This window comes from Cydia strobilella, chromosome 17 (assembly GCF_947568885.1).
Source record: "Cydia strobilella chromosome 17, ilCydStro3.1, whole genome shotgun sequence".
Taxonomy (NCBI): Eukaryota; Metazoa; Arthropoda; class Insecta; order Lepidoptera; family Tortricidae; genus Cydia; species Cydia strobilella.
In genome coordinates this window covers 5,723,724-6,876,323 of record NC_086057.1, presented here as the reverse complement: position 1 = coordinate 6,876,323, position 1,152,600 = coordinate 5,723,724, and the positions used below count along the sequence as shown (strand labels likewise).

At 36.8% G+C, this 1,152,600-nt stretch overlaps 17 protein-coding genes across 20 annotated transcripts; 11 read left to right on the top strand and 6 right to left on the bottom strand.

Annotated features, from left to right (window-relative positions):
* Positions 1-163,230: 163,230 nt before the first annotated feature.
* Positions 163,231-201,054, bottom strand: LOC134749005 (furin-like protease 2). Its single transcript, XM_063683893.1, has 12 exons — positions 200,554-201,054; positions 183,783-183,887; positions 180,372-180,494; positions 172,009-172,143; positions 171,520-171,827; positions 169,681-171,444; positions 169,463-169,578; positions 169,268-169,385; positions 168,641-169,195; positions 168,335-168,435; positions 167,829-168,016; positions 163,231-167,358 (listed from the first exon to the last, which is right to left on the bottom strand). The coding sequence occupies exons 1-12, from the start codon at positions 200,698-200,700 to the stop codon at positions 167,206-167,208; spliced, it is 3,813 nt and encodes a 1,270-aa protein (XP_063539963.1). The 5' UTR covers positions 200,701-201,054; the 3' UTR covers positions 163,231-167,205.
* Positions 201,055-365,046: 163,992 nt separating this feature from the next.
* On the top strand, positions 365,047-367,728 carry LOC134748890 (uncharacterized). Its single transcript, XM_063683721.1, has 2 exons — positions 365,047-365,612; positions 367,233-367,728. Exons 1-2 carry the CDS (start codon positions 365,052-365,054, stop codon positions 367,647-367,649), a joined length of 978 nt encoding a protein of 325 aa, XP_063539791.1. The 5' UTR covers positions 365,047-365,051; the 3' UTR covers positions 367,650-367,728.
* A 2,946-nt stretch (positions 367,729-370,674) lies between these two features.
* Positions 370,675-373,052, top strand: LOC134748705 (uncharacterized). The gene is made up of 2 exons (XM_063683474.1): positions 370,675-371,171; positions 371,807-373,052. The coding sequence occupies exons 1-2, from the start codon at positions 370,743-370,745 to the stop codon at positions 372,389-372,391; spliced, it is 1,014 nt and encodes a 337-aa protein (XP_063539544.1). The 5' UTR covers positions 370,675-370,742; the 3' UTR covers positions 372,392-373,052.
* Positions 373,053-392,981: 19,929 nt separating this feature from the next.
* LOC134749080 (holotricin-3-like) lies at positions 392,982-404,702 on the top strand. Its single transcript, XM_063683986.1, has 5 exons — positions 392,982-393,076; positions 398,628-398,776; positions 399,844-400,022; positions 402,267-402,383; positions 404,542-404,702. The coding sequence occupies exons 1-5, from the start codon at positions 393,065-393,067 to the stop codon at positions 404,664-404,666; spliced, it is 582 nt and encodes a 193-aa protein (XP_063540056.1). The 5' UTR covers positions 392,982-393,064; the 3' UTR covers positions 404,667-404,702.
* A 4,872-nt stretch (positions 404,703-409,574) lies between these two features.
* Positions 409,575-424,542, bottom strand: LOC134749006 (conserved oligomeric Golgi complex subunit 1). 2 transcript variants are annotated; one of them, XM_063683895.1, is made up of 14 exons: positions 424,264-424,541; positions 421,110-421,277; positions 420,494-420,639; positions 419,463-419,617; positions 418,949-419,177; positions 417,786-417,918; positions 417,484-417,656; positions 416,762-417,052; positions 416,010-416,250; positions 415,435-415,768; positions 414,623-415,063; positions 412,695-412,874; positions 411,380-411,417; positions 410,801-410,819 (listed from the first exon to the last, which is right to left on the bottom strand). In XM_063683895.1, exons 1-14 carry the CDS (start codon positions 424,398-424,400, stop codon positions 410,816-410,818), a joined length of 2,670 nt encoding a protein of 889 aa, XP_063539965.1. In that variant the 5' UTR covers positions 424,401-424,541; the 3' UTR covers positions 410,801-410,815. The 2 variants fall into 2 exon arrangements, with proteins under 2 accessions (XP_063539964.1, XP_063539965.1); XM_063683894.1 differs by lacking the exon at positions 411,380-411,417 and having other exon boundaries at positions 409,575-410,819; positions 424,264-424,542.
* An 867-nt stretch (positions 424,543-425,409) lies between these two features.
* On the top strand, positions 425,410-426,990 carry LOC134748779 (2-oxoglutarate and iron-dependent oxygenase domain-containing protein 3-like). Of its 2 annotated transcripts, none has more exons than XM_063683559.1 (4): positions 425,410-425,668; positions 425,741-426,170; positions 426,254-426,406; positions 426,690-426,990. In XM_063683559.1, exons 1-4 carry the CDS (start codon positions 425,571-425,573, stop codon positions 426,972-426,974), a joined length of 966 nt encoding a protein of 321 aa, XP_063539629.1. In that variant the 5' UTR covers positions 425,410-425,570; the 3' UTR covers positions 426,975-426,990. The 2 variants fall into 2 exon arrangements, with proteins under 2 accessions (XP_063539629.1, XP_063539628.1); XM_063683558.1 differs by having other exon boundaries at positions 425,741-426,174; positions 426,258-426,406.
* Positions 426,991-428,958: 1,968 nt separating this feature from the next.
* On the top strand, positions 428,959-438,403 carry LOC134748777 (uncharacterized). The gene is made up of 3 exons (XM_063683556.1): positions 428,959-429,182; positions 429,282-429,412; positions 435,824-438,403. Exons 2-3 carry the CDS (start codon positions 429,291-429,293, stop codon positions 437,400-437,402), a joined length of 1,701 nt encoding a protein of 566 aa, XP_063539626.1. The 5' UTR covers positions 428,959-429,182; positions 429,282-429,290; the 3' UTR covers positions 437,403-438,403.
* Positions 438,280-444,312, bottom strand: LOC134748778 (ubiquitin-like protein 7). Its single transcript, XM_063683557.1, has 8 exons — positions 443,982-444,312; positions 443,294-443,508; positions 442,725-442,956; positions 441,816-441,940; positions 441,263-441,440; positions 440,248-440,364; positions 439,768-439,881; positions 438,280-439,029 (listed from the first exon to the last, which is right to left on the bottom strand). Exons 1-8 carry the CDS (start codon positions 444,130-444,132, stop codon positions 438,974-438,976), a joined length of 1,188 nt encoding a protein of 395 aa, XP_063539627.1. The 5' UTR covers positions 444,133-444,312; the 3' UTR covers positions 438,280-438,973.
* Positions 444,313-446,889: 2,577 nt separating this feature from the next.
* On the top strand, positions 446,890-463,650 carry LOC134749013 (poly(U)-binding-splicing factor half pint). The gene is made up of 11 exons (XM_063683902.1): positions 446,890-447,145; positions 448,475-448,531; positions 449,372-449,591; positions 451,316-451,436; positions 453,004-453,153; positions 453,537-453,680; positions 454,237-454,437; positions 455,357-455,623; positions 456,140-456,394; positions 460,229-460,349; positions 461,139-463,650. Exons 1-11 carry the CDS (start codon positions 446,914-446,916, stop codon positions 461,246-461,248), a joined length of 1,878 nt encoding a protein of 625 aa, XP_063539972.1. The 5' UTR covers positions 446,890-446,913; the 3' UTR covers positions 461,249-463,650.
* A 273-nt stretch (positions 463,651-463,923) lies between these two features.
* On the bottom strand, positions 463,924-469,593 carry LOC134748934 (nonsense-mediated mRNA decay factor SMG5). Of its 2 annotated transcripts, none has more exons than XM_063683802.1 (6): positions 469,319-469,593; positions 466,893-469,140; positions 466,459-466,645; positions 466,022-466,176; positions 464,672-464,885; positions 463,924-464,373 (listed from the first exon to the last, which is right to left on the bottom strand). In XM_063683802.1, the coding sequence occupies exons 1-6, from the start codon at positions 469,390-469,392 to the stop codon at positions 464,318-464,320; spliced, it is 2,934 nt and encodes a 977-aa protein (XP_063539872.1). In that variant the 5' UTR covers positions 469,393-469,593; the 3' UTR covers positions 463,924-464,317. The 2 variants fall into 2 exon arrangements, with proteins under 2 accessions (XP_063539872.1, XP_063539873.1); XM_063683803.1 differs by having other exon boundaries at positions 466,459-466,642.
* Positions 469,594-470,385: 792 nt separating this feature from the next.
* LOC134749010 (mitochondrial outer membrane protein SLC25A46-like) lies at positions 470,386-476,889 on the top strand. The gene is made up of 7 exons (XM_063683898.1): positions 470,386-470,664; positions 471,158-471,255; positions 471,676-471,854; positions 472,258-472,314; positions 473,764-473,979; positions 474,557-474,764; positions 475,114-476,889. The coding sequence occupies exons 1-7, from the start codon at positions 470,496-470,498 to the stop codon at positions 475,396-475,398; spliced, it is 1,212 nt and encodes a 403-aa protein (XP_063539968.1). The 5' UTR covers positions 470,386-470,495; the 3' UTR covers positions 475,399-476,889.
* Positions 476,816-1,036,651, bottom strand: LOC134749012 (large ribosomal subunit protein bL34m). The gene is made up of 3 exons (XM_063683901.1): positions 1,036,638-1,036,651; positions 477,262-477,332; positions 476,816-477,187 (listed from the first exon to the last, which is right to left on the bottom strand). Exons 2-3 carry the CDS (start codon positions 477,297-477,299, stop codon positions 476,953-476,955), a joined length of 273 nt encoding a protein of 90 aa, XP_063539971.1. The 5' UTR covers positions 477,300-477,332; positions 1,036,638-1,036,651; the 3' UTR covers positions 476,816-476,952.
* Positions 477,969-481,917, top strand: LOC134749008 (protein AF-9-like). The gene is made up of 3 exons (XM_063683896.1): positions 477,969-478,139; positions 478,267-478,457; positions 479,130-481,917. Exons 2-3 carry the CDS (start codon positions 478,274-478,276, stop codon positions 481,190-481,192), a joined length of 2,247 nt encoding a protein of 748 aa, XP_063539966.1. The 5' UTR covers positions 477,969-478,139; positions 478,267-478,273; the 3' UTR covers positions 481,193-481,917.
* LOC134749079 (uncharacterized) lies at positions 662,180-662,950 on the top strand. The gene has a single exon (XM_063683985.1). The coding sequence runs from the start codon at positions 662,180-662,182 to the stop codon at positions 662,948-662,950; it is 771 nt and encodes a 256-aa protein (XP_063540055.1).
* LOC134749011 (protein sidekick-1-like) lies at positions 882,160-1,042,923 on the top strand. The gene is made up of 6 exons (XM_063683900.1): positions 882,160-882,332; positions 1,022,192-1,022,334; positions 1,029,739-1,029,949; positions 1,040,883-1,041,000; positions 1,042,019-1,042,206; positions 1,042,765-1,042,923. Exons 1-6 carry the CDS (start codon positions 882,236-882,238, stop codon positions 1,042,872-1,042,874), a joined length of 867 nt encoding a protein of 288 aa, XP_063539970.1. The 5' UTR covers positions 882,160-882,235; the 3' UTR covers positions 1,042,875-1,042,923.
* A 48,352-nt stretch (positions 1,042,924-1,091,275) lies between these two features.
* On the bottom strand, positions 1,091,276-1,093,081 carry LOC134749014 (cytochrome P450 6B6-like). The gene is made up of 2 exons (XM_063683903.1): positions 1,091,670-1,093,081; positions 1,091,276-1,091,447 (listed from the first exon to the last, which is right to left on the bottom strand). The coding sequence occupies exons 1-2, from the start codon at positions 1,093,030-1,093,032 to the stop codon at positions 1,091,278-1,091,280; spliced, it is 1,533 nt and encodes a 510-aa protein (XP_063539973.1). The 5' UTR covers positions 1,093,033-1,093,081; the 3' UTR covers positions 1,091,276-1,091,277.
* A 44,218-nt stretch (positions 1,093,082-1,137,299) lies between these two features.
* Positions 1,137,300-1,141,047, top strand: LOC134748961 (cytochrome P450 6B2-like). Its single transcript, XM_063683827.1, has 2 exons — positions 1,137,300-1,138,729; positions 1,138,925-1,141,047. The coding sequence occupies exons 1-2, from the start codon at positions 1,137,367-1,137,369 to the stop codon at positions 1,139,098-1,139,100; spliced, it is 1,539 nt and encodes a 512-aa protein (XP_063539897.1). The 5' UTR covers positions 1,137,300-1,137,366; the 3' UTR covers positions 1,139,101-1,141,047.
* Positions 1,141,048-1,152,600: the final 11,553 nt, after the last annotated feature.

Below are 1,152,600 nucleotides of genomic sequence, written 5' to 3'. Positions count from 1 at the left end.
GACACCTTGTGATAACGGTGCCGCTAATGTATGATTTTTTTTACTATATTATCAATGTTCTAATGTTACTCTATATTTTTTTCAAAAAATTTTGGAAAACTATGTTTAACACTGTTTTCAAACCAAGCCATGAGATGCCATTGCATTCTCAGTAGCATTAACACAGTAGAGTGAGGCAAGCTACACTCCTGTGAAATGCTCCATATACACTTCGTAAAAGCTCGACTATAATACGCCTGCCGTAGTAAACTCGTGCTTATATTTAATATTAAAACCGTATCCTTTACGCACACAACAGACACACAACACACACTACACTACTACTACACAAGATACAATTTGATCTAGAATTGCTTCGGTTAATAAAACATCACCTGCGATTTTGGGGAGGAGCGCTGTTTACCCTAAAGCACAGGTTATACTCGTACCTATTTAGGAAGTAGTTTCTATTTTTAAGGCAATCTTTTGAATCTTTGTAAATTAATGCTTATGAAATAAATTATTACCTTATCTGATTTACTTGCGCAACTACATATTTATTGTGAAGTTATTTTTTTAAAGGGAGGATTTAAAATTCGTCTGTTTCTTTAAATTTTCGATAGTTCACCTAATGTGTAAGCTCTATTACCGCATCACCGATTGTGATCCAATAATGGCGACCGATAATAAGTACTAGCTGTCGCCTCGTTCTAAGTTCGCATTATTTATCTCTTGACCAGTAGCCCGTTTTATGAAGCTACAAGTAAAATGTTACGCCAACCGCCATACATTTGTTAAAACAAATATTCCATGGTCCTCGGGTAAGAACATTTTGGAAAATTCTGAATATATATGATGTAAATTGTAAGTACTTACCTTCACATTTGATGTTAATTAGGAAGTGATCCATTTTCAGTGCCTTTTGAGTGACTTATGTACACAAAATTATGGGGATTTTTTTTTGCGGATTTAACTAACTAGAAACACAATAACAAAGGAACGAAATAAAGAAACTATGATTTTTAATGTTCTGTAAAACAGTGTTTATACTTTAGTGCATTTAACGTCCACCGCACTGCTGTGCCGCTCTAGCTCTACTCAGGGCCAGAGTATGTTAACAAAAATCCGATCCGTTCTCGTTGTAAAATTAATTATTTTAGACTTAACTCCATACATCTTACAACACCTGCTAAGAGTTCTGTTTGTGACAATGTTCATAGTTTATAAGTGTTTCTAAGATAATATCGCGAGGACGGTCCTTGCAGTCGGCAGAGTGCGCTAATAAAAGTTTGAGTAACGCTACACTGTAGGTACCTAGCACGGAACTAACACACCATAGTACACATTATAGGTGCAGAGGTATTATAAGTTAAAATAATAACTTGTGCGAAGAAAAAAAACAAATACCTACTGTTTTGTTTTTATAATATTGTTTTACCCAAAACTTACAGAAAATCTTATGATTAAAAATTATATCAGTTACAATAATGTAAACACACACGATTTTGACCACATGAGGAACATCCCATAGTACGGAAATTGTATTTACCGACGGCATGTCTGTACATGTATCAATGTATATACAGGTACCTTACCATACGGGACTACCCGGGTATTCAAATAAATATATTATATCCTTTTTAGCGGTAAGATTCAGACCGTCTGTTGTTTGCCTCTACGAGAGTTTCTGTAGGTATTCTTTCTTGTATTGAGGCATGCAATAGTATTTGTATTGTATCGTGTTGTATCCACTGTGTATCATGCAAGTTTCATCACTAACAATACTTCACCGTCCGCACTTTCTGAAGTTAATCCTTCCCGTGAAGTTACCTGCAACTTCGCCCGCTAGTTAACTTGATACATGCTAAGGCTTTTATGCTGTCTGCGCCACTGTAGGCTCGGGCTAAATACGTTCGCTCGACAACCGGTCGAGGAAACTTCTAAACATTGCACGAAAAAGTACTTCAAAATGGAATGACTTCCTACTATATTATAAATGAAAACTCTTCTTACGGAACAACTAAATAAATAAAATGAAAAACTAATAAACCGTGAAAATATGTGCATTAAAACAATGGTAATTTATTATCAAGGACAGTTTGAACATTGTTGCTACTAAGTAGGTAGGTAAATTAGGGGGAAAATTTCAAGATAAGAAATAATAATCACAGAATGTCGCTGTTTTCATAGCACCTATATACTATTTCGAACATTATTTTTTCATAAGTACGACAATTACAATTATATAGCGCCTACAAGAAAAGTTACAACGACGAATAATTTATATGGCAATGAAAATGAAATAGCTAACGGTTAATATTTAACGCAACTCATATAACTTCAGAATTCAGATCCCGCACGTCTTTATTAAATCGGTAAAAGTACTGTTATTACATTTTTTTAACAGCTTCTAACATCGACAAAACATTCTGCCTCTCCGTGTATAAATAGCAGATGTTAAACAAAAACTGAATTTGGAATTTTAATTGTATATTGTTAACGCCTCGTCTTTGTTTGGGCATCTTCGGGAGCCGTCGCCGACGCAATGCATGCGGGGCCGCCACGGCCATTCTCTCAGCAATCTTGCGACGGACGGTCGAGCCCGTCCGCTTACCGTGATATTATACCACCTCTGTATCACCAAGTTATTATGCGTGCATGTATTGGGCTATGAGTGTTTTTTAACTCACCTCATCCACGACCCCAAGATCTTCTCGTCCACCCCTATATGCGTGGACATATATGTATTACGGCTGTTATGCGTGGCGTGTTCTTACATATAAATATATAGTAGATAAACCCGAAACGTTACTTTGAATACGTAACCTTAAATAACTCTTTTAAAATTATCCAATATCCAACGTAACAGGCTTGCCTCGTGAAAATCTAAATTATATCTCTGTATAATAGATTGCATTGCGTGAACAAGAAGGTTACGTTTTTATGTTAACCCATGTTGTATCAATAAAACAATACCAGGTTCCCATTCGGCTTTGGTTCAAGAATATTCAATAAATCAATCAAACGAAAATCATGAGATTGATAATGCTATATACTATGCAAATTTAGTTGGAAACAACAGCAATTTGGACTATCCGGTAGTAGAGTAGGTACCTATCTTAACGCGGTTCAGCTGAACTTTTGTGGAGTTTGCCGAAACTTTCCGATGGAGTTCGGCAAAAATTGAAGGCGAACTGTACTAAGATTAAGCTGAGTTTAAAAGCGTTTATTGTGTAATGGGAATCTTATTTAGGTAAATCTGAATTTTGATAAACCGCTTATAAGGGACGTTTAGTTATTCGTAAAAAAAATATTGAATGAAAGTTTTACAAGTCTCTACGAGATGACAGCTGCTGCTACCATATCTGGGAGACCGAGCTTTGCTCGGAAAACGTATAAAAACTCAAAAATGCACGTTTTCTCAGAGATAAGACCTGGCTAGATCGATTTGTTTGCCCCCGAAAACACCCATATAGCAAATTTCATCGAAATCGTTAGAGCCGTTTCCGAGATCCCCGTGATATATAAATATAAATATACAAGAATTGCTCGTTTAAAAGTATAAGATTTACGTTGGGTACGTTGACAGGCCTTTTAAAAAAATCTCAAATATGTTCGACCGTTTTTGCGTAAATAAATATAAACATACCTACATGACAACATAATTAATCTAAATAAGAGAAATGCATTGTTCTATTTATAATATAGTTTGAATCTTCTCAAATGATTTTTACGGCAAAGACCCTAATCGGTTAAACAAAAGCCATTGTTTTTTTTGTGAGAGCGCGTGGCCATTGTGTGACAGCCTGTGGCACGCGCTCAGGCACAATGGCCGGGTTACTACCCGGGCTTAAATAATAATAATAAATAAATAAAATATATTTATTTTCACCTCACAAAGGATACATTTAACATATTTATAATATCCTTTGTGAGAGACTGGAGTCTGAACTAGGCGTAAATCTGTAATACAGATCTCCAGGCCCTCACCCCGGAAAACGAGGAGTAAGATTTACTCTTAAAAGTAAGTTACAATGTAGTGAAATTACATTAATAAGCTATTAAAATAACAAAACATCAAATATAGGGATGTGCAAGAAAAATTAAACTTAGATAAAGGAGTTGGAAATTGCATGCTAATGTGTATGTGTGTATGTGTGTGCGTGTGTGCGTGTGTGTGTGTGTGTGTGTGTGTGTGTGTGTGTGTGTGTGTGTGTGTGTGTGTGTGTGTGTGTGTGTGTGTGTGTGTGTGTGAAAAGGCGGAGATTGAAAAAGTATTTGTGTGTCACAAGATGGTAAATATGCAATTTAATGTTATTTTACAATATATTTAAGGAAACAGATAAATTAACAATTAAAAGTAGCAGAACAATAAAACGAGCAGATAGGAGTCCCGTGGACACTTAGCGCGCTCCGTGGCGTTAAGAAAGCTAATAAAGCCATTATGGCCATCTTTATTGGGCAGACGTGCCTTGGCCGTGATACATGGCCACAGAGGAAACTACTGGTTAAGTTACGGTTCTATTTAGAAAATTCAAATTGTTATAATTGCGGAAGAAGAAAGAGGTTGCTATTATTTGTCACCACAATTAACAGTAATGTCATAAGATTTAAGGTGTCGTAGGTTCAGAGAGTAGTTTTTGAAAAATCGTAGCGCTTATTTAGATCACAATACAATTGCCAAAAAATTAATTAGCAATCTTCAGAATTTTCTCTTGTGACTTCATCGTTTCGAATCCAGATTTTTTAAATTATTTTTTTGTTAAAACTTACAACAAAATAAAATTCTAAAACATGATATTTGCGGTTCCGAGTACGCACATCCATCTCGCTCACGCTTACGCTCAGTGAGAGTGAGAGAAGAATACGAACCTAGGGCGCCTTAAACATAGAACGCTCGTTATAATATGTATGTTGCATGTTTCGTAAATATACATAATATAATAATAAAACTTTAATTGACAATTATAATAACAAAGATCTAATTCACTTCACGTATCAAGTTTAGTGCAAAAGGCAAAACTAATGAACTTACTTAGTCCGACATCGTGATTTGCTGGGCAAGGATTAAAGCACTGGTGCTCGTAGTCCTCAATCAGTTATTATTTGCAGGTCGGTTCTAGGCAACTAAGGTTAATCCCATACATATTTCCTTTCATTAAATTACCCTTAAACCATTCTGATTCGATCAAATTGTGTTTTTTGAAAAACAAATCATAGCCAGCTTGAAATGAATCTAGTATTCATTTCATGCTGGCTATAATTTGTTTGTCTTCCCCATAAATTATCTTAGAACATAGGTAACTTGACGATTATTCAGCGCTAATCACGACACGCTGTCGTTTTGCCTCTATGAAGCATTTCTGCTACATACCGGGAAACCCTTGTTATCGGCTCCGACGTAGCGCTACTACTGTAGGTCAGTATGTATAAAAATCATTCTAAGCGCCGACTTTTTTTTATCAAAATTGAACCTTGCCTATTTTATTATTTACAGATCCATAGAAACAAAATTAACTGCAACTACTCGTATTATTCAAACCTTAACAAAGACCACCTTTTGAGGAGATAATCGAGTTCAAAGCCAATTTAATTTGAATTTCAATTAAGTTGAACAAAACCTATGGAAAGCGGTACTTTCAACTCGATTGATTGATGAGTAGGATATTCTTTGCAAAGTCCTTTCAGACGGCTCCTTTCAGACAACTGAGCAATATTTATAATTTATGGTCTTGTTTGTTAAAACGATTGGAGTATACCAAAATAAAATCTGAGATTGTAAATACATTCCGAAATTATAAAGATTAGTAGGTGAAGCGGCAGGCAAGCATATCCCACGCGAGACAGGGATTTTTTCAATATTTTTTTTATTATGAAACCTACCTACCCATCAGCCACGGACGTAGACCTGGACTGGACATAGACCGCCATAGGGTCTCGACGATCTTCTAGCACTGCAGTCACCGACTCCCAGTAACCCGTACGGAATCATCCGTCTATCTAGTTTGAGGTCGTCTGGGCTGCGCTTTCCTATCCGTGGCCGCCACTCTAGATCTTTTCTGCCCCAGCGGCCATCGATTCTTCGGGCTATGTGGCCTGCCCATTGCAACTGTGCAATCTTGCAGGCTATGTTGGTTACCTTGGTTCTTCTACGGATAGCCTCATTTCTGTTTCTGTCCGTGAAAACCGAGCATAGCTCTTTCCATTTCACGTTGAGTGACTATGACCCGCCTGATAAATCCTATTGTGTATCATTAAAGAAAGGACCGCTTAAGACGAAAGTGGAGGACCCGCGCGAAATCGCCTTTTCATACAAACGTAGTCCTCTTTTTCCTCTCTGGATAATAACATTATTGAAAATATTTTGACACAATTTATTGTATATCATCCACAGCTTGACTGGACGTACGTAACGTAGGAGACTTTTATTTTTATTTTTTATTATTATAAGACTAAGGAGCATTTACAAATTTGTATGAAAACAGTTTTTCGCTCCTAATTTTTACAATAATAAAAAAAACTAAAAAAGTCAAACATAGCATGGTTAATATACATCAAATGATGTAAAAATATTTTTCATAATGTCAATATCCAGAGAGGAAAATGGGGACCACGTTCGTATGGAGAAGCGGCCGTCCCCTTTCAGAATAAAAAATCAAACAGTTGCATAATATTGTATGAATATCCCTAAGAACACTGCTGTCAGGATCCTTATAACACTGCGCCGAGGCCCCGCGCGCCGCGCTTCTTATGAAGTTGTTTTCGATCTCACTGGCACATGGCAGTCATTTAATCTGAAAATAAGAGTGCTGGAGTAGAGAAAACCGGCCAAGTGGACTCGTGCACGAAGGGTGCCGTGCCAACGCAAAAAACAGCAAAAAATCACTTTTGTTGTACATATACCCACCTAAATATTTATTTTATTCTGTTTTTAGTATTTGTTGTTGTAGCGGCAACAGAAATACATCATCTGTGAAAATTTCAACTGACTAGCTATCATGATTCATGAGATACAGCCTGGTGACAGACGGAAAGACAGACAGACAAACGGACAGCGGAGTCTTTCCACTTTAACTTAGCATATAATATGGACGTAACATAATAGTACCAACAAATTGCCAGAACAAGTAGTTGCGGCATTAGGCAATTACACAAATAACAAAGCTGACATTGTTACGGTTTACCCGGTACTGAAGCGGAATTCCAAAATTAAATATCTCATCTAGATAATAAGATCAGTGCATCTCTCTTGCACTTACGCGGTTATCACAATGATGGGTTATAGATGTGCATCCTGCACCGGTGTGTGAGCGAAAGAGCCGGATCCAACATCCGTGAACATCACCTTATTATTGGTGCGAAAGCAAACGAGTTCATTTGGAATGCCAAATCAGCTCTCGAATAATAATGCGTAATATATATCATTGTTAGTAATAAGAGTACCAAATCAACAACAAATCGAAATGAGGTTTCTAAATTTCATATTCCTCTCCAGGAGAGCATTTAGTATAAGTAACCTTTAGTGCTTTAATTTAGTGCCGTTTCGAGACTAGCGTTTGGTAATAAGGGGAGCATTTGGTTTAAAACCAGTGCAGTAGGGAAAAGTGTCATGAAAGAGCCAGGTTTTAAAAGAGCCATTTGCGTAACTTCAGTAGATTAAGAGGAAATTTTGAATATCTGTCCAATGTCTGTAGTTGTCGGAAAATCAGTGGCAGTGTTGTCTTGAATTTCAAAAAATAAAAGCTCGTACAAAACTCGTTCTGAAACTAAATCAATCAATCAATCTGAAATAATGCAAGAGCCACTGAGCAAAGCAAGATACAAGTTGCTTTACTCAGTGGCTCTTTCAAAACCCGGCTTCTTCTTGTCACTTTTCCTCTGTACGGGGAGAAACTGTGCCGTAGCCAATAATTTTTTCAGTCGTGTTGTTATTTATTCCGTTATGACCCAAATTTCGTTAAATATGTATTGGACGGTTTTCAATAAATAAATTACTCGTACGAGAAATAACAAGACACAATCAATAATAACATATCATCAAAGCTTGTAACTTCGGTATTGGTTCGTAATTACATGTCAAATTATATATACAAATATTAAATGAACAGGAAAATAGAAGCTTGAATTAAATCTTGTAGAGATATACACAGAAAAAAAATAGTTCTCCAGCCAAGTAAATCCTCTTGTGTCAAGATATTTTGTGTTTCCTATATAAGGAAACAATAAAATTCTTGCGTCAAGATATAAAAGGTTTCAAATTTTATTATTTAAGGTAAAAAAATCAATACTTTATCCGAGCTATAAAAAGTTTTTTTTTTAAAAAGCTCAATATTCCCACCAAGAGCGTTTGCGTTTTGTTTTATGTATTGTATTTTTTGAAATTGAACCTAAGTGTCTTAGTGCAATACTTAAAGAACTTGTGTCAAGAAACTTTGTTTCTTGGGGTATAGACTCATAATTTCAATCGAGAATTGCATTTCTCCACGAAAACAAGAAAACGCATTGGCTTAAGAGTATGTTACTCAATGTAATTTTTTTATTTTTTCACACGAAGAGCCGAAATTTCTTAGCGTATGAAACCGGTAACTTAAGTCAAATCATAGTATTTTCTGAATTGAATCTTAAGTGTCTCAGGGCAATACTTAAAGAACTTGTGCCAAGAAACTTTGTTTCTTGGGGTTAGATACTCATAATTGAATTGAGAATTATATTTCTCCATGAAAACAAGAAAAAGCATTGGTTCAAGAGTACGTTACTCAATGTAAAATATGATATTATTTATATCTAGAGTAGAAATTTCTTAGCGCAAAGTTTAGTATGTTTTGAATAAAGAATTAATTTTCTTAAACCAAGATGATTTTCGTGATTCGTTGAAGATGTAATGTTTGTAGTTCTAAACTTTTCCATATTTTGAAGCGAGATACTACTGTTGCTTATGACAATTCAAAAGTTACTTGAGGTTAATAATTAGAATGTTTTAAATCAAAAGTTGTCCTCTTCATCAAAGATATTAATATTATTTCATGTAAAAGCTTGAATATTTTAATTAAGATATGTTTAACTGATAAACAAAACAGCTTTGTTCGAAATAGGCCATTGTTTATGATTAGTTTTAATAAATACATCATAAGTACGCTTGTTTGTTATTTAGGCATATAATGTCGGTTTTCCTTCAAGTACGTAATCATATGGCGTATTTCGATACAATACTGTTTTGTTTATCAGTAAAACATCTTGATAAAAAAATTCAAGCTTTTACATAAAATAATTATCCTTGATTAAGACAATATGTGATTTAATTAATTATAAACATTTATTTCAAGTAACTTCTGAATTGACGTAAGCAATATTAGTATCTCGCTCTAAAACATAGAAACAGTAGACTACAAAGAGATGTATCCACTTTTGGACCTTATTACAACGCAAAAAGTGGTTACATCTCTTTGTATTCAAATAAACAACAAACATTACATCTTCAACGAATTACAATAGTCATGTTGGTTTATAAAAAATAATCCTTTACATCAAAAATCTTGTCTACGTTAACATGACTCAAGGGCACACAAGGACAAACAAAAAACCCAGATTATAATGTTAACGTACACAACCTCTACCTACTTTTTTATTATTTTATGTAGGAAAAGTGGGTAACCCTAATAAATAATATCCAAAATAATTAACATGTATTTATTTATTAAAAGTCATAATATTATTTTGCCTCTATCAAGGTTGTACCTATTGCAATTTAAAAATTCACAACATAAAATTAAACTTCTAAAGTAACCCCCTCATTCATAAGTCTCTCAGGTCTCAATTACTTAATTTATGCTTTGTGTCGTTTTAATAAAGACAACTGTCGAAGTGAGAGATAAGGACAAAACATAAATTAACTAATTGAGGCAGGAAAGAAGTTTATAAGGGGGTAAGTATATTCAAGTAGGTACCTATTTAAGGTGAACCGGAATAATTGCGCCAGTTGAGGTAAATGCGTCTTTTTACAATTACAAGAAAATGTTATTTAAGTGTAAAGGAAATTAATTATACTAAAAGCGGTCTTTCATCGATGCCTGAAATGGCCTAATTGTCGCCTTGGTAAAATTTCGTCGAAACCTATCCATCTTCTTGTAATTCTAAAAAGACTCACTTACCTCAACTGACGCATTTGTCCCAGTCGACCTTAACCATAAACAGCTGACAGAGTGACGCCATTTTAGCGAGCAAACTGCCGCGCGAGGATGGGTCGTTTGCTTCGCGCGGCAATTTCCTCGCGAGGTTGCTCCCTCTGTGCAGAAACCCCTAATTTTATAACTACAAAGTGTCATATTTAATTTAAAGTAATTTACTGTACGTATACTTAAATATGTATAGGGTGTTAGGCACCTGCCATATTAGGTCATATACTTAATCATCTAATACAACTATGTATTTATACAATGAAATGTACAATTTATTTATTTATTAAAAGTCTCATGAATATACATTTATTTTGCCTCATTAAGTTTGTACTTATTACAATTTAAAAATTCACAACATAAAATTAAACTTACAAAGTAACCATAAACGTCTCTCAGGCCTCAAATACTTAATTTAAATACTTAATCAGTAATCACCTAAAGGTTCGACCACACCGCTGCTTAAAAAACGGTGAGGGTACGGAATCGCAGTGACGCGTCGTAAGCGTAACGATTTTATCGCATGCCCTTGCCCTCTCTAAAGTAAACCAAGAGTTTTGACTAATTGGCCATTAATAATATACAAAGCACTACATACCTAATTAAAATTTGTATTTATATACGTGTATATGTGTTTGATGATAATGTCCACCAGTATATTGCGCTTCTTTGCATTGAGTATCTTAAATGACTTATAATAATTAAGCACACTATTGCCATGGGCCGATGTTTGCAACAATGTGTGCATATCAAACTCAGGCAGCGGGGGTAGACATTTATATCTTCGAAAATATTAGTGATGTCATTGAGTAATGAAAGACTTAAATTTGAGTCGTCTAATCCTAAGTTACTCTTGGGAGAATTGGCATCCTTATTCATGTCCATAGTAGTGTCTGTTGTTTCTGTTTCAGCAAAAGAATTCAGCAACTCGTGGTTGTGGGTTTACTCAGTTTACAGCTCAATTTACGGTGCATCTGCGTCACTTAAGAAGCGGCATGGTCGAACCTTGATACAACTATTTATACAATGAAATGTACAATCTTTCGCCAACTGAGCGGAGTGTCATAGGCAATTGGCTATGACAATCGGTCAGGGACACTAACTTACAGTTATAATGATCATAGTCTCGTTCGACCTGATAAGCTTTAAAATGGTTGCTATAACCATAAACTTGTATTTTTTTTGCAAGAAAATAATACCGAGTTCAAATCATTGTTTTTCACAAAAATGTTATTAACCATTAAAAAATCCGGGTTATCGTCTACGCAGTCAAAGAGCAATACACTATTTGTGTTGTAAATAATGCCGTTGATTTCATAAGTTGGAACTGAAAGATAATCATCCTCTAATGCTTTTGGAATGTTAAGACGGCTCGTTTTACCAACATTGATAGCGTCGTTAAAGCCAATTTTCGTTATATATCTTGAGCTGGTTTTCAATTCACACCGCAACGCGATTGAATAACACAAATTTTTGCGACATGTTATAGACTGGGCCACTCGTTTCAAATCTTTATGTTTAGCTTCGAATTTGAATGCAGAGTAAAAAATAGGTGGACCGCATTTTTTGATTACTGAAGGATAATGTAACAAGAAGTGATATTTCGGCTTCAAGTGAGTCTGGAATAATTGACAATACATTTCGTGATGTTCTTTGATAACTTCTTTTAAATTTTGTAAATGTTCTAAGGAAATTACTTGACTTGTTAACACATCAGTTATTTCTAAGCAACATCAAATAGTATTTCCATATCTCATCGTTATCAGCGATCAGGTCACCAATTATATACCGAAAATTTCTTACTAAACATAGCATTTCGGAAGCTGACATAATGATTGATCCATTAGTTAAATGTTTGTTATTAATTGGCGGTGGATGATTATCTTCCGAACTGCTGTAATTAAAATACTTAATTCTCGAATTTAGTTGTTCTAGTGAAAAACTTTATGAAATTTTTTCTGGAGAAAAACGAAGGAGTTCTGCTACTAAAATTGACACATTAACTGCGAGTGGAGAAGAATTAATTGAAACTGAATGTTTAGGTTTGTGATAAATTCTTATTCAATATATTCTACTTAGGTATCTCTCGGGAGACTCCAATTTATTATTTTATTACTTACATTAGTTAAGAAAAAAAAAATGCAATGACTACAATATTTTGTATTATTTGTATTGTAAGTATGACAGGTTGATTTATAAAATGTGGTGTTTGTTTTCAGATGACGATGACGTTTTATGGTTGAATAATAATAACGAGCCTTGGGAAGATGTCATTAGCAAATGGAAGAAAACATTCAGACTGAGAAGGAGGCACACCAATTCATCTACAGTCCATGATTTTCTTGAAAATTGGAGCATTTTAAAAAGTGATAGAGGACATGTCCTGGTAAGTCCTTTATGCATTTTGAACTCAAACAAAACTGTTATCAACTGACTTCAAAATTTCAAAAGGAGGAGGAAATGTTTTTTATGTTTGTTACCGATTAAAAAAAAATGGTTCCAGATTAGGCCCATTTTATTGTTGAGCGTACCTTACCTACTGTCATTGACACGCTGGGCTGGGCTGACATGTTGAAGTCGGTTTTTTTTTTCATAAAATTATTTTCTCTTCTTCCTCGGTCCCTCACTGCTGAGGATTGCGACCATGTATGCTCCATCTCCATAGTGTGTGAATTGGTTCTGAAGTTACTTAATAGTTAATAATTTTTTTTTTTAGATTAATTCCGATTTTGAAGAACTGTTCAAAGAAAAGTCGTTGAATTTCCATAAGAATTGGCATGACTTTTTTCAGAAGCTTCTTATAGCAAAGAAGGGCCAAAAAAATAATAAAAATGCACTCTCTCTAATCGAAACATTGAGTGCCATAACAGATGAAGGTATGCGGTTCCCTTTACCTTTTCGTGTAATATTATTAGGTACATTATTAATATAACATCAGGTATTATAATTCTGAAAGAGTTTAAAGTTTGTATTGTAAGATGTATGATGTAAAGCTGTATGATGTACGAATGTATTGCCACATATCAGCTCCTTTAATATTAATAGTTTTCTCCAAATTCTAATTCTATATTTTGTTAATAGATAAAAGGATTCCGGTACAAATAAGCTTATTGGCGTACTTAATCCCTCCAAAAGGCAGACTTTCCAGAACTGTCAAATACTCATCGACGGAAGCAACTGAAGGCAGTTACCTATGTGTATTATCAAAGATAGATATAACTCCGTAATAGATAGATACAGTCTAAGGAAAAAACGTGCCTCGAAAATCAAGAAAATTTGATTCTCGTCCAGAGGGCGCTACTAGTTTTGGCCTACAGTCGTATAGATGGCGTTGACGGTTTCGTTTGTTATTTAACAATTTGAATTTCTAGTAATTTATCGTCTGCATTGCTACTGACATTGTAAGTTGACTGTGTTTCTTTTATGTCAGAATTATCTTTGTCGTGTTGAGTCGACGAAGACGCGGCATCTGATTGGCTCTGCGTGCCTTGTGATCTTAAGGTCACTACTTCATTCGTTTCATTACTGTCGAGCTTACGCTCTTTAAATAATTTGTGAAAACCAAACAAATGATCTTTCAGATTATATTTTGTATCATAAGTCCGGTTACAATTTTCTATAGGACAAACAAAATAATTCGTGATGCTATGAATTAATTCCAAGTGTAAAATATACCTTTTGAAGTTTTGGATGTCTAGCTTACATTTAGGACACAACATAATGACAGGTTTGCACGATTCTCAGCAATACAATGTGCTTGCTTATATAATATATCAATTTTAAAGAAGAAATATTTTAAAGCAGACCTGCTATTTCATGTTTAAAATTTCTACAACATGTGGAGGAACCCTATCATACTTGGTTACTATTCCGTAAACTTTCCTTTGTATTGTTAAATATAAATATTCAGAAGCATTTGGGTATCGCACATGAAATACATGATACATTTTAAATAGTAGGTCAAATGCTTTGCTTGCGCAATCGAATACATACTTTATGTCATCAATGACCATGTACAAACAGGTGAAATTATGTAAGCTGCCCTGTAGTAAGACGTACGGCTGCACTGACAGTTTCCGCGCCAAGTTCTTAGATTTCTGTTCTTGTATCTTCTTGTCGATATCTCCGGCGGTCTGAAATCAAATACATTATAAGTGATATGCTAAGCAGACGACGTACAGTAGCGGCGATAGTAAGAATTATTAGTTAAACAATTCGTTTGAATAACAAGTTTGCTATAAAGTTCAAATTACCAGTAATACAACTCCCATGATATGATATAGAAGTAATTTTTTTAACTGATATTTCTATTATTGAGAGGTCTTTCTATAACATACCACATAAAAAAGTACTCAAATTAATACGCATAAATAGAAACAAACGCATTATGAGTGCCACTTGCACCATCCCACTAACCCGGGCTAACCGGTTAAACCGTTAACCCAGTGTCAAATTATACTAGAAACCATGGTAACTCCAGCCACTTCAGGTTTAACCGGCTAATCCCAAGTAAGTTGGCTTAAGAGTCTCCGGCAAGCTCGGCCGAATTTCACCTTCCCATACAAACGAAGTTCCGTTCTCATTTTAAAAATACAATACAATACTACAAATACTCTTTATTGTACACTTCATTACAGGAAACAATACAAAGAATACAGTAGAGAAGAGGTTACGTGTTGGATTGTAATGAAACTTTGCACATACAATGACATGAGGTCTGAAATTAGTTTTTCACCTCAGCAGCTCGAACAAGCCTACTTTCGTCACTCCCTGGAGTGAGGAAAGTGCGACTTTCCTCACTCCAGGGAGTGAAACAATGTAGCTTTTTAATTTAGTGAAGGCCATGAACTTCATACTACGGTACGGTACGGTACGGTTAAAAATTGTTAAATAACAAAACGAAACCGTCAACGCCATCTATACGACTGTAGGCCAAAACTAGTAGCGCCCTCTGAACGAGAATCAAATTTTCTTGATTTTCGAGGCACGTTTTTTCCTTAGACTGTATCTATCTATTACGGAGTTATATCTATCTTTGATAATACACATAGGTAACTTACGTCTGTTTGTACGATGATGCCTTCAGTTGCTTCCGTCGATGAGTATTTGACAGTTCTTGAAAGTCTGCCTTTTGGAGGGATTAAGTACGCCAATAAGCTTATTTGTACCGGAATCCTTTTATCTATTAACAAAATATAGAATTAGAATTTGGAGAAAACTATTAATATTAAAGGAGCTGATATGTGGCAATACATTCGTACATCATACAGCTTTACATCATACATCTTACAATACAAACTTTAAACTCTTTCAGAATTATAATACCTGATGTTATATTAATAATGTACCTAATAATATTACACGAAAAGGTAAAGGGAACCGCTTACCTTCATCTGTTATGGCACTCAATGTTTCGATTAGAGAGAGTGCATTTTTATTATTTATTTGGCCCTTCTTTGCTATAAGAAGCTTCTGAAAAAAGTCATGCCAATTCTTATGGAAATTCAACGACTTTTCTTTGAACAGTTCTTCAAAATCGGAATTAATCTAAAAAAAAATTTATTAACTATTAAGTAACTTCAGAACCAATTCACACACTATGGAGATGGAGCATACATGGTCGCAATCCTCAGCAGTGAGGGACCGAGGAAGAAGAGAAAATAATTTTATGAAAAAAAAAAAAACCGACTTCAACATGTCAGCCCAGCCCAGCGTGTCAATGACAGTAGGTAAGGTACGCTCAACAATAAAATGGGCCTAATCTGGAACCATTTTTTTTTAATCGGTAACAAACATAAAAAACATTTCCTCCTCCTCTTGAAATTTTGAAGTCAGTTGAAAACAGTTTTGTTTGAGTTCAAAATGCATAAAGGACTTACCAGGACATGTCCTCTATCACTTTTTAAAATGCTCCAATTTTCAAGAAAATCATGGACTGTAGATGAATTGGTGTGCCTCCTTCTCAGTCTGAATGTTTTCTTCCATTTGCTAATGACATCTTCCCAAGGCTCGTTATTATTATTCAACCATAAAACGTCATCGTCATCTGAAAACAAACACCACATTTTATAAATCAACCTGTCATACTTACAATACAAATAATACAAAATATTGTAGTCATTGCATTTTTTTTTTTCTTAACTAATGTAAGTAATAAAATAATAAATTGGAGTCTCCCGAGAGATACCTAAGTAGAATATATTGAATAAGAATTTATCACAAACCTAAACATTCAGTTTCAATTAATTCTTCTCCACTCGCAGTTAATGTGTCAATTTTAGTAGCAGAACTCCTTCGTTTTTCTCCAGAAATGAACAAAAGGTTTCGTACTTTATCAACTAGCTTTCCTTTTGCAGGAACGTATTTTCCTGTAAGCGACTTACAAGTGGGGATGGCTTTCACGTAGTAAGTTTCTAGAGTCTCACATGGAAAAAGTGATATTATTTTGGCACCGAGTATATTGTAGTCCTCGGGTTTCAATTTGCTGAAAGCAACATTTTTATATGTTTAAGTAAAACACAGTTAATAATGGCAAAACAAACAAAGGTAACATAATAATATTATTATTAAATAAATATGTATTTTGTACTGATTTAACATGCACAAAGGGGAACTTATCTCTTATACTATTTTAGACTAAGAGCTGGCTACGTCAGAAATGACATAACAATGAGAGCAACCAAACCCGTATAGTTAGATTACTATACTGTCCTTAATACTAGATTCGGAAACCTGGAAGCTTTTAATGGGTGGAGGTCAGAATAACAGACAAAAAAAAATAAGTTTGGAAAAAGTCTTATTTATATAGGACGGCCTATATTTTCCCATTGTAACAAAAAACATTGCATATTATTTCAGAATCCAATACAGGAGGTGAGCCATTTGGCACTACTTCCTCCCAACAGAAACTTCTGGAAATATATTAAAATGCACTGCCTTTTGCCCTTTGTCTCGTCTTGGCATTTTTACTTTTTATAAAATAAAATAAAAAGTAAAAATGACCCGCCCTAGTAGCCAGCTCTCCGGCTATATGCCATCCAGTTAAAGTAAAATGTGTTTTTTTTACAAAGATGGGCCAAAAATCGTAATATGCCAAATAACCCAGGAAAGATTGTTAGAAAGAGGCATCGGTTTGGGCATCAGAGGTTTAAATATTAAAAAGAATTGTTTGCTCTAAACTAAGACTTGACTACTAACTAAGCCTTTAATAATCTACAAAGCACTACATACATTCTAATTAAAATTTATATTTTTACTTGTTGTCAATTTATGTATATAATATACTAGGCATTCTCAAAATGTGCTCCGCGGAGCCCTAGCTTCTGTAGGGGCTCTGTGAGAAATTTACTTTTACTAAACCATTTTAATATACTATAGGTTTAATATACTAAACTATCTCTATAATAAATTTCACTATGATAAAAGATAGACAGACAGACACACTTTCGCATTTATAATATTATAATGAATGAATGAATGTTTATTTATTCTGGCAATAGACCCATTACATAATTTTACAATACAAATACAATAAATTTAAAAGACAAGAAGAAATACAGTAAAAATAAAATAAATAACCACTTAAAACTACTAAAATAATGATGTGTTTGATGATAATATTCACCAGTTTAGGTTGAAATATAAAAATCTTTTGTTTGCTCTAAAGTAAACCAAAAGTTTTGACTACTTGGCGATTAATGATCTACAAAGCACTACATACAAACTAATTAAAATTTGTATTTACTTGTTGACAATATATGTATATATGTGTTTGATGATAATGTCCACCAGTATATTGCGCTTCTTTGCATTGAGTATCTTGAATGACTTATAATAATTAAGCACGCTATTGCCATGGGCCGATGTTTGCAACAATGTGTGCATATCAAACTCAGGCAGCGGGGGTCTATTTGTATCTTCAAAAATATTAGTGATGTCATTGAGTAATGAAAGACTTAAATTTGAGTCGTCTAATCCTAAGTTACTCTTGGGAGAATTAGCATCCTTATTCATGTCCATAGTAGTATCTGTTGTTTCTGTTTCAGCAAAAGAATCCAGCAACTCGTGGATGTGGGTCTTTAATGTTATTCTTTGTCCAATATGAGGACACAGTTCTTTGAGATATGCATCAGTCAAGTCTTTAAATTTTTCGATTGAAAGATCATTATCTAAAATACAAAATAACATTAAGTAACGGCACCAGTGGTAGCACACGGCACACAAAGGGTTCCGTACCATTATCTATGAAAACGGTCACCCATCCAAGTAGTGACCTCGCCCGACGTTGCTAACTTCGGTGATTGGACGAGAACCTCGAGATTGGGAAATATGGGTCAGACTATACCAAAGGGGGGCCGGCTTGTCCAATATTTACAAAATAGGACAACAAGACACACAAGATTAAAGAAAAATATAGGTAATCTATCTTTGCTTAGGCTTTACCACGGAAATATCCACGCCGCCCACGCCATTGATAGTTGATAGGCACAACCTAAAACTTTCGTCCAAACAGATCGGGTGACATTTAGATATAATTATTTATAATAATACTTACTTACTACTACTCGTAAATGAATTTATAATTACTTGAATAACTGACTAGGTACTTACCAAGAAAACTTTTCACCACTTCGGGTGGCATGCCCCACGAATGAAGTAACACGCTCGTTTCTTCCATTATCTCTTGTAATGCACTCGAGTCCCCTGTGGCCACGTACAGCAGCAGATCACACACAAATAATAATAAACTACTATCGTGATAATCGTGATATCCATAAACAGATAAACGGTAAGCGGCGCAAGCGTTGAATATGTTCCGGAAGAGATTGGAGAGAAAAAAATAACGATAGGAAAGGATACTATCAGTTGAGTGTTGCCAATTTACAAATTTTATTTCCCGGTTCCCGGGAAGTCTTTTTATTAAGGGGCCTATTTTTTTGTCAAAATAAGAACTTTAAAGGCTCCTCTACACAATGGTCCAGCGTAGGCCAGTCTAAGTGACGCAGCTATGCGGTGGATTGAGATAGCAATATCACTTGCTCCCTCTAACGCATAAATGCGTCCCTTAGACTGGCCGACGCTGGGCCATTGTGTACTGGGGCCTTAAGGCCAAAGACATTCTATATTAAATAACAAGACAGTGTACTGAAGATTTTTGACTAACCATATTTCAATATAAGGCCTCATTAGCACGATCGCTTTTAAAAAAAAAAGCGTTTAAATGACACAAATGGATACATGTGAAAATGTGTGTGTGTGTGTGTGTGTGTGTGTGTGTGTGTGTAATGTGTGTGTAATGTGTGTGGAATGTGTATTTATTCACACCACAGATTATTAACTAGTATTCACACGATGGCGGTGGCGCTTTTTATTAAGCGTTGTTGGATTTTCGACTTTAAGCGCTGGTCGTTAAATCGAATTTAACGTGCGGACGGATTAAAGCGCTTTTTAACGCGCGTTGTCAAACGCAACTTGTCACTGTCAGTATGTAAGAACAATGAAAACTATACTGATCCCCTTCTTTAGGGTGCTAGTACTAGCGTAAGACAAAGACAGTATGATTCTCTCTGTCTATATGCTTGAAATGAGACAGCCTGGCTTGACCAAACTATATATATTATAGTCTGGCAAACACAAATTAGTTGGTCAAACCAAATTGTCAGTAAATAAAAACAAAAAAATCGGCCAAATGCGAGTCGGACTCGCACACGAAGGGTTCCGTACCATTATCTATAAAAACGGTCCAAATACTGACCCCGCTCGACGTTGCTTAACTTCGGTGATTGAACGTGAACCTCGAGATTTTAGTATTTGTAGTTATAGCCGAGCAGCAACAGAAATACATCATCTGTGAAAATTTCAACTGTCTAGCTATCACGGGTCATAAGATACAGCCTGATGACAGACGGACGGACAGACGGGCAGCGAAGTCTTAGTAATAGGTCCCTTTGGGTACGGACCCCTAAAAAGCCGGCCAGTGCGAGTCGGACTCGCACACGAAGGGTTCCGTATCATTATCTATGAAAACGGTCACCCATCTAAGTACAGACCTCGCCCGACGTTGCTTAACTTCGGTGATTGGACGAGAACCTCGAGATTGGAAAGAAATATTTATTTTATTTTGTTTTTAGTATTTGTTGTTATAGCGGCAACAGAAATAGGTACATCATCTGTGAAAATTTCAGCTGTCTAGCTATCACAGATCACGAGATACAGCCTGGTGACAGACGGACGGACGGACGGACAGACGGACGGACAGCGAAGTCTTAGTAATAGGGTCCCGTTTTTACCCTTTCGGTACGGAACCCTAAAATCTATACTCATCCTTTTCTTTTCGGTGCTTGTACTGGTGTAAGACTAAGATAGTATGATTCTCTCTGTCTATGTTTGAAATGAGACAGTCCTTTAACAAACTATACAAACTAAACGGATAATCACAATTACCAATTTAAAGACATTTTTTGTGCAGTGGCAACACCACGAAAAGTGTAAGAAACTCTAATGTTTTTAATATTCCGTTTAAGATATGACTTTTTTATATGGCGTATTATTCTTTTATTTAAATATCTTGAATCTTCAATGTAGTTTCAAGAATATCAAACCAAGAATTAGTAAAATCAAGCCAAGAACGTATTAACTCTTGACGCAAAACTTTGTTATTATTCGATTTTAACTTGTTGATTCTCGAGTGGAGATTGTAGACATTAAATCAAGAATATGGGATATGAAGCCAAGAATGTAATAAATCTTGACGTAAATCCGTGTTAATTTTTGATTTAAGAGCTCTTTGAATTTTAAAAGGAGTTTATAAGCATCAAACCAAAAGTTGTTAAAATCAAGCCAAGAATGTATTAGCTCTGGACGCAAAACTTTGTTATTATTCGATTTAAACGTGTTGATTTTCGAATGGATCTTGTAGACATTAAATCAAGAATTTGGGATATGAAGCCAAGAATCTAATAAATCTTGACGTAAACCTGTGTTAAGTTTTGATTTAAGAGCTACTTGAATTTTGAATAGAGTTTTTAAGCATCAAACCAAGAATTATTAAAATCAAGCCAAGAATTAACTAAATCTTGGCGTAAAACCGTGTATTTTTTTATTTGAACTTCTTATATCTCGACTGTAGAATGTATATGTCAAACCAAGAGTTAATCGCTCTTGCCTAAAAACTTAAAAGTCTCAAAGCAAAACTTTGGTGCTTCTTCTTTGAAATAGCTTTGGCTCTTGACTATAGGTTGAAAACATCAAATCAAGAATTAATCGCTCTTGCCTAAAAACTTAAAAGTCTCAAAGGAAAATTTTGGTGCTTCTTCTTTGGAATTGGGTAATATTTTTGGTTTGATGAAGAGTTACTCAAGCTAAAACCGTTTTTTAAGAGCGTGCAATATCTCTTGCTAAGACGTTTTTTTATTGCGGCGAATAATTAATATCTTAACTCAAATCACTACCTTTAGCTTCAAAAATGTGTAAAGATAAAACTAAATAATTTTTATTCTGCTTTAAAAAATCATGATGTTTTTAACTCGAGACATATTTATTGGACCAAGCAATTTATTATTTTCTTTAAGCAACCGTGCGCAAGAGAGTTTTGCGTTTTGAGTTAAGATATCTTTTTTATCTGTGTAGTCTGGCAAACCAATTCTGTCAGTAGCAGTAAGCTAAGCTACTGTAATAATAATCTCAGGGATTATTTCTTTAACAACGAGCGTGGGATACATCTTGATGTGGTGGCAGTAAACAGGAACCTTACGCCGCTCTCCTTGGCAAACGAGAATTGGCACAAACCTCCCTAAGTACTGCGGATCGCAAGGCGGCATGGGAGAATAAGGTGCTACACGGGCGGTTCTACAAGGCCCTCATGGGACCCGACGTGGACCTGCTTGCGTCGGTGAACTGGTTACGATTCGGGGACCTCTTTGGAGATACCGAGGGTTTTGCCTGTTTAATTGCGGACGAATTTATGATGACGAACAACTATCGGAAATATATCCCGAAGGACGGTATGGTCGACATTGTATTTTACTTTATATTCATGTTATAAAATCCGAACCTAAGCAAAATGATGCATAAAATATAATAATAATAATATGGCAAATCTGCTAGTGACATAGGCTATATAAATTTTGAAAATGGCGCCCGCTAATGAAAAAAGGGTGGGGGGATTGTTTTTTTTCTTACTGTAGCAATATGGGTACCAAATGAAAGCTACCAATGAAAGGTACCAAAAAGGCCATTTCAAAAATATGTAGACAGTCTGGTTTTTTGTTTGTTTTAATAATAGTTGCAGTTTAATGTAAAAGAAAATTATACTTTTTTTCAACTTGATGTACTTTTCTTATTTTTGGTTATATCTGGTTAATTATTTTTAACATTATATAGAGGATATTCACTGTCACTTTGTATGTATTTTGGAATGATCCATTCAGTCATTTTGAATTTAGAGCAGTTCAAATTCAAGTGTGGATTGTAAAATTTTTGAACGTTTTCTAATAATTTGTTAGACGAAGTAGTGAAAATGTTACAGTATGTTATATATTTGTGATCTACTCACAACGCCCTTTCATTTGATACCCCACATGAATTAAAAAAAAGTAAAAAACTTTGTACTGCCGAATTTTTGACGTCACAGCAACTAACTACCCCCACCATTTTCGCGCTTGTCATCTCATATATTTGTGTTCAGGACATCACACTGAATGCACTGATACCAAATATGTCCATGTCTGCGACGACATGAGCATAAATCGATTTCCAGAAGACTTCTAGACCAAAAACCGCCGCACTATTTTTTTTTGTTTAAAAATTTCAAGCTTTGGTGACACAAGGCAAGAAAATATTGCGATTTTGTTATTTTACTCTTCCTTCGTCATCTACCTGTTTAGGTACTAAATAACATTATTTAATTTCCCAGTATCCAATACGTACCAAACATTTAAAGATAATTGCTTCATTGTTAAATATATTGAAAACATTGTGATTTTTCATTAGATTATCAGTTACAGAAGATTGTTATTTTTAAGACACCGATTTCACCTCGTTAAGGTAAACTTACAAATGAGAAGTAGATAAACCATGATACGACCTATATATTTAAATGTAATACCTACCGATGTATGAGTTCATACCGGTGGCGGTGGAGACTGCAGGATCTTGGGGTGCGGAGGCTAAGGAGTTTGTGTGGCAATTGGGTCGGAGACTAAGAGAAAGGGGTGGCGATCCTCGCTCCGGATCGTATCTGGTCCAACAGATCTCCTTGGCAATTCAACGGGGCAACGCTGCCAGTGTCATGGGGACTTTTGGACCGGCTACGGTCCGAAGTGGGGACTTGGCCTAGTTTAATTTAGTGTTTAAGATTGACAAAGCCTGTTGCGGATTATATCATTTGTTAGTAGGTGACGAAGCCTGTAGCTGATTTATTGTTGTAAGCACTTGACGAAGCCTGCGTTGCTGATCATGAACTATGTGTTGTATATAATAAATTATTTATACCTACTTTATTTACAACCTTAACGGATAGCATGTTTGTTCTCTAGTTTATAATAAAGCGAGCTAGTAGGATTCTCTTATCTAACTTACTTAAGGAGCACAAAAATTTAATCAGTCAAACATTTTAATAAAATCAAATGAAAAGTCCGGGATCAAGGAAAATGCTTCTGTGATTTTTCACTGACTAGACCCAGCGTAACGATCACAAACATTCGTTGTCCAATTATACAAATGAAGGCAATTTGATTACGTAACTCTCTCAATTAGGGTTACCATGACTTCCGGGGAAATTAGAATATATACCTATGATTAATGCTTTGAAGTATGCTCGTACATTAATTAGATCCAAGTGCTGTTCATTTAACACATTCACTGCCAGCGACCCGCTAGGCGGGTTTTATATTATGAAGCACTTGTCACAAAAACGTGCCATCGGCTATAACCGAAGCGCATAGTTCGCGCTGGCAATGATGCGATGATTCGAGTACAAGTAAAGTTGTTCATATTTCCTTATCATAGATCATGAGCATGTTTTTTACTATTTTCTTCTATAACGCGTCCAATAATAAATTATTCTAAATCAAGTCCGCCATTTGTACCTTTTTTGATGTGCAATAAAGTTTTAATAAATAAATAAATATCGAGACGGTTTCATTTTAGTATGTTATAAATAAATAAAAAATTAAATAATAACTTATAATAGTTATAATACATGACTAATCAACGAAAATAGCACAGCAGAGCTGGCTTAAGCAATGGGTTAATGCATAACTTTTACTACTATTAAGTACTAAACTTTTTTTGCCTTAGTCACAGGGCCGACACGCTATAGGTACATCAAAAATCACTTGCGTTATTATGTGTGAACGGCACGTCTGTACACGCGGCATGCGTCATTGTGTGAGAAAGTTGCTTAAAAACAGTACTGAGCGGTCGGCAAAAGGTCGTCAATCTGCTGTCGCGGGGCGAGGTAATTCGAATCGGGGCGGCGCGGTGCGTGGTCGTTCTGTATGATAATACTATTACCATTACTTATTTTGCGCCTTAGTCTTGTATGGTACTATTTCATCTTAATTTCATTTTTATTTCAAACTATTGGAGCCGCAATATACTCGTAATTAAATATATTTTACACGAGTAGTTTCATCAATATGTCACATACCAGAAATATAAATTTTGAGACAAGCTTGTGTATCTTAAAAAAATACTTATGTCTTTACATTGAAAGTATAAAATAAGATTTATTTGCCTTACAAAATCAACAACGCGTGCATCTCTATTACGAATTCCGAACTCTCACGTGTACAGTTATTACAATTTGGAGCAAAGCCAAATCGACTCTACTTCTTTAAAGCTGGTTTTGTACCTGAAAATATGGATATTAAGTTTACTTAGACTTTCTGTGTTCGGTTTACCAAGTAATTATAAGATAAATATTTGATTCAATAAGTAATAACCATTCCGCGATAGAATGTTTTAGTTTTGGCACGGTTTATATCTTTGAACAACCATTTAAGATAATGTTTTTAGGTAAGTACATAATTTTCATCATTATTCAATTTAAGAGCTGTGGGCTCTTGTCGGTGCAGCGTGATGAAGTTGTCTCCACCTTGGTCGATCCGAAGCCAGCCCTTTAGTATCCTGGTATGACACACAATTACATAATTTTAAGAACATGAAAACATTTGGCGCTGAAATTTACCTAGGTACCTACCAGTTTCTGGTTTGGACGAAATAAAAAATAAATAAATAAAATAAAAATCGTTTATTTCAGATCTGCATTGATCCATAACGGTGTTAGTATAAAAAAAAACCTAAAAACTATGAAATAAATATGTTGAGAACTGTTGTAAACAACCGATATGTACAACCAGGAAAGACAAATTATTATTTTACGTATCTGTATGACCCAAATAGATCATATTATATTTATACAAATCATTAGGGAAGACAAACTAAAACAATATTATAGTTCTTTATTTCTTAGACAACACAAGATACAAAGCTGACTCAATAATTATTATTTATTATTAAAAACGGTAGCACCTTTTCTTACACGACTGCCCAAAAAAGGAGTGTAGGTATTGTTAAAACAATAATTAAAATTATTTCTTGTGATTCTTAGTCAAAATAACCCAAAAGTTGTTAATTTAACAAAAAAACAGTAACTTACTTTCTTCTGGAAATCCCTAATTAAAATAAAAATGGCAATTAGAGGTTATGTAGAGTTCACTTTACTTGACCTACTTCAAACTATCGGTTACTTGATAAAAATCATCTTACTTAAAATGCGCCAGCCAGTAAGAAATTCTGCATTCAACCGCAGTTTCAATAAATTTAACATATTTTCGTAATAACACTTCCCAGTATGCTGCGTAGCTCTACAATGTATAATTTTACAGCCACGACATACTCCGACATAACAAATTAAATGTAAGCCATTGGGGTAACTTTGACATTGGGATAATTTAGAAAATGGTTTATACTCGTATCTGAGTACTAAACTAGAAGCACTTTATACTTTGGCAATATTTACGCTACTAATCCGCTTACCAAGGCATCTTGCTTACTGCTACAGTAGAAAGTGCTTCTATTATCCCGCTTTCAAAGTGATCTCATAGCACCTTACTGACTAAATATGGATATTTTAGCGAGGTGGAGTGTGTCAGCAAAAAACTTGGTATTTTGACCATCAGCAAAACCAAACATGAATATTTATAGCTTACCAAATCTGTGTTTTAACCTAATCGTAGTTGGGTTCACCTGTAGGGATGCAACTGGTAGGATTCTTGGTCTTGGTCTTTTTATATCCTGGATCCTTCGTAATGTGGAGTGGTTTTGGCGGAATATTCTTCGCTATATCTGGTCAGCGTCACCAAAAGGCTTCATACGAGTAAGTTAGACACCATCAAAATTATATTCGATACATAATAACACACTTATTGGATTAAACCAGAATTTGATCCTATGAAGAATATTTAAATATGTTATATTGTTTACTAGCGATCCGCCCCTGCTTCGCACGGGTGCAATGCTGATGAATTATACATAGAAACCTTCCTCTTGAATCACTATCTATTATAAAAAAACCGCATCAAAATCCGTTCCGTAGTTTTAAAGATCTAAGCATACATAGGGACAGCAGGAAGCGACTTTGTTTTATGCTATGTAAGAAAAAAAGTATGTTTTTATCCCGTAGACTAAAATGACGTTTCAAGTGTAAGACATGACATTTCTTAGTACCACATGAACATTACCACATTTTAGTCTACGGAATAAAAAACAGAATAGTGATTCGTAATTTGTTGAACGCAGAAATATTTTCGAGGCACATTGCAGTAATATTGAGAGGTATGTCAGAAAATAAAAGTTTGCGTAAGGGTCGTGTTAGGAAAATCAGTACATTCCTATTCAAACGATTGTTGGGAGCCCCGATTACATTTATTTCGGGCTATTCTTGAGTATCGTCTGTTGGGTATTCGGTCGAGTTTTGGTGCTCGACTTTGCATAATATTGCGATGTTGCTATAAACGAGTGTTGTCGTGGTTTTGGATGTATGGGGTTTTTTCTACAGTCATGCTTGTTGCTGTGCGTTTCATTTTTTTATCTTCTTGTAGTTACTGTTTTTCGGGTCTGTATTCTTGAGTCCCCGGCAAGCTTGGTTCTCCATACAAACATAGTTACGCTCTCATTTTAAAACGACTAGCTATTGCTCTGAAACTCAGTACTTACAATAGGATAAGGACGATAATGTATATCTAGGTCTGAAATTAGTCTTGTAGCTTCAGATACCAAAGTAAAAAAAATACAGCGAACTGAAGTTTTTCATATAAAATTTTATTTTTGCTGTATTTCTGTAAAGCTATATAAACTAATTTCAGACCTAGATATACCTCACATCATTGTATGTGCATGTTTATTACCATCCAACACGTAGTTTTAAAATGAGAACGGAACTCCGTTTGTATGAGAAGGTGAAATTCGGCCGAGGTGGAAAAGTTAAGGCACTTTGAAGACCGCGCTTAGCACACCTCTAGTAAAAGCTCATCGTAGTTCGCAAAGGTCCTATGAGTAGAGAGTTTTAACTTTGAATTTGTGATAGTATAAAACGTCATGCATACGCAACCGTCATCACTACAAGCTAGCAAATGTCAACTTTATTTGAATTCATGGAGGTTATACTTTGCACATATAACCTTTAAATATTACGGTCTGTACACGTCAACTCATGGCGCCTTAAGGGTTCTTGGCTTTCAAAGAGTTAAGAGCCTATTCATGATTTTTGCAGAGAAAACCGCATTTTGACGTACGATGAAACTAAAACAATATTTACTGCTTCACACAGGTCATCTCAATTTTTATGTAGTTAGTGACTTTAAATTCTATAGTTGTACTACAAATAATTAGCATTTCCAGATTATCGACGGTCATTAATGTCATTTTGGTTTGATTCAATGATAGGTAGATAGATTAATTTATTTTTGTAAATTATAATGATCTTATTCTATAGATAGTGTCAGTATATTCTATAAACAGGAAGAACAAACATTATTAGCTTTATCACATTAATCCATCAATATTAACAGCCGTAAGGAAAACTATTAAGTTAACTGTCCTGTCAGTGTTTAAAGATAAAGATAGTTTATTATTCAAGTAGGCATATTACAATGCGCTTATAAACGTCAAATAAAGTTACGCCGGCTCCAACCCTACACCTCTGCCTCGAGAAGATTTAATTCCTCCCTCAATTGGAGGAGGGTATCGCAATATGGGACCGGGAACAAACTCGGCGGGACACATCTTTTCAAAACATTACGTATTATAATTAACATGCATTACGAGTAAGTAATAAAAAAAATACAATTTAAATTACTATAGAATTCATACAGTAGGTACATTTCTTTATAGAAATTTGATTTAAAAATATATATGTACATCAAATCATACAAATACGTAGCTCTTTTAGAAAACATATCAAATTATTACAGAAAACACGACGGTCAGCTTAATTTGCAAATACAAATTTACCGTGTCCTACTGTAACATGATCTTTACGTTAGTAAGAAATACATGAAATCACGGGCAAGATTGACATGGGCAACTGAGCTCGAGTAATTAGTATAGTTAGTAATACCCGAATTTGACCAAGGGACCCCTTGTTTGTCAGGGGCACACAACACCTGTGTGTTAGAGTTAGTTATTTTAACCATACATGTTTTTTCAACACTTGGCTATACGTGAGGTTAATATGTACGTCATGTGACTATTAATATGCATGTGGAACTAATAAGATTTCAGTGGGTACTAACACAGAAATTACCTACGTAAATAAGTTTTTGGTGGGTTGTATTTTAGTTTTCTACGACCGTGAATTTGTTTCATGATGCCTTTAGAGTAGTGATGTGATCCCATCGTAAATGTGTCGTAGCGTATGACATTCGCGAATTAATATTGTAAATGCCGTTTTTACTTTACGAATACAGACCCTATGTGCTGTACTGGAATTGTGACAATAATCGGAAAACATAATATGTTTATTCGCCTATTTTTTACCAAACCTTAGTTGACTAGCTGCTCGGCAATTCTTAGGGTTCCGTACCCGAAGGGTAAAAACGGAACCCTATTAGACTCCACATGCCTGTCCGTCTGTCTGCCTATCCGTCTGTCCGTCACCAGGCTGTATCTTATGATTCGTGATAGCTAGACAGTTGAAATTTTCACAGATGATGTATTTCTGTTGCCGCTATAACAACCAATACTAAAAAGTACGAAACCCTCGGTGGGCGAGTCCGACTCGCACTTGTCCGGTTTTTTTTATCATGTACTTACGTATTTCGCCTTGTTATGAAGGTGAAAGGTGCAAAAGTTTAACCATGTTTTTGACATTGACTAATACTTACCTACCTATTTACATAGCTACAACCGAGAAAAATAATCTTACCATTTTTAGGGTTCCGTACCCAAAGGGTAAAAACGGGACCCTATAACTAAGACTTCACTGTCCGTCTGTCCGTCTGTTTATCACCAGGCTGTATCTCATGAATCGTGATAGCTAGACAGTTGAAAATTTCACAGATGATGTATTTCTGTTGCCGCTATAACAACAAATACTAAAAAGTACGGAACCCTCGGTGGGCGAGTTCGACTCGCACTTGTCCGGTTTTTTTAAGTCAAATAAAAGCATCCTTCCCAGTACGACTTCAGGTAAATGGATAACAAATATACAAATTGGCTCAACGGAGAGACAGTCCACGGCGTATTTTAATAGTTGCACGACCAGCACGACTATAAAAACGCATACTTAACATCTTTTATCTGTCACAAAGATTAGATTCATTAAAGAAAGTCGGTTATGAAATGTTAAGGACTTTTTTGTTTTGTTGGTTGTATTTTAATTATGACTAGAGTCATAATCAAAAGTATTAATGAAAAAACCGCAAAAATATCACGTTTGTTGTATGGGAGCCTCACTTAAATATTTATTTTATTTATTTATTTATTATTTATTTTAAACTTTATTGCACAAGAACAAGTACAAAAGGCGGACTTAATGCCTTGAGGCATTCTCTACCAGTCAACCACCGGGCCAAACAGAAATTGTTAAGGTGGGTGCAGTGTGATGCGAAAAAAAATTATAAATTCTAATACTAACGCCAATATGCAAACTCGTAATATTTATATACTATAATACCTTTATAAACTACATAAATAAACAATACAAATTTATCATATAATATACATTTATTCTGTTTTTTTAGTATTTGTTGTTATAGCGGCAACAGAAATACATCATCTGTGATTTCAACTGTCTAGCTATCACGGTTCGTGAGATACAGTCTGGTGACAGACGGACAGACAGACAGACCTTGAACTTGTATGTTATGACTGGTGACTACGCTTTCTTCACAAACGCCTCATAACTAATGAGGTATCTGTGTAGTCAGTTGCCGAACACCAGTCCCTCTGCTTTGTGACGATGTGGCTAAGCACAAAGCCCGCGGCTTGCGACTGTCATCTGACAACTCCTATTAAGTATATTTTTCATAATTTTCTTTCCTTTTTATATCCCGCCTCTTAAATATTATATCTTATCTATCTTCAAGAATTAAAAGCAGACTTCAAATTTGCTTGACAGTATTTTAATTGAGTGTTACAGTATTTCAGTTTAGAGTTTAATAAAGGAATTTTATATACCTATGCGAGTACGAGCGAGATGCATAGAAAGTAAATTACGTTCTCGATGGCGTTTATGTCAGTACCAAACTGATGGTAGCCGTACTGAGGCTACGTGGCTAACATATCGCCATTTTTTGTGATTGTTAAATTCCGGAAGTTGACAGACCACAAAGGCGATTACTCAAAATGTAACAGTCGACAGTTTGGCTGAGACATCGGCATTAATCATAAGAGTAGCTAGCTGAATGGCGTCATATACCGACTTTGTAACCTTCTGGTAGTTAAGTAAGCTTAATAAAATTGGTATTCCACTGTGATTTTTAAATAACGATCATTATTCTGGCTACAACCATCCAACATAATTATAAGTCTCTACTCAGCGTACTTTTATGTTTAGACTTCCCACAAGTCAAGAAAAAAATTATGTAAAACTAGTAAACATAAATTCTCTGTTTATTTTACGTTAATAGAAAGAAACACAGACCAGCTCAACTCTGCTATTTAAACATTTCTTTTTAACTTAGAAACAGTTTTTTGGCCAAGCAAGAAATCATGCTTCTTGGAACTCAAATAATGTGCTCAAAGAGTAAAACTCTGCTTCGCCGTAAATTCAGAAAAGTTTAAACATTCTTATTTAATGCTCCATAGTGGAGTTACGGGACTTAATAAGCGATTAACCCTTTTGGGGATCATTTGTAAGGGTTTAACTAAGCGATTTCACATGAATGCTAAAGGGACGGAAAGTCTATTGGCTTTAATCTAAGGGCTATTGGGTTCTAACTCAATTAGAGAGATCGATGACGTAGCTTCTAATACGCTTATTGAAATTAAATACTTAACTTTACAGTAAAGTTGACTGTAGAGAAATGATTCCAAGGAAATTTTTCAACCAAAAGTTCGCTAAGCAGAGTATTGTATTGTATTCACTAAAGTTCATAGGAATGAAATGAACTACACGAATGACACATTTGTGTGAGTAACGCCTTAAGACGAAAGTGAACTACCGCACGAGACTGCTTCTCCATAAAATCATAGTCCTTAAACCAATGGGCACGTATACATTTGTATACATTCCGTAAAAAAATTCTCATATTTAATGTCAATATTCAGAGAGGATTCAAATGTAATCCAAGGGGCATCCCTTGGATTACATTTGTATGGAAAAGCGGTTGTCCACTATCGCCTTAACACCCTTTTAATAACTTTCTAAATTAAACAATATCGTGAAAAATAAAATGATTCCTATTACTTAATTGAAAAACACTTGTTCACTATTAAGCACATCAAAATAAAAATTATTCTAACTAGTAAGAAATAGGTTAGGTACCTTAGGTTCAACTAATCACACCAGAAACAATGATGCATCCCACCCATGCACAAGTTTACATGTTTGCTTACTCGACGTAGTGTACGCTTAAATTCACTAACTTCACGATTACCAAATACAAAAACACTTGAACATAATAAGCACAAAGTACAAAGTTACTCACTAGAGTAATTTTACGGAGAGCATGCTGATTGCACAATTTTCTCAACTGCCACTAGTTTGCTGTTCTTGGCTAACCAATTTTCACTCCCAGGCAGCTAGAAAATAGACGAAATTACCCGATTCCATTTAGAACTAGTGTTTTGCTGCGATGAAAAAAACTTCATCAGAAAGTTACGCTATACTGGAATTTGTGTTTGTGAGCTTATTTCGCGCTTTTTCTGAATTGGTTTGCCCTTAATTGCAATTTAAAGTTTTGTCCTGTAGCAAAATAGGTATGTGTGAAAATAACAATTTTAACAAGGTTTTTCTTTAAATTTTGCAGCTTTAGAATAAAACTGTGTATGAGGTGTCCATAACACCCTATTGTAATAAGATTGTAATAATTTCAGATTTATTATTTCTGTTTTCCAATTCTTATATTAGGGTTCCGTACCTCAAAAGGAAAAAAAACGGAACCCTTATAGGATCACTCGTGCGTTTGTCTGTACGTCTGTCACAGCCTATTTTCTCCGAAACAACTGGACCAATTAAGTTGAAATTTGGTATTCATTTCATTTGGTAAGTTTGTTACCCAATGACGGACATGTAACGTAAACAAATGAATTATAAACATGGGGGCCACTTTCGGGGAGTAAATGAGAAAATTAAAATAATAAAGTTTTTCAAACTATATCGTGTTACATATCAAATGAAAGAGCTCATTGTGAGAATCTCAAATATATATTTTTTATAATTTAAGGGAAAAACAGTTTAGAAGTTATTTAAGAAAATAGGCAAAAAATGACCATTCCCCCCTTTAAATCTCCGAAACTACTGGGTTTAAAATTTTGAAAAAAATACACAAAATAGATCTTTACCTATAGATTACAGAAAAACCTATTAGAAATTGCAGTCAAGCGTGAGTCGGACTTAATTACTTAGTTTTTGATCCGACCCCTACGGGTTTTTTAAAGACATTTCTCATAAAAAATACGTTGTTTAAATTGTGTAATGTACGGAACCCTTGGAACGCGAGTTCGACTCGCACTTGGCCGGTTTTTATCTTTGTCATCGTTCGTTATGAGTAAAAGTCGTTATGAGTATAATAGAATTTAAAGATAAATATAATGGATGGATTACTCCATTAGTTAGGTTCAGTAATTTGTTGCATTTTTTATGTATAGATGCTTATTGCGCGATATTTTATCATACTATACTTTTCGAAATTTATTACAAAATCAGCTATATTTCATCATCACAAGTTACGCGTCACGGTTAAGTTAAATTTAAGTTTCAAAATTTAAAGCATACGTAGTATTTGTACTAAAGTTATCAGCATAATATTAGAAACAAAGCATGTCTACCAAGTCAATGAGTCTATCAATTAGCAGATGCTAATTGGTAGACTCATTCAACAAAGTTTAGTTCGTTTGTTTAGGACTTAGTCTAGTTGTTTCTTGCTAATATAATAAAGAGGCTTACTAGTTAAATGACAAAACCAGTAATGTTGCGTAAGGGTATATTTTGATGATATAATAACTACTGAACTATAACTACTGAAGTAGTAAACTTATTGGTACTTTAACGCATTAATTCAAATACAAAGGTGAACAGTCTGTCGTCGCCGTCTACCTTGTTTGGTTGTCTGTCGTGAATTGGTCTTGTGATTGTCATGTCATGTCTAATTTTTAATTTAAGTGGTCGTTCCAAATATGTATGTCCGTCAGCCAGTCAGTCAGGTCTATGTCAGCCAAATATTTGAGCCAAAACGAATGTTAACACGACAAATTTGAGTAGGAATATTCCGTGAAATATTGCCTAAAATAAGGATGTTGATATTGTTGACATATATTTCACTTAATATTACTTTTGTTAAATATCTATAGAAAATGGTTATTACAGGCAGGTTATCATAATTAACTAACCAAAAATAAAATAAAAACCGGACAAGTGCGAGTCGGACCCGCCCACCGAGGGTTCCGTACTTTTTAGTATTTGTTGTTATAGCGGCAACAGAAATACATCATCAGTGAAAATTTCAACTGTCTAGCTATCACGGTTCATGCGATACAGCCTGGTGACAGACAGATAGACAGACAGACAGATGGACAGATGGACAGAGGAGTCTTAGTAATAGGGTCCCGTTTAAGTAGGTAGTAAAAACATGTCAGTCTTCGAGATGTTACAGATAGTTCGTATCTAAACATCTATCAAACAAATTTGAGCTCCGTCAAAAACTGTCCCCACATTCCGTTAACATGACATCAGGGACGAGCGCAAAAAACAAAAATGGCAACCTTTTTAAGTCACACAAAAAGCGTTCCATCATACGAATAGTTTCGAATATCGCTCGGGAACTGCGGAATTTTATTTGATAGGCTCAGAATAGACAAGATAGTTCACTTTAAAATATAAAATGTCATGAAAATTCAGTCATTAATTTTAGTTTTGATTGTTTTAAGTTCTATTATTTAAAGTCTTCGTTTATGTCGTGTATTTGGTTTTTATGCTAAATAGTATCAGTTTTTAGTAAAGTTGGCACTTAGCTTTGGTTGGGTAGTACAGTCAGATTAAATAATTATATTTTCCACACTAAACTATCGAGATTTCATGATGTTACATGAAAGAACGTCCTATATTAAATACGCTATAGCACAGTTGTTAATACGTACATTATTATTTAGTACCTATTCACTTATTCAGTAAAGGAGCATGCAGGGGCCGTGTCGTACCAGGACACTAAAGGGCTGGCTTCGGATCGACCAAGGTGGAGACAACTTCATCACGCTGCACCGACAAGAGCCCATAGCTCTTAAATGGAATGATGATGATTGATGAACTTTTCACTTGCCTGGTAAAAGTTCCTTTGAGGCCTAATTACTCAATACTTGTTTGAGTTAGAGTACACTAGCTGCTACGTGCTGCGCCCAACTAAGTACTTATTCTATATTTTAATCTGCGCTGCAACTGAAAGTCGCAATGGTCGCATTTTATGTAAGCTCCTATATACATAATAAAGCATTCTCTGTCCCCTTATTCTCTGTTGGCGGGTCACCTTTATACAATTCGCCAGCGTCTCCGTCCGAATTCGATAAAGACGGTACACCTGTACCTACCCCCGTAACCGATACCAGACCTAGTCAACTTCCTCAAAAACTCGTTTGAAGCAAAAATGACTTTATTTTTATCGGAACACCTATACTTGTAGGTCTTTTTTCGCTTGGTAATACCTACCACAACGGTTATTTATATCATGAGCTAACGTTCACCGTACAGCACAGTCGGATTAGGTCTAACTTCGAAATCTCTTCCGAAGTTATGAAATTTGGTATGTATGTTAATTAAAGGTCTCTTTTTCATGTCCACACTATTTGACATTTGGGGACCTCGAAGAATCGCAGCAATCTTGGAAAATGTGTACCGTCCTGGAGAAATTTGCGTTTTACTCTAAATCTACGTTCTCTGTGAAAATATGGTGTAAGGCAACATTAAAGTTTATTAAATTCTACACAAAAAAGTCATTGATATCGTTGCGGAAAAAATACATCTTGTTATAGAAAATAACTGCTGAATCCAGATTTAGTAGTTTATGTATATTTATATTTACTTTATGTATACACTTTCAGGGGATATTCTCTTAATAGGAAACTTGTAGAAATAATAAACTAAATTATGTTTTTTTTACGTTATGACTAAGCAAATGTTGGTTTGTTTTAAAAAGACCCTGATATCTTTGCACGTGTATCTGGCGTGATACATAACAGTACACATGTAAAGGCTTCCAAAAGAGCGATCTTGGTTGCCATTTACAAAATCCACGGTTCCAGTGTATATCTGAACTTGAATTAAGTACTCATATTTATAAAGGATCTAGAGGCCAAGTTTATACAAGTGGCAGTTTATGAATAATGAATATAGGTTGAACGACGGCTTAAGTAAGGTGAGCATTCCGTCATAGAGATACCACACTGACTCCCAAGATGCGCCTTCAGTACATTAAGTAAATGTGTTGTGCAAATTATAAGAATATAGCTGTTTGTACTTTTTTTTCCAAACAATAAAGTGATTTACTACTACTACTAAATATATGTACCTCTAAGTACAAGCAAAGAGAATTGAGTGTAAAGAGGCTTATTATCATTGTAAATTTTGTAGTCACAGTAAATTTACTGCCATCTTTCGACACCGGATTAAAACTAAAAATAAAAATAAATAAAAATATCTATATATATATATATGTATATGGATAAGTTTTTTTTTTTTTTAGATTTGGACCCATGTTGTTACTGATACTGATACGATTGTGTTAAAATTGTTAAATATCAAACGGGGTCGCCATCTACACGAGTATAGGCCAAAGGTATGGCACCATCTTTTCGAGCATAAATATTTCTGGATTTTCCGAGGCACGTTTTGTCTTCGACTTTATTTATCTTAAACACTTCATAGATCTTTGGTACAAGCCTTCTTGAGCTTATTGTGGGACTTAGTAAATCTGTGTAAGAATGTCCTATAATATTTATTTATTTAGAAAAAAAAGAGTAAATGTTAAACGTACAATGTATGGCATGACACAAAATTTTGGATATGTCACAATTTTTGTGATAAATAATTTTCTGTTAACAGTAATTACACTGTCCAGTAAAAGGCGGATATGGCACATTTACGAAAAAAATATTTTTTTAAACCGATTAGTGTCAATTATAGCGAGTCGGACTCGCGCACGAAAGGTTCCGTACTATTATATCCTATTATATGTAGTATCCGCAAAAAGCGCCGAAAAAATCACGTTTGTTGTATGGGAGCCCCACTTAAATATTTATTTTATTCTGTTTTTAGTTATTAGTATTTGTTGTTATAGCGGCAACAGAAATACATCATCTTTGAAAATTTCAACTGTCTAGCTATCACGGTTCATGAGATACAGCCTGGTGACAGACGGACGGACAGACAGACAGGCAGTGGAGTCTTAGTAATAGGGTCCCGTTTTTACCCTTTGGGTACGGACCCTTCATTCATTACTGTACCTACATACCATTTAAATATTTTTTTAATATTTAGGTAAGGTTGTCAATTATTAGCCTACTATATTACAGATACAGTCGGAGTCGCCATCAGATATTTCGGAGCTGCCGAGGTGCTCAAAAATATCTGAACACGCACTCTAGCGCGTTGACAATAGAGGCGTGTTCAGATATTTGTGTGCACCTTGGCCGCTCAAATACAAGGTGTAACAAAATAGTGAGAAAAATAGTATAAATATTTTTGACCTTTGTATGTAGAGTTGGCCGATTTGGACCTGCAACATAGAAAAAAAAATTAGGCGTCAATAATTTTTTCTTTCTACTTTTTCCGATGGCGACTGCGCTGGCGGCTGCCCGCGACTTTGTCTGGGTAGAATTAGTACCACATACCACTTCCAATAAATTCCACCCTCCTTTTCACCCCCCCCCCCCTCGCGGGTTTCCGAAATGAAAACTATTCACTCAAAATATCTCCATACGAAATCTCATCTAACTCGGTTCAGTGATCCAAGCGTGAAGAGGTAACAGACAGACATAGTCACTTTCCCATTTATAATTAGTATGGATGGGCTGTCATTGTTTTCGCACCAGTCTTCATATTTCACCCCCTAATAATAGTTCAGAGGTTATATTCGCGCAAACGTCCATATCTTACGCCAGCCGATCGTAAACCGTCGGAGAACAGCGCCTCGGACGTGACATGTCACTTTCATGATACGTGATGGATTTATAACCCACAGTGCTTTTATATGTTTTCATACTTTTCTTAGATATTCACGGTCATGTAGAACTTGGAAGCATTTCTTACTTGGTGTACAGTCCTATTAGAGTAGAAATTAATTTAAGGTTTGCCGCCTTGGATTGGACGTAGCGCAATTTATTTTCGTTTATCTGGTATGCTATTTAACGAAATATTTACCCAAGTTTGTGTTTATTCTGTGAAATTTGTACATATATCAAAAGAGCTGCGGTAAATAACACATTTTACCAGTTTCATAAGGTAAATGTCCTTGTGCTCGATAAGTTAATGCCCAATTATTGACACAGCTGTCATCTTTGCTCCTTGCTAATGACGTCAGTTAAGATAACATGTTAATACATGGACAGTGACAAGCACTCGTTGGTTGGTAGGTACGGCCGAGCTCACAAACATCTTTACAAGCCAACATTCCAAAGATATATTCATGACACTTGCTCGTAAAAGGGATTATCACACGTAGGTGATGCGGTCCGTAAATCCAAAATTTCAACCTAGGGCTGTAATGTACGTTTTTTCCCCATTTTTATCCCACATATGTGATAAAAAACATTGTGTGTGCCACGGGCGGTAAGTACAGGAATTACGAGCTCGTGTTAATAAGGCCTACGGCTTCGGGCTTTCAATTCACACTCGTTCGTAAATTCTTGTTTACCACCCTTAATACACAATGTACTATTACACCATTTACACGATCTTATTGTCAGTGTCTTAGAGGCGTGTAAATATTTTTTTTGAACGTTAGCTTGCAGGAAAGATATTTGTAAACTCGACCGTACATACATAGTTAGCTGGCGTTCAAACTATACCTATGACTACGATTTTTATGTAGTATGACTTTTTTGTGGATAATTTTATACACGAAATAACAAAAAGTTATTTGGTTTGGAATGTAAACACGATAAATAGCTATGACGTTACCCGTTTCAATATGCAAGTAAACAAGTTGTTCGAAAGCAAAACATTTTTTGCAAGCCTACAAGTCTCGTTTACCTGAAAATATAATGGAAATGAACTTTATTTAGAGCATGCGAAGTACCTAACCACTTTAAATGCACTAAATTTACCTAAATAAATATTGAGCGCAGTATTGTTGAATTTGCACAAAAGCTGTGCTATGGAATATTCAATAAAAAGTCAGTTTTAGGGTATTTTTTTTTCATATCTATCAACAATTTATTTTAAAGGTTTAAAGAGTGAATTTCATCCAAATTTTATAGTGTTACATACGTAGGTATTTGATTTGAAAAAATCCTGCTGTGAAAAGAAGTATTATAAATTGTAACTTTTAAGTTATCTGAGGATTTATATTTAAATTATTTTTATTTAACACATAAGTACATAATATAATTATGATATTTCGTATTGAAAACCTCGATAAGCAAACGTTTACCTACAAATCAGCCAAAACGGACGAACAGGTTTTTAAAAAGGTACAATAACAAGGCTAGCGTATATATAATCTATTTACATGTATGATTAAAGGACTCATACCTAGTTCTGAGTGTTCTGCCTAGTTTGTGGGAAAAGATAAAACCAAAAAACCTTCTTGCCACTTCCTTTGGCTTTAACTTTCAAACTAAGTAACTTCTCTCAGCTGTCAAATATTTCATTTCATTTTTCATTTATTTATTTATATGATTGTGTTAGAAAAATCTTACAAACTATGTATTAGCACATAAATAATAGCGGGACATGTCAAGAAATAAAATTCCAAAAATACAATTCAAACAAAAAACAAAAAAAAGTACTGTGTGTCAAATAAGTAATACTAGGCGGAAACAGTCACTAAACAGTCAATAAAGCCAACTCCAGTTTTTTTGACTGACATTCGTTTATTGTAGGTAGTAAAGAGTGGACTATTCAAATTGCAAGTGGGAAGGGCGACGCGAGCTTCGCTGATTGGCATTGCGACGGACTTCGCGCTCCGTTTAACGCGGAAATCTGATCAATCCCCTATTAATTTGGTAGGAAATGTTTGCACAGGCCCCTCTGTAACGTTGTTACCGTTTCGTTTTATTGGCTTTTGCTGCATTTCTATAATCGTATATATATTTTTAGGTCCGCGGTGTTATTGGACTGGAATAAAACTAAAAAGTTCGATTATTTTATTCGTGTAATGGTCTTCCGCTCGCTTTTTGAATGGAGTTTTGGTTGTTTGTATTTTATTTTATTTTTATGGTACAGCAAAACAAAAAATAGTAATAACGATTAGAGTCGTATAACGACATGGCTAATATATACGAGTATCTTATGTACCTAGTCATTATTATAAGCTTAAGGGAGCTAAGAAACTATAATTTATTAAAATTTTAACATGCTACAGTCTTTAAGCGGATTTTTGTAACTTTAAGATAGGTATAAATATCTACTCTAACGTCAAAAATAGTTTAGCTTGTTTTTGCGTTTCTGTTTACGAAATATATCGAAAAAAAATTCTGTAACATACTTAGGGTCATTTGCGGGTTCCAGGGTTAACCAAATAACTTGGTGTTAGGTAACTATTTATACAGGGTTAAACTGATGTAATGTCAACTACGAGTTTAAACGGTTAACTCCGAGTTAGTTGGCTAACCCTGGAACGCGCTAGTGGCCCTAAGTAAAATCTCATAGGTCCTACATGCCAGCCATACATAACACTCTCGAAAAAGAAAATGGAATTCTGGCCTTGATTAATGTTTGTCATGTCACGTATTTATTACTCCGTAACTTCAAAAAAACCAGAAAATCCAAAACCAATAGTTGTTTATTCTTCCTTATAACATAAAAAGTCTTCACAGCCTTGATGTCATTGGCGCTTATGACTTTGTAAAATCGTATAGCGTGAAGGTAAATACAAAGTTAACAAGGTTTCATTTGTTCCATATTCGACATAACTCCCAATTACCCATCCATGTCTCTAAGGGCAGAAACACACGCGTTTACGGTGCCTCAGCGTCGGGGCGACATCAAAAACCGCTTAGCGACTCGCAGAATACCACCTCTGGGGGGCTCCACACTTTATGCCCGTAGTTGTAAAGCGGGCAGGACTAACGTAGTGCCCTTGTGCTTGGAAAATATTGTCTCTTATGTTCTTGATAGTGACAAGCTTTATTATAAGGCGGTTAAACCCCAGTTTCGACGTATTTTAAATTATTTGTCTACATACTATATCAAAAACCCTCTGTAATGCGTTCAAAATCCGTAAGTTAGGGACAGCACAAAGATAATTAAATTGAAAGTCATGCTGCAGTGCCGGCCGTAACATGTTGTACTGGAACACATCGTAGATAAAACAGTATTGTCAACTGTATATAATAAGACATGAAAACACTAGTCTGTGGTCTTATTATGAAACACGATTCGCTCGTTTCATAAACCTGCTCTCGTATTTTAACGCATTTAATTATGTAGCAGTCGCAACTTTTAATTTTATAGGGTAAGACCTCCAGTGAATCAACTGAAACTTAAGCAATTTTCCAATTTTGAGAAATCATTTCTCACCATTCATTAATAATTATAATAATTAATTGCAGTTTTAACAATCCTCAGTTAATAAACAAAAATGTAATTTCTGCGATTTTTTATTACTTTCATGGTTTTTGTACCCAACAACCTAGTAAATGAGCATAAAAGATAGTGAATGAACACCGCAAAACCTAGTGAATGAACATTATTTAGATCTTTTTAATCAGCCATAAAAAAAACATTTTTAACAAAAAAAGCATTCCCAGCTCTATTTTAATAGATATAACGAAAGCGTTTATATCTTTTTTCCCGTCCGTATTTCAAATAGATTAGAACATAATAAAATACAGAAACATGTTACATGTTAATAAGAACATGAAACACAGAACCATGTTCCATATTAATAAAAACAAGAAAATCAATCTTTAAAAGAAGAAACAACGTACAAATTTTGATGAAAAAGGGTCAGGCTCAGCAAATAATTCTTAAAATAATAAACTTGTCATTGCATTGTTCATCGTTACATTGTTCATACATAGAATTAGTAGAAATTTAATAAATGAACAAGCCAAAATTATATAGTCTACTGTATTGTTCATACATAGGCATGAAAAATCTAGTAAATGGACTATAGAAATTTGGTTTGTCCCAATACTGGCAAAATAGTTTTCTATGTAGAATCACAAAAAAACGAGCTTAATACCATTACGTTTACATTTAAACAAATTGAGAAAAAAAATTAATCTAGATGACATTGACACCAGTATATGAACACACCGTTCATTTACTGGTTTGAGAACTGGAGGGTTTACCCTAGGCCAAGAACAATGTAAGTAAGTGTTATATTATCTTAGACGGTTTATCATGTTTCAGGTTCAATAAGGTTTCATTTTAACTATGTTTTATTTATGTAGATAAAGTGACACATTATTCTATTAATAACTGATTATTTAGAAAAATCCTTACATTTGTACGAGAATAATAAAATTATACTTAGCATTTATTCATAAATAAAGCTACAAGAACCTTATTTTTCAATTCAATTCAATTTATTTAAAACAAAATGCAACTTTTGTAAGGATGAAGACAAATGAATACATTATTCCCCATAGATATTATCAGGGAATGTTTGATAAATAACATCACACAATCTATTTAATGCTCAGCAAATAATATTAGCGTAATGAATAGCGCTTCATTAGAGTAAGTTTCGTGCTATCCAGAGCGTGGCTTAAACTTGCCCCAGGTTCTTCGCAATTCGACCTACATTCGAGATCCATGAAAACAGGTTACTTTGTGTAGAAATCTACAATAAATGTGTAACGTTTTCATTGCTCTTGAGTGTTTCATTTTTCATCTCACCCGTATGACCAGCTTAAAAAGGTTTCGCTATAAGTTGAAAGGGAAAGCCTAACTTTAAAAACCTACATACATACTTACACCGTGTATGAAGGCGCCCAGCACGTAAGGCCGCTTCCTGACTTGGCGGTACGGTATCGGTGCAGTACGCAGTATTTCTGTGTAAAATGTGTTTTAATTTTCGATTTAGGCCACAAAATGACAGACCTTACAACGCGTACGAAAGAACGCGTGAACTAGCGCCTGCTTATTGGAGTAAAGTGTCAATGTCAAGTTAAAGTTTTGCGATTTAGGTAAGTAGCAGACCCTCCAACGTGCACAATTTATATATAACTTCTACCTCGAGTAAAATATAATGTCAAAACTTTCCTTTAAGTAAATTGAGATTTTACTCCATTTTATAACAACAATTTAATTTCAGATACAAGGAACCACACTCAGACACTTTGTCAGTGTCTCGTCATGTAAAATGAAATTTTCAGTATAAAAATACCAATAAATAACGTTATTACTCAGTGGTTAATGTTTCAATAATTAAACCAACCGTCATTCTATTGCCTGGGGCTCTACATTGTGGTTATTATTTAGATTGCTGTATCAATTAAATTAATAATACTTAATTAATGTAACCAAAGGACTATACAATTTCATTTTCTGTTGTTCTAATTGATGAAATATGAAGCTTTTATTTAGCTCCACGTACCTACGTCTCGGTGATATATTTAGCTTTTTTTTTAATTTACAACGGAAGACCGTTCGTTCTAAACTGGAAATGTATGAAAAATAACTGCGGTGGTTTTTATATTTTATTTAATACATTAGACTGCGCTGATTTAATTTACTATATCGGTGGTTTTTAAACAGTTTTTTTACTATTGAAATATTTATGTAACTATTTTATATATTTCGTAATGTACTCTAGCGTACTTTACAATTACCCACATTATAATTTTTGTCAGTTATAAGATTGTCAAATAACACTTATTCGTCATTTACTAATCCTATTTTTCTGTGCCGCTCACGAGCTGGAGTCCGGTCGGAGTGGCGGGCCTTGGGGGAGGCATATGTCCAGCAGTGGACGTCTATGGGCTGACATGATGATGATGATAAATCCCATTTTACAGTTAACCGATCGTACGTACGTGGTACGTGATCTCGATGATAAACTAACTATATCAAAGTAAATAAAAATATAATAAAATAAAACGATGAAAACGGATTATATCGCGTATATTGAATTTATAATACATACCGACGTTTCGAACCCTTAACAGCGTTCGTGGTCAACGGGTGACACACGGGTGAATATATGCGATATAATCCGTTTTCATAGTTTTGTTTCATGGGTAACTATCGCGGTAAAGACAATATTAAAAATATAATATATTTTTTAATCCGGTCGAGATGGAAGCACCCCGATGCCGCTACGTCATTAATTGTGCATGACTATATGAGATAGCATTTATAAATGGACTCTCATATGTTACTGCTGTAAAGGTACTAATGGAAAACAGGCTCTCTACACAACAATAACCTTTTGTTTTAATTTCCTGATTAATGTGTGGATCGGAATTTCATCATTATTTCACAACGCTATTATTTAAGTAGCAATTTGACTTTGATTTTATTATTTGAGTTGAGTATAATATTGCATCTAACCCATAAAGTATAAGTGTGTTGTAAGTATTAGGATTTAAACCCACGACCAAACGAACGATTGAAGTCGCACGCTCAAAACCATTTGGCTACCACCGCTTTAGTATATTACACAAATAAAAACGCGGTTTTATTCTATCCCGCTTGATTCAAACTAGTTTTTCCCCGGCTTTCCCGTGAAACGGAAATTGGGCTTTAAAAGCAAAATGGCTAAAAAGAAATCATCCCAACCCTTTGCATTATGGTCCCGAGCGTCATAAAGCTGTTTTATTTATTCTGGCGCGTTCCGTTTCACATTAGAGACATATTTTATGCCTATCGGTGTACAGAATGGAACGTGAATGGGAATGTCGATTAAAAAGTTACGAATTCATAATGTTGCTGGTTTTGCAATGAAGGTTTTAACTAAATTGTCAGTAAATAAGAACAAAAAAAACTATACTCATCCTTTTTTCTTGGGTGCTAATACTAGTGTAAGACAAAGATGGTATGATTCTCTCTGTCTATGTTTGAAATAAGACAATTCTTTGACAAACTATAGATATTAAGTGAAAGCGTTTAACTTTGCTCTTGTCCATGCGTCTTTCTTTTGTGTTATTTCTTTGAAAGTAACTGTTTACGCTAACCCTTTTCTTAACTTATTTCAAAGCACCCTGTAGTAAGACATAGAGTACCTAGTACTAGATTTTGTCCGCGACTTCGTTTGCGTGGGATGATGATGATGATGATTGATAGAAACTAACTTTTCTTGGGCTACAAACCTCTATACCAAATTTCATCTAAATCGGTCCAGCGGTTTAAACGTGAAGAGGTAACAGAGCTAGGAGGATATAACCAAACGGAGTAGCCATTAACAGGCGTTCCTCTCTGTCGAAAATAGTCGGCCAATGGTCATACTCAAGATATGGACTGACGTTTTATCTGACATGGCTATTTTTACGTTACGTATACATTTGACGTTCCCCTCCCCCGCAAAAATCGGCAGATTTTTTTGTACAGAAAATTACAGACGTGGCGTCTCCATTTGATTATATCCTCCTAGTAACAGAAAGAAAGACAGGCAGAGTTACTCTCAAATTTATAATAAGTACTTAAGTAGAGAATTAGGGATATTGTAATAATCTTTTCCCCAGTTTCTAATTCTACACACAATCTCCAGGTTGTCTATAAGTGTCTTGGATAAGAGCGTTGTTTCACACATTTATCTTTAAAGTACGTACAGTTACAGATGGTTGAAACATAACAGGCAGAATACAGAACGCAGTTTAGTATTCCTGCTGTATCGTGCCAATTTAATTTCGGGCATCTAATGTTCGAGGGTCGATTGCATAGATCGCAGTATAGATGGAGCATTAAGACGAATCGCTAACCACGCATAGACTAGATCGAACTGTTATGTAAGAGCACGAGCTACATGAGCTCATAAATAAGGTGAACAGAAGCTCTCTGCGAAAAACGAAATTCAAAATTTCTTATCTGGCTCTTTTCGTTTTTCGATTTTTCAATGTTGGCAGTAGACCCTCTGGACCATCTCCGCGCTTCAAATTCAGTTCAAGTTTAGTCATTTAATTGACAAATTGAAGTGCTGGAGTAAAAAAAATTGAAGCACTTTTTTAGGGTTCCGTAGTCAATTAGGAACCCTTATAGTTTCGCCATGTCCGCCTGTCCGTCTATAAATCATGCATTGCGAGAGATCGGTAAAAAAAAAGTACAAAAAAAATATTTTTAGGGTACTTCCCATAATAAATGGATTTCTTGTTTTTTTTTTCGCTTTAACCCAATTGTGTGGGGCATCGTTGGATAGGTTAACTAACAATAATAAACTTTTTTAATAAATTGAATGTTTTCGGAAATAATCGCTCCGAAAGAAAAAAAATGAACCATGGGTCCAAAAAATATGAAAAAAATTGTTAAATAAAAACTCATTAATACTTTAAATTATAACTATAGCTAACATAATCGGTCCGATCGTTTTCGAGTTATTACAAAGTCTTCTTTTCTCAGTAAAAATACGATTTTACGTACAAAGCGCTGCGAAAGTACTCCCTTTAGTGTATAATGTTTAGCCTATTCTGACAGAATGGTAACTACGGAACCCTACACTGAGCATGGCCCGACATGCTCTTGGCCAATTTCTTATCACTAAAACAGGTCCCGTGGTTGATAAATACCTAAATATAAACGAATGAGGTTTTATAGTTTAGAATAAATAGTTGTTATAGAGTGCAATGTTGTAACGTCTATATTATGTGGTGGCCGGGCGGGGGTCGTATTAAGGATGACTCACGTTAGACCGGGCCGTGTCTTACTTTTCTATGACATGACAGGTGATCACGTGATGCTTTCCATAAAAAACGAAGCGCCGGAAGCTCCGGCCCGGACACGGCCCGGTCTAACGTGAGTCATCCTTTATTCTTACTTATGTTTTAAAATACATGTGAATTCTGAAAGTTCCCCTACCTGTGTAGTTGTACCTTCTTCATCGATTAACTAGTCAGAGCGCCTACAACACTGTGTGTTTAGGCATCAAATGCAGAGTCTATAGAAAGAATCGATGGTCAATTGAAGCGCCTCCGTAACTTACGTTTTACTTTTTATGAAATTTATCGTTTCCTTTTAACCATCGGGTTCTCAGAAAACGACGCCTCGGGTTTCGTAAAACGTATTACTTATTTATGTGGCGTATTTTACAGGGATCGCTACAGCTAATAAATCTCGGCTAACTTGTTGCGGTAAAGAATTAGTCCGGTTTTTTGTTGTTCCTATCGATTCGGTGTATCAGCGAAAGTCTTAAGCCTTGTTTATTTCCTATTTATTTAAGTCGGATTGATATATTTTATAGTCTTACTGGATAAATGTAACCGAAGGATATAAAATAGACCAGTGCGACTTGGACCCACGATCTGAAGTGTTCCGTACGTTCTTCCGCACAATCTTTTAAATTTTTTTTTATTTATAAACCGACACTTGACCGGGTTTCATTATTTGTTAGTATCGTGTACTCGTAATTAATTAAAAACCTGTAATACTTCATACTGTACGAGTTTATTTAAAGTTAATTTCCATTTTCACTGTAAACTAATAAACGAACGTACAACACTCGATGTTTCAATGTTTCACGAGAAAAGTTATTTAATTTTAGTATTTTGTTCTAAAAACCGAAACTAGGTCGTATCATTAAATTGAAAATAATAAAGTATTGTTGTAATCTAAGTAGTCGGTACATAGTTAATAATCATAATTCATAAGTACACAAGATATTTTTATAAACATTTATTTACATACAAGATATATACAGTGGTACTACGTAAACGAAATTAATAACTAGCTTAAATCTCAAATAGGCCCTTGAGGCATTGTACCAAGGAATTGTACATTGTACCATTTTAGGTATACCTAATATATCTTCTTTCCATACCGTTGGGATTGGCGACCAAAATAAGGGGACTGGAAACCTCATAGTTATTCATTATCAATCTGCTGTGATTCTGTGTGACACGTTTCTATTTCCGATAAATTATACATATAATATTGACGAAGACGCTAGACGCTACCCACTGTCTGCTTGACTACACAACGTCCATGGCAGATAACGTACCATATATACAAGACACCTTTTCTTTGGTAATCAGCTTTAATATTTATTACAATAGATGCCACGGCGTTTGACATTAAGAAAAGCATTCGATGGCACTCGTCCGCCGCGGACGGCGTCTAGTTAAGCAGAACACAGCTTTGCAGACTTATATTCACATTAAACGAATGGCACCGTGAATTTTGAATGGCTTAATATAAGTATGTTGACAGAGGTCGACTTTTACAATTAATTTCAGTAAACGAACATAAAATATAAATTACTGTAAATATATATTTATTTTGACGACCGGTCTGGCCTAGTAGGTAGTGACCCCTGCCTGTGAAGCCGATGGCCCTGGGTTCGAATTCCGGTAAGGGTATTTATTTGTGTGATGAACACAAATATTTGTTCCTGAGCCATGGGTGTTTCCTGTATAGGTATATAAGTATGTATTTATATATATAAGTAAGTATATTGTGGCCTAGCACCCACCTAGCAGCAGCAGCTTTGTTTAGTTTGGGGCTAGGTTGATCTGTGTAAGATGTCCCCTAATATTTATTTATTTATTTATATTTGTATTTAGGAGGCATTTTCAGATTGTAGGTAATTTCTTGTTATCAAACTGCTATGGATATGATCTGTCAGCTGTTAACAGTAAAATTTCAGCTTGAAAAACTCCTGTTATGTTACCAAGCGAGAGTCGCATGTCGGTCATTGTAAAGGATGACTCACGTTAGACCGGGCCGTGACCGGGCCGGAGCTTACGGCGCTTACTTTTCTATGACATGACAGGTGATCACGTGATGCTTTCCATAGATCACGGCCCGGTCTAACGTGAGTCATCCTTAACTCTCAAAACATGTAGAGAGAAACTAGATTGAAAATATGTGTGACGTTTTTATTGATTTGATACAGTTGGTCCCGTAGAGATATTCCATCCTGTGATAGATTAACAAACAAAAAATCCAGTCAACATGGGAATTTACCCAGTTTTACACCCACTACCTTTTTCTTATTTTCAACAGTTTCGTAATCATTTGACACGCGACCTTTAGCCGCTTGCAAACTAAAACGCTACAAAGGCAGGCAATTTCGCTAGGATATAGATCGTAGATGGATCGCGGTAAACGATTTTCGATTATATCATGCGGGTGGTATCTCACATACGTCTGCAGGAGGAAGATAGATGGCGTAGTCAGCGCTTATCTGACGGTTCTGAAGGGGTTATTCGGTAAACTGAGCGGGCGAGGTCGGATTACATCGGCGGGATTATGTGAGTTTTGACGGTTAAAAGTAGTGTGGATCGGATTTCAGTTAATGACTTGATCGTGAAACCATTCCCGTTTTTAGCTGATAATAAATCGTTGGAGAAGGACTCTGTTTTCGCAAAGTAAGTTTTGAATTATTTTAATTGCAATCTGTTTTTTTTTTTTGGAAAATGGAGATGAAATGAAATGAAAAATGCTTTATTGCCACAAAAAAAAAGTAGGTACAGAATATAAACTAACCTAATTTAAATAAACTATTCTAATAATATTAAATATACCTTATAAATTTTTAATATATATATTTTTCTAAATAATGTGGCAAACGGTTTTGGCGTCAGCATGATGCTGAAAATGCCCGACCATATGGGTGTTCAGCCAGAACCAGATTCCCCACGCACCTCTACAATTAATTAAATATGTACACCGCGTTTCACCATTAACTTATAATAAATTAAATTAAATTAACCAAAAAGAGGATAATAAATGGATCATAATATATTATATATATATAGATAATTTCATTAGTTTCTGTATGTAATGCAAAATGACATCCTGAACGTAGTAATTAGAAGCAAAATCTTACTCAGAAATATTTCTAAGCCCAGCCAAATGATGTTTTTTTGCACTGATTTGTAGACTAACAACTTTGCTCAGTGTTTATTTTCCTTATTGACAACCAATTCAAACGGAGGTATTTTTATGTTCAAATATATTATACAAATTGAAAGCCATTGTTTGGCGTTTTTCATCTGTTAAAATTAAAAGCTTCAAAAACATGCTTTAAGTACGTATAAATAGTACAAGTAAATACTTACATTATTACGTGTTGCGCAATTCCCCATCTTAAAGCAAATAATTTTGTTATGTTACTTATTCATTTTATTTTCTATGGATACAAATACAAACCATTTATTTTTAGAAAGTTAGTAATAGAAATGATGTGTATGTTACATAAAGTGCGTCACAATCGGCCAGTATTTGGCGTACAAATATTTTGTTTCTAATGCATGTCATTGAATATAATGATTATGTCAAAAATAAAATTATTAATAATAATATAGGCTGATATCAGGACTTTGTTCACGATTGTAAGTACATTGCCCACGATTTAGGTAGGTATCTTTTTTTACACCAACAACACGGGTTAATTAGATCTAAAAGGTATGTACAGGATCGATTGCACTCTGCTCTGATGATCTTAGCGAGGTATTCATTTAATTTATAAAGTAAAAGGTAAGTTTAAGATATTTATTTTCACTATCTAACATCATTTTTAATTACCTATTCAAAACAAAATTCCCTTAACACGATTAATGGATTAGGTAATTAATTATGCAAAATATTCCACTTTAGCCTCCGGCCAGGCAAAACAAAACAAGCAAATTGTAATCGTTAATCAAACAAAATTATTAGTAACTTCGATAGCTTGAATTTCAAATTTCCAAAATTGCGTGAGTTACAATTAAGTTTTCCAACTTAAATGAAAACAAAAATAAACGGCCGATCCAGCGTCAATCTTTATTGGTTAATTAATTCTATTGGATGAATATTTGAATTTTTATGAACCCTCGTCCATCTAAGTTAATTTTAGCAATTAATTCATCCATAACCAAAAGAAGGGAGTTATTTAATTAATTAAATGGGCTTTTTGGGTCAACGTTAAACGTATCATTTATTCATTTTGGCATTCATAACGTTAAAACTTGCAATACAATACAATAATATTTTTGCAGTACATATGGTGCTACTTTCTCGCACTAGTGCGTAAAAGAGCACTTTTCGTGCATATGTCGAAAGTTTAAACGGTATATGTACTGTAAAACGTTGTACGATACACGTGCGAATAGGTAATTCGCAACTCGTGTCGATTTAAAACACTCCCTGCGGTCGTGTTTTAATTTATCGCCACTCGTTTCGAGTTTCCTCTTTTCCGCACTTGTATCGTAAATAACTATTAGGATACTATTGGGCTACCCACGGTTCTGTAGCGCGTCCTAAATGTTTGCGGGGGAAAGTACAGATGATTTTTACGGATAAGTAGCAGTGGAAATGGTATCCTAAAGATATTTGCTGTAAAGTTGGACACTCCGTTAGCAAGACATTGGAACAGTCTACATTGTACTGGATCCGTGGAAGACTGACGGGGTGTCTAACTTTACTTTATATACAATTTTTATTTATTTATACTATGTTACTAACCATAGATTGATAAGTCTTGTAAAGGTGTAATTACTAATAATCTTATAGATATTTATGTCTGAATTAAAATAAATTGAATTTAATAATTACGGTAAGTTTCATTTCCCGGTTTCAAAGTTCAGTGAAAGGTATTCAGTATTCACCCGTAAGAGTATGGTCATACATAACAAAGTCACTCTGTAATGTGTGTGGGCAAAAGCAATAATAATGTTGCACAAACTAAGCGTTTTTTAAATAAATGCTAGTGTTAAATTGTGTAAATTTCTGTATATTTAATTTTATTTATTTTGATCCTAAAACAAAATTATCCCTAAGCTTTTTCCCTCTCGTGTTATTATAACTTAATAAATATAAATCTTGTATGGCGATAACACAAAAAAAGTTTTAAAATGTATGGACCATTTTGAGTCACTTTGTTTTTCTCTTGGGATGGAAAGACTTCGTTATTATGAGTAGAAATAATATAAAAGCACACAGAAAATAAAAAAAAGAATATATCGCTATTGTTTTGTGTAATACATTTCAACGGAAAGACATGAATGCAATGCCGTTTCCACATTATTTCCGAGAAAAAGTGGTTGAAAAATATTTCCCAATATTTAGGTATCCTTGCCTCCCGCTTGAACCACATATGAGATAACACCCTTGTAACTCAGCCCTAATTAAGGGAATTTATCAACTTGCAGCGCCATCTATCGCGCTACTCAAGTACTAATGTCGCCCGGTTGCTAGCGCTCGGCTGCTTTCTCGTCAGTATCAGTACGCTTTTGTAACTCAGCCGAGCAACACGTTTACAAAGCAAGTTTAAAGAAGATCGAGAAATTGCAAATCGTGAAAATGTTTTGAATACCTTCGACTTCGTGACATTCCGCTCGGTGCCCATGGCCCAGCGACAAGACGCAGTGACCTTACTACAGGCACCGTCACATAAAGTACACGGGTACTTATGCCTCATGGTTTCGTCCTCTGGGACGACAAGCGTCGTCCCGTGAGACGACATGGCGTCGTCCCGTGAGACGACATGGCGTCGACCCGTGAGACGACATGGTGTCGTCCCGTGAGACGACATGGCATCCCTGACATTCATCATTCCGATGACATTCCGCTCGGTGCCCGTGGCCCAGCGACGAGACGCAGTGACCTTACTACAGGCACCGTCATAAAAAGTACACTGGTACTTATGCCTCAGGGACGACAAGCGTCGTCCCGTGAGACGACATGGAGTCGTCCCGTGAGACGACATGGCGTCGTCCCGTGAGACGACACGGCGTCGTCCCGTGAGACGACACGGCGTCGTCCCGTGAGACGACTTGGCGTCGTCCCGTGAGACGACAAAGCGTCGTCCCGTGAGACGACATAGCGTCGTCCCGTGAGACGACATAGCGTCGTCCCGTGAGACGACTTGACATCCCTGTGGAACGCCAAGCGTCGTCCGGTAAAACGACAAGGCGTCGTCCTGATGAGTTACGTCATCCTGTGGAAAGATATCGCGTCATCCCGTGGTATCGTCCCGTGAGAAGATATTGCGTCGCCCCGTAGAACTACATTCCGTTGTTCGATAAGACGACATTTTGTCGTATCGTGAGACCCTAATGTGTCGTCCTATGAGAGGCCATCGTATCGTCCTCTGAAATGACAATGAAATGACGTTGTATTGTTAGACAAACAACCGTTGTCTCATGGTCTACCATTAATACGGTGGCGGACGTCTTATTGGTCGCATTATTGTTCGATGTCTGCTTGGTCGGACTCACATTTTTTTTTTTTTTTTAAGATCTGCATGGTCCTGATATTACCCATGTGCGACCCGGTTAGTCTACGTCATCGATCGAATTGTGTGTCACCTTTTAGGACGATGAGCAGCTGAATTTCTATTGGCGGGTTTGGCGCGAAATTGATAAAGAAACGCAGTTACAGTAAATCTTGGTTGTGTACAAATGTTGGTCTTGGTCGATAAAAAACAAGGAATTGTTTGCCGTGAACGAACCTAAAAAACTAACCTACCTATATACATTCTGAGGATCGTAACTGTATAACCAACTGCAAAATGGCAGTTAAGAAACTGTGCAGAGGGAAAAGCACAGAGTGAAAAACCTTGTGTTATACTTTGCCCAACTAGATCCTTTACCAAAACGAGAGAGGGGGAGGCAAGGAAAATCGACATCAGTTTTAAAGAAGAAAATAAGATTAAAACTCTCTCCTCTGAATAGGAATATCAATACACGTAAAATACAAATTCGTTTACGACTGTCATATTATGATATATATGAATGAAAAAATCATCGCACTTAATCCCTCTTTTGAATGACTAGTCAGGTTTTGATAGTCTTTTTGGGGATACTAAAACATCTCCTGTATCCTCTTCTAATGTTGACTATAGTCTATAGCTACAAAATAGCGGCCTGTCACAAAGAGAAACCTTTGCGCTAGTCTAGAAATTATCTATATTTCAAAACGTCTACTAAGTAGCTGTCACACAGAGACCACAGAACTAAGAGTAACACGTAGAAAACATACCTTCTATCACATTCCGTTCAAAATGCCGAACTAACAAAAGCATTTATAATGCTCTATTCACATCAATCAGGTAGAAACTTGTAAACTCAGCTTCAAATGCTGTAAGTAACGAGCTCCACTTTGGAAGATTATCTTAGAAGCGGGTTTTAAATCATAATACATTGACCGCAAACGTTCCAGTTCCATTTCAAAGAGTTCCATTACTATTATTATAACTATCGGAAACGGAATGGTATTTGTAGGAGGTGCTTTCACAGAATGACTAAAAGGACTACAATACTAATTTAATATGGTCTTCCGCATTGTCACCCATGATTGATCAATAGGAGCGGAAACATCGGTTTCGTTAGTGGTAGATGTTATATGTCTGACGAAGCTTCCCTTTGTGTAAATAAAGAAAGAATTTATGAAAAGATTTTTCGGTAGTTCAGTTAGAGTGGAGTTACTGATCCTGTGTACCGAAAAATCGCGAATTAAATTAGTGAAGCCGACTAAGGGAACTAAACAGTCGAACCAACAGCCATGGTCCACGGCTTTGTATCTAAATGAACTTGGAAGTCATTAACTCAAACGACCACACATGATAAAACAATAAAACTCGTTAATTGCTCCGAGGGGTTGTTTGATTTTCCAATAAGACAAATAAATGAAATCACTTCAAAATCTTTGAAACCACTGCGGGGAACTGCACTGCTGGACTGCGGGGAAAGCCATTATATGTACATACAAAGGTACAACGTACGCAAACGTACATACAAGAGTAATATTTAGAAAATATTTGCAGGCAGTCACCGATAGCAGATACCTGATTCGAAAAGAGCACGGATCGAAAATACAAACCCTTCTTTCGATTTCTAGTTGAGATGTTTCCCTTCCTACGAAGTAGTCACATGCTTTTACAAAAGAACTATAACATACGGAGTTTTAGGCCAAAGGCACCCAAGTTCAAGATAATATGTAATATTCTTAGAGGAATACCAGAAAGAAAACATCCTTAAAAAGACGAGTCAACTAGGTCAAATCCCAAATAAATACCAGTGCACGGAATCAGAGGCTTGATTATAACGTTGGAACGCTCATCAAAGGATCGCGTAAGGTCTAAGCCGAATATGATTCTAGTAGTGTCTCATGACTACAATATGCTCGCCAGTTAAATAGAGTGCAATGTACTCTAAAAATCAACACTAGTTCTGTTGTCATTGCCAGATCTAAGTACTACAAGCTTAACTGAAAGGTAGAAGTCCAGGGCTTTCAGCATACTGTTGTAACAGGTCTCGTATGGCATGTACTCGCAATTGTAAACATCATCGTCAATGCAATCAAGTAGTGTTGTAGGTTTGTAGTACCCCACAAAATCATCGTGTCTTGGATATAGGGCAGACGCGCTGCTAATCCAATTACAGCATTACTTGTGAAGATAACTACAATTCATATATTTATATATTCATGATACATTCATTAAATATAGTAAATATGAGATTTCTAGATATATATCAGCTTTACGTCAACGAAGTGACAAATAATATGTCGCAGAAAGGCCTAGATCATCAAATAATTGTCTATTTGGGGGCATCATGATGACAGATTAGTACTAGGGTTCATTCAAGATAATAAAAACAGTCTAAATTCAACTGGTATACAAAGTTCAAAGTATTTTTATTTGTGAGTATATGTCAAACTGATTACAGTAGCGGTAAATAAATATTTGTAGCATTATACCCTGCCTGATGGCACAATTGCATGAAAGTCAATAAACAACATACAACGTCCTTGCATTGCTAAATCTCTTATCAAAATTAATATTTGGTAATGAATGCATCTACACGTGTCAAGGGTCAATAGGAACTGTGCCACGGCACCACACGCGCGACGGCGCTAGCGCAGCACTTGAGATTAGATTACGTTATGAAGCTCGACCCGTGGACATAAACAAATAATACTGTAATGTAATGTAATTTGTCTTAGTCTCACGAAAGTTTCGCAATTGGTTTTAATAGGTTGCACTACAATTTAAAGTGGATATTTTCACTTCGTCTATTCTTATTCAAAGAGTCTTCCGTGGTCAGCCAAGAGGTGTTTACGCTCTTATTAGAAGATCGTATGTATAGGTACTAAAGCAATAAAAAAAACAATAAACTATTGTACAATCTACTACCAGCGCGCGAACCATAAAATCTTCATTTTGGGAATCAATTCACCACCAGAAAGAGTGAACGTTAAACAACCTAAAATGCCAAACCTAAAGGTTATAGGTGAACTCATTTGAATGATTCAATGATTAAAATATCTTCTAAAATATTCTACTTGGTATACGTATCTTCAGTAAACGCACAGTATCATGGAGAGATGCCATCCACAACAACTGGAGTTGTCAGCATCACTTTAAATTTATAATCATCAACACCATAGGATTGTCACCTGCGTGATTGTTACTCAGTAATTCTGTTCATTCGCCATTCGTTACATTCGCTTGCATGACTGACAAGTATATAATATAAGCTCAGTTGAAGCGGTACCAGCCTAATGGCATGTTTTTTAGTTATCTGTGGATAGTAAATTTAGCAGCATAATTGACACTTAAAATAAATAGGAGCCTACCATTTCATATAAGAATTATTAACTATTCATAGCTTAACATTAATGTGGTTGTTTTAAAGCAACCCTCACATAAAACCAATCAATAAGGATGTATTATCGGCTCAGTTGAAACTACTACTAGCTGAAAGTTGTTACTAGATATTAAAGTGCTAAATCGTGAAATGATGTATTTTCTTCTTCATTTTCTGACGCTACTTTCAGGCAGAGCAGTACTCGATTCGAAATACAATTCAATTATTTCCGCAAATAAACACATTATGTAGGTATACATATAATTTTCAACACATTTACGGAATTTGTTGTCATTATGTAGTGGGCTATGTACAAATGAAGCCGGTATAGTAAATAACTATTAATGTCTAAAAATACAAACATTTGGTTATTCGTGTATATTAAAATACATATTACATTACATCTGACCTATACTTACCAATTTACATTTAATTGATAGAAAATACTTTAAATCAGAGAGGACCCAGGGTTTTTCCAATTAGTTACGAATTGAAACAGATTTTTGGATGGATCGGCAGTTCTATATTTCATTGTGTTAAGCAGTAGACAAGTAGTATTCTTGTTTTTGTAAAATAATAATTATCATTACATTATACAACATAACCTATTTATCATTTTCACCTAGTGGGGTGTTGTAAGGAAAGCATCAGAGGTAGTGTGGACGATATAAAACTCACTTGATGGGGTTCACTTTGCAAGTATCACAGCTCGCGTAGCTTCAGATGTGATTCAGCATACTTACATAGTCGCAATGAATAACTTTAGTTATGTTGCCAGTCAGTGCTAACGATTGTCGTATCTATCGATAATTACAAATGAGGAAATTCTAGTCATTAAGGTTTGACGCAAACAATCTTTTGGTTGATATACCAAAAGATATACGGAATATATTTCAAGCCCATATTCTTATTATGTGATTTTTGCATAAATATTATAACTATTAGTCACAGGTCACAGTACGCCCGGGCCAGCGCCGGCAGAGGTTTAAACACGTCTCATATGTGGTTCAAGCGGGAGGCAAGGATACCTTAATAGAACCGTTTTTCCCCCGAAGGGTAAAAAACGGATATTTAGGTTCCTGCCGAAGCTTGAACCACGCCTAAGGGCCTTGCCGGCTTATACATATGGTACTGACGAGAAAGCAGCCGAGCGCTAGCAACCGGACGACATTAGTACTTGAGTAGCGCGATAGATGGCGCTGCAAGTTGATAAATTCCCTTAATTAGGGCTGAGTTACAAGGGTGAGATATGTGGTTCAAGCTTCGGCAGGAACCTAAATATCCGTTTTTTACCCTTCGGGGGAAAAACGGTTCTATTTTGTAAAGAGCAATTGAGAATTTCTGTGATTAAAAAACCTCGTTGAAAGGACATAACTTTTCAAGTAAAATTAATTAAAATTGAATCAGAACGTCGCCATGACACATAAAGATTTAAAATAAAGGCGAAGAAAATACGTTCAAAATAGTCACAAACAGGAAAATGACGCTTAGGAATTTCAACTTTTCTAACGAAAATATTCCATCCCGATACCAAAAATGTTCAGGTAACTTTTGTATTTATTCCACGGCGAACGTTATAATCGATTTGAATATTACATATCGTTTTTCCTTATTTATAGAGGGTTCTTACAAATGCTATGCTGTTCTCCGGCAAATTGCGTTCCCTAACTAAGACTTCCTACTCTTCCTAGTTCCATTATAACATAAACTTAACTAAACTGTACATATATTTGTCTCCTTCCAAATTAAAGTAATAATCTACCGGCAACCTTTAGATTGGACTTGACCAGTAAATCGCGACAGCTTCCCAAAAATTCCAATTTAGCCAATTCGGGAGTCACCTGACAGTGCCTTGGAAATATAGAAGCGTTAAATATTAGTGGACGAAGGCACCGTAAATTGAATTCCCCGAAAAAGCTTGGTCGGTCGCCATCACGGACTTTGATATACGACCATTGGCCTTCACTGTCTAGATTTTATTCGGAACGAAATATTGGATCACCTAGCGCCATCCTTTGCCAACCTGTATGAGACACAAAGGACAGAGTTATTTTATTCGATGAGTTTTTAAATGAAAGGTATCAAGTTAGAACGGCGACGGGCGTTCAATACGAACTAATTGGATTTTTCATTGCAAAACTACGAGTATAGGTGCCGGGCCACTAATTTACGATTTGACAATTTGCCAAGAACGCAACGTTGTATCGCGATTACGTTGTTTATGTTAAGGTTTTTGTTTTGTACCGATTCCTAATGGGTTCTTGTAGTTTATGGCAGTGTTCGAGCCTGAAACAGTTAAAAAGTTAACTTCGAGAGCGGGTTTAGGGTAAAATCGCACTGTTAATACAAACTTGAACATGCGCGAAAATGTTAAGTTTTGCTCCTTTTTAGGGATCCGTACCCAAAGGGTAAAAACGGGACCCTATTACTAAGACTCCGCTGTCCGTCTGTCCGTCTGTCTGTCTGTCACCAGGCTGTATCTCATGAACCGTGATAGTGACAGTTGAAATTTTCACAGATGATGTATTATTTCTGTTGCCGCTATAACAACAAATACTAAAAAGTACGGAACCCTCGGTAGGTGAGTCCGACTCGCACTTGGCCAGTTTTTTTTCTCCTATTACGCAGCGTACTACGTAGGCGAACAACACGCGAACGCGAAGCGAAACAATGCTACGCGGGATGAATCAATCCTTTGATACCTATAGAAGTGTCCTACGTGGGCGATCTCGTTGCGAACGCGAACGCCGAAATATGCTGAGTTGAGTTCATTTCGTGATGCACACTTAATGTTCTGTTTCTCTGCTTTCGTTGTCTGTACATGTTTATCTTTATCTTTTTATCTGTGTTTTTTTAAGAAGTTATTTATTAGAGTATGTCATACATTACGTAGGTATGTCATAAAATTATTCACTTGAACAAAAGCCCGTTTTCCCCTAAGGTAGTATGAATAGTCCAATCAAAAAGATTTATTATTGCAAGCGCAAGCACAGCGCAGACAGTTGAAATTTTCACAGATGATGTATTTCTGTTGCCGCTATAAAAACAAATATTAAAAAGTATGGAACCCTCGGTGCGCGAGTCCAACTCGCCGTGGCGCCGTATGAAGTAAAGCCAGCAAGATTTGAACTGGTTTTCGAGGCCTCGATGACAATGCAATGTTTTGACAACGTGTTGACAGCGCACCGTTAACCCAGTGTCAAATTGTACTGGTAACCATGGTAACTCAAGGTTTAACCGGTTAACTCCGGGTTAGTGAATGGTGCAAGTGGCCCTAAGCATATTAGATTATGAAAACCAAAGGTGACCATAGGAACTTTTTGATAAATTATTCAAACTCGTAGTTTAAATCATGCCTGATAACTAAAGACTGTGAAGGACAAAATCCGGGCATGCATGATCTGGTATATTTTTTACCAGATGCACTTATTTACGCGGTTCTTTTGTTTTAATAATTTGTAATTATAGTGCTATCTACTGAAAATACAACCATATTAAAAATGCATCCATTCTGTAAGTTTTCGCTAAAGATATTCCATCATACCATTATTTTTTTGTACAGCGTTTTTTTTGATAATCTTTAATAGCTTCCTGCTACAATGCCACAATTGTATTATGCTGTTTTATGCTCATTAGAATGTCATCGTACTAAAAACATGCTTTTTGAAACTATTATCTACTTGAGGTAGTCAGGAAGACTTTCGATTCCAAGCACTGAAAGTCATTTTTATATTTTATATGGGAGGGAGGAGTCAAATTCACTAAAGTTAAAACACCTCAAAACTATCTCAATCTGAATACAATTAGAAAAGTTTTAACCATTATTAAAAGGTAATGTAATGAGGTATAATTGGGCTTGTTATAATTAAAAATAATAAAATGTTTTTAATAGGATAATTTGGTAAAGACTGTTAGAAGACCGTGTATACAAAACGATATAATAATGTAGGTAGGTACTGTGGAATATATGGTCTAAGTCACAAGACAACCTAATGTTAAATTATGTTTGTAATTTTATTATGTAGTTTAATAACCACAAATTATTAGAAAAAAAAGTGCTGCTTGATAATGCACACTCATTTAAAAGATTTACCATATCATGCATGCCCGGATTTTGTCGTGTATTGTCTTTATTTTACTTGTATTTTAAGAAAAGTACAGTCAGTGATAAAAGCTTGTAACATAAAAAAATATATCTATATGTTTCACGCACTCGCGCACTTCTTTGTTAATGGCCTCCTTAACCTTAGTGACCCTGCCTAAGAAGCAGGAAGTCTCGGGTTCGAATCCTGGTAAGGAAATTTATATGCGTTTTTTATCACAGAACTTTGTATTCAAATAGTTAGATAGATTGTTGTGTACGATTGTCCCATCAGTATTTATTTTATTCGTTTTGCAGATTTTTTCCTCCAAAACTGAAAGAGCATTTTCGCGATCTCTATAGCTAATATTTAAAGCCAAAGCGATATTTTCCATATAAACGACAATTCCACTTAAAAAGTACTTAAATTTTAAAACCGCTGTTCGTGTCTAGCGGCCATTAATACGATGCTGGACACAATTAGATATATTCAGTCGAACGAGCTTTTAAAACACGCTTGTTGTGAGAATTAGATTTGATTTAGTTAGAACAGATTAATAATGGGAGATTTAGCTTTATTCGAAGATAAATTCAATCACAAATAGTGCGTTGACAACTTTTTTATTTAGATAAATTATCTAGATGAAAATAACTGGCCTCGTTTGTTATTGAAGTAAGCTTATAATAATAAATTTATAGAATGTCACGTCGGGTCAAACCGTCACACTGACACTGTACTACTGACATTAATGTTTTATTTAAAATCCCAACTAATTTATCTAGATAAAAATGAAACTGATCTAGATAATTTCAAAATAACAAATGACGGATTATTTAGTTATTTCAAATAAAAGATGATTTAGTTATCTTCCCGGTTATTCGTAAATAGATAATTTTTGCCCAACTCTGGTTGTCGTAAACAAAATTAAAATTGCCTTGAGCACTACTAAAATTTTAATTGGGAGGCTAATTTCCCTATTTGAATCATTGCATGCTCCATTTTTATTCGGTTACACTTTAAAATTAATAGAGGAAAAAAGCTTATATCTGTCTGTGTGTGTCTTTTGTCTGAGAGTAAATAACAGTTGCTAAGTTAGACTTTTGCCATTCACAGTACAATAGAATCTAAGTAGCGAATGTTCTTTCACATGTAGAATATCGAATATTTTACATAAACAAAGAATAATGACAAAAGACTATGAACTCTAACTACTATAATTAAAGTAGAATTTTACTAACGTACATACCCATTATTCTTTATGTATTTTGACTGATTCAATTTGAATTTGACGAAACCCACCGTATTTAGGGGTAATAAGGTCTATAGTACTTAAAATGTTGTATATAATTACAAGCACATATCAAAGTGATGTTCAAAAAAGTCGTATGCTTATTTTAAAGACTATGAACTGTAAGTACTAGAAATAAAGTAGAATTTCACTAATGCTGTAATTCATCTCGCTACATGCTAACGACAGCCCAGAGCCTCGAAAAATGATAGGTCCCTCACAAAAGGCCTTTACACGAACCGCCGTACATATATTGTAAACAATTAATGTAGGTAATTGAGGCACCAAATGGGTTACTTGAGCAGAATTAATTACATTTGGAGTCAAAGGTAGCTTTTTAATTAATAAATGTAGGCACTGAAATATTAATAAATACTTCATGAAGAGATGTGACCGAAGGCAAACAATTCAACCGCTTTGACATGTCCCGAAATTAAAACACAAAGTTGAGTTGAGTGAAACGTTTTTTGTGAATTTCATCAGAGACAGACATGACATGACAGATTGTGTGACGTATGTTACGAGTATTAAACTGTAGCGGTATTGGAAATAATAAAATATCTGATGTTGATTTGAAATTACGCGTAGTTGTGTCATTACATTTTTAGTGTAAACGAGATGCATTTACAATCAAAATCAGAATTTCAAAATTTATCAATTTAAATATTTATGTAAAATATTTACCTACAATATAACCTCCCTAGAAGATGCTAGTCGGGATAAGATGAGTATTATTGGTTGACTGGAAGAGGTTATAGGGATAACTTCGCCTTTGTACATTGTAATATTTTGTTTTTGTTGTGTTTGTATATATTGAGTAAGGAGTTGTTCATTGATAAACTATCTGTGCGCCTTTCATTTAAATAGTTAAGTAGTGTCTGATAGCATCTACTTATTATATATATAAACTAACATCTACTTATATATGTATCTAAATTCTCATTTATACATATGGGCTATGATGTTTGTTCCACGTGTACGTGTTTCTGGTCTGACTGACTCCAGCAGAAGTAATCAAGCGGGGAATGCGTTAAGAATGATTTAAACTTTATTGATAAGAGAATACGAGCATATGCAGCTGATTTCGACATTTCTGCTACTGACTACAAATTCTCAACATAGTACTGAGAGTAGGTAATGACATTGTGCATACTCGTATGTCATCGAAGGCTCACTGAAGTGAGCAAAGTAACAGTTCAATAGATAAAGAGGCACAGCACAGTGGATCAAGAGGAAACGATGGAGCAGATGAACTGGCCAGGAAAAGTTTAAAAACACCGACATATGGACCCGAGTCCATCATACCCCTAGCACTAGCAATATCTTACATACACAACCAGCTAAACCTATATCACAGACAACTGCACAATAAGTACTGGAATGAAATGAACACATGCAGGCAGACCAAGAATATTTTACCGGAACTGAACTACGTAAAATAGTAGGATTAATAACAGGACATAACATACTAAACAAACATACAATATGGGTAAAACAGACAGCCGGCTGGGGTGGTTAGAGTAGCGCTACCTCGTTTCACGCAAAATAGGCATGATGGTTGTCGATTTGCGGAAAATGCCCAGAAGCACTAATAAGCACTAATATATACATGCTGTTCCTGGAATATTGTACTCAAAAGATGTTAATCCAGAATTATTTTTTCTGCGTATATGTAAAAAAGGTGAGGATAAATATAAATTAAATCAAAGTAAAATAAGTACAAGGTTTGAGCACTATCAAATGTGAATGTAATATTACCTGGTCAGGCAAGAGTGAAGCGAAGCGCGCTTTGCACCAAATCGTATTTACCTCGGATCACTGAATTTTCCTTTTTATTTATAAATGAAATAGCCATTTACGGGCTTATATCATGCAAAAAATAATACGCCTTCTGGTTATATGAAATAATTATATGTATCTTATTTGACTAGGTCTGTACATTATTTTTAAACATTAAACCTTTTTTTTCACTGCGTGATCTCTAAATAAGTGGCTCACTATATCACACTATGCCCTTCCCTTACATACAGATTACAGCAGAGTAAAGGATGACTCACGTTAGACCGGGCCGTGACCGGGCCGGAGCTTCCGGTGCTTACTTTTCTATGACATGACAGGTGATCACGTGATGCTTTCCATAGAAAACGAAGCGCCGGAAGCTCCGGCCCGGTCACGGCCCGGTCTAACGTGAGTCATACTTAAGTATGGGCTATGGATTGAGAAAAGGCCTTCTTAATATAGAATATATCTATTTTATCGTTATGTTTAAAATTCCAATACAGTGGAATCTCGATAACTCGAATGACGTTTGAAATGCGAAAAAATCGAGGTAACGAGTTTTCGATCTAACGACCTAATTTCTAAGTATATTGTTCGACTTATATAATATAGTCAGTTTAATAAAAGGCGTAATTTCTAAGTAGGTATATTTTTCGACTTATAGTCGAAATTTAGTTAAGTAAGCAGTACAACAGTACAATTTGAAGATTTATATATCAATGATTTTTTCAAGTTCAAACAAAGAACCGATCGACCGACCAAAACATGATCTTCGACATCATATCACCTTTCAACATAAGTTTGTAGTGTTTATTGTTGCTCTTGCGTCTTTATTTGAAATCAATGGTTCAAAACATGCGAATAAGTTTGATCAACGTAATAACTTCAAATTGTACTTCTATGTTCTGAAGTTTATTCCAGTGAGTTTCGTACACAACTGTGTTACTTAGAAAGTTTAATAAATGTATTCATTCATTGCACGTTTATAACTTGTACAAGGCACAAACAATAGATAAAAGACCCGAACATTTCTGTTGGATTTTATTGGTATGAGTTCCGGGAATTACGAGTAAGACCTCATTATAAATTTAGCTAACTAATTACTTACAGAGTCTGTTTTTTGATATTTCAACAACAATCATTTTCAGAAGAACAGAAAGGCAACCATCTGAATAGAAATAACAATAACAGGAGCAACTTGCACAGCCATTAAACGAACATCTGAGGTTTGAAAGTTCATTTTTAATTTAAAAGTATAAGCCTGGGTAGTCAAATAACCGCCTCGGCCACATGTTAAAAGTTTACCGGACATTAATAAGTACCGATTTCACGGTTCAGCGCAAATGGAAACTAAGTTTTTTGAGATTTTAAGGAAACTAGACTCTTATATACTTAGTACAGATCCCTTGATAGCATATAATCACACAAATAAACCTTGTAAGTAAGTAAATTACTGCAAAATAATGCGCCACGCATTTTTATTGCTGCCTGTACTGTTTAGGGTTCCGTACCCAAAGGGTAAAAACGGGACCCTATTACTTGTACTCTTCTGTCTGTCACCAGGCTGTATCAGATGAACCGTGTTAGCTAGACAGTTGAAATTTTTACAGATGATATTTCTGCTGCCGCTATAACAACAAATACTAAAAAGCACGGAACTCTCGGTGGGCGACTACGACTCGCACTTGTCCGGTTCTCATTTGCATGTCGATCAAGACTTTTTGAGACCTTTATAATGAGCCTAAACTCGATGTGTTTGTGTTTAACCATCGAGGAGTCCCGTGCTATACCTACTGACTACATCATCAGCTCCATCAGTTCCACCAGCTCCATGTTAGCGCATTATTATATTGCCATCAGAATTAACGAAGTATTAACTGAATCGGATACCAGGAAGTGGTTCAAATTTAAGAATTGAAACAATAAAAGAAAATATATACGGTGAAGCTAAATAAATGTGTGTAAAGAAAAGAGTCACATCTCTTGAAAAGTACGCCTTTCAATCAACATTGAGATCTATTGGAATAACCAATAACTAACTTTGAATATTCCAGGCACTATACAGATTTTATTCACTTAGGAACCGAAATTGCTTAATACTTTGAACCGTTATTCCACATTACTTAGCTTACTGTGTGTGTGTGTGTGTGTGTGTGTGTGTGTGTGTGTGTGTGCGCGCGCGCGCGCGCGCGTGTGTGTGTGTGTGTGTATGTGTGTGTGTGTGTATGTGTGTGTGTGTGTGTGTGTGTGTGTGTGTGTGTGTGTGTGTGTGTGTGTGTGTGTGTGTGTGTGTGTGTGTGTGTGTGTGTGTGTCCAGTAACAATTGGTAATGTTAACGACATTTTCAAAAAGCACAATATTAAAAATAAAATTTTACAAAGTTTAAATATAGATAAAATATTATGCTTGCCAACAGGTACAGCATTGTAAATTTGGTTGACTATTAAGGTCGGGTTCCTATTTAATATTTAATAGCGCCTTGTTGAATACTTTAAAAATGGCATAAATAATTAAAGTTTTATATGCCAGTGTAAGGAAATCGTTGTCACAACTCACCAAAAGCAATATGAAATTGCGTCTCATTTTCTATTCCATTTATTTAATGCACCCACCCACGATCCGCGTAGGTAAGTAGTTAAATGTAACTTACACTCGAGCGCTAAGCGTAGCATTTTGGTATATTTGCAGACAGAAGAATATACAATATACATTTTCAGACATTAATTTCGAATAACTTTTACTGGACATAGTAATATTGTTAAGTGACAGTACATACCGCGCGAGCCAAATAACATTGAAATTGAATTTGTTGACAATTGGTGGTGCAATTTTTACAAGCTTTTATTTAACTTGCCCTGTTTGGTTGTATGTTAGTGTGGGTCAAATCTTGGAAGCTAAATTTGACCCACTTCCCGATTTATGATTGAGCTGAAATTTTGCATACATATGTAAATCGTATGACAATGCAATACCTATTATGATGACATGGAGCTGATCTTATGATGGAGACGGAGTTGGAGATGTGTTTGGTGTTGTTAGAATACTTAGAATTGTCTCCATGAGTATGTTGCCTGTGGAAAGAAAAGTACAGTCAGCGATAAAAGCTTGTACCAAAAATGTAATTTTTGCCATAAACTTATATACATACTATTTTATTACAAATTTCAAGATAACAACTTTCAATGTTTAAATTAGCCTCTTGTTTCATATTATTATTGTGTAAAAGATACATTTATAGGCAAATAATAGTTATTTACGATACAAGTGCGGAAAAGAGGAAATTCGAAACGAGTGGCGATAAATTAAAACACGACCGCAGGGAGTGTTTCAAATCGAAACGAGTTGCGAATTACCTATTCGCACGTGTATCGTACAACGTTTTACAGTACATATGGCCCTTTAAACTTTCGACATATGCACGAAAAGTGCTATTTGACGCACTAGTGCGAGAAAGTAGCACTATATGTACTGCAAAATATATTCTACGCTCTAGTCATATTGTTAATTCAATTGATGTTATTATTTATTATGAATTTTATTATTTGAATTTTTATTTTATTTTAATTTATCATAATAATTCGTAGATATTTATTGTAAAATTCGAGCGACTGAATACTGTACACATCTAAAAAAACAACACCTACGTATTTTATAATTAAGTATCAAATAAAAAAATATTTATCAGTACGGTTTTTCTCACTATTATTTTTAGTCGCTTTTGGCGACTGATTTCGGATTCTTTGGGAATCCATCCTCAGGCACGAGTGTCCGCGGCGGTTGTATATTTTGAAATATGTCTCACGATAGTTTAAGAGCAAATAAAAAAATCTTTATCTTTAAGCGACAGTAGCTACGCTACGCCAAACAACAATACACATGAGACAGTGTTCTCTGTGCTTAACGATGTGCACTGAGGAAGATCTCCTAAGGGCCACACCCCGAGGACAAGTGGCAAAGCATTGGCAGACAAAAATTTAGTTTTAAGAAGTTTGATACCTTTACACGAACAAGAAGAGAAGAGTAGCTACGCTAACCCATCGTCATAATAATATGAAAACAAGTAGTTGTATGCTGAATAAGTGCCCTTCGCGCGAGGTGAAACGTGAGCTCGAATACCAATATTCTAAAAGCATGCTCACACATTCAGCGTGCGCTGTAGACTAACATACATTATTCAATGTGAGATATTTATTTAATATATCCACGCGCCTCGAAATTTGCAAAGCTATACCTGAGGCACTTTTGCCGGAACACAATCTTCTAGGCACTAGTGGATGGGAGATGTTTGTTTCTGAATAGGTATATTTTGTATTCCGGTATCTCAATTCAAATTTAAGGCAATGGAATGACAAAACACAAACTGTGGGCTGATAAGAACATGGAGAAAATAATTGTTAATTCAAAATCGTTCAAACATTACGTCAAAAAGATACCACGCAACTTTAGTCCAGTACTACAACCACGAATGTAGTAAGCACTGGACTATGTTTGGTACGGTGTGGTTGTACAGTTTTTCAATGCGTCATTAAGTATAATTACCGTACCAATATTCTGTTAGCTTTTTTCTCAGTTATTTCTCCCATTTATACAAAGATTTTGCCACAAAACTAACATTTTCAAATAATAGTCACACCTGAACGGAGATATTTGAGATTATTTTAAACCGTAGTTGGGAGCTTTTGGACTATGGTCGGGTGGTTTTACGGTTAGGTACTCCTTTTTATTTTACAGTGAGGCATATCTAATGGGGTAAACATTTTTTTACTGTTCGATTAAAAATATCACACCGCTGGGGTGTGGTATGCCGCTTTACTTATCTTTTAATTACATCTGGTTCCTTTCCTTAAGCATGTAAAACAACGAGTTTCGTTTATTGTACGCATTGTACATAATCTAAATCCAGACAACATTCATTTTTGAAAATCGAAGAATGTTTTTCATACCTCTAAAATAACACGAACAAATTTATACTTTAGTTGTTTTTTCAATTGTCCCAATTTTATATGTATTTGAACAGTACATAGACAAGAGACATTTCTTTAGTTTACCTATAAAAGGAACATTGAAAATTTCTTTACTTTACCTATATATTTTTTTATCAGGGAGACAAGACAATAAAGAAACCTACCGATATCGTCACAAGACTAAAAGCAATTGTGCTCACAACGGAAGCGACTATTAGGGCCCATATCAGATGTTCCTATCCATTTCGCGCTTTATCATATAATTTTGTGGATAACAGCGTTGTATCTCCAGGGAGGCCCGATGTCAAAACTCATGATGTTTTCCATTAGGGTACTGACGTGTCTCTTGCCTCTAGTACGTCTCCGGCGGTTGACGGCTTGGTACAAGGGATACGAGATTTGCGTGGATTGTATTTTACAATGCAATGTACCTTTTAACATTAGTGTGACAAGAGTGTTGAATTGTAAGCAAAGGGAAACGTTTTAACGTAAACCAGGTTTGTACAAAATGCAAAATATATTTAATGTCTGGGACATAATAAAAAAAATGTGGTACATTACATAGACCTATTATTGAAACATTTTACTTTTACTAGATTTACACAGGAATTTACTAACCAATCCAATACAAATTTAATAACTTAATCACATTACTGCTAAGTGTTTTTTTTTAGTAGGTATACTAGGTAAATTAATAAGATGACAAGCATCCCGGGAATAAAACTCAAGGAGACAGGGAGCAAGATTCGATTTCTGCCAGTGCTGCAGTGGAGTGCAGATGAACTTCAAGTTACTTATGTTTGTATCGTTGGAAGAGCTGGACAGTTTTATAACTATTAATCGGATACTAGATTGTAAAAAGAAATGTTTAGTCACTCGTAAATATGTCTACGTTCTTGGTTTATCCATTGATTATATACATATGTCAAAAAGCGCGGCTCAAACCCTATTCGTTTATGTTTTACACCGCACTACATTATGTAAGAAACCCTCCTAGTGAGAAATTGTATTAATTTTCCTTTTTTAATGGATATCTCGGATAAATACAGTTTAGGTTATTTTGACATAGGTGGCTTTTATCAATTAATGTACTACGTTTTGGGAGGCCGTGTATATGTTACCGTGAAAAACCCGTGGGGGGGGGGGGGATATTTGTAGTGTGTGGTAGTTTATACGAAATAAGACGTAGGAGTTTTTACCCGAAATGTAATATGGGGGTTGAAAGTCAGTAAGACATAGTAGACATAGTAGAAGTAGTCCCGTTTCCAATCCATATTTCATTCAAAAAATGATATAAAATTACTTTATTGACTCCTAAAGCATAGTTTACAGTGTCAAAGGCGTGAAATCTCATTTTCCATTAGCATAAGCAATTCCTTTGGAATCAAACATTCATATATACCAAAATCTGTAATTCTTTACATTATTCAAAATTAATTTTAATTTTGATTTAAATTGAAATCGTCAAAAAAATGTATGTCATTTCACGTGAAAAGAATTACAATTCGTTTTGTTTATCGGTACTTATCAATAACCAAATCAACTATTTTAAAGTACAAAGTAAGTATTTTGGCCATTAGCATTCTAAGGTATCTATTGACTTATCTTAATTTATCTTAATCATATATCTTTATCTTAATTTAATTTAATCATACACACATAATTTATTATTTAATTCGTTTTAAATCGTTTTAAATGTTTTAACCTTATATGGAAATATTTTTTGGATTAAATAATTTCATTCATTCATTCATTCATTATCTTCACGCTTCTAAAGGTCAGAGATGAGAAATTCGTAATAGTAAAATGCCATCTCGTCATATGGCTAATTTTAAGACATTTCGATGCAGAATGATATTTATTGTGTTTATATAGTATCCTCTGTTTGAACAACGAGCAGTCAAAGATAACAAATACTTAGGTAACTTGATTAAGCATGGCAGAATGTCATTGAAAAATTCAGGTAACGTAGCAAAAAAGTGTGGCGTCGCCAAAATGATTTTTATTTTTTAAGGTTATAATAACTGTATGTATGTCTATCTATGGGTATTTATTGCCCGACAATAAATGTTTTTTTTTTCTTTCAGTTTATTTATTATAGAATCACGTGACAAAATTAAATCGATTAATGTTTGTCGAACTGTCAATCGGCTGAAATAAAAAGCCGGTAAGTCGTCATCTCGTCTTATTATAGGAATCTTGACGTTAAAGGATTTTTCATCGAGTCGAATGTAAATATGTACCTATTATCTTTCACACACTATGAAATATTAAGAATTACTCATACTGGAACGGTTCGAGTCCGGGCCGAGGCATCTGACACTTCTGTTTTATAGAAAGCATCACGTGAGCATGGATCACCCATAATAGAAAACAAACGTCCCTGTCTGGCCTAGTGGGTAGTGATACTGCCTGCGAAGCCGATGGTCCCGGGTTCGAATTCCGGTAAGGGCATTTATTTGTGTGAAGTATAATAAGTATGTATTTATCTATTTAAGTATGTATATCGTCGCCTAGTACCCATAGTTAGTACAAGCTTTGTAAGATTGTCCCCAAATATTTATTTATTTAGTTAATATAAGTATCGGAAGCTTCGGCCCGGATCCGGACCGTTCTAGCGTGCATCATCCTGCGGCCGCAGCATGGTTCTATTTTTATCGCCTGTCACTATGCCCGTCACTTTCGCACTTACATACTTGTTAGAACGTGACATGCATGGTGACAAGCGATAAAAATGCGACCGTGCTGCGCCCGCTGCAGACAATGTAAACGGGTCAGATTTTTTATATGCAAGACTACCTATTTTAAGTTAAAGATTTCAGCGGATCTGCTAGATAGATCCTTGAATCTAGAGACTACATTTTTCAATATAAGAAAGTTAGTCCAATTTTTTGATAAGCTATTTATAAAATTTCAACTTCGAAATAGAGTTGTAGTTGATTTGTGATTTACTTCATCTTTCTCTTCACATTTTTGGTCAGTGGACTTGGAAAACTACTTTAAAGTTAGATTGAGTTCGCCAAACTGGCTCTCAAGTGTTTTGTATAGTTTCATGAGGTGAAATTTTTCCAAGGCGCTACAACTGGTGTCCCAGTGGTGCAGGCTACAAATGTGCTATTCACCTCTTAAGTGAATATCACATTTTCCAAGCATGATATTATATTTTTAATAATTTTCTTTTATATAAATAGTTATCTATACTTACACAGTTAAACTAATTTCTATTTCACTAATACACATGTACAGTTATACTTTTTTAAACAAAAACAACCATTAGATACGCGCTGAAATATATACATACACATTGGTTCTGCAAAGTCAACTTTTCTCTCCGACGCTTCGTTACCAAACTCTATACGAACTTATTTATTTTAAGATTTGAATCAATCATATAATATAACAAACAGGAGGCCGATTTTTGAATTTCGACCGCTCGATTTCGTGTATTTCATTCAATAATATCTCCACTACTAGGCAATTAAATTCTACTAACATAATTGAAAACGAGTGGTTAATACCACTAGATTCCCAATTTATATCGCTCGTATTTCAAAAATTAGCATTTCGCCGTTTTCCACTGATATTCGAGTGACTAAAACAAGTGATCGAAATTTTCAAAAATCGCCGCCCTGGTCCCTTTGATATAGATTATTTTTCTTGTACAACAGGCATTATGCGGAGCAAACCGCAAGTTTTTAGAATCGAGAAAACCACGGGAGAAAACTGTACTTAACTATTAGTTAGGCCGTTACTCATGCGTCCTTTGTGATCACGCGTACAAAGGCTGTAGCAGGATAGCCTTGGAAAAATTGCCCCCAATGTTTTTAGTTTGAAACTACCTATTAAGCTTCCTACCGTTATTTGAAGCCTATTTTATTATAGGCTTCAAATAAGGTATTTCGCTTAATTAGCGTTTTATTGTAAGCAAAGAGGATATAATAAGATAGAGCGGTACTGTCATAGTAAATTTTGTAACCACTGTAAATTCACTGCCATCTATCGACATACTTTAAAACTAAAAATGAAGATTTATAAAAATACGTTAAAATGTATTTAAATATAGATAAATGATTTTTTTATTTGCATTAATTATTTTTATATGATTTTTACCCAATGTTGTTTCACTGATATGCGTTAAAATTATAAATAACAAACGAAACCGTCAAAGCCCTCTATACGAGAGTAGGCCAAAACTAGTGGCGCCATCTGATCGAGAATCAAATTTTCGTGATTTTCGAGGCACGTTTTTTTCTTAGACTGTATCCATCTATTACGGAGTTATATCTATCTTTGATTGTAAGGTAAAACGCTGATATTAAATTAAATTCAGAATATCTGCCAAGTTAAACCAGTTTGACAGCACTGGCTTCCCTCGAATGCGGCTGACCCAATTACCTACCTATACCATATCATAACACCTACCATATCATATCATATCATATCATCGTTTATTCAGTAATAGTCATACATTGTCATTTATATATACAATTCACTTAATGAGCTATAGACCTGTACCGCTGGCTATATTTTGACCCCTAGGTTATAAAAATATTAAAGTCAATTCTGTTTTCGCTTATGAATACTTTGTCAAGATGTAAATCTTACATTTTGTTTTGTGTCATATATATAATTTGCTTTTCTAGTAATTTGTTATTTTGTGGTAATTATTTTTTATTTTGAATTATCTTGGAGAAAAAAATATTCGAGAGAAAACATGTAACTGTGTTGCATTTAGGATAGTGTTTTTAGTGTGAAAACATAGTTTGTGTCAATTACGTCCACTGCAATCTGATACTATGTCATAATATTCTAAATGACACAAAAAAAAATTAGAGTTAAAAAAAATTACTTAGGTCGAATTTAATCGTTTAAATAGGTCCATTAAATGATTTTGTGTCTTATTAAGGCATAGCTTCATAAGATATTTGATGATTTTGTTGTAACAGGCTGTCACCGTTACAAAAGAATATTAAAGATATTAGAGTTTACATCTTATTAATTTGAAATGCGGGATAAATAAGATGTATGAATTTGTGTCACTTGCATCCACTGCATAAACAAATATTACAAAAATATTATTTGCGTTCAAACGAAGCTAGCGGGCGGTCTGAATGGGCAACGGAGGCCGTGCAGGGTGGGGCCGCGGCGTGACCTTGCCGTACACAACGCATGTTTACTTCGCCTGTGCGCCAAATTAACGCAACTTATTCAAAGAAGTTACGCAAACAACACAACAACAAGCAACAAGCAAGCAAAGAATGCGTCGAATTATCTTTTACCTATTTAAATCTCATAGATATTTTACAATGTCACCATTATGCAAAAGAACTGTAAGTACATGTTTGATTTGCGAGCGAGCTGGCAACATTGCGCAGGGAAATCTTAAAAATATCGCGTTTACGTGAACGCCACATACATTTGTGACAGTGATAGGGAAAAGGTACCACTAAAGTAAAATTTGGTTATAAATACCGTGACTTTCTTTCATTCTTTGATAAAAAAAATTGCTATTTATGCAACAAGTGCGGAAATCATCTTTACGCACGTGTATCATACAATGTTTTACTATGCATTGTGCGAGTAAATAAAAAAACATGTCATGGCAAATAAGTTTAATTATTAAAAGGAGTGTTTTAAATCGACACGAGTTGCGAATTACCTATTCGCACGTGTATCGTACGTTTTACAGTACATATGGCCCTTTAAACTTTCGACATATGCACGGTAAGTGCTCTTTTCCGCACTAGTGCGAGAAAGTAGCACCATATGTACTGTAAAAAAAATTGAAAACAAAAAGCACTAGTGCGGAAAAGCAGTACTTTCCGCACGACATGGCTCCGTAGGAAACGCACTTTTCGAGCACATGCATTGTAAAAAAATATATAGGACTGTATCTCCTAAACCATGCGTCGTAGCGCAAAAATAATAAAATTTTCGTTCCCCTTTATGTAACCCAAAAGTAATACATGAAAAATACAATGAAAAAAAAAAGAAACAAAATCTTTATAGGGCTGTATTAGCTGTATCTCCTATATCGTGCATCGTAGCGCAAAAATAATCAAATTTTCGCTTCCCTTTAAGAAGCCCCTAATTAAGATTTAAAAACGCAAAAAAGAAAAAAAAAGAGGAAAAAATCTTTATAGGGCTGCATCTCCTAAACCGTGCATCGTAGCACAAAAATAATCAAATTTTCGTTCCCCTTAAGAAATCCTTAATTAAAACTTTAAAAAAAACCAGGAAAAAAACTTTATAGAGCTATTATTGCTATATATATATAGATATAATATCTCCTAAACCGTGCTTGGTGGCGCAAAAATAATAAAAATTTCGTTCCCCTTTATGAAGCCCCAAAGTAATATACTAAAAACACAATGAAAAAAAAAGAAAAAAAATAACAAAAAAACTTTATAGGGCTGTATCTCCTACACCGTGCATCGTAGCGCAAAAATAATTAAAAAAAATCCCTTTAAGAAGCCCCTAATGAAAAACGCAAAACAGAAAGTGGAAAAAAATCATTTTAGGGCTGTATCTCCTAAACCGTGCGTCGTAGCGCAAAAATAATAAAATTTTCGTTCCCCTTTACGGAACCCCAAAGTAATATACAAAAAAACACAATGAAAAAAAAAACAAAAAAAAAATCTTTATAGGGCTGCATATCCTAAATCGTGCATCGTAGCGCAAAAATAATCAATTTTTCGTTCCCCTTTAAGGATCCCTTAATTAATACTTAAAAAAAAAACAAAAAAAACAGGAAAAAATCTCTATAGAGCTATATCTCCTAAACCGTGCGTGGTAGCGCAAAAAGAACAAAATTTTCGTTCCCCTTTACGGAACCCCAAAATAATATACAAAAAACACAATGAAAAAAAAAACAACAAAAAAAATCTTTATAGGGCTGCATCTCCTAAACCGTGCATCGTAGCACAAAAATAATCAAATTTTCGTTCCCCTTTAAGAAACCCTTAATTAAAACTTTAAAAAAAACCAGGAAAAAAACTTTATAGAGCTATTATAGCTATTTATAGTATATATATAGATATAATATCTCCTAAACCGTGCGTGGTGGCGCAAAAATAATAAAATTTTCGTTCCCCTTTATGCAACCCATAATTTATATTTAAAAAAAAAAACGCAAAATTTAAAAAAAAAACTTTATAGGGCTGTATCTCTTAAACCATGCGTCGTAGCGCAAAAATAATTTAAAAAAACCCCTTTAAGAAACCCGTAATTAATACTTAAAAAAAAAACAAAAAAAACCAGGAAAAAAAACTTTATAGAGCTGTATCTCCTAAACCGTGCGTGGTACCGCAAAAACAATAAAATTTTCGTTCCCCTTTATGCAACCCATAATTTATATTTTAAAAAAAACGCAAAATTTAAAAAAAAAATCTTTATAGGGCTGTATCTCCTAAACCATGCGTCGTAGCGCAAAAATAATAAAATTTTCTTTCCCCTTTATGCAACCCATAATTTATATTTAAAAAAAAAACGCAGCCCCTAAATAATATACAAAAACACAAGAAAAAGAAAGAAAAAAATAATAACAAAAAAACTTTATAGGGCTGTATCTCCTAAACCGTGCATCGTAGCGCAAAAATAATCAATATCCGTTCCCCTTTAAGAAGCCCTTAATTAAGATTTAGAAACGTAAAAAAGAAAAAGAAAAAAATCTATATAGGGCTGTATCTCCTAAACCGTGCGTCGTAGCGCAAAAATAATCAACTTTTCGGTCCCCTTTATGTAACCATTAATTTATACAAAAAAAAACGCAAAAAAAAAAAGAGTTTTTTTATAGGGCTTGATCTCCTAAACCATGCGTCGTAGCGCAAAAATAATTAAATTTTCGTTCCCCTTTATGAAACCCCAAAGTAATATACAAAAAACACAATGTAAAAAAGAAAAAAACAATAAAAAAAACTTTATAGGGCTGTATCTCCTAAACCGTGCGTCGTAGCGCAAAAATAATCAAATTTTCTTTCCTCTTTATTTAACCCTTAATTTATATTTAAAAAAAAAACGCTTTCACTAAACTGCTGTAACTCGGAAACTTAGAATCCACAAAGGGGACTTTACTAAATTATGACACATATTAAATCCTGACCAGTAATATATGATCATTGTCAAGAGGGCGCTGTTCATTCTCATGTATAGGGTGACAGTTCAGTATAGTATGAAAAAATATTGTATTTAATGAACATCATCATCAATGTAATTAATGTTGCTTGCCACGCTTAAACATAACAAAAATCACAATAAATTGCGTCTTAAAATAAACTTAAAAAGTCTACTAAAAATCGAAACAAAAGTAATTTTTAAGTCGCTGTTGTGACATTCTCAATCAAAAGGTAGGTACCACTTTGTCGTTTACCATAAAGACGAAATTTGATTATATCTTTATACAAATAACCTGTCAGAGAAAGTGGTACCTTTTCATTAGGAACGTCACAAATGTTGGTCAGTATGAGGAGTGCAGCCTACAGTTTATTTTTAATTATATTTATATACCTACTACGGTAAGATTGATAAGACAATGTAATTATGCCTCCGAATGAAATAAATACACTGTATCGCAAAACTAAGTGGCGAGACAGCTCATAATGCCATCTCTTGGTTGGTCTTAACAAGGGTAAAGGAGATAGTATTAAGATCTCAGTCGCCAGCTGATATTGCGGCAAGTATAATAAGCACCCCACCCGCGTAGGTACCCTTCCCCGCGCACGCCCTTCTTGTTCAATTGAGTTTTATTTTGCCAGATAGTAAAAAAACCGTGGATCAAAATGACCCAAATTATGAATGATGTCTCAATGTGGTATTATAATATTGTAGACGTAAACTTAATAACATGAATTTTTTTTTGTGGCAGATACAGGGTGTTAATTAGAAAAACTTTTTTTTTAAATAAAAGCGGTGGATGAATTTGACACAGATTTGTTTGAATAACATATAACAATGTTCTGTAAAGTACAACACTTCACTTACCGACTCTAATATTTTTTTAGGCGTTTTAGGATCAATATTAGGTATTTATTAAATGCCATTATACCCGTGGATGAAAATGACACAAAATGCGTGTGTACGTCGGAAGCCACTTTGCCTTTACAGGGAAACAAAAAATTTCGTCTCGAATATTTTTTTTACAGAATGCTGATTGAAAAAAGAAATACCTAAATTTCTACCTAAGCAAATACCTAGGATGACACAAAATATTATTTTTAGGTTTAGTATATGGTCTGGAAACTATATATAAAAAATAAGCAACATTAATATTCTTATAACCTCAGAAGTTATTGGTACAGGTCTACTAACCAAACGAAATAATGCTAGCTTAATGGCTTAATAGCCAAATGATGCCTTATAACAAGATGCACAACTTTTTGACCTGATATACAAGGTGATTTTGTTATGTCCTGTTGTGTAACTTTTTCAGTATGACCTACATATCCACCCCTCAGGGCATACCCTTAGCATACATAGTCAGACATTACAAATCATCCTGTATATGTATGTAATTATTACCGACGTTATCTGTCTATATCCTGTATATCAAACACGCTTCTATATTACAAGTTGGTTTAAATATAATAACATATTAGGGTAGTTTTATAACAAAGCAAATACAAATGTGGACGTGCTACCTAATCCTGTAATTTGCTTCAGTGATTAGGCAACTGTAATTGAATAATTACAGGCTTCGTCCTATTGCAGCGGAGCACCTTCGCCCTACCCGCACCCCGTGCGAGCTAAGCTCACTACAGGGTCGCATCCCACTGCTATAGTGTGACGACACCTTAACAAAACTAAATAGGCATCACTAACATAAGATTGTTGTAACGTATCAAAAACTTACCTTTTCTGGTTGAAGAATTTCTGGTACTAATGACTTTGAAGTAAAAATGGTTTTCTTTAGGTCATAAAAGTATTACCTATTTAAGAGAACAGAAAAGTGTAGAACTATAATGAAACTAGCCTCAAATAGACATTTCAACTAACGTCTATAAGTGTTGTCTTGTTTACTTCTCGCCGGTTTAGCGAAGATGAAAGTTGTAACGCTTTTTACGGGCACAAATATTTATCCAAGTCCCCTTTGAGCACGAGGCGATTCATGCATTATTCAGAGTTTCAATTGTCTACTGCATTTCAGTGGTGGTTGCGTTTAAAATTCATTCAGCAGCGCACGTTGTTCTGACTTAAGGGGCAGCCTTTGTTATTAGTTCTCATAGTTTTAACAATAGTTTCTATAACGTTCTTGTTTTTGTTCTTGCGACAAAAGAAATTGAGACGAGCTGGTAAATTGTAGTTTTCGTTGTAAATACACCTTTGCAATTTGTTTGTTGTTTTAGATTTCGTGTTAAATATTTTGGTGATTGCTACACTACGTATAAACAGACGAAAGCATGGTAAAAGAAAATAAAATTTAATATTTTTTTAACTTTAATTTCTGAAATAAAGTGAGCCCTCGATTTCCTTAAAAGAAAAATTGAAATCCAATGCTACCCCAAAAGATTCACAGCCAAAAACGCGCAACAATGGTTCAATAAACCATTAATTTTTGCCAAGGTTTTAGTTCAACAGCGCGAAGCATTTCTGAAATCGCCTTATATGTAAATAATTCCCCCTATTAGCTATAAGCACAGTCTTGGCGGCCTCCCAGCTCCACCGCACTAAATACAAAGGGTGTAACGTCGCAGAAATACCCATGATACATAGCTCTTTTTGCGTGCCAAGATGGAGCTCGAATAGCGTTACAAAACTCGCTATTATTAAATTGGCCTAGGCTGTAAAATTGCAATTTTTACGAGCAATCCCCTCAATATTCCTTGACAAAGTATGAGTAAGTACAATCCTAAAACAATATTGCATCAGGCTTATGGTTTTATCAATTTTACAGTTGGTCTTAACTGTTGTCGGGTAATGGTTACAATAAAACGTGTTTATGAAGGAGATATACGCTTTACTGCACATTGTTTCAGTGCTTTCTGGGTGAGTTTTTGTATTATTATTCAAATTGATTGTTGAAAATCTACATTCAACTCGAATCATTAAAACAAGAACTAGCTATTACAAACTTGCTTTGGGTCCATAAGATATAATTATAATCAAAGAAAACCGTCGATTTTGTTACGCACTTGGGTCTAAAGACAAAAATTAATGTGACTGTCCTTCACATTGGGGCCTGTTTACTACTTAACTTGCACTTGCGGTCAGTGGCAAATATATAAACTTGCAGTAAACACTAATCTATGTGTAAACAGGCCTTAACGTGTAGGCCAGACACACTTATCCGCATGCCACACGACCATATTGACCTTATATGAATGAAACGGACCCTATTTATATTTTAAATAGTAGGTGCACAGTGGTAGTGGAAAGTCCGGCAAGCATAAATACCTAATTATTATCTCGTCTGTTGTGAGCCTCATTACTAAAGTTGGTCCTTTTGTAAATATTCTATTCAGAATGTTATATTCACTTTGATATAAAACAAAGTAATAAAATATATAATGCTTTTTTTTGACCATGACAGCCGTGACGTGGCATACCACAATCGAATTACCGTTGCCTGCTGCCTGAATTGGACCTCTCACCCCAGTTACAGTTAAAAGCACATAAGTAACATTTGTATCCCTTAAAAGATATAACTAATTTGTATAAGCTGGCTTAGCTTTATCAGTAGAAAAAAGGTGGCATAATTTATCTACCAACAGAGATGGCTTGCCAGGGTATAAATATTACCTACATTGCAAACTGAAGTTATTAATTATTTAATGGTAATCACAATTTTTATTGTGCCGTAGTTGCCAGATTTCATTTAGAGAGACAATGCAATTGTTTGTTTCTACCATTAATAACTAATAAGCCACGCAACAGCAGCCTTTCGGGGAGGTTTTAAATATGCCGCGTCCAAAGTTTGGAATAATATACCTCCCCCCATGAGAAACCTGCAAAGTATTCATAGCTTTAAGTCAAACCTTAAACAGTATTTACTTGATCACCAACTTAACCAGGAACCCTACAGACTTGATACGAGCTGTCTGTAGTTTGCACTTTTACATATGCATACCACAAGTGTTTTGTTCCTTTGGCCTTGCTAGGGTTTATCATTCCTGACACGCCATACTTATTACAGTATTATTGACCGAAGCGTAGCGAAGGTCTACGGTTTGACTCGGGCATTTTGCTTTTGTATGTCCGGATGTTCTCCTCTACAGGTCGCAATTCTCAACCGATTCTCGTGAAATTTTGTGACCAAATTCTATGATTAAATAGAATTTTTTTATCGATCCGGTTTTTGGAAATTTTCCAAAATGGCGGAGTAGTAATAGCTCGCGCCTAAACAAATAGTCGTATCGATATCATTACAGTATTTTCTTTTTGAGATATGTTTACAGATTTAATGTAGAAGAATGCAGAAACTTTGTATTGCTGGTTTTGGCGGTATTTAGATATTTAGTTTTTACTCGAGAATGAGTAGCTGAATTTCGTCAGCTTAGGTAAGCACTATCATGGCGTGTTTTGCAATCATTCGCTTTTTTCGATTGCACCGGGTGGTCCCTGGTTCGATCCCCAGTAAATTTTGCTACTACACAACTTTTTGTATTTTTTTTACACTTTTTCGTATTGCTTTTTTTTCTATTTTGAAATTGATCAAGCGCGGGCTAAGCGTATTCGTTTCATTTTTACAAGCTTTTATTTTACTTGCCCTAAAAAATATGTTTTTTTTTTTTCATTATATTAATTTTCTAGTGTTCTGAACGGCGGAGCCATACGTTTAGTTAGCTTTAAGTGGTTCTCCTTATTCCGAATTTCATACAATTTTATTTACAGTTTTTCTTTTAAAATACGTAGATTTCTTGCACCATAAACTTTGAGGTTTAAGTAGTATACCTACATTCGTTTGTCTGAGCGGGTTTATGGAGCCAATTATTCAATAATATTATTGAAGAATTCAATAAAAGATTGAGAAAATTTTACTCAACGCCTGTTTGTGTGAGTGACCTTTACACTGTCCATGTCAAACAAGATGGTGAAGTTGTTTAATAATAACTAACAAAGATGTCACTTTAACACAGGTGACCTAACTAAGTAGTGCCTAATTTGCTCGAAAGATCCCGTGCTGCTACGCGAAAATGGTCTTAGAAAACCTTCCCTGAAGAAAAAGTTCGAGTTTTGGAAACGATGGTGATGATTCGCAAATTGTGCACAATTACACATCCATCTTAAGCTATGCTCGCGAGGTCTACAGCTCACAGAGCCACTAGTTATGTTAGTATTTATCTTCCTCTGATGCTGTCTTGTTAATAAATAAATAATATAATATTGATTCGATAAACGCTCGATGCCCGATATTGGTTTGGTTTGACACTTGACAGACGTCATTGTCTTTTTTTAACCGACTTCAAGATTTCAAAGGAGGAGGTTCTCAATTCGGTTGTTTTTTTTTTTTTTTTTAATGTTTGTTACTCCATAACTCCGTCATTTCTGGACCGATTTTGAAAATTCTTTTTGTGATTGTAGGTATATACATACAGATTGGTCCCGTTTTTGTCAAAAAGCAGTTCTGGTGATGGGATCCATGAGGAATCGAGGGAACTCCTCAAATGTTAAAGGCATACATATAGTGATTTTAGTATTTTCATCAACAAATCAAGCACTTACATTTAAAAAAGTGACATTTGATGAAGTGGAACTGCTGATGATGATCAGAACGGAACTCTTCAATGACGCATAGTTCACGTTTGGCGATTTGTCCTCTTCGTTATGTTTGTTAAGCAAGTTAGGTTTTCAAGAAACATTTTTGTCAAGCTCGAGTTCTGATGATGGGATCCATGAGGAATCGAGGGAACTCCTCAAATGTGAAAGGCATACATATAGTGATTTTTGTATTTTTATAAACAAATCCAGCACTTCCATTTAAAAAAGTGACATTTGATGAAGTGGAACTGCTGATGATGATCAGAACGGAACTCTTTCAATGACGCATAGTTCACGTTTGGCGATTTGTCCTCTTCGTTATGTTTGTTAAGCAAGTTAGGTTTTCAAGAAACATTTTTGTCAAGCTCGAGTTCTGATGATGGGATCCATGAGGAATCGAGGGAACTCCTCAAACGTGAAAGGCATACATATAGTGATTTTTGTATTTTTATAAACAAATCCAGCACTTCCATTTTAAAAAGTGACATTTGATGAAGTGGAACTGCTGAAGATGATCAGAACGGAACTCTTCAATGACGCATAGTTCACGTTTGGCGATTTGTCCTCTTCGTTATGTTTGTTAAGCAAGTTAGGTTTTCAAGAAACATTTTTGTCAAGCTCGAGTTCTGATGATGGGATCCATGAGGAATCGAGGGAACTCCTCAAATGTGAAAGGCATACATATAGTGATTTTTGTATTTTTATAAACAAATCCAGCACTTCCATTTTAAAAAGTGACATTTGATGAAGTGGAAACTGCTGATGATGATCAGAATGGAACTCTTCAATGACACATAGTTCACGTTTGGCGATTTGTTCTCTTCCTTATGGACTCAGACCTAAACTTAACTTGGACCCGGACTCGGACCCGGACTCGGACCTGGACCCGGGTCTGAACATGGACCCCAACTCGGAGCCGGACCCGGACCGAACTCTGACCCAAACTTGAACCCGGACAGCCCGACACGGACCCGGACTCTGATCCGGACCAAGACCCGGACCCGGAAATGCTACTAGAAAAGTGGGTTAGGTGGGTGGTTGGGTTTTGAACTGCGATTCTCACAGAACAGAACTGCTATCAGAAAAGTAGGTTAGGTTAGAGCTGTGACCCTTACAGAAACGAAATGATATCAGAAAAGTAGGTTAGGTTAGGTTAGAACTGCGATCCTTACAAAAACGAAATGCTACTAGAAAAGTGGGTAGTTTTACCTCCTTTTCTACATAATTAGGCAAAAGATGCTGTCTTTTTCATTTCATTGTCTGGAATCTAAGAGTGCACCATCAACAATAAGTGAACTTTCAGCGGCCCCCATTGAAGTCGGTTTTTTTTCTTAAACATTATTTATAGTTCGTGTAGTTGGCGCTAGTTGCATATGTAGCTGTAATGTTCAGCCAAGGTATGGTTGGACCGGACCGATACAGGGACTGACTGTTATGTTATAAGTACGATGCTTGCTTTATATCAACTTTATATAAATAATTTTTAATTTAAGCGTTATGTTGTATCTTCTTGCTGTGTACCTTTTTCTTATTTAACTATTTGTTAATTGTATGTTATTTTATGTATCTTTTTTTCTTGTCTGTTACCTTCCGTGATTCTTCTCACCTGATGATCTCATCGGAAGATCAGCGCTGGAAGTCACCAGCAACATGCTGAGATGAGGCCATTTCGTGGCACTTTAATCTTATTTTATTTTTTCTTTATATTATGTAATGTCTTGTTTGTTTGTGCTTACGAATAAAATCTCATTCTGTTCTATTCTATTCTCTTCTATAAGTATGTAGATTTTTTTTTGCATAAACTTATTTTTATTTCTTAGTTTAGCATTAAATACGTAAATCCTAAAATATCTTTAGCATATCCACATCCATTTTTTTCCTAACTAGGTACAATCGAACAAGTTGTTAATTTAAATACACAAAACAAATTCCGAATTTCATGGTCGTCGAGTTGTAAAACGGGTAAAAAGATGTGATGGGCAGCAGGAAAGATTTTAGGCCATCATTTTATGGCCTCTTTTTCTGGAAAGTGCTCTTAACACGCAATACTTAGGCATGTTATTATGTACTTAGAGATCGACAGAGACGTGTATAGTCGTGTATTCTCTGGGTAGGTACTGGGAACAGTAGGCAGTTTTGAGCTTTCGTCAATTAAAAAATATTCGAGTTCATTTTGGACCATATATCTAGTTGGGAGCTTTTAGGAAGTTAGGTGATTTTACGATAAATTATTTGGTCGGTTATCCATTTTTTTACCTTCAATTAACAGTAACAAATACTCAAACAGTAAAATTCTCAACGTAGGTATATATATATACTTGTATAATTTAAATAGACTTAAACCTATATTTTCATGAAATATCCATATAGAAAACCATTCAATTATAGGTCGTCCCTAGCTACTCGCTTCATATTTCCCATTTCTTAGAATATTTTTTCGGCTGAGTAGCGAAGGTCTTACTCATATCCGAATACATAACAAAGTATTTACTTACCTACCTATATTCTAGCAATCTCACCTTACACAACCTAAGTGTTCAAAAATATTCTTTTGCTCATGTAAAAGAACATGGGTAACATAGATAGAAAATAAGCAATTTATAACAGTAAATTGGAAACTTAAAAATATATAGGAATAATAAATAAATACCTGTATCAAAAAAAAAGTTACTTCCAAAAAGGAAAAAAATATGGTGTCATTCGATTCCTTACATTTTACTGAAAAATATTGAGTAGCAACAATATACATAAACGCGATATTTAAAATCGCAATTTCCTTGTTTTCCATACATCGAAACGGCTTCTAAACAATAGCGACGTTACATGGTGACGTCATGATGTAGTTAAGATAAAGATAAAGAAAGTTTATTATTCAAGTAGGCATATTACAATGCGCTTATGAATAAATGTGAAATATATAGGTATTGTCAATTTTGTTAAAAGCGTTTGAATAAAAAAATCTTTTTTTTTTACAAAAAATACTTTAGTATAAACAATCTTGTGAAATGTAAATGTCAAAGCAGACATTAGAATCACCAAAAGGTTTTATCACCAAGAAAAACCGGTATTGTAATCATCACCGGTATTTAAACTTAATCCGTTCAGCGGTTTAAGCGTGAAGAGGTAACAGACAGAAAGACAGACACACTTTCGCATTTATAATATTAGTATGGATTATCAGACGGTGTAACACGCAGGTAATAACTACTAAAAGTTTGGCGCAAAACTACTCACACATGCACACACAATTGATGTACAAATTATACCTGCATAATGTCCATTATAATTAACTATGAGACTGCAAGAAGTTTCGTACACCTGTCTTTTCACAAATACTTTAACAAAAATTTACAAAACTCTACAGGCGATTTAACCGTTATTTTCATTTAGTTTTACAATTTCACTGACTCCTTGGAAGCTTCATCGCGCTGAAGCTTCCAAGGAGAAACTAAATGAAAATAACAGTTAAATCGCCTGTAGTTTTGTAAATAGTCTCAGTCTCATAGTTATTTATAATACATTAGGCAGGTAGGTATAATTTGTAAAGATACGTGAAAAAAAAACTTGAGAAACAATCTACATAATTTATAATTCTGTCCGAGAACTGTCTTGTAGTCTTCTGAAGCTTTACTTAAATGGTTTTGTTCAAATTTGAAGTATTTCACCGCTAGCCCTCCATTATTTCCTAATGTACCTAATACCTAGGTTTCATAACAAATGACATTTAGAATTTTTTTAACTGAGTAGCATTTTCGTTTCATGGCCAGGTTCAGTGACGCTTAATATTGTTTTTAGTTGACTAAAATATAACGATACTTAATGTTTTTCAATTACTTATTGTGTTGCATATGTGTTTTCGCACGCGCTTCTGGCGCTTCTGGCGCTTCATCTAAAAAAAATTGACATGTGAAGATTTGTAATATCTTCCAATTTGAGCTTCCAAGTATTATATTGCCTATTTTATTAATAAGACAGTATGTTTATTAAACGTAAACTAGTATAAAATCTCACCCTCTGTTCACCCTTATTTTTGAGTCACCTCAAACCGCTTTCGTAATTATGTCAAAATGGGCCGTCAATAAAATTGAGATTTAAAGTAGGACTACATAATTAAGTAATCATTCGATAAGACGTACATAAAAACTCGAATGCGGGGGAAAGAGCTATTTATCCGCGAAATTGAATGAGGAAGGCATTGCCTACAAAATAATTTATCAACGGGATACGTTACATTACATGCGAGAAAAATGTATCGTTTGGCGGGTGGCGTTTACATCAGTTTTGTTCCCGCTGCTTTTGAACGGTGTGTCACAGATTCAGATTTTGTAGACGCTACACTTTGCGTAGACACCCAATTCCTTAATGGAGCATTGTGTTTGTGTTGTGATGTACGTACGCAATTTATATACCTATTGCATAATATTAGTAAAATATATCAAAAACGTTTGGGAAAATATACACTCGCACCAATTTTATGATACACCTTGCTCGCACTAATATGTCAGTACGAGCGAGATGAGATAGAAAGTTAGTTACGTAGATGTTAGGGTATATGTCAGTGCTGACACTGTCAGTAACTCGTGGTTCGGGTACTGATCTAACAAATGCGACCACCAGTATACACGCTTATTAGTTTAAAATTGTGCGCCTAATTAACGCAACACAATCAAGACTCTCACGACCTCCTAGCTCAGTATGGCTACCATCAGTTCGGCACAGACATAAACGCTAGCTTGAACGTAACTTACTTTCTATGCATCTCGCTCGTACTGATATATTAGTGCGAGTGAGATGTAAGAAAGTAAATTACTTTTTTTTATATTCGTCCTTCTGGACAGGCTAAGACCATAGGCCATACTGCCTCTTCTTCAGTAAGATTAAATTTCATGAGTCAGTTTCAGATATAAAGTCTTCCTTTTTTTAAATCTATAAGTCAAATCCAATAAAAATGTCTTCAAAAAAAAGGAAATTACGTAGACGTTAGAGTATATGTCAGTTTTGACACTGTGAGTGAGTCATGGTACGGGTACAGGGTAGCAGAAAGTTCCGGGTTCAAATACTGATAAGGGCATTTATTTGTGTTCATCACAGATATTTGTTTCAGAGTTATGGATGTTTTCTATGTATTTGTATTTATCTAGATCTATCTGTTATAAATAACGTCGCAGTACCCACAACACAAGTCTTATTGAGCTTATTGTGAGGGTTAGGTCAATTTGTGTAAGATTTATTATATTTTTATATATATATTTATTTATTTAATGTCGTACCTAATCTGGACGCACCTCTACGTAAATTACATACACCCAACCTAAAGTTATCTCTAAAGTGCATAAAGTATGAAATCTTCTTTTATTTTATGATTTCATTAGGTACTAATGATGGCGCTTAAAATGTTAAAAACAAAAAAAATCTTCAAAATAATGAAAGATATTTTTAGACTTTTAGTTTTCTTATATGTTCTCGACGCAAACTTAAATTGAAAATATTTGTAAAACTACAAATAAAACTAGCTCTGTCTATTTTCTCTTATCTATGCATTGAGTTTGAAAGCAACTATTGGAAGTCCCGACTGTTTTTGACGTGGGATATTTAATATACCAATATAACTTTTTGTAGTCAGAATTGTTTTAGCTTATTATTAAAAAAAGCGTGGGCTTTTACGGTTCATTTCTTTCGACAGTTGAAAAATTGTTTTGCAATTTGAAATAAGAAAAAGTTTGGGAATGCTAATTTCGACAGAAACTCACAAGATAAGATTTAAGTTGGTTAACTGGTAAAATGGTAATGATTATGAGTATAAATAAATGGGAAACTGACAGTGATTCTATGCCACAACAGTAAGGCAGAAGATAAAGATAAAGATAAAGAAAGTTTATTATTCAAGTAGGCATATTACTATGCGCTTATGAACGTCAAATAAAGCTACGCCGGGTCTAACCCTACACCTCTGCCCCGAGAAGATTTAAATCACCCCTCAATTGGAGGAGGGTATCCTAATATGGGACCGGCAACAAACTCGGTCAAACAAATCTTTTCAAAACAATACATCTTATAATTAACATGCATTACGAGTAAATAAGAAAAAATACAATTATACAAGCTACAACTATAAGTGAGTAGAAGTGTAAGTACAAGTATAGTTGCCATCCGAATGTTATCTTTAGATTAATGACCGATTTTACTGTACAAGTAAAATTTTTGCTGTACATTGCTTATTATTACATCATTTTTGTATACGACTGTTTGTTGCCTAAATAAAATAAAAAAAGTTGTGTGGTCATTGCGACTCGATTGTTTACCTAATCGTGTAACGTACAAACAGTACATTTCAATTACATTGAAGTACATTTTATTAAGTTTCTGTACGGGTCTCCCTGGTTTTTCACTTTTTTATCTACTTATTATCTACAGTTACTTTTTTATCTACAGTTTTATCTACTATACCACACTAAGACACTACAGACGAACTGCCGGTAGGCCTCTAACGAGATGGAGCGACGACCTGGTGAAGGTCGAGGGAATTCGGTGGATGCGAGCGGCACAGGATCGGTCGGAGTGGCGAGCCTTGGGGGAGGCCTATGTGGACGTCTATCGGCTGACATGATGATGATGATGATGATACCTGATGATACTAAGAAGATTTGATGGCCAATCACTGAGATCTTCAACACATAAATAATTGGGATAATATTCTTCTGTGTATTTCTATCAAAGGTGTTACGTTTCCTTTAATAAAATATAGAAAGGTCTTTAAGGTTTAATTTCGAGCTTTTTTGTCGGTGAATATAAAAAAAAACGGCCAAGTGCGAGTTCGTTTAACTCGCGCATCGAAGGTTCCGTACAAACTTTCAATTATATCATGTAACTATAATCATGAAAGACTTTTAACCGGAAGTATACTAAGCGTAATTGTGTACAGCGCCATCTATCGACAAATCGGCTAACTAATTTGCGCGACCTGTATGACTGTATAAAATAATAATTATAAATAAATAAATATTATAGGACATTCTTACACAGATTGACTAAGACCCACGGTAAGCCCAAGGAGGCTTGTATTATGGGTACTCAGACAACGATACCTATATATAATATACAAATACTTAAATACATAGAAAACACCCATGACTCAGGAACAAATATCTGTGCTCATCACACAAATAAATGCCCTTACCGGGATTCGAACCCGGGACCATCGGCTTCACAGGCAGGATCACTACCCACTAGGCCAGACCGGTCGACATGGTCAAGGTCGGTCGGTCATTTATGTATTACGGTGTTTTATTTGAAACAAGGTGGTTTTAAGTCTCATATAAATTTCAAGTATAATAAACACCCGCTAAGGGGCCTAAATTGCAAATGAAATAAGATTTTTTTTGATAATAAAAAAAATTGTGTTCTAGATAGAGGTGTGATATTTTTTCTGTAATAGGTATTTAGGGTAATGTTATTATTATCTATTATTTTTCATAATTTTTCGTTGGTAAGTTTCGGAGATAAGGGGGGGGGGGGTATTTTTTCACATTTCCTTCCTTCCTTAAGAATAAGAATAAGAATGATTTATTGCAGTACTGTGTACATTTGTAGATGGTAATCATGATACAATTTCAATTCCTTCCAAAACTAGTGCCTACGTCAATTCTTAGGATTAGTTGTCAAGCGGACCCCAGGCTCCCATAAGGCGTGGCAAAATGCCGCGCTACCGCGAGAAAGATGATAACTAAATAAAAAATGAAAAAGTTACACTTCCAATCAAATGTGTTGGGTTGTTCATAAGTAAATCGATAGCGTTAGTTGTAGCGATAGTAGTTAGCGGGATATTTAGCAATGTGACACAGACGGACGGAGGGGACGGACAGAGTCGCGTCATAAGGGTTCCTTTTGTACCTTTTTGGTACGGAACCCTAAAAAGTTCCACCCGTGAGGAAAAATCGCCTCAATTAAAATTCTGAACGCGCGCGTCATCTCTGTAGAATCTTAGTGTTTATTATCGTTTGTTGTGCTAATAAAATAAGGGAAAACGCCACATTCCATGAATAACTGACGTCACGAGCGTTTTGAAAAATATTCCTTATTCTATTTAGGTATAATAATAAAGGTGAAGGCAAAATGGGAAATGGCTTCCTTAATAAAATGAGTGACGTTCGTAGCAACATTACTTTTGCGATTAGGACGTTTAATCTGTTACTCATTTTATTAAAGACATTGACAGATACAGCGGTGACATCAACGGCGCCGCGCTAATGTGGCAAAAGTAATGCAGCTTCTGTTGACATACGAATGTCACTTTTAGATTAATGGCCGATTTTACAGTAATGCTGTGTGGTCATTTCGACTAGAACCTGAACTGTGCACAGTGTGTGGTTCTATAATTTATTTATTTAAACTTTTGCACATGATAGAGTCAGAAATGATGATATCCGCAGTAGAACTAGGGTCACCGACATATCTCGCAGAATTGCAAACCTTAAGTGGCAGTGGGCGGGGCACATTGCTCGCAGAACTGATGGCCGTTGGGGCCGGAAGGTTCTGGAGTGGCGTCCGCGTACCGGAAGACGAACTGCCGGTAGGCCTCCAACGAGATGGAGCGACGACCTGGTGAAGGTCGCGGGAATTCGGTGGATGCGAGCGGCTCAGGATCGGTCGGAGTGGCGAGCCTTGGGGGAGGCCTATGTCTAGCAGTGGACGTCTATCGGCTGACATGATGATGATGATGATGATGATGATGAAACTTTTGCACAAAATAAAAATTACAAATGGCGGACTTAATGCCTAAAGGCATTATCTACCAGTCAACCATAGGCACAGATTATATAATAGTTCTTCCATAGGGCTAAACAGCGATGTAATAAAAATGATGCAAGAAGAAAAGTAAAATAATTTAATTTGGAAGAATTGCAAACAACTGAAAAACATAATATATACAATTCACAAATAAAAGTATTAAAATATATACAATTAACATACTACATACTTCACACATACATATTAATAAATTACGATGGATACTACTCATACTCTTCAGCCGATTATGCAGCAACCTCTTGAAAGCAAATTTGCTCGGGGCTTGTCTTATGTTGAGGGAGCGAATTCTAGAGACGACTCGCCTGGACCGAATGCTAGTAGTTTTAGGTATATTGCGGTGGTTTATGAGTCGGTTAAATTGGTAGTAGGTACCTCAGTCGGCAATGTAATTATAGTTTGTCAAAGGACTGTCTCATTTCAAACATAGACAGAGATAATCATATTATCTTTGTCTTACACTAGTACTAGCACCCAAAAGAAAAGGATGAGTATAGTTTTTTTTGTTCTTATATACTGACAATTTGGTTTGACCAACTATAAACTCGCATTCGAGTTCTCAGTTCTCACAGCAGCTGCGCCTTTAGCGTACATAGCTATGAGCTAACAGTAGGTGGCGCTGTTCCATGTAGGTACCTGTACCAAAATTCTGACCTGCAATTTGAAGTTTTTGTTTAAATAAGTATGTTTATTGTTGATTTTGTTACTCTACTCGTCCCTGTGATGTTTAGCAGTATATTTAATATCAATAATTGAACCTTAACCTTTATTGCTATGAATTAAAATTCGATCGAAGGTGCCTACTGCCGAGTCGGTAAGAGAGCAATGTTTTAAATAATTTAGTACCTATATTAAATATTTGTGTCACATTTCTCTCACATAATTCATTTTGTATTTGCTAAGCAGAACAATGTAGCAAACAATTCAATTTTATCTCCATCCCAGCATATCTGCTAAAAGGATAGAAAATCAAACTTTTTGTCTCATTTTATTTCATAGACGACGAAACATGAAACGTGAAAATGCAACCACAGCTTTGTTCAAAAGAATTGAATTAAAAATGGCGGCGCAAGTTCCTCTGTTTTCGCGGTGCACGCGCGACTGCCCGCAAATGGACAATTAGCCGTTTGCAGGCGAGAAATAAAAGCCTTACTTTACTTTACAGTAAAAACATAGTAATTTCTGGTCTACGCCACCGTAAGCCATTGCTCCGTAAGCACATTAACGCGATTTCTAGAAGGTCGTAACGTGGAAGTAGTTTTGAAGTTACAGTGCGTTTTAGAGGAACTCGAAAATGCTGGACGCAAATGTACGATCACTTTTTCCATTGCGTCAGAAGTCAGAAAAAATATTTGACCATAAAAAGAGTAAGAGCCGATAATCTCTCCACGGCTGGTCAGATAAATGTCAGGTAAGCTGGTCTAATAAATAATCAAAACCAAAATGAGTTGTTTTGTTAGGGAAGTACGGTCAGCTGCAGAGATAACTGCGCCCCTCCCACCTGCATAAAAAAATATTTGTAGGGGGTCAACTATCTCTGCAGCTGTACATTAGGGTGAAACTTATAACTTACACAGTTTAAAGTAATTGCAATGAAAAGTTAGCTAAACTGTTGAAACAAATCAGTTTGAAAAGCGATTATAAACGATGATTGAAATTTTCATCAGTAACTTAGTTTCTAACAAGTAGTTAGTAACTAAGTATTGCTTTTAATCAAGAACAATGAAAGTTAGTCACTTTCAAATATTTTACGACTGAAAGACCGAATTGAAGTTTCATTTCATTAATAGTAGCAAAGATTTATATAACTCCGTATAAGATGGATACAGTCTAAGGAAAAAACGTGCCTCGGAAATCAAGAAAATTTGATTTTCGAACAGATGGCGCCACCACGTTTTACCACCTTTGGCCTATTCTCGACTAGATGGCGGTTGTGGCGGCGTTGACGGTTTTGTTTGTTTTATCCATATCCATTTATCCATATTTAAATACATTTTATGGTATTTTTAAGCATCTTCATTTTTAGTTTTAATCGTATGTCGATAGATGGCAGTGAATTTACTGTGGCTACAAAATTTACTATGAAAGTACTCCTCTATCCTATATATTCTCTTTGATAGTAATTTATGTGACTGCTAACTATTTAATGAAAGGCATTAAAATACTCGTCTAATCCTATTATTATGAAACTCCTTTTAATAAACCCACGCTCGTATTGAAATGCCTAAGTAATTACGCGTGTACAAGTTATATAGATCTACACACATATATTATTAATCTCTCTGTTATGTAAGTGACGTTTAAGAATTGCGTTACGATCTGCATTTCGGCATCGTTGCTTTGTCGCGGATATTAGAAGTCGTGTCCTAAATATCTTATGGCCACTTGCACCATCCCGTTAACCCAGTGTCAAATTGTACTGGTAACCATGGTAACTCCAGGTTTAACCGGTTAACCCCGTGCAAGTGGCACTTAATCGCTCATTTTACGCGAAAGTGATTAGTTAGTTTTTAAACGACAAAAACTGAACGTCAAAATGGCAATAATTAAATAGTATTTTATGCAACCGTTGTTTAAGAGAGGTCAAAAAAGGCGAGTGGCGTAAGTAACAAGTCGAGGTGAATCCGAAATTTGTTAGCAAAGACGGCACAAGTATTTTTTGACTCAGTTAAACAACGTTGCATACAATACTTTTTCTACGACCAAGCACTTTGAAATAAAATTGTAAACAAAAATATTTTTCATGTCATCTAGTGGACTTTTACCGACGGTAACCTACCTTTTTTATTAAATAGTATAATCTGAGACACTTCTGCTGGAGGATGAAAAATTAAATAAAAAACATGTCTATGGTTCACTTATTTGTCAGAGATGACATTTGAAATAAGGTTGGCAACAATGTATTTCATACAATATTTTTAAGTGGTCATTACACGAAGTATCGAAAAGTGCCAAAAAGATACTGCGATGCACAAATTAAATGCGCTGTTGGGGAATAGACTAGACTATGGATGGTATAGAAAGGATCGCAATCTCTTATGGCAGAATTGTTGTAAAAGTGACCGCGTTAAGCTTTAAATAATAGTTCCTAATCTCTCCGGTGGCGCTAGTTAGGCTCTGGGACATGAGTATAACATGAACCATATAAGGCAACAAATAACCCGACCAAATTACGTAGGTTGTTTTTGGTAGTATTTCGGTGTATGGTGGCGCCGCCTAATTACTGTTTTTTGATGGACACTTTTCATACATAGAGATTTGGCTCCTTTATACAGTCTCCATGGACTAGACTTGTCTTGACAACTATAAGGTAGGATTTTAAAGATGTGTGCACGACCCTTTTATATGACAAACATGAAAATAGAAGGACGGGAGTAGAAAAACTTTTTTACGCATGTCACGCAACCGTAGTTTTTTTTTCTTCTTCTCGTGTCGATGGTTTCGTTCGTATACATTTCATATTAAACCACGGATTTAGATTTTAATAAACCGGATGGAGTACACGGGCCAAAAAGTGTGTCCACATGAGAAGTCAAAGTGGGCGGTTGCATCTCTTTCTAATTAGGGTGACCATAAGTCATATGTATGAGGGATATTAGGACAAGTTGGAATGTATAGTTTGGCCAAGATCTTTTTTCATTATAGTTATAGTTTTTTTCTCCTCTGTAAAACGCTTCACAAAACCTTATTTAATTTAGTCGTTATAAAAGCTGTTACTGATGACAGACAGAATGACAGACGGACAGCGGAGTCTTAGTGATAGGGTCCCGTTTTTACCCTTTGGCGTCCGTACCCTAAAAATGGTCACTTTTTTTCATTTGTAGTCTGCCTCTTTCTCACTCATGGTATGTTCATATACGTAATGGCTTCTCTTTTGCACACTTCAGCTATTCTTTAAGCGTCATCGTAGTTAATTGCACCATTTTTTTTAATTTGCCGCCTTCGTGTACTGACGGAAATGTGTGTTCAACTTATATATAATATTATGTATAAATGTGTCTGTAATATTTAAGGATTTTAGATTTAAATTTTGGCAATTATATAGCTCTCATTACGTGCACAAATAAATCATTTATCTATCTATCTATCTATCAACCAAATAATTAAACATGCCAAAATAAAGATATACTTATTTAGGTAAACTTATTTTTACATTAAGTAAGTACGTAGGTAATAAGAACTCTGTAAGGCCGATTCACATCGTGCCGACATCATAGTCACTCTAATAAGTTTGACAATGTTTTCTTGTATTTTTATCGTAAACTTTAATAGTTGAGGCTTACCTGTGAAAAGATATACCACAATCAACAAAACTTTCACTTCTGCAACCTTTCACACAACATCTTTTACCCATTTTATACTTTATTTCGCAAATAAATCTTGAGCGCCGCCATTCATGTATTTTGAAAATTTCTTTATCAAGTTGGGGATACCAATTAATATTCAAAGTTACTACAATGTCTACCATATTAAAATTAATGTATTTTTTGTTGTGCACATGCTTGGTTAAATCAGTTAATAATATTGACATTATAACTATTTACAAATTACGTAAAAGATATCAGAACCGCACTCTGAATATAGCACTTAAATAATATAAGAAGGTATTTAATTTTAGTAGTTATTGATATAAATACTACCAAAATGGTATTTTTTTAACATTGGCAACATGTGCGAGTGGGACACCGCGACCCACTTTTGCTATCTCATGTGGACCGTTTTCTCTAGTCTGGTACGAACACCTTTCTGGCTCGGTGATAAGGTTCAATTTAGTATAGCAAAAAAGTGACAGCTCGCTCCTGTTTAGGGTATAACTTCATGTATTAAACGGGACCAGAAGGGTTTTTTTATCCCAGAGACAAAATAGAGTCGGCTCCAACTGCCAAATCTTACGATATCGAGGTTGGATATACTATGTCTATGATATCGAGCAAAGATAGATACAGGGTGGGCACAGGGATTCCGACAGACTTTAACCGTGGATTCCTGGCAGTGTTACGAAAGAAAAATGTTATATCAACATGGGTCCAAAATTGCCTAATTAATTTACTTAATTTCTGGAAGAAAATAAATCAATTAACGATAGTACTAACTTGTGAACGTATCTTTAGTTTGAAAGAGTGAAAAAGACAACATGCGACACCAATATGACACTTTATAGTCTAGTTTATAGCAGGTGACAGGTAAGTTTACTATTTTTAACACTTCTGCTTTGCATGTGTGATTGTTTGTGTCTTGGTATGTATGATTACGTCACATAAGGGCGTGTTAGCCTTGAGTTTTTTTAACTTCGAAATTACTTAAATAATTGAATATCTCGTAAATTAGGCTTTCTATGGCATTGTTATATTACTTTTTTTTTATCCAAATAGGCACTAGAATTCATGGTTAAAGTGTGTCGGAATCCCTGTGCCCACCCTGTATAACTCCGTAATAGATGGATACAGTCTAAGGGAAAAACGTGCCTCGAAAATCACGAAAATTTGATTCTCGATCAGATGGCGCCACTAGTTTTGGCCTACTCTCGTATAGAGGGCGTTGACGCTTTCGTTTGTTATTTATAAGGTAATTTTAACGCCTACCAGTGAAAGAACATGGGTCAAGATCATATAAAAATAATTAATCCAAATAAAAAAAATCATTTATCCATATTTCAAAACATTTTAACGTATTTTTATAAATCTTCATTTTTAGTTTTAAAGTATGTCGATAGATGGCAGTGAATTTACAGTGGTTACAAAATTTACTATGACAGTACCGCTCTATCTTATTATATCCTCATTGTATCGAGTAACATGCAAGATGTGTCAAAATCGTTTGCAATTGACATAATATGTTATTCAGAATATAATTTAGAATAAAACGATCACGTTATCTCGACTGATGTTAGAAGAGGTCAAATCAAATTGCTATATTTTTGACCGAGCGTTAGCGAAGACCTCCGTTTCAGCTTGGGCAATAATGCTTGCATGTGGTATGTCCGGATGTTCTCCTCTACAAGTAGCAAATTCTTAACCGATTCTCGTGAAATTTTGTGAGCAGGTTCGATAATAAAAAATTTTTTTTTTCGTTTGTTTTTTTTAGGGTTCCGTACCTCAAAAGGAAAAAACGGAACCCTTATAGGATCACTCGTGCGTCTGTCTGTCCGTCTATCACAGCCTATTTTCTCCGAAACTACTGGACCAATTGAGTTGAAATTTATATATATGTAAGTTTGTAACCCAAAGACGGACATGTAATGTAAACAAATGAATTTTTACATGGGGGCCACTTTTGGGGGGTAAATGAGAAAATTAAAAAATAAAGTTTGTCAAACTATATCGTGTTATATATCAAATAAAAGAGCTGATTGTCAGAATCTCAAATATATTGTTTTATAATTTTAGGATAAACAATTTAGAAATTATTTAAGAAAATAGGCAAAAAATGACCACTCCCCCCTTTATCTCCGAAACTACTGGGTCTAAAATTTGGAAAAAAATACACAAAATAGATCTTTACATATGGATTACAGGAAAATCTATTAGAAATTGCAGTCAAGCGTGAGTCGGACTTAATTACTTAGTTTTTGATTCGACCCCTACGGGTTTTTAAAGATATTTCACTCACGTTTCACTTAAAAAATAAATTGTTTAAATTGTGTAATGTACGGAACCCTTGGAACGCGAGTCCGACTCGCACTTGGCCGGTTTTTTCTAAATGGCGGTGCAATAGGGGGTTTGCGAGGTCTACATCTCACAGAGCCACCAGTTCAAAGATGTACGATATATAAATGTAATTATAAAATCGAATTTGATGTTAAAGTTATACAATTAACATTCTCACAGATAAGAAATATGTTCTAACTAAATCGGTCGGAATTTGCGGTTTGAGCGTCTTATGATATTCAAATTCAACTAATTTACACAAAACTCTTACAAATTATACATATAAACCTTCCTCTTGAATCACTATCTATTAAAAAAAATCGCATCAAAATCCGTTGTGTAGTTTTAAAGATCTAAGCATACATAGGGACAGACGGACGGACAGACAGCGGAAAGCGACTGTTTTATACTAAGTATTTGTAGTGATGTGTGAAGAGAAAATACTTGCAATAAGGTGCAGGTTTAATAGAATAATACGGTGTAATATTCCGTGCCTAATTGTATGCACACATGTCGTGACTCGTGATGTCACCCGCAGAAAGCCAGCGTCGACGATCTTTCCGCATCTCTTGGCTCCACGCTTGTCGCACACATGCCCGCCGATGTGACGTGTGACCTTTAATTGATGTAAATAAGGTTCTTTGTAAGTAGTTCTGGAGCCATAATTAAATTTTTCGTGTTTAACGTCGGTACACGTTAAAAAACTAACCAAGTGCTAGTCGAACTGGCCTCCGTACGAGTACATCACACCATTTGATGTACTATCAGCAAAACTATTAACTTAGCACCCCTGCATACATTTGTATATTCAGGGGTGCTCAGCTTAGTTTTGCTGACTTTACATTGACAGATGATGCACAAACAGATAGACAGATACACGAGTGGTAAGGGTTTCTTTTGAGGTACCGAATCCTAAATAACGAAAATAACACAGCATCAGGTAAAGCGTAGATGCCATTTACAACATGTTCTACTTTTTATATTTGTGTAACTTTGCTTTTTCTTATAGTACCTACACAAATTTTTATTTATTAATAAAGTACATGACAGCAAATAAATAAACTATGTAAGTATATACACCTGATTTCCCGCTCTTCGGGAACTCATGGACTCCTTTAATTAGCAATGCGAACACACAGGCTGGTCACTTGCAGTCGCTTAGAATTCCGCAAACGCGTCGCTGTTCCGATATTAATTAAAGATGGGGCAAAGTTCCCAGATTCCTCACACAATTTGGCGCTTCAGGTTTGTGCTCGCGAGAAATGTAATTGGAATTGTTCCGGGGTTCTGGATGTGGCCAATTTAAGATAAAGGGCGCATTTCTTGGAACCGGCGTGTTGAAAATGACAGGTAAGAATTCAATTTATAGAAACGGATAGCTAAGTTTTTTGAAGTATCAAAAGTTAGTCAACTTTTCTATAATTTATTTTCAAGAGCTGGAGGTTCTTATTAATAATCTTTAACTGATCTTAGTGTGAGGTAGGTATATTTTATTAGAAAAGTCCCCAACTATGCTATAGGTAATTTGCCACTGGTATGCCACTTGAAACATTGTGATTACGACATTTCGAGTCGAAGTGGCAGATTGGAAGTGGATACCACATCCACTTATTATATCAATATACAGGTTGTAAATTTACACTAAAGTTTATATAGTTATTATACTCGCACCTTTAGTAAGCCAGATCACACAGATGTGAGTTTGTACAAAAATCATCATCATCATCATCATAATTGAAGAGCATGGCTTTTGTCGGTGGAGTATGCGACAGTTTTCGCGGTCCTCGGCCAGATTCTTTAGGTCCCAGTAAGACACGACATTTGCTTTTGCTTTTAGTTGTTGTGTATGTTGCTTGCTCGTGGTTTTCCTCTTCCTCTTCTAGCTTCGATCTTGCCTTCTAATATAGTTTTAAAGAAAATGTCGTATCTTATCAAGTGACCTATCATTTTGCCTCGTCTATTATCTATGGTTCTCAGTAGGTTTATCTTCCCTCCAACCATTCGCAGCACTTCCTCCTTCGTGTTTTTCTCCATCCAACTTATTCTCTCCATTCTTCCCCACAACCACATTTCAAAAGCCTCTAATCGTTTCCTACCTTTCTGCCTCATTGTCCACGTCTCACACCCATACAAAGGGATGCTCCAGATGTATATCTTAATTAGGCGTTTTTTGTACTCTTAGAGATCCTAGCCTTAAGCAAATGTTTATGGTGTTGAAAGCTGTTTTCGCTATTGCTATCCTTGATACTATTTCATTTGTACATCTGGAGTCTTGTGTAATTAAGCTGCCTAAATATCTAAATTTGTTTACTTGTTCTATACTTGTCCCTCTGATGTCAATTTGTTCCTTAACCGGGCGAAATTTTGAAGCAATAAGTATTTTAGTTTTATTAGTGTTAATTCTGAGTCCAAATTGTGCAAAAATTAGATCCATCTGTTCCATTACTCTTTCTAATTCAGCTGAAGTGTTCAGGGTTAGTGTTGCTATGTCGTCCGCAAATCTAATAAATACTATTCCTTGTCCATTAAATTTGACTTTTCCTTCAGTTTTTTCTAATGGCACACTCTATTAGTATATTAAAGAGAGAGAGGGTGAAAATGGACAACCCTGCAGCACTCCTTGTTTTATCCTTGATCTGCAACTTTCCTCTCCCACACTGAGAATTATCTCCTGTTCCTTATATAAATTTATAATGATTCTTCGGTCTCTGAAGTCTAAGCCTGCCTCCCTTAAAATTATCATCATGGTCTTCCAATTGGCTATATTAAAGGCCTTTTCCAAGTCAATAAAGGCTAAGTATATGTGTGCTTTGGCCCAAGTCTACTCCTTGTCAACAATCATTCTCAGCGCCAGTATGGCCTCTCTCTCTCGTAACTTTTTTCTGTCGGAATCCATATTGATTCGGTCCAAGGTATTCTCCCATAACTGTTCTAATTCTATTTTAAATAACTTAAATACAAATTGTAAATTTAATTGAATTATAAATACAAATTTATATTTTAATTCGATAGTTTACGTAAACAGCTGGCATTTTTGTACAAATTATATCGTCTAAAGAATTTGAAGATAAAAAAATATGTGTAAATTTTGTAAGTAAATCAATAACTTAACGTCTTAGATTACCTCCCCCACCTCGACGCCGATTTTTATTCAATTATGAATTAATCTGCAAAATACACTTCAATTTGCATCCATCTACTGGACCTAATTCCAGGCAATATTCTTATTGCATGCGCGAGTGATGGCTATTTGAGTTCTCTAGAGAACCAGTGAAACAAGACCTCGTAAACCGTAACAACTACGCAATCAAAGATACCTCTTATAACTAGTTAGGCCAAAAGGTAAGACCGATTGCCTCACATTTGGCAAATAATTTGGAATCACCCCGCTTCTATAATTGATTCAAATTCAATAACTCCTTTAAAAAACCTTCGCTAACCGACGCATTAATTCTGATTTACATCGAGATTTTTGCAAATAAAATGTTGATTTGAGATCTATTTTCATTCGGCGCTTTTGAAGAGTGGTGAAGCGTGTATTGATTGCGGATGGAAGGGTTCTTTTTGTTTATATTTTACGGAAAACATAATTATTACTTTAATTAAAACTGACATACGGATTACAGCTATATAGGTACCGGAAGTCAATTTTATTTGACAGCACTCGCCCGGAAAGTTCGAATCCAATTTTATCTATGTACAGTCAGCAATACTATTAGCTTAGCACCTTTGCATACAAATTTCTATGCAGGGGGGGGGGGGTACTTTTTCTCTACAGCTGACTGTACCTATGTATGTCACTTTATTGCACATAAACAAATTTACCTACACAAAACAGACATACCAGAGTAAAAGATGTAAGTATATGTACAAAGGCGAACTTATCCCTAATAAATAGAGATTGTGGCACTGTTACTGAATTCATTGTAAGTAAAACCGACAAATGCCTGAAACATGAGCAAATAGTTAAAACATAGATTATACTCCTCAAACGGTGACACTTGTTAAATACTCGTAAATATTATCTTCAATGTACGCCATTATCATTGTGATTGACGTTTCTTGTCACGCCTTAAACAACAAAATTCGCAAAAGACTTTAACGTTAATTCTAAGACACAATGGTCTTAGAATTAACTTTAAAGTCTATTAATCTTTCATCTGTGGCTTGTCAAATATGTGCTATTTAAATATTGACCTTGAAGTTCAAATTGTGAATTTAAAATTGCCGCAAAAACTGATGCCCGATTCGGGTCTCCCACAGATGAAAGGATATGAATCAAAACACAAGTTATTTTTAAACCTCGCTGAACAAATGTTGGTCAGGATGAGGACTACAGCCTACAGTTAAATTTTCTGCTCGTATTACAAGCCACACCCGGTTTCTGTTAAAAATAGCAATAGAAAAACATTCATAATTTGGCCTTCGGTTTATTTCTTTTATATCACTAAAAGTAGAATAGAATAGAAATACCTAATATTATTTTTTAAAGACTGTTTAAAAATAGAAAAAAGAGCCATCTGTTTCAGATAACCTTTGGATAAGTAACATTTCGTATATTCTAAGAATAAATTAAATTATTTTCTATGAAAATATTTTAATTTGTGGTTTTTTCAAGTAGACACACTACTATTTAAACTATAAACTGAAATAAATATCATATACGAAGGAAAAAATGACCAAAGCCTCCAGTGTCCAGAGCTGGAATCGAACCAGCGTACCCCGTTTTTATTTCATTTCGTATATTACTTAATAATAATAAAGTTGGCACAATGAACTAACTACTATAAGCGATATAAATAATATAAATTAGTGTCCATATTCGATCAACTCTCTACTATATTTCATACAAACTTTTTATTGTGCGCCTTGTGTCAATGTGATAAATATTGTACAAAAAGGAACATTTTCAGATCTCCAACAATCGGGGTGCTTAAGCAAAGAGTACAGTTTATTTGAGAAGCCCTCAAAACTTTCGACCGCGCTCAATCGTTTTATGCTCTACTTTTGCTTGTGTTCCGAGTATTTTATGATCTCTTTTAAAAATAAAAACTCAATGTAAAAAGAGTTCAGATATATTTTGTACATTTTTCGTGTGTGTCTTCAAAGCATTTTTTATATACTTTTATTTAATTACGCTGGCCGTGCGTTATCAAAAAACTCACAGATTAATTATAATATGTATAAGTACTAATAAATCCGAGTAGCTTTTTTTTAACCATTTTAGTTGCTTAACTTGTTAGGTTATGATGGGATGACGGGTGACAGAGATGTATGGAAGAAAAAGACATGCTGCGCCGACCCCAAGTGAATGGGACAAGGGCAAGCGAATGATGATGAACTTGTTAGGTTCTACTACCATCCATGCAATTACTCCCAACCAATTAAGTTAACAAACTTCAGGTGACATTCGAACAGCAACTGCAGCTGTTTCTCTGTAGCGAATTTACTGCGGCGGCATTGATGCGGCCCCTGTCACTGTCAATTTGCCTAATAAATTAAGAGACATACATCGCCGCATTACTGCTGCGAAAAAACGTTCAGTCTGTCACGCTGCGTCTTACGTAACGCAACGTACTACGTAGGCGAACAACACGCGAACGTGAAGCGAAGCGATGCGGCGCGGGGTGAATCAATCATTTGATACCTATAGCCTTGATGGGCGCTCTCGTTGCGAACGCGAACGCCATGGGCCCGCCGCGCCGCGCCGCTTCGTTTCGCGTTCGCGAGTTATTCGCTTACGCAGCGTCTTACGTAAGCGAACAACTCGCGAAGGCGAACCGAAGCGGCGCGGCGCGGCGCGGCGGACCCATGGCGATGGGCATGGCGTTCGCGTTCGCGTGTTGTTCGCCTACGTCGTACGCTGCGTCACTCATTTTGTCAAGAAAATTGACAGTGACAGCGCCTACTTCAGCAGCAGTAATGCCGAAACAGTAATGCAGCTGCAGTTTCCATCTGAATGTCAACTTTCTGCCGCACCACGAATAACAACCGTAACAAGAATTTGACATCTCACGCGATTGTTTATCGTATTCTAGTACTACCTACAATAGTTATTTGTGCAACAAGAGAGGAAAGCTGGTTTTTCTTGCGAGTGTTTATTTATTCAAAACACGAGATGTAAAATAACTTTGCTCTCGTGTTGCACACATAATTGTTCACTTCACCTCAGTAGTGAGAACATATTAAAGGTTAAAATGTAATTCGAATTACACAGAATAATACCTAAAAAATAAAAATATAAATTGTAATAAAAATATTGTGGCAGTTCATGGCCTTCACTAAATTAAAAAGCTACTTTGTTTCACTCCCTGGAGTGAGGAAAGTCGCACTTTCCTCACTCCAGGGAGTGACGAAAGTAGGCTTGTTCGAGCTGCTGAGGTGAAAATTATTAATTCAGACAGGTTTTCCAATAGCTGTTATAATATTATATATACGTGGTGTGACCTTATTCCACAGCAGAATCAAATCCTAATACCTACCTACAAACGCGAGCCAACATTCATTACAAATTATAATTGCATAGAGATTTGATAGGTCTTATAGACCCGCCGGTCTCCCGAGCTGGTTGGGTCCAATAAGTAATTAAATTTAGGACGTCCCCTGAGTTTCGAGTTTAATTATGTACCTTTCCAGTCGAACCTAGTCGTGGCTAGGTACATTGGTAACGGTAACGGTTAAGGTGGGCGCAGCCACACACACACATAAACATGCATACATAACAATAATCAAGAACTACATATATTTTTTCCACGTCTACGAATATCAACCTCTCTTAGAAAAATATGATCATTTAAGATTTCTCGCCTTCTGGCTCAGGGAACGGAAAGTTGAAAAAAATTTTTTTTTGGAATCCAATAATATTATTAATTTATTTGCCACAAGGTCCATTGTTGAACACTTTTCGATTAATTAGGGCTTAATTATCGAAAAATTAAAAACTAAATAATTAAACGCAATTTACAAAACTCGAGTGCCCGCTTTATCTTTTCGTTTCGACAGAGCGTATAATGGCGTGCTCGCAGGTGAGCCGGACGAATGACGCGAGGTGCGCGGGCGGCGGGGAGTACTGTCGCGTGTATAGTATGCGGTCTATCTACTGAGCTCGTTCACTTACCTGTACCTACTGACAATCGCATTCTGTTAAACAAAAGCCATTATTTCTTTTGTGCCTGAGCGCGTGGCCTTTGTGCCTGATCGCGTGGCTATTGTGTGTGAGCCTCAGGCACAAAGGCCACGCGCTCAGGCACAAAAGAAATAATGGTTTTTGTTTAACAGAATGCCATTGTTAGTACGTAAGTGAACGAGCTCAGTAGAGATAGAGTTAACTATAACGACCGCGCTCTTTTTTCCCGCTTTGGGCATGGTGCCCGATTTAGGCCACCTTCCCCTAAGTATTGGAAGATTTTATTATAGATTAGATTCTATGATTTTATTATACTGATATACCTATTGGAATATATTATTATGTCCTATATGTTACTTACCTATATAGATAGGTATATGTAAATTCCAACTCAGAATATAAAGGTAAGTACTGGACTTAATTATATGTGTCGAAGCCTAGTCGCACTGCCCTACTCGCGCCAAAAACCCGACAAAATAGGGTGCGGTGTGGGCATGACAAGCAGCATGCTGAGCGACGAGCGGTATGACGAGTAGCGCGGCCACACACCACGTCTGTGCCTACTTCCCTGGCTACTTCCCATGACACTTGTTGAGTATGTGGCCGGGTTTAAGGACGAGATTTGCATGTATGTTATCCTTATGGCAAGCGTCAAAGTGGGACTTTTTGCTCGAAAACGACACATACAAGGATTTGTCCGGTTTCTTCGCAATGCTTTATGTGCGGGTTGCGGGTTGGCGGTGATGTTACGTCCGGAGAGTAATGTTTTTTGTATGTTACAATGGTAAATGTTAGAGTTTAAAGTATTATAATGTTAAAAAAGTTGTCTAATATGTTAAAATGTTAGTTAAAATGGTGAAATTGCACCCGGTCGCGATGGTCCCGAAAAGTACACTAAAAGTAAGTTTACTGTAAATGATTGAGGTACCTAATGCGTCTATTGCTGACTAGACGCACGCGCTATAGGTAGTAATTTACCGAAGAGCTGCAGTTAATAATTTCGTTCGTATATGTATAATTTCAAATAAGTCACTTTATTGTTTTAATATGAAATAAATAAAATTTACAAAAAAGTTAATTTTCTAACTTGAACTCATGACCTGCCTAACTAGCTTTAAGATAACAATTAGCTTATAGTATTAAGACGTCATATTATTGTTCTTTACTTTGAAAATATTATTATTTCTTAAATCCAATTAGCATTTCTGTTTTAATAAATTTAATTAAAACTTGACAGAAGACACCGAATTTATTCCAATATTTTTTTCAATTAACTTTCATTCTACATCCAGATCCCAGAGCATTGTCAACGTAAAGTAAAATTGCGAGCATTACGTTACACTAGGGACGGTGATATAAAACGTAAACCTAACTAGAAAGAGTAACACAAAAATTTGTCGTCACTACTAATTGTTCTGAGACCAAGGGACCAGCACCAGTGGAGCGAGAAATTGTATTAGGCCCGAGACAGCGCGGGATAACCTTTGAAATGACGTACGTTGTTTATATTATTGTGCCGCTCTTGGAGAATAACCAGTAATAACCAGTATGGGTACATACAGGGTACATATTCTATTTAGTAAATTGCATCCTGTATAATATGTCCGATATCTATACCTATACTTACAGTTCGCTTACAAATAACTAGGTACCTACCTAATTAATATGGCACTGTTATGTTATACTTACCTACCCAAGGTGGGTAAGTTTTTTCTTTTGAATCGCCTCATTTGTGCAGTGCATCTAAAATTCGGTAATTGACAACAAAGTTTGAGGACTTGAATCTTATTTATTTAGCTAGTGTAAATCAATATCATACGTACAATATCAACAAGTACTTTTTTCTATTTGACGTTTCTTTTCTATATACTGGGTAAAACCCTTTAACTTTCAAATTAGAAGATTTCTATAAATAAAACGCGTTCATTATTTCAAAAATACTTTTGTTTTTGTTGGACGGAAGCCAAATGGCTTAAGCATTTTCGCTGAAGATTGATGTCTTAAGTCCAAGTAAAAAGAGTGAAAGATGTTAATGCTTATGTAATTGGACAAAGAAAACCTCAACAGAATTGAAAGTTTTGTGTTTTTTTCTGTATAATATAGATGAAAGCTGCTCAATTTTTAATTTCTTCGTCCTACAAAATTATTTTATAAATTCATGTTTATCATTTGACGGACACAGAGCATTACCATAACATAGTAAATGATTTTACCTATATACTTTCTGTTGAATTCGCAGCAAAATGCAATTTTTTATAACTTACTCGTGTAAAAGTAAATAACAAGAGATGCTACATACTACTAATAGAATACTTACACCTACGTCCAGAAAGTAATTTATTCAGCAATAACGTTTAAGAACTAACATGTATCAAAACAGGGCTCCAGTCTTAAAATTTCGGATTTTCCAGCATGTGCATGTGCGCATGTGCGCGTGTAATATCTCCGGTGTTGCAGGCGTTCATAGGCTACGGTAACTGCTTACCATCAGGCGGGCCGTATGCTTGATTGCCACCGACGTGGTATAAAAAAAAAAATGTTATACTTAAAATCCCTTTCTTAGGAAAAAATATATCCTAGCTATATATCACGTGACAGGCTAAAAAAAAAAAAACATTTTATGATGAATAAAATCTACGTTGAGCCATCGTTGAGCAAGTAAATAATGCATGCAGTAGCATGTCTGCATGTAGCATAATAGGACTGATTTAATAACCTGTATCTCCTCTGACATGACGCAATGAACTTTCATGACAGCCCATGCAAATTTCTCACCTACCCTATTTATTTTCAAATAACACCGTTTGGATCGCTCTTCGGTTGACGAGGGTCGAATACATCTTTCGTTATTCCAAACTTTGACACATTTTTCTGTGGAGTCGACAGTTTGAGCGTGGTGACCTCCATATATTACGTTCCTGGGATCGTATAATGAAGGCAAATAATAAAATTGGAACAGAAATCAACGTGTGGACTTAGGATTTTGCTACTGCCGTTATCTATTGCCATGAAACAAAAAAAGGTACCTTTTGAACACTTACTTCTTTAGTGTCACAGTGCCAAGTGCCGATATATTATTTCTCATCTCATCTGGCTTTAAATCTCTTTTCATTACTCGATGCATAGAGTATCTTATATTCTTTCATTTGTAACGTTTTTATGATACGTAGGTATTAAGTTGATTTGTTTATAGTTTAAACAGACAAAATATTATAAACGTTATATATAACTGTGTCACCCATGTGCATAAAATTAAGGCATTTACCTAAAAGAACTGAAAGACTAACACTACTGCACAGCTCGCGCTCTTAATCGCTATTTTATATATTTTGTTTCTCGCGCCTACCACTAAAATACTGTAGGTATTAGCAAGATTAACTTTTAAAAACAACAAAGTCTCACACAAGCTTTGTAATAAATCGGTATTACTCTAAAAACCCTAATTTGTGGCGTGCCTTAACACAATCAGCAGGGGCAGGGCTCGTAAACATTCGGCACGGCCGCAATAAAGATATTAGTGGAAAGCTGAAAAAATATTCCTTCATACCTAATATTAGTAGGAATTAAGTAAGTAAGCGTTGCAGAAAGTTTTTTATTAGAATTTTGTATTGCATAATGTTACTTGGTAGAAATATCGTTTGGCATACTGCTTTTCGTATAATATTACTTTGCAGAATTTCTTTTCGCATAATGTTAGGTATTTATTTGGCAGAACAATAGAAATTTGGCATTAACAATATTTGGCAGAAAACCCTAACATAAATATTATGCGAAATGACTATTATGGCAAGTATATAGGTATTTATGCGAAAGTATCATTCGACTAAGTTTTTCTGCGACACGTGTTATGCGAAGTGTACTTCTGACAAATAAATTTCTGCCAGATGAGGTTAACCCACATCCATAATTATGTATTCATATTTTAATGGAGAATATTTTATTGATTCAAATTTATGGGTATATACAATATAAAAAATGAAACGTAAGTATATTCACATTAATTAGTAACTACTAATGTTAACAATTTTTGTTTTGTACAATAAAGTGATTTACTACTACTACTATTTACAGAACGTAAATACCGGGGGAAATGCCCAACTAACATTAGGCGCTAAATATAAGGGGTAAAAGAGATCTATACACGGTGTTACTTGAGCCACTGAAAACCTGAGATACCCCAACAGATTTTTTTTTATTTTGAACTCATTTTGAGTATTTATTATTTAATCCGATAAATATAAAAAAAAAATCGTTTAGTTTTCTTAACAATTCTATTCGACTGGTAATTCTACACAGGATACTTCGTCGTTTTAGTGACGTCAAACTATTGCTAGTTACCATCGTAAACAGTGTTAACTGACCATATTTTGCATACCTTACTGCAACGATATAAGGTTTACCAATGGCCAGTTAAGGGTGTTGCTCATTGACAAATAACGTGTCAAATGCTAGTTACTGATATTGTTGCATTACAAACTTGTAGACTGAGCATGTAAAAATTATATAACAAAATTAAAAAAATACCCCCATTAAAATATAGCGCAATTGATTCTCCAATCGATTCTGAATAAACTGTTTTTAGGTTATCAGTGGGTCATGAAACACCGTGTATATAAGCATTTGATTACTCCTCAGGTTCTATTGACGTTCTAAAATAGGAGTTTACAAAAGCGACAAAATCGTATTAAAATCTGATAGTGCAACGTCAAACTTATATATTCATTGCATTAATGTAGCAAAAATGTTGCCATGCGTGCATGAGAGAGTAACGTTATTCATGGCGCCTCTAGTCTGTCTGAACACGCATCCGGTTAACCAGTTAAAGTATGGCCTTAGATCCATACCAATATATGTAGTCAGGAAACACATTTATACTAGATCACCAGAGACGCTTGGTAAGCTACAGGAACAAGCCAGGGGTCGTAAACTGCCTGTGAAGGAGCTATAAAGACATTTGCGCCGAGCCCGTGGTAACATTGTCTCTTGCTACGGAATACCGAACGCATCACGTACCAAATGTTACCAACCACTGTTCAGTTCCGTAATGGCTTTTTTGTGTGCTGCCTAACTGGATGCTAAGCATGTTGTTTTATGTCCCTCTCTACGTTTTGTGGACATGTTAAAAATTCAGACTCACAGCTTACATTTAGAACGCGAACGAGGAAAGCACGGGCGTAGCAAATATTCATACAAAGGAATTACCAATTTGAAAGACAAATACATGCATGCTGTGTTACAATGCTCATTCTAATTTGTTGCTGCTCTTACTAAAGTTTATTGTCGTTAACGTTAATACAATGTGGTCCCTTCCGAGCCTGACATTACGTTACGCATGGAAACAAACTTTCGACACTGAAAAAAAGCCCGTTGCCACGACCACAATCCAACTACTGACACAGAATAAATAATAGTACTATTCCTACAAAACCGAAGTTTGACAGCGGTTCAAGGACGAATAATGCTGTTCCTTTCTAATATATGGCACTATCCCTTTCGGCTATTTAGGGTTGTCAAAATTCAAGTCATTATCTTATCCGTGATCGTGCATGCAAAGGGACGTCAAGTACACAGTTATACAATACATACAGAGAAAGAAAGGAAAAAAAAAGACATAACTAACTTGTACACTAGCTGTATATAATTATACTGAAAAAGGTGAACACTCAGGTCCTACAGAAGTAGCACGCTGACGCTGGTCTTCCGTGGACACCTGTAGGGAGCTGCTGCTGCTGTGTTCTGTGTGAAAGTATCAATCATTCTGTTTTGAGACATTAAGACTATTTAATGGGTTCGTTTTTCGTTAAAATAGAAAACGTTCCCGAAGATTAAGGTAGTACCTATACGTACTTAGGGCTAAAAAAAATGTCGAATGTCGTCCTCATTTTATGCCGTAAATGCAATAAAATTAGACATTGATAGTCTTTTAATATAATTACAAAATGTATTAAAAGAAGTTGCCAAAATACGCCCCTGAAGTGATGATGAAGCTATGCTAAGAATAACTTATAACATGGGTATTTTAGGGTTCTGTACCCAAAGGGTAAAAACGGGACCCTATTACTAAGACTCCACTGTCCATCTGTCTGTCTGTCCCTCTGTCCATATGTCCATCTGTCTGTCTGTCACTGGTGACCATGACTCATGAACCGTGATAGCTAGACAGTTGAAATTTGTACAGGTGATGTATTTCTGTTGCCGCTATGACAAAAAATACAAAAAAAAAAAAACAAAAAAAAAAAAATATTTAAGTGGGGTACCCATACAACAAACGTATTTCTTTTTGCCGTTTTTTGCGTAATGGTAAGGAACCCTTCGTGCTCGCAATTAGCCGGTTTTTTTTTATCACTTACCTATATAGCCAAATTTATCATTGAATAGGCGTCTACCCGAACGGACAAAATACGCGCATAAACTCAATTATTTTTATATTTTCCGTTCAAAAAATGTAAAAATCGCTAATTAATACATTTTCATTAGTGTAGCCATAACAGCAACATTCTTCACTGTCCATCGGTCGACCTTAAGCCTTTTGTAATAAGGTTTACGAACTGTCAGTTAACAGTGTGGTACCTGAAAGCCACGCTTCAATTAAAACTAGCCGGATCGAACAAAGCTTCCGTCGAATTAATTTAATAGAATTTCCGCATCAACGCGCAAAGATTATTCAAAGTCATCCCTAAGAGCCAGTAATTCCACATCAAATGTTAGATAAATTGTGTCACAATCCATCGGAAGGGACAAGATGGGACTATTTCGTTTAAAACCATCGTTATTCTTGATGAAGTCTATTGTGTCACGATGGAAAGGATTATTCATTTCTCGCCGGCATCAAAAGGCCGCATTTAAAGTTCCAAAAGTTCCCATCTGATGACTGTTAATAAATTCGCGTTTGAAGGGCCTAAGAGATTAATGTCAGAGCTTTCAGTTCACATCAAGATCGATCATTGTCAGAATAATAATTGCCAGCCTTTTGGAGGCTAGATTTCTCGAAAAGTTTCTTGTGATATTAAAATCACGGACTTTCAATTGAATGTAGTCAAATTAATTGTAGATCCAATTGTGCGGGCTCTCTTATTGAAATCTTCGTATATAATTGGTGTTAGCTTGTTTGCTTGTATTTGAACCCATGAGTTACCGCTTGGCTTTATTGAATCGTGAAACGTGGCCGCACGTCACTCAGTCGTGAGTCAGAGACTTCGCAAGACAAATGTCAGGCGGTAAAATAGCCGACTGCAAAATTTTGTATCGACTTGATACCGCAATGAAATGCACAATGGTTTCCCATAAAAGTGTTTCTAAGTCCGAATCTGATAGTCTGCCACGGTGGAACTCGCCGAAAGTACAAAAAAGAAGGCCACTTCCGGTGCGAAAAAGGGGGCTGATTTTACCCATCTGATACCAAAATAATAATTATGGCAGCAGTTAGAACTTTGCACAGAAAAGCGAATTCTGTGTAGTATTTTTTGCCGGAAGTGCTTGGCAGACGCTCTTAAAGGTAACTATCGGGACCCCTAAATATATCCATCTGATACCAGCATGAAACACGCATGAAACCAATTCCAGTCGGTAGGTAATATGAACCCTTATTTCAGGAATATATAAGTCCACCAAGGCAAGGCTTAAAATGATGATTAAAATTTAGTGTTTGTATGAATTTGGCTATTTTTAAAGTAGTTTGAGCAAGCTAAAAGTATATAAAATCGCTACTTTTGTAAACATATTTCGGTATTTTAGACCTAAACCTAACTTCTAGTAACTATTAAAAGTTAAAAAAAAAATTTCTTCATACAAAAATTATACACCCTAATGTAAGAAACCGGGCAAGTGAGAGTCGGTCGCGCACGAAGGGTTCCGTTTATTTACGCAAAAAATACAAAAAATCACGTTTGTTGCATGGGAGCCATACTTAAATATTTATTTTATTCTGTTTTTAGTACTTGTTGTTATAGCGGCAACAGAAAATACAACATCTGTGAAAATTTCAACAGTCTAGCTATCTCGGTTCATGAGATACAGCCTGATGGCAGACACACAGACAAACAGACAGAAGGACACACAGATGGACAGAGGAGTCTTAGTAATAGGGTCACGTTTTTACCCTTTGGGTACGGAACTCTAAAAAGTGACTGAAATGTTGCATAACATTTACAATTTCACTTCTGTGACTGTCTAGTAAAAAAAAAAACAACAAATGAAAAACTCGCGTAAAAAATACGTCAAAAAGCATACGCAAACAGTTTGAAACAATAACTTGCTCCAACATGCTGCCGCTCAACCGAAAATAAAAAGGTTAAAATTAAAATTCCAATGATAAAAAGTTGTTTCATTTAGAATATCTGTACAAATACCGTCAGTCACTAGCCCACTAGTGATGTGCCGTCACCCGGGACATTCCTCAATAGGGAATATTCTCGAAAACGTTTCAAAAATATTTTTTAACTCCAAAAATATTCGATTTTCCGCGCGTTAATAAAGCTCATTTTAAAAGTTTTGCGAATATAAATAAAATATTAAATAAATAATTCTCATTTTACACTAACTTTCATGATTATTACACGTGCAATTACGTTAAGTCCCGTTTTTGTAAATATTAATTCTCATTTTGACAGACATTTACAATTATTCTCAATCATTAATACTACTGCACGTAATTTTGTTATACCCACCATAATTATAAAATGCTTTAAAATGTGCTTCTTTTAAGTAGTAAGTAATCTATGTGATAATCGCCATTTAATAAAATATGTGTACCAAAGAAAATGAATAATTTTATAGAAATAGGTTATTCGTGGCAAAAATATACAGATAAAAAAGAGGAACAAGAGGATTTTATAAGTTCAATGCACAGCGGTATAAGTATAATGTTTACCGCATCAATTTATTTTAATGACTTCCCGATATTTAAAGTAACAATTCCCGGGAATAAAATATTTCCCTGGAACAACACTACTGCGTGACATGTCCACATTCGCCGGAAGATCGAACAATGCCATGGGTGGGATGTTGGATTTTTGAGGGCAACTCCATAGCTTCGGACGTTGATTAATGGAAGGGGCATGGTATGCTTCTGGGAATTCGATGGGTAATGCAGCCAATGTAAGGTGTATTAGCTGGGGGTTGCGCTAGTGCAGAAAATAACAAAGACGGTTGGTCAAAATCTTATTTAGTATGAGTAAGCGTTATGTTCCTGTGGACATCTTAATACAAATGGACCTTAAACACAGATTATATAATAGTTCTTACGAACAGATACTTATGTCACAAAGAAAACGCAAATACCTACCGTTTTGATACCTACACAAAAATACAATGGAGTGACCTTCAAGGCGCCGCTCCCCGCACCGCGCGCGCCGGCACAACGCTAGGGGTGCCGACGCTTCTTTCAAATACTTAGGTGTCTTAGGTAGATATCTAGCTATAAATGTGTCGTAAAAAACATTACCTACATCTTTAAAATAATTTAATAGTACCTACGTAGCTTGTAACTATTGTAAAAATAATAACAGTAGGTGTAAGTACTATATTGAGAATGTCTTCTTTTCCTCATCCGTCGAAAGAGGAAAAAACTATATTTTTAGGGTTCCGTACCCAAAGGGTAAAAACGGGACCCTATTACTAAGACTCCGCTGTCCGTCTGTCCGTCTGTTTGTCACCAGGCTGTATCTCATGAACCGTAATAACTAGACAGTTGAAGTTTTCACAGATGATGTATTTCTGTTGCCGCTATAACAACAAATACTAAAAACAGAATAATGTAAATATTTAAATGGTGCTCCCATACAACAAACGTGATTTTTTTGCTGTTTTTTTTCCGTAATGGCACGGAACCCTTCGTGCGCGAGTCCGACTCGCACTTGGCCGGTTTTTTTATTTGTTTTGTTGTTTCTGCATCCATCAACATTACAAACTGTGTTATTTGTTCGTGACGAAGACATTTCTTTGGCATAGCGCGCGGTGACGTGCATGCGTGAGCGCGTGTGGCAACCAACTGGCTAGCTTGAGTCCCGCCGGCGAGAAGCGAGTCGTAGGTATAATCCGAGCTCGCGCGGAGAGTTCCATAGGCCTGCGTTAAAGCCTAATTTTCTTGCTAGATCTTTTTAGGCACGTTCAATCCTACTTCTTAAAGAACTTTCAATTCAGATACTTGTCAGGAATCAACTCCGATTCAGTTTTAATAATTATAAGTGAAAATCGTGTTAGTTTAAATCAACATATTAATGACTTTAATGACTTACAATAATTACAATGCAGGATATATTGGCGAGCCGTTCGGAAATAACGACCCACGGACCCGAGAGCTCAAGAGAGACGGCCAGTGTGTATCTTCGTTGGTCGGAGTGGAAATACGAAGGATTCCTATCTCGGACTGCCCATTTACTATGCTTTATGTGATCATGACCGCGACTAATAGACAATCATGAAGAAAGTGCAGCATCAAAAAACGTATAGCCTCAGGAATTCTTACATAGATATACACGGTGTTTCCTGTAACAGGAGCAATAAATTAAACTGAAGGCTGTATGCCTCAAACTGACCAACATTTGTTCAGCAACTTTTTAAAATTATGAAATTTTTCAATTTTATCTTTGTCATACTAATTAAATATTATTTTCAATGTACGCTGCCATCTGTGTGTTTGACGTTGCTTGTCACGCTTTAAACACAACAAATTTTGCAATACATTGCGTCTTAGAATAAACTTTAAAGTGTAATGAAAATCAAAACACAATTTACTTATAAAAGTTGCTGAACAAATGTTGGTCAGTTTGAGGAGTACAGCCTACAGCTTATTTATTGCTCCTGTTACAGGAAACATCCGGTATAAAGAAATAAAAATAATCATTGACTAAAAGCGTCTAAAATATTTCCCTGCTTAATCGTGACATTCGTGACAAAGCCGCATATTTACCATAAAATTAAAAAAATGAGCCATTAAACCGCGAAAAAACATTGGCCGTCTTCCCTTTCATTTCAGTTGCAGTCCAATAAGCAAATTTATCAGAAGTGGGCGGCTTAGCTTGACACGGGCTTGGAAAGAGCAAGCTTTTCTGGAAGATAAAAACAGAGAGAGCATTGATGAAAAAAACCGTTCACTCGGAGGCGCAGATAACATCATATGAAGGGTACACGGTAAGAACATGATTGTCTAGTCACTTTTTTCGGAAAATGATATTTTCATCTCAAAATGTACAGATCCTAATGAACTATTAGTTATACATCGTTCCAAATTTAAAAACCGCGATTACTCAAAATGTTACTAAAGTGACGAGACATGTTATTTCCGTGTACCCTTCATATTTTGTAAGGCATTTCGGATATATTTGCATAGGTAGTGTGTCCTTTAAAATCAAACCCCGTCATTAGGTATATACATGATTGAAAAAAATTATGGGCCCTGGAGGGAAAGTGCCTTAAAACCTTTACATAATAGCTCATTTTACTTAAAGGAAACATTCTTTTATTTTTAAAAAGAAACAAAACTGCATTCATAGTTTTTTTTTTCTATTTTGATTGTCTAAAAATATTCTTGAGTAGTAAATATTCGATTTTATGGATATTTTGTACGACAGACGAGTGTAAGTCCTAATGTTTCTTGGAGAAATGTTATCATTAACATTAACTGTATAGACTAGTAGAATACGTTAATACGTTGTACGATACACGGCGAATTCCGCACTTGTGTCGTAAATAACTATTACTTTATTTTAACGGAACCGGCTCTAATTAACTCTAATTAATAAGGAAAACGGCTAAAATTGTATTGAATACGGAAAATGTAAGAACTAAATTTGGGCAATCTTAATTGACTTACTTTGTGATCTGTCTTCTTATAGAGAACAATAGCTCAACCAACAATAGCCACAACAGCCTCTTCATTGTCCTGGACATCGCCTCGGAAGTACAACTAAAACAGCCGTTTAAATTAACTGCCAGTTGATGAACTTTTAACAGCAGAAATGTGCTAGGTTATGAAAGATGAGTAATCCTGAGGTCGTTGGGGCGAAAACAGAAAATGCAGAATGATTCCTACTTACCTACCTACTCGTAGATATAGTAGGTAGGTGGATATGTTAGATCATAAACTAGTTAATTATTTACTTATATCACTGTTGTTTACAAATAAAACTATGAAAACGGATTATATCGCATATATTGAATTTGAAATTGAATACATCCCGACGTTTCGAACCCTTTACAGCGTTCGTGGTCAACGGGTGACTGAGGAAAAGCTACAAAGTGCAAAATACCCACATACAAAAATAATGAACCATCATAAACTATAAACTTTAAGGCTGGTTGTAAATGCAAAATCGGTTCATAAGGCTAGTTATACAATACAACTATTTCCAAGTACATATATACGCGATATAATCAGTTTTCATACCTTTATTTCATGAGTAACTATCGCGGTATTAACTGAAGGCTGTTGTTTAGGTTTAGTACATAATATGAAGGGTACACGGAAAGAACATGTCTAGTCACTTTTTTCGGAAAATGAGATTTTCATCTCAAAATGTAGAGCTCTTAATGAACTATTAATTATATCTTTTGCTACCACTGTATAATATATGTAACAAAACTTTTTTTTAGCTAAAAAAGACCTGGTCATGGAATTACCATATATTTTGACATGGTTCCAAAGTTTAAAACTGCGATTACTCAAAAAAAGTGACTAGACATGTTCTTTCCGTGTACCCTTCATATATTATTTCAAAATGCGTGTGTATGCCAGTAAACGTGAGTTAATTAAGTTTCGTTTATTATTGATGTAATTACTTACGAGTATCTTTCAATCTATCAAATGACATCACTTTTTTCCAAATACGTCCATGGTCTGATGAGATCAATAAGTAAATAGCTCGCATAAGGGTTTAGCTTCGAATGCGTTGTTTCTAGCGCGAATGAGCGCCATCTCTGTCAGCGGTACATTCAGTTCCAAGTTATGGCTTCTTTACTAAACATCGATATTAAAACTGTGCACAAAGCTATAATAGAGATATAAGCCACCGCGCCATAATACTTTCCGTTACATCTGGTTGTTGATCCCACCCATTCAGGGTTTTCAAGAAGTTTCACTCACGTTTTACGTACAAAAATAAAACATTGCTAAAACTTGTGTGATGTACGGAACCCTTGAAATGGGAGTCCGACTCACACTTGACCGGCTTTTTATACCTTTATCGACTATTGAAATGCACTCTGTTTCATTGTATTTATGTAGGTACTGGAACTGTTATATTATTAAACATTATTTGAAAATTATACATATAAATATATTTTAAGCTTATTTTGGGCTAAATGTAATAGAGGCCAAATTTAAATACAAAAGCTTAGTATTACACATACAAAAGCTATAATTGTGAATTTAACACCAAGCCCTAATTAGGCTGATTAATGATTAGTACAGCTTTTACTCTAAAATACTCATTTACAAATCCCAGCTTATTTAAAATACAAAACGCGCCGTGAAATAATATCGCAATTATACTAATACTTTCACCAAATCCAGTTCCGAAAACGGCTAAACTCCGTTTTATTTGCTTTGGACCGCGTAAAAGCCGCTATTGCATATCGTTACGAGTTTTATTCGAAGAGAATAAGTTTCGATTGTAGGTACACCGCAATGCGCCCGCCTTAAAAGTATTACGAGCAATCACAATAAAGAACCACGCTTAACTTCGGCTTTGCTCAAAGTTTTGTGGAACCAAACCTTTGAGGGAAGTATAATTTCGTTTCCCATGTTTTGTTTGCATCCGACTTATTAGATGTGAGTGGGGCTAATGCCTATATTGTAATAAATAATAATACGCCGAAGGGAAATAAGGTTTTGTTCTACGCCTCACCAATAAAAAGGGCGTTTGTTTACTAACTCGATTGTCCCGTTTCTGGCATATGAAACAGTTTGTTTTTAGAGAGCTTTTTTATTATTTTTATATTGTAATACAAATTCGAATGTCAACAGAAGCTGCATCACTGTTGGGACATTACTGCGGCGGCGTTGATGCCGCTGCTCTATCTGTCAATTTCCTTGATAATTGAGTGACGACGGCATTTAAGATGGGAGTACGCTCTTGTCTTGAAGGTTTGAAAGTAGTTATCGGTCCGGAAATACCGCAGGTGAAAGTTCATTCCCCAGTTTAGCTGCGAGGCAGGAAGTTTCTGGAGAAACGCACAGTTGAGGACTGCCAACCATCTGGTGAGGATTGTAATGTTGTCGCGTAGGGCGATGGCGAAAAGAAGCGGCAGGAATTAATCCGAACAATTCCTCGAAGCACTCCCGGTTATACATGCTATAGAAAATGCAGAGCGAGGCCACATCTCTACGCAGCGCCAAGGAGTCAAGCCAATCCGAAATACGGTGGCAGTCGAGTCGAGTCGCTTCGAAGGAAATTGACAGATACAGCGGCGGAAACAACGACGCCGCAACAATAATGAAGCTGCAAATGACATCCGAACGTCAAAATACCTAATTTAAAAAAATATAACCCAAACTGCCCGCCGACCCGACCCACAGTTTGTGAAAATATATTATTTCGTGTAACTTGACGCATTTGATAATAACTGTACTCGTCAGCAGTGGAACACTAGGCTCGTAAATGTAAATAAATAATTATATGTTTTTATTTAAAAGTATATCCCAAAATATTATGTTGCAATAGTATTGTGTTGCATTCATTAACACAAAGTTTTTTATTTTCCACATGGAAGACAATTAACGTTTCCATTATCAGAGTGTAAAAACAAAAACAAACGAAAGCGCCGTGACAGGGAATTTAACGCAACTTTACCCCGAGCAATCCTAATACCCGATAACATACATTAAAAAAGGTCTTAGGCGGCCTTATAAAACAAACACCCTTAATACCCTTTTCACTGCGTACTCGTATTACTCGCAACGTTGCTAGGTTTCTCGTTACAAAGACAGGAATAGCAAAAATGCGAAAAATGTCACAAGTTAGATTAAACAAGTTTCCACAGCCACGAAAACTGTTAGTGGTTTTATTTGGTTTTCCAACTGTACCTATTCTCGTTTTGGTCATATTTTGCAAATAAAAGGGTACTGAGATGACAGGTTACCAGGCACTAAGTTACGATTTAAGCATTATAAAATATTGTAATGGTCTGAATCACAGATTTAATATACGCTAGATGACGCAAATACCACGATTTGTATTGAAACCAAGTGTGCCGACTTTTTCATACAAAATTTGCGCATAATATAATTTTAAGATTACTTATCTCTGATAGGAAATATGTTCTTGCCTTTGGGTGCTCGCAATTTTTGGGCGGTTGCAGTTAATTGTCCGGCCGCAACACGAAGTGGGCTGCAACAACTGACGCGCGTGGACTGTAAAGAGCGACGGTCAACCTCGACGCTTGGTCGGGGTTCGGACACGCGAAGTAGATGCATTTGCGTCTTCTATGGTATATTTATTTCTGTGGTCTAAATAATTAGTGTGTTGAATTAAGTTTAGATGCAGCATTTTGAATTTGACCTTAAACTATAAATCTCTCTGTTCCCCTTTAATCCTCTTGATAAAACCCTTTCGAAAGTTTTGGAAGGTCGCACTAAATTAACAACATATCTGTGAAAGTCCTTTAGTATGTATTCCAATTCAATTGGGTTGAAGTACTTTGAAAATTGAGAGATGATCATACCCTTTGTCCACGATGTACAGCATTTAGTTATATAAATAATTTATCAGAACTATGCTGATCTTAAAATCTCACATCTTAAGTGGATTTATAGGTAACTCTGTCTGTGTATCTGTCACTTCTTCACGCTTTAAACGGTGGACCGATTTAGATGAAATTTGTTATGGAGATAATCGAATACCCATAGAAGGACATCGAATAGTTTAAGTAAAAAGGAGGGGGGTAAAAAGGAAGGTAGAATTTACTATGTCAGTGGTATATGGAAGTATACTAATTCTACGCAGTCGAAGTCGCGGACAAAAGCTAATAATATGTAAGAATGTAGGTAAATATATTTTTTATGAATTAAATATTGACTACATTTCTGCTTTTTTTAAATATAAATTGTACTGCAATGACATCAATGTATGAGAAGGATTCTGTGTTCGATTAACAGTATTTTTTTAGCATTGTATTTTTTAAAGCAATTACCGCAATCTATATACAAAATCCATACAAAAATCCTTTTAGCCAACAGCGTAGTTTCTCACAAATTGATATATTTAACAATTCACAACATTCTCTTTTCCTGTGGACCACTAATGTCAAAAAGAAACCTACTTAGGGCGGCACGTACTGCAACCCTATGAGGTACAGGGTACAGAACATTCCGGCCCAAAGAATCTGGAATTTTCTGGACTCAACGGGCATTAGAAGTTTAAAGGGCCGTCTCAATAGATCACTGCTTGGTCGACGCGACACTCAAATCAAAGGCCTACAACACCCAATAATAATAATAATAATTCACAACATTGATCGAGTCCAAACAAAAAATAAATTGATTAAAAAAATTATTATCGCGGTTGCAGACGCGCGGAACCGCGTTTTTCCGCGGTGGCGGTCAGTCGTTGCACTCGAGGGAAATCTATTGTTGCTGCTGATTCAATAAACAGCCAATACACCAGTCGAATAGGTTACTTTTACGCCTCGATAACGAAACGCACGCTCCGATCGTGTACGCTCTGTGCTAACGCTGACCGCCAGACATTGATTAAAACACGCTTATGACAATTCATTTATTTATTTAAACCATTGGGAAACGAACAGACAAAAACAACACACATAGTAAATCAGATATAACACATTCACAAGCCACACAGTTTCCACTAATGAATGATAACAGTTATGTTGCTCAGAAACTAACATAAATGCAATTTAGACTTAATTTAACATTAATAGAATTTACAACATGCAAAACTCAAATACCTAACTCGAATTGTTCATGATTTTGAACTTATATTCGCAAACAAGACCAAGTGCAGGTAGATCGCAAAACTCGCGCGCCTAGAAGATGTTGATGTCAACTTTAGCCAGTCTTCTCCGAGACCACGGGGACAACGCCGTCCTCGAAACGTCGGAGGTAAATTTAAAACTAATTTTACGTGATTAAGTCCCGTCGTTGTGAATAATAATGAGTAAAAATCGTGAAAGTTTAAATCAGTGTTTTATATTTACAATACCAGTTCCAAGAGATTCATCAGCACGACGAAGAATTTATTATTACGGTCAGAAGCCATGTTGACTAGATTACTTTCAGTAGGTTTGCTACAAAAAACCGGCCAAGTGCGAGTAGGACTCGCGTTCCAAGGTTTCCGTGCATTACACAATTTAAACAAATTGTTTTTTATGTGAAACGTGAGTAAAATGTCATTAAAGAACCCGTAGGGGTCGGAACAAAAACTAAGTAATTAAGTCCGACTCACGCTTGACTGCAATTTCTAATAGGGTTTCCTGTAATCTATAGGTAAAGATCTATTTTGTGTATTTTTTTCAAAATTTTAGACCCAGTAGTTTCGGAGATAAAGAGGGGAATGGTCATTTATTGTCTATTTTCTTGAATAACTTATAAAGTGTTTATCCTAAAATTATAAAAAAAATATATATTTGAGATCCTCACAAAGAGCTCTTTCATTTGATATATAACACGATATAGTTTGAAAAACTTTATTTTTTATTTTTCTCATTTACCCTCCAAAAGTGGCCCCCATATTTAAAATTCATTTGTTTACGTTACATGTCCGCCTTTGGGTCACAAACTTACATATGTATACCAAATTTCAACTTAATTGGTCAAGTAGTTTCGGAGAAAATAGGCTGTGACATACGGACAGACAGACAGACAGACAGACGCCCGAGTGATCCTATAAGGGTTCCGATTTTCCTTTTGAGGTACGGAACCCTAAAAACACCATGTGTAATATTAATGCACCAGGGAACCGTTTGCTTACTTCCGTTTGATTAAAAGTAGGAATTTCACTGCGTTAGCAAATATTTTTACAGGTTTACGCTCCATTGTTTCCAATTTGCACTGGGCCAGAGCGTGGGGACTGTAGCCCTAACAGGAGGCAAGTACCCAACATTGGGACGTATACCTAGACACTGATGACACTGAAGTAGTTTTTGTACTCTCGCAATATAACAACTTTTTGACTATAATCGTGGAGTTCAACTTTTTGATTAAGTAAAGAAGAGACAAATAATTTAAACAAATATGACAGATTTTTCTTTCTTATTTGCATTTTGTCTGTTATAAATTGTTCATATCATAAATTTAGAGTAGAAACTACATTTTCATCACCATTATTTTCTTTGGAAGCAATCAAGTTCTAATTATCAAAATTAGAATAGGTCGTTCGCCGCAGTAGAGTTCGCGAACACATCAAGGCGAACTTTGCCTTAGGGCTCTTGATTTATGGTGTAAATCCGTGTGTTATCCCTCGAGGCGTCTCAACAAACTCTGTTTACGGCGGACTTGACTTAGTATTCTGTTTCTGATACACAACCCTATTGCTGAAAGAACAAACGAGAAAGGGAAAAAAAGTGTTATATAATGGTAACCCAGGACCTATCTAGACAGGGTTGAGTAGGAATGCACCATCATACTGTCCTGTCTTGGCCGGTTTCGATCACGGCGACTCTGTTGTACTGATTAATGAGAGCGACGTTCGTGAGCTCTCAGGTGGCTGACATATTATAACCGATTATAGCAGCAAATGTACGGCCATGTTCACTGCAAGCACCTCCAACAAAATTGTATTTAATGACCGCAGGTGATCGGGCCTTTAACTCGTTATGCTTCGCGTCGAGTCGAAGGATGCACACCGCACTTCTTTACTCCCAATTTGTATTTTTCTAATTAATAACTTTTAATAAACAAAAAAAAACATTTATAGAATACTCTTTATTGGCACACCTCAGTAAAAGATACAGCTTAAAGAAAAACAAGTGATTTAAGATAGAGGCAGACAACAGGCTGTCTTATCGCTAAAGAGCGACCTCTTCCAGACAACCATGGGATAGCATGCAAACAAAGCATTTAATCAAAAAAGAGAAGGTGTTGCAAAAACGTTATGAGCCAACTTTCACACACACAATTAAAGTAAATAAACATATAAGAACCATAATATAGCTAAATATATTATAAGAGACATATATGTAGTTATCAGCCACATATTTACAAATACTAACGGAGAGATAGATATTCTTTAAGTAGTTTTGAATACAGCAAGAGATTGAGCCCGTCTAATATCCGAAAGTAAAGAGTTCCAGTCGACAACTTGAAAGGTAAAAGAAGTGTTGTAAAATTTTGAAGAAGAGGATGGGACGGAAAGAAGCAAACTGCATGCGTGACAACCTCACAGAATTATGATGTTGCACTTGAAACACTCCTTGAGATCGCGGGGTTGCGGGAAGGAATAGAATACAATAGAAGAGGGACAAAATATAAAAGTTGGGTACGACTAATAGGGCGCCATTTGAGTTGTGAGCGAAAAAGAGAAACATGGTTACACTTGCGTAACCCAAACATGAATCAAATACAAATATTTTGGATAAGCTCAAGTTTATTAAGTTGCTTCTCCGTTAGGTTGAGATATGAAACATCTGCATAGTCTAGAATTGGGAGAAAGAGAGTTTGAGCAAGTGCAATTTTGGTCGGAAAAGGCAGAAAATTTCGCAGCCTTCTAATACAATACTACCTATAATGTTAACTGAAATTGCTTGTAATTTCACACCCTGCGTAAAATGTACAGGAAAAGTAACTAAATAAATTACCTCGATGAATCAGAATATAAATGTCATTTATATTCAGTTTCACCGGGTTGTCACGGGTCTAACGCGATTAAATTTCATTATTTTACCTTTTTTCCGACGTTTCAGCTAGGTTGCACTAGCTGTGGTCACGGAACATTAATTCATCTGAATATAGCTTATGTAGCATATGTTGTGCTACATATATAGCCAAATTAAAATGATATACCTAATTATTTATATATTTTATAATTATTTATATATTTATAGCAATGTTTTATTACGTTCCTGATTTCACAAGCCACGGTCAGCATCAAAAGTAGCAGATGAAAAAATTCACCATAAAATCTGCCACCCTGGAATACTTCTCCATATAGGTACAGATATATATTCAATGTAGAGATGTGATATATTCAATGCGCGAGTGCGCGTTCAAAAATATCTGTGATAATCTAGTTGATTTACTTATAAAGACATATGTATTTTTGTTAAGCTATTTAGAGAATGGTAAACATTTTTCACCTCAGCAGCTCGAACAAGCCTACTTTCGTCACTCCATGGAGTGACACAAAGTAGCTTTTTAATTGAGTGAAGGCCATGAACTGCCACTTCATACTTTTTTTTTCTTTGTATTATTCTGTGTTATTCGAAATACATTTTAACCTTTAATTATGTTCTCACTACTGCGGTGAAAAATTATGTGTGCAACACGAGAGCAAAGTTATTTTACATCTCGTGCTATATAAACACTCGCAAGAAAAACCAACTTTCCTCTCTTGTTGCACAAATAACTATTAGACTCCTAGTCTCATCTGCTACCTTTGATGCTGCTTGTACCTACAAACATTAGGTATAAAATATTGCTCGTTTGAATAGATATTAGTGTCAGTCAGTAAGCTCGTCGGTGGTGCGCTACGTGTGTCCCTGGTCTTGGTTTTCGTATTTAATTCGCGTTAGGCATAATGAGAAGCGAGCCAGAAAATTAACAACATAACTTACTAATGTTGAATGTTTTATTGTCCCTATCTTTTTGGCACATGTTTTAAATTTTAAATATTTGCTAAATAAATTGTTCACAAAGTACAATTTCATAATCCTCTTTTATATATCCATTTTAACCAGAATGATAGATGAAGAGGTAGCTTGTGAAACTTGCATCACATTTGCATGTAATAACCTTGACTTTTATCGCACCGGATCCGAGATCCGCACGGCTTATGCAACCATACACACACACTATTCTACCCAAATAAGATATTTACCCTCTTTATTTGAAATGTATACCTACAGTATGTAAGCTTATGTAAAAAAGATATATTTCACTTACACCGATAGGAAAAATAAAAAATACTTCCATTAGAACTCTCACTACTTTTAATGTTTAGTTTTAGTTTTAATATTGTCAAACCTATTTTTCATTTTATCACCTTTGTACGAAAGAGCGGAATACCTCCTAACACAAGTATCAAACTTAAAAGGAGGATTCGACACTGGAATAGTTATTTTCCCCTCACTAGCTCGGAAAGCCGTCTATTATCCTTTAAAACAAGCGGGGAAAAACGCATTTTATCCACTAGTGGGGAAAGTAATTTGACCTTGGATAAAGCGTGTTTAAGTAGCTTGACAGATAACAAAACGTAAAACGCTCATAATAATGGTTCGTTCGATATTAATTATCATTAAATAAATGGTTTGAGAATCTAATAAAAAATACCAAATTTAGCTTTATTTAATAATTTTAAGTCATAAACCTTAAAATTCCATAAGAAACGTTAGATTTTTTATAATGATGTTAAATATAATTCTGAACGCACAAGTTGAGTCGATGCAATTTCAAAACGCATCGTTGACATTTTATACGTCAGAACAGAAATGTCAACATTGTCAACAAAATTTTTACTGTTCTTCTCACCGACTCACGTAAAAATCAGAATTTCTAGTGTTTTCTGTTATAATATCGTGAAAAAAATAAGTGATTCCAGTGATGAAGATGATCTAATGCCTGTGGATGTTGCACTTTCCTCGCTATAGTGAGGGGAAAAGTTTTGTGTTACACACGGGTGCAAATGTATTTTACTTCTCGTGTGTTGAATGCGCTACGCTCATGTTTCAATTCCACACTCGCGGGTAAAATACAACTTTGCACCCTTGTAAAACAAATAACTATTTCGATACAAGTGCGGAAAAGAGGAAATTCGAAACGAGTGGCGATAAATTAAAACACGACCGCAGGGTGTTTTAAATCGACACGAGTTGCGAACTACCTATTCGCACGTGTATCGAACAACGTTTTACAGTACATATGGCCCTTTAAACTTTCGACATATGCACGAAAAGTGCTCTTTTTCGCACTAGTGCGAGAAAGTAGCACCATATGTACTGTAAAAACCTTGTTACAATTTTTTTTAAACAAACTATGAAAACGGATTATATCGCGTATATCGAATTTATAATACATCCCGACGTTTCGTTTAGTTTTTTTTTTTAAATAATAACAATGCTCTTTCAATAATATATAATATTTGCAAGTTATCAATCCACTCTTCTCAGATAGGTAGGACGGGTAGGCTATTTAAGTATTTTGTTTGTTAATAAATATGTAACTTACCTTTAATTATCAAATTAAAATTTAACATAATAAATCGGTAAATTTAATTAACAACAGGTAGGGCAACATAATCGCGTAGTTAAGTACTTTAAATACAAGCTTTGCTTTGGAACTTCGATCTGCATGGTATTGCCATGCAATTGAAAATTTTATACAAATTAGCCGCGAGCTACGGTTTTTTTAGCAGAAAATCCACCGGATAAACGACAATAAAAAGTTTGTGACAGTAAGTTCAATAACCTCGGATAGGGCCTACTTATTCCTATATCGGAGCTTACCGCAAAATGCGCCCGGAGGTTTAATAGCTCGGGTTTTAATTTCAGACTCACCTCTCTACGGGCTTATGTGAATAACTTCGCTTTCGTGCAGATCGTCTACTAGCTTTAGTAGGTACTTACAGTAATAACATATACTAATCTATAGTAGGTACCTACTTGTTATTAACCGACTTCAAAAAAACAACGTAAGGAGGTTACCAATTCGATTGTATGTATTTGAATGTTTGTTAAGCGATTCCTCCACCAATCTCGATTTGAGCTGCTTCTGAGCAAAAACCTGACCCTTATTTCTTCTTAATTTAAGTCACGATGTTTTAATTTTGTATTAGTAAACAGATAAACTGGATAGTAAAGATAGTGCATAATGTATAACCCCCTAATAAGTTTAAAATACGAGAACATTTGATTGTTTAATAGTAGATTGTGTCACAAGGGAGCATAATTAAATATTTACGACGTGGGCGTACATTGAATACTGAACGAAGCGAAGGATTATATAACTGAATCCCAAGCGCGGCAAGTGATTCTAAATTAGAATCCTGAGCGCAGTGAGGGGTTCAAGTATTAACGTCCAAGATACTGCTTTTCACCTATGAGGAAATTATTATGTTTCAAAATATTATTTAAGCTTTAAAAAAATGTATGCAAAAAAGAAAAAAATTGTGTCCTAGAACAGAAAGATGCCACTTTGATCCCTCCCAGCAGGGAAGAAAAGTGCCACTTTGATCCCTCCTAGCAGTGAAGAAAAAGCTCTTATCTGTATAGGTGATGTGAAAACGGCTTTCTTTTCGGCAATCTGCAAAATACAAGACATTTATTGACATAAGAATGTATTACAGGTCAGTAAATAGGTAGGTACATATTCAACTAATACTAGTAGGTACAACATTTCTGGAGTAATATTTATGTCACTTAACTTAATCTTATTAAATAATACATATTTTAAGCAAAACTAATTCATAAACAGTAGTCAATAGGGTCGCATATTGCTTAACAAGTCACCATTTTAATTTATAAGGTATGAATTTGCTTATACATATAAGTAGATAAATGACTATGGGTTAATGCACGTTTCAACAAATTCGTCGACGTTGTAGCATGCTAAGTTGACTTTGTTTTAAGATTTCGATCAAACTTTTTATCAGTTTTTGCTAATTTTATTTCCTCAGGTAGCAAGTTATACAATTTTAGGTTTAAAATCCCAAGTGACTTCTTCTGATGAGCGTTGATGAATGAATTGCTATGACTCAAACAGTCGTTAAAAGCTAGTACCTACCTAATTGAGAATCCGCTAAACGAGTATCATGAAGAATATTGCGCTGCGCATGAATTTTATGGACAATACACGGTTTACGTGCCAAAATTCATAATCTCATGGGCCCGTTTCTGAATTAATCTTCTGAATTACTCTGCGCTGAGGCAAAAAGAGCCATTCCATGCTTCCATTCGCCAATTATATTTGCCAAATAGCGGCAAATTGGCAATTTGCGGGAAGCAATTCCTTCCGTTTGCATAGTTTAATGCCTAAATAAAAAAACACTTTTTAACGGTACTCGAGTTAAAAACGTGGATACTTAATCTTTTTATGCGGAAAACTGGTTGAATAAAATAAGCTTAACTGCTTTTTCAGTAATACTAAGCAAAGTTAAAAATCCCGATGTCACCATGTTTCAGGACAAGTTTGAATAATGAGTTAAAGTATTTTTGAATAGTCCCAATTTCAAACCAAAGTATATCATAAGGGTTATCGTTATACATACAGACGAAACACTATCAAAGACAATATATCACTGACATTTGTTATGCATTGTCATAAATGTATCGCTCAGAGTTATTAAACGTAATTCCTCCACCAATCCAATTTGATCTTCGACCTGCCCACAGTGGCACAAGAAACCGTTACGTACATTAAATTTGATGAATTTTCGTTATGCCGAATATCCAGTCACGCTGCATGAATACCTACTGTTCACTATTTGCCTTAATGCAAGTTTAATAGACGAATATCTCGGGAATAATAATGTAGGTACTGAAGCAAAAATTCTATAGTGTTTTATATTTCCACGATCAAACAAAACATTATGTAAGTAATTGTTCACCTCCCTAATGAGAATGCAAGCTTTAACTACAGGGAATTAGGTATTTAAGTACATAATTAATGCGCTCTGAGCTTTAAATTGCGGTGTTGATCCCTCTTCGTCGGTAATCCTGTAGCACAGTACAGAGTCAAGTAACAGCTCAATATTTACTACTAATCTGTCTGACTAGATCTTTAGTTCACTCATTCTAGGATATAGTATTGTAAGGACTACAACTTCGTATGAGAAGTTAGTAAAAAGTAATTAATAAAAAGTTTAGCATCATACCGCTATAATCTCATGAAATAATCGCTCTTAATCGTTATGCCTTCTCTACATTATCGGCGATGATTGTTCATAGTATCATCATCTATCATCGGCAAGATCATCGTGCAAGCATCCACAGTACCGCCTGTAGTAGTTTTTCAACGCAACCACCCGGCGATTCTCTTTGATGCGTGCCCAAAACACCGACAACTCACGGGTCGAGGCGATGATAGACGATGACTGGCGCGGACTGCCGAGTATGCCCTCTACACTATCGTGCCCGGCAGTCATTGTCTATCATCGCCGATAGTGTGGAGGAGCCATTAAAGTCAGATAGTACTCGTAGAGGCACCATGTATTGTGTTTCAACCTGGAGGTCGATTCTAATTTAACAATTTGTTATGGTTTTGAAAGTTTTGATGTAACCTTGAGCATCGTCTTGGTGATTGGCGTACATCTCACGCACGACATTCACTTCATTTTGCATACCCCAATCAGCGTTAGCGATCTTCAAGGTATATCAAAATAAGCTCAACATCCTAACAAGTTGATAAATCTGAAAGCAGAAGGTTCGTGTATCGTGTCTTACTGCGTTTGACTGTGTACTGCGCTACAACAGAGCCGCATACTGCCGATTAGGGCCGATGAATAATACCGAGTACTTAACAGCTGCGAACTATTGACACTAGATACGAACTTCAGCCATTAAATCATCCCGAGGTAAGATTAAGACAGCATTAAACACTTTAATCCTGAAATCGATGTCATTTTGTATCGGTTTCGTGTAAAAGGTTTTATGCAGGGTACGCTAGCAACTTAGTAAACCTATTACCACACATATTATGTGACACCTATTTAAATTTGTATAGCAACGGTTCGTTTATATTTTGGTACAGCTTCTAATCTGTTCTGTTGTCACGTGCGACATTATGATTCACCTCGTAAACTAGTGTTTAACTATCAGACTCCAGTAAGGGTCGGTTGCACCAAACCGTCTGTTACCGTAAAAGAGTTCGCTAAATTTTATTGTATGAGAATTTTCAGGTGCAACTGGGCCTAACTCTGCTAAATACGGTATTTAGCAGAGTTACTGAATAAAATAAGTTCTTGTCAAAAAAACTATATCAGTATATAATCGCTTCTCTTTACAGTCAATAACTAGTTATCGCGACAACTTCAAAGGACTGCGTTAATTGTATTAAATGTGATTATGTACGTACTAATTGCATATCCATCGCCATACACATTTATTGATAGATAAGTACCTACAAAAACCAACATATCCTAGTTAATATTGTACTGCACTGTCATGTTTTTGAACAATTGAGAACCGCGAACTGGTTAAACACTTGCTTTAAATATGTATTTTACCTAATCAAATCAACTGCCAGTGCCAACACATTTAATTGATCCCCTTTTTCACATTAAAAGAGTTTGTCGGTGGAAAAAAAATAGAAAACATTGAAGACTTACTATAAAATCGTTCGAAAATCGGTATCATACAAAATACATGTATGTCCTCCACGTTCCGCCATCCGCCTTCACGAGCATCTGAGAAATGACCCACTACGCTTCAGTGACACTCAAGCGGCCATTTTGAAATTTCCCAGCTTATTTTTTAAATGAAATGAACACTTTGTTTTCTTACTAAGTTGGCAAACTGGCTTTTATTAACTCAAATTGGCGATGAAAAGCTGCGGGCGTTATCCACTGGATATTTCAAAGCGTATTTATGTGCATAACGATGGATAGACGCGAGAATAAATTAATTTGCACTCATCTGTGGTTTTCTTTTGGTTTTCGTAAAAGTTTGTGGATTTAAGAAGTTAAACTCTTGATAAGGAATGACGGCTTATTTTCATTGCAGATTATCGTTTGTTTTTGTTTAGTGTTTACAACTTCGGTGAAGTTGAGTGTTATTCTGTTTTATATTTATATTATTATTGCACGTCGCTCTGCAGATTCAGATACAGATACAGATAGTTTATTTATAAGTGCTGCTGTGCTAATGTAATATATTTAGAGCCTAAAAATGTTCAAATAAGACAAATCTGTGTTCTTACTAAACTGCATGCATTATCTAAGAATAATTGCATGTTTATTGCTACAAAGAAAAGCAAGACACTTAAATGAATTTATTTATTTTCTCTTTATTGGAGAAAATAATAGCACAGCGACATCATTAACAGAAAAAAATCTATAAACTGATTTATTTCTTAACACGCTTTCTTTACTTTTTAAAGTGCTATTATTTTCTTGTTGCTCTCGGTGAAAAGCAACTATATACTTCATTAAATTGCCGTTTACTTTAACAATTATTATGTTCTGCCGTGATAATAATGCCTGATGTATAAAATGGTCAAATAAGACAAATCTATTTTTACTTCTAACTAAACTTTATACATTCTTAAAGCATAAGTGTGTGTTTATTGTTACAAAAAAAACCGTCTACATTAATTTACTTATTTATTTAATCTTTATTGAACAAAAGCATAGTCAAGTTCATTTATTTCGTGATATTCTTTCTTAATTCTTAAAATTATTTTTGCTCTCAATAAAATGCAACGTATTTCATTTAATGTTCCGTTTACTTGAACAATTATGTACAGTCAAACTACGGGATGTTTGAACGCTCTTAGTGCCAGTTGCACCATCCGCACTTGACAGACTGATCAACGTAACCCGGCGCGCCGCGGCGGTTTACTATGAAACTTTCCATACAATACAATTTAGCGAACTCTTTAACGATGACAAACAGTTGGTACAACCGACCCTTAATCTCCTAGCAATAAAGTTATATTTAGATTATTTTGTACGCCTTGCCCGCTAAACTATTTCTGCTGATTATACCCTTCACTCACAAAAGTTTTTGTTACTACATTACTTATTAATTTTTCAAGTTATGAAATAAACTTTTGCAGCTACCTAATATCCAAAACAAAATCTATCACTTACCAATACCTTTTATGCGTATTATTTTTTGCGTAACCCATAATCAAAAAACTTTACAAGCCTTTAGTTAATTTGTGTTTTATCCCTTTCTTACAAATACATAAGTCAATTAAGACAAGCGATTAATAGCTAATTGAGCTGTGTAGCGCGTTTATGAAACGCCATTAGTGAGTATCTTTATATGTCAAACGCTAACAACGCCATCTGTCGGACAATTTCTCAATCTTTTATTACCTCTTAAATAAGATAAGTATGCCGAAGGTGGCTTATCTTCCAATAACCTTATCTTTGGAGCCGAACTATGTCCAGTACTCGTAAATAGATTGTTCTACGGAAACATCGAATTTCCTTTAGCATTTTATTGGACTCCTTATAACAACTTCGTAAAGAATTTCCCGTTTAGGGTAGCGCGGTTAAGGGACAAAAACGGATCGTGGAACTAACTTAAACTTCTCGATTCTACTTGCGACAAGTTTCTTGTTTCGATGAGATTACTTTTTTGGGTTTTGTCTATTGCTGAGTGGGTGGACTACTATTTATCAGTATCTTCGCATATCAGTATCTATTGGACTTAACTATAAATGATGATATAATTGTGATACATGATATAATGGTTATTAACTGACTGTTCAGGTTCAGAATACTAAAATAGTTATACATATAGGTATTGCTAGTAAGAGCGCAGGAGAATATCATCTCGGCCGAACCTGGAGACCGACAGAATAGAAGACTGCAGCCACAAATATATTAGCTACCTACTAGCTACTTCTGTAAATTTGCCACAATATGATAATGTCCCTATTGTACCCAGCTTTGGAGCTACAAGCATCCAATACCACTAGAAAGCGCTACTCATACTGTTGCTTCTTAATAATACTAATAGGAAAGCCGTTGGCTTTGCCCTCGTCGGGAAGATAATAATAAAAAACCCTCTTATTTGATTTTTTGAGCGTTGCCAGTGATTCAATTTTGGTGATTCTATAAGTTATTTTAGATTGAACTCGTTGGCTATCAGAATACAACAATTGGGTACTTTTCAGGTGTCTAGAATACACTCAGAATAAAAAGTGTGCACAGCGCTTGAAACTATCGAATGCAGTCCCTACTCGAGGTCTAAACACGCCATAAGCTGACAGTCTGTTAGTAAACAGGTCTGCGGTGAACTAAAGCTTCGAAATAATAATTAGACTAAGCATATTAAGTAATATAGAGTCGGAATTTCTGACGGAACCACAGTTCAGTTGGCATTTCACCCACTGTCGACGACGCCGCAGAATCTGGAAATTCCAACAAGATTGGGAATAATAAGAATGGTCTCTAATTTAGCGGCAAACGAGATTAAACCCTTTGTGTATATATAAAAGGCTTTTAGCTCAGTTAGGATTTTGTTTAATGCTGATCTGACCCAATGAACTTGATTAACGTCAACGTGTTTGATTTCAAAGTTCGCTGTTCCTCCAACGGTTCTTATTGGTCCTTCAATAGCTTTGCCTTATGACTGACTTATTTGAAACTACCATCTTTGTTTATAAATATAACTGACCGGCTAGCATGAGTTGCGTTCTCGCGCGCGAGTCCAAACTTGAAGTCGTGCTAGATGTTTGGAGTCACGCGCGAGAACGCAACTCATGCACAGTGGATCCGTTCCAGGCAATAAGTCTAGGAAGTCGACGGTGACTTGGCTATGGTTTATCTATGCCAAATCATGAACTAATAGGCATACCTTCCGAAACTATATATAATTTGGAAATGAAATAAACAAATCAATATTTTTCGGACCTTCAAAGTGACCACGAGTAATTAGCGTTATCAATAGCACATTTAAAGTGAAAGTTTGTTTATGATTTATTTTTCAGTTGTTTATTCGTTACCTGTTACATCATTAACTATGAAAATTGTAGAAAAAGGTGTGTTATATAATAAAGGTATATTATCTAGTAATATTTTAGGGCATTTCGTTGATGATATGTGATGGTTAGGGGTCTACGTGGACAGTTATTTTTAACAAGTATTAATTTACTATAAATATTCGTGTTAACGTTTAACAATGGAACTAACATTCACCAAACTTGATTTTATATTAGCTGTAACGGTCATGATGCAGTTATAGTGTCATGTATATAAATAGCCGGTCGCTGCCGGGCCTTAAGTTAAGAACCCTCTACCAGTTTCGTAGCACCTGCTACGAGATTGAGACGCCTATTTATCAACTTTGAACTATCTTTCCTAATATATTTCGTTTCTTTCCCAGGTACTTTTATTGCACGTTTCGAAAATGTTTATATTTGAATTATGGTACAATGTAACTGGTTTTTGTTCTAAAAAGAAACGCCAAATTCTCGAATCACTTCTACAACTGTTGCCAGACAACGCCGCTTAAAACATCAATGTTGGATATCTACAAAAATGCATAGATAATTAACGCAAACAACTATCAAGATATTGGAAAAAGAGATCAGATCTCGCAAATATGTCATTGTTAACATAGTAAACAAGCAACGTAGCAAAGGGAGTGGCAGATAAATGTAACGCCAACGTTAAATGTATTTTTTTTATGAGAATCTACCTCCATATCGAAAGTGGTAGGCCATTAATAGAAAAATGTGCCTTATCTTTAGTCTAATAAAAGCTAATACAAATATATATATTTAACTTTATATATATATATAGAAAGTTAAATATAAATTTAACTATTTAATTTACTTGAATAAGTCATAGTTTGTTCTAATTTTTAATACTATGTTTATCATGTAGGTTGCATCCTCCAGCTGATATATGCTTTAAACATTAAAGCAATACTACCCATGACCCTTTACTCTGAACTGTGATAATTTAGTAAAAAAACATTCACAATAACGCAATTTAACCTCACGAAATCTAATGAACTAAGCAACAGTTTACCGCTATCTTCCCACGCGTATCCGAATAAACAAACTCATCGCTGATTTATTTAGTGAGTCTTTGATCTGTCGAATCGACTCACTGGGTATTGCGCTGAATCTGTGCTGTTATTTTCTCGCTTTACCAAGCTAAGGTGACTAAACCAGTCTATCTTTGAGCTAGATCTCCCTGATAACTAGGAGCAAATAGAGATCAACACCTTTGGTAGTGATGTCGGGGATATTGTAGTATGATGTGAATTCAGTGTGATATCGGTGTTCGTATGTTAATTTTCTTTTTGAACGCCACCCAGTTAGTTACGGTGTATTGGAAATTTGGATTTTGTTTAACATTTTTGGGGTTTCATGGGAAAAGGAAGGCTATTGCATGGATTGCTACTACTGACTATTATAATATGTATGAATATAACGGTACGCGTTTAATTTTTCCGTTTAGGATAATACATATTTAAAGTAATACTTCATCTATGTAAAATGTAACATTATGGTTGTGCTCATTATCGCGATACTTACCTATTTATGTAAAAATTGTTAAGCCTTTGAGATTATGTTTACATGTTTACTCCCACAAGGGCAAACTTTTGGGAGTAAACATAATCTTAAACGGCTTAGTACCTACTTATCTAAATACTCTAAATACGGCGCACAGACCTCTTCTTCATAATAAACTGTCGCTGAAACAATCATCTGTCAAGATGCTGTGGCCAATGATGAAATACTCTCACATATACCGCGATCAAAAATAACACAAAATTTATATTAATGTTTGTCTTCCCCGAAAAGCAACTGGTAAATAAATATCAAATGATATATCGTAATTTAGTTCTGAAAAACTCATTGTTACGAGCTATCAGGGTTTGAACCCTCTCCTGATTGAAAATCGCACGGCCTCTCCACTAGACTATCAACGCTTTTATTAAAACCAAGTTGATATCTATAAGTATACATAAGGTAACGTTAAACAATTTGCCAACATCCTCAAGCTCGTCTTGTACCCGGGCCGTGCGGCGAGCCGCAACTGCCAGCATCAGCAATGCAGTACGGCTTGGAAACTCTAGCCAGAAACGTAGGAAATGATAGAGATTAAATTGGATCAGTTGGAAGAATTGACGGGGAAATGGGAGACTAAAGGGCATACCTTGTTTACGTACGTATTTCAAGTCGTGGGATAGGAAACTGTCTGAGAAATATATGTGATCTAGAATACCGTGTCTATTAGTCATTTAATATGCGTTACCATAAAAACCACAACTATATAATAGTGAAAAAGTTCCCACGTATGGTCCAAAACTCACTAGAATATCTTCTATGGTTGTACCCACCTGACGAAGCCTACGTTGCGGATTTGAATTTGTCAACCTTGTATTACTTAATTTTATTGTTGTAAATTTTCTTACAAAATAACTCTTATTTCTTTAGAGTGTAGATATTCTTGTTTCTTTCGTTATGAACGAATCCTAACAAAATGAAGAGGCGAAATTGTAATGAATCGGAAAACTTGTTCTGCTCGCAGACATTTTGTGCAATCTCACGCTACATGTTCACCAGCTAGTCTGGGCGATTGGTTATTACTAACTAAACTTTGTACTGAAGTCTAAATATAAAGGTAAACAGAGGCTGCCGTTACGTATAATGAGTTTCAGATAGAAAAGATTTAAGAAATGGAAACAAGAACACAGAAAAGTTTTCTTCTGATGGACGGTTAAACTGCTAAATAAGTTTTTATCCAATCCGTTATAATCACTGTAACCTGTAACTATTTAGGTACTTTCATTAGAGGTTTTATACTCATACTCATACTCATAATCTTTATTGCATATCACATTGTATCTTAACCTATACTTAACATAGAATTGTGTACAACATGCCACCCTGTAGGGCACAGCAAACAGTTTATTCATTGGAGAATGAGTTTTTTGTACAAGATTATATAATATATAAGTATTATTTTGTATGGGTACTTTATTAATTATAATTATTGATCGTGAAAAAAATCATTTAATGTATTTTAATCGTAGCTTTTTTAATCAGGTGATCTTTTATTTTTTTAAAGAATTCATTGTCGGACTTGGTGTTATTTATTTCGTTACAAATTTTATTGAATATTTTTATTGCCATCGAGTTAGGACTTTTTAAATGTAGTTTTAGTTTCGAGGGGATAACCTGCACCAACTTATTTTGAAACCTGCTGGCGTAACGTCGGGGTATGTCTGAATGTTTGGTATAAAATTGAGTGTATTTTTTACAAACTTACATGTTTCCAAAATGTATATTGATGTTAAGGTAAGTATTTTTAGATCGATAAAGTGGGGCTTACTACTTTCCGGTATATGTATGTTAGCCAAGATTCGAACACATTAGGCTTTCTACATCTGTGCTATTCCCCCATAAAATGACACCATAGGTAAGCCAAGCATGGGCGTAAGAATAGTAAGCAGTTAAGGCGGTGTTGAGGTCGCATGCTTTTTTTAATTCGCGTAAGGCGAACTGGGACAATTTCGTTTTTATTTTTGCTACATGCGCTTTCCAATTAACATTGCAGTCAACTTCGAACCCTAGAAGAAGAGCGGTATCAACACATTCTAATTTTATATTATTGAAGGTGAAATCAATGTTAAGGGGGGTTTTTTGATAAGGTCTAAACTGTAAGATTTTTATTTTTGAAAAGTTTACTTTCAAATTGTGATCCGATAACCAGTCAACTACGTTTGTTAATAATAAAGTGCTTAAGTGTTGTGTTATATTATAGTCATCTGTACACGAGGTGAGGATGGAGATATCGTCGGCAAATAAAGTACACGTCTGCTGTATAGTGTTAGTTTCGCGATAACGTGTTAGTTTTTAGATAATTTAGCCAAAATAGTGCAAATGTTTCAACGCTGCCGCTTGTCGCTTTTCAATGCCTTGAAGAACTCTCAGCGACGACGGTTGGAGCCAACAGTAATTCAGTAATTCCTCGTGAAAGCGAGTGTAGAGTAACACAGTACTCAGTAAATCGTCATCCTGACCTCAAACCGTCAGAGGCTGCATTCTGTAAGGAACTTTTAAAAGTATTTTTTAATTTCTATGGACAAACAGGAGCCGAGCTGCATTCTGACTATTTAAAAATCTCCTCAAAAGTACTCGTATCGTATCTTGTTTGCACCAATATTACACGCAGAAACGTAATACATGGGCAAGTCATGTCAAAATAAATTAATTTGTAAGTTCGCATCGCCTTCCAAGTTTATTCGTATTTAACTTTCACTACTAGGCAAAGGCTCTCCGCTACCCATATTTTCCGCATCACTCTTTCTGAAGTAATGTGGTCTTCTAGGTACCCGTTGCGTTGCTACAAATGCGCACAGGTTTTTCCGTCGCGTAATGATTGTTTAGACAATAATTTATTTACCAAATGCCATTTTGTAGTTTCCTTTATTTCCAAGTATTCAACATTCGTAATTAATCCAATCCGGGTCGGATAGTAAAGTATACTAGATAAATAAATAATAATGTATAGTTTAAACTGAATAAAGACATTTTAAAAACATACATTTCACATATAAAAGCTAAACATGATGTGACGTTTGCTTCAAAACATGTAAATTGAATCCTGGGATGGGGAAATATCCGCGAAACCTAGCAAAACAGTTGATAAATGATAATGATACGGTAATATTTATTTGAACACCTGTACTGAAAAAGTTATTCACTGCAATCTTAGTTTTTCCCGGTACTTTTTTACGACAACAGGCTTTTCCACATAGGAAATTTATTTAAATATTTTTATATTCTTAACTATTTATACACAAAAAAAACGTACAAGGCAATTGTAGAAACAGTCGGCTTTAACGCTGAGTAATCTGCGCATTAAAGAAATAATAAATAAAGAAACAACACAAGAAAACAAAGAATCTTACCAAACGGTAAGAATCCTCAGGCTGACATCATTTAATTTCCATAAACGAAGGTGTTCCAAAAGTAGTCAAAGAAACCCGCATGCAGACAGCGCGAGCTGTCGCCAGCAATTAGTGTTAACACAGAGCCGCGCCGAGGCCTCTTCACTAACAGGGGCACAATCGACCAGCGGGAGCGGGGATCAAACGGCGCATTATACAGGGTGGCTAAAAAAAGGGTGCATTCCCGTTGCCAGGGATGTTTTGGAATTATACTAAGTAACGTTTACTATGGAACCAACCACAAAATCGCGAAAAAAAATTTACCCTGCCATAGAAAATGGACCAGTCAAAATGTATGAAACAGCCAAAATTTTTACATACCTGTGGTAAAAAAATTAAGTCTCACAACGCAGTCCTTATAGTGGTTTTTTAGATTAAACGTAGTCAGTTATTTTATTCAGTACTATCAGAAGAAACGAGTATCCATCCTAAGTTAACTAACAACGTGTTACTTACAGTAACCCTTATATCACATTTATGACTTGGCCATTGCACGGCAATATATATTATTCAACATAATCACATACCTCAGAATAATCCACTATTTCAAATAATAGGCCAAATTTATGCATACTTTACTCAAGCAAATAAATCCATCCAAGTGCAGCTGGTAGGTACCTATTACGTAGATTTTGTTTGTATTCCGAATTTATTGTCATGACATGTGTGTTGTCTGTTTTTGCTCAATTTGATGTTATAAAAATATGTATAACCTACACGATATTAGTGTTAATAGGAACCTGCATCTTAGGCTCTTGACTAATATAGTTCACAGGTGCCAAGCAGAAGCGAAAGCGATTTAAGAATGTAAAATTGTCTTTAATTATATATTTTCCTGACTGATGAGAATTTCCGTAAAAACCTTTTTGACTTTTTACAAAGGCATGTAAAATAATTAAATACACTAATAAGTACTTTGGTCAAAGAAATCGATAGCATATTCCTATTACCAAAGGCTTCCTTCGATAACGTGGATAAATAATTGGATATTTATACCGACGAAACCTAAGGTGGATGAGCTTTCTATAATATGACGAAACCTGCGCTGTGGATCTGATGGTATGCAATTTTTTTAATACCACATCGGTGGCAAACAAGCATCGGCCCGCCTGATGGTAAGCAGTCACCGTAGCCTATGGACGCCTGCAACTCCAGAGGTGTTACATGCGAGTTGCCGACCTTTTAAAAACCAGTACACTCCTTTTTCGAAGAACTCCATACTGTATACCCTCGGGAAAACCTCGGAAGGGAGCTCATTCCACAGCCGGAGCGTCCGCGGGAGGAAATATCTCTTAAACCGCACAGTACGCGACCATTTAGGTTCTGGGGTGTGAGGATGAACACCCTGCCGACGGCCGATGTCACAATTTTTCTTTAATAAAGTTTTTAAAGTATCCAATTTATAAATTAAATGTTAATTGTTAAGTAGGCTTTACTCCTCAAACTGACCAACATTTGTTCAGCGACTTATATTAAGAATAAATTGTGGCTTGATTTTAATTATACTTTAAAGTTTATTCTAAGATGCAATGTATTGCGAATTTTGTTATGTTTAAGGCGTGACAAGCAACGTCAATTACAATGATAATGGCGTACATTAAAGATAATATTTATTTTGTATGAAAAAAAGGAATCCTGAAACTTTGTAATTTTTAAAAGTTATTGAACAATAAGAATTTTGTATCCGTTTGAGGAGTACAATTATTTGCTCGTATTACAGGCCACACCCGGTATGTGTGATTGTCATATTTTTTTGTATCAGGTATTAACTATATCTAACTACGAAAGTACTGAAGGTGGTAGTTTTGGCACAGAATAAGTAATAGTATACAGAACGGCCACGCACCGCCCCGCCCCGACTCGAATTACCTCGCCCCGCGACACCAGATTGACGGCCGTTTGCCGGCCGCTCATTACTATTTTTAAGCAACTTACTCACACTATGACGCATGTGATTTTTGATATATAGCGCGTCCGCCCTGTGGTTTCGGTGTCATTTTTGTAATTATATCTCTGCTCATGATTCGGTCGAATTGTGTTTCTTGAAAAACAAATTATACGTTTGGGTATGGTTTATTACGCACACTAGCTTCTCATCCTCACCCTCTGACGCAACCCCCCCCCCCCCCCCCCTTGGCATGAAATATGTCTCGGTTGACAATTTATTTTTTATTTTTTGAGGAAAAATGTTTTGTAGTTCAATAAATAAAATGACAAATAAAATATACCAACAGTTACATTTTAGGTACCTAATTACCAAATTTATAAAATTCCAATACTGTAGAAAGTGTGCTCGATAGAACTGGTCAGGGTAAGCGCATTTGTGCAGCCCGCCGGGGCTCCAAAAATAAAGTCCAAAAATAAACGTAAGGTAGAACATGTCTTCAGCAAAATGCTTCGGCTTGGAGCCTTATTTTTCACCATAACCATACGTTGTCTTGCGTTTACTTTTTTTATATTTTTGGCTTCAAAGTCATGCAAATGGGGGAGAAGCAAAAGGCAGTCCTTGCCAAATGGCATGAGTTAATGTGAGGGTGCAGGGTGTCTGCAGAACTGTGATAAATGAAGCTTTCTCGCGAATTTGGAATTTAAAATGTTCGAGTCTATTTAAATAAATAAACCTATCCGTAAAACTGTAAAAAATAAAACAAAGTAAAGTTAACCATCCATTGGAAATAATTGAACACTCCTCTATTTTAATAACACCAACTATGTAATAGTTAACCTTGTTAAAACATGATGCCTTGTGAAAAAACATGGAAAGATAATAATTAAAGACTTTACTGAACCGTAGTGTTTTTAATTAATGGCGCCGAGCGCGGTGCTTAATGAGAGCTCCTCGATCGTTGCGTCCAAACTTGTGTAATGCCCGTGTTGTTTTAAAAGTTAAATCTCTTGCAGGTAATTAATAAAATAATAATTGTCTAGACAACCTTGAAAACTAAAAAAAATAACTAAATATTTCGCAAAGAGTTCCCTCAACCCATTCAGCGAGGATTCGTAAGGATTTTCGTTTTGTTATGATATAACCTTGACAATCGTGCACACTTTATGGTGCATACAAAATTCAATAAGAGTGGTAGCATTAGGCATCTCTCTTGCACTTATAGATCGTACCACTTATCGCGTGTCGACTCGTGTCAAGGTCATATCATATTAAAATTTTGACAAATTTTTAAATTGGAATTGGTCTCATTTTCTTTACGCTTTTACGAAGCATTTTTGCTACCTACCAGAAAGATCATGGCTACAGCGCAGCGTAACACAATAAATCTAGATTATCTTAACAGTGATATAAATGGAAAACTTCCTCATACACGAAATATTTCCATCAACACAAAATCAAAGTCTCCTGAGATCATTTTCGGTCAGGAAAAGTTATAAAAATTACCCTTACTAACATATTTAAAATTCGCACCCTTTATAGCAATATGGCAACGCTTTTTAACTGAATATATAGGTAATTGGTGTTGCATTTTTTTGATATCAAAGTTTGTTTTAACTTGAATAAAAATAAAGCTAATAAAGTGTGTATATAATTTATCAAACTAGTCTGGTTTTATCTTACCCACCAGTACTTACGTATAATTATAGTCTGGCAATCATTACTCTCACGTTGTTTGTGTTGCAAACTCATATGGAAAGTGAAACGATTCAATTATGTCACAGAATAAATAATAGTACTACCGTACAGAAAGGAAACTTCCTACAAAACCGAAGTTTGACAGCAGTTCAGGGTTGAATCATGCTATCCCTTTCTAATATAAGGCACTATCCCTTTCGGTTATTTAGGGTTATCAAAATTCAAGTCATTATCTTATTTGTGGTCGTGCACGCAAAGAGACGTAAAGTTGTGCCAACCTTAATAATTGCTCGGAGCAAAGCTGAGCCGAACGGAGCCGAGTTTGCCCGAAGTGAGGAGTTTCGCACCCCTGATTATGTTTCCAGTTTTTTCTCTATAATTCTTATTTCTTACGTATTATATTTTTTTGTAAAAACATAAATGGCGCGTAGATTTTTCCTATGTATATCTAGTTTGGGATTTGGCTAAAGGCCAGTAAATTAAATAAACGTAGGATTGACAGGTAAAACCTATGCTAGCGCTACTTATTTGTAAAATACTTCGACCGGCCAACCCCTTTACCTAGTTCTGGTACTATAATATGTTATAAACCTTTTAACGGCATCTATTATTTCAAAGTTCACTTAAAGTTTCAAGGCATCGTGCTTGTTTAGAATGAAAAGGGATAATTATGTAATATCTACGCGGAAAACTATTATGCCTTATTAAATCACATTTACAATCGGGTCTAACGCGAATTTATTTTGTTACCTTTACTTACCGACGTTTCGACACAGATTTCACTGGTCGCGGTCGCGGCTAACTGACGTCCCAGCAAAATGTCAAAACAGAGATTTGTGTGACTACCCGACGAAAAGTGCATGAAAAAGTTTGGGGTAGACATCACATTTTTAAACCCCCACTACATAGTTATAAATGTTAATAAAATTGTTGTCGATTGTAAATGTGATTTAATATGTGTTTTAAATATTATGCCTTATATTCCAAAATGGACAATTGTTGATATAGTTTTTACTTTATCATCATTCGCTTGCCCTTGTCCCATTCACTTGGGGTCGGCGCAGCATGTCTTTTTCTTCCATACATCTCTGTCACCCGTCATCTCATCATTCACTTGCGTTAGTTTCATATCATCTTTCACACAGTCCATCCACCTTTTCCTCGGTTTTCCTCTCCTCGTACTTCCCTCCACATTCATTCTTAATACCTTTCTCGTCACATGACTTTCATCCCTCCGCATCACATGCCCGTACCATGCTAGGCGATTCGCCCTTACTTTTTCTGTTATGGGTGCAACTTTCAGGCTTCCTCTTATATACTCATTCCTTATCCTATCCATTCTCGTCACGCCACACATCCACCTTAACATTCTCATCTCCGCTACATGCAATCTCTTTTCATCCGTCATCTTTAGGGCCCAACACTCTGATCCATACATGACGACAGGTCTTATGATCGTTTTATAAATTTTACCCTTCAACCGAAGGGGCATACGGGCGTCACAAATGCTTCCCGTAACCTGTCGCCATTTCATCCATCCTGTGCTAATCCGGTTTTTCACGTCACTTACATAGTTTTTACTTTATACCGACAGGAAATAGATGGTTTACATAAGAGTTTTTCGGACACGCATGGCATTTTGTTTTAATAATAATATATGTCTTAGGCAATTATAATTAAAGGGCTCCTATTCTAGAAAAATAGCTTAAAATTTTGAAAATATACCTATTGGATCATATTTTCCCTTCATATCGAAGTAATTGTTAATGTTCTTTGAAGCGTTATAATCCGGTCACAGACGTATTACTTAGGGTTCACCCTAATGAACCTTGCTTTTAACAACTCCTATTTCAGTATATCGTCGATATAAACTTCAATTTTATTCCTTCAGTATAAAGTTGCTATTTCAAATACACGATTTGGTGAAATACGAGTTTGTATTATTAAATGATCGCTATTGAAACTCGCGACAATATGGTATTGTCGTCGAATAATGCCGACTCCGCCGTACCATAGCGGGCTTTTCACGAACCTACACTTTGTAAAGATGCACTAATATGAAACGGGGGCTTTTGTAAAAAATCATATCGTGTAATTTATACCTTATTATTAGTTCAGATTAATTAATTAGCAGTCCAAGTGCCTTCTAATTCGATAATTATACATTATTTATATACCTACCTGCGTTATCGTGTAGAAATTTCTAACTTGTTACGTGTACATCGAATTAACGGTTCGTAAACCCACCCATGTCAATAACCTTCCACATGATTATTCAATAATTAATCTGCCTACACGAGTACCAAAATATCACTTTGATGCTCGCTTTGATCAGTATGACTGTATTTTAAATATTGGTTTTTGAAATAAGAACCTAAGTAAACCTTGGAAAAAATAGGTAAAAGCGACCTATTGGCGATGTGATAAGGTCAGCTATTGCTCTTTTTGCAAGGGCTTTAGTCTCTTTTCCCAAAAAATGTCACATTGTGTGAAATTTATGTAAATTTCAAACTCGGAAATTGATCTTACGCTCACATGCCTTTCTACACACCAAACGGATCAGATAGACAGTTTGGGGTTTTTTAGTCAACTCCCTCGCACAGCTGACTCAAAAAATGATATTTAAAATATTAAATCAGTCAACGTGTTTAAATAAAAGATAAATGAGAACAGCCCGTTACCGTTAAAAAGACTTACAACAAACATTACCCTACCCTTTTTCGTTAGTCGGATAAAATTTTCAATTTTGTATCACGTCTTATGTGTCAACCGTTTGTTTGTCCCCACGCGAAGCAAAGCCGAAATAATAAAATTTAAAAGGGCGAACTTGGAGCGGGTAGAATGAAAAGTGATTTGCCTAATCCACCTCTCAATTTTCCGAGCCACTGACCTTTTGGATTACAACTCACTATCGACTTTCACTCCTTGCCGAGCGTTGTTTGATTTTTTTATAAACAAATTGGACCCGCACAAGAGAAAGGCTTAAGCTGCTTGATGTAGGGATAGCGGTCAGTAGTTGGTTTACCTGTTTCGTAGGTATTTGAACTGCTATTTGGTAAATAATGAAATCAAAACATTATTTAAGGTCAAAAGCTTTTCAATTTCTTACACAATATAGCTTCCAATATGCAATTTCGTGAAAATTCACGAAAAAAAATAATTTTGGTTGAAATTGATAAAGCACCAGAAGGAACGGGCAAAAACACTTATTTATACCTAAAGAAAACGCGGGAGAAATTCACGTCAGCCCCAAAACTTTATTTATTAAAAGACAGCTCGTACGTATAAAGTATTATTGTACCTACAGACTAACAACATATTTTACACAAAACATGGACATAACAAGCCTCTTAAAAATAATAGCGTCATTGATAGTAAGTAGTCACCAACGTGTCACCAACGGTGGGAAGAACTACGTTCAATTTTACGTAAAGAATATTGATGGCACATCGAGCGGTCAACCATTTCGCCAGTCTTAATATTGTTTCCGTTCCGAATCATAATAACCCCACTCAACAACGTCGTTACAATCTTTATATTAATTACGGACATAAAAATGATTAACGATACGAATCTGGAAACAATGGCGAGGATTCCGTATTTATTGGACGCCCCCCTATTTGTCATCTAGACAAATGGTACGGTGTCTGTTTTCATGATTTTTATTGTTGCCTTTTGTTTGGGAGCATTTCTTGGCTTATTTACGTTTGACAATATTTTACTTTCGAAAGCGCGTACGTTTCATTTTTTATCTGTTAAATTTCGCTTTTCATTTGTTCTTTTAATCCAACATTGTTCAGTGTTTGTTGAAGTGGTCTGGTGGAGATTTAAAGTGTAGAATTTATATTATCAGCGTTTCCCATAATATCAATAAACTGATATTGAAATTACCCGTTATTTTCAAACTTAAGTATTAATTAACTTCAAACTTATGTGGCTACTGTAGGAATAGCTGTTTGTTATAAGTGGATAATTTGAAATCAACAAATATCTAATGGTAAAAAAATACAATTAGTGAGGAAACCTGCATACATCCGCGAAGAAATTCAAAGGTGTATGTGAAGTCCCCAACCCGCATTGGGCTAGCGCGCAATATCTAATCCCTCTCGCGCATGAGATGAGGCCTGTGTCCAGCAGTGGGACGTATATAGGATGAAATATTATTATATGTAATAATATTATTATTTGTGTGTCTTTTCCATATCTACCGGAACTGTATTAAACTGGAACTGTATTAAATAGTTTTAAGAACTGTATACTAATATGAGTGCAATAAACAATTCTAATTCTAATTCTATCTCGCACAGAGGCGAGGGCCAGATGAAAGGGCCCTCTGGAATAGGGGTCCGCGGTGTCGCCACTCACCGTCAGCTCGCCACAAGCTTCCCCCGCGGGGATATTATTATTATAAAAAAAATATTTTACAACTAGTGTACGATTTAGGAAAAAGAAAAATTTAGATAAATCTTCGTTACCTACGTTTTATTATAATAATGCTCTCTTCCAGTTCTCCCGGACAACACTTTTACCAGGGTTGTAAATTAAGGAATTCCAGATCTCCATTTATATTTATACCGGAAATTACTAACACATACTAAAACTTGCATTAATAACCTACCCATGAAGCTTATCCAGGTTAACAAATTGCACTCGTACTAAGTATATTCGGTAATAATAAATGTTTTTAAAATGAAAAACTTGGCAGAAAAGTGTAGTTCTTTATAATATGTTTGGTTGTACTGCAAATCTGAATTGTACCAGTATTGTCCCCGCTAAGTTTTTTTTTCTAACTGTGACCTTAGCATTACATTTCAGCTTAAATAATATTTCTCGTTTGATCCTCGGTCACGATAAAAACCTCCATCGGCTGTTGCTAAGAAACGTCAACCGCACCAACCACTCTAACTAAACCCTCGAGCCGTTTAATATCAAAGAGGATAATCCATCAGTCTGACAGGCCATCATATTTTGGATCTGAAAGCTTTTAAGACAAAACAAATCAATAATTCAACACCAGGCTTAAGTGTAACATTCCCAATCTTTATGAAAAGAAACATTACCACGCCTTTGATTTTTATCTGTTGGCATTTAATTTCAGACATAAGTTTGAAAGTCGTTTACTGTACACATAACTTCAATTTAATTTAATTTAGGTAGGTATTTAATAGGTATGAACAGATACAATACTGGCCATCTCAGTGTGGTAATGACAATTTCATGAGTGCATTTTACGCCACGATAAGGTAGATATGCAAATATATTAATCTTACACTTATTATATAACATTTATACTTATTACAATTCACACATTAATATATTAAATTAATAAGTAGCATATTATTATAAAACGTATATAAATAATAAAACTTTTGTCAAAATTACAATTAAAATTAACGAATGAAACAACCATTCTGTATAATAATAATAGTTTAAAATTAGTCAATATAATTAAAATAATAGAATAAAAATGCTACTGATAAAAAAACTATTTTGAATAAGGTTGTTAAGAAAGTATGTACCTTCTTTCTGATGTACTTTTAATTGAATGGGGTTAGCCGGTCGAAGTATTTAGCAGATGGCGCCAGCATAGCTTGCCCTGTCAATCTGAATTTTGTGCCTGGATTTAAGCCAAATCTCATAGAAAAAGGGGCAAGCTATGACGGCGCCATCTATGCAAACCTTTGACAGTTGCCAACCCCATTGCAGAAGAAAAATCAAATCAATGTACATGAAGGTAAACTTATTTCTTTTGACATACTATTTAAGGATCATTTGAAAAATTTTAGTAAAACGTAGTTAAGGACCTGTACTTAGTTTTAAGTTAATTAATTTAATTGTATTACGAAAATTAAGCATGTAAGTTGTATTGTTTTGTCCCTACTTAAATCGTATTCATGTTTATAGCATACTCCAATACACTTTCATGTATGTAAATAGAAACTGCTTAATTTTCGTAACAATTTTGAGCAAAATAAGCTTGCAAATATTAAAACATTGCATTAGACTTCGCACTATGAAATTTTAAAATGTGTAAGATTGAGTTACTCTTCCTGTATATATGCTTGTTCTAGCTACTAATGTAATATGAAATCAAGATATTGATTTATGTTAAGTAGAGTAATTCTCCACTTAAATCATCTTGAAGTGATCATTTTATTCATATATTTGCAGTAAGTAAGTTTTAATACTTTTACCTACAAATTGCCTTTTAGAAACACACAAACTGCAGGAAAAACTTCGTTTTACGTCTGACCCGGCGATTATCATTAGACGTGACTACCGATTCATTTCTTTTTCAGAAACTCTTCCTTTGAGATTTATAACAAAGAACTGAGCAAGACCCACTAAGTTATCACTGTTTAAGGAAAAGAATCCGCAAAAACATAAATTACCGTTATCGCGACAGTTACAGGGTTGGGCAAAGTTATGAGTTTACGAGGTTATATCAAAATTTTAATTGTCCAAAAATAATACGAAGTGTAACGAGGAAGAAGTAATTATAGTCGGCTATAAAAACGTTCATAAAACTTCTGAGATAACGGTTGCGTTTTGAAATAAGGCAAATTATATTCACATCTTTTTAATTAGATTTCATTAATATTTTTATTAAATACGTATCTTCTGGAACTCTTTCCTTAATTGTTATATAAACATTAAATAAAAAAACAATTTACTCTTTTGTATCAAAAATGTGCTTAAATTATGATATATTTTCACAGACTTACTTTGCTAATTTTAATTGTTATTTTTATGTCTGCATCATTAAATGTTTTATTATACTGTTTTATTTAAACAGCTACATTACTTTTTAATTGTGTAAGATACTAGCAAATGATATTTTAAATACAGTACATGTGACCATTTAGTTTACGTTAGGCGAATAGTTTTATATTATGTACCTGTATTATTCTCTAAAATTATAATTACCTCGTTCACGTTTCTTTTAATACACGTGAAATGTGACAATGACATCACGAATAGTTGCGGTCACTGCCGAAGCAGCTTTCGGCTCGGACCGCGACACAGGTTTTCCTAATCCGTCGCCCGACGAATGTTCTCTCAAGCCCCGAACATGCACTTTCTGAACTTTCTTCTAAGCTCTGATCATTAGTTCGAATAGGTGGTTATATTGTGGGATTGCTAGTAGCTGGGTATTATATCGGGCACTTTTTAGAAATAGTGGGTAATAATTATTAATCTCTTCTATATTACATATAATTTATCCCAAAACATCATCAGTTTAGTAAATAATTATTTTTTCATTTATGTATATAAATGGTAGTAAATGGAACAAAATGAATTAATATATAATTCAGAATTTACTCGGTGAGTATTATATTTCACAGCTCTTTTTGTTCCCTTCTGAATCTTCTGATTCGTTCCTGGCATAGAATCGGCTCCTGTTTAATTTAAAATAGCTTTGCTTTTGTTTTATCTGAAAATTTTCTGTACGAGGTGAGGTCACAAATTTTATTCTCACTTAAGCCCAAGCTTTGTGCGTGAAAAACAAGGTTCGCGTGTAAAATAATAAAAAGGGAGCGAATAACATCTCTGGAGTTAATTTAGCGGACGGTTAGAATAAATCTTTTGGGTTCTCATTTGTTCCTTTTTGTTTTCAGATTACCTACGATAAATTGTTTGTTCTCTTAGCTCGGTGAGATATTAGGGCAATTTTTTTAAAGTCTGTGCGCCCGCTCAATATTATGTGTGTGGCTTTATTTACTAACTTAGTGCTTCATTCAACATGTGAAAACCTTTTTTCATCATGACGGAATAAAGTTATTTTGCAGGTTGTCGTTTTATATTACTTGCGATGTTTACGCACGACTTGCTCATAGATTTTTTTCTACTATTATATTTATAAAGGTCAACCGATAAGTATTCCCGACTACTCTCCCAGCTTCGAGTAGTTCTGTAAATATATATATTTTTTCACCAACTATTAAACCTGCTGCACACCTAAAGCGGATAGGCTAAATATAGTACCTACTTAATTTAAAACAGTCATGTTTTAATTATTTTCTTGCCACTTCGACTTTTATTTTTTCCTTATATGTCAGATTGAGTAAAATACATTAATTGCCAGCAAAATACTACTTCGACACCAATGTGGGTTTCTGTGGGGGTTTAATTTAAAATACTATTATTAATTTATTACCTACCTATATTCAAATTTAAGATAAAAACTCTTCGAGATAAACCAACCAACCATTTTTAAAGGAAACTTAACTTAAAAATTGAATCTCCAATAGGGAATCATACATTTTGAGATGTGGCCGTATTGCAGGCAGGCGGCGTCTTGTCGGTGCAGTCCTTTTCAGACTTTTCTTCGGTATATTTTAAATATATACTAGTATAATTATACAAATGAATTAGTAAAGTGAGGTTTATAAAATATGTGCACTGAGAATAGGGATGTTGACAATTTTTACAACAATAAAAAAAATCAATTCGTTTCAATGCAAAAAAAAAATTTTTTCATTAATTTTTAATAAAAAATCGACTTTAATTAGTTTATTGTTTAAATTTCGCGCAAAAACGCTCCAAGCTGTGTTTATCTGTGTTTATCTGGACGACGTAACGATGTGATGAACAAACTGCTGTCAGTGCCAGAGGACCACCAGGTTTGACAACTTGTCTGTGCGTGTTTCTCACACCGTGACGTCACGCGCTCCGATTTGCGTTTGCAGTCACGTGATGCTGGGCATTATTTTAAATACTTCTAATTGTTTTTAATTAATTTATTGCGCACATTTACACTTACAAAATATGAATTTCAGCATTCTAATATTCCCTGATATGGTAAAAACATAACATTTTATATATTCGCGATGCATGTCAACATACCTATTAAAAAGTTGACAAAGAGTAAAAACCAAATTGCAAGCCCAAGGAAACTCGTATTTTAAAAATAATAAAATTAGCTAATTTACTAGTGGCGACTCGATGCAAAGAAAAGAAAAAACAAAAGCTTTCATCGAGTTATTTTTGCGCATCTAATTATGGAAAATCTTCCACGGGGGTGGGAAACCTAGGTGACGTAGGTAGCTTTATTTATTCTTAGTAGGTATTAGATCTACATTTTTTTAAAGATAGAGTTAAGATTACGATTTGACTTTTCATTTCAAATTTACTGAATAAAAATAAATAATACACTGAAGTATGATATTTACATGAACCATGACTTTTAAATTCTTATCTACTTAAATAACATGAATACTGTTGCGGAAACTGCATGCTCTTCATGATTTGAATGCGCTATAATATATTTACGCTATAATTTAAATCTTCTTATATGATTAAAGAGTCTTACGTTATACTTTAGACAGATATATGGTATAACTCGACATGAAATGACGCCATTAGTGACGGTAGAATAAAAAAGATTAGCGCTCTCGCGACAATACCGTACTTTGGATCGCAGCGGCACAGGGTGCGTCAAATATGTAATTAGCAGTTCTGTAGCCATCGCATAATCTACATTATATACTTTAAAAAGGGCCAAAATCAAATTAAATAATAGGTAGTTGTGTCGCCGCCACTAATGTCAAATCGATGTTGCTGCCCGGAATTTAGACATGTTGCGCATGTTGTAATGTTGCGCAATAATACTGCAGCAGCAATGCTGGTGCAGTCTGAATTTGAACGCCACCTTTACTGTATCAACATTACTGCTGCAGTGTTGACGCCGGAGATGTCACTGTTAATTTTCTTAATACATTGCGTTAGTGTCGTTGCCGCATTGCTGTTGCCATTAGTACGTTCAATCCGCCATTCTTTTATCAAGGAGATCGGTAGTGACATTGCCTGCCCCAACTGCTGCTGCAGCAGTTGAGTAATGTTGATACAGTAAATCGGCCCTGCTGATCAGCAATAGTAATGCTGTTGCAGTTGCCATCCGAACGGAACCTTTAAAATATTCGCTTGTTTTACGCTCTGTATGTCGCCTGTTCCCCAAATAAACAGTCTCGAGTCCGGAATACATCATGTGGACAGGAACAAATGCCACGGCGAGATAAGCACGTATGACGGTAGAGAGCAGTGTTCTGGCTGTTCAATGGATTAATTCGACAAGTATAGGTATTATGACATGATGACAATAATGTTCTATTTCAGCGATACTTCCGACTAATCCGACGTGATCAAACGCCGCGGTGGGATAACACGTGCCTTCGAAGCAGAGTGTAGTAATTTTACCGGCCGATGTATATGGGACTGCAGTAATATATGGTGGGCTGATCGTTGGCTTAGGCAGACAAGGTATTATGAAACGATGATAATGATGTCCTATTCTCGTTTGGAGGGAATCGAACTTGACGTAGGCTAAAGAAAGCAAATTGCAGCGTTGTATGTATGACGGGCGAATGGTTAAGTTACATTCATTACACGACTCAAATGGCAGGGTGGAGAGACACATACCCTAATTGTTTGCCTATACCAGCGTTGTGTGATGTACCGGTGAATTACTCGTATACATGATGACCACATAAAGCGAGTTCTTATTTGTATCAACTATGCTTTTAAAACTGAAAAAGTTATTTTAGGAATCTAGGTACAGTTTTCGCACTACAAAAAGATCCCACGCACACACTACCACGTCATCTACCTATATACATGAATCAGTGGACTGAGCGATAAGTACTTTTCAATGACTTTGTTTTCGTAGCCTGTCATTTGCCGGAGTTGGCAAAGCGGAGTGATTTTATGGTTATTTTTTATACAATACCATCACTGCTAACATAACTTTAATCACTATTTAATGTGTTGAAAATGACGGGAAACTGGGCTGCCTTTTATAAGACGTTCTTGATTTATCTTATTGTGTAGGTAACATTTGGATACTATGCTTTGAAATATGAATTGATTTGATGAGTTTAAATGGCAATATCATTATAAATATTTCTTGCAGCAACATATACACATATACAATATATACACCAACATCCTGGATCGTAGAACTAAAACATCTTAAATAATATACAAATAGCTGTTTTATTGTTTATTTTTTTAAACTTACCAAACGGTGGGCTAAATGTTACGGAAATAAGATTATACATACTCTCAATTCATATAAAATTATCGATTATAGAACTTCTACCTTAAAAATTACTTCTATATCAAAAAAAAATTACTTCTATATCAAAAAAAATACTTCCGTGGATCAAATTAAAAAGAGTACAAGTCTCGCGCAGCTCAACTGAAAGAGGTTATAAGGTCCACAATAACACTTGTACCCTTTTTCACCTGAGTTGCGCGAGACTAGCCCTACCCCTATCCCTATCGTGTGGCCCTATTAACTTGCACTTATTCGAATTTATATGGATGAATTCACGACATCGACAGATACTGTCCCGTATGTTTCCATCCAAATTTTATGATACAGTAAACCTTGTCACACAATGACATATAGTAGATACAATGTATTCAACTCGTATGTACTCGTATACTGAAATATAAATGAACTATTTACCTAGCGTCTTCCTCGAACTCCAAAACAGTGCCATTCCAGAATGATTTATATGCAAGTAACGAACTCTAGCGCTATGATAAACGACGTCAGGTGTCAGTCCGTCCGTAACCGCACGCATTTAGTGCGAACGACTTAATTTATGATCGCCCAGGAAATTCGCAAAGTTATAAAATAAAAGTTTCCGAGTACGGCCTTAAAAATATCAATTTTCTACGGCTCTTCCCCGTAGGAGCACTCAAGTTTTAAAAATACGCTGTCGTTTCGATAATAATCTCATTAGATCTCGCTTGCACTTAAGTACTTAATTAAAAAAAAAAAAAACAACTAAAAAACCGGCCAAGTGCGAGTCGGACTCGCGCACTAGGGGTTCCGTATCATTACGCAAAAAATAGTTTTAGTAATAGGGTCCCGTTTTTACCCTTTGGTTACGGAACCCTAAAAACTTCCATAAATGTATCGTTTATTTAAGTATTTCCAATTAATCAATCAATTGCTTTTTCACGTTTTTAATAAGTCAGTACTCATTCTTGAATTAAAATCTATTCATATTCAATCTTTGCCACCATACCTTAGAGAGATGTAGATACTTACTGAGGATAATATAAAATCAGTGTCAAAACGATCTTATGCCATAAAAACTTGAATATGCCTATCGGCCAAAGTCACGGCTTTGGCATATTTAAAAAGTTGTACTTAGAAAGTTTTATGCCTGTCATCGATAGGGTGATTGTTAAATTAGGATTGATTGGCCTGAGGATTGATTCCTGTCAGGAAATAGCTGCAATATAGGTGTAACTTGAATTGCATATGATAAAAAGAGACTATAGTTTTATAAAACCTTCAAGAAAAACTCCAAAGCACAGAAAGAAAATATGTTTTTTATTTGAATTTAAACTGTCCCCACGTTAGCCCAATGCGGATTGGGGACTTCACTACACCTTTGAATTTCTTCGCAGATATATGCAGGTTTCCTCACAATGTTTTCCTTCACCGAAAAACTAGTGGTAAATATCAAATGATATTTCGTACAGTTCTGAAAAACTCCTTGTACGAGCCAGGAATTGAACCTGTGACCTCCGGAGCCCAAGCTCTCTCATGCATGAGAGGAGCACTATACCCAGCAGCACTGGTATAGGCTGAATTGCCTGAATTATTATTATTTATTTTAAACTGTCGTGAATGATACTACAATGATACATTAAGCTAATATTAAGTATTTTTAGTCACTAAAAATACATGAATTAAACCGTAAGTTTAGCTTTTTTATCATTATATAACTTTGATTTTACAAATATTAGTGTTCCAAAACAAGGCTTTTAAGCCGTAGCTATATTAGAGTTTAAACCGTGGCTTGGCAAATGTCAACCCTTAGTAACTAGTTTTTGAAATCTGATGACAGTGTAGGTATGTAGAGACTGAGGAAAATGCTGAAAACTGCTCATGATATAGAAGTGTATCTGCGAAGACATTAAACATTGAGAATTATCTCGATTATAAACTTATCAACAGAACTCACTCACCGAAATTCAAAGGCTTGTTCCAAAATTCCCAACTTTACAGACACACAAAGCATACTTAAATATAATCCAAATTCAATTCTCAAAGCTCTCGATATGCCGATTACCGTTAAAGCTAAGCCTCAAGTATTAGAACAAATGAGTCTTGACGAATGATAAATGGGACCAAACTCGACTTCGCCCCCAGTGAGAACAGAGTAAAATTGGATAGAGTAGTCCATCTTTAAGCAAAGGTACTTAGGTAGCGGGAGCTTCATACAAAAAACAAATGACGAGACAGGTTACAAAAGCACTGCTAGCCTGGATAAATGGGGGTAATCTAACAATAATCGCTCGTTTCTTCCCAGAACGTGCAGAATGTGGAATGAGTTGCTCCTGAGGTATTTCCTTTGTGCTACGACATGGGATTCTTCAAGAAGCGGGTATTTAGGGTTCTCAAGGGTCGGCAATGCTTAAGTGGCTCCTGTGATGTTGCTTACGTCCATAGGCGATGATGACTGCATCCCATCAGGCGGCTCGTCTGCTCGTTTGCTGTCACAAAAAAAAAACAAACATGGCCTATTTTTATTACTTAGACATATATATATATATATATATATATCTAAGTAATATATATATATATATATATATATATATATATATAATTCTCACAATTCTCAATCCTAACAAAACCGATGTTTAACAGCGAAACTCACGAATCATTTTTTTTCTTACTTGCGGTCCTTGGGGTCCAGGGGACCTAGCCACGATGACAATCGTACATCAACAAACGCCCAACGAAAAGAGAAAATGTATCGGGATGACAGATGCTAGGCAAAGTCACGTAACTATTTTCATACATTGTTTAAGAGTCCCCGGCAAGCTCGGTTCTCCATACAAACGTAGTTATGCTCTCATTTTAAAACGACTAGTTAGATAGCTCTGTATATCTATTTCTGCAATTAGATTATGTAGCTTCAGATACTTAAAAAAATACAGCCAATTTTTTTTATACAAAACTTATTTTTAATCTATTTCGTTTGTTTTATAAACTGGAGCTATATAAACTAATTACAGACCTTGATATACTTACCTCATCTAATGCCATTGTATGTGCAAAGTTTCATTACAATCTAACACGTAGTTCTAAAATGAGTACGAAACTCCGTTTTTATGGGAAGGTGAAATTCGGCCGAGCTTGCCGGGGACTCTTAAATATCGATTGGCGTTTTATATCAATACTAGCTTTTGCCCGCGACTTCGTCTGCGTGGAATTAGTGTTTTGGGGTTCTTAAACAAATCTGCTTTTTAATCCACCCTTTTTCACCCCCAAATTGGTCCACACTATACATTTCCACCCCATTTTTTACAGCCTTAAGGGATGATTTCGGGGATAAAAGTTATTCTATATCCTTTCTCACAGCTGAAACTATCCCCATACCAAGTTTCATCCAAATCGGTTCAGCGGTTATTGATTCCCCATACAAATTTCCACCCCCCTTTTCACCCCCTTGAGGGGTGAGTTCTGGGATAAAAAGTATCCTATGTCCTTCCCCGGGACTCAAACTATCTGTATACCAAATTTCAACTAAATCGGTTCATCGGTTTAAGCGTGAAGAGGTAACACACAGACAGACAGACAGACAGACAGACTTTCGCATTTATAATATTAGTATGGATTTATTTTTCACGTTCGCTAGACCGAGACATGAGCCGGCTATTGAAACGATATCCCATTGCCAGTATAAAGATTTTATTTACTATTTCCATCAATCAAACTTATTATTACGAGTAGAACTCAGGGACCGGCCCGCTATCCCTTATCTGGGTTTTATAAGGGTATTGCATAAGGCTTAACTCACCATACCCTTTGCCCGACGAAACCCTTTGTTTTGCTTTTAAAAACCCTTATATAAAGCTACCACATTTGAGTAATCGGTAGCCCAAATACCCTTACAAAACCCTTATCATCCGCTCACCAACACCTTGCATATTGCTTATAAGGGTTAGCCTTATAAAGGGCTTCCCTTTTAGCATATCAGCGTGCTAATTTAAGTCATCTACCTTGTTCATAAAGCACACATTACTTCGAATCCGAGCGATCGTCGGCGGCGACGGCAGCGTTCTTTGACTAGGCACGTATTTTCTTTCCTTTTCATACACTACCTTAGATATAGACTAATCCTGTCTCTTTCACGCAAAGGGAAACCTTTATAAAAAGCGCTTAAAGATAAGGGTAACCCTTATTAAGAGCTAGCCTTATTTTTGGTTAGCTTTTCGGTAAGGGTTAGTCAAAGGTAAGGGTATGAATGGGCTTGCAGTTCAAAAGGGAGTCTTTCAATGTGTTAGCCGTGTTTAAGTGTCGCCCATTGAAAGGGTTTTATCGCGGAAAGGGTTGTCCGGTCCCTGGTAGAACTTGTAGTGAGACGTTTCGTTCCAAGTTATAGTAAATAATTAATATCCAGTCGTAGTAATATTGTATTTACACTCTGTTAGAACGATTCGTATAATGTTGACAGATGACCGTTGGAGCGGTGAGCGCCGCAGAGAATTGACCGGTCTCGGTCACTCCTGTCTCCAAAACATTTATGCGTCTTATCAGTTTGATTAGTTTAGTACACGGTAACTAGTTTATTGTTTACTGCGCCGGTATTTAGAACGAGGCTTCGTTCATGTCGTTTTGGGTACCTACTACCTACAAAAATTTTCAAGGGATGAGAAACAAAATTTTAATTTTGTTTGCAGTTAGTATTGATGTACAGGGCCATAAGTCTAGTTGGTAGTGTTCTAGTCTACTTAGCCTAGTGGAGCTCGATTCGAATCCATGTATGTTCATTTAGTTTTAATGACCACGGTATTAAATAATAGTTCCTGTATTGCATTCATTATCTAAATTATTACTATACATAACGCTATTGTCGTACCTATTCATAATAGTTGATGGTTGAGTTCTGTGAGATTGTCCCATTTTTTTTAAATAATATTTTTTGAATGCAAAAAGTTACTATTCGAATTCAAAAAATATATTAATCATATACATTTTAAATGCTTGGTAAAACATTTTCCCTTCCTAGACATTAAAAGCATTAATCTGAAGAAATTGTAATGAAAATCGTTTTAAAACTGTTGAATAGGTACACGTTTTATTCAGATGACTAAATTATAGCTCATAACGGCGTAAACATTCGGTCTAACTTGAGGAAAGTTTTCAACCCGCACTTGCCCAGTGTGGATACTGTGGGTACCGTAAAACGGGGTGACTTTAAAATTGAGGGTTTACTTTGGAATTTCACTTTTTAAGTCATAATATTTAAACTCAGGATTTTTGGTTTTAGGAGAATAAGAATTCAAAGTATTTAATCTAACTAGGTACACGAACTGTTCGACTATAATAAAGCATATTTTTAAAACTATCAAAGTAACCCCATTATTTTCTTAAGCCACTACATTTTACAGTTACTTGCTGTTCATCTGAGGGAATGATTGTGGGCTTAATTAAATAATTATTACATCGTAAATTTAATTCTTGATTGTAATAGATTACAGCACTGGTGTTGTTTGTTATTAAAGTTTGAAACTCTAAACTTGATAAGACATACATTAAAATTCCAGTTTGTAAATTTAATGGCCAAAGTTATTTTTACTATAATTTGTTAAAAGATCTTAATATTTCAATGACGCTAAGAAAAATTGTCAATTGTGTAGGTATTAACAATTTAAATTGGTACTTTTAAAATAGGTAAAATTTATATCTTTTCTCGATGTCTGTATCTTTTTTCATGTAGTGTGCACAATAAAGCATTTTATTATTATTATTATTCTCTTTATTTATCTTTCATCTTAGGCTAGGTTTTTATAATATTATTATTATTATTATTATAGGTGCGTATTTTATCGAGAAGTACCTAAGGTGATGTTCGGATTCAGACTGCACCAGCAGTATTGCAGATCGTCATTACCGCCGACTGCATTACTGCTGCAAATGTCAAAATCCGGGCCAAGACATCCACTTTAATAATGCAACCGGCAAACATGTCGCGCTGCAATACTGCTGCAGTAATGCTGGTGTAATTTGAATCCGAACGGAACGTTAATTTTTAGGGTTCCGTACGCAAATACTAAAAACAGAATAAAATTTATATTTAAGTGGGGCTCCCATACAACTAATGTGATTTTTTTGCCGTTTTTTGCGTAATGGTCCGACTCGCACTTGACCAGTTTTTTTATTTTGATGCACGTTTGTTGTATTTTGTTATTGTTGTATTGTTTTTGTTGCGTGTTGCTTTATCCGTCATTAGATATATTTTATTTAAAACACATTAATATAACAACGTGACTATTACATAAGTAGCATGTGCTTTTGAAGATGTTTTTTTTTGTCATTTTATCAAAACAAACATCTAAAATCAAATTAGCCTGTCACTTTTATTTACCATTCTTTATTTGTTTAATAGGCACTTATAAGAAAAACATTGTTCAACACAAAATATTTACTTAAAGGCGATTGATAGAAATTCATTACCTTTGTACATAATTTATTTAGGGGGTGGTTCATGGCGTGCTAATGGTCTTTCCGCAGGGTCTTTCCAATCGATACCAGAAGCTCACGTTTAACTCATCTATACTTTATTTAAATATTGACTTACGTACTGTTGTTTTACATACATAAAACAACAATAAATTAAAAATGTACGGTAATGGATTTTCATGAGATCATTAGGGTGACAAGTGTATAGATATATAAAATATTTATAAATCGTTCAAGTACTCGTTGTAATGATATGACATGTGTAAAAAACTATCAACTAAATAAATTCTGAATTTTATGGAAGTAGGTAAGTTGAAAAGAAATAAATTACTTTAAGTACCTACTTTTATAAACTCTAATCAAGTCAAGAAATGATATAGTCGTCGATGATACTTTAGCTTACAATTTATACCCGGGACCCTGAAAAAGACCGTACGTCCTAAATACGGCCACACGGGTGCCATCGATGCTTGCAACTATTTAGGATATTTTAAATTAAATGTTAAATTTATCAGGTAACTTGAAATACCTAGCAATAAATAAATAATTAATATTTTAATGTAGACAAATTTAATGAAATAAATTCTATCATTCCATTACTTAAAGTACCTACAAATAATGAGCTTCCGCTTAATATAAAAACCGGCCGTGCGAGTCGGACTCGCCCACTGAGGTTTCCGTACTTTTTAGTATTTGTTGTTATAGCCTCGTTATAGCGGCAACAGAAATACATCATCTGTGAAAATTTCAACTGTATAATACTTTGTTTTATTTGTATTTACGGTTGAACGCAAAATGATCACTCGGCTGTCAAGTGGTTAAGCAGAATGAGCTCACCAATTTGTTTCCCAAAATCACATCTGTTAAAAAAATCGCTTTGCTCCATTTTCATTTGTGGAAGATTTTGTTTCGTTAACAAATAGCTGCCATCAGCGAGACGTGAGCACTATATCACGGAGACACAATTAGGAAATACGGCGTAGGCGTCGAAATAGGTTAAGCCATGTTTTGGTGAAAACGCCCTCTCAGTTGTGTACCGATTTTATTGATCACGTTTACATCAAAAGCTGTACGATCATTAGTTCTTTAAATACCACATACGTGCATCTGAATAGTCCAAAAAAGATATACAAATCATATACGAGTTTATTATTTGTTATTGTTTTTGTTAAATCTTTAGTTTTTTTGCGTACACCAGAAAAAGGTGTCTTTACGGAGATCCTTAATCAGTGATTAACGTTTTTCCGCTAATAGAATAACATTTAATGTTGCTGAATATGTTTGTGGAATACAAAGTTTAGTTTTATTCCTTTAAAGCTTCGAGTGGCATTCATTTGACATCGATATTCGATATGATATTACATTATAATCGCACTTATTCAAACTAATAAAAACCATTCCGTTTTCTTTCTAAATACATGTTATTTCCGCTATATTTTTTCATGGTGACGTCACATACCCTATGACAATCGAAATGACGTGAAATATTCTAATGATACATATGTACATATAATACATAGGCTACAGTAGCGGAAAATAATCTAACATGTTTTTTTTTTCAGATATATTTGTATGTTTCTTTTAGTAATTTCTAGCGATTTCGATGAAATTTATAATATCTTAGGGGCGTATGAAAAGGACAATAAAATTGTATTAAATTAGGGTACGTTTTTAAAATAATTAGTTTGCCCGAGTTTTCTCGGTAGCCCGGTGGGTATTAAATTGTAAAGTAATGATACGATTTAATTTTTAAACCAGAGGCTAACGAGGGTGTACAATCGACCCATCTAGGTTTTATTGTTGGTAAGATTCGCTTTTGAATGTTTTCAAATAAGAAATTCAATATTTATAACATACATTAATTGGTGTGTGTGAAGTCCCCAAGTGGCTGCCTATGTTGCCACGTGCAGTGGGACGTAAGTATATATATATGAATAAGTGCGATATATATATGATCGTGATAATGAAACAATTATTGTTTTCATGGTATAAAGTGTAATTTCACGAATTTTCGAATGAATGCCAGCAAGAAAATAGGTATATAATCGATTTTTTTGCCGCTACTGTACATCTACCTAAATTGGTTAAGGCGTTCAAAAATTATGGAATAATGGAAAATCGGGCAGTCGTGTAAACAGAAAGTAATTTTTGTAATTTAATATACTTTTTGTGATTATCAAAACTATCTCGTTTCCTGGGTCTACGATTACGTAGTAACTATTTATTAATCTGTGCTACGATGCAATCAAAATCTCGTTTGCATCGCATCGTGGCATTTCGGCGTGGAGGGTATTGGTGTTCATTTTTAAATATTTAAAATAAAACAAATTGTGCCATCATAAAAACCATCGATGTATTTACATTTTATACATATTTACATGAAATCATTCGACTTTGCAGTTTAAATGTATATACAACCGCTCGTTATATCCACGAACTAACAATTTCAACGAACCAAATTATTTTAAGATATGTTAACATTAGACTAGAATGAAACATGACTAACACAATAATAATATACAGGACAACATTAATAGACATAAAACTTTGGTTAAGTACATTTACTTTTAAAGTACCTTGCTCGCGATTAAAGAATTATTTTAGGAAAACAGGCCATGCACGCAAAATAAGACAAAACGTGTTATTAAATAGTCTGAAAAAATAAGACATATTTAATTGGAGTATAAAAATTTATTAAACGAAATGGATTTAAACATATCTCGTTTCATACAAACTCAGTCAAAATAGCAACGAGCGAAGGATAATTAGGTCCCTAAGAAAACACAATAAATCAGTGGTCCGATTTGTAAGTAAGTACACCTACATAGATTATGATAAATAATTTTAATATTACATAAGTCAACAATAATTGATAAGGTGTTTTAGTACTAGTAGTAAGTAGTAGTAGTAAGTTGAAATTTAATTTCAGTTCATATACTGCTACTGAGTAATGTCATGTATCGTGAAATATGTATACAGTGTGGAAAATGGAGGGAAAGTGGCTTAAAACCTTAAGGTAGCTCATTTTACTTAAAGGAAACATTCTTTTATTTTTTTTAATTCGCTTGTATCGACTGGGAGTCGAACCGACTTAAAATAAAAATAGAAACTTTTGTTATTTTATTCCACATTTGAAACAGTTCATATTGTTAATGTTAAAATTTCTCCAAGAAACACGAGGTCTTAAACTCGTCTGTCGTACAAAATATCCATAAAATTGCATATTAAATTTTTATTTTTAGTCGGTTCGATTCCCGGACGAGGGAAGCGAATTAACAAAAACCTTTGAATGCAATTCTGTCTCTCTATAAAAATTAAAGAATGTAGCCTTTAAGTAAACTGAGTTAACTTAAGGTTTTGAGGCACTTTCCCTTTAGGGCCCTTTAATTTTTTCCACCCTGTTTAAAGACTTTAAAGCGATGAAAGTGAAAGGTTAACAAACCGCAATAATTAAAAAATATTCTCATTCAACAAAATAGAGACAAAGTGTGTCGATGGTTATTTTTTATGTACTTAAAAACAATGAAAACGGGTAACTTTCAATGTAAATTCCTTACAAACTCGTTTTCGTTGCTCTCAAGTGTAGATTACATCGTTTCAATTAAGCGGGTGTGGTTTTACCTATTTGAATGTTATTTGAATCTTCTTTCAAAAATATATGAAACACTTTTTTTTAAGCATTTTCGTGTGTCGATAAATACAGATTCATATTTTTCAGTAACTAAGTGCGCCTTTTACTATTCTCAACGTAATCGGCGTATATATAATTTACTTAGTCGGCATGAAATAAACTGGTCCATCAAAAGGCTTAAAATAATCTAGCACAGTTTAATAAAACGTAGAGTAGCTGAGATAAACAAATGCACTCATTTACATACAAATGTCTACAGCAATTAACTCTGAATATTAAACGACGTAATTGAATACTCGAAGCGTGTAAATAATTCATATAATATATCTGCATACTAGCTCTCTCATATAATGAAAATCTACACACCAATACATAGATTAGATAAATAATAATTTTGCGATGTGTGTTAGTAAAAAGTGGTAGGCATCATTGTTTGGTTTATTTTATCGGAAACTTCTGGAACTATATACCCATTATGAATTATGAATATAATAAGATGATTCTTTTTTACCATTTATAGCCGTACAAAACGGCTGTGGTTTAATCTTTTAAACCGATTGCTTTATATATCGCCACGGTATAAAATACACAAATTCAAATTTACAAATAGCCCCAGTATTTTCAACAAACACTATGCAATGATACCTAAAGGATTATATAAGTTGAAACTGTGTAAATTCTAATAGACAATATCAGTATGCTCTTTTATATAATACTTTTTATACTCTTTGAAACAAAGATAAAAAAATGTCAGCAGACGTTTGGAACATCAACCAAAAGTGGATTTACAATGATGATACTAATAGATAGTCGTAGATAATTGCCCTCAAAATTTAGAGTTGTACAACCAGATTTGACATGGCCTAAATGTTATAACAGTAAACATAACTCTGAACTGTCAGGGATTAGGTACCGTTGAGTGAATCTGACAATTTTAAATTTAAAAAATATAACTTAAAAGGATGGTTTTACCGCAATTTTAGAAACAGGTAACTATTTGAATATACGATACTACTAGCGACCCGCCCCGGCTTCGCACGGGTTACACAAAACCTTAACAAATTATACACCTAAACCTTCCTCTATCAATTGGTGAAAACTGCATGAAAATCCGTTCAGTAGTTTTTGAGTTTATCGCGAACATACATACACACAGTCAGACGCGGCGGGGGATTGTTTTATAAGATATAGAGATTTCTTTATACATGTTTCTAAAGGCACTGACGAGAGAATATCCATTTGCACCGATTTTAGAGCCATAAAGCAAGCCAGAATAGTCTATGCTGGCGCCTACCTTACCAACTTGACAAATTGTCACCTGACTATATATGACTATTTGTTAGCGTGCAATAATGGACTGTTGTTGCCCACAATTACATTACAGTACATTATATTTTAAAAACATCTCTTTCTGACTAAAATTGTATTGACAAGTGTCACAATTGGAAAAGTGACAAAATTTCCAATTGCTTCCTACTAATTACTTCAGCAAAACAATATTTAAAAAAATAAATTAGGTAGTCTATGTATTTCAGTACTCCATTATCCTACCAAACAGCTACGGAAATTCAAAATTGACTTTCGCATCGTTAACAATAATAAAACTTTTATTTTAATAAAATATCAATACATTTATAAACTCCTTGAACTTGACTAACACTATAAATTGACTACAACTCTTTGGCCATGTCAAAGTGGTCTGTATATTTTTTTATATAATTCCTAAGCTATGTACACTGTAATCACGTATTCAAACCTTTACACATCAGTCTGTAGTTTAATCTCTGTTACAAACATGCCGGATGATCCTCTGCAAGATGCACATAATAATTATAAAACTGTGGATTAAAAAAGATGTTGCAATAATTTTAATGACGAATTTGCCTAATATAGAAGCCAAAATAAAGCGGAAAAGGGTAACGGGCGTGTAAAATTGAATTGGAATTGGCAGGAAAAAATCCTGTCGGACCTCAAGATTGCCAGCCTTCAATTTCTACCCTTGAACCAACGTAACACTTATTGACACTAAGAACAAATTAAATTATTTTCTATGAAAATATTTTAATTTGTATTTTTTCAAGTAGACACACTACTATTTAAACTATAAACTGAAATAAATGTCATATACTTGGAAATTTCCACCCATGCCACCGTTACCGGATAGCCGAGCGGTTCTGGCACCTGTCGGGTAAACGGGGGACGCTGGTTCGATTCCAGCTCTGGACACTGGAGGCTTTGGTCATTTTTTCCTTCGTATATGACATTTATTTCAGTTTATACTTATTTACACATTTGAATTTATCCCTGTGATTAATGCGCTTTAATCGTTTATATAAAAGTTTAAAGACAATGTTATGTAACTTTAATAAGTGCAACCTTCAAAAACTGTAGTAGCTCTTAAAAAACAAACAACTTTTTATAGACAGATGTTTTCCTTAAAACAACATAAAATTTACATCTTTCTTTTATACTTTGTTCTGTCTGTAGCTTGAATGTCGAACAACTCTTTCGAATTGGTTTATACAGCTGACTTCAAAGATATGTTTACCGACTCTTGTGCGCCGTGTCACTGTTACAAGGGAAAACACGTATAAGTACCCTTGAGATAAGCTAAGGCCTCATCCGGCAAGTAGGTACACAACAGGGCTTATCCTATTTATATTGACTATTCACTATGTTGGTTCCTCCAGTAGGCCCACTTGTTTATCCGGCGCAACGGTGAGGACTGTCGCCTTCAGAGGGACCATGTCCTCGTCGAGGGTTGTCAGCTGGGAGTATTCTGCTTGCGGGAATACTGTGCGCCGCTTACGTTTCTTTATGTTAAACTGTCGAAAATAAAAACATAATAAATTTTTTCAACAGATTAAACGATTAAAATTTATAAATCACCCACTTTCTTGTAAAACCTTACTTAAAATAAAGGTAGCTGCTTTTGTAGAGTAATTTTACAAATTTTCATCTGCGATATGTCTATTATGTAAGATACATAAGAAAATAAGTACAATAATTTGCACTATTATAATAAGTAGGTACGTATAAATATTGCCGATTTATCAAACGTTAATACTTAACGTTAATTTGGTTTTAGTTATTATTCACAAATACTTAAGATTTAGGGAGCATCACTCGACTTAGACTAACAATGTGCGCCGTGATGTACAAAATAGTGGCTTGAAACTGCAAATTATTTGACTAATGTCTCGTAAAGTATCTCAGATTTAGAGTATTGTTGACAGTTATGTGTTGGTCATAATATTAATCTAACATGCACTAATGAAGAAAAATAACAAATTACCCTTATAACTATAAATACTATGACGACTACAAGAAGCGCCGCGCCGACACTCCCCACTGCCAATAAATTATGGTCCCAGATATTCGAGCGGTCCTTCGAATCGTCAACAAAAAACGAGGCTGTTATATGAGTGCGAATGTTCTCCGCAATGCGCCGTTTACCCGCCGATGAGCCGTTTAAACAGCCTCCTAGAAAAGAATTCTGGTTTACCTTTTGTATTCAAAACGCTTGGAAAACCTCTATAGGGAATAGAAATCGGTATAAGAGGAAATGTTGCGAAGCCATAGGCTAGACAACACCCGGGCACCAACTTCGTTATAAACTTGATACCTTTGTTCTTCCGCCACCGTAATCTTCAATCATCCTTTTCAATGAGTTCAATGGCGTCTTTGAAACATAATTAAATACTCAAAATCATTGTTGGATAAAGATTGAGTAGAAATCTCAAGGACTGTACATTGTTTTGTAATTTATTACCAAGAGTATTGATTGGATGGATATCTCACCTATATCTTTGTCGCAATGGCAACAATCAGTAGACACGTTGGTGCTCAAAAAAATTGAAACCATGCTTTCTGTACAACATGGCAGACATTTGTGATTTACCCTAAAACAAACAAAAACATCATTCTAAAATTTCTTTTTAAGGTTTAAAAATCTGTAACTACGGTTTGTTACGGTTTCAAAGGTCTTTTTCGAAGGTCGAAACAAAATGTAGCTTTGCCGTCTGGTAAATAATATATAAGTACATAGACTACTAACATATATTATACGTGTTAAAAAAGGAATTCATTGATAAATATAATATTTACCTATCCAAACGCAATGGGTGAGCACAGGTGACACAACTTGTAGGCCCAGGTCCGGAACAAGACCTGCAGGAGTCATGACAAGGACGGCATGTCCGCGTCCTGGGTTCGTAGTATTGGGAACTAAGGCACTCCACACATAGGCCGTTCTCCAAGGAGAAGTGTGTTGGGCAAGATGTGCAACGCTGCGGCCCCGCGCCGTGGCAATCTTGACAGTAATGGTGACATCGCCGGCAACTGTCTTGCCATGGAAAGAAGTTTTGAGGACATTCTGGCCTGCACTCGCCGGCGGCTAACCTCCATTCTGGAGGGCAAGATGCACACTGGTCTCTCCGAGGGCCTGTACATGTCTCACACGACAGGTAGCATTTTGAACAGGTTCCTTCGTCAGGGTAGTATCCAGGAGCACAGGTAGCTCTACACGTGCCGGACTGTAAACGCAAAGCACCCGCACAAGACGTACAGTTCAATCGCGACACGCAGGCAGTGCACGTGTGCGGACACCTTGAACACCGTCCGGCCGTCTGAAAATATCCCTGCCCGCATTCAGCCACGCACCTAAAACAAACAAACCCTTAGTGGCTCCTTTCTTCACAAAGAGAAAAGCCAGACTTAATAAAGTGCCCTTACCTTGATCCCTGTAATAACAGCGGGCTCGAGCAAAACAAACAGTCCCACTCATTCGAACCGCTACATTTCTCACAAGTAGAATGGCAATTTTTACATCGACCCTCCTCGTAGTACTCATCTGTAAATAAGCTTTAGTTGTAATCTGCATGTAAGACATGAAATGAAATTCCGTATTTATTTGTGATAGTAACATACTTGTATCACATTTCTCGTTGCCACCTGGAAGACATTTTCCTCCTTTAGTAAAAATCCATTTTTCTTTGCATGCCGTACATATTATGTTTGAGCACATTGAACACCCAATGGGACATCTGGAATAATATGTAAAATAAAATTAATGTCATGTTAAGGGGTGTTATGATAAAGAATCTTTATCAACATCTGATGTTGTTTTATATTAATATGCTACTTACGCTATACATTCTCTTCTCTGAACGTCTGCGTAATGTTCGGTAGGGCATTTTTCAACGCAACGGCCTTTGAATATGTAATTGCCGATCCTACATGAGACACACGCCGTCTCGCTCGGGCCGTTGCATGACTCACAAGTCCCGTGGCAAGGCAAGCAACCAAAGTCATCCTTTTGATATGTGCCTGGCGGACACGACGCCAAACAAGAACCGTTATAAAGTACATAATTATGAGCGCAAGAGGCACACATGTCTGCTTTCTCGGAGCATGTGTCACAGTGCTCCGCGCACGGGAAACAGGCGTAGGCATCAGGGTCCTCATAGTAGCCATCCGGACATTGTTGTAAGCAGACGGCTAGATCGATGACCAAAAGATGAGCTGGAGCGCAAGTCAGGCAGGAATCTTGTCCGGCACCGGCGCAAGTCTCGCACGACTCGTGGCAAGGCCAGCACACACCGCCTTGATTCACAAAACTCCGCGGCGGACAACGCGACACACATGAGTTGTCCAGCCTGTAATGTTTACACGCCACACATTGCGTGGGACCCTTGCCATAACAGCCCTGTGAATCACATTCCGGATCGCATAGCCTTTGCACTTGTTTATCATTGGCATCCGCTAAAACATTTTTTCTTTGCGCGGAAGGAATATTTTTGAGATTGGCATGTCTGTCCGAAATTCCGAGCTCGATTTCGTTGAGGAATTGCGAATATTCGGAGGCATCGTAAACGTCGTTTACGTGGTAAGCTTTCTCGTCCTGGTATGCGTTATTATTTGATGTAAAGTAGCTTTTATTTCGTAGTCTAATGGGGTTAGTGGCGGTGCCGTAAAAAATCAGCTGCCATCTTTTTAATAGCCCCGCTTGGGTCACGTGATTATTTCCAGCGTTTATTATCTGAAGGGTCCATCGTCCTTCGGCGCTCTCGCCCCAGAAATGGACACTTAAAAACGGCCAATCGTCAAAATTAGAGCTTGTGGCGTCATGCGTCCTTTCGAATAAAAGGGTCGAAGTCGTTCCCATTGGTGATGTAAGCAGTATGCGCAAATTACCTCTGGGGAAAAAGCTGAGTGAAATTTTACATTGAACGTGTTCCAAAAACCTGACCTCATTTACGGTACCGCTGCACCCATTGACATCCATATGCATTGATATCGTGTAGCCGGAAGAAGTTTCGATCGACTTGTCCTCGTTTATTTCCTGCGACTTGCAAATATGTTGAGGTGGCACGCCGGTCCATTGTTCGGCTAATGTGACCATTTGGGCGGCGTCCATTAAACCGTAGCCAAACTTGTGGCTTACTTTTCGCTTCACTCCATTTACAATCCACCCTTCTTCTTTTTCTAATGGCTGTGACCTTGAAGTTAAAACTGCTAGATGTTGGATATCTCGCCACGACAGCAAAGGATTTGCTTCTAGTGCTAATGCACATATCCCCGCAGCTAAAGGGGCAGAGGCAGACGTGCCCGTATGATCTACCGTACATAAGTGATCCGGCCTTAATTGAACATCCATATCAACAGTGGCAACACTTTTATCCCTCCCCGGAGTGCCGGAGCTGTAAGTCGAAGCCAAAGTAGAAGAGCATTCCTCTAAATACCACGGTTTATAACCGCCTTGGGTTGCGCTAGATACTGATATCGTGAAAATACTATTTGCGTATCCGTCGCAGTTACAAGAGTCGGTATGCCTTCCTCCGTTGCCTGACGCCCATATAAAGATCGACCCCTTTCCTCCCCTGCCGTTTGTCACTCCATTTATAAAGGCCCTGAAACAAAACATTTTAATGAGCTCGCCGCTAGCTATTATTTTTTATCTCACGCAATTAGTAGTCTAACCTTACCTTCTAGCTAAAGGACCAGGTCCGTCGACAGTTTTGCCGTCGTCCTCGGGCCCCCAGGATGCGCTGTATATGTCTATATGATGGGGGTTGAAGCCTAGCGCTTGGGCCTCGACTGCGTCATTAACAAGGCCGTCTAACATCCTGACGCCTCCAATGCTCGCGTTGTACGCAATACCGACGCCGCAGTACCTATTGTACGCGACCGCAGCCACCTCTCCCGCGCACCGGGTGCCATGTTTATTGTCGCCATTGTCCTGCGGCGTGGGGTCCGTGTCGTTCCCGTTTATATCGGTCGATGCGGTCCCGTCCTAAAACATCACAATAATAACAAAATATGCCTCCGTATAGTGTTAAACGTAGAATGTTACCGCGTAAAGGATAATATAGGAATATATATAGAATCGCAACTATGATTGCACGTGCGGCAGTTACACAAGAGCTTTAAATTTCGCAAAATAAGAATTTATCGTACAATAAAAGTACACTTACGTAGTTTTGCGACAAGTCTGGATGGTTGGGCTGAATGCCATCATCTAAAATGGTTATGACTACCCCTTTTCCCGTGTATCCCTTCCTCCACGCGTAGCCGACGTTCATGTCCAGACCGTCGGCCGCCCCGCCATTCTGAAATAAAACTGGATATTGGCCTAAAATCGTTGGAAGCATTCTTAGCAATTTGGAACGTTTTAACGAATAGTTTGTGCTATTTAAACTGAACGCCAAAAAAGATTAAAACAAAAGCCTCTACACAAATGGTGATAGTAATAGCGCCATTACATTAGGCCGTTACCCGGAATTGGGGCTAACAATGAACTACGTCATATGCACTCGGGTTCGAAAACTACCTATTTGGGAATAATCAAACTTAATTATTTTAGAAGTTCGGCTCTCACGTGTGTGGCTAATCAATAATTAATTTGTGGCAACAAATCAATATATTGAGTAAATATTTAATATCTATATGGACGTTATTTAGGGAAAAGGGTCCAATGCACAAAAATATGTCAATAGAATTTGAGTATAGTCAAATAAGAAAACCATTCATTTACTTATATGCCAAATTTTACAGGTACATCCTTTTCGCTAAACTACGTCCTTAAATATTATGTCAAAATTTGTTGAGGTTTAGATATTGGTATATTATAAAATAAAATAAAAAAGCCCCAACTGAATACAGAACCTCCTCCTTCTGGGTGTTTTCTGTGTTCTGAGTAAAGAAGTCGGTTAAAAATTGGAGCTTATGCAGATCGTTTAAATTTGCAAAGCTACTTCGGGAGCGGAATGCAATAAAACTAGTAAGTAAAATTGGTTTATTTACATTAATACTAACTTTTATTACTATTATTAGCCATTGGATCTCCTATTTAAATCATGTATAAAGCTCTCCTAGGCTTCATATAAATTTCCCCGTGAACGTAATTACTGGCATTTACTATTTGTTTTGTGTGATGTGTAGGTAGTACATAAATAAATATACCTAGTTTTATTACCTCGCTAACCAGAAACGCTAATGCCTCTCGGAAGTAATAGAGCAAAATGTATTTAAAACAATGCTTCATCCACAACAATAGCCTTTAAAAGAAGAGAGTCCTTAAGTATTTTTCGTTTTAAAATGTATTAATACAAAGACGAGACGCTTTCCTGGGTATTACTTATTTGAAACTACCTTACTAAAGAGTTAGTCGAGAAGGAAAATAGACATTTTCGTAGCATTTGTTCAGCCTATAAAGTTTTTGTTTTGGGATAATGTTTACCTTAAAATAGTAATTAGAGTCTCTGTTACTCATTACAGTTTTCTAAAAATGTATAAATGTTAAATGTTAAATATACGCTTCATTCTTTTAATTTAAAATGTAAAGTTCAAATAATAAAGTTACTTATATAAGTTAATATATCTACGTTTATGAAAAATAGCTCGCGTCAGCAGCTCGAACAGGCGTAGATAATTTATTAGGTATTAGAATTACGTATATAAATAGTAATAAATACTCTAGACTTCGCCCTGCTTGGACCACGTACTTACAAATTTATAATAACTCGAAGTTAATTTGGGTTGAGCCAGTAATACGAATCGATGTGAAGTTTTATCAAATGTTACTATTGAAATGTTTTTTTTTTATTGGGAACACAATGGTAGACAATAAAATTCAACAGAGAATGCAACTGTAAAATAATCAGAAAGATAGTCCATAAAACAAGCTAAAACTGTATGGTGCAGTGCTTAACCTATAGTATAGAACATCTATCTTGTCGCTTATCGTATAGAATCTAGACAATAAGCCAATTAGCTTTCACCGACCTTCCGTTTGATATTGCATTAAAATCTCCATTTATGTAAATAAACAGATATAGTTCATTAACTTAACCCCCAACACGTTTGGGATTAAGTATCGAATACTTCCAAATTGTAATGAATCATCTGAAGGGCAATTTATCTTCGGAACAAGTCACGAATATAAATCATGTAGATTTATCCGCCAGCGTTACAGGGGTGTGGGAAAGTGGTGGCGTCTTCCTTGGGGTGTACTAATAGCAAATAAAACAACTTAATAGTTGTCTTATTAACTTTTGGTGCCTAGTAAAGGACGAATTAAAGAAATCATCTGTTTGATATAAACAAGAATTCCAGGAGGCGTATTGTGATTGTATATGTAATAGTTACAATTGTGGCTTTTAAATAAACTGAGCTAACAAAGTTTTGCTTGAAGTTTCAATCTTTTAGGAAAGTTTATAAAGGCATTTCCTGATAACTGGAAGAGATCCCTAAAAGGGCTAGGTTCGCCTTTGTATTGCCTATTCTGTGCCATATTTGTGTCTTTGTGTGTTCTGTGCAACGTTTTTGTATCTATTAAACCTTGTATTTTTTTTAAAGTTCGTTGCATAAGAATATTTTCGAATATTTATTTATTGGATCGCATAGATATGAAAAGCTCTTTATTTGTTTCTGTATCTGTGTCTGAATCTATACTATAAAGGAGCCCATTGACTATCAGTCCGCCGGAAGATATCGGCCTGTCAGTTGTTCGGAACTGTCAAATGTTTGCTCTAACTGACAGGCCGATATCGTCCGGCGGACTGATAAGTCCGCCGGACGATTTTAGTGGGCCCCTTAATGTTTTTCAAACTGGAAGGGTACGATGATAGATGTCAATTCAATACAATTTTGGGACATTTGGCATTTTAGGTTATAAATTGTATGGAGATGACATCCTATTATCGTATTCTTCCAGTTTGAAAAACAACATAGGGTGCCTCAACGATCCAATTTAGTACGTCTAAGCTGTCATGCCCTGACAGTTATGTGGAGACGGTCCCAACTCAGTTCAGAACAAAAATTCAATTTAGTTATGATCGTCGTTTGACCTCTGATCTCAGAACGCGTATTAAAATAAGTACCTATATAAAAAATAATTAGGCCCTTGCCGTAAATTACCGTAGCAAAATTGATACGCAAACGCATACCAATTTATAAAAGCGACATTGGTAATTTTTTACCGACTTCAAAATCTCGAATATAGAGATGCTAATTTTGTTGGCGTCTTTGTTTTTTTTTATGTTAGTTTCCCCATTTCTTTTGGTTTCGAAGAATTTATACTTCATAGTAGATCCCTAGGATGGGATCCTGGAGGAATCCAGCCGGGCTATGATGCTTTGTCACCATTTCATTTATCATTGTATAAGTGAAAAGACGGCATATCTGATAAGTGATTTAATTCGGTATAAAGTCGCGAGGATAACGTATAAGTGACAAATGATAGCGATGAGGTTTTGAAAAATGAATTTTAAGCTCGATGACTTAAGGTGTATTTTAAAGAATAGATTGTTAAATCACATTCTACCACTTATCCATGTACAAATGACATAGACAGTTATAAATTATCCATGGTTTGAGCTTTTGAAAAATCAATTCTAAACAAGTTTACTTAAAGTGTATTTTAATGAATATTTGGCTAAATGACATCCTATCACTTATCTATGTACATGTGATATTGATAGTTAAAAATTATCCATGGTGTAAGCTTTTGAAAAATAAACTCTAATTGAGTTTATTTAAGGCGTTTATTAAAGTAAAACTTTTATACCGTCGCCTCAAATTTAACCGTCTTTAGCATGTCGCATTACAGCAGTAGTAAAATTCTACTTTAATCATATAATATATATGTAAAAATGTTCTTTTAAAATGGAAATATGCAATGTAAGAATTTTGTGCTACGGTTTGAAATTGTGTTACGATTACGACTCTATCGAATTCATTGTTTACCGATGTCCCCGAAGGCGCCTGTAAAAAACTAGGCCTACCCATTGGAGTGCCGGCTTTCGCCTGCCGTAAGGCCCCTTTCGTTTCGACGCCCTGTCTGAGGCCTAGCGCTCCGGCTCCGACCAAGTCCCCGCTGCCGCCGCTAGTCGCGACGGTGCACCGTGCACCACACATCGAGAGAGTATCGACTGCAGTATCGTGCCAGACGTTAATTGTGAATTGTTTAGTTATACGTAATTATATACTGTGGTTTGTGTTTGTTATTTGATATAAGTTTCTCATTTACTATGTTACTATTTTATGGTGTTAGATGCAATGAGTTCTCTGTCTGAGTCGTCGTGCCCCTTACTGTCTTGACTCGTCGCGAGTGTTCACATCCCGAGGTCTTAAGTCGCATATTACTCGTAAACACAAAGATGTTCCCCACCTTATGCCTCCGCAACCCGCCGGCGAGGCCTCTGTTCGCTTTAATATCACACCACCAGCTCCAGCTTCACAAACACATAGCTGTAGCCTGGACCAACTTGTTTCATTAAGGGTCAGTGCGAGTTTTTCCCCACATTCCAAATGGGGCGAGGAGTATCGCCGCTAGTAACTGATGTAGTATCATTGATAATTGCATTACAATTAATGGATTGAACGAATGGTTCGCCCTCCTATCTTTTTCCTACAGAGCCCTACGAACGCCTGTATCAGAAGAAGCAGGATTTCTTACCGCCATGCCATTTTAAATGCGTCTATCTTTCTCAAACATGCATGAATTAGGTATTTTATTTAGTAACTAGCTTTTCCATGTGACTCTGATCCTATTAGCAGATGCTTTTAGGGGTAAAAGCTATCCTATATGTTCATCTTATGAATGATACTTTTTGTTCCGCCATGTAAACAGTAATCTTCATTTAAGAGTCCCGGGCAAGCTCGGCCGAATTTCACCTTCCCATACAAGCGGAGTTTCGTTCTCATTTTAAAACTACGTGTTGGATTTTAATGAAACCTTGCATATACGATAACATGAGGTATATCTAGGTCTGTAATTAGTTTATATAGCTCTCGTAAACGTAAACGAAATAGAGCAAAAACAAGTTTTCTATAAAAAAACTTATATTCGATGTATTTTTTTTACTATGGTATCTGAAGCTACATAAACTAATTACAGCCGGGCTAGCACATGTTTGGCGCGAGAGTATCTCTTCACGACATAAAATACCCATCATATACTTAAGAGTAAGTCTCTTGTCGGTGGAGCAATTTCCATGTTTCGCGGTCCTCTGCCTTCTCTTTGACAGCCTGATACGACACGACGTTGAGTTTTTCCTTTATTTGATGCATGTACGCTCTCCTTGGTCTTCCCTCCTTCCTCTTTGCTTCAACTTTCCCTTCTATGATGTTTTTGATAAATTCGTCGTGTCGTATCAGGTGCCCAAGCATCTTTCCTCTTCTATTATCTATAGTTCTTAACAAAGTCCTCTTTTCTCCTACTATACGTAAAACCTCTTCGTTGGTTTTTTTTTCAGTCCAACTGATCTTAGCCATTCGACGCCAGCACCACATCTTAAAAGCCTCCAGCCTCTTCCTATCACGTTGCCTCATTGTCCACGTTTCGCTTCCGTACAGTGCAATGCTCCAGATGTACACTTTTATGAGCCTTTTGCGTATATTGTCTGATATCCGGGCTTTAAATAGGCACTTCTTTGCGTTAAAAGCTTTTTTAGCCATCGCTATTCTAGTAGTATATCTTGTGTACATCTGGAATCACTAGTAATTATGCTGCCTAAATATTTAAACGATTTTACCTGTTCTATTGGACTATTATTTAAGTTGATTGGTTTTTGTCTTTGCAGGTTATTGGAGGTATGTTTTGAAGCTACAAGTATTTTAGTTTTCTTAATGTTGATTTTCAGTCCGAACTCGTCAAAAACTGTATTCATTTCAGATAGTAATTCTTCTAGCTGCCCAGGCGTATGTGCCAGTGCAGCGATGTCGTCAGCAAATCGGATAAACTGTATGTTCTTTCCATTAAATGTAACTCCTCCTTTTCCAGACTCTACAAGTTTCCTGATGGCACACTCTATAAAAATGTTGAATAAAATACCCGACCCCCTTTAATTCATACAGAAAGACGGGTAGTCTATCTCGCGGCGAGATACTGTCGCGTCAATCATTAGGTAAGGGAAATTAGCTAAAATTACGGCATAATTAATGGAAGACTTTTTTAAATTGGGATATGTACGTTATGGACCGAAGTAATTTTTCATCAACCCTCCCCATCCCTCCCCCCTCTGCGTCACCCCCCCACCGGGCCCGGGCCCGTAACCCGGTTTTTCTCAATTTTTAAGGAAACCGTTCAAGATACAGAAAAAGTGTGTAGGAACGAAGTGATCCTTAATAAATTTGCTATTAAACTCTTATACACACCACAGTGCTATCACTTATAGTTTTTGTGCAATCTGTCACCAAAGATGCAAATTTTTTAGCATTTAACGTTTTTTTCTTTTTTAAGATAACTTTTCTCAAAAAATACTCACGATATCGCCCAATTTTGTTTTATTTAAGTAAATAGTTAATATGTTATTTAAAACGAAGTATTATTTATTATTAAACTCCTTCATTTGACGATTTTATGCCATTTTGAAAATACATCCTCGTCAAACATATTCAAAGTCAGCGAATATCCTTATTAACCACTTGTCTGTATGAAACGGACCCTAACCGAAATTCATACCTAAAGCACAACCCGAGGGTGAACCCACGATTTTCGACCACCACATACATATGAAAAGTAATGAGCGAAAGAGATATAGATAGTTGGATTTTGCTGTTAGAACACTTTACGAATGGGAAACGTAAACATTTCAAAAGTTCCCTACGTGTGTTCCGTGGTTACTTTTTAGGTTTCCGTACCCAAAGTGTAAAAACGGGACTATTACTAAGAATCTACTGTCCGTCTGTCTGTCACCAGGCTGTATCTCATAAACCATGATGACAACACGTGCGCTTGTTTTTTAAGAAATTCAGCACCTGAATAGATATTCAGGTCAATTTGGTATAAATTCAGATATTCTTTGTCAAATAAACTGGTCGGAATGTCTATCCTACCTATTCATAAACTTTGTCTTAAACTGAAACTGAAAAGTTCAGACTCAAGGTTTGTCAGAGAGCAATGGAACGCAGCATGCTGGATGTTCGTAGAACCGACCAACCGAGCATATTACATATAAACACCGCACTGCGATCCAAAACCGGTATTGTGGATGTGGGCATGAAGGTCGCAAAGCTATAAGTGGGCTAAATGGGGCTGGGCAGGGCACGTTGGCCGAATTAACGAACTAGCCACATACTGGATCCCACAGGATGGACCTCGGAGCAGAGGAAGACCAAAATAGAGATGGCAGGACACTTATTTAGAAAAGAAGTGGGAGTGTGCATTGGACAATTTGGATAGGACTAAATAGCGGTGAGAGGGAAGGCCTTTGCCGAGCAGTGGAACACTCTTATATATGTATAGGCTAGTAAAAAAACACACAAAATAGGTGACATAGACAATAAAACAATTCCGATTGGTCTAAATTAATTCCGTGACCATAAGTGCTGAATATCTGAAAAAAAGGCATAGAGCATGTCGGGCCATGCTCATTGTAGGGCTCCGTAGTTACCCGTCCGTCACAATAGGCTGCCTTGAATGGAGCCTATTAGTAAGTAACAACATAACATAACAGGCAAAAGGGAGTAGGTGCATACCTTCGCAACGCTTTGTACATAGGTACGTCTTTTTACTAAGAAGGGAAGTTTTAGCGATAAGTCAAAAACGACTTTTCATTGAATGTCTTTCTACAGCTCTACATTCACGATATTTTTTTTTGTTTTGAACCCATGGTTCAAATGATACATAAGATATTTAACTCCAAAAACTGGTATATTTCACAATTTATATTCCACAAGTCTTTTTCGCTGATCTTAGCAGAACAAACGAAGATGTACTATCCTCACAAAAAGACCTTAAACCAAACTTCACGGTAGAATATGATGGAACTTGCATTAATTCTAACTTAAGATCACATCAATGTACCATATTCTGACAAATAAATACTTTTCATTTCATTTCATTTCAAATCCCCTTCTAGTATTCAAGTCCATGTGTTTCCACTTATCGTGCCCAGTGAGCACTACGATAAATTAATCAAAGGCTAGCCGTCAAAAATCGACTATATGTCTAATTATCCAACAATCGTAGCCATTTACCGGCTATTGCTGTCAAAGTGGACAAAAGTGTATAAAAATGTATAAATCTGGACAAGTGTCATATATATCATTTAACTTATCCACTTATCATCAAATTTTAAGGTGGAAATTTAGACAAATGACATATTATCCAACGACCATGTTATGCAGTATATCATTTACCGGCTATCGTTGTCAAAAGTGGATAAGACGTCAAAACTGGATAAAATGTCAGTTTTATCATCATTTATACAGCTATATCATTTATACAGTCGAGCATCATAGCCCGGCAGGGGACTCTTAACAATAGGTAAATTAAACACACATGTAATCCCTCCCAGGACCCATTGTGTATAAAAGTCCATAAAATACGTACCAAATACCACTGCTCCTTGAACAGCGGATCTGGAAAGGACGGAGTGGACTGCCGCATGACGTGTCGCGGTTGGAGGTCCCTCTTTGATCGGCTCAACTCCCGTTGCTGCATCACCCATCTCACCTGAGGACAACACCGTAGTTAGAGCAAACGGATGAAAAACGTTCGGGAAAACAGCTAGGCGTCTTTCCGGTGGACATTTAAAGGGTTTTAGTAAGGCTTTCATCATGTGTAGATATGAAGAAGTAGAATGTTTTAAACAGATCTATTAGATGTCTATAAGGGTCTAGCAAGATATTTAGGCTTTAAAGTCCATTTATTTTATGCTGTCCACAGAAAAGATGCATAACCTAAACTCATACTAAAAAAGTTTTTTACCCCCTTGATTTAGAATGACAAAGCCAAGTAACTATACGATAATTTATTTCATAAAACATGTGATGACGAGTGAAACGATTGATATTACGAGTATAAATATGTCAAAAATGTTTCGCTTGTGGTGTATGGTTACATAACCATTAAATTTTTCATTAGAATAATAAATTAAGAATAAATATAATAAACTGGATAATTTACAATACAATGTCAAAATATTAATAGTTTGATTTCACAATAACACTTAAAAATTAAAAACTTATACTTAAATAAAAAAATTGGCCTAAATCGTAGTCGCTCGGTAGGGTGCCCAGAAGGCTGGCTGCATTGCCCCGCTGGATGGCAATGCTGATCCGTTAGGCAAAATATAACACCCTTCCGACGTAATGATTACACAAACACAGTAGGTAGGTACGTAGGTTGGAGCGTATAAAACCTTCCTTTTATGAATTTAAGTATGAATTCAATATATTTCCCTTGAGACTGTCACCTACGTATGTAGTATACAATAATACATCTACATACGTATCGTTACATCTTAATTTCATTTAGAATAAATTCATTGCGGATTCCAAGACATAGATTTCCTTGGGGAGCGCCTAGGGAATTTCTGAAACTTTTATAAAAAAGACTTATTCGTGTTACAGACGTGTCGTAGTTATTAGATTAGCGGTGGTAAAATGTTATTTATTCCATAAATAATAGACTGTACGCTCAATACGAGTATAAGTATATACTTAGGAAATTGTGACAAAGGTAGTTAGGCATATGAAATAATAAAATACCGAATATATCAAGTTAAGATAAACATAGGATAGAATTAATAACTTTTAGTCTTCCCTTAAATTAGAAGACATTTAGAACACATCAACAGTATTTAAGCAGGGTTTTATCTTATCTGCAACGTTCATAACATAACACCTAACGGATTTCGCATCTTTACAGTCCTAACTGACGTGACAATTATGACAACGCGGCTTCGCACAAGTAGGTAAACACTCTACAGATTGAGAGTCACTGCTATCTTTTTGTAATAATAATAGTTGCTTTCAGTGGCTGCTAACAGCCACTGGGTAGAAAGCGGCGCACACCTCTCGACACCCCTGAGCCGCTCACACCGGTGTTGCTCCTGGTCGTCTTCACGACGGCAGTTTCAGGGGCCCATCTAGTCAGCGGCAAGTCACCACCTGCCTCGATAACGTGTTTTAACATTGTTATGGCAGGTGTCCGGAGTTCTTTACAATAGCCCAGTCTCATTGTCCACACAAACTTCAATCCATAGACCGGTATACTGTTCACTTTTTCTGCAATAGTCCCAATGCCTGCTGCGACCGGTTCATGGGTGTCTATTGTTGCGCCTGTGAACGGGTTCCAGCAGGCGTTCTACATGACATTAAAGCTCTCCAAGGGGCCTCTACGTGTTGGATCTATATCCCCACGCAAGCCTATCAAAAGACCGGGATTTATAGGCCCGTGATATCGAAGGAGATACAAATAATAATAGTTGCTTTCACTAATGCAGTTATAAACTCGTAAAAAAAAACACAAAAGTCCAGAATAAGGTCCGCTTACGCTTGCTTTCTCGCACACTGTTTTGGAGCGTCCTTAAAATTTTATTTCAATAAAATTAAAATGTTGAACCCTTGGGTCAAAAAAGTCAAAATCAAGATTGCTTATTGAATACCTAATTCACTAGACTTATACCTAATTCAATTTAGAAGACCCATTTTTTCTAGACAACTTTTTGCTAACAAATTACCTACTACAAGTTCAACTATGTAAATGAAGGCGTAATGGATTTTTATAACTAACTCTGTCTGCGACAGCATTATTTATATGGCTCGAATAACTCATACTAACGATATTATTATTATTTAAGACTTATTGAATGTTGATGAGTTGCGTCAAGTGAGTTTTAGTAACCCTTCAAATGTAAGTATAGTAAATGTATTCTACCTACTCATATTGTATATGCTTTTTATTTTTCTATATTTTAATGGTTTTTGTATGTATCTTTGAGGTTTTTAAATATCGTTTGAAACTGATTTTATAATTTGAATAATGGGCCTCTATAACTATATATCTATAACCCGTAACTTCTGTTGACAGTTTTCGCAAATAATAAAATGGATATATCATGTCATTCATCCTAGAGAGATTATTTTTAAATATACACTGTATGCCTAAACCTATCAAATAATACGCTGACAAATTTGAATGGCGTATTCCTGAATACTTTTAGAGACGGCAATTTTAAAATATGGTAGGTTCAGCTTTTAAAAATAAGTAACGGATGTGTGTCAACTTGTGAAGTGAATATTTTTGCAGTTGCGTTCCTCAGTGAATAATATAGATATGTACTACCGGAATAGAAATTTACCTATTTTAACTCGTTAAGATTCTGTTGTTTTGGACAGAAAGAGATTTCTGAATGAGAACTAAACCGAATAAAGGCTGAATTAGGGTCCCAACTCCAAGTGTACACGTCGTTTGTAATGTATAGAGTTATATGTCAGCTGTCACATAACTACCGTAGCATACCTTTAACGTACGGCACTTGTGAGGGACCGAAACGCCACAAGCGATGTGGCAGATATCAAGATATTCGTATGAACTATTTCATATATTGAAAGCAACATTGTGCACAAAAATATCCTTGTAACCGTCAAAAGGGTGATTGTTAACTGCGTGTTTTTTTTATCATTACGTTGTCAAAAGCAAAAAGTCAGCCTTCATTGTTCATAAATAGTACCCAGAGTACCACATGACGTTATGAGTAAAACACATAAACGCAAAATTATTCTTGCATTTATAAAATCGTCATCAATTAATGTCCTTAAGGTCAAAACGTAATCAAGAAAATACAAACTGAAATATGAAATGTTAATCTGAACACATCACTGCTACATACAGCATAGGTCTTTCATGCAAGCAAGATTTCAAATTCAAAAGCAAAACAATTGCTCCTGTAACTTATATCCGCCATACACGTACGGATATAACTTATAAAATGTGAGAATATAGTAGTAGACGCACCTGCGGATCATTTTTCAGTCTATTCTCGTAGTCTACACTGGCGTTGGGCGAGCGTTTGCTCAAGTGTGGGTGTGACAGCAGGAAGAAATGCTTCAGGCTGCCGATCTGAAAGAGAAAAATCGTATCAATATTGGAATGATCTTCGCTGTGTTTATTTTAGGTGCACGGGGTAAAACCTATGAACTTATGAACTAATGTTCTAGTGTGTTTCTTTTTTGTTGAGGAAGTACTTTAATAACAATTGATTGTTTTTTATGTTTTCGATGTTTATATGATTGAAACAAACAATAAACTGATGAATACATAATATATGTAGACTTTAAAAACAAACAGTTCATTTAAATAGTTGAAATCAAGATACAGTTCTTTTCAGTAGTGTATTTTAATACTATTAATGTGAATTATAAAATGTATAAATGAACTTTAAACAAAAGCAATATATCCATGTGTTGTTCACTTTAATATATAATGAAATTGAAATTGAAAAAAATAATTAAAAATCGCACGAATAACAAAAATAAATTAGCTTCAAACCACTTCGTTGAATGAGATTGAGTTACTAAAGTCATTCAATATTTTTAAACGAGGGTGTTAAAAACAGAAAATTCTGTAAAGGAAACTCATTACAAATGATAAATAAGACGAAAAAACCTTTTGTTGAATTATCTCAACTTTTATCTGAAGTCTTAGTAAGAGTACGCAACGAAAGGAAATTAATTTATCCAACAGAACGCGTTTATTTCCAATGCAAATCTCAAGGAATATTTTATGTTCAGAATTCATTCATCCCGAATTGAAACAACTTTTTTTTCTAAAAAATGCCGGTCTACATACTTTTATAATAAGCATTTTATTTATTTATCGCTTCAAGTGCGACCTTAGAGCCGTAATATCGACAAACGCCAATTTAATTGAAAAGTAAACATGTAGGTATTGGGAGTGGAGCGAGATATTACTGGGGCGCGTTCCCTGCTCGTATGGCCATTCTAAACATATTAATATGTTCTGTGATAATTTACCCAAGAGACATGCGCTGCAAGTAAATAACATATCAATAACAAATATTTAAACTTCAAATGCCGTTCCTGAGAACTAAAGCATTCCAAGTGTAACAACAAAATCAGCGGAGCATAACATGCTAGTTTAACCAAATATCACCATTAGTACTCGTCTCCAATAGACCCAAAGCCAGTAGGAAGGAACATACACGGTGTAACATGAGGAAACCGAATAATTTTAACAGCAGCATATTCCTGATCATATTTAAACACTAAAATGTCCTATAAACATTTCTGTAATTCTCCTAGTTTCAGTTAATACCAATTTAAAAAAAAAAGTTTTTATTGTTACATAGTGCAAAACGCATTTTTGATGGAGATGTTGCCACTATGGGACGTAGTCTAAGTATCCTTATTGATAGATGTCAAAAAGTGACAAGTCGTAACACTGTAAAAACTAGGTTTTACGAAAAAAAAGTAGAAGTCCATTTTAAGTGACTAATTTACCGATAACATTTACTTTTTATGTACAAATACATTAAAAAAATAAAAAAAAATAAAACATTTTTTTTTTTTTCCTTCTTTTGGCCTCAGAAAGGCGTGGTTAAAAAATTTCGGTTTCCTCGTGAACACCTGGTATAATCGTATTTTCTCAAGCTGTATTATTCCCATGAAAGCAAGGAATAGAGAAGTTGGTCCAGCGTGGTTTGGTGCAAATATAAAGCTGCCGCGGAAAGGAAAAACTTTCATAAGTTTAGTTGTGAACCGATATTTGCGGGCTGGGTGCGGAAACTAGATCCCACGCCCACTGTACACTAGAGCAATCAATCATGGTTACTTTCATAGTAAATTTTGTAGTCACAGTAAATTTACTGCCATCTATAGAGACACGATTAAAACTAAAAATGAAAATGTATAAAAATAGCAAAAAAATATATATATATTATGGTTAAATGATTTTTTTATTTGTATTTTGTTATTTTTATATGATTTTGACCCATGCTCTTTCACTGATATGTGTTAAAAATGTTAAATATCAAATATGGTTGTCAACGCCATCGAGCCGAGAATAGGCTAAAGGTGTAGCGCCATCTATCCGAGAATATTTTTTTCTTGATTTCCGAGGCACGTTTATTCCTTAGACTGTATTCATCTTATACGGAAAATTCAACTGAATGAGACAAAACATTTACGAGTGCAATGTGTAAATGAATACCAATTTAAGAAATGAAATGTTAATCGACTCATTTTTATTATAGCAAAAAACATTTATTAAGCAAGAAAAATAATCGATAGACGACTTTATAGTTTATTTTGTGTTTTTCTTGTTACGTTTGTTAGCAAATTAAATGTCATTCATCCATTCGCTTGTCACTTGCACCGCCCTAACACGGGCTTACCGAAAACTTTATCAAACTTAGTAAAATCAATTTGCGGGGCCAAGTGAACGACTTTGAGCAACTTGACGGTGATGTATTTCATAACATGTTGCCGATAAATCGAATCTTGTAGTCAAGTTATAATTAATAAAAGTCTTGCAGTTGCCAACAGTGATTTATTGAAAGTCTTGTTTATTGGATTTATTTATGTATTCATAATGTATTCATTGCACAAAATAATAACTTAGTGTACAAAAGGCGAACTTAATGCCATGAGGCATTCTCTACCAGTCAACATTGAATTTATATTACCTAGTAAATAATGAAAAAAATGTTGTATTTAAGGATGCCTTACGCTAGAACGGTTCAGGTCCTGGCCGAGGAATCCGGCACTTCGTTTGATCGGTGATAACGAGATGGTTTCTATACAAAACGAAGTGTCGGTCACCTTAGTCCCAGCTCGGGCCCGGACCGTTCTAGTGTGCGTCATACTTTATTCGTATCAAAGATAAATATAACTCCGTAATAAATGGATACAGTCTAAGGAAAAAACGTGCCTCGAAAACAAGAAAATTCGATTCTCGATCAGATGGCGCCACTACCTTTGGCCTACTCTCTAATAAATAGCGATTGGCGTTTCGTTTGTTATTTAACAATTTTAACGCATATCAGTGAAAGAACATGGGTCATAATAATATAAAACTATTAATGCAAATTAAAAAAATCATTTATCCATATATTAATACATTTTTTGATATTTTTATTTTTTACTTTTAATCGTGTGTAATGTAATGTATATTTATTATATTTCATCCTTTTAATCGATAGATGGCAGTGAATTTACTGTGGCTACAAAATTTACTATGACAGTACCGGTCTATCCTATTATATCCTCTTTGCTCGTATATAAAAAACCGGCCAAGTGCGAGTCGGACTCGCGTTCGAAGGGTTCCGTACATTACACAATTTAAACAATGTATTTTTTATGTGAAATGTCTTTAAAAAACCCGTAGGGGTCGGATCAAAAACTAAGTAATTAAGGCCAACTCACGCTTGACTGCACATTTCTAACAGGTTTTCCAGTGATCTATAGATAAAGATCTATTTTGTGTATTTTTTCAAAATTTTTGACCCAGTAGTTTCGGAGATAACGGGGGAATGGTAATTTTTTGCCTATTTTCTTGAATAACTTCTAAACTGTTTATCTTAAAATTATGAAAGATATATATTTCAGATTCTCACAATGAGCTCTTTCATTTGATATGTAACACGATATAGTTTGACAAACTTTATTTTTTAATTTTCTCATTTACCCCCACACAAAAGTGGCCCCCGTGTTTAAAATTAATTTGTTTACGTTACATGTCCATCTTTGGGTCACATACTTACATATGTGTACCAAATTTTAACTTAAATGGTCCAGTAGTTTCGGAGAAAATAGGCTGTGACAGACGGACAGACAGACAGACAGACGCACGAGTGATCCTATAAGGGTTCCGTTTTTTCCTTTTGAGGTACGGAACCTTAAAAATACGAAAATGTTTATACTCTAAATAGTCTAAATAACCAGTATAACTGTTTGAAATTAAGATTTTTTTTCCATTTTCCACTGATAATCTATGAGTCAGTTTGGTTACGATTCATTCAATTCATGCAGTTCTAGCCACAATGTGATACTAAGACCTTCAAAACGTACTAGCATCCCAAACGCTAAGTAATATAACAGACATGCCTAGAAATGTCTTCTCGAGGCTTCCGCAACATTAACTCTAACCAACGCTGCGAACTTCAGCCAAAACTGAGCTAATTAAATGCAAAAAATAATTTTACACTGTTCGGAATAACGTTGAAAGTTGCATAATACGCTAGGAAGACTTACGAGGTCGGCATAGGTCCCACGGTCGTATTAATTAGCGCGCTCATCTCGTCCTGCACCCAAACGCAATTTGAAAAGAAGGGTGTATGTTAGTATGACATTTACAGTCACTTACGCCCTTTTGTCCTGAGAATGGAGTAATTACGAGTCGTCAGTGCGCGCTCAAGCAGCATTTCAATTTCAATTACACCTAGCTTTTGTTTCCCCTCTAGTCGCCATTGTCATCATACTCGTCTCCAAATATTCGTTCGCGCGTGATAAATTAATTTCCGGAGAATTTTGGCTGTTTTTGTATAAGGTAGATTAATTACGTTAGATATGAAATATAATTTTATTTTAATGGACAATATAATGACAGGAATCGCTTACTCGAGATTAGCCCTCATTATGCTCTTGTGATTCTTAAATTCTGTCTTTTGGCCCTAAATTTACATAAATATGTGCTCCGCTGCTGTCGTTTTTGGAAACATCAAAATTTATTGTCGCCTATAGATGATTTGATCAAAATTAGTTTAGAGACGATTCTAAACAAGTGAGCCTTCCTGGTCCACTCAGGCCTTACACTTACACTTACTGCTGCAGCATTGGGAAGGTAAAGGTACCGTTTGGACTCAAGACTACACCAGCATTATTGCTGCATTATTGCAGCGCAACATTACTGCCGACTGCATTCCTGCAGTAAATATCAAAAATAAATTGCAATCTGAATGTCATCTAGACTACATAGGCAGTTCAATTTTGAGAATATCGCGAATCGGTTAATAGTTGCCAACGTCATGGAGTAGATGGCGCTCGTAGTCACGTTTAAGTTAAATAACCGCTTCTAGGTGGTTGTAATTTTTTGGGTGAAGACAAGAGGGTAGACACCCGAACGACAGTATGAAAAGTAGGTTGTGTGCGAACAAATCTACGGGAAGAGTGATATTTGCTTTTGGATCTATTCAAGAACTTTCTTATGGTGTTATTAGAATAATGAGGTGTCTCTTGTAGATTGTGACTAACGTATATCAGTATTCAGAGTGTGAACAGTGATCCGAGGGAATTGTTGATGGCTAATGTAAGTGAAGTTCAATCATAATTTTACTAAGGGTTTCGTCTGAAGATATTAGCAATTTAGAATTATAGAACACATTGTAGTTACGCGAAAGTGTAACCACTCATCATATGAACTTATGGTAAACTTAGTGTGCGGAATGGGGTCGCTATAAGGGGAGGTTGGAGGCGACTATTAGCTCAAGAAACCAGATGGATAATCATGTGAAACTCATGTTATATGTAGGTAATAAAGTAGGACACCAGCAATGAGTTATCGTCATCTCACTAAAGTCCAGGCCTCGTATAGGTATGTAATATGTTTACATATCGCTTTCCAGTATCAGTAAAGGCATCAGCTCATTCAATAGGTTCATAAGTATGGTGAGCTTGACGACAGGTATAGTATGACGCACCCCAACTCCAGCCGTTTGATGTATATCACATATAAGATGTTATACTGAAGCGGATGCACCTGCACATTGCACTTCAAGGATCGGTGCACTAAGTGGCGGCCAATGAGGACAACGGGGCGTTACTCGTGCGTGAGATCTTGAACGCCAGGGAATAGGCTGGTTACCAACAGGAGTTAGTTAATAACAATATACCGTAAAATGGGGTGAGTAAGAGCAAAACTGTCATTCAAGCCTCGATAACATTTTATTTTTACATATGCAAACTAAATCGCGTATAACCCTAACCCTAACCCTAGATTTAAGTATTAGTATGTATGTTACTAACACATTATGGACTTATTTGTTAGAAATAAATTATTATTGATTGATTAATTGTATATACCTATAATAAGTGTTCCGGACGTTTGTATTTTAGTTTTTATTTTATTTTGGGTAGTTCCATATCATAACTTTGACGATAAACAGGAAAAACCACCTCACCCCGTAGTCCCTCGTAATTGGGGTGAGATGGGATTTCATACAAAAGTTATTTTGGAAGATTGTTGGATCGTTTTTTTATTTTATTATTTGAGTATTACTATAGCTCCATTTTAAATTGAAATACATTATTTTTGTAGCAGTAGCCCTAAAAACCCATTTCACCCCCCTTTCAAACTTTCTCTCCCCGCGATCCCTACTCACCCCATTTTACGGTACCAATTTTCGATATTGTTATGATCTATTGATCACACGACTTACTGCCGTATTCGAACAATGCTTATAATTCAGTTCAGTTCTGTTTTTAATTCTCATGGCACCTGTCAATTGGGACAATTTTGCCAGCGACAATGTTAACTTATAGTTATTGTTATCTGATTGTCTTTTGATATTACTTTATTGAACATTTTACGAGTAGGTTCTTTACAACATTTTCAAAACTTTGGCGCTACAATTTTAGCAGGTTATAATTAGTGAGCGACGGCATATTTACATTGCACTCAAGTCGGGGATCGATGCATTAATTGGCGACTAATGGAGATATAGCGGCGTGTTATTCGTGTGTAAGATCCTTATTTAAATTGGGATTGCATTAGCGCATGTGAGATTAGGGATGTTGAATTATATAACAAAATCTAGTTAAATAGAAAATAAGCTATTTTAACTTCCAAAATGAAAAAAAAAAGATGGTATCATTCGATTCCTTGACATATTATTAAAAAAACCGGCCAAGTGCGTGTCGGCTATTCGGTTATTTAACAATTTTAACGCATATCAGTGAAAGAACATGGGTCATAATAATATAAAACTATTAATGCAAATTAAAAAAATCATTTATCCATATATTAATACATTTTTTGATATTTTTATTTTTACTTTTAATCGTATGTCGATAGATGTATGTGTGAATTTACTGTGGCTACAAAATTTACTATGACAGTACCGGTCTATCCTATTATATCCTCTTTGCTCGTATATAAAAAACCGGCCAAGTGCGAGTCGGACTCGCGTTCCAAGGGTTCCGTACATTACACAATTTAAACAAAGTATTTTTTATGTGAAACGTGAGTGAAATGTCTTTAAAAAACCCGTAGGGGTCGGATCAAAAACTAAGTAATTAAGCCCGACTCACGCTTGACTGCAATTTCAAATAGGGTTTCCTATAATCTATAGGTAAAGATCTATTTTGTGTATTTTTTTCAAAGTTTTAAACCCAGTAGTTTCGGAGATAAAGGGGGAATGGTCATTTTTTGCCTATTTTCTTGAATAACTTCTAAATTGTTCATCCTAAAATTATAAAAAATATATATTTCAGATTCTCACAATGAGCTCTTTCATTTGATATGTACCACGATATAGTTTGAAAAACTTTATTTTTTAATTTTCACATTTACCCCACAAAAGTGGCCGCCATGTTTAAAATTTATTTGTTTACGTTACATGTTCATCTTTGGGTCATAAACATACATATGTATACCAAATTTAAACTTAATTGGTCCAGTAGTTACGGAGAAAATTGGCTGTGACAGACGGACAGACAGATAGACAGATAGACAGACAGACAGACGCACGAGTGATCCTATAAGAGTTCCGTTTTTTTCCTTTTGAGGTACGGAACCCTAAAAATTGGTTTTATAGCAACTTTATAGTGTAAATCGTCTATTAGGCGAAGAACCCACGTAGCGGCGTGGCACCCCTGCGCCGAGTGGCACGGGCGCGGCGGTGGCACGGCATCGTGTGCGCAGTCTAGGCGGATTGCCTACACGATACACGGTTTCGCGCCGCGCCTCCGCAGTGACACGCGGTGCAGGCGTGCTACGCCTCTACGTGGGTTCTATTAGTAAAAACATTAACTTTAATATTCACACAATTCAAGTAAATTTTCAGAACTATTTAATATGTGAATATTTATTGTGTGAATAAATAAATAGAATTCTTACTTTAACCATTTTAGTATATATAAGGTGTCCAGTTTTTGGAAGGTGGCCAGACAGTTTGGTGGTGACAGAAATCGTCTGCCCAATATAAATGCAATATTTCACCATAAAATTTTTTTTTTTGTTTTCCATACTTCAACGGATTCACCTTAGTCGTGACGTCACGATCAAGTACCATTTAGTAATTTTGTTTCGTCAAACTTTTACTGTAATTTTGGATTTTTTGCTAAAATGGGTCCTATTAATAAAAACATTTTATCTTCTAAACAAACCTGACACAAAAATATATTTGAAGAACATTTTGCAAAAACCGCGATATGGATATGCTTAGTGTAATTTGAATCCGAACGGTACCTGTTATATACTGTTAACGAGAGTCAGGTAAAACATGAACCCTAAAGTGGGGGGTTTTTCCCGTCACGGTTGCGAGAAAATAATTAATTTTGATTGCCCAAATAAATGTTTGCTCTCTTTGCATGTTCTACCGTCTGTACAATGGGGAATGTTCCGAAGAACTTTTTGATCTGGTGCCATCGTCTCGTTTCTATCGCCGCACCTCCCGCCAAAGGAGCAAAGCTCATCCTCACTTCTTAGACATATGGCACACCATGAATAAGCGGGCATCCCGCTCGTTTCTTCCCAGAACGTGCAGAATGTGGAATGAGTTGCCTCCTGAGGTATTTCCTTTGTGCTACGACATGGGATTCTTCAAGAAGCGGGTATTTAGGGTTCTCAAGGGTCGGCAATGCTTAAGTGGCTCCTGTGATGTTGCTTACGTCCATGGGCGACGATGACTGCTTCCCATCAGGCGGCTCGTCTGCTCGTTTGCTGAATATCACATTAAAAAAAAAAAAAAAAATTGCTAAATATTAGTCCGCTATTTTGAAAATTTTCATGTGAAGCATTAAGGATGACTCACGTTAGACCGGGCCGTGTCCGGACCGGATCTTCCGGCGCTTACTTTTCTATGACATGACAGGTGATCACGTGATGCCTTCCATAGAAAACGAAGCGCCGGAAGCTCCGGCCCGGACACGGCCCGATCTAACGTGAGTCATCCTTTAAGGCCCATTCAGCATACAACAATTATTAAAAATAGTGTAATGGATATTAAATTCTTAATTACGTTTAAAAACCAAAAAAATTATTTCAGAAGCCACTAATGACATTTTTCGATTTTGTTTAACGTTCTTATGCTGCTTATTTTAAAATAACTTACAAAGTTTACGAGTAAGTATCTATTAGGCGCCAATCTTAAACGAATTAACTGACTTTTGAAATAAGCTCGGTAAGGATATGTTTTTGGCTATTAAATGAACATAAATGGTACGAGTATATAACAATTTTTTTAGGTACCTACCATACGAATATAATCAAAAGCATTTTTTTAAACTCTTTTTAACATTACAAACTGTGATTGTTTAGTGACAACTGATTCTTAAATACTTAACCGCTCAGTTGATGTGAACATAGAGGCTCTCTAAACTCTAAAGCCATGCGCACTAAAACCAAATAAAAGCAATCTTAACCAAATATTTCATCGGTCTTTCCATTTATTTATTTTTTATACTACGTCGGTGGCAAACAAGCATACGGCCCGCCTGATGTTAAGCAGTCTCCATAGCCTATATACGCCTGCAATTTCAGAGGAGTTACATGCGCATGAGGAGTTGCATTTTTCTTCCAACTCGTAATATATAACACAAAAGTAAATACAGACTTATAAAAATGTAAAAAATTACGTATTCCGTTGTAGCTACAAAGTGTATTGTTAATCGGAATAAAACCCGAGCTCGACTAAGTATGATGGATGTAGACGTGGCTTTCAGGAGCGAAATCACGTGTTCGCATACAGGCTTTAATTTAACAGTGAGGACAAAAATTGTCCTTCAAATGTTTATGAGAAAATATTTAATGATAATACCGTATGTCAGTAAAACTGAATAAAGTGAACTAAATACCTGTAGCTATTACGCGGTTTATACAAGCTGTCACCTTCTGTATGGATCAAACAAAGGCCAGTGATAGTAGATCTTAAAAGTTACCAATTTGATCCCCTGTGTCATTATCTTCCTCGCGTTGTCCCGGCTTTTTAACACGGCTCATTGGAGCCTGGGGTCCTCTTGGCAACCAATTCGGTAGATACTATTTTTTACGAAAGTGACTGCCGTCGGACCTTTCAACCCAGAGGGGAACATAGGCCTTAAAGGGATTAGTCCGGTTTCCTTGCGATGTTTTCTTTACCGAAAAGCGACTGCTAAAAATCAAATGATAATTATATTGCGGAACTTACGTTTCCGAGTCCCACACACCGTGCGAAAAAAAAAAAACTAACTCGTAAGGCATTAAGGTCCTCTCTCAAAAGCCTTCGTTTGATCCATACTGAAAGCGATACCATGTAGCGACACTACTTCTATACTTTTTCCGTCTTGATAAATGTACCTTTAGTTTTTGCTCTCAACCTCATTAGTTACACGGCAAAGATAAAGTCGTGGCAATAACTTTCTTCATCGCACATTATTCTACTTTGCGCTTGTAAAGATATTTTATTACCTCGTTTCTGGTATTGTATGTAAATAGTACATTACAATACAAGTGCAAAAAATAGTTGTCTTGGCCTCAAGATCAAATTAAACCTGTTTCTACCTCAAAACAATTAGACTGCGCATAATAATAAGTAGATGAAATTTGTAAATACTACATAAATGTAGGTAAAGTAGTACAAATTTGCTTACAATAGTTACAATAAAAGCCCAAAAAATAAGAGTTAATCCATCTATGTCTCTCTATTTAAATTATTAATAAAATATTAACAAATTGATTGCTATAAATGATGGGTCGAAAATCGAGGAACATGTCAAAATAATTAAGCAGCTGAAACCCTTTCGAATGCAGTTCTATTTGGCGTTTCGCGAAATGGATTTTTTTATACGCAAAGTACCAAATTCTTGGAATACCAAACAAACACCCTTTCGACGTATAGTACCAAATTCGCACTATGCCAACGCACGCTTGCGGTAAAGGATGTAGTATAGGGTACAGGTACCAATGACTCCCTCTGTCCACTTTCGAAACTAGTTTAAATAAAAGAAAAACAAATTGTGTTCTTGACAGACTTGTTATTTCTTGGTTATATCCATGCGCATATTTCATGCGCGGAGCCGAAGCCAACACAAAGATGGCCTTTTGACACTGTAATATACCAGCGAATGCTGCCTTTGCTCGTGCCATGCATGGAACGTAGAGACAGTTGCAACCTCTAGGGTGCAAGGACTATTGAGAGTTGAGGGTAACTCAATAGTAGGTAAAATTTTTATATTGAGACGTGGGATTTAAAGTTAATAATATTTTAGTTAATTATCTCTCTATCAATTATTTTTATTCAACTATGCTGTACCGAAATAGCTACAAAATGTAAGATGTTTGATCAAAACATGTACCTGATTTAGTTTTTGAAATTTTAGCAGGGATTTTAGCATCGGCGTCAGACAGTAAGGTGCCAAGGAAGCCTGCGGCAATCTGGTCACTTTATTTACCGACGATCAGACTTATTTATTTATTATGGCGCATAATTTAAAGTATATAGTACATTACGATACAAGTGCGAAAAATAGAAAATACGCAACGAGTGGTGATAAATTAAATCAATACAAGTTGCAAATTACCTTATTCGCTCATGTATCGTACAACGTTTTAGAGTAATTTTCCTTCAAATTTTCGACAAAGTCACGTACCTAATGTGCTAATTATCGCACTAGTGCGGTAAAATATGCACCATATGTACTGTAATAGTTATTTACGATACAAGTGCGGAAAAGAGGAAATTCGAAACGAGTGGTGATATATTAAAACACGACCGCAGGGAGTGTTTTAAATCGACACGAGTTGCGAATTACCTATTCGCACGTGTATCGTACAACGTTTTACAGTACATATGGCCCTTTTAACTTTCGACATATGCACGAAAAGTGCTATTTGACGCACTAGTGCGAGAAAGTAACACCATATGTACTGTAAACAATATTTATTAAACTGAGAAATTTTGAAACAATAAAAATCTCGGAACAAATAATACACTTTTTTATTTGTACAACTTTGTGAAATTTTCGTGGTTTAACTAAAAAATACCTAGGGGAAGTTCGAGAGACTAGCCCACGTGGGAGATATGAACCATTTTATAAAAGAGGCGAATTAGGTAGTTGTAAGTCAAATTCATTTTTTTTATTTTTAGCCTGCATAGGTGTAGGTATATATTTTACAGTACATATGGTGCTACTTTCTCGCACTAGTGCATAAAAGAGCACTTTTTGTGCAATATGTCGAAAGTTTAAAGGGCCATATGTACTGTAAAACTTGTACGATACTCGTGCGAATATGTAATTCGTAACTCGTGTCGATTTAAAACACTTCCTACGGTTGAATAAAAAATCACAACGGTATATGAAATAAAAAACAATCTGACATATTGAAATATATGACAAATAATATAAATGATGAGGAAATCCTGAAGTCATCAAAGGAGCACGCCAGGGTTATATTTGCGTTTAGTCGTTGTAATATAATATTGGAGTATTTTGTAACATGTTTATTTACCTTTGCGTATTTGAAGGAAGACATTATTATCAAACACAGGCCTTTTAATATTTTTCACCACTCCAGCTGGTAAAGGCTCTCTTGATTGTTCAAAAACGGATGAGAAAGTTGCATTTTATCCACATGTGTGGCAAAGTAATCAAATGCAAATTTTGAGTTGTTTCCTTTTGTTGGCTGGTAGAATTGACTTTTAAATTCTGATTTTGAATGATAAATATTTAAAAACATTAGTTTTGAATTGATCTGCTTTGACTTTGTTTAATATTTTTTTAATACAGTTGCTCAAAAAGTGCTACTTTACGTAGCTGTTTAGCGTGCGGAAAGTTGGTTTTCGGGAACTAGTGCTTTTCACTTTTTCAATTTTTTTAAATTCATACTTGATTACTTATTGATGAGTGTTAATATTTGTTTCCTTTAAACGTCGTAATCAACATAAAAACCTACTGTTAATATATTATAAGAATACGAAAAATATACATATTTCATATTTTATTACTTACCTCTTCATCATTATTAAACGATTATTTTTACCCGACTGCCAAAGGAGGAGGGTAATGTTTTTCGAGTGTATGTATGTATGTATGTATGTATGTCTGTTTCTTTGTGGCCTCCTGTAGCCTAAACGGCTTGATGGATTTTGATGTATATATAGGATACATTTTATCCCGAAAGTCCTACGGGATACAGAGATAATATTTTCTTTACTTTCACTTTCAACATTGATAAATTATATTTAGTTAGTATTTAGAATAAGTTTTTATTTATTTAACTATCGATTACATTCCATAGCTTGGTTTTAGCATTTGATTAAACAATATTTCTTGTGGAGCTTGTTTTGCCTCTTTTTAGTGGGCAGTCGGGTTTTTTGTTTTTTTATAAAAAAAAAAAAATTTCAAAATTTTAGGCTCAGTAGTTTCGGGGATATAGTGGGGGAATGGTAATTTTTTGGCTATTTTCTTAAATAACTTCTAAACTATTTATTTTTAAATTACAAAAAAAAATTGAGATTCTTACGATAATTCTTTCATTTGATATGTAACACGATATCGTTTGAAAAACTTTATTTTTTAATTTTCTCATTTACCCCCCAAAAGTGGCCCCCATGTTTAAAATTAATTTGTTTACGTTACATGTCCGTCTTTGGGTCACAAACTTACATATATGTACCAAATTTCAACTTAATTGGTCCAGTAGTTTCGGAGAAAATAGGCTGTGACAGACGCACTATAGGGTTCTGTTTTATGCTTTTGAGGTACGGAACCCTAAAAACCTGTATTTTGCAAAATAGGTTAAAAATGTTTTTATTCATCATTCAAAATATTATTTTGTGCAGCGTGTTCTAACATACAATTACAATATTACCTTAGTCCTATTTTATATTTCCATAGGCTACGGTAACTGCTTACCATCAGGCGGGCCGTATGCTTGATTGCCACCGACGTGGCAGAAAAAACAACAAAGATTAGGTACCCAGAAAGTCGAACTCTTCTGGTGTCGCTCTAAATCAATTTCCGGAGAGCATAAAACCTTCCCATGGCAATTTCCTTCAAGGAAAACAAGTTGGGAGTGAAATCTTAAATTAGTTAAAGCAAGATGAGAATTTAAAGGGCTTGAGTTTTGGAAAACTTCGGGATTTATTATCATTAACCTTAAGTAAAGGTCGAACCTTAATAACGCAAATTGTTTCTTCAAAAAAAAGCGTCACTTTTGACACTGACGCATCTGATCCATATCGTATTGAGATCTAATTTTTGACGTTTACTAAAATTAGAATCGGGCCGTATGTGATTGTTTATATAAGTAATTGTAAATTACTATTGTCGGCGCGTGTTATTTTAATATATTGGTCAATTGAAATTGTATCATGTCGCCCGGGACCTAAAAATAAATTGATTGACATCCCATTAAAATCAGCTTAGTACTCGTAGTTTCGACGGCACGGTGAAAGCCGTTTATTACCTAAATAAACGAACTCCCACTCATATATTACAGTACCTCTTGCTTGCTACTTTTAAAATTATAGCCTTTCCTTTTGGTTTTTCTTTAGTAAAATGCCGACTAAATAACATACAGACCAATTCGAACGTGTACCTGACTTCCAACCGATATTAGGATGATATTGAAATCATATCATATCAGTTAGTTGTCATTCACGTGAGTGTCTAGCACGGACAAGTCTGAGCGAAATGAACGCGCGAATGACAGTTAGCTGATATGATTTCAATATCATTGTAATATCGGTTTGATGTCAAATACGCGTGCGAATTGGAATGATAGTCAACACCTTCTAGCCCATTTCACCCCTACCTATTGAAGAGGATTCTAAAGATATCTCACTGACTAAAATCCATCAAACCGTTTGAGTTTTAAGGGGCCCACTGATTATCAATCCGCCGGACGATATCAGCCTGTCAGATACAACAAAAATTTGACAGTTACGAACAACTGACAGGCCTATATCGTCCGGCGGACTGGTAATCAGTGGGCCCCTTTAGAGTAGGTGAGGATCGGATGGCAACCGCAGTGGCATTATTGCGACAGTGTTGATGTCGCCGCTGTATCTGTCAATTACCTAAATAAAAGTAGTGACTTTCGTTGCCGCATTACTGCCGCGAACAGGTGTCAATCATTTTTTCAAGGATATTCACAATATTTATTTAATATTGTCTTCGGTTACCGCGATAGTTACTCATGAAATAAGATAAAATATCACATGACTTGTAGACTCGATCTCAACTTATTTGAGTCATAATATGGTAAAAGTCCCCAAACAATTTCAGCGATCGAAAATTTTGCCACATGGCAAGTAAAAAACATGTAAACAAAAAAATCAACATAGGATTCTCATCGTCGACTGGATTGTCGAAAACAAATAAATTACGGCGGGTGTATTTCACCATTAATCATTGTTCTATTTTCCCTTAATTTAATTTAATTACATTTCTAAGAAAATCATCCTTTTTTATTTTTTTTACTCCACGTTACTGGAAACGGTAACTAAGTATTTTTACTTATATAGCTGAAATTAAATACCTCCCATACCTATTTTGATGCAAAGCGGGCACTAAATTAAGTTAATAGTAAATTTAACCTAAACGTTCATGTTGAAAGCGGATTTTATGCCTGAAGTTTTGAGCAACCGACCGTGTTTGGTAACAAAATACTGGACAAGTTTAGTGTAATGTGAATTATTCTCAATTCTTTAAGAAAGAAGAGTCGAGGTGAAGAGAAAAAGATTGCGATAAGAGATATCTTCTGGTTACCGACATGGTTGCTTAATTTTTAGTAAAGATTCATGTACAACAATTATTATTATTTTTAGACAAATCTTGTAAAAATTAGTTCTGATAATCTAAAATTCAGCTACTCGTACCTAGGTGGATCTTTTGCGTTAGTAGGTACCTACATAGTTTTGAATAGAGGCGTTTCTTATAATTTTTATTAGTTATAAAATTGTTTATATGAATAATAAGGAAACGTAAATACAGTAAGGGAAATCCTTTTAATATATATTATAATATGATTGTATCGAATTGAAACGGGATACAGGATACTTTTTATTCGAAAAAAAAAGGGAGTGAAAAGGAGCATGGGAGTTAATATTGGGTATGGCAGAAACAAACGACCTATCAATGTTTACGAACTATCGAAATTTATTTCTAAGCATTATGTTTCTTGTGATTCTTTTATTTTATATTGGTATTTAGTATTATGCTAGGAAGACAACGATATTTTACTTAACCTGCCGTTAAAGTACATTAAATATTTAGTATGATTTGGTATTAAACAAGTTACTGCATATTAGATTCTAGTAGATAAATGCTTATAAATAGTAATTAGTGTGGTGGTCGAAGTTTAACGTATTCAATTTAGCTTTATGTTACGTCAACCTGGAAATTCTTTTTCAGTTTGCTTTACATTGTGTTGCGTATTAACAATGAATTCTATTTACGCATTAAATTAGTTACGTAAACAATTAAGAAGGTATATTCTTCCTTTTCCTACTTAGTAGGTACGCACCGTAAATGATTTATGATTTGGGTACTCAAAAAGTGACGTTTACCTGTCCGTGATTGACGAAACCGTGACGGTGTGCTAACTCGTGCGCTGCTGGCGCTCCTTCTGGCACATGCACAGCGAACTGGTGGTGGTAGAGTGGTGCACAGGACTCCACCAGCGCGAGCGCCACTATCACGCCTAGCGCGCCCATTACGCGCTAAGCGCATCGCACGAACTATGCCCTCACGTCCATTCCACCACGAAAACCCCTTGTACTAATACGGCTCCAATCTTACGTGCACTCGCGTCAACGGTAAGCACGAAAGGTTTTTTAGACCCGTGCGTTCGGATTGCGTTCTCCGCGGATACTGAGCAACGTGAGTGGAACTGTTTGCCGTTTGAGTTTGCGCATGCGTTAAAGTTGGCGCCCTTTCTTTAGCCTACTTGGTATCCTGACGTATTGTGTGCATGGCATCAATTGACTCGCATACTTAATTGGATCGAGGCGCTGTTACGTACACGAGTTTAAAGTTAATCTGTTTTTCTTTTTTGGTTCGTTGTATGTCTCATTTTATATGCACGTTTGTAGCCGATTGGCTTAGACAAAAGCTGTTTTACAATGTCGCTTTGTTATTTTATTATTAGATTTAGTTTCGTTTATGCTCGCAAAAAAGAGATACCTACGTATGCAGTAAACTTAGATCTGTCCTAGGAAGGCTAACAATTTTAAGGCATAAGATACCATACAACACCTTATGAATGTTATACCTCGCTCTGGCTGAATCGGTAATACGATATGGGCTAAACAACTACGGAAGATCATATAACACCAATCTTGCTAAAATAAGAGTGACCTACCTACAACCTACAGAAAACACTGTTGAAAACCATTGTGCCCAACAATATAAAAAAAAAATATAGTGATGGCTATTCCCAACTTTCCAATTTTGTAATGTGCTTCCGGTACAAAACTTAGTCAAGTTAGCAATGCTTAAAGAAGATTGCACGGATATATCTACCTAACTCACATCGATTTATATTACCACCAACAAAAATGTCTACGGTATGAGAACCAACTTTTACTTGCTTCCAAAAATATTAAACAGCCTTCCGAAACATTTACAAGATTTATACCTAACCAATCCAGAAACAGATACAGAACTAAAGATTTTATTAAAAAAATACCTGTTATCATCTAGTAATTATGAATGACATGTGTGCAATATTATAACATACCTAAATATTTATGTAGTGCATTTAGTCCGAGCTCTGGCTGTAAACAAGCCATTTTTGGCTTAGCAGTTAAGAAACTGCGATTTATTTACTTTTTAGAACTTTAATAATAATAATAAAAACAAGAAATATTTTTTCAAGTACAGCAAAGCTAGTTAGCGCCCTATTGAGTGGGAGTTCTCTTCTCCCTTCTCGCATTCTATTGGCTTCCTAGCATTCCGTATTCCGTAGCATGCTACGCCAAGCTACGAGACAAGCACGTTGTAACTCGTAGCGCTGCACGCTGGCACATTGGAAAATCATGCTAGATGACTTTGGCTTTGTAGCGTAGTAGTAAATACACGAAGCCACTCGATTTTTTTTAGTCTGTGTATGTTTTGTGTTACCTGCTTAACATGGTGCAGTAATTTAAGCATTTGTGTGTGTTTTTTTCCGTGACAATGCTATTGCGATTTCGCGATTGAGATGGCAAAATACATGGCTCCAGAGCAATGAAATTTTGTAACTGATGAGAAATTTCCATATAAAATAAAACGGTTATAGATATGATATGATCTGCCATAACAATAAATTAAAATCTGAATCGTGATCTGTTTTTGTTGCTCCGTTGAGATGAGTGGAAACCAATATTTTTGTACAATAATGGAAAACCTCTATAGAATTCCTTTGCTTAAAACATGAATCGGACTCGGATAGTTTGTTTAAAGGTTTATTCAGTAACAGTTAATACTATATTCGAATTAAAAAATTAATAAAAATAATTTTTCTGTTAAAAATCAGACAAAATTAAATAAAGCCTTATTTCATTCGAGTAGTAGCAATTCAATTGGCTTTCTGTATGTGGTAAAACACATGAGCACAATGTTAACAAGTGCTAATACTACACTACATATTAAGGCAATGAAAATGGGTACCTTTATTTATATAGCGGATTGAAAGTGACACTTCGATTACAAAATTTTGTGCAACACACTTTCGCACAAATATAAAGGTACCGTTCGGATTCAGACTACAGCAGCATGACTGCTGAAGCAATGCAACGCAGCATTGCTGCTGCCTGCACTGCAGAAATCAAATTTATTGACCGTACGCCGCTCTCGGACTTAAGATACCCTTCGGATTCAGACTAAATACACCAGTAAATATTACCTACTGCTGCATTAATGTGCTGCGAAATTGCTGGCGACAGTATTGCTGCTGTCGCAAATGTCAAAAAGCCGGGCAGCTAAATTTATTTTAACATTTGCGGCAGCAGCAACTGTGAATAAATTTGAATTCTGTGCCGCTTCGAATATGAAAGGCGCTAGAGATCTCACTTTATTGTCACTGTAACACAAACAAACAATATGAAGTGGCCCATAAATCAAATACCTTGACCGTATTATTTTTATTCTACTAGGTAAATGTATAATTTTGGTGCAATAAAGAATATTTACTTACTTACTTACTTACTTACTTAAATTACACGTGACCTCTTTCCACGTGGCTGTAGGACACATTATAAAAGGCAAAACTTTTAAAATCCCGCAAGTCGGGAACTAGCGCCGGGTATTCAATTCGGAGTGGGCTGGGAAATTCAAATACCTTATTTGTTCTAGGGGAAAGTTCTCAACTTCGTGGCTTGGTGTAAGGCATGAGAGGAAGCGGAAGCAAAACACTGAAAATCTAATTGATAGTTAAGAAACAGCTTTTATTTGCACCCAAGCCCTGGAATGCCGAAACGCGGATCCGCGTACGAGCAAACTAAAAAAATTCGAGAGAGGTTAAGTGACTCAAATTCAACATCCTAAAAACAGCCCTTCTGCCTTACCATGGTTACGTAGTGTTAAATCTTAGATATGGCCTAATATTATGGGGTAACAGTACACAAGTTCCTAAAATATTTCGACTTATGCTTGCATGCACTCTATGGCGCCAAAGCAAACAAACTGACTCCATAGAATAGTTTAGTTTAGTTTATTTATTAACCATAACGTAATCCATTACATGGTAAGTCAACATTTCATACAATATTATACTTATACGCTTAATAATAATTGAAATCTATGATTTACAGTTTGCGTCAATTAAAATATGTTTTAATGATAAATATTCAGTAATTGAATAGAAGGCATGGTTTTGAAAAAGTCTTGACTGTGTTTTTAAATAAATTAAAAGGTAAATCCGTGACATCTGTGGGCAGTTTATTAAAAAACTTTATTTTTAAAAACAATCCCTGTTTTTGACACTTTTTTTATCTTAGTGATGGAAGTATTAGTTTGCTATTGTTCCTTGTATTATAATTGTGGCAATCCGAACGCTTAAGTAGAGTGCTTGCTTTCTTGTGAATTTCTAACACAGAGTTGTATATAAACAATAATATGACCGTCATCAGTTCAAGCTTAACAAAGTAGGACCTCGCAGATGTGCGCCAATTTACCCCGCATATTATTCTAATCGAGCGTTTTTGTAGAATCAATACACGGTTTACATCTACTGCATTTCCCCAGATGGTAATCGCATAAGTTAGTACACGTTGAACATAGGCATAGTATACAGTTTTTAAAGTTTTTAGGCTAACTAGAGGCTTTAGTTTCAACAATACGTAATTGGCCGATGCTATTATATTACAAACTTTATCAATATGCGTGCTACGTTTAATGTCAATTTCATAGCCCAAGAAACATGTATTTTGAGTGTACTCAAAAGTGGTTGTTACATTGGTTTTTCTTAAAAGTGTTTTGTAGTTTACAAATGTGCTTTTATTTTTATTTAAAACAATGCCGTTACACTCAAACCATTTGTGTAATATGTCTGTGATGCATCTTAGATGTCTTTCCATCGATGTTTGATCTTTGTGTCTAACTCCAATATGTGTGTCATCTGCAAAAAGGCTGATTTGCGCCCATTCTGGTATAACTGACATTCTGGTACATTGACATAAATCAAGAATAATACTGGGCCCAGAATTGATCCCTGAGGTACGCCTATTTTACACATTTCAGGGGATGAGACATTTTATCTAACTTCAACCACTTGCATTCGATTCTGCATGTAACTGACCATCATTTTTAAAGCTGTGCCGTCAAAACCATAGTGGTGTAGTTTGTGAATGAGAATATCATGCCGTATACAGTCGAAAGCTTTAGATAGGTCGCAAAACATACTTACGCATTTCTGCGACCCATCCATAGACTCTAATGCAAAATCGACGACTCTTCTAATAACCATGGCTGTGGATTTCCCTTTTCTGAAGCCGTCTGAAGAATAAGATCTTTTATATACCTACACCCATTTTTACAGAGAAATATTTTATTACATTTCATAACGGTGTGGTTAGTTTGAACTAGGTAGTTTTTTTTGTTCTTATCGTAAACGTAATAGCCGCCTGGCGGTTAGTGGATACCTTTTACTGAATGTGGTTTGCCACTTTAGAGATGTAAAAAATGTAATGGGGACTTTTTTAAATCCTAATCACCAGATGGTATAGATATACAACCAATGATACAGTACAATACATTGACATGCTTGCAACTCTTATAAAAATAAATACCTACTGACTGATAGTCAAGAAAGGATAAACTGCATTAAGCATGACTCACGTTAGAACGGCCCGGGTCCGGGCCGAGCCAACCGACACTTCATTTTCTGTGACCGGTGATCACGTGATGCTTTCTATAAAAAACGAAGTGTCGGATGCCTCGGTCCGGAACCGGGCCGTTCTAACGTGAATCATCATTTTTACTACCTCTACTTCATTCATTCAAAGCCATTTGAAGGGTACACGGAAAGAACATGTCGTCACTTTTTTCGGAAAATGAGATTTTTCATCTCAAAATGTAGAGCTCTTAATGAACTATTAGTTATATATTTTGCTACCACTGTATAATATATGTAACACAACTTTTTTTTAGTTAAAAAAGACCTGGTCACGGAATTACCATACATTTTGACATCGTTCCAAATTTTAAAACCGCGATTACTCAAAATGTTACTTAAGTAACTAGACATGTTCTTTTCGTGTACCCTTCATTTTATTAGATTTACGTTTTAGAATAGCCGTTCGGCAGTACCAGATTTTCGGGGTAGGTTTATGAGGGTTAGTTAAGAATTCATATATATACATAGGTATTTTATAGAATCTCCAACAGTTCATATTTCGCAAAGGCATTAAATTCAAGTAGAAAAATTTTCATCAATCATTTAAATCATCTTCATTAAACTAAGCTAATTGTGATAGATTATATTTAATTAAATATACTTGTATCTATCCGCCTCTGCTTTATGCTCTTTCTCGCAGAGCAAGGGACGAAGCAAAGTTTCATAGATGAACTGCCATGTTTGGTAAGGATAAGTAAACAAACTTACTTTATCTGACTTTCGAAAAATGAACGCGCTAATTTGACTGTTACATAACGTACTTCATGCTCGTCTTCAATTTGCTTGAGAACATTATACTGCGAGAGAAGTAACTTAAGAAATAAATAGACACATCAATGGAAATTCGAATTGAATTATACGAACATCATATTAATAATTAATTAAATGTCTTAGAACCTTTATACAATTTGATGTCTTTCAGGGAGGTTGACAGCCTGTGATCGTATCATAATACCAGCAGGATTTAAATTACCTACTGTATCGCCACTACATTGAGACTGATCCGCGACTACATGACTGCAAACAGTCACAGTGTAAAACGGCCTTAGTAACATAATTATATAATAACTTACTTAAGTACTACATACCTCCTAAGTCGTTATTACATACCTCCAAAATTAAAGAAACAATAAGTTACAGTTGAGTTGAATATCGTATTTGGGTTAAATTCAAAACCATATTCAGGTCTTTCCTGTGGACATACCCAAAAGTTTAAGGCTATAAATGTTAATTTTACAGTTCGGATGGACACACAAGTTTTCTCTCCTATGTCCAAAAGTTAACAGCTTGTGGGCATGTAGGTAATGATTTTATAATACTAAGGTATCCAAATAAAAGGAGTAGGTACCCTTTCATGTGGATAAGGGTTAAATAAGAAAATTAACCTTTATAGCCCTTAACTTTTGGGTATGTCCACAGGAAACATCTGAACATGGTTTTGAGTTTGACCCATTTCATTGAAAGCCCTCGTCAACCACGATTGAAGGATCTAATTGCTTACGTTAGTATGATGCGCCCACGATACCCGAGTCAAAAGTCGCACGCCTCCCAAATGTCTGGAACACCATTGTTCCGTGATAGAAAAGATATAAGTAAAATAAAATAATAAATATTATAACACAATTTTACATACATCGACCTAGTCCCACAGTAGGCTTAATAAGGCTTGTGTTGTGGTCACTAGACGATGATATATTATTTTTTATTTCTTATGCTCTGAAAGTGGGTCATTCTTGTCCTAAAAGGTGTGCAGATATGATACGTTTCTGCACTAGACCATTTACGTTCCAAGCACGATTTTATTAATTTTTTTACGATAAGAAATTGAAATATGGGTTTAAATGGATTTGTTTGGAACGATACTTTTGCCTAAATTCTTAATTAAAAGTACCCTCAAGAAATAGTATAAAAAAATATTATGAAAAGTGAAATGCATGTGTTTGTTTTTTAAACATGACTAAGTAGTTTTTTTTTAAAACATGCATTTCACTTTCCTTGTATTCGAAATGAAAAGTAGTGTTTAACTCCGGTGAAAGGCATAATTTCAGCCCCGGCTATTGGCACTCTCACTGCGTTCGAGCGCCAAACTATCTCTGCAGGAGTGAGTGCCTTTCATCCCTTGGATAACAATCTACTATGTTTTTATTATCAATACACAGTACAGAGCTTATAACTAAACAGGTCGCTGAAAAACTGTATATACAGTTTGCCTGCATGTAAGAGTCTCTACATACACATTTATTTTTAGTAAGAATTTTAAATTACCTATTATTAAATCTATCTAAACACTTGAGTGGCACTTGCACATGTGTTTGCAGTAGCTACAGTTTTAAGGTGCTTTTGAATTTTTCCTTATTTTGGCTCATGCCGAATGTTCTCGGGTAGACTATTCAGGAAATACGAAAGTCTTTTCCTTAGAGTTCTGTCGCCAAAGTAGTTACTACGGGGAACTTTATATTTTCGCGAGGTCACTGTTCGTAAGCATAACCATAATAGCATAAGTAGTGTTCGTTTGTCTATCTTGATCTGTTTATTGTTTCATTCTCAATTGCTCAAAGGTTGACTGGAAGAGATCCCTTATAGGGATAAGTCCGCCTTTGTACATTGTATATATTTATGTTCTTTTATTGTGTTTGTAATCTGTCTTATGTACAATAAAGTGTTTACATACATACATACATAACCAGGATTCGAACCCGGGACCTCCTGCTTCGTAGACCAGCCGACCCGACTACCGACCCCAACTACCCCCGCGACTAGGCTAGGAGGTCGTTAAATTTAAGTGTAGGTCCTGGTACTGGACACATAAATACATATATAGCTGGCGCAACCTAAGAACACATATTTGACAGTTATGAATTGACCCTTTTATACCTGACGTTAAGGCTATCAGTGAAAAGATGGGTCTTAGCTTCATATAATCTTAGAAAATTTCCACAATTAAGAGAATTATGCATGCATGTACCTAGGCGACCAACACAGGCCCCAGTTTCCAAGGTAAGACAAGTTCAAACAGCCAATAATATCTTCAAATTTTGTGGAAGAGAGGCTTGCATTAGGAACTCATATTCCAGATTACCTCCTACCTACCTACCTATAACGAAAATTAATACTTCTTGTAAAATTCAATGAAACTCTACGCTTAAGCAGATTTACATGACAACACTACTTGCTATGCAATGTGTACTAGACGTACTAGTAAACATTCGGCTTGATTGAGTTGCTAGAATTATAACTATGTTAATTATGCACACATAATTCACTCATTTATACCGGCGTTATTCTCGAATGCGTGAACACGCCGCGCGTTGCGAATTCATGGAGTAGCCACAATATTCATGAGAATCAGGGTGGTCCTTATTTCGTCAGTCATTTTTTTCCTACGTGACAACCGCTTAATGTAGTCTCTGCCACAAAAAAAAACATGTAGGTTTATTTCAAAATGTTTAAAAACGTACTAGAAATTTTAACTTCCCGTAGACATTTTTAACTTCGACGAAATAAGGACCAGTAGGACCACCATAATGAGAATATTATAAAACGAGTACACTAAGTTAAAGTATCACGCATGCGTTAGAATGTACGATATGTGCGAGCACAGCGGACTGAGATTAATTTGAAATTGATATTGTATTTTCGTTTTTAATACACCCCTTGTTAAATTAATAACAATTTGACAGTTGGTAATTCAACGGGGCAACGCTGCCAGTGTCATGGGGACGTATTGGCATAGCCTAGTTTAATTTAGTGGTTAAGATTGACAAAGCCTATTGCGGATTACATCATTTGTAAATAGAAGCCTGTTGCCAATTTGCTTTTGTGTCCACTTGACGAAGCCTGCGTTGTCGATCACGATCTATGCATGGATTTTTTATTTACTGTTTTTTTATTGTGACGTTATAATGTAAGTTTCATAAAATAAATAAATAAATTACTTTTAATTAATAAATAACATTAATATGATTTTGTGTTTTAACGACTTTTGGGTCACTAATAAGTAATATTTATTAGGGTTCCGTACCCAAAGGGTCAAAACAGGACCCTATTACTAAGACTCCACTGTCCGTCTGTCTGTCTGTCTCTCCGTCTATGTCACCCAGCTGTATCTCATGAACCGTGATAGCTAGACAGTTGAAATTTTCACAGATGATGTATTTCTGTTGCCGCTATAACAACAAATACTAATGATAATACTACTTTTTTGCGTAATTTCACGGAGCCTTTCGTGCGCGAGTCCGACTCGCACCTGGCCGGTTTTTTATACTACACTACACTGTAACCCGAAGCGTAGCCGCATCTTCGCTACCTTTATAGTTACCCACTCACGGTACCTATAAAAATTAAACTTGCTAAAATTGTCGCTAAAATGCCGTGCCGTGCCATGCCACGACAATTGATAACTTAATATGATAACTTTACTCATCATTGTGACTTATTTGAATTAAAAAAATAGATTGTCTATACAATTGCCTATAACGATTTTTGTGCAATTTTAGCAATTTGACACCTTTGAAACGAATCTTTGACTGAAATATCCGACCTCGTCGCGTAGCTCGTTGTACACGAAACGAAATGTCGTGGCAAATTGTCGTTAATAATACCGCACGTGACGTACTGAACTAATAAATTTGATAATCCTGGCGCTCCCCGTTCTTTGCCAAAACTACCGGGACAGTTTCGCTATTATAATGATTATGCGTGCGCAAATAATTCTGGTAGTTTCTCTCTAATTTCAAGCTCGTAGATGTAACAATCGCGATTGATCGTTTACTGCCTAGCTTGAAGCAATTTTCAAACGTTGTAATCGAAGGTGATTGGCAAACCCCGTTATCAATATTGCAATTCATTGAAAATCAGGGTTGACAAAAGCATCTATCGTAGTAAGAGAACCCTAACTTCACCGTTGGTGCCCGATTTCACCCAAGTAAATTATTAAAATAAATAATGCCAAGAAATAGATATCCATTGATCTCACAATAAAAAAGGTGCGTACAAATAGAATTAAAAAAAAAAACTAAAATAACCGATCTTCCGCTCCCCTTAACCAGTATCGCCTAATCATTTTTATTATCATAAAAAATGTACTAAAACCTATTAACCGTTGCTTTACTAAACGCCCATGATAATATTTATAGTAGAATTCTGATTTCATGCTAATTAAAGCGAAATTATGTACCTACTAATGGTGAATTTAGGGTATGTATTATTTCAACTCTTATTTTCAATGATATAAACATTGATGGGGTTTAGTGATTGACAACGCTTTTTTTGGCTTCGTAATTCAATAGCTTATTAATCACGTAGGTAGGTACGTACGTCTTCTGCGGCGTCAGGTACATGTGCTTGCCAGAGTATGCTTGAACATCTAGGGCCACTTACTTTAAAAAATACTGAGCATAATACAATACGACTGTCCTAAGTTATTCACATTTTACAGTGATTTTAGTAAGAAAATATCCATATCATCAACCCTAAAATTCCAATAAAATACAAATGTAGCGGGATAATTATTTAATATAGGTAGCTGTATCGCAAAACAGGACATCCTGTAGACTGCGAGCTCTAGCCGTTATATACCTACTCCCATCGCTTAACACATACGGGTGACTTGAAAGCCCGATCCTATGTTAGGTCAAGATATAAGAAATTAACTCAGTCTATGTACCTTACTCCTATTAATAATTGCATCGTTATTACGTTGTCACATTTATGCATTAGGCTCTAAAGTCTAAGAGTTAAGATGGGCATCATCAAGTGCAAAAAATGTATCAAAAAAAAAACAAAAATAATTTCTTTAAAAAAAAAGTCTTATTGTCGCAGTAAGTATACAAAAAAAAACAGTAAAAAACAGTAGTAGGTACAAGCTTAAATTACAGCAGTATTATTATACAAGTAGGAACTAACTATATATATATGACATTTAGAATTATAATTAACAATATTATAAATGCTGGAATGGAATATTGTTAACAGTCTCATCATATTAAAGTTATTGGTTGGAACCTCCTTTTAAGCTTTAAAAGGTACCAGGAGGTACCGCCCTTCCTTATCTAGAGAATAGAATGCGTGCTACATGTATGAGCGTCTCTTTTGAGTTGCTTGAGAGTGGACTGGGATAGGCGAGATTGTAGCCGTAGTACCTAAAATGTCCTTGATTTTAGGGTTACAAATACACGTCTTACAATATTCCGGCTCCCAATATCATTCTCATTAGTCATTATTATTTATACCGCATGAATGTAAGTAATTTTATATTCATCAAATTATGTACTTCACTACATAGTATAAAACAAAGTCGGTTTCCGCTGTCTGTCCGTCCGTCTGTCCCTATGTATGCTTAGATCTTTAAAACTACGCAGCGGTTTTTTTTTAATAGATAAGAGTGATTCAAGAAAAAGGTTTATATGTATAATTTGTAAAGGTTTTGTGTAAATTAGTTAAACTACCCGGGCGAAGCCGGGGCGGGTCACTAGTTCGATATATAATTATGTTTTTATGTAAAAGTAGAAGTATGTTGATTTTTTTCTTTAGAGCGAATCTTTTTTTCTGTAATAAGTACATAGATAAAGGTCTCAAATATAGGCAACACATATAATTACTTTTTATATGGAGTAGGTAAGTATCTTAAAATAAACCATTTACAAAACCACACTTTCTCATGAGCCTTCGCATTAACGCAAGTTTGTCATGTATTTTATTAAGGAGTAGACACTAAATTCCTCAATAAAATACCATTTTACAATGGTTCGTCAAAAACTCGCCCTGCTGTCGCAACTAATCGGAACACACGGCCCAACAATTACTCAAGAATATATATATGCTAATCGCTGTTTAATATGTCGCAGCAGATTTCAATGATAAGCCGAGCCTATTCAATGTTAGAGAAGTTAATTGATTTGGGGGATAACGGGAGTTTATCGAGATAGAACCTATCAGAGGACTAATTAATGTTGGATCGAAATAGAACTTTGACGAATTTCAATACAAAATAACAGGGGTTGTTTGCTTTACTGATGTTGGTGATTTGATTAGTTAGATTGACTTGGACTAAAAGGATCTATTTGATTATAAAAACGAATTACTTACCTCGAAATTTGAGTATTCTAGTTCGTTCAAAAGGTACTCGAATCTATGGCGTTTACTAGTGTTATGCTGAAGCTTTTTTTTGTACATATCACGTCAACAAGCGTACGTGTCGCCTAATAGTAAGCTTGCGCTAAGGTTTATATAGTAAAAAGAGTACAATGATTTCAATGAACTTTGCGTGAAATTCATTTGACTATCTCATTTCAGAAATAACGCCAAATGACGTGCATTACCGTGGGACTTAGTCAATCTGTGTAAGAATGTTGCTATAATATTTATTTATTTATTATTTATTTATTATTTATTTATTATTTATTTATTATTTATTAGCCATATATTAATCAAATTTTTAACACATAGGTACATTAAACCACGAAAGTAAAAACACGAGGGCGACAAACAAAGAATCTAGATTTTACGACCCCAGCAACCATTAACAATTTGCATCTATCCGATAGCATAATAACAGAAAGTGCACAAAAACAACGCACCGAAGCCACGCAAAAACGTGAAAACTGGCTATTTTGCTTTCGCCAGATCCCGCGCGTATTATATATCGTGCTTTAAGCAAAACAACTGCGTCCCGCTGCGGACAGTGTATGTGATATCGCGAGAAATATTCCACCCCTGGGCTATATTCAATTAGGGTGTGATATTTTGCAATCTGAGCACTAAATAAAATGTTTTTTTCGTTTATTTCACGAGTAGGTACGTAAATAGGATAGTACTCGTAATAGTAGTTTATGTGACTGCTACATAGTTAATGAAAGGCATTCAAATACAAGTGTGGGTTTATAAAACGAATAAAATGAGTTTTATAAAAGGATCACACGAGTATTTCAATTCCTAATTATGTACAGTTACATACACTGCTTTATCTACAATTCTACATCAATATTTAAACTTGAACAAAACAAAGTAATTTTAATACTTACAAACTAACTAAACGTCAAAATGGCGGTAATGAAAACTTTTTCGAGCATGTAACGCATCCGTTGTGTTTTTTTATACAGAGACAAACTAGAGTCGGGGTCGACTGCCATCATCGTTCGATATCAAGCAACATGCGTAGTCTGTCAAAATTGTTAGTGTTAATAGTTCATTTCGAATAAAATTTCGACTGGTATTAAATATAATAGAGGCCAAATAAAATTTCTTTGTTTCTGTGAGATGTTCTAAATTTCAATGTAATTAAGGTATCGGATATCGATAACGTAAAGTTAAAATTACGATGCACCTACAGACTGATACAAGTTTATTAAATTATTAATATAGGCGGTTAGCTTATCGTTTCTGAATATATTATAAATAGGTAAGTTATGATATAGATAAAATACTGTAGATAAAGTACTGAGTTGTAGACTCGGTAGACGAGAAGTAGGTATTGGATAGTGGTTTAGGTTTAGGTTTAGTTTAGTTTAACCGTAGCATTCGGTGTTTCGGTGTTCGGTATGTTAACGGAATGGTAGCCGCTTTCGAATGAAAGAAGCCCCTGGCGTCCGTTGGCTTGTTCGGTGGACGACATCCGGAAGATTGCGGGTCACTTCTGGATGAGATTAGAGTACTGGTAGAGAGGCCTATGCTCAGCAGTGGGCGATAAATGGCTGATATGATGATGATGATTCGGTGTTTTAAAAATTGATCTGTCTCATCAGTTTTAAAGTTTTTCTGCTTTGTATAATTTTCTCTTCGGCGTTTGTGCTTAGTAATAAATTATATATATTTCTATGTTTCTATTTACACTGCTCAATGAAAGCAAATAGCATCGGTATTGCAAAACACAGTTTTTGTGACCAATTAATGAATGAATTAATTAATCGTATATTTGCTTAAAAAGTTCTTAATTTTATATTACAGATCAATTCTTGTATTTCCATGACTGGCGTACAAATAGGTATTGTTTCTATATTGACTAACTAATTAACTATAATACACACACACACACACACATATAAACATAAAGAAACATAGTTTTAAGAATAGTATAATACTAAATAATTGTAATTAGATATGGAAGAGCGGTGCCTCCTAGCACAGGTTATTTTGTAAATAACTTAAAAGGAGATACCAGCCACTGTAATATTTGTAAAGTTTTTGAATGCAATAAACCATTTTGATTTTTTTGATTTTTTTTTTGATAATTTTGTATATATACTACTAGAAAAAAGTATCAAACCATTTAATGTTGTCTTTGCCCCTGTCCCCTCTCTCTTCTCCTGTTATATTTTCATTTATTTTGATAGCAGTTATTCTGATATTGGACATTGCCACACTTTGTCATTGTAAATCGCAGGCAAAGCTAGCTTGGTCCGGCTTACTATTACTAGTAACTTTACCCTATAATGGAGACAGAAATGACAAATTAGAACCTAAATTTGTAAATTCATCAGTTCCATGACATCGTTTATTTTATCTGAAGCGTTTTTTCTTACGAAGCCCTCTTAGAATCGTGCCATATAAATGTGCCTTCGTGACCTCTTTTAACACGATTCGTTTATTTTTAACCTAAATTATTGTGCCTGCTATTATTGTTGGCATCAATTTGTGCCATAATTATTACTAATATTCAGGCTTTTAAATCTGTCTGGGTGCCAAGGTTGCGCCACTCCGCGGCGTCTCTGATATTGCCAATTATTAACGACAAATATAAGGAGGCCAATTCTAACATACACTTTCAGGTCAAAATGAAGTCATTTTATTATCTTTGGCCCATGTGTCGTGTTGGCAAGTTCAACAGAACTTATCTGTTAATATTATATACTAATTCCTTTCTACAGTCAGTGCTATGTTCTTTTACTTTTAAATTTCGGTTACCATGTAAACGCTATAACAAATCCTTCACAATTTACCTTAGGTGCTTTAAATATTTTGCTTGTTAAAATATATAATTATTGTGACCACAACTGAAACTGAACCAGCTAGTCCACCTCTACCGCTGAACACACATGAATAAGTAAGTAGCGAAATGCAAGCGGGATTGATAATGAAATGGCATCATGATGAAGGTTTATATCAAAATGTAAGTTCGAATTGCCGTTAGGGATTTATCACAATATTTCTATTACAAGTGATAATATACTTTTTGTTTTTATTTCTGCGCTCTAGTTAATAATTATTGAATAAAATTAAACAGTTTTTGTATGAGTTACAAGACCAATCGTTCAACCGCTGGTGCAGCACAAATCCTTGACAGTTTCAACTAAATCGGTCTACCCGTCCTAGAGATAAATCAGAACATTCATCGTGTCCATAGACTAACACACAAATCTTCTCACCCTAAATGGATATACCGGCTCCATTCCGTCGGGTTAAAAAGAGCTTATTACCAGCAAGGGAAAAAACTAAAACCAACTAAAACTGAAGTAATATCTAATAGATAAATAGGTACCTATTTGAAATATTCACTTACCTCAAATTAATATTACTTTATCGTGTAAAAAAAACGTTACAAGACACCAGAAATTCCAACATGTTACTTGTTTCTCCTACGCCGCAGAACCATCTTATTCATTAAACATTTCGTATTCACTGTCAGCCATAGTATTATTATTTCACTTACAGTTACATACGAGTAATTACTTCGTCTAGTATAAAATAACAGTTATAACTTAGGACAAAAGTAAGAATTCAGCTTTTTATTATACAAAAACTGCAACTAAATATAATCTCTTTACAGTTAGGTACTTGAAACTTTTTCAAGTAAAACGTGTCAGGGACGTTAGCGAAACAAAAAGATTTACAAGTAACTATCCGTCTCTGCTTAAATGCGTATTTTTAATGTCTTCAGTTTTATAGGTATTGTTACCTACTATTGTTAGCGGCTAGACTTAAGACGAAAGGGGACGACCGCCCCGAAACCGCCTCTATACAAACGTAGTCCCCAATGGGGACTCCCCATGTTCCTCCCTGGATATTAACATTATTGAAAATATTTATACACAGTTTCATGTAGGTATATTAATCATAGCTATTATATATATGAAAGTTTTTTTTTTTGGATATTTTATTATTATAAGAGTTAGGAGCAATTAAAAATTTGTATGAAACCTGTTTCTCGCTCCTAACTTTTATTATACTTAATTAAAAAACCGAAAAATATATATTCTGTAAATATATTTTCCATAATGTCAATAACCAGGGAGGAAAATGAGGACTAAGTTTGTATGGAAAATACATTGCCCCTTTCCTCTTAAGCCGCCCAGAAGCCTATAAATTTTCAATGAATTTATTTAGAACTTTTATTTTCACAAATCAAATTTACATCTGTCTTGACCATACATCGTTATCGCGGGAGCAAAAACAAGCCTGTCAAAGAACACTTGTAACAGAACATCTGTTTTGTAAAAGTGGAATAATCTGCCTACACATTTTAAACCTCTAAGATGTTCTTCATTATCTAGCATGAAGTTTTCGCTGGAAAAGGTCAATTAACCTCGTATTTCACTCTGTAAACGCCTACCTAAAAGTCAACGTATCAATGAAAGGAGTTCGTAGGGATATTGACCAAGGCTGTGTAGGTACGAGTAATACGAGTATACTGGGCGTCTGAGCCAGCGCCCTATTTGAACTATAGTAACCTAAATATAGTTGTGCCCCTCATCACAAGGACGTGTCCACGCGCAGTGAACTTGGAATGGTAACATAAATCAGCGGCTGACGAATCGCCCTCGCTTTATTGCTACCATTATATGATGAAGAGAATTCGGCATTACGAGTGAGGATTCTTCGCCTTTATGGGAATTCTTGTGTAGTACTAAAGCTCCCGTTCGGACCACAATTTTCGTAAATAATGTAGTTACAGCAAGAACTGACATAATGGGGATTATGTATGAATTGTGAACCTTTTTATTTTAGTTATTGACGCCTAGTTTAATCATTCATTATTTTGAAAATAGCAGTATTTGTAACAAATTCTGTATAAAAGAAAATCAAAACTTACGGTAGGTATCGACTTCCTTTCAATTTCAAACTCAACATAAGTGGGTATTTACCTCCTAGTTGCTATTTATTGTTTTTTTAACTAACAATCCGAACTACTCACCTATGCATCAGTATTACTGTTGTTGCCCATTCCTACCCATATTAGTACATTACGATACATGTGCGAAAAATACTCCCTTCGGTCGTGTTTTAATTTATCGCCACTGGTTGCGAATTTCCTATTAGTAGTTACGTAGCGTGCTAATTACCGCACTAGTGCCGTAAAGTACCACCATATGTACTGTGAAATTATATTACAATACATAAACACAAATCCTTTGTACAGTACAAATTTAATTTTCTTTACATATTCAATACGAGTTACGCGTGTGGGTCGCTTCTTTGTAGATACTTATAACGGTGAATATAGGTAGCAATTATAAAATTCGCTAAAAATAATAATATAATGAGAGTCAACTAAATTATTCATCAAAGAACAATTAGGCCAGCAAATCACCGTCATTAGCACCCACGTCGTTATAATCTTAATTAAGTATCCCTAACCAAACAATGATCGGTCTGAATGCGAGCGTTCGAATATAACTTCGCAGCCAGTAATGACTGCTATTCAACTTAAGAATACAATCTCTCCGGATCTGTAAAGTCTCTCTATTCAAGATCGTAGGTGCCTCCTTCAGTAGGATTTTCTCAGAGTGAAATGGGCACGGCTCTATCACAATTCATTAAAATGCCATTCAGATGGCTCCATTGTATGAGGGCCATTATATGTCTCTCATTTGCCTTAGATAGAGACTATGTGGATTACAATGCTGCTTTGTTGTTCTGATTTGATTTTAAATGGTTCATATCTCCTTTGCGAATTCGTACAGGTGAGGCAATCCATACAAGTTAATTAGATATGATCCGTTAGTCGACGTTTTATCGACTGCTTAAATGGCACAGTTCAATTATCCGCTGATCAGCGTGCAGCGGCAGTAGCACGGTCGCATTTTTATCGCTTGTCACCATGCCTGTCACGTTCTAATAAGTATTGTAAGTGCGAAAGTGACGGGCATAGTGAGAGGCGATAAAAATGGAACCATGCTGCGTCCGCTGGTCAAGCTGACAGGCGGATATATTATGTTGTTTGAAAATAATAATTCGATATGGAGTTCTTCACAAAAACAAGTGTTCGAGTTTTAAATGGGTCGGAACTGTTCAACTGCTTTTCACTTAGGTATATAAAAATCTTAAGCAAAACCAGGCTATTATCAAAATGTTGCATTTATAATATTAAGTTAGAGATGATGACGTTTCTTTTCGATGCATCTGTCATCCCCATACATGTTTAATTTATCGATAAACGAAGCTATAGCTTAGACAGGGCAATCGTGCGGGGTGCGAGAGGCGAGGGGTGGGTCGCGCACCCGAGCTGCATACATGCCATAGCTCGGTACTACTTACAGAGCTTGCATGTCTAATAGTAAGTCAAGTGTAAGTCTTGGGCAATTATGTAAAAGTCTGTGACAACCCTACTGTGTCCTTGTGCGGTGTCGGCATTTACGCAAACATCAAAGGTGTCGGTATACTGTTACTTTTTAGACTGTGCTTCTAACGTTCTTATACTCGTATTTCTGTACTTATAAAATAAAACTATGGTTTTATCTATCTCGGTAACCGAAGACAATATTCCTTAGTTATATTTACTACCTACTCTTCTTTAACATCCGCGTAAATTAACTAACAAAATACAGTCTTGTAACTTGGATCTGTAACGCTCACGTCGGTTTTACGTCCGTCCAAACTTCCCTGTTTGTGTGAACTCACATTATTGAAGTCTTTTTCATTTTATTAGTTCTAGATTAACGACCTGGCCGCGTTCTAAAGCAACTTTATTGGCACATAAAACGTCTATATAAATCCGACTATTAAGCGGGTTCACTTTAAATTAACCAGAAAAGAAACGTTTCTTGTAAATTTCTTATAAACTAACAATGTAACTTAACTGTAAATCTTTATAAATTTTATAATAATCTTTTATGTTAAGTATAAAGTACCCTACAGGAGCCCCTTCTGGGGGTAGGTACATACCTACAGATAAGCCCCATAAGGTACATACCCATTTGGCAGGTAGAGTTTGACATGTAAACAAGATTCTTTTAAGGAAAATAAAGTTAATCGGTGAGACTTTCATGGCGATATAGATGAGTTAAAGGAATCGATAGGATATTTCAGTAAAAAATAATAATAAGCTTTAATAATGTTCACAGGAGCCTTAAAATATGTCACTTTTTGTTCTGGTTATGTTCTCTTAATTCAACTACATATGCGCCTTGAAAGTTTAACAAGTTTGCTAATAGAATTTTTTTGCAAAAATATTTGTATGCACGGATTGCATTTCAAATTTAACATTTCCGTGATTTCGAATGTCCTCTTGAACGATCTCTTTAAGATTTGCTTAAGATATTACTTAGACATCCAATGGATATCTAATGGATATCCCAAAACGTCACAATAATTGTAGCGTGAAATAACAATTGGTTTCTCGAATCGAACTGCAAAAGATAACTAGTTGAGAACTAAATTATAACGTATCTATTAGATCTCGTATGGTTCTCATATCTAATAATTATCACGTTGTTCGAATTGACCGGTATTTTAAGGAACATAATATTAATATTTCATTGCATGTTTGAGAAAAATATTTTATCGAGGCTGCATTATGTTCTTATCACACTAACATCCGATACAGTCACGTGTATTTAATTAAAAATAAACAACTTATCCTAACTTAATTTTGCAGGTACTACCATTTCCAAATGCATCAGATGGATTGCACACATGCATAAGGGTTTTTGTACACGAGATCAATAACCATGTCAATCCACTGAGCCAAGGCATTGAACTTGAAAGATATTATTTCTATAGACTGTCTTATTAATAGGATTGCCTTCAGACGATGTCAATGTATGATTGGATTTAGTCAATAACCTCAATAAATATAATATTATAGGGATGAGGACTGTTACAGTTGGTAAATTTAAAATAAATCACTAGAAACTTATGAGGCCGGTGTCGATTTTAGTCGCAAAAATGTAAAATTGATAGATTTAGTCGGTGAAATTGTACACCTTTTGTTACCTAATTGAAATAACAAGTACTGGTTTCTATTAGCGCATCTTCTTATCTTACCTTTTATCAGATCAATTTGTTGAAAACAGACTCACTAAATTAGTAACGTTTGCTTTTCTAATGGACGTTTAGGTAAACGCGCGTAAAGCACTGATTTTGTCGCTCTTATTTGTAAATTTCGTAAAGTTTGGACGGCTAAACATGGTAATTTTGTATTACACATATCCTGTACTTGACGTTTATCAGACTACATTTTTATTATTATGACTTTGAAGTAGTGTAAATGAAAGTTAGACGAAATCAATTTTCTCCAGAAATTACTTCAAAACAAGTGACAATATCTCTGAAAATCGACTTAATTTCAACGTAATTTTGATACTTAAACAATCTACAACATTTGTTGAAACTATTCTTATACATCAATTTGTATAATATACCACCATACATTTTTGATGAATTTTTAAAAACTGTCCCTTCTTTTCATATATTACCGGTGACGCACGCTTGCGACCTCATTATTAAAAGGCAAGATGAGAAGACGTGCTAATAGAAACCAATACTTGTTATTTAGATATTACGTAACAAAACGTGTATAATTTCAACGACTAAATCTATCAATTTAAAATTTTTGCTCCAAAATCGACTACGGCCTCTTATGAGAAAAAAAAACGCAAACCGCAGTGTTTTTAACACAATATTTTATAAATTGGAAAGAGCCATTAGGTAGGTAAGATGTTTTCTTTTACGGCGACGGCATAATATGTTAATGTTTCATATAAAGTCCAAAGTGGCTAATCGTTTAGTTCGAAAAAAGAAGCTGATTTGAATGATCAGTAAATCACCGGTTCAGTCTAGTGTGACTCCACTCTCATTAAAAAAATCCCCTGCTCCCTGGATGTCGGTTACGCATGTTTCCTGTGACCTCTGCTTTCACTAAATCATAAAACTTTAATTGATATATAACGAACAAAACACTACCCAACTAAACCCAAAACCCAATGGGTCATAAATAGCTCAATGGGTTGATTTTAATATTTTACTCTGCGCGGTTTGGTCGAGATTTCAGGCAAGTGTATACAAAATCTTCAGGTCCGTAACAAGTATGCGTAATCGGAGAGCGTATTATATTGGTTCGCTTGAACCGTGTATGTCCTCATATGGACTCCGTAGTATGAAACATATTGAGAAGAATCGCGGTCACGACATATACTTCAGGTAGCATTCGGATCGGAGCGTTGCTGCAGCCGTAAACGGGTGAAGTGACTGTCAACCTCCACAAGGAGATTGTTTTTACAAAAAAACAAGTGACAGATTGAGCATCCTAATCGCGACAGCGATACAGTAACGACGGTAACGCAGTTGATCTAATGAAAGTGACTGCACCAGCAAAGCTGCAGCAGCGTTTGCGTTGCAGGGTTACTACTTAACTGCAGCGTTGATTCGGGTGATATCACTGTCTAATGCAGCATCCAGTACGTGATCTGGTTCCTTGCCTTAACCTACGACTCTCCCATGGTCGGCAAGCGATCAGAACAACAACCCTGAACACAAGTTGTGTTTACTTAGACAATGTTTGATAAAGAATGAATAGATTCCGCACTCCGCACATTCCTCTTAAGTTTTACAAGCTTAACAAGAGAGATGATAATCCCTTGCTCGAAAACAGGAAGTTAGAACGTTATAATGGCAAACTGTATCGTATATAGACCCAAACCCTTGAGCGGGTCAACAGTTTCTGTTTACATGAAATTTAAGCCTTTATTGCTTTTTATGAGTAATTTCGATTTCAACAGTACAAAAGTTTAATAATGATATAAACTCGTTTTAAGTACGATTCCCACCGAACGGGCGGAGTCGGCGCGCACTTCGTACGCGCGTACGTTACGGCCGCAAGCCGGTCGGCTTCTCGCGGATGCGGACGGCTCCAGTCGGACTCCATCGCTTCTGCCATACATAATGTATAGGCGGGTCTCTATTGTTTGACATAATTATTGAAAGTCATAATGTAATGATTGTCATATTATCATTAGTCATAATTGGGTTTTTCTCAGAAACGCGTAACTTTTCAGGATTGCCATAAAACAAACCTAACCTAACCTAACCTATTTATAGGAAACCCGAGGAAACTCCTGAAAATTTAACGGTTTCAGAATTATGACTAATGATAATATGACAATCATTACATTATGACTTTCAATAATCATGTCAAACAAAGGGACCCCTGTATGGGCACATTGAAAATGCGCTCCGACGCGGCCTAACTCCAGCCGGTCGGTGGGAAGCGTAACATTAATCATGTTTTAGTCACCAAATGCCTTTCCAAATATTCGTTTAGGTAAACATTCTTTAAATTATTAAAAATTACCATATGAATAACGTGTCTTTTTAATTGTAATATTAGAATGGTAAAATGTATAAATTTGTGAAAACGCAAATCATTTCTTTAAAGTATAAATTGTGATTTTGTTAGAACACAGAAGACGAAACACTTACATTTTATAGAAATTAGCTGTTTTCGAGGAAAACAGCTCGGTAACTGAGTGAATTGCAAAGGTGTCCATTTTGGCTTTCTTTGTGTGAATTTGTGAGACGTAACACATACAAAAATATGCAAAAATGTGACACAAAAATGAAGAAAATTTCTTAATTTTTGTGTCACATTTTTGCATATTTTTGTGAGTATTCCAATAAGTTACGTATAGGGTACTTTTGTGCAATTCACTTAACTCGCGACTAGCCAATTTATTATGATACAAATACAGTATGAATATATCGCAGTCAGTATTTAATATTAACTGCATTACCGCACTGTATTACTTCCGATAGCTTGGAGGTGATAAACTGGTGATAAAATGTAAAGCCTGCCCAGGAATATAATAATATGATCACGCGCCATGTTGCGGAATTTCACTGTAACTAATTTTTTCATACTATACTGAACTGTCACCCTATACATGAGAATGAACAGCGCCCTCTTGACAATGATCATATATTCCTGGTCAGGCTTTAATTGTGACCAGCACCCGTACCATGAGTCACTGACAGTGTCAAAACTGACATATACTCTAACATCTACATAATTTACTTTCTATACATCTCACTCGCACTAATAAGTGAGTACGAGGGAGATGCATAGAAAGTAAGTTACGTTTACGCTAGCGTTTATGTCAGTGCCGAACTGATGGTAGCCGTACAGCCGGCCTAGCCAAGGTGACAATCGCTATCGCTTCGCCATCGAATCGCTTTGTGTCTCTCTATCACTCTTCAATATTAGTGTGACAGTGACAGTTGCGTTTCGTTCGCTACGTAGCTAACGTAGCGTTAGCGATTGGCATGTTGTCTACGGGGCCTGTTCTCAATGTGGAAAGAATTTAATTGAAAATACTTATTGTACATCATTAAGATAATTATTAGCTGGCGCACATTCGTACTTCTCTTGCATATTTGATAAATCTCAAATCTCAAGTGTAAGCAGGACGTGAAATTTGAAAAATAAAGGTAACCGATATGTATAGCGATAAAGTCGCAGTATGTAAATCATAATAAATCTGATTCCATGCATGCGCCCACTAATTTTATTTCAGGGGCCAAAAATCAATTCCCCCTATTTCTCGGCACATTACCTCCCTCTAGCCTAAGGGCAACGCAAAAATATTAGCCGCACCGTGAAACGACATCATGCAGCCGCCATATTTCGTTAGTTGGTAATTTGAATATCGGCCAATCAACGCGCGCCGTGCGCGGCGGGACGACCCCATACAAATTCAATTATGTTTTTTTCCTATTCCGTACTGGCGTGAGGTAAACATGTTGTTAACATGCGAATATTTCCGAGGGCTTATTTTGGCATCAAAGGATGATTGAGCGTAAAAATAAACTGATAAGTATGCATCGACCACCACAATTGTATGCAATTTGCATTTTTTTATTAAATGGGAGATATTATGCGGGCTTCAGTCATTACTGCCACCATTGTGTATCTTTCATTGTATTTAGAAATACTTCTATTGAATGTGTATTATGCCTACAAACCACGTGAATAAAAAAATTTTCAGGTCGTAGGTAATCCAATTTTGTTTATATACTTAGAAAACTATATTACAAGGATAATTGCGTGCGGTAAGTAATTTAATTGGATACGAATATTTTGAATAGAACACCCTTGATGTTATCATTCTAGTTAAAAAACGAAAATATAGTTCAACATGCGTTTCTCTGGGTACAATAATGGGTATGTATGTTGTTATAACGTTGCATATTTTAATGATTAAAATAATATAATAATATTCAATAGAGCGAATCATAACATAACTTTAAAACTATACGCTGGAATTATAATGTTTATTCTTTCTCAGTTCTTTTTAGATTTTTCATGGTTGTGTGACCTTTCCAATTAATGTGGCATAAAGGTGACATTCGGATGGCGACTTGTTAAATTGCATATTGCATTTTTTTTATACTACGTCGGTGGCAAACAAGCATACGGCCCGCCTGATGTTAAGCAGTCTCCGTAGCCTATGTACGCCTGCAACTCCAGAGGAGTTACATGCGCGTTGCCGACCCTAACACTCCTCTCCCTCGTTGAGCTCTGGCAACCTTACTCACCGGCAGGAACACAACACTATGAGTAGGGTCTAGTGTTATTTGGCTGCGGTTTTCTGTAAGGTGAAGGTACCTCCCCAGTTACTTTCATAAGCAGCATTTCTTTGATAAGCAGTTATGACGCAACAGTAATGAAGCTGCTGTTGCCATCCGAATGTCACCTTAAGGTGGTCCGAATACATCCGTCTCATTCTGCCACAAGTGCGCCTTGCCAATTTGATGTCTCCGCTATACAACAAAGACAACAACATTATTGACAACAACAATAACAACAACAATATTGACAAGTATTGTCGCAGTGCAACAATAAGCGCAAGTGATCGAATCAAAACCATAACAAATTTTTAAATACAAGCAACCAGGCAAGCGCCGCATTTCAGTATAATTTTAGACCTAAAGCGGCTTTATCCATTGATCTCATTTTGATAGCTACCTGTAGTTCGAATGCTGCTCCTGTCCGTTGGTATAATCAACCTTTCACATAGGCTTCACTAACTTTCATTTACGACAGTCCTAAAAACTCGCAGCTCCATCAATCGGCATCATGGCGGACGTACTCGTTATTTTCCAATTCTTGTAAAAGCCAATCATACGAAACGAGGCCCATGAGCGAATGTCAATATAGCTTATAACGCGAATACAGATCGCTGGGGAGACGCGGGATGTGTTTTTTTTATTTACAAAGCCTTCCAATACGAGATACTATTTTGTTACATACGCGATAAATGTACCTATACCCGACAGTGAAAAATTCTCGATTTATTGCTTTCTTTGAAGTTAAAATTATATTAAAAAATGTATATCATCCCATTTTGAGCGTAGCGCTTTGTTTGAGGCAAAGGGAATATAATTGCCACCGTGATTTGAACGTTTTTAACAAAGTGACAGGATTCAATTTTGAATAATTTCTGAGACCTGACCTATACCCGTCAAAGGGGGTTGAAAAATGCCTTAACGATTAACCCGACGGACTAGTTAATTAGCTCGCTATTCTTGATATTATTTTTAGACAGCCAACGAAATTACTATGAAAATTACATCACAAATCAGTGATATTACGAAACTTAGATTACTTATGATTCATTCATTAAATTTGAACATTTTTTATTGTTATCTTGTCGTAAAATATTTTGTTTATCTGTTAATATTTTTATGCTGCTAAAAAAGCTTTTGTTTGTGTAATAAATAGTTTTACTTACTCGTATATATAAGTAAAGCGGAATATTTGCTCCGTTTTTGACGCAACAACAGTTTTCCTTAAACGAAAACAAGCCATACTTTAAAGTATACACTGTTCTTAAAATAACGCTTCCCGTGATAGAATCTGTTGTTTTAGGATTGCGCTGTAAAACGTTGCAGCTAACTCGTCTAAACCAAGTTTAAGCTAACCCCCGAGTTAGACGCATTACGCTATTAAAAAGAATAATAGCTGTCGGGGAGGATAGGGGTTGTGGCTCTGTTTACATTATAGTTTGCGCTGGTTAAGGATACGAATATACTCGAAATTTTATGGAGAAGATACCTCCTGATTAGATGTATATAACGGGTAATTTTACAAACAAAAAATATTAAGATGTTCTTCTTACAATTTTTTTTCATACGATGGATATTGAACTTTGTGGAAGTAATTTTTTTTTTAAATCTTTTAATTAGTGTTGTTTCAAGTCGATTCCGGTTTGTATAAGTACCTACCATTCTTTTGACTATGAATAATAAACATAGAAATAAGAAAATACTTTTCGGGTTCCGTACCCAAAGGGAAAAAACGCGACCATAGGGTCGGAGTCGGGGCTCTTAGTAATAGTACTAAGACTCCTCTGTCCGTCTGTCCCTCTGTCCATCTATCTGTCACCAGACTGTATCTCATGAACCGTGATAGCTAGACAGTTGAAATTTTCACAGATTATGTATTTCTGTTGCCGCTATAATAACAAATACTAAAAAAGTACGGAACCCTCGGTGGGCGAGTCCGACTCGCACTTGTCCGGTTTTTCTAATAGGTAGGCACATAACACTATGGTAATTTTATAAAATGTCTCAAGTATAAATTATATTCTAAATTAAGTTATTTTCTAATGATCTTATAGTTATTCTACATTCGAATGTAGACTAGTAAGAAGTTAGGTATATACCTACTTTGAAATAAGTGTTTATAGAAATTCAACCAATTTTACAATTTTAAAATAAAATAAAATATCTTTATATAACAATAAACGCAATTTCACAGAGGCACATTGCAGTGAACCCCGCACTAGGCATGGCCTGTATCGCGGAGATCAAGGTCATCACGGGTTACCAATATTATATTTATTTTAAGCATAAGGATAGAAAAGAAAGAGGAGTGTGAACTTGTACGTGTGTACGGAGGGAGTGAAATGTGTGTGCGTGAAATCTAAAAGTGTAATGTAGGTAATTGTGTTCGAGCGATATGAAAAAGTGAATAGAAGAAGTAATCCTATGAGTACGTTGTGTTAGGAATCTCTTGGGAAGGTTTCAGAATTTCTTCTGATTCCTCGTAGTTCCAGGACTTCAGCACTTTACATTAAATACCTATATTCAATCTTTCTTTTGAATACAAGAAAGTGTATATTCAAATTGTTTTACGTTTTAAAAATAAAATGTATACTAACCAAAGAATATGATATACACGTTATATGGAATAAATAAACACATACAACAACAACAACACCAACAGTCAACAGTTTTATCCAGAATATACAAAGCAAAGTCGCGTTTTCGGCGTGTACCTATTCAATGAGGATACGACGTTATGGTATAAATCCTATTTACATTCAGCTGCAGTGATAACAGACCCCCCTGGATAGAAATTTATAAATATAAAAATCGAATTTAAGTTAATTTTCTGTCTAATTCTGAATAACACTGTAGAAATATTTGGTTTTTTTTCATGAAATAGGAGGCAAACGAGCAGACGGATCACCTGATGGTAAGCGATTACCGCCGCCCATGGACACCCGCAACACCAGAGGGGTTGTAAGTGCGTTGCCGGCCTTTAAGATGGGATGGGATGGAATGGGATGGGATAAAATCTTATTAATATCATAAAAACAAAACCACTAGACTGTGAAAACTCCTATCTTGTCTGCCACTCGACTTTCACTTAAGGAAATTACTCAGTGAAATTATGAGAAAAACATGAAAATCAGCGAGAAAGCAAGGACTCGAGAAGACAAGTGCTCAAACTTTTCTCATACCGAGGACGCTGAGTGATGGACAAATACATCTCAAATTTATGACAGACGCGCTTAGCATGATTGGATATTAAAATAGAGAAAAAAATTATGCTTCGCCAGCTGGGGACTAGTAGGAAAAAATTACAAAGAGTAATTGTACCAGTAAATGACATATTACAAAGAGAAACTTCAAGTATTTACCCAGAAAACGTCTCAACTATTAAACGTACTGACTACATACATACACCTATCTAAATAAATTATGTTCAGTGTCCTGATTAGGAAAAGGTAGAAGAAACCTTTTTCGTTCTACTTTTTGTGTACATATGTATACTTATATACCTAGGGAATCTAGTTTCCTAGCGCCTTCGACACATGGGCCAAAAACTATAGCGTTTGCTTATATTGAAAGTTATTCCTCTTTTAAATATTATGCAAAAGTTTGATTGGATAAACTATGCACGAACCTTTTTTGCCAAATGGAATTCGTAAAACGTATACGCAGTCCTCTGCTCGATCGCTTAAAATCAAGTAAATTTTTAAATAATAACTTGTTTCCAAAATACAAATGGATTTTTGGATCTGAAACATACAGCGCATGGCATTATATATATAAGCACGTATATATAACGTACGTTTATAATAAAAGCACGTAGTATTTCTTATATATTTTAACTAAGTCCCAATTTCTGCCTACAATTAATTTTAACAGATTTTTAAATTTTTTCTGCAGTTATTTAGACACATATCACATACATATTTTTCGTAACAAAAACATTTAATATATAATTATAATGAGTAACCATAAATAGTTACAGCTTTTTTTTTGCCAAAACCACATAGATTTTGTTAAGCAGCAAAAAAAGTTTTAAACAAGGAATTTTATAAACATAACCTACTCATACTATGCGAGTCTTAGGCCAGGATTACACTTGTAAGTTTTACTTACGTAAGTAGGGACACAGCTATACTACAGAATGAGATATGAATATCGTTATCTCATTCTAGCAAATAGCTTTGTCCCTACTTACGTAAGTAAAACTTACAAGTGTAATCCTGGCCTTACGGAATAGAAGTAATTTTTTACGTATTAACTGTAAAAAAAATCAACCTTCATCTGAAAGAAAAAACTTTCAACGATCATAAACAGTAGTAAAATAAACAACTCTAAGAAGTTATAAGAACCTTTCTCGAAACCGAATTTGAGTTTAAACAAATATTTCATTCAGTCCGTTTAGGTACCTATATAAAAATGTGTAGAAGATAGTAGGTAATTAAACGAGTCCACCGGTTAACAACTCCCGCAAAACCTACAGGTACTACATCGATGTTGAAACGAGATTCAAATTTAAATTGTGAACGAACGTGTTTTACAATTCAAATCGTCTGAACTGCGAAACTTGGACACAGCGAAAAGGTGAAAACTGTAATAAAATATACCAAAGTTGATCTCGTTCAAGTGGACTTTTAATACCTCTTGTGCAAACCTACTTTACGATTCAGTTGACCTTCTTTCTCCCAGTGTTTCTTAAGTATTAACACCCGAATTCATATTAATCGTTTGTTGATGGAGTTTTACATGGATATTGCGAATTTTTTTAGATTCCCCTTAATGAGATGGGACCAAACTAAGAGGGAATGCATAAACTTAGAATGCAAGAACTGTGTTTGTGGAAATATAACCTACCCTGCCGTGCTGATTCGTGCCCGTGCCGAAACATTGAATTCAGCCATTTGCAATTGGAGGCAACACGTTATCGCCACGCCAGCGCCACGCTGGCATCGTTTGCTACGTACTTGAACCAGTAGTGTGTGTGAGATTTGTTTATGATTCGTAAACTTTAAAAATAAGTTCCTATAGGTATTTGACGCTATAGTTTTTAAACATTTTTTTAGCTGACAATGCGAGGTAAAATTACAATACAATACAAACAATACAAATACTCTTTATTGCACACCTCAATAAAGAGAAAACAGAAACACAAGCAGAGGTAAATAACAGGCGGTCTTATCGCTAAAAAGCGATCTCTTCCAGACAACCTTTGGTTAGCGTAAATAAATAAATTTACATGTGTCAGTAGGTGTTGCAAATGCAATGAAAGAAACCTATTACTAAATACACAGAAAACAGACGAATTACCATGCAAATTAAAATAAACAAAATTAAAATACATATACATACATACACATACATAAACATAAGTACATACTAAATACATACACATATAACACTGCCAGTCATAGAGAAAGAGTAACCAGATAAAAGTATTAAGGAAGAGATAATAAATGAAGTTTAAGTAGTCTCTTGAAAGAGTTAGGAGACTGAGCGCACCTTAAGAGGCAGATAATTCCGAAGTCGAACAGCTTGAAAAGTATAGGAATTATTATAGAATTTTGAGGCGGAAGAGAGGACAGAAAGAATTAGCTTCTGGGTGGACGTAGCGAAACAGAGATAACTGAAGCGGTTTTTGAGATAGCGGGGAGATGCAGGGTTGAAAAGAATATTAGAATATAAAAGGAATATCGAAGGAAGGAAATTACCTGCTTAAGTAGTATCTAAACTTAACTATAATCGACCGTATTTAATTAAGGACATTTTCATTTTAACTTGTACTTTAAAGCGCGACTTAAGTCGTGTTTCAGTTACGTCTAACCGTTACATTCCTGACAAAATGTATGGGATTTGACATTGACCGTCAATTTTGTGACGATTGCTAACCGGCCGTTAATGGTACACAGTTAAGTGAAAATGCCCATAAACAAATTGCTACTTCATTGCTCTACATATTTATGTATATAATTTTTCTTCCCGGTTCGCGTTGCTACGCGCAGCATCCTGCACAAAACATAGGTATACTTACTATTTAATAGCTGATTAGCTGTTAATGTCATCTTCAACGTAACGCAATATATAAGACGCTGTTGGTAGCTATGCGACGTACAGAGCTGTGCAAACATCACTGAAAACTAGAAATAATTAAAAACCAGCCAAGTGCGAGTCGGACTCGCGCACTAAGGTTTCCGTACCATTACGCAAAAAACGCCTAAAACATCACGTTTATTGTATGGGCGCCACTTAAATATTTATTTAATTCTGTTTTTAGTATTTGTTGCTATAGCGGCAACAGAAATACATCATCTATGAAAATTTCAACTGTCTAGCTATCACGATTCATGAGATACAGCCTGGCATACAGACAGACGGACATACAGACAGCGGAGTCTTAGTAATAGGGTCCCGGGTTTTACCCTTTGGGTACGGAACCCTAAAAATAGCTACATCCTACATAGAAACGTACTCACTCCGTCCGATATGCCGGCCGATTGGCAAGCTCTCTTGTTTATGTCAATATTGCCGTTTGTTGAAATGTAAAAACTCCTATGTAAACCCCGGCGGCTACTACTAGGCCAAGCAATAAGAAGGTATAGAAGGAAATGCTAGGAACACAATTTTTAACTTTGTAGCTTTGTTTGGACTACTTAGGAGATGAACATATCAAAAGTCCCCGGCGGTAACCCTGGGGGGAGAGGGGGTTTGAAGGTTCCATTTTGCGGTTTTTCGATTTTATCTCGGAAACTATGCATCTGAGGGACTTGACCAAAATGAAAAGAGATTTAATTTGTTACAAGTTTTATTCAGTCAAGTTTTTCGATATCTTGTATAGTTCTTGAGATATCCGCTCTTGAAGGTTTATTTAGGGTTCTCATTTTTATCTTGATTATCTACATCAGTAATGCTGCTAGGCCGGGTTTGGTAACGTTTTCATATAAATCGGGGGTGCTGAATTCATTTATGGTATCAACATTGACACCTTCACATTGCCCTAAATAAACCTTCAAGAGCGGATATCTCAAAAACTATACAAGATATCGAAAAACTTGACTGAATAAAACTTGTAACAAATTAAATCTCTTTTCATTTTGTATAAGTGGCCAAGTCGCTCAGACGCATAGTTTCCAAAATATAATCGAAAAACCGAAAAATGGAACCTTCAAACCCCCCTCTCCCCCCCCACCACCAGGGTTATGGCCGGGGACTTTTGATATGTTCACCTAACTAGTCCAAACAAAGCTACGAAGTAAAAAATTGTGTTCCAAGCATTTCCCTCTATACATTTTTTTGGCCATTTATTTCCTGGCCTATACATATTTATTTATACAAGTATACACGCATTCTTCTATCTTTCTTTATCATTGACGTTGTTGACTTTTACCTTTTTATTTGAAAATGGTTTGTTGCCATCCTTAAAGTTGCATTTTGATGATATAGTTATTATGTACATAAAGCAGTGACACTACCTATATACTTTCTCTCAGTGATTCGTTCAGTTACTCATAATTATTATAAGGCTTTTACCAAAAAAATATCAGATTCCGGAAATGAAATGCTTTTTTGTTGTTGATCTGTTCAGATATTTCTGTTCTTCTGAACTGGTCTGCAAATGTGTCCGTAATGGACTATTAGCACACCTTAATCTCATGCAATAAGCTTGACCACAAAATATGACCAGTTTACTGTGTTTTAGATTTAGGTATGTGGTGTGGTATTAAATATGAGTGAAATTGGGATTATAAGCATATATGTAGGTAACTAGCTTTTGTCTGCAGGGATATAAAACGGCCTATAACATTCCTGAAAATTATCTACTATGGTATTGTAATATCACAAAAAAAATATATGTCTAGAACAATTATTATACTCTGATTGAGTTTTCATCGTGAACCGTAGAAAAAGTATGAGATGTGTCACCCATATCAGAACATACAGTAAAACAACTGCTAGACACCAAAAAGTAAAATCTGCCATTCCTTCCGTCATTCAAATTACCTCGCAACTGAATTTAAAGTTACAAATTCCGAATTCAAAACTCCATACTTGTTACGAGGCGAATTAATTCCATTACCTACACGAGTATGGGGGACTTGCAATGTATCGGATAGACTAATGTAATACGAATCCTACATTAATGATAACTGTGCAAGATCAGAGAGCGTTCTTCCATATCCACAGGTTTTCTCAACCCTAGACTCGCGTTTGCTTCGTAAGGGATTGGAATAGTACCTACCCTAGGAGTCAAAACGTATAGCAGCCATCCATTTCGTGAGTTAAAAATGGCGCTAGCGGGGCGCCGCAAACTTGTCTCACCTTGTAACAAAGTTAGCGCAAAGTAGCTGGATTTATCGACGGGGTTTGCCGACGCGGCTTGTAGCGGTAACGCACACTGCGCGTATAGCGGCATAGATGAGGTATAAGTTACTTCCAGAACTGACTGAGGTAAGACGAGGCAGAGTCATATTTACTGTCTCACTTATGCATTTTTCTTATTTTGTGTCAAGGTTCCTTTAACAATAGGTAGGTACTAAGAAAGCATCAAGTATAAACAGTTAAAACAGCGAGAAGTCCAGACATTGGTGTATACAACACCGTCAGAATGAGTATAATTATGATTTAGTATCATCAATGTCTTCATTTGATTGCTTATTTTTAGGGTTCCGTACCTCAAAAGGAAAAAAACAGAACCCTTATAGGATCACTCGTGCGTCTGTCTGTCTGTCCGTCTGTCACAGCCTATTTTCTCCGAAACTACTGGACCAATTAAGTTGAAATTTGGTATACATACGTAAATTTGTGACCCAAAGACGGACATGTAACGTAAACAAATTAATTTTAAACATAGGGGCGACTTTTGGGGGGTAAATGAGAAAATTAAAAAATAAAGTTTTTCAAACTATATCGTGTTACATATCAAATGAAAGAGCTCATTGTACGAAACTCAAATATTTTTATAACTTTAGGATAAACAGTTTAGAAGTTATTCAAGAAAAAAGACAAAAAATGACCTTCCCCCCCTTTATCTCCAAAACTACTGGGTCTAAAATTTTGAAAACAAATACACAAAATAGGTCTTCACCTATAGATCACAGGAAAACCTATTAGAAAGTCAAGCGTGAGTCTGACTTAATTACTTAGTTTTTGATTAGACACCTACGGGTTTTTTAAAGACATTTCACTCACATTTCACATAAAAAATACATTGTTTAAATTGTGTAATGTACGGAACCCTTGGAACGCGAGTCCGACTCGCACTTGGCCGGTTTTTTATTTATTTAAAAGGCCTGCCAACAGCGGTTACCTACAATGATAAATTGTTAGGTATAGGTACATTCGATAGGCACCTATCTTAACCTTATTGCACAGACAGCTGATTATAGCCAAACACCACTTGTGTAAACTTACAGTTAAATTAACATTAAGAAATTAAATAGGGACCGTGCGCGTTGGAGGGTCTGCCATCTTGTGGCCTGAATCGGAACCATAAACATGTACATCACATGTACATTGACACTTCGCGCCAAAGCAAGTGCTGCCATCTTGTGGGCTACTTTGGAAGCATAAACTACACATTTACGCCTCGCGCCAAAAATCTGACGTCTCCTGTGCTGCCCCCTACAGTTTATGCACGCTCCCTATAGGAAACGGAACTACGTTGTACTTCTACGGTTTTACCGAGGTGAATGGTGAGAAGTTGCTGTGGTTGGCCACAAAGCGGCTGAATGCTTGGCTGGGTAGAGCTAATTTGTTATATTATATGTCAAGTGAGTAAAGATTATTGTTTGTAAATTAGGTTTTCATCATCATCATCATCATCATCATGTCAGCCGATAGACGTCCACTCCGACCGATCCTGTGCCGCTCGCAACCACCGAATTCCCGCGACCTTCACCAGGTCGTCGCTCCATCTCGTTGGAGGCCTACCGGCAGTTCGTCTTCCGGTACGCGGACGCCACTCCAGAACCTTCCGGCCCCACCGGCCATCAGTTCTGCGAGCAATGTGCCCCGCCCACTGCCACTTAAGGTTTGCAATTCTGCGAGCTATATCGGTGACCCTAGTTCTACTGCGGATATCATCATTTCTGACTCTATCACGCAGAGAAACCCCGAGCATAGCTCTCTCCATTGCCCTTTGCGTGACCTTGAGCCTTCTTATGAGGCCCACTGTTATCGCCCACGTCTCAGATCCGTATGTCATCACTGGCAACACACACTGGTCAAAGACTTTTGACTTAAGACACTGCGGCAATTTGGACGAAAAAATACTGTGAAGCTTTCCGAACGCTGCCCAACCGAGTCGGATTCGACGAGTGACCTCTTTCTCGAAGTTGGACCTACCTAACTGGACTGTTTGTCCTAGGTATACATAATCGTCAACAACTTCGAGCGCAGAGCCTCCGATTAATACGGGAGTTGGCACAACATGGACGTTAGACATGATCTTCGTCTTGTCCATGTTCATTTTCAGACCAACTCGTTCAGATACTCTGCTGAGATCAGCGAGCATCGCACTGAGGTCCTCCATGGTCTCAGCCGTGACTACGATATCATCGGCAAACCGAAGGTGAGTGATGTACTCGCCATTTACATTGATGCCTCGTCCTTTCCAGTCCAGAACCTTGAAGGTATCCTCCAATGCAGCGGTGAACAGCTTTGGGGAGATTACATCTCCTTGTCTGACTACCCGCTGCAATGGAATTGGCTTCGAGCTCAGGCCCTGTAGTCGGACGGACATGGTGGCGTTTTCGTACAAACAATTCAGCACCTCGATATACCGGTAGTCAATTTGGCACCTTTGGAGAGACTGCAGCACAGCCCAAGTCTCGATCGAATCGAAGGCTTTCTCGTAGTCCACAAATGCAAGGCAAAGGGGGAGGTTATACTCCTCAGTCTTCTGTATAACCTGCCGCAACGCATGTATGTGGTCTACGGTACTATAGCCTTTACGGAAACGTGCTTGTTCGGGAGGCTGGAAGTCGTCAAACCTGCGTGCGAGACGGTTCGTGATGACTCTCAGCTTGTAAACATGGCTCAGAAGTGAGATGGGTCTATAATTCTTCAGCAAGGTGTTATCACCTTTTTTGAAGAAGAGCACCACCACACTTCTGTTCCACGCTTGCGGCGTTTTTCCTTCGCGCATGACGGAACTAAACAGCGTCTGAAGGGCCTTAAGGACTGGTTTACCACCCGCCTTCAGGAGTTCGGCCGTAATTCCGTCATCACCTGGGGCTTTGCCATTCTTAAGCTGTTTGTGAGCCATACTAATCTCGTACAGGCTGACGTCCGGGATATCTTCGGTATAGTGTCGAGTTAGTCTAGCTCTAGGGTCTCTAGCTAGATCCATGACGGGTGCTCGGGTTGTTGTGTATAACTGTCCATAGAACTTCTCGACTTCTCCCAAGAGCTCAGGTTTGGATGAGATGATCCTGCCGTCGTCGGTCTTCAGTTTTGTCAGTTGGCTTTGGCCAATAGACAGATCTCTGGCAAACACCTTCGAGCCTCTGTTGCGCTTGATAGCCTCTTTAATACTGTTAGTATTGAATCGGCGTATATCTCGCTTCAGAGACTTCGAGATCTGTCTGTTGAGCTGCCTATAACGACAAACGTCACCTGACGACTGCAGAATCATCTCACGCCTCACCTCCATGAGCTTGAGAGTGGAGTCCGAGAGTTTCTTGGTTCTTGTACGACGAGTCTTGAAGAACTTGGACCCGACCGTATGAACAGCTTCCACAAATCCGTCGTTGTAATCGTCCAGGTCGCTAGCTAGGCATTCGAACCGGTTTTGAAGTTCGAGCTGAAAGCTCTCGGGGTTTTGGAGCTGGGCCGGTGCCGGGCGGAGCGTAGACTTTATCAGTCGAGATCTCTCAAGCCTAAATTGGATATTCAGTGTGCCTCTTACCATACGGTGATCGCTCCCGGTTTTGACCGAATTGATCACTGAGAAACATCACTGAATATTTGCTTCTTCATCGACATGATAAAGTCGATCTCATTCCTTGTTGCACCGTCAGGGCTCACCCAGGTCCACTTCCCGTGCTCACGTTTCCTGAAGAAGGAGTTCATCATATAGAGTCCTTCCTTCTCCATGAAATCAGCCAGTAGGTGGCCCCGGTGATTCCTACGCCCCACTCCAAATTGCCCCACTCTCAGCTCTTCACCGTCTCGTTTGCCCAGCTTAGTCCCCCATAACAACTTTGAAGTGAATTTTGGAGCTATGCATGGCTCTGGAGATATCCTCATACATAGCCTCCACCTCATCGTCGGAGTTATTAAATTAGGTTTTAGTCCAAGAATTCAGCTACCCTCTACCAGAAAATCACCACGCAAGTTCCTTGCCAACCTAATGTAATGAGTGGTACTTATATGATCTTACACGTAATTTGAAAAAATAAGTTGTATATCTAGAAGTTGTATATGTACAGGAGCATAGAGTAACTTATACTAGAGCGGTACTGTCATAGTAAATTTTGTAACCCCAGTAAATTCACTGCCATCTGTCGACACACTTTAAAACTAAAAATGAAGATTTGTAAAAATACGATAGAATGTATTTAAATATAGATAAATGATTTTTTTTATTTGCATTAATTATTTTTATGATTTTGACCCATGTTCTTTCACTGATATGCGTTAAAATTGTTAAATAACAAACGAAACCGTCAACGCCATCTATACGACTGTAGGCCAAAACTAGTAGCGCCCTCTGAACGAGAATCAAATTTTCTTGATTTTCGAGGCAGTATTTTTCCTTAGACTGTATCTATCTATTACGGAGTTATATCAATCTTTGACAGGAGTGAAGAAGAAGAATGCAGAAAAAAAATGAAAATGTATTTAATTGCGTCCATCAAAATGATGATGTCAACCAAAGCGATCTCGTCGTCTAAGATTATACTTATACAATAAACGATTGCCTTATTTACCTTAAAATTGTGCACTTTGGTAACCTATCTATATGCATCCCACATTTTCATAGTGACTTATTTTTTTCACCTCAGCAGCTCGAACAAGCCTACTTTCGTCACTCCAGGGAGTGAAGAAAAAGCGACTTTCCTGACTCCAGGGAGTGAAACAAAGTAGCTTTTTAATTTAGTGAAGGCGATGAACTGCCCCTTCATACTTTGTTTTTTTATTATTATTATTCTGTGTAATTCGAAATACATTTTAACTTTTAATATGTTCTCACTACTGAGGTGAAAAATTATGTGTGCAACACGAGAGCAAAGTTATTTTACATCTCGTGTTTTTGAGTCCCTCGCTACGCTCAAGATTCTAACTTAGAATCTTTCGCTTTCTCGGGACTCAAATTAAACACTCGCAAGAAAAACCAACTTTCCTCTCTTGTTGCACAAATAACTATTTTGCTCCAAAGTTAGTTTCCTAGTAAACGGGATGCCTTACAAAACACCATCAACAAGGCGGCGAATCTTCGAACTGTCTGATTGGCTATTATGCAAATAGGTACAGCGATCAGCCGTGGATCAGCCCTTCGCATACTGCGGACCGCCATCGCCACCGCCAGAGAGTGGATGGAGCGTATGAATATAGCTCAGAGCGTTTTGCAACCCTTCTAGCTTATGATATGAGCTAAATTAACCCTGGGATGCATTTATGCATAATGTAGCAATTATTAGGCTAAATTCCGAAACGCGCTTGTAACAGAATTTGAATGCGTATAGCATGGAATAGGGATGAGAGGAAATATCAAATATTTATGACAATCACCCGAAAATATTTTCTTAGATTTCTACACAGTTTAGCACCTAAATAATTCGATTACTGATGCATCCAATAAATAAGCTGCAGGCTAATTGCACACGTCTTCTGTACTAAATGAAGAAAAATCGGCCCAAGGGCATGTCGAACCATGCTCAGTAAAGGGTTCTGTAGTTACCATTCTGCCAGAATAGGGGCTATTAGTAAGTATTATGTAAGTACATTACAAGCATAAGGGAGCACCTCCGCAGCAGCAGCAGCACTTTGTACGTCTTTAATAATAAGAAGGCGTTTTGCAATAATTTAAAAAACGGCTGCACCGATTATATTCGCTATAGTTTTCATTAAAAGTATTTATTCAACTTTTGTTTTACGATTTTTTTCATATTTTTTGGACACAATACATGGTTCGAAAGTTAGTGGCCATAGATTTATTCTTTCTTAGCGATTATTTCCGAAAATATTTACTTTATCAAAAAATGTTTGTTGAAGACCCTTATTCGTTTTGAAAGACCTATCCGACGAAAAAATAAAAAATAAATATTGTGTATGGGAGGTACCCTAAAAAAAATTTCAAACTCTTTCGACTTTGTTAGTTACGCGGTATTTGCACTATCCCCGACGATAATAATTTCAATAAGTTGGGTTTTCCATTCTTCTAAATTTACTTTCCTATTATTCGATTACATATAAATAAAATAGGGGTAAAACTCTTTATAAAACGACTACCTTAAAATGGGGTGAGTAGGAACAAAACTGACATTCAAACCTCGATAACATTTTATTTTTACATATGCAAACTGAATGGTGTATATTATAAGTGCCCCGGCCGTTTGTATTTTAGTTTTTATTTAATTTTGGGTAGTTCCATTTCATCATAACTTTGACGAAAAACAGGAAATCCCACCTCACCCCGTAGTCCCTCGTAATTGGGGTGACATGGGTTTTCATACAAAGGTGATTTTGGACGATTGTTGGATCGATTTTTTTTATTTTGAGTATTACTATAGCTCCATTTTAAATTGGAATACATTATTTTTGTAGCAGTAGCCTTAAAATCCCATCTCACCCCCTTTCATTATTTATTGTAATATGTATTTTTAACTTATCTCTGTCTCTGTCTTTTGTATGTTATATTATATATTAATTTTGTTGTTTTTCTTGTTACCTGTCGTGATTGTTTCACCGGATGGTCTCACCGGAAGATCAGCGCTGGAAGTCGCCAGCAACATGCTGAGGTGAGACCATTTCGTGGCACTTTTTCTTTTTATTTATGTTTCTCTGTTTTGTATAATTTTCTATTTGTGTGTGCTAACGAATAAATTATTTCTATTTCTATTTCTATTTCTATTTCATACCTTCTCTCCCCATTCGTATCCCAACTCTCCCCGCGAACCCTACTCACCCCATTTTACGGTACTACAATATGACTCCATATTCTCGAGTAAACACGTCATCTCGCGATGTACAATACCTACTTACACCGCGTCCGTGCCGCACTTTATTCAAATTTTTCGTACAGGCTTATTCTCAGTTTCCCATCACTTATAAACCAGTGTACAAGTGTGCTAAGTGATAACGCATAGTTGTAGGATCACGAGTTAATTTTTTCCTGGTTCGCCTAAGATCTTGCCTCGCCCGTGTTTGCACGCGATGGGTAATGACAGATGGGAATGTACAAGTTGTACATACATCTTACCACATACAAAAATGTAAGCCGTCTGTTTGTTTGCCGCGACATTCTTAGGAAACTATTGCTGGTAATGAATCATACAAGTCAGGATATATACATTCAGTAAATTTCTAATAATTAATATTTCCGATTTGTACTAATATAGTTATTAAGACGACTTACACGATAATCATAACATAAAGTAGCACACAAGAGCAGCTTATTTACCAATTTTATATCGAAAACGTGTACGAGCAGGTATGTGGTAATATTATTTACTTAAAATAGAAAATAGAAAACACGTTACCTTTTTTTACTTCTCACGCAGCACTCGTCTGATCGTTGTAACGCATCAACTAAATAAAAAAAAGTAAAAATGTTATAGACACAAAATCAATTGCCAATTTTCCTCTAAAGTAAATCTAAATGATATGAATGAATCTTTAACAAACACCAACCCCTCCTTCCGGATCAATGGCTGCGAAAATCGGTTCTATATCTGAGATTACAAACAACTTGATTTATTTCGACCCCAACGTGGGACAATTTACAACCTACGTACAGGATTACTGCAACTTCTTCTTTATCTTTTTTTCCTTAAACTCCATCCAATTTATCTATTTTTTTTCTATACCATGCAGAAAATACCGCGAGGAAACTAATCCCAGTAATCTCTGGGTCGGTTGGGTGTTCAGATGACAGTAGGAATTAAAAACCTATACTTACTAATTGCTATGATTAGAATACCAAGCGGACACTGGGTTTCGTTAGACCGATTAGGGCAGCAAAAAGATGATAATATGTTAGTTACCAAATCAACTCAAAGTAATATTAATAACTACATACAGGGTGGCAAAATATAAGTGCGTTGCCAGGGAGGTTTTGGGATCATACTGAGCAACTTTTACTATGGAACCAACCACGAAATCACGAAAAAAAAAATTACCCCCCATAGAAAATGGAACAGTCAAAATGTATGAAACAGCCAAATTTTTTTTCCCAAAAACCTCACTGGCGACGGGATTGCACTTATTTTTAGCCACCGTGTATATGAAATCTTGACCTGATCAACGACCGGTCCAATCTATATTTTTAAGAGAGGGCGTAAAGCCAGGAAATGCGAAAGGAAGTGCGCCGGAAGATTTAGCGATTATGTGGCTTTTAACGTTTTACCTCAATAACTGAAAGTATATTTATGATAAAAAAAATCTGTCAAATCCCTCGGCTATATCACAACCTATTTTATACTAAAATTATACTGCTAGGTAACGATATACAATTAAAAATAAATGAAAACTAGACATGATTTCTTGACTTTTTTTCTATCGATTTTATCGATTGTCAACTTTAAATTTTTACGGTTTTTAATAAGTCTGGCCTTGTAAATGTCGTCTAATTTTTGGCATGGCATTGTCCCTTGCTTAAAACGTGTAAAATTTTAATATAAAAACTGCAATTTTGTATTAGCCCCCTCTTAAAGAGCGAGTGAATGGAAGAAGCTATTTTGTTTTTATTTTATTTATTTAAAAGTACGTCCACGATATTAATATTACATCTGTTACATTGTAAATCTGTTACAATCTGTTTATAAATTAACTAACATTGGCCCGATGGGATGTCCTTGGTTCCTTGGAGCTTGGGACGGATGTCGGTGTGGGATGCTACCTGCGTAGACACACTGGCACCCACCTCCAACGGACTAATGTAAAAGCGGGCGGAGCGGCGGAAAGCGCCGAGATTTTAAAACGTAACAAATATAAGAGCCTCGGTAGAGAGTACCATTTCGTTCAATTTGGAGTTGAAAGTCTGGGTCCATGGGGTCCCAGCGCGCACAAGTTGTTTGCAGAAATTGCGAAGCGTCTGATTGACGTAACTGGTGACCGAAGAGCTGGCGGCTTCCTCGCACAACGTATCAGCATTGCGATACAGCGAGGAAATGCCGCCAGCATCCTTGGTACAATGCTTCAAGGGCCTATTTTAGATTTAAGCTAGTTATTAATTTCGTTTACGTAGTACCACTGTATATATCTTGTATGTAAATAAAGCGTATTTCACTAACATTCTAGGTCTGTAAACATTTATTCACGTTACTCCATGTCAATATGTTATACAAAACCTCAGTTACCGCCCGAATTAACAGTGTATCGAAACAAATGTAGTTCAATCAGTTTAAGAGTTTCCGTCACGACAATTCGTTCATGCGTGTAATAATGATTAGGTAAATAGACGATACTATTTGTGTCGCTTTTTAACATCAAAGTCGGGTAAATCCATTCGACCCTCTTAGGAAATATCTACCCTACCTTTTCTTAATACCAAAATCCCAAATCTTACAGTTGGATTTACCCGAGTTTGAAGTTAAGGGACTCAATTGTAACAATATGCCCATATGCTTAATTTTGTGTTCAAATGCTTAATTAAAACGTAAGAACGGCTATGAAATTAAAATAAAATAGTCGGCTAATGACTGCACTTTAAAGCTTAGAAGATATAACTAAACGGAGTAGCCTTTAACAGGCATTCCCCTCCGTCGAAAATAGTCGGCCAATGGTCATAGACAATGTATAGACTGACATTTATCTGACATGGCTATTTTTATTTTTACGCGTATACATTTGACGTTCCCCTCCCCCGCAAAAATCGGCAAACTTTTTTGTACAGAAAATTACAGACAAGGCGTCTCCGTTTGGTTATCTATATATATAAACGTAAAGGTCCTGACTAACTGACTGACTGACCCACTTAAATCAACGCCTAGCCCAAACCGTTGGACCTAGAGAGCTGAATTTTTCACAATAGATAGCATTTATGACGTTAGTATCCACTAAGAAGGGGTTTTTCAAAATTCATCCCCTAAGGTGGTGAAAAAGTGGTTGAAAGTTTGTATGGAGATCATAAATTTTTTTGAGTGCGGGACTTAAAACTTTGTATAAAGGCATATTATTAAAATACTAGAAAAGTAATTTCAGCGTTTTTGAAAATTCATCCCTTAAGGTGGTGAAAAAGGGGTAGAAAGTTTGTATGGGGGTCAAAAAATTTTTTAAGTACGCGACTTGAATCTTTGCATAAAGGCATGTTATTAGAATGCAAGAGAAGTGATATCAGCGTGTTTAAAAATTCATCCCCTAAAGTGGTTAAAAAGGGGTTGAAAGTTTGTCGAAGTCCTAATTTTATTTTAAGTTAGGTACTTGAAACTTAATTGAAAGATATATAATTAAAAGAGAAAAAACTTATTTCAGCATTATTGAAAATTCATCCCCCAAGGTGGTAAAAATGGGGTTGAAAGTTTGTATGGAGATCAAATATTTTTTGAGTGCGGGAATTGAATCTTTGTATAAAGGCATATTATTAAAATACTAGAAAAGTAATTTCAGCGTTTTTGAAAATTCATCTCTTAAGGTGGTAAAAAAGGGGTAGAAAGTTTGTATGGGGGTCAAACATTTTTTTAAGTACGCGACTTGAATCTTTGCATAAAGGCATGTTATTAGAATGCAAGAGAAGTGATATCAGCGTGTTTAAAAATTCATCCCCTAAAGTGGTTAAAAAGGGGTTGAAAGTTTGTCGAAGTCCTAATTTTATTTTAAGTTAGGTACTTGAAACTTAATTGAAAGATATATAATTAAAAGAGAAAAAACTTATTTCAGCATTATTGAAAATTCATCCCCCAAGGTGGTAAAAATGGGGTTGAAAGTTTGTATGGAGATCAAATATTTTTTGAGTGCGGGAATTGAATCTTTGTATAAAGGCATATATTATTAGAATACAAGAAAAGTAATTTAAGCGTTTTTAAATATTCATCCCCTAAAAGGGTTATAAAGGGGTTCAAAGTGAATCTATTACAAATGCTTTGAAACTTCTTAGAAAGGCATTGTATAAGATTCCAAAAAAGTTATTACAACGTTCTTAAAAATTCAACCCCTAAAGGGGTTAAAAAGGGGATGTAAGTTTTTAAGGGGGTACAAATTTTCTTTTAAGCTAGGAACTTGAAACTTGGTAAAAAGGGCATTATATTAGAATAGACGAAAATTGATTACTTACACCGTTTTTGAAAAGTTTGTATTAATAGTTTCGGGAGCGAATTTTTTTTTTAATATTGGACTTGTAAATCTTCTAACAGGGTCGAGAGGGATTATATCGGGAACAATTTTTTTCAGTTAGGGTCTTGAAACTTCGTAGTTTGTGAAAGACAAATTTCATGCGTTGTATAATTAACAAATGATTAACCGTCCCTACTGATATCTTTTGCTGCATAATGTTCTATATTATGCTCATGTAGAATATATAACCACCAACATACAAATCCACGCGTACGAAGTCGCGGGCAACAGCTAGTATCCTCTAAGCTTGAAAGAGTCAATCATGGTTTACTCTAGCAGAGCCACATATTAATAGTAATACAAACGATCATACATAATAGTACGTAGCAATCCTAGGCGAGGGAAGTAAATAATATTTTTAAAAATTCAAAACAATAGATATCAACGTACATCAATAGATATCAAAATATAATTATTACATAAATTATTATAACATCACAAAGTTTATTAAGGATTTCTTTCAACATTACTTACCTAGTACTTACTTTCGAATCAAGGCACCTGGTTTACAGTCCACCAATATTTACATACTATCATCAGTCCATACGTCGCACTACAGCGGGCATTTTGCGGGCAAATCAATTTTCGAGTTGTCACAATAAAGTATTTCGTACCTAGTATTTGTAATGTGCAAATCCAAATACCTAAGGCGTAAGGCTGTACGTTAGTTAGGTATCTATTAGTTTATATCCCTTCAATTTTAAATAAAAATAAGACTGAATAATATGTAGTATATTTGATTTAACAACATACTTATTATGCGAATTATATTATTAATTTTTTTTTCCAATACATATGACCTTTCCGTGACTTAAGTTCGGACTGCTGTCGTAGTATCCTATCCATTTCAATACGTATTTAGGTGTGCAAATTAGCAAATAAAGCAAATCTTTCTATTAAATAGACGCCACTGCACCAACAAATACAAGTATGAACATCAGTCATAATGACTCATGTCAGCTATATATTTGTTTTTTAGATGGCCATTTAAATGAGCTTATCAATTGTCACTTCAAAGAGTATTACACATTAAAGATTAATACATGATAACAGGTAACTATGTTACAAATACTAAGTACATGTATTCGTAAGTTAAGATGATTTTTTGTAAACCTTACCAAATGACTTGGCCGCAAAATGCCCGCTGTAGTGCGACGTTATCACAAGTTAACCAAACAAAACGCCCTCTCAATTTAGTATACGTACACGTGTCCTGTCGTTAGTTAAAATGTACGTTAAACTTACTACCGAAGTATGGTAATAAAACAGTCTTGTCTCGAATATTGCCCCATTACGTTCGCCTGCTTAATTTATGCCGCTGCTAAGTCATAAGGTAGGACAAGGCAGGGTAAGAGAGATAAATGCTCTGGAAATGGTCAGGCCGTGTATAAATATTTATAGCTTTAGAGGACCCAAATAGTCGAGAAGCGAGCAAACCAGTGTATTATGACCTTGAAATAGGTAGTTGCGATACATGAGAACAGTTGTCCTGTATGTATTATACAGGTTGGAAAAAAATAATGGGCCCTGGAGGGAAAGTGCCTTAAAACCATTAGTTAGCTCATTTTACTTGAAGGAAACATTCTATTATTTTTAAATAGAAACAAAAATGCATTCAGATTTTTTTTTTTTGCTTGTCTAAAAATATTCTTGAGTAGGTACTAAATATTCGATTTTATGGATATTTTGTACGACAGACGAGTGTAAGACCTAATGTTTCTTGGAGAAATGTTATCATTAATGATGATGATGATGTCCTCCCAGACGTATCCGTCGGCAGCGACATCCCGAAAAGCGTTTTATTTGTATATTATTATTTCTAAAGGGGTTTTTATTAACTTTTTTCATTAATATTAACTGTATCGACTAGTATAATAAAATAGATGGTGTTTATTTTTTCCCGGTTCGATTCCCGGGCGAGATAGGCGAATTTAAAAAATCTTTGAATGCAGTTTTTTTTTCTTATTAAAAGAATGTTTCCTTTAAGTAAGCTGAGCTAACTTAAGGTTTTGAGGTACTTTCCCTCCAGGGCCCCTAATTTTTTTCCACACTGTATAGCCATTACTATAAATAAACCAGCTATAACAAATGCAAACTTGATTAATTGATACTCATTACGAGCTTTAAGCCTTCAGAAATGCATTCACGGCTGCGTACCGACAGTACCGTTAATAGTTAACTACCTACCTAAAGGCTAAAGAGGTCAGTTTTCTATTGTTTGTGTTTATAAATTCTATCCCAGTTTCTCACGGGTGAGAAATAAGTAGTTGTCGCTTTCTAAAGAGCTAAGCTGCGAAACAATTTCAAATTTCTCTCTCTCTCTCTCTCTCCGGTGGAAAAGCTGCCTTAGGGCCATCACAAACACAACTGAACTCAGAGCCTAGTGGATTTGCTCTGATAAATTCAGATATGATGTCAGATATAATTTATTTAGAGCCTATAGACAAACTCCAAATCTTTGTGTGATGCCCCTCGTACTGACTAGTTCGATAGACCCACCGACTAACCCGCCCAGTGTGAACAACGACACGGGTTACGAGAAACGAATTTGCAGGGATTGGGGTAATGTTAGTTAGAAATGGACATTTAAATCTCGCGAACTGTTCACGGTTTAGAGTGTTTGTGAAGCGGTGTAGCTGGATGCTGCGGATTAATTAGTAGTCTCGTAATTCGTACTGTTTTTCAACCCACTCTCGAATTGTCAAATCAACAATTTTACCGGTGCACGGTGTATTTTTTGAAGTAAAACTTCTTTAGGCGCGACTAGAGGGTAACTCAGTTTTTTTTTTCTGACTGAAGTAACGCTCAGTAGTGACACACGCACAATAGGACACACGTCAAAGTGCCAACATAGCGATAAACGTCAAAGAAGTTTTACTTCAATCGCGCGTAAAGATTAGGTACACGCGCACACTTTTTTTTTAGCTTAAATGTAATGTTTTTTAAAGAGGTATACTCGTATTGGGACAAGATCGGATAGCTTAAAAGATGTGACAAAATCTAGTGTGTCTTTATGTATGTGTGTGTGGGTCATATAAAGTAACTACAATACGATTTTCATATTAAAAATGTCAACAAATACCTATGCTTTAAAACTTAATTGAACAGGGAATGCAACAAAATCACGTACATAATAATGTTGCTAATAAAAATGAAGAATTAAGTCTAGCTGTTTACCAGTAATTTTAATGCTTTTCCTTACAATAAAATAAATTGATACTCATTTATTTTAAAAACAACAAAAACTAATTAAAAGAAAATTGATTTATTCTCGTCACCGTCTTCATTTTCTTTACTACTTTCATAAAAACAAATCGTTTAGATGCAATTAGTTTGACTAGTAATTATACCATGCTATTATGCTGGTTTGCAAAATTTATAAATGACAAATCAATTTTAATCACTTATTGGTACCGCTTATATACTTATGTATTGAGCTGAAATGTATGCTGAGCTGAACTAGACATTCTTATTGAAAGGTAACTTATAAGCACGACTCTGTACTTAGTGACTCACGGCCGGGTTCGAACAATGCTTATAAGAAGTCAACCAAAAAACGTCACTTTTGACACTGACAGATCGGTATCGTACCGCTATGATTTCTTATAAGTATTGTTTGAATCGGGCTTTTAATCAGTGATTAATTTAGCAGTGCCAAAGCAACAGTGCAATAATCAATAAAAGCTGCATCGAAAATGTAGGTGCGAGCCTATTCATAGAAAGTTACTTGTGTATATTGCGTGCTATCTCGATCTTGAATTCTTGAATGAAACAATTTCATTTTTTTTTTAGTAAAGTTTAGGTAGGCACTTGGGAGTAAAAAAATATATTGAATATTTTTTTCTGTTACCGGTAAATATTTAATAATGAATAGAACAAATTATAGCCAGCTTGAAATGAATGATACCTTTGGGGTATGGTTTTTTACGCACACTAGCGTCCCATCCCCTCCCCGACGCACCCCCCCCCCCCTTCCCCACCCATTTGGCATGAAATATGTCCCGCTTGACAGTTTTTTATTTTTTGGGGAAAGTATACATCATAGGAAAACATTTCTAGCGAATATTTTTTTTTTTATATTTCTAATGTTAAGTATTTAACTGTTTTCAAGAGAAAAGAAAGGATATTCCACAAAAGAAGTTAACAGGTTTTTAAAGGAAAGGCAACACGCATGCTCTTGGATTCATAAGCTATGGGTAAACGCTTACTATAAACGCAGGTCTTAGGCCTAACATACACTTGTAAGTTTACGTTTCACTTACGTAGGTGACACAGCTATATTACAGAATGAGAGATGAATATCATTATCTCATTCTAACAAATAGCTTTGTCCCTTTCCCTACTTACGTAAGTAAAACTTACAAGTGTGTCTTAGGCCTTACGCTAGTTTGCCACATAAAAATAATTAGTTTTCATATTGCGTGTTATTTATTTCTGTCATATCCAGGCTACATAACCCGCTGTGAAAAGACTCGCCAACTAGGAAGAGAAACTTGACGATTTATTATCATACTGCTTTCTTAGAGTTTTATCTTAAACTAGGTGGTGCTGGTGTTAGCTTATGCTTAAGTACGGGTTTATTCTATGATACCTAACACTTTTACACATTATTTGATGAGCGGAAGGTTAAGTTTACCTTAAGTTAAGGTTCACCTTATACTGTAATGCGTCTCTTGTGGTAAATGCATCTTTTGAAGGTATCTTCGAAACGCAACATATTATAACTATTATAGCCGTTGCACATAAAAGTTGCAAATGTCCCGTTTAGAAAAAATATCTTAAAGACGCATTTATCCTGGTTGACCTTACAGCATTTATTGATATAGGGTAGACTGGGGACGATTGAAACACGTTAATCTTGTAATGTGGCAAATGTCCACTTTCCGTATTTATCAGTAACGATTTGGTTTACTGCGACATAAACGCATATTGCTTGTGTCAGCGCAACCTTACATGTATATATAGGCAGGCATTTAGAGAATACACGTTCTTATACTATCACGCTTAAGGTGCTTAAGGTGCTATCACCTGCTCGAAACAACATAACAAAACCCAATCTTGTTATTTGAATCTTTCGTTTGCGCATGTCAAAAAATTGCCATATAAATAGCAATCGTGAGAACTTCATGTTTAAGTTGAATATATATGGAGTAGATCTGCTCCTAAGCATACGAAAGGTTAAGGGGCCCACTTGTTCTGAACTGTCAAATGTTTGTTCTGACAGGCCGATATCGTCAGACAGATAGTCAGTAGGCCCCTTTATGATTGAAACAAGTCAAATTTCTCGAAACCCAACAACTACGAATATGACGTAATACTCAGGCCACGCGGTCAGCCAATTTTGAATCCTGGGCCAATAATGCTAAAGCGCGCAAGCGACGGCGCAGTGTTGAGAAGCCGTTCAAAATTTTTGCAGTGTTTCTAAATAATATTTGACCTTGAAGTTACAATTGCAGTGTGGGGACCTGGGGACGGTAGAAACAAAGTACTTGGGGACGATTTCGGACAAATACTACAAGAAAATTTACGGTGTGCGAACAAAACGATATTACACAAAAAAATCGTACTAACTATGCGAACCGCAATAACACTCTAATCATTTCTTTTAGTAATAAAAAAGTTTGAATCTGTACATGGTGACCTTTTAGAGAATATGGTGTGTTACTAACGACAACTCCGACTGACATCCAATATTAACTATCATGGAGCGTTTCCACCGACCCGCTCTAGCGATGGTTCAACGCCATTAATGTCCCGTTAGGCTTTGGTTTTTAGCTGATTCTTTTAGCTGTCTCCCTCATTTCGCTTGAATCAGAAATTGAAGGAAATCTAAAACGTGGGGTGAAAAATCGTTTTTTAGTTAAAATAAAAATTCACCACGTTTATTTCGCAGCTGCTCGATTAAAAAGAACACTTAGATAACATGTTTTGGCAGCATATTAACCTTTTATTTCTTTAAATCGTACCAGTCAGTGAAATAGTCTCAAATTAATATCCTTAGATCAAACATCAAACACTCAAACAACACACATAACACACACATACCATGACAATACACAACACAGATAACATGTTTTGGCAGCATATTAACCATTTATTTTTTTAAATCGTACCAGTCAGTGAAATAGTCTCAAATTAATATCCTTAGATCAAACATCAAACATTAGTTAATACAAAATAATACACGTGTCAACAGTTAGACCAGGTTTTATCTGATGTATTTATAATAAACGATATTTACAATATATACACACACAACAATACAATTTATAACACACACATACAATTTATAAGTACGTCTACGCATTTAAAATCGTCTGAAATGAAATCTAATCGACGTGAGACACAAAATAATGCCCTTATAAAGTTCTCAATTACGTGGAAATCTCCAGATTTTGCGGCTAATGGTGAAAATGCCTTGAGCAATATACGACAAAACTTTTATAATAACATTATCGTCAATGTAAAGACAAAGGAACCCTCGTTATAGGCGTAAGAAATTTCCAACTACGCACGCGATCTCATTCCCGAAATTAAGGTGCATTGGGATAAATTCGAAAATAGCATATTTTTAATAAGCAAAAAACACATCATGAGTACTTTTGGAACTTACCGCATACTTACTTAACTTACCGTTGTAACATGTTATTCTAACTTACGTTCGCATTGCTTAATGGTCGCTAGTTGTTAGATTAGGTTACATAAATTTATTTACGAGCCAAATGTCTTTTGGTGCCTTTGTTACTCTATTATACCGTTTCGAAAATACTTGCCGTAACTGTTAATTTACTTTACCTCTTATTCTATATTATTCCACGGGCTTAAAAAATCCCCCGCCCTTAATAAAAACACGACTGTGCTTTTATTAAGGGACCTTTATAAATTATGTTTATTCTCTCAAGCCAGTAGGTATCATTTTAATCCTGCTAGCTATTTTATAAAATGTTAATCAATACATCCTATAAAAATGTTACTTTTGTACTTTCAATCAGTCCTACATATCCTAAACTCATCCAAAACCTGTAAAATTACCCCAACGTACCTCACGCATGAACTCTTGCCCGAATTTGCTTGCAATTGTTTGAAGCGAATTTATGTCAGGCTTGTCACGTAGTACTTAATCAGAGATGACTTCAGAGCTGGCTTGTCAAAGTTCACATTTCCCTCAGGGTTCGAGCATGTATATGAGAGTTTCTAATGTCTATATGACAAGTTGTGAGCGGTATGTGGCACGCATAAGGGGTGCTCGTCAAGGATTATGTGCCCCCAACGATTGTTTCGTTAACGAATATACAGGTTGAAAAAAATTTACGGGCCCTGGAGGGAAAGTGCCTTAAAACCTTAAGTTACCTCATTTTACTTAAAGGAAACATTCTTTTAATTTAAAAAGAAACTAAACTGCATTTAAAGATTTTTCATTTTTTTTTTCAATTTTGCTGGTCTAAAAATATTCTTAAGTACTAAATATTATATTTTATGGATAATTTGTACGACAAACGAGTGTACGACCTGATGTTTCTTAGAGAAATGTTATCATTATCATTAACTGTATCGACTAATTAAAACTAATAATCTTCAAAATTATTTATAAAGAAAAACTTATTTAAGCCTTAGAGTTTATTCCCATCTTAAAATTTGCAATTTTATGTTATATTTTAACTATAAGACTTATTTAATAATAAAAGAGAAACTTTCTCGTTAATAAATTTAGAATAAAATAGTGTTTATTTTTTGGAATTTTTAGTCGGTTTGATTCCCAGGCGAGACAAGAGAATTAAAAATGAATGCAGTTTCGTTTCTTTTAAGAAATAAAAGAAGGTTTCCTTTAAGTAAAATGAGCTGACTTAAGGTTTTAAGGCACTTTCCCTCCAGGGCCCATTTTTTTTTCACACTGTAGACTACACCACAGTACCGGCTGATTGTATGAGCATGTTTTATTTCAACAGTTAGCTTTATTTAATTGCCATTGAAAATTAAACTTTCATTATGTTTTTTAAAACTGGTAGACAGTTTTATTCGTTCTATATGTAGAATATTTAATTATTTTTAGATAGAATTATAATTTATTTATTTTGTTCGGTAAATAAAAACAAAAAAATACTTTTATTAATAAAAAAATATTACGATCTTATAAACATAAACCATAAACCCGATTTGGTCGATACTACATCTGTAGCCTATAACTATGGGTAACTCGTACTGTACTGTTATAATTTCTGTCTAGCAAACGTTGGTCATCAACTAATCATGTAACAAACTAGTCAAGTTACTAGTAGATGTTACATACCTAAATAATTAAGCTAAAATTAACAACAGAAATTCAAATTAAAAATGCCACAAATCGGCCCAGGCTCACCTCATCATTATATCAGCTCATCCGCTCTTTACATTAACGTTAAATGAACCTTCAAATTTTTAACCAGCCGGTAACCTAATGCCGATAACCGTACATAATTACACATCCGCGCGCCGCTGATTGACGTGTCCCAGGCCGAGGTGTCAACAAATTGTATTTAATTAAATTTATGTCAACGTTTTGAGATTGGGGATTTGCTTGTCGGGCTCCTAAATGCCATTTAGGTTGAAATCATTTTATAATTCAATCAGATCCAACGGGAATCCGATAGACTGGAGGAAATCGGCCTGTTATCAGAAAAGTCGTCGGCATCTCTTCTAAATACCTAAAACTTATGTTTTTGGAAAGCTAATGAAATGTCCCATATGTTTTGAAATAACATTAATTGCGGTAAAGTTATAATTTATTGAGTTAGAAGCATGTTTTGTCAGTACTTATACCATCCGGATGTTCTCATCTACAGGTCGCATTTTCCAACCGATTTTTGAGATATTTGGTGAGCGGATTCGATAATTATTTAGATTTTTTGTTCAAATGTTCGCGAGATCTATCTATACTAAACTGAGCTGTAAAAGCTCACGGAGCTACTAGTTTACCTCTTATCAATCAAGAGAAAGACAGTACTTACATGAAAATGATTACGCTCTCGTCCTCGCCCATCGGGTAGAAACCTCTCATATATCTTACGTTTTTTTTTACATTTCGTTAGTGAAATCAAAACCGAGTCTAAGATGGCCATAATAGCAACACAGATCGTCGCATAAAGTTACCAGTGACTGGTTATAAAAGAACTGAAAGATAACGACGTCTCGTACTTTTATCTAACGCTTTGATGTTCGCTTGTTACAACTTTCTTACTTGTTAGCTTTGAGTCAGAGGGTTGATAGTGTCATAGGAGACGAAGCCGATGGTATTGTTTGTAAAAAGGGGCTGAATACTTTACGAGGCTCTTATAATGAGGCGGTTTACTCGTAAGCGCGACGCAAAGATGCCGATACTTTAACTAGTAAAGGATATCAAATATCGTCTTGAAGCTAAAGACATTGAAACGGGAATATATTTCCCATCATGCTTGCTCGTTAAGGGAGAGATGGATGGACTGTATTAGAATAATGAAAAGGAAGAAAGTGAATGAGTAACAATAAGTGAATGGTAAACAGAAAGGTAAAGAAACAAAGGCATGCTTAAGCCGACCACTAACTGAAATAAGGGTAAGAGAATGAAGGCACTTATTTATAACGAGAGTTTTCTTTGCGGATTTAAGTAGGTAAGGGAGTTGCTTTTTTAATCGTGTCACTACAGTAAGTTAAAAGTTATGACAAGTTACACTAGGTAAAAATACTGAGTATATCTACATCCTATTTAGCTCTTCTATTTGCGTAGTCTCTTTAAAATATTTTACATTGTTCATTATGGTGGTCCTGTAGGTATTCGTATTTTTCCTCTCATTTTCGCTGCACATCAAAAATTAACAGAATTGACCTAATTTCTTTTTGTAGGTAATTAAAATTAATTTTGGCCTAAAAAGATATTGATTCCCATATAATTGAAACGGCTATAGCTTGAGTAATTGATTGATAAGAGGGAAACGTGTTACTGGCACTGTCATTGATACCAGATTGATATTAACGAAAATCATTCGACTATAAATATACCAAGACAATCATGAAAATCAAAGGTCACGCACTATCAAATATTCGTATCGCGTGACGTGGCAGCTATATGCATAGTAAAAACAATAACTGAATCTTTTAACTTAATAGGCGCTGGAGGACACGGAAACCGGTAGTTTCAAATCACTTTTATAGCACTTTTATTACCACCATGAAAACACAACAGTACATATTAATAGCAGAGGAAACAAATTAACTTACTATAGCGCCATTAAAACGTGCCTACTAAGAATTTAATTAAAAACAATGTTTAGAGTTCCCGCAGTAAACACCTGACGTGTTGCCTCCCTGTCACACTTACGTACGAATTTACAAGTGCGACAGAGAGGCAACATGTCGAACGTGGTTCGCGGTAGGCCCTATGATACCTGGAATAAATTTGCACAACTACCTACAATTCTTCTTTAATGGGCTGCCTACGACCGGGATCGTTATCGCGGAAATTTAATAACAGTCAAACAAGTAAGGATCTAAGGATGTGGACTTACAGGCATACCGTTCGCACAACCAAACGAGCATATTAGTCCAGGCCATAATTTAAAAAAAAATTAAAACAAAAACAACCGAGCATAGCAGCCAAAGGCAACCAAAACTCGCGTAAGGAATTTTGATACATATCTATCGAATATTTAAACACAATTTATTTATCTGCTAACAAAGTCACATTTATAAATTAAAAGTAAAATATTAAAAGTCAACGCCTCGAACTAGATCCGAATTTGTAACCTTTGGGAACACTGAACGAGTCACTATAAAAATCTTTCCTACATCACCATAGTTTATGTCAGAAGCCGTCACAGAAAAGTGCGTAGAAACAATCACAACATTACACAAGGCATCAATCGTGAACACAAAAATATAGGCATCGCACGATGAAACCGATCGTACGAGCACGATCAAACGTGCTCGTACGATCGTTAGCCATTTAGGGAAGGACCGGCGGTTACCATACCTCTATATCTACAACAAAACCGCACATATATACCTATATTTTTATCAACTATCCATAAATAATAATAAACAACACAGTATTTTTTAAACAATTAAGAAAGAACTTAGTAGGCAAATGTTACTACCAATAGAAGAGTTTTTCAACGACAAAGATGTTTAGTGTGCATAAGTTTTGTATATATTGTTTCTGTTGTTATTTGTTATTTACTGTAATTAGGACAATTTAGTATTTAAGTTCTAGATAATAAGTTCTCTGCTATGCCCCATCCCGGGTCTCATAATATGACTTGTATATTTTGTATACCTATGTTACTTAGCATGAATAAATGAAATATGAAATAAGACATACGTTTGCCATCCTAGGCATCTGTATGTGTAAGTGAGGCTTATGCTTATATCTCGTCGCGTACTTATTCGGGGATACTAAACGGGCGCCACAACAATGAGGCTTAAGGGCCGCGGATTGTTTAATTAAGCCAAGTTAACTACTCGCTGTGCTGACAGCACATTAATAACGCTTGTTATAATTTAAACTGTTATCTTCTTTAGGAACATGTTTTAGAGCGCCGAATTACTTCGTTTTTATTACTAAAGTTCTTTGTTGTTCGAACTGACCGGACTATGCGACTAGACTCATTAAGCAACAATTTTAACAGACCTGGATTTAATGCAACTTCAAAATAAGCAGAACGTGACTCATATTGGTTCTAAAGTTAATTGGTCAAGCGAAAGCGAAGGTCTGGAGTTATCCAGTACAGGTAGCGTTTCTCAACCGATTCTCATGACATTTGGTAAGTAAGTTCAATAAATATACAGATTTATTTAAGATTCGGTTTTTGAAAATTATTCAAAATTATGGTGGAGCCATGGGATTTTACGAGGTCTACAGCCCATAAAATCATTTACGGCGGTCATAAGACGATAATGGTATATTTGTGTTATATTTCTCACTCTATCAATATAATGAGGGGTTAATCGATTCATTTTCTTGGCCCGGGTGTCATAAGCTGGTTAACTTCTAAAAGATTCTGTATTAACTTTTTTTTTATTATACTTAATCGGTCAAGAATTTCAATTACATTATTGTCATTTGATCGAAGCATCATTACAAAATTATTTTCGTAACAATACTTACTAAACATGTTAATAGAAAGCCAACTATAAAACAAAAGGGATAAGTTCGCCTTTGTACTGCCTATTTCTGTGCCATATTTCTGTTCTATGTCTTTGTACAATAAAGAGTTTATACATACATACATACAAAAGAGAAATAAAATTCGCTCCAGTCGGGATTCTTGTATTTAAGAGTAAAACAAATGAAACTAACTTTTATGCGAGTAATGGTTGTAAAGTGAACACGCAACTGGTACACTGATGCTTATCGGAATCTCATGAAATTAAAAAAGAAATGTAGCGAATAAATTTTAGTGATAAGAAAATAATTTCTACAAGTTTTCTACAACCTCTCTACAGAGTAAAATACATTAACATAATAATTTTTCTTGCTTAGCTTTTTGCAGATACAATTAATGGCTAGGTACCTACTTTATTAAACAGGTGACCAACCCACTTTCTTAAAACCCCAAGATCATATCCCATTCAAATAGCGTAGCGTAGCTACATACGCAAAATAATTCTGTCAACCTAATATTATCTGAATTTTCACCAATTATTATATCATTGCGTAAAATCATAACTAAACTTTTCCTTTTTCATTATTCCTTCATACGCATAATTAATATATCATTAAACCCACCTTTTAACCAACGCGGAAAAACCAAAATTTTGATTTGTTATTTGAAAATAGAATCACCAATACCTTCATCATAAGAAAATCAACAATAAGTACTCGAAATCGGCAATTGACAAAAAACATCATGATGAAAAAGTAGCCAAATAAATATTAATTAAAATATAAATTTTAAGTATAATTTAGTTTTAGACTTAGGTAGTTTACTTACTAGTGCACGGAACTCTGTAAAAATGCTAAATCTTGTTACTGTTTATTTTACTTTTCTGTCCATAATCTAGCGTAGAAATTACACTTCACCTCCCTATTGATAAATTGTAATTAAATGTTCTTATCCTTCTGTGCACACATGTTTAGAGTTAGTCTAGATCTGAACTGTATGCTAAGACTGTAATTTCTGCATTTGTCTGTACCTTGTTTTATGAGCCACATAAATAAAATAAAATATCGGAACACATCCTTATTGAAGTAAAACTTCTTTAGGCGCGACTAGAGGATAACTCAGTTTTTTTTTCTGACGGAAGTTACGCTCAGTAGTGACACACGCACAGTAGGACACACGTCAAAGTGCCAAAGATTACATTTGGCTACTTCGGCCGTCACTATCTATTGCCATATGCTATATTCTGACGCTGTCCTCCAACGATATCTGCATTTTCACTACCCATATTGCTCTTAAATCAATGTGACCGCATCATGCGTATAATCTTGTATTACCGGCCCGACTAATGTATTGTCCAGGGCACAGGTGCACTGAACCGAAATCAATTAATGTAATTGCCTCAGCACTTTGCGTCCGTATTTGCTGGCTTATTAGCCTCACCTGGATTAAGTACTCATGTAAAATGTATAGTAGATTTGCTGCCACTACTTAATACGATTAATTTACGAGTAGTCTACTTATAATCGGCTTATAAAATTACTTTTTATTTAGCAATATAGTTATATTTATCTCTTAAGGTTTTGGAAATAAAATCGTAGTGATTCGTGGCATAGGCTAGATGACAAATTTTCATTAATGGTATCAATCGATCAGGTTTATTTTTAGGATCAAATGATAACGAAATACAAAAGTCAGAAATGATAGTCAAAGCCTGACAGTCGTATTTCACTCGCGAAACGCTTTTAACAAAACGATAAGTGAACGTGACATCAAGTTCACTGAGAGCCCATTTTGAATATATGGACAAAATAAGAAAATTCCGTTTTAGTCGGTAAAATATTGCGTTTATGTATATAGTTGCAATACAATATTTTTTGAAAGTTCAAAAATTACTTAAATTTTGAAACTTTCAAGTCTTGTATTTTTATATTATTTCCATATATTATTTTAATATCTACGTTATTGTGAAAAATTGCTCATTTGCTATCTATGTTACTAGATTTTGTTATAAAATTCAACATGTGTCATCATCACTATTATAGGTTTTTATTAATATGAAATCGTCGGTGAACGAACGTTACAATATTTATTCGTTCGCCAACACTGGTAGTCATTTATAGCAGCGGCTGGAACAACGTTCCAAAAGTATCTGCCAAATTCTAATACCTGTACATAGAACTATATTTCTTTTTGTGAAGCTATAAAGAAATGGTAGTAGCAAGCGTGGCTCACTCCGCGATTTCGTCGCGTCGCTACAAGTACCAATTTTGGTGTAGAGTAGTTGCCGCGCACCGCCACGGAACGGACGCCTGCTCGCGCTTGCGCCACCTAGCGGTCATATCTATCGTAATAGACGCGTTTTGTTAGAAAGTGAACCTTCTGTACCTAGTACTATTATTTATTCTGTGGTAGTAGTAACATTTAACAGTCACACGAACCTAGTCGCAGTAGCCGCCGCCATTAAATCAAAGTTACACTCTCACTTTAAAACAACATTCTGATATAACATGAAAATTGATATGAACATTTAAGTAACATATATTATGTATATGACTGGTAGGTGCTATTGCTAGAAATTGTATTACAGAAAAATTAGAGCAAGTAGAAGTTTTGACAGTAACTCTTATAGTTTTGACATTTATACTATACATACTATACATTTATGTTTCAATAATTATATGTGACGGAACGGAACCCATTATTCGTAGTCCGACACGCACTTGGCCGCTTTTTACACTTCAGCGTAAGGCTTAAAGCTGTCATTCCATTATTTACAACTGTGTTGTTTTGACCACGAAGGCTTTATTTGAATTTTGTTTGCTCTAGCATGAAGATTTATGAAGCTATATATTTATTATTTAGGTACGTGAAATTTCGATTGACGCGTGACTAGAAAAATCGCCTTTATATTCGTAGCATTAAGGTGGTAATGTAGCGTTTCGCCCTCGATTTACAGTTGAAGCGTGAATTAATTTACATAAGAGCTCGGAAACAAAAGCATTGATTTACACGCAATATGCATCGCAAGCGGAACGGCGCTGAATTTCAAAGCTGTCAACTTTCACAAACAGCTTTCCTACTAGATAGCACATAAAAATACTTGCGAGCAACACATATTGATTTAATAACCGATGGAATTAACGCGAACGGTCTAACGGCGACATCGACAGTAATAAGGCTGTGACACCATCGCTGCTGCACTTGCCATCGAAATGTAACATTTATAATGAAATGTACATTTACAAGTAATAATATAGACATAGACAGTGCAGGTTTCGGTGTAGTATATAGGGCACATCATCACATCATTAGCGACAAGAGTTCTGTCGCTGCACACTCGTGCTAAGTCTACCGTAGGTACAAGTAAATAATTCACCGCCGACCGCGAGTCAAATGAGTAGAAAATTAGTAACATATAGTTCTTACCTATTTATTCGATTACAGTCTACATTTGGTGGTCTGTGCCTGTGTCAGCTTTGATCGTACATGTTTTCGTCCGATTTGTGATCGCTGACGTTCTGCAAACGCTTTGAGTTCGTTAATTGCGTGTTCACGACAGATTACGCAGGTAAATTGCAGATTTCCGCCAAAAATAATACTTTTCGAATTATACGTTAAGTAAAGTACTTCATGGGTCAATTTTCAAATGAGCATTTTTTACTGTCCCAAGGCTATAATTCCAAATACTTTGAACGAACATTATCGTTATGGATATATTTTCATTATATATGTAATATATGTTATAGACTGTAACATGTTATATATACATGTATTGTTTGTTATAAAATTGAATTTTAAACCCTAAAAACTGCGAAATCTACCGCTATTTCGCGTGTTCCACGTGCGGTTTCGCTCGGCAAAAAAGCATAAATTTGGATGTAGGCAACGTATTATCAAATACTTGATATTTTTATATATAGAATTATTTAGGGAATCGATTTACTTATTTATATAAAATAATGCGTTTATTTATTAAAACCAGCAAGCCTTTATGTGGTTGTCCCGCGCGGTACTGTTTATGTATGACTCAAGGATACCTCCCTAAATCTGGTTTGTCTATTGATCTACCATTACATTTTAATTAACGATACAATAGTACATTACTTGGGCTTCTGTCTTCAACGGCAGTGGACACAGAAACTATTTTTGACCGAAGAACAGTTAATCTTTTCGAACGACGTTCTTTGGTACGGCCTCTACGACATTTCTATGGGTCCTTATTTATTGATACTTATACAATAGAAATAAAAATGTGTTTCATTATAATACAAGTAAGCAATAATTGTGTTTAATAAATATGTAAATCGGGTACATAATGTACGAAAAATTATCAAAAAACATTATTGTCGACATTTGTATGTACGGCTACTTTGACATGCCTATTTATATAGTCCAATAGAAACAGAAATAGGTACTGTCGTTGAAGGGGGCAGGATAACTTAATATTAAGTGGTCATACTCGTAATTATACTAAAAGTACACAATCTGTAAAAAAGTTAACATCCCGCAACAGAGGGACAGGACAGGGTTCAGTCGGGTGTTCACCGAGCACGGAACTCTAAAATACGGTTCAAAAGCCCGATAACTCCGATAAGCTAGCAATTGCCACTAACTCGGACTTAATATGGCAAAGTCTCACTCAGAATATAGCTGAGGCGAAATCTTATAAAACTCAATTTATTTAAAATCGGATCCTGCCCCTGCCTCCCATTGGATCGGGAGGATCTTGAGGCCCCGGCGCAGCGAATGATTTCAATTCTAGATAAGTAGATTTGTCGTTCATATATTTTTATTATTAACTGGTTTTTGCTCGCGGGTGCACCTGTGGAAATAAATGATAAAATGGGAACTTTGACTTTAGGGGTATTTGAAGACTGACAATCATTTAGACAAATATGTTTACAAAGACAGCTTATTACAATTATAAATTGTAAAAGTGATTTTTTTAAGATAATAATGTTTCTAGATATAACTGTGTAAAGCAAATTACAACTCTACAACTGGGAATTATTATGTTTTAAAAAGCATTATCGGTTTTTATCCCCAATTCATTTAAAATGCCGTTTGAATGCGTGATCACGCCGCCAGCGGGACTTATTTCCAGAGGCTTAAACTTTCTGTAATCTCCAATAAGAGTATTGTTAGTTTATTTATTAAAGAAAAAAGAATTTCCGTATAAAAAGCAATATTATTTTTAATGAGCTACTATTTAAGATCGATAGGCCTGAAACTCTCTTCTCTTCAACAATGTAGGTATTTGTTTGTGGGAGAAAAATTGGCTTACCTGCATGATAATACATACACGTATAATACCTTTGTGATTGTACAGTATTTATTTATACTTATTTAAACTATTGCACAAAATACATCAATGTACAATGGCTGAATTAATACCAAATCGCCGCTATATTTACTTACTCAACCTCGTATCTGCAACACTCATTTGATGACAAAAACACCCGTATTCCGAATGAAAGAAAAGCGACATTTCCATCAAATGATTGTTGTAGATATGAGGTTGAGTAAGTATAACGACGAAATGGCATTCTCTACCAGTCAACCATAGGGCCAAATAGAGATACGTAGAATTTATTTTAATTTAATTTATGGCAAGCTAACAATTCTGCGAAACCGAGTATTTAACAGCAAATAGAAAATTTGCTTCGATTTTGAATTTGTTACACGAGCACACGAGTATACGGGCGCGCTTTAACCCTTCTTACAAATACATTTGTCAAAATGACAGATAAAGACAAACGTTTGTGAACAACGCCAATAAAGTCTATATTTTAAGAATAATCTAATAATTATATATATTTTTCCGCGTATATTTGTATTTCGATTTTTAGGGCTCCGTACCCAAAAAAAAAAAAACATTTATTTCGAGTAACAGGGACTCATAATTACAATAATATTATATTACAATTTAAAAATTAGATTAAACAGAATAAATAATATTTACACACTATTCTAAAATTCACAACACAACACAACACAACAAAAAAAGGGTAAAAACGGGACCCTATTACTAAGACTTCGATGTCTGTCTGTCCGTCTGTCACCAGGCTGTATCTCAAGAACCGTGATAGCTAGCGAATTGAAATTTTCACAGATGATGTATTTCTGTTGCCGCTATAACAACAAATACTAAAAACAGAATAAAATAAATATTTAAGTGGGGCTCCCATACAACAAACGTGATTTTTTGCCGTTTTTTTGCGTAATGGTACGGAACCCTTCTTGCGAGAGCCCGACTCGCACTTGGCCGGTTTTTAATACATGTATATTGTATACAGTGTGTAAATCTAATACGGGCGATAAATTAAACCAGATATAGAATTTATTTGTCTAATCATTCATTAAGAAGTTTTTTTTTAATTTGCACTTAATTATGACCCCGTAATTATTATTATTTTTTAATTTACCGAGCAGCAATGTACTGCAAACATTAAGAAACAAGATGGCATGACATTACGAGATACGAGCTTTTTAATAGTAACTGCCAACAAGCGTTGACAGTTACTTTGAAACTTGTGTGGTACATTGCGGGTTGAATTATTTTGTATGGATAAAATTTTAATTGCAATTCTAAGTAAAAGTTATCTAATTACATTTCTTATGTCCTATACTAACCACCGTTAAGAGATTCGCCCGTATTAGATTTACACACTGTATAAATTACGACACCAAAGTTAAAACGTAATTAATTATTTCATTTCAACTTTGCCACATAGGTAGTAACACTTAGCATGTACAATTTTACCCACATCTCCAGCTGCGCTTCCGAATTAATTTGAATACGAATGGACCGTGATGAACAGTCTGATATTAAATTTGTGTAAGCCGTTAGACGTCTTGAAGGTTGCTTGAACTCTGACTTTGCCGTATCCGACTGAAAATTATAATAAATGCGAAGGTATTTATGCATAAATGTGTCGATGTTTGATATTTAAAGCAAAAATTGTTATACAGATTTGAGTTCTTCGAATACAAGTGTAGTGGTAGGTACAGTCGCCATCAGATATATCGGAACGGTCAAGGTGCTCACAAATATCTGAACACGTCTCTATTGTCAAGGCGTTAGAGTGCGTGTTCAGATATTGTGAACACCTCGGCCGCTCCGATATATCTGATGGCGACTGTACATAGGCCGAGCCTTAACAAAATCTATTCTAGTCGAATAAAAGCTAAAAAACACCTCTTCATAATATCAATGATGTTATAGAATTAATAATATATACATAAAACCAAGATTATCATCATCTTCCATACGTTATCCCGGCTTTTTGCCACGGCTCATGGGAGCCTGGGATCCGCTTGGCAACTTCATTGGTACGAGCCGGGATTTGAATTTGAACGCGACCTCCGGATATAAAGTCGCACGCTCTTACCGCTAGGCCACCAGCGCTCCAAATTTTTAATTTAAGAAAATTTAAAACGAAAGGAAAATTCCAAAAGTTTTAGTGTTCAAAGTTACCAAATTCGAATCTTGCACGAAGAAGAGATGCATGTTACTTAACTACATTTTAATTTTGTTACTATATTAGTAGACAGCTCTGTCCAATGCAACATTGAACTAAATTCGCATTTTAAACTTCAAACGTCACTTTTGTTTTGTACTACACGTGTATACTCAGCATGTACCTAAAAGCTAGCCATACACGCACGGATTTGCCCGTCGGATCTGCCTGAAAGATGTGTCTGGCGGACACATCCGTCAATGTGTGGCGAGAAATAGACACAGATGGGCAGCGGACGGGCATCCGGCGGACAAATTTGTGTCTATTTAGACCGTTCATTAATGAATCACTGCGTGTTAGGTTAGTAGAGTCACTTGTATTGTCAAAGTTAAATTATGTGGATGCGGTGCTTGGGCCGAGACTTCTTTGTAAAACGAAGAGACTTATACAGCGTGTCCAGGACGCCTGTGCTCGCTTTTGTTTTTGCATTCCTTTGCGGGGCCACGTGTCACCATTCCTTAATCAGCACAATATTCTGAAAATGCATCACGTTTTTTTCCTATATACATAAAATGTAACTGTCATCTGTTATTTATTTCTTTCTAATTTGTTTGTTTTACTGCCATTGTTTATTATTCATTTATTCTTTTTTTATGTTGTGTACTTTCCGTGCTTCACTCGTGGCCCCGACGGAAGACCAGCGTTGGCCTATCCAGGCTCACCATGCTGAGTCGGGACCATTTCGTGGCTAATATCGGTCGTGTCATGTAATGTAATGTTAAATATGCATTGTAATGTTATGTGTAAGTTTGCTTTTGGTTCTTCTTGTGTTATAATGTGCCACGAATAAACTATTTCTATTTCTTGCCACACATTGACGGATGTGTCCGCCAGACACATCTTTCAGGCAGATCCGACGGGCAAATCCGTGCGTGTATGGCTAGCTAAATACGAGTTCAGATCTCAGTCTTAATTTTATGAAGACTCCCTCAGTGGTTGTGGAATAAGCAATTAATCTTACAAGCAAGAACGAATTACATAGGTTTTAGTTAATAGGATTGGGTTGTTGAGTATACCCTTTAGGACTAGACTCGCATACCCACACGTTGCACTAAGCGTTAAATACACCTATTTCATTGTTTCAAACAAGAGCGGGTTTCAAACTAAGTATCTATAGCTATAGTATCCACGCTTGAATAGGGACTATAACAGACCTTTGAAATTTTTCGCTGACTTAAGCAGTTTTGCTCACATAAAAGTAGGCGTCCAAAAGAGAGGTATGGGCACTGTGAATGTCATCTTGCTTTGTGTGGTAGGGCACAGCACAGCGGATGTCATTCCAGATCCGACAGAAAACCGCAGCCAAATAACACTAGACCCTACTCATAGTGTTGTGTTCCTGCCGGTGAGTAAGGTTGCCAGAGCTCAATGAGGGTGCAGAGTGTTAGGGTCGGCAACGCGCATGTAGCTCCTCTGGAGTTGCAGCCGTACATAGGCTACGGAGACTGCTTAACATCAGGCGGGCCGTATGCTTGTTTGCCACCGACGTAGTATAAAAAAAAAGGAATCATCTAAATATTTTACTAAAATACTTTGTTTTGGGTTATTTTAAAACGACCTTGTTCACTTTGTCTTCGTTGATATAGGTATATGATAATTATCTATTTCAGTTTATAGCTTTTCTCATTAACTATTAAACAACTGAAAAATACAGATATATAGATTTGATCAAAATAAAATCAGGATGAGATTATTAAAGTTGGAATTCTGCTAGGGAGATCAAAAAAGGAATATATTACAATTTTTTAAAGGGTACTCCACTCGAGGACCAACGCAGGACCGGCTACCGCTACTTCACTTTAGGGTCACAATCAAGATCACTTACCCTGTAAACTCTGTCTGAAAAAATTTCTATCAGGCCAATTCAAACGTACACCGACATCAGAAATACATCTAACTGATGTCATTCAGTTATCATGCATTTCATACGTACTTATCCGTACAGTGTATTGGCGCGAGCGAGACGCACGATAACTAAATGACATATCTTTCTGGTATCAGTGTACGTTCGAATTGACCGGTTTGTTTGAAAGATATGTACGCTAGTGTAATATAAACATGTATACCACCTACACATCACACACAACACACAAACAGTACACATGCATGTTGCACATGTAAGTACTAGAACACTGAATTCCGAACGATGCACCTATGCGAACCGCTCAAATCTGTCAACCTTGTGATATGTACCTAGGTATTTTGGAGGAATTTAATTAAAACATGAATGTGGAAAAGATCGTTGGTCCAATCAACTCGGACAGAGAGGAACAGCACGCAACGGAACGACTCTAAACGGAGTATAGGTACTAGTAGGTATGACAAACTAACTAGTAGGACAAATCTTATATTGACCGGGATATAGACCGTGATTACCTTTTGTATTATTTGTGAGCTCCCGATATTTCGACGCAGTTACATGCATCATGTTCACGGGTGACTGAAGATAGCGGGTGGGTGTCAAAGTCAGCAGAAACTAACCGTGAATCATTAAAAACTCTAATAGTAGGACAAATGTCCACTTATCTTAGAGTACTAAAACTTAGACGTGTACAGTGATTACAGTCAGGTCATTAGCTAGGCTTATGAGGTCTATCAATTATATAAGTGAAAATATAAACTCCTTTCCGGCTATTCGTTTCGACAATGCTCCGAGTCCGATCAAGTTACGAGAAACAAAAGATGCCTTTTGCCCTTTGTCTCGTCTTGGCGGGGGCACGGCCGTGCCCCCAGATACGACGGGAGACAGACCGACCCACCTATCGGTGATCAAGTGTTGTACTGCTAGTGCCATTATAGTTGACGCGACTAATAGCGTTACAATACGGAAACCTATGTGTACGCCGCCGTATTTTACTCAATCCTGCTAAACCGTTTTTGTAAGATTGAATAAAATAATATATTTACATACTAATGTTTGCATAATCAAACCTCAAATCTGCAGAAAGGACGTTCTTTGCCTTTTCATTTCACTTATCACGAAGGGCATTTTTCATGTCACTGCATTTTTTTGTATTTCTGTCCCTCAAGAGGGCCATGACGGGTTGTCCTTTGTGTCTAGTAATAAAACCTGGTGCGACGTCCCTCGGCCCCTTTAGGGGCCGTTACTTTTTCTTTCTTGTCACCAATATTTTATTCGTCTATAATTTACCGGAGGGTAGGACAGGCTTTGTTTCATTAAATTTTGGACGTAGGGTCCGCTGTCCGGTTTATGTTCTTGGGCGAGGATACTTTATATCGTCTAGACTGTACATTAGAAAATGTTGCTTTCGCGAAAATAACTAGTTTTATAACTTGGAGATACTATTGGATACAGTAAATTCATTTTAGACAAGTTTTCTCAACTGTTCACGTATTTAGTCTCCAAGCTTTTATAGCCGACTGTCTTTTTTAGGGTTCCGTACCTCAAAAGGAAAAAACGGAACCTTCTAGGATCACTCGTGCGTCTGTCTGTCTGTCTGTCTATCTGTCTGTCCGTCTGTCACAGCCTATTTTCTCCGAAACTACTGGACCAATCAAGTTGAAATTTGGTATACATATGTAAGCTTGTAAGTATGAAAGACGGACATGTAACGTAAACAAATGAATTTTAAACATGGGGGCCATTTTTGGGGGGTAAATGAGCAAATTAAAAAATAAAGTTTTTAAACTATATCGTGTTATATATCAAATGAAGAGCTCATTGTAAGAATCTCAAATATATATTTTTTTATAATTTTAGGATAAATGATTTAGAAGTTATTCAAGAAAATAAGCAAAAAATGACCTTTATCTCCGAAACTACTGGGTCTAAAATTTAAAAAAAATACACAAAATAGATTACACCTATAGATTACACCTATAGATTACAGGGTTTTCTGTAATCTATTACCTATAGATTACAGAAAACCCTGTTAGAAATTGCAGTCAAGCGTGAGTCGGACTTAATTACTTAGTTTTTGATCCGACTCCTAAGGGGTTTTTAAAGACATTTCACTCACGTTTCACATAAAAAATACATTGTTTAAATTGTGTAATGTACGTAACCCTTGGAACGCGAGTCCGACTCGCACTTGGTCTTGGTTTTTCTTTTAACATTAATCTTTAACCATCGAGATGATTCCAACAAACCCAAAAACTCAATGAGGTTGCATTGTTTCATCACAGAGTTCCTATAGTCTCCATCGCCACCTGTTTTTCATAAGTAAGCAACCCACAGCTCATAATGAATATCAACAAGTGGTCGAAAAATGGTTTGCAAATTTTAAGTACAACTCTTAATACACATAAAAAAAAATGCTAGTTAAATAAAAGCTTGTCTCGCGGTTATCTAACCGTATTAACCGTAATATTGTTTCAAATAGTTAAGTAGATTACAAGTAGGTCATTATTTTGTTTAGCTAAATATTTATTGCACTGACAAGTGACTTATATGAGTTATAATAGCATTCAAACATCGTTTAAGTTGTAAAGGACCTTACAACAACTGTTATGTGGTTTCACGTTGCACATCGGGGACTAATTTAAGTCGGGAACGTGACAGAAGGTGACATCACTGCCATAAAAAAGCATATGAACATAAACTGTCTTCTTTCAAAGTTTGACAGTTAGTGATGCTGATGACATCGCTAACTATCAACACAGTTGCAATATCATGGTTACTTACCAAGTTACATTCTGCCTCTTTCTGGCGTCAAATTGGGCTCTAGATGCTAGATTTTAAATTAAAATCGTAAAGTTTGATAATTCAAGTCCAACATCTCATAAAAACTTATATTAAATATACAATATTGTATACGACTGCCATAACACGGGATTTAAGGACACTCGTAAACCCCAACAAAGTTAAAATTCCGTCTAATCTAGAACAGGCCTTAAGGAAATTTAATTAACTTCAGCTACGAGTTCAATTTATTATCGTACATAAAATCTAAAGTGTGTGGGCTTTCCCATAGACTAACTCCCTCTAGATAGAGGAAAAAACGACTCGAGCTTGAGTTCATAAAATGCTATAGCTGCACCATATAACGGCATTCACAACAGCCAGAATGACATAAGGTATTTGTGGACATGGCAGTGCATCCGCCAAGACCAGTGATAGTAATTCAAAGTTAGTTATTAAAGATCTGTCTCAAGGTCCAATCAGCATTGGACTAAGGCGAATCTAGTCCAAACCATATGTAAATAGGATGACTGCTGTAGTTATTGGCCACTACATAGTAATTGGCCACTCCTAACAAATCAGAAAGAAACAAGCCAATAGAAGTCATATTGTTAAGAGTGGCCAATTACTATGTAGTGGCCAATAACTATAGCAGTCACCCTACACAACACCGTGTAACCAATACATAATTAATATGATTTTAGCGTTTATGTCACTTTTTACCGTCGATAAAAAAATTATCAATTTCTAACTACCCCATTTCACAGATTAGTGAAATTTTGGCGATTAGTGGTAGAAACATGTTAAACTCCAAGAAAGCTTTCTTATGTGCCTTTTATAAGAATTCTGCATTTTGTTCCTGTTAATATAGTATATCTACTTATACAAAAGGCACGCAAATCGCTTGAGTTGAGACACCTCTAGTGTGCATAGGTTACTTACGGTGACTATTAAACGATTCGTACGCTTGTTCGTCACTGTATAAAAGCAATGCGGTATCTAGTGAGAGGAAACCTATGATGTAAACGTAGCCAACATCGACATCGCGGTCGGAGGGAACGAGTGCCGGCAACACAGGAACTTTATGATAAATCTTATATAGTTAACGTCATTTTACAATCTGATTTAAAACTTTAAAAGCTATTAGAATTAATTTTAGCTGTGACTTCTGATGAGCTTATTCAGACTTGATATAGCGACACCTCAAAAACTTAAATATTTATTTATTTATTGTGTTTGGGTTTGTTAGAATTGTCTAGACGAATATTAGTTGCCTGTTGAATTAAAGGACAGCGTAAAAGCTTGTATCAAAAATGTAATTTTTGACAAAAGACTTAATTGAACTCTTGTCAGACTTCTTTTATTCTTGATAGAAAAGAAGTTCTTGATAGTAGGTAACTTTTAGGTCAAATTACTAGTAGAAAGCTGAACACGTCTCGATTTACTTCAGCGTGACTAAGTGTATAGTTTAACTTGTCGTATGAACTCGTACATGCCAGAGCGATACACTTTACTTGTTCAACCGAATCAAATGCGAGCAACTTGGAATTTGAAATGAGTTTATCCTTGCAAGTGCACACATGTAAATTTAAGGGTAAAAAATTTAATTTACGAGTAGATATAATATAATAACGGAACAAAACAAATGATTTGTATTAAATTTTTTTTTTGTTATTTGAAGTAGACACACTGCTATACAAATTATAAACTGAAATAGAGGTCTCCAATGTCCTGGGTTGAAATAAAAAAAGCATCTTCAGCGTTAAGATGACTTTCGGATCTCAACTGCAGCTGTTATAATTTCCTTGATAAAATGAGTGACGTTTGCCGCCGTGTTACGCAGCGTACTACGTAGGCGAACAACACGCGAACGCGAAGCGAAGCGCTGCGGCGCGGGGTGAATCAATCCTTTGATACCTATAAAAGTGTCCTACGCGGGCGATCTCGTTGCGAACGCGTACGCCGGCCTTGGTCAGGGCAGTACCTATACAAATTTCTCAAATACTCGTGTAATTGAAACCCTACATTTTAAACTAAATGAAACCAGTATAAATTGGTTAACATGTTTAGCCCCATGACGTGACAAGGTTTCGCTGCTAAAGCAGAAGTTTTGGGCACAAGCTCGTCTCAGTAATAGAGGCACTACTATACAGTTAAGATATAATAAAGTTTACCAAGTACATACAACCCGGTCTGCGATTTGAGTTAATTAGGAAATAAAGTTAATAGGCACGTTAGGTAGCATGTTTCGATTGCATTTATGTTTCACGCTGATACCTGTACCATTTTACGAGTAGGAGTAACTGAGTCCTGGACTATGTAGTAAGTTTTCCAAAGTTGATTTTAGAAATAATTATTTATGTGATGTAGTGTTATTTGCAGACAAATGTTGTAAGCTGTGTTGTTCTTACTCTCCTCTCCTGCCGTCGAGCCGAGCTAGTTTCTCCGTAATTGAGAGCCAAGACTACATTAGGTCGTTGTTTTCTGCTTTAACCCGATTACCACAACATTCTGATTCCCGAATAGACCGGCCTAAACCGGCATTTTTACTAAATAGTTTCCACGTTCGTTATTGTTTTCAACGTGGCCGACCACCATCAAAATTTACTTGCCACATAATGACAACAACACGCAACGTCAGTTTCAGCCTAGGCTGATTTTCTGTCAGCAAGGAGTCCGTAGATTCAGGGAGTATACTACTGTTGGGTGTCTGTCCCGGTACGTGGGGGTCTATTTTGCTTCCTCGAACATAACTTTCGAACTATAAATGATATACTGTCCTCTACACGTATTTAGCAGTTGAGGTTCTTCAAATCTTGTACCCCATACTGCACTAACCGGGGCTCACCGACTCCGTGTCGCAGCACGCTGCAACTTCGTGACTTCGCGACGTCAACTCATAAGCTTGGACAACGACCAACTAAGTTTAAAACTGTGTCTCACCGGCGACAGGGAGGTGCGAAATTGATTACAGTTTGCAGAGATTACAGCGAGTTGACGTTAAAGTTGGAGGGGATAAGAAAAACTTGTGCTGTGAAAAGTATCAAGTATCTGAACGTTGTAGAAAATTTTGAGAGAAAATTTAATAAATATTTGGAGGATATGGATTTGCGAATATACCTATGCTATCGACCGCTAGTCTATCGGTGTCGGTAGTCATTAGCCCTACGAAAATTACGATTTTAGATTGAAATACCAGTAGAGTCGTTTCGTGTGAAGGGTACAAATTGTAACGTATTGAAACCAGGTGGATGTTTTTTTAAAGCATTCATTCATTTTTCTACATACATAAGTAGGAATATATTCCTAGCCTAGTATTATCCTAACCTATAGGCAGTACTCAATATAAGAAATACCTAATGTTTTATAGTATCGTGAGAGTGGTTTATATTTTTTATAACAGAAATAATATTTAAAAATTAGTAGGTATATGATAATTCTTAATGCTTGACTCATATTATCATTATTTAATCAATGCTACTCCACCGTAATAGTGAATATTTTGTTAATTTTATAGTAACTGTAGCTTTATCGAGTTTTTTTTTTGTTGATAGCTACAATTGGGTAATTTGAAAATGGACAATAAATGAACTGCGCGACATACAAGTTAGCTACGATGCTTAAACCGAATAGGATATACACTGCAGCCACTAACCTGAGAGCTGATGGTGGAAGCTGGAGTCTTGGAGTCCACGTGACCAAGGTGGACTGCAGCGTCTTCTGAAGCGTCACACGGTTTTTCTGAAGTGTTTTGTATGCCGGCCGGCGAGAATGACACTATATGTAGCACTTTTTAGTTAAATTTTGGACATTCCATTCGAATTCGATGCGAACACGTTGAGATTTCAAAATGGAGTCAGCCAGAAGGTAAAACTTCGGCGTGAGTTGTCTCGCTCGCGCACAGGTTGCGCGTCGATCTTGCATCTCTTTCTAAGCGACCACAGACGTAGACCAACGATCTACGCTATCCATTCGGAAAGCATCGTGAATATATTGATGGCGCGAAAGTTTAAAATACTTATTTTCAAAACGTGAACATTCCGCCCACCAAAATACAATGTTTTGTATTTTAATAAACTTTAACTTTAAGCGAGACAATGTGTATGAACAATCTTAAACCTAAATTTTAAGAACTATTTTTTTTTTTTTTCTTTATAACTACAGTTAATCTATCTTAATAATAATTAAGTTACTGATTAGTCAACTTGGTTAGGAAGTGGACATAATTTAGCTAATGGTCGCTTAAGAAGATTTCCATTAGCAGTTCGGAGTGTTGCTAAGCGTACAATTCCGTCCGGCCCAGGATGCAGTTCTACTACGCGGGCTAGAGGCCAGTGTAACGGCATTGTATTCTCAGTTTTGATAATAACAACCGAGTTAACGTCTAAAGGTTGGCACTGAGAAGTCCATTTTGCACGTTTTGTCAGCGACTGTAAATATTCCGATTTCCAACGCTTCCAAAAGTCTTGTTGAAATCTTTGAATTAATTGCCATCGACCTAGACGGTTCAGTTTCATCGAAGTGTGGTCTTCGTCGGGTACTGCAGTAAGCGGCTCAAGCGTTAGAAAATGACCTGGGGTCAGTGCGCTTGGGTCGTTCGGATCAGAGCTCACGGGGCATAACGGCCGAGAATTAAGCGAAGACTCAATCTGAACGAATAATGTGGTTAATTCTTCGAAAGTAAGAGTTTGATCTCCGACAATACGATACAAGAGAGATTTCGCCGCTTTGATTTGGATTTCCCACACTCCTCCGAAGTGAGGACTCGACGGTGGGTTGAATCGAAACTCTATGTGTTCTGTGCTGGCAGCTGATCTCATATAACTATTGAGCACGTTATTTGCGCCTATGAAATTAGTTCCACAATCTGAATGAATAACACTTACTCGACCTCTGCGGCTCACGAATCTTCGAAGCGCGGCAATGAAAGCTTCAGAGGATAAGTCTGATACTGCTTCGAGATGTACAGCCTTTGTTGTGAAGCACACAAACAGACACAAATATGCCTTCCCTATTTTAGCACCTCTATATGAACCTAAACGAATGCGGAATGGCCCCGCAAAGTCGACGCCAACTATTGAAAAAGGCTTAGCTTGATTTACGCGAGTTGCCGGTAGATCACTCATGAACGGTTCAAGGGGAACCGGATTTAATCGATAACATCTGATACATTTAGATAGACAGTGCCTAATCGCGCGTATGGGAGACAAGATCCAAAACTGCTGTGTTAAGAGATAATGCAGCGTGTTCGTGCCTGGATGACAGTTTTCGCGGTGGAAAGCCTCAATAATGCGGTAAGTTAACGTAGCGTTACGCGGAAGTAGAGCAGGGTGTTTATGATCGAACTCGAGTCCAGATCTTGATAAACGTCCGCCCACCCTGAGAATACCATATTTATCTATGAACGGATTTAATTTGCGCATAGATTTAGAAAGAGGCTTCTTGGTTTGTAAACGATTAATTTCATTATGAAAGTGTTGCGATTGTACATGTTTAACGATAGGCCCGAGAGCGTTGTGAAGTTCATTGAGGTTAAGGTAAGTAGTCTGACAACGCGTTTGCTTGTTACGTAGGTTTCTTATAAACCGCTGACAATAAGCTATAATCCTCTGGACCTTTCTTATCGAAGAGAATTTCTCTAGTAAACCATCGAGGAAGTGCGTGTCGTCTTGGACGACTTGGACGACGAACGCGTGTGTGCGTTCTTCAACTATAATGTCGGAATTGCCGCGATCAGAAATATCACTCGTGGACGCATCGAGTGAAGGCCATGCTGCAGATGGCTGCCTAAGCCACTCCGGTCCCGCCCACCATAGGGAACTGTGCAACAGATCTACTGGAAACAATCCGCGAGACGCTATATCAGCGGGATTATCTGCCGATGGTACGTGGTTCCAACTGGCGTCGGGAACGGACTCCTGAATATGACTAACTCTATTGGCGACAAACGTCTTCCAACGGTGTGATGGCGCCTTTATCCATGAAAGTGCAACGGTGGAATCCGACCAAGCAAAAATTTTGAAGTTCGGTAGTACTGACGAGTAAATTTCTTTTACGTATTTAAGGAGATCTGCGAGTAATACCGCTGCGCACAGCTCCAGGCGTGGGAGAGAAACGCGTTTGATGGGACAAACTCGACTTTTGGCTAAAAGTAAGTAGGTATGTACCTTATTATGGACATCAGTGGCGCTCAGATAGACCACAGCTCCGTATCCAGCCTCCGAGCTATCTGAAAAGCCGTGTATCTGACAATTCGTCATGTTCACGACGGATAAACAACGAGGTATCTCTACGAGTTGCAGGGATGACAATTGATCAGAAAACCGTTCCCACTGTTCAACAATGTCATCAGGAGGGGTTTGGTCCCAGCCTACACATGCAATCCACAATCGTTGAATAAAGCACTTGGCGAGGAAAGTTAAAGGACATAAAAACCCCATAGGGTCGAATATACGAGCTAATTCACTAAGAATAGTGCGTTTAGTACAAATACGGTTTAACGGTTTCACTTCGAAAGTGAATGCGTCTTTGATAGGATTCCATTTTAAACCTAGTACCTTAAAACTATAACTTTGATCATAGTCCATACAGACAAAATCTGTCAAACAATGTTCAGTTGGTAACTCGGCTAATAATTCCGGATGATTGCTAGCCCATTTTCGAAGTTCAAATTGGCCTCTCTTCAATAGGGCTATAACTTGACTTATAGTTTGGCTTGCTTCCTCGAAAGATGGAGAACCGCTGACAATGTCGTCGACGTATACATTATGTTGTAAGACTGACTTAGCTAACGGAAACTCATCTCCTTCGTCTTGGGCCAACTGTTTTATTGTACGACATGCAAGGAAGGGCGCTGAGCTTACACCGTATGTGACAGTATTCAAACGGTATTCCCGTATGGGTTCGGACTGGTGAAAGCGCCAAAATATTCGTTGGTAATCACGATTGTGTTCAGCTATTAGCAGCTGCCGATACATTTGCCGCATATCAGCGGTGAAGACAATTGCATTGATACGAAACCGGCATAATATGTCAAGAATGTTCGTTTGCAGTTTCGGACCTATCAGTAAACTTTCGTTCAGAGAAATACCGCGCGCGTCCTTTGCCGACGCGTCGAAGACGACCCGCAGCTTTGTTGTGGCGCTTTCAGGGCGTAAAACACAATGATGTGGTACGTAATACCTACCTTGGGACAATTCGCTAATAGGAACTAGACTCATGTGCCCGCTTTTTAAATAGTCCGCCATGAAATCGGAATATTGAGCATGAAGTTCAAGGTTATTTAAGAGTTTTCGCTCTAGCGAGTGGAATCGTCTAAGGGCCGATTCCCTCGAGCCGGGAAAGCAGAGATCCTTGACATTTTCTTTAAAAGGCAAGGTGACGATATACCTCCCGGTGGGATCACGAGATAACGTTTCAGTGTAATGTTGCTCACATTGGATTTCTTCGTTGGTAAGCTTTGGAATAGCTTGAGGAACGGAGTCAAGCTCCCAAAACCGTTCTACCTGTGAACGGAGCTGCTCTCCTTCTGTGACAAAGAATGAATTCATTTCAGCTGCTCCGGCAATCTTAGTACGACCCATCAAAATCCATCCAAATATTGTATTAAGAGCAGGTGTCTGAAATTCTCCTCCATCAATACTTCCTGGGGTTAGAAGTAAGGGGAAGACCTCCGCGCCTAACAGAACATCGACGTCTCCCGGCAGGTGACATTTAGGGTCGGCTAGTTTCAAGTTTTGCACATGAGTCAATTGAGTCTTGGTAAGTTTGGCGTTAGGCATCGGACCGCATATCGTAGCCAAAGTGAGAGCTTCAATACTGAATACCGTTTCGTTATTCACGCCTATTTCCAGCTGAATTGCACCCGATACGGGAGCCCGCAACAGACCTAAACCGTTAATAGTACGTGGTGTTGATGATCGATTGAAGCCCAAACGAGTAGCCGCACGCTCAGTGATAAAATTGGGTTGACTACCCGGGTCGATTAGGGCACGACATGGTTGAAATCTTCCAGCAGAATCGCGAACGTTAATCTGGGCAGTAGCTAGCAATACAAACGAATTTATGCATGAATTTGTAACCAGGCTCGCTTGTGTACACGTATTTGAAGATTCGACTACGTTGCAAACGTTTTCCGCTTCGCTAGCTTCCGAAGTTTCAAGATGAAGTAACGTATGATGACGTTTATAACACTTCTGACATTTGAAAATGGATTTACAATCTTTAATGCCATGGGAAGGTTTCAAACAATTAAAACACCAACGGTGTTGTTTAGCGTGATCGAATCGTTCTTGTGGTGGTTTAGAGGAAAACGTCTTACAATGGAGTATTGAGTGGTCCTCTCCACAAAACGAGCATTTGGTAGTAGGGATAGGTGTCACCGTTTGCTGTACCGATGACGTGGAATGAAGCGTTGTTTCACCCTCGTTTTGATCATCTGCCGATAACAAAGTCGTCGTCACTTGTTTTTTCACATAGTTGAGTTTGTCGGAGCGTTTATCAAAAGGTTTACCAGAATAACTGAAAGAACGAGACTTGTCGGCTATCCGAGCCTTTTCAACATCACGAGTTTTATCATTTGACGAAAAGTGCGTATCACGAACAAGCGCTTCGCATTGTGAATATAGAAAAGTCTTAAGCGACTCATACGTGGGCAACTCAGCAGTTGTTGGCTGTTTCTCAAACAAACATCTAGTTTTCGAATCCAATTTAGAAAGAAGAAGGTACGTTAGAACAAAGTCCCATTTGTCAGTAGGTAAGTCGAGGCGCGTTAGCATTGTTAAGTTTTCTTGAAACGTATCAAGGGTTCTACGAAACTCATGAGGTGAATTTGATTTGAAAGTAACATCTAACATTTCTTTCCAACAAGTAAACGCTAAATCACGCTTACCGCGATAACGCCCGATTAAAGTTTCGTAAGCAGCGCGGTAATACTCGGCCGCCACGGGGAAGGTGCGGATGAGTGCCAATGCGTCGCCCGACAGGCAAGATACTAAGTAATGCATTCGTTCCGTGTCCGATAACGCTTTGTTTTCGTGAATAAGTGAATTAAACATATCGTAGAATTCGGACCACAGTTTAACATTTCCGCTAAAGTTCGGAAGATTGATTTTCGGGAGCCGGGCTTGTGTGACGTTACCCGTTGGAGGATACGACGGTGGACTCGGTTCATCGGAGGGTCCCAGGAGTTGCCGATGCAACGAGAGTATTTCAAAATAACATTCGTCAAATTGACTTCTAATTTCATCCTCCCTAACCTCCAAGTCGTTATCGATAACGCTCAAAATGTCGGCATGAGCCTCTTCAAATTTGTTTGCATGCCTTTTAACTTCTGAGTAATGTACAAGAAACGAGTCCATGTAAGTTACGTCATTTTTCGCCTGACGCGCAATCTCTAATGCTTTCTTTACGCGGTTAAACGCAAGTGTACGAATACGACGTAACGCCGGCAGATCGTTAACTGTTAAACCTTCCATTTCTATCGACTTCGATTTAGTTCCTTTAATTGATTTCCTTTTATACAATGGCATAGTTCTGACTGTACCTATTAGTACCTATAGGTACGTTATAAGTATTTGTAGTTTAGTATTGTATCGTAAAGTTATACGTGAATCGCTAGTGATACGTCTTAGAGTACACAATACCTAAAGTAAACAAATATATACGCAATAATAGAATATATTTTATAAGTATGCACGAATGTGGTTTTAATTTACACGTAAATAAACGACCATCTGTTACTAGGTACCTATACGTATAGACCTACACAGTTATACTTAGATAGTTTCACTTGCAGCGAAATATGTAAGCACAAAGTACCTAGTAAAAGTAAAATGTTTATGAATTCTCTTGAGTATACTAGACTGTACTACGTACGGGAATTATACGAATAACCCAAACGATAGAATACCTAAGTGAATATAGGGTTAGACGTATTGAGATGCACAAATAACTCAAAGAAATCAAACAAGTAGGTACTTATTATATTCTTAACGCAGAAAATTAATATTACGATTTACGATTGTATGCAACGCGACTAAATACGGAAGGCGATAATGCAATATGAACTTCTCGGAAATGTAGTTTAAGTACACGGACTTTTCAAATTGGTCGGTTTATACCAGAATGATTTGCAGTAATTATTGCAATATTTCGCTAACAATAGCACCTATTGTTAATATAATCTTATAAGTAATAGGTTGCTCATACACATATACGCCTGTTTTAACACCTGATTTATAGAATTTTAACATAAACTCAATAATTGCGCTGCTAGTAATAAGAACGGCGGGTAGGTATTTTACGCCTTTGGAATGTTGCAATTTAACTCAAAATATCGTAAATAGGTGGGAAATAGTATTAAATTGCTTGAATTTGTTAAATTTACTTTACCAATGATGGAATCTAAAGGTTCCCGGGTTTCGGCACCAAAAAATTATGTAGCTTTATCGAGTTTTTTTTTTGTTGATAGCTACAATTGGGTAATTTGAAAATGGACAATAAATGAACTGCGCGACATACAAGTTAGCTACGATGCTTAAACCGAATAGGATATACACTGCAGCCACTAACCTGAGAGCTGATGGTGGAAGCTGGAGTCTTGGAGTCCACGTGACCAAGGTGGACTGCAGCGTCTTCTGAAGCGTCACACGGTTTTTCTGAAGTGTTTTGTATGCCGGCCGGCGAGAATGACACTATATGTAGCACTTTTTAGTTAAATTTTGGACATTCCATTCGAATTCGATGCGAACACGTTGAGATTTCAAAATGGAGTCAGCCAGAAGGTAAAACTTCGGCGTGAGTTGTCTCGCTCGCGCACAGGTTGCGCGTCGATCTTGCATCTCTTTCTAAGCGACCACAGACGTAGACCAACGATCTACGCTATCCATTCGGAAAGCATCGTGAATATATTGATGGCGCGAAAGTTTAAAATACTTATTTTCAAAACGTGAACAGTAACTTTACTTAGGTACACAGACTAATAAGTTGTACTTCACACAAGGTTAGCCTTGTTGATTTGGTTTGGGCGGTTCGGGAACTAAAGTATTCAGCTATGATGCTTGCGCTTGTAACGACTATCGTGTCACACGTGATGACCAGGATGACAGAAGATACAAGCGTGACAGTCATTGGCCCGGCACTTTACGCAACTGTACTTAAACAGATAGTTTTTCCTCTGAACCATTTAAGCGGTTGTATTTTTGTTAGAATTCAATTTATAACCGATTGTTTCCAGATACAGGAAGTGCCTTGACTTTAAGAAATGGCTACAAAGTATCAAACAAAGTTTCCCTTTCAACTGGAACAAGCGGAGCCCGGTGGCGTTGCTCTGCTATTGGCTTTGCGAGTTCAAAGCCTTTGTCAGTTTCGACGCTGTCCCTTATTATGCTCTAAGTTTAACTTTCATCTACATAAGTGGAATACATCCCATAGATCCCGCATAATTAACTGTTTACTGAATCTACAATGACTCATCAAGCATCATAGGTCCTCTTATAATTATAAAGTACCTAAGTAATAGTCAGTAATTCGCAATCTACATACCATGTAATGGAATGTAGATTGCGAATCGCGTATGAATTAAATAGGTGCCTCTGGAATTCCATAATTATGGTTCCAAAACCAAAATGGAACATGTTTAGTTTTATCATGCTCTTCTACGAGTGCAATCTTAGTCATGTCACAGTCGTGTTACCTACTTGAATGATATTATAGGTAAGGCGCAAGTATATTATTTAATGAAGTATGGTATATATATATATTCGTAAAAAATATGTGTCGCATATTATTTTAATGTATTAATAAGGTAGGATAAAATATATAGGTACAGTAAAACACTATTGTATATACACGAGTAGATAATTATAGAGTCGATTTTTTACTTAATTTTGTTTCACTTTGTAATTGAGGGGGACTTAACTGAAGAGAGCGGTCGCGCTTTCACACATTCCAGAGTATTTAACGCTGCGTCTTACGTAAGCGAACAACTCGCGTAAGCGAAGCGAAACGGCGCGGTGCGGGGCGACGGGCCCACGGCGTTCGCGTTCGCAACGAGATCGCCCACGTAGGACACTTTCTATAGGTATCAAAGGATTGATTCACCCCGCGCCGCAACGCTTAGCTTCGCATTCGCGTGTTGTTCGCCTACGTAGTACGCCGCGTACAGGTGTCGTTTGAAATGAACTGCAACTGTATTACTGTTGCACCATTATTACAGCATTTACAGCTGATGCCGCCGCTGTATCTGTTAATTTCCTTCATTAAATAAGTGACGAATTGAACGTCTTCGTCATAATCATAATCACGGCAGTAATCAGTAATGTAGCAGCACCTGCCAGATGCCAGATGAACGTCACCTTTACGCACAAGTTGTCTTACCTCATCTAGCTTAAATTATCTGTAACAGGCTACTTTTCATAACTGAAAATCATAGGATTGCCTTAGGGGAGTGTTGATCCACTTACCACGGTATTTAAGGGAAATCTATCAACAAAAACATACATATGTTTGCCCGTCAGTCAAGCTTGTCAAGCAAGGATTTTGCATGTTCAAAAGGCAAGTGTAGCTGACATTTGCATGGTTTTACTACTTACGTGTTACGTTAGGGGAAATGCGAATGCGATTTCAGAAGCTATTTAACATTTTTTTTTACTCGACTGATGATGTTGACCAAGGATAGCTAGTTAACGTTTACATGCAGGTTTTAATATGTCAACTATTTTTAGGGTTCCGTACCCAAAGGGTAAAAACGGGACCCTATTACTAAGACTCCGCTGTCCGTCTGTCCGTCTGTCCATCTGTCCGTCTGTCTGTCTGTCACCAGGCTGTATCTCATGAACCGTGATAGCTAGACACTTGAAATTTTCACAGATGATGTATTTCTGTTGCCGCTATAAAAACAAATGCTAAAAAGTACGGAACCCTCGGTGCGCGAGTCCGACTCGCATTTGGCAGGTTTGTTATTAGACCTACACCGAGTGGACGAATGTATTGGGCCCTGGAGGTCGCTGGGCTCTATAGTCCGACAAGAAATTGTAGAAAATTATTGAGGGTGCCACGTAACTGCCACATTTATGAGGTAAAATGATTAAACATGGCAACAATTTAGAATGTAAATTTTTAGGGTTCCGTACCCAAAGGGTAAAAACGGGACCCTATTACTAAGACTCCGCTGTCTGTCTGTCTATCTGTCCGTCGGTCACCAGGCTGTATCTCACGAACCGTGATAGCTAGACAGCTGAAATTTGCACACATAATGTATTTCTGTTGCCGCGATAACAACAAATACTAAAAACAGAATAAAATAAATATTTTAGTGGGGCTCCCATACAACAAACGTGATTTTTTTGCGTAATGGTACGGAACCCTTCGTGCGCGAGCCCGACTCGCACTTGGCCGGTTTTTTAGTTCCATTTTATTTAATTTCTACTATTTTATATCACACTATAGGCTACGTTCTTAATCAGTTGAGGTAGTGCATTTTTTAAAAGGAAATTTTGTTTTATTTTTCATGGCAGAGTAATTGCATTCTTACACCCTGTATGCCTATTGCCTCTCTTTCTTTATATATGTGTAAATATTTAAACATTCGTATTTTAAAAGTAGTAATTATAAAATACAATGACTAGGGCCCAGATTTTGCCACTACTGACATATTTAAGAGGAAAGGGGACGGCCGCTTCTCCATACAAACGTAGTCCCCATTTTCCTCTCTGGATATTGACATAATGCAAAATATTTTTGCATAACTTGATGTATATTCACGATAGCTATGCCCCTACGTTTGACTTTAGTTTAAAAAACCGCACCCAAAATTCCGGGCCCTAACAATGACATAATATATTATTCACCGTTTTTCCAGGCCAAATGAATTAACTCATGCATTTCAGGTGTATTTTCTAACAACAAACTGCGTGACAAAAAACAGACCCATCAAACATGAGTGTTGACATTAGGAAATTGTGTTTTTCCTGCAGTATTGTAAAACGTGCCTACCCAAAAAACGGGAATGCAGTCGGAACTAAATAATGCCTCAATGGAAACTGTCAGTGCAACTGGGAACATAATTGAATTTTAAATGGAGTGGCGTACTCTAGTGGGCCAGCGTAAAATGTTAGGGTAGGTCAATGTAATCAAAAATGTATGCGATTTAATCCCGGTATTGTGTAAGGTTTTTAAATAACTTGTGAACAATATATTATTTATGTTATGTGAATCAATCGCCGAGTAAAAAATTAAAATAAATTGGTATTTATTTAAATTTAACAATTACCCAGTCCAGTCCTAGCATGGAGATAACAGAAAAATAGTAGTAGTTAACTGCAAATGCCAACAGTCATACAAAACTATTTGTGTATTGTGTATTTGTGTATATTTATAAATCTTAAAGTCGATTTATGTTACCGGCCCGGTATTTTGCAATAAGTTACCAAATTTTATAAATAATACTAATCTACCAAAAAACACTAAACAAAGAATTTTTGGGAGCCCTGTCCCTATTCACCCTTTAGCGTCCTTATTCCCACTTATCGCGTCCCAATAAACTCATACCAGAGGCGTCCCGCGCCACCCCTCAGTCATCCCTATTCACCCCTGTTGCGTTCCTATAAACCTCAAATTTTTTCGAAATTTTCATGGATCTCTATTTTTACACTTTTTGGTAAAAAAAATAAGATTACTTATAATTACCGTGTAATTAATAGGTTCTCAATTAAATGTTAAACCAATCAAGTAAAACCTTTACTTTTAAAGGAAGTTTTAGAGCTCATATCAACCATTCGATGACAGACTCAATTTTAAACTGTTTGACAATATATCACGACTTTAATGCTTTTTCAGTCTTTCTATTACCAAAAAAATTTTGAGTTGTGAATTTTGCAAGCCACAATTTGTCATACATATTTTCTTTTAAATTATCAGGTCAATGTCGTTCCCGATTCTTGTCCCTATTCGCTACTTGGAGCACTCGACTCGTATCTAAATTACTGCAGTGCGAAGCAGCGTAACAAACATTGTTAATTTGTAATGTTATCTCGTTTAGCGTATTTAATGAGACTTCTTAAGGCGGTACATGACACCTCTCCTCCATTAGCGAGTGTTGATCTGGAAAAGGGCGTATAAACGATCGCAGCTAAATTTGGCAACGTCTTTTGAAAAGCCAATGCGTTTGGAAAATGTCGTGTGCAAGTCACTTATCAAGCGACTAGAAAACTCGTTGGCTCGGGATTTCCGTAGATTGCAAATAAGTTACACAGAAACACAGAGCTTAAGAGCCCATCAATGTGCTCACTAGCGCCACTGCTAAATAATTGTGATTATTTAAATTTAACAATAGATATTTTTAATTACCGCTACGTACTGTATTTTGTATTTAAGTACCTTTTGAATACATTATAATAAAATAAAACTATGAAAACGGATTATATCGCGTATATTGAATTTATAATACATCCCGACGTTTCGAACTCTTTACAGCGTTCGTGGTCAACGGGTGACTGAGGAAAAATTACAAAATGCAAAAATACCCACATACTAAAATAATGAACAATCATAGACTACAAACTTTAAGGCTGGTTGTACATGCAAAATCGGTTCATAAGGCTAGTTATACACTATAATTATTTTTCAAGTAAAGATATATATATATACGCGATAAAAACTATGCCGGCTCCAACCCTACACCACGGACCCGAGAAGATTTAATTCCCTCCTAAATTGTAGGAGGGTATCCCAATATGGGACCGGCAACAAACTCGGCGGGACACATCTTTTCAAAACATCAGAATGTCCAGCATCATCCAACACTACGGTCTCACAGTCTATGTCTCGCTTGCTCCTACCTCTACCACCAGCTTGGGATCCTGTAGTCCACCTGATAAAGGAGCAAGCGAGACATAGACTGTGAGACCGTAGTGTTGGATGATGCTGGACATTCTGATGTTTTGAAAAGATGTGTCCCGCCGAGTTTGTTGCCGGTCCCATATTGGGATACCCTCCTACAATTTAGGAGGGAATTAAATCTTCTCGGGTCCGTGGTGTAGGGTTGGAGCCGGCATAGTTTTTTTTTTTTTTTTTTTTTTTTATCGCGTATATATATATATATCTTTACTTGAAAAATAATTATAGTGTATAACTAGCCTTATGAACCGATTTTGCATGTACAACCAGCCTTAAAGTTTGTAGTCTATGATTGTTCATTATTTTAGTATGTGGGTATTTTTGCATTTTGTAATTTTTCCTCAGTCACCCGTTGACCACGAACGCTGTAAAGAGTTCGAAACGTCGGGATGTATTATAAATTCAATATACGCGATATAATCCGTTTTCATAGTTTTATTTCATGAGTAACTATCGCGGTAACCGAAGACAATATTATACATTATAATAGTTTTTACGTTGCTGGATTCGTCGTTGGAAACGGCCGTTTTTGAGTTCATAGATCGACGAATCCAGCAACATAAAAACTAGTTTGATGTATTCAAAAGGTACTTAAATACAAAATACAGTACGTAGCCGCCCCCTCTTTTAAATATCTATAGTTAAATTTAAATAATCACAATTATACCTGAAACCTGTTAACATTTCACAATGCCTGAAAACTCGCCTCTTCAACCAATGTGTCCTGCGCACCATGACATACGGTGCCGAGACATGGACGCTCACTAAGGAGGCTGTGCATAAAATCCGCGTAGCACAGAGAGCCATGGAGCGCGCCATGCTCGGTATCAAGCTTCAAGATCGAGTAAAAAATGTCGAGATCCGTCGACGCACCAAGGTGCAAGACGTTGGTTTCGCCATTACCAAACTAAAATGGAGTTGGGCGGGACATATTGCTAGGCAGAGTGATGGCAGGTGGACTAAAATGTTAACGGAATGGTGGCCGCTTTCGAATGAAAGAAGCCCCTGGCGTCCATCGGCTCGTTGGGTGGTCGACATCCGGAAGATTGCGGGTCACTTCTGGATGAGATTAGCTCAGGACCGGGACAAGTGGCGTACTGGAAGAGAGGCCTATGCTCAGCAGTGGGCGATAAAGGGCTGATATGATGATGATGATGATGAATCACAATTATTAAGCAGTGGCGCTAGTGAGCACGTTGATGGGCTCATAACTGTTTTGAAAGTTCAAATTGTTTTACAGCCTAAGGTGGCCCACAGATTTTGTATATTAGTCTTTCTAGATTAGGTATATTAGTCTAATTCTGCTCTAAACATGATGAGCAGGTATGTCTTTATCAATGTGAATTGAGAATATTGTTTTACTTAACAACGAATCTCAGACCAAAGTAACGAAATTTTTATTTGGCGTAAAACATTCGTTCATATTTGTGACGATATATGTTTAAGAATCTGCCTTTTCTTTTCGAAATGGTGCGGTTTCGAAAAGAAAAGTCAGTTTCAAAAACAGATATCGTAGACGTGTCAACTAATTGGCATTGGATGTGCTCTCAGGCTCTCACCTATAAAGCCGAGCTATTGCGAAAGCAAATGAGACCGCACTGTCAATCCGTCTACCCTGAAATGACGATAGTAGATAGTAATGGGATTACTGCCATGAACTCAAACGGACAGACGTTCGATCTATCACAACACTTGGAGCGAAATTTAAACTTTAAAAATCATATCTCGATTTGAACTAGACCTGATATTAGCCTCAATATATCACGACCGCTCTTTTATATTTATGCGAGCAAAAATCAATATTAACACAAGATATATATTATATATGTATATAAAACAAATACCTCTTTTGACGTAGATTGGTACATAACATTGGTATACCAATTTCCTTTCTATGCCATTGCAGTCAATTCTGCTCTGGATTTGTAATCTCTTTTTTTTTTTCAACATTTTAAGAAGTGTTTTATATTAAGTAGAAGAAGATTAGTAGGTGTTTTATTGCGCACGATTAAATTATTTCAATCCTATGCACACTTTTATCACGACTACAAATTATGCACTAAAATGATGGAAACATAAACTTGTAGAATATGCGGCTGCTAACAGCAGGCTACGAGGCAATAACGATCATATGATTGTTATTGTTTTCGAATAATCAATTGACCGTAGCCAATAAAAGATTCACAATTATGATACCAATTTAATTTCAATATCAATTTAGTCGAATTAATAATACAGACTGAGGGCACATTTTTCTATTTGTAAATTCGTTTTCTTACCTAAAGTTATTTTAATAAATTAAAATAGTAGGAATAAATGCAGCTGAAAACGAAGATGATGAAAACCTTAATTATACTAATCGTTTTGAAAAGAGCTGCATTCGAAATTTTAACATTTAATTAACTTTAATCGCTGCGCAGTGTTTATCGCACACACAGTACATGTAAATAAGTAGGTACCATCAAGATGCACTTCGAGTAATATCAAATCAAAAACTGAATTGTAAAATTCGAATGCCACTTCAGGAAAACAAATTTTAAAATTGTGCAATGTCCGACCGGCCGAAACCATGGAGCTACGTAAGTACGAGGCGATAACCAATGAGGCCACACCGTCCATCCATCTTCCTTCAAATGACTGTGGCCAATAGTAATGGGATTACTGTCAGGAATGCAGGCCCCGTTGGACGGTATTTCAGTGTCATTTTGGCGATATTTGGCTCATCTGTTCTTGTGGCGGATATAGTGAGGTTGACATTAAGAGGACTGTGGTGGTGCCGATCGTGAAAAACAAAATTGGTGACGTAAGTGACTTGAAGAACTACAGGCCCATCTCATTAGCCACAGTAATAGCCAAGGTGCTTGACAATTTGCTTAGTGCCCGAATGGAGCGATATCTGAAACTGCATGATAGTTCAGTTTCAGGGCTGGTTTATCGACGGAAAGTGCCATACTGGCTTTAAAGCAGACTGTCAAGTACAACACAGACAGAAACACTCCTGTGTATGCTTGTTACTTAGATTTAAGAAAGGCTTTGGATTTGGTTAGATACGACATCTTGTGGCAGAAATTAAAAGATATGCCAGCTGACTTGCATTGAGGCCATGCAAGAAAATAGAGTGAGATAGGCTGGAGTACTATCGGATCCGTACAGGTTGGAATATGGAGTGAGGCAGGGTGGTTTGACCTCGCCGGAGCTTTACAACCTGTACACCAACGCATTTGTCGAGGAGCTCAGCAGCGTCCGTGTCGGATGCTATATTGACGGAATATGTGTCAACAACATTAGCTATGCACACGACATGGTCTTGCTGAGCGCCTCTGCTTGTGGTCTAAAGAGACTACTAGGAAGTTGGGAAAGATATGCTGCCAGTCACGGCCTTGTGTGTTATGTGAATAAAAGTCAGTGTATGGTTTTTAGGGTGAGAAACAAGTGCCTGCCTGATGTCCCACCGATCAAACTAAATGGCACACCGCTTAAAAATAGTTTGCCAGTTTAAATATCTCAGACAATAAGTAACTTCTGAGTTCTGACCTTAAAGACGATGCAGACATCGAGCGGGAACGCAGAGCATTGTATGTACGGACTAATATGATCGCCCGCAGGTTTAAACATTGTTCCGCTGAGATCAAGGTCACCCTGTTTAGGGCATATTGTACAGCCTTCTATCCCAGCATCCTGTGGTGTGATTATACCCAGAAACAGTACAATGCTCTGCGAATCCAATATAATGATGCGTTCAGAGTTCTGATTCATTCTGCAGCGTGTCAGAGATGTTCGCGACAGCCCAGGTAGACTGCTTCTACGCCACCATGCGCAAGCGCTGCGCGTCCCTGGTGCACCGGATTAGGGGCAGCTCCAACAGCTTCCTGAAAATGACTGCGCATATGTAAACCATTGTTGCATGGCCCAGCATAATGAAAAGGCTATATATTAATTATTAATTAATGTATTTGTACAAATTGAGTGTAAATAATAGCTAGTAATAATTTGTAATTTATTTGTAATTGAATTTTTCTTTTACTTTATTTGTAATTTTAATGAGTGTATGGACTTTGTCTGAAATAAAAGCGTTTTATTTTATTTCCTTTATTTATAGTTCACCACAATTTTGAAGTTATTGCTACGCTAAAGCGAATTTGAGCATTTAAAAACATATTAACTTGAATATGGGGAGAGATCGGATGGGCAGAGTAATTGAGATAAAAGGTAAAAAACCCGCGAAATTGCCATTTCTCCGCCATACCTCTTGTCCTCTTCTAATTTCCTGGCTTTACGCTCCTCTTAATACATAAATAATAATATGAATCTAACCATGAATCTGCAAAAGTGCATCCCGCTTAGGGTTGTCTGATCAATAATTTAATTTGTAAAAAAAAAATTTTTTATTACCGTGTATGATTTAATTAAAATCTTATAGAATCTTAAAGATCATCTCGTGCCTCTAAAACTTCAAATGTGCTGCAGTCAAACACATTCCTGATCTGAGTATAAATATATTACTTATTTCGAATTCTTGCAATAATCCTGAAATATCTATCTGTAATTCTTTCTGCATTCCCGACATATCAGAATAATCATGAAAATTAATTCATTAATTTTAATTTCGAATTTCAACTTCATGAGAACAGATCCCCTGCTACAGATGAGTTGATATATACGATAAAGATCGTGGGGTTGCTATTACGTAACTTTGTTCGTAATAATTGCTATAAATGTTTATTGAAAATTTGTCACGTTACTCCCTCCTCCACGTATATTGGAGGAGTGAGTAACGGAGCTGGGAGTGAGGAGGTAGAAAGGAAAGGATAGATATAACAGGGGTAGGTTCTTTATTTATCGGCTATAGTCTAAATATGACACGCTAACAGATGGTTTAAATTACAAAAAGAATAAAAATACGTTTATAGTTGCGCTAGTAGCACGCGCAAGGCAGGAGCACGCACACGGATAGGCGCGCTGATAGCACGCGCAAGGTGAGGCGCGCTGGTAGCACGCGCACAGTAAGGCGCGCAGATAGCACGCGCAAAGGTAAGGCGCGCAGATAGCACGCGCAAAGGTAAGGCGCGCAGATAGCACGCGCAAGGTGAGGCGCGCTGGTAGCACGCACACAGTAAGGCGCGCAGATAGCACGCGCAAGGGTAAGGCACGCAGATAGCACGCGCAAAGGTAAGGCGCGCAGATAGCACGCGCAAAGGTAAGGCGCGCAGATAGCACGCGCAAAGGTGAGGCGTGCTGGCAGCACGCGCACAGTAAGGCGCGCTGGTAGCACGCGCACGGTAAGGCTCGCTGGGTAAGGCGCGCTGATAGCGCGCGCACGGTAAGGCGCGCTGGGTAAGGCTCGCTGATAAGCACGCTCTTCGAAGAGGCGAGGCGCGGTGACAACACGCGCCTGTTGAGGCGAGTCGCGCCGATAGCGGGCGAGGCGCGGTGACAGCACGCGCCTGTTGAGGCGAGGCGCGCCGATAGCGCGCGCCTAGGAGACGAGGCGCTCCGCTAGAGCAACCGCAAAACACCACCGGACTTGGGCGCGTGCAGAGAGCGCCAGACTTCGCCAGGAACACAGGTAACTTTTTAAGGAGCGCGAGCGAGGGTTTCTTGATGGTGCGGGGCCTGGCTTGGCCCCGCACGGACCCACACAACTGACGTTCCTTTATTGGGAACTAGAAGCAAACTGAATTCAGATGTCCGCTGGGCCGCTTATATAGCTAGCGATAACATTTTCTAGAATTATTCTTTACTTTGTTATTATTTTTGAAAATATTTGAAAATATTTGTTCACCAGTAACAATTTTTAGATAAAATTTAGAACAAACTACTTGAAAACTATACGACCTAAACTTCATGCTAAAGAATTTTGAGTAAATTATTAGTTTGACGGATAATGTCAAAACAAAGAAACAAATATGTCAATGGAAAATTTATAGTGAATTTTAGGTCGATTAGCTTCGAAATTATAATAAAAACATGAAGTGATTAGAAAAACAGCAAGGTAAGTAACCGGACGGGTCAGGGCCGTAATAGGGTAGAAGGAGTTTAGGGAGAATTTAGAAATGGTAGCCAGAAAGTAAACATTTTAAATCAAAAGTTTCAGGGAGTAATTTGGAAGACGAGAATCAGACAGGAAGAGAAGGCAAAAGCGTTAAGGAATTATAGCCGATTGGAGAATCCAGAGCATCAGCCCGTGGGAGTAAAGACTGGGAGTAAGGACCCAGGTATGAGATGCTACATTACCCCAAAAACCACGGAAAAAAAAACTTTGTCGTAATCTTAAACGGAAAAGTTTTTTTTTTTTGTGAAGAGTTGTTTAGGGGAAAGTAAAGTAAGTAAGTAGGTAGGTAAGTAAGTAAGTAGGTAGGTAAGTCAGTCAGTCAGAAGAAAGAAAGAGCAAGCTCGTTAATGGGGATGAATAAATGGAATGAGAGGATGAGTGATATAATGGAGAAGAAGATGAATAGATCGAGGAACTTCCCTGCACTCATACATCGCCTGTCATAATCACGCATTCATAAGTCTCTGGCAAAGGAAGGGGATGTGGTTCACGCTTTATGACGCACACTCCTAGGAAGTCCTTGCTATGACCTGAGGCTTCTTTATAGAAGGGAGTAGTCAGCCGCTCCACTGGAAAAGATAATAAGATAATAATGAACGACCTAAGGCTTATTTTAAGGGAGTAGTCAGCCGCTCCGCGAAGATAAGTTTATGTACAAGTTCTAGTCGGTTTAGAGCCGACGAGAATAGAGAGTAGGGGTAGAACCTACTTCTAGGTTGTGGTAGGGGTAGACCTACCACAGTAGAGTAAAAAAGAAGAGTGTTTGACCATAAGGCTTATTTTTTTCTTCAGAGTTGGACTACCGCTCTGCAGGGTGAAGAAAAAAAAAAGAAGGGCACCTGGCTTATTAAGCCACCCGAGAATATGAAGAAATATTTACAGATGACACACTCACTCAAAATGAAAGAAATGGAAAATGGCAGTTAATGAAGAATGAAAACGAGCTTGAAGAAGAAAAAAGGGGAGAAGGAGGACGGGCTGAGCTGCAGAGTAAAAGAAGTACAATTATTATAAAGTTAAAGACCTATAAAAAGTACATCATTAGAAATAAAAGTGATAAAAAAAGTAGCTATCTAGTCTGATTGCTATAATAAGATAATCTAAAAAAACGTGCCATATTGACTAAGGAAATAGAAAATTAAACAGAAAAAGGCCAAAAAGTTATTTAAGATTTAAAGACAAGGATGCTGTCTATAATTTAGAATTTAGTGGATTAAGAAAGCCGGTAAATTTAAAAGTTGGGCGCCAAAACTGTCACGTTACTCCCTCCTCCACGTATATTGGAGGAGTGAGTAACGGAGCTGGGAGTGAGGAGGTAGAAAGGAAAGGATAGATATAACAGGGGTAGGTTCTTTATTTATCGGCTATAGTCTAAATATGACACGCTAACAGATGGTTTAAATTACAAAAAGAATAAAAATACGTTTATAGTTGCGCTAGTAGCACGCGCAAGGCAGGAGCACGCACACGGATAGGCGCGCTGATAGCACGCGCAAGGTGAGGCGCGCTGGTAGCACGCGCACAGTAAGGCGCGCAGATAGCACGCGCAAAGGTAAGGCGCGCAGATAGCACGCGCAAAGGTAAGGCGCGCAGATAGCACGCGCAAGGTGAGGCGCGCTGGTAGCACGCACACAGTAAGGCGCGCAGATAGCACGCGCAAGGGTAAGGCACGCAGATAGCACGCGCAAAGGTAAGGCGCGCAGATAGCACGCGCAAAGGTAAGGCGCGCAGATAGCACGCGCAAAGGTGAGGCGTGCTGGCAGCACGCGCACAGTAAGGCGCGCTGGTAGCACGCGCACGGTAAGGCTCGCTGGGTAAGGCGCGCTGATAGCGCGCGCACGGTAAGGCGCGCTGGGTAAGGCTCGCTGATAAGCACGCTCTTCGAAGAGGCGAGGCGCGGTGACAACACGCGCCTGTTGAGGCGAGTCGCGCCGATAGCGGGCGAGGCGCGGTGACAGCACGCGCCTGTTGAGGCGAGGCGCGCCGATAGCGCGCGCCTAGGAGACGAGGCGCTCCGCTAGAGCAACCGCAAAACACCACCGGACTTGGGCGCGTGCAGAGAGCGCCAGACTTCGCCAGGAACACAGGTAACTTTTTAAGGAGCGCGAGCGAGGGTTTCTTGATGGTGCGGGGCCTGGCTTGGCCCCGCACGGACCCACACAACTGACGTTCCTTTATTGGGAACTAGAAGCAAACTGAATTCAGATGTCCGCTGGGCCGCTTATATAGCTAGCGATAACATTTTCTAGAATTATTCTTTACTTTGTTATTATTTTTGAAAATATTTGAAAATATTTGTTCACCAGTAACAATTTTTAGATAAAATTTAGAACAAACTACTTGAAAACTATACGACCTAAACTTCATGCTAAAGAATTTTGAGTAAATTATTAGTTTGACGGATAATGTCAAAACAAAGAAACAAATATGTCAATGGAAAATTTATAGTGAATTTTAGGTCGATTAGCTTCGAAATTATAATAAAAACATGAAGTGATTAGAAAAACAGCAAGGTAAGTAACCGGACGGGTCAGGGCCGTAATAGGGTAGAAGGAGTTTAGGGAGAATTTAGAAATGGTAGCCAGAAAGTAAACATTTTAAATCAAAAGTTTCAGGGAGTAATTTGGAAGACGAGAATCAGACAGGAAGAGAAGGCAAAAGCGTTAAGGAATTATAGCCGATTGGAGAATCCAGAGCATCAGCCCGTGGGAGTAAAGACTGGGAGTAAGGACCCAGGTATGAGATGCTACAAATTAAAGTGTAAGTTGTTAAAAGATAGTGACCAACAATGTCCATCGACTAGCTGACGTTTATTCGCCAAAACGATTAAGTTCCTAATTCATAATACGGACTGCAATGAAATTAAATTCGCCCCTTTCGTCTAAATTCTTAAACATAGTTTTTTTACAATTTCAATATTTATTATTTTACATCAACATAAATGAATTTAAACTCCATCAAATTTGTGGTTTTTGAGAGGAAATTCTTAAGTTGCTAAAGAAAAGAACCAAATCACCATAAGTGTGGCTTTAAGAATTGAGAAGTTCCTCAATTACTCTTGGATCATCAGATTAAAACCAAATTAATATGGGATACCACTTTGGATATCTTTTCAAACAAAAAAATAATTACCCAAATCGTACCACGGGGCACGGAATAATCGGTGAACATAGGTAGGTTAGGTACATAAAAAATAGCCAAGACCGAATACAGAACTTTCTCCTTCTTGGAATTAAAGTCTGTTAAAAATGTGACTTGAAATGTTTAATCGTTTACTGGGGAAACGGATTATTTCCATTTTTATTATTCTACACACAAAAATATGGGAACGTTTGTAAATAAATAAATACATTTGATTTTTTACATTATTTCCACGAAAAAAGTGGAACACAAACCTAATTCAAAACTCATTCAAAGTGTATCAAGACGTCAGTGCCAGCAAAATGATAGCGATCGTGACACGAGTTAGACAATAAGGCCTCTTTCGTTTCCGACATAAACGCTCCGCCTCTCCACCACAACTTATCTCCTTAATAATTTATTGCAATGCCCCAGACTTGGCCTTTTTACCGACTTCTAATTGGTACACGGAACGGACTGACTTTTATATTTTCATTTATTGCTCTGCGGTTTTATTTTCTCCTAATTTGAAAATATTAGAAAAACTTTATAAATCATATTTAGGAGGCACGACAACGAGGTAGGTACTTAATTGAGAAAAATACTAAGAAATGTTTTTTTATACTACGTCGGTGGCAAACAAGCATACGGCCCGCCTGATGTTAAGCAGTCTCCGTAGCCTATGTACGCCTGCAACTCCAGGGGAGTTACATGCGCGTTGCCGACCCTAACACTCGTCTCCCTCGTTGAGCTCTGGCAACCTTACTCACCGGCAGGAACACAACACTATGAGTAGGGTCTAGTGTTATTTGGCTGCGGTTTTCTGTAAGGTGGAGGTACTTCCCCAGTTGGGCTCTGCTCTAGATCTGGAATGACATCCGCTGTGCTGTGCCCTACCACACAAAGCAAGATGTCATTCACAGTGCCCATACCTCTCTTTTGGACTTATTTTAAGGACATACCCGGGTCCGAACGTAGTTTAAGGACATAATTTAAACCAGTCCAGGATTTAAACATTTCGTCGCGTTTTTTATGATTTGACCTCACTTGTGATCTCACATGTGTCTCATAAATTAAGTTAGGTAAATTAGGCATCGGTAGCGCGTACCTATTTTTTTCAGATAACTATAATATAAGTAGAAGAGGGGCCATCATTTATGCTAAGACGCCGTTTGATACAGTTTCTTTTACTTTGATAATATTAAACAACCATTCATAACTGAGAGAAAAGGATATAACGGCAACATAACTTATATTTGTAATTCATACTTTACAATGCATATACACATTATTTCGGCCATTTTTCACAACACTGAAACGGAGCCCTTATTTCTTACGCCCAAGTAATTTTGCTTAACCGACATCGTTCGAATAATTTACGGCGTTCGTACGAAAATTTTGCAACATTACACTGCAATTTCGCGGAGTAATGTCTCGCGTAATTACCCCACGAATGCCGTGCCGCGTACGGGCATCCGTCACGACAATGCTATCATTTTCACTGCTTTCATAGCAAAATGCCTCAGCCCAACCTGGTCTGGACATTCAAATAAATAAATACAAATCAAAAATATATATTTCAATGTTTATTGAGTTAGCACAAATAAACGTAATTATAACTGACCGGCAGGTGCCTCTTTTTAAGCGTACATGAACACTTGTGTCAAGGAGACACCGCTCGCTCCCTCGTAGGTGGTAACAGAAAGATTATGATACAATAATAATATGAGACAACCTTACACTAACCTACATACCGTGTTTCGTTTCGACTAAGCACGTCAATTGTTCATACATATATTATGTGAAAATTACCCTGTGAAAATTACCTTGTAGAAAAACACTACTTGTTGATGTACGCTCACATTATTTTAGTATTTACATACCTGTGTAACCTTAACTGATATCAGGTAGTAAAAAAGGAAACATTCCACAGGTATTTTCAAGTTCTCAATCTATAGTCTGTATCTTTAGGTAGTTAAATAAATGTAAGCAATTTGCAATGTCGCTGGTCAACTGGGGTGCAGGGGACGTCACCTCATAGCTCAACACATCTGTTTACGGGTCTGATGGGTTTATAATAGAAATAACTCCAAGTGTAAAAATATGTGTTTTATCTTTCTTATTGAAAATTGAAGTGACATAGCAATAAAAACTAAAAGAGATACATCAACTTCTTTATGTATATATGAGCTGCCAGCATCCGCGGAGGTGTAGTTCAGCTTTCTTGCAAACATGCCCCCGGGCGTTGGAAGCTAGCCTTTCAACCAGACTTGCTTGTTGTCACCGGGAGTGGACAAATTTTACTGAAGGACCTGCGAACTAGTCCTCCCGCAGTCCTTATATCTGCCACTCTGGTAATTCTGTCGCTTCCAGGATGAACAGCGACGACGCGACCCAATTTCCACTTCAAGGGTGGTAAATTGTCCTCCTTGATGAGTACCAAGGTGTCCAACCGTAGCACCTCACTGTTCGTGCGCCATTTTGTCCTGACTTGGAGCTCCGAGACGTATTCTTTGCTCCATCTGCTCCAGAAATGCTGGCGCAACTGCTCAATGCGTTGGTAACGGCTAAGGTGATTGAATTCACGCTCTCTGATGTCCTTGACCGGCAATGAGGTTAGAGGACGCCCAATAAGGAAATGCCCCGGAGTGAGCGGTAGCAGGTCTTGCGGGTCCGACGACATGGGAGTAATCGGCCGAGAGTTCAAAATCCCTTCAATCTGGACCAGCACAGTGTTAAGTAACTCATACGTTAAATTACATTCTCCCAGCACTCTTTTTAAATGAAATTTGGTCGACTTTACTCCAGCTTCCCAAAGCCCTCCTGAATGTGGAGAATATGCCGGAATGAAATGAAAGTTGATTTTTTCGTTAGCTGCGGCCTCAGCCAGTGAATTGCAATTGCTTTTTAAGAATTTTGATAGCTCATTGTATGCACCTACAAATGATGTGCCGTTATCAGAATAAATGTCGGTTGGCAAACCCCTACGTGACACAAAACGACGCAATGCTGACAAGTAACTGTTACTCGTTAAGTCACCAACTAACTCTAGATGAATTGCTTTGGTGGTGAAACATACGAAAATGGCTATGTACACCTTTACAAGTCTACACCCACGACCCTGACGACTGGCAGAAGTCAGAGGGCCCGCATAATCGACACCAACACTCTTAAAAGGCATATCTGGGACAAGACGTGACGCTGGTAAGTTTCCCATCAATGGCGCTACAATCTGGCCTTTCATACGAACACATTTAAGGCATTTTTGGAAACATGCTTTAGCTAAGTTAGTCCCACCGATGGGCCAGTATTCATCTTTAACAGAGGATAATAATAATTGCGGACCGGCGTGCATTAACCGCTTGTGCTCAGATTCAAACAATAATTTCGTGAATGGGTGTTTAGCATGAATCACAATCGGATGCTTTTTCTCAAATGGAAAATTAGAGTTATCAATTCGACCTCCTACGCGCATCATTTTATTCTCATCCAAGAATACGTTAAGTTTAAGCAAAGGGCTTTTTTTTGGAATGCAGTGACTGCTCAACAACAAATTATATTCTGAGAATGATTCCGCTTGAGAGACCCTAATGACTATATTTAATGCGGTTCTCAGCTCGTTATCAGTTAGATAAATTGTTGAAACAATTTGCTTTCTACACAGACTCGCAAAGCGCACAATATAAGAGACTGTTCGAATAAGCCGTGATAGATTAGAGAACCGGGAAAAATCAATGAAAGCGTCACCGTTTTCTTCTCCACGATTGTTCGTAACATTCGCGTGAAGTACAACTTCAGACCGAGTTTCAGGTAATACTTCCACTACTACTGGACTTACCGGCCATTGCGCCTTGTCCTGTTTCAAAAAGGTAGGACCAGACCACCACATATCTAGAGACCTAAGAAGACTGGCAGGAACCCCACGAGAAATGTGGTCAGCAGGGTTTTCATGTGTCGGCACATGTCGCCATGTACAGTTCCCCGTCTTTTCTAATATCTCCGCTACACGGTTGCGGACAAAAGGTTGTAACTTACTAGGTAACATCCGCAACCATCCTAGCACAATTGTGGAATCTGTCCAAAACGTAATACTCTTGAAACTAATTCTTAGCGAGTCTACTACCTTTTCATATAATCTAACTCCAGCTAGCGCACCGGAAAGTTCAAGCCTCGGGATTGTCGTGGGTTTAATGGGAGCCACGCGGCTCTTGGCTAATAATAGCCTAACCAATACGTCCCCTTTCTCATTGATGCTCCGCAAATATAAGCAAGCGCCATACGCCCGCTCGGATGCATCTGTGAAAATATGACATTCGACTTCCTCGTATGACTCACATAACACTAACCGTGGAATGCGAATATCATTGAGACAAGGTAAGTCGTGGGCAATATCCTCCCAAAGCTTGCTGATCTCAGGAGTTAACTTTTGATCCCATGAAAGTTTCTGTAGCCATAAATTTTGCAACAACATCTTCATGAGAATGACACAAGGAGCCAGCATACCAGTGGGGTCGAATATTTGCGCCACTGCTGATAGCAAATCCCGTTTAGTGTCGCCGACAAGCGAGCATTTACCAACTGGGAAGCACAATTCATCAGACCCTGGCTGCCAGCTGAGTCCCAAGGTTTTACTGGGTTCAGTGCCAATATTTAAATTTAATTGAGACGAATCGGAGTCAACTATAAGTTGGGGTTCATTTGATTTCCACTTTCTCAAATTCATACCCGCTGATGCTAGAGTAGAAGTAACCTTAGTTTTAATGGAAAGCACTTGTTGCAAATCATCCCCGCCAGTGAGCAGATCATCGACGTAAAAGTCGTGAATGATGATCTCGCGAACGACCTCATCCTCACACTCAAGACCTAGCTGTTTCAAACACCGTGTTGCCAAAAAGGGTGCACTGGCAGTCCCGTATGTAACCGTGTTCAACTCAAAGATCTTCAAAGGTCTAGATGGATCATCCCGCCACAGAATCCGCTGCAAATACCTGTCATCAGGATGAACTACTATTTGCCTATACATTTTCTCTACATCCCCTGAAATAATGTACTTGTGTTGCCTGAATCGAAGCAGTATAGACAAAAGGTCGTCCTGTACAGTAGGCCCTACCATCTGAATATTATTCAGGGATACCCCAGAGCTAGTGGGAGCGCTAGCATTGAAAACTACTCTCAATCGTGTAGTCGTACTCTCCCTTAAAATTCCATGATGAGGTATGTAGTATGCCTTCTGCTCTAATTTAGACTCTTTGCACTCAGTCATGTGATTCAGTGACTCGTATTCTGCCATAAATTCCTTATACATGTCTCTGAAATTTGGACGTAAATCGATTCTACGGTCTAGTGATAAAAAACACTGCTTAGCTCGATTAAACGAATTCCCTAGAACACTAGGATCCTCCTTCAACGGCAACCTTACGCAGAGTTGCCCATTTCCGAGCCTAGTGACAGTTTCAGTGAAGTGTTTTTCACACGACTTCTCCTCAGGAGAATAATGAGAATTTTTAGGACAGACCTCTTCAAGCTGCCAAAATCGTGTAAGTTGAGCTTGGACCTCATCATTAATCAAGTCGGCACTCGAGTTAGAAATGACATTCGCAAAATTACATTGAATGGCGTGCGACGAAGTCAATGCGTGACCGCTGATTAACGGCCCTGCAACTATGTACCCCAATTTAGTCTCGCATAGCACCGTTCGCCTATCTCCTAACTCAATTTTGTGTGACCCCAACAACTCCCAAAATAGATCACCTCCAATCAAACCGTGCGTTACCGTGCTCATGCTAGCTGATAGCGTAGGAACGGTTGCGCTCCCCGCCACCGGCGGCGCCACTTGTGCCGGTGTAGTACTTGCCTGCGCTCTGGGCCGCTGGCACGAACTTGATCCTGTTTTTAGGTTATGCTCTGCGGCATGAACAAGCGAGTTATGTTTGCGCTTACATAACTTACACCCTGCCTTCTTGCACTGGTTTGCATAGTGACCGCCCCGGAAACAGTTGTAACATATTTTATAAGTCGGCAATAAGTTGAGCCGCTCGGCATTACTTAAGGCAAGAAACTGAGCGCAGTTATTTAAATTGTGTTCACCATTACACTTCGGACAAGGTTTAGAAGACGACGAGGTGACACAGTGTTCAGTGGGTTGTGTAGAAAGCAAAGTCCTATGTTTCGACGCGATTTTAGCCGGCTGACTCGATTGACCGGCGCCTGAGGCGCTCGATAACTCCAAAGTTTCAATTAAGTCTGCACGATTACGCATGAAGGTGATAAAATTATCAAAAGAAATAGGTACACTTTTATCTAAGCTTCCTTTGTGTTCCTCCCACTCACGAAATGTCGTAGCGTCTAATTTTTTGCTAATGATGTGAATAAGGAGCGTGTCCCACTGCTTGACAGGCTCGCCTAGGGATTCTAGGCATCTAAGATTTTTGTTTACTTGATCCATAAGCCGTTTTAAATGAACGGACGACTCCTTCGTGATCGGCTCAACGTTAAACAGCGCTGATACATGATTTTGCAGTAGTAACCTTTTGTTATCATACCGCTCACACAGGAGTGTCCATGCTACCTCGTAATTGCTGTCAGAAAACTCAATAGAATTAATAACTAAGGCCGCAGATCCTTCCAACGATGCTCTTAAATAATGAAATTTATTTATGTTATCGATGTCATCATTAGAATGAATAAGACTTGTGAAAGTGTCTCGGAAACCTAGCCAATTTTCGTATGAGCCTTGAAATTTCGGTAGCTGAATAGTTGGCAGCTTAACTAGCTTACGATGGTTTGCACCACTTCGCGACCCACGATTACTGCATGACTCAAATTCGTCACGTTTTTTATTAAAATTGTTGAGTATATCCTGTGCCCGCGAGAGTACAGAGAAGTAGTTATTCTGAAACTCATCTCGGTCCGTAATGTGTGCATCTAAATTATCACTGCTGCACTCCAACTGTGTCTGTACATCGTCATAAAGTGCATACAATGCTTCAATCTTACCTGTACGCAACTGCAATTGACTGGCTTCCGCTTGAGTTAGTGACGTTTCATTAACTTTGCCTAGGTATGTGGTAAATAAGGTGAGTTGACCTTTGTAACTGCCTCTCTTGCGAACTAAATCCTTTTCCTCAACCATTTTTGGGAAGCTGGTGTACGTAAACCTTGAATGTAAACAATTTATAATCCAATTATTATTTTAAAATCCCTAGAAATATAAATCCTGTTTAAAATGAATACAGATATAATTAATCCACAATACACAAAATTATCGCAAATTATGGGTCAGAGGTTGCGTTGACAAAATAAAATTCTAAATAATTTCAACGAACTAAATTACAAATGAATCTGACCCCATGTAACTACCAAATAGGTACACTTTACAATAAAATGTTCACCAACCTGGAGTTCACTATAAACCCTACCTATTTACTACCTTACGAGTGCTGGTCCTAATTATAAATCCTAACACACTCAACACTGGCGGATTCCGATGTCCTGGTGAATTTCTTCATCACAGCCTCGGCAGTCGTAATATCCTCGCAGTGTTCAACTGGTATTTTATAGGTATTTCCCTTCTGGTTCTTCAATAAATATACTGGTTCCTTTATTTACACCCGGTTCGTGTGGATCATGTTTACGGGTCTGATGGGTTTATAATAGAAATAACTCCAAGTGTAAAAATATGTGTTTTATCTTTCTTATTGAAAATTGAAGTGACATAGCAATAAAAACTAAAAGAGATACATCATCTTCTTTATGTATATATGAGCTGCCAGCATCCGCGGAGGTGTAGTTCAGCTTTCTTGCAAACACATCTGTACAGTAGAGTGATAAGCTGGCCTAGCGTTCGATGGATAGACAGACATTTTAGGGTTCCGTATTCAACTAGGAGCCCTTGTAGTTTCGTCATGTCCGTATGTCTGTCCTTCTGTCCGTACTCGGCTAAGCTCAGTGACCGTTAAGACTAGAAAGCTGTAATTCAGCATGTGAGCACTAAATCAATCACGCCGATAAAGTGGTAGGTATAATAAAACCTCCAAAAACTTTTTAGGGTACCTACCTTCCTTACTCGTAATGTCAGGGTGAAATTTCAACTGGATACCATAATAAATTAATTCAAAACGCTTAAACGTCGCCAGGAAAATCGTCAAACGATGAGGTTTGAACGAAGCCTTTGGAACGGGTGGCTCTCGCCAAATCATGAAATGGCGGCGTTTCATGATATATTTCTAGGAATTTAAAAACAACAACAATGACGTAGTCCGTGCAAAGTTACAGGTGGTTACAGGACGATGTTCACAGATTAACCGAGTGGTGCAAGAGTAATAAAATGACACCAAACTACGGAAAATGCTATACCACATCACGTTCACGCGATAATAACTACCTGATTCCATAATATTAACAAAGATATAAGATACGAACCAACAGAGTTCAATAAAAATAATCTTAAAAGAGAGAGAGAAATTTAAGCTAATAGCTATTAATTTAATTAGTACCACTGTATATATCTTTCATTATTAGTGATTTTGATTAGAGATTTGGCAATACAAGGACGTTGTAGGTATTGGTAGAAGAGCCGGCAGTAAAGTTTCGAACCAACGTGATACCGCGATGAGATGCACAATGGTTTCCCATAAAACTGATGCTAAGTCCGAATTTGATAGTCTGCCACGGCGGAACTAGCCGAAAGTACAAAAAAAATAGCCACTTCCGGTGCGAAAAAGGGGGGGTCATTTAACCCATCTGATACTGCAATAAAAGCTATGGCATCAGTTAGAAATTTACTGGTAGATACAGAAAAGCGAAATCTGCCAGTATGATTCCTGCCGGAAGTGCTTGGCATACGCTCTCAAAGGTGACCACGGGACCCCTAAATTAACCCATCTGATACCAGCATGAAACCAATTCCAGTCGGTAGATATGAACCTTCTCTTCAGGAATATATAAGTCTGCCAGGGCGCTTTCAGCCGAAACACCTTGACATACGAGATTATGTGAGCAACATCCGTGGAACCCGTATTTTGGAATTGTACAGATTACAGACATTTTAATTATTGCAGGCTTATGATTTATTACCTAATGCTTATACTTGTATATTTTTATGCCATTAATAACATATATTTCAAATTTATTAATATACACAATATAATTTGGGCATTAATTTAATACCTGCTTACGGCTTTGTACTTCTTTGTTTGCCTTATAAAGGTGCTAACAAATTAGCTACCGATATCTTTACAGTTGATAGTACTCGGCTCCTGAAGTATATGTAAGTATGAAACATTATAGGTTTTATGATATTATTTTGAGAAAATAGGAAAACAAATTTGCTTTGTAAAAAAACTCTGTTAATGAGATAATTAAATGAGACCTCATTGAACAGATTCTAAAACCTCTTTTAAATATAAAACTTAACTGGCCACTTCACGCTGATAAATCAAATGACACGTTGACAATGACATTTAAGACAAACAAGCAGTTAAATACATGATGATTATTTTTTAGATAGAATTATAGTTTATTTATTTTGTTCGGTAAATAAAATAAAAATTATGAGAAACTTTCTTAATTTCTATTAAAAGTTAATTGTTCTAGTGTAAAGTACCAACCATCTCGTAAAATTTCTGTAGCTAATTTGTTAGCACCTTATATATAAATAATACAATAATTTCAAATTACAATATCCTTTATTTACCAAAATGAACAAAATTATTATTATTACATACTTATTGTAAACGGGTGTAAAAAGACAGGATTTACAACGTCAAGGACGATTTTTACCAATAATCCAAATATGAACATTTTAAATCATTTTTAGGGTTCCGTACCCAAAGGGTAAAAACGGGACCCTATTACTAAGACTCCAATAGATTATATTCTGTTTTTTATTCCGTAATCCGTAGACTAAAATGACATTTCATGTGGTACTAAGAAATGTCATGTCTTACATATGAAACGTCATTTTAGTCTACGGAATAAAAAAACAGACCTTAGTTATCTCAATTTGTAGTGTTATAAAACAACACCCTGAATGTTAAACTAAGTCAGTTTTGCGTCAACGTCAAGAAATGTAGGGGAGAGGTGGGCATGACGGGATACTTAATGTTTCAAGTCCAATAAAACTGAAAATGCTATTTTTTTTAAGTTTTTGTTATTTTTATTTTTATCTTTGGTAATCAGTCTTTCATAATCAACACTTACTAGGAACTCTCTAGTTAGATAATAAAATTAAAAATAAATTAAAATGGCCAAAAGTGCCTTCTCTCCATCTTGCCCCCCAAGTATGGTAAGATGGGGAACCCCTACGGGACAAGATAAGAATGATTCATATAAATATTATATTTAGGGCCTAAACAAAACTTAAATTTTTGGCTTTTGGGTCCATCGTCTGATAACTTCTCACGAACTGTTTTACTTTTATTTCTTAAGTCGTCTGAGAGACAGAAAATGTGTTTACAGCTAACATGTACCCCATCTTCCCTTGTTAATTTTATTGTTTGTTGGGTTAATTTTATTGTTTGTAAAAATTGACATGTAAAAGTGCCCCTGTGGCCTATTTGCTGAATAAATGTTTGATGTTGATGTTGATGTTGAAGAATAAATAAATTCAAATCCGCAATTCTTCATCAGTTTATCACTTTAAAACTACGGCCGTCAAGATGTACCCCATCTTGCCCCATGTGCCTAATGAAATTCGAAAGTTTTTTGTAAAATAAACCGTACTTGAAACCAAACAAGTCCTTAGCTGTTGGCGTGATTGCTGGGCCATAGGAATAAATTAACAGTATATATGTGCTGGTGATAATAAGGAAACAAACGCAAACCAAATAAAACACAAAAACCGGCCAAGTGCGAGTCGGACTCGCGCACGTAAGGTTCCGTACCATAATACCATTACGCAAAAAATGGCAAAAAAGTCACGTTTGTTGTATGGGAACCCCACTTAAATATTTATTTTATTATGTTTTTAGAATCATTTATTCATCAATTGTGCATTACAGGTAATGAATACAGGTGTTATAAACAATTAGTTATAGTTTGTTATAACGGCAACAGAAATACATCATCTGTGAAAATTTCATCTGTCTAGCTATCACGGTTGATGAGATACAGCCTGGTGACAGACGGACAGACAGACAGACAGACAGACAGAAAGCGGAGTCTTAGTTATAGGGTCCCGTTTTTACCCTTTGGGTACGGAACCCTAAAAATAACAAGGAATATGACAAAAACAGTTTTTTTGCAAATAAATAATTAACGACACCATTTGTCTAGCCGGTCACTGTGCGAACTGATTGCTATGATGGCGACGCATCGTCATGCGTTAACGGGATTCTGATGGTTGGTCAGTCGTTTCGCCATATAAAGCCGCTACCCCGTCTTACTCGTCTTGCCCCTCTCTCCCCTACATAAGATAGTGATTAGATACACCAAATAGGTGAAAAAACGCCTCAAGCGTAAAAGAAACCACCAAAAATCATTTTATGTCGCATTACAAGCCTGATTTAGCTATGAATACTAATACCCCCTTATTCGTTAAACTTTACGAGCCTGAATTAGTTAAATTATGTTTTATCCTTTTCTTACAAATACATAAGTCAAAATGACAGACAAAGACAAACGATTCATATAGACTGATTCAATGACTATTAATCATATTAATCACATTATTTAATTTATTTTAACTTAATTTATTATAAATATGTGATATTAATAACGTAATAATATACAAATATAAGCATAGAGTAATAAATTAATAAGCCTGCAGTATTTGAAATGTCCGTAATATGTACAATTCCAAAATACGGGTTATACGGGTACCACGGATGTTGCGCCACATAATCTCGTATGTCAAGGTGTTTCGGCTGAAAGCGCCCTGGCAGACTTATATATTCCTGAAGAGAAGGTTCATATCTACCGACTGGAATTGGTTTCATGCTGGTATCAGATGGGTTAATTTAGGGGTCCTGATGGTCACCTTTGAGAGCGTATGCCAAGCACTTCCGGCAGGAATCATACTGGCAGATTTCGCTTTTCTGTATCTACCAGTAAATTTCTAACTGATGCCATAGCTTTTATTGTAGTATCAGATGGGTTAAATGACCCCCCCTTTTTCGCACCGGAAGTGGCTTTTTTTTTTGTACTTTCGGCTAGTTCCGCCGTGGCAGACTATCAAATTCGGACTTAGCATCAGTTTTATGGGAAACCATTGTGCATCTCATCGCGGTATCACGTTGGTTCGAAACTTTACTGCCGGCTCTCCAACCATATGTTGTTTATAGACTTTCGTGCAATTATATTGTGTCTCATCTTAAAAAAAAGTCACAGTTGTGCGTGACTTAGGCATAATGATAGATGATCAGCTAAATATCAATGCTCATTTTCACTACATCACTAAATAAAAAATCTGCAATGGTGGGCTTTGTGACAAGGAACACCAAGCACTATAAACAAGCCCGTACAAAGCTTCTATTATTTAGGTCTCTCGTCAGAAGGAACCTGGAATAACTGTCCTCAGGTTTGGTTACCTTGTTACGAAGTCCACAAGAACCGGATCGAGAGAGTGCAAAGGCGCTACTTGGCTATTGTATTGAGCTGTACATCCGTAAAAACACGGTGTTTACTCGTAAGATCCTATCAAAACCATTTAAAAAATTTCATACTCTCATCTCTCAGTAACAGAAATGTTCCTTCATAAGCTGGTTAACCGCAGATGTTGTCCTGAGTTGCTAAAAACTGTAAACTTTAAATACCTAATAGATTACCTAGAAAAGGAACCTACAAATTGTTTAAAGAGCGCTTTAGGAGGACAAGGCTAGGCACCAACTCACCAATCTCTAGAATGGTACGGCTATACAACTCCATCACTGACTCAGCAATATACATATTACATAGCATATTTAATGATTCAGAGATAAAATTCAGAAACTCAATTGTCTCGCATCTAGTCACAATAGAAGAATTGCTAAAGACAAGTCAAATTATGTGGCTTGGCCGTTTTATTACTACAAGAACTATTGTAAAATAAAAAATAATGAATTGTGAATTGTGAATACATTTTTTCTTACGCCAAGCCACATATTTTGACTAAGCTGTAGAGTTTGTGAAGTTAGGGCTTGTAGAGTTATAAGTTTGGCTCTACAAGAGATCTAATAACTTTTAGACAGTGCGAGCCTTATGGTTTCATCTTGGCAACATTTTACATAAAAATGTTTTTGGTGGGATTAACTTACGTATTTAAAATGAAGATGTAATGTCTTCGTATAGTTCAACCCTTGTTCAGTTTGTCACACCAGTCTGTCAGTCGTGCATGATTGTGCCCAATTTTTAACCGACTTCAATTTCATAGAAGGAGGAGGTTCTGTATTCGGTTGTGGCTTTTTTTATGTATGTTCACCGATTACTCCGAGACCCGTGGTCCGATTTGAGTAATTATTTTTTTGTTCGAAAGGAGCTACTTCCAAGTTGGTCCCATATTAATCTGGTTCTGATCTGATGATGGGATCCCTGAGGAATTAAGGGAACTCCTCAATTTTTAAAGGCACATGTATGGTGATTTGGGTGTTTTCATAAGCAACTTGAGCATTTTCTCTCGAAAACGACCAATTTGATGAAGTGGACCTGATGATGATGATTGTTTTGATGATAGTGATGATGATTTTTTTAATGTAGGATGTTCAGCGATTACTCCGAGACCCGTGGTCCGACTTGAACAATTCTTGTTTTGTTTGAAAGGAACTACCTCCAAGGTGGTCCCACATTAATCTAGTGCTGTTCTGATGATGGGATCCATAAGGAATTGAGGGAACTCCTCAATTTTTGAAGGCACATGTATGGTGATTTGGGTGTTTTCTTAAGCAACTCGAGCATTTTCTCTCGAAAACCACCAATTTGATGAAGTGCAACTGTAGCCTAACCAAGAGTTTGACACTAAATATTCGCTAGCGTCTTCGTAACTTTGTACACTAATATGCCAGTACGAGCGAGATGCATAAACAGTAAGTTACGCACACGATAGCGAATATATCAATGTCAATCTCGTGGTAAGGCTACTGATGATGAAGACTACGGACGAAATGTGGAACTTCCCTCGTATGTGTATTATGATTTTTGATGTAGGTAGTGTTGGAAACAACCAAAGAGACTGAGAAGTGAGGGGTAGGTGTGAGAGGTGAAGGTAGCGGGTATTAGTATTTGGCGGGTTTGGGGGTTGAAAGGAGGTGAGTTGATGGGTCGGGGACTGAGGAGTTGGGAGTTAAGGGATTGTGGGTTAGGGTTAGGAGTTAAGGGATCTGGGGTTAGGGGTTGGTGGTTTAGGGTCGAGGGGTTCAGTGATCAGGGGTTGATGTGCTGTGAGGTTGAGTGATCAGGGGGTTTGAGGGATTGGGACAGTAGCGGGGCGGAGAATGGATTTAGTGATAGGAATGATTTCCCAGACGGAGTCGAGGAAAATTCTGATTATTTAATAAAGTTTACGAATTTAGAGTTAAACATGATTATGTTTTTCATTCATGCGTCACGCTCTTAACAATGTCAAAACTAAAAATGGAAAAATAAAAACTTTTATAAAAAAAAAGATAAACCGACTTCAAAAAGATGAAGTAAAATATGATCCTTTTTAGGGTTCCGTGTTTAAGTATATGCGTTACCAACTGATATTTTTGAAGTCGGTGCCAAGCCAAGTAGTAACAATACCAGTCAAAAATAATGAGCTTTATGTATATAAATCCCATTACAACTGTACAGATATTATAAAAGTGAAAGTAATTCTTTCTGCCTCTTTGTTACCTTTTCATGGCTAAATAACTGAACCGCTTTAGCTGAAATTTGGCATGAAGGTTCCTTGAATTGTTTTATATTTTGAAATGTAGTCCTCTGGATAAGCGACAGAAAATAACTCAGTCCCAATCACACACTTGCGTGCTATGGACTGTTCAAGAATTAGTAAGAAATGCTCTTTAAAAAATACGACGACAAATAAACGCATTAGATTTACACTAATGTGCCGACAAGCATGGTACCGTTAAGTACCAAACAAGGTTCAACCGTGTGTTCTGTTCTGAGGTGCGTTCTTAAATACCTACAGGAAGTTCGTTTATTGTCGTCGTGTAACGCTGCGTCTTACATAGGCGAACAGTCGCGAAAACGAAGCGAAGCGACACGGCGCGGCACGGCCGGCCCAAGGCGTTCACGTTCGCAAAGAGATCGTCCACGTAGGACACTTCTATAGGTATCAAAGGATTAATTAAGGCGCCGTGCCGCGCCGCTTAGCGTTCGCGTGTTGTTCGCCTACGTAGTACGCTGCGTTAGGCAATCCAACGTACATACTTATATAGCCGCAGCCTTTATCGAATTGCACCAAAATCACTATGAATATATGGTTCAAAATTTGGCTTGACACCGACTTCAAACATATCAGTTTGTAACGCATATGCTTAAACACGGAACCCTAAAAAGGATCATATTTTATTTCATCCTTTTTGAAGTCGGTTTATCTTTTTTTTTATAAGTTTTTTTATTATTATTTGTATGCGAATTAACTTATCGAAATCCCAAGATGTTACGCTTACGACTATATTATCTTGGTCTTTTCTAGCCCGAGTAGCCCGACCCAATATAACGTTCCACAGGGCAAACATGCCCGGCGTGTTATCTTTGCGCCAACGAATTTGCGGTGTTAATGCGTTTGCTGTGTAAACCGCGGCGGGGTGCTTTAGTACGGCCGGGGAAATAACACCCCAAAGATTTTCAGATGGTGTTAGATCAAAATCGCTGCCAACTTAGCTTGGTCTTACTATATATGTAGCGCCAACAATGGTATACCTATCGATGCGAATTTCTGGCACTGTACAAAATAAAATTAAAAAATACCCCTATTGCACTAAATGGTGAACTTTGTACCCATCTTTGAGGATGAATTTCGGAATAAACTACTATATATTATACCTATATATGTATACTAACTTATTTACGTAATTAAATACAGGATAGCATCAGACACTACGAGTGGATAGGCTCGAATATAAACATATATTCTTTGGAGCATGTTGCCAAACGAAGTACGTGCATTTGAGTGATCTGCTCAAATATAGGTCGGTGGTAGGAAATATCCGTGGGATTAAGTAAAAAGAATATTGGGTTTTATAATTGTGCGAAACTATTGTTATAAGTGATGATTCGTTTAGACTGTCTAGAGAACGTCTGCCATGACCGGTCACGATGGAGGTGGCATTCGGATGGACGGATTGGACGTTCTAATCGCGGCAGTAATCCAGCAACAGTAAAAAAGCTGATGCAGTTTACAACCGAATGTCACCTTAACTTAGATTTTCAAGACTATTTGACACATTGAAAAATTCGGAAATGTGAATACGGACAAATAATAATTTTGTGTTTAATAATAATATAACATTTGATGATAGAGAAAGATAACTGGTTTTGTTTTTTTTTATATCTTTAAATATTTAGTTCATTAATATGAAAGATGAATTCCGATATTTAGATTTTTTAAGTTTTACTTGTGTTTCGACTTCGATTTAACGACAACCGAGTTGAGAACTTATCACGAGGCCTCTAAAGTTTCAAGTCTTTATCAAAATTAGTTTTGAGCCTACCCGGTTGACAAGTTAAATATTAAGTACCAAAATCACAGCGATATTATAATATGAAAAAACGCTTCAATTTCAATCGCTTTGCTTTTTTAAATTTCAATTAATTTATTTACAATTTAATTACAGTTTAATTTATTACATTTATAACATAGAATAACATTGTATAGTGCATAGATTATAATACTAACCATATTTTATAAGTCATATTTGTACTAACAAATAATGATTTCAGTTGGTCCTTAAATAAATGAAATTGAATTGAATTGCTTCAACATTTTTCACCCTTACTTTGAAACGTCCTTCAGCTTTGGCAGCCGTTGCTTGTTAATTTGAGAAAAACACGTAATTAAACAATATCTAATCAGTCCGGAGTCGAGACAAGGAGTCCTCCCGAGAATTTTAACGAGATCAATTAAAAATGCTTAATTTAGAAAATTATCTGAAAGAAACGCTGAAGTGAGGTGTCGATATCAAAGTACAGTAAAATTCAATATTATTTACGTTAAATTAAAATTATTTCATCAGGTTAAATGTTTTTAATTTCAACCCTTTATAACTGTGACTGTGAAAAAATCGTGCTTCTATTTTTTTTTCTGGTAAAGGATCTTTGAGTTTTCTTTGTTCGTAAAGTTTTCCATCTCGCTACGTCGATGCACACCAAGAGTTCTATAATATATCTTTGTTAATATTATGGAACGCGGCTAGCGTGATGGGCACCTTTTCGCCGGGAGCGATGCGGGGTGGGTTATTCGATTAGTTTTTAAAGATTAATTTAGTTTTAGTTTTATTAGTAGTAGTAGTACTTTTTAGTGATTGTTTTTTTTATGTCTGTGTGGGATTACTTCCTACTACAATATTTTTAATTTTAATAAGAATAAAATAAATTTATATTGCTAAACTAATAAATATTATGGAATCAGGTAGTATATATAATACATTACTCCTAAGATTCTGCCCGCATCTTCGTCCGCGTAGAATCAACCGCAGTCTCCTATAAGCTTCCACTACCACTTTAACTGTTTAGTATTACCTATATACCTGGATTATATAAGATACCTTCTATCCCGAAGATCGTCCCCAAAGGATATGAAACAATAGCAAAAATTTGTATTGAGAGTGCCATTAGCAACTGACAAGCGAAGAAAATTACGGGCACTTGCTTTTTTCTATGATATAGGAGTCAAATAAAGAGAATAAATCTCCTGATTACCATCGCCCATGGACACCTGGAACACCAGAGGGGTTGTATGTGCGTTGTCAGCCTTTAAGATGGGAGTACGTTCTTTTCTTGAATGAAAAAACAACCCTGTACTTTAGTCTCATATTTCCATAATTTCCTCATGCCACTTAGTCGAGTAAATCCCTCGCTCCAAGGTTCAACGGCCTTGACACGTACAATCCATCGCTTCAGCCATTCTTATGTTTACGTTTATTTTGTATCATACTTTATTATTCTCGTAAAACGCAGAGTACCTGAACGTGAGGCGGCGGGTACGTACCTTTTGCACACACTACTTACTAAACCTCGTATTTATTCCAATTGTTAAATTATAAAAATAACCTTAATATGTGTGTGAAACACAGTTCACTTTCAGAAACATACTTTGAGAAAAATGCAAGGTTAGGAAATGGAGGAATGAATTTTGGAGTCCGTACTATATTTTGTGACCCAGTTTAGATTAGATCGGATTTTGAGTGTTTGGACAATTTATACACAACATGAGAGGGATGTGCGGAAACTTGTGGGGGTCGCTTTGATTTATTCAACGAGGTAAGTTTAGGTACTCATTAATAAGTCAAATATTATTATGGTGGAATTAATATTGGATTAATATGTCGTAGTAAAAAACATTGTCAACGTAATTTTAGACCAAACTTGCTTGTAATGTGTGTGTGTAATGTGTGTGCTTGTAATGTGTTCTATGTGTTTAATTAATAACAAACCAACTAAAGGTGACTGTCCATTTCTGACTGCCGCTGCACTGCAGTTGCGACGTTACGCGGTCCAGCACTACTGTAGCAGCACGACTGCTGCTGTTGCGGCGTGCAGTCGCGACAGCGTTTGTTGATGGCTTGTCAATGTCAAGTCATATAATGTCAGACGTACAAATAAAATTCTAATTTACTTTTTTATTTTTACGAGAAGAAGCGAGTGACGATAATGCTACATGTTACATGAAAAAGAAGACCAGTTTGCCTTTCTACAATAGTACAATAGTCAGAGTCCGACGAAGGCAACTACGCAATATTAATATAAAATCTGATATTTAATGGTGATCGTTTATTCAGGGAATATTGCCGATTAAATTAAAAGCAATTCAACATTGAATGAGACTTAATAATTGACGAAATACAACCAAATTCCTCAAATGAAATTAATGCAAAGGAAAAATATTATTCTTAACATTAAGGTAAGATCACATTGTGAAATTTTCTTCCCCATCCTCTTGCCTGGATGCGTGACCACCGCACACAGCAAGCCGACGCAAACGGGACTCATGTAGCTTGTGATATATACTACTTAATCCACCTGCATCACGTATAGGTACCTACTCGGCCATCAGAAACGTGCGGCTGGATTTAGAAGTCTGTGATAAACGTCCCCTCAAAACCATGCCAGGTAGGCTCTTTATCAGGTCTTTCATTGATTTCTGCAGTGATTAGTGGGTTCCGGAGATGGCGATGCGACACGTAACAATAAATTATCCAATGGTGGGCAGACAGTCGTTCCGTATTAGCAAAATATTACAGATTTATCTTTCTAAGTATCCATATTAAGCTAATTTTACTTTCTTTAGGTACCTAACAGTGAAGTTTGATGAATAAAATAATTTGTAAGAGCTATAAGTAATTGCGCAATTTACACTTCATATTGTCCAGTTTCGTATTTCAAACTGAAACACTAAATTTAAATCTTATAATTCCTCTCGTGTTGCAGGTGTCCCACTCTTCATGATATGACCGCACCATCCATATAAAACTTGACGGGCGAGACAAGAAATCCTTAAGCTATTTCCCTCACCTTGGCCGATAGAAAGAACTTTTAATAAATTAATTTGAATAATAAATGGTTTTCTCGTGTTGGTGTGATGAAAAATTACGTGTTGCACTGTAACAAAGTTTGTTTAACCCCCATGCCTTGAGATCCCCGCAGCTGTCAATATTCTAAATTTTAAACCATTCGCTTCTCTCGTAGTTCAATTTTGTATCCTTTCGTACGTTTGGGTATCAATACCATGAGGTATTAAACAACATCTTTGCCCCTTGTAATAAAAATTAATGATTGCTTCTTTTATTTAGCTCAGGAATGGCTTTGCAATGACAAAATGAGAAAGTGTCACCATAAACGACATTATATAATTATAGTTTGTCAAAGGACTGTCTCATTTCAAACATTAAATGACCAACTATACTATGATATTACGACTAGAGTTGCCAGGAATATTCGCAACTATTCGGTATTCGGCCTATTCGGCCACTTTGCCGAATATTCGGTATTCTATTTGCCTCTCTATCGCTCGTGCCCTGTCGAGCTTATAGGCCTTATGGCTATCCTCGCAAAACTACGAAAAAATATAAGAACAGTTTATATAATGAATTTATCATGAAATGTTAAAATAATCACATAGGAAAATATAGGGACTGTCTCAATTGAAACAGACAAAGAGAATCATATATGTACTATCTTTGTCTTGGGCTAGTATACTATAGCACCCAAAGGAAATGGATGAGTAGATTTTTGGTTATTCTTATTTACTGACAAATTGGGTTTGCCCTTCGAGCAACACGGAAGGGAGTCGGCATTCGCACTATTTTCCCTCTGTCGAGGTACAAGATCAATTGTGCATGCATACAACTAGCGCGGTACATACAACACACACATCGTGTTGCACACAATAATTGTGTAATGCGCTCTTTATTATAAAGAGATCGAGGTGTGCAAGACTTGTCTTTGACGTGTGTCATTTTCTATGTATTTGTGTCATCATTAGAGATTGGATTTTTTAAGTAGTGAGTGAGAAGTGCGACTGTGTGCACGTTTTCCTCCGTAAAAAATGGCAGAACGATTTGTATGGTAAGATATCGCTTGGGCTCCTCCCTTCCGACGTGTTGGAAGCCGGTGTTGCTCGGAGTGTTTGCCAGACTATAGTTAACTTCCGAATTTGACGCTCTCTTTTCGGACCTATCATTCTAGTTTCCTGACTGGCTCTGTGATATGGCTCAATCTAGGAGGATATTACCAAACGGAGCCGCTACGTCTGTAATTTGCTGTACAAAAACGTCTGCCAATTTTTGCGGGGGAGGGGAACGTCAAATGTATACGTAACGTCAAAATAGCCATGTCAGATAAACGTCAGTCCATACATTGTGTATGACCATTGGCCGACTATTTTCGACAGAGGGGAATGCCAATGGCTACTCTGTTTTGTTATATCCTCCTAGGGCTCAATATAGATAAGCAAAAAAGTTTACAGTACGTACAGTCGCCATCGGATATATCGGAGCGACCGAGGTGCTAAAAATATCTGAACATGCACTCTAGCGCCTTGACAATAAAGGCGTGTTCAGATATTTGTGAGCTCCTTGGCCGCCCCGATATATCTGCGATATATGGCGACTGTACCATCGGGATTCTTTATCCGTGGGTGTAATAAGCTCCTTAGAACGTAGTGGTTATATCCTCTTTGCTTAGAACTACTAATATCTGTGACCAAAGACATTTCAGTGCAGGTGACAGATTTGACGTGCGGTCTGCAGCCGCAGTTGCGATAATACACTATATACGCAAAAATGGCCATGCTACGTGCGGTCGGTCTTGTCATTCATTTTACTATGGAAATTGACAATAACACCGACGTGTCGGAGCAGTAGTGCAGCTGCGGTCGGGAAAACGTTAAAATCACCATATTACGTGCAGTCGATATCGTCATTCATTTTACTATGAAAATTGACAATAACACCGACGCGTTCAGGCCGCTGCAGTCGCGCAGCTGCGGTCAGAAATGGACTGTCACCTTAAATCGCACATGAGCTTTAGGGTGAGAGCAACGTATGACCAGTTGTTGTAGAGATCCTTGGAGGTGTATTAAGTGTTTCTAATAAGCGTTTTTTTTTGTTGCATGATGATTAGCTATATAAATACATTCCATGGAAGCCGTGCGTCCGTTCGCTCGAAAAGGTCTGAAAGGTAATCCTTGGCATGGTGGCCGCGTCGCCGGCCGGACGTAGGTGGCGCGTGACGGGGGCTGCAGGTTCCGCCGCGAGACGTGGCGAGCACTTGTTTTGTTCTCCGGTGCGGTTACCACAGATTGCGTAGCAGTCATGCCATTTTCAAGTTTCCTTTATTTTTATTATTATTCTACCATCTTCACACTAACACAGTCTACACATTAACCGAAAAGTTTTTTACGACGAGCAGACGATATGCCTGATGGTAAGCAATTACCGTGGCTCATGGATACCCGCAACACTAGAGGGGCTGAATGTGCCACTTTTCTTGAAGGCAGGAAGTTCAAGTGGTGAAAATGGAAATCGCCTAGAGCGATGGTGGAAAAACCTGTCCGTCCGTCTGTCCGTCTGTCTGTCTGTCACCAGGCTGTATCTCATGAACCGTGATAGCTAGACAATTGAAATTTTCACAGATGATGTATTTCTGTTGCCGCTATAACAACAAATACTAAAAACAGAATAATATAAATATTTAATTGGGGCTCCCATACAACAAACGTGATTTTTTTGCTGTTTTTTTCGTGCGCGAGTCCGACTCGCACTTGGCCGGTTTTTTAAAACTGTCAAAACGATTTGCTATAGTGACGTCACGGTCAACTCACCTACTTTTTATATTTCAATCCGATTTATTAAATAGAAATTGTGTTTAAAAATAACTGCTATCTATGTTTTTTTTTATATATATCGTGCACGATATGAAATATTTTATTTTAGGTAGAGGAAACATCCCTATTCCTCGTAGTACTTCCCGTTACGAGTATACATGCGATCATAGACATAGTATAGTAGTTATAGACATGAAACCGAGCGACAGGTTAATGTATGGCAGCATAATCCTTTTTCTCTTTCACTCTTATAAATTTCGGTATTTCGCCATCGCCTCCTACCTATGCTGCCATAACCCGACCATGAAAAAAAAACCAGATCGGTGATAAGGACAAAGCATGGCACTATTTTCTCTTTCCTCTTATAGGATTCACAATAAGACTATCTTTCTCTATCAAAGAGTGTCAGGCCCTTGCATGCAATAGAAAATGCAGAGCGAAGCTACATCTCTACGCAGTGCCAAGGAGTCAAGCCGATCTGAAGTTCATATCGCCGACGACATCTTCGTTTTCATCGCCAAATAAGTGGGTAAGTTAAACCTTGACCCCATATGGAGATACTTGGGAGTTGCGTATCTACAATAGCATTATTTAATCAGTGATCACATGATTAGTAAAAATGTAATGTACTCCGTTCTCATTCTGAGCAGTGTTTGTTAGTATACTATTTTAGAGTCAGAATATAAAATATACGGCAAATACATTACCGATGCATAAAAATAACTTCGGAAGCAAAGAACTGTAAGCCATAAGTGTGATAAGTCGAAACATAAGGAGCACCCTTCCAAAGAGTCGCTTGCCTAACGCTATTAGAAAGTAGATTTCGATACTGACATTATTTAATGAGTAAATGTAGCCAACCCATGAAAATATCACGATATCTATACATATAGGTACTTACTATTTGTTTAGATATAAATATTCTAATTGTAACATGTAAATGATATCCTAAAATATAACAATTTTCTTTTATAGGAGTGAAATTCGCCTTCTCATATGAAGCTGTACAAAAACCAAATGTATTTATTTTAACACTAATCCTCACTACTTTAGTAAATGGATCTGATAAATTATCTTGTTTAATTTTATACATTTTTACAAAAACTTGCGATCATTGATCGTTAAAAGCCAATAGCCCACCTCTACCGCTGAACAATAGGCTTTTTCTAAACTTTAAGCGAGCTACCCATATCAATCCATATTATCTTATCTTATCTTATCTTATGGTCGGGGGCCCTTGCGGATACACTTCGACCCATAGGGATCTTTTGTGCAGTTATCCCCTAGGAAAGATCCGTCAACTACTCAAGAGCTTTTTCCACCATCTCCAATCCATATTAGTAGAGTAGAGATAGAGTATATATTAGTAGTGTTTATTGTCGCCAGTTTATCTAAGTTTTATACCGCAAATAAGCAGTCAAGTGCAAAAATCCCGGCCTCTGAAGCCAAGGTAAGTAAGCAATACAAATAAATAGCTTCATGAATAATTCTATCTTATTTACTGTGTAGGTGTTTTGCGTTTGCTGACGACGCTCATTCCAGTACATTCGGCGCAGACTTAAACTCTCATTCGTATAATAGCAGATAGTTTATTTACTAAGGTAGTGCGGACACCCTAATGGCCTATAATATTTCTCACAGATGGGGCCTTTGCGTTTGTTTTTGCCTAATTCTGTGGGCAGTAGGTAGTCAGGTATGATTACGGTGGTATTTATAATCATGGAGTTTAACAGCTGCACGTTTTCACACACGTCTGTATATATTTTATTCGACCGATAAATCTAAAAATAAAACTAAACGAAAACTAAGTACCTACGTAAACAAAGAAGTAAAAAATAAAAGAATATAAAACTAATCTAACAATTATGTAAGTTATATATAATTTCCTTTGCCTTAAAGCCAGTATTATACATTATCATTCCCTGTAAATTACCAAACTAATTATAATTAGTTGTTTTTGAGCCCTCTTATTTATTACAATTAACTTTTGACACACTTTTTTTGGGTTCTTTAGTCAACTAGACGTCTGTCTGTTCCTCTGTCCGTCTGTTTGTCCACGACTTAGCTCACTGACCATTACCATTAGTGCTATGAAGCTTCAATTTGGCTTGGGCATATAAATCAATCACGCCGACAAAATATGTAGTAAAATAAAAAGTAGAAATACTACATTACGATACAAGTGCGAAAAGTTGAGTTGTACTTCTTTTGCTTTTTTAGATTTGGTTTAAGTAAACAGTTTTTCGGTATCACTGGTCACTGGTCATCAACAACACACCCAAAGTTCAAAATCTTTTCTCTCATATCTATGAGTAAATATTACATTAGATAAAATCGGCCAAGAGCATGTCGGGCCATGCTCAGTGTAGGGTTTCGTAGTTACCAATCTGTCAGAACAGGTCAAACGGTGGCTATTAGTAAGTATCATGTACATTACAAGCATAAGGGAGTCTTTGTACCTCTTTTTACTAAGATTTTTGCAATAACTCAAAAACGGCTGGACCAATCATGTTCGCTATAGTTTTCATTGAAAGTATGTACTAAGTTTTTCACGTTTTTTTTCATATTTTTTGGACCCATTGTTAAAAGGTTAGAGGCGAAAGAAAGAAAAAATTTAGACCCCTCACACTATTGGGTCCAAGCAAAAAATATAATTTTCAAAATTCAAAAAATATAATTTTGTAATGGGAGATTACCCAAAAAGATTTTTTTTGTAGTTATTATTTTACCGTTCTGTCGCCATGTATGATTTACGTATCCATGCCAAATTGCAGCTTTCTAGCATTAACGATCACGGATCAAAACCGGGGATGGACAGACGGACATGGCGAAACTATAAAGGTTTCTAGGTGACTACGAAACCGTAAAAAAATACAAAATGTTCCGTGTTTTATTCTCTGATCTGATTACACTGTCTATCAACTTGACCTTTTGCTGGTCTTTTAATAGTGAGCCTCTTCAATTTAGACTTCCAATATTAAATTTATTTTGTTCGAGTAAAAGGAAACACAGTACGATTATTTCCATTTTCTTTAAAAAGCATCTACGCTCAATCGCATTAGGAGCTCAAACAAAATCGATCAGCTAATTTCATCACCATAAAGATGGGAGAAGGAGTCGTGGAGGAGTTTACGATCAAATGAACGGCTAATATTATTCATTATTATTCACAACGACGGGACGTAACACATTGACGGGCCAATTCGAACAATGATCTAGATATCAACTAGATATCCACTAAATATAAAACAGAAACGATAACGAGATATTTAAGAAAGTCATGTCAAATTTGACATTTCCGCAATTCCGAATGTCCTCTTAAACGATCTCATTAAGATTTGCTTAAGATATTACTTAGACATCCAATGAATATCTAATGGATATCCCAAAACGTCACAATAATTGTAGCGTTAAATGACAATTGGTTTCTCGAATCGAACTGCAAAAGATAACTAGTTGAGAACCTAAACTATAACGCATCTATTAAATCTCGTATTGTTCTCGTATCTAGTAGTTATCATGTTGTTCGAATTGACCGGTGAGTGCCGTGAACCCACTCGGCGGATTCTCTGTTCTTAGTCGCTTTCCTCTACAAAACGGGAAACGCTGGGATCGGCTACGAGCGTAGCGCTACGAAAACGTTGGCAGTGAATGCGTTAATCGCGTAAAATCAGTTTTACCGACAACGTTTCGAGGATAGCGTTGTCCCCGTGGTCTCGGAGAAGACCAGAGAGAGGAGGAGCGGAGGTCTCGGAGATCGGTGTCTTCTCCGAGACCACGGGGACAACGCCGTCATCGAAACGTCGGAGGTAAATTTAAAACTTATTTTACGCGATTAAGTCCCGTTGTTGTGAATAATAATGTTATTCAGTCAATACCATAAATTTGATTATACGACAGGTGAGTCCCTCTCCATATTAAAATGTTAATCACACGGCCGATTTAATTTCAGGCTTCGAGAAACTTAATGCGCGGGTCGCCGGGGCCGAGCTATTAGCTACTATTCTGTACCACTGACCTACGGAACAGTTTCAGTCACTCTAACAAGATTTGGATTTTAATTAAAATCTTGCTCGTCGAAGCGGGGCGCTTGAAAAATGTTTACCAAGTTGTATGTGGTGTACACTTGTTTAAAAGCTCTCAGGGAACCATGTAGTTTGTAAAATGTTTATTTTTAATTAATTTTACATTACATTTAAAACATTAAGGAAGAAGACATGTTTGAAGCGTAAAGTAACTTAATATAATTCTGTTTTACAAGCGTTTTATCAAATTTACTTTCCTGTGTAATCAAATCTTTTGTGTCGATTTTAATTCACTTCAAGTGATCGAATTGAATTTGGAGCAAAAAATACGGGCACAATGGCAAAGTTAAAATGAATTACAGTATGTAAGAATGGTTAATGTTTCAATGGTTGTTTATTTAGTTGTACGATATCTCTTTCTTTGCAAATATAGTTGAGCTATTTTCTAAATCCGTTTAAAAATAACGTAGTAGTAAAGTTAATAGCTAACTTTTGAACTTAAGGGGCTGGCTATCAGTCCGCCGGACGATATCGGCCTGTCAGTTAGAACAAAAATTTGACAGCTCCGAACAACTGACAGGCCGATATCGTCCGGCGGACTGATAGTCTGTGGGCCCCTTTATAAACCAAATCCTGAGATATCATTCAATTTTCTAGGTTATACGTTTTTAAAAGAATATCGTAAGGTAAGAGACACGTGGGGAGACATCTGTATATCTTGTAGGTATTCCTGCCTACAAGATATGCAGATGAAAAATAAGGTACCTGCACCAAGGTACAAGCTTGCCTAATTTTAAAAGTTAATACTTTATTTAGAGGAACGTGGCTGGGTGAGTAAAAGGTACCGTTGACGGGTAGAATTAGACTCATTTATTCCATCATATTATAACTAAAAGTTGTTATATACTATATACATCATGCTATCTTAACTACTGAAGAACAAAGGTCTATATTGTTCTCGCGGGAGTTATGGATTGTGAAAAAAAGCTATCTCACTAGGGAGTTAAGGCTTTTTTTATTATGTTACTAATTTATACGAATTAACTAGGTATATGAGAAATAAAACTATGAAAACGGATTATATTGCGTATATTGAACCGATTTGGCATGTAAATACAACCAGCCTTAAAGTTTATAGTTTATTATAGTTCATTATTTTTGTATATGGGTATTCTTGCACATTGTAGCTTTTCCTCAGCCGTTGACCACGAACGCTGTAAAGGGTTCGAAACGTCGGGATGTATTATAAATTCAATATACGCGACAAAATCCGTTTTCATAGTTTTATTTCATGAGCATACCTGGGATAACTCGGAGCACTTATACTAAAGTGACGTAGCAAAATATTTTATCGACAATTAAATATATCGATGTTACTGTCAACATCTAGATGTTATTCAACATAAATAGATATTATTATTTTATCTGGATTTTAAAATAAATACACTTAACAAACTAAAACGATAATTATTTATTTTTAAATTGATTTTGTGGGAGTGCGGTGAGATGTGGGTGAGATGATGGCAGGAACATTAAGGAACGACCGTGTTGTGTAGAATACAGGGTTTATTAACTGTTACGTACATAATCTTGATTGTTTACAATATTAGTTTTATTTATAACCTAAAGATACACGTGTATAATTTTTCTCTCTGTCTACATGACAGCTTAGTGTTGCCGTGGTTATTCTGTGGCTTCACACGAATGTACGGGGTCGCCACAATTTCATAGTGTGATTATTTTGATGGAAATTACATCGGTATACTTTTATTATCTTAAGAGGCTCTATATCGGACATGATATCGAACCTCTTTTTAGTAATCGAGGATTTTTCAGTGAGCACATATGTATAAACATATATCGACAATTCGACATCTTATTTATCGACATCAAATCCCTAGAACGTGCCCCGAGGTTTGTTCATGGGTAACTATCGCGGTAACCGAAGACAATAATATTAGGTATATGAGTTTTACTTTTATAATTTAAATAGTGTTATTGTTTGTTTATAAAAAAAAAATCACAATTTCAATTGCAGCTGAATGCCGGATAGGTCTGTGCTTTCGATGCCAAACCTGTCAAAACGTGACAATATGGCGGACGAATGTTTGAATTGTTTGAAATGTGTGTGTGTGTGTGTTAAGAATTATTTTGCTAAGTGTGATAAAACATTGTGTGTAACTGCGGGGGAAGAATATTGCAAACTCGGGTCTTTAATTTCCTTGTCCCCAAAGTTTCCCTTACCATAAACTAAAATTATATAATATATATCAAACCACTTTATGTAAATTGCGATTATTAACCATGTTTCATGAATATTAAAAACTTCTAAATTGGAGTACCTATCTCTATTCAACGGCTTCTATAATAAACTTTTTCTCATTTTGAACTAAAACAATTTATTACTTTATTATCTTCATTAAGGCAATATGATAAATAAAGCTTTTTCGCTGTAAAATATTCAATTTTTTCACGCAAAGTTTATTGAAACAAAGTTTTTTATCATAAACTTGTGTATTAGACTGAATTTTAATAAATACGAGAACAATAAAGAACACAACTGCCATAGATACATACTTGCCAAATAATGATCATATTATTTGTGATAATTTTGCAACTCTACTAGCAGGGTATCTAAAGCAAGCCATTATAATAATGCAGGTGGTATCGAACCGACTGAAACTAGAAACATTTGTATTCAAACGCTAGTTCAGCGTGCAAAATGTTGCCAATAATTCCAAACGTGGAACCACGAGTTCCTTTCTTACTTCACCTAACAAACAAAGGTAAGCTTTAACTCTTTGTGAAAAGAGCTCAAATCCCTTTTGAATTAAATATTGGAAGAGTCATATTGCAAAATCATGGGGAGTCCTTCTTATTGAATGGCGCTCATGAACCGTAAAAAGATAAAGGATGCTTCCTGGGGTTAGCCTTTAGGGTTTTATTTCCTCATTCGATAAAGTACCTGTAATATTATCCTTATAGATTTGCTCCGTAAGGATATTATGTGGCAGCAAGGCGCGTCGGGTGAGATAAAGCTGTAATATGGATAGTGCAGCCGTTTACTGAGATCATGCTGGATTACGTAAAGCTGCAGAGAGACTTGTTCTGGCATGAAAACTTGCAGTGCCAGAGTGCTACTATATACATTACGTGTGTATATTTAGAGATTTATCTGTAATTATACAAATTAGTAATCTAACTAGGGGGCCAGGAGATAATTTACAAGTTTTATTAAAAATAATATAGAAAAACGGCTCGAAAGGGGTCGGTCTATCCCTACGATGACGGGGAAATTACGGAAAAGGATCTCTCTATAGAGAGATGTGAAGTCTCTCACTCACAGAGACACTTGGTTTTTTTAAACTTGATTGGACTGGATTATATGCTATATGTCTATGACCTTACTCCAAAACTTCTTGAAGACTTCTCATTGAGTCCGTTCTTATTCTTATTTCACTTAAGAGATCTAAAATTAAAACTTTATCACGATTTTCTGTAAAAAAATATACATAAGAAATATTTAAATTCGTAACACATTTGATACCTACTTGATGTATATCGTTTAGAAAGAAATATATCAATGTTTTTATATGAATTCTCTCGCTAATAGGAAACCAATGCCGCCCAAATACGTTTTTATACACCGTGAGGTAACTCAGCAAACAAAAGTTCGTCGGATCCGGCAATTCGCGCCATTCTCATTCAAATACGGCAACGAACTTTGGCGGCAGGTGTTCTGTTCTGTTGTGCTACCGTCTCAATTTGCCCGGAGTATCCAAATCTGTACAGGATACCCAATCGAGGAAGTAAATAAAAAATGGGGAAATTTTTTAAATTGAAATTTTTTCCCCTTAACAACACATACCAAGACGTCTTGTAGTTGATATTGCTTTTAGGTAAATGTAACCGAAATATAAAGTCAAGTCGGGATCATAAATAGGTACCTATCTATATATTTTTTGAGACCCAATGGAACTGAATCACACAAATATCGTTTCGCCCGTGTGTGGACAAAGTTGTGGGAACAAAACGTAGAAAGTAATGTTTTTACATATTGCTCTTCTATTAAAGGCAATTACATTTGTAAATAATGGCATGATATAAAAACCTAGTTCTAAATAAAATATCGAAGAAGAAAATATTTCCACCCAATTTATCCACTAATTATTTTGCGACTTTCACGTTACACGTGTTACATTTGCGTTATCAAAATCGAAGTTGTTTGCTTACAACTTCATAAAAAAGGTTAAAGTATCTCTTATTCTTGTAGAGTCTAATGTTATTAGGAATGAAGTATAATCATTGAAACATACAACTACAGAAGACTAGTACTATACTAGTTACAATACACCTTCGGCGTAATAGTATTACTTCCGTACTTAATTAGTTGGGCCACTCACTCGCTCCGTGATTGATATTCCTTTGTATCCAAGAAAATAGATGGATTTGGTTAACACCCACGCGATGTACCCAATCATTAGCTTAAAACGTATGTCTTCTAGCCGTAAATAAACATCATTAGAATTTTAAAAAAAACATTCGATAATCATAGTAAGCGGCCATGTCACGAATACTCATTAAAACAAGTGGAATATGGCACAAGGATAGTTACCCCTGTGAAAAAAAAAATCTATCCACAGCTCCGCATACATAATTTCAGCATAAAATTAGTTACGTATTCAAAAAAACTCTTTCAAAGGGAAATTTTTAATCGAGTCCCTCCCTTCAATGAAAACATAATAATCATTGGAATTTCTACGACCTTTGATTGGTTTAAAGGTGATTTTCTGCGTATAGACTTCCAGGGACCACCGTACCGTACCTACAGTACTTATACGTTTAAATTAAATAAGTATACAAAGTTAACAATCAGAAAGCGCTGGTGACATGTAAGAGCGTGCGACTTTCAATTTGGAGGTCGCGGGTTCAAACCCCGGCTCGTACAAATAAGTTTTTTGGAATTTATGTACGAAATATCATTATGATATTTACCAGTCGCTTTTCGATGAAAGAAAACATCGTGAGGAAACCGGACTAATACTAACAAGGCCTAGTTCCCCCTCTGGGTTGGAAGGTCACATGGCAGTCGCTTTCGTAAAAACTAGTGCCTACGTCAATTCCTAGGATTAGTTGTCACGATACGCATGATCATGCGATGATTCGCATGATCGACAGTGACATTCTGGCACCTAGACCTGTCTGTCGAGCCTTACATACCTAACAATGCAGCTTGACTCAAAACTGGAATGGTGTCTAGTTCGGTTATTCGAAAATAGATACCTTTGATCACGCTCAGCAGGATTGCGGCAAAACCCTAGGATTATCATATGTGAAAATCCGTACTACTATTCCTTTGATTAATTTCGTGATCAAACCATCAAGCCACTTCTGCGGTTGAACGTAGGGTAAGTTGTGGAACATTGAAACACCAAAAGTTCAAACCTTCCTATCTCTGGTGTTTTTAAAGTTATGAGTGTGATATTTCGTATGAAGATAAACAATTTAGTTGGCTATCGTATGGCATTCTTGGTTTCTACCTATCATGAACAGTTTTTGTATTATAATACTTTTTGTAAAAAATGAGTTTTGTTTCATTGTGTATCTATGCTTGTTTTGTGAAACACTCCAATTTTTACAGTGAAACAAATGTAATAATTATAGGCTACCATGAAACATGGTCAATAAACATTGTAATGGTGTAAAAATAAGTGACATTAATACATATATGCTTTCAATCAATTAATGAGAAAGGAACTGAGAAAATAGTGGTAGGCTGAAATTGGTTATTTAAAAGGTTTCCGACTTATGAAATGATTATAATATTGCTGAAATATATAAAAGCGAAAGAGTTGTTTCATTGTACACACACCAGTTTCATTGTGAATCGAAAATTCGGTCGGCACATACGGCATGCTGCGAGAAAGGTACGCCTTTTATGTCCACGGAGCATGATTACCAACTAGGTGGACGCGAAAGGGTTTTAAGCATCTCCATACTTAATATCATACACTTTCTAGCAACATAGTGTTTTATAAATATCGTGATGTTTCATTGTGTACGACTGTTTCAATGTTAGACATGTGACCTTGCCATCAATGAAACATTCAATATATAAACCATCATATCTCAGCCGTTTCTAAAGTTAAGTATCTTATGTTTTGCCATATGATTGATGCCATTTGACTTTAACAAATTTCTCACATATTTTTTTACTTATTTCAAAAAATTATGAGTTTGTTTCATTGTGTACTGGTAAATGGTGGTGAACATCATGCTTCATTAAACATGGGACCATACAAATGTTTCATTGTGAGACTAGGTGGTATTTTTTTAAACAATTTAAAAAAACTACACCAAAGAGTGAACGGAATTTAAAAATCTTTAGCTCCAAATAAACTTTACAACAATAACAATACACATAGAACACAAAAAAATAAACGCCAAACTCGATTCCATATCTTCATTAAAAGTTGCGAAACATACATGAAAAAAATTACTTTTGCGGCAAGAATTCACAATATTGCTCGTAGCAACGTGCTCCATCTCCGAGGCGCGCTCGCGTAATGGGGAGCTCCCTCCTCCCTCCCTGAGCCTGCCCTTGCTTGACAGACGGCACTAGCTAGCAACAGCTAGTTTCCGAGAAATTGCAAAGTTTCATTGTGTACGATTGTTTCAACGTTGGACAACTAACCCTACACAATTTTAATGAAATCTCACTCAAACGTTCATGATTAAGTTTAATTTATAAAATTCTGCACGGCAAAAGTTTCGTGGAAAAACTCAACATTCTCCCGTTTTTCGTATAGCCCAATGAAATGCTAATCGTCTATAAAATAAGTTCGCTTTGGTATCTACAACCCGCTGAAAAGCTTTACGTTTAAAATAACGTTACTGGTTTTTTACAAGCTTTTATTTCACTTGCCCTATTGTATGTATGTTAGTTTGTTACTGTGTGTGGGTCAAATCAAACAGTTGTGACGCCGCGTTAGTGAGTGAAGTGGCAGTGGGCGGGGCACATTGCTCGCAGAACTGATGGCCGGTGGGGCCGGAAGGTTCTGGAGTGGCGTCCGCGTACCGGAAGACGAACTGCCGGTAGGCCTCCAACGAGGTGGAGCGACGACCTGGTGAAGGTCGCGGGAATTCGGTGGATGCGAGCGGCACAGGATCGGTCGGAGTGGCGAGCCTTGGGGGAGGCCTATGTCCAGCAGTGGACGTCTATCGGCTGACATGATGATGATGATGATGATGATGATGTTAGTGAGTGCGACGTTTTGAATATAAACGAAGTAAGTAATTAATGAATTGCGTGCTGAATTGGTGGTTGGTTGGTTGCTATTAAACCGTTGTTATTGTAATGTCTGTACAATCAACCGTCAGTCATCTGGTTCATCACTGCGACTTATGAGAGTCAATTCATTTGGACCTTTACTAACTAAGTACTCTTAGAATAAGTGGTTGTATCAAAAATACACGCTGTAGAGTATACAAAACTCGGCTATTGACAGAATTTTAGTAATGACATAGAGATGCATAAAACTAACAAATGGCGTTGGCTACAGTGTTTGGCACCCGTTACGACATGCGGTAATATTTTTAGATTTATTCGTTCGAATATTTTTAGTGTAAATGGCATTGCGTTGAAAAATGCCCCTTTATATCCTTGGTGGACAGGGCTGCCTTCGATAGTTTTCATTCGAGAGATAATCTGCAATCATATGAAACCACAATGCATAGAACGTCAAAAAATTGCGAATTTGAATAAAAAAAATTAGTACCTAAACTACACATTTCGGTGGACACTTGGTTTGCTAGACACTAAATATAAGTACCTACATACAAATAAGTAAGTCAAACAAGGTGTTCACGTTTCGCAGATCCTTCTATAACTCCTAATCATACAAACTAACGGTTGTTTAATATTAAATCCATATTTTAATATATTAGTTTTAGTAATATCTTAAATTATACAAGTTTGTATTTTAATTTTATTTTTCTGTTTCACAGCTTTTAGAAGAGCCATGTTGCTTAATAAATAAATATATAATAAAAATAATTACCTAGACTTTTACAATTGACCATAGACACTTCTAAACTAACAAGCTGAAACCTTTTGCTTTCAGTGACAGCCCTAACTTAGCGCTTTGATTTCTAGTTTTAACAAAAACCTGGGGGCAATGTTGAAACAAAAGACCGTACCTACAGGGGGGTGTTTTTATTGGACCAACGCTCGTCCGATTGCTATAAATATTAGGAGAACACATAGCGCTTTTCCATTGATTAATTGTATTGTCGACGTGTTTTTGTTTCTCGGAAGCCAGTTCGAGAGAAGCGGAGCTGTTTGCGTTTAGCGTGTATTTGTGTTGTATTGTTTATTTTACTTTCTTTGTTACTTTAGTTTGAAGCATTACAAATTATGTACTTACCTACTTGCAAATCTGCAAGCATTTAGTATTAGGATGATGTTTTACTAGTACTTCAGTATGGGAAGTAATTAAATGATCAGCCATTTTTAAAACTAATCTGCAAAAAAATTAGCTATTTAATCATTTGGGCAGCATACAAATATGTTGCCGGCAATAAATAAAAATCGAGCTTCAATTCTTGTTCAGCAAATAATTCACAAACGGTCAACATTATAACCAATATCCATTTGCTTAATAAATAGTTGAGCTGCAAAATTATTATTTGGCCAGCAAGAATTAAAAATTGGTTGGCAGTTTAATTGAGACGTATGCATATTAAACAAATGGTAATCTGATATAATAAGATGGGTTGCGTTTGATTTGAAAAATCGGCAGGGTTGCAGGCGGAGCGAAATCGTGTGCCTGCATTTCATTCAATGATTATTAGCAGTCATATTGCGGTGTTCTAACGTATTTGTTGGTGATATTTATCCGTTTTGGTACTTTGAGAGTATTATAGGTGTAAAATGGAAGATATTAGCTACTAGAAAAGTGGGTTAGGTTAGGTTAGAACTGCGACCTTCATAGAAAACAACTGCTACTAGAAAAGTGGGTTAGGTTAGGTTAGAACTGCGACCTTTACAGAAACCAACTGCTACTAGAAAATTAGGTTAGGTTAGAACAAATTTTTGCGGATCAGTTAAATTGTAATCCAAAACGAAATAATCCGCTACCCACTGACTGCTTAACAAAATTTGATTAATGGTGGATCGCTTACTGCCAATCAAATAATTAATTTGTCAACCAAATCAATTAAGAGCAGCTCATTATGACATTAATTGGGAACTGATTTTGAAATACTTGCTAACCTTAAGTTGCTGATCAAATACACATTTTGGCTGACCAAATATATATTTTTGTTTATCAAAATAGGAATATTTTGCAGATCGATTAAATAACACCCCTTCAGTATTATCACTTCTTATCGCGCCCACTATTGGGTATTGGGCATACGCCTCTCCAAGCTTTTTCTACTTCAGTATGTTAACGACATTAAACTACTTCGGAATACTGTAATTTGGAAAAGCGATGATAATGTTTAGAAACCTACGTTTACCTACGCCAATCTAACCTACAAACCTGGGTTTTATTTTCTGCTGAGCTTTCCATCTGATAAAATATTATGGTAGAAGAGCCGGCAGTAAAGTTTCGAACCAACGTGATACCGCGATGAGATGCACAATGGTTTCCCATAAAACTGATGCTAAGTCCGAATTTGATAGTCTGCCACGGCGGAACTAGCCGAAAGTACAAAAAAAATAGCCACTTCCGGTGCGAAAAAGGGGGGGTCATTTAACCCATCTGATACTGCAATAAAAGCTATGGCATCAGTTAGAAATTTACTGGTAGATACAGAAAAGCGAAATCTGCCAGTATGATTCCTGCCGGAAGTGCTTGGCATACGCTCTCAAAGGTGACCATCGGGACCCCTAAATTAACCCATCTGATACCAGCATGAAACCAATTCCAGTCGGTAGATATGAACCTTCTCTTCAGGAATATATAAGTCTGCCAGGGCGCTTTCAGCCGAAACACCTTGACATACGAGATTATGTGAGCAACATCCGTGGAACCCGTATTTTGGAATTGTACAGATTACAGACATTTTAATTATTGCAGGCTTATGATTTATTACCTAATGCTTATATTTGTATATTTTTATGCCACTAATAACATATATTTCAAATTTATTAATATACACAATATAATTTGGGCATTAATTTAATACCTGCTTACGGCTTTGTACTTCTTTGTTTGCCTTATTTTTATTTTATTTTCTTTATTTAGGATTACCAACAGATAATACATCTTACATGCTCTTAAATCTATATAACAATCATGACTGATGCTTATCTAATTATAGGTAACCACAACTTATATAAGTGTCTTGTACCTGTGAACAATAGTGAACATGCAGTAAACTTATGGCTATATGAAATTAGTACATTACATTAACTAAAATATTTACTATAAAAATATTTTATTAATATTTTATTAAGTAGTACTTTAGAATTTTTAAGAAACTATGACTAACTAACTACTTTGGGACATCCAGTGAGCCAACATATTTCGTCACCTTTCTTTTAAACTGTTCAAGTTTGTCGTTGAATATGTCAACTCCCGCAGAGCCTGGGATGAGATTGTATGATTTTGCCATTCTTAAAAGGGCAGAATTACGACCTAAATTTGTTTTTCCAAATGGAATGCTAAACAGTTTATACAAACCAGGACGAGGTAGCCTAGCAGGAATAGTTATTTTAATCTTACTTAACAATTCTGGGCAATCCAGCCCCTTACTATTAACTAATTTGTAGAGGAACATTAAATCTAGCACTTTTCTCCTGTTACTTAGTGAAATAAATCTAAAGAATTTCATTCGTTTACTATATGATGTGAGTTGGTATAAAGGTGCTAACAAATTAGCTACCGATATCTTTACAGTTGATAGTACTCGGCTCCTGAAGTATATGTAAGTATGAAACATTATAGGTTTTATGATATTATTTTGAGAAAATAGGAAAACAAATTTGCTTTGTAAAAAAACTCTGTTAATGAGATAATTAAATGAGACCTCATTGAACAGATTCTAAAACCTCTTTTAAATATAAAACTTAACTGGCCACTTCACGCTGATAAATCAAATGACACGTTGACAATGACATTTAAGACAAACAAGCAGGTAAATACATGATGATTATTTTTTAGATAGAATTATAGTTTATTTATTTTGTTCGGTAAATAAAATAAAAATTATGAGAAACTTTCTTAATTTCTATTAAAAGTTAATTGTTCTAGTGTAAAGTACCAACCATCTCGTAAAATTTCTGTAGCTAATTTGTTAGCACCTTATATATAAATAATACAATAATTTCAAATTACAATATCCTTTATTTACCAAAATGAACAAAATTATTATTATTACATACTTATTGTAAACGGGTGTAAAAAGACAGGATTTTCAACGTCAAGGACGATTTTTACCAATAATCCAAATATGAACATTTTAAATCATTTTTAGGGTTCCGTACCCAAAGGGTAAAAACGGGACCCTATTACTAAGACTCCAATAGATTATATTCTGTTTTTTATTCCGTAATCCGTAGACTAAAATGACATTTCATGTGGTACTAAGAAATGTCATGTCTTACATATGAAACGTCATTTTAGTCTACGGAATAAAAAAACAGACCTTAGTTATCTCAATTTGTAGTGTTATAAAACAACACCCTGAATGTTAAACTAAGTCAGTTTTGCGTCAACGTCAAGAAATGTAGGGGAGAGGTGGGCATGACGGGATACTTAATGTTTCAAGTCCAATAAAACTGAAAATGCTATTTTTTTAAGTTTTTGTTATTTTTATTTTTATCTTTGGTAATCAGTCTTTCATAATCAACACTTACTAGGAACTCTCTAGTTAGATAATAAAATTAAAAATAAATTAAAATGGTCAAAAGTGCCTTCTCTCCATCTTGCCCCCCAAGTATGGTAAGATGGGGAACCCCTACAGGACAAGATAAGAATGATTCATATAAATATTATATTTAGGGCCTAAACAAAACTTAAATTTTTGGCTTTTGGGTCCATCGTCTGATAACTTCTCACGAACTGTTTTACTTTTATTTCTTAAGTCGTCTGAGAGACAGAAAATGTGTTTACAGCTAACATGTACCCCATCTTCCCTTGTTAATTTTATTGTTTGTTGGGTTAATTTTATTGTTTGTAAAAATTGACATGTAAAAGTGCCCCTGTGGCCTATTTGCTGAATAAATGTTTGATGTTGATGTTGATGTTGAAGAATAAATAAATTCAAATCCGCAATTCTTCATCAGTTTATCACTTTAAAACTACGGCCGTCAAGATGTACCCCATCTTGCCCCATGTGCCTAATGAAATTCGAAAGTTTTTTGTAAAATAAACCGTACTTGAAACCAAACAAGTCCTTAGCTGTTGGCGTGATTGCTGGGCCATAGGAATAAATTAACAGTATATATGTGCTGGTGATAATAAGGAAACAAACGCAAACCAAATAAAACACAAAAACCGGCCAAGTGCGAGTCGGACTCGCGCACGTAAGGTTCCGTACCATAATACCATTACGCAAAAAATGGCAAAAAAGTCACGTTTGTTGTATGGGAACCCCACTTCAATATTTATTTTATTATGTTTTTAGAATCATTTATTCATCAATTGTGCATTACAGGTAATGAATACAGGTGTTATAAACAATTAGTTATAGTTTGTTATAACGGCAACAGAAATACATCATCTGTGAAAATTTCATCTGTCTAGCTATCACGGTTGATGAGATACAGCCTGGTGACAGACGGACAGACAGACAGACAGACAGAAAGCGGAGTCTTAGTTATAGGGTCCCGTTTTTACCCTTTGGGTACGGAACCCTAAAAATAACAAGGAATATGACAAAAACAGTTTTTTTGCAAATAAATAATTAACGACACCATTTGTCTAGCCGGTCACTGTGCGAACTGATTGCTATGATGGCGACGCATCGTCATGCGTTAACGGGATTCTGATGGTTGGTCAGTCGTTTCGCCATATAAAGCCGCTACCCCGTCTTACTCGTCTTGCCCCTCTCTCCCCTACATAAGATAGTGATTAGATACACCAAATAGGTGAAAAAACGCCTCAAGCGTAAAAGAAACCACCAAAAATCATTTTATGTCGCATTACAAGCCTGATTTAGCTATGAATACTAATACCCCCTTATTCGTTAAACTTTACGAGCCTGAATTAGTTAAATTATGTTTTATCCTTTTCTTACAAATACATAAGTCAAAATGACATCAGACAAAGACAAACGATTCATATAGACTGATTCAATGACTATTAATCATATTAATCACATTATTTAATTTATTTTAACTTAATTTATTATAAATATGTGTTATTAATAACGTAATAATATACAAATATAAGCATAGAGTAATAAATTAATAAGCCTGCAGTATTTGAAATGTCCGTAATATGTACAATTCCAAAATACGGGTTATACGGGTACCACGGATGTTGCGCCACATAATCTCGTATGTCAAGGTGTTTCGGCTGAAAGCGCCCTGGCAGACTTATATATTCCTGAAGAGAAGGTTCATATCTACCGACTGGAATTGGTTTCATGCTGGTATCAGATGGGTTAATTTAGGGGTCCTGATGGTCACCTTTGAGAGCGTATGCCAAGCACTTCCGGCAGGAATCATACTGGCAGATTTCGCTTTTCTGTATCTACCAGTAAATTTCTAACTGATGCCATAGCTTTTATTGTAGTATCAGATGGGTTAAATGACCCCCCCTTTTTCGCACCGGAAGTGGCTATTTTTTTTGTACTTTCGGCTAGTTCCGCCGTGGCAGACTATCAAATTCGGACTTAGCATCAGTTTTATGGGAAACCATTGTGCATCTCATCGCGGTATCACGTTGGTTCGAAACTTTACTGCCGGCTCTCCAACCATTACGTAAAATGGCGTAGAAGATGTCTTAATTTATATCTAAATAATAAGAGGAGCTACAATATTGTTATATCGGCAAATCATAACTCCACCAATGCCACCATTGCGCACACTACTGCTATTTATTATTTCAGAATAATAAAAAGATAATATAGACACAGGCATTTACAAATGGTTTTAATAATAATAATAAAACGTTTATTTATTTAGATAACAAGATCCATTTTATTCCCTCCGATCCGTAAGATCCGTTTTATTTTTATTCTAAATAATTTGCATAATGATCGTGCACCTGCATACCACGTAATCGTGCATCCATAGGTCCATTTAAAACATTTTTATGCCATATTTAGGGTCCCTTACCAGAAAAAATACAAACACATACCTCCTTACTCCTCCGCCTCCACACTGAAACTTGTCTGTCTGTGTCCGTCTTTAGAAACAGACTTTGCAAATTTCGGCTTTGTAGAGCGTTGTCACAATTGTCATACCCTACTTTGTCATAAATGTTATATTTAAAGTTGTCATGTTATCGATTTGACGTACTAATAAAGTCCATAAAGTAAGTGCAGTAAGTATTTATTGATATGAAATGACACTTAATAAATACGACGATGGATAGATGGTTGCCAGTGCCAATTATCCCTTTCCAAAGATCGCGATATTTATCGCCGCCGCATACTGTAAATTATTGGTATTAAGAAAAAAATGTGTTGGTACGCAAGCTTCGGCGCACAAAGCGGACTAGCATTTGACCAATTATTTGGTTGAGGATGATGTATGCAAATACATATTTTATGTGCAATAAACTTATTTTTATCTTTTTTAACTTTTTTTAATTTTCTTTCCTAATCAGTTATGGGTTATAAAATTACTAATATTTCTTTTGACAAAAATATTTATAATACTTAAATCGATTTGCCGATTTCGTTGGGTTTTCCAAATATGCCAAGTGTGAGAAGGAGGGAGGAGGGGGTAAAAAACCCTAGAAATTCGTGTGACGTAATTACCTAATGGATAAGCCCATTGTTGACGAAGGTTCGTAAATGACGCAGACGACACCAATTACAGTGAACAATGAATATATTGATCTGAGCGATTAAATTACAAAAATTTTGGTATGTATATCGCGAGTACTGTTAAGCGGTGTGTGATACTGATGTGTGACAGCCGGCATTGTAATAATGATGTAGGTATGTGTTTATGTGATTTATTTTCGTATTTCTCAAACACTTCCGGAAAACAATAGGCTGAGTACCAATCATACATCGGGGTTTTCGGTGCGGGAATGATTGAGTAAGAGTAGAGATAAACAGATAGGTAGGTTAGTCTGAGAAAACATCATATTATGCCCAATGAATAACGAACTCTGTGAATTTTATACACACTATGATACAATTTTTATTTCACCACACAAGCCCGTAAAGGCCATCTTTATCTTCCAAAAACGGATGAGAAAGTTGCATTTCATCTATAAGAGTGGCGAAGTAATTTGATACAAATTTTAAGTAATAATAATAAATAACAATAATTAAAACTAATAATAAACTAAATGTCTAATATGCGCCTCCACCCTGCATCGTACCTCAATTTTAAGTTGATTTCTGATTTTGGCGAGTAGAATTGACTTTTAAATAATGATTTTTAATGATAGGTATTCGTATTCGTTTATATTTTGATTTGTAATATTTTATAGTTAGCATTTTCCTAGCGTTGGTGTGGTGAAAACAAACTGTCTCACTTGTAGTGAAGTTTGATTAAATATAAAAAAAAAATATTATTTATTAATTTAATCTTTTGATGAATTAATTAATCATAGAGATCAATGCTTAAAGCATACCATAGTTTTTGAATTAATTTAATAATGTATAACTACAATATTTATTTAAAAATCAAAATAATAATATTTAAAACTACAAATAAACTTAAAAGTAAGGCTTTATAAATAAAAAACGTCCCCCAAGTCACTGCCAATGGGCAGTGTGCCCAGAAGACTGGCCGCATTGCCACGTTGAATGGCAATGCTTATCCTTTGGGCAAAATACTGGCCATCCCTCTGGTCACCTGTGGCGTCTATAAGGCGCGACGCTAGGTCCTTGTAGAGCCGACGCGCGCTTGGTCCCCACGGCCCCAGCGTTTCGACCCCAAACGCCTCAAAAATGTAACTACTGCCTAGGGTGGCGTATTTGCGGCGTTTGAAGTCTTCTGCCGTGGACGCGGCACGACCAGCATCACTGCTGGTGCCCGGAAGGTGGGACGGCGCGAGGGTGTCAACGCACGTGGCATCCCAAACTAGAGGCCGTCCCAACCTCCAAGGCACCAGAGTCATACCGTCGGGCCTCTTGCCATCGTCCCTTGCCAAACCAACGGGCTCGAGAATGGCTGGAACTTTGACACTGACAAAGGCCCTTCGGATGACATCGTTGATGCTGGCGTGTCGGGGTATGCGGCCGGCGCTTCTGCCACAAGAAAGTCCATGATGCCCATGGCTGTCCACCATGGCACCACAGCGGCAGCGATGGGGGACGTTAGTTATAGTCCCTAAACGCAAACAGGTCGCCAGTCGAAATGTGGAATTGTCTATTAGGGTGCCTATGGATGGTGAGGGTAGAGCTTGCAACCACAGACCCGACTCCCACTCTGCAGTGGCAAGAAGACGAGCTCGATCTGACGTACCAGTTGACGTATCAACAAGATTATTCCGTACTAGACGGCAGATCGGCTCGTCCCATTGCCTCTGCGAGCAGGGATTGACAGGTGGGTCTGTGTTGCCACAGGTTAGTGACCAAACATTCTTGGCCTCGGTGCAATGTGCTGCCTCTATGGCCCCGAGAGAAGGGGTTAAAATGCTCGAAATTAAATTTTGAGAACTATGCACCGAGGACAAGAAGGCTGGCAGCGAAACACTAGAAATTTTGCGGATGCCCAGGCCACCGTGCCGAACCGGTAGAGTAGCCTGGGTCCAGGACCTTTCTTCGAAACGTATGTTGAGGACTGATGCCAAAGTGTCCTCAATTAGCGAATCTAGTTTTAGGAGTAGACTGGGATGCTTCCAGAGGTGGCTGCAGCGGAGAACGTAGGTGAATTTGGGTACAAAAAGGCAGTGTCGAATGATGGAATAGGCGGTATGCATATTGATTTCTAAAAGACGTTCCGAAACAGATCTGAAATTTAGAATTTTGTCATTGACATATTGGTCGAAAGATTGATCTAAAATCGGGCAGCCGAGGAGGTGAAGCTCAGTTTCGCTAGTAACTTTGATTCCGGGGGCTATCAGAGCAAAGTCATCCGCTATACTTTGGCAGTCAGGAGATGAGTTTGAGATAAAGAGTTCGCATTTAGAAAAGTTTAAAGTTAAGCCAATAGTTTTTAGGTCAGATGTTAGTTTCTGTAAATCGGCTAAAACGGTCTTAGCGTCACCTCCAAGGGTTCCGTCGTCAAGGTACCAGATATTTAATTTAGAATTTAGATTTTTGATGATAGGTTGAATGGCAAGGCTGAAAATGGCTGGGCCTAGGGGGTCGCCCTGCTGACAACCAACGGAGGAGGCCAAAAGATTGAATTTATACAGAAGTTTGGTAGGTAAACTGTAGCATTGCCAAAGAAAATTGAATGTTTCTGGAATTTTTTCCTTGATTTGGGTCAGCAGGGCGCCTCGGTCTACGGAATTGAAGGCATTTGTTACATCCACCTTCAGCAGCACCTCGCCCGCCTGACGCTCCACGTAAGTACGCACGGCGTGAACGGCGGCTTCGCACCCGCTTTTGGACCCAAAACCCAGTTGAAGAGGACTAAAATATTTACCTAGTTTTTCAAGAATGGCACGGCAGGCTATTTTCGCAGTCAGACGGCGAAAAGTGGATCCAACAGCGATTGGACGTATGCCGCCGTCTTTTTTTTGTAGGGCGCATAGGTTGGCACCATAGAGGATGTCGATTACGTCCGCAGGTACTTCTCCTCGCAACATAAGGTTAACGAGTGACGTAAGCTGTATAAGGAGCTCGTCACGCGTTCCGTTACAGGCACTACTTAACATGTCCTTTAGATGCTGCGGCGTGAGGCCGTCTAGACCGCCAGCTGAGCCATTCGGGAACGACATGACGGCTCCTAGGACGTCTTCTGCTGTAGCCTTAAGCGGTAAGTCACTGGGTTGGGGAGGGTCGGGCAGGATGGAGCTGGCTGCTGGAGGTGGGTGTTTATTAGCTAGGCCTAAAAGTGTATCTGTGCTATTAGGTGCTAATACGTCGTTAGAAAATATAATGCGAGCGGCTCCCCTGATGTCACCATCGGCTACCTTGCTCTCTACTATTTTACATATATTTCGATTGATTGTGTATTCACGAGTAGTGTGATGAATGTGAGAATCATGGGAGCAGTTTTCCTTAATTTTAGCGGTAAGTGATTTATGAGAGTTATCGTCGACATTAACGTGAAGAACTTTGAATGAAAATGTTGAAAGTTCTTCCCAGGCATGTTTTGAATTTTCACTGACTGTGTTTTTTATAGTTTCAGCGAGGCGTTTGGAAACTGCGACGCGAGCGCCTCTGGGTATACGTTTAACAATAGGGAGGGTACTTTTGAGGTTGCTAAGAGTTTGCCAAAAAGGTGTGTCGGAGGGTGGGGATTGTGGTTGTGAGTTAGGTGCCGATGGAGGAACGGATATAACAGGGGCCGAACATGAGACCTGAGGTTTGTGTTTTTTACCGATGTGGATGTTTAAGCCTTTTGAACCTTTGAAATAACCGAGATGGGGACATTGAGGGCAGCGTACATTTATATCCAACGACGTAGTAGGGGCAACAGCATTGGTTGCGGATAGGGACATGAAATATGTACCTACTCTAAAACTACTTAATTAATACAATTAAAATAAAAAGGATATAAAAGAAATGTAGGATCACAGGCGAGCACAACGATTTGACTTCAAGTAAGTACGCTTGGAACTTAGGAAGAACAACTGCACTCCACTTATAAAGCACATATTGACATCCGGCTCTGGTTACAACAAACCGGTCTGGTTATCCGTTGATTGCTCCATCGGATATCGGATACGAAAAAATCGTCTTGTGTACAACATTTTAAAAATATTACTTGAATTTCACATATAAACATAGGTATTTGTTGATATTTTGATTTGACAATCTGTCATGTCATGTCAGCCTGCCGGTCGTGGAACGGCGCTCCTTCTTGGCGCAGCCCGTGGCCCGCGGTCTCCACAGAGAAATATTAACGGCTAAACGATATCTATGAATCAATGGGTACTTTCTTGGTACTTTCACAGAATCAAAACATTAAAAGATAGAAATATTCTATTTTAAATTTATTTATTTATTTATTATTAATCATTAGGTAGAAACCTGCTAGAGTACATTCTGTTTTTTTATGTCGAATTTGGCTAAAGCCAAACATTCCCGCACCGAAGTCCCAGATGTATGGTACCAATTCGCATTATTTAATTTTTAGCCTTTTGTGCTGTTGTTTCCGGTTTCGTTATTGACTAAACACATACAAAACGCTTCATGTCAAATGCCATAATATGACATTTATAAGGTACCTAATTTGCTCAGTATCTGATGTCCTTGATAGCCTTAAATTATTTCTGACAACGATCACTTAGGAAATAATTGATTGTTAGTTGACTATAAAACTAACAATCAATTATTTCCAATCAATTAGTTAATATCTGTGAGTTCCTGTTATTGCCTTTGTATTGTGACCCAAGTGTGTATAATAATTGTTTGTACTTATAGCTGTTAATTAATACTACTTAAACTAAATAAGGTAAGGTGGGATAAGACTAACATAGTTTATTTTGCTCGGGGCAAGACTAGCAGTATGAGGATTCCATACAAATGATAGTTTTACAGTTTTGAATAGGGATGTTGACAATTTTTTAGAACTGTTTTCATTTTATAGACACGTAAAAATTGCAAATTTTTTTTTTTAGTTTTATTCATATATTTTTTTAAAACGACTAATTAGTTTAGTGTTTAAATTTCGCACAAAACGCTTCAAGTTGTCACGAGATCTGGATGACGTAACCATGTGATAAACAAACTGCTGTCAGTGCCAGAGGACCACCAGGTTTGTCAACTTGTCTGTGCGTGTTTCTCACACCGTGACGTCACGCGCTCCGGTTTGCGTTTCTGTTTGAAAACATTCCACAAACAGAGAATCAGATGTAATCTTATAACTGGCAGATTGATTCCGGTCGGGTACGGAACCCTACTTGCGTGTCAGCCAAATGATGTAATTCAAAACGGGCGAGTAAAATTACTGCTGTTCCATTATAGACTTCCACCCCTAGACACCGTCTTACATGTTCACAAAGACCGGCCCGTTCGGAACTTTAAGATACGTCTAGAAACGATATAGATTAGATATGTCAGTGTCAAAAGTGACGTTTTTTCAAACAAAAACGTCACTTTTGACACTGACATATCTAATCCATATCGTTTCAAGACGTAATATTTGACGTATCTTAAAGGTGGACTCGGGCAGTTAAGTTAAGGTCACCAAAGAGACAACCGTTTATTCGAAAAAACTATATCCCAAATTATCTATCAATCGTATGCTACACTATTTTATACCCCATCGCTCTTTATTGAGAGAAAATTTACAAGATGTTTTGAAAATACCCAAATCACTATAGATGTTCCTGTAAAATTTAAAGAGTTCTCTAGCTTTCTCATGGAAGCCGTGGTCATACCTTTACATGATGGCCATGACCATGAAACTGTGAAGTATAAAAAAACCGGCCAAGTGCGTGTCGGACTCGCGTTCCAAGGGTTCCGTACATTACTCAATTTAAACAATGTATTTTTTATGTGAAATGTCTTTAAAAAACCCGAAGGGGTCGGATCAAAAACTAAGTAATTAAGTCCGACTCACGCTTGACTGCACATTTCTAATAGGTTTTCCGGTGATCTATAGGTAAAGATCTATTTTGTGTTTTTTTTTTTTCAAAATGTTTGACCCAGTAGTTTCGGAGATAAAGGGCGGGGAAAGGTCATTTTTTGCCTATTTTCTTGAATAACTTCTAAACTATTTATCTTAAAATGATAAAAAATATATATATTTGAGATTGTCACAATGAGCTCTTTCATTTGATATTGTGGTGGTACAATGCGGATCGTCTAGCTTAATTGATTTGTGATCGAGTGCCTTAGAGAAAATTACCTTCCTTTCTTGTCTTAATAGGAAACAAAACCAACACTGCAGTTAGGGGACATTTCGGTCTCCGGGTCAGTCGTTACTAAGGTCAATATATTAACTGGAGTGAGTACTTTGTTCGGCGGACAATGCAGACTCATCACTCACTCTACCTGATTTCTCCGAGATTTTGACGTAACGAATTTAGTTCAATGCGATATAGTTCTAAATAGTTAACTATCCTGGTATAAATAAGGACCGATTTATTTTCTAGCGCGACCGATCAGGTTAGAATATGTGATTGAGTTGATACATGTATGAGGCTCTTAGCCCATCGTGTACGACCGATATCGTTCTGGTACAGGGACGCCCTACGCCGATCCACGGCCCTTAAACATTGTTATTGGGGGCAATTGACCTCCTTATCGCTGCGAAGCGTTACGTATTCCCATTGTCCAAAGGACCGGTACTTAATAAATTGGGTTCTAGACCCTCCCCCAGTAACCATGGTTCTATATTTATATATATATATGTATTCAGATAAAGAGTTTTGGTTTGGCCAAACCAAGGTCGGAGGTCAATTGTAAGACATGACGTGTTTTGGGTACCAAGTTATCGCCGCCGCCACGCCGCTCGGACTAAGTACTTCAGTTTCGCCTTTTAGCGGTCAAATTTAATTCAAATTTAAATAATTGCCTCAATATCCCGTACTCTGCGTCATCACCCAAGTTTCTCTTAAGTACTTAGTATCTGTTACCTATCTGCCCAGTGAATACCTACTCAAGCTCCCGGCTGCTCAACTCCCACTCTGGATCTCGCCTCTGCACTCGTTGATTTAATCAGCATGACGAATAGTACTGCTGTAGCCTAGTGCCAGTACTCATATGGCTTGAAACTTAATAGAGTATCTTGGGCCTAACTCAATTGTTATGTAGCATTAAGTAGGTCAACTACCATTGGCTGTGTCGCCTCTGGCTCACTGCATCCTCAGACCTAAGTCGGAGAGGGCTCTAATTCCCTTCCATGACAATTCAGTTGTTTGGCTTTAGTTTAGTCCCCTTTACTCATCTAAATTTAGGTAGTAAGGAGTAGTGTATCTAGTAGTGACCAAGTGAAGTAAGTATCGTGACAGAGTTGTATGAGAGCGGGATTTTTAGTACTGGAGATTCGATCAGGCTCATCTCATGAGTTCAGGATAGTATCCGTGGACTGGCTATAATTATACTTAAACGAAGTCTGAGTCTAGCGAATCTCCATTATTAAATACCCGGGGACGGGTCTTAATCTTAGTAATAAAAGAAGGTAGTATCAGTTTAATTATTTTATTTCCAAATTTTTTTTAAACTTTTACCTACCCAGACACTTGGGTAATCTAGACTAACACAAACGAAACTGGTTGATTATTTAGACCGTGAATGAATGCAGTGGCATTCATCCGTAGGCCGGACATTCCATTCCTAGCGCCATTCTAATCAAGGGGAAAACGAAATGTCCAAATGAAAAACCCCTTCGGCATCAATCAATATAATATATGTATATACGTGTATATATGTACATCATCGTTATACTAGTGCATGCTTGCAATTTTCTACTCAAAAGAATATTTATTTAATCATTGGTATCACCGAGGTTGAGACACACTGACTTATCATACATTATTCTAGAAAAGCATCTTATCTACAGCGCGTCTAGGTAGTTTCACAGTCAGACCTCAAAGTGGTCCCATTACATTTAAATCTCGCCCATCTCAATATCTACCCGCGAAGAATCCCCCCCGGCCCTGGGACCTCTAACGACTCCCCCGCGACGACAGCAGACTCCCTTATTCCAGATCTCCCGACATAATGCCGCTAGTAAAATGGTAAGTATGATCACCCCCACGACAGCGACTCCAATTTCTATTTGGTTCCACTGCCGGATCCCTTGTTTCTGCCCCGTGGGATAAATGTTGTAAGCTATCAGATAGGTATCCATTTTACCCAATCCGCAGCAAATTGTGAAGCTTTAGCTCTCGATTCTATTACCAAAGCTGTGAAACAACCTGTGACTTACTATGCATAAAGTTAGAAATACTTTACCCGGACTCCCGTAGCCCCACTTATTCTCTTAGAATTAGCTCCTCGAAGCCTCTCGAGTCGCATAAACTCCCACCTCAGTGGATCACAAACACTTCTATTTATTTACACTAGTAATGGCACTCCACTCTCCCGCGATGTAAACTTAGCCCACCAATCACTCAGGCTCTCTCTCTGAACGTGACTCGAACCTTTCGCCGGACTTGCTCGACTCGCGCCCAAATTCAGACTGACTTCCAAATCCCGTTCCCTGCTTTGCCTCCCGTTTCAAGAGACTCCTCCCCCTGGAAAGAGAGATGGTAACCCCAAATAAATCTGTCCGGGCTTCATTTTTTCGGCCCATGCGTTTACATGCTCGTGATTGGAGAATGACCATTCGACCATCCTAGATCCCGCCCTCCCCAATTCTCAGTAAATGTACCTTTTTTTTCCGCCACAGTTTTTTTTCACAATTTCGCTTCCGTCAACATCTGTTATCAATTCGCATTGACTGGCTATTCCAAAGAATCAATTGTACAACTAAATTTATGTCTTCCCGTCTTTGCCTAATTGCCTTAGCGTCGTGTTGCATCCATTGTTTATTTCCTCTTAATTCTTTGGGCGTAGTTATTTTAGTGTCAATAAATCGTGAATTGTTTTTGTTTAACTTAATGGCTATAGATTGGGTTTTTGTCTAATTTTTCGAACAATTCTGACTAAAATTTACCAACACCCTAACCCTTGTCACGCTTTCTAAAATTTATGACAATACGTTATTGGAAACCATTTCGAGTATAATAAATGGACAGATAAATCCATGTCAACCATCTCACACTCCCCCAAATATATTTTTAAACACCTACCAAGTCGTTTAAGGATATATTTCTCCTTCTACTGTTTCTGTTGACATCGAACCCTTATTCCATTCAAATTCCCACACTAATCCAAATTTTCACACGTCTATCTCAAGTTTCCCACGCCTATCCATTATGTCTCAAGGACGGCAATAAAACCTATCCAACTCAGGTCTCCTTTTTGTTCATACACTCTCAACTCCCCGTGTTTATGACGGTGGTCAACATTCTTTACTTCCCTTTGTTCGCCCTAACCCCTAATAAACCCTATTCTGTTAAGCGTTCCCATAATAGCGGAACAGGTGGATTGCATTGAAATTGCCCTTGACACTGTCAGTATGGGGGTCAATCAGGGTGTATACGTTATTGTACGGAACTGCCCCTATTACGTAAGGTCCCTCATACAGACGCATGAATTTCTTCGTTATTTTTTTGTCGGCGTCGGACTTTGCAAAAGTCTTAAGTTTCACCCGGTCTCCGATTTCGAATTGTACTAGCTTATGGTTCATGTTATAATGAAGTTCTCTACTCTGCGCCGCCTTAACTATGTTCTGTCGCGCCTGTATCCGAATCTGCTCTAACACGTCTCCCTGTAGATTTACCCCCTTCGCTATGGTTTTATCAAAATCGGTCGATAGTAGGGTCCTTGTCCCCCATACTATCTCATTTGGCGAGTACCCTGTCGTAGTATGTGTTACCTGATTGTAGCAATCTTCTATCTCCGGTAATATATCTACCCAAGAACGGTGCGATTTATTGCAATATGTTCTAAATAACCTCCCTAATTCCTTATTAACTCTCTCTGTTGAATTCGGTCGCGGATTTCTAACAGATGTGTGTGTTAATTCGATACCTAATTGGCGAACGCCGTATTCAAAGATTTTTGATGTAAAGTTAGCGCCTCTATCCGAGCATAGTGTCCTAACCTTGACCTGGTTGCAGAATTTTTTTACGCATGTTAGTGTAGACTTCCCGCTCGCCTGTCGTAGTGGATATAGCCTGATCAGTTTACTATAAGCGTCCTGTATTACAAATATGTATTTGAACCCGAAACGACCTGCCGGCAAGGGCCCATAGATGTCACAAAAGACCCGTTCTCCTATCTCGGTAGCTATTACAGTTTTGATCGGTCCCGTGTGTGCCTCTAACGCGTGCTTAGACTCCTGGCAAGCTTCGCAAGCTCTCACAACCCGTCCTATTATGCGCGTCATATTTGAGAAATAGTAACGACGCTTCATTAACGCATTGACCTTGTAACGTCCAAAATGACCTATTTCTTCATGTATGCTAACAATCAAATCCCTCTGCAAGACCTCAGGAACATATAACCTTAATGTGTCCTTGTGTAAGTCTTTCCTATAGAGGACCCCTTCTTTTAACACATAGTATTTTGATTCAGGTGTGCCCGCTGTTTCCATACGCCTGGTTATTTCACTAGCTACCCTGTCACGGCCTTGAAGGCTGCCTATTTCCTTCCATCTGTCTTGTACTACCCGCCCTAATAGCACCTTGAATAAATTCATTTCGGGCCCTGTAGCCTTGCTAGTCAGTACATCGGTTGTCCCCTTTATGTGTCGAGATAACACATCGGCTACTGTGTTGGATTGCCCCTTTACGTGCTCAACCGTGTAGTCGAATCGCCCTATGTAGTGTACCCAACGTATCATCCGCGCGCTCAGTAATTTACATGTCTGTAGAAATATCAAACTCTTATGATCTGTTCTAATTACTAATCGTGCCCCCCTCAGGTATGTCTCGAACTTCGATAAGCAAAAAATGATAGCCCACAATTCCTGTTCCGTAACCGTCCATTTTTGTTCCGTTTCCGATAAAGCCTTACTACAGAAGCCTATTATCCTTTCCTCTCCCACATCGTCCAGTTGGTAAACATAACCAGAGACCCCTAAGTTACTGCTATCAGTCTGTAAGTAGTAAGTCTCCTTCGGGTTCGGATGTGCCAGGAGTATTGTGTCTACGAATAATTTCTTGACCCTCTCAAAGCAATCGTTTTTCTCTTGTGTCCATACCCATTTTGTATTTTGTTTTAATAAGTCGCAAAGTGGCCTAACCTCTTCGCTGTACCTCGAGATAAACTTCCTGAAATAGTTCACTAGCCCCAAGAACCCTCGTAATTGTTTGGTTGTTCGAGGTATGGGGAAGTCCAGTATGGATTCCACTCGTTCAGGATCCATACGCACCCCATTAGTATTCACTATGTGCCCCAATAGTTTTACTTCTACACATAAGAATCGACACTTTTCGAGTCTGCCAGTTAACCCCGCGCCTTCCAATCTACCTAGTACTTGGTCTAGATGTTCTAAATGTAGCCTTATGTCCCCTGTGGTGAATATGACGATATCGTCCAAATAGTTCACGCAGTACTCGCGTACCCCCTCTAATATAGAATCCATTGCCCTGGAGAATCCCGCCACAGATGTCTTTAATCCTTGCGGTAAAACGCGGTAAGTGTAAGTCCTCCCCATAAAAGAGAATCCCGTATATTTTCTCGAATCCTGATGTAAGGGTATTTGAAAATAAGCGTTATTTAAGTCAATCAAACTGATATAATTTACTCCATGAAAGGATTGCAAAATCTCTGAAGTGAGTGGCGGTGACCCCGCGTCACCTATCATTTTCTTGTTGAGTTCGCGCGCGTCTAACAAAAGTCTTATTGACCCATCTCGTTTCTTAGTGAACGTGAGTGGGCTACAATACGGGGTTGCCTCCTGCCTGATTACACCTAGCCTTTCTAATTCGTCTAACTCCTCTTTTACCTGTTCCCTATACGCCAATGGTACCGGGTAACTATATTTCACAAAAGGGGTGTCGTCCACCAACTCAATGACGTGTTCGTATTTGTTAGTCAGCCCTAAATTGTCCGTAAATACTTTACAATGCTTGTCTAGTACCGGCATTAAAAGTTCCCTTTGTTCATTACTTAAGGCTGAATCGCCCAGGTAGTACCCTTTATTTTTTTCACTGTCAGAATCATTATCCAATCCACTACGCCCTATCGGCCTAATATCTCGGCTGAGTACCGAATTAATAGTAGCCGCGTTCGCCTCTCCCCCTAACCTTTCAACCTTGCAATCTGTATTCAATCTGACACAAGACTTGACTCCCAAATGCTCGATAGTCAATGTCCGCTCGCTACCGCAGTTCACTACCCCCTTTACTCTTTGTAACCAATCGTACCCCAGGATCAATGATCTAGGTAACCGTCGCATAATTAGTACGGGTGCTTCTACTAAAGTACTTCCCAACTGAAACTCTATTAGTACTAGACGGTTCGTGCTCTCGCTTCGCGATCCAAATGCCCCGTGCACTTGTATTGCTGGAATAGCGATCGCAGGTAAATTCCCATTCTCCCTTTGAATAGAATCGTGCAACTCTCTAGTCATTCCGCTAACCTGACTCCCCGAATCAATAAGCGCATTTATATCCCTCCCGTACAAACACACACATATTTCCGGTAACCTAGGTAAAGAATAGTCAAACCCTAAGTTGTCCAATTCATCGGTTTCATGGAGCATCGTGTACATTCTCACTCCTCCCTTTGTGCAAAACCCACAAGCAAAGTCCATTTCATTACATTCTGCCACGTTGCTAAACTGGTCCTCCAATAAGACGCCTATGGCCCTAATTACTGACTGACTACTATAATTGTCAACGCTTGCACCGCCTTTCAACAATCGTTTTAGACCCCCTTCGCCTACTCCCAGACTCTGTCCTGGCTTCCATCCATTGTTAGTTAAAATTTTATAAGCCACATCTGTCTTTACTCGCTCCGAAGTCCCTCTATCCCCCGTACTACACAACATTAAACTATCGGACCTCGATTGTGTGGGGAAGTCTAGTTTTTTGACTGTCCCTCCCCCACATGTTTCATTTGAGTAGAGCTTTCTCCCTCTTTCACAAAGGCAATAGCCGGTCTAGTGCTGACCCCTTCTCGCTCAACCCCAGATAATGCAGGTCTGTTAAAGTTTGTCCTGTACCCAAATCGACCCTGGTGATAACCCCGTCCTCTCATCGAGCTTCCCCTGCTCCTCCACCTATTAGCTGAAATTGTCGCCACGGTAGGACGTGCAAGTGGAGACATGTTGTACCGTCCTCCTCTAGAGCTACTACCGACTACCCCTCTCGCGACCCCCCTTGACTTCTCAACTATATTTTGCTCCAAGCTTCTCAGAAAGTTCGCCCCGCTCATGATGTTAACTTCCTCAGTCCTAGTAAACCACAACCTCTGTATATCTATCGCGTAGTGTCGCATAATGGAATTTACTAAGTCTCGCTCGCTAAATGCAATAGTCAGCGACTGCATTGATTCGGCATGCTCGGCAAAATGCTCAGACATCGTCATTCCTGAATCGCTCGTATATACTGCATTAATCAGCCTATACCTCACGGACTCCTGAATCTGTTCAGTCCAATAGTTTCGTCTAAAATCAGCCTCGAAGTCGGCGAATGTAACCCACCCCTTCGAATATAAATCCATAACCTTACGGGCGTGCCCAGTAATGCAACCTAGCGCTATATCAATCTCGCGATCTGATCCATTTACTGCCCTTATATACTTCTTTAACCGCTTTAAAAATGCAATAGGATTAGTGAATGGTTTACCGTCGAAACTCGGCTTGCTAACAGAGGGTTGTACCACATATAAATTCCGAGTCTCTGAAGCTGTTGTTACGGTACTCGCGGATGCAATACTAACCGGCCCCTGCTTGTCGATTCCATCACTTCCTTCACTAGCTACCCCTGTCACCTCACTTATAGAACCACTTGCACTTTCCCTTCGTACCCCGCCCGCATTCGAACTCAGCTGTCTTAGTTTCTCTTCGAATTCGTTAATTTTATTCAAAATCAACTCTAACGTCGTATTTCCCCCGGCTTCTGTTCTCTCGTTCACCTCTACCTCGCTAGTATTGGCCCGGCCCAGTCCTACCTGTCTCGCATTGCGTCTCCCTCTACGCGACGACATCTCTTACAAATCTGTATTAACGCAATCTGTACTAAATCTGTACAATTGTAATCCGTAAATCGGTACTATTGACCGTTCGAACCCACCAAGGTTAAGTTAGTTTATATCTTGTACAACCTTTGTCATATAATAGATAAAATTTAGACAGTAGCGAAATGTTTATAACGGATGTTAACGAAGCTCAAAATGTGCTACAAGCATATGAAATCTCAAGGCCCAAGGAACTTAGTCTAAGATATAAGCAAGAAGTAATGTCTCAAACGCCGCAATCTCCTCCGTGGAACCCTGTAAATGTTACATATTTGAGACATACAGTTTATTTTTGCATCCTTATACATAAGGTAAATGTAAATGCACAATATATATACATGATAACAAGCACAGTGTGTCTCTTATCCCACCTCGTATTAAACTCAAAATCTCTCTCTCATAGACCCGGTCACGATTCCTACGTTGTGTTCTATTTTTATGCTATTAAAATAGATCTAGTCGTATCGTTATTTCGAATACGTACTTAGATCCTTGGTCACACGCACCATTTTTCTGTGGTGGTACAATGCGGATCGTCTAGCTTAATTGATTTGTGATCGAGTGCCTTAGAGAAAATTACCTTCCTTTCTTGTCTTAATAGGAAACAAAACCAACACTGCAGTTAGGGGACATTTCGGTCTCCGGGTCAGTCGTTACTAAGGTCAATATATTAACTGGAGTGAGTACTTTGTTCGGCGGACAATGCAGACTCATCACTCACTCTACCTGATTTCTCCGAGATTTTGACGTAACGAATTTAGTTCAATGCGATATAGTTCTAAATAGTTAACTATCCTGGTATAAATAAGGACCGATTTATTTTCTAGCGCGACCGATCAGGTTAGAATATGTGATTGAGTTGATACATGTATGAGGCTCTTAGCCCATCGTGTACGACCGATATCGTTCTGGTACAGGGACGCCCTACGCCGATCCACGGCCCTTAAACATTGTTATTGGGGGCAATTGACCTCCTTATCGCTGCGAAGCGTTACGTATTCCCATTGTCCAAAGGACCGGTACTTAATAAATTGGGTTCTAGACCCTCCCCCAGTAACCATGGTTCTATATTTATATATATATATGTATTCAGATAAAGAGTTTTGGTTTGGCCAAACCAAGGTCGGAGGTCAATTGTAAGACATGACGTGTTTTGGGTACCAAGTTATCGCCGCCGCCACGCCGCTCGGACTAAGTACTTCAGTTTCGCCTTTTAGCGGTCAAATTTAATTCAAATTTAAATAATTGCCTCAATATCCCGTACTCTGCGTCATCACCCAAGTTTCTCTTAAGTACTTAGTATCTGTTACCTATCTGCCCAGTGAATACCTACTCAAGCTCCCGGCTGCTCAACTCCCACTCTGGATCTCGCCTCTGCACTCGTTGATTTAATCAGCATGACGAATAGTACTGCTGTAGCCTAGTGCCAGTACTCATATGGCTTGAAACTTAATAGAGTATCTTGGGCCTAACTCAATTGTTATGTAGCATTAAGTAGGTCAACTACCATTGGCTGTGTCGCCTCTGGCTCACTGCATCCTCAGACCTAAGTCGGAGAGGGCTCTAATTCCCTTCCATGACAATTCAGTTGTTTGGCTTTAGTTTAGTCCCCTTTACTCATCTAAATTTAGGTAGTAAGGAGTAGTGTATCTAGTAGTGACCAAGTGAAGTAAGTATCGTGACAGAGTTGTATGAGAGCGGGATTTTTAGTACTGGAGATTCGATCAGGCTCATCTCATGAGTTCAGGATAGTATCCGTGGACTGGCTATAATTATACTTAAACGAAGTCTGAGTCTAGCGAATCTCCATTATTAAATACCCGGGGACGGGTCTTAATCTTAGTAATAAAAGAAGGTAGTATCAGTTTAATTATTTTATTTCCAAATTTTTTTTAAACTTTTACCTACCCAGACACTTGGGTAATCTAGACTAACACAAACGAAACTGGTTGATTATTTAGACCGTGAATGAATGCAGTGGCATTCATCCGTAGGCCGGACATTCCATTCCTAGCGCCATTCTAATCAAGGGGAAAACGAAATGTCCAAATGAAAAACCCCTTCGGCATCAATCAATATAATATATGTATATACGTGTATATATGTACATCATCGTTATACTAGTGCATGCTTGCAATTTTCTACTCAAAAGAATATTTATTTAATCATTGGTATCACCGAGGTTGAGACACACTGACTTATCATACATTATTCTAGAAAAGCATCTTATCTACAGCGCGTCTAGGTAGTTTCACAGTCAGACCTCAAAGTGGTCCCATTACATTTAAATCTCGCCCATCTCAATATCTACCCGCGAAGAATCCCCCCCGGCCCTGGGACCTCTAACGACTCCCCCGCGACGACAGCAGACTCCCTTATTCCAGATCTCCCGACATAATGCCGCTAGTAAAATGGTAAGTATGATCACCCCCACGACAGCGACTCCAATTTCTATTTGGTTCCACTGCCGGATCCCTTGTTTCTGCCCCGTGGGATAAATGTTGTAAGCTATCAGATAGGTATCCATTTTACCCAATCCGCAGCAAATTGTGAAGCTTTAGCTCTCGATTCTATTACCAAAGCTGTGAAACAACCTGTGACTTACTATGCATAAAGTTAGAAATACTTTACCCGGACTCCCGTAGCCCCACTTATTCTCTTAGAATTAGCTCCTCGAAGCCTCTCGAGTCGCATAAACTCCCACCTCAGTGGATCACAAACACTTCTATTTATTTACACTAGTAATGGCACTCCACTCTCCCGCGATGTAAACTTAGCCCACCAATCACTCAGGCTCTCTCTCTGAACGTGACTCGAACCTTTCGCCGGACTTGCTCGACTCGCGCCCAAATTCAGACTGACTTCCAAATCCCGTTCCCTGCTTTGCCTCCCGTTTCAAGAGACTCCTCCCCCTGGAAAGAGAGATGGTAACCCCAAATAAATCTGTCCGGGCTTCATTTTTTCGGCCCATGCGTTTACATGCTCGTGATTGGAGAATGACCATTCGACCATCCTAGATCCCGCCCTCCCCAATTCTCAGTAAATGTACCTTTTTTTTCCGCCACAGTTTTTTTTCACAATTTCGCTTCCGTCAACATCTGTTATCAATTCGCATTGACTGGCTATTCCAAAGAATCAATTGTACAACTAAATTTATGTCTTCCCGTCTTTGCCTAATTGCCTTAGCGTCGTGTTGCATCCATTGTTTATTTCCTCTTAATTCTTTGGGCGTAGTTATTTTAGTGTCAATAAATCGTGAATTGTTTTTGTTTAACTTAATGGCTATAGATTGGGTTTTTGTCTAATTTTTCGAACAATTCTGACTAAAATTTACCAACACCCTAACCCTTGTCACGCTTTCTAAAATTTATGACAATACGTTATTGGAAACCATTTCGAGTATAATAAATGGACAGATAAATCCATGTCAACCATCTCAATATGTAACACGATATTGTTTGACAAACTTTATTTTTTAATTTTCTCATTTACCCCCCAAAAGTGGCCCCCGTGTTTAAAATTATTATGTTTACGTTACATGTCCATCTTTGGGTCACAAACTTATATATGTGTACCAAATTTCAACTTAATTGGTCCAGTAGTTTCGGATCGAGATAACAAAGAAAATAAAAACAAAGATCCTGTTGAGAACGTTCTCCTGTTCGAAGAGGTTAATTATTATGGGAGCGAGCCGTTTTACATGCTTCATCTATTGGTAAAGTGATCTGCGTGTTGCATGTAGCGACACGCCTGATACCCTTATGAATTTATGGCTCAATTCAGACGGAACTTTACCCGGGTTCAGTATGAGAACCTAGTGTATTTACAAGCATTACAGTAACGTGTTCTTCTTGTTAAGCATTACTACAAAAAGTTGGAGAAATTTTTAAATAAAATGGAATTAAAAGCGAATCTTAGTGGCAACATTAGTTCTGTTGTCTTGTCATAACAAACAAAATTATGTGACTTTTGGTAAACATGGTTTTAACTTTAAAACACTTCTGTATTCAGTGAGTTTTCTTTTGAAAAAAATAAATAGCATAAGCATTAAAATTGGTAAAGGAAAACATAATGTAGCTCAAACAGTCTAGCATGACTAGCATGAGTTACGTTCTCCCGCGCGAGTCCAAGATGTATGGAGTGGCGCGCGAGACCGCAACTCATGTTAGTAGGTCAAAAGATAGCAAAAAACGTGTTTTAAAGGCAGTGGGCCAAACCATCAAACTTTCAAGTTGACGGGTAGTGATTTGTTTTAAATTAAATTATTATTTATTTCAGAAATTCGATTTCCATAATATATTATTAGTAACTTATTTAAATATGTTTATGAGTAATCTGATTAAATGCCGCGTAAGTATTACATAAAACATAACTTTATATTTATAAATTAACGCATCGATGTACAAATATTGACTAAATACGAGTAGGTACTTATTATTTTCGTCTACTCTCCGCGCGCGAATTCCGTGCACGGCTGAGGAATGTTAGGAATGTTGGGCGCCATGAAGGAGGCGATGGTGACTGGTGTCATTTTGTACCTACGGGCGCGGCGCACCCCCCACTTCCTCGACCTCCGAATGCACGGAATTAACGCGCGGACAGCAGTTTATGTATTTTGAAGCATGAGGTTACTTAAAAATGTCCGGTACCTATATGTCCACGGCAAACGAACAGGACGCACTTATGCGAGAGAATAAAGATGGATATATGGATGATTAGTGATTACCTGATTACCTACCACTATGCCTAACGTTACTTTTTAAAAACTTGCCTTTAAAAATCGAAAATCAGTTCCTTCGGAGCTGAAGCTGAGTATGCATGTCGTATGTGTTGTGAGCCGCCCACTACAACAATCTAAAAAGCCATAAAATCCCCGCAACGCGCCATCCTGACACCTCACCGACAAACGAATGTACACCATCTCCCGGAACAAATGTTATCTATTCCAGTTAACGACGTGTAGTCGGAAAGAATCGGTATCGGCCTGCGTAAATCGTCCGGAACCGACAGAATAGACTGTTTGTAACATTGACTAGTTCATACGCGCATGGACGTTATTCTTTTTGCATTGCGTTTTATTGCTGGTAGTAACTTAACTTAGTTGTCTAGAGAAACAATTTTCTCTTGAATCTGTTGAAGAACAAGCATTCGAGGCAAAGAATTTTAGTGAACTATAGCGACATAGCTAGTCAAGAAATTACCAAGAGACGGTTTGCTCCGTTATAAGTATCCAAAACCGTCCTTGTAAAAGATTTACCTACCAGTCTTTAAAGTTTAAAATTTTCTTTACCTAAATATGTTACTTTCTTACCTTTTATATGATTTTAACATTTTTAACGGATTTGAACTAGTTTTAAAGGTCCTACCTTTAAAACTAGGGGCTCTAGAATTTGGTCGTTTATTAAGGTTAGACAATAATATTAATTTTACACATTTAAACAGCCAACGGTACCTTACTTATAATGTTCTGCATCGATTACGGCAGGCACACAACCAGAAGTGCAAGTAATGACATCCAGCGTCACTCGATTTATAAACTGCATGTATAGTAATGTCGTGTCATTCGATAAAGATAGTTTTTATAATTGCAGGGCAGCTTGTGGCGAGCTGTTCGGGAGAAGCGACCTCACGTACCCGAGTGCCGGGGAGTTTTGTCACCCGAATGGTGGTGGATAGGAAAGCATTGTCCAGAGTGGAGTCGCGAAAGCTGCGTTCTCAAGGGTAGAAGTGGCAAGTTGGCGTAGTGGTTGGTTGGTAGGTTAGTTGGTTGGTTGGGGTTGGCTTGGGTTGGTTGGTTTAAAGTCCAGTGACACCTCTCTACCCTTAGCCCTCACACCGGTGTTGTGTTTGAGCCATCTTAAATGACACTTTTTATGGGGGCCTATTTTATTAGGCGGCGTCTGGTTTTATATCCTATAGCCTAGTATTTAGTCCTTCTCTTTCACCCAATAGCCTAGTTTATTTTAGATTCTATCAACTCTCAATAGTCCTTACACCCTGGCGGGTGCTGCCACTGCGTGCATCCCATGATAGACATGCACGAGCAAAGGCAGCATTCGCTCGGTGTTGGCTTCGGCTCCGCGCACGCGTCCCAAATGTCCGGAATACCATTGTGAAAGACACTGAAATACAATGTACGAAGCCACGATTGGGTTCATTACCCAAAAAGCCCTCGACCGCAAACGGCAGCACCACAGAACAAGTTCGATCGATCAATCAAAACTTGCGTTCGTCGGATTTCAATTCGGTAACGATGTTAAAGAGCTTTATTTTTCATAGCTGACTTGTATGGAAATGATAAGAATTTGTAATATAATACGCTGTATTACAAAGATTTTAATTAGTACCTATATAAAATATGTAGTAGCACCAAGGCTTAAAAATCGCTTGCTTGGTCCTGGAGCCCGACCGATTCTGATTCTAACTTCTTGTTCTCAAATAGTTTCATAAAAACGATAACACTTTAAAAATAAGGTAATTATACACTACTTATACTTTATTATAATAATATTACACAGTCCAATTATTTATTTTAATTGCTTTTTTTGTGAGAAAGAAAGGACTACCTACTAGAATTTTTAATAAATACTGCAAATCCTTGCAAAATTCTCATTCTAAGTCGCATAGGTACTTGCAATTTAAATACGTCGTTACATTATTTTGTATAGCCGATTACAGCACAAATGATAAGTATTTTTCTTCTTCATGTTTATAAAATTATTAGGGTTCCGTGCCCAAAGGGTAAAAACGGGACCCTATTACTAAGACTCTACTGTCAGCCTTTCTGTCTGCCTGTCTGTCTGTCTGTCACCAGGCTGTATATCATGAAATGTGATAGCTAGACAGTTGATATTTTATAACAATAAATATTAAAAAGTATGGTGTATCGTAAGTATCGGTGGGCGAGTCCGACTCGTTGTCCGGTTTTTTATTGCAGATATCAATATACAAGCATCGCTTTCGTCCATTATTAAAACATTTTTAATTATTAATGAATATCCTTAGTAGGTTCCAATTCCCCCACGCTCCCCTACATATACCTATCTGCGCTGTTATGGAAAACCAGCGTATCTTATTACATATTTCCTACTACATGTAGTACATGTTTATTGTTACATATTACATATAGGTAAGTACATACGTGTCCGTACAACAACATTAAATGATAATACATTAATTCGCTTGGGGATGTTACTAAACCCATTACATTATGTGCATTACTATCTAACCTGAATTAATGCCCGAAATGCATTTCATTATTACATACGAGTTCTATTTAGTCAGTAAATCTTGACAGTGGGATATTAACATAATCCTGATATAGACTCTGGCAAATAAATCAATTTCACTAATTGCCAGCTAGATATAAACGAGAACCATTATCCACATATATTGCAGTAAATGTTAGAAAAACGCTACTGCTGATATGGAGCCTGATTCTGATTTAACAATTTGTTATGGTTTTGATACGACCTTGAAGTCTGTTAATCTACGAAATAAAGTGAAAGTCATGCGTGAGATGTGCACCAATCACCAAGATGATCGATAAGTTCGTATCAAAATCAGTTCATAACTATAATACATATATTGTTTTCTTATTTTATCTCTGTGCGGCTTCCTTCACCTACGCTCTACATGTGCGCCTTCACCAAGTGCACTACCTGTGCGCCCTACAGTTGCGCGCTTTCTATATGCACCTCTCCAGTGCGCCTTTTCAAGCGCGTTTAAAATAAATCAAATCAAACCAGGAACTATTTTTATTTCCTTGCTTCATAGAACTGAACTGAACTGTACATATAGAACTGAATCGCACTTACCATAAACAATCAGACAATGATCAGATCAGACACCTTCACGATTTACCGAATGCTTTGTAAATCTATCAATTAGACTCCTCCTTTACCCACTGTGCATTATTTTAGTATAAGCGGAATGTTGAACACTAGTTGAAAGTATAATATGTAGGTAGGTACCTATTACTAGTACAACTTATGATACCTGGCTATAAGGAACATACTAGGTTTAGGTTAGTATCATATTTGTTAAATCTGAATGTATTTATTTCACATAATAGGGTACTTATTTGTCTATTAGTCAAATTAGTTTCTTTTTAGAACTGTCAAAACGATTTTGCTACTATGGAATTTATATGAAATACTGGCATGTGACGTCAAAATCAAATTACCTACTCTTTATAGTTTTATGCGGGTTTTAAAATAGAAATTGTGTCCAAAAATAACTGCTGTCTATGTTCTCTATTAATCTTCTGGTGCTTTATTTCATGCATGGTGTAAAATAATTTATTTTAAATACAGTCAAATACCCTATATAACATGAATAATGTGTTATCAAGCATTATATTAATTTACTACACCTAAGTATATCTTATTAGATATTATTTTCACAACTTAGCATTCAATGTTTTTAACACAGTTAAGGGAATATGATAATCCCGACGTTATTTTCTAACTAAAAGCATTAAATCTCGACACAAAACCAATTAAGTTTCAGGCCACGTTTTAAGTAGGTATAAAACCTCAACTATGCATAATCTAAAATCCTTTTATCAACGAGAGATTATTCCAGCAAGCTGCCGAGACGCTCAACTCAAAAACCATCTCGAATAGCTACTTTTAAAAACGCATTAAAAGTAGAGCTCAAACGCCGGCGGGCCAACGGCTTACAGTGCAGTTTTTGCACTTTTAACACAAGCGAAGGAATGTTAAAATAAGAAATAGAGTAAAAGTCTCAGGAGAAAATGCGAGTTGAATAATGGATAATTTTCTATTGAAAACCATCTGCGAACTGAAATAGGACGATGGCAGTTTGTCATGCAGGCGCACCTCAATGTCGCGCTTTGGTTAAGATGCTGACAATAGCCAATGATGCCGAGTGAAAGAGAAATTATAGGTAGCAGAAATTATACGATCGTTCCGTATTCAGAATACTATTAATTTACCTAATTTAAAAAATCTTATACATGCTCGATAATAAATAATGACAATACTGTTATAAGTATTAGAACAAATTAAATTATTTACAAAAAATACATTAATTTGTTTTTATTTTAATTTCAGTTTGTAATAAATAATGACGTTAAGTATTTTCGGACGGGAGTTGGAAGGGGCAGACCTCGGCGGACTTTCTCTGATCAGATCGGGGAAATCCTGAAGAAAGGCCAGGTCAAGAGCACCCTAAACCGGCGAGCGTGTATGAGGAATGTTATGAAAGTGAAGGAAGCGAAAGAGGTATGTCAGGATCGCAGCAAGTGGAAATCCGTGGTCTCTGCCTACCCCTCCGGGAAATAGGCGTGATTATATGTATATGTATGTTAAGTATTTTAATATTGCAGTATAATTACATCAATTGAATTGAACTTAGGTTGTGATTTCTGCGCATTTGTTGAGAAAAGTATCTAGAACGTGACCACATAATATTTTATTTTATTTTATTTTGGTACATGGAAAACCAACAGCGCTATACATATCTAAAAACTATAATAGAATTAGAAAGCCAATTATAGGTTTTGCAATATGCTATAATAATAGTATAGCTTTTTAGCTTAGCCGGCTAATTGCTAATCAGGCCGCGTAGCCAACATGCCAATCGTTTACGCTCCGTGGCGATCGAAACGCAACTGTTACTGTCGCGCTAATATAGAAGAGTGATAGAGACACAAAGCGTGTCGTTGTCGTAGCGATAGCGGTTGTCACCTTGGCTAGGCTGGCAGGGCGCGTAGCCAACGTGAAATCGTTTAACGCTCCGTATCGAACGAAACGCAACAGTCACTGTCGCACTAGTATAGAAGAGTGATAGAGAAAGCAGGCTGTTACGATACGCTACGGAGCGTTAACGATTGGCACGTTGGCTACGTGGCCTGCTAGGATGGCCTTCTACTGATACCTGCAGTAATATTGATTAAAAATATGCGTGTGTAGGTAACATAACAATGTTTAGTATAATACCTTAAAATGGCATTGCTTATTATAAAAACCAAAATAAATAAAAGTAAAGGTAAACTGACTGATGGTCCTTAGTTGTCATTTACAAATTAATTATTTGTACTAATAATAGGAGATTCCTAAAACGGAAAATAGGTACCCTGTTTTCGAGTTTAAGAAGTACAACAATTCTAATCCTCTCTGTGTTATGTACTTGTTTTCTGCAATAAAGTGTTTACTACTACTACTACTACTAATGAATATCAACATAATAGGGTATTTGACTGTATTTAAAATAAATTATTTTACACCATGCATGAAATAAAGCACCAGAAGATTAATAGAGAACATAGACAGCAGTTATTTTTGGACACTATTTCTATTTTAAAACCCGCATAAAACTATAAAGAGTAGGTAATTTGATTGTGACGTCACATGCCAGTGTTTCATATAAATTCCATAGTAGCAAAATCGTTTCGACAGTTCGAAAAAGAAACTAATTTGACTAGTAGTCAAATACCCTATTCTATGGCTCTAAGTTTGAAAAAAATAGTACATTATTGTCGAGGCTCGGAAGTAGCTACTTGCTGGCTGAGGATTCGTTTTAAACGGACGACCTTGGGAGTCCGTTTAATTGAATCCGAAGCCAGCAAGTAGCCTTCCAGCCGAGTCATATATAGTGCTTTTCTCAAAAATGGCGCAATAAATGCAAATATAATAGAAATATTTTACAGAAGCAACGTTCTTATGTATATATTTTCACAGAAAAAAACTAAAAAGATTTGCTTTGCCGCCGTTTTATTTTTTAAATTAAAAATGGAAGTGTATTTTTCTGCTGAAAATACGCCAACCTATTTGAGACACCTAAATAGTCGCGGTACCAACATTACAATAATAAGTACTGATCATCTATTTGGCTGTTTAATGGACCTATGCCTTCATTTGATATGGCCACTTCAACTTTTAAAAAGTTTGGAACTCGACAAATAATGGAATTTGTATGCAACATTGCAGTCCCGAAATCGAGACTGCAATGTTTTTAACTTTTTAATTTTTTGACTGACCATAAACTACGCACTTCGCGACCTACTTTTTAACCGGCAACGTCGACTGCAGTCCATTTTTGAGAAAAAATATTTAACACTGTTAAGGTGCATTAGGTTCAGCCAGCAGGTTTTGAAAAGTCGTAGCGCTTTTTTAGATCACAATACGGTTCGCAAAAATTTAATTTAATCTTGATGCCTTTCTCTAGTAACTTCATCTATTCGAAACCTGATTTCTTGACTTTTTTTTTCTATGGAAAAAATCACGAACATAGGTTAACATACTTAACATAGGTTAGAGAATTTGTATAAATTTTTACACTTTAGCGAAAAATATTAAAAATGTTCCTAAAAATACGCAATTTTATTTTTGATGGTAGTTATCGATTACTTTTTTTGTTAAAACTGACTAAAAATTATAAATCATGATATCCGCGATTCCGGGCACGCACATTACAGCCATCTCGCTCACGCTTACGTCCATTGAGAGTGAGAGAAAAACCTGAACCCACGGGGCCTTAAAACATGTTACTAAACCATTGGCTAACTTAGCCTCTCAGTTTACAACTTCACTATCGGCGACAAGTAAATTTTCTTATCAAGTTTCACGTTCATAAAACAATGTCGTCTTACAAAGGGACCCTCATTTTGCGTTACGTCAAAGTCGTTGCGCTCAATTTTCTATAACGTCAAAACGAAACTTTTCAATACCTGAGGTATCGAATTCTTTTCAGGTAAGAAAGTAGCCAATTTCTTTCTGCATTGAACAGTACAATGGCGGTGAAGTTAACTTGACAGGCTTTGTTGTGGCTCTCGCTGCCTGCCTCCTAAGTATTGCGCTTAGATTAACGTTACAGAAAGAAGATGCGATGGACATAATAACAGTAAATACCAGCTTTAGAAGTCTGATCTTGATTTAATATTACCTTACTTGCAGTGCATTTCGCTGATACTTATAATTATTGGTAAAATTAATAACAATTTTAATTTCGACTGCCGCTCCTTGGATAGCGTGGCTAGCTAATTGGCTGTGAACTCATTATAAAGTAGGAGCATTTGCTAGATTCGGAATCAAAGATTACTTCATTACTAGTACACTTCTACAGGACCCAAAACATGTCTCAAAATCTAAAACAATAATTTTTATCATCCGAGCCACGCGTATGTATGGGGTGGGATACGACATAGATTCAGATCGACAATAGTTATTTGTGCAACAAGAGAGGAAAGTTGGTTTTTCTTGCGAGTGTTTATTTTGAGTCCCGAGAAAGCGAAAGATTCTAAGGTAGAATCTTGAGCGTAGCGAGGGACTCAAAAACACGAGATGTAAAATAACTTTGCTCTCGTGTTGCACACATAATTTTTCACCTCAGTAGTGAGAACATATTAAAGGTTAAAATGTATTTCGAATTACACAGAATAAACAGAAAAAAAAGTATTATAATATGTACGATACGATACGATACGGGACGGGACCGGACCGGACCGGACCGGACCGTACCGTACCGTACCATAAAAAAATGTAATAAAAGTATGAAGTTCATGGCCTTCACTAAATTAAAAAGCTACATTGTTTCACTCCCTGGAGTGAGTAAAGTCGCACTTTCCTCACTCCAGGGAGTGACGAAAGTAGGCTTGTTCGAGCTGCTGATGTGAAAAATATTTCCTTGGCTTTAACAATGGGTCAGGTCTATCTACCTACTACACGTTAGCTTCAAGTTGGCAGTTACCTACCCGCATCACCCCCTCTGACGCGTTATCCACTCAGCTACCACAGATTTAAAACTATTTTTATTACTTAAATTTAAAACAATTACAAAAATTATTAAATAAAGTGAGCATTAAAAAATAAAGAACGAAATTATTTTTGTCGACAGTACCTACTAGTAATTGTACCTGTGACGTTATCATGTAACAATCACCAACAGCCAACTTGAAGCGAATGGGTAGCAACATAGAACCCCATCCAATGTAAACCAGGTAAACCCACTTATCTGTCTTGCGTACTGTTTCTTTTTATGTTCAACTTGTTTTTTGAATAATACTTAAATATTTTGTTCCCGTAATAGACGAGGTGACATGACTTTATATTGACTACCATATCGCTACATTTGTGATAAAGGACTTAGGAGTTCAGGAGTTGAAAAGCCTCATTCGCAATTTTTTCATGATTGAAGTAAAGATGATATTATAGGTATATTATTAGATTTCTGTTGTTAATGTGTATGTAATGGATAGTTAAATAAATAAAAACTTATTCTAAATACTAACTAAATAATTATAATTTATTTGTTGTTAATAGAGTAGGTACGATAATAAAATAAAAAGAGACACCAGAAATTTGCGCCACATCTATGTGTTTCGATCATCTAAGTAAGATACATCCTCGGTAGCGACGGCGTTAAGAGCTCACCAGGGATTTTAAATTCGGATTCAGTGAGAAGCTACTTCGTAAACCATCCGAAGAAAAAGGAAAAAACCTCAACAAATTGCTTAAACTTATTTAGTATCTCAAATAGTTTTTTTGATAGCCTTTTTTCCTAGGAAGTTTTTTTTTTAATTCGTGGTCTCTTAGATTCACATTAAAGGCAGGGTATAAACAACATAGGTCTTCAAGAAACGCCTAGAATTTTGAAATCTGTTATAAAGTTGCAAAATGAGAATAAACTATAATAAATAAATACTTATATCTAATTTTATATAGGAACAGCCAAGCAAGCATGCCAAGTACTCTGCCCTGGAACCAAAGTACGACTTTGTGCCAGTTGCAGTCGAGACTGCGGGACCTTGGGCAGCTTGGGCTGTGGAGGCCAGGGACTTTGTGAGGGATTTGGGTCGGCGGCTGAGGGACAGGGGGTGCGACCCTAGGTCCGGATCGTACCTGGTCCAACAGATCCCGTTGGCCAATAAGCGCGGTAACGCTTCCAGCGTACTGGGGACATTTGAGCCAGGTACGATTCTTGACGGTAATTTTATTTAACTTTGATTATTATTATTTTTTAAATAAGAATCCTGTTGCGGATATTATGATTGGTATGTTTGGGACGAAGCATGTGGCTGATTTGCATTTGTAGCCACCGGACGAAGCCTGCGTTGCGGATTTCTTACATATATAACTAGATTATTTTTTAGATTTTGTTTTTGTCGGTTATTGTAAAATGAAATGTACATATTTTAATAAAATATAAGAACATAATTTTCATATCGTCACGGTTCCTATAAAAATATTTTTTTTAACGGAATAATAGATATTGCCCTTCATCAACGTTAATTACGAGACATCGAATTCTATCGGGCAGAATTTACAGACAGAGTTCCTATATCGATAAATTAAATTATCGATACTTTTCTCTAAAGTGATCGCCCCCGGTTTCTTTTGTAACTTATTATTTGTAAGTATTATTTCGAGGTTGATGATAAAGTTTACACAAAGCCTATTCTATATGATCGCTAGGTTACAAAAATGACGATGAGTGAAGTTTCAAAAATCCCTTTAAAATAAAGAGGAAGGGAATTTATTTATTATTTTGTTTCATGTTAATACTTTGAATAACATTTTATATTTACAAACAAACGTTGAAGCGATCACAGTACATGAGAGAAGCATCGATATAGGAACTCCCTACTTGTCAATAAATTCTGCCCCATAAAATCCGATGTCTGTTAATTACAAATTTTGGCATTAAACATTTTTTCTATTTTCATTTATTTATGTGCATTACATGGTACATACCATGTACATTACTTGTCCCGTGTCCTACATTCGCCTACGGCTCATAAAAGACATCTCGGAGCTCGTAATTAATAACACACTTTCCACACTTGCATTGGCACATGTACTCGTACTATTGACATATTGTGTTTACTCAACTCTGCAAACGTCTTAATAAATTATTCAAGATACCGCAATTAGAATATTTCCTAACATCTAAAATGACCCGTCGCCTTTGTCACAGTTTATCCCTCCCGACCCGAAGCCTCCGGAAACTCAAAAGTAGGTAATATTGGGATCGGTTCCCTGCGGCCCTTCCTCCACTAATATTATTTATATGTCCATATTTATTTAGAAGTTGTAGCGTCCTCGGGGTCCCATACTTACCGTTTTGCTATAAAAGGACCTGACAATATCGGAATATTTACCACAAAGTTCACACGTTTCTGTTGGAATAATATATGTTTTTTTCTAATAAATTAGTGCGGATAAACGCAAGTAAGAAGGGTTCCTCCTTGACAAGATTATATTTATGTACATAATATAAAACTTTTAACGCCTTAGTGATGGTAAGATAGCTGTAATTTATCGTATACCTATGTTGCGTCCGTATTTTATTAGGCGCTGGCCACACATAGTTACACAAATACAAACGTTTTATCACTTTTGTCAGAATAACGGCAAAGTCTAAAAAAGACTACTTACTGTAAATAATATTACAGCAATATATGTTTAAACGGCGCTAGTAAATGTCAGTTTTTATTAGTATAGGTTGGCATTTAATTTAATTTAATTAATGTTCCACGAATTCTGACGTCGGCAGACACGTACCTAAAACGATCCCTAAATAATATCAAATATCAATAAACTAACGAAAGCATATACCTACTTAGGGTATAACAGAAATTTCTGCGTCGCCTATGAAATGTATCTAATCGATATTCCATTAATGGAGCCACAACTCAATCTTATCAGCGATAATACTTATGTGACATACCAAATTAACCTAGAAAATGAACAAATGAAGTTGCCGTTATCGTGTTCTAAAATTTTCACAATGGAATATGCTAAGTGTTTGTCAGTTTTGTTTATGCTTGGTGTAGTGAGTTGTGATCTATGTGAAAAGAATATAGAAAATTTGTTTACAAGTGATAATAGGAGGTGCCAAGCACAATTCAACGGTACATTCAGTGTGACCACTGTAAGCGTAGATAATGAGAGTGATGTTTTAAATGTATTAACTCCCAATGCAAATCCGAGCTGTATAGCCTCAGACACACTATCATTAGCTAGTGGTGGAATTTTGAAAGTCAAGGTTTACTCGAAATCAATTGCTGTAGAAGACTACTTGACAGTATTAGTGTATGAGACAGAAGAAAACAATGTTGTTGGCCAAACAACCCTCCTCGAACCCGACAACAGAGTCGGGTATGGATGGACCGTTTTAGAAGTAATATTAGAGGGGAAACCACATTACGATGGTTATGTAAGTAATAGACTGATTTAAAAAGTTTTAGAAAAGAATTATTTCCATTGTAGTCATAAAAAGCGCCACTTGCACCATCCCACTGACTCGGGATTAACCGGTTAAACCGTGAACCAAGTGTCAAATTGTACTGGTAACCATGGTAACTCCAGGTTTAACCGCTTAACGCCGGGTTAGCAGGATGGTGTAAGTGGGGCTAAGGGTGTGTCGGCTAACTGGCGCGGGTGTCATTGTAGGTATTTAAAATCCATCGCACGCATCCGTGAGCCGCGCAAGTTAGCGTTGCTCGTGCTCACCCACTCAGTGCAACCGCGTCAGCTAGCGAACGCCCTAAAAGAATGACTTACTTATACCTATAAATAACAACAGTCATCAAGTTCACTTGCGGCGCCCTTATTATAAATTGATTTGTGTAATGTTGATTTAGGTTTTAAGTGCGATATTAATTTAGTACAGTCAGCTGCAGAGAAAAGGTACCCCACGTCCATACTAATTTACAGAACTTTGTATGCAGGGGGGTGCCTTTTCTCTGCAGCTGACTGCACATAACTGTACAAATATATAATAGGCTAGATGACATATTTTCATTAATGGTATCAATCGATCAGGTTTGTTTTAGGATCAAATGTCTATATGAGACCCATTGCATTAAAGCAATACAACATTCAGAAATGATAGTCAAAATTCGACAGTCGTACTTCACTCGCGAAACGCTCCTAACAAAACGATAAGTGAACGTGACGTCAAGGTCACTGAGAGCCCATCTTGAAATATGGACAAAACAAGAAAATTGCGTTCTTGTCGGTAAAATATTGCGTTTATATATATAGGTATAGTTGCAGTACAATCTTTTTTTGGATAAAATGTATTATTATTTTTATTTTTCCTTTTTGGAAGTTAAAAAAAACTTAAATTTTGAAACTTTCGGGTCCTGTATTTTTGTATTATTTCCATATATTATTTTAATATTTATCCACATTATTGTGATAAATTGCCCATTTGCTATCTATTTATTTTACTAGATTTTGTTATAGAATTCAACATGTGTCATCATCCCTATTAGTCATTACATAGGTAGGTGATATTTATCTGCGACGGCAATGGCTATAACACACCTATTTATTAATGAATCATCTTTGGTGATGTGAACATTTGTATAAACTAGTCGCTTATCGGTGCAGGATAACATCGAAAAGAAACTTAGTGCCTTTGCCAATTATTATGATTAGTTTGCCCGAGCAGATGCAGACCCCGGACTTGGATGCAAGTGGTGCAACCGGGAAAGCGCTAAGATGTGCTTTCTATGGGATATCGTTTAAATTGACGATTATTTTTAATGTGATGCAGATTTAATTTCTATTGAATTGTTAAAAAAAGTCAAAAAATTAAAACGCTTTAGTTTTGAGTAAAATAATAAGTTTATAAAATGCCTTAAAATAAAAATTACAAACTAAATTAAAAACTAAAATTAAAAACTAAACTTAAAAATAAACTATAAATAGAAAATTTGCCCCAAATCACCGTGATGCAAATTATATTTTGCACAAACCTTTTGAATATGTTTATTCACATGTTAATTACGAATAAAAAAATATATCTCTTAATCTATTTGTTTTACAGTTCATGGTCGTTGGGAAAGCTTCTTCAAACTCGGAAATCCTGGTCGAATCAATCTGCTACTACTCTCCTGCAGAACAACAGAAACTACTTCGCGAACTTGCACCTGAAGCTATACAGGCCGATTCAATTTTAAGTCATCAAGTTCACACTGAGCGATCATTTCAATTTTCTAACACTGAAGATTTCTGGACACCCCTTACTATTTCTCTAGCAGTAATAATCCCAGTAATATTATTAGCTTTACTAGGATGGGGTTGCTTCGCTTTAGGGAAAAGGCAGGGGGCTAAAGAGCCTCAAGTATATGAAGATATTGATAATCTTCCAAAGCCGTATCTTGTTCCAAGAGTCAAAAGTATGTATGCAGAATCCGTCGAAAGCTCTTACGTTGCTAAAAATAATAACGTAAACTCTGTTTGATTCTGACTTGCACTCAGAAAAGATCAAATAATTAATTGTATGTAGTTTTTCTTATTGTAGGAAATGCCGCAATGTAAGTAAATAAATATCTGGGTATGTACAGTCGAAGGCAAAAATATCGATCCAGACGATAGTGATCGCTCAAAAATATGTGAACACGACTTTATTGTCTCAGGTGTAAGAGCGTACACATATTTTTGAAAGTTTGGGAATGTATATATATTTATGCCCTTGACTGTACAAGTACGAGTATATAGTATATACGTTATTGTTTAAGCTTTTGTTAAATATTTACTGAATTTTAAGTAAATTGAATTATGTATCATATTATGTACCTAATGTAATACATATTTATATACTCTACTTTATAAAAAGAGCCACTTTCTTTTAGTTTCATAATTAACTAGGAACACCTTATAGATTAAGTATTCATGTCGGTATCCGTCTGTCTGTCCGTTGCGGCTTTGCTCATTGACTGTTAGCATATACTAGAATAATGCAATTTAGCACAGATAAACCTACCTTAAAAACTAAAATTATCACTTCTAAGCTCTGGTTTTAATTTAATAAATCATAATTTGACGACCGGTCTGGCCTAGTGGGTAGTAACCCTGCCTGTGAAGCCGATGGTCCTGGGTTCGAATCCCGGTAAGGGCATTTATTTGTGTGATGAGCACAGATATTTGTTCTTGAGTCATGGGTATTTTCTATGTATTTAAGTATTTATATATTATATATATCGTTGTCTGAGTACCCATAACACAAGCCTCCTTGGGCTTACCGTGGGACTTAGTCAATCTGTGTAAGAATATGTCCTATAATATTTATTTATTATTTATTTATAATAATACTATGTTCGTGAAAACAAAGATACGAGACATATTTCATGATAAAAGGGGGGGTTGCGTCAGGGGGAGGGGGTGGGACACTAGTGTGCGTAAAGCACCATATCTAAAGGTATCACACTACATTCATTTACAGCTGGCTATAATTTGTTTTTCAAAAAACACAATTTGACCGAATCAATAGGAACTCTGTGATAAAAGAGCGCAACCTAATTTAATTAATTGTGTTTAATTGTGTGTGTTTGGGTTTGTTACAATTGTCGCGATGAGTACCTTTTAGTTTCCTGTTAAAAGAAAAGTACAGTCTGCGATAAAAGCTTATATCAAAAATTAGATTTATGACAAAAAACGTATTTTCTTTAGTCCTGTGGTATCCGAAAAGCGTTAGTCTTGAAAAGCCGTGCGTAAAAGTATTCCTTAACCAAAGGGTAAAAACGGGACCCTATATTACTAAGACTTCTCTGTCCGTCTGTCAGTCACCAGGCTGTATCAGTATTCTCATGAACCGTGATAGCTAGTTGAAATTTTCACAGATGATGTATTTCTGTTGCCGTTATAACAACAAATACTAAAAACAGAATAAAATAAATATTTAAGTGGGGCTCCCATACAACAAACGTTTGCTTCATCACGTGATTTTTTTGCCTTTTTTTGCGTAATGGTACAGAACCCTTTGTACCATTACTCGCACTTGGCCGGTTTTTAGGGTTCCGTACCCAAAGGGTAAAAACGGGACCCTATTACTAAGGCTCCGCTGTCCGTCTGTTCGTCTATCCGTCTGTCCGTCTGTCACCAGGCTGTATCTCATGAACCGTGATAGCTAGACAGTTGAAATTTTCACAGATGGTGTATTTCTGTTGCCGTTATAACAACAAATGCTAAAAACAGAATAAAATGAATATTTAAGGGGGGCCATACAACAAACGTGATTTTTTTGCCTTTTTTTGCGTAATGGTACGGAACACTTCGTGCGCGAGTCCGACTCGTACTTGGCCGGTTTTTTATTAAGTTTTGGTTGCATGCACTACATTTTTCGGGACGTGGGGTAATGGCACCACTCTACAGCCAGACAAACAGCTGATGGGTCCACCACTATACATACGTATCAGAAGTCATCGTAATAATCTTATACCTTTAAACGAACAAATCTTGTATATGAAGGGTACACGGAAAGAACATGTCTAGTCACTGATTTAAACTTTCACGATTTTTACTCATTATTATTTACAACGACGGGACTTAATCGCGTAAAATAAGTATTAAACCCACCTCCGACGTTTCGAGGACGGCGTTGTCCCCGTGGTCTCGGAGAAGACTGGCTAAAGTTGACATCAACATCTTCTAGGCGCGCGAGTTTTTCGAACTACCCGCACTTGGTCTTGTTTATTAACTTGGTCTTGTTTATTAACTTGGGTTTAATACTTATTTTACGCGATTAAGTCCCGTCGTTGTAAATAATAATGTCTAGTCACATTGACAACATTTTGAGTTATCGCGGTTTGAAAGGAACGATGTGGATAATTAACCATATTATTGTCGTGTATAGGTGTTTTTAAAGTGAGACAAAAACGAGTTATATTTATAATTGCAGCGGTAACAGAAGTTGTAACTAATAGTTCATTAAGGGCTCTACATTTTAAGATTAAAATCAAATTTTCCAAAAAAAGTGACTAGACATGTTCTTTCCGTGTACCCTTCATATATCTATCTATCTATCTGTATATATTAATATATTTCGGGGATCTCGGAAACGGCTCTAACGATTTCGATGAAATTTGCTATATGGGGATTTTCGGGGGCGAAAAATCGATCTAGCCAGGTCTTATCTCTGAGAAAACGCGCATTTTTGAGTTATTATATGTTTTCCGAGCAAAGCTCGGTCGCCCAGATATTTATGCATATACGACTAGCCTGCGATAGTATTAATAAAAAAAAATCTCAATCATAATCTATGTGAATTAGCGTTTTTAAGTTTAGGTATTTTTTTGAAAGTCAGAAACTAACCCAATAAATAAAAAAGATTAACTATCTAGGAATCATAATTTTGTTTTGATCATCAATATTAATTTCATTACTTGCATTATGCTTTTGATTAAAATGTACACTCATACACTTGACGACTTATCTAGCAATTTAATCTAAAAATACATTTAATACCTGCACTTCAGATAATACTTACAGCACTTTTAAAATGCCAGTGTTTCATCTACTTCCCTATTGACACAAAGGCTGCAAAAGACATCATGAAATGTTATTCTTAGTATTTTTTATTACTGCTTTTGTGGCAGTAATAAGTGACGACTTGGTCGGAGTGTCTTATTATTTCGACGAACATTATTCAGATGTTTATAGTGACAGACAATGTGTGAATACGACTCGATGGAGTTTAGTGAGTTATGAATATTTAAAGCTGGTGCCGCCATACGAAGGAAGATCGAAAGCAATTCGTGCTCTAAGAAATAGTTGCACTGCAACATTCCCTATCTCATTCCTGGAAGGAACCTTAGAAGTTACAGTATACCTTCGAACGATATCGCAATACAGTGGGATAACTGTTTCTGTGTTTGATGATCGAGATGAAGTTATTACGTCGGTCAGGTATCAGCGGTTGAACATGAATTTTGTGCAAGGCTGGGTCGACGTTACGGTGCCTATCAAAGAGCATATAATAGGCTATGTAAGTACCTAAATATGCTGAATCCTTAGTTACATTACGTGAATTCTTAGCATAATTAAAAAACAAACATTTAAACAATCTTAAACGCCTAAAATACAATCAACTAAAATAACTGACTCTTTCACTATTTTTTTATCAAGCAGGAACGTCTGCGACCGATACTAAAAAAAATTATATTAAAGGAAAAATTGAAAAATTTACACCTCCGCCAAGACCCCAATGGCCGCAAGTTCGAGTCTTGCCGGAGGTGTATTTTTTTCATGTTTCCTTTAATATAAAAACCCGACCATTTCGCCTAAGAAAGTATTTTTCTAACATGATTTTATAGTATGTGAGCTGATTGAGATGTGAGGTAAACATCTCTTGTGAAATCTGATAATTGCTTGACCTTTTGGACGCCAATGACGGATATATCGGCACCGCAGGTCCGACGCCAAAGACGGATTAATCCGTCACAGACCACAGAGTAACATAGACCTACGTGCATGTGCATAAAGTTAAATTTCAGTTTTGACACTTCGGTGACGTGGCATCCGAGTGACAGCTTTTGTATTTGACACGGCGTCGAAAAGGTTAAAGGATAGTGCAACATCTATTTCATCACAATCGAATTGTTTTTATTTTGTTTACCGCAGGTGCAAATATCTGGAAGAAGCCTTCCCAGTGAATTAGTAATCGTCGACTCCCTGCGATACATGCCTGGTAACTTAACATATTCTCAAAGCGACATAAAGGATCAAAGAGTCACAAGACTCACAAGTGACGTAATAAGAAATACACCATATACAAATATGCAAGATTTAAGTAGTCCTGATGAATTCATTTTCGCTTTTAATGAAATAGATACAGATGGTGATACAGATAAAATAGATGGGTCAGGAGACCCGCCTGGTCCTGGAGATAATACTGAAGGTCCAGACGTAGGCACCGAAGATCCAGGTATAGATAGCGGCACTGAAGAACCAGAGGAGGACCGTGAAAATTCGGAGGATAGTAGTTTCTGGAATGCCTTTACTATTACAATTGTGTCAGTAGGTGCATTTACGGTAGTAGGGGTGGTAGGAGTAGGCGCGTATTACATAGGGAAGAGCAAGAGTGTAAGCCCCAACCTTCTACTAGATTTAGAAACCCAGGAAACTCCCAGTATCATTCCTCGAGCGAGAAGCGTTTTCTCGGATGTGCCGTACGATAGATATAATAGTTTTAGAAGGTATAGCTAGTAACATATAACAATCCTAGTATCAAGTCAAGCGTAAAAATATATTGAAACCTACCGATATCGGTGTCGCCAAGAGATTTCTGGGTCGCACATTTAAAACTGTTAAAAGTCCCCGGCAAGCTCGGCCGAATTTCACCTTCCCATACAAACGGAGTTTCGTTCTCATTTTAAAACTAGGTACGTGTTGGATTGTCACGAAACTTTGCATATACAATGACATGAGGTTTAAGTAGGTCTGTAATTAGTTTACATATAACTCCAGTTTATTAAACAAACGAAATAGAGCAAAAACAAGTTTTGTAAATAAATCTTGACCTGTAATTTATATTACCAATAAAGTATGAGTATGAGTATATATTTTTTTTATATGGTATCTGAAGCTACATAAACTAATTACAGTTCTAGATATAGGTACCTTATCTTATTGTAAGTACAAAGTTTCAGAGAAATTTAGCTAGTTGTTTTAAAATGAGAGCGTAACTACGTTTGTATTATGAAGAACCGAGCTTGCCGGGCACTCTTAAGTATAAATACGAGTACAATACTTTTACGAACTGACACTGACATAAGTAATTGTGATATTTTTAATAAAGATTTAGTACTTAACAATCAATTTAACATAATAAGAACAATACTGTAATGCGATTCCTTAATTCCATAAGCCTCTGCATAGCATAGGCCCGTAATAAATTAATTAATCTAATGAGTATCTAGTTTAAGAATCCAGTCTATTGCGTGTCTAGACATTAAATACAATCATACTCATTAACCGCCATGTGAGTTTTTTTATTCCCGACAAAACTAGCTAGCTGTGAAGCGTAATCAGGTAATCGTCGCGTCTGACAGTATTATGTCAAGGTTTTTATTGCCTGACGAGCATTTCCGACATTTTTATTCCAGTTGACGTATTGCAGAATCCTCTCACGTCACACATGACGTAAATAGTCAGGTCGACGTTCTTCATTACACACCTTAGTTATCTCTACCTATTAGTTCATGATTGACAGTTTTAATTTAAATTAATGTTGTAGAGTCCATGTAAGCTAACTGTGCACCGTCTTCACCAAATTCAACGGACGGATTGAAGACCTCGCGAACCTCAGTGAAAGGGCCATCAAGTACCTAGGTATCTAAGAAGTGCAAACATAAGATTCTAGAATAATAATAATATATACTTATTAAATTTAAATCCAATAACTGTAATGTCATACGATAAATAAATAAATAACAAAACAAAGTGAGACAGTGACATTACAAACGTCACATTTTCATAGAAATTGGACATTTATGATGATATTACTACACTTTGTTGTTGCAGATGCCATGCAGAGTTAGCTGGGTTCGACTCTACTACTTGCCTGGTAGTCAATAAAATAAACTTTTGAAAACCAAATAAAATATATCAGAGCTTTTGGAAAATATACAAAACCAATAGCTTTAGACTTTGAAATTTAAAAACATGGTAAACAAACGATTGACTTTTCCAAGGGATATTACAGTTGTAAAGATGGATGGATTCGGATGGCAACTCTGCAGCTGCATTACTGTTGCAACATTAAGGCGTTGACGCGGGCCGTATTGTTGCGTTATCAATTTTCTTGATAAAAATATTGATGGATGGAACGTTCATATCGCTCTAAAGTAATGCAGATACGAACGTCACTCACTTTATCAAGGAAATTGACAGCGACAGCGCCCGCGTCAAGGCCGCAGCAGTAATGCCACAACAGTAATGCCGCTGCAGTTGCCAACTTGCAATTCGAACTTCGAACGTCACCTTTATGCTCTATGCGTGGTGTGGCAGAGAGTTCAAGGGTTATCCATGTTGGCGGTGAGGATCCTGCCCGTTGGCGGCCCTTTATTTTACATAATATATTATTAAAAAGTTGAAGTGTTACGACTTGTCCAAAAACCCAAATAAATTAACGATAGCCGACAAAATATTCATGGAGCATTGAAAATGTCCTTGAACCTAAATCAATTTGGATTAAGAATATTAATTTAGACCGGATTAACACGTCTACCTTGTTTACATTTTTTACAATGGCTCATGACGATAAGTTACGTATTACTATGACGGAGTAGGTAATAAAAACGTTATTTAGTAGGTGACTAAACTTGACCGATTTGGTCAAAACGTTAACCTTTGCTTTTGGCCTGGCAAGGCTAGGCGTGGGTGTTTGAGGTCAGGCGAGTAGATTTGCACTCTACCCTTATTTAGAATTTTGGCATAAATAGAATCATAGCAAAGGTAGTCAGCTGAAATATATTTAATTAGATTTATTGCAATAAAACCGTTAGACAAAAAAAATCCAGTAAGGCTCTTTAGCGATTATACCGCATAATTATGTAACAAAACCCTTAAACGCAATTTGGCGTTGTAAGTTATCGTACCAGTAGCGCCACGAACGCTTATAAAATGGTATGGCGTGTGTAATGTTGTAACAAACCTTCATGTCTTCAAACAAGGTTATATTTGCTAGCCTTTAAATATTCAAATTTAAAAAATGGAGGTCTATTTAAAGGCTATACTCGTAGCATAATACCTTGCAGACCTTGATACTGCGTGTCAAAGAAACGCACACACTAAAAAAACTTCCACGGAATAAGCAGGAATATTAGAAATGTAAGCCTGCTAGAATAATTTGTTATGTTTATTACGAAATACACTTGCATTAATTTGTGTGAAGAATCAGTGCAGCGAACGAGGGCAAGGTATACAAGGTATGTCATCTTTTGTTGTTGCAGTCAAGATATGGGATTCCCTGCACATTAAATTATAAAAGGACGTTAAGGTACAAACGGCAATAAAAATAAACAAGCCTCCGCCTGCGACTTAGTCCGCGTAGTACTTAGTTTGCTAAGTACACATCCCTATAATGAACGTGGCATCAAAAACCACAATTATTCTAAAATAAGTATTTAACTAGTACAAAAATTGAAATATGTTTTTAATCATTACACATATGCCAAGGCATGAATAGGTTATATAGGATATAGGAAATATTTTGATTTTGGCACTCTTGACACTATTTCACTTAATACCTTAGACGAAAATTTACATATTTTTTAAGGGCGAGTCTTATCAGCATATTGAATATCTTACCTACAGATTGTCAAATAATCAGCCATTATGCTACCGAAATTGCTAATTACGTATGCAATCAGTACCAGATACACGGATATTGCAATATTATCTTGATTGTTATCTAAATTTGATACCTAAACTGCAATTGATAAAGTAAGGTATAAAACTTAAAGCGTATCTTGTCGATGTACCTAATTTTGAATAATACCTAAATAATATCTGAAACATAAATATTAGAAAACATCAATGCAATAATTAGTTATGTATTTTATTGTACCTATTGTAACTCTTAATTGATTAAAGTTACTCTATAAATTAATTAATGCGCCTTAGCGAACGAAACTGTAATCTCTCTCTCTCTATCAGCCTCTTGAATACAAAGTTTGCAAATTGAATACAAAGTCATGGATAAAACAGCTAGTATGTCTATAAAATAGACAACAAAGTTTAGTTTAAAAGCTTTAATACCAAGGAAAAATAAATTGTAAAGTCAGGAAACTTCCCAATAAAGTTAAAACCTTTCAAGATAGTTTTCTTAAGGAAAACTTGACTTAGTTCTCGCAAAAGTTTACAAAAATTTCCGAAACCGTATCTAATAACTTCTTGTCCGACTAACGAAAATGGGCTTCATCAATCGTCTGAATCAAAATTTGAATTTATAATCTGAATTCCGAACGCACGGAAATGTATAGATACAATTTAACTCTAGTTCACACACATCCGGATTAAGTATTTCAGATTAAAAGTAATAATATATATTGATTACACAAAAATTAAAACTAAATCTAAATACCTACTAAATATAAAATACCTGTCCCAAACTACCCGTCTCTGGAATGGAACCTAGAATGCTGGCGGCATTGCCCCTTTGCACCGCCAGACTTAATCTCTGTGCAAAGAAGGAGCCCGCCCTGTGGTTGCCCGAGACACCTATTAGTCTGACCGACACTTTCTTTATAAATTGTTTTGTGTCGGTCGACCATGGGCCCAGTGTTTCTATGGCAAGCGCCGCAAAATCGTAATGGTCCGTTAGAAACGCATATTTGCGGCGCTTTAGTGTCTGGGCCTGGTCCGCGGCAGTCCCGGGGTTCCGGGCCGATCCTTTAACGTGGGACGGTGCTAGCGTATCAACGCAAGTAGCGTCCCACGCCAAAGGGCGGCCAAGGGCCCAGGGCACAGAGTGCAGCCATCAGGTCTCTTGCCGTCGGTGGCAGAGAGGCCTGACGGCTCCAAAGTTGCTGGTAGGGAGGCGGTGCAAAGGGCGCGGCGGAAGTCGTTTAAAGTGACGTGTCTATATAGTCGGCCTGTGTTAGGCCCAGGCGGAGGCAGACAGCGATGCGCAGGGCTGATGGATCTAGAATGGAACCAAGGTTTCGCGATGGAAGCGAGTGCAGCCAATGCCCTGATTCCTTTTCGGAAACGGCTAATAGCCTCGCCCGTTCGTGGTCGTTATGGCAGTTTTGTAGTAGGAGTTCGTGTTGCGCTTTTATATTTATGACGTCCCATATCGCTTGGCTAGATTTCTCCTCTGGTACCTGTTCGACAGGATGGTCTGCTCTCCAAGCTGACTCAGCGTCTGCCAGGCACGACACCGACACATTAGCGGTTGAAGGGATACGTAATATACCGCCAATGAGGGTGAACGTGCTATAGGCAGACGACAAAAAAGCTGGGAGAGCTAAACCACCCGTCAAACGGATACCAAGATCGCCGAATTTGATGGGGAGGGTAGCTTGGATCCAGTTTGGCGATGGGAAAGTTACGTTCAAAATTTTACCAACGGTGTCTCTTAAAATTTGGTCAATGTTTGCAGTAACTGTGGGGAATTTTCAAAGTGGGGCGCAACGGAGGATGTACAAAAATTTGCGCGAGAAAAGGCATAATCGTAAGATGTAGAGGGCCATGTGTGGGCTTATTTCATAAAAAAGGTTGGAACACTTGTAAAAATTTTCTATTTTTGAATTTATGGATAACGGGATGGATTCGTCTAAAATTGGGGCTCCTAAAAGTGTGAGAGTTTCACGGGATAAAATTGAAATATTTGGTGTAAGTTGGTTGATATCGTTGATAATAGAGGAACGGGTATTGGGTGGAATGGCTTCTGAAATGAATATTTCACACTTGCTAAAGTTAATTGAAAGACCAATTTCTGCGAAGCGATCGATTAAAGTTTTTATGTCGGCCAGCACAGATGACTTACTTCCGCCGATGGTGCCGTCGTCTAAATACCAGAAATTTAGGTCCGAAGTGAGCTGAGTGATAACGGGGTGTATGGCTAGGCTGAAGATTGCGGGCCCTAGTGGGTCTCCTTGTTGGCAACCTACACAAGAAAGTATTTCATTATTTTTATACATGAGCTTTGAAGTGGTCCCGTAACAGAAATTTATAACTACATGTGGCAAACATGTAGTTATAAATTTCTGGTAAATCATTTGCGATTTGGGTCAATAAGGTGCCTCGGTCTATGGAATTAAAAGCGTTTTTACCGTCAACTTTCACAAGAATTTCAAAATTTTGGCTTTCTAAAAAAGAGCGGGTCGCATGTACTGCCGCTTCACATCCTGCTTTAAGCCCAAATCCCAGCTGGGTAGGTTTAAATTTGCTTGTTAGACGGGTATGAAATTCGCGGCAACAGATTGTTGATGTGAGGCGCCGAAATGTGTTTCCGACTGCAATTGGTCGTATTCCTCCATCTTTTTTATGAGCGCAACAAGATTATGAATTTCTCAGATCTGACAATCCTTTTGTCAAGCGTTATGAATTCAGACTATGAAAATTAAGATGCAGATTTTACCTTTTAAATAAAATCTGATCTATAAATTTAGATAGCAATCATGATAGTATGCCTATCTGACGCTGCAATCCTTGCAATCAAAATGTTTTGCGTTGTGGCAAAATAAAGACAATGAGTTGTAGCAACGTAAACAATTAGCGAATGCCCACGGAGAAAAGGCCAAAAAATCACGTTTTCTGATGAGCGGTCGGTGGGCTAAAACAACCTCCTAGGCGATAGAAATAAGTACCTACATTCTTACCTAACTAATAAGCTTCAACTGTGTACCTATTCCTATTTATACTTGTATTAGTTAAAAATCCTTCTATGCTTGTGTACAGGGGGGCGATTTTTGAATTTCGATAGCTCGATTTTGTCACTCGAAAATCGGTGGAAAACGGCGAAATGGTAATTTTTGAAATACTAGCAATAGAAATTGGGAATCTAGTGGTATTGACCACTCGTTTTCCATTCTATTAGTAGAATCTAAAAGCCTAGTAGTGGAGATATTATTGAACGAAAGACACGAAATCAAGCGGTCGAAATTCAAAAATTGAATCACATTTAAATGACGCATCCTAATTAGTAATTACATTTCCTCACACATTAATAATAGGAATTACGAACAATTATTTCTACAATACGAAAAAGATAATAGGTTTAGTAATGCTCAAGGGCTTGCCATGAAATATATACAATAGAGATGACGTAACATGGCGAAGGCTGGCGGTGACACATGCACAAAAGAATTGTCCCCGTCCTCCCGTCTTGGCCCGTGCAGGCCGTGAATTTCCATGAGGCAGTCTAATTTTATTTTTCGTATAAAATTAAACCAGAAAAATAAACGTATATAAGAGGACAGTGGAAGAAGTTATGTATCACCACCGCCATGCGTTCTATACCATGCGTTTCAATTTTCGATATTTTAGGCCATTCAATGCGTTCCAAATAAGGCAGAATAAAGGATGACTCACGTTAGACCGGGCCGGGACCGGGCCGGAGCTTCCGGCGCTTCGTTTTCTATGGAAAGCATCACGTGATCACCTGTAATGTCATAGAAAAGTAAGCGCCGGAAGCTCCGGCCCGGTCACGGCCCGGTCTAACGTGAGTCATCCTTACATAGGTCGACAGTTTTTTTTTTCAATGATAATAGTGACAAAATGCTCGTGTCAAATCTAAGTTTCTCACCTTGAAAGCCCTCTCTGTCATTGTGAAATACTCGAATAGTCATGAAATTTTCGGATCTTTTTGGATTTTGCGAATTTTCCTACTAATGACTTATGTTACGGCAAGTCACTGAAGCAAACTAAATTTGCAACAAAGAAGTCCAATTTTCTCTTGGTCTAATAGGTGTAAGTCATGCTGGGCCAAATCGCAAACGCCAGGAGGCCGGTTGGACGCCCTAAGCTTAGATTTAAGGACTGCTGCAAGAGGGACCTGATCTGCTTCAATATTCAGCCTCACAATTGGGAGTCTCAGGCTGAAATGAGACCAGAGTGGCGTCGAGATCTCAAAGCGGGTGTGGACAAACATGACGAAGACTGGTTAGAAAACCTTAGGCAAAAAAGACTCCGCACTGCTAGACCTCCTCCCTTAGACTCTCGTCATGTTTGTGATTGCTGTGGTAGAAGATGCCGCTCTGGTATTGGACTCTTAAGTCATCGCAGACGTTGCAATCGACCTCCCCGTAACACCTGATTTTACCTGACGCTGCAACAATCATCTGCTATAGATGTCGTGGCCGATGATGACGATGATGATAAAAGGTGTTGAGATACAGCTGCCCAAGTTGCTTGTTTTTTTTTTCTATTTCAATAATACAATACAATAGTTTAAGTAATATGATATAGGATTAAACATAGTCCAAACGTGGTAAACAGAACCGACTTTTAATGTTTTGTTAGGCATGGTACGTGGCGTCTAAAATCCGTAAATAGTTTTGAAAGAGACAATTTCCTGAGTAATGACGTCATAAAACACCGGCCGCCTTATTAAAAAACTTCCTACACACGGATTATTATTTTTTTAGTCTAAAATCGCCAGTAGATTTTTTTTTATATCAAGAACTACAACCAAGGCTATGACTTGTGCATTTCCGAAACGGCAACAGAATTAGCGTGGCGCAAAGCTGCGTTCTCTATACAAACAATCCGGTGGCTGATTGAAATGCATTATACATTGCTTGCCCATCATCAGTCATCATCCATCAATTTTGTAATAACTTCGTAGATCAAATTGGGCCTAGCAATGGTTAACCATTTGAGGAATACGTTGGACTGAAAATAAGACATACCCTATAACTCAATTGATCAAATTATACCTAATTCACCCGAATACAGATAATTAATAGCTTAACGTGTAGATAGACAATAATAATAAGCACATTTTGACATTTGATCGAATGACTGTCGGTTATTTGTGCAGCATCAGATTAATTCTATAAGTAATGTGAATGCGGAGTATTTTTATCTATCTATCTTCTATATTATATATAAAGTATGTCCACGAAAAAGTGGTGTGGTGTGCTGGTGTTGTGGTGGTGGATGGCTAAACGAAGCGAAGGATTCTATAATAAAGTAGAATACTGAGTGTAGTGAGGGATTCAAGTGTGCTACGCCCATGAGGAATAAATTTTGCTACCATGTGACACATACTGTTTTTCACATCAATTCACCTATGAGGTAATTATAAATTACATGTTAAATGTACAATTATGATGTTTAAAAATATTATTTGAGCTAAAAAAATAATGTGCAAAAAATTTAAAAATAGTGTCCTAGAACAGAAAAGTGATACTTCGATCCCTCCTAGAAGGGAAGAAAAGTGCCACTGTGATCCCTCTGTGAGCGAAGAAAAAGGCCTTTTCACATCACCTATTCGAAAAAGGGCTTTTTCTTCCCCGCTAGGAGGGATCAAAGTGGCACTTTTCTTCCCTGCTAATAGGGATCAAAGTGGCATTTTTCTGTTCAAGGACACCATTTTTTTTTCTTTTTTGCATACTTTTTTTTTGGTTCAATAATATTTTGGAACATAATAATTTCCTCATAGGTGATGTGAAAAGCAGTATGTGTCACATGGTAGCAAAATTATTTTCACCTTGGGCGTTAACACTTAAATCCCTCACTACGCTCAGGATTCTATTTTAGAATCCCTCGCTACGCTCAGGATTCAATTATAGAATCCTTCGCTTCGTTCAGGATCAAATGTACGCCCTCGCCGTAAATATGTCATTTTGCTCCCTTGTGACACAATCTACTATTTTCGAATTGGTGATGTGAAAATTCAATTTTCCACCCGGCTATCAGCCTTTGAAAGGTGAACTTTCCGAATAGGAGAGATTAAAAAGCTTTATTTCAACACGAAACCCTAAAATACGCACAAATGCCTCATGGGAATGCAGCATAAATTAACATTAACGGGAAATTAAGGAAACGAGACTTTTTCATATCTGACGTCCTTAATTAACGTTTAGGAACATCAAATAATAAGCAAATTGCTCCTGCCATCTTGGTCGACGAGGCATCAGTGAGGGAGAGAATTTTCTATCTAATGTACCTATCCCATTGTCTTTAAGTTTTGTCTTCCCGTCTCTTTTGTTTCCCTCGTATCATTGAAGGACAAAAGTTTATTCTCTCGATAAGGCTGTAGTTTATTTTTAGAGTGAGTCGTTGGAAAACAAAACAAATGGAGGACCACATAATGGCGGCCTGAAGTCATTACCATGGAAAGTGTTTCAAGAGGTCAAATTTATCTCGCAATTGGTAACGATCGCGACCCGGTCGTTATAAGAAATTAGAAGGAAAACATGATGGAAACACAAATATATCATTTATCAAGCAGAGAGCGATCGGAATCGTAAAAAAGTGAAATGGTTGAAGGATTTGTTGGTTTATTCTGGAAGCCGGGCAACTAAGTTGGCACAGCACACATACGTAAATTTGAGTAATCTAGGCGGACAAAAGAAGAATTATTAAAAATCAACATGCTGATAAACCCTTCATTACATAATCTAGTAGACATTCCTAGAGACACATTCCCCACGTTACCTCATTTGATAACATTAGTGCCGAGGTAACTGAAATTAGGTCTTCACTCAGCGTAGGAATCAGTTCTCGGCGCCTTCAATTTACCAAAGATAGATATAACTCCGTAATAGATGGATACAGTCTAAGGAAAAAACGTGTCTCGAAAATCAAGAAAATTTTATTCTCGATCGGATGGCGCCACTACCTTTGGCCGACTCTCGGATAGATGGCGTTGACGGTTTCGTTTGTTATTTAACAATTTTAACGCATATCTGTGAAAGAGCATGGATCAAAATCATATAAAAATAATTAATGCAAATAAAAAAAAACATCCATATAGAAATACATTTTTATGGTATTTTTATTAGTGATGTACCGACTATTGATTTGGCCGACTAGCCGACTCATATCATATCATATCAAATCATATCATATCATATGATGAGAAACGAAATGATTGAATAATAATTGATGATTGAATGATTAATAATAACATCATATCATAATACTATTAAGTTATTATGATATAAAATAGAAATTGAGAATAGTTATACAAAATATTTATGGGCAACATGAAAGTAAAAGGGTTTTTCTCAAACACGTAAAATTTTTTGCTAGGCTTCAAAAATAAATTAAGTTACGAGTTTGCCTTTTGATCGCCAACTAAAAATAATTGGGACGACGAATGAAATTAAAAACTCCCTGGAAGATTCCCTACGAGCCGCCGAGATAATTGCTCGCGAAAGATGAAAAACGAAATGATGAGAAACGAAATGATTGAATAATAATTGATGATTGAATGATTAATAATAACATCATATCATAATACAATTAAGTTATTATGATATAAAATAGAAATTGAGAATAGTTATACAAAATATTTATGGGCAACATGAAAGTAAAAGGGTTTTTCTCAAACACGTAGAATTTTTTGCTAGGCTTCAAAAATAAATTAAGTTACGAGTTTGCCTTTTGATCGCCAACTAAAAATAATTGGGACGACGAATGAAATTAAAAACTCCCTGGAAGATTCCCTACGAGCCGCCGAGATAATTGCTCGCGAAAGATGAAAAACAAGATAAAATTAATGTGCCTCGCGGGACACTTCAGTAGTTCGTAATTAAGCACCCACTTATGGTGTTTTGTTTGTGGAAAACAATCCATTCTACTAAAACAGGGCCGGATTTTATACAAAAAATTTAATTAAATATACCTATATTGCGTCATATCGCTCGTATTTAATTCAGCAGCGGCCTTTGGTAATCACCGATTTGGTGTAGGTATACTACTGAAAACTATTACGTACCTTGTCACAGTGACAATTAGTATGAGGTCCCTGGCCCTGGCGACTTCCATATTGATTGTAACATTTAGTACGGCCATCACAACACTCCTTCTTCACAACTATTCGAATCTTTCAGATGGAATATACTACATTTTAATTTTGCTAAATTTTGAACACTTATTATATATATATATAGTCCTCCTTATCGTTTTCGATGAGGGCGACCCCAAATAAACATTATGGACGTTGTCTAGCGTGAGCCCTAATGTGGCTGGCCAGGCCGAACTTGTTCTTAAATGCTCTATTGCACGCGTGACAATAAAGTTGGCCAGCTGCGTTGAACGTGTACAGGTAGGAGGGCTTAGGTTTTAGGTTAGGCTGAACACCTATTAACCTGTTAACAAATTAACGGTCGTATTATTCGTGTAATTAAACAACATACGACCTTCTCATATCTACATACTTGAATATGTAAGCAATAACTTAAAATGTTACGTATTTTGTTCGTTTCACTATGCCTATGTCCATCTGGTCTGCCTGACTGTCCAACCGTGGCTAAGCTCTGTGATCCTTAATAAGTACTAGATAGCTGTATTAATTTGAGCCCAACATTTTCAAATTCTGTCAATCATGATCAATCATGAGTATTACAAGAGGGGTGGTAAGTACACTTAATAATCGCCAACTAATGCAGACGAGTCCGGTTCAGCGAATGTCTTAGAGGGAAGTTCAATGGGGAAAATTGTTCCATTCTTTTAGTAAACGAGCTAACGAGTAAGACTTCTTATTATTATGAAAGCTCTTATTTTTTTCATCTTCGGAATTCTTTTTAATCTGCGGATCTGTTTATCTAATGGGGAAAATAGAGTAGGTATATTTAGTTAAGCATAAATTCGATTCTTTTTAAGGGGATTCCATAATGCCCCAATGACCTTCGATCTGAATCCCTTCGTTTTCTAATGTTTTTTGTAGTTTATCATACTAACAGTAAAGGCTTTAAGCGATATAGTATTCCATATTTACTTCAAAGTTCATTGTCTTCGAGATATTTAGCATCAAAGATGAACAATTTTAGGCCAAAAATCTGGTTTTCTAGCCATAACTTTTATGTTAACTAGTTTAAAATTAAAACCCTAGACCAGTTTTTAGAGACGTCAAAGATGAACCTAAATATGTAGATTTCGTATATGTAAGATTTCACAGCAATCGAGATACGAAAAAAGTGTTGTTTAGACAATGTTTAAAAAAATAATTAAAAAAAGTATTCATTTCTTGCAAAATTCGGTAGACAAAAATGGGGATAAAAGATTTGAGAACCGATAGCCGTTTGTTTTATAATTCTATCTGTAGTGGAAAAGTCGGAAATACGATTCGAAACTCGTCAAAAATCGATGAAAACCTCGGGTAGCTCCTTAATATGAAGAGTAAAAATGCCAAGTAGTTTTTTTATGTGGCTTTTTTGAACCGCTTCCTTAGCCTAGTCAGTAGTGACCCTGCTTACTAAGCAGGTTGTCCCGGGTTCGAATCCTGGTGCGGGCATTTATTCTTGTATTTATCACAGGTATTTGTTCTTGAGTTATGAATGTTTTAAGATGTTATCTATACTGTATGTTATATGTATTGTCGTCTAGTATCCACAACACAAGCTTTGTTAAGCTTACTGTAGGACTAGGTCGATTCCTATAAGCTTGTCCCATAATACAGGGTGGGCCAATGATAAATGCATTTTAACGAAAGAGGTCGAGACGAAAAGAGAATTTATCACTGGCCCACCTTGTATTTATTGCTAATCCCATTGTGGGTTACTCCCATTTGCTAAACAAATTTGGTAAAAAATCGGTAAAATTCGATCTTGTAGGAGTTGTAGGTAACTGATTGCTACCAATTGGAATAATTAATAAAAATATTTTTTTATAACTAGAATGAGTTCCTAAATTTATTTTTGCCATTATTGTTGGCCTTGAAGGTATATACATAAGAATGTTAGGTATGTAGGTACTTTTTCTAATATATTTTTTCTCAAACATGCAATGAAATATCGTCCTTACGTGCTTCATAACAGGCTTCAAAGTATCACGTTTCTGGCGGAGCAACTCGAGAGAACTGTAAAGGAATTTCATACGAAAGTGAAGGCTTAGGTCGGGGAGTATTTTTTTTAAATGTAAACATGGCGTCTGTGTTCATGCGAACAGGCTAACCAGCAAATTTTTTTTTCTCATCTTTATAAGCCTGTATCTCCTAAACCGTGCGTCGTAGCGCAAACATAATCAAATTTAAAGTATTTGCGTTTAAATATCAAAACTAAAGGAGTATATTTTGAAGATTTGTTTTAGTTAAATGATTGTAGTTTTAATATTTAAGGACATTTTGTAAAAGTTGTGTACTTAAGGGACCACCCTTAAACCCACCACTTATTTCACATGTCCAATTTGTTTGTCCAATGTCATTGCATCTCACTCTCTCATTAAGCAAGATGTGAGACGCAATACACATTGGACAAAGATATTGGACAGTGTACCACCCTAAGTAAGAAAAATATTTCTAAAAATATTTGTCAACGTATTTGTACGCCATCTTGTATTAACTAAAATTCAAGGTTTTTACCAGCGCTAGAACAGTTTTAACCACATTTAGTTAAAAGTGTAGATTTTCTTGTCTCTGACAGGGAGGGTCAGAACTCGGAACTAGAGCCGTAGACAATAGACACATTTTAGCTCCACCGGGGCAGATAACGTGAAAGTAGAGATGAATAAGAAGCGCAATTTGCGCCCGGCATTGTGGTAAAAATGTTCGAGAATTTTATTCGGAGCTGGGGTTTAAATCACGTTCGGTTTTGAATAGCATATACAAATCTCGTAAAATTACTTATTAAATTATATATAGTTCCTGTCATCCACGATAACGTGTAGATTTGTCAAATCTAACCTTTGATGACATGACAATACGAGTCAAGGCACGCGTCTTCGTGAATGACTTCGTGTTGTGAGTTATTAGGGCTCGGTAGAGTTTTAAAGACTCGAAGCTTCAAATTAAAAGCAAACCTTTCGTAGAGATCTAGTTTTCTAGAGTCGGAATTTGTTTAAGAGTTGCACTTTTGCTTCTCTATCCTCAATACGAGTATATCAAATTAATGTTATGCAGCGACGCAAATCACAATGTAAAAACAAACCACAAAGTGATATGTGAAGACTCGACTAGGGTATGAAGTGTTGATTTGGTTTATCATTATATCAGGCGAAAGGACTACTGCGGGACAATGGCCTAGCCGTCGTAAGAATCCGCGTTCTTGCGCTCCCATTCCCAAATTTCAACATTGCGTTATTCCAAAATTTTGGGCCGTCCTAATCCTAAAATCTCCTGTGATCAAAACTAGATTTCCATCGTATGCTACCTCTTACCAAACGTTGGCAACACTCAAGATAGATCGTCCTTGTTGCCTGCCTGCCTGGGTAATTGGTTAGATATTACCCGTATGTAAAAATTTAAAAATGATTTTGATCATAAACATGCATTTTAAAGTGGTCTACTATTTTTATTTTATTTATTTATTTAAACTTTATTGCACAAACAAAGAAAAATGTACAAATGGCGGACTTAATGCCAAAAGGCATTCTCTACCAGTCAACCATTAGGTCAAACAGAGACATAAATATTGGTGCAGGATAGATTCATAAATTATAACGAGAAATTGAACCGAAGAAAGTCAAATAATATATATATAATAAACTAACAAAATTATGATGAAATACTAATACTTATATGATATACAAAAGATAAACTAATACATATTAGTACATGCAAGATGGAAAACATTATTTAAATTCTTCTGACAGAAGATTCATGCGGAGTAGTCGCTTAAAAACAGGTTGGCTTGGAGCTTGTCGAATCGAGAGAGGGAATCTAGTAATGCAAAATAGAAAAAATACATCGCAAGAACAACTATTACCGAAGGGCACAGCAGCGACATCATACCACCTACCACCTTCATTACTTCTGATAAAGCGTCCGCAACAATGACACCATGTAATGAAAAGCCAACTCTTCGCCCTACACGGGCCATTTTCAAGTAAAAAATCTGTACCTCCGCTTATAAAAACGCAATTTTCCTGCTCCTAATATAAGCGAAATTGTTTTCCCGGCGACGATATTAGCGCAAAGATAAAGTCGTTTCGCAACCTACTGAAATATATCACGGCCTTTTTCATGTAACTAGGATGGCCCGGTAATTTCTTGGCACAAGAATAAATAGGCATTATAATTTTCTATCAAGTTCACAGGACCATCATTCCTATTTAAAATTGTTTTCATACCTATTAGGCTTATTCTGCTCTACTTCATCATAACAACAACTGTAGAGACATCGAAAAATCAGTTCGAAAAATAACAATACGATAATAGTTATTTGTTATACAAGGGTGCAAAGTTGTATTTTACCCGCGAGTGTGGAATTGAAACACGAGTAAGCGAAAGGATTCTATAGTTGAACCACGAGCGAAGCAAGTGGTTTTAAAATAGAATCCTGAGCGTAGCGAGTGTTTCAACACACGAGAAGTAAAATACATTTGCACCCGTGTGTAACACAAAACTTTTCCCCTCATATAGCGAGGAAAGTGCAACATCCACAGGCGTCGTTAGATCATCTTCATCACTGGAATCACTCATTTTTTACGATAATACGATATTATAACAGAAAACTCTGGAAGTTGTGTATTTTTACGTGTCGGAGTCGGTGAGAAATTTTTTGTTGACAATGTTGACATTTCTGATGATGCGTTTTGAAATTGCATCGACTCAACTTCTGCGTTCAGAATTACATTCAACATCATTTAAAAAAACAAATGTCTTATGGAATTTAAGGGTTATGACTTAAAATCATTAAATAAAGCTAAATTTGGTGTTTTTTATTAAATTCTCAAACCATTTATTTAATGATAATTAATATTGAACGAACCATTATTATGAGCGTTTTACGTTTTGTAACCTGTCAAAAGCTACTTAAACACGCTCCATCCAAGGTCAAATTACTTTCCCCACTAGTGGATAAAATGCGTTTTTCCCCGCTTGTTTTAAAGGATAAAAGACGGCTTTCCGGGCTAGTGAGGGGAAAAACAAATTATAAGAGTTCTAATGTCAGTTTTATTATGTTCGCTCTCCACTCTGTACCTGACTATTTCTAAAATACCTGCTTAATAAATATCTTAGCATAAATTTGTTTTGAACTTATGTACCTATACTGTCTAGAAATAAACCCCCGCTTTTCTATTCATTGGGACATGACAATTATTGCCTAGTTTGAAATAGGTACCGACAGTTAGTGCAAGATTGCAACTTATGCTATCATATTATAAAATAAAAACAGTAAATATTTCAAACACAAGTGATGCGTAGCTACAAATACCCGCACTTCTCTTTTATTGTCTCCATAAATATCCGCACCTGGCCCGCGGCAAAAATCACGGCGCCGAACAATGGCGCAGGAAACGAGCGCGTTTCCTTTCCATCCGAACTAATTAAGCGAACTCTATTCAGATAGTGCCCGTTTTTGCGCAAAACTAGGCTAACTATTCAATTAACTTACTCTAGTAGATAGTCGTAAATAGTTTTGTCGAAATTACTGTACAAAGAATGTTGTGACTAACATTGGTGATGGAAACGAAGCGTTATTGTTATGAAATATTTACTTATCGCCACTTGTACCACACTTGTCAAATTGTACTGGTAACCATGGTAACTCCGGGTTTAACCGGTTAACCCCGGGTTATTAAATGGTGCAAGTGACCCTTAGTGAATTAAGTATACGGGGCGTTTTTTCAACCATTAGCCAATTTTACTAGGTATTGCCTATTATAGAATCCTTCGCTTCGTTTAGGATTCAATTGTACGCCCTCGTCGTAAATATGTCATCTTGCTCCCTTGTGACACAATCTACCATTGTGTCCATCTAATTTCCTGGCTCTGAAAGTATTGCATTTTTTTTAGTACAGCACATTCTATACCTCCTTCTTCTTTTTATTTAGGCGCCTAATATCGGTCGGTCGGCTCAAAGTTAGTCTTCCATTTTCTCCGCTTACAATGTCTCCATCAGTTCTGGACGTCATGTGTACGTAATATTTTATTACACCGACCAATTGTCATTGTCCAAAGTCATGGAACTGAAAAAGCATTTTTAAAATATCGTTCGTTCTTATCGTATCGATATCGATCGTTCGTTATGCCGCTACGGTACGCTTGTATACTTAGGTACCAAAACGGTATAGAGCGAGGACGGAGAGAAAGAGATAAGCTAAAGGCAATTTCGTGCTGCAAAGCTCATTAAAGCTATAAACTTCTTATCATAACGGAAAATTAAACAAAAACAATACAAATTTAACGCGAGCATAATTACAAACCTCAATTTAGCGTCTAGAGGAGTTAGAGCGCTCATAAAGAGGTTTTACTACTACGCCATAAAATCACGTAGGCAGCGAGACCTTTAATGCAAAATCCGCTTATAAAGTGTAGGTCCTTGGGGGATTCCTCAAGTTCATTCTCTCTTTATGGGTGGTGATAATTTAAATTATAATGTTTGAGTTTTAGGTGCTTGAACGAAAGGTCATCGCCTTTTTATGCACATTTTATATGTAGAAATAAAATGGATCTAGAGATGTTGATCATGATATGATAATATATGATATCTCGAGGATTTTTAACTGGAGGTCGTGATTTCGATTTCGTGATACGCCTAGTCATAAGGATAATTGACGTGTTCAAATCAAACATAAAACTGCACTACCATTTCTCACTTGCTCAATGAAAAATGCAATGTTACTCTTAACTAACACGGAAACAGAAAATACAGTATTCATTTCACTCATTAGCCAACTGCTTTGGAAGATGTTTTCGCAGCAAAGTTTCAGAGACAATGTTTCCTTTACTCTGCGAAGCTAATGTTTATTCTTTAACTTTGTTAAATATACGAGTAACAATGAGCGAAACTGTTGGCAGAGGAAACAGAACGAGTGTTTCGCTTTTGAGATTCCATCACACTTAATTAAAAGGAACAGCAATTTGAAGCGGTTTTGAATTTAAATATTTGGGGACAAACCTACATATTGATCAACCTTGTGCGGAATTGTAAGGGATTTATATTTTTACTAGCTTTACGAACTACTTTAGAATACATACAGCCAGGAAAGCGCAATTATGAGAAGAAGAAAAAGGTGTGTAGATACCTAATTTTGAGGTTGAGTGTAGGTACCACTGACTGTGTTTCACTTATATATTACATATTAGCTAAGCCAGAAACGATTTCCTAGATTTAGAAGCCAATTCCAACGTACACTGGCATCAGAATGATATCTGAATGATGTCATTTAGCTATCGTGCGTCTCGACGCACAATACATGTACGGACAAGTACGAGCGAAATGCACGATAACTTCGAATCAGTCTGTTACAATATTTAACACCAATAAGAAAAATGCCGACAAGCGAAATGGAGCGACAGTCGAATTACCTACTCGTATATAAAATTTGGATTTAAATTCGAAAATCGATTTGACATTATTTTAAGTTGCTAGCTAGCACTATTACCTACATATATATATATATATATATATACATATATACACTACGAGTAATATCAAGGTGAGATTTTGGAAGTCGAATGCCTCTCAAGATTTCTATAAACTTATAAACCATGAAAATTGTATACCTATCGATACCTGAAGCCTGGAAAAATAAATGGGGTGCTGCAAATGTGGACTCGAGAGTTAGTAACCCAGCGCGTAGACTTGCCGGTTTTGACCTTCCTAGACAGCAATGGTGCCGTTTGAACAGACTGAGAACGGGACACGGCCGATGCAACAACCTCTTGCACAGGTGGGGATGGAAGGGCTCGGCCTTGTGTGAATGTGGTGAGGAGGACCAAACGATGGAACACATTATCCAGCGCTGTCCTCTGCATTCATACTCTGGACCACCGGAAGACCTGCTACATCTTACAACCCATGCAGCTGCATGGCTGAAGACACTGAATGTTGACATCTGATTTTATTATTATTTTATTGTTATTTTAATTGTTTGCCTATATGTATATTATGTACCTGCGCCATACGACTAAATAAAAAAATAACCCATCGATACGAATGATTCATCAACGATTTTTAGCACGCAGCAATTTCGATTTCTTTGTTTAACGAACTGCAAACAATGACATTATTATCTAAAATTATATAACGTTATTACCCAATTATGAATTCCATCCTTGTACTACCATTATCCTTGTCAGCTATGGCCCGACGCGCGCGCGCCTTCCGCGTGTTTGTTTTCTATTCAAATGATACAAGTACCTAAGTCATATTAGTCCTTACTATTCCCATAGAATAAGGTACGAAGAATACTTCAAAGTGTTATTTTTATACCATTTAGATGCAGGTGGCAATGAAGTGTATGGGCTGTCTGGGGATGACAATGATGATGATGGGCAGTTAAACGACGCTGATAAACACCACCCGCGACGGATGGCGTGCCGTGACGTCACGACAGGCGACTGACACGGCAGCCCGCCGCGGCCCGCGGGTGCGGGTTCCTGAGGGCTTACCGCGAAAACCGAAATTCGCAAATTGCGGGGATCTTTCTCTTTTACTCCAATATAGCCGTAATTCGAGTGACAAGAGAAAATCAGCAGTCTCGCTGAGTCTCATCCATTTTACTGCACAAATATTTGTAAATTCTACCTGATTTTTATTGTACTTGCATCTCATTATTTTTGTGTTGGTAAATTATAAATATCTTTTTCTTTTTGTATGAGCCTAAGAGGAGTTTTCAATTTAATGACATAAATTGAATTATGATAAGCTCTTTAATTGAATTATGATAATCCTCAAATCCTGACAGAGTAATTAGTAATAACAACAACAAAAAATTACCCATGTAGGTACCTACTTCCCCAATACAATACAGGCCTCATAGCATTAAGTCCGCCTTTTGTACGATTGTATTTTCTTTTGTGCAATAAAGATTAAATAAATAAATAAATACAATTATTCTTTGCAAATAAATACTTACTTACCATGTAAGTTATGCGACTTATGCGACATTAAGAAGAATATTATCAGCTTTCAGTAGATAGCCTCAATTCAGATTTATGAGCTACAAATGCTACGACGTTGCTACTCATTAACAGACATGATAACAGCTAAGCGCAAAAACCATGTCACATCTTTAGCATCTCAATAAACAGCCTATAAACAATGTAATCCCAATAATACGAAATAATTACCGACTTCCGAAACGCGCGATCACATTTCCTCAATTACTGAGGACAATTTCTAATTGGGAATCAATACATGTCATAACAAGTCGATGAACCAAACAACAATGAGATTATTTCAATAATTACAATAATTATGAGCGCAAAAACCTCTGCTGCTCCGACGGTATGATATAAAGACCCGAGATGCGTGGAGACACATCAAAGCAGTGATACAGAACGAAGCGTGCGGATTACTGTTGCGATTTAACATGAATTATTTGGTGAGGTTATTTTTATATTTGTTATTAAAATATGAATATTAAAGTGCAGTGCAAAGTGAAAACATGAATAATAAGGGTATTCAAATTTCGAGTATGCAAAAACAATCCGTCCGGGTTGTATTGATCAGACTTAAATAAGAACCTAAAAATAATATTACTGTAAAAAAATCGTGATGGTTTATTAAACGAGCAATTCTTGCGTATATATATATATATATATATATATATATATATATATATATATATATATATTTCGGGGATATCGGAAACGGCTCTAACGATTTCGATGAAACTTGCTATACGGGGGTTTTCGGGGGCGAAAAATCGATCTAGCTAGGTCTTATATCTGGGAAAACGCGCATTTTTGAGTTTTTATATGTTTTCTCCCAGATATTATTGTATAAATAAGAGACAGTGTTCACCGCCACCTTGTTTTGTTTAGCGACATATTTTTAGAATATCAGGAACATTTGTATGGTAACTTATATTCCAATATAGTCTTGTAAACTACGTGATAATTAGTCATAAATCGATTAGCTTGGATTATCAATCCCACGCCTTGTTGGATTTGTGTAACTGGACAATCTCTCTGTTTAACAGCATTGATAGAGACGATTGTGTCACTATCTATTAATGGGTTTTGAGATTAGTCTTCACGCATGGCCAAAATCAATAAATCAATCAATACATATAATAAAGCGGAAGAGGGTCGAAAGTCTGTACATGGAAGATATTCGAAAAAAAAAATTGGCTGGGGATACTTAGAATCGATAACAGAACACGTTCCAACAGTTTTCAGAATTTTTGTCTGTTTGTCTGTTTATCTGTTTGTCTGTTTATTTGACCGCGCATAAAATGAAAACGGCTGAAAGGATTTTGATGCAAACTTTACTAATCTGTCGAAAAAATCCACGGCCAGGTTATAGGCTATAAAAATTTGAGAAATTTCACCCCTGAGGGGGTTAAAAAGGGGATGAAAGTTTGTATGGGGTTCAAGATTTATTTTAAGCTAGCAATTTGAAACTTCGTAAAAAGATATATTATTGAATTACAAGAAAATTAATTTCAAAGTTTTTGAAAATTCATTCCCTAAGGAGGTGAAATTGAGGTTGAAAGTTTGTATGGAGATCAATTTTTTTTTCGAGTGCGTTACTTGAAACTATGTATATGGGCATATTATTATAATACAGAAAAAGTGATTACAGCGTTTTCAAAAATTCGTCCCATAACGGGGTTAAACGGGGGTTGAAAGTTTGAATTTGTATTGTATTGGACAAATGCTTTAAAACTTCTTAGGAGGCATAATAGACGATTACAAAAAAAATAAAATCAACGTTTTTGGAAATTTAACCCCTCAGGGGATTGAAAAGGGGATGTAAGTTTGTCTTGGGGTGCAAATTTTATTATAAGCTAGGAACTTGAAACTTTGCTAAAAGGTATTATATTAAAAATCAAGAAAACCGCTTTCAGCGCTTTTAAAAATTCATCCCTTAAGGTGGTAAAAAAGGGGTTGAAAGTTTGTATGGTGGTCAAACATTTTTTGAGTGCGGAACTTGAATATTTATATAAAGGCACAACGACGACTGGTCACCACAAAAGTACCCAATACCCTACTCAGAAGCCGAAGGGCTTCTTGCTGCAGAGGAAATAATGGGGCCGCCTCAACAGAATCCGCACAGGTCATGGCAGGTGAATTATATGCAAATGGGGATGGAAAGAGAGCCCGTTGTATGACTGCGGCCTTGAAGACCAAACTACCCAGCACATTGTTGAACGATGCCAAAATAGACATTTTCAAGGCAACCCGGAGGACCTCTATACCTACCAATTGGACACCTGACCAAAGAATATAATACTCACTAGGAGAAGAACGATAACTCCATTCAAAAAAATGTCCCTTTCAAAAGTTATTTTATACGGGAACACCCAAATATTCCGAAATACGTTTTTCCGATTTTTATAACCACGATGGAATAAAATCACGGATGTGCTATTTCCGAAAACTTAAAATCCGATTGTCATTTTGACCGAAAGCTTAAAGTTCCGATTATACACTTTCCGAAAATATTTTTTTCCGAATTCTTAAATTCCGAAAAATCATTGTCCGATCGGAAGTAAAATAATTCGGTATTCAGAAATTCGGTCTTTGTAAGGTCGGAAAAATGAAATTAGTGATATTCAAATAAAGACTCACGTTTTAGTAATTCGGTATTCAGAAATTCGGTTTTTTGTAAGGTCAAAAAAATTCAATCCGTAATATTCAAATGAAAACTCACGTTTTAGTAATTATTACGGGTGCCTGTCGTGCCGCATCATGTTAAATTCAGCATAAAATATTTTTGGCATTAAAATTCGGCATCAATAAATTAGGCAGAACTGCGACCCCGCGAACCCGAACTGTTGCCAGAAGTGGGTTAGGTTAGGTTAGAACTGCAACCTCCAAGAGAACGAACTGTTGCCAGAAGTGGGTTAGGTTAGGTTAGGTTAGAACTGCGACCCCAAGAAAACGAACCGTTGCCAGAAAAGTGGATTAGGTTAGGTTAGAACTGCGACCCTCAAGAAAACGAACTTTAACAATATATTCGGAATATCGTTATAGGAATCACGTCAATTCGGAATAAGGGCAATTCAGAATTCGTGATTTTAAAAATCGTAAATGTTAAATTCGGCGTTTGTCACTGTCGGAATTGTTATAATCGGGATATGTGGTTCGGAATTTAAAATTTCGGAATAATGGCAATTCGGAATTCGTGATTTCAAATCAATCAATCAATCAATCAATCAATCAATTATTTATTGCAAGAACATAGTATTACATAAGTAGATAAACATTTAAAAGAAGCGTGTCTTATGTTCTACCAAACAGAAGGCATGCAATATTTACAATATTTATTTACATGTACAATTAGAGACTAACAATGTATACACTACCACCAAAAATCGTTATCGTAATCGTACCTAATGCCGAATTAATTTATGATATCAAAATGATACCATTCCGAAATAAAAACCCAAAAAATATGAAAAAAAAAAATTAAGTTCCGCCTCCAGGGGAGAGGGAGAGAAATTAGGGGTGAATTAGCCGCTTACTGACACAGACCGAATTCCAGGCGGGCGGAGCCGCGGGCACAGCTAGTCACAAATAGTTCGCGAATTTAAAATTGTACTAATAAACTTATATCAAACTTACAAATCATTTAGTTTTACACGAATTGATTATTATAAAGTATTTGCAACTAGTAAGTAGGTAACCTGTGACTAGCATGCTTTTTATGATCACTTTTTTTAAAGACTTGTACAAGTAAGTTGTAAGTAACTCAGTTTTTCATTAAGTAATTAACTCAGTTGCTATGAAGTAGGTGGTATTTTAGTGATAGCTGTTGGTAGTCAATATCATTTGAAGCACATATTACACGCAGGACATATAATAATCATAAAAGAGCCGATTTTTATTGTTGTCGTTTATTTTTCGATTGATTTGTATAAAATTTGGCTGGGTTGAACAGCTCCTCATTCGGGGAAGAATTGACATGTAATTTTGGTAACTTTTAGGGTTCCGTACCCAAAGGGTAAAAACGGAACCCTATTATTAAGACTCCGCTGTCCGTCCGTCTGTCCGTCTGTCACCAGGCTGTATCTCATGAACCGTGATAGCTAGACAGTTGGAATTTTCACATATGATGTATTTCTGTTGCTGCTATAACAACAAATACTAGAAACAGAATAAAATAAATATTTAAGTGGGGCTCCCATACAACAAACGTGATTTTTTTGCCGTTTTTTTTTGCGAAATGGAACCCTTGGTGCGCGAGTCCGACTCGCACTTGGCAGGGTTTTTTATTTATATTTAATTTAATCTAAATGTACCTATTGTTATTTAATGTAATCTATTGTAATATATTATTGTGTTGTTTGTTATAATTATAATTTATGGTCCTAATTGGTCGAAATAAGGTATGTGTAGAATAGGGAACTCTATCTATCCACCAAATTTTATCAAAATGTGACGAAAAATAAATCGTCAACAAAATAAAAATCGGCCCATGATCATTATATGCCTGTGCGTTAACCCTTAAATGCATAATGATGTATATATGCATCGTATATTTGATGGTCCGTGGCTCAAAATGCAGCTATCCAAAATATTATTCCCTCAATCTATACAACATGACACATCTATTTCAATTTATTAAAAAGTTATACAAAAAATCATGCATTTAAGGGTTAAACCGTTATGGCTCCTCTACACGATCGCCCAACGTTGGCCAATCTAAGGGACGCATTTATAGTGATATTGCTATCTCATTCCACCGCATAGCATTGGCCTACGTTGGACGATCGTGTAGAGGAGCCATTAAACATACTCTTGATTTACACCCAATCGCGCTACAATACTCCTAAAGAGCACAAAGAAGCATTTAAGCGATAATGCCGAGTTACTAGCGTTAAATTATGATTTTCACACCATTAAATTACACTGCGCTTGCAAGCAGCCCACAAGCGGGCCCGGGCATGACGCCTATCTCAACCTACAATATTCACGAAACATTTTCCGACCGCCTCACAGTTTGTTTCTAATATTGAGTCAGACCAAGCTAACACTTCACTGACTTCACAAGTACATAGTGTGGAAATACCACTATACTACAAGTCAAATTATGAAATATGACATTTACGGTAAAATGAAATGCAGGGAAGACTTTAATCTTCCAGTTCTAAATTTTTGACGCAGGATTAGTCGTTATAGTCGTTTTAAAGCTATCAAAATAACCCCATTTTTCTAGTCATCATAAATTTGTGCGGTAAACGTGCAAGTTTTAGTTAAGATTAGAAGGAACCTACCTACTTTGACCTTGAGTTTTGTAACCTTGGGATTAGTTTTATACTGGTTTCATCGTAGTGTTGCGCTTGTCTTGTGAATAACGTTCCTTATCGCCTCCGTTTGCCATATTTTTGGTGGCTGCGACCCGATCAACGGAGCACCGTAAGCAAATACTTATTGTTATCCATTCGGTATTTTTGCATAGCAATTGAATTCAAAAGAAATGATAGGTACCTGTAGGCTATCGGGCCGATGATGATGAATAAAAACGCGTCAAACTTTCACTGTTCAGTAGGTATATAATACAATTAGATATTAAGCACACGAGAAAAACACAGAATAAGTATTGCAAAATGTACATTCGTTGCTCATTGACAGCACAGAACCAGAAAATAACTATACATATTAAACAAAAGACGCGCGCTGACAGCGGCATCCGTGCCGGCCAGGTTGCCAGCACGCGCGCAGCTGCAGCAGTCGCAGCTCAAAGGTTGCCTGACTGCAGAGCTATTTCCTACGCTACCTAACCAGGGACTATTAGATAGTGCAAACATAGCTTTATGCGTGCTAAAATACACGCAAAAAAATCTTACTACTGAATTCTTCAACAGTGGAGTATGATCCATTTTTTATTTCAGGACCTACCTATTCGATTTTATAAGAAAAAAAAAACAATAAATGTTTTTTTTTTGTTTTCGTTAAAGCATAACGATTTTCATTTCATTTCAGAACATAATTTTAATATCATGCTCGCTGGCCGTAGCAGTGACGCAGAGGCTAGAAGATAACAACACGGATGGACAGAGACGGAGCACCGGTGGCTACGGTCTGCTGAGACCCGGTTACGGCAACCCTGGCTACGGCGGTGGATATAATAAGTTTGTAATTTGTTAATTACTGTTACAGTCGGCAGCAGAAGTAGGTAAGCGAGTGAATTGTTCGAAATGACCTGCATACGCTGATTTTTGTAAAAACAATAAAGTTCTGTTCAGCTTATATTGAACACCTCGCCCGCATAGCATCTTCTGCTGCTGACTATACAAGATGCTAAAACGAATGGATAAAGACGGTTCACCGGCGGCTCGAGTCTGCTGAAACCCGGATACGGCAACCCTGGCTACGACGGTGGATATAAAAGGTTTGTCATTTCCGGTACCGGTGGCTGCGGCGGTCTGCTATACCCATTATCCACTGCCATAGCAAGTGGAACTACTGTCGAAGTAATCCTACTTGTCACGAGCAGTGGATAATTGATAAAACAGATTGGTAGTATATGGCTTAGTAACGGTCTACCAAGCCGGCCATGTTATGAGTCCCCGGCAAGCTCGTTTCTCCATACAAACATAGTAATGCTCTCATATTAAAACGACTACGACGAGCTAGATTGCATTGAAACTTTGTACTTACAATAGGATAAGGTATATCTAGGTCTGTAATTGGTTTACGTAGCTTCAGATACCATGGTAAAAAAAATACAGGGAATTTAAGTTTTTCATACAAAACTTGTTTTTGCTCTATTTCGTTTGTTTTATATACTAGAGCTATATAAACTAATTACAGAACTAGATATACCTAATGTCATTGTATGTGCAAAGTTTCATTACAATCCAACATGTAGTTTTAAAATGAGAACGAAACTCCGTTTGTATGGGAAGGTGAAATTCGGCCGAGCTTGCCGGGGACTCTTAATCTGACTCCTGTCCTTTTTATAACCCGCCTTGGGCTTTGTGTAGATTATTTAACGATAGGTATCTTTAACAATCCGCTCAATAAGGGTCGGTTGCACCAACTCTTTGTCGTCGTTAAAGAGTTTGCTAAATTGTATTGTATGGAAAGTTTCATAGTAAACCGCCGCGGCGCGCCAGGTGTCGTTGATCAGTCTGTCAAGTGCGGATGGTGCAACTGGCACTAAGTCATTTAATTTTTATTCTTTATTGCTTTACAGCGGCTACGGCGGTGGTTACGGAGGTGGCTACGGCAGTGGTTACGGCGGCGGAAACGGCGGCGGCTACGGAGGAGGATATCAACCCGGCTACGGCGGTTACCAACCCGGTTATGGCCAAGGAGGATACCCCGGTAGTTACCCTGGCGGCGGTTATGCGGGTAACCAAGGAGGATTTGGAGGTGAGAACATTATACAGACTGGGTTATTATTGTTTTTTTTGTAAGTACTTATCGCACGAATAGCTTATCCTATCAGCTTATACTTTTTCTTGTATGTTATTGTCACCGCTTACCACTCTGCTTTAAAAAAGATTTCCTTGGGTAAATCTGACAAAAATCCTTTATTTAACATAAAAAATAAAGATTAAAGCGCGAATTTCAGCAAAAGAAGGTACGAAGTAAGTATGTGTCCTATCGTATTTATTTTTCTGCTATTTCCGTGAAATGATATTTGATACAGTAAGCAAATTAAACAAAAGATACATGAGTAAATAGATAAGACGATAATCCACTAAGATATTTCCTATACCTACAGGAAGTGTAATAATTGGATCGAAATGAATAAATCACAAATACTACCTGTTAAAGTTGTCCTTAGGATGTCCAATTAGGATTCATCCTATTTCCAGCCAGGTTAGACTAATGGATTAATGTCTGCAGGTGGATATCCTGGGTATCCCGGTGCTGGGTACCCGGGACCCGGGTATCCAGGATACGGCGGGTACTCCGGTTTCGGAGGTTTGTACATACATATGTGTACTTACTCATGATCACATTAACTATAAACAAACCGAGGGAATAGTAAATTAATGGAAAGAGTCGATCATTTAAATTCACAGTAACCCTTTACTTTCGTTGATTTATTTCAATCGGAAGCGTTGTTGGTACGCTAAGGCATGCTTCCAATCGGAGAAGATTTACTCAATCCGCAGCTTATACCAAGATTTTGGACTGTTTTAATTAGGTATATGAATACACTTACCTAACTCCTCTGGCGCAGCGACCCAAAGTGTGTCTTGTGGCCTCCAACACGACTGCTCTCCACTGATCCCGGTCCTGTGCAGTTTCTCGCCAGTCCTTAACCTGGAGCTCGCGCAGATCCGCGTGATCCGCGTCCACCACATCCGCCCATCTATAACTAGGCTGACCGGCCGGGCGGCGTGCAGTCGCTCTAGATGAAATATCACTAGACACACACGTCTTGCTTTTCGGTAAAAGAAGCTTTTATTTAAAAATGCTTGTTGCTAGGCCTATTTGAATAAAGAATATTTTGACTTTGACTAACCCCGAGTTAGTGGCTAACCCTGTTTGACGCAAGTGGCCCTTAATGAGTTAAGTGTTAATTTACCATGTATTTTTAGGCAATTCATCAACACCAGAGTATTTATTTGCAACCCAAATGCTCAATACTCATTCCAGATAGATTTACTAGACCAAGTCCCAACTTTCGTTTTCCTCCAGCGTTAGTCATGCATGACACATTCTTTGTTCTACTGACAGTCCATGCTTCACTGAATTTACCGACTTACACGCCCTGACTCCCTGAGGGCAAATTCAGACACATAAAATAAAATATCAATTTAATTACTATATCTCCTAGCTCACATGCAGGTACCTAAGAGTCACACAAACCTAACTGCCGCCATACAATCTAATTTACGTTCTCATTTGAAAACGACATTGAAATTTGACATGAACATTCAAGTAACATATTTATATGTCTGGTTTTCGTTATTCTTATCCCATCTGACTATAAAAAAAATATTACTTATTTAGTTCATCGTGCTTGCTTCTTCTTCAACCGGAAACAACTGGCGCGCGTAAATAATGCATATTCGATATAATTTTGATACGTCAAATCGACATTTGAGAATAACATCAACCCCGCGGTTGATAAAACGTAGCTACATCGCGTTTTAGTACTCATGAAAATTCTACCTATGCTTTATCTCGTGAAAATCCTGACTTCTGGACTAGAAATTTACTAGCATTTTTATTACAAGGTCAGTAAACACGTAATGTTCATAAAATGTTATTAAAACAAAGGAATTGCGGTCATAAACATAAAACGCAAACTTATTTGTTAAGATGCTTGAAATAGCTTACCTACTTTGTCCGTTGTTTAATTATTTGCGCAATTCTATTTTTTTTAACAGATCGGATGTATTGGTTCACCGAAGGTAAATCTTGTAAAATGTATTCTAAAAACGGATCGAAAATAAACTCTTGGAATGGCGTAGCCAGCCAGTGAACTAGGGGGGGGGGTGCAAGTTGATATCGCTGGAGGCCTAGGGGAGAGCAGAGGCCGCAGAGGGGTATACATTATATGTAAAATTTGGGCCCCCTGCTCTTACCTGCCTACGCACACGGGAATGATGTTTTTCTATTTTTGTTTTGTATTATACTTCAATGTACATTTTTTAGGGTACCGTCCAAACTACCGGCCAAACTATTCCCCCAATAACTACGGCTACCCGGGGTACAACCAGTGGAGGCCTAGCTACAACCAATACAGACCGGGCTACGACCGACAATATCCCGGTAATGTATAAGTCAGCTTTATATCATATAATCCGGGAACTACCGGCTGAACCCGCTGAACTACCCTCTCAGCATCCTTGGGGCCCGGGCTACAACCAGTGGAGGCCTAGCTACAACCAATACAGACCGAGCTTCGACCACCAATATACCGGTAATGTATAAATTAGCTTTATATCATATAATCCAAGAACTACCGGCTGAACTACCCTCTCGGCATCCTTGGGGCCCGGGCTACAACCAGCGGAGGCCCAGCTACAACCAATACCGACCGAGCTTCGACCGACAATATCCGTAATGTTAAACAAACCAAACAGACGACCGGGGTCGTAAAACTTCTCATTCACACTCGCGTGGTCGTAGGTAGGGTGAGAGAGATAGTGATATGACCCCGGTTGTCAGTTTGGTTTACTTCTACTATAGGGGTACCCGGGCCTATAACCAAACCGGTTATATTGTTAGTGACATTATTCCTGTTTTTGAACACAGAATATTTACAAAACAGGAATAACTAAATAAAAACTAAATTAGCATTAAATACAACTACTTGGTACTTATTTTGGTAAAAATATATCATAAGTAGGTAGTAGTTTGGTTGCAAAAAACGCAAGCGCCGTGTATGCCACCTACTGAGAAAATTGAATTCGTCCAAGTAGTAAGTACTTATTTATAATCCATCTATAGTTGTTCAAGCAAATCTTGTAAGTAGAAAACGGCGCGAAATTCAAAATTTCTATGGGACGATAACCCTTCCCGCTTAATTTTAGGGTTCTGTACCTCAAAAGGAAAAAACGAAACCCTTATAGGATCACTCGTGCTTCTGTCTGTCTGTCTGTCTGTCCGTCTGTCACAGCCTTTTTCCACCGAAACTACTGGACCAATTAAGTTGAAATTTGGTACACATATGTAAGTTTGTGACCCAAAGATGGACATGTAACGTAAACAAATTAATTTTACCCACGGGGGCCACTTTTGGGGGGTAAATGAGAAAATTAAAAAATAAAGTTTGTCAAACTATATCGTGTTACATATCAAATGAAAGAGCTCATTGTGAGAATCTTAAATATATTTTTTTTATAATTGTAAGATAAATAGTTTAGAAGTTATTCAAGAAAATAGGCAAAAAATGACCATTCCCCTTTATCTCCGAAACTACTGGGTCAAACATTTTGAAAAAAATACACAAAATAGATCTTTACCTATAGACAGGGACCGGCCCGCTATCCCTTATCGGGGTTTTATAAGGGTATTGCATAAGGCTTAACTCACCATACCCTTTGCCAGACGAAACCCTTTGTTTTGGTTTTAAAAACCCTTATATAAAGCTACCACATTTGAGTAATCGGTAGCCCAAATACCCTTACAAAACCCTTATCATCCGCTCACCAACACCTTGCATATTGCTTATAAGGGTTAGCCTTATAAAGGGCTTCCCTTTTAGCATATAAGCGTGCTAATTTAAGTCGTCTACCTTGTTCATAAAGCACACATTACTTCGAATCCGAGCGATCGTCGGCGGCGACGGCGGCGTTCTTTGACTAGGCACGTATTTTCTTTCCTTTTCATACACTACCGTAGATATATACTAATCCTGTCTCATTCACGCAAAGGGAAACCTTTATAAAAAGCGCTTAAAGATAAGAGTAACCCTTATTAAGAGCTAGCCTTATTTTTGGTTAGCTTTTCGGTAAGGGTTAGTCAAAGGTAAGGGTATGAATGGGCTTGCAGTTCAAAAGGGAAAGTCTTTCAATGTGTTAGCCGTGTTTAAGTGTCGCCCATTGAAAGGGTTTTATCGCGGAAAGGGTTGTCCGGTCCCTGCCTATAGATCACCGGAAAACCTATTAGAAATGTGCAGTCAAGCGTGAGTCGGACTTAATTACTTAGTTTTTGAACCGACCCCTACTGGTTTTTTTAAAGACATTTCACATAAAAAATACATTGTTTAAATTGTGTTATGTACGGAACCCTTGGAACGCGAGTCCGACTCGCACTTGGCCGGTTTTTTTTTAATTTGCCGCCTTTTTCTACTGACAAGATTTGCTTGACCAACTATAGTTGAGAATATTTCCGAGTAGGAAATAAATACACTGTTAATGTTGTTACATTTTCATGGGCCACACTCATCTTACTTCTATACTACAATATTCTGCCTTCTCCACAGGTAACACTGGAAATTATCCCGGAGGAGTCGGTGGCTACGACGGTTTCAACGACAACTTCAGGCTGGTGGGAAGGAAGGTGGGCGAGGACAAGAAGACCAGCTCCGAAGAGAAATTCACGGTGTAATCTCACTCATTTTGTTGTTCATTAAATTATTTTTTATATACACGTTTTTTTTTCTTTACATTTAACCCTTTGAACTCATTGTGAAGGAATGCACGAAGATTAATACCGGGCTGTAGCCGGGTGCGCCAGTTGAGCGGTCAAAAGCTTAAAAGGCTAGGCAGTGCAAATTTCATATTGAGATAGACGCGTGATATTATGGCCATAGATTAGTATATGTTATGTCAAGATTAACTGCAAGATATTTTTCGAAAAACAAATTAATCCGTGCGCCGCAACCGGTTTTGAATAATAAAACAAAAGCATTAGAATATCGTTATGTATTACATATTCACATTTTTAATATATTTTCTTTCATTTGCTTAACTTATTCACGAATAAACAATATTCACTGGGATAAAATAAATACATTTTAGAACGGGTCAGTCCCGTACAAACGCAATTTTCCGTCTTTTACAGATTTTTCTGCGTTTTTAAAATGGTTAGAATTTCTCGCGGTCCTTTGGTTCCTTTTGTCATTGAAAAGAAACTTCCTTAAAACAACATTTTCGTGCGGAAACTTTCCCTACATCCGTCTACCCTATCTCCATAAAAGTCGCATTTGTACGGGACAAACGTAGATAATACCGTAAGATACTTTATAAAAAACGATATAGACTATGATAGACTCTGACCACGCTAACTTTGCACAAACTTGGCAGTAAGAATGCATACATATAACCTCCTGTTAGCTCCACACTTGACTAACACTTCGAATGGTCCGACTGCATCAATCAATCTTAAGAGCCAACAGGAGTGGTCATTTCTCCATACAAACGTACTCGACTGTTTCCTCCGTGGTTTTTGAAGCTAGAGCAATGATTTTTTCAACACAGATTAATATTGTCAATATCTGTGTCGGTGTGTTTTGCTTTTTTTGATATTTTTGTTTTTTAAGGCGCTAGAGCCCTTCACACATGGCCAAAAATGGCCTCACTGACTATGCCGCAATGAGAGGCGTGGTATTCAAAACTGGTATCAATTAGCCAAAAAATCAAAACAGTCCGACACAGACAATTTCATAATCATTTAGATTTCCAAATTTGGTTACGATTGGTTAAGTTTTGGAGGAGGAAACAGTCGAGTACAAAACCTCGATTTTTGAGATTTTTACGCAGGATTTTTCGCCTAAGCTGCAGTTGTTCTTATCGCACTAATTTTAGGGGCGGGGTCAAGTTTCTAAATACGTACACAGATAGAAAAGTGATGGGCAATAGTCGACATTAAATGTCGATAATCTAGTGATGTGATAAGATCGATAAACCTTTTCAAAGTCGCGATTTGCCTCTTAGTAGGCGAAGTAAGTAAAGTGAGTATGCACTTTGGCCTCAGGGGATATCGTTTAACACTATTTATTATTCCTTGGTTCATACAAAGCTGAGCTGACGCACTAGCTACGAGATTAAGTCCTGGTAACCCGCGAAAAAGGGAGGGGAAAAGTCGGCTTCTGCGGTCCAGTTTGCCTCTATTTCTACATATCTGTTGCTATGAGATCAAATTTGGTATAATTATTGTGTAAATTAGGGACGAATATAAAACTATGAAAACGGATTATATCGCGTATATTGAATTTATAATACATCCCGACGTTTCGAACTCTTTACAGCGTTCGTGGTCAACGGGTGACTGAGGAAAAATTACAAAATGCAAAAATACCCACATACTAAAATAATGAACAATCATAGACTACAAACTTTAAGGCTGGTTGTACATGCAAAATCGGTTCATAAGGCTAGTTATACACTATAATTATTTTTCAAGTAAAGATATATATATATACGCGATAAAAAACTATGCCGGCTCCAACCCTACACCACGGACCCGAGAAGATTTAATTCCCTCCTAAATTGTAGGAGGGTATCCCAATATGGGACCGGCAACAAACTCGGCGGGACACATCTTTTCAAAACATCATAATGTCCAGCATCATCCAACACTACGGTCTCACAGTCTATGTCTCGCTTGCTCCTTTATCAGGTGGACTACAGGATCCCAAGCTGGTGGTAGAGAAAAGCCATCTTCCCTATTAAAGTTTGGATATTTCTTAATCTCAATGGCCTCGCGCAGCATTCTGGGTATGTAACGCTTCTCCTTGGCAAGAACCCGAGGCTTATCAAACTTGATTGAGTGATTGGCTTTATCCGTGACATGCTCACAGACAGCAGACCTAGGTCGACGGTGCTTGACATCAGCTATGTGTTCCTTCACCCGAGTGGAAATGCTCCGTTTCGTCTGCCCGACATATGATAGGCCACACTCACAGTCCAGCCTGTACACTCCTGCAGTCTGTAGAGGGGTATTGCATTTTACAGGCCTCAGGAATTGTGACATCTTCTTCATAATTAATCATCTTCTAAATAATTATAGTGTATAACTAGCCTTATGAACCGATTTTGCATGTACAACCAGCCTTAAAGTTTGTAGTCTATGATTGTTCATTATTTTAGTATGTGGGTATTTTTGCATTTTGTAATTTTTCCTCAGTCACCCGTTGACCACGAACGCTGTAAAGAGTTCGAAACGTCGGGATGTATTATAAATTCAATATACGCGATATAATCCGTTTTCATAGTTTTATTTCATGAGTAACTATCGCGGTAACCGAAGACAATATTAGGGACGAATAATTTATTTTAGAAATAATAGTTTCACATTTTCATACACAAATCTGAATATATGAACGAAACATTAAAATCATATATAATTTTTGGTCACTGATTTGCTCTTTAGAAGCAAATTGTGGTGATTTGCACTAAAAATTAATTACACAATTTAGTCCATTTATTCGTTATTTAGAAAAGTATCAGTTCTAAGTACGTATTCATACATTTGATTGTAAAAAGAATTAGTAATACTTTGGTTAAAATATTGTTTTATATTTTACAATTTTCACTATTATTCTAAAATTTATTTTAAATAAAGTATTACTTTTATTAAATCGTTTATGACGTGATCTTATTAAGTATGTATATGAAAAGGGCTCCACGAGGCGAAATACTTTTTACGCCAATTATTTTCTTTTTTTTTTATTTACAACAAAGACGAAAGTTCGAGAAAAATGTGGTTACTTAATAATTGCCTAACTTGTTGAAAAAATAACTTTACATACTATCAACTTATAACCGTAGTATATTCCATGATATGTTTTAAATGCACCATATTTTTTTCTAATTTTTAAAAGAATATTTAATACCTTTAAAATAATATCTGTCTGTCTGTCTGACTGTCTGTCAATCTATCTGTCAGTCTGTCACCAGGCTGTATCTCATGAACCGTGATAGCTAGACAGTTGCAATTTTTACAGATGATGTATTTCTGTTGCCGCTATAACAAGAAATACTAAAAACAGAATAAAATAAATATTTAAGTGGGGCTCCCCAAACAACAAACGTGATTTTTTGCTGTTTTTTGCGTAATGGTACGTTTGCGTTTTTTGTTAATAGCTTTTGAACTTTTTTTATGTGGGAATGCTTCGAATACATTTTTCTAGACATCATTCCGAATCTAATGAGGTACCATACGTATTTTTAGGAGTTAGTATCTCTATTAGTGGCAGCCGTACAAGCCCAATTTCAAAGAAAAACCGCAAATGGATGTACAAGTTAGCCGTTTGGCACACGCATACTGAGGTCAAAACAAAATTTTTGACCCGCAGTTCCTAAAAAAATCCCTTAGGAAGGGTGTGCGGAAAAAAACATTTTTTTTTTTCAAAAACCTATCGTGTGTGGTATCATACGAAAGGGCTTTTTGAGGCGATTCTAAAAGTATACCAAATCATTACATTTTAGCCATTTTTTTTTGTAAATTAAAACAAATAGAATTTTCAAAACATACCAAGTTTGGGGTCAAGTTAAAGGGTTAAAGAGGTATTTCCCGTTGGATATATGGATATTACGTATCCTTGTATGATTAATATGTACCGTATCTGCAGTACAGTTCCATAAGTCTCGTAAAATAGGTATTGAAGTAGAACGGCCGGTCCGGGCCGTAGCAACTACGCTCGCATTCCATTGCTAATTGTTCTGTTTATAAGTTATTGATATACCCGACAAAAAAAAAAACAAAAAAAAGTGTTTTTTGTTTAATTTAGTTTAATTTGTATACTTTTAGTTTAAGTCATATATGTTAATACCTACAGTATTAAGTTATTTGTTATAGGTTAAGTGTGCGCTCACCGATAAAATGTATTTTGCGTGAAAAAACAATTAATTCTCGTGTAAGTGAATATTATGTATTCTTATGAGAAAATAAAGATCTTTAAACCTAACTGTGTCACTTTGTATTTAAAAAAAACTAAATAAAATTATTTTTAAAATTCCTTTTTTTGGGTTAGATATGAGGAAATCACGTATCATTTTTGGTATATTGTACAAAAAAAAATCAGCCATATCGTATCTGGAGGAGCCCAAACTTGGTATGTTTTGAAAATTCTTTTTGTTTCAATTTAAGAAAAATGGCTAAAATGTAATGATGTGATATATTTTCAGAATCGCTTCAAAAAGCCCTTTCGTATGATAGATAAGAGAAGAATACGATAGGTTTAAAAAAAAAGTTTTTTTATACAAAAAAAAAAAAGATTTTTTATACAAAAAAAAGTTTCAGCACTCCCCTCCCAAGGGATTTTTTTTTTAGGAACTGCGGGTCGATAATTTTGTTTTGACCTCTAGTAAACGTGTACCAAACGGCTAACCTGTACATCGATTTGCGGTTTTTTAATGCGAACAGCTTACACTATATTTTTAACCACCTTGAACGTTTTGTAGACTAGACTATTGTCCCAAATTGGGGTTTCTTATTCATTCCGACCAGGATTAGGAGCTCTTAAACATACCTATTTTAATCAAAATCTGACTCATAAATAAAAAACGGACCATTAATAAAACTGTATAATTACATCAACGTAAGAAATATCTCATGTCACATGTTTCTTTGTTATGATAATTTTATCTAACCTGAGGCTTTCGTTTTTTCTAATCAACGAAGCCGGAGAGCGACAAATTTGTTTTTCATCACACTTGCTCGAAAAGATCTTATTTCATGCAGGTGTACTGAAGGGAAAACAAAAGGCCTATATTGTTCCCGCGGGAGTTATAGCTTTCTTTTTTTAATTAGATATGTCACTAATTCATACGAAGTACGAACCAAGTAAGTTATAAGTAAAATACTTTGTTTAAAGTATAAGGGTGTGTAAGGGAGTTTTACTTCTAAAATACTGACAATTATAATTTAGTATTTTTGTTTATAATATTTAATTGGATTAATTTAATAGCCGTTTAAAATATTTTTACACAAAATTTTCAATCGTGGCTGAATGCCGAAGGTCTGTGCCTTAGATGCCTAACCTGTCAAGAAATGACAATATGGCGGACGAATATTTGAAATGTCACCGTATTTTATAATTATTTCCCTGAAAATTTAGTTTTTCATCACAAGTGTAACGAAAACCATTGTGTGTAACTCCGGGGGTAAGAATATTGTAAACTCCTCCTTTACAAAATCTCACTTACCCCCCTCGTTGCACAATGTAGGTACTAATAGCACAGCGTGTCGAAAGTTGATACTTTCCGCACGGAAACGAGAAAAGAAATGATTGTTTTTTACTCTCCTGTAAAAGTCAAAATGTTATTTGGATTGCAGGTTGTAGAAGGATATTGAATTCAGCTACCTAAAATCAAGAAGTTAAATCACAATAACAGGAAATAAGTAAACGCTCAGTGGTGGTAGCGAGCTAAGCTAACAGAAAAAGTTTGTAAGAACTAGCTATAGCCTATGATATGCCTATATAGCGGGCCGCGACCGCGACGCGACTTGCAGGCATAAGGTCCGTGAGCGCAAATGACGTGCGCGTCTGTGTGCGTGCACCACACACACGGGGATATGGCGGCGCCGCCCCCGTCAGCGCGACGGAGATAATCAGTTTGAAATCTCAAAATTGAGAATTCGCTCAGCTCCTGTTGGCTCTTAAGACCCGCTGAACCAGTCGGAAGTCATCGAGTTAAAGAACGACGCTGCGCCAGAACGGGCGTTAGCGAAGTTTATGGGCAATGATGACGTCAGGTCAGAGATGTCCGCTCTGGGCTTGTTGGGGCTCGCCGACGTCATTGGCTTTTTCTTCATCTGAAAATCGAATGGAGTGTGAGATTTTGAACTTTATGATTTATGACGTTGGTATCGGGTCGATTTGTAATGTACGTTAGAAAGACAATGTTATGGACGTTAGGCTATTATTACTCGGGGACTTTTTGTAGCGATGCAGCAGCGATACAGTATCGACCGATACAGTCGGAATGCTGTCGTTAGTTATAAATGCCATAATATAGTCATATACCCTCACACACATACACGCACACGCGTAAACACGATTTTGCATCGCAAAAGCCGCCGTCTGCTACCTTCCTTACTCGAAGGTAAAATAATACTAATGCAAATTCACTTGTTAGAATTTTGGTGTTTAATTTTTAGTTTGAAAAATTTAGTCACAACTAACGTTGAATAGATAACTCGAGAAATAAAACGGGCAAAATTAACCCTTGACCGCCAAGGACGTCAAATGACGCGCAGGGCTTCAGCCCAATATCAACCTTCGTACCAACAAGGTTTACGATGATGCGCCGCACATAAGATGTTATTCATGCGTAGTTTATGGTTTTAAAATGGCACTGTCACACAGTTCATACCCAAACAGCTTCAGAGAGGGATGAATGCTCCGTTGGCACTAATACAGTTTAATAATATTAAAGAAAGTCATTTGATAGTTTGTACCATACCATAATAATCTCACCAAAAAGGGCGTTATTGTCTGTAGGTACCTAAATAGACTACAAATAGCTACCTATGGTACTCCATCCGCCCGTTTTCAGAGTCGTAACGGATGTCACCATCCAAAAAACATCAATCCACCCTCGTACCCTACACACGTAGGAAAATCTAAAATTAAATGCGTACTGATTTGTTCAGTTTGGCAGCAATGACGTATAAATGGCTTGATAATAACCTTTTTCACGTTTCCTACAGCAATGCAGTTGGCCGTATTGCAGTGCGACATTGCTGCCGTCTGCATTGTTGTCGCAAATGTCAAATTCGATGTTGCTGCCCGGATTTTTGACATTTGCTACAGCAATACAGTTGGCAGCAATGAGGCAGCGTATCGCTGATGCAGTCTAAATCCGAACGGTACCCTTAGACTGCCTAGCAATGTCTGTTTTAAATGTGTAAAGTACCGGTTTCTCCAGTTTCACTCAGCCTAAGAGCGTTTTCACATCGTCCGATCCGATATCGGATGTCGGAAGGATGTAAAATGTACGATATATGTGTTTCTCTGTATTTATTTATGCATTTAGTAAATAAATATTACTAAAAAACGATAAATAATTAATACCAATGGCACTATCCTGCAGCTGTTTTTGTCATAGGCGCCTTCTGACATCCGATATCGGAAAATAGCTTTCGATAAATTCAGCCACGTCGGTACACCCCGTCAGCTGTCGGACCGATAATATTTGTTTGTGTGCGTATGTGTAGGCATATGCTTGTAGTGTGCGTGACCGCTAAAGACGGCGTCCGGGCGCGCCCCTGCGGCGTGACTACGCGGATGTAGGATCCTACATCCGATATCGGGTCGGACATGTGAAAACGCTCTAAATAAATAAAATAAATATTATAGGGACATTCTTACACAAATTGACTCCCACGGTAAGGCTTGTGATGTGAGTACTCAGACAACGATATATATAATATACAAATACATAGAAAACATCCATGACTCAGGAACACATATCTGTGTTCATCGGACAAATAAATGCCATTACCGGGATTCGAACCCAGGACCATCGGCTTCATAGGCAGGGTCACTACCCACTAGGCCAGACCGGTCGCCAGGCCAGAGGGTAGGCCAGGTCGGCCGGTCGGCTCTAATGTTTAGAATCTTAGATTGTATGATCTTCTAGAGTGTAATGTTATCTGTGCAGGTGTGTGTGTGTGTGTGTAACGTACCGGCTTGTCTTGTTTCTCTCGGCTGGGCTGCGTGGCGACGGGCAGCAGCGAGAACCAGTGCGCCCGGCCGGCCGCCAGCAGCGCCGCGCAGCGGTCGCCGCTGCCGCCCGACGACACGGGCAAGGGCCCGATTATACCCGACAGCTGCCCGTGCTGGAGGATCACACTGCCTAGCAATGTCTGAAATTCAGAAAAACTGCTTAATAGTACATTTTACAACTAGTGTGAAAAGAATGTCTTTTTACCACCAGCACCGAGGTATCTTGCCACGAGCTGAAAGCGAGTGGCAAGACTCGGTACGAGTGGTAAAAAGACATTTTACACGTGTTGTAAACGACGTTTTTTAATACAATTGCGAAAAAATAATAAATTAATATATCATTAGTAGAATCATACCACCAAACCAAACCAAAACCAAAAGTACCTATACAGCCCGCGATACTTGAGCTGCCGCAGCCCGCGATACCTTCATACTCGTGCGCGCCCCGGCCGCGGCCGCCGCGGGCCCGGCGCGGGTTGGTCAACGACACCGAGGAGTAACGAGTGAGGCCCGCGTACCTGCTCCGCGCTAAATTCAATTTTAACTGCGTTTCGAAAGTATAGTTTGGAACTAAAAAGTAAAAAGCACTAGTTCGAGAAATTGAGCTTCTCGCACGCTACGCAGCCACAAAAAGTACCACTTTTTGAGCAACTGTATTAAAAAATCTATTTGAGACGAAATGCCTCTTCTCTTCTTATAGAAATGTGATAAGGGAAAAGTGTGGACTGAACGAAGATGTTGTGACAAAAATTGAGAAATGTATGTTGAGAGGGTTTGGACACGTGGAAAGAATGAGTGAAAGAAGGCTAACAAAGAGAGTGTATAAGGGAGAGGTAGAAACGGAAGTTGGAGGGACCTCGGCGGACTTTCTCTGATCAGATCGGGGAAATCCTGAAGAAAGGCCAGGTCAAGAGCACCCTAAACCGGCGAGCGTGTATGAGGAATGTTATGAAAGTGAAGGAAGCGAAAGAGGTATGTCAGGATCGTAGAAAGTGGAAATCCGTGGTCTCTGCCTACCCCTCCAGGAAATAGGCGTGATTATATGAATGTAGGGACAAAGAGGATGTAATAAGATAGAGCGGTACTGTCATAGTAAATTTTGTAACCCCAGTAAATTCACTGCCATCTATCGACACACCTTAAAACTAAAAATGAAGATTTATAAAAATACGATAAAATGTATTTAAATATGGATAAATGTTTTTTTTTATTTGCATTAATTATTTTTATGATTTTGACCCATGTTCTTTCACTGATATGCGTTAAAATTGTTAAATAACAAACGAAACCGTCAACGCAATCTATACGACAGTAGGCCAAAGCTAGTAGCGCCCTCTGATCGAGAATCAAATTTTCGTGATTTACGAGGCACGTTTTTTCCTTAGACTGTATCCATCTATTACGGAGTTATATCTATCTTTGGTAGGGGGTATTACTGCAATGTCCTGCCATCAGTGCAGCACTAGCCCTTTTAGTAAACCATAGAGCAACTTATACTTAGATAGAGAGAGCGATAGAGAATATTCAAAATTTTGCATATTATTTTAAAAGCGCAAATCGCGATCATTTTATACTAACTACCCCGACCCAATTATTTTGAATCCGTCGTTACGCTGTTAATTATTGTTTCGCTTTTCCGTATAAATATATATTTGCATTAGGTACCTAGTTCAACAAGTTTAACATTTTGCAAGCTGATCACAAAATGTGCGGTTGTATGTAAACGACAACCCATATACATGCAAGTTACCTATAGAACCTGAGTGCAGAATTTATTTCTACTTAATTTTACTCTTACGATAAAAGATTTTGTACCTACACATTACAGTGGCGCCCAACGGGGGCGTAACCGTAACTCGCTTCTGGAGCACAAGACGATAAAACTTACCTGGACTCTTTGCACGGATCTCTTCAAATTAGTCTGCACGTAAGGATAGAAGACATCATAGTCGAAAGGATCAATTTTCGACCTTAAAAACTCGCAAATTTCATGAGAAAAATCCATAGATTTCTTATTCTCTCGCGCCACAAGCAATAAGGTCAAATGTCGAATGTCCATCAGTAACTGAAGCGCACACCTCTGATTTATGTCTGCCTCTTTCTCTCTTATCACTTTATTATAGTGTGCGAAAGTGATAGTGGTGATTTTCTCTATAAATAAGGTGTGGATTTCTACTGGTAAAGTATGGGGTACGACTTCATCGAGTATTCTGCTGACGGCGTAGAGGTATTCTTGTACTTTTAAAGATGGCCCGGCCGGGACTTTGATTGTGGACTCAATAATTTGGCCTTCATCGTCTTTTTCTTCTATTTTTATGACGTCCCATTGCTGTAACGAATTAAAAGGAATTTAAATACAAATTCTGACTATATACAAAAGAAATTACCATAACTACAAACTACATTGTACAGACGCTTATCATGTCGTCAAGGTGCAGCAAAATAATAGATAAACCCAATTCCATACACACGCTCAAAAACACGACACGAAACAGTGTCTTTACTTTAGTTTAGGTGAAAAGTAAAACCAAAATCGTAGACATGAAGTTGAGGAAAATATAATGGTTAGTTTTAAAAGCTAAACATTTTTTCAGCTACATATTTTCCATTGACATACTAGATACATTATCAGTAAACAGTTCAATAAACACACATTTGACATTAGAATAAAGTTTATATTGTAAACACTTAAATACATACCATCATCAAATAATCAACGTTCGCTTCCAACGTAAACTCCTGAGGTAGATCCTTAGTCAGTTCTTCCACTCTCTCCATCACTATATCTATCCACTTCCCCCAACAAACCAAACAATTCTGCTTCAAAATCCCACACAGGTCGTTCCATCTTTTCAACCCATTTTCATCAATAGTAAGAGAAGTTACTTCAGGAATATAGCACTTGCGTAGGTTGAGCATAATGATGGGAATTGCTTGGATGAATCGGGCGGTGTATATTGCTGTTGTTTTCCTTTGGGTTTCTGATGATTGGAGTGCTGGCTCTTCGAAGCACACTTTTATGTATTGGAGCATACTGGAAACAAGTAAATCCTTATTTATCCCTTATTCCGCATTTAACCAATTACAAGTTGCAATACCAAAACATACCTTTTAACACTACTATCCGTCGTATCCCTCAAACACACTAATATCTCTTCTCTATCACTATACATTTGCGCTATATCCTCCTCATCCTCATATGTGAACAATAACTTGTTTCAAACTGTCCCTTATTCCGTATTTAATCATTTACAAATTACAATACCAAAACATACCTTTCAATACTACTATCCGCCGTATCCATCAAGTAGACTTCAATCTCCTCTCTATCACTATACATTTGCGCGAGATCCTCCTTATCCTCATACGTGAACAACAGCTTCTCCTGAATTGTCCCCTTCTTGTCCTGGTACAGGTAGACTCTGAGGTCCTCTAGAAGTTTCTGCAACTCGCTGTCTAAGTCTTGGCAGAGCTTCTCTAAGTTGGTCGTGAAACCGCGATCTTGGAGGGACATGCCTGGATTGCACAAAAATGTATATTTAACATCAAACTTACATACAAATGTTTCGATAAACATAGGGTTCTACACGGGAAAAATCGATCTAAATTAAAGTCTCATGTTTTAATTAATATCTCTGGATATAAGCCTAGTACTCGGAGTTTTGCTTTAGACTCCTGAGACACAGAAGCAGTTGTTTTTGAATTCTGAACTCTTTAGTTACTCTATAAAATAAGACATTGTGGAAAATGTAACCAAAAAATTGTAGGTACGCGGGGTCTTAGGTTTAAGATAACGACAAAGTTCGTAAAAACATGACATTCTATTTTAAATACTCTGTGCTCTAAAATAAGGTCTAATTTTGTTTGAAAAACTTGAGCTTGTGATCCGTTATGGCTTCATTTTGTCGTCACGAGCAAAATATATTAAAATACACCCTTAAAAGTATAATTCTAGTAATGTAGGCTTTATAACAATAGTAATGATGCATGAATATCAATATTAATCGCTATTCTTTCAATCACTCACCTCTCATAAGTGAATTCATGACCTTTATAACTTCATTCCTCGACTCTATAACAGTATCCCCAATAAGGTCCTTCCACACGAACCAATTTATATCAATTTCCCCCTCGTTATCCACAGATCGAGTCAAATCGACCAGAATCTGCGTTTTAAAGGCGTCATAGACTTTAGTCCATCTGTTGTCTATGATGATCTTGACTCGAGCGGTGAGGAGTGGTTGGAAGTAATGGCACCACACGTGGACCTCTGGGATGTCCAGGGAGGAGCATATGGCGGTCCAGTTTTCGGGGATTTCTAAAAAAAGGCGTGTTGGAATAAAAATGTATAATTTGGAATACTTATCGAAATGTACTAATAGCCGGGTCCACACAGAACAAGCATACGCGCGAGGCAATTTCCTCGCGCACAAAACGGCCAGTGTAGACGTGCCTCGCGCTCGCCGCCTCGGCCGAGGCACGTCTACACTGGCTGTTTTGTGCGCGAGGAAATTGCCTCGCGCGTATGCTCGCACTGTGTGGACCCGGCTAATTATGATTATTGAATATGTTGTACCTACTTTAATATAATTTAAACCGCTTTTAATTGGAACAGAGTTGCATTTCTTGTATATCTTGGGATTTTCAAACAAAAGCACGAACTTTTTACTTACAATGTAAAATGTAACACACAATGCTGAACTATTTAACTTTTTTTCTGAATCCCACACACCCGTGTTATTTTCTTACCGATCTTAAATGCTTCTTCGCGTATCTCGTGCAGTATTTTGACCCTGGTGACGTTTTGGAGTAGACACTTCACACTCTCATCTATGAAGGACTTTACCCATACACTCCATTTTTGAACGCAGGTAGTTATTTCGTCTCTTGCTAGTTCTTGCACTTCTTTGTTTGATGATAATCTAAAATTATAACAAGTTACATAATGTTTTGTGATTATGCTTATGGTACTTGCACACGGCATATCTGTGCTCAGAAAGTGAGACGCATATAGGCTGAATTATTATTTTATTGTATTATCATGGACTAACCTATAGTTGGCGATAACAGGGGGTAAAAGTTTTAGCGCGGACGGATCACTAAACTGCACTATTTCAACCAAAGTCTCAGAATCCACTTGGAACAAATCCTTCAACTTGGTGAGCACTGCTCCTCCATTGTTTTCTAAAACAATATATGAATATTTTGATGACTTGACATTTTAATTGTAATTAGATTATTTAGATTATTATTTTAAGTCAGTCTAAGATTTTGCATGCCATAATGTGGTAGATCATACATGCATGTACTTACACTTAATAGCTACAATATGTACCTATAACATCCCAATGACATGTAACCATAACAACTGTGTATGTTCAAGCTAAATAAATAAATTGAATTGAATACAAATACTTTTACATCCATAGCTTTTACATGTAGTTACTATATTTACTTTGTTAGGGTTCTTTACCGAAGGGGTAAAAACGGGACCCTATTACTAAGACTCCACTGTCCGTCTGTCTGTCACCAGGCTGTATCTCATGAACCGTGACAGCTAGTTTTTACAGATGATGTATTTCTGTTGCCGCTATAACAACAAATACTATTAACAGAATAAAAAAAAATTGTGGGCTAGCTATCACGGTTCATGAGATACAGCCTGGTGACAGACAGACGGACAGCGGAGTCTTAGTAATAGAGTAACGTTTTTACCCTTTGGGTACGGAACCCTAAAAACTAGTGTATACATTCGGCCAATAACAGTAGCCTTTAGTAGCTACGGTATTTACATCATTGAGAGACACGTGGTACTTTTACATTCCCTTTAAGCCTTAGAACGCCATGCCTATCGTGCACGACGCGTCATCGTGAAGTGAACCTTGTTAGAATGCGAGAGCGTTGATTTTGAGCAGCAGCTGCGCGCGTTAACATCTTTGGTGGTTAAAAGAATTAAAAACCTAGTAACAGTAACTGAAAGTATTAACCTTAGTAAGATAAGTTAATCATTAAATTTAGATTAAGGTACTAACATTGAAAATGAGTGCATCATTTCGCCGTTAAACGCAAGTTTGGCGAACCTAGTATAAGTTTAAAATGTGTTATACTTTAAAAAAAAAAAAAAAAAACTTCCAAATTACTTTCACTACTCCGATATTTTACTATGCAAGGAGACATTGTCATTCCTATGGTAATCAGTATAAAAGAAACTCACCAACAAAACAAGCGTATACCAAAACAACAGTCTTCAAAACTATTTTCACAGCGTTCACAATTTTCTCCTTGATCTGCGCTTTAACATCTCCTTCTAGAATGTGCTGTAGCTCAAACTGCAGAGTTGACTTCAAGCTGCTGTTGCTGTGGAGACTTATGAAGGTGTTTAGGAGCTCCACCATGCTTTGGGAGTCGAGGATGTACAGGCTTGTGAGGCAGGAACTGGCCACCTAAAAAAACTAGGGCCTATTACAAAATTTCTGCTTCAGGAAAAATTTTAAGTATTGCTGTTGACTATTCTATCTACAAATTGTCCAAATGATTGACACAGTAAAGTGCATTTTACTAAGACTTCGCTGTCTGTCTGTCTGTCCGTCTGTCACCAGGCTGTATCTCATGAACCGTGATTTCTGTTGCCGCTATAACAACAAATACTAAAAAGTACGGAACCCTCGGTGCGCGAGACCGAGTCGCACTTGGCCGGTTTTTTTTAAACTGGATCAGCTTTCTTATACCTCTACACTGATGTCAACATCCTGCAATCTCTGCCTGCAAACATCTATGATGGTTTGGTTGAAGTTGGAGATGGAACTCCACTGGGTTTGTATCAGCCGCTGCAGGGACTGCATGCCGGGCTTCACATTCTTGCCGCCTATTTGCAGTTGGAGCCCTGAAAATACAGCATTTCATTCAGATTTCATCATTAATTTATTAGGGTAAAGTATGTAAGAATGAGTCATATTGATAGCAAGTACAATAAAAACAAAATATCTAAACAAGATAAACAAATAAATAAAAATAAATATTATAAGACATAATTACACAAATTGATTAAGTCACACAGTAAGATCAATAAGACTTGCGTTGTGGGACTTGTGGGTACTTAAGCCCGGTTCACATTTGTTTGACGTGTCGTGACGCATATCGGTTTCATACATTTAATATGGTTGCGTTCATATTTGTCTGGGGTGGGGTGGAACCCCCAAAGGGTTCGCAACAAGTGACATATGCCTGTTACCAGACTTTCTTAAATACAGAGTACGGTTATGCCACCCCAAAGGCCCAAAGGCGTGTAAACATAAGGAAAGGAACGGAAAAATTTGCGGGGTTCTGGTAGGCTTCCGTAGCTCAACTGGTTACAAGCGATGCACAGATTGGGTCAAGGTTCAAGTCCTGCCGGAAGCTTAACTTTTTCGATTTTTTCCTTTAATATAAAATTCAGAGTAGGGTTGTTTTTGTCTGGAAATTGGTTAGATTTATGTGGGGCAAAAAGTTTGATAACCTCTGTTTCTCAGTTTGAAACTTTAAGTTTAGGCAGCAAAGTTAACATTCGAGTTGATATTCTATTATTAATCAATTTTTAATCTGAAATTATATGTGACCAGTGACCACGGCAGGCAAAACGTCCCACTTTGTCGCTTGTCATTAAGGACGAGATTTGCTTGTATCTTTATACAAATAACCAGTCAAGGCGTTCTTATGGCAAGCGACAGTGGGATATTTTGCCGGCCGTGGTCACATATACTCAATATACAAGAGTACTGACCAGTGTTGATATGCCTTGCCATTATAAACAACCTTGTAGCCTTCACGAAGTCCTCAGCTTCAATGCATTTCCAAATCTTCTCAGGAATCTCCATCAGCATCTTCACTTGTACTGATATACCATTCATTGGGTTTACATTGATGAAACTGGAAATAAGACTTTTGATGACTATACAAAGTTTCAGAATAGCAATGACAAAATGTGGGATTACAGCTAGGTTTGTAAACCAGTTGTATGATTACAAATATTTTGTTTAAAATATATTTGGGTATTTAATAAGTCCAGAGGGCTTACCGCAACATTTTTGAGTTTACAATGTTGGTGGTAGGTCCTCAAGACAACTGTATAGAGCAGGGGTCACCGAATGGCAGACTGCGGTTCAGATCCGACCAAATTGTTTTTGGTTACCTAATAAACTCAAGTAGAAACAGACTGCGATGGTCATTTTATTTTAAGAACCGGACCCCTGAAGGAACTATTTGGTGACCCCTGGTCTAGAGTTACAAAGGATCCTGTCTGTAACATGTAAATCTCAAAAACAATATAGTAATGCTATAGTTTAATAATGATCACAGCCAGCACACAGCAAGTATTTAAGCAATTCATAAATTATTACCTTGAAGTATGTGTCTGCTTTTTATCAACTTTAAACCCAACAAGATGAGTATCATGAAGGCTCTTACAGGTCTCCATCATACCTGTGATGTGGTTTAGAGTACTTTCTGTGGTTGTCTTCATTTCCTCTATAGTATCCGCTGCATGGATCAGATCTCGGTATCTTTCCCTGAAATATTAAACAGCAAACTTTATAAAAATAATGGATTGAAACATAATTTTTTATTTATTAATGTTATTATTTACAATAACTTAACATGTCCGGGACTACAAGAAGAGAGAAAGATAATAAAAAACAATGGGTATGGAACAAGAAATGCAAGAGGTGAGAAACTGGTGGAATTTGCATTTGAGAATCAACTGTCAATTATGAATACATACTTCAAAAAAAGACCAAATCGCAAATGGACCTGGTGCTCACCAAATGGAAAAATAAAGAACGAGATAGACTACATATTAAGAAACCAACCAAAAATGTTCCAAAATGTTGAAGTCCTAAACATAAACTACCCATCGGACCACAAGATGGTCAGGTCTACTATCAACATTCATTCTACTAGAAAGAGCAGATCCCAGTTCAACAGCAAAATAAACATCAAATCAACACTATGTAAAACAGAGAATATAGAGAAATACAAATTGAACCTTTCTAAATACATACCGGACCTTCTTGCCCCAGACCACAAAGGAAACAACACTGTACAAACATACTATGATAGCCTAACAAACGCAATATACTCCAGCATACAACAAATTGAAAGACCAAGTCAGGAATCTCAAGAAAACCTGGCTCTGTCAGAACGAACAAAAGCACTGTTGTCCCGCAGACAGCAATTACAAAAAACGAAACCAAAATCACGGTCCATGAAAAACGAGCTTAGGGCGTTATACAAAATAACAAATAAATGTATCAAAAACGACTACAAGAACTATAAACTTAGAATACTAGAAAAGCATCTCACCCAAACAAGCAGCTTAAAAAAGGCTTATAAACAATTACAAACACACAAAACCTGGATTAAAAGTTTAGCAAACCAGCAAACAACAGCTCATAACCGCAAAGAAGTCTTGGACGTAGCCACAGCATTCTACAAATATTTATATAACACAAAAGAATATGAGAACACAAATATAAGTACAAGCCAAGATCATACAACTCTGCAAAACAACAACATACAACAACAAGATGAATTAGAAAATATCACGAAGAACGAAGTATCAAAGGCCATCCAACTTCTGAAACTTGACAAAAGCCCAGGCCCAGACAACCTGAGCAACGAAGCCATAAAAGCCGCAGAGTCTCTCCTGTGTACTCCACTGACATTCCTATTTAACCTTATATTGAAAACTATAGAGATTCCAAGTCAATGGTCAGAATCAAACATAATACTGCTTTACAAAAAAGGGAATCCTAACGATGTTAACAATTATAGACCGATAAGTTTAATGCCCATCCTATACAAACTCTTTTCATCAGTTATAGAAAAAAGAATAAGCACCATCCTAGATAGACACCAACCACTTGAACAAGCGGGCTTCAGACGGGGTTTTTCAACAGTAGACCACATACACTCGTTGGAACAAATCATAGAAAAACACCAAGAATTCAACACACCACTTTATATAGCCTATATTGATTACAAGAAGGCTTTTGACACCATACTACATTCAGCCATTTGGGAAACACTAGAAAACCAACAAGTTCACAACACCTACATAGCAGTAATTAAAAAGATTTACATGAATAGTACCAGCAAAATACAACTTGACAAAATTGGCCCATCATTTCCCATTAAGAGAGGGGTAAGGCAGGGAGACCCACTATCCCCAAGAATTTTTATAGCCGTGCTAGAATCAGTTTTCAGACAGCTAGATTGGAAATCACTTGGCATAAATATTGGAGGAAAAAACCTGACACATCTAAGATTTGCGGATGATCTGGCCCTGTTTGCAAGAAGTAGTAAAGACTTAGAATATATGATGAACACATTGAACATAGAGAGCAAAAAAGTTGGACTTGAAATGAATTATAGCAAAACTAAAGTTATGTCAAATAGCAACAAAAATCAGATAACTATAAAAAATGAAAATATAGAGTATGTCGACCAATACATATACCTGGGAAAACAAGTAAGCTTCAACCCAAATGCAAACGAACAGGAAATTGAGAGAAGAACTAAAAACACCTGGAATAAGTACTGGAGTCTAAAAGAAACCCTAAAAAGCGACCTACCTATCAAGCTTAAGAAGAAGGTAATGGATATGTGCATACTCCCAACAATGATCTATGCATGCCAAACATGGAAATTCACTTCAAAGGCCAAAAGGACCATAGTTTCATGCCAAAGGGGCATGGAACGGAGTATACTTAAAATAAGAAAAATTTACAAGATCAGACATTCCATAATCCGAGAAAAAACTAAGCTTATAGATGCACTAAGCCAGGCCCAGAAACAAAAATGGAGATGGGCTGGCCATGTTGCCAGACTCCAAGACGAGAGGTGGACTTTTCACACAACGGCCTGGAAAGGTCCAGACGGAAAGAGGAAGAGAAGACGGCCATTGGCACGATGGTCGGACGACATAATTAAAACAGTGGGGGCCAACTGGATATGGGAGGCCCAAGACCGAAGAAAATGGCAGATTCTGGAAGAGGCCTATACCTCTTAGGAGGGTTCTGGAGTGATCATTAGATATTAGACATTTAGAAAAATTTAGATTAAGTTTCATCCCAGAAATAAAAGGCTTTTTTATTATTTTATAACATGTCCGATGCCACGACCTGAAGCCACGATCCCACGAGCCTAAAGCGAGGTTTAGACTAGCAAGAACTTGCATGCAATTAACGTTACATTGCCGACTACTAAGGTAAACTGCATTCAAAAGTTTGATCAGATACTGAAATGTAATGAAAATTGCATGCAAGTTCTTGCTAGTCTAAACCTCGGTTAAGGTTTACAAGGGCGCGGGAGATCTGGAAATTTTATTTACGCCACATATTTTAGGGCCCTTAGGATCGGACAGGTTAACTGAAGGGTGCGCAAAATCTGTACTTCATTTAAGCGGTTATTATGAATCTGATGAAGCTAGTGTTTTGATTAATCTTTCAGTGAAAATAATATGGGTTATGTAGTCATTCTAGGGACCTCACTTACCCTACCATAGCGCGTAACTCTTCTCTCTTCCTTTCAATTTCATATTGTAGTTTTTTCTGTACTTGATCTATTTCGCTGATAAAATAGTTTTGAAATAATTGATCAGGCACTATCTCAAGTAAATTAGGCTGTAACATTTTGAAATCCTGTTGGATAATTCACGTCTAATTATTAACAATAAAAGCACCTTAGGGCTTGCAAACATTAATCACTAAACTATATTGAGTAAACATTTTATCTCTGCCGGTGCGAATCAAATCCAAATAACTACAAAAAGAAACAGAAACAGATAATAATGACTAACTAGGAACAGACGTCATCAGACGTGTCAGTCAGCTTCCAGCTTCGTAAAAACGTCAAAATTGTCAAAAATACCTTTCAAAATAATTATATATATGGCCACACACTCAACGAGTGGTATAGGAAGTGGTGAGGGGTGAGGGAAGTATGCAGGGCAGTATGGCGGTCGAGGACGATTAGCGCGGCCACACCAGGGATCGGAACCGCCGGAACCGGTTTTTTTTGCAAAAACTTCGAAATAACCATATTTTTCGAATTATTTTATACTCGAAATGTAAGTCTCAACTCTCAGTTGTTGTTTTTAGATTGCCCAATTAGAAATTATATAATTAGCAAAGAACGAAAAAATACCGTTTTCATTCCCATACAAAAAATACCGGTACCCGATCCCTGGTCCACACTACGTCTCTGCCTACTTCCCTCGCTGTGTAGGGCCCTCCACACTCATGCGCGAATCACGGCGCGAAGCCGCGAACGCGAATGTGGAGTCGATTTCGTTGAATAGCGAACTAGACTCCACACTCGCGTTCGCGGCTTCGCGCCGTGATTCGCGCATGAGTGTGGAGAGCCCTTATGGCTGAGGTATTCCAGTTACATGAAAAAGCGTAATACCTCTGCCACATACTCGACGAGTGGCATGGGAAGTAGGCAGAGACGTAGTGTGGCCGCTCTATTCGTCATCGGCCGCCATACTGCCCTGCCTACTTCCTTCACTACTTCCCTTCCCACTCGTCGAGTGTGTGGCCGGGGTAGAATAGCGGAGCACATTCTCACTTTGTTAGATTGGTATTCTTGTTCCGTTCATTCATAATTGGATTGCACTCACTCAGCTGCATGTCAATATTATTATCAATAAAATTTCAATTTCCCTTGGTTATCATTGAATTTTCTTGTTAACTAATAAAACTAATTCATACTCGACGTTACAGGAATAGTACCTATACTAATGCGTGTGTTTTAAAAAGCATTCCAATTTACGATAAAGAAAGAAGAGCTATATCAATAACATGCCAGAAATCAAAAGACGAAATGTAACCAAAGATAAGGATCATAAAAAAGGAATTATAAATGAAAAAAGCGATAAATTAAAGCCTAAGAAAGACGAGTGAGTATTCATGCCACAAACATTGTCTAAATTGATATTCTAATAGGATTTATGTTGAAAATATGTTTTCAGGACCCCCAACCGGAATTTGTCTCTAAAAATATTATCTCGCTCAGTAGTCATATTTTCTCTCCTAATAATAGTTTACTTTTCGTCTAAAGATGAAAATATTAAAGTGTTTGCTAAGCAGTCCGAAAAGTTACAAGGAAAGGGTCAAGTAGTGGAGTGTTCTGCATCATATATGAAAGAGGTAGACATATATGATGGCTGTTTCCCAAAGTACTGTAAAAGATTTGTGACTGACATGGTAGTGTCAGACGTTGAAGCTGATAAGCTCCTAGCAATAGCTAAGAAAGGGCTGAGACATGGTGGTTCGACCGGAGGTGCATCAATATTGGATCTGCACAGTGGAGCAATGTCAAAAGGACAGTATTTTGTTAATTTTTACAAAATACCAGAACTGAACAATGTCTTTGATGAAAGTGATTTTAATGCTTACAGGGTGAGTACTAAATTATCCAATTAAACGTAAATAATTATATAATTTTAACTAACCTCTTATTTAATTTTGTATTTAATTTACAGGTAGTCAAAGAAAAAATCAAGCATAGTGTTGCACATCATTTTGGAGTATCTCCAGACTTGTTGTATTTAACACATCCTACATTCTTCTCAGAAATTACTTCAAAAGAAGCAGTCACGGTACATGATGAATACTGGCATCCTCATGTTGACAAAGTATGAATTTATTACAATTACACTTACATCAAACACTATGTTTTGTTCGAAAGCATATTTACGATTGATCTGTTTAAATGATATTTTTTATTAATTATAATTATAAAACTTAAGCATACTAAAACTTCTAATATGAGACTAAGTTATCAAACGCTTCAATAAGTGGTTTTTAAATATTAGCAGCAGTTTTGAGACAGTTCATTCAGCAAACTATCATTGTCCTTAATTTTTATGAAGGTATGAATCCTCATAATAATTAAATTAAATATTTACATATTTTCAGGAAACTTACAAGTCATTCCACTACACAACTTTGCTGTATTTAGGAGATTATGGAAAAGACTTTGAAGGAGGAAGATTTGTATTTATTGATGAGAAATACAATAGAACTTTGGAACCCAGGAAAGGCAGAGTGAGCATGTTCACCAGCGGGGCTGAAAACCTACATTATGTAGAGAAAGTTACATCTGGCATAAGATATGCTATAACAGTATCTTTCACTTGTGACCAGAGATATGCTATTGAGGATCCTAGTGTAAATAAGTATGAAATTAAACATTCCGAATAAATACAATACGTAATATACATACAGATATTTTATTTTACAAACCATAAAAGTTTCCTGATGTCATTTACTAAAAAGTTAAAATTTTCATTAAATTATGCTGTTAAAAAGTTCAAAAGTATTGCTTCATACTTTTCATAAAACTACTGTTGTTTTAATGTCATTTTTCGACTGCACTGAGTGAAAAGTGAATAACGGACTACATGCCATAAGATTGGCTTATGGGCGTCAACCATTGGGCGAAACAGTTTTGGAAGCCTTATACTCTGGCACCCACTTTGTCAGAAGAAAAATTACAAATTTTGTATGGTAGGTGGGAGGACAACCATCCGCGCCTACATTTTTAAAAATTTGCCGCCTTTTTCTACTGACCGAAATGGCTTGCCAAACTATAATAAAAAAAAATTGCATGTATAAACCTCATAAGGGCTCTCCACACTCGTGCGCGAATCGCGGCGCGAAGCCGCGAACGCGAGTGTGGAGTCTAGTTCGCTAATCAGCGAAATCGACCACACTCGCGTTCGCGACTTCGCGCCGCGTAGTCTGGAGCGGGTAGGAGGTCGGATGGAGTCCATAGGGCCCTCCACACTCGTGCGCGAATAGCGACTTCGCGGGCTCATGGTCCATAAGCTTCCTCCAGACTCTTGCGCGAATCGCGGCACGAAGCCGCGAACGCAAGTGTGGAGTCTAGTTCGCTAAGGAGGGGGCTCATGGAGTACCTCTACTCAAAGAATATATAACCACTACTCTACCTTCCATAATCTCTTTCTCGCTCTTACTTATGGGTGCGTCGCACACGCAACGCTTTTTAAGCTCTCGTGCGAATGGGGCCTAAGGCCTCATAGTCACGAGCGCAGCGTTTGAATGACACAAATGGAAACGTGTGTATTCTTGTCATTCACACGATGGCGGTAGCGCTTTTTATCAAGCGTTGTTGGATTTTCAACTTTAGGCGATGGTCTTTAAATCGAATTTAGCGTGCGAGCAGATTCAAGCGCTGTTTTAACGCGCGTTGAAAAAGCGCTCGTGTTTAGGGTCACTAAGCAAGCTGTGCCTGTCGCCCAACTGTCGCCACTTGGTTTTTAGGTACAATTAAGCCCCATTCGCACGAGAGCTTAAAAAACGTTGCTTGTTTTACACACCCATAAGTAAGAGCGAAAAAGCGATATCTCTTTCTCGCTCTTACTTATGGGTGCGTAAAACACGCATCGCTTTTTATGCTCTCGTGCGAATGGGGCCTTAATAATGTGTAACCACCTTGCTGTGGCCATATCGATAAACTATCGACATTTCTTGCAATTTAATTTTACTTGAAAGATTTTTTAACTATACCTAAAATGAACAAAAACGCGTTTGTTCTTTATCGTGGTTGTCAGGTCACGACACAGCAGGGAACGAAGGGAAAGTTCAGATTTTTTATTACAATACATGAATACCTACTAAAATATGTGTTCCGCAATAATTTAATTATTTTATTATATTATAATATATTCATTATCCATTTGCATTTCAATTATGTTTATTTTTAGCGAACATATCGAAGCTTCAATTAATCGCTAAGCCGTTCCGCTGTATAGCGCTTATTGATATATAACATGATTAAAATCGACTTTTCCCATCCCTAAAAACGCAAACATATAAAAGCCTGACCAGGAATCTAGGAATATATGATCTCGCGCCATGTTGCGGAATTTCACTGGAACTAATATTTTCATACTATACTGAACTGTCACCCTATACATGAAAATAACAGCGCCCTCTTGACAGTCTTGACAATATTCATATATTCCTGGTCAGGCTTTACGTTTTTACGCAACATACACAGCCGTGTAATCACCAAAACGGCGACGACTTGATTTGAAGTTCATCTTGTCAACAGTATGGTCGTCCTTTTTATATAAATGGCATTTCTACAAGAGCGAGGAGAGAGAAGTAATACTAGTGGCTGCGCCGTCAAAGTGAACAGTCAACGTTGGGGCCTTCATTCATTCATTCTCAAGTGTACGCGAAGGTTGAATGCATGTGTTGTGTTGTGTTGACTCAAAACAAAACATAATCGTGTCTAATCGAACTGTCGTCTTTCCAAACAAAAAATATCAAGTGATTCCAAACATGTCGTTTACTATTTTTGTTAAATCAAAATTCTAGTGTAACCACAAACAGAACAATAATTTTTAGGCAAATATAAATTCTCCGCGACAGTGCGCAAAGGTGGGCGAAGTTTTGGCTGATTTGTTGTTGTTTTGCGCACTTGCGTAGTTAATTTTTTTGGGTTTGCTCTTGATTCATGTAAATATGAAATCATTTCAGAAAATACAAATGGACGGCTCGAACATCGATCACAGTGATTCAGACTCCGGTGAAAGCTGGACCTTGCTGGAAGATGCCCCAACTTATGGTGATGATGCTCTAGACTACTGCGACATTGTTCCCAAACAGAGGTAAGAATTGTTAAATATTTATTGTGTAATTTTTACATAGCACATCATTAATATAATATAACCCATTGTATTTAGACGACCTTGACATGTGTCGTAGAGCGAAATCAATATTGCTGTAGCGTGTTGGTATGTAATTTGCCTAGACATTAAAAATGAATTGTATTTTTTACTGAATTATCCAATAACGACCTAGTTTTAGGGTTCCGTACCCTTAGGGTAAAAACGGGACATACTAAGACTCCGCCGTCTGTCTGTCCGTCTGTCACCAGGCTATATCTCATAAATCGTGATAGCTTGAGATGTATTTCTGTTGCCGCTATAACAACAAATACTAAAAACAGAAGATATATAGTCCAACTCGCACTTGGCCGGTTTTTTTCTATTATTTGATGTTTAGCGCAGGGGATTCGCTCCATCCTATGTACCTACCTATATATTTACAAGAATAACCCAAAATTTCTAAGTTAATGTATAATAAATAACATTTTTTAATTTCGTAATTAACATGACTGATATAAGTACGTCAAATACCTATCAGTATTACTTTATATTTGTACCTGTATCTACATCTGCTGCCTGCGTAACCCAATCACAGCCATCACAGGTAGGTACACTGTAGTCAGGTAAAAAAAGGGCCCATTGTGAAACACCTTGCGCTAGGCTGTCCCTTTAAATTAAATTACCACGCAGCACTCGCTCAGTTTAGCAATAATGCGTTTCCTAAAGAGTCCTCTGAAAAGGGACTTATTGGGTCTTACGATACTGTGGGAAAAAACACCTTAATGTGATTGTAATAAGGTCACTTTTCACAACCTATTATAATGTGCATTAAGGACCACTTAATTTACTACAAACTTGCTCGGCTTTCCCGTAATAGGCATGCAGCCGTATAATAAATATTTGTACACGTGCGAATAGGTGTTATAGGTAGCTCATTGCTCTACCTCTTCATTTGTTATCAATTTATTTAAATTGCGCTTCATTTAATAAGTTTTATTTCGTCAGGTATTATATTGATACACTAGGGGTGCAGGTGTCCCTACAGTCAGTTTCACCCTTATCGCATTTTCGACGTACTGTACCAGTCGCACGAGAGATAGACTAAATACTTGTATGACACTTTCTGTTCTGTTTTAATTTGAAAGGAACAGATGGTTACCGGGAGATACCTATGGTATCGCGGCAAACTTGCAGTGGCGTAGCGTGAACTAATCTAGCCGTGGGTGAAATCGCATCTGCGAGGCCCTTTTCTTTCACTGTGCCTCGCGTGAGGCCCCCCTTAGGGCGCGAGGCCGTGGGCAACGGCCCACTTCGCCCAACTTGCGTACAGAAATAAGATGCAACATGAATACCTTGTCGCATCTTATTTCTGTACGCAAGTTTGCCGGCAATAAGATGAACAAGTACTCATGGATCAGTCTCCAGTTTTTTTTTTTTTTTTCATTTTTATGGTTCTGTACCCGAAGGGTAAAAACGGGACCCTATTACTAAGACTCCGCTGTTCGTCCGTCTGTCTGTCGGTCACCAGGCTGTATCTCATGAACCGTGATAGCTAGACAGTTGAAATTTTCACAGATGATGTATTTCTGTTGCTGCTATAACAACAAATACTAAAAATAGAATAAAATAGTACATTTCGATGCTAGTGCGGAAAGTATGTCATTACTTGAGAGAATGACATTTCCGCACGTGTATCGAACGACGTTTTTTTTTAATACAGTTGCGAAAAAATAAGAAAAGCAACAAGTAAGGAATGGAATTCGAAACTTTTATATTATTAATTCTGTGACATCATTGACATTGAGATTATGAAGAGGTGTTTTTCTAGCTTTTATTCGACTAGAATAGATTTTTATTGAACCCACTTCGATGAAAGTTTTTTTAAAATGCATGTTCTATAAGACAGAAACAATTGTAAATATTAAAACATTGTACTATTATTACCTAAATATCGTTATTTACGATTATTTGTGTATCGTATATTTATAAAAACAATATCGAATGTTGCCTTTGGAAACAACATTCTTGCAGTAAGAAAATACGCCTCTTCTTGGACAGGCGTTCCGTTCCATTCAGACAACTTATTAAGAACAGTTTTTCAACATTAAAAATAAACGTGTTATAATACTTATAATGATGAAGAGGTAAGTAATAAAATATGAAATATGCAAATTTTTCGTATTCTTACATTAACAGTAGGTTTTTATGTTGATTACGACGTTTAAAGGAAACTAATATTAACACTCATCAATAAGTAGTCATGAATTGGAACAAGTAAAAATTTAAAAAAATTGGAAAAGTAAAAGCACTAGTTCGCGAAAACCAACTTTCCGCACGCTAAACAGCCACGAAAAGTAGCACTTTTTGAGCAACTGTATTAAAATAAATATTTAAGTGGGGCTCCCATACAACAAACGTGATTATTTTTGCCGTTTTTTGCGTAGTGGTACGGAACCCTTCGTGCGCGAGTCCGACTCGCACTTGGCCGTTTTTACAAATGGTCCGCGTATTTGCGATACAGATAAGTAATTGGTATTTCGGCAGCTAAATACAGAATAAAAATGTAGTTTTAAGTTAGTCACCTCACACTTAACATTACTTAAGTTACTTACCGGTTACCCTCTTACTCAATGAGACCTTTACACGTCTTCAATATGCGGTAACTAAGACGTAATAAGGAGACCCGCATTTGGGCCGGCACTCCGGCTGACCAGGCCCAAGTTACAGAATATATAATAGTAAGGTAAGTACTCAAGCGCCGCAAATAAGCGTTGCTCAACGACTATGAGTTTGCGGCTCTCGCGGTTGAGACTGGGTCCCTGGTTAGCCGACATGAAAATATTCATGGGACCACTGTCGGCGCGGATGGTCAACACTTCAGTGGACACGCCCCCGGGCTAGCGCGTACCTCTTTCAACGTATTTCCCTTGCGATACAGAGAGGTAACGTCGCCAGTGTCATGGGGTCCATGCCGCAGTCCGACTTGTTAGAAGGGGTACTCGCTTTTGTTTTTTGTAGGTAAGCATATTTTATAGTTTGTGTTTTTATAGTTCTAACGAATGGACGCTCCGCTGCTACCTATATACTAACATTCGCCAAAGTAGGCTCATCTAAACGTCCCTGTGCAAATAGCTATTTTTTCCATTCTGTTAAAGGTCACGCGTATTCATCATTCTTAACTAAATGCGCATATTCAACAGACTTGAAATAAACAAATTCACTGCAAATAACATACCTACTTTGGAAAGTCGAGCGTGAATGTTTTCGGACGCATTTGTTGGAATGGTGCCAAACAACTGTGAATGACCTGGAGGTCTTTGTTTTACTTCGACTATATTTATACGGAAGTTTATTTGAAGAGTAAGTAAATAAGATATTTATGTTATGTTCAAGATACACGTGTCAGGAAGAAAATCTAAGTGAATTTTGGGTACACGTACAATTTACTTAGAGGAAGTAAGTCAACCCTTCAACTCACAAAAAAGTTACCTCTGCCACTCGGTCGCCATATCGTTTCACATTAAATTTAAGGTTTATTTAACATAAAAAACCGGCCAAGTGCGAGTCGGACTCGCGCACGAAGGGTTCCGTACCATTACGGAAAAAAACAGCAAAAAAATCACGTTTGTTGTATGGGAGCCCCATTTAAATATTTATATTATTCTGTTTTTAGTATTTGTTGTTATAGCGGCAACAGAAATACATCATCTGTGAAAATTTCAACTGTCTAGCTATCACGGTTCATGAGATACAGCCTGGTGACAGACAGACAGACGGACGGACAACGGAGTCTTAGTAATAGGGTCCCGTTTTACCCTTTGGGTACGGAATCCTAAAAAATCAAGAAATAAACTCGAGACGTTTTTTTCTTTAAATTAATTACATGTACACACACATAATAAGTTGCATTGTTTTAAAATCATCTTTTAAAAAGCCCTTCATTTTGATATCCCACTCGATATGTTTGGTTTGGGTATTTATTAAAATCGGTTCAGTTGTTTTGTACCTAGTCAAAAGGGAACATATTAAATAGTAACGGACATAAATTGAGGTCAAATTCATAATCTTAACCCTCCTTTAGTTTCGCCGTTGTCGGGAACGCTTGTGTGTTTTGTTTAGGTTAAGAGGATTTTGAAATTTCGAGGTGCTAGTGAGGTAGAGTTAAGGGGTTAAAATAATATATGCAAAACTGACTTTAATAAACCAGTACATACGTACTTTTTTACCTGGATCCATAATAACATTACCTACTTCACTAACATTGACTCACTTTCCTTTGATAAGTCTTATCATTGTTTTTCTTACGTGTAATCGTAACATAACATTTAGGTAACGTAACCTATTTACACGGGCATTGAGTTGATGGAAGATAAAAAAACCGGACAGCTACGAATCGGACTCTCCCACCGAGGGTTCCGTACTTTTTAGTATTTGTTGTTATAGCGGCAACAGAAGTACATCATTTATTTGGGCCATTTGGGGGCTTAAAGATCCCTTTTCGTAAACAACTCTTAAACGGTGGCCCGTAGCAAAAAATGTTCTATCACATAAGTACATAAAATTGTCTACAGAAAAGATTATGTACACTTTCTGCTAGGACCCTAGGAGGCTAGGAGGATATTTAAAAAGAATTTTAAAGCGGAAAAGTTACTTATAATCAATCCTAAGGTCGTTCTGTTTAGTTTTCCGTAAATTGGCAATTTTTGGTCTTCGTTTAGTGGCCTATATTTGGAGTCTTAAAGGTCTCGAAGCATCAAGAAAGATTCTGCAAAGCCTGAAGCGGTGGTGGGCAAAGTACGGCCCGCGGGTCAACTCCGGCCCGCCGAAGGTCGTTCGAAATAATTATAGTGTATGGTCCGTGATCCCGTGGAAAAATAAAAATGCATTTTTGCTGCAATTCTGGATTCTGGCCCTCGTCTGAAATTACTTAAACTTTCTGGCCCCCCCCATGTAGAAGGTTTGCCCACCTTCAGGCCCTGAAGGTTCGAAATAAGCGCTTCTAGGTCGTGGGGCGTCAATTCTATCCATTTGAATACAATTAGATAGTAATATCACATAGTTTGCGTAACCCAGCGCTACGTTGCAGGCATATTATGACTTAAAGGCTAAATTCGTTAGCGAAGGCTTATTTTGAATAAGTAATGAACGAAATTAACATCGCAATTATAAAATCCTGCACTTATTAACGAAATTAATGTCGTCGATACACGAGGACTCTGGCTCTTATATTTTAAAACCTAAGGATTCATTGTCAAGGAAAGACTACTATTTTCATAGAGCCTGCATATTTTCGTGTCTAGTCATGTACGTCAGTTATCACTGAGAACTTATCAGTATAGTATCAGTATTTAGTAGGTACAAAACAGGCAATTACCGATAATCTATGAGCTAATAGTTACTGGATTGGTTTGTCTAAAACAGTCACCTACAGGTCCAGTCAGTATCAATAGTAGCGTATGAAGCAACGCGCCAAAAGTATCTGCGACCTGCGACCCTCGTTTTTTTTCGACAGTTTGCGTTCAAAGGTGTCTGCGAAAGTTTAATTGTTCTATAATTATGTAGACATCTCTTTTTGTTAAGCTATCAGAGAATGGTAAATGGAAAGTATCTACTTTCATAGTCTAATACGCTACTTTTGATCTTTACTGTACTGTGTCGCGCGTGTCGATTCTGGGTAGTTTGCCGTTGCCGCATCAAGCAATATCGATTGCAAAGTTGCAAACTCAGTACTTTGATTCGGCGACCGCAACAGGCGTAGGTACCGGTGAATGACCAGATCAGATAACATTTTAATTGGCTCATTTAACTAGCTAGCTATAAATGTTATAATGAATCGGCCTGTAGAAGTTCTACAGTTTCTACACTATATTTCCTTGACTTACTTACGCCGAGGTAAAGACAATGACGCCTTAAGAGGCTGCGAGCTATCAGCATGCATGTCGCATGCTTTGCTAGTGCGACAAATTTAAAATAAACCTTCGTGCTATTAAAAAACAAAACAGCCAAGTCCAAGTGAGAGGGAGACTCGCGCTCAGGGGTTCTGTTGCACTTTTTTTTTTCTTTTAGATCGCCTCACGCTTGCCCTAATGTATTGGTATATTTTATTTCTAAATTTTATGCCCAGTAGTATCGGGGTTTTTCCTTTTGAGGTACGAAACCCTATAAAGTTTCATCCTCGTAAATACGACATCAACAAGGCAGTGTTAATAGACGTGTTGTATTTTGCTTACTTCAGCAGGAAACGTAGAATCCAGTCATATAATCTTTATCTTGAATGAATATTATCCAGCCATTAAAAAAAGGGTCGTTATAGATAACGAATTCTTCATTTATCGGAATGAGTTTGTTTGGCAGTTTCGGTTGTTTACATTTAAAAACATGCGTTCAAAATTTATCTTTTTATTGCTTCAGGGACACCGCGGAGAACATAGACAAAGATGAAGACACCGACGGCATCTCCATCATCACCGACAGCGAACCGGAGTCCATTCCGTGTGAAATTACCGACGACATGCCCAAACCAGAGACCCGTCCAACAGACCTACCCCAGTTCATTTCGGTCCCGTACCCCGACAATAAACACGACGAATCCATAAGAAGCACAGATGACTTACTCGGAGACAACAACAGAAAGTTCAAAACGTATGTCCACAGGAGGAATAAACGGCTGAGCACCGTACTTAACATCATAATGCTCGGCAGTGTCATCACGGCAGCAGGCGTTGCCATAGGGCATATGTGGGGAGTCAGAGATGACTGCTGTATGCACAGTACACCTTCTGTCAACAAAATACTATCTAACCTCTATAAACTTCAAGAAGAAAACGCCTATTTACGCAACAAGCTGAAAGAATTTACATTGCTAAATAATATAAAGCTGCAAAAAACAGCAGATAAAGTTCTAAAGCCGCCTCGTTGTAAAAAAATGTTTGAAGCTCCACTAAACAGCGAAAATGTAAACAAACTGACGAAATGCCTTGACGAAGATAATGAGAAAAAGTTACTGGATAACACACAACTGCCGTATGAAAAAGACTATCTACGTGATGTAGATAAGCTTAAGAATGTTTATATGCAAAATAGAAGCTGGCTGGATGAAGCTATCGCAAGGAGGTTGAAAAATGAAAAGCAAGCTATAAAGGATAAAAAAAGTTTAAGAAGCGTACTGGTCGAGGAGAAATTAAATCAACAGAAAGGAGAAAAAAATGAAGAAGGATTCAATATGAATATAATCCCAGAAATAGAGATAACAATTGCTGAGGACGTCAAACCTTCACAAGGAAAGAAAATCACGTACGCAGACTCGCTGAGATCTGATAACAAAACAAAGCACACTTCCGATAGAGATAACTTTGAAGGTGAAGGAATGAGGACAAATTACCGCAAGAAAAGGCCAAAGCGATCAATTGTTTCGCAAGAAAAAACGTTAGTAGAAGAAAGTGAGGAAGAGTTTAAAAAAGACGACAGATATATGGCACCAAGACCTAGACAGGAAAGGAAACGCGATCGCCACCACCCGAACAGGAAGCAGAAAAGGAAAAATAAATATGAAAAATTTGAAATCAACAACTACATCAACGATGATGAATTTTCAGTAACTTCTTCTCAAGAGAATGACTTCATTCTTAAACAAGACAAGAACGAGCATAGTCGTGATTTTGAACGGAGCATTTATATAGACCAGTTTGGAGAAGCTAAAGACACGAGATCTACTCAAACTGATGTCAAGCGTAAAGGAAAGCCATTGAAGGGAGAGAATAATGTCAAACCTAAGGAAAAAGATGCTTCGTGGTATGAGAAACGTGCCATGCTGCGTACTGAGGCTAGAAAGAAACTAGAACATGAATTGTTCGGGGAAAATAATTCAAACAGCGGCTGGTATTTCAAGCGTATGCAGAAAAGAGAACAATGCCGCGTAAAGGGAGACAACAGCACTCACCGAAAGCAAGAAAAGTCCAAGCGAGCAATGAATTTTAAGACAAAACGCTAGTAAAATAGGAATTGTTGACACTGCTAGTATTGAAAGCAGATTAGAATGGTTTCATGTAGATTGTTGTGATGTTGTTTGTAGAAAATGTTAAGATCGGGCTGGATGCTGACTATGATGTTCTTCGCTTCATTCTACACTATCTGCTGATGTATTCTATTGCATTTCTTAGAATAGCCACCTCAAAGGTGCTTACTAAGTGAAGTCAGCGGCAGATGTAAGTAAGCGGGCAAATTTATTTTATCTTAGTTATTTTATTGGGCCTTTGCGGCACATGAACATATTCAAAAATTAGATGAGTTCAAGAGGAGAGATATGTTGTAACTTCTACAAAAATACCATATCTTAACTATAATTCTAGATGCGTTCTTGTCTCACGCATCGCCAATTGTTGTTTTAGCTAAAGAGTTAGTGGTGCAGATCTTTTTGAATACTTTGTTCGCTGAGCATCTTTTGCTGCTGATTACATTTTTTATTATGTTTCTATAGCATATCAAGCTTTTTCGGTGCTTGTCGCCAAACAAGTAGCTTTTCATTGACATCAAGTCGATTCTACATTTTATACTATTTCTATCAATGTTACCATAAGCTAATATTACTTAGTGACACCTACTTTTTAGCTGTTGGGCACATATAGCTAATAATCACTACCCAGGGGCCTATTTGACTCTTAAAAGTACCAGATGTGAACGTTACTACCATATGTCCACATTCCTCACAAATGGTTGAAGGCTATATATGGTAGCCAGGTCACGCCTGTCACCTGTACGACTCGATTAGCCCCCCCTGGTCACTAATAGACTACTTAAAGTATTTTATTATCTTGACATGACTATGATGATATTTGTGTTAAAGGGTTGACCCCTATAAAAACACTTGATAAATAGTATTAGTTTATTTTGTAGGTATTATTTACACTTGCCCTTATGGATTCGTACATCCAGTGATATTTAATTTTAAGCAATCTTCAAAATTTACAGGTATTAATTAAATTCGATTAAAAATCAATATTGTTTCACTTAAATTTTATTCATTCCGAACTAATTCGTCATGGTTTATCAAAACAAAATCACAAATAAAAAGTAAAGGCTTCATAAACCTGTTGACTGAAGATCATTTTGGCCATAACCCCTACAACCCCATCGACTCGAACGTAATTATTATTTGGAGCCTTACGTGTCCCACTGCTGGGCCAAGGCCTCCCCCAATTTCTCCACAGATCTCTGTCCAATGCTGTGTCTGGCCACTCCTTCAAAAAATAGTCTAGTTCACCATCGCCGGCGGGGTATGCCAAGTCCCCGATTTGAGTTTTCGGGCTCCCACTCTGGCGATTTTGCCCCAGAACTCATTCGGCAGACGTGACCAGCCCAGTCCCAGATTAGCTTAGCTTACGAACGTAGAGCCTCAAATGAAATTCTAACTGTTATTAACAAGGTCGATTTTTGGCTCTATTGCATGGGGTTTGATGGGTCTAGGGTTGACTTTTAGGTCTGGATTTATAGCGATATTGAAATCTATAAGTGGCTGTGCCATATTTTTGCATTCTATTATCTGGTTATGTAAGACCAAAGGACCTATTCGTCTGCAATAGCGCCACTGAACACCAGGTTGATAGCTGCGTTGACATCGCCTGAAACAACATACTTGTTACTTATAGTTACAGTTGTGATTGTATACCAATATTTGTTGCCAGTAGTATTTACTAGGAATAAACATTCCCAGCTGTTATCATTATCATTGATGGTTGCTACTGGAATCTTTTTTCTTAGTAGTTACCACACGAGAAAAAATTTCTCGGCAGGTGCCGCAACATTATTTTGACGAAGGAAGAAGTGACACCTACACCAACTGTTACCTGGTTTACTCAGTAGTCAGGAAAAAATAGATGTGAATTGTTGTTCACTACTAAGATTTTATTTTACTGCCGAGGAGAAAAATAATGAAAAATGAAATGGGAATAAAAACCGATCACGCAGGGCAAAAAGGCAGTTTCCCAATACCTCCCCGAGGAGCCTTTAATAATTTGCTAGTGAAATTTAAACCCATGGTACAGTACCTTACCTTGTCACAGTGACAATCAATATGAGTCACTAGAGACCACGAAAAGTTTGCAATGATTTTGATAGTATATAAATAAATAAATATTATAGGACATTCTTACACAGATTGACTAAGTCCCACGGTATATGCAGTGCAAGTGTTATTTATACGTCATAATTTCATAGAAGTTTGACGTTTAAAAAAACACTTGCACTACGTGTGCTATCAAAATCGTTGCAGACTTTGTCTAACTCTAGGGACCTCATACTATTGTCACTGTGACAAGGTACAAACTGAACTGTACTGAAATTAAATTTCTTGACCGTACCCGAGCAGATGAGTAGCGCGCGAACGTTGAGTGCGTCATCCAGTAATCCCATCTCGTGCATCCGAGTCAGCTGCGTGGAGAAGTCCTCTCCCACGGGACTCGCAGAAGAGGATGCTGTTTACAAATAAAATATAAGTCATGAGACTTTTCATACTTGCGCTTTCGACGGATATGTTGTACAGCTCTGTACCTATATAACTGGTCTGGTTTTCAGAAGTTGACGTTTGAAAATTCAGTCACCATTACCACAACAAATAGGTAGCAATCGTCATCCAGTTCGGCTGTAGAGGGACCGTTTTGTTTCATAGACTACACTTCTTTTTTCTTCTTTTTACTTTTTTTTAAACGCAAAATCATTTGAGAAGATGCAGACTTATAATGCATTAATCTTTTCTAGCAAATCTTAATTTTACACAATTGTTTTATAATATCAGCGAAATTGGTCATTAATTTTCCTTAATTAATAAATCTGCTATTTACCCGCAGTGCTTTGCTCCATAGGCGTGCCAGAGGGCCTGTTGCCTGTGCCAGTCCGGTTGAACGCCTCCGAAATGGCATCGCTGAACATTTCCGAAGTGATCACAGCGCGACCGGTACCTAGGAAATTAAACCAAGATGTTCAATTTGTCATTTATATTTTTCCGATAAAATGCCTGAATAACAAAATATTTTTCATTTCAGTACACCAGATCGTTATTTAAGGCTCTCATTATTATTCAAAAACGAATAAGAAAGTTGCATTTTATTGATGCTTATTTTGAGTTGTTTCCTTCATGTTGGTTGGTGGAATTGACTTTATTAAGTGATGATTTTGAATGCGAAAAATAGCGAAAGACCCCAAAACCTGGTCAAGCCAAGCTTTGACCTACATGAATTTATCTGGCGTGCTGTTTAGCCCTCGGGTCAAAAAGTTTAGAAACCCTAGCCTAACATATTTTTGATTCCTACTCAACAATCTCATCAATTCATCATAGTCATCATTATTCATCATATAATATTTTTCTCTGCTAGTACTACATTTTGTAGTCGGTTTTCTTTTTAGCTTGGTTTATAAACGCTCTATACCTAAACAGTAATGTAACTAGAGTTAGACCAAGATAAGTCTGCAGCGATTTTGATAGCCCAGACTGTGCAAGTGTTATTTTTAACATCAAACTTTTCTGAAATTATGACGTATACACGGTGGCTAAAAAATAAGTGCATTCCCGTTGCCAGGGAGGTTTTGGGATTATACTGAGCAACTTTTACTATGGGACCAACCCCGTAATCGCCAAAAAAATTTGGCTGTTTCATACATTTTCTATGGGAGGGTTAATTTTTTTTTTCGCGATTTCATGGTTGGTCCCATAGTAAAAGTTGCTCAGTATAATCCCAAAACCTCCCTGGCAACGGGAATGCACTTATTCTTTAGCCACCCTATAATATAACAATTGCACAGTGTCCTGTCAAAATCGTTGCAGAGTTATCTTGGTCTAACTGTACTGAGATCACTTACCTGTAGCCGAACCGGTAGCGGGTGCTTCTTCGTTGGTATCAGTGCGGCCGGAGCCGGCGCCGGCGCCGGCGGCCTGCAGCAGGCGCAGCAGGGAGTCCTGTCCGGCGCCACCCCCGCCCCCGACCCCGACCCCGCCCCCGCCGCGGCTCGACGATGCAGAAACCGCCTCCGTCGCGGCCTGTTGCATAATAAAACCAAAGATATATGTCCGTATAAGATAAATCAAGTCTAAGTAAAACCGTGCCTCGGAAATCAAGAAAGTCATTCTCGAAGAGATGGCACCACACCTTTGGCCTATACTCGGCTAGATGGCGTTGATTTTTTTAGAACGCTATATGACTTTGACCCATGTTCTTTTAATGATATGCGTTAAAATTGTTAAATAACAAACGAAACCGTCAACGCCATCTATTCGAGAGTAGGTCAAAGGTAGTGGCGCCATCTGATATAGAATAAAATTTTCTTTATTTTCGAGGCACGTTTTTTCCCTTAGACTGTATCCATCTATTATAGAGTTATATCTTTGCAAGTACGTATAGTTCACGATACCTACCTGCAACGCAGCAGCGAACTGTTCTTGAGTAATGGTATTCCTTTCCCCATCCTCGTTTTCTTCTTCATCTGCGTCTTCATCTTCAGACAATGCTTCAAGAGAATACGCGAAACCTGATGTTGGCACTGAAAAACAAGTGAGTATTTATCTATACAGCCTAGTACCTAGTAACCAATACTTTTCTTTATCTTAATGTTGACATGTAATTAAATATTACCAAATAAAATGAATATGAATATCAGTTACACATGTAAATTATTAACTGAATAACTAAATTTACACTGACGTGGCGAAAATTACATGAACATAATAAGAACATGTAAACATTCTGTTTATAGAGTTCCAACTACTAATAACTACTAATTAACAGCTAACTAAAGATTACCGACAGAATAAATGAAACGTTCTTCGTAAAATGCGCGTTATTATAAAACTAGATGGTACCTGCTATGTAAGATTTGAAACACGTTATAAGTATTTTATGTAAATTTTAATCTATATTATGCACATAAGTCAATTTCTCATTAAATGAGACAATGCTAGCATGACGCGCGCGACTCCCATACATCTAGCGCGACTTCAAGTCGCGCGCGAGAACGCAACATGCTAGACGGTCTGATTGTGCCTAAAACATAAATATCAATAACTGACCCAGGTTCACACTTTATTTTTACAAATCAATTATTTTCCAATATAAAATTTTCACTTGAAAAATGTAAGATGTCACTTTATCAGCGCAAAGATAGATAATAGATCAGCGCTAGTGACCCAACCACAATACATATAAGTATTTTTTCACGTCACTCGCTTGGAAAACCTCAGTTTATAGCGCGAAATCTGCGTGCAAAAGTCTATTTTATCCGCTAGCGTGCAAAAGTCAATTTTATCCGGTAGCGTGCAAGCACAAACCATTGTCATTAGCAGTAGAAGTATTGGCTCTGGTATGCACCAGCCTTGTAAGATGCCTTAGGGCCGCCGGCAAATCCGGGTGTGCGTTGGCGGCTCGCCTCATCGTGCTTACATTAGCGCCCAACGCGGCCAGTAGTTCCACTTCATGTAGCATTGACAGTGTGACGCAATCCTCTCTGAGTGATGGGGCGTGTTCGAGGATTTCGTTCATGGCTGATTCGTCGTTTAAAAGCTGCAAATGAAAAATACATTACTGATATGGGTGACGCAAAAAAGGGGTTACTTTTAGAGGAATTTTCGACTAGCAAGCTTAGTGCCCTTTGCATTGTTCTTAGATATCTTAGTCTAGTCACTTAGGATACAAAAATGAATTGGTTGACACTTCATTTATCTTAATTGGCTCTGTTATTATGACTTTATCCTGGAACCCGCAGCAGACAGACTGCTAAAATCAAAACCTTTCATTTAATTTTTCCCATAGCTGGGTAAAAAGGGCAATTTTTTTCTGGTAATTTAGAAAGTGCTATCATTTACTAAGTAGGTACAAATAAATATGTTATCCACTTTACCTGCATAGCCCTAGTCCACCCCGGAGCATTGGGTGTGCATCCCAAAGTTCTCAGCGAGTTAGCTATCTGTTGCAACTCAGCATCCGAGTAAGTGGGAGGCGGAGGAGCAGCTGCCGGGACTTTCTTTTTGACAACATGCACCATTTCACCACTCTTTACCCCAGAGTCTTGCAATGTGGCTTCGGGTTTGAGAATTTTTCCATGGTGAATTAATTCTGGAATGTTTGATTGTTCATAAATTATACAAGTTTAGTCTTTGATTGATTGCAAATACTGCAATAGCCTTTTAATGTTAATATATGTGAAAAGCTAAGACCATTTTGTTATATTCTGATCACCATCACTCTTTTCATTCATTCTATACTGCCCTTTGCTAAAATAAAGTAATAAAAAGGCTTATTAATTTTTAAACGTAACAAAAACAAGATTTCATTATAATTTGGCCTGGACAAAGGGCAAGAGGAAAAAAATCCATAAGAACCACTTCAGTACGCTTCCCATATGCTTGATGGGATCACATGCAATAAATACAATTAGAATATTCCTAAAATTTACATGTCTATGAAAAAAAAAATATAAAAATGTCGACATATTTTATAAGTAACACAAAAGAATTTTACAATGTAAACAAATGCATTTACAGTAAGCTTCAATCACATACTAAAAGTGCAACATTTTAAATACTTGCCCAAAGATGCAGACGGCACGTTAGACTTCTTTTCGGCCTCAATTTTTAGGTTCTCTACAGTGTTATCGAGGCCGAAGTTTTCTAATTTAAACCGTTCAATAGGCCCCGGCTTTACTTTGATGCCTAAAAATACGCAAGGTGCACTATCCATGATTATTTAACTACAGGTAAGCCCGACAAATATGGTATCGCGCTTTTAATAATATTTTAAATATACGACACAAAAGATGTTCAAAGTAAACAAATGTATATTTTCTTGCGTTTGCTAACAAGACCACAATTCTTCCCAATATCACTTCACGTACACACGTCACTGTGAGTCGTGAATTTTTGAGATTAATGAAATTTGACTTTGACATAAATGTCTGGGAATCCTCGATTCTCAAAAGGTGTAGATCTCATTCCGTTAAATGGCGTTTACGTCTTTTGGGCTCTCGAACCCTTAATCCAAAGACCACAGAGTACACGTACTTTTTTTTTAAAGCGTCTTACTATCGAACTTCTGTAGATCTTCAACGGAAAAAAAAAGTAGATACCTCGACCTTGCAACAGGTAGTCTGCGCGGAAAGAGGAGTCGTATCTTCTTAGTAGTTTGTGGAGGAGTCGTAGAATGTATGGGCTTCCTTACATACCACGACCCTTCTCTTTACGCACACACTGTAGTCTGTGCACACACTCTTTTTGCTTCAATCACGCTTCAATAGAATCATAGAAAGTAGGATCCTATAAAAGTGGCCTACCGCGTGCGCCTGTGAGGCAGAACATACGCAATGCGACTATACAGCCATATATTAAGCCGCGAACGCGAGTGTGGAGTCGATTTCGCTAAGCTGATCGCGAACTAGACTCCACACTCGCGTTCGCGGCTTCGCGCACGAGTGTGGAGGGCCCTTTATTCTACTCTGCTCATCGCTCGATTTGATCATGCCATGGATCATGACGCTGGTCTGAACCGGCCTTCAATTACTTTTTTTAAGGCTGTTACACACCATCGCACCGCACGAAGGTCATTGTGCGACGCAACCATAAGTAAGAGCGAGATAGCGATATCTCTTTCTCGCTGTTACTTATGTGTGCGTCGCACAATGACCAAATGCTTTTAGGCACTGGTGTGTACGCATCATTGTTTAATCCGTTCGTTAGTAAACTGGTAACACTGTAAACAAAAAGCGTCGTGATTGGTTGGTTTGGTGATTGATGACATGACGGCCATCTTATTTTAGTGTCGTGTTGTGATGGTGTTCACGGTAATTTACACATTTTTATTAAATAGAGTTGCGGTCTAAGTGGCATCGATTGCTAGATAATTTAAAATCAATATAATTATTTCTTTGGCACCGTCTGAAATAAAAAGTCAACCATGGAACTGGTAAGCTAAAACAGATTTAATAATATATTGACACGAACTGTCATGAAATAACCTAACCTAGTTCTTTTAAATCATTGCGCTTTTGCTTGATCTTTTAGGTATACATTTGTGGCTGTATCTCAGTCATTTAATTTGTCAAACAAATACGACACATTGTACCTACATTACCAAATCTGTTACTACGTAACTTAACTACAGTTTGTTTAGCGTGGTTTTCAACCATTTGTTGTAGCGGGTTTTTGTAGATCAATTTTATTTATCGCTTTACACCTTTATGCTACGCCTTTTATGTACCTACGTTAGACTGTTTCTGATAGCAAGTCCTCATCCTAGCATCCTTGTTATTACTTGTTTCTTCCTTAGCGTGCCGCGTGTTATTTTTTTTATTAGTAGAAAATGAAAGGCTGGTTGGGGCTACGTTAATTTAGTCAAGTGGCGAGTATTTTAGTTACTAAATGTATCTCCAAATAGCCCAAGACGAGTGGAGAAATTTCAAGAATAGAGATGAGTGGAGAAAAAGTGAGGAGGCTTTCACCCAGCAGACAGTCAGCCCCAAAACAAAGTTAAAGAAAAAAATACAAAAACAATAAAAACTGACTGTAGAACAAATAAAGCTTTAATAATAATAATAAAAAACGTGTCTGAACACCAAAAATTTAGTTAAGTAAATTAGTAAGAGTGGTGGGGGGAGATTCACTCGCCTGAAAAAATAGAATAAAGTGGATCCACTCGACTAAATCACTGACTAATCCACTCGACTAAATTTTTCGTGTTCAGACACGTAATAGTTACTACTCAACTAAATTACTAACATAGCCCGAACTAGGCTTAACAGCAATAAGACAGATAGAAATGAGAATAAAAAAAAAAGTTGCTAATATTGTATGAATATTCCTAAGAACATATCTACATATAATAATTGAATGTTTTTAAGAATAATAATGCATCAATAAATTGCTCTGATATTTAGATTAAGGTAATATTTAAAACTTGACAATTTAAAAGTGCTTGTTGCTAGGCCTATTTGAATAAAGAATATATTGAATTGAATTGAAACACTGCTGCTAGGATCCTAAGAACACTGCATCTGGTAGGCTTGTGCCTGCGCATTCACTACAGAGAACGGTAAATTGGTCAAACACACTAGTTCAGTCTTTTAGTTCCTTTGGTTCAGTTCGGTTGTTGAGGGCCGGGAATGAATAGGGATTGGTTTAAGACTCAGTTTTTTTCCAACCTTAGGTATGCGATACATTGTGAACCCTTTTGTTCCGTCCGTTTTCTGTTTCACTCAATCAAGCACTCTCCAATCTCACTGACCTAAAGGACGTAAAGACCGATTAAGAGCGCGCAAAAATATTTAGTTCCTTCACGGAATTTCATTCACAGTTCTTAGTTTATGACCATTCTATCTTTCTCTATGGTTTAAGCTCGCATACCCATATTTTATCTGCACCTTTTTCTTGCATTTCTCAAAACTCGTTTTTTTATTTTCAAGCAAGGCAAGCACCGAATTTATTTATTTATGTAGAAATTGTGTAGTTGCAGGGTGGTGACACAAGTGCTATGCAGATGGCTGGAATGCATGGAATGCCCGGCATGCCCATGATGGGCATGCCAGGGATGAGTGGTATGCCAGGCATGCAGCTTCCCGGCATGCAGCATCCCGGCATGATGCATCCCAACATGTCCATGGGCAACATCGGCATGCCTGGCGTAGCCATGCCAACCATGCCGCCGGGTATGCCTCCCGCGCCGTTGCCGGGCGCGCCACCGCTGCCCGCCGCGCCGCCGCCAGGTAAGTACCCAGTGACCTTGCTCGGTAAGAGCGGCCCAAGTGTAAGGCGCATCTAACGCCGCGTGCCTGTGCTCGCTGTTGCAGGCGCTGTCGCCGCCGCCGCCGCCCGCTGCCGCCGTCTCGTCACGTTGTGTTCGCCATGAGAAACATCTCCTCAGTGATCAGTGTTTCTGCTTTCTGTTTCAGACTAGATATTAAGTTAGGTTATTGCGTTACGCTCCGAGCAACGCCGCCCGCCGCCGCCGCCTGCTGCAGCACAATGTACCTACCTTCCCTACTCGGCCGAGCGAGCGTGCTAGGGCGCTGCCTGGCCGGCGAGCCTGATTCTCTCCGCAGACTGCGGTCTCACGGGCTCTCCCGATAACTGAATGTAGGGATGTAACGATTCGAATAAAACTGGCATCGCGTAGTATATACCAATCAATGGCACACTTAAGGGTTGGAACCACTAACTGCACAACACGACACTCATCACATTTGTTGAATTATTTTAAATTTTTATTAAGCATTATGGAAATAAATGAATTAAAGCAGAAGAAATATCGTATAAGGCGATTAACCAAAATCACAAACCGGTTATTTGTATGAAGGATACACCGGTTTCCGACGTCTAGCCACACTGATAAATAAGTTTCACAATTTGCGATTCGTCGAATATAAAATATTATTTTAGCCTGTTTCTTAAACAAAAACAATTATAAAATGACTTGGTCATGGTAGGTTATTATCCGTATCTTTATAGTTTTTGGCTATTAAAGGTTTATTTACATTTATGGAAAAAGTAAATACTTATGAAACATGATTTGAAATACCAAACACTACTTACTAGGTTTTGATACATAAATGTAACCGCATAGCATTTTTATCGTTGCATCCTTGAAAGGTTTCCTTCATCAACCTTCCATGAAAGGTTACAAAGCGTGATAGGTACGAAAGGACGATATGGAGTATGATAGAGAAAGTTTCACTAACCCAATTGGGTTCCTAAGCCGGCCAGGATGCGCAGGTTGACAGTGGAAGTGTGCATGTTGCGTGCATTAATACAGTGCCCGCGCGGGCCGCGCCACCACACCTGACCACTGAGTACCAAGACCCAATTGGAATTGGACTAAGTGGCCCTTATTTCACAAACGACTAATGGCAAAGACAATCTGAGAAAATAAGCTGTCACCTTTTTCTAAGTCACAAAAATGTATATTAAAGCATCATTGTTAGGCGTTATTGGTCGTTGGTGACATAGAAGGACCACTTTGAATCCCAGATCCGGTGTGGTGGTGTGGCCCGCGGGGCGAGGCGCGAACTCTTGACTGACCTAACTCCTGTTTGCAGGCGCGGACTTCAATGCACCTATCTACGATTTGCAGCAGATGGGCGATGTCTACACTGGTAAGAAGCTTTTGGGTAAGAAAATATCATTATTTATTAATTATTATAAACAAAAAAGAAAATTTTAATTGGGCACAAAAGCGGTGGAAAAGAGGAGAAAATCACTAGTAACGTTTTCCTGGGTCATTAATTAAACGCCAAAAAAAGCATTTATTAAACAAACATGCTTTTTAAATTACTTATGAATTTTAGTAGAACAAGGAACAACATTTCTTATAACAAACAGTGCTGTCTCCATCTCCTTGCTGACGGAACAGTAAAACAACATGAAATAGTTGAATCATTCACTTGTACAAGTTATATTTATAATTTTAATTGTAATTAATTTTATAAGATATTTATCCCAAATTTCATGCTCTTGTCGGACATAACTACATTCTTGAATTGAAATTATTAAGATTGGGAGTCGTAACATATTATAGTATAGTAGGTCAAGCAAATCTTGCCAGTAGAAAGAGGCGGCAAATTTAAAAAAATGTAGGCGCGAAGGGATATCGTCCCATAGAAAATTTGAATTTCGCGCCTTTTTCTACTGATAAGATTTGCTTGACCAACTATAATATTGTACAATTTCCGACTACGCTAAGTTTAACCTGACTTGGCAGTGGCAACTCTACATATATCCCATAGGAGCGCAATATTTGACAGCACTCCAACTGACTCTGACCATGCTAGCTTTGCACATACTTGGCAGTAACATTCGCATACATATCCCTTTAAGCTGCATACTTGACGTAGCACTTGGCATGAAAACTTAGCGTGGTCTGACTCTATGGCTTTTCCCGTAGCACTTGGCATAAAAAACAGCGTGGTCTGACTACAGCTTTTCCCGATATACAGGTCCAGGCGCCAAGTGCTCAACACTCCCAGCGGTCCTCGGCGGTTCGCTACCTCGTCTCTCTAGCGAGCAGACGGACGCGGTCGCCCGCGCCAAGAAGTACGCCATGGAGCAGAGCATCAAGATGGTTCTGATGAAACAGACGCTGGCACATCAGCAGCAACAGATGGCTTCGCAGAGGACGCAGGTGCAACGGCAACAGGCGCTGGCCCTCATGTGCAGGTACGATACGCTTACGATACTCACTTATATATAACCGGTTTTTACTAAAAACTACTACTACGCTGAAAAACACTGATGAAAAAGCCATTGAAGTTAAGAAGGTAGGTATTCAGACACGACACATACCCTTCAGATTCTTGTCCTTATGTATTATCAAAAGATTAGAAACTCTTATAATTATAACCGGTTTTCACTAACTATGTTAGAATAATCGGTTTTACACACACACTGCACATTGAAATTAAGAAGGTATTCAAACTAACGCTAATAATATGCAACGGAGAAGCATCTGGATGGTCGTAATGAAGGAGACATTCGCACACAGGCGGCCTCGCAGAGTACGTAGGTGCAAGATCCAGAGGCACCAGCCTTTCAGAAATCCCAACATAAACACAAATGTGAAATGAGAGCCAAGTTCAATATTAAGAATATGTGTCGTTCGAAGTCAGTCACAAAAATGCCGGTTTTTAAACGTTAATTTATAAATAACTGTTTGAGCTATGTACGTTTATGATTTTATTTTATTTTAGACAAGCTAAGGGGCTTGAATAAATGTGCCAAATTTCATGTGTGTGTAGGTTCAATAGGTTTCAAGTTGTGAAGGGGTCAAAAGTAGCTCGAAATGGTTCGTGCTACTTTTGTAATACCGTGTAATATTACACACGGTTGCTGTGTCCCCAGTCCTTTTTCTTTGAACTTGGCAGGACACGCTGCCGCGTCGCGTGTCTAAATAAAATAGGCATAAATCAAAAACCGAAAAAAAAAAACATTTATCTACTGAATATATAATAGAAAGAAGAAAGAAAGAAAAAGCATTTATTAGCACAACATAACAAGACTAAAACTAGAAATAATTAAACAGAATGAGGTTGCGCTAAATGGTCCTTACTCAGCTTGGTGTCACGGTGTGAGCTAACATGGCACACTCCGCGACGCTGATTTTCAGTAAGGCCCAGTAGATGGACTAGTAAACACAATGTAAAAAATAAATAAGGGATATCAATAATCATTGTCGGATTCAGGGATATTAAACCTCGCAGCCAAACTGAACCGGTTTCATTGTGGTTTCATTAATAACCGGTTATTAATAGTTTGCAGTTGCCAAAAAACTGGCAAAAATGGCAATGATGAGAGTGATACTGGTAGGCTCCCGCTTCTCGCTGGTCGAACCTGTGACCTGTAAAGCTGAAAAGATCTGAGCCAATGCCCACTAAATACATTCAGATATATCGGTTTTCTTTTTCCAAATATTGAAAGTGTTTAATTTTATTAATTTCATATTTTTCAATTGTGTTTTTTTTTTCTAAATCGTGACATGAAATGCTTAAAATAGACAAATTACTATAATAACTAAATATAGTCTAAACCACGCTAAAGGGGCCCACTAACTATCAGTCCGCCGGACGATATCGGCCTGTCAGTTAGAACAAAACTTTGACTATTCCGAACAACTGACAAGCCGATATCGTCCGGCGGACTGATAGTCAGTGGGCCCCTTAAGTTTTCATGCCAAGTGCCACGTTAAGTATGGAGTTTATAGGGATATGTATGCGTTCCTACTGCCCATTTGTGCAAAATTAGCGTAGTCAGATTCTATAGAGTTAGTAATAATCAGTAAAAATACATTTAAAAGAACTGGCGACTATCGAATACAAAACCTTATTTTCTTGGAATTGAAGTTGGTCCACAATATAATTAACCGGTGATAATCGGTATTGTTGCAGAGTATATGTTGGCTCCATCTCGTTCGAGTTGAAAGAAGACACGATCCGCCAGGCATTTTTGCCGTTCGGCCCGATCAAGAGTATCAACATGTCGTGGGATCCCGTTACACAAAAACATAAGGTAAATAGACATTTATAGATTCTGGGGCATTTCAGAAAATGTCGGCTTCGTAACGCTATTTTTTATTAATTTATTAACACTTCTGATACTGATATTTGGCATCAGAAGGTTTAATAACTTAGCTTTCAATTCGACAACTATATAAAACAGATTTCTACAGGTTACTAAGGTAGCTGCAATACGCAATCACGTCCCCGACAAGTAGACCTTTTTGTGGAATACTTCTTCTGCTTTCATGCTTTTTTAGGGTTCCGCACCTCAAAAGGAAAAAACGGAACCCTTATAGGATCACTCGTGCGTCTGTCTGTCTGTCCGTCTGTCACAGCCTATTTTCTCCGAAACTACTGGACCATTTAAGTTGAATTTTGGTATACATATGTAAGTTTGTGACCCAAAGACGGACATGTAACGTAAACAAATGAATTTTAAACATAGGGGCCACTTTTGGGGGGTTAATGAGATAATTAAAAAATAAAGTTTTTCAAACTATATCGTGTTATATATCAAATGAAAGAGCTCATTGTGAGAATCTTAAATTATTTTTTTTTATACTTTTAGGATAAACAATTTAGAAGTTTTTCTAGAAAATAGGCAAAAAATTACCATCCCCCCCCCCTTTATCTCCGAAACTACTTGGTCTAAAATTTTGAAAAAAATACACAAAATAGATCTTTACCTACTGATTACAGGAAAACCTATTAGAAATTGCAGTCAAGCGTGAGTCGGACTTAATTACTTAGTTTTTGATCCGACCCCTACGGGTTTTTTAAAGACATTTCACTCACGTTTCACATAAAAATACATTGTTTTAATTGTGTAATGTACGGAACCCTTTTTTTTTTTTTTAATCTTTATTTATTTATAGAGGGTTTTAAGTTTTAAACAAATGCCACCCTCATAGTGGCTCTCTAAAAAAAACTACACAGACTAACTTTCACTATTTCTAAGTTGAATGATGTCTTTGACCATATTATAAAGAAGCCCAGCCTCTTCTGAGGCTGGACAAGCCAGGATACTATTGACCCTGCCGAGGTCATAGCACCTGACATTAAGCAGTCGACGCTGCGCAGCACCTCGGCGACATTCCATTGTAACATGAAACACGTCTTCAACTACTCCGCATAAATTACATTTGGGCGAGTCAACTTTACGCATCATAAACGCATAGCTATTTAAAGGAATGTGGCCAGATCGCAATCTAAGAGCAGTACGGAACCCTTGGAACGCGAGTCCGACTCGCACTTGGCCGGTTTTTTTGCTTATATTTAGTTTCACCTGTCCAGATATCTGTAATGAAATCTTGCAAGTTAATTCTACTATTTGATATCTGATTGAGCTGCAATTTTGCATAGGTATTTACTATCAAACCAGTCTATTATGATTACATAAGCTTGACTTGAGACTGAAGTAGCCATAGAATCTCCTACAAAGTAATGTACCCGCATTGAGTTCGAGCCAGTTCTAGCACTAGAATCGCTTTGATGAATTACAACTCCAACTAGTGCTCAGCAATGAAAACTTGCATCTATTTTTATTTGAATTTTTTAACAAAATTTATTCTCACAAGGGCTTCGCATTCGTCGAATACGAGATACCAGAAGCGGCGCAGCTCAGCTTGGAGCAGATGAACGGCGTGATGCTGGGCGGGCGGAACATCAAGGTCGTGGGGCGGCCCAGCAACATGCCGCAGGCTCAGGCCGTCATAGACGAGATACAGGTGGGTTCATCATCATCATATGCCTAATGCCTACAGAGATGTTTTAGTGTTTAAGTGGGAATTTGGAGAAAACGAAATTTCAATACAATACAAGGGTCTTTATACGAACGAGAGATTTTTTTTTCTTATTATTAATTTATTGGTCCTATCTGAATTCGGGTTGGAAATATTATAATTCATATACTACCTTAGAGTCACGACAATATTCGTAGGAAAATTCCTATTAAAGTAGAACAGATTTATCGGGCATTTCTACACGGCATTTCTTTGGTTACGTTGTAATTATTTCAAACACAACTTCTACACATTGGTTCGATACAAATAATTATTTCCAAAAAAACTGCTCACTATATGGACAATGACTAATTCCCATGTGATCGCAGGAGGAGGCGAAGCAGTACAACCGTATCTACGTAGCGTCAGTTCACCCCGAGCTTAGTGAGGACGACATCAAGAACGTGTTCGAGGCGTTCGGGCCCGTCACGTACTGCAGGCTAGCGCACGGTGCGCAGGCTACGAGGCATAAGGTTAGAACTTAGAATATTATTATATATGCATCGGCGTCTAGTCAGCGTTGCCTCGTGCAGCAGCCATAGAGTTTCATACACGAAGATGCAATTAGTACATGTACTAAACATGTATGTGTTTATCTTTTGATCACTAACGATGCGCTTGTAAATCGCCTACATTAATAAATAAATAATATTATGTTCCTCTTCCTCTTATATTTGTTATTGGTTTACTTTTCGTATGCCGTATGGTATTAAAATATAGAGCAAATAAAACGTTCATAAAAAATAATTAAGAACGTAAACGGCTGGTTGAAAGCGTGTTCAGAACTCGAAACAAAAGTCAAATGATTAACCGGTTTTTCATTTAACCTGTTCATAAGTTTTCAAACGTTACCCAAAACTATATCAGTATTATGGAAGATCACTGTAACATTTATCTCATTGATCTGTATACACGTGTAACTGTCAGCAAATATGTACATTTTTTTGTATGGATTTGATTATTCGAATTAAGCGTGCCGGCACGCTCGAAAATTTGAACAACTAAAACAACTAAAAGTTACTTCCTTAGGGCTACGGATTCCTAGAGTACGCAACATTAAACGCCGCGCTAGAAGCCATCGCGTCGATGAACCTGTTCGACCTGGGCGGGCAGTACCTGCGCGTGGGGCGCGCCATCACGCCGCCGCACGCGCTGTCCGGCCCGCCGCCGCCGCAGGCCATGCCCACCGCCGCCGCCGTCGCTGCTGCCGCCGCCACTGCCAAGATACAGGTACTGTACGGTGTACGGTGTACGCTGTACGCTGTACCGGTCCCGTTTCTCATTGGCAGTACCTGCGCGTGGGGCGCGCCATCACGCCGCCGCACGCGCTGTCCGGCCCGCCGCCGCCGCAGGCCATGCCCACCGCCGCCGCCGTCGCTGCTGCCGCCGCCACTGCCAAGATACAGGTACTGTACGGTGTACGCTGTACGCTGTACCGGTCCCGTTTCTCATTGGCAGTACCTGCGCGTGGGGCGCGCCATCACGCCGCCGCACGCGCTGTCCGGCCCGCCGCCGCCACTGCCAAGATACAGGTACTCGTACTGTACGGTGTACTCTGTACCGGTCCCGTTTCTCACTCATACTGGAAGCCGTCAATGTTATCATCGTCAGTGGGGGACACTTATCCTTTCGGGCTTTCTCGGCTCCGTTCGGCACAACATTGCTCCGAGCAATTATTAGGGTTGGCACGACTTGACGTCCCTTTGCGTGCACGACCGTAAATAGTCGAAAGGGATAGTGCCATACATGAGAAAGGGACAGCATGATTCGTCCCTGAATCGCTGTCAAACTTCGGTTTTGTAGGAAGTGTCCTTTCTGTATGGTAGTTAGTACTATTATTTATTGTGTGTCATCGCGTCTGGGCGTAAAGTTTTACATCCTCTCGTATAATCTATTCGTTGCGTAATTTTTTTTCTCCTTTATCTTAAGGAAGGTTCACCCCTCGTGTCAGTGTTGATGTGTTAACAATCGAAAACCTATCTATTGCCGAACATCAATAACCTAATTGCATTCATATATTGTTTGCTTATAACTCCACCATGTTAAATTTTTCTAACACAAACCTTTATATTGTTTTACGGTGGTTATAAAAAAAAATCCATTCCATCTTACCCCAACGCGCTCTATTTACTTGTTTTTAAATGCGCAGGCGATGGACGCCGTAGCCAGCAACGCCGTAGCGCTAGGCCTGACGAAGCTGAACGCCCTCGGCGTGTCCCCGGCCGCCGCGCTGCCCACGCTCGCGGCGGCCCTGCCCGGCGCGCTGCCCGCCAGCCTGCCCGTGCCGCTGCCGGCCGCGCTGCCCGTGTCGCTGCCGGCGACGCTGCCCGCCGCGCTGCCCGCCGCCGCGCTGCCGCCGCCCGGCGTCGTCATCCCGCCGCCGCCCGTGTCCGCGAGACCGCAGCCGCCCCCACAGGTACACTACACACGGGTATCACGTACATCATTTTCGGCGATATATTACTTCGGGACTAAGTAATACCGGAAAAATGCCGCGCGATGCAGCTCGGTCTGTGTAGACGTGCCTCGGGCGACGTACGTCTCCACCGACTCGGATGCCTTTTACCCAAATGAGGCGCTTGAAACCGATATCTAAATATTAACGCAACTGCTAGCGCTCAATAGTCGTGCCTATTACGCGGTTTACTCGCTTTGTATATAGCTAAAAGCACCTACGAACAAAGAATAATTGTGAATATTTTTGCATGCTATAGATTATGGCTAATTAAGGAGTGTACATAAAAATACTTATTGTAATAACACCTGTAAACCAACCCTTATTATAGCAAAATAAATTGATTGATTGATTGAAGAACCAGCCTAGCCGGTCGCTGGCAGTGAATGGGGGTATTAATAATTGTACTTACTAATGATTAAAAAAATCACATAGTCTTATTTCGCCACGAGTTATAAACGGTGTACCATTTTCCAGACGCAACCGCCACCAGTATCAGCCGCGTCCGCAGCCGCAATAGGCGAAGCCGGCTTACAAGCAGCCCTACAGAAGAAACTCCTAGACTCTTCCCCCGACACGCTGCAGCAGCAAGAATCCCTGTCCATCTCGGGGCAGTCGGCGCGGCACCTCGTCATGCAGCGGCTCATGCGGCGCCGCGTGTCGCGCACCGTGCTGCTCGCCAACATGGTGGCGCCCGAGGAGGTCGACGAGGCGCTGCACCACGAGATACAGGTACAGTAGCCGGTCTACATGCCCTACAGACACTCCTGTCCCCCCCAACACTACAGCAGGAGCCGCTACATCTCGGGGCAGTCGGCGCGGCACCTCGTCATGCAGCGGCTCATGCGGCGCCGCGTGTCGCGCACCGTGCTGCTCGCCAACATGGTGGCGCCCGAGGAGGTCGACGAGGCGCTGCACCACGAGATACAGGTACAGTAGCCGGTCTACATGCCCTACAGACACTCCTGTCCCCCCCAACACTACAGCAGGAGCCGCTACATCTCGGGGCAGTCGGCGCGGCACCTCGTCATGCAGCGGCTCATGCGGCGCCGCGTGTCGCGCACCGTGCTGCTCGCCAACATGGTGGCGCCCGAGGAGGTCGACGAGGCGCTGCACCACGAGATACAGGTACAGTAGCCGGTCTACATGCCCTACAGACACTCCTGTCCCCCCCAACACTACAGCAGGAGCCGCTACATCTCGGGGCAGTCGGCGCGGCACCTCGTCATGCAGCGGCTCATGCGGCGCCGCGTGTCGCGCACCGTGCTGCTCGCCAACATGGTGGCGCCCGAGGAGGTCGACGAGGCGCTGCACCACGAGATACAGGTACAGTAGCCGGTCTACATGCCCTACAGACACTCCTGTCCCCCCCAACACTACAGCAGGAGCCGCTACATCTCGGGGCAGTCGGCGCGGCACCTCGTCATGCAGCGGCTCATGCGGCGCCGCGTGTCGCGCACCGTGCTGCTCGCCAACATGGTGGCGCCCGAGGAGGTCGACGAGGCGCTGCACCACGAGATACAGGTACAGTAGCCGGTCTACATGCCCTACAGACACTCCTGTCCCCCCCAACACTACAGCAGGAGCCGCTACATCTCGGGGCAGTCGGCGCGGCACCTCGTCATGCAGCGGCTCATGCGGCGCCGCGTGTCGCGCACCGTGCTGCTCGCCAACATGGTGGCGCCCGAGGAGGTCGACGAGGCGCTGCACCACGAGATACAGGTACAGTAGCCGGTCTACATGCCCTACAGACACTCCTGTCCCCCCCAACACTACAGCAGGAGCCGCTACATCTCGGGGCAGTCGGCGCGGCACCTCGTCATGCAGCGGCTCATGCGGCGCCGCGTGTCGCGCACCGTGCTGCTCGCCAACATGGTGGCGCCCGAGGAGGTTGACGAGGCGCTGCACCACGAGATACAGGTACAGTAGCCGGTCTACATGCCCTACAGACACTCCTGTCCCCCCCAACACTACAGCAGGAGCCGCTACATCTCGGGGCAGTCGGCGCGGCACCTCGTCATGCAGCGGCTCATGCGGCGCCGCGTGTCGCGCACCGTGCTGCTCGCCAACATGGTGGCGCCCGAGGAGGTCGACGAGGCGCTGCACCACGAGATACAGGTACAGTAGCCGGTCTACATGCCCTACAGACACTCCTGTCCCCCCCAACACTACAGCAGGAGCCGCTACATCTCGGGGCAGTCGGCGCGGCACCTCGTCATGCAGCGGCTCATGCGGCGCCGCGTGTCGCGCACCGTGCTGCTCGCCAACATGGTGGCGCCCGAGGAGGTTGACGAGGCGCTGCACCACGAGATACAGGTACAGTAGCCGGTCTACATGCCCTACAGACACTCCTGTCCCCCCCAACACTACAGCAGGAGCCGCTACATCTCGGGGCAGTCGGCGCGGCACCTCGTCATGCAGCGGCTCATGCGGCGCCGCGTGTCGCGCACCGTGCTGCTCGCCAACATGGTGGCGCCCGAGGAGGTCGACGAGGCGCTGCACCACGAGATACAGGTACAGTAGCCGGTCTACATGCCCTACAGACACTCCTGTCCCCCCCAACACTACAGCAGGAGCCGCTACATCTCGGGGCAGTCGGCGCGGCACCTCGTCATGCAGCGGCTTATGCGGCGCCGCGTGTCGCGCACCGTGCTGCTCGCCAACATGGTGGCGCCCGAGGAGGTCGACGAGGCGCTGCACCACGAGATACAGGTACAGTAGCCGGTCTACATGCCCTACAGACACTCCTGTCCCCCCCAACACTACAGCAGGAGCCGCTACATCTCGGGGCAGTCGGCGCGGCACCTCGTCATGCAGCGGCTCATGCGGCGCCGCGTGTCGCGCACCGTGCTGCTCGCCAACATGGTGGCGCCCGAGGAGGTCGACGAGGCGCTGCACCACGAGATACAGGTACAGTAGCCGGTCTACATGCCCTACAGACACTCCTGTCCCCCCCAACACTACAGCAGGAGCCGCTACATCTCGGGGCAGTCGGCGCGGCACCTCGTCATGCAGCGGCTCATGCGGCGCCGCGTGTCGCGCACCGTGCTGCTCGCCAACATGGTGGCGCCCGAGGAGGTCGACGAGGCGCTGCACCACGAGATACAGGTACAGTAGCCGGTCTACATGCCCTACAGACACTCCTGTCCCCCCCAACACTACAGCAGGAGTCGCTACATCTCGGGGCAGTCGGCGCGGCACCTCGTCATGCAGCGGCTCATGCGGCGCCGCGTGTCGCGCACCGTGCTGCTCGCCAACATGGTGGCGCCCGAGGAGGTCGACGAGGCGCTGCACCACGAGATACAGGTACAGTAGCCGGTCTACATGCCCTACAGACACTCCTGTCCCCCCCAACACTACAGCAGGAGTCGCTACATCTCGGGGCAGTCGGCGCGGCACCTCGTCATGCAGCGGCTCATGCGGCGCCGCGTGTCGCGCACCGTGCTGCTCGCCAACATGGTGGCGCCCGAGGAGGTCGACGAGGCGCTGCACCACGAGATACAGGTACAGTAGCCGGTCTACATGCCCTACAGACACTCCTGTCCCCCCCAACACTACAGCAGGAGCCGCTACATCTCGGGGCAGTCGGCGCGGCACCTCGTCATGCAGCGGCTCATGCGGCGCCGCGTGTCGCGCACCGTGCTGCTCGCCAACATGGTGGCGCCCGAGGAGGTCGACGAGGCGCTGCACCACGAGATACAGGTACAGTAGCCGGTCTACATGCCCTACAGACACTCCTGTCCCCCCCAACACTACAGCAGGAGTCGCTACATCTCGGGGCAGTCGGCGCGGCACCTCGTCATGCAGCGGCTCATGCGGCGCCGCGTGTCGCGCACCGTGCTGCTCGCCAACATGGTGGCGCCCGAGGAGGTCGACGAGGCGCTGCACCACGAGATACAGGTACAGTAGCCGGTCTACATGCCCTACAGACACTCCTGTCCCCCCCAACAATACAGCAGGAGCCGCTACATCTCGGGGCAGTTGGCGCGGCACCTCGTCACAGGGCGGACACGCTATACATCAAAAATCACTTGCGTTTCTATTGGTGAACGGCACGTCTGTACATGCGTCATAGTGTGAGTAAGTTGTAAGTAACTTACTCACACTATGACGCATGACGCAAAATAGTACTGAGCGGCCGGCAAACGGCCGTCAATCTGCTGTCGCGGGGCGAGGTAATTCGAGTCGGGGCGGGGCGGTGCGTGGCCGTTCTGTATGATAATACTATAACTTATTCTGTGACCTCGTCATGCAGCAGCTCATGCGGCGTACCGCGGCGTGCTGCTCGCTAACATGCTTGAATTTTGCGACGGAGGATATGGAGAAATGTCGAGATTTTTATTCACTTCACCAGGTGACATTATCTAAGTAGCATACTCCGGGAATGTAAAACCGGTTTTTAGTCCCCCCCCCCCCTCACCCCCCTATGTAACCGGTTTTGTTATAGCAAGTAACGAGTTAAGTCATTTGGTACGTTTCCACAGATCGAGTTGTTTCGCGTGGCAATTTCTTATTCTACCTATATAGACCCGCATGACACGCTCATAGCCAATATTTTGTTTACAGGAGGAATGCGGCAAATGGGGCGTGGTCGAAAGGCTCGTAATCTACAACGAGCGGCAAAGCGAGGACGATGACCCCGCGCACGCACTAGTCAAAATTTTCGTGCAGTTCCAAAACCCTGATGGTCAGTATCTCACCCGTAACATACAGTTAGTCATTCGTTCAAAACTATTTACTGTATTAAAAAAAAAGTTTTTTTACGTGCTTTGGTCTTTAGTCAGGACTTTTAGCGGTTGAGACATTTAAAGAAAATACATTTTACAGTACACATGGTGCTACTTTCTCGCACTAGTGCGTAAAAGGGCACTTTTCGTGCATATGTCGAAAGTTTAAAGGGAAATATGTACCGTAAAGCGTTGTACGATACACGTGCGAATAAGTAATTCGCAACTCGTGTCGATTGAAAACACTCCCGCGGTCATGTTTTAATTTATCGCCACTTGTTTCGAATTTCCTCTTTTCCGCACTTGTATCGTAAATAACTATTACAGTACACTGCTACTTTCTCGCACTAGTGCGTAGAGCACTTTTCGTGCATATGTCGAGTTTAAAAGGCCATATATTATGTACTGTAAAAAGTTGTACGATACACGTGCGAATAGGTAATTCGCAACTTGTGTCGATTTAAAACACTCCCGCGGTCGTGTTTTAATTTATCGCCACTCGTTTCGAATTAACTCTTTTCCGCACTTGTATCGTAAATGGGGCATTTTCTATGAAAAGGGACCTTATTGTCGATGGCGCTTACGCCGCACAGCGTCGCGCGGCATTGTATTTATATCGGAGCATCGTTTATAGTGGCGTAAGCGCCATCGACAATAAGGTCCCCTTTTGTAGAAAATACCACAAATAACTATTCTAATTAGTTCATGGACCATTTTACGCCCTAACCATATACGTATGTTGTGCACAGAGGCGACCGCGGCGGCGGCGGCGCTGAACGGGCGCTACTTCGGCGGCCGCACCGTGCGCGCCGCCATCTACGACCAGGAGCTCTTCGACCACGGCGACCTCTCCGGCTAGTGCTCAGCTGCCCACTGCCCACCCTCACCGCTAGGTGGCACTATGTAAATACTCCTTATAATCTAGGTTCCAAACAAAATAACGCTCGAGGCGGATGCTAGTTACCCGAAAGGCACAAAATACACCGAGCTAATTTGCTATATGTCGCTGGCGGTGACACCGCTGTACTTCTGTGAAATATTAATGTAAAGTCTTTGCGAAAAGAGAATAGTCGGGGAATATAAGGGAATCAATACATTCTGTGCCTCTTTCCGCACAAACTATCAATATAACAGCCCACTCTGCTGGCGTCATTTTCAAGTTGATTCGATCGACGATGTTTTTCGTGACTGTAGCATAAGGTATATGTTCCATTGTCGGAATAGAAATGTTCAGAGGAAATGTGTGTCACAGAACGCGGCCGCAACGATGACACTAAAATGTCCTAGTTCCAAAATAGCGGCACAAACCATAGACTACGAATTTATAAATAGAAAATGTACCTAAAGCGGTGGAGTCGGACTAACTAACTCTGCATGGCATTAGCGATGACAAAGTGTGGCAATGTTATGATTAGAGTTGTGGCATTCTCGAGAACGTTCTCCGTTTCCTATGGTGGCTATGGGAAATATTCTCGAGCGAGAAAGTTTCCCATACAAAACTGAGAACGTCCCCGAGAACGGCACAACTCTAGTTATTATTATTGTCAAATTTATATGAAAACATGTCGTTTAAAAAGACACTACCTCGAAGTGCAAAGTTAGCTTAGCCGAAATCTAAGCGCCTCCTGTAGTAAGCGACTGGCAGATTTTATAGACCTATTATTATGAAATGTTCTCATCGACGTTACGTTTCACGTAATCGATTGCAAACGGACCATCGATAAAAACATCATAAAATAGGCCACTAGTACTGCGACACTGGCTGTAAAACGTATTCGAATAGTAATGTTATGGAAAGCGCAACACGTTCGTTCGCGCGTTTGTTCCTTTTTCGTAACTATACTCTATCATGATCAATAAAGTATAAATAAGCATAGAAAATTTGCCAGGCAATATTCAAACTTGCGCTATTATCAAAGACGTAGTTTTTCTAATATACAAGGTGTAACAAAAATAGTGGGGATCCGTTTAAGGGCATATTCGGTATCGTGTTCTGATTAGGAAAAAGTTTTGATGCGAAAATTTTTTGGCCTTTGTATGGAGGGTATGTATGTATGTACGTGGACGGCCTGCCCCATAGAACAAAAAAAAATCTTTTCGTCTAAAAACTATCCTTATCAGAACACGATACCGAATATGGCCATAAATGCATCCCCACTAATTTTGTTACACCCTGTAGGTAAATATAATTTTAACTAATTGAATATTTTAATTTTACTTTATATATGTATAATTTGTATTTGAGTTTCGTCAATTAAATCTAGCTGTTAAAGGTTACGAAAACGGAACAACGAAATAAAACTATGTAAACGGGTAAAAATTAATGAAATTATCCATGGAATAGCGTCAATACAGTATGTATTGGAAGTTGTATACAAATTTTTGACTTAAGTTTGATAAACTGTAAAAATGTTACTTGGTACTGTCGGAACGAATTAGTAGCAAAATGTCTAACAAGAAAAATAAATAGATGGTCTGGATATAGGTTTTATGAGCATGACAGTATGATACAGTGACTCCGTTGGGCCCTTTACCTTTTGAACGCCAATAACACCTAAAGGCGTCGTTACCAGTCATGCCCACAGCGCCAAGTACAAGATGTTATTTTGGACGCTGTCAAAGTAATCTTCACACATTCAAGTAAGGTTTACATTAGCTCCATTCCACCCGGGAGCTTGGTGTGTGTGATTTTTGTTTATGCTTCGAGCAACACGGAAGGGAGACGTCATTCATACTATTTCCCCTCTCCCAAAGCATAGGCACAACCGTGTATATGGCGGTGCATGTTGTGACTCGTCCGTACACAAAGAGATCGAGGTGTCCAAGGTTTGTCGTTGACGTGTGTCATTTTCTATGTATTTGTGTCATTAGATTGGATTTTGTATGTAGTGAGTGAGACGTGCGCCTGTGTGCACGTTTCCCCCCGCAAAAAACGACAGAATGATTTGTACGGTAAGATATCGCTTTGGCTCCTCCCTTTCGACGTGTCGGAAGCCGGTGTTGCTCGAAGTGTTTATGACATAAAGCGTTCAAAAGGTTAAATAAATTGCGGATTTATGAAACTTCCGTCCCGGAAAAGTTAATTTGACTTTTACCAAGCATTTCGCACATACCTAATAAAATGTAATTCTCTTGTTAGACGTTTTTAGACTAACGCGTTTTGACAAGCCTGAAGAGTGGTGACGAAAAGATCTAAGTATAATAAAACTAGTTTTACGTATGATTATGATCATTGTTGATAAATTAAATTACTTGTAAGAACATTTTAGTTTACTTTTCCCATCCCCCAATAGATTATCCCCTATGATAATGTATACAATTTTGAGAGCAACAAAACACAACACCACTAGTAAGTAATTAATTAGATTCACCGCCACACGGCATGCCCGTAGATTCATTTTTACTAGCTTTTATTTGATTTCTAATGGCAGCAGACACCAATATAATTATTATGATCACCACTGATCTATGAAACCTGAAATCAGAGACTGGTAAATAGCTCAGGAAAATGTTGAATAAGTCAATAAAACATCATTTTGTGAACGTAATATTTATTGAAATGAATAATACTATATCTTAAGAAATCAATACATATTAAGCCAAATAAAACGTAAATAATACGAAAATGGATTTTATGGAGTCGAAAATGAATATTTCATGAAAAATCCCCAAGAACGATAATGACGATGATGTAAAATGGTTATTTCTTATAATGAATGAATTGTCAACGATAAAAATGCATTAAGCTATTACATTTTATAAAAAAAAATGGTTCCATTAAAAAAGTTACAAAGACCATAAATAATGTATGACCACCCGATTATAAACCGATTATCGATTCCCTTAGTTCATCGCCGCGGCGATTCGCATCGATTTCCGATTCGATCTTCGATTGTTCAGCCAAGTCCGTGACGCGACAAAAACGGGTTCATCTTTTCTTGCCGGTTTTGTTTATGGTCTGACGCCACTTCGCATAGAAGTCACCTGAAAAGTTATAGGTATTTGATGATAAGTTATTTCTATCTAAAGAATTATACTGAAACACACCCAATTTGTCAGTAGAAAAAGGCGCGAAATTAAAAAATTCTATGGGAAGCATAGATATAGTATAGTTTCTATAGATATGCAATACGCGTGCGCCCGTAGGGACAGAACATACGCAATGCGTCAAAATTAAAAACACGTTTTAAGATTCCTGACAACATACCAAACAAACTTTTTTACTTTGGGGAAATGCGTTTACGCATGCCACCTGGTTGCTGCTAGTGAGAGAATAGTGTACCTATGTACTGCACAGTAACGCCAGCCGCCTGCGCGGCGCCCGTCACGCTGAACTCCTTGTACTCGTCGGTGCCCGGCTGGTTTCCAACTAGTAGTATCAGCAGGTTGTTGGTCTTGCCGCGATCGGGCTCGCCCTGCCCGCTCTGCTTCTCGTCTGCCGTTAGGTGGTGGCAGAACTCGAGGATTTGGATGAAGTTTGTCACGTGTGGAGGGACCTGTGGAAAAGAACTCCATTGTAATTGCATTTACAGAATACGATGTCTTTTATTTTTCTAGGATTTAATGTAGCCTGTTGTGAGGATCAGTATGAGTCGAACTTCATTAAAGCTATGAAAAAACAGAAATAAGAAACAAAGTGTGAGCTTTGCTCATACAAGACACTCGAAACGCCTTATACTGAATGGTCTCTGAACGTCACATAAATAGTACCGCTACGTAAGGCCGCCTCGGACCATTGGATCGCGTCAGGTTACCTTGACCAATCCCTCTTCTGAAGTCTTCTGATTCGTGAAACAACTTCGACTTTGTTAATTGATCATTAGTGAAATTTATTGCAATGATATAAGAATTACCACCGGTCAGTTAAGTTATGTTACTGTTAGAAATTAGCGCACCAGTCGTAGTCATATAATCATCATAAACCAAACTAGTTGTAAATGTACTGCACTTCTTAGGATACTTGAGTAATGTTAGCGGGCGCGATTGTCCCGGTCTCTGTGCGAGCAGAAATTGCGAGCCGCTTCAAACCAGCGGATAGCTTTACGTTACCTTAACTTATCCCATTCTGATGAAATGAAATGAAATATATTTATTTGCATTAAGTGTGGTAACATTCATGGTTATAATATGTAAAATTAGATCACACACTTAGCTAATAATAAGCATGCAAAAACTTTTTTTTTTTTTTTTATGCCTTAACTATACAGACTAACAACTATAGGTATTTAAAATATTTACAAACATGCCATGATTTAAAAATTAAGTTAATACAACATTATATTACAAATTTCAAACATATTGTTCATGATAAATGCTAAATAAATAAATAAGGACAACACATTTTATTCATCGTTATAAGATTCTATAAATTCATTCATTGTATAAAAACATTTTTCTTTCAACCATTTAAATAGATGCCGCCTAAAATGGGTTATCGATGGTTGTTGTCTTATTTCGAGAGGTAAATTGTTAAATATTTTTATTGACATAGAGTGACAATTTTTCCTCTGTAGCGCGCTTCTACATCTCGGCATAACTAATTTTGTAGGATCTCTGGGTCTGAGCCTAGGGTGTGTACTAACCGTTGTATATAAATGATGTCGCGCATAAGCTGTTTACCCTCTGTACTGACCTTCTTAGGATACTTGAGTAATGGTAGCGGGCGCGATTGCCCCGGTCTCTGAGCGCGCAGAAAGCGCGACCCGCTCCGTAGGGCAGCTTCAAGCCAGCGGATGGCGTCGCGCGCGCTGTGCTGTGAGCGCTTCAGGTCGTCTAGCTCTTGCAACACTGCGATAGAAGGTTTTGCATTGTCAAATGTATGTGCATGCTTTTTGAAAAAATCTAATACTAAAAAGGTTTTCTTTTCTCAAAATTCGACAGACATGAGGAATTTATTTTCACCAAAAGGTTTTGAAAATTGGCATGGAATTCCAAAAAAGCGTAAAATTTTCAAAACACATTTCTCAAATTGGGAGGATATAAAATGAGATATTTCGAAAATCAATTTCTCCCATCTAGCACAGTCATGCCTGTTTCCTTACAAAAACCATGATATCTCCTATCCCTTACCGACAGTCGGCACCAGCAGCACGAACGACCGCGCCTTCAGCAGTTGCTTCACCTTCCGCAGATGCAGATGCATGGCGGCCGCGTCCAGGGCTAGCAGCGAGGGCGCGGAGGGGCTGCGCTCCAGCTCGCGCACCTGCGCCGTCAGCCAGAGGCGCCCGAGGCGGCGGAGGAGGCCGCCGGAGCCCTCCTTTATGATGGAAAATATCCACTTAATATATGTATTTCTAAGAGTCACATAAAAATACAGTCAGCACCAGAGATAGTTCACCAACAAGTTTGTCTACAAGGAGGGTCAACTATCTCTGCAGTTGTATAGTTTTACAATAGGAGAATAATCATCATTATGGTTTATGATTATTTTATTGTAGGGTAGGTTCAGTACATAAATCTGAACAATTTACCGTTTCTTGTAGTTTATGCCAATTTATACTTACATGATGGGGTGTCTTTGAATTGTGCCATTCTCTACTTTTCTTGTGGTTTATTTTAGTGTTCAATTTCGGAGCTGAAGTCTTCTTAAAATAGAATATCTTCATAGATCTGTTGAATCTTATTCTAGGGACAATTTTAGCAATTTGATTGCCAAAGTCAATAAAATTCAGGATCCTTATTACATTTTCTTCATACACTGATGGTTGGTATTTGTTTAATATCTGCCATTCTGCAGCATCTTTGTCAAATTTACAGATGTTAGTGCCCCGCAAATTTAGGTCTTCAGGTAGGGGTATTTTCTTGTATTCCAATTTTAATTTCATAGCAATATGTTTGGCATATGCTAAGATTTTCAATTTGCCAGGAACTTCATTGTTTTTGGGATAAAAGTAAAATGTGAAAATATTTAGCAGATCAACAACACATTGGAAGAGTGACTCACCACTGTCTCCACAGGATAGGATCAATTCTTTTTCTAAAAGCACCCAGTCTAGTAATAGCTTGATGCTTGGCAAATAGTTATCACCCATTAAGAAGTCTTGAATTTCTTCTTCTTTCAATTCAATTTCTTGTTTTTTAGTGTTATTCTTTTGACTGTGATCTATGCCATTTACTTTAGAAATAGGAGCATTGGCATCTTCAATTGGCTTAGGAGATTTTTCCACATCTCCGTTTAAATTTTCTACTGTTTCCTCTTCAGCAGAATCCTCAAATATGGATTCCTCACTTCTAGATTCATCATCATCAGACTTGTATGTTGAATCTGATACATCATCATCATCATTATCATCGTCTGAACAAGCATCATCTAAAGTCATGCCGCTACTTTCACTATCTGAACCACTCAAATCTGAGCTCTCAGAGGAATCAACTCTTCTCCTGCGTCTGCGTTTTGTCTTTTTAAGATTTGGCTTACTGTCACCATTTTCTAACTTTTTATTATCACCATCATCATCATCTTTTTTTGTTTCTTTTGCATCTTCAGTTTCAGTCTGTTCTGGTGTTTTCTCTTTACTGATGATGGTATCTTCTATAACTTCAGATTCATTAGTATTATTAGCTTGATTGTCTGATTTTTCAGATTCTACATCATTTGTTGATACAGATCTGACTCTATATTTTCGAGCAGGATTTTTAAAACCCAGTTCTTCCATTTGCTTAAGCAATTTCTGTAACAGCTGGGATAGTAATGCAAGTGTGAAAGCTTTGCCGGCAAATGCTTTTTGTTCATCTATTTCCATCATTTTTGATACTGTAAACAGGCAAATCTGTACCATTTTATGGACTAGATTGCCATTTAAATTGGAAGGAGTAGTGCTTTCTTCTTCTAGAGCCTGTGTATACTCAGTATAATTCTTATTCATGTCAGGAAATGGGGATTTTGTAAATTCCATTGCTATTCTCAGATCTTGGGCTATCTTGTTACACCTCTGTGGCACATTAGTGTCATTTTTGCTAAAATACCATAAGTCAATTAGTGATAGGAAGTTTGCAACCGTGTTTTGTATATGTTCTGCTTGTGTGTAAGTTTCAGCATCATTTAAAGTTTCGCAATATTGTGTTTGTTTTTCTAGAATCTTTACCAAGTTACCAGTAGCACCTTCAAATGGTGTCATGCAGCTAAGGCAATGGATGTAATAGCAAACAGAGTCTAAGTTGTAATTTTTATCAAGATATAGATTGCCTAGTTGGTTAAATGGCATTCCAGAGCACATGTCAATATGAGCAGCTTGGAGGTAATAGCGAGCTGCTGTTGAAGGCTCATAGTTTTGGAATATCTCCACTTGATACCGACTCAAGTCCCCGAGGTAGATCAAGCATTGATAAATTACATAGCGCCCAAGCTGTACCTCTTCTTCACTAAGTAGTGTTTCACTCTCTGACTCTCCATCCTCGAGCATGAGCTCATAGTCTAATTCTCCAGGCAAAATTTTCGTTATAGCTTGCATCCTGTTCAAGATGTGATGAAAATGACCTATTCCACAACCAATATGAGTAAACAGAAAATTATCTATAGCAGTATCAGATTCCTGATATTTCCTTGCTGCTGATACAGTTTCGTAGTATCCCTTCCTCCATAGTAGCTCAAGGGATTTCTTGCCATAGTTCGATGGATCGAGAAAGAGCAATTTTTCGCAATTGTCTCTGAGTTTTTGACGAAGAACTTCTATTTTGGTGGAAAATAGGTCGACTATAGAGCGGCTGGCCGCTGACGCCTCGTCGACACGTCTAGCGGCGTCACTCACATACCTGGAATAGAAATGTAATGATTATACGTTCCATAAACTCACACAAGACCTTGTTAGGAAACCTTGTTTACAATCACATCACAGCTGTCACCTTAGACCTTTCACTTTACAAAAAAATGTTAAAGATTCAATATTGGCACCATGAAACTTGATAACATCACTAAATTGTAATAACTTACCGATATAGCTTTTTGGCTTTTTCATTGCGTTCAGCAACTTTAGCCTCTAAAATATCGCTACATCCTGTCTGCATCCTCAAGTCATTTTATGAACTTGTCAAGATGTTGATTGAAAAAACTGTTTCTCGTTCCCAAGGGTGAAATTGTTCACCAATTTTAATAATCCAGGTCATTTCCCTACAATCATGGTTTTCCTTTTTTTTCTTTTACGTAAAATTTAATTTTGCTTTGACAATCAGCCTCCATAAGCATGGTTGCCTGGTTGGTGATAAGAGACACAGATAATAATAAAAAAGAAAAATACTTGTACCATAAACTAAAGGCCGCTATACATTGACATTTTAAGGGCACTTTTATCACTTCCATCCCCCATCCATCCGTGCGGTCGGATCCAACTACGGGCGCGAGCATCCTCGTTAGTCAGTAGGAGCCTTAAAAAAACAAAATTTGGTATAGTTTGTGAAAGGACTGCCTTATTTCAAACATAGACAGAGAGAATCATACTATCTTTGTCTTACACTAGTACTAGCACCTAAAAGAAAAGGATGAATATAGTTTTTTTGTTCTTATTTACTGACAATTTGGTTTGACCAACTATATGTTCCCTATTATCATCATACCTTAAGGGCCCTCCACACTCGTGCGCGGATCGCGGCGCGAAGCTGCGAACGCGAGTGTGAAGTCTAGTTCGCTAATCAGCGAAATCGACTCAACACTCGCGTAGTCTGGAGCGAGCTTTAATCATAAACCATAGATAAAAAAATAGTATATACAAGTAGTGTACTAGAATCATGATAGATAGATAAACAGTTTATCTGTCTATCTATCATGACCCTAATTTTTTTTTTTTTTTTTTTTTAACATTTATGGCCTGGATGTCATGACCCTAATGCAAAGAGTAGTATAATATATAGGACCCTAATGGTAAGTACTTTGGGGTAGCAATTAAATACTTGTATATACTATGTCTATGGTAGCAATGGTAACGTTGGTTGGTGGATAATTTCCGTGCAAGACATTCTATTGGTCAAAGCAGTCGTATGGTCAATCAGTCTGTTTGACAGCTAATATGTCAAGATTGGTCAACAGAAATCATTCTCTTGGCCGACGTTTTTTTTACAGAAGTATTATTAATTTTATTTTTAGGCCATATTTATTAGAAAAATAATGTGCTAAGATGGCTGGTTTTGATTACACTGGTTACAACAGGCCGTATGGGTTGGATCCCAACAGAGAAAGCAATGATTTGTACGATTCCCGCTATCAGCAAATATACGGATATCACACACCTATGACTGAAGAATACCAGGGTCCACCTCTTGTTATGGATGATAATTCTGAAGAAGGTAAGGTATCCTTTATTGCTCCTTAAAATTAAATTTTTAATTGCGTAATTTTTTTAACAAGTCTTTACTTATAAACTTACGTATGTTCTGTATTTGCCGCAATTTGCAGACTTCTGATCTTTTGCTTCACAAAAGAGTTTTCTAAAATTTGTTCTCTAAATAATGTTTTCATGGCCTCCTTTAATTATATTCAAAAAAGATATTGATTGATTTTTAGAGCACTTGCTACCTAAGATCACTGTTTTGAGCTTAATTTATTTGTAAGCAGTCCCTCAATGTCTAACTAGTAATATGTGCGGTTGCAGATAAATCAAGCTCAACCCTTTTTATCCGGGGAGGTTAACTGTTTTTTAAGCTATGTTTGACTGGTAAATTAATGCCATGAGGCATTAAGTTCGCTTTATGTTCCTTTTGTTTTGACAATAAAGTGTTAATAACTAACTACATGCATGTTGACATCTTTACACAACATTATTTGCACCTATTATTTCAGACAACAATGCATATGTTACAACAGCAATAAGTGTTGCCAGTCTAATCACTGAGAATCTCCTCAGCCACCCATTTATTGTGTTAAGAAGGCAATGCCAGGTATGTGTCATTAGTCTAATTAGCTAATTAGGTTTAAAACATTATCAGTCGTTTTAAAATGTCATGGGATCAATAAAAGTTTCATAATCAAAAATGCATCACTTAACCTGTCTGATCCCATGACCCGAAAATCATTTTTGTTGTTGTCTCCCAAAGCCCAAATATGTGCCCAACAAATTTCAGCTGTGGGAAATATGGGTATACATATAGGCGGGCATACATTTGAGCTGTGAGAGTTGACAGAGCCTAAGGTTTTCAAGGTTGTGGGAGATCTGGAATTTTTATTTATGTCACATATTTGGGCCCTTGAATTTAATAGAAAACTTAAAAGGGGCTTCAGATTGTATGATTTAGTTACATTATTATAACACTGTAATACTTATTATATGTATATGCTATAAAAATAATTATTTCGAACAGGTTCACAATAATCTCCGCAACTACCATATAGTACCTTACACATTAATGCCAGTTGTGGCGCGGCTGCATCGGCGACAGGACTTCACAACACTGTGGAAGGGCATCGGCTCAACTTGCATTGTCAAGGGGCTCAACTTAGCTGTGGAAGATGTGGTGGCTAAAGCAACAGGGTGGCCCAAGTTAGTACATAGTTATTATAATGACTGAACAATTGAGTCTTGGGGTTTTTTGTTTTGTTTTGGGGTTACTTTCTTTTAAAATCTATACGGAACATGGATCATAGACTAATGATCTAATAGTTACAATCCAAACAAACTAGGAAACTGTGTATTATTAACCCTTTCACAGCCGATCATGAACCTAACTCGTTATTATGGCAGTTAAGATTATCAAACTCTATTGATTCAAATTTAAACGGATTTTTTTGTCGGATGTAAAAGGGTTAATTATTTATTTCTCTACAATAAGATAAACAATCACATGAGCTATACAATCATAGTCATTATATAATAGATTTAGCCTGTATCCAATCTTTTGTACTACTGGTTCTATTAGTTTTTTATTAATATTATGTTTTTACAGGGAAGTTTCAAAGTGCAATTCAGTATTGCGGTTCCTCCAACATGTGACTCTAAAATGGTAATTATTTAATTATTATGGCAGTTAAGATGTGTATATAGATTGTAAGTTTTAAGTGTATATGGAATAATGTCATTCTGAAATAAAATGTATATACCTAGTCGGCTCATAAGTTCTGTCATATACATAGTATCAAATAAAATCAAAAGTTTAAGTTTATTCCGTATATTTGTACAGCGTTTGAAAGCTTATAAACTAGAGAATCTAAATGTATAACATTTATTCAAAATGACCGCCATAATTATCTACACAGGCTTGAAGTCTTCGTGGCCAGTCGTCAATGGATTCACGCACCACTTTCATGTCGATATTGGCCACTGCCGTAGCAAGAGATTTTTTCAGCGAGTCTAGATTTGCATGAGGTTTTGAGCACACCTTTTCCTCTAAATACTGCCATATTTTATAGTCTAAAGGATTAAGATCTGGGCTAGAGGAGGGCCAATCTTCATGCCGTATAAAGTCGATTTTATTGGAGGCGAGCCAGGCTTGTGTAGACTTTGCCTTATGGGCTGGAGCAGAGTCCTGCTGGAAAACCCAATGCTGGTTTAGAAACATCGTATGGGATAGTGGTTTCACAATATTAGTCAACACCGTGTCTTGGTACACTTTGGCACTAGTTTTTACTCCTTTCTCACAAAAATGCATACTAGTGACGCCCGCATAAGAAACTCCCAGCCAAACCATCACAGATGAAGGGTGATGACCTCTTTGAATACGGGGAATGCTATTAGACGCTTCTTTACTATTGCGAGCGTACACTCTATCATTTTGTTTATTACAGTTTTCTTCCATGTCAAAAATTTTCTCGTCCGAAAACAGTATACAACGGTGCTTATTTTTAGCGTACTTCTTCAATAAAGCTTTAGATCTTTTAAGCCTTAAAGCTTTAAGCCGACCATTGAGAAGATGGCCAGTTTTTCGTTTATAAGCACGAAGTCTCAGGTCTTGATTAAGCACTCTTTTCACCGTGTTTTTGCTCAAACCCATCTGGAGGGCCATAACTTTTTGTTTCCTAGCAGGATTTCTGGCAATGCGTGCCCTAATTGCTTGTACAACCGCTGGAGTCCTAGCTGTACGCGGACGACCGCTTCTTTTCTTGTCATTTAAACTAGAGACCTCACTGTATCTTTCTATGGTACGATACACAAATCTTAGAGAATTTTAAATTTTCAAGTAGCTTAAAATTTTTAGTCGGCGAGTGACCACAACGATATAGTGCAATTATTGCGGTACGGCTATCTTTAAGCGTCCACTCCATGTTGAAGAAAACAGAAAATTGCAAAATTATACTACTCAAATATTTAATAAAGATTCGAAATTCAAATGCAGAACGGTTTTTGTTTTAGGAGTTCCAAATTTAAATTTTAAAGGCCAGTGACAGAACTTATGAGCCGACTAGGTATATTATGTTAATGCAGATTTATATATACCTATTATATATATTTTCAGTATAAGCCTAGCGATCATCACGCCATTCTACTCAGCAAGCCTGGTCGAGACAGTTCAAAGCGACATAGCCAGCGACAAGCCAGCTCTCCTTGATGTGTTCAGAGAAGGGTTCCTGCGTATACTAGAGTGGGGAACGCCTAGCAGAGGCAGAATGCTCCCTATATGGGCCATAGTAGGACCGACGGCTGCTTTTGGAGTTACGAAGTATTTAGCTCAGTAAGTTTTGATATGAGATATAACTGTGTCTAGTTTATTACAATACAAAGAGCAAAGGCCGTATTATAGAGGGGTACGCCAAGATAGAATTTTGTCTTTATAATTAGGCCATAGCCCATTATGGCCTATTTATAAAGACAAAATTCGGCTCAATCTTGCCCACAACTACAACTGCCTTTGGTGTAAAATAGTATTGAGTTTAGTCTTTTTATGTATGTGTGTTCTTCCAAAATGAGAAGGTTCTAAATTAAATACATCCATATTTGGGTTAATAAATCAAGCAAAAGACTTCCACTGCTGATACTGATGTGACGTCGAAAAGTTTCCAAAATCGCGTAATCTACACATGGAAAAAGTTCTCTAATTTTTGTTTGGATATATCTAAATTTACCATTTCCTAAATGAAAGTTTCCTTTATTTCCTGTGAAATTTTCATTAATTTCTTGAGAATGTTTCCAACTTTTTGGAAACTTTCCGAAACTTGCAATCTGCAACTGCTAAAGATAAGCGTGCCCCAAGAATCACTTCCCATGTCATTTTCGGGTTAAAGTTTTTGAAACATTTTTTACTGTTTCAGCATAACATTAAAAAGCATAACGGTCCGTATCCTCCGCTTCCAACAGCGCCACCGCCACGAGCTCAGCGACTCCTACAATGTTAACTACAAACAGTCGCAAAACCCGCTCATTGAGGATATCAACTTGAAGGCCAATATATTCTCCTTCATTACCATGGAGATATTGTTCTATCCCGTGGAGACGATTATACACAGGCTTCATATACAGGTATTATTGAGCAGCTTATCGAATATGATCTACTTTCCGCGCACCAACTCCGTGCATTCGGAGGTCGAGGAAGCGGGAGGGTGTGCGCCGCGCCCGTACCTAGAAAATGACACTACTCTGTCATGACGCCCAACATTGCTCAGCCGTGCACGGAATTCGCGCGCGGACAGTACTAGAAATATTGCTTATTTCCATCTAACCACAGCTCTGAGCTCACAAGTGCGAGTCGGGCTCGCTCGCCCACCGACGGTTCCATACTAGTTTAATTTTTAGAATTTGTTATACCACAAGATCTAATTTATTCGTTAAAAAAACCTGAACTGAAGAGTTATGTTCAATTATGTTTTAGGGTACCAGAACAATAATCGACAATCTCGACACGGGTACTTCCGTGACACCGATCCTGACCGGCTATGAAGGCTTCATGGATTGCTATAACACCACAATAGCTAAGGAAGGCTTGTCGGGACTCTACAAAGGGTTTGGAGCCCTCGTGCTGCAGCTAGCGGCCCATTTGGCCATAATCAAATTGACAACCTTGGTTGTGTCCGAAGTGTCCAACCTTCTCAAACCTGCCAAGACTCCCACAAGTGAAGATTCTGCTCCCTCCCAGCAAAAGTACCTGTTTAACTAGAGATTTTAGACCAATTTCGGGATTCGTTTTAAGAGTAATATGCAGAAATTACCTCTGTATGCAAATTAATCAATTTTTATATGGATTGACAAACTTTCTGTCATTGTTAACTGTGGAGATAGCTGAGAAAAAGGGTGTACAAACTATTGGTAAGGTGACAACAGGTTTACAAATGTGCCCTTTTCAACCAAAAGGGTACTCATTGTTTCTTGTCAGTAAGGCGCTATTTCCATATAGCTTCAATTAGAAATCAACCTTATCAACAAGCGACAATGTGGTACCTTTTGGTTGAAAACGTCCCAAATGTTCTTTAATGAAAGTAGCCTTGCAAACTATCCATAAATTGGCAGTGGAAAAATACCAGTTGTTGGCATATCTGTTTTAGGGAAGTCAGAGCTACATCCTTAAAATAATGTAATAGATGTCAACAATGTTTCCAACCACTACTGACACTAGGGTGATATGGTAGTGTATTGTATTATGGACAAAAGATCAAAAACCCAGGACTCGCATAGACGAGACTTTAGAAAAATCGCATTTTTGCCCTGGACACTGTACAATAATTGCTGAAAAATTAAATTATAGGGAGACCCCTAATAACAAGTGGTTCTTCTAAAAACCTGTCTGGATGGACTCAAAAGTAAGAGAAATTTGGGAAAACATGGAAAGCCCTAGTTTAATGTTACGCCTCAATTACCAACAATGACATAAGAGTTGGCTCATGGCCAGAGATTTCTGCAATTTGATGACAAGCTAGGGACAATAATTTCACTATACAGATATTTCCATAATTTAAGTTGTATGCTGCTTTGTATGGGACACTATTGATACCTGATACACTTAACATTATAAATACCAAGTTGACATGAGTCATCATATAGGGCATTCCAGAAAAGTGTTGCTTATGTGGCACTATTTCATTAACACTTCTATTTGGTATGATAATCATAGATAACTTAGCTTTAAATTCAATGGTATGTTATACAAACTTGCAGGTTGTTAAGATATCAGCCATATGCGTCACATCCCTGACAAAGTACTTTTTGTGAAATGCCCCACATATGAAATTAAACAGGATGAAAATCTTTGAATATGTCTTTAGGAATGTTAACAGCCAAGACCTTTTCATTGTCCAATTGCTGATTGCAACTATCTAATCATAATTATTATATCTGACTAGCCTTTCTCATAATTCCAAAATCCATTATAGTATAGTCAGGCCCTTACAGATGATGTAACCTTTTCATTGTCCAATTGCTGATTGCAACTATCTAATCATAATTATTATATCTGACTAGCCTTTCTCATAATTCCAAAATCCATTATAGTATAGTCAGGCCCTTACAGATGATGTATAGTCAATGTTTGTTTTTGTTTATGTTTTTCTACAGTAGATAGTTAAGTAAAATGCTTATAGTTCAAAACTGTAAAAAGAAGTTTTAATCATAAAAACCAAGTTGGAAAAGAGATTCAATAAACAATTTGTTGCTATTTTATAATGTTTTTTATTTTCTAAAACTATTTAATTATTTATCCTATAATGCTATTGGTTAGTTAGTGGGTCAAAACAAATCTGCCTTTCAATAACCTCCGCATAATGATCCTTCTGCCCGTTGGTGTGGATATCCTGGCTTTCCAGCCATGTCGACGGACTCTTTTCACTTCGTTGGGTCGTGGGAAATAACAGCGAACATTTGTTCTAATTGATTGCAATGAAAAGCTCTCTGGCTTGACTAAACTAGTGGTTGGAGTTACTTGACTGATCGTGTGCAGGCCTTGCCTTAGAAACCTGAAAGTGTTTGCTATTAGATTCATTTGCACTTAATGCGCACCATTGCATCTTTAAAATTTAGTTGAACTTACCGCAAAGGTTGTAACACTGCTGACAATAAACCCGACATATTAAATTGCCTTTTATTAAAACCTATAGGTTAATTTAGTACGGTGTTTACCGTGTTAATAAATCGACAATATAAGTCAGTTAAGTCACGTCACTGTCATGTCATGGTCATGTAAGGGTATAACCATAGATTAGTATATGTGGTATAACTTCATGCATGTATGACGTGCAAATGGTCAGTGTTGCTAACTTATCACCATAAATAGACGTAAACAATAGATATATTAGTTTGTCAAAGGACTGTCTCATTTCAAACATAGACAGAGAGAATTATACTATCTTTGTCTTACACTAGTACTAGCACCCAAAAGAAAAGGATGAGTATAGTTATTTATTTATCTTATAAACTGAAAATTTGATTTGACCAACTATATTAGTATTTTTCTTTCGTTGAGGATATTTAATTAATTGAACGCTATTTGTAATATGAAATTATTATTAAACAATTCTAGGTACTTCTTTCAAAACTACTAAGGGCCCTCTACACTCGTGCGCGAATCGCGGCGCGAAGCCGCGAACGCGAGTGTGAAGTCTAGTTCGCTAATCAGCGAAATCGACTCCGACTCCACACTCACGTTCGCGGCTTCGCGTCGCGTAGTCTGGAGATCACTTTAAAAATTTCGTTTTATTAAAAAAAACCGGTATTTTCGGGTACATCCTTACTGTCGGTGTCGATATCGATATGAAAATTAATATGGCGGACCAAAATAACAAGGGCGCTAAAAGAATATTTTCGCTAAATTGTGATTGAATCGCCGAGCCAGTGACTGATTGATGTTTTATATCATAGATTTGATACATGCAGTCTTTTACATAGCTATATTTTCAAATGATTTAAAATGTAAGTATTTTCATCTTCGATTCACAAGTCATGACTTGTAAACAGAATCCTGATCTTAATCTCCGTGATTTATTTGTCTTGTTTTTATTAAATTCTCTATTGTTAAATATTCTATTTTACCATCCAGAGTAAATATGTCGGCAATCAAGGTGAATTTCGAGATCGGGCACGAAACATCCCTGCGTACGAAGAAGACTCCAGAGGGCTTTACTCATGACTGGGAAGTCTTCGTGCGAGGACAAGAAGGTGTAGATATCAGCCACTTTGTTGACAAAGTGGTGTTCAACCTGCACGAAACTTTCCCGAGACCCAAGAGAGGTAAGATTATCCAGAATCTTATAAGATTAATTTATAATCATCAATTATTTACCAATTTGGGGAGTTTTCGCGGTATTACTGTAAATTCTAGATTTGGCTAAGAATCTGATTGTGTTTAACTGATACTTTTAATAAGACCTCCAGTTGTCATATTACCCAACTTGTACAATTATCTGTTATTTTAAGATTGCAATAGTTTCTATTATGATATCAGTCATTAACTTTGTGTTTCCTGAAATGATAAGCATGAAACCGAAAATAATTTGTTGTACCATTGTAAGCCATTATGTCTTCATGGATACAACTCCGGAGTAAAGCAATTTATTTAATTTTAATTATGATTTTTTTACATTGTTATGTGTGGACCTATGCTATCTTTTAAATAAACGGATTTTATTATTATAGTATGTTATGTACAGCATAAACAAAAAATCTATATTTAATGCAGAGTTCTAGCATTCATTGGGGGTTTTGTATTTTAAAGCTTAGGAGAGATGAGATAGTTTGTTAACTTGCAAACCCCCATGACTGACATTTTGAAAATTTTCAAAAGCAGGCAGACATACTAAAGCATTTTTATCCAAGCTGTGGCAGAGACCTTCACTCTCGCTTGAACAATAATATTGTGATGTTTGCCTTAATAATAATTTTTGTTGTTGTTTTTTTTTTCAGTTGTTAAAGAACCACCATTTTCTGTTAAAGAATCTGGATATGCTGGTTTCATGATCCTAATTGAAATTTATCTGAAGAATAAGGATGAACCCAAAAGGATAACATTCAATTATGATTTAAATCTAGCACATGGTGGTGTTCTAAAGGACCGGTATATTTTTCAAAACCCCAATGATGAATTCAGAAAGAAATTGTTAAAAGGAGGAGGAATACCCCTATCTAATAACACATTTTATACTAATCCAGACCAGGAAAATAAAAGTCGAGACTCATTTACAAATGAGAAACCAATCAGTAAATCAAAACTGTCTTCAGATAGTGTCAAGAAACACAAATCTAAAGAGCACAAAGAGGAACTACCCCACAGGACCAGTAGTTTTGAAAACTTGTTTGGCCCACCCATTCAAAAGCCACCTAAAGTGTCACCAGATCCCAAAAAACTTGAAAAATCCAGTACTCTTGTTAAGCCAGATAAAAAAGAAAAAGATAAAAGCAGTTCTGATAAAAAGTCTAAGTATGAGAATAAGGAATTAAAACCGGAGAAGGCTAAGCTGAAAGAGGAAAAAGAGAAAATTCGGCCAGAGAAAGTTAAAAGTCACAGCAAAGAACCAGAGAGATCTAAAGATAAGAGCAAAAAAAGGCAAAGCGATAGGCCACCTTCACCAGAGGTACCCAAAAAAAGGCTTGCAATAAGCCCCAGCAGAAAAGTGGCTAGTCCTGTTCCTCGCTCTAGCAGTGCGTCCAGCGTCAAGGAAGAATACAAGCCCCCTAAACATAGCACAGAACCAATTGAGCATAAGAAACCAAAAATTGAAGAAAAACCTCCCAAAATAGAGGAAGTCAAACCAGATAAAGATCTCAAAGAAAAAAAGAAAAAGGAGAAAAAAAGTCATGACAAAGACAAAGAAAGAAAAGAGAAGAAAGAACATAAGAAAGAAAGTCATAAAACTAAAGAGACTCCTAAAGAAATCATCAAGGAAATACCAAAACCTAGAGAAATTCCGAAAGAAAAAGAAGTTATTAAAGAACCAGTACGAGAGAAACCCATAAAACCTGAAAAACCCATCAATAAGTTTTCTATTGAAAACCTTAGAAAAAGCCCTCCACCAGAAAATGAGGAGCGATCTGAAAATCACAAATCTAAAGAAAAAGGTGAATCTGAGAGAAAACATAAGCACAAGAAAAAAGATAAAAAAAGGGATGAATCTAAGGAAAAACACAAAGATTCAAGTAAAGAGAAAAAACACAAGCATGATAAAAATAGAGAAATTCCACCAGAGAAACCAGAAGTCACTGAGCGCAGGGAAACACCCACTTTCAAGGAAAGACCTCTACCTGAACCAGCCTCACCTATATCTCTTGATACAGCTTCACAGTGCAGCTCAAAGAGTGGTTTAGCAAAGATGTCTCATATTGGTGCAGAGGATATCCATAGCAGCCATTCAGATTCAGAAAGTTCTATGATTGCTGATGAAGAAGATACCAAAGTCAAAACAGAAATGGCATCCCCAATGAGGCACAAGCGTGAACCTTCTCCAGAGCCGGAACCTGAGCCAGAATTAGAACCTGAACCAGAACCAGAACCTGAACCTGAACCCGAACCCGAACCTGTTGTGGAAGCCCCAGTTCATAAAGAAAAGGTGAAGAAACACAAGGATAAGAAAGACAAAAAAGAAGAGAAGCGACGCAAACGAAAAGCTAACGAAGAAGAAGACGCTGATAAAAGAAAACTCTCCAAAAGCGACACCGGGCCTTCTAACCATGAGACTGAATGCGGTGAGAGCAGCGGCTCCATCATAGAAACTAAAGTTCAGGACAATGGAGTATCTAGCAGCTTAGGGGAGGATGCGGAACCTGGAGATCTTTCCCCAGACTATATGGTACAACTAAAGGGGTTGCAGAAGAGAATAATGATGATTAAAAATAACGAAGAACTTGAAAGGGTTGTGAATCTAATAGCAGAAACTGGGAGGTACGAGGTGACGACTCAAACGTTTGATTTTGATTTGTGCCTATTAGATCGTTCTACGGTGCAGCAGCTTATTCAACTTGTTGGATGCTAGTTTTGACTTTGATCTTTTAATGTAAATATTAAGGCTATAGTAGATAGTTTGAAGCAGTTGTACAGAGTTGTTAAAGGTATATGCCAGTGGGCCTGAACGAGCATGGAATAAGTAAGACAACCTCATAATATTTTAATTAAAACCTTCACTCAGTCACTTGAGTTTTGAGTGCAATACTGTATAGGTACCTTTATAAAGATATAAGACTGTTGAAAGATTGTATAAAGCGGTAATGCACTTATTGTGCGTTATTGTATTTATTCATTATTATATAAGTTAATGAACTCAGAGGTTTTAACTATAGTATGTTAATATTTTGTCATTATAAGGTTAGATATATTTGTTTTCGGGAGGACTTTTTACAACAATCTAAATTATGATCTACATAATATCATGATAAATTATTGTAAATGAATTTTACAATTTGCATTTCTAAAACTTCACACGGTTAAGTTTGTGCACATTGTTAATATTAATTTATATTTATAGGTCTAAAGATCGCTTTCTTTTGCATTACGTAAGTTTACTACTGTAATTATTAACCATTCAAACAATTGGATGTAAAGAAATCTCTAAGGGTTCTTGTTCAAAATTATCTGATAGTGATTGCTCATTGGCTCCCGTTTTGTGAAATGAGCCCGTAAGCCGTTGTAAATTATGTTTGTTACATAACTTATTTTCTAATTTATCTAGTATTTTAGGAATATATTAAAGAGTGTACACAAATAATTTATTTTATTATAACATGAATGTTTGTGCAGCAGATGTCTTTCGGCTGATAATTATAAAGTATAAAAAAAAAACTAAGGCACAATTTTATAAAAATAACTAGCTGTTTCCCACGACTTCGTTCGCGTGGATTATAATGGTTGTTTTAATTCTACATAAGAAGCGTATTTAAAAAAAAATACAGTTAACACTTCGCGAAGACAATTTTTGACTGAAAAATCACCGAGGTCTTACGGAAAACTCGGTCTCACTTGTTTTGATTGGTGTTAGTCTTTATACAGTGTGTCCTTAGCCATTGGACTGATTGGGCAAACCACGTAGGGTTACTTCTCAAGTTCTCGGGAATGCTCATCCGTTAATATTTTTATAATTAGAATAAAAGATAAAAAAAAAATCAAACAAGTTATTTCCAATAATCGACAAGCGACGCAAGCGACAACAAAAAGAAACACTGTATTAATCATTGGCAGTGATTTTGACAATTTGTTCGAAAATGTTCGGCATTTGTCAAAAGTCAGAATGTTATTAGTGTCATAAATAAAAAAGATAATCAAAAAGGTCGAAGAAGGTTTCATACTATTCTATGAGGATGTATTACCTCAGTAGCTACTAACACATACAGGCTGCTCCAAAGTAAAAAATCTAAATTTGTTAATTTCTTCGTAACCGCTTATTGTTACCGGTTGTTATGATACTTTGTATACTGGTTTTAAATACCCTAATGTGTATGTACATTTCGGCTTTGTCTAATGGCTAGGGACACACTGTATATTATATCTATCGCACCAATCACCACCAAGTGCGACCAAGGTCAATAAATAAGTTGATATGATATTATTTATGCAAATGAATATTTATCAAGTTATCATTAATTCATAATTATAAAATTTGAATACCTACCCTACGCTTCAATCTTCTGAGGGTATATAGGCTGAAATATTATTATATATTATTGTTATTATTAGCTTGGTATAAGGCAGAATACTATAGGCATAGCTAATAATTCTGCTACCGCACGTGCATGCACTCGTTATGCAGTTAGTACCTATGATGTGACCAAAGATAGATATAACTCCGTAAATGTGACGTTTTCAATCAAATCATTGTCGCTTACCATAAGGACGAAATTGGAGTCTATCTTTATACGAATAACCTGTCAGAGCGTCCTTATGGCAAGCGACAATGTGGTACCTTTTGATTGAAAACGACACACATAATAGAACGCCAAATTATAACACTGACCGAGCGGAACGCAAAACATATTTTTATCAGAAATCTTATGTTCTTGTACTGTCTAGCGCGCCATCTAGAATCAAAGTCGTAAAGTAGGTAGGGAGAAAATACGAGCGGAGACTTTACCACGGGCCCGCCGTCGTGCGGTGCCTGTGGCGGTATGTAGGTAGCGCTGCTTATACATACGAGTACCTATTATAACTTCTTGCATTGCATTTGCATTATACATCTATCTACCCGCCGGAAGTAAAAGATTCTGAGATTTTTTTTGTCAGACGGAGATCCAATTTTCTCTTTCAATATTGTAGTCAATTTTATTAACCCAATAAGTTCTAATTCCTGTTTGTGTTGGAAGGTCAGATGACAGTTGCTTTCGTCAACTTTCGTGAAAACCAGTCATCATTTTCATCGCGTTGTCCCGGTTTTTTGCCACGGCTCATGGGAGCCTGAGGTCCGTTTGGCAACTCATCCCAAGAATTGGCGTAGGCACTAGTTCTAACCTTCCAACTTCAAACCCAGAGGGGGAACTAGGCCATGGGATTAGTCCGATTTTCTCACGATGTTTTCCTTCACCGGAAAATTTAAGCGACTGGTAAATATCAAATGATACGAGTATATATCGGAGGTACATAAGTTCCGAAAACTCATTCATTGGTACGAGCCGGTGTTTTACCCGACCCGCAACCTCCGGGTTGAAAGTCGCACGCTCTTACTGCTAGAGACTACTAGCGCTCTTAACTTTCGTGAAAACCAGCAGTAGGTACCCCAGTCCCTAGACTAGAGTTGTGCATGCTCGTTCACTGAAAAGATCGCTCCCAACTAGTACAATCTTACAACTGTACTAGTTCTGTCTTTTAGTACAGTAGTACCATAGAGTAACTTATACTAGAGCGGTACTGTCATAGTAAATTTTGTAACCCCAGTAAATTCACTGCCATAAAGTGTGTTAAAACTAAAAATAAATATTTATAAAAATACGATAAAATGTATTTAAATATGGATAAATGATTTTTTTTATTTGCATTAATTATTTTTATGATTTTGACCCATGTTGTTTCACTGATATGCGTTAAATTTATAAATAACAAACGAAACCGTCAACGCCCTCTATACGAGTGTAGGCCAAAACTAGTGGCGCCCTCTGATCGAAAATCAAATTTTCGTGATTTTCGAGGCACGTTTTTTCCTTAGACTGTATCCATCTATTACGGAGTTATATCTATCTTTGGTAGTACACAGAGTCGACGTTTAGTTTTAGTTCGGTCGGATGAGTCGGATCACTCGGACCGCATTGCTGTCACTGTCACTCCTCGGTCCTCGCTCCCATTCTGTTTCGTTCGCGTTTAGTGTACGTACTAAGAGCAAAATCATTAGGGAATAGTTCGGTCTAGTACAGTGGAGGGAATCGTGTCTTTTTGATTTTAGTACATATGTACTACACAAGCCCACCCTAGACGGGCTTAGACGGGCTTTAGTACGGGTACCTATGCAACCCGGAAAACGCTAATATGAAGAAGAAAACTAAGTAGAACAATATTTAATAATTATCTCTGGTTTCACTATGGAAACAGCGAGACCAAATTAGAAAGCTTTAAGAACTCTTAACGTAATACCTAGTCGGAAGGTATAGGATTTACGCTAGGCGGTTTAATAATATTAATTTGAATACAGAGTTCAAATCTTAAAAATAAAAGTAGCGTGGCGATCTGGCGGCAACCAACTACGATGCACGTATTAAAACAGTTCTTTTTCACTCGTTATTTGCTTCCGTATTTTTTACATTCGCATTATAGAATTTGTCGCTATTTATTACTTAATTATTAGGTATTACGAGTAACCATGATACAGGTTCATCTATAGTCGAGCCACGTCCTTGACCGATTAAAGAACATCACAGCAGGTGAGCTGACAGTTTGACAGGCTGACGAGGGCGCTCGCACTTAACTTGTGATTCAAACTGTAACTCGAGTTGGACGACAGTTGGGGCTCCGGGGAGAAATCACCGCTAGTTCGGACAGAGTTAAACGAGAACTTTATCATACAATACAAAGCTTTATACAATGGTCCGAGCGAGCTAATGAAAATGTTGAACGATTTTCTCAGTTTTAAATACGTATCTGTCCATCGTCGCGTCGCCTTCTCACTTTGACCCTTTAGGGCCACCCCACACTAGCGTCTCCCGAGCGTCGGAGTCTCGGAGTCTACCCGACTATGGCTGCTGTTCGACGCAACGTTGGCGCAACTGCGCAGCGACGCCATTTACCATAGCGCTGACTAGACGCCGACGCTCAAAAGACGCTAGGGTGGGGTCGCTCTTAAATGTAGGTGTATATACGGACTCCGTGGAGTTCTATTATACTTGGATGATCTTGGTGGTTACCACGAACAGTTAGAGCGTTTTAACAGTCCAATCCTATATCAGATGTAGGAAAGGACCCCAGAGAAGTAAAAAGTGCCTTTTAATATACAATTATTTTCAAACCCATAACCTTATGCCACGAGGCACTCTGGTGTTAAAACGCTCTTACTGTTGATGTAAGCTCCAGGTAGCGTTTTCCTGTGCCCATAGTAAAATCAAACCTACTTAGTGCGGTTTACTATGAAACTTTCCATACAATAAAATTTAGCGAACTCTTTAACGATGACGAACGATTTGGTGCAACCGACCCTTAGTCATCCAGGTAACTCCGGGTTAGTGGGATGGTGCAAGTGGCGCTTAGTGTGAAAGGGTGACATTTCTTCAACCAGACACTTTTGACACTGACAGATCATAATTCATGAACTGTTATTACAATCAGAATACGCCTCTAGAAATAACTATTGTATACCCAGGTAAGGTAATTTCGTAGCAGCCTTGTGCTGAGCTCTACCTTGGCTCTACCCTTTTACCTAGCCCAGTAATCAATTAAAAACAAATTGCCCGTGCCAATTTGACAAGCTTAAAGCTTGTACTTAAGTAGTGCGCTCTGAGCGTTACTACGCGTAGGGGAGGGAGGACCGATTATAAACACTCGGTCGACACTAACGCGATTTAAGGCTCTGCCCGGCGTCTGCGGTACGGTTCACAGGCGTCGGCGGGGTTTCCTACTCTTTCAAGCACACACTCCAACACTAAGTAAACGACTGAAATGCCATACAAAACTACATAATTATATCAATATTTTTACATCACACTTAAAAAATCATGTTGATTCAGTCTCAAGCTTTCACTTGATGTAGATGGACAGGGCATATGTTAAGTTAAGGGAAAGAACAAATAAGTGTTTACAAGATTAATAACAGAATGGTACCCGCGGGACGGGAAAAGAAACGAAGGAGGACAATTCAAACGTTGGGAAGACGACATAAGAAAAATAGCTGGCCCAACATGGAGACGAACTGCAAAGGACAGAACAAAATGGAAAGATTTAGAGGAGGCCTATGTCGAAGGAAAAGCTGTAAAAAGGAGGAGACGAAAACCGGTTGCCGATTCACTTAGTTAAGAAATATAGATATATTTATATATAGTGTAGTATTAAAAAAATATAGTGTAAAGGTACCCACTTAAAACATATTATTATTGTGTTAAACAGCAATAAAGGCTTATTTTATTTTATTTATTTATTTACTTGTGATTGTGGAATCGATCCAATAGGTAGGTATGTACCTACACAGTATTCCTATCTGATTGGCGCTGTCGGAGCGCAAAGTATGCAGATTCCTTACGGTAGATTCAGAAGGGAACCTAACCTAAAGAGATCATTATCAAACTGATGCGGATCCCCACGCCCCACTCCGGTGTGTGAGCCTGGCAGCGCTATGCACCAATATACTTAGCGATGCTGATGTTCCGCTTGCCACGGCGAGCGAATCCGTGTCCAATGTGACCAATAGTGTCGAGCGTGCGTTCTGTGGCCGAGCCCCGAGGCAATAGACTTCTGCCGCCTGCGCTTGTGTCTCGCATCGCACCGGTAACCCTACGACTTAGACGCGTTCCCTTGCTTAATTTCGTGGAATGAGCTCTTAAGCGGAGCCCTTTAGTTGTCTTACTCGGTGTTCACCTGAAAGGGTCTCATTGTAAGTTTAATACGGCTTTGAGTTGTTGTGTTTATATGGCACTCGCCAGATTGCTGGGCCGGATTATGAAGCGATATCACGACGGACTATGTTAATTGGATATACTTATGCTTGAATGTTTTTGAAGTTTTTGATAATGCCAATCGTACCAAAATTTTAAAGAGTAGGTGGCTATAGAATATCGTAATCATAACCAGGAGTCCGAATCAGATTTAATTAACTTGTTACTTGTTGGAACTGGTTTTGATATGACCCCTACAATCGCCTTGGTGATTGGCGAGCACTTTCACTTCATTTCGCATGCATCAATCAGCGTGAGCGATCTTCAAAGTCGTATCAAAACCAGTTCAAATCCATAACAAATGGTTGAATCGGGATCCAGATGTCAGAATTGGGCAGTCTCATGATAGGGGGGGGGAGCACTTTATGTAATAGGACAAATTTTAATAGGTACCTAGCCACTTTAGCCAGCTTCAACAGATCATAATATAATGTTACCGGTTTTTACATAAACAGCTCCCTTTTAATAAACGGAATAAACCAATAGAAATGGTCAATTCTACCATCTAACATGACAACTTTAAAATTAGTTTTCAGTATTCCATAAATTAGATACCTGGGTTCACTTACCGCCCGGCCACGACATCGCGCGACGGCGGCAGCGGCGAGCGGCGGCCATAGGATGGAGCGAGACAGCGATCGGACCTTTCGTTCTCACCTATGGCCGCCGCTCGCCGTTGCCGCCGCCGCGCGATGTCGTGGTCGGGCCGTTAGATAAAGGTAGAATTATCTCAATGACTCGTTTGTAGGTAGGTACTTTTAGACAGTATAGTACCTAATACCTAATAATATAAATCATTTATTTCAGAACAAGTTTATCCATGGTTTGTTAATTACAGAGTATCTTAATAACTATCTAGTGGCACAATACAAAAACAAAAAAAAATTAATAATACAAAAATAAAAACTAAATATATTACCTACACGTTATAGGAAAACAGACAACCTGCTCTACTTGGCCCTGCCAATCGCCACTTCAACCCAGTAGCGAGTGAGAGGAGAGTCGAGGTGCTCAGCCAACGCCCCTACCTTGTTTATCAATAAGGATAAGTTTTGTGAATTAGATTATGATTGTTATTGGGAAATTTTAATGAAAATAGAGGGATCACTTAATATGCTGAGAGTGTTGGTTGGAACTCGAGTCTTTTGAATCTAAATTTGAACTTGACTCGTTATTACGCGAAAACTTGAGTCTTTTAAATCCCAAGTCGAATCCTTTATTAAGTCTTTAAAGGGACTCGAGTTTTCGGTAAAGACTTCGTCAAACATTTTGTAGAATTCTTCTAAACGAACACTCCGAAAATAAAAGATTCCGACGAATTAAGAACCTTCTCCTTTTTTGAAGTCGGTTAAAAATAGGCATTCCTAATCCATGAATTTCATGTGGAAACAAATGTGCGTTTTGGAAAACTGTTGTACATAATTTGAGAGTTTTCATTAAAGCACTCAAGTCTTTACATAAGAATATAATTATCAGGTCTCGATAAGAACTAAGTTTCGACTTTAATATCTAGAGTCTGAAAATTTTTGAGTCTTAAAGCAGGGGACTAAAAGGACTGAAATCTTTACCAACACTAATCTAAGAGCCAAGTAACAAAGCAAAGTTCTACGGGGAAAATTCCAGATATAAACTTACTTAACAAGAACCTTAAGGATCCAATATTAAATACCTACCTCAGTAGCGGAAATTATTGGAATAATAACTGTGGATGAAATTGAGTTCTAACTTCTCTATTGTACAAATATTAGTATTTCTCGTAAGGCAATCATTAGAGTATAAAAGCGTGATTTGCATTCGGAAAAGATTTCCAATACATGACGCGGAACAACTGGCGTGTAATGGATTCGGAAAACGTATTGACGGCGGGGAAATAAAAATTAGGTTGTCTTCGTGTCAACATCACGTCCGTCAGCGGCGGGAAAGCGGGTTTTGACGATACCATTTAACTGAGACGGTTCATTGTTGTGGTTGATTACGCGCGATGTTGAAGAATCTGCTGCGTATAACATATCTTTTAGATAAACAAAAATAAATGCCCTGACCGGGATTCGAACTCAGGACCTCCTCTTAGTAGGTGGGATCATTATCGACTAAGCTAGGATGTCGTTGAAGCTTGAGCTGAGTCTTACTATAGTGTACCAAGTGGGCCATTTCGCTATGAAGAAAAACATCTTAACAGTTTTGAATGATTCACGGTTAGTTTCACTAGACTTATATTGACCGGGATACAAAAGGTAATCACGGTCCATATCTCGGTCAATATAAGACTTTTAGAGGTATTAGAACAAATTAAATTATTTACAGAAAATACTTTAATTTGTTTTTATTTTAAGTAGAAACACTACCATATAAATTATAAACTGAAATAAATGTTATATACTAAGAAAAAATGACCAAGGCCTCCAGTGCCCCAGGCTGGAATCGAACCAGCGTCCTCTGCTATCGCCGAATGGTACAGGCACCTGCCGCGATAGCAGAGGACGCTGGTTCGATTCCAGCCTGGGGCACTGGAGGCCTTGGTCATTTTTTCTTAGTATATGACATTTATTTCAGTTTATAATATAAGACTTGTTTGAATTCAAATAAATAAATCTTGTTTGAATTTATGAAATTGCATTTAACAACATTAAAGTGCTTTAATAAAACTGCGCGGGCTATTGCGAAGATCGATACAAGCATGAAGAAGCAAATTGTGATAAATCAACGTCAGACAGACCGCTCGTGCTAGCGCTGCTGTGTTTTGATAAAACTCTGTACCTATCTAAAAACGGGCATTTTATGAATTCGCGCAAATAATGTTTAACTTTCAATTACAAAATTTGGCATTTTGCCACGGCTCATGGGAATCTGGGGTCCGCTTAACAATTTGGCTTTTTGACTATTCGTAGGTATTTAGGCCCCTATGATATGATATGATTTATTTATCTCACAATATACAATTGCACTTAAAATTACACATGGTAAATTCTTAGGGATTATGTAGTTGTTTATTATTTTTATAGACGAATAGTTAACCTAAAATACATTGAAAAATTATATATTATTTAATAGGCTCTTATACTTAGTTAGATTTAATTACCTAGGCTAGGAGAAAGTGCACACTAAAGAATTGGCTACTTTCATAAAAACAATGAAAGTAAAGATAGTAAAAAAAAAATACCATGGAAATATCTGATTGAACATAGGTATTTTTGCGCTTTTAATTTCTGAACTGATTTATTACAAATTACAATATAATAACTAAGACGAGATACGTGTCTTTTACTTACTCCATCTATACTCTCCATAGTAACTAATCGTTTTGACGTCAAAATATCTGTACAATAAGTACATAAATGAGATCACGACAACGTAAATTCGCGATGTCAGCAAAAAATACCAAAACATGGTACTTATAGCATTTTTCACCACACCAGCTGGTAATGGCTGTCTTGATTGTTCAAAAACAGATATATAGACCTGTACCAATAACTTCTGAGGTTATAAGAATATTAATGTTGCTTATTTTTTATATATAGTTTCCAGACCATATACTAAACCTAAAAATAATATTTTGTGTCATCCTAGGTATTTGCTTAGGTAGAAATTTAGGTATTTCTTTTTTCAATCAGCATTCTGTAAAAAAAATATTCGAGACGAAATTCTTTGTTTCCCTGTAAAGGCAAAGTGGCTTCCGACGTACACACGCATTTTGTGTCATTTTCATCCACGGGTATAATGGCATTTAATAAATACCTAATATTGATCCTAAAACGCCTAAAAAAATATTAGAGTCGGTAAGTGAAGTGTTGTACTTTACAGAACATTGTTATATGTTATTCAAACAAATCTGTGTCAAATTCATCCACCGCTTTTATTTAAAAAAAATTGTTTTCTAATAAACACCCTGTATCTGCCACAAAAAAAAATTCATATTATTAAGTTTACGTCTACAATATTATAATACCACATTGAGACATCATTCATAATTTGGGTCATTTTGATCCACGGTTTTTTTACTATCTGGCAAAATAAAACTCAATTGAGCAAGAAGGGCGTGCGCGGGGACGCGTACCTACGCGGGTGGGGTGCTTATTATACTTGCCGCAATATCAGCTGGCGACTGAGATCTTAATACTATCTCCTTTACCCTTGTTAAGACCAACCAAGAGATGGCATTATGAGCTGTCTCGCCACTTAGTTTTGCGATACAGTGGATTTATTTCATTCGGAGGCATAATTACATTGTCTTATCAATCTTACCGTAGTAGGTATATAAATATAATTAAAAATAAACTGTAGGCTGCACTCCTCATACTGACCAACATTTGTGACGTTCCTAATCAAAAGGTACCACTTTCTCTGACAGGTTATTTGTATAAAGATATAATCAAATTTCGTCTTTATGGTAAACGACAAAGTGGTACCTACCTTTTGATTGAGAATGTCACATCAGCGACTTAAAAATTACTTTTGTTTCGATTTTTAGTAGACTTTTTAAGTTTATTTTAAGACGCAATTTATTGTGATTTTTGTTATGTTTAAGCGTGGCAAGCAACATTAATTACATTGATGATGATGTTCATTAAATACAATATTTTTTCATACTATACTGAACTGTCACCCTATACATGAGAATGAACAGCGCCCTCTTGACAATGATCATATATTACTGGTCAGGCTTTAATATGTGTCATAATTTAGTAAAGTCCCCTTTGTGGATTCTAAGTTTCCGAGTTACAGCAGTTTAGTGAAAGCGTTTTTTTTTAAATATAAATTAAGGGTTGAATAAAGAGGAAAGAAAATTTGATTATTTTTGCGCTACGACGCACGGTTTAGGAGATACAGCCCTATAAAGTTTTTTTTATTGTTTTTTTCTTTTTTTCTTTTTTACATTGTGTTTTTTGTATAATACTTTGGGGTTTCATAAAGGGGAACGAAAATTTAATTATTTTTGCGCTACGACGCATGGTTTAGGAGATCAAGCCCTACAAAAAAAGACTCTTTTTTTTGCGTTTTTTTTTTGTATAAATTAATGGTTACATAAAGGGGACCGAAAAGTTGATTATTTTTGCGCTACGACGCACGGTTTAGGAGATACAGCCCTATATAGATTTTTTTCTTTTTCTTTTTTACGTTTTTAAATCTTAATTAAGGGCTTCTTAAGGGGAACGAAAATTTGATTATTTTTCGCTACCATGCACGGTTTAGGAGATACATCCCTAAAGTTTTTTTTCTTTTTTTTGTCATTGCGTTTTTTGTTATTACTTTGGGGTTTCATAAAAGGGAACGAAAATTTTATTATTTTTGCGCTACGACGCACGGTTTAGGAGATACAGCCCTAAAATGATTTTTTTCTCTTTTCTTTTTTTCGTTTTTAAATCTTAATTAAAGGCTTCTTAAAGGGGAACAGATGTTGATTATTTTTGCGCTACGATGCACGGTTTAGGAGATACAGCCCTATAAAGTTTTTTTGTTATTATTTTTTTCTTTCTTTTTCTTGTGTTTTTGTATATTATTTTGGGGCTTCATAAAGGGGAACGAAAATTTTATTATTTTTTCGCTACGACGCATGGTTTAGGAGATACAGCCCTATAAAGATTTTTTTTTTTTAATTTTGCGTTTTTTTTAATATAAATTATGGGTTGCATAAAGGGGAACGAAAATTTTATTGTTTATGCGGTACCACGCACGGTTTAGGAGATACAGCTCTATAAAGTTTTTTTCCTGGTTTTTTTTTTGTTTCTTTTTAAGTATTAATTACGGGTTTCTTAAAGGGGTTTTTTAAATTATTTTTGCGCTACGAAGCATGGTTTAAGAGATACAGCCCTACAATGGTTTTTTTTTTAATTTTGCGTTTTTTTTAAATATAAATTATGGGTTGCATAAAGGGGAACGAAAATTTTATTATTTTTGCGCTACGACGCATGGTTTAGGATACAGCCCTATAAAGATTTTTTAATTGTTTTTTTTTTCTTTTTTTCTTTTTTACATTGTGTTTTTTGTATATTACTTTGGGGTTTCATAAACGGAAACGAAAATTTTATTATTTTTGCGCTACGACACATGGTTTAGGAGATACAGCCCTATAAAGATTTTTTTTTTTAAATTTTGCGTTTTTTTAAATATAAATTATGGGTTGCATAAAGGGGAACGAAAATTTTATTGTTTTTGCGGTACCACACACGGTTTAGGAGATACAGCTCTATAAAGTTTTTTTTCCTGGTTTTTTTTTGTTTCTTTTTAAGTATTAATTACGGGTTTCTTAAAGGGGTTTTTTAAATTATTTTTGCGCTACGACGCATGGTTTAAGAGATACAGCTCTATAAAGTTTTTTTTCCTGGTTTTTTTTGTTTTTTTTTAAGTATTAATTACGGGTTTCTTAAAGGGGTTTTTTTTTGATCATTTTTGCGCTACGACGCATGGTTTAAGAGATCCAGCCCTATAATGTTTTTTTTTTTTTAAATTTTGCGTTTTTTTAAATATAAATTATAAAAGGGGAACGAAAATTTTATTGTTTTTGCGGTACCACGCACGGTTTAGGAGATACAGCTCTATAAAGTTTTTTTTCCTGTTTTTTTTTGTTTCTTTTTAAGTATTAATTACGGGTTTCTTAAAGGGGTTTTTTAAATTATTTTTGCGCTACGACGCATGGTTTAAGAGATACAGCCCTATAATGTTTTTTTTTTTAAATTTTGCGTTTTTTTTAAATATAAATTATGGGTTGCATAAAGGGGAACGAAAATTTTATTATTTTTGCGCTACGACGCATGGTTTAGGAGATACAGCCCTATAAAGATTTTTTTTTTAAATTTTGCGTTTTTTTTAAATATAAATTATGGGTTGCATACAGGGGAACGAAAATTTTATTGTTTTTGCTGTACCACGCACGGTTTAGGAGATACAGCTCTATAAAGTTTTTTTTCCTGGTTTTTTTTGTTTTTTTTTTTTAAGTATTAATTACGGGTTTCTTAAAGTGGTTTTTTTTTATTATTTTTGCGCTACGACGACGCATGGTTTAGGAGATACAGCCCTATAATGATTTTTTTTTTAAATTTTGCGTTTTTTTTTTAAATATAAATTATGGGTTGCATAAAGGGGAACGAAAATTTTATTATTTTTGCGCCACCACGCACGGTTTTGGAGATATTATATCTATATATATATATATATATATATAGCTATAATAGCTCTATAAAGTTTTTTTTCCTGGTTTTTTTTTAAGTTTTAATTAAGGGTTTCTTAAAGGGGAACGAAAATTTGATTATTTTTGTGCTACGATGCACGGTTTAGGAGATGCAGCCCTATAAAGATTTTTTGTTGTGTTTTTTTTTTCATTGTGTTTTTTGTATATTATTTTGGGGTTCCGTAAAGGGGAACGAAAATTTTGTTCTTTTTGCGCTACCACGCACGGTTTAGGAGATATAGCTCTATAAAGATTTTTTCCTGTTTTTTTTTTGTTTTTTTTTTTAAGTATTAATTAAGGGATCCTTAAAGGGGAACGAAAAATTGATTATTTTTGCGCTACGATGCACGATTTAGGAGATGCAGCCCTATAAAGATTTTTTTTTTGTTTTTTTTTTCATTGTGTTTTTTGTATATTAGTTTGGGGTTCCACAAAGGGGAACGAAAATTTGATTATTTTTGCGCTACGACGGTTTAGGAGATACAGCCCTATAAAGTTTTTTTTGTTTTTTTTTCATTGTGTTTTTTGTATATTACTTTGGGGTTCCGTAAGGGGGAACGAAAATTTTAATATTTTTGCGCTACGACGCACGGTTTAGGAGATACAGCCCTAAAATGATTTTTTTTTCCTCTTTTTCTTTTTTGCGTTTTTCAATCTTAATTAGGGGTTTCTTAAAGGGATTTTTTTAATTATTTTTGCGCTACGATGCACGGTGTAGGAGATACAGCCCTATAAATTTTTTTGTTATTTTTTTTCTTTTTTTTCATTGTGTTTTTAGTATATTACTTTGGGGCTTCATAAAGGGGAACGAAATTTTTATTATTTTTGCGCCACCACGCACGGTTTAGGAGATATTATATCTATATATATAGCTATAATAGCTCTATAAAGTTTTTTTCCTGGTTTTTTTTAAAGTTTTAATTAAGGGTTTCTTAAGGGGAACGAAAATTTGATTATTTTTGTGCTACGATGCACGGTTTAGGAGATGCAGCCCTATAAAGATTTTTTCCTCTTTTTTTTCTTTTTTGCGTTTTTAAATCTTAATTAGGGGCTTCTTAAAGGGGAGCGAAAATTTGATTATTTTTGCGCTACGATGCACGATATAGGAGATACAGCTAATACAGCCCTATAAAGATTTTGTTTCTTTTTTTTTTCATTTTATTTTTCATGTATTACTTTTGGGTTACATAAAGGGGAACGAAAATTTTATTATTTTTGCGCTACGACGCATGGTTTAGGAGATACAGTCCTATATATTTTTTTACAATGCATGTGCTCGAAAAGTGCGTTTCCTACGGAGCCATATCGTACGGAAAGTACTGCTTTTCCGCACTAGTGCTTTTTGTTTTCAATTTTTTTTTACAGTACATATGGTGCTACTTTCTCGCACTAGTGCGGAAAAGAGCACTTACCGTGCATATGTCGAAAGTTTAAAGGGCCATATGTACTGTAAAACGTACGATACACGTGCGAATAGGTAATTCGCAACTCGTGTCGATTTAAAACACTCCTTTTAATAATTAAACTTATTTGCCATGACATGTTTTTTTATTTACTCGCACAATGCATAGTAAAACATTGTATGATACACGTGCGTAAAGATGATTTCCGCACTTGTTGCATAAATAGCAATTTTTTTTATCAAAGAATAAAAGAAAGTCACGGTATTAATAACCAAATTTTACTTTAGTGGTACCTTTTCCCTATCACTGTCACAAATGTATGTGGCGTTCACGTAAACGCGATATTTTTAAGATTTCCCTGCGCAATGTTGCCAGCTCGCTCGCAAATCAAACATGTACTTACAGTTCTTTTGCATAATGGTGACATTGTACAATATCTATGAGTTTTAAATAGGTAAAAGATAATTCGACGCATTCCTTGCTTGCTTGTTGCTTGTTGTTGTGTTGTTTGCGTAACTTCTTTGAATAAGTTGCGTTAATTTGGCGCACAGGCGAAGTAAACATGCGTTGCGTACGGCAAGGTCACGCCGCGGCCCCACCCTGCACGGCCTCCGTTGCCCATTCAGACCGCCCGCTAGCTTCGTTTGAACGCAAATAATATTTTTGTAATATTTGTTTATGCAGTGGATGCAAGTGACACAAATTCATACATCTTATTTATCCCGCATTTCAAATTAATAAGATGTAAACTCTAATATCTTTAATATTCTTTTGTAACGGTGACAGCCTGTTACAACAAAATCATCAAATATCTTATGAAGCTATGCCTTAATAAGACACAAAATCATTTAATGGACCTATTTAAACGATTAAATTCGACCTAAGTAATTTTTTTTAACTCTAATTTTTTTTTTGTGTCATTTAGAATATTATGACATAGTATCAGATTGCAGTGGACGTAATTGACACAAACTATGTTTTCACACTAAAAACACTATCCTAAATGCAACACAGTTACATGTTTTCTCTCGAATATTTTTTTCTCCAAGATAATTCAAAATAAAAAATAATTACCACAAAATAACAAATTACTAGAAAAGCAAATTATATATATGACACAAAACAAAATGTAAGATTTACATCTTAACAAAGTATTCATAAGCGAAAACAGAATTGACTTTAATATTTTTATAACCTAGGGGTCAAAATATAGCCAGCGGTACAGGTCTAATAAGAAAGTTGCATTTTATTCAAATGTGAGGCAAAGTAATCAAATGCAAATTTTGAGTTTGCATGTTACCAAAAGTAATTCGTTTTTTTAGTATATATTGGCAGGGGGTTGGTTTTAAGGTTTTGATTAGAATATCAAACTACGTCGACTTGCAGAGCACTTCTGGAGCACTTTGCAGCCGAAAACCCGCAAAGATCTGCAAAACGTTCTGCCAGATTATTCGGTCGACCTAATAAGATCTCACTGGTGGAGCGTTCATATAACTCGATTCTCACCGGCTACCTAATCTGAAAGGACTTTTATATTATTATCTAAAAAAAACATGTCCCATGTCTTATTCCGGTGTCTGACGCGACGCCACCGGCTGGTATGTAATAAGTATATGAAGTGTTGCCCAAAGCTATTTAGTCTTCAGTCCGTGAAATCAACTAGAATACCGCCCAACCGTAGCTCTAGCTCTGACAATTTCATTCCCTAATTGTCTGAGCTCGGTGAGACATTAATCAATTTCTTGTACATTTCGACCGTTAACTTCGGATCCATTTGTAAATTTAATTCTCGAAGTCGGCGATTCCACGGCTACCTGACCGTGTATATTCTGATCGAGTTCTCAGCAACAGCCAACGTAAGGTGAACTCAAGATTTCTATAGTCGCTGTTCTTAATCGTAAAACGCACTTATACTACTAAAAATTACAGTAACCTTGTCGCCTAAAAGTACGGGGTTCGTTTGCGTTTAATCCGGTAGTTCTGATTTTTTGCAGACTTGTTTATGATGAATAATCCAAGTTTGTGACCTCGAGCGCCGAACGCAACTTTGTCAAAAATCGAAAAAACTGCGAAAATTTCAGGTTTTTTTTAGATTTGGGCGGCTGCAGAACCGCGGGAGTTCCAAAACAGCATCCTAAACGTATTTTAGATGCGCAGGGCATTATAAGCACGTTGAGTATACCTAACCCACAGACTTGAATTGACCTAGCAACTAGGGCAATTTATATATCATTTTCATATAATTTAGGGACCAGGAATTCGTTTTTGGAATATAGTCAATATAACTGATTATTAAACATTAAATGAAAATTATGTAGGTATATGTATTTATTTGTGACAATTTTGGCCTTTACAATCACAGTGTAGCGATTTGCACTAAATAAAAAATGGACAATTAAGCCCATTTATTCCTTATTGTATAAAGTATCACTTCACAGCAGGCAGTCATACATTTTTTGTAAAAATTTGTAGCGGATGGCAGCGACGATTTCCATAGAAATTTAATTATGGCCAAAGTCAAAGATGTAAAAAAAAAACACTTGGATTATTCATTGGGCCAACATCATAAACAAGTCTGCAAAAAAATCAGAATTACCGGATTTGACGCAAACGCTAAATGTATAAAGTTACTCGATTATAGCTCCAGTCAACTTTGGACTCGCTTGTGCTCGATAAGCGATTAGAACGACACACTTGAGCCCACCTTTGCTAATCAGATTTCGTTTACAATCTATTCGCAAAAGTTCGCAATAGGAATTGAATTGTATTTTTTTTTACACTTCAGGAGGTTCTCGTTTGCAGATGAAGTTCTTCAAGTCTCTAAAGGCGTGAAAGCATGTTAGATGTGGATTACTTACGTGTCTATAGTGGAATTTGGGATAAGTATGTTTTTTGTTCATTAAAGTAAATCTTTCATACATGAAAAGTTAAAGCGAGACGCGAGTACCTAGTTGCAAAAGTTGTCAATTTTAGCAAGTTATTAAGTTCCTAAATTAGGTAGTTTTTAAGTAATTAGGTACTGAGTCTGACGCGGTGTGGGAATGAAACGCGGCAGAGCGGTCAGCGCAGCGTCTCATTAGAATGACAAAGGCGCATGAGGCTGAATAATCACGCAATTAGCCGCGCACTTCCCGTCACTCTACGGCTCCTGACTGCCTTTACCTAGAATGCGGTCCACATGATTTGATGCCAAAACTCATGATATGGCCATACGATCAATTTTCTTCGGGAACATCATATCCTTTTCAGGGATATCATTTATTCCAGACAACATCATATTTACATTTGCAATAAAATAAAATAAAATGAAATTAGGTACCTATATAACATAAAGATTCATGACTAGACATTAAAATTAAATTAACTGAGCATTTGATAATTGATATACCCATAGAGTAACTTATACTAGAGCGGTACTGTTATAGTAAATTTTGTAACCCCAGTAAATTCACTGCCATCTGTCGACACACTTTAAAACTAAAAATAAATATTTATAAAAATACGATAAAATGTATTTAAATATGGATAAATGATTTTTTTTATTTGCATTAATTATTTTTATGATTTTGACCCATGTTCTTTCACTGATATGCGTTAAATTTATAAATAACAAACAAAACCGTCAACGCCCTCTATACGAGTGTAGGCCAAAACTAGTGGCGCCCTCTGATCGAAAATCAAATTTTTGTGATTTTCGAGGCACGTTTTTTCCTTAGGCTGTATCCATCTATTACGGAGTTATATCTATCTTTGATATACCTAATGTAAAACAACTTGACAATTGATTGATAGGCAATAATAAAATTCATTGATTATTAAAAGATTAAAATTAAAAGCTATAAAATTGAAATTAAAATTTAAGTTAAACGCTCTACATGTATGTATGCAGTCATGTATGCAGTCAAGTTTATTTAAAATGTCAAGACTTAAAACTATTCTTAAGTTAGGATAATGTGGGACCATGGAGACTATCCTAGTGCCTTGCTATTGGACAATCTAGCCTATTAGCCACCAGAGTTAGGATGCTGTTGGAGTATGTGTTCGTCACTTTCCTGATGAAATATGCTGCTTTAGCTAATTGTTACCTGAATAGTAACTTATCCATTAAGGTTAAGAAATAATTTGGTCTTGCAATCCAATTTCTTATTTGTGAACTAGTTATTCCCTATATATGTAACACTTGTGATAAGACTCCATATCGTCACGTTTGTGGCGCGGTAAGTCATGTGGGTAATGGAATATCATACAACATTAAACACTGCAGGTCTGGTATAGGTCCATAATGTGGGTTGAGCTATACGTGACGCGTCGCGCCGTATATTGGAATTTTAGGTTTGCGATTAAGGTATGTAGAAAAACAATAAACACTTTCGGTCGGAATAGGAATAATTTTTGTATTCTTAAACGGCCTCGTTTGCTCGCATGTAATATTATATAACATTCAGATGGTAATTTCCGTATTTCTTGACTCGTAGAGAGAGAGAGAGAGAGAGAGAGAGAGAGAGAGTAAAGTACAAGAAATTTGTAAACTGCTCAGTTAAGACTTGGTCCGCTTCCGATAACAAGGAATAATGTAAGTTTAGTTGGTGAATGGCGGTTGATCGACGCTGCAGCTGCCGACAGTTAAGTCGTAAGCTGAACTTCGCAGACGGTCGGCCGGCGCTAATTCATGAATATTCCTATGGAGAAAGCATTACATGCGCTATTAAATATATCGAAAATCACGTATGAAATATTGGATGCTTCGGTTAAAAAAAGTTTCATTATGACACCGTTTACTTGAAAAGCGATTAACTTCTATAATAAAATATAGCTTTTCGGCAAAACTCTTTTATAAATAATTATTTATTTATTTTCAACTTTATTGCACATAAAAAGAGTACAACAGGCGGACTTAATGCCATTATAGGCATTATCTACCAGTCAGCCATGCATAGGGCTAAACAGAAAAGCGTCAAGGTAAATAATAACTGAAACCTTTTAAATGCTTCAAAAATAAAACGTTTCTCTAATATCACCATACAAAGCCTGCCAGCTCTCCGATATGTAAAAACTATTATAATGTACTACAAACCTAGTTAGACTTTTTTTGTCTAAGGTTACCAAATATAAGGAAATCTTCATCCAAATATCTAACAGCTCGGTTATAACCTTGTAATAATAATGTTAGCTTAGTCAGTTGCATTACCTACTGCTGGACGTGGCTGCCGTCACACTCAATTTTCTTTATAACATGTGTGAAAGTTCAAACCGTCACTCATTTTATCAGGGACAGTGACAGCACCCGAATAAAGGCCGCAGCACTAGTCTAATATCACAACAGTAATGCAGCTGCAGGTGCCATTAGAACGTCACCTTAAGTCACAAGCTGAACTTTGCAGACGGTCGGCTGGGGCTCAATCCGCTCAATCATATTCCTATGGAAGACTTTACATAAGTACATGCGCTTTACATATTTTACGGATAAAATACTGATCGGTAGTAGCGTAGCTGACTTAGGGCCTCTTGCACCATTCACTAACCTGGGGTTAACTGGTTAAACCTGGAGTTACCATGGTTACCAGTACAATTTGACACTGGGTTAACGATTTAACCGGTTAACCCCGGGCTGGTGAGATGGTGCAAGTGGCGCTTAAAGAAATAGTAGAAAGCAATTCCAATTCTACCGATTAATATAACCTCACCAACGCTGCCATGTAAATATGTAGAATTGTAGAATGGAATAATCATTCGATGGTAAAACATTAGCTAATCGTATGATGTTTCGTTTTCTTTTATGATTTAAAAAAAAAACTTATTGTTTATCCGAATATCATAAGATATCAACATTAATAAATTATCTAATACGGTATAAAATTTAAAGATGGCATGGGTTATTTATTTTGATGGGATACATTCAAAGGGAAAAGTGTCCAAGAAACAACATCACTGATGTACCTTGGTCATTTCCCGTTGTACCTTGGACATGATAATTTAATAACTAAATTTATAATACATATAATCATAGAAATAATATTTATATATGGCTAGCGACCCGCCCCGGCTTCGCACGGGTAGTTCAAATAATTTACACAAAACCTTTACAAATTATACAAATAAACCCACCTCTTGAATCACTCTATCTTTTAAAAAAACCGCATCAAAACTCGTTGCGTAGTTTTAAGCATACATAGGGACAGACGGACGGTCAGTCAGCGGAAAGCGACTTTGTTTCATACTATGTAGTGAAATCAGATATTTTTAGCATATTTACCCCATTGAATCGATTTTTCTAGTACAATTACATTAGAAAAGTATACTAGCAATGGTAAATTTATATTTTTGCCTAAAACATTCTAGGAATCATTTCTAAGATCGATTACTTGGTAACTTACATCGCAGATAACTCTCACTATTTGTCAGTTAACTGTGTCAAACATGGTATCTACCTTAGTATATAAAGGCACATCCTAGATTCAGAGCTCGGCCGGCGTTAAGTGAATAGTTGCGGGTAACTTGCTCTAAGCCGCTAAGTAAGTCGCCGGACACTCGACGCCTCGCAAGGGGGCCTGTGACTTAGAACTAAGATATGTGAGACTTTAATCTCGAGTAAGTACATTTTGAATCCAGTAGCTATACCACCAATTTGGAGCCCATTGCAAGCAGGCAGATATTCTAAGTCACAGCCCCTTGCGAGGCGTCGAGTGTCCGGCAACTTGCTTAGCGGCTTAGGCCCAGTAGGTTCGTGTTCTTCTCTCACTCTCACTGAGCATTAGCGTGAGCGAGATGTATCTCTCTTAGCTCAGGACTGCTATCATGTTTTGAATTTAAACTTTTTGTGTGTTTTAATAATAAAAAAAGTAATCGCCGAGTTCCCTCAAGCATAATGTTACTTATTTTTAGAAATAATTTTCACAGTTTTAGTTTTTGTGCTAAATTTCTTTTTAAAGTGCATTTTAGACCTATGTTCGTGATTTTTTTCTATTGAGCGAAAGTCAAAAACTCAGGATTCAAATTTCTGAAGTCCCTGGAGACAGGCCTTAAGATTGCTAATTAAATTTAAATTTTCAAAAACTCCATTCTCTGAGCCTATTTCACCTTAAGAAGTTTTGAGTTGCACAATATTGCAATGGTGCAACCATGTATAAATAAGTGTAGTTTTCTAACTAAGTATAAGTAGTTAGGTATAGCTCATACAAGCTTCATTGTATTAAGGGTGCGTTGGGGTAAGATTGAAAGGGTTTTTTTGAGGTGTAGGATGAAAAGTCGCCCGTAATGTTTCGGCATACGGATGAGTTTTTGTCTTTACCCCTCATGAAAAACCTATTACATCTTACCCCGACGCACCTTACGAACTTCAAATCTACCAAGCTTTCGATTCGCTGATAGTGATGCCTATGGTCGCATTCTGCGGTAAAGCAGCGTACGACGAATTGGTTATCCTCGCAGATAGCCGTTGGATGTACGGTAAAACGGGGTGGCTTTCGGAAAATTTGAGGTTACTTTGATGCTTTTATTTAACAGTTTTAAAATGGATAAAAAATTACCATCATTCATTATCTACTGAAACATATATATTGATGTTTACCTACTGTAAAAAATCTGGCGTAAAAAATATTTGGCTTAAAAACTGAAATTTCAAAGTCGCCCCTGCATTTGGAAGCCACCCTGTTTTACTGTACTTAGTGCATTCTGCCGCCTAAATTCGTGAAATGTGGTCTACAACTTTCTTCGTTACTTATCTTGGTCAGGACTCGTATGTATCTTTTTTGTAGTAAAAATGGTTGCCCCCACAAAATGATACCATATTGCAGCCATGACTGGGCAAAAGCATGATAAGCACATACAGCAGTTTTTAGGTTAGTATTTAATAATATTTGTTTGAGACCATAAGCAAATCTGGATAATTTGACAGAGATTTTATCAATGTGGGCTTTCCAGTTAAGGTTTTCGTCGATGCTCAAGCCAAGTAGTGGGCAAGTGCTGGTAAGTTCTAGATTTTCTGATATGTATGAATAATTTATTTGTAAAGCCAATCTTTGGTGGGTTTAAATTGAATTAAGTTCGTTTACTGCAAATTTATAATTAGATTATGTTCTTCAAGTCAAGGTAAAACTTAGGCCGTTGGATGTACGTAGTGCATGCTGCCGCCTTAAGCAAGTGCAATTACTCATTCCATTCAATTGTATACCTTGTTCTCGTACGATATACTATGATCTACAATTGAAAGAGATTTCAAAATGAGTGGGTGCGTGGGTGTTGTGGGCGTGTTTTAAGGTTTGGGGAGACTTTGTCTAATAGTGACCACTTGGCACTATTGCCTGATAGTTAATAACGACGGCAACCAAGAACAGGCAAGAAAAGTTATTTGAACACCGAAAATGGTTGTAAATATTTATCTACAATCTTATTAGATATTTACCTAAATATCAACTTATTAACAATACAAATGTATTAGACATAGAGAACAATACGTTCAAAGCAGCCTTCACAGAATGGTAAATGAGGAGCAAATATTTGTTTTATCACAGCAATGCGAGTTAGCAACTTCACGTGAATAACTTGAATAAAGACTAGTAAATAATAGAGAATAATATAGTAGGCCATACAAAGTTTCTTTTGTTTTGCGACCTCGCGCCGCTTAGCGTGTCCTTGCGCGCGACGCTCACGCCCATATATATATATATATATATATATATATATGATTATATATTCGGCTGACTTTCGATCATTGTTGCCTTTCGTTACATAAATAACATAATTGACGTATTTCAATGACTAATGAAAGTTAGTGTTTAAAAAAAGCTTACAGTGCCCTTTGCCTTGTCTTGGTAGAGGTCTTGGTAGGCGCACTATTGTACCGCCAGACTTTATATGGAAACTGCAGTCTATAATGTGAACTTGTGTCAGATGTGAACTAAGTTTAACATACATGTATATTATCATAACATTGTCGACTGCATTGTTCGCTATTATAACAATACGAGAAACTGTAACTGGGAGAGCATACTTGTTCTTTATGGAAGATTTACTTTACGAATTAGCCTGATTCGAACTTTTATGATACGTCAAAAATTTGCCAAAGATACGATCCATCGGATGTTTCTTCAAACAAAAACGTCACTTTTGTCACTGGCATATCTGATCCGTCGTATCTTTAGTAAATTTTGGACGTACCTTAAAGTTCGAATCGGGCCGATACACTTATGTAGGTACCTACTTTTCTTTCTGAAGTTATCTACTACTCATCAAGATGACTCGGTTGTCAAATATTGCGTGGTATTATCTCTTTATGACCACCACTGGGGTAAGACTATCACTTGTGTGGAAGCTTGTAAAAAGTCATTTATACACGGTAGCTAAAAAATAAGTGTATTCTCATTGCCAGGGAGGTTTTGGGATTATACTGAGCAACTTTTACTATGGTACCAACACCGAAATCGCGAAAAAAATTTGGCTGTTTCATAGATTTTGACTGGTCCATTTTCTATGGGAGAATAAATTTTTTTCGTAGTTGTTCCTATAGTAAAAGTTGCTCAGTATAATCCCAAAACCTTTTTTTTTGCCACCCTACATAAAACATAAATTTACTTCTATCCCACGTAGGTATAATGGTATACGAGGTCACAGTAACAACTATACAATCTACTTAAGAGTATCACATCTACGAAATGTCGATGTTTTCCGTCGTCCTTATCTGAGGTCCGTGATGTCAATGAAAACAAGTAATTCCCGTTCACGACAGCGTTCACACACGCAACTTCGCCACGCAGACATAACCATATCTCACCAATCTATTGACAAATCACATTTTGAAGATCGAGACAAGTGTGTGTCGAACAACGTTTGAAGGGTTCTGTGCAAGATCGTAGGTCACTACCATCTTGCACAGAAACCTCCAACCGTTGTTCGACACACACTTGTCTCTCGATCGTCAAATCGTGATTTGTATCCAAGCCAAGTGTGAGTAAATCCAGCATTGTAAATAATCTATTAGTAGGTATTTCTAAAATTTTATATTTAGTGGAACACGTCGAAAAATGGGGAGTTCTAAAGTTTGATTCACCCCTTTCGAATGTAACGACAAAAATAATAATCAAATAATTATAAAACCTCCTTATAAAAATATCAAAATAGGACAGGTAGTTTGAACATCCGCATGTCAATGGCTCTACATAGACATGCCGGTAGATAGTACGAGTATAAGGGTTTTCCTATTTTTTCTGCGACACCCTAAAAAAATATAAACAACGAGACGTATTACGTGTTTGTGTCTTTATTTGCCTAGTAGTGCTAGTACGGGACAGCATAAACTCTCGTGATTTTTAGGAAAGGCTGGCCGGTGGCCAAAATACGCCAGGGCAAGTGTCGGGCCATTCACAGACATGATTTATATAGCGCTGAGGAAATGCAGATCTCTCTAGAATGTAATCAGGCCGAGAGTTGCCGTTGCTAGCCGACGAGCGACTCGGACGCTAAGAACTGAGCTGGCCGCGTAGACAACATGCCATTCGCTTACGCTCCGTAGCGATCGAAACGCAACTGTCACTGTCGCACTAACATGGAAGAGTGATAGAGAGACACAAAGCGTTTCGTTGTCGTAGCGATGGCGATTGTTACCTTGGCTAGGCCGGCTGGAGTTGCCATCCGAAGGTCTACCTTGAGATGAACTGCAGCTGCAATACTGTTGTGGCCTTGTGGCTTTAATGCTGCGCGTTGACGCGGGCGATGTCACTGTCAATTTTCTTGATAAACTGTGTTGATGTGACATCAATGATGTCGTTACCACTATTGAGGTGCAGTAGGCTTAGAGAACGGAGTTTTTGAAGAGTCGTAGCGCTTTTTTAAGTCACAATACGGTTGTCAAAAAATTTATTAGCAAGCTAGAGATCTTTTAGGGACTTCAGCGATTCGAATGCTGAGTTTTTGACTTTCGCTCGATAGAAAACATAGGTCTAAAATGCACTTAAGCTAGTTATTAATTTCGTTTTCGTGTAAATAAATAGTTAATCGTTAGAGAGCGAAACTTTGGTGCCGATGACAGACGTATGACGTTAAGTCGCATATAGGATGTTTTTTTAAAACAACATTGTAACACCTCAATGATTCTTAATAATGATGATATATATAATATAATTGTATATTTATAAAATTGCTTGGTAATTTACACAAAAAATAAGTAAACAGAAATTGGTTGTCATTTCCAACAATCTTGTTTTTAACATGACAAAGACAGTCAGTTTTGTTGTTGTACGTGGCCAGTACGTATAAAAACTCTCAACTCAAGTTTCAATATCAGTAAACTAAAGAGGCTAATAAGTTGTTATTTGATTAAGTATCTATTATCTAGAGAACAACACTCTGTATTTAGCTTGACGTCATACGTCTGTCATCAGCACCAAAGTTTCGCTCTCTATTAATCGTAAAAAAATAAACTTCCGCAACACACGTTAAAACAAATGCACTTTAAAAAATTATAACAAGTTATGCCCAAAAACTAAAAATATGAAAATTATATGAATATTATGCTTGATCTCAACCATGATTTTTTATTATTAAAACACACAAAAAAATTAAATTCAAAAACATGATACGCGCGGTCCCAAGCACGCACATCCATCTTGCTTATGCTTACGCTCAGTGAGAGAGAGAAGAACACGAACCTACTGGGCCTTAAGGTGACGTATGGATGTCAACTGCAGCTGCTGTGTTGCGGTGTCGTTGTTGCCTCCGCTGTACCTATCTGTCAAATTTCATGATAAAATGAGTGACGGAACCAATGTCATAATCGCGGCAGTGATGCGGCGGCAAACATCAGATGAAGACTATATCTTATTTCGATAGGATCTTGAGTTGTGTTATCAGGCACCTTATCTGCATGAATAAGTGCAAGCGAGATGCGAGTTGCGACACCTGATTGCATTTCGTAAGCCGCTAACGCTGATTGATGCTCGGTCAAGGTCGTATCAAAAACATGACCCCGATTTAAATATTAAACATATTAATAACGGGTCACTCACTATTATAGACTGCGCCGGTCCGTCACCGTCGACGCAAGCTCCTAATGACGCTCCTCGGTACGGAGTGAAACATGTCGAGCGTTTTCGACTTAAAATACGTGAGTGACCCGTTATTAATATGTTTAATATGTCTGTGTTTCACGGAAGTTTTCCCGATTCAAATTCTATAATTTGTTATGGTTTTGATCTTATTTTGCTACGACCATGAAGATCACTAACGCATGCGAAATGAAGTGAGTTGTGTTGTGTGTGAGATGCGTGCCAATCACTAAGACGGTCGTTAAGGTCGTAATAAAAGGGTCATTCTACTTTTTACTGGCGGTTTTTATGATTTCAAACAACCTTGAAATTTTAATATTCGTAATGTGTTTTAACTTACACTATCTACTAAAAATTGACATGCACAGAATAGGCCTCAATATTTGACCCTTGGCTTTTTTATTTTTAGTATTTATAGTCTGGAGTAGGCAAATATACAACTTTGTTACCGTCCCTGCTCTTCCACTCATAATGACAACTTTGTTGCCTTTAAAAATATATAAAAATAGATAAAATATTTTTTACTTTGGTTACAAGGTATCGTTAGTGGAGCATTAAAATGGTCTTTATATTGATATACAAATATAAAAATCAAATAATTTCTTCTGGGGACAAAAATACCTGCATTAAAAAGTAGAATGACTCAAAACCGTAACAAGTTGTTAAATCTGAATCTGGTCCCGGGGCATTTTCGGTAGCCGAGTCACTTCAGTATCTGGTAAGCATTTGGAATACCACCCGGTACAGTGAGATATACTCGTATCTCTAAGTTGTGACTACTCTGCCGCAACCGCGTGCCACTGGTACAACACTGAGATTTCAGTAATTTATCTAGTATGGTATGATATCTAAACGGAAAACGGGTTAAATGTTTACTATAAGCTGATTTTTTTTAAATGATGTAGGTAAAATGATTCCGTAACTAGTAAAGGTGCTACACGGTGACCAACATAGCTTCCAATGGTCCAAAATCACCTTGACTATTATAATGGGGTGGAACTTTTCACCTTCTACAATGTAGGTTAATTTGTATGAAAGAATCATTAACAAACTGTTTTAAGGCCTGATTTGTAAAGATGTTGTCAAAAAGAAATATGTAAAAAACACAAATCAAAATATTTAATAAAATAATTTGATTTGTTCCCAAACTTGTTCATAGATGGCAGCACCAGTCTCTCTCGCTACAAAGTAAATCCGTAAGGAGTTCGTTTAGGAGGTGCAAGCGCGCACTGCTTGCCCTTAGAGCTGGTCAAAGACGCCTAGTCTTACTAAGATGGCATATGGTCGAGAAATTCGGACGGGCACCGCCGTGGCGGGGTGGCCTAGGGGTTCATGGCGTTAGCCGCGATAGCTAAAGTTCGAATCCGGCCTTCACCACTGGAGGGCTTCGTCACTTTTTCTTTAATATATGACATCTATTACAGTTTTTAATAAATATGTAGTTGTAAAAACCAAGAGTTTTTTTATTAAGAAAATAAGTATATAACATCTTTTGCTTATTACTCTTTGGACAGACACAGGTTACCTTATGGGTTCAGTACTTCAGTAATGAGAAGACAACATAGCTGGTTCTCGGCCATGCATTATTAATGGCCGCTCTAATAGAAAACGGTTGCTCACAGCTCAACATTTGGAAATATATTTTCCAAAATATTATAAACTGTAGGGAGTCGGAATAAAGAGAACTCAAGACAAATCTCACGCAAGCAAAACCGCGGGCACAGCTATCACGTAATAATCAACGAATATTGAGCATGTGCAAACAGAGATTGTTTACCTGTTGAGCTGTGAGCAACCGTTGTCTATTAGAGCGGCCATTAATAATGCATGGCCGCGAACCAGCTATGTTGTCTTCTCATTACTGAAGTACTGAACCCATAGATTCATTGTAAGATAGTAGACTTGCCAGAATAAATATATAGAACTTTTCATTGGGATAGCTACTGCTTCTAATTAAGGCACTTCACGAAGCATTATGTGCCACTTAATATTTTCATTTCTCATGCTCTGAAAGTGGGTCGTTCTTGTTGTAAAAAGTGTGCAGAAAAGATACGTTTCTGCTCTAGAGCACTGTACTTTCTAAATATGTACGTGTTTTTCTTAATTTTTTACGATAAGCACTTATATTTTTTGTTTTAAATGGATTTGTTGTACAATTTCCATTCTGATAATTAACTCCCCATTCCATTAATTGAAAGTAACCTCAAGAAATACTACTGACATTTTAGTCGTGTTTTTTTTTTAAACGCACGTGTATTTTACTTTCCTCGTATTCGAAATGAAAAGTAGAGTGTTTAACTCGTGTGACAGGCACCATTTCAGTAGCTCTCTCTCTCTCTATAAACTACCTCGACAAACATGGGTGCCTTTCATCCCTTGGTTAACAATCTACTATTACGTACCTACATCTCCGCACTCCGTAGCGTATAGCGTAGCATACGCCAGCCGTAGCACAAGTTGCGTAGCAGTAAGACTTGACATTGTAGCACATCATCATTGCAGGGGTATTCAGATCGTTATTTTATACAACTTCTAATGGAAGTGTTCTGTGGGCCTTAGTTACCATGCATTACAACTTAAAAATCCACAAGTGAGACGCACTGCGAACGAGATATACGTTAATTTATTTCTTATTCATCTCATTTCATTATCACTCGCAGCGCTTTACGCTCGCATAAATTCGACCCTATTATAGCTATCGGCTTGGAAGCCGCACGATTTACTTGGTCATTAGAGAACTTATTTATTTCTGAGTGGTGTATCTCTTATAGCTAATACTTGAGTCTATAATAAAGCGGCGAGCTCTCAATATCTTTTATCTTACTTGCTTTTATTCTCATAATATCTATTAATGTAATAATTGAATCAATTTTGTATTTTCCTATGGATGCTGGGCTAATCAACATCTCCAGGTGCTCCTTTTAATTCGACAAAGGCATAAGGTGACAGTCACGTTCACGTTACGTTGGTAGCCATCTGTAGTAACAATGCGTCTGCTTTTGAGAAATCTCAGCATTTGACAATTCGGGTATCGTATTGCCACCTAATCATACCGAGCAATGTCACTGTCAATCTACTGGTAAAATGAGTAACGGCGACATTGATCCAATCGCCGTAGGACCGTCAGCATCAAAAGTAACGGATCAGGCTGTGCGTCTAAAATATGCACTATTTTCTACCCGCTTAGTCCGTTTAACAAAAAGAGATACTGTAGCGATTTCGACTGACAGACTATATGACGCATTGTTTCATTTCATTATTGATGCTAGCTGTATCTAAAGGATGACTCACGTCAAACCGGGCCGTGTCCGGGCCGTGTCCGGGCCGGAGCTTCCGGCGCTTCGTTTTCTATGGAAAGCATCACGTGATCACCTGTCATGTCATAGAAAAGTAAGCGCCGGAAGCTCTGGCCTGGACACGGCCCGGTCTAACGTGAGTCATCCTTAAATCGACAACGATATCAACACAATTTTTCAAGGAAATTGACAGACATTTTGCGCGACAACGCTTAAGCAGATATGAAACGTCTGTTAATTAAATACCTAGATTAACAACAGTTAAGTCTCCAGTACAGGTTCCTCTGTAAAGACGTAAATATGGATTACGGGCTTACGGGACTTTTCTAACGAATTTATAATTCCACAGAAAATAAAAACGTAATCCCGCGCCGGTCCGCATAATTAAGCAGTTACCGCGCTTGGCTTACTGACACAGTAAAACGAGTAGTTTGTCGACGTGCAAACACATTCTGAGAGCGTTTTGACACTGTTCGATCTGATATCTGATCCTTGAAGAAAAATTACGGCTAGTTTTTTTTGCTTTAAGGTTAACAATACAAATTAAAACAATGAATTAATAAATATAAAAGGGCGCTTTTAAAAGTGGCCGATATCGGATCGGACAATGTGAAATAAAATTGAGCTTATTACATGCAATCCGACTTCTCCGTCGCTCGCGTTAACGCTGCAGCAGTAACGCTGCAGCAGTAACGCTGCATCAGCAACGCTACTGTCGCTATCCGAGTGTACCCATTAGGTGATCGAAAACGTCCTTCTAACCGAATCACCTGAGTTGATTCGGTTCTATCTTAGGGATGGCCAGGGGGCGCCATAAGACTTCAGTAAGAAATGCATAATATACTTGGAAAAATTCGACCTATGCCGCCGTTACCCAGATGGCCGAATGGCTCAGGCACCTGCCGCGCTAGCAGAGGACGCTGGTTCGATTCTAGCCTTGGGCACTGGAGGGCTTGGTCACTTTTTCTTAGTATATGACATTTATTTCAGTTTATAATTTATAAAGTACTTGAGATAAAACAAATTAAAATATTATCTAAAAAGAGTTTTAATTTGTTCTGATACTTCTAAAATATACTACTTATATTTATTTACTTCGATACGAGGTTTCGGTCTCTCGGCCCGCAAAGGTCGCCACATATGCATTCCCTAACCCATTTCATTCCTAGCATAAATTAACCCCAATAATAGTAAAAACCATCCGACATCCCAGCTCTAATTTACACTGGTCCTTCGTCACTAAGTAGGTAATCGTGGTGAATACGAATACTGTTGTGGGGCTGCTTGTGCTCTCTATAAAATAATTCTTCGCCCTGTCTGATGCTCGTTTTGCATTCTCGTTGCGTTTGCTTCGTGCTTTAGAGATTTAAAAACTGTATTTGCAGAACTAATTTACTGCCAATTTTGAACGTTTTTGTGCCGTAACGTTAAATTTGCTGTTCTTTAAAAAATATTGTTACAGAAAATTAATGCTACGTTTTGAGCGCGCTTGAGGGCGGATAGGATTGGAAATTGGAATTGGATAGGTAATTGCAGTCGAGGAATTTCTATATAACTCGATTTCCACTGGCTTACTTATGTTGAGGCTATTTGTTTGCATTTTGTTCAGCGCTTAGGCAAACGTCGATTGCACGCGATCGGATGTTGATAGCGCCCCTGCGGCATCCCATCCAAGGGATGATTATCGGGATAAAAACTATCCTGTGTCCTTCTCGGGGACTCAAACTATCTCTATGATAAATTTTAACTAAATCGGTTGAGCGGTTTAAGCGAGAAGAGGTAACACACAGACAGACAGACAGATTTTCGCATTTATAATATTACTAGCTTTTGCCCGCGACTTCGTCTGCGTGGACTTAGTAACAGCAGCTAAAGTAAGTATAGCGCCTGGAAAAATTCTCATAGCAAACATTCAATTTGAGCATATTATGCACACAAATTAGCAGGCACTTCATTAATTATATCAATTCCACCCCGCTTTTTACTTTTTTAAGGGATGATTTTCGAGATAAAAACTATCCTATGTCCTTCTCAGGGACTCAACCTATCTCTATGCCAAATTTCATCTAAATCGATTCAGCGGTTTAAGCGTTAAGAGGGAACACACAGACAGAAAGACAGACAGACAGACAGACAGACTTTCGCATTTATAATATTAATATGGATTATGGATAGTATGGACTAGTACCGATTAGTATTGTGATGGGGTCACGTTCGCCGGGGCGGGCGCGACCTCATACACCTCCCTTGTTCCAGACGGGAGCAAGGGTTTCCTATTTAGCTCAGAGGAGAGAGAGGGTGCAGAGTGAGAATAAGGAAACACAGTTGTAATGTTGCAATACAAATCGGCGGGCTTTTATGCCGGTTTATTATAAAGTAAGATTCCTTAAGTCTAGGTATCCTAGGTACGACGCGGGGTGGCTTCTAATTCTTGTAACGGTACGGCGCGGACCCTAAGCTACTCGCGGATTTGGGAACGGTATCCCCTAAGAGTGAAGGGGATGGCGAGACGGGAAGGATATGCGAATCGGGGGGGAGCGCCTAGGGTGCCTACGCGTCTAAAACACGCCGGCTCTGACCAGGGCGATAGGGAGTATCAAGGGTGCCTACGCGTCTAAAACACGCCGGCTCGGACCAAGATACAGGGTAGGATGGGGTACGTAATCCAGGTGCCTACGCGTCTGAAAACACGCCGGCTCTGACTGGGTTACGGGAAGCAGGAAGGGTCGGAGGGGAACCGGGTGCCTACGCGTCTGAAAACACGCCGGCTCGACCGGGAGATCAGCTGTCCTCACTGCAGAAGGCGGTGAGCCCAACTGACGCTGTTGTATGGGCGCGCGCCGCTTTTATACGCTCGGCTCGGCGCGCGGCGGGTGGGGCGAGTGGGCTGGCACTCGATCGGTGGCCGCGGCTCGATAGGTAGCTCCGCTGTCTGTCACGTGGCCGTTGCATGATGTTGTAATGCGCGGCTAGGCGCGCCATTACAGTATGGATTTGTTATGGTTTTGAACTGGTTTTGATACAATCTTGATAGATTAAAAAAAAATGTAATTCTGGAAGAGCTAGGTCTCCTGATACAGGTACTTCATACCTAATAGGAGGACTCGACCACTATGTATTTACCAACTAAGATTGAAATGAAATAAATTATTATCTTATCTATCTTATCTTATCTTGACGAACGTCTTAGTGATTGGCGCGCATCTACAAGGTCGTAGCGTATGAACCGTATCATACAAATTTTTCAATTTGTATCGGGCTCCTGGTCAAAATAACTTGACTCCAGTTCAATAGATGACGCTGAATATTGAAGGAACACAATTTTGTAAGGAAGTTGTGGGTTTCTTGTTTTCGTTTAATTATGGTTCTATGTACGAGTAAGTTCTAGATTATATTGAAGAAAACATAGGTAAATTAAATAAGCATCGAATTTTCTACGGTTTGTATAAGTCGATATTAATGGATTAATAGCCCCGACCTATTGTTTTATGGAAAAGTCCATGTAGCTTGAATTATACAAAATATTTAAGTAGAATTCACACGATATCATATCAATATCGAAAAGCATCTTAAGTATGCTGTTTCTTACCATCAGGTGACAACCAAAACCACCGCCACCACCACGAATTCAGAGCCGACTAGTAACAAAACAAGGTTGATATTTGTTTAATTATTTTTATACAATTAGTGAGCTTTGGCTGTCATCTGACGATACAATAGAATAGAAGACTATGTCAACTCAGAGGGAAATTTTGAATTTACTCAACAAAAAAGCAAGTTATATATAAACAGCTGCAACGATATTTGACCCCCGGTGCAAACAAATTTTTATGCAGGGGGTCAGTTATCTTTGCAGCTGATTGTACTTTTGATCCCGATAAAGCCATTGAAACGAGCCAGGAGCCATTCCTGCAATTCCATGAAGCCATCTGCGGTTTAAAAGCTGCATGTCTGAATCGTTTCTAATATTTAGTTCATTGTGTCAGCCCAGAAATTTTATTTCAACTTAAACAAATATAAACACATTGTACATCCGAAACTTTACTGACGCCATCCTCTGAATGTCTCGATAGCTTTGTCTACAAATCTGTACCCGAAAGTTATTTTAATTGCCAAACAATCTCCCAAAAAACTTGCAAGAGATAAGACGAGGTCGCTGCCTAACGACCAAATAATTCACTGTTAAGTACTATTACTTTAGTTTAGAGGGCCAGTGTATCTTTGGACTCCAGTTACTAACATTAGTTATGATCCTAGCGACCAAGTTATAATAGGAAAGATTTCTTACATGAGACGAAATCAGTTTAGATTTAGATGCGTAAATATTTATGAGCTCAGGGTGCGTAGCCAACATGCCAATCGTTAACGCTCTGTAGCGTATCGTAGCCATCTCTCTCTATCATTTCCCCACTAGTGCGACAGTGACAGCTGCGTTTCGTTCGCTACGGAGCGTTAACGTTTGCACGTTGGCTACGCACCCAGTTCTAACCTAAATTAATTGAAATTAGACTAGGTTCTGCCCGCGACTTCGTCTGCATGGGATGCTGATGATGATGATGATTGATAAATACGATCCTATGTCATTTCTCGGAACTCAAACTATCTCCATATCAAATTTTGTATATGAAGATGTAACAGACAGACAGGGCCACTACCCAGCAGGCCAAACAGGTCGTTTATAATACAGCACAGATTTGAGTTCTAATTCGTAAGAAAAATCCAGTAGAAGAAATGGAATTCAATCGAGAATTTTTGTACTTAAGTATAAGATAACTTACCTACGAACGTAAACATTAATGGCGTTACTGGGTTGAATTAGCTACGAATCGTTTGTCTTTATCTGTCATTTTGACTTATGTATTTATAAGAAACGTATAAAACATAATTTAACTAAATTAGGCCCGTAAATGTTTATGAACAAGGGGGTTAAAAGGCGAATTTAATTGGACAAAAGTCCTCTGCGGTTTTAGCTTTGTACAGCAACACTTAGGCATCTTGTCTTAGTAAATTACTATGTATTCCTATTTCACCATTAGCGCACTAACAGCAGAATTACTTGACAGTAAATTTGCCAAAACAGTACGAAATCTATTTCCTGAGACTTCTAAGAATACTAACCCATTCTCGTGGCATTTAGCATAAGAAATGCGGTGAAGCCGCCTTTATATACTTTTTATAACTGAACGAATGAAAGAATGGTAAAAAAGTATTACCTATGTACATTTTCTAATAATTCTATATAACATTTTATTACATATTTGACCTTTTTGGTTGACCAATAAGTCCCTGCAACTAACTCTTATCTCATTGTCGTTTTTAGTCTGTCAATTCAGACAACTCTCACAAATCGTAGTTTCATTAATTTGTGGGATGTAAGTACCTAACACAATTTTCTGTTTGTCTTCGATGTAACTTCCAAAATTAAATTAAATTAATACTATATTAAATCACATTTAGAAACGGGTCTATCGCGAATTTATTTTTTTTACCTTTATTTACCGACGTTTCGACACAGGTTTCACTGGTCGTGGTCGCGGCTAACTGACGTCCCAGCAAAATGTCAAAACAGAGATTTGTGTGGCTACCCCACGAAAAGTGCATTTAAAGTTCGAGGTAGACATCACATTTTCAAACCACCCACTACACATAAAACGTTCTTACCATATGTGAAAGGGATAACGGACAAAGTAGGAGCAGTACTTAAGAAATTCTCCATCAAGGCTGTATACAAGCCGTTATTCAAAGTAGCAGATCTTTTACGCAGTCCAAAATATGTCATTCCGTACCAAAATCCGGGCGTTTACAAAATAGAATGTAGTTGCGGAAGTGTGTACATTGGTCAAACCAAACGAAGTGTGCAAGAGAGAGTGAAAGAACACATAGCGGCAGTAAAAAATCGCCAAGTAAACAAGTCCGCGATCGCCGAACATCTACTTACATGCGGCGCAAATCACTGGATTGAGCTTCATAAACCAAAAGTTGTCTCCACTGAACGCCATTATTATCCTCGAGTTGTGCGAGAAGCGATTGAAATCAAGAAGCACCCCAGAAATTTTAATAGGGAAGATGGTTTTAACTTATCGGCAACTTGGGGACCAGTGATCCAGAAGTTAAAGCCGAGGGATCTATCTTCGGATGTGTGCGCGGATGTTGTGAGTGTTGTGTGTCGGACTATTGACAATAATTAACTTTTATGTGTAGTGGGTGGTTTGAAAATGTGATGTCTACCTCGAACTTTAAATGCACTTTTCGTGGGGTAGCCACACAAATCTCTGTTTTGACATTTTGCTGGGACGTCAGTTAGCCGCGACCACGACCAGTGAAACCTGTGTCGAAACGTCGGTAAATAAAGGTAAAAAAAAAAAATTCGCGATAGACCCGTTTCTAAATGTGATTTAATATGTGTTTAAACCGCGAAAGTTTTAAATGTTATATATTAATTTCAACAATTTTGCGGTGGCTTAAACCATATATCAAGAAGTTTCATATAGCGAAGAGAGCAGTTCTATACTTTTTTTGGAATGTAATGTACGTCTTACGCAGATGAAAATATATAATGTTAATATAACATTATGCTACGTTAACATCGGTGGATGTAGAGAGATCATTCTCGACACATAAATGGATTTTTCATAAATTGAGAAACCGTATAATTCTAGCTAATATGGAACAGATTGCTATAGTATAATATGCTTTTCATAATCTTGACAACCGTTTGCTTGATTCCGCTTGCAAGTTGTCCAAGCTCTTGAACACATGAAAATTTAATTTAGCAATATAATATGTTTTTATTTCATTGTTATGAATCATTCATTCATTCATGCATTCGATCAAAAATATTCACAACAACGACTCCACTGCTTCATTGTTCACACCAAATACCCCAATGCCACGAAACATCCCAACTCTACTTCTCCTTACTGAAATACGGAGTGTTCGGTATTATAGGATACTTAAAAAAAACACGTATCCTGACGAATTGAGAGACTCCACCTTTTTAAAGTCAGTTAAGAGTGCACTACGTCGTGTCGCATTTCCTATCTCACTGTCGTGCTTCTCTTGCACTTGAGAAAATGAACTGTTTGAGAACATGGCTGTTGAGTTTTAGGTCAATCTTGTATGGGATCGTAACATTGTTTTCTTGACATAATATATAGTATAACAAGCGAGCTGTATCATTTAAAAAAATGACGTACCTAGTACCTAAGTTGTCGCCTTTTTGCAGAACTGCCATCTCCGTTGAGCTTTGCGTGCAAGAGAATGCCTTACTGCCCCATGTGTAGGTACTGCGTGGGCACGAGCGCGACAAATGGGTGACGAGGCCGTTTCATTAGACTCTCTCAGGTTTTACGACGCTATAAATCCTGCTAGTACGATCGATGCAGCACTACTAGCCTTCTAGACGGTTCTAGGGGGAGCGTGACATGCTTTACTATATTTTGTCGCGGTTCTGAATTCGAAGAATTAAGGTTAAATGTAATTAATACGTTCAGTTTTTATCGTATTTTTTACTTCTATATATTATGTATGTTATTAAAAACCGGCCAAGTGCGAGTCGGACTCGCGTTTCAAGGGTTCCATAGATTACACAATATAAACAATGTATTTTTTATGCGAAATGTCTTTAAAAAACCCGTAGGGGTCGGATCAAAAACTAAGTAATTAAGTCCGACTCACGCTTGACTGCACATTTCTAATAGGTTTTCCAGTGATCTGGTAAAGGACTATTTTGTGTATTTTTTTCAAAATTTTTGGTCCAGTAGTTTCGGAGATAAAGGGGGAATGGTCATTTTTTGCCTATTTTCTTGAATAACTTCTAAACTGTTTGTCCTAAAATTATATAAACACTATATTTGAGATTGTCACAATGAGCTCTTTCATTTGATATGTAACACGATATAGTTTGACAAACTTTATTTTTTTATTTTCTTATTTACCCCCCAAAAGTGGCCCCCGTGTTTAAAATTAATTTGTTTTCGTTACATGTCCATCTTTGGGTCACAAACTTACATATGTGTACCAAATTTCAACTTAATTGGTACAGTAGTTTTGGAGAAAATAGGCTGTGACAGACGGACAACAGACAGACAGACAGACAGACAGACAGACAGACAGACAGACGCACGAGTGATCCTATAAGGGTTCCGTTTTTTCCTTTTGAGGTACGGAACCCTAAAAACTGTAATAATATTGCACTGCACTGAAAGGAATGCTTGCATAACAGTAACAAAATATTTTGTTACTACTTTTCCAAAAATTGGGACTTGTTACAACGAAATTAGTTGCAAGATATTGATCAAAATTAATTTTTTTATTACTTAAGTTCAGTAATTTTCTGAATACCTCAACGAGTTCGGTTGATTATTTTTTTAGTGTGTAATATCCAAAGAGACACTAAAAGCCTAAAAAGAGTCGGCAAGGGACTTGTGACGCCTCTGCACTCTGGTTTTGTAATCGTCCATAGTTACGGCGTTTGCTTTAATCAGATCACACGTGTTTGCCATCATCTTGGTAGGTATTATAACGGGTGTTTCCTGTAACAGGAGCATTAAATTAAGCTGTAGGCTATACTCCTCAAACTGACCAACATTTGTTCAGCAACTTTTAATTATTTATTATTTATTTATTTACAAAAACATATCCGGCTCACAGCGGAGGCCAAACGCCATGACATGGGAAAAAACATTTCATACACAACACAAGACAAGTAAAACACAACAAAACAAACAATTCATCATAAATAACATATTTAAACATAATAAAACAACATTCGGGCATATCTCCCAACCGCCTCAGTCTAGGGACGTGTGACAAAAACGGGGTTGGGGACGAACAGCCGTGTGCTCGAGAGCAAAAAAAACTTGTGTTTTGATTTTCATTACACTCTAAAGTTTATTGTAAGACGCAATGTATTGCAAAATTTGTTATATTTAAAGGGTGACAAGCAACGTCAAACACACTGATGGCAGCGTACATTGAAAATAATATTTAATTTCATAATTTTAAAAAGTTGCTGGACAAATGTTGGTCAGTTTGAGGCGTACAGCCTCCAGTTTAATTTATTGCTCCTGTTACAGGAAACACCGTGTATACGTCGTGTAGTTATTATGATAAAACTGAACTATTTGCTAAGCCCTGTTAGGGTTCATAGGGTATAGGTATATGAATCCAATGATTAAATTATTAAACAATGTCATCAAATTTTAAGCTCCACACCCTTAAAAGAGTTAATATCAAAGTTAAGGATAAAAACTCACGAACCGCGGGAATGGCAATTGGTTAATAAATTACGAGCGGAAATGATTTATTGCACAAAGTTATAATCTACGCATTGCTAAATAACTCGGAAAGGATTTCAGTTGCAGACGAGTGATTAAGGCGGGGAGCTGATTAAATTGTGGACTTTGCAGTTTTCAATGAATTTATTCAACGAATTATTTAAATTAGTGGTAAAGTGATACAGTGATACAGTACTTTATTGGGAAAAGAAACATATACAATTACACGTCATTTCATTACTTAATTACTATTTACATTTTAATATACAATTTATAATAATAACATTGTTGCTATTGTCATATAGGTACCGGCTTTGGGTACTTGCGAATTCATCTATGCTGTAATAAGCTTTATCTAAAAGTAACAGTTTAAGTTTGTTTTTAAATATTGCATCAGTTTTTGAGTCTTGTATCTCGTTTGGTATTGCATTATATAAGTTTGGCCCCATGATGATGTAGTAAATAAATACTAATCGCAGTTGTATGTGGCGCTTTTTTATGTGTATATCTTAACATACAAAGATACTAAAACTAACTAAAAATAAGCACAATACTAATATACTATCCTACTTATACTATCAACCGCATTCCGACCCCCACCCAGCCCAAAAGTGCCAAATATACTAGCGGCATTACCGTGCTGGATGGCAAGCGATATCTGTTGGACTAAGAGTAGGAGCCTGAACGGGGATCGCACCCTCTGTCACATAGACGCCCGCCGCCCCAAGTCTCTAACCAACTTCTTTGCCTCCGAACACCACGGCCCAGCCGTATCTACCGCGACTGGAACAAAATCGTACGCTGGTTTCAGGTTGGCGTATTTTAAGCGTTTGAGCACGCAGCTGACATAATTAAACGTTGAGGGCCTACCGCGAGATTTCGATTTTCTGTCTCTGTATAAATGTTTATAACGTGTACGAGTATTATAAGTACAGGCATTCATAGAACAACTACTGTCCGCGCGCGAATTCCGTGCACGGCTGAGGAATGTTAGGAATGTTGGGCGTCATGACCGACCGAGTGTTGTCATTTTGTACGTACGGGCGCGGCGCACCCCCCCCCCCCCCCACTTCCTCGACCTCCGAATGCAAGGAATTGGCGCGCGGACAGTAGTTACTGGAGCTGGGCACAACTTGGAACTGAAGGAATTTGAAGCCTGCCATCCATGGTAGACAAAAATAAAACAATTACCTACAAGCGATTGTCCCGTGGTGAAACGATTAATAGGTGACGTCAATCAGAACTTCTGTGACTTTCAGACACGTAACTCCGCTTAAAAATCGCATAATTAGGAGGCTTATTCTGATTGACTGACAGGTCATGGATGATCTGAATTTGTTTTTTTTTTTAATGATCAGATCTGTCAGCTGTAAAAAGTGACATTTGTGGTTGAAGAAATGCTACTATTGAAATAAGCATCCGAGGTTGTAGATATGTTTAGGTTGTAGATAAAATTATAAATTGAATTCTTGCATTAGGCAATGTACGCTGAAATCTGTTATCAGTTTACCACTTCTCATTACAATGGATTAGGTATATCTACCTACACTATAGGAGTACATAATTAATATGCCTTTTAGCACTAATTAAACATGTACGTAACGATAGCAACTGAGTGCAGTTAATTATAGTCGAACAATATTTACTCAATGTAATTTAATACCAGCCTCTCAATTTTCTGACGGCTAACATTATCAACATTTGATATATGATTATATCACAACTGATTAGCAAAATGAGCAGAAATGACAAAAGACAAAGATCTCAACTAGAGTCAAACCAAGCTAAGTTGGCAGCGATTTTGATAGGCCAGACGGCGCAAGTGTTATTTTATACGTCAAACTTCTATGAAATTATGACGTTGCCAACATCGCTGCCAACTTAGCTTGGTCTGACTCTAGTGACCCTGCCTACAAAGCGGGAAGTACTGGGTTCGAATCCTGGTAAGGGCATTTATTTGTGTTTATCACGAATATTTGTTCCTGACTTATGGATGTTATCTAAGCATGTACCTTTGTATTTATCTATATAAGTATGTAAGCTTTGCTTAGTTCAAGGCTAGGTCTATCTGTGTATAATCGTCCCTAGATCTTTATTTATTTACTAGACTTATAGTGACCGGGATATAGACCGTGATTACCTTTTGTATTATTTACGGTCTATATCCCGGTCAATATAAGTCTAGTGATAATTCAAAATAATTGAATATGAATAATAATAATAACTAACTAACCGTGAATAATTCAAAACTCTAATTTATTTATTTATTATTATCACCTTCCATTAAATATGTTTGCTCATCTGACGAGGAAAGCAGTCGCCCAACTGCGATATTTGCGACTCTGTAGAGGATGTACAGCATTTCCTAATGGAATATGTTCGGACTCGGGACAAAAGGGTTGGCTTGAAGCTAGGGGTTATGCAGTAACTGATATTGGGGCTTTTCACTCGATATTGATGGAACCCCTGTCTAAAACTGCGAAATTCGTGTACAGTTTTTTTGATATCTAATAAAACTTATTAAAACTCTGTAATGTAGAGGCCCAACGGAGCCGACATATCTCATTGATAAAGGCTTCTTTTAAATATGTAGATTAAAAAAAAATCACCTGCGAGTTGTTTTCATGCAAAAGATTCTCACGGGTTAGCACAGACAGCAGGACACCGTTCCACCTTTTTCGAGGCCTACCAACAACGCTACGACTTCTAGGGCGTTCAGAAATTGGTAAATCAATTTCTGCTACATAAGTCTGGCAATTGGCTAAGCTTTGTCAAACATTCTCAATTCTCCTTCTTCTACTCTTATTTACAGGAAAATCAAGGGATTTTTCTGTAAATTTCATTTGTAATATTTAAACAACAAATTACCATCTATAATTAAAATAAGTAAGTGTCATACGTTCCCTTACTGACCCATTTGAATCTCACGCTGTATATGACACAAGGTATAGCAATGATAAATTACCTTGTATCCGTTACATAAACCAACCTTCGAGCTTCGAACTAATATTAATGGTACGTATCCTTAGCGTAGGTAACTGTGTTAGGAGGGGTCGTTGACCCTGGCCAATATCGCACAAAGGGCGATGGCTGTGGATAGCTATCGTTGTAGCCAATGCACGGTGCCGGGTGCAGTGCCACTTACGTATAGCGCATTTATGCGAACTTTTTAAATTTGCGCGCGGCGTGGCGAGCGGCAAATCTAATTCATACATTGCGCTCGACCAAATGTATGAACGGCTTTGATTCACCGCTCCGCCGCCGGTCGGATGCACCCAGTCCGCGGCTACAGAAGATGCCGAAATTGAGACGAATATAAATAGAGGTAATCGCGCTTCACCCTTTACAACCCCGATTAAAGTTTGGTTTTTGTCTTCTTAGGTAATTAAAATTTGGCAGCAAGATAAAAAACCGAAAAAAATTGACGCGTCGAGTGAAATTGCATCAATCCAACAGGTAAGTACTTCCAACACGAGGCCGAATCTGATTTAACAATCTGTTATTGTTTTGATACGCCATGTACGATCGACTCAGCATTTCACATGAACCAATCAGCATGAACGATGTTTAAGGCCGTATCCAAACCGTAACAAATAGTGAAATCGAAATCGACTTCAAGCTGAGAAAGCGTATTCTGATTGTAATGACAGGATATGAATTTGATCTGGTATGGTTATGTTATATTACATGTCTACTAGAAAATTATCGAGTGTCAGTATATACTGACAATCGAACGCAGGCCATGACGTAATCAAATTCTAATTGTCATTTTTGAAGATCTAGCCATTAATGATACCGTTCGGATTCAGACTACACCAGCATTACTGCCGACTGCATTGCTGCCAAAAATGTCAAAGATCGTCTGAAATTAGGGTTCTAGGAGCACTCGCGCTGACACTAGCACCCTACCCTCATATCGGCCGCTCGCTTTTTAACACTTTTAATGGCGCGAAAGGCTACTATCGCTCCGTTAATCCCGGCTGAATGCGGACTACCTGCGCCATATTCACACGAGTTCGGAAAAAGAAAACATTTAACGATGTACCAAAAACGAGCTGCTTCGGTGAAAACAGGCCGGCTCTAGGGCAATTTCGTGACTTTTGACGCGTATTTCATATTTCATCCAAAAATCCACGGCTATGCTTTTCGAAAGATCTACAAACTAGTTAGTAGCAACTTAAGAATTTCCCGATGCATACGCGTAAAACGGAACGAAACTTTATTCTTGGCATTAATATAGCTTTCAGTTATGTACCTATAGAAGTGCTAAAAATAAAAAATATACACAAATATGGCTATCATAGATAGAATTAATAATGTTTCTTGTTTGAAAGAAGAAACAAGCATGTTTTGCTAAAAAATTTTGTAAATATCTAAAACAATATTTTACCTGAATTGTCTAAAAATGTATGTACTTACCTATAAAATAATAAATTGTTGATAGGACACCAAAAAAGGATTACGGAGTAAAAAAGGCAACCCACAGCATCGATTACGAATGGTAGATACATTATTTTGGCTCACAGTCTGATACGCTACTTTTGATGCTAACGTACCTTACCTACTTATGTACATATTATGTTTATTGGGTTCCAATATTTAATTTTAAGGAAACATTCCCTGGTTACAAGACGTTTTATTAAACTATATTCGATGCAGGAATCCTTTGCAACCACATAAGTATGGCTCGCAAGCATTTATTATAAAGTTTCAATATCAAACTCAAACCTGCGGCTTCTAGACAAATTGTTACCGTATATGAAACTGACTTTAGTAGAGTTTACTGCCTCTGAAAACGAGTAAAAGATGCTCTATTTTTATAGGGGGCAAGGTATCTTTTACGATGCACAGTATACGATTTGTTTGAATTGCAATGTAGTTTGATATACGCAAGGAGTAAAAATAAATGCCGAAAATAGGTACAAAGTGTACTTTAAGTTAGTTAGGACATGATAGATTGGTGGCACGTGCAATAAAACTTCTGGATAACGTTACCGCTAGGCTATTAGTGGCTTTTGACACTGCTGCAGTATTGCTGCAAAAATGTAATAAAATGAAATGATATTTTTTTCAGGCAACTGATACCTTAAAACTAGCATACATTTGCAACCGCAGTGTCAAGAAGCCGGCCGCGGAACCGCCGGTACTTGACACTCTAAATGATTATAAATGATTATTGTAATGATTCTAAATGAAGGCTTGTAACTGAACGATCGAGGTACCAATGGTCGACGTCGAAGAAATGTTAACATTTTTCGACTTATCACAAAGGAATAAGTTGCAAAAGCGTAAACATATCTTTGACTTCGACTGTACTTGAGATAAATACTTATGTGCCATGGTCATAATAGTGAGATAATTTTTATGTAGATTTAAGTGTACTTGCCGCAGGGGCCTTTTTTAGATTTAGTTTAGTTTAGTTTTATTTTTATTTTTATTTATTGTATTTACTTATAAGTTGTGTTTATTTATTGTTTTTTTTAAGCGTACTTTAGGTACACGTTGACCTCATATTAAGATCTGTTTGTGGAGACCGGTCTGTTTAAGCTTACACGGGCAACGTGTTATAAGTACCTATGAAACTTTACTTTTGAGTGGCATTAACGTGAGAAACTTAATTCGGTTTTTGTCTGTTTGTCTGATTTAATTTCTTCTTTTAATTACTTATATAACAATTCAAGTCTTAGAGACCCTTTACATCTCTAAGGATAATTTGATGATCATTTTTTTTTTTTTTCTGACACTTAAGGGGCCGACTGACTATCAGTCCGTCGGACGATATCGATCGGCCTGTCAGTTATTTGGAACTGCCCAATTTTTGTTCTAACTGACAGGCTGATATCGTCCGGCGGACTGATAGTCAGTGGGCCCCTTTAGAGACTTTTACATCTATAAACAATTTTAGTATTTGTTGTTTTTTGTATATTTTTTATTATAGTTTATTTTGTGTAATTCGACATTTACAGACTGGATACATGTCTTACAAAGTATCTTATATTTCATTGATTCCATATTTGTAATTGTATTTTGTAATTTTTGGTTATTTTATTGCTTGTAAAAATTTGACATGTAAAAGTGCCCCTGTGGCCTATTTGCTGAATAAATGTTTGATGTTTGATCACTTTGGCGTATAGGTAGGTATATTGCTGAAATAACCGCCCACCTTTTTCTGGTGCTACATCTTTTCAACTGTCAAAAATGGGTCCAAATTAAAACTTTGAAGCATACATCATGGGGCTTGAGAGTCAGTGAATTGACTCGCGCGCCATGGCATAGGCCGCATACCGCCACTGATTTACAGCCCGGAATAAATATACGCTTTTGTTTGGGACCCTTGCGCTTGACCGACGTGTGCTGCGGGACATTAAAATGGGCCTTTTCAGATAATAAACATAGGTTTATACACAATTAAAGGACCTAATTTGTCTTTTTTGTACCCACAAATTACAACGGTATTGAAACAAATAAATAAATACATATTAGGGGACATCTTACACAGATCAACCTTACCCCAAATTAAGCAAAGCTTGTACTATGGGTGCTAGACAATATACATACTTATATAGATAAATACATACTTATATACATAGAAAACACCCATGACTCAGGAACAAATATTTGTGTTCATCACACAAATAAATGTCCTTACCGGGATTCGATCGCCTAGTATATTAAATCAGACCTAAATGTCGGGGCTAGTCTTAGGCGATAATTATAAGTCACAGCACTCACAGCCATACCCTGAATTTTCGGGAACAGAAGAGACAAACTTTGTTTTTTGTGGCCTTGGTTACAATATTGATAAAGTGACTTTTATAACCATTGCGCAATATTTTTAAGTTTTAAAGCCGAATTCAAGAAATCGAGAGACAAAACCACAAAAAAACGGAACAAGTGCGAGTCGGACTCGTCCACCGAGAGTTCCGTATTAATTTTTAGTATTTGTTGTTATAGCGGCAACAGAAATACATCATCTGTGAAGAACCAATATAAAACTACACGTTAATTTTAAATAAGTAAAAAATACGCCAGCGAGAACCTGGCGATAAAAACTAAACAGACGGAATGTGACACATTCACAAAATGAGTTTATCCATTAGCAGAGCCAGTTTAGATTTTAGTTTAAGTACGTTTATGTGTAAATATTAGTCATATGACTGTTTATAAAGTGAAATTACTGGAATACATTACACCTATTTATAGGACTTTAGATGATACAATACATTCAATATTTTCTTTGTAGTTTTACATGTATGTAAAATGTATAATTTTGGTGCAATAAAGAATATTTACTTACTTACTTACTTACATAATAAATAAAATTGATATACCTATATACTGATGACGACGTAAAAGGGAAATAGTTCAAAAAGAGATACTCATGATAAAAAATCTACAAAACTAAAGGAATTGCAAGAAACATAGTAGAATAACCCTTTTCTTAACACTTCTTGAGTGCCAGGAGCCCGCTCGGCGAGTTTTCTTTTCGTAGTAGCTTTCCTCTACAAAGCGGGAAAACGCTGGAATCGGCTACGAGCGTATTATATAGCTACTTTTGCAACACATTATTTACAATTGGATAGGTACCCAATGTCACTAAATATTAGTCACAATATGATTGAAGCTCAATACTGTGCACTGGTTCGCTTAGTGTCACACGAACCTATCCGAATCGAAGTTAGGTTCTCATTTTAAAACAACAATTAGAAATAATATGGGCATGAAAATTCAAGTAACATATCATGTTTGGTTTACATATAAAACTTCTTCTTTCTCTATTTTCTTTGTATAACAATTATTAGCAACGAATCTAGTACCAGACATGGATATATGTACATAAAGTAAATGTTTCACGTAACTTAATTAAGTATGTCATAAAATGAGAGCGGAACTTTGATTGTATAGGAGCGGCCGTTCGGCGGCGGGTTCGTGTGACTCTTAAGAGGATACACTGCGGCCGCTTCGCCATACAAACGTAGTCCATATTTTCCTCTCTGAATATTGACATGATCAATTTTTTTTAACATATTTTGATGTGTACCATAGCCAATAACCATAGTTTTTTTAAATTTCTTAAGCATAGCATAATTTTTTTTTGTGTTAAAATTAGTAGCGAAAATGTATTTAATACAAATTTTTAAATGCTTCTAACTCTTATAATAAATAAAGATTCGAAAAAAATCAAATATACCGGCATAGCTGTGGTTTATATACAACAAACTGTGTCAAAATATTTTTAATAATGAAAATGAATCCAGAGAGGAAAATGAGGACTAAGTTGTATCTATCCACTTTAGCGAAGTTGTCGGTAAGCTGACTTCTTCTATTGTTGCCCGCCGCCCAGAAGTCAAACATCTTTAAAATTCATTTTTTGTTCTCTTAACGAACGAACTCCCCTAAAAGGAAACTCTACCTGTTTCTTTGAAAAGTGGGATCGCCATTGGAAAACCTAGCGAATACTGTTTGAAATTTTAAAACATCAAGCCCATATTGCTGCCAACTTATGAGATGACACGAGTCAAATACAACCTACGATTTCGCTCTGGCTTTTCGTTTAACATGCACGACCATAAAACATAACGGAAATAAACCCTTTGTAGGACATTTAAATTGGTCCCAAGTGCACGTTTGAGAAGCCGTCGGCGAAGCAAAACAAGCCATAAATCTATTGGACATGCCAACCCTTCACCCCCCGCTGCATCGGCCCCTGATCCTGAAATAATCTGCGTTTGTGATTCCGCGAATAATTTCGTTACAGTATAATCAAACTCAATTTTTGCCCTATTACGACGGAGGCACATAAAGATTTAATTATACCTATTCGTAATCACCATATAAGGTAATAAAAACGTTCTTGGTGGAGTTTTCACATATCCGCATTTCAGTAGAGTGGCTGATTTCATAAATACCGAAGACTTAACTTATTAAGAAAACATTGCAAAGAAACCGATCTACTCCCAAAAAGGCCTAGTTTCCTCTATGTGTGTGGGTAAAAACTAGTATAACTAAATATGTCAATCCTTGGTATTAGGTCACCGAGCCGACTCCAGGCATCCCCCAGTGAGATTTGACAAAAGGTCGGGACCTAGTGTCGAGGATGATGATGATAGTTATTAAGAACGGGAAGTTTTGTTATTGTTCTTCAATCTTTTTATCTACATTCTTGTCATATAACATTATAAACTTTCGCGTTTTGAATGCACTTTTCGTGGGGTAGTCACACAAATCTCTGTTTTGACATTTTGCTGGGACGTCAGTTAGCCGCGACCACGACCAGTGAAACCTGTGTCGAGACGTCGGTAAATAAAGGTAACAAAATAAATTCGCGATAGACCCGATTGTAAATGTGATTTAATATACATTCTTGTCAGCCGGAGTTTGAAAGAAATTAATACTTATTTTTTTATGATTTTTTTAAACATTGTCCAAAAATCACTTTTTTCTTAACTCAATTGCTGTGAAGGGTCTTATATATACGAAATCTACATATTTGGTTTCGTCTTTGACGTCTCTAAAAACTGGTCAGAGATTTTAATTTTATACTAATTAACACAAAAGTTATGGCCTGAAAACCAGTTTTTTGGCCCAAAATTGTTCAACTTTGATGCCAAATATCTCGAAGACGGTGAACTTTGAAGTAAATATGGGATATTGCTTAAAGCCGTTGCTGTTAAAATGATAAGCTACAAAAAAGCATAAGAAAACTAAGGGATTCAGATCGAAGGTCATTGGTGCAAGGGAGTGCCTTAATAAAAAATATCTAGGCATCTTGCTATCGATGATGTAATCCGCCGAGCTCTGGTGTCAGTTACTGTTCCTTGCGTTTTGGAACCTCCATGATTGTGCCGATAAATAAAATAAATACGAGTAAATAATAATGGCAGAAGGGTCAGTGCCTCTTGATGGGATGCGAGGGATGAGTCTCACGGTTAGGTCCGCTGGGTCAGTCGCGGAGTATGCGGCCTAAATGAAACTGTCAAGTACTCTACCCTGAAGCCTGTATGACTTTGTGCTTGTTGCAGTTGAGACTGCGGGACCTTTGGCTTTGGAGGCGCAGGAGTTCGTTAAGTATTTGTGTCGGCGGCTGAGGGACAGGGGGTGCGACCCTCGGTCCGGATCGTACTTGGTCTAATTGATCTCAATGGCTATTCTGCGTTGTAACGCTGCCAGTGTTATGGGGACATTTGAGCCAGGTAAGATTCGTGACGGTTATTTTATTTAGCTTAAATTTAAAAATGACGAAGCCTGTTGCGAATATCATCATTGGTTTGTTTGGGACGAAGCATGTTGCTGGTTGGCATTTGTGGCCACCTGACGAAGCCTGCGTTGCGGATATCTTACACACAAAGTGGATTATTTTTAAGGTTTTGACTTTGGTTCAGTGATTTGTACTTACATATTTGGATGAAAATAAACTAGAGATCAAAAGAGAATATAAGGTGTGGGCCCATTTTGATAAAAAAACATTATAGTTTTTAAAATCTGAATACAGTCACCGAACCAAACGTCAAAACAGAAGTCTTGTATCATTTTCGAACGAGCGCCCGGAAAGCAAATTCAAACATAACCTACTTACAGCACTTACCTACATTCAATCTCCTACCAACTTTAATTGGATCGCGTTATGTAAACAACAGCTATCTCGGTTATGAAAGATTGTTTACTGTACCTTATTCTTGAATTTATCGAAGACGTATATTCTGAAAATAAACGTAAGGGCCGGAGCGCGGGCGAATGTACCTATAATTATTTGGATGCTGCTAGCAACTACGACATGTCACGGGGGATATTTTTTGGTTTATTTATATATTATTTGGTTTATAAATTTTGATTTTCAGTTTTTATTACAGCTATTTCTTTACATAGTCTAGTTTATTAATTCTAATTGTGTCTCTCCACGAAGTTTCAAGTTTCTCGTTAAAAAAATCCCGATACAATCTTTTAACCCCCTCATGGGAAAATTGTTTAAAAACGCTGTAAACTATTTTCTTTGTTTTCTAATACTGTCTTTCTACAAAAAAAGCCCTATACAAACTTACCCTAGTCAAAATAATGTTCATTCCCAATACACACTTTCAACCCCCTTTTCAACATGATAGAAGATGCATTTTCAAAAATACTGAAGTAACCTTTCTTGTATTTTTAACATAATTATCAAATTTCAACCTTCTAACTTTTATAGATTCGGCTCTGCATTGATGAGTCAGTCAGTCCGGACATATTCATTAATATATACGTTGTCAACGTATTTTAAATATAAGAACACACCCAAGTTGTTAACGTTATTATTTAAAAACTGGTACGCAACAGGTTTTCAGTTCCGCATAACGCGGACCAGTTGTAAAGGCGATGAAGCCGAGTAAACTATGAAAAAGCTTCATGCATTACTCCCGTATGGTGTAATGAAATTCCCCGCTGTATTTATACGGGCATCATTCTAATCATTAGAAATAGGCCCTAAGTACCTATGTCCTTTATACACAGATACTCCGTTTTTCTACAACACTGTGGAGTTATTCGCTCGGTTTGTAATTTTTACTCGGTGCATAATTAAAATGGGAGACAGGACACGTTATATATTATTAGAAGGGAAAAACTTCGTTTGAATTAAAAAAATAATTAGATTTCGCTCTTTTGGGGGTTACCTGGATTTTGTTTCTTTTGTCTGTGGCCATCATTTAGCGAATAAAATTTCGTTATGGTTTTCCAGACAGATGATGAAGTGATCGTGATATTTTGTTATTATTTTTTTATAATTCTTATTTTCTTGAATGTTTGAATAGGGATGATGACACATGTTGAATTTTATAACAAAATCTAGTAAAATAGTTAGCAAATGAGCAATTTATCAAAATAATGTGGTTATTAAAACGATATATGGAAATAATACAAAAATACAGGAACTGAAATTTTCAAAATTTTTAGTTTTTTGAACTTCCAAAAAGGGAAAAAGTAAGGGTACCGCTCGATTCCTTACATTTTATCAGAAAACAGATTGTAAGGCAACTATAGACATAAACGCAATTTTACTTATTTTCCATACATTCAACATGGGCTCTCAGTGACCTTGACGTCACGTTCACTTATCGTTTTGTTAGAAGCGTTTGAAGTACGACTGTCAAGACTTTGACTGACTTTTGTATTGCTTTAATGCCATTGCATATAGACATTTGATTCTAAACATACGGGTCAAACTGAGAACCTCCTTTTTTTTGAAGGCGGTTAAAAACAAACCGGATCGATTGATACCATTGATGAAAATTTGTCTTTAGAACAATGTCATCGAGGTCTTTGTTGTTAAAAATATTTATTGTACAATATGGCACTAGCTTGTAAGCTTATACTTATTAGTTAGTGCCTATTTACCTACAATTTCAAATATTTGTGCTAGTTACTGACAATACCTGGCTGCTATAGGTAGAAGAATGATTTATTTGAGGCGTTTAGGTATTGACTTTCTGTATATACTTGTATAAGTACCTACCTAGTCTATATTTAGTAACTCTAGTCACTACATAATATAAAACAAAGTCCGTTTGTCACCAGGCTGTATCTCATGAACCGTGATAGCTAGACAGTTGAAATTTTCACAAATGATATATTTCTGTTGCCACTATAACAACTACGCAAATTGATCCAAGTTGGTCCTTAATAAATGAATATATAATTTTAACCCAAAAACTTTTCATTAACATCATCAGCTTGGGATCACTCATTAAGCTTTAATTATATTTAATTTAATGTAGTGTTTATTTTAAATTTAAAGCTTAGGTTCATTACAATAAATTATTGTTATGCATAAATAAAGAATATGTATTAATAATAGGTACTTATTTAAGAAGGCGCGCCTGCCAGGTTGTTATATAAAACACAGCAACGAAATTTAATCTGAAACTCAGTTAAGAATTAAATTTAACAAGACTTAAATACAAGTAGGTACTTAATCAAATTGAATCACGTTTCTGTGTTCTCATTGTTAATTAAACTTTATTCATTACCTACTTTTACTCTTTACCTTCCCGTCATTATTTATGTTCATTAAAGTAATTTTTTGTTTCAGTTACCATATTACTCTACATTTCCGCCTTACAAACAGCTAGTTAAGGTAATAAATTAAGACAGAAAGTAGATATATGAACCACATTTTGGATATATTCTCTAGATAATGAATCACTAGTAAAAGACACGTTATCTAAGGTAACCAGATATGAGAGAGAAAGAGATTACTAATTACCTACTTAATTGGAGTATATGGATTAGTAGATTGTTAACCAAGGGATGAAAGGTACCCATTTCTGTCGAGGTAGTTTTCACTGCGTTCGAGCGCTAATAGTCCGAGACTGAAATGGTGCCTTTCATCCGAGTTAAACACTCTACTTTTCATTTCGAATACGAGGAAAGTAAAATACAAATGTGCATTTAAAAACCGGCCAAGTGCGAGTCGGACTCGCGCACGAAGGGTTCCGTACCATTACTCAAAAAAATCACGTTTGTTGTATGGGATGCCCCACTTACTTATTTTATTCTGTATTAGTATTTGTTGTTATAGTTGCAACAGAAATATATCATTTGTGAAAATTTCAACTGTCTAGCTATCACGGTTCATGAGATACAGCCTGGTGACAGACGGACTTTGTCTTGTATTATGTAGTGACTAGAGTTACTAAATATCAAAGATAGATATAACTCCGTAATCGATGGTTACAGTCTAAGGAAAAAACGTGCCTCGAAAATCAAGAAAATTTGATTCTCGTTCAGAGGGCGCTACTAGTTTTGGCCTACAGTCGTATAGATGGCGTTGACGGTTTCGTTTGTTATTTAACAATTTTAACGCATATCAGTGAAAGAACATGGGTCAAAATCATAAAAATAATTAATACAAATAAAAAAAAACATTTATCTATATTTAAATACATTCTATCGTATTTTTATAAATCTTCATTTTTAGTTTTAAAGTGTGTCGACAGATGGCAGTGAATTTACTAGGGTTACAAAATTTACTATGACAGTACCGCTCTAGTATAAGTTACTCTATGCTAAATATAGACTAGGTAGGTACTTATACAAGTATATACAGAAAGTCAATACCTTAACGCCTCAAATAAATTATTCTTCTACCTATAGCAGCAGACTATAGTCTTTTTTGCCAGACTGTATAGGTTTTAAAGGGTCGGCAACGCGCATTAACAACTCTTCAGTTGCAGACGTCCATAGGCCGCGGTGACTGCTTATCATCAGGCGGGCCGTATGCTTTCTTGCCACGGACGTGGTATAAAAATGAAAAATGGGATTAAATAATTTTTGCACAGTACAAAAATAATTTAATTATAAACTTGCGAAAACGTCTGATTCGCATACCTTTAATATATTTTTCAACACACTTGCTCAAAATGACGTTTTTATTCCACCGACTTTTGGCTCATAATCCTAGATATTAAACACGCGTGCTCTTTCAGTGTATTTTTCCACTCGTGCTTTTTCATTATATTATCCGACTGGGTTAAGAAGCTAACTGATTGCTAATAATATGCATGGAAAGGGAGCCTTCTTTAATTGGTCGGACTGGCGGGCACGGGCGCGCCCGACCGCCTGCGCAGTGCGCGGCCGGGGCGAGCGAGGGCCGGCCGGCAGTACGAGTATGACAGATGAAACACACAATACTGTTTTAACTATTAAAATTTGATTAATATGAAAGTTTCTTTTTTTTCTCGCAAGTGTGTTGAAAAACGTCGTATGAAACGCGTGTGCATTGGTCATTACACACATCGGCTTTCTTATTGCGCGCTCGCTTACAGCTCGCGCGCACAATATCGCCTCGTGTGTAATGACTAACTTAGCACACTTGTATCATAATGTACTATTAAGTTACTCGTACCATAAACTAAAGGTACAAACACTACAAACGAATTTTTACTATCAAGAACTCACGGAAGTGCGAAATTCGCTAAGTTTAATAGGCAAATTTATGTCATGTGGTAATAATAGCCACCATACTCACCATAGTTAAGTAACAAATATGCCAGATTCGCAGATTTGTTAAGCTTACCTTTGTGGTTAGGTTAATTTGCCACCATATTAGATTAACGAATGGGCAGATTCGCAACTTTGCTAAAGGTTATGAATATAAATAAGCATTAAATGCCACCATAGTAAACTGACTTATGTGCCGGATTCGCAAATTTGCTGTAGTCTACTTATATATAGGTATATTATATAGTTGCCACCATAGTAAATTAACGAATGTGCAGATTCGCAAGTTTGCTTTAGACTACTAGTGTAGGTGGGTAATAATCTCCTTCAAAGTAAATTAAGGAATATGTCAGATTCGCAAATTTGCTATAGGCTAATCGCACAGGTCAGTAATAAATGCCACCATGGAAAGTTAACGAAAATGGTAGATTCGTCAATAATCCACAGGCATCATACCTTAATCGGCCAAGGAAAAATACCCTATCTACACTTCGCAAGTCTACCATGGGGTTAAAAGAACATAAAGTCAGATTGGTAAAAACGTAACTTTGAAAGCTTAAAAGATATAAGTCTATAAATTGGTGACATTGTGCATTGTCATATTTGGGACAGAATTACATTAAAAACTCAATTTTGACAAAAATACACTTATGTTAGTTTAGCATGGAGCCGACGATTTGATGTATAGAGTCATCATTTCTATACATTGAGAGTCCCCGGCAAGCTCGGCCGAATTGCACCTTCCCATACAAACGTAGTTTAGCTCTCATTTTAAAACTACGTTTTCGTTTCAGAGTTTCAAAGTTTCAGAGCAATCTAGCTAGTCGTTTTAAAATGAGAGCGGAACTACGTTTGTATGGAGAACCGAGCTTGCCGGAGACCCTTTTTTTTCATATCTATAATCGATTGTCACTTGGCTAGGACCCCTAGATAAAGAAGATATAAAAATTTATGGTCAAACATCAAACATTTATTCAGCAAATAGGCCACAGGGGCACTTTTACATGTCAATTTTTACAAACAATAAAATTAACCCAAAATTACAAAAAACAATTACATAAATATAAATGTTAAATTACACAAGAAAAAAAAACTAATAAAAACTATATGGTTAAAATTTATCAAAACTACCGATGTGACACAAACATACACAAAAAACTCAACAAAAGCCTTGAAGAAAGACTAGGGTTAACAACAATTATTATTATATGATGTCGTTCAGTACCTTGGAGGATATAATATAACCAAACGGAGTAGCCATTAACAGGCGTTCCCCTCTGTCGAAACTCTATGACTAATGGTCATACACATTGTATGGACTGTCGTTTATCTGACATGGCAATTTTTTAGGGTTCCGTACCTCAAAAGGAGAAAACGGAACCCTTATAGTATCACTCGTGCGTCTGTCTGTCTGTCTGTCTGTCTTTCCGTCTGTCACAGCCTATTTTCTCCGAAACTACTGGACCAATTAAGTTGAAATTTGGGAAACATATGTAAATTTGTGACCCAAAGACGTACATGTAACGTAAAGAAATGAATTTTAAACATGGAGGCCACTTTTGGGGGGTAAATGAGAAAATTAAAAAATAAAGTTTTTCAAACTATATCGTGTTACATATCAAATGAAAGAGCTCATTATGAGAATCTCAATTTTTTTTTTATAATTTTAGCATAAACAGTTTAGAAGTGATTCAAGAAAATAGGCAAAAAGTGACCATTCCCCCCCTATATCTCCGAAACTACTGGGTCTAAAATTTTGAAAAAAATACACAAAATAGATCTTTACTTATAGATCATAGGAAAACCTATTAAAAATGTGCAGTCAAGCGTGAGTCGGACTTAATTACTTAGTTTTTGATCCGACCCCTACGGGTTTTTTTTAAAGACATTTCACTCATGTTTCACATGAAAAATACATTTTTTAAATTGTGTAAAGTACGGAACCCTTGGAATGCGAGTCCGACTCGCACTTGGCCGGTTTTTTATGTTACGTATACTCGTACATTTGACGTGCCCCTCCCCCGCAAAAATTGGCAGACTATTTTGTACAGAAATTTACAGATAAGGCGTCTCCGTTTGGTTATATCCTCCAAGTTCAGTACGTATCAAACAAACTCTAATGATATAGGACCATAAGTGCTATCGATTTGACCATTAACGTGAAAATTAATGGTGTCGGAGAAAATAAACTTGAAGGGTAAACAACAACAGGTATGCACGTAAAATCATGGAAGCATTCTAACAACGTGCGCACGAGGAACCCGAGAGATTCTAATAATATATTGCTGATCATATTTAAAGACTAAGGCCCCATTCGCACGAGAGCTTAAAAAGCGTTGCGTGTGCGACGCACCCATAAGTAAGAGCGAGAAAGAGATATCGCTTTCTCGCTCTTACGAATGGGGCCTAAAATGGCCTATAAACTATAAACCAGTTATAAAAAAACATCTTTTTATTGTTACTCAGTCCAAAACGCCTTTTTGATGGCGATGTTGCCATGGGACCTAGTCTAAATATCCTAAATATCCTTATTGATAGATGTCAAAAAGTGACAAGTAACACTTTTCAAAAACTAGGTTTTATAAAAAAAAATTAAGACTTTTTGAGTGACAGTTTAACAACAAAAAAAACACTTTTTTTTTGCCGAAATTGACCTAAACTTAAATAATATGTTTTCCTTCTCTTGGCCTCAGAAATGCGTTGTTAAAATCTCTCGGGTTCCTCGAGGGCACCGTGTATAAGGAGTTTCCATTTATGATTAATGATTGTCTTGGCTACGCCCTCTAGTTTTCCCGAGTGATCGCCCGCGTTCGTCGTTCGTCCGGAATGCCACCCTAGGCCATATATCAGGGTTATTGCCGTCGTCGTATTTGTCTTAATATTCTTCACGAGGCGATTAGCTTTGGCTAATTACGCTGCGCCGTGCTCATCTGTTATGTTAAGTTACGGTATCGAGTCTGTTTTAAGCTGGGTTTCAGAAGTTTTAAAGTAGATACTTTGGTCATAGAATAAGTAATACTAAACAACAGAAGGTCCACTGTCCGATCGATGTCTAAACTTGTAAGGTTATTATACTATTTACTCTTTACTCTGGTACAAACGAAGGTTGATTCTGTTAATTTAGTTGAAGACCCATCTAAAATATTATTAATTTCGGGGATTTGTAATCGAGTATGTTAACAACTTTGGGTTAAAATCGGCCCATCGCCGTTAACATAGTCATTGTATTCCAAAGCGTACTTACATTACGTTTTTAGGGTTCCATACCCAAAGGGTAAAAACGGGACCCTATTACTAAGACTCCACTGTCCGTCTGTCTGTCTGTCACCAGGCTGTATCTCATGAACCGTGATAGCTAGACAGTTGACATTTACACAGATGATGTATTTCTGTTGCCGCTATAACAACAAATAATAAAAACAGAATAAAATACATATTTAGTGGGGCTTCCATACAACAAACGTGATTTTTTTGCCGTTTTTTGCGTAATGGTACGGAACCCTTCGTGCGCGAGTCCGACTTGCACTTGGCCGGTTTTTTTAAATTATCATATAACCAAAAGATCTCCGGGCTATACATGATGCAACCTGAAAAATTAAGGCAGACTGAGGAGTAGCATTCTAAAAATCACCTACACACTGTTAATATATATATATTATTATATATTTTTTATAATAAGATTAATTTTTTCCTACACTTACGAGCTGCAAAATTACATGCACATACGCAGAAATAATAATATCAAAAAATAAATAAATGAATAAGTGACGTGAATGAATAAATAGAACGTAACAATGAATCGTGTAACCTGTTGATTGGCCAAAAATTGGATCTATGCAAATCTCTGCACATCGGTTCAAATGGATCCGACTGTTATGGCCTATACACACGCATCGCTAAGCCTTTTAGACCGTGAGCCATGAACATATTTCCATGACCAATCGCCACCCGGGCGATAAATCGTATAGTGTTTAACGGCTATGTATCATGAAGCCTCGTGGACGTCAGCTGCCGCTCCGTTGGTGGGTTGAGGAATGGCAGCCACCGAAACACGCGCCCTAGTATCACACGTGTTATACTAGTTAGTATAGGAGTTCCATACTACTGTGATACTGGGGCGCTCCACGGGTTAAAAAAATCGTTAGCCGGTTGTATCGCGGTGGAAAGAACGTCAGCTGGTCGCATGAACATGTAAAAAAATAAGCGCTTTACCTTTTTATGATAGTGATAACAAAATTATGAAACTTTGCATGTAGCATACCATTAGGCGTTTCAATAAACGCATTACGCAACGCATACTTTGCGGACATAAGTGGTAAGGCGCGTATTTTTTACATGTTCGTGTGACCAACTCACGGTCTTTCCACGGCGATACAAACAGCTAACGGTAGTAGCAAAAATACTCGGAATGTGATTTAGCATGTCTTAATTTGACAAGAAGACAGTTCCATAGTCGAATAGGTTTAACGAGGATTTTACTTTCAAAGAAGAAGAGACAGTAAGAAACAAAGTTTATGAGCATCTTCTAGAATTAAGAAATCTACAATTAATGCAACTAAACCGTGGCAGTAATTTCCGCGCCGAGTCGTACCACGCCCTCAGCCACTTTATCAGTGAAATTTGAAGTAATTTTTACAAAAATCTCACATCCGTTTATTCCTACGTAACAATGAATCGGAACCGTTGACTCCTACGGAAACTTATACGTTCCTCTGAAAGTATGTAGATATAGTATAGCTAACTGTATTGCTTTTGAAAAGCTTTGCATGCGTGTTTCTGTGGCGACATCGCTTGCATCGTTTGTGGTGTCACTTTATGACTTCTGCAAGTCTGCGTTTGCTGTATAATGCTCTGCTCTGGTTAGCGAAGCCGAAAGAATCGACTTTTGAGAAAAATAGTTTTAATGAATATTTTATGGCTATAGAAGGTACCAAGTAGTGTAGCATATGACACTCAATTGCTCTGTGTAAGTACGTCCGTATATGTGACTATACACATCAACCGGAAGTTTAGTTGCAAACTTTCTAGTAATATAGGTGTTTTATTGTTCGTCGACTGTATAGCTTAGCAGTCCGAACCTAACTCAGCGGACAGCACGACTGGGATATAGCACAAGTTTTTTGGCAAAATTTCAATCCGGCAGCTCGGCTAGCGGTACGGGAAATTTAGACAAACAGACTCATGAATAAAATATGCGGGAGGCCGATCCGTCTCCAGTCGATATGCCAGCCTTGGCTGGACCGAAACCCATGCGGCTGTTACTGCTTTATCTCCACTCGCCATGGTTCAATATCTTATGACGACCCGCATGATGTTTTTGAGAAGACGTTGGTGTAGGGTTACGATATTTTTTAGTTGTTATTTGGCGGTCCTTTGATATTGTCTTCCCATTCGAATTTGAATTGAAATTACTTTGCCATTTGGGTCTTATAGTAGTGGTTGCTGATCAGAGAGAATCAGACTTTAAATAAGTGTGGTTCTTGGAAGCTGAAGAGCTTTGCATTTCTATTGAGATAACCGACTTTGTATTTTTATTTCTTTGGCGGTCCTTGCACAAAAGCGCCTTGTTGAATGTTAGCGGGTCTCGCGCGGGGTTACTAATGGATTACCGAAAGTTTTTTGTCAGATGTTTACTTTCCAAACAATTTATACAAAAAACATAAATGCCAAATAATCATTTCTCAACTCAACAAATAGCATAAAAATGTTTCATAACAGAAAACAATGATTAGACATTTCCTCATTTGGACAATTTTTATTTTACCATGTTTTTGTTACTCGAATTATTTACTTGTCAAAATGAGCCCAAACAAAATATCACAAACCTAATGTTTACCAAATAAATACTGAGAAAATACTTTATTTGGTCATTTTTAATACAGCAATGTTTGTTTGGTATAAAGCAAAAAAATCCTTAACGCCCATAGTAACTTAATCTAACCAAACATACTTTTTAGGCAACAGTTAGTTTTTGTGAGGGTCGCAGTTCTAACCTAACCTAACCTGCTTTTCTTGAAACAGGTCGTCTTTGTGAGGGACGCAGTTCTTACCTAACCTAACCCGCTTTTCTGTCAACAGTTTGTCTTTGTGGGGGTCGCAGTTCTAACCTAACCTGCTTTTCTAGAAACAGGTCGTCTTTGTGAGGGTCACAGTTCTAACCTAACCCGCTTTTGTGTAAACAGTTTGTCTTTGTGGGGGTCGCAGTTCTAACCTAACATGCTTTTCTGGTAACAGTTTGACTTTGTGAGGGTCGCAGTTTTAACCTAACGTAACCTGCTTTTCTGACAACAGTTTCGCTTTGTCGGAGTCGCAGTTCTAACCTAACCTGCTTTTCTACCATCAGTCCGTTTTTGTGGAGACGCAGTTCTAACCAAACCTAACCTGCTTTTCTGCCAAGAGTTCGTTATTGTGAGAATCGCAGTTCTAGATAACCTAACCGTCCTTACCTAACCCATTTTTTTGCAACAGTTCGTTTTGTGAAGGTTATTTGTTGTTGTGTGTTATATTTGTTTCAGTTAGTGGGAATAAAATAAGCAATTCACATTTTGAACGCGCTAATTGCCGCTGTGAGTGGAGCGACAGATTTACCAGAATGAAAGTTCATCAGTTTATAGTTAAATAATTACATAAAGTTCGCTTGATGGTAAATCATACCGAAGGTATGTCAGATCAGCCGCAACCTGCCTTAAGAGTCCCCAGCAAGCTTGGTTCTCCATACAAACGTAATTTACGCTCTCATTTTAAAACCACTAGCAAGATTGCTCTGAAACTTTGTATTTATAATAGGGTAAGGTATATCTAGTCCTGTAATTAGTTTATGTAGCTTCAGATACCTACCATAGTTAAAAAATACAGCGAATTTAAGTTTTTCATACAAAACTTGTTTTTGCTCTATTATGTTTGTTTTGTAAACTGGAGTTATATAAACTAATTACAGGACTAAGTTACCTTATGTAATTGTATGTGCAAAGTTTCATTACAATCCAACACGTAGTTTTAAAATGAGAACGAAACTCCATTTGTATGGGAAGGTGAAATTCGGCAGAGTAACCTAAGGAGTTTTCCCAATTTGCGGGATACAGGCGATGTCACTGTCGATTCCCTTATCTTGAGTGACAGATTGTTTAAATTACAATCGTAAAATTCTTAATTAATAGCAATGCGATAACGTGTAACAGCGGCAACTCAATTCATCAATAAAATTGATAATGACTTCACCCGTTTCCCGCTGTATTCAGCTCCTTCAATACAGTTAAGGGGCCCACTGACTATCAGTCCGCGGGACGATATCGACCTGTCAGTTGTTCGGAACTGTCAATTTTTTGTTCTAACTGACATGCCGATATCGTCCGGCGGACTGATAGTCAGTGGGCCCCTTAAGAATAAGAATACGTTTTTACTTCAGAAATGTTTGTATACTCTTGAAGAATTTTTTCAGTGTGACATAAGGAATTAATAATAATATTACATACCTACTTAAATGAGTTAATTTGTATGTATATATATTTTCAATTTTTTTTTTTTAATAATATCATTTATTTTAATTTAATTTTTTACTTTAATTTTTAATTTAATTTTTGATTTTAACGTTGACATTTTGTTCTTAATAATTTTTTTCTGATTCTGACATGTAACTGATTTAATTTAATTATTTTTACTTTTTAATTGTTGACATTTTTCTTTATTATTTATAATTGACTAATTCATGTTTATTTTGGAAATTTCTACTTTTTTTTTGATTACGTCTTATTAATATTTTTATTGGTGGCTATGATGTTTGTTTTTGTAATATTTTTTTTTGTGTGCATGTGCCTAGTTTTAAGATTTCAAACATAATGTAATATTGTTCTTGAATAAAAATGATGATGATGATGTTGAATAAGAATGCAGATTAATAACAACAGGTGGAATCACTAATTAAAACTATATTTATCTAATGAAAAATAGTTTAATGTTATTTTTACAAAAGCGTTGTAATAGGATCCGTAAAACATCCCAACTATATTCCAAAGCTCCCAACTATGGTCCAAAATTAACTGTAATTATTTCGTTTAGGTCTTTTACTGTATTTTTTGTAGTTCTAAATCAAGGTATGGAATAAATGGAAGAAAAAACTCAGAGTACCTAATCCAAAAGGAACATTGGTACTGATACCTACTTAATTTCCTTTTGAACTTGTGGACTATTGATTGTTGTAGTATTGGACTGGTAGTTGAGAAGTTTTACAGTTCTTATTTTAAAATCAGTGGTTCTTGACATTAGCGTTTTGTTATTGCTCATGTCAATCGGCGTTTCGTTTTAGTCAACGGTCAATGGTATGATATAATAATCTCCATCAATATCATAAGCTTCAACAAAACAAAGTACTTATATGTATTACCAAAGAGGATATAATATTATAGAGCGGTACTGTCATAGTAAATTTTGTAACCACAGTAAATTCACTGCCATCTATCGACACACTTTAAAACTAAAAATGAAGATTTATAAAAATACGATAAAATGTATTTAAATATGGATAAATGTTTTTTTTTTATTTGCATTAATTATTTTTATTATTTTGACCCATGTTCTTTCACTGATATGCGTTAAAATTGTTAAATAACAAACAAAACCGTCAACGCCCGCAGTGTAGGCCAAAGGTAGTAGCGACATCTGATCGAGAATCAAATTTTCGTGATTTTCGAGGCACGTTTTTTCCTTAGACCGTATCCATCTATTACGGAGTTATATCTATCTTTGGTATTACTTACAAACTAATTAAACGTCAAATGGCGGTAATGTCGCGCATCCGTTGTTTATAGGGTTCCGTACCCAAAGGGTAAAACGGGACCCTATTACTAAGACTCCACTGTCCGTCTGCCCGTCTGTCTGTCACTTGGCTTTATCTCATGAACCGTGATAGCCAGTTGAAATTTTCACAAATGATGTATGTCTGTTGCCGCTATAACAACAAATACTAAAAAGTACGGAACCCTCGGTGGGCGAGTCCGAATCGCACTTGTCTGGTTTTTTAAGTAAAGGTTACAGTTCATTTTTAAACAATTGTCAAGTAATGCAGAAGAATTATAAAAAAAGATCTAAAAGGTATAGTTTTCCCCTAATTTTCATTTTCCAATAGGAAATAGCCTGCTATGATATTGCGCACAACTGTACATCTCCGGGAGTGTTATTCTTGCTCACTTTTGTTTAGAAGTGGAGTGAATTGTAATTTTGAATATGTCTTGCGATTCAGATAATGAGATACTAACGTTGGCCATTTAGAATTTACAAAATACTACAAAAAATAAGCAGATATATTGTGCCCCCGGTTATATTTTTCAGAAAGTTCAGACTTAATTTGGGCCCGGCAAGGTGTACCACCAGTCATCTTTAAGGATTTAAAAGTAGCTAAGCCTCAAATTGCCTAAAGTTGTGCACTTCCTTGCGCGCGCTTAATTCGAGAATTAGCCTCTAGTATCTTTCAGACTCTACCTTCAATCCGTGCATGAATCGCAATTTGAAAATAAAACTAAGCAAGAAACTTTGCCAAGAAAGCTTTCACCGCAACCGTTCGGAACATGTTTTAAATCGCTCCTTTGAGATACGAAACACGCTCATGCAAAAAGCGCCCTAAATCTCAACTAAGAATGACTCTATTGGCTTGCGGTTTCGGCGGAGATGAAATAATGCATCCAAAGGAACTTGGGACATGTTTCCGTGGGCTAAGGTGGATTTGGTTCGCGCTGTCGCGGGTCCCAGCAGTGGGATTCCGCGCGCTGAACATGTCGTACAGTCAACTTGTTTATTGTCAAGAATTGCTTAAAGAAGTGACGTTTGCCGCTTCTTTGATTCTTTTATCCGCGGAAAATATGAGATGTTTGAGAAACTTTTTATAAACGAAATATTAGGCCTTACTCAATCTTTATGTCCTGTAATATTTTTATATCAAGGAGTAGGTTATAACACAAACAAGATTAATCTAAAAATAGTACAAGGATCTCGATACAGACAAGGTAAAACACGGAGGAATATCATCTCCAGTGTTCGGAATGTTTGTAGCATTTTTGATTTTCGTGATTGTCGTGATGTCGTTTGTGTTGGGGTGTTAGGCGGCAATACATTCAACCAGGTCTTTTGCGATGGGGCAGAAGGGTTCCGATAGCGTAATTCTTTAAAATAGATATCAAGAATCCATCAACGCTGGAAAGGGATATATACCATTCTTCGGGAAGTTTTGGAGCGTACTCCGTCCCTGTATCCCTTTATTTAGCAGTGTTATGCGTCTTCTAGTAACCTATTTTTCATGGACACCCTCTTGCAGTGCAGTCACAGGTTGGTGTTCAGCAGGGCGATCCTTTGGGGCCCTTAATTTTTTGCCTGGCAATTCAGAAGGTAATTTCCGGGTTGAAAGCGCCATTAAATGTTTGGTATTTGGTTTTGGATGACGGCACTATTCGTGGAAGCCCGGAAGTGGCCCTTGATGACCTTAAGACTTTGATACCGGCTCTGAAGGCAATTGGACTAGAAGTCAACCCGAATAAGTGTGAGATTTTTACCTGTACTGGTGGGGTCAAGAACTGTTTTGCACTGTTTGCGTCAATTTTGCCCGGGATAAGACAGGTAGATAAGTCTACACTGAGGTTATTAGGTGCTCCCATTTTCTCCGAGGGTGTTATCTCTATGCTCCAAGCAACATTTGGGGCATCTATCGGGTCATGTAAGTCTCCTATTTCTGCGGAATTGCTTTGCGCTGCCTTGGATGGTTTATGTAATGCGATCATCGCCTACTTGGCTTTTTCATCAAGAGTTCGTTCATCTGAACGTAACATTTGATGAGAAACAGTGGCGTCAAGCGACCGGCGGCGAGCGGCTGTTCATTTTGGTGGTCTCGGGGTGCGTCGGGTTCAAGATGTCGGCTTGGTCTCTTTTTGGCCTCTGCACATGGTTCTGCGGATCATGTTGCTCGCATACTGTCTGTTCATGGCAGCGACGTCCGGATACCATTATGCGTCGGAGGCTTTGGAGAGGTGGGTTGTGCTTTGTCCCACCGACGACCGTCCGGATAGTTTGGGATCCAGAGGCAGTGGGACGACATTTTATGTAAGCTCACCTTATCGGAATTGTTGGGTGGTGCTTCGGGGGCCGATTTAGCGCGTCTAAAGGCGACTTCAAGACCAGAGTTAGGTGCGCGGTTGCATGATTTGCCCTCGCCACCTTTGGGTACACTGCTTGGCAATGATTCTTTGAGGATAGCAGTGGCCTTGAGGTTAAGGGGTAAGGCGTGTGAGGCGCATCGTTGTATATGCAGTGTAATGGTAGAGGAAAAAAGGCATCACTGATGGCAAGAGGCCGATCGGGTTAACGTTGATTCCCTGGCGGAAAGGGCGTTGTCTCTTAATATGGTATGCAACATTTGTAAGTATATATGCTGCATCTCATTTGAGACACACTCTTAAGTTTGCGGGATCGGCGGCGGAAACGGCTGCAAGGCTCAAACACGCCAAGTACTCCACCTTAGAGGTGGTGTACGACTTCGTACCGGTCGCTGTGGAGACTGCTGGACCCTGGGGTAATGAGGCTCTGGAGCTTTTTAGGGAGCTGGGCAGGCGTTTACGGGAGAGAGATAATGATCCCCGCTCTGGATCTTGACTGGTCTAACAAGTTTCCATAGCCATATAGCGTGGGAATGCTGCTAGTATAATGGGAACTTTTGGGCCAGGCTTGGTGCAGGGTGGGGATGGGCATTAGTTTATGGTTGTTTTTGACAAAGCTTGTGGCAGAAATTATGATTTGTATTAGTGTTAATGTAGAATAAGGTCATGATGATTCTTGTGCGGTTTACGTTTGTGTTTTGATGAAGCATGTGGAGGATTACCTTTGTGTTTTATTATGTTTGACTGTCGTGATTATGTAGTGTGTCTACTATACCTCACCCCCACATGTACGTATGTAGCTGTAGAGTATTAGCATGTACGCGTTATTTTCCAAAATCTTAAAGCTTCCAAAGTAGTAATCGATATGTCGGCGGCCGATAGTAAGAACAGGCATATTGTTGTGACACTGCATTTTATATGGTTAGAACAGTTTTACAGCTGTCTCAAATAGTTTAGATTTTTAGTGAGGCAAGGAAGTCATTAGTGTAGCAACATTCCTATGACAGCCAATTAGCCAATAGGGAAGTAATGGCAGTTGATGGTGTTGCTACTACAAATTAAATTCACATTTATGGAATAATAAAGACTAGAAATTTAAATTTAAAAGAATTTCAGTAGATACAAGATGTATGTGATGCCAATTGATAGATATGATTTAGTTTTATTTCAAGGTTAGTTTTGTTAGAGTGAGTTAACTATTGTCCGCGATTTTCCTGTGGGTACGCCCCTAGCCGGGCTAGGAAAGCTCGCGTGACGTTGTGAATCGTGAAAATCATTGTCTCGTCCAATGAGTCGACGGAGCTCCGCTACACGGCACGTTTTTAATAGGTCGGCAACGCGCAAGTAATACTTCTGGAGTTGCAGGCGTCCATAGGATACGGTGACTGCTTACCATGTGGCGGGCCTTATGCTTAAAAAAAACCTATGTAACCCTTGCATAACCTTAACCAAGGTTAAGGTTATGCAAGCATAACAATTTATGTTACTGTGTAAAAAAAATACACGTGTCATGACTTGATCTTACACGGGGAAATCTCCACGATGGCCTCGAGTTCAATTACATCTGTTTATATGTAGTTAGGTAAACAACATGAGTGATTTATTGTCAACGTTTTTCTAACTAAATGTTTTCCTGTTTCTAAGAGTCGTTACAGAATATCCGACACGATACGGAAGTCGGACCTGACCCCGACCCTAACCCTGAATCGGAACATATTTTCGAATAAAGGTAACATTCGGATGTCAACTGCAGCTCCATTAATGTTGCGACATTACTGTGGCAATGGAATACCTAGGCCAAATTAACCAATACATCACCACTTTCAGTGACTTCGAATTAGCGATGCATGATGTTAAAGAAAATCCCAGAAGGAATTCACTCATAAATGTTAAAATATGCTTTAAATACAATTTAGGAGGCCCTAAAAACAAAAGTAGTGTATTCCCTCCCTAAATATCAATACACCTTAATCCAACTCCCGATAAACTGAAAGAGTCTTAAAACCGATTGGAGTTTTGTTTACGGACGGAGGGCGGCTATAAGCCTCGATGAGCCGAATCAAGTCATTTATATTTCATTATTTACCCGCAGCGGAGCGGATTTACCCTAAATAAGGCTGATGATGTCAATGCTGCGGTTGGTGCAAGTTATGGGATTTTCGGGTCCAAGTCTTAAGTTTGCTACATAATGATGGCGTTGACGATTGAAGAGGAAAGCACAATAAATGCTGGTTAGACTTTCCGGTGTTTCCGCGAACTCACCAATATATTTTTTCGATATTCCAAATATTTCTCCGCTAAGTTGAAAATTCCTGCGGCAAAACATAATTTCGCTTGCTCCAACATACACTTTTAGTTATGTATATCTAAAGTGTTTCTGCCAGCTTCAAATTATTTTTAGCTTCTAAGCTAAATACCTAAGTTTTTTTGCTAGCTTTAAACAATTATAAAATGTTCTCCTGCCAGCTATACTTAAAAAATATATTTCTGCTAGCTCTACATAAACTATCTTTCCATTATCTCTAAATATATTTGTTTTAGATGTCGCTGTCGTGTAGTGAGCTAGTGAGTCGCTAGCAGGTTGTTAATGACAAACACAATAGGCGCAGAACACACAACCGACAGGATATTTACACTTATATTTAACCCGTAAACAATAAGGCTACTGTCATAATAAATATATATGTATAGAAACAAACACACAAAAAAGAAAAGCTTCCTGCATAGCTTTTATACACAACAATTGAATGAGTTTTTCAATAGCTGTTACAATTACAACTGTGTGCACGCATGTGGGACAGTAATACCAACGTCAACATTTGTGTATATTTTAAAACTTCGGAAAAGCTTTCATACCTACCTTTAAGAAAAATCGAGCGTTTAATTTACGATAACCTATATTAACTTAAGAAATAAAACTAGTCACTTAAAGGAAAATTGCTCGGAAGCCAAAGTTAAGCCACTTCAGCGCAGCAAGTGCGAAATAAATGTCTGCTGCCAGCACTTGTTCTATTTATTTAGTTTGTTAACTTTTAGCTAAACGATGTTTACGATTAAGATTTACACTTTAAAACTACCAGGCCAATTCGAACAATTATCTAGATATCAACTAGATATCCACTAGATATGAAACAGAAACGATAACGAGATATTCAAGACAGTCATGTCAAATTTGACATTTCCGCGATTCCGAATGTCCTCTTGAACGATATTACTTAGACATCCAATGGATATCTAATGGATATCCCAAAACGTCACAATAATTGTAGCGTGAAATGACAATTGGTTTCTCGAATCGAACTCCAAAAGATAACTAGTTGAGAACTAAACTATAACGTATCTATTAGATCTCGTATCTAGTAATTATCACGTTGTTTGAATTGACCGGTACGAATGTAAACTATTACGATCTAGTTGTAACGTATGTACTTATTACTAACATTGTGCTATGGAGGGATATGGGGCCAAATATCGAAGATGTAGGGTTTTTGTGACTCAAGTTATCTCGTGTCGCATTAATTATCATGTTTTTTATCACATTTGCGAGGAAGACACGACAATTAATGCAATTGAAGTCATATTTAATATTAACTAGCGACCCGCCCCGGCTTCGCACAGGTTACCCTTAACAAATTATACATCTAAACCATCCTCAAAAATCACTCAATTGATAGGTGAAAACTGCATTAAAATCCGCAAAAGAAAAGTTTATCGCGAAAATAAATAAATAAATACATACATACATACAGACATACGCGGCGGGGGACTTTGTTTTATAAGATGTATATAGATTACAATAATAATGGCATAATTATATAATTAGTAATTCTTTTTATTCAAGTTTGACGCGAAGTATAAAAAGGTTACCATTCGCCATAAAAAATATAAACATACAAGCGATTATGCGTGAAATAAAAAAGTAATCGGAGCATATTGCGTATAATGTTTGTTTAATTATTTTATTTCATGAATAACTATCGTAGTAACCGAAAACAATCATCATAATATTTCTTATCATAATCTTCGTCACAGATTATATATGTCTTCGTTTCGTAGTTCATGTCATCATGTGATTAAATAAAATTATTTAAAAAATCTGGCTATTACTGCCACCTTAGTGGAATAAACACCCTTTGTGGGTAAGTGTGTTTAAAAAAATAAATTGTTTGTTTTTTGTTTATTGCATTTACCAATATTGTAATAATATTTGTTAAGAACAACAAAGTTAAGAATATAAGTGTGCCAGCGTTCCAGGGGCCACAGCCGAATGAAATTGTACAGGCTGCCTCATAAATTGGTGTTTAGGGGCCGGCTGCGGGAAGCACTAAATAAAACCATTCTTCAGGCTCCCTGATGCCTACATTTCATAAAATAACAATTTACTTAGTAGCGCTAACTACTAGCGTTATTTTATTGTCGGTACTTTGGGTGGCAAACGTTTTGAATAGAAACATGTTCTTATGGGACTTAAGTTTCTTGTGAAAGACGTTTGCAAAGTCGCGTATCTTTTTTAATTCTTTTATGTTATAATAATAATAAGTCCGCATAAATTTATCAACCAACCACTGAAACTTATTGACCTGCAACCAAATACTTATATACAGTTACAGAAAGCAGCTATACTTAATACTTGCAGAATCGTACGGAAGTTCCTGCAAGAAGATGAAAAAACTAATTTAACTTAAGTGTACCAGCTTAGGCTGAGAAAGAGTAATCTTGTAGAAAATAATAATAAGTGCTCCAGAGAGTCGGTCAGGGTCTCCGTCTCCGGCGTGTCTTCGTCGGTCGGAGTGGACCCCAAGGGGACCCGCAGGACTCTCAGCTCTGGCTTGCCTTCATTGGCCGTCCAGATGGGAGTCGTAAGAGCTATATGCTCCAGGGGTGGAAGTGAAAGATGCATAAGACGCGAGTTGGCACAGTGGCTGCTAACAGCCACTGGGTAGAAAGCGGCGCACACCTCTCGACACCCCTGAGCCGCTCACACCGGTGTTGCTCCTGGTCGTCTTCACGACGGCAGTTTCAGGGGCCCATCTAGTCAGCGGCAAGTCACCACCTGCCTCGATAACGTGTTTTAACATTGTTATGGCAGGTGTCCGGACTTCTTTACAATAGCCCAGTCACATTGTCCACCCAAACTTCAATCCATAGACCGGATACTGTTCACTTTTTCTGCAATAGTCCCAATGCCTGCTGCGACCGGTTCATGGGTGTCTATTGTTGCGCCTGTGAACGGGTTCCAGCAGGCGTTCTACATGACATTAAAGCTCTCCAAGGGGCCTCTACGTGTTGGATCTATATCCCCACGCAAGCCCTTAAAAAGACCGGGATTTATAGGCCCGTGATATCCAAGGAGATACAAATAATAATAATAATTTATTTATTTTAGGTAAGTTACCCTCATAATGTGGTTAGTAAAACTTAATTCTAAATTATGTATTAGTATTTCTTAAACTTAGGGATACATCTATATCTATGTACCTATAATAGTTATTTGTTATACAAGGGTGCAAAGTTGTATTTTACCCGCGAGTGTATCAACACACGAGAAGTAAAATACATTTGCACCCGTGTGTAACACAAAACTTTTCCCCTCACTATAGCGAGGAAAGTGCAACATCCACAGGCGTTAGATCATCTTCATCACTGGAATCACTAATATTTTTACGATAATACGATATTATAACAGAAAACTCTGGAAGTTGTGCATTTTTACGTGTCGGAGCCGGTGAGAAAAATTTTGTTGACAATGTTGACATTTCTGACGATGCGTTTTGAAATTGCATCGACTCAAATTGTGCGTTCAGAATTACATTCAACATCATTTAAAAAAAAAATGTTTCTTATGGAATTTAAGGTTTATGACTTAAAATCATTAAATAAAGCCAAATTTGGTATTTTTTATTAAATTCTCAAACCATTTATTTAATGATAATTAATATCGAACGAACCATAATTATGAGCGTTTTACGTTTTGTTATTTGTCAAAAGCTACTTAAACACGCTCCATTCAAGGTCAAATTACTTTCCCCACTAGTGGATAAAATGCGTTTTTCCCCGCTTGTTTTAAAGGATAAAAGACGGCTTTCCGAGCTAGTGAGGGGAAAATTATTTTTCTTGTCAGCTGAGTACGGCACATGTAGCCGACTGCAGCGTTGCAAATAGGGGGAGTCCAGCCTATCTTCATGATGATGTTATAGCCTTCAAGAGTTTGTATTAAAATTGCATAAGTACATGTTCAGATTATAAAAAAATCAGCGGTTATTTTATTCCTCCGCTGCAGGGCATAAACGTGCGTTCAAAGTTTGCATGAAAAATTTGTAATTTGCCTTCGCTACTGCACGTTTCATGCTAGTTGTAGGTATAGCATCTGCCCGGTCGTAATATTATAGTACAGAAATAAATTGTGGATAATAATCAATCAAGTTGATATTTTTAGTTTGAATGCCGCTCTTGGCCTGAAAACGCGTTGGTTTCGTTGCACCTCAATTTCATAATTTAACCCATTTTGTTTGTCCTTAACATCAAAATAACTTAAATAGTCCCAAAATCCTAATTGCTTCCATCTTATAATGGCCAAATTTAATGTCGTAATGACTTTCATTCATGTCGCCAAAGTCCCAAAATACCTATCATAACTCGTCAAGTGGCATACGTCGTTTTTGAGTTGTTAGAGTTTTGATTTTATTTCAATTAATCAAATTTCAAATTTAAATGACGAGTGTGTACTCTCTCTTCCGAAAATCTTTTTTTCCAAATCGCGATTTTCGCCATTTGCAATTTTTACTTAATGGTTAGATATCTAACCTAACAGGAAAATAAGATATTGAAAAATAAAAAAAATGTGAAAATATGCGACTGGTTAGAAAACGTGACAGGAAAATGAGCTACTGGAAAATAAAATTAATGGGAAAATATGCGAATGGTTAGAAATGCTTTCGGGAAAAGAAGCTATCGAGAAAAAAATGGTAAAAATTGCAAAATGGCAAAAATCGCGATCTGGAAAAAACGATTTTCGGAAGAGAGAGTACAGACTCTAAATGACTTCGAATACTGAATTTAAGCATTAGCAATTTCTTTTTAACGGTTTTCTGGAATTAAACAAGATAGTATAGGATAATAATTATAACAGTCATTAATGTAAATAAGTAAATGTGGTATTAAAAAAAATCTGGGATTCAGGCATTTTGAAACAACTCCGTTTTGGGATCTATGAATTTTGGTAAATATGTCAAACGAAATTTAGCTGCAATGAAACCAAAGCCTTGAAACGTATAAAGTTGCGCTGTAAAGAGTAGAGCTAATGAGGGCGCTAAGTAAGAGTAATTACTGGCGTGCAAGAAGACAATGCGATGAAATAAAATGAAATAAGATAGCTCCGGAGAGCCGTGCTACGTGCGATGATGAACACGATGAGTTCATAATTTATATGGAGAGAAAGAAAGTGGAGAGACCGTCTAAGCTAACTCTGCGCCAACTTGAATAGAACAAAGTGAGAAAATGACATTACAAACGTCATATTTTCAGAGAAATTTGACATTAAGGATGGCATTGCCACACTTTGACATTCAGTAACCTTATGGCACCTGTACCCCATGGCCCAGCGTAGGAGGCGTAGGGGCGCAGCTATATAGCAATATCACTTGCTCCTTCTAACGCATAAATGCGTCCCTTGGACTGGCCTACACTGGGCCATGGTGTACAGGAGCCTTTAGTTTGGTCCGACGCCAAAAATATTAATTTTGCGTCATCTCAAATAAACTAAGTATAATAAAAGTGGCAACATAATATGAAACCTATAGCCCCCCAGACTATGTGTGAGAATCGCGGCGCGACTTCGCAGAGCGAACACATCGCGGCGTTGACATATGACTCACACTCGCACAACTTCACGGCGATTTTGCTGCTGGTCGAGTTTATCTGTTAGTTATATATGGCATCATACGTGATTTAGCTGTTTTTCCATTTTGTTTTGTTGTAAAACCGTAAAATGTTGCTGCTTAATATACCTAATATAATCATAATTCATATTTATCTTGCCACAGAGGAGCCAAAATAGTGTGTAATGTGGAGTCTCGCAAGTTCGCGCTTCGTGTCTCCTTTGACGCGGGCCGAAAAATCGACAAAAAACGGGGAACAAGGCGCGAAGGCGTGAACTTGAACCATCTGCAAAATTTTAATGAACCTGAACAATCTGCGAAGTTTATTTCTTAATTTAAATAATAATAATAAAACCGAATCAAAATCCGTTGCGTAGTTTTAAAGATGGGACAGACAGACAGAGCAGGAAGCGACTTTGTTTTATACTATGTAGTGATTGTACTCTCGTGCACTAAGCTTTTTATCCCAAGCATATATCTTTGTGTTACTTTATTTTGGTAAGACGTACGAGAAATTCGTATGACAAGATAATATATGTAAGAGACATATAGCCGTGCCCCCAAATTATGAAATGAATATTAAACATAGGAAACCTTTTTATAAAAGCAAAGTAATTCAGGACGCGGCATATTTTTTCATTTCGTCGTAAATAAATTTACTTTCGGGCGGGTCGTGCTTAAGTCGACAATTTGGGAAACAACCTCTAACGAGCAGCTTATATTGTTTCACAAGACCCTGTTTAATTAGATAGCCGGAGCGTTCGTCTAAATTTCTATACGGGGTTTTTATACTGTTTCTTTTTCATGTTGCCAAAGGATCGTTTATGAGGTTAAATGTTCAATACCGAAGCAACCGTTGCGTTGGGTACATAATGAAAACAAAAAGTTACTTACGTACAAGCTTTTTATATTATTATTCACTAAAACGGCGTATAAATTACCTTGAAAATTACCTCCGATATTTCTTCGAGGCCACAAAGATAATAACGTCTTTCAAACGGCTGAAGTAATATTAAAGCGAATTTATACGTAGGTAATTAAGTCCTATTCAATCTAATTATAAAATGTGTAAAATCTATATACAAATAATGTATGTAATGAAAGTTAAAATCAAAGTTTTGAATATACATATGTAAAAACAAGTTTGAGAACAAATACAATCATTTTATTAAATATTTTGATTTGTTTTTTTTTTAAAGTAGTCACCTTACTATATATAAATTAAAAACTCATGGGGTCATGGCGTTAGCCGCGATAGCTAAAGACGCCGGTTCGAATCCGGCCTTCACCACTGGAGGGCTTCGTCACTTTTTCTTTAATATATGACATCTATTACAGTTTTTAATATACATATGTAATTTCATACGTTACAAACTAGAGGAAATTATGGCCGTGACCCTCGGGTCAATTAGTTTGGTTTGGAGATCCCTGCGTTAGGACCGTTAGTATCAATTGAGTGTGCGTATCATAATAATATTCAGGGCAAATTAAATTAGATCCTATAACACTGAGAAGTTTGTTTAATCGTCGTGGAATTGTTGCTGGTTGCTGTTAATTTCGTGGTTATGTGGTGTTGTGTTTGGTTGTCGGTGATTGTTTACTCCATAAAATACAATGTATAATGGGGTGGCCTGGAAGTAAAGAGACAAATTTATTTTTAAAATATGAGATTTAATCCTTTACATATCTAGAAGCAGTTTGTTGCACATATGGTTTTAAACCTAGATCGTTCTTTTTTCATTCTGGCGACAGACGTCTTATATTCTGTTTTTTTATTCCGTAGACTAAAATGACATTTCATGTGGTACTAAGAAATGTCATCTCTTACACATGAAACGTCATTTTAGTCTACGGAATAAAAAAACAGACCTTAGATACTTTTAATTTATTCGCTGCCACTGTGACGGACGTTAAAGGAGTCTTATCAAAAATAGATTATAACTCGTTAACATTTTGATGTACCGTGATTGTCCTATTTCTAACCGGAATCTTCTTAAAACGAATCTCACCCGTTTCATCATAAAGTCTTATTATTCTAGTTTGTCTAGCTTTTACTTGAAGAAAGTGTTTTACTATATCCTTTTTAGTATGAGACTCGTAAAATAAAGGCAACTTTGAATAATCCTATTAGCAAGTGCTTCATATTCTTATCATTAATTTTGAAAAACTAATATGCAATATCGAAATTCCCGCTTGAAATGACAGATAACGAAATCGTAGATGCAACGACACCAAAACTTCATTTGTTTTAATAATACTTTTAGCCAGTAAGACTTTGAAAGTTGTCTCTTTACTTCTGGGACAGCCTTACTATTACCAAACGGATTACTATTACGGAGTTATATCTATCTTTGCTATTACAAAGAGGATATAATAAGATAGAGCGGTACTGTCATAGTAGATTTTGTAACCACAGTAAATTCACTGACATCTATTGACACACCTTAAAACTAAAAATGAAGATTTATAAAAATTCGATAAAATGTATTTAAATATGGATAAATGTTTTTTTTTATTTGTATTAATTATTTTTATGATTGTGACCCATGTTCTTTCACTGATATGCGTCTAAATTGTTAAATAACAAACGAAACCGTCAACGCCATCTATACGACAGTACGCCAAAGCTAGTAGCGCCCTCTGATCGAGGATCAAATTTTCTTGATTTTCGAGGCACGTTTTTTCCTTAGACTGTATCCATCTATTACGGAGTTATATCTATCTTTGCTATTACAAACTTTTTAAAAGGTTCATAAATAAACGAATATATTACAATCCTGTATAATTAATAAATACAAATAAAATTTATTATTTATTTAGAAAAACAGTCATATATTTACATTAGGCTGCTGATAATTTCTTAAAAGTACTTCTTTTTTATAACTTCTACCTGAACTACAAACAAAAGATAATATATTCAAAGATTAATATATTTAAATAGAACGCAGGATTTGCAATAAAGAGGATTCGTGTGATTTCTTGATTGACCTTGACAATTTAATGTTTACTTAACATTTAGGGTCTTATTCAGTGGCGGCAAAGCATTCAGCCGCGGAGGCAGAAAAAGGCAGAACAGTGAGTTTGCTACAATCCGCGCCTAACGAGCTCTCTAGGTAATTAACTGTTTGTTTCGAAGTCAAAGAGTCGAGTTTTGCGGCCCGGCTCAAGTGCAAAACGGAAGCGGGCCCCATATAGAACTACTTATTAAGTATAAATTGTCTGTGCTGTGACCGCATGATCTTTTGGACTGTGTTTACATACTAGGCAAGCTACGTCAAGCCTTTTAAATACCTACGTTAACATGTCAAGCCGGACCGATTCGTAAAATACTTGAAATTATTACACACACAACCGGTCAATTCGTATTCTGGAGACCAGAAGGAACATATCCATACCAGTTGTAGGTATTTAGAAGAGATGTCTACGAAAATCGTGAACGAGACGACTTTTGTTTAATCTGCCTCTAGACTACAAATACCAAACTTAAAAAAAAGGGTGCGTGTAATCTTTACCCGCGATTGAAGTAAAACTTCTTTGACGTTTATCGCTATGTTGGCACTTTGACGTGTCCTATTGTGCGTGTGCCACTAATGATAAGCTTTACTTCCGTCAGAAAAAAAATCTTAGTTACCCTCTAGTGGCGTCTAAAGAAGTTTTACTTCAACAAGACTGCTTAATAGCGTTATAAAGTCATCGTCAATAGAACTTGCAAATAATGTAAACACATATGAGAGATTTTGTTAACGTTTTATACATAATTTTTACGAAGGTTATTATCCCTGAAATATTAATAATTATGGTTTAATTTAACTAAAAAATTATATAAATAAAATATTTAAGTATATAGACTGTTGATAATGTCATGGTTGTCCTTTTAAAGAGCAAGATTACGAAGTAATGAAGGTTTCTTTATATTATTTGCAAGTTCTATTGACGACGACTTTACCAGGGACAAGTTTATATTATGTATTTTCAGAAAATTTGCTCGGTTCGCCCTCAAATCCACAATACCAGTCGTCTTGAAGTTTTTAAGCCTTCGAATTGGACAGCTAATGTAGATCGCGCCGTACCACCCCGTACATTATATGGCAGTTCTATTGACAAGGGGCGTCTCACGTATCGACGTTAAAAGGGGCCCACTGATTATCAGTCCGCCGGACGATATCAGCCTGCCAGTTAGAACAAAAATTTGACAGTTCCGAACAACTGACAGGCCGATGTCGTCCGGCATTTCACCTACTACAAAAAAATTCACCGTATAGCGCCGCCTAGTCCAGATGTCAAACTCTTACACTTTACATCTTTAAGAGGCCGGTGTCGATTTTAGTCGCAAAAATGTAAAATTGATAGATTTAGTCGGTGAAATTGTACACCTTTTGTTACCTAATTGAAATAACAACTGGTTTCTATTAGCACGTCTTCTTATCTTACCTTTTATCAGATCAATTTTTTGAAAACAGACTCACTAAATTAGTAATGTTTGCTTTTCTGATGGACGTTTAGGTAAACGCGCGTAAAGCATTGATTTTGTCGCTCTTATTTGTAAATTTCGTAAAGTTTGGACTGCTAAACATGGTAATTTTGTATTACACATATCCTGTACTTGACGTTTATCAGACTACATTTTTATTATTATGACTTTGAAGTAGTGTAAATGAAAGTTAGACGAAATCAATTTTCTCCAGAAACTACTTCAATATCTCTGAAAATCGACTTAATTTCAACGTAATTTTGATACTTAAACAATCTACAACATTTGCTGAAACTATTCTTATACATCAATTTGTATAATTTACCACCATAATTTTTTTATGAATTTTTAAAAACTGCCCCTTCTTTTCATATATTACCGGTGACGCACGCTCGGGACCTCATCATTAAAAGGCGAGATGAGAAGACGTGCTAATAGAAACCAATACTTGTTATTTAGGTATTACGTAACAAAACGTGTATAATTTCAACAACTAAATCTATCAATTTTACATTTTTGCTCCAAAATCGACTACGGCCTCTTTACAATCAATAACAATAACATTTTGGTAACAGCCTAGCTACAAGTAACTTTGCTGAGCGACGAGATACAGCGACAGCGCGAGCTACAATCCGCTATGGGCTGTTCACTTGAGTCGTAAATATTTCGGCTCCAGCCGTTAGAATAGAGTTTTTAACTTGATGAAATACACAAATGGGGCTTTTAGTTTCATTTTTAATTCATGGAAGCCGCGCGGGCCGGGATGGTCACTGAAATATTGAGTTTTGTCTTTCTGCATTTGTCTTTTAAGGGAAATGTAAACTAGAGGCCTAGTCATGATGATAATTGTTTGCAGAAAACTATCTATCTAGCTATAATTTGCAAAAAGTATTTAGAAAACTATAGCTATCATTTCCATACATTATTTACATTTACCTTAGTGTTTCGTTTCGTTTTCTGCAACGGTTGTCATCTTGCGTTCCGTTTGTCAATACATAAATTTGAGAGAAATGAAAGCCCATTCAACCGGTAACCCAAATTATACGGTCTCTAGGGTATTTATTGACTGTGTTTGGTAAAGTACAATGTCAATGTCGCAAATGTCATGTGTCATTGCGTTATCTATACCAATACATGTCATGTCATTACGTACAGTCAAGGCCATAAATATATATACATACCCAATGTTTCAAAAATATGTGTACACTTTTACACCTTAGACAATAAAGTCGTGTTCACATATTTTTGAGCCATTTGTCTGGATCGATATTTTTGCCTTCGACTGTACTTGCTTTGAATTACAATAGAATTACACGATATATGGAATAGACAAATCAACAAATTCAGAGGCTTCTATCTAATCGTCCCAATTAATGTATGTAAATAATAAGATAATTACCTGCCAATTAAAGCAATTAATAAGATAATTAACTGTTTTTTTTACATAATTCTTATATTTCGCTCCGAAATATTAAATCCGCTTAAGTCTTCATTCCTCGCAGCTTATTGGCCAACCTGCTTTAAGGAAAACTAGCAGAGCTGTAAAAAGCCAACTCCGCACATTGCTACGCTCGCGGAAGACTCAGTCAAATATCTTCAGTTAACAGAGATCGTTGATCGTAACCCTTTTTTTACTACCCGGTAATGTTTCCCCATGTAAGCACAATTCAATCAAATCTCAGCGGAATCTAGTAACCGTAAACCCACATGTGCGAAGCGAATACTGATTTTAAGCCGCTAAGTAAGATATTGGATCGGATGATTCGACATTACTTGTCTATTTGATGACCCACCAAAAGTTTCGCTTCCCTTCTGATTTGATCGTTCCATAAAATAAACTGCTAAATAATTCACCGTAAAAGGAACGCTTTTATTCACGTTCATTTCCGTTTTTATTTTGCTTAAATCAAAACTGCTCTTTTTAGGGTTCCGTACCCAAAGGGTAAAAACGGGACCCTATTACTAAGACTCCACTGTCCGTCTGTCTGTCATCAGGCTGTATCTCATGAACCGTCATAGCAGTTGTCTGTCTGCCGTCTATCAGTTGAAATTTTCACAGATTATTTATTTCTGTTGCCTAACAACAAAAACTAAGAAGTACGGAGCCCTCGGTGGGCGAGTCCGATTCGCACCTGTTCGGTTTTTTTACATTTTTAAAAAAAAAACGGTCTCTGAGCAGGAATTAATTTCAATTTTAAAAACTTATAAAATATTTATGTTAGTATACTGTACAACAAATCTTAAATTACTTAAGGTTTGTTACAGTTACAATTATAATTAGATTTTTGACCTAAAATATTAACAAACATATAACAACATTAAATTAAACCAGGCAATCCAGATGCACCCTTTTTGAACCTGTTGCTGCCACATAAAATAAAACATAATATAATAAATAAAAACTAATGTGAAATTAAAAAGAAAATTATATCTTACCGGCGAAGTTTTGGACTAAAGTTGACTAATAGAGAATGTCTCATGGCATTCATTTTATTTCGCCACAGGTGTGATATGAATGTTTGGGCAATAAAGATGAGATAGTTAAATTAATTACAACGCAGCTACCCGTTATAACTTCCATCTGAATTTAGAATTTATGTATGTATTTACCTTTTTATGAAGCTAAAGTTTTCCTATACAAATCTGTTTAGAAACTGCTGTTGATATAGATTCATATGCTTATTCGTATTTTCGTTTTCATGATCGTAACTATCTAGATCAAGTCAAGTGTAAGTTGAGCGCTCTCGTTACCACTCTCTATAAAACTTCGATGTTTTAGAGTAAGTGCAGAGCAAATCTATCTATACGTTGTACCCGACCATTTTCAGTTCATTCGATTTTAAGTAGCAACCCCGCAAACCGACGCCGTAAACCCGCGGCGACAGACACCGTTTGTCGTACGTCACCCGCCTCGGACTTTACGATGTTCAAAATAAAGCCACACTCAATCTAGAAACGAAACGAACGATCCGAGCTCTCCAATATTCAATTTATTTCTAACTATCACACCCTGGACTGGCCCTAACCACAGTCTAGATTTATGACTGTTGTATCTGCGTGAAAACGTAAGCCTATAACGCTTCCGTTGTGGACGTCCGCAGTCTGTGGTTACAGTGAGAGTGGGAGCGTTCGTCTCCTGGGACGGCCACTGATTGGAAAAGAAAACAGCTTCGCCGCCGCCGTCCGATTGATTCTTTGTGCCCGCACCGCTCCTATATATCTTACCCTGAGAGCACGGGAGCCGCTAGGCAACTAACGGCTGTTCCATCGAGTAGTTCCTAGTATATAACTATACAAACTTCAAACAGTACATAGAAGGAGTTATTTTAAATTTATAAATCTGATTCCTATAAAAATAAGCAAACAATGAAGTACGTAAAACAATGTAGTGAGTGAACGACCCCTAGCTTAGTCGGTTCGGTAGTGCCTGCGAAGCAGAAGCGGGTGAGTCCCGGTAAGGGCATTTATTTGTATGTTTATCACAAATATTTGTTCTTGAGTTATGGGTGATATTTATGTGTCTAAAGAGTCTAAAGTATGCATTTAACCATATACGTATCCATATCGTCGACTAGAAAATACCCATAGTACAAGCTTTACTTCGTTTTGGGCTAGGTCGATCTGTGTAAGATTGTCTCCCAAATACTTATTTTTGTTATTTACCTACCTACTTCAAAGCACGCATTTTATTAAAATAGACATATATAAAACAAAAAGCGGCGGCCGCTAGGCCGGCTCCCGGACCGGTCATCAGTTCCGGTTGCTTCGTTACGGCGCTGTTTGCCGGCGCCGGACCGGATCGAGGCCAAAACGTACCTACTATCCTAACACAACATCTTATAACTTCATTGCTTCTTATCATTTAGGCGTCAGTCAACTTACCTATGACACAAAATAGATGAAGTACAATAAAATGTGGTCTTCACGGTTTTTTAACCTTTTGCGACATGAATGTATCCACTAAAATAAAATGAAATGGTTTAACCCACGGACACCACGTATTGAAGGCGCATTAGAGCGACATGTTTCGAATGCGTCTGCATTCATCTTCGGATTCAGGTATTTTAGTTCAGGTATGTCAGTACTCACGATAGTTTAAGTGTTATGAATGTGCCCATTTGAGCGACTTTTACTATGGGTGCAGTCACGAAATTGCGAAAAAAAAAGTCTTGAAAGAAGCTTGTTTTAAGTACGGTAGATAAATTTATGCCGCAATTTAGGGGTTGATCCCAAAGTAAAACTTATCACCTGACTACAAAATTTACCTATGGCGGAGGCTTAGCGTCCGGAAGCGGAGTAACAAAAATATCGAATACACTGCCGAGGCAATCAGGGTATGTACTTGTACACGTACTGTAGTTTTGACGCTTAGCCTAGCCTATTTGAGACCTTAAATGTACAATGTTAGATTATATGGGAAGACACTAATATTTCTGTAAAACATGATGCTATACGGATCGTAAGCTAACTATAAGAACATGATAAGCTATAAATCATAAATTATTTATTTGCATGAACAGGGTCAGATTACAGTTGTTACATATTATATACATAAAGTTTCTCCTAATTCAACCGTCCACAAACAGCATCATCATCATTCGCTTGCCCTTGTCCCTTTCACTTGGGTTCGGCGCAGCATGTCTTTTTCTTCCATACCTCTCTCTCACCCGTCATCTCATCATTCACTTGCGTTAGTTTCATATCATCTTTCACACAGTCCATGCACCTTTTCCTCGGTTTTCCTCTCCTCGTACCTCCCTCCACATTCATTCTTAATACCTTTCTCGTCACATGACTTTCATCCCTCCGCATCACATGTCCGTACCATGCTAGGCGATTTGCCCTTACTTTTTCTGTTATGGGTGCAACTTTCAGGCTTCCTCTTATATACTCATTCCTTATCCTATCCATTCTCGTCACGCCACACATCCACATAAACATTCTCATCTCCGCTACATGCAATCTCTTTTCATCCGTCACCTTTAGGGCCCAACACTGATCCGTCCACAAACAGCATGCAAATATTAAAATGTATTTCTTAAACTACATAAGTACCTATCTATTACATTATATACATTATGTACTACATTATATTAAGAGTTATTTAAATAATCGTGAATTGAATAAAACATATAAGGAGTTAACCCAAGACCGAGGCATTACTCGAACGAATGTAAACTGTCTTGGGTCAAGCTATTATTTACTAATTAATATTAATCTAATTTTAAGGTTTAACTCGTATCGTAATGTATTTTTAACATCAAGGCATTCCTTTTCCTGTAAATAGTCTGATTTGCATTTAGGAGTTGCGTCAGCTAGCACAATAGTTTTTAGCCTTCGCTTGTAAACGTACTTTCTACATACGCCTACGCCACTACATAAATAAATAGACACAGATTACGATTTGTCCGGCTACGTGTCAATCCCCGCTGATGCGAGTAAGATGGAGAATTGGCGACCTTGGCTGGATGAAGACAAATCGCCTGCATCCGAATCTGTAGTGTTGTGCCAGCCTTGTCAGTGCTTCTTACATAATACTGCAATAAAAAAATCGAGTTACTCCACATTTCAAAAAAGTACCAAGTACTTACCATAAGTGATGGCTACAGTAAAATGTTGAATCCTAAAAATACATTAAAACACATGTTATTTGGTTAAATATTGCGTTTACCATGTGTGATGCTTTTTTTGCAAGAAAAATACCTACAAATAAAAATAAACATAGGTTCAAAGGTAGGTAAATTTAGATTTGTTCTGCATCGTGGGATGCACGTGCGGTACATACTGTTGCGATTAAAATAGCCAAATTGCTTTTATACAAATCGGCTGCAAACCATTATCCTTGGGGGTTTTATCCTTTACGGGATAGAGGGCCCTTGACACTTGAGAGACCCCTAAAAAAAGTAGCCATAAAAATAAATAATCATATCATGTTATTGTTAAGGGTTTGTTATTTAAATAAAGATGATTCAATTGTGGTTAGTGGTTATTTGCCATTGTTATCTTGAGGAACGGTACGGAATGAACGGTATGAAAATTGTATGAACGCCAGTGCCCCAGCTCCAGAGAGTTAGTTTTGGCTAAATTATTCTTCCCCGGCAATATTTCCGGGATCACCACATCACTAGACTGTGCCCCGGGGAACGCGTGACTCAAATAGTGACGACTTTTCCTCATCCACCACCAAAATAGATTAAAATTTCTTGGGGACATTTTATTTGGTTTTGGGAGCGCCGAATGGTTAATCGAAATTAGATTAAAAGGTTGTTACTTTGAAATAAGCAGTTATGGTGATGGTAACTGAACAAGTAGTACATTAAACAAAATAACCCTGCCAAATAAAATATTGTGGGTTTGATATGATAATATATCGATGACTTTTTGGTTTGGTATTCTTGTATAGGTACTAAGGTGGTAACAACAAACATGCCTACGGAATGTTATGTTTACGGAAAATGAATACAATAAAAATATACTATATGGACGCTCACATACGAGAAGTCTACCCTTTATTATAAATAGGTACACATGTACTTGTAAGAGGATTCATCAAGTTGAGCGCTTATAGGAGAAAAAGCACCTGTCGTTGACAATATTTAGGCGTTTCACTGTTAAAGGTACCTTATGGAGGTTGGCGTTTACGTCATAAAGCACAGCATTAGTATTGGAGCGTCTTTAATAATAGCGTAAGCTCCAACCATCATAAGGTACCTTTACCCGTGAAACGCCTCATATATATATACTGGTACCGAGTATATCTTACTAATGTAACCATGGGATGGCTTGGTTTTATACTTATGTAGGTAGGTACTTACCCAATTTATATGAAAGATGAACTAACTCTATAAGAAGGGAAGTAAATTGTGCTATAAGTAAACATTGTTGGATATACTTTGGCAATAATAAAACAATTGACGAGTTCAAACAAATCGCGATTAATTAAATAATTAGTTAGAACGACAATTCTAATGTTTTATACCGCTATTCATCAACGCGATATAAGCCTTTAGATATTAATCTGTCATTTTGACTTATGTACCTATTTGTAAAAAAGGTATAAAAACATAAGTAACAGACGCTTATAAAGCTATATGAATAAGGGGGTTTATTAGCATGACATATGTACTTATTTGTGACCTGATTATTCCAGAATGCTAACAATGAAACAGATGGGTTTAGTATACAAAGCGAGCACAAATGAATTACTAATGATTACCTCTTTGTTGCCAGCCTTAGACGTAGTATGCGATTAATTATTTAGGCTAGCTCTCTGCTCCGACTTTGCGCGGATTTCAATATCCTTGTGGATTTTAGGTCAAAAGATTTTTTTAAGCACCGGAGTACATTAGGAATTTTAGTTAGAAAGAAGCTAAGCAAGACAGGTAAGCTCCGCGGTAGCGGGCGGTAGTAAGGCGTAAGGTTTCAATATAGGATCGTGGTTTGAACTAGGTATGGCCAGGCGTGGCTTACTCCGCGATTTCGTAGCGTCGCTACAAGTACATGCCGCCCACACCAATTTTGGTGTCTATCAGTAGTAGTTGCCGCGCACCGCTACGAAACGGACGCTTGCTCGCGCTTGCGATCATCTCTCGTAAAAGACGCGTTTTGTTAGAGAGTGAACCTTCTGTACCTATTAATTATTCTGTGGTATCTATGGCTCGTTTCAACGATATTTTTGGAACCTATGTACACAATATAATTTGAGATTATTTTTATTACCTAGTTGTTTTAAACAAGCTTTCTTGTGCTTCATAGATGATTATGTAAAAGCCCTGTCAAAAGCGCAAATAGATAAATGAAAAGACTCATCAAATTAGAAACTTTACCTGGTCTTTGGTTTCATTTCATGAATTCCGTGAAATAATTTCTCATGACGAGATGTAAGCTCTGAGTATGTTGTACATTGGGTAATTAATATTAAGTCTCAAACGAAAGCGAACAACGTACGTTAATGAGTTCTCGGTAAAAATGGGAAGAAAGTACATCAAGGTCCTAATTGTTCACAAGTTTTATTACGAAGAGTTATGTAATCTGCGGAGTTAATGCGCGTATAGACCCTTAGGTTAAGCTATACTAGATAAAGTTACTTAAATAGTTGAATAACTTTTTTCGTAAATATGCTGTATTTTTATGCGAACTAACATTTGGTAGAAGCAATACAAGGCTAGAGGGATTATTCGTTCATAGGAATTTTTAATTAGCGCTCCGTACATACAAAATACTTGAAAGGTCGCGCTTTCGACTGGGTATGAAAGCCTTTGTGGAAAATTTGTTTTATAGTTGCAATCGATATTGTTGATAACCATTGTGCTTTATTATTAAGAGAGTGAGGCTTCTTGGGACGGGATCTACCTTCAATTCTTCTCTTTTATTAAAAATATTGTTCGCACTAAGACTAAGTATAAAGCAGAGACGTATACGTTTTATGCGATAGACGCAGCGTTGAACGCATGCGTCAACAGAATGTAGGTAAGGTAAACCAATAAAAGTCTGCAACGATTTTGATAGCATACGCAGTGCAAGTGTTATTTATACGTCATAATTTCATAGAAGCTTGACGTTTAAAATAACACTTGCTCTGCGTGTGCTATCAAAATTCGCATTCGCTTTAGGGTGCCCTCACGCAGTACCGCCCGCTCTAATGCCTTGTTCGCCAACCCGACTTGCTCAACTAACGCTGAGATCCGCACACCTCTGCGCCGCCTTTGCAACACATACAATAAACAATTCACGGCCGTTGACATTTTCAACACAAACAGAGCACGTTTCCAAAAACAAATCCTTGAAATTCTAGCTGAGATAACTTAATTTCTTTGTGTAACTTGTTTCATTGCTATTTAGTCACTAGTATGCGCTAAGTTTACTCCAGCATTACCTTACCTATATTATGTACGTATAGTTCTTAGTGAGAGCGTTTTAGGAGGGAGGTGCACATCTTTTGAACTGTATGCCTTATTATTTACCTACTATTATTGTACTTACTTCTGTTATTTCTCCAATAAAGAAAAATAAAATAAAATCAAATCAATGCACTTATCTTGGTCTAACTAGGAAAAATGACAATGCGCTTACTAGTAGTGTCATTAGATTATCCGATGTAAAATGGGTGTGCGGCAAACGCATTGCGTTTCGCTGCGTTTATCGCATATAACAACCGCGCGCTTTAAAAGACAGCGCGATGTTCGGTATTGATTAATAATGATTTTCTTTTATCTTTATCATAGTCTTACCTTTCCACCGTTGTCAAACCGTGGGGTCGTCAAGTTTAGTAACAAACAATAAAATTTTGGCTAAATGATGTGAATATCTGTGTGTATTGTGTTTCGTTGTGTGTTTCTGCCCAGTTCGATGTTTACACGAATGTAGCCCCTTGTGTTCGCTTGTGGGTACGTAAGAGTACTTCTGGCCGTCTCACGTGTGCAGCGTCTCGGGCCCGATTTATTCCCAACTTCTGCTGATAAAAATCAAAACGTCGAACAACTATGTAGTTAACAAGGAAAAACTTTTGCAAGCAGTTCACGAGTAGTTAAATGCATTTTCTTTAAACCGCGCACTGTTGAGATTGAGTTTGAGAATTTAAAATTTATTATTAATTAATACGGTCTAGTATTTTTGGCGTGTCTAGGACGTTGACGGTTGTCAAACATGCGAAGTATTTATTTCTTCCCACCCAACTGATGTAAATACGAAAATTAAGAAGGGAAAATCTACCTTAGCTGTACAAAAACTACAAAACAGCGGTTAGTAGGCAGTGCATACATGGTTGAAGTTGCTAGAGCTCCGAAAAATATAAATTAAGTATGTTGTGATAACACAAAGACATATGAGTTTGGACGCGAATTTACTCTCGTAAATCTAGACAATAATCTGTATACAATTAGAGAAATTTTGATTATTTTGCCATTATTGTGGTAGAAAAAGTACATAGTTGAACAGTAATTTTGCGAGTAGGTACACCGCGTGTGTTTACGCAGAATAATGCATGATGGGGGGCGAAATAAATCGTGTGCAATCTGGAGCTAGCGGCGATGAGTTATGTGTACCTTATCGGGCGGCCAATCACACCCGAACTCCCGTACCCTAGGGTACACGGCAAGATGCGCGAAACAACAAAAACTGTAGGTGTAGGTATATGATCTCAAGGTCACTTCATCATTCGTCATTCACATAAAAGTTATACTTCGATTTTTTTTTAGATTTCCGAATTGTAAAAGCTTTTTAAGTAACATTCGGACACCTTATAAAATTCCGATTAACAGACAGAAACAGACTTTAGAAATATTGAGTGCCCTTACAGGATGTCATGTACCTACCATCGTCCTCAAATTGTAACACCTAATGCATAATGAGCATGACTGCAGTACAATAAAGAATAAAAAAAAAACCTTACATCCTTTATTAATCAATATGTTCCCAGCGTTACCCATAAAAGCAACTTTTACGTCTATTTTACCGGTGCATCATTTTATTTTTGCCCAATACTCGTATTGCTGATTGATGTATTTTGTAGGTAAATTTAAATAATAAATGCCTGGAACATGATTTATTACAGCGTGAATTTAACTGTGAAATTGATTGCGATTCTCAGAAATTTATCAAGGTAGATAGCCAATACTTATTTTATAGCTGACTTTAAAATTTAGGGACCACCTTAAACTAACCAAATTGAGATCCTTATCAACTGCCAGCAACCGCGAATTGACAGACAGTCTTTAAGCCATAGGCCAAATACTACAGACCACAAGCTAAAGCCCAAATACTACAGACCACAGACTATAGGCCCGAGCAAACTCGGTGTCGATGAGCAAGGAATGCGAACGCCGACTCGATCGTCGGTTTCTGAGAAACAATGCGTCTTCAGGCTGTTGGCGTTTATGACAAAACTTGGTGTTGGATTCGAACATTGTTCATATTGTCGAGAGTTATACAATTTACGTTTATTATTGTCATAGTAGGTATTATTGTTACAGTAAAATAAAACAAATAATACCTATGTATTAACTAAGGCCAGGCCAGTGGGTGAAAGGATTTTCACATTTCATATTTCATTTATTGCACAGTCATGATACATAAAATAAGGTGTTACAAATAAAGTAAGTAAATTCATGACAGCCTGTTAGGGCACAACAACAATGTTTAACTTACTATCTAATACCTATTAAAACATTTCATTATAATATATCTACCGTAATTTGTGTAAAGAAATAAAATAAGATAATTATAATCATCAAATAATAACATTGTAAAAGTGATAAAAGATAAAAAAATTAATAACATTCCATACATTCCGCATGGCAATTGTAAAAGTAAAAGTAAAATAAAAAAAATAAAAAAAAATAATAAAAAAATAATAATCATAATTTGAATTCAATGTCACAATAAATAAATTAAAGTATTTTAAACGCTAGTATTTCTACGCTATTTTATTTGAGTGTCTATTCTAATGTGGCTTAGCAGTAGATTTTTTGCTTTTCTACTGTTAAGTTATATTTTATCTGTAACTGTTTGTAAGAATTTTGGCACGAGATTGATAGTAGACTATCAAGCTCGTGCCATACCTATAAATTTAACTCCTTGGTTTGCCGCTGTCACTGTCACATTTCGCAAGAAAAAACGGGAAAGATCATGCGCGCCAAGTGTCAATTTTGATCGAATTTTGTCGATTTTTATTTATTTTAAAAACGTTACCTTACAATATCGAAATTCGAAAGCTATGAAATTACTATATAAGTTGTTTTTTCTTCTTTTTTTGTTTATAGTATCACATAATAAATAACCGAGTAAAGTTTAATTGAAAGTCCGAGTTAGAGGTTAATTTGGGAATTAATTGTATCGAGCGAAGTGTCATAATTCGTGTATCGGAAGCTATGTTATTAAAGATAATATAGTCAAGAACTACATATATTTTTTCCACGTCTACGATTATCAACGCCTCTTAGAAAAACATAATCATATAAGGAGATTTTTCGCCTTCTGGCTCAGGGAACGGCCTATAATTTGAATTTGATGTCTGTACCCCTTAGTGTAAATTTCATTCAATAACGTGACGTGACGTACGCGTTTGCGAATTTGAGTTTCTAAAACGTCCCGCTTGGCGCGCTGCTTATTAATACAAAAATAGACATAAGGCAAACGCGAACGCACGTCACGCTGTAAACTTTATAAAGTCGGTATTTTGGTTGTTAAAAAGAATTTATTTTGACTAAAGGATGACTCACGTTAGACCGGGCCGTGTCCGGGCCGGAGCTTCCGGCGCTTCGTTTTCTATGGAAAGCATCACGTGATGTCATAGAAAAGTATGCGCCGGAAGCTCCGGCCCGGCAAACGCGAACGCACGTCACGCTGTAAACTTTATAAAGTCGGTATTTTGGTTGTTAAAAAGAATTTATTTTGACTAAAGGATGACTCACGTTAGACCGGGCCGTGTCCGGGCCGGAGCTTCCGGCGCTTCGTTTTCTATGGAAAGCATCACGTGATGTCATAGAAAAGTATGCGCCGGAAGCTCCGGCCCGGCCACGGCCCGGTCTAACGTGAGTCATCCTTAACGGCCCCATTCGAACAACGCTTATAAGAAGTTAGTAAGTTTTTTATTGTATATAAGAATCAGGTTACATTGCAGGTCGAATATACAATTACACATTCAGTTACACTGAGACTTTAACTTTTTATCTAAATACTGCAAATACTTATGATTAACTTAAATAATCATTAACACAGTAAAAACATTTTTCTATGGTTCGAATACGGCCGTAAGTAGGTACCTATTTCTTAGTCTGCTGAATTTGAAGTAACTTTAGAAAAATAACTGAAAGAACATCGCATCCTGGAGTCGCATCACCTTTTATTTTTTTATTCAGAGCCCACTGTGTCCCACTGCTGGGCAAAGGCCTCCCCCCTCTTTTTCCACTCGTCTCTGTTTAATGCTATATCCGGCCAGCCTGTCAAGAAGGAGTCCAAGTTATCCCGCCATCGCCGACGAGGTCTGCCGGATCCCCGGTTAGACTCGTGGGGCTCCCACTCCGTGGTTAACTTGGCCCACAAGTCATCCGCATCACCTAATTTAAATTAATTTTGTATCAAGCAGAATTAGCAGGTGAATTTTTCCACTTTTAATTTAATTAAAATTACTTGGTGGGCACGAGATGCGCTGAACATTACTTATGTCAAATCAATATCAATAGACAAGTCAAATTAAAACTAGTGCCAGTTCACGGGAGTGCCATGCCATGAAAGCATTACTTACTTGCAAACGGAGAAACGGTAAGAATAAGGTGGAGTTGACGTTTCTATCAAGCTAGCCAGACTAGGAGAATATACCTACACTGGTCGTACTATGCCTACCTAGGCGCCCTTTCAAACAACTAATATTCTCCTATTTGATCCTCTTTTTTGCAAAGGAAAGGCACGCAGGGAAAGCAACGGCGGGGTTTTGTGTTTTTGCATGCCAGTAAAGTTGTTGGTGAAGTATGCATGTGCTTATTAGTTGCTAAGTCCATCTTTTGTACCATATTTTATGCAAAATAAAGATATTTGATATTTTTTTTATATTTGATATTCTTTTTGAAGGCAGAAAATAAGATTTTTCACATCACCAATTCGAAAAAGGGGTTTCTCTTCCCTGCTAGGAGGGATCAAAGTAACACTTTACTGTTCTAGGACACTATTTTTACATTTTCTTGCACATATTTTTTTTTACTTTAAATAATATTTTCAAGCATCATAATTACCTCATAGGTGATGTGAAAAATTGTATGTGTCACATGGTAGCAAAATGATTTCCATTTTTGGCGTAAAACATTTAAATCCCTCACTACGCTCAGGATTCTACTTTAGAATCCCTCGTTACTCTCGGGATTCTATTATAGAATCCTTCGCTTCGTTTAGGATTTAATGTACGCCCTCGCCGTAAATATGTCATTTTGCTCCCTTGTAACACAATCTACTATTCTTGCGTAATAGCGTGCAGTAATGGCTCTTTTACGTAAAATAAACTAGTAAATAAAGTCAAATCATGAATACAGACCTATTCAACTCGAGCACAGAACCAACACCGTTCTTCGTTTATATTTCTTACATTTCTCCAGTTATCCCTTTCACAATCTCAGTACAGTTATGATCGTGAAATTCTTACAAATTCTTGTCTGCGGTGACTAATAATTGAATGGGTCGCAGTCGCAGTGAATAGCCTCCCCTTCCGACGCTCATTAGGTTAATTCAAGCTGGTCTGTAATTCCGAACTCTTTCCGAATACAGTAAAACGAACTGATATAACTGTGACCCTGAGAATTATGACAATGAAGTTGATCAAAGGTCAAGCAAAGACTGGTCCGCATTAAAGGAGAGATAACTAGCGTTGTACGCAAAGGCAATAATGGAGTGTCAATGTCAATCGAGACAGAGAGGCGAGTCAAAGGCTCTGCAAACCAGTATAAGTGCTATCTCTGCATTTCGCATAGGTGCTACTACGAGTCTTGTGGCCACGTGAGGCAACATTTCCATCAGATCTAAGCTACGCTGTTTATATAGGTACAAATCGGAAATTCTAGGGTACGGGGTTATGTGACACTTGTGTGTAGGTAAACGTAGCACAGCTGGGTCATGTGAGTGTTTGTTCCGAATCACTTTTACGAGAAATAGCTGTAGAATTTGATGGTATTTCTACAGATCAGTAGATTGTCAGGATCTAGCAATTCTGGTAGAAAAAGCAGCTTTATATTGAACCTTCAAAAATTCGACTTACCTGCACTCGCAAAAAAATATGGGAATACTCCTGGGTTAGCCGTAGGATTCTACTTCCGATATCCGACATCCGATAAAATGCTTCTGATAATGTCGGATCCTACATCCTTTGTTCACATATTTGTGAACACTGGCCGCTCCGATATATCTGATGGCAACTGCATGTCCATTGTACAGAAAACCGCAGCCAAATAACAATAGACCCTACTCATTAGTAAGGTTGCCAGAGCTCAACGACAGTGCGGAGTTTTAGGGTAGGCGACGCGCATGTAAAACCTCTGGAGTAGCAAGCGTCACCATTGGCTACGGTGACTGCATACCATCAGGCGGGCTGTATGCTTGTTTGCCACCGACGTAATATAAAAAACCCAAGATCGGGAGCGCTATTCGAGCTATCAAAATCTTTTCAATTTAAATTATTTTCAGTGCTATAATCTCGAATGGAGATGCGATGCGAATGTTTCCTTTAATAAATCTAGAACAGTTTAAAAAGTTCGAATGCGGCTGCAGGTGTATTCTGGGCAGCCTGCTTCGAAATATAAGTCAGTAGTCGTTTCAGTTTGTGAATTAATACCTCAATTCTCAACATTTAGAGCACAGAGGCGAACGTTCGATACAGGCAAGGCAAGTAAAGTACCGAAATCCTTCCCGCAACTGTCTGTAATCAAATATCACACTGATTGGTCGGTCGTAAACGCTTGCTCGCCTGCGGTCAGGACAATGGAAATAATAGTAAAGTTTATGTGACGGATTTAATAGGAGCATTATAATGACCAATTATCGCATTAGAGTGGGATCAAGCGATTGGTCAACACTGTGCACCGTAAATTGAACATCAGATTGTTTTTTCCAGGAGCTAGTGTTTGATTGTATTATTTATGATATATACCTACAATATATTTTGTCATATTTAAAAGGGTACATTCTTTATGTTTAAAATTTTAAATGTATATATTATGTTACATACACACCCCGTAAGTTTGAGAAAAATAGTTCACCGTACTGATGCAATTGCTCCATTTCTATGCAAATAGCTTCTGAGTTATCTCTAGATAACTGTTCTTAACAAACTAATCCTAAAGCTGTCAATGTCCTGCAAATGTGCAACCAAGAAGTTCTATCTACTCCACTGTCGGCGACGTGTGAGGCGTTCGGTTGAAGAGGCTGTTGAAACTATGGAGGGTGCTCCCGGTCCATGGTTTTCTATACAAATACGGTACAGAAACTGGGAATTCCCGGTTGTCGCCATACAAACTCAGTAACGGGAGCATTTCCTAAAACTAAGCAGATACATTTCAGTAGAGTAGAACGGGGACAATTGAAACACGTTATGATTAAAACGTGCCAAAGTTTTTGAAAACTACAACACCAACAACACGTTGTGCGTCGTTTGCGGGAGATATAAGCGTAACAGTGGCCCCTGCTCTTTAGCGATTCACATATTTTGTGATTTCCCATGGTCTGATACCTTACTGCGAGAATACTTATCTTTTAATATCGCTACCTATTTTAATAATAGCTTACATAGCAGAACACAACACCCCCATTTTTATTCACTACAAGAACTAAATAAATAAAGTTTAGTAATATAGGCGCATAGCTTTCTAACTGTAAAAATGAAATAGTTACAGGCCATCAAACATAAAATGTTTCAATTGTCCCCAGTCTACCCTACATGGTCTAACAAAGTGTTCAATTAAAAATTAACAAGCCGACGGGAAAGGAATTGAGAGCTGCGCCTCTGTTATTTACTATATCATTGATACCTACCTATTTGTTACATTTTGAGGTAATTCTTATTGAGCGTATTTTGAGGAAAATTAGGCTGAGTAAATTCTAGTTTAATAACATACCTTGAATATCGCTTCATTTCTATGTAAATACCTCTTCACCACTCTGACGGTGATTCCGAACTAATCCCGAAACTATTATTGTTTTGCAAATGTGGACCTAACCCTAGAAGTTCTGTCGACGACGTAAGAGGCTTTTGCGGCTATAGAAACTTAGCAGATAAATCGCAGTGCTTAATCACACTACTTGAGGTGACCAAATTCAAATAGTTTTATCAAATACATCAGTTTACACCAAACCTAATTCGTCTATCATACTCGGGTAAAATACCGTATTAAGTTTAATTTAGGCCTCAAACTTTTTAAAATATATTTAAATGGTTCCGGATATGTTATTAAATGATAAAGCTAGTCTTTAAAACATTTCAGTTGATAAAATAACATATTTTGAAGCGATTTAACTGCCTGGGTGATTAATTAATTGTTATTGAGCGCCTGTTGGAAATAATGTTATTTTAAATTGTAGCAAATCGCAACTTTTTTCAATAAAATGCGGTTAGGTTTTTTATTTACATTTACTGGTTAAGTTAAACACTATGTGAAAGCGCTCTATAATGGGAAAGGAGTATCCAAAGCTTTCGTTTGCAGCACAATATTTTTATAATTCGTCTTTCCTCTTGTTCATTTTGCCAATATATCGTTTGGTTTGGTTGGTCACATTTATTACCGAAAAATAGCCGCGCGAACTTTATTTATTTCCTATGATTCACATTCTCATTTGAGAATAACCGCACGTGACAGAAGATATATGTTTGACCATTCCTTCTTTGGAATACGTAGCGAAACATATTACATATCGTTGACGTCGGCTATGCCTAAACACTTTCGAGGATAATGTAACACTATTCTAGTTCCAAATGCCAGCTGCAACGGCCAATAAAGCCTTATAAATAAGGTTTAATGTGGGTACTTTGTTTCGTTGGACATTAGGCGGTGGTGTTTTATTGCGACGCACGTGGCCGCTACTCGTACTGCCGTGGACCCATTGATGTTTAGACATACCCACTACTACTGCGTGCGGCATCGGCACTCTGCTGAAGCAAGGATGTGGACGGTGTCACTATTTTTAACGATCGAAGGACTTGTGAAGAAAACATGATAATTTAAACAACGTTATTAGATGCAAGAAATTAAACGCGGTCAGCTTGTGTTTTTACTTTATTTTTACATAAGTAATTTTTGTGACGTTGCGTCAGGAAGTCCGATGTTTTGAATAAAAAGGAAGTACCTATTGCATTGCATGCATAATTATTTTATAAGAAAATAATTGTAGCATACTATTAATAGTTAAAATGTCATGATTTTAATAACAAAACTTCCGTGAGACATAGACATATTAAATATATTAATAACGGGTCACTCACGTGTTTTAAGTCGAAAACGCTCGACACGTTTCACTCCGTGCCGAGTCATCGGGCGCGGAGGGCTGCGGCCCGCAGTCTGCGCCGGTCCGTCACCGTCGACGCAAGCTCCTGATGACGCTCCTCGGTACGGAGTGAAACATGTCGAGCGTTTTCGACTTAAAACACGTGAGTGACCCGTTATTAATATATTTAATATGTCATGATTTTGTAGTAATTATATCAAAAAGTGCAAGCAAATATGAATTTCACCTGGCAACATTCTTAAAATATCTGAATTTAATATTAGGGTGATGGGTAATGTTTAATGACTTACCTGGCAACACTAAGCGGGAGTTAGAGACGGTGGTTCAGATCCGGCCACTTGGATTGGGGAAGTCAAGGAGACAACATATTGATGGTAATGGGTGAGCAAAGTTAAAGAGGTACCTCCATTTTATAACACGAGCAATCAAAGAGAAATGTCTTATAATAAAAGCATATGGAAGTTTGTGCATTAGAGCCTATACGAATAACCGTTAGCACATGTGATCGTATTATACATATATAAATACTCCATGCAGGTACGTAGCACGCTCGCAGGTAGGTAAGTTCTTTAATTAAAAATAACCTTAGAAATGTTTGAAGTGTTTCCGTTCGCAGAAATCAACACTAAAATAGCACCTCAGAGCCTTCCCTGTGATCTCGTCTTAATTCATGAATGTATACGAGAACGGCTTTGTAAATAAGCAGTAAACACGTCATAAAGACAGCTTAAATGAAAAAGGGCGATATTTGAAAAGACGAATAAACACATTTACAGCTATAATAAAAGGAAAGCGCGGCTTCTCGTGCTCGCGCTATGAATAATATATAGAGGCATATATTAGCGGAGTCAATAGTGGGATACCTGCGCTCCGCATGGGCTGTTGCTATGCTCTCAATGCCGATATTTTACCGCGAATAAACTGCGGCTTAAATCCGCGAGATTCAGACCCTGCTCCCTCAGGAGCACGTATTTGCACGGTTGACTGTACTCCTTGTTGAAGCGTTTATAGTCGATATAATAAAATTGATTTATTTGACATATAAATTTAACTTAACTTACATATCGAAATAAGTAACCTAGAAAATGAAGCATAAGGCATGTCACAGACCTTTTTCTTTACTATAACCACTTTATCATCATCATATCAGGCTGAGCTGACACGTTCAATAAAGCCGCATCGCTCCGTCTTTCAGGATATGTTCGCCACTAATGAACGTTTCGACTCCAGCGGCCATTGGTCGATAAATAACATCGGTCATTAAAATAATGAAACATAATTATAATATAAATGGAAAATAATATAATCAAGCCGCACCTCAAACAAAGAATTTCGGCAGTGCCGCATTATTTAAAGGTCTTTCAGATGCAATATTTGGAACCAAATAATAACAATTTGGTTGGCGCAGATTTTAATGCAGGGGATGAGCGGAGATAAATTCGTGGAGATTTTTCAGTGGACGTGGCCAGACTGCGTAATTTGTTTGCGAGATCCCTCGGAAGCGGAACAATGAATAAAATCATGTTTTACTGTTACTTAGGTACCTGGAGAACATTAAATGAAAGATTCAATTTGCCGGAAAACGTAGTCATCAAAATCGAACTGATTTCATAGTAGTTCATTAAAGCTTGAGTGGTAAGTACCTACTAGAATATTAATTTTTTTATTTGAATTTATTGTAACGTTGTAAAACTCGGATTGTTTATAATAATAAATCATGTAAGGTTCTACTTTATTATAACTAAACATTGCTCTAGATGAAACTTTTCTTTATGTTCGTCATGAGCAGTTCCACTTCCGAGAGGAAATTCAGAAGTTAAAATACCCAAATCGCGTAGCTGTGCTTATATATGCATTTGTAGTATGTATGTATGTAAACACTTTATTGCACATAAGGCAGGTTAAGATATACAATTAAACAGAAAGTATACAATGTACAAAGGCGAAAGGCTGTAGTCCCTGTAACAATGGGACCAATTGTGAAGTACAGAAGAATCAGTTTATTATGGCTCTGCTTATATTGACCAACCGCTTACTATGACGTAATTACTGTGCGAAGTTTGGTATTCATAAAATAGTTTGTAACAAAGTCGGATAAGATGACTTATCAATCCTATTTTCATGAAATAATGATCGGTTATACTGACACATTCGCTGGTTTTCGCGGCCGTCCCCACGTCTTTCTCTGCGGGGACTATTAATGCGTACGTGGCGTGCAAGTTGTTTTAGATTTGAATCTCAGTGTCGAGTGAATATTTGGTACAAAATTAATAAAACTTATCTCTCACAAAGGAATTTGAGATTAATTTTGGAAAACTTAACATAACTAAGAAGTTGATTACCTAAGTATGTTTTATATGACATCCGCTTAGTATGACGTATCTGTCACTTCCCTTCGATGTCATTATATGCGGATTCTACTGTATACCGATTCAAATAAAACACAATTCTCTGAATTGGTACAAACGTACAAAAACGAAGGAATAAAGATCCGCGAAATTTTTTAGTCGGTTGAAAAACAGCAATTTCCTTAAGTAGCGATTTAATGTAGATTATTGCCTCTAATGGATGGATTGTTATTTTGTACAATATTTTAATTTTAAATCTCAGGAATATTATACTTCCTGTTTATGTTCCAGAAAGGTTTTGCTCCAAAATTAATTTAATTTTTCTCAGCCCTTAATCAAATAAGGGGAGGCACTGGAGGCAGCTTTGTGGTTTCATTCATCAAGGCGTAATTAGGGAAGTAATAAAAAACCGCCGTAGCGAGCTTCAACCCCGAAAATACAAGTGAGATTCTAGCGAATCTTAGATTTCATACAAATAGGAAGCATTTGTTTTAAGAAATTAAATGAAGAAGCTAAAAATACCACGTAATATTTAAAGAAACATTACTAAAGGCATTTTTTTTTTGTATTGGACCTTATCTCTTTTTTTTTGTTACGAATCGATTCATTGTCAAGTTTGTCCCGGTAGTTTTCACCTTTAGTTATACAGGCTGCAAATATTATAGCCCTACCTTACCTTTTGGCTTTGCCTTAGACGGGTAAAAACCCAAAAAATATTCGATCTTATTTAAAATTTTGATTATTTTGACATAACTCGCTCTGCATCTCGCTAAAACATGTAAGGAAGTTGCTTTGTGCCTTTCTATATTGTCATATTTGTGTTTTGTTTTTTGTACAATAAAGAGTTTATACATACTTACATACATATAAGTATGTCTAGCACGTATGTTGTTTTGATTGTGAGTACGGAATATTTTCATTAAGGGTAACTCCTACACACGTACCTAATACAAGTTATATTTACTACCCACACAAGCACGTATTCTCAAAGTAAATATGACATCTAGTAGAGCGTAGAAGGCGTAAGTAGATTTGTCCATAATTATGTTTATCTTATTACTACTATATGTAGGTACCTACCGTTTGAACTTAAACTACAATAAGTATTCTGATTTTACATTACTATTACTGCTGCAGTAATGTGGCGCGACATAAATCGCCTAAAATCCAGGCATGAAAATCGATCTTGACATTTGGGGTACCTAGCACCATGTAAAATCAGAATACTTATTCATGAAATAAAACTATGAAAACGGATTATATCGCGTATATTAAATTTATAATAAACGTCGGGATGTATTATAAATTCAATATACGCGATATAATCCGTTTTCATAGTTTTATTTCATGAGTAACTATCGCGGTAACCGAACAGAATACTTATTCCTTTTCATAATACATGGGGTTCTCCACTTCCCCTACATTAAGGCTGTCTACTCGTAAACATGGATGTAAGATCACCCTTTAGCGATAAAAACTTCTGTTGTCTATCTCTGTCTTTAATGTTCCATTACACCAACTGTTTCCTTTTATTAAGTTGCGCAAAGAGTTACTTTTCATAACTTTTTACGAGAAAAGGGTTGAAAAGTTACAAAAATACAAAGATATGCCGTTAAAAAAATGAAGTGCTCACATGGGGAGCAATTTATCTTGCAAGTAGGAATTACTTTGAGTCTTTACTTATTGTGCATAAGATAAAGTCAAAACAAAAATCTTGCTTCGAATTCGACAGGTGATTAGACATCGCTGTGCGTCTCCGTATATTTTGCGGTAGCACTGGATGTCCAAATTTGAAATTTGATACTTCAGTTACCACGTAATATATGGTGTGTGTAGTCATTTTGTTCAGTTTTCAAACTCGAGACTACTTACAATTATTAACTCACAATTAATAACTCTTTGATGCGAGTAAAATATACCTAAAATGTTTAGGAATGATAATCACACAGTTAAGGAACTGCAAATGGCCGACCGGAAGTATAATTACCTACAAAAAAAGCCCACACGGTCACTTGCCGAGTACGGAAATCACTTCATCTATCTAAGCCCTCCTTGGGAGCGGAAATTAGGAGCCTGCAGGCTTCGCGAATGGATTTCCGGATTCGGGAGTAAGGAAACTCAACGGAGTGACATTTTTATCACATTGAGCTGAGAGAAGGTACTGTAAAAGGGGTGTAAAAGGTGCTACATCTGACGAGTAAATATCAAGTAAAAGAAGGCGATGCTTGGTGTGCTTAAGGACCGCAGTCTAAACATAATTATGTGGAAATTATATATATTTTTACTTGTAGCCATATAGCTTCGCATAACCGTATTACACGAAAACATAAATTTATTGTGAGTTGGTATATAACGAAAAATATAAACATTTTTTTTTTATACTACGTCGGTGGCAAACAAGCATACGGCCCGCCTGATGTTAAGCAGTCTCCATGGCCTATGTACGCCTGCAACTCCAGAGGATTTACATGCGCGTTGCCGACCCTAACACTCCTCTCCCTCGAGCTCTGGCAACCTTACTCACCGGCAGGAACACAACACTATTAGTAGGGTCTAGTGTTATTTGGCTGCGGTTTTCTGTAAGGTGGAGGTACCTCCCCAGTTGGGCTCTGCTCTAGATCTGGAATGACATCCGCTGTCCTGTGCCCTTACCTCTCCTCTAAGCGAGATGTCATTCACAGTGCTCATACCTCTCTATTGGACGTAGTTTAAGGACATACCCGGGTCCAAATCTCGCAGCGATCAAAATAATGCTATAATAGTCGCGCCCTAATCAGTAAGTAGTAGTAGCAGTAAACACATCATGGTAGTATTAATGCTGTCACTCTGTTAAGTTTCCTAGCTTTTGATTTCCAGGCGTGCTCGAGCCACGGGCCAGTCGAGCCAGCTCGAGCCCGTTTAACTTTTATTTTGCTCGCAAGTGTGGCCAATTGTTGCTCGAGGTTGCACTTAACGGCCAATTTGGGCCACTCCTTAGGTGAGTAGGCTCCCGGAAAAGGGCAGTGTTTTATGGATTTGGCGTACTCTTTAGCGTTAAATACTATTAATATTTTGGTCCCTTCCTCTACGGCTACAAGTAGTACGAGCATTACGAGCGACGTGGAAATTATCGGCCAACCAAGAATAGAAATTTTAATAAGTGCATGCAATTAGGTCTTTTTTTAAAAAAGCAACTGTTATAAAAAAATACACAGGTCACAAAAACTGGGGAAAAAAATCACGTAAAGAGTTTTTCCACGTCAATTTTATTGTCAGTTTCAAGCTTGAATCCGACAAATAACCTTTCATATGAGTGTGGTGGACAACAATCGTGGGTTCTCTAACCTCGGTTGTGTTGTATCATAGTATAAAAATAGTTCTCGAAAAAAAAACATTCCTCGAAATTCGGTAAGAATTCTTAGACAAAGAGATCAAGCCAAAAATTCAAATTGCCTTTTGTTTACAAATAAGGTGACTATTAAAATAAAAAAAACCGGCCAAGTGCGAGTCGGACTTGCGCACGAAGGGTTCCGTACGTTTTTTTGCGTAACGGCAAAAAACGGCGATAAATCACGTTTGTTGTATAGGAGCCCCACTTAAATATTTATTTTATTCTGTTTTTAGTATTTGTTGTTATAGCGCCAACAGAAATACATCAACTGTGAAAATTTCAACAGTCTAGCTATCACGTTTAATGAGATAGAGCCTGGTGAGTGGTGACAGACGGGCAGACGGACAGTAACAAATACTAAAACAGAATAAAATAAATATTAAGTGGGACTCCCATACAACGAACGTGTTTTCGTTTTTTGCGTAATGGTGCGGAACCCTTCGTGCCCGAGTCCGACTCGCACTTGGCCGGTTTTTTACAGACGAGATCTACGTGACCACTAGTATATAATCTTATATTAAGTAACAATTACCATATTACGGACCGGACCAGATGCAACTAACATTTTAAATAACCTCTACAGTTTATCGCGATTTCCCTATTTCCCTCTTCTATAATTGCGAAAGATGTTTTTCACGGCGATGCCTAGATTGTCTATTCTCGAGGGTAGAAATGCGGCTTCTGTCGCTGGGGCACGTTTTAATCATGCCCTCGCGCATCGATAGTACTGACGCCTCAATTTGGGCCCGCGCCGTGGCTGGCGCACGGGATTACAGAGAGCGGATTTAAACAATGTATGTTTAAAAAAGTTCCGTGAAAGTTGAAATTTCAACGCTTACGAAAACTGCACAATATGAATTTGATATTTTTTTGGTTGTTTCTTTAAGATATTTTCCACTCGTATATAAATTTCTATGGGACATTTTGAGCGGGTTATAGACTATTCTCACCTAATCTGAAAAAGCCATGAAAATGTACTCAACGATGACGACGTTAAGTTCTGAAGGTTTTAATTGAGCTGGTTTTTAGGTTAAGATAAGAAAATATAAGTAAGAGAGTGTAGCGTAGAATGATTGGGCCCGCTCGGCGTTGTTTTACTTTCGGCCTGTTCCAAAGATCCTACCCCTTGCCATGGAACCTTGCCATGATCTTTGGAACAGGCCGAAAGTAAACAAGTAAACGCCGAGCGGGCCCAAACATTCTACGCTACACTCTCTTACTTATATTTTCTTATCTTAACCTAAAAACCAGCTCAATTAAAACCTACAGAACTTAACGTCGTCATCGTTGAGTACATTTTCATGGCTGTATATTTGGGCATTAATAATTGTTTAGCGCAGCGCCGCACAAACATAAACTCGGCAAGCGAAAAGTGAAACTGTAGTGCGTAAGGTTGCAATTTTTGGGATTGTGTTGCAGTTCATATTTTTCGTTTCAGAAGTTTCCGCTAAACGCTTTCGCGCCCGCTTCCGTTTGTCATTAACACGTACCCTTTCCACCATCTTATAGCAGCTGCACAGTTCGTAGATTACTTTGCAATTGAAAACAAATAATAATAAATACGGCACTCTTCGCGCAACTCCCGGCAAATTGGAAAAGGGAAAAACGCATTCAGCTGCTACGAGACTGCTCTCAGGGAAATATTGGGAGATACCAGATGTTGGAATATGAGTTTTATTTTCTTAAAGCACCTACAGTTACATTGTTTCCGAATCTGCCGCGGTATGCTCTGAAATGTCACTTTCGAGAGGCGTTTTCATTTGTATTGTGTTTTTGAAGTAAAAACGAATGCCGTTTTGGATTGGCGAAACCGATGCATAGGTACTTATAGACGCACCGTCTCCACGGAGGTAAATGTGTGACAATAGGTAGGTAACACAACACATAAAACTCGAATAAAAACACAGAATAAATAATAGTAGGTAAAATAAAGGTGCTTCTGTATAAAGATATGTTTAATAAAAATGGAAACTATAGGTCTAGACTAAGAGAAGAAACTGTAACAACATTTTTTGTATGATCGTTTGTTTCATATTTCAATAAATAATAGTTATTTGTGCAACAAGAGAGGAAAGTTGGTTTTTCTTGCGAGTGTTTATTTTGAGTCCCGAGAAAGCGAAAGATTCTAAGGTAGAATCTTGAGCGTAGCGAGGGACTCAAAAACACGAGATGTAAAATAACTTTGCTCTCGTGTTGCACACATAATTTTTCACCTCAGTAGTGAGAACATATTAAAGGTTAAAATGTATTTCGAATTACACAGAATAAACAGAAAAAAAAGTATTATAATATGTACGATACGATACGATACGAGACGGGACGGGACGGGACGGGACAAAGCACATTGTTTGTTCCTCACTCCAGGGAGTGACGAAAGTAGGCTTATTCGAGCTGCTGAGGTGAAAATAAATAAATATCTCCGGCATATGGAACCGTACGTGCTGGCAGCGTTTCCCCGCTGTATTGCAATACGATCAATGGAATATTGATCAATTCATATTTATGACAGCGATTCTCTATCGCACCGATATATATATACGAGTATAATTAATTACAAGCTGCACATCAAAACTCATACTGAAATAAGTTTTGATTGAATATTAATATTAGTCACTAGTTAACTACTTAGATTAGTTTAGTTCATGAGAGCTAAATGACCAAGCTAAATGGCTGTTAGCTATGATAGTGCAGCAAGTCGTATGCCCGTCACGCCCCTGTGACGGATGAGCAGCGGCCATCGCATACAGATTCCCGGCCGTATGACGTCATACTCGTATGCCATAAGCTCAAGGATTACCCGCCGTGTTTTGTCCACGTTCATATTTCTCGTAAGCCGCGAAAGAGTAATGCGGCTCATTTCTTTGCCTTTCTGCCTTTGGTATTTGGTTTATTATTTGTGGGAGCATTTGCGAGTTATAAACTAAACGAGATAGGAATATAGTGTTTGTTTTATTATAATAATGGGAGCCGCATTTAGATTCATTAAATATGACGTTGTTTTAATATTAAATAGATAAACTTTAAGTTTATCACATTCAAATTAAACCCATTTCTAAGACCCACTTACCCGGGGTTAACCGGTTAAATCTGGAGTTACCATGGTTACCAGTACAATTTGACACTGGGTTAACGGTTTAACCGGTTAACCCCGGGGTAGTGGGATGGTGCAAGTGGGTGTAAGGACGGGGAGGCGTCGTGGTTAGAATGCTAGCGATCACATGGCGCCTCCCGTCAACGGCAGGTGACAGAAACGCCGCAGGGGATTTTAGTGGGTATTCTCCTCCTCTCTCTCTGACTAACAGAGGGAGCCTTGGGAGGAGCGAGCCCCACATACCACCCCCCAATGGGCTTCCCCATTGCCCGGGGGGCGAGATGCGTAAATGCATTTACCCCTGCGTCAAAAAAAAAAAAGTGGGTGTAAGATGCACTGAAGCCCAAGAAAGATACGGTTGCGCAAAACATTAAATGATAGGTATGTATTTATAAACCGGTGCGTAAAATGACTGGAGTAGATACTGAGAGAAAAAACAATTTTAAGAAAATTAAGTAGAAAACAATAGAAAAATTGCAATCTTCTTTGTTGTTTTACAAACATGTTATCTCATTCGCCTCATCTTTCATCCAGTGTGTCGAAAGCTTATTTTCATTCCAAAACAATTCAAACCGTTTTAAACTATACTCTGATTTGTAATTAGATTCCAAAAAACTAACCTCACTTTTTCTATTTTCCGTATGTTTTAAGAAACTAAACATAGCTAAAATGATACATCTATATTTATTTTAAATGCTAGAGTATGCAAAAGGGAAATTTGAGTTTACTTCTTTACATATTTTCCATTATTACGAAAGAAAAAGGATCTGAGTGAGGTTAGTTTTTTGGGATCTAATTACAAATCAGAGTATAGATACGTCGTTGATCGTCTGTTTCTCTGTAGATCCATCCCACATATCTGCTACAAGCATTTACAGTAAAATTTTATCACATTTTGACAAGCTTTTATTTAGTTTCACCTGTCCCGATATCTGTCTGTGTGTCTGTCTGTAATTAAATCTTGCAAGTTTAATTTGACCCACTACCGGTTTCCGATTGAGCTGAAATTTTACACGCATATGTATATCGCGTGACAATGCAATATTATGATGACATGGAGCTGATCTGATGATGGAGCTGGAAGGTGGCCATGGGAACTCTGTGATAAAAACAACGCAACCTAATTAATTATGTTTGGGGCTGTAAGAAATGTCTCGATGAGTATTAGTTGCCTGTGGAAAGAAAAGTACCTTACAGTCAGGGATAAAAGTTTGTACTAAAAATGAAATTTTTGCCATAAACTTATTGAAACCTTGAATTTACAGCTTTTGCATAATCATTGTTATAAGTGTATAGGCAACTACGTAGGTATTTGTTATTGAATTGAATTGAATTGAATACATTTATTTCAGATTTACATCCATATTTTGTTAGTATAACTTAAGAACTAATGTTAAATTTGTACACGATACTACAACTATATATACATAACCTATTTTTTAAATTTACGAAAACCTATAACTTGGCGAATCCAATGCGCCAGTATAGGATTAATGACCTCCAGAATGCTGTTGGTACGCTAGTACATGTCTACTAGTTTATTAAGTACTGTTTGGTATTTACTTAGGAACTGATTAATGTTGGTCGTATGTATGTCATGAGTAAGCGGCCTTAGATTATAATCATTTTGTTATTTCTTCACTCCGAAGTAATAATATTTATTGTGAGCACAATACTGTAATAGGTAACAGCTACCAGTTACCGAAAAATGCCCGAAAATCCACAAAAGTCGGTGCCCTCAAGTTTACAAAAAGAAATGGAAAAAGTTCTCTCATTATAACCGAATTAGGGTCGAGGTTTCACGAACCTTTGAAAGGGGAACGTCTGTGCTCGTAGCGTATTATGAGTTTAGTAAAAAGTTGACGCAGATTTGTGAACTAGGAAGCCTGGGGGCCTAGACAAGATAACAATCGTATATCGACAAACAACAAATGAAAAAAAGAAAATAATAATAATAAGGAAAATATATAAATATATAAGGATGCTACGATTTGTTTCGATGGGCGTTTTCTATCACCTGTTATAACCTCAACACGGCCCCCTCGCCACGGACAGTAGGCGTAAATAGTTGTAGGTATGAAGTACAAAACACAGCTGTGAAGAAGCCATATTCAAGTTTTACAATAATAACACCTTGATACGACTCCCAGCGGGAAAGCGGGTGCAAGCAACCGTATGAAAATACTCCTCAAAAGCAGTACGGATATGATATCGTATCACATGTCACTCAGATACTTGTTAGAAATTAGCGGGTACTACTAGTATGAGCCGATAAATACGCGATTGTCTCAGTGGCTGTTATCTATTTCCCATCGGGAAATAATCTCCTTGGCACTTGCAGCTGCTTGCGGGGAGCAAGAAGTGGAGGGAGGGGTATTTTTTTCTGTGCAGATGTTGATATATTTTAATGGGGCGGGAAATTTTTTAAACAATAAAATTGATCACATTCTATATGGAAATTACATTACAATGGCCAGTTTTTTTTGCTTTTGAGTGTTTTTATTTCCTGGCTTGAAACCCGAGATCGACAATTTCTAACTTGTTATGAAGACTGAGCACTGAGGTTTCTTATCTCCTTTACTTAATTATTTCAACGATAGGGATTGTTGTTAACTCATCTCAGGTTTCAGAACTGTCTATTATACAACGCATACCTACCGACTACTTAATTTATATAAACCATTATAAGATAGACCAATGATTATGCTGTTTTATACAAAATTGGAGCTCAAGTCATAGGTATTGCAAATTACTGAAGAGGCAATTCCAAGTGTTTCCCTAATAGCCAGTTATCAAGTTTTGTATAATCGGAGCGTTTTCAAAGATTTCATGAATATAATTATACGATATTGGTAAAACATCATTCAGTGATTTATTATAAATATAATTTGCGTGAAATTTTCGTGTATATACTTCATATAGTAAAATAGAATTTTACCGAATGGAAGGAAACGCCACTTTATTAAATAATCTGATCGTAAGTACCGGTTCTAATATGTCCATCGGTAAATTGGAAGGTCTGAATAATTATGCGACTTGGAAATTCCAAATGAAGTTGTTATTGATAGATCATGGCCTATGGGACTTTGCTAACGGGTCTGGTGATGCGGTAAAGAATCCCACGACAGACCAAAAAGCATATGCAAAAATTTGTTTGAATATTCAACCAATTTGCTATCCGCATGTCAAAAATGCAAAAACAGCTTCTGAAGCATGGAATAGTTTAAAATCAGCATATGAGAATACTGGCATAAGCCGTAGACTTTCTTTAAAAAGGAATTTAGCTCAGATTAAACATGAAGATTTTAACAGTATGGATCATTATCTTGGCAATATTATGTCTGTAATTCAAGAATTAGCTGATATTGGCTGCAGTATTGATGACGAAGAGAGCTAGCAGAATTAATGCTAATTGGCTTGCCAAATAATTTTGATCCTCTGATAATAGCAATGGAAGCTTCGAACACAAAGCTATCATCTGATAGCTTGGCAAACGCCTTAGCGAGAAAGGGAGTGACCCCCGTTCTGAGTCATGGCTTGTCCAATAGGTCTCCATCGCCATACAGCGGGGTAACGATGCTAGTGTGATGGGGACCTTTGGACCCGGCATGGCTCAGAGCGGGTTTTAGTTTCTAATTTTTATGTAGTGCCTAATTATAATTATTTACACCACTTATACCTATTTAGGTACCTATTCAAAATGTTGCACGCAATTTTTATTTACTTTTACCTTTAGTTGTATTTTTATGTCACGACATGAATGCATGTCATTGCCAATTTGCCATGTCATACGACGTATGTATTATTATTTTTATATAAAAAGTCAAAAAAGGTTTACTAATGTGAAGAATTATATCCTGTAGTAAATGTGTTATAATGAAAAAATATAAAAATTATTTATATGTATTGATTATTCGGCTAACTACACTACTTATAAGATGTCACAGCGATACGAAACCAATCTGTCCGTGTCAAAGTGACATCTCTTCAACCAAAAACGTCACTTTTGACACTGACTGCTTCGAATACGGCCGTTATTCAAATGTGTCAATAAAATAGTAGCAAATTTCAATAGGTAAGAAAGCCAATGCCTAGGTTAACATTTAATTATAGACATTTTCATTAATTGCTTTAAAACAGATACTGTATATTTAATTTCTATAGTTACTACATTAAAATTGGAGATGGAAAGGCTCTCTAATTTATATCAGGTATTGTACTTACTACGAGCATTTAGGTTTACGGGAAATAAACGTGGACGCAACTGAAAAAAGCGTTTTTGATCTCTTGAAGTTGGAGGTTTCTGTCAGAATTTTCTATTTTTAATACAGGGTTTTATTGCTGACGATTATATCCCCAAATAACAGAATTAGTTAAAACGAATCTTAAGCGCCCAATCACGAGAGCTCTACTAGTAGCCACTGAAGAGTTCTAACCTATATATCTTGTGGTTCCATTATCAGATCAGGTTGATGGTACCAAATTATTGCAGTATCGTTACATACTACTTGCAAAGCTTCGAGAAGGTTAAAATGTTTTCTCTTGAAAACAAAGCAAAGTGGTACCGATCTATTCACGGTCGTACCACTGTCTCCGAAGACGGTCAATAACTAACATTGTGTGTTGAAAACCAGAATGCCGGACAATCAATGTGTAGGTATGCTCTAACGATGTGACCACACAGTCGCCTGTTTGGTGCCTGCCGCAGGTGGTAAACAAGCACGTAGCAACGGGTAATTAGTCGCGTTCTCAGGGCGCACGCATCCCTTTAATCAAGGACCTGTGTTAACATTGCACCTAGCCTTGGCGAGTGGTTAGCTCAGACAATCCAGTATAACTTTTAAATATTGTTTATTCTTCAATTTAGGCACGCGCATGCGTTGTCTACTTACAGCGTGTAACGCACGCCGCTCAGGTGTGTGAGCGAGACAGCTCGCACAAATGTGAACACCGCCTAAGGCAAAAGTGTGCTTGCGATCTCTATGCAATGGAAATAACAGTCCAACTGTTCAACCCCCAAGCTTATTCCTAGATGGAAACTCGTAACAACCAAATATAACCGCAGGCCAGCATATACAAGACCGTTGTGATGGACTCAACAAGCACTATAAGGGGCTCATTGTGACGGTGTGGCACCCGTGAACACGGCAGCCTCTTCGAATATGTATACTACGCGAAAGTGGACTGAAAATAATTCTTAAAGCCAAAGAAGAAAAATGTGCAGTAAATGTGTAAGTAAATGTGTATTAGAGTTTTGAATGATTCACGGTTAGTTTCACTAGACTTATATTGACCGGGGTAATTCGTAATTTATATAACAAATTAGCCTCTGCACGCGACTTTCATTAGAAGCCATTCATCTGCCTTCTCCCCATCTCGTTAAGGTGAAATTTAGCAGATGGCGACTGCGTTAGCGTTTCTCGGGCAGCTTTGCTGCAGCTAGAATTGTTTGACGGTCCCTACTGCCAATTTACTTTCTAATCGCGAAAACAAATGTGGCAACGACAGCAATGCAATCTATCAAGCAAATTGACGGTGACTTCTCCCGATTCCTGCTGCTGCTATACTGTACCAGCAACGATGCTCGAATCGCCATTCGAACGTTATCTTTAGTACTCTTAAGAAGCTTTCCTAAACCCTTACCTTATTTCTACACTATCGTTCATTTTAAACAAAATACGAACGGAGATTTCAACGAGGTGCTTTATAGCAACACTATCGGTATATAATGTAAGTCTGAATACGATAGAAACTCTATCAAGAGCGATCCCTACAAAACTATTCCCAGACAGGACGAGATAATAAATTTTGACGGCGTCTAGACCAATAACTGTAGCGGTATTCGGCTTTGTTTTTTGCTCAACTACGAAAAATTAAGAGGAAGGGTCATGATTTTAACTGTTAATATATTTGGGGTACAGTCAGCACCAAAAGTAACGGATCAGACTACTTAAGTGCGCTTCAAAAGTACCATTTTCTAATTGCTTGATAAAACATATATAGGTACGTCCCTGTTATTATTATTAAATATAGAGAGCGAAACTTTGGTGCCGATGAGAGACGTATGACGTCAAGCTAAATACAGAGTGTTGTTCTCTAGATAATAGATACTTAATCAAATAACAACTTATTAGCCTCTTTAGTTTACTGATATTGAAACTTGAGTTGAGAGTTTTTATACGTACTGGCCACGTACAACAACAAAACTGACTGTCGTTGTCATGTTAAAAACAAGATTGTTGGAAATGACAACCAATTTCTGTTTACTTATTTTTTGTGTAAATTACACAACCTTTTTAATAAATATACAATTATATTATATATATCATCATTATTAAGAATCATTGAGGTGTTACAATGTTGTTTTAAAAAAACATCCTATAATTATGCGACTTAACGTCATACGTCTGTCATCGGCACCAAAGTTTCGCTCTCTATGTATGTGGAACAATTTTATTAAACTGTAACAGATACTTCAGAACGCGAATTGTAGCGCTATATACCTATGTAGACAAAATCTACGACGGCAGATACTTTTGGAGCGTTGTTTCATCCAATACTATTGATACCTACCGACTGCATAAACCTTTCTGATATTAAGTATAGTCTCATGGATAATTCTCACTGTTTAACAAAACCAACGTTTAACAGCGAATCACATTGTACCTTTCTAACGCATGAGTCGTACGGCGTTCATAGGATTCTTAGGGCTCTTTCCCACGGCAACATCCCGTTTTTTGCGGGTAAAGTTTTCTGCAGGATTCCGTTTTAGTAGTAGGTATACGTGCTAACATAGTAACGTTCACACGAGCATTCTGTTGCAGTATCTCGCAAACGCAAAGAGCCCCTAACGTTTACTGCCAGCGAACGGCTAGGCGGATTCTCTGTTTTCCTGTGTTATTGGCTCACGCTGGCACTAAATGTGTCATTGACTGTTCGGAGACTTCGGAGCAGTCAAGGGCCTGAGCTCTTGACTGCTGAGCTTGAGCGCTGGCGCTTCCGAACAATTGAATAAAATACAGTTGATTTCTGTAGTAATGCAAAGCTAAAGTAATTGTAATTAAGTAAGGTCGCTATGTCACAAGCAGACGTAAAACAGATCAAATACTGCTCCAGTAGAGACTATAAAACTGGACCCTTTATAAGCACTAAGTTGCAGATAAAAGGGCGCTTGATAAAAAAATCTGCTTTCAGAGATGGAAGAGACAAGTAAATAATGGAGACTACAAAAACCCGACTGCGGTTTTTTTTTAAATAAATTAGTTCACAACGACTAGACCGAAAACTCCTTTTGCGCATCAATCCTACTCACACGGTTACTGGATATACCTTGATAAGCCCGCGGCATAAAGTATACTGCCAGTCCTAATGGTCCATGGTGTTGTCACAATTTATATAATAACAGTCTTTGTTATTTACTTTTCTGAAGCAAAATTCTCTTCTCTTATAAATTAGAGTTGGTTCGCGCCGCGACATAAAAGACACATCACGCGCAAAAATACTCATAACATTTGCCGAGGCGTATTCCTTTATAATAAAAATATACATATATAAAACATAACCGAAGGTCTCAAAGATATCTGATTACTTATAGGATTGGGTCCCCATCACATTATGATAATGGGTACTTCTGAGACGGCTGGAGATAGAAATAGATTGATTTCCAATTTTTAGCAGCGGCCGTGGCTCCGGCCGGGCGAGGCTGATTGATTTTAGGTTATTGATGCTGTTACTATAGGTTTACGACAATTATTTACATAAAATGGCGGACTGCTTGCCTCGTTAACCCAGATACAGCCCCAAACATTACAGCAGAGTTTCTAAAAAGTCAATCTAAAAAACACACTTCCGCGGGTATGAAAGAAGTGACAATTCTTGATTGTCGGACGTCTTAAATCAGTTTCAAAATATTACTTTTAGCTATGATATAGCAAAAGTGATTCTAGTAAGATTTTAGAAGAAAACGTTTAGTTGTTGAGTACGTCAGTTGTATGACTAAGCTGAAGCTGAAGCTTGCGGGTACATTTCCCATAACTAATATTTTTTGGACATTTTTGTTCACAGTCGCAATTTTTTTAAATGAATTAATTCATGTGTCAAAGCAATTTGATATTAAAATGCAGCTAGCTATTCGAGGGCTATTCCTCTGTGCCAGAATATTAGATGGCTGTTCTAGAATGAAATAATTTTGACTCCTATTAAAAGTTGCACGACCATTCCGTTCAGTCTTGGTACAGTGTCATATCACGTCTTTAAGTAAATCTGAGACTGGCACACTAACGGCCGGATCTCTCTCACGTTGTACTGGTTCGTTAAGAACTTATCTGGCCCGCGCTCAATGAATGATATAACTGAAGGAGGCTATAATTTGACGAATGGCCGCCCGTCGATAATTGAACCCCATTACTTGATGAGCGTCCAGCGAGATTATTCTCCTCCCTCACCTTTTTTATTGTGCCCGACAGCTATAGGTTGATCATTTAATTATTTTTTATGCGAAAGGGGACGGATAAATGAATTGCTTTTCAATTTTAAATTCTTTCTACTCTTTATTTGATTGTAACTGTTGTAAGGGTATTTTTGTTTTGTAACGAATTTAAAAAAATAAACCGAGATTTTGTCCGATGTTTGTTTGTTATGTGAGAATAATGATAATTCGCTAAATACTAGGAAACAATTTTAACATACAAACTAGTGATGAAAACAAGTCAAATAAAATATTATGTTTAAATAATATGTCATATTATGTCCAGTAATTTGTGTTTTCATGTCTATGCAGTTTTTAAACAATCTAATATAATTGTTCTCAAACGTGTCCACACAATGTGACATGACTGTTTTGATTGACATCGAGTGTATTTTAGTAAGGCTTGTTGCACTGCGTAAATAGGTACGCCATCGATAGTAATATATTTACCAACACACTTTGATACTTTTCCACGAAAAAATATATGTCTTGACATTTAACTAGATGTTCCATGAAAATAAAAGTGGTGGACACCAAGTAAAAAAAATTGTTTAGAATCACAAAATACTGTTAAGAGTAACAATATGCATAGGTACCTTCATAAAACAATAGTAAGATAAGATAATGGTATTTGATACATGAATTAATTACCAAACTAGGAATTTAATTCGGACTACTAGTTTCATAAGCAAGGTCACTGAGACTGGGATAAAAGAGTGTCACATAACATAACTAATGGACGGTTCAGCGGATTTAGCTGGTCTGATTTTCGCCAACATTTGAGCCAACCATTAATAATTCGGAAGCTGCATCTTAAAAAAACTCGAATTCAGTAGTTTCCTAAAATGACCAAAGCGTCTTAAAGGGAATCCATCAAACCTTATTTCATATTTAGAATCTCGGAAATTCGGTCAATATTTCGTTGAAATCTCAATAAGGACATAACTCGAGGGCCTACGGAACTGTTCCTATCGTGTGGTATGCTCCGCCTGATACGAACCAGTTTACGCGTGATTCCGAGTAAGAGTAGTTGTAACGGTTTTTGAGGTCATAGTAATGTTGGTTTTCTGAGGCGAGTGGTTGAAATGGCATGGCAACCCTTCGGCAATTAGGTTTGGGACGCTATCTGGAGTAATTTTCCGCGACACTTGCCTTAATTAGATCAAACGTCCCGGCCGGCCGACGCGACGCCGCGGACTACAAGATAACATGACCATATGTGGAACGTCGCACATTACAACCGAGGGGAAGTGTGACAGGCGTTTATGTAGGAGTGTCGACTGTAACCCATGTCACTGATTGTATGCCATGTGTTTTTTGCTTGCAACTATGAATAGGTAGATAAATTATTAATGTTATAAATAAAACCGGCCAATTGCAATTCTGTGGCCCTAGTGAAAAAGGGTACAAGCCTCGCGAAGCTTAGTTGGAAAAGGGCATTAAGTGTTACGTGGAACCTACGCTGACCGAGACTTGTACCCTTTTTCACTAGGGCCAAAGAATTCGACAAAGCATTATTTTTTTCCTTGAGGCCTTAGTCACGCTTGAATAGTTTTTAACTTTTTATTATTTGTATTAAAAAGCAAGCTTAAACGTTCGGATGGCATCTGCAGCTGCGTTACTGGTGCGGCATTACTACTACGGCATTGATGTGAAAGCCATCACTGTTAATTTGCTTGATACAATGAGTGAATTCGCCGCCATACTACAGAAGTAACGCTGGTGAAGTCTGAATCCGAACGATACGTACCTTTATACCAACTTCAGTCGGCGGGTATAACTTGACTAGGGTCCACGTGGTCAAGTTTCAAATGTGAAAGTTACAGATTAGATATGACAAAAACTACTGGTAGCTCGGACTAGGGTAGCACGACGCGTTGAACCTATTTTTAGAACTAAGACATTAGTGAAATATTGAGTTGAGATTAAATTAATTTGCAAGTGTCCAAAAGCGCCACTTAGGTATTTATTGTTCTGAGAACATTGAATTGCATTTTAGCTCTAAATTCAGACGCTCTTGTATCTACAATCTACATAATAACAACATATTAGTTAGTGCTATGTGTCGACCTAATAACGAATGACTTGTTAATACTATTATTATATTCCCTGTAGCTTTTTGTTTCACGGGCGGATGACTATTTCCCCGTATCTTTTAGTTTCACAGGTACAGATCTGGATTATAATTTGGCGCTAAATTCAACTGTCCATCTACGGTCCAATTTGTGTCGATCTAAAATAAATAATGAAAGTTTTGTTAAAACGCGGCACGCATACTAGTACTAGAGTAGCCCAGTACACAGAAAGAACGTTTGTAATGTACAATATGTACGTAAATACATATTTGTATCGGTTAGCATGTACTTAATGATGTGTTGTTACATTCTATTTCAAATTTATAATACAAAAATCATGGTACAATCACTTAAAAAAAACAATATGTATACTTAATTATTTCCAGGTTATTTATATAAATTATTTCCGAATCACCATACCAGCGGTCCATAAAATAAATGAACTAAAGGTACTTATGTAATTACCTACCCAGGTACGCAGAAATCCAGACAATTGCAACATTCTATAGGCTACTGAAATACCCCTAGCTGCTTCATGCTAGGTCTAGCATCTAAAATCAAGAGTCCTTGTCGTTCCACGAACCAAACTAATTCGCTACATTATGCAGATTTAAGCAAATGCAAGCACATTAGCTGTAGTCAGACAATTCTGCAATAAATAACACATTTGGTTCCTATTAGCAGTTGTCGCAAAGGCGGAAATTGCTTGCTAAATCTAAACGTTCGCGGGCGCCTAGATAGGTCAAAGGAGTTAAGGTGGCACTAGTTCGGACTTTTTTAAAGTAAGGAGTAGTGGGATTAATTCCGATCAGTTATTTTACTTATTTAATAATTTTCTTATATTTGAAATAAAACAATGAGAATATATACGAAATTGGTATGTTTATACCATGTCGGGAGCATCCACGCATAAGGCCCGTTTGATAGTAAATGGTTACGGTAGCCTATGGACGGGTAAATTACGTACATTAGGTATTTAAGTTATATTGTCAGCAATTTCAAAACGTGTTATTAGTAGCCCCTTGTTATATCGACGCATGATGTCACGACACTATCAACAAACCAAACTGAGGAGCGGCGTCGTAAAATTTCTCATACATAGGTACCTAAGTATGTATGAAAAGAATGCACTTGCACTACAAGAGTAAATAAAAGAGAAGAAACATGACCCTGGTCGTCGGTTTGCTCTGCGGATACTATAGCGTTTATTTACTTGTTCTCTTTTCTCTAACAAATTAGAACACGTCGCGTCCGCGACAAGATTTCATTAAAAGCAATATCAGTTAAATTCCGTGCCGTCTATTCTTATTGTGTAGCGAGCGCGAGTGACTTCAGTTCTCGAGTGAACTATTATACAGTGTGATCTAAGTACTTAATTACTACACGGTATTGCATTTACGTACCTACTACTTTGCCGTAACGGTTTGGAAATCGCATCGTGCCGCAGCAGCGTGGTAAGCAGCAAGCGTCTATGACCGAGAGCGAAACGGTGCGATCCGACATTTTGCCCTCACTCGTAGCTACTCGCCGCACTCTGTTAGACTGTGTACTAACTGAATGGACGCCCGCATCCGGCGAGGCGTCCATGTTTAACAAATGCAAACGTGTGCTGCTTTAATCCCTTGGAAGCTCGACGCAACGCTGCATGTCCCGCCCAATGCGTCGCTGGAGCTAGTCGCTCGCCGCTGCAGTCTTCGACGCCCCCTCGCTCGGTAAGCTATTAAAATGTCCCTCGTGCTTCGTGGCGATTTTCCTGAACCGCGACGGGTGCAGCCGCGCCGATTTCATTTGGCCAATTACTGGCATCTCTAATTGCCAGTGGAATTGTTCCTGATGAAAAATCCGGCCAAGTTCCACCATTACAGTAATTATCATCATTACTCCTTATTAGGCTTTCTAATGAGTTTAGATTGCGCGTGTAGCGGCTAATAAATGCACGGAATCTGATGAGTTCATTAAAATTCGGAGATTGATGATTCGCTGGTGCTGGCCTTTTACAAAAAAAAATCTACTTAGAAGTTTCTGGTGCGTAACAAACTTTGTGCGATCCTTTGTCAAGGTGAAATGTGCCCAAGCCAATTTTCGTTATTTTGACTCAATTTTCTGTCGAGTGAACTTTCCGTAGATACGAGTACTGTAGGTAACCTATTAACCGTTTGAAAAGTTACATTGTGTTATTTCAACGTGAGCCTGGCAATCCGACCTCTAAGTGGCTGAACAGTTTTTTTGGAAGACTGGCCAAAGAATTTTACTAATAGGTATTTCGACCAAGAAAAAATACAAAACTTATAGCCTTAATCCTTATACCGCAGTTACATCACTGTCTCAAGTCAAACCAGGGGGAGTCCGCAAGGTCGCGCTGCAATACTTGATTAATCCGGTCTGGCGCCGGAAGTCGATTACTCGCCGGAAATGGCTCTTCGCGGACGTGATTGCGACGATGATGAACCGGACGCGACACGGTGCGACGTCTGAGCCGGACGATAGTTGTCATGGCTTGATGCTGTCGGTTTTGGTAGGGAAATTGATGGGTTTGGATCAAACTTAATAATAGTATTATAAATGCGAAACGGCCTACACCTCACGTTTCATAATTCATAAACTGCATGAAGGAAAGCTTAAGTTGAAAAGCTTATTATTTGTTAGCTACATTTTGATGGAGGATCAAGCTGGATGAGCCACTTCCATCTCATTCTGCCCATGGGATGGATGTATGCAACCCGCTCAGCTAAAAGGCTAGCTGTTGCCCGCGACTTCGTACGCGTGGGTTTGTATGTTGGTGGTAATATATTCTACATGAGCATAGAACATTCATTTATGCAGAGTAGGGACGGTTAATTATTTATTAATGTTAATCATTATACAACGCATAAGATTTGTCTAAACCTACGAAGTTTCAAGCTCCTAACTAAAAAAAAAAATCTTCTTATCCACCCCAAGGTTTATTATGATTTTTTTACAAGTTATCAACACGTTGGCCAAGTGCGAGTTGGACTCGCGCACGAAGGGTTCCGTACCATTACGCAAAACACGGCAAAAAATCACGTTTGCTGTAGGGGAGCCCCACTTAAATATTTATTTTATTCTGTTTGTAGTATCTGTTGTTATAGCGGCAACAGAAATACACCATCTATGAACATTTCGACTGTCTAGCTATCACGGTTCATGAGATACAGCCTGGTGACACACATACAGACGGACAGACAGACGGACAGAGGAGTCTTAGTAATAGGGTCCCGTTTTTACCATTTGGGTACGGAACCCTAAAAACCAAGTCCAGATAAATCTCCTCTTAATCACATTTTGAACAATCCCGTTCAAAAATATGTTTAGTTCCTTCGTATTAAAGGAACGTATTCATACCTGCATTGTTCTGTGCAGTGTTAGCAAGGCAGACTCGGAATCCTAAACAGTTCGCGTTTGCGCGGGTAATAGCGAGGAAGCAGTCGAGTCTCAACAGAATGTTTGAGAGTAAGTATATTGTCCTTTTGTTTCAAGGGGTATTGACGACTTGAAGCAAGTGCAGTTGCGATTGTACATTCACCAAAGGATTCTTAAGAGTCCCCGGCAAGCTCGGCCGAATTTCACCTTACCATACAAACGAAGTTTCGTTCTCATTTTAAAACTACGTGTTGGATTGTAATGAAACTTTGGATATACAATGACATGAGGTATATATAGGTCTGTAATTAGTTTATATAGCTCTAGTATATAAAACAAGCGATATAGAGCAAAAACATGTTTTGTATGAAAAACTTAAATTCGCTGTATTTTTTAGCTATTGTATCTGAATCTACATAAACTTATTACAGTCCTAGATATACCTTATCCTATTGTAAGTACAAAGTTTCAGAGCAATCTAGCTAGTCGTTTTAAAATGAGAGCGTAAATACGTTTGTATGGAGAACCGAGCTTGCTGGGGACTCTTAAGTATATTTGTTTAGAATTCGCATTTAAATAATAATGGTATAAAAAAAGTGAAAAAGAACTGATGTCGTCCAGCGTTGCAGTATGCGAAAGTTAAAACTATAACATATTTAAGAATCTATTTTTAGTCTTTTGTCTATTAAAAAAAAATATCTTTATTTCAGAACATTCAAAATTCCATACAATATTGTTAGTACCATATACATTAAAAACAGAAACAAAACTTTTAACAATAAAATCAAATCCAATAAATTTAAATAATGAATACAATAATAATAATTAATATGTCAGATTCAAAATAATATAGACTAGAATAATAATTAGAATGTCAAAAATTTACCATTTTCTCTTAATTTAAATTCATATAAATAATGATTTCATGTCAAAAGAGCAACAGATACAAGCATAACAAATGTCGATATATGTATTCTACTTAATAGTTTTGACCCATGCACACAGGATGGAACTATCAGTTCTATCGGCGATGACCTTCAGTATCCCGTTGTCGCTGCGTCGGATGCGATTTAGGATAGATGCGACCCGCTTTCGCCTGATCGCATAAAAGTCGTCGGTACGCGCCTCGGCAAACATTTCTGACGCGCTACAGAACCGTGGCAACCTCAACAGGATTCTGAAGGCATCATAATACTGGATACGGAGAGCATTATAGGCTTTCAGCGTGTAGTTGACCCATAGGCTACCCGTGTAAAATACTTGGCAGAACGCCTTAAAAAGGGTGATTTTAACTTGTTTTGAACAACGGGCAAACCTACGAGCCAACATATTGCTTCTGACCGCTAATGCTCTTCGTTCCCTCTCCATATCGAGATCGTCTTTGAGGTCTTCTGTCAGATAGTGCCCGAGATATTTAAACTGTGACACCCTTCGTAGATCATTACCATTCAAAGCTATAGAAGGCACATGCTTAGGGTTCATTTTCTTTGACCTGAAGACTAAGACTATTTGAAGGACGAGAAAACTTATGGGTATAACAAAGAAAGAAGAACCAAACTCATACATTAATATTTAATGTCACTGTGTACACATTTCCTTGAATTTTTTTGACAAAAGCGTTTCAGGGTGTTCCCGTACCCAAATCAAATCTAAAATCGAGCCCCTCGATACAATTTCACCAAAACAGCACCACGTAAGAAGTGGCTACTTAAATGAACTAACAGGACATTGATTAATAAAACGTCTTATAAAGACCAAAAAAAGCATGCTGGATCTCATATAATATATATTTGGAAGGAAAGTCCAATAAATATAAGTATTTTTTGGGGACACGTAGTACACGTACAGGTCCGTCTGGCACGAGCGAGCATTTCGAAAGAGGGATGGAGATAGAGCTTGCAGGCCGTACGTCGATATCTTGTTATGATAGAATTTGTCGATGTTTATTTATTTTAAAAATATTGCCTCAAATTATCGAAATTCGGAAGCTATTAGTTATGATTGATTTTTCTCCTTTTTTGTTTCATAGTGCCACATAGTAAAAAAAACAAGTAAAGTTGGAGTAAAAATTCGAATTGGAGGTTACTTTGCGGATTAATTGTATCGAGCGAAGTGTTATAAATCGTGTATCGAAAGCTGTGTTATTAAAGATAGGTATAATCAAGAATTATATATTTTTTTCCACGTCTACAAATATCACTATACTTCTTAGAAAAGTTGGATAATTCTTGGGGTATTTTTGCACATCTGGCTCAGGGAACGGCCTATACATAACTTATCTCAGTGAGAAAACTGTTCTCACAAAAGGGATTATTAGCATTTGTTTTTCCATTAATATTCGACCGGCAATACCAAGCTGTACTACAGAAAACTCAAGACTAAAGGAGAAGTATTCGTGTTTTTAAGTCCAATGCTAATATAAGAACAATGTAAGCTCTCTTTGACAGAACTTCTGAATATTTCATATGCAAATACTACATAGCCAATTTGAGAAGTCTTATCTCCATACGAGTGCCGGAGACATTATGGTTTCTTATGTATGGATGGTTAAAGTACATGAATATCAGCGAACCCTATTATCGCGAGGAGCGCCGATGGATCCACAATAAAGCCAAAGCGGTCGGTTAATAAAAATTCCTGAGCATAGAAGTTATTCTGTAAGAGCCCCGGGGGTGGAGCGGGTGCGAGCGACAAGCAATAGCGAGTTGATTATTAACACGTATTGTAGAATATAATAGCACATTAACCTACGGTGCGAGTTTGTTAATTACTGCTGGCCACCTACGCTCACGCTGTGTCTTACGCAGCGTTCTACTAGGCGAAGAACACGCGAATGCAAAGCGGCGCGGCGCGGGGTTTGATACTCGTCGTACCTATAGAAGTGTCCTACTTGGGCGATCTCGTTGCGAACGTGAACACCTTGGGCGCGCCGCGCCGCTTAGCTTCGCGTTCGCGAGTGTTCGCTTACGTAAGACTTCTTCTATACCTGAAAGTTAAGGATAGTTAAGGAAATTTACTATTCTTAACTTTCAGGTATAGAAGACATATTTTTTACAAACTACACTTAGCTTAGTTAAGCTGAGCGTAGGTGGTGTAATTAACAAACTCGCATCGTAGGTTATTTATTTTTATTTTTTATTTTTTATTTTACAGGACCTTTATACTGTTGTACATATCGGCCCTATTAAGCCCGCTTCTTATAAATTCAGAACAACCACAGAATTCATATGCTTAAGTGAAATTTAACATGACTATAATCTATTTATTAAGCTTAACTTCAGCCAATCTATACACCGTTTGTGCCGTGTCCGATGTTGGGTTACCAAGAATGTGTATGAAGGCACCGATCGCATCGTAGGTTAATGTGCTATTATATTCTCTCAGTGTATAAAGTTATCCACTGATAACATAGATCGCATCTTAAAAATCCTCTCCGTGTTTTCCAGCTAAAACTACAACAACATACGTCTGAATAACATTTTAAACTGTGTCCTCTCCCCGAAAATATTATCACAAGTCCCGCCATTTTCTCTGTATCGCACCATCAGCCTCCTCTATGAAATACCGGCGCTACCCGTAGGTGAGAATATGCGCAGAGTGTAGAATTTCCCAGGAGCGTGTGCGCAGCGTAATGCGCACTTACGGCTACAACTTTTTGACAAGCGTCCGCTCCCCAGGGCGCGCCTGATACAAAACGTGTGAACGCCATACAAAGAGTGCCCATGGGTCTTATTACATGGAAATAAGGTTCATATGGTTACTTTGTTTCCCATATAGTTTTAAGTCATAATGTATTGTTTGTCCACATTTTCGTTAGTCATAATTAGGTTAAATAAGGTTCATATGGTTAGGTTTGTTTTATGGCAATCCTGAAAAGCTACGCGTTTCTGAGAAAAACCTAATTATGACTAACGAAAATGTGGACAAATAATACAATCTATAGGTAAAGATCTATTTTGTGTATTTTTTTCAAAATTTTTGACCCAGTAGTTTCGGAGATATAAAGGGGGGGGGGGGGGTGGTCATTTTTTGCTTATTTACTTGAGTAACTTCTAAACTGTTTATCTTAAAATTATAAAAAAAAATATTTGAGATTCTCATAATGAGCTCTTTCATTTGATATGTAACACGATATAGTTTGACAGACTTTATTTTTTAATTTTCTCATTTACCCCCCAAAAGTGGCCCCCGTGTTTAAAATTAATTTGTTTACGTTACATGTCCATCTTTGGGTTACAAACTTACATATGTGTACCAAATTTCAACTTAATCGGTACAGTAGTTTCGGAGAAAATAGGCTGTGACAGACGGACAGACAGACAGACGCACGAGTGATCCTATAAGGGTTCCGTTTTTTCCTTTTGAGGTATGGAACCCTAAAAATATAAATCAATCCAACACAATTTTTGCTAACAACTTTACCTAATCAAAACTAAATAAATACTCGCACCCGATCCGGGGTATGTGTTTGAATGACAGTTTACAGCACAAAATTCGAAAACTTTTTAACCAGCTGGCCTGCACAAATTGCCTATCACAGGCAAGCAATTTGAGGTTTAATTATGTTAAGCAAGTTTAAGAAAACCATTAAAAAAGCTTGCCCCATAAATTTTGGTATAAACCAGAATATTGTTAGGTCAGTCACACGATCAAACATAATTACATATTTGTCGAACGGTCGAGCTTGGAAAAATAGATTCAGCGAGTTACTGACCTTAAAAATAGTGTCGCTTATACGTAGATACGCAAACATTGCACGTTGTAAACTCTCGACCAATATTTGCTTCGGATCGTGAAAAATGAAAACCGACGTGGCACCGCCGTCCGTTACTTTGTTTGACTAACAAGTGTGCCTAAATTGATTTATTGATTACATCAATTTGGGATGCAATTGTTTAGCTATGTTTCTATTCTAAACCAGTTTGCGGTAGATATCGCAGATTTCAATATAAGGGAGGTAGTGGAAATGAACATGCCCGGTATTTTAACACATATTTTATTTAACAACAGATCTTACAGCTAGCAGATTGTAAGATAATCTTTCCGAATGTATATTAAGAACACAAGAAGATTAATATCAAAACAAGATGAATGAAGTTCCAAGCTTCACTACACCTTATAAAACAAAGTCCCCCGCCGCGCCGTGCCGCGTCTGTCTGTTTGTGTATATGTATGTTCGCGATAGTAAACTTAAAAACTACTGAACAAATATTCATGCGGTTTTTACCAATCAATAGAGTGATTCTTGAGGAAGGTTCAGGTGTGTAATTTGTTAAGCTTTTTTGTAACCCGTGCTAAGACGGGGCGAGTCGCTAGTTTCCACAAAGCTTAACCAAGTTACGATTACATCCAAATGACACAAAGCTTCGTGGATAAGTATGTTTGAGGTCCTAGTCAAGATAACAATCGATGACAGAAAAGGCTAATCGAAACTTATGTAAATAATCACGTGACTTTTCATAGCACCTGCAATCTTTCGTAGCAATACTTTTTTAGGGTACCGCAAACGGGACCCTATTACTAAGACTCCACTGTCCGTCTGTCTGCCCGTCTGCCTGTCCATCTGTTTGTCCATCTGTCTGTCCGCCTGTCTGTCTGTCCGTCTGTCTGCCCGTCTGTTTGTCTGTCTGTGACCAGGCTATATCTCATAAACCGTGATAGCTAGACAGTTGAAATTTTTACATATGATGTATTTCTGTTGCCGCTATAACAACAAATACTAAAAAGTACGGAACCGTTGGTGGGCAAATCTAACTGGCACTTGTTTTCGTTTAGTGTTTGTCGATGTACGATTGTCATATTTAAATTTTCAGTGTACACTTGCGAGCAAATCGAATTCGAATACACGACTGGTTTCTCTCTTTTCGCTTTTCTTTTCTCAAAAAAATTATCCGTATGAAAGTTGGTGTACTAGTAAACTGATATTGAAATAGAAACAAAGAAATTAAATTAATTTGTTCCTGAAATTTTTTATAATATTCCTAGAACATACCTAAAATCTACATAATTTTGTAACCGGAAGCTACAAACGAATGCCATTATTTTCATGTTCAACAATTTACTAATATTAAATTTCTATAATATGTACTTAAAAAACAATACAATACATCCAGTTCTTTGTCATATTATTCAATAGTAATTAACAGGGCCTAATGTAATAAAAGTCATTTTTTAGGTGAGAGTGCTTAGAAACACTGAGAGATACGACCTTGCTGATTGCATGCGAAATGAAGTGAAAGTTATGCGTGACATGCGCACCAATCACTAAGACAATAGTCAAGGTCATATCAAAACCAGTTCAAAACCATATATAAGAAATTGTTACACTAAAATCTACGTCACGGTCATTCTAAATGCTTTCTGTTTGCTGTTATTTAATCTGTACCAGGGTTGGACATTGCTCTTCTAAAAAGTGGTAAGTAGTCGCTCCTAATTCAAATGAAGTTCGAATACTTCGAATATACGTTCGTGACAATCAACCCCGGAAGCACGCTAGCGGCGCGAAACATTCTAGAACACTGTGGAACATTTCGAGCTCTGGAGACATTTGCAATGCTAATCCGTAAGGTGCGACGTGTTGTTCTCAGTTCGCTACTTCGGTAATGTGGCTGGCGATATGCCGCGCTGCCGCTGTCCGCTCCCGGCGCTCACTTTGCACAATTACGACTAGTGCAGTGTGCAGAGGCATGTAAATATACAAAAACTGATGGTCTTAATTTGCATCTCGCTCGCACCAATATATTAGTATGATGCGGGAAGAGACGAGTCGTGGAATGTGTGGGGTCCAATACATTCCACGACTCTTCTCTTTTCGAACAGATTAATTGAAACCCTGCGCGACCAATGACCATGGGTACAACCATTTTAAATTGATAAATAGGAAGAGATTTCTCACAATTTTATTTGGTTAGTTATACGTATCTACATAAAATATATGTTTCTAATTTGATGTAAAAAAAAATTTATCATTGCAAAATGTTCATGCTTATATCTTTGTCTCCTAATAATATCAATTTAATTTATTTTTGTTTAAATAAAGTTTGCAACCCTTTAGGTGCCTTGCTAGATCGTATCAATGGTTTGACTACTGTGCATTTGTAGGTGTCCAAATAGTAAGATTTAGGTTGTTTCGCGAGTCAAAATACCGACATGCAAACTCCAGTCGAGCAGTGATTTGTAAATTCCTTCTACATTGCATGAACTTTCTAACTATTCTGGTATGCCACAGAATTTTAAAGAATTTTGAAATTTATAGGCAACCCATATGTTTGACTGTATCAATACTTGTTGTAACTATAAGTTATGGGTTGTAAATTTCTAGTCGTTCCTTTAAGATTATCGTCGGCGCTATTTTTTACCAAGTTGGGTCATTCTGTCACGATACCTCACCATTGATTCTTATGCTGGCACCACACTTCGCCTTATTTGGCAAATATTCGTGTTGCATCTCTTTCCTTTGACATACAAAACAAAAGGGATGCAACACGAATATTTGTCAAATACAGCGAAGTGTGGTGCTGGCATTAGACAGATCACGTATGACAGTGAAACTGACATTGTAGACATGCTAGCCACTATAGTTATATCCCATTTTTCCAAATTCAAATGTCATTACCAAATTCTTAATATTAAAGTTTTTTTGTAGTAAGAGACCGACCTGTAGCTCATCTTCCATCTGTCCGGTTTTCCAGGCACTTTTCTTTCTGACCGTCAATTTTGTGATTGAAATATATTTGAATCGCCAATCCAATAACTAACTTCACATCACCTGCCGGTGTAGTTGCCCGCTTACACCATTAAAACGCACCTTTAATTTACCGGTGCTCCCCTAATCTGTCTCAATGGAAATCGTTGCAGCCTGTGGTTGCAGCGGTAAAAGCCACTCTCGGATCGCCTCGGTATGAAATATTTTTTCCTCGCTCCAAGTATTCCGAGATGACATTTTCTGCGTCACTTTTATGGAGAGGCAAGAGTGCTAAAAGGGTGTTTAAATGCCACCAGGTGGACGAGCCTGAGTGCATCCTTGCGGTGTATTAATGTAGCCCTAGCCCTATACATAGATAGCAACTTGTTCACTTAATATCTACGGACTAAGATTTTTTGTTATATTTTTACCACAAGTATTTTTAGTTGACTTAAAAAATATAAAAGGAAGTGACTTCAAAGGAAATTTGCTAGTTATCCGATTTTCATTGCATTTCACGATTTATATTGCTTTACGATGTAATAACGGGCTTTGCGCAGCCATGTTGCAAGTAGCAAAAATAATCAAATAATGGTAATTTTAAAACCAGAAGGAAATATTTATTGTATTGCGCAGCGTACTCAAAGAAAAACAAACAAAATATCACAAGAATATAAAATTATTCACGACTTTTATTATAGCAGCCTGTGCAAAAGCAACATTTGTCATATTACAACTTACTTGACCAATGTCGATTCCTTTTCTCAAATAAAACAAACTCAACGCTTGCAAAAAAAATGCATTATCTTGCGCCATAATAATAAAGGTACACCATTATATGTATTGACCTGGTATCGAGCCATTTAGTAGACATCTTAGTCGCGGCGTTATTAGTCCGTGGGTGTAACGGCAGTCGACGAACTCATGCACGAGCTTATCGAAGCTGTCTCCGGGCGCCAATAATGTAGCGAGGTAAACATGCACCGTACACCGCAGCGGCCATTCTGGCTAGTAGAAAAATGGTGTCAGATGGTATTGAGCGGTGCGGGTCGCGTAAGTGGTAGTCTACTATATTAGAGCGTCTGTGTTATGTAGTGACGTTAACCACTTCAAGTATGTCATTGTGCGGAGTCTACGTAACTAACTTATGAGTTTATTAAAGCGAAGCCACCTCATCCGGTCTATCACAAATGCGTTCCAGTGTTCAACTCCACATATTGAGTAGGCGTGATGAAGCACGCCAATATGCGTGTAAGGCGTGTGCAATATGAGTGTGCGCGTGTGGGTTCTTCTGGACCAGAAAATCACGCACATAGGGCAAAGTAGGTATATGTACGACCCTTGATGAGCGCTTTCAAATGTTGAAAACTATCTTTTTCTGCGATATTATTCGCGAAAAACTTGTTACTCACTGTCTTATACAAACTTGAAACACATATTTAGGTAACTCCCTTTAGGGATTCATTTCAAAGATAAAAAAAGATGTTTTAGTTGTTCATAACTATCAGTGTGCCACATCCAGTTAATTATTTATCTAATGTCGTTCAACACGGTCCTATGCTTTTCGGCGTGCTGTTGCGGAGTAGGTACACATATTCCACTCTACTCCACTCTTTGCTCTTTCAGCACATTTTCAAGAATATTATTTCAGAAACACATTCATTTCAGGTACCTATTTATATATTATGCTGAGTGGTGTCCATTTGTAGCCTCTATAGCAGCATCAATATTGTAATTAGTGCATGTTAGTACAAAGCTACAAGTAATTTTACGTGTTAGTGTATAAGATCTTCTTTTTTAAACTTGTATGATGCTGTATGTAGATTTGTACAATAATCGTTTTCTATTCTATTCTATTCTATTATACTGTAGAAGCAGATGACTTTGAACATTTTGAACTTTGAACTTTATTATCGAACCATTTTATAAACATTTAGCTCCGCGTTAGTCCGTGGGTGTAACGGCCGCCAACAAACTCATGAGCTTATCAAAGCAGCCCCGGGGCGTTATTGTAGCGAGTAAACAGCCATGTTCCGTTAACCATAACGGGCATTTTAAGCAGTCCTTGGTCGTCGATGCCTTTTCTTAGTTTAATCACATTTTATATATTAGCTAATATGTTACCATCACGGAGGTATCAGGGCATATTATTTATTATCATTTGCTATCGCCTGTAGTAGGTAATTAGTAATAACGCAATGAAAAATTTCGAAGGCAATTCATTATCCTTTTCATCACACTTGCTCGAAAAAGATCTTATTTCATGCAGGTATACTAAAGGACAGCGGCCTATATTGTTCCCACGGGAGTTATGGATTCTGAAAAAATAAGCTATCACTCACTCGTTCATACGAACCAAGTAGGTATACATGAGTTTTACTTGGAAAATACTGACGTTTATAATTTTTTTATTGTTTATGCTTTAAAATAAATTTAATTTCTATCTGTGAGTACCTGTAACTGGCTTTGTATTGTTACCTAAATAAGCATAATGATTTTGTAGCTGTTTGTACTCCTTAAATAATAAAATAAAATAAAAATAAAATAAAATATATCATTTGATTAATTTAATAGCCGTTTCAAATATTTTTACACAATTTTCAATCGTGGTTGAATGCCGATGGGTCTGTGCCTTCGATGCCTAACCTGCCAAAAAATTTCAAAATGGCGGACGAATGTTTGAAATGTCACTGTAAGTATATAAGAATGATTTCGCTTAAAATTTAGTTTTTTCTTCTCAAGTGTGATGAAAAACATTGTATGTAACTTCGGGGGTAAGAATATTTACACGAGTCGAGTCACGAGTTATATATACACGAGTCTTTAATTCACTCCAGCCTGCGGCTATCGTATATATATAGACTATCTCGTACGATATTTCACTTAGGTACCCCCACGTTGCACAATGTACCTACTATATTTTCAATTTTAATCGGTATCTTTGGAGAGCTAAGACTTTGAGTCATCAATTTCTCGAACATGCTTGAACTTGATATATTATGATACTATTTAATGGCCACAAATGCCTTTCCTTGCTGAATGAATGTCACCGTGTAAACATTGACTATCCTTACAGACAACTAAAGCAGAGACGCTTTCCAGATAGATTTTCGTACATCGACCCACCTGCTCCTGTTTCTATCTCTATTGCACACGCATAATTATATGTCTGTCTCGCCCATGATGCCAGTTGTCAATATCACTGTGCGAGTTTGACAGTAATATTATAATTATACGCGTGCAATAGAGATAGCAACAGGCGGGTCAACGTACGAAAATATATCTGGAAAGCGGCTCTTCTTTATACTCATCGCCAAAAAAACTTGCCGCAAACAAAAATGTTATTTCGAAAAGAACTTCTAACGTTACTAACCGGTACATTTTCGCCACAAGCGACCATAAATATCATGCTAGTACCAGTGCTAGTAGTAGTAGTGTCGTAGTAACCAAATGAAATCGGCATTGGAATCACTCCTCTCATTATGTCCCGGTGTGCGATAGAGACGAGGCGATAACCGTTAGAGTGAACAGCTATGAGTCAATTAGCGTTAGTGGGTGCGTTCAGGGGCAGGTGATTGCAATATCTTACAGAGTACGGGTGAGTAAAGGAACCCCATAAGAACGTAAATTTATTTTGTAATAAACAGAGCCCTTGGCTAAGAAAATCAGAAGCAAAAAGCGAAATTTACTGACTTTGGCGAGATTCGAACTCACGGCTCTTAGTTGACTGGATTACCGAGACTTACAGGCCAATTCGAACGTGCACTGACATCGGACCTATATTTGTAACGGTGCGTGTAACGGAACGTTACACTAATTTTTCTATTATTTCTGCCACATACAAATTCTAAATTCTAAATTCCTTATTCAAATTCAAATCTTTCTTGGAATCTTTTTAATGTTCTTTTCTATCGAAAACTCCGAACGATAAACACTTCCTTGATTTCCTGCTAAGCTGAAGTAGCTTTCTTTACGTTGTTTTTTTATATTATACCTAAATATCTAAAGTTTAGTGCAGCTTTTGTGTGTGAACATCGCTAGTTGCATAAGCTTAGAATTAAGCTTAACTTAAGCTTAATTCCAATATCGTTCTAATATCAGTTTGATATTTATCGTTGGGCTTTTGCATTTGTATCAAAAAAATGCCCGTCAGCGATGGTTCTCAATTTTATTGGCACTGTTAGCCGCTGCAAACGTAATAAAATAAAATAAGGAAATCTCTTTCCCGACGCGTACCTATTCCTTTTAAACGGTACGATTTCCAGGCACACAAATCTTGGTTAGGAACGCTAGGTTTATTTTCTGAAAAGGCCTAGAAATTTATCTAAATCCGAAAATCTGCGCATTAAAGTATGCGCTTGGACTGTTGCTGCGAAAACTGTTAGTGGGGGACTATTATTTTTAAATAAATGAGGTTTTAAATTTGTTATTTTTAAATGAAAGCATTTATGTAAAGACTGTCACTTCTGTGAGATTTACACGGGTTTGGCGTTATACGACTAGTAGCTATGCCCGCAGGCCCAACTGGGTGTAATTCGATCTGAGTCAGATCATTTCCTTTTCAGGGGTTGAATTTCAGAAATAAAACTGACAATGTTTATTTTCAGGAACAGCTTTGTAGACTCTAACTTTCGTTAAAATTGGTTTCGAAGTTTAGTCGTGAAGACGCAGCAGACAGACAGATAGACAGACAGAAGCATTTCTTGCGGAATCCTACCTAATGGACAAAGTAATTAGACTTAAGTATATATTACATTAAAAACTGTAATAGATGTCTGGCCTTCACCACTGGAGGGCTTCGTCACTTTTTCTTTAATATATGACATCTATTACAGTTTTTAATTTATATATAGTAGTGTGACTACTTAAAAAACAAATCAAAATATTTAATCAAATAATTTGATTTGTTCCCAAACTTGTTTATATATTACATTGTATAATCAAATAAAATTGTCTTACGCCCATTGTAGACGGGTATGGCTGCTATTTTAAAATGAAATGTAAAAGTTCCGGTCCGGTCAATGTGGACCACATCAAACTCGCATGTACTCGCTAAGCAATTGCAACATAACCTTGTTAATATTTTATAACTATAGGAGCGACACGCCAAACCGACGGCGAATAAATTGCAGCGTATAACTTTTACTCGCGACTGTACGCGTAAATTCAAATAAATGAGCAAGGCGGGTTAGTTACGAGGTATTTATTCTTATAAATCGGACTTTACGCGGGGGCCGTAAAGAAGAGTTTTCTGCGGCCTCTTTGCCTACAGGTAATGTGGAGCTCAATTCGACATTATAATGTAACATTACCATATCATGGCTTAATATAATATAGGTCTACTCGTACTGTCAATTGTTTTATTTTATGAACCTATTTGAAGATTTACTGCCATTAGCAAAAATCAAATTAGTATAATTACCTATATATTAAATTATTTAAGCAGATTAGGCATTTGTCTCGTTAATAAATTGCTTTAGCAGAATTAGGGAGAAAAACGCAAAATAAAAATATAGACTGATGCCAGTTTTTGCAGTATTGTAATATTGAGGTGATCTTACAAATTCAGCTCTTATGTAAACTTCGTATATATGAACACCAGCAGATTTTCAAGTGTTCAAGTAACTAGGTATATACTTGTTGAAGTGAATGGTAATTCTTCTTAGAAACGTTACAAAACATGGTAAGTATATGGCGAGTTGAAATTAAGACTTTACGAATGGAGCCTTTGCAAGTGTGTAGGTACAATTTGATGCGCTGCTGCTCGTTTCAGAGTCCAAAAGGGTAAAACATGGTTGTGGTAGATTTAGTACATAATGTAGATGCAAAAACTATTCGAATAACACTTGGTAAACTAATATGTAAAACCTTATATTAAAGGTTTTTTTTATAGGTATTTAACTGTAAAATACATTTATATATTTCGCAAAAAGTTACTGCTGTACGTGAAATGATCCATTAGGCTATAAGAACAAGGTCTAATTCGCTTTCGTAGTTAATAATAAATAAGCGAATCTAAGTATTAGATATCCGAGTGAACCCTTAACTCATTTAGGATGCAAGCGGGAAAACACATTGATACCTAAAAGTAAAGTAACTGAACGGCATTAGCTAGTTAGATATCTAAAAACATAAACATCATAGGCGCTGCCACTGGAACTGTTATATTTCATGGTTTCAATTCAACTAAATAATATAGGTATTCAAAATTGTCGAACTTCGCTATTTTAACAAGAGATTTCCCTAAATAATATTAGACCCGAACGGTTACAGTCGCGGTTCTGTGGATCGAACGGTATTATCGGACATTCAAAAAGGACCGAGGTCCCAAAAGACCCGTCACCCGTCACCCACCCGGCCGTATTCTGAAACGAAAATTCATTGCTGATGTAAAACCACTTCATTACTTTTATGACAAAAATTATTTGAGAAGGGAAAGCTCCAAGGATGCTAGATTAAAAAAGTCAGTCACACCACCACCATCTTGGTTGTAAAATCCATATTTACATATATAAAATAAATGTACATGTAAGGCCTCTAAGATGGTGCGCCCCGGGGGTAACGGTAAGTAATCTCTTGGTTTCCAAGTAATTGCTTAACGGTGCTGCCAATGTCCTGTCGTGGGGTTGAGGTTCCGCACAGGGTGTCCTCTCAATGAGGGAGAGTTTACTCGAGTGTGTGCTGGAGGGGGGCCATCGGGCCGGGCGGCTGCTGTCACGGATGGGGTTTTCGGGCCGGGCGCCTTCGGGCGCGTGAGGGCACAGGAATGTCGCTGACCTTTGTATAAAACTGCGGTCCTCGTAACTGTCTAGGCAGAGGGCCCATAATGACCTTCTGGCCGGCGCCGGCGTGGTAGCCGCGAGGATGACCACCTCTACAAAAATCGCTAAGGCAATCTGAGGGGGTGGAACCCGGGGTTTTTCCGTCTCCTCCCGGCGTGGAAGTTGTCATGAGGGGCCAGTGTGTGGTGTCGCTCCCTGCACACTGCCTTCGAGAGTGGGAGCTTCGGCTCCAGGGCCTTCGGGTCCAAGGAGGGGAGTGAGGGGACAGCCTCGGCTGTCGGCAGCAGGCGGTGTCCTTGGCCACGAGTCCGATATATCTGTCCTAGTTCCACGGCTATGTAGGCGGAACGCCTAAATACATTACTTCACGTTAAACAGGTGTTTAATTTATATGAACTAAACTGTTATTACCAATGAAATCAGTGTGACGAAAATATTGATGTTAGTGGTAACCTCGTAACTTAATCCCAACTAGCGGAAATTTTATTTTTAATACGCTAATTAATAAAAAAAGATTAGACTTGTTGCCTTGTAAAAGATTAACTTTGCAGACCCTCGTATTTTTAGGACGTAAACAAAATTTTTACAGAAGTAGTGACAAGATCGCACTTTTAAATGTGCTTTAACGAACGCAACCTAAATGTAATGGTAATAATAAATCTTCATACCTTTTCGATACCATTTTGACACGCCAGATGCATAGTTCAGAATCTTGTCCTCGGAGTAGGACAGTGATAAGCTTCCTATTGTGCTATGTTTTCGTCGTCCTTACATTGAAATTGGACCCCGAAGATTTGCGAATGGGAATTTTTATTCTTCGTTCTATGTGTGAACCTTTTGACGAAAGAAAAGTCAAATTCGCAAAATGCAATAAAGCTTTTTAATAAAATCTCAAAAACGAAACGTCAAATCTCCTAATGTTTTCCCTGATCTATTATGATGTTTAATGTTTTTGTCTGTCTAAGTTTAATATTTGACGGGACTGAACAGTGAGCACTGTGGTTAGGTTATAATACAATAGAAAGAGTTTTCAGTAGCATAATTCACTTACATATAAGGTATTACTGAAAAACGATTTTTAAACATGCAACATGTTCCATGTATAATCGGCAACATCCCGAGTCCAACGCAATAAATTCTCAAGAAATACCTCCCTGAAATGGATGCCTATCATGACCCGGATCCAGCCCGGGGTTTAGGGATATCCTGCCTAGTGTTGTTCCGTTCAGGGTATCATTGTGCAACAAAACGGCTAACAAAATATTTTTTTAGAAATAGAGGTTGTTATGTGTCCCGTCTAAAGCCTTGTACATAGTTATCGGGAATATTGCGTTGCAGACAATTATACTGCTAACGTTATAATCGGAATAGGCAGAGTACACATACCTAAACTTGGTAGAACAAAGTCATAATTATCATCTGTGAAAATTTCAAGTGTATCACGGTTCATGAGATTCAGTCTAGTGATAGACAGACGGACAGAGGAGTCTTAGTAATAGGGTCCCGTTTTTTTCCTTTGGGTACGGAACCCTAAAAATTAAGTTAAACGGTTTTATAAGAAAGTGTACCAGAAATTAGAAAATAAAAATTATTGTGCTTCCTAATCGGAGTCCCTTCCATACCATAATAGTAACCATTCAAGACGGGGGATTTTTTATTATAATAAAAATTAATGAATACTGAATAATTTTTTCACCTTACGCTCATGTGACGGTGCGAAATGGCCAAGCCACATATTTCGACTAAGGTGTAGAGTTTGTGAAGTTAGGGCTTGTAGAGTTAGAAGCTTGGCTCTACAAGATATCTGATAACTGTCAAGAGACAGTGCGAGCTTTATGGTTTCGTCTTGGCAATATTTAACATGAAAATGATTTTGGTGGGATGTACTTTTCTCAAGTCGGATTCTAAACACCACTTTTAGATACTAGTCAGTGTATTAAATATTAATCGGAAGCGTTTATTAGACTAAATTAAAAACGTGGGGCGTTAGTATTAAATATCGTAAAAAATTTATGCGTCATATATAGTCATAATTATGATGAATAAGGTGTTTCAGAATGAAACATTTTTTTGAGGTAAAACTTCTTTAGGCGCGACTAGAGGGTAACTCAGATTTCTTTTCTGACGGAAGTAACGCTCAGTAGTGACACACACACAATCGTCAAAGTGCCAACATAGCGATAAACGTCATCGTCAAAGAAGCTTTACTTCAATCACGCGTAAAGATTACACACACACACTTTTTTTTTGTTTCATTGTCAGGTGAGATTTGTATTTTTTTTTAGAGAATGCCCTAACATTTCTGTTACCTAGATAAATTTTCCAAAAACAACGCCAACGCCAGCAAATGATGTTACATTGCTGCCTCAAACAATAAATCTTTGTACATCTTAATTAAGAGAGAATGTTTTATGCTTGAAAATGCGAGCGAATTTTGAACACGAAGTTTTTTAGACATTTATTAATGACAGACCCTAGCGAAGGAAAGAACAAGTGCTACTAGCATGATCATAGCGCCTTTGCAACTACCTACTGTTGCGCACGTGGCGACTGCGGCGCCGCCCTATTGGATATTTGACCGATTAGTTATATGTCAGGTGACCGGCGTCAATAGTAGGTAACACCTTAATAGACATATCATTGGCCCCGTTTTAAAACCCTGCTGTGTCTTGTAATTGCAAAAATCTAATTTTCAATAGTTAATTTGCATTTTCAGTGCACCTATTAAAGCGCTTGTTTCAGAGAGAATTGGAAGAGAAATTAAAAACAAAACTGACTATAACAGCATGTGGAAAAGAAGAGTGAGATAGTCTGAAAGAGAGAAGTCAAACTACCCTTGTCTACAGCTACACATTCCATGCTAGTGTGTTGGGTGCGCAGTAAGCGGTGGTTCGCGGCTTATTTGATTATTTAATTGTTTGTAAACTAGAGATAGTCGCGCACAATGACTCAATATACAAAGTGGCGCTCCCAGACCAATCCAGGAACATAATAATAATAACCGGCGTATTCTTACTACGGTGATAGGTGAAAATTTATTTTGAGTTGTTATCTTACAACTCTAAATAAAATTTCACCTAGGTATGTGTGATGACCTCGTGCTCTTTGTAGATGCGGTGTCGGTATAGTCTGTGATAACCACTGTTCTGTTGTTAAGTAATATTAAAAATCGTCATGGGGTTTCGTATAAAAACGCTCATCGTTCGGCGACTGAAACGCATTTGAATCACAATAGCAAGTGATTGCGCGCTACGTGCGCAGGCTAGGCTATGGTGGTTATTTTGGATCATAATTGTTTGTGGAGTGCAGACAGTGTTCATGAAGCTAGTTTGAATTAAATAAATAAATATTTTGAGGGCAGTCTCACACAGTTCAACCTATCACCAAAGTAAGCAAAGCCGTGCTATTTAGACGAAGATACGTTGTACCTGTGCTGCGACCTACAAGAAATATGAAAATAATATAAAATATATCTACATAATAATATTATGTTACATATTATGTAACATTTAGTTACATATTTAGAATATCAAACGAAGTCACTATATTCGCAAATGTATACGTACCTACAAGTACACTCTTTGCTTAACTTTCTTTGTTTAACTTAGCTTAGCGTCTGAAAGTACCTATGTAGCAGGAAATTAATAAGGATTCTCAAGTTACTACAATCAATGTATATGTAGATATGCGTACAAAAATACCCGTAATAAATTTTAATAATAAATTTTGGACCCGGGTATGTCCTTAAACTACGTCCAAAAGAGAGGTATGGGCACTGTGAATGACATCTCGCTTTGCGTGGTAGGGCACAGGGCAGCGGATGTCATTCCAGATCTAGAGCAGAGCCCAACTGGGGAGGTACCTCCACCTTACAGAAAACCGCAGCCAAATAACACTAGACCCTACTAATAGTGTTGTGTTCCTGCCGGTGAGTAAGGTTGCCAGAGCTCGAGGGAGAGGAGTGTTAGGGTCGGCAACGCGCATGTAACTCCTCTGGAGTTGCAGGCGTACATAGGCTATGGAGACTGCTTAACATCAGGCGGGCCGTATGCTTGTTTGCCACCGACGTAGTATAAAAAAAAAATGCCAAAACCATTTCCAAAACCATTTCGGCTTCACATCTCTATTTCTACTGTTTTGTTTATCTTTGTCTTGTATTTGCTATATATGTGTTGTATTGATGTGTTGTCTGAATAAATGATTTCTATTCTAAAAGCATCCTGCTAATGATAGGATATTTTGAGGGCGTTTAATAGTTAAATTATTATTCAATATACGAGTACTTATTGTTGTTTCTACTATTCTACATTATACATATTCTCATCTCATCTGTATTTTTACATAATCAAAAAATATTTAGCATAATATATAAATCATAATACTACTGTCCGTTTATCTACATCTGAATACGAGTACGTATAATAATATCATACCTACTCGTATAATATATTATATAATATTCACGGGATGACACGATCCTTGAATTACACAAAGGGCGTTTCCCACTTACATAAACGCTTAGTTTATCAGCGACAGGACTTGGCAACTAACACTAAGGGCCTTTCTCTCCTCTTAGTTAAAGCATCGTATGAACGCCTAAAGAAGTCAGATGGCGACAGTTAGACTCCGTGGCTGGCACGTAGCCAGGAAATAGTTCCCTTGCCCTGTCCGTATCCGTACCTATATTCCATAGACTACTACCTACAGATTCAGCTTTCTATAAAGCATTTCTTAAGGCAAGGAGTTTCAGATTATACCAGCAAAAGCCGATGTATTTCGGTTTCACTTTGAAATTATTCTGGGAACGTGAATGTTGTAAGATTTTTATTCCAACCGTAATTAACCGGTTAAGCCGATGGATCTAAATAACAGCGTTGCAGGTTGTACCGGCACGATGAGAGTGTTTGAAAGAATCCAAAATAACATTGTTTTAAGTCAAAGAAATCATAACATAGTGTGATAATCTTATCATATCAGTAGGTACCGAAGTTTGCGTTTCCAGCAAACATCATACTTATGACTCCTTTAACCTAAGTCCACTTCGAGTCAAGACGAGCGCTTTAGTAGCGGTGGGAATGCCTACGAGTCCTGTATCACATCATCTATTCTGTTAGATAGCCTGCTGACGGAACATGAGTGACATTCAAATTATCATATTGATACTTTCATTAGGGCTAATCTCAGGATCTCATACTGACAATATGTTAATCTCTTGTAGTTACTTATGACCTTAGAAAGTTAATTCGCAAAATTCACGCAGGGATATTACTATGAAATCTCAAGGATAGGTTCAAGGGTGTGCAAACGAACGTCCTGCTAACGATGTAAACCATGTTGCGATTTATTAATATCTTTCAGCAAGTACACGACAACTTCGCTTCTTAAGTTCTGACGAGTTCCCTAACTCAGTTAAATAGTTGCCGATGCGATATACGTACGTGTTCTGCAATGCCACGACCCTGTTACGATATGCAATTTAGTAGATATTTCTAAACTTTACCTTTACCTATATGTTTCTTGGATAATAATAATATGTTGTTACTGTTCTTTTCCGCTACGATTATAAGACCGCCTGTTGTATTTAAACTATATATGATTTATATACTATATTTGTTCTGTAAGTATTTTCTTTTCATTATGTGATGGACAATACAAAATTTATTTTACGAGTTGCAGTTGGCGGAATGTATTTAACATTCGACTGTACTGTAATGATTATAAAGTTCTCTTTTGGGCACTATTGTGTCTGTGGCTGTTTTGTTGCCGTTGCATATATAAGTACGAGTCGGTTCGTAGATAATTGACAATATGTAAAAATTATGTTGCTACCCTTGCCTAGTCGCCCGGTGATAGAATAAGTATGGTTCAATCACTCTCAGTTTCGACCCGATTCGAACAATGATTTTAAGATATCACAAAATGTATCCGAATAACATCCGAGAAGCTGTGTTTCTCAGCTTAATAACGTTGCTTGGCATGTTAAAATTTTAAACAAGTGTGTTGTGTTTTAGAACGGCGGATTACAAGCTTTATTCCTCAGAGAAATCAGCTACGGGCCATGTAAATCTCGGGCCTACAGGTGTAAAGGTGAGGCTTCAGTTGTCCGCGAACTCGACTTAATTATTTTTAAGGTATTTTCCTACGCTACGTCTACTTGAAATGCCACCCGCGATAGTCAACGTGCTGGACGTGACGATAGGCAACTGACACGCTGCTCGCCTGTCGCCTGCCGCTGTCTGGTCTGCTTGACGGCCGACGACTGCCACGTAGCATACAAATACTATTAGATTACACTAAACTCATAGGCCATATTATCTTTGGTAATCATCTCTACTATTTACAATAGACGCTGCGGCGGGTTGCTATGTTTGAATGCCAGTCGCCGTACGCGGTTGGTGACCTTGGTCCGCTACAAACGGACTTGGCATATGGCGGGTGACCCAAACTATGCACATACCTACATTTACGAATTACATACATTTGACCGTCGTTGTTTGTTGCGGGTGGCTGACAGTCGCCCACTGCGGACGGCGTCTGGTCAAGCGATATGGCTCATATGGCGCAGTAACCACGTGGCCGCATGAGGGCAACACGGACCAATTACACAGACAGATGTAACTGTCACGTTGCGTTCATGTGTTTGGATGGGTATGTATAGGCTGCGATAAAGAGTGATGATTGGTCGTGTCAGGATAATGTATATGTTTATCAATCCTAAAAGTCCAGTAAAATTAAGTAAAGTTAAATCTTCTCCAACGTCATCCGTGTCCTTTTTCAATCCATGTCGCCTCTCAAGATTTCAATAACTCAACGCCGAGTTCTGATTTTATTTTGAATATAAAATCACTTAAATTACACTGAAATCGACTAGACGGTTATTTATGTAAAATATACCTTATTTATCAGAGCACCAAATAAGAAAATATTTCAATCGAAATGTTTAATCTAATCAAAAGAAGATGAATACTAAAAAAAGAGCGCGTGTTCGGCAAATTAAATTGAACTCTTCTTTACATATAGGTACATAGCTTTTTCTATAGCGGTCGTCGCTGGAAATTGGACCTTATTGTTTTTAAGTTTGAGTACAAGTTGGAATAAAGGCAGATATTGAAAGATCTTCGATAAACGAGGAAAATTTGTGTCGTATCGGTTTTAATTTCTTCTCGGCAGAATTAATGACTTTGCTTTGCGAGAGGGGGTAGCGTAGTCATGTGGTGCGGGGAGGTATCACTTAGTTTCAGGTAACATTGCACGTGCCACGAATGCCTTTACTCCTTCCTTTCTTCACGTAGGTACTCATTAACTTACACACATAAATACAAAATGTGGGTGGCGTCTTCCAGACACAAGTATCTTATCATTGTAATTTAAATGTAAATAACTTTCATCGCGCATTAGTTTTCAATAAATAAATAAATAAATTATTACATATCACATCCAGCGAAAGTCATCTAGACTGCACCACCGCATGGTACTCGATTGAGTTTTATAATATACACACTTATTTCACTTATGCTACATAATCGATTAGTTACTTAATCCATAAAGAAATAAGTCAAATAAGTAAGCTTTTATGCTGAATCTCACATAATTTGTTTAAAAAAAAGCGGAGATTTCAGGAACACTTTACAGGAAACAAAGGAAGCTTTCATTTTGAAAATGGAAAATTTCGATTAACATACAGAAATACTTATGAGAAATTTCCGAAATATTTTCATGTAGAAATTTCGCAATTATGGAATCACCAGTATTTTTACCGGATCGTCTAGGACTTTGCACTCTGTAGCTCCTTACTGTATAAAAAAAGCATTAGTTTTACATAACATCGTCGTACTACAGAGTGGAGAGAATATAATTATTTTCCACTTAAACTGCGAAGAAAGTCGTTAACAACTTTAGTAAGAGGAAATTGTTTTATCTACTCTATATAATTTCCTCGTGCATTCATCTCTCGATGGTACTAGAGTGGAAGTACTGAATCCACTTAAAAGCACAAATGACAGTTACCAACCGCCAAACAACATTTTCACATCGCAATTTGTTTTGGAGATACGTGAAGAATTTCACTTTAAAGTGTAACCTCTACTCTATATAATTTCCTCGTGCATTCATCTCTCGATGGTACTAGAGTGGAAGTACTGAATCCACTTAAAAGCACAAATGACAGTTACCAACCGCCAAACAACATTTTCACATCGCAATTTGTTTTGGAGATACGTGAAGAATTTCACTTTAAAGTGTAACCTAAGTGCCAAGGTATTTTCTATTTTATTAAGACCTGTATAGAGTTTGAATTCCAAAGCAAGGCTAAGAAGATATTTGCAACAAAACGTAGGAGAGTTTGACAGTTTTCCACCAAGGAACACGGGAAATGGACACTATTCGAAAATGCTTTAACTGGCGTGCAGAGATTAGATTGGAAACTTATTGGTTTATAATATAATATATTATGTGTAGCAGCAAAACGAACTTACCTATTCATTATTCTTAACAGGTTGAGACAATATAATATTGTATTAGCGTTTTATGCCTAAGCTATTTTGTGACAAAATAGTAGAAATTAAATAAAATGGAAATAATATAAATTACACGTCAAAACCATTTCTTGTAGGACGATTTTTTTTATGGCAAACGAGCTCTAAGCCTACCTACTTTTTTTGCCACTTGGATGGATTTGGACAGAAAGATTTTTGGTCACCGCTGACCACGGTTGCCACTTCGTACAAGAAAGCTGTTGGAAGGTTCCCATCAAGGTGGATTTACGATCTGGTCATCATCGCTAGAAACCGTTTCATGACAGCAGCACGCAACTGTTTGTCCTCGGGAAGACCTTGGTCTTTGGACACGTTTAGCTTTGGTGATTACCAGTTCGTATCTCTAACATAAGCGTATTACCTAATAGCATAATGTGGCGCACTGAGATTGCAATCAAAATGCTGTCGTATTTTATGCTTCTGAATACCTCTCCCTGTATTAGTTTATGCGTTGTATACTCCTAGCCGTGGCACAACGCACACCGTGCGGCTTTGCAACCTCGCCAGCAATACTAGGAAACAATTCAAGCATTCGGATCTTCAAACTGAGTTACAGTGCGCTTTCGCTCACAACTCATATTTTGTAAGCTCGATCCTGTCTTAAAGCGGGATATAAGACAGAGTCCGGGCGATTCGATTCATGTTTATGGTCCTGCATACACGATATGAAAATGGATATCAAACATTTGATGAGACTAACATTGTCCTATCGTACATTTCTAAATATTTACCTACATACTTGTATGACCAGAATGCATAAGAGTTCAAAATAGTACAGTCGGTGCCACACTAAATATCCGCTTTTATTTTATCTAAAATCAATATAATATTATCTGCAGAGGATACGTAAGAAGTTCTTACCTATGTTACTTATAATTCAGGCGCACCAGGTATTCAGTTAAAAGTAACTCGTTCGATTGTTTACCATATTCTCTCGCAATACATAGGTACTTACGGTTGGTTGGGGTTTGGGGTAGAATATGTTTAGATATTTATTTCACAGATAATTTTTATTAATTGTGGTGTTTTGTTCCTAGATTGGTGGCAAAATGCCAAAGTTAATTTTAAACGAGTATTCGATATGTAATAGTTACACTTAACTACCTCAAAAACTCATATTATCCTAAGGCTGTGGTTTTCGATCGACGAAACGTAAAACGAAGCTTCACTGAATCGATTTTAATAACGCACCACAACTCCCGCCCGTGCCCGTGCATATAACCTCTACTTTGAGGAATGACTCCACTTTGTCGACAAAGGAAATAACTCAGCAATAGACCAAGATAACTGCGCAAAAAGAGTAGGCGTATATACGCGTATGTACAAGTAGAGCCTTAAGCGCCGAGCTCAAGTCGGCATTTCAGCCTTTTGGCGGCTTACGCGAGAATTGATATGTAAAACATGGGCGCCTATCACGGTGCGACTTTGATGTCGAAGTCGAAACCACTCGTGTGTTCTAAAAGCGAAATATATTTATGAAGCGTCCTATATTGTATTAAGTGTGTTGAAACGTTTAGACGCGTGACTTTTGACGGTGTTTGGCGTAATTACAAACGCTTCGGGTGAAGACATGATCCACGTAATTGGACTTTGCTATTGTTATACTCGTTTATTTATTTATAGTTACAGATTTTGCTTTCAGACTCCACCTACATTAAACTTGTATACTTACCTAATTGAAATCGTTATTTAATAGGTAAATGGGTGCTCTATAATTGGTATTCAGCGTACTGACAACAAAATCAAATAACACGGGTTAAATCCAATTCAAGATAATGAAGCTAACTTAGTTCTTATAATTTAGTTAAAAATAGTATTGACTCAATTATTGTCTAGCCCTCGTTTGTTACTGCTAGCTTGAAACCATCGACAATAAAAGGTAATTGAATTTAATTAGGTTTTAGGTCAAGCATTTCCTCTTTAGTCGCGTAATCTTAGAATGTTGTTTTAGGCTTCAAACTGGCTATACTAGAGAGCCCTTAGGCATTTAAGTTGCCTTAGTCATTGTAAACCTTCCTTGATTCTTTTTTAATCTGCGCTCCAAAAAAAAACCGGGCCGGCCGCGAGACGGGCGAGGTCCTGTAAGGTAATTTCTATTCACAACATCAAAAGACTTCCACACGAATTGCCTCTCATCGTTTTAATTAAAATAATTGAAATGATGATAATACTACGCTAGACGGCTTTGGAAAAACATGAAATATAATAACATTAACGCTGGAAAAGGCCTCTTGACTTGACGCTTTGCTCTTATGAATGGGTCTTGTTATAGCGCCAGGATTACACTTGTAAGTTTTACTTACGTAAGTAGGGACACAGCTATATACTACAGAATGAGATATGAATATCGTTATCTCATTCTAGCAAATAGCTTTGTCCCTACTTACGTAAGTAAAACTTACGAGTGTAATCCTGGCCTTATGAATGGGTCTTGTTAGCGCGTTGACCCTAAGGGCTGTTGCGTTGCCTGCGTTGGGTTGTTTCTGAGAAACCCCTTTACCTTTAGTTTGTAAGTATATGCCACAGTAAAATTGTAAACATTCGTCAGTTTACAATCTCGCTAGTTAAGAGTCCCCGGCAAGCTCGGTTCTCAATACAAACGTAGTTACGCTCTCATTTAGATTGCTCTGAAACTTTCTGTAATAAGTTTATGTAGGTTCAGATACAATAGTTGAAAAGATTGTATTAAATAAGACCAACTAATGTAGGAAAAAGTCCCCCCAAGCTACCTGAAAAGTAAGGAATACGGGTCATTGTTTAACTTATCCTAAAAGTAGAGTAAGGCACACCTACGTTACAATGCACTTGGTTGGTAGACCGCCAAAGTACCTACCTACCGTTTCGAGAGGTTTTAGGCATCTGTCGCGATTGCAGAGGACACTGGTTCGATTCCAGCCTCGGGCACTGGAGGCCTTGTTATAGGGTTCCGTACCCAAAGGGTAAAAACGGGACCCTATTACTGAGACTCCGATGTCCGTCCGTCTGTCTGTCTGTCTGTCCGTCTGTCACCAGGCTGTACTCATAAACCGTGATAACTAGACAGTTGCAATTTTCACAGATGATGTTATTTCTGTTGCCGCTATAACAAATACTAAAAACAGAATAAAATAATTATTCAAGTGGGGCTCCCATACAACGTGATTTTTTTGGTGTTTTTTGCGTAATGGTACGGAACCCTTCGTGCGCGAGTCTGACTAGCACTTGGCCGGTTTTTTCTTTCGTATATGACGTTAATTTTTTTTCAGTTTGTAACTAATAGGTACCTACTGCAAAGTAAAATATTTTTTAAGACTGTCTTTAGTCTCTAGCACGAGGATAACATGTTTTAGAAAAGTTTGAATACTGCCTATCGCTACGAAGATAACGTGGGCTCGTAATGAAGGCTACTTTCTGAAAGGGCCCTAAAAAAGGTAATCTGCAACTATTGTTAGCCGCATAAAATCCTACGCCGGCGCGGCGGGCGCCGGCCGGCAGGTCGCAATAACATTTAGATGAGATGTGTGACAGCGAAACATGGGTCAAATTATTATTGCATCATGCGCGTACAGACAAGCGACTTTATGTAAATCGCAGAATTATTATTTATTAATTTCGAAATCGAAACTAATCTTTATATGCGACTATCTTTATCATGCGACTAGGATCTTATAGTCCAGCGGCCGTAGCACGGTCGCATTTTTATCACTTGTCACCATACCTGTCACGTTCTAACAAGTATGTAATTGCGAAAGTGACAGGCATAGTGATAGGCGATAAAAATGGAACAATGCTGCCACCGCAAACTACGAGTATTGATCCTATTGATACAGATCGTAATAATGAAAATGCGTAATTATAGCTTGACCATTGGGCAGTGTCGCTATCTGTACGCACACGTAAAGTAAGGGCACACAATGCGACCCTCCTCATATGAGGCGATTCTTCCCATTCATTGCGCACCCCCTTTTTTAATCCGAAACTTATGAGCGTGTTAATGTAACGCAAGGGTTAATATCGTATTTTATTGGACCTGTCGCTGCGATGCCCAGATTTTCGCTTTTTTACCGTTTTTTGCTGTTATGGGTCGGGTTAGGAGATAATGATTTATGCGTGACATCAAGAGTTGGTGTTCGAAATGAAGAAGAGAAGAGAATAATGTTTTTCAAATTCATGAATAAGTATTTTTCATTGGCACGCCATTTCAACCCAAATGACTCCAGTCTCCGGTTTATAATGTACTAGCTGTAGCCCACGACTTTGTCTGCTTGGAGTTAGTAATTTGCGTAGCTTATTTTTTACCCAATCTGCTTTTTATCGAATCCCCATACAAACTTACACCCCCCTTTTCACCCCCTTTAAGGATAATTTCTGTTAGCATTTCATAGTCACAATTAATTATTAAAATATTATTTTAAATTTCTGTATATTTTTATAAACAGTGTTAAGACTGTTTATCAAAATATATTCATTTTATAAATAACGGAAGTGAGTATTTGGCATTTCGAGCTGGCTCCCGATTGGTCGCACCATTTTAAGTCGTAACGTTTCCGGTGACGCAAGATGGCGGCAACTGGCACTACCATTGGGAGGCAGAACGAGGGAGGCTACGAACGAGTGCAGATCGAGTTGTCATATTGTAATAGCCAAACGTTATGATTTGAGGTTAAGTTAGTTGATTATGTCGTGTACGTGAATACAAAGCTTGCTGGATCATCGGATTGTTTCATTGAACTGACCTTAACATTTCTGGGATAAAAACTACCCTATGTCCTTCCCCGGGACTCAAACTATCTCTATACCAAATTTCATCTAAATCGGTTCAGCGGTTTAAGCGTTGTTTAGTCTATAAGGTTCATTTTGGAGTGAAGGTGTTAGAAGAAATTAAAACAGGTCCATACGCTTATGACTATTTATTGCAACTAAAAACAGCGGCGGGCCGGCTCATCATAGGTACATATATAAGAGGTAACAGACAGACAGACACACTTTCGCGTTTATAATATTAGTATGGATAATGTGTTGAATGGGCTAAAGGCTGGCTGCACTTAAATTTGGTGTTTTAAAACAAGCGAATAAATTTCGGCAATTACAAAACATTGTGAATTAATTTAGCTGTCAAAGATAATTACGAAATGGTAAGTTACGCGGCATTCGCATTTAATGCAATCTAAATTACTAATTAGCAAAATAATTGGAGAAAACAGCAAAGGAGTTCTCCCCCTGCGCACTTCACTCCTGCCCCCTTAGGGCGAATATTTAAATTGCCTTAATGCGAATTCAAATTGGACAGTCAGCAAAAAAATATATATATTGGGTCTGCCGAAGCAATCAATAGTTATTTGTTATACAAGGGTGCTAAGTAGTTGTATTTTATCCGCGAGTGTGGAATTGAAACACGAGAAGTAAAATTCATTTGCACCCGTGTGTAACACAAAACTTTTCCCCTCACTATAGCGAGGAAAGTGCAACATCCACAGGCGTTAGATCATCTTCATCACTGGAATCACTCATTTTTTTAAGATAATGCGATATTATAACAAAGAAGAGATGGTATTTTTTATTAAATTCTCAAACCATGTATTTAAAATTCACATTCAAAATGTTATATTTGCAAATATAGGTAGTACATACAGTGATGGTAATCTTACAATAAGTGGCGTCTCTATATTTGACCAACAGGCATGCAAAAAACAGTTAGTCTTAATGATTATTAATATCGAACGAACCATTATTATGAGCGTTTTACGTTTTGTTATCTGTCAAAAGCTACTTAAACACGCTCCATCCAAGGTCAAATTACTTTCCCCACTTGTGGATAAAATGCGTTTTTACCCGCTTGTTTTAAAGGATAAAAGACGGCTTTCCAAGCAAGTGAGGGGAAAATATAATTTCCCCTCACTAGCTCGGAAAGCCGTCTATTATCCTTTAAGGTTTATACCTTAAAATTCCATAAGAAACGTTAGATTTTTTGTAATGATGTTAAATATAATTCTGAACGCACAAGTTGAGTCGATGCAATTTCAAAACGCATCGTTGACATTTCATACGTCAGAACAGAAATGTCAACATTGTCAACAAAATTTTTACTGTTCTTCTCACCGACTCACGTAAAAATCAGAATTTCTAGTGTTTTCTGTTATAATATCGTAAAAAAATTAGTGATTCCAGTGATGAAGATGATCTAACGCCTGTGGATGTTGCACTTTCCTCGCTATAGTGAGGGGAAAAGTTTTGTGTTACACACGGGTGCAAATGTATTTTACTTCTCGTGTGTTGAAACACTCGCTACGCTCAGGATTCTATTTTAGAACCACTCGCTTCGCTCGTGGTTCAACTATAGAATCCTTTCGCTTGCTCATGTTTCAATTCCACACTCGCGGGTAAAATACAACTTTGCACCCTTGTATAACAAATAACTATTTTAGTTTATGAAATAAAACTATGAAAACGGATTATATCGCGTATATTGAATTTATAATACATCCCGACGTTTCGAACTCTTTACAGCGTTCGTGGTCAACGGGTGACTGAGGAAAAATTACAAAATGCAAAAATACCCACATACTAAAAATAATGAACAATCATAGACTACAAACTTTAAGGCTGGTTGTACATGCAAAATCAGTTCATAAGGCTAGTTATACACTATAATTATTTTTCAAGTAAAGATATATATATATATACGCGATAAAAATAATAATAATAATAAACTATGCCGGTGTATGCTATTCAATATACGCGATATAATCCGTTTTCATAGTTTTATTTCATGAGTAACTATCGCGGTAACCGAAGACAATATTATTTTAGTTTAGTCAATCAAAACTGTTACCTCAACTTTTTTTAAATAGCTGAAATTGTTTATCGGGTAGTCTTTCAATCAGCTTTGTAAACATCATGATCTCATCGATCTGTTCTGCGATAGCTTTAGTTCGATACGTAAGCTAATGACTCAGGACTTTTCCCACTGTTAAGTGTTAACAGTGGAAAAAGTGTTAACTCAACATTGTATCTCTATCCTGTTCTTTTTTCTCTCTTTTCTTCTTCTTGTTAACTGTTTAAACCAATTTTCCCTCTCTAGTAAGATAAGTAAAGTATATTTATAAGTTAGTAAGTATTATTAGTTGTCATTTCGCACACCATGCACTTTACGCAGTTTCTATCTGTGGAAACTTGTAATTGACTCACTGCTTCTATGTTATTACCTAACGTGTTACTTCAGCTGTAAGTTTTCCTAATAAATAAAATAAAAATAAAATAAAAATAAATATTCAACGCTGCGGGTGGGGTATATTTATGACGAAGGGAAAACTAAAAGACATGTGTCATATAAGTGTCAGTTATATGGACCGTTTATCGAAGTAAAAAATATTCCGTTGCGAATATAATATTCTGTCGCTGAATGTAGGTGATATGATATAAATAAATAAAGTAAGCAATTTACAACACAACGAATTTGAACATTCATTCATAACAAATGTAACAATTTTCATCCACTTACAATTAAGTTCTTTCTAGCTGGTAATAAAGGTAAGCTTAGTTTCCATTAAAAAATCTAACCAAGTAGAATTAAATGTCTGTGGTTGACTCAAATCTCGAAAAATTCGATACTCAATTCCCTTACCTAAATAATTCAGCTCCGATTTCATTACTACAGTAAGCACCCCATTAGAAGGGGATCAAACGTCAATGAAATTCATGGGTAGCGCCAGTAAAATCGGCATATATTGTGATTCCAATTATTTACCGAGCACGGGCCAGTTATTCTCAGGTGAACCAGTAATTATCAAAGTGAAAGAATTTATATCTTGCCCTTAGGGGATCTATTGGTACGATATATCGTTGCGATGGCTGAATTGGCTGCAACAACGACATGACTGTTAAAAAAAGTGTGTGCGTATAATCTTTTGCGCGATTGAAGTAAAACTTCTTTTACGTTTATTGCTATGTTGGCGCTTTGACGTGTGTCCTATTGTGCGTGTGTCACTACTGAGCGTTACTTCCGTCAGAAAAAAAATTGAGACCCTCTAGTCGCTCCTGAAGAAGTTTTAGTTCAAAAACAACACACGACATATTATAAAAAATCTGAAGTGTTGAATTTTGGTCACATGTAGTACATTTATCATTATAGGTACATTTAATGTATAGGTAATACATTTTACAGTACATATGGTGCTACTTTCTCGCACTAGTGCGTAAAAGAGCACTTTTCGTGCATATGTCGACAGTCTAAAGGGCCATATGTACTGTAAAACGTTGTACAATACACGTGCGAATAGGTAATTAGCAACTCGTGTCGATTTAAAACACTCCCTGCGGTCGTGTTTTAATTTATCGCCACTCGTTTAGAATTTCCTCTTTTCCGCACTTGTATCGTAAATAACTATAAATATACTGTACATTTATTTTGTAACATTTAACAATCTGAAAAATCCGGCCTTCACCACTGGAGGGCTTCGTCACTTTTTCTTTAATATATGACATCTATTACAGTTTTTAATTTAACAATCTGTTTATTTGTAGGTATCAAGGATCATTAAATATTTTTAAAAGACCAATATAGTTTATGTTAGATGATAAACCACAAATAAAAAATTCCATGAAAGTGTGATAGAATGTTTTTATTATAATCGGTAAATGTAGCTATTTTACTTTGGAGAAATAAGTGACGAAAATGTTACTTTTCAATAAATTAAGTTGTCTCACCGATTAAAAACAACAACTTTCAAGGGAAATCCCAATAGAGAGCCCAAAATTAGTGGTCAATTAATGAACAACTTTTGATGATCAGCAGCGGTATTCAGTTTTTTAAATGTCACTTCGAAAATTCGAATCGCTTCAAGATCGCACCATAACAACAAAATAAGTTTTAATTTTACACTTCGAATCGGCCTCTAGCTCCTATGATTGGCGCGACAAAATATTGCCCGCGAGATAGACTACCCGTCCCTCTTTAATTAATACATACACTTTTTTTTTAAAGACGGGTAGTCTATCTCGCGGGCGAGATACTGTCGCGCCCCTCCTGTGCTAGGCATACAGGTAAGTCAAACAAAACGTGTTAGTGTTTTGTTCCTCTCAATAATGCGTGTTTTCTACGTGGGAAACTAGTAAGTGGAAGTGCGTTACACGTTACACTGGTGTTTCTGAAAACTCGACTCACACGCACTCAAGAAAGATAGGAATTACACGCACAGAGCCGGCAATCGGACATAAAACTCGATCCATTGAGCACATTTCCCGTACATTACGCGGCGCAGGTGAACCGACGGGTGGGATAGTTGTGTACGTGTCTTGGGATAGAGATTACAGCCGACTGCTATGACAGATTTGGCCTTGGATTAGTACAAAAGCCCCTGACAAAAAATACTGCCTTTTTGGCGAGTAGAATGATGTTGATGTAAAAAAACCTTTCGAGAAAATCTGTTCATTGCGGATCGTGGACTGTTTATAACACTTACCGTGATGGAAAATAGTATTTTTTTCCGTAATAGTAATTAAAAGTGACCTGTCTTTTGGATCTAATTTTTTATCATTCAATGACCTCGTTTTATTGTACGCCCATACTCTTTATGAAAAATGTCCATGCAATTTTGCAGTTCGCTGTACAAGTTTTATTATTAATATTTGATAATGTTTTGTTATTTCTGATATCTTTTATTATTATTTGTTATTTCATTTCATAATGTAGGTACATATAAGAACATTTTAAGAAATGATATTGTTTTAGCGGATAATTTATAGTTTTCAACGATTCTTAAAAATATTTTTTTAACCACGTAAGCTTATACATACATACATATGTACATACATACATATATACATAAATATGTATATTTAAGACGTAAGCTAAAAAAATATTTTTAAGAATCGTTGAAAACTATAAATTATCCGTTAAAACAATATCATTTCTTAAATTTTTCTCTAAAATAAAGCAGCGTGACAGAATATTTGAAAATGCACGTCCGTCTGTCGCGGCGTTCCGGCTTGTTCTTGCCCGCCTAACTTAGCAGTGACGCCACGAGGGTCCTTAACTGCAATTTTTTTACCGTTTGCTTTAAGACGGCGCATTGTAAATTTTGGCGGCAGGTATCTTAATTTATCTCAGCAATTACAAAACTCATAAAAGTATTGCTTGGTGAACTGGTTATTCATGGCATCGACTTCATTTACACAATTGGTTAACGTTTATAGCAGAGAAAATCGTATCAAAGATGCATCTTTTTAAACAAACATTTTTATTTTACAGGCAAATGGGACCGATTGGGATGGGGCCTCAAAATTATTTTCCGTGTAGATTCGTCTAAACACATCTGTAGTTGTAATTTTTCGATTAATTCTTGTTTTTTACTTTAAACGATAAAAACCTTTTTGCCGCATACCTACGACCTTATAGAATGAGCTAGGGCAAAAGCTAGTTCACTGCGCGCGAAGTATAAGAATGAGCGCCGCATTTTTAGATTGTATTGTTTAACGATGCGTCACCTTAAGTATGCCTTGAAAACTTACAAAAACATAAGTTTGAAGAATAATAAGTTTTTGAGCATATGACGTGTTGAGAAAAATGAAAGAGTTGGTATGTTAATTGAAACTATACGACAAAGGTAATCTTTGAAGGAAAAATAAAATAATATAAATTAGAACGACAAGATGATCATGCATTTTTTTTAATGGAATGGAAGATTTGTGTTTTTCTTTAACCCTTTGGTTAAATAATTACTCGTAAGTATCTATGAGTTAAATCCTTTATGACTTAATATACTTTTCCAATAATTTGCGTACAATACTCTTTAACAACTGCCCTAACTAATAACTTAAATACTCGAGCGGTTGGTAATTTGTTAATTTAAAACCTCCGTGTCTGTAGTACTAAGTTGCGCGGTGAATTATTCCTTTTTCATTGCAACTTCGCCTTTCCTATTTGCAGCGCTGTTTGAGTTTTATCTTTTGTAGGTGCAAAGACCAAGTTCGATGACTCGGAGACCCAGTTTAAATTAAATTAGTAATTTATTTCTTTAGAGACTATTTTTGCAGCCTCAAGAAAGTTATTTAAAATCTTTTTAGAGAAACAAAAACTTCGCTGTTATTTAAGTTTTTTACTAACCGAGCAAACTGATGTTCGGATTCTGACTGCACCAGTATTACTGCTGCAGTATTGCAGCGCGATGTTATTGCCGCAAATTGATTTTGACATTTTCGACAGTAATGCAGTCGACAGTAATGTCGCTCTGCAATACTGCTGCTGTGCAGTCGACGTCGAAAAGGTTAATTTATCGAGAAATTTGCATGAAATTTGTCGTTTCCTGCAGTATTTGCACGAAGGGTTGTTAAACGAAAACTCGAACAATTGTGAACCAAAATTCATGAAATTCCATTTTCACCACTTCACCATTAGATGGTTGCCAGTCCTCAACTAGAGAAACGTTCCAGAAAATTCCTGCCTCGCACAGCTAAACTGTGGAATGAATATGGTATTTCTGGAACGATACGATCTTCAAACTTTCAAGAAAAGAGCGTACTCCCATCTTAAACGCCGGCAACGCACTTACAACTCCTCTGGTGTTGCGGATGTCCATTGGCGGTGGTGATCGCTTACCATCAGGCGATCCGTCTGCTCGTTTGCCTCCTATATCATTAAAAGAAACAGAGTATTCACTGGCTATACTTCAAAGAGATCGCGCTATAATGAAGTGTGTTCATGTACTTGTAAAAAGTTCTAATTTCAAATCAACCTTAAAATTGGTACATTTGTAACCCGATTATAATAATATCAAGGATACTCATAGGCCTCATAGCTCTCAATTGCCATTTAATGTGGCAGCTAAACTGCAAATATTCATTAGGCCCCCGCGCAGCGTATTTAATGTCACTAATTGATCCGGAGTACGCACTCTGAACAAAATGGCGGAGACGTGAAAGCTATTTGAATATTCATCGGCGCTAAATGTGCGGCGTGAGACAAACGTACGCTGCCTGGAGGGATGCTGAGATAAGTAGCTGAGTAAGGAGGCCGATTCCAACTTACGTAATTAGTGAAATTTTATCACGTTTTGATACATTTCTCCTAAGCAACTCGTTCCTGATGTGTGTACCTACAGTTTGCAAAAACATAATATATTGAAACCTATTTCTGTTTAAATTTCATGAACAATAAATTATACGTGTACGTGTATGAGTACATCAGAGTCTGCATTACGTCTACGCAGAATTTCGTTAAATTTAAATATGTAAAATCCAAATAATGTATAAAATTGTATATATCAGCTGTCAAGATGACCTCCAGACGCCCAATAGGTACCTTGTCAAAGCCAAGTCACCCTTGTCATTGTGACTTATGCATACCTAAGCCCGCATTCACCACACATGGCACTTCCACAATCAAGGAGAGTCCTCTATCACAAAAACTATAAAGGCTCATTTACATAATACGAGTATCCCGTTTGATTTTGGGCGAGAAATCGTATGACATTATTGTAAGCGATGATCGTGTCTACGTTATGTTATTTAATAGGTATTTATAAGGGCAATATTTAATATGATTGTCTCTGTAATCAATTTGTTTACACGGAGACATGCAGCCAACAAAGGCGATTATCTTATTTCATGGTTTGCTGAATTATCGACCAGTCAGCTCAAAATCAATTAAATAGGGACGGCCAAAGTGGCCAAATATATCGTAACACCCTTTGTCACGATAGAAATAACCGATGTACACCGATATATTTGGCTACTTTGGCCGCTACTATCTATTAGATGTTAACAGGACGTGAAACTATTTTAAAATAAATGATAAATATTTTTTCGTTTAACGTATCGGGCATACTCGCTGGAAGAAACTCGTACTGTGTAAATAGCCTTTGACTCCAGAGAAAAACATTAATTATTAAAAAGTCTTAAGCCTTTCGCGTCTCCGATAGAGTCGGCTATAAATACATGATTAGGTACACGCACCAGGTATTTTCCATCTTTACCGCCGAGGGTCGACATCAATCTTGATATAACTACAATAATCTTGCCACCGAATGCCATTATACCCAAATCAAAGTATTGGCTTGGACCGTCCTTCGGATTATGGAATCAGATCAAGCGAGCCATTTTCCTTCGACCTTGCGCATCACGGAATTCACGGATTAACCGACGTAGTATCTCAACATCTGTTAACCGCATTATTTAAATGCGTATAATACAGACGGGAAACAAACTGATTCGCACCCTAAAAGCCTAACAATGTAGCAACAACGCCGGGAGGAAGCAATCGAACATAATAATCGGGCTATATGCGGAGGTAACACACAAATTTGACAAGACATGCTTTGCATTTTAAGAAGCGGCATTGGCGCGGAACGGATTTTGCTGGCTTCTTGGAGTTACTCTCGCGTCGGCGTTGAATTTTTCAGTAAACAGTGCAATCCTGCCGTATGTTCCAAATCCTCGTCGAGTTTAGGCGAGTCGATAGTTTAGAATGAATAGAATAGTTTATAGTTGGAAATTTTGAAGGTGGTTGAATGTTGTTATATTAGTTCTTCCTACAACTTGGATACCCTAAAGAAGATTAACTCAAGGAGAATGAACCTCGAGATCCGTGTCCCTATGCCTTTCCAAATTGTCGCTATTTTGCTTGCATCCGTTTGGCAGCCCAGGCAGCCCATCCTCTAAAATTGGTTACGAATCCGTTTGCCAGCCAGTCTTCCAGTACAACACACGAGAACTATATTGTTTTTCGACGTTTTTTGGCTACCGGCAAATGTCAATTATTTTGGCTAAGGTACAGTTCGACTGAGTGATCGACTAGGTTACTCTTACTCTACTAGCGTTCTCTGTCTATTGGAACATTCCCAACGGCGCGCGGGCGGCTCACCGCCCGGCGCTCTGAATCCTTTATACTCTTTGTTGAACGCTTTGTTTACAATTTCCTATTCGATAGTCAACAGCGAGCGTGAGCCCAGCTTGATCACACAGATCAGCACGCGGGACGGTAGCCGCCTTGTTACTACTTATTTTGTTTTGTTATTGCTTACATTCTTTGATTATTAATTATGGACTTTAATAGAACGTTTAGAATAACACAGTTAAAGTTTAGATGCAGGACACTGGGCGAGAAAAAAAGACGAGACGGTCTCAATGGGTAGATACAAGCTGAAAAGATTCTTAGATAGGCTGGAACGTTTTGACAACTCTGCACTGCCAGCTGTAACGACCGTACGTTAGGAAACCAATTTTAACTTGGAAATAATTGCGCGAGAATACCAATAATGGTCGTGACCATCATAGGTAAAGTCGCTGTTTGTTGCAGTGCTTAACTCTCATCCTGAATAGTTGCTTTCATACTTAGTGGAGCCTTGGAATTTGAAATTGTTATCATCACTTGAAACGTATGTATGTTAAGTATGACGGGCGGGAAGTTTATATTTACGGCTCAAAATAAACCTAAATAGGTATGGTTTTGGATTTTAAATGATATAGGATGCAAACCAGTAGACGTATCGCCTAATATAGACATACATACCGTATATAGACACCTCCAACACCAGAGGGGTTCAAAATGGGAGTACGCTATTTTCTTGAAGGTTTGAAGGTGTGATGGAAGTTAAGATTGATTAATTTATTTCTGTTTAAAACGACCCTGCATCATCTAGGCCCGTTATTTAAGTCAATTTAGAAAAAAATATCGAAATTCGATTGTTCCCAAACAAACAAGCAACAAATTACAATAATTTGACTTTTTGGTTGTTATTACAAGGTTTTTTGAATTCCCAATTGAAATATCCATATTTATTATCCAGATCCAGTCAGCTGTGTAGGTTTAACATACTAACAAAATCCGCACTTCCTTTAAAACCTATAAATCGACATCCATGACGACTTTCATGACAAAATGCGTGACCGCCATCTTGAATTCCAAAACTGTCATCATTTTCGAAACAAGAAAGATCATATTTGTTCCTAATTAATCGAGAAAAATTTGTCGAATAATCAATCGATTGAAAAAATTAGTCGCTGGAAATTATTCGACGATTAACTTAATCGGGGCTAATGTTAATCGAAACTCATCGACTAAAACTAATCAATCGTCGCTCGCGATTAAGTGCCAGTTGCACCATCTGCACTTGACAGACTGATCAACGTCACCCGGCGCACCGCGGCGGTTTACTATGAAACTCTTTAACGATTACAAACAGTTTGGTGCAACCGACCCTAAGTCGGTTAATTTTAATCGTTAATCGTTAGTCGATTACCTTTGCCCAACTATGCATGGTAGGTCCATTTATATTTGATATCGATTCAATAGTTTAACCGTGAGCTAAAATATTTTAGACGTTAATATTTCACATATTTGTTTGAAGTTACCTTTATTACATAGGTACTTTTTTATATGGTTCAAAACTTGTACTTTGAATTTGAGACAATTCTTAGTGTTTGTTTTAGTTTAAGTTTGCTGTATTGCCGTACCTAATTTGTTAGACATTTTTTTTTAATATAACAACTTCATCTAGAGAATTAACCCATGGTATTTAATTTCGCATGTTGTGTTCGCTTGTATTTCTTTCGTTTTCAGCTCAAATTTTAGTTAAATGAATTTTTATTTTTGATTGTAACAACTGCTGGCAATAAAAAAAAACACTAGATCTAGCCACATTCAAATGACCTATTTTGTTCAGTTTCGATGAAATGGGCCTGCGCCACGGATGGCTGTGTCAAAAAGCAATCATTGGACTAACGCGGAATCATTCTCGCGCCGTCGGCCGGAACGAAAGCGAATCACTTTCGTCTAAGGTGACCATGCGTCACCAGAATACTCGGATGCTTACTAATAGAATTTCCCAAAATATTTCTTGTCACAATGATAATATGTAAAGTATCGAGAAACCCACCTTGAAGCTAAATGATCAACATAGCCATATCGACTTCCTGGTTTAAGTACAACAAAACAGTGCGTGCGTGTAGGAACATAATGGTCTGCCGCTGATTGCTTGGACATTATTCGTCATCATATCTAGAGTACACTTCCTTGTATTAAGTTGAGAGTATTCAATACTTTAATTTAAAAAAATGCGATTTTTACTTTAAATACTACGTAACGCTAGCAGTCCCTCGAGGATCTTTACCACGACTAATCATATTATATTAACCCCTTCAACGGTTTCATGCTGCTTTGACAATATCACCCCTAGGAGTGTACAGGTTTTTAGAGGGTCGGCAACGCGCATGTAATATCTCTGGTGTTGCAGGCGTCCATAGGCTACGGTGACTGCTTACCATCAGGCGGGCCGTAAGCTTGTTTGCCACCGTCGTGGTATAAAAAACCCCCTATCCAACACATTTTTGGTGTCATTTTCTTTGTCACTCAAGGTTAAAAACAAAATATAACGTTCATAATCGAATTCCTAAAAATGTCCTTAAGAAGCAACAGGAGTGGTCATTTCTCCATACAAACGTACTCGACTGTTTCATCCGTGGTTTTTGAAGCTAGAGCAATGTTTTTTTCAACACAGATTATTATTATTAATAATTATCTGTGTCGGACTGTTTACCTTTTTTTATTTTTTTGTTTTTTAAGGCGCTAGATCACTTCGAATATTCGCAAAAACGCCCTTATTTACTAGGCTGCAAATAGACGCATGGTATTCAAAAGTGACATCTTTTAGCCTAAAAAGCAAAACAGTCCGACACAGATAATTTCATTATCATTTAGATCTCAAAATTTCATTACATTTAGTTAAGTTTTGGAGGAGGGACCAGTCGAGTATGAAACCTTTTTTTCAATTTTTCGGCTAACCTTGCGTTGTCCTTTTCGCACTAGTTTTAGGAGCCGCTTCCGTTAGCGAGACGGATATATTCACCTAAAATATTTAAATCTCAGCTCCCGTATCCTCTTAAATGCATGGTCACCGCCGCGCATAGAAGCGTTGCTAGATAGCTCGAACAATGAAATGAAAGCTGCCGATATTCATGCGCCGCGGCCGCGCCAGAGGAGCTATCGGGATGCATTCGTAGCCAAAACCTATAATATTTATTACCTATATGGGTTATAAACACAGAAAAAATTAAAATCGTTTGTTCCCTTCTTGAAAGTTAAGGTGACATTCGGATGTCAACTGTATATTGTGACATTACTGCTGTGGTCTTGATACTTCCGCTGTTTTTGCCAATTTTCTTGTTAAAATTAGTGACGTTCGCCGTCGCATTACTGCCGCTATTATGACTTTCAATACATCACTCATTTTATCAAGGATATTAACAGATACAGCGCCCGCGTCACGGCCGCAGCAGTAATGCAGCTGCAATTGTCATCCGAATGTCACCTTTAATAATAAATTTCGGAAGCAGATTCCAGCGTCCTCTGTTATCGCGGCAGGTGCCTATATAGCGATAGCAGATGACGCTGGTTCGATTCCAGCCTGGGGCACAGGAGGCATTGGTCACTTTTTCTTAGCATATCATATTTATTTTTAGGTTTAGGTTTAAGACAACGATCTTAACGTGACCCGTGCCCTTCAAAAGGGTAAATCTGTAATTATTCTGAGCTTTAGAAGCCAATAACGCAATATTGACTAAATAGAACATTCACGAAAATAGTGACCTTTCAAGAGTTTGTTTGTTTGTTTGTTTGTTTGTTTGTTTGTTTGTTTGTTTGTTTGTTTGTTTGTTTGTTTGTTTGTTTGTTTGTTTGTTTCTTTGTTTGTTTGTTGTTTGTTGAGATGTTTGTTTTATGAGATGGGATGTATGTATATATTTGTGACGTTCCACGAGTAAAGATACTATATTGAAATTGAAATATCTTTTTCACCTCAGCAGCTCGAACAAGTCTACTTTCCTCACTCCAGGGAGTGAAACAAAGTAGCTTTTTAATTTAGTGCAGGCCATGAACTGCCACTTCATACTTCTATTACAAATTGTTTTTTTTTTTTGTTTTTCTGTATTATTCTGTGTAATTCGAAATACACTTTAACCTTTAATATGTTCTCACTACTGAGGTGAAAAATTATGTGTGCAACACGAGAGCAAAGTTATTTTACATCTCGTGTTTTTGAGTCCCTCGCTACGCTCAAGATTCTACCTTAGAATCTTTCGCTTTCTCGGGACTCAAAATAAACACTCGCAAGAAAAACCAACTTTCCTCTCTTGTTGCACAAATAACTATATTTCTAACTTGACGTCCATAGGGTTAGGTCATACAATAACTTAATCTAGTTAGTATTACAATTAATAAGACAAAACAAACAATTGGACAAAACAAACGAAACAAAACATTACATAACATTTACAACTTTCGCGGCGGCGGCGCTATGGCGGTAGGCGTTTATGCGGTGCTAAACGATCTAAACGTCGACCGTCGTAAGGTACCTTTACGTGTGGAACGTCACATTTTTCGATAATGTGGAACTAGACCAAATACTGGTATTCGGATGATTAAATTTCACAGTATAGTATGAATCTTCTCAAATGATTTACACGTCTAAGACCCTAATCTGTTAAACAAAAGCCATTGTTCCTTTTGAGGAGGAGCGAGGGGTGGGCTACCGTGTCTGAGCGCGTGCCAAAGCAACAATGTCGTTTAAAAAGCGGCTGTATTATGGTGGTTTTAAGGTTTAAATTTAAGTTTAAAGTTTTAAGGTACATGTAACATGTTTTTGTAATGTAAGACCATCGACCAATTTAATGTAGGCAAGCGCTCATAATATATTATTACATATATTTGAACCTTAAAACCACCATGATACAGCCGCTATTTAAACGAGATTCTTGCTTTGGCACGCGTTCAGACACGGTAGCCCACAGCTCGCAGAAAAGAAACAATGGCTTTTGTTTTACAGATTAGGGTCTTAGGCGTAAAAATCATTTGATCATCATACTATACTGTGAAATTTAATCATTTGAGAAAATTCATACTATAACAAATCGGGCACGGCTCGAGCCTGGCACGGAGCGCCGTGAGTCACATCCTTAATACGTGATCCAGAGTGCAACGGTAATTTCAGCTAATGAGCGGAGTTGAGCAACTTTTCATATTAACTAGGACGACGTGCGCGGCGGGTGTTTTCATTTCGTGTCATTTTAAACTCACTTCGGGGAGGTTCTGTGCTCGCTGTATTTTATATAAATTAATATTAAATCCTGTATTTACGAGTATGTTAGTACTACAAACAACACTCGATTAAACTTTTAAGTATATTTTAAATATTCTATGAATTTACAGACTAGCTTCCGCCTGTGATTTCATAAGCGTATAATCAACTCAAACTAACTTGTATTACATAACATCTATATTGATTTAGTGGTAAAAGTGTGAAGAGGTAACAGACACAGCTACTTTCGTATTAATTAAAATATGTTAATATATTTATTAAAATTGAATCAAACAAGACGAAGAATATGTAATTTCGTGTGTAAATTATTGAAAACCAATTCCAATGAAATGGTATAGACATCATCAGCAGCTCAGCTCCTGGCCCTAGTCTAAGAACTAGTGATATCCAATGATATACAAAATGTAAGGTCCGAAAAACACTAAGACTTGTTAATCTCAACTCCAAGAACTTTTAAAAATTTTCCGACCTTCATAGTGAAGGGTTGTGAGGAATTCGTAAACGTACGAGTACTAACAGCAATACAAATGAACATTGGTGGGTTTTATGTCTTTCTAATAAGGTTTACTAATTGTCAATTAACAGTGTAGACGTTGGTACTGTATGCACCGCCTACCCCTAATCCGTATCAGGGAAACAAAGCTCAAGGCGTCAAAGAAAACTAAAAAGGGAGTTCTCTCTCTAATTTATTTTCCGTCGGATGCATTGAAAACAAGTTCTTAAAGGGGGAAATTTAAATTGCTCCGGCAGCGGCATACAATAAATTTAAGGAAATATACCGTGGCAAGCGGAAATCAAACGACTGTAAGGAACAAACACGAGTGCTGCACTAGGACAACACACGACAGCGTTTTAATAAAGTTTTCAAGAAGCTACATAGTTAAACATCAAATGTACCTATAATATTATTAAAAATATAACTTATACTAGACCGTTTCTAGAAATCAAAAGCCAATGTGACCCTAGTGGGTAGTGACGCTGCCTGTGAAACTGATGGTCCTGGGTTCGAATCCCGGTAAGGGCATTTATTTGTGTGATGAACACAAATATTTGTTTGAGGCTACTGTGTAAGATGTCCCCTAATATTTATTTATTTATTTATAATGTGTTAAAAAATTTATAAAAGAGAACTGTTGAGTTCACCTCAAGTTCTTCCTCATGGCTCTGATGATGATCTGATGCTTCCTGATGGATAATTCTCTGGGGGCACAGTACTGACATAAATGATATATTTGTCCTTCAAAAAAAGTGCGTACGAATACTCGCCAACACTACAGACTTAGACGATTGTAGACCCTACTTTATTAAATACAAAATTTTAACTTTAACATCAATTTACATTCTAGAAATCTGCAAGTTTGTCAGGAAATACCCGGAATTCTTTCCAAAAATTGCCGACCGTCCTCCTACAAGCCGAGCCGAATAACCTGGCCCCACCTACAAGCTCTGTACTAAAGCTACATAAGTCAAGCCCAAACATGATGGCAATCAAAATTTACAATAAGATCAGCGACGACATTAAATTACAGACGTCAGAAACGCTATTTAATAACCAGTTGAAGGATTTTTTAATTAACAAGTGCTATTATAAGCTAAATGACTTTTTTGATGATAATATGTACATATAATATAACTCAATTTTTGATTTTTAAATTTTAATTTATAATGTTTTAATTTTTAATTTTAATTTTTGTTTTTAATTTTTTATTGTTTTATTAACGTAATTTATTGATATTTGACATAAACTGTAATATTTTTTTTAAGCATGAATATTTAATTTTAATTAATTAAGATATTAATAATCATTGTATAGGTACATGCATACAATCTCTAGATTTAAGTATACGCCGTGCCCTACCAGGGCCCATGTGAGACCACCTATTATGTAACACCTGTGTACATACATACATACATGGATGCAAAAAATGTATGAGTATGAGTATGAGTATGAGATGAGTATGAGTTACGCTTATTATTTAAAAAAAAAATTTTTGTTGTAGAAAAAAAGTTAAAATATGGACCACCATCTTCCAAGGACCACCTAAAATTTCGACTTTATATACAGTCATGTTTAAGATGAGATTTACAAACTTTACGTCATGCTCAAAATTGGTTCTTCAACAAAGCTAACCAATGTAAGAAACCTACTTGAAAGTTTTCAAGACACTTCAGTTTACGGGTCCGGAAACTGACAGGAGTACTTTAAGGAAAAACCACGCAAAGTAATTGTATTATAGACGTTCAATTCTTAAAGTATAATATCCTCTGCTCTTAGTTCAGCTATGGACAGTTGTTCTTCCCCAGTAAAGTCGAGCTTCTCTAATATTGGGTACGTAACGTAACGTCGAAAGTACTCACCAAATTTTAATGATTGTGTTTTCAATCGATTAATTTTGCAACCATACGACACGTGTTTAAGGATTTTTGATTTAGAAGTTCTGTAAGATAGTATGAGGTTCTTTAAGAAATCAAAATGTACTAAGTTTAAAGTTATTCAAACGTTAAATTGAAATTGGAATATTTATTGCAGACCGTGGTTCAAAGTGTGTAAATACTTGTTTCAACTTACTTAGATCCTTGCCAATGTTTTCTGTAGCAAAGTTGAGCTTAGGTAAATAAAGCTCAGAATGTGCAAATTTAGTAATGATATGAAGTTATGACAAAAGTTTCGGACGCTTTGCATCCGACAATTAAGTTTGTCTGCAATTCAGCTCAGCGAGAATGTTGACTTGTAAAAAATGCAAAGTGATTCCTGAGCTCTAGGTACCTACTTCGACAGAAATTTCTTTTGTACTTTTTATTTTTCTAGCTTTTACAATATTTTTTGTTCTGTGGTAGGTATCTTGTATATTTAAATAAATTTTTCATGCGACAGGACATTATTAATTCGGTTTCAGTATGCATAAGGTATTGCATTTTTTTTTCCTAGAAAATACTAGTCGGTTTGAGTTTTTTAACGAACTTCTATATTCTCATTGGCCGGTTCTCAATTTGGCTTTACAATTTTAAAGTTTTATTTATATCCGTCTTTTATCAAACTACAATTGCTGTTACATAATATATGTAAAAAAAGTGATGCATGATGACTACTAATACGAATACGTTGGCTGTGACACAAGGGCTCGAAATGGTGTTGCACTGATGAAACATTTTAGCTTTACTGAACATAAACTGAGCCAGGCCGAACCACACACTTTAATTGTACGTAAGTACATTGTCACGTTACTCCCTCCTCCACGTATATTGGAGGAGTGAGTAACGGAGCTGGGAGTGAGGAGGTAGAAAGGAAAGGATAGATATAACAGGGGTAGGTTCTTTATTTATCGGCTATAGTCTAAATATGACACGCTAACAGATGGTTTAAATTACAAAAAGAATAAAAATACGTTTATAGTTGCGCTAGTAGCACGCGCAAGGCAGGAGCACGCACACGGATAGGCGCGCTGATAGCACGCGCAAGGTGAGGCGCGCTGGTAGCACGCGCACAGTAAGGCGCGCAGATAGCACGCGCAAAGGTAAGGCGCGCAGATAGCACGCGCAAAGGTAAGGCGCGCAGATAGCACGCGCAAAGGTGAGGCGTGCTGGCAGCACGCGCACAGTAAGGCGCGCTGGTAGCACGCGCACGGTAAGGCTCGCTGGGTAAGGCGCGCTGATAGCGCGCGCACGGTAAGGCGCGCTGGGTAAGGCGCGCTGATAAGCACGCTCTTCGAAGAGGCGAGGCGCGGTGACAACACGCGCCTGTTGAGGCGAGGCGCGCCGATAGCGGGCGAGGCGCGGTGACAGCACGCGCCTGTTGAGGCGAGGCGCGCCGATAGCGCGCGCCTAGGAGACGAGGCGCTCCGCTAGAGCAACCGCAAAGCACCACCGGACTTGGGCGCGTGCAGAGAGCGCCAGACTTCGCCAGGAACACAGGTAACTTTTTAAGGAGCGCGAGCGAGGGTTTCTTGATGGTGCGGGGCCTGGCTTGGCCCCGCACGGACCCTTACAACTGACGTTCCTTTGTTGGGAACTAGAAGCAAACTGAATTCAGATGTCCGCTGGGCCGCTTATATAGCTAGCGATAACATTTTCTAGAATTATTGTTTACCTTATTATTAATTTTGAAAATATTTGAAAATATTTGTTCACCAGTAACAATTTTTAGATAAAATTTAGAACAAACTACTTGAAAACTATACGACCTAAACTTCATGCTAAAGAATTTTGAGTAAATTATTAGTTTGACGGATAATGTCAAAACAAAGAAACAAATATGTCAATGGAAAATTTATAGTGAATTTTAGGTCGATTAGCTTCGAAATTATAATAAAAACATGAAATGATTAGAAAAACAGCAAGGTAAGTAACCGGACGGGTCAGGGCCGTATTAGGGTAGAAGGAGTTTAGGAAGAATTTAGAAATGGTAGCCAGAAAGTAAACATTTTAAATCAAAAGTTTCAGGGAGTAATTTGGAAGACGAGAATCAGACAGGAAGAGAAGGCAAAAGCGTTAAGGAAATATAGCCGATTGGAGAATCCGGAGGATCAGCCCGTGGGAGTAAAGACTGGGAGTAAGGACCCAGGTATGAGATGCTACATTACCCCAAAAACCACGGAAAAAAAAAACTTTGTCGTAATCTTAAACGGAAAAGTTTTTTTTTTTTTTGTGAAGAGTTGTTTAGGGGAAAGTAAAGTAAGTAAGTAGGTAGGTAAGTAAGTAAGTAGGTAGGTAAGTCAGTCAGTCAGAAGAAAGAAAGAGCAAGCTCGTTAATGGGGATGAATAAATGGAATGAGAGGATGAGTGATATAATGGAGAAGAAGATGAATAGATCGAGGAACTTCCCTGCACTCATACATCGCCTGTCATAATCACGCATTCATAAGTCTCTGGCAAAGGAAGGGGATGTGGTTCACGCTCTATGACGCACACTCCTAGGAAGTCCTCGCTATGACCTGAGGCTTCTTTATAGAAGGGAGTAGTCAGCCGCTCCACTGGAAAAGATAATAAGATAATAATGAAGGACCTAAGGCTTATTTTAAGGGAGTAGTCAGCCGCTCCGCGAAGATAAGTTTATGTACAAGTTCTAGTCGGTTTAGAGCCGACGAGAATAGAGAGTAGGGGTAGAGCCTACTTAGGTTGTGGTAGGGGTAGACCTACCACAGTAGAGTAAAAAAAAGTAGTGTTTGACCATAAGGCTTATTTTTTTCTTCAGAGTTGGACTACCGCTCTGCAGGGTGAAGAAAAGAAAAAGAAGGGCACCTGGCTTATTAAGCCACCCGAGAATGAAGAAATATTTACAGATGACACACTCACACAAAATGAAAGAAATGTAAAATGGCAGTTAATGAAGAATGAAAACGAGCTTGAAGAAGGAAAAAGGGGAGAAGGAGGACGGGCTGAGCTGCAGAGTAAAAGAAGTACAATTATTATAAAGTTAAAGACCTATAAAAAATACATCATTAGAAATAAAAGTGATAAAAAAAGTAGCTATCTAGTCTGATTGCTATAATAAGATAATCTAAAAAACGTGCCATATTGACTAAGGAAATAGAAAATTAAACAGAAAGAGGCCGAAAAGTTATTTAAAATTTAAAGACACGGATTCTGTCTATAATTTAAAATTTAGTGGGTTAAGAAAGCCGGTAAATTTAAAAGTTGGGCGCCAAAACTGTCACGTTACTCCCTCCTCCACGTATATTGGAGGAGTGAGTAACGGAGCTGGGAGTGAGGAGGTAGAAAGGAAAGGATTGATATAACAGGGGTAGGTTCTTTATTTATCGGCTATAGTCTAAATATGACACGCTAACAGATGGTTTAAATTACAAAAAGAATAAAAATACGTTTATAGTTGCGCTAGTAGCACGCGCAAGGCAGGAGCACGCACACGGATAGGCGCGCTGATAGCACGCGCAAGGTGAGGCGCGCTGGTAGCACGCGCACAGTAAGGCGCGCAGATAGCACGCGCAAAGGTAAGGCGCGCAGATAGCACGCGCAAAGGTAAGGCGCGCAGATAGCACGCGCAAAGGTGAGGCGTGCTGGCAGCACGCGCACAGTAAGGCGCGCTGGTAGCACGCGCACGGTAAGGCTCGCTGGGTAAGGCGCGCTGATAGCGCGCGCACGGTAAGGCGCGCTGGGTAAGGCGCGCTGATAAGCACGCTCTTCGAAGAGGCGAGGCGCGGTGACAACACGCGCCTGTTGAGGCGAGGCGCGCCGATAGCGGGCGAGGCGCGGTGACAGCACGCGCCTGTTGAGGCGAGGCGCGCCGATAGCGCGCGCCTAGGAGACGAGGCGCTCCGCTAGAGCAACCGCAAAGCACCACCGGACTTGGGCGCGTGCAGAGAGCGCCAGACTTCGCCAGGAACACAGGTAACTTTTTAAGGAGCGCGAGCGAGGGTTTCTTGATGGTGCGGGGCCTGGCTTGGCCCCGCACGGACCCTTACAACTGACGTTCCTTTGTTGGGAACTAGAAGCAAACTGAATTCAGATGTCCGCTGGGCCGCTTATATAGCTAGCGATAACATTTTCTAGAATTATTGTTTACCTTATTATTAATTTTGAAAATATTTGAAAATATTTGTTCACCAGTAACAATTTTTAGATAAAATTTAGAACAAACTACTTGAAAACTATACGACCTAAACTTCATGCTAAAGAATTTTGAGTAAATTATTAGTTTGACGGATAATGTCAAAACAAAGAAACAAATATGTCAATGGAAAATTTATAGTGAATTTTAGGTCGATTAGCTTCGAAATTATAATAAAAACATGAAATGATTAGAAAAACAGCAAGGTAAGTAACCGGACGGGTCAGGGCCGTATTAGGGTAGAAGGAGTTTAGGAAGAATTTAGAAATGGTAGCCAGAAAGTAAACATTTTAAATCAAAAGTTTCAGGGAGTAATTTGGAAGACGAGAATCAGACAGGAAGAGAAGGCAAAAGCGTTAAGGAAATATAGCCGATTGGAGAATCCGGAGGATCAGCCCGTGGGAGTAAAGACTGGGAGTAAGGACCCAGGTATGAGATGCTACATTATACCTTTGGCCATTCCACAGGAAAGGGTTCGTATTGCAAGTGAAACTTGTGCACAGCCTTACCGGCCGTATTTCTCTTAACGGTCCTAGACACAGATTGAGTACATAATACAATGCAGATAAACCACTCTTGATTGAAATTTTCATTTATTTTCATTGGGTTTGGCATCTTAGCGCGATAGTTCGTGCGATAAACACATATTCTGTAATATACAACTACCTGAATGACAAATGGCCAATGATTACATAAGTAAGAAAATCATATTCATGACATGATATGAATCAAAAGAAAACAATATTACTAATTTTCAGTGACAATCAGCGTAAAACCCTGTGCCAATGTCTGCTTAACATAAATTAGCTGTGAGAAATAATATAATAACAATAATGCCTCAAGTAACTTGTTCTAACAAGTTACTTGAGGCACAAAAAGTACGTGAATGAAGTTGGAAGTTTGACTTGTATAGTCAAACCAATTTTTTGTTGGTTTGGGGTATCCCCATAGGTATATACTTACTTAGCCAGGTACACTGCCGTGTATCTAGACCGCATCCCCTTAGACCTGTAATAATTTGGGAATGTGTTTGTTTAGTGGTGTATTTTGTAATACTTATATAATCTGTGCCTCGGGGGAAAGCATTAAGGGAAGGGAGGACAGACGAGCGATCCCGACTTACGAGCTAACTCAAGATATCTCGGAGAATCTCGCACTTATAGGAAATTCAAGCCGTTTTGCATAGTACTTACGTATTTTCGCTCGAACGGTTGCATCTATCGACACCCAATGCATCGCGCTTTGATTCATTTATCTATGAACTAGAGGGAACGAGAGTGTACCTAGAACAGACTTAATTTAATCGAGATGGAGCCCGATTTACATTTAATAACAACTTATTACGGCTTTGATCTCATTTTGACACGACCTTGGAGATTGCTCAGGCTAATTGGTGCATGCGAAATGAAGTGTAAGTTGTGCTTGAGATGCGCGCCGAACACCAAGAGTATCATCAGAGGCGTATCAAAACCAGTAGTTCAAAGCATAATCGACCTCATGTTTAGTACTTTCTGGGGACAGATATTCATAGTATTTATACAACAAGCGATGTTTTTTTTGGAAATCAACATTTTTATTTTAACTACAAAGTTTACATTTTCTCTTCTTAAGTTTACGCACTTTTTAAGCAATTTAGTGAAGTACTCTACTTGTGTAGCGGCTTCACGGCTTCGGCGGCTTTGCTGTGAGGCCCATTTAAAAGGCTCTAATTCACTAGCTTTCCTGGGTGTCATGCTTCAAAACTTGTATCACCGTATTAGGCGTATCACCAAATAATGCGAGTTTACCCTACTATAAATTACGTTTAATCAGTCTAAACATCGATTACAAAGGTGTCATTGTTATTCTACATTGATTAAAGTTACATGAAAATTACAAGTCTACTCGCATACATTTGGGAAAAGGGTCCTTATGCTCGATCACAGACGAAAATGAAGGATAATTATAGTATACCCTTATACTCCAACTTAATACTGAACAAAAAAATATCATTATAAGTTTTCTGAAATAATTTAATTAAATAAGCATTTTCAAAATAAACATAGAATAACCCATTTAAACATGCTGCAGTGTAATAATAAAAAAATATTGCTTTAAACCTTAAACATTACATTTCACATTATACAATTTAAACAATATGAAACAAAAAGAAAAGTAAAAATTGAACAAAAAAAAGTCAGAATTGAATTGAATTGAATTGAAATTGAATTGAATTGTTGATTGATTGAATTGTTGATTGATTGAATTGTAAGGGTAAGTAGAAATTGAACTGTTTTGCACGCTCTCTTTTAGGTACCTACGCAAAGTGTATTTATTAAATACGTATATTTTACGGTTAATACTAGGTACTTAATTTCGGCTTAATTTGTTTTTGTCATAACGCACAATAATAATTTCAGTTAGTGATCGAAATGTATTTATAATTACCACCTGTATATACCTGCTATACAAATAAAAAACTGATTCTGATTCTAATTTTGCTTCGAAACTACATTTTGAAATAATTATTATTGATGATAATAATAATTATTATTAATTATTAAACAAAGGCTTGATTTTAGATAGGTAAGTACTTAGGTTGACTTATTTTATAGGTCAAGCGAAACATTAGGACACACAAAACGTTACAAGGTTTTTGTAAATAAATATGCCTATAAATGCAAACGGATTACTTTTATTCCACACGGCTAAAGTACCACGTTTTGTCCTATTATACTTAAAAATGATTTTGCGTGAGCATTCGTAATTTATTTTAGGCAAATTTCCCCGATCATAATATTCCACGTAATCTATTTTACAAACCAAAATGCTTTCGCACAAAAATACATCAATGAGAAGGCTAAACCCTCCGTAGGTTCGTCACGGTCCGTATACGCCTGATTCATCGTCCACGAGTTTTATTATACCCGCTTACCAATTTTTTTTGGACTTCACTTGGGCTCAATGCCTTGTGGAACGGTAGAGCAATGAGCATGTGCATGTACGGTCGGTGCTCCAATTTGTCCCGTCCCATCCCACCCGGGACTAAGTGCGCACCTTCTCACTTTATTTCACTATTGCCCCATAGGTACAAATCAGCAATAATCGATTTTACTGAACTATTGTAATATAGTAAAATCGAGTAGTGAACGGGTCCTGGACTTTCACCAGTCCACTAGCAACTTGGGTACTTAAATTAAGCCGCATTCACATTTGTCTGTCGTGCGTTCACATTTCGCTGATGCATCAGGTATCAGACAAAAATGTGAACGTAACCATGTTAAATGTATGAAACCGATACCCGTCACAACACAATACGACAGACAAATGTGAATCCGGCTTACGTATCTCGTACAATGTTATATTCGGTACCGTTAGGGTTCTGCTACTGCTGGAGTATTGCTGCTGCCAAAAGTCAAAAATCCGGGCAGCAACATGGATTTTGACGTTTGCGGTAGCAATGCAGTCGGCAGTAATGTCGCGCTCCAATAATTACTACAGCAGTAATGCTGTTAAATGCATGGTGTAGTCTGAATCTGAACGGAACCTTTACTGTTGAACCGCGTCAACTTGCAGCAGTAATGCTGTTATAGTTAAGTAACGCTGCCTTTACACTGGTTCACTTCAAAGGCTACTGGCCGCTAAGCACTGTGAATGCACAGCGATGCTTCAAATTAAGCTGATCAGCCGACGAGGCGAATTAAACCCCTCATAAAAACATTTGATATTTATCGGGATGTTTACGCGGACGTGTGCACAGTATTGGGGACACGCTTTGATTTAATAAAGCAATTCCGAAAGGTTAATTTGCATTCAAATAGGGCTACAGGTGGAAGGCTTTAAATACTCCTTATAAAATATAAAAAGTTCATCAACATAAATCACGACAATTAACTTCTTATTACCTTTAAGCTGTTTTTGATACAAACACGGTTCTATTTAATTACAAATATGATTAAATGAATACAATTTTTTTATATAATAATATTAATATTTTTTTCAGAAAAAAAATATATTCGATTAAATTACTACCACTAACACTAAAAGAACTACCACCAGTGCCACCTATTAAGTTAAGCGGAACTCCACTGAATAGGGTGAACCGATTCAAATACCTTGGGCATGTAGTAACCTCTGACTTGAAAGATGATGCTGACATAGAAAGAGAACGGAGAGCGTTGTGTGTTAGAGCGAATATGGTGGCCCGCAGATTTGTTAGTTGCTCCATTGAGGTGAAAAAGATTCTTTTTAGAGCATTCTGTACTACCTTTTACACTGCAAGTCTGTGGGCGTGCTATACGCAAAAACAGTACAACGCTCTTCGTATACAATATAACAACGCCTTCAGGATGCTGATGGGACTACCTCGTTTTTGTAGTGCGTCGGGGATGTTCGCGGAGGCCAGGGTAGACTGTTTTTACGCTACAATGAGGAAACGCTGCACATCCCTGGTGCGCAGAGTGCGGGCTAGTTCCAGCGGCATCTTGAGGGCGTTTGCGGAGAGGTTTGATTGCCAGTACTTGAATCACTGTCAGATGATTCACGTGCTGGTGTCCAAGCCTTCCTAAGGCTCGACCGGGCATTATTATTTAGGTTAGATTTTAAGTAATATTTATGATTTTATTAATTAATTTAATTTTAATGTTAATTTTAACTGCTATAATTTTATTATTTAATGTAATGTCCCAATGTAATGTGATATGATCCTAAGTTGGTCGAAATAAATGATTTTATTTATTTATTATTTATTTAAATTAAATTAACAATGCCTCAAGGGCCTATTTTAGATTTAAGCTAGTTATTAATTTCGTTTACGTAGTACCACTGTATATGTATATCAATACTTGTTATTTTATTACATATTACATCAATTAACAGTTAAAATGATATTTGAATCACTTAAACACTAACATTTGGGAAGTCATGAATGACTAAAATTCAAAATTTAAAATTTAATTAAAAAAAATACCTAATATAAATTAATTCAATCAATGAGCAAAAATTGTTGTATAAAATTATTTAAAATTCATTTGATTTAATTTGAAATATTGAAATAACCATATACATATCACAGTTTTAAAATTAATAAATCAACAAAAAAAATGTATTTTAAAAGGATTAGTTCACATTTTGTTTGTATTTCATAATTCAATTTTTTAAATAGATAAATAATTAAAACTCATTTCATTCGAATAGATAGTTAGTAAACTTAAGAACTACCCAAAATATGTTCTTGAGAAAAGAAAGGAGCCACAAGATCAGCTAAAATTAGAAAGAGAAAAGGGAAACATAGCTATACTAAAATACGATAAGCTAATTATTACCAAAAACAAAACAAAAAGAAAACTCGAAACATCACCTATCAACAATAACTTGCCAATGAAGCTATAAATTCCCAAGCCAATAAAAAAAACAAAATACAGTCGTCTGAATCGTCAGTCAAGAGGTCGAATAGCGTCACAAACGGAGTTATAAAGCCGGGCATGCTAAATTTCTTAGTCAATAAAAACACATAGACAAATAAAAACCAAGCTAGTAAAGATAGCAACGCATAGCAATTAAGCCCCTCCTCCCACTCACATACTTTATACGAACATACAAACATAAGAAATATTATTATATTATTATGTACATTTTTTTCAATGAATCATTGATATGTGATGGGACTGATGGGTGTGTGACAGTTGACAACTCAGTAAAAAATGTGCCGAGTTGGCAGCTGTCGCACGCACAAAATGCTTCAAAATATACATTGTACCTGCGTTTAATAGCAATATTATATAAATAAAAATAAATACTAAATAATTAAATATTAGGGGACATCATACACAGATCGACCTAGCCCCAAACTAAGCAAAACTTGTATAAACGGGTCACAATATATATGGGGATAGTATTTAATATTCCTTTTGAAAATTTAAATCAATGACCCACTTTTTAATGTATTTGAGTATACAATTCTAGTCCACTTAAAATGCCTGCCCCTATTTTTGGGGCCATATCTCATTGTAAGTTAGGACTGTAGGCACATGTGGCCGACCCTCCAAATGACAGTATAAGCGACCTAGCCGGTGCGTTCCTATTGCCAGCTGAGCACATACGAGTCTAACGTTCAGACAAACCATTTATTCACAATACACACCTACCTTGAGATGTGTAACGAGCAAAGCAGCTTCCACTGTAGGTCAAAAAGATTTGAAGCTTTGATTCTTCACTCAAGGAAGGTAAGTAAGGTACTCTTGGTCCCTGTTTGACAATTGTGGCCTGTGTGCAATTGTTTTATTTTGAACCTTTTGGATGCTCGACTCAACTTCTTTCTATGAGTGGTTGTCACAAAAACCCAGAAGTCGTTAAGGCGGTTAAAGGGCAGACTGTGACTATTAGTTTAGTTTCAAAACTCATAGGATCTGTCATATAGACTTTAACTTAGGTAATATAAGTAAACTACCCTGGCTTGTATACAATTTAGAGTCGTTTGCCTTGATTTAAAACACAAGTAGATTAGTTTTACTCGTAGAAATTATGTGGTGATTATATCATTATCTTGTTCATTAGAGAATACGAAAGGGTCCAATAAAAATCAAGAGGTTTTATCCTTGTGCTTGCTTGGTAATCGGATTTTTTTTAGATACCGTTCGGATCCAGACTAGACTAGCATTCCTGCTGCACTACGACATTTTGCAGTTGGATTTACAACTGTTTAAAAAATACAGGACTTATAGGCAGGAGGCTAAAAAAGTTTTCAAGCTCGAGATGAAAAAAGGTAGGGATAGTTTTTCGTCCGCCTATTATTATGGTACGTTTTTAAATTATTTAGGTCTTTAAAAAAAAGTTTTTAAATTTTTCAATAAATCATAAATAAGTAAGAAGATACAAACATAATTTGAAATATTTTTATATTTTGTAATACTGAATTGGTTAGTGATAAATTTAATATCATAGCTATAAGCATCTTTATTCTGCGGTTCCGTAATCCGGCAATTCGGATGCGACCACAGGCTTCTCGCTCATCCTCAATCGTCCGTCGAAAAAGTGAAACGACTAGTGACGTTCCGTCGCTGGAAATACCATGGATACAAACATTCACAATATTGCCAGTCAAAAATAAAAAGCGTGGCCAAAATCGGAATGATGTCTAGTTTTAGTGGAAATATTGAATTCAAAATGAATATGTGATCTTGCGTAAATTATTTGCTTTTCTAATAGAATATTCCAAGATATGACCACCGAGCTAAACGTATCTCCTAAATGCAGTTTTTTTCGATATTTCCGTTACGCTAATCTTATGACAGCCGCTGCTATAAAGCTCGAACTTCACATACAACAGACAGATGTATACGATAAAAGGTACATAGTAGTAGTAAGTACGTCAATACCTGTGCTCTTTATGCATCTGGCGTCTTTTTCAAACGCATGCTTTAAATTCTACAGCAGATGCGCTGAAATAGCTGAAAAGCCTCGCATGCTTCTGTGAACGAACCTGCAACCTGCATTTATGACTTAAGTAAGTAAACTGCAATCAATGTAGCATGAGCAATGTCTCTAAATATACTCTTTACATAATTACTAATTTAAGTATGAATGTAATGTGTCCGAATGAATTCGCAAAGGCCAGAAGTACTATTAGGTACATGGAATAACATCACAAAATGCCGCATTTGATTTTCTGTTTTAAGCTACATTGCAGCAAAATAATTTATCGGCGATCCCACAAGTCGAAATATTGGTAACGACACATCACTAGAAACGGCACCAGTGGTTATACATAACAACTGCCTAACTCGCCGTGCGTCCAAATAGCTAAATAAAGCCGCGGAATTCAATTTAGCGGCCAAAGTAGCGATGAAGCCCTTAACGTGCACTGTTATTGGTTGTGCGAGTTCGGCGAACCATTCTCAGGTGAGCCAGTGTAGCGGGACCTTAAAATCCGTAGTAATATACAGGGTGGATAAAAAACAAGTGCATTCCCGTTGCCAGTGAGGTTTTAGGATTATACTGAGCCACTTTTACTATGATACCAACCACGAAATCGCAAAAAAAAAGTTTACCCTTCCATGGATAATGGACCGACCAAAATGTATGAAACAGCCGGTTTCCTATCGTGTTGCAGAAAGTTTTTTAACATATTTTTGTATTGCATAATGTTACTTGGCAGAAATGTCGTTTGGCAGAATTACCTTTCGCATACTGCTTTTCGCATAATATTAATTTGCAGAATTACTTTTTGCATAATATTACTTGACAGAAAACCCTAACCTAACCCACTTAGAAAATTCTGCCAAATGAATATTATGCAAAATGACTATTATGGCAAGCATATATTTATGCGAAAGTATCATTCGACTAAAAGTTTTCTGCGATACGTGTTATGCAGTGTAATTCTGACAAATAATATTCTGCCAGATGGGGGGAACCCGAAACGGCTAAATTTTTTTTCGCGATTTCGGGGTTGGTCCCATAGTAAAAGTGGCTCAGTATAATCCCAAAGCCCCCCTGGCAACGGCAATGCACTTATTTTTTAGCCACCGTGTATAGCAAAGTGGCATCAGCCCAAACTAGGGAACTAGTAACCTTAAGTACAGAAAACCACAGCTTTACTAACAGTACTAACACTGTTACTTCGTATGTTGTATTGTGTTCTTGTTCTTGATAGTGAGGTAGGTTCCCAAAGCTTCAGAAACTGCTGTGTAATCCACTATAATGAATCGATTATGAATATGATCTGTCAACAGTCTGATCTAGATGTCTACGTAGTGAAAGCTTAAATATATTATATTGAATGCGCTTGCACCACTGCTGAAGTTGCAAGCGGTGTCAAAACTGTACACTGACCATCCAGAAGGGCCTTACGCTTGTCACCAAAACAGCCTTTGCCTGTCAAAAAACTATGCTTGATCAGAAATCGCACACTCCGATGGTTTGTCTCAGATCAGTCGAACTCAGAAAGTGACGTCCTTAGAAAGCGGCGTTCTCAGAAAGTGACGTAGTCAGAAAGTGACGTTCTCAGAAAGTGACGAACTGAGACTGTATTCAGAGAGAGACGTCCTCAGAATGTGACCTACCTCGAAATTGACTTCCTAAAAAGTGATCTACTCCGCCTAAACCTGCCGTGGGTGAAGAGCCGGGTATAAAAATAAATAGGGTGATTTCATGTTGTCTAAAGAGTTCAGGTGGCTATTTGATGTTATTATGCTATTCAAAGATTTTATATAACGATTGTTGGTGAACTTTGTCTATCTAGATAGCTACCCACATACAGCTATAACAGACATTACATTTAAAAGAATAAATATAAATCTTCCGTCTATTTTTAACTATTATTATTATTTTGCCATCAAATCTTTAAGTTTTTTTAAGTTTAGGTACTTCAAATAATTGTTACTTTTCCTTGACACCTGATATTAGTGAAGTTATAGGCATATAGCTTTATTTTTAGGTGTGGTGCTTCGATATACACGGATCAGCTACAAGAGCTACTAGTGTATTAAAAATAAATAAATAAATAGTAACTTCTGGTCGCTGTATTTCGCGTTTGGCAGATTTATCGACTTGTCGGCAAAAACTGACCTTGGACAGAACTAGCTCTGATTTACTACCTACGCGCCGTATTGGCCGTATTGACCGTATTGTTTGGCCAGAGAAGTGCCAAAGACAGCCAGTACCTGCAAACGGAAGGTTTGCCCCGATTCTGAACTTAGGATCACTGATTCATTTCTGCATCTCTTTTGTCGGATACGTCAGTGGAGTGAGTATACCATAATACATAACCAGGACAGAATACTAACATACAAAGCTGTTTGTGAAGCGCTTAAATAATAATAATATGCAGTGATCGGAATAGGCAGAGTATAAATACCTAAACTTGGTAGAACAAAGTCATAAAGTGGAGACTGCCTTGCGATAACATTTTTTTCCGGAACTAAAGTCCCGGAAACGTACGAAGTAAATAATATTGTTATAAATACGGTAAAAAACAATGCATTCCTCGTTTTTGTCCAATACAAGCAATAGGCGAAAATAAAATAACCAATTTGTTTCTGCAACTTTCCATATATATTTCTTAAATCTAAATACACACATATTGTCAATTAAATATTAGTTGCGAATATGATCCTGATTCTGACGCCATATACTTAGATTTAAGAAATATACATAATCATTATTATTATTTTTTAATGTTATAAGCTTTATTGAAAAGATGATAAATAAAATTTACATTAATTGTATAAAACAATCATTGTACGTCGCGAGACATATTACAGAGAACAATAGTATTTTATACAATCGTGATATAATAGAGAGCTTTTCAGTCGAGTACCGTGTTTAAGCAACGAAGCTTGCTGAGTTGCTTAAGTTAAGGTACGAGATTGAAAAGCTTGATTATATCACGATTGTATAAAATACTATTGTTCTCTGTAATATGTCTCGCGACGTACAATGATTGTTTTATACAATTAATGTAAATTTTATTTATCATCTTTTCAATAAAGCTTATAACATTAAAAAATAATAATAATGATTATGTATATTTCTTAAATCTAAGTATATGTCGTCAGAATCAGGATCATATTCGCAACTAATATTTAATTGACAATATGTGTGTATTTAGATTTAAGAAATATATATGGAAAGTTGCAGAAACAAATTGGTCATTTTATTTTACGCCTATTGCTTGTATTGGACAAAAACGAGGAATGCATTGTTTTTTACCGTATTTATAGCAATATTATTTACTTCGTACGTTTCCGGGACTTTAGTTCCGGAAAAAAATGTTATCGCGAGGCAGTCTCCACTTTATGACTTTGTTCTACCAAGTTTAGGTATTTATACTCTGCCTATTCCGATCACTGATAATATGTTTATGTTACGAACACAAGCGTAACATATAAATATTAGTATACTCAAGTATTACGCAGCTGTGTAAAATATTCTTCATTGCCTCCAAATTTTATTTATTTTTTAAGTTTCGTCAGTAAAGAGTTTTCCATTGGTAGCTATTCACTACAAGAAGTATCTAATCTACCACTAAGCTGTGTTTTGGCATGTGCTGCCATGGATAAAATTCAAGCTTTGTCATACTTGACACTAACTTTTACGTAACTCTAAAGGACCTTTTACAGTGCAATATTCATTTATTTTGTATGAAAAAGGAAAAAAATATTTTTTTTCGAATTTTACAAAAAGTGATATACCAGGTAGCTTCTATTAATGTACCAAGCAACGTGTCGAATTTAACGAAAAAAAAAAAGGTGTATAGGTATGTTAGTCTTTTTATAAATAAAATAGCTAATCAAACAATTTTCAGTGTTTAAATATAACATCAGTCCTTGTATTGATGTTATATATAAAAATACCTTTATACTTTTTATAATGTCAACCATTATACTAGACTTATATTGACCGGGATATAGTTAGACTTATATTGACGGGATATGAGTAGTAAAGCTAACCGTGAAACATTCAAAACTGTCAACCATTATAGTCAGCAATTATTATTTTTTACTGATTAATTCAATTATTAGACAAACTTACACTTTTCATACATTTGTACCGCCTTTCTACATTAAAAAAGCGCGACACGCACGTAAGTACGGGTAGCATAGATTGTTTTATATTTTAATTGTTTTAAACAACTCCGAAATAACGACGCATGCGTTGAAAAAACTGGAAAAACTGCGGGAAAATTTCAAAATGGCTCGTTTTTTTAAGTTTATTTCGAAAAAAAAAACAGTATGGAATTTAAACAGTTAGGACACTGTCATCACTCATCAGCAGCATTGTGTGTGACGTATTTAATTTTTCTGAATAGAACTGGAAAAAAACCGAAAAAAACGATATTTTGAAAAATTCCCGAAAAAAAACATTAGATTATTTCCGGAATTTTCATCCCTACATGCCTACAAAGGATTTACAAAAAAGCCTGTAGGTAATTATGTCAGTGGCAGCCTAGTGTATTCACGTTTTTACTTTAAAATCAGACTAGCTTATTTAAATAATTAATATAATCAAGCGTTAGCTTTGTTAATAATCAGACTGGTCGAGTCATCCTATGATAATCACTCTAATATTGTCCCCGCGACCGAATGCAGGGCCTGCATTGCAGGCATCTAGAGTATTTCACCATATTGTCAATTCCATTTCACGCCGGCGACACAAAGAGCGCCAGTAAAAAAAAAAACAATTGTGGAGCTTTTCGTGGAACAAACAAAAATAACATAGAGCCGGACCAAAATAACTACATGGCACTGGCAATGATAAAATATGGCCATGTCTTCTTTAATGTCAAAATTCTATGAAAATATGACGTTTATTATAATGACATAACTTCACTGTTCCAATCAAAGTGCAAAGTTAGCTTAGACGGTCTCTATTAAGGTACCTGCACGTGGATTATGCCATCAAAGCTCGGAAGTTTGGTCGTTTATGGTACGGTGTGGTAAGACTAACATTATTTTGCTCGGGGCAAGACTAACAGTATAAGGATTCAATACAAGTGATAGTGTTATAGTTTTGAATTATTCACAGTTAGATTCACTAGTCTTATACGTCGAAATATCGGGAGCTCGAAAACAATACAAAAGGTAATCACGGTCCATATCCCGGTCAATATAAGTCAAGTGATATCTTACCCCGGTGATAGTCTTACCCAGCCTTACCTTATATTATTTAAAGGATTTTACTGGCGGAAACAGTCAACATTAAACTAGGTTTTTTAACTCCAAATGGTTAATATTAGAGGGAAAAATGCGAAATACTGCGAAAAACGAACAAAACATTCTCCGAAACCAAACTCGGAAAACAGACGTAGGTAAACTCCGAGTGTTATAACTGTAGTTTTTACTCTTAATTTAAATGGAAAATAATAGGAAACAATTTTCTGGCCGTTGACAGGCAATGGAACAAAGAACCATTAATTAACAATTTAGTGGTATAAAAAAGCAATCAATTATCTTAACTGACACGACAGCGACAAAGCAAGTCGCGCTGTCGCTTATACTACCTATGTAGGTACATCATTAATAAGCGGCACGTATTCAGATTTTAAAATCTGATATAGAATCTGATACTATTTCTCGCTTTTATCGGTGCACGCGGTGTGTATCAAAACAATATCTAAAACTTTAACAATTTGTAAAATCTGAACAGGGCTAATTATATAGCACCATAGTTATATTATTATGTCCCACTGTTAGAGCAGGGCACTTGCCTCTAACTGTGCAAAAGGATTTAGGCTATTAGTTTCTTCAATAGCTTAATACCGATTGTAACCTTGACATACACTATTGAATCTCTTCACATATGTACCATTGTGGATGGTTTACTCGTACCGTCGATATTTTTCTTCACCGAAAAGCAAGAGAGAAGTAACAATCGAATTATACTATTTCCAACATGAAGTCGTGAGATTAAAAAACACACACAATTTGAATTGGAATAAAATTTATGTATCCAACTTCGGTCCATGAACGTAGCCCATGGGTAAGCTAATCTATCGGAGTTAGTAGCAGGTACTGGGCCTAATGTTAGCCCAATCCAATAAACCTTTACTGGGTTTCTTTGTTCTCGTAACGAGGGCAATTTGTAGATCAACAGATGTCTTATATATCATTACGGCCAAATACAGATCACTATTAGACACTAGATGTAGCGTGGACGATGACGTTGATGACTTAAATAATAAATAAATAAAATAAAATAATACCTATTGTTTAAATTTCAGATTTCATGAAGTGTTCATAAAATACAGCACCGCCGGTGACCGCCGCGAGCCTCATCGTTTAGTTTAATTGTATTATCTTCTGAAAGTGGGTTTTTATTTTAACACGAATAATAAAAAAATGCATTTGTAGTACGAACTTTATAGCAGGTGCACATGGTTAAAAAGGTTGTAACCATTTGTAAATGATATTAAATGCCGCACATGTTCTTAACTTTGGCGTAAGGCAAGGTGGAACTATGTCCCCGGCGCTCTTCAGCATCTACATGGACGGGCTTTCACACGCACTGACAAGGACCGGGGTCGGATGCTCCATCAATGGCACAATGGCCAACCACATAGCGTATGCGGACGATATGGTCCTACTAGCGCCATCTGTGGGAGCAATGCGTGAGTTACTCGCAGAATGCGAGAGGTACGCCACCGAGCACAATATGACGTACAATCCTGACAAGTCGGAATTTATGCTTATGGAGGCGGCACATATGCCCGTACACATACCACCACTGCTGCTCGATGGGGTTCAATTGCGTCAAGTGCACAAGGTCAAATATCTTGGCCATATTCTGCTTTCTACCTTAAAAGATCAGAATGACATAGAAAGACAAAGGCGAGCTACTGCGGTACGGGCGAATATGCTGGCTAGAAGATTCGCCAAATGTAGCAACGACGTAAAAAGGCAGCTATTCCTCAGTTTCTGTACAAGCGTCTACACAGTGGAGCTATGGGCCGACTACACCTGTGCGGCGATCAGTGACTTGCGCGTGCAGTATAACAACGCGTGGCGGGCGTTGTTTCGCTTGCCGCCCTGGTGCAGCGCGAGCGCCATGTTCGCGGAGGGGCGCGCGCCGGGCTGGGCCGCGCTGTTGCGTTCGAGGAGCGCCACCGCCAGAAAGGCGATCTACGTCTCCTCCAACACGCTGCTGTCAGCGGTCAGAGAGTGGGACGCCAGTCCGCTGCACGAGCGCTGGAGGACCTACCACAAGCCTGTTGAATTGGGGTCGGGGTGACCCGAGACGCAAGTCCTTATTTAAAGATTTTTGTGTATTTGTTTTTGTATAACATTTAAACACCGTTTTTGTGTAACACATATTAAATCACATGCGGCGCAAATCACTGGATTGAGCTTCATAAACCAAAAGTTGTCTCCACTGAACGCCATTATTATCCTCCAGTTGTGCGAGAAGCGATTGAAATCAAGAAGCACCCCAGAAATTTTAATAGGGAAGATGGTTTTAACTTATCGGCAACTTGGGGACCAGTGATCCAGAAGTTAAAGCCAAGGGATCTATCTTCGGATGTGTGCGCGGATGTTGTGAGTGTTGTGTGTCGGACTATTGACAATAATTAACTTTTATGTGTAGTGGGTGGTTTGAAAATGTGATGTCTACCTCGAACTTTAAATGCACTTTTCGTGGGGTAGTCACACAAATCTCTGTTTTGACATTTTGCTGGGACGTCAGCTAGCCGCGACCACGACCAGTGAAACCTGTGTCGAAACGTCAGTAAATAAAGGTAACAAAATAAATTCGCGATAGACCCGTTTCTAAATGTGATTTAATATTTGTTTTTGTGTTTGTGTATGTCTTAATCTAATTTAATTTAATCATATATCATTATGTAATTCGTTTTAAATGTTTTAAATTCATATGGAATTTTTTTCTGGATTAAATAATTTCATTCATTCATTCATTCATTAAATGTCATATTGCTAGGACTAACGTAGAAGTCTACATAAGTTAAGTAACATGGTGGTAGGAGGAGGAACATATTTAGATTTCGTGACCCACTGAGATTGAGTACCTAAGTACACTACCTAACTTAGAAAATAAGTACAACATGGAACAGCCACGCTTACTTATTAATATCAGGTATTCTTCGCTCATAATGTATGTGTTTTTTTTCGAAAAAAGTATTTTTCTGGATATATTTTATAAGATGTAATATATTTCAAGATTTGTACAAATTTTGATAAATAATTATATTGATGCCCCAAATAGGAAAAAAATACCAGGTAAATTTATCTAATGGGAGGTAATCTATGCAGAAAACAAACGGAGTTGGGAAACTTCACCGGCATTCTCGGCCATCGTGTTTTATGGCGGCCATGTTTTTTTATTGAATACATTTTTCAAGTTTCCGAGTTTATTGCGAATCGGTAGGCCGAGCTCAACTGGCTTCTTAGCTAATTACATAGGTATATTAAATATAATTATTAATAACGGGTCACTCACGTATTTTAAGTCGATAAACGCACGACATGTATCACTCCCGTACCGAGGAGTCTCATCAGGAGCTTGCGTTGACGGTGACGGACCGGCGCAGACTACGGGCCGCAGCCCTCCGCGCCCGATGACTCGGCGCGGGCGCCGGTGGCGGCAGGGGGGGGGGGGTGAGAAACTAACTACCCTTGTTTACGGCATCATTGTCAAATGATGCACACAACACTCACTACGCAATAATGCCATAAACACGTGAGTGACCCGTTATTAATATATTTAATATGTATGTGTCTCACGAAAGTTTTGTTATTAAAATTATATAGGTAGTTAGGTCACCGTTTAAAAATCGTTAAGGCCGATTGTACTTTAACGATTTATTTTGGTTTTCATCTTAAATTGATACGACCTTCACCGTGAACAGCGATCAGCGTTAATGTGACGGTCGGATGGTAACTGCAGCTGCATTACTGTTGCGGCGTCGTCATTGCCGCCGCTGTATCTGTCAATTTCATTAATAAAATGAGTGATGGAACGATTTTATCATCTATGCTCGGGCGAATGTAGGACGCAGTCCTTACAAAACTTAAAAAATATTCCAATTTTAGTTTTAGTGTAAAGCGTTATTAGAATTAGTCATTGTAAATAGCGAAACACTAATATTTGTACAAAGATATAAAGTTACTGTTAATGTGTAATCAGTGAACGGAAATAAAACATGTGTAATACAGGACGCTCGGGAGAAATTCGTTGAATTTTTGCTACGCATTGCTTTAAAAAAAAAAATAGATAATGAAAGTGATTTGGGTCGATATTAGCATAATACAATTCCATATGCCATTCATAATAACGTCAAATATACTGGAAAATTGCATGACTTCTTACACTAGACCACATCTAGTTCATACGAAGCCATATGGCAGTTATAATATTGAACTCTACTGGCATCTACTAAAGTTAAAATTTCAACACATAATATGATCAAAAATGTTCCTCATGAGCATTATTTCGATTAGATGTCGACTGTATGTACCAAAGAAATGTTAGCTATATTAACAGCTCGGCAGTTAAGTAGAAAAACAGGATATTGAAGAAAATGGTTTTCGCGACCAAAAACTTACAAATGACAAATTTAATGTCCCTTGTCTATATAAAACTAATATATTTGTGTTGTTATTTATATCAAAATAAGCTAAAATAGGGTCACTAGCGCCATCTAGTTAATAATATGTACAACATGTGTGTCTATGCATCTTGTCTTTGAAATAAAGCTTTCTTACTTGTCAACCGTCATCCATGCGTTTCATTAGTTTCTTTAGAGGTTATGGGCTATAATCCCGGTTTTTAATTAGAAAGTCTTAGTGTTTTTCGTGTTTAGTCCGTGAAAATGACTTCCAATTTTCTGACGAACGTGCCGAAGCTTAAGGGTCGCGAAAATTACGATGATTGGGCGTTCGCAGTAGAAAATTTGCTGATACTTGAAGGCGCGAACAAGTATCTGAAGGAAGAACCTCAAACAGGCGGGAGTGCAACAGCAGCAGTAGACACTGCAGATGCAAAAGCACGAGCGAAACTGATTTTGACTATTGATTCATCGTTATTTGTGCATATAAAGAGTGCAAAGACCACGAAGCAATTGTGGACAACGTTGAAGACTTTGTTCGACGATTCAGGATTTTCGCGGAGAATTTCTTTGCTTCGTCATTTAATATCCATCAGATTGGAAAACTGTGAAAATATGACGAATTATGTGACACAAATTGTTGAAACCTCGCAAAGATTAAGTGGTACAGGTTTCAAAATCGATGATGAGTGGGTAGGTTCATTGATGCTAGCTGGTTTACCAGAACGATTTATGCCTATGATTATGGCCATCGAGCACTCTGGTATCAGTATAACGGCAGATTCAATTAAAACCAAATTACTCGATATGGAAACAAGTCAAGTAAGTGAGACGGAAAGCAATTCAGCATTACTTGCAAAAAGTTACTTGAAGAAGAAGTGTGGCAACACTAACAAGCATAGACAACAAACCTCTCAAACGTCAAACTCAAATGGAAACACGAAAAATATAATCTGTTACAGGTGCAAGAACGCAGGCCATTATCGAAGCCAATGTCCACTGTTAAGTGAAAAAACAGAAAAGAAAAAGCAGACTAACGCGTTTAGCGTTGTTTTTCTTAGTGGAGACTTCAATAAAAGTGATTTTTACGTAGATTCGGGTGCGAGTCAGCACTTTACGGCGAATGAAACTTGGCTGCAAAATAAAGAGTTTTCGCCGGATATTCCAGACGTTATCGTAGCAAATAGTACAAAAGTTCCTGTTTTGTGTTCCGGAAACATGGACATCACGACTAGTCACGGTTACGCCGTGAATGTGCAAAATGTCCTGTGCGTGCCGGACCTTACGACTAACCTATTATCGGTCAGTGAATTGACCAAAAATGGAAATACTGTACATTTTGGTCCTAAGAAATGTTGGATTCGGAACAAACTAGGAAATTTAGTGGCAGAAGCAGACCTAGTCAACGGTGTTTACAAGTTAAAACTAGAAACAACACCAAGCTGTATGCTATCTTCAACAACAGCTGATGGTCAGACGTGGCACAGCCGTCTCGGTCATATAAATGCCAGTGATTTAAACAGGATGAAGCGCGGATTAGTGGATGGAATAGATTTCCCTGGAACATTCACGGGAAGTAAATTAAACTGTGAAGTGTGCTGTGAAGGAAAACAGTCAAGGTTACCCTTCTCACCAGGCACAAGAGCCACAGAGATCCTTCAAGTTGTTCATAGTGACATATGTGGTCCTATGGAGAAAAATTCAATTGGTGGTGCAAGATATTTCATTATTTTTGTTGACGATTTTACCAGAATGACTTTCATTTATTTCCTTAAAGCCAAGAGTGAAGCACTAAGTCATTTTAAGGAGTTCAAGTCAATGGTGGAAAACAGTCAAGACAAGAAAATTAAATTTTTAAGAACGGACCAAGGCCGTGAGTACTGTAGTAAAGAATTTGAAGATTTCTTAAAGAATGAAGGTATAGTGCACCAGAAAACCAACCCCTACACAGCCGAGCAGAACGGTCTTAGCGAGCGAAGCAACCGTACGATCGTGGAACGTGCAAGGTGTCTTTTGTTTGAGGCCGGCCTAGACAAGAAATTCTGGGCAGAAGCTGCCAATACTGCCGTATACATAAAGAACCGGTCAGTAGCGTCGGGGATAGAAAAAACTCCATACGAGATGTGGACAGGAAAAAAGCCAAATTTAGAAGGTTTGCGCATCTTTGGAAGCCCTGTCATGGTACACATCCCTAAAGAAAAAAGGACTAAATGGGACAAAAAGTCCAAGAAACACATACTTGTAGGATTTCCTGAAAATATAAAAGGCTACAGACTTTATGATCCTGTAAAGAATCAGATCACAACAAGTCGAGATGTAGTGATTTTAGAGAAGAAGAAGAATGAGGATACATTCACAGTTTGTATAGAAAACACAGATTCAGTGGGGGAGTTGACACAGGAATCTGTGGTTAAATTAGAGCCGATTATCCAGTCCAGTGAGTCTGAGTCAGAGTATCTTGATGTGGACGATGAAGGTGAACAGCATGAAGAGGATGGACAGCATCAGTTTTTAGAAGATACTACTCATAGAACAGATGCTCTGCCACAGTTAAAACCTGAAAATCAATTGTCTTCAGAAAATGCTTCACCGAGAAGAGCAGAGGTCACAGAAGGATTGGACACAGTCAATGAAGACAGACTGAAGCGAGAGAGGAAGATACCTGAGCGATATGGTTTTGCAAATACATGCACCAGCAGCTACGTGGGAGAAGATGAGATGACATATGCAGACGCTATCAGTGGACCTGAGAAACAACAGTGGTTGCAGGCGATGGCAGATGAACTGCAGTCTTTCGAAGACAACGAGGTATGGGAAGTTGTCGATGCTCCAGATAACGCGAGTGTAGTGCAGTGTAAGTGGGTCTTAAAAAAGAAACGTGATTGTGACAATAGAGTGAGATATCGTGCGCGGCTTGTAGCTAAAGGTTTTACACAAAAGCTTGGTGTGGACTATCAGGAAACCTTTTCTCCCGTTATTAGGCACTCAACTTTGCGGTTACTATTTGCTTTGAGTGTACAGTTAGAAATGGATATCACTCATTTAGATGTCACAACAGCCTTTCTTAATGGTCACCTTAAAGAAAGCATTTTTATGCATTTGCCAGAAGGTTTTCCTGTCTCTGACTCAAATAAAGTGTTAAAATTAAAAAAAGGCTGTTTATGGCTTAAAGCAGTCATCACTTGCTTGGTATAAAAAAGTTGATGAAACTTTGTGTAACTTAGGATATACTAAGAGTAAACTTGAGCCTTGTGTATTTATAAAGAATCATAACAATAATGATAAAACTATTGTTGGTGTTTATGTTGATGATTTTTTAATATTTTTAAATCATAGTACAGAAAAAGATAATCTTGTAAAGGCACTGAGCCAAAAGTTTAAATTAAAGAATTTGGGTCAAGTGAAACAATACTTAGGCATGAGAATTAATATGAATAAGGATAAAAATGTCATTACTATAGATCAGGAGAATTATATAGAGATGTTGTTAAAAAAGTTTGATATGGAAGATTGCAACCCTGTTGAGACTCCTATAGAATGTAAATTGAATGTTGAAAAAACAAATGATTGTGAAGAAAAACTGCCATATCAAAAACTTATAGGTAGCTTGATGTATTTATCAGTATTAACTCGGCCTGATATTTCTTATGCTACTAGTTACTTAAGTCAATTTAATAATAGTTATTCATATGTTCATTGGAACTATGCTAAAAGAGTGTTAAGATATTTATTGAGAACAAAAGACTATTGTTTGAAATATTCCAAAGGAAAAGCAGAACTGGTAGGTTTTGTAGATGCCGATTGGGCGAGCGATGCTATTGACAGACGGTCATATACAGGTTTGTGTTTTATGAAGTCTGGTTCTGCTATTTCTTGGGAGAGCAAAAAACAAAGGACTGTTGCTTTGAGCTCATGCGAGAGTGAGTACATGGCTTTATCAGAAGCTTGCCGTGAAGCCATTTACTTGCAAAACCTTGAAGTGGAACTGATGGGTTTTAGTAATAAAATTGTAATATACAATGACAGTCAGAGCGCATTGAAGCTGGCAAATAATCATCAATCACATAAGCGTTCTAAGCATATTGATGTTAGATATAATTTCATTAGAGAAGTGATTAGTAATGATATTGTGGAAACAAAGTATTTGCCAACCGCTAACATGCCCGCTGACCTGTTAACTAAAGGTTTACCGGAGGTGAAACATTACAGGTTTATGAAAACACTTGGTGTGGTTCAGAAATGATTTTATTAATGTTCATTGTTAGTAAATCATTTTACATATTTAGTTTCATGTTTAATAAATAACTTGTTTTTTTTGCCTGTGGAATTGCTGTTATAATAAAATAAAAATAAATAGTTTCACCGGTTTACACCTGTTAAATATTAGTTTATTTGTTATTTTGATATAGTGGGGGTGTTGTTATTTATATCAAAATAAGCTAAAATAGGGTCACTAGCGCCATCTAGTTAATAATATGTACAACATGTGTGTCTATGCATCTTGTCTTTGAAATAAAGCTTTCTTACTTGTCAACCGTCATCCATGCGTTTCATTAGTTTCTTTAGAGTCTTCTGTATAGTCGTTCGATTTGTAGCTGGCCCCGAACGGCTACTCCTTTGTCTATTGTTAAGTAAAACCGCACGTGCTACTACCTGCAAAAAAAAGGGTCAGTTCTAATAGGCACCTGAGTGCGGGCTAGTCCAACTCCCAAAAAACCAGTGTTAGTGCGCTCTCCAATAACGCGCCTTTGTTACGCATCTCGATGACACATTTTAGACTGGTTCTATAGCATTCAACTCGCCGGCACTCAGTAACCGTAGAGGGACCACACGAGAAACCGCAAGTTATTTTTCTCTTTGTTCATTTTGAACCTCATTGCAATCTCCATAGAGTGGTAATTCAATAACCGGTTAAAACGTCGCAACCATCTTTGCATGAAAATATATTCCAGCCAGTTTATTAGATCCCATATTATTTAAACAACATGTATTGGAAAAAGTTTCCTTTACTTCTAGGTTTAAAACAAGCCGAAATTCAATTGTTTTATAATTATTTTTTTTCATTACTTCCTACATTCTAGCAACACAATTGTAACACAAAACGCTCACAAAACTTAGTACGTGTAAATAAATTTAAAGGGATTTCAACGGAGCTCGTAACTTTTCAGCGTGAACATACATTTTTTCTAGATTTGCGCGCTTCACCGCGCGCCGTTTTTTACAAAAAGGCCATGTCGGCGCTGTGTATATTTTCGGGTACACAGAACTGCTGAGGCATTGGATGAATTTTGGAATTAAAATGCTAAAGAGATACAAACCTGATTTCAGCTCAGTTTTTATTCGCAGTTCGCTGGGTTAACAGTACAGTTTTTTATGGATGTGGGTAAAAAAATATTCCGCATATTAAGCCACTCGCACGGGAAGCGGGTGAACGAAATACTAAAAATTCGAATTCTGTTGTAATTTTTTTAATCTCACTACAATCTGTAAACTAAATTTTAATGACTGATAGCAGTAAAAAAGGCACAAATATATATTTTTTTATCTTTCAACTTAATTATTTTACGTCCATATGTCTAGATTATTTATAATCTAGCCAAAGAATCACAAAAAAATTGTACTTTATAATGCACTTAAGTATTTATTTTGTTTCATACTTCTTCCAAATATTTATCAAAATCAAAAATTTATGAATAAAAATAATGAACCCCGACTGCCTCTATTTATAACAATTTACGTCATTAAACAGTAAACACGTCATATAAAGTACGAGGGCTCATTCTTCGTGTTTAAATTTAACCATGGCTTCCGACACTTAGAGTTGACATGAAACTCGAGGTCTCAGTAAATTGGCTTCGAAGTGGCTATCATACCCAGAGCTCCCATTTCTAGAACAGACTATGTGAAGTTGTTTGATTATAAGTTGGTCGTTAGCTCCGCGCGTGTCGCGAACACGGACAAGGTGACGAGTTTGTTGACGTTTTTATTCTACGCTCGTGTTTACGTTAACTGATGCGAGTTGGTGACAAGGCGGTGAATTTTATTATAACATAAACAAAATGGAATGAGGAATTGTCGAGCACGACAATTCAATTAGGTATTTTTCCAAAACAATCTGATAATCATGATTAATTTTCGATTATGGGATACAAACAAAAATTGATGTTTCGCTCCCTTAGTCTACTTATTCGGTTAGAATAACTGATTGTTGATTGTTTTTACCTGATGGACATAAAAAGAACGGTAGGTAATGTTTTCGAACAATTCATGAACCTGGTTTGTCCATTTTATCGCAGGTTCGCCTTGGCAAATTATACGCAATGAAACCGGTTTGTAGTTTTGTAAAACGTACCCTGTTTTACATTAAAACAAAAAATCTTAAAAAAAAAGTTAAACTGACTTCAAACGTTTCAGTTGCTAGCGCATATCAGAGTTGGGCAAAAATTATCTATTTACGAATAACCGGGAAGATAACTAAATCATCTTTTATTTGTTTGTTTTATTAACTAAATAATCCGTCAATTGTTATTTTGAATTTATCTAGATCATGAAATAAAACTATGAAAACGGATTATATCGCGTATATTGAATTTATAATACATCTCGACGTTTCGAACTCTTTACAGCGTTCGTGGTCAACGGGTGACTGAGGAAAAATTACAAAGTGCAAAAATACCCACATACTAAAATAATGAACAATCATAGACTACAAACTTTAAGGCTGGTTGTACATGCAAAATCGGTTCATAAGGCTAGTTATACACTATAATTATTTTTCAAGTAAAGATATATATATATACGCGATAAATACTACGCCGGCTCCAACCCTACACCACGGACCCGAGAAGATTTAATTCCCTCCTAAATTGTAGGAGGGTATCCCAATATGGGACCGGCAACAAACTCGGCGGGACACATATTTTCAAAACATCAGAATGTCCAGCATCATCCAACACTAAGGTCTCACAGTCTATGTCTCGCTTGCTCCTTTATCAGATGGACTACAGGATCCCAAGCTGGTGGTAGAGAAAAGCCATCTTCCCTATTAAAGTTTGGATATTTCTTAATCTCAATGGCCTCGCGCAGCATTCTGGGTATGTAACGCTTCTCCTTGGCAAGAACCAGAGGCTTATCAAACTTGATTGAGTGATTGGCTTTATCCTTGACATGCTCACAGACAGCAGACCTAGGTCGACGGTGCTTGACATCAGCTATGTGTTCCTTCACCCGAGTGGAAATGCTCCGTTTCGCCTGCCCGACATATGATAGGCCACACTCACAGTCCAGCCTGTACACTCCTGCAGTCTGTAGAGGGGTATTGCATTTTACAGGCCTCAGGAATTGTGACATCTTCTTCATTGGCTTGAAATATGTTTTTATAGAAGCACGCTTCAAGATGTGGCTGATCCTGTCCGTGACCCCCCTGACAAAAGGCAGAATGGCAGGCCTGCGCTCGACTGTGGGGATCTTAATGTGGGACCTCTGGTTGACCCGCGGTATCCTGAGCTCGTTTGCCTGGAGCGCACGCCTGGCATGCTGGAGCTCTGCGGCCAGATGCTGGTCATCACATATCCTCTGGGCTCTCTGAAACAAAGATTTGCCTACTGTAACAAGTTGACTGGGATGGTGATGCGATTTGCCATTTAAGTACCTATCAGTATGAGTAGGTTTCCTATACACAGTGCGACCTAGGGTGTTATCAGGATTTCTTTTTACCAATACATCTAAGAAGGGGAGAGAACAGTCTTTTTCCAACTCCATAGTAAATTTTATTTTGCTATGGATGGAATTTAGGTGATCCAAGAAAGTTGAGTTTATTTTTATTTTTATCGCGTATACCTATATATATATCTTTACTTGAAAAATAATTATAGTGTATAACTAGCCTTATGAACCGATTTTGCATGTACAACCAGCCTTAAAGTTTGTCGTCTATGATTGTTCATTATTTTAGTATGTGGGTATTTTTGCACTTTGTAATTTTCATATTTCATATTTCATATTTATTTATTGCAACCATGGTTTTATAGGTATTACAAATTCTTGGTAGTTCCACATGGACCCCGTGGGGGCATAGCAATATTACATGCATACTTAGGATCTAATCTTAAATCTATGTGTATAATATAAAAGTAGGTCAATTTAGTAGTTTCTATACATATAAGCCGAATTGAATCAGATAATTGTCAGTGTATTAAATACAGAAATAAACGGGCAAATAATTATTATTAAGTGATGTCAAGTTATATAAGTATTAAAGTAATAAGAATGTAAATGTTTTAGAAATAGGATTAATATTAGAGTGCAATATGTCAATAATTTGATTTTTCCTCAGTCACCCGTTGACCACGAACGCTATAAAGAGTTCGAAACGTCGGGATGTATTATAAATTCAATATACGCGATATAATCCGTTTTCATAGTTTTATTTCATGAGTAACTATCGCGGTAACCGAAGACAATATTATCTAGATCAGCTTCATTTTTATCTAGATAAATCAGTTGGGATTTTAAATAAAAGATGAATGTCAGTAGTACAGTGTCAGTGGGACGGTTTGACCCGACGTGACATTCTATTTATTATTATAAGCTTACTTCAATAACAAACGAGGCCAGTTATCTTCATCTAGATAATTTAACTAAATAAAAAAGTTGGCAACGCACTATTTGTGATTGAATTTATCTTCGAATAAATTTATTTGAACTGATTTTATTTGAAATAATTATCTAGATAACGCCCAACTCCGACGCATATGCAACGGGACAATATTTTATTTTACCCTTTTTGAAGTCGGCTTTACTTTTTTTAAGATCATTTTATTTTTCCATTTTTGATTTCAGTTTGGCATCATCATTCTGTATGACTCGTTTCTGTGTGGCCAAACTGCCATGTCACTAAACATTTCTGCGCTTCGAGTACGTATCAAGTTTCAAGGTCTTGATCTGAAATCATCATGATTTGGGGAGTTGGACTTCATGCAACCCATCATCAGAACTAAATCTTAATAAAAATGTTCCTTCAGAAATTACTTAACATAACGAAAAGGACAAATCGCCAAAAGTGAAATATGCGTTGTTAAAGAGTCCCATTCTGGGCATCATCAGCAATTCCACTTCATCATATGGCACTGTTTCGAATGAAAATGCTCAGTTTGTTGATGAAAATACTAAAATCGCCCTCGCGGTCTTACTACGCGGATGTAGGATCCTACATCCGATATCGGGTCGGACAATGTGAAAACGCTCTTATACTCAACTTGTTTTTAAACTAACAAGATCTAACGATGCAAATAATTTTCATTAAGTCCAAAGTACATCTTAAAGATTCCGATTTTTTATCATGCACATCAATGCTGTTAAACCTATAGCACCCATTTCTGTGTTAAACCTATCTGTGAAATACGAGTACAATAAATTGTCAAGACAATGTATAGCCCGAAGCCGGAGGTGTGAGCAGTAAATCAGGCAGGGCATTCCTATCAGCTACGGAATTTCGGAAGGGTAGACTCAACGAACTAGTGTAACATGACCCCCATACATATCAACTGATTATTATTAACTGATCACTTGATGCAGCAAGCACCAAGGGTTAAAACCAAATCAAGCGTGTTGATTTTTCAAACAGGATGTTTTTTCAACCATTACCCATTTTATTGGAGGTAAATATAGAGGTCGTATTAAGCAAATTTTTACTACAGGACCAACTGAAATCGAGAAAAAAGGCTGGTTCATCTTCTTCTTCCTCGGTCCCTCATTGCTGAGGATCGCGACCATGTATGCTCCGTCTCCATAGTGTGCGGTCATAAGCCACATGAGTCACGCACTGCATGTTGCCGCCAACCACCCTCTTCACACCATCAGACCATCTCGTGGGTGCTTTTCCTCGCCCGCGCTTGCCATCCATTTGACCCAAGATAATCTGCCTTTCTAGGTCATGCTTCTTAGACCGCATGATATGTCCAAAAAAGCTGAGTGCGCGTTCTTGACATATTGTAGAGAGCCGCGTGGTGATTTTCAGCTCCTCTAGGATGGACTTATTGGTTCTCATAGCCGTCCAGGGTATGCGTAAGAGTCTTCGCCAACACCACATCTCAAAAGCGTCGATTTTCTGGCTGGTTCATACATTTTGGTTAATTACAGTTATGCCGATATTTTCAATAGGAGAGCCAAAATTATTTACGCGATTTCGAGGTTACTCCTAGTTGGTATAAAATCTAAGGCAATCCGTTAACCGTTGGGTATCCGTAGTAAATGGCACCAAATATTTTATATTTTGATGTTCACAGATGCTTTTCCACTGTTTGATTGTTGCCATAATCTTATTTTGCGGCAGATAACGACTGGCCAGACAAAAATGCGTAATTAAATAAGCTTGTATGTAATAAGCGATTGGAATCATATCCTAGGGCCCGTGCCGTGGCGCCGACCCACGCCGATCTCGGTCACGGCACGGCTAACCGCTGACTTGTGCCGTTCGCGAGCTCGTGCTAGCCTTAGGGCATCCAGGCGTAGTAGGTAAGGTGAATTCTTCAGTAAAAGTGTAAAATTTGTCATTCTAATTTCCATGTTGCGCGCGCTGGTGGCCTAGCGGTAAGAGCGTGCGACTTTCAATCCGGAGGTCTCGGGTTCAAAATTCAAACGCCGGCTCGTACCAATGAGTTATTCGGAACTTAAGTACGAAACGAGTACGAGTATCATTTGATATTTATCAGTCGCTTTTCGTTAATTGTTAGATCACTAATGTGTCCTACAGGGCGGAGCCACAGTACGGGAAATATACGTACTTATACATAGTCACAGGCTAAGCTTGAAGTTCGGACCCATTTGGATAACAATATGTTCGGGAACATTCGAGGGCGTTCGGGGAGATTCGTGGCTATTCAGTCTGGCGGTAATGGCCCGGCCAAGAGATTCCGATCGCACGTAAATGACCAGATCGGCCCTTACACAGGGGTGTAGTGCAGCTGCCTCAGCTGGCTTTAAGAACACGGTTACTATATCATCCGCATAAGAGAAGTTTTAACAACTTAAGCTTTTATAAGGCAGAGGGAGTTTATTTCCCACCTGATTTTGAACTTTATTTCAAAGTGATAGGGTTCAATTTTGCATAATTCCTAACACCTTTGTGCCTTAAGTGACCTTTACAACTAATTTTTTGTTGCCGACTGTACAGCGATCTGCAAAATTGCGCAAAAGCTTTATGAATGAATGAACCCACCAAAAACATTTTCATGTAAAATGTTGCCAGAAAGAAGAAGAAAGAAAGTACATTTATTTAGCATCATAAACATTGGACAATGCATTGAAAAACACATACAACACAAACTAGACGGTCATCGTACTATCAAAAAATTCTCATGTAGAGTAAAGCTTCTAACTCCACACACCCTAACTTCAAAAACTCTACAGTTAGGCAAAATATTATGTGGCTTGGCCGTTTCGTTAACAAGAACTATTGAATAACAGAAAAGTAAAGTAAATAAATTTTTCATCCTAAACATAAAAAAACATCCAGGCCTTATTGACGACAACGCAGCATTAGATGCTAGTACAATTTGTCTTATATGTGTGGCCCTTGCCCCCTTACCTCGTCTTGTTCGATTCTGCCCTTCTATTATTTTTCGTAGTGACTCAACCGCCTGGAGATGCGACCTCTATGAGCGGAATCGGGAGGCTATGATTCTTTCAGGAAATATGTTTTGTTATCTAAACTCCGCGCGTCGCATTAGGGAGTAGGGGGCGGCCAGGGCTCTATACTGCATTTAAAATTGATGCTGAGATTTAGGCCTTAGCCTTTTTTAGGGTTCCGTACCCAAAGGGTACAAACGGGACCATATTACTAAGACTCCACTGTCCGTCTGTCCGTCTGATCGTCTGTCCGTCTGTACATCTGTCCATCGGTCACCAGGCTGTATCTCATGAAACGTGATAGCTAGACGGTTGAAATTTTCACAGATGATTTATTTCTGTTGCCGCTGTAACAACAAATACTAAAAAGTACGGAACCCTCGGAGTCCGATTCGCACTTGTCTGGTTTTTTAACCATTGTGTAAAAATATGTATTTTGTATCTAAAGGTGACGTTCGGATGTCACCTGCAGCTGCATTATTGTTGTGGCGTCGTAGTTGCCACCGCTGTACCTATCTGTCAATTTCCTTGATAAAATAAGTGACGCAATTTGTACAATAAGTTCTTAGATTTAAGTCCCCGGCAAGCTCGGCCGAATTTCACCTTCCCATACAAACGGAGTTTCGTTTTCATTTTAAAACTACGTTTTGAATTGTAACGAAACTTTGCATATACAATGACTATAGCGCCAGTTTATAAAAAAACGAAATACAGCAAAAACAAGTTTTGTATGAAGAACTTAAATTCGCTCTATTTTTTTACTATGGTATCTGAAGCTACATAAACTAATTACAGATCTAGATATACCTTACCTTATTGTAAGTATAAAGTTTCAGAGCAATCTAAGCAGCTAGTCGTTTTAAAATGAGAGCGTAACTATTATACGTTTTATTACTTAATGTTAGACTGTAGACTCCGTGACCACAGCTAGTGCAACCTAGCTGAAACGTCGGAAAAAAGGTAAAATAATGAAATTTAATCGCGTTAGACCTGTTAATGACATTAATTATGTGTACAAAACGGGAGAATTTAAAGTGTTAGACTGTAGACTGTAGCAAATGTAGGTACTTAAGGCACATGTTTTGGCGAATTGGCCTCAATGGTGAGATTTCCTACCTACGTTTTGTGGAAACATGTTGAGGTCGTATTAATAAAGCTGTTGCATGAAAATATATTCATATTTAACGTTGCTCTTCAATCGAGCCCTAAAAAATTCAAAATAAATATTGTGCTTCAATTTGTAAAATTCATACGTAAAGGATAAGAGCGCCGTAATTTAATTAAAAAATAATATAAAAGATTTAATAAAAAAATCGCCGGCATCCTTGTCCAGTTCCGGTATTATTTCAGGCGAACTCACTTCAGATAATGAGTTAGGGCCTTAATTAAAGTGGTTTGTTAAAAAAGCTGGGGATTTTATAAGTAAAATGGTTCTAATTTTAGTGTCAACAAGCAAAACTTTTGAAAACTGACTATGGATTTTCGTAAAACCAAACCTTGTCATCCCTTACCATCGTTGAGTAAATATACAAAGAATACAGTTATTTTAAAAATATATTACCTATAGTAACCAAAGAAGAAAATTGATTGTAGGTACTAAATAAGTTTCTTAATCGTGATTTTACAACTCCTCTTGGGCATAAAAATTGGCGTAATGCCAACGTCATCGTGGATTATGGAAATTATACTTTAGGAACCTAAGCCTATACCGTTTTCTTTAAGAATTATACGTATGTAGGTAAGTATAGGTAGTATGCGCAGAATAGGTAACTATAGGTATAATCGTATCGTGTATGTAAGGTATGCAACTGAACCGAACCCTGATAAAAGCTAAATCCTGCTAATAATATTGTAAGTGTGCATGTTTTTCACGCAAAATTACTGAAGCTAGATGCTGCAATGGATGCGGATGAAATTTGGCACACAGAATATACGAGTTTGTTCTTTAGTAGTCTCGTATTTAGTTTCGAACCTGAGTTAATATACAAAATCCTTGGTTTGCAAACATTTATAGTGCAGTACCTATTGACATTAAAAAGTTCTACCCGGTTATAAAATGGTATCCGTAATATGGATAGTTTTAAATAAATAAGAAATTGAAAATAAACTGCCTACATAGGTTCTAATGAAATCTGGTCATATATAAAACCGCCAGACCCAGACCAGATGAACCGACGATCTGGTTAGTCGCGGGAAACCGTTGGTTGAGGGCAGCGAATGACCGTTCGTTGTGGAGATCCTTGGGGGAGGCCTTTGTCCAAAAGTGGACGTCTTTCGGCTGAGATGAGTATGATGATGATGATATATTCAAAGATAATGAACACGGATCTGAACAACGTCGGTATGAAATGTTAAGTGCTTGTAAATAATAAATCGTAGGCTTATACAAAGTCTATAATATCATACTACCTCAAGATTAGTAAAAACGTAACCTTAAAGTGTTATGTTGATATAAGTGACAGGCTTATCAGTCAGTAAATCTTATTACTGCATTTTTTTTTTCTAAAGCTAGGTAAGTATTAGTGTTATTCTTACTAAAGGTCTGCATTAGGTATTAAATATATGTAATTGTCATTACTGGTTAGCCTCAGAAATAATATATCTAAAAACCGAAACTCGTTATTTAAAAAAAAGTCACAAAAATTTAAACCTAAATTAAACAAATTTAAACTCATACACACACTTTAAAAAAGTCACCTAAATTTATCTTTAAAAATTAAATCAATTCAGACTCAAATACAAGTAAATTCCGATAGATTGCTGCCGATGCCGTTTGATTTGGCAAAGGTATCTTTGACATAATTGTCACAAGTACAGCGCTCTGTAGCTTACGAACCCTAGGGTCTATCAAAACTGGTAAGCCAGAGGCCTACAGGCTACCACAATTAAACTAAATACTTGTTAAGCTTAGTCAAAATTAATACGGCGTAGACACTAATCACAAATGTAAACACTCAATAACAATATAGAAAACACTCTAAAGCCGATTATAACACTCAAACATAAAATGCAAATTGTTCCCCAACTGAGACTCCACGAATTGCGAACTAGAAACTAATTAAACCAAACTTGCGAGATGACGTCCAATTCAAGTTAATCCTTGTCTACTTAAGGTGCCAGGACTCTCAAACGAAGGTATAAAGGTCATTTTTGCTTGGTCAAGGAGACGGGCAAAGTTTAAGCAGTTGACTGTTGCATTGTGCGGTAAGACTAATGCCTAACTTTACGCTAAAGTTGAAGGACTTGAAGTGATACTAGTTTTAATAGCTGTAAGTATTTTCGTAATTGTGACAACAAATAGGTGCTCGGACAGTCTCCGGGCACACGTCAGTCTTTAATTAACACAAGCTGGCTATCTTAATTAATCAAATTTTAGTGACCTAAGCTTGGACATTTAGGATGAAGGATATCGTGTTATGCTTTGAGTTAGGATAAAGGCCTTTGAATCTAACGGATAATGGTGAATCTGGTCACAGAGCTGACGTAGGAAGCCAAATGGTAATTCAGGTGAGTGAATTTAGTTTTAAACAGTCGTTTTTCGCATCCAGAGGTAAGTTTCGTGAGGCTTACGTTGGGGGTCGTATATTATTTAATTGCTCTTTGTCGTAGAAGCATATCGCTTAGTTATCTATACTATTTTATGGCACATATTTATTAAGGATAGGCTAGAGTCATTGAAACTATGTAGTTTTCAAATTGCAATTTGCAAAGTAAGTCACTTTAATTCATAAAAAACGGCCAAGTGCGAGCCATTCACTCATTCAAGGGTTTGTTGTAACTTACAGCCGGGCTAGCACATGATTGGCGCGAGAGTATCTCGCCGTGACATAGACTGCCCATCCCCCTTTAATCCATACAGTTAGTAAAAGACGGGTAGTCTATCTCGCGGCGAGATACTGTCGCGCCAATCATGTGCTCGGCCTACTGTAAAAACACCAAACTATACATCGACGTACATAATTATATAGGTACGAGTAAGTTTGTAATATCGATTATTATGCTTATGAATCTTATATTAGGAAAAAAAATACAGTTTCGCTTCCGGCAGGACTTGAACCCGCAACTTCCGCAATCCGTGCGTTGCTCTTAACCAATAAAGCTGCGCAAGCCTACTCGAACCTCGCAAATCTAAAAAAACCGGCCAAGTGCGAGTCGGACTCGCGCACGAAGGGTTCCGTACCATTACGGAAATATCAGCAAAAAATCACGTTTGTTGTATGGGAGCTCCATTTAAATATTTATATTATTCTGTTTTTAGTATTTGTTGTTATAGCGGCAACAGAAATTAATCATCTGTAAAAATTTCAACTGTCTAGCTATCACGGTTCATGAGATACAGCCTGGTGACAGACGGACAGACGGACGGACAGACGGACAGCGGAGGCTTAGTAATAGGGTCCCGTTTTTACCCTATGGGTTTCCATTTTCTCCTTTAACATAAATTTTGGAGGATCGCTCGCAGACGTATCTGCATGCAAAAAAAATGATTTATTATGCTTATGGTTTAGTAAATAAGTAAATATATTTCTTTAAGTAAGTACAATATAAAATTTAGACAAAGCCAAAAAACAGTACATTTAACTCGCTTTCCAATATCATAAACCAAACACAGAGCGACAACAACTCACGTAAAATAAAGCGAGTCGAGTCTCCAATCCTGTCTTACAAAGTGCCCGCAATATAGGTGATCACAGCTCGATATCCTACTGTCGAAACATCATAAGTACTTGGGAAAACCCCACTTATTTAAGCCTTTTCGTATTGTTGTAGTCCCAAAACGTTATTCATAAGCCAAAGGTCGCAAGTGTGGTTTAAAGTAATACGTTTATAGGTCATTTTCAATACTAGCGGTGGCATAGTCGCCTGAACACTTGCATATTGGTTTGGCGCGGAGCCACGCTGGTAATGGTCGAACACAATATTTCAATACAATCACAAACGTAATGAAAATACGTACGGGACCGTGCCAAAACTGTTTTTAATTATTTCCTCAGAGACCCGTATGATTATGGCCGTTCCGGAGCTTACGAAAATTGAAACATTTTGTAATCTTTTTGTATCTAGATGATAATAACCAAACTATAGTTAGGTTCAACACAGTTTGAATATTATTTCTAATTATTACAAACATTTAAAGTTAAAGTGGGACTGGGCTGGTCATGTCTGCCGAATGACATGTGGGCCAAAATAACCACAGAGTGGGTGCCCCATGAGTCAAACCGGGGATCCGGCAGACCTCGTCGGCGATGGAGGGATAACTTGGACTCCTTTTTGAGCGACTGGCCAGATGTAGCTCAAAACCGGAAGGAGTGGAAGAAGAGGGGGAGGCCTTTGCCCAGCAGTGGGACACAATAGGCTCGTAATAATAATAATTATTATTATTATCGTATTTTATTACAGATAAGTACAGACAATAATAAAGAAGAAAGCATCACGTGATCAGCCGTCATAGAAAGCGAAGTGATGGATGCCTCGACCATTCTAATGTCAGTCATCCTTAAAGGTGACGTAATATCAAAGTTTTTTCAATAGTGGACATTTTAAAATAAACCTACCAACCTTATTAAAAAAATTACTTGTGTATGTATAAAAGTGTATTCCATATACTATTAATAGGTAGCTGCTGCCCACGACTTCCTTCGCGTGGATTTAGTATTTCCCGATACACCCCTTAACCCCCTATTTAATCCTATAAACCTGCAGGCAAACTGTAAATGCAGTTTTGCAGGGATCTGTCTAGATTTAAGGTCTGTACTTGTATGTAATGTGTATTAAATAAAGCAAATAAAAAAATGAATTTATAAAAGCACTGAAATTCGTTTTCTTACTTTCTAATACGTATTTTGTGTGTCTACGAATTTATTTATTTATTTTAAACTTTATTGCACAAGAACAAGTACAAAAGGCGGACTTAATGCCTTGAGGCATTCTCTACCAGTCAACCACTGGGCCAAACAGAAATTGTAAAGGGGTGCAATGCGATGCGAAAAAAAATTTTTCTAAATATAAATTCTAATACTAACGCCAATATACAAACTAGTAATATTTATATACTATAATACCTTTATAAACTACATAAATAAACAATATAAATACATATACAAATTTATCATATAATATACATAAATATATATTTGCATGTGCGGGGAAGGGGAGGGGGTCCCACTAGACAGTATCTGGCAGGTGCTTGTAGAGCATTCGTTTGGAAGTCAGCTTGTTTGGGGCTTGTCTAATCGTTAGAGGGGGCGAATTCCAAAGACGGATTGCTTGAACAGCGAAAGAAGACGTGAGAAAACCGGTATGGTGAGGGAGAACAGAGAGTTTAAGAGAACGGGCAGCGCGCAGCTCGCAGCCTGGGCGTGGGGTAATAAAGCTGAAGTTACATTTGAGATATTCTGGAGCGATGGGCTCAAATAGGATAGAGAAGAGCGAGGAGAGTATTAGAAAGGATCGGCGCTGACGTATGGGGAGCCACTTGAGCTGGTGGCGGTAGCTGGATATATGATCAAACTTTCGAATTCCAAAAATGAACCGTATTCCGTTGTTTACCAGTCGATCGAGTTTGTTGAGAGAATTTTGATCCATGTTGGTTGTGCACACATCAGCATAATCAATGAGCGGGAGGATGAGTGCTTGAACGAGCAATTTCTTTGTGCATACCGGAAGGAAGTTTTTGAACCGGTAGAGTGTGTGTAAGGTACAGGTGACCCTCCGACTGATCTCAGAAAGTTGCCCGTCCCATGAGAGATGCCTGTCAATGATTAAACCGAGGTCCTTCACTTGACTCGAAACTGGGATAACCGAGCCGTCAAAAATTATCGTTGCAACAGAAACCGTATCCAACTTCAAAAGTTGCCATCGACTACCCAGAATAATGGCCTGGCACTTAGATGGGTTGACAGAAATGCCAAAAGAACTAGACCAGTCACTTATGTGATCCAGGTCATCATTGATAGCCGCAATAGCGCAGTTGACATCCGCTACCTCGGCTTGGGCGTATAATTGCAGATCGTCTGCATACAGATGATGATCGCATTTGAGTCCGTGCGTGATGAAATTAATAAACTAAAATCACGCCAATCAGACATACACCTATCTCTACGGACAGCTTGGGTGCGACTGGATAGGTACAAATCAAACCACGCCATTGATTCCGAGGAGAACCTGAAATGGGAAAGAGCAGCCAATAGAAGGTCGTGGTCAACAACGTTAAACGCATTTGAAAAGTCAATGAGAACAAGTACTGTAACTTTCGAGGATTCCATGCCTTGTCTTATGTCCTCAGTGACCTTCAAAAGCGCGGTGGTCGTACTATGCCCTGCCCGAAAACCAGTGCCCAATTTCCAGTCTCTACTCATTTTAGAAATGATGAAATTAATTTTCTTGTGTTGTAATATAGTGCCTTCCTACGAAATTTCAAGTCCCGCATTAAAAAAAATATTTGATCCCCATATAAACTGTCAACCCCCTTTTCACCCCTTTAGGAGATATATTTTCAAAAACGCTGAAATTAGTATTCTTGTATTTTAATAAAATACCCTTTTACGAAGTTTCAAATTCCTAGCTTAAAACAAAACTTGAACCCCATAAAAAAATTTCACCTCCTGTTTAGGGGTTGAATTTCTCAAAGTCGCTTTTTATCTCTTGTACACATTATAAATGTAGTCTGGTGTGCAAATTTCATCTTTCTAGCTTTTGTAGTTTCAGCTCTGCGTTGATGAATCAGTCAGTCAGTCAGGACACACGCATTTATATATTTATATATAGATAAATAGTTATTATATATAAAGATGAGCCGTGTTAAAACACCAGGGAATTAATGGAAACGGCTGCCCTGGACCCACTCAAAATACTGATCCCCAAATCAAGTATCGCTCAATTTAATATGCGGCTTACCCGCGTGGATGATAGGCGCCTCTCGGTTAGTCAAATTAACTAACGTTAGTTGCGGATTTGAACTTACGAGTAGAGGCAATATAGATAACGGAATATGCGTAGATTGCTGGTAATTAAATAAAGGTCACACAAATAAAATACGTTGTAAATAGTGATTCTAGATTATCGCCGTTTCGCAGTTATTAGGGTGACCGCTATAGTTATTGACCATTTTTTTACAATAAGACTACTTTTCGCTTGTTTCTTTCTGAATTCTTAGGAAAGGCCAATAAAATTACTATGTAGTGGCCAATAACTATAACAGCCACCCGATATTTGGTATGGTTATAATGGAAATCAGGATATTGTATAGGTATAAAACCTCTTGTCTATTCGTAGAACCGTTAGTTAAATGACGGCGATATCGCCTTAGGGTCTCCCTACATAATATATGTCGACGCGGAATTGGCAAATGCTGATAGAAAAATACCTTTATGTCTGCGAAATAAGAGTGATAGAGGTATCGGCGCGTTCGCAGGCGTCGGCTAATGCGAGCCGAGCCGAATGACGACTTTTTCGCTCTTATTGCGCAGACATAAAGGTTTTTTCTAGCGGCGTTTGCCGATTCCGGGTCGATATATGTAGGGAGACCCAGGCAGACGTCCACAGGGTCGCATCGCACGCAACGGATTTTAGTATTCTTTGTATAGAAAGTCACACAAGTGCGTCCACATTGCCAGTGCGGATCGGTGTGCAATGCGTCTTGCGTGCGACGCGGCCCTGTGGACATCTACCATTAAAAGTATGTATACTCTGGCACACCCAGTTTTTCAGTAGAAAAAGGCAGCAAATTTTGAAAAATGTAGGTAGTACGAAGGGTTGATTTCCCAGAGAAAATAAGAACTTCTCGCCTTTTTCTACTGACAAAGTGGGTGTGTTTGAGCATAAAAAGTCTCTAAAACGAAAAAATTACGGCAAATGATATTTAAGAAAAAGTTACGAATAATTCTAAGCTGCTACTAAGGCTGCTGAAAAAATGTACAATTTAGTGTACTCCAGAAGAGTTGAGGCACGGTTTTCGGTTTTTGACTATTTTCATTCCTCGATAGTGAAGATGTTTATTCATTCATATGTTTATTGCTCTTGATTGTAATAATACATATATACGTTTATGTTTTTTGTAGATGCCTATTTTATTGTTATCTTTTTAGGGTTTCGTAACCATAGGGTAAAAACGGGACCCTATTACTAAGACTCCACTGTCCATCTGTCCGTCTGTCTGTCTGTTACCAGGCTGTATCTCATGAACCGTAATAGCTACACAATTGAAATTTTGACAGACGATAAATTTCTGTTGGCGCTAGCAACAAATACTAAAAATAAAAAAGTTAAATTTGTACGAAACCCTCGGTGGGCGAGTCCGACTCAGTTTCGAGGCTAACAAAATTTACGAATTGTTAAAAAACATACATAAAGGGTCCTTTTGCTTTCATCCTCTTGTTTTCAATTACCCCGTAGCATCACGGACGATGACGCAATCTATTTACATAATTGGCTCCCGCTTACCCCATTTTACCCTATTTTACCCCCCTGCGATTAGCGCAACACCTCCGCCATTACAATAATTGCTTTTTTTTACCTCCGCGGACAAATAACCTTTTGTTAATTTAAATTTAAAAGGCTTTATTTAGTATTGCAATGAAGATGCTTTGATACTTATTTTCCGGTATGAAGAGGAAGGTTCATAATTGATACGTCAAGGTCATCAATAGATTCCGGGCTTTTGTCGCAATGACGTCAGTCACAATAGGGTAGTTTGGGAAGTAGTGTCCCTTCCAACTTTTAAACGCAAATTGAGCTTACTATTATTAAATTACCAAATTGCCACAGAGGATATAATTATTTAAAATAGTGCTGTGCTATACTTAGGACACTTTTCTTGCATATATTTTATAATTTGTTAAAATTATTATAAGTATTCTCTCATACAAAAAGTACTTCAGTCTTTTTTTTGTAACTCTGTCAAACTAGTAGACTTGTTAATTGTATAAAATTTTGTAAACTGTATGAAACCGTAATACTACTTTGCTAGAGTTTAACTATGTAATTTTTCGTTTAATTTAATTATTCTAAAATTAACCTGCATATATCTGTTAAAAATAGTATCCCGCACACATATTAATGTGGTTCAGTAAGGGGGCGGACTGAAAATCAACGCTGTGCGGTCAATTTTTAACGAAGTGGCTGGCGCACCTATGCTGAGCCCGTTCCTTTTGTCGCGCATGCCAATTTTAATGTTATTTGTAAATTTTCCTCCTGTAATTTCTCTTTTGTTGTGTGTCAATAAATGTTTTCTTATCCTTATTCTTATTCTTAAGTATTTAAATGGAGCGGTGTTAATTAATACGAAAAACTAACGGTTTTAAATAGAAAAAAAAATTAGGCATTCATGATAAAAATTACCCAGTAAATTGAACAAATTAATCAATATTTTCTTTTGGTATATTACTCCAAACTTCTGGCATTTACTTTAAACTGGCTTTTGACGAACACAAAGTGAGCGACCGGAAAAACCAAAGTTTTATTCAGTAAATGGAACAGTGCAACATAATGAAATATATTAGCATTATGTATACAAAACGCGAGTTTAAAGTGTTGTAGTAAATTATTTGTTTGAAATCCCTAATCCCTACCTTAATAAGGCAAGTTTTCTAATTTTAAGCAAAAAAGTGCTTGAAACATTTTACCCGTTTGTTAAAGTTGGTTATATATTGGGTAATTTAACAAGTTGTCTTTGACCCGCGAAGTTACGGCCGCAGGGATCAATACTAATTGAGTCGATTCCGCTACTCAGCGGAACTCGCCGCCCGAGCGCTGACTTGGTGTTTTTTACTATAGACCATCTCATGTAGACTTCGCATGATGAAAGATTTATGGAACACTACCTTTCGCCTGCGTCTTCGTTCGCCTAACTTTCGAGTAGGTGGACGTTTTCTAAAATAAATATTGAAAACCTGATTCCGACAGATCCTGGTGTTTGGGGTTCTTTCAACTCAGAATCAGTAGCATATTCATTGCTGCTGATAAAAAAAAATGTCCCAAAAATTTGTATGATTTTTTTACATTCCACTACGTCACGCACATACAAGTAAAAAAAAAAACACATTAAAACGTGACGTAATTTAACAGACATTTTGGGACATCCTTTTTTAATGGCAGGATGGAGAATGATGTCGATTCTGAGTAGAATGAGCCCAAGAATGTCAAGATTTGAAAGAATCAAGTTTTCAATATTTATTTTAGAAAACGCCTAGGTAAGTCACGTGGACGAAAACTTAGCATGGATGTAATTTATAACTATGGAAGTTGTTAATAAGACGGGCATAAATATGAACTTTGTGATAGGTACCTAAGCAGCTGTTGACTAAGTACTGTAGATACTATACTGCATTAACGTTTAAGAACAAAGATTTATTATATCACAGGGAATTAAAGTCAAAAGCGCCGTAGGAATGATCGTGATTATTATATGATTTTCCTTAAAATCTGACACCATTATCGTGGCATGCTTGCGGCATCTAGAAAGTAAGTAATCTGTGTTTTTCACCACACTCCGGGCTCGCAATTAGGTTGAAAACTGATAAATTAGTAATCTTCTTGTGATTAGGGTTCTGAAAATTTATATACAGTGTGTAAATCGAATATATTCGGGCAATAAATTAAACCAGATATAGAATTTACCCGTGTAATCATTAATTAAGAATTTTTTTTTTAGTTGCACTTAATTAAAATCCGAACTCTATAGGTGCGTGGTTTTTTACCCTTGCCCGTACCCCGCGACATAATTGTGTAGGTTGCAATTAAGTACATACCTACGGAACAATTTTCACTATATCATACCAACTCGGCAATATTGCAAAAAAAAAAAATATTGCAGCCCATCCACTGATGGACTAACTGTTCCTAAATTTTTCTGACCCATAGACAAACGGAACAGATTTGTTTAGCGCGAATATTTTATGGTCTCATAAGAAATGTTGTTCGGTATGACACTCGTACCTATTCACCATGCATCTAAGCTGTAATCAAACGTTTCCTATAACCTAAGTGCACTTTTTAAAATTATTATAACGACATTTTTTATGCAAATAGCAAAGAAAGATCCTGATATGTAATATGTTTCTTTCGTTCCATCAAATCTTCAGGTGGCAACTGAAACTTTAATTGCTACTACAAATTCAGAGCTATAGTCAACCGTAGTTAATACCAAAGCAAGTCTGATTTTTGTGTAATATTTTTGTTTGTAATTAGTGAGCTTTGGTTGTCACCTGACGAAATAGATTCACGTAAGTACCACGAATGTTTTAATAACAATTTTAATAACCAAACTTCCGTGAGGCACTGACATATACAACACAACTGGCAACTATGAATGTTATGTGAATGTTATTGAAAATTGTCAAAAAAAAAACAATAGGGTTTGACCTCCCTCGCAAACTGGTGCCGCCTAAATAGGCTGAGAAGCGGACATGGCCGCTGTAATTCTTTAACACAAATGGGGTTGGAAAGATTTTCCACTCTGCGAGTGCGGTCAGGAAGAGCAGACCACTGATCAGTGATATATATTCCAACGCACTTTCACTCGTATTCTGGACCAGCTGAAGATTTGGACTCAGTCACGACGAATATCCATTTTCAACGAATAATTGAAAATGAATATTCGTCGTAATTTCTGTTTACGGTCAACGATCTCTCAATCGCCAGCCTACGGCACACAATTCCTCACACGAAGAGAACCATTGTCAAGGACACCCCAAATCCTTACTAACCAACACTCCAATCCCGCAAGTTGCTACTCTAAAACCTTGTAATAGGGTTTATTTTAGGTAAGGTGGTTGTAGAGCTAAGTTTGCGTTGTTAAGGAAATTAAATCACTAAAGATATTACGCCGTGCCTCTGCATAATGATGGAGCTATGTTCAAATTTGACGCCATCTTTCCGGATAAGCGTGCGGCTTGAGAAAAATGCTTCGAACACGGATTTTGGAGGTTTTGCTACTTTGTGAGGTACAGTGGCGTTTTTGTAAGTCCGTTCAGTGGAAAATTAGCTTAATAATAGTATCGCACTTTTTATTTAGGTAGTCCATCGCTTTCACCCAATTGACTAGTTTATTTTAGATTCCTTTGTCCTAGTGTCCCTTACATCTCATCAAAGTGTCGAAAGGGCCTCTACGTGTTGGCTTCGACTCTACGTACGCCTCTTAAATGCCCAGAACACCATTGTTCTGTGATGGATAAAACATATCATACTTTCAATGTTGTGTATAATATTGAAATTTATACTAGTGGGTCAAAATTATTTTCGGTGTCTTGTTTCGGTCCACTGTCACGCTTGTATTTCTGTATTTTATCAAATAAAAAAAAGACGAGTGCTATTGAATCTTTTTCCCTGTAGATTACATGAGAAAAATTAAAAACAAAATTTCATCTCATACAAAAAGCTCCACTCCTTCACATTTTTTGGGGACAAAAAACAAGACAACGAAAATAATTTTGACCCACGTATCTATGTAAAGAACTGTAAAATATACCGTCGCGTGCAGTCACTGACTGAGTGCGCGGAATGACAACGCGCGGTTTCACGCGCGTCAAATTATCGCGCTATTAATTAACAATCCGCGCGATAAATCGTCGGGTAAGCGGCTAACCTGCCATTAGTTTTGTCGGCTGGTTCATAATGTTATTTATTAAGGGATCTGCTTAATGTACGCATTATTTTAAATAAATAAGCTACATTTAGGTAAGTATTAGACTTTTTGCGAAATAGATACGTATTAAAAAAAAAGATAATGCCAATAGTAAACTAAGCAATAAAATCATATTCATTTACTCTAGTAGAAATAAATAAAAACTATGGTCTAAGCAACTAAAATCGGATAAATTATAAGTATTATTATTAATGTAACATTTTCTCCTGAGTTTTTTAAACATGCGCTGTTAATAATGTTCTTATTATACAATATGTTACTTTACCTGTAAATAGGTATGTAGGTACAGATGTAGTACATAATTGTTTTCCATCGTATTTTCTCGGAAACGTTCAAATTTGTTATGCTACTTTATACTACATCTGTACTGTAACTTGAGATCCAGTATTTTGTCATAACACGGCCGTCCACATCAAGTTCTTATTTGAACAGATTATGTCAACTCATCCATCATCCTTTATGTTTCGTCACCCGCGTATATCTTTTTCTCACAATGATCACTTCATAGTAAAATTTGTGTAACCCTTGCACAATCTCACTTAGTGGATTCAATGGGTTCAAGGATCTTAGTAAATATGTATTGCTTTCTAATAACAATCATTTAATAATCGCACTCTATTCAGAACCCAGCTATTAATTACAACATCGTCTGTATGTAAAGAACTGCATATTATTAAATAGGTACATACATATGTGCCTTCTTTCGGGACTCAGATTCTGTTATCTGTACCAAAATATCACCAGGTTTTAATTTCTTTTATTATATTACCCTTATCTTACCCTACAAAGGCATTGATTCTCAGCCTCAGCACATCGAGGATATGCAGTAAATAAAGCAGCTCTGAGCCTCCAGGCGTTTTCGATAGGCGCCCATTATGAATATCAAATAAGTCCCAACGAGTCATTCGTATGCATAGAATATCCGTGTAATTTGCCAACTCATTGCCAGGATCAAGGTAAGATTTAAAAAGGCGCTGGAATTACCGAAAAAAAAAAAAAAGAAAACCGGGCGCGGTACCTCAGTGCGAGGCAGTTTACCTCAAACTTCGATGAGGAACGGTGTGGAGCCCATCAGGCCATCAGGGTCAAATTTGCGTTTCTCTATTGCATCACTCTCGGTAAGTATTTTTAAATAAGAAAAATAAACATAAAAGAATGTCGAGAATTGAATTTCTGGGTAGACCCTCAGAATCGGACATTTATTTAGGTATGTAATTTTATATTTGTAATTTTTTTTAAATACTACGTCGGTGGAAAACAAGCATACGGCCCGCCTGATGTTAAGCAGTCTCCGTAGCCTATGTACGCCTGCAACTCCAAAGGAGTTACATGCGCGTTGCCGACCCTAACACTCCTCTCCCTCGTTGAGCTCTGGCAACCTTACTCACCGGCAGGAACACAACACTATGAGTAGGGTCTAGTGTTATTTGGCTGCGGTTTTCTGTAAGGTGGAGGTACTTCCCCAGTTGGGCTCTGCTCTAGATCTGGAATGACATCCGCTGTCCTGTGCCCTACCACACAAAGCAAAAGGTCATTCACAGTGCCCATACCTCTCTTTTGGACGTAGTTTAAGGACATACCCCGGGTCCGGACGTAGTTTAAGGACATACCCGGGTCCAACTCGTTGTTGTTGATGTCGATGTTGTTGACACTTGAACTACATAAAACTTAAAAACTAAAACTTTGCTAAACTGCATCTCTTCAAAAAAGACGAAGATTGCAATTTGAGTTGTCGAACGGAACCACTAACGTTGAGCCTTTTCAAACTCAAAGTGAGCAATTTCCTCAGTCATAGGGTAAAGTTTCCCTTCTCATCCCTAAGCGGAGTATTTATGGTGTAGTATATATCCTATTTACTCCATTTTTTCCTAACTATGTGAAAGAAGCGAAATGTCTGTCTGAAGGAATACGCCGGGAATTTAGATGCTAATTTTAATTCGCTGGTCGCCACCATCCGATCGGAATCGTGAAATTAGGTTATTGAATGGGAAAGTTTATTGCAATGACTGTTACTATCCAATCAAAGTGATCCGTTTAACAGGGTATCTGTGGTGTTATCGGATTGGTTAAATGACGAAGTCCGACTGGTCTGGTTTGGTTATGTTTATTTACTTAAACTCCTAAATACACGATAGGCAAATGAGTTAGTCCTCAATTTTACTATACACTATTATATATGTTTTAAGTATAAGTACTCTGAATGATAGCAACTAATATTTAAATATTGGATGCGAGTAAATAGTTAAATACCCTCGATGAAATTGATGATTTCATGGTCGATCGATAGTATTCACAGTTCTATATTAGCTGATCACTTCGTTTGACAAAGACAGACAGACAGAGGATAAAGTATTTCGTCTTTAAAAAAAACTAAAACATAATGTGTGCGATTACGTCCCGTTTCGTTAAAATGAAATACGCTAAAAACAAACATCGAAGATAATTTTCTGACAAGTTTGTTACCCTTGAATAAACGAAAATTATTGAATAGGCAGTCGCAAGTCGTGGCTTTCAACTATTTTTAGCAAGATTTCAAGCATTACCAAAATGGCTCCCTTGACTAAAAGAGACGGTTAATCCAATTAGGGGGTAAAAGGGCCGATCTGCTGCTTTTGGATAATTGCAGGACAGCTATTCATAAAGCCACCAGGAACCCGCTTAGGTTTTTAATACCAAGCCTAATAATGCTATGCGGTAGATAATGCTATGGCGCGCCAAAAGATAAGTAGATAAAAGTCCATAGTCTTAGCACTATACTGCTAAGACCATGGACTTTTTATAACTTAGCCAGCACATGATTGTCGCGACAGTATGTCGCTGCGAGATAAAGTACCCGTCCCTCAGTTAGAAAAAGACGGGCAGTCTATCTTGCGGTGACATACTGTCGCGCCAATCACGTGCTAGGCCTACAGCGGACCCATTGTTGGAAGGGGAGGGCAATGCAGCCCCATCACTACTCTTTGTGGACAACAACTACGGGACCTCTGGCAGCAAGCAAAGCAAGGTCTTTATCATCAGAAACCAATACGACAGAGTAAGTAGTAGTGTTGAACCATATCCATACTGTTAATTAATAAATTATAGCCCCATCACTACTCTTTGTGGACAGCAACTACGGGACCTCTGGCAGCAAGCGAACCAAGGTCTTTATCATCAGAAACCAATACGATAGAGTAAGTAGTGGTATTGAACCATATTTATACTGTTTATTAATAAATTACGTCTTTATTTAAATCAATTTTATGACTTAGGGCCAGTTACACCAAGCCCATTTGACGGACTGGCCAAGGGTAATTAACAGTGAACTTTGAAACTTTCCATACAATAAAATTTTGCGAAGGATTTAGCAGTGACAGACGGTTTGGTGCAACTGTCTCTTAATGTCTTTGCTTACCAGTAATTCATGAGCCCACATTTGGTCATAAAAATTCTCAGTGCTCTCTACTGTGCCTGCCTAATAGCCTATAGTACGGTCACAGACTATAATTGTTGACCCATATAAGGTTTAAGCTGTTGGTTGGTTATACCAACAGCATGAAATGTCCAATGTAAACTAAGCCCTAAATGGCTCAACAATTAAAGTCCGTGACTGTACAATTTTGCAGCATAAATGTTACTTACGATCTTAGGTTCAAATTATATTAGGAAAAAGCTCACAGTATAGCGCAAGCTTTTTGTAAATAGGTAGCAGGCTGAGGCCTTTGACAGGCTAATAGAGGCGGCGCTTCGCGGCCCCAGGCTTTGAAGTGTGTCGTACCTTTTACGAGTTTGAAGATTTTTTGGCAAACATAAAAAAAACTATGGCACAAAATATGAAATTGGAAGCTGAGAACGTTATAACGTTGCAATACTACAATCTAAAATCGTAAATTGAGTGTAGTCGTCCAGTACGTTGGCATGTTAAATAAATATATTATGAATATTTAAATGTCACGTATTGTTTTTTATACATTTAAATCTCTATGGCTAAAACATTTCCATAAACAGTCGCCAAAGTTACAAAGGTGTAAATAATACAATATTTAACATGGAATATTCACAGCCATGGAATCAATTAAGTTAGCTTGTCACTTTGACAAGTTAAACCGACCCCCTGAAGTAAGGTAATGTCATTTACAGTTTTCGCACGCAACCCGGACGCCTGCAGACCGCAACAAATGCAGTTGATTTATTGCACTGGCTGCGCCAAGTCGGTTCGCGAATCAAAATGTTATGTATTGGAATTAGATTAGAATGCCTGCAGTCTAACTGTAAATACTGTTGACTGTTTTGCATTACTCCGTACTGCATCCAAGCCAAATAGAGGTGTTATGACACCTATGGCTGTATATATGTAAGTTAGTTAGTCTTTGTGTTCGACTTATGTGAATCGACTTTAATAAACTCGATAGATTAGTAGGATTTGCCTGTATTGCACTCTTGACTATAGGTAGACAAAAAATATGTATAAAATAACAAAGCAAAAAGTATTTGCCCAAAAATGTATGCTTGGTTATATTCGTCAAAATATGACCACAAAACATGTATTTTCACGTTCCAAGAGATACAAAAAAACGGCTTAGTTTTTGAAACTATATACTATATATGTATTATCTTATCAGTTGATACCTACAATAACCAAACAAAGAGGTATACGGATTTTCTTCACAAGCACTTTAAGCGCGTTGTGTGATGGGCACCTAACTCAATGTGTGCGAACGCGACGGCCTGATTACTAGTATATTGATATTCGATTCGTATGACATTAAGACAAACAGAATGCAGTTATACTTTGATTCTGAGTTTACAAACGGAATTCTAAAAGCTCTTGGGGGTTGTTGACTTGATAAATTACCGACATATACTCACTAGTGCATAAATCAAATCGCCTTGACTGTCGAGAAAAGCTCTATCACAACTTGATCAATATTTTTTTTTATACCTGCGCAAATAAAACCGTTCTGCCACCTTATCGGCACGTTATTGTGTGTAAATAGCGTTAAGATTTAAGTTTATGAATTTATATATGGAAATCTATAAGGTATTTGTAAGGCCTTGTTGTCTGATTCAAATTATAAAATAAAATAAATAAATAACAGAAAACGAATATGATAAATGATAAGTACCCACATGGAAATTGTTTACAAAGTAGACTAAATAATTAACTGAAATAATATTTTACTTATTGATTTCAATTCTACAACTTTCGTAGCCGTAATATTCACGACGCTTCCGCGTTTAGGTCGCGAGATTCGCGTTCCGCTTCCATGGTTTGTTGTCAAAACAACAGCTACTTGTGGCGCAAAATACTGGTCTCTGTGGCGGTTCTATACGTAGTTCAATGATCCGTCACTAACATCAGATAAAATTATCAAGGAGGTTGACAGTGACATTATCCGGGTCAACGCTGCAGCAGTTCCGTTGCAAAAGTAACGCTGCTGCAGTCGTCATCCAAATATGTAGCACCTTAATGACATATGACACATAATGACAGTAACAAAGAATCATGGAAATTATGTATGGAGTTAGAAGTAAAATGCACAATTGATGAATAAATGATTCTAAAAGGAGGAAAATCTCTATATATGAAGTGTCCATCAAAAAACAGTAAAAAGGCGGCGCCACCATACACCGAAGTACCTAGACCATACACCTAGTATTTTATATAGATGTGCGCCCGTGCGACCGTGAGGGACAGAACATACGCAATGCGACAAAATTTAAAACGCGTTTTAACATTCCTGACAACATACCAAAAGCAACCTACGTAATTTGGTCGGGTTATTTGTTGACCCTCCCCCATTTCATCTCTACATTATTATACCTCTATGGTTCATGTCATAGAGTCTCCTATATATTGCAATACTCTTTGGTCCTAGAGCCTACCTAGCCCTAGCACCACCGGAGATATTAGGAACTATTATTTATAGCTAAAAGCTGGTCACTTTTGCAACAGTTCTGCCAGAAGAGATTGTCGTCCTTTCTATACCGTCCATAAAATTATGGTTTCAAAGAAACATAATTGTTAATATGATTATTAAAAAAACCGGCCAAGTGCGATTCGGACTCGCGTTCCAAGGGTTCCGTAAATTACACAATTTACGCTATAACGTTAATACGTTACACAATTTTTAACAATGTGAAACGTGAGTGAAATGTCTTTAAATAACCCGTAGAGGTCGGATTAAAAAAGTAATTAAGTCCAACTCACGCTTGACTGCACATTTATAATAGGTTTTCCTGTCATCTGTAGGTAAAGAACTATTTTGTGTATTTTTTACTACTGTAATAATATCGTCACGCGGAGTATTTGATTACAAAACATCATAGTTTTCCTTTGCATTTACTATACAATATTACAATAATAACATTTTCTTTTGTATTAAATGCCACAGTTAAGAGATATATAAAAATATAGTAATTTATTTTAAATTAGTTTTTATAAATATTGTACCTAATACCTTTAAACTACTCAGAACCAAAACCATTTTTATTTGTAAAATAAAGAATATACGTTTTTAAATAATTACTAAAAATAAATGTTGAAAAGTTGATTCGTAGAGCTTAGTTCCCACGAAAACACGTACTCAAGCGGAAGAAGCATATGCCATCACACGAAGGATAACAAAATAGGAAACAATTATATGATACAAAAATATTTGAGGTATTCTCGTATATTGAGCAGCCAGGTGGAAAGTATCCAACACAAAATATAGAGGCCAATACGACAGGGCCCCGGGGGCCCTCGCCGCATCAGTAAGACAAATAACTTAAATAAAAGGAAATACATCCTCACAAAATTGTCTTCGTACATCAACTGACAGGCGGAATCGGTGTGGAAAAACTATTTGTGACACCCCGATCATCGGGGAACACCTTGAAATAAAACCAATATCAGATCATAACCGAGCAGCCAATTTAAGTACAACCTTTAGGCTCGTAGTTTTTCGAGGTGCGAAGAGTTCTCGTGAAATTGGGGCTTCAAATCTCAACTCGGCTCCAGGGAGTTGACAACCAATGGCGTTGTGCCTGAACCGGCCTGCGATTGGATCCCGCCCGGTAATGAGCCGGATAAATACCTCCAATAATGCCGTCGGTACGGCCGACTGATTGCCGGGGAAAATTACATTCGCTAGGTCCCGGACGCTGCTTATTTCGGCGGTACCGCAGGGACGTCGCTTGTTTTGTGATAAATCGGTTTCGGAATCTGGTTTTGGATCACGATATTATTGTGCGTCTTGACCTGTTTCATTGGGCTCGGTAGGATTATGTCTTGAGTTCATTAAGCGAAAGCCGCAACGGGACCTTATACCAGAGATGAATGATATTTTGATCATTAACAGTAAACGAATATGATAATCTTACAATTATACAGTATTCTTACATAAAATACATACCTACCTGTCCCGCTAAACCCACTTGTGTAGGTATCTGTAAAGTTTATGATGCCTTAATGAACTTTGTTCGCCTGACTGTTTATAGGTATAATAGATGATTTTATTATTTGATATTATACTATTGTTTGAGCTTTATTTCATGATATTATACTTTTTTGACTGATTTTTTTGCCATGTCAAAAAATTGTGATCATGCTAGTTTTTACCTAAGTGCGTACTTAAAAAAGGACGAGGTAGTTCGAACATATTCGAAAGTAGGATAGAATCTGTGTGATAATACGATCATGGTTAGGATATTAACTATGAAAAACAAAATCAAAAACCACCCCCGGTTATAGTTAACTTATAAAAACTAAGTTTTTTGAATAAAGCTTAGAAGTTCCACAGTTTCTCTACTGTACCTCACCGAACTCACTGAATTCCCGGCGACCGTAAAAGTTAAAGATATTCCCGGTCTCGAGTTGGCAACTGTCAAACAAAAAAGTCGAAGATAATTCAGCAGGTGAAGGAATGGGCACTGACGCGTCGAACTTTGGCGTTGGCCCACCTACTCTGCAACTATTTATTTATTGCGCCAAACACTATCCGCTTTTTGCGGGCAGCTTCAACCCTGGTCCCTGCGAATAAAGTCTCAAATCGACTGAGAAATTCACGGCGATGATGTAAGTAGTGTTGGGCAAGTTTTCTGTCTGCTAACTTGGTAATAAACATATTCAGCTGAGATGCGGTTGTTAACGCGCTGATTTACCGTAAATATGCATTATTTATCGCCAGCTATGTAACTTGTAACGAGTTGTTTTGTTTTAATGTACTCTACGAATTTAATGTATTTTTTGCATTCCTTTGCGAGAAGACAAGTAGGTTCCGTCGTAACACTATAATGTTTTCATCACACTTGCTCGAAAAAGATACTGAAGGAGAAAGGCATACATTATGTGTAACTCCGGGGGTGGGAATATTGTTACTCGAGTCTAATTCAATATCCGTGATATAGACGTACAAATTTTCACTAATCCCCCACGTTGCACAATGTACTATTTTGGCTTATGAAGGCAATTTGAATACTAGAGCGTTTACGTCCGGACTAGTAATTTAGTACAAATAAATAGTAATAGGGTTATTGAATAAGTAATAAGCGAAGAGTAATATTTGATAATTATAGAAACAATGAGAAGTGGATACTGGCATCATATAGTTAGATACTAGTAGATGTGTTAATTGAAGGCAAGATTTTGTATAATTCCAGACTATGTGAATACTTACCTCAATCGCAAAATGTTACTTAATAATTAAGATGTGGCATGACTCATAAATCTACGATATCTATTATTATAAAGTGCCTGGCTAGTCTAGCCCAATAGCCCACGAATTATGAACTCTGCACACGAAAGTGCAATCTGGTTAGCAGCGAAGCTGTTTGCTTTCCTTATTGGCTGGAATGGTGACTTAATATTCCGGACCAACCATGGTGTGTGGTGCAAAGCACAAGCAGAGAGCGATCAGATGTAAAATATTGATAAAACCGCAGGTTGGCAAAGTTCTTTTTAGGGTTCCGTACCCAAAGGGTAAAAACGGGACCCTATCACAGACTCCACTGTCCATCTGTCTGTCTGTCACCAAGCTGTATCTTATGAACCGTGATATCTAGACAGTTGAAATTTTGACAGATGATGTATTTCTGTTGCCGCTATAAAAACAAATACTAAAAACAGAATAAAATAAATATTTAAGTGGGGCTCCCATACAACAGACGTGATTTATTCACCGTTTTTTGTGTAATGGTACGGAACCCTTCGTGCGCGAGTCCGACTTCCACTTGTCCGGTTTTTTTAAATATTATCTTCGATAACCGCGTTAGTTATCGGGTATCATAAATTTAAATAAAATACATCCTGACGTTTCGAACGAACCTTTACATCCTTTGTAATCAACGGGAGACTGAAGAAAAATGTATTCTCCGCTGTCAAAATTACAATGCGTTAAGGCTGGTTATATACATGCAAAGTAGGCTCACAAAATCTAGTTAGACATTACATTTATACTTATATTATTACAAAGCGTGTGATGGTCAGCAATGACCAATAGAGAATTCAAATGACATAATTATGGGACCATCACGATAGTCATCTGTCAATGTGTCCATTCGGCAAAATATATGGGGCGCAGCCGCGTTATTTGTTAAATGCGTAAGTTAGGACAGTAAAGGAGAGGAGAGTTATTATTTCTCTTATTTATTCGAAAATAATGGTCTTGCTGATACTAAACCCGTATACTACATATCTACGTGTCTTGAACCTTTTTCATTAGTGGGCCTTATTAATGATCGATCTAATATAATTGACGTTTCTTGCTTTAAGTAGACGGTTGACAAATGTGGCCGTTATAGGTGAATCTAAGGTCAATCAGCGTTTATCGTTTATTGTTGTTATGTTAAAGTGTTGACATTTGAAAATAGACCTTAGGGTCGGTCAGTTATGACGTATTATAGCTTGCACGGTCGTGTGCCGAAACTGGTCGCCGATTTCGGAGAGTTGATTAACTGTATCCGTAGCTCAATGGGCGACCCTCTGCCTACAGAGATGAAGGTCTGAGGATCGAATCCCAGCGCGGCCTAACTTTTTCCAAGTTTGTTTCTATTTTATAATTTAGATTTTAAAATCTGGTTGTGGTAATGACAAGTAAAAAAGATCGACACTTGAGCTGGTAACTTTCACCTGGCCCACTTATTTATAATTTAAGTTAATTCGTTAGTCTTATTTAGGATAAGTAGTGTTTTATAGTGAATAAAATAATCATTGTGTTAAAACGTTAGTGATCGTTGTTTCAATTACCTTATCGACACGTAACAAAATGTAGATTTGTCAATATGTAGGTATTTATAGATATCTACTTAACATAAAAATCTCCCATGAGATGAACTGACCAAAATTAAGGCAGCCGTAGACAGCCCCTTAAATGAGTGCACCCGAAGAGCCGCTGCGGGCTGTCAGAGAGGAATGACGGAAAATCTTACGACCACTGTCAAGCGAGCAACGCAAAAGAAGGTGATCACATAAGGCGAATAATCATATGATCTACAACTAGTTAGCTGGGCAACTGATATGGAGATTCTTCACTTAAAAAAATACCAACATGATTTTGTAATCAATACTCGGAACTGATGGGCGGAACGCCATTAGTCGAAAGACAGTTAACCAATCATGTTGAGATAGGCCGATGTTGTGACAAGATTTGATTAAGGATAAGATGCCGTTTCAAATTGAGGGATAGAAGAGTAACCGCCCATGGTAATAAAATTGGTCACGATTGACACGGCTAAGAAGAAAATAATCTTGTGCTCGTTGATACGCTATTATCTCGTCGATTGCTCCACCGCGACGGCTGCGCGCGCTGCGGATTTATTTATTGTCCTTTAAGGTTCCTGTTTAGGTTCACACAGCGGATCTGCCAGCAGCATGCTCTATACGAAAACAAATAACACTACGAACTATGTTGACTTTCCATAATTTTAACTTATTCCTGCGACAAAAAGTGATTGACGCAGTTTAAAGAAAAAAACATACACACGAGAAAGAAGAAATAAAAGACCTTTATGGCCTTCTTAGTAGTAGTAGCCACACTTAATATAATTTTTCCTGTTTTAAATTATGCCCAATGTTGAACATAGGCCATGACGTTTCACAACACTAAATTTTTAGCGACTTTATTCAGTGTGCTCAAGTAACCTTACCAGCCAACCTAACCATTGAATGCAAAATTGGTACCCTATACGTGATCACCATTGAATGCAGAACTTTTCAGCTTCATTCCCCATAAAGAACACGTTTTACGTTGGTACTGACAATTAGTTTGGAAATCCTAAGGACAAAGTTGCTCTAAAGGCTTCAAGCATTGTAAAAGAAATATTTCATCGCAGATTTAGAGTAAGTGATATTGCTATGCTGCAGTTTTAGGCCTGCTGTCGCTTTCTGCACTGCAGTGCCGCACGTGCTTTTTATTTATGACCCGGCCCGTTTTATTGTTCTCTCATCGGCCGTTCGAGAAGATTTATCCTTGCACTACCAACAGTACCAACTATGATTCCACTTTACTGGAAAGAGTCTTGTGGAACATTAATTAGCTTTTAATTTTTTATCGATTATGAGAAACAGAAAATCATAAAAACCATCAATGTAAATGGAGATATGGCATAAAGCAGGAATTGTTCGGTGTAAGTTTATAAACTATCAAATGACTGTCTCTCAAAACCATTAATAAAATGAGTTCAAGAGGCTTGCCTCTTGATCATTTTCTAGTAGGTATAAGGCCCTATCGGTACAATGGATAATTGGATATCTTTCCCCTTTCATGTCTGCACTTGGAATACCTACAACGAGAGCACCCTATGACGTCATATATCCCCATTATATTCCCTATTCAAACGGTGCTTGCGGCAACGTAAATATAGACAAACGGTAAGTAATTAAAAGGGCTTAAGTTTGCACTTAAATCGAGTAAGTATGTGCGAATAGTGCAGCAGAAAAAGTTAATCTTCATTTCGGATAAGGGTGTTTTATGGAAGCAGAGATCGTTGCGCGATACATTTGCCTAAGCATGTCGCTCGGCTCGACACAAATCTGCTTTTGGGTGTCAGGGCTACCTCAAGTACTTACTTACCTAAACTACTTACTCAAGTACTTACTTACTTAAAAAGAGGATTCCTTTGTTGACTTTGAATTGCCAAACTTAAATGGCAGTGAATAAGTGTCATTGCTCAATGATGATGGAATAGATTTCCCCTTTCATCGGTATCAGTAGGTTAAGTACCTATTTAAATAAATAAATAAAAATCATTTATTTCAGACTATTAAAATGTCCATACATGGTTAGCAAATATTACAGTCTTATTACTAGTGTTAGTATCACATAAAAAAAACTAAAACTAAAAACTAAAACTAAAAGCTACATGGCGAGTGCATGCAGCCCCTGCCAACGGTTGATTTAAGCTGAGTTTTAGTTTTAGTTTTTAGTTTTAGTTTTTAGTTTCAGTTTTTTTTAATGTGATACCAAAGAGGAACTTATATTAGAGCGGTACTGTCATAGTAAATTTTGTAACCCCAGTAAATTCACTGCCATCTGTCGACACACTTTAAAACTAAAAATAAAGATTTATAAAAATACGATAAAATGTATTTAAATATGGATAATTGTTTTTTTTTTGCATTATTTATTTTTTATGATTTTGACCCATGTTCTTTCACTGATATGCATTAAAATTGTTAAATAACAAACGAAACCGTCAACGCCATCTATACGACAGTAGGCCAAAGCTAGTGGCGCCCTCTGATCGAGAATCAAATTTTCTTGATTTTCGAGGCACGATTTTTCCTTAGACTATCCATCTATTACGGAGTTATATCTATCTTTGGTGACACTAACACTAGTAATAAGATATACACCGAAATACATTCTTGTTCATAGGTATTGATACCTATGAACAAGAATGTATTTCGGTTATTTATAGTACACATCTTAGTATGAATTTGTTCTTATCTTTCACTAAATTAAAAATTGTCGAAACTAAACACGTTCTTGATGCCAAAGTCGTTTCTTGATGCACCAGTGACGGTCGATTTCAGCGAATTATCTTATCTTTATGGATGACATTGAGTCCCCGGCAAACTCGGTTGTCCATACAAACGCAGTTACGCTCTCATTTTAAAGCGACTAGCTAGATTACTCTGAAACTTAGTACTTACAATAGGATAAGGTATATCTAGATCTGAAATTAGTGTATGTAGCTTTAGATACCATAGTAAAAAAAATACCTACAGCTTATTTAAGTTTTTCATACAAAACTTGTTTTTGCTCTATTTCGCTTGTTTTATATACTAGAGCTATATAAACTAATTTCAAACCTAGATATACCTTATATCATTGCATGTGCAAAGTTCTATTACAATCAGACACGTAGTTTTAAAATGAGAACGGAACTCCATTTGTATGGGAACGCGAAATTCGCCTCGCCACGAAGAAATAAAATATTTAGTCCAGAATATGACACTTCTGCTAGTTTGAGTAAAATAAACCAAAAATGTACTTTTACATAGTACATAGTTATTTAAGTACTTAGTCGCAAACTATGAGTCCGAACCAAGATCATGGCACTCCGAGCACTTGCACTTTCGAGACAATGAGCAAGTTGCAATGGGGCTGCAAACTTGGTAAACTTTTTGTTTATTCCAATTTCCGTATGCAATTTCAATTAATTTCCTGTCTTGAAACATGAATGACATTAAAAATTCAAATGAAAAAAGTTTCTGGGTTCTGGCATGAAAAAAGTACTTACAACAACTCGTCCTGACAAAAATAAGTGTATTTTAAATATAAAAAACCGGCCAAGTGCGAGTCGGACTCGCGCACGAACGGTTCCGTACCATTACGCAAAAAACGGCAAAAAAATCACGTTTGTTGTATGGGAGCCCCATTTAAATATTTATTTTATTCTGTTTTTAGTAATTGATGTTATAGCGGCAACAGAAATATATCATCTGTGAAAACTTCAACTGTGTGTGTGTACATACACCACAGTTACCAGGCTGTATCTCATGAACCGTGATAGCTAGACAGTTGAAATTTTCACAGATGATGTATTTCTGTTGCCGCTATAACAACAAATACTAAAAACAGAATAATATAAATATTTAAATGGGGCTCCCATACAACAAACGTGATTTTTTTGCTGTTTTTTCCGTAATGGTACGGAACCCTTCGTCCGCGAGTCCGACTCGCACTTGGCCGGTTTTATTACATCTGTGTTGGCACTTATTCTAGGTTTAAGTTAGGTTAGTAATATCCCCAGTGAAAACCAACGCTATGGCTTGCCGACGTATCATGCAGAGTGAGTTCAAGTACCTACATGAAATAATAAATATTATTATATAAATTTATTTTTTAATACAGTTGCTCAAAAAGTGCTACTTTACGTAGCTGTTTAGCGTGCGGAAAGTTGGTTTTCGCGAACTAGTGCTTTTTACTTTTCCAATTTTTTTTAATGTATTCTTGTTCCAATTCATGACTATTTATTGATGAGTGTTAATATTAGTTTCCTTTAAACGTCGTAATCAACATAAAAACCTACTATTAATGTAATAATACGAAAAATATACATATTTTATATTTTATTACTTACCTCCTCATCATTATAACACGTCAATTTTTTTATATATTGAATATTGAAAAACCGTTCTTAATAAGTTGTCTGAATGGAACGGAACGCCTGTCAAAGAAGAGGCGTTTTTTTTTCTTTCTGCTTTAAGTTTCCAAAGGCAACATTCGAGAGTTTTTATAAATGTACGATACACAAATAATCGTAATTAACGATATTTGGGTAATAATAGTACAATGTTTTATATTTACATTTGTTTCTGTCTTATAGAACATGCATTTAAAAAAAAACTTTCATTGAAGTGGGTTCAATAATAATAACATCCAGCTAAAAAAACACCTCTTCATAATGTCAATGTCAATGATGACACAGAATTAATAATATAAAAGTTTCGAATACGTTACTTGTTGTTTTTCTTATTTTTTCGCAACTGTATTAAAATACGTCGTTCGATACACGTGCGGAAATGTCATTCTTCACTCGTCCCGAGTCTTGCCACTCGCATGCGGCTCGTGGCAAGATATCTCGATACTCGTGGAGTAATGACATACTTTCCACACTAGCATCGAAATGTACTATTACGTCACAGAAACACACGTACAAACAGTGGATTTTTTTACGTGTTTGTACGCGGTTTTATTACATGTGTGTTGGCACTTATTCTAGGTTTAAGTTAGGTTAGTAATATCCCCAGTGAAAACCAACGCTATGGCTTGCCGACGTATCATGCAGAGTGAGTTCAAGTACCTACATGAAATAATAAATATTATTATATACATTTATTTTACGTCACAGAAACACACTTAAAAACAGTGTTTTTTTTTACGTGTTTGTACGTGTGTTTCTGTGACGTAATATATATAAATAAATGTATATAATAATATTTATTATTTCATGTAAGTAGGTACTTGAACTCACTCTGCATGATACGTCGGCAAGCCATAGCGTTGGTTTTTACTGGGGATCTTATTAATCTAACTTAAACCTAGAATAAGTGCCAATACAAATGTAAAAAATATTAAAAAAAAATACTTCTTTGTTTGGCAGCCCTAGAAGCTGCCATTCTAATGCACGTGTCTTGCGGCGGCTGATTCGGCTTTGAATACATTGCGTTGCATATTGCAGGAGCCACCACGGATCGCACAACAAACCGCCGGAATCCAGCAACTAACCCACCCGGAGCAGGCTCCTGCTTCGTTTAAGCTCTACTCGGAAGCTTTTTTAAACTAAGTGTAAATCAATGTATTTCGTTTCATTTAATTTCCACGACATTTTTGCGAGTAAATTTTTAAACTAATAATGAACGTACTTCACAGCAGTACATAATATAAAAACGATACCGAAATTAAACAGTTATTGTACCTATTATTTTTTGACTTCTTATAAAAGGAGAATACAAACCTCACATGTAAAGTCACTTTTTTAAACCTGCACAACCTTTATTACCAAACGTTTTAAATCGTGCGTTCTTAAAGAGAACAAAAGGGATAGGGTACCTCCAGTAAATGAACACTTATGCAATTTTCCAATTATGAAAAATAATTTCTCAGCGTTCATTAATAATTAAATGCAATTTAATCAATCCTCATGTAACAAACAAGAAAGTAATTTCTGCAATTTTTCATTACTTTCATAGTTTTTGAGTTATAGAAGAATTTATCAAAAAATACCCAAAAACCTAGTAAATGAACATATAAACTAGTGAATGAACACCCCAAAACTAAATAAAAAAGACTGTTACATTTAGCATCCTGATACAGGTTCATTCACCTAAAAGGAAGTCCCAACCACTGATGGCAATTTGTAGACTAAGCTTACAAGGAAATAAAACAATTTTCATTTCATTTTCAAAACCCAGTGAATGAACAATATTTAGATCGTTTTGAATTTACACTGTTCCTTTCCGGATCTAATTTCTCCATATAAAACTTCAAAACCAGAAACACGTGAACTTTAAACGCCAGTCATATTCGAACTGGTCGAAATCAATTTATCACGTGTGTTGCCATTGCATAGGAAACAGAATGTCAATCAATCCCCTGGCTTTTATCCATATTCGGGGTCAGCCCTCCTGATAATTTTTCGCCAAACTTGGCGGTTTTGCGTCATTTCTGGCGTTAAGCCCGTCGTCAGCAAGTCTTTTTGGACTGTCTGTATCCAGGTGGTTGGTGGGCAGCCTCTACCTCTTTCGCCTTCTTCTATGGCCAGTACCTCTCGAGTCATGTGGTCTTCATTTCGGCGCATTACGTGGCCGAACCAGCGCAGGCGGTTCCGAGATAGGAAACAGAATGTCAATAAGAAAAAAAAAGTACGACAAGTGGTAGAAATGCCTATATGTATGTATGTATGTAATATGTATACGTATGTATAAACTCTTTATTGTACAAAACACAGAACACAAATATGGCACAGAAATAGGCAGTACAAAGGCGAACTTATCCCTTTAAGGGATGCATTTCTTATTTTAGACAAAAAACGTGATTTTGTTTATTCACTGGAAGGGGGTTGATTCACTGGAGAGTTTACCCTACCCTCGCTATCTTGGGATTCGACACACACACTGGTCAGGAGAAGGACACGTTAAACCGTTGCGTAACCTTTCCCACAAGACGCTAAAAGGGCTGCTCGTCGATAAGCCTGCGTGTTTACGGGTTACCACAGCGTTTATAGGAGAAGAATGAGCAAATACAATAGTCGAAGAAAGTTTCTACATTTATGAATAAATTGGTTCCCAAAGATCATTCAATATTTTTTTAACAGGTTAAAGTGCCCTTTCGTAAAAATATACTTATTAGAATTTTAACTACTAAGAGTACTAAGCTAAACAGCGGTTTAGAAATTGCACCAATATTCTAAATTTCGTCGATATCCATCATTAAGTTTCGGGGTAAAATTAAATAGTTTCGATATATCTTTTATTTGACGAACTGACGGACGGCCAGGAGGACTGCAAGACAGCCACGATTAACTAAGGTCACGGTCGGATTCAGACTGCACTCAGCATTGCTGCTCATTATTTATGTTGCAGCATTATTCCTAACTACATCAGTATTGCAGCGCGTCATTACTGTCGACTGTACTGCAAATGTTAAAATCGATGTTGCTGCCCGGAATTTTGACATTTGCGGCAGCAATCCAGTCGGCAGTAATGTCGCGCTGCAGTACTGCAGCATTAATGGATACTTAGGCATTAAATAGTTGCTGAATCGCTATATCACTGCAATAAATTACCTTACACAATGCCTCTAATATAATACGAAATGGTAAAGTATTCGCTAAATAAGATGTGCTGGCCACCGCATCAGTCATCATCTATCACGTCTGTTTGCTCTGACTCTTGCTAGGAGAAACATCAGCTTCCAGTTTCCACTTATTATCAAGGTCAATATAGTGTTTTTAGAATATTTATATGGATTTAGCTCTGAGCACGCTAGTGTCTCATCCCAGCAACGACCGGTACAGCTTTGTACAATTTTAGTTTTTTTATTTTATTTAATTGATTTTGATTATGTAAAGGAAAATTATAGGAAATATATATATATATTTCCTTAGCCCTAAAATCCGTCCGTCCATCTGTCACCAGGCTGTATCTCCTGACCCGTGATAACTTGACAGTTGAAATAATGAACATGACAAACAAGGATTTCTAGGAATCCTGTTCTGCAATACGCATGGGCTTGAACCTGAGTAGTATAGAGGCAATGGTTGCGTAGAGTGCATAAAACGCATAAGGATGAAAAAACGTTACTTATTTTTTACTATTTTAAGCTCGCTCCAAGGTAACATCCTGGAATCCTGGAACTGAAATTATTTAACGTCCACATTATTAAGAAAAATAGAAAGTCGTTTAGGAAATTAGGATTAAAAAACGGCGTTCTGCCCGTGCTCTAAAATCCTAGCTTTTTCCTTCCAGTTTCAGGAAAATTCCAGTTTTTTCAGGTTTTTTGACACTGGAATGTTCTGGATAATAAATTTAAAATCTCAGCATTTTTTTTTACATATAAGAATGTAAAAAAAAAAATGCTTTATTTCAAATATATATATATTTTCCTTGAAATTCCAGTTTTTCCAGGATTTTCCGGCTATCCCACTAAGGAGGTCCTGGGACTTTTTTGAGCGTCATCCCGTAAGGTGTCCGAACATATTCCAAAAGGTCCCGTTTAGTAATTTTAAATGTCCAAGTTAAAACCTAATTTAACTGTACTATAATATTAGTCTATTTATACGAATATTATGGAGATCCTAGAAAGACTGGTATTATTGGTACATGTAAATTGAACTGCTGGTTTATTTAAATCGTTGCAAAAAAGTCACACAGAAAGAAAGGAAACGTAATAGAATGTTAACCGGATTCCTCCGCAATAATCCGGTAGACGATAAATAAATTAGCAATGCAATTAATTCTCATTATTGGTCAAACCGGAACCAAGCCCCGATCCTTTTTATTTATTCAACAAACAGTCTGTGAATTGTCTCTACGTCCCTTAATCCATTTTATGTAAGTAGTAAAAAAGTATAAGATATACGTTAGCAAACTGTGTGTTTCAAATTTATTTCAGAGTATACTGCAAAGGTTTTTTGAATACAGTTGCTCAAAAAGTGCTACTTTACGTAGCTGTTTAGCGTACGGAAAGATGGTTTTCGCGAACTAGTGCTTTTTACTTTTCCAATTTTTTTTTAAATTTATACTTGTTCCAATTCATGACTACTTATTGATGAGTGTTAATATTAGTTTCATTTAAACGTCGACATAAAAAACCTACTGTTAATGTAAGAATACGAGAAATATACATATTTATAACACGTTATATCTTCATTGTTATAACACGTTTATTTTTTAATATTGAATATTGAAAAACCGTTCTTAATAAGTTGTCTGAATGGAACGGAATAGTAGAATAGGTAGGAATAGCTGCGGAAACGCCTGTCAAAGAAGAGGCGTTTTTTCTTACTGTAAGCATGTTTTAAGTTTCCAAAGTTTTTATTCTTACTGCAAGCATGTTTTAAGTTTCTAACGTTTTTATTCCTTACTTCACTTACTAGTTGTTTTTCTTATTTTTTCGCAACTGTATTAAAAAACGTCGTTCGATACACGTGCGGAAATGTCATTCTTCACTTGTCCCGAGTCTTGCCACTCGACTACGGCTCGCGTGTATCTCGGTACTTGTGAAGTAATGACATACTTTCCGCACTAGCATCGAAATGTTTATTGTTTACTAAATAACTCATCATCTGGAACATCATAAATATCATCTGAAATACGCTTACTACTTCATCAAAAAGCTTTACTTACGGCCTAAATTCATTTTCGTTCGCGCTTATGTATCGTTTACAGCTGAATTTTAGCATATTTTTGTGCTATTTTTACCATATTTATTTATAGCCAAGGTGCTGTGGTTGTTGTTGCCAAACAGCTGTATTGAAACAGAGCGGTACATAGATTGAAGCACAAGCGAAGGGAAGAGAATGTAAACAAAGCACAGATCGAAAGCGATAGACAAGCGCGGGCGCGAGCGCGGAGCAGCGTGCATTCGCCGTCAGGTTGGGTGTCTCTCTGAGGCGTGGTGGCTGGCCGGCGCGGCCGTGCGGGCGCGCAGCTCGTCAAGCCGGTTTACTGGTGTGACGTCACGGCAGCCTGTCCACCGCGCCCGGCGTTTCGACACAGTACCTAGCTAGGGATATTAAATATATAGGAATATTTTGTTTGCATCGATACAATACAATACAATACAAATCTTCTTTATTGCTCACCAATATAAAAAGGACATGACATACAAATTAAGCACTCGATCGTTTGCAACTTTGCATCGATGTTGATTTTAATGTGTTATTTATGTATGTATTGCATGTTCGTTACTATAGTAAAAGTGAATGTTTTTATATATTTATTTATGTGTTTATACTTATATGTATTGTATTTATTTATTTATATTTACTGTATGAGTAACTTTATGATTTATGTTTAGTGTTATATTTATATATGTAAGTGTATTTATATGATGTATATATTTTGTTATGTTTACTATATAAGTATATACTTCTATACTTGGTATGTAATTTTTATGTATATAGGTAAATAATATGTAGTTATAAGTATATACATAGTATACAGGTGGCGTTGCCCCAGTGCATTAGCCAATGCTCATTCAAGAAGCTTTGTAAAGGCCTCTGATGTATTCGTTTTTAAGAGATTACCGGTTCTAGGCCCACAACAGACCTAGAAAATATGCTAAAAAATCTGCCTTGGCAATTGGATCTTTTGTTACAAATATTTATATTTGATAATGTATTTTTTAAACCGATAGGTAACTAAGTATAGCAATTTGTTGGTGCACGAAATAAAATTCAATTCGTATTCAAGAGACATATAAAATGAAACTGAGCATTGTAATAATAATTAAAATTTTAAATATACTCAACCTTAAATATTATAGGTTACATATTACTTAGAAAACGGGCAAACTTTTTATTAACCGAGTGCGTTTTTTGATTATTCAGCAAAAAATCTGTGGGAGGTTTGGAGAAAAAATATTACAACCCTGAATTTAAATTCTTGAAAATCAGTTTTACTCATTGCTATCGAGCTCAACCGGGTTATTAATCACGGATTAAGTACTTATCAGCATAAATAATATCTGTTTCATTTATTAATTACAAAATATCGTTATAAATTTACTTAAATATTAAAATCATTAAATAGGAAGTAAGTAACTTATGCTAATTTAACTTAAACATAAACTACCCTCATAATCAGTATCCTGATAGCAAACCCTCTATACCTTCTTATTGCTTGGAATAAGATATATATTTTATGTAATCGGTATTTCAGTCGGTCTCAGCCAGTTGCTTATAATATAAGCAAAGTACCTATCATCATTCGCTTGCCCTTGTCCCATTCACTTGCGGTCGGCGCAGCATGTTTTTTCTTCCATACCTCTCTGTGTGACTGGCCAGAAGCCTATTACACAGTAAAAAGCTTACTTATCAATATAAAACTTACATTTTTAGCCTTGAAGCAAAGTTCGTTTTCGTCGGTCTTTTCCATCGCCGGTTTTCTTCATAATTTTATCAAATAGTCTAACAATAATAACTTGTAACACTGCTTTCACGGCCTACGTTTTATCACATATAACTGAGGTTAAATAAATTACTAATTCACTTAGTAAAAACACAAAATACAAGCAGAAATCCGCTTGAGAAAATAGAAAATATATTGACATTACGATTGTTTGTTGACATTGAGGGTGACGTAAGTGACGTAACGTTCCAAAATCGTTATGAAATATAAAGTCCAAAAGGTGTGATAGAAATAAGACGTTGCCATAATTGAATTTTAAGTTTATTTATGTTTTAATACAATATGTTAAAAATAAACATGAAATATTTCAAAACGGGCATCATTTTGAAATAACAAGCTAAATAAGAAATAATCTAAAAATGGGAAATTGTCAGCACAATGGAGTTTGACAGATTTTGGATCATATCGTTTTCGTTGAGCTAGGCTACATGTGTGTGTGAAAATCGTCTTCGTGAGCATTAATGGATTTGGAACTTTAATATGTTTGACATAAAGCTTAGTAATCAAGGCGGGATTATAGGCATGTGTTCGTGAGAAACTTTTGGTCGATAGTTTAACTTGTGTGAGTGAAAGACGTCTTCGTGAGCATTAATGGATTTGGAGCTTTAATATGTTTGACATAAAGTTTAGTAAGCAAGACAGGTATAACCTTTTGTCATCGCTTTTACATTTACACACAAATGCAATTCCAAGATCGCACCTGCAGAAATGCCTACGTAGGTTATTTTGGTAGCATTAATAGATTATGATTCTTAATATGTACTACAGATGACTTAACAAACAAAGTAGGATTTAAGACTATTCCCTTTTGGAGTGTGTCGCTGGTTTTATGGTTTTATGGTTTAATAATTGCTTTCTCGGATTATGAAGAATATGGTCTTTAATATGATGGGCGTAAGACATAGTAAACAAACCGGGGATTAAATCCTTATCTTAGTAATTAAAATTGTAAGATTTATTACCATATTATTAGAATATGTCGCCATTATGTCGCCAGTATGTCGCCGTTATGTCGCCAGTATGTCGCCGTTATGTCGCCAGTAATTAGGGTATAAATAGCTGGAGCGGGCAGGGGGGATTCATTAATTTTCTATCCTTCAAACTAGCAGTGTCTCTGGCTTCGCGCGTACATTACTTTCGTAAGTGAAATTACTCTGTCACTCTGTCCATTTGTATAGCCTAGCTTAGAGCTATCTAAGTGAAGTTAAACTTGGGACATTGGATCTGTGTTTGATTGTACAAAGATAAACCTATCTCTGTGGAATTAAGCCTGGACTATGATGGAGGATCTTTACTTACCTGTTTGATTTATTTTATTGTGAAGTGAGGTTTCCTACGCTGTGTTGTTCTTAGTGCCGTAAAGCTATGCACAGATAGTAAATATCGTGCATATCAGGAACTAGGAATGGTGTCTTGGTTTGATTTTACGAAAAGCAATTTTAGTAACGTTAAGCTTGGATAACAGTGAAGGAATTTCATTTCTCTGTTCGGTTTATTTGTCCAGTTTAGTTACATAAAAGTGAACTTAATTATTTTAGTGTTTTGCTATGTAGTGCTTTTACTATTTTATAAGCCAGATCATTGTTTGGACAGACTGTTTGTCCAGCCAAACATCCAGTTCCCTTGCGGTGTTAAGAAGTGGATGATTGGGAGTCTTTGTTCCAAGATTTGAGGCTCTTGGCATCTCGGTTATATTTACCTAAGAGATGAACTACCTCCCAGGTATCAGGGTCCAGCTGTCCGATGAATGTAAGGGCATCACGTGCGTGCCATTCCGAGTAATCGGGGCTTATTGCAGTCGGCAGTACCTGATCCCCGGTCTTCTATTAAATATACTTATATATTTCGGTGCTCCGGTTCATACTAGTGCTGGCTGCAGGGGAGGATTCTGTCGTGACTGATGTCATACACTTACAGTCATAGTCTCGGCAGAGCTTCCAATGTAGGTAGTGCTGGTGTGTTCTAAGGGTGCTGATCCACTGATAGACACGGAATAGGGCGACTTATCCTATACCACCGGGCTTGCGAGCTTGTATAGGGGGGAGTCACACAACACTGGCCGATAGGTTGCCATACCTCAGGGTCGCCTCCTGAACTGTACAAGAGAGTTAGGGATACACTTGCGTACATGTCAAAGCACTAGGCCTATGGTAAGTACGGATTGTGCTTTGAGTGTACTAGCTAGGGCTCCAGGTAGGTGTAGGGTAGAATCACACACTATTTATCGAAATCTAATCTGGTTGATATATATTTCTCTATTAAAGACTTTTAATATGGCTTCATTATCCTAAAAAGCGTACGTGTAATAGGCAAGGGGTTTAATTGCCTAGATATTCCTATTTTATAATGTATCTGCGTAAAAAGGTATTGTTGTTTATAAAATCTTATCCTATTTGTTTTATTTTGCTAAAATTTCTAGTGTTCTGATGTAAAAACGAGGTACTGAATATTTCATTCTGGTTTCCAAGGTATATACAAAATAAATTCCTAAAATATCAAGCTGGGTTTAGGTATACATACCGTTCTGGAATAGAAGAATGGTTTGTTTTAGGGAACCCTTGGCAGGCAAGAGCAGTCCAATGAGGAGTCAGAGTGGAATAATGCTCGACTTGATATTTCTGTCTTATAAAATATAGTAAATGATCTTAGTGCTTCGTTTGTGCGTCTAAAGACTAGAAATACAGTCTATTCTTTTAGTTTGGGGATTGGGAAAAAGGGATCAGTATCCCTAGCTTTTGAACATCAAAAAAATAAGTAATTTTGATTGATTGATGATACTTGGCGTTTCTTTCATCAGATCATCTAGGAATGCATAGGATTGCGAAGCGTTGGTCATAGCCCGTCTGGCTACAATGTTAGGATAGGTGACCCGAATGATGTTTTGAAACGGGCTAAGAGTTTTCTGACCCGCATCGAGCATGCGAAGCAGTACGTGTGGACTCACACATCGTTTAGAAAGTGATAGTATAATTATAACTTTCCTAAAAAGCTAGGGTGTAAATGGGCTCATCCCAGGAGTACTGCTTTGTATGTTATCCCGAAGACTTAATAGGCGTAGCGGGACTTCACCAAAAACATTTTTAAACTCATTTTTCCAACAACATTTTCAACCTCATATTAACCATATATGCTGCAATTACCTAAATAACATCATATGTAGTAAACCTTCAACAGCATTTACTTTACACGAATAGATTTAATAAAAATGTAAAATTATTTACATCACTACGCTCGAGATTCCATTTTAGAATGCATCACTACGCTCAGCATTCAATTATGGAATCCTTCGCTTTGTTCAGGATTCTATGTTCGTCCTCGCCGTCAATACGTCATTTTGCTTCCTTGTGACACAGTATACTATTTCTACTCTTGTAACTATTAAAATATTCCTTTAATTATTCCTTAGTGTCATGATCAAATATATCTTCAATACCATAAATATTTATTCCTTAAAATTTAGGTAATAATAGTACTAGAATCAGAGTCCAAAATTTAGCTGTTACTCATTAAAGAATCTAGGGTACCGCGGTACACTTCGAGGGGTCCTAACTATTATCTAGACGATCACATGGCCAAATTATTTAAGTAAGTAAGTAAAGGGTTTATATAAGTATATATGTATTTATTTATAGTTAAGTTAGAGTTAAAGTAGAGGTGTATGTGTGGGGAGGGTTACATTTTGGTGTAAGCCGTGACCAGTATGTAAAATGTACCATAAGGTACATTTTGGTCGAAACCGTGACAGCAGGATGTAGTTTACCTGGGTTACTATGGCTTTTCAAGATATAATATCTAAGTAGAAAGTAGCCTTTGGCTACATTTTGTTGGCGTGAGAATGGAATGAGTACACTAAGTTTTGGACCCTGCTTTTATTTTGGTTTTTAAATAAAACTCGTGAAACAGCGTTTATTATTCATAAGTTACAAATTTTTGTTGTGTTCTTAAATAAAAATCATAAAAAATCAATTTTATTAGTCAATAGTTTCTATGTACACATAAAAATAAAAGTTCTATCTGATTTTCTTGTTATTTTACAATTTTCACTCGTTCTCTTAGGGCCGTTGGTCGCCGAAGGATTCCTTTCCATATTCATGAGCTAGGATTGGTGGTCATCACAAGGCTCGATTCATCTTTTTGCGTCTTTGACACCTGAAAAACAAAGTAACAAAATTAAAGCCCATGTACGTACTCGTACTATACCCTAGCGCTTGCTATGGTTATTCTTATCGCCGACTTATTTCTCTCGCGCGTCATAGATTCGTTAAGAATTTAGCTCCATCGCAGGTTCCAATAATAACAATGAAATACATATTTCGTGTCAGTCTTTCACATATCAACCTAACTTCAGTGTAAGCAAAAGCGAACGGTACCTATAGCGTTGAAGGAGCTGCCATCTAGTGGCCTGAATCGGAAACATAAGCATGTAGGCACATTGCCAAAGAAAGTGCTACCATCTACCGTTCACGTACGTTTTCCTCAGCATAGTAGGTACCGCCACCTTGTGGGTTACATCGAAAGCATAAACTTCACATTTATGCCTCGTGCCAAAAATCTGACAGCTCATGTGCTGCCCCCTATATAATTACATTGCCCTATAGTTCATGCACGCTTCGTATACTACGGCACCGAGGCGGCGGCGTAGTACATACCTGTATTGATAAGTACATACTTAGATAAATAAATAATATCCATTACTTGGGAGCGCATATTAGTGGTAAAATACACGTAGATGCATGCATTTGCAGGGCAGCATTCACAGACAGGGTTGCTACCGACTGAGGTCGGAGGCCGTTGTCAAGTCTAGAAATAAGTTTACCTAAGATAACCTAGGCTAAGATAAGATAACTAGTTGTTTAAGAAGATATTCTTTAGTCGAAGGGTTGCGGGGGCGTGAAATTGTTCATTTACACGCAAAAGGGGGCGTATTTCGCGGTTTTCTTATTCTTTCAGCTTAAAAAATCGGCAACGCACTTTCAGCTTTCTAGTTTAGCGAGGCGACGATATTTATGTGCCTTCAGGCGATTCGTCTGTCCTTTTACCTTCTATATCATAAATATTCTCTCATTTTAAATGCCGGCAACGCATTTACAACCCCTCTGGTTCCGCGAGGCGACGGTGATCGCTTGCCTTCAAGCGATTTGTCTGCACTTTTACCTTCCATATCTTAAAAAAATATGGCTACGTACATGCGTTAATATTAGTTAGATACGGCTTGTTTACTGATAAAAATACTACACTATAAGCTACAGAAACAATAATAGAGCTTCATACATCGTCTGACGGTTTAAAGTAGTCTTGATATTCATAGAATAGTATCAAGAAACAGATAATTATGTTAGACCCACGTTTAGAATATTAATTGTGTCTGAGTGACACTCACGTCATGCTAGGGCTACGTTTGGTTTGATTGGTGTACGTAAACATCACACATATGGTACTGTAGAAGTGGAGAATATACATGTATTTATGTGTGTATGAACGAGAAATTGAGTGGGTACGCCTGACAAACAGAGTTTTCTACCACACAGCTTAGGACATTTAGTCCAAAATAACAGTAATTGTTTATAAAGATACAAGTTGCTACACGTTACTAATCATTTATTGTCTTATTTGACAGTTTAACATAAATATTCTAGGATGAACTAGCGTTACCTAGTTTGCGTTTGTAACAGCGCCATCTTTCATGAAATTTGGACATCAAACTAAATAGTAATAGTATATCATACGATTATTATTAGAGATTTAGTGGGACATATATATACGTAGGGACATTTTTACCTATTCACATTTTAGTACGGAACCCTAAACGTCTCAATATTTAGTAAGAATCGCGTTGAAATATGTAAAGCTTACAGTTTATAGTCAATACTAATAGCTACTAGAGTCTCTGCGAGCTGTCTTGTTCTAATAATTTCATGAAAATCGATTACGACGATATGTAACTCGCCAAGCACCTGAGCGAACAGTGTGCATACATAAGCTTATTTGTAGTATAAAGAGGTAAATTTACTGATTTATAGACGGTACTTTTTCAATCGTGTTCTGATAACGTTTATATAATGTATACAGTAGTTTAAGCTAGCATAGTAAGTACCTAACATAGAGAAAGAACGTGGAGTTCATTATTTCTGTAGCATGCGGAGTAGTAGCCATTGTTGCAGCAATATTCTTGAGATGCGGCCATCGAACCGGAGTGTTGAAATCAGTAGCCCTCGGCAGTCTGAAATAAATTAAACAAGTATTAGAAATTTCAGTAAAGGAAGAGTAAGAATAAGTAGCTTTAGAGTCAGTTTTAGCTGGGCAAAATATCAATACTTTTCTTCATACATCCATTCGCGGGGGCGCGTCATTACTTTTAAGTCTTGTGTAGTGTATCGAAATATGTAGGTACTTCAACAAAACCAGTCTGCAATTGTCAGGGACGCAATCACATGTACTCTCCAGAGTTTCGGCAATATTATCGCGATATAAGTAAGGAAGTAAGTAAATACACTTTATTGCCCTACAAAAGAAAATTTCAATAACAGATTTACAATGTAAGTAAAGGCAGCAACAGGCGGTCTCATCGCTGTAAACGATCTCTAATAATAACATAATAAAAATTTGCAGTCATCATCATCATCATCATGTCAGCCGATAGCTGCTAGCCACTGCTGGACATAGGCCTCCCCCAAGGCTCGCCACTCCGACCGATCCTGTGCCGCTCGCAACCACCGAATTCCCGCGACCTTCACCAGGTCATCGCTCCACCTCGTAAATTTGCAGTATATAAACGCAAACACCATCCGCTCTTCTAGCTTTAGCTCTCTTACCCATGTCATCAAGACTGGATACCCATGTAGAACGTACACACCAAGAACGAACAATAGCCATGTAATGTATCTTTTATGGTTTTTTTATGGTGGCCATGTAATGTAAGTACTTACATACTGTAACAAGTGTAACATAATCATACCAGCGTCTTAATGCAACTTCCAATAGCATCCAGCGACTCAAACATCCATCATGGGAAATTTCAGGTTTCATAGTCAGTGCTTAAATTTTTTCTAAATCCAAAAAAGTTTGAGAATCTTTGCCTTACAGGACTCATTACCATAAAGTTAGGTTACAAATAAGTTAGAATAAGTTATTTAAGTCTACAGAATTAGCATAAGGTATGTAAGGCTGAGGATAGTTTTCATCACTCTGTTTTTTCACCGGGGACTCACTGCTCAGGTTTTAGAAAAATATTAATGTTAGACTTAAGTCATGAATATTTTAGCTTATAATTAGTTTTGTATTTATATAATGAGACAAAATACCTTTCATAAATAGAAGCATTCAGTAGATGTACATTGAAGTCAGCCGGATGGACGAAGCTGTGGCACGGGGTCAGTACTCCGGCAAACACTGGAATTGAAAATGTAAAAAAGTTAGTTAAAGTAGGGTATATTTATTAGTCTTATTAAGTATTTATTATTTATAAGGTAAGGTCTTTCAGTTAAGAAAAAAAAAAAGAAAGAATAAACATTTCAGAGTTTGTTTGAACAATGGAAACGTAAGATTTTTATTTTCTAAGAAGGGTTTAATTTAAAAATTGAGTTCTAAGTAGCATAGTAATTGATTCTATTCATACTTACTAGGAAATTGTCGGAACTTCCGGAAGAACTAAAGCAGGCAGCGCTGGGAATTTTCTCCGTCCGACTTGAAGTACCGCCCGGCCAGCAACTGGTTGTTTGCTGAAAAGTTCGGCATATAACGGTAAATTTATAGCAAAAAGAGGCATATTATGATCAGTAAAATAATGAGTAAACATTAAAACGATATTTAATGACCACTCAAACAAAAAAAAAAAAAAATTTTTGTTCCCTTTAAAATAGTTAATACATAGGCAACTAAGAAATAAATTGTGACAACAGATAGTATAGTTTAAGAATGTGTTTCTGAAAATTGCTTCCAGTATTTAATTAATTCAGCAGGGAAAAAGAAAATATGTCAGTAAGTGAGCAAGTATGTAATATTGATAAAGAGCCTTCTTGAATGAAAAATGGGTTTGTGCTGACAGAAGGATTTTAGGTCCGCATACTTTAAGTTTTCAAACAACAGCGGGTGCCTTTTTCAGAAAAATACATATTCATTGCTAGCAACCTGTCCTTCATGACTTCATAAACCTTAACAAAATGTATACCTAAACTTTCCTCAATATAGGCGAAAATCACATCAAAATCCGTCCAGTAATTTTAGAGTCTGTTGCGAACATACATACACACAGACAGACACAGCGGGGACTTTCTTTTGTAAAGTGTAGAAATCAATTGTCATTAACATGCAAAGAAGCCTGTTTATTTTTAGCTGACGTTATCATATAATAATTATAATTTTTATAATATATTGCACTTTCGAGTTCGAAAAACATTATTTCAGGAAAAAAATATTTACCAATTCATCTTTCTAGAGCGATGACACTTTCAAATTCCATATACAGTAGGACCAGCTAAGAGTATTTTTATGGGTACAGAGTTTTTATACTTACTTTTAAAAGTTTCCACAGCAAAATTTCGACTTCCTTGTTTTTCTTCAACGACAGTCATGTATATCAGGCACCAGGAAACATTTCAATAGAGTTTTCAGCTTGCTGGAAAAGCAAACAGTTTGTAAGCCTTGTTGCAATAGGGAGGGAGTAATGGAGACCTAACAGTATGTCAGGTAGTGTAAGACAAATTCAACATGTCATTTTTTTTTCTCCAATACCAATTTTTACATTGATTCTTGTCAGTTTTTCAAAAGGAATTGTGATCATGTTGTTGAACAAAGCGTAACAATAAGGCAACATAACACGTCAGTCATAAGCATTTTAAGTAGAATGATAAAAATTGGAGACTCAAAAGTTAGTTTGTAACACTTAAGATCAGTCCGGAAAGTAGATTAAATGATAGATACGAGTAGGACTAGTTGCGAACAAATACTTTCTGATTAGTGATATAGTAGTATGTTTTAACAGCTTTCAAACAGCAGTAACTTATCTAAAATAAGAAAACTATAACATAACTTTACCTTGCTTGAAGCGAACGGAACTTTTAAATCCATTTCATCCGCTCTGTAGGCTCATTTCTAGACATTTGTTGCTTTGGGCTATTAATAGATGCACTCGTACTTATTTGAGGACACTGGGAACACCGTTTTTGACGAGAAAATTCACCGTTTATTCCATAATAGTTCCATAATACTAGGCACTTCCATTTCGGTTTTGTTTTGTAATATACTTGTTCGATTTCGTGAAAACTTTACGAGACCCTAGGAGAATATTCTAGTCTTATAATTCTGTCATTAAATTTAGCACAACGATATAATTTTGCCTTCATAATCTGTAAAAGTATCTTTGAAGAGAAAAAACTACAATAAAACATATGTCAAACAACAGGATCCGAAAAATGGCGGATTCGCGGCAGCGAAAATACGCCATAGACAAAAAAATTCTTTTCACGAGACAGAAAAGGAACGTTCCATCTTTCTCTAGAAATAGTTTATGGTTTGAAATTATTAGATCAATTATTGAGTTTTTCATATTGTATAAAAGTGTTTTGCCATTCTAATGATATTACATAAAGATTAAAAACTAGATGATAAAATATTAGCGTTTTTGTTTATTTTATTCTTAATTTACTAGCGCCATCTATAGGGATCCTATATCTAAGTCAGCTTCACGAGCTATAGACAAATTATTTTCGAAATCACTCTTTGAATCCGACCAATTTGTGTGGGTCGTGTTTGGTGTATTGTCAGGATTATTGGAACGTGTTTTTAATTTCGTCGTATAGCGTATGTGCGTGTTGTTGTTTGTAGGAAATGTATGTGTGCGTGTGGTCATAGAGAATGACGTTTATGCAAAAAAAAGCGAGTTCACACGATCGATTTCATTTAGTATTGAAATAATAAATAAATAAATTGCCATTTTCATTTACTCAGTGAAAGTCAGTTTTCCTTTATTGATAAATTTTGAATTTGAAATACATGTAAAGTTAAGGCCAGCTAGTATCGTACTTTAGACGTTTTTTGAATTGCAATGATCAAAATAATTTGTAGTTGACGGTTTCTTTTATTATTGTTTTTTTATTCCATATTTTTAGGTTGATTATTTTTATTCATCGATTACTATAAAATATCCTTCATCTTAATATGTAATTGTTTTAATAAAGTTTGTCAAAGGACTGTTTCATTTCAAGCGTAGACAGAGAGAGTCATACTATCTTTGTCTTTCACTGGTACTGGCACCCAAAAGAAAAGGAGGAGCATAGACAATGTAGATTTTCGGATTGGCAAACGACATTATTAAGTCCGATTTACATTCCTGTACGAGCTACAAGCCGAGTCATGAGACGCGAATGTAAATCTAGCATTAGAGTGAGTAAGTAAGTAAATGTCAATCGTTAATGGTATTGCTACTTGACATTGACGGGTTATAGTTGAGTATTCGTATATAAAAATCGATAAAATAATAATACAATTCAACGGGAAGCACGAGATTCAAGTTTTTTTTTAAAGGTCCTCTTTACACTCATTCGCGAAGCGTAGTCTGGAGCAGCGCTTATGGAAGATAGCTTTTTGCGCATACATTTTCGAGTTTGCCGCCATTTTTATTGACGAACATGACTTATCAAGTTATACTTTAGAATTTAAAAGAAAAATACGCATCTGAGACGTTTGACAGTTGTTGTCGAATGTCGGGAACGTCTCGTAACTGGGTTAGTTTTAAAGTTATTTATTCATAAAAATAAGACTGAAAGTGGGTTTTAATAATTAAAATCCTTTGTGAAGCAAATAGAGGATATTAAGAAGTTTAGATCGGGTGCATTTGAACAAAGTAAGGTCAAGAAATCCGGATAATTCGTAGTGATAATCAGTCATGTCGGTTTTGTAAACGACGAACTTTGTATTGAACAAAAATATGCTATTAGGGAGTGTTCTTAGTGAAGTAAAAGGTGTTTAAAACAAATACGGATGCAGAACCTATCTCGGACAAGGTTCATAAATGAGTGAAAACGCGTATTTGAGTGGGAAATAGTTATTTCTAGTGCGCCAATTTCATTGGTTTTCCTTGTTGCGATCTTAAGAAACTAGTGTACCAGTGCATTTTGTTAACAAAAAAATCATGTGGGTTCGTTCATGTGCATCAGTTAAGTGTAACAGTGTGAGGAATGTTCATAAAAACACGTAAGTACAAATATTTTAACGAACTCAGAAAGTCGGAACATTTATAGGTTATGTTTACATATTAAATCTCCTGTTCGCATTACATACGACATAATAATGATTTGCATTACAATTCAAATCCTTGAAACATTTCAGAATTTTAATACAGGCTTGTTAGATTTTCTATCTACGTGAATTTTGACTAAGCGTTTTCTAAAGAATTCTGTAATAATTTACTTGCAGAAGTGTAAATGTAGTTATTTGTGTTCGTATTTGGGTATTCTTATAAGAAATAAAAATCTTTTAGTTATTAAGATTTCGTACCCAAGGGGTAAAGAACGGGACCCTATTACTAAGACTCCGGTGTCTGTTTCTGTCTGTCTGTTTGTCCGTCAGTCACCGGGCTGTATCTCATGAACCGTGGTAACTAGACGGTTGAAATTTTCACAGATAATGTATTTCTGTTGCCGCTATAACAACAAATACTGAAAACATAATAAAAACAATATTTAAGTGAGGCTCTCATACAACAAATGTGATTTTTTATTTGCGTTTTTTTTTGCGTAATGACACGGAACTTTTCGTGAGCGAGTCCGACTCGTAATTGGCCGTTTTTCCTTAATATATACGTGGAAAAAATAAAAGAAATCCAAAAAGTGTTCCTTTGAAACCCATTGCAAAATTAGTCAGGTCTCTTAACACTATGATAGTCTAGCGGTCTCTAGGGCAGTCAAATGTATGGGATATATATTCTTATAAGATCCAAGTTCGAATCCCACAGTGAATAAGTTTTAATTTTTTTTTTACTTTCTTTTATGAACTGGAATCAATAATTAGACATTTTTGCAAATTTTTATGGCTATGGTTTGGATCATTTTAGAACTAAATTTTTATACAATGTTTTAGTTCCGTAGTCATGTTTCCTTTCAAAAATTTTTATCGAATTTACTTGTACCAGTTATATTGGCTATGCACTTGTGCAGTGTTATAAAACAAAGTCAGTAGGTATTTAGTTCAAAGTTACTTAGAACCTAGGATGCATAGGAGTCTAATAGTGTTATGATTCAGGAGTGTGGTTTATTGTGAGTGTGTGCGTTTTATAGTGTTAATGAATAGTAGTTACGTGTTTCCAAGTGTACAATACAATACAATACTCTAGTGTACTGGAAGAATGTGAATATTTGCGCTGCCGATTTGTAAAAGAAGACACCGTGGCCAGTCTTCAAGGCGCTCATGTAACCAAGCAAAGGCAACCTTCGCTTTTCCTGTTGCAGCCGTCATAATGACTACAGAGAATTTTCAAGAAAATCTACAGGGTGGAAGATAACGACCAAGAAGGGAACATTCAATAGAAAATTTATATTTTTAAAACTTACTTTTTTAATATTATATTTTATGAGGTAGGTAAAATCAAATAAAAAAATTAGGAAATGTTTTCTATTGTAAATTTTGAGACCCCATCTAACATGAAGGGATATCATTGTTGTATGTTATAGTGTAGCGTAAATGAGATGTTGAAAGGCTAATTAATAATCATCGGCGGAAATCAAAATGAACATTATAGATATGTTTTGCAGCATATATGGTATATGATTCATAATCATCATCATCATTAGCATTATAAGTGTCATTGGGTTTATTTTATTTATCTATTTGTATGGTTGAATTAGTTTGACTGGCCAATGGGCTAGTTGTATAAAGGCAATGTACGAATACAAATAGAGTCAATATATGTATACTTATTTTGTTTTTACATGTATGAAACGCATTCCGGATTTTAGTCCAGTTTTTAAATAAGTGACATGTAGTTTCATTGAAACAAAATTGCCCAGTATTAAGGTGATGAGATCAGTATTCTATGATTAATGAGTAATATATTATTGGACTCATTGTAGAGAAATTGTCAGACAGTACAAGCAGCCATATCAACTATCTGGGGTTGAAAGTGGGTTGGTTGAGCGCATCTCCGAATTATTTTTTCATTGTTTGAATGTACAGTCAGCTATAATATTCGCTCGTTCTCTTCCATGATTTCTCATGACTGAGGGTCGCGATCGTCTGTGGTCGTTCTTTTGTTCACCCAAACCTACCATTGTGCAATGCCTTCTTATTAGTCAGTGCTTGTGCAAATCCTTATCCACTGTCCTTTAACATTTTCGTTTAGTACTTGCATACAAAATTATATGCAAGGAGGGTCGTTTTTCTCTGCAGGTGACTGAACATCTCCAGCGTTTGTTCGTTGCAAAATGAGTTGTTAGTGTTGCGTTTTGAACAACTTTGTTGAACAAAAGACAGGGGAATGGGTCATGGGGTGTCATCATTGACATAGCGTTCGGTTGAGAACCAACAAAGAAAAATCTAGTGAACCGAAGAAAAAAAAATAAGTTAAGTAAATGCATTTATTTCCCACGAGAGTCAATTAATCTTAATAATTGGTCAAACACATTTACAGATAGTAATTTAATAAATAAGAAATAAAAATAAAATTATTAAAGGGTAGGCTCGGGATCAATGCCTAAATTTTTTAAGTTATATAGGACTAAAAAAAAGCGAGCTTTTTTCATGCAAAGGATCATTCAAAAATTATGCTAAAATAAACTTAAACTAACAATTGCTTCAGTCGACATATGACTAGTTTTAATTTTTTTTGGGGATATATATTATATTTGTGGGCATAATGGGTTAGTATTGGGTTAGGACGGGATTGTTGTTTTTTTTAAATTGTTATTATTCAAGTATAAATGTAATAATAAACTTAAAAATTTGTTAATTTTATTTTGATTGCTTATCGAGGCCTTGGCTGTCTGTAATCGATCAGTGAAAGAGTGAACGAGGAAGGAAAGTTGTGATTTGAGTGCTTATGCTTAATGTTGTGAGTATGTAAGAATTTATATGAGAGATGATGAATGCAAAGTAGACGAATGTATTTATTTGTTGGTAAGAATGGATCGATACAGATAGACAAAGGCTAGAGTGTAATCAGTCTAGATTTGTCGGATTTTGCAGGGGAGAACAAAAAAAAGGGGGGAGCGGGGAACACAATTAGCCAGAAAAATCTTATCAGTAGGTTAAAATCCATTGGATTAGACCCATGTAAAGGGTAGTTTTTTGTGGCTAAGACTATACAAGGTATACGGACGCTCAAAAATCTTACACACCTTATTTTGGATGAGGTATATCCGACATCCGACATAATTTGATGGGCCGTGAGCGTCTAGAAGGACGAGGCTCTTTTCAAGAGTTAATTAAATACAATTGATTTATTGGTTTCATTGGTATTAGGTATAATAATAAACAGTTCTTTGATTTGGACAAAGAATGCCTTTACCGTATCATGTTGTGGTACTTATTTGTCAATTTAAGTTTGTTTATAAAAAAAAAAAAAAAAAAACACCCAAGCAAACTTAAAGGTCGGTATATTTTATTCAAAAATAAGACATGCGCCGAGAAAACGTGGCTGGAGGTGATAGGGCAATGAAATTTGGTTTGAATTTCTGGCAATGGAGCTTGAAGGTTCCGTACTTATAAAAATTAAAGGTCTCTTCGTTTTGCATGGAAAGTCTTTGCTGTCTCATCAGATGCTCTTCTACGGAGGGGTACGGCGCATAGAGGGAAAGAATACTCGCCGCGGCCGGGATAAGCTGGCAAGGACGGGTTATTAGAACCTACCGGATTCACAACCCGGTATTTCTGGCGGAGCGAAGTTTCTGGGGAAAGAGTCGTCATTATTCATTGACAGTGTTCTAATGAACTAATTTCAGAGCTGAGTCGCTAACAGTCACTTAGTATTGGAATACACACCACACGTTTAAAGAAGGGGGGAAATTTTTCCGACTAATCTAGAGGAAATTTTTTTTTTTATTCATGACTAGAAAATAGGTTAAAGTTTTCCATAGCACACGCTTGTGATCCATTACAAAAACTTGAACCTATTGGGGGCGGCTGTGACTGGCCAGAAGCCTATTACACAGTAAAAAGCTTACTTATCAATATAAAACTTACATTTTTAGCCTTGAAGCAAAGTTCGTTTTCGTCGGTCTTTTCCATCGCCGGTTTTCTTCATAATTTTATCAAATAGTCTAACAATAATAACTTGTAACACTGCTTTCACGGCCTACGTTTTATCACATATAACTGAGGTTAAATAAATTACTAATTCACTTAGTAAAAACACAAAATACAAGCAGAAATCCGCTTGAGAAAATAGAAAATATATTGACATTACGATTGTTTGTTGACATTGAGGGTGACGTAAGTGACGTAACGTTCCAAAATCGTTATGAAATATAAAGTCCAAAAGGTGTGATAGAAATAAGACGTTGCCATAATTGAATTTTAAGTTTATTTATGTTTTAATACAATATGTTAAAAATAAACATGAAATATTTCAAAACGGGCATCATTTTGAAATAACAAGCTAAATAAGAAATAATCTAAAAATGGGAAATTGTCAGCACAATGGAGTTTGACAGATTTTGGATCATATCGTTTTCGTTGAGCTAGGCTACATGTGTGTGTGAAAATCGTCTTCGTGAGCATTAATGGATTTGGAACTTTAATATGTTTGACATAAAGCTTAGTAATCAAGGCGGGATTATAGGCATGTGTTCGTGAGAAACTTTTGGTCGATAGTTTAACTTGTGTGAGTGAAAGACGTCTTCGTGAGCATTAATGGATTTGGAGCTTTAATATGTTTGACATAAAGTTTAGTAAGCAAGACAGGTATAACCTTTTGTCATCGCTTTTACATTTACACACAAATGCAATTCCAAGATCGCACCTGCAGAAATGCCTACGTAGGTTATTTTGGTAGCATTAATAGATTATGATTCTTAATATGTACTACAGATGACTTAACAAACAAAGTAGGATTTAAGACTATTCCCTTTTGGAGTGTGTCGCTGGTTTTATGGTTTTATGGTTTAATAATTGCTTTCTCGGATTATGAAGAATATGGTCTTTAATATGATGGGCGTAAGACATAGTAAACAAACCGGGGATTAAATCCTTATCTTAGTAATTAAAATTGTAAGATTTATTACCATATTATTAGAATATGTCGCCATTATGTCGCCGTTATGTCGCCAGTATGTCGCCGTTATGTCGCCAGTATGTCGCCGTTATGTCGCCAGTAATTAGGGTATAAATAGCTGGAGCGGGCAGGGGGGATTCATTAATTTTCTATCCTTCAAACTAGCAGTGTCTCTGGCTTCGCGCGTACATTACTTTCGTAAGTGAAATTACTCTGTCACTCTGTCCATTTGTATAGCCTAGCTTAGAGCTATCTAAGTGAAGTTAAACTTGGGACATTGGATCTGTGTTTGATTGTACAAAGATAAACCTATCTCTGTGGAATTAAGCCTGGACTATGATGGAGGATCTTTACTTACCTGTTTGATTTATTTTATTGTGAAGTGAGGTTTCCTACGCTGTGTTGTTCTTAGTGCCGTAAAGCTATGCACAGATAGTAAATATCGTGCATATCAGGAACTAGGAATGGTGTCTTGGTTTGATTTTACGAAAAGCAATTTTCGTAACGTTAAGCTTGGATAACAGTGAAGGAATTTCATTTCTCTGTTCGGTTTATTTGTCCAGTTTAGTTACATAAAAGTGAACTTAATTATTTTAGTGTTTTGCTATGTAGTGCTTTTACTATTTTATAAGCCAGATCATTGTTTGGACAGACTGTTTGTCCAGCCAAACATCCAGTTCCCTTGCGGTGTTAAGAAGTGGATGATTGGGAGTCTTTGTTCCAAGATTTGAGGCTCTTGGCATCTCGGTTATATTTACCTAAGAGATGAACTACCTCCCAGGTATCAGGGTCCAGCTGTCCGATGAATGTAAGGGCATCACGTGCGTGCCATTCCGAGTAATCGGGGCTTATTGCAGTCGGCAGTACCTGATCCCCGGTCTTCTATTAAATATACTTATATATTTCGGTGCTCCGGTTCATACTAGTGCTGGCTGCAGGGGAGGATTCTGTCGTGACTGATGTCATACACTTACAGTCATAGTCTCGGCAGAGCTTCCAATGTAGGTAGTGCTGGTGTGTTCTAAGGGTGCTGATCCACTGATAGACACGGAATAGGGCGACTTATCCTATACCACCGGGCTTGCGAGCTTGTATAGGGGGGAGTCACACAACACTGGCCGATAGGTTGCCATACCTCAGGGTCGCCTCCTGAACTGTACAAGAGAGTTAGGGATACACTTGCGTACATGTCAAAGCACTAGGCCTATGGTAAGTACGGATTGTGCTTTGAGTGTACTAGCTAGGGCTCCAGGTAGGTGTAGGGTAGAATCACACACTATTTATCGAAATCTAATCTGGTTGATATATATTTCTCTATTAAAGACTTTTAATATGGCTTCATTATCCTAAAAAGCGTACGTGTAATAGGCAAGGGGTTTAATTGCCTAGATATTCCTATTTTATAATGTATCTGCGTAAAAAGGTATTGTTGTTTATAAAATCTTATCCTATTTGTTTTATTTTGCTAAAATTTCTAGTGTTCTGATGTAAAAACGAGGTACTGAATATTTCATTCTGGTTTCCAAGGTATATACAAAATAAATTCCTAAAATATCAAGCTGGGTTTAGGTATACATACCGTTCTGGAATAGAAGAATGGTTTGTTTTAGGGAACCCTTGGCAGGCAAGAGCAGTCCAATGAGGAGTCAGAGTGGAATAATGCTCGACTTGATATTTCTGTCTTATAAAATATAGTAAATGATCTTAGTGCTTCGTTTGTGCGTCTAAAGACTAGAAATACAGTCTATTCTTTTAGTTTGGGGATTGGGAAAAAGGGATCAGTATCCCTAGCTTTTGAACATCAAAAAAATAAGTAATTTTGATTGATTGATGATACTTGGCGTTTCTTTCATCAGATCATCTAGGAATGCATAGGATTGCGAAGCGTTGGTCATAGCCCGTCTGGCTACAATGTTAGGATAGGTGACCCGAATGATGTTTTGAAACGGGCTAAGAGTTTTCTGACCCGCATCGAGCATGCGAAGCAGTACGTGTGGACTCACACATCGTTTAGAAAGTGATAGTATAATTATAACTTTCCTAAAAAGCTAGGGTGTAAATGGGCTCATCCCAGGAGTACTGCTTTGTATGTTATCCCGAAGACTTAATAGGCGTAGCGGGACTTCACCAAAAACATTTTTAAACTCATTTTTCCAACAACATTTTCAACCTCATATTAACCATATATGCTGCAATTACCTAAATAACATCATATGTAGTAAACCTTCAACAGCATTTACTTTACACGAATAGATTTAATAAAAATGTAAAATTATTTACATCACTACGCTCGAGATTCCATTTTAGAATGCATCACTACGCTCAGCATTCAATTATGGAATCCTTCGCTTTGTTCAGGATTCTATGTTCGTCCTCGCCGTCAATACGTCATTTTGCTTCCTTGTGACACAGTATACTATTTCTACTCTTGTAACTATTAAAATATTCCTTTAATTATTCCTTAGTGTCATGATCAAATATATCTTCAATACCATAAATATTTATTCCTTAAAATTTAGGTAATAATAGTACTAGAATCAGAGTCCAAAATTTAGCTGTTACTCATTAAAGAATCTAGGGTACCGCGGTACACTTCGAGGGGTCCTAACTATTATCTAGACGATCACATGGCCAAATTATTTAAGTAAGTAAGTAAAGGGTTTATATAAGTATATATGTATTTATTTATAGTTAAGTTAGAGTTAAAGTAGAGGTGTATGTGTGGGGAGGGTTACATCTGTCACCCGTCATCTCATCATTCACTTGCGTTCGTTTCATATATAGTATAGTACAGGTACAATATTATAGTATAGTATAGGTACTTTGGAAATAACACCTTTGAAAGGGCCATAAATAAATCACGCTGCATGCAGGTACGGGATATTAATCATCGCGAATCGAACGTTAACAGTAAACCGACATAACGGAATAAGCACGCAGAGGTCTATAAGCGGTTAGAACCTTTTTAGTTCAAGTGATAAAACGTTTGCTGGATGTAGGAAACAGTGGACAGCGATAATTAAGTATTAAAGGTAAATAGGTTGGTAGAAAAGTTCATTTCGTGCTGTTTAAATGAATCACGCTGCCGATGCCCAGCTCGGGCCGCTTTAGTGGCGCTTTCGTGTAATGTGTACCTACCCGTTTTAAATGGTTTTTACCATACTTAAGTTTTAGTTACATCCCACGAGTATCGGCAAGAAAGATACGCGGTATCGGCATGGACAACTGTACGGAGCGGTCGATGGGCAAGTAAAGATGAGAAAAATTCCGTTTCAACTTAACAGAATTAACAAAATTACCATCAGATTTTTTATTGCTACACAGATACTGTATATATTATGTAAAGGCAGGAATAACACATTATACGCATTACAAATAACCTATTCTCTAAAAATACAGGTACTGCTCGCTGGTTATCTGCAAAAAGGCACCCAGCACCTCACCGAGCAAAGAAATGCAATAAAATCTTCATCGTCTGCAAGCGTCAATAAATTTCCCGTAACACTTTCCAGACGTTTCCCAGCGGTGCGATATCGTTTCGTTACTCCTACAGCGTGGACAAAAAATAAATTACCGGAGCGCCTTGGGTCCGCACACCCTATATTTTTGGCAATTACTAAGCACAGACGAGCGTGCGATTCTGGTAAACCAAGAGACACGTGACCTAGATATCTGTAAGGACTACACGTAGTACGGGGCAGTGTTAAACGGGTTTGCCTGACTTCTAATAGTCGCTTGGTCTCGTTACACTAATAGGAAAATAGAGCCAGGTCTGATTTACACTGCTTTTTGTCGCCTTGCCGTATTATGCGCCATTATTGCTAATCACCCATTTTGTCTAATCGAAGGGATGGCATATATTGGGGGAGGGTGTTTATTATTTGTATAATAATAGAGTGATCCACAATTTATCGGATTTATATTTATTTAACATATATACTTATTTTCTTCTACTTATTTACTTCTGAACTGAAAAAGTTCAGCATAACGTTGCCTCTCCATCGCTCGAATGTGCAACAGCGATAGAGAGATAGATAACGAAACTTCGAGTTACAATATTTGCAGTAAGAGTAAGTCCTCTGGGGGCCTACGCAAGATGACAATCATTTACAGATAACGAAACGAAACGCTATCATTTCCCAGCATTACTTAAGTTTATCTTAGCGTTTTATGTCATATGGGTAATTCCTGTGCGTAATTCTTATTCTTATGCTTTTTTTGTGTTACACGTAAGAATGGCATATATTTTTAAGAAAATAAGTAAACTCTATATCAATCATCATCATCATCATCATCATGTCAGCCGATAGACGTCCACTGCTGGACATAGGCCTCCCCCAAGGCTCGCCACTCCGACCGATCCTGTGCCGCTCGCAACCACCGAATTCCCGCGACTTTCACCAGGTCGTCGCTCCATCTCGTTGGAGGCCTACCGGCAGTTCGTCTTCGTTCGTCTTTCGTTCGTCCGGTACGCGGACGCCACTCCAGAACCTTCCGGCCCCACCGGCCATCAGTTCTGCGAGCAATGTGCCCCGCCCACTGCCACTTAAGGTTTGCAATTCTGCGAGCTATATCGGTGACCCTAGTTCTACTGCGGATATCATCATTTCTGACTCTATCACGCAGAGAAACCCCGAGCATAGCTCTCTCCATTGCCCTTTGCGTGACCTTGAGCCTTCTTATGAGGCCCATCGTTAGCGCCCACGTCTCAGATCCGTATGTCATCACTGGCAACACACACTGGTCAAAGACTTTTGACTTAAGACACTGCGGCAATTTGGACGAAAAGATACTGTGGAGCTTCCCGAACGCTGCCCAACCGAGTCGGATTCGACGAGTGACCTCTTTCTCGAAGTTGGACCTACCTAACTGGACTGTTTGTCCTAGGTATACATAATCGTCAACAACTTCGAGCGCAGAGCCTCCGATTAATACGGGAGTTGGCACAACATGGACGTTAGACATGATCTTCGTCTTGTCCATGTTCATTTTCAGACCAACTCGTTCAGATACTCTGCTGAGATCAGCGAGCATCGCACTGAGGTCCTCCATGGTCTCAGCCATGACTACGATATCATCGGCAAACCGAAGGTGAGTGATGTACTCGCCATTTACATTGATGCCTCGTCCTTTCCAGTCCAGAACCTTAAAGGCATCCTCCAATGCAGCGGTGAACAGCTTTGGGGAGATTACATCTCCTTGTCTGACTCCCCGCTGCAATGGAATAGGCTTCGAGCTCTGGCCCTGTAGTCGGACGGACATGGTGGCGTTTTCGTACAGACACTTCAGCACTTCGATATACCGGTAGTCGATTTGGCACCTTTGGAGAGACTGCAGCACAGCCCAAGTCTCGATCGAATCGAAGGCTTTCTCGTAGTCCACAAATGCAAGGCAAAGGGGATTTGCAAATGGCTGAAGAGATGTTTTGTCGAAAATCGTCTCTTTGTGTTCATTTGAAAAAATTGTCAACCTTAACGCGTCACCGCCGTGTTTGAGTTTGAAAAGTAAGTACCAGTTTCACCTTATTGTTTGTTACATAAGATATACCTCATACATTGCAGGTTACCAAGGTAATTTTTAGGTAATACCGAACATGTTGCAAATTATCACGAACGTGGCCTCAAAATCTGTCACCGCCACGGACTTTTGAGTCCACGTTCGTGACATATAGACACGTGGTCGTGATATTATTAATTCGTTTCATTAATTTAGAGGCACATGCACTCTTCAGAAATGGGATTTTACTAGCTATTGATTATTTGCTATTATTGCCCGATTGCCAAAGCATAATTCTTTGTCACGCTCTACTTGGCGGATTTCAACGTATGAGCTTTCATTAGGTTTGTCGTAGTCATATGAGTGACTTAGTCTATGTTAAAATTATAATATAAATCAAAAAAGTGGAATTGGCCGAAATGTCACGACTGAGGGACACTTTCCTGAGGGTATTAAGCTTAACCATATGCATCAAAAATTTGCTTTTTGTATGTATTTTTGATATATGCAATAATAAGGTGAGTTCGGCAAAGTTACGGACATCGGGTAAGATCGTATGATTCAAATTTCCGCCTATTGTGGGGTATTTTTTTAATGCTGGCAAGGTGATGCGATGCGCAATTTTGTTCCGCACCCCTCTTTAGTCCGCACTTGTTGCTCTGACAGACTAGAAGCGTGTTTTGTGCCGTTAAGTAGAAAAGTTCAAAAAACGTGTTTTTATTTTCCATCCGGATATACCCTCCGCCAGTTTTTTTGGAATAACTGGTAAGTTTAAGCGTTATTTGTTTCTTTTACAGATTGCATGTTATTTTTATTAAATTTGTGACAAATCTGTATATTTGGAATTCTGATACGATGCCTGTAGGCCAAGATCCGGTCTTACCCGAAGTGGTAAAAGATCGGATGCAAATCATCCGATCTTAAATTCTCAGGAATGCTCAAACTTTATACGTGTCACCACGATGCTTGATTAAATTTCTCTAACAGACGTATATAGTGGTGTTTTTTTTTTACATAACCGCAAATTACAATCTAAGCGTCTAATATTGCACACTTAAGTAGGTAACTGATCTCTTTATGAATAAATAATTATAAATATTTTTATTTACCTATCTGCTGTAATTATGAAGAGGTAGGTTTATTTTTTTGTTGATTATTATTATTATTTTAATAATGTTAAAGAAATATAATGGTTTCTTGAAATATTATTGTTGTGTTGATTAATCAATTCTTACTTGGTTTAAAATGTGTGCTTATCAAAGCGAATTGGCCTGTTTGTAAGATCGAGAGATGTTTTCTCACACGAAATCATACTCGTAGTTATGTGAGATGGCGTTGGAAAGTTTATTAAGTACCTATAGACTGATATTACTGCAATTGATTAAGTTTTGGTCGTATTAATTCCTTTACTTTCATATTATTTTACCCTTATGTCCTATTTTATCACCCTCTTTCAACCTACCGCCTTAAGGTGTCAATGAACCTACGTGGTTTATTGACCCACATGGGTTCATTGACCCCACACCTAAAAGTTTGACAACCATAATTTCTTGAAAATTGAGCGCATGGTGTAAGATCGGACGGAAAAAATGCAAAAAAAAAAATGGGTCGGATATGATAGCTCGAATTACTGCTAGGCCAATTCTTCTATATATGAATCGGTGAGTAAAACCGGTTATTTTGCAATGGTAAACTTTATGGTACCGGCAATAGGGCCGAACTTATAGGCCCGTCCGTTCTTACACCACCAGGTAAAAAAAGAATGCTGTCAATTTATTTTGTTTCCTATATTTAAACACTCATTACACGCTCACTATGACGTTTAGAAAGATAATAAAATTCAATTATATAGAGCATTTCATTATTATCAATTCTGTACTTAAATCATGTCCGTACCCTATCCAAAAGCTGAGAAAAAAAAAAACAACATCATCTCAACCCACCTAAAATCGTCCGAAACTTAGCCGAACTCACCTTATGTGAAAAATAAAAACTTTTATAACAAAAAAAATTTTCTGGCCACAATTTAAGAATCACCCATATTGGCTAGGACTCCTGTATCGCTACCACCAGTTTTGACATTGACATATTCGCTCGCGTCTACGTAACTTACTTTCTATGCATCTCGCTCGTACTCGCATATAGTGCAAGCGAGATGTACTTATAGAAAGTAATATACGTAGACGTGAGCAAATATTTCAATGTCAAAACTGGGTGGTAGCCATGCTTGTCTGATAAAGGATAAAAACGGGACCCTATTACTAAGACTCCGCTGTCCGTCCGTCTGTCCGTCTGTGACCATCAGGCTGTATCTCATGAACCGTGATAGCTAGACAGTTGAAATTTTCAGATGATGTATGTCTGTTGCCGCTTTAACAACAAATACTAATATAAAAACAGAAAAAAAATATTTAAGTGGGGCTCCCATACAACAAATGTGAAATTTTTGTCGTTTTTTACGTAATGGTAGGGAACCCTTCGTGCGCGAGTCCGGCTCGCACTTAGCCGGTTTTTCGACTTTACTTCGTAACTTTAGCGAAACTGATTTGGGCAGGCAGCATTATAGGAAGATAGAGATTAGATAGTTATAGGTACTGTCAATTTCAGCATCCGTACAATACCAAATGAGTGTCCCACTAAACCACCATTTGCCGTGCAATTACACGCGAACAGAGCAAATTGTTGCCTAAATCTGTATTGTGACCATACAATCGACGTAATTTGCGATTTGGCTGCAATATCCACAACATACGGGCCTATGGAAAACACAATAGCCAATCAGCGAATCCACAAAATGTTTTGTACCGGTGTGTGGACTAGCTTCTAGTATAATCAGACATCTATTACAATGTCCACTACGTGCAATCAGAGGTCAAAGTTTAAGGACGATGTGGTTGGTTAGCTTTATTCTCGTAACAGTTACGCTTATTAACTTTTCTACCAATTTATTGTTCGGTAGTAACTATTATCAAATTTAACCGATGGTACCTACTCGTATATATACTATGTTTTAGCGATAACTTAACAAAAATAATAAATAACTTATATTGTTTAAAATAATATGTTTTGTATATCGACTAAGTAGAATTCAATTAAAAGGTTTAAAAGATCAGCTGTTATCTATAGATAAGGTTTAAGATGATACCAAAGAATATTTTACAAAAAATGTATACAGCATATAAAAGACGTCTACCAATAGCCAAGAATCATATTATTATTAAACGTGGTATACATAATGCATTAGTTGTTCAAATGTTTCCCCCGTAGGCCGCTCACGTCTGGTTATCGGCAAAAACAGGTAATGCTAGAGTCCCAAGGTAATTGTGTGTCTAAGAACCTTCTGCGTATAGATCTTATTATTATTTATTATGTAACAAATGCGCATTTTGCCAAACTTAGCGGTGAAAGTAAAAAGGTAACATTACAGGCGCCCTTCTTTCTACTGGCAGCAAACGCTACCTATTCGGAATTGTCAGTGCGTAATGCTTGATGGACTGAGTGAAGAGGTCTTAAATTTAGCTAGGGATGCCACTTTTTATGTATTAATAAACGGTGTTTTGACTATTTTTGTTTAAATACTCATGAAATTGAGTAAGGAACGCAGATTAGACCAGCTGAGCAAGGCTGCTGCAGCGTGTCACTGTCAAATTCGTTAAGAAATTGCGTTTCTATAATTAATGCACTAGGTATTGTCACGACTGAACAAACTTCGTCAATTATTTTATCAAGTAGATTGACATTGACATCACCTGGTTTTCCCTGTTTAAGTTATTGCAGGTACACAGCAATGCTTTCACTACCCGAATGTAGCCTATGTTCTATTCCTATAATATTGCGACATTACAGCAATTGTTTTGCTATCAATAATATTGATAATGTATTTTAGTTACTTACTTCGACAATGCAGTCGGCAGTAATTTTGAGATGCAATGCTGCGCGAAATTACTATATGAAATGTCAGAAATGTCAGAATCAATGTAGATGTCTTAGATAATTGACATTTAATGAAACAATACGATTAGAATGTTACCTATAGAGGATTATAATAATGACGTCCATGCACGTAATTCCCTCTACAGACATACACATGAGAAATATTGTTTCATTTTAGTCGGCTATACTGTAATAAAACTTCTCAGCCCGACTTTCACAGTGATATTAATCAATGTGACCCAGTTCTGGATTCCCACTAGTGTCAAAGTGAATTTTGAACTATATGTACGAGTATCGGACCCCTATTTAAAAAAAAATTGCGCGGACCTTTCGGCTGAGCAGATAACGGAACATTGCGAGTGGCGTTAATCATACAGGGTTCTGTTTCTAAAACTGCACGGATATGATAGTTGCTGTTGTCTACATGACAGCGTCACTTCCAATCACGCAGTGTTAAAAGTGACGGTTATTTTATCACATGGATTAAGTCATCCGTCATACTACTGCTGGTCGCAGAAAGCAAAAGTTTTTGTGACAAAACTGAATTTTATAAGTCTCGTCGTTTTACGAGAGTAGTTTGTTAGGGATCCGTACCCAAAGGGTAAAAACGGGACCCTATAACTAAGACTCCACTGTCCGACTGTCTGTCTGTCACCAGGCTGTATCTCATGAACCGTGATAGCTAGACAGTTGACATTTTCACAGATGATGTTTTTCTATTGCCGCTTTAACAACAAATACTAAAATTTAAGTTTGTACGGAACCCTCGGTGGGCGAGTCCGACTCGCACTTGTCCGGTTTTTTACAAGGTTTGCCGGGTTATTTTCAAAGTTATGCATTTAAGTTTGCTAAATATATATATTTGGAATTATGACACTGGGTATCACTAATTAAGACACCTGAACACTTTTAAACAAACAATCGTTTATTTTTATTAACAGTACAATGTGAATTTAATGTGAATAATCAAAAACAATTCTAACAATCTATCTCACTCCGTTCTGTCACTCACACATCAAAATACCGCCAAAAGGAACTGACTTTTGACAGCTTAAACGTCAAATCAATGACAGTTGTTTCTTTTTAGGTCCAAATCAAACTGTCATATCTTTACAACAAAATTAGCCAAGTTAATATGAATTCTAATCGGTTAAAAAACAAACATACATTTTACATAATTCTTTGGATCTTGGGATAGAACCTTACACTCGTCCATCCTGACGCGTGTGATGTCCTCACACACGCCACCTTACACTTGGCTAAAGGTACGAGTACAAAAATTTCAGGTTACAGCTTTCCTTTCTCAACAATTTTAAATGTATGCCGCAGTATCCGCAGCGCTATTATACCGCAGTATCTGCGCAGGTAACATGCCGCAGTGTTTGCAGCGTAAGTATGCCGCAGTTTCCGCAGCGCTAACATGCCGCAGGGTCCGCAGCTTGAAGTATTTCACAATGTTTATAACTTTATCATGCCGCAGTATCCGCAGCCTAAATATACATACCCTGCAGTATCCGCAGCCTAAATATACATACGCTGCAGTATCCGCAGCCTAAATATACATACGCTGCAGTATCCGCAGCTTAAACATGCCACAGTATCCGTAGCATAAACATTACACTTGGCTAAAGGTACGAATACAAAAATTTCAGGTTACAGTTTTCCTTTCTCAACAATTTTAAATGTATGCCGCAGTATCCGCAACGCTATTATACCGCAGTATCCGCGCAGGTAACATGCCGCAGTGTCCGCAGCGTTAGTATGCCGCAGTTTCCGCAGCGCTAACATGCCGCAGGATCCGCAGCTTGAAGTGTTTCACAATGTTTATAACTCTTATCATGCCGCAGTATCCGCAGCCTAAATGTACATACCCTGCAGTATCCGCAGCCTAAATATACATACGCTGCAGTATCCGCAGCTGAAACATGCCACAGTATCCGTAGCATAAACATATAGCCTATTTGTAGCATCTGTTGACTTCTGCTTGTTATTATTAACTATTATTTTAAACCATTTATCACAATAACAGCTATTATTTTACTTTTAAACGATATTCAACTTTAAAAGATCAGTCTCATATATTATGCAAAGAGGCCCTCAAGGAAGGACTCTTTCAGTCTTATTATCTCAAACATATTATCAATTTATCTTATAACATATAATCGCAACTTCATTATGCCTTTTTTGTGCAATCAAGTAACAAGTAATTTATAGTATAACAAATTATATTTCTCCTAAATATTATTCAAACAAAAAGTTTCTCAAATAACAACATTCTTCTTGACTCATATATTATTATTACTCCTTATGCAAGTCTAATGCAGCCAGATGTATCCATGGCTGCATTCTATCAGCGGAAATAGTAGTTTTATATTGTCTTTTATTCTTTCTTTTAAAACCCTCTATGTCAGATACTTGGTAACGATCATTTCCTAACACTCTTATAACTTTAAATGGTCCTATGTACTTATCTACCAACTTTTTACTCTTACCATCATAGTCATAACTAACTTTTAGTTATCTTTACCAGGTCGCCTTCACTGTAAGAAGTTGCCGGTTTTCGACTACTATCATAATACTTCTTTTGTCGTAATTGACTGTTTTCAATATTTTCAGCAGCTTTTTCGCGAATCTCATCCACATTATCATTCGATTGAGTCACTTCTAGAATAGAGTCGAATTGACTGCTTATCTCACAATTCATTGTAGTTCCAAACAAAACCTCAGCTGGAGTCTTGCCAATTGATCTCTGCAAGATATTATTCATACCCCATTGGATTATTCTAACCGAGGAATCCCAAGTCATTTCGTCTAATCCGTGGTTTTGAGTACTTAATGCCTGACCGTTGGACCTCGGACAAGCTACTGCATTATAGACGACCTTTATTTGTTTGTTTTGGCATAATTATTTGAAACCGTTCGATGTAAAACTACTGCCTCTATCGCATATTATTCGATTTGGGATCCGAAATGTATAAAATATGTCATCGAGGATTTTAATTACATTCCGGGTTTTTGTATCTCTGACCGGTTTTACGAACGCATATTTAGTAAATACGTCGACAATGACCAAAAGATACGCGTTGCCACTTTTGCTTCTTACGAATGGACCAAGGTGATTGATATGCAAAGTGTGGAAGGGTTTTGTGACTATTTCTATTGGATTCAAATATCCCTCTTTAGCATGGGCATTGTCATTATGGTATGCACAGTTTAGGCAAGCTTTTACATATTTTTTATGAAATGCCTCATGTGTGGGAACCAGTAAGTTTTTTTAATACGATCGAATGTCCTATCAAAAGCGAAATGCCCTATGTCATCATGGTTTAGTTTGCATATCTGCCACCTTGCCCCCTTAGGTACTACCCAGCGCAACTCCTTCTTATCGTCATCAACATACCTATAGAGCTGATTATTTTTAATAACGTAACTACTTTTAATTAACTTTATTTATTCTTCGCTGTCTTTCGTATTTAAAATCCTTCTAATGCGACACAACTCTTCATCACCCAGCTGTAACGTCAGTAACCAGTTATCTACTTCTATGTGCATTACATTTGGAAATAACTCATTACGTGACGCACTATCTTCCACTGGCAAAGGAGCGCCTATATTGCGACTCAGAGCATCTACGTGGTTCATCTGGGTACCAGGTCGGTACTCGATCTCATATTGAAACTCTTGCAGCTGTAACCACCACCAGGCAATTCTCGGAATAATTATCATACTGACCGTCCAGGGTAACAAACGCACTAAGGTGACAACAATCTAGTGATATTGGGATCTGATAATACCAGCTTGCAAGATCCAAGGCTGTAAAATATTTCTTATCGGTAAGTCTACTAATTTGGTCCTCTATGATTGGCATCGGATAGCGCTCCTTAATGGTCTTGTTATTCAAAGCCCTATAATCTACACATAATCTATATTTTCCATTCTTCTTTTTTACTAATAGAACTGGGCTCGCATAGTCGGATACAGATTCTTGAACAATGCCTGCTTCAACCAACTCACCAACCATATCTCTTACCACTTGCCTTTCGGTGTGTGATAGTCAATATGGTGCATAAACTACTGGTCTTTTATCGCTTAGTTCAATTTTCATCTCTGTATCCTTGACACACCCCAGTTCAAGCAAATTCATAGCAAAAAATCCCTATATGTATTGAGGAGCGTTACTAGGCGACTCTTATGTTCTTCATCTAAGGTAGTTTCAATTTTAATATCATTAGTATTTAGAGGTATTACTGAATTACTTTGTGTAACTCGCATGCAACTTCGCGCCTCTACATACTGTTTCGCTCGAGCTACCACAGTACCCTGTTCTAAATAAGTTGGAATACTACCTCCCTGCAGCACTGGTAAACAACCTCCACCCTCATTGTCGAATGAGTAAATGCCCTCTTGTATAATAATTTCACTACCTATACTACCAATAGCCGCAGATGAAATGTACAGGTTTTTTTTTTTTTTTTTTTTTATTATAAACTGATCGGCGATTGGCCCTAGTCACACCTGATGGAAAGTGAAGACAGGGCCTAAGATGGAGCTCACCGGTTCAGTAACAGCCTATTCACTCTACCCACCTAGGTTACCCACATATTTTGGTTCGGTAAACACCTTAAGTAAACATTGACCAATTACCTTTTTACTTCGCTTGCCTTTAACCGTATATTGTAGTCAGTGTTTTCACTACTTAGAGCAGGTATATAGTATAGCAATATTTTTCACAATAAGGATATGATATTGCCCAGTAAATCCTGCCCCACCAATATTGGCGCATTTGTGTACTTGTCTTCAACAACTAATGCTTCAACACTGCCCACAACATCATCAATTGAAATTTCCACAACCAGTTCACCTGCAACGGGAACTGTTGAGTATCCGTAAGCATTGATCGCCTTAGTAGGGGTTGGCACCGGATTCCCTAATAATATTGCATCACTCAACCTAATTATGGTAACAGCGCTTCCAAGATCAACAAAAGCATTGTAATTCTTATTATTAACCTTGATTTCTTTATAATACTTTTTATCACTACCCCCGTCACATATTACATTAACAGAATTAGGTTTTTCCTGTGCAACCTTAGTATAACAGTATTCTGTTTTGTGCCCCACCCTGTTACACTTTGTACATTTTATGATAGGTTTGGGGCAGTTAGAAGAAATATGGCCCCTTTCACGGCAGTTAAAACACATTTGAGATGTTTTTGTTAAAGTGTCACTATTCAGTTTTGTCTTTAAATCACTTATTTTTACTGGGTTGGCATAAAAGTCTTTACTACTTGCTAAAAATTATAATAGCTGATCTGGGTCTTTGCAGCGTAAAGACTGGGCTGCAGTTCTCAAAGTTCTATCTGTTAAGCCATATATAATGCAGTCAACTGCATTTTTACCAGATATCTGACATTGATTGAGAAGAGAAACTTTTTCATAAACGTAGTTTTCAACTGATTCACCTAACCTATATTTCCACCTTAACATGTCATCTAACAATTTACCATAATTTTGCTCAAATTGAAAAGCTGAAAGTAGTTTTTCCTGCCAGTCACTCCATGTCGACAACCTTGCTGGAAGGCTATCATACCAGGTTTTCGCATTGCCTGCTAACTTTTGTAGAGAAAAGTGAATTGTTTGTAAATTGTCTCAACCATAGATAGATGCACACTGATTTACTTTATTTATTCACAGATCAATACGATGACCTGGTAGTGACGGGTCAAAAGATGGTACAACATTGTTTTGAAAAGTTGGTTTTTTTAGATGACCCAATAGTCTTAATAATTTCATGCAAATCTTTACTACTATAAAAAGTTTCATATGACCTTGTTACAGCTGATTGTCCTGGCAGCGGCTCCGGCTGCGGAGAACTTGCCGCTCTCTGTGGCTCTGGGCTGCGTTGCCTATGATTAGTTTTACCACCTCGATGTCTCTCCCTATTGCGCCGTTGCTCCTGCTGTAGACTGTCATCTTGTTGCGGCTCTCCGCTACGCCGCCTCTCATACACTGGACTACTATTGCGACGCGGGTCCCTGCTGTGCTGCTTTTGGTCATATAAGCTAACATCTTGCCGCGTTTCCCTGCTACTACTCCGCCTGTGCTCCGAGCTGTCATCTCGTCGTGACTGCCTCATGCGCCGCCGTTGGCATTAATTATCTCGCCGTGGTTTTCTACTACGCGCGCGGTGGAGTGTCGGGGTGCCTCGCTACTAAGCGACACTTGCCAACGTTTCTTTCTCGTTCATATGTTCGAACCGGTGATTTTGAAAGACTCTGCCTACTTTCTCTGTGTTTCCGATTGCCGTACTTTGATCGACTACGAGTGTGGTCACGTCTCTTTGGCGTAGCTAGCCTCTTCGTAGGAGATCGTTTGCAATTATCAGCACCTTCTCGTACCGCACGTGTTCCATTCTTGTTTGTACGGCGGTGGCTCCGTTTGCTTTTATGTTTACGTTTCACTTTCTTTGACGAGGATGGTGAGCGTGAACGAAAAGGCGACATTGCGTTCAAAAAAAGTCCCACTTACTGAATTATGACACTGGGTATCACTAATTAAGACACCTGAACACTTTTAAACAAACAATCGTTTATTTTTATTAACAGTACAATGTGAATTTAATGTGAATAATCAAAAACAATTCTAACAATCTATCTCACTCCGTTCTGTCACTCACACATCAAAATACCGCCAAAAGGAACTGACTTTTGACAGCTTAAACGTCAAATCAATGACAGTTGTTTCTTTTTAGGTCCAAATCAAACTGTCATATCTTTACAACAAAATTAGCCAAGTTAATATGAATTCTAATCGGTTAAAAAACAAACATACATTTTACATAATTCTTTGGATCTTGGGATAGAACCTTACAGAATAGAGATGAACAGACTCATAGTACCAACACTTTTACCGGTACCGGTACCGTACCGGTTCGTTTTTCAACATTTTCTACGGAACCATGAATTGTCCGGCCGGAATACGGGCGCGAACTCTGAACATTTCCTTTATTGGCTTTTATTATGTCGTCGTGTGAATTTTGTTTCAAACTTCTTGTTCTTTCTGTTCGTTGTTTTCTTGTCTTGATGAATTCGTAATTACCGCGGACGCGGAGTTATTTTTAATGATCTTCAGAATTTGCGTGACTCAGAGTTATGCATTCTTTATTTGCGTAATTAATGAGCTTAATTGTTCGTATTTGAATATGCTAATATTATATTGCTGTATTTTACTAACTTAATGACATAATGACCTACTTTATTGGCTAACTGTTATAAATGATGATATTTCTTCTTACTCTGTATAAAATTTTACCAACCTATATTTTTTGTGAATAATGGTCAAGAACATTACAATGAAAACTGAATTGAGTTTACAACATCCAAGCATTAGTTTTAATTCTATCTAGTTTGTATTTTTATGAATGTAGATTATTAAGATTAACTCAGATCATTAAATATCGATATACATTTTTTGACACATCCATGTAAAATGTCGGTTGTCAATAATGTGCCATACATTTTAATACGTTCGTCGTTCATAATATGATATTTACTTAATTTTTACACCTGTTTACATGAGTGTAAACGAGGTGGTATGGAAGTTATGTTTTTGTAATCAATAATCTATCACACTATATGCATTTTTAGTATAGTTAACACTATCTCTACTGAGCTCGTTCACTTACCTGTACTAACAATGGCATTCTGTTAAACAAAAGCCATTATTTCTTTTATGTGAGCGCGTGGCCTTTGTGCCTGAGCGCGTGGCCATTGGGTGTGAGCCTAAGGCACAAAGGCCACGCGCTCAGACAAAAGAAATAATGGCATTTGTTTCACAGAATGCCATTGTTAGTACAGGTAAGTGAACGAGCTCAGTAGAGATAGTGTTAACTATACTAAAAATGCATCATGGATTATGTTGATTGCTCTGTTCACAATCCATTTGCCTTAAAACTACAATAATGGTAAACGCTTGCTTTGTAAAATGAAAATTAATGATTTTCCGAGAAAACTTTCACAATTCAAACAAGGTATTGTCTCGACATTTAAATTCCAAGTAGCTTCTGTGGAAATTATATTATAACTTTGTGTTTAGAGTATTTTTAAAATGTAATTTGAGCATTAAAAAGTAGTCAGATGGGAGGGGCGGTCTTGCGACACAACTTTTTGCCGGAGTAAAGGCGTTTTTGAACAGAAGTGAGGGACAAGGGTTGGGAGGAAGCGATAAAAAGTCGTTTTCAGTGAACAAGTTTATCACTTATTTACATTATTTCTGAAAAGGAAGACGAGTTTTGGCTTGGAAAGAAAAGAGGTGGATCCTTCGTAAGCTATTAGGTACCTGGGCATTTTCAGTTAAAAGTCTACCATTTACTTTTTTCCGAATATCCATCAACTTTTGGGTTATTTGTACTCAGAATCACGAGGACTATCTTTTTTAAGTATTTATCTTAGTGAAATTCCATCGGCTCTTACGCGTGCGTCTATATATATATATATATATATATATATATATATATAATCTTCTTTCGAGATAGGTACTTTGCGTATATATTGCTGTTATACTACATAAATCTTTATAAGTATCCAATATTTAACATATTATTTAAAGAAGTAGTCGCTATAGTTATTAAACTCGTATTACTATACTTAATGACTAAATATCAACGTTATGATAACATATTAGGCATTTAAAATGTTGTTGAAATTACCCTATCATTAATAAACAGTACCTACCCGTACCACGAGTCACTTAAACTTTAAATCCTTTATGAAATGTTGTTTTATATAAAACGAAGTTGTTTGTTGTTGTTTTATATAAAATTAATAAGGAGCAGAAGATACTCATTGTTTGGGTTATTTTTGCTCCTACCTATAGTTTACTTAGGGGTGCAAAGTTACCTCATTGTGCGCCAAATTAATAGGCCCTACCCATTAGAAACGCCCTTATCCCATAGGTTGGACCGTCGGCGGGCCGGCCGCCGGGCAGGTGCGAAAGTTCCTGCTTGTTTGACACTTTGTTGAATTTATTCCGGCTTGTAGCGGCCGGGACGGCTAAATTGCCGGCGTGATGTAAGGCCTGACCTGCCTGAGCTAGGGACAGAGATTGGTGCGTGATGACACTGAAGGGTGGGGAAATTGGATGGTTGATTGGTTACGTTTGGTTACTGTCCGTGCGTATTCGCGACTATTCGGATTAATCTTTTCAGCGAAATAATCGTCTATGGGGTGTGCATGTCTGACCGCAGTGACATATATAAGGCTAGTGGGATTTTTGAGAGACTGAGATTGATGCCTGATAAAACTTTGGTTGAGTCTAGATTATACGGAGCATTCAAAACTTTTCATGTATGCTAATAGCTTTTTCAGTTCTAAATAAGTGCAGTTTGGGGATTTTAAAATTTGAAATAGAAAAAGAGTTCGGTGCGGGAAGTGTTTCGAGGGTGGGGGAAAAGATCGTAAGGATAGGGTTCGTTATTTAAAATAGACCGCTTTTAAACTCTAGTATACAAGGTGTTCACGAGGAAATCGAAAGATTTTAACTACGCTTTTCTGAGGCCAAAAGAAGAAAAAATGTAATGTTGTCAAATTCGCAAAAAAAAATTTTTTTTTTCATATGTATTGGTAAACTTGTCACTTAAAATTGACTTTTACTTTTTTACGTCCCACAGTGGCAACATCGACATCAAAAATGCGTTTTGCACTATGTAACAATACAAACTTGTTTTTTTTTTAAATTGGTATTAACTCTGAAACTAGGCAAATTACAGAAAAGTTTATAGGACTTTTATTCTTTAAATATGATCAGGAATACGCTGTTAAAATTATTCGGTATCCTCATGTTACACCGTGTATAGGTACTATAATATATTTATAACTCACTTATATAATCAATGTCGTACTTACCGGTTAAACTAAATAACAATTATTATTATGATCTAGTTGTACTGAATGAAATTTAGCTTAATTGTGTCGTTCTTTGTCAATTTCGTACAATAATTTAAAACAGGCTTTGAGCAACAAATTCCGGATTTTTTTAAATGAAATTACCTAATTTATAAGTTTAATAACACTGTTCAGTTATACTCGTCCTACCCAAGCCCAGTTCTAAATGGAACTTAAACATTAATTAATTCAGTTGAATTTAGCGACAGCAAATTTAATACTCATTTTTAAATTTCGACCCGACATTCATTAGAAGGAAGCACTTCAAAAGGATACTTCAAATACTTATGAGTAGTCAAGTGTGCTTTGATTGATTTAAACTGAAAACAAATCAGAATTTAATGGCATATATAAATAAAAATGGAAAAATACCTCCGACATTTTTGATGTGTCATTCGACTCCATTTGCCAAACATTTTGAAATTTACACTTAGGCACTTACCGCTACCTATAGGAATAAATTTTACTTTCACTGTACCCTCCACATAGTCCCACGTTGGGCGCCATAATTGTAAAGTACTTGACAGGAACTTGCAAGTTTAGAAGATGACGGTGATTTGATGAAAGATGAAAGAAAACTTGCAGTGGAAATAAGTTACGAAAAGGTTTTAGCAGTGAATTTGGTTGTTCTCTGTTTAATATATGTAAGGTTAGGTTAGGTTAGGTTCATAGGAGGTTAGGAGAACATACTGCGCCGACCCCAAGTGAATGGGACAAAGGCAAGCGAATGATGATATGTAAGGTTAGGTGGGGTAAGAGTAACTATGGGACAAGATAATTATTCTAGGGAAAATAAACAGTTGTAGATACATATATAATAAAGATATTGAAAATAAAATTAAATGACAACACTAAAAATCATAAAAAATAACAAAAATATTTACGTATAATTTACAAGGATTTCTCTCATACGGTTTCTCTTGCCCCGAGCAAAACAAAATATATTTCTCTTACCCCACCTGACCCAACTACCTAACTGAACTTTCTGGCTATTTGTTGTTACGTAAAAAATGAACCCGCTTCGTCTTGATTAGCGCTATCTCACAAACACGTCTGAGCCTTCTATTAACGCCGTTTGATTATGTCACTCTCTTTTTCTCTCGCCCCCTTTTTTACACATATAAACACAACTAAGACATCGATGGGTTCAATTAACCAGAACTGTGTATACAAAAAATAACATTAACATGTTTGTAAAATAATCGACAATTTTATTACGCTATCTATTCCGCTATAGCAATGGTTTTTAACCGACGAAAAAACGGAGGAGGTTCTCAAGTCGATTATTATTATGTTTATGGGTGACCACGCATAACTTTTTACAGATGAGTCCGATTTTGATAATTACTTATGTTTGACTAAAGCGATAACTCTATAAAAGTACTTCCGATCTTTATTTACGAACTTTACGACACATTGCAATTCCAATTGAAGCAACTGATTACTAGTATTTTACGAGTTCGATGACAGTATCAAAGGGCCCACCCATTACCAGTCCGCCGGATGATATCGGCTCGTCAGTTTGAACAAAAATTTGACAGTTCCGAACAACTGACAGGCCGATATCGTCTGGCGGACTGGTAATGGGTGGGGCCCCTTAAGTTGTAAACGCAACCCAATGCCGAGTCTGAGAGTTGCAGTCTATGGCTTCAACCTCAAACAAATCGCCCCGCTCCGTCTTGATTAGCGCTATCACATAAACACGCAGTTAGCGCTGTAACGACGCCATTTGCAATCTCTTATTAAATGTCTTTTCTCCTCATCTTAGCGCTTTTCTGGTTGCATTCTTAAGGAGCCCTGGGAGCGATAAGGGATCCTCGGAATTTGTGCAAGCAATTGTTTTTTCAGGAAGTGCGCAATTTATTTATTACTAGCGACCCTCCCTGGCTTCGCACGGGTTATACAAAACCTTTACAAATTATACACTAAAACCTTCCTTAAGAATTACTCTATTGATAGGTGAAAACCGCATCAAAATCCGTTGCGTAGTTTTAAAGATCTAAGCATACATAGGGACAGACAGACAGCGGAAAGCGGCTTTGTTTTATACTATGTAGTGATTTATTCTAAAATTTAATTCAGACAACAAGGCACATATTACATAATTAGACCAACATAAGTACATATAAATTTCATAAACGTTAAAACTAAACACTATTTTGGCGACAGAACGGCGTGGCTTCGTGGAATCGTCTGCTTCTGCTTACGCCTTGAAGTCTCTGAAATTATAGCCCATAAGTCTAAATTAAGCTACCACTGTCATAACTGCCTTGCCTTTTTCTACGCAGTCGTAATGCGTCATCAGTGACACCGAATGTCGAAACATTAAAGGATTTGTAAAAACTGCTAGACTTTATTCATAATCAAGCACAAAGGTAATTCGCCACATGCAAAATAGAATCAATAAATAACTTACATATAACTTTCCAGTTGAAGTCTACGGGCAACTTGCACCATCCCACTAACCCGGGGTTAACCCGTTAAACCGTTACCCCGTGTCAAATTGTATTGGTAACTAGAGATTTAACGGCTTAACCCCGGGTTAGTGGGATGGTACAAGTGGGCCTAAGATATGTTTACATTTTTCGCTTTATTACAAAAGAGTAAAGTATAAAAATCTGCTAAATAGAAATCATACTATCTTTTTTTGAGCACATGAAAACAAAATATATATAACTAACGAAAAAAAATATTTTGATGTTGGCAGCAAAACAACTGTAGAAAATTATTGATAAACGATTGCATTCTCATTAAGCTAGGTGAAATGAAAACGTATATCAGAGCGCGGAACTCATAATCCAAAACATATGGAAAAAACTATGTTTACGTGAAAATGCTAAAAATACGCTCCAATAACTGGATGTCTAGACGAGGAGAGGTTAAATCAGAATACGACCTGCCAGTTAAGTTAATTCGTGTTTCTAATCCCGCGGGGATGTGTGACAACCCTTGCGCTCTGGTTGGCGGAACATGTAGGTAAAATTACGCTGTATTAAAATTTCATTAGGGTTGCTAAAAGTTATGAGGGTGTTTTGATATTCATTTAACGGTTGACTTAGTAAACATGCGTAACGTGATAACTGTCCCTAATTATATGAAATTATAATTACACTAATAATGAGCAATGGTTTCTATTTGTAATTATTAAAAACAAATAAACTGAAAAAAAAATATTAAAAAAAAACTTACTTTTAATTTAATAATTTTTTTGAGCATACATCTTGGGTAAGGGGCAAAACATAGTATACGAGTATTTGAAGAATTGCTTGCATAGTTACCGTAATTTAATTGTTATTGGATTGTTATTAAATAACGTTATCTCAGTTGTAGTTGAATACTAGAAAAAATCAAAAAATACTTTCTCTATTGAACCGATATTAGTTGACCCGGATGCATCTCCAAAATCGTAGCCTAAAGTGCTCACAACTAAACTCAATTATTTTCTCCCCTATTGATTAATGTTATTCGATTTCCGAATTTTCATCATACTTGGCTCCCAATATAACGCAATAAAGTTTCCGCATAGCGAAGGTAACTTTACATTAAAGTAACGGTGAAAACTGCCCTTAGGCGGCAATTTATTTTAAATACGGTCCTAAGGTAGGGGAATGTAAATAATCGACGAAATGCACTAGAGGTAAAAGCAACGTCGCGTCACAGGGGACGTTGCGTGTGTAAATTAAAAGTTTGTTTCATTTTGTTAAAATTAGTCCTTGTATGAAACCCTCCTTCAAGTATTTTTACAACGATCAGTTTCCTACGATCATGACCTTACTTCTTTTGGTGCGTGATCAGCTGATCACCTGGATTAACTGCCCCGCTGCCACTTAAATCTATCAATGAGCTCGTCTTTAGTAATAGATAACAAGGTAAAATGTTCGTAGCGGTCCCCGAGGACCACAAAAGTGGACCGTTCGTGTCTAACTTTATATCAAGTTACTTAACTGTTGTGAAATCATTTCTCTCATACTATCTTAGCCGTGTGACCCGAATAGCTTCCAAGAAAGCTCGACGATCCCTCAAACTAGTCTAAGTAACATTTTATGTAGACGCATCTTCCGTAAAAATAGCCAGGACCGCAACAAAATAATAAGCTAATCACAATAAACTGGCAACGCAATCAAAACTATGATTTGAATGAAACTCATTTTACTATGAAAACAACAACATTTTTATGTTTCCGTCTAGCCTCTGCACAACGCGATTTTGTAATCATGGCAGCAATCGACGCTGTCGCTTTGCAACGTGTACATTGCTGCGTTTCTTAAAATTTGCATTCATTTAGTAGTAATGAGAGCGTAATGTATATCGTTTTCTTAGTACAATAATGGGTTGGGTAGCTGGGTTATTATTGTAGGTGAGCGAAGTTACGAGCACGTCGTAGCCCTTAATAGTAGTTTAATACTAGTTGGCGCAGGTGCCTGCTGCTATGCTTATTTAATAAAAAGGGCGTATCTAATCTTTCGACTTACTGTACATAAGTCTTTGTCGTAAGGCCTGTATTCTGGCCCCAGGCGGTTCCAGTTTGATAACGAAAGATAGGACAAATCATGTCATAGTCCTTATTTGTAGGCTGAACTAAGAAATCAAATTTTGTAGTGCCGAACTATTCCCTATTTCATACATTTACTTGCAGTATACAAATGATTTAATGAAGTCAAGCCTCGACGATCTTGCGACGTTTAGGTAAAATGTGTTATCTTCTGCCTTATTTATTAAGTTAGCTCGATAATACCAAAGAATTGCGATATACTCTTACAATAAAATCTGCTTAATCACATATCAGTAGGTAGGTAACTAGATGAAAAGTTTAAAGAATGTTATGGAGACTACATACTCACACATTACACGTTAAATAAACGTTATACCTAATATACCTACACATTATTAAAAAAAACTTGTAAAAATATTTTTGCGATGTTGTGGTTAGTTAATCAACAAAGTTTCTTCTTCACTTGATTTGCTCTATCGCACGCCATGTGCGATTATGCTAGTATAAAATATATTCCATATTTTTATGCGCTCAGTCCCCTGAGGCGTGGTCAGGTGTAGTTGTAATAATGTTTCTTTGTGGGGCAAGCTATAAACGATCCGCAGAGAAGATCATTATTTATTAAGTTTAGTGTTAGGTTTTGCCCGCAACTTTGTCTGCGTGGAACGATGATGATTGGCCTCCAAATATCTCAAATAAGAAGTGAAGAGGTAACAGATAGACAAGCAGACAGTTAAAGATACTTTCGCGTTTATAATGTAAGTTATAGTGTAAGGGATCATCGCCAAATTTGTAATACATACCTGTAACCCTTTTAACGCCACTTGACTTGTAGGCGGAATCAATATCAACGCTTTATGTTTGTATAAGACTTGAGAAGTTCCTTATGAATCCCATGAACACTGTGATAAGCTTTATAGTGCACGTATCGCTGTCAGGCGACCATCGCGAGCGTGCCTTCTCGTTGAACGGTGTCGTGTTATGGTGATTCCTAAAGACAACCAACCGTAAACATAAATATAACGCAGTGGAGTTACATCGTTATGTCGCCTTATTGAAAATATTAGGTGGTGCTTACCTAACAGTACATAGGGTTATGTAGAACGGGTACATGCTTGTTCATTTACTAATTAAATAGATATGTCTTTATGCATATTATTACGACTTTATTAACCCATATTTCCTTTCAATTACAAACCAGGTCCAGCCGCAAGCAACATTTATTTAATGTACTCCGAACTACAAATAATGTATCACAACATTCTCTCCCTACAACGAAATTATAGCCTTCCATTAATACAGGCTTATTACATTTAAGCATAGAGTTAAAATCTGCCTTACAATAAATAGTTAGGGCCACTTTCACCATCCCATTAACTCGGGATTAACCCGTTAAACCGTTAACCAAGTGTCAAATTGTACTGGTAACCATGATAACTCCAGGTTTAATCAGTTAACTCCGGGTTAGTGGGATGGTACAAGTGGCGCTTAGAGCATTTAAATATTGTGCACGGTGATTCTTGTTTGATATTTTTCTTTGGTAATTTATATGTTGTTACTGTGCATAAAATTAATAAAATAAAATAATATCGCTCTCAGCTCGTGACTTAAAAAAACCCCTATATCCCCTAGGGTACAGAACATAACTAATACTGCCTGGATTAGTTGCGTCGGCCATGACAGCCTTATTACTCCTTTAATCACAATACTGGATTTTGATCTAGACTATATTAAGACGTGTCATTCGTGGTGTAGATAGTTAGTTCATCGTAATTTGTTTCTTTGGACGCTGATTTCTAATTAAAGTAGGCACGGGACGCCCAAAAAAAAATATTATTGTAGTTATTTAAAAATAATTATGTTAAAGATTCTAAAGACAGTGATACGAGACAGCTGTGTAAAAATAAGAACCGTTTTATTTTCAACGGTAAGTAGAAGTTGCTAAGCGGGCAGAGTATTCAAAACGAACGAAACACTAATTAACTTTTTCTACTAGTCGACTGTAATGTTTGAATTAAGATTTCATATACCAAACTGTAATTGGGTATTTTTCATGTATGGGCTCCTAACTCAAGAATAATATTCATTTCAAAACAGTTTAGTCAACTATAATGAATTTGACCAATAACGTGGCGCCGCGGTCCAGTAGAAAAGACACCAACGCGCGACTATTTCATGAGTAATACCTATTCAAATGTTATGCAGGCGTTGATGTCATTGTACTACTGAGATACTTACCTAATTGTCTTTAATTATTTAGGTTTTATAGTAGAAAAAGTATTATTTTAGATGACTCGCAGAAAAAGTATTGTATAGTGATATAATCAAGCTTTTCAATCTCGTACCTTTATTAGACCACTCAGCAAGCTTCGTGGCCTAAACACGGTACTCGACTGAAAAGCTCTCTATTATACCTGCTGCTACTGTATGAGCAAGGCTTCCGCTGCAACTATTTAATTAGTTTTATAGCTTTAATTTTAGTTTAGTTTAGAATAGTTAAATTTATTATAGTTGGCATGTACTAATTATAATAATTATTATTTTAATGTAATGGGTTGATACCTGAATAAATATCATTTTATTTTTTATTAAATCACGATTGTATAAAATACTCTTATTGTAAAGTAAAGGATGACACACGCCAGAACGCTAGTTTTCTACAGCATCACGTGATCACCGATCACCCGTCGTAGAAAACGAAGTGACGGAAGCCTCGGCCCGGACCTGGACCGTGCAGGCGTGCATCGTTAGTCATCCTTAAATCTTTTATGTGCACCTCGTTGCTGTTTCTATCATAGTGCTGGTTCACATGATTCAAATTGCTTGCTTGCTTATATAGTTGCAGCTGCAGCCATTGGTCTGTGGCCCATGACTACAAGCTGCCTACATCCCTCCAGTCGGCAAGTCAACGTCATTCACTCACAACTAAATTATCCTTTTGCATGCGAGCCAAAATCTTATTTTAGGGACATACTAAAGCAAATTGTATTTTATTAATTGTAAATAATCTTTCATTATAAATATTAAATATATTCATCTAACTCCGTGTATCATTTGTTATATAAGTACTTAGTGTTCGAGTCAAGGGCACTAAACATCTACATATTGCATTACAGGTACATAATTGTAGCATTAAACAACAAATACTTTTATTATATACACACACACATCGTTGCAGACAATAATTACATATACTATGCTACAATATATTAACTTACATAAATACTTTTTGGGGAGCAATATAAAAATGTTTGCATTATACCAGACATAAAAGTATCTGGACGTATCTATTTTTAAAATATCTTGAAAACTACAATATTGATAAATTTTACTTGCTCTTTGTGATACGTTGCGGACGTAATTATGATTGGAAATGTGGTAAATATCGAAATCTACCTAACCGGTATATACCGTATCAAATAAACCCTGTATTGTAAACATTTGTTTTATTTGCCATGATGCATTAATCTCCTCCTAACGTCCTACCCTATCTGCAAAATTAGTCAACGTCAATGTTTACACTTTTGAAACTTACTCCTTTATAAAAGGGAGAAAAATGTAAACATATCTTTGACATCGACTATATCCACATTACTGTACAAGGGTTGCAGACCAACGTTACTCGATTCTAGAAACCGACAGTCCGATCGCACCAACCACCGAAATCGTTATGGCCAATATTTCTTGTATTTATTTCTGTCATATGCACTAATTGAAATGCCTAGTTATGATTATTTACTGTGAAAACATGCTGTTTTGCAATAGTACATTATTATCGAGGCTCGGAAGTAGCTACTTGCTGGCTGAGGATTCGTTTTAAACGGACGACCTTGGGAGTCCGTTTAATTGAATCCGAAGCCAGCAAGTAGCCTTCCTGCCGAGTCATATATAGTGCTTTTCTCAAAAATGGCGCAATAAATACAAATATAATAGAAATATTTTACAGAGGCAACGTTCTTACGTATATATTTTCACAGAAAAAAGTAAAAACAATTAATAAGATTTGCTTTGCCGCCTTTCTATTTTTTTTTATTGAAAAACGAAGTGTCTGCCGAAAATACGCCAACCTATTTGAGACAGCTAAATAGTCGCAGTACCAACATTATAATAATAAGTACTGATCATCTGTTTGGCTGTTTAATGGACCTATGCCTTCATTTGATATGGCCACCAACTTTTAAAAAGTTTGGAACTCGACAAATAATGGAATTTGTATGCAACATTGCAGTCCCGAAATCGAGACTGCAATGTTTTTAACTTTTTAATTTTATTGACTGACCATAAACTACGCACTTCGCGACCTAATTTTTAACCGGCAACGTCGACTTTGCCGTCCATTTTTGAGAAAAGTTAATTAACTAGTGGATGATAAGTTTTTGCCATTGTTAATCACATGATTAAAACAATTTGAATGGATTATACTGGTATTGCGAGTAAACAAATTCAATTATGGACCGCGAGCCAGGCGCAAATTTCGTCAGTCATCGCCTCCCGGGCGAAAACTCGTATAGCGGTTAACGGCTATGTATGATGAGCCCTCGTGAACGTCAGCTGCCGCTCCGTTGGTGGGTTGAGGAATGGCAGCTACCGAAACGCGTAACACGGTCTTTCCACCGCGATACGACCGGCTGACGATTTGGTTTATTAACAATAGCATCTAAACTATCATCTGACAAAGTATCAAACTGGAGGCGATGACGCCGATGACTGAAAATAATTTTTTTATAGACTTTATTTGCTGCCATTCCTCAACCCACCAACGGAGCGGCAGCTGAAGTTCACGAGGGTTCATCATACATAGCCGCTAACCACTATACGAGTTTCCGCCCGGGAGGCGATTGGTCATGGAAATCTGTTCCTGGCCCGCGGTCTATTACGTTTAGGTAAAGTAAACAGGACAAAATGGTGGGTCACTTGATGAGAGGTGACATTTTTTTTAAAACGGCAAAACCAAGAAAAGAGGAACAGGTGTATTCTGTAAGTGTAAACTATAAATGTCAGAATAATTAGGTACCAAAAGTAATAATGGAAAATGCGGGCCGATTTTTTGTAAAAAAAATATAGTGCCTGGTTCGTGATTTTTTAAAGAAACTTTAATTCAAAGTTAATTGTATATATTATGCCTACCTACCAGATGTCTCGCAAATGTGCGCGATCAGGTTTTTTATTTCTTATATTGGATGCTGCGACAGAAAATAGGGTTGGCTATTGTTACGACTACTGAGGCACGTTATGTATTTGCAAATGTAATATACTAAACAACAGCAACTCAAACTCAGACCTGACAAGTTTGACGGAGTCAAGCAAACCGCATCGTTACTCGAATCAACTACCTAAACAGGGTGACCAGGCAAGTCGTGCGGTGCGGTCCAACTTACTCGAGGCTTTCGTTATGCTCGCTTCACACATGGATAGTTTTTACGAGTTAGCAAATAGGTTAGCTAACTAAATATAGCGAAGTACCTGATTCAAGCAGTAACGTTTAAACCGCTTTGCGGAATATGCTTGCTAAACTGTTCAAGAGAGCGTATCTCTGCTATAAAGTAAGTAAATAGAGATGTAGTTACTTTGAAAAATATTGTATTTGGAGACTCCAACCCAGAGGGAAAACTAGGCCTTATTGAGATAAGACCGGTTTCCTTACGATGGTTTCCTTCGCCGAAAAGCGACTGGTAAATATCAAATGATATTTCGTACATAAGTTCCGAAAAACTCATTGGTACGAGCCGGGGTTTGAACCCGCGACTTCCGGATTGCAAGACGCACACTCTTACCGCCAGGCCACCAGCGCTTAACATTCACCACTATTAATAGTAAAAAATAATTGGACACATTTATAAGGAATCACGCTTTGCCTCCAAAACTTTGAACTGCAAAGCAACTCTGGTTTCTGAATGCATTCAGTTGTATAGTAAAAGGCAAAAGAGAGCTTATATTTTAATACCTACACGAACGCTTTTATGGTAGGATGGAGTAGGCGACGGTAGGCGTTTAGTTGTCTGCATCTGTGACAACTCAACCATGACAGATTGGTCAGACTGTGCAGACTGCTGAAGCTGCTGCTGTGCTAGTGAAGATACTATTTTCGGAACTGAACGAGTATTTGTTTTAATTATTTATAAAATGTGAACATTAAAGTACCTAAATTGTAGTAGTAGTAGTAGTAGTAGTAGTAAAACTCTTTATTGTACAAAAATAAACATAAAATAAGAGAAAAACGCATCATTTGTACAAAGGCGAACTTAATTGTCTCGTCTTAATTGTCTTTCGATCTAAGTTTCACTTTTTAGGTAGGTAAAATAAAAGTTAAATAAATGTTATGAAAGTTGTCCCGTGATTTGCAGCTTAGTGTTTAAAGTGTTTAAAATGTCTAAACGTGTTCTGCTCATCTATTTTTGATTAAAAAGGAGCGCATTCTGACGTACTTACCGCAAAGCCTTTACGAAAAATTTTAGCTGCATTTAAATAGTATTTGTACATCCAATACCTAAACATCATAAACTGAAGCTTATCTTTCTTAAGAAATAACGTAAACTTTTGCATCAGAAAAAGGCGAGTTCCGTCAAGTTGAGTGAGGGCGGTAGTTGAAGTTGGCGAAAGTTGGCGCTTGTTGGCATGAGTTGGCGCGAGTTGGCAGGTGAGGCTTAGCGCACGTCACGTGGCGTGGCGCGGAATCACAAATGCCCCTAGGGATACCAGAGAGAAGGGCAAATATCTGAAAATATGATTTATAATTACTATATGATTTTATTTGAATATTTTGGCGTAGATGATATTAACTAATTAATATCATCTACGCCATTCCAAAATCCGAATTGCTACCGTTCATGCTGACCTCTAGACAGGGCAATGCCAGGAAGCGAAATTGAAAGGAAGATTGTTAATCGTCAAGGCCAATATCGTAAAGTTAAAGTCGGAATAAGTCGGAATCGCGTGGTCGTTTACAAAAATAATAGTAATATTGTTGTGGGTGCCACCTTGGCTATGCCCTCTGTTTCCAAGCAGTGATCGTGTGGTTTAAAATAGCAACTAGGTTATTAGGTACCTACAAGTAGTTAGGTATAGATATTGTAATGTAACTAAGTACCTAAGTATTCACACATCGACGTCGTATTTTTTACTTGTCATTTTATTTGGTTGGGAGTCGTAAGAAATTTTGAGAGAATTCAGACAGACCGCAATCATCGGGTAACCCTCAGTGCCCCTCAGGCTTGCGTTTGATTTAATGTTCCACTTATTGTTTGTGACGTATCAATGTAAACGTGGGTGACACTACCGGCGTCAAATAACTGAGTAGGCTCACTTTCACCAACAAATAAAAAGAAAAGGCCGCGTTCCGTGGTATCCTGCTGAAATTTCATTAAAAATGATAATGCAACAGTGCCGCGCCTTTGAGTCCAATAGGGGATGTTTTTAGGTTTTAGGTTAGGTATATGGAGGAAATGAAAGTTGATTTGATTTGAAATATGGCCGTTTCGATGTTCCAGTTTCAATGATGTTTCTGTAGAAGGCATATTGAGATTGTAAAAATAAAACACTAACATGATATTGATCTCAACTTACAGGTTTGTACAAGATGAGAATTTGATGGTAGTGGTATCGTGTTTCAAAAATCATCGTTTCCATGAACACGATTCTGATTTTCATTTTTGCTCTGTAATAATTATGGTTTTATGGTCCAGAAATCACATTAGAAAACCGACAGATCAACTTTATAACAGTTTTAGAACAAACATTTAACATCTCAAAAATTATCATCTAAAAAGTTAAAGGTCACCATAATGACCTATAATTATTTCTGTTTTAGTAGTAATGCCAGTTTGCTTTTTTATTTCACGTAAAGTAATGTCCAATCGCTTATTTTTAAAATGATTTTACGTTTCAGTCAAATTCTCCAAAATACAGTATGCAGCACAAGTAATACCAGATTTTACTGTGCATAAAAATTGCCCGTATTATTTCAAGTTCCAGACATGAATTTTCATTTAGTCCCAAACGACCAACTTTTCGTGAAAAAACTATTCATGACGAAAAAGGCTTGGACCGGGGAAGAGGATTTTAGTATTTTTATTTCAGTTTCGTGGCTTATTTTGTAGCCGGGCTTGGCAATTAAATGTAAGGAGTTATTTTGCCTTTTGTCTGGAGTATTTAATGTTAATGTATTTGGAGGCTTACCAGTCGTGAACTAAATTTTAGTGATTACAGGGAAAAGCTGTCTACTTCACCTTGCCATTTCCGTTGATTTACCACGGATGGAGACCAGGTATGCCTTTGGAATTGTGTTAGTCAGGCATGCGGAAGTTCTCATTTGAGTTGCCAGTTGGCTTAATATAATATACCCTAAAAAACAAAAAAAGCACAATCATGATCGATGAGGACAAAATTAAGTGTCGGACATCTTTGAATATTAAGAATAAGAATAAGAATAAGAAATATTTATTAGCACAAAAAAACAACAACTAAAAACAACATAAAATAACATTCATTTAGAATATAAATATAAATATTCAGCTGCTAATTCCAAAACAGCGATAAAATCCACCGCATTCTTTCCAAAATCTACTTTATAAATTACATGAGAATTAGGTCCATATGCAGAAACAAATGTGATAGCAGATATCTTATAATAAATTTAAAAAGCAAGGTAACTAATACTGACGAAGCTACCCACTTAAATACGAATATGATGGTCACATTTATCCACGTGATAGCGTGAAAATTTAATCTTAGGTATGGCATGTAAGAATCACAAATAAATCGAAAATACATCAAGTATGTCACAAATTTATATCCAAGGTTCTCAGCCATTGAGCTGCGTCAAAAGTGAGTGAGAACACGTCATTGGGGCTTCCAGGGTAGGCTATGAGGGGGCACTCCTGTACTATGCGTTGCACAGTTTGAGATTCGGCGCCACAATCGCATCCGGGCGAGTCGATCCAGCCACAAAGATGTTTAAAATGTTCACAGAATAAGTTATTAGTTACTCTGCCGATTCTGTATGATAATTCAGATACAGATACTCACCTCACCCTGTGGCACTAAACTGACAGTCTATTGACATAACCTCAGTTGCCATATTGTGCCAAAGTATGCAAAGTGCCAAAGTGTGTTAGTAAGTATCCGTGACAGCCTCGCAGTCCGTGACGTAGCGGAGAAGCTCCAAGAATGTCGCCTTCGGTGGTTCGGCCACGTTTGTCGCAGGCCAGCTGACTACGTGGAAAACATAAGCGATGGCTCGATGTCGTGAAGGCGGATATGAGCGCAAACGGGCTTACGCTAGAGGACGCCAAGGATCGAGCAAAGTGGAGAAAGGCAAGTTGGAAAGCGGACCCTGGCAAAGGCCGGGTTATCGCTAGGTAGAAGAAGATTGTGCCAAAGTATGTGTGCTTGTCAATTTCAAGTAGTAGTAGTAAATACCAACTTTCCCTTACTTGCATTGGTTACGCTTTAATATTTTCAACTGATTGCTATATGGAGCTTACACATACATTGATGCGTAAGTATAGGTATAGGTATATTGACATGATGTGAGCACATAGATACTGTAAAATCTTCGCTCGTCTCAGGTGTTGTTTAGGTGGTGAAATAAGAGTGGAATGTAGTATTAACACTGGTGTACTTTCTAAATAACAAAAGTGCAAAAAGTGTCTGCCCAGTGTTAAAAGTGTCTCTGCAGTATAGTATTTGACGTAATGTTAGTAAAAGTGTTACAATTATATACCTACCCAGGTATTTTCCCCGGAAAGCCATTATTTATGTTTGTGCAAAGCCGTGGAACTTTGATCAAGGTATTATTTAAAATGGTTTAAAAGATAATTAAAACATTGGCGGGTTGGTGTTTGGCTTCATAATGAGGATGGCTGCCTGCGACGATAAAGCTGAAATTAATAGTTTTTATTATTTAATCCCGATAAGGTAACTTGGGTGCCAATTATTGGGAATATAGTCTACGTATTTTATTTTTTATGAGTAGGTATGTATTAGTAGTGCATTATTGCTAGACGAGTCCGATTCACACTTGGTCGTTTTATTATTATTTAAGAAAGTATAGGCAAATATTATACTGAAGTAGCAAACTGGCTGGTCAAGCTGTATACTGGTATTAATTGAAATCGTTGGTAAGTATTACTAGTAGACATCATTTCTTCTCCTTTTTTGTATGGGAAGTAAAATATATCGTCGCTATACTTACTCAACCTCATATCTGCAACAATCATTTGATGGAAATGTCGCTTTTCTTTCATTCGGAATACGGGTGTTTTTGTCATCAAATGAGTGTTGTAGATACGAGGTTGAGTAAGTATAGCGGCGATATTTGTGTAGTTATAACCTATATTAGCAAATATATAGGTACACATGGTGCGTCATTTTAAACCTGTGATGTGGCAAAAAATGCTATTACAAGCGCTTCGAATCGCTGACTGCAATAATTTTCATTTCGCACAGGTTTTTGGAAAGAAGGTTTAGGGTTTTAGGAAGCGGGAGGGTGTGCGTTGCGCTCAAGTACGTACTTGTAAGGCCCCGGTCTGGACGCACGCGACCGACGGAGCAGGGAGCGGCAAATTGCGCACGACCAATTGAATGCGGCTTGTATGAACGGCCTGGATTTGCCGCTCGCCGCCCCACTGGAAGCGGAACTTTATTTAGTTTCCCCAAATGTCGTGTTTCAATTACACTGGTAGTCAGCTGCAGAGAAAGTGACCCCCTCTGCATAGAAGTTTGTATGCAAAGGTGCTAAGCGAATAGTATTGCTGGCTGTGAACAAAACTAACGGATCTGATTCTGAGCCATTAAAATAACTACATTGATTGGTGATACAATGGATCAACGGACTTTCCAGGAACGTGCAGTTTTCATATAACGTTAATTAATGAATGATTTTATATAGTTGCTAGTAAAAGCACTGTTCGTTAATTAATAGTACACAAGTCCGAAAAATAGGAAATTCGCAACGAGTGGCGCGATGGCGGTAAATTAAAACACGATCGAAGGGAGTGTTTTAAATCGACACGAGTTGCGAGTTAGCTATTCGCACATGTATCGTACAACGTTTTACAGTACATAAATATGGCCCTTAAAATTTTCGACATAAAAATAAATAAAACGTTTATTCAAAAATCTTACTTACAACTAAATACATATTTTCTTCTGCCAAACCACACAGTGGTTTGTTGGCAGACAAGGCTCCTTTGTGTTTGTGTTCGCGGTTGATATGTAACTTAACTTTATCTTAAACGTAAACTTACCTACTTAACCCTTTACTGCATGCACAGCTTTATATGGCTGTTATGTTTTTAGCTATTAAAGTTTACTTTAAACCAAATACTTTTTTATTTTTGACACGAAGTAAGGGGTTAACTTTCTAATCTGAGCGTACAGTATACAAATGTAATGTATTAAAAGGGTTGTATTTGACCTTTTATTTTATTTAATAAAAAGTAACTTAATTTCTTTTTAAATGTTACGTAATGTGCTCATTATCGCACTAGTGAGGTAAAGTAGCACCATATGTACTGCAAACGTTATAAAACATATTGTTTTAGAATTGTAAAAAAAATTACTGATTATAGTCGAGAATTATAACCTCCTAACAGAACCCTAACGGCACGATTCGAACTATGCTTATAAGACGTCACAGCGATACAATACCGATCTGACAGTGTCAAAAGTGACGTGTTTTGGTTGAAGAAATGTCACTTTTGACACTGACAGATAGGTATCGTATGGCTGTGATTTCTTTTATAAGCACTGTTTGAATCAGGCTTACATCATTTAAGTGCATAATGAAATAAATAATACTGCCGTACAACACTTAAACAACAGTAAGTGCAAAACGTGAGTTTCGAGAAAAACGCAAAAAACTTTCAAACCGATTTTTTTGGTGTTCTCGGTGATTACTTGAATGTCAAAATATTTACTAAATTCTTCTGATTTACTGTACATGGAGGCTTCGATTTTTATATTATGTTCCCATTGTCATATTTAATCGCACGTGCAATATATGTGTGCGTCTTGACATGGTGGTCCAAGATCAAGAAAGAACAAAAAAATCGCAAAAGTAGCACTTACTGTGGCAGAATAATAGTTTAAATTTTTCAAACTCATTTGCAAAGTACAAAAGACAATCCCATAAACATTAATTGCTCATGCTTTTGGCTGTACCTATGTAACATTCAGAATATTTTTCTTAAACAAATAGTCGAGGGATAAAGCCAAACAACAAAGTGTCGTGCAACGTTAATCTAATTTGAATAAATATATCTTTATTTATGAATGGGTCAGGCTTTTATTTACATACAAGATATATACAGTGGTACTACGTAAACGAAATTAATAACTAGCTTAAATCTAAAATAGGCCCTTGAGGCATTGTACCAAGGATGCTGGCGGCATTTCCCCGCTGTATCGCAATGCTGATACGTTGTGCGAGAAAGCCGCCAGCTCTAATCTAATTCGTCGACACATCTTGAAGTATGAATATTGTCTGATTATAGGGGGAGTATAACGCCCGAGGGTTTGCAGTAATTATATTACCGTTTCATTTGTCGACATTCCGATCATCTTCCCAGCCATCGCCCCAGGTTATTATTTGTTTGACTCAATATAATCAGGGGTGCACTTCCACGTCGTTTTTAGGGTTTGTTTACGACAATCAATTTTGGCAATCTAACTAGTCAATTTAAGACTGCACCTATCCGTCCGTCAAACCTTCATAAGATTTCGTCGCCTGAAGTATTTTTTTTTAATTGTGCCCGGCCACATCAAGTTTTTTTTTTAAATGAGTTTTATGAAACCCGTCTGGCCGTCTTAAGTTCTAAAAATCCGCCAGAAATAAATGTTTATTGTTTTAGAACTATGAACAACATTCAAATAAAAATTTAATAATTGGCTTAATATTATTTGCAAGTACATCTTGATTTTTATAGTTCATATTCCGCTCTATGTACCTAGCACGTTCTAATAAAATTAATACCACCATACGATTAGGTACACATACATACACACGTACATACATACATACACACATACATATACACATACATATTAAATTAGAATAGAATAGAATAGAATAAAATTTAATTTTTTGTAAGAACTATTAGTATAACCACAGAATAAGTAATAGTATTATCATACAGAACGGGCATGCACCGCCCCGCCCCGATTTGAATTACCTCGCCCCGCGACAGTAGATTGACGACCTTTTGCCGACCGCTCAGTACTGTTTTTAAGCAACTTAATGACGCATGCCGCGTGTACAGACGTGCCGTTCACACATAGAAACGCAAGTGATTTTTGATGTATAGCGTGTCCGTCCTGTGATAACATCCGCCATTTTTAAATTAAATTGCCTACTTTTGTTATCAATATGAAACCCTATAGTTTTCAACTAGTTTGGGACAGTTAAAATCAATATCATTACATTACATTCGCCTCGTGAGTTGCACTGAGGTTTATATTAAATCAATAATAAACTTAATGCTTCAAATTGGCCAAGCCAAGACTGGTAGAAAAGTAACAAATCTGGTGGGGATAAATTTGGCCTCCTTCGGCGGAGTTAGACTGCGATGGATTAAAACAGCGAGCGTCCGAGACGAGCCACGGAGCACGGAATCGTGGAGATGGTTATTCACTAATTTAAACTTTCAAGATTTTTACCTATATTACATATTATTTATTTAAACGGGACTTCATCGCGTATAATTAAGATTTAGATCCTTCGACATTTCGTGGACGGCAATTGTCCCCGTGCTCTTGGAGAATTTAAAGATCACTTGTCTTATACGCGATTTTTCCCAACTTGAATTGAAACTATCTTTAATATTGTCTTCGGTTACCGCGATAGTTAAAACTATCTTATTAAATTCAATGGTGTGCACCATTGAATTTTTTTTGAGCTAAAATCGATTTTTCTATATAAAGCCCGGGGTTCATAAATTTATGGGAAGTAAACGTTACGTTATGTTTCGTGCGCAACTTATCTTGCGCATCCCCTAGCAACGGCAGCGGCAGCATAGAAACATTATTAAATTTATTTAATGTCAACAAGTAACAACTATCAATTTGCGGAGTTTTGATCTTAAATCGAATGTAGGTATTTTATAATCGTCCGTAAGGAGTAAACTACAGTCGTGCGTCGGAGTTGACAGACACTCACTTTTTTATTATTTTATTAATAAAGAAATTAAGCTCCTAAGGTAATTAACTCAATTATATATTTGCTGTGCCATTTAAATAAAGAGTTTCTGTACCCCTAGTGTAAATTTCATTCGATAGCGTGACGTGACATACGCGTTTGCGCTAAGGCTCATTTTGTATGGGATTTCGAGTTTCCAAAACGTCCCGCTTGGCGCGCTGTTTAAAATCCCATACAAAATGAGACTTAACGCAAACGCGTACGTCCGTCACGCTATCGAATGAAATTTACACTAGGGGTTCTGGCTTTGCGGCATACTTTGTGGATTGGCATTTATAACAAACCACTGTGTAAATAAGAATAAATGAGCTTGATGTCTTATCTAGGTAATGACGTTATTATGAAAGTGATTTTTATACTTTATAACCACTTGTGTCGCCTCTCACCTTTACTCCAGCCCGTGTCCGAGCGAGTTATTAAATAAGTTGTGTAAAACTTCTCGTGAGTTTGCCAGGACTTTTCAACTTTTCATTTATTTATAGCGATTTTATACAGCAGCCTCAAGTATTAGTGGCCGCTACCTTTTGTTAATTAAGCTTACTTAATAGCCTTAATAAGTGAAGCAGAGGGCCAATTAAAGTTGTATGTTTGGTAAGACTGGGCTATCTCTACCGGCGTTTGCAAGTTAACAAAATATTGACACATATAAAGTTATGTAATAATGTCGTGAGGGTCACGGGCCACCAGAAGGTCTGCTGCATCTCACACCCGACGCAGTTGCTTGGCTCAGCACCCTGAATGTTGACGTTTAAATTAATAGACCTAATAATGTTAATATAATTAATTGCCTATTTTTGTATTTTATGCCATACGAATAAATAATATCGTTTCTTCATTTCATACCAACGTTCGAAATTAATTTTATTTATTAATGTATTTCAATTTATATTTATTAATGTCATTACTTGATTAAACCTGAGTAATTTTTAATATATATGTATACTTGTACAATAAAGAGTTTACTACTACTACTAATTACACACGCTAAGATGATTTCTTCTGTTTATAATCACTCATTTATAATAATACTATTACCTAATACCGAAACTTTAGCTTAGTTGACTCACGATGCGTAAGCCTTAACATGTAAAGAATAAGACCTAACTAGTTAGGTCGTAAACGTACCTATTGTACTCTGGAAAGCCAGCTTTGTCAGTAGAAAAAGGCAACAAATTTGATAAATGTAGGCGTCAAGGTTCGAGATCGTATACAAATTTTCAATTTTACGACTTTTTCTACGCGTAGTATTAAGCCACAACAGACTACCGCAGGTCGCGGTGCGGCGCACGTTTCAATAGTGCGTAAGCTTTCCACCGCACATAATAATTATTATTAGTTATGAAAAAAATAATAGTCGCAAGTACATCTTGATTTTTAGGGTTCCGTACCCAAAGGGTAAAAACGAGACCCTACTACTAAGACTCCGCTGTCCGTCTGTCCGTCTGTCTGTCACCAGGCTGTATCTCACGAACCGTGATAGCTAGACAGTTGAAAATTTCACAGATGATGTATTTCTGTTGCCGCTATAACAACAAATACTAAAAAGTACGAAACCCTCGGTGCGCGAGTCCGACTTGCACTTGGCCGGTTTTTATTATAGTTCGTATTCCGCTCTATATACCTAGCACGTTGTAATAAAATTATTATTTGACAGATGTCATTTTCAAATTATGATAGTGTAATATGTCAATGTCAAACTGGATGGTAATGTAGCCAGTTGATGAAATAACAAAAATGCGGGAGCAGTGCTTTAATGACGCAGATTTCCGAAGATTTTCATGCAAAAAGTGGATTTATATTACCTCAGGCCCTTCATCAACCTCTAAAAAGGCGGAGCCACATTAATTTAAATTAAATCTTAAAGGATTGCATGTCAAAACTTTCTCAAAAAACACGGTAATATGGGACACTTGGCAACACTGGCGCACTTGTACGGCGGTCTGTAAGGTAGGATCGCACCGTTTTGACCGTTCGGTGCGATAGTGTGGAAGTCCACGCCAGTAAGAGCAGATAGAACCGCTACGAGCTCTAAGGTCTCGGTGTGGTGCGGTATTCTGTTACGGCTTTTACGAGTAGTTAATCGAAAAATTGCGAGCAGTTGAGTTAACAGTTGTGTTCCTTGTGTATATCGACATAAATAAATAAATAAATATTATAGGACATTCTTACACAGATTGACTAAGTCCCACGGTAAGCCCAAGGAGTGTTATGGGTACTCAGACAACGCTATATATATTATATAAATACTTAAATACATAGAAAACACCCATGACTCAGGAACAAATATCTGTGCTCATCACATAAATAAATGTCCTTACCTCGATTCGAACCCAGGCCCATCGGCTTCACAGGCAGGGTCACTACTCACTAGGCCAGACCGGTCGTCAAATAATAAAAAAGTTTCTGATTTTATGCAATATTTTTTACGTGAAAACAAATCTTTATTTTAATTACTGTACGTGTACTATTGTTTACTTCAAATGAGCAAAGAGAAGCCGAGTAAGACTTTAAGTAGATTTGTTTTGGGACTTGAATTAGCATAAAACTAATTTAAACGTTTATTGGGACAGACACTTGTCTTGATGTATTTTTTTCTTAACTTAATTGACTTTGAAGGCCACCTGTTAAGTAATTTATTGAATTATATTTTTATATTTGAAATAAGTATTTAATCTGATATTGTATCCCTAAAAATATTACAATGGCGAATGTCTGTTACCTCTTCACGCTAAAACAGCTGAACCGTTTATGGTGAAATTTGGTATGGAGATTTTTAGGCCTAGGAAAGCTAGTGTTATTATATTGTGATGTAATATGAAGGTTACGTAGTAGCCATTTATATAGACAACTAGAGCGCGACATAATTCACTTTAGAGCTTTTCTATATTCTTGTTTTTGAATTATTTCATCAAAACTTTTTTTTTTTAAATAAAAGCAAGGACCAGTATTCGACAAATTAAATTTAACTTTCTTCGAAAACATACGTACAGCAAACTCACCATACCTGTCCACTTGTCCAGTCTTAATAGAACTTGGTCTGTATTTCCGTAACATCAAAATCGAATATGAAATCAATATCTTTCACCTAGAACCTGTATTTATAAAATATGTACTTAAATAAATTCTGAATTTCATTTCTTACCACGACGATGGGAAACAGGCAGCTTGTCAAAGCTTGCAACTCCAGCGAAGTTATCATCGACTGTTAATAGGTTGTTAAGACCTATCTTAACAAGTAGCAGATAAGTAGGTATTAGCATACCTAAGTACCTACTTACCTAATCTAGACAGATTAAGTCTCTCAATCGTCCTATGATATGTAAAGGTGACATCTACCGAAACTATTGTGTACTAGTTTAAGTGCTCAATAAGCTGTTAGCTATGTCAATGTATGTAATAGTTCCTAACCAATCCGTAGTGTCATAGTGTGGCGCTGTACTTTACTATATAAGCTTCTACATGTATGTAGATAAGCCCACTTTTTCTAACCAGCCTTCTGTAAAACATTAAATTAAGATATCAGATTCTCTGCTTTCATTTGGTCGCCATTACCTCCAACGCTGAACATAGGTATAATTCTTTTAGTTCACAGATTTAGCTATAAATCCTGGCCCATAATTCATAACCTCGAGAACTCTGGGTTATGAATGATTGGCCAGTATTCTCTCTTACTAAAAGAATCAGAGTAGGGAATAGAAGCGATATAAATTGTATAGAAATTACCGGTAAACCGGTAATTACCGGTATTGTCATGGGTACTAAATATTTACCGGTTGCATTTCGTATCACAGGAGTAGTAACTGCGGGCTTCTGTAAGGAGGTAAATTCAGGACTCAAGTCATCAATCCAATATCTAAATCTTTCAGCGTGAGTGAAATTGAAGCCCTGCTGTCGCCAAATTGATATATTATGTTTTGAAACATCTCAGTGGGTAATTAAAGACTGATGTATGGGATTAAATAAATGCCTTCTGTGCCGTCCTTTGAACACTGGCAAATTGGGGACACCCCACATTCAGCGAAGATTTATGTGAGACTAAGTCTCGTTGGCAGCTAAGAAAAGCTGCCAACGAAATTTAGGGAATAAACCGTTATTAGTGAAACAAAGTTTTAAGGACTTTAGGTGACAAAGTTTTACCATTAAATCCTATTTTATTAGTTAATAAGGCCATACTCTCAGATATTGGCAAAGTATGGAGAGCGCTGGTGGCCCAGCGGTGAGGCATGCCGCGTTCAAACGGGGGGTCAAGTGTTTGAGGACAGCCTCGCACAAATCAGTTGTTTGAAGGTCCTGGCATTTTGCCACGGGTCATTTGGGGAACCTGGGGAGTTGGGGACTGCTTGAGAACTTAAACTACTGCTACTAGCAATGTGAGATTATAATTTTGTTTCCTAGGTTCCAATTGCTCCTCGGTGAAGAAAAATATTATGGAGAAGTCGGACTAAAATCCCAATAAGGCCTAGATTAACCTTTAAGCAAGGTCGAGCTTCTTGCGATTTTCTTGAGATAAGCTTACCTAAAATAGGATCCGGGCTCCTTTATGATGCAAATGGGAAAGCGATAGATGAAGTTTGCCGAAGTTAATAAAAAAGTAGGACAAATAAAAATTAAACTGTACAGGTGAAAGTTAACTTTTTTGTATTAATCCTTCCCTTTCTTTATTATTTTCTATATTTAAACCAGGAAGCGCCGAATATTTTCATCAACATGTTTGTTATTATGAAAGCCTTGAAGTTTCAGTATATTTCACAGCTATTCAGTAGTAAGAAATTGATTTGAAGGCATCCTTGTAAATGAGAAACTCATTTTTATCTGCCAAGGAGTCAATGTATCCTTATCAATGTCTCGTTAGACATCTAAATAATGAAAATAATATTCCTTTCGTAATTCAAATTGGCTATTACAGGCCAGGGTTACGCCTGCTGCTTAGGGGGGCCAGGGTCTCGAAGGTCCCGAACAACTTGGATAACGCTGGGAGCCGAGTTATGAGTCTGTAAGATAACATAATGTGATGAGATAGATTCTAATTTTACTTTGAACTGATTCTGAAACTACCTTGACGATTGTAATGGTATTTGGCGCGTACGAAGATACGACTATCACTTCAATTCGCATGCACCAATCAGCTTGAAGGATATTCAAGGTCGTATCAAAATAAGATCAAAATCGTAACATGTTATTAAATCTGAATCAGGCTCGTGGATTGCCTAATTGTAAAACAAATATTCGCGAAATTTCTACTTGGCTAGCGGTTAGTTTCTATTAGGAATGCTATTGAATACTGTGGCCGTGGTACCTTGTTCAACTCCCAATTTTTTTTTCGGATTCGATTATTCGACTGTACCTACATAATGTCTGAAAGAGACAGCAAAACTAACCTTAACTTTCCATGGATATAAAAGTTTCATTCGCTTCCTAAGTGAAACTTAATCATTTAAGCCATCTGTCGCTGACCTGGCCAACTTATTTAATATAGTCTTTAATCCCCACGGCGGCTTACCCTTCAACACCGGTAGCCATACTCAACTTTATGAAGTCTAGATGAAAATTGTTGATGTCTTGTTGGAAATGTATGAATAATTTATTTTCTCCATGTGATTTATGATATGGGATAACTGGGGACAGAGGCATAAAATTAGCCATTTTTTTAATATAAAAGAATCTAATTAGGCGAAAAATTCTACGGCTGGTAGATCATGATTTAAAGATAATAAAAAGTATACTGCTGTCAACCACGTTCATATGGTTAAGGAATAAGTCCTTTGTCTAATAAATATTACTTGCCAGTCCCCAATTGAGGTCACTTGACCTCAAATTCTCAAATAAAGTCTACACAATAGATTGTTTGACACAAAGCTAATTTTGAGTATCTTTATATTGTTATTCTCGGTACAAGAAATAATTTCAGATATATATTAGAGACGCCATTGTGGTTTAAAGTACATAAACAAACGCTGTGACCACCAATATATGTCAATTAAAGTCAAATTTGGTCATATAGTCAAGTCGTCATGTCATGTCATGTCAATATGGTTTAAGGCTAAGGGTTATCTGTGTTTAATATTCTGAAACAGTCCTTATCCTAACGGCATGAAAAAAATTCTTTAAAAATTATGAAACTTTAAATTATTAATTAACCTTCATTGCCTTGTATGGCGCAATAGCCTTTTAAAGGAAAGCCTTATTATGACCCTCTAGCTTTATTATGACCCTTTAGCTTTGCTACTTAGTAAGTTTTAATTCTCCTTTTCCTCTGAACCATCGTGATTTAACATGCTCGTTTCAACTGGCATTTTAATTGGATTTCCAATGTTGCACTGAAAATTTTCCATTGTTTTCAATTTAGTTCACGGCGGTGTCATGTTTAAAATGCTCGAATTGATTGGCGAAAATAAGATTACAGTAGTAAATAACCGCGACATTATTAGCGTAGAACTGTACTCCGTTATTACACTCCAATTTAAACTTGCATTCCCAGTCATCATAATTGGGGTTGATTTACGAGATAAAAAGTACATTATTGTAAATACAGTGTCCTTTATTTACGTCCGAGCTATTTAAGATTTTGTCAGGTAAATCACATTTTAAGTTTTGTCCCTATTCACCCCAGCCGTCTATATTCACTCCGGTTGACGGTACCTATTGCGCTAGATGTCTGTCGCTGTTTTTTCGTTTAATTTCCAAGAGAAAAGAACAAACAAGTACGGTTTATAAGTAAAATACATTTTCCAAAATTAAGTTAGCAATATTTCATAAAACAACGTGAAAACAGTCTTACTTTTCAATTTCAAGGCGCAAAATTGGAGGGCACTGCAGGGTTGTATTGTAAAATAAAAGCAGAGGGTTTTGCTTCGATTTACGTTTTCTTTTCTAGCCTCCCTAGACGGCTAAATTGCTTGTAGACTTATTTGCAATCGATGATTACGAAATAAATCTACTGGGTCGAATTGGCTGTGATTTATAATGGTTTAATTTGAATTGAGTTATTCATAGAATTCGTTAGAATTTCTAGTTACTTTTATTAAAACCAGTCAAATTAGTAAATACACGTATAATTTTAGAACAAAATAGCTGCGCGTATATTTTGCTTAAGGTAAATAGATGAATAAATATTTGTAAGAATACAAGGATGGCTATAACTATAGAACCTCTATTATACACATCACATGGTACTTACTTAACCGCGTTAACTACAAAAGGAAATAATTAATAGAATAATGGTCTTCCGGCCTGAACACACTAGAGCCACACGTTAGGGCTGCCACTGTATCTACCAAAAAAACTCCCTTTAGCTAACACACTGTGACCAAAGAGGTTCGCTAATAATGCCCCACGTGGTTTAAAATAAAAATATAGAAATCTGTATTAATTAGTATGTATATTTAATTCTTCGACAACAAATTAAAATGGAAACCCTTACATTTTAGCACGAGTCTTATTTATAGTTGTAAGGTAAGGGCAATTATAGTAGCTAGCTCAGTCGTAACTTATGTACTTACCTAAATGTATTAATTCGCGTGTGTTAATTTAATTTGCCTTACGTCGTTGTATGTGAATAATGAAAGGTTTGTAAGCAGTCACATTACACCAAAGTCGACTCAAGGTTATTTATTTATAATGTGTTAGGGACACTTGCTGAAGTAGGGGCTACATAATTATAAGATAGAAGGAATACCCTTTTTGGTTAATGACTGTACTTTGTTTAACAGTACAATATTTTATTAAGCCACAAACATTGAACTATTATTACCATACGTCGCACTACAGCACAGCGGGCGTTTTGCGGGCAAGTCATTTGGTAAGGTTCACGAACACTTCCCGAATCAGTCAGAATAAAGTATTTGTACTTAGTATTTGGTACCTAGTATTTGTAATGTGAAAATCCAAATACCTTAGCAACTAAGGCTGTACGTTAGTTAGGTATCTATATATTAGTTTATATCCCATCAATTTTAGATAAAAATAAGACTGAATAATATGTAGTATATTTGATTTAACTTACTTATTATGCGAATATATTGTTAATATTTTTTCCAATTTTTTGGCAGTCAAGGATCTTCGTCGGCTTGAAAATATCCATTTCAAATGGGTTCTCCCATTTTCCCGTTCTCTCAACATCGACTGAAGTTATTGGCAAGTATTTGCATTGGTCAAAATGCTGGAATGTGTTTTTATTAACGTTATTTGTAGTCTCAACCTCTTCGTCCTGCCTGCGCAGCATGGTTTCCCCTATCACTAAGTCCGTCACTTTCGCACTCACATACTTGTTAGAACGTGACAGGCATGGTGATAAGCGTACCGTGCTACGACTCCTGAATTAGTTTATTTATCATTTTTAGTGTCTCATACCCAAGAGTAGACTTTAAGACACTTAGTAATTTAAGATATACTTGTTCTCCTTTAGGGTGCAGACGTACTTTTGACAATTTGTTCATAGTCTTATTAATTATTCAGTCTTATTTTTATTTAAAATTGAAGGGATATAAACTAATAGATACCTAACTAACGTACAGCCTTAGTTGCTAAGGTATTTGGATTTGCACATTACAAATACTAGGTACCAAATACTAAGTACAAATACTTTATTCTGACAGCTCGAAAATTGATTTGTGAACCTTACCAAATGACTTGCTCGCAAAATGCCCGCTGTAGTGCGACGTATGATTATGCTGTATACATATTCAATTTTATTCCGTTGATATAAGGTGCAAATGTGTTAATAAATGTTGGAGCAAGAGAACAAGATATCATACAGAATTCAAAGATGAGCCTAATGATATTGTTAATTATTGTTTATCACCTTGTTGATTATTCTTATAACGTTATTCATTTAATTTATCAAGGAAATTGTCAGTGACAGTGCCCGCGTCAAGGCTGTAACAGTAATATTGCAACAGTAACGCAGGTACAGCTTACGTCCAAACGTCACCTTTATTTTCCCAATGTTAGAATCTGATTTCCTAAGTTCCACTTGAGTCTAAAACTTTTTTTAGTATGAGTTAAATTTATGCGTTTTTCCTGTGGACATCATAGAATAAGGAAAACTAAATGATGAAAGCCTTATCATGAATCTTTAACTATTGTACCTATTGTCCACAGATTTTACCATTGTAATTTGCTTCAGAAATGCAAGAACATTTTCTACACTTCCTATGATATTCCATAAAATGACGAAATAATAATGTAATTCCAGAAATAAACGTTCGCAATCCACGCATGTAGACACATACTTACTGCAAACCAAACAAAGCCAGCCAACAATAAAACCTATAAAATTTATACGTATCCCATAACAGTACAGAGAATACGTAATGAACATTAGGAACAAAAGAGCCGATCGGGTCTCAGTGCGAATTGATTTGCGTTTACGAACGATTTTTCATCTTATGTTATCGCAAGAAAAGCCTATATTTCAGTATTCTTATTGTGGTTAGAATCTTTCGGCTTCCTGGACATCGCAAAATCAATCGTACGTAAGGGAACATAGGGTTTAAAATTATTTAGGTGGTTGTTCAAATCAAGAATCGAAGATAAGTGAGGTGCTGCGGTCTCTTGAAATATTAGTGTACCGACGCTTTTCTTTGAAATGGCGGCTTTTATTTGAATCTAAAGGGCCCCACTGACTTTCAGTCCGCCGGACGATATCGCCATGTCAGTTGTTCGGAACTGACAGGCCGATATCATCTGGCGGACTGATAGTCAGTGGGCCCCTTAACGGCACAAGGTCGACACGAATTCAAAGAGATTACAAAATTTTAACTAAAGCACCTTCAATTTATTTGGCGAAAGTGAGCACGTTTCCTAGTGGCTATAAATAAACAATACGATAAAAGATTTATTCGGTTAAAGGTTCGCAAGTACGAGTACTGCTTTGTTATCTATAAAAGATACATTATAAAATATAACCGTTCATGAAGCAAGTAAAAATAACAACAGGTGGCGTTATATTTAACACATTCAGTGATATTAGCGTAGCCGATAACATGGGAAAATGCGTATGTGGCGAAAAGTAACTACGGACTGAGCGCCCACCTGGCGGGTTCTGGCAGTGAATGCGTTAAGCGGCAAGCCCTTCCATCAAAAAATCATATTTTTGTAACTGGTCATTTTTTTGTTAGGTCGAGTTGGAGTTATACAGACAAAATATGATTGGTATTATTTCTGTTTCTTCAAGATGTTTTTTTTTGTTCCTACAGCAAAGAGCTAGAGGAAAATAATACACGTCTGAATTTCTATCGTATTTATTTTGTTGACCTTATTTCTGTTACGGTGTGGGAGCATTGCTATGGCAACGGGTAGGCCAATTGGAAACCTGAGACGCTGACACTTGAAACCCTGACTCACGTTCCTTTTTTATCATTAATTTTTCGTTGCCTTCAGATTATTATCTACCTACCAACATTTATTATGGCTTCTACTCAAGACGGAAATGAAAAAAGTTATTTTTTCAGGAAAAATAAATACCTGTTGTGTATTTTTGTCCTTTTTGTATACTGCTGGTATTCAACGGTTTGCTTAAGTATGAATAAAGTTCTTATTCAATCTCGTATTTACATATAGAAGACATCAAGAGTATCACACTCTGTTTGTTTAAATTATTGGCGTTTTGTGTTATCTGTTATCTAAGACAAAGGATCTCATAAACTTCGTCACTTATTATTTCATATAAATGATATCTACTATTGTTTCCACAGACACTTCGCAGTCAGCTAAGTATTGCCATATTGCAAAATACACGCTTTGCCCAACCACTACCCGTTTTAGGCCCAAGTCTGAGCAAAGTGGACTTTTCTTCTCTTAAAAAACCGGACAAGTGCGAGTCGGACTCACCCACCGAGAGTTTCGCACAAAAGTATTAGTCGTTATAGCGGCAACAGAAATACATCATCTGTGAAAATATCAACTCACTAGCTGTCATGGTTTATGAGATACAGCCTGATGACAGACACAAAGACAGACGGACAGACAGACAGACGGACAGAGAAGTCTTAGTAATAGGGTCCTGTTTTTACCCTTTGGGTACGGCACCCTACAAAACGATGTTCTAATTCGAAGTTTCATAAATTTCCTAACCAATGACAGCACAGTCGCTACTTTAATACAATAATACAATTTTGACGGTTGTTGTTAGCTTACCCGCGTTGGACCTGCTTACTATTTTTTTTTTTTTTTTTACTTTATTGGTATTAAGGATAACAACAGCCGTAAATATAACTAAGACATAATTATGTTTACATAAAACAAGGCCAATAACAGTCATCCATTGAGTTACATTATGCAACGATAAAAAAATAACAAAACACGAGAATGTACATTACATAAACACAAATGCTCGCTGCGCTAGAAGTACTACATATTGGGTGTAGAATATTTAAGTAATATAGTTTAGTTTACTTCTTAAAATTATTTTAATTTCACTTAATCTAATTCTGATACAAAAACATGAAACATGAAACAAGTCAGACATCAGCCAAAATCCACAGAATAAGCACCTGGACCTGAAGTTCTATAACTAATAGAATAAGTAGGAATTAGAATTTAGAAAGGTATCTTCCTATAACGTAGGTACAACTAATTGCATTTCCCTGGCACCCAGGAGCACATAGCTTGAAAAAGTTATGATATATTAAATACTTACTTAGATAAATTGTAATAGGATGTTTATCATGTATATATACCTATTTAACTATACAACATAATTTCGTATTTTCACGCCCATTTTAATAAAATAAACCATCTATTGATATTATTTTTTAAAGATTCATTACGACATCGTAACTTTTTAACGCATATTATCTGTGAAATATTTTCACTACTTTGACGTTGACTATATTGACTTTTGTTGATAAATAAAGATTGTGTTGCCAGGAAAATTAATGAAATGTTTTTAATTTTATACGAACAGACGAAGTGGGAAACATAGTTGGTTAAACCAAATTGTCAGTAAATAAGAACCAAAAAACTTTACTCATACTTTTCTTTTGGGTTCTAGTACTAGTGTAAGACAAAGATAGTATGATTATCTCTGTCTATGTTTGAAATGAGACAGTCCTTTGACAAACTATATTATCCAATTGTACTTACAAGGGATAATTACTTTACCTACCAATGAATAAGACGATTCTACGAAAGATAACGATTTGTTTCTATATTACTATCATTATCCTTTTTTCTTATGAATGTTTCCGTTTTATTCGTAGTCCATATAAAATATAATGAGAAATATAGAAAAGTTTTACAAAATTTAGTCATCGAACGAAGGGAAATAATTTCCCACCATAAAATAAATCAACCCCTTCCACTTACCTCCTCCACTTTTTACATATTTTTTTAAAATCTAGATGCCAAACATCTATAAATCGACCCTAGTTTCTCATTTGCAGAAAATTAATGTTCGGTCCTATTAAGGATTAATGTAGACACACGTATTTAGGTACTTATACAAAGGTGTAAGGTATTTATTTTTAAAGACTAAAGTAAATAATAGTAATACTACATTGTACAATTCAAAAAATGTACATACACTAATAAAAAAGACAACAGAACTCTTTTGTGTTATATTTCCAGAAATGAAATTTAAAAAACAAGTCGAGCTCTTTAAGTAGAGGAGCAGACGACGCGACGCGAGACGCCTCGGCTCAGAGTAGATAATGCCACAACTATCATACTTACCAAGTAAATAAAAATACATGGCAGCAAGTAACACAAACGAGCTAATATATGAAAATGAATATGTGCGAAACCGCTTTGAACTCTCGCCGTTTGATCTTCACGTGTATCTAAATATTCTAAATACGAAAAGAGACGCGGCCGGTATCTCACTTCAAAACTACCGAAGACAAAATTCACAAGAATTCAATTCAGTTACATAAATTAGCAACCCCTTGATTTAGTAAGGTACACGATTCTAACATAAATCAGGCCTACAACGTCATTAACACCTCAAAATGGCGCCGATAACTTATAACTGAAAGACTAGCACTTAAGACTCAAGGGGTGAGATAGCGTCTATTGAAGCGCAATGACAGAGAATGGTTTCTTTCTGATGTGATTTTTTTGTTGCCGAATTGCAATGGGGGTGTTAAGGGGCAGGGGTAGGGGCCGGCCGGGCTCAGGCGTGCGCACCGGCAGTATCTGACCGCCCGTCGTCCCGAACGCCCGTCCGCGCCGCTCGTTGTTCCTACCGGCCCCACGTTGGGCGCCATACGTCACTATCGCGATCTCTGTGTATTCTAACCTCAACCCATATTTACTGTTTAACGTGTGCACCAGTGGTCAAGTAAAGTGTCAAGTGACGTATAAAAAAGTAGGTTGTTGAAGTGTTTAGTGTTTGCTATCACTGAGACGTCAAAACATCGCATCTAATTGACATACATTTACATAAGTGGCTTGAAGAGATTTAATAAGTGTTCAGATAAGTCAATACAAGTGAAGTGACACAAGTGTACCCTGCTATTGTCGACGGACTTCACTGGACCGTAAGTTACTTCTTTTTTGCTTTGCTGTAACTCCATAACTTTCGGATACTTTCTGAGTGATTGATAGTCTAGCTGCACAGTTCAGCGGTTAGAATTAATATTTAGTTATCGAAACGCTTTGGAGCTGCGTGTCTACAGACGAAGCACAATTTTTGGTACAATATGAGGTGAAGGTCAACTCTTGCCAAATTTATTTTTAATAACGCTTGATTGAATAATGGTTATATCCATTAATGTCAAAAACAACTTTCGGCTTCAATCCGCGAAAGTTATTGCCTAACTTTGCAAATCTAATTCCGACGACGTTTGTGAAAAATGCTGGAGATTGACGCTTGTAGGCGGGTGTCGGAATTGCCTTCCACAATTGATCAGGGTTCGAGGTGGAACTTTTACATTGTTTCCGACAGCGTTGTGTTGAGTTGAAAAGACGGCACCCACTTTAGGAAATTTCTTGTGAACAAATTAAGCAGCAGAGTAGGTTCTTCCCTGGGGGGCGGCAGTATTATTTGGTTTCCAATTTAACAAAGTTTTTTTACTCCGCAACGAATTAATTAGGTAAGTGAGGATTACTTAGTGGACAAAGCGCTTCGTATTCTCAATCTCATTATTGTCTACGCGGAGGCCGCGCCAATTTGAAAATTCGTTTTTATTAATTTAGGTTGTTCAAAACCTTGCTTTTGCATTAAAACTTGGAAATTTATACGAAGTAAGTTTCAGTGTCGCTTCTTAGCCATCTAAGAGGGCAAGGTTAGACCAATCCTCAAAATAGTACTTAATAGACATAAGTAGGTACAGTACCGGTCAAAAGTTTTAGTTCACTCTTTGTTTTCGGTACAAATGAATACTTTCGTGCTATAATTTTTTCCAGTTTGGATGTCGAAATTTGTTTCCAACTGATCCGTTATTATTTCCAGAGATGTTATTGATTAGTCAGACACAATTTACGTACATTTCTAAACAGCTCATTAGAACAACATCGAATTGCGTTGGTGGAGATACCCGACGTGTCCGAAGTGTGTGCGCATGAATCCATATTATCTGCCTAAGAAAGTGTTTCAGTTTCTCAGTCTAAGGTAATCGACACATCTCTTAGGATTGTACGTTTAAAGTGGCGAGGCCACATGGCTCAGCATTTGCCGCCATGCCTATAAGATTTTAGGGAATGAGCTGTTTAGAAACACACACACTTGCACACAAGTACTCATCATTTGTACCGAAAACAAGGGGTGAACTTAAACTTTTGATCGGTACTGTAAGTCTATTCTTCAAAGTATTGGAGTTATGAAAAATAAAGAGTACCAGAACTCATCAAACACTCATCAGAAAAGTATTAAATAAACATCAGTAATGGCTTGATGTTTAATTATCCTTCAATCAGTCGACGAATTATTATAGCTAACGCTACAAGTGAAACCACTAAATCAAAACAAGTACTTCATCAAACGGAAATGGTTCTCGGAACTCAGATATGGAAATTTCAAATAGCATTTAATCGAAACTGTATCCAGCCGTCTCCGCGAGAAATGTAAACGACATATGCTTGAATGCTCAAACGACCAGATTTCATCATCACTTCGGGCAATTATTCTGTTTCTGTTACAGCGTGAATTGAGAGGACAGTGAATGCATCATGAATACAGGTAATGCTATGAGGGTGGAAGCGATATTGCGAACCTGAGTTTATTCTTGGATGGAAACATTTATTTACCTTCACTAACACAAATATGATGTATGTTTTAAAAAATGTATTAACTCAAGTATCTGTCGTTCAGTCATATAATACGCGTTAAAATGTTAGACCCTAATTGGCAACCTCAAAGTCGTGGGTTGGAATCTTGGCTCATACGAAGATTTTTACTATTTTGTTAGGCCAATGCAACGTGAAGAGAACCGCTCATCTGTTAGAAGTTTAAGTACTAACTTTCTAATTAGTCTACCTATGTATACATATAAAAGGCTGATGATCTAAATTACATACATGAGCATAAAGTAAACATGCGTTCTAAAATCCGGCTATCACTACTATTTAAAACTTAATAGATAAAACTATGCAAAAAGATATCCGTGCACCGTCATATATTTCACGGACAGTCAGACGGAATAAATGCTTTAGTCACAAGCGTTAAAAGCGTTTTAAACCATGTGACCAATTGGGCACCTGTATATAAAGCAGTTGAATTGTAATCGCTCGCTGCTGACAACGACAGACAGAGTTGATCGCCTGAGACCACTATAAATCACCTAATCAGTTCGTTAAATATATCCTTAGCTATTATGGTTTCCTCCACCACATAAAACAGGTTGGTTTTAAGTAGATCTCGGCTCACTCACGCTCCCTATAGATCATATAATAATACACAACCAGGAGTTAATTCCACTGGCTGACCAACACAGGCGAGTCAAAAGCCCATGTGAACTAGAATTACATAATTGGTGCGCTTTTATTTCAGTCGCAGTTGGTCGGCATTTGTTATACAAATCGCGGCAAGTTCGCGTGCCCGAAATTTGGGTGCCCGAGTGGGTTACGAAATTTGCTTGGTAATTCCTGTTCAGAATCACCAGCATTAAATAATGCGAGAATCAATATTCTACTAGGAGAAAAAAAGTCTCAGTTTTACGTTAGATCCATCCAATTATCCATAGAAACTGCATTAGTGGATTCTGAAAAGGTAGGTCAATTTTGTCTTCTAGTAGAATCAACATTACAGTGCTCGTGATTCTGTAAAGGAATAACCTGAAATTTCTGGGAAAAATGTTTACAACATTTTCGAGAACGCCTTGTTGCGGACATGGCTCATACCAGTCATACATAGGTACTTTACACTGGTACGCACGAGAACTCGATTGATGCTTGTTATGCGAATACAGGGCCCCTGTAACAGGGGTACCTGGTTTTTCCGAGCGGACGGCGCGGCGCTTGGATTACTCCGCTATTGAACGGGTTTACCAATTGTGCGTGTCGATGCTGGTCATTTCAGGCGGAAATAATTTTCATTGTCCTGTCGAGCTTACCTGCGGACGAACGATGGATGCGTTATCGCATGGTAACGACATGCTTGATGTCACTTTTTATACTGCTAGATAAGAGAGATGAATGCTTTCCTCTCCTTATAACGTAGTAACCGTATTTCTATATTCAACAAGAGAGAAGTTTTAGATTCATACTTGTTGTGGTCTTCGTTAAAACATTGAAGTGATGTTTTCATCACTAATTATTTATGGAAAGTAGCAAGTGGTTTGGTTGGTGGTCGTGTACGTGGGCTTGTCATTACAAAGAGTTTCTCGAAACTTATGTCCCTAAATATAACATAATATTGGTGAATCTAATAAGGCTGATCGATTTTTTTTTAATGAAAATTGTTACGTAAGCCGATATGATATAACACTATAAAAGGATACTTAATAAATATTGTTTTATGTATGTATGTATGGTGGTGTACCTAAGTAAACCTATGTCTATGATTTTATCCACAAGTAAAATTTAATATTAACACAAAGCGAATGAAACAAAAAATATTACCTAATTATTTATAAAAAAATCCTTATGCTACTTTTACACCTTGGACCCTAACAACAAGAATAATGCATAATATATATTATACAATTTATATTTATATTATATTGATCTATTATATTATTATCTACAAATACGACCTGGATACCGACGCATCAAAGCTGTTCCAAAATAATTGCTATTGTATGGCTTTAAAGTTGTATAATTCTAGTCCTGTTGGTATAAGGATACTAGAAGGAAAAGATTTTCGAAAAAAACTGTACAGTTTATTATTGGAACATTGTTTTTATAACATAAATGATATAATACAACATTTTAAAATTAATAATATTTAGATACATAATTTAGTTAATAATTTGATACACTAACGTTTGATTAAATTTTTTTATATTTTTCTGTACTGCTTCTTTTATTTATAATCTATTTTTGTGCTTAATATTATGAATGCTGAAATTCCAGCCAGGCATGTAAATGAATGTACAGTTTAGTACCGGAAAATTGTTTTATGCCACTAATGATTTAATACAACCATTTAAAATTAAATAATTTAGTTTAGTAATTTGACATTGGCACACATTGACATTTTTTTTCTTCAACATTTTTCTCTACTGCTTATTTAATATTTGTAATTTAATTTTGTTATAAAAATATGAATGAAGAAAATTCCAGCCAGACATAAAAAGAACTGAATTTGTATATATTAACATCTTATGTAAATATAACTCGTGCTTTATCAAATAAACGATAGAGTACCAACTGGACTTGTTATTTACGATCGTAAACTCACACATAGTAACAGGAAATTCTCGCTTCGTTGGGCCGGTTCAGGAAAATGCGTGATGAAAAACTGGGGAACTGATCCACGAATATGACGACGACCCGACGCGTATGGCTACTGTCGCACAATTGACTTGATAACAAAAGAACAAAAACGTTCACACGATTTTATACCTATTTGGTAACGTATTTACCAGTCCTCACCAACCCTACAGATTTTATCAGCGTATCCGTAGCAATTTTAGAGGGTCGTTAAAGGATTTAAATCATGAAATTACCTTATTCAAAGAGTCGCGTCAAGTTTAGGCAATTTCATGAGACAGAAGAAAGATCATATGATCTAAAGAGAAGAAAAATGTTAGAAATGTAAATTTTTATAAACTTTTTCTGCTACATATGACTTTTAAATGTTTCTGCACGTGTTGTTTTGACGTGTGAACCTAAATTTGTTTACTTACGGCGCGATTCAGGAAATGAATTAGAGATTCACTAGATATGAAATAGTAAAGATGTGATCTAGTGAATCTCTAATTCATTTCCCGAATCGCGCCGTTAGGCTCCAAAATAATTATTTTAACCAGTTACAGAAATGTCGCAGATAATTTTTTCGTTGACATTTCAACTAACTGCCTTGCTAAGCTAAAATACGGTATGTATTTTAAATGAAAAATGAAGTTGTGTAGCTCGAGTAATTTTAGAAGAGGGGTCTTCATAACAATGAAGCAGCGGGATTTAAATATATCGTGTTTGTAGAATGGTGATGAACAGAGTTTATAATAACGCTTGTTTGGGATTTAAATAATCCGATTTGTTTTGTACAACTTTTAGTAATCCTAAAGTAAAAGTTGTAAAGTTGCAGCCAGGTCCATTGACCTGGCTAGACTAGGTATTAGTTAAGACTTAGCGCCACTTGCACCACCCCACTAACCCGGGGTAAACCGGTTAATCCGTTAACCCCGTGTCCAATTGTACTGATAACCCAGTGTTAGTGAATGGTGCTAGTGGCCCTTATTGAATTAGGAAGTGAATTAACTGACACACTGCCTTAAAATACTGAATGAGATTGTAGTTCGTATCTTCCAACCTATGCAATGCTCATATTATTTTTGATCTGCTTACTTAATTCCTTAAACATAAACATTCGCATAAACACAAAGTACTTATTTCAAAACCTACTTGACAAATTACTATTTTTCTTTCTTTTTCATAACCAAACACATTGCCATTAGCATTTAGTAACTAAACCAATGCAACCGAAAAGTCACGTTTGATTGTTGTTTTCTATATACAAACAATTGTCACTTAATCGAATTTAAACTGTTGTGAGACATCATGTCCCGTGACTAAAACAAGTGAGTCTAAACCGTGAAATTATTTAATTTTAATTGTCATCACTTAGCTTAGTTCTCTGAACATGAATTATTGCGATAATTGGATGTAATGAGTCATACCTACTAACATTAAAACAGTTTTAAGGTTTTACTCTCGTATTTTGAGTGACTCGACATGCTTAATTCTAGAATTTGGAAAAATAATTCAAATAAAATTCGAGAACCGCTTACTCTAAAATTTGTTGGATATTTTAAAGATAAGAAAAATTTGACAGGTACATTAAGAAAAATGTAAGGTTTATTTTGCAAACGACACCTTCACAATATTGTTAGGCCAATAAGACAAAAACCCCGATATCGCAGGAAGGGCCGGATCAGTCAAGATTAATAATGGGAGCCGGGAAATCGGATTGATTCTAAGAGAAGTCGAGCGATTTCACAAGGCGTTATTGTCTGGGCTTGGCGTTAGCTTGAGTGCAAATGACCTATTTACGATTCATTACACACACAAATACGAAGGTCACGCTTATTATTTATATTTTTAGATATAAGTATTTTAGACGGGTCACTAAACCATCAAATGTAGCTGTACTACCTACTTTTGATCAGTTGTGATGTTGTTGTAGAAGACAATATACTTAGGTACTTATGTTTTTTAGTATGTAGTCTCACGAAAATTTGTTATATACCTAATATTACTCACACTACTTCGTAGGTACTGCAGTGTTACTATAACAATTGCATATTTTACGGGTAAAATGCGGAAATCTCAAATAATATTTACACCCGTTTCTAAGTCATTCTCCGTCTCAAGAACAAAGATTAAATATTTGGGGACAATACAGTATAGAACTTCAATCAAGAAATTTTACTGCATACTTACTTATTAATCAAAATCACAGAATAGGTATTAAATACTTAAACGGACTATCACTAAAATATAGTTGCGTTACATTCATTATTTTCATAAAGGTCCACTGACTTAACAGCTTACTTCTAGCTTAACTAGTCCCGTCCTTGCCCTACCCGGCCCTCTGGAGGGGTCTCTAAATACAGCGAGGGTTTTATCGACTACTTGTGGACAGAGATAATTTGCCAAAAAAGTTTTAATTAAATGTAAGTATTTCGTCTTTATGAACAGATTTGATCAGCTTGCAAAAAACACGATGACCTTAACCTTTAAATTATGTAATTTCCCAAGTTTATATTAACCTGTTAGGTTAGTTCAACTTGTCTTTTTCGCTCCTGTACCGTTAGGCGAGTCAGTGCATTAAATGGTTGCAACGCGAGCGCACGTCTTTCATTTATCACAGTGGCGACGTCCGGGTTTTTTTTTAAAGTACTCACGCGATCATAATGAATTCGACGATCGGAAATCTACCTGTTTTTGAAGTCATAGTCATAGTTCATATACTTGCCACCAGTACCGGTAGCACTCCCAGGTCTCGGAAACCGTTTTTCTTTTTGAAACCGGGTTTGTTAATTCACCCGGAAATGAAAAGGATTCCTTTTCCGTTTGCGATAACCGGTTAAAGAACTGTTCTTTTGTGATACCGGTTTATGCCAAATTCATTTGACTTCCGTTTTTGTGGAACGAAATTAACCGGTTAAATTTAAAAGATAGCAACGCGAGATAGAACGTGTAAGTTTTGCTCTCTGTCACGTATGACAACGAGTTTAACCGAGTCTCCGAAAGCCGAGAGTAACCGGTATTATATCGTTCCCCGCAAACAATAAAATTACGTTCCCTCTTCTTACCGGTTAGGAGAAAGAACGTAATTTTTTAGTTCGCTTTCCATCAATTAACCCGGTTTTAATTAACGAAATAATATAACGGTTTTGGAACGATATTAGGTGTTTAAATACTGGTTATGAGCCATGGGAATTCCATTGCCTGGCGCATAAATTTTCATAGAAATCAATCTTATTGACAACCGATCAAGTACCCATTGCCTGAATATGTCACATATAATAAAGGCGTAATCTTGTATTTACGCCACTTATCTCGTAAACCCACCAACCTATCACCAGCGCTGGAGCCCCTCGCGTGATACATGGGCCCCTTTTTGATTTATTCGCCCTCGATGAAATATTGGAGTCACCTCGGCTCGGCTGGAGCTACTGGCGCTAAAATAATCAAATGATTTTTCCGCGGTGTATTTATTATTTGTTAAATTGTTTCAAAGAGAACTAAGGTATCTATTCTTTCTGAATGGTTTTGTTCTATCGATATTTTTGGTCTCAGATTGAATAAACAAAACGTTTTATTCTTGTAAATTATTTTGTGATTTTCTTAACTATATAAATTTCAACATTTTATTTGATAAAACAGGCGAGACAACTAGAGAATTGTATTTTCTTTATATATAATTATGATCAAGGTGACAATGTTGTACCTACTAACTGTGTTTTTTAAGCCACATAAAAATATGTCTAGCTTTGAATAGGTACAATTGCGTTCTTTTTACAATAAGTTTCTCGTCTAACAATTCTAACATATTACTGTATTTATTAACAGCTTTTCTAAATTTCCTAAAAAAACATTTCACAAACACACCAGACCTTGTATAAATATAAAGGAGTTTGCACTGAGTGGAGCGAGGTAGATACCCACTATATAGGTTAATAACCTCAGGCAATTGTTATGTGAGCTCGATAAGAATAACGGGCGGCCGTGTACTGCTATTAATGAATCTTTCACGCCATAACGCTGATGTGAGCTGTAAAAATCTCTAGATAATTTCACAAACCTTTAGAAATGTTCACGATATTTTAAATCCCAAACAGGTTACCCGCATATCACAGTTAATAGCTGCATAGATAATTTATTATTATTTTTGAGAATTTTTATTTTTATTACAACGATTTTCACGACAGCCACCCGACGAATCACAGCAGTACACACCTCAGGAACATTTGAGAATTTTGTCTTAGAGCGGCATTCTAACTTTACATGTTGATCTAATTTCAACATGACGCAGCGGAAAAACGTTACGAGATCACTTTTATTTACATATTTATTTGAGTACCTATCTAGTAGTAAAATGCTAGCGATAACAATATAGCACCAAAATGCATAATTATGTTGGCAAAATCAAATGCTGTAGCTCACAAAACCAAAACTCACCCACTTGAGTAGTTTCTCTTTCCATTCTAAATATCCAAACGGTACCAAGTTCCAGTTTAAATATTACATTTATGCCAAAGAATTAATAAATTTGAATAAAACAGCATCCATAAGACATTTCTTCTCTTACATCACAAAGACCCTCTTAGCGCGTCAAGCATTGTCAAGTCACGTTTCATCTTATATAACCTCTAAACAACGGGTCAGCCATAACTTATAAGGCCAAGGGTTCATAAATTACACTACCGATAGATCGAAGGCCGACGTGACAGTCTGTTTTACATGCCACGACCATATAATAATCAATATATTTTGGACTTTAAGCGCTTGGAGCAGGAATCAATATGGTATCCATTTTGAATTGATTGAAGTGTAGTAGGGTTAGGGTCCTGACAAGCGTAAAATTGCGTTTGACTCGCTACATGGTTGTAGTTTACATTGAGTACCTACTCGCATTTTACACACAATTCTAATTTCATAGGTAAGCAAAAGTTTCACTCACGCTAATTAATAGTAAGCTGAAGCAAGTTTAGTTCGCAACAACAAAATGATGAAGCGAGCCTACCAGGAATTACCAAGTATTTCGGACCAAGGTTCTCGCTAAGCGTTTGCTCTGTGTGTGTCTTTTACATTTGGCCCGCTTAGCTAATTTATAGCGTTCGTTCACCCGTCTTCACCCGTTGACCACGAACGCTATAAAGGGTTCGAAACGTCGGGATCGAACTATCGCGGTAACCGAAGACAATATAATGTTTTTTTATGTGAAACGTCCATGCGTGAAATGTCTTTAAAAAACCCCGTAGGGGTCGGAACAAAAACTAAGTAATTAAGTCCGACTCACGCTCAACTGCACATTTATAGTAGGTATTCCTGTCATCTACAAGTAAATGACTATTTTGTGTAATTTTTTGGCTAGTTTCTAAATAACTTCTAAACTATTTATTTTAAAATTACTAAAAAAATATATTTGAGATTCTCAAAAAGAGCTCTTTCATGTGATATGTAACACGATATAGTTTAAAAAGTTTATTTTTTAATTTTCTCATTTACACTCCAAAAGTGGCCCCCATGTTTTAAATTCATTTGTTTACCTTACATGTCCGTCTTTGGGTCACAAAGTTCACAAACTTACATATTATGTGTACTAAATTTCAACTAAATTGGTCCAGTAGTTTTGGAGTAAATGTGCTGTGACAGACGAAGTAAGTATTAAGGGTTCCGTTTTTTCCTTTTAAGTTACGGAACCCTAAATTTGTAATTTGGTTTTATTACAAATGTACATATAATGTTGGTTCTCATTACTTGTACGTAAAAATGATGTTACATTGTTTTATTAATGAGGCGATTGCGTGTCGCTCTAACATCATTTGTTTTAAGTGTGGTGTGACCAGGCAGGTTAAATTAGCATTAACACCTTATTGAGGTTGATTTTATTAAGATATATACGGTTATATTTCAATTCAGCACAATGGTTCAATGTAGTATTCGATTAGGTATTCAAATTTAGAGTTTGACCAAGTTCTGCCGCGATTTTGGTGGCACGCGCGGTGCTAGTGTCATTTATACGTCATAATTTCATAGAAGTTTGACGTTAAAATAACACTTGCCACCAAAATCGCTGCAAACTTTTCTTGGTTTAACTCTAGTCCTGTTTTAACTCAAATCAATTTATTACATATAAATAAATAGCAGCTACTGAGATGGCACTTTTTCAAAAGCAGGAAATAGATATCATTAGTATTTAAGCTGTCTAAAATGTCACATGATTTATAACACACAATCAATCAACCAATCAATCTTTAATGTCAAGAACACATGTCAAAAATTACAATACAAATAAAATTAAAAACACACAACACACTAAATTAAATAACAAAACCACATATCAAAAAAAAATAGTAATATATACAAATGTCAAAAATCAAAAACCATTAAAAAACGAAAATACAAACTAATGTCAATGGGAATCATTTTATGTTAAATTTACTATAAAATTCTTTTACCGTGACAAATGCCTGGTCAATCAAAAATGCTTTCAACTTTTTAACAAGCACTTAAACATTTCATGAAATATTTCAAAAACAACAATATTGTCAACATCAAATAGATAGTGAGGCCAATTTGACCGTACACTGACATCAGTATATCCAAAGATAGATCTCCGTAATAGATGTTTACAGTCTAAGGAAAAAACGTGCCTCGAAAATCAAGAAAATTTGATTCTCGTTCAAAGGGCACCACTAGTTTTGGCCCACTGTCGTATAGATGGCGTTGACTGTTTCGTTTGTTATTTAACAATTTTAACGCATATCAGTGAAAAAACATGGGTCAAAATCATAAAAATAATTAATGCATTAAAAAAAATCATTTATCTATATTTAAATACATTTTATCGTATCTTTATAAATCTTAATTTTTAGTTTTAAAGTGTGTCGACAGATGGCAGTGAATTTACTGGGGTTACAAAATTTACTATGACAGTACCGCTCTAGTATAAGTTACTCTATGGTATATCTAAATGATGTCATTTGTTTATCGCGCGTCTGGCTCGCGCCATGTACGGACAAGTACAAGCGAAATATACGATAAGTAAATGACATCATTTAGATTTCTGAAGTCAGATCTCGCCTGGTCGATTTGGCCTGAGTGAAATATATCGTAACACACCTTAGTTGCCATATAAGGATTATACTCCGATGTATTTGGCCATTTTAGCCGTCACTTCATACTACATATTTGATGCTGACTCTGTTAACTGCCAAATAATCCCACCAGCAGAATGATGCCTGAAATAGATAACATTTTAACGATAATACAGAGGTATTTAACTAATTCTTATTCTTAAAAACAGAGGTTTTTTTTAACTAAAATTCGTATTGTTCTATTTAATTTACTTGTTTTTAGGGTTCCGTACTCAAAGGGTACAAACGGGACCCTATTACTAAGACTCCGCTGTCTGTCTGTCTGTCCGTCTGTCACCAGGCTGTATCTCATGAACCGTGATAGTGATAGTAGTAGATAATGTATTTCTGTTGCTGCTATAACAACAAATGCTAAAAACAAAATAAAATAAATATTTAAGTATAGGGGCTGCCATACAACCAGCGTGATTTTTTTGCCGTTTTTTGCGTAATGGTACGGAACCCTTCGTGCGCGAGTCCGACTCGCACGTGGCCGATTTTTTATTTTATTACATGCGTTAGAACTTATGACCCCACATGCCTTACCTTTAATAGACCGCGGGCCAAAGGGCACGTCGGTCATCGCATCCCAGGCGTTTGTAAAGTTAAGGCGGTAACTGCCGCTTCGTTGGTATGTTGAAAAACGTGATGCTATTGGTTACGGAAATCTGTTCCTGGCTCGGGGGCTATTAGTACCTACATACGATAACAGTTTTGAATGATTCACGGTTAGTTTCACTAGAATTAAATTAACCGAGATATGGACCGTGATTACCTTTCGTATTGTTTTCGAGCTCCCGATATTTCGACGCAGTTACATGCATCTTGTTCACGGGTAACTGAAGAACAATACAAAATGTAATCACGGTCCATATCCCGGTCAATATAAGTCTACTTACATATCCTACAAAATCATATAAACCCCAAGTGAAAAATTATCCTACTAAGCGCTCACCCTTCCCAAAGGTCAACTCAAACAAAACTAAACTAATTCTTCATATAGACAAACTCCGGTTGGACCTTAAAGTTTGTCCGCACTGACCCGACTTATTCCATATTAGTATGCCGGAACCTTACGGACGTGAGACTGATCTGATTAGTTACGTACAAACGAAGATTATGTGGTCATTTGCAGCCTTAATTGCATAGACATTAGGTATATAATACAAAGGCGGTTAATAACGAATATCGCGAAGGGTTAATACCACAGAAATAAGGCTTATTGCATAGTATAACCAGGGCAAAGTATGTTAACTTCATACAACGCACCGCGCGCGACTTGTATGTGTGCGCCAAATGATAGTATCTATGCGTCGCCGCACGCACACTCAAACAAAATCTTGACCCGTTTTTCAGTGCGCCAGTAGAGATTTTGTTTGAGTGTGCGTGCGGCGACGCATAGATACTTATGGCGCACACATACAAGTCGCGCGCGGTGCGTTTGTATGAAGATAACATACTTTGCCCTGTTTATACTATGCTTATTGTGTGTGGTGTTAGTAGCGTAATAATGGGGATGAATATGGCTGATAATAAATGTAGTTATTTGTATGAGTCAAATGCTAACGTTAGTTTTAGTAGGCAACTACGTTTTAGCTCTTGGTGTTGATTGATTGATTGATTGATAATTTATTTGTCAATATGGGTTACAGAGGTCTTAAAACTATTTACAATATGTAAGTACATAGGATCTCCACATTGTGCCTACAAACTGGCATACAAATTTATTTGCTGTTTAATTTTACTCCTAGCCTGCTTTTTGTGGAGACAATTGACGCAGGTCCAGTCCGCTTTGCGTTGATTGTCCATTAAATTAAATATTTTTTCCTTATTTGTACAACACAAATCGTATCAAAGCTTACATAATATATGGAGCATTCAAGGTATCGTTTACCAATAATTTTGTTGTGACACTTAGCACAATATTTTATCTGTATGGGTGTCATTTTAAATTTTGCGTGAATCAGAACGCATATGATAGTTAGAGCGCGTTTCCGAACGTAAAAACCACTGACAGTTTTGTTGTCAATGTCAAATCGATCACGATCAGCTGTTGTTCAACCCTTATTTTTGCAATATTTTTTACAAAATTGGCTGTTAATTTCGAATGCTTTGCTTGTGTGAGTGTGAATCGTGTTCAAAACAGATTTGTTTTTATCATATTTATACAAAATCAGCTCACCATGGTGCGTTTTACGATGTTTAACACTTGCGGTGGAGTACTGTTATTCGTTTCACGGGTGCGGCGTAAGTTTCCACTTGATTTTACTACCTATATATATTCTATTAAAATTGAGCCAGAGCGAATTACACAGATGCTTCTTACTTCGCGTCACACACACGTCCGTCTCCGTTGGTATAGAACACTCAGGAATAAACTGATTTCGATTAACTGTTTGACGACCGGTCTGGCCTAGTGGATAGTGACCCTGCCTGTGAAGCCGATGGTCCTGGGTTCGAATCCCGGTAAGGGCATTTATTTGTGTGATGAACACAGATATTTGTTCCTGAGTCATGGATGTTTTCTATGTATTTAAGTATTTGTATAGGTATTATATTTATATATATAGCTCATGATGCGGTTACGAGACAGGGCAGCAGCTGACTACCACAAAAACCGCACAGACAGTAAAAAGAAGTATTACAAGGATCTAAAATCGGTTGTAAACAAAGCTTTATTCAATGAGAAGTTATCATACATAAATCAAAACATAAATAATAAAATTCATAATTCTAAATTACTATGGAAAACCCTTAAATCTACATTATTACCAAATAAAAACACACAATTACCTTCATACTTCAATGACCCTACCATTATAAACAAGCATTTTTTAACACTACCATGTACATCAAGATTGCCCATATCAAAACTGACTTACTTTGAGTATCACAGTTTTTGCGACTCTATTTTCCATTTAGAACCTATCAGCTCAGAACAAATGTTAAAAATAGTTTGGAATTTAAAGTCCAATGCTGAGGGATCTGACGGTATAAACCTAAAAATGCTTCTTTTGACACTCCCACACTCTACTGATTTGCTTACAAAGATAATTAATACCTCAATTTTGACATCTACATTTCCAAATGTCTGGAAGCTGGCTATTGTGCAACCACTGCCTAAAACCTCTAGCCCGTCTGAGCTGAGAGACCTTAGACCAATCAGTATTTTACCCTGCATCTCTAAAATATTGGAAAAGGCTGTGTGTACTCAGGTCACTAAGTATATTGAGACTAACAATATACTACCAGATGTACAGTCCGGTTTCCGAAGGGGTAGAAGTACAACTACAGCTTTACTGGATGTTACAGATAGTATACTGTGCTCTCAAGACAAGGGCATGTGCACTCTGTTGGTTTTACTTGATTTTTCTAGGGCTTTCGATAGCCTAAATATTGATCTTCTCTTGTCAAAGTTGAGATATTATGGTTTTGACAGCAAAACTGTAAGATGGTTTGATAGTTATCTGAATATGCGCAGCCAATTTGTAAAAATCAAATGTGACGGTTCCACAATTACCTCTGACCCAATTAGCGTAACCAAGGGAGTCCCCCAAGGCTCAATCCTTGGCCCTATTCTGTTTATTTTATACTCAGCCGACATTGGCTCACGCATCACGCACTGTAAGTACCATGTCTATGCAGATGATGTTCAAGTGTACATTTCATGCAAGCCACCTGATATTGATGACGCTATAGCTAAACTCAACACTGATCTTAGTAATATAGCATCATGGGCTTCAGATAACTGCCTGCTACTTAACCCGAACAAAACGAAATATCTAGTCTTTGGAAGTAAACACCTGTTGGCTGGTATCACACCAACTAAGAAAGTCACGCTATTAGACGAGCCGATCGAGCAAGTTTATGAGGCTCGGAACCTGGGTCTCTTGATGGATAATGGCCTTCGTTTTGAGAAGCATACTGCTGATGTAGTAAGGTGCTGCTTTTACAAGCTAAAAGTGTTGTACAAAGTTAGACCTTTCATTAATGAAATACTGCGTGTTAGGTTAGTAGAGTCACTTATTTTGTCAAAATTAAATTATGTGGATGCGGTATTTGGACCACGACTTCTTTGTAAAACCAAAAGACTTATACAACGTGTCCAAAACGCCTGTGCTCGCTTTTGTTTCTGCATTCCATTGCGGGGCCACGTATCACCATTCCTTAATCAGCACAATATCCTAAAAATGCACCACCGCCGTAAGCTGCACCTTGCTTCTTTACTCTTTGGAGTAATAAACTGTCAGACTCCTATTTATTTGTATGAGAAGCTTTCCATATCTGAGTCACGCTGGGGTCGGCGGTCTGCGACTCAACTTCTAACTCCTAGACACACATCAGCAGCCTTCAGAGGCAGTTTTCGTTACGCAGCCACTAGGTGTTGGAACAACATCCCACCTCCTATCAGAAACCTGCAAAGCATTCATAGTTTTAAAACAACTTTAAAAAAGTTTATGCTTAAACATCAATTTAACGAGGAATGCCTCAAACTTGAGACAAGCTACATTTAGATTCAATATAGATTATTATATTTACATAAGTGTATTAAGTATGTACTTACTGCCTTTTTTGTCCCTTCCGCAACCGCCACTCACTCTCATTTTTATTATTTAACGAATTGTTGTTTATTTTTATTTTTGCATCTTGTTTGTTTTAATTAATCTTGACGTGTCTTTTATTATTTGTTTTATATTGTGTTAGTATTCTTAGAACTGCACTAGTTCATGGCCCCGACGGAAGATCAGCGCTAGCCCAGCCAGGCTAGCACCATGCTGAGTCGGGACCATTTCGTGGCTTATATTATTTATGTTGTGTTTCCTATGTACGTGTTTTCCTCTTTTTTGCCACGAATAAACGCTATCTATCTATCTATCTATCTATCTATCGTTGTCTGAGTACCCACAACACAAGCCTTCTTGAGCTTACCGTGGGACTTAGCCAATTTTTTGTGTAAGAATGTCCCTATAATATTATTATTTATTTATTTATTTGTTAGGTGCCTACATTCAGCAAAAGGTTCCTATTATGCAGGAATTATATCTCAAAATTGTTCAGCCTGGCCCATTTCCATATTATTTTATTTCTTATGGGTTTAGCCAAATATATTGTCATCTGTATGTTTTTTTTATAGAAGGGTTAATTAATCAATCGATTTTGTTTGGTTTAATGTTACTATTACAAAAATATGAATGAATGTATGAAAAACGATTAAATGATATATTATTATGTATTTAATTCCAACTTATTATACTACTTTTTCCTACCAAAAAAATTATACTTTCACGTAATACGCAGGCATACTAAGGCAGTCCTGGTAAGGCTACTAGTGTTCATTTTTTCCACATTCATACTCGTACAATTCTGAAACTTCCCTATTGTTTTAAATATGGCTATAATTAGTAGATATAGGTAGATAATTATTACCTACCTTAGCATTCAAAATTTTGCTAGAAAGTCCTATCCATTGGGTTTTTTTATCTATAAATTAGAATCCAAAAAAAATCTATCACTGTCAAATGAAGCCCATAAAACGAGCCCTTTAATTAAAAAAAAATCAGGTACTTTAACTTAAAGAACCAATAAAATATCAATTTATAGGTATTAGGTTCGTAACTTAGAGAAAAATCTTGGAGGGATTTTATATAATTTCTTCCCCACGAGATTGCTGAAGCCTTATGTTATTGCGCATAACTTGAAAAATAAATAATGATATTGGTTTTGTAAATTTCAGTTTGCCTTAACGATATAGCTGCTTAATATGTTTTTGAACTATTATTGTACTTTTCTGTTAAAGCTGTATTTTTAATGACCAAACCCAACCCTTCTATTAATACCTAATTTTCGTAACTGCGATATTCATCAGACAGAAGTATAACTAGAATTAATATATTTTTTATGTCTTAATGTTTATCTTCTACTTCCAGCAATTTATTATGCGTTAATTTATAATAGATGCAAAATTACTCAGAAGCAAGCGCTGACATAAAATAATAAACTGCCATGGAAATTCACTGCCGCATGAAATGTTAAAATAATACCCTTTATATTAGTAATTCACGTGAATTATATCAATGTTCCCTGTTTTACAGCTTTAAATTTTACAGCGACATATTAAATCAAGCGCTAATTCTACTAAACCTCATATCTCATACGCCTACTCCATTAAAACTGTACTTTACTTTGTTGTAATAAAGTTTACATTTCAATTAAGCTCACTCAGCGTTACTCCAAAATGGTTCTGAACCCTGCCGATGTTCCTAGTCGCATTTGCATCTGCAAATAATTAATATTTCGCTCATGCAATTTACTTTATAACATAAAGTGTCAGGTTGTTAACTTTTTATAAGTGTATTAAAAAGATTTTCCTCAGTCGTAAAGCAGCGGTTACGATCGAATTTAGATGTTTATGCACATACATTTACATTGAATAAAAATTGAAAAGGTATATAAGCGTTCCGCTGCGGTGTTGCCTTTGAAGAAGTTTTTTAATATACAACTATATAAACATTTCAGTCGCATTTTCACCTGTCATGTCATGCGTCACTTTCGCACTTTCATACTTATAAGAACGTGACAAGCATGGTGACAGATGATAAAAAGGCGACCATATTAGCCTTGGCCAGTGAGTGAATTAAAGAAAAAAACATTATATTCGTCTAGAGAGCACGATAGGTGGTTATTTTAAGACAAACTGATTTATCTTAGAAATAATAGTCTGATGTTTGTGTGTTGTATTTAGCTATAGTAACTTGGGGTACTTAATACATCTTTTTCTTTTTCCTCGCGTTATACCGGCTTTTTGCCACGGCTCATGGAAGCCTAGGGTCCGCTTGACAACTAATCCCAAGAATTAAACAAAATAATTTGTAATAGTTACTACACTTACTTTGTATTTTCATACTTTTGTGATTCAATATGTTGGCCAATTTCGACATTACCTTAGCAGGTGGCGCCATTTTGCCAAAAAGAAAAAGAAAATAAACATAAACTTGTACCAGTAGTAGGAACTTTACGGTCCCCGGTTTCAATGAGTACCTAGTCTAACCTACCGAGTCATATGTAACAAGCACCATGCATTGGGACAAACCCATCGAAGCAACCATAACTACTGTAGGCGCTTGAGTTTCTGATTGAGTCCAATTATAATCCATAGTTATATTATAAATGCGAAAGTCTGTCTCTGTCTGTCTGTCTGTGTGTTACCTCTTCACGCTTAAACCGCTCAACCGATTTAGTTGAAATTTGTCATAGAGATAGTTTGAGTCCCGGAGAAGGACATAGGATAGTTTCTACCCCGAAAGAGGATGAATAGCGGGGTGCAATTGAGATAATTAATGAACTGCCTAATAATTTGTGTGCATATATTATGCTCAAATTAAATGTCCACGCAGACGAAGTCGCGGGCAAAAGCTAGTAATACATAAATAAGATTAGTAGCTTTTAAAACAGCTTAAAGGAAAATAACATAATTTAATTACCAAGTTCGTCTCAGACATTCGTAGAATGTTTCAGACACTTTTATCATGAAGATTCTTAAACGTGATCTTCGGCTCTATTGGATGGATGTAGCAGCGATGGCTTTAGAAGTAGAAAAAAAAACCGGCCAAGTGCGAGTCGGACTCGCGCACGAAGGGTTCCGTACCATTATGGAAAAAAAGAGCAAAAAAAATTATTTGTTGTATGGGAGCCCCATTTAAATATTTATATTATTCTGTTTTTAGTATTTGTTGTTATAGCGGCAACAGAAATACATCATCTGTAAAAATTTCAACTGTCTAGCTATCACGGTTCATGAGATATAGTCTGGTGACAGACAGACAGACAGACGGACAAACGGACGGACAGACGGACAGCGGAGTCTTAGTAATAGGGTCCCGTTTTTACCCTTTGGGTACGGAACCCTAAAAATGTACAGTGATTTATTCATTACCGTAAACCGGGGTTACTTTGATTTGCGGGTCGACTTTAATAACAGCTTCCATCCGCTACTAAAATAGTTGTTTTAAGGAGTTGAAAAACACCTTAGCAGTTATTTTTTCTTTGTTTTACACTGATAGTTGCTTCACCGCAAGGGCCTGACACTCTTTGATAGAGATAGATAGTATTATTGCGATTCCTATAAGAGGAAAGAGAAAATAGTGCCATGCTTTGTCCTTGTCACCGACCGGGTGGCATCACAGGGTAGGAGGCGATGGCGAAATACCGTATAAGAGTGAAAGAGAAAAAATCCTATGCTGCCCAAATTTTATATGAATATTTTTTCTCTTACCCCCGGTCGCTCGGTGGCGCGTCTATACTACTTGTATATACTATGTCTATGCTTCACCGCATGGTGACCGGGTGCGTGTGTTATAGCATTATTTCGTCGAGAAAAATAATATTAATGGTAAGTACGCTCTATTGGCTGAAAAACGTTGACTGCACTTGTGTCAATATTTAATAGATATAATTGTCATTTAAAAAAGTCGCCTGGCTGTATGTCCATGGAAACATGGAAACTTGTTATTATAAATAGGCACAAGCGAAATGCACTACAAGTGACGTCAAAATAACAACTGCATAATAAATTGGGCCTTCCGACAAAATTTAAGCGTAGAGCCACTACGCACAGACTTGCTACGAATTATGCTACGGTGCGTAGCGCTGCGCAACAAATTGAGTTGTTAATAGTTCTAAGGAACAAGAAGATTGATTGCCATAAAGCGATCGGAAATGCAACATTGAAAAGTTTTCAAAACATAATGTCAAATACTTCGTTTATTTTGTTGATTTGTTTATTTTACAATTACTAACAGTTTACTAAAAATTATATTTCTCAAGCTTCATTCTTCAGATATAAAAACCAGGTAGTCCTTAAACCTACTAGGCAACTCATCGCATGTTTAAAGTGGGTAGCAAAAACTTTAACTCAAACAGGTCTATCCCTACTTTTCCACCTAGTCTTGATGGGGCGCGCGGCTTGCCGCCATTGCTCATTCTTTATTCTTGCGAGGCAACGAACGCACGTAAAATCATAATTTTGTTTCAAAGTCGTTTAAAATGCCTATACGAAGTGCACTTAGTGCAGTCATTATACGATTTATACGAGAATACGAGATGTAAGCTGTGGGATTATTCGTTTCGTATTCGTTGTGCAATATAAAATATATTTGTTATTAAGGTGGTTCGACTAGGTTACCCAAAGCTTAAACCCCGCTAGATGGCGTCACTTTCGCAAATTTTCAGGTTTAATTTTTTTGTGGAATAGTGTTGGTATCTGTATACTTAAAAGTATGTTTAGCGCATTCTTTACATAAATATTGAACTGTTATAATAAACATTGAATACTTCATTAGTGCAAAAAACACTTTTAAAGTCGACAGAGTGTTTCTGTCATGCTATTTCCTACTATTACTCACACATGCAAACAGTGTTTCCGTGATGCTTGTAGTAGACAATTTCATGCAGTGTAAGTATGCTGCAATGGCGTTGCGGTATGTTCGTGGAAATACGTGCAAGAGGATTCGGGTTCGAGACTGGTACGTCAGGGGTGCTTTTTTTTGTCCTTTTTGTGTTATCTTATGTTTCATATACCTTTTATTCTTCGAATTCTTGTCCGATTCCGATATAACCGAAATATATTTCAGTGATATCGGAAACGGCTCTAACGATTTCGATGAAATTTGCTGTAAGGGGTTCGATCTAGCTAGGTCTTCTCTGGGAAAACGAGCATTTTTGAGTTTTTACTTATGTTTTCTTTTTCTCCCAGATATTCAGTATTATTAATAAATTAGTTTATAACGTTTTATAAAAATATGTGACGTTTTGAACTAAAAGGTACCACATTGTCGGTTGTCGATTAGGTTGATTTCATTTTGAAGCTTTATGGAAATATGACAACAATAAGTACCTATAGGTACCCGTTTGGTTGAAAACACCACATATATTGAAAACCTGACTTTCACAAATCTCACCTATTTGGGTTCTTCCAACTCAGAAAGGATGGAGAATACTGACGATTCTTAGTAGCACTAGCCCAAGGAAGTCCAGGTTTGTAAGTGTCAGGTATCAGTTTTTTTTTAAAGCGCTAAATATAGTTCTACAAGTAAAGCAATCCCTTACTGCCCAGCCTCTATAGTATTTTTCAAACTGGAAGGGTACGATGATAGATTTCATCTCCATACAATTTATAACCTAATAATGCCAAATGTTGCAAAATTATATTGAATTGAGATCTATCATCGTACCCTTGCAGTTTGAAATAGTTATTTACGATACAAGTGCGGAAAAGAGATAATTCGAAACGAGTGGCGACAGATTAAAACACGACCGCAGAGAGTGTTTTAAATCGACACGAGTTGGGAATTACCTATTCGCACGTGTATCGTACAACGTTTTACAGTACATATGGCCCTTTAAACTTTCGACATATGCATGAAAAGTGCTCTTTACGCACTAGGGCGAGAAAGTTGCACCATATGTACTGTAAAATACTTTTTAGTACATATGGTGCTACATATACGTTACCGCCCTAGTGCGGTAATTAGTACAATACGTGCATATGTCGAAAATGTAAAGGGCCATAATTATGTACTGTAAAACGTTGTACAATACACGTGCGAAAAGGTAATTCGCAACTCGTGTCGAATAAAACACTTCCTTCGGTCGTGTTTCAATTTATCGCCACTCGTTGCCAATTTCCTACTTTTCGCACTTGTATCGTAATGTACTAATAATAAAGTTGTAATTGTAAAATAAAATTAAAACTTTTTTTTTATTTTATTTTTTGGATTCAAGTAGGTACAGTGAGTAACAACATTGCATGGCCTTCTAATTATAACTATTATGGAAAACGGGATATTTATCATGGTTATTTATATTATTTATTTCTCGATATTTTGGCCGGTCTTGCAAGACCAGTCGTTGTGGAGATCCCTGGGGAGGCCTATGTCCAGCAGTGGATGTCTTGTTGGTGTAGATGGATTCACACAACAAATGAAATAACATTTTTTCATATTTGTTATCCGTGCCCTGTACCTGAAAGAAAAATAATATCATGATAGCACAAAATCTCTAATGTTATAGGAAGAAAGATGATGCAACAATATGGATTCTAATAAAGTTATCATTTACTTACCTAGTAATAATTGTGTTTTTCATTCATATACAAAATTCCATAATTTTCAAGCCTAGGAAATGTTTCATTTTACTTTATTGCTGTGAGGATGTCCTGATTTTTTCTGGCTTAATGAAGGAAAACATTCAATTTCCAAGATTGCCTCTTCATTTTACACAATACCTGAAAAAACCTAGAGTTAGTGACACATTGACTATTCGGCAACCAAAAGAGTAATAATTACATTATATGGGTATTGTTCACTGCTTATTATCCTACCATTACGGAAGAAGTGAGAATTATTTTCTAAAAAGATCGGCACGAGAAAATTACAATGTACAATAAAGGAGTGAAACTGTACCTTACGAAACTTCACCATCATGAATTCCGCTTCATTTGAGTGAATTTTCCTGGATTTTCGCGGACCAGAACACCGATGATTTTTGTAACTTGATTTATACAAACAAATTGATAAGTCAAAATAAACATGACCCTATGTGTCAGTGTCAACACTGTCAAACACTGTCAACAAAAAATGCACTAAACATGACGGCACTGCAAATCCTGCCAGGTCGGCCAGGCAACGTCGCCAACGTCATAGAGTGGCAACGCCGCACGCAACGTATTTGTACACGACATTTGTGACACACACATACGTAAAATTGATGAAAAAATTACGTTGATTTATGTATGATTTCAGTATGAAACAACGTTTTTCTATTAATTTAACGCAAACGAATATTCGAAAGTAGATAAATGAGCAAATATTTGTGTAGTAATAGTGTGTAGTGCCTTAATTAAAGCAGATTGAATTTTGTATGAAAATCGAACCACCTTAAAATTGTTCATCATCCTGGAGGTTAGTCGAGAACTAACACGAAGGAATAAATCATCCTGGGGGTTGGTCGTGAATCAACACGAAGGAATAAATCATCCTGGGGGTTGGTCGTGAACCAACATGAAGGAAAAATTATCGGTAACAGTAAGTAAAACTGAGTTACCTAGATGGTTACAAGGTGAAGTTAGCTTGAAAAAAAAGACACCTAACATAAATCTCGAATTTACCTAAATAGGCCTAATCTGTTTATGAAAATGAAGACCACAACCCCGTCTACTGTACGCCCTTGAGCTTAGGTTAAGCTTCGACCGCAAACGTATATCGAATAACACTTAATTATGCCTATCATGTTATGGCTGAGATCTAATTTGCATGTGCTACATCTCATTATTTAAGATCAGTTTAGGTTATTAGGTATGATATAGTGTTAGATTGATTTATGGTTCAGGTTACAAGTTAAATTGTATATTAAAATATCTTAGTTACATCGATATTATTACCCTGTTTACATACATATCCACGGATTTCCACTTGCTATGATCCTGACGTACCTCTTTCGCTTCCTTTACTTTCATAACATTCCTCATACACGCTCGCCGGTTTAGGGTGCTCTTGACTTGGCCTTTCGTCAGGATTTCCCCGATCTGATCAGAGAAAGTCCGCCGAGGTCTACCCCTTCCAACTCCCGCTTCTACGTCTCCCTTATATAATCTTTGTTAGCCTTCTTTCAATCATTCTTTCATTTCAAGTGGAAATCCGTGGTCTCTGCCTACCCCTCCGGGAAATAGGCGGGATTATATGTATGTATGTATGTACATAAATATGGTATACGTATTGTTTTGGAGTTGTTTCACCAAAATAGAATACGGGGGATTTCTTACTTTTATACATGTAAGAACTGATTTCAACTACGCAGTGTTTAATACTGATATGGAATTTACATGTTAGATTCTTCTAGACTTCCGATCTATTTCCCAATTTAAGTTTTTGAGCTTTACATTTTCAGTATCATAGTAAATCTTCAGAAAATCTCTTACATGGCAAGTAAATCATCACTAATCGAATATATTTCTATAGTTGCAGCTACATTTCTATTTGATTTCTGAACATTCATTTTACATTCATGAATACAAAAACTCATCGATGCTGATGGACACTTGTTTGTTCAAATGTGGACCAATGAATACCAGTAGGTACTGCTGGTATATACGTCGCAGGCATTTTGTAAGAATTCACCGTTTACAAACGGCGCCGTTATTTTATAAACTCGAATATTATTTTCTAAATTTAATAGCGTCAACGTCAAACGTTTCGTAGGGTGACCATAACTTAAAAAAACTTAAACTTCACAACGTAACTAGACGGGGCTCCTATTTCTGGGCGGAAATGCGAAAAGAAACAGTCCCAGGAACTCCAGATTTGATGTAAACCCCAACGTTTTTCATAGTTTTGACGTGCAGCGCCACGCGTGGTAAAAAACAACTAATTCGACCAAAATGCCCCGCCAATATGTAAACGGCGGCATTAATGCCGTATGGTATTTTACATAATGCCGACTTTTACAAATCAATTTCGGCAATTTGCAAATCGCTTCGCGTTTATAAAATGACGACGCCGTTTGTACAAAATGCCTGCGACATTTACAATGTCCAAGTTATTATCAATTAATTATAATTTGGGCTTTGTATATATTACTTGGGTTAATTTAGTCCAATTTAGTTATGACGGAAAATACGAATACAATTACGGAAAATGATTTCAATTTCATTCATTTAATAAAAAAGAACTCGAATGAATGAGAGTTGGTAGAAATTATTATTATGCAATTTAGTTACAACGTTGTACGAGGAAAAAAAAGTAGCAAAATATGTATCATTCCTATAGCAACCTCACGCCCCGTCTGGGGCCAGGAATTACTGCCTGTAACCACTATGTGCGACGTTATACGAAATGCACCGAGCGGGCGAACATTTCAATCTTTCCCACAGGTCAGGTAAGAGTAACATAGTTTATTTTGCTCGTGGTGAGAGAAGCCGTATGGTTTTTAAATATCTCAACAAAACGTTACCGTTGGTCGCCGGGTGATATTTTTCCATTTTTAAATTAATTTCATAAATGCATTAGTATTATTTCTAGTATTATCATTTAACTTAGTTTTTAACATTTTTAAGTATCTCTGTTTATTTTCCCTACAAGTGTTTCTCTTGCCCCGTAGTTTCCCTTACCCTACCTAATCTTAGTACTATCTGTGACTAATTTGGATCCATATAAAGAGCAAATGCGAAGTGAAACATGTTTAAGTAGGTAGGACGGACGCTAGGCGTAGCTTCTCGGGTTGCTTGTGAGGACAAGCATGCCGAGTACGCTACGCGTCCTTCCTTATACAGATTTAAACAAGCGCTGTTTGACATAGATACACCATCTCCTCTCGTTTGCTAAGCTATGTCAACCTTGTCACTTAGCTGCAAGATTGAAATTGGTAAGTACCGTTCCGTAAACGTATACTACTGTAAGCTGTTTGAAGTGATTCGATTTCCCCAACAGAGCAGCTTCCCACTGAGGGTATTGTTTGTTTAGAATGTCAATAAAATTCTGTTGATTTTCTCGAATTGTCTGCTAAAGGTGTACATCAACAAAACAATAAGTCTTATTTTTGATTCATGTTCGATTTTGTACCTATTTGAACCCCCGAACGGTTTAAGTTGGTTTTTAATAAAAATTGATACCTATTTAGTAAAGTATTCAGAATAAAAGCATAAAAAAATAAGAGCACTATCTAAACGCCGATCAAAATTCCAGAAATAAGTAACAGGAAGATAAAAATACGGAAAATAACAATATAGAAATTTAGTGCTGACTATTGACACAGTCTGTTGGAGACTAGATATTATATCATTTGTTAGTGGGAGTCAAAGCCTTATATCTGATTTGTTTTTGTGTCTGCTTATCACGAAGTATTCATTGACGACTTGTTTTTACGTTTTTTTTTTCATACCTGAATTTATTTTATATAATAATTATATAATTGTATAATATACTGATGTGTTCATAAACTTTTTTTAGCATCAGCCAAATTGTTAAGAGATGAAAGACGATATACGAACACGAGTATATTATTGATAATATGTACCAGTAATTGCTTATGGTATTTACATTTTTATGGGAACGTAACCAAAAAAACATTAATTTTGCTGGTCGTAAGCGCCATCGCCAGCCATGAAGCAAATTCAACGGTATCATATAAATTTAATCCGTAAAACCATTTGGTTGCTGGATACACAAGATATAGCCTGCTATAGCATCTTGAAAAAATATTTTTCGTTAGTTGACGCGTTACCAGTTTAATTATATACCCAAAATACAGAATAAAATAAACATAATAGTACAAATATTCTAAGGATACGGTAATCACGCGTCACTCTTACATACTTATTAGAACGAGACTGCTACGATGATATTTAAACGATAAAAACATAGGCCTCCCCATACAACATTTTCCGAAAATACACAAACGTAAGCATACTGGGATACATAACTCCCCATCCATAATTTTCACTTTCATATTATCTGAAAAAAATCAGCATATATAACCACATTCTGTAAGCTGTATTAATATTTATGAAAAAGCCATCAGTACAGGCATTAGGGGAGGCCGGGCCATATTAATCCGCCGGTCAAGACGGATCCCTGTCGCTGCGTGCTCATTTATCCCCTGCCGACCTAATTTCTAAACAGGGAGCGGGTGGTGGCACAGTTGATGATGTACTATATTTTTATGTACATGTACAAGCCAATAATGTATCAGTTTCATGTTCGTTTTAAGGAAATAATTTTATTAAGTCTGGAAATATATATTTAAGATACCCTTTGGTTATACTTTTTATGTCCTATGCGATATTAAGTTCAACTTTACAACGTGAGATGCGCAAGTAGCGGAAAGTTTTCGAAAAGTTGGAAAGTTTTCAGAAATTACAGGAAAATTTCATAGGAAGGAAGAAACTCATTTTGGAAATGGAAAATTTCGCCTCTCATACAAAAATATGAGATTCCGAATTTTCGAATTCGAAATTTCCGAATTCGCAACTTTGGAAACTTTCCCACGTCACATCAGTATTCATAACACATTTTTTGTAGAATTGATTAGCTTACTGCGTGACAAATAAATGTTTCGTTAATGAAACGAGTAATTTATAGCATTGCGTGTTCCACAAGCACAACCGAGTGTTAGCTGTGCGCGAGCGAGACATCTGCGCAGGTAAATTATTAGCGATAATGGAGCGACTTGTCTAGATTAGTCTTTTGTGTTGCTGTTGGTGGTGACTACAATTCTGAAAGAATAATGGTACCGTTCGGATTCAAACTATACCAGCATTATTGCGGCAGTATTGCAGCGTGACGTTTGCTGTCGACGGCATTGCTGCTGCAAATGTGTAATGATTATTGACATTTCCGGCAGCAATGCAGTCGGCACTAATGTCGCGCTGCAATACTGCTGCAGTAATGCTGGTATAGTCTGAATCTGAACGGTACATTAACTTACACTGGGAATGAGGTGGAGAATATTGTGCAAGTTTCGGTGTAAGAAATAATTTAGGGGACTTTTATGCAGAGCGTGGATGGCTATAAAATTGTGGTAAAGTTTTCAAAAAACGGGGGCTTTCTAGGAACATTCTGGCGAACGACTTTTTTATGAGCATAGGCCGTTTCTGGAGTGCAAAAACGTACAAATGCTAAAGATTCGTTAAAATGACTCAAGTGTTACCTATGTATACATGTGTATATCGATAGCAAGCTATTTCTAAAACTTAATAACAAATGAGAATCATCATTGAAGTAAACAATATTAATTAAGTGTTAGTTCCTTTATGATCTATTTGAAAACTCTTTGATTTAACTGTAAATTGGACATCTGACATTGACTTTAGACATTCTGACAATAATTAAAATTAATTACACCTAATAATAATTCAGGTCATTTTATTGTAAAAGCGACTGTATTATTTAAAAATTACATGGCAGTCATAATTATATCGATATCGACATATAGAAAGTTTCACTTGTCTTCGCACTTTTTAAACTTCAAACCAAATTTCATCCGTCAAACTGTGCAGAAAAAGCAGTTTATTTTTAAAAGCGGCTAAATAAATTCAATTTTTGTTTTAACAGAATTGCCTCAGCATTCTAAAGGAAAATTTTATCGTAAATATTTCAATAAAAAAATATGACAAGATCAGGTCTGTTTTAATTTAGTTAAGTTATATTTATATTGACACTAAATTCGAGAAGATCATAACATGACAGCAACAAATGAATTGACAACCCTCCTAATTAAACCGTGTATCCTAATACAATACGATTTACAAATTCTCATACATATTCGTTATTATACTCCAAGACAAAAGCTCCGTTTTAACCAATAAAACGATGAGCCCGACACAGTCCATTTCTTGAACAAACCCGGAATAATCCTCCCAGAGCGAGTTGCGAAACAACCACATAAACCCAGATTACGACCATACTCCACCATTAAAATTACCAACTTCTCGACAACTTCACATAACAAAGTCCATTTCCGACTTAACAAGACATGTCAACATTAGAATACAAATGTTCCGCGCAGTGCACGGTGAACAATGGGAAGCTCAGACCGCAATTGGATGTTTTTGTTTTGTGTTAATGTTGAGTTTTGGACGTAATCCGTTTTAGAGGTTAAATGAGACGGAGATGATTTTTTTGTTTGACATAAACATTGCAGTAGGAATGAAACGTACAGTGATCCGAAATGAAATCAAATTGCGAATCGTGTCAGCTGATTTGTTCTAAAAATTAAATGGATTTTAGGTACTTACTTGAGGGGTCATGTTTTATTTGGATTTTGGACTGGTCTTATAGGGAGTGATGTAGGGGAGGTAGGGGAGCATTGGGCAGTCGTCGTGAGGTTCGGGTGTAGAAGATACTTAATTATTATACTGTGTTATTAAAGACTAGTTACTGGCATCAAAGCTCAGGCTAATCTCATGCGTGATATTGTTTAGTGGTCAATGTTACATGGTGTCGACGGTTTCGTGAGTGCAAAACTAAGTATCATGGGAGCACTGTCGGCGCGGCTGGTCGACATCTCAGGGGACCCCAGGGCTGGCGCGTACGTCTTTCAACGTAGGTATTTCCCTTGCGATACAGAGAGGTAACGTCGCCAAGGTCATTGGGTCCATGCCTCAGTCCGACTTGTTAGAAGGGATATTCTCTTTGTAATTGTTTTTTGCTTTTGTAGGTAAGTACATTTTATAGTTTGTGTTTTTATTTTATTTCTAGATTTAACTTTAACTTTAATTTTGTAATATTATAATATTAAAATACATGTAATTAGCTTGATAAAATGAAATGATTCGTATTTAGATGTGATTTCTAAGGAAATAACAACATGATCATTAAAAAAGCGTAAGATTCTGTATTTATATCTAGGTGTTTCTGGAAGTCTATTTATATTAACATATAAATTAGGGTCCTTAATTCATTAGAGTGGCAAAACCGGCCAAATGCGAGTCGGACTCGCGCACCGAGGGTTCCGTACTTTTTAGTATTTTTTGTTGTTATAGCGGCAACAGAAATACATCATCTGTGAAAATTTCAACTGTCTAGCTATCACGGACAGCGGAGTATTAGTAATAGGGTCCCGTTTTAACCCTTTGCGTACGGAACCCTAAAGAACATACTTGAATGTATTAGTGAAGTGAGCTGAAAAATAGATTTGCTACTAATATGTGAAATAAAAATAAGTTGATTGTTTAAAAATGTAACTTTTTATCACGACCAGTAAAAAAGTGCCCAATGCTCCCCTACCCCCCCCTACTCGTTTTCTACGCTAAAAACTCACATCACTGTCATTGATGTAGAATTGTAATACCTAGACGAACCTAGACTGAGTAAGTTTTTTTTTTCTTTTATCTTTTAGAGAAATAGAGAAAAATCCTTTGCTCTTTTGTAGGGACTTGTACGTTCTGGGTGAGGGTTTAAAAACAAATAATTACAAGAACTGAAAAGATCCTTATTTATTAAAAGCATCGTTGATATTATTTTTTCCTTTCTCGTTAAAATTGAAGAGGTCATAAAAAAATCTAAACATCAACAAGCTCCGCTTTCCTCTTTTCCTGATTATTTCGCAGCCAAATTGGCCTTTTCATCTGGCCTTTACTTAATTTTTGCAAACGTTTAGAATTTATTAACGCTTTCAACAGGGTTGTCAGGGCATTAAAGTTTTTTAAAATCACAAATACATGGAATATGCTCGGTCGTTAAACGACTTCCCATAATTTAAAATGTACTAAGTTATAAAGTAATTACGAAATTGTTCTTAAGATCGTGTGCTATGTGCGTTGAGAGTTCCATTTCTCAAAAGATAAATAAGCTCTATTCTTTAGTGAATTTTAATATAAGCCAATTTCCTTTTTACACCGTCTATTAAAAAGGGACCGAAAGAAAAAACTGTAGAATCTAATCAAAACAAAAAAGTCTATGACTTGATAATATTGCAATAAGTGTATGCATTTTCTTGTGTAGGATCCAGAAAAATGTATTGGTGCTGGTGTAAAAGAATACAAAGATATTTATTTACCAACATACGACAAATTTACCTACAAAAGTAGGTAGAATTATAGATGTTTGCAGACTCAGCGGGATCGCTGATCTGCCGTCCCTAACCAAAGAAATAAAGTTGAATTTAAACTACGAACAACTAATAAATAGCAAAATAGTTCACTGCCAAGACGAGATCTGATAATACTCGTATAAGTTAACTAAGTCGACGGGTGAATATGAGGTTAACTTTTTAGAAGCTTCATTAAAATTTTAAACAAACTAGATTTAAAGGTCCTTAATACATTTAATATTTTACATACATTTATTATAGCAGTTATAAGGGCAAAATAAAGAAGGGTAAGAACAAACATTTTAGAAAATTATTTACGCGAAAGAAACTTAACACACCTAAAACACGCGAGTTAAACCGTAGATTTATCTTAATGTTAAGTAATATGTCTCACGATAGTTTAAATTAAATTCGAGAGAAATCTAGCTTCTAAATAAGTACTTAATAAACTATATTCTTGTTCGTATTTTGCCTGCTGCTAGTATTAAAGGTACCAGATATTACAAAAATACATGATGTGATTTTTCGGTGGGGCCACGGTGCCCAATTTATACAAATGTTATGAATTTTTCATGTATACATGACCGTAAATAAAAAGCGCTGTAGCTTTTTGCGAATTTACCAAGATCCATTTGTTTTGTAAATTATTGCAGCAAGCTAAGACTATTTACGAGTTTACTTACATTACATTTATTTTGGTAAGGTAATTTATTTCAGCAGATTAAAAGAACTGATAACAAATACACCGTACGTAAAGGCTATCCGTTTTCAATACCACAACAAAATCAAACACGTAGAATGCGTTTACCTTTAGTTTGTTATTAACATTATACGGTTTTGGTATTTATTATTTTTTGTTCTAAGGCAATCATCATTCGCTTGCCTTTGTCCCGTTCACTTGGGGTCGGCGCAGCACGTCTTTTTCTTTCATATCTCTCTGTCACCCGTCATCTCATCATCCACATCATATCATCATCGTCTTTTTGTTCTAAAGCTAAAGTAAATATAATAAGCACACGAAAAGGCGGCATGTTTATAATAAAGACTGTACCTTGTTTGTTTTAAGGTTGAAAAAAAAATCGATAAAAACAATTCGTCAGTTACAAACTATGTAGCTTAGAAGCACTACCTATACACACACATGTGACAAATAATATTAATGTTCTTTATGGCCAATTTGTCGATGAAATGTTTTCAATGAAATTAATAGTTTCGAAGTAGTTATTAAATTTGTAATTGGAGTCTGCAGTAAAAGATGCATACATTTTTGTAGAATCAATAACGTCCATGTGATATTTCTTAATATGCTAAAAGAGTTAGTGATTAATACACCCACTATTAAATGACCCTCTCTTCTGTCACGATTGTCAAGTTTTGAGAAGCGTAGCAACCCTATTCGGTCGTGGTTCGTTTGCCCGACTATGTTCTCTCGCTTACTTACTGAGGACACTGGGCAGGATCCCAAGGGAACTTGTTCAAATTACTTCCAAGGAAGCCTTTAACATTTACTTGTGTGTACGCCGTTGAATTTATTGAGGCTTCCTAAAAAAAACAAGAAACTTCTTGCCATTTTTATTAGAATTATTAGTTTTTATGATAAAAACATTTAAAAACCAATTTAAGTATTTGTTTTATTTACAGCTTGTTTACCAAAGGACAAATTCAACATAGAATGATACAATAATGACATGCAGGCGAGTTGGTTTTATTTTTAAAGTCCAGTGACACCTCTCTACCCTCAGCACTTTACAGCAATGCTTTCCCTGAGAATTTTACATAGTATTTTAGTTTATAATAGTAAAAGTATTTTAGTATATTAAAATTATTTTAAAACGGGTCACTCGCGTATTATTAAGTCGAATAGCTCGACATGTTTCGATCCAATTTAAGAGGATCCTCTTTACGGAGAGCAACGCCACGCCCTAACTGGTCGATGGCGCGCCGTGTAATCGCCGTTGGATAGAAACATGTCGCTATTCGACTTAATAATATGTGAGTGACCAGTTTTAAAGTAATTTTAGTACGTTTGTATCTCACGGGAATTTATAGTTAGGATTTTAGTATGTTTTTCAAATCGTAGCTATTGGGGTTATATACCTATACCGATTACCCAATTATTAACTCTTTAAAATATAGTCACAGTCTTCTATTTTTGAAGGAATAACACCACTGCTGCCTTTAAATATTTAAGTTGGAACAGGCTGGGTGGGTTGGGTTCATAATTATACACTGGTGGAATTTCTTTTATTTCTCTCCTATCGCTACTATTGTTATTTGTCCTCAAAATCAAATGAACACTTTCGTACACTGTGTTTGCTAAACAAGAAACTGTTACAAACTTCGTTCATAAACTTCCGTAAGCCAACACACGGCGCAAGAAACTCTCTCAAAGTGTCCCCTGGCTGGCTTCAATTTGTATAATTTCTGAGGAACTCACTGTGGTGAATACTTGCTTTGATCATTAATAACTACTTAACAGTCAGTGAGCGAAGTAGAATAGCGATTCCACATACCTAAGCGCTCCTAAAGAACTCTCTCATCCGACATGTGATCGGGTGGGACACTTGGGACAGGCCTGCATCTGGCTTGCCATAGTCGGCTGTCAAGGGTGTAGTCACAAGCTGCATTCTCGTGGGCAAATGTCAAAACAAGAGAGGTGAGTTGGCTGTAAACCCAGTGACTCCAGCTTTAAATTAACTTCATAAGATATACCTCAGCAGTTGCTCAACAAGGGGACACGACCTGTTCATGTCCCCTTAATCCATAGGAACCAGGAATTAGTTTACAGGTGAACCATTTTTTTATGCGATCTTGACCAGAACATTAGTCAGCTTGTCAAGGGTTGTCCACGTTAAATCCATTATCCACAAGAAACTACAGTGAGAACTTTGGATTGTATAAACTTCCTAGTCAACACATAGCGCAAGAAATGCTCTCGAGTGTCCCCAGTGTGGTTCTAATTTGAATATGACGATGTACAATTAATACAAATAAAATCTATTCTATTCTGTTGTGTTCTGTTCCGTTCCGTGCCGTTCCGTTCTGTTCTGTTCTATTCTATTCTATGCAGTCATGTCTCGAAAACCGTAACGGAAAGGTTACTGTTGCATTAGAAATTTAAACTACTTAGCAACAGACAAAGGAAAATATAGACATTAGAATTTACCCTTAATTTCGAAGATCCTAATACTACGTAATAATGCTTATTAATACTACATAATACCTACCGCCTGTTGTTACCTGGTTCTATTTTTTCTTTAAATATTTCTTTGTAGTTTTACATGTATGTAAAATGTATAATTTTGGTGCAATAAAGAATATTTACTTACTTACTTACTTACCTAATTGTATTGCTGAAGGACCAGCGGTAAGCGCAGTCCAAAGATGATGGGACTATGGCTGAAGATGGAAAATGTGGCTCACCGTACCTACTCGGTGTAACTCGGTAGTATTGCGGCGGCCGCCGTGATAGGTTCACCAGTTTATCACTCTCTTAAAAGGTACAATTAATTTCAATAAGAAAATGCGTTTATTTATTTTGATTGTCATTTTTATCCCAATGACAGATATTCAAATTCTGCTTTTCTTTATTAGCGTTTTAAGTAGGTCGGCAAAAATGCGGGTGATATAAAATATGAGGTCGAATATGTTTATGAAAGAAAGAGTGAGCGAGATGCATGAATGTGAATGATAATGAATGAAAAGGGGCGCGAACAATAATGCTATTATACTTAGCCTGGGAAAGAAAAACAAATCCTCGCATGGAATTGTACAGTTTCGGAAGTTTTTCTCTTGGGTTTTAAAATTTCCATGATTCGTTAATCCCAGGTCCCAGGTGTAGTATTATTTATAAATATACTAATTTTATCATTATAGCTAAAATTTTCCTATTAAATTTTATTTTTTTATAAAAATTTAAACCATAAATTAAATTTTATTTTTAATGAAATTATCTATAAAAAATTATAATTTTTAAACAATATAAATTTTAAAATTTTCAAATAAAATATTTTTTTTACAAAAATTTAAATTAAGTTAAGTTATATTAGTTATCATAGAAATTCGTACACAATACGAATAAATAAAAGTTTCTTTCCCTGATTATGGCTTGTTACTATGTATGTATGTACGAGTATAAATAGTATTTAATCGAATTTAAACCGTCGTGAGACATATTAACTTAAATAACTTAGCGGTTTCACTCACGTGGTTTTAGTCACTTGTCTGACATGATAATACGTGAGTGAAACCGCTAAGTTATTTAAGATAAATAGTATTGTTTCTGATTGTAAGTACACGTAAATGAATTTAAATTTCTTGGTATTCAAATAGATAGTAATGTAGGATGGAGAGGGTACATAAGTAATCTGTGTAAAAAAAATAAACCAGTATGTCTATGTCATAAGAAGACTGACAGAAACGGTTTCGCAGCAGTCAGCTCTCACTGTTTATCACGCTTACGTATCCTCCAATCTCAGATACGGAATTATACACTGGGGCAATGCTGCTGATTGTGATATCATGCCTTTATTTAAAGCCCAAAAGAAAATTGTGCGAGCTATGTTTAAAGCTAACCAAATGAGAAGCTGTAGACCCTTGTTTAAGAAATTAGGCATGTTACCACTCCATTCTATGTATATTTAGGAAGCATAAGTGTATTTGTAAAGCAATATATGGACCGATTCACTGTGCATGTAAATACTCATCCTCGCCCAGCTACAAATATGCTAAAAATTCTTCCCCCAGGGAGTTGTATTTCAAAAACAAGCTTTTATACAAACAGCATCTACACAATGGCCCCTAAATTGTTTAACAAATTACCGAATATTTTCAGAAATGAACAGCTGTCGACGTTTAAGATTAGGTTAAAAAAATATTAAAAGACAAATGTTATTACAATATAGATGAATTTATGATGGACACTTTGACAAATTAATGATTACCCATTAATCATTATTTATTATAACTATTAATCACAACTTATTGATTTTTAATAATATTGCATGCGCTAGGTAACCAAAATCATTGTACGTCGCAAGACATATTACAGAGAACAAATTGTTTATAACACCTTTATTCATTACCTGTAATGCACAATTGATGAATAAATGATTCTACATAAGTTTGCCAGTCCGCTTATATTTAAGGGCCGTCGGCCATAGTCCTTTGTGTCACTGTAGAGATATAAAAAACAACTAAGTATTTGAATATTAAAATCATGTTTCTGTAAAAGGATTTTCTTCAGCAAGTTATTAATTGATAGCGGATTATCGGTTCCAGACAAGAAATTTCAACTTAGTCGATCATAAAATTGTAATTATTCTGCAAAATAAGACAAAGCGCTGGTATCATTAATTATATTCGAGACGACGGATTTCTGAGACTGCTGATCAATATCGAGGTATGCTAATGAGGCTCTGATTAGAAACGATAGTCGATTTTGAAATACTCCGACGGCTCATTATCGTGATATAAGTCTATGAATCAGTAGTAGGCCCTTAAAAATGATGGCAGACTTCAGTAGGCTTTGGTGAGATATTTCATGGAAACCAACATGATTTACGAATGGATTTTTTAATGACGTGTTGGTAGATTATTTAGGACAGTAATAAAGTAGATTATTATCATCTTTCTTAAGTTGCCCAGAATTTTTATCATCTAGGGAGCCAGGGATCCACTCGGCAACCTAATCCCAGTTAAAAAACTAGGTCTAGTTGGGATTAGTCCGGTTTCCTTACGATTTCTACTTCACCGAAAAGCGACTGGTAAAATGTTTTGTACATAATTTCCGAAAAACTCATTGGTACGAGCATAGCCGGTGTTCGATCAAAAAGGCTCAAATTTACGGGAATATAAGCTCTCAGTCTTTGCATACCCCTTATATGCTAATATCTACTTAATTTTAATAATTAAATTTTCACCATAAGTTATTAAGTCAGTTACATAGCAGTAACCAAATTCATAACGTAATCTGTCTTAAACAAACTTCAAATCGAGCTTACGAATTCCCTAGACTCAAAAAAAAAACATAAGATTTCCTCGCGTAATCTCAGACGAAGCGACACCTCGCCTCCTCTCAATAACCCAAGAGCGGGCTCTCAATTCTTTAATTTCCTGCTCCTTTGACGGATCGCATGCAAAGCTTTCCTGCAAAGGTTTATTTTTGAAGGCAGTTTGACGTAACGCAATAACCTGCCTGTCGGAAATATGTTCTTTTGAGAGTATAATGTAGATATTTGAACCTAATGCACGACTTTTATGCAAATAGGGTTTAATAAAGAGGTTTTAGAAAGTAAACTGCTATGGTTTAAAATGAATTTGCGTTTAATTATTAGCCTTAATAGATTTGCAAGTATCAAAGTGTAATTTAAGTAAAGATACCTAAAATCTTAGTGGATAATAATACGACATTCAGACAAAAACAGCAAGAACTCATATCAAACATTCCAAATGAACTTGTTTCGATTCGAAAGTTTATTCTGTAACTACTTTCCAGAATTTTTCTTTTCTTATTATTTATCGCTAAACAAGGGCCGAGACTGTGTTGTTTTGTTTCCAAATAGGTACGTTCCCAAGTTTAGATTAAGGGAGAACAGGGTCTGTTCTCTATCAAACTCTTTAGACTGCTTTTTAATCATAACTTATTTCAACGTCATCGTCTAATTTACATATACTTACATTATAGTAGTCATTTAGTCATTTAGTCATTTATTCAATATTGCATTGTCATGTACATAATAAGGTGTTACATTTTATATAGCCAGTTCATGACACCCTGTAAGGGCACACAATAGTACAGTTTTCCTATTCTATTAATTCTAATTTACACATTGCAATTAAGGTAACATAAATTAATTTAGTAACTTCAACAATAGCAACGTCAACAATGCACCGATACAATAATTTCTGATTGAATTAACTTGTCAAATTATTATAATTATTATTTATTTAATGAATGTCAATTAATATTAAAGTGATGGCAGCAATATGTCAAGTTAACAGTCTTACACTAATTCGGTGTCATATTTATCTAACGTATTATCTTCCAGGAATGATTCGACTGTGTAATAACAATTTTCTATTAATAGGCTTTTCAGTTTAGAGTTAAAAGTTTTCTCATTTAGTTCGTATTTGATAGCATTAGGGATTTTATTAAAAATTTGGATACATTTATACTGTGGTCCATTCTTATACATTGCTAAGTTAGGTCTAGGTAGTAGCAGCTTATTTCTATATTGACTTCTAGTAGTTGTTTAATTTCGCGAAAACGCTGCAATCTCCTATCCCATCCCAGGGGTTCCCGTACCCTCGTCTACAGTCGTCGACCTTGCTTCAACATTATTAAAACCGTTCTATGATTTAGTTTTGAATAATGATCATTCTTTTCGGGCTTGATTAATTTCAAATTTCTGTTGCTGGGTATCTATTTTAACTCCTAGGTTACCTTGATTAACCTTTTAGGCTTACTTGCACCATCCCACTAACCAGAGATTAAGCGGTTAAACCGTTAACCCAGTGTCAAATTGTACTGGTAACCATGGTAACTCCAGATTTAACCGGTTAGCCCCGGTAGGTAATTGAAATATCTTTAAAACGAATAATCAATTTACTGGAAAATCTTTGATAGTAAATGGTCGTTCATGCTTCGTGTAATTACTTGGGGATTCTATTTGTTTATTGAAATATGTTTTCTGCATATTTCTTACTTTGTATTGCAGCAAATAAATGCAAAGATTATTAAGTACTATCGGTAAAGCAACAGCCGATTTAAATCCGGTGGTGATATTATTTGGTGATAACATTTTTTTACAGACTACAAAAATTATATTGAAAGTTATAATAATTATATTCTGTAAATATAACAATATATTCTAAAAAGTAAAAACACTCCGGACAGTCTTACATAGACAGGCTTGCAAGCACATAAACAGATGGAATATAATATATATGTAATCTAAGTACGTAGAAATAATCGAACTTAAACTATCGTGAGACATATTTCAAAATAATCATCAATACGTACGGTTTCACTTACTATTATTTTTAGAAACAAAATATTCAAAGCCATACCACAAATTCTTACTACCTAGTATTTAAACCGAGGTCTTAATAAAGTTAGCTTATCCTCTATAGTAGTATTTACAGTTCCAGCTAAGCTACAGGACCTTTCAAAGAATCACTTAAAACCTGAAACCTGATTGTTAAGGAAAAACTTAAATTATAACTTGTTAACGAAAATAATTTCCTCTCAGCTTTTCACAGGCACAGGGTAAACCCAAATCTCGAACATAAAACAAACAGTATGCTTTCACTTAACGTACCGTTTAAACAATATTACAGATAAAACAAAACACAATAAACACGCCCAAACCAGCGTGTGTCATGTATCAGAGCCGGGTAAATGTTAACGTGTACAAAACAGTTTTGAAATTAATAACGAAGCTGCGCATGGCAGGCATTGTTATGTGACGGGGCCTATCTCTGTCTGTGCGCGCGTTGTTGTGCCTATTCGGAATGAGTTCAGTTGCGATTTAAGATTTCCGTCTCTGGCTTTCGAGTTGAGATGACTACATAAAAGAGCCTGCTCAAACGTCTTTGTTAAAATTATTAGCTCAAATTCATTTTGTTATTACAATTGTGTCACAAAAGTATTGCAGGTTATAATTACTAATATGCTAGATTACTACCTACCATAGAGTAACTTATACTAGAGCGGTACTGTCATAGTAAATTTTGTAACCCCAGTAAATTCACTGCCATCTGTCGACACACTTTAAAACAAAAATGAAGATTTATAAAAATACGATAAAATGTATTTAAATATGGATAAATGTTTTTTTTTATTTGCATTAATTATTTTTATGATTTTGACCCATGTTCTTTCACTGATATGTATTAAAATTGTTAAATAACAAACGAAGCAGTCAACGCCATCTATACGACAGTAGGCCAAAGCTAGTGGCGCCTTCTGAACGAGAATCAAATTTTCTTGATTTTCGAGGCACGTTTTTTCCTTAGACTGTATCCATCTATTACGGAGTTATATCTATCTTTGCTACCTACTTAATTGATGAGCTAGAAGAAACATAAATTTTGATAATATAATTCTGACGACTATGAATATCACATAACGGTAACAGGAACGCTTAAAATTTAAATTCAAAGCCAACACTTTATTTATCTAGATATTTATCTAGACAATAATTAGAATCACTTTAATTAAATATTACAAATGCTAGCAAAAAATCTTATAACTGGTAGCCTAATCTTTTTCACAATATAGAAAAAAAAATGCACAAAAATATGAAAAGCCGGACGACCGAGTGAGTTATAAATTTGGCTGCTAATCCTGGATGATTGATCACTTGGTTGCCGGGCAATTTTATCTAAATAGCGGAAAGATTGCACAGGTGTGCCCCGGCGAGTGCAAAGTTTGAATTAACTGGGACTTCATCTTCAATAGTCGATTAGTCAGTTCAGATTCAGATTCAAATTGTTTATTGGTAAAAAGAATACAATTTTTTACACGTCATATTTCTAAATGATTTAAGATTAGACTTAAATGTACGATATATATAATTAAATACAATTTCAATATGTCAGTTATTGGTTCAAGTTAATAATCATAGAATAATGTTATAAATTAATAATTAAATTACAAAATGTCAGTGTCATCGATTCAATTAAATTACAAACAAAAGATGCATGCAACAGAAATCCACTACTTAATGCTGCAAATTATCACTTAGGTTTTCAAATTCATTTATATCGTAACTAGCACATTTAATAAGTAACGCCTATAATTTATTTTTGAAAATTGTGTCACTGCCTGCATTTCTTATATCAATTGGAATTTTATTGTATATTTTGGGCCCGAAGACGCTGAGAGATGCTCGGGCCTTGGCCAACCGTACCGTAGTTGAACCTCGTACGGCTATTTTTTACTTGGTTATAGAATGTAATTATAGTTACAGGGGACCCCAGGGCTGGCGCGTACCTCTTTCAACGTATTTCCCTTGCAATACAGAGAGGTAACGCCGCCAGTGTCATGGGGTCCATGCCGCAGTCCGACTTATTAGAAGGGGTATTTTCTTTGTAATTGCGTTCGTTTTTTGAAAAAAAAAAAAAAAAATATATATATATATATATATAGTTAATATTATTTTCTTGGTAAGGTAAATTCTGCCAAATCCGTTAGCGGGATATTCCGTACATTAGCGTATTGAAATGGCTGTGGAAAGACAGAGGGGCGGACTGGATGGACGAAACTATAACGGTTCTGTTTTTGCCATTTTGGCTAAGGAACCCTACGCCTCACGCTTAGTGCTGCCGTGAATTACTTTCTGCACTTTATTGGTGCAGATTTATAGAACGTTGAATAAATGGGTCAACATTTTTTCGTTCTTGTTTTTCGTCCCCAAAAAATGTGACGGAGTGACGCTTTTTGTAAGAGATGAAATTTAGTTTTAAATTTTTCTTAAGATAATTATTATCTACAGCAGCTAGAAAGGCATGCAACAGTATTCAACTTTTTTTTTATTTGATTGATAAAAGACAAAAATAGAAGCGTGACGTGAGTGAAGCTTTTTGTATGGGGATGAGATCTAGTTTTTAATTTATCTCAAGATAATTATAATCTATAGCTAGAGGCATGCAACAGCATTCAACTTTTTTTATTTATTTGATAAAAGACAAAAATAGAAGCGTGACAGAGTGGTCAGAAACAAGATAACGATAATAATTTTGACCCAAATATTTTCTGCGGATAATGAGTAAGCATTTTAAAACCTTATTTTTACCGTCAATAAAGCTAATTAAACGTTAAATAGTCTGTAAATAAGCGGAAGTAAGCCAGTTCAATGGAGCCTACAGTTTTGCAAGTCACGCAGACTCCAATTAAATAGCTTTTCCTGTAAGGGTACCCTTACCGACAAAATCCCCGTCCCACTTTTTCCATAACTTGGTGTGACAAGGATACATATTTATTATAGTATATTTAAGCAAACAGAATGGATTGTTCTTAAAATGTTTGTTCCTCGTTCCCGAAAAACTTTTCATTAGGAAGTTTCTCCGCCCTCAACATGAGGTGTAACAACGTAAGAGAAGTTTTAAACACCACCCGACCGAAACAACACGGAGGAATCAGAACGAGGGCGGAGTTACAGTGCAAATATCCTCATTCGACTTCCCGAACTTTATTTGTACCAGTTATAAGGGGAAAGTTTCGTTAACAGAAAGGATTTCTTTTATCCCAGTGCGGATTATCGAGTGAGCAATCGCTGGAAATAAAGTAAAGCGAGAGATTTAAAACAATACCTCCAATGGCCTTTGGCACCAACGATTGGAATCGAGAAACTCAACATCTTTCTATTACATGAAGCAATGGTATCCGCATTCTAAAATAACCTTAGTGGCATTCGCGGACGATTTATTCTCGAATTTGCACATTACTATTAATACAGGGTGGCCTAAAAAATAAGTGCATTCCCGTTGCGAGGGAGGGTTTGGGATTATACTCAGCAACTTTTACTATGGGACCAACCACGACATCGCGAAAAAAAAATGTACCCTCCCATTGAAAATGGACCAGCCAAAATGTATGAAATAGCCAATTTTTTTCGCGATTTCGGGGTTGGTCCCATAGTAAAAGTTGCTCATTATAATCCCAAAACCTCCCTGGCAATGGGAATGCATTTATTTTTTAGCCACCGTGTATATTTATGATTAAACATATTAGTTCACCCCAAGGTTACTAGGCCCAGTCGGCCGTTTGAAGAAGCCGGCGGCTCATTATTCTGATCCCTTGGTTTGTGTAAATATTGACCGCACCGTCTTCTGAGAGCATTATAGTGGTCAAGCATTGTGTAAGGAACCCGCCGCACTGCCAAACTTCACGGGACGATTTATGTATGTACTTCAAACGAACGCAAAAAATCGCGTCTCATCTTTTGTAGTTACCTCTTAAGTGAAGTAAAGTTTAAAATAATTTTGGAACCAAGAAAGTTGGAAATTTAATCATTCAAATGAACAACCAACGAAAATAACTTTAAATAGAAATTTAGTAGGTTATAGGCGGTGTTGTATTGTTCGTAACAATGAAATTAAATATCTCATTCACGGAGTATTTTGTTTCATTTCAACTTTATCTGAGTTAAATTGAGTTCTTGCAAGGTAATTAATCTACTTTACTAAAATTGAGACTTCTGGTATAGGTACATTGGCCCTTTTTGTTTTATACCATCATAGCGGATTTAATAATAGCTCAACCTTAATAAATATAATAATATATGAGCGCTTAAAGAAATACGAACGGAAACACTCGTATACATAATTTCATTGTATGGTATCGTACAAAAATATAAACAATATAAACTTTATTTTTTTACCATCAGAATAGACTAAGTAACACAATATGGATTTTGAAATCTGAATTAAACAATTTTTATTTTATTTTATTTTTTATCACCAATCATTTGTCAAAGCCAATTTTGACGGAAAATTTACATCTCGTAGCTTTATTTCCCTAACTGAATTTGTAGTAATGATAGAGTATTTTCATTACGTAAATGGGAGAAACTTTTAAAACTAGTCCGATTTGGCTTAAATGTCTCCCTAAAAAAACCTAACATGTTTACGCAAAAGTTTGCTGAGCGCCAATAAGTCAAAACTTTTTGCTTTTTCCCTGGCGAGGGGTGTCGAAATCGGGACATTCGCTAAAGTGGTCCGCTAACTTTTTCCATATGAACTCGTGTCGGAGAGTTAACTTTTTATAACCATTGCTGCTGTATTTACAGATTTAATACAACTAACTCCGCTCAGGACGTGATCATGTACAATACTTTACTTACTTCATGTACCTCTGTACAATACTTTTTCAATAAATTATTTGTATTTGTATGTCGTATCTTATTTCTTCATCATTAATTATTGTCTGGCATAACGACTCCCAGCTTTGTTCCGAGTACATCATCATTTCCGGCATTTTAATAAGATTGCAAATATTCACCGTCATCTTTTACTTCATTATAATTTCATTATAGTAACTTTGCGAGGGAGAATTACTCAAGCAATTCTTCGGAATTCCTTCCGATTTATCGCTCAACAATCAAAGCACTCGCGGGGCGTTTCTTAAAATTTTCCATTCGCCTCCGAAAGTTTAGAGAACTTCACCGAAGATAGACTTTAACGAAGCCAAGAGTTGTTAATTTTGCGTTTAACTTTGGTTTTAATCGACAATTTGTAGATGGAAGTCAAATGGAATGGCAAGCTCATTAGTGTTTGTGTTAGACCGGGTTGAAGAAACAAAAGAGGTAGTACTAAATAGGGACATCAGTATAAATTTAGGGAATTGAATTTAGCAGCGCGGGTCGAGTGCGCTGGAGGGCTGCGGCAATGAGGCATCGTAATTTGTTAACTGTAGCGAGGAGCTGACAGTTGACCCGGATAAGACGGCGTCAAATCTCCTGTTGTTTACAGAAAAGGGCGAATTTTATTGTGAAGGGCCAATAAGTCAAAACTTCCCCGCACGGTCTCCACCCGAAGTTTAACAGCCGCGTCAATTATTTGCGCGACATCTATTTTTATTATTTTGTTCCTTCCTGTGCTCCGGCGCTCTTTTGTTTCTTATGAGCCTCCGTCATTGTATTTTTTTGTATTCCCCCCTCGTCCTTTAGGTGCGCGTAAATCAAATTTATAACTTTTATATATTTTTTTGACGACCATTATCTTTCAAGGAAAAAGTCAATATTACCTTTGCCGTAACAAACGTTTAGACAAAGACTTATGAACCTGTTTAAATAAATTTTAAGTTGATAATTTCCTTCATGAAACATTTTCTTTGAAGTTGTATTACAATAAAGACCGCGTTAAATGCATATTTTATACCATATTCAAATTTAGATTATTCAAAACTGTTACTGTTTTAATACCTATTTTAGCATTAATAACGAAATGTCAGATTAAACAAACACAATTCATGTCATATTGTCAGGTGACAAGTTAATAGCTATACTTAGGGCCAGTTGCACAAACCACAATTAACAGACTGATTAACGTCAAGCAGCAGAGAACAATGAAACTTTCCATACTATAAAATTTAGCGAACGGTAAAACGGTGACAGACGGTTTGGTGCAACCGACCCTTAGTATAAACATATTAACACCTAAATAAGGTTGGTTTTTATTTAATTATTTTTAGTAATTAGTGGGTTTTGGTTGTCACCTGACGATATTTTGATCCAATGATGACTTAATTAAAATTAAAGGAATACCTTGTATTTTTATATAATTGTCATCATCAGCAACAATCTATTCAATAAATGACTCAGCTTTTGAAACCAACATTTTCACAACTTGTGAAAATAGAAACTACGAAAAACAGTTGAAAGCGGCAGTCGGTACGGGCGATGTATTATTACCGTTCGTTTCGGGAGCTTCTTTGACACCCGCTTGATCCGGATCTGGGAATGCTCATCAATTATTTAGATTCTAGTCGTCAATCCACCCATTTTGAAAGGATCTACTGCTATTTTAGGAGCGTTTCTATTGTTTCCTGTTTTTATACATATCGATTGAATACTTGTTACCTAAAGCTTACACAGTACACACTTATAAAAAAAGTGATGAACATACAGGTTATAAAATTGTACTACTATATATCGTTTTAAAAAAAGCAAATTAACTGCCGTGACATCACCACCAAACACAGAAACAATAACATAAACACAATAACAGAAGCAATCATAACATAACATTACAGTCACCTTTATCACACCTTTATCGTAATAAATCACTTTAAATGGTTAGAAAAAAAAAAGTATTTTAATTACGGTAATCACGTCATCTTCTGTTTCGTTCTCGATTCGAATCAGGCCCTATTTTTCCTCTTTGTCATATAAAGTAAATGTCTTGAAAATTCAGAGATAGAGAGAGAGAGTGATGTTTCAAATATATCTACGTATTTTTTTGTTTCAGATTTATCCGGTCAGTAGATTACGGTAGATTGGGTAAGTTTAGATAAATATGAATTTAAGATCACACAAATTAGCTACGGACACATATTAACGAAACTGAAATATTTTGCATTTGCGTGAAAGTTGCTGCTCACTTATGACAAGAGTTAAAGTATTTATTTAGAATTTAAAATTTTCATTCTATTCTTGACAACGGAAAAACTAGGTCATAATTTGCCTAATAAATATTAAGTATGCTTCAAGAAGATTTACATAAATGCCTGTCGTGAGTTACGTAAGAAGCCCTAAAAGCGCCACTTCCGTGTGTAATAGACCCCAATCAAATTGTCCGAACATCGACTAATGCAAGGCGAGATTCTCTAGTGATCGATGCTTCTAGATAGCTTAATAAAACGTAAATCCTGCACCGAACATCTCTGCGGCTTACCGAAGATTTGTAAGCCAGCAGGGTAAGCCCGCGCCTCGCTTACTGCTTGGTGGTTTATGCAACGTAAGCCGGGAGTCGTGGGTTACTAATTGTGATACCAGATGTTGGGCTTGACTCTAGGTACCCTGTTGTTGAAATCTTAATATTTATTGAGTCTTCGTTATTCGTAACGATTATGTCATTTTTTATAACGAAAAGTTGTATTTGTCGTAGGTTTCCCATGGTTGAACGGACACAAGCTATTATAAAATATATCAATTTTGTCAGTCATTTTCATACGTGTGCAAACTCGGGGCACGAACACTAAAGTGATTGTATTATTAAAGTTTATTACCTTAAGAGGCTCGATGTTAGCGAACCCCTTTACAGTAGTAGAGGATTTTCAATGAGCAAATGCATAAATATAAATTAATAAACTTATAATAAACATCACTTTCATGTTACTACCCGGAATTAGCACACGTATGCCCATTTTATACCAACTCAAATATGTATAGTCGATGAAATATTATTTGCACCGACCGATGAATGTTATCGCAAAGCACAATAAAATTTGCAGCCGGTTTCGCTTAAAGTATACTTGAGATAAACAATCTGGAACCCAGTCACCTTTCTACATTTTAATCTAAGTTTATACGACGTGCAAAACATGTCGTGCGATAATTTGACGGGCACTGAAACAATATTGATTCACGGAGTAATGAGTAGTTCGAGAATTTGTTCAAAGTTGAGGAACGAATTGTCCGTTAGCTCATAGACAAATGAAAGTTCACTAATTTTAGTTGGCAGCAATTACTGCAGGAGATTTGGGATCGTTGGTACCACTTAGTGAATATGGGTTGAAAATATTGTTTGCCTTCCAGAAAAGGTTTAAGGAATTTCATGATTTTCCTTGTTCCTGGAAATGTCTTTAATCCATATTTGAACCATGAATTTAGTTGCGAATTTTTCCTTATATTTGTATTTATAACCACGTAACCTTCTCATCTTTTCTTTGAAATCAGGAAGTTAATGTATTACCTCTGGGGGAACGTATTTTCGTATTATTCTAATTTTATTTATTTGGAATACATGTACGTTAAATGTAAATGGGATATTTTAGCAACAATACATAATATATTAGGCCTACTCCTTGCCAATCACGCCTGCCTTGCCATCTTTAATCCCAATGTAATATTTCACAATCAAGTGCCACGTATATTAATAACCCCAGTACAATGCAGCCGCTTACTTACCTTCTAAGCACAGGACGTCGTAATTACCTTGAAGTTCTATTACAGTTAAGCCCTTTTCGACGTAGGATAAACAGGTGCTAGGAGGCAACTCCGGGGTGTATGAGGCGACATCTCGACACGGCTCCCGAGATTTACTGCGTCTCCAGTAATTACACGATTTATCATAAATGCAAGATAAGGCGAAGCATTGTCAACGCGCGAGGATCAAAGTGACATTTACTTTGGTGTAGCTGTTTACAATGTAATGTTTAGTGATTAAACTTGTATCGTTTTTGCCGGGTTAAGGATGACTCACGTTAGACCGGGCTTTGTCCGGGTCGGAGCTTCCAGCGCTTCGTTTTCTATGGAAAGCACCACGTGATCACCTGTCATGTCATAGAAAAGTAAGCGCCGGAAGCTCCGGCCCGGACACGGCCCGGTCTAACGTGAGTCATCCTTTAGGTACTTCTTGATGACACAGTTTTGTGTTGACTAAGTTGGCTGACTTGTTTAATTCGAAACAGACGGAGATCTATATAAGGTAGAAGGCTAAGAAGCTCTGATGGAACGCACTTATCAAACATCTTTCGTGAGTACCTCTCAAGAAATTCAGTATTACGCGCCCTGTTTCGAACTCACGATAATAAGGTTTGAAAGCCAAAAGCTTGTCTGCTCCGCACAAGCTCCGCTCAGTTAATAATTCAAATTTAAGACGTTGACATTCTGAGATACCGTCAGCGTAATGACAGTTTACCAATTAAAAAAAATGTCAAGGTCAAATGTCAAGGTCACCAAGGTAGGTTCTCAAAAACACACTCGAATAAACTCAGTCTCCTATTCTGAACTCCGCAGCTCTGAGTTAGAAAATTAAAACGCCATCAGAGCGGCGTCACCGATTTGAGCGTCACACGTCACGAGCAGGCGAACACTGTCGGCCATTAATTAGAAATCGTCGCTAGACCGATGACACGTCTTCGAGTTAGGACGGGTTATGAATAAATTCGCAAATCTCGTGAAGATTGTTTCCGGATCGATTGATGTATGTTATGATTAGTTCTCTATCATTTTGTTATTCTTTATAGACGCAAAACAACTCAGGTAGCGAATGCGTAGGTAGTGCTACCGAAGCAGTTTATTTACTTGGTTTTTGATTTTAATAGAATTATTCATTTGTAGAGGAAATGTACATAAATCCATACTACAAAGTAATTTCCAAGAAATCTTAAATTACGTTTCAAGTTTCTTCAAAAGCCGGGCTATCTTGTTCGTTAAAATACAAACTGAATTTAGCTGTACATTGACGCTTTTTGTATATTTTATGAAAACGTGCTTTTGACGCAGTATTACTTAAGGTAAGATGAAATTTAATCCATCGATCTCGGTCCAATTAGCCTTAACTCGTCAAAAGTACTTTTTTAATACAGTTGCTCAAAAAAATGCTACTTTACGTAGCTGTTTAGCGTTCGCAGAGTTGGTTTTTGCGAACTAGTGCTTTTTACTTTTACAGCTTTTTTAAAATTAATTCTGACCGTAATTGATACGTCCACACCAAAGAGTTTGGATGTTCAAAAACTTTATATATATATTTTTTTGCCATTAGACATTCATTACGTACAAAACATATTGTTACACGATATGAAGTAAATATTTATTTGTTATTATATAAATAAAACGTTATATAATATGATATTTCACTAAAAACTCCACTACCACTACCACGTTGGCTGTCATTAACAGAAAAAAAGAAAAAAGAAAAAGTATAACCGGCGCCCACTATTTTCACTTAAAATTTAGTGGTATCAAAATAATTAACTTTAATTGCAACTGTAAGTGTTATTGTATGAAATGAGTTAATTTGAAAAATTTTTGCAATGTTAATCAACGCTCAACGTACTTTATACTCCTGAATAATATATAATATTATACAATATCGTTCAAGTTCAAGGGAAAATTCGTAACTGTAAGTGTAATATACTCATGTAACCAATTTTTGTTTAATTGTGATTTTTTCGCAAATGTATTAAAAAACGTCGTTCAATGTATGTGTGAAAGAGTTATTATTTACTAGTCCTTTATTTTAACGTGTCTAACCACGACAGCCTCGAGGGCCATTTTTGTGGAAAAGCAGGCACTCTGCTCTCCACACACGTTTACACCATGCGTCACCCGCTCGGCGCACGTGGGCATGTGATATACTGTGAATATAACTGTGGGTGGCATCAACATAACATACCAATTAAGGTGAAAACTGACGGGTTCCAGAAAATGTTAAAAATAATAAGTAGACATTTACAAACCTCTTTGGCCTTACTTAGATAGGTTTTGCAGCCTTATAGGTGATATTCGAATGGTAACTGCAACGGCATAACTGTCACGGCATTACTGCTGCTGCGGGCTGGACGCGGCGGCTGTAAGTCACTGCAGCAGTATTACTGCAACAGCAATGCAGCTGCAGTTGCTATTCATGTCCTATATGTTCAGCATTGGAGTGACATTCGGATGGCGACTGCAAAAGAGTTTCTGTTGCAACGTTACTGTTGCAGCGGTGACGCGGGCGATATCGGGAAACCGACAGTGACAAAGTAAATCGGGACAGATTGATGACGACTGCATCTACTGCAGCAGTAACGTTGCAAGTTATGATGAAGCCTGGATGTTGATATTTTGCAATAGGGATATTGACATGAATCACAAATATATAAAATGACTGTTATGTTTGGACTATAGCAGGGAATATTAGAATACTGAAAATCATATTGTGAAAGTGTAAATATGCGTAATAAATCTTATAAACATTTATTTACATACAAGATATATACAGTGGTACTACGTAAACGAAATTAATAACTAGGTTAAATCTAAAATAGGCCCTTGAGGCATTGTACCAAGGATGCTGGCGGCATTTCCCCGCTGTATCGCAATGCTGATACGTTGTGCGAGAAAGCCGCCAGCTCTTCGGTCACCAGTTACGTCAACCAGACGCTCCGCGATTTCTGCAAACAACTTATGCGCGCTGGGACCCCATGGACCTAGAGTTTCAACTCCAAATGAAACGAAATGATACTCTCTACCGAGGCTCTTATATTTATTACGTTTTAAAATTTCGGCGCTTTCCGCCGCTCCGCCCGCTTTTACATTAGTCCGTTGGAGGTGGGACGGTGCCAGTGTGTCTACGCAGGTAGCATCCCACACCAACATCCGTCCCAAGCTCCAAGGAACCAAGGACATCCCATCGGGCCTCTTGCCATCATCTCTGATAATGCCAGTCGGCTCTAGAAGAGCGGGTACATTGATGGTGGCAAGAGACCGACGGATTATGTCATTAAGCGACACATGTCTTGAAAAACGGCCGGCACTTTTTTGACAAGATAATCCATGGTGTCCCAGTCGGTCCACGTCCGTGCCACAAGAGCATATGTGTGGCGTACACACCGAAACCCCGAGTCGCAAACCAGTCGCCAGTCTAAGGGAGGCCGGATCCAAGAAAGTACCAGTATTAGGCGAAGGATGGGCATGTAGCCAGTAACCCGCTTCCCGGGCTCCGACCGCCAAAAGCCTCGCGCGGTCTGGACCTGTACAGTTGTTTAGGAAAATATTGTAAGTATTGTAATAAATTAATTAAAAATAATTAAAAGTATTTCAAATATGACGTCACGGTGTCGGTAACACGCACAGATAAGTTGTCAAACCTGGTGGTCCTCTGGCACTGAGAGCAGTTTGTTTATCACATCATTACATCATCAAGATCACGTGACAGCTTAAAGCGTTTTTGCGCGAAATTTAAACACTAAACTAATTAAAGTCGATTTTAGATTAAAAATTAATGAATAATAATAAAAAAAATTTTTTTTTGCAATAATTACGTGTCTATATATAAAATGAACACAGTTCTAAAAACTTGTCAAGATCCCTATTCCAAAACTGAAGACACGATGTTAATAGGTACTCAGTCAATAAGAAGTGGACGGTTAAATTCAGTTTATGATCCAAATTAAACAAACTTTTCAATCATTACAAGATTATAAGTTTCTAAAGCACTCTCAATAAAGTTTGAAAATAGTCGCTAGTCTGCTTGACAAATAAACTCTACTGGAAAAACCCGCTTGAGTGCAATCATTAACAGTTTTTCGGCAAAGGTGCGGCGTTAATATATTTTTGCGACCGGTAACGATTTTTTGTCGCATGGGCCCCGGAGATAAGTCGTCGCTTTCATTAATCATGTTGAGCGTGGTCGTGTGCCGAGAGCGGAATTTCGTAAGGAACTGTGGAATGCAGTTAATAATACTGGGATGTATATTGTACACGTATACATGAAAAAATATGTATTTGAACGTTTGGGAAAATATCTTCATAAAATTACCTTTTTGGCTTACAGCATTGCTGCAGAAAATGTTGAAATCAATGGTGATGCCTGGACTAATGGCATTTCTTGCAGCAATGCTTTCGACAGAAACGCACGTGCAGTTTGAATTTGAATGTAATCTTTAAAGAAAGTAAAAGATGTATTAGAAATTCAATATACGCGATATAATCCGTTTTCATAGTTTTATTTCATGAGTAACTATCGCGGTAGCCGAAGACAATACTATGTAATCTTTATACTTAATTTTTATTTATTTACTGGGCTAATTAAGTTTCATTGACAATCTTGATCATATCTCCGTTGCATAACGGCCTATTAAGGACAATAGCTACTGGCAAAAGTGCAATTATGACTTCGAAAGTATGGTTTGCCATACTTCTTGGAAATGAATCGTAATGTGGTAACATTACGATTCGTAAGAGAGCGTGTCGCGGAAAATTGCATATCCACCTCGTTGAAGGCAGCTATCAACACAAACAGCAAGTAATCGAAGTACTGGAGACAAATGACGCTTCGGGAAAAAAGGAATGGAATTATCACGGACTGGTTGTGTTTAGCCAGAAGCACCTTTGCTCTGAAATGTGTTTCAATCAGTTTGTAAAGGTATTCTTTGGATTTCTTTCATCTTTCTTACAACGCAAAGGTTGTGTTGTAATTGTTTGGATCTTAATTTTTTTCATTGATTTTTATCTATAAATTTGGTCCTAGCACTCTTAAATACTTTATGGTCGCACTATAACAAAATAGTAATCGTAAACGTTATAATATTCATTAAAGTGTATTAAGTTTTACTTCGAAATGAAAGTTTAGGTTTTGACCTCAAAACAGTGGTTCAAACACGTGTTTAAGCATGGGTAGCAAATTTGTCAGGAGCCATCTAAAGTGAAACTGAGATAGATGATGAAGTTTCAGACGTTAACAGTAACGCCACTGTGAAAGTTGAGCGAACTTCGGACCGCTCTAGCTATTGCTCGTTGCGTTTAGTTGAGATTGGTAGATGCTTTACTTGTTAAACCATGTTAAACTATCGAAAATACTTAAAAATATAATTAAAGTTTTCAGTAACCTGATAATTATTAACTTTATCAACCTTCTTATACCAGAGCACATGGTCAGCTTTCATTTAGGTAGGTACATGCCATTTTTACCTGTAAGCTAACTGCAACAATTATGTACCTATCGAATAGTAACTGCTAGAAATCATATAAATCCCATAAAACGCATTAGTACTACTCACTTATAGCCTTCGATTTAAAATACGTACGTAAGAGTAGTAATTTCTTCCTTATTCACTCGACTCACTCACTCACTCACTATAATCTTAGAGGATATAACCAAATGGAATAGCCATTAACAGGCGTTCCCCTCTGTCAAAAATAGGCGGCCTATGGTCATACACAATGTATGGACTGACGTTTATCTGACATGGCTATTTTTACGTTACCTATACATTTGACGTGCCCCTCCCCCGCAAAAATCGGCAGATAGTTTTGTACAAAAAATTACAGACATGGCGTCTTCGTTTGGTTATATCCTCCAAGTTTTTTAATAGATTTGGGCGTTATCACTGTGCCTATCCCATCATGGTATACAAAGACCTCATCCGTGCATCCGGACATAATTGACCCCTGGACCGTACTCTGACCTCAATTCTGCCCTGTTCGTTCGCAAAATATTTTATCTTTACTTTGTAGTCTCTCCTAATATAGCTTGACCTTAATATCTGTGACAATTATTCATTGTCAGGGATCACATGTTTACTGGCTCTTAGAGGCAATGCGTTTGCTGAGCGGTGTATCTATAAGCATATGTAACAAACATTTTGTTGGTACCAATATATTATGACCTCCGATGACGTATTGTTTCTCGGAGTCTCGGGGTCAAGTTATACTAGGGACGAATCAAGTCCAAAATATTTTGCGAACGGTTAGAGCCGACACCCTTGTGACGAACCCTCTTTTTAACATCCTTTAATTGCACTTGATTGCTTTCATATTGTAATCAAATTGAGTTTAGTTGTAATTAGTGAGTTTTATTAGCCGTTTAGGCTCAGGGTTAACGGTCTGATAACTTGATGGTTTCATTTCGTTGGGAAAATGTGGGTATTTTAGGTGTATTCGTCTTTTTCTGATTAGAGAGTGCTACGCAAAGCAATCAACGTTTCCGCGTTAGTCAATAATGCTAATGCTTATTACCATCAAGGTAATAAATGATATATAACAATTTGTGTTAAAATGGCCGTCGATCCCTAAATCCTGATGATAACCCATAAGCGGGCATTACGTATACCTTATCGCGGCGCGCATCGAGTTCGGAATTACGGATCATTTGGCAGTGAAGCGGTCGCAAACCATCCTAATTGCCTGGCTAGATAGCGGTGCAAATCCTAAGGATGAGCCACGGTGATATGCACCAAGCGTATTCGATATTTATTACATTAAAGATCTACTATCGTGCAAAAGGGCCGTCTTCAATATTTTTTTAGCTTCTATCTAGGGCAATTTATACTTTTCCAGATATTTAGAAATTCAAATTCTAGTAATTCTATATATATATATTGAACAATTTTTTTTTTCATAGTAAATAAGTATGTACTGAAAAGAGACTATTGTTCGTGAAAATATTAGTGAGATAAGTACTAGAAACACGTCTATTAAACGTCAATACTAATAATGTTAGTATTATGTGCCCAAGAATACAGTCATATTACTTACATGCAAATGCAAACAATAAGACTTGTTAACCTTAAGTCCAAAAACATTTGAATATAGGGATATTAAGTTCGCATTTTTATTGTGTTTGTAATCTGTCTTATGTAAAATGAAGTGTTTAAATACATACATTATATACATACCTAACTTATACTTAGCGGTTTCACTCACGTATTTTTGTCACTCGCGCGACATGTTTCGGAGAGCCTAGGTCTCCATTTTCAAGCACTAACAGCCAGCAGCAGCAGCTAGCTTTACATATATACATAATATATTTACTTCGTAGAAGCGTGTAAAAATGAGTTGTAAAAACAAAGAGCCCTAACCGGTATATTACCGCTATATGCTGCAGCATAAAACCGTACCACAAGACAATAACGTAGCGCTACAAGCGTAGCTTAGCAGTGAACACATCAACCCGCTCCGCTCCCCACTCTGTCCTCGGCGTCACATTCAGCTCGCACCTCACTAACGAGCTGACGAACAAGGGCCGACCAACCGGACGATTGATGCTCAGTTTTCACTATCTGCATACCCCTGAGAGGCCTATCTGTCTGATAGTTCATATTAGAAATTTACAATGAGGAGTTAACTATGTGAACAAGATTTTTTGTTAGGCGCAAATATTGTCAAGTAGCTAGTTGTTAACACAGCGGAACTGCCGAAAGCATATTTTTGTATTTTTAGAGTAGTTACATTTGCTCCATAGTTACCATAAAAATATGTAACTTGAGAGCCGAAAGCTGCAAGTGAATGATTATGGTAAGACCCGAATACTGGCCCTAAAGGAAATCAGCCAACACATTATGTACGTTTACTATGGGTCTCTATTGGTTCCCATAAAGTTTTAAGTCGTAATGTATTGTTTGTCCGCATTTTCGTTAGTCATAATTTGATTTTTCTCAGAAATGCCTAACTTTTAAGGATTGCCATAAAACAAACCTAACCTAACCTATCCATAGGTAAATCCTCAAAAGTTTACTGTTTCAAAATTATGACTAATGATAATCTGACAATGATTACATTATGACTTTCAATAGTTATGTCAAACGGAGGAATCCCGTTTACCAGCTGTACATAATATTATTTACTACTACGTGCCTTAGGTGTTACAAGTGGCATCTTTGCTGCAAAGCGGCGCTCAATAGTAATTCGTTTATCCCTATTCCTGGGTTTTTTACCAAGAGCGAAGGTAATTTTTTTTTCAAATTATCATCCATCTTGTCAAGTTACATTAAAGCAAGGACGGTCCGACGTTTTAATAAGTTACGAGATTTTTTATTAAAAGAAAACAACGTAAATATGATAATCTTCTTGTCTTCAGATATTTACAGTAATTCTGTCAGACCGTTAACTTAGATCTCTAGGTACTATATTTTTTGTACCTTGTAGATAACAAAAACTCACAATAAAATAAAATACTTTATTACACAAAAAAAACTATAAAACTCCCGTGAGACTCAAACATATTAAATTATATATTTCCCATCACGGAACAATGGTGTTCCGGACCTCTGGGAGGCATGCGCGGAGCCGAAGCCAACACGTAGATGCTGACACTTTAATGAAATGTAAGGGGTACACCGAGCGGATGCTGCCCTTGCCCGTGTCATAGGACGCACGCAGATTCAGCACCCGCCAGGGTGTAAGGACTATTGAGTTGATGGAATCTAAAATGAAGTAGGTTATTGGGTGAAAGCGATGGAATAAGTACAGAGCTATGGGATAAAAAACCGGTTTTTAACCGGCGTCCGGACGCCTGCCTAATTTTTAAATTAAATTTTATTCATAGACCAACTGAGATGATTGTTGTTAGTACAAATAAAGCTTAAATATATGGTAAGTATTATACACTAATAAAACGGTATGGAATTTTATTTCCGGCAGATGGTGACTCGCCCTCACAAGATGGGCCCCCACAAAAAGCGACATCTAGGATGGCTCACAAGGGCAACACCGGTGTGAGCGGCTCAGGGGTGTCGAGAGGTGTGTGTCGCTTTCTACCCAGTGGCTGTTAACAGCCACTGTGCCAACTCGCGTCTTATGCATATTATTAAATTGTATTTTTATTTATTTATTCATTTCCTGTCTTAGGTTAGGGTTAAATATATTATTATTAGGTTAGGTATTATTATTATTATATTATATTATTGCTCCGTGAAGAGGATCCTCGTAAATTGGATCGAAACATGTCGAGCTATTCGACTTAATAATACGTGAGTGACCCGTTTTAAAATAATAATAAAAAAATACTAATGATCAAACTCATGTACCTAATCGTTAAATTTATTAGTTTGTTAGCCCTTTATTAGTAGTTCCACTTTTTAACTATAATTTAACTTTCATTATAACGTATTCATTCTCAATAAAACTTGCCCTGACCCTTGAACTATTCAATCAAAAATTAACCCATTAAGCTTGAAAACTATGGACAATGTTCCCAAAACTTCTAACAGCCGGAAACCTCGGAGCGGACATAATAATTTCCTCGTACCTCGAGGGGCTCCTAAAAAGTTTGGACAAAACATCGGACATAATAAGTGCCATATTTCAGCCGCAGGTCGTAACACGGGCATTACTCGTGTATGTGGTACTAGAAACGGACAGACAGCTAACCCACATAATGGTGAGCATGTAGGGAAGCCTTTTCAGTATTCGACATGGTGACGGATCGTTATTTAAGAAAACGGGATTTTATGCCAGTCTACTCTGAAACCACGGGGACAATGACGTCCTATAACCTCAGAGGTAAATTTAAAACTTAATTGTATGCAATAAAATCACGTTTTCTTAAAAAAAACCGGCCAAGTGCGAGTCGGACTCGCGCACGAAGGGTTCCGTACCATTACGAAAAAAAAAACGGCAAAAAAATCACGTTTGTTGTATGGGAGCCCCATTTAAATATTTATATTATTCTGTTTTTAGAATTGTTGTTATAGCGGCAATAGAAATACATCATCTGTGAAAATTTCAACTGTCTAGCTATCACGGTTAATGAGATACAGCCTGGTGACAGACGGACAGACGGACAGCGGAGTCTTAGTAATAGGGTCCCGTTTTTACCCTTTGGGTACGGAATCCTAAAAATATAATCTGTCACCACCATCGATTTGATTTACATAGATCAGTCGATTGATTTTCGAACAAAATGTTCGTCTCGGAACAGAACTGTAGGGGAGGATGTTCGTCTCGGAACAGAACTGTAGGGGAGGGTGCCCAATGCTCCCCGCATCGGGAACTTTTTTACTTAAGTCGTGACAAAAACGTAACATTTGTTAATACAATTTTTATCGCGTTTATTAGTAGCACATCTATTTGGCTTCCATTAGTACTAAGAACACTTATGCGTAACTATAAGCAGTCCTAAAATTGCAAGAGATTTTTTAAACCATGTCAAGCCCTGTGGTCGGGTGGTTTGGGCACCCCAATGGGAGGTTAGGGGACTGTGTTAAATGCGTCTTTTTATATTAAATTACTTAAATATTAAGTAATATATAACTATAAACTATAAACACTTGCAATGAAATCGACCAGCAATTAACTGTTTTAAACTTTGTACGGGAAAAAACAGGTACTAATGTTTTATTACTCAATACTCATCAGTAATATTTTTTAAGTACTTAAATGGATCTAAGATTCGATTTTACCCAGATAGGCTTATCTAAAGTATACTAAAATCTTTCCCGTTTACTCTATATCTTTGGGTTTGACAATTTGGTTTCAATGTCTGTCAATGGGATACATTGATATATATCTTTAAGCTCGGGAAACGTACATTTATTATGTATCTTACTCATACGACGGTGACGAACTTTTTAAATTTGACCATCACAGTGATAGATAGAAGATTGCTGATTTTCACCGATTGCCAAAACAAACAGAAGGGGCGGAAACGTTGAGCATGCCCACACGCTCACTTCACTAATAAATTCAAGTATGCTTTTTGCAGTCAAATGAATTATCTTAATGTATACGTTAACATAGACTTTCGTAAACACTTAACTAGATATAAATACAGAAACTTGCGTTTTTTTACACATTATGTTATTATTTCCTTCGAAATTACATCAAATTACTTCATTTTGCACTCACGAAACCGTCGACACCATGTGACACTGACCACAACAATATCACGAATGTGATTAGCCTGAGCTTTCATGCCAGTAACTAGTCTTGAATACCACAGTATACAATTTTAAGTATCTTCTACACGTCACGATTTACAAGGTGCTGTCCGAACCTCCCGACTGCCCAATGCTCCCCTACCTCTCCTACTGTCGACGAACAGTTTTTCGCATGTTTATTGCAGTAGCGATCTGTTGCACAATATTTTGTAATTCGAACTCAAGTCACGCTCGTATTTAATTAAAAGCTAAATAAATTAGACATTTTATGGCCCAAACGAGACGTTGCTTCTTAATCTAGAAACAAATTTTTCACTGATGCATTTCAAAATGAGTTATAAAATAACGTTCCAGTTTCCACTCTAAGGGCCACTTGCACCATCCCTCTAACCCGTTAAACCGTTAATACAGTGTCAAAATTTGACACTGTCAAATTGTACTGGTAACCATGGTAACTCCAGGTTTAACTGGTTAACCACGGGTTAGTGGAATGGTGCAAGTGGCGCCAAATTATTGAATTTGTTAATGAGTTTCAGTCTAGTGACGAATGTGAGTTGTCCGGCGGTCTCGTCATTTAGATCAATAGGGCAAGAAGAGGGTAATGGGTCAGGACATGATCACTGTTACGCTTGTGCAGCACGTCCAGAAGACGTTAAAATTGAGAAAATTTCATTTCCTTTACTGTCTCGACCGGAAATTCAACCCGAAACGTATTGCGCAGCAAGCAGGATCGTTGCTGCAATTGAGCACATTCTATTATATTGAGACAGCTAATGAACGGGCGGTTTTCTAAATGAATAGAGAAAATATAATGAAATTACGAAAACTCGTGGGACCACTTCAGAAACAGTCACTTTTGTTTCGTTTTTATTTTTCCAAAAAAAATATTAACTTGATGATTCATATAGCCTCCATAGTCTCCATACTAGGAGTAATTAGTTTGAAGTCAAAATGGAAAATAAAATAATATATAGGGTTATAAAGTCTTTTTGACGTCGGCAGGCGCGGCTGGACCACTGCGTAATGTATTTTCTTTATACGCAAAGTACCTAATTCTTTGGAATATCAAACAAACACCTTCGCGAAACGACAAATGGCCTTTGCGTAATTGGCATTAAGCGTATTGGCACTAAGCGTATTTGGTATTTTAATAACTTGGTACTTTGCGTAAAATATATAAATATTTGGCGGAATGCCAAATGGCACTTTGCGTATTTGGTACTATGCGTCAAAACGCCATTGACTGGCCCGTGGTTACGGGCCGCGGGTACTTGCAGCGCCGCGACAGCGGTCGAGCCGCGCCTGCCTACGTAAAATACTTTATAACCCGCACTACCTCAAGTCGTAAGCAAGCGCCATTTTTCACCATTACCATTAAAATACTAACCGTAAAATATTACAAATCAAATTCTAATAAATGCTATTAAATATTTATCATTCAAAATCATCACTTATACTCAATTCCACCAGCCGAATTGAGGCAACAACTTATAATTTTCATCTAATTACTTTGCCATTCTTTTGGACAAAATGTAACTTTCTCATTAGTTTCAGAATAGATAATAAAGAGTCTTTAAGAGCTGGCATTGTGAAAATTATATTATATTATTAATGTATCTAACCAATAATAACCTGGTTATTATTAATTTTAATTAATAATAACCAGGAAATCCAAATTCGTAACTATGACGTAACGTTCCAAGAGGCAAAACTAAGATGGAAAGGAAAGGTCTTTCTCAAACCATATCTTTGCCTTATGCCCAAGTTTCAAACAGGTATGATTTATATACGGGGTTTTATTCCGAATACTTGTAAAAACAAGATAAATGTTTTTTTTATTATTTTATCGGTTTTAAGTAGATTTGTATGGATGAGACACCATGCTACAGCCATATTGGCAGCACGCAACTTATAAGTACGTTCGGATACGATCTTATTGTAAAGTTAACATCAATTTTACAAATATTTTGGGATGTGGAAAAGTTAATTTGTCTCGTTACATCGCCATCGACGTGTACAAATAATCACTTTAAGAACAACGTAATATTGTATCAATGACTTAGCCCAAAACTTGTACTAAAGTACAAACTTGTGCTTGTAGCTGCTGGAAGGCGATACAATACACACTTTAAACACACAATATTGTACACCTCAACACAGAAAATAATACAATGAATACCGCAACTCAAGCAGAGGTAAACAACATGCGGTCTTATCGCTAAAGAGCGATCTCTTCCAGTCAACCTTTAGGTAGTGGAAATCAATAGATTACTACTAAGATACTAAGTATTATACTCAAATAAAAATAGATTTGTGTGGTCTCGTTATGCTCACCGTTCGTTCACAGTTAATTCGGTAATTTACTTTACCTATCTAGTATTATGGACTCAATTGAATTCTAAGTATTTAGCCCCTATCTAGGTAGCTAAAAGCAGTAGGCAGAAAATCTTAACAGTCCATGTTTTGTCCAGTAATTGTTTACAGATAAACTAACACCAATATTCTGTATTGTAAGTAGGTTATCAAACAAAAAATTGCATAGGTTTAACCAAAAAGTCTTAAAAACAAATTTAATTTAGTTTAGTTATAATACAACTACAACCGGCGACTACTAATCAAATGAATAGCGCTATAAGCTCTGCCTAAAAGCTTTTTAACAGTAAAAGATGAGAACGTTTAAGCGACAAAGCTTGGAATAACTGCACGCATAAAAGCTCTTTAGCCTAACTCCTAGATTAGCTGACCCTTTGCGCGCCCTTCTGCATCGAACAATTTGTTTTATCGTGCATTTAAACGTACAAAGGGCTAAGGTTTCATTTTAAATGTTTGAAATAAAGTACTCACAAGCGTGAGGAATTATTGAAGTAGGTTTTTAAAGGTACGGTATGCCTAATGTTGTGCGCTCGGCAATTTCCGTCCATTTGTAGCGTCATATTATGTATGTGGGTATGCAGCGGATTGGCTTTTGTAAGATCTACCTGTCTCTTAAATATAAACAAACAGTCATTGCTCGATATTCTTTTGATTGAAGTGTTCCCTATACTTTTAAATGGCGCAGTCGGTAGGATACGAACCTACGCTCCCAAAGGGAAAAAAAATGCATCAAAACACTAAAAACTAAATGTATGAACTCAGTTGTAACTAAACTTGCTATAAATATAACCGCCGAGCCGCCGTCCGCCTATAAGAGAGAATTCAAATATTACAAATCACGTTAGAGCAACTAACCTCTGACCTCCAGCACTTCCGTGTTACTCTATCAAAAGCCTTAAAGACAACCAGAGTGTCTATTCCGTTTAATTTTCCACTCCACTTTATAATTCCGTCCACTTCACATGCCGCGCTAACAGCCTTGACACGTGTAAGGACATATTATTATTGTAAAACATGAGCACAGATTACCTAAAACTTATATAGAAACACCACATAAACATGTGAAGGTGGTGGTTTGAACCCGCTACCAAGCTGGGATTTTCTTATAATTGAACATTTGGAGCATCTAGTCGAAGTAAGGAATATTTAAATCACAAACTTTTCTATGTGTTATAGTGACTTGACGTGTGTCGTGTCGTCTACAGTAAATCTCTAAAATCACAGCAAAACTTTTTATGTAATATGTAATCAATAAATTGATAGTCGAATGGCAATACTTCTGCGGCAAAAAAAACAAACAAAAACAAAAGTGGGCGCCGTCATTGTCAATTTCCTTGATAAAATGAGTGATGGATTAAACTTTCTTATCGCGGCAGTAGGTAATGTAACAAAGAATGTCACTCAATGTATAAAGAAAATTGACAGTGACAGCGCCCGTAGTAATGCCGCCCCAGTAAAGTAGCTACAGTTGCCATCCAAAGGCTACCTTAAGCACAATACAATACCATACTCTTTATTACACTGTTTACAATACATATAATAATATCCGTATGCTATTGCATTTTTTATTGTATTTTCTTATATTATACAAGCTATCAAAAACGCCAAACCGTCTAACTTTGCCCCAGTAGGCAGAGGGAAAAGGGTCGTCACAAATCAAACATTTACCAGCTAATGGAATTGTCGTGTGAACTGTTAGTAACCAATAAACAAATCATCATGAATTGAGACTTTCCTCAAGAACTTTACACTGCCATTCGAATGGCGAAAAAGGCAATGTCACTATTCAAGCTTCCTCTGCTGATTCGGCAACGACGGCATTCAAGTTTATCCAGGAAATTGACACTGGCATATCTCAATTCCCGCTACCGCAACAATGTACCAGCACGGCTGCGACGCTGCTGGAACCTTAAAAATACCGTTCGGATTATTCAGACTACACCAGTTTGTTCTTGTCAAAAATCCGGGCATGGACATTTAATTTGACGTGTGCGACAATGCTGCAATGCAAGTGCAGTCTGAATATAAAAGGTCTTTAAGGTAAAATTCTTTGATGCTGCATTATTCACCAAGCCACCAAGCCAACAAGCAAACAAGCTTCACTAAGGAGGAGTTTTGGCAATGGGTGTCAAGTTCCGGCGGTTCCGCGGCCGAGTCCCTGACACTGCAGGGTTGCGTAATACATCGCAACCATAATGTGATTTGTACTGTTTAGTTTGAAAATATATTTTTATAATATGTATGCTAGTTTTATCGTTGCGTATCTGTTTATGGACCACTAGTTGCCTGAAATAAAGATTTTCATTCATTCATTCATTATTGCTGACCACCAGTGATTGACGACCAGTCTTGCCTAGTGGGTAGTGTCCCTGCCTATGAAGCCGATGGTCCCGGATTCGAATCCCGGTAAGGGCATATATTTGTGTGATGACACAGATATTTGTTCCTGGGTCATAGTTGGTTTCTATGTATTTAAGTATTTATATATTATATATATCTCCTGAGTACCCACTACACAAGCCTTACCGTGGGGCTTAGTCAATTTGTGTAAAAAATGTCCTATAATATTTATTTATTGCTACACCAACGATATTGATTGCCCGTGTTAAGGTGACGTTCAAATGACAACGCCACAGCAGTGATGTCGCAACAATAATGCAGCTCTGCTGCAGTTAATGTCCGAATGTCACCTTTAACGTAACAGAAGTATGCTGCAATAGTAATACAGCTGCAGTTAATGTCCGAATGTCACCTTTAACGTCACAGAAGCATGCCTTTATAGTAATGCAGCTGCAGTTAATTTCCGAATGTCACCTTTAACGTCACAGAAGTATGCCGCAATAGTAATACAGCTGCAGTTAATGTCCGAATGTCACCTTTAACGTCACAGAAGTATGCCGCAATAGTAATGCAGCTGCAGTTAATGTCCGAATATCACCTTTAACGTCACAGAAGTATGCCGCAATAGTAATGCAGCTGCAGTTATTGTCCGAATATCACATTTAACGTCACAGAAGTATGCCGCAATAGTAATGCAGCTGCAGTTAATGTCCGAATATCACCTTTAACGTCACAGAAGTATGCCGTAATAGTAATGCAGCTGCAGTTAATGTCCGAATATCACCTTTAATGTTACAGAAGTATCCCGTAAGAGTAATGCAGCTGCAGTTGTCATCCGATCGTCATCTTTATCCGTTAAATATTGATCTTAGATTTTCTATATGCAAATTTACCCTCCACGGCAAAAATGCCAGTTTCCGGTAATCTGTGTGACGTACTCGTATGTATAGATAGATCAGCTTGGAATTTGTTGTAGGGCTATAGGGTTACCTAACGCGGCATGTAATAGAGGTCCGTTCTCTTGATAGCACGACGCACTTCAGTGAGCAATTCCCTCCATTTTAGTTGCGTGTTACGTACGAGTATGTTTAGGTCGGTGATATGTTTTACATTGGAACGTATCGTAGCGAATTCGTTGGGACTTAATGTCAACAGTTTCTAGTTTAATCTGTTATTGATATTTGCTGCGCGCTTTAATTAATTAGAACGATCGTGATTATCTAAAAATCGACAATGTTTAGGTTTAAAAGTTTGATAGCCGAAATGTGTTCTTTTTTATACTACATCGGTGTCAAACAAGCATACGGCCCACCTGATGGTAAGTAGTCTCCGTAGCCTATGTACTCCAGAGGAGTTACACGGAGATCCTAATAATCACAAATGACAAAATTACAAATAAAGAAAAACAAGTACGAATAATATCCAAAATAGTAATATCCGAGTAATATCCAAAAAGTCCCGTTGCCCGGCATACACAGCCGCTGCAACACACACAAAGTTCCTTCGACGTACAGCAGCACTAAAAACAAGAATGGATGAAGCGACCCGACTATCATGAGCAAGGGGACCGACCTTCCTAGGAAACTATGGTGTCGCTTAAACCGCCTAAGAACCGGGCACGAGCGATGCAATTTCTTCCGGCATAAGTGGGGCTGGAGCGACTCGGCGCTATGCGACTGCGGAATCGAGGATCAGACACATCATCCAGCGGTGCCCAGTCCGCGCATACTCGGGTATCGCGGATGATCTATTAGACTTGACGCCCGATGCTGTGCAGTGGTTGCAAAACTTGGATGTTGCCTTATAAAAATAGTGTACATAATTTTTGCCTACGTTTATTAAATAAAATCAATTTGCAAGTCTACACGTATTTTTCGGTCTGATTTGCTTAATTTTATCCGGCTATAGCGGCATAAAAATATTTCTGCAATGCGCCATCGCCCGCTTCTCGTTAGAATCAACACGCTTGACAACAAGACTACTCAAGTGTCTTCCCCATGACAATGACAAAATGCTACTTCTACTCCCAAAGGGATTTCGAGGAATTTCGTATTTTTTTCTTTTTGCAGACATTGGGCAATGGCGTTTGATGAGGAAAGTGTTTGTCTCGTCTAGTCTATGAAATATACTTACGGCGTCCTTCATTCAATTGGTATACATCGTCATTTCGTTCGTCGATTAATTAAAATGTTAATAACGAGAAATCTATGAATCTGTAAAACAATAATAATACAACAACATTATATCTTCGCTATAAAAACGGGTAATGTTCCAGTCAATTCGAACAACGTGATAATGACTAGATACGAGAACAATACGAGATCTAATAGATACGTTATATAGTTTAGTGTGGTTTAGTTCTCAACTAGGTATCTTTTGCAGTTCGATTCGAGAAACCAATTGTCATTTCACGCTACAATTATTGTGACGTTTTGGGATATCCAATATATATCCATTGGATGTCTAAGTAATATCTTAAGCAAATCTTAAAGAGATCGTTCAAGAGGTCATTCGGAATCGCGGAAATGTCAAATTTGACATGACTCTTAAATATCTCGTTATTTTGTCTGTTTCATATCTAGTGGATATCTAGTTTATACCTAGATCATTGGTCGAATTGGCCCGCAAGTGGTATTCAATGAAGATTAAATATTAAATGATTAATTCTGAGTACCGACAAGTAGGCGAGTACGCGTACGTTTTTTTTATTCAGTACTAAAAAAAAAACCGGCCAAGTGCGAGTCGGACTCGCGCACGAAGGGTTCCAAAAAACAGCAAAAAAAGTCACGTTTGTTGTATGGGAGCCCCATTTAAATATTTATATTATTCTGTTTTTAGTATTTGTTGTTATAGCGGCAACAGAAATACATCATCTGTGAAAATTTCAACTGTCTAGCTATCACAGTTCATGAGATACAGACGGACAGCGGAGTCTTAGTAATAGGGTCCCGTTTTTACCCCTTGGGTACGGAACCCTAAAAACGCCGCATTTGATAAAGAAAAAACGTCTCGAGGAAGCTGAAACGGGAAGTTGGGCTGGAATTTCGGTTTAAAGACAAAAAGGACAATATCGAAAAAAAAAAAATGTATATTATAAAAATTTTTATAAGTACATTGTTTTGAGCTTATGATTCCATACTTGTATATATTTGTGTCAATCAGAACTCGTAATTTTTTTTAGCAATTTCGATAAAGGTTGCGTTAAAGTGATATGTAAATATATCCAGTTCCAACCGATATTATTATTTAGAATAATAATCAGTAGTATGTAGGTGTTAAATATATTAAACCGGGTCACTCACGTTTATAAAGTCGATGATTGCTCGACATGTTTCGCTCCATAACGCGGAGCATTTTCAAAGAGCGCTCGCGTTGGTGGCCCGACGCAGACTGCGCTGCGGGCTGCAACCCTCCGCGACCGATTACTCGGTGCGGGCGACGGCGGCGGCAGGGGAGACGAGAAACTACCCTCGTTTTCGGCATTATTGTCAAATGATGGGTTGCACACAGCACTCACTACGTCATTCGCTAAAAATAACAGACTTGTTATCATATTACATCTCTAAACTTTTTTGTAGTAGAAGTATTGCGTTGCGAGACGGGCATCTTTTTACATGTAATGTTTTTGATGGGATCTCATCTCTTTTTGTAGGCAGTCCTTCTTATATAGATATAGTATTTATCCAATAGCTTGGGTACGCTGACAGCTGTCATCTCAATACAATTTTGCGAGATTTTCGGGTTCGATCGCCATCTTGATAGTAGCCTCGTGATTAATTTCTTTGTTTTTTGCTCATTAATATTGTTTAATGTGTAATATCGATAGCTTTATTATACAGTAATCTAATGTGGTAGTGTGCAGTGAATGGAGAATTAATCTCAAAGCGTGTTTAACCACCATTCTGGAGTCAACGGCCGGTAGTCCACGTGCTTCTCGTAAAATACAGCTATCGGTTTTACGAGACAACTACAACAACCACCGAACAACGTCGTACTCTAAGAGCATTTGGTATTTCTACCTCTAACCGTGTCTGGCTAGAGCCCTAGCGGCCCATAATTTTATTGTTTACCGTACACTGGCTATGGCCGATGGCCGATATTTAATAAACAAATATTAATTCGATCCCACGTGGATCCCACTTTGACGTTGGCGAAATCATTGACAGTATCGATGGAGCCATACTACCTGAAAAATTGAATTGAATTGAGATTTTGCGTTTTAAGGTTATAAATTTTGTCAGACAGCTGTCACCGTATCCAAGCTATTTGAAAATTTCTATAATTGATCCCACTGGAATTTGTTTTTAAGAATTCCTTTGATTAAATTACGCTGCATACCTACCATCTGATATGCTTCAAAATGGACGATGTAAACTAAAGGTGACTGTCCGTTTCCAACCGCAGCTGCACTGCTGCTCCGACACTACTGCGGCGGCCCAAACGCGTCGGTGTTATTGTCAATTTCCATAGTAAAATGAATGACGATATCGACTGCACGTAATATGGTGATTTTAACGTTTTCCCGACCGCAGCTGCACTACTGCTCCGACACGTCGGTGTTATTGTCAATTTCCATAGTAAAATGAATGACAAGACCGACTGCACGTAGCATGGCCATTTTTGCGTATTTGGTGTATTATTGCAACTGCGGCTGCAGACCGCACGTCAAATCTGTCACCTGCACTGAATTGTCTTTGATCACAGATATTAGTAGTTTTAAGCAAAGAGGATATAACTACTACGTTCTAAGGAGTTATTAAACCCACGGATAAACAACCCCGATGGTACCGTCGCCATATATCGCAGATATATCGGGGCGGCCAAGGAGCTCACAGATATCTGAACACGCCTTTATTGTCAAGGCGCTAGAGTGCATGTTCAGATATATTTAGCACCTCGGTCGCTCCGACATATCTGATGGCGACTGTAGTACTACTGTAAACTTTTTTGCTAATCTATATTGAGCCATACGAGTATCACAGAGCCAGTTAGGAAACTAGAATGATAGGTCCGAAAAAGAGAGTGTCAAATTCGGAAGTTAACTATAGTCTGGCAAACCCTTCGAGCAACACCGGCTTCCGACACGTCGGAAGGGAGGAGCCCAAGCGATATCTTACCGTACAAATCGTTCTGCCATTTTTTGCGGGGGAAAACGTGCACACAGTCGCACTTCTCACTCACTACTTGCAAAATCCAATCTCTAATTAGGATTGTTAATTTTTATTTAATGTTCTATTTCGAAAACCATTTCGAGATATTAGGTTTTTAAACAGTTTCCGACATTTGCTGCGAATAATAATCGAGGATTGAAGATATTTCAACAAACCTTTGACCTTCTCGCGAGGCTGAATATAATAATGTCATCGTATAGTAAAAGTTATCGAACCATAGTAAATAAATCCGTCACTCACGTAATTGTCAAAGATGTCATTGTCATCAATTGTCATAATAAAAAAATTCAGTTAAACCGCTAGTTTCTTATGATTTGATTTATAATTTTTAATACCTAAACAGTAGATTTTGATTGCTTAATATATCAAAAACCTTGTTTCCACTTGTGGGAATGATTTACAAAAATTATAGTCCGCGAAGACCTACGTGAAAGACGGTGTTGTCGTGAAGTAAATGTGGAATGGAATACTTCAAGTGTTACACACAATATTGCTGTGAGGATCACGTCGATGTAAGTATAAAATTAATATTATTTTACTACGAATATTTAAAAGTCCATTTTGGTGGTCGGGTCACTATTACCTATTTATTTTCTGTGATGATGTGGCCAGAATATCTAAAGACAAACCGTTTAACACAGCTTGTCCGCTACTAGCTCCGTTTTACTGATTTGAAGTTAAATTCAACAAACAGACATACATATATGTAAGTTGCAAGCAATAAATCATATACATACAAAAATACATAGTTATATTCAAAATACAACATGAAACTGCAAAGATAATTTCTAATTTCTAGGTACCTACAAGTTGCAGTTCAAGGCTCAAGCTGCTGATATCACGATCATGGCGGACAAAACTAAAAATAATAAAGAGTTGTGAAAAATAAAACATGTCTTATTTTTTACTTTTTTATTAATTTACGAAAAACCTGTTTCCCAAAAAAGTGTATACATTATATGTTCAACATGTTCTGCACGTAAGGTTGACATTGAGGGCTTTGTTTAGTAGCATTCAGTTGAAGTTGATTTAGGTTCTACTCTTGTTGATCCAGAAAATAATTGTATAGTTTATTATTAAATCTATGCCCACGCCCAGGCACTATTCTTGCTATAACTTTACATTCTCCGCCTTCTCTAGAAATTGTACATTATATACATCCAATAAAACTAAGGTATATAACTTAAGGCAGATTTGTGGAATCAGCTTTCACAAATTTAGCGTATTTTGAGATTATTGATTTAGGGATTCAAATAATACGACGATATTATTTATAGATTCATTAAATAAACTGTTCTTTTATTTTTTCGTAGTTTTGCGAGGATAGCTATAAGCTCGACAGGGCACGAGCGATAGAGAGGCAAATAGAATTCCGAATATCCGGCAAAGTGGCCAAATACCGAATAGTTGCCGAATATTCCTGGCAACTGTAATTGTATTGTAATATATCATATTATATAATGTCGTTTATGGTGACAATTTCTCATTTTGTCATTGCAAAGCCATTCCTGAGCTAAATAAAAGAAGCAATCATTTATTTTTATTACAAGGGGCAAAGATGTTATTTAATACCTCATGGTAACATATTGATATCCAAACATACGAAACGTTACAAAATTGCAGAGAGAAGCGAATGGTTTAAAATTTAGAATATTGACAGTTGCGGAGGTCTCAAGGCATGAGGGTTAAACAAACTGTGTTACAGTGCAACACGTAATTCTTCACACCAACACGAGGAAACCATTTATTATTCAAATTAATTTATTAAAAGTTCTTTCTATCGGCCAAGGCGAGGGAAATATCTTTCTTCATAAAGGATTTCTTGTCTCGCCCGTCAAGTTTTATATGGATGGTGCGGTCATATCATAGAGTGCCGTCGCCCATTCACACCTGCAACTGGACAATATGAAGTGTAAATTACAAATTATTTTATTCATCATACTTCACTGTTTGGTACCTAAGGAAAGTAAAATTGGCTTAATATGGATACTTAGAAAGATAAATCTGTAATATTTTGCTAACACCGAACGACTGCCTGCCCACCATTGGATAATTTTATTCTTACGTGTCGCATCGTCATCTCCAGAACCCACGAATCACTTTGCAGAAATCAATAAAAGGCCTGCTAAAAGAGCCTACCTGGCATGGTTTTGAGGGGACGTTTATTACAGACTTCTAAATCCAGCCGCACGTTTCTGACGGCCGAGTACCTATACGTGATGCAGGTGGATCAAGTGCGCACTCCCCCCGTATATATCACGAACTCCATGAGTCCCGTTTCCGTCGGATTGCTGTGTGCGGTGGTCACGCATTTAGGCAAGAGGATGGGGAAGAAAATTTCACATTGTGAACTTACCTTAATGTTAAGAATAATTTTTCCTCTGCATTAATTTTATTTGAGTAATTTGATTGTATTTCGTCAATTATTAAGTCTCATTCAATGTTGAATTGCTTTTCATTTAATCGGCAATATTATCTGAATAAAGGATCACCATTAAATATCAGATTTTTTATTAATATTGCGTAGCTGCCTTCGTCGGACTCTGACTATTGTAGAAAGGCAAACTGGTCTTCTTTTTCATGTAGCATGTAGCATTATCGTCACTCGCTTCTTCACGTAAAAAATACAAAAGTAAATTAGTATTTTATTTGTACGTCTGACATTATATGACTTGACATTGACAAGCCATCAACGAACGCTGTCGCGACTGCACGCCGCAACAGCCGCAGTCGTGCTGCTACAGTAGTGCGGCACCGCGTAACGTCGCAACTGCAGTGCAGCGGCAGTTACAAATGGACAGTCACCTTAATTCACAACCTAATCTTTTCTATTTAAGTGGTCAAATTGAATTTTCGGACCTAAGGTATTATATGTATATACTTTCAAATTGTCAATATTAGAGTTCACCGAAACCGTTGGCTTATCATTTATTAATCTGTAAATAAGGTAGATCTCAAAACATGGTTTTGCCTAACAAATCTACAAAAGCTAGTACGAAAAACCTAATTTAGTATCACAGCAAAGGCATTTGCGGCTCCGGGTTATAATTTACTCCTCATAAACCGTGTTAACTAATAATGCTGTGCTCAGAACCAATAGGCCGTAAGCACTAAGCATTTGAACTCTACATACGACTAATCAATATCTGGCTCAATGATTCTCGCTGTATATGAATTTATGTGCGGGATATAATTATGGTTCGTGTATGGTCCGAGCTAGCTTACACCCCTCTCGAACTCCAGTTATATAAATTCCTCATTATACTTACCTATTGCAGCTTTCTATTTTTGAAAATAAAAATATATATAATACAATAATCTTCATTAGTAGGTACAAAAAATACAATTAACTTATTAATAATATAATCAGAGTGGGAGGTAGTATTGTATTTGTTGTAATTTAGTTTTACTTTTTTGCATTAATTATTTTTATGATATTAGATTGTTATTAGTTATTTAAATATTCTTTTCTTCATTAACTTAACTAAATATGAAACGTACGTAACGATAGTTGTGCTAGAATGTTCTCATTAAGACTGAAGTTGCAGAATGGCCCATGGAGCACGCTTTGTGTCGCTCATGTTCGGTGAATTGCTAAGAAAAAACTGCAGTGAAAACACGGCTTAATAGCATTATCATAAAAATTAAAAGAATAGTGTTCGGAAGCGACACTGGTGGAATGCTGCAGTTTTCTGAAAGTTCGTTAGGTAGCGCTCTTTAGAGGAAGAGGACATAATATATAGTAGGTAATATCGAAGAGTAAAATGAAGGATTAATTTTAAATATTCTGATTTTGGTAAATTGGAATTTGGCTTTGATAAATTGGCTTTCTAGCATTTTCTAATGTACTCACTTCGAAGTCCTGTAATTAACATGCTCGCTTTCTAACTAGATACTCGTACGTCATACCTACTGAATGGACGAAACACACAAAGTAGGTACATATATAATAATTTACCTAATTCTACAAACCGAAACCGATGTTTTCATTTTTAGGGTTGTGTACAAGATATCGCTTAAATCCCTATTAGTAAGACTCCACTATTTGTCCCTCCGTCCGTCCGTCCGTATAACCCGTGAATATATCTCCTAGTTGCACAAATGTTTTCACCGTCCATTGTACAATTATCAAAATATTTGAAATTTAATCGGAACTGGAGGGGTATTGTACAAGCGTAATAGTCTATTGTATACGTACATACATAAATCCTTGTTAAACGCTGAATATAAATACCTCGATTCTGCTTCAAGAGCACCATTTCCACTTCGTTACACTATTTCCACAGCTAGTTTTAATTAGTACTACTTAGTATCTACGTGGGATCCCTTTGTTTGACTTAATTATTGAAAGTCATAATGTAATGATTGTCAGATTATCATTAGTTATAATTCTGAAACCGTTAACTTTTCAGGATTTTCGTCAGGTTATAGACAGGTTAGGTTGGTTTTATGGCAATCCTGAAAAGTTATGCGTTACTGAGGAAAACCAAATGATGACTAACGAAAATGCGGACAAACAATACATTATGACTTAAAACTTTATGGGAAACAATTGAGATCCTATCTACTAGAGTCTGGTCGGAAAGAGAGGAGTCATGAAATATATGGGATCCAATACATTCTACGACTCTTCTCTTTTCGCACAGACTACAATAAAGCATTGCGAAATTAGTAAATACTAATCCTAGCAAGTAATACAAAAAATATATTTAATTTCGAAAGACTAATTCGAATTAAAATTGGCAAAGCAATGCCGGAAACATTTAACATGCAAAAAGGAAAGAGCTAAGCGAAGAAAAGCCAAATTATTTAAAACCCAATTAATAAAAGACAAATTCAATAAAAGAAACGATACCATAAAGCTCACTTAAATATGAAACGTAAATACAGCGGTAATAAAGAACGAAATCCCGAAAGCGTTTTATTGCTCCAGCTAAATGAATTCGAACAACGCGCATACATACAGATTTATTAAGCACGTCAAATTCTATAATAAAGTTTCATGTCAACTGTAACTGTTTCAAACTTACTTTGTACCGTGCGCTTGGAAAATAAAACGTATGGTTACCACATAAGGCTCACATTGAGATACCGCGTGGGTATTTTACGCGATTACTAAGGTTGGCATTGATGTGTGTTTTACAATTGTTGCAAAACAGATAAGAATTTTATATGGAACAATAAGGAAAACAAAAGAATAAAAAAATTGTGTACTAAATATTGTTGCCATGTTTAAGCATTTTACGTCAAATATGTGACAGTTAGGTAGGATGTGGCGCACTCAATAATTTTCTAAAATTTCTCATCGGACATTACTGTGATTAATCGAATGATTGTGCAAAATAATATATATATATATTCTTAATATAAGGACTAGTAGTTACGTAAAAATGTTTATGTCATAAATAAACATTAATAGGGAATATTACGCAAAACTCTGCGTCGAGAGTACCACTAGCACAAACTGGGGCATCTTCCACGAAGTACCGCGAAATATACAATAAGTTTTGTCATAATATTTTTAGGGGAACCTGGGGCAATATGGTTATTTATTTTAAAAATATATTACATTTGTTATCATTATCATTTAAAAAACAACTAATTATCTCACTCTACCATTTTATGGCCATAAAGCAAAAAATAACTGCTCAAATTGACCTGTGCCTGAGGCACTTAGAGCATAATCATATTTTATGTATAACTAGTACGGGAACGCAATTCCTGGGAGCCTAGCCAAGATTACTTCGAAACAAAAGACAGTTAGGTATAGTATGCGGTCTATCTACTGAGCTCGTTCACTTACCTGTACTAACAATGGCATTATGTTAAACAAAAGCCATTATTTCTTTTGTGCCTGAGCGCGTGGCCTTTGTGCCTGAGGCTCACACACAATGGCCACGCGCTCAGGCCAAAGGCCACGCGCTCAGGCACAAAAGAAATAATGGCTTTTGTTTAACAGAATGCCATTGTCAGTACAGGTAAGTGAACGAGCTCAGTAGAGATAGCGTTAACTATACCTAATTTGCGAGTTTTTAATAATACCGTTGAATAATGTTCATACTTACCTACAAAGAAAAAACTCCCAGCTAACCGCGGACCTACTGCTCATAGTCTAAGCTGACTGCAACGATTTTGCAACGAAAAAGTGTGGAAGTGTCATTATAAGCGTTAACGTAGGAATTTGACGTTAATAATCGCTCACGCCACAGTCACCCGCTTGCTAAGTCGGTGCAAAAGTAGCTGGAGCGGACTCTAGGTTTAGAATATCCTTAAGTGGATATACTATAATACCTAAACTCACCGCTAATAGATGATAAACAAAAAAAATATATTCAACTTAAAAAGCTATTGTAAACCACCTATGTATGTATGTGTGTAACCTCCATGTATGGAAGATATCGCTCTACAGCGATAAGGCCGCTTGTTATTTACCTCTGTCTTTATGTATTACGTGAGTTTCCTTGTATGTACATGTATTTGAGGTTGTGCAATAAAGAGGATTTGTATTGCATTGTATATCGAAACATTAATTAAATATTTACTACCCACCCGCCGGCGAACAGCAAATTAAACGCCATGTGCTATTGTAAACAACCCCAATACTTGTCCGTATTTCATGAAACATCATAAAATAAATTAATGGAAATCTGTTTTAATCAGAATTTTACTCCAGGCTATAACTGCAAGCATCCCGATTAAAAAATGAAAATCTGATAAATAGGTAGATATGCGTTTTTTACTAACATCACTGCATAGCTGTACTTATTATATTGATATAATTTTGAAAGGAACGCGTTAGGGTAAAATACACATCAAAAAACGGGACAAGTACGAGTCGGACTCGCGCATGAAGGATACCATTAGGCAAAAAACGACAAAAAAAACACGTTTGTTGTATGGGAGCCATACTTAAATATTTATTTTATTCTGTTTTTAGTGTTTGTTTTTATAGCGGCTATCACGGGGTCATGAGATACAGCCTGTAAACAGACAGATGGACAGACAGACGGACAGTGGAGTCTATTCGCCAAGCATTGGTGTAATAAACTTTTAAACGCAAAATATATAGGTAGCACATATCTAATTCTGAAACTATTAGGAGATATCAGATACTATTGGCCTGGTGTTCTATCCGATGTTAATGTTATACGCCTTTGAAATTGAAATCCTTACCGCTTACCGTTCATCAGCATCATGTCGTAAAAATATAAGAAAGGTTTGAATTTTACCGATTCCAAATAAGGTTTCGGATTGAGTCTTCAATTTATAGCGCGCGAACCTACGGGCGTGATAGATTGTACACACAAGTAATGTTGATGTAATGAAAATATAATGCCTGTTCTTTAACCGTTTTTACTGCCAAGATTTCAAGCGCTTACATATTTGATCGTTTCGAATCGTAAGTACTAAAGCAAACTTTAAAGCGGTTAAATAAAGACACAAAACATGGAAGATCGTCAGTTCAAATCTCGGCGCTCAAGTTGTAGGAAGCAAATGCAAGAAGAAGGTCAAAGGTCAAATATAAAAAGTCAATTGCTTTTTAAATGGGCTTGTCACCATTCATTTACATAGAAGCAGTAGCAATAGTAACCACTGCGTTAAAGAAACAGTACGTTTGGTTTAATAGCTTAGGGGTTGAAGCCCAAAAAATCACCTTAGAAAACTAAATACCTATAGCTGTATCTATGTTTTTACCTTGACTCCTCTTCAGTTACTTAACGTTTTTATAGGCCTCTTGTTTTAGGGTTAATTGAAAAAGGAAAGCTGGGTCAGTGTCACGTATACGTGTAAAACATTAAAGTCTGTATGTTCATCTCGGACAAGCTTTGTTCTCCCAGTTCATCCCTTACCCCTTTTCCGAAAATAATGAAAACAAAACAATTATTCGTCGCCACTGTTTGTGTTGCAATTATTCTAACATGGTGGTTTGTTTAGGTTTTCAATTGGATTAAAAGTTACAGTGATACCTACTCTGAGATTATGGTTACATGCATAAATTAACCCGTCTTATCATGTTAGCGATGTAGGCGTGTGTCTTGTTGTACAAATCAGATGATAGTGCCAGCAGCAGTCAAGTCATTATGTTGCATGAAATGATATTCTTCACCTAGTTTCAGAAACTCACTCGTAATTATACCTAAGCCTGAATTTGAATTCACATAAATATGTTTGAATAACTCGGTTTCTACGGTTTATAGAATTCACAAGCATTATTCAAATATTTATATGGTAGAAATAGCTCGGAAATACAAATCTCAGTGCTTATTTAATCAAGTAAATGTATCCAAGCATGAATTAGAAATTCGCCATCAATACATCTCCTGGCGAGGCCGTAAACCTCATTTATAATGTTATATATGAGGTGAAAATAAACCAAATTTAATACCGGAATAGCCTTTAGCAGACGGACCCAACTAACAATCACCCGGACATCAAATTCATGACCTTGGACACGTTCCATTTCTTCATTCTCTGACCAACGGAATGGAGCCGAGTATAAGAACACCTGACTATCGCTCAAGTACGGGATGATAGCTCAACTAACACTGGTGAAGTATAGTGTGCTTGTATGTAATCTTCGGGTTTCCCTTCGTTTTCCACTCGATATTTGTACAAAGGAAGTCTTGAGCCGTGTCTATTCACGTTTTTTGGGGAAATTTACTGTTCCAAAACTAATACGTGTTATGTTATATATAGGTATATTCATATAATGCCCTTCTGTTAGTAAAGTATCAACGTATTAAAAGTAGAAACTAAAAATCATCAAAAATTTGCTGTGACACGTTTAAATTTCCAAAAATATTTTTTGAATTGACATTATCAACCCAATTTTACAATTTACTGTAAAAAAAAGTACTTATCCTGGTAATTCTATTCGTATACCCACAAAGCGAATTTGTAATTTTGTTAAACTGTTGGTCATAATATAACCGAAATTAGAAAATCTTAGCTTGTGGGGTAGTTGTTTCAGTTTTTTCGAAAAATATCCCGTAGAAGTACAATACAATACAAAACAATACGTTTATTTGTCGAAAAGCAAGCAAAACAAGCATTTGTACAATATGATATCTTGAAAAGTAACACATATTAATGTCAAATATATTTACTGTTTATTAATAAAAAAATGTGACTGAAACCTCTTGTGTATCATTTTATGTTGTTCAAAAATCCTTGTATGAAATTTTGACACAAAATTGCTTCTGTAAAATTACTAAAATGGCACTTACAGTGTTATGTCTCTCAGGTACAGATATATAGGTAATATACTGATTTAAACTTTCACGATTTTTACACGACTGGCCAAAAAAAAGAGTGTAATGTTTTTACTCATTATTATTTATCTCCACGGGACTTAATCGCGTAAAATAGTTTTAAATTTACCTCCGACGTTTCGAGGACGGCGTTGTCGGCGGGGACAACGCCGTCCTCGAAACGTCGGAGGTAAATTTAAAACTATATAGGTAATGTCTACGGAAATGCCAAGTAGGTACATTTTTAGATGGATTTATTCTGAAATCAAACTATAACAGTGACGATGGATACTTCAGTGTAACAACTGGCAGCTACTAAAAGTTGATTAATTAAAACATGACCCAAATAGTCTTATCCGTACGTCAAAAACTCTCCATGATTAATACAATAGTAATACCCTTGTAATCCCAGAACCGACACTTGCATAATCGCCGGAGCCACACCATACATAACACTTACTTATCGTGGCGGGATTATCCCCAATCCCTACAGAGAAGAAGACCCTATAGGAGGGGGGGGGGGGGTCTAATAGCCTTTTAAGTAGACCTTCATAAACCCCCAAGAGTTCTAGTCTAATTATAAAGGTTCGGTAAGTCTTTGTAAACTTACTGAAAATTTATATCAAAATGAGATTGTTATGTATAGTTATTTCGGTATAACGTTTTTTTAAGTACGTACATCATATATCGAGTTGTACCTATATTTATATATTTACCACAAACTTCTGAGAGGAAGATATTTAATTTGTAGTAGGGAGATTTTACGTTCCCAACCGTAAATGAAATGACAGAGAAATTACGTCTATCATAAACTTTTACCATGTACTTTGTACATAAAGTGAGGGTCATTTGATTGTTCTTTAGCATGTTAAAGGTAGAAAATTTTTGTCTCTAATTTCGCTCCCTACTTAACAATTCTCAAAGCCTACCTACCTACCTAGTGAGCCAGTATAACTCACTCATAGGTATTATAGGTTTTTGCCCGTATTGTCGTATATTATTCACTTTATTTAATAATAACTGCATTAAAACCAACAACAATAATTAAGTTTTTTTTTTTTTGGTAAGTAGGTAATTATTGTTAAGACGAACGTGGAGGACCCGCGTGAAATCGACTTCTCATAGAAACGTAGTCCTCATTTTCCTCTCGGGATATTTAATATTATTGAAAACATTGTGACACAATTTGTTGTGTATCAACCACACCATACGTTAGATTTTTTTCGAATTTTTAATTATTATAAAAATTTGGAGCAAAATGTAATCAGTTTTTCGCTCCAAATTTTTACAATAATCAAATAATCGAAAAAAGTCAAACGTAGCTGGTTAAAATACCTAGTTACATCAAATTATGTAAAAATATTTTTCATAATGTCAATATCCAGAGAGGAAAATGGGGACTACGTTTGTACGGATAATCGGCCGTCCCCTTTCCTCTTAAGCTCCTTATTCTGTGGGCAGTTAGTGAACAAAAAAATAATAACTAAAACATTGACATTGCATTGAATCAATTGTCCTTTTCATTTGTATGTTTTTACTGAGGTATGCCAATAAAGAGTATTATATCTATGCTATCTATCTATTGACCAAAGTGCAAATGATTCCACGAATAAGTATAAAGTATTAATAGTAGATTGTTAACCAAGGGATGAAAGGCACTCATTTCTGCCGAGGTATTTTGGTGCTCGAACACAGTGAGAGCGCCAACAGTCCGAGGCTGAAATGACGCCTTTCACCCGAGTTAAACACTCTACTTTTCATTTCGAATACGAGGAAAGTAAAATGCATGTGTTTTTTTTAAAACATGACCAAGTATACATTTTTATAGTATTTCTTAAGGGTACTTTCGGTTAACAATTTAGGCAAAAGTATCATTATTTATGGAATGGAGAGTCAAATATCAGAATGGAAATTGTATAACAAATCCATTTAAACTCAAATTTGAATTGCTTATCGTAAAAAAATCAAAAAAATCGTACTTCGAACGTAAAATGCTCTAGTGCAGACGCGTATCATTTTCTGCACACCTTTTAGAACAACAATGACCCTCTTTCAGAGCATGAGAAATGAAAAATAATTTTACGGCTTAACTCACTTGTTCTTTCTTGTTCTTGTTCGCACGGCACGACTGACTGAATTTTAATATCAATGACTCATGGCAGTTAAAATTCCATTCAACCTATAGGTCAAGCTATACTAGACAGATAAAATACGGCGTTTATTATGAATATGGCTGTTACGGTATTCTTCCTCGCGTCAAATTACGGATGATTGATGCGTGCCTGAAATTTCACGCCCCGGCAACATGCTAACGAACTCTAATGGCCGGCCCTTCAAGGGAACCATTAAGGCTAGTGCTCTTATGCCTTATTATTTTTGGAGTATGGTGACAAATACCTTTTAGACTACCCAAGTATTTATCGCAACGCCGTGCGGGTTTTTAATATAACATGGAAGATTAAATTCGTAATAAATAATTTTATACTTACTTCTTTAGCAGTTTAAGATTAGATCTCCAGTCAAGTTTCAATCATTCGTGATGAATCTAGTCTAGTAAAATCGTTGGCACTAGATGTTGACAACTACTATCACAAGGATTCATCGTGTAAATGGTACCTATACTGGCGACCAATTACACGATGCCTTCTGTTGTGATTATTATTATTATTATTGGGGCGTTGTGGGCCTTTAAGTGTCACGTCGATCAAACAGTGATCTATTGTGACGGCCCTTTAAAGCTCATTACTAATGCCCGTTGAATCCAGAAAATTCCAGATTCTTTGGGCCGTAATGTTCTGTACCTCATAGGGTTGCAGTACGTGCCGCCCTAAGTAGGTACTTCTTTTTGACATTAGTGGTCCACAGGAACAGAGAATGTGCATTGCAGTCTCCTCTGACTCCTGGCAGAACCTGCATGTCGGATCTTGTATCTTTCCTATTTGAAACATGTTTCTGTTGTGATAGAAGCCAGCTCTAAAAACTCTATACCTAAGTATATGTTACATATTTAGGCATATAGAATAAGATAACAAATATAATTTTTTGTCTAGTAAATTCAATGCATGAGTAGTTAGTTTAGTATATCTATACTAGACGTTCAGACAAGTGGGTCAAAATTCCTTTCGTTGTCTTGTTTTTTGTCCCCAAACAATGTGACGGAGTGTAGCTTTTATATATGGGATGAAATTTAGTTTTTAATTTTTTGCAAGTATAATATAATCTAATACATCTATAAAGACATGCAGTAATAGCACTCTACTTTTTAGGGTTCCGTACCCAAAGGGTAAAAACGGGACCCTATTACTAAGACTCCGCTGTCCGTCTGTCTGTCTGTCTGTCTGTCACCAGGCTGTAACTCATGAACCGTGACAGCTAGACAGTTGAAATGTTTACAGATGATGTATTTCTGTTGCCGCTATAACAACAAATACTAAAAACAGAATAATATAATATTTAAATGGGGCTCCCATAATCTGTCATAATCCGGGCAGCGACATCATTTTTGACATCTGAGGCAGTAATGCTGTCGGCAGTATTGCAGCGCGACATTACTGCAGGAAATGTCAAATTTCATATAAATTTGTCGATAAATTGACGTTATGACATTTCCTGCAGTAATACAGTTGACTGCAACAGTATTGCAGCGGAACATTCAATTAAAAACTCATTCAATTGTACCCCGAATTCCGGCACAATATAAGTTTAAACTGAAATTTCAATGTCATTTACGGTTGGTGTATTGATCGTATCAATCGTATTTATTTCAATCGTATTATACTTACTTACTTACTCGTACTTACTATGCTTCTCAGCGGCCAGAATGGCGTTCTCGTATGAGCGTAAAGAACTGAAGACGCTCGTCTCATTGATCTTGATACGAAACTTCAGATACGTAAGTCCCGGCCGAAACCCTCCTATAATTACACTTACAATGATTCTGGTCAGCTTTACTGCCCCACCTGCGATAGAGTTTTTTAAAATAAGTTCGGCTTTGCCAGCCATGTCAGAGCTCACGCTCGTAATTAGCTAGGGTCGCCGTTGCCGATTACGGCATGGATAGCTATACTTACTTACTAACTCCCCTGGCGCAGCGACCCAAAGTGTGTCTTGGCCTCCAACACAACTGTTCCTATCATATTATAACTCTATTAAAAAAAAAAACGTAAGGACCCAGAATATTTTGTAACGTTAATTTATCGAGTAAAAAAATAAACCCACGAAAAACGTAAACTATTTTATGGAGTGTCTGCCGACAGGCAGTAGCTGTGCAGCAGTACATACAACCTACCCAATTGTATTCACGAAACAGAAGTACATAGATATCCCCGTAATGAATTTAAAGATAAAAATCCAATACCACAGCATTATTAACTTTTGCGCACCAATAAATTACTTTTTAGGGTTCCGTAATTACATCAAAGTAAATTAACATAATTTTTACTTCATCCTTTATTCTAGAAACTGGCTATATGTTATGATGTATCCATTAAAGACTAGTTATAGGTATATATATGTAATATTAGAAAGAGATATTCTTTTTAGGCAAAGTTTGATCAGCAGACTATTTAGGTACCTACATTTAGATTCTCTTTAAATATTTTCAAAATCTATTTGAAACACTTAAAATCGTTTTTTAAATAGTTCAGTAATACAAAACTGGAATTAAAAAGTATTATATCACAAATTTCTCGTGTCGGCATTTAGAACTACAAAATTTAATCCGGCACAAAACAAGGTTGTACCTAAGTTTTCATAATTATGTTATTTTATAAAACATAATCTGCACCAAATGTTTTTTTCTCATTACAAGTTTTTTAAATATTTGCAAGTGTTCATTTTATTTTAATATCATCGTTCGCAGACGTTTCTCCTTGTTAAAAATTCATTGTTCATTTTATGCTAAGATTTAACTGAGAGTAAAGAAGAAGGCGACAAAAAAATATGTTTATTAACTCTTCCGGAACCTTCACGACGAATTTATTTTGCACTTCTTCTGTTTTATTTAAATCCAATTCCAGTGTAAACACTGGGTTAATTTACGACTCGCGATATTGGTAGCTTTATATCGAAGCGGGCTCTGTACAATGTACAATTGTACATCCGCGGAACATATTCGATTCTTTATTGCATGGCTTATCCAGTGACGTATTTTAGGCCGTAAATTTTCGTCTTTGTCGTTTTATAAAGGCTGAAGTGTCACAGTGTGAATTAAAAAGGTTTTTATGGGGTGCGTGGATCAAATTTCCCTTGGGAATCTTTCAGGGTTTGGAACTATTATATTTTTATTTGGGTGTATTGATGTGTGAGAGTTTGACTGCCGCCTTCAGTGAGTATTAGAGTTTAAAGTAAGGTTATACGAGTAGGTTTTGTTTCACCTCTTTCAGGCTCTGTCCTTTTTATTTAATAGCAAACGGGACGTACCTTTTCTTTAAAAACTAATCTTGTTGTTAAAATTGTTGATTAAATTCAATAATATAAATAGTTGAAGGTAAAATCTCTTTATCTCATATTCATATCAGTGCACCATGTTTGTTCATAATATTTTATCCATTAGTGGTGTGAACAGAATGCAAATATGTATATATATAAAAAAAAGGCAAAAGACCAGAAACAAACTCAATTTGGTAACGAGTACTTTCTTCATGTAAATATCGAAGCAGGTGTATCAACTCCTCTTCAAACGATATTTTACAGAAAAAACATTAAATAAGTAGGTAGGTACATAACAGAAAACAAAACATAGACATCATTATCCGTAAGCAAACGAAGTATCGCGTTTCGAATACGAGCCCTTCATACCATTAATAAGGACAAAATAAGTGTACTTAAGTAAGTATAAATAGGAATAAACACTCGTTAAATCGTCACGCTCCGTAGTCACAAGACGTGAAAAGATTTGAAGCCGTTACCCGTACCTTTGTAATAAATACACAAATTAGGACGCCATTTTGAGGCCATAATTGCTTTTTCCTCGAGTGAAAACTAAGTGCTTAATAATATTAAACAGTCACTGCGGGTAATGAGATGGGAGGAATGCGCTTTCAGGGACTGTTTTGATAACAGAATTGCGTTTTTTCATAATTTAACTTTATTTACTTGGCTATCTTTAATTTTCCTTGGTAAATTTTTGTACGATTTTTTTTACCCATAAAAGTGAAAGAAAATTCATCTTGTAAGATTTCGAAGGACAAAATTATTCCCTTCTTTAATTATTCAAAAATTGAATCTAAGTCTCAAATGGTAAAACTAACCATAAACTATGTTAAGGTTAGTTAAGGTAAACGTTTAAATGCAAAACCATACTATTGCCATGTTAGCAAAATACAACCTAATCTACACAAGTGACTCGGCATAATCCCGGTTATGGCCCGCCACATTATCACCAGTACAGTAAGCAGCAATTACCATAATGCTATTGTGTTAGCAGTGTTGACTGAGCGGTGATTTGCCATCGACCGAATAATTAATTATAATAACGTGTTTATGTGCTGGGATGTTTATTAACCACAATGTTAAAACCTTTAAATACTTGAGAGGAATGAAAATGGGTATGTTTTGGTGAAATTTTCAGTTACAAAAATCGTTTTCATTACTCCCATGTTAAGTGAACTACATTTAAATATCTGTGTTGATGACAAAACGTAGCAATGCTATGAAATACGTGATTGGTCGTGAAAAAAGACACGTATTACAGTATAGGTTTAACGGGTTTTATGTTCAATCACTTAAATACGTAAAGCATCGTACATGATTTCTTTTCAGGAGGTCACAAGTCACAATATGGACATTTTCACTAAGTTACTTGGGTGGGATACACTGGTTTATACATAGGAACCTTCAGCCTTCAGCCTCCTAAGCAGTTAGTAATAAAAAGAAACGCTAGCAAGGGTCAATTGATTGTCCATCTCATTGTCGCATTCCTTGTATAATTATTAAAGGACCGCGCCATACAATAAGGTTTGACCGCCTATCGCATTTCCTATAAAAGGAGATCCGAGCGCTTAGCACGCCATTATTTAATTCTTTCAGCGGCCTTCCTCGTTCACCAGCCATTGATTCGCTAACTGTACCCGGTCAAAAAAGTCACTACCTCTATGGGATGGCCCTCTTACTTGTATCACTTTCTCACCCAATATCCAAGTGCCGACCTGTACATCTATACAAACGTGTGCTTGTGGAAACTGGAGCAGAATGGGACAACTTGGTGATTAATTACGAATTCTAATTAAATTGTAATAGGTTTGATTTAGGATTCAGTAGGACGTGTGTAGAATGACGATGGGACGGCTTATGTAATCCTCGATAATACATGGGTAGGATTTCTTGAAGCAAAAATATCCCATCTATTTTAAATTTATTGGTCATCGTATTTTTTGCGACCACAGTGTAATGTCGGTTGATTAAATTGGATATCCAGATTTTTAAGAGTACCTTCATATGTTGCACCGAAAAGTGCGAAGTCGTAAAATTTGTATCTATTTGTTAGGTAGATAAACGGAAATTATTTAGATTTATACAAGGAAAAATACGCAGGGTAAGGTAAAACTACCTATCTTTATACAAAAGTTAGTTTACAAGTAAGGAAAACTTAGAACTTTCTACTCGTAAAGGTCAACATTTATCACAGCACTTTCTAAGACACACCATGTGACATTTGGTGACTTTAGATATAAAAGATCTCTTTAGTTTGTTTGAAGCGAATAATACTAATAAGTTAAAAGTCGGCGTTTAATATTGACTGATACTTACATATCTGCAGTTTGACTATTTGTATTATAAATATATTTGCATTTCAACAGCTGGTCGTGATTTAGTATACTAATATGAACATCCATGAGCAATGTTTCCACAATTAAAGTTTTAATAGTCTATAAAAAGGCAGTGATATAATGGGTAAGTGCCTATTAAATAGTTCCTTTATTGTTTATTCCCAGTGAGCTTTTTATGCCGGTTCTCTGAAAAATCTTTAAGTTTATTTCATTTGTTTATGTGCGTCTGAATTCTGAGTGTAGGGAGTAAAAACGTGTGCATTTGAGGCAAAAAAGGTTTGGACAATCTCTGAGCTCAACATAAATCAGTTTGATTTAAGTAGGTACCTCATTGAAATCTAAAGATCATTATTTTGATTGATAGTTGCCACCTCGATTAAATGGCAAATATATTATGTTTCAGCTTAAATAAAATAATTAAAAGAGGTTTGCCAGAGAGCTATGTGGAGAGCAGCATATTAGATGTGAAACTAAGGGATCGCATCCGGAATACCACGCTGCGCTCAAAAACTCAAATAGAAGATGTAGCTCGAAAAGCGGCAAAGTTAAAGTGAGAATGGGTTGGTCATGTCTGCCGCATGCCGAATAACTTGTGGGTTGTGAGCCAAGATCACCACGGAGTGGGTGCCCCACGAGTCAAACAGGGGATCCGGCAGACCCGTCGGCGATGGCAGGAAACTTGGACTCCTTTTTGAGAAAATGGCCAGATGTAGCTCAAAACCGGGACGAATGAAAGAAGAGGGGGGAGGCTTTTGCCCAGCAGGGGGACACAATAGGCTCACAATAATAAGGACCATTTTTTCCTTCATTCACCGTCACACAAGTGGTCGAACATTACAGTCAAAGCCATCAACCTAAATTGCGAAGATGAAAGACCCATCGAATGAAAGCGCAACCATCGAAACGTCGAAACATTTCACACAAAGCGAGTGGCGAGCCGGAACGTGCGCAATGTTCAGGAAACTCATTTCGACTTTGACGTGATATCATTCAGGTATCATAGCATGTGGACCAAACGGGTCTCACCTTTAACATGGCATTAAAATAACATTTCGTTTGTACAAGACAGCCGATTTCTCAGATCGGTTAACGTAAGGTTACCTTATTTGACGAATTTGTACACAGTAAACCGTATGAATTGAATAAAAATTATGTCAATAATTGATTTTAACTTAATTGTAAATATAGAAATGTACAAAAGGTGGACTAAGTTCCCTACTAAGGTAGGTACAGCGCAAGGTTTACGCAAATGACATCACAAATAACAGTGATACTAAGTTGTTTTTGGTATACGTAAGTAATACTTGTAACATGCAAATCATTATGCCAAATGGTCAAGATAACACTGTCATACTGTCTCACCCACATGACTTTCAATCCACTGTCGCATAAAATGTAATAAAATTAATTATCACATTCTGTTATGTTATTAAGGATCGATCTCCATGTTGTTTTATTATCGAAAAGCTAGAAACATTTGCTAGTTCCCAACTGGCATGTCTAGACTAAGTGGGGTGGACTAACGACAGTCCAATCCATTCCGGAGCGACATGCGACTCAACTCGGCTATTCGTTGCCATACCTACGCTTTTATGCACTGCGCAAAAAAGGTTGAGCACCTCTACTGCTGCCTTTAGTCTAACTTTTCGAATTTGAAAGTATGAAAGCATTACTGGGGTTTTATTTCTTGAATGAACCGTCTTGGTTTGACTGGCAGAATGTTACATTATAAATTGAATTGTCTGCTAGTACAAGAAACTCCCATTAATTACATAGATTTTATTTTCATCAGTTTCTAAATCCTGCGCTTTAAAGATTCTACAACACGTAGATTGAGCAAAAAATTACTTGATGAGTAAAATTTTAATTTTCATGATTACTTATTTATTTCTGACAACAAAAGGATACGAAAAGGATATTCAAGCGACATTTAGAGGGCATTGTGACTGTACGAGTATGTGTAACATTATGTTCAATCTTATTGTACACGGTAAACAATAAATGAGTTCTATTATATTCTAAAAACCCTACAATACCAATTTACACGTATTTAATTCTCTGCTTTTTATTGACAGAATGGGGTTGGCCGGTCGAAGTATTTAGCAGATGGCGCCAGCATAGCTTGCCCTGTCAATCCCAAGAATTATGTCAAATTTTTGTTTTTTTCATGGAATTTTAGGCCCTCTGGATGCCAGCCCTTTCAGCCAAATCTCATAAAAGGGGCAAGCTATGATGGCGCCATCTATGCAAACCTTTGACAGTTGCCAACCCCATTTTGTGAAATTGGCGTTGAAGAACGTTAGAGCAGGTACGTTAAAGTGCAAATATATTTACTTTTATATGTCACTCAAACTGAGACGTCACTGGAATTGGATACATAAAAGCTTTTGACGTCGTTGACAGCTGATATTAAAATCGTTCAAATAAGAACGTACTTCGAGATATAATATACTTATGTATTCTGATTTTATACTCATATATTATTATACTCTTTGTAAAGAAATAAGGCTATTTGGTCGAAAAGTCTAGTTTTGAATAAACATAATATGTACTTAAAATTATGATAAAACATAATTTTGACTTTATACCATTCCCTTTTTTATTTAAAAATGAAGGTAAAAATACTGATTTATGTAGATTCTGATGAAGTCACACTTTTGTAACAGGAATCAAAAGTTAAGTTTTTAGTTTATGATTACAAAGATAACTTGTGATTATTCTCTAATTCATTGTCAAAGCTTAAACTTTAGGTGGAAACGTTATTTAGTGTAGGTACCTAATTGAATAATAAAATTACTGAAGTAAGAAAAATCCGGTTCAGAATTACCTACATATTTCGCCCCGTTACCTAACGGTATTTTTCCAGCATATTGTTACAGGAACTTGTCTCCTAGGAAAAACACAAGAACAAATAGTTCACGAGTTATGTCAATAGTAGCGCTTCATTTAATTAAAACTGCATCAAATAGAGCTTACATATCAATCGAATATTGTATTTCTACAGGGTGGCTAAAACATAAGTACATTCCCGTTGCCAGGGAGGTTTTGGGATTATACTGAGCAACATTTACTATGGGACCAACAACGAAATCGCGATAAAAATATTTACCCTCCAATAGAAAATGGACCAGCCAAAATGTACGAAACAGCCAATTATTTTTTCGCAATTTCGGGGTTGGTCTCATAGTAAAAGTTGCTCAGTATAATCCCAAAACCTCCCTGGCAACTAGAAATGCACTTATTTTTTATTTGTATATTCCTTTAAGTAACCAACAAAACACTAATACTTATACAGTATTTTTACGGAAGAGCTCTTTTATTTTTATAAAATCTGATTTTGATTTGACAATGATACGATTTTAGTTTCTGCCTAAATATAATCAACTTATTGCCGCGCACAGGACACCTGGGTTTGGGATACAGTCATCACGCCAGATTATTCACCTTCTTTCTAGATTAAGAACTTCACACACACTTTTTAATGTTTTTGCACGTGTATGTGTATGTAAGTTTCCACACAATGTCTTCCTTGACCAAAAAGCGACTAGTCGCTTTCGTTTTTAATTGGGAGGTATTTATGGGAGGTTTTCTATATTCACAGTGCCCAATTTCCGTCCTAAAAAGATAAAAAGTGTATAATTAAGAAATTCATCGCGACCTAAATAAACAGCAGCAGCTACCATAATACTTTATAAAAAATAAGAAAATTATGAAGAACTGATAAAGATCCAAGTTTGCATTTCCCCGTGTTAGCGTCTAAGCTAAAAAATAAATTCTGAATCACGGAGCCAAAACCGTTGGAGGCACTAAATTTTATTTAACAGCGGGCTTAAAGGAATTCAGAGAGGCGGCGACTTGTTTAGCCGAGATAAAGGAAGAACGGTGCAAGACACTAGCGTGTAGCGGAAAAATAGTAAACGCCGAATACAAATTAAAGTTGATTTATTTTGCCGACTACAATACTAGAAGGTTAAGTAAATTTAAGTTTACCTGGGTATACCTAGTACTACCCAGGCCTTATGGGTAAAATTAGAATTAAAGTAAACTTAAGTAAACGTAAAATTAGGTAAACGCCGAATAGTTACAGATTAATGTTGTTTAAATTTTCGGACTTTACCCAAAAGGCCCCGAGCCGATGCGAGGCGAGGTTTTATACTAGGGTAAATTTGAGTTTAATTAACTCGAATTCGAACCCGGGACCTCTGCTTCGTAAGCAGGGCCACTAATGACTAGGCTAGGATGCCAATAAACTGGCGATAACTGGGAATAATGGCTTAGCCCATCTCCCATAACTTGAACCCACCCTTAAGTTGGAACAACACCATTGTATAAAGTCGTAAATTAATTTCACGTTCATCCGACGGGCCGGCTGCGTAATGAGCAAGCCGTTGGCACATATTTCTAGAAAAAAAACACGAACAGGAACCCCTCAAAATCCAAGAGAATCTCCTTAATCCGTTCTACAGGCCCTAGCTCATTTACAAAGCGAGAGATAAGCTTCAGATCAGAGTTTTCCTCCGTTTTTTGTCTAATCGAGAGAATTCAATTTAGCTGACTGTCATGTCTCTACTACTTATTCGAAGATGTTTGAATCTGATAGCTAAATCCTATTTGTGTTTTAACATTGATTTCTCACCTCGTTAATCGTACCTAGTTCTATTTGTTAGGTGTACGGTGTACTGATTCCCCCTTTTTGTTTTAAAGTCACATATTTCTTTTTATGTTCATATGACAAGTGTAACTATGTTTATTCTCTTTAGAGATACTTTTTACTTGGTGTTAAGTTGGCATTATTTACTACCACACTAGTAGCTGAGCGGTACGAGTAGGTGTATGGCAAAAAAACGGGAGATTGTTGTTCTAACCCACATAATAAACTGCTCAGAACTTATGTACGAAATTAGAACTTAAGTGATGAAACATATCGTGAAAACCAGCAAAGCAGCAAACATCTTAAAAGAAATTCAAAGGTGAGTGTACTGTATGCTAAGATTTTAATGTGCATTAGGCTAACGTAGGGTCGATAGACCAGTTTGTTAAAAGACGCCTCGCTTGTGCTAGACAGATTGCGTTTAAAAATAAACTTAATATCTACAAATCACAGGTAGATCCAATTTATTCATGCCAAAATCAGTATTGGAATTTAAAAAAAACAGTAATTTGTATTCAAAGTGTTTCTAATTTCATTCCATTTCCAAACCGCACTAAAACCTCAATTAGAATCAAATTACAAAGTCACTCAGGTACGTTTTATAGCGCCCTCCCTGAGGCAATTAAAATGACGGCCATTTGCTCTAACTCGACCATTCAATTCCGAACAAAAAAAGGTTTAAGCTCCAATTATTACCCATTCGCGATCTGTCTTACACGACCGGGCAAAAGGGGCCAGACGACAAAAAGACCCCGTAATGGTCCCACGCACTACCTAACATCGCGGGCCATTTAGGGTTAGCACAATGGAGGGTCGTAATCGACGCTTAAAAGCACTAGTGACGTCACAGAATCACCACTGACCTTTCACCGAACAATTTTGATACCCGGTGTTTGTCGCACTCAGAACGCTTTTCAAAAAGATTAAATTATTCGTATCATCCGTAAACGAAAAATAAATTTATTGTGTTTTGCATAATACTGATTTATGAGTCCAAGTCCAACATATTGCTTTAAATGCGAATTGGTGTTGAATTTTAACAGAATTAATTATTGGTTACAAATGGTTATGAGATTATTATATTATTTGTAGGATTATAATAATCTGCATGTATTCAGAACTTATTTACATAATACTTCAATATGAGGTATATTTGTAATGCAGCAACAACAAAATTGCCAAAATTAGAGGCGTTCACATTTTCCACAGCCGCGAAAATGGCGCGAGCACACGAGAAGTGAGATAAAATGTAGACATTTCGCGGCAGCGGTGACATCCTAGTACCTTTTCAGGAAATTCCCTCTCAAAAGTGGAGAATTCGAGACCAAGACGAAAGCACTCGTCGGCTCGCTAATGGCATCGCTTTAAAAGAAAACGAAAATAATAAATTATTGACATCAGTCTTTTTCTTCACGCTTGAGAAATTATTTATTTTATCTCGAGCCTCTTGGCTCTCATCGTCGTCCGGAAATCTTACTGCAGGCGGTATTAAGCATGAATAAAATTATTTACTTTGTAACACTGAATATGATTTTGTACCGCAAATGCAAATTGTCTTGTTACAGAAATATTGACACCCTTTGAAGGCTTTAATGTTCTAACATTAACAGGTTCTCAAGTGCTCTGCAGTGTTAGATTATAAGAAGAATATTGAGAGAAATATTAGACTTTAAATGGCTGGAGAAGGGGACTTAAAGGCTTAAGATAATTTAATGGCTTGTTTTATTATACAAATTTAAGTTAAACGAAAATAAAATGTATAACAGACAGGTTTAGTTGAATTTCGGCCTTTTGTTTGTTCTTTGGCTTAAAATTCTCAGTTATCAAAACAATTATGTAAGTTACTTTAAATCTGTTACAAAGAAAATATGACGGTTAGTAGTCAAACAAACCATTGCAACATACAAACTAAAACCGAAACCGACTTGGTCCCCACTAAGTTACAAACTGTGCTTAAAACTGTTCAGTTGAACTAATTGTACAAACAATGCGGTATTCGTGTGGTCCTAACGATCGTTGCAGGTGGGGCCGAGACGGGACGAGCGTAGATTGTGTATACACGGCACATTCACAACAAAGGAGGCATCGTTGGTGCTCACAACGAGAAGTGCCGGGCCCATTACGCAGCCTTGAGGCACTCCAAGCTCTAATGAACGAACCGTAGGACAACGCTAACGTGCACGGCTCTCGATGTTATTAACTTGCAACATGTAAGCTACATTTATAATCTTGTTACGTCACAAATAAGGCATGTTTAATGGACTTTGCCAGAAAGGTTAACTACCAATGCGCATAGACATAAGCTATTTTTAAAACTTATTTAATTGTGCTAGATTTTAATGCACTTATGTTTTTCATTAATTTAAGTTGGCAAGGCCTAAGTCATGTATACAATTAATATGTTATCATCTTCTTTATACTCAAGGTCAGATGCCCACGTATTAGATTATACAATAGTTTTAACATCAACTTTAAGGTAATTTCGCTGCATGATATGAATACATCCCGTTTGTAAATGAAATACTACTTTATAATTTCCACGTGTCTTTATTTCAAATGAGTCTTTCAAATCTATTAAAATAATCAAGTTAAGGATTTGTTTTTTATGACAATAAAAAGTTGTAGGGATGGTGCCAAGTAGCGATTGGTATAGGAGTGGCGAGCAATAATCGAGCCTTGGCAACTCTCCGAACGAAATATTACTCTGAGACATTTCGCTCCGCTCTGAGCATTTGTTTTAAAATTCCAACTGCGAGAGCCTGCGGTCTTTAATGCAGTTTTAGATATGAAATGAAATAAAAACTACAATTGCGCAGTGAAATGAGATAAACAAACTAAAACAGACTCGTATTTATTTATTATTTTTATTTAAATTAAAACGCGATGTTTAAACGATGATAAAAAGATTCAAGTGCCAGGAAATGTTGAACGTTTGCACCTTGGGTTTTTATGAGAAAAGGCCAGCAAAATGTCCGGTTGTTTTAGTGATAATCGGACGCAAACTATTCCATTAAGAATAGGGAAGTAATTAAATGATCAGCCGTTTTTAAAACTGATCTGAAAAAAATAGTCATTAAATCATTTGGGCAGCATACAAATATGTTGCCGGCAATAAATAAAAATCGAGCTACAGCTCTTGTTCAGCAAATAATTCACAAACGGTCAACATTATAACCAATATCCATCTGCTTAATAAATAGTTATGCTGCAAAATTATTATTTGGTCAGCTAGATTTAAAAATTGGTTGGCAGTTTAATTGAGACCTATGCATATTAAACAAATGGTAATCTGATATGGTAAGATGAGTTGCGTTTGATTTGAAAAATCGGCAGGGTTGCAGGTGGAGCGGAATCGTGTGCGTGCATTTCATTCGATGATTATTAGCAATCACATTGCGGTGTTCTAATGTATTTCTTGGTGATATTTATCCGTTTTGGTACTTTGAGAGTATTATAGGTGTAAAATGGAAGATATTAGCTACTAGAAAAGTGGGTTAGGTTAGGTTAGAACTGCGACCTTCACAGAAACCAACTGCTACTAGAAAAGTGGGTTAGGTTAGGTTAGAACTAATTTTTGCGGATCAGTTAAATTGTAATCCAAAATCAAATAATCCGCTTACCCACTGACTGCTTAACAAAATTTAATTAATGGTAGATCGCTTACTGCCGATCAAATAATTAATTTGCCAACCAAATCAATTTAGAGCAGCTCATTATGACATTAATTGCGAACTGATTTTGAAATACTTGCTAACCTTAAGTTGCTGATCAAATACACATTTTGGCTGACCAAATATATATTTTTATTTACCCTTAAGAATACGGGCAGCCGATACGGATCACGAAAAAAAGACTCGTTTCTCACACTGCTATTCAAAGTTGAAACGCAGTAACTCCGTATGCATCCCATATATAGTTACCACATTTTTCGTGAACGTCCACATGATTGACAGAAAAAGATACGGATTTTTTCAAAGTAGTACCGATTTGCTACTTGCAATTAGTGGCACATCTATAAAATCGCACTGGCACATCGCCTTCCGTGATACGTTTTCGCCCTAATATATCTGTCATTATATTATAACTGTGCATCGAAGCGATAAACTATCAATTTTGGATTCCATCCTATCTCATGAGCAATTCAACTTCAAGAATAGCCGGCAAATAGACTAATAGTCTCTAGATTAAGACAAGAAGGGTCAATGCACCACAGGGCGTTTGCGATTCCTAGTGACGCATAAACACTATAACGCACGCAACGTAAGAAAATACAGCAAATTTTTTTCTTTATGTTGAAACCAATGGTCATTTACAACTTATAAATTGTATAGAAAAGAATATAATAGAAATAATTTATTCGTATTCGTATATATATGAGAGAAAATGAAACAAATCAGAAAAACATAGAAAGGAGAAAATGCTACAAAGTGTAAAAAAATATACAGATTTCAATCATAATGATAAATTTCCTGTGATCTACTCAGGTTAACGTGGAATTCGAACCTACAGCTCTGGATTGCTGGTTAATTATGCTACTAATTACACCAGTGGACCGTTCGTCCTAACAGCGAATTTTGTCATTGCAATAGTGACACGCACTATCGACGTGTGGACAAGATATTTAGACTATAACGGTTACACTCACTTGAATTTTTAGTCGCTATTGGCGACATGTTTCGGGCATGTCAGGGGTCCTTCCTCAATTCGAAAACCAAAAATTTTTTCGCGATTTTTGGGTTGCTGCCATAGTAAAAGTATGTAGCTTGATTTAACGAGTTGAATCCCTGCAATTAAAGCCCCGTGTTGAGCTACTATATACAAGGTGACATACAAGCCAGGCAAGTATAGAAATAAAACCTTTTAAACAAATTAAACAATCACGCTTAGGGCGTTCCTACAAAGTTTGCAGATAGCATCTTGTTCGAGAATGAACCACATTTAGGAGAGCTAAAATGTTTCACATGTGGAAGGTAAACTTTCGAGTTAATACTCATAATATAGTCCGGAGTTCCGTTTGTCTTCCTCAACAAGGTAGAATTCGGCATAGGCATAAATCCAGATACACAACTCACCAAGATTAATATTTGCACCGTGTTACGTTTGCACAATTTATTATTATTATTTTAGCAAATATTTGCGAGTTTTCCATTTATACCAGATGAAACTTCAATTTATATAACTACACAATAATGTTCAATTTAGGTATTTATTTATTTAGTTTTTTTGTTAACATGGCTGTACGCATTTTGAACAAGCCGGATCTTCCATCTCATTTACTTTTACCCTTTAAAAACAGTTATGTCGTTGTCTAAGTACCCACAACACATACAAGCCGTCTTGAGTTTATTGTGGGACTAAGCCAATCTTTGCAAAAATGTCCTATGATATTTAGACAAGCTCCAAGTAAATGTTCTTTCAAGCGGATGTTACGTAAGTATTTGCTAATACAAGAGTTCGAATGATATCCATCATTATTATATATTTATAGTATCTACATAGTATAAAACAAAGTCGCTTTCCGCTGTCTGTATGTCTGTCCTTATGTATGCTTAGATGTTTAAAACTACGCAACGGATTTTGGTGCGGTTTTTATTAATAGATAGAGTGATTGTAGAGGAAGGTTTATATGTAATAATTTGTAAAGGTTTTGTGTAAATTAGTTGAACGTTGTGTAAGTTAGTAGGGGGCGGGTCGCTAATATTTTATAAACATGTTGTAGTGTAAAATATATTTTATTTATTTATGTAGTTTATAAGATAAGTATAGTTTGCTTTTTTTTATAGTTAATTCAATACATTACTCTCTCTGCACCAATTGTAGGTACATATATCTGTTTGGCCCTATGGTTGACTTTTAGAAAATGCCATTTGGCATTAAGTCCGCCATTTATACATTTTTGTAATATTTTGTATAAATAAATATTTATTTATTTCTAATTGTATGTTACAATGGCCAGTCAAGTCAGTCAGTAAGCCAAATTTCATTATACCAGCTACATACAACCTAATAGACCATCAAATCTAATTCTGTACCGACAATAAACGTTGTTTTCACAGAAATTTGTCTTATTACAATAGTAAGAATAATTATTTTTTAATTTATTATTTATTTAAAAAATAAATAAAAATAATTTAAAAATTATGTAATAATGTTTTAATGTAGTAGCGCTGCACGCCGTAATTGTAGAAACATTCACACAAGGTATTTACGCAATTAAGTTTGATCCTGACTCGCGAACAACATTTGATTTATTATGCCGTGCTTGGCCGCATGTTATGTTAATAATTCAATTGCAGCAGTTTAAATTTCCACATTTAACCATCGCTGGAAATGGAAAACGAAAATAAAATCATAATTTTAACGTTCAACTATAAAAATTTCGCGATCAACTATAAAAATATCAATGAAGAATAAATAAATAAATAAAAAAGTAAATGACTGAATAGACATGCGCAAATTACTGTAAGCTAAAACAAACTGAACAAAAGCAGCATTTGAACAGAAACCAAGGCAAATCCATTTGCGGTAAACCTTCATATTAAATAGATGTTCTGACAAAAATATCCCCCCAAATTCATGACCTCGCTAGCATCTCATCTCCATCCGACACAATGCCGACACCCTGTAAGCTCGGCCTCGAGGGGCTTGTTTGACAAATAGAGGTCTCGCGCAGCGAATTCGGCTTGAAAAAAAATTGTCGCAGGACGTCACGATCTACCACGAAACCTATAAGCCCCCAAGCGCCCATGACCTACTGCGTCCCGCTCGCTAGCGGTACCACGACTGAAAAAGGGTTGCAGGCGTATCAATGAGGAGTCTGCTTACGTTGGTCATGATAGGTTGACTGTAATAAAGTAAATTGCGAGCATTTGGATCGAAGCAACGACGATCTTTATGGCACCGATAATATTATAGACAGGTAATGCGCTGTTTCGACTGCAGAAATCGCCGTGGTACATTATTTTACGAGTTCTTGAGTGAGTTGAGTTTAGTGGCTCGTAATGCGCCGAGGTTACCCGGTTTATATGAGCCGCGAAGACTGGCCCAAGAGTAAATACGATTTGAGAGTCACGACTTTTTACAGGGACTTGACGCTTTAGCTTTGCGTCATAATTTCGCTTTATAAATATCTCTTAAGAGTTATTTTATTTCATTACGTTCAAACAAAATGGTGGAAAGCATATGAAGTTTAGTCAGATTTTTTGTTTTTATGAAGCCACCACCAACCACCAAACCATTAAACCATTTTGTACTGTTCAAATTATGCAAATTCACTCTTTCATCAGCCTCCATACAATAACCACCACTTCTGCACTTTTTAACCGTTTTGGCAGGAACCCTTTTAAACCAGTACCTTTTGGAAGATTATATCAGTTTACTACACATCGACGCTTTTATTTGAGTCGTCGTGATCCTGACCTGCACAGCGGCTACAGGTAGGTACTTAGAAAATGTTTGCGTTTTAAGAATTTAATCTATTAATTCCAGTTGGCATTATCATCAACAGCTGTTAGATTAATTTGTTTGACAAGCGATTTGAAAGAAATACTTTGTGGAATGATACCTAGGTACCGCTCATAACTACTTAGGCATTCGTAATTTTTTCGTTTCGACTAAAATCGACTTTCAGAATTATACCGCTAAGTCGCAGTCATGTAACAGTTTTTTGTAAAGTTTACTTTTTTTAATTTAACAGACATATCGAGCTTCAAAATGATGTGCAGAATATTCGTATACATTGCCTATTTACCAAATGGCAAGCGTAAAAAAATCCATAAATTTCCTAGCATGTAAGTAAATTTGCAATTAGAATTTGTTTTGACATTTTTATGCGCATGTTTTATAAGTATTTATGTTAAGGTTAGTTTGTATGTTCCTATTTATCATATCTGTATTCCTAGCATGTAAGTGAATTGGTTTTAAACTGTAAACTTACATTGTTCCAATAAATAAATTCAAACAAATTTTAAATCGTTTTCTAGTACAAAATCGTTTTATTTTACTCGAAATATTAAGGGATTGTTTTGGCAACAATTTGAGGCTCAATATATTTACCTAAATAAAATTTCAATCCAACATGTAAGAGAGTCATTTGCCTGCGATCGAACAGCAAGATTTTGAAAATAATTTTTGTATACAATTGTATGGTGAAAATTGCGGGTGCCTAAATACTTTTGAGCGGTAGTGTATATTATTAGTATAAATCATTGAATGAATGATTTATTGCGTATATGGTTATTCAGGTTACAATTATAGCAGGTACAATTAATTACATATTATAAAATAGTTCCACTGAACACTACCTTTATATGTGCACACGCTTACCTAAGTATTTTGACGTACATGTCACTAAATTGCTGGTTTACCTTGTAACTTTATGTTGTCCAGTATATGTCTATCTTCCAAGCCCTTTTCTACCCCTATTGATCATCCTGTCTTCGAGAAATGTGCCTTGTCTGCAGCTAATAAGGTCTAAGTACATCAATATCGGTCACCTTTTCAGTTGACCTCATCCGTTATTCAATGGATGATGGAAAGGCGTATAAAAATTCATTTTTGAATTCTAATTGTCTATTATTTATAAACTTTCCATTTTTAAAAGTGAACATTTAATCCACTATATTTTGTAACAGCGGTAGTAACAAAACTTTAACCATTTATTAGTCCTGGGTGAAAACTGCCACATTAATCGACTGCATTTCTAATGCACATGGCCGTTAAAGCATAATTAAGTTCAGTTCCTGTGTAATGGCTCTAGGAAATTTGCACGGTTATAAATTGTGCTAAGTGTTACGATGCAAAGTACGGATATACATGCAAATACAGCTCGTAGTTAATGGATACTTGACAACCATTGAAATATGGTCGAAGTAGGTTTCAGGAACACCTGGAGCAGCATTCAAATAAAAAAAAATCAGTTCGATTTTTTTGGTTTTCCACATCCAAGCTTTTTGTGACAAGAAAACACAAAAACAACAACTTGGAACTTATACATTAGTGATCTCATTGAAATAGTTATTATTGCTTGATTAAGTAATTTATTTCTTGCATATCGGTGTATTATTAGCAAATTAATGTATAGCGGAAATAGCAAATGTCATAAAAATCCAACCATCCACAAGGAAATACACCAAAATACAAGATTTATGCCCTCGTCATACATCTATGACACAGTCGAACAGCCTAACATGACAGATCGCCGCAATAACTTGATAACATCACCGGGGTACCACAAAATTGGACGGACATGGTTAGACCATGTAAGCTAGCTGCTCGTTCAGAGAGAATACAGTCATGATTAATCTACCTTCAACTTGGTCTATATTTTTTAATCCATGATACCTCCCCTCCCAGCCTAGTCCGTAAAGGTCCTGCTAACGAAGATGGAAGCCCAGGGTTCGAATTTATATAAGACAATTATATTATTATCAACACCAAGCGCTCACAACACAGGTCTTATCCTATTACATAAATTTACGCGGCTATCCGCTATCCAACAACTCCAATGTCTGCGCGCTATTTTTGCTTAAACAATAAAATTCAGAAGTGTTACGCAATCCCTTTTAAACCTTTAGAACAGGTTTCGGTTTCAATTTCAGAACGGTTTGCCCTTGTCATTAAGTTAAAGGTCGCAAGGTCAGGGCGTCAGGATTAGTTAAATGTTTCAGCTAATTCATCAACTACCTACGTAAATCCTCTAAGTTTTTATTAGTTGTACGAGTCAACAAAAATATGTAGGTAGGTATCTTTTGACAATGTAAATTAATTAAACTGGTTTATCCTATGTTACATTACTATGCCAAATTTCTTGACAGGTTAAAATAAAATATAAAGGTAAGATCATTTTAAGGGTTCCGTACCCAAAGAGTAAAAAAGGGTCCCGTGTACTAAGACTGCACTTAAAAAGTTTAAGTTTATTTATAGTAAGGTTACCAGTGTTTCCCCCTTTCCTATTCACTTATTATTGATCATAGTAAGTTGTGTTTTCTTTTGTGATGTATCACGTCTCATATTATGAGTCCATTAGCGGATAGACCTCGACCAATCGCAAATAACAAATTGTTCGCATTTATTGTACCTGTTATATTTCGTTCATCTTTTGTACCAGCAGCGCCTTCCTTATCAATTTATTACAGAAAAAGTATCATACCTTAGAGATAAAATTCAGTCTGTGTGCGCTCTGACTTTCATAACATATGAAATATGTACCTAGTTACAACATAACTAAAGGATGACTCACGTTAGATCGGGCCGCGGAGCTTCCGGCGCTTCGTTTTCTATGGAAAACAGCATGTGATCAACGATCAGCCGTCATAGAAAGTTACATGTCGGACGCCTCGGCCCTGGCACACCCCGGGCTAGCGTAAGTCATCCTTAAGAGAAGCATAGTTTTGGGAATATTCCGGAACATAGCCACAAAATAGTCACCTCACCACACTATATTCATTTTAGGAACATATTTTACAACCCCTGAAACCTAAACATGGCAAACGTGCCAGAGGCCGGTCTCCCACCAGGTGCTGTCCATCATATTAAATCACATTTACAATCGGGTCTATCGCGAATTTATTTTGTTACCTTTATTTACCGACGTTTCAACACAGGTTTCACTGGTTGTGGTCGCGGCTAAAACTGACGTCCCAGCAAAATGTCAAAACAGACCACCACTAAACCACCAGCTAAAGAACTCATCTTCTTCTAAGTTTTGCTCTATAGTGAAGGATGCGATGGACCGAAGCCGGTGGAGGCAAATCATACAGTCCAGATGAAGGTCAGATGGCGATGACCACTATCCTCAGTCATGAGGAAACGACCAGAGAGAGAGAGAGAGATAGAGAAACCTAAAACTTGTGTGATAGACGTTTGGAAATAAACTTTCCATTTGGTGATGATGTACAATGTATATATACCTGCTATTACATCCAATATCGACTCTCGTTTGGGTATGATTGCTTTTTACACGGGTACCACAAATTAAACTTTTTTTTTTAAAGCAAGCTACAACTTCTATGTCTTCCATCAGAGAAGTTTTATTAAGTAGAATGTAAGATGTTCTAAACTCTATTTTAAAACTCACTTTAAGACGAAAGTGGAGGACCCGTGCGAAATCGCCTTTTCATACAAACGTAGTCCTCATTTTCCTCTCTGGATATTAACATTATTGAAAATATTTTGACACAATTTGTTGTATATCACAGCTACGCCCCTACGGTTGATTTTTTCGAATTTTTAATTATTATAAGGTTTAGGAGGAGAGAAGGAGGGAGGCCTATGTCCAGCAGTGGACGTCTATCGGCTGACATCATGATGATGATGATTATGATATGATTTAGGAGCATTTTGTATTGAATCTGTTTTTCGCTCCAAATTTTTACAATGATCACAAAATCTAAAAAAGTCAAACGTAGCTATAGTTAATACATCGAATTATGTAAACATATTTTCCATAATGTCAATATCCAGAGAGGAAAACGGGAACTACGCTTGTATGGAGAAGCGGCCGTCCCCTTTCCTGTTAAACCTATCATTATGCCTTTTCATCGTTAGGAGAAGCTGGCGTCCATGATAAGACAGTTAAAAATATTAGTCTGCCTATCGATGTCCTACTAATAACTACTAGGGGAGACCGAGGTGAGTTGTGACAGAGGAGAGTTGTGACAACGTCGATTTTTAGGAACTTATTAACTATTAGCAAGCTTGCAACAGCGCGCGTTTTTTAGTTCAAGTCTCGAGCTAGCAAACGCGCGCTGTTGTGCTCGCTAATAGTTAATAAGTTCCCACAACTTACCTCGGTCTCCCCTAGATGCCATCCACCTGGCTTGGACATTTCAATGCCTGACATTAGTAAACTATACTAAAAGATTTTTCTATCTTTTCAGGTACAACGTACAAGAATGTAACGAATTAACTCTAAGAAAATGCAAGCTCTCGCTCTAGCAAGTTGGAAACAGTGTAAGATGAAAGAGCGAGCATGAGAGAGTCAGGACACAGAGTGTTGAGCAAGATGCTTCTCTCGCTGCTGCTGCACTGCTTCTGCGTGGCTACTACAGCTTCTGTATCTAGTGGAGGTAAGTAAATTAACTAGACCTATAGAAAAAACCGGACAAGTGCGAGTCAGACTAGCCCACCGGGGGTTCCGTACTTTTTTAGGGTTCTGTACCCAAAGGGTAAAAACGGGACCCTATTACTAAGACTCCGCTGTCCGTCTGTCCGTCCGTCTGTCCGTCTGTCCGTCTGTCCGTCTGTCTGTGTGTCTGTCTGTCTATCACCAGGCTGTATCTCATGAACCGTGACAGCTAGACAGTTGAAATTTTTTCACAAATGATGTATTTCTGTTGCCGCTATAACAACAAATACTAAAAACAGAATAATATAAATATTTAAATGGGGCTCCCATACAACAAACGTGATTTTTTGCTGCTTTTTTCCGTAATTGTACGGAACCCTTCGTGCGCGAGTCCGACTCGCACTTGGCCGGTTTTTAGTATTTGTTGTTATAGCGGCAACAGAAATACATCATCTGTGAAAATTTCAACTGTAGCTATCACGGTTCATGAGATACAGCCTGGTGACAAACAGACAGACGGACAGGGGAGTCTTAGTAATAGGGTCCCGTTTTTATCCTTTGGCTACGGAACCCTAAAAATGTACTAATTACTTCTCAAACGGCAGGCGCTATTTTAAAAAAAAGGAGTACTATTTTGGCTTCTGTTAGGTCGAAGAAAAGTCTGAGTTAAAATGGTATTTTTTGGTATTTCTTATTTAGATACATTTAAAAAGAACAATCTATTTTAGTAGGTACTTACAACGTAATATATTATTCGTTACATAATTTTTCAAAAAAAAAAAAAGTGCTGGTGGCCTAGCGGTAAGAGCGTGCGATTTGCAATCCGGAGGTTGCGGGTTCAAACCCCGACTCGTACTCGAGTTTTTCGGTACTTATGTACGAAATATAATTTCATATTTACCAATCGTTTTTTGGTGAAGGAAAACATCGTGAGGAAATCGGACTAATCCCAATAAAGGCCTAGTTTACCCTCTGGGTTGGAAAGTCAGATGGCAGTCGCTTTCGTAAAAACTAGTGCCCACGCGAATTCCTGGGATTAGTTGCCAAGCGGAGCCCAGGCTCCGGGACGACGCGAGGAAGACAATGATACACTTTTATCACGACGCAGTAATAAACCAATCGAACTTATAGCAATCTTCTTCTTCTCTCGTGTCGAGGTTCCCCTAAAAAGTGGATGCTCAGAAAGCAGCGGTGCTGACAGCCCGGACCGTGGCGTCTCTCAGGTATAATGCAACTGCTGCATGCACTTATAGCAATAATGATCACATTAAATAAATTATGAAATCATACCAACCAACTATACGAAATGAAATGTCGTACATTACCTAAATAAGTTATCAAACTCGAAAATGCCAGAGGCGAAAAAGCGTGAGGTAACCTGCACAATACCCGTAAAGTATGCGCTGTCACTGTTTCAAATTAAACAAAACGAAGTTATTCCACCGTCATTTCACGAATAGAACGGAAAACAAATTTCGCATTTCATCTTGAGCGTATGCGAATCGAGAATATTTGAGAAATAAAAGAGTTTGTCGAAGCGCTTTCGAATAACCGATGTTGACAAGGAATTTAAGTGATACGAAAGAAAGGCGCCTCTAGTCTGCATTGCTGTTTCTACCGAGATAGCCATGGACATATTTTCAATCGGAGTGTGAAAGTAAAGACTAAAGTTTTTCTGTTTATACCAGTATTTTAGAATATAGTATTTAAATGTACGCTTAAAACTATTTAGTTTTCGTTCATTTGGCTATAAATATTTACGAAAAAACATGTTCACTTTTTTGTTTTAGAATTTAGTATTATAACAATAGTCTTTTAGTACGCCAGTACAGCTGAGACTAGATTATTGTATCAAAAAAGTTAGTCCCGTGTCAGCAGAAACAAGATAAGAAAGATAGAATTATTACCATCAAATAATTTGAACATAGAAAGTTTCAGTTGACAATATATAAAACTATTAAAGGCAGTGTCATAAAAATATTGAATACCAGCACGTACACAACTTATTTCATGATTTTCTGATCATTTTTGTTGTGCGTTGTCGAGTTTATAACAATAAGTTTTATAAATACGAGTATATTATTATATTGAACAAACCTTCAGGTAGGGTAGGTATTACGGTTTCAAGAAGCAAACCGGATACTTTACTCTTGATTTTGATAAACTTGCATTTAAATTATATCATTATTTTTATTTAATAAAATTAATTTAAATTGAACAAGCACGGCTTATTTATCACTAGCGACCCGCTCAGGATTCGCACGGGTAGTAACAAATTATACATCTAAACCTTCCTCAAAAATCACTATTGATAAGTAAAAACCGTATGAAAATCCGTTCAGTAGTTTTTGACTATCACAAACATACAAACAGACAGACCCGGAAGGGGACTTTGTTTTATAAGGTGTAGCGATTATAATTGAAATAAAATATAAGCGAACAAAATAAATATAAAGCTGCAGAATAATTAATTACATTTAAAAAAAGATACCTATAGTAGGTACAAAATCATAATAATATGTATTTACTAAGTTAAAAAAACAGTTTTTGCTTTTGTGAGTGGTGAATATTAAATAACAAATATTAAGAGGAAACATCATTTTTCCATACAAACGTTCTCGACATTTTCTTCTCTGGATTTTGGCCCTGGATGAATATTTTTTTAATGAGTTCTTGAACGTTTTGCTTCTTTTGATATTCTGGTTTCTATAAGAATTAGGTTATAACTTCAAACAGCGATAAAAACAGCCAAAAAATTGCGCCGTAAACAGACGTCGTAGCATACAAAATGAGTAACAATAAACGCAATAATGAAAACGGTCAGATACAGATAATTTCTTTCTCATTCCGTCCCCAAAATTTCGTAACAATTGGTTAAGTTTTGGAGGAGGAAAATGTCGAGAACGAAATCTCGATTTCTGAGATTTTTACGCAGGGTTTTTTTGCCTAAGCTGCAGTTTGTCCTTATCGCACTAATTTAAGGAGCCGCCCCCGTCAGCGCGACGGGGATGTTTACCTAAAATTTCCAAATCTGAAAAGGAGCTCAGCTGGTATTTCCTCTTAAGAAAGCATCATGAAATCATTGCTTTCCAACTTGAGGGTAAATACCTACCAAATTTTGTTTCCGTAATAAAAAAGTATATAAACAAATATCTAAACAGGTCTCTGTGAATTCCTGGAAAATTAGAACAGTTTATTTATTTAAACTTTAATGCACAAGACATAATAATATTGTACAAATGACGGACTTAATGTCTAATGGCATTCTCTACCAGCCAACCGTCGGGCCAAACAGAGACATGTGTAAAAATGGTGCAAGGAGAACAAAGGAATTTATTAGAACAGTTGTCACTTATCTATTCAAGTTGAACAGGTATAGATGTAATTTAGTTTCATTTTGAAACATTTCTTAACCTATATCAAGATAGGAAAACCTATTAAGTCCATTAAAATTCATAAAAATAAATCGATAATCGAAAATATAAAAATTAAAAATTGTCTCCACAAAAATATCTCCAGCAGATTTGAACAAAATATTATACGTTCATTTCCATTATATATTCAGTATTTTATCAACAATATTGATTTTGTACGACCGTAGTTTTCATAATAAATATTTTGTCCCTTAGAATTTAAACTGTTAATAAATTCCAATGTTTATTTTATTAATGCATGCTACGGAATAAAAATTCTCTACATGCTATGGAAATATGCCGCTTTTATATCGACACGCATAGTTTACGTACGAGTAAATGCGTTATGTAAATTGGAATTTTGATACCTATATCGTATCCGCCCAAATTGAAAATTATTCTTGTTGCCAACCCTAGCACTTATCGCGAGACATTTCACACGAGGGAGGAGCAAATGCAAGACCGCAATATCAATCACGAATCAATCGGTCTGGAGTGCGTGGCAACCCTGGCCAGCCGACTGGAAGAATCGAATGAAAATTCGGCGAATGATTTTACTAGGGTATTTTAAGATTACCGATTCAGTGAACGCTATTGGTGATGGCTTTTTGATTCAAAAATGGAATTGTACTTTCATGTGTAACGATTACGCAATCAGCTCTAGCGTATTTTGTATTGCTTCCATACGTGTTCAAAATACATGTCGCAAAAATGTAAAGTTTTAAGGATAATAGACTCAGTTACTTCGCCACAGTGAAAAGCAAATTAATTAATATTAATATAATTTTATCATCTGCTTTAAAAGAGCAAGACGTCGTCATTAACTTGTCGTCACTTGTTATATATTCAAAAGAGAAAACTAAAATATTAAAACTTTTTTTTTATTAAGCATGTATTTTTTGTAATTTAATTACATTTGCTAGTTCTTTTTTCTGGCAACTGACATCTGCGGTATGCTTTGTTGTGGTTACAAAATCGTTTTAATTATTTCGATTGATTAACCTACGTTGTAAACAGAATAGTTCTGTGATCAGTGCTCAATTAAGCTTTGTAATTCGGAGAATTACTCGTAATTTTATATAATTGCAAAATGTTGACTGTCTTTTTCCTATTACACGAAATATCAATATTAGACTTAGTTAATGACGACATAAAATCATAATTTAAAAATAAGTGAATTTGGTTATCACTTTGCTTGATTTATATACCTACATAAAATACCAAGTGTGAATCAAAATTTCAGATAATATTTCATTGATTACATACTGTAGAAATACAGCGTGAAAATAAGCCAATGAGTTTGGACGGAACATTTTATATAAATGGTGATTCTAGTCGTCGATAAATTCACGACGATGAAATGAAAGGAATCACATGTTTTATGGAAGTTCATAAAAAGTCAAATGGCTTTTTATTCGTAAACTACTTTGAGATTTAACAGCAATCCAGTTTGCTTGCTGCAATAGAATGATGTTTTTATTGGAGTTTTTTTTTTGGTCTTATGTCTTTTTTGGGTGGAAAGCATAGTGACTAATATGAAACAATTTGTTGACTTAAGATTTTTTTCGTCTAATAGTGTCCTCGACTTTGTAACATCAAAAGCAAACGACATAAGTCATGCACAGTAGAACAAAACTGACGTACCTAAATGTTGAAACTATTTCTACACGACTTTGTGCTTAAGACTAAAAATAGACATACTAATCCCTCTTGACTTAACAAGCTTTAGCACAAACACCAAAAAAATAGGTATGCCAATTGCTTCTGGTACACGCTTGATTTTGTTTTCAACATGTTTTCAACCCAAAATTTAGATTCCCTTGTTATGTGTGTAACACAGAGGTCGTATCGCGAATTTTGGAAAACAATAGGCTATCGCAGTGCGATGAGCAGCAAACGAAACGGAAGCGTCGACGAAAATAGAAATGTGCCCAATATATTTATTTGTTTAATTTTATTTTAAAATAATAATAATAACTCTTTAAAAATAGTCGGTACACGTAATAGGTTTTTGCAGGATAATAAGGTGCCTTTGTCGGGAATAACACCATTCATTAGAATAAAGGAAAAAAGAGGTCGAAAGACGGATTGAAAACGCTTGGAAGAGCTATTGGTCCATGAAACACACAATGAAAGGTAATCTTCCGATGTCACTCAAACGGAAGCTCATGGATATGTGCATACTCCCAGTTCTAACCTACGGTGCACAGACTTGGTCTTTGACTAAAGCTCAGAAGCCCAAACTCGGAGTGTGCCAACGAGCCATAGACCGTAACATATTAGGTGTAAATTTGTCAAATTGGTGGATCGAGTCCGGAACACCACGCTGCGCTCCAAAACCCAAATCGTCGATGTAGCTCGGAAGGCAGCTAACCTAAATTGGACTGGGCTGGTCACGTCTGCCGAATGCCGAATGAGTTGTGGGGCAAAATGGCTACAGAGTGGGAGCCCGAAAATTCAACTCGGGGGTTTGGTAGACCCCGCCGGCGATGGTTGGATGAACTAGACTCATTTTTGAAGGAGTGGCCAGACACAGCATTCGAAAGAGATCTGTGGAGAAATTGGGGGGAGGCTTTGCCCAGCAGTGTAATAATGAGGGGAAAACTGGATATGATCCCAGAATGTGAATAAATATCGTTTTTTTTTTTCATTTTTATAGTGAGGAACTCGACGTGGGTATGTATATTTATAACTGCCTTTAGCCTTCTCACTCTAATTAACCTGCATTTTAGTTCTCGCTGAAGTCGGTCAACTGCTCTGACTGAACTTATATGGAACGTATTCATTTAGAGATAACTAACACAAAATAAAATCGTATGATCCTTCATAAGATTTTATTAGTTGAGCAACTTTTATAACAACAAAATAAATAATATAAAAAAAAACAATAAATTAGTTGGCAATATTTACCACTCGGAAACCACTTAGATAATATAATATAGTTTTATATAAAAATATGGTAAAAAAACATTTGAAACTAATCTATATATATAAACGTAAAAGTCCTGACTGACTGACTCACTTAAATCAACGCCCAGCCCAAACCGTTTGACCTAGAGAGCTGAATTTTTCACAATAGGTAGCTTTTATGACGTTAGTATCCACTAAGAAGGGGGTTTTCAAAATTTATCCCCTAAGGTGGTAAAAAAGGGGTTGAAAGTTTGTATGGAGATCATACATTTTTTTGAGTGCGGTACTTGAAACTTCGTATATTATAAAGGCATATTATTAAAATACAAGAAAAGTGATTTCAGCGTTTTTAAAAATTCATCCCCTAAATGGGTTAAAAAAGGGTTGAAAGTTTGAATCCATTACTAAATACTTTGAAACTTCCTAGAAAGGCATAATAAAGCCGATTACAAAAATAAGTAATATTGACGTGTTTGGAAATTCAACCCCTAAGGGGGTTAAAAAGGGGATGAAAGTTTGTCTTGGGGTACAAATTTTATAATATAAATGTTTATTAATTATAATAAGAAAACAAGAAATCTTATTTCAGCGTTTTTAAAAATTCATCCCCCAAGGTGGTGAAAAAGGGGTTGAAAGTTTGTATGGAGATCAAATATTTTTATGAGTGTGGGACTTGAATCTTTGTATAAAGGCATATTATTAGAATACAAGAAAAGTAATTTCAGCGTTTTTAAAATATCATTCCTTAAAAGGGTTAAAGGGGTTGAAAGTTTGTATAGGGTCCAAATTATATTTTAAGCTAAGAGTTTGAAACTTCGTTAAAAGATATTTCATTAAAAGAGAAGAAAGCTAATTTCAGCGTTTTTGAAAATGCATCCCTTAAGGTGGTGAAAAAGGGGTAGAAAGTTTGTATGGAGGTCAAACATTTTTTTAAGTGCGCGACTTGAATCTTTGCATAAAGGCATGTTATTAGAATACAAGAAAAGTGATTCACGCGTTTTTTTAAAATTCATCCCCTAAAGTGGTTAAAAGGGGTTGAAAGTTTGTCGTGATCGTAATTTTATTTTAAGCTAGGTACTTATAACTTCATAGAAAGATATATAATTAAAAGAGAAAAAAACTTATTTCAGCATTATTGAAAATTCATCCCCCGAGGTGGTAAAAATGGGGTTGAAAGTTTGTATGGAGATCAAATATTTTTTGAGTGCTGGACTTGAATCTTTGTATAAAGGCATATTATTAGAATACAAGAAAAGTAATTTAAGCGTTTTAAATATTCATCCCCTAAAAGGGTTAATCCACGCACGCGTACGAAGTCGCGGGCAACAGCTAGTAAAATATAATAACCGCGCTGGGCACCGCCGCCGAAATAATCCATATCGAAAAATGCAAACACGCCGATGTTTATTCATACGCTGGGAAGGGCTAGCGTAGCGTGGTGTCAGTACGGTAATAATAATACACTAAAAGACAAAAGGATGCCAAGTTTTACCAATATTTATGAATACAATTCTGACATAATGTTCCATGATTCGGATTTTAACTGCAGGTGCACTACTGTTGCGAAATTATTGCGCTATAATAACGCCGCTGTATAATATATGTATAGTATGCAAGTATGCCTTGTACCTTGGTTAAATCAATATTCAACGCGGATTTTTTTTTAACTACGCGTTGAAACGAATTATCCTATAAATTAATACAAATTAATAGTTTGTTTCTAATTTTATAATTGATTTGATGATACTCGTGGTAAAGCTCTCCTGTGCCAATTTTAACGTTTTTGGAACTTTACAAACTCATCACAATTTGATCCTAATTACCTATGAGCTACAATTACATATGGCATCCGTTAAATACGAGCCATACAAATCAAATTTCGAAAGTTCGCAGCTTAGCGACAAATGATAATTGCCTAAACATTTGTAGTTATGTTGTAATATATTATGCTAAATATTAGTACCTATAACACTACGTAACAGGCTTTAGTTTCTAGATAAAACTCCCCAATCAGCCTTCACCGTTTCACCGCTCCAGTTATCTCTTCAAACATCCCATCGACCTTAGAGTGGACTAAAAAGCAAATCAAACGTTAAGGGCCCGAATCATCCCCTTTGATCACGTCTCTGGAGTCTCCAGTGATTTTACCGTAGCCCCCACAACCCTTTGTTTTGATCCTGATTCACAAAACGTAAGTTTTAAACTACGGTCTTCACCAGCATAATACGAGCCTTAGATTCGTAATAGCTGTGTGTGACTTATGGTGGTGACTGGTTTACCTGTAGCGAAGTATTTTATAAAGTTTGTGAATAACGATGTATTTCACTAGCGAGACGAGTGAGCGGTTCTTTTGTTTGCGGTCGCGGTGCAGACAGGTAATGTAGACAGCGATGTGTTTAATGATATCCACTTGAAGAGGTGTTTGGGTTGCTATTATTGTACTGTTAAGTCTTGGTGTGCCCAGTTGAGTAATCTGAATTTGATTAAAATAAATCGTAGCGTTGTTTAACGCAGTTTTGTACAATATGCTGTTGCTAGCTTTCAGCTTTTATTATCATGCATATGATGTCAGTAATTAACATTATTTGTGAACAGTTAATAATTATCTAATTATAAATTATTATTAAAAGCAGGCGTTACTTTGCAGAATTTTATATCGACACTTGCATGCAATTAAAAGTTAACATCTGCATCCTTCTACCGTGAAAATAAATACCTACGCAAACAAATTTAAAAAAGCATCACTAAAAGACTCGACACGTGTTTCGCCTATTTACGAGACGTCCTCAGGAGGCGTTAGAGATGTTGACGATCTGACTTCTGGGAACATAAATTCCGCACGTGTTGAGGTTTATACCTTTGTTGGTATGAAATTTTGCATAGTAACTGATTTAAATAATTATCATTAATACTGATTAACTGACACTATTATCAAGCATATTACCAAAGCACTATTTATGTAAATTCATTAATTTTGAGTTTATATTTTGAAATGTGAATATTACTGTCTACCTACATACCACATAAGAAAATGTGCCTATTTTAGACCATACGAAACAAAACCTATTTCCAGAAATACTAGTAATGACAATAGTACATGATAACACCAAGGAGAAGGAGTTAATGCTCGGGCTTATCACTGCTGCACCACGCGTTAAAACCTGCTTACTAATGTTACATTGAAAGATGAGTTCAACTGTGTATTTTATTGCACTAGACGGTATACAATTAAATCCGTTTTCTCTTGTAACGTGGGTTATTTTTGTGACAGAGCGAGAGTCACACATTTACTTTAACTGAGCTTCGACAAAGTTAAATTGCACTGCTAGAAACCGGGTAAAAAAGCCTGTCAGTCGAAAAACCGGCCACATGCGAGTCGGACTCGCGCACGAAGGATTACGTACCATTACGCAAAAACGGCAAAAAAAAAATACGTTTGTTGTATGGGAGCCCCACTTAAATATTTATTTTATTCTGTTTTTAGTATTTGTTGTTATACATCATCTGTGAAAATTTCAACTGTCTAGCTATCACGGTTCATGAGATACAGCCTGGTGACAGATGAACAGACAGACAGCGGAGTCTTAGTAATAAGGTCCCGTTTTTACTCTGGGTACGGAACCTTAATAAACTAAACGACGTTTACGACGTCGTTCTCTTTCCTTTCCCAACTTACACCGATCCTAACCCTTTTTTTTATCCTTTTGGATTTTCCGCAATCGGAAACCTACCCGTTTGCTGATTCGGTGTTGCTTCGGTAAATAATTTTCTAAGCAAAACAGCTAATCTCAAGGAGGTCGTTTCCCGACCTTTTTCCGAAAGGGTTCGCGAATGCGGTCGCGACTATTTAGAATGGGGCGCCTTGCTTTGTTTCTACTTATTGGCAGTCAATATTGTTTTCGGAATTATTCCTAATTTTTCTCGTTTTCTCGTTCTGTTTGCTCAACGCAGAAAGCGACAACTACGAAATTTCACTAATAGATCTCGATAATTAGTTGAGTTTCTTTGGACACAATTTTAGCAGGAATGACAGGTTAATGTAAATGATGTCATAATTTGTTACCTGCTGCTAGAAGAAGAAGTTAACTTCATATATTTTAAGAGGAAAGGAGACGGCCACATCACATAATTTGATGTATATTAACCATAGCTATATGCCCCTACGTTTGACTATTTTCGATTTCTTGTTTATTGGAAAAAATAGGAGCGATAAACAGATTTCATACAAATTTCTAAATGCTCCTAATTCTTATAATGATTATAAATTCGACGTAGGGGCATAGCTGTGCTTGATATACAAAAAAAATTGTCAAAATATTTTCAATAATGTTAATATACAGAGAGGAAAATGAGGACTTCTGGACATGCAAACCCCATAAGCTAAATAGGGTGCTTGTTTATTATCTAGTGCGCTGAACGTTTATACCAACATGGTATGAAATAATTCAAGGCATGGACTAACATCTGATAGAAAATTGTTAAGCATTTCCGATAATAGATTTTCAAATTTTTGTTCCAAATGGTTTGAAACCATCAGCCCTAACTATTCGCAAAGCCCTAACTTATCATTGCGTTGTGATCGCGGCTCAGCCGGCGTGGAATATTAGAGGAAACTTTGGTGTAGGTATCTCAAAATGCCAGTTATCTTTCTCCTTAATTCTATTAGCGAAGGAACATCCCTCAAGATATCTGGTTAGTAGTTAAGTTAGGAAATATACTAGGTAAGAAGGGATAGGAAAAATAGAAAAGAAAGGCTTGATATACTTACCATAATCTTACATTGAAGCCTACGTTTTACGATGAAATCGAACTAGTACCTATCCTATTCAATAAAACAAAAGAGGTAGAAAGTCTGACACACAAAATGTTTAACTCACTGTACCGGCTACCGGGTTAGATTCCTCAGCTGTTTCGCCTTGAGAATTATTTGAAATTTTTATTTAACGTACATACTCGTACCTATTTACCTTACGTAGGTATTGCACTTATATAACATAATTTTACAAATCAGCGCTGACTTTATCACTTAACTTGGCAGTGAACAATATCACAAGTTGTCTGTTGCACTTTAAACTCCATGCAACAGAGGCTAAACCACCCCCGGAAATTTGTAAAAATATCTGGGCGTAGAATAATATTTGCAACAGTTTAGCATAAGCCGGTAGTGTTAAAATGCAGTTGAAAATTCAATTATGGAGCAACGAGAAAGTTCGCGGAGCAGGTGTGGGTTTGAATCCTAGTTGACGCATAGCGGGTATATTAGTTGGGGGAAACTTTATGGAAATATGTTTTATAAAGATCCCCAGGGGTGCTTTGTATCTTTTGTGGCGCGAAGTAGATGTTTTATTTATTTGAAGATTCCGTTGGCACTTTTGCGAGGAATTTTGGTTATACCTTGCTTTGCTTTTATATTCAGAATCTTTTCTGAGTGATTGTAATAATCACCTTTCCATCGGAGATGTAGGCTTTTGCATAGCTTGAAAAGGACATAACGTGAATTTAAAAACGCTATACGTGATACTAATTCGTTATGGGAATAATTAAGTATTGCGTAACCTTCGTATATAAATTTAGCAAATTAAATAATCATAACATACGTTTTATTATAGTTTCTTCGCAAAATTAACAGATTCTTTTCAGCTTAAATGTTAATATATTTTTCCTTTTTTATTGTGGGACGTACCACATTATTACAATCTATAAATTGTATATACAGTATACAGATGTGTGTATGTATGATATTCTTTTCAGCTTTTAACCGTACTTTATACAAAAGAGAAAAAATATTAACTGTTATCACCGTCACGACTGATGATTGGATTAGGTTTTTTAATGAATAAAGCTAAGCAAATACCTAATTTGATTATTTAAAAATACTAGTGGTTTTAAGGTTTTTACCTCCCGCGGAACCATACGAGCTGTCGTCAAACCCCGCTCGCAGTTGTACCAAGTTAAAACTGGAGCCAAATGAAGTTAGTTTGACGGACGACCCAGTTGGCGCGCTGCCCCGCCCCGGTCCGAAGCTGACAAATTGCGATTTGTTCCTGGCCGGCAACACGCTTACATATCTAAGCATGGTTGTCGGGATTTATATCCCACTATGCTGCACTTGTAGAGATGAATGTGGCCAACGGGAGGCGTTTTCGACGTGTTTTGACGACAGCTAACATGTCGACAATATGACCAACAATAACAAATGCAGATAAAGAATTGTTTATAGAGTACTAGCGACCCGCACCGGCTTTGCACGGGTGCAACGCTGATGTGTTATTTATACATATAAAACTTCCTCTTGAATCACTTTATTTATTAAAAAACCGCATCAAAATCCGTTGCGTAGTTTTATAGATCTAAGTATACATATGGACAGACAGACAGCAGGAAGCGACTTTGTTTTATACTATGTAGTGAAGACACTGAAGACCAAGAAAAATCTTTAGCGCAATATTTTGACAGCAAATTACAAAACTATACATGGTAATGTTTTTTAGCAGTCACTAAACGTCATTCACATGACAAGTGTATGGTTTTATTTAATGGTCAGAATCATTTAAATGTTCGTTGTGTTTTGTGATAAACGGAAAAAAACATATTTTTAGATGATGACGGGTAAGTGAAATGTAACATCTTAATACTTGCACCATATGTCCATCATCATAATTATCCGGACGGACGGACAGACAGACAGACATGACGAATCCATAAGGGTTCCGTTTTTTGCCATTTGGCTACGGAACCCTAAAAATACACGGTAAGTATGGTAGAACATTTTTTCACAAGTATCAAGACCATTTAATCCATTAACTGTGGTGTTGTCACAACCTGATTTTTAAAAACTACTTTTTTCAAGCTTTTTATTTATTTTTTACTTTTCTTGGTATTACTTTATCTGTGTTGGTTTTGTTTGCTTTCAATTAATTTTAAATACAAACATATTCAAGGCGCGTTCAAGTAAATGATTTGAAATTAATATGTTAGAAGTTTTTTCTTTTAGGAAAAAAACTATTCTACAAACAAGCGAACGATCGGTTTCCGTACATGTACAAATAATTGGGCAATACGGAAACTATTACGGAAGCTCAAATGCTCCGACTAGGCCAACTGTACCGCCCGATTAGTACCTACCCTTTTCACCCGTCATGAGCAGCCAACACCCGTGACATTCTACTTCACCTTTAATTAATGGCAGTTATGTGGACTCCTTCTATTCAAATTATTTAGACTTTATATGAGTTTAGATCATCGGAATCTAGGATTAAATGATAATCTGGGTCTATATTGGGTCTCATAATAATTGATTGTCCTAATGTACTCATAATGTTACGCATAAAACTCATTTCGCATAATTGTTATTGTGCTGAAACTAATAACATTTCTGAAAAATTATAAAACAAACCTAACCTAACCTACCCTATTCTACACAAAATTCATTTGCATGCAAAATATATTCGAAAATACTTTCTGTTTCAGCTAGAGAAAAAATATGCGGAAAGAGTTTTATGCGTAACATTACATTAGGACAATCAGTTATTATGCGACGAGATAGGATAATCTTTTGTAGTGACAGTCAGATGGAAAAAGTTTGCTCTGAGTATTTTCTTGAGATTAAATAAGAAATGAAGAGATCTCCGAGAGGACCAAGGTCGTCGACACGGCTTAGAGAGTTTCCAGTCTTGAAGTGAGTTTGGCACATTGCTCAGTTGAATTACTTATTAATGCCCGCTGGGACTGAAAGATTCTCGAGTACCGGGGAGTGGATGAAGTATAAAAAAGCCGCCAACAAGACTGACTGATGTTCGTGGCCGTGACGATATCCGTTTAGATGAGGGTAGCACGAATTCAGTAGTTGAGAAAATCTGTGGGGGGTACCCAGAAAGAATCTTCCAGCTGGCATGATGATGGATAACAGAATGTTAACGTGGTAATGGCGGTCAAATTGCTCCACATAGGTATAATAGAGAATAATACCTTTTCGCAAAGCTGTAATACCTATTTCACAAAAGACTTAGCAAACTAATCTAATATGTGAATTGAACCACAAAAATGCCGCAGTTGATATACAGCCGTAGAATCAATGAACCTTTAAAACTGTACCAAATATTCCTCTGTATGGCAAAATAAACTAACCCAATTCCGGCAATAATACACATGGCGCGGAACAGATAAATTTTGGTGGAATGCGAGTGTGGAAGAGGAGACAAGTAGTAAAATTGTATGAAATGTACAGGCGGTTGGGGCATCTTGGTGTTGGGTAGTTCGATAGTGGCGTCTTTTGTCATGCGACGTCGAGTAAAAGCTTTCGCATTATTATTAATGTCAGTTGAGGAGTTACCCCTGTTTCGCACGGCTGATGTAGGAGAGATGTTTTTATGAGAATTTAAAGGGATTCGCAGTTTGGAGTGATTAATGGTTTTGTTGATGTCTCTTTGTAGGTGAAAGATATATTTGGCAGGACAAGTGTTCTTATAATGTTTGTCATAGGCAAGAGTAAAATTATCCATATTATGATTCAAGTGCATCATAATTTTGTCAAAACTCAGGAATAACTTTGTGAGTTGATAATAAATATGTGGTTAAAATACTACTTACGTTGTCATAGTATTAGAAAAACATTTGCAGGGACGTAGGATGTATGTAAATCTGATATAGGTACTGTATCTCGCGACTATTATTTTAGTAGAAATTATCGAAAATTATTATAATACGTCTTCTGTGAAGATATATCTATTATATATGTACTATAAATAATAAGGAATACTTGTGTGGTAAAAAAATGAGCTCCATTTTTAAGTCGGCCATACTCAGCCTACCCGTCCATAACCATTTCCCTAACTTTCTTCGTATCCGCCATCTTTTGTTTACTCCAACTTTTAATAAAGGAACTTTTGATTCTAGTCCACGTGAATCCAAGCTCATTATTTGAAAAAAGGCCTCAACACGTTGCGAGTCTCTTGTTATCAGTTGGCAAGTTCCGGACAGTTTCCATCGAGTGCCGGGAACTTCGTGAAGGTTACAGTGTATGATGGCGAAAGTTAGGGGCTCGTGTCGCTTAATAATTAGGACGGTCCGGTTTGACTTTGGATGAAGCGTCACGTCAGGTTTTGATTTGATTGATTTTACAGAGAGAGACGAATTGTAGATATATGAAGTCAACATGCTGTTTATATTCGTTTGACATTCTATCAATTTGATATTTGCGTTTCATAAAAGAAAAATAAAATTACTTATCATCGGTTTGCCAATATGAGAAAGAGATTTAAAACTATTGACGGGACTCAATAGTTTTGACGGGGACGGGGATTGTAAATGGACGGGTTTTATGACTAGTGTTCAACTTTAAATGTTTTATTTGCCATGATGATGATTACGATTAAGTCAGTATAGTTTTGATCATAAATATGATATATGCAGTGTATGACGGAAGTAATATTTGACTTTAACCCTAAAGGTCACATTCGGATGGCCACTGCAAATGCATTACAGTTAGGATATTACAGAGGCCGCGTCTACGCTGCGGCAATGATGCCACCGCAGTAATAAAGCTGCAGTTGGCACCCGAATGTCACCTTTACAGAGTAATGATATATTTATTCTCGTCACTAAGTCTTACGTACCAAAAAGGGTATATTATATTCTGCAAAAAAGATCTACTACTCTACTACTGCTGACGACAAACTAAATCTTTGTTTTGCGACCTTTAGCTAACAAAAAAAAATAAACTTACGGTACACGTAAGTAGTGTTCTGGCAGGGGCCTAATTCCAATAGCTTACAAAGATTAAAGTAGGCGCACGCTCAGTCAAACTGAGCTTTCTGAGTCCTAGTTTATCTTGACATTGCATGTATACTGGTTCGCCTAAGGGCTTATATCTTCCGATCTCGGCAGCATTGGGAATTCAAGACCAGGCCGCGACCGCGGGTCGAGAGGCAAATCCTCGCTTTGCCCCCACCTGCCTTTGTACCACTAAGGAGCTTTATAACACGCAAATTGTTTTTGCTGCTTGTTACCGGTGCTTTGCATCTTGAAATCTATCCTGCCAGTAGAAATAGAGCTCTTATGGTGCTATTTTATATTGAAGCTTTTCTTAGGGACTGGAAACAACGGTCCGGCTTTGTTAGGTATTTTCTTTCAAGATGCCGGAAGAAATATTTTGCAAACAATAAACTTAAATAAAAAGTTGTCTTGTCTGCGTCTCAGAATAAAGAGATTCATACAAACAATACGAGGTTTAATAAAGTATTTATTTAAATATAGGTATCATGGTATCAGGTGAAGTATTAGGTAAGTACTATACATAATTTAATTTCTAAAAGTAAACATTCGAAATGTATTCTTTCATTCGTTCCTTACCGCTTTTCACTTGACCCATTTACTTGTATAGTCAGGTCGTTTTTAGGGTCCCGTACCCAAAGGGTAAAAACGGGACCCTATTACTAAGACTCCGCTGTCCGTCTGTCCGTCTGTCTATCTGTCTGTCTGTCACCAGGCTGCATCTCATGAACCGTGATAGCTAGACAGTTGACATTTTCACAGATGATGTATTTCTGTTGCCGCTATAACAACAAATACTAAAAAGAACGGAACCCTCGGTGGGCGAGTCCGACTCGCACTTGGCCGATTTTCTTTTCTCTTTGTAAGTCGCCTGTCTCATACTTAATTTTTTTGTTATCCCTCATAGAATTTTGTCGCATTTTTTGGCTGTCTAATTAGAAATTAAACTATCGTGAAACATATTTTAAAATATTTAGATCAGTACGGCAGACGAATGCGAAACATGTCCCCAAAAGCGATTAAAAATAGTAGTAAGTGAAATCGTACTGATCTAAATATTTTGTCTAATTAGTTTAGATTGTTTTTGACATTTTTTAATGTAAGTTATATGTGTACAGATGTAGTGCATAATGATTTTCCATCGTTTTTTCACGGAAACGTACGATCGTATCTTGCTATTTCAGTCAGTCTCGGTACAAAAAGTACTGAGATTGACTGAAGAAGCATGACAAATACGAACGATTCCGAGAAAATACGAAGGAAAACAATTATGCATTAAATTAAATTAAATTTAAATCCATTTTTAATTGTCATGTACTTTTAAGCGAAATTAAGTAAATGTGTTCTGTTTTTATTGTTATGTTGTCTTAAACCATGGTCAGAAACAATTCAATTTTTGTGAAGTATGGTGCCGCTAAATGAGGATCTGTCTTTTGACCATGTCGCTTATTTGAACTGTATCTATAAATCATAATTATGAAGGTATTTTTTAAAATTCAAAGCAACAAGATTGCGCAGTGTACAAAGTTACTCATTGTATTGCGAACGCATACTGAATTAATGACCAATTTACCAAATTTACGTCGAACTCTAAGAACCATTACTCATCCACGACATGTTCTAACGGCAATTTAGTCCGTTAACGCAACTTGTAAAACAACAGATAACGATGTGATAATAATCAGACGTATATTAAAATGAACTCCGAACTCCGAACATGCGTAATCTAGATTGTTAAACAACATCATTAGCAATTGATGTGAACACGTGCTAATGGCATTGTGTATGTGTATATTGTGTATTTAGCATTAGGATGCCGGTTTTAGGACGACCTGGCTCCGGGTCGAAGAATCCTACACATCTTTTTCTATATAAATCTTCACGTGATCAACGGTCACCTATTATTATTGAATCCTAAGAGTCGGTGTGAGTCATCCATACTATATAATATTATAAATGCGAAAATATGTCTGTCTGTCTGTTACCTCTTCACGCTTAAACCGCCGAACCGATTTAGTTGAAATTTGGTATAGATATAGTTTAGTCCCGGGGAAGGACATAGGATACTTTGACAACCACCCGCTATATTCAGTCACCCGTGAACAAGATGCATGTAACTGCGTCGAATATCGAGAACTCATAAACAATACCAAAGGTAATCACGGTCTATATCCCGGTCAATATAAGTCTAGTGAAACTAACCATGAATCATTCAAAACTCTTATTGAGCTACTTTTTTTCTAAAAAAAACACCGTTTAATTTTTATATTAAAGGGATTTTTTTTCCTTTAATATAAAATCTGGAGTATCGCTCGCAGACGTATCTGAATATTCTGCATATTAAATAGTACCGTTTACCTTAAATACGTGGTAAACCTGTGGTTAATTTTGAATTGCTCGTAGCGCGTAACATGCAAAATCTCGTATATAAAGAAACAGCGACTACAAATAGAGAACCGGGTTACGAGCACTGAATGTGTTAATTTGAAATTTTTGATTACATATTTTAATTTAAAGTACGAGTATTTCTAAATAGCATCAATATCAATTTATTCCTGAACCTGGTAGCCTAACCGACCGTGATATAATGAGCTTAATTTGAACTAATAGCTATGCAGTAATGAGTTTAAAATGTGGCAGTTGCAAACGTTATTATTTCCCACATTGGCCACAACTAAGCCAACCTTCATATTCTAAGCCAAATGACTGTTTATTGAATTACAATTTCAACCACAGAATACTAATGAGGAAATGTATTCGACCCAAATGGATTTTACTAGCGTTGGTAGTATTAATAAATCGTACCCAATAATAAACAATAATGATAGTTTTGTTAACATGTCTGAATCAGAATATTGTAATTATAGATTTGATGCGAATATTTGAATCAATCAACGTTTGTTTTGAATTTGTATCGCATTTCCTATGAGTACAATAAAAAAATCTTAAGTGTAATCGCAAAATAAACAATAAGAAAGGACATCATTTTTCATCACACCAGCTGGTAAAGGCTCTCTTGATTGTTCAAAAACTGATGAGAATTTAATTTCATTTTATCGATATGTGGGGCAAAGTAAACAAATGAAAATTTTGAGTTGTTTCCTTATGTGGAATTTACTTTTAAATGATGATTCTTAATGATAAATATTTAATAACCCAAATTTTGAATTGGTTTGCTTTGATTTTCTTTGATATTTTACAGTTAGTGTTTTCCTTGTGTTGGTGTGGCGAAAAAAATTGTGCTTCACTCGGTGGCAAAATTTGTTTAACCCTCGTGTCTTGAAACCCTCGCAATGCTCAAGATTCTCGGGTATCAATATTAGCACGCGAGTTTAAACAACTACTTTGCGCTCTTGTAAAAGAAATAACTATGACACCAAATAGCTATAGGTTTTTTGGGAAAGATAATCTGAAGCCTAAAAATATAAACACGGACAGAGTAAATCTCCATCTTCCGCCACTCGAGAATCAGGACAAAGTGGCCGAAGTTAACCAACAGAGGGCGCGATGTTACTTACAATTCCCGCTTATTTATGTGCGGGGGGCAAAATAAATTCAGTATAAGTGGTGTTTGTGAGGCAAGTTGCGGGGGTGCATCAGAGGTTTATGAACGATTAACTTGTGATTTAATGTATGTGTTACATTCAGGCTGCCTGTTATGAGTAAAATTGGGCTTAATATTTGACTTTTTTACGTACCCTAACTACCTACAGTACCTACCTTGATTTAACCTATGCCCAAAAGGAAAGGAAGGAAGGAAAGGAAGGAAAAGAAGGAAGGAAGGAGGAAGGAGGCATTGCAGCGGTCTGCTAGGATATCGATACTTGCCAAAACTCACGGCCAGTTTTGGGCAGCAAACCTATTAGCCTGACGGCGAAAAATAAAAATACCTTCACCACTGTATATAATGTACTGTCCATAAAAAGCTCAATGTTGCTTTATAGTGCATAGGTACACCTATATCGTATTTACAAAATATTAAATAAAGTGCAAGCAGGCTTAATAAAGGCACTAATTTGCAATCAGTGAGAGAACATCCCAGGTCGAAACAATTAGTTATCGTTCCAGTATTTAATTGGACCACGTTTTGGTGGTTGCGCGCTTTGTTAACATACTAGTAAACAATGTACCGTTTATTGCTTATCGTTATATATGGAAATAAATCTGTTGGAAATTTAACGCATATACACACATTTAATGGTGTATTTAGCTTACAAGCGGCTTAAATATTATTTAACAAACAGGTCTAAAATTACACTTTCTGGCTGTTTCTTTATTATGTATGTACTGTGAGCTGCAAACCACGACGTCGTTAAGCCGCAACATTGCTCTGTTTCATAAAGGGGCCCTCTGATTACAAGTCCGCCGGACGATATCAGCCTGTCAGTTAATCGCAAAAGGCCACACACTAACAGTTCTCGTTCAGGTGTCGGCCTGACGGCTAACACGAAGTGATAGTGTGTGGCCGCTTGACGATTCCGGTCACCGCCGGCAGATATCGGCCGGACAGTCCGTTGGTTTGGGGCGAAAACTGACGACTCTCAACTGCTAGTCTGTAGTCGCAGAGGTGGCAGCAGGCCATTGCCGATTGACGTTATTGGTCTAGTACGACAGACCGCCCGATAAGATTCCGCATGCATGCTGCATGGATTCTTCCTTATATTAGCAATAAAGATATTAAGTATGAGTATGAGAGACTGCAGGCGGACTGATAATCAGTGGGCCCCTTTAGGGTCGTTATGGCTGGATTCAATGTCAAATAAATTTTAATAAGCCTGGGAATCCTTTCAAACTAAGCCCAATTAATGAAACTGCCGAACTAAGATGTAATCTGTCGTAATTACAAAAATGACTTCAATTTGCCAAAGAGAAAACAGACGATCTAAGCGCGGGATAGGTTGATCTTGTGATAAAGAATATAACACATGAGAAACCAGTATTAGCAGCAGGAATAAAAGAAACGCATGATTTACAGTTTTATTATATTTGTCTGATATTCTCTACAATCCAGCACATTTTATTCCAAGCCTCAAATCTGTTTGACATTACTACATTACACTGTTATGATATGTTTTAACGCCCGTAAATAAAAAAAGCATTAGCAAACTAAATAATTATTCTCAATTAAACACGCATGTTGTGATATTTGTGTCACAAGAGCACTGGGAAAAATATGTCCACGCCGCGTCGTTTACAGTTGCAATAACCAATTTGTGTCGAAATGCATTTTATACACGGCTTTTTATATAAGGCTTTTAAATAGCTTCTAAATTCTGTCTGTACAAACACTTTTAAAAATATTAGGAGATCTTCAAATCTAAACATGGTATTTACTGGACCTCCAAAAGGAAGTAACGTACACTTTTGGTTGAGTGACCTGCTCAATAAATATTTGAATTTAGCACTTTAGTTAGCACTTTTTTTTTGTCCACTGCGCATTGTTCGGTTTTGATATCATTTATCATGTCCTACATGTAATAGTGTAGATGTTTATACTGTCCTTAGCTAGATATAATTACGGCGGTGGCATAATAACAGCGTCCGTTGCTGAAAATCTTTGGGGCTGCTGTGCCCCGAAGCCTTTTTGGCACAGACATCAGCTGAGCCACCTTCCCTTTCAATTAGTTTGTTATGTTAAAACTTCTTGAATAAGCGGTTTTTATTATTAAATCCGAGCTTACAAAACCATCATTCATAAACGCAAACATGTCGATAGCAGAACTCAAGTGACCTTATCCACAAAGCGAGTACGCCTTCAAACATTTTTAAATTCGACTTTCCGGCATTCTAAAGGCCTTTGCAAATATAGAGAATAACACACACGTAGATTCATAGTATAGATCAGACCCGCCCGAGCTTTTTATTAAATTGCTTGAAGAGTAAAGCCACGCTTCGTAACTCGCAAATTTTCCGACCTCCTTTGTGGAGCGAAAGTGTAGATTTTTGAAACTTGACGAGTTGATTGAAGATACGCGGGGATTTTTGTGCACTTACCTTCGTGAACAAGTTGAGGAAATTTTACATAGGTCAAGAGATGTTATCAAATTCTTTATTCCAGTTATGTATATTAAAATTATTTATCATGTGAAAGAACTGAACTTGGTGCTGCAGCTTAATTAAGCTATTTCAAATTACAAGTGTTGACAAATCATGTTATATTATATTATAAGTAATAATGAATCATTCAGTTCAGTTCAGTTCAGTTCATTAATTTTGTTATTAGGCCCTATTAGCCCTAAACGGCACTGGTAGCTCAGCGGGGTATGCAGTTTACAGACAGGTCGTGGATTCTTACACTAGGATTTACTAAAATGCCCTTCTACCGTCAGAGAACCAGAATTTTTCCACTGAGTCCTCTGGGTTGGAAGGTAAGCTTTCCTGCAATTTACTAATTTCAAATTATAGTTACAATAGTAATCAAATTTGTGAACTGTTTAATTAAATCAAAATTATGTGTTAACTAAAGTAGAGAATCCGGCCTTCACCACTGGTTTCGTCACTTTTTCTTTAATATATATGACACCTATTTCAGTTTATAAAATACTAAAGTAGCGTGTAGGTACCAATGCAGTTCCACCAGAGGTTACTACCGTTAATAAAAAAGCTTCATTACCTACTGCTTACTGCAGCATACCTACACACAGAACAATGCAGCTACAAATAAGAAACTGCGAAAACTAAATTAAATATTCTCCAATTTATAATACGAGACATCGACTCGACTCATGTCGAATTTAGTTCTTCCAAATCAACGTAAGTTTGCAAGAAATTCATCTCACTTTGGCCATTTTGGTTCGCGAGGAAATTATGCAAGTATGAAGCTATTGGTCGGAGTAGACGGAACGCAGAAGGGCTGAGGCAGCGTTGTCATATATTCTTGTCGGCAGCGCGAGTGCGGGTAGGAATAGGTTCTTGTGTGTTTGGTTACATTATATGTCCATTTATTTGGCACGCCCTACAGCCTAAACGGCTGGACAGTTTTTGACATATGAGGTGTGGTTGAATTTATCAGAATTGTGGTAGTGACATGCGATGGCTATATAAATTTTGAAAATGGCGCCCGCAAATGAAAAAAGAACGGGGGGTTTGTTTTCTTTTCTTGTTACTATATAACAATAATATGGGTACCAAATTAAAGCTAGTAAAGGACCATTTGTGCCATTTTTAATCAAAAGGGTACTTATTGTCGGTTGTCAATAAGGCGCTATATCCATACAGCTTCAATTTGAAATCAACCTTATTGACAAGCGACAATGTGGTACCTTTTGGTTGAAAATATCACATTTCATAATATATGTAAACAATCGGGGTTTTTGTTTGTTTTAATAATATCTGCAGTTTAATATAACAGAAAATTATACTGTTTTTCTACTTGATATACTTTTCTTATTATTTGTTATATCTGGTTTATTATTTTTAAGCATTATATTATAGAGGATATTCACAGTCATTTGGTATAAAATTTGGAATAATCCATTCAGTCATTTTCAATTTAGAGCAGTTCTAAGTCAACTCTGTGTTGTGAAATTTTTGAACGTTTTCTAATAATTTATAAAACTAAGAAGTAAAAATGTTACAGTATGTTATATATTTGTTATCTACTCACAAAGTCCTTTAATTTAGTATCCCACATGGTATGTTTAAAAGAAAAAAGTAAAAAAAAATGTACTGCCGACATTATGACGTCACAGTAACTACCACCACCATTTTCACGCTTGTTTTGTGTTCAGGACATTATACTGAATGAATTGATACCATATTTACCTATATCCGAGATGACATGAACGAAAAGTAACCTAAAACCTATTCCGCCGGCCTACTATAACGGTTTGGACTTCGCCTTTCTTAGCGCCACTTGCACCATCCCACTAACCCGGGGTTAACCGATTAAACCTGGAGTTACCATGGTTACCAGTACAATTTGACACTGGGTTAATGGTTTAACGGGTTAACCCCGTATTAGTGGGATGGTGCAAGTGGCGCTTAGTCAACAAAATTACTCTTCACGAAGTTCGCGAATCAACTCAAGTGATAGACTAGCGGCTATGGGAATCAATAGTTATTTAACAGTTTATATTTTCGAATTGACATACCATGTAGTGGTCATTGGCTTTATGGCAAATAAATTTTAACTGAAACTGAAATATAGAATTTAATTTTTCCACTTTTAAATTTATTCTAAGCTTAATAGCATCGATCGCAGACGTTTCTGCTTGTTAAAAAATAATATAGAATGGGTAGCACATCGTAACTGGTGAATTTCCAATATGACTTGAAACTCCGGTGGCCGTTTAAGAAGTGTAACACTCTTACGGTAGATGTCGCTAGGGTCCCCTAGACCCATATAGTGGGAAGATTTGCTGACTATGGATGAGGTCTTGGTGACTCAGTTGGCAGAGCGCTGGAGTATCGATCCAGAGGCCGTGAGTTCAAGTCTCACCCAAGGCAGTAATTTTTCCACTTTTAAATTTATTCTAAGCTTAATAGCATCGATCGCAGACGTTTCTGCTTGTTAAAAAATAATATGAAATATATAATGTCTAACAGTATGAAAAAAATCATTTTTGTCACGCGTGAATAACGCTTTTAGTTCCACACTTCAAGCATAGTTAGCCAGCAGTAGTCTTTCGTTCGGCAATCGGTTGGAATTACACTGTTGCACTGTTTGCCAATTACTGAATCCATTTATATCCACCGACGGGCACTAGTTAGTCTGTAATTTGAGTAGACTTAAAGCAGTTAAGGTTTCGTTTTCATTACCAGCCACTTTGTTGTTTTATCTAGGGGAGAGGGGTGTACTGTGGGGTGTTTATCAGTATTTTATTCAATACTTATGTTTGCTTATTGATCCTAGTCTCACCTGCTGAACCTAATAAAATTATGGAGTTAGATCGTATTTAATTGGAAATATTTTTATAGACTTATATTGACCGGGATATAGAGGTAATCCTTTTCTATTATATCGGTATGGGTATGTTTTTGTTTTTGTAATATCGGGAGCTCACAAATAATACAAAAGGTAATCACGGTCTATATCCCGGTCAATATAAGTCTAGTGAAACTAACCGTGAATCATTCAAAACTCTATTTTTATAGAGTTGGTAGGGAATGTCGAGAAGCATTAAATCCGCCTTTCGTACTCTTGCTTTGTGCAATAAAGTTTAAAATGAATGTGTAAATAAAAGTTCAGAAACCGATTTTACTTTTAAACGGTAACTAATAAAATAAACACTTACTTTTTTCAGGTAAGAACCCGTAATACGCTCGAGATAGACTTCTCAATATGGTCAGTCTCACTATACTTACTTACTCCTCTGGCGCAGCGACCCAAAGTGTGTCTTGGCCTCCAACACGACTGCTCGCCACCACTGATCCCGGTCCTGTGCAGTTTCTCGCCAGTCTTGAACCTGGAGCACTATAATAATTTTAATAAGTCTCATGCGAAACTGACTCAGTAAAGGGGCTAACTGATTATCAGCCCTTTTCGATAAATATACCCCGCCTGCAGCTTTAGGTAATCCCAATACAACATATCCCCCTATTTAAAAAAAGTTGTGATCGATGAATAAGGGCCACTTTCACCATTCACTAACCCGAGGTTAACTGGTTAAATCTGGAGTTACTATGGTTAACAGTACAATTAGACACTGGGTTAATGCTTTAACGGGTTAACCCAGGGTTAGTTGGATGGTGCAAGTGGCGCTCAATGTCTTCTGTATGTCAAACCAGTTGCGCGGCATTACAATATTGACGCTGTCAACATGCGCGAAGTACAGTTGAGTCGCTACTGGCACAATTCCTGCGGGATCATTTTTGAGCGCTAATCAGATTTCTATAGTTACAGTTTCTATTTCGTTGGACGCCATCGATTGATTTCCGTTTCGACATAATTGTTTGTTTCATTTGGCCTTCCTTCGATTTGGCAACTCAAAGAACGAAAAAGTTATACCTATAACGTGCGTCCTGATAACTACGAGTACCTAATTGCGATTGATTACCTCGAGGACGCCTTTATTAGTCTTAGTCCACAAATTGTTAAAGTCAATGTCAATGTGTATGCCAACATCCTAACAATATTAGTCTAATTCTGTTCGAGCAATGGGCTCGGACGGGTGTAGGTACCTTATCCTTCACACAGTACCTTAACGATATAACTGTAACTCATCATAAGCACGATTCACGACCCTAAAAAATTTGCAAACGAGTTTGGTTCTTATTTCTATTTTGGTATCAAAGTAAGAATGTTAAAGTTTAGGCACTTATCTATATATATATAAACGTAAAAGTCCTGACTAACTGACTCACTTAAATCAACGCCCAGCCCAAACCGTTGGACCTAGAGAGCTGAATTTTTCACAATAGATAGCTTTTATGACGTTAGTATCCACTAAGAAGGGGTTTTTCAAAATTCATCCCATAAGGTGGTGAAAAAGGGATTGAAAGTTTGTATGGAGATCATAATTTTTTTAAGTGCGGGAATTGAATCTTTGTAAAAAGGCATATATTATTAGAATACCAGAAAAGTAATTTAAGCGTTTTTAAATATGCATCCCCTAAAAGGGTTAAAAAGGGGTTCAAAGTGAATCTATTACAAATGCTTTGAAACTTCTTAGAAAGGCATTGTATAAGATTCCAAAAAAGTTATTTCAACGTTCTTAAAAATTCAACCCCTAAAGGGGTTAAAAAGGGGATGTAAGTTTATATGTGGTACAAATTTTCTTTTAAGCTAGGAACTTGAAACTTGGTAAAAAGGGCATTATATTAAAATAGACGAAAATTGATTACTTCCACCGTTTTTGAAAAGTTTGTATTAATAGTTTCGGGAGCGAATATTTTTTTAAATAGTGGACTTGTAAATTTTCTAAGAGGGTCAAGAGGGATTATATCGGGAACAATTTTTTTCAGTTAGGGTCTTGAAACTTCGTAGTTTGTGAAAGACAAATTTCATGCGTTGTATAATTATTAACAAATGATTAACCGTCCCTACTGATATCTTTTTCTGCATAATGTTCTATATTATGCTCATGTAGAATATATAACCACCAACATACAAATCCACGCGTACGAAGTCGCGGGCAACAGCTAGTTCAAATATATTTTTTCAAAGGTAAAAGCAGTATAAAAATAGAACGAATTTGTGTATTGTGAATTCTTAAAATGACAAATATAGCCCTATAAGAAATTTTTCGACAAACATCTATGCGTAAGAAAACATACCATAAATAAGGGTTCCTTTTGTACCTTTTTGGTACGGAACCCTTAAAACGTAAATATTTTTCAAACGAAATCCTCATGGTTGTTTCAGTCGTACAAAACAACAACAAAACTTTTCGTCAAAGCGACAAACACTTGCTTATTCATGCAAGTCCCTAAAGTAATTTAATAAATGGAATACAGAGAGCTCCATAACTCCTTCATGTAAATGTATACTGTGGGATTTTATACAAACGTGTAGCCACAGGAAATAATACCGTGTCAAGCGTCCTTGCTAAATACTGAAAAAATTATATCTGTTATGATTCATTTTCAATTTTTTTGAAATCGGATCCATTCGAATTATCGTGGCAGACGGGTCCCGATGTAATGTATTTAATTGGCTATGACAAATCTACTCACCAAATAAAATAATAGTAAAAAATATATTAAAGGCTGGAAATTTAATTCTCCATTCATTAAATATGATGAAGAAAAATAAGTATTGCAAATACACGATGCGGTTCTTAAAAATATTTTTTCCACTCGAAAGCGTTGGAATTTCTAAGGAAGTTTTTCAAATAGATTTTGTAAATGTTGACAGTAAATCCACAGCACGTCGTTTATCTTGTTTTCGTTGTGGTTTTAGTAGTAGTTTACTAGATTCATGTACAAGTGTATTGAACACTACACTAATAGGTATTTTTATTCAAATTAAAATATATAATTGAGTTACAAATATAGCTACCGATCATGTTACATATAAATTTAATAAATTATACTAAATTACATAAAATTAAATCAAATATACAATTATACATCACAATAACAAATTACTCTTACTCTAAACTATACTATCCTACCGATTACTATTTTAATTTACTAAGTTAGTATGTTAGTTATATTAATACATTTTAATTGTGTTTGGTCTTGGTTCTTGGTTTCCTACGTTGAACTTTTTTTCACCTTATCACGTTTCACGCTTATCAAAATATTTAAAAATATGTTCTACTTCATAGAAAATTTCCAATTGGCAATATAATTTGAGCATTATTAATCTAATGTCATAATATGAACTTCTGTAGTATTGGTTTATAAGACTATTAGCTTAACAGTCCTGATGCGAAACATCATACATTTCATAAAATTTTATTTCTCCGCCTTTACAACTCCTAATTTTAGTACTCTACTCTGATATTGGGGACCTTTTACATTTCCAATTTTAATATTTTATCTTTTATCAAAAACCTAGTAAGAGCTTCAGACTACATTTTACACAAAAACGTAAAAACATAAAATGGGTCATCCTCAAAAAATATTGAATTTTAAATAAAAAATTGTACCTGAATGAGTAGATTACTAACCACTGTATGTATTTGTGTACTTATCGAATGTAATTATTACCAATAAATTGTCTTTGTATGTATCAACATCCATATTTTATGATATCAGCATAATTATCATTTCGTGATATTAGATTAGACCTTCGCTTACTTACCTTGCCCCTGTGTACAGTGTACACAAAGCCAAAACTGACTTGGAACCGCACATATTTACCTATACATGTACATACTAGTTTTATGCCTGAAAACCAGGTAAAGTTATGCGCATACACGTTTCTAGATATTTGGGCGCTTGATGCTACAGGAAATAGACAAAGAAAGTACGCTCTAGCTAGAATCACGGTTACTTATAATCAGTTAAATCCGTTAGGATTAATATCATCATGCTGATAAGAGGATAGTGGACGACCGCTTTTAATACAAATGTTGTCCCCATTTTCTTTCTGGATATTGACTTTATAGAAAATATTTCTACATAATTTATTGTATATTGACGATAGTTATGTATAAATTCGAATTTGCATGACATTTTTTTCACACACTTGTCACATGCGCTGTCTACGCAACATTTTAGGCATAACTTGGTAGGACAAAGGGTTCTTGAAAAAGCGCAGCTGCTCAGTCTTGCCGCTCTTCTCAAACAGAGACGCTTGTGGTGGCTGGGGGATGTGCACCGGATGGAACCCTCTAGAATACCTCGTCGTGTCTTGCTTGGTGCAGTTGCGTATGCTAAAAGGAAAGTTGGAAGACCGATGCTGCGCTTTAAGGACTGTGTTAAGCGAGACATGTCAGCATTTGAAATCGACTAACCATGCCTAGGAAAGGGAAGGGAAGACCATGATGGATGGCGCAAACGTGTTGTGGAGGGGGGAGGCTATGCGACCAAGCCGGGTTTAATACGTTAGATAGCAGAAGGTGTCACAGAAAGCAAACCGGGACAGAACCTCAGGTAGCATGAGCTTTCTCTGCCAATAATGTGGGAGGTCGTGCCGCTTATCATCGGCCTGCACAGTCACGAAACCCGTTGTCTAAACAGCAGTGCTTAAATTGTTTGCAATAGACGCAAAGGCCTGTGATGATAAATTCGAATTCAAAATTTATAAAATCGATTCGCAAAACGTCTGTCAAGTCAAATCAAACAAGCCCTTTAAACTCGTTTGTCTTTATCCGTCATTTTGACATGTGTGTTTGTTAGACAGGGACAAGATTTTACAGATTCGCTGAGTTTTATGAATAAGTACTACAGTAGCGGAATTTGAAGTTCTGTCACTTCGATTCTATGTAATGGCATTAAAGTTCAAAAGTGACACACCTTCAAATTCCGTAACTGTACTTAAGGAGATTTGACTTAAAGATCCTAACCCGCCATACCCATGTACAGGGTGAACAAGATAAATAAGGGTTTTGCCATTCTGGATATACCCCATAGGTACTAATTTTTATACTCCGTTCGATTTTCTTGAAGTGTGTATGTACTACGGTAATCCAAGTTTGATATTTGTACCTACGCCAAACACCCACATTTTTTGTGTTATTTTTGCATGATTTAATCAAAAAGATTAAACAGTTCGTAAGTTATAGTGAGAAACGTTGACGAAAAATATATCGTCAGTTTATAAACAAACTTTCTGTCCTAACTCATTCTGTGGGTATAGGCCGGGAGCGACGAATTATTTGCTCTCATAACAACCTAGGCAAACTGCTGTTGCGTTTACTCTCGTAAATAGGTTTGCGGTATCACGGGTTTAGTTGATGTAAAGTAAACACAGATCGAGGGTTAGTTATAATCCCTAATTATCGGCGGACTCTGCTTGGACATGATAGGCATCGCGATTGTAAACATGATTCTGTTGAAGCTCGTGTGCAATTTAGGTCGATTAATACGCGCAAGATCCCAACGCTGTCTGTCAGAGGATCAAAACCCGCACTAATATGTCAGTACGAGGCACGAGTAAGTAAGTTACGTTCACGCTAGCGTTTATGTCAGTGCCAAACTGGTGGTACCCAGGTAGCAAAATGACGTCAAATGACGTCAGCGACGTCATAATGACGTAATAATGCCGTCATTATGACGTCGCTGACGTCATTTGACGTCATTTTGCTATAGCTGGTAGCCACATGGTCTGGATTTGAATTCTTCGAGATTTGAAGAGTTCCCCCGATTCCTCGTAGAACTCATTCATCATCAGAACTGGACATAAAAAAATCTTAGAACCTAACTTGCTAAAATTTAACGAAGAAGACAAATTGTCAAATTTAAGGTGAAATACTCGTCGTTGAAGAGTTTCGTTCAGATTTTCATGTTTCACTTCACCAAATGACACTTGATTTGTTGACGAAAATACTAAAATCGCTATATATTCCAGTAATGTTAGGAGCTCCCTCAATTCCTCAAGTATTTCATCATCAGAACTTGATGTGTTCAAAATAGGGCCAACTTGGAACTAATTTTATTTATAACAAAAAAAGAATTTCCAAATCGGTTCACACATTACAGAGTTCTTAGGTAACAATCAATTTCAAAAACATACGATCAGATTATTATCCCCTCCTTTCTCGAAGTCGTTTATAAAGGCCGACATCTACAGAAAATGTCAAGATTCTCAAGTATTAGCTTGATTAATCAAAAACCGGCCAAGTGCGAGTCGGACTCGCGTTCCAAGGGTTCCGTACATTATACAATTTAAACAATGTATTTATTATGTGAAATGTCTTTAAAAAACCCGTAGGGGTCGGATCAAAAACTAAGTAATTAAGTCCGACTCACGCTTGACTGCATATTTCTAATAGGTTTTCCGGTGATCTATAGGTAAAGATCTATTTTGTGTATTTTTTTCAAAATTTTTGACCCAGTAGTTTCGGAGATAAAGGGGGGAAATGGTCATTTTTTGCCTATTTTCTTGAATAACTTCTAAACTAATTATAAAAAAAATATATTTGAGATTCTCACAATGAGCTCTTTCATTTGATAAGTAAAACGATATAGTTTGAAAAACTTTATTTTTTTAATTTTCTCATTAACCCCCAAAAGTGGCCCCCGTGTTTAAAATTAATATGTTTACGTTACATGTCTATCTTTGGGTCACAAACTTACATATGTGTACCAAATTTCAACTAAATTGGTCCAGTAGTTTCGGAGAAAATAGACTGTGACAGACGGACAGACAGACAGACAGACGCACGAGTGATCCTATAAGGGTTCCGTTTTTCCTTTTGACGTACGGAACCCTAAAAGCCGAACAAACTAAACAGAACGACCTTCACGCTCTAGGTACCTATAATTAATTAAGCTAAGCGGGATCCTGAAACACTAATAAAACTTTGAGAACCGTCAACCGGTGGCCTTTGGGCCACGATTGAAAACATGATTCGGCAGGATCCCGAACAAACACGGGATCGATTATGGGATTAATGCGGGTCAAACTCTGCTGGCCGAATATTCTCAACGGTTGAGCGAGGGCTGTCAATCCACAATGTATCTCAAGCAAAGAAAATAATAGTTTAGAAGGAATGCAACAAAACATATTAAAAAAACCGGCCAAGTGCGAGTCGGACTCGCGCATGAAGGGATCCGTACCATTACGGAAAAAACAGCAAAAAAATCACGTTTATTGTTTGGGAGCCCCATTTAAATATTTATATTATTCTGTTTTTCCAGTCATTCCCTGTGCCACGCTGGAATTTCCACAAAGCCGACTGGGGAAGTTACACCCAGGTATTGGATGACTCCATTAGATGGATACCGCCCCTAGTAGAAAATTACGAAAGATTTTTAAAATTAATGATCTCGACGGCAAAAAAATACATTCCACGTGGATATCGCAAGCAATACATACCGTGCTGGAACTCTGACACCGAGACCCTGTGGCAAGAATACACCAGCACTGCGGACAGCAATGTCGCCCACGCCCTCATAACATCCCTAAACCGAGCACGCCAGTTGAAATGGGAAGGCACAGTCCAAGGCATGAACTTCACCCACTCAAGCCGTAAAGCATGGCACTTACTGAAACGCCTTACATCTGGAGCTGGTGGCCAGACGAATATAAGTAAAGTAAGCCCAAATGAAATAGCGAGTCGAATCGTAAACCTGTCAAAGGCACCGAGCCACAAAGCCCACACTCGCGCCGTCAAGAAGGAGCTGAAACTGCTGAAGTCACAGTCTGCCCCAGACCCTCAATTCAGTCGCTCGGTGACTGCTGATGAAATAGAGTCCAGTATCAAGTGCATCAAATGCGGGAAGGCCTGCGGAGAAGACAACATCTTCCCAGAGTTTATTAAGCATTGTGGCCCTCGCGTGCAAAACTGGCTTGCAAAGTTTTTCACGGCCATCATCAACTCTGGGAAAATTCCGCCCTCCATGAAACTGGCGAAGATAACTGCAGTCCTTAAACCTGCTAAACCGGCCGACCGAGCAGACAGCTACCGCCCAATCGCACTTCTCAGTGTGCTGTACAAACTCCTGGAGCGGGTACTGCTCGATCGCATTGCTCCGACCATCGACAAATACATCCCACAGGAACAAGCAGGATTTCGCCCAGGCCGCAGCTGTAGTGATCAAGTCCTTGCGCTCACGACCCACTTGGAAAAAGGCTTCGATGAGAACCTTAAGTCGTCAACTGCATTCATAGATCTGACAGCTGCCTACGACACCGTGTGGCGGCAAGGCCTCCTCTCTAAGCTCCTCAAGGTGGTCCCATGTATAAAAATATATAGGATCATCGAGGATGCTCTTACCAACAGGCCATTCCGCGTCCTCCTTGGGAATGAATCCAGCAGTATTAGGGTGTTGAATAATGGGCTACCTCAGGGATCAGTCCTGGCTCCCACTTTTTTCAATTTGTACACCTACGACATGCCAGATACTCAATCGAGGAAATTCACTTACGCTGACGACTTAGCTCTAGTCGTGCAGGATCGCAATATAAGCACCACTGAACACCGCTTAGAATATGACCTAGCCGTTATGGACGAGTACTTTACCCGCTGGCGCCTATGTCCTAACGCCTCGAAAACTGAAGTGTGTTGCTTCCATCTAAATAACCGACTAGCTACCAAGAAACTCAGCATCCCATTCAGGGGCTCCTTGCTCAACCACAACCCGTCTCCCAAATACCTGGGTGTCACTCTGGACCGAAGTTTAACTTACAGCTCTCACCTTAATAATACCGCAGCAAAACTGAGGACCAGGAATGGCATTCTGCAAAAACTAACGGGAACAACATGGGGAGCCTCTGCCAGCTGCCTGCGAACATCGGCCTTGGCGCTTGTATACTCTACAGCAGAATATTGCGCCCCCTCTTGGCTCAACAGTGCCCACACAAGCGTCATTGACACGCAGCTAAATGCTACGATGCGTCTCATCACGGGATGCATGAAGCCCACCCCTGTGCCTTGGCTCCCAGCTCTAAGTGGCATTGCCCCTCCCCACCTCCGTCGCAAACACCATCTGCTCAGAGAAGTTAACAAAGCTCATGAACGACCGGAACTGCCTCTCAACAGAGACTTGGCTACGTTCAGATGTACAAGGTTGAAGTCCAGAAACCCACCGGCTCTCCTTACCCACCAACCATGCTCTCAGTGGAACCTGAACGAAGCCTGGTCCGAAGAATGGTCACAGGCAGACGTCCCATCTGATCTCTTTGAGCTAAACCCACGTAGCCACGCGCCTGGGTTCAATGAATCACGCCGTGCCTGGTGCATGCTTAACCGTCTGAGAACAGGAATCGGCCACTGTGCGTACCTCCGAAAAAAATGGGGATGGAGTGATCAGGAGTGCTGCGAATGCGGATGCCCAAAGCAAACTGTTCGGCATATCGTCTTGGAGTGCCCACTGACAAAGTACGATGGCCCAGTGGAAGATTTTAAAACCGTAACGAGTGCAGCCATCACCTATTTGGACAATTGTAGATTTAGATTATAAGCTAGCTAATAAATGAACAGTGTAAAACACAATTGCCATACGATAAATAAAAAAAAAAATAAAAATAAAAATAAAAAAAAAAATTCTGTTTTTAGTATTTGTTGTTATAGCAGCAACAGAAATACATCATCTGTGAAAATTTCAACTGTCTAGCTATCACGGTTCATGAGATACAGCCTGGTGACAGACAGACAGACAGACGGACAGACAGACAGATGGACGGACAGACGGACAGACGAACAGCGAAGTCTTAGTTATAGGGTCCCGTTTTTACCCTTTGGGTACGGAACCCTAAAAACACTCATTCCTAATATTGTGTTCCTTTTCTTATTGGTGAGCTATAAAGAGTATTATTTGTATTGTATTATATTGTTAGTAATAAAAACTCATTATTCATAACATAATATTGCTGCAAAATTATTTGTATAGCTCACTATAAAGATTAATTCTTTCAGGGCTCGGAACCGGTATTTTTTTTAAACCCCGAAATAGCCCAATATTTTGAATTTTTTTATGCTCATTACGTAGGACTGAATCATTTATTTAGAAAACAATTTTGCATTAATAAAAACGTTCCATTAAAAATGAAATTATAAACAAAAGAACGAAAAAGAACGTAATAATACCGGTATTTTTGTATGGAGCAAATACCGGTTTCCGAACCCTGAATTCTTTTTTACGCCACTGTTTTAAATATGGCAATATAGGTATAAATCTTGACTAGAAAGTAGGGCTTAGTTGTTTATCTGAAGAAACCTTAAACGGACAACCCTGACACGCTGACACAGATTATACAGACTGACGTGACGTAACAGATACGGTTGCTAAGAGACGGTAAGTCGGCTTTATTATAGTGTTAGTGTCACTTCTGTCAATAATAGTTATTCGCTTACCTTTCGTATACCTTGTCCTGTAGGCCGAGCACATGATTGGCGCGACAGTATCTCGCCGCGAGATAGACTACCCGCCGTCTTTTACTAACTGTATGAATTAAAGAGGGACGGGTAGTCTATGTCGCGGCGAGATACTCTCGCGCCAATCATGTGCTAGCCCGGCTGTGTAAATCCTAGACAACTTGGAGTATAATTTGAAGAAAAAAAAACCAAGAAATATGACATATAACCTAATATTTTTGCAGTAAATTTTCAATAAAAAAAAGTATAGGTAGTCAACAGATGGCAATATGCATTTTAACTAAAAGGGTAGGTAACAAACGGGTAACGGGTGACACCCGTTGACCACGAACGCTGTAAAGAGTTCGAAACGTCGGGATGTATTATAATTTCAATATACGCGATATAATCCGTTTTCATAGTTTTATTTCATGAGTAACTATCGCGGTAACCGAAGACAATATTGGGTAGGTAACAAGTTGAAAATGTATTAAATTAGTGATTTAATCATATATGTGTATTTGAAATACAGAATTACTAGTCACTCAGTTTGTTTACACAATTTTAACGTGTTATCTGACTATCTGTTATACGAGGAAAACCCCATTTTTTTGATAAATTTCGATTTTTAAATATTATCCCCCTTGTTTATTAAACTTAGCAACCTCTTACTAACCTTTGCTAAATTATTTCTTTGTAACAAACAAAAATGACAGATAGGGACAATCGATTATCAATGGTTTGTTAGATTTGACAGACGATTATGAATAACGCCATAACTGCCATAAGACATTAAATGTATAGTTAACTGAATAAATAAAAACAAATGAATCAATTCAATTTCACACTTTATAACCAGGCATCGTAAACTGCGAGCGAAATCCATTGAAGTACTAGGGTTGTAACTGGTTGTCATACGTAATTTCAATGGATTTCGCTCGCAGTTTACGATGCCTGGTGATAAACTATGTAAGATACCTACAATCTGATCTGTAGAAAGCCTCCAGTTCATATCATCCTACAGCTACCCACAGAACATTTCTTGAACGCCCCCTCTTCAATAAATGATGTGGAAATTTCGTTGCTTAATAGAGCCAACTGGCTGGGGCGTATTTATGGCAGATAAGAGGCCGAATTAGAATATATTTATAGCTGCAGCAAGATCGCATAAAAACAGGCCGGCCTATCGATTTCACTGAGGCTTACAGAAGTTGGCTAGTGGCGATAAATAAGGGAGGGTTAGGCCTGTTTTGCTAGTAACTCTTGTTTTGGTTAAGATGTGAAGTTTGGTTTGGCCTAGTTAGTAAATCGAGTGAATCTGGGCTTCTTTTTCTGTAAATTACCTATGTAGTATCAAGATTAAAGTGACAATGATTAGTCTTTTGCATTTGACTTAAAATAAAATATAGTACATTGTTTAATATGGGAGGATGAACAGAATCGTGAGGTAAAGGCAAAGAACCATTAATAGGCATGCAAATATGATTTAAAACTGTGTAAAAAAGATTTTATCTACACACATATCATAAACCCTCTATGATGCCTTCAAAATCCGTAAATAATGGCTAACATTAAGATAAACTGTTTTGTTACAGCAAATTTTTTATCTGTAAAAATATTACTTAAAAATGTTGTACTTCTAACATTCATAATCCATGGATGTCATGATATAGTAACAAAATAAAAAATCCTTTACTCCCTAGGTATTTTTTGCTATAACTCCCTCGTAACATGCAAGAACCTTTATGAACTCTTTACGGGTTGGAAAAGAACATAATTGTTGTTACACGTTACGTGCATTACTTGATGCACTCTGTGCCAATTAGGGTTCGTTATATTTTTTTCATCACACTCGCTCAGTAAATGTGGAATTGCACGCAGGCTTAGCGGGAACTAGAGAAAAAGCGTTTTTCCCTAGGGAGTTATGAAGTTTCTAGTATTATAATTCACACTTTTTTGTCTTTATACTTCATTTGTGTATCGCAAGTGTGATGAAAAACATTGTGTGTAACTCGGGGCGTAATAATATTGCAAACTCGAGTCTATAAATCGCTCCGGCAAGCCGTCGCGATTTAACTATAAACTCGTTTGCAATATTTAACTTACGCCCCATGTTGCACAATGTACTATAATAACATTAGTCAGGGGCACATTTACTTCTATAAAAGAATGGAAAAACTTTTGACTTATTCTAGTAACAGAATTTTAGATGTTTATGCGCTAACTAAATATGAAATTAGTTTTAAATTGAATTTTTGTCGCTCATAGTGTACTAAATATTCCATTATTAATAAACGCTGAAGTTTTCGTTGGTTTAATATTGAGTGTACAAAGTATTAAAATAGCTAGAATAATTAGCCTCGCATGCATGAAGTCTACAGCGTGGAAAGATAAGTCGGGCCCTGGAGGGAAACTACCTTAAATCCTTAAGCTGGCTTATTTTACTTAAAGGAGACATTCCTTTATTTTAAAAAGAAACAAAACTGCATTCAAAGATTTTCTAAAACTCGCTTGCCTCGCCTGGGACTCGAACCAACTAAAATTAAAAAAACTAACACTCCCTATTTTATTATACTAATCGATAGTATTATTCAGGATAAAAAAATTCTAACAAACATTTGAACGAAATATTTCTTATTCGAATGTTTGTCACCGTTACATCATGTTACAAATGCATTATTAAATTATCATTTGATTGCTTAAAATAATAAATAAATAGTTATTTGTGCAACAAGAGAGGAAAGTTGGTTTTTCTCGCGAGTGTTGATTTTGAGTTCCGAGAAAGCGTAGCGAGGGACTCAAAAACACGAGATGTAAAATAACTTTGCTCTCGTGTGATACATATAATTTTTCACCTCAGTAGCGAGAACATATTAAAGGTTAAAATGTATTTCGAATTATACAGAATAATACAAAAAAAACAAACCAATTTGTAATAGAAGTATGAAGTGGCAGTTCATGGCCTTCACTAAATTAAAAAGCTACTTTGTTTGACGAAAGTAGGCCTGTTCGAGTTGCTGAGGTGAAAAAGTACATTGCCAGCGAATAGCTAGGCAGCGAAAAGCGCGAAACGTCACGTGACGTTACGCATTCGACAGATTAGTTCACATAAGGGCCAGTTGCACCAACCACAATTAACAGACTGATTAACGTCAAGCAGCAGAGAACTATGAAACTTTCCATGCAATAAGCTTTAGCGAACGGTAAAACGGTGACAGACGGTTTGGTGCAACTGAGCCTTAGGCCAGGATTACACTCGTAAGTTATACTTACGTAAGTAGGGACAAAGCTATTTGCTAGAATGAGATAACGATATTCATATCTCATTCTGTAGTATAGCTGTGTCCCTACTTACGTAAGTAAAACTTACAAGTGTAATCCTGGCCTTAGTGTAATTAGCAGCAAACGTCAGTTGGACGTGCGACGTCATCACGCTCTGTCGAATTTGCGCCAAAAATTATGACCGTTTCAACCGTTCAAAATTTTTCAACATTTTTAAATATTTTTTAATGAAATAATGTGAAGAAATACAACTATGAAAACGGATTATATCGCGTATATTGAATTTATAATACATCCCGACGTTTCGAACCCTTTACAGCGTTCGTGGTCAACGGGTGACTCATAGTTTCATAGATTAGATTAGATATTTATTTCACAACATATGATTACAGTACAAATTACATTAATGTTAATTTATAAGAATTTACATTGTGATCGTCAGAAATAAATTTAAATAATAGCAAAATAATCCAAATAAATTAATTTCATTATATGAAAAAAATCTAAATTTTTATAGTTTTCATAGTTTTATTTCATGAGTAACTATCGCGGTAACCGAAGACAAGGTTTACAAAAGTATTTTAATTTTTTCCGGTGTTCAAATGATATAAATTATGATTACAAAAAAAAAACACGCATGGAGCTAATTACAGTAGTGGAATTTGTCGTACGCATTCTATGTTGCGTTCGTTTCGTGCATCGTGTGTGTTTGATACTAATTCAATTCAATTCAATATATGTATATTTAGGTTACTAGGCTTCATGAGCTACGTGCGGGCAAAGATAGATATAACTCCGTAATAGATGGATACAGTCTAAGAAAAAAACGTGCCTCGAAAATCACGAAAATTTGATACTCGATCAGATGGCGCCACTAGTTTTGGCCTACACTCGTATAGAGGGCGTTGACTGTTTCGTTTGTTATTTATAATTTTAACGCATACCAGTGAAAGAACATGGGTCAAAATCATATAAAAATAATTAATGCAAATCAAAAAATCATTTATCCATATTTAAATACATTTTATCGTATTTTTATAAATATTTATTTTTAGTTTTAAAGTGTGTCGACAGATGGCAGTGAATTTACTGGGGTTACAAAATTTACTATGACAGTACCGCTCTAGTATTAGTTACTCTATGGTGCGGGCAAATCAAGATGGACAAACTAAGGAACCCAAAAAACAATTTCCTCCACGCCTGACCCTTAAAGGCATAAACATTTACAATCTTAAAACAAAACACCTCTGACACCACTGACATAATATTTTCGAATACAAAATGGTGAAAACGAGCTTATACCACTTTACACTAAATTAAGCCCTAATATCCTCAGCTCTAAGTTCATTTTCGGCTGGGAATTCGAAACGGACCCACATCAGGTTGACAGATGCTGAACTGAGAAGTGTTTCGGTTAACCGTGGCTATATGGTTAATATGACATTATGAGGCACAACAGGTTTTTCGGTAAAGCGGTTTTGCGAATTGTGAAGAGGGTTGATTTTAACAAGCTTTTATTTAACTTGCAATGTACCTAGTATGTAAGTATGTATGTAAAATGTTTGTAAGGGTCAAATCTTGCAAGTTAAATTTGACCCACTTTCCGGTTTCCGATGAAGCTGAAAATTTCGAGTCGTGTGACAATGAAATATTATGGTACCATCGAGCTGATCTGATGATGGAGACAGGAGGTGGCCATAGGAACTCTGTGATTAAACAACGCAACCTAATTGTGTTTGGGGTTTTTAGAATTGTCTCCATGAGTATTAGTTGCCTGTGGAAAAAAAGTACAGTCAGCGATAAAAGCTTGTACTTACCAAAAATAAAAAAACTTATTATCGTTCCGTACCGAAAGGGTAAAAAAAATCGGCCAAGTGCGAGGTGGACTCGCGCACGAAGAGTACCGTATCATTACGCAAAAAACGGCAAAAAATCACTTGTTGTATGGGAGCCCCACTTAAATATTTATTTATTAACAGAAACACATCATCTGTGAGAATTTCAACTGCCTAGCTATCACGGTTCATGACATACAGCCTGGTGATAGACGGACAGACAGACAGACGGACGGACAGCGGAGTCTTAGTAATAGGGTCCCGTTTTTACCCTTTGGGTACGGAACCCTAAAAACGGGACCCTATTACTGAGACTCCACTGTCCATAATATATACGTCTTTATTATTTTTTTAGACAAAGGTAAGCATTTGACCGCAATCTCACCTGATGGTATTAAGTGCCGATGCAGTCTCGGATGGAACATGCTTATTTAAAAGATGTATATAATATTCACTCTCGATTTAAAAAGATCCAAGTTATAGTCGACTGGGAACAGATTTACAGGAAGTGAATTCCACTCCTTACCCGTTCGCATGATAAAGCTGGATGCGTAGCTTTTAGTGCGAATTGGGAAAGTTGGGGTGAAAAGTACGCATCTAGTCCCACGGTGGCAGAACGGAGATGGGGGGATTTGATTATGTAATCCCATCGCACACTCCCCGAAATGTATCCTGTAGAATACCGATAAATAGTTCATGGCTCTAGTCTACAGTCTAGCCTCTACCAATAACGCATCAGCTCCAATAAGCTTCTCCGTCTGTCATCAGCCTGTAGCTGAACCGTGATAGCTAGACAGTTGAAATTTTCACAGATGATGTATTTCGGTTGCCGCTATAAAAACAAATACTAAAAACAATAGATAATGGTACGGAACCCTTCGTGCGTGAGTCCGACTCGCACTTGGCCGGTTTTTAAGATTATATTTACTTTTCGCTATAACTTATGGTAATAAGCGAAAATATGACTTCTTATTTTTCCAGTTATTCTATTCACTATTAATGTAGTGAATTCATAACTTGAACAAGCGAGAAATAAATGCATATGAGAACGAGGGATGGTCACTGGCATGTAGGCCAGTACTAACCTAGGACATCTCATCTAAATCCATACTATCCATATCCATACTAACATTATAAATGCGAGTGTCTGTCTGTCTGTCTGTCTGTCTGTTTGTTACCTATTCACGCTTAAACCGCTGAACCTATTTATTTGAAATTTGGCATAGAGATAGTTTGAGTCACGGGGAAGGACATAGGGTAGTTTTTATTCAGTCACATAAGTTCAGTTATTATTATGTCATACTTTAAGGGGGTGAAATGGGGGGTGGAAGTTTGTATGGGGAATCGATAAAAAGCAGATTGGATAAAAAATAAGCTACCCAAGTTACTAATAACTCCACTCAGACGAAGTCGCGGGCAAAAGTTAGTAATGTTATAAATGCGAAAGTGTGTCTGTCTGTCTGTCTGTTACCTCTTGACGCTTAAACCGCTGAACCGATTAATTTGAAATTTGGTATACAGATAGTTTGAGTCCCAGGGAAGGACATAGGGTAGTTTTTATTCAGTCACATAAGTTCAGTTATTATTATGTCATACTTTAAGGGGGTGAAATGGAGGGTGGAAATTTGTATGGGGAATCGATAAAATGGAGTTTGGATAAAAAAACAAGCTACCCAAATTACTAACATCACGCAGACGAAGTCGCTGGCAAAAGCTAGTCTGTTATCTCATAAAATAATTCTGGTCACGGCACCAAATTGTAATGAAAGCCAACCTTACCTTCTTTACCAAAATTAAATCTGTAAAAGGAACTGACTACTGGAAAGGAAAAAAAGGAAAAAAAAAACCCTTTATTATGTATTTGTAGCTTACCCAGATTGTTACGAAAGACGAGTTACCCTAACTTAACATTAATTAACTAAACTCATTTATTCACTGTAATCACCCGTACACTCGTTCAAGTTAGGTAAAATAAAAATATCCTATCCAAAACAATTGCTTAGGCATATGAGTGTGAGTCCATGATAAAATTATAATTAAAGTAAAAAGCAGTAATATTTAAAATAAAATATATACCTAAAGAAGGACCTCATTTACAAAATACATAATAATACACGTAATTTTCTACTGATATGCTGGTATTTGTTATAATTTATTTCGCATACTCAATATAATTAATAGCATTATAATCGAGTACTCGTCCTAACCTACCTATTTCTACATTTTGGTCTAATTCCTTATATTATTTTTAGACCCCAAATAGTAGTAGGCAATATTTGTTATATTAAATTTGGAATATCCAATAAGAAATATTTATTTTATGAAACTTACATTATATCGTCACAATAAAAAAACAGTAAATAGAAAGTCCATGCATATCGTGATCGGCAACGCAGGCTTCGTCAAGTGGACACAAAAGCAAATCAGTAACAGGCTTCGTCATCTACTTACAAATTATGTAATCCGCAACAGGCTTTGTCAATATCAAAGATAGATATAAGATATAGCTCCGTAATAGATGGATACAGTCTAAGGAAAAAACGTACCTCGATAAATCACGAAAATTTGATTCTCGATCAGATGGCGCCACTAGTTTTGGCCTGCTCTCGTATAGAGGGCGTTGACGGTTTCGTTTGTTATTTATAATTTTAACACATATCAGTGAAAGAACATGGGTCAAAATCATATAAAAATAATTAATGCAAATAAAAAAAAATATTTATCCATGTTTAAATACATTTTATCGTATTTTTATAAATTTTCATTTTTAGTTTTAAAGTATGTCGATAGATGGCAGTGGATTTACAGTGGTTACAAAATTTACTATGACAGTACCGCTCTATCTTATTATATTTTATCATTCCAAATTCCAAATTCCAAATTATTTATTTGTTAAACATAGGTATGTACAACAGGTCTTAAATGTATAATATAGTATCACAATGTTTCGCCACATGGCACACAAATAGCTACAGAGCCGTAGCGTGAAATTATAAACTAGTCTTAATAAAATATACACAACACAACAAATTAAAAGGAAATGAAATCTCCTGAGTCAGACAAAAAATCTTGAATAGAATAATATGCTTTACTTACTAGGAAATCATATAACATTTTTTTAAATTTCTTTAAATCATCAATTACCAAAATTTGTTTTGGTAGCTTATTATAAATTTTTGGTGCCATTCCAAAAAAGCTTTTTGCTAGTAACGCTGTTTTACATGATCTAGATTGTATTCTATTTTGATGGCGATAACTTATGAAATAAGAGAATTGGTCAGGGTTATACTTAACATATAATGCGACTTCATATATATAGAGACAGGGAAGCGTGAGAATATTTAGCTTAATAAAGTAGGGTTTACATGATTCCATGTTTTGTATACCGCAAATTGTGCAGTTACTCTTTAGCTAAACACCATAAACAATGAGTCTAACCAAGATGAATAACATGAAAAATTAATCAAAAAGCACATTCAGTCGTAGGTAATGAAATAAATATATATGAGTATTTTTGTGTTCTTTATGTATGAGTATGTATACATTATCTAGAGTTATATAATATCATTGACGACCCCTTAATTAAGGCAAAATAAAGTACTGTATTTAATACAAACTTATCTATAGGTATAGAAAGGATTAAAATGACTTACGTACAAATTTAGACATAATTAGAGGGACAGTGTAGTATGGAGTTGTAATAGAATTCGTTAGTTATTCCATTAGGGACTCGTTAGTTGAGCAAGTGTCCGCGTTAACAGTTGGCCTGGTCCCAGCGGGGCGAGCCATGCGAGCCTGTGTGGAGCCAATCAACTTACTATCATCCGAAAATTTATATCTAGCGTTTTGGATTTTACTGACTATTTTTTTAATTGTCAGTTTATCGCGTTTATGTATTTCTGTTGCCGCTATAACAAAAAATACTCAAAACAAAATAAAACAAATATTTAAGTAGGGCTCCCATACAAGAAACTTGATTTTTTGCCGTTTTTTGCGTAATGGTACGGACCCTTTGTGCGCGAGTCCGACTCGCACTTGACCGGTTTTTTTATACAAATTACTAGTTAAATCAAATGAAAATCAACGAATTAAATTATTTGTCTTTTGTATTGAACTCCACTTTACACATAGAGGCTTTAGGTTAAATTAATTAATAATACACTCACAGTTTCTAGAGCCCTATTTACACAACCTAAACATATTTAATTAATTTAAACATACTAAATTGTATGAAAACCAATTTTACCTTACATTGCCACATCGTTACACAAAAACGTCTATTATAAGTACATAGAGGTCCCTTTAGAAAAGGAACTACATTCATTCATTCATTCATTTATTCCTTTATAAAACATAGTTTTACATGTCAAATACAGTATTTCATATTTACAACTATTTACATCTAAGTTACATAGCAAAACACATCAGTATGGATATAATATTAGGTGTTGGTTGTAATAAGGTTCACTTTATGAATTTTGGATGTTTGTGTTTAAATAAATAAAATAGACGTGCGATCTTGTACGGGTTTATTAAGCGACTAAATGATGGTTATAAATAGAAAGAGAAGGCAGTAATGTAATGAAACATGCATGCATAAGGTTCATTTTTAACACAACATACCGCCCACCAAAAGGACACTTACGACCTTTTCCTAACTTTACAATAGTACAATTTAACTTGATCAAATTGACATTACAAAGTTTCAGTATCAATGGGCAACGCACATAATTTAGATATAGATCGTTTCACTATAGCACTACCAGATTTAACACTGTACACTCTAGTAAAACCGTCTTCAGCAGGATGTTTGTCCATAATGCGGCCCAGTGACCATTTGCCTGGAGGCAAGTTATCAGTTTTGATAAGCACTATGTCCCCTATTTTAAACTCTTTTTCTTTTTTCAGCCATTTAGGTCTTTGTTGCAGTCTAGATAGATACTCATCTTGCCATCGACGCCAAAAATCTGCTAACAGTTTCTGCGTGAGTTGCCAGCGGGACAAGGTATGTATTTTACATTCTTTATAATCTGCTGCTGGAACAACGATTGGGGCTTCACCTATCAAGAAATGTCCTGGGGTGAGTATTTCAGCGTTTTCAGGGTCTGAGTTATCGACGGGACATAGGGGCCGAGAATTCAAACAGGCCTCGGACTCGGAAAGTACGGTCGTCATTTCTTCGAACGTCAAATTTGTTGTCAGAACTCTCTTTAGATGGTATTTTATGGATTTGACGCCGGCTTCCCAAAGGCCTCCAAAGTTAGGGCTGTAAGCTGGAATGAAGTGCCACTGTGTGCCTTCGATTGCTAGTGTCTCTGCTATTGGTCCGGTAAATCTCAATTTTGCTTCATTCCAGGCTTCTACAAGTTCTTTGTTAGCACCTACGAAGTTTCTACCCTGGTCGCTCCACAGGTGAGTACATTTTCCTCTTCTAGCGACGAAGCGTTTGAATGCCGCTATGAATGCTTCTGAGGTAAGGTCTCCAACCAGTTCAATATGAATTGCTTTGACGGCCATACAAATGAAAATAGCTATGTACGCCTTCACAGTTTTTCCTCCTCGGCCTTTAGACGTCAATATCTGGTATGGCCCTGCAAAATCTACTCCACTGTGTAGGAATGGTCTCGAAGGAGTGACTCTCGTCTCCGGTAAATCTCCCATGATTTGCGGTTTCGACGTAGCATTTTGTTTTGCACAAGTAAGGCATTTCTGAATGTGTCTCTTGACTAAGGACTTTGCTCGTAATATCCAGTACTTAGAACGTAAGTAACATAGCATTTCAGCCAGAGTGCCGTGAAGCGTTCTTGTATGTGCATCAGCAATTATTAGTGGCACTAAAGAGTTCTTGTTTCCCAGAATGATTGGATGTTTTCTGTCTTCGTGTATATTTGCATATCTGAGGCGACCGCCCACCCTGAGGCATTTATTTTCATCTACGTATGGGGCGAGGGATCTTAGGGAGCTCTTTCTTTTCACTTGTTTATCTGATGTCAACCGTTCTATTTCTTCTTGATACTCTTCTTGCTGTACCATTTTTATGCAAATATTCATGGCGTTTTGTAATTCCATTGTAGTAATATCCTTATCAATGCCATCTGGATTTTTCTTGTGGTTTAAGAATCTTAGGCAATAGACAATACTTTTAAGTAGTTCAGTTAGGTTATCAAAATCTCCAAATTGTGTAGTCAATGCCTTTTCTTGTTTTTCCAGGTCCTCAATATTCAGGTAAGTTTGCATTTTCTGTACCTTTATTTCTTCATCTGTTGTAAAATCCTCTTGTGTACTAATATTTATTTCTTTTTCAGATAACCAGCTCGGGCCGTGCCACCACAGATCACAGTTCTTCAGTGTGGTCAGCTTCATCCCTCTTGAAGCGATATCTGCAGGATTGTCTTTAGATTGCACATGGTACCAGTGTTTGTTGTTAAGGTTCTCAACGATTTCTACGACGCGGTTGGCTACAAACGGTTTCCATCTATTGGGTTCTCCACAAAGCCAAGCGATTACTATCGAAGAGTCGGTCCATGCGAACATGTTTGTTGTTGGTATTTTCATAGCTTGTCCAATCTGTTTCATTAGTTTAGACAGGAGTAAAGCGCCACATAATTCCAAGCGCGGGAGGGAGATAGTTTTCAAAGGTGCTATTCTCGTTCGTGCAGCGATGATTTTGGTTGTTATTTTGTTCTCGCTTTCAACTCTTATGTATACTACAGCAGCGTATGCGCGCATAGATGCATCGCTAAATCCATGTATCTCTATCTTTTCTTCTTCCGAGTTTGTTGTGCCAAGCCATCTATCCATCTTTATATCCTTGACATTTTCAAAATCATCTCTTATCTGTTTCCATTCTTCTTCGAGCTCAGGGCTGACACATTCGTCCCAAGATACCTTTTCAAGCCATAACCTTTGCATCAGCATCTTCGCCATAACAGTGCTTGGTGCGATCTAGCCTAGTGGATCGAATAGCTTTTGTACATCTGATAATATCCCACGTTTAGTTGTGGTCCTTGGCATTGGTGATAGTGACAAGTTGTATTGAAATTGGTCTGCACCAAGATTCCATACAATTCCAAGTGCCTTTATAGTTCCATCAAGGTTCAGTTCTATCTGTGCATTCGCTGATCTTTTATCTTTATCAATAGATTTCATAAATTCCATGTTATTGGAGGACCATTTCATGAGTTGGAATCCGCCTTGTTTCAGGATGCGTGTTACTTCCTTAGCTATTGCAATAGCTTCCTCAGCGGTTGCTGCCCCTGACAGCATGTCGTCCATATAAAAGTCTTCTTTTATTGTTTTGATTGCCACTTCGCTGTGGTTGTTTGTTTCTTTACCGAGTTGTTTCTCTTCTTCATCGATAGCAATCTTCTGAAGTGTCTTGACCGCTAAGTATGGAGCTGGAGCGGTACCGAAAGTGACTCGAAGCATACGGTACTCTTTTAACTCTTCAGACTCGTCTTGTCGCCATAGAATTCGTTGGTAATTTGCGTCCTCTTTTGTTACCAATATTTGGCGGTACATCTTCTGGACATCTGCCACGAAGCAAACTCGTTTCAGTCTCCATCTCATTAAAAGATTTCTTAAGTCATCTTGCAGTTGTGGACCTATCATCAGTTCATCATTTAATGAGACGTTGTTTGATCCTTTGCAGGACGCGTCGAAAACAATGCGCGTGCGCGTGGTTTCTTTGTCGTCGCGAATTACAGCGTGGTGTGGTAGGTATACCGATTTATCTTCTTTTTCCTTTTCAGGTACTTCTTCTAGATGTCCTTCTTCAAGGTAATCGTTAATACCCTTTATGTATTCTGTTTTCAGGTTCGGCGAACGCTTAAATCTTCTTTCTAGTTGCAGGAACCTCTTTGTAGCTATCTCTTTTGTATTTCCATCAAGTACCTTTGGATTCTCAATCTTAAATGGCAGCTTCACAATGTATCTTCCTTCTTGGTTTCGAGTGACTGTTTTTTCATAGATTTCTTCACATAGCTGTTCTTCCTTGGTATGTTTTCTCTTAGTGTCTGTTTCTATTTCCCATAGAGACTTCAGTGTGTCTTCTATATCGACCTGATGGTGCATGACGAGGTAAGAATCTTCTTGTGATGTGCTATCACTCTCTCCAAAAAGAATCCATCCCAGGTCAGTTTTTTGTGCGCATGGTGTACCTGGTGGACCTTTGACTAGTTCTGCTTGCAGTATTCTAGCGTATACTCGGACCCCTAGCAAGAGATCTATGGGTCCCGAGTTGTTGTAATTAGGATCCGCTAGCTGTAATCCTTGTAGATGAGGCCATGGTTGTTGAACAATATGTTTCTTGGGTATCTTCCTGGTCAGCTGTTTTGACATTACATAAGCTTTAACCGGTAGGACAAATGTTTTATCCCACTGTGATTTTATTTGTAGCTCACAGGCGTGGTTGATTTCTGTTCTCATGGGACCCAAGCCCGTGATGCTTCCCCTTACATGTTGTCGGTCAAGCTTTAGTAGTTGAGCCGCTTTCTCGCTTATAAATGATTCTTCGGAACCTTGGTCTATTAGCGCGCGCAGTGGAATGATGTGACCTCTATTGCTTCTTGCTTCCACCACAGCGGTCGCTAGTAGTGCTGAATTCTGTCTAGTATTGAGATGTAACGCGATCACTGTGTTTGCTTGCACTTCTTCTATGTCTTCTACAACATGTAATGATGAAGCCAGTGGTTGTGAGGGACTCGTAGGGGCCACAGGCTCAGTCTGCTTTAGTTGATGTAGAAGGGAGTGATGACGTCGGTGACATATTCTACAGGACACAGGTACTCGACATTTTGATGCTGAATGCCCTGGTACTAGACAGTTGTAACATAAGTTGTTATTTTTGACATATTCGCTTCTCTCCGTAGGTTCCATCTTGGTAAACTCCTTGCAGTGACATAATGTATGACTTTCTTTACACATTACACAACTCCTGTTCTCGAAGGTAGGTGTGGCAACATGGCATGTACTTCGCTCCTTGTTTGACTTCACTTCCTTTGTATTATTTGTAAGTAGTTCCAGCGTACGAAACTTGGCCTCTAGAAACTCCTTAAAATCGTTCCACTTCGGCAAGGGTTCAGAGTCACTCTTATACGCATGCTCTTCCCAGTCTTTATGCGTCTCTGGGTCCAATTTCTGAACAAGCAAAAATATCACAAGTGGATCCCAAGAGTCAACAGAAACATTCAGGTTTTGAATGTTGTGTAGACACTCTGACGTTGTATCTAAGAGTACTTTCAGTTGAGCAGCTGATTGTGTGGTCATTTTACGCTGGTTAACTAATTTCTTCAAATTATTGTTCAAAATTAATCGTTTGTTGCCATACCTTGTTTTCAGGATCAGCCATGCTTGTGAGTAATTATCAGACGTAATTTGAATGTGCCTCAGTAACGACGACGCTTCGGCAGTAACACTTGTCTTCAAATAATGTAGCCTTTGTACGTCACTTAACATCTTGTTGTTATGCACGAGTGAAATGAATAAATCTTTGAACGCGGGCCACTCTTCATAACTTCCACTAAAAGTAGGTAACTCGATCCGCGGCAAACGTACAAAGTTGTTTTGTGTTCCTGCCATCACGTAACTTGAGTTGGCAACAGAAGTTTCCATTAAAGTCTCCTGCACTAAACCGGCCAGTTTGTCCATCAAATCACCTCGGAGTACGTTGTACAAATCTTCGTAAATAAAAAACTCCTCATTCAAAAAGTATGGTAAATCACCCTTTTGCTCCGTAGGTGTGACCTTGACCAACTCTTGGTGGCTGTGGTTAAACGTAGCCCAGTATTCGTCAATCATTTTAATCCGAGACTCGATGTAACCCTTGGTTAATCTCGCCTTGGGGCACTTTTTTAGGTTAACTTGTGTTTTCCGAAGCACTGTAGCACTATCCTCAAGCACGGCGTGTAATTGTTTTTGTTTTTCATTCATTGTTAACGATAAAACACTGCAATTTCACGTACAAGTCTATTAAAACGTCGTTATAACACTTTGCAATAAACTTGTTAAAAATCAAATAAACTCATTAGTTTGAGGTGCAATTCGTTAGCATCTGCCGGCTCCTTATCTCTGGAATGCGGCTCGCTATTGTTCTCGTCGCCGGGCGGCCGGTTGCAGCTGCACTAATTGATCCGGTTCGATTGCGACCATATGTTGGTTGTAATAAGGTTCACTTTATGAATTTTGGATGTTTGTGTTTAAATAAATAAAATAGACGTGCGATCTTGTACGGGTTTATTAAGCGACTAAATGATGGTTATAAATAGAAAGAGAAGGCAGTAATGTAATGAAACATGCATGCATAAGGTTCATTTTTAACACAACATTAGGTATAAGATAATTATGTCGGGTACAATTTAAAGCGTAGAGGTAGAATCCAGATTGTAATTAAGATATGCTCTAAACGAGATTGACAGAATATTGTGGCTGGATTATCAAAGCTGGGATGAATATTATTTACAAATGATGTATACAGAATATATGTGCGCATGCGCATATTTCAATATGTAGTTGAGTGTAGGCGATTCGAGGCACTAAAAGAATAATCACCCCGTCTTCTTTTCCAGTGCTATCAGTAATGAACACGTTTAATATCTTATGTGATGAATCTGAAACTGAAACAAAAGTTTCTCTTACTGAGAATATTTAATTTTGGCAGAATCTTGAAGATCATTTAAAGTGCTTCGGAAGGACGAAGCTCGAAGTTATGTAACCCTGGAGGTGTCATTAAAAATAAATAAAAAAGCTAATTAAGCTGTGAAGTAACTTTTGTTCATTCTTGAAATGTTCACCCCGTACTTATTTTACCTAATAGGTGTCTAGAAAGTTCAGTGTTGTTTCAACTTAAAAACAAACAACCTATTTATACTGTACCTAACAGAAGGGAGTTGTTTTACGTAGAACTTTAAATCTCGTTATTTTAATTACACTAGCTCCAGTTATTCCACAAAAGGCTTTTTCATTACAATAGTTTGTTTACTTTTGTACGAGAAAAAAACATATTACTATTTTGATTACAACAATTACTCGTATTCTGGAGTATTTAACTTGATTTTGTTTTTTAGGGTTCCGTACCCAAAAGCTTAAGTCAAAACGTTTGCCACGCAAACAGCAAGATTGGCTGATATTTGGTGTATCACTTAAAAAAACTGTCTTGAACCCTCTTATTCATAAATGTCTACTAAAGTTGACAAGCGGCTAATAATAGTTTGTCCCTTTCCGACGTATTGGTATGATGGAAAGGGACAAACGATTATTAGCGGCTTATCAACTTTAGTAGACGTTTATGAATAAGGGGGTTAGTGTATAAGTCTTATGTAAAGGTTAGCTGGAAGAGATCCCGTATAGGGATAAATTTCGACTTCGTACTTCAATTACTTACTGTATGGTACAACAAAGTAATTACTAATACTACGAAATTAAATAAAATGGAACTATTGTATTCCATACTAAACGTCAAAAATGTGACAGTTACGTAGGAAGTGGCTCCCTCAACATTTTTTTACAATTTCTTGTCAGGCTATATAAAAATAAGACTAAGTTTTTAACACTCAAAAACTTTTTCTACTTCATTCCTATTACATTTAAATAGAAATCTTGTGTGTACCTTCTTTTTAAATGGAATAGGAATTAAATTATATATAATAATAAGTTTTTGAGTGTTAAAAACTTAGTTTTATTTTTACCGGTGTTATATTTACCCCACCTGACCCTATTCGAAGCAAGTGCAAGTCAACGCATGAAGTTGATTAATTAGTGGTCCTAGTTTCAACTTGCTTTTAACCGACTCAAAATTGGTTATGTGTTGGTTAAATTTGCCAATCAATTAATTTTAATTAAAAGTAGCAAATTTCTATTTGATCAAGCAAAACGTAGTAACAAATCTTAACTTAACAAAGGTTCTCTTAATGATCGTTGATGTCCACTGGAGTTAATTGACAGTAGTCCTAAACTTATCGACTGAAATAATTTAATTGGTCAAATAGAATCTCGAGAACGGCCGCATAACTTCCGCTGTTTGGACTATTGCTTTTAATTTCAATTAACAAACCAAATTACAGTAAATAACGCAACAATCCAATCGGAACGTTAATTGTATGATGCAACCGTCACTGCGTGCATTAACAGCTGCAAGCGATGCCTGCATTATCACTCACCAATTACGGGAACACGCTAAACAAAGTGAAAAGGACTTTACACTTAAAGCACAGAGTTGAAAATCACTTGGCGGTGTAAACGTGAACATAGTTTGCGGGCTTGTCGAGCTACCAAGCGTTCTTCTGTCAATATGAAGTTGACCGTAGCGGGTGTGGTTTAGAGTGGAATATGGCGTAACCTGTGTGGGATGTGAGGGTACGTTCCACTTATCGTCAACGTCATCGGTTGGGTCGCGCTAATTGACAGCCCCGCATGGTTGTCAATGCTTTGCTTGCTTTCGATCGCGCCATCAAATTTGCGACTGCACTTCATTTTGCTGGACTATTTGCAGAGCGGTGTGGTCGGCCGGCTCCTGGTTTAGTTCGGGACAATGCTGGTGAGCTTCTTGTATACGATTGCAATCTAACCTTACAATGTTCCTAACTCGGTTATTGAAAAAAAAAAACCAGCCAAGTGCGAGTCGGACTCGCGCACCGAGGGTTCCGTACTTTTTAGTATTTGTTGTTATAGCGGCAACAGAAATACATCATCTGTGATAATTTCAACTGTCTAGCTATCACGGTTCATGAGATATAGCCTGGTGACAGACAGACAGACAGACGGACAGACGGACTGACGGACAGACGGACAGCGGAGTCTTAGTAATAATAGGGTCCCGTTTTCACTCTTTGGGTACGGAACCCTAAAAATGGCACTTACTGATGGAGTCGTTCAACCGAGTGCGATTGTATTACAACTCAATTAATGTGAATAATGTATTTTGTATGGGATGCTAATATTATTTTTGTTACATTTCATATGCTAGAAGAATATATATCAACCATTAATTTTGTGGTCATAAAATATATTTAGTCTCAGTATACTCGTACTGCTTTTACTTCATTTGATTTATAAATTAGTTTTATTATAATAATATCTAGAGGCCGGCTCTGAATCATTATTCATCACGCCCCACCGAACCAATTGTTTTTGAAGCCTAACGAACATTCTCACCTCACGTTTCATTGGCACAGCTTTGTGTACAATTTACCGCCTGCAGCGATGAAATTTTACGACCAATGTTTCTAATAACTGCAGTGCGTGTACGTTCAAAACTCGAAACAACTATTCTCAACTTTAAAATTGTAAGAATAAGATCCCTTTTCACTTGAGCGGCGTGTAGAAAAACGAAAAAGCTCTCTATACATAAGGTTGTATCAATAGTTTCTGGTTTTTGCCTTTTGAACTTTACCAGTATGGAGTGAGGTTGAGAATTACATTTTCAGATTAGGTGTGAAAGAAATTTATCCTTTTTTATGGCTCATCGAATCGAGTGTAATTTTGTATTGTCGTAAAGTAGTTTGACACGGCTCTTGAACACATTGTGCATTGTTCGGTACAGATGTAGTGCATAATTGTTTTCCTTTGTATTCTCTCGGAAACGTTCGTATTTGCATAGAGTAACTTATACTAGAGCGGTACTGTCATAGTAAATTTTGTAACCCCAGTAAATTCACTGCCATCTGTCGACACACTTTAAAACTAAAAATAAATATTTATAAAAATACGATAAAATGTAATTAAATATGGGTAAATGATTTTATTTATTTGCATTAATTATTTTTATGATTTTGATCCATGTTCTTTCACTGATATGCGTTAAAATTGTTAAATAACAAACGAAACCGTCAACGCCATCTATACGACAGCAGGCCAAAGCTAGTAGCGCCCTCTGAACGAGAATCAAATTTTCTTGATTTTCGAGGCATGTTTTTTTCTTGGACTGTATCCATCTATTACGGAGTTATATCTATCTTTGGTATTTGTCATGCTACTTCAGTCAACCTCAGTACTTTTTGTACCGAGACTAACTGAAATAGCAAGACACGTTCGTACGTTTCGGTGAAAATACGAAGGAATAGTAGATTGTTAACCAAGGGACGAAAGGCACTCATTTCTGCCGAGGTATTTTGGCGCTCGAATGCAGTGAGAGCGCCAATAGTCCGAGGCAGAAATGATGCCTTTCACCCGAGTTAAACACTCTACTTTTCATTTCGAATACGAGGAAAGTAAAATGCATGTATTTTTTTTAAAACATGACTAAGTATACATTTTTATAGTATTTCTTGAGGGTACTTTCAATTAACAATTCAGACAAAAGTATCGTTATTTATGGAATGGAGAGTCAAATATCAAAATGAAAAATTTATTACAAATCCATTTAAACTCAAATTTCAATTGCGTATCGTAAAAAAATTAAAAAAGTCGTACTTCGAACGTAAAATGCTCTAGTGCAGACACGTATCATTTTCTGCGCACCTTTTAGAACAACAATGACCCTCTTTCAGAGCATGAGAAATGAAAAATAATTATACACTACATCTGTACGTGTGTTGATAAAATTATTTCTGGTTCATATGATTATTATTTCACATTATGTTATACATTAGGATTGTATTTTTCAAAAAAAAATTGAAGTTTGTTATTTTACTTGTCTCAACATTAAATTTAAATAAAATATTTAAGTATAAAGTTATATCCATAAAAGCGCATTTTTAATAACGATTTTTATATTCGAGATTAAATTAACTACAAGCTGCGATGTGGAGCAAGTTGTTCTCGGTAAAAAATCTCACATCAAGTTTTTGCTTTTTCTTATGCATTTTAAGACAGTTGCTACAGACTGCAAAATACTTGATAAAACTTTGTAGGAAGGGTGAGTGAAACTGAAGTGGAGTTTCACCTTCTTTTTTCTCATTCATAATGTTTTTCGTTTCGGCCCGAGAACGAGTTTGAATGGGAGCTTTTACAATAGCCAAGTGAGACATAGATGAGTGAGGCTTAATTAGGTTTTATAAGAACTAATGTGATAGAACTCGTTCCTCGAACAATAGGGTTTAAAGGTAATAGGATTAGCACGCTTTTCGTGTGCATCGTGGTGGTGAATCCGTATTATTGCATTGCGTTCGTCTTTGGGTACGAAACGCGAATATACTTAGATCCAAGATTTCAATTTTACATAATCGAGTCATCATTTCTCAAGGCACAATATGAGAATGTCTGGCAATATACCTGAGAAAAAAAATCGGTATCACTTGCACGGAAACTCACTTATGTTTTCAAGGACGTTTATCATCTAGGACATCTATACCTATTTAATCAATAATATAGACCTATTTAATTAATAGACACCAACGACGGTATTGCGAAGCACAACAAATTGCATATTTTCTCTAAATATTTAAGCTTGAATACAGTGTTTCGAAATTAAAACTTTTATTACCGTTACCAATGTTACCACTGCACGTGTGAAATAGATTTTGTATCCTAAATCACGTAAACCAATTGTGCAAAAAACACGAACATTTTAGTTTGTGCTTTTTGGAGCTCGATGACGGTTCAGTTGCTGCTGTCTGTCAACGGCTGTAACGACCCTCTGTTCAACCATTAAAACAAAACAAATGAATTGTATGCACATTTTCATTCGATTTACAACTTTAATTTTAAAGCTTAGAATTCCGTTTGTATTAACCTAAAAAATACCACAAACTTAACAATATTGCTAAGTAATTAAATATTATACAACAGAACAGCCGGGCTAGCACATGATTGGCGCGAGAGTATCTCGCCGCGACATAGACTACTCGTCCCCCTTTAATTCATACAGTTAGTAAAAGACGGGTAGTCTATCTCGCGGCGAGATACTGTCGCGTCAATCATGTGCTCGGCCTACTGAATAGAATAGAAATAAGGTATTCGTAAGCACAAACACAAAATAGAAAGTAAATGATTCAGTTATTGATTTTATTTTTAGCGTGGTCTAAAGCCGCTGGAAGGCATATAACTTTTTGCTTTTTTATATACATATATGTTCAGAAAATACGAATTTATTATAAAATATTTAACAATAGTTATTTGTTTTCAATGGGGCAAAGTTGTTGTTCAACCTCTCGTGCCGATTATGTATATTATGTAGGAAATGCAATCTTACACCAAGATTGGCGATTAGAGTCTCGCACGAAAAAACTGAATTGAGATTGGGTGTTTCGAGATCTCGACCGTCAGACTTTCGAGATCGAGATTAATCTCATCGTGATCAAGATTTGACAAAGTAATAAAAAATGCGTTATTTTGATTAAACATCTCTTTAATAAAAAATCCACTTTTATTTAAAAAAAACACAAGAAATTGGCATGTAATTCTAATTTGCATATGTTTAAAAAAGTAGTAATAATAATTTTTAATTATAATTGTAAGCAGAGGCACTATCACGCAGATCACGCTCAGTTGATATTTTTGATAAGCACTGACGAGCAACTTACAAAAAAATGTAGGGTAAGTAAACAAAAAAAATGTGGGTATAAGCTACGCTACGCTAAGTTTGCCCAATTCTTTCGCACAGAGCGCGCCACAGTACTTTTATAGATTACTTAAAACCAATTATTCAATCTCGATTAATATTTTCGAGATCTCGACCAAGATTGCAAAAATCGAGATTTCCTGTCAACGAGATTGAATCTCGAAAATTCATGCGAGATCTCGTAATTGCGAGATTGAGATTGCATTCCCTACACGAGAGTTAAACAAATTTTGCCCCCGAGTGAAACAAAAAATTGTTCACCACCAACGCAAGGAAAATAAATACTAACTGTAAAATATCAAACAAAATCATATAAAATCCATTCGAAATGAATGTTATTAAATATTTATCATTCAAAATAATCATTTGAAAGTCAATTCTACCAGCCCACATAAGGAAACTACTCAAAATTTGCATTAGATTACTTTGTCACACATAAAGATAAAATGCAACTTTCTCATTAGTTTTTGAACAATCAAGAGGAAAAAAAAACTGTAATAGATGTCATATATTAAAGAAAAGTGACGAAGCCCTCCAGTGGTGAAGGCCGGAAAAAAAAAACACAAAATCAAAATATTTAATAAAATAATTTGATTTGTTCCCAAAACTTAATCAAGAGGGAATTTACCAGCTGACCGGCTAGCATGAGTTGCGTTCTCGTGCGCGACTCCGTACATCTAGCGCGACTTCAAGTATGGAATCGCGCGCGAGAACGCAACTTATGCTAGCCGGTCTGGTGTAGTGAAAAAGTAATTATTTTGTTCACGGCTGTGTCTCTTTGTTCACTTTACTGAAAATAAATATAACAACACAGGAATTTCACAAAACTGAAGCCTCACAAGGTACCCCCCAATTAACTTTAATTGACTTCAAACAAAATCAACCCGAGATATTAATTGGAGACATCTTTCAACATTAATAATTATACGTTAAATGACTATTCTAGAATGTTTTTTACCACATTTGCGAATCATATATATGTATGTTAAAAATACGGTAAAATTAAAGATCGGCCGCCATTTTGTTTATTGTTTGACGTAACTGCATAAAAGACAGAGACTGTGGAATGAAAGTATTTTATTCTACATATAAATATGAATGAAAAATTAAAATGAATAATCAATCACACAGGACATCAAAAACGAACCCGCATAGTCAGAGTGCGATACCGAAGCAAGGATCGTTTTACCGTGGCTTTACCAATTACACTACGAGTAAAGTAACCAAGATAACCGAATTTTCAATCCTTGCATTTATTTTGTTCGATCCTTGAATTTGATCTCCGAAACAGCATTTGCAAAGCCATGAAAGTTGTCGATGCATAGACAAATATGTCTGACTAACCAATTGTGTCAGTAGCAGCGAAAAACAATACGTATCCCCTTTTTAGGGTGATAAATACTAGTGTAAGACAATATAATCCTCTCTGCCTACAGTGACACTACCAAAATATTTTGGTAAAATTCACTATTTGGATCATAATTATCGTTGATTTTATTGATATATTAGGGTTACGTAATATCCAAAGGGTAAAAACGGGACCCTATTACTAAGACTCCTCTGTCCGTCTGTCTGTCTGTCTGTCTGTCTGTCTGTCTGTCTATCACCAGGAACAGTGATAGCTAGACAGTAAAAATTTTCACAGATGACGTGTTTCTGTTGCCGCTATAACAAGAAATACTTAAAAGTACGGAACCCTCGGTGGGCGAGTCCGACTCGCACTTGTCCGTTTTTTTTTAAATATCAACGAAACATGAAATCGACCTGCTTCCGCTAACATAGAAGCTACATTAGATATCAGAGGTGCACTAAATTAATAATAGTCTGTTATTCGACATAGTATCAAACCAGAGCGAAACTAGGTGAATGGATGAAAAAGTATCAAAACCATTAGAAATAAACAGGTGCAACACAAAGCCCTATTACACGTTCACTCAACAAATGTGACATACTGCACATGACAAAGCGTCCGCGAAGCTAGCGAAGCTTCAGAAAAAGCATTGGCGAACTCAGTACAAAGCGACAATAAGGCACAAAGGTGGACCTGCTTGTCTGACGCACACTCGATACGAGTCCATTGATACATTTGTACTTTTTTGCAGTTGTGGCTCTGTAATGGTTATCAGGTTTAAAACACATTTTTCGGACATAATGTAAAGTTCTTTACATATAAGTATAGTATGTCGATTTCTAGCTGGCCCCGAACGGCTAATCCTTTGTCTATTGTTAAATAAAACGGCACGTGCCACTACCTGAAAAAAAGGGTCATGTAATTCTAATTGGCACCTGAGCGCCGGCTAGTCCAACGTTTAAAAATACCAGTGTAGGTCATGTAGGTGTGCTCTCCGATAACGCATCTCGATGACACATTTTAGACTGGTTCTGTAGCGTTCGACTCTCCAGCACTCAATAACCGTAGAGGGACCACACAACAGCAATAGAGTCGTAAGGGTCGGCAACGCGCATGTAATATCTCTGGTGTTGCAGGCGTCCATAGGCTACGGTGACTGCTTACCATCAGGCGGGCCGTATGCTTGTTTGCCACCGACGTTGTATAAAAACAACCTTTTTTTTAATACAGGTAGTGGCACGTGCCTTTTTACTTAACAATAGACAAAGGATAAGCCGTTCGGGGCCAGATAGAAATCGAAATACTATAACAGAAGATCCAAGTGTTTTCATTAGTAACTAAGTACACTAACATTATGCATAGGAGACATGATTTACTTCATTTATAACGCACACTTAGTTTATGTTAGCCACACTGACAAGAATTAGTGTCAATAATGACTAAACACAACTTCGTCTTTCTCATAATAAGACTAACGAGTCAAGAGGTGCCGTTGCCGGCCCTCTCGTTAACAGCTAACCTTATTAGTGCGGATCCGTCGAGGTTCCGCTTTCACGAGGAACCGCAGTTAAAGACATGGCCCGTGGAACCTTGTTAGTATGTAAATAGGCTAGTAAACGCGAAATAAGGCTCCATGGTTACGTCGCAAACATGATATTTTTTTTAAATTTATTTATTGCGAAAGTGGCATTAATTTAATGAATCAATCATCAGTTGGCAATAATATTTAAGTCGTGCACAATTTGTTATGATTTTAATCATAATTGCCTATAATAAATATAATTTGTGCTCACAATAAAATTGAAAATGCTAGTTTTGGGCTAGTTCAAATTACGAGTAGGTACCGACTATGTATGTTACATTACGATTTTACGTGCAATTTTAATCGCATTTGGATATTTGTCTAAAATCTTCTTGGTGGCTTAAGAGGAAAGGGAACGGCCGCTTCTCCATACAAACGTAGTCCCCATTTTCCTCTCTGGATATTGACATTATGGAAAACATTATTGTCCATTATAAATGTAAAAACATTTATTTACATACAAGATATACATATACAGTGGTACTACGTAAACGAAATTAATAACTAGCTTAAATCTAAAATAGGCCCTTGAGGCATTGTACCAAGGATGCTGGCGTCATTTCCCCGCTGTATCGCAATGCTGATACGTTGTGCGAGAAAGCCGCCAGCTCTTCGGTCACCAGTTACGTCAACCAGACGCTTCGCGATTTCTGCAAACAACTTATGCGCGCTGGGACCCTATGGACCTAGAGTTTCAACTCCAAATGGAACGAAATGATACTCTCTACCGAGGCTCTTATATTTATTACGTTTTAAAATTTCGGCGCTTTCCGCCGCTCCGCCCGCTTTTACATTAGTCCGTTGGAGGTGGGACGGTGCCAGTGTGTCTACGCAGGTAGCATCCCACACCAACATCCGTCCCAAGCTCCAAGGAACCAAGGACATCCCATCGGGCCTCTTGCCATCATCTCTGATAATGCCATAATGTGATGTATTTTAATTTTAACCATAGCTATAAAATGCCCCTACGTTTGACTTTTTAAGATTATTTGATTATTGTAAAAATTAGGTGCGAAAAACATATTTAGACTTATATTGACCGGGATATAGACCGTGATTACCTTTTGTATTGTTTGTGAGCTCCCGATATCTGGTCTAGTGAAACTAATCTAGAATCATTCAAAACTCTTATAATATTTCATACAAATTTTAAAATGCTCCTAATTCCTCTTATACATAAAATTTCGAAAAAAATCTAACGTAAGGGCCTAGCTGTGATTGATATTCAACAAATTGTGTTAAATTATTGTCAATAATCTCAAAAGCCAGGTAGGAAAATGAGGACTACGTTTGTATGAAAATGCAATTTCGCGCGGGTCCTCCACTTTCGTCTTTAAGCACTTTTGAAGTTCAGAGATTAGTATATTTTTAAGAATACATACATTCCGCATTAAGGTGACATTTGGATGGCAAATGCAGCTGCATAATTGTTGCGGCACTACTGCTGCGGCCTTGACGCGAGCGCTGTCGCTGTCAGTTGACACCTTACCTTTTACCTTGATTAAATGAGTGACGGATTGAACGTCTCAATCGCGGCAATAATGAGGCTACGAATGACAGGCCTCCTGAAAACGATTCGTTGTACCTAAACGCACGGCCTGATTCGAATTTTAAGATACGTCAAAAATTTGTTAATCGGATATATGTCAGTGTCAAAAGTGACGTTTTTGTTTGAAGAAACGTTACTTTTAAGTCTTTTGATACAGACATATACGATATATGGCTGCGTATGCGTTGAAGGATTAAACAATACTGTTCCTAGTGATCTAAAATGGATAATAGTTATTTACGATACAAGTGCGGAAAAGAGGAAATTCGAAACGAGTGGCGATAAATTAAAACACGACCGCAGGGAGTCTTTTCAATCGACACGAGTTGCGAATTACCTATTCGCACGTGTAGCGTAAAACATTTTACAGTACATCTCTTTTACGCACTAGTGCGAGAAAGTAGCACCATATGTACTGTAAAATATTTAAACGGATTGTTCAAACAGTGGCGGTATCATGGTCGCGTTTTTATCACTTGTCATGCCATGCGTCTCTTTCGCACTTACATATTTGTTAGAACGTGACAGGCATAATGACAGATGATAAGAAACCGAGCATCTTAGCCCTACAGGACTTATATAATATCACAAATTGTATTAGTGACTTGGTAAACAAATTCAACGGAATATAAGCAACAACAAGAACTCTTAATCAAACAAATTAAAAGTATTTTGGGCTATAGCTCAGAGTTGCCAGTTTAGTCACGTGAGCGAAGTATATTGCTTGTAGAACCGACCGGCGACCTCCAGACATAACACAGTAGAAACACAAAACACATCGCAACAGATAGAAACACAGACACTGCACAGGACATATAACACAGAAGGGATAGAGGGGTGTGATCATCGCAAAATGCAGTAAGAGAAAGTCCCAAACAAATTGGACTGACGATTTGCCCAAAACCGCATAAAGCCTATAGATGAGGGCAGCGTACTGACAGTCGTTGCAAAAATCCTTGTACAAGTCCAATGGAAATTTCTGATATTCTGTTATTCTGATGAATTAAAAATACAGTCTCCAACACATCAATTATATTATGTACACAGTATTAATATCGACAACGATAATACGGCCAATCGTCTCAATTCTCAGATCTCACTTGCTGCTTTGCCGACACTTTTATTTACTTCTGCGACTGTCTGCAAACAGGAAAATTAGTTGGAAATGTTAAGTATTTGCTTTCCTTTTTCATTAGACCTACCTTTACATTTTTAATTGACTTCAAAAACTGGAAGTTCTCTAATTTTTGGAACCCTTTTATGTGTCAAGCTTTCTCTGAAAAAATAAGATATTTTAAGCTTCCATTTCAAACAAAAAAACACAGAAGCAAATCTACCCGTTTTACAAGTTTAGAAATTGCATACCATCTTAGCCACAATTGCTATCGTTTTATGTTTTTCTATACCTATTTGTAAGGAATCCTCGGAGCGGAATTTAGATTTTAAAATCTGTTTTAGTTTTGATACGCGCATCTGACTGGCACTTTTTCTTGCGCACAAATTGCACTGCAAGTCGTGTCATTAGACATTTCGCTTGCAGTTAAGCGGGATTTACATTACGAAATTAGTGTCATGCATGTTGAAATCAGTTTCACGAAAGCAGTGTTGATATATGCGAAAGTAATTTCGTGAAATAATTAGTGTCGTGAAATTCACAGTATCACAGTGACCACGGCCCCATCAGCATCGAAGCTACACGTCCACACAGCGCAGGAACTTTTGCGACACTAGTTTTTCACGTCGCATTTACACTAAGAAATTAGTTGCATGACACTAATTTCACCAAAAAATCGTGCAGGGCACGAAATTGATTTGCTTTCATGAAATCAATGCATGCACTACGAAACTATTAAATTACACGTGAAACTGTTGGTAACACCACTGTCACGAAATCAATTTCACGCCACTAATTTCGTAATGTAAATCCCGCTTAAGGGTTATTCTAGAATCGTTATCATAAAAATAACAAACCAAGTTAATTAATATACCTTAGAAGAAGATTCCCCAATCCCAACGCCTCCAGCCACTTAAAACATTAATAATTGAATGAGTTAATTTGTGACATTTAAATTCGGTATGGGGCTAAAGTGCAAACTTTGGGATAATCCCGAGTTGTAGAAGCCTGTCAGTATTCACAATTGAAATGAAAGTTCGTTTTAATTTCAGGTACATAGTTAAGAGCTTTACAAATGGCAGTATTGGCAAGTTTCAGCTTTCCACTGTTTTAAACTACATATTTATTTATAAGTACTTTACCCGCATACAGCACATATGTATATAAATATTTAAAAGAAGCAAACTATATCTATCAGTTATTACACTCTATTAATTCATCATAGACGGTTCTGTTTATTTGAACACACATAAAATAATATTTTAAATAGAAAGTAAATGTGCTAGTATGTTCTTAATTTCAGAAATATGTGTATCACTAGCATTTACTTGTCTCTCGTCTAGTATTTGCGTTGCTAAGAAACAATTCGTGTTAACCGAGAAAACATGAGCCTGAGCATTGGAAGCATTACTTTTCAACTAAATCTAAAAAAGTAACCACTTCCAAAACGCGACTGTCACTGAAAAATATCAATTTAACCGGCAGATTTGAAAAGTTAATTGTCATTCAGTCGGTCGAAGCGATGGATGACAGCACAATTTGGTCGCGTCAAAAACGTCGGTCGTGGCGGGAACGGAACGAATGGCTGCAGTGTTATTGGCAACGCTTACCAACGCTCAGACGAACCAGTAAGTGCTTTCTTTGAATAAGCATAGTTGCTATGGATCTAAGGGTCAAGGCTTACTCGTACTCTGGTTTTCTGAAAATTTTACTTGCCCGCGCTTGGTATGCATTAGAGTTTCACAGCCTGACTGTCGAGTGTCGGCTCCGTCCAAAAATGACGGCATGATTTAATAGCATGTTACTGAAATGTGAGCAATTAAGCTGAAATTGATATCTTTGCGAACATTTATTAACATTATCTGCTGGGAAATGTGAATTACGTTCATTAAATCTGGTTTAATGTTAACGTTCTGTGTGCGTTAAAATTATAATACCTATATATTATGTTACATGAAATTTCCGAATTGATTTCATTGTTCTTATTTGTCTTTTATCAAGAAAAAATCAGACCATTTACGATACTTTGCAAATTACGTACATTTAACTTTAGGCCTTAAATGTACACATGATTAGTTACACACCGTCCTTACACACAGAAACATACAATGGTGTCTATAACTTGATTAAACAAACTATACACATCATACACACACACACACACACATACATAACATTTTTATTTTATTTTATTTATTTATACTTAAAATCATGTTACCTATAATGACTTCACATTGCTACTAAATCGTACAGTGAGTATCAACAGTACCAGATGAAACGCACCAAAAGTATCTGCCACCCTTATTTACTTTGCAATTAGATTAACGGCCTGATTATATTCAAGTGTACATTTCTTGCAAGCCAGATGAAACAGAGAGTGCTATTGAAAAACTTAACTATGATCTTGGTAAAATTGCATGCTGGGCCCAAAATAACAGCCTAATGCTCAACCCTAGTAAGACCAAATATTTAGTCTTGGCAGCAAACAACAACTGACAAGGTTTAACCCCACAGCCGATGTGATATTGATGGGGCAATCCATTGAGCGAGTCCAGGAGGCCCGTAATCTCGGGCTCCTTATGGACAGCAGCCTTCAGTTTGAGCGCCACACTGTTAGTGTAGTCAGAAGCTGTTTTTATAAACTTAAAGTTCTTTATAATATAAGGCCATATATAGATGAAAATGTGCGTATACGGTTGGTTGAATCTCTTGTACTATCTAAATTAAATTATGTTGACAGTGTATATGGTCCCAGACTTCTTGCTAAGACAAAGAAGCTTATCCAACGCGTCCAAAATGCCTGCGTACGTTTTTGTTTCAGCATTCCCTCAAGGGCACATGTCACTCCATTCCTCAACAAACACAATATGCTAAAAATGCAGCATCGACGCAAACTCCATTTAGCTTGTCTTCTTTTTGGTGTCTTGAAATTCAATACCCCAAAATATCTTTACGACAAGCTGACGGTCGATAGGACGCGTGAACGCCGGCAGTGTGCGATACAGCTACTGACATCCCGACACGCTATATCAGCGTTTTGTGGTAGTTTCCGATATACAGGAGCAAAGATTTGGAATAACATTCCTCCGCCAATAAGGAACCTGCAAAATGTTAACACTTTTAGATGCAAACTCAAGAAGTTTATGTATTTACACCAACAATCACAGGAAACTTTGAGTCATGACACTAGTTGCATATAAATTGTCTCTCGTATTTATTTACCGTACGTTTTTGTCCCTTTTGCTTTGCCATATTACTTCTTTTAATTTATAATTTTAAGTTTATGTTAGGATTCCACAAACCCGTCGTTGTAATCGTCCAGGTCGCTAGCTAGGCATTCGAACCGGTTTTGAAGTTCGAGCTGAAAGCTCTCGGGGTTTTGGAGCTGGGCCGGTGCCGGGCGGAGCGTAGACTTTATCAGTCGAGATCTCTCAAGCCTAAATTGAATATTCAGTGTGCCTCTTACCATACGGTGATCGCTCCCGATTTTGACCGCATTGATCACAGAAACATCACTGAATATTTGCTTCTTCGTCGACATGATAAAGTCGATCTCATTCCTTGTTGCACCGTCAGGGCTCACCCAGGTCCACTTCCTGTGCTCACGTTTCCTGAAGAAGGAGTTCATCATATAGAGTCCTTCCTTCTCCATGAAACCAGCCAGTGGGTGGCCCCGGTGATTCCTACGCCCCACTCCAAATTGCCCCACTCTCAGCTCTTCAACGTCTCGTTTGCCCAGCTTAGCGTTGAAGTCCCCCATAACAACTGTGAAGTGAGTTTTGGAGCTATGCATGGCTCTGGAGATATCCTCATACATAGCCTCCACCTCATCGTCGGAGTGTGTCGAGGTCGGTGCGTAGACCTGTATGACCTTCAACGAATAACGTTGGGTCATTCTGAGTACAAGGCACGCTACCCTGTTCGACACACTCTCGATCTTCACCACGTTGTTTACGAGGGACTTGTGGACGATAAACCCGACACCTCCCTGGGACCGTTGTTCGCCCTCCCGGAAATAGAGCAAGTTGCCGGAATTCAGAGTTATCATGTCCTGCATGTCCTGTGGCATCACCGAATGGGCCCTACGGAAGACCATCGCTGGCTTTATAGCTAGCATTATGCTGAGTTGGGTCCATTTCGTGATGCACACTTGATGATCTCTTCTTTTCTTGCTGTTGTTGTCTGTACATGTTCGTACTTGTGTTGTGATCGTCACGAATACATGTCTTTTATCTTTTATCTTTATCTTATTAAAACTATAAGATAAACTTCTTTTCTACAAACAAAAATGATTCGGTCAAGTTATGTTCTAATGTATGGGGAAAACAAACAAATTATAGCCAGCATGAAATGAATGTAGTATGATACCTTTGGGTATGGTGCTTTACGCACACTAGCGTCCCCTCTCCTCCCCCTGACGCAATCCCTACCTACCACTATACCACTGATCTTTAATATAAATAATGAACTCGTTTTCAATGTGTGAGTGCTATCATATAGGCAATATTAATTGATCATAAACATGTGTAAAGTCAAAGAAAAAATCGTGCCCAGATGTTGAGAGTTAAAAAAGATGGCGCTATAGAGTCAAAAAGCAAAAGTTAATTTAGAGATATCGAGTTACCGCATTTACGGAACTATATATCGTCATCTGCACTAGCTATGTGAATAATAAATAAATAGGAAAAAAATAATGGTACCATTCGATTCCTTACGTTTTATTAAAAATATATTGTATAGCAACAATAATATACATAAACGCAATATTTCACCGACAAAATCGCAATTTTCTTGTTTTCCACGGCTTCCAAGCAATAGCGACGTTACATGCACACATCACGATGTAATGCCAATTTGTTAGAAGCGTTTCGTCAGTAAAGTGCGGGTGCCAGACTTTGACCACATTTGTGCCTTTTGTATTGCTTTAAGACAATGGGTCCCATACAGACATTTGATCCTCAAAACAAACCAACCACCAGCACCAAATGATACCATTAATAAAAATTTATGGAATACCCTATTAATAGATCTTCGATAGAGGTACTTAAAGCAGTTAATAACAAAAAATTTTAAAAATAGTAAAACAAAGCTACCTATTCAATAAAATTTTCTTAATTATCATATTATAAATAATGTATTAGGTGTGATAAAAGTCTGAGGTAGTTCAAAATCGCGCATTTTGGAGTCTCAAACCGATCTCTCACACTACTGTATTGTTATTTGAGTTATTTCATTTCCCCGTTACGGATCGTATATTCAATATACTCTGATCTGAAAAACAGAACAAAGGGTTAGGTTTAGTAGAACGGACCGCCCAGATAGGCTAGAATAGAACAATGGAGTCCTAAATATGTATTGTTAGAACACTTAGAACTATCGGGTACAGATACCAGTTAATGTCACTTAATGCATACCTATAGTCTAGAATTTATAACGAAATATTTAGTGTCTATTATAATTGTATGTAGCGAATGTTTTAGATAAATGCATGACTACAATTACGTAAATTAGTTAGTTCTAAAGAAAATAGAATAAAAAATATCAAAAGTAAATCAGAAACAAAAAATAAAAAACCAATCCAAGCTCGAATATCTCGATACGGGTACGACAAGAGCATATAATTATTATGCAAGAATGACCCACTGATTTCAACTTCGCTTTGCGCTACCCGCCCGCAACGAAGCATCGTAAAACTCGTAAAAGTTCTCTTATTAGGTACTTTACTTTCGAATTTATGAATAAACCCACGTGGCGGCAGTTCACGTACACTGTACGAGAGTTCCATTCAGGTAGTAATTTCTTGATATTAATTTATGAACTTCATTTTATTACTACTTCAAATCATGTGACTATGATTCTTATCAAAACAACAAGAACCAAAATTTTCAAACATTTTGGCACCGTTTATTCCGTTACTTTGGTACCTATCTATGCTTTGCATGACATTACTAAACAGCACTACTACTACTTACTACTACTTACTATTACTTATTATTAGATTAAGTTATTGTATGACCTAACCCTATGGACGTCAAGTTCGAAATAAAGAATTTCAATTCAATTCAAAAGCACAGCTAGGTTATGTCACATGAAGTAGTGAAGTAGAAAGATTATTCTACCAATAGTTTTCGCTGAACATAAATGGAGGTCAAATCGATAGCCTTCGTTTGATCCGTAAATATAGAACGCACGCCACCGTGTATATTTGTAAATATATGCTTTCACCAACAATCATTGTGGACATGAGCGATTTAACCGAGCTTTCCCCCAGTGTTACGGACAGGAACTTAAGAAAATGCTACAGAGATGTGCTCCTTTGCTTACGGTTTTGTGTATGTTGTTTTTTTCATACAGTATGCAGGTACAGAGCCTTGCACTATGCATGTTCGACATGCGCAGAGTTGGTTTTTCTTTTATGATGGCCCAGTTATTTTATCTAGTTCGGGGTCAAGTGGAGTAAAAGCTAGTTGAAGAATGGTAGGATGCATCGACAATCCCACTCCGAAAAATTGAATTAAACCGTCCTTCACTAGATTTATTCCACCGGAGCAAAAGAGATGGACGATGTTCTGGAATTTTCGAAGCGAAACAAGAATTGAGGTCGGACAGTTTACATTGGGTAAATTGAGAATATAAAACTGAAACGAGAAAGTTCTGGAGTTATGACTAAGTTTGGGTTTTATTAAAACTATTAAGGTTATACTTTTATGACAATGGACTTTGTTACTTTTATAGTATTCACTTACCTCAGTAATTATTTAAAAAGCGTAGAATAATCAGTCTTATACTTAATTCTGTCAAATACAACGACAAAAGTGTGACTTTCTTCTTAGCACTTTTTATAAATTTACTGCCAGCCTTTAAAAGGTGCAAAGTAATGGATGGAACGTGCAGCATTATTGTACAGGTACTTATAAAATATGGTTATTAATAAAAAAGGCAAGTCGTAATTTATTGAAATTGTCATCGTCTTGTAATTTACCTACAATTCTTTTGATTGCCTTTTTATTTACACTGGAAAAAAATCACCGAACTCATTGCGTCATTCAAAAAATAACTGCACTTAAGTAGGTAATTAAGCTAAGTTTCCTACGACCGATTTTGTAAGAGATATTACAGATAGGCACTTAACACATAGCTCGCATGTTCCATTTTTTGTGTAAATAGTATCAAAATATTTTGTGACTTTTAATTTAATAGGTACTGTTATGCAAACATTTCTTTCAGTGTATCAAATCCAACCCATCCGCTGGCTCTTCAATAACTAGTTATTTATTCAGAGAAGTAAAACATAACTCGTATACTAATTAAACCTAATGGATATGGAATGTACAGATATTGATAATCTGATAATCAATACATTATGACTTTCATTAATTATGTCAAACAAAGGGAGCCCACAGATATACACACGACCGTTAAATTAGTAAATTAGTGCAAATATTTTCAAAGTTCCACAAACCGAGCGTCTATTTAACTGAATTTGAATAAGGAGTAATAAGTGGAAATTAAAATTATTATAAAAGTTTCGTGTTGTTCAGTTTTCATTTTATAAAAATGTTTTCTTTATTTGTTACAGGTATGTTTAAGTATAAGTATAAGTGGAAATTAAAATTATTATAAAAGTTTCGTGTTGTTCAGTTTTCATTTTATAAAAATGTTTTCTTTATTTGTTACAGGTATGTTTAAGTATAAGTATAAGTGGAAATTAAAATTATTATAAAAGTTTCGTGTTGTTCAGTTTTCATTTTATAAAAATGTTTTCTTTATTTGTTATAGGTATGTTTAAGTATAAGTTTAAGTGGAAATTAAAATTATTATAAAAGTTTCGTGTTGTTCAGTTTTCATTTTATAAAACTGTTTTCTTTATTTGTTACAGGTATGTTTCTACATTCTATATGGTGGAATCAAGCAGCAAGTACAGGTTGAGTTCAGGCAAAGAAGATAGAGCGGTACTGTCATAGTAAATTTTGTAACCACTGTAAATTCACTGCCATCTATCGACATACTTTAAAACTAAAAATAAAGATTTATAAAAATACATTAGAATGTATTTAAATATAGATAAAAGATTTTTTTATTTGCATTAATTATTTTTATATGATTTTGACCCATGTTCTTTTACTGATATGCGTTAAAATTATAAATAACAATCGAAACCGTCAACACCCTCTATACGAGAGTAGGCCAAAGCTAGTGGCGCCATCTGATCGAGAATCAAATTTTCGTGATTTTCGAGGCACATTCTTTCCTTAGACTGTATCCATCTACTACGGAGTTATATCTATCTTTGGTTCAGGTATTTAGGATCCAACTTAATTTAAATACTTTGGCGGCCTGATTCGAACTTTAAAATGCGTCAATAATTTGATAAAGATACGACGTGGATCGGATATGTGTCAAGTGATGTTTCTTCACACAAAAACGTCACTTTTGACACTAACATTTTCGATCCATATCGTGTCTAGCAAAATTATGATGTATCTTAAAATTCGAATCAGGCCGTGAGTATCAACATTGCATTCAGAACAAAATACCAATATAGGTTCGAATCCGAAATTTATCGATTTATCATATAAATTTCGGCGAAAAATCACGACGGGAGCCTCAAAAATAACGATCGGAAGTAAAAGATTTATGGCGTTATTCATAAACGCGTTACTTTCCCGAATTAGCTATGAATCGTTTGTCTTTATCTGCTATTTTGACTTGTATTTGTAGGAAAGGGATAAAACATAATTTAACTAAATCAGGCCCGAAAAGTTTTATAAATAAGGGGGTAAGAAAGTAAAGGGTTGTCAAGGGAAAAATAAGTAATGAACTACTACAAAAACAGCTTTAAATCAAATAAATACCTTTTACAAAGGTTTCAGTAGGTTTTTTTTTATACTTCGTCGGTGGCAAACAAGCATACGGCCCGCCTGATGTTAAGCAGTCTTCGTAGCCTATGTACGCCTGCAACTCCAGAGGAGTATATTATATAGAGGAGGGTATTTGTCTTCCTCCTATACCTATAGTATCCTGGCATGAAATTCTAAGTTTTGCTCCGGATGAAAATAAATCATTTATTCTCTAATAAATGCAAATAACTGATTAAATTAATTAACATAGCCCAATAGCTTAGTTTGAATGAACCCAAAACACCACTGAGTAATAGATCTATTACTACGTATACTGTTGCTGTGTAGCTATTTTCATGTCTGTCGCAAATTGAAAAAAGTGATTTAGCGTCATATTAAATAAGGATATAAAATAGATATCATGTCAATACGTTAGGTTTAAATAGCGTTACTACGAGTACCCGGCCTCACTTAAGCTTTCCACTAAGTTTACCTAAGTATTTACTCAAAGACCCATTAACCCGACGTATCGGTTTCGGCCTTTCTACCTATATTCTTACCGACATATTTTCGTCTCCCTATCATCTCTGCGGATTAGCTAAAGGCGAGTGATAGGCCTAACACAATGAGATTAAGTGCCGTGAGACGTGAGGTCTTATCGATCCTCTAGGTAATGATGTAACTCCGGTAACAATACAGCCGAGCGTGTAAATCCAATACGGGCAATAAATTAAACCAGAATAGAATTTATCCGTGTAATCATTAATTAAGAAGTTTTTTAAGTAAAACTATGAAAACGGATTATATCGCGTATATTGAATTTATACTACATCCCGGTCGTAGCTTTGTCGCGTATATCTTTACTTGAAAATAGTTGTATTGTATAACTAGCCTTATGAACCGATTTTGCATGACAACCGGCCTTAAAGTTTATAGTTTATTATTGTTCAATATTTTTGTATGTGGGTATTTTTGCACATTGTAGTTTTTCTTCAGTCACCCGTTAACCACGAACGCTGTGTAAACGGTTCGAAACGTCGGGATGTAGTATAATTTCAATATACGCGATATAATCCGTTTTCATAGTTTATTTCATGAGTAACTATCGCGGTAACCGAAGACAATAATTATGACCGTGTGCGTGATTAAATATTTTTTGAAAATAAACCGAGCAGCAATATGTACGTTAGTACTGCAAACATCACGAGACGTAAGATGACATGATATTACAAGGTACGAGCTTTTTATAGTAACTGCCAACAAGCGTTGACAGTTAGTTTTAAATGATTCACGGTTAGTTTCACTGGACTTATATTGACCGGGATATAGACCGTGATATCGGGAGCTCACAAATAATACAAAAGGTAATCACGGTCTATATCCCGGTCAATATAAGTCTAGCGTTGACAGTGACTTTAAAAAGCGCGTATCTCGTAACTTGCGTGTTGCTTTGCATCGGGCCGAATTATTTTGTTAGGTATTTGTAATGTATGGAATGTGCAAGAAAGTTGTATAATGTAAATGGGCCTTAAGTCCTACTTATAACTTACATCGCCTAGCTCGACAAAATGCAAGTGCGAAATATCGTTCATATACAAAATAGGTCGCTCGAATACTCCAGGAAATTAGTTTCGTATGCAGCTAAAGGGGGTTTATTTTTGAATGCTCTTAGTGCATACTGCATAATACATACATTGGGGTTTTCGGTGCGGGAACGATTTGAGTAAGAGTAGAGATAAACAGATAGGTTAGTCTGAGAAAATATCATAATGTCTAATGAATAACAACCTCTGTGAATTTTATACATACTATGATACAATTTTATTTTTACCACACAAGCTCGTAAAGACCCTCTTTATCTAAGAAAAAGTTGCATTTTATCCACAAGAGTGGCAAAGTAATTTAATGCAAATTTTGAGTGTTGATTTCTAATGTCGGCGATTAGAATTGACTTAAAATTATGACAATTAATATTTTCCTAGGTTTCACTTGTTAGCAGTTTGTTTAAATAAAGAAATATTATTTTTAGTTTACTTTTTTGTTTAATTAATTATTCATTAGGTAAAAACCTACTAGAGGCTAATGTCAAACATTCCCCGCACCGAAAACCCCGAGGTATGAAATAAGGCAAGAGTTTAAGCGAATTGTGGCAGTTTCAATTGCTAAGGCTTTTACTGTAATTTGAGTTGAATGCTTGAGAAACGGTTTAAATGGCTGGTTTTATTCCATTGGTTAGTAAGGTAAATGTAATGACTTTGCTCCATAATTACAACAGTAGAGATGTTTGTACCTATGTTTTATAAAAAATATTAGGTAGAAACACATGTAATATTATGTAAGCAGGATAAGTACCAATCTAGTACCCAATGCACTTTATTTGCAACTAGCGACCCGCCCGGCTTCGCAGCGGTAGTTCAAGTAATTTACACAAAACTTTTACAAATTATACATATGAACCTTCCTCTTAAATCACTCTATCTATTAAAAAAAAAACGCATCAAAATCCGTTGCGTAGTTTTAAAAATCTAAGATCTAATCAGACCGACAGACAGCGGAAAGCGACTTTGTTTTATACTATGTAGTGATGAAAGATATTTCCTAAAAGTCAATGCTTAATAAAATAATGTATATATAGTTTTTTTTTTACTAGCCTAATTTAGTGTCCCACTGCTGGGCAAAGGCCTCCCCTCGTTTCCTCCACTCGACCCTGTCGTTTGTAGTGTCCCGCCAATCCGGATAAAATGCGTCTAAGTCGTCCCGCCATCTCCTTGTCGGCCTGCCTGCACCCCGGCCAGCACCATCTATGGTGTTCCGTGTATATATAGTATACTATGTAATTTTTGGTTAGAGCTCTAAAATATCCTTTTTCTCTCAATTAATTTCTGCGTCAAGTCTCATTTGAAAAATGTTGCCCGTTTCAAGGTAAATGTATTTATTTAATAAGTACATTTTAAGCATCATTATCACGAATGTAAAAATAGCTTTAAGTGTAATAAATAGGACGATTGTACACCAATGCCTACATATATTTGGACACATTGTGTAACTAAGATAACGGTAATAAATAAACATATCCCAATAAACTTTCCCAGATGGACAAACAAAGCCACTTTATAGCAGTATACGACGTCATAAAATCTGGGTCACATAATCAGCAAACTAAGTAACTCGATCTCATGTTAATATCGGCCTTGATACTAAATCTCACAGGACATATTATAACCTGTAAGCTCATAAATTGGTTTATTTACTATCCCTAAAGGTGGTCCGGGTTTTGACATGTAAACATCATAGGTACGTTAATGACGTAGGGTAAATATATTAACTGCTAACTGCCCTGCAACTGTCTACTAGTAGCAACAACTATTTACTTAGTTAACTGCCATTTGCTAAATGAGCAAATTTTTTAAGATAATTTCCTTTCCTTGGAAACGAGGTTTCTCGGTATTTTTATATCAGATACGATGAGGGACTGAAATTATTTTCTCTGGTTGTTTAGGGTTGCAAAGAAGTTGGCACTTTTAATGAAATATAGATAAAATAAATATTTAGGATATTTTATATTTTAAAGTAATAATAAGATGCTCTATTTCAGTGTCTGCAGCGGTTACTGAAAATGATTTTCCATTTCATTTATCAGATCATTTTTGTTAGTACAAATATGACTTATAAAATATGGTTAATATTATAATCTATACACTATGCAATGTCATTGTAAATGATTTTGTTAATCCAATATAGCGATAGATTATGTACAACTTACAAGTACTAGTACAGGGTGGCCAAATAACAGGTATACACTTTAGTTTTATAATTTTATTATACGAAATATTTTAAAAAATAAGTATTCCTTGTCAAATATAGTATTTAGGGTCGGCAGTTTAACATGGAAAATAATGTCGCACAAATGTCCACCTCTAGCAGTATGGCAGATGTGAACCCTTTTCATCGCGTTTTTCATCACATTTCCTGCGTTATCTCAGTGACTGTGTCTCGAATATTTTATTTTAATTGCTGACACAATGAGGAACTGCTTTATCTGTTACGATGCCATACTGGTAAAATTTATTCGCTAAACGAGCTATTGTTACCCGCGAAGGTAAATTATTTCTACCAAATATTGGCCGCAATTTTCTTAGTTTCCGCAATACATGATTGGGTTGAGTAAAACGTTTTAATAATTAAAACACGTTGTTCCGTTGTAAAACGCTTCATAACAAATTTGCCGTATCTACACAAAAAAAGTTGTATACCTCCAAGTTGGCCACCCTGTACATTATTAAATTAACCGCCTCTTAATCTCGTCCATATTATATTTACTTCGACGGCAACAGGCTATAGTTGAGTTAACCTCATTCTACACTAAGAATGCAGCACAAGCAGCTCATAGGGGGTAATAAATTTCCAACTGCTGTAAATAGCATTTTTGCCATTGCACTAGAAGTGCCGCAGCAATAACCGTTACCGAAGTCCGGGCGCGCTTCGACGAGTTTACACGAGCTTAGTCACACTAGAAACTCTATTTAATATAAATTAAAGTACCTTTTTTTTGTGATAAATAAAATCACTAGATATTTGGATAGTATTAGGTGATTGGTGGATGGGTCGTGATCCCGAATTTGAAAAACAACATACCTACTAAACAAGGTTTCCCATGGGACCAACATGAAAATCGGCAAAAAATATATCCCAGGGCCCAAGGATATATATATTTTGAAATATACACGGTGGCCTAAAAATAAGTGCATTCCCATTGCCAGGGAGGTTTTTTGATTCTTTCGCGATTTCGTGTTTGGTCCTATAGTAAAAGTTGCTCAGTATAATCCCAAAACCTCCCTGGCAACGGGAATACACTTATTTATTAACCACAGGTTTTTTTTTGCGATTTTGTAGTTAGTCTCATAGGGAAATTTGTTCAGTATTTGACCATGTAAACACATTTGCAATACCTATTCAGATATACCTAATAAGACTCCAAAAATCACCCAGTGATTAAATATATTTTCTTTTAATTAAAAAATATCTATCGTTGTTTATCTCTTCTTTTTGTAAGTTACTAGCGTAGGTTAATTTAATAAATCAGCTAGTGGTTCACCAACTCTGCAGTTACAAAACAAGAAAGTGCCTCTACCGTCATATTTTCATAGGATATTACGATTTACGGTTACCTGCTGGTACTTGCCAAGTCGATATCGATTTAAGAGCCCATCAACGTGCTCACTGGCGCCACTGCTAAATAATTGTGATTATTTAAATTTAACGATATATATTTTAAAAAAAAGGCCGCTACGTTCTGTATTTTGTATTTAAGTACCTTATGAATACATTATAATAGTTTTTATGTTACCGGATTCGTCAATCCATACGTCTAAACCAAAGTTAAAACGGCCATTTTTGTTTTGAAGATCAACGAATCCAGCAACATAAAAACTAGTTTGATGTATTCAAAAGGTGTTTAAATACAAAATAAAGTACGTAGCGGCCCCCTTTTTTAATTACCTATCGTTAAATTTTAATAATCACAATTATTTAGCAGTGGCGCTAGTGAGCATGTTGATGGGCTCTTAAATAGCTTAGACTGACTCTATATTTTTAATCTTTTCCACCCCCCGTCAAGTGAAACGGGGTCAATCACTAGCCAATATAATTTTATTAGCCATAAAATAAAATAGTGCTCTTCTAGAAATCATAGCGCCGCGTCAAGCTGCAGCTACGAGTATGAGCGGCGATTACATTACGCTCAGCGTTATGCGCGCGACTGCTGCTGACCTGATGTTAAAAGTATATACTTATCGTCAAAGACGCGTAAATAATATAGAGCGGCAGGTTTCATACTTAAATAAATAAATAATATGGGACATTCTTACACAAATTGACAGTAGGCTCAAGAAGGCTTGTGTTATGGATACATAGACAACAATGTATGTATATAAGTACTTAAATACATAAAAAAAACATCCATGACTCAGGAAGAAATACCTGTGCGCAATCACACAAATAAATGCCCTTACCGGTATTCGAACCCAGGACCATTGGCTTCATAGGCAAGGTAGTGATTAGGCCAGACTGGTTGTCTATACTATATTTACTATTAGGTTGAGAAGAGTATTTTGTTCGTAAATATTACAAATTACTAATCGAGCACTAAATTGCAAATTCAAAGAAGTTGTGTCTGTTGTGCGTCGTGCCGCACAATAAAAGGCGATTACTGCTTGAATAATCAGTAAAAAAATAGAAAAAAAGATACATTTTGTATGGAGGGTCCAAATTTTCAAAGTTCGGTAGCGACCCCTAAAATGTAATTTAAAAAAAAACATTGGTTTTTAGTGGTAGATTTCACATTAAGCTGGTGGCTTGTAGAAAAATATCTTTGACGAAATAAGTATCCCCTAAGAATGATGCTGATATTGTTTATATCTATAAAGAGATCCATAGACTCGTGAAACTAAATAAAACCTAGAACAGTTAAAGACCGTATCTAGCAGATTAACTACATCCAGAGAAGCTGATGTGCAGTGATTACATTAAGTTGAACGTTATACGGGTAGTGACATTACTGTGACCTTGCGCCAGTAAACTGGCACGTGGAGCTTCCTTTGAAATATTTGCGCTTAACATAGTTACCTACTTTGACAAAATGAAGCAAATACGGCAATGCCAGCGATGTAGGAGCTGTGACATTTTTGTACGACCGAAATCGATTTTGTTTATTATTTATGCATTTTGTCTTCTATAATTCTTCGGAAATTTTTATATGATTATTGTAAATGTAAATAATTCAACGTTGATATCGCTAGCTCCTCTTTAAATAAATCTAATATGAATACTCAATACCCACCAATATTTTATGTGCACCTAAAATAACCTAAACCGCAGTAATGCCGCAGACTGTATAAATTGTCAACACATGACAATTGAAATGGTTTTTAAATTGTGTATTGTTTTTGTATAATTATAATCAATTGTTATTTTCCACTTGACGATCATAATATAAATTCGTATAGATTAGTGTAAAAATAATTTATATTGTAATTTAATATTATGAATCTATATTTAAATCTAAATCTAAATCTAAATCATAGCAAGATTCAGCAGTGCTTGTTAAGTATACGGATCTACGGGTTTAATTATCAGCATGGAAATAGACAGACAAAAGATGGATAAACCAGAATAGATAACTATGTAGCCCGGACCAATAGGCAAACGCAATGATGGAAGACCTTACATGCGATGGTCGGATGACATTGCAAAAATTGCTGGCCCAAAAGGGGACTCTAACAGCACAAGACAGATCTAAGTGGCTATCTCTGGAGGAGGCCTTTACCCGAGAAGGGGTTCTTGCTTCGTAGGAATATGCTTAGTGGTATTTTAGTTTTTTTTTTTTTAATAATGACAAGGAATTATTTTTAACTCATCATACATCATAATTATATATATTCCTTTCATATTTTTATACTGACATTGTAACTACTTGCAATAAATAAAAGGCTCTTTTATGGGGATGCTTTGCTTGCTTCTTCTTCTTCCTCGCGTTGTCTCAGCTTTTTGGCCACGGCTGATGAGAGCCTGGGGTCCGCTTGACAACTAACTAATCCATCTATCTATCTAATCTATCTATCTTTTAGTGGGGACTTAAAATATCATCATCCTAAAAAGACACACAGACTGAAGTCTGAATCTCATTGAAATATAACTTGGCTGCGTACCCGAGTAGATTTCACTTTGCATTTCTCCTCGCCTATAAGCGTCTATTCTATGGAGTGTTACAGACGCCGTAAAATATTCAGATCGTATTGCATATTGGATTTTAAGCCTCGCTATTGAAAATATGTACAGTTCAGTTGTATCGGCAAATTTACAATTCTATGATACAGAATGTTTAAAAGCTTCGAATTCATAAATCGAGTTCGCAATAGTCTTGCTGCATTTAACATAGTAATAGGATATTAATGGATGGATAAAGAGGCCAACCCAATATCTGACTACTGATTTAATAAATACCAGGCCCCGTAGACAACATACCAATCGCTAACGCTACGTAGCGAACGAAACGCAACTGTCACTGTCACACTAATATGGAAGAGTGATAGAGAGACACAAAGCGATTCGATGGCGAAGCGCAAGCGATCGTCACCTTGGTTAGGCCGCCTGGGTACATTACATTTATTTTATCATCCTGTAACAAATTACATCATTTTGCGAGAATCATCATCATTATAGAACGGAGACAGTGTATGTATTTATAATAAGCTGTTTGTTTGCCTGTATCTAAATGCGAATGATTCAAAAAGCTTGGTTGAATTGGTTGCCGTTTTTAGTAAAATATTTTTGTGATGGTGACGACATACATCATCATCTTCCTCGCGTTATCCCGGCATTTTGCATCGGCTCATGGGAGCCTGGGGTCCGCTTGGCACCCGTACTCCGTACCGAGTAGTGTCATCAGGAATGCGTTGACGGTCACGAACCGGCGCAGACCTACCTTCATTTAATTTAACAACTAAGGCGAACCTTACACTGTAAACAGTTAGTTGAGTATGTATTTTCCTGTTTAGATATGTGACAAAATCTATAACGTAATTAATAACATCAATTGTTTGAATATCAAATAGCGAATTTACACGCTGAATCCAACTGACAACAATGGACCCTCCCTTTTGATGGATATGTAACAATAGGCGGAAATTATAGCCTAAAATGGATATATGAATTTAGTATTAGCTTACAATATCCATGTGTGAGGCGACTATGAATAGACGTCGCTAGTGTGGTAATAAGATCAGATTACTCATCGAGGTAATTGTAGAAACCGTTAGGCCGGTAGATCAAGTAAACGATCGAACAGGTCCCTAGTACTTATTTTTCATTGTTTTGGTAAACAAGTTACTTATGAAATAAAACTATGAAAGCGGATTATATCACGTGTATTGAATTTATACTACATCCCGTTGTTTCGAACCCTTTACAGCGTTCGTGGTCAACGGGTGACGGAAGGAAAAGCTTTGCATAATATACGCAGTGGTAAAAGCGTGTAAAAAAATAACATAGGTACATAATTTCAATATGGATATTGCACTAATAAATAATTAAATATTATAGGACATTCTTACACAGATTGAGAGTCCCACGGTAAGCCCAAGGAGGCTTGTGTTGTGGGTACTCATACAACGATATATATATTATTTAAATACTTAAATACATAGATGCAATGATATGTGTATCTCCAGCCTATTTGATTTCATTTGACACTGTAAGAAAATATGATACCTATTATAACTATTAAAGTGAACAAACTTATTTCTTTTCTAAGCTAGCAGTCAAAGAAAATACTTTTATACCACCAAGTGCTGAATGCGATGAAAAAAAAATACACACAGTTAAAAAAGTTCGTATGGACATTAGTAAGTATTTTATATTTAAAATGGCGCTAACAGTTTCATATCTATGTACGACATATTGTTGTATGTCATTGTAATATATAATTGTACCTATTACCTTTTTAACAACAACAGTATAAAGTTTTTTATAAAAAAGAAACGGGGTCTTCTGTTTGATACAGCCAGGGGACCTTAAGTTTAATATTATAAACTTGCATATATAATATTGTTTAATGGAATTAACATTTTTTTTATTAGCCTACTTTGGTGTCCCACTGCTGGGCAAAGGCCTCCCGTCGTTTTCTCCACTCGACCCTGTCATCGGCATTTTCCCACCATTTGGGGTAGATGATGATGATGATATAAATAAAAAAATAAAAAAAATGAAAATGAAATGCGTCCAAGTCGTCTCGCCATCTCTTTTTCGGTCTGCCTGAACTCCGGTCCGTGGATCCAACTCAGTAACCATTTTGGCCCACCTTTCCGGGAATTAACATGTTAATTTTCAATTTATATATTTTTATGTCAGGAGTGTTGGTACCTATATGAACATATAGGTCAGGAGTCAGGAGCTACATACAAAGCTGATACCTATTGGAGCATTCCATGAAATTGTCTACCGTTGTCCCGTACAAACGCGAATTTTCTTAAGATTTGCCATCAGGAATGCATATAAAAATTATCAAAATCAAAAATTCAATCAAATTATCAGAAATATGCACAGAAAAATATTCGCCTGCTTTAAATGCCGAAAAAAAAGTCGCAACACAGGAAATTTTATTTACGTACGTACGGGACAGCCCGTAGAATGCCTATTACGAATTCCCATCTACGAGACCTTTCGCTCCATGTAATTGGCTCAAATGGGGCGAAAAGATAACGATCAAACGGTCACTTTCCTTCCCCTCTCATCTAAAAGAATTTTGTATATATATAGATACTTATACTACTTATAGATACTTATACTACTTATACGTCACATTTTGGTGTAACCTTTCTAATGATCCTCATTTTTGTAAAGGAAGGTTAAGAAACTGTGTCTCAGGTAAAGGTTCATATATGAGAATACATTTATTTTGTCCCTTACTGATGTAGAAATGGGGCTCCTGCAAAATTGCAGTTTTTTTTAAAATTTTACACGTTTTAATGAAGCGCAAATGAAATGAAAAAAATCATATAGAAACTAGACTATATTTTCGAGAGCAGACTGCAAGCAAAACCTTAAAAGGTTAATGTGGTCTTGACAGAAAAAAATCACGAAAGCATGTCTAATTTTTAGTTATTTTATACCACTACCCAGCATTCCATAGCAGTAAAATTTTAGTAAAAAAAATAGCTAGTGATGTAGCCGAGGGGTTTGTGCATCGAAAGTTTAATCAGAAGTATAATTTCAGTTATTGAGGAAAAACGTTAAAACCCGCGCGATCGTCAAATAATCCGTCGCAAGTTTCACACGGCGCGCCGTATTTTTTATTCCTTTCTAATTTGCTGGGTTTACGCGCCCTCTTAAGTATATTTTGTTAGTAGGACAAGTTTGGTGCTACCATAAATGTACATTTTACTTTCCGTTCTCAATACGTGGAATGGTGCCATTTCGATCTGATTTGTTATTAGCTGTCTGTATGTTACAGTACCTACATTAAGTATGCTAATAGTAAAAAAAATATTTAAGAAATAGTTTGTTACATGCCCTCTGTCTTTATTTTGGATAAAAACGTACCGCGATTTACCCAATGCGCCCAGAAATCCAGTATCCTTATCCACTCTACAGAATGTTAAAACCCTGAAAATAAGAACCAATAAGCAAATATCTTTCCGAAGACCGCATCGCTGCGCGCTGGTACGCTCCGAGCGTCGCAAGATTGCGTACAAAATTCCGAGGCAAGTGAAATAGCGATGCGTTAGCCATGCATTCTGATTTACTGTGCGAGTGCAGCCAAATCGAGTTCTCGATCGACTAGGTTAACCTGACCTCGAGGTACGTTATTTAGTGTGTTTGCTTAAATATAATTTGTATCAGTAATAAATTGGTCAAGAGATTGGCACAATTATTTCGTCAACGGTAATCGAAGAGCGCAAAAAGGACTTTGTAATATAGGTAAGGTAAGGTCATGTGAGGTAAGAGAATCATAGTTTATTTTGCTCGGGGCAAGAAAAACAGTAGTATGATGATTCTCTACTAGTGTTTTTCTTGCGCCAATGCATGTCTGTTACTCATCTAACCTTATTTGTGTTTTTATAAATGTAATTTTTCGTATACTTATCATTACATTTTCCTTCTTTTATCATTTTCCTTCCACGGAGGTCAATCACCTAATGACATGTGAACTAGTTTTTTTTTAATACTGAGAATAATTTAATAAATGCTTTATTTAAATGGATAGAAAATGTATAATCTAATAAAATAAACTTCAAAAATATTAAATTTTACTTTATCTACAAACTTTTATAAAATAAATCACAGTTTGATTCCACAAATAAAAAAAAGTAACTACATTATGAAACATAGTTTGGTAAATAAATAGAAGCATTTGTATGCCTACTATTCAATGGAGGGTAAAAAAGGTCATAAAACTTGTCATAAAACGTTTAATAAGAATATAACATATCAATACAAAAATAAATATTTATTTTTTACATAGGTACCGCAATAGTTCGTGTTAAAAATTGTAGTTTCGATATTAAATATTTCCCGTACACTGTTGTTACCGTAAATGTTAGAGAAGAATCTGTAACGTCCGCAGGTACTATCATTAATAATATTATACCATAAAAAATAAAGGCAACTGCTAAATTATACTGGTATCCTTGACTTTTTCATTTGCTGCGTTTTATAAGCAAATGGAACATTGTCCAAGGCATGTCGCAGAATATTTGCACTCGGTTTGAAGTCACGGATAAGTGTTGAGATAAATATCTTAAATGTGTGAAGCATCGCGCATTGTAGAATTTGTAGAGTTATCGGAACGGCACTTATTCCAAGTGCTCTATGTTTCTATGTTATTGTGGATAATTTTATTTATATTTTATTTAGGCACTCTTAAGTATGTTTTAAGCGTTTTACCTAAAAACTAATTCCTACATGATTTGCGAACCTCTTTGGTTTAGTTTAGGTTTGGAGGTTAGTTCAACATATACCTATGCGTACAGTAGATTATAGGTTATTAACTAACGAATCGATTGATAGAACCTAATCCTTATATAACCAGGAGGTTTAGTTGTTTATTTTATACACACACATTATTTTGTGTCTGGTAAATGTTTTTGCTAGATTGAAAATGTATTTGCCTGATATTAGTTATGAATGTTTGTAAAAAAAATGGTTGATAAATACTAAAACATTAAAAAAATACTGTAACATTTTTAAGTGTAGCCGATAAGCCTCTTTTACCATCGTATTCACTTGAACAGTAGGTATACTAAGCCACACCGATAACATTCAATAAATAATGTTACGGTACGGCTCAGCGGTCCCAGACACCGATATTATTACGAGCCTTCCTTTTCATGTTTGATTTGAGCCTCTTTAATTTATTATACCGGTGGAGAAATTTTCATTAATGCTTGTGAAACTTGTGAAACCGCCAACTTTACCAATTAAATTGGATTCGATTTGTTTTAGAGGAGGTCGCTTGTGCTCGCGGTGTTTACGAAAATCACTTTGAAAGTCGCCAACGACTTTTCTCATTAACTATTTGTCTGGCAGGTTAATATTGCAAATTAAAAAAGCGCATGGTTTAGACGTCTTCGTTTACTGGAGCTTAATTTAGTGATAACACTAATTGATTTTGCTAGGAGTCGATATGCTAAAACTAAATGCTAAATAATGAACTTGAATTCCACTGAAGAGCAATGAAAACATCTATGGAAACAATATAAAAATTGACCCATTTTGTTAATTTTTGTGTGTTTGTTGTTTGATCGGATATTGGAATTTCTTACTATAAAGGTGCGCGTTCCTCATGATGTTTTTATTTAGGGAAAAGTTAGAATCAATGTACTTATACCGACTCGAAATATTCTTACAAAAGTAGTGTAATTATGAAGCTTGAATAAGCTTCTCTCTATTTAGTATTAAGTTGGCAAACACGCAAACACTACCTCTTACAAAATGCTCTCAAAATGTATACGCCTCATATGGCGGTTAATACCGTTTTCTAATGTAAGGCAATGCGTGTTTCGCATAGCATGTTTTTCAGCCTGTTGCGAAATGTTGTTGGTATTTTACTTATAATGAACCCCGTGGTTTGGTATAATTTTGTAGCATTCTTCGCGTTTTCCTTTTTAAAGTGAAACACGTGAATCGGATTATGCACCGACGCAGAGGTATATAAACTAAGGAATGTCGCGGAATTTGAGGGTTATTGTGACGTTTTTCTCTTGTATGAGTGATTTGTGTTTGTTCAGTTATGCATTTCAATTTTCATTTTTAATAGTATTTCCCAGTTTTAAAACTAACACAGGCCTTAATCGCGAAATTATGAGTGAAAATCGTGTTAGTTTAAATTAGTATATTCCCAGTTTGTTCTTATGTGGCTTACTAGTGTGGCCCACAGGTTCCTTTAATTTGTAGGTCTTTGTTAAGATTTGTTTAGTCGGTTTAAACCTTCTGAGGTTTGAATGGATTGAAGCTATGAAATTTGGCGCCCAACGTGGTGCTCCAAATGAGTGCGCCACGAAGGTATATTGCATCTTATTTGTTTATTGTTCAGTTCACATGTAAATTTGTTTGTATAATTTACTAACTAAATTATAAGTTTATTTACTTTGCTTTATTATTTTAGGCCTTTCGTACCATTTCATTATAAATTGTTAAATTTATAGGAAGCTATATGATTTGCTTCAATAGTCGTATATATATATATATATATATGTCGGGGACAATTGGGGTGCGTGTGGTGGCCTATAGCGGTGGCGGTAGTGCGCGCAGTACATCGATGTATGCCTACACAGCTAAATAGTATACTACCACTGCTACCAGTGTATGAAATAATACTACGGACTCATCAACCTAGTGCCTACTATACTTTCGTACTGAATTATAAAATAATAGTCACTCTAGCAACGGAAATCGATTTAATTTAAAATAAAAGAATTACAATTAAACGTTCAAATCTTTATTTAAGTAGGTGGGCATATTACAATGCGATTATGAACGTCAAACAAAGCTATTCCGGTTCCAACCGTACACCTCTTGACCCGAGAAGATTTAACCCTATATGGGACCGGCAACAAACTCGGCGGGACACATCTTTTCAAAACAACACTTATTTTCTAATTTTTACAATAGTAAACCTCTAATGACTCATAAGAAATCAAATTAACACTCGGGATAAAACACTTAGCTAAATGATTAAATAATGTTGGAATCTATAAGCTTTCAAAATAATCCTTCAGGTATAAGCCTTCAGGAACGTAGTGAGTTTAGGCACGAGGTTGGTTCACGTCCGATATCTAGCACGGTCCGATCGAGAATCTTCGAATGAATGCCGCGGAGCGGCGGAGCCTAATCGCTCCCACCAAAATGAATGTAGGCCAACTTGCTTGACCAGTTACCAACAAAACTGCCAACTCGTACCTAACTTCACGCAAGCTAAACCACTTGACGTTCCAAAGCCTGTACCTAGTCTTATTTCAACAAGAATGCCAATAGATGGCGTTACTCTCTACATAACTCGATAAATTACATTATCGACTAAGTAATACATAGCAAAACTTTGCTAATCGTATCAATCGTATCAATTCGTAATCGTTTACAATCGTATACAGGCGTCTAAAACTGAAATGAAACGCTGCAATGTGTCCTTCTGGAGTCACGCTCCGACATATATATATATATATATATATAATTATTAGAAAAACACATAGTATCTGAAAGTCGGTAGTTTCAGACTGTCCAATTTCACCATTCACCGGTCACCATAGTTTCAATGGTTTATACATATTTTTTCATGACACAAACTTGAAATAACTATTGATGAGCAGTACTTTGTTTTAATTAAACATAACTTTTGACAGGATTTTAAATTGGATTGCATTAATACCTCCGCCAAAATTAAAACATTTATTTGTGAAAACCAATCACATTATCGTTGCAGACCTCATTTACGCCAATTGCATTTGCATCATTACAATAACAGAAAAACCAATGAGACATGACCCATTACGCACCATACCTTAAAATATCGACAAACTTAATAGTTCAGATGGGTTAAAGCGGCACTGACAGGATACCCTACGAACTTGTACCGGTGATGCTGGCAGAGCCGTCAGATAACCTGCATAAAATAACTTTGTGCCAGTGTATTGGCAATTCCATTTAACTTTTGGAATCGGCGTCCCGTCAGCGTCGCAAATTTAAACATACCGATAGTTTGATTGCTTCGCGTGTTTGATTCGACAAGCGATACATTTGAAAATAGAACGATTGGTTGGTAAAAGCATGGTTCGGTGAAATAACGTGGAAAGGATTAATTTTGCTATATATTGAGAGAAAATGTATGATGAACAACAAAAATGTATGATTGAGCTTGATCACTAGGCTATCGTTTGTTTCCACTGATTTTAGTAGTAGGTATAGTACCTTGTTTATAATAGAAATAATTATGAAACAGCACCGCGCCGCGCTCTTGAACGATGCCTACTCGTAAAAATATTGCCCGTATCATGTCGCATAAAGAGTGAACACAGTTTAGTTTAAATTACAAAAACACAGTTCCCAAGTAACCAAGAATAAATTCACGGTACATACAATTCTGTTGTTTAAAATTAAAATATCTAAAACGATCGCATCGTTCGTATTGGCAGTTCAATTTAACGTCTGCAAGCCACTTCAATATTTAAATTAATCGTTACTTCATTAAAAGTAGTGTTTAAATATTAAGTAGTATTTATTTTTAGTATTTGTAATGATTCAGAAATCCTAAGTTCTATGTTTAGTAATGGATATCTTTTGACTGACATGTTTTAACGATGACTACTAGTAATATTTATCGTACTGTTAAAACATCTTGATAAACCTGTTAACAGTAAGTTTATAAGGTTTGGTTGAAGTTTACACTTAATCAAAATATACAGAAAATGTTACTGACGTGACACTTTACTATTATATCAATGATTTTCTATGAAGGACGAATAATGATCTGCTGATGTAATTGGTTGGGCCTGCAATCCAGTTCTCTTGTGGGTTCGAATCAGTAGATGCAGTTAATTTTTTTAATTATGGTAGTTAAAACTGTTAGTAATATCATTTTGATTTGGTGAAAGCACGTCATTCGCAACTAGCTCGCGCATGCCCGCTCGTTGCACATCATATCAGGTAATGTACGCGAGTATTTAGCGAGCCTTTAGCAAATATGCGTATTTGCGGCGCGTGCTAAACGCATTTTAGGTTTCTATAGTCTGCGCACTCGCTGCATGCATACGACCTTATGGGCTGCCTTATATGTATAGAAGTATTATCAATTAGTTACTTAAACCTAAATACTTAGTACAATCTGTAAATATGAGTTACACATGCCATAAAATTTGTTGTTTGCTCAATTAACACGAACAATGAAAACAAGAAAGCTATCAGCATTTGATGCCAATTAACAAGATCAGTTGTCATTGACGGCTAAGTCCTATTGATAGTGAAATTAGTACCCGAGGTCTTTTCAACTGAACTGAATCAAAAGCAATATCCAATCTTCTCTCCCATTCTCCTTGCTTCATCGACGAAGCGATTGAGATATTCATTCTTAAGGATATTTGTGTTCACTCTGACGATTTTTATCCCGATTTGTCATTAAGTTTTTCGATTTTTTACTGGGTTATTTTTACAGTTTTAAAACTTCACTCCTGATATTTATATGATTTATATACTAGTTTCGCCCCGAACTGTAAACTCGCCATTACTCACAGAACTGCAGTGGACCATCAAGACGCTGCATGCAGCATTTTACAAGCTGAAGTATTTTGCAAGTTATGATCTCCTGAACCTATTTGCTCGCATTTTACTAACTTTTTTATTTTTTGTACGCGCTTGTCAGAGCCTTATTTTCCTAGGCAGCACCTCTGTAATTTAATAATCTTAAGCGTTAAAAAGCAATGTAGGTAGATAATAGCTCAGGGATGCACAAGAAGGCTAAGTTTAAATTGCCCCATCATTCCGCGCAAAGTTTCTTGCTCGAAACTGCTGTAATCCAGTTATTATATACTGTGGGACCTCTGCTTCTCACGGGCACGCTTGAATTACAGATTTAAAAAGCAAAGCGTGCGTACATGGAATCTATTTGACACGCGCAGTACTTACAGCCTATATAGTGTTACCCGACTGGATTAGATGTGACACATAATTATACCCAGAAGTGGGTTATAGTACAAAATTAGTTTTTTCGTTGGAACGTAATGATAGATTAAAAAATGGATCCAAATTTTTGTTAGGTACTTATATATGTCATAAATTTATTTACCTGATATCCCAAAGTTATCTGATCTGAATCATGTTTAAAATATTTTACTTTTGATAGGTAGAACGGGGACGTTTGAAAAACTTTATATTTAACCGTCTGTAACTATTTTATTTTTACAGTAAGAAGGTTATATTTGTGATTTTTAAAAATAATGTGGAAGAGTGGTTCAATTTACCCCATAGGTGTATGGGGACGTTTGAAACACCTTAATATATTCGGCAAAATGAAAGATAATTTGTTATTTCTAATCTTTTTTAAATAACTATCACGGTATTCAATGAGATCAACCGTCCCCACGTCACATGTTTAACATCAAGGACCAATATTCTTTACAAACAACACTCCATCGCAGCGCTGTTTAATGGCAGTTAAAATATTCCATAATTCCCATCCAAAACACCAAAAGAATTCTAGTCAAAATATATGTTAAAAAAAATTACGAAAAAGTATGCGAGCCCAGGGTACTTTATACTTTATACCGCGAAATTATTGAACGGCTCCTCAAGAGTCAAGACTACTGCGTTGCTCACGCGCTCGAGCGCTATTGGACCAGGATTTAAGAATGATTGACCGAATAGCCTGAGTATTGCGGCACATTCAAATGGTATTGTAATTTTCAAGTAATTTGACTTGTTTCAATCATAACGTGTTTCAATTGTTCCCGTCCTACTACAAGTTTCGATTACGCAGCATACGAAGCTTGCAATATTGCTTATGAGAAGTCGAGGAGGTAGCAACGATAGCTCCGCGGGGACCCATCGCGTCTTGTTCAACAACTATTAACTGTGCAATTACGTATGTATATCGTAAACATACTCGCCTCGGGACTCTTACGTGTGTGAGTAATGAAGAAAAATGAGAGTTTGTTAGAGTTTATAAAAATATTGGTCAAACGTACTTTAGTAAAGTTACAAAAGAGTACATATAATATTATTTTTAATTTATGATTGTATTTTTTTTTTCATATCGATTGTTGGTTTCTTTATGACACTAAATATATTGACTAATTAGACTGTACTCTTGTTCGTCGCCGTCATTAAATAAAACCTTCTCAAAGAAAAAAGTACCCGCTCACACAACCGTGTCAAAGCCGCGATATTTTTGCCATTTTTCCTGCATGTAGGGTAGGACGGGGACGTTTGAAACACGTTATGTTTAACCGCCTGTAACTATTTTATTTTTACAGTTAGAAGGGTATATGCGCCTGTATTATTTAAGGTTATTTATTTAGTTTTTAAATAAAATATGTTTGCAACGACTATCGCCCATGGTTACGTAATGAGCGGGAATTAAAGAGAACGTGGAAGAGTGGTTCAATTGACCCCATAGGTGTGTTAATTAAAACACTATGTGTGGACGTATGAAATACCTCAATATATTCGGAAACATGAAAGATCATTTGTTATTTCTAATCTTTTTTAAATAACTATCACGGTATTCAATGAGATCAACTAAAATTCAGACACAATTTATCTGCGTCTGTAATCTTTATGAAAAAAAAACGGATACAAAAGAAAAATGTCAGACATCTAGACTTCTTTGTTGTGATATAGCTTAATGAAACGTGTTTTAATGCAACAAAAAGATATTTATGACGATAAGGAATTGTAATAGAAGAAATACATAATTGTGTTTCATACAAAAGTTAGTGATTGTTTCAATTATAATAACGTTTTAATCATGACCATAATAAAATCAATGTCACTCCCTTTCTCATAAAGCATGTACCTATTATTTTGAAATGAAATCTAAATATCAATTATCAATTATTTGTAAGACTTGTGAAAAATTTCACATTATTTAACTTTAAAATAAAAATGCAACTTATTTATGCTATTGTTCATTTTTAGGGTTCCGTACCTCAAAAGGAAAAACGGAACCCTTATTTATAGGATCACTCGTGCGTCTGTCTGTCTGTCCGTCTGTCACAGCTTATTTTCTCTGAAACTACTGGACCAATTAAGTTGAAATTTGGTATACATATGTAAGTTTGTGACCCAAACACGGACATGTCACGTAAACAAATGAAGTTTAAACACGAGGGCCACTTTTCGGGGGTAAATAAGAAAATTAAAAAATGAAGTTATTTAAATTATATCGTGTTACATATCAAATGAAAGAGCTCATTGTGAGAATATCAAATATATATTTTTTATAATTTTAGGATAAATAGTTTAGAAGTTATTCAAGAAAATAGGCAAAAAATTACCATCCCCCTTTATCTCCGAAACTACTGGGTTAATATTTTGAAAAAAAAAAACCCAAAATAGATATTTACCTATAGATCACAGGAAAAACTACTAGAAATGTGCAGTCAAGCGTGAGTCGGACTTAATTACTTAGTTTTTGATCCGACCCCTACGGGGTTTTTAAAGATATTTCACTCGCGTTTCACATAAAAAATACATTGTTTAAATTGTGTAATGTACCCTTGGAACGCGAGTCCGACTCGCACTTGGCCGGTTTTTTTATATATTTATAAACGTTCGTATAGCTTCGATAGCCAACTGGTATTTTTATTTCCTGAAATTAATATCGCTATATGCAACGAAAAAATGTTTAAAAGGCTAGCCCTGTTAGTGAACAAAAAATGCCCCTGAACCTAATAGCCAATGGCAATGAATATATCCTGTGTATTGGTCGTAATGCTACTTATTAATTTTTCAAGTTTTATCTCATACTTATTGAGAGTTTTCGTGAAATGCCACTTCAATTTTTTTTACTATTCTAAATATTTTTGAAATTAACGGTTGTTGTTAATAACCTAAAGAGGAATAATTTTGCAAAAAACCAGACATTTCTAGGTTAACTCGCTGATTTTTGATGTCAAGTATTACAAAAAAAATATTGACGAATGTCGAAACGGGGTGAAACCTTACATAGTTCCACATTGGAAATAATAATATTACTTTCATTGGTAACAACTGGGATTTAGTTTTAGTGCTTACATATAATATTATTATTTCGACAACCGGTCTGGCCTAGTGGGTAGTGACCCTGCTTGTGAAGCTGATGATCCTGGGTTCGAATCCCGGTAAGGGCATTTATTTGTATGATGAGCACAGATATTTGTTCCTGAGTCTTGTGTGTTTTCTATGTATTTAAGTATTTATATATTATATATATATATCGTTGTCTTACTTAACTTAGTCAATCTGTGTAAGAATGTCCTATAATATTTATTTATTTAATTATCATCATTTTTGTAGTAAGCGACGTGGTGTAAGCTGTTATGTTAACTTATTATTTTTCAGTGAATACCTAGTCTCAAAATCAAAACCTCATTTTAATTTTAGTCGGTTACGTGTGGGGACACTTCAAACGTTTCAATCGTCCCCAAGTACGTTGTTTCTACCGTCCCCACATCACATGTTTTACTTCAAGGACCAATATTCTTTACAACCAACACTCCATCGCTGTTTAATGGCAGTTAAAATATTCCATAATTCCCATCCAAAACACCAAAAGAATTCAAGTAGTGAAAATACATAAGTTAAAATAAACGAAAAAGTATGAGATTTCAGGTACTTCACTTTATACCGCGAAATCTTTGAACGGCTCCTCAAGACTACTGCGTTGCTCGCGCGCTCGAGCGCTATTGGTCCAGGATTTAAGAATGACTGACCGCATAGGCTTAGTATTGCGTCACATGCATAGGTATTTTTAGTCAATCATAACGTTGAAACATTGTTCCCGTCCTAACCTGTGACCTTGATTGCTGCGTAGACCAGAGCGCGTATCAAATTTATTACGGTGGTTTTTTTCGCTACTGTACCGCTTTTCCATTTCGTTGCTTTTTTGCACATGTCAGTTATAAACACTGTCTTTTAACTTTTCCATTTAAGTAAATTTCCGGTGTTTCGTTGCTCGTTAGCTGGACTGTGTCAAATGGCCTTTATCGAATCCTCTCGTTATCAGAGCCGTCAATTTATTATTGCACTTTTTAACGATATGTACTGGGTGACTTTAACATATCAAGCTGTCATTTTTGCTTACCGAAAATCATTTTTAATTTTAATTGGGGTAAATGAAATGGAGCGTGGTGAATTGAAATGACATTTACGGGAACCAATAAACGTAGGTACGGTCTCTTCGATTTTTAATTTATTATATGAGTTAGCTTTTAAAATTTTGTATGAAACCTGTTTTTCGCTCCTAACTCTAAAAATCGAAAAAAGTCAAACAGTCGGGCATAGATATGATAAACATACATCAAATTGTGTAAAAATATTATCAATAATGTTAATATCCAGAGAGGAAAAATGGGGAATACGTTTGCATGGAAAACCGGTTTCTAGGCGCCTTTCGTCTTAACTCATCGCGCAGATCATAACAAAGCATAATATATACCATTTTCACTATATTAATAAGTACTTTCTTTACGGACTGAGTAGTGAGCACGTGGATGTCGTCGTATTTTGTTCGATGTTTATTAATTTGTTTAGATCAGTAGGCCGAGCACATGATTGATGCGACAGTATCTCGCGCCGCGAGATAGACTACCCGTCTTCTACTAACTGTATGAATTAAAGGGGGATGGGTAGTCTATGTCGCGGCGAGATACTCTCGCGCCAATCATGTGCTAGCCCGGCAGCAAGCATTCTTTTTTTTGGCAGTTCCTGATGACTTGAGCATAATTTAGTAAACTCAATGCACAATATTATGGTATCATCATCAATCTAGTTTGGTCATGGAAATCGAAGGTGTCCATTGAAACTCTTAGTTTTATGTACACGAATAATTTACTCGTGCAAACTTGAATAAAAATCTGACCAAAATAAAGTAGGTAGATGTAATATCCTCTTAAGGTTGAAAGGTCAGACAGAAGCCCTTATTCTAAAACTAGGGTTATAAACTAGGATTAGGTAGGCGACCGTAATTGAAAAACGGGTTGAGGTTAGAGAAACGATAATAAATCTAGTCATGTAACTGCTAACTCAAATAAAATTAATTTACAACTATTAAAGTATACATAATTAAATTACATTTGGACGCCATCTCAAATAAAGGTCCTTTATTAATTTGTAATTCCAATTTGTGTTAATGGCTGTAATTACGCAATTTTCTGAACATATTGAAAGTAACATGCTGGTTATGTGTTAACGCCTTTATAATTTAGTATAGAGACCTTGCTACGTGTTATATATCTTCTCGGGGCAGAGGTGTAGGGTTAGAGCCGGCGTAGCTTTATTTGACTTTCATAAGCGCATTGTAAATAATATGCCTACTTAAATAATAATATATGTTTATTTTTACGTATTATATTCACATCAATATAATTATACTAAAGCCTGACCAGTAATGTTTATGATCAAGAGGGCGTTCTTATGTATAGAGTGACAGATCGGTACAGTATGAAAAAGTTAGTTCCAGTGAAATTCCGCAACATGGCACGTGATTATATTATGTATATTACTGGTCAGGCTTTACCTACTCATATCTGATAAAATCAATTCGCACACAAAAGCAACACTCGCGTATTACCTTAAACGTTCGAATATATCACAAAGAGTACTGACGGTACAGTGATGGTGCTCGTTAAAATTCAATTCACCACAGCCCGGGAAAGCGCATTCGACAAAATCGAAACGACTTTCCAAACCTCGTATGTAACTCACACTCAAATTAAATATAGACCCTGGATGCTTGTCATTTAAAGCCTTTTTCGAGTAGCCAGTGAATGGATATTCGAGGTTGGAAATGGCACTAGTGCAGGAAATGTATTTTAGCGGCTTTATAACCTTGCAGTGCCGCTTGAGCGGCAGGTAGAGGTAAAATTGCGTGCAGCAATTTTTGGCTGAAAATGTGACAATAATAATATTTTTGTGGTACGTCGGGTTGATTGACTGAGGTTATAAATGTTATAATATTCAAAATTAATGAATTAAATATAAAGCACAATACTAATTTGAAAACGTCTTTAAATACGGCGACGAACCGAACGTCACTCATTTTATCAATGAAATTGACACATATAGCGGCGTTAATAACTCAACAGTAATAAAGCTGCAGTTGACAGTCATCTGAATGTCACCTTAAGACGTTTGATTACTGATGTTGAACATGTTAACAATACGCAACATATATAAAAACATATAAAGGTATAATATTTTGATAATGTGTAATGCTGATAACGATGTGCTAGACATCGTGGAATAGAGCAAAAGCTAGCAATTTCGGAATCAGTGTCCAGCCAAATATTACTTAATGGTGCAGCGACCCAAAATGGCCTCCGACACGAGTAAACGCCAGTTGTCTCGATCCTGCGAGCTGCCCAATCTCCCGCCAGTTATCGGCTTGAAGATCGTGCAAGTCCGCTTCAACCTCATCGCCCCAGCGATACCTAGGAGGACGCCCGATCGGCCTTCGTCCTACCGAGCGAGCGTCCCAGTTATACTCTTTTAACACCGCGATCCTCATCTATTTTTAACACGTGGTCAAGCCAACGGAGGCGGTGGGCTTTTGTCTCGCCGATAATATTGGGTGCAGCCACAAGATCCTCAATCTCGGCGTATTTACGAACTCTGAACAAGCCAAGTGCCAAGCATTTATTCTGGGAAGCCAGTAACAAATCTCTACGCTTACTTCAAGTTTCTGTCACACCGATCCTGCTTAATGAAGCTGTCATTCCCGTGTGCGCTAACGCTAAGAATTTAGAGATAATTTTAGATTTTACTCTGTCCTGGAACGGATAAATAATAGGTTTAAGTAGGATGGTTTCAGGAACGAATATTGGTACAGGTTTTGATTTTGCCAATGATTGATTATGGTGATATGTGTGTAAAGTACCTACACCGAATGCTACTCAATAGTCCCTTAAGCATCTCCACAATGGAAATGAACAAATAAGAAAACAATACCAATTAAAAGTATTACAACCCACTGGAATAACGCTGGTCACGGTCCATAATTTTTGAGGTCATGTTTATTGTAAGTCTACCTAACAGATGAAATAAATGACGGTCCCGTAGTTATAATGGAGAATCCTCCACATTCACACTAGTTCATAAAACTGTTGCCTGTCTAATCTCGGGGCTTGGCAGGGGACTTACCCTACCCCTATTAATTCGGCCTTCGACGACGCAGAAAATTGATTCCTCCAATGGAAGCGATGATGACTTTTTTTTAGAGCCAATCATAAAAGGATTTGTGGTCCAAGTGCCGGAATTAGCGCAGGCTCGCTACGCTCTCGTGGTTTAATTTTGGAATATTTCGCTTGCTCGCTGCTCGGGTATCAATATAAGGTTAAACAAAAAGTTTGCCTCCATGTAAAACAAATCGATATTCTTATATCGTAGCTTTAAAATGTTGCAAAAGAATTTGTAGTTTTGATAAAAAGTAATCGCGTTCTCTTTTGTTTTACTTTTTCTTTTAATCTACTACGGTAACATGCCGCTTGCAGTGTGATTGTAAATAAAAATGTTCTCAATTTAACTAGTTTTTTTTAAATTGCTGTATTGGCTATAAAACCTTCAAAGCGAATCGGAAAGAATATTTACAGCGGGGATTGGATATTTTATTGAACGAAAATAAACATAATATAAAGGTAATATACAGTGTGTATTTTTAATACAACCGCAAATTCAAACTAGACCTAGGTTTTAGTGCTATAAAACCATTCTGAAAGATTGTTTTTATATTAGTCTTAACTACCACAGGGTAATTACTGTAAGAGCTGTTATTGTTTGGAGGCATTGGTCACTTTTTCTTAAATAAAATAAATAAAAAAGCCAGAAATATATAAAAAACTTAAACTTATTTCTACAAAATAACACTATATTCTAACATTGCTTAAAAATTTCATATCTAATATTATAAGAACCCCTTGCTACTCGAATGTGAAGGCCTCCTCTAGTGAATTCCAAGCTTCTCTATTATTAGCTTTGTGCATCCATTGATCACCAGCCAGTCTCACATTTTCTTCGTAGATATATGACATTTATTTCAGTTTAATTATTTTTTGTAAAACTCATTAGTGTCTTAACTAACTACCCTTAGATTAAGCGAACGTATCAAAAATACGCGCTGTATAGGTAGGTTTTTGTTGATAATGAACAAAGTATTAGGGAGCAGTCGCAAAAAATATTTGCGATGACAGGATGCGATGAGAATGAAATAAAGTTTCACAGTCGGCAGCGCACCCTTGAGGCGTATTTCTTGAATAATGGCCATCTAATTCTGGCTCTTCTATTAAAAGTTGCTAAGATTATGGGCATTAGCTCCAGGGGAGGCTTAACTTTTAGGTGAAGTGAGTGATTTTTTGTCCAAGGCTTAAGAGAAATATATACTGGCATTTAGCATAAAAATATTTTTTTAGTTCCTTAAACTTTTTTTCTTCTTAATTTAATGGTATAAGCAATCTGCCTTAAGTTTCATGGTTCGAACGTAAGCATACGAACCAAATATCATGTATTTTTTAAATTTTACATGGCTTACATATTTTTACAGCGTACATAATATCTGTCACTTAATGTCTATTGAATAAAAATATTACAGTATCCATTGTTTCTATTGTATTTGATACAATTCTTAAATGGTAGATTTAAACCACTTCTACATAATTATGCCTGAACGAATAGGTTGAAGGGTCGTTTTCTATCACGGGTGATCTGTGATCACGTGATGTTTTCTATAGAAAACTGAAGTGTGGAGACGCCTCGGCCCGGACCCGGACCGCTCTAGCGTGAGTCATACTTTACACTATCATCATCATTGGCCACAGCAGCATCTTGACAGATGATTGTTGCATCGACAGTTTATTAAGAAGAAGAGGTCTGTGTGCCGTCGGAGATCCGACGTGCGGCACATCTTTTCCTGTGGCTGTAAAGTCCAATCGCAGCACGACACTTTCTGCCACAAAGATCGCAGGTGAAACGCGAGTCTGTTGGTGGTTCCTGTGAAGCCCGAAGTCTTTTCTGCTTTAAATCATCGAGCCTGACTTCGTCATGCTTCGCTACGCCATCACGTAGAAGGTTACCCATTCCGCTCTTTCAAGGGCTTCCGTTTCCCAGATGTTCGGGTCGATGCCAAAGGACAACATGTCCCGCTTGCAGGAATCCTTATAACGAAGCATGGGGCATCCGATTGGTCGTTTAGCGTATGCAATTTCACTCAGCAACACTGCCCGGGGCAGCTTTGATTACAACGCGTGATACATTCAGCAATAAAAGGGTTGTCAGAAAAAATACAGCAACTTGTAATAAATTATAGTTTCTTAGACATAGACAGATAAAAATACTTCAATTATACGTCTACACAGGCTGTTTAAATCCGACACTTCGTGGCAGCTTGCACGTAGGTATAAATCGTCTTTAAGCACCCTCACGGATTTATTGATTATTGCGACAACTTACCAAACTCGTTCAACTTAATACATCACAAAAGCATTTATTACCAAAACCTACACCACGGGACCATAAATTCAGTTAAACTACAATCTCTATAAAAACGACTTCGGACCGTGGGCGAATGAAATAAATCTGCCGCTAAATAACGCTGTTAGGAATATATATACCCCCTAAATATAGGGAACGGCCGATCCTGGCAACATTTAAACTACTTTGGGAAAGTGATGGGCTAGGGTGCATGTCTAATCGAGAGGTATCGCTCTCTTGCTGTTTCCGCTCGCTCGTAGTGTTGCCAAACTGTTGATGTTTTCCCCCTTGTATATATTATAACATTTAACGTTGAAAATGTCTCATCTTAACAACAACGATAGGTATTGTTGCAAAATATTAGAAAGCAAGCAAGAATGCTTAGGTTAAACCAACCCATAGCTGGCCAAACGGAGTTATAAGATTTTTTCACTTTGAATAATATTTCAATTTGAATTTCAACTATTTATTCATAAAATTTATATTTTATATGTCAGTAGATATACAATTACAGATTAGATATTGTACATTAAATAATTATTACAATTTTGGCTAAATACTTAATTACAAACAGAATTCGTCAATGGAGTACAATGCGTCTTTGACTAGTTTAATAATATTATTATTATTAAGAAGACAACAACAACAGTATTAATTCGAATAAAAAATCTTAGGTAATCATTCAAAGAAATCTCTTTAATTTTCTCCTTAAAGCCTCTTGAAAAGCCTGCTCGATTATAAAAACTAAAAATCTGACATAAATCAAAGGAAAAAATATTGAAATCAATCCCAGCGTGCTTTCGAGGTCGTTTGTTTACTTTACAAAGTAATAAGCTATCGGAATACCTAAAGACTTGACAACTGGGAGATAAATTTAATAAAAGGTGTCTTAAAATACGAATATGGCACATTTTAGAAAAATATTTTTTTCCAAAAACCGATTAGTGTCGATATTTCTTGTTATTTTAGGAATCATTATAATACGATTTTGCTCTAAAATGGATTTGGAACAAACGTATTCTCAGCCGACGAAAAATCACTACGTATAATTATATTTTTAGATGATTTGCGAACGAGATTGGTTGTACCCATTTACCTGTTAAAAGATAATAAAAGTTACCTAGGTATACTATACTTTATAATTTGTATAGAATAATATTCAATGAAATAGCCAGATTTTTAAACGATCATTTGTAGTCATCGGAATTTAAAGCCGAATTAAGATCATGTTCTTTTTCACGTGTAGGCAAAATAAGAATTTTCCATTAACACTTGAATAGTAACTAGACTTTTATTAAGGTATTTATTTATATTTTGATAGGATATGAGTTATTTTAGAATTTAATTTAATTTTTATAAAACATTTACGAAACGTATCTACGTTACGGCAGAATAACATATTAACTAGTTACATGGAACTATTTACACCCTAAGCTTGCAAACGTAGTTCTCATGTTGTGATACAAGTAGGTATAATTATGTATAGAGCAGTAGGTAAAACACACCGATTATTGCGAATTATGGCGGCTAGCAGCTGCAACTGACAACCCTCATAGAACTTTAAGGTGACAGTCCATTTGCAACCGCAGCTGCGTTACTGCTCCGACACTACTGCAGCGGCCTGAACGCGTCGGTGTTATTGTCAATTTCCATAGTAAAATGAATGACGATATCGACTGCACGTAATATGGTGATTTTAACGTTTTCCCGACCGCAGCTGCACTACTGCTCCGACACGTCGGTGTTATTGTCAATTTCCATAGTAAAATGAATGACAAGACCGACCGCACGTAGCATGGCCATTTTTGCGTATTTGGTGTATTATTGCAACTGCGGCTGCAGACCGCACGTCAAATCTGTCACCTGCACTGAAATGTCTTTGGTCACAGATATTAGTAGTTCTAAGCAAAGAGGATATAACCACTACGTTCTAAGGAGCTTATTACACCCACGGACAAAGAATTCCGATGGTACAGTCGCCATATATCGCAGATATATCGGGGCGGCCAAGGAGCTCACACATATCTAAACACGCCTTTATTGTCAAGGCGCTAGAGTGCATGTTCAGATATTTTTAGCACCTCGGTCGCTCCGATATATCCGATGGCGACTGTACCTACTGTAAACTTTTTTGCTAATCTATATTGAGCCCTAGGAGGATATAACACAACGGAGTAGCCATTGGCATTCCCCTCTGTCGAAAATAGTCGGCCAATGGTCATACACAATGTATGGACTGACGTTTATCTGACATGGCTATTTTGACGTTACGTATACATTTGACGTTCCCCTCCCCCGCAAAAATTGGCAGACGTTTTTGTACCGCAAATTACAGACGTGGCGGCTCCGTTTGGTAATATCCTCATAGATTGAGCCATGTCACAGAGCCAGTCAGGAAACTAGAATGATAGGTCCGAAAAGAGAGCGTCAAATTCGGAAGTTAACTATAGTCTGGCAAACACTTCGAGCAACACCGGCTTCCGACACGTCGGAAGGGAGGAGCCCAAGCGATATCTTACCGTATAAATCGTTCTGCCATTTTTTACGGAGGAAAACGTGCACACAGTCGCACTTCTCACTCACTACTTACAAAATCCAATCTCTAATGATGACACAAATAAATAGAAAATGACACACGTCAAAGACAAGTCTTGCACACCTCGATCTCTTTATAATAAAGAGCGCATTACACAATTATTGTGTGCAACACGAGGTGTGTGTTGTACGTACCGCGCTAGTTGTATGCATGCACAATTGATCTTGTACCTCGACAGAGGGGAAATAGTGCGAATGCCGACTCCTTTCCGTGTTGCTCGAAGGGCAAACCCAATTTGTCAGTAAATAAGAACAACCACAAAACTACTCATCCATTTCCTATACTATATATATATATATACTATATTTCATATACTAGCCCAAGACAAAGATAGTATATGATTCTCTCTGTCTGTTTCAATTGAGACAGTCTCTATATTTTCCTATGTGATTTTTTTAACATTTCATGATAAATTCATTATATAAACTGTTCTTATATTTTTTCGTAGTTTTGCGAAGATAGCCATAAGGCCTATAAGCTCGACAGGGCACGAGCGATAGAGAGGCAAATAGAATACCGAATATTCGGCAAAGTGGCCGAATAGGCCGAATACCGAATAGTTGCGAATATTCCTGGCAACTCTAGTCGTAATATCATAGTATAGTTGGTCATCTAATGTTTGAAATGAGACAGTCCTTTGACAAACTATAATTATATAATGTCGTTTATGGTGACACTTTCTCATTTTGTCATTGCAAAGCCATTCCTGAGCTAAATAAAAGAAGCAATCATTAATTTTTATTACAAGGGGCAAAGATGTTGTTTAATATCTCATGGTATTGATACCCAAACGTACGAAAGGATACAAAATTGAACTACGAGAGAAGCGAATGGTTTAAAATTTAGAATATTGACAGTTACGGGGATCTCAAGGCATGAGGGTTAAACAAACTTTGTTACAGTGCAACACGTAATTTTTCATTACACCAACACGAGGAAACCATTTATTATTCAAATTAATTTATTAAAAGTTCTTTCTATCGGCCAAGGTGAGGGAAATAGCTTAAGGATTTCTTGTCTCGCCCGTCAAGTTTTATATGGATGGTGCGGTCATATCATGAAGAGTGGGACACCTGCAACACGAGAGGAATTATAAGATTTAAATTTGTGTTTCAGTTTGAAATACGAAACTGGACAATATGAAGTGTAAATTGCGCAATTACTTATAGCTCTTACAAATTATTTTATTCATCATACTTCACTGTTAGGTACTTAAAGAAAGTAAAATTGGCTTAATATGCATACTTAGAAAGATAAATCAGTAATATTTTGCTAATACGGAACGACTGTCTGCCCACCATTGGATAATTTATTGTTACGTGTCGCATCGCCATCTCCGGAACCCACGAATCACTGCAGAAATCAATGAAAGACCTGATAAAGAGCCTACCTGGCATGGTTTTGAGGGGACGTTTATCACAGACTTCTAAATCCAGCCGCACGTTTCTGACGGCCGAGTAGGTACCTATACTTGATGCAGGTGGATTAAGTAGTATATATCACGAGCTACATGAGTCCCGTTTGCGTCGGCTTGCTGTGTGCGGTGGTCACGGATTCAGGCAAGAGGATGGGGAAGAAAATTTCACAATGTGATCTTACCTTAATGTTAAGAATAATATTTTTCCTCTGCATTAATTTCATTTGAGGAATTTGGTTGTATTTCGTCAATTATTAAGTCTCATTCAATGTTGAATTGCTTTTCATTTAATCGGCAATATTCCCTGAATAAACGATCACCATTAAATATCAGATTTTATATTAATATTGCGTAGCTGCCTTCGTCGGACTCTGACTATTGTACTATTGTAGAAAGGCAAACTGGTCTTCTTTTTCATGTAACATGTAGCATTATCGTCACTCGCTTCTTCTCGTAAAAAATACAAAAATAAAATAAGTATTTTATTTGTACGTCTGACATTATATGACTTGACATTGACAAGCCATCAACGAACGCTGTCGCGACTGCACGCCGCAACAGCAGCAGTCGTGCTGCTACAGTAGTGCTGGACCGCGTAACGTCGCAACTGCAGTGCAGCGGCAGTCACAAATGTACAGTCACCTTTAATTTGTTAACGATTATCAGATTTTGGGTGTAAGTTATGATTACCGCCATTTTGAATCAGTCTGAACCTAAGGTAGTGCTAGGTATTTTTTTAAACACACATCCTTAAAATAAGTACCTAAATCATCTGCTTACGTACAACGATATAATGGGAATCTCGCTCACGTTTGCATAAAGGTGACGTTCGGATTCAGACTGCACCAGCATTACTGCTGCAGTATTGCAGCGCAACGTTACTGCCGTCTGCATTGCTGCAGCAAATGTAAAAAATCCGGGCAGCTACATCGATTTTGACATTTGCGGCAGTAATGCAGTCGGCAGTATTGTCTGAATTCGAACGTTACGTCACCAAAAACTGTTCATCAACTATACTTAACGACAAGTTTTCGCAATTTCAGCCCAATTCTAACGTTCACTAACATCAGAATGATATGTGAATAATGTAGTGTAGTTATCGTGCGTTTCGCTCACGCAAATACATGTACGGACAAGTAGAAGCGAAATGCACGATAGGTAAATGTAATTTTGATGTCATTGTACGTCCGGATTGGCCTGTTAGTCGGGCCTCAGCTCTCAGCATTTATTCAATATGACAAAACCTCCCTTCTATACATTTCTCTCATCCGATACAATCGAATGTTTGTAGCTGATTTAAAAATTTGTATACATTTTCTACTCCACATCTTTACGAGACACAGGAAAGCGACTTTCACTAACTGTTGTTTTACAAATCAATAGAGCCCTCCTGTGACAATAATTTTCACTAAATACGTCCATAAAACGAGACAGTCCTCCGTAACGTCAGAACTTCCACGATAATAGCGGGTAGGACTACCCAAGTACCCGTTGTCCTTGGGCTGGGGAAATTTATGCTTGATGGCTGTAGTTTTCGTATGTAACGATGCCTTGAGGATTTAAATATTTTACGAGAAACTGTCAGTAAAGAAAGTAAAAGATTAAGTTTATGACTTGGAAAATATATATGTATATTGTATAGAGTCTGGCTAATGAAAGTTGAACCTGAATAAACGCGGCATTTTGAAAAAATATGTAGCAGGCGGCTCTTTAATTACAAGGATTGCATTACTTTTATACTTTTTATAATTTTCATATTCTAAAAATCATAAAAAGTATAAAAAATATTTAACTCTAACTTGGAAGTTAAAAAAAAAAACACGGTTTAAACAGGTTGTTAAATGCGAGCTGGAGCACGATACAGAAGATTAGAGTTCCACACGTAAATATATTACGATAAAAAACACGTCCACGCCAAACAACGTTGTTAACCGGCATTTATTCACTTGTTATAAAGGATGGCAGTGATTCGGCGATTATTCTAAAACGGTGCAGCCCATTTGGTTAAAAATATTTTAGTTAAATGTATTTTCCGTTTATTTGTTTATTTTTTTAGAAAATTTAGTTAAATCGCAAACTACTTAGATATAATCAATTCCGTTCTAAATTTAAATGATACCCCCAAGGATTGAGGGTGATGAAGTTTAGTGATGATTCCATCATGAAAGTAAGTTTTAAAACCACAAAAATGTGCCAATATTTTTGGTATTTTTAGGGTTCCGTACCCGAAGGGTAAAAACGGGACCCTATTACTAAGACTCCGCTGTCCGTCTGTCCGTCTGTCTGTCTGTCACCAGGCTGTATCTCATGAACCGTGATAGATAGACAGTTGAAATTTTCACAGATGATGTATTTCTGTTGCTGCTATGATAACAAATACTAAAAAGTACGGAACTCTCGGTGGGCGAGTCCGACTCGCACTTGGCCGGTTTTTTTTGTTATATTTCTGAAAAAAAATCAGGGTGTTTAATTATTTATATTATAAAACATCCTTACATTTTTAAATAAATATAAGCTGCATTTTTATAAACTTAACTATCACACATAAACATAATTTTGACATATGCCGTTCATTTATCATACTTTATATTCCTCCAGACACTCAACTGAATTTATTAAGCAAACCCTCCAACAACGCTCTAGGCAAGTGCTCAAAATCGCTACTAACACCATAATAGCTTACAAAAAGTGGACAAGGGTCGGAAACTTCCACCTCACGCGTCGGAGTCAAGTGCAGAAGTTATCGACTGCCCTAACGGCCGACGACAACAAAAACAAAACAAAGAAAGTTGTGGTTAACGATAGATAGATGACGTGACTAATGATTGTTTCATTGGATTAAATAAACGTAGTTATAAGTTCTGCCAGACAACTAGCTAATTGAGGTTTCGCTGCTGTGCTAGTCAAACATCACTGTTTTGTGTTCACAAATTGGAAGATGTTTATTCATTGTAGACCATTTCGTTCTCTTAGCAGTTTTGTGGTTGAAATTGTTTTGAATTTACTAACTTTACTTGTACTTCCATAGAAAAATAAAGTTCGTAGGATTTGGGAATAGTAGGTATATACGGAGCACCATAGACGGTGCAGGCCGGGGTTCAGGCAGACCAAAAACGCATTCTACCCCAAATGGTGGGAAAATGGCGATGACAGGGTCGAGTGGAGAAAACGAGAGGAGGCCTTTGCCCAGCAGTGGGACACCAAAATAGGCTAATAAAAAAAAAAGTATATTAAAAAAAATGGAAATAATAAATATCTGAAGTATATTGTATACTTAGGTATATTTGTACGTTATACATATAATATACGGGGTTATTGTTATGTCCAAACTCTGAGGAGGATGTAGGACACCAAAATCGCGAAAAAAAAATCTACTGTTCCATAGAAAACGTTGACGTTTTTCGCGTTTTCGGGGTTGGCTACATAGTAATAGTTGTTAAGTATGACCCACATATACCTAATGATTCTCCGAATAATTTTTAGCAGATTAACGATTCGCAGACAACGATTCGCCGAACATCGGTTCGCAGAGTGATTTATTTGCAGATGTAACTTTTGGTCGACTAACGTTACGCACTCTTTGTTCGCATACTGTTCAGTTCGCTTCTGTGTAAATTAGCAGAACTATTATTGGACGATTTTCATTTGGCAGAGTAATCTTTTCGTTTAAGCAATGTTAAGTCGAATAACGTTTCACATTTTATACGTCGTTATTTTCGAAATAAAAGCTTCTTACAAAAAAAACCGTCTTCAAAAAGGATGAAATAAAATATAATCCTTTTTTAAGTATATGCGTTAAGTATACTATGTATAAAAAGTAAGTTACGAAGACGTTAGCGTATATGTAGTACCAAACTCGTGGTAAGGCTACAGTTGCACTACATCAAATTGGTGGTTTTCGGGAGGAAATGCTTTAGTTACTTTAGAAAACAACGAAATCACTATACACATGCCTTAAAAATTTGAAAGTTCCCTCAATTCCTCAAGGTTCCCATTATCAGATCACTCAGATCAGAACCAGATTAATATGGGACCACCTTGAAGGTACCTCCTTTCAAACAGAAACAAAAAAAAACAAATCGAACCACGGGTCTCGGAGTAATCAGTGAACATAAAGCCTGACCAGTAATATATGATCATTGTCAAGAGGGCGTTGTTCATTCTCATGTATAGGGTGACAGTTCAGTATTATAGTATGAAAAAATTAATTCCAGTGAAATTCCGCAACATGGCGCGTGATCGTATATTCCTGGTCAGGCTTTACTTAAAGACCGGACAAGTGCGAGTCGGACTCGCCCACCGAGGGCTCCGTACTTTTTAGTATTTCTTGTTACAGCGACAACAGAAATACATCATCAGTGAAAATTTCAACTGTCTAGCTATCACGGTTGATGAGATACAGCCTGGTGACAGACAGACAGACGGACAGAGGAGTCTTACTAATAGGGTTCCGGTTTTACCCTTTGGGTACGGAACCCTATACCACAACCGAATTTTTAACCTAAACCAATTTTTAACCTAACTATGAACAAAAGCATAGTATACCTAGGTATAGGTTAAATTAAAACCTATACAATATTAAAACCTATACAATATAGGTTTTAATTTTATGGTAACTTCTGTTAGTGAACATAAGTAGACAATTAAATGTATCAAAACCATCTTTATCAGACTCAAACTAAAAGTTATTGTGTAGGTTAGTCATGTCCTAGTCTAGCCATAAATAAGACAGAAGTTCTGCTAATCAATATTAATGCCAAATGAACATACGACCTATTGTGTTTTGACCTATGGTTTCTCGAGTAATTATAACAGTTTCCAAATGATTATTCTACGAATAGTAAATATGCGTATCAATTGCTCTGCTTATTGACTACTCTTGCAAATGACTATTATGCGTAATGAGATTCTGCCAATCGTTACTCGGCCAAAGAACCCGTCGGCGAATCGTTGTCGGCGAAACAAAAATCGGCGAATTTTTTTTCGGCATATCAATAGGGCACCCCCACATATAAATCCCTAAAAGTATGGTCAGACAACAAAATCACCGTGTATATTAAACTCCAGAATAACCTATTTTCGGTCTATTGCATATTTAAAGAAACGATATGGAATTTTCGTACATAATTTATTTGCATGCAATATTTTTTATTTAATGAATTGATCATTATTTATCTTTAGTAATATTAGTTACGTTTAGTATATGAATAATGAAATAAATAATCAATGTGTTTGCTTAATTATTGTCAAAATATTGTGTAAAATGGCTATCCTATTTGCTTTTAAATAATTTATACCTAATTCATATTTTCATATTTTACCAAGTTAAATCACAAGTAATAGTCAAATTATCTAGCACTTCATAACTAAAGCATCCGCGTTAACTAATTCTTAGTGTAAACGTACTTGCACGAGTGCGCCGACATCCGCAAAACCACGGTGTTACAATAGAAATTACTCCGGCAAATATATTGCCGTGTTATGTCGCGCGAGGCCGGGATAGTCCTGCGTTGTGCAAATTTATGGTAACCCTAATTGGGAAGCACAATTAAAAGAGTCAGTTGGCGTTTGTTTTAAATAACATATTTTGTAGCTGATGCATGTTACGTACTAGGAAAATATAATATAGTATTAACTGGGTTTTTTTTGTCAAATAGGTATAAAAATACGAGATAGATAGATAGATAAATGATTTATTTGTGCAGCTGCAATTACACACAATATAAATTTACAAATACATCAGAGAAAAAAATACTAATTACTACTTACACTAACAAAGAAATAAAATTATAACGAAAATACGAGAAGGAAAAAGCATGATATTGGTAATGCTAAAGTAATAATATCAATAACTAGTGGTCAAATTCATTAAATATAATTTTTTTTCTCTTTTAACCTTTTGAATTTCCTTTATTTTTCTTTAAAATAAAATAAAGTTAATCCTAGTTTTTTTTAACTTCTTAAATAAATGAATAGTCATTTAATTTTTTGACATGTGTTGTATTGATATTATATTGAACTGAATTAAATTAAATATATTTATTCCGTTCCAACGTAAAACTAATCGAGCCATAGGTACTAAGCGCCACGCACCATCCCAATAACCCGCGGTTAACCGGTGTAACCATTAACCTAGTGTCAAATTTTACTAGTAACCATGGTAACTCCAGGTTTAACCGTTTAACCCTGGGTTAGTGGGATGGTGCAAGTGGCGCTAAGATGCGAAATAACTTAACTATTAAACGATAATGTTCTATTAATAAACCTTGAACGGAACGGCTATCCGGCCAGAACAGACACCTCCCAATTTATGGCCACCATTAATATCTAGCAACCGCCAACACGGTGCAATTTGTTCGTCTCAGTGTTGCCACGGACAATGCAATCCCTTATATTCCGTATATTGCTCATTGGTTTCACGAACACAAGCGAATCAAGTACTTGTACGAACCAGTATTACGTGACCTGCAGAATCGTAGTAACTATGTCTAATGGTAGAAATCCTTTAGGCTGGTTTAGACTTCCACTCTATTGGCCCGTGATTGTCATGCGCTTAAAATAACACACCTACTCGGCCAATAGCGCGCGAGATAGTCAATACCAAAACCTGAGATGTGGGTGTACATTGAAACAAAGATATGGCTAATGGTTGTCCGACCGGACTGGATTGGGTTGTAAATAATATGATTTTGTTTATTTTCAGGTACGTTTCTTCTTTTAACGAGGTCTTGAGATCACGTACAACATAGACAGGTAGTATTTATCTATACATGGTTGTTGGTATGGTGTTCTGTATCTGTAATTGGTAGAAAGTGAAGCTATCGTGATTCTATTACACGCAGCTGAAATTAACACATAGTTAGAAGAACCTCTTAAACTATATTGTCGAATTTTCCATACAAAAATCGAACCTATACTAATAGGTCTAATAGGTAGGTTTTGTGCCATTTTGTTTCCATTTGGAGGTAGTGACACTAGTGACATTATCTCATTGCTATAGAAATTTTGAGACATCAGGTCAAAAAACTGCGAGTAATTTTAAAAGTCCTCTCGTGATGTTAACACTACGTAAATAATTCTAAAGAGACGGAAACAGGTATAAATCTAAGGTTGCAAGGTCAGGGCTCATATGGCGAATGAATTGACACTTCGCAACCAATCTCTCTTAAGTTTTGCTAAGTGTCTAAAGATGCGTGTGGATTGGCGTTACACACGGTTTATAAGGTTAAGGTTTCTTTCAGTGAGCTCGTGTGGCACCCAAATACAGAGCTTTTCTGTATCCACCCAGATTTTTTCAAAAGGCTGAAAATGTTTTGTGGTCTAGCTCTTCAGCTATGTTGTAATCCATACTAAGTGTGTCTGCCTGTCTGTTGCCTCTACACGCTTAAACCGCTGAACCGATTTAGTTGAAATTTGGCATAGAGATAGTTTGAGGCCCAAGGAAGGACATAGGGTAGTTTTATCCCAGAAGTCGTCCTTTAAGGGGGTGAAACGGGGGGGGGGGTTGTATGGGCAAACGATAAAAAGCAGATTGAATAAAAAATAATAAGCTACTTAAATTACTAACTACGCAGAAGAAGTCGCGGGCAAAAGCTAGTTAATAATATGCCGATCTTGCTCCACTTTTTAAAAAATAGCATCGACTTTATCCGTAACTGGGCGGCGAGAACGAGTTTCATCTACATAATATATGATATCAAAATCCCCGCACTAAAAATGCTTGAACCACTTGACTCTGCTTGTACTGATACTGCGTTAAGTCCATAAACATCACTTTTTTTCAGCAACTTGTATCACATTATTCCCCTTTAGGAAATAAAATCTCAAAATATATTTAATTTCTTCCTTAGATTTACTCATTTTGGTGGACAGAAAAACAGTTTTTTTTTTTAAAAGAAAATGTTTTTAGTGGTTTTTTTATGTGATAGTCAGCAAACGAGCAGACGAGCCGCCTTATGGGAAGCGATCATCGTCCATGAACATAAGCAACATCACAGGAGCCACTTAAGCATTGCCGACCCTTGAGAACTCTAAATACCCTCTTCTTGAAGAATCCCATGTCGTAGCGCAAAGGAAATACCCCAGGAGGCAACTCATTCCACATTCTGCACGTTCTGGGAAGAAACGAGCGAGATGCCGCTTATATTCTTGGTGTGCCATGTATCTACGAAGTAAGGATGAGCTTTGCTCCTTTGGCGGGGGGTTTGGTGGGAGGTGGTACCAACAGTTACATCAAAACCAGCCAGATACAAACAATACGAGTACAACCAATAGTTTTTACTCAAACTTTACACCTATAAAAAAATTTTTTCCTGACCTAATTAAAACGTTCCGTTGTTGGATTGTAAACGATCCAATAACCTGCACAACAATTATTTACAAACATTCTCAGAATAAGTAAAATATTTGGCATTTTTTTTTGCAAATTTCCTATTCAATAATAAAGCTTTCATTTAATGAAGTTTTTAGCCTTCAGGGGATTTAGGTTAATTAAATTTTATGACAACAATTTTGTTGAAAACTAATTTCGCTTGACGCTAAATTGCTTATTACACTGTTGTACGGATGATGGTAAGCCTGTGTAGCTGCTCCTTTTTTTGAAAGATTGTTTTGCCTCATTTCATGGATACACTAAACAAAAATCGTATTTTTATAAATTTCGACATGGGATTTCCAGGAAATATAGATTATTTAAAATTTTATCAAATTTTAAATTTAGTAACAAAAAATAAAGAAAATAAATATCTATTAAACTTTTATAATCAATTGTTAAGTTTGACTATGTCAGTTCAGATGTTTTTGATTGGAAATTAAAATTACTTAAAATTCGAACAATATTACGATTGACGTTGGCATTTATGTCGTTTAATATCAAACAAATCTTCAATGAAAATATTTTTTTTCTAATAATGCTCATATAACTCATTTCTAATATACGTATGTGTAACTGGTGCTTAGACAAAGCTTACTTAAGCAAAGATAAGCGACCACTTTATGTCGTCGATTAGTACTTATGACATAATTATTATATTTCACTTCATTCATAGTACCATTTTATTCGCATCACATGTAATGGCATATGATGTTTGTATAATAAGTATTTAGCTGTAAGATTAGTTTTAGTATTAATATTATACTCCGCATCGCGGCTGATTGTGATGATTCTACTCTCACATAATTTTAAGACCATTGTAACTCACAATATGACAATAAAGATTTAAGATAACAACCGTAAGTGAAATTCGACAATTAATTCTATAGCATTCAGTGTTCTTAGTAAATTCTAAATTCAAACCATCTTTTGAAGTTCCCTAGCTCTTTTGATCTATGAGAATCATGAATTCATTTTTTGACTTAAGTGTTACTGACAAAGTGAGAATCGTAGTTCTATTGTTTAACGATGCCATCGATAAAAATACCTAAAGGAGAAAAAAATACTACAACACAAAACAAAATATAGCAGTTATTTACATTTTAAACAATCACGGGCTAATCGTCTCAGATGTGCCGATAAGTGGCGGGCCATTTAACCGTAATGGCCCACTAATTAAGTTACTAAGGCAGTGACTCGAATGTATTTTTGTTGTTAAAGTGGCAATGACGTTGCGAATAATTCCTGTATGTAGACGGAGGAATTTTAATTTGGGTTGAATATTTTAGGTTGGTATTGTTGGTACCTGTTTTCACTAATGTTTGATATAAAGGAAGTGCTTTTAGTACATTGACATTAATAATTCATGACTAGATATTTTATTGCGTCGTAGAATGTTTTTTTTACTTATATTTAAAGATTTATGTAAGATTATATTGAATGATAAAAGAGTTGCAAAATACATAACTGTAAAAGCATGATAAAAAGTCAAAAAGGGGCGTTGAACGTGGAAACGCTCTATCTTACCCCAACATAAGCCTGTTCAGTCGAAACTATGCAATAAACAATGTTATTACAAGCCACCCAAGCGCAAAACTTTGCACTAATGTTATTTATCTTCCAAGCCGCATTTCCTCACCCATCTAATTTTAAAACAACATCAATCACACATCAAAACCGTCCCCCGAAGCGTTTGTCAACAGAATATCTAACCCACACACTAAACTTAATTTCCAAAGGTCGTAACATACTTAGCCCTACTATATAGAAAACACTCTTTTATTAAAGTAGGGATATACACCACCATCAATCGTACGCAGTGACAAATGGCGCTCACTGCCGCGATAAAAAACTATTTAGCTATTTTATTGGCCATAAAGATAGCGTTGTTTACTGGAAAAGGTACTTAATGAGCTTTGCAAAAAATGTGATCTGATAAAGGGTATTGAGGGCAGGTCCGATTGGTTTTTAATACGGTGCGCGGTGATGAAACAACTCCATCCTGTTCCTCATCTTTTTTTCCGCAAACATGCAGTTTGCTATCAAACTTTGACAAGATTCGTTGCCATTGGTCACGCAATTTTTCTTTTGAGCCTAATGCGATGCTCTACATTATAACGGGGTATGCTTTGTATCGATTGTTTGATACCTATTGTATTAGGTATACTAATATTACAAGTATCATGTATCAATTTCACGTAGTTAATAACTCATTCCTGAATTTGGCGTTTATTTTGCAACATCACCTATATAAATTGTGTTTTTTTTTATATTCTTCTATTAAGACCATGCTAACTGCATCGGTTTTGATAGCAGAGTCTGAGCAAGTGTTATTTTAAACCTCAAACTTCTATGAAATTATGAGGTTCACTCGCAAATTAACACTCGCCCAGTCTGTCATAAAGTCGTTGCAGAGTTATCTTGGCCTGACTCTAACGTGTACTTATATTATTCTATAATTATATATGTACAATACAAGAAAATAATGTAAAATGTCTTGTCAGTAGGTTCTAAAACGGTCGTTTGTACATATTTAGAGATTTTTAAGAATACATACATTTAAAATAAACAATACAAGTACATAAATACTCGTATTATTTTGTAGGACAAGAATTGCTGCTTTTAAATTTCTATAAACATCGCTTTATTTACCTGGCTTTTACCAAATTGAAGATTAATAATTTCAAAGAAAACGTTTAGAATTACAAAATAGGTACTTTAATATTATTCAGTTTATTTTAGTTCAGTGTACGTTTTGATTGCATATCGTGATTATAACATGCACATGGTTGAGCGCACTAATTTATTGCAAATATTTTAATTTGAAGGTTATCAGTTAATTAACTCAAATGTAGTTATATTTGGATCAATGTTTTGTAATTTGTAACTGGGTTAACACATGCGAATTAAAATTATTTGATTTGTTTAATGTAAGTAATGTAAAAAAAAAAAAGAAAAAATATATTGTAATTGTTCTATAGTCTTATGTAACGTATGTATGTTTGTAAGCATGTTTGATACTTAGGTACTTTATTAGTTGTGTATCCAATTGTTACTTCTGTGTATCTTCCTACTTATAGGCAGTGCCGAACAATATCAGTATGTTATAATTAATGGAACTATAGGTCTTATTGTATATCTGCAAGTTTAAACTTATCTGTATGTGACTGTTTGTTTCCTAAATAATAATAATAATAATAAAAAAGTAAGTATACTTAATCTGGTCATCGAACTAAAGTGTTAATAAAGTAAACAATGATATAGATAGAATATTCAGCAACTGCCCACGACTTTCTTAGCGTTGATTTCCAAGATATTGTTAAAATTCGTTTAATTGCTTTTGTTTTTATGACTAAGTCGGTAAGAAAATATCAAAACATTTTTATCTACAATCTAACATTCTAAAGTCTAAGTAAAATACATGGTATTTAGCATTTCTCATAGGTAGTGTACATAATGTTGGTTCATCTAATCTAAGCCCTGCATTTATTATAAAAAGGAGTAATTCAATCATTTATGAACAGGTTTAAAAAAAAACTATAAACAGTTCCATTTTTGCCTTTCCACGGAACCCTAAAAAAAAGTCGTTGTCATTACAAGAACATTTATTAAGCAGCACAACAAAAGTAGCTAGCGTTAATTAATCAATTTAACAGTCGAGGAGTCGAATTGCGGGCGTGATGTTTGAACACTGGCTTTTTGTTGTGGAAGTTTTTAACAAGTTGGCCATGCGGATAGTAGACACAAAGAGGGCATTTAACTTCATACACACGCTAATGTGTAGTTAAGCATGTTTAAATAGCATACTATAATTTCTTTTACCTGTATTGTGTGCTACTCCAATTGACAGCATTATTATGACTCTATAAAAATTCAAAGACTATCTAGTATAAATATTATTGTTACTTGTAATTTACTCTTTAATTATAGTAGTAATAATATTGTCTTCGGTTACCGCGATAGTTACTCATGAAATAAAACTATGAAAACGGATTATATCGCGTATATTGAATTTATAATACATCCCGACGTTTCGCTTCGCTGTAAAGAGTTCGAAACGTCGGGATGTATTATAAATTCAATATACGCGATATAATCCGTTTTCATAGTTTTATTTTATAGTAGTAATGTTGTTTATTATACAGACCTGGTTATATGTTCTCTTCTGACGACCGGTCTGGCCTAGTGGGTAGTGACCCTGCCTGTGAAGCCGATGGTCCTGGGTTCGAATCCCGGTAAGGCAATTTATTTGTATGATGAGCACAAATATTTTTTCCTGAGTCATGTGTGTTTTCTATGTATTTAAGTATTTATATATTATATATATCGTTGTCTGAGTACCCATATCACAAACCTCCTTGGGCTTACCGTGGGACTTAGTCAATTTGTGTAAGAATGTCCCTAAAATATTTATTTATTTATATGTAAATATAGTTTAAAATGTGTTTAAAAACGTTATATGAATATTATATTGAACAATCGTGTCCTTTAAAATCCGATCAATTTCGAAAGAATTCGAGTATAGGAACTAAACCAGCAAGCACGCTCTTATTCCTATTTTGAAGATGAGTATATTTCGAAATATGCGCACGAGGAAAATTCCTCGAAAACAAAAACGCGGCTAAAGGTTATCTAAGATATAAACAAATATTTATAAAGAAGCAACGATATTCTCTGAAGATTTGTTCGATATTACGAGTATTTCTCAGGTATTTAGGTTGCGACAAGAGAGAAAATCAGGTCAAGGGGTATAAGCGTTTAAATTGGGGACACATAACTCCATATATGACTTCGAAGATCAAACATTACATTCGCATGAATCTATATATATAATTATATAATATATATATTTATAGATATACATATATCGAAGGTCCTGTTTTTGACTTGTGTTATTAATTACTTAACCTGCGGTAGGTAGTTTAAAATTACGCGTTCTTATTTTTTTAATATTACTTTTAGTACAAAAATAAGTAGAAATAACTGGTAACCGTAGAGCTACAATGCAATACATTTGAAAGTACTTACCTACATTAGATATTTATGCATACTTTATTGCTTAGGAGGCCAATTCTAACTTATCTTCCGATGTCACTATTCGTCCGTGCGGTGCGCTCTCGTCTCGTCTCGCTCGCTAATACATGTACGAAAAAGTACAAGCTAAATGTAAATCTATCTTCATATGAAAAACATTTCAGAAAGCATAAAAAATACGTTAGCGTCCGAATCAAAAATGATTCTGAACTCAGAATTTCCAACAATATTGATTCTATCATGTTTGAATAGATAAATTTGTTCTATATGCGGGCAGAGAGAGTATATCTGCAGTAATTTGCGATTGGTTTTTGTGTTTGCTCCTAAAACAAGGGTAAATGTTTTATTTAGGTACGAATGAGGTTTTATTGAACAGGGAGTACGACTGTATTGGATATATTATATTTTGGCATGTCTGTAATGTTAAATTTTGCAGTTGGAGGAAAAAGAGGGTATGTAGTGATACGCTATTTATATCGAATGAAAAGAGATTGCATGTAGCGGAGATGAGAATTTTAAGATAGATGTGTGGCGTGACGAGAATGGATAGGATAAGGAATGAGTAAATAAGAGGAAGCCTGAAAGTTGCATCCATAGCCGAAAAAGTAAGGGCAAATCGCCTAGCGTGGTACCTACGGACATGAGATGCGGAGGGATGAAAATCATGTGACGAGAAAGGTATTACGAATGAATGTGGGGGGAGGTACGAGGAGAGGAAAACCGAGGAAAAGGTGGATGGACTGTGTGAGAGATGATATGAAACGAACGCAAGTGAATGATGAGATGACGGGCGACAGAGAGGTATGTAAGAAAAAAACATGCTGCGCCGACCCCAAGTGAATGGAATAAGGGCAAGCGAATGCCCTTATGATGATGACGCTATTTATAGCGATTAAGTACTCATTTTCATTTTAAAAAGAGACTTTCTGAGATTAACCGTGGCAAAAAATTTTTGGTTGAAAGATTGAGTGGCAGCCTGTGTAGGTGTGATTGTTTAATTAGATTTTTGTGTTGAATTGGGAATGGGTTGATTCGTATTTTGGCCCTGGTGATTACTATTTTAATCGACATGCAAAATAAATCGTTTCAGTTTATTTCAATAGATCAACTTATTCAACTTACTTGCCTAGATTGTTCTAACCATAGGGAAATCAAATTCATAAGAATGCTTATTCTTATATCATACGAAGGTCAAAAAGTAGGGACATAAGTGCCAAAAACCACAATACATTAAATGGAATAAGTGGTGTCCTTACTTTTGACAGCCCACAAAGCCAATCATCCCACCCACTTTTGCCCACTTTTGTAATCCTCAATTATTCCGCATTTCCCGGGCCCGAGAGGTCCACTCTTGTCCGGGACAATGGGCCGAACTACGATAAATCAGGACTAACCATATCCACATCAGGAAGACATAACCACGCAAGGGGTTTTAAGAGACTTGAGACGTTACTCTTCTGAGTGATGCAGTAATGGTGTAAGATGGCTTTTTTCTTTCCGTGCGTTGCGTTAGCTTAAGCGTTTTCTAATGCTTTTCATGATATTCGCTAATGCTTTGACTGGTTTTTGTAAGATGAAAGCGTTCTTGGTAATAGTTGAGTTCAGTTAAAGTTTAAGGGAAGAAACTGCACGGTTTGCGGCAAAAAGATAGGTACATATTTACTAATACATATTTAGTCTAACTAAACGTGCGTCGAAATTGAAGCTAAATGACGTGGTATAGACTAGCTAACTTTGTCCATTTAAGCAAGTAATTTAGTTTAACAGTCTTAATGTTTGTTTTAAATCTGTGTTTTGAATATACCTCAATCCTTAATTAATAACCTTACGAGTCAACACCTTGCAGTTTTAGTTGGAACTGGCAGTTTCCGAGGAACGTTGTTTTCTATGAAAATTTGCTATTTTTAATAATTTAATATAAAATACTCTCTACCTAGTACTAACAATTTAATTTCATAAAAGGTAGGTAAATTTTGTTTCCATACATTTGGGATACCGGCAAAGTATGTTATAAACTTTGAAATTGACGCACGAACGTGCCATAATGTTCCGGCAACTTAGTGCTACGCCGTAGAGGAGCTACGCCACGTAGCACATGCTTCGAAATGCTACGAGCGCAATATATTGTGATATTAACGGATGCAATATCATATAATGAGAGTGACATGTCATATTACCAAGTTTAACCAAGATTACATTTCCAGAATCAATGAATTCTCATAAGTACTTACTGTATTAGGAAATAGGGTATTTTGTAAGGATATTAATTTGTGAACGTATACAGTACGTACAAGTCAAGAATATATAAGATGTGAAATATGAAAGTTCTATCTCCTCAGCACTTTTGACGTGTGTTTTCTAACATTATTAATTAAGAATATATTAATATTGTTTTTGTTTTAATTGTTCTCACATCACAAGCAAAGTAGCAAAGGTTTCTTTGAGAAATTAACTTTATTAATTTTAGAGTGACAATAAAATATATCTACTAAGCTATATTTATTTTGCATTTAGGGGGTTGGCCAATTAGTGCAAGTTGTTCACTTGTAACGGATGAAACAACGCGCCAAAAGTATCTGCCACCATGGAATTATATTCCAAAACAGAGATATATTTACAGTTTTTTATATTCAAAAGTATCAATCACAGTCCAATTGTTCTTTTTGTTAAGTTATTAGAGAGTTACCCGGGGTTAATCCAGTGTCAAATTGTACTGGTAACCATGGTAACTCCAGGTTTAACCGGTTAACCCCGGGTTAGTGAATGGTGTAAGTGGCCCTTAGAAATCTTTTCGTTTTGAATTCAGGATCTATCATCGCACGGGCAAGAAAATTCATAATAATTTCTTACAAGTAGGTGCTAACCCCGATATTACCATCTCACATTGTAGTGTCACAGCTTTTACAGATACTGATTACAGAAAGATTACATTATACGAATTATTTTACATAACATCGGCAAATGTTTCTGTATGCAAGGTACTTCTTGTACCTAATAGGATCCATAATCACCATGGGAAGTACGACTTTCCTGTACATAATGGACTCACTTATTACTTAATTTATTGTTGTATAAAATCTACAGCGGATGGAGTATCAAGACAAACCTTACTGGTTTAACGATACTTTTGTAATTAAGTTTAGATATTGTGTGTATTTACCTGAATAAATAAATAAATAACAGCAACACTCTTAAGGGTCCCCGGCAAGGTCTGTTTTCCATACAAACGTTGTTACGCTCTCATTTTAAAACGAATAGCTAATTTGCTCTGAAACTTTGTACTTACAATAGGACAAGGTATATTTATGTCTGTAATTAGTTTATGTAGCTTCAGATACCATAGTTTAAAAAATACAGCGAATTTAAGTTTTTTATACAAAACTTGTTCTTGCTCTATTTCGTTTGTTTTATAAACTGTAGTCCGAGCACATGATTGACGCGACAGTATCTCGCCGCGAGATAGACTACCCGTCTTTTACTATCTGTATGAATTAAAGGTGGACGGGTAGTCTATGTCGCGGCGAGATACTCTCGCACCAATCATGTGCTAGCCCGGCTGGAGCTATACACGGTAGCTAAAATTAATTCCCGTTGGGAGGTTTTGGGATTATACTGAGCAACTTTTACTGTGGGACCAACCCCGAAATCGCGAAAGAAATTTTGGCTGTGTCATAGATTTTGGCTGGTCCATTTTCTATGGAAGAGTTAATTATTTTTTTTAGAGATAGATAGATATGCTAGCTCGCGGATAGCATGAACCGTGACGTGCGAGCGGGATACTTTCAGAAAATTGTAAAAAGCTGCTATAGTCGGCTAACAGTATAAACCTGCTAAATCAATCATTGAAATAAATATGTAGTTTTAGGTTTACGTTCTTAGCCAACAGTACTGTATGTTTATTTAATGTTTACTTATTTGTGCTTATTGACTACATTACCCGATCTTCATATGAGCGTTCGTTGCATTATTACTTGTAGTGGCTTCAACAAAAGACCGAGCGACGGGCTACCATCCAGCACGCTGTGCTGAGTGCTGACTTATGAACCGTTTCGAACAATTTTACATAATGTGTATTTGTTTACATTTGTATTTGTATGTAGTGTCACAAATAAAAAGATGTAGGTATCTTTTTCGGAAAAAAATATATTACGGTTTTCATTTATGAAAATGACAGTTTGATTACTGCACCCTCTGTGATATTTTCGCTGTTCGCCGCTCAGTAGCGCAGAGAGCCGAGCACGAAATTAAATCCCATTGTTTTAAAGATGCTTTCAAAGTTGCTTTGTGCTTCATATCTAATTTGAGGATTTCTCCTCAGAAATGATAGCGCAGTAGTCGTGTGTTACTGGTGATAATCCGCTTTAAGCTTCTTTTCTAATAGAGATGTGCTAAGTAGGTAGCTGAAGATTTGAGGGAATTCCAATAAATACTTATAGGTATGCGGTAATTTTCATATTAAATTTCAATATGGAGAAAAAGAGGTAAAATTTGAGATCATGCGATTTAAATCTAAAATCAACTACGAAAGTTTGACGAGAAAATTTTTACGCTACTTCTCTCATTTTCCCTTAAATTATTTAAGTTCTAACAGAGCACAATTTTCATGTGTATCGGATATATTCAGCTATGGTGTTTTATTCACGTAAACTAAATTGTTCTGGCGATAATTTGATAGGCACGTGTCAAACGGTGTGTGAGGTCAGTGGTTTATTGGATTAATATTCACGTTGCGTTATGATATAAATGCTATTAATCAAAGTTCTTTCGTAGCATATTATTTGCGGTAATATATAATACGGAAGCTTTTATTATTAATTAACAACAAAAGTGGAGAATAAACATGTGTGTAAAATTAATGATCACCGACTAGACTAGGAGGCCGTTAAAATATGTGTTAAGTGCTTCAATAAACTGATCAATTTGTTCAAATGTAAATATTTAAAATCTCACAAAGCATTCTTAAAATATCAAACCCAAGTCCTCCTGTTTGGTACGGACGGCTAAGGAATGGAATGCGCTCCCGCCATCTGTATTCCCTGATCAATACTACCTCTGTATCTTTTAAGCAAGAGTAAATAGGCTGTTACTGAACCGGTGAGCTCCATGTTAGGCCCTGTCTTCACTTTCCATCAGGTGTGACTAGGGCCAATCGCCGATCAGTTTATAATTAAAAAAAAAACCGGCCAAGTGCGAGTCGGACTCGCGCACCAAATGTTCCGTACTTTTTAGTATTTGTTGTTATAGCGGCAACAGAAATACATCATCTGTGAAAATTTCAACTGTCTAGCTATCACGGTTCATGACATACAGCCTGGTGACAGACAGACAGACGTACGGACAGACGGACAGCGGAGTCTTAGTAATAGGGTCCCGTTTTTACTCTTTGGGTACGGAACCCTAAAAAGTAACAGTTTCCATCAATATCTAACACGCACACTTCGTAAAAATCAATAGACCCAGAAACTTAACCCCTATACTGCCTCGGAAACAATCGTCGTGTCGAAGAGGGCACACGTCTCCGTCCTAAACCACGACTTGCCCATCGCTGTCAACCTTAAAACCAAAAGGGCCAATAAAATCCAAAACAGCCGGCGGGCCATCTGCCAGCATTCCGGTTTTTATTTTCAATACCATTGCGCCGTAGTGATGTGACAACGTGACACGTGAAGGCTTTGAGGTGTCACGATGAAACTTGATGTTTATGTGTTGAGGTGTTGCGCGTATTTGTGGCAATAGAGTTGAGAACGACGTTTACTACTACTTTAAATAAGTTGGTGTCATTGTCATGTCAGACAAGCGTTAATTCCGGTTTAATTAAATTGATGTCACAATCGTGTATTCCCATTTGTCTTCGCCCTACTTGACGGCCGCCACATTGGATCCGGTTACAAATGGGAATGGTTTATATGAAAACACCTATTCCCATCTGTGCCCGGCGGGGACAAATGATAATACACCACGTCAATATAATTAGTTTTATGAGTGTCATGATTGTGTTTTCGGATAATACTAAATCTACTGTTTTTCAATAAATAAGATCATTTTTATGATGATAAATTGTACAAATTCCACATTATATTATAATCAAAATCACAAAAACAATAACATAAAACTAGTCTCGGTCGAAAGAGGCTGTGTATTTTTTTCCTCCTCCTCTTTCCTTCCACATCCCATCCATCCATCTATCCTTTATTTTCCACAACATTACATTGTTACTTTCATCGACATCCCGCCATCACTACCCGCTCGTCGCCATTCGCCTCACGTTCGCGCTCGCAGCGCCACTGGCGGGTAACGCGTTTTTTATGTGTTTATTCTTATTGTGCGGTGCAAGGATTACGTTTAGTTTTTATAGGCCAGATTAGACCCATCTGGCAGTTAAACGGTTAACGACGTGCGCTTAACATTGTAATCACTAGTTTGGTGCAATAATCGCAAGTTTCCAACTACCTTTTGAAATAAGATATATCAGAATATATCCCGCTTTTATGTTTATGTCAGAAATAAAACATTATTTATAAAATAAAGAGGGGTAATTATGTTAACAGAGTTAAATATGTATCCTAATACACATATACGGTAAACATGAAAACCTTAAATAAATAACATTACAAATAATTTTATGTGACCTGCTTTCAAAGAATCCTTTATACAAACATTTTTTTAACTAGTCGGATCAAGCTAACACTGTATGCATTGTCAATATTGAATGTCAAATTTGTAAGAAATTGCCGTTTGCCGTTTACATTGACACTCCCTCACTAGTATATTCAAGTTGGTGCAAACTTTCTAAGCTAACTTTGCACTGCAAAGTTAGCTTAGATGGACTCTATAAATTGTTTAAAATAGGTAACTAAGTAAAACAAAAGTACGAAATGAATATGGTACAACAAATAAAGTAGCGTTCACAATTAACCTACAAAGTATTTATCATCGCCATGCACTCAGTGAAATTAAAATAAAACACAATTACGAGCGGCGACTCTAAACCCATTGCTTAGCATAAATGTCCCATTAGCAACTTTCTACAGGACACTATTTGATTTATGTACTCGCTAAAGCATTACCCTGTGTAATGTTATGAATTTTAATACTCCTTAACACTTAATACAACGTCCCTTTAATATTCATTCTTAAATTACCAACAGAGCCCGAGGGTTTCAATGTTTTGTTATTTATGAAGTTTTTGTCAATGATTTCGTTGGTTAATTTTGAGAGGCTCAGGCTGTTTCTGCACCTGTTTGTGCTTTAGATATTATATGACAATCAATATTGCTAAAGATTGTAAATAGATGAATTCATTTAAATATATTAGATTTTAGTTGATCTGTAATTTTTATGATTTAAACTATGTTAACGAACCTTGACGACAAAGGAAATAATACTGTATATATAGACAAAGCTTTCAATAATTCTTTACAAAGTGACGGTTAATAAAAAACAAGGTTTTTGACGAAGCTATGCAGCAAAAAATATGTTTGTTTTATTATGAATAAGTTTGTGACTTGTGCGGATTACATTTGCGTTTTAACGAATCATGTGGCGGATTACCTTTGTATTTGAGTATGAATAAAATTTGACGAAAAAACAAACAAGGTTTGAAAACTGCCACCGCCTGATAGGAATAATCGACGTCACGTAAAAGAATAACGCAGCTGCAAAGTAGAACTACTACAAAGAAGTGATAATTGATAAAGTTCCAGCTTTACAAAGCTTTGAAACTAAAGCTTTAACAATGTTCAAAACTTACTGACACATATTTACCCCAATATCATGAAAAGTTGGATAGTTCGGAGTTTGCATTTAGTCTCGCAGGTGAAGCATGGCGAGTACGTGCTTCCCGTCCGATACGGGCACTGACCTAACCCTATTAAAGTCTTACAAGCAAAATCCAAGCAAGCAGGACCTTTCTGCTAGATCTAGTCGCTATTTATTGCAAATGGGAACACAATTTTTTTTAAACTATTCGTGTTTTTAATAAATACTACCAAATGAAAAAACATATTACTGCTCCTAATAATATCCAATGAGGTATACGTATAATAATAATGTAAGTGGATGCATAAATCGGCAGAAAGCTCTTTACTTTAGACCCGAAAATTGTACCGAACAGCCGTGCTTTTATGTAGCCAAAACGATATGCCTGAAACCATAGACAACTAGTTTAGGTATTCGGGTCAAAAACGTTCGTGAAAACCGGCGTCTATTTTGTAAACAATACAAAAATAACGATTTTAGGTACATTTCTTTAAGACTTTCATCATAAAAATTTTAAGAAGTAGAAGGTATAACATGCCGATAAGGACACTGTACGAAAAATGGGCTTTAAAGTCCGTTTATTTTATGATGTCCACAGAATAGTTGTACCTTAAAGAAAAGAAAATTACCTTAAATAACTCATACTAAAAAGTTATTGACCCGATTTGTCGTGCGAATACTTAACGGGATCAAACCAACTCTAGAATAAAATAAATTGATACCATTTTAATTAACCTTTCAATTCATATTTTCATTTAAATAATGCTTTACTGTTATCTTGAAACACAAAAATCTTCAGTCTCATTAAAGAAAAGTACCTAGAGGCCAATTGGAATTATTCAAAACTAGCTCACTTTGTAGTATTAACGTTTTCTGCTCATTTACTCTACCTTAGTGTTATTGACCCTAACTAGAGTGATTTTAAGATTTTTAAGTGAATACTGAGTACATGCTGTTCTTTTTCTTAAAACAGTAATTAGAATTGATAAATAAGAAATAATCGTTAGAACATATAGCTACAGTACGAGTAGCTTTAGTTTAGAGAAACCAAATCATAAAAGCGTCAACACAGTCGAACCGAATGCCTACCCGCGTTTTGATAAGAAGGAAAGAAAGCTGTTAATAGCTCCATTTAGGGTCCATTATTCTGACTATTTGGCTTGGCACCGACTTCAAACATATCAGTTGCTATCGCCTATAAAGGGATAATATTTTGTTACCCTTTTTGAAGTCTGTTTTCGTTCTTTTATAAAAAGGTTAATTTTATTGTTACATTTTTAATTTTAAGTTTTTGTTATTAGTGACAAAAAACGGTCGAACTTTCTCCTTTTTTTTAAATTGTTGTTTAGCAAGCAAATACGCAATGATAACGTACTTTTTTTAAAGAAAGCGTAACGATCACCATAATTTAAAAAAGAATAGAACATTTTTATTTAACATCACATGAAATGGCAGAGTTAACAGATAGCGTAGTACATTTTTTACACAATTTAATTATTTTGATATTTCCTAAACAAGTGTTACTACATAAAATACTGTTTTGATAGTTTGTATAAAATAGCTGTTTTCAGCTCGTACAAAACTGTGGACTTTTAATGTAGGTATTTACTAGTATGTCCCCTGACCGGGCACGTCCTTGGAAATAAGGTCTGTTTTTCCGCTTCGCCAGCTTTGCCGAGCAATTTCATGGACAAGCGGAAGCTAGAAATAGACGGGAGTTTTTGATAAAGATAAAAGCACAGATTAAACAAATAACATGTATATTAGATGTTAATTTATTTTTCCTTTTTTTATTATGGGACGTACCACAGTATTACAATCTATAAATTGTAAATACAGATGTCAATCACAATGAAAAAAATCAACGATGATCATCAAACTCTGGCCAACGTGGGACTCGAACCCACAACCTTGGATTGCGCGTCTAATGCGTTACCAATTCCGCCAAGTGACCATCCGTCAATCAACGCGAATTTAGTCATATTATGATATTTTATTATGAATACGTCACTGTAAAAAATAAAAACGAAAATTTGTGTTGTTAATTTTTGTTAGGTTTAATGTTTTTTTTTTATACCTATAATATCTTAACACATTCACTGTCAGCGCGAGCTACGTGGCTAGTGGGTCACTGACAGTGAATGTGTTATTCAAACACAATGTGGCAATTAGAAAAGGGATCAGCAGCAGCCATATAAATGATTATTTTTATTTATTTGTGTGTTATTGATCCTACGTCGAAGGTTTTTTTTATAGATTGTCATTTCACGTATAATTATGTTATCTGTGACGTACGGGTATTAAAGGTTGTTGACCTGAATAAATTTGCATGTTTATATATTGTATCATTAGTAACATTTACTAGAAAGGAACGTGAACATGAGCTGGGGCTTAAGGGGCTACCCGAAGTTTTTCATCGATTTTTGACAAGTTTTAAATCGTGTCTACTACTACTTTTGCACTACAGATCGAATTATAAGACAAACAGCTATCGGTTTTCCATTTTTTGATCTCCATTTTTGTCTACCGGATTTTGAAAAAAATGAATACTTATTTTCTTATGATGAGCGCTGGTGGCCTAGCGGTAAGAGCGTGCGACTTGCAATCCGGAGGTCGCGGGTTCACACCCCGGCTCGTACCAATGAGTTTTTCGGAACTTATGTACGAAATATCATTTGATATTTACCAGTCGCTTTTCGGTGAAGGAAAACATCGTGAGGAAACCGGACTAATCCCGACAAGGCCTATTTTCCCCTCTGGGTTGGACGGTCAGATGACAGTCGCTTTCGTAAAAACTAGTGCCTACGCCAATTCTTGGGATTAGTTGCCAAACGGACCCCAGGCTCCCATGGAGCCGTGGCAAAATGCCGGGACAACGCGAGGAAGATGATGACTTATTTTCTTATGATTTTTTTTAAACATTGCCTAAAAAAAACACTTTGTTTATATCTCGATTGCTGTGAAAGATCCTACATATATGAAATCTATATATTTGAGTTCGTTTTTGATGTATCTAAAAACATGTCAGAGGTTTTAATTTTAAACTAACTAAGACAAAAGTTATGGCCAGATAACCAGTTTTTTGTCCTAAATTTGTTCACTTTGATGCCAAATATCTTGAAGACAATGAACTCCGAAGTAAATATGGAATACTCTATTGCTTAAAGCCGTTGCTATTAATATGATAAGCTACAAAAAATATTAGAAAACTAAGGGATTCAGATCGAAGGTCATTGGGGCATGGGAACCCCTTAATGTAAAATAATAGCATTTTATGAGATGAAATATTTTACAAGTAATGTTTAGTTTATCAATGTTAACAGTTTTCGTTTTTGTTACTAAAATATAAAATATATACTAAACCTCAAAACTTACGTACATTGAATGACTGCCCATGATAATATTATTATATTTTGTCACTGCAGTTGATAACGTTAAACGGTTACGATGGAATACATTAGGGAAACGTGAAAATTAGGTTAAGTTATGCGGGTGTTTTGCCAAGTCGCCTCCGTTGCAGCCAAAATTATTATGTACGTGATTTTTCTGTGCTTTAAGCTATGCTTGTAAGGAGTTAAAAAACTTTATAAGTAGTTTATTTGTGTGCACAATACACTGCAGTAACAGAAATTTTATTATACAGTGCACACTTTCCAACGTAAATATAATGCAGCTGCAGTTTTCTTCCGAACGTCTCCTATACTCGCGTAGGTAGGTATATGTAGGTGGTCGTGAGACCAATTTAAACTTACATTTAGATAAAATAATGTGTGTGTAAAATTACATGTATGTACTTATGTATTTCACATGTTCGTAAATGATTATAGGTACCTACCTACTACTTATGATTCAGAAGGCAACTGCAGTAACATTATTGTGTCAAAGTTACTGCAGCGACGTTGAAGCAGGCGCTGTCAATTAAACGTTTTAATCGCCCAGTAATGTAGCAACGAACGCCACTCATTTTTTCAAGTGACAGCTTTCACCGCCCGCGTCAACGCCACTGCAGTTCTTATGCTGCAACAGTAAGGCTAAGCGTATGCTGAGACGTAGGCGACGCAGTACCACGCAGCGCAGGACGGAGCAGATTTTGTAAAGTATGGGACGTCCTATAGCTACGTACGCGGCGGCGCAGGCACGTGTCATGTGTCTTCCCTGCTCTGCGTCTCGTTGTACAGCCGGTACAGATTTCTGCGCGACGCGTGCACGTCGACACGTATTTTTTGGGAATTATATACAGTTCCTAGGAAATGTATACAATTCCGAGGCCATTTAGGAAATATATAAAATATTGTTTAATTTTTTTTATAACTAATACACACACATCTTGGGAAATGTCCAGTACAACAATGGGTTCAGGATGCTGTTGGGACTGCCTCGTTTTTGCAGCGCGTTAGGTATGAACGCGGAGGCGCGTACGGACTGCTTCGATGCGATAATACGCAAAAGAACTGCCTCCCTAATGCGTCGCGTGCGAGACAGTTGCAACAGCCTCGTGCGCCTAGTGTTAGAGTCGCCTGCTTGCGCCTTCCGGAAACATTGGGACAATGTACATATGGGATCCAGAGGCTTAGGTTATAAGTTATTATAAGTTAGTATAGGTTTAACTAACATAGGCTTAAGGGAATGTACACTAACACTATGGAAATTAGTCTGAAATAAAATATATTGATTGATTGAAAAAATATATTGAATGTATACATTTCCGTTGTATACAATGACGGATTACATACAAGTCCGTTAACATAATATATAAATTCCCACGAGTAGAGCGTTTCTTTAAATAATCACTCTGCCAAATACTTTTTCTACAACAAAACTTCCCTGAGACACAGACATATTGAATATATTAATAACGTGTTGTGTGCAACCCATCATTTGACAATAATGCCGTAAACGAGGGAAGTTTCTCGCCCCCTCTGCCGCCACCGGCGCCCGCGCCGAGTCATCAGCTCGCTGCGCAGTCTGCGCCGGCCGGTCCGTCACCGTCAACGCAAGCTCCTGATGACACTCCTCGGTACGCAGTGAAACATGTCGAGCATTTTTCGACTTAAAATACGTTACGTACGTAGTAATACGTACGTAGTGACGCGTTATTAATGTATTTAATATACTTTTTCTATACTTTGAGAAACTGTAAAGCAGCAACAACTCGTTATCAGACTGACTGAACGTATTATGTTCGTCAAACGTCTATTTCTTGTTAATATCCTAGCTATTAGCGCGAATGGTCTGTGTTGAGTGGAACTGCTCGGAGCATACGGAGGGAGCCTATGTTTATCCTAACTGCCCTGATCTTGCAGATCTGCAAAATGCTGTGCTGCGTCGCCTGCGTCCCAGCATACGCTTAGCCTAATGCAGCTGCAGTAGATATCCGAATGTCACCTTAACCTCTCTGACAACCGGCGCATCCGTGTCAAACATCAATACAGTAAGCTTTCTGTAGGTTAATAAGTACGTACTATTATCTATATTAACTGCAGGTATACGCAGCCATAGACATATATATTACTTCGTAGAGACCGGCCTTACGAGCACTACAAATGGGGCCGATACATTGGAGTCAAAATCGCATTTAGTTACACCAGCGCGCTCAATCGTTTGGCGAGTCGTTTGGCGCACTGGAAAGGCGTCACCATTGGTGTAAACAAAGTATAAGCGTATGCATACAATTCCGACCGAACACCGACGTCATTCCACTGCGTAATTCGCCACACGACTGAGCGCGCTGGTGTAACTAAATGCGATTTTGACTCCTCACTTTGATTTTGCTCGTAAGGCCGGTCTTTACGAAGTAATATATGTCTATGTATGCAGTAGTCTTAACTCACGAAATTTCCAGAAAATTTTAAATCGGTTTAAGGTAAGTGCGCCTTTGTTCGTGCCTGGGTGCTATCGCGGGGCACGCGATGATTGTCTCAGCCGCTTTAGGTCGAGTTAGGCCTTAACTGGAACTGATAAACAACGCCCGTTCAGGCTTAGCGTGTTAACTAACTGGGCTAGCGGTTGCAACCGTTAATTTTAAACTGATTGATGTTTAAAAAAATAATTTACTTCTATTCTCCTTATTTTATATATTAATATAGAAAAAATGCAATGAATATGACATAACATTTAATACATACTTAATTTAGAAAAATAAAAGATAGTAGTAGTAGTAGTAATAGTACTAATAGTAGTAAATCGCTTTATTATTTGTACAAAGAAAGGTTTACATGAAATTCACATAAATTTAGGTACAAAGGCGAACTTATCCCTATAAGAGATAGTTGGTTTATTTTCCAAGTAGGCATATTATAATGCGCTTATGAACGTCAAATAAATCTACGCCGGTTCTAACCCTAGAACTCTGACCTGAGAAGATTTATATCCCTCCTAAATTAGGTAGGTATGTAATACCTGCAATATAAGAAACTCGATGAGACACATGTTTTCAAAACATTAACATGCATTAAAAATTTAAATTAAAATACTACAGAATTCATAAAATAACATACCGTAGGTACTTTTCTTTATATAAATTTAATATAAAAATAATAATATAAATAATCATATGTATTTATTTTGCAATGACAAAAATCAATGCTTTTTATGAAGATACGATTTTTAGACATTGTCACGTCAACGACTCAAAGTTGGTGCAGAGTTAGTGTTGTTCGACTGAAGAGATTTTTCTTGACTATCTATGGTAGAAACTAAACAATAAACTACCAACAACCCAGAGAAGAAAACTCAAATATTGATACCAAGTTTATTACTAACGGCTGGCTGGCTGGTGTGATACAATTAACTTGTCTTAATATTATATAAATATACATAATTCAGAAATAAGCAACCTTAGAGCTTAAGCTGTTTCTGGTAAGGAAACGAACTCTTTTCAAAGGTGTTCCCAATTCCATATGAACGTATAACAATAATAACAGCAAACCTCATTTTGCTCAAATGTACACAAAAGGAGTTATTCAATGTATCACCGTCACGGCATTTCCTGACCCACGTCACGTCGAAATCAGAATGTTTGTCGCAAGGTCTATTTCAATATAATAATTCGATATGGTTTTAACATGACCTTAACGATCGTCTTAGTGCTAGGCGCGCGCTATTGATAGGCGCTTAGGCGCGCATCTCACGCACGACTTTCACTTCATTTCGGATGTGAGCTATCTTCAAAGTCATCAAAATGAGATCGAAACCGTAACGAATTGTTAAATTAGAGTCGGGCTCCAGGATGCTAGCACGAACTTAAATAGAGTTAATTACGTAATGTAGGTTAGAAATAACTTTTGGCCTTTTTTTTTCATTTTGAGGGTTCCGTAACCAAAGAGTAAAAACGGGACCCTATTACTAAGACTCCGCTGTCCGTTTGTCCGTCTGTCCGTCTGTCCGTCTGTCTGTCTGTCACCTGTCTCATGAACCGTGATAGCCAGACAGTTGAAATTTTCACAGATGATGTATTTCTGTTGCCGCTATATTAACAAATACTAAAAAGTATGGAACCCTCGGTGCGCGAGTCCAACTCGCACTTGGCCGGTTTTTTTTAACACACGAATAATAATAACTCCACGGACGACTTCGGCCACGGCGACTGCTGTCAATTCCGTTACTGTCGCTGGTGTGCTCCCAAGTGGCTGATGTAGCCGATCTTGTTAGTAAAAGTTCGCGAACATTGCGGGCATGTGAACACGCCATTAACATAACTAGTTATAGGGTATTGCCGCAGATGGTCCGGCTTTTATTCTATCACGCTTGGCATCAAGCTCTAAGCGCCGCTGAGATTCAAAATCGGTTACCTATCTTGGCATTTATTGCAGCCCGCCATTCCGTACGCACGGCTGCCTACTGCTCCCATCACGAGGGCCACACTTTTTCATGTGACGCTTAAGCACATACTTGTACCTGTTTCCGCTTGCCCTCCTCAAGCTCAGAATAAAAGCTTAGCCACACGCTGGTCGTTCATTCGCGAAATGTGACCGCACCAACGAAGCTGACGTCTCATGAATACCTCAATACCACCCACATTTGCTTTACGCAGCACTTCGGTGTTCCGAACACGATCAGACCATAGGATCTTCAGTATCTTACGTAGGCATCTGAGGTGGAATCGATCCAGCATGCGAGTGTTGAAGTGTTCTGCACCATGCAATACCTCATCCTTACTTTTAAGAAGGCATTCGCCATTACAAGGCTTTAGTGGCACTTTTGCAGGTGGTGTGGTATTAGATTACTGATCTCTTTGTAGAACTCCCCTAACTGATCCATGAGCAACTTCATGTGGCGAGCCTTTGCAATTCCAAACTATAATCGTTATAATCGTTTGTCCCTTTCCATCATACCAATACGTCGGAAAGGGACAAACGATTATTAGCCGCTTGTCAACATTAGTAGACGTTTATGAATAAGGGGATAAGTATGCAGTTGTTGGCCTGTGGTGTCAACGGACAAAAGTTTTCAATTCATGTTTTCTTTTATAGTTAATGAACTTTAATAGTGTTTGCTACTTAGTAATTAAGTACCGTTGGTAGGTACGCGATTTTTTAATAATTACTTATAGTATTTATTATTAATTTTTATATTCAATACAACGCTGCACGGATGAAATTAGTTAAATAAATAACATCTAGGTACCTCCTTCTAAGCGAACCTTGCACAGACTTTGCAGTGAAAAGGTTTGGTAGTGCCATTATGTACGTCATATTTTCACGAGGTAATTTTATATACAGAGTACAGAGAGAGAGAGAGAGAGAGAGAGCGGAGTGAGTTATTCGTGAGCACAAACACAAAAATAGAAAATTGTACAAAACAGAGAAACATAAAAAAGAGAAAGTGCCACGAAATGGTCTCACCTCAGCATGTTGCTGGCGACTTCCACCTTCTTCTACATTTCGGCGAATCATACCTATATCAATGATTCCTATGGAACAGCAGTTTTTCTTTTCGCGAGTGACATATGAGTCGCTTAACTTTAAACTCGAGTAAATCCATCTGTCAGATTCTGCGATTTTGGTATTAATAAAAAGATAATAGGGTAGATATTTGCTGAGAGGGTTGAATGGATTTACCCGAGTTTGAAGTTAAGCGACACATATTTACTCCTCAGAGTATGGTCAGACATTACAAAAATATCCTGTATTTATATGTATGGTAGATAATCACCGAATAAATGATTTTGGTAGGATATTATTTTAGCCTTCTGTTTGCCGTGAGACACGAGAGGCTTACCTATTGCAGTGTTACGTTGTCCGTAATGGAATCATTAATTATTCCAACTGCGAAATTCATTTTGCTTATACCTACTTGGTCCAAATCAGTTTTAATTACTTAAGATTTGTTTATTTGTTTATTATTATTACCATATATGAGCCAGGTTAAAAGCATTAAAAATGATGACTCCGTTTTACGGTATTCAGTAAACTACTTATTAAGATATTTTTCATTTTGGACTGAGTGAGTAAAGGCGGGAATACATAATTATGCCTATAAAATGGAACAGTAGCGTGAATACTAGTTAACGCCACGCCGAAGTGACTGGCGTACAGTAAACAATATGTCGTCTCGGATTATCCATCCATACTAACATTATAAATGCGAAAGTGTGTCTGTATGTAACCTCTTTACGCTTAAACCGCTGAACCGATTTAGTTAAAGCTTGGTACAGAGATAGTTAGAGTCCCGGGGAAGTACAAAGGGTAGTTTTTATCCCAGAAATCATCCTTTAAGTGGTTGAAAAGGGCGATGGAAGTTTGTATGGGAAATGGATAAAAAGCAGATTCGATGAAAAAAAAGCTACCCAAATTACTAACTCCACGCAGACGAAGTCGCGGGCAAAAGCTAGTATATTATATTTATATATTATATTTGGTAATTAAACTTGCATGCAATTTGTGTCTCTGCATGCCAGTATTTCCAAGACGTATGGACACATGACTGTAGCTGGCACATTTGTAAGTTCACAAGGGGTACCTACATGTAATTTTCATGCTTTTTGCAAGAAAAATCTTTCGTGATCAATTTGATAGTATTGTACGAGTATTACAACTAGCAAATCTCTATGTGGTATGTACTTGTTTCGTGCGATAAAGTGTTTTATTACTACTTCTAATCTACAATTTTCTAATATTTAAAACTTGTTATAAGTTCATTTAAAAATGAGTCATCACGTCACGTGACTCCATTACCACGTTTCCTGCTCGGAAACAACACACGCCGCACTCTGCTCATTTCCGAACCACCGTGGCACCTGCCGAGGCGGAAATAAGAAAGCCTTTGCCCGCCCTTCTTATGAAGGGAGCAGAAGAGGCTGGGGCCGCGAAGAGAGCGTGGCCGCACATAATACTAATATTATAAATGAGAAAGTTTGTATGGATATTTAGATGTGTGGAAGTTTGTTCCTACGTCACGCAAAACGGCTGACTGAATCTCGATGCAATTTGATAGAGATTTATTACCTGGTTTATTACCTGGAAAGGATATGACAATATTTATCACGAATTCATAAATGCAATGTTGCAATTTAGTACAAGAGTTAAGGTTCAGATTTAGAATACACCAGCATCACTCCTGTAGCAATATTGCGCGACATTGCTGCCGACTGCATTGCAGAAGACGTTAAATTTAATATTAAATGTCTCCAAAAATCCATGTGGCGTGTGTCCGTCCCATTATGTTTTAATTAAACACCGCATTTTGCTACATGGATGGAGCAACTGTCTAACTGAAATCTTTGGTTTCTCTTTTCCACCATTCGTCATGACCAAAATTACTGTTGTGCGATCACGCCAATGTGCTGACTAGCGCATTTTTTCCGTTTCTTTTTTGTATATCCAATAATGGCATTAGGATACTTAGCTGCTGTCATCGGATTTCGTTTGTTAAAATAACATTGGGTTACCACATGTGTTTAGTATAGTTATTAATGTTGGATCGATATGACGACCTGTTTTTTTTACTATCATGTTGCGTTATGGAATTCAATATAATCGGGAATCGTGGGCGTATCGTACTATCGGCAGCACATTAGAACCTTTAATCGTGGATGACGAAGGCTTTCAATAAAATATGATAATCGAACTCTTTACTGGACAGACAAATCATAGCACACATTAATTACATTTCTCATCTTAAGCAAACCAGTGGATTTGACCAGGAACCGCCATTGACGTCATCTTCTTCCGTTCGTTCTCATCTGAAGATTGATTGATAGCATAACTTCAATTGTTCTGGATATCATTTGTTTTGATAGCGCATAGAGGCCTTGGCGGAACTGCGCCACGTGTACAGATGAAATACCCTAGTTTGCTCTATTTGTCAAAGATTGCGTGATAAAACGCCTGTCAAAGGCGATAAATGGCACAATTCAGCCATTCTGCGACATATCTATTAATGTATGTGTAAACAGTGTAAACCTCGTCCTCGATGTTTGGCCACGGCCTTACCCGCGAACAGATTTCGGCGCCCACACGTCAGCGGTGCACCAACTAAATGAAAATGACAGGCATTTCTTTGTGTGCACTCGGTCTTTTGTCTTTCCATAACGCCTCTCCGATTTCACATTCTCTCGAAAGTTTGTATTTTCGAAAATATTATAATACCTACATTGTATGGAAGTATCAAAACATTATGTTTTCTTTGTATGTGTATTTATGGGGTATTAAAATACAATGTTTATCGTTGTAATTTTATTTTACTACTAGTATTATGATTGCAAAAGTTTGTGTTTGGTTTGTTACCTATGTTTGTTCATAAAAGAAGTCACACACATTAGTCAACTGGTTTAAATGGAATTTTGCATAAGTACATATTTATATACATATTTATTATCTTGAAAATCATCACCTAAGAAGGTGAAATAAAAAGTGGAGGTTAGAATGCTATAGTATATCAATTTGTAGGCTAGTAACTTCCTAGGACATCAAACATTCATAATATATTATGCCATATGTATATTGGATGTCATGGGAAATTAGTTGTTGTTATTTTATACCTACTTTTGTCAGTTTTGACTTTATATTCAAAACTTTACCCGTAGGTAGTGTTACACGTAAACTATATAGAATGGTAACATAATATGTAAATGTAATATATTGGCAATAAAGATATTTGAAGTTGAAGTTTCAGTTGTTTCATAATTTGTCGTTCTTATGTAATACGGCCATTTCAACACCAAACGCGCACAGAATATTAAATTCTCACTAAAAGAACTTTGTTCAATTTTTTAAAATGCTTAAAATAAAACGCTCTGTTCGTTTCCTTCAATTTATGTAATTTACAGTAACAGGTATTTGAAGTTGGCGATAACGGCTCCCATTTTGAAATAAAAATAACAGGTAAAAATACTAGAGGTACGTGTAGAGGAGCAGTTCCTTTGTTTCTAGTTACCAGATGACACAAAAATACGCTCAGAGGATTGCAATTGTATTGCAGCGAGAGAACTAAACTGAAAAAGCGTTCCATGTTTGTTACAATTTTATTTTTCGTGCTTTGATGTTCTTTACAGGCCACAACATCTTATATCATATCAACTGCTTAGTGGATGGAGTGTGGAAAATTTTCTCAGGTTGTTTGTAGTAATAAAACCATAACAGGTGACTACCTGGTTATTAACCACTCAACGTGACGAATTATTATGAAAGTATTATTAGCTCTCTTTATGATTCAAATCTCCCGAGCTCCTCTCTATATAATCTGCCCAAACTCGCTGTTGATTTCTCATAGGAGTTTAGAGAACGCCATGTGTCTCGATAGTGCACCATTACTCGCCAGTTAATGGCTCAAAGATCGAACACCAACTGAATGACGTTCGACGCTTCAACGTTACCCGAATCTAAACTTCGCTTTTCAATTATTTCATGTGTCACGGATGTGCATTTACTGTCTTAAATGATGGGTAAACTATTCAGATGACAGGTAAGTCATCAAGGAGATTTATATTTTCCAGTTGTTGTAACGCTGTACAGTAACTCGTTCAAAGCAAAGTGAATAGCATAACGAATACCTTTCTGACTGGCCTCACTAACCGTGCTATAATAACAAGATAAAAGTAAACGTAAATTTCTGACACCACTATATTTAAACATAGGAACTCTTGACTTTGCGGAAACCACGATTATAGCATTTACTCTGGGCACAAGAGATGCCATTTGAAAGCCAACATCTTAATTATTATTATTATTTTAAGTGAAATGCGGTAAATACATAAAAAATTGCTTGAATGTTCCAAACTTGGACATCACTCTCCGCCCTCTCCGGGCGGGGCTTGGCTAAATTCATTTCAAATGGAGTAAACTAGCAGCAGAAATGCGGCGAAGCTGTGACAGGTTGTTTACGCGTTCCTATCACGGCGATCGCTAGCCCCAGCAGGTTACCACTGAATCCTACATTTTACAGACGTCATTGTTTTAGCTTTTACTTTGTGCTAGGTGACGACAAATGCGATTAGTTATTTTTACTCATATACAATTCAGCAAAAATCTTTATTTAGAAAAAACCTTACAGCATGTTATCATGTATCGTTATGAGAGTCGAAAACTCACAAGTTTCAAATTAGTAAATAATCGATGTTTTATTTGAATCCAGTGTATTGCAAACTTCATTTACAGTAATTGTTTAATGTACGGAACCCTTAGAACATGAGTCCGACTCGCACTTGGCCGGTTTTTTATTTATAACACCAATTTATATGTGAACATTATGGATCGATTTATAATTTATTTAAATTTATACATACATAAATTTTAACAAACAGAAACGTTGCGACCGATGCTATTGAGCTTAGAATAAATTTGAAAGTGGACAAATTACTGCCTTGGGTGAGACTTGAACTCACGGCCTCCGGATCGATACTCCAGTTCTATCAACTGAGACACCAAGACCTCATCCATTCCATCCGAGGCAGTAATTTTTCCAATTTTAAATATATACATAAATTATTAAAAAATATTATTATTGTAATTAAGTATACTATTAATACAATTTTTATTTTTTGTGTGCACAGAACTCTTGGTAGGTGTAGAATGGGCGCTCGACAAGCCAATTTTTTAATCGGCGCATAAAGCTAATTAAATTGGGAGCTTCGACGATGGAGTTACAGAAATGTACAAAGCTTTCCATATCAATGCTTTTTACCTCTGCCAAAAGAAAATAGAAACGAAATAGCATGCAAAACCTAAAACCTCACTAGCAAAAGCAGTAAAAACTGTTCGAAAACACATATATTAGTTTACGGTATCTGCAACCTTATTCCGAGATATTGTTATCCACAAAAACAACTAACAGTCAAGCAAACCCTTACACCATACATCAAGGCATCGAACACTAAACTTCGTCGTGTATAAATATGGAATCAGAGACAATTTTAATTTAAAACTCTACTTTTGTTCCTGTGTGTTAATTCTAATCATTCATCATTCGTTCCATTTGCCACATCTTAAAATGCGAGAATTATAAGAGATTTCGTAACAATTTGTTAAGGGCTCTAATCACTTTGTTGCTCAAATTGTTTATCTGAATCTTTCTGCATATTTTACTTTACAAAGTGTACTTAAACATTATTATTTTTCTTTCTCGAGAATTGCTTTGCTGGCACAATATTAAATAAGATTTATATATCTTGATCTGAAATTATGTGTGTTGCAATTTATCATAGGTATGTATTTTTTAGAAGTAAGGTTTGGTCTGTACCTAAGTTAAAATATGAACCATGAACACTTCCGCAATGGACTAAGTAGTAGTTAAGCACAGGTCTTCAAGTTGTGAGTGTTATTCTGGGATTGACCTTAGGAAGTATTAGAGAGTTATAGTGTTTGAAATTGTCAAGTTAGGACTACAGTCAATGTCTTGGTACCTACTACGAGATCTGATAACTTTTTAGTGCTATACGTGTTTGTTAGTCTTGGAAATACTTTACTTAAGTACATAAGATATTTTTCGTGTTTTTATTACTTACAGAACATGGATTTAGCGAATATCCAATTACACCAGGACTATTAATAAAGTAACAGTTTAACCCATAATATTATATTTCAATAGTTTATATTATGTTGATTTACCGATGTAAATGACCTCATTTGCTGTATTATGGTGCAACGTTCGTAAATGGGCAATGTCCCGGACGTGCACTCACAGTAATCACATTTGCCTCACTGAAATAACGCACTTTCCACGGAAGGCCGAATAATACAAGAATAATACACTTTTGGTCGCTCGAATGTATATTATAATTGTATTTTTCAGCTATTGTTATCGAAAATGTATTGGTTTATGTACGCCGCTACTTGCTCTAGAATTCAGACATGAATGTGCAAAGGAAACGCATAGATGTTTAATCTGCGAATGTGGCCTGTGTTACTACTTTGCGTCGTTACAGATTTCAGTGGAGTTAGTCATGTTTAAAAGGGATTGCCTACTGGTAATCATTGGAATCATTCAATTTATTATTTTGTTTACCTAATTATTGAGCGTGTTTCAAACACACAATATACGCTTCGTGCATGAAACATAATATTATGTTAATTAGCCGCGTTCCGGGAAGACGCCGATTCTTGTGTGGTTTGTCCTTAGGGTATGAAAATTAGCAAAAGATGACGACGCTGCTACTTTATGTCATGCCAAACCTTGTTTCTACAAAATAATTTAGGTTTTTTCCTTTAGTGGAAACCTACCCCTGTGCTACCGTTATTTCTTATGATCCGCTTGAAAACCGTCCGTCAGATTTGCAACTTATCAGATTGTTTTTGAACTATTAGGCCTCATTAACTAACTGTTGCTCGGTCGTCAGAGACGCGATGGACAGGCACCGATGGATGCAGATCACAAAAATCTGGTGTGGAGCATCCACATCCACTGATGACCACTATCCTCAGTCATGAGGGAGCGACCACAGAGATAGAGGCATCACTTATAACTTCAAAAATTATCTGAAGGATAACCTAGATTCCTTTTCAACTTCGTCAAGGTATGATTCACGAGTGAATTCCATTCTTTGTCTGCAGGTCTCGGTGGATTATCAGGCGTGACGAGCGAAGCGCGCCCTGAACGACCATACTTCGACGACGTGTCGCCGCGGAACGTGACAGCGGTCGTCGGTCAATCGGCCGTGCTGCGGTGCCGCGCTAAGCACATTGGGAATCGGACTGTGAGTACAGTATCATTCATTTATCGTGAATCTTCACAGTACTGTACTTCTATACTTCAAGCTGCGAGTGAAGCTGCGGTGTCACGCTAAGCGCGGAAACCGGTGTGTTCATGCGAGTAACTGTCGTTTTGGGCCTGCTAGCTGTGAATTACAATATCGAAATACGGTCTGTACATATGCTTCATATGCCGTGTAATGCAGCCACGCACCTCAATCACTGAATAGTTAAAACAATATCTTGTATATCAGCAGTATAGTCTATTAATCATCGTACTTGCTCAAGATGGACTACGAAAACAAAATCGGAATATAAATTTGTTAAAATAGGGAGCCGTAACCATCTTCTTTTTCAATGGATACGTATAAAAAAACTTATGTATAATTAAACGCTTCATAGCGAAACGTTGCCGCGAAACAAAACCGATTCATGACACACCCGGATAATCAGATGAACGCTTCTTGAGGAATCTTGTTTACTAATAAATGTGACGTTTTCATCCAAAAGGTACCACATTGTCGGTTGTCGATAAGGTTGATTTCTAATTGAAGCTATATGGAAATAGCGCCTTACTGACAAGCGACAATAAGTATCCTTTTAGTTGAAAATGGCACAAAAGCAAAATTGTAAATAGTATTGTGTTGTTTTCATGTAACGTTTGCCAAACTATATACGTATATTAAATTTCCATAAAAATAAAGTGATAATAAAAATGAATTAGGACATGTTCGCAATGTTCACCTAAATCACTCCATCAACTTAAGCCCTGAAAAGCTTTTCATAAAAAAATGACATGGATAATACCTACCCGCCCTCACCATATATTATAATGCATCGCGGGACATGTCGAGGGGCCATATATTCCCCAAGTGTGCGCCATTTATATGCCAGCCGCTGGACCGTGCCTGAGGAGGGCTATCGGAGGCCTTCGACATTGAAAAATCGTGTCATACTGCTAAGTGATGGATGGAGTGAGCTTGTTGAAGTGTTTTGTGTGAGTTTAAAAAGGTTTACGAATGTATGATTGATTAGAAATACAGGGTGGAAAAAATTAATGGGCCCTGGAGGGAAAGTGCCTTAAAACCGAAAACAAGTTTAACTGAACTGACAGTGAATAGACATCTTTTAGGTAAGCATGTTCCATCCTAGACTGCATCGACACTTACCATCAGGTGAGATTGCGTTCAAATGCTTACCTTTTTCTAATAAATAAAAAAAACCTAAGTTAGTTCATTTTACTTACAGGAAACATTATTTTATTTTTAAAAAGAAACAAAACTGGATTCAAATATTTTTCTCTTTTTTTCAATTTTGCTTGTCTAAAGATATTCTTGAATACAAAATATTCGATTTTATGGATATTTTATACTACAGTCGGTGCAAGACCTAATGTTTCTTGGAAAAATGTATCGAGGAGTAGAATAAATTAGCGAGTGTTATTTTTTTGTAATTTTTAGTTGGTTTTCCGCACTGTATACGTGACGTAGTAGTAGGGTGGATTTGCTGACGGTGCAAATGGCGACGTAAGATTATTTAGTAGGGGTCCCGCCTGTGGTGTCGGTGACTAATGTTATGAATGTTTTAGTAACCTAACACCACTTTAAAACATACACCTATGTACGTATCTACCTACCCGTGTTTTAGTTCGGAACTAAGTCAAACTATGTAAGACTGTCCGATTTTAAACTAACGCCGTCGAAGCTGGCGATGAAAGTTGCCCAGCCAAAGTTTTCCAACAGTATTCCTTTCACATCGTGACCAAGACAAACGCGTTACAATCGCAAAGAACTTTAACACATTTCCATTGTTCTAACTAAAATATCGCTTCATGTTTCTTCAAAATTCTAACAATAATCACAGCATCATATTCTTGCCAACAGCACTAATTATTTGAAGTGTTGAACCGTGATCATGCCTTGCGCCTGCCAAGCACCGTTCTACATATCCACAAACTTACTGGTTCCGGCACTCGCGAAGCTACTGTCATACAACTGTCTGAAACTTTGTATGTGATGAAGTTAGTTGTTGATTTGGCTGCTCGCACGGATACGTTTGGGCGGCCGCGAGCCAAATTGTCTTTATTGTCGAGTCATTGTTTTTGAATGGCCATTCCTGTTCATTTTGAATCTGATTTAGTTTCCTATGCATTTTGGGAAAAGGTTATTTTTTATGAAATTGTCGATCGGTTGCATTTTATCCTCTGATGGGAAATGACGGTGAGTCGAAATATGAAAGTCAAATTCTACTTATCGCATTTGCAATAGCAATGTGTATTGAATCAGTAAAGTAAAAAATAAATAAAACAATAATCTTATTCAAAGTATGGGTAGGTATATATTATAATTCATTAAAATGAATATAAGTATATGAAATTTTCATTTCATGTAATATGTTGCCAAGACGAAACCATAGGAGTCGTACTGTCAAAAAGTTATCAGATCTCTTGTAGAGCCCAGCGAGCTTAGCACGGTAGCAATTTTATCGCCTGTCACCATGCCTGTCACGTTCTAACAAGTATGTAAGCGCGAAAGTGACAGGCGTAGTGACATCAGGCAGAGTGATAAAAATGCAACCATGCTGACACCGCAGCTTCTAACCCTAGAAGCCCTAACTTCACAAACTACACCTTAGTCAAAATATGTAGCTTAGCATAATATATTTCGACTAAGGTGTAGAGTTTGTGAAGATAGGGCTTGAAGAGTTAGAAGCTTGGCTCTACGAGAGATCTGATAACTTTGTGACAGTGCGAGCCTTATGGCAACATTTTACATGAAAATGTTTTTGGTGGGATTTCACTTCTTTTTGTAAGTTGCTTATGACAATCTTCCATCTCCTAATTTAAAGGGTTGGGGGTAATTTACTATTTAGAATCCTGAAATACGCATCTGGAGGCATCTCTTATACATAGAGTCAGCTCTTTACTGATTCCCCATACAAAATTTTCCCCCTTACCTGGTGATTTGGGGTTGAAAATTGTTATATATCCTTCCCCATAGCAAAAACTATTTACATACCAAATTTCAACTAAATCGGTTGGTCGGTTATTGATTCTCCATTCAAAATTCCACCCCCCCCCCCCCCTTTTTGCTCCCTTAGGAGCTAAAAGTTTCAAGTTTTTGTTGTGTGTGTACTAAGACTATCTTACATAACAAATTTCAGCTTTCTAGGACTTCAGGAAATACCCTAAAGGTTTTGAAGATCATCAATGAGTGTGAGTGAGTGAGTGAGTGAGTCAGAAACCAAATCGGTTTTTTTTTAGACATTAATAAAATCTAAAGTATAAATCTGTTAAAATTCAAACCCAAGTTATGAGGGTTCAAAAAAACGTCGAAGCGCTTCGAAAAAAGGTGGGTATAGTGCCCTTGCGCTTCGCTTTGCTCGTCTTGGCGGGAGCACTACCGAGCCCACAGATTAATATTTGGACATTGATTAGGAATGTACTTTCGTGTTGGTCAAGTTTTTTTAATACACTGAATAATCTTTTTTGCCGTTTATGATATTTAATAACGTCCAAAGCATTAAAAAAATCGTCAATCAATCCTTTTCTAAACCTGATTATCAAAACAAAACAACGCGCTCCAGCACTTGTGCCACTGCCAACTAACGGCGCGATTCGGGAAATGAATTAGAGATTCACTAGATATGAAATAGTAAAGATGTGACGTCCCACGGGTAAAGGTCCCGTATGGCGGTTGGCGCTTACGCTATTATTAACGCCGCTCCAATTAATATTGGATGGCGCTAAGCGCCAGCCGCCATAAGGTACCTTTTACCTTGGAACGACACATATCTGTACTATTTCATATCTAGTGAATCTCTAATTCATTTCCCGAATCGCGCCGTTATTCTTTATTTAACCACAACGCGATTTCTCTGTTCTCATTGAGAGTGAGACTATAAGCGTTTGAATTATTTTTTTAATTCGAAGGTTCTGAGAAATTAAAAAATAAATTCTCCTTTGTCGGGCTTTTGTTTTTAGACGTAATTAGTGTGAGCCGCTGCGAGCCGCGTAAGCCTCCGTAATTAAGCAAGACGAAGCGTCCGCAGTTTCTTGGGCCCTCTAAAATAATAAAATAAAGTAGCGGGCGGCATTTTTTGGGCGCTGTTAAATTAGTCAAGTTCTGGGTATGCTAATTTTATACCATTCACTAAAACTACTTGAACTTGGGGACAGAGCGAGGTGGAAAAGCAATATAAGGAAGGCTGACCCCATTTGCCATATAAAATACATAGCTAGGCTTCGTAAATTGCTGCAAGTATTTGTACTCGTTTCTCTACGCGTGTTGACATTTTTACCGTAGCGTAGACATTTTAACCGCCAATATTTAAGTAAAATATATTATGTTTGTATGTGTATTTTATTTTGCAATTCACATTTATTGGAATTTGGTAATGTGTTATTTATTATGTGCATGTCAATTTTATAAAAAAAACTGCAAAATATAGCAAACATCGTTTATTGTTTTTTTTTATAGGCGTAGTGGCAGAATTTCATAACGAACCAAAAAGCAAATATTATTAAATTAAGTATCTGCTTGAATTATTCAAAATGATAGGTAAATCAGTTTACCTTGCATATAAAAAATTCAAAAATGTAATGGGTTAGAGTTGGTCAAAGACGCCTAGTCTTAGTAAGATAGTCGAGAAATTGGGACGGGTACCGCCGTGGCAGGGTGGCCAAGGGGTTCAAGGCGTTACTAGCAAGGATTGCTACGCCGGTTCGAATCCGGCCTTCACCACTGGAGGGCTTCGTAACTTTTCCTTTAATATATGACATCTATTTCAGTTTATAATTTATATATAGTAGTGTGACTACTTCAAAAACACAAATCAAAATATTCAGATATAAGAGATTTAGATAATTGCGCTTAGTAAAATAAATGTTTCGGAGTTTTCTCAGTTTATTTTTCCTTCGTTAATATTAATTGACGAGCTCCATTTAACATGAACCCGACTAATCCCGGCGACTCGATTAAAATCCTCATTCAAAGGTGAATTAAATTTCTCTTAAATTGCTAAGTACACGAATAATGTCAAACGGGTATATTCTGTATCTCGGGGTGTTATTCTGTCCCGATAGCCAGACGGCAAATGCCAGGCAAGAAATGTATAGTTGTATAGTATAGTCGCCATCAGTTATCAGATATATCGGAGCGGCCAAGGTGCTCGTAAATATCTGAACACGCGCCTATTGTCAAGGCGTTAGAGTGCGTGTTCGGATTTTGTAAACACCTTGGCAGCTCCTATACACCGTGTTTTTTTGATTTCCGTTAAATTCGACACGTTGCTTGGTACATTAATAGAAGCTACCTGGTATATCGCTTTTTGTAAAATTCGAAAAAAAAATTTTTTTTTCCTTTTTCATACAAAATAAATGAATATTGCATTGTAAAAGGTCCTTTAGAGTTACGTAAAAGTTAGTGTGACACATAATGAAAGAAAAGTGGGTAATGTCGGAATTGTCAAACTAACTCACCTCAGTAACCTTCTTGTAGTGAATAGCTATCAATGGAAAACTCTTTACTGACGAAACTTAAAAAATAAATAAAATTTGAAGGCAATGAAGAATCTTTTACACAGGCTCAGCAATTAAATTTATTTATTGAATATCTCAAAAACTGTAAGAGTTAAAATTCTAGTTTCTTAGAGAAATTAACTTTATTTAGCCTGAAGAATCTCCCCTTAAAATTAACGGAAATCAAAAATAACACGGTGTATATCTGATGGCGACTGTAGGTACTAATATGCCAATTAAATATGACAAATTATGGAGTTGTCTTAGAACAGCCATAAGTATAAAACCATAAAACCAGTGTTGTGAGAGTGACCCGGGTGATATTAACCATGGCAACGAATGACAAGAATAAGTTGATTAATCCAATTATACAATTTTTGAGTACTTTACGCGTCAATGAAGAGTACATTATTTAGTAGCTATCATAAAAACTACCATTTGCTAAGAGTATTTTAAATACGTAACTTAAAGAAAATGTATTGTATATGGTGTAAAATATCAACAACTATTTCGTAGTCACATTTTCAGCAATCTCCATTTATCTGGCAGATTGAAATTTTATTATTATAGCAGGATAGGAGGTTATGCATTTATCTGGATTTGTTATGGAGTCTGAATTCTTCAACCAGAAACGTCACATTTATCACTGACAAATCATATCCATTATATAACAAGTCCAGGTCAAATTCATAACCTGTTTTTATAATCAGAATAGGCCCCCTTAACTAATCTACATAATAATATAATATTGAGTAATGATTTTAGTATTGAAATTATGCCTCCCTCAAGGACCTGCATGACCAAAGGCCGTAAATACAATCTGGCTTTGATGGCGAGCTGGTATTATCATAAGATTACAAAATCATATGATTTAGTCTAACATTGCACCATTAACCTAGCACCTAACTAGTCTAACATTAACAAGGTACCTACAGTTAATGGTGCAATGTTCGACTGCATGCATCATGGAAGTTAGGTAACTTCCATTCCAAAATTGCTTAATCGCAGATACGTACATTTATCCGCCGAGTTTTTCCACGACGCTAATTAACCTTCATTATAGTTAATTCACTTCTAAAGTCATTAAAACTGGACCATTTGAAAACAACAAAACACGTTTTACAGTTAAATGTGCAAGAGTGGCTCATAAATAATTCATACTGTAGGAAAGTGGGAACACGCGAGTGGTGCAAAATGCACATTTTTATGACGTTTTATTACATACTGGTGATTAAACAAACTAATGTCGATGAAACGTTTGATGCTCTTAGCTTAAACAATATTATTAAGCGGCTTGTTAAATAAATAACTGTTATACCACACCAGCGGCAACATCAAATTCTTTGGAGTAAATATGAGGATTTTAATTTCTGTGTATTTAAAAAAACAAGTTGATATTTGTTGTAATTGAACATATTTTACCTTAAATCTGAGTAAGTTAAGGCAAATTTAATTGAACTAATTATAAACACAGGCCTCCAAATTTACTAAAAATTGTTTTGTTTGTTTTAACTGTTGTTTTGATATTGTTATTAAACAAACCAGTAAGGAAGAGCGGTGTATCTAAACACAAGTATTTTGTATACTTAAAAAGAGACACCAACCTGCATATTGTTATTAAGTTACTGAATAAATCATTTATATTTTTATTTTATTTTAAATAGAACTAGCAATGTTATTAATAAGCATTTATATTTATTCAGCAGCAAGAGTAGATAGGCATGTTCTGCAAGCAGAAAAGTTCTATATTTTAACCCGGTATGTAGCGAAATTCCTTCGTAGAAGCGAAACGACAATGTTTCGTGATTTAGCGCTGACCAGTTTTGCAATATGATTAAGAATAATCAGTTAACAGTGTTAGACGCTGGTATTCATTGAAATCTCTCCCCAGGTATCGTGGATGCGTAAACGCGACCTCCACATCCTGACGTCCCACATCTTCACGTACACGGGCGACGCGCGATTCAGCGTACTCCACCCCGAGCCCTCCGATGACTGGGACCTGAAGGTGGACTACGTGCAGCCGCGGGACGCCGGCGTCTACGAGTGCCAGATCAACACGGAGCCGAAGATCAATATGGCGGTGTTTTTGACAGTTGAAGGTAATTTTATACAAATAATACAATTGAGCGGCATTCTGATTTTAAAATATGTTATTGTTTTGATGTTGATACTGTGAAAGACTCATTAATTGTAATAGATGAGTAAAGTCTAAGATAACTTCTTGTTTCAAATTAGGCGGCTACACGAGATGGCACTGGCAGCTCAATAACAAAACATACGGTGCAACACACCTACTCTCCTCTTACCTATTAGAATCAATAACTTTTTGATACTAGGTATACGATCGTGCTTATCGATGCGCGCGGTATCCACTGCCAGATGTTTCAAGGCCAATATTATAAACATTTTAACAAATTGTAAAATCTGAATACCGCTCATTGATTCATAAAATCTAGTGCAGAATTCCGATTCCGAATATTAACCGTTTAGTACGATCACGCCAGCTCTTTCGAATAGACTTCTACTCTTTTCAATACCTAACAAAGTTACGTTTTTCTTTAGTGCAAAAATTTAAAAATTACATGGCCCACGAGTGCTTGTGATCGTTTCCCGAAGGAATAGTTTAAAACGGAGTGCAGGAGTTTGAGGCCGTAGCGCTCGCTAGTTCAAATGGTTATTGGCATGATTAGGAGTCCCTGGCAAGCTCGGCCGAATTTCACCTTCCCATACAAACGGAGTTCCGTTCTCATTTTAAAACTGCGTGTTGGATTGTAATAAAACTGCACATGCAGTGATTTGAGGCATATCTAGGTCTGTAATAAGTTGTATAGCTCTAGTATATAAAACAAACGAAATAAAACAAAAACCAATTTTGTACGAAAAACTTATCTGAAGCTACATAAACTAATTACAGACCTATATACCGATATACCTTATCCTATTGTAAGTACAAAGTTTCAGAGCAATCTAGCTAGTCGTTTTAAAATGAAAGCGTAACTACGTTTGTATGGAGAACCGAGCTTGCCGGGGGCTCTTAAGTTGCATTGGCTTTAGAGCCCGATTCAGATTGAACAACTTGTTATGATACAGATCAGAAGTTTTGATATGACCTTTACGATCGTCTTGGTGATTCTTGCGCATGTCATGCACTCATGCACGACTTTCACTTCATTTTGCATCAGAGTGAGCGATCTTCAAGGTCGTCCCAATCACGCAAAATAGGCACATTGGATGTCGATTTGTGGAAAATGCCCAGCAAAACTAACTAACTAACTAAGGTCATCCCAAACCAAGTTGTTAAATTTAAATCGGGCTCCTGGTGAAGCAAAGCTTGCGGATTCAAATATCACACTGGTATTCAGTTTCTTGACTTAATAAAAACAATATTAACAACTTTGGTAACAAATCAAATTATTTTATTAAATGTTTTGATTTGTCTCTTTATTAAGTAGTCACACTACTATATATATAAATTTAAACTGTAATTTTAGATGTTATGTATTAAAGAAAAAGTGACGAAGCTCTCCAGTGGTCAATGGTGCGGTTCGAATCCGGCCTTCACCACTGGAGGGCTTCGTCACTTTTTCTTTAATATATGACATGTCATCTATTACAGTTCATAAAAAAATATAATTGTAAGCTTCTGCTTTCTAAGCAATTAATTAATACAATAAAATATAAATCAAACAGGTGGTCGTATAGCTGTGTAAATAGTAATAACAACTTTCAGGCACACACTTTACAGAAATCATTATAAATCCAAATTTGATAAATGAAAATTTGCTTATCGTTCCATTAATTTAATTTCCGGCATGCTTTGCAAGACATTTTTTTACAGAATTACTTAATTATTTAATTTCACGATAGCAAATAATAAACTAAGTAATAATTTTTCATAGCGATAGTAGGTATGCTTAACAGATTCAGTGTCAGCGCGGGCAACGCGCGCGCTACTAGCGATATATGTGACGTTTTCAATCAAAAGGTACCACATTGTCGCTTAACATAAGGACGAGAATTGCTTGTATCTTTATACGAAAAACCTATCACAGTGTCCTTATTATGGCAAGCGACAATGTGGTACCTTTCGCTTGAAAACGACACGTATACCGGGTGTGGCTTATAACACGAGCAAGTAATTAAAACATAGATTGTACTCCTCAAACGGTGACACTTTTGTTCAATAACTTTTAAATATTATGAAGTCTTTAGACTTCCTATTTTCATACAAAATATTATTATATTCAATACGCCGTTATCAATTCATTGTGGTTGACGTTGCTTGTCACGCCTTAAACATAACAAAATTCGCAAAACATTGCGTCTTAGAATAAACTAAAAATGTATTAAAAATCAAAAGACGTTATTTTTAAAAGTCGCTGAACAAATGTTGGTCAGTATGATGAGTACAGCCTATAGTTTAATTTTTTGGCTCGTATTACATGCCACAGCCGGTAACTATAACCGATACCGATAAAATGGCAAAAACCGTATGTACCTACGACCAGGAAGTGTAGCCAACGTGCCAATCGCTAACGCTCCGTGGGGTATCGTAGTCATCTCTCTCTATCACTCTTCCATACTAGTGCGACAATAACAGTTGCGTTTCGTTCGCTACGAAGCGTTAACGATTGCCCGTTGGCTACGCACATAGAGAACCAGCCTAGCGGATCGCTGGCAGTGAATGTTAATATTTTTTTATACTCCCGTACTTTTATTTATTTTGTCATATAAAGGGTCGTGTACACATCTTTAAAACCCTACCTTATAGTTGTCAAGACAAGTCTTTAGTCTATTCCCCAAAGACGCATTTGTGCATACACGCAGTATCTTTTTGGCACTTTTCGATACTTAGTGTAAAGACCACTTAAAAAATATTGTATGAAATACATTATTCCCAACTTTATTTTAAATGTCATCTCTGACAAATAAGTGAACCGTAAACATGTTTTTTTAGGGTTCCGTATCCAAAGAGTAAAAACGGGACCCTATTACTAAGACTCCGCTGTCCGTCTGTCCGTCTGTCTGTCACCGGGCTGTATCTCATGAACCGTGATAGCTAGACAATTGAAATTTTCTGAGATGATGTATTTCTGTTGCCGCTATAACAAAAAATACTAAAAAGTACGGAACCCTCGGTGGGCGAGTCCGCCTCGCACTTGGCTGGATTTTTTTTTTTTTATCCTCCAACAGAACCTGTCTTAGATTATATTATTTAAAATAGGTACATACCGTAGGTAGAAGTCCACTAGATGACATGAAAAATATTTGTTAAATTTACAAGTTACTCACGCCACTCGCCTTTTTTGACCTCTCTTAAACAACGGTTGCATAAAATATTTATAAATAAATATTCGTTGTTTCATAAGTTCCCCATTAGCTAGTCGCAAAATTTCTGATTATGCTGCTTAATCAAAGTTAATAAATATTGAATGGCGGGCATGGCAGCTGTTTGTGATTCAACAGTAAAATGGTTCGGAGTGTAAGCATAATATTATTGCTCTTACACATGAACATGATCAGTTGGGACAATATTGAATTTTTTCCAAAAAAAAACCTCAATTATTACGAAAAATACGCAAGTACCACGCAGGTAAGCCAATTTACTTGTATAGAATAGAATAGTTTTTATTCGTAAACACACAGACAATTATACATACATTAAACAACATAGCTAGGCTATGGCTATAGCTATGGCTTAGCTAGGTAAGGAACCCTCCATTATGCGTGGCCCGACACTCACTTTGCCGATGTTTTAACCATGACTAACCGTCACATTAACATGATAGGTACGAACATAATGCATTGCCTTAGATAAGACTATTCAAGACTAGCCGCAACGCTTAAAAATAAAATTAAGCGTAGTGAATAATATAATATATTTGTTTTGCAACAAGTACCATTTGTCTGGCGACGTGGCTCGTAATTTACAATTTGGACAGAAACGCTGAACATGTAGAGAGTAAAGCTTGGCATTTAACACGAGGATATATTTTTTGCTTAAAAGTTTTTATTAAGAGCGCTTTTAGTTTAAATAACATAAAAGTGTATTTATGAATTTTTAAGCTGAAAGTTTCGGGAATTCTTATTCCAATTATGTAAGCCTTTTGGGCACCTTACCATCCGGCGCCAGGCTAGCTCCCATTTTTTACTTGTAAATATGTGTATACCTATATACATTTTTAGTTAGTTTAATTTAGTGTTATTTCTGTTTTTATATTTTCATGTTAGATTGAAAATAAGGTCTTAATTGATACTTAATTTATCTTCACTTTAATTAATTTATAATTATATAATTATACTTATTGGTGACTTTCTTTACACAAAGAAATCATTTAAATGATATTGTCGATTTATCGACAATGCTACTGATAATGCTATTATGGTTTATGACCTTATGTTTTTGATTATTAATACTTTTTATTGTTGTAATGGTACTTAATTATAATTTAAAAGAAATCGGAATAAATATTTCTGGTCTTTATCAAGTTAATCAAGTAGTAGCCGTGTGACAGGAATATGACAAGGAACACACGCATATTTACATTTCGCTGGTAAAAAGACATATCGACCAGGATATGGACCGTGATTACCTTTTGTATTGTTTTCGAGATCCCGATATTTTGACGCAGTTACATGTATTAAATACATATAAGTCTAGTGAATCATTCAAAACTAATAATTATTAGGAATTTGCTCAGTCTGCGGATATTAACATAATTATGTTGTCTCATAGTGTATTAAACTCAAAATAGTCACACCCACAAATGAGTGAACTATCAGAATTCTGAAGTTCTTGAAAATTCCGTCCCCATTGTAAAGGTCGCCGACCGCAAGGTTCATATTTATTCGCTAAACCAACTAATCTAAAAAACTGTTATAAAATATAAAAACGCCATGTCATATCTCAATTCTGGGTATACACAAGGATCCACTTTGTCCCCAGCTGCCGTCCAATGTGAAAACTGACGAAGATATAATCCCACATTCATCTCTTGTCATATTAAAGGGCTAATGCTCGTATACAAAGTGGGGGAAATCGGTCTTTGTTAAGCACGTGGAACTCAGCTAGGTTATTTGATTTTCTTGCTTATGAATCGGCGTGTTTTTTAATAAAAGGATTGCTAGGTTATTGCTTGTAGGAAACTAAATTACATAGATATGGCCAGCACATGAAAATAAAGCGTAACTCTCAAAAAAGCTTAACTTTAAAAAACAAATACATATACTGCCTGGCTATCTGCCTTAAAGTTTAAAAAGTGAGACTCAACTAAACTGTCAACGCGACCTCTTCATTCAATATTTACTTAATACAATTCTTAAAACAAAAGCCGGCCAAGTGCGAGTCGGACTCGCGTTCCAAGGGTTCCGTACATTACACAATTTAAACAATGTATTTTTTATGTGAAATGTGTGTGAAATGTCTTTAAAAAACCCGTAGGGGTCGGATCAAAAACTAAGGAATTAAGTCCGACTCACGCTTGACTGCAATTTCTAATAGGTTTTTCTGTAATCTATAGATCTATAGGTAATCTATTTTGTGTATTATTTTATTATTATTTTTTTTACATATATGTATACCAAATTTCAACTTAATTGGTCCAGACGTACGGAACCCTAAAAGAACCTAACCTATAGGCCACCAAACGAAGGAAATATAGGAGAAATAATTTGTGTATAGGATGCCACCACCTCCACCAGCAGTGTCAGTTTGACGTGGTATGATCTATTTTATTGGAAATTTCTCCCCCCCCCCCCCCTAAGGGGCAGTAAGCAATTTCTACATCCTTTTACTATCAAAGGCGGCATTGAGCATAAAATATTAGAACGCTCTAGATTGAGTATATCATCAACAATCCATGCTTTATTAAAATTTGAATTAATATAATGTAAATTGAACGATTTGAATATGGAGTAAATTACGATAAAAGTATCAGTGATATTAAAAAAGCTTTTTCCGGGTTTTAATTCATTTAAATAATGAGCTCTGCATTAGGTAATTGGGTCACGAGTTATTCAATTTCTTAATAGATAAAAAACTCAATATACATACTCTACTCACCATGTCACGCGTCACCTTTCTATACGGCTAGTTACTTAGTATGACGACGTGGGTACTTATTTAGGGCACTTACTCTACTAGGTATATTTTATATAACTTTAAACTTATAAAGCGAAAACTTAAGATCGACCAAACATATAAATACCTACTTATTACAAAAACAGCAACTTTCGTTTATTGAAAATGTGTGCTTTTCGTTTGCCGAAACTTGATTTACATAATTAGAAAGTTTAAACCAATATCTAATTCTTTTTTTACTATAGTAAAAAAAGCAAATACATACCCTAGTATTGGATAAATGAAAGAGGAACCGGCAGTCGACTAGAATATGATTAAATACTTATTACATGTTGGGAATAAAACGCCATGTTTTATTAGTACCTTAATGGGTAGGTTTTTATTTAAATCGATTTTGGGAAGCAGACGCTATAACGTGTACTTAACACTGGGTTTCATTTCAAACATGCATGGTCTCGATTTCAATTAGGTACCTATAATAAACCCATTTCGTTAGTGACATATTTTTAAAAATCATTAAGCCTCTTCTGTAGTCTGCGTGATTGCGCGTTTTTGATACTACCATTCGTCAGGCATCATATTGCGTTTCGCTCAATTACCCAGCTTGTTATACCTGAAAAATGTAGACAATCCGTTCTGAATATTTTCCTACAAAATATCTTTCTTTATGTCTGCAATTTGTTCTGCCAGATAGTTTTGTGGTGATTTTTGAAATCTTGCTTGCTAAAATCGTTTAAAGCTAGAATATCTACAAGGTGGAATAAATTGCACATTGGTGTATGTCACCGCAAATATCGAATCACAAAAAAGCACACATAATCACACAACACAGATATTCACATGGTGCATTTTTTTGATGACACATTGAATTCTCTTAACGGCAAAATATATTCAATTGATTCCATTAAAAAATACATATTTATTGTTATAATCAAATTCTTCATAAAAATACTTCCTTTAATTTTTTTTAAGATTTCTTGCATTTGTTTTATTCAATTAATAAGAACTAGCATTATTCAAATTATATAATTGACTCACCAATTAGCTCTTTATCTGCTTTTTGTAAGCAAACTCATCAATAAACAGCAACCGATCATCAAATTAAAATAAAATAAAAAAGTTTGCTTTGGAAATTAGATTAAAATTAATCTGACATTTTAAAGTAAAATTTTTCCTTAACATTTTACACATCGTATGTTTTAAGTGTGTACAAATTTTTTTTAGGTATTTTTACGACAATTCAATTGCACATTTATTATTTACAATGAGCACGCTTTGCATTTTAACCTCAGTAATCTAATATCCCGTCTGTCTCTTTCACTCCCCTATTATGGTCGTCAGCGTCACTTTGTATTCCCTCCCTTCCTGATCTCTTGTCTTGTGCATTGCAGATGAGTCCTTAACCCCGGCGACCGAGGCCCCGTCCCGCTCCTCAGGTATCTCTCTACAACCCTATTTTATTTATTATTATTTTTCACGCTTTACTTCTTTGCAATGGATTGTTTTTGCTTCTTACTGCTTTTGTTGCGAGTGTGACCTTAACTATGCACTTTGTTTTACACAGTAAGTATACTGAACAGGATCTAAACAGAGAACAGGCCCTCATTATAAATCTTTTAGATTACCGCTTTAGTAAAAATACTTTGTAGGTAAACAAAAATACTGCTAAAGATAAACATTGGAAAACAGATTAGTATAATTAATATTGTTACGGTTTTAACACCCCCTGGCACTGAATAAACGACTTGGTTTCACATTACATCTTACAACTTTTTTGTAGTAGAAGAATTGCGTTGCGGGACTTGCATCATTTACTTACATGTAATGTTTTTGATGGGAAAATTTACTTACACAATTATAAACCTATTTCAATTTAAATAATAACAAAATAAGTACCAAGAGGCAGTATTTCGCAGAGTATTAATTTTCTTTGATTTAACTTAGAAAAGACAATTTTTTTGAAATATATTAATAGTGCTTTATTAATTTACTAATAACGTTTTCTTTCCTCTACTAGATTCAAAATAAAATCAGACCTTTACGGATAGGATGGTTGCACTTTTATCGTATATAAAAAAATCGTGTCATGCGTCAAGTTCTCACTTGAGATAACAAAAAAATATGTTTGTATGTAGTAATAATAACTAAGATAAGTAGTAGTATTTTAAAAACTTACCTACTACTTATTCTTGGCAAAACGTGTAAACCACGATGACAGAAGGCAAAAGCGCAACGCTTAAGACCTGCACAGGTTGAATAATAATATTAATCAAGGAGGCGTAGATTGAAATGCAGCGTGCATCTCGTATGAGATGAGATTGCGTATCATATTAAAACACCATTACATAACTTACGTTTCTCTATAATGGCGTTAGTATGAGCTCATTACCTATACAAATGTGAACTCTCAGCTTCTGGGTGCAAAGCAAACAATGTCTTTATAGAAACAGTCATCTCTCACAGCCTCCTTATGAAAACCCTACCTTGCATTAGGAACCACTACCTCGCATAAAATTACCACGCATTAGAAAACCGTTTTTAATGTTATTTACCGAGCGTTAGCGAAGGTCTCTCAGCTTGGTCGAAAATGCTTTCGTAAGCCCGAATGGTCTCCTCTAGAGGTCGCAATTCTCAACCGATTTTCGCCATTCCTAATTAATTAATTCGCCATTCCTAATTAATTAATTCCTATTTTTAGAAGTAAAAGTATAAGTAAACGTGTTCTGCAAGGAACTTATATAATAAAAATCGTTTAACAAAATAACGAACGGTCAGTCTTATAAAGTACATAATTATACTTACTTAACAATAAAACATCAAGCATCACCACTTAATACAAAACATTTTATACCGGGTGTATATCTTATCAGAATCTAGCAATTGATTGCGAATTAGGTAGGATGTTCTAGTTTAATTAGACTAGTTAAGGCTTCATTTACAATAACTGAGTGAATTCAATGCATTCAAATAGTCATCTAAGTTCGGCACAGTAACCTTACTATAAAGTCTACTTACTGTGGCCGGAAAAATTAGCAACCGCGACAATAGGCAGTGCATCTCGCTCGCACGAATAGGTACTTATACGAGTATCAGTACATGAGAGAATCATTGCGAGTGATTTTACGTAGTTGCTATCGAATATGGCCGCGTCAAACTCATGGTTAGGGTACAGAATAGCAGTTCTAAGCAGATGTCATGTTACAATCAGCGTGAACCACATGGGACGCACGTGATTTGTAAATTATGTGTGCTTCTCAACCTCTGTCATGCATAACTTAATCCAAATTTCAAAGTATATCAATATCCTACAGCATTTGAGCCTAAATCAGCATTCAGATCAGAGAATACGGCTTATGAATATAAAATAGTACTTCTGACAGCCAACCAATAAAAATATCCTTGTAAATTCTTAGTCGATCCAAATACTTACATGCGCACGTATTTTTTCTGGAATAGAGATAAACTTATACGGAAAGATAAACAGTCACGGTTTTTATCAGGTCATACTTAAATTTACTAAAATATTTGTGATAGAGGTTATAGATAGATTCAAAGGAATTATTGAGATTAAAGTAAATACATTTTACTACCCCAAAACCATTTTTCAATGAAATCGGCTTATTCACTGGGGATTTTACCATTTTATTCTAATATTCTAAATTTTTTAGTTTTATTCGTTCGTCAGTGGCAGGCAACCATTAGCCAATTGTATAAAAATGGTCAGACAACATTTTTGGAGATTGAAAAGGATTTAAAAACAATAAAAAAAATATGAAGAGCTGACTAAAATAATGGATTCACGCCCCAGAATCTACCTCACGACGGCTGATTATTGAATAACTCAACTCAGAAACACTAAGATTCTCACGATTATCACGTATTTGGTGAAATTGAAGCTTTACTTGTTACCAACTTTAATTGAAGCTGCGTTTAAACCCGTATAACAACGAATTATCCGCAAACTTACTCGAGAGTTGCCTGCGTGGTACTATTTATCAACTGCAACGTTCCTGCTGTTGGGAAACTGCTGAAAACATTTCGGGCAAAACGTTCTTAAGCAACAGTTGAAAGTTGGAACTTCGACACACCATCTTTTAATGCATTCGTATTTTGCGTTTCACAGTAATTTCGAACATTAATAAAATGTAAGACTGGAATCTAAAATTAAACCCTAGTCTCTTTGTACTCTGATTTTAATGGGAATGGATATTACAACCACAAGATAAGGATTTTTTAGTTTAGAAAGCGCAGTGAAATGGCGATCTTTTTAACTTACAAATGTAGTTAAAGATATTACCTACAATGCCTACATAAGTAGTTATGTATATTATCTCTCATAAGAAAATTCTTAAAATCAAAAACATTTTGCTTATCAAGATAATATTTGGAAATTAAATTAAATTTGACTATTTATACGAAACTAGCGACCCGACTCGGCTTCACACGAGTGCAATGCTGATGTATTATATACCTTCCTCTTGAATCACTATATCTATTAAAAACCGCATTTAAATCCGTTGAGCAGTTTTAAAGAACTAAACATTCATCCAGAGAGCAGGAAGCGACTGTTTTATACTATGTAATGATAATGACTCTCTTTAATTGAGTCAGAAAAAAATATCCATACTGTACAGTAAACTAAAATAGGGAGAAGGTATATATATATGTTTACACATGGGTACACACTATCTCTCTTTACTAGTAATATAAGTCTGAATCTCATAACCAATCTATTCACATGAAACTTCATAACCGTGGCAAACCTACATACAAAATCTGGAACAGATTTCAACTAGAACGCCCGCAAAGCGTCTGTAGATTAGACCAAACGCCACCCAATTTTGTGGGTCATAAAGTGCATTTTACGTTGCAGCATTACTCTGTATCATTATTTATTATGCTAAATTAGACTTAGACTTGTGAGGAATAAGGTTGGTTTTCTGTTTTTGCAGCGGCCGCAGCCTCCATCTGGGGTTCTCAGGACGTATATGTGAAGAAAGGAAGCACAATATCTCTGACTTGTTCTGTGAACGTGCACTCTTCGCCACCGTCGAGCGCGTCCGTGCTCTGGTAAGATATCATTTGTAAGTTTTGTAACTGTTCAAGGAAAATATATCCTAACTTTGTGTGGTTAAAGTCGTGTCTCGTTTGAACAGTAGATTTTTATGGTTACGTAACGTGCAGAGGGATGGAGGGACTTATCGGATGTCGATTTTAGATTCAGACACTTGATGTGTTTGCGTTGACCTTGCTGGTAGGATTTATGTAATATTGAAAATAGAATTATCTACTTAGAATAATAACAGTATTTTAGTCCAATCGTAGGTATTATGTCATGAAATAAATTAAATGTTGGGGCGTTTCACAACAAAATTAGGGAATCCATGTGAAATTCATTTATAACTTAAAACGATAAAAATAGTTAATATGAATAGGTTTAAAAACTGGACAATATTTCAAGATACACGTAACTTGAAACATTATCCAGTTTATATAATAATGTACCTACGTGTATAAACATGTTCCAGATAATTTCATAATTTATTTATGTAGGTAGGTACCCTGTCTTTATTGTTCTCAATGTCAAAGTTCAAGCATAGTAAAATAGATATAATGTATCTAACGAGATCTACGTTTTAGTTGCCTTTTTAGCTACACCTACACAGTAGCGCCTGGATAATTTAACAATGTGAGGCACAAATACATTATTTGGGTTTTATTTGGTAAAATTAAAATAATGAAGTACGGAATGATTATAAATAAGTACCTTTTTGCATCATACTGGTATTAGATGAGGGTCAATCGGTCCTCGCTAGGAGTAAATACGGGCGGCCGATTGGCTTTATATTTGGTAATATGTATTTGTTTGAGGTGTTATATTAATAAGTTTTTACTATCTGGGGGCTAACAATAGTTAGTTGAATGATTTTATATTATTTATTATGTATTTAGGTTAGTTTAATAACGAGTCGAGGGCTTCTTCTTTTTCCGTAAGCTTATTTATATTAAACGAGTCTACGTTATACTTGCTGCATATGGTATCAGCCGATAAGGTCGTTCTGTGTAAAACCCAACCTTCACATCCCAGGTACCACGGCAACTCCGTGGTGGACTTCGACTCGCCCCGCGGCGGCATCAGCCTCGAGACGGAGAAGACGGAAGGCGGCACCACCAGCAAGCTGCTGGTGACCAAGGCGGCCCTGACCGACTCGGGGAACTACACGTGCGTGCCCAACAACGCGCACCCGGCCTCCGTGTCCGTGCACGTGCTCAATGGTGAGTTCCAACTAGGCTCTGTAGCTTGTGCAGCAAACTGTGACTATGGATACTAATATTTTAGTGTGACACAATGGCTTAGAACTTACAGGTTAGATTTGGACTTTTTTTGATCAGAAAGCGATCCTGAACGACTCAAGAAAATATACGTGCATGCCTAACAACGTGCTCCTGGCACTGATAAAAAAAAATATAGCTTAAAAAAATATTTTTGGCCAAAAATGCCTTACATGATTTTGGAAAAGAGCTGTTATTCTTCAAAATGCTGGATCGATTTCTATCAAACATGGCTAAGAACCACCGCAAGGAAACTGGCTTTTACGTAAAACACATCGAAATCGGTCCATCCGTTAGAGATATACGATGCCACAGACAGAGACGGACAGACAGACAAACATTGGCGTCAAACTCTTTGAAGATGAACTTGATGATCAGGCTTTTGCCGGAGTAGACTAAAGGACCACCATCAGTAAGCTGTTAATGAAAACAGCTGTGAGCGATTAGGAAAACTACAATGTGACAGGATCAGCTTTTACTCAATTCCTTTTTTTCTGACAGGCGAGCACCCTGCCGCCATGCAAACGAGCAACAGAGCGTCGTCCTACCTCACTGCGCAGCTGAGCTGCGCGGCAGTCACCTATCTGCTCTCTTCTATGGCTTGCAGATGATCGGCTTAACCGATACGTTAGAAAAGGATGGAGCTTCTTCTTTGGCTTCGATTGCAAGATCCGTTAATTATGAAATTTCCTTCGAAATTCAAATTGTTTTGTGATTGTTTTTTATTCTGTTCCAGTTGCAATTTCATTGAAGTGTTGTTTTATAAAATATAATTTTGTCACTTAATGAGAAAGAAAACCAACGTTTATAATATGTATAACATGTAAAACTGTCACATTTGAAACACATATTTAAACCAGTTCTATCGCTTCATACCCGGCTATATTATGTTTGAACAATTTTTATAATGTATAATATACTTATATATTTTACATTATTTCGTTAATGAAAACGACTAAAAGTAAGTATTGTTTCCGAGAGGTAAAAGCTCCACTCATGTGAAAACTTTAAAGTTGTTAATATAGACTTAATTAACATTAGATATTACTCAAACCGTTAGGAAATTGTTATAAAATACGTAATTGTAAGGACTAATTTAAGGAAGCAAGAAAACAGTATTTGATAATTGAATACGAAATATGAACATACGTTCAATGATGTAAGTTTGATGTTATTCCACTAATAATATTTTGAAGGATTTGCCTGAAAAGAAATCATAAACACCTTTTAATTAATTTAAGATGTATAATTAAAATTTATTTTAATACAAATATGAATTGAAGACAGTGACAATTGAGTTGTATTGCTATTAATTTTTGTGCCTCATTTTAGGTATTTAGGTAATTATCCTTTTTTAATAATTGTTCTAAAATCTGACCACGAAATTATTTGTTAATTCTGAATCATCGAATTTCTTAAGGGTCCCCGGTAAGCTCGGTTCTCCATACAAACGTAGTTTTATGCTCTCATTTTAAAACGAATAGCTAGTTTGCTCTGAAACAAAACTAGTTTTTACTCTATTTCGTTTGTTTGACAAACTGGAGCGATATAAACTAATTACAGACCTAGATATACCTCATGTCATTATATGTTAAAAGTTTCATTACAATCCAACCCGTAGTTTTAAAATGAGAACGAAACTCCGTTTATATGGGAAGGTGAAATTCGGCCGAGCTTGCCGGGGATTCTTAAATTTTATTTAGAATGTCGCAGTCTCGAATTTTAATATTCCAGCGATTTATAAACGAAGGATTAAAGGTAAGATTAATTCAACTTGGAAGATTTACGAAATTATACGATTTGAGATTGAGGGACTTCCGTAAAGTTTTTAAACTCATATTTTTCAATTTATGTAATAGAATTGTCTGCCAAAGTTTTGATTAAGCATTAATCTGAAGTAATCAATTCGTTAATTGGTCACTCTTTAGTCTTAATACATTTTCAATTTAAAAGGGTTATTAAATCAATTATCCTTGTAGGTAATACCGATTCCGAGGCGATCGTGTTTTAAGTACTTGAGAAGACAAAGGCTTTCATTGGGAAAAGTAGACATTAATTAGACGATTTAAACTTCCAAACACGAATAAAATAAAATATGAATATTACATTGGTTATCATATAAGGAGTTAACAATGCTTATGTATTAATTTAGGCATTTGTTTTAGCATCTGATTGAAAAATATCTAACGTACTATTGTAAATCATATAAAATGGTATGCTGCTGCATCGGACAACATAACAAGTTCTTTAACTGAAACTAACTGGAGTGTAGTAAATGAAGAAAACTCTTAACTGACCACAGTAATAGTCACAAAAGTAGATTTAAAACATAAATAAAGCATGTTGACTCTTTAGAATGGGTTTTAAAATAATAAAATTATATGGCGCCACTAAACAAGAACATGCTTAAAATGCTTTTGTTACACTTTAATTGTACTTTTCACATGACAGCGGCCAGGAAAGTTGCATTTTACGTTTAGAAGTCATAAGTAGCAGTAGATGATTTTAGCTAAAATGGAAGAAATTAAATGTCACAGGAGAAAGGCAATGTTGTAGAAGGTTGTCCGTCTTGAATATGTACAGTCAGCTGCAGAGAAAAGGTACCCCACGTCCATACCAATTTACAGAACTGTGTATGCAGGGGGTGGGTGCCTTTTCTCTGCAGTCTGTCTCTTCATTGCTTTTGATTTGACAAATTATGTTAGCGATGAAAGTATGTTTCAGGTTCAGGCTATGATGATTAGGTACCTACTAATCTATTTCTGATTCAAATACAATTTTCAGAATTGTTTTTTTTTGTAGGTAATTTAAAAAATTTGTTAGGTGCTAATTTTCAAATTTTTTAATATTATGTAGATAATAATAGTCTTGTTTAATTTAGACATGTGATATTTCGTAATAATGTGACCTAATAAATGTTTGCCATAGATATTCAGAACTTATTAAACTATTAAGCTTAGAATAATTTTAAAAGTGGAAAAATTACTGCCTTGGGTGAGACTTGAACTCACGGCCTCTGGAGTTCAAGTCTCACCCAAGGCAGTAATTTTTCCACTTTTAAATTTATTCTAAGCTTAATAACATAGATCGCAGACGTTTCTGCTTGTTAAAAAATTAACTTATTAAACTAATACGACAATGTATAAACACGAAATAATTTGAAATGAATGGCTTTGAAAAGCAAGTGAGAAATAAACACTAAATCAAACGACCGCCTAAAATAAGTTTGATTTAATAATGTAAGGCAGGTCCCGTAAACTTACCGCTTCATTTAAGCCCCTTAGCGCCACTTGCACCATCCATTAACCCGGGGTTCTCCGGTTAAACCGTTAACCCAGTGTCAAAATCTACTGGTAACCATGGTAACTCCAGGTATAACCGGTTAACGCCGGGTTAGTGAATGGTGCAAGTTGCCCTTATTGATCCGTTGTACCTAAATCACACGGCCAAAACACGGCTTTAGTAATTGAACTTTTTCTTATGGATAATTAATTACGTATGTAAATTTAATTGTAAATAACGCAAGGAGAACGTAGAATAAAGATTTATATCATCGCATTGTAAATATTTTGATTCGTTGTAAATAAAAAAGTGAGTAGTTGTTTTTACCATTCTTGTGGTAATAAATTTTATTATTTTTGTTCCTAGAACAATTTGTAATTACCTAAATGAAATGTCTGTTTTGTTTTTTTAAATGGTGTTAAACGAACGTATTAAAATTGCTTTTTATTCTTGGAATAAAAATGTTGATAAACAGAACGCAATTTTATCTCTTAGTAATAATTATCTAGTTGTTATTGCATTCGAAATCATTACTACACTACTATTTATTTAGTACTAATTATACCATATCTATCATAGAACAATTGAACTACGAATTCAAACCATTTTTGGTATCTTTTATTTGTATTTTTCCTAACTAATTTACCCCAGGTCCAAATGTCAAGGGAATGAGTATCAGGGGAATACAAATACGTAAGTATGCTTTTGGTCAACTGCTTTTGAAACCGTTATAATTACGATAATCTTTATGAAATCAACAAAATGTAAACATTAATGTAGCTTTCTTGTGACTAAACACTGTAAGCAAAAAATAAATCATCTTAATATCATCATAATACAGGGGTATATAAACCACAATAGTGAACCAAAGTCAGCGGAATGACATACTTACGCCAATATCTCAGAGCTCCGGAGGGGAGCTTCGTCCTCTGCCCGCCGTGAAAGTAGCGCTACGAGTATTGGCGCTTTTTAGATAGCGCAATCCCAACCCATGAGTATTGATGTACGCGTTCTTTAGTGAGGCACCAAGGAAATGATAGTTAAGCTCTGGACACATCTTTTATTTTAATTAGAAACAAAACTATGACAAACACAGGGACCATATTTTTTATCAAATTATTTATAAACTTATCTGGCTAACAATTGGACTTGCTTTTTTCGGGGTAGTTTGTTAAAAAAATGGGAGATTGACGCGGCAGGGTACTGAGGTTTCAGAACTTTGTATTTTTTTAAGTAATTATTTATAACAATGAACAAATAAGGAATCGTGCCCCCAGTTGGAATACGTGGTGAAGTACCTAATGAAAAAAAAAACATATTTTTAATGCCTCGGGTATTTTTTCCTCTTTTTTTTCTTTTTTCTCTGGACGCAGAAAATTTACTGTTTAAAGAATGACCCTAACACCACACGCTCATGCACGCACATGCATGCAGGGTGAGCACTCTAACCCTGAAATCAGTTATACCTGAAAATTCTGCTCCTGGTGATGAATATCTAAACAAATATCAAACAAACGTACAACTAACAATGAATATGAAAATTTAATTTACTTAACGTTGTTCTCGCTCAGATTACTTCAGGCTTTTGTTGTGAGCACTGTGAGTGACAATCTCAATGACTATTTTTGAATTCAAGCCTGGTTACACAGCGATTTCTAACAATAGTATATTGTATGAGTATTAGTAGTATTGTATAATTATTTAATCCCGGTTCATTATTTTAAAATAAATTTATCCAGATCCGTTAGGCTGTTGTTGTTGTTAAGTAGGTATAGTATGAATTTTCTCAAATGATTTTTACGCCTAAGGCCACAAAAGCCATTGTTTCTTTTATGCGAGCGGATAGCTCCCGTATTAGCCACGTGGCAAAGCAACAATGTCCTTCAAAAAGCAACTATATCGTGAAAGTAAAAGTTCAAATCTATGTTATAATAATATATGAGCGCTCGTCTACATTGAGGAGGTCGATCGCCCTATATTACCATAACATATAATAATATTATTAACTCGTATGAGCTGTTACATAGATTTGAACCGTAATATTACCACGATACAGTTATTTTTTAAACGACATCGTTGGTTTGCCAACGTGAGCCGACCGATAAAAGAAACAATGGCTTTTGTTTACAGATTAGGGTCTTAGGAGTAAAAATCATTTGAGAAAATTCATACTATAAGAATTGGTCACCACTGGCAATCTACTGGCTGTCACTTCATTCTCCAGAGAGCTGCCATATAACAAGCTTCAATCACATAATACAATAGTTGTTAATGTTATTATTCACGAAGAGCACTTCAATTTGTCAGCTAATTCCCCTGTGTCATTTGTGTAAAGTTAGTAACACTAACATCAAACGTGATTTCCAGCTAGGGACTTTCAAAATCATCATAAATAAAAGTAAATTTACAGTAAAGTACAGGCTAGTCCATAAAATAAAATCACTTTAAAATCAAAACAGACATTTCAGCATATGAATTAGGAAATAACGACAAATAATATGAATGATTATGAATCTATTGACTGTTTTAAATAGAACATTACTTGTTTATGATACGCGTTTCAAATAATATTTTTTGTTTTTACTTCTCTGTTAACCTAGCTCAATACTTTTAACGTGTGTACAGTCAACTGTTATTTACACGTGATTGTTATAATAGTATACATAGACACATCCAATAACTTTTTCACCTCAGCAGCTCGAACAAGCCTAGTTTCGTCACTCCCTGGAGTAAGGAAAGTGCGACTTTCCTCACTCCAGGGAGTGAAACAAAGAAACTTTTTAATTTAGTGAAGGCCATGAACTGCCACTTCATACTTCTATTACAAATGTGTTTTTTTTGTTTTTTTTTGTTTTTCTGTATTATTCTGTGTAATTCGAAACACACTTTAACCTTTAATATGTTCTAACTACTGAGGTGAAAAATTATGTGTTCAACACGAGAGCAAAGTTATTTTACATCTCGTGTTTTTGAGTCCCTCGCTACGCTCAAGATTCTAACTTTTCGCTTTCTCGGGACTCAAAATAAACACTCGCAAGAAAAACTAACTTTCCTCTCTTGTTGCACAAATAACTATATTCAAACGTTTTTTTATCAACATATATTTGGTACTACGTAAACGAAATTATTAACTAGCTTAAATCTAAAATAGGCCCTTGAAGCATTGTACCAAGGATGCTGGCGGCATTTCCTCGCTGTATCGCAATGCTGATACGTTGTGCGATGAAGCCGCCAGCTCTTCGGTCACCAGTTACGTCAACCAGACGCTTCGCGATTTCTGCAAACAACATGTACACGCTGGGACCCCATGGACCTAGAGTTTCAAATGGAATAAAATTATACTCTCAACATATTTTTATTTTTATTTACTTTAACCGGTCGGTATTATTTTTATGTCATGGTGGCTTAGAGGATATAACCAAACGGAGACGCCTTGTCTGTAATTTTCTGTACAAAACAGTCTGCCGATTTTTACGGGGGAGGGGCATGTCAAAATTTGAAACAGGTGAACGTCTAATGTATACGTAACGTAAAAATAGCCATGTCAGATAAACGTCAGTCCATATATTGTGTATGACTATTGGCCGCCTATTTTCGACAGAGGGAAAGGCCTGTTAATGGCTACTCCGTTTGGTTATATCCTCTAAGCAAGATGGGTATATAAAAAAAACTTAATTGTTATGAACTTATGACTGTCCCCAGGGTTTATACCTTTTTTGTCAACAACTAAATTTGACAATTCCAGCATCACACATGGAAATCCAATAAACACGCTAACAGTCACGCCTGTTTGTTTTACTTCGATTTCAACTCCTATGTAGCATTTGTGTCATTCTCAATTGAAAGGTACCACATTGTCGCTTGCCAGAAGGACGCTTTGACAGGTTATTCATATAGATACAAGCAAATTTCGTCTTTATGGTAAGCGACAAAGCGGTACCTTTTGATTGAGAACGTCACATTTATACTGTTACTGCGTGCTTTAGAAGTTTTCAATGTTTGTTGCATAAAATCAACTTCCAATCAACTTTTATTGGATTTCGATCCCCAGGCACAAATATGCCCGGTGGTCGTTTTTTATGAGTATTTACTACTAGCCTATAGGCATACTAGCCTGCATAGGCGTACTACTAGCCTATCAGTTGTTGATAGTAGACAGAAGAGGTGTGAAATTGAAAAAAAAAAACATGCTCTGAATTTTACATTTTCAGTTTCATATATTTTGTGGCGTACTGGAAGAGAGGCCTATGCTCAGCAGTGGGCGATAAAGGGCTGATATGATGATGATGATGATGATATTTTGTGGTAATAGTGCTACCCTAATTTGACCCGTAGAACCAAAAAAAATGGAGAGGAGTTTTGACGTCATTTTTTTTTGTATGTGAAAAATTATTTTATTGTACATAAACCTATCGCGTGTGGTATTAAATGAAAGGGCTTTTTGAGCGGATTCTAAAAGTATATCACAATATACATTTGTATTTTTTTTTAGAATAAAAATAATTTTCAAAACACCAATTTTGGGCTTCGCCAGATACGATACCATTCAATTTTTTTTTTGTAAAATATACCTAATATCCTCATATCTAAACCCAAGTAAGCAATTTGGAAAATATTTTCATTGTTTTTTTTTCTTAATTTTTATTATTACAAAAGTCCTGATGGGTGAGCTCGAGGAAGGGGAGGGGGAAAGGGGTGCTATAACGGTTTTTTTTTTTCAGAAAGTCGCTTATATCTTAGAATCTATGTCTGAATATTTTAATTTTGTCAACCACTAACAACATTCTGCACTATTTTCTCCTTCCTCTTATAGGAATCGCAATAAGACTATCTTTCTCTATCAAAGAGTGTCAGGCCCTTGTGCTAGACAAATCTCTATAATCTATTAATAAATCTTTGCTTTTATGGTAGAAGAGCCGGCAGTAAAGTTTCGAACCAACGTGATACCGCGATGAGATGCACAATGGTTTCCCATAAAACTGATGCTAAGTCCGAATTTGATAGTCTGCCACGGCGGAACTAGCCGAAAGTACAAAAAAAATAGCCACTTCCGGTGCGAAAAAGGGGGGGTCATTTAACCCATCTGATACTGCAATAAAAGCTATGGCATCAGTTAGAAATTTACTGGTAGATACAGAAAAGCGAAATCTGCCAGTATGATTCCTGCCGGAAGTGCTTGGCATACGCTCTCAAAGGTGACCATCGGGACCCCTAAATTAACCCATCTGATACCAGCATGAAACCAATTCCAGTCGGTAGATATGAACCTTCTCTTCAGGAATATATAAGTCTGCCAGGGCGCTTTCAGCCGAAACACCTTGACATACGAGATTATGTGAGCAACATCCGTGGAACCCGTATTTTGGAATTGTACAGATTACAGACATTTTAATTATTGCAGGCTTATGATTTATTATCTAATGCTTATATTTGTATATTTTTATGCCATTAATAACATATATTTCAAATTTATTAATATACACAATATAATTTGGGCATTAATTTAATACCTGCTTACGGCTTTGTACTTCTTTGTTTGCCTTATAAAGGTGCTAACAAATTAGCTACCGATATCTTTACAGTTGATAGTACTCGGCTCCTGAAGTATATGTAAGTATGAAACATTATAGGTTTTATGATATTATTTTGAGAAAATAGGAAAACAAATTTGCTTTGTAAAAAAACTCTGTTAATGAGATAATTAAATGAGACCTCATTGAACAGATTCTAAAACCTCTTTTAAATATAAAACTTAACTGGCCACTTCACGCTGATAAATCAAATGACACGTTGACAATGACATTTAAGACAAACAAGCAGTTAAATACATGATGATTATTTTTTAGATAGAATTATAGTTTATTTATTTTGTTCGGTAAATAAAATAAAAATTATGAGAAACTTTCTTAATTTCTATTAAAAGTTAATTGTTCTAGTGTAAAGTACCAACCATCTCGTAAAATTTCTGTAGCTAATTTGTTAGCACCTTATATATAAATAATACAATAATTTCAAATTACAATATCCTTTATTTACCAAAATGAACAAAATTATTATTATTACATACTTATTGTAAACGGGTGTAAAAAGACAGGATTTTCAACGTCAAGGACGATTTTTACCAATAATCCAAATATGAACATTTTAAATCATTTTTAGGGTTCCGTACCCAAAGGGTAAAAACGGGACCCTATTACTAAGACTCCAATAGATTATATTCTGTTTTTTATTCCGTAATCCGTAGACTAAAATGACATTTCATGTGGTACTAAGAAATGTCATGTCTTACATATGAAACGTCATTTTAGTCTACGGAATAAAAAAACAGACCTTAGTTATCTCAATTTGTAGTGTTATAAAACAACACCCTGAATGTTAAACTAAGTCAGTTTTGCGTCAACGTCAAGAAATGTAGGGGAGAGGTGGGCATGACGGGATACTTAATGTTTCAAGTCCAATAAAACTGAAAATGCTATTTTTTTTAAGTTTTTGTTATTTTTATTTTTATCTTTGGTAATCAGTCTTTCATAATCAACACTTACTAGGAACTCTCTAGTTAGATAATAAAATTAAAAATAAATTAAAATGGCCAAAAGTGCCTTCTCTCCATCTTGCCCCCCAAGTATGGTAAGATGGGGAACCCCTACGGGACAAGATAAGAATGATTCATATAAATATTATATTTAGGGCCTAAACAAAACTTAAATTTTTGGCTTTTGGGTCCATCGTCTGATAACTTCTCACGAACTGTTTTACTTTTATTTCTTAAGTCGTCTGAGAGACAGAAAATGTGTTTACAGCTAACATGTACCCCATCTTCCCTTGTTAATTTTATTGTTTGTTGGGTTAATTTTATTGTTTGTAAAAATTGACATGTAAAAGTGCCCCTGTGGCCTATTTGCTGAATAAATGTTTGATGTTGATGTTGATGTTGAAGAATAAATAAATTCAAATCCACAATTCTTCATCAGTTTATCACTTTAAAACTACGGCCGTCAAGATGTACCCCATCTTGCCCCATGTGCCTAATGAAATTCGAAAGTTTTTTGTAAAATAAACCGTACTTGAAACCAAACAAGTCCTTAGCTGTTGGCGTGATTGCTGGGCCATAGGAATAAATTAACAGTATATATGTGCTGGTGATAATAAGGAAACAAACGCAAACCAAATAAAACACAAAAACCGGCCAAGTGCGAGTCGGACTCGCGCACGTAAGGTTCCGTACCATAATACCATTACGCAAAAAATGGCAAAAAAGTCACGTTTGTTGTATGGGAACCCCACTTAAATATTTATTTTATTATGTTTTTAGAATCATTTATTCATCAATTGTGCATTACAGGTAATGAATACAGGTGTTATAAACAATTAGTTATAGTTTGTTATAACGGCAACAGAAATACATCATCTGTGAAAATTTCATCTGTCTAGCTATCACGGTTGATGAGATACAGCCTGGTGACAGACGGACAGACAGACAGACAGACAGAAAGCGGAGTCTTAGTTATAGGGTCCCGTTTTTACCCTTTGGGTACGGAACCCTAAAAATAACAAGGAATATGACAAAAACAGTTTTTTTGCAAATAAATAATTAACGACACCATTTGTCTAGCCGGTCACTGTGCGAACTGATTGCTATGATGGCGACGCATCGTCATGCGTTAACGGGATTCTGATGGTTGGTCAGTCGTTTCGCCATATAAAGCCGCTACCCCGTCTTACTCGTCTTGCCCCTCTCTCCCCTACATAAGATAGTGATTAGATACACCAAATAGGTGAAAAAACGCCTCAAGCGTAAAAGAAACCACCAAAAATCATTTTATGTCGCATTACAAGCCTGATTTAGCTATGAATACTAATACCCCCTTATTCGTTAAACTTTACGAGCCTGAATTAGTTAAATTATGTTTTATCCTTTTCTTACAAATACATAAGTCAAAATGACAGACAAAGACAAACGATTCATATAGACTGATTCAATGACTATTAATCATATTAATCACATTATTTAATTTATTTTAACTTAATTTATTATAAATATGTGTTATTAATAACGTAATAATATACAAATATAAGCATAGAGTAATAAATTAATAAGCCTGCAGTATTTGAAATGTCCGTAATATGTACAATTCCAAAATACGGGTTATACGGGTACCACGGATGTTGCGCCACATAATCTCGTATGTCAAGGTGTTTCGGCTGAAAGCGCCCTGGCAGACTTATATATTCCTGAAGAGAAGGTTCATATCTACCGACTGGAATTGGTTTCATGCTGGTATCAGATGGGTTAATTTAGGGGTCCCGATGGTCACCTTTGAGAGCGTATGCCAAGCACTTCCGGCAGGAATCATACTGGCAGATTTCGCTTTTCTGTATCTACCAGTAAATTTCTAACTGATGCCATAGCTTTTATTGCAGTATCAGATGGGTTAAATGACCCCCCCTTTTTCGCACCGGAAGTGGCTATTTTTTTTGTACTTTCGGCTAGTTCCGCCGTGGCAGACTATCAAATTCGGACTTAGCATCAGTTTTATGGGAAACCATTGTGCATCTCATCGCGGTATCACGTTGGTTCGAAACTTTACTGCCGGCTCTCCAACCATTACTTCACTGAATGCGTGCGTAAATTTCAAATCATGAACTTGACAGAAAACGTTAGCAACTTAACGTGTCATAGACAATCCAATTCTAAAAGGTAGCAACGACTGTTTTTATGGCTAAAGTTGACGTGTGTCTTATAAGTATTGAGCCAGGGCTGCCACTGAAATGTTGACTCTCCAACCTCTTGTATACTTGTAAAGTAGTTAACTAATATGGTAGCTGAATTAAACTTAGCTATTCTTTAAATAATGTAGTACGATGTTATATGTACCTACTTCGAAGTAATTTGTACGAAGTTATGTTGGTTCACCGTTTAACCTGTTTGCGGATGTCTTTTTGTATTTTGTAAATAATGTATGGGAGGAAGGGAGTACTAATAAATATTACGAAAATTGTGTGTTTTTTTATTGTAACAAACTGCCCCGCAGTGATTTTAAATTCATGTCATGGCATTAAAAACGGTATGATATGGGTATAATATATTAGGTAGAGGATAAGAATGATACTTTGACTAAATACTTTTAAAGTGGAAATGTCGCCAATGTCGAATTGCAAAATTTTACAGTTCGGGTGTGAAATCGCCAGTATAAGTAGCAGCTACCTATAGATATATTATGTGAGCCGTTGTCAATTCAAAATAGACCTCTTTTCACACGAGCATCGCGATTTGCTACGATTGACGTATGTGATGTTCTAGTGAGTTTTAATGTTCAATCGTCTAAAACTGCTTTAGAGTCAGTTTGTAAATTTTACAATATGTACGGTATTGTAAAATTTACAAACTGACTCTAAAGCAACAGAATTGCACAATTCAAAAAACTCAATTAAGTTTACCTTCAATATTTTCCTACGCCATAGGAAATAGCTAGCACGTAACTTTCTCCATAGTATCGGGAATCAGAGATTTAACCACAATCCTAACCAATAACACTTGATTTGAAAGCCACAAACCGCTTTTCAAAACATGCCCCACTTTTCAATTCTCAACCTTTCAGCTTTGTTAGCTGTCAATGCACCTCAATGTCCGACCACGTCGGACCGACGGAAAGAATAGGGATTGTCCCACACTCAGACAGCTCGACATGAATACGAGTTGGCAACCCTACGTGTAAGGTTGCCACACATGTGTGACAGCTTTCCAAACAATAGGGATCAATCTGGGGCTCTTGGGAGCTGTAGTATTGTCAACTGCGAACGGTTAGAGAGGTTCTTTGTAGTGTTTCCAGTTTATACAGACTTGAGGTTCGATTTCAGGGAGTTTTCTGTTGTATTTCAGGCAAATAACGGAGTGTCATTTTGCATTAATATGATATAAATAGTATAAATACCTTATAATAATTATAATTAAACTAGTTATTTAAGAACGGTGAAATCAATTTAAAACGTCAAAAAATAAGTAAGTTTCAACGAGCTACGACAACGTATTAACTTTGACGTAGTTCATTGAGTCTTAGCATTACATATTAATGCTTATGTCCAAAAAATCATAATTATTATTCAAAATGAGAGAGCAGTGTTTGACGCCGATGACCGTTCCTCATGCTTATTTTCTGTACCTACTGGAAGCGGAATATAACTAATACATAGGTATTGACACAATTTTTATGCCAAGGAGTACAGATACGTTAGATACGTTATTTATGCGAAACATTGAAATAAGCAATGGTACAGTTGTAGCCGGCTAACTAGAGCAGTAGAAAATTAAAACTAGGTTCTTAAAGTAAAACAGTATAATAGTACAAATATGTTTTTTTATTTTTATTTTTTTATACCACGACGGTGGCAAACAAGCCACCTGACGCCTGATGGTAAGCAGTCACCGTAGCCTATGGACGCCTGCAACACCAGAGATATTACATGCGCGTTGCTGACCCTTTAAAAACCTGTGCACTCCTTTTTTAAAGAACCCCATACTGTAGCCCCTCGGGAAAACCTCGGCAGGGAGCTCATTCCACAGCCGAAGCGTACGCGGGAGGAAATTCCTCTTAAACCGCACAGTACGCGACCATTTAGGTGCTAGGATGTGAGGATGTACAATTAATTAAACTAATTTCTATCAGTACGCGAGTCAAAACCAATAAAATATCGTCACTGGCCTTAACGTTTTCCAATTCCAATTTTCGTCGAGCCGAACGATAACTTCCGGAAGCGGGTGCTAATGCGGGCTACGCGGGCTCCCCAGGCGCAAGCAGATATTTTTATCAGGAGCGAATATCCAGAAAATAAGTAGCTTCAATCATGCGTCTTCAGTTGTAAGCTAACAGAAAGGGCTGCAACAATCGTGCTTTCTTAGTTTTCGAGTTGAAACCTAACCCAAGCCTCATTCGGTTACAAGAACCAGTGACGTACAAAAATAGGAATTGGATTAGGTTTCATTTAAACATAAACTTAATACTATACGAGGGCTGATCCGAAAGTTGTTAGCTGCTCCGGCTCAACTCATGCGATCACAATATTATTTATACCAGTGTGAGGGATATTCCAATGCTAATTATGGCTGTTTTTTTTTTAAATTAATGCGATTTTCTTTTAACGAACGTTTTAAATAAACGTCAATTTTAGGCACAATTAAATGAATTTCGTATTGAAATCTTTGAAAATTGAACTTAAATTTACCCGGGACTCTGATCCTTCTGCTATTTCTAATGTATAAATCGATAAATGCCAATATATATTATATGTATATATATATTTTTTAAATATCAGAAATTTTTACTTTTAATAAAATGACTCATTGTTGACACCTATTAAATCATAATAATGTTTACTCAATTAAAACGAATTACATGTAAAAAAACGGTCGAGATTCGTAATTGACAGCACCTAAAAAAACTATTGTTTTTTTAACAATACTGTTTATAAAATGACAGCATATATGGAGTCTCAATTACTGATTTTCATGACTGATGCTTCGACGCGTCGAAGTAAAACAAAATAAAAAATAAACTAATCGTTTTCTAAAAATGTATTTCAATAAGTACTGAAAGATCCCTCACAATGGCATAAATAATATTGTGATCGCATGAGTAGAGCCGGAGCAGCCAACAACTTTCGGATCAGCCCTCGTATATACAATTATACAAATTTTACCTGCATTAGACACAGCCCTCGTATTACAATCGTATTAGTACTTTTAACACAAATCATAAGCGTTGGGTCACATTAAATAAATATAAGTCGTGCTATTTGCAACAAAATTCCGAGAGAAAATTGATGAGAAAAAACAGAAGACGGGCGAATCGTAAGCGCGGAGCGGTTTTTTTTTACTACTGGCCAGTGCGCGCGGTGGCTGCACTATGCAGGTTTGCCATGTTACACAGTAAGGTAAGTAGGTACATGTAGGTACTGGTGTGTCCTTAATTTTTAGTCTTTCACGATGAGAAGTACCTATTCACGGGACTGTAAATCATCAGAATGCATTCTGATAGCAATGCCAAAATATTATTTAAAGAAATTCTTATGAGCGAAACCATATGGTTATTGGTACTTATAGGTATACCTAACTTATGATTGTTATAATTACTTAGGTAGAAAATTATCACATTATCAATCATAAAATAGAGGTAGGTAAATACCATAACCACTACGCCAATATAATGTATTTGGTCAATAATAATAACAATATGAGCACGTCGGTATGCAAATGAAGACAAATTAGTACAGCAAAATTACAATGAAGTGAATATTTCCCAACAAACATAACACTAGCTAAAATAATTATTTTGTAATGTATATGAAAACCACAATCACTCCAGCAAATTCCAGCGGGTGAATTTGCAAAAATAGGCCGCAACAAGCCTAATCAAAGTACATTATTGTACGATATTCAACAAAAAAGTGTCACAAAACACGCAACAAAATCAAATTAGAGCCGGGAACGAGACATTTTGCGTACAAAGCGATTGCGACTTACTTATCACATTATACAAACACCCAAAACGAATTTGAGATGAAAAAATGGCTTTGAAGGCGAACCAATCTCGGAAATTATATTTCCTTATAATCCTCTAAGTACAATATTTTCTTTTCGAAATGAAATCTGAATTGGTCTGACATCGGCTGTCATACAATTTTTTTGTTTAAAATTAGAATGGATCTTTTGAAACAAAATATACGCTTAGCTTTACCTACACGTGGCATTTTGTGCTCGAAATAAAATGCAACTACTGATTTTTTTATTTATAAAAAAGATGTCTTTTTTCGCTTAGCTTCCCTAATTAATTTTACGTAATAAAGAGATTTTGACGTGGGATGAGCAAATAATTTGGTCTTAAGCCTCTTCCACCCCTAAACATCGAAGACCAAAGGTAAAATCATTTTTAGTGAATGATTGAAATAAAACAATATGTACAGGTAATTGTGTTATTTATAATTGTAATTGTATGTCATAATATGGGACTTGTCCTGAAATAAATATTATTTATTCATTCATTTAAAACTTATCTATAGGTATTAAATTAAATTATCAAAAACTAACACTAAATACAAGTTCTGGCAGCATTTCAGCGCTGTAATGCAATACTATTACGTTGCGCGAGGGAGCTGCCAGCTTTTTGATCACCAGTGAAGTCGCCCAGTCATTTTCGCTCTATAAACAGCTGGAGACCACTAGGACTCCACGGTAAAATGATCTTCCCTAAATGAAAAAAAAATGTCAGTATTTTGGCGCTGAAAATACATAATTAGATAAATATTTTAGGTGTTAACTTGTTTTGAAGCTTCTTCGGCAGTGAATTGATATAAACTTTATATTATTTTGTGGCGAACTTTTTTCATTTTGGGCCATGCACAGATTTTAATACAAAAATGTACACTCCCGTGGACAATATTATTATCAGGCGTTTCACTTTGGGCATGTCTGCAGGAGAAACGTGAAGCTAATCGCTGTGTATATTGCATTTAGTTTATTTTTAGGGTTCCGTACCTCAAAAAGAAAAAACGAAACCCTTATAAGATCACTTTGCTGTCCGTCCGTCCGTCCATGTGTCTGTCAAGACCATTTATCTCAAGAACGGGTACAGATATCGAGTTGAAATTAAAACCATATATTCAAGGGGGGTAAGGGTCTCTGGAAATTGTGAAAAAATCAAAACCAAACTTCCAAGTGTACGTAAAAAAAAGATACGGCCGTTTATGCCGATTTTTTCGATACTCAAGGGAATCAAAATGTATAAGGTACTTTCTGTTGACCTAGAACTATGAAATTTGGCAAGTAATATCGTTTTATACTACAAGTATAGGGAAAAATCGGCAAACTATAAATTTGTAAAAAATCAAAATAAAATAAAAATTAGTTAAATTTGTACGGAACGCTCGGTGGGCGAGTGCGACTCGCACGTGTTTTAATACTTATAAACTTTATTCGCAGTCGTTGGCATACGAACTTGTAATTAATTCTTATTTATTTTGTGTGCACTAGCGGTAATGGTAGCGGGTATTAATGTAGGAAAGATGTCACGTAGCCAAATTCCAATTTAGACTAAATATTATAATAAACTCATTCCAAGTCTTAGAGGTTAACCTATTTCACTTATTTTTCTAAATCTAGAAAGGAAACACGAAAGCCTTTTGCTACGATTGTAAATAGGTTTGATGATATTACTATACTGGCACATATAAGATAATATGAAAATAAATGTCAGTCAGAAACAAACCGGCTTTTAATTACTACATTGACGACAGGATTTCGGATTTTATATGTATTTTCAGTTAATGTATCGTGCTATTTAGTATTTCAAAATGCCCATCGGGAAGTTAGAACCGTTTGAATTGAAATCTAAACAGTGGCCGGCATATATCCGCAGAGTGCAACAGTACGTGGTTTTAAATGAACTGAAGAACGAACTGAAGGTGCCTCTGTTGATTTGATAACAGTTGTCGGGGAGGCCACGTATGCTCTTATGTGTGATTTGTGTTCACCGACACTTCCTGAGGCCAAAACATTTGAAGAGCTGGTAAAGTTATTAACTGATCATCTAGAATCTGATCAAAGATCGCCGAGCGGCACGTCTTTAGGCTGCGCCGAAAGCGAGTCGGCGAGCCGCGCTCCCCGAATATTAGCGAGCACTTGCGGTTTCGGCACCTCGCTCGAGGAGAATCTGCGCGACCAGTTCGTGTCGGGACTGGCAAACGAGGCGATGCGATCTCGGATATTTGCTGAAAAAAATATTCATTATAAAGAGGCGGTGGAGCTGGCTCTCGCCCTAGAGGCCGCGGAGAAGCACGCGGAGGTGAGCGGCGCGGTGGTGGCGCCGGCGAGCACTTCGGGCGGCGGCGGCGGCGGCGGCGGTGATTTTGGTGAAGGTTTCCATCACGCGAGTGCTCGGCGCGATAGGCCCGGGGCGGCACGGCGCGCGGCAACCAGGCACAGTGCTGGCGGTGCGGGAAGGCGCATCGGCCGGAGAAATGTAAATACATGCATTACAACTGTGATGAATGCAACACGCGCGGTCACTTGAAGGTGATGTGCGGCAAAGGACGCGATCAGGCTCGCCGAGAATCCGGACGGCAAAACTACATGGATGAAGAATCTGATGAGGATTTGTATAACGTTCAAGTTTCACCGCAAGGTAACAAACCTTATTTTATTACATTGAATGTGGACGGGCAAGATGTTGTTTGTGAGATCAATATGGGTAGTAGTATTTCTGCTATTAATGAGGACTTTTATAAGCAGAAGTTTGCTCATAAAATAATTAAACCTATTGATAGTTTTTTTCGCGGCTACTCTGGGTCACCAATCGAAGCCCTTGGATACTTATCGGTTGACGTTGCGCTAAACGAAAGGAGAGCAACTAACTTGCCATTGTCATTAAAACAGCTTCTATTCACTTCGAATGTGAATCAACTACAATTAAATACCGCGGTATTTTTTGTCACATATTCAGTATTAAGCGAATTCTAAAAACAATTTAATACGTCATAATTTCATAGAAGTTTGACGTTTAAAACTGTGTGCTATCAACATCGTTGCAGACTTGTCTTGGTATCTTAAAGAGTTGGTCTCTTTTTCGACTGATTACTATTTCTGTTCTTCCACGACTAAAAAATAATTAAAATTGAACGAAGCCCTCCGTTCTGCTTAAATTGTCCGCACGTTGCATTGAACTAAACTTTCAAAACCATATCGCGTATTCAAAACACTCCTTTGCCATCATTAATCAACGAATAAAAACGACTGCTCATTAATTACCATAAATTACAAACAATTGCGTTCTTACTTCAAACAAAATCTTTAGGACGACGTTTTCAGAAATAACAAGAATACCAATGTTTAAAATCTTCTCTCTCCAAATTGTACCTTAACTCAATACATCTAAGGTTATTTTTAAAAGAATCTACGGAAGTTTAATACGAGGTAGAGAGAGTTGACAGCCGATTAGAAGTACAAATCGCTGTATAGAGAAGGCTTATCTAGAGTATTCTGCCTCACCGAACTCGGGCTTCCAACATGAGGCACTGAGCAGGATCTGTTGAATGCTGGATTGTCTTTGTATTTAATTTAAACGGAAATGCAGGTTTGCATTTGAATGTTCCAACGTTAAGTAACTGATTTTCATTATTTTGCGTCTGTGGTGTTTTATAAACATACAATAAGTTGACGATCACCGAGTTAGTTTCATTATTAGAGTAGGCATTTCGGATTCAATCCAAGAATGAATAAATTAAACTTGTGAAATTCAAGACGGCGGCTGTTTGCTTCTTTTGACTTATTACGGATTCATATTAAGCGACCTTTCGGGTACTCATTTATAAATTTTTGTCATGATTAGACAAATTAAGAAGAATTTCAAAACAGCGAACTTTAACCATAGTTGACCCCTTTTTTTGCGCACCCTCAGTTTTCGATTCCTACTCGAACCAGCGATATACCTACCTAGGAATGTTTGATCAGACAACGGTCTTAGGTGGACGCTACCTACGTAATCGTACCTACCTACGCTATGGACACACATACTTTCTTGCAAGAAATTTGACCAGTATAGCAAATAGCAAGGCACCTCATCAAATCACTGTCGGGCCTAAGCCCCTTGATCGAACTTGCTCATGTTAGAAATTAAGATAAATAATATTATAGCCCCAACCACGTTGTTATCTAATTTCATTTGAATTAGAACAAAACAAAAGTTATCAAGGAACAAACTAAACTTTCAAAAATAAAAATAAAATCGAAATGCCGGGAGGTGCACCTATTTATACTACATTTATGTACAGAAAAACTAATTCGCATGACTACGGATAGAACGGCATATAGGCATAAGGTCGCCAACCTCTGGGACGGAGAAGGCACTTGAAGAAGAAGAAGAAGCACCTATTTAGCCTCGAATTTGTGTGTACGAACTTCACTTCGCTTCACTCACTCGTTCGATAATAAATAAACCAATTTTCAAATACACCGTAATCGTTCCTTCGCTTAGTCGAGTGCAAATATGGCCATTTCAATTCGATATCATCTGGAATCATCAACACATTCTGAGTTAGAGATCCGTTTTGAGAACTGTTTGCTTATCGATGGTTGTTGGCCCATCTCAAAACCCAGTATCAGCACTAAATTATTTAATTATTTATGACTCCTACACGGTCATATTAACAACAAAACGAATTAACACACCAAATCTCTAAATTCATTATTTAATTTTAAAAAATGCACTAAATGCAATTTGCTGTTAAATTAATTAACAAAAAATTTTGGCATTCATCACTGCCAAATAAACGTAAATTAAAAGTTAATGGCACAACACCTTGTAATTTTCACAATTGTACTTGTGGTCCCATACCATCCCTTTTTCTTTAGAGTAAATACTTTTTCTCAAAAATGGACGGCAAAGTCGACGTTGCCGGTTAAAAATTAAGTCGCGAAGTGCGTAGTTTATGGTCAGTCAAAAAATTAAAAAGTTAAAAACATTGCAGTCTCGATTTCGGGACTGCAATGTTGCATACAAATTCCATTATTTGTCGAGTTCCAAACTTTTTAAAAGTTTAAGTGGCCATATCAAATGAAGGCATAGGTCCATTAAACAGCCAAACAGATGATCAGTACTTATTATTATTAGGTTGGTACTGCGACTATTTAGCTGTCTCAAATAGGTTGGCGTATTTTCGGCAGAAAAATACACTTCGTTTTTCAATAAAAAAAATAAAAAGGCGGCATAGCAAATCGTATCAATTCAATTGTTTTTACTTTTTTCTGTGAAAATATATACGTAAGAACGTTGCTTCTGTAAAATATTTCTATTATATTTGTATTTATTGCGCCATTTTTGAGAAAAGCACTATATATGACTCGGCAGGAAGGCTACTTGCTGGCTTCGGATTCAATTAAACGGACTCCCAAGGTCGTCCGTTTAAAACGAATCCTCAGCCAGCAAGTAGCCACTTCCGAGCCTCGACAATAATGTACTATTGTAATCCTGAGGGCTGGCAGCCGATAGCGACAGAGTATCCTTGCTGCAGACTGCAGAAGAGGGCTGTTAGAATGTTGTCCGGGGTGCCGCCATTCACTCCGACTAAAGAGTACTTCTGCGAATTAAAAATTCTTACGGTGCCCTCTTTATATATTCTTGAAGTAGCGAAAAACACAAAAGTGAATAGGTATGTGATTCGTCGACCTGAACAAAAGAAAACTGATCGGGACATTAAATCTGTCTGTGTCAGGCTAGCGAAAACTTGAGATTGTTTGTTGAAAAGTAATAAGCTTATTTAATTGATAAGGCATTTTTACAGTTAGAGAATTCTACAGTAAATTTAACATTAAATGATTTTCATAAATATAGACATTCGTATGAGTTTTAAAGATTGTTTATTGTTATTATTATTATTGCTTCTTTTCTCTATCTGGTTATGTATTTTTAATTTAGTTGTAGTTGTATATTTTGTCTTTTTATTTTATTTTAATTTTTGACATGTTATTTGTGTTATTTAGACATTAAATTTAAATTGAATAAATTTAAAAGTGAAAAAATTACTGCCTTGGTTGCGACTTGAACTCACGGCCTTTGGATCAATACTCCAGCGCTCTGCCAACTGAGCTTAAAAGCATCGTTCGCAGACGTTTCTGCTTGTTATAAATTAATTTATTGAAATTTAATTCTTTGTAATGCGTAATAAGTAACTTGATTGTATGATTTTTAGGTACCTTTTAGTTGTTTTTAATAATTAATTTAAATAACATGGTTGTGCACAAGACGGAAATTTTACAGAACTTAAAACAGAGGAATGCAAATTTTAAGTTTGCATTAAATAATAATAGAAAGTACCCAGTCGACTACGACTGATTGGTAAGTTTTGCGCTTATGATAACAAAACACATTTGTAATGCGAAACACATTTCCGGACCGATATGACCTTCAAACCTTCAAGAAAAGAGCGTATTCCCATCTTAAAGGCCGGCAACGCACTTACAACCCCTCTGGTGTTGCGGGTGTCCATGGGCGGCGGTAATCGCTTTCCATCAGGTGATCCGTCTGCTCGTTTGCCTCCTATTTCATAAATAAAAAAATAAATAAAAAAAAATGGTACTTACCTACTAGTCTGCACAGAAAACGTCTAGTGACATTTTATAGAACCACGAATAAAAAAGGGGGAAAAAATATCAAAAAGGATAATGTACGTTTACGCAATTTCCCAGATATATTTTACAAAAATGTTAACTTACGAATTCAATATCTCATAAATATCATATCCTTTACCAGGTTTTAGAAAAAGGCAAGGGAGATCCACAGTGATGCTGCGATTCCGAGAGCCGGCTTAGGAGTAGATTTTGTTTGTTGATGGGCTAGCCGATAAATTGAAATATGCTATTTGAGGCCTAAATATACAAACCTACTCTCTTATAAACTTCTAGTCATTATTGTGGTCGTAAATCTGAGGTAGTATTTGATATAAAACGTGATAATATGGCTGACACATACACTGTATTGAATTAATAAGTAATAAAAATAAACTTAGGCCGTACCCTTCTTGCCCTCTTTAACATACCTATTAGTAAAATAGCGACATCCCTATTGCATAGATTGCAGGGCAGCACTAACGGTCTCCTAAACGCATTTGTCGTCAGAGTGGACTGCCCACTGATGAGGCGTTGGAACCAATTGCATGAGCCCAGCGCATCATCGAAATAATTAGTGTTAATTAGTTTTAGGTATTTATTGTTTTACATATTGTACACACTAACATAGATACAGGTAGCGTATTATAATTTTTGTACTAACACTATATGGGTTCTGTTCTGTGCCTGAAATAAATATTTTCAATTTAAATTAGCCATTATTTACCAGACATTGCAATCATGATAGTAGTAGTGTAGTTTAAAAAAACCGGCCAAGTGCGAGTCGGACTCGCGCACCGAGGGTTCCGTACTTTTTAGTATTTGTTGTTAATTGTTAAAGCGGCGACAGAAATACATCATCTGTGAAAATTTCAACTGTCTAGCTATCGCGGTTCATGAGATACAGCCTGGTGACAGACGGACAGACGGACAGCGGAGTCTTAGTAATAGGGTTCCGTTTTTACCCTTTGGGTACGGAACCCTAAAAAGGAGGTTAAGGAAACAAACGCAATATTTTTTATACAAAATATTGCGTTTGTTTTCTTAACTACTTGGTTGCTTGTATCGGTTTTCGTGACACCACACTGTTAAATTACCTAATATTATATTTTACCAATATTACCGTCAGTCTAATGTTATAGGTACAACAGTCGACGGAAAAGGTGTTTTTGTTATCGAATTTAATTAAAGACTCAATCTTTTTTGTATCAAAGTGCGTGCCAAGAGGGAACTATCGTAGGAAAAAAACCTCCTACCACAGTCTATTAAACAATACAGTCATTCGACGAAGCCGTCTAGACAGGGCAATAGTGCGAGGTGCTAGGGAGGGGCGAGGGGTAGGTCGCGCGCACCCGAGCTGCATACATCGCCATTGTTAGTAGCTCGGTACTACTTACAGCTAGCCCTGTGTCTTATTAATTGTCACATATTATTTTGGACAGTTGTGACAACCCTACGGTGTTCTTGTGCGGTGTCGGCATTTACGCAAACATCAAAGGCGTCGGTCTACTGTTAGTTTTTACACTGTGCTCATACTATAAGATATGATTCAATTGACAAGTAAGTACTCTCTGTATTGTGACACATAACTGCTTGGTGGGTATCACAGTAAAGGCGTGCACAAAACCAATACAACTTTTGTTTAAAATGCAAACTTTAATGTAAACATAATATTCGACGCCGACTGAACAAATGAAATACCTAAATTCGGGTAAGATTTTTATCGTGGAAAATAAAATAAGCCTTACTCTTTATTTACATATAGAATGCGCACCCAATCCTTTGCTATCACGCACGGTAATTGTTTCACGTTAATTCTAATGATACATTACCCAAAAGCCGAGCAAACAAAAAAGCTACACAAAAGTTTCACCGGATACGGTGGCTTCCAAAAAATTCTGGGCCGACATTAAATTGTGGGATTTAGAAAATGAAAAGGGAAATTTAAAAATGTGTAACGAAAAGTTGGTGAGGGGCCAGGAAGGTTGCCCGAGCCCTGAGGATACAGACGGAAGTAGCACCTTAGGGAGACTCTGGTTTTAAGCCCGGTGTCGCGGTGAGTAAAAGGCTTAATGATGTAATATGAACATGCTAAGCCATTTACATATATCATCATCTTCCTCGGGTTACCCGGCATTTTGCCACGGCTCATGGGAGCCTGGGGTCCGCTTGACAACTAATCCTAAGAATTGACGTAGGCACTAGTTTTTACGAAAGCGACTGCCATCTGACCTTCCAACCCAGAGACATTTACATATATATACGTTTCAAAACTCTTTTAATGTACAGTTGTGTGTGTCCGCACTTTAGTTTCACTTTACTTAACTATTACACTGTAGGTCTATTGTCTGTGTGTTTACGAATAAAACTATTCTATTCTATTCTAATATGTGTTAAAAATCAAACTAAAAGTTCAAAATCGATTTACAACAAGACCAGTCACGATCACAATTCCCAAAACTCTCGAACAAAAAACAAGTCGGATATTTAAAGAGATACAATTCTTTTATAATAGTGACGTCAGGGTTGATTGTGCGAGGAACTTTGTCCCGAGTTGCGAAGTGGCTATTACAGACTATAAAAAGTTGGTCACATCTCTTCGCGACGCCATTACGAGTTGGACGCTGTGTGACGCTGTTTCAGTTGTGGTCTACCGACCCGACAAATGTAGTTTTTGTATACATAGGTACCTACTTACTGTATCGATTGTACCTAATACATGCGCGTATTGGATCATACCATGCCATTTTACGAGTAGACTGTAAACTGTGCTGGAGCAATTTTTGAGAAATTATTAAAAAAATATATCTGACTAAATAGGTATGATAGATACGCTACTGTATAACAAAAAAAAGTTGATCACGATTTTTAAACTTAACCAACTCAATAAAGGCACCTTTAACTCTAATTTCCTACAGATTTTAGAGAAAAGGAACGCAAACACACCGGCTAAAATCTTCAAAAAGATTAAAAACAAACTTTTTTCAATATTATCAAATTAGAATAAGATCAAAGTCAAAGGGCGCCGCGAAGAAGTTGGCGGGAAAGTTAAATTGACACATTTTTAACAAGATTCGGCTTGTCTCTTTCCTTTCGGGTGCAAGTGACTGTTCTCGGCGTTATTGTTCTTGAAAGTGAAACAAAAAATTGATAACGAAATGAAATAAGCAGATGAAAATTGATTTAAGTTAAACCAAGAAAAGTGCAGCTGTCATTCAATTAATAAACTATTTATGGCAATTTAGCAGTCACTAAACGTCATTCACATTGCATGTGTATTGTGAGAATCGTTTAAATATTTGTTGTGTTACTGTGTTTTGTGGGGAAACCACGGTAAAACCTTATAAAAGCGGCGTGCGGGAGCTACTTTTCCGCGTGATAAATAATTTTACAATAATAAAAAATCAGCACAAGGCTATTCAAGCTAAAAAAGGCAGTGTATAAAATATTTGGAGTTGATGACGGATAAGTGGAATGAAACATCTTAATACTTGCACCATATGTAGACAATATAATATTGGTTTAGATTAAAGTTTCGCAGCAAATTGAACACACCTAATAGGGACAGGCATATTTACCTTATGAACTTCATCTTCAAGATCCACATTGTTATCTTTTAAATGTAGATTTCATACTCTAGAAATAGAGTTTTTAAACAACAATGTGATAGAGGTTTACGCTGCGAACCATATTTTATTTACGAAAGTCCTAGTTTACGCAAAACTTACAGTAAGACTAATAATAACCCTAGTAAGTAAACCGCAGTCTTCTGACTTACGCCGCAACACCCGAGAGTTTTTGCAAGTTTTATAATCAAAGTATAACATTCCTTTCGCCGCAATGTTGTAGATTATTTGCATAATCTTAGTACCTTTGTTTCCCATCAGGCACCCTATGGACTTTGAGATTCTTTAACAACCAACTTTGAGGCTTATGAAACACAAGTCTTCAACTTGGTATGTATAATCTCCGACTACTGTACAAAAAATATATGGGACTTGAGTAAGTTTAGATGTCTATATCTAACGTTATGTACACGAAGCGTGCCAACGGGAGCCTATTATTAAGTAGATCCGCTGTCCGATCAACCCATTTGACTGTTAGGCAGCTGAAGGTACAGAGTAGAGATGCCCCGAATAGCGGTTTTGGCCGAATACCGCATATTCGGCCCCTCTCTCGGCAGAAGCGTCGAATATTTGGTATGACATTCGAACATTTTGATTCACACATTTATTATGAAAACTGTTCGTCAACAAAGCAACTACTGCTGCAAAAACTACTGCCACTCCCTTTTACACAAAGCATGTATTATTTTGAAGAAAAAAAAAAGTCAACGCAGCCTTAACGCACCATCTCCAGAAAATGGCCCACAGTAATTTTGTTTTGCATAAGATTTTGTTGAGCATTATTTATTATTTGGTCCTGCATGATACTAGTAGTTTTCCGATAGTTTGGTCGCCGTTTGGTGTTGGCGTCTTTTTTAAACGCAGCAATCACATCCGAGTAAATTTTGATTATATTTTTTTATGTTCTTACTCAAAAGGGTGTGCCACCCTTCTACATAATTATTGGTCCTGTGTCTTTCGCCAAACGAACTTCATTGGTCAAGAAACCTTTCCTGCAACCAATATTTACTAATTTATTCTAAAAATGGTCCAAGTGGTTTAATTGTCCTAAATTCGCCAGAAATGTACTCAAACCCCTCATATACTATATCGCGTGGCAAAAGAGATAAACTCCGACACAAAAAAACGCAGCGTCTGTAAGCCTTGAACTTAAGAACTTTTTTTTGCCATTTGGATTAGGGATTCCTGTAAGTGAAAATAACACCCCTTGACGATGGTCGTTGGAAACGGGGAAGAAATTGCCGACACTGTGGTGACTTCAAAATCACAAGTGTATTTTTTAGGTTTCCAGTTAGGTATTCTTGATTTCAACATTGAAAATAATGCATAATAAGCTGTGTAACATTTTGATGTCATCAAGGCATATATAAGAGGTCTTATGTTGTTCGTCGTTGTACTGCTGCCCCAATCGCCATGTATAGTATAAATTTGGGCAAATGGCGCTACGCAGTATTGGTACGTCCCGTCCCAAAAAAAAAATGCTCCAATTTCCCCATTTTTCTCACGCTCGCCTTAGTTTCGAAAATAATAATTCTAATTCCTTCCCAAAAATAATCCGCGAGGACGATGTCATTGAACCTTTCGGGTATAACTACTTACGTCCTCGGGGTTATCGTGGTAGGCAATTTTTATTACCTCTAAACTGATGTTCCTGTTCTTATAAAGCCCACCTTTTACAGTTTCGAACGCTGGCGTCGCCGCTCCGAAGCGGTCATAGAATACTGTATCAGCGGCCCTGATGTATATGCCTCCACAGTTAAAATTAAAACCTCACTGTTGTGAATGTATATAAACCACCAACGTGTACATGGTCAAAGAATATCCCCATCTTCTCACATCCCTGCGTTTATGCGGGTGACTTTAATAGCCATTTGCCATCATATGATCATGTGGCGCTACAACAGGAACGACCAAAATGGCATTCAACTGATGGAATGGGCGGAAAATGAACGAGAACCTGCCCACCACCCTAGGGACAAACATCAACCCTATAGAAAAGCCTGCAGGTTTCTCACTACCCAGACGAAGTTGGTGCCAGTTGAATCGCCTACGAACGGGTTGGGGTAGAAGTCGACAGTTTCTGCACAGATGCGGCTGGAGAGAGTCGCCAGAATGCGGAGCAGCGGTGCAGAGTATGGACCATATTATCCGCGAATGCCCACTCACCAAATACCAGGGCAACCCAGTGGACTTGTTCACCCTAGACAACAACGTCACCCAATGGATCCAGCAATTGGGCGTACGGCTATAACTTAATTATATACCTGCTACCTACATCATCAAATTGAACGATTGTATATTTTTATGCCATACGAATAAATAAATAAAAAGCAAATAACCCGACCAAGTTACGTAGGTTGTTTCTGGTATGTTGTCAGGAATGTTAAAACGTGTTTTTATTTTGTCGCATTGCGTATGTTCTGTCCCTCACGGTCGCACGGGTGCACATCTATATAAAATACTAGGTGTATGGTCTAGGTACTTCAGTGTATGGTGGCGCCGCCTATTTCCTATTTTAGGGTTCCGTACCTAAAAAGGAAAAAACGGAACCCTTATAGGATCACTCGTGCGTCTGTCCGTCTGTCTGTCCGTCTGTCACAGCCTATTTTCTCCGAAACTACTGGACCAATTAAGTTGAAATTTGGTACACATATGTAAGTTTGTGACCCAAAGACGGACATGTAATGTAAACAAATTAATTTTAAACATAGGGGCCACTTTTGGGGGGTAAATGAGAAAATTAAAATAAATAGTTTTTCAAACTATATCGTGTTACATATTAAATGAAAGAGCTCATTGTGAGAATCTCAAATATATTTTTTTAAATAATTTTAGGATAAACAGCTTGGAAGTTATTCAAGAAAATAGGAAAAAAATAACCATTGTCCTTTATCTCCGAAACTACTGGGTTTAAAAAAATTAATTAATAATTAAAAATAATTTAATAAAAAATTAATAATAATTTGGGTAATTTTGAAAAAAATACACTAATTAGATCTTTACCTAGAGATTACAGGAAAACCTATTAGAAATGTGCAGTCAAGCGTGAGTCGGACTTAATTACTTAGTTTTTGATCCGACCCCTACGGGTTTTTTAAAGACATTTCACTCACGTTTCACATAAAAAATACATTCTTTAAATTGTGTACCTAATGTACGGAACCCTTGGAACGCGAGCCCGACTCGCACTTGGCCGGTTTTTTACGGTTACTTTTTGATACATGAAGATTAATTTCCTTACCTCTACCTTCCATATGGTCTGGCCTAGTGGGCCCGGCCTGGGAAGCCGATGGTCCTGGGATCGAATCGCGGTAAGGGCATTTATTTGTGTGATAAACACTTAATTTATTTATTCCTGAGTCATGGGTGTTTCCTATGTATGTAAGTAAGTATTTATCTATATAAAAGTATCGTCGCCATCACCCATAGTACAAGCTTTGCTTAGTTTGGGGCTAGGTTGATCGGTGTGAGAATAATATTTATTATTTATTTATTCAACTTATCTGTTTTATTATACTTTCATATGTGTCGAAGTCTAGTCAAAGGTCCCACTTTATCGCTTACCATAAGGACGAGATTTGCTTGTGTCTCTATACGAATAATCTGTCAAGTGTCCTTATGGCAAGCGACAAAGTGGAACTGTTTGCGTGGAAAAGCCACAATATTCCTTCATTCTTCTCCGTTCGATTTTTTGACTTTTCGTTCATTTATGAGAGCTGCTCTGCGTAATATCCAATAAGAAATACCATTATTATAATATATATTGCGCATTATTATACGTGATTACTCGCACTGGCCAAATAAACTGTAATAGGCATTATTAACATAATGGCCGCAATCTCCGAGTTAGTTATCTCTTATTTATTATACCTAGCACAAATAGTTTTACTAACCATACTTAAATAGAAATGCAGTTTTTTTTTATAGTTTGTCAAAGGACTGTCTCATTTCAAACAAAGACAGAGATCATCATACTATCTTTGTCTTACACTAGTACTAGCACCCAAAAAAAGGATGACTAAGGTTTTTGGGTTCTTATTTACTGCCAATTTGGTTTGACCAACTATAGTAGAAATACTAAAACAAAAGAGCCCCGTGGGCCTTGCCAAGCAATCGTTTGAAGAAAACGCCACGTGAAACTATAATAATGTATATAAATTATTACGTCACAACAGAATTTACGTATCAAATTGGTGTGACTAAGTGCCCGAGAACATGTTACATGTTAAGCAAAAGCACAATGCTTATAAGATGTCACACCGATATGATACTGATCTGTCAGTGTCAAAAGTTACATTTTTTCAATCAAAACCGTCACTTTTGACACTGACAAATCAAATTATAATAATCTGTGTGAGCGGTAATAAGAATCCGCCGTTTATTGTGGAGGCGCTAGGTGCGCCTCTCCTGTACACTTCGGTCCTAAGGCCCTACGCGGATGCCTCTACTAAATTAATACAAAGGCTTAATAATTTTCTCCTCTATTGTAAGTGTCGTAAGAGCATTTGAACTTAGACCACTCAAAACAAAGCACTCGAAAATACTTCCCTCCCTTTGTGCTTTGACTGCCGTTTCGTAGCGCGGAATGCAATCCGATTAACGAGAATTGCCTTTACACTCAATACCTTCCTAGGTTAGGAGAATAATGAGGATCTAACGAGTATAATTACTGCAAAAGTATTATAATTATATTTACTTGTTTATTAGTTTAAACAGATTTATCATTTATTCAGGCAAGCAATAAAAAGCAGTAAATAGAAAGTCCATGCATAATTTCAATTTCAATTTATTTATTAATTAAAGATAACAATGACAAGATCATACATCATACGGTGGACAAAAGAAGCGACTCTATGGAAAGGTCCCGACGTAAAAAGAAAGGCAGGACGACCACGAAAGCGATGGAGCGACGACATAGTAGCCACGGCAGGTCTAAGATGACTAAATAAGGCAAAAAACAGAGACGAGTGGAACAAATTGGAGGAGGCCTTTACCCAATAAAGTGGGGTGTCTATCAACTTTTAGTTTTAAATACATAAACATAAAAATAAGTAAAATAATTATACTAACCGAGTAAAATAAGTTTTAAAAAGTAAACATATATATATTAATTAAAATAAATTAACAATATTAAGTGTTATTACCAAGTTTGTAAGTAGTTGATAAGAAAATAAAAAGGCTTTTTATTATTATTATAACAATGATCTTAATTTTTGTTAGTATATTCTTAAAAATAATGTTAGTACTTAAAAGTTAAATTCGATTTTACATTTAAAATTATTTCATTAATTACAGGACAACACACATGATCAGCAATCATCTTTAGGATGCTGTTTGGGCTGCCCCTCAAACAGCATTTGATGATTTGCATAGTTCGTGATCAGCAACGCAGGCTTCGTCAAGTGGACATAAAAGCAATCAGCAACAGGCTTCGTCATCTACTTACAAATGAACAACTTTACTGCCGTGAGCATGAGAGAGTTTTTAAGAACAAGTTTGGCCTGGCCAGCTACATAAGAGCTCATGAGAGGAAAAAGCCTTGATTGTGAGGTCGCCGTCATCGAAATCGATGTGAAGAACTATATATATATATATACAAATGATGTAATCCGCAACAGGCTTTGTCAATCTTAACCACTAAATTAAACTAGGCTATGGTGCCACCCCGGACCGTAGCCGGCCCAAACCTTATACATATAATGTTGCAATTCAAATTTAATAAAATAGAATAGAATAGGAATAATTTATTCGTTAGCACACACAAATAGAAAATTATACAAAACAGAGAAGCATAAAAAATAAAAAGTGCCACGAAATGGTCTCACCTCAGCATGTTGCTGGCGACTTCCAGTGCTGATCCTCCGGTGAGACCATCCGGTGAAACAATCACGACAGGTAACAAGAAAAACAACAAAATTAATATATAACATACAAAAGACAAAGACAGAAATAAGTTAAAAATACATACTACAATAAACGGTAGTATTAACGGTAGCATACGTATACAGCTGTTATATCCGGCCGAACTCAACTTGGCCGTACATTACGCCTAAGATGATAACTAGCGCCATGCGGCAGATACGCAAACTAAACTCATCAACATAATTATACTACTATTAAAACCATAAAAAGAGGCACTATTTATTTTATCATAGAAGAAGTCAGACTTTTTCAATATGACAGTTGAAATCTGTTAAAAATGTAGGTAAAGCAAATCTTGTCTGTAGAAAAAGGCGCGAAATTCAAATTTTCTATGGGACGATGATCCTTCGCGCCTACATTTTTTTTTTATTGCCGCATTTTTCTACTGACAGTGACAAGATTGGCTTGACCAACTATAGGTACCTAATTTTTGAATTATTGAAATCATTATGCAAATTATTAAATGCTTATAATTGTATCAAGCAAAATAAATAGTCGATTTTATATCTATTGTGACTTAAATCTGTCAGTTAAGGGCTCCACAGACCTTGCAATAAATCGCACACGATTTTCGATCCATTGCTGCCTAAGTAAGCGAACAACTCGCAAAGCGAAGCGGGTATTAGTGCGAGCAAGACACGCGAATGACAGCTAACTAATATGATTCCAATATCATTCTAATATCGCTAGATGGCAAGTGCACGCTTGTTATCTATTAAATTGACCTGTAAGTTTGTAATACATATATAAGAATCAATCCATTAATTAAACTAACCTTCGGGGTCCCCTAAATTCGTACTGGTAAAACACTTACCTTGTTGATAATGTAATTATACTATTTGTACTAGTGCTGAGTAGTAAATAATGTAGTTCGAACACAACAACTCCCTGTCTATTGCTTCATTCTCGATAGCGCAAAGTTTTAAACAGTCGAGTTGTCAGTTTATTTAGTACAGGCTCGAGTCGGATAGCGCAGCCTAAGCACTTTAATAAAAACTTGTAGGCTAAGGTACGTATAGTATGAAAAAAAAGCAAAACAGAAAAACTGGAGGTAACATCATATTATTATATATTACGGCTTTTTATTGTGGTTTAACTGAATCAACTTAGGTACTTGCAATTCGAACGTGTGCACCTAACATAAATGATATTGGAATCATATAAGTTATCTGTCATTCGCGCGGGCTTATCGCTCGGACTAACGCAGCGTACTACGTAGGCGAACAACGAACAACACGCAAACGCGAAGGGAAGCGATGCTGAGGATACCTATAGAAGAGTTTAGTGTCCTAGTGTCCTGTGTGTGTGTGGGCTATCTCGTTGCGAACGCGAACGCCGTGGGCCCGACGCGCCGCGCCGCCGCGCCGCTTCGCTTCGCGTTCGCGAGTTGTTCGCTTACATGTATGGACAAGTCAGAGCAAAATGAACGCGCGAACTATCATCAATCGTGTTAACTATAATCGTTATTCATCTCAAATATTCTCTTAAACTCATTTGTCAAGTTTGCCATCCCTAGCGATAAAATCAAAACAAGAGCCCGTGCTAAACATGGAATTTAATATGAATGGCCAAGCCAAACCAGACAGCTAAGCATGACTTGATGCGTTGTCGGGGGCGAAACCATACATAAAGCGTCTCTTCCAGTATGAAGAAGTGCGGCATCACAAGTCATTCTAAGCGGTAAGATATGTATACAGAACGTCTCCATCTGCACTAGCCTGAAGAGCACTTGCCGCAGCGGTGTGGCGGTAGAAACCGATGCAAGCGTAATTCCACGAAGCAAAGCACTATTCACACGAGGCAAATTATCGAAACAATCCACTTGAGCCAACATCGTCCAAATAAAAATGATCATATAAATAAGCCAGTCTATTTAAATATTAATTGCTTTTTTTTAATATTTTAATGTCTTCAAAGTTAGTGCCTCTAGTGTCTTGTCTCGGTAGATGATCTTGGTAAGCTAACTTAGCCAATAGCATATAGGCCAAAGGCTATAATGCAGTATTAGACTCGTCCACACGGTCGGTCAATCACCGCGACAATCAACTAAAGTCAAACCAACATTGACACAGTGAAAATAATGGAAATCCTATTTATAACCGGTCAATTTAAATATACCAGTTTTAGTTTCTATAGCTTCATGAGATTTGGCTTAGAATAATGATCTTTCATGATACCCACCATGCATAGCACAAAGACATGGTAAACAATTTAATAAGTTATCATTGCTATAGAATTTTGCTTGACATGGTAAGCTGAGTTGATTACATTTATTATCGTTTTGGCATATAGTGCACATGTGGTTCCTTTTGGTAACAGCGGCGATCCGGGGATAAGTTGGTATTGTCACTGCGTCTGCCGGAATTGGCGCGGGCGGGCGATAAGGAAACTTTTTGCCCCGTTAAAACCTGTCCAATTGAGGGGGCTCTACAGATTGGCGATTTTTCTGTGTATTTTGCTTTCTAAATGGTATTTACTGCTTTGTTCTAACTGTGATCTTTAAATTAATGTGGGATATGTGACTTGAAGAATGTATTTCTTAATTAGTCCATTGTTTTTAAGAACTTAATTATATGTTTTAAGTCCTGCCTATCCTACTTTACCTACCTACCTATCAAGTACTTATCAAACACACCTTTAAACGTGCACATCAATAAAATATGTATTTGTCACGTCTATTTTTTTTGCTTTTTTGATATGACTGAATTATCATTATCTCTATCTATTATCTTATATCTAAGTCAGTAAACTTAAGCTGCATACGAAAACATTTTTTCAAATAAAAATATCAAATATCTTTATTTTGCATAAAATATGGTACAAACCTTGCAAAATGCTCAGCTTTTAAGAAAAAGCTCTAATAATATCGAAACCGCTACATCTTTAGGCGCTGACCTGTCATGTTTTCGCCAGTTTGTAAACAATCCAAAAACTGAACGAAAATAAAAATAAATATTTGGTTATTAAAAACGGGGGGCACAAAATTTCAGAATGAGAATCTGTTGAAAAATACGACTTACCTATAGATCGAGAAGACCATCGGAACATATTTAGCTGTATTAATTTACGTATTACGACATGTAAATTAATATAATTACGTAATTTAATTAATTATGTAATTTAATAATATGATTTATTGTAGTATGTAAGTGCTTTGGTTTAGAACTGTAAACATGCATATTTGGAAATAAATAATAAATAAATTAGGTTAGTATTAAGATTGTAATGTATTGGCGAACGCTGTAATTACAATGTTTTTGAATAATAAACAATAAGGATTATAATTAATAACTGTATGTACTTCAAATAAACTCTTTTAAACCGTGCAGCAAATAAAGCACTAGAGTTAAATCGTAAACTGCGTAATTATCTGACATAACTATTTTCCATTAAGTTTTTATATTATGTACATATATCAAATCGTCCTATCGTTGATAAGTAGGTAGGTAGGTGGTACGTAAAGAATGGCTAAAGAAGAAACATTACATATTTGTACGGAAAGCGCACGCTATCTACTTATACTCGTAGGTTTTATATAGATTGACCGGTCGTTCGCTACTCATCCAACGGTTTCCAGCGATCTGGATTGGTTGGGTTATTATATGAAATAAAAATATTGATTAATTATAAATTGTATGGACACTCACTGCCCAATCACATTACACAATAAATGCAGCGCATCACCCACTTAGCCCCAAATCAATAATTAATCAAACGAAATAAATGACATGTGTAACAAACTGGATTTACGTACGGCGTCCAGTGATACTATATAGATCATAAAACAGTCTTAAAACAGTCGACGCGCACAAGTGATAAAATCGTTTATGGCTCTGCAATGGACAACTTTCTGCCGTCCAATTGTTGGCTGAAGACCCCGAACATTAAATGATGACGCTTTTCTTTTTTTTTTTTATACTACGTCGGTGGCAAACAAGCATACGGCCCGCCTGATGTTAAGCAATCTCCGTAGCCTATGTACGCCTGCAACTCCAGAGGACAACAGAGGACTGTGTTTTTAACAGAAAACGCAGAACGCAACAGCGTGCAGCGGCTTCATTGATATTTACAAATAGAAATCTTAGTATACTTACCTATAATACCTACATTAAAGGTGGCTAAAGGAAATTCCCTATCCCTACATGCGGGTAATTACTTAGTTTTTGAAGTCGGTGCCAAACCAGCAAGAAAATTCATTTCTGCCAAACAGACATAGCTAATCCATTAATTTAGTGCAAGAACTATATGTTTTTTAATGCAAGTAGGTACGAGTAAGTGCAGCGTTCTTCGTTGCCTAAAATGTTGGTTCTCTCAAATTTTGGTTTGGCACCGATTTCAAAAACTAAGTACGTAATTATCCGGATCTTTATTTAATTAATTAATATTTTATTAAATTAATTCCACAAAACAACATTAGAATTAAGTAATACAGGGTTGACAAATTCACATCCGCAACGTAGGCTTCGTCATGGGTACAACCATAAATCGGCAACAGGCGTCGTCATTACACACAAACAATAAAGCTATCCGCAACAGGCTTCGTCAATATCCCTTATGATAATAATTATTACAAAGTCATTTTAAAGGACCGCCCCGAATCGCATCGGGCCCAAAAGTTCCCATCACGCTAGCAGCGTTTCCACGTTGTATAGCCAACGAAATCCCCTGTACCAGATACGACCCGGAGCGTGGATCACAGCCCCTCTCTCTAAGCCGACGACCAAGTTCCTTAATAAACGCTTTAGCCTCCATTCCCCAGGGTCCCGCAGTTTCCACTGCAATCGGCACAAACTCGTACATTGGTTCCAGGGCATTATACTTAGTGTGCTTGAGTTTTGCCGCGTATTCAGCGGCTGACCCAGCAGACCTAAGCGTGAGGCTAAGGTGGGACGGTGCAAATGTACTGACACACGTGGCGTCCCACAAGAGGCACCGACCCTTCTGCCATGGAACCAATGTGAGACCGTCTGGCCTTTTGCCATCCGTACGAGACAACCCTGGAGGCTCTAAAACACAAGGAATATTGGCTGATATCAGAGCCCGGCGGACCGCATCATTGATTGAATGATGCCTCGAAAAACGCCCTGCACATCTCAGGCAGGATCTTTATTGATTTTCTTGTTATTAGGTACCTATTAATTACTTTTTGGCAGAAATTTGCTTTACGACGGAATAGGGACCAACATGACAAGGTACATAAAAATTATTTTGTGCTTTTTTGAAGGCGGTTTTTAAAAAGATATGAGTGTTATTTTGGTTTTTGTTTTTTTTTGTCAATTTTTTTACTTTATTTTACATGTTCGTGTCATTTGATTTACCACCCTGATATCGACACCGTATAACTAAACAAATTTAATCGAAAATAAAATATCTGCAATTACTAGACAGGTATTTTACTGTAGATAAGAAATGTCCTATATTATCATTAATATCTATTTATGGCAGGCAATACAGCCACGCATCGATAAAAATCGTATTTAACAATTTAGTCTATCAAACATCAAAACGTAGCAACAATTAATGAATTAAGAGTGAATTTTAATTTCTATAAAATTCTTATTATTTAATAGATCATTTATGTATGTAAATAGCCTACCTACTCGTACACTATCGCATTGGTAAACTGTCAAGATAGCTGTCATATCTATTATTTATTTATTTATATTATTTTATTAAAGACAACAAATTTAATAGTCCAATCTGTGTTAGTTGATCCTAGCCTACGTTAGTACTTAATAATAAACATAGATTTTGTCCTTTGACAAAGTCTCCACATCAAAGGACAATCAAGCTTATTATACTATTATATACATAAATAAATAGATATTGTTACCCTAGTTAAATTGTATGAATAGTAGAAACAAGCAAATATTTAGCTGGCGCCTGTCTCAAGAGCTCTAACAATATAAATATTTAATATCATTGTTTTATAGCCCAAGAGCCGATAAAGAAATAATGGCTGCATTACGCCACTTGATATGGCATATTATGCTTTATGTCTTACACGTTAGGGGCGCTTACTGGTTTAGTGTTATTGCCACTGTGATTACCAGAAATTGGGGAAGTGGATGATGTTTTTATGAGGATTTAAAGGTTTTTATTGGTGATCGCGCGATATACTGTTTATGTGTTAATGCGTAATAAACGGACATGCTATGAAATATTAACATGAATGTACTCATTGGCTTCTAGATTAATAGAAAATAGAGACCAAGGGTTCCCAAAAAATCGAAGAACGCAGTTGCAGCTTAGTCCTGGTTGGATCTTGAAGCTTGAGTTGGTTGGTTGTGAGGATTCTTAGCTGAGCTGTCTAATACTAAGAATCAGCGTAGGCAGTAGAAACAATCATTTGACTTTTCAGCCCAGTAGCACTTGAGATTTTTAACGCTAGTTTTCTGAGGACTTATATTAAAGGTAAAAAGAACTGATAAGTGCGAACCAAAATTCTAATTTCGACCCTCTGATTTCAAAATTGCCGACAGCTCTCAAACAGCCTAATGCTTTCGTTTCACTCAGCTAACCCACAATTTTCGCAGTAACTTAAAAAACCGTCGATCATTCTACCCCATGTTTAAAGCAACGAATGAGACGTTCGCTCCATCACCGCAGCTAATGACAGCCGGCACCAGCAAGCACCATTTAAATGTAAACTGTCAATGTCCTTAACACCTTGACAGAAAGACGGTTTTCGTTTAATCTACTGCAAGTTTCAGTTGGTAAGAATGTAGTCGAACACGCGATCCAGCCATCTGTCTCAGGCCACTTTGAGGAAAAGGAAAAGCGAAGATATTCTTTTAAAACGTATCTCAGGTTAGCGGGGTCTTAAGTACGAACATACTGTGAGCCAAACTTTCGCATGAGCAAATGCTTAACTCGTTCGCGTCTTTTCTGTAGACATCGCAAGGTTAAGAGAATCAACAGCTAGTTTTTGCTTTGCACTTTTACAGGCACGATAATATTTTAGGGTTCCGTACCCAAAGGGTAAAAACGGGACCCTATTACTAAGACGATGGATAAATTAAAAGTATCAAAGTCGTCTGTCGCCAGAATGAAAAAAGAACGATCTAGGTTTAAAACCATATGTGAAACAAACTGCTTCTAGATATGTAAAGGACCAAGAGGAGCATGCCAAAAGTGGTAACCAATAAGTTTATAAAAGTTATATAGTTGAAAAAAATACTCAACGATTTATTGACGATTGAACCTATGTTCCGGCGAATCCCAATGATGCTTATGAATGAAGGAAACTTTTCCGTACAACCATTCATTAACTTCCATTTAGCCGTATAGATGTGACTTAGGACCAAATAACTGTTTCAAATTTTAGGTATCTATGTCAAACGGTCTCTGAGAAAAACGCATTTAACTGATTTGCAAGACCGAAGTGATCCCATAAGTGTTCCGTTTGTCAAAACAAAGTTTTGCACGGAACACTAAAAAATTTACCAAAAGCCAATTTTTTTAGGAAATACTTTGTATGGCAAAAGGAGTGGCTGCAAAATCGGGAAAAGCCGTAGTATGACTGGCCGCGAAAAATCTAAGAAAAAAAATATTTCAGTTATCGTAGGAGCAAATTCGGTATGAATCTAATAAGTTAATTTTCAACCAAAATCATTACTTTTAATGTTTACCTTACATTTCATATTTTGAAAATAAATTTGTCTCTTTACTTCCGGGACGCCCCATTATTCGATATATTCGATAACACAATCAATTCGAAGTTTCACCCACCACAGTTAGTTACATTAGGTTTAGAGGCCCATTCCATTGCTAATAAAATAATTATCTTTCATCGATTATGATTAGGACTAAATCGGATAAATCTAATGAATTACAGTTTAAATTCACAAATCGATGCGGATTATAAACTGAAATCGATGTGGATAATGTCTCATCTGGCGATTACCACGGAAATAAGTCTAATTAATTTACTTATTTACGTGCTTAAATCATTTTCGGGTGGCATTCAGTAAAAAAACAGACTATAGGTTACTATACAGTACGGTACAGTGAATAATTTGTCGACAGTTTACAATTTATATTACTTATTGATGGTTAAAACTAACGGTGTATATACTCAATACTCAATCATTTATTGCACATAATGGTTACACAGATGGAATATAAATATAATTATTGATCACATTATGTACCCTGTTGGGCGCAGCAAATAAGGAGAAAGCACTTTCATAATAATAAAATAAATCTAGGTTTTCACTTAATTCTAGGTACCTATTACTTACAATTTCTCCTAAGTATTCATTTAGAGAATTATAACATTTGGACAATAAAAATTGTTTTAGCTTACGGATAAATGCTGTTTCACTTGGTTCTTCTTTTAATTCTTCCGGCAATTTATTGTATATTTTTATCGACATTACCTATACAAAAGGCCCGGTTGAGAGCATCTTAAGTCGTGAGGCTGGTAGCAAGAGTTTGTTTTTATAGCGCATTTCACGGGTTCCTATTACATCTTTGCGTTTTGTATATAATTCAGGGTAGTTTCTAACAAATTTGCACGTTTCCAGGATACTTGGAAGGGTGAGTATTATTATGTTCTTTAAAATAGGGTTTACAGCTGTTAGTTTGTTGATCATTAACTAAAATTCTGATGAGTTTTTTTTTGAAGAATGAATAGGCTCGGTGCGTACTACTGTTGGCCCATATAATTACACCGTAGCTCAGCCAGTTGTATGCATATGCGTAATAGGTCTGAAGTGCAGTTTTAAAGTCGGTAATTTTTTTTATTTCTTTTAGGGCGTAAACAAATTTATACAACTTACTTTTAATATTTTTTATGCGTGGTTTCTAGCAAATATGTTTGTCTATTACTATTCCGAGCAACGTAGATTCATCTACAACGTCTACTTGGGTATTATTATAGCTATATTGGATGTTAATGGTGTCTTTTTGGTGTGGGTGAAATGAAACTAATTTAGTTTTTGAAAAGTTGATTTCTAAGTTGTGTTCGTCTAGCCAATTTGTTACCTTTGTTAGGATGTTATTTATTTCAATATTTAGATCGGAAGTGTTGTTAAATGGTGTTAGAATAGAGATGTCGTCGGCAAAGAGTACGCAGTGGTTTTCGATAATTTTTGGTAGGTCGTTGATATAGATTAGAAATAAGAGGCTGCCGATAACGCTTCCCTGTGGTATTGATGCGTTAGTAGTTGTTGTATCGGATTGTACATTTTTTATTTCGCCAGATTGGAAGTTGAAGTGTTCAAGTTCTACCAGTTGTTCTCTGTTCCGCAAACATGTAGCGAGCCATTTATGTGCCATTCCACGAATTCCAATGCCATACAGTTTTGATAATAAGATGTTATGTTGGACTTTATCGTATGCTTTTGTCATGTCGAGTAATTTAAATTATAAATTTGTAAGATTTGCTGTATGTATTGATATACGGCTAGTCGTTGATCACCGTTTACGGAATCCGTTTTGTGCGTTATCAAAGATGGTATATTTTTCGCAATAATTATAAATGCGGTTGCACATAGCTTTGTCAAATACTTTAGATGCGTCGGTAATTGTTTGGATCTAATTTACTGTCTTTTTTTTATATAAGCCTAATTATGGATTTTTTTAGTAGGTTTGGGAACGTTCCTTCATCAAATGACTGGTTAATTAGGATGCAAAAAGGTATCGTTAACTGATCTGCGCACTGTATAATTAGGGAAGGTGGAAGTTCGTCGATACCGTAGTTATTTTTATTTTTTAAGTGTTTTATTATATTATGAACTTCGCGGTAGTTAACAGGGGCTAGGAACATAGAGTTCTCAGAAGGCTGCAACACGGGTCGGCCGGGCGCCACAGGTGTGCCTCGATTTAGCCCTATGGATGCAAAGAAATCGTTAAAGCTATTTGCTACTAGCTTTGATTCGCTAATTAGGGTGTCATTAATTTTTAGTTTTACGTTGTGTTTGTCGCTTTAATTTTTTTTGTTTGTTCTTTCGTTAATAATGCTCCACATTGTTTTTATTTAATTGCTAGATTTTTGCATTCTACTGATGTATTGCATTTTTTGCGCTGTCAATATTGTTTTTTTGAGCGTGTTTTCGTATTGTTTGTAATATTTTTTTATTGTCGGATTTTTGGTTTGTAATGTGAGTGTTTTTAATAATCTCTTGTTTTTACACGAAATTTTTAGTCTTTTAGTTAGCCAGTGGTGTCTATTTTTGGTTATAAGTTTATTTTTTGTTTAGGTATACATTGGTTTAGAGCATTTAATAGTGTGTTACTAAAAGCGGCGTAGTTCTCATTGTATCATTTTTTGCAGTAATAATGTTTGGCCATTTTATCGTATTAAGATATGTTTTAAATCGCGTTATATTTATGGGACTGAATATCCTTTTCTCTGTGTACCAAGTTGGTTGGTTCGGTAGTGGTGTGGACAGTTTTATATTTATGTTCGTTCCGAAATGGTCCGAAAAGCCTAAATTCTCTACCGTGGTTTTTATGTTTTTCTTATTAAAATTTGTAAATGATGACGTAAGAGTTATACGCGTGGGCTCTATAATGTGCTGAGTAAATTTAAATTCTGACATTAAATAAATTGGGTTGATTTTTCACTGTTACATAATATATTTATATTAAAGTCTCCTCGTATAACTATGTTATGTTTACAGAATTTTTGACTATATTAGTCAATCTAATTATTTGCTCCAACTTTTTTAAAAATAAGTAGTCTTCTTTCCTATTCCAATACATGGTAACAATCAAGATATTGTATTTAGGTAGTTCCACCGCGCACACTTTCAACACGTATTTTATAAACATTTTAGAGATGTCGGCTCTTTCGACGTATTCCAGATAGTCTTGTAGTAGGATTAGCACGCCTCCTCCTCCTCTTGATTTACGACAAAATGAAGCTGACGTTTTATAGTTGCTGAATTGAATCATATCTAGTTTGTCCTCAGATAGCCAGGATTTCGAGATACATATGGCTTGGTAGGTCGTGTTTTGGCTGATATAGGATTCGAGTAGATGCTGTTTGTAGCATATACTTTGGGTATTTTGGAATAAAATTTTAAATGATGCATTACTTTCGAAAGGTATTCTGTTCCTCTTTATTAGTGTCTTGGTGTCGGATACGTTTATATTCCATATTAGTTTCTAGGTTCGGGTCTTGAGTTCTCGTACAGTTGAATTGTGTACTGTCAGTTTCTTGCAATGATTGGCGAACCGGATCTTGACTTCGGGGCTCGGGATGCATAGAGCATTGTCGTTGTTTGTTACATACATAGGTACATGTACTTTTTCATTCATAATTAATTTGTTATCTCTAATTATAGCACGGTTTCCGTTTTGCCTTTCTGCTATGAGTATTCTTCTCATTTCTCTTCGCTTCTCCGCTTGCTCAGCGTCCAAGTAGGGGGATCAGGGCTCGGAACCGGTATTTCTTAAAAACCCCGAAATAGCCCAATATTTGGAATTTTTTTATGCTTATTACGTAGGACTGAATCATGTATTTAGGAAACAATTTTGCATTATTAAAACGTCCCATTAAAAATGAAATTATAAACAAAAGAACGAAAAAGAACGTAATAATACCGGTATTTTTGTATGGAGCAAATACCGGTTTCCGACCCCTGAGGGGGATATTGCCAGTCCATAATCTTTAAAAGAGCGCAAGTTATGAATGTGTACTTAGTCATTTTTTGGTTATTAATTCAACTACAATTGGTCGCCGATATCCTTTTTTCCCAATTCGAAGGATGTCTTCAATGTATCCCTCTAAGTTTACATTTAGTACTTCAGAAACGAGGTTTATTATTTGATGTTCTAGTTCATTATTGTTTTCCCATCTGGATTCTTCCATAACATACAATACGAATTTCTTATTGTTTTCTCCATCCGTCCTCCGGGCCGCAGGCAGGGCGGCGGGTTCGCGACTCAGTGGGCCTGCTCCGGTCTTTAATAAGGCACACTCCGCTTCAAGACAACCGATTTATTTTATTTTTCAAGGTTTCGTTTTCTGACCTTAAAGCGTCTTGATTGACGGTAATATTCTCCATTTTCAGATTCATTTCTAATTTGATGTTGTTAATAGGGCTTTTTATCTCCTGCTGAATAAGGGTCCTCATCTCTGATGTCATTCGAGCATTTATTTCTGAGATAATGGACTGTTTCTGTAGGTCTAATTTTTTATCGAGTAGTTCACTTAGTTGTTGTAGCGTTACGCTTCTATCGTACTCTGGTTGTTCACGTTGTCGTGGGAGAGAGAAGGTTGGCGTCTTCATTACATTGGTGAGAAATCGTGTGTCCTCACTTGCTCGACTGCTGTTCATTATTTCATTGCATGACATGTCAGTGGTCTCTAACGTTTTGGGTACGCTTTTACTTAAGCCCGCAGGCATCACAGGCGTATTATCGTTGCGGCGGCGTTGTCGTGTAATAGAGTCACAATCTGGGCAAAGCCAATGTTGCTGTAGGGCTGTTTGTTTCTCTCGAAAATAGGCCGAAGTTATATTTACGCAGTGATAGTGGTAACTTTTTGCACAATCCGTGCAACTAAGGAGTTCGCCTCTTTCAATCTTTCTACTGCATCCTATGCAAATCATTTTGGTCTCTTTGAAGAATATATATAAAAAAAGAAAAAAACATGAGCAGCAATGTACCTTAAAGCGGCAATGAAAAGCGTCCAATACTGGTGAACGTTATCTGCGTGCGGTGTGACTCATGCTTCGCGGGCGCGCTGCGAGTTGTCGTAGGTCAGTTTTCTATATCTTCCAATCCACTTTGAGTTTTTTGTTGAAACTAACTGTACTTTAATCGTCACTTTCTCAGCTACACAATGATATATTTCACTATACGGGCCATGAACTTCTAGCATTGATTTGTTAATTTAATGAAGAGAGAGAACTTTAACACGGTTGTATGCGCGGTAGCGACGGTAGGAGTCCCGTCGTTATAATGTTACGGTACCAACTATAGGTATGTGTACCTATTGTGTAATACATAAGTACATAAATAGATATTTAAAAGTATAATGACAATTATTTGCTCTTAACTTGCTAACCGTACGCATTAACGTTGTGATTTGTCATGATTTGTTTAATCAAGTGTAGAACTGATTGGATACACGTGAGTCGCTCCAACGTGAATATCTTTAGTAAAACAGCTTTATCATGTTCGAGCAGTCTGTGCTTAACATCCTTGTTATTATTATCAGTATCCAACGCATTAATTACACTTGAAAAGAGTTTAATTGTAAACTAACTTATATAACCTGTTCTCAGTTTGTTGTTACATTTCTGATTTTAAAAATATGATACAATATGTTCAGTAGATCTTGGGAAACAATGAACACATAGACTGTAAACGCACGATTGGTAAGTAATGCTGTGGTAATAAGCATTGACAGATAGTACAACCGCAAACGACCGAGTAGGGGAGACCGAGGTTAGTTGTGACATAGGAGAGTTGTGACCGTCGATTTTTTGGTGTCTATTAACTAATAACGAGCTCGCAATAGCGCGCGTTTGTTAGTTCAAGTTACTAGCTAACCAACGAGCAAACAGTTAATAGGTTCCAAAAATTCGACAATGTCACAACTCTCCTCTGTCACAACTCACCCCGGTCTCCCCTACCTATATGTAGGTAAGGTACCGTCATTTAGGTATATAACGTATTTGAGTAGTATATTCGCTCTTTCTTAAGCGTACTCCTTAATTGTCTTAAGAGGGGGCTCCCGCAAATGAAGGGTAAATGCAATGAAAAACTTCATACGAAACCTAGACTATGTTATTTCGCAGGGCAGACTCCAGAAGTCGTCGAGTTAGCCTACATAAACATAACAAGGGGTAACAATATCAAAAATGGTACTTTTTTTATCTCCTTCATTATTATATCCACTCTATTAGGGCCACACGATAAAATAATTGATTAATTATTATACTTTACTTAAATTAGTAAAACGTATACACACAAAACTTCTGCCATAGCCGTTTACACATTATATACGTACTTACATAAATATATTTTGTAGTTTACCTTTATTTATTGATGTATATGTTACGAGTTACGAGCAATGTTAGAAGGTTAATTAAACTCAAGTTTACCCTGGTATAACTAGTATTACCCAAGCCTTTTAGGTAGTCCGAAAATTTAAACAACATTAATCTGTATTCGGCGTTTACCCGTACACATCTAGGTCTACCCCACTGGCCGGGTAATGTTAGGTGTCGCATCATCACTTCTGACATTACCCTTCCGGTGTTGGGTAGACCTAGATTTGTACGGGTAAACGCCGAATACAAATTTAATTTACGGGCTTTACCCAAAAGGCTTGGGCCGCTTGGGTATACTAGGTAAACCCATATAACCTTAAGTTTACATAAATTAATTGTATACCCATGTTATGGGTAATGCTAGAATATTAAGTATACTTAGGTTTACCCGGGATTACTTGTATTACCAAAGCTATTTGGGAAAAGTCCGAATATGAAATAAAAAATAATATGTGTTCGGCGTTTTCCCGTACCCGTATAGGTCTACCCAACAAGCCAGTGTTGTGTTTAATGTTAGAATAATTAGTGAAATTAAAAACCAAATTAATTTATAAATAAAAAAATATTATATAGCTTTAATTTAAATTGAAAAAATAACAAAGAATAACAGAACGACATTAACGAACAAATTTTTATGTATGGGAAGTTTCTACGTTACTTCTGCTAGTATTTCTTAAGATGACCGTCCACAGCAAAATGTAGTTAGATGAATCTTTGCATTAAAACACTCATGTATGATTAACTAAAGTCTTATCATAATTTAGCAGTACAATTAAAGCTACAACTATTTATTTATGATTAGCTAGAATAATTGGCGATTTTAATGTTACAAATGATACGTGGTTTCGAGACACAGTTTCCGTAGGTATAGGTATTATTGCGAATGACGATTATCCTGCGACGTTGGTTGACGTTTTTATGAGCTTATCACAACTTTATGAATTTAATTTTGTTCAAAATAAAAATAATAGAGTTCTCGACTTAATTTTCAGTAACAAAGTGCTTTATGCTCGCGACCGCTTACTTCGGAGGATGGTCACCACCCCGCTCTCAACATAAATACAATCATATCCTATATTGAACCCTTATCTCCTAATATGAACGCTTTCAAAAAGATGTTTCATTTGTCAAATTTCGATGCCATAAAATCAAAGTGGGAGGACGTAAATTGGTGTGAGGAATTTTCGAAACTCAGTGGTTTAGAGGCACAAGTAGATTACTTTTATGAAATAATTAACAAACTTATTGCTCTTTACGTTCCATCTAAAAAACTATGTTCCTCCAATCGTTATCCACCCTGGTTTTCCCGTCCATTAATTAAACTATTGTCCGAAAAGAGAAGGTATCATAAGAAATGGAAGCAATATAGCCAGCAGTCTGATTATGATTATTTTTGCTCTCTCCGAAGCCGCTCTAAGCATTTAGAAAAAGTATGTTATGAAAGCTACATTCGGGACGTGGAAAATAAAATAATTATTACTTTACTTATTAACTAAACATATTATACTTAATGTATGTATGAAATTTCAAGCACGTAGCTGTAGTACTTCAAAAGTTACAAGTAAGTGAAATTATGTCAAACCGCTGACTCTCGCCAATACATGCCCGTTGAGCGGTGACTGGGTGTTCAAAGTCCCCGTAGGTAAACGGTTCATCCTGATAAGTGCAATATTATCACATTTACACGTAACAAAAATCCAATAACATATAATTATATATTAAATAATCACCACATAATCAGGGTTGACAAAGTCCGTGACCTTGGGGTTTTAATAGATAATAAACTTACTTTTAATAATCACATAGATATCGTTGTTCAAAGGGCATAAAATAATATAATTAAGGGCTTGGTTTTATATATGATATTATACTACAGTTTAGTCAGATCAATCCTAGATTTTGCGTGTATCATTTGGAACCCTTTCTTTAAATGTCATATCAATAGGATAGAACGTGTACAAAGGAAATTTCTCAAGTCTATCGACTTCCGTATGGGACGAAGTCGAAACTCATATAAAAATAGTCTTTTTCACTATGGATTGCTGACACTTGAAGATCGTCGAGCACAGTTTGATATAATGTTTCTCTACAAAATCATTAACAGCTTTATTGACTCCCCCTCACTTCTTGGTATTATTTAAGATACCTCAACGCACTGCACGCCATAAGAAATTATTTTCTATTCCTTTCTCTCGTACAAGATATTATTCAAATTTTTATTTCAACCGTCGTCTCAATTATTATAATATAAATGTATCCCACATTGATCTTTTTTCGTATAAAACCTGTGAAAGTTTTAAAAAACAAATTATTACTCACTTTAAATCGAAATTGTAAACAATAACAAACTGTTTATTTAAGTAGGTATAATTAAATTTTTGTAACAACTTCTATAATTTACATTGTAATAGGTAACTTATGCACAAATAATTTATAACATTCTTTGTGTACCCCGTGTGGATGTATGTAAGAGTAAGCAACCTGCCCGTGCATACATATACATGGATGAATGAACATAGATACACTTCAAGTTACTGAAGTTAAGTATAAGTTTGTTAATTAATTATAATTTTGTTTTCCGCTTACTGCTCCTACACTAGCTACTTTAGATTAGAAATTATTTTATTAAGGTAGGGCACTCAAGGTCTATTAACATATTGCTTATTATTACATCATTTTTGTATAATATGACTGTTTGTTGCCTAAATAAAAAATAAAAAAATTACTGACTAACAGCGCATGTATGTTATTGCACTGGGGTTATTTTGAACTGCGGGGAAACATTGATCATCGACTTTTAATTGGTTTCTGAACACTTTCATCATGTATTTATGTTAAGGTCGCTAACGTTACTTTAATAATCTCTTCAAAAATCAACTCCCTATTTCTCAAAAATCGATGATCAATGTTTCCCTGCGATTAAAAGTAACCTCAGTTTACCTTATTCTTTATTTACCTTAATTTGAGCTTAGATCTTAGAGTATTTCCTACAACTTAGAATTTGCATACCCAATTGTTCGGTTTACTTTCTCTTCTTGAACATTAAAGGCAGACCTCCTTTTATACTCTGCACGACGCCCGACTTGGGTTCCACTTTAGGCCGCCGCACGGTTTCTGGTGCCGGTGATACCGTAAACTTTGAGAGGATGGCCGCCAACCCCGCCAAAGATTGCATCAAGCCCAGCCTCTCACCTGAAAATTTAATCAATATTAAAGAATAACTTCTAAAGAAGAATAGTTTCTAGTCCTAGATGATGGGTAAAACGGCACTACCAATTGTTTACACAGAAAATTACCGAGTTAGACAACGCTCGGCATTCAGAGGATAGACAGTGAGGCATGGTATGAAAGCCCTTGTTATCAACAATTATTTAGGCCATGAATAAGGGCCGTAGATAAATATAATTAACTCACCGATGCATGCGCGAGGACCAACACCAAACGGCAAATAGATACTCTTCTGCACCGAATTAAACTCTTCTGGACTAAACCTCTCCGGCCGGAACTCGTCAGGATTCTCGAAGTACTTAGCGTCCATATGCAAAGCCTGTAAAGGTACGAAAATGCGAACTCCTTCGTCCATAGTGACATCAGTCTCCGGGATAGTATATTTACGGGCACACTCCCTTATTAGGAATCCAAGTGATGGAAACATCCTCATGCCCTCTTTAAATGTCCAATCTAGATAAGTCATTTCTTTCACAGCATCGTAACTGAGCTTCTTATTGTGCTCAGCAAGAACCCTGTCAATTTCCTCTTGTACTTTTTTCTGTACATCAGGGTTATAAGCCAATTGGTGTAAAGTAAAACTTGTGGCCGAAGACGACGTCTCAAACCCAGCAGCGAAGAATATAAATACTTGAGCAGCCATCAACTCTTCATCAATTTCTAGACTAACAACCTCTGGAGTTCCATCGGGTTTCATATGTTCTATTGATTTTCCTGTCATTAACCCTTTGTTCTTGCTTTCTATCAGAAGATCGATAAAGTCATGCCTGCTTGACGGTTCATATTTTCTTTCCTTTAAAATTGCACCTACCAGTTCTTTTATGCTCTTCTCTATCTGACCCATTTGTTTTAAAGGGTAGAACAATCCGGGCATAAACTCTTTTAAGATCAAAATAATAAAACGCATGGTATCGATTTTAAAGATGCTAGCGCCTAATTTTCGAAAAGCTGATTCCTCTTCGTTGAGCGAGTCGGCATCAATGCCAAAGCCGCAGGCGCCAATGAAGTCGGTAGTGTAGCGGGCCATGAGGTCACGGGCGTCGATGGTATGGGCACCAGCGGCAGCAGCGAGGGCGCGCTCCTGCAACCGCTCTGCGCGCTCTACGATCAGCGGGAACATCGCCTTCAGCTTGCCGCTGGTGAATGCCGGCGTCATACGCTGCCTCAACAACCGCCATAGGTCTCCATCCGCAAAAAACAAGTTCCGCAAAATTGGCTCAATATATTTTCTATTAAAGATAAGACCGCGCGGATAAAAGTGATAAAAATCGCTAACCAACAAATGCTTCACAATCTCCGGATCCCTTATTACGAGCTCTGGCCTAGTGGATCTAAAGAAGCCTACGATTCTTTCGTTAGGATATTTCCAATACATTTCGACAGCTTTTTCGGTAAGGCTTTTACGCATAAGATAGTTGTCGGCATTGTTGCCAAAGAGTAGCACTGGTTTGTCGTGTTTAACACCTCGTTTTTCCCAGTAGTCAAATGTTCTGACATTATAAAGGTATAGCGCGACGAGCACTATTAGAACTATAGCGATCGTGATCATTGCGTGGACCGAGCGAGTGCGCAATTCGAGTAAGACTGATGCTAGGCAGACTGTTAGCCTGATCTTGTTACCGCTATTAATTATCACTGCGATTGTAGGTAATTGTAATTATACCTATTGTAATGATTGATAAAAACACTAGTAAAATGGGTAGGAGGTACTTATGATAATTTATCCTTTAAGTAACTGGCATATACATTCTTTAAAACCACAACATTAAAACTCTTATCGAAAAACTAAAAACATCATATACGTCTTGTTTTAATGTGAACTTTGTCCTCTTGTTGCGATCTGTGACATTTAATGACAAGCGACAAAGTGGGACTTTTTACTTGGATACGACACATTTTAAGCATTTTTGTGAAACGAGACACAATATTAAATACCTACATTACAAAATATAATGTTTAAGCTCCGTAAGTGACCTGTGTTAATATGTTTAAACTACCTACTTTGTTTCTATTTTACTTCAGACCTTTTTGAAATAAAATTAAGGTAAAAAAGTTTTAAGTTAAACGGTTTTATTTTAATCAGAAAGTGGACCAAAAACTAGAAAATAAAAATTATTATACTAATCGGAGTCCCATATACTACCTATGTTCCTTTCTAAACAGTAATCATGCAAGACGGGTAGCAATATAGTCTGCTCGAGTCGGATTCTAAACGCCACCTTTCGACACTATGCCAGTGGATTAAGTATTAATCGGATTTTTTTCTCAGACTAAAATATAAACGTGGGGCGTTACTATTAAAAATCGTTGAATAATATAATTTTATTAATAATTAAATATAGTTTGGTTAGTATTTAATAATGTTGAGAAAGATCTAAAAATATAAGAATACAATGCAATGCTTTCTGGGGTAGGTATGACGTAGGTAAAATTATATTATAATGTTTCCTAGTTATATTTACAATACTAAGATTTTCTTTTCCAAATATATAAATATTATATAGAACTAATTAATAGATTATATATTGACGACCGGTCTGGCCAAGTGGGTAGTGACCCTGCCTGTGAAGCCGATGGTCCTGGGTTCGAATCCCGGTAAGGGCATTTATTTGTGTGATGAGCACAGATATTTGTTCCTGAGTCATGGATGTTTTCTATGTATTTAAGTATTTATATATTATATATATCGTTGTCTGAGTATACCCATAACACAAGCCTCCTTGGGCTTACCGTGGGACTTAGTCAATCTGTGTAAGAATGTCCTATAATTATTATATTATAAAATAAAACCGTTTAACTTAAAACTTTTTTACTTTAATTTTAAGTTTTTAGTAGCATTACGAGTAAATACATATTCAATTGCGCTTCCGCTGCAAGATTACAATAAGTAGTTATTTGTTTTACTAGGTAGGGGGCAAAACTAGTTTTGATTTAAAGTTAGTATTTTCTTCGCATATGGTTAAAAAACATGGGGTTAGGCTGTATCAGGGACACAGCCGCAATGGTTTACGTGAACGTGGTGAGAACAGCTATTATTATAATTATTATAGCAGCTTCGCGTAGGGTCAAAGGTCCGAAGCGTCCGGGAGGTTAGTGCGTCAACACAAAACAATAGTACAAGTGTCTAAATGCGAAATCTGAAGGCCGAGCTCCGCGTAGGGCCTAAGGCCCGAAGCGTCCGGGAGGTTAGTGCTCACACACAGAAAATATGATACAAGTCTCTTTATTGCGAAGGCCGAAGGCCCGAAGCGTCTGGTAGGTTAGTGCTCTAACGTAGAACAATATTACGATACAAGTGTTTGAAGGCCGAAAGCCCGAAGCGTCCGGGAGGTTAATTCTTAAACACAGAACTATAGTATAAGTGTCTAATTGCGAAAGTCGAAGGCGGAGCTCCGCGCAGGGCCGAAGACCCGAAGCGTCCTGGTTGCAAGTGCTTAAACGCAGAACAATAGTACAAATGTCTAAATGCGAAGGCCGAAGACCCGAAGCGTCCGGGACGTTAGTGCTCAAACATAGAACACTAATACAAGTGTCTGAAGGCTGAAGGCCCGAAGCGTCCGATAGGTTAGTGCGCAAACACAAAACAATAGCACAAGTAGACACTTAATTGTGCTCGAAGCTCGGCCTTTGGCCTTCGCATTTAGACAAATGCGAAGGCCAAAGGCCGAGCTCCGCGTAGGGTCGAAGACCCGAAGCACCCGGGAGGTTTATACTCAAACACAGAACTACCTATAGTATAAGTAGTACAAGTGTCTTAATTTCGAAGACAGAAGGCCGAAGGCCCGAAGCGCCCGGAAGGTTAGTGCTCTAACGTAGGACAATAGTACAAATGTCTGAAGGCCGAACGCCCGAAGCGTCCGGGAGGTTAATAGTGCTCAAACACAATGGTACGTGTCTTAATTGTCAAGGCCGAGTCCTACGCAGGGCCGAAGGTCCGAAGCGTCTGGAAGGTTAGAGCTTAAACACAGAACTTAAGTTTCTTCGGCGCCCTCATACTAAAATTATTACTTAGAACTTCGCATATTTTCCAAGCTAGGGGTAAGTTAGGGTTAATTATTTTTAGACATGATGTAAAGGATATTCACAGTCATATTGTATAATATTTGGACTAATCCATTCAGCCATATTCAATTTAGAGCAGTTCAAAGTCAACTCTGAATTGGGAAATTTTTGATCATTTTCTAATAATCTGTTAGACCAACTAGTGAAAATGTTAGACTATGTTATATATTTGTAATCTACTCACAAAGCCCTTTCATTTGGTACCCCACATGGTATGTTTAAAAAAAAAAGTTAAAAACTTTGTACTGCCGATTTTGTGACGTCACAGTTATCCCCCCCCACACTTAGAAAGTGACAAGTTCTTATTTCGTACTCAGTAGACTCTACCGAACACAACGATACCACTTGTCGGTAGTATACTGTACAGTCACATCGAATGGTGTTTTAGGCCATCTGGCCGCTGTACTATAATCATCATCATGATATTCATGATTGAGGAGTTGGAGGTCATTATTAAACACTAATGTCCCTGCCATACGCTTTAAATCTTACTTTGAAATCAGAACTTTAACATTAATCCTGGCGGTTAAGGCAGGCAGTAACAGTGCAGCATCAGAACTGAAGAGTTGGAGGTCAGTAATAACTTAATAAGTCACTAAGGGTTTGCTTCATAGCAATAATTATATATTAAAATTAGCAGGTATGTACGACTCTCGGCTAAGGCAAGCAGTGTTTCTGCAGCATCAGGATGTGAAGATCAAAGGTTTATTAGCATTATTAATTCTATGTAGCATAGCTCGCGTTTGTGTTTTTTGCATGCCAGTTGCTGGTGAAGTATGCATGTGCTTCTTAGTTACTATTTGATATTTGATATTAGAAAATATCATAAAAAGTCATTGTTACGGGGACTTGATACGCATACCAAATTTCATTGAAATCGGTTAAGTAGAAGTGGTCGAAAAACCGATTGCAAGATTTGAAGCACTATATAGTGCATATTACATAGATATAATCATACATAAAAAGGTAAGTATATACGAGGTCAAGCTAAATAAAACCGTTTAATAATAATAATAAACCGGCCAAGTGCGAGTCTGACTCGCGCACGAAGGGTTCCGTACCATTACGCAAAAACGGCAAATAATCACGTTTGTTGTATGGGAGCCCCCTTAAATATTCATTTTATTCTGTTTTTAGTATTTGTTGTTATAGCGGCAACAGAAATACACCATCTGTGAAAATTTCAACTGTCTAGCTATCACGGTTCATGAGATACAGCCTGGTGACAGACGGACAGACGGACAGACAGACGGATAGACGAGTCTTAGTAATAGGGTCCCGTTTTTACCCTTTGGGTACGGAACCCTAAAAAGGAAAGGTTGCTTGTCACGATGAGTGGGTATATTTAAAAAAAAAAACTTTATTTCAGAACATTCAAAATTCCATACAATATTGTTAGTACCATCGTTATAGCTATGTGTTAGTAAATACATTAAAAATAAAAACAAAACTTTCAACAATAAAATCAAAATCCAATAAATTTAAATAAGGAATACAATAATAATAATTAATATGTCAGATTCAAAATAATATAGACTAGAATAATAATTAGAATGTCAAAAGTTTACCATTTTTTTCTTAATTTAAATTCATATAAATAATGATTTCGTGTCAAAAGAGCAACAGATACACGCATACGCGCTACAGAACCGTGGCAACCTCAACAGGATTCTGAAGGCATCATTATTTTGACGACGGATTCCAAATAGCAGTCAGACGCTCAGACGGGACAATTAGGTAACTCGTGGATTTTACACTTGAATCACTTGTGACTTACATTAAAAAACAAGAGGGCAAGTCTACTTATGCAATTTTGATAGTCGTTAAAAAGTTCGTTTAGGGTATAAATAAATAAATGAATAAAATCTATTTTCTATAGAATTACAAAATCAACAATTTACCAGGGGTCTCCCACTAGGCATGGCCTGTATCGCGGTGAACCTTTTACAATTGAAGGCATGTTTACTAAAACAACATAACTACACTAGACATGAATTTACAGGAAACGAAAAAAACTAAATGTCTTCTTATATAATATATTAGTTATTGGACATAAACATTGTATAGGTGGTTTTAGTAAGTGGCCAATAGTTCCGAAATATACGATTACATATTTCAAAGACCAGTATTTTTGAAAAAAAAAAATGAAAAATCAGTTCGTCACTTATGCTGTTTTTGTAAAATTTTGTTAGTTATGTTCTTTTTGTAAGAAAATAAAACAAGTTTCTATAGAAATTATGTTTTGTATTCTATCAGAGAGGTACAGATTTATCTTACTTAACTAGTATAGGTATATTTTTGGAGACTGGTTTTGGACAATTGGGGTCATTTTTGGACACTATCTTTTGCTCTACGTGTAGATCCTGCTTAGACGAATGCTATGATACCAAAAACTCAAATCCGCAAAAAATATTAGTTATGTTGTTTTTGTAAACATGCCTTCAATTCGAGTATCAGAATTTAGTGGCAAAGTGACTTGTCTTCTTATGATAATATTTAACAAACCCGAGGATATCGACGGTCTTCGGCCATTTGGTACTCCAGAGAACGCCCCCAGACTGCTCGGTCATCCAGACCCATTCCTGGGTGGATTTCATCACTAAAAATTTCACCATACAAAAATTTAATTTTTTGTAATGTTTAATTTAACACGATTCTAGCTATCTAAAGTAATAGGGGACTGTATATTGAGGATATTTATGGTATTTATACAATCATTTGTGGCTTAAATTTGAAGTTATCCCTTTCGGAAAATTAAAACGCAAGATGGTGATGACAACTATGGTATGCTAATGACTCTTTTATGGACGGTAATGATACTGTATGTATGGTGATGACGATTTGAGAACTAATTTATATATGTATTAAAAACGTATTAAAAAACAAAGACTTTTTTTATTTGTAAGGATTGAGAACTTTAATAAACATTACAAATAACATGTTTTTGAACAGAAGACATGAATTATTTTCAGAAAATTATAAATAAACATATGTTATTCATATAGATAAATATATAACAAATATTTGTATTGTATAAATTTAAATTATTTATATTCCGAAATAGGCAATTTATATATTATATTTTTTTTGGTTTTTTCAATGTTAAATCATATTATCAATATTGTACTCTTATTATCAGTTTAAAGCCGCATCTTATTTTATCTATTGCATAACTTGGCATTTATATCATATTAGAAAATTGCTGGCTTACTAATTGAGCTTAATTTTTATGATATATTACTTTTTTTTTTCATAATTTGCTTCATTACATAAGTTTGTATTTTTCTTGTTTTATAAATTTAAAACTTTAAAAATAGCTATAATGATTTATAAAAACCATATTTATATACTTTGTTTAATAGATAAACATTTATATATAAACCGTGTTTTATAATTTGCAAGATCCCTACTTTTAATGCATGTCATAAATTACAAAATGTTAGGTATTAGGTATGGTGACTACCCTGGTATAATTATTAATTGCTGTAATTATATACATCAATTAATGTAATATGATCAAAAAACATAAGGCCATTACGATAGTAAGCCAGTACAGTCGCTTAAAGCTTAATAGATGTTGCTTGTTTAAATACGTTTTATGTGATTTAAAACCTGGACCGAATGATAATAACACGACTAACATGCAATTGCAGACTAAGTTTTACGATTTACATGTATTAGATTATTAAAAATTGTATGTTCTAAGTGGCCTAAATTTTGCCTACTTAGTCAAAATGTTATTTAAAACCTAACCATCCTTTAGTGTGAAAGAAATAGTTATATCGTTTTCTACGTTTATAAGGTAGGCATTACATAGTGTTAGAAGACATAGAGAACGTTTTTCAAACTTACAGCTTAATTTTACAATGAATTATAGCAACATAACTAGAAAAGTTTCTGAGAACCGTCATCACCATACACATGAAATCATCACCGGTCGTCATTTTTTTACGGTGATGACGGGTATGGTGTTGACGATTTGAGAGTTTCATGTTTTTATTTCTAGAATACGAATAATAGTAGTTTATGTCTATACCACACAATAAACTTCATCTAGTTTTCCATTCATTACAGTAATTAGTTCTAATATATCATTCGTAACTTCTTTAAACCATAGCATGACGGTGATGATGCTCTGTTGTGACAAACTACGTGTTACAAATTTGTTCGTAATGTTTCTCACGATTCAATCATGTGAATTTATAGTGAAATATTTTTTTGCATTTTATACTAAAGTAAAAAATTGGGCAAGGACCTTTAGCGGTATTTTGTTGTTCATACACGGAGATAAGCTCGCATTGACATTATCACGACGGTGATGACGAATATTTGTGACAACATTTTTAATATTTTTAAATGTACTTTATCGGTGAAGGAATTATTGCATATTTTTTCATGTGTTAAACAACAACATGGAAAATATATAACTAAAAGAAAAATCGCAATCGTACGATAGGTATGCGATAATTTTCACTGCAAACAAAAAGGTCCAGATTTTTCCGGTAGACGGTGATGACTTTAGGCACATGAAACATTTTATATAAAAAAAACTTTTAAGTTATTGGAGATGGTAATTGAAGGAACATTAAGATAATAGTTCTTAAAAACATATAAAAAAGTTGCAACTCGGACAACTTACTAGTTTTTTTTTATAAAGACCGAACCATAACTTTTCGCCGGATTTTGAAATTCACCCTCCTGCACCCATCCGGAATACGTCACAAGTCATGATTGCGGTTAAGGAATTCCAAATACGTTAATTTATTAGAAAATTACATACAAATTGAATATACACAATAGACAAGAATCGAATTATATCTTATATCAACTTATAGGTATACAGAAATTTAAAAGATATAATAATAATACTAATAAAAAATAAATAATAATCTAGTTAGGTAGGTATATGTAAGAAATCCGCAACGCAGGCTTCGTCCGGTGGCCACAAATGCAAATCAGCACCCAAAAACACCAATGATGATATCCAACACCAATGATGAATTCCAAATACATAGTATTATGGACTTTACACTCGAATCATTAGTTACTCGTACCAAAGATAGATATAACTCCGTATCTTATTATATCCTCTTTGCTCGTACCTACATTATTAGCAGGTACATGATTATAAAGGCAAAGTCTATTTATTTAAAGGTTATTTTAATGTGAAAATTCATACATATAGGGTAGGTATATATAAATAGGCGATACGGCCGGCCAAGCCAAGGTGACAATGGCTATCGCTTCCACAACGAAACGCTTTGTGTCTCTTTATCACTCTTCCCTATTAGTGTGACAGTGACAGTTGCGTTTCGATCGCTACGGAGCGTAAGCGATTGGCATGTTGGCTACGCGGCCGGATTACTGTGTGAATCGCTCGACAATTAGTATAATGAGCATTTGGGTAATAGGTATTCTTAAGATTGCGGCTAGTTAGGGCTAGCCAAGCATTTGTCTCTGTTCTTCCCGTATAACGTCAATACATTGTGAGTCATACTAGCAAAGGTTACATTCAGTGTGCAACTGCAGAAGCGTTATGGCTGATGTTGCACTGCATTGCTCGATTGCCATTTATTTTGACATTAGTTTTGGAGGTGTAAACACAAATTGAAATTGAAATCATTATTTCAGGCCTGTCGGCCCATATTATGTTATTTTACAGTTCTTAAAAATATATTAGTAAACACACATAAAATTGTAAAATGAATAAATTAAAATTAAATTAAATTAAAATTATAATTATCTTCAATTCTATAAAATTTGATTAAAAATTACACATCAATTAAATTCCATTAATTTACATTAAAATTTATAAATCAACCAAATTTTATCTAATTACAGTAAAAATATAAATAAATTAAATTAAATTACATTAAAATTATAAATTTTAAAAACACAATCTTTCCTTCCGATAGGGCCTTCGATAGGGTTTTGCATAAGGCACTTCTTTCCAAACTTCCCTCGTAAGGGCTTCCTAAGGGGTTGTGCACATGGGTCTCCAGCTTTCTATCTGGGCGTAGCATTTCAGTCGTCACTGACGGAATATGCTCGGATTATAAGCCCATAAACGCTGAAGTACCCCAAGGATCTGTACTATCGCCTACCCTGTTCCTTCTGCATATCAATGATATGTTATTAACTAACAATATTCATTGCTATGCAGATGACAGCACTGGCGATAGTTGTTATACAGGTCGCGCAAACGCCCCCCATGAGCAGGTGTCGGAGTGCAGGATGCGACTTGTGTCTGAGATCGAGACGTCCCTTGAACAGGTCTCCGAATGGAGTAGACGTAACCTCGTCCAGTTCAACCCCAGTAAGACACAAGTCTGCGCATTTTCCGCCAAAAAAACCCCATTTGTCACGGCGCCAAAGTTTCAGGGCCCTTACCACCGCTAAAAGTATCTGGATACTTGGTGTCGACATTACGAACGAAGTCCAGTTTCGTAGTCATCTGGAACAAAAAGCCAAACTTGCTTCCAAAAAGCTTGGGGTGCTTAACAGAGCCAGACTGTACTTCACACCGGGTCACCGACTTTTGTTATATAAAGCGCAGGTTCGACCTCATATGGAGTACTGTTCTCATCTCTGGTCTGGCGCTCCACAATACCAGCTCCTTCCCCTTGACTCCATCCAACGGCGGGCAGTTCGTATTGTCGGTAATCCCGAACTTACTGACAGCTTAGAACCTCTTAGTCTTCGAAGAGACGTTGGCTCTCTTTGCATGTTCTACCGTCTGTACAATGGAGAATGTTCCGAGGAACTGTTTGATCTGGTGCCATCGTCTCGTTTCTATCACCGCACCTCCCGCCAACGGAGCAAAGCTCATCCTTACTTCTTATATAGACACATGGCATACCAAGAATAAGCGGGCATCTCGCTCGTTTCTTCCCAGAACGTGCAGAATGTGGAATGAGTTGCCTCCTGAGGTATTTCCTTTGTGCTACGACATGGGATTCTTCAAGAAGCGGGTATTTAGGGTTCTCAAGGGTCGGCAATGCTTAACTGGCTGTGATGTTGCTTATGTCCATGAGCGACGATGACTGCTTCCCATCAGGCAGCTCGTCTGCTCGTTTGCCGACTATCACATAAAAAAAAAAACAAATCACGACATATTGCCAAACCGATTTGACTTGTCCAACCCAGTGTTTTTGAATTTGACAGTCAAATCTGCCTGCAATCAATTTCAGAATGCTGTTGTGGCTATTTCTTACACGACTCCACAAGGATGCAATTTTTCTGCGCATGATTGCATAGAAGTCGTCCGTTCGGGCCTTAGCAAACATGCCTGAGGCACTGCACCATCTTGGTAGCCCTAACAGCATTCTGAAAGCATTATTATATTGCACTCTTAGGGCATTATAAGCTCGTTTAGTATACTTGACCCACAAGCCGCTCGAGTAAAATAAAATGATTGGCTGTAGGCTTTAAATAGCGCAATTTTTACCTCTGTGGAGCACTTCGTGAACCTGCGGGCCAGCATATTACTCCTCTCTGATAATGCCCTACTCTCTCTTTCTATGTCTTGGTCATCACAGAGATCCTCAGTAAGTATGACATCAAATGATGACATCGAATCCGATAAACAATATCCACGCCTAATAACATCATCATAGCAAAGTTACATGTTCATATCGTTCAACGTTTAACTCTTAGTGGGTATTAACGGCAAGATATTTGCCGTCAGTCGACTCAGGCATTTTTTTTTCTTACTGAACGCGCTGTTCGTTAATACAAATTTTAGTTCGCATTGGAGAATAAACTCGTACCAATCTATGAAAAAAACGAGAACGGATAAGTTATTCCATCTCTTGTAAAATGTTAATTCTTTGGCAAGATTTCAAATATGTTGATATTGCCTATTTATTAACAAAAATATCTAAATAAAATACGTCAAATTCTGGCTTTTAAACATTAAAATGTATCTTATTTTTGTAAAACATTTAAAATTGACTACAAAGTTTCAGTCGAACTATGAAAATGGGTAGGTACACCGAAAATGGCAAACATATTGCCGTCTTTTAACTCGGAAATGAAAACAGAAGGATAAAATAATTTTCGCTTTAAAATAATTAAAAAAAAAAGTAAATGTTAACTAAAACTAAAGTGCTTGCACTTTTAAATTATTGTTTTAAAAAAATATTTGTAGAAGGGTTAAAAAATCTTTGGTTCTTTACCCAGTTAAGATACGATGTCGCAAAATATTAAATTATAATAACCTGTGTTTTATCTCATTATTTTTTTTTATATATTTATATGCAAGAATAGATAACTATATACACACATACACTAAATAATAAAAAATACCTATATACATGTATATTATTTCCATTCAGCTAGTATGAGAGCGGGCAGTAAAATTCTTAAATTCTTAAAATTCGTAAAATTCTATTCAAAAGAAAACATACACATTTTATGATGAATCGAATTGTATTTATCAAAACTAATTTATCCACTTTTGGTTAGGAAAAATAATAAGATTGGTTAAAAGCTTAGTTGCTGTACAAATACAAATGAATTTATTTCATTATTTTTTTACTGTATTAATTTAAAAAAAAACCGTTTCGATGCATATATTTATTGGTGAGTATCACACAAAAACAACAAGTATACACATTTTTGGTGAATTTTGGCAGACGAATAACATATTGTAACCCCTATAATTTAATACCTAATTACCCCTAACCCCCCATAAACCTCATATACTGTTATATCCCGCAATTTATGACCTAACATCCCACCAAAACATTTAAAATATAATGATGCAAAGACTGACAAGCGTGAAACACAAAAACACACGCTCGAGCGTGTAACGAGCTCTGAAAAAGTTATGTAGGTCGATTCTAATATAACAATTTGTTATAAACATCATTTATTTACATACAAGATATATGCAGTGGTACTACGTAAACGAAATTAATAACTAGCTTAAATCTAAATAAAATAGGCCCTTAAGGCATCATTAAGGCTTCATTATACCAAGGATGCTGGCGGCATTTCCTCGCTGTATCGCAATGCTGATACGTTGTGCGAGGAAGCCGGCCTGACACTCTTTGATAGAGATAGATAGTCTTATTGCGATTCCTATAAGAGGAAAGAGAAAATAGTGCCATGCTTTGTCCTTATCACCGACCGGCTGGCATATCGTTACTATATGTGAGGAATACGCCGAGCAGCATGGTCTAAAATACAACACGGCCAAAAGTGAGCTGGTCATTTTCAAAGCTCGTAAGTACAACCCGTCTACGGAGCCGAGGATCATGCTGTGTGGCGTACCCCTAAAAGTGGTCGATCGCTTCAAGTATCTGGGGCATATGCTTACAGATGACTTGAAGGACGATCTAGATCTGGAAAGAGAGAGAAGAGCGACGGCAGTGAGAGGCAACATGCTCGCCCGCAGGTTCGCACGGTGTAACAAAGCAGTTAAATTGACGCTCTTTAGAGCCTACTGCCAGACTTTCTACACGAGCAGCCTGTGGGTGAGGTTTACACAACGGGCCTATAACGCATTGCGCGTTCAATATAATAACATCTTGAGGATGCTGTTGCGGCTGCCGAAGCACTGCAGCGCGTCCGGCATGTTCGCTGAGGCGCGAGTAGATGACTTTTTCGCCATTAGGCGGAAAAGAATCGCCTCCATGCTGAGACGGGTGCGCGGCAGCAGCAACAGTCTTCTCAGGGTGTTGGCCGAGCACCTCGACTGCCCTGTTACGAAGTTTTGGGTGGAGGTGGCCATTGGGAGAGCGAAATAAAGCTTGGCAACCTGCGCTCCTGGTCTCCGAGTGGCCACGTCTAACCAAATACTTACCTAGCTTTTAGTTTTTAGAGATAAATATTTTTTAGTTGTAATATTATTAATTAATTTAGTACTTAACATAGTTTTTAGGTTTTTTTTTTTTTTTTTTTTAATATACTAACACCGTTATGGATCAATGCAGATCTGAAATAAACGATTTTATTTATTTATTATTATTTATTTATATTATCATAAGTAGAAGGCGATGGCGAAATATCGAAATTTATAAGAGTGAAAGATAAAAAATCCTATGCTGCCCAAATTTTATATGAATATTCTTTCTCTTACCCCCGGTCGCTCGGTGGCGCATCTATAACTACTTGTATATACTATGTCTATAACCAGAAACGTGTCATAATTGACATTGACAGATCATACCCATATCCATATCATATTACCTATATCCATAAAAAATCCAGATCAAATTCATAACCTGTTATTACATCAGAATACGCCTCCTGTTCTTATAGTATCAAGACTTTAACTCTCTAAAACCGAACTTTACCAGCTCTAAACTCCTCAAGCTCTAACTCTTTTAAACAGTTCGGTCAAGCAGTCTTGGCTGTTTCGTTTATCTACCCACTGACACATCCGTGGACTTACGATAAGAATAGTAACAGTAGTAGTGCAAAATAGTATAGTTACTTTCTTGAATTAAGTATAAGCAATAGTACCATATGCCTAAGTCATACCTACTGCTTCCTTATTCAGCAAGTTGTAGGGTTTAGCGTTATCAGTGTCATGACTTATAAATTAAAGGGGTAAATTACAGGTACCTGTTAATAATTCCATTAGGTATTATTTTTAAAATATGACATTGATGATATAATTAGCCTTAGGGCATCTATCTCGTACTAAATAATTATATGTGCGAGAAGAGCAACTAGGGTTTAATAATATCAAATCAATATCACGTATCTAAGTAACAGTTCGTTATCATGAGGGTCGCAGTTCTGCCGAATTTATTTATGCCGAATTTTTATGCCGAATTTAACGTGATGCGGCACGACAGGTACCTGTAATAATTACTAAAACGTGAGCCTTCATTTGAATATCACGAATTTCATATTACCGACCTTACAAAAGACCTAATTTCTGAATACCAAATTATTTTATTTACGATCGGACAATGATTTTTCGGAATTTAAGAATTCGGAAAAAAATATTTTCGGAAAAGTGTAAAATCGGTGTAACTGTAAGCTTTCGGTCAAATGACAATCTAATTTTGAGTTTTCGGAAATAGCACATTCGTGATTTTATTCCATCGTGTTTTTAAAAATCGTAATTTTGATATTTCGGACTTATAAAAAATCGGGATTACGAAAATCGTTATTATAAAAATCGGAAAAACATAATATCACATATATATTTGTTTTCGACTTAAAATACGTGAGTGACCCGTTATTAATATGTTTAATAAAACATAATTTTTCGGAATATTTGGGTGTTCCCGTGATATGTCGCTGAAATAAAAAAAACACATATATATATATATATATATGTAAGTATGTTTGTAAGTTATACGTAGATAATAATATAAGGCTTATTGCCTGTATTAAAATATAGGTGGATAAAAGTTAAAACACGTGAGTGAAAATTATACAACATTGTACTAAAGCATTGCTTCAGAAAAGGGCAGCCAGCGGCGCAGTCTGGTAGGATGATAAATCAATGTACAGCTGAGACAAGGATAATGGCTGGTGGACGAGCTGTACAATGAGCAACATAAGTGAATACTCGAACATACTATCTAAGTTGAGCCGCACAATACTCTAATGCAGAGAGAATAAGACTTATGATGATTGGTTTACGTAGCTACTTCTGATGTTGTCTGTATATTCGTGAGCCATTACTGCTATCATTTGTCAAAGGAGTTTATGATTCACCGTTAATTGTCATGTCAATTACCATGAACCTACAAATGGAAACTGTAAAGCAGCTAATAATTAGTTTAACAAAATACATAGCGTAAATAAAATTGTTAGACATTTTCCAGGCATGCAGCAATAGAAAACACTAGGAGGAGAGTCATAAGTTAACTTTTATGAGCCGCGCTCGCTGTGGAGCAAAAGGCGCTTTATTTAGACATTTGTCTGGAATAAATCGCAATTTGCGAAGAAGCACGGCCGTTGCCAGGGAACACGGGGTCTCGAGTGCGTTGCGAGGAAAACACACGGAGCTCAATTGCGGACTGGCTGCGACAGTCAAATTAATTTAATTCTTATTTAATTAACAGTAATCAAATCCAACTTCTTGATTTATTACACTTTGCTTACCTATGAGTCAGTGCAAACGCGTACTAGCGGGCTCAATTTCCAAATGGGTATCTAATAGGTATGTAATTATAGTAATATAATTATATTATGATTCATTAAATCGATGCTAATTAAAGTTTTATGGGCGAGTTGACTATCGTCTTTGGACTGGGACTCACAATCACAAAATTTGTAGAGCTAGACACTGGTTAAATCAGAGGCAGTCGCAGTTATCTACCGACAATGTCCCGTACTTCATCGCTGCCAGATTCAATACTGTGTCGTAGTAACACGTGAAATACGTAGCTTCTTTTATCTTTTACATCTAGTACTTACCTTAGATTTTGGGTTTTATTTATTTATTTATTTAATACAATTCTGGTTAAACGGCATTACAGCAAACACCAATGCGCCGAGAAACTTAACCTAACAGAAAATTTCATTTCCAGAAAAATATAGTACAAAAGTAGGTACAAGATACAAAATACACAGGAAGAAACAGAAATATCACCTCACATAACATAGTATTATACACCGACTGTGGAAGGCCTATCATCGATCGTCTCACAATACTTCAGACATTCACGGTACAGTCGTCCATCTCCATGCAAACAAATCACAATCAGGTGCTGACGTCAGGAGCGCATTGAGTAATGTCAGTGCTCGAGGGAGCGGCGAATTTCTGCATGACACAGTGCGCGCCGCCGGCACCGCCAACAGTGGGCGCACCCGCGGTCTCAGATTAATCCTAGGGATATCCGGTACGTGCAGTCTAAGTACGCGACTCACAAGATCAGGGCAGTCTGATTCGCCACGCAGCATGCGACAAACGGTAGCAAGTAAGTTGCAGTTACGCCTTACTTCTAGAGAGTTGTAACCGAGTGTTCCGAGCAAAAACTTGGTTGGATATAAAAATGGGTAAAGCCCATATATTTTCTTATACAAAAATCTAAGAAAAGCCTTTTGAATCTTCTCTAGAAGTAAGGCGTAAGTCGACTCATACGGGTTCCACACAATTGACGAGGTCTCCAACTTGCTTCTCACCAATGCGTTAAAGACAAGCTTTATGGCCTCAACATCACGGAAGTCCTTGACGTTGCGGATCACGAAGCCTAGTCTTTTGAAACAACTATCGGCTAGCTTACGTATATGATCGTGGAACGTAAGACGCGAGTCAAACACCACCCCAAGATCTTTCACAGAAGAGACTCTGTCAATCACATCAGGTCCGAGCGTATACTGCGCAAGAAGAGGTTCTGCAGCTCGGCTGAATGAGCATACACAGCATTTGGCTACATTAAAGAGGAGTTTATTTTCAACGCTCCACCGCATCACAGAATTAATATCATCCTGCAGAGAAATACAGTCTACACTATTTTTTACACCATAAATCAACTTCAGGTCGTCAGCATATAGCAAGCACTTAGCGTTTTTGACTACTGTCTCCAGATCGTTGACCATCAACCCGAACAAAAGAGGGCCGAGTATGGAACCCTGGCTGACACCAGATCTTGTGTGATAAGGAGCTGAAACAAAGCATCCATGACGAACGTACTGCTGTCGATCGCGTAGATAACTCGCAAATAGAGCGAGCAACTTAGGCGAAAAGCCTAAACCATTCAGCTTGTGTAAAAGTACATCGTTATCCACGCAATCGAACGCTTTCTTGAAGTCAAAATAAAGTACGTCCACCTGGACGCCTTTATCAAATGCTCAGATATAGTATCAGTCAGGATCATCAGATTGGTGTTTACGGAGCGCTTCGCTCTAAAACCATGCTGCGAGTCACACAAGAACGGTTTTATTTGCCCTGTTATCAGTCTGTGAAGTATCGACTCGAACAATTTTGCTAGTGTAGACAGCACGGCTATAGGCCTGTAGTTGTCGACACTGGCAGTGTCCTTAGATTTTGGAATGGGTCTTACCCGCGTTGTTTTCCACTGATTTGGATACCTGCCAGTAGAAAGAGCCAAATTAAACAAGTGATGTATAGGAACTTTAAAGGAATCCATACATCCCTTGACAACATAAGCCGGTAAGTTGTCGGGCCCTATTGAGCTATTACCTTTTAGATGTTTAATACCAGTCACTACATCCTGCATAGATATGTTATTTATGTTAACGTATTGTGCAGAACTTTTTTGGGTACTACTCTGTAGAGTAGTTAAATCAAGGCGAGGAACGTTAGGCAAAAAGACACTGGAAAAGAATCTGGAGAAGGCCTCCGCAGCTTCCACTCCGACGAATTGCTTCCCTTCCAGGGTAACATTGGACGCAAACCCTCCCATCGACTTAAGGCTATCTATGTGCTGCCAGAATAAACGTGGATTACATTTAAGCATGCTTTGAATGCGATCAATATGACGAGCATACGCTAAGGAAATCCGCTTTTTTAAGTTCGTCCTGAGATGGGCAAAGTGCCTGTAAAGAGCCACATCTTTAGTAGCTTTCCAATCCCGGTGAATACGAGCTTTTGTTTTTATGTCAGCAATTAAATCCGCCGTGAACCAGACTGGATAACGTCTCGTGGTCCGCGTTGAGCGAATTTTCTTTGGTACAGATGCATCAAATACGCTATATATAATTTTATAAAACTTGTCAACCGCTACGTCAACATCATCAGAATAGAGAACTTCCTTCCAGCTCAATTTGGAGCAAAGTTCATACAAGAGGTCATAATTAGCTTTCTGAAAATTCCAGTCCTGTCGTGTGTCAACGTTACCAGGATCGATTCGCTCCGAGACAGGTTTCAACGTGGTAACTAATGGGAGCGAGATGTCTAACGGCGGATGATATGCGTCACGTTTAGGGACAAGTCCTCCCCCATCTATCTCAAGTACACTGACTCCATCAACGCGCTCGGACACCAGCACCACGTCCAACTTTCCATCAAATGCATTCTTCACTTCATTCATCTCTTGCAAACCACACACGCTTAAGAAATATGAATAATAACATAAAATACTATGAGACGAATACATTGGATTTAGATTCAGATCACCAAATACAAGCACTACACCTTTCAAGTTGTTTATCATTTGTTCCACAGCTATAAACCAATTCATATATACTTCGTCAGAAACCCTAGGAGGTATATACACAACACATAAAAAATAAACAACATTTTCGAGCTTAAGTGATATCCAGAGGTCCTCTCCCAACGGTGTTTCAAGATCCTGACGTCGTTGTATTTCGAGCCCAGGGCGCGCCAGGAACATCACTCCGCCTCCCCGCGATCCAGTTGTACGGTCTCGACGTACCACACTCCATTCTTGCCATACGAGCTCGGAGTCGTTGATAGCATCAGTTAGAAATGTCTCCGTTACTGCCACGATATCACATTCCAAAGAAAGCAAATTATTCCTAAAGAAGTTGAGCTTAGTGTTAAGTCCTCTAACATTCTGATAAATAACATTCATAGTTTTAGTAACTTTATTCATCGGCCTTAGTTGATGCTTCTGACTCACGACTGTTCCGAAAGGTGCGAAAATTCAACTTCCAAGGCTTGATGCAAATATCTTCTGCCCAGTTTGCGGGGTCTAGCACACGTTCAACGAACCTCTGAGGCACATCCAATTTAAAAGAAGCATATTTTCCTCTAGCTTTCAATGCCACAACCGAGCAAACATCTTCTTCACAGATTGTTGCCAAGTAAGAGCTTACCTGATCAGCAGTGGTGCCTATTTTAACATAGAAAAGATGAAATTGACGACTTCGTTCAGCTGCCTCTAGGGGACACGTAGTACCGGGAGCAGCTATGCCGCGCTTTACATCGAGCGGTTTGCGCGGGCGCTGCTGGTTCTTTGATTGACCCTTAGCATCAGAACCCGTTTCTTTAGGCGTAGCCGCCTTGCCAACCATACCTTGCTCCTTAGTGTGCTGCTTGGTGATAGGCTGTATCTGCGCTAAGGTGGATGTTCCAGGAGAAGGTAGTGGTGCGTGATTAAGTACTTTGCTGCTTACCGGTTGCTCCTTTTGCGGTTTCTCAGTAATAGAAGCGTAAGTCTCAAGTGGAGGTTTGCAGGCCGACATCAGATTTAACTTGTCCTCAAGAGCTGTCACCCTTTCTTCGATGGTACTTACTCTGGTTCTCAAATCCGCCCATTTCTGAACGAGCGGGGTAATTTCTCTCGCCACTGCATTGCTGACAAGGTTCGGGACGTATTCATTGAGACAGCTTTGAAGCTCCTCCCTGATCAAAAGCCGATAGCTTTCCAGGTCCACTGAACCCTTACAAACACCATCATTATACAGCTGCGGTTTATAAATAATCTATTTTTTCTTCTTGTTTTAAATGTCACTTCAGGGTGAAATTTCAACGTAATTCTAACCTAACCTAACGAGCGTATTCAGTAATTTTCAGGGATGATCGTATATATACCTACCATTGAATTAGGGATAAAAAATAGAATCAACTGCGACTTATCCCATACACTCAGTAACTTATTAGCATAAGTATCATACACAAGTCAACGCTATCCCTCAGCCCACTCCCCACCTCATATTCATATTTTTTAAAGAAAAATAAATAATGAAAATAAGTTTTAACTGCATAAATATTTATATATAGGTACATTTGAACTTTATCTGATGATGATGAAATGTATGTATGATGTATTAGTTGAAAAAAAAAACACGTTATTTTAAACAAACATTTTCTCCTGTATATGTATTTACCTATATATTTTTTTATTATTATAATTAAAAAAACTATTGGTGCACAATTACTTAGTCAGGGAGCAAATTAGGCACATTTTACTGCTATTGAATGTTCCATAAAACCGTCCTGTTTGGACTCGGTATTATTATTCCGTTTTCATCTCTATATAAACAAGTAAGCACTTGCTTTTAGGCAGCATCAAACACAATACCTCCCCGTATGTACCCTACTAACCTGCCTCAGTGCTCTGCCAATGTTGATATGACCTCTATACTCCCCGAATTTACATAACCTGCTTTATGATACTTTCTGCTTTGTCTGCTATATAAACTCAATTTCACAATATTTGCATAGAGTGTTCCTTATGGGTTTAAGGAATACATTATTGGGTAAGTGCGTACGAGTACAGATTTGTAAACTTCTGTTTATTTTGTGTAGCTCGTAGTTTACTGTAATTTGAATAATTCTACACTTAATATCAATATAAATAGACACAATGCACTACAAGTTTATTGACATTAATGTTAGAAACGTCATTGCAATCGTCAAGAAATAACAATCATAATAATTAATTTTAAACATCACAGTAATCAGTAAAGTTGCAATTATATTACAATGTGATTGAGTTTGAAAGTTATACTGTTTTTCTAAACGTAACAAATTCCTTAGATGCCTAAATCTATTCCTAAATCTATATCAAAATCCATCTGTATCCATTCTTCCCCTGAAGACAAGTTGATGCAATCTTAGTCTGTTTAAAAATAAATACACCTCAAGGCATCACATTCATTCACCCAATTCGGTTTAAGCTTAATTCACTAGCATTGTCTTATCTTACTTAAACGTTTCTTCAAACTGGATTCCACCTTATTGCGTCGTATTAAGGTCTTCAATTCCTTGAACTAGTGCATCCGATGTTACCAATGCAATCGTTTATTCAAAGCCATAAGAAGGGCCCTCGTTTAAATTCTTCGGGGGTATTATCACACTTGGCGCTTTCGGTTATCACGGCTTAATGTGATATATTCTGGGGGTAATTTGAAACTGAAAGCGGCTCTTGGAAACATTTACTGGAAAATGAGAAAGCAAAGATGAGGAATTGACTTGATGAGTTCGAGGGCTTCGAATGGATTTGGCGCTGGGGACATTTGAGCTGCGAAAAATGCTTTTGGCAAATATGTGTACATGACGTCTGGTAGCCGAACACTGACTCGTAATTAATTTTTCATCACACGTAGTACTCGTAAAAGATGTATTACACATAGGCGATGCGGTACGTACGAATTTCGGCAGAAGTTCTATTTATTAGTCAGACCAAGAAAAGTCTGCAACGATTTTGACAATACACGCAGTGCAAGTGTTATTTTAAACGTCAAACTTCTATGAAATTATGACGTATAAATAACACTTGCACTGCGTATGCTATCAAAATCGTTGCAGACTTTTCTTGGTCTAACTCTACCCTTTTTATACCACACAAGTGCATGTGATGTAAAACAGTGTAGGTATGTGCCGCGGGCGGTACACGAATTACGAGCTCGTTGTTAATTAAGCCCTACTAGCCCTAGCATTCGACTTCGAGCTTCAATAAAATTCACGCTCGTTCGTAAATTCTTGTTTACCGCCCTTAATTCACAACGTCTTATTTCTGAACACACGTACGAGGAAACGAACACAATACACTCCGGCTTCTACAATAGGCTACTTTCCTACTTATAGTCAAATCAGCTTCTTTTTTAGAACTGTCAAAACAATTTGCTAATGTGGAATTTATATGAAAACGAGTATAGTGACGTCACTTGACTGTCAACTTACGTACATTTTACATTTTAATCCGATTTATTAAATAGAAATTGTGTTAAAAACTAAGTACTATCTACGTTTTTCTAATAATTATCTGGTGCTTTATTTCGTGCACGGTGTGAAATAATTTATTTTAAGTAGAGGAAACTTTCCTATTCAGGTCATTTTATTTATAAATAAAAAGAAATTGTCCTGTTTGCTTGGGTGGTTTCTTTTTGTACATTTTTATATTGTATTTACTAGACAGCACTTCAAAAGCTCCTTCAAATAAAAAGTCTTCTTTATCCATTAAGCCTTTCATCTCAGCAATAGATTAAAGTCCGCCTAAGATCTTAGTGTCGAGTTTGACAGTGCAAAGCGTGGAGATGTCATTATAAAAGATGCTGTTTAGGGCCACTAGTACTATTCACTAACCCGGGGTTGACCGGTTAAACCTGGAGTTACCATGGTTACTAGTACAATTTGACACTGTGTTAACTGTTTAACCGGTTAACCCCGGGTTAGTGGGATGGTGGCGCCTAGTAATCTGACGTTTATGGTAACTCTAACAGCATCGTCGTCTGTTATATAATGCACAAGTTAGTGTTTATAATGAAGGCCACTGGGTCCTTCAGAGAATATGTTCTTACTATTTAGAGTTGAATATTTCAAGAAAATAATTTTATAAAGTACCGATAAACTGGCTATTCTACAGGTAAATTTAACCGCATTGCTGATCTTGAGTGGAAAATAACAATGCATTCAGCTTTATCGGCTTCAAAATCCATAAAATTCAACGGATTACGTCAATTGCTATCCGTTTTACGATTTTAAATAAATCCAGCACCGTGGAAAATTATGCTTTCCGGTTTAAATACTCCCAAATAATGGTGTTGAATTTTCTATGACGAAAGTGAATAGAATAAAGAATGGACCAAATAATTACAAGGATTATGCGTTTTGATTTTACTACAGAGTTCAGTTAGAAAATATATTTAAAATGAAGAAAAAAAAACGAAAAAAAAAACTTTATTGACAACAATGGTTACAAGTCGTCTGTTTAGTTAAATAAGTACCTACAAAATATTTAACACATACACACGGTAAGTTTAATGAATAATAGAATAATTTTTATTTATTGTGTCTATTGTTATCATCGATGACATAAATTTGACATTGGTGGAAGTTTCATATATTTTTTTAGTTTTATCATTCTCTTATTTTAGAAGTTACAGGGGGGAGGGGGGACACATTTTACCACTTTGGAAGTGTCTCTCGCGCAAACTATTCAGTTTAGAAAAAAATGATATTAGAAACCTCAATATCATTTTTGAAGAGCTATCCATAGATACCCCACACGTATGGGTTTGATGAAAAAAAAAATTTTCAGTTTCAGTTCTAAGTATGGGGAACCCCCAAAATTTATTGTTTTTGTTTTCTATTTTTGTGTGAAAATCTTAATGCGGTTCACAGAATACATCTACTTATCAAGTTTCAACAGTATAGTTCTTATTGTTTCGGAAATAAGTGGCTGTGACATACGGACGGACAGACAGACAGACCTAGACAGACATGACGAATCCATAAGGGTTCCGTTTTTTGCCATTCGGCTACGGAACCCTAAAAACCAAACTAACTCTGCACAGACTTTGCAATTGTTATTGCAGTTTACAAGTAGTTATAGTAGGTATTCTACAGTTTAGGTACCTATTACTAATTGCATCTTTATGCTATATTATTATTAACGTAAAATTAAAGTAAACTATGACAGCAACTGCCTAACCCAGTACTTTATTTTTGTGAATATCTCCCATGGAAGAACATAACATTTTGAATCCCACGCAGGATGAATCGACTAGCGAGCTCAGTTTGTATTTTATGAAAACGTACTTTTTAGATGTAGCAAATATTCAGGCGTCTAATCAAGCTTCAATTGCCAGGCTACAGATGCGAACTTAATGCTTTTACGACAAACAAGTGGGTTTGCGCTTGACCTGTATAAATGTATGTCTGTCCTTGTGTTCGGTTAGTAACTACTTTACAGCTGAAGCGAATTTTATGAATAAATTCGTTAAAACCATCTTTATTGCCTTCAATAATTTTATTTTATTCAAAATTTGCCCGAAGAGATTATACGAAACAAGATTTCTACCTCTTTTTAATTGGAATGAGATTTATAATTAGGGAAGACTATGGATCTCTTAAAGCTCATACAAGGACAATTTTAAGCACGAGCTCAAGCTATTTACTTGTTATGAATCTGAATACATACGCCTCCAGGTGCAGTATAACTAGAGATTAGCAATATCGAATCATTATGCTGCATACGGCCACACAGTTCGTGAGCACAGACAGTTGGCAGCTCGTTGGGACATGATGACATGATATTGCATATTATAAATTTGAATATGAATATTATGTCTTGACAACGATGTCAATTTGAATAACAGCTAGGATTTAGACGGGGAATATCTAGGTATGTGTGACGTAGCGTAAGCGAAGATTTTGGGAAAATAAAGTTACCTGATACATTGAAAGGTTTAGTAATTTTGTTATGCTTATTAATCATTTTGTTTTTGGTAGTTACATACTGTTAGTTAATAAACAATAAGTTACTAAATCAAGAAATACTTCATTATCTTCAATTCATATCATACAATCAGCACGCCGCCGCTCCGGGCTTCGGTCGGAGTCGAAGTACAATTTTAAACTTTTTAAATCGAAAATCATTCGAGAACTTTCCACGGAACGCGCGGTGCTTGTTATTTTATTTTGCCGTGGATTTTATGATTTCAGATTTATACACGATAACTGAATTTGAATTTTTCATTTAGTCTTGAGATGCAAGACCGGAACTTTATTTGCGACTTTCGGAGTTTGAAGATTATGAGTAAGCCCGGGAACGCTGGTTCAAAGTTCGTTAGGATTTCACTGCAATTATAAATGTTTGCTGAGACATTTTTTTGGGCGTAGTTGCAGATATTTAAGTTAGACTAAATTTAATATAAAAGACTATATATTATAATAGCAATAACATTATGTTTTTAGATAAGTGGCGTGTTGTTTATTTAAATGTGTGCATAGTGCATAAGCAGAGGAAATTTGAAATAAAGTACAACTGCAGGCGGACTCAATGCCACCTGACATTATCGAACAATCAACCATGATTCTCTATTTCGTTTGTTGTTTCGCAATTGTTTTAATACCAACAAAGTGAGAAGTAATTAGTCCACCTTCTCATTTCAACGTTTTCCCAGTTCCATTCTAGGAGAGTCTAAAGCAACCAATGCGTTTTGGCAGCTTGATCCCAAATACTGGTGCAGGTGATTGCTTTAGAAGCTGACTGCCGTCTAACGAAAAAAAAACCGGCCAAGTGCGAGTCGGACTCGCGCACCGAGGGTTCCGTGCATTACACAATTTAAACAATGTATTTTTTTGTGAAACGTGAGTGAAAGGTAAATTGCGGTTTACGATTTATGACGTATTTAAAAAAACCGGCCAAGTGCGAGTCGGACTCGCGTTCTAAGGGTTCCGTACATTACACGATTTAAACAATGTATTTTTTATGTGAAATGTCATTAGAAAACCCGTAGGGTCGGATAAAAAACTAAGTAATTAAGTCCGACTCACGCTTAACTGCACATTTATAATAGGTTTTCCGGTGATCTGTAGGTAAAGATCTATTTGTGTATTTTTTCAAAATTTTTGACCCAGTAGTTTCGGAGATAAAGGGGAATGGTCATTTTTTGCCTATTTTCTTGAATAACTCCTAAACTATTTATCGTAAAATTATAAAAAATATATATTTGAGATTCTCACAATGAGCTCTTTCATTTGATATGTAACACGATATAGTTTGACAAACTTTATTTTTTAATTTTCTGATTTTCCCCCCAAAAGTGGCCCCGTGTTCAAATTTAATTTGTTTACGTTACATGCCCATCTTTGGGTCACAAACTTACATACGTGTACCAAATTTCAACTTAATTGGTCCAGTAGTTTCGGAGAAAATAGGCTGTGACAGACGGACAGACAGACAGACAGACAGGCAGACAGACAGACAGACGGGCAGACAGACAGACGCACGAGTGATCCTATAAGGGTTCCGTTTTTTCCTTTTGAGGTACGGAACCCTAAAAAACTACTAGATCTCGTTCAAACCAATTTTCGGTGGAAGTTTGCATGGTAATGTACATACATCATAATTATAGGTATAATATATTTTTTTTTAGTTTTATCACTATTATTTTAGAAGTTACAGGGGACATACATTTTACCAGTTTGGAAGTGTCTCTCGCGCAAACTATTCAGTTTAGAAAAAAATTATATTAGAAACCTCAATATCATTTTTGAAGACCTATCCATAGATATACCCCACACGTATGGGTTTGATGCAAAAAAATTTTTTGAGTTTCGGTTCTAAGTATGAGGAACCCCCAAAATTTATAGTTTTTTTTTTCTATTTTTGTGTGAAAATCTTAATTCGGTTCACGAAATACATTTACTTACCAAAGGTTTAACAGTATTTAATAGTTCTTATAGTTTCGGAAAAAAGTGGCTGTGACATACGGACGGACAGACAGACAGACATGACGAATACCTGACGAGTACCTAATATATTGTTGTCTGTCGATATGTTGATGTGTCCATTTAAATGACCATTCGTAAACTTAATTGCAACGAGACATGCGGCATTTTGTGTCTTGCCTCCTGCCAAGTTCAGGGAAAAGACCGTGCATGTGGCAATGCAACTGTAAGACTTTACTGCAAACTTGCAGTATAGGTAAGTAGGTATTTACACGTAGGTATTCCTTCAAACCTCTGTTTTTACCCGCGTAACTTTTTTCCCAATACCAGGGTCTAAGTTTTGAATTGTTACAAAAAAAAACAAAAAAAAAACATATTTCGGACGATAATACAATCCATATTTTATTAGTTACAAATATACTTAAATTACTATGTTAGTACCTAAACTAAGATGTTGGGAGGTCCAGTGCCTAATTAGTGCACTGTCCCATCTCCCTGCCATGACGGCCAGGAGACTGTTATGTTTACTTGTTCAATTTTAACAATTACCGGTTCATCTTTCACAAAAATGTTTGCACATAATATCAAAGTACCCCATTTAGAGGTATATTTACGTACATAAATATTAAAGTCATAAATGACAATAGGAACAGTCCAAAATTAAATAAACGTAGTAACTGACGGTGTCCCGGTTAAGCACACAGCGACATATGAGTAGCATTAGCATTGCTAATTGTCGAACATCTCTGGACATCCTGACATATGAAACGTCATACCTACATTTAGAACATTAACACTTACGACATTTTAAATTTAAAAGGGTAGTTCACTGCGCAGAACTGAAACAGCGTAAGCGCGCTTAAACAGGGACTATGCTTATGCCCTTTTTGCTTATAACAGCCGATATATCTATCGAAACAAAGGAGCTTAAGTATTTTAAGGGTATGAGAGACATATGATGTTTTCTGAAGTGTCGCTCGGAGCATTCCAAGCGTCACCGGTTTAATTTGCAATGCACAACAGTTTATTGGCTGAGTACGGCTTTATTGATCTCATGAGGCGTTTGTTGGTTAATTTGTTTAGGATTTACGGCGCACGCGAAACGGACTTGTAATAAGCTTTGTTATGTTATGTGTTGTCTTTAGAGGGATAGGTGTTTTGGGGGGACTGAACATGTAAAATGCGTAATCCGTAAGCTAAGCAATATCGTTTGTACTGTAGGTATGTTATCTAGCGCTTTGATCAAGCTACAACTTTGGATGAACTTAACGTAGAGTAAACTACCAATTTTTTGTAAAATTCAGCACTTATGCTTCTAAATAAATATAAATACTTATATAAAAATTATTTCTTTCAGGCTTTTTAAAATCTTGTTAGTACATGAACTAAAGAACTTGGAACCCTATAAACTAGATGTTAGTTAAGTTTTAAATAACTTTTTTTTTTTTTTGGATGTTAGTCTGAATATTATGAACATTGATCACTCTCGCTTATTTCAAGATTTCATAAATTGCGTAAGGCAATATTAATGTCATTCATTATTATGTAACACACATATTATTAATATTTTTGGCATACTAAAATTATTTTAACAATTTCTTCTTTTGTAAGTCAAGCAATATTTAACCGACATTGCGATATTATGAAGACTATTAAAATATAAAATATTTGCTTACTTTACTTCTATTAAGTAACAATCTTATTTAAATAACAAGTACAACTTGATCTCTTTGTACGGTTCCGTACCCAAAGGGTAAAAACGGGACCATATTACTAAGACTCCGCTGTCCGTCTGTCCGCCTGTCCATCTGTCCGTCTGGCTGTCTGTCATCAGGCTGTATCTCATGGACCGTGATAGCTAGACATTTGAAATTTTCACAGATGATGTATTTCTGTTGCCGCTATAACAAAAAATACTAAAAAGCACGGAACCCTCGGTACGCGAGTCCGACTCGCACTTGGCCGGTTTTTTTATTATTTTATATAAAATGCCTATTGGCAGCCCGTCCGCCAGTTACGCAATGTAAGTTACATAAAGCACTCTAATTCTCTAACTCATAAAACTCACTGGAATTGGTTTCCATAACGACGCTCCGTGAAAACGGAACACTTGTATCAATAATGTAAAGCTCCTTCCAATATCATAAGCAGGAGTTATAAAACGGGGTTGCATGTATCTGATCTATATAGTTGTCAGAATCCATTCAAATAAACTCGCAGTAGATTTGCAACAGTATCCCAACGAACTATGTATTTCGTTATTGGATTTTATATCACAGTACGAAAATCGGTTAAGTGTCTACATATATCGTATGTGCACGCACGACATCAGTAATCGTGTAAATTAGTTATATTTCACTTTAACTTACCTCCAAACTAACCAACTTTGCCGGCAGGCTTTAAAAAAAAACCATAAAAGGCTTGCCTGCTGCATCCGTTGTGGTCAAAGCATGATTTTATTTGCAGAAAGAATTTTAAAATAATAATTTTACCCACTTTTTTACCAATTTTGATTGTGGGTAAAGTTATCTGAAGTTTTTGCCAACTTTGCTAACGTCGATTTCGTAAAAAATACAGCTTGTAAGTCATTAAAACAGGACTTTTTTAGGACAAAGGATAATCCTAGCGTTCCCCATTCTCGTTCAAAATGGGTCGGCAATGTTACCTATCCGTTTTTGCTCTTTTACATACACGTCGCATACATCATTTTCAATAGTGATAGGTTTGTCACTTTTGAGACAATCTGTTATCTCTTATAGCTTTAAGGCCATAAATATGATTTTAGCTATACTTTTTATACGTTAGATGCCTATAACATCTAAACAAAGAATTACAAAACAACTATTTTGATCTTTCCGTCAACTTGTAATCGTATCCGTATTCAGACCGATTTAGGGGCCCACTGACTATCAGTCCGCCGGACGATATCGGCCTGTCAGTTAGATCAAAAATTTGACAGTTCCGAACAACTGACAGGCCGATATCGTCCGGCGGACTGATAGTTAGTGGGCCCTATGTGTGTTTTATCGTTAAGAGGAACGACCGCTTCTCTACACAAACAGACTACGCTGACTCAGAAAGAGAGCAAGATCTTAGTGGCGGAGAGGAAAATCTGGCGGATGATTTTAAGGCCTATAATCAGATATGAAGATGGAACTTGGAGGCGTAGGAAGAATAGGGAGCTAGAGGAGCTGGTTGCGGTGCCCAATATCAAAGCCACACGACTCCGCTGGCTTGATCACCTGGAGAGGATGGGAGATGATCGTGCGGGTGGAAAGAGCGTATGTGGGGCATCCGGGCGGAAAACGTCCGTCTGGGCGTCCCAGATACCGCTGGAGTGACGAAGCCCTAAAAGTCCTATCCGCCCTCGGAATACGCAACTAGCGTGAAGTGGCGCAGAATAGGGCAGCCGGCAGAGTGGTGCTCTCTTATGTCAGAGGCCAAGATCGTTTTTGGGTCACTGAGCCAGTGAAGTGATTAAGTAGGTTATTATAAGAGATAAGATCATTTAAAAATTTGTATGGAACTACTTTTTCGCTCCTAACTCTTAGGTATAATAACCAAAACATCGAAAAAAGCAAACGAAAGGGAATAGCTATGGTCAATATATTTATATTTAATTGTGTAAACGTATTTTTTATAATGTTAATATCTAGAAAGGAAAATGGGGACTACGTTTGTATGGAAAGGCGGTTTCAGGGCGGTCGTCAAATTAAGACTTAAATGTGTTTGTGATAATTGATACCAAAATTAAAACAAGAGGGTCGCCCACAACTGGTCACAACTGTGTACACAAACTAATTTTATTTTCACTAACTTTTCATCCGAAAAAGATTATGTTCCGATACATTTAGAACAATGTAAAATCAGGTTTGCGTAACCTTAGCTAACTTTTAACCTTTTTAAGTATTTTGATTAAAAATAACTTAAAAGCTTTTTAACGCTTGAAGCTTGGCATTGCCAATCCTTCATAGGTAGGTAGGTATAAAAGATCAAAGAGAACGAAGCCGCCGCCATACAAAAGAAGTTATAATTTGCTCTCATTTTAAAATGGCATGCCGAAATAATATGAAACTTGGCAAAAACATATTAGAGTATTATTATTATATATTTCTGGGACCTATTAGTTTCCGTCGCTAAAAATTGTAATACAAAGAAAATAGAGCATTAAGAAGTTTTACGAGTGTACTTTTTACTCGCACTATTTTCTTCTTAAGTTTAAGTTCTTGTGATTCTTAAGGACGTATTTATAGGACAGCTTTTGTACTGTCGCCAAAACTGCTGCGTCGGGGTCAGCAGTGCCTCCAAATGTTTCCCACTCGTGTTCCCGATTTAAATAAAAGAACCCGATACATTATTACCGAGTGCTCCCTTAGTAAATCTCGGGCTCCATATAAATGTTTCGAGCCACTAGCATGATACGAGTATAACGCATAAGTGGCAATTTTATGTAGGTTATTGGTTTTGTTACTCTTTGATATACAATATTGAAGTACATAATATGAAAATGTTATTTTTATGTCTCTCCCATCAAGGAACAATGGTGTTCCGGACCTTTGGGAGGCGTGCGTGGAGCCGAAGCCAACACGGGCCTCTACGTGTCGATGTTTGCTTCGGCTCCGATCTTTTGACACCTTAATGAAATGTAAGGGGTACACCGAGCGGATGCTGCCCTTGCCCGTGTCATGGGACGCACGCAGAGGCAGCTCCCGCCAGGATGTAAGTAGGACTATTGAGAGAAGATGGAATCTAAAATGAACTAGGTTAAGTATTGGGTGAAACTGATGGACTTAGTGCTAAGCCATGAGATAAAAAAACCATTACGCAAAAAAACGGCAAAAAATCACGTTTTTTGTATGGAATGAAAACTTAAATATTTATTTTATTCTGCTTTTAGTATTTGTTGTTATAGCGGCAACAGAAATACATCATCTGTGAAAATTTGAACTGTCTAGCTATCGCGGTTCGTGAGATACAGCCTGGTGACAGACGGACAGACAGACAGACAGCGGAGTCTTAGTAATAGGGTCTCGTTTTTACCCTTTGTGTACGGAACCCTAAAAGTCAGACGCCTGCCTAATAAGCCAATCTTTGAATTAATAAGGACAAATGCCAGGAAGCTGACAGCATTAGGTATAAATATTTACCTTAATACAAGCTAAGACAATAAGAATAGAAATGTTGTAGGAAGCACTAATCCTAATTCTTGAATTTCACGAGTCACTATCACTTCACTACATAGTATAAAACAAATTCGCTTTCTGTGTCTGGCCGTCCCTATGTATGCTTAGATCTTTAAAACTACGCAACGGATGTTGATGGGATTTTCACCTATCAATAGAGTAATTCTTGAGAAAGGTTTTAGTGTATAATTTATAAAGATTTTAACCCGTGCGAAGCCGGGGCAGGTCGCTAGTATTATATAAATTATAGACTGAAATAGATGACATACGTAAAAGAATCATTTGAGTTTCAACATGCAGTCGGGTAGTTTAGTGTTGTTTACCAATATCTCAATTGATATTTTGCTGGGACGTCAATCTTCCGTGACTCTGACTACAGTTAGTGCAACCTAGCTGGAACGTCTGAAAAAAGGTAAAATAATAAAATTTAATCGCGTTAGACCCATTAATGACATTAATTGTGTACAAAACGCGAGAGTCAACATGTCAGTCTGTTCATCCGTCAATCTGTGATCTGTCAGCATGTCACAGTCCCTTTACCACAAAAACTATAGAACTATACATACATACAACAAGTAAATAGACCGCAGCTGGACTTTCATTAAATTATTTTTTTAATTTTCAGAAAACAAAACCGTTTTTTATTTTATTCCTTGTTTGTATAAGCCGCTAACACTTCTGCCTTGCCGGTCATCACGTATGTATCCACCGTGTAATTATGAGCGCGCCATATTGAACCTTTTTCATTTCGGTTCGGACCGGCTATTCATATCGGAGATAAGATATCGAGAGCATCGTGAAAATACTCGTATTTTCCGGAGAAACGTGCCCTGCGCCCAGTTACAATGTAACGGTGGAGTGTTGTGTTTTGGGTGTTTGCGTGGAGCTCTGTTGAATATTCTGGCATGTAGCAGTAGGTACAGTATGTGTGATAGGGAAAAACAACGGTAGGTATCTCACGCGTGGGAATAGTGTTAACACAAATAAACAAAAATTACATTACATACCGCTTTAAACAAATAGGGACTCAACGATAAACATACATTTTTATTCTAAAAGTAAACCAAATTACTTGCCTTGCCCGCCAGATCATCTGCAATACCACATACTTATATAACGAGTGTGTGCTCTGATATAGCTGGCAAAGTCTACTTATTTTTAAAAACTGTCGCAGGTGGGGCAGTAAAGTTGACCAGAATTATTGTAAGTATAATTATAGGAGGGTTTCGGCCGGTACTTACGTATCTGACGTTTCGCATCAAGTTCAATGAGACGAGCGTCTTCAAATACCACATACTTACAGAAGTAATAGGTATGATTGCAATCTTCAAATTTTTGTGCATTTGTAGGTATCACTTAATTACGTAAGGCCTGTCGGCTTGTTCTCATTAGGTATTTTTTAACCGACTTCAATTTCATAGTTTTTTGTAATTTGAAAGAATTCAATTATTTAAATCCCTAAACAAACTCAGAAATTTTTGTAGCATGCCAAATAAACCTTACGTTTCTGAAACATTTTGGCATCCCATTCTGGTGACCATAAATATCGCGCGACACGGTATTACAGCTACCCACATATTTTATCTTTCCATTTCCCTGTAATACATTCTAAAAAACCCCCTGTAACGTACGAGCGCGTTTCATAGACCGAACGGCATGTGTTTAGTTTCTTAAGTGTATCATGTTGGTGACCTAGTATATCCATACTAATACTACTATTATAAATGCGAAAGTGTGTATGTCTGTCTGTCTGTCTGTCTGTCTGTCTGTCTGTCTGTCTATCTGTCTGTTACCTCTTCACGCTTAAACCGCTGAACCGATTTAGTTGAAATTTGGTATAGAGAAGTTTGAGTCCCAGGGAAGGACATAGGTTAGTTTTTATCCCAGAAATCATTCTTTAAGGGGATGAAAAGGGGATGGAAGTTTGTATGGGAAATGGATAAAAAGCAGATTGGATAAAAAATAAGCTACCCAAATTACTTACTCCACGTAGGCGAAGTCGCGGGCTAAAGTTAGTAATATTATAAATGCGAAAGTAGCTTTGTATATCTGTCTATCCGTTACCTAGTTACCTAATTATATTATAAAGCTATGGTCTCTTTTGTGTTTATTTTTCGGATGCAACTAAGTATATTAAAATTTATATATATTATGCATGTTTGTTATTCAATCATACTATGACAAATTGGGTGCGCACACTTTTATGGAAGAGAGGTTTTTTTTTTCTTGTTTTCGCTACTGCCTACAACACTTAAACAATGTTTTTAAAACTAAAATGTATTTAAATGTAATTTCTCACGGCACTTTTAGATATGAGATAAAAACCCCAAAAATAATAATTGTGTTATGTTATGTCGTGTATCGTCAAATTTACTAAGATTTCTTATGCTCTATTTGTGAAAGAGCGCTCATTGTTTTCCTTGCGTTCACTTCCACTGCCCACCATCCCAAAATCACTTTCATTTCTGATACTTTCGTAAAAACTCACGCGAGCAGGAAAATGTCAAATAAAAAAGAAGTTATATCATGGTAAAGTCGAGAACAAACATTTTTTTCTATAGGTATAATATTTACCGATATTAGAAAAAGTATCTTTTTCATTGTCTGAGTCGCTTTTGAGATCTACTACCTGAGAGAATATAACCAAACGGAGTCTGCCGATTTTTGCAGGGGAGGGGCACGTCAAATGTATACGTAACGTAAAAATAGCCATGTCAGATAAACGTCAGTCCATACATTGTGTATGGCCATTGGCCGCCTATTTCCGACAGAGGGGAACGCCTGTTAATGGCTACTCCGTTTGGTTATATCCTCTAAGACTTAGACAATGACTACTTTCTTTATCTGTAGTAGACTTAGACTCTATGCATTCTAGTCAATGCCTAATTAGGCATTGACTAGAATGCAAATATCCCACTTGAAGTGTAAAATATATGTCAAGCAAATCGCTCATGTTTGTAATTATTAATTAAAAATATAGGGGATAACGTTCTTTTTATCAATTAGCTTGAATAAAATGCCCTAAAATATGATTACTTAAATTAGAAAAGTAAAATATGGGCCATATCGAACACAAACGAATGTCAAAATACATAACATAACCTAAATCCACAAATGAAAAACGTCATAGTTAACCGCGTCAAAATTCGTTCGAATAGTGACACCGGGGGTACGCCACAATATCGGCGGTCGCTCACAAAGCTCGTTAATGAAATAAAGACATAATAGCCCGTGAATCTACGTTTAACTATTAATCAGGCTTTCGGTTAAATTTCGTTAAATCGGCGATCAATCAACTCGCATTGTGTGTCACCGGGCGTGATGAAGGGGTAAAATTACGCGATATTTCGCTCGCCGCGGGATTTACGTTTAACTGTCGATGGGAAAAAACTTCCCTGTTATTCGGTGTTCCGAATACTTTACGGCTGAACATACTCGTATTCTCTGCTGCCATTTATTTTATGTGGCAAAGCTTGGACTATAGATAACACTAGGTACTAAAGCTTAGTCGGTCGGTTGGTCGTGATCCTGCCTACAAAGCTTGCGTTCAAAATGTAGGTATTTGTGTGATGCTAATGGTAGGTAGGTATTATATTGTTTCCAAGTCAAACTACATACTTACGTGTTTAAGTATTTATTCATTTGTAAGACAACAGTGCCTACGTATGTAGTTTGGAATTAGGGCCTCGGTATATGTTGTGTTTGTACACGTGTGTTTATCTTCTTGCACGTAATAATACTTTCACCAAGAAGTATTTCAGTCGCCACAAATACTCGGTCAACGCCTTGTTTTAAAACGTTATTTTACCCGTTGCAAAAATGTGTAATTCGTTAATTTCGATTGTGCGAAGCTGTCGTGATGCCATTTTGTCGTTATGTCGTGTTTATGTCATGGTGATTTATGACTGACTTTTTGTTGATAAGGTCTTCAATTTAACTTAGCTCTTACCGATCTAGTTAACTTTCTGAGCCACCACTTAGGGCCACTTGCACCATCTCACTAACCCGGGGTTAACCGGTTAAACCAGTGTCAAATTGTACTGGTAACCATGGTAACTCCAAGTTTAACTGGTTAATCCCATTGCGTGCCCGGGAGCGCGGATATAATGTTTTTTTAATTTAAATTTCTTGTACGTTTAAATAAAATAAAAAAGTAATCGATACGTTATCAAACATAATATTGCCGATTTTTAGAAGCAATTTTCATATTTTTTTTTCTTTTTTGCATAATTAGTTGCAAAGTTTTAAAGTGCATTTTAAACCTAAGTATGTTCTTGATTTTTTTTTATCGAGCGAAAGTCAAAACTCAGAATTCGAATCAATACAGTCCCTCAAGAAAGTCCTAAAGATTGCTAATTTAAGTTTATGGCAGCCGTATAGTGATCCAAAAAAGCGCTACGACTTTTTAAAAACTCCGTTTTCTAAATCTATTGCACCGTTATGTTACCTTTATCGGATTTCTGCAGTTAACGAACACCCACCCGTGATTCTTTTGTTTTTCGTATCGTTTTCCGAGCCTTCTAGCTCGATAATCCTGCTGTCATACAATTGAATAAATACTTTTAACACTTAAGTAGTAAGATGACATTTACCTTAGAAACAATATCAACATCAGCATCATACAAATATCCATATTTGAACGCAAGCAGCTCACACTGATTGGTGCCGACGAAATTCAATTAGGATCTCTTCCTGACGCCTCTCGCTCGCACTTATTAGTGCTCGTGAGATGTCTGATGACACGACTCAAGGTCGTATTAAGATGAAAATGATACCAAATTATATAAACAGAACATTCTTCATATGAATATTGTTCTCCTAGCGATCATCCATCGCAGTCTAAAACTACCTACTCTTAAATATATCCACAAAATTGATTCAGAGCAAACCTTAAATATTTTAGGCTTTAGTAGAATACATTCGAATTCAGCAATAAAATACGACAGAAGAATTTCGAATTATGAATATAATATTGACATTTCACTAAGCTCATATAATCCGTTTGACTTGAGTGACTTGACACCCGAACACCCCTCGAAACAAGAGGAGTCAGAAAACTATTAGGAACAGTCACAACTGGCTTTGGCGTGTATTGCATGGCATTCCAATATTTCACAACTCGAAAAGGCGTAAACGACAGTTTTATTCTACTAAATTAAGCCCTTTACTTTATGGAAACTGGTTCTAATAGACGATGGAACGGTTCGCCGCAAACACCTGCCGAAATCAATTTGCTGCTTCGAGGCGCGCGTTATACTTTTGTGTTTATTTTTTAGGGTTCTGTGCTGTTAGTCTGAAACCACCAGATGATAAAATAGTTTAATTGGTTTAGAAGCTACTACGAAGATGTGAATAAATATTATTTGTTTAGCATCCTCAAGCGACAGCATTTGTCATCGCTCAGTCGTGAGGGTTATTTTATTATTTTGACAATTTTGGAGCATTCCACGGAATAATCTACCGTTGGTCCCGTACAAACGCGAATTTTCTGAAGATTAGAGGTATAGGAGTATCTTTTTCTGTGATAAATGGGCAGAAATACGGTCAGAAAAATAATCATATGCTTAAAACGCCGAAAAAAGTTCTAATATACGAAATAAAATGCGTTTGTATGGGACAGCCCGTGAAATGCTCCTTTTGCGCAATTGTTTTAATCTGCACTTTACTGATATTTTTTTAAATAAAACGTTTGCTTGCCAAGACACATGTATTAAGTACACAGTTTTACCTACATACACAAAAATACCATTGCTTTTTGCTAACTCGGAAACGGATTTATATGATTGATGGATCCCTTGAATAGAGACCAGCCTAGATTGTATCGACATTCATAAATCACGCCGAATATAAGACATTTTGTCGTATTTCTTACTGTGTTATTTCTAATCGTAACTCGTAAGTACCTTAGTAGGTAGGTGTAGGTTAAAAAGTTAATAACAAAATCATTTCGTCAATTTAAAATTAATAATTCACAGGCCTATATAATATTTTTAATTTTGTACACATTAATCATTAATGATATCGTAGAGAATTACATAGAGACATAGACAGAGAATTATACTATATTTGTTTTACACTAGTATTAGCACCCAAAAGAAAGGGATGAGTATAGTTTTTTTTGTTCCTATTGTTTCCCATAAAGTTTTAAGTCACAAATAAATAAATATTATAGGACATTCTTACACAGATTGACTAAGTCCGCAAGGAGGAGTGTTATGGGTACTCAGACAGCGATATATATATATATATATATAAATACATAAATACATAGAAAACATCCATGACTGAGGAACAAATATCTGTGCTCCTCACACAAGTAAATAGCGGGAACCCAGGACAATAATCATAAGTTTTAAGCCATAATGTATATGACTTAAAACTTAATGGGAAACAAGTGTTTTTTGTCTGCATTTTCGTTAGTCATAATTTCAAATTTGATTTTTCTCAGAAACTCGTAACTTTTCAGGATTGCCACAAAACAAACCTAACCTAACCTATCTATAGGTTTCACAATTATGACTAATGATAATCTGACATTCATTACATTATGACTTTCAATAATTATGTCAAACAACGGGATCCCAGGAATTACATCTCGATTTGTAAAAGTAATAGAAAGTAGGATAATTAAGTAGGTACTTTTGACGCGTTGTTTTCTCCACGACTTTTACATATCTACAGTACATATGAAAGTATATGATGCACCAAATTATATTTTTTTTATAAACTAAAAAACATTCCAAACATTATCAGCACAAGTCCCTGTTATACTTATTTTATAGCTTACATACAATATTATCTTAAACGAATTTTACAGATCGGTTATCTCATCGAGTGACAGAATGCGGTGAGCGGCTATCGTGACCGCACTGTTAGTGCTTAAAAGTGGAATCCTAGGTGCCGAAACATTTCGCGCGAGTGACTAAAAATACGTGGGTTAACCCGTAAAATTAATTTCATGTTAGCATAACTCACGACAGTTTAAAGTCGACAATATGATCACTACGCGGATCATGCCGGTTGAAAAGGATTGTCAATTTCACGTAACTAATCCAATTGTGGCGTGGCTAGCGCGGTTTCGGGGCGCGCAAACGTGTGGCGCTCAATATTCCGTGAACCAGTTGCAATAAATTAGTGTCACTCACCACCATATCGACTCTTTTGTAGAACTGGGCAATCTAATAGGGGACATAAATCCTCAGGGTGATTTCCAGTCAATTAAGGTATCATTTGAAAGAATAAAAAAACAAATCAAATCAAATCTTACATATATTCAGACTATGGTTGGAAAGGATGGACATTTCCACGTAATATTATCCAATTGTAGCGTGTTCAACTGTCCAGCCCGGGTTCGGGGCGCACTATTCCATAAATCAATTACAAGGATTTAGTGTCACTCACCACCACATCCACTCTTTTATGGACGGAACGTCATCTTTGTTAAGGTTCTACTGAACGGGCTTTATTTTTGGGCAATTTGACGCTGGCAACTAATGGTATCTCTAGAAACAAAAGGATACATATGCGCAGTAAAAAGTTGCCTATTTAGAAGTTTGGTCCACGGTTTATGGTTTGTTAAGATAAGATCTCATATCATATAAGTCCGCGTCAGCTATCGTGAATATTTATATTTTAGATAACGTAACCTACACTTGGGATTAATACCATTAGTACTAGGTATCATAATATGAGACGTCCGTATTCCCAAGCGTAAAAGTATGTAGATTGTAGGTATTGGTAAGAGTAATCACTAATTAAGTATTAAATTTGAATTGTTTTTTATTATTATTTTAATAATGGCTTCTTTTTAGGGTTTCGTACCCAAAGGGTATAAACAGGACCCTATTTCTAAGACTCCACTGTCCTTCTGTCCGTCTGTCTGTCACCATCTCATGAACCGTGATAGCTAGACAGTTGAAATTTTCACAGATTATGTATTTCTTTTGCAAATACTAAAAAGTACGGAACCCTCGGTGGGCTAGTCCGACTTGCACTTGTCCAGTTTTTAAATAACGATATAAAAAGGTGGAGATATAAATAAATAGCCGCAGAGATAAAAACGATCGTGTCATAACAGTTTCGTTATACTTGGACTTGGACTTGGTTATTGCAAGTGAACACTTAAGTACCTAGGTACTAAGGTAAATATTTTTGTAAGTTATGCGCGGAAATCATTGCTATAACGCTGAAAGCAGACGTTCAATAATGCGATAACGGAAATTCTTACGTAAGAACCAAGGCCGGACATATTTAAAAGATGATGATGATGTTGGTTCTAGCGTAACTGTTTCAGATAATATGCCAAAAAAACGATCGCGCTCCTGCATCTAATTAATTGGATAAAGCTGCAGCGTTAATTTTCATGATGAACAACGGAACTTACAAAGGAAGTTCATTATTCGATTCCGAGTTCATTTGGTCGCAAAAACTCACACTCCCTCCGTCCGAACTTAACCAAAGTTGGTCCGGGTCAGATCGCGCGCGCCAAAAGTCGTAAACAAAGGCAAGTTTGCGGGTGATAAAGCACGGGGGCCAATTTGGCGCTACGCCTGCGGGCTAATAATGTTTTCATAACACTAAACCGGTGACGCGGGTCGCTACTAAGAAGTCCTTGAAAGAAGAGATTTACAGCATAGTTTTATAGCACATTACTTACATAGAACGTCTCTAATCACCCTCCAAAGCGTACGCGCAAATCGACGTACCGACCACACAGTGCACGGCGATCGGACGGCCGTTTAAATGGCGTATTATAGTCCTCCATGTCGTATCCGACAACGGCGACCTTTTCAATTTTATTTTGCAAAGGTCATCTACATGCGATCATTATAATGAGTGAACAGTTGCGCTTCTGCAAACCTCTTGTTCCTACGGCAACCACACGGCAACCATATTATTATCATTTCATATTATTATGTACATAATAATATGAAATATTAATAAGTATTAATAATTTTAACCTACTAGCTCGAAATTTTTTCAACGTTATATTACTATACCTACTTATTCAATGCGACTAGCGTTGTACCGTTCCCGGTAACATACCCCATTTTGTATGGGGAATTTTCTCGCTTGGTAACATTCCCCATACAAAAAGGGGAATGTTACCGGGAACGGCATAACTCTAAATGCGACTATTTACTATTTATTTTAACAAAGTGACTTTTCTTAAGAAAAACACTTTTATACACGATTACATTTCATGTTCCTTTCGAAAAATTGTTCACACAATCCAGAAACTGGCAGGCAGGAAAATATTGCTTTACGTTCACACAGTCGAGCCAGTGGTGAACACATCAGCGAGCGCGAGTGTGCAAGTGCAAAGTAAACAGATCTCTCGCTATTCGCTTCACCAATTACACGTATGCATAAACCACCAAATGTTACCACGATGTCTTACGGCCCGGCCACGGCATTGCGCGAGCGGCGGCGGCGACTGCGGCAACCATAGGTGTCTTGGCTCCAACCTATGGTTGCCGCCGCCGCCGCCGCCGGTCGCGCAATGTCGTGGCCGGGCCGTTATGGCAGTGATTTGGCACATATGCGGAAAACAACAGGATTTCCAGATTTCATTAAAAGCAGAAGGCCAAAAGCAATTAGAGTAACAGTGCGATTAGCATAGCGTTAACATAAAGCCTCGACTCGCCTCGTGGGTCCGGCGCCTTGCGATTCAAATGAGACCATCCGTCAGTCCCGATCGCGCGATTGCGGAACATCCGTTTATTTATTGTCGTTTCACCCAATTTATACGCGTTAGTTGCATTCGTAATTGTGTTAAAATATTATTCATCATCATCATCATCATGTCAGCCGATAGACGTCCACTGCTGGACATAGGCCTCCCTCAAGGCTCGCCACTCCGACCGATCCTGTGCCGCTCGCACAAATAAATATTATTGAGTTTGGGTTTTTATCTATTCTGGCCATATTTATAAGAAAATGCATAATAGGAGGTACGTACGCACCAATAACTCATTTTGTGCATAGCCCCATGCAAGTATGTTTTATTACAATGTTAATTTAAATCACCGCAAAAAGCACAGAAATTGAACTTTTACAGTCAAGCGTGAGTCAAGCTTAAAAAAAATGCGGGTATGCTATAATTATCAGGGACGAAATGGGTTTCGTGAAACGTAGCATCCGAGAGAGATGCTTTATAGCATTAATTAATGCCAAATCGCAAAATAAATAATAACTAAACCAGAGACCAATGTCGAACCGCTTTTTGTAATGTGGAGCTAGCGTGAAATGGCGCAAACGACGCTTTAAATGCTGATGCAATCTATACTCCCATCCAGGTTCTCTGGTATATAGAGTATACTCGTACTCTATTATGGTGAAAAGCAAACTCAATAGCCTCGTGCTTCGGTTAATTAGCACGCATATCGGTTTGCTCCTGTTTGCCTTTGTCCAGCCGTAAGATAATAATAAACACGTCCAGTACCATCGATGACTGAAATGGCCACTCTTGATCTTTATTGCAAAGGAATAAAGTTTAGCAGTGGTTTGTGTTGCAGTTTGTAATTTTCTGTTGAAGCAAATTACAACCTTGATGATACAAATAAGTCATGCATGATCTTAAAATAACTGACAAATAGTTTTGATACTTTACCATTTTAGTCATATATAATATATGTATAACTTATTTTCGGGACAGTAAAAGTACCTACGGTATCTCGAATAAAAGACCGCTTACATACATACATAAATACATATAATCACGCCTATTTCCCGGAGAGGTAGGCAGAGATCACGGATTTCCACTTGCTACGATCCTGGCATACCTCTTTCGCTTCCTTCACTTTCATAACATTCCTCATACATGCTCGCCGGTTTAGGGTGCTCTTGACCTGGCCTTTCTTCAGGATTTCCCCGATCTGATCAGAGAAAGTCCGCCGAGGTCTGCCCCTTCCAACTCCCGTTTCTACCTCTTTCTTATACACTCTCTTTGTTAGCCTTCTTTCACTCATTCTTTCCTCGTGTCCAAACCATCTCAACATACCTTTCTCAAGTAAAAAAAAAAAAGACTACTTATTAGATGATATGCAATAATTTGTAATCCACATGTCAGATTCACAAGCACATCCAGTTTAGATAAAGATAGTTCGATGAGTGTCTGGTTATTCTGTAGCTAGCTCAATCATAAATTACGTTGAATATTTATATTCAGAGGGCCTACCGCGAACACTGGAGTTCGCAAATTGCGGCCATCTTTCTCTTTTACTCCAATTAAGGCGTAATTAGAGTAACATAGAAAGATGCCCGCAATTTGCGAACCGATGTTCCCGGTAGACCCTCTGAATCTAAATAGGGTGCGTTGGGGTAAGGTTTTTTTTATGAGGGGTAAGACAAACATTTTTCCATATGTCAAAGCATTACCCCTCATAAAAAAACCCTTCAATCTTACCCCAACGCACCCTACTTTTCATTAGGTACTGTTGAAAGTACCTTATGAGGAAACTAGAGACCCGCCCCGGCTTCGCACATGTGCAATGCTAATGTATTATACATATAAACCTACCTCTTGAATCACTCTATCTATTAAAAAAAACCGCATCAAAATCCGTTGCGTAGTTTTAAAGATCTAAGCATACATAGAGACAGACAGACAGCAGAAAGCGATTTTGTTTTATACCATGTAGTAATATGCATGCATTTTGATACTTAATCAATTCATATGAAATTACAGCTAGTGAAAATCATTAACGTGTGTAATGTTTATAAACATTGCCGCTGTAATAGAAAACGTGTTGTATGTGCGGAAATAAAAAAAAATATAAAAATAAAATAAAAAATAAGATAACCTTACTTTTTTTTTATACCACGACGGTGGCAAACAAGCATACGGCCCGCCTGATGGTAAGCAGTCACCGTAGCCTATGGACGCCTGCAACACCAGAGGTATTACATGCGCATTGTCGACCCTTTAAAAACCTGTACACTCTGCCGTCGTCAAAATATTTAAAGTTCACCGATCGTAAACCTTATTTCAAGGGTACCTATAAAGTCACTAAAACGATATCATTAAAAACAACAAGACAAGAAAAAAACTAATAAAAACTATATCATTAATAAATAAACATATTATTTAAGTAATTATAATCATAATTTTCGAAATATTAACATACTGCACGCAATTTTGTCGTATCAATTCCGTTAACACGAAGTTAATTAAATTATGTTTCCTGTTTATGTCAACATTATAATACATTTTTAATTACTATTATATTATAAAATCCATCATAATATTAACCAAAATATTAATGTTATCAGCAATACATTATTTGGTCGGTAAAATATTTTCATTAGTTTACTAAACATGGTATCAACGAATTCCACATAGCTACACCTAAATAAATTATTAAATGGATAAACTGAACTTTATTTATTTATTATTATAATTTCTTACATTTATGTACCTACATTATAACAGGCCCCTATATCACCACGGTGACAGGTGCGACAATGAAATTGTCAACATCACTGTTGCTGACGTCACAGGCCTCCATGGGCTACAGTTACCACTTATCATCGTGCGGACTGTATTCCTGTTTGCGACCATCATTGTATTATTAAAAAAAACTTATTATATCGGCAAAAAACTAACGTTATTTCGAATATATCGTCAGATGAGAGAGAGTCAGATTAGAACAGCGGTCAAATCTAATTGCTTTGTGTTTCGGAATTGTTTGAAATTTGAATGTAATTATAAAATAGAATTTGATGTTATGCAATTGAGTTAGACCAGAAAAAGTGCAACGATTTTGATAACACAACAGTGCAAGTGTTATTTTAAACATCAAACTTCTATGAAATATAGGCGATACAAATAACACTTGCACTGCGTATGCTAGCTGTCAAAATCGTTGCAGTCTTTACTTGGTCTAACTCTAATAACTTTTTCCCAGATTTTTTTATTTTTATTAAAATGGTTAATCTGTAAGATGGTACACACGAGTCTTATTAGGGGAATTACTGGCAAAAACCGCTTACATTATGTTTAATGATTAATGAAATATGTCTAAAAGTAAAATACTATTACGTTAAATTTTTTACAAAACTTAAACTACTTATAACTGCCTATACTATACTGCCGTCGTGGCAGGGAGATGGGACAGTGCACTTATTAGGCACTGGACCTCCCAACATCTTAGTTTAGGTACTAACTAATTTAAGTATATTTGTAACTAACAAAATATGGATTGTATTATTGTCCAAAATAAATGTTTTTTTTAATAATAATTTCTTGAACACCACCTAATATCATAAATCATTCCAATTGTTTAATTAGTGGGCAAATTAGATGATCTTGAACTTAGAAATTTCGTTAAAAGGCCACTTGTGCCTTCACCCTATAAAATGTTAGGGTTTATTTCGAAATTCTTACAAAATGCAAGGAACTTATATGACGTGATGACTGAGCTGGTAATCATTTGAAATTCAACGATGACTTCCTATTTATTTAAACTGTTCTAAACAGGATAAAATGCAAGTTATAAATAATTACTCACAACGCTATGTCTCCAGATGCGTTTATAATGACGAAGCTATCTATCACAGGATCAGTATCATTCGCACTGCGCCGGCAACCGGTCGGCCCACACCATACAAGGTTACGATGATAATAGCGGCTCTCATACTCGTCGCGCTTGCCGCGCTGTATTATTACAACACAAGGACATTCAACTACTGGAAAGACAGAGGCGTGAAACATGACAAACCCATGCTCCTATTTGGGAATAATCTGAGTAACTATCTCCAGAAAAAAAGTGTCACAGAAATCGCAACGGAGATGTATTTCAAATATCCCAATGAAAAGATCGTCGGGTTCTTCCGATCTACACGCCCGGAGCTCGTGATTCGAGACCCAGACATTATGAAGAAGATCCTGACGGTTGATTTCATCCATTTTTACCCACGAGGTTTGAATGCAAGTAAGACCATTATAGAGCCAATGATGCGGAACTTGTTCTTTGCGGATGGAGATCTGTGGCGCTTGTTGAGGCAGCGCATGACGCCGGCGTTCACGAGCGGCAAGCTGAAGGCGATGTTCCCGTTGATCGTAGAGCGCGCTGAGAGGCTGCAGGAGCGCACGCTAGCGGCTGCCGCCGGCGGCCGCACCATCGACGCTCGTGACCTCATGGCCCGATACACTACCGACTTCATAGGCGCCTGTGGTTTTGGACTCGATGCCGATTCTATAAACAACGAGACCTCTGCTTTCAGAGAATTAGGCCATAAAATATTCGACGTAACAATCAAGGACGCTATCGTAGCGATGCTCAAAGAAATTTTCCCACAAGCATGTGCTCGTTTGAAATATATGGGTAAAATGGAGCAAGATTTGATAAATCTGGTAAACGAAATACAAAGGCAAAGAAATTATGAACCCTCTGGAAGAAATGACTTTATTGACTTGCTCTTAGAAATTAAAAAGAAGGGAACGATGATTGGCGAATCGATAGAGAAGTTTAAACCAGATGGATCCCCAGAGCAAGCTACGTTAGAATTAGATGAAATACTAATGGCTGCTCAAGTGTTTGTGTTTTTCGCAGCCGGTTTTGAAACGTCATCTTCAGCTACTAGCTTCACACTCCATCAGTTAGCCTTTAATCCTGATGTTCAAAAGAAAGTGCAAAGCGAAATAGATCGTGTATTAGCAAAACATGATCACAAATTGAGCTATGACGCAATTAAAGAAATGAGTTACTTAGAATGGTGTTTCCGGGAGGCCATGAGAATGTTTCCTTCGCTCGGGTTTTTAATTAGAGAATGTGCTCGAACATATACGATACAAGAAGTAGATATAACAATAGATGAGGGTACTGGTATAGTAATTCCGCTACAAGCACTGCACAATGACCCGACATTCTGGGATCAACCTGAAGAGTTCCGGCCGGAAAGATTTTATCCAGATGAACTCAATTCAATCCAAAAACAAATTTACCTGCCTTTTGGCGAGGGACCGAGAGTTTGTATAGGTAAGACGAGATTTTAAAACTCTTTACCACACAAACTTGACTTAAACAGACAAAGTGACTTTCAACTGCGACTTGCAATGCTCTCCAGATGGATCAAACAAGATCGTTTGTCTCGTACTACCAAGAAGTCTAGAATGTTAAAATGATAATGACGACAATACCTACCATAAAATAATTTTTCAATGTTTTTTACAGGTGAACGCTTAGGTCTGATGCAGTCAATGGCTGGACTGGCCGCCATCTTATCTAAGTTCACAGTGGAGCCTGCTCCTGAAACGATAAGGAAACCGAGGGTGGAGCCCAAATCTTCCATTGTGCAAGGTATCCGAGGGGGTCTGCCGCTCTTGTTCAAGGAAAGGAAGACTGTGTAGCTGACAGCTTGTTTACCAGGTTCTAGCTTGCCTAGTGACAAAAGAACCTAAGAGTGACTGAACTACTGATTTTAAACATTTCTAAAGTAGGTGTTTGAGATCATTATATTATAGTATTAATCATAACTGGCAGATGCACTACATTTGTATAAGTAACTTTGGCGAAGATAAGGGCACAAACATATTTATTATGTGTCTTTTATTATTGTCTTTATTGTCATGTCGTAGGTGCCCCAACTATTGCCTCTTATTCTGATCTCAATCGTCTATGTAAATAAAAAAAATGTAACCTAATATAAAGTTAAGATAAAACAGCAAAAATAAATAGCACATCTATCTAAATAATTATGCGTCAGAGTAGGTATAACAGGGAGGTACATTAAACAGCAATGTTTATATTAAGCTTCCATAAAATACCACTAACCTAGCTGTAATAGGTATCACAATACATTATAAGGACTTGATGATTGAAACAACGACATCTTGGAAGTGTTTTTTTATTCATAAAGCGCTATCTCACTCTAACATTATTGTTTTTGTACATGTCTATCCTTATTACTCTTAAGATGTTATTACATATCGAATACGAGTATTATGGTTCGACCTGGATATCGACTTTGCCCTTACGATATATTTATGAGTGCCAGTTCTGATATGATGATATCTGTTATAATATTATCGGCTGTGTGATATTAGAATAGGGATATAATTTAAGTATTTTACGTTGGGTATAATTTACAATCAATCTCCAGACAAATTTACTCTCTATCACCTAATTATTATCATTAGTCACTAAAATAATAAATCTGTTACTAAAATTTAATCACCAGAAATTTGAACACTGTTCATTGTCAAAAACTGTAAAAAAATATCTATCAAGAAATAACATTAGTTCACAAAATAAAAGATCTGTTACTAAAATCGAACGTTTACCTCAACACCAACAAAGTCTATAAAATGATATATATGTCACCAATATAAAAGAATTGTTTCTTATGTTGGTCAGCAAAAATAGAAAAAATCGAGTATAGTGATCAAAGTATTATTTAGGATACACATTTGCATTCATTTGGTAACTCAAGTTTGGAGCCTGTTTGGATATAACGATGACAAATATTATTTCTTAGGGATAGACAATAATATTATAATAAAATTTAGGAATACAAATTAGAGATAAGAATCAAAATTTTGGTAACAGAAAGTATTATAAATATAGTTGCCTTTTGCATTTAGTTTCTGTCTTGTTTTATTCGCGGGTGTATATAGAGCCGTCTCTAAACTGCGTACAGACGTACCTACGTGGCACTATGAACGACATACATATTTTCGTAGTAATTTGACGTTTGTGATAGCACTCGCAGACTCTGTCACTTAGCAAGCTGGTGTAGAGTAAGCTTAGTTAGAGTTTAGTTCAATTGAAATTTGCGTTATATTTGAGCAAGTCTCTCGGACTGTCCCTAAGTAAATATTAAAGTACAGTCGAGCGATAATTCGCGTTGTCGTCTAGTAATTGTATCAGAGAACAAAAAGTAAACAATCACCAAAGCTATAGACAAACCGTTTACCTACCTAATCATTATTACTCCGTAAACTGATCTCGGTATGTAAATGGAAAAGGCTAGCAATTAATGTTAATTGCTAGCCTTATTTTCTATTATAAGTATTAATCACATGATCAAACACGCGTGTTTGATCATGTTTGACCTTGGAATGTATTGTATGTAGATTAACTGTGTATCCTAAATATAGACTGCTTTGGTATTTCAACTGTACAAACCGGTTTATAGCTACTCTACCTACTAGCATGTACAGGTAGTTAGGTACCTAGAGCTCATCAAAGCTAACTCTTCACAAACTGCAGCGTGAAAGTGTGGAGTGCATTATAAATGTATGTACATAATATGTCATATTTTAGTTTTAGAAATTTGACAAGTCTGGATATTTTATGTATCGACGTTTTAGCATTTTAATATACCTTAGTATTGTTATACATACATATTGTTTTAGATACATTACCTAATACATTATTGTTGTTATTATAGATATAAGTACATTAGTTAATTTCACAATTTTTGGTATTTCACTAAACTTTGAATACGCAAAAATTAAACTCGATTTTATTCCGACGAATTCTTATTCAAATAATGATTTTATTCTTGAATGCCCAACACTGCTGTTTTCTGTTACTCAGTCACTGTCAATTTCCTAAATAAAATGAGTGAGTAAAGTTCAAGAGTACATTTTGTATTTTTAAACAGGTACCTAGATACCTAAATTAGTATGTATACCATCCATTAACAACATTATATACCAAACATAACAGCCATATAAGGCTGCGCATGCAGTAAAGGGTTAAGTAGGTAAGTTTAGGTTTAAGATAAAGTTAAGTTACATATCAACCGCTAACACAAACGCAAAGGAGCCTCGTCTGCCAACAAACCACTGTGTGGTTTGGCAGAAGAAAATATGTATTTAGTTGTAAGTAAGATCTTTGAATAAACGTTTTTTTTTATTATTACAAGTTATAAGTTCATGATTATCGGCACATGGCACTCGGTTGTGTGACAGGGACAACATTATAAAACAGTATCGATTCTATCATGTTGTCAATATCACACGATGTTTTATAACGTTATACTCGTACAATAGGCAGTGTGGAAGCACCATTGTGTACGAAATTATTCATACTGGTGATTCATAATTTATGGAGGTACCTAACTAAATAACAAACAACAGACGGTTTTAATCTTATCAAATTATACCTAATATCTTTTTTGTTTCTACGGGCTTATAAATTAAATCTCCTAGTGCTAGCTGTTTATTATATTGTCTGTAGAAGGTATTGTACTGTATACAATGATCTATACTAATTATAATATCATTTTTTACAGAACATGAAGGTATGCTAATAGGCTATCAAGTATGATTACCATTTTATGTTTAAATTACACACTTTCTATTACAAACTATATATATGTGTGCTTTGTATATATACGTATATCTTGGATATATTCTATCTTTTGACAAAAAACAACAGAGAAAGGAGATCTCCAGGAGAATCCAGCTGGGATGGGCAGCATTCAACAAACTAGCGGACATACTTAAATCTAATAACGTTCCACAATGCCATGTGTCCTGGAGTCGTAGCACGGTACGCTTATCACCATGCCTGTCACGTTCTAACAAGTATGTGAGTGCGAAAGTGACGGACTTAGTGATAGGGGAACCATGCTGCGCGGGCAGCCCACCATGACATACGGTGCCGAGACGGACGCTCACTAAGGAGGTTGTGCATAAAATACGAGTAGCACAGAGAGCCATGGAGCGCGCCATGCTCGGCATAAAATTACCTCTTAACGTAAGAATACCTACGTTTTTTTACACATACAATTTTTGGGGGTAAAGTAGACAATTTTAAAGAAAATACAAATGTTTTTTTAAGGTACAGCATTTTGAAGTTATTAAAGTAATAAAGCGAAAACTAATCAATCCCCTCCCCTCCTTCAACCCTTATCTCCGAGATGGTATTTGGTATGGACATGGACTACAAATTCTAACCGGTGTTGTGTGGTTTTTAAGTATGGTTGGCAATGGCAATCAAATTAAAAAAAAAATCGAATAATTAATTACCAGCAAGCTGGAAATCATTTTAGAATCTTCATTTAGTCCTGCGTGTAATCAGAGTTTGCGCAATCCCAGAAGGTGTGCATAAAGATTTGCTCTTTTTTCAGTTTTTTTGCTTGTAGTTCGAAAAGTTCCGTTCAATATTATAGGGTGTTAAATTCTGAGTGAGCATCTATTACTTCAAATTCGGTTTAGCGATAGTAGTTGTACAGCCAAAATCAAAAGTTATAAACCACCACACCTGGATTTGCGCAAACTATCGAGCATCGATGGAAAATCTAGGCCTGACACTCTTTGATAGAGAAAGATAGTCTTATTGCGATTCCTATAAGAGGAAAGAGAACATAGTGCCATGCTTTGTCTTTATCACGGACCGGGCATTTTTTCATGGTCGAGTTATGGCATTATAGCAAGGAGGCGATGGCGAAATACTGAAATTTATAAGAATGAAAGAGAAGAAGGATTATACTGCCATACATGAAACTGTCAATACATGAATATGTCTTTCTCTTACCCCTGATCGCTCGGTTTCATGTATTTACTATGTCTGGATCTACCAGAATAGCGTAGATAAAAAAATAAAACAGAAGACATCAAAGCTTCGATTTAAGAAAACGACTAAAGGAATATAGTGATACTAATATTCCTTACAATTTTTAATTTGCGGTCGACGTAAAAGATATGTATAAATTGTTTCACCTTATTCCTTTCTTACAAGGCAAAAAACTTACATATCTTTGGCTTCGACTGTACAGTACAGATTTAAACACACTGACACACAGATTCAAACACACGATACAGACTGGACTTTATTTAATTACGTGTAATTACGGCATACTACGTCGCTGGAGCGATGACATCGTAGAAGTTGCAGGTAATATACTTGGACGAGGACGGCTAATGATCGGATAAGTTGGAAAAGAATGGAGGCCTTTTGTTTTAAGCAGAAATTTAATAATTCTATGCATGACATTTTAATTATTTCACTGACATTATGGTTATTACTAAATTAATACTCTAGACTATATTTTTTATTATTTATCTATTGTAAAGGGGCCCACTGACTATCAGTCCGCCGGACGATATCGGCCTGTCAGTTAGAATAAAAATTTGACAGTTCCAAACAACTGACATGCCGATATCGTCCGGCGGACTGATAGTCAGTGGGCCCCTTAATGCAATGCGAAGCTAGAAATAAAGGCTATTTTATTTTATTTTATTACGGCATACAACAATAACAATGAACTACTGATGCCCTCAGAACTGCACAGAGAGCGATGTATAATTAGTTGATACTAACAGGAAAACCACTTGCTTTATACCGATAAGATAAATGCGCATACTAAAAGTGGTGTTTAAAATGTTTCTTGTTGACGGTTTCGTACCCGAAGGGTAACAAACCGGCCAAGTGCGAGTCGGACTCGCGCATGAAACGTTCCGTACGCGTTCCATTACGCAAAAAAGTCACGCTTGTTTTATGGGAGCCCCACTTAAATATTTATTTTGTTTTTAGTATTTGTTATAGCGGGAACAGAAATACATCATCTGTGAAAATTTCAACCGTCTAGCTATCACGGTTCATGAGATACAGCCTGGTGACAGAGAGACGGTCAGACAGACAGACAGACATACAGACAGGCAGAGAGACAGACAGACAGACAGACGGATAGAGGAGTCTTAGTGATAGGGTCCGAATTACTAACAAGCCTCCGCTGTTCGTCTGTTATACTGTTGCTGTGTGTGTGTGGGGGGGGGGGGGTGTCATTCAAGAACCGTTGGTAATATATATTATTATTGTATTTGTATTGCCGTTACAATAACATATCATTAAATACATTTACAAATATCTGTGATGGCACGGAAGCATGGAACCCTCAGAATACGAGTTCGGCTTTCGTTTTTTTTGTAAATCAAATGTACATTTATCATTTAATACAACTTAAATCTGATTTGATTGTTGACCGTTGAATTAAAATGATATGTTCTCAACGACCTTGACCCTACATTGTACACGTCGCCTACGTGTCGCATACACATACACAGTAACACACACACAAAATGATTTCTAGTCACCCAATTTTTTTAAATCTTTATTTAAACAGCTTTGTCAAACTCCACGTTGTTAAAAGTGTATATTGTTACATTTGTGAAACCATAATTTTATTTTATTTATTTTGTTTATTTAGGATTACCAACAGGCAGGTAATACATCTTACATGCTCTTAAATCTAACAATCATATCATGACTGATGCTTATCTAATTATAGGTAACCACAACTTTAGTATATAAGTGCCTTGTACCTGTAGGTATATGAATTAGAATAAAGATATTATTTTAAATTATTTTTTTTAAATGCATAATATTACCAAGTAGGACATTAATTATCAATTTTATTTTCAATAATTTTTTGAGTGTTTAGAATTGTGCCATATAGATTATAACAATGCATGTATGTACATATAGCTCTATGGGTAATAGTTAAGTTAAATTTAGGTATTGAATATTTGTACGCCTGACTATGGTAAAATAAGGAATGATAATGAAAATTTTGTATACCACCTGTTTTGTACCCTTATTTATACAAATAAATATATTTAAGCCCGTATCGGTTTGCAAAACACTGATTTAAACTTTCACGATTTTTACTCATTATTATTTATCTCCACGGGACTTAATCGCGTAAAATAGTTTTAAAATGTACCTCCGACGTTTCGAGGACGGCGTTGTCCCCGTGGTCTCGGAGAAGACTGGCTAAAGTTGACATCAACATCTTCTAGGCGCGCGAGTTTTTCGAACTACCCGCACTTGGTCTTGTTTATTAACTTGAACGTTTTGCGCACTAGGGATGCTACCGGGTCGACACACAACACTCACAATATTCGATTTTTCAACTTTCGATATTTGGGTTCGCTTACACTTACTAATGACTGGGTTCCATGTGGATGAGATCTTAAAACCTTCGTCTCGATTGAAATTTCTATGTTTCTTGATTTCAATGGCTTCACGGATTTTTCTACTATAAAACCCACGATCTGTAGAAAGTATTCTAGGGTTGTGAAGCTCAATCCAGTGGTTTGGCCCTGACTCTAGTAAATGCTCAGCAACGGCAGACTTGTTCACCTGACGGTTCTTGACAGCTGCGATATGTTCCTTAACTCGCTCCGCAATGGTACGTTTCGTTTCCCCGATGTAGGAACTACCACAACTGCAATCGATCTTATAAACGCCAGGTGACTGGAACGGGATAACATCCTTCGGTGACCTCAGGTTTCCTGCAATTTTGGATAAAGGAGTGTATACCGTCCTTATAGAGTACCTCTCAAGTACTGTGCAAACCTTATCCGTTACTCCTTTCACATAAGGTAAAAATGCCGGTTGCCTGGAGACATCAGGACGCTTCACTCTTGCTTTTCGTCTGGGTTGCCACTTTCTCACCTTATACCCGTTCCACCTCAGTACCTCCTGAATATGCGACATCTCGCTCTTTAAATATTCAGGGTCACACAGATCTTGTGCTCTGTTCACCAGCGAGCTGACAACCGATTGTAAGTGTCGGGGATGGTGGTGAGAAAAAGCGCTCAAATACCTATCCGTGTGAGTTGGCTTCCTGTATACAGTATGCGTCAGGGTTCCGTCGACTCGACCAATCACTTTGACATCCAGAAAAGGCAAACTGCGCTGTGATTCCAATTCATACGTGAATTTTATCTTAGGATGAATTGAATTCAAATATTGGAGTAGTTGCTCCAATTCCTGCTTTCCACCTTTCATAACACAGAAAACATCATCAACATATCTCTTCCACAACTTTACTGCCCATGGCTGCAGGTCTATACTGGCTTCGATATGCTCCATCCAGATATTTGCCAAAACCGGTGCTACAGGGCTACCCATGGCCACACCATCGATCTGGAGGTAATGCTTCCCATTATACAAAAAATAGCTACCTTCTAAGCAGTTTCTCAGCAACACCATGACCGACTCCGATATTCCACCATCGCTCAGTTTCCCTCTGACCACTTCAAGGCACTCCTTCACGGGAACATTGGTAAAGAGCGACTCAACGTCGAAACTCACCATTATGTCGTCCGGTTCCAGCGTTATACCCTTGAGAATGTCTATAAAGTGACGAGAATCCTTCACAAACGATGGCGTCCCACCTACAAGCGGCTGCAATACCGACGCAACATGCTTCGCAAGATCGTAAGTAGCAGATGAGATTTGACTTACGATAGGCCGCAAAGGCACGTTCGTTTTATGTACCTTCGGCAATCCGTACAATTTAGGTGGTTGTACAATCTTAGGTTTGTACAAACGATTGAAGACATCTTCCTCGAACAATCCTCTGTTGTCTCTGATAACAGCCCTGATGCGACGAGTGACCCTGGCAGTAGGATTGTATGACACAGGCTTGTAAACGAGACCGTCATCCAGTAAGTGTCGTATCTTGCTATCGTAGTCCGTTGAGTCCATCACTACAGTGGCGTTCCCCTTGTCAGCCTTAAGAACCAGGATGTCCTCATTTTTCCTCAGATCCCCAAGGGCTGATCGCTCCTCCGCGGTGATGTTACTCTTTGGCAGTTTGGCTTTCCTTAGAATAACGGCAACGGTATAAGGTGAGAAAGTGGCAACCCAGACGAAAAGCAAGAGTGAAGCGTCCTGATGTCTCCAGGCAACCGGCATTTTTACCTTATGTGAAAGGAGTAACGGATAAGGTTGGCACAGTACTTGGTACTCTATAAGGACGGTATACACTCCTTTATCCAAAATTGCAGGAAACCTGAGGTCACCGAAGGACGTTATCCCGTTCCAGTCACCTGGCGTTTATAAGATCGATTGCAGTTGTGGTAGTTCCTACATCGGGGAAACGAAACGTACCATTGCGAAGCGAGTTAAGGAACATATCGCAGCTGTCAAGAACCGTCAGGTGAACAAGTCTGCCGTTGCTGAGCATTTACTAGAGTCAGGGCCAAACCACTGGATTGAGCTTCACAACCCTAGAATACTTTCTACAGATCGTGGGTTTTATAGTAGAAAAATCCGTGAAGCCATTGAAATCAAGAAACATAGAAATTTCAATCGAGACGAAGGTTTTAAGATCTCATCCACATGGAACCCAGTCATTAGTAAGTGTAAGCGAACCCAAATATCGAAAGTAGAAAAATCGAATATTGTGAGTGTTGTGTGTCGACCCGGTAGCATCCCTAGTGCGCAAAACGTTCAAGTTAATAAACAAGACCAAGTGCGGGTAGTTCGAAAAACTCGCGCGCCTAGAAGATGTTGATGTCAACTTTAGCCAGTCTTCTCCGAGACCACGGGGACAACGCCGTCCTCGAAACGTCGGAGGTACATTTTAAAACTATTTTACGCGATTAAGTCCCGTGGAGATAAATAATAATGAATAAATATATTTGATTGATTGATTAGTGCCAGAACATTACATAGTAGGTACTTGAAAAAAAAAACGAAAAAAAAAAAACAAAAAACAAAAAAAAGGTACTTGACAACTAGAATGATGTTAAATAGTCGATAAAAATTATTAACTACTTATATACAAATATTTCCTATACATATTTTATTAAGTATTTTTAAGGCATCTGTGAAACTGTGACAAACTACTTTGAGATATACTACAAGTGCTGAAATCTTTAGAAGAAATTGAATGCCAGTGCATTACATAGTAGGTACTTGGCAACTAGAATGATGTTAAATAGTCGATAACAATTATTAACTACTTATATACAAATATTTCCTATACATATTTTATTAAGTATTTTTAAGGCATCTGTGAAACTGTGACTAACTACTTTGGGATATCCAGGTGAGCCAACATATTTCATCGCTTTCCTTTTAAACTGCTTTAATAAAATAGTAATAACGTTATTTGTGACGTTTTCAACCAAAAGGTACCACATTGTCGCTTGTTGATAAGGTTGATTTCTAATTGAAGCTATATGGAAATAGCGCCTTACTGACAAGCGACAATAACTACCCTTTTGGTTGAAAATGGCACATTTAATCAACCCAACAAATTCGAACAACGTGATAATTACTAGATACGTGAACAATACGAGATCTAATAGATACGTTATAGTTTAGTTCTCAACCAGTTATCTTTTGCAGTTCGATTTGAGAAACCAATTGTAATTTCACGCTACAAATTATTGTGACGTTTTGGGATATCTAAATAATATCTTAAGCAAATCTTAGAGATCGTTCAAGGGGACATTCGGAATCGAGGAATTGTCAAATTTGACATGAATTTCCTAAATATCTCGTTATCGTTTCTGTTTCATATCTAGTAGATATCTTGTTGATATCTAGATCATTGTTCGAATTGGCCCGGCAATGTTCATTAAATCCTCGAACTGATAGTTGTCATTAATCAGGATTAAAAAGTTCCCGCCCATTTTGCTGCGATTAAACTTCGACTTAACATACCTACTGAATTAAAAGACATAAGGGTTTTATAGTTTTGAGAGCTTTGAATATTCATTATAACAAATGATTTGACCGATATCGATTTCATTATACATTATACAATACGTGCTGAATTATTTTATAAGAAAAAATAAGTCGTAATTTTTTAGTAAAATATATGAAAGTTACCTCATTAAGTCCAAAACTTACCATCGTAATAAAAAAAATATACCACGTCGGTAGCAAAAGCATACGGCCCGCCTGATGGTAAGCAGTTACCGTAACCTATGGACGCGTGTAGCACCAGAGATGTTACATGCGCGTTGCCGACCCTTTAAAAACCTGTACTCTCCTTTTTTGAAGAACCCTATACTGTAGCCCCTTGAGAAAAACTCGGCAGGGAGCTCATTCCACAGCCGAATGTTTTATCACTGTAACTATACTGTATAAGTTATTCCTATTTAACTGCTAACCTAATGTAACCTATTGATCAAGAACATTAATTTCCACATAGAATAAAAACTAAAAACAAATCGTACTTACTGGAAAACTTGTTAAACCGAAGATATGCAATATCAATTATTGAATAAAAATTGTTCTCTCACAGCAACGTGCGTTTGCCGATGGATTTAGTCCGGAGCCTTTGAGTTGGGTATATTTAATAGTTCCTTTTTGGGAATAATTACGTAGAGGAAGATGGAACATTTCTCTTCTGCACAAGCTCGTCTTTCAGTCTTTATGAGGTCAATCTGAAGTCAACTATAGTGATAACCTGTACACTACGCAATTTAATAACTATGAATAATTATAACTGACATTAGTTCAAGTAAACAGATATTAGAGTACATATTTCTATATCCAGTCATAACAATATAATAATGTTTGTGAATAATATGTGAGGTACAATCAGCATCGAAAGTAGCGTATCAGACTATGCGTCAAAACTGTCAAACGTATCTACTACCATTCTCTGTTAGCTTAACAAAAATATATATATCTGTATATATCTCTACAGTTAAACTGTAAACCTATATAGGTTTGTCGAAATATTGGAAAAGTAATCGAGACAGGCAGATACTTTTGGTGCGTTGACTCATACGCTAATATTGTTACTGACTGTACCTGCCCATTTACAATTAAATTCTACATTGTGACCCAAAATGGACCAAACGATAATTTACGAGAGTACAATAACAGTTTTGAATGATTCACGTTTAGTTTCACTAGACAAAAGGTAATCACGGTCTATATTCCGGTCAATATGTCTTACAAATGTAATGTACAACAACATACGGTACCCTAAAACTGGAACTATGGAGTGAATACGTGTAGAGAATCCAATACTTAGTAATTGGCGACTTGACCGCTCTGACCTCGTCTGGCCCTGAGGGCTACCGCGAAACACGAAAATCGAAATTTCGTTATCTGCCTATCTATCACTCTTACATATTCGAGCGATAGAGAGCAGATAACAAAATTCCATTTTACGTGTTTTGCAGTAGGCCCTCCGGATTTACCAAAATATGTTGGCGAAGAATAAAACACCTAATTAGTATTGAACTATGGAATCGCGAAATTGCTTAATTAAATTAAGCAATTTCGCGATTTCGTCCAAACGTGTTTTAGTGCTATGTCACGTAAAGGTATAGGAGTTGAAAGCCTAGATATACATAGATATACGATAAAAGTTATATTACGTAATGCAACTAAAAATCACCATGTTTCAAATCTATGTGCAATTTCGTTAGAAGAACAAAGTTTATTAAGTCATTAAGGAGTTTTTTTCTGATACAGGTTTTTATTCAAATTTAAACATTTCCTATTCAAATAATACAAATCTTCCACCGCCTTACAAATCGCCCTTACTTATCGTGTCACAAGCTGACACTAAAACGTCTGAATTTAGCTCCAGCAGTAACCATTACGCGACGTGCTCTGATTGCCTTACAAGATGACTGTCATCAGCGCGATAATTTCGACCAATACGCTCGATCCATCTCTAGGCAGTATTCCTAATGGTTACGTAGTGCAAGCGAGTACAAAAATGCTTAGCTACTTTATGACATTCCATTTACAAAACACAACAAGTGCATACCCAGCACTTTTGCAACTGTGTGTAAAGTCAACCGATTGTTATTGTAATTTATAGTACTAAAGGGATTAACTGAGCGTATTAAAGGCATATATTCTTTTATCTTCTAATTATCTGTAGGCGCGGCTCAAAATCGCTGCAGAAAAAAGGTTCTCAAGTAGTGATCGACACGGAGGCGTCCTCTAACTCCTCTGAAAGAAAGAATTGGGCAACCTAGCTTAGTGGAGGCTAATCAGTCAAGCAAGACATCAGAGAACCGTTGGAATAATGCAGCAAACGACCAGTCGTTGTGGACCACCTTCGTAGAGGCCTATGTCCAGCAATGAACGTCTCGCGCCTGATATGATGATTGTGAGAAGGACAAATTAAAGAAGACATTATTATTAAACAGCATGAGAATTTGAGTCACCGACGTTTTGCAATCCACTGGAATAATATTCTGTAAGAGCCTCGGATGGGGCATTAGACGCGTCTGCCGCGCGCAATCGACGCTAAGTGCAATACAATAGCACGCATCGCGCAGTCTTCTAACAGCTGTGTACACATACAGATACTGGAAGGTACACAGAAATATACAATACAGAAATTTCAGCGCTTTCACGAGCAGCACGCCGCCTCTTGATACATATACAAAGATTCACTATGTTGACTGATCAGTCTCCCTTAATCACAGGGCGGACACGCTATAAGTACATCAAAAATCACTGACGTTTCTGTGTGTGAACGGCACGTCTGTACACGCGTCATGCGTCATAGTGTGAGTAAGTTGCTTAAAAAGAGTACTGAGCGGCCGGCAAACGGCCGTCAATCTGCTGTCGCGGGGCGAGGTAATTCGAGTCGGTGCGGGGCGGGCGGTGCGTGGCCGTTCTGTATGATCATACTATTACTTATTCTGTGCCTTAATCAAAGGCGAAATGCTGCTGGTCCCTTCACTTCAACATATGCATACTCGGCAGCCCGTCTTAGCCTGAGATAATAGCCTTCAAAGTCTTCATTAACAAAATCCCGGCCAAGGGCCCTCTAAGAGGGTATTTCATATTGAAAATGGGAGGTTATTGGTTCTGAAAATCCTTGAATCTCTCTAATTCAATGATTCAATTTCGCTTCACTAATAATCTTCAACGGTTTCAAGTTTGCTTTTAGCAGTAAAAAGGATTCGAGAAACAATAAATGTTATCCGGTCATTATTTATTTTCAGTAGTTTACGTATTTCCTGCATAATTTTATTAAACATAAAGTACGTTAGTGAAATTACCTGCTCAAAATAATTATACCTAGATTAATATTCAGACTATGGAGAGATAAAAAATTGTAATGTAAAAAGGCGACTTTTCATCTTACCCCGCATGAAAAACCCGTTCAA

Coding starts and splice junctions, on each gene's coding strand:
- LOC134749005 (XM_063683893.1), bottom strand. CDS start 200,700: ATGGGCGCGCTAGGCGTGATAGTGGCGCTCGCGCTGGTGGAGTCCTGT. Junction 180,495..183,782: donor GACTGAAAAATGATCCGCAG/GTGCGTCTACTA, acceptor TGTTGTCCTCAG/GTGAGATGGGTGATGCAGCA. Junction 167,359..167,828: donor TAGTATTTATAGTTATAAGG/GTAATTTGTTAT, acceptor TATTTTCGACAG/TTTAACATAAAGAAACGTAA.
- LOC134749080 (XM_063683986.1), top strand. Junction 398,777..399,843: donor TACGGCGGTGGATATAATAA/GTTTGTAATTTG, acceptor ATTGCTTTACAG/CGGCTACGGCGGTGGTTACG. Junction 400,023..402,266: donor TAACCAAGGAGGATTTGGAG/GTGAGAACATTA, acceptor TACATTTTTTAG/GGTACCGTCCAAACTACCGG.
- LOC134748705 (XM_063683474.1), top strand. CDS start 370,743: ATGTTATTCTTAGTATTTTTTATTACTGCTTTTGTGGCAGTAATAAGT. Junction 371,172..371,806: donor AAGAGCATATAATAGGCTAT/GTAAGTACCTAA, acceptor TGTTTACCGCAG/GTGCAAATATCTGGAAGAAG.
- LOC134748778 (XM_063683557.1), bottom strand. CDS start 444,132: ATGGATAGTGCACCTTGCGTATTTTTAGGCATCAAAGTAAAGCCGGGG. Junction 441,941..442,724: donor TTCTACTGCTAATGACAATG/GTTTGTGCTTGC, acceptor CTTGTTTTTCAG/TGCCAACATCAGGTTTCGCG. Junction 440,365..441,262: donor CGCTACCGGTTCGGCTACAG/GTAAGTGATCTC, acceptor TTAATTTCCTAG/GTACCGGTCGCGCTGTGATC.
- LOC134748890 (XM_063683721.1), top strand. CDS start 365,052: ATGTATCTAATCGATATTCCATTAATGGAGCCACAACTCAATCTTATC. Junction 365,613..367,232: donor AACCACATTACGATGGTTAT/GTAAGTAATAGA, acceptor TTTGTTTTACAG/TTCATGGTCGTTGGGAAAGC.
- LOC134749006 (XM_063683894.1), bottom strand. CDS start 424,400: ATGTTACAGCCTAATTTACTTGAGATAGTGCCTGATCAATTATTTCAA. Junction 420,640..421,109: donor AAGCAGACACATACTTCAAG/GTAATAATTTAT, acceptor TCTTATTTCCAG/TTTCATCAATGTAAACCCAA. Junction 410,820..412,694: donor GAGAGAAACAAGACAAGCCG/GTACGTTACACA, acceptor TTCGATTTTCAG/ATGAAGAAAAAGCCAATGAC.
- LOC134749010 (XM_063683898.1), top strand. CDS start 470,496: ATGGCTGGTTTTGATTACACTGGTTACAACAGGCCGTATGGGTTGGAT. Junction 471,256..471,675: donor TGTTAAGAAGGCAATGCCAG/GTATGTGTCATT, acceptor TATTTCGAACAG/GTTCACAATAATCTCCGCAA. Junction 471,855..472,257: donor AAAGCAACAGGGTGGCCCAA/GTTAGTACATAG, acceptor ATGTTTTTACAG/GGAAGTTTCAAAGTGCAATT.
- LOC134748961 (XM_063683827.1), top strand. CDS start 1,137,367: ATGATAATAGCGGCTCTCATACTCGTCGCGCTTGCCGCGCTGTATTAT. Junction 1,138,730..1,138,924: donor GGGACCGAGAGTTTGTATAG/GTAAGACGAGAT, acceptor TGTTTTTTACAG/GTGAACGCTTAGGTCTGATG.
- LOC134748934 (XM_063683802.1), bottom strand. CDS start 469,392: ATGCAGACAGGATGTAGCGATATTTTAGAGGCTAAAGTTGCTGAACGC. Junction 466,646..466,892: donor ATTCAAAGACACCCCATCAT/GTAAGTATAAAT, acceptor TCCATCATAAAG/GAGGGCTCCGGCGGCCTCCT. Junction 464,886..466,021: donor TACTCAAGTATCCTAAGAAG/GTCAGTACAGAG, acceptor TCTTTTCCACAG/GTCCCTCCACACGTGACAAA.
- LOC134749012 (XM_063683901.1), bottom strand. CDS start 477,299: ATGTCGGGTTTATTGTCAGCAGTGTTACAACCTTTGCG. Junction 477,188..477,261: donor GCAGTGTTACAACCTTTGCG/GTAAGTTCAACT, acceptor AAACACTTTCAG/GTTTCTAAGGCAAGGCCTGC.
- LOC134749013 (XM_063683902.1), top strand. CDS start 446,914: ATGCAGATGGCTGGAATGCATGGAATGCCCGGCATGCCCATGATGGGC. Junction 447,146..448,474: donor GCCCGCCGCGCCGCCGCCAG/GTAAGTACCCAG, acceptor TCCTGTTTGCAG/GCGCGGACTTCAATGCACCT. Junction 456,395..460,228: donor CGCTGCACCACGAGATACAG/GTACAGTAGCCG, acceptor TTTTGTTTACAG/GAGGAATGCGGCAAATGGGG.
- LOC134749079 (XM_063683985.1), top strand. CDS start 662,180: ATGTCCCCGGCGCTCTTCAGCATCTACATGGACGGGCTTTCACACGCA.
- LOC134748777 (XM_063683556.1), top strand. CDS start 429,291: ATGGACGGCTCGAACATCGATCACAGTGATTCAGACTCCGGTGAAAGC. Junction 429,413..435,823: donor GACATTGTTCCCAAACAGAG/GTAAGAATTGTT, acceptor TTATTGCTTCAG/GGACACCGCGGAGAACATAG.
- LOC134748779 (XM_063683559.1), top strand. CDS start 425,571: ATGCCAGAAATCAAAAGACGAAATGTAACCAAAGATAAGGATCATAAA. Junction 426,171..426,253: donor GTGATTTTAATGCTTACAGG/GTGAGTACTAAA, acceptor TTTAATTTACAG/GTAGTCAAAGAAAAAATCAA. Junction 426,407..426,689: donor GGCATCCTCATGTTGACAAA/GTATGAATTTAT, acceptor ACATATTTTCAG/GAAACTTACAAGTCATTCCA.
- LOC134749011 (XM_063683900.1), top strand. CDS start 882,236: ATGAGAGAGTCAGGACACAGAGTGTTGAGCAAGATGCTTCTCTCGCTG. Junction 882,333..1,022,191: donor AGCTTCTGTATCTAGTGGAG/GTAAGTAAATTA, acceptor CTTTGTCTGCAG/GTCTCGGTGGATTATCAGGC. Junction 1,041,001..1,042,018: donor TCGAGCGCGTCCGTGCTCTG/GTAAGATATCAT, acceptor TTCACATCCCAG/GTACCACGGCAACTCCGTGG.
- LOC134749008 (XM_063683896.1), top strand. CDS start 478,274: ATGTCGGCAATCAAGGTGAATTTCGAGATCGGGCACGAAACATCCCTG. Junction 478,458..479,129: donor TTTCCCGAGACCCAAGAGAG/GTAAGATTATCC, acceptor TTTTTTTTTCAG/TTGTTAAAGAACCACCATTT.
- LOC134749014 (XM_063683903.1), bottom strand. CDS start 1,093,032: ATGATCACGATCGCTATAGTTCTAATAGTGCTCGTCGCGCTATACCTT. Junction 1,091,448..1,091,669: donor TGGTCCTCGCGCATGCATCG/GTGAGTTAATTA, acceptor TTAAATTTTCAG/GTGAGAGGCTGGGCTTGATG.